General features: G+C 41.1%; 13 protein-coding genes and 1 long non-coding RNA gene across 72 annotated transcripts; 7 read left to right on the forward strand and 7 right to left on the reverse strand.

Moving 5' to 3' along the window:
- Positions 1-1,950: 1,950 nt before the first annotated feature.
- On the forward strand, positions 1,951-15,269 carry PARM1 (prostate androgen-regulated mucin-like protein 1). Its single transcript, XM_030479468.1, has 4 exons — positions 1,951-2,099; positions 12,143-12,790; positions 14,046-14,124; positions 14,994-15,269. Exons 1-4 carry the CDS (start codon positions 2,051-2,053, stop codon positions 15,076-15,078), a joined length of 861 nt encoding a protein of 286 aa, XP_030335328.1. The 5' UTR covers positions 1,951-2,050; the 3' UTR covers positions 15,079-15,269.
- On the reverse strand, positions 4,287-29,686 carry RCHY1 (ring finger and CHY zinc finger domain containing 1). Of its 3 annotated transcripts, XM_030479469.1 has the most exons (11): positions 29,603-29,677; positions 29,400-29,519; positions 29,125-29,240; positions 28,953-29,031; positions 28,294-28,338; positions 28,133-28,191; positions 27,359-27,385; positions 26,647-26,767; positions 18,912-19,041; positions 10,374-10,501; positions 4,287-5,701 (listed from the first exon to the last, which is right to left on the reverse strand). In XM_030479469.1, exons 1-10 carry the CDS (start codon positions 29,657-29,659, stop codon positions 10,404-10,406), a joined length of 852 nt encoding a protein of 283 aa, XP_030335329.1. In that variant the 5' UTR covers positions 29,660-29,677; the 3' UTR covers positions 4,287-5,701; positions 10,374-10,403. The 3 variants fall into 3 exon arrangements, with proteins under 3 accessions (XP_030335329.1, XP_030335330.1, XP_030335331.1); XM_030479470.1 differs by lacking the exons at positions 4,287-5,701; positions 10,374-10,501; positions 18,912-19,041 and adding an exon at positions 24,257-25,648 and having other exon boundaries at positions 29,603-29,686; XM_030479471.1 differs by lacking the exons at positions 4,287-5,701; positions 10,374-10,501; positions 18,912-19,041 and adding an exon at positions 24,257-25,648 and having other exon boundaries at positions 27,359-27,418.
- Positions 29,687-32,133: 2,447 nt separating this feature from the next.
- Positions 32,134-49,555, reverse strand: CDKL2 (cyclin dependent kinase like 2). Of its 2 annotated transcripts, none has more exons than XM_030479935.1 (13): positions 49,427-49,555; positions 41,974-42,168; positions 40,526-40,704; positions 39,722-39,834; positions 39,287-39,426; positions 38,218-38,306; positions 37,587-37,713; positions 36,426-36,700; positions 35,939-36,029; positions 35,054-35,165; positions 34,834-34,940; positions 34,582-34,674; positions 32,134-33,205 (listed from the first exon to the last, which is right to left on the reverse strand). In XM_030479935.1, exons 2-12 carry the CDS (start codon positions 42,004-42,006, stop codon positions 34,585-34,587), a joined length of 1,356 nt encoding a protein of 451 aa, XP_030335795.1. In that variant the 5' UTR covers positions 42,007-42,168; positions 49,427-49,555; the 3' UTR covers positions 32,134-33,205; positions 34,582-34,584. The 2 variants fall into 2 exon arrangements, with proteins under 2 accessions (XP_030335795.1, XP_030335794.1); XM_030479934.1 differs by lacking the exon at positions 49,427-49,555 and adding an exon at positions 46,062-46,530.
- Positions 49,541-67,171, forward strand: AP1AR (adaptor related protein complex 1 associated regulatory protein). Of its 2 annotated transcripts, XM_030479936.1 has the most exons (10): positions 49,541-49,788; positions 53,237-53,285; positions 54,609-54,635; positions 55,467-55,492; positions 56,367-56,463; positions 57,210-57,308; positions 60,381-60,442; positions 61,507-61,580; positions 62,572-62,700; positions 64,767-67,171. In XM_030479936.1, exons 1-10 carry the CDS (start codon positions 49,712-49,714, stop codon positions 65,030-65,032), a joined length of 906 nt encoding a protein of 301 aa, XP_030335796.1. In that variant the 5' UTR covers positions 49,541-49,711; the 3' UTR covers positions 65,033-67,171. The 2 variants fall into 2 exon arrangements, with proteins under 2 accessions (XP_030335796.1, XP_030335797.1); XM_030479937.1 differs by lacking the exon at positions 57,210-57,308.
- Positions 67,172-71,975: 4,804 nt separating this feature from the next.
- Positions 71,976-77,165, reverse strand: TIFA (TRAF interacting protein with forkhead associated domain). Its single transcript, XM_030479939.1, has 2 exons — positions 77,123-77,165; positions 71,976-73,076 (listed from the first exon to the last, which is right to left on the reverse strand). The coding sequence occupies exon 2, from the start codon at positions 73,061-73,063 to the stop codon at positions 72,500-72,502; it is 564 nt and encodes a 187-aa protein (XP_030335799.1). The 5' UTR covers positions 73,064-73,076; positions 77,123-77,165; the 3' UTR covers positions 71,976-72,499.
- Positions 77,166-77,207: 42 nt separating this feature from the next.
- ALPK1 (alpha kinase 1) lies at positions 77,208-137,027 on the forward strand. Of its 9 annotated transcripts, none has more exons than XM_030479925.1 (14): positions 77,208-77,443; positions 94,685-94,917; positions 106,268-106,422; positions 116,860-117,058; positions 118,758-118,817; positions 120,471-120,557; positions 120,968-121,044; positions 122,751-122,846; positions 122,943-123,047; positions 123,474-125,499; positions 126,281-126,434; positions 127,498-127,660; positions 128,511-128,697; positions 129,147-129,817. In XM_030479925.1, the coding sequence occupies exons 2-14, from the start codon at positions 94,797-94,799 to the stop codon at positions 129,341-129,343; spliced, it is 3,627 nt and encodes a 1,208-aa protein (XP_030335785.1). In that variant the 5' UTR covers positions 77,208-77,443; positions 94,685-94,796; the 3' UTR covers positions 129,344-129,817. The 9 variants fall into 9 exon arrangements, with proteins under 9 accessions (XP_030335785.1, XP_030335787.1, XP_030335788.1 ...); XM_030479927.1 differs by lacking the exons at positions 77,208-77,443; positions 129,147-129,817 and adding exons at positions 78,479-78,630; positions 136,635-137,027; XM_030479928.1 differs by lacking the exons at positions 77,208-77,443; positions 129,147-129,817 and adding exons at positions 78,479-78,630; positions 136,635-136,769 and having other exon boundaries at positions 128,511-128,597.
- A 1,132-nt stretch (positions 137,028-138,159) lies between these two features.
- NEUROG2 (neurogenin 2) lies at positions 138,160-139,621 on the reverse strand. Its single transcript, XM_030479938.1, has one exon. It carries the CDS (start codon positions 139,543-139,545, stop codon positions 138,868-138,870), a length of 678 nt encoding a protein of 225 aa, XP_030335798.1. The 5' UTR covers positions 139,546-139,621; the 3' UTR covers positions 138,160-138,867.
- A 4,816-nt stretch (positions 139,622-144,437) lies between these two features.
- ZGRF1 (zinc finger GRF-type containing 1) lies at positions 144,438-167,517 on the reverse strand. Of its 2 annotated transcripts, XM_030479922.1 has the most exons (30): positions 167,428-167,517; positions 166,552-166,635; positions 165,877-165,949; positions 165,677-165,757; positions 165,497-165,553; positions 164,860-165,045; positions 162,300-164,496; positions 161,937-162,013; positions 161,167-161,265; positions 160,556-160,729; positions 159,752-159,854; positions 159,566-159,672; positions 159,199-159,349; positions 157,525-158,183; positions 156,369-156,507; positions 155,895-156,079; positions 155,250-155,437; positions 154,424-154,563; positions 153,591-153,737; positions 152,827-152,941; positions 151,742-152,001; positions 150,361-150,520; positions 149,627-149,704; positions 148,615-148,762; positions 147,745-147,872; positions 147,303-147,426; positions 146,704-146,880; positions 146,433-146,567; positions 145,874-146,135; positions 144,438-144,731 (listed from the first exon to the last, which is right to left on the reverse strand). In XM_030479922.1, the coding sequence occupies exons 3-30, from the start codon at positions 165,895-165,897 to the stop codon at positions 144,619-144,621; spliced, it is 6,411 nt and encodes a 2,136-aa protein (XP_030335782.1). In that variant the 5' UTR covers positions 165,898-165,949; positions 166,552-166,635; positions 167,428-167,517; the 3' UTR covers positions 144,438-144,618. The 2 variants fall into 2 exon arrangements, with proteins under 2 accessions (XP_030335782.1, XP_030335783.1); XM_030479923.1 differs by lacking the exons at positions 160,556-160,729; positions 166,552-166,635; positions 167,428-167,517 and having other exon boundaries at positions 165,877-166,061.
- LOC115605487 lies at positions 146,545-155,458 on the forward strand. The gene is made up of 2 exons (XR_003990612.1): positions 146,545-148,160; positions 151,292-155,458. It is a non-coding gene; the product is annotated as an uncharacterized LOC115605487 (long non-coding RNA).
- A 10-nt stretch (positions 167,518-167,527) lies between the features above and the next one.
- Positions 167,528-196,972, forward strand: LARP7 (La ribonucleoprotein 7, transcriptional regulator). Of its 4 annotated transcripts, none has more exons than XM_030479940.1 (13): positions 167,528-167,635; positions 172,928-173,143; positions 174,601-174,701; positions 174,798-174,881; positions 177,894-178,058; positions 178,738-178,846; positions 180,110-180,484; positions 181,411-181,540; positions 184,118-184,275; positions 185,093-185,211; positions 187,822-187,981; positions 190,182-190,273; positions 195,183-196,972. In XM_030479940.1, exons 2-13 carry the CDS (start codon positions 172,936-172,938, stop codon positions 195,261-195,263), a joined length of 1,782 nt encoding a protein of 593 aa, XP_030335800.1. In that variant the 5' UTR covers positions 167,528-167,635; positions 172,928-172,935; the 3' UTR covers positions 195,264-196,972. The 4 variants fall into 4 exon arrangements, with proteins under 4 accessions (XP_030335800.1, XP_030335801.1, XP_030335802.1 ...); XM_030479941.1 differs by having other exon boundaries at positions 167,550-167,635; positions 172,910-173,143; positions 195,183-195,630; XM_030479942.1 differs by having other exon boundaries at positions 167,620-167,711; positions 172,910-173,143; positions 195,183-195,630.
- Positions 196,973-211,623: 14,651 nt separating this feature from the next.
- Positions 211,624-551,809, forward strand: ANK2 (ankyrin 2). 29 transcript variants are annotated; one of them, XM_030479958.1, is made up of 50 exons: positions 237,834-237,865; positions 265,707-265,765; positions 409,164-409,265; positions 419,086-419,184; positions 420,451-420,549; positions 434,755-434,853; positions 438,756-438,941; positions 439,634-439,657; positions 441,797-441,895; positions 442,718-442,816; positions 450,789-450,887; positions 453,005-453,202; positions 456,204-456,302; positions 456,474-456,572; positions 459,149-459,247; positions 460,093-460,290; positions 462,801-462,899; positions 463,381-463,479; positions 464,428-464,625; positions 466,134-466,232; positions 466,340-466,438; positions 469,152-469,250; positions 471,326-471,424; positions 476,894-476,966; positions 488,682-488,826; positions 490,734-490,745; positions 493,967-494,069; positions 494,684-494,787; positions 498,681-498,722; positions 506,812-507,036; positions 508,716-508,814; positions 509,981-510,135; positions 510,983-511,194; positions 512,031-512,235; positions 513,335-513,431; positions 518,364-518,592; positions 520,828-520,953; positions 522,438-522,560; positions 524,126-524,158; positions 526,424-526,445; positions 529,056-534,797; positions 536,202-536,276; positions 538,491-538,622; positions 539,137-539,283; positions 540,601-540,883; positions 543,292-543,577; positions 545,892-545,975; positions 546,207-546,371; positions 547,690-547,872; positions 549,558-551,809. In XM_030479958.1, exons 2-50 carry the CDS (start codon positions 265,745-265,747, stop codon positions 549,570-549,572), a joined length of 11,529 nt encoding a protein of 3,842 aa, XP_030335818.1. In that variant the 5' UTR covers positions 237,834-237,865; positions 265,707-265,744; the 3' UTR covers positions 549,573-551,809. The 29 variants fall into 29 exon arrangements, with proteins under 29 accessions (XP_030335805.1, XP_030335819.1, XP_030335807.1 ...); XM_030479945.1 differs by lacking the exons at positions 237,834-237,865; positions 265,707-265,765 and adding an exon at positions 211,624-211,916; XM_030479959.1 differs by lacking the exons at positions 237,834-237,865; positions 265,707-265,765 and adding an exon at positions 211,624-211,916 and having other exon boundaries at positions 529,056-531,038.
- A 15,050-nt stretch (positions 551,810-566,859) lies between these two features.
- Positions 566,860-719,197, reverse strand: CAMK2D (calcium/calmodulin dependent protein kinase II delta). Of its 13 annotated transcripts, none has more exons than XM_030479981.1 (23): positions 719,046-719,197; positions 718,480-718,773; positions 717,659-717,753; positions 659,417-659,476; positions 629,827-629,881; positions 622,079-622,144; positions 618,367-618,439; positions 613,042-613,144; positions 607,091-607,174; positions 605,998-606,092; positions 605,621-605,743; positions 604,582-604,665; positions 603,799-603,841; positions 599,761-599,798; positions 598,212-598,244; positions 593,908-593,967; positions 592,306-592,347; positions 589,654-589,702; positions 575,510-575,585; positions 574,216-574,310; positions 572,784-573,012; positions 569,261-569,310; positions 566,860-568,727 (listed from the first exon to the last, which is right to left on the reverse strand). In XM_030479981.1, the coding sequence occupies exons 2-22, from the start codon at positions 718,545-718,547 to the stop codon at positions 569,304-569,306; spliced, it is 1,578 nt and encodes a 525-aa protein (XP_030335841.1). In that variant the 5' UTR covers positions 718,548-718,773; positions 719,046-719,197; the 3' UTR covers positions 566,860-568,727; positions 569,261-569,303. The 13 variants fall into 13 exon arrangements, with proteins under 13 accessions (XP_030335841.1, XP_030335840.1, XP_032775713.1 ...); XM_030479980.1 differs by lacking the exon at positions 618,367-618,439 and adding an exon at positions 619,398-619,470; XM_032919822.1 differs by lacking the exon at positions 618,367-618,439 and adding an exon at positions 619,398-619,470 and having other exon boundaries at positions 719,078-719,170.
- Positions 719,198-768,255: 49,058 nt separating this feature from the next.
- On the reverse strand, positions 768,256-919,663 carry ARSJ (arylsulfatase family member J). 2 transcript variants are annotated; one of them, XM_030480157.1, is made up of 3 exons: positions 919,390-919,663; positions 918,995-919,027; positions 768,256-770,840 (listed from the first exon to the last, which is right to left on the reverse strand). In XM_030480157.1, the coding sequence occupies exons 1-3, from the start codon at positions 919,431-919,433 to the stop codon at positions 769,439-769,441; spliced, it is 1,479 nt and encodes a 492-aa protein (XP_030336017.1). In that variant the 5' UTR covers positions 919,434-919,663; the 3' UTR covers positions 768,256-769,438. The 2 variants fall into 2 exon arrangements, with proteins under 2 accessions (XP_030336017.1, XP_030336016.1); XM_030480156.1 differs by lacking the exons at positions 918,995-919,027; positions 919,390-919,663 and adding an exon at positions 810,700-811,515.
- Positions 919,664-963,537: 43,874 nt separating this feature from the next.
- On the forward strand, positions 963,538-1,010,620 carry UGT8 (UDP glycosyltransferase 8). Of its 2 annotated transcripts, none has more exons than XM_030480158.1 (6): positions 963,538-963,834; positions 984,179-985,002; positions 1,002,669-1,002,811; positions 1,005,332-1,005,408; positions 1,006,449-1,006,668; positions 1,008,282-1,010,620. In XM_030480158.1, the coding sequence occupies exons 2-6, from the start codon at positions 984,181-984,183 to the stop codon at positions 1,008,643-1,008,645; spliced, it is 1,626 nt and encodes a 541-aa protein (XP_030336018.1). In that variant the 5' UTR covers positions 963,538-963,834; positions 984,179-984,180; the 3' UTR covers positions 1,008,646-1,010,620. The 2 variants fall into 2 exon arrangements, with proteins under 2 accessions (XP_030336018.1, XP_030336019.1); XM_030480159.1 differs by lacking the exon at positions 963,538-963,834 and adding an exon at positions 978,346-978,381 and having other exon boundaries at positions 1,008,282-1,008,801.
- The last annotated feature ends 39,905 nt before the right edge of the window (positions 1,010,621-1,050,525 follow it).

Consider the following 1,050,525-nt stretch of genomic DNA (forward strand, 5'->3'; position numbering starts at 1 on the left):
AAGCAAATGCTCTTCCTTTGTCATGCTTCACATCTGGATAAAATTGGGGAGAAAAAGCATTTTAAAGAGTTTTTAAGAGAGCAGGAGGGAGCCCCAAGGCAGATGTCACCAGAGGTAGTGGTTTCCCTTCTCCAGTAGGAATGGGGAAGGGCTGGCAGAAGATAGCTCCAAAAAGAGACATCTTGCTGGCCCTATGTCCTCTGCCCTCACTGTCACCCTAAGTATCACACCTTCCATGGGGAGGCCCAGGGACCTGCGTGGCCAGGCAGAGGTGGCCATGCTGATACGATGAGGCAGAAGCAACCAGGCAGAGGTGGCTCTGCCGAGGTGGCCATGCTGATGAGACCAAGAAAGGATGACCAGCAGATGTCACCATGCCAATGAACCAGGCAGAGGTGACCAGGCAGATGTGACCACGCTGATGAGACCAGAGAGGGCTGACCAGGTACGTGTGACATGCAGAGGTGACAAGGCAGAGGAGGCTAAATGAGGTGGCCATGATGATGAGACCAGGCAGATATGAACAGGCAGAAGTTACCAGGCAGAGGTGGCCCTGCTGAGGTGACCGTGCTGATGAGATGGGGCAGGGGTGGCTGGCAGATGTGACTATGCCGATGACACCAGGCAGATGTGACCATGCAGGTGTGGCCCTCCTGAGGTGACCATGTTGATGATTCCAGGCAGATGGCGCCATACTGAGACCAGGCAGAAGTGGTCAGACAGATGTGACCATGCAGAGATGACCCCGACACCCAGCGCTATGATGGGGAGTGCTGGCTGTGCCCAGCCCTGCCCTCTCCTCAGAAACCTCCTCCTGCCCATGGGAACATGCAGCACCTTCTGCAAAAGAAAGTGAAAACAAGGGATGGGAGACCAGCAGCAGTGAAATCACAGCTCCCGTGTTCCTGCAGCCATACCAGAGTTATTTTTCCACCTCCCAAGAAGAGGAAAGGTTTCAAGGAGAGCTGAGATGCTGTCCAATGTATGCCAAAGGCAGCTGGCGTGCTGGCCGCTCCAGAAACACCAGCTGACTTGGATTTTGTGTCCTGCTGTTTTGGGCCTGGAGCCAGGATCCATCCCAAGAAAACGCCACACAATGCAATGAGATGGATGGCTCCGTAACCCCAGGTCTGGTTTTGATTACATCCTTTTCCAGAGCGAGCATGAGAAAGCTCATAGAGAACACAAGTTCAGCCTGAAAACATTCCACTCACAGCAAAGCTCTTTCCAGAGGGAAATGGGTAGACCCATGGCACTTGTACCTCCTGCTGTGCCAAGGGTGTCCCCAGGATGGGCCCTTTGGGCACTGTGAACTGCATTTTGGGTGCTGTTCATGCCATGGAAAGGCAGGAACCTGGCTGCATGGCTCTGACTTGGCTCCTCTTGATGCACGTACCCGGGGTGTCCCCTGCCACAGCCCCAGGACACCCCTGATGCGGTGGGTGATGCTCAGTGAGGGCATGGGGGGACCCCATCCAGCAATAGCAGAGTACCTTGCCCTTCCCTTCCCTTCTCTTCCCTTCCGTCTTATTCCTTCCCATCCTATTCTATTATTTTCTATGCTATCCTATCCTGTTATATCCTATTCCATTCCCTCCTATCCCATCCTATTCTATTATTTTCTCTCCTCCTCTCCTCTCCTCTCCTCTCCTCTCCTCTCCTCTCCTCTCCTCTCCTCTCCTGTCCTTTTCCATCCTATCCTATCCTATCCTATCCTATCCTATCCTATCCTATCCTATCCTATCCTATCCTATCCTATCCTATCCTATCCCATCCCATCCGGAGCCGGCATGGCCCCGGGAAAGCCGATCCCCGCATCCCAGCGCCCGTGCCCAGTGTGGTCTGCTCGGAGCCGGTCACTGGTACCGCTGCTGCTGCCCTGGCACTCGGTTCCCCGGCGCGGTGCCCGGTGCCAGCAGGTGCCGCTGTCCGCCCGCCGCTGGAGCGGGGCGGCGGCGGCGGGGGCCGGCCCGGGGCCGGCGGCGGGCGGGTACCGGGAACGGGCGGTGCGTCCGTCCCTCCCGCCGCGGCTGCCAGCGCCGCCGGCACCATGGGCTGCTGCTGCCGCCTCCTCCTCGCCCTCCTCCTCCTCCCGGCAGGTAAGCGCCCGCCGCCGCACCGGGATAGCGCGGGGGGGAACCGGAGACCGCCGCGATGGGGACAGGGGGAAGGCAGCCGCTCCTCGCCGGGCACAGCGTCCTGGCGGAGACAGGATGCTCCCCGCCGTACCAGCCCCATTCGTGCACCCCGTGCCCACAGCCGCCCCGACACCAGTGAGGCCGGGTGAGGGGCGTTTCGCCCCTCTTTGCCTCGCTCCTGCCCTGCAGATGGGTCCCCGGCTGGCAGAAGGACAACTTCAGGGGACCCCAGCATCTCCTCGCAGGGAGCCCCCCCCCCCGCCCGGCTGGAGCTCACCCCCCTCAGCATTGCAACCCCCTTCCCAGCACGGTCACTGTTTTGAAGGAGCTTTTATCTGTCACCCTGGCCTTGAGCGGAGGCTCCTGCACACCCAGCGACCAGCTAGAGGCATCTCCCCCGCAGCAATATCACCCTTCCCCATCTCACAGAAACACCCAATTCGACATCCTTCCCCCACTAAGACAGGCAGGGGAGACAGGTCGGTCCCTGGCTGGCACGACAGTGACTGCTTTTAAACGACAGCACGCCCAGGTCATCCCTTCTGTCCAGGCTGGGGTTTTAATAAACAACACGGAGAGCTGCTCGCTCAGAAACATGGAAAACACACTTGCATAACCAGGTGACGGGGACACACACAAGGAGAAAAGCATTAGGCAAAACTATTGTTAATAAATTGCTCTTGGCTTGCAGCAGAGTGGTGTAACATGTCCCCAAAACAGCAGGAAGGGAGGCCACATTTGCAGGAGCAGCAAACCATCACCCTGGGCCACATCACCTTCCCCTGTTGAAGGACCCTAGTAGTGCAAGAGGAGGAAGAGCTGGCTACATCCTTCTCCTTGGAAAGGGGGACTTTGCCACCAAGCTCTTGCTTCTGTGCTTTCCTAGCAGGTGCATTTGGGAGGGAGGGGGATAAGCCTACATTTTGCTCTGCAGGGATGATGCTTGCCACCTTCACAGCGGCCCCAGTTTGGTCACTGCTTTGGCAAGCCTCAGCTGGGAGCCAGCCCTCAGCCGCTTTGGGGTTGGAGGCGGGTTTTTCCCAGCGCCCAGGCCAAACCCAAAGCTGTTCCCACGACCATCCCTCTCTAAAGCACCAACACCAGCAAAGCTTGGCAAAAGACCCAGGAAAAATTTCCCTGGAGTACAACCCTGTGCCTCTCAGGCTGCTCCCAAACACCCCCCGAGCCCCAGATCCTTCGGATGCTTTCTACGACTTCTTTTTTTTGTCCCCATGTAAACAATACTTAAAATCTATATTTATCACCCATGAGAAAACAATAAGCATGATTTAAATACGCTTCAAGCTCATTCTTCAGGACTGAGTGATAGAGAGGACGTCACTGGGCAGGACTAAAATAAGACTGGGCTTTGCCTGGCCACGTAATGAAATAATAGCATCTCGCACAAGGAAGTTTTTATCCTGTTATTACTTCTTACTCTGGATGTCACTTCAAACCTGCTTTGCTTTCCTGACATGATGCTTGGCCCCAGACCTGCTTTCCTCTAGCAATTCGCTCTGCTCTGAGCAGCTGAGACATTTTAAGGTACTTGCAAGAGGCAGCTTCCAGCTTTAAAGGCTTTGGGTGTTCCTGCAAGGAGCCTCTGGGGAGGAAAAGCTGCTTCTTGGGGGTCTCTGAGCCTGGCACCATGGGCTGCTCTGAGCTGCCACGAAGGAGGTGAAGCTTTGAGCACTCCCAGCCCCACTTCCCAATATATGAGCTGAAAGAGAGGGAAGACGGGTAATTAATTATCTCCTCTCCCAGCCCAAATGAGCAAACTGCAGCTTTGGCCTCTATAGCAGAGGATGCTCAAAAGTTCCTCTGCTGAACCCAATTGCTTCCCCTCCTGAGGAAGGCTGGGATGGGGCTGATGCTCCTGAAAGCTGCCCCTAGAAGCAGTAATTAGCAGCTAGCCAGGAAAATGATTTAGCTGGTGCGTTGTCACTTGGGCAGAGCTGCTCTTTGACACAGGCCTGGCCAGCTCAACAACTATGTCCAAGACATCCACTTGGGAAAAGGCATTGTGAGGGGGCCGAAGCCCAAGGGCATGCAGGTCCATCTGCCAGCTATCAGCCCCAAGAGCTGACAAGTGGTTTCTCATCCTGTGATGTAATGTCCCAGGGAAATAAGCACAGCATAACACATATCTGCATGTTCCAAAAATATAACATGCAGTATTAAAGTATGTTTTATTTATATCAAGCAAAAGTCATTTTAGAATGAGCTGGTGCTGTCAGCTACTGCTCTTAATGAGGGCAAAAGCTCCCAGGAATCAGCTAAAGCCACTATGCAAGGTGACAGCCTGCCAGCCCACCCCAGTGGGGACACAGGGCCTTGCCAGCAGGGATTCTCCAGGAACACAGAGGCTTTCTGCCCCAGGTCCTCATCAGTCTCGTCTGGCTCCATCAGTTGACCAGTAGCCACATATCACTCTCAGAAGGAGAAAAAAGCTCTGAAGACTCCTCCTCATCTTCTTCTCTGCCGTAATGTCATTGCAGCTTCAGGATCAAGGACTTCATGAGTGGAATAATTAAGCAACACTAAGTGTTGAGGGTGGAACATAATGGTTTAGTTGTGTGGAGGGTGGTGTGGCCACCCAATTCCACAGCTGTTGTAAAAAGTGGGTTTGTTGTACAACCAACAGCCCTTCCTGCTGGGTTTGGACATCAGGGCAGAGAGTTGCCTGAGGAGGAGTGAACACTCACTGCAGACAAGGGAAGAGCAGGTGATAGGAACCATGCAAGCAAACATCTTTATTTTACAAGTTGGCATTATCATTTTTAGCTGGGAAGAGCAGAGGCTGCAGGGTGGTGAAGCTGTCCATCTGGTTACTCAAGGGCAATCTGCCTGCCACAGCTTTCCTCGGGGTCTGAAAAGAGTTCAGGAGTGAGCCAGGTCCCTGTATAAGCTCCTTCCTCCCATGCAATAGCCCGGAAAAGAGCAGCTCCCAAACTGCTCCCGAGCCAGGCCAAAATCCACCAGCCAGTGAAGACCTTGCTTGGACCTTCTCCATGCCAGCTTGCTCGAAGCCCCCAACTTTGGCCACGTGGATTCTGCTCTTGCCTTTTCCAAAAAGCAGGACATACATCTACAAGAGTTGTTGGTACAACCCCTACATCCACAGAGGTGTGTACAGATGGGTTTGCTCAGCAGCAACCTCCAGGGGGTCTGCAACCCTGCCAAAGGATGTCCCCAGGGTGTCCTGGTGAGCTGCATGTTTGTGACAGCATCACTCCCAGGGATGGGGCTTCTGGATGGTGAGGGACACATGGAGATAGCACATCCATTTCCATTGCGTAGCTGTTTCTCTGGGCTACAGAAAGCTTCAGGCTCCGGAGTAATTAGACCACTTAACGACCATGCAGCAGAAGAAAACTAATCACGCAGGAAACCAGCCTGGCTTGCCAGCAAATCAGAGCAAATGCAGATTTATTTGATCTGATGGCTTTGGCTTCTTTATGCAGCTTCTGGAGTGCTTTGCCTTTTACCTGTTGATGTTTCTGGCCCCTAGTTTCTCACTCGGTTTCTTCCTCCTCTGACAACTGGTTTTATACCAATACAACCTGGCATGGAAAAGAAAGGGGATACGGCAGGAACCAAGCAGGCAGCAAGGAAGCAGCACATCACCCAGGGGTGCTCTTGCTCCTACTAGCATTATAGGTCACTAGCACACATATGCAGTAGTGGAGCTTTGCTACAGACCTGGAGACCCACCTTGTTGGCCCTGATTTACTCACTGAAGCTCAACATTAGCCAGAGATGTCACCAAGAGTTACCATTTCGCAGTACCAGCCTAGCAAGGTGTTCCCTCTGGGATAGCATGGAAAGCTTGTGGAGTCTGAGACATTGCTTATACCCTGCAGAGCTGCTCCCAGACCACCCCATCATCCTTATTTCTCAGAGATAAAAAGACAGGGCCCTACAACAGTGCCCTAGAAGGGCACAGACCTAAGGTCAAAGCCCAAAACAAGCACCACATCCTCCCTGTTGCTTCTCCCCTATCAGTACAGAGCTTAATCAGACACTTGTGTACTGCAGATGGGGCTCTCCAACTAGAGAGAAGAGAAATTAACTTCGCCAAAGCCCAAGTCATATGGTGATAGAGAAGGTGAGGCAGGCCAGTGCTGAACAGCTTGAAAAACAAGTTTAGCCCAAAGCAATGACTGGTTTTATTTAACCTTAGTCACCAGAAGGAGACCTTTTGCCAGCTAGATACCAGCAGGTTTATAGCTGAGAAGCAATAACACAATTAAAGTTACACCTGAGCAGGAACAAGGGGGAAGGGAACTGCAGAAGAACAGCACAAGGTTTGAGAATCCCCAACCTCAGAAACCAAAACCGAGCCAGCAAGGTAATGAACAGGAAGTCCTCAGCCTGTATTTAAACATAAATTGTTTTACTGCTCTGCATCACTGGCCCTGGTAATAAACCAACACATGCTGCAGGACCAGAGGAGTCAGGGTTACTCTATCATCATTATTTGAGGAGAACCAGAAAAATGTAAGACCTGAAGAAGGTCAAAGAAGATTGTGCTCCACCAAAAACATCACCCTGAGCAAAACGCACCAGCTTACGTTGGCGTTTAGGGTCCAGTTGCTCCTCTCAAGCTGTTAAAAGAGAAACTCACTCCTCTGCATATGCTTTCCCCCATAAGCACATACAATCGTCTCCCGTATTTTTCCCATACCCTTACTAATACAGAAAGGACAGAGCTCCAGCCACCAGTTTTTATGTCGGAGCCCCTAATCACCCTGGTGAGCCTCACCCAGGACCCCCACCAACACCCCTCTGCCCATTGTGCCGGGACCTCTATTTAGGCTCAGGCTCACGTCCTAGCTTCTTTCTCAACTGTGTGGTAGATAAATGTGCCTATAGTGTTGGGTGGTTCTTGGACCTGTGTTGTGTGTACGTTGTCTCTAACCCGTTCTTTTTCATTTTGGGCTGATGTTCTGATGCTGCTTCTAGTTGTTTCTTGTGCTGATTTTAGACGTAATATGCTCCTTAATATCCACACAGCAGAGGATGGGGTTGTATCAGTATCCTTTTCTGTCTTATCTAGATAGATCTTGTGGGTATATAACAAGATTACTAGGGATTTCTGTTTTGGAGAATAGTACAGTGTTTAGCTGAATAATATTGACATTACAGAAACCTTTATCCTTGGGGCTTTGGTATCTAGAGGACCATCACCTTTGGCAGCTGCGGTATGGGTGCTTTAGTTAATTCAGGCTGAGAGCAGGCATGTGGTGTGTGGGTTAGATCATCTGGCCCTTCTGACAGTTACATCAGATGAGATGAGTTATGAAGTGAAGCTTGTAAAAGCTCCATTTCTGCTTTATCAGTGGATGTTTGTTTGCTGTGGCATGGCTGCTCTATATGATGTCATTCACTTGGGCTAGAGATGTGTTCTGGGGGGGTTTTATGCTGTGTTTCAGCTGGCAAAACAATTTTAAAGCTTTGCTTGTGGAGTGCTTAAGAAACACATTGCTGGAGAGGCTGCCAGGCCAGGCAGCTGCTTCCCAAGCATTCAGCTTCTGCAAGGCTGAGACCTTCACCTTTCTGTGGCTTTCAGAAGCCAGGAGAAGAGCATGCAAATAAGGGAGGGAGATAACCCATCAGGTGGAGGGTTCATTCCTTGGGTTGGCAGGTGGTTAGGGTTAATATTCCCTAAAAGCAAGGTATTTGAATTATAGAAATTTTGGGGTTTGTGTTCTTGGCTGTTTTCCATACTCCTAGAGAAGACAACCTAGAAAAAGGACCTTTCAAAGCTCGTGTGGGGCTGTGAAGTGTGACACTGCTGTTATTCTAGTTGCTTACCTTGCCCTGGCAGTTCTCTGCCTGCCTCTGCTCTAAGCTGGATTCCAGCAGGGTGGTCAACTGCCTTAAGTGAATTAGGCAATGGGCAAATTCCTCATGGCCAAACTATGTTTGGCATCCTTTGACAGCTAACGTCCTTCAGTCCCTCTGACAACCTCTGTTTGAGGCTTTTTTAGCCTTTGAAGCCATGTGGTCCTAAAATATGGCTTTTTTTGTCCCTTATTTCAGTGCATTGCTCTGGTTCTGGTTCACAGCTGCTGCTCCTACAGTCCAGGTGCTGGACAAAGCAGCTCTTCTTTCCCTTTGCAGATGTGTTGGTAGAGGACTGGGCTTGCAGACAAGCTGGGTGCTCTTCTGGCCATCCATCTCCCTGGGGACAGCAAACACCAACCTGTGGGGCAGGCTGCCCATGAGCTGGGTGCAGTGGCGTGAGGACATTTGGAGCTCTCAGCCAGGTCCTCTTTGTCCCTTCATCCTAACCTGGTTCAGAATCAGCCTGCATTGCCTTTGGGATGAGTAGCCTTTGGCTGTGCTTGCTTTCCTGGGAGATGTCCCTGTGCCTTGTGACTTGGCCGGGAGCACTCAGCCAGTGGCCAAGGATTGTTCCTGCATCCAGTTTTGGCTCACCCTCTCAATTTATACCCCTTGATGTTATTGGAAACTTCCTGACTCACTCTGGCTAGCAGCACTGCCAGCTTTTTGAGGTCCCTATTGGTTGCCTCCAATGTCCAAGCAGCTCATGAGAGCTCTGCTGACCCAAAGCACAAACAAGCAACATGGTGGCTTTGGAGGGAGGTGGTCTTGGTGTCCAAAAGACTGGAAGCATCCACATTTAGACAGGTAATAAACTTTCAAGGTGCTAACAGTCCTGGGAGGGTCCTGATGGGCTTGATGTAACAGCAATGCGTTGTGCTATGGGCTGCAGGGGCTGTCTGCTACCTGTTGGACAAGTCACATTTGCAGTGTCAAGTGTGATGGAGAGATGATTATTTTACAGAAACACAAACAGATCGAATCATAGAATCGTTTGGGTTGGAAAAGACCTTAAGATCATCTAGTTCCTCACACTAGACCATGTCACCCAAGGCTCTGTCCAACCTGGCCTTGAAACATGTTGAACCCTGATCTGAAGAACACTAAGGGTGAAGGGATGCTTAGTGTGGGTTTGTCAGCTCTTCCAGCACCCTCTGCTACCACGACATCTGATTTCTGCCTTGGCTTAACCATCTCCAGTGCAGACCTCTTAAACCAGTGGAGTGCTGTGCTCAGGGCATTGGCTGCAAGCATTGGCAAGGGGATGTCAGGTCAGCTGGGCACCTTCAGGCAGCACTGCAGAGGATGAGGGGTTTGCTGCTGTAAAAGCACTTCCAGCAATGGTGCCTTGTGCCACTGCTGATGGGAGAGGCTGACTTAGTGTTGGTGTAGTTTGGGGAGGGGGAGGGAGGAAATAATCCGATTATCTGAGGTCAGAAGCTTTTTATATCAAGATTCATTGCTGATACGCCTTTCCACCCATGCATCTGTAAAGCAGACCTTCTGCTCTCCACCAGAGACCATGCCTCCTCTCGCATAAGGCCCAGGATGGCTGTATGGTGCTAAATCCTTGAGAAAGACCCTGTTGCTCATGGCTCTCATGAATCCAGGCAGGGATTTCATGTCCGACCCTCAGCCATGAAAAGCAGTGGGCTGTGCTCTCCTGGGGTTGTGGCTGATGGCACCTTCAGCTCTTGCCATGTTGTGGACTAACACTACCTGCTAGAAATGAGATGCTGTGGGTGAAGCCAAGCTGTGAAAACCAGTGCATTCATCTGCACTAACGGCTTTTAAGCTCAGGATTATCACAGCAACGCAGCTCAAGTTCATATGCCAGTAACTCCCAGTTATTAACTAGGAAGCCTGAGATGTAGAGGTCTTGGGATGAGGAGACATCAGAGTGCCTTGTTGACAGCAGAAGCTTTGCAGGAGCCTGGTATGCTTTGGGAAGGAGGAGGTGGGATGTCTGGGTGCTTCCCTGCTGCTGTGGTTGGGCTAGGTGTGGAAACCACGGGTGCTGAGCCTGGTGGCTTATTTGGTAATCAGATTCCAGCTTGTCATCCATCTCCCCTCCCTTATTTTAAGGTCTATCAGTCTTGCACCTCAGCACACCGAGAGCCTGAGGCCAGCGAAAGCTCAGAGGCATGTCCAAGTACCTGTCCCTAGGAAAAGAGCACTTGAGGCCTTAGACCCTCCTGCTTGGGAAATGTAGATACCCACCAGGCGTATCTACAGCACCAGGAAAAAAAATACTGCGTCAAGCGTGCCAGGGACTTGCCACGGGCTGTAGCAGAAGCCATGCCCCAGAGCTGGCTTTAAATCCCTGGCCAAACATATGTTTGCAGTTTCTAGACAAAAAACGCCTTCATGAGAGGTGTTACATACCCAGTGCTTGCTGCAGTGAGCTGGAGATCCTCAGCTGAGATGTTCCTTCTGCTGTCCTCCTCCACTGAAGCTGTGAAGGTTGAGTGAAACTATATTAGGCACCTGCAGTCTTCTGTTGGCTCTCATGGCTGAAAACACTCAGAAATATGAGTTAGTGAGTCCCTGTTCACTGATGCTGCACGCCACCACTTCTACACACAGGCACTAAGTGTTTCCAGCTCTCCTTCAGCATGAGGTGTTATCAGTGTCCTGGGAGCCTTGTGGCTCTCCTGGGTGCCTGGCAAAGAAGGGCTTTGCTGAAGGAACCATGTATTGCCCAGCCCCTGCTCCCACATTTGAGTCCCTCCCATGCTGCTGTTTCTTGGTACAGCTTCATGCGCAATAACAGTTGCATGGTGGGGCAGGAACAGCCCTGTTAGTTCTAAAACACACCTCTAGTGCAGCTTGGGTCACTTCTTGCTGGGTGTCACCTGCATGGGTAGCATTTCAATTTGACTTTTGGGGGACAGCAGATATGGCTGTGGTAGTTGACAACATCTCCTTGGGAGGTAGCTTGGTGACAGCTACCACTTGTGTGCCCTTGTGTGGCTGCAAGTGGTGCCCAGCCGTGTATGATCTGCAAGCTCCTACTCACAAAGAGCTACCATGATAGCTGTCTGTGCACTCACTGCTGTCATTTCACACTTAGATAAGTACCAAGCTCCTGTCTCTGGAGCTGAGGTGAGAGTTTGGCTTCAGCATTCCCACAAACCAGCACTTTGCTAAGGTTTTTTGTCCTCCACACTCAAAATTGGAAGGGTCCTCAAAGCTCATCCAGTTCCAATCCCCTGCCACGGGCAGGGACACCTTCCACTAGAGCAGGTTGCTCCAAGCCCCTGTGTCCAACCTGGCCTTGAACACTGCCAGGGATGGGGCAGCCACAGCTTCTCTGGGCACCCTGTGCAGCGCCTCAGCACCCTCACAGGGAAGAGCTTCTGCCTCAGAGCTCATCTCAATCTCCCCTCTGTCAGTTAAAAGCCATTCCCCTTGTCCTGTCGCTACAGGCCCTTGTGAAGTCCCTCTCATTGTGGCTTGTTTGCATCAGAGCAAGTTCTTGCTCTTCCCGGTGCTGGGCTTGGGATGCTCTGGGGGTGTAAATAAATGAATGCATGGGAATAAAAATCCTTCCTGATGTCATTTAGGGCTGGCATGTTCTTCCTGCTGCCCAGCTGTGCCAAGGGAGCTAGCTGATAGCACGGGCCCAGTGCTGAGTTTAACCTTGGAGAGCAGAAAGAGGGGGAGGGAAATGCCCCAGCAATCTGCTGGTGGGGTCAGAGGGAAAAATGACTCATCTTCATGCTAAGAAATGGAGATAAATGAATGAATGCACAAGGAAATGGGGGGAGAGGAGAAAGAGGCGTCTTGTGTTATCATTCCCAGCTGCGCGGTGGTTGCTGCCGAGGAGGAGCTTGCTCCCCTGCTGCTGTGCTGGCAACTGGGAGGAGATTACTGGGAGGAGATGCTGGGAAGCTGGAGGGAGTGGGGGGAGTTCGGGAGGGAGTGCTGGAGTTTGGGAGTGGGGGGATCCTAGCCTTGGGGAAAACCAGTGCTGATCCATGCTGGAGTAACTGGTCTGGTTTAAACCTCTAGCTATGCAGATACATTTCCCATCTCTTTTAGATGGCTCTTGGTATTTTAAGTAACAATAAACATATTTCCAGCTTCATCCTAAACCCCCGAGTTGCCCCAAGGATTTCCTGGTTATTCATATGCCTTTGTCTCACTCCTAGGACTGGGTGATGACTCCACAGCATTGCCCTTCACCCTTACCAGCCCTCCCTTCCCCTCCGAGGGGACCCCAGAGGCGCCAGGCTCCAGGGATGCAGCTCTCTCCACACCAGCTCTTGGCCAGCCCGTGTCCATGGGACCCACTGGAGAAGCGTCATCCTCCTCATCCACCCGTGCAGCAGCACTGTCCCCTGCTCCTGCCTCCATCGCTGTGGCTGTCACCACCACCATAGCAGACAGCTCACCTGTAGTCTCCAACCCCAGCTCTGTGCCAACGACCACGGAGACAGCCCCAAGTCTTCGGACAGCAAACACTGCCGACATGGCAAGAGGCACGATGGATTTGGGGGCAGGTCCCAACATCACGGGTATAGCTGCATCCTCCTCCTCCCTCCCCACCAGCGACCCAGGGACAGTCTTGTCCCCAACACCTGTCCTCATGAGCCCCAGCACAACCCAGCCACCACTGCTGACCAAGGATGTCCCTTCCCTGGGGACGCTGCCTATGGTGTCAAGCCTGGCCGTGGAGCCAACGTCCCCTCCAGTGACTCTGATGAGCCCCACGGCGGCCGAGGAGGCCATGGCCACCGGTAAAACCACCCTCTCCACCGGAGTCACCATGGAAGAGGTGCCACGTGCCTTGAGCGCAGGTGAGCACCACCACCTCCGTATCGTAGAATGGTTTGGGTTGGAAAGCACCTTAAGATGATCCAGTTCCAGTCCCCTGCCATGGGCAGGGTCACCTCACACTAGACCATGTCGCCCAAGGCTCTGTCCAACCTGGCCTTGAACACTGCCAGGGATGGAGCTTTCACCACTTCTTTGGGCAGCCTGTGCCAGTGCCTCACCACCCTCACAGGGAAGAACTTCCTTAGATCTAACCTGGACTTCCCCTGTTTCAGTTTGAACCCATCACCTCTTGTCCTATCACTACAATCCCTAATGAAGAGTCCTTGTCTGGCATCCCTGTAGGCCCCCTTCAGACACTGGAAGCTGCTCTGAGGTCTCCACGCAGCTTCTCTTCCCCAGGCTGAACAGCCCCAACTTTCTCAGCCTGTCTTCATATGGGAGCTGCTCCAGCCCCTGATCATCCTCGTGGCCTCCTCTGGACTTGCTCCAACAGCTCCATGTCCTTCTTATGCTGAGGACACCAGAACTGTACACAGTGCTCCAAGTGGGGTCTCACGAGAGCAGAGCAGAGGGGCAGGATCACCTCCTTCTGTCATCTTCAAGGTGCTTAGATAAGAGGGGCAGACCCCACCCTGAACTGTAAGGGAAGAGGTGGCCAACTTCCTGAGAGCACCATTTAGCAAAAGCTGAGCTTTCCTGAAGGAGTCTATGTCATCTGCTCCACTGCTGGAGACAAGGAGTCATAGACACCAAACCTCAGTTGCCCAGAGATGTGAATACAATCCTTAGTTGAATATTTGACGTGAAACACTTCAGGATGAGAGGAAACAATTGGCTGGGTAGCGGGTGCAGGCTGAGTTAGGAAAACGTAGGTAACATAGGTTTTACTTCTCCCCCCTGGAGACCTCAGCTGAGACTAGCTTTCGCCTGTCCTCTTCTGCAAGCTCAGAGAGCTTAAAAGTGCTTGATAAGGTCAGAAAATGGAGGGACCTGGAGCATTTTCTGCCCTTGGCACAGTAGTAAATGCTGTTTGAGGCTGGGAGGAGCATCAAGGAGCAAGTCCGTAGTCCTCAACCAAAGCCCAAATCCCAAATCCATCTGCCCTGGCTTTATGGGAAGCAAAAATATAGGGGCGCCAGCATCCTTTTGGGAAGCAGTGAGAGAATGTGCCCCCATCAGAGATGGCTGGCATGGGTGTATCAGGAGTGGCTGGGGTGTGGGGTGAGTGCAATGGTGGTGGGGCAAGTGCTGCTCTTTCTGATGGACTCTCCACAGGGAGCATCGTGGCCATAACCGTGACGGTCATCGTGGTGGTGGTGCTGGTTTTCGGGGCGGCGGCGTACCTCAAGATCAGGTAAGGTTGGTTTTGTGGTGCCTGCCTGGCTTGAACTGGGGCGCCCTTCCCTCTGAGGCTGCACCCACAAGGGTGATGTTCAGGGGCAAAGCCCTGGTGAGATGCTGCCCCAAGCCCTGCAAGGTGACGTGCAGCCTCTGGACCTGTCACATCTGCATTGCCTACCACTACCACTTTCCACATTGTCTATGTGGAAAAGCAGAGTTTTTCTTCCTTGTTTTACAACAGCCTCACTCAAAGGCTGGTTGGATGCTCTTCAGCATAGTTGTAACTAGTGATTATCCCTAGGGCAAGCTGCTGCCATGGCTCTTGCTGTGATTTACACAATAAACAGCAGCACAGCCCAGTGCTGAGCATCTGTAATGAGGTTTTGCCGGCAACCAAAACCAGCAAAGGTCTTGTTTTCATGGAATCACAGACTGGTTTGAGTTGGAAGTGACCTTAAAGCTCATCCAGTTCCAACCCTCTGCCACGGGCAGGGACACCTTCCACTAGAGCAGGTTGCTCCAAGCCCCTGTGTCCAACCTGGCCTTGAACACTGCCAGGGATGGGGCAGCCACAGCTTCTCTGGGCACCCTGTGCCAGCGCCTCACCACCCTCACAGGGAAGAACTTCTTCCTTACATCTAATCTAAATGTCCCCTCTGCCAGCTCTGTTCCCTCTGTTTTAATTTCCTGGCATACCCCAGTATGGTTCAACAGGGGCAAAATCTCATCGGGACTTACGTTCTGTCCTGCTCTTCTTGCTAAAACATCCCGCAGCTCGACTTAGTGAGGACTTGCATGCATTTCTTTTTCACCCCATGGTTAAATAACTAATAAACCACCAAAGCAACTGGTAACACTGGGCGGTTTGCTTTCCCTTGGCAGGCACTCCTCCTACGGCAGGCTTCTGGATGACCATGACTACGGCTCCTGGGGCAACTACAACAACCCTCTCTATGACGACTCCTAGCAGGGATGAGGAGAAAGAATAAACCCTTAATTTATAAGTGCTTCTGCAGCAGAGCATCCGCTGTCAAAGAGATGCCACTGCTGTGGGCTGGATTATGGTGGGTCTGGCAGATGACAGGCAATGGAGAGCAGGCATACAGTGCCCATAATAAACCTGAATTTTGACCTTGTGGAGGAAACTCTGGGTCATGACACACGTCGGCCACTTGGTTTGTAGGCAGGGAACCCCAATTCCCCAATGGAATGGGGGAGGTAACGGGAGAGGATGGAGGTTCAACCAGTGCTATGGCATCCTTTGGAATGCTGCTGCCCCACAGCCAGAGCCAGCAGCGTGTCCTGTGTCCCAGTCAGTGCCTGTGCTTTCATGGGCCCCTTCCTCCAAAATCACCTCCCTGCATCACGCTGTTGGGGAATCCTTCACCTTGCCAGGGACCAGGGGCATTTATGGGGCTGCTCCATCACCGATCCGTTTTCCTGCAGGTGCTTCTGCGCACAAGTTCATAATTTCATTTTTTCCATTTAATTGTGTTCCTTTCCCCAGCCAACAAACCTGAGAGCCTGTGGGAAGGTCCTTTGACCATGCACACTCCTGTGCTCTGAGAGATGCTCTGTTTCACACACATCCCTTCTGCCCTTGATCAATAAATCAGCACAAAATGATGCTGCAAAGGTTTGGGGCATCCCAGCAGAGCCCTGGAGCTGGTCACCATCACCCCAGAGGCTGTAGATCAGCCTCTTCCCACAGACCCTCAGCAAGATGGTGGCACAAGAGAGTTTCTGGAGGGATTTTGGGGAAGGCAGCAGTATCCCTGTACACGTAGAGGTGCACTAGTTTGCAGCAGTTTATGTCCCTGCTCTTAATTACTGACAGTTTTCTTGCATGGGGTGGTTCATTGGGATATCCTCCAAGGTACCTTCTTGCTAAATCTGAAGCAGCACAGCATTTACTGCTAGAAGGAGGGCAACCAAGCAGAAGCCACCATTCCCTATGGGGGGCACACAGATCTCACCCAAAACACAGGCAGTGGTTTGTTTTGGGTTAATGGTGCAGGCTGGGAAACAGGCTTTGCCATTCACCCAGAGTCCTGGGGAACATCAAAGCTCAGGGCATTTGCATGATGCATCACCTCTTGATTTTCAGCAAGCAAGAGCAATAAATGCAGCCAGCACCTTAACAACCACCTGAGAAGGTCAGGAGAAATGAGGACATCTCCTCCAGCTCCACTTCCCAAAAGGAAATGTAATCATTATGCATTTTGCTTTTCCTTCCTGGCCTTCTATTAGGCTCCTTTTAGGCCCATCCTTTCATCTCCCTTACTACATTAGTGTTGGTCAGGTGGCTGGAGCCAGGGTCAAAACAGAATAAAGCAGTGGATGGTCACTGCACCTTCAAAACACAGCCGGCTTGGGAAACTGTTGGTGTTGGGGGCATATATGGGATGAGATTTGTGGCAGGACTGCTCTGTATCCCACTTGCCCTCTCCCCTGAGACACCATCCTGCCAGCTATTCCCATCAGGCTCTGGAGAGACAGGATGTGTTTAGGCAGGCAGGGAAAGAGAGAGGAATGCAATGCTGAGACAAGCACAGCAGCGGCTCAGGCTCTGAGGATGCTTGGGATGAGCAAAACTCCCTTTCACCTTTCTGGAAGCCAAGAAGTAGCAGATTAGGCCACCTTGGCTAAGAAAAACTACAAAATAAGTACCCCCACCCCCCAACTTTCTTGTCTTGAAATAAATTTGATGGTGCAGTGCTGCACTTGTCCTCCCCAAAAACTCCCCGGAAAGGCTCCTGCCAGCAAGAAGTAGCCCATCGGGGAGTCCATCCGCTTTACTCAGCTTTAAAACCCCTTCTGAACTACAGCTCAATATTGTCCAGCAACAGCAAAAACCAATCAAACTCAACACCCTAAACTATGAGAAAATCACTCTGCTCAAATGAGGGAATAAAGGGAGAGGAAAAGCCATCACCTTCACTTACAAAGAAATACAATCCCCATGGGAACAAACTCCTTATTCACAGAGGAGAACAGAAATCAGGCGTCATCTTCTGCAGGATACTGAGAGTTTCTAGGAGGAAGGTTTGTCCAAGAAATTAACCCAGACCCTCATCAGCATGGGCTAAATCCACATGCACATTCACACTTCATTTCTGCATCAGGCTCCATCTCATCCCCAGCACTGCCGAGCTGCGGGTCCCGAAGGCTGGCACGTGGGGTCTGCTTTCCTGCTCAACCCTACCCTTGGATCCTTAAAATGGATGAATCTCTTTTGCCTACAATGCAACGAAGAGGCTGTAGGTATTTTGGGGGATATCCCAGGGTGAAAAGAGATCTCTCACAAGAGCCTGGGGACCAGAAACTATCCCCAGTGCCTTTTCTTTGTCCCCCCTCCCCTCGGGGTGGTATAAGCAGCAAGGCAAAGCCTCTGCCCTAACGCGCTCACTGAACAGGTAAGGTAAAACAATAAAGGGTAGACATCCCACCTCCGGACGTGCCTCAAGCCACCCAGCCCATCACCCGAGCCTCAGGCCTGCGGAAGGGAGGGCACACCCTCCTGAAATGGATTTGGGGAATTTCAGAGGTACCAGGAGCTGGGTTCTGCTGGAGGAAGGATGCTGTGCAGGCAGCTCTGATACAGAGCAGAGGGAAAAAGGGCTGAGCCCACATCACAGGGCTTCTCTAGGTGACCGCTCCAGACTCTATACTGCACTTACTCATAACACATCCATCCAGTGACACGGATAACGCGTTTATGGCTACAGCACTGCGTGCCAGCCAGGGCCGAGGTGCAAGGCAGAAATCCTAGATGCATTTGCCAAGTGGAAAAAGCACTTTGTGGTGGGGGATGATGCCCTTGAAGGAAGGATGCTTGTGTTCCATGCAAGGGCTGCAAACACCCCTCTCATCTTCTCACGTCACACTCTCCAGCTTACCCAGGGATTTCTGTCCTCTCATACTACTATGGCAGTGAAGAAGGGAAAAACCAGCCAGAACATGCTATTCAAAAAGCCTCTTTTTTCCCCTTTTCCATTCTCTTCTTAAAAAAAGATGAGAATAACTTGTTTTATTTACAAAAATAGCCAGCCCCTTTTTTCCCAAAGGCTTCCCACCCCTCCCCCACCCCACTTTGGCTCAATTTAATCTCAGAGATATTTTATTTATATAGAAAAACATAGTTCACATAGCTCTGTGCAGAACATCCCATTCCCCAGCCGCCGGGGCAGCAGCACTGCGGGTGATGTGATCCCTTTCCAGGTCTCCTGCCTTGCCCGCACCAGGGAGCCACACGCTGCTTTCACCACCCCCATTTCCAGATTCCCTCTCCCCTCCCTAATTCTGCTTTTGTTTTGCTCATCTATGAATATGCTAATGTCTCATCAACATGTTTCCAAGTGTCATCTTCTCAGACTCTTCGTGGAATTAATGGATTAATGATAGATAATAGCTCTTGGGTGCAGCCTCCAGGAGCAACAACGTTCATTAGATGAAGTAATTACCTCCTGGGTGACAGCAGGGCACGTCAGCAGCTCAGACCAGAGCTCAAGGCACCACCTTGTCCTTGCACTGCAACTTCCTACAGCTCCAGCTTCCAACAAGCAACTTCCCACCCAAAACCCACTGGGAAGTTTGCAACGCAAGGATGAAACACCACTGGATTTGTTTCCATCGCCCATGTAGGTCACACTGATGGGCTGCTGTCACCTTTGGATGCTGCTCCTGTTCAAAGGTCGTTTCTCAAACACTGGGCAGCTCAGGGAAACCCTCTCCCTTCAGCTCCCATGGCTCACAACTACCTCCACCAAAACCACTTGGCCTTCAGCCCATCCAACTCACCTTCATGGAAGCTATAGCAAGAGTTGTGCATTTTTGTTTCTAGTCCTTTTTTTGTTTGGATTGGTTGAGTGGTGGTGATGCTGCAGTTCCCAGGGTTTAAATAGAGAAAAATATAGGTTCCAACTCCCCCCCCCCCCAAAATAATAAGTAAACGTTTTGTCAGCAAAACACCTTCAACCTCTCCTGCTAAACCTTGTGCTAAAGGATTTGAAGCTCAAGGTGTTCAAGGCCAGGTTGGACAGGGCCTTGGAACTGGATGAGCTTCAAGGTTTCTTCCACCCCAAACCATTCTGTGATTCTATGAAACCAGAGCCTGGGAGGGGTTTCCCACCCCATTAGGGCCGCAGCAGCCAGCCTGGAGCTACCTCTCCCATGGATCTCAATGGACCACAACTAGAAAAAATAAGTGCTGAAAGCCTAATCATTCCTCACAAGGCTTCAGGTGATCCATTATTCTGCAGTTCTTTCACAGGTTTAGAAAGGTGTTTTTCCCCACTGAGCACCCAGACTTCTTCCACTTGCCATATCCCATTTGCTCAGTGGGCAGCAGCTGTATTACAGGGACCTGCACTTCCAACTCCACCAGCCCCAAAGGGACTCCTGTCCTCAGAAGCTGGAGGAGAGGAGCAAGAGGAAGAAAGTGGGGGGCTAGCATCCCAACATTCCCCTGATGCTCTGCTCCAGCTTCTGCCAGAGCCAGCTCCTTGCTAAAGATATAGAAATCCATTCCAGTGCCGCAGAGCAACTATTTCACAGCACTGTAAAGTGAAAAGTTACAAGTCCCATGGGCAAACTGCCTCCCAACTCCAACAGGGACCATCAAGGAGAAAATGCAAGGAAGTCACTGTGTTTCCAGTGCGGAGGTCCCAGCACAGCCCTGGACGAAGCCAGCCCTGCTTGGAGCTGGAAAAGCAGATGCTCTGCTAACCCTCTGAGTTATAAATAGCGCAACGTGACAAGCCTTTCCCTAATTGTGTTGCTTCCAGTCGGAAAGAAAAAGCCAGACAGTTTCTCTGCAGCCAGGCAAGACATAAGCCTCGGCCCCAGGGAAAGTCAGAGCTTCTGGGAGGTGTCTTCTCCCACCCAAGAGGCAGGGACCAGTTGCAGAGCTCTCCCTGACTTCCCCAAGCCCTCCCCAGGGATGCAGACTGAAAACACCCACTTCTGTTCCTGCTTCCATAGAGTTTAGGGTTGAGTTTCACAGCCACTGCCACCAGCTGAGCATCTGCCAGTTCTGGGGTACCACCCCAGCACCCCTCCAGCTCCAGCCATGCATCCACACATCCATCCCCAGGCATGCAACCAGCTCCAGAAGAGCGCCACAGGAAGGGAACGCTGTACAGGAGGTTTAATATGCAATTAAACTTCCCTCCCCAAATGGTGTTATTGCACTCAAGACCATGAGACCACAATTCACTGCGTTCTGCCAGCAAGATAAAAACCACACCGGAGTCATTACACCCACTCTTCCACCCAAAACTGGGAATCCCCTCTCCACCAAAGCAGAGGGGCCAGGATGCAGGGGACCAGTATCCCCAAATGCGCTAGAACCTGGGAGGATGGAAGCGAAGCCCAAGGATGCAGGAATGAAACCCACCTTGCACAACAGCACTGCTACCCACGATGGATGCCCCATCCCTGGCAGCGTTCAAGGCCAGGCTGGACACAGGGGCTTGGAGCAACATGCTCTAGTGGAAGGTGTCCCTGCCTGTGGCAGGGGCTTGGAAATGGATGAGCTTTAAGGTCCCTTCCAACCCAAACCATTCCAGGATTCCCAGACTCTTGTTCCTATCCCCCCCAGAGGGGAGACTGTATCTGGCATCTCCATGGGACAGGGCAGCACAGCCCAGTGCAGCACCTTACAACGTACACCCCGCGCAACAGCTTCCTGCCTGTCTTTATCCCCCACATTTATCTTTACCACCTCTGCAAGCTGTTCATTTTTCTGCCGTGCAACACCATTTATTTCCCTGGCAAAGGGAGTTCAGGGCTTGCTGCCAAGCTAAATGCACAATACAGTGGTTCAGCTGGTGGCATCAGGTTCCCCAGAAGCCCCCCTCACTTTGCAGAGGCAAATTCCAAAAGCAAGAGAGCAAAAGGTCAAAATCAACTGGATCCCACCCCCAAGATCATTTTCCTTCTCAACTCAATACAAAAGTCCAGCTGGGGAGGGAGCTGCTTCCCAAAGCTCAGCTCAACTAAGGGTTTTCTTTCAGCCACCTCTTGTGGTTGGAACCCAAATCGGCGCATTTCCAGCTGGGATAAAATTAACTTACCACTTAGCATCAAATCAGCTTGCTTGTGGACTTGACCAGCACGGTTTTACAATCAGCAACACACTCAAAGGCTACTTCACTTTAGAGTTTTCCAAAGTTGGCTTCCCAGCTGCTCTGTGTTATTATTTTTCAGCTGAATGAACTAACAGTACTTTTGCAGGGAAAAAAAGAACACAAACCACCAAAACCCCATCCCACAAACAGGAAACGATTTGCTGTTAATGAGCAGAACATTCTGGAAATGGGAGCTGCTAGATGGACAGAAATTCAACCTCAGCTTTCACAAATCACGAGCCCGTGTTGTCCCACTGTGCTCCCCAGCAGCAGCACCCACCATAAGCATATATCCACCAACCCAAACCGATCCACTCCTCCCTTAGTTGTCCCCGCTTGCATTTGCAAGGTCAGGAACTCAGCAGCCCTGGAACAATGCATCTTTTAAAATACATATTTCATCAAGTTAATGAACAAGTTGCTGCATCTGTTTCTCCCTGGCAGCTGCTCGCAGGGAGAATTTGCCAGCTCTGGGTTTTCTGGGTTTGGGTTTTTTTTTTTTTCCCTTTATTAAGGCTGGATTGCTGCTTCTAGATGCAGAAATTCATGTCCTGCCTGGCCACCACCAGGCTTTCATGGCCACAGTGCTCCTCTTGGAGGGAGGAGGCCTGCTAGGAAGAAGCATTAGGTGTGATGGACCCAGAGGGATAACGGTATCCCTGCCCCAAGGCTCATCAGCACAGGCACTAGGCTGCCAAATCAGCCCTCCCAGTTTCCAAGAGGATGGTGTGGACCTTACAGCCTCCATATCTCCACCTGCCCTTAAGAGACACACAAAAGGCACGTTACTGCCTGTGTCCCCCAGCAGCACTTTAGATTTGCTCAGCACCTCCCCACCTTCTGAAGGCAACAGCTACTGGGTGCTGATGAATCACAGAATCACAGACTCATTTGGGTTGGAAGGGATCTTAAAGCTCCTCCAGTTCCAACCCTCTGCCACGGGCAGGGACACCTTCCACTAGAGCAGGTTGCTCCAAGCCCCTGTGTCCAACCTGGCCTTGAACACTGCCAGGGATGGGGCAGCCACAGCTTCTCTGGGCACCCTGTGCCAGCGCCTCAGCACCCTCACAGGGAAGAGCTTCTGCCTGAGAGCTCAGCTCAATCTCCCCTCTGGCAGGTTAAAGCCATTCCCCTTGTCCTGTCACCACATGCTCTTGTCCAAAGCCCCTCTCCAGCTTTCTTGTAGGCCCCTTTAGGTATTGGAAGACTGTAATAAGGTCTCCACCGAGCCTTCTCTTCTCCAGGCTGAGCTACACCAACTCTCTAACAGGGATCTTTAACAACCCTACATCATGCAAGACTTGCTTGTGAGCCCAAGAGAGTGTTTTATCACCTCTGCCATCATCCCAGAGAACTCATCACCTAGCTGGGGACAGCCATCTGCAGAGACAGCCTGCCCCAGTTTTGGAACCCAAAACCAGGACTAGACAGAGCTTCCCAACATTCCTCTGAGCATCCATTCACTAGTGGCTTTTTAATACAAACAGGAATTTATTGTTTCTTTTCCCAGCTATGCTGGATGCTCTCAACACATCTACACACCACCTCTACTTCTCCAGCCACCACCCAAATCCCAGCCCATGGAAGCCCATTTGCTTCTCAGGCATCAGCCAGGAGTGTGATCAAGGGACTATTGGAATTCGATGATCTTAAGGTCCTTTTCAACCCTAACCATTCTATGATTCTATGATTCTATAACTGCTTTAACAATACAGAAACCTTAACTTTCCTCAGATTCATCTCGAAAACATCCTTTGACATCGCATTTTTATCCTGTTCACAGTTCATTTAACCCTGCCTGTCCTTTAACAGTCACAGGGAAGTCACCTCCTGAGCAGCAACACTCAAGCAAGAAAAGCACCTTGAAAACACCTAAGTGTCATCACCCAAACCTTTTTCATCCTGCTTCTGAGCAGCCAAAACTGTGCTGAGCTGCTGGCTGTCACCATGGGACTGGAGCTGTTTGGGGAGCAGGAGGCAGGTGCCCCCAGCCATGTCCTGCAGCCCTGGGCAGCAGTGGTGGTGATGGTGGTGGTATGAGCTCTGCTGGCAGCAGGCATTCAAATTCCCCTGCACACTGAGGGCTGCTGCTTATTCCTGATTAAAGAAACCCTTGGGCACATCCCAAGACCCCAAAGCTCTGAGATGACAACTCCTTCAGGCTGATATGAGCCCTGTCAGGGCTTACCTGAGAGCAAGTCTCCATCCAGGGAAGGAAACAAAGTCCCCAGATGACAATACACATTTAGACGGTGCTCCAAAGCAGCAGGGAGTCTTGCTGGTAGCTTCAATGGATGAACCAAAGTGTCATCCACAAGCAAAAGGAGACTCCTTCTTATCATCTACAGGAGCCTGAGGTCAAGCAGAGATGGCAGCACCAAGGAACACCTCACTCAATAGTCGAGAGCAGGGACTCACAGTCCCATAGCTAACCCAGCCCCTTCCCAGCCTGTAACCCCCTTGGAGAGGCACTTCCCAGAACATCCAACCCCAAGCCCCACTTATGCAAAGATGGGGAGACAGCATGAAGCCAAGCCACACTCCTTCTGCACTGTGACTTCTGAAGACAACACAGCACCCACTGCTTCCATCATTTTAACACCAGCCTCAAGAGAGAAGCCACCACATGGTGCCCCACATATCCCCAAAAGCTCCAACACAACCACAGAAGGAAGCTTTACCTGCTCCCTCACCCAGGACCCTGCTCTCCTCTAGCCCAGCCCTGAGGCTTTTTATGGGCTCTGGATGAGCTTGGTGCAGCCCAAACATGGTTCTCCACAGTGGGGCTCATCCAAAATGCCACGGAGGGTAGAGAAAGTCAGCCTCAGTGCTGAAGGGACACCATCCCCTCATTCCACAGAAGTATTTGGGCTATTAAGACCATTCTTTTTCGTAACAGAGACCCATGGGTCACAGAGCCAGGGATCAACCCCTTATTTCTCAGTGCTGAATTGTAGTTTAAACTCGGCTGGGAGTTTTACTCAGAGAGTAAAAAGAGAGTGAGCACACTGCCCATGGCATGACTTTTTTTAATAGAGATGTTATTTTACATTGATTTACAGCAGAGAGAAAAGTGCTTCAGAAGAGAGACTCCAGGAAAGGCAAGCTGCATCCCACTCCTGGTATTTCGTACACAAAGGAGCACCATCAGCTAAAGAAGAAAGGCTGCTGCTTTACAGGTAAAACAAGTAGTTGCATGAAGAGTAACTTGATTAATCTATTTTACTTCATTATTGGAAACTATTTGCATGTTCTGAAATTCTCAGAAGCCAAGAACTTGCTGTACTATTTAGACTACAAAACACCTTGGGCAGGATATTACACGAGGAAAGGTGGGAAGGTTTGTTGGGTTTGTTTCCTAAAAGCACTCCTCCATTCTCTCCCTGAGAGACAAATGGCAAATGAAATCACATACCAATACAAAAAAACCAAAAAAACCCCCAAATAAAACCCAAAAAACCAAAACCACAAAAAAATTGGTCCCTGCACTGCTCAAGTGCCCCTATGAACTGCTGCTGTTTTAGCAAATGTCTCAAGCACACCTCAATGCCAATCCTGACCAATGTACGTGCTTCACTTTCATTTACTGAACCATCAAGTTATCACGCTGTGCGCGTGTCTGAACCTCACAGTACCTCAGCCCTTGGAAGGGAATAAAGCAAAATGAGGAGGAAATGGGTGCCCGTGGGAGAAGGCATCACCCAAGGGTGCCATTTCTGCCAGCTCACTCTTGGCAGCCGCTTGCTCCCAAGCCCTAGAACAAACACGTCATTTAGAAGGGACAAAATGTACTGGCATAAAACTTCGTGGATGTCAGCTTTATGTAAAAAGGCCACTCTCAAAGCTCATTTTCTCCCAACAGCTGCTACCAGAATAGCTGTACCTCCACCTCCTGTTACACTTGCAACCTTCAGCCATCCCAGAACATCATCTGCTGTGTCAGCTGCTTATCCTTCCTCATTCTGCATCCTGGGAGTGACTCTTCCAGGCTGTCTCCAACGCAGCAACCAGCTCTTTTGAAGGGTACCATTCTCTAGAAACTAACCACTTGGTGGGGAGCTTTCCCAAGGGCCTGCCCATGCCATGCCTCACGTACTGGGGAGGGGGCACAGGTACCAGAACCTCTTTGCACCAGCATGAATTAAACCTTGTAACCATTTCACTTCTGCCATGATGATTTGGAATAAATTTTTACTGACAAGAGGGTCGTTTGTTGGGTTTTTTTCTTTAATTAATCTCTTCCAAGGTGGAGCGTTCCTTGTCCAGAGCCTATCTTGGTCACTGCTCCTCCAAAGAGAGGCTGCATCTTCCATATTGAGCGGTATTGTATGACTCACAGTTCTTGCACTTCATGCCTAGGAGATGGAACTGCACTGTAGAGCAGGTGTTGCAGTCATTGCAAAGGATCTAAGCACGTAGAAAAGACAGAGAGAGAGGATTTAGCACCAGCAGGACGCTCAGCAGTACACTGTGACCATGCTTCTAGCAGCCACAGAACTTGTTTGCCACTGGGGACAAAGCAGAAAACATCTTCCTTTTAAAGACAGTGGGGCTGATTTAACTTTTCCATTTGTAATACTCAGATCACACTCCGTAATCACAGAAGATCTACTCTTTAGGTGACTCCTTGCATAGGTCAGGGATAGACACTCTTTGGCTTCTTCTCTTGATGTCAGAAACGATTTGAGAAACCCTCAAGTGAAGCGAGAGCACATTAAGAGCAGCTAGCAGCATTGGCTGGTCTGCAATTCAAGGCAGGCAAGCGAGTGTTCTTCTCAAAATAGACAGGAAAGAGATTTTTTCCAAACATCCTGACTCCCAGCGCTGGCAGGATGGGTTATCTGAACCATAGCAGATGCAATTGAAACATTAATGACCTGTGCTGTTTAATTCAGCATTACCTGCAAAGTGATGAGTTTCATGGTTCTGAATTAACACAAAGAAACCAAAAGAAAACAGAAGTTGTCTCTGTGTGCTAGCCTTGCACAAAGCAACAGCTTCAGATTTTTGCAGCAAATCCACCAATTTTACTCTGAAACACAAAGCTCCAAGCTGTTAAAAACAAAATGTTCCTGCTTTTTGCTAAGACATTGCTTAACACTACCAGAGAAAGCAAGATTATTTCCAAAGACCAAGCTGTTTATCTGCTGTGTGATCCTACACCACCAAGATTGTAGTTTTGGGGCTGGTATTTTTGGAGTGCAGGTGGGGGCTGCTTCTTTTTTTGGTGTTTATAAAGCCAGCAAATGAATACTGTAAGCCCACGCATGACATTTCCTCATCATTCCTTAAGCATCCGGTTGAATTCTGATCCAGGACAAGTTCCTAGTGCCCTCTACTGCCTATCGTGCAAAGATACAGACCTGCTAAGAGCAGGAATTGTGGTTTCAAGTCTCGCCTCTTACCTCCACCATCATGTTCTGATATTCTGTGGGCATAGGAGTATGCGCTACTTCGTCATCCAGCTGGCGCCAGTACCTTGTCATATCTAAAGCCGAGTGCATGCACAAAGGACACCTGTAACCTCTGCAGGAAGGAAAAAAAAAAAAAGCTAAATCAGAAGATGGAGTGGGGCCAGGAAACAAGTCCACCCAAAAGGACAAATTTTATTTCATACTGAAGAAAAACACCACAAATTTGCCTACAAGAAATCTGGAGAGGGACTTTGGAGAAGGGCCTGTAGTGACAGGACAAGGGGGAATGGTTTTAACCTGCCAGAGGGGAGATTGAGATGAGCTGTGAGGCAGAAGCTCTTCCCTGTGAGGGTGCTGAGCCGCTGGCACAGGGTGCCCAGAGAAGCTGTGGCTGCCCCATCCCTGGCAGTGTTCAAGGCCAGGCTGGACGGGGCTTGGAGCAACCTGCTCTAGTGGAAGGTGTCCCTGCCCGTGGCAGGGGGTTGGAACTGGATGAGCTTTAAGGTCCCTTCCAACCCACACCAGTCCGATTCTATGAAATCAAGAAGTTCTTCCAAGCAGAACTGGAATTAAAATCCCCTTTTAAAAAAAAAGGGATCTTCAGGAGTTTGCTTCAAGTTATTTAGTACAGGATTGGCATCACGATATTTGCCTCTGTAATCTGTTTGGACTACAACATTAAGAGACATTTAGAAATACTTACTCCTTCAGCATGTCCTCGTAACATGTTCTGAAAATAAAACACAGTGAGAAGTTCAGTAAGAAGAATGCAATTACTGACTAGTAACACACCTGGACTGAACAAAGGGAAAAGGCACACAGAAGTGTGCCCCAAACCAGAAGTTAAAAAATAGCCAGACTCCAAATGAATAGAAAGCTTCCCAGCACATCTGATTCCATTTTAAGGTCTTCTAACATGAGGGAACAGAGTCAACACTATGAAAAGGTCTGTGTGGCTCAAGTCTGCTTAAAAAACAGAGCGTGGTGCATCACAAGGTAAGTTTAGGAGTTGGAAGAAGACTGAGTATGGAGAGAGCTACATCAAATAGGGAGGCCATTCACTCAGTGCACAGAGACAATGGGGGAGGGAGAGCGGTGAGACAAGGGTGTCTTAAGGGAACAATCTAAAACTTCACGGATGAGCTGCCACCAACCTCTTAAAATTATCATGCAACTGCTTCCTGAACCAAGGAGGGACTTCTTGAACTTTAAGTAGTAACAGAAGGAAATTCAGCACGGGAGAGTTTAGAATGAACAGTCACAGGTCCCTCTGCCTCAGCCAAAATTTGCTGCGTGAGGAAGACAACCTTCCTAAAGGATTTCCCAATGAAACAAAGACTGTTTCCTACCGTGTGGGTCCCTAAGAAAGCAGCTGTCTGTAGCTGATACAGACTAACCAGGACCGTAGTGCTGCTGAAGGAACACCAAGCACCAGGCAGCAGCTAATCCCTTCTCTCAAGCACCTGCAATGCTTTACCTGTGAAGAAGGTGACCGCAAGGCAGCACGTGAGCTCCAACACGAGATGTGTGAATATCCTGTTTCAAGGCAAGCATCAGACAGAAGACAAGGAAATTAATTCAGTCGGAGTAAAAAACACAGCCACGCACAAACCCGTGAGATGAAAAGCAGCAGCTCACCTCCAAACATATGGGACAGTCCTGCCTGGAGACATTTTCAATGCACTTTGCAAAGGCAAAAAATGAAAAAAGTTATTCTACGACATGAGTATTTTTTTCCTAAATTCTAAAATGTTTTCAAAATTGTAAGAAAATATGTATGAAACATCACTGTTTGAATTTAGGTTTGAAGTTCTGAGAATTCAACTTGATCTAGTTGAAGATGTCCCTGCTCACTGCGGGGGGGTTGGACTAGATGACCTTTGAAGGTCCCTTCCAACCCAAAACTATTCTATGATTCTAACTAACAGGTGGCCTAGCATATTAAACACCAAACAGCCTGAACATACACATAAGAAAAGGGCTCACAGAACTTCTGCAAGCAGCCTAGCTTTAGCTATACTGCAGCAGGATGAGGAGCTCAAACTGACACGCTCTCAGATCACCAATCAACAGCAACTTTTAAAAGGAGAGAAAGAGACCAAGGTGTTTATTTCCTGTAACTCTAACTGCTAGTGAAGCCAGCCCAAAGTGCTCTGTGCTGCTCTTAGGAGAACTTAGAGAAAGAGAACCTGCTGCTCCCCCTGCTCGTGTGGCCTTGGATGGAGGCAAGGCACTGCCAGCTCTCACTTTCAGGGTGTTTTCCTTCTAGAACACAGCGTTAACAGGTGTATTCTTACCTTGTGCTTTTCTCGAAGGCTCAAGCTCAGGCATAAACTGCATTTTGAACAGTGGAAAAAATCCTCCTTTGGCCCGATCCTGAGGACAAAAGCGTCAGGCCAGGGCCGGTTCCCTCCCCGCTCCGTTCCTCACCCGAGCAGGGCACACCGGTCCCCCCGGCCCCTCACGCACCTGCAGATGCCACACCCGGGGCAGTGGTACTGCTTCTTGTCGCAGTCGAAGAGGTGGCAGATCCCGCAGTAGTACTCGCCAAAGAGGTTGTCGCAGCCCTCGCAGCGCTGCTGGGCCTGCACCGCACCGGGAAGAGGAGGAGGAACCGGCAAGAGGGGCGTCAGGAGCGCGGCCGGCCCCACACAACATGGCGGCCCCCCTCAGCATGGCGGCGCCCCCACCACCACCACCACCCCTCCCAAAAATGGCGGTGCCTCCTTCCCCACCGGACCCACCTTCTGCAGGAGGCGGCAGCGGGTGCACTGCACCTCGGCCACACGGAAGCGGTCCAGCCGGTGTTCCTCGGCGCCGTCGTGGCAGAGCCGGCAGGCGTACAGCTTTCCGCAGCACGGCGCCTGCGAACGGCACGGAACGGACCGGATAAGATGGGCTCGGTACGGAATAACCCCTCCAGCGCCAAGCCCCGCCGCCGCCTCACCAGCAGCAGGCAGCCCCGCCGATAGTGCTCGCACCCATCCCCCTCGGCCGCCGCCATAGTTGTGCCCGCCCCGCCGCTTCCGCCCCGCCCAGCCGCTGCTGCGGGGTGGTCACAAGGGGAACCGCCTCACAAGGGGAACGACTAATTTACTCCTCCCAAAACCTTCCTTCTCCCTTAAAACCTTTTGGGTTTTGCCCCCTCCTTCTCTAAATCCTTCTTGCTCCTCCCTAAGCCTTAGAATCGTAGAATGGTTTGGGTTGGAAGGGACCTTAAAGCACATCCAGTTCCAACCCCCTGCCACGGGCAGGGACACCTTCCACTAGACCAGGTTGCTCCAAGCCCCGTCCTTCCTCTTCCACCCTCTCCTAAACTCTCCCTTTCGTCTAAAGCTTTTTTTATTTTTTCCCTCTGTCCCCTGAAAACCTTCCCTCTAACTTTCCTTCACCTCCCAAACCTTCCTCTGCCTTCAACCTTCATTCCTTCCCCCCAAAAAAACCTTTCCACCTAAAACCTTCCTTCCCTCTAAAACCTTTTCTCCACCCCCTTTCCCCATAAACTTTCATTTCCCCAAAAAACCCCTTCCTTTCCCTTCCCTCTCCCTGAAAACCTTTACACCCTTAAACCTTCCTTTTCCCCCCCAAAAAACCCCTCTTTCCCCTGCCCTAAAACCTTCTTTCCCCCTAAAACCTTCCCTAGTTCCTTCTGCCCCAAAACTTTCTTCCCACTCTGCCCTAAAACCTTCCTTTTCCTCTCCTCTCCCCTAAAATCTTCTGCCTCCCAGACCTTCTTTCCCCGCCTATTGTTCCTCCCCTCCCTCCTCAAACCTTCTTTCCCCTCAAAACCCTCCTTTTCCCCCCTTCCCTGAAACCTTCCTTCCTCTCTCCCCTAAAAATCCTTTTCTTCAATAAAACTTCCTTTTCCCCTCCCTTTTCCCTAAAATCTTCCTTCTGTCCCCAAGCCTGCCTTTTTTTCCGTCCCCTAAACCCTTCCTTGCAGCTTAGGAAATCCTCAGCAGGCCCATTTTAGGCAAGCAGAGTGGTTGTGTTTGCCCCTGGGCATGGTCAGCGATGTGCTGTGTGGATGCTGCTGAGGGGAACCTGCACTTGTAAATGGCTTCGAGAAACTTGGTATCAGCTTTCTCCTGGAAAGCACGCTAAGGCACATGAAAAACAACGAGGTGGTTGGTGACAGCCAACATGGCTTCACTGAGGGGAAAGTTGACATCATCTACCTGGACTTGTGCAAAGCGTTCGACACTGTCCCGCGCGACATCCTTGTCTCTAAATTGGAGAGACATCAATTTGATAGATGGACCACTCGGTGGATAAAGAACTGGCTCGATGGCCGCACGCAAAGAGTTGTGGTAAACGGCTCGATGTCCAGTTGGAAACCTGTAACGAGTGGTGTCCCTCAGGGATCGGTGTTGGGACCGGTCCTGTTCAACATCTTTGTCGGCGACATGGACAGTGGGATTGAGTGCGCCCTCAGCAAGTTTGCCGATGACACCAAGCTGTGTGGTTCGGTTGATGCGCTGGAGGGAAGGGATGCCATCCAGAGGGACCTGGACACCCTTGTGAGGTGGGCCGATGTCAACCTTATGAAGTTTAACCAAGCCAAGTGTAAGGTCCTACACCTGGGTCGGGGCAATCCCAGGCACTGCTACAGGTTGGGCGGAGAAGAGATTCAGAGCAGCCCTGCAGAGAAGGACTTGGGGGTGTTGGTTGACAAGAAGCTTAACATGAGCCTGCTTCAGTGTGCGCTTGCAACCCAGAAACCAACCGTATCCTGGGCTGCATCAAAAGAAGCGTGACCAGCAGGTCAAAGGAGGTGATCCTGCCCCTCTACTCTGCTCTCGTGAGACCTCACTTGGAGCACTGCGTACAGTTCTGGTGTCCTCAACATAAAAAGGACATGGAGCTGTTGGAGCAAGTCCAGAGGAGGGCCACGAGGATGATAAGAGGGCTGGATCACCTCCTGTATGAAGACAGGCTGAGAGAGTTGGGGCTGTTCAGCCTGGAGAAGAGAAGCTGTGTGGAGACCTCAGAGCAGCTTCCAGTGTCTGAAGGGGGTGTACAAGGATGCTGGGGAGGGACTCTTCCTTAGGGACTCTAGTGGTAGGACAAGGGGTAATGGGTTCAAACTTAAACAGAGGAAGTTTAGATTAGATATAAGGAAGAAGTTCTTTACAGTGAGGGTGGTGAAGCACTGGAATGGGTTGCCCAGGGAGGTTGTGGATGCTCCATCCCTGGCAGTGTTCAAGGCCAGGTTGGACAGAGCCTTGGGCCACATGATTTAGGGCAAGGTGTCCCTGCCCATGGCAGGGGGGTTGGAACTAGATGGTCTTAAGGTCCTTTCCAACCGTTACTATCCTATGATTCTATGTTTCTATGATTCTAACTATTAAATAAAAATGGATTTAAAAGTCCTACTTTTCAGTGCAGGTAATGCTGTCTCTACAAGTGAGCTGATACAACACTGAGTCCAGGGAAGACCAAGTGAGCACAGCTTACATTTGTACTTGTACCAAGGGATTTGGGATTTAAATATCCTTTTATTTACAAATTTTAATGTACATGTCAACGCACAGGATAGTCACAAAGCTCTAAAGACGATGACACCCATAGCATATTCCACATTGATGGGAGAGGCTGTCTTTTGGGGAAAGACAATTAAAGTTCCAAAATCAACTACACCGTTCAGTGGGATGAGCTGTGACAGCTGAAAACAGAGTTGTGAGCAACGCAGGGACACTGCAGACCTGACTATAGGCAGTTAAGCAAAAATAGTCTCCTAACAGCCCCAAGACAAAAGTGATGGCGTCTCTCTCTCCCCACAACCTGCTATGTGGGGATCTACACTTAAATGCCATGTTCCTTCAAGGGATTGAGCACTTCATTGAGCTACTGAGCACTCACACAGGCCATTTCCCATGTCACTAGCAACCCAGCTCGCACACTGCTTGCTGGTGTGTCAATTCACACTGATATTCTTCCTTCACCACTAAGAGCAGTCAACCTGCCCATTTAAACACCCAAAAGACAAGCACCCAAATGAACACGTGGGGATAAAAGGAGCTGAACACCAGGTCACACACACAGCCGAGCGTTAGCAAGGGTTTCAAAGGAACAGCTGGGAACACTTACACATTTAAACGTTGTTTTTCTTGCACAAATGTTTTCTTTACTGACATTTTTGTCAGTAGACCAAGGTGTTTTCCAGCACAGATTTGGTAGCCCACTGAGGCAAGTTTTGCAGCTGTCCACTCTCTTCACTACTCATTTAAAAAGGAAAGCCCCAAAAGGGCAGCAGTTCAACAAAAGAAAGCGCGGCTTCCTCCGAAAATCCTCCAAACCAGTGTCTACCTTTGTCATGCACCAAAAGCCACTATTTTTCTCAGACAAGACCCAAAAGTCAACATTTCAGGAGCTGTTTTATGTGCAAGAAATCCAGCAGCAATGGCAGTGCGAGCCCTGCCCTGGGGCTGTGCCCGAGCCCCTTCCATAGCAGCCCTGGCGGGAGGGTGAGGGATCCTCCTCCCTCCTCAGAGAACTCACAGCCTTAGCACTGGTAACTCAGGTGGACTGTTCCCACCCTTTCAGCCACCTGCATCGAGAAGAGCACAGCAGAATGATGTTATGGACAGGCTAACACAACCACAGAGGTTCTCCCTGATTATATTCCTCCTTTAGTTTGATTTATTACCTTGCTAACACTGTGCACCTACACCCCTACACCTCTATGCTTCACAGACGAGACAACTTTCTTATTCCCCTACTTCTATCAGGATTGCTTCCCATCCTAATGCTTTTTCTCCTTTCTTCCACATCACATCAATTGACAAATACACTCATACAGATGAGGAGCACATGCAGCCCTGGTGCCTGGTGATCCCTTTGGCCCCAGAGAGAATCCCTGCAGGGGCAGGTATGTGATCACATCCGTCGCCAGAGCCCTGAGTAAAGCCCATCTATGCAGGACAAGGTTCCGATAAAGCTGGTGACATTTTGGAGCACAGCCTCTGAAGACCCTTCCAAAGCACCTTGTCTCCTTCCCTCTTTCTTCTCCCCAGCTTATGCTTCCTCAGTCCCTTCTGCCCAGCCTCAGCGAGGAAAGAGATGTGATTCTGACAGTAAAAACCCTAAGCTCAGCACTGCAGTTCCCACATGCAAGAGGATGATACTAACTCCAACACGTACAGCAGACTCCTTGGAAGATGTTGAACATCAAGAGGTAACAATACCCCAATAGAAAAAAAGCAAAACAGCAAACAAAACCACACAATTTTTTTCCCCTGAGTTTTCTTTTAGACAAAATGACTTAAAGAACTGCATGTCTTTCGATAGGCAAGACGAGAAACTATTAAAACCACATTTAAAAGCCTTAGCTTAAAACAATCTGGAATGGTAAGATGCAATGCTAAGTGAAAGTGCAGACAGAGTGGCTGACTTCAAACTCAGTCCTTCGACCTTAAGACTACAAGTCAACAGGCCAACCACATAGCCAGGACTCTTCCTAAGCTTCCTTCTCTCCCAGACTCCTACCTCATGCTCGGAGAGTTACCAACAGCTACATTAATTTCGACTGCATGACTTCATTTCTAAACATTTTCACTAATGTTAAGCTTGACAAGCCCCACCCACCCCCCCAATGCTATTTTCCCTTCTCCCTTCCATTTTCCCTGATGCCCTTGACAATGCTGTACATGCACTCCTCACGTGAAGGTAACCAGCTTCCCCTTGTTGTCATTCTATCAGCTTGCTCAAACCCGACTTCAGGAGCTGCTTAATTTCCAACACCAATGCTAAGTGTTCATGAAACTATCCATTTGAAGGCCATCAGAAGGCTCTGGGGAGGTTTTTGTTAGAAGAGGTAGGAATCTATTAAGCAAAGGCCATAGAAAACGCAGAGGCAACATAATTTGTCTGTACATACCACGTGTATGCAGAAATTAAAGCTACACAGCAGAAATGAGAGCCCACCTTTTACAGGCAGCTGTGATCTTCTCCATGAGGCTGGTGCTCAACTCTGGGGAAGCTGCCTTCTGATGCCTCAGGCATCAAAGTCCCTGACAGCTGTAAATTGGGGAAGAAAAAGCCAGAGAGGATCAATTTCCAGGTCTAGTATAAATGGAGAGAACAATCAGAAACTGCCTGCTAGGGACATGCAACGCCAACATGTAACTTAAACCAAACCTGTTCTTAGCTCACATCAGATTCCCAAAATGTTGTTACCTGTTGTGAGGCCAGACTTGGGGTATGGAGGTCAATAGCAGCAAGGGAGGGGACACGGGACTCTGAAATGGTTTTATTTTCCTTTTTCAGATATCTGGGATGCCAAGCTGCAAAAGACAACCAATGCATACAGTGTTAAGGAAGCACGAGCTGACTGCTGCAACACACACTGCTTCCTGCCACTCACTTAGTAACCAGATTTATTTAGAGGACATCATACCTTCCCCTCCTCTCAGCTCAGGCAGATGATTTAGCTCTGGCAAATGCACATCTGTCTTGGAGAAGTCCCATTTTCTCCTATTTGCCTGAAGGATGTTTTTTTCATTAGCAACCTGTAATCAAGGGCATAAGTACCAGCTCGCAAAAACATAGGAAAAAAAACCCAAACAAAAAAACCAAAGCTATTTTCAAGCTTAAAAATGCATCAACATAGCAATGTTCTGCTGTAGTTGGAACTTGGGGAAGAGTAAAAGAAGAGACTCTAATGTGTGAGAAGGAATCCATTCTGCTCACGTGTCATTTATACATTATAAACAATGGAACACCCACAGCAAGAAACCCCCAAAACAATCATCTAAGAGAGACTGCTTTCAGAGAGACAAAATATACCACCTGGAGAATGCCTTGGATTAGTTAGCTCTAAGAAGGCAAACATTCCTGCTAGCATGGAAAGAATATTGCTTAGGTAGTGTGTGCAGTGGAAAGCTTTCCAGTTCACTTGTTCTCATTATCCATTTTCAATGCATTTATGAAATGACTAAATAAGGCCCTGCCCATGTTAAACCCAAATCCTCAATTCTGCTTCAGAGACACAGCACACACGGTCTGCTTTTCTTGGCCATGGATTTATTCCAAGTCTCACAGATACCCTTGAGGACTGCTCCCTCATTTAAAATTGTCCTCTGACAGAAAATATGTTTCATATAAGATAACTATTAGCAAGGGATAACAGACACATCTGTAGGGCAAAAGGGGTGAAGAAAAGAATATTTCTAGTTGGGAGTCATGGTGAAGGCTGCAACAGATGGGATTCTTGACAAGAAAACACGTACTTGAGTTCAGAATTGATCTGTGCTTTGCCAAGGGGGAAAGGCAGATGACTTACCGAGGTCAAGCTTACACTGTAATGGCCTGCTGGAGAATGCTTCCGCTGCCTTAGAAACGGGTTCAAGTGTTTTTTACTCTTTTCGTCAGCTCTATAATCAAAAATGCACCAAACTGTATTAACTGGTGAAAATACAAACAACAAATGCAAGACATCCAGAAACATTGTCGTGAAATGCTTAGGAAGATGGCTCACAGGGAGAACATCCTTTTGTGAGCTCAGTTAACAGAGAAGTTTGGTCCAAAGGACAAGCCACAAGCCAGTGCCACAGCAGCTGGTGAACTGCTGCTGTTCAGAAGCTTTGCCCAGTGCTGAAACACATGCACAGCTGCTCGAGGTGAAGACAATCCTCCATCCAAGGGCTGTTCCTAGCAATGTCCCATCCCAAACATCCCAAACCATCATCACTTTGCCCCTCTCTCAGGCCATTTCGGTCCCTCAGCAACAGGGATGATGGCTACGGGCTCCTCTAGCTCTGCTCCCATACCTGTAACTAAGGTTCCCAGGCAAAGGACCCATCCCAACTGCAGTGGGAGAAACGTTCTGGTTGATGGGAGGGATAACTATGCCTGTGTTCTTGACATAGTCCAAGCTGCTGCTGGAATCTTTGAGGCTGGTTCGAGAGCTTATTTTAAAAGGGTTGATCGCACTGTCGTACAGGATGCTCAGGTTGGAGGATCGGTCTGCTCTCTCTGCACCAGCTTTCGAGTGCTTCGCCTTGAACAGCTTTGCATCTCTGCTCTTTGGCTCAATGCTGAAATCCTGTTTGGGAAGATAAGCATCGTCTTTCCCTTACAGTCATGCTTACAAAGTAGCTTAGAACAGTGCGTGCAGGAATAAGAAGTCAAAAGCCTAAACCTGCATGGTTCTGCAGGGATCTGATGGAGATGGAATTGATTTTAGTAGAAAACCTCTGTTTTCCATCAAACAGAAGGAGACTTGCCAGGGTTCCAGCACCCTCTGTAAGTAAGTCACTTCAGAATAGGATCTGATGGAGGATATTCTATCTGATTTAGATAGGAAATGATGGAGGAAGAACAGCCATATCCCGTGTCACTTCCAAATAAATCAAATAAGAACTGAGCCCAGTGTCACCTCAAAGTCACTCTGAAGCCTCTACTCCTTGTATCTGGTTGAAAGGAAAATATGTTATTTTGGAGGCAGGGCTTTAACACAGGTAAACAGCAGCATACAAGCATGTTTTTGTGATTCAACATGACTTAATCCTTCCCAAAGGATTCTCCAGCTCTGTATGTGCAATGTAGTTTACCTGCAAGGGACTGGCCCAACGGCCACTTGCAGACTGCTGAGCCAAGCACTAGAGCAACCTCATAGCTGCCAATCACACAGAATCAACGGCACACAACTACTACACAACAGCCCACAGGTTGCACTGTGCTGGCTGTCAGAGCTGTGGGGGCACAGGCACAGTTTATTGCTCTGGATCGGGTGACAAGGTCTCTGGTGCTGTTTCGCCTCACAGTAGCCTCCAAAGGGGAGGCACAGCACACTTATCTAGTAGTTTGTTTGTTTTTTTTTAATTAAATGGACAATTATGCTTATATTTTTGCTACGAACTTACACTGCTGCACGTACTGATTTTAAAACATGGGGAAAAAATAATATTGGAAAACAAAGATGGACCAACCTGGACACCAAGGATTTTTCTCTCTTCTAAGCCATCATCTTTGTCCCTTTTGCTGATTTTTGATTTTTTTTGTAATTGATGGTCTCGGGCATCTTTCTGAATCTTTAATTTAAGCTCCTGAGTAAATCTATATTCCACGCAAGGGGAAAAAATAAAAAGGGCTTCTGTTAATCTCAGTATCTTCACATCAGCCCAGGCTCTGATAGCTTTTTAAGTAACCAAACCAACCATGCCTTTTTAACTAATAAGAAGCCAGCTAAAAAATGATGTATCCATTAAAACAAAGAAAATCTTTCAAGCACGTGCTTTTCACATGACAGCAATGAAGGTGTTTGTGTCCCAGTCTGGTGTGGATGCAGACAGTGAACACGGTGTTAGACTAAACTACCCAATATGGTGCGCTGCTGGGTGCGCACACTGTTGAATTAGCGTCATGATCAGCTAATGAGGCAAACATGCTGCTGCAGTGTCCCCTTTTGACTGTTCTCCTATTTCCAGAAAGGCTAAACCCAAACAAAACCAAGACATCCAAAGGCTGTCAGCTCTGCAAAGCCAGCACGCAATCTTTAAGTGCAGCTGCTTAGCCTCCTTCTAATATTAGCCTGCTTTGAGCAAGAAAGGAAGTGTTTACCTTTCAGCAAATCCATCCTTGTTGAAGAAATCGCACTCCAAGAGTTCAGCACAGGATGGTCTTTTGTCTGGGTCAATCTGCAAACACTTCTGTTAAAGCAAGGTAAACATGAGAAGGCAAATGCATTAGAAATGAAACAAAGGCTTTAACATTGCTGAGAGAAAAGGCAAGAAAAATGCTTCAGTCTCTCCCCTCTAGGGCCTATTATACTGAAATGAGCACAAGGCATACCACTGCCAAAAACATTCTGTGTTCGCTGGCTGCTTCCATCCTAATCACCAGTGCTCACAGCGACTCACTGCTCAGATCACTCTGCTCTCAGTAAATCTCCCTTGTTTCAGTTACCTTTGTCTGGCTGAGGCTTTACAATCTCTTTTGACCATCAGCCATTTCAAATAAAGCCACATGGGGTTTAGTTACCCAGCTCCAGACTACTACGTGAAAGTACAAAAAAAACCCAAACCCCCAACTCCCTGGAAGGATTCTCCGGAGTCTATTCCAAAGTTCTAGGCTTCCTAACTGCCTCATAGCAGACACATCCCTCCACCAGCAAGGGATCCAAGCATGCTGCCTTGCAGTGCCTCCACCAGCAGATAGAGGTGGGGTTGGCAGAAAACACTGTATCCCCACAGCTCTGCTAGTGAGTAACAGGTAACAAGTAAGCATCTGATCTACAAAGCATCCACTTTGGTAGCAGATGAGACGCAAAGCTTGTTGGGACACTATTCAAAAGGTCAACTGATGCTTTCAACACACCAGCTCTTCTTCACCTCTCAAATCTCCTTGGAAAACTTGATCAGTGGGGCACTATATGCTACAAATCCTCCCTGGAGGATATGCACTGGCCATTTTGGCTCTGGAGATGGCTGGCTTAGTCTCTCCAGTCACCCAGGATGGTTGCTGTTGTAACCTTGCAGCCCCCACTAAGCCACCAACCCAAGCAGTTGCTCGTGCATGGGTAGTTGAGAGAAAGCCACTTTAACAGTGCCAGCCCTTTCTGTGGGCTGTATTCAGCTCCCCAAGGACAAGGAAACAGAGAAACATTCATAGTAAAGCACCAGTTAATTACCTTGGCTAAATCTAGCACTGCAGCAGGGAGCTTGGGATAGCGTTTGTCCAGAGATCTGGCCTCCTTCACTTCAGGCAACCTCATGCCAGCAAAGAGGGGATTTTTATAGAGTAACTCTTGGTGTCTTGGAATTAAATTACCTGGAATCACACAAACAAAGCAACCATCAGGGAAGGAATACAGAACAGTCTGGTGAAACATTTAAAAAGCTGAAACACTGGGTCAGCACTACCCTTAAGGGCTATAGTGTGCCATGAACTGATACTGTACTCACAAATTCTTAGCTCCCCATTTGTAAAAGGTGCTAAGAGCACATGCTCTCAGAGACAGCTCAGCACAAACAGCCTTTCCCCAACACCTTCCTTCCCCCCATCAGAATGTATCTGACCCCTCTATTAGTAAGCAGGCATGAGGATCCTGACAGACTGTTCTTACCCAGGCACTCAGTGATATGGTAGAGCTGGTCAATGTCTGAATCTCCTGGGAAAAGGGGCTCTCCTGTGAGCATTTCTGTTACCAGAGAGCCAATAGCCCACACATCCACAGCCCTGGAAAGAAAAAAACCAAACAACACCCCAGCTAAGTTTAGGTAATACAGGGACATACTTAAACCTTCACAATTGTACTAAGAGACTTGTGAGCAACACAGTTTAAGCTCTGACCTGGTTTTGTGACACTGGGGATCCCAGTAACACAAATCTCATCCTCCCTCCCAAAACGCCTGTCTGAAATTGTTTGGAGGGACTTTTCTGCCTTCTCTCTGTAACTCCAACTGCACGGCAGTCACAGCCTCCCCCAGTACCAACACTGGCAACTGAAAAGCTCCTACAGACAACAGACCAGGAATGCCGAGGGCTCTCCTTGCCTTTTGAGTCAGGAAAGCCCAGCACTGGCAGGAGTTAGCTGCAGAGCCAGAGAATAAGGAGGAAGGCTTCAACCTTTACAAGGGAATAATCAGGGAATGCTGAACAGCACAGAATCACAGAATGGTTTGGTTTGGAAAGGACCTTAAGATCATCTAGTTCCAACCCCCTACCATGGGCAGGGACACCTCACACTAGACCAGGTTGCCCAAAGTTCTGTCCAACCTGGCCTTGAAGTGCCAGGGATGGGGCATTCACAACTTCCTTGGGCAACCTGTTCCGTCCCGTTAACCTACAGTCCCCTGCCTCCCCAAAAACCAGAGCAACCTCTCCATACACCCCACAACCCTTCTGCAGGCTCACATGCCAGTCTTACTTGCCATACTTGATGTCTCCCACCAGCAGCTCTGGAGCTCTGTACCAGCGGGTTGCCACATAGTCTGTGTAAGCTTCGCCAGAAGCTGCTAAGGTCCGGGCAAATCCAAAGTCACAGAGTTTTACAACTCCTGACTGAGAAACTAATATGTTCTCTGGCTTAATATCCCGATGGATTATCTGCATGGAAATAAAACAACAAGTCAAGACAAATAAATTCCCCCTTTCTACACAGTAAACGGACTGGCTCACCAAAACCAGTAGCTTTCTCACATCCAGGTAGAAAAATCCCATTTTTGCAGGCACGGGAAACATACAGAGTCTGTAAAATACAGCTACATTCATTCAGTCAATGAACAGCTGCTGACCCCAGTGCACAGGTAAGCACAGAACCTCTTTTTATGTATCTCTATGCATATATTTGGCAGGTGTATTTACCATAGATATTTTAACGGACACAATTTATTATGCTCGAAAATCTGGCCTTGACCACAAGTTTAAAAGCTGTATGTATTGCAAAGGCCATGGGCATGTCCTGCAGTTAAACATGAAGAGTATTTTAGGCATTCATAAGAGAAATAGCTTCCTAAACATATAAATAAATAAATGTGTATGTGTTTATATATATATAGTTACACAACAAGGATTAAATTGGCAAACCTGTTAGAAATCAGTTGAGAAGAAAAACGTAAAAATACTGAAGAGAAAAAGCAAGCCTACATGTTTACATAGACACTATCAGGATTCAGCTTTCGAAAGAGAGATTCATAGAATCACAGAATGGTTTGGGTTGGAAAGGACCTTAAGATCATCTAGTTGCAACCCCCTGCCGTGGGCAGGGACACCTCACACTAGACCATGTCGCCCAAGGCTCTGTCCAACCTGGCCTTGAACACTGCCAGGGATGGGGCATTCACCACTTCTTTGGGCAGCCTGTGCCAGTGCCTCAGCACCCTCACAGGAAAGAACTTCTTCCTTAGATCTAACCTGAACTTCTCCTGTTTCAATTTGAACCCATCACCCCTTGTCCTATCGCTCCAGTCCCTAATGAAGAGCCCCTCTCCAGCATCCTTGTAGGCCCCCTTCAGATACTGGAAGCTGCTCTGAGGTCTCCACGCAGCTTCTCTTCCCCAGGCTGAACAGCCCCAGTCTTCTCCCTCTGCAAGATAAGCCAACCCATGACAAGGTGCCACCCAAGTACTGAATCCCCATGGACTTCTGGACCCTTCCTTTGAAACACTCTCACAAATCAATCAGAGACAAGACTGATAGATTAACTGACATCAAGCTCAGACATTTTATGTGAAACTCAGTCCTGCCACCCTGCCCTGACTCTTCCCTTTCAGCCAAAGCTCTATTTCTCTAAGTTTTTGTATATATTAAAATGATACACTTCTGTATCTATTCATTCAAGGTTACCTGCAGAGCTGACTTCTTGTGCATACTTACGTTATGACTGTGGCAAAATGCTATTCCTCTCATGATCTGAAATAGGTATTTCCGAACTCTGTTGCAGTCTAGTCCATTGGGAAATGCCTCCAAGTCATCAAGCACTGTGTGGTCCACAAATTCAAACACCAGGTACCACCGTTTCTTCTTTTTACACACTTCCAGCAGGTTCACGAGATTCTCATGCCTGAGTTGCTGTTATAAAACAGGAAATATTTTGTGAGAGCTTGACAGCATGTAATGGGTAAACTGCGACCTGGATACTTTTTTATCAGAAAACTGAGATACTTTTAACTGCGACCTAGCCACTGTACTGCCCTGGAATGCGCTTCTCCTCATGGCACTCACATTCATTTGTTCTTAAAATCAAGCTCATTGATATTTTAGAATATTATTTTGCCTATTTTATTTTTTAAACAGTATCCAGAGGATTCCCACCACCTTATGTAAGCAGACACCTGGGTTTGTAACCTAAAAATAAATAAAACACTGACTAAGGGCTTTTCTTCTTAATGGGGATGCTTAAAATACACTGTTCTGTTGTTGGAACACCTCACATGTTCTGCTTCGCACAATAATCTCCTCGCGCAAGAGGTGACACTATCTTACACCCCGATCTTGACAAGCTTTAGAGCAAGCTTATTCTCCACATGAGAGAAATCTTGAGGAAGTCAAAAAGAATTCCAGAGGAGCACGTGGTGAAGACGTGAGAGACAGCAGGCACCCAATAACACCTCCCACAAAGACTTGCTGTGGCAAAGGAAAATCCAGAGCTCCCCAAGCTGGCAGGAAAGCCAAAGCAGGCTGGTTTGTACTGGGAAACTCAGCATGCTGCCCAGTATGTCTCTGACCACTGCAAGGAGAACAACAGGACAATTAACCATGAGCGGTGAGCCACAGAGACTCCTTGCTTGTTCCCTGGTCGTGCTTACAAACAACTCAAGCAGCAATAAACACAGCCTGTTCTGCTAACGTTGGCTGTATCTGTGCATCAAAGCCCTTGAGAAAAGATTCTCACCAAGGTGATGGAAAAACCCTATGCTACCTCGCCTGCTCCCTCAGGCTTCTCTTTTAAGCTCCTACCATACCCAAAGCACTCCTGTTGACACTTAAAACACATTCACAACAACTAACACGTGCCAGAATACAAGCACATTTAAAGATGGATAAAAGGAAAGTTCAGCATTCTTACCTGTGATACTGTTATAACAATTAAACAGCTTCTATTAAACTGTGTCTAGTGGATTCACAGGGAAAACTGACCAGCCAAGGACCTGAAGAGATTTTTTTTTCTCCTATATTATGCAGAAGGGAAAGCTGAAGATAGCGTAGAGAAAAAAATATGCAGCTTAAATGAAAAGGAAAAAAAAAGTAGCTGTATTTTCTAGTTATTTTGTCATCACACCCTGACCAGACAAGAACTCACCTCCACTTCATTACATATTTGTAACAATGGTTTATCACACACCACTTCAACAAAACAAATGTACAGTGTACTTATTACTACAATGTACAGTTACTTATTAGCTTGGAGCCCAGCAGGGAAATGGCACTAGAGGCTGCACCCCAGCCCAGGGATGGCGACCAAGGAAGATGCAGGAGGACTGCAGAGCACAGGGATGGGCAGGGAAATGCTCTGCAAGGCAGAGGAGCTGCCAGCCCCAAGCCCCACGGGTTTGCAGGGAGCACGCAAGTGAAGAAACTCCAGAAAGATTAAACCTCTAGGTGTTTATCTGCACTGGCAGAGGCCACATTACTGAGTTATGTGAATACTGAGCTGAGTATGTAAATGTTTCCCTTGTTAAGCTTAAGCTCCCATTTACGCAGGAAAGCAAGTTAATTCCCAGCACACCTGGGAGGTGGTACGTGCTTTGACTCAGTAACCGAGTCAAACACCTCAGGTATGATCCAGACTCACACAGATCCACTTTAAAAGAGTCTGAGGGGACAATGCTTGGAGCTGCTGGCTGCGTGTCGAGCTCCAGCACATACATTTCCATTGACGCTAAAGGTCTGTGGCTCTTAAGAAGAAGAAAGAACTTCTTTTCATAAAAAGGACTTGGAGCTGTTGAAGCAAGTCCAGGGGAGGCCACGAGGATGATCAGGGGCTGGAGCACCTCCCGTATGAAAACAGGCTGAGAAAATTGGGGCTGTTCAGCCTGGAGAAGAGAAGCTGCGTGGAGACCTCAGAGCAGCTTCCAGTGTCTGAAGGGGGCCTACAAGGATGCTGGAGAGGGACCTTCATCAGGAACTGTAGCAATAGGACAAGGGGTGATGGGTTTAAACTGAAACGGGAAGTTCAGGTTAGGTCTAAGGAAGAAGTTCTTCGCTGTGAGGGTGGTGAGGCGCTGGCACAGGTTGCCCAAAGAAGTGGTGAATGCTCCATCCCTGGCAGTGTTCAAGGCCAGGTTGGACACAGAGGTTTGGAGCAACCTGCTCTAGCGGAAGGTGTCCCTGCCCACGGCAGGGGGTTGGAGCTGGATGAGCTTTAAGGTCCTTTCCAGCCTGAATGCGCTCCAACTTTCCTTCATTGCTTCACCAGACACATCACCTTTGTCTCAACACTTAAAACCATTCGTCCAGGCCCAAAGACAGCACTCCTCTGTGCATATCTCCTGTGGGACAAGGGGAGAAGGAAAACGCTGCAACTACTGCTAGAGGTTACAAACTACCACTTGCTAGAGGTGGCAAACACAGGGGCTGAAGATGGCTTAAGAGGAAGCAGAAGAACTGACATATGTCCCAGCAAGGAATGCCGCCCTGCATCCTTAGCATTCATGAAGGAACGCAGCAGGAAAAAAACTTGCAGGGAAACAGTTTAGGAGCTTGCAAAAGCTTCTGTAGGAAGAATAAAGTCGAGACAGGAAGCAGAAAGGCTGTATGACAAAACACTAAAGAGCACACATACACAGAACCCAGCTCTGTGGGTACTTTCCCAGGCAGAGTATACGGAGCCCACCAAGGGAAATACCTTTAACAAACCAACCCACACAACAAGGCTACACCACATAATGCTGCTGGTAAGAGGCCAACAGGCTGAAGGATGACTGGACATTTAGGTGAGTTATAAAGCATCCACAAGTGATACCAGGGAAATCAGGTACTCAAACAGCAAAGTACATTAAGCCAGCTGGACTCGTAAGGTTCAGGGGATTTGGTACCTATTCTCCTCCTCCTCTAGCCTCTGGCTGGCAGTACAAGCCTGGTAGAAAAGTGCCATTAATAAAATAAAGTTTGGGGTTTTTTAATTAAAAATGCTTCCTAGGAGCATTTTTTCCATATCAGGTAACACCAGTACCTGCTCTGGTTAGGCACACTGTCTCATATTAAGGCCATAATTCACCTGCAAGTTTTAGAAGTTCAGCATTTCTTTCATTTTCAGCAAATTCTCAGCAGCAAGGTATTCACATTTAGTACACAACACAAGGGGAGACGGTCACCACCTGGAGGCAACAGAGACCCTGCGGCTCCCTTCCGCATAACTTTCCTTGCTGAATACAGGGCACAAACACGAGTTGGGTTTAGCCAGGCAAATCCAGCACAGCACTCATCTGAGAGGAAAATCAGCTCTACAAGGCTGCAACTCAAAGGCTAAATGAAGCTAGCATGGCTTGGCTGCTCCCCGAAATACACAGGGCCCAACCAAGCCTCTTTTGGTTTGGACTTAGTTACGCTTTGGTCAGAAACAACTGTGTTTCCTTTCAAGACTGACCCAATGGCTTAAATTTACACCTATCCCATAAGTTCACTGGACAAACACTGCTCCCTAAAGGACTATTTATTAAGGAGTATCAAGAGGCAGTTTCTTCCCAAGAATCCATCAACTCCCTACAGGCAGATCTCACCCACACCACCAGCTCTCAACAACGACCACCGCCACTGCGAGAAAAGCCTCAAACCACAGACATGAGGTGACTATTCTGCTTGAAGGTGACGTTTGCTCTCCCGAAGGCATTTAAACACCTGACTAGATTCACAATACACCGGAGTGACACAGACGCCTTCCAGCTGAACGAAGAGCGATGAATTGAACCACAAAGCCATCAAAAAGCCATCGTTTTGGTCAGGCTTTGCGGCTCCCTGCTCACCTTCAGCAGCTTGATCTCCCTCACGGCGATCTTCCTCACCACCGCGTCATCCTCGCTCTCCAAGAACTTCTTGATGGCAACGATCTGCCCGCTCTCCTTGTTTCTGCACTTGGCCACCACCCCGTAGCTGCCTTCCCCCACGAGGCCCAGCACTTGGTACTTCTCCATGGACGCGGCTTTTCCCCCTCCGGACCCTCTGCCAAGCCGCGGATGACGGAACGGACCGCGGCCTCCCGCCCCGTCACCAGGGCGACGGCCCGCCTGTCGCAACAGCCGCGCCGTGCCGTACCGCACCGCACGCCCGGGCGCGCTGCTCCGGGGGACGGCGCGGTCCTGAGGTAGCGCTGCCCCTGTTGTGGGTTTATTCGTTAATTATCTGCTAAAAGGCTCCCCTCCTGCGTGTCCGTGCAGCCCCCGGCGGAGCGGTATCAAACCTCCTCCTGCGGGAAGATGCCACCGCGTATCTTGCGCTTTTCTCCTAAAAATACAGTAACTGTGGCGGAGAAGCACGGTGGCTTTTCTCAGCTAAGGCGAACGGTAAGGTATGAGTATCAGCTAGACCAGATTCCTTAGCTATTAATAAATCAAGATACCGTATCCAAATGGATCTCTTGGTTTTAAACACAGCCTCCTGCAAATCTACTAGAGGTTTAGAAAACCAGTTGTAGGACCCAGTGAAGCCCTGAAGACCTTTGTCTATATTAGCTGTATCTTTCTCTAAGTAATTAAAAAATAAGGTATTAAGAACCCAGATGAACAGGTCCACTGATTTAAGGTGCCTCTTCATCAGGGGCTGTAGCAATAGGACAAGGGGTGATGGGTTTAAACTGAAACAGGGGAAGTTCAGGTTAGATCTAAGGAAGAAGTTCTTTCCTGTGAGGGTGGGGAGGCACTGGCACAGGGTGCCCAAAGAAGTGGTGAATGCTCCATCCCTGGCAGTGTTCAAGGCCAGGTTGGACAGAGCCTTGGGTGACATGGTCTAGTGTGAGGTGTCCGGGCCCATGGCAGGGGGGTTGGAACTTAAGGTCCTTTGCAACCCAAACCATTCTGTGATTCTATGAAGTAAAAAAAATAAATAAAATAATGCTGCTGTATCCATTAGACATCTAATCTAGTTATCTAATTATGTTCATTAATTAAAAGGCTTAAGACTGGATCCTCAAGGCGTTTTGTATTTGGTAGGGACTGGGTGAAGGGAAGGACTGCAAAATTTGGGAAGCCCTCAGGCTGTGGAGGGCATCCCCCTTCTCACTGACTGGCCATGGTAATTCCATGGGTCTCCTGTTCCCCAGGGCCCACTGCTCCCTAAATGTCCTCCTCTGCTGTCACCTTGAAGGCCTTGGGTTGGTGGCCTCTGTTTCACAGTCTTTGAACCCTTGAAGAAAAGGTCTCCATTTGCTCTGAAGAAATACATGGACACTCGCCAGGTCTGGCTGCTGCAACACTTCTCTTTGGGAAAGGCACATCAACCTTGCCAAAATACCAATTCCCTGGAAAATATGAAGCATCATATATGCCAATAATGCTTTCTGAAACCTTGATCGTATTTCTCTTGAGTTACATGGATATGTGTCACCTTCCATAATTCATTTCTGGTTGTTATTTCTCCTTCACCCTCATTCCCATTTGTATATGCCATCGCTGTAATGCACAGTGCATTTCCAGGAAAAAAGCAATATATCTGGACTCAGCTGGCATTAATTTATTGTATTCTTGCCCCCTTCTACTGCTCGTCGTTACTGTAGCAAGTGAGTAGTGCTGATTTCTACCATCAGCAACATGACAACCATTTCTTTTGGCTATGGGTTTGCCCTGGGGGTTTGTTTTTTGTGGTCTTTACTTTTATATACATAACATCACTGTTAATTTATGATGATCCGTGTTGGTGCAGTGCCATCATTTTAAGCCACAGAGATCGGAGATGGTGAAGGAGGGAGATGTCTCACTAAACAATACAGTACCCATGCTCCAGATATGTTTGACAGCCTGTTGGTATCTCAATGGCACTGATCAAGTTTTGGTAATTTGAGAAAACCCCTTTTTTTTTACTTTCATAACATGATGTCTTGCTGTACCTCTCAGAAATGTTCATCTAGAGAATGTCCAACACGGTCTCAGTTCCGATTTCATTTTTCTGTTTTCTTTGCCGGACATCATGGTCTCTGTCCTAATCCTCCATAGAATCAACCAGGTTGGAAAAGACCTTTAAGATGATCAAGTCCAACCATTACCCCAGCACTGCCAAGGCCACCACTAAACCATGTCACTGAGGGCCTCATCTACATGGTTCGTGAACACTTCCAGTGACTCCACCACTGCCCTGGGCAGCCTGTTCCAATGCCTGACCACCCTCTCAGTGAAGAAATTGTTCCTAATCTCCAATCTAAACCTCTCTTGGCGCAGCTTGAGGATGTTTCCTCTTGTCCTATTGCTTGTTACTTGGGAGAAGAGACCATCGTAGTTAAGCCTCAGGAAGACAAATAATGACAACCTCTTTTGCTGAAATACTGGGTTTTAGATGAACCACACAACCAGTTCTTATTTTTGATAACTAAGTATCCCACCATTTAGAATAGTTAGGGATGAAGCAATCTGGTGCCCCGAATGATCTTTTAGGGCTGAAATGACAATGATGGGGTTTGTTTTTTTTGTTGCTTTTCTTTGTTCATTTGTGGTTTTTTTTAATTAAGGCATGTTTGTGGGTTTGGGGTTTTTTGGGGGTTTTTTGGTTTGGTTTTTTTTTTTGCATATGGTGGGTTTCTCTTTTTTCTTTTTTTTTTTTTTTAATTAAGGAACTTCTTTTCACACGCAAGCTGTAGTGAACATATGCCAAGTATGCCAAGATACAAATGTCACAGCATACTCTATTTCTCCTCACCTCACAAAGTGGAGGGTAATAACACAGAATGATTTGGGCTGGAAAGGACCTTAAGATCATCCAGTTCCAACCCCCTGCCATGGGCAGGGACACCTCACTCTAGACCATGTCACCCAAGGCTCTGTCCAACCTGGCCTTGAACACTGCCAGGGATGGAGCGTTCACCTCTTCTTTGGGCAGCCTGTGCCAGTGCCTCAGCACCCTCACAGTGAAGATCGTAAATTTGTAAGTAAAACCCACAGCAGCGATGAGACAGTTGATCTCGAGATGCTACTGCCTTCTTCCCAAGGCGGTTTTGTGCTAAACCACCTCATTTTCTTTCCTTCCCAGATGACAGAACCTCCCTTCTGTGCCCGCTTCGGTTCACTCAGGACCATCCCAGCTACCTCACACCCGCCAAGACAATTCAATCCCCCCCCCTTCCCCTTCTCCTTCCTCCTCCTCCTCTCGCTCTAGTTACGTGAGATCCTGGAAGGGAAATAAATACCTTCAACAGTGTGTCTTAACGAGAGGAGATTTCCAACGCCCGGTCCGGCCGGGCGGGGCGCGGCGCGGCCTCCCCCCGGCGCTGAGCGAGGCGGGCCGGGCCGCTCCCCCTAGAGCGCGGGGCGGGGCCAGCGCCCGGGCATGCGGCATCTGCCGCTGCGCCGCGGCCATGAGGCGTCGTGCGCGGAGCCTCCGCCCGCTGCCCGGCCCTTTGTGTGTGATGGTGGGGCCGGACTGAGCGCGCCGTGAGGGGAGCAGGAGGAGCCGGTGGGGAGCCCAGGATGCCATGGGGAACTGCTGGGCGCAGTGGTGCTGCGGGCTCTTTTTCCGGAGGGACGCCGGCCGGCTCCAGCGCGGCGGAGGGTAAGGAGCACCGCGGCCGCCCCGCTCCCTCCCCTCCCCGGGGCGGGGAGGTGTTGAGCCCGCCTGGCCCCGCCTTCGAAGCGGCCGGTGTCGGTCCCGGTCCCGGTCCCGGCTCGGCCCGGAGGGGAGAGGGACGGGACCGTCGCCACGGTACTCTGGCCGGGTGGGAAGGCGGCTCGGCTCCGGGCGGGTGTTTGGTAGCCGGCTGCGGGGACAGCCCCGCTCCTGCGCCTCTTGCCGGGTAGGTTTTTCCCGGAAGCAGCTTAAAGAGGGAGTTCAGGTCGGTTGCCGAAATCTGTGCAGGCTGCTGTGGTTGTGGGAAGGTGGAAACCCTCCGCATTTCCTGGAGTATGATCTTGTGTTCCCTGTGAGTAAGAGGCTGAGCGGTACAGAAGCTCAGGAGCAGCCTGCTTCCAACAAACTGGCTTTAATCTTGGAAATGTGGGGTCCACGTTTTCTTCTGTACAACCAGTTCGGGGAAGAGCAATGTACAACAGGGGAAGGATATGTTACCTGTACAAGAGCTTGGTTTTCTTCCATATACTCACCTGTATTCAATGGTTATAGATCTCTTATTTTTGATAATAATATAATAGCTCTAGACAGACATGCAGAGCATTTTGCCCATCACAAACTCACAAGCTCTGCTTCCTCACCACCTCTAGCAGGCAAATCCCATCTTCTGCTTGTCCTTTTAGGAGAACTTGTCAGAGAAAAGGGTGGAAGACCAGGACAAGTATGTGTGTGGATACCTGCCTGTGCTGGCAGAGTTCTGTAGCAGAGGGTATGTGAGCAGCTGAAATGCAACAGCCAGCACTTAGCTACCTGTTTCTTGTGCTGAGAAAAACAGGTAATTCCCAAGAGGTTCTTGTTTTGCAGGTGTTTTTTCCTAAGCCTCCACTCATGGGTTTATGCCCTTTTTTCTGCGTTTGGGGGTAGTGACCGTAAGTCTCTGGCAACATATACTTACCCTTTAAATTAGTGCTTTGATTTGAGTTAAAATATTGGTTGTGAGGTCTCTTTGGTCCTTTATTTCACCACCAGTAACTTTTAACTGATCTGTTAACTGACTGACAATCACTGGATAGGAGACAGAGTCCAAAAAGGCACAAGACTTTTGGTTGTAACAGCAAATTCAGCATAGATGGTTATCTTTTAACCTTCTGTCTGCTCGAAAGTGACTATTTCCTGTATTTTTTGTTAGTTTTTCCCTTGTATTTTTTTTTCTTGTACTTTTGCAGTACTTTGCATCATTTGCAATTAAGTATTTTCCTCCTGCTTTGTGGTGGGAGGTGCAGGGAATTGTAATAAAAACAAAATTGTAAATATGTCTTATAAATTTTCTGTGAGATTGCTGCCAAATTCTGCATATTTGGCTACTTGCCAAATAGCATCACATAATTGGGTACCTTACTGAGTTAATGGTGATCACTCAGATCCCCCCGAAACTAGTGCTTCATTATTCTTAGATGCTGTAAGATTTAACTGTATGAAATAAACCATGAATGGAATGAAGTGTAGAGTTTTTAACAAACATTTCAGTATCCTGCAAGGTTATAAATCACCTTTGTTTGAAATTATGCTTAAAATCTTGAGGATTAGGGTATGAATTGCTGCAGTGATTTTGGAGTTCACGATGAGCGTGTGCAGAGAGAGGTGAAATGCCAAAACCTTCTTTAATGTAGTAGAAGTTTAACCTTCTGTAAAAGTACCAACTTCCAGCTGGTAATTTGTTTTAGGAAGTTTCCTTATGCTTCAGCTGAAATAGTTTTGCTCAAAGTACTACAAGCTGCAGCTGTAATTAGGAAGTAGGTCATGGCTAATTTGTCACTATATTCAACCATAAGTATTCCTCTTTACTCCTGAAGGAGTGTTTAAAAGAAAGGAGAGGAAAAAAAAGAGGGAGAAAAATAGCTGTAATTTGTCTCTATGATCTTTATTTATTTATCATTTGGTTATATGTCTCTGGGTTATTTATTTAGGTTCTTATTTGGTTAGTTTGGGAGAAGATATGTAGCAAAACTGAAACAATTCTTTTTGTCACTAGTGTGGAAAAAGTCATTTTAACTCATGCCCTGGTTTTAATAGAGTAAAGGTTCATTTTTAGTGACTTCTTTCCCCATATAATCTATAGAAGCTGATTTTTCTTTTTCCTAAATAAAGTAACATGACTTTGCATAAAAGGAGAATAAGTATGTGTATGGAGTGCTGCAAAGTTAGTCTTATTAATAGCTTTAGCTCTTTGAAGATTGATCTGACAGTCTCTATTGGTCTGGTGGCCTATTAGCTAAATGGTTTTCTCTAGTTCCTATCAAACCTAAATGCTTCTTGAGTCTGTTTTAAAAGATGATGGAACAGGAGAGCTTAAAGGAGAATACTAAAAGCTGTATGCATCTTGATTGGTGACTATTTTATTTCAACTGAGTTTACCCGGCAGAGCGGTGCACTGTGAGGTGCGTTGCTGTGCGGAAGGAAAGAAAGGGTGTGCAATGAGGAAGAAGTGGGTTGTGCAACAAGTTGCCAGGGGAGACGTACCCTAACTGACTTACAAAGAAAAATGTGCTGGGGATGGAAATGTGGTGGGATTAAAATAATGCAGGCTTTGGCTGGGTGTTGCTTTTAGTACAGTAGAAGTAGGTGCTGGTTGAATTATGGAACAATCTTCAAGTACAAGTATAGAAATGCCTGAGTTTATTCCTGATTATCAGTCAGCGCCTGCAACTGGAATCTCTCTTTTTTAAATGTGAGATGGATGTTGTACTGAAACACCAGTTTGCATTTGAGTGTTCTTTTGGGTGATAGCCAAACCGCTTTCGCTAGGCAAAAATGTCTTTGGGTAACTTAATGCTGTATTGTTTTTCATAGAGGATGGTGTTAAGCTAAAGAATCGAGAAGACTGACTCCCTGTGTAAAACTATAGACTGTGAATAATTGTTTGTAGTTGAAAAGCACAGTCTTGACCTCTTTATCGATACTTTTCTCTGAGGTTCAACCTCCTAGCTGTGCCAAGTTGTCAAAATAAAAAATACTGTTTGACATTGATGTTGTATGAGGTGCTGTGCTAGTGAAGTGCCATGGTGAGCAATGGTGTTTTCAGATATTGCCTGGAATAATGTTTTGGGGGGGGGGGGGAAATGCATTAAAAGTAGCGCAGAGCATGCCAAGTGTCTGTAAATGTCAAGTCCAGCATCCCGATGAGGGGTTTCTTTTCACCTGAAGGCATTTGTCTTCTCTCCAGTTCCATAGATGTTTCTATGCTTTGTCCTCTTTCTGCTGTGGCAGTGATGCAGAGCCCAGGCTAACAAGTAAATGTGTTTTGTGCATGAAGATTTTATGTTTATTTTATACTTAACATATTTCAAATGCTATTTAAAAATATCAGGCTCATTTTCCTTCTGCTATAAATTGAAGGCTATTCTGTAGTGTAACTGTAGACTTCTTTTTCCAGATCCAAGTATTTTAGAACCTGTTCAACAGGAGAACACTTCACTATAGAGGTGAGTGCTTACATTTCTAGTGGTTGCAAAAAAGCGAGTAGAAAGAGCTGAATTCTAGCAATGCCTTTAACCCTTTTTGCAGTTTATGTACTCTGAAATATTCTGGGTTATTCCAGACCAAACTGCTGCTGCACTGGGTGGCACCTCAGAACATTAATACCTTATCTCACTCTGATCATTATTTGAAAGAAGAGAAGTATCTTTTGTGATCTCATACTCAGCACTGGAGGATCCTAAAGTCTGCTTATTCCATCGCTGTGTTGGGAGGGATTTTTCTTTTCTGCTTGTGTAAATGCAGGATTATTTAGTTCTTCATTCCAGGATCATCAATCTGATCATAGAAAAGTCCACTTTGCTCACCATAGAGGTCCTTTCTTGGCCACTGAATATCACCCCTTTTTTGCCAAGGGTAGTGTAAGTTAACTTGTTTAAGTTGAGGCTCTTGGAATAACCTGGTTTACTTTCTCTGGAGTGTTCCTTAGAGTCTAAAAGTCCTGGACTGTTCAGATTGCCCCTGTTACTAAGAACAAAATCTGGTTTAGTGCCCAACTTCCAGTTGCAAGGGAGGGTTTCTGCGGCAGAAATATGATAGAAAAAAGAAAGTTCTGTCTTCTTCCCAAACTGTTATTCATAGTCTGTCTACAGCTATTAGTCAGTGTACGGATCAAACAAGGAGTCTTGCTGTTGACACATTGACTTCTGTGTTTGGTGTATTGACTATGTGTAATATTACTATACTGAAAATAGTACAGCAAATTTCTATTTGCTTTGTTTTCATGTAATAGTTCAAGTCGGTTGTTTTTAGAGTTCTGGGTTCAAAGTAATTGTTTTCTGTAAATTAAACGCATTTTAAAATATTTCTTGATAAGCAGCACAGTTGACGTGCGAGGTAGAGGTTACGTGTTCTATACCCCTTATTTTCTACATTATTAAACTGAGTGGGAGCTGTACCATGCCTTCCCTTGCTTGTATTATCATGCTTCAGCTACACAGAGTTATTGGCAATCTTACAATCTAATGAGATTTCATTTTTATCAGGGCCCTCAGGTAAGTTGTAAAAACATGACTTTTAATTTCAACTCTTCTCTTTTTAGGCGAATGTAAGCTTTAAGAAAAGGAACCTTGGTAAGAAGATAGGTCCTACTCTGAAAGTAATATTTTTTTCTGAAAGTAGGGACTTCCATAAATGCTGTTAAAGTCCCTGGAGTATCACTGGAGTAGTGTTTTTACAAGACAGATTAAATACATAATTGTATTTGCACTATGTGTTTAGTGACTTGTTGCACTGAATAGTAAAGATTGTTTACTACTTTCTCTCTGCAGTTTGAGAACCTGGTGGAAAGTGATGAGGTAGGTACCTAGATCATCCTGTGAAACCTGCTAGTACAACCCTCACAAGTGGTTCCAAGAGCTGTATTTTCCTTCCACTTTATGTGATGCTGTAACTTAAATCACAAGGGTTTTTTAACTCGGAGTTTTGCTTGCTTTAGGAATGAGTATTAAACACTTTGGGAGAAATTAAGACCTAAGAGAAGAGAAAACTCATTGGGGGCAGTATGGGAAGTAACCCCTTTGGGAAGAGAGCACTATGGACATTAAGAAGGCAAAAAGAAAAGGGGGTGGAGGTGTGGAAACATGGGGGGTGGAAGGGAAGACTTGAAGGAGAGTTTGCTTCTCGTGTAACTCCTGTGTAAGACTCAGCAAATACTGTCTCTCTGAGAACATAAACAGACCAGGGTTGCTTTGCTAAGGAAAGTTTTAGGTGTCTTCACAGTTTTTACAGTTACAGGTAAACTGTACGTCAGAAAAATAGAAGTTGGCCTTTAAACTTTATGAATTTAATACAGCTTGATAACAGGTGGGACATACACCTTGCTTGCAACACCCTGCCGTGTATTAAAACATGAGGCCTGATAGTTTACAGACCACTGGAATATTTATTATCAGTTGGAGGAACTTGTTTGTTTTACTGAGCCATTTCGGCTGATTGCATAGCAAGATTTATTTTTTTTTTAATTCCAAATTAAAAGAGAGGATTTGTCTGCTTCCTCTCTTCCCCCTTCCCCCCACTATAAAACCAATATATAGGAGAAACTGATTTCATACTGGAGTTTTTCCTGTCTTAAAATTGATTGATGAGATTCTCATAAACTCAGACTTTATTTTTGATTTTTCTAACAGGGGGAAAGCCCAGGAAGCAGTCACAGGTAAGACTTTGAGCTTCAGGAGCTCTCTTTTCCACTGCTCTCCTGCTGTCACTGTTACATTTTTAACAGTTCCTGTCAAACCTCTTCTGTCTTTAGTTGTCAGATACAGGGAAAGGATAGATGTCAAACTAACCTGGATGCTTAACCACGTCAAAACAGTTCAGATGATAATGCCTCATGCAAAAGCTGTATGAGACGGTTAAAACAGTTTATTGCAAAGAGAATCTTGTTCCCAGAGTCTGTTTTACGAGTTAAATGGGAGTTAGTGATACAACTCCAGTGAATTTTCTGAGTGTCTTAATATTGACATAAGCAGCAGAGACTTGGGGTCTGCGCTGTAGGAAACCTCTGAAGGGTATGCTTTGTTTGGCAAATTACAGATGTTTTGTGTTTGAGAGCTCCCAGTGTTTGCTGTCAGTGGTCCCAAAGAAGTGATGTAGCAAACATTGTAATTTATAATAATGCTTTTGCGGTCTTGTTTGTTAGATGCGTAAAAGCAGACATAAAGTAGGGAAGAGATGAAAGGGGAACAATTTACAATTGGGGGAACCAAAACAAGCAAGAAAGAAGTGACATTTACACTGCAGTGATATTAACTTATTCCATTAGTTCTGTTAGTGAACAGTATTTTGAAAATATGCTTTCTAAAAAGATACAAAAAATCCTTTTGTAAGAGTAAGGAGAGACAGCGTTGTCTTGAGTAAACTGGAATTTTGGAGCTCTGCTCTCAGGAGGAGCAGGCCAGAAGCACAACTTGTTGAATTTGCATTAGAGGGCCAGAAAGAAAGACTGTATGCATATGTTTGAGTGTGACTTGGGGTTGTCATACATAAATAATAGATGGAGTCCCTCTGTGTTTCTCCCATGCATTTAGACCTCTGACTGAGGAAGAAATTGCTGACTTGAAAGACAGGCATTACGACTCCATTGCTGAGAAGCAGAGAGTTGTTGATATGAAGCTTCAGGCAGAGGTAAGCGGTTGCAATGACTAGTATGGCGTGGAGAGTTTCTCTTTAAAACTAGCTAAGATCAACCATGAACACAAAGAGATTCCGTTGGCATGAACGAAAAGATGGGGTTTGTTCATCAGTTGGTATTTTGTGGTCTACAAGATGCACAACTAAGTTTGCATCAGAGATTGCTGCTTTTTAATAGCCTCTTGGCTGAAAAATTGAATGTACAGGCTGGTGCTATGACTGACATCTGTTAAATTTGAACTTTTTTAGGAAAGAACAAATGGGGAGTATATTTGGTTCAACTTTTCTTGTGCTCAGTTTTTTTCCAGAGCATTTCTTAAGGAAAAAAAACCCATAATTTGTCATTTTGTTTTAGTGTTGCAGAAATTAATGGAATATAGTGTGGAATACAATGTAGAAATTGCGAATGACTTTTTACTAAAGTACCGATGAAATATGCGACTGAAAAGATTTAACTCTTGCGCTACAGTTCCGAGCGAAATGCAGTGTGCATTTCCAACAGTCGCTAGTCATGATGTTTATTCAATAGGGTAATGTTTAGTTATCTGAATTTCTTGGGATGTTTGGTGGGGGGAAAGCTGTCAGATTCAGGTAATGAAGAAAAATGTTTTAGTTGTAGTCTGTTTTCTTTTATTTTTATTTTCTAGTAGCTCTTTTGTTTTATTGAACTTATGGCTTTATTGATAGGAAGATAGATAGGTTCTGCTTTTGTTAACCATTACTATTTTGTTCATATACAGTTAGCCTTACAAGAGGAGAAGTTAAGACTAGAAGAGGAGGCTTTATATGCTGCACAACGTGAAGCAGCCAGGGCAGCAAAGCAGAAAAAGCTCTTGGAGGTGAGGGGAAACAGACCCCAATATATATCAGAGCTTCTTTTTCTGTTTCTATGTATGCAGACTTTCCTAATATCCTTTATATCTCAGGACACATAATGGGGAAATTGCTTTGACTTGTAAATTCCAGTAGAGAAATGCACTCTTTGGAAGTACATCTGAAAATGATCACAATTGTTTGAAATGGCTTATGTGGCTGAGTATAGATTTTGAATGAGGTACATGATTTTAATCTATAATTAGCTTAACAGACTTCTCGCATTATGTAGAAGTTACTAACTTTAATGTGATCTGTGATGGATTTCTAGTTAAACACCCTGAAATTAAGCATACATTGTGACATGATTTAGACTTGTAAAACGTACTTTGTATATTTGTGCACTTAATTGTTCCTTTTCTCTGTGGTTTGTGCTAACATGAAGATAAGTGTTTCCAAGGCATCTGTGAATTTACTTCTGGCCCTGCTTGGAGCTTACCTCCTGGGGCTTCTTCCAACTTCAGTTCTCTCATTTTGTGATTTCTATGTGTAGTAGCCAAAGTCTGGTAATGCCTTAAACATAGTCTTCATTTAATATGTCTGTGCCTACTTTCAAATGCCTGGTGTCCCCATTTTTGGAGCTTGGTCAAGTAAAATGAAAGCCCACGTTGTTTTCCTCCTTCTTTGAAAACCAATGCTGTTCTCATGGTTTTCATGTTGCAGTTCAGAGTTGCATATTATCAATGCATTTAATATTTTTGCTGTATTACTAACCTGTCAAAGTATGTGTTCTGACACAAATTTCAGATTGCCAGTAATGTGTATGAGAAAAAGAACATTTTCACTTTGTGTTATCTGTTCATCTAGAGTGTGTTTGGCTGCAGTTGTAGGAGACAGCCTGCTACACGTGTTGTGTTGAGTTAGAAGTAAATTTTCCAAAATTCAAGTTTAGACCAGTTGTAAAAGTCTGTGATCTACAACAGGAATCGGGGAGATCTGTAACCCTCAGGTATTGTCTATACTCAAAAGAGAGTGGATTGAAAATTGTTGTTTCCAGGCTGATAGTGATGACTCAGATTTCATCTAATATTTATGTTGCTAAATATAGGTCTCATTTCACATTTATCTTTTCAGCCTCTTGTTATTTGTTATGGGAGGGTCAATTCTTTCTGACCTTTTCCTTGTCTGCCTTTCTTTGTGGTTGTTTTGGAGGTGTTTGGGTTTTTTGTTTGTTTGTTGTTTGTCGGGGGTTTTTGGGTTTGGTTTTTTTGGGTTTTTTTTGTTTTTGTTTTTTTTTTTTTTTAAAAACCACTTTTGGTCTGTGTGCTCCTGTTCCAGTCAGGACCTAAGATTAAATGCATTATAGAGATTCTAATTTCCTCCTCTTCTAAAATTAGTACCACTTATTTCCCTTGCATACAACCCATACAGATTTCCAAGGCAGCATTTTTGTCGAGATTGGCATCAAGCATTTAACCTTTCTAAATAAACTAGAAGCTTTTTTATGAATGCATAACTCCTCCCTTTGCTGTTTGTGGGCAGCAGTCTTCTAAATGAGAGAATGGCTTTTTCGTTGGAAGTGTGGCAGCACTTTAAAACTAATTTGGCTTGTTGATGTTGCCCTACTAAATGTCGGGGTTTGAAACGGTGGAGAATTTTAATATACGTGTATCCTGGACCTTACATCGGTAGATATTTATATGTGACCTGGCAGAATGGATAATTGAAATTGGTTATTATGTGGGTATCTGAATCTTAAAAGAAAATTGTTGTGTATGTCAGTAATTGACATTTACAGCTTGTAACTATGCTGGTGCCAAATTCGTGTCCCTTTCTCCCTGCATACTTAAGTCTTCTCACCTCTAATGACCATTATGTGATACTTCTTCTACACTCTGCATTGCCTTACTGGTTTCCATCTGCTGATTCTGATACTTTTATTTAAATACCCAAGATGGAAAGTGTTCCAAGAAATGAAGCCATCGGCATTTGGGATTGAAAAATACTTGTTGATCTAGTGCAGTTATCTCGCAAGACAATTTACCCAATGAAGTTCAAGTTGACATTAAACATTCTGGCGTATTTACCCCTGCTTTTTCTTTTGCAGGGACAGATCCATTAAATTTGGGAATAGATTTTTCAGAAAGCATGGTAGCTAGACACATTAGACCTGGCTGTAAAACTAGCTCATTTGTTTTTAACTTAGTCTTTGACGCGATCAGTGAACAATTACTGCTTCATAACTGATTTACCTTGAATCACAGAGTTGCTGCGCTCAGTTCTTATGCTCCCACTTTTCTCAAGGCAGGGGAAAGAAACTTAGGACATCTTGAAATGTTTAAACCCTAAAACTCAAGTAGAACTCTACTGCCGTGACATCTGTTGTTTCTCTTGTAACTGCAAAGTAAATGCATTTATGGCTTCTGCCTTGCATTTTTCATTCTGGTTTTGCCTACGGATACTATGAAAGCTTTCTACCTTAAGAATGCAGAGATATTAATACTTTTGGCTCAGCAAGGCAATAAAGCTTTTATTAATATAGATGAAGCACTTAGTAAGGGTACAGGCAACTGGAGGAGCTGGTGGTATTGCTTTGTACAGGGATAAAAGGACCTGTAGGAAATGTTTCTTTTCAAATGATAGGCTGACTGTTCTTGGGCACAGAGCAAAAGGAATCAAACATAACCCAGGTGCCGAAAATACCCATTGGTTAAGAAGAGAAGATGCTAGAGGACAGATGCAATCATGAATGAGGTGGTGGTCACAGGTTGCTAGCCAAATTGATGCAGGTTTTGTTTGTTTGTTTGTTTTTTTTATGGTGCATGAAATAGGTAAAATGTTGAGAGCTCTGTTCAGCAAGCTACCTGCTTTTAAATCTGAGATTTAAGAACAGTACTACTTGCATCTTCAGTCCCTTCAGTATCCTAAAATCTGATCTTCACTTGAAAGTCAGTCTTTTCCTGGGTCATACTGAAACTGCTCCAAGGACCAGGACACTGCTCCCTCTGATGTCTCAGTTAAGGCAACACTTAGTATATTGAGTATATTACTCTGAGTGATTGCATTCAGCTTTTTCAACTATTTTCTTGTTTTGATAGCAACGTAGACAGCAAAGGATAACCCAGAGAGCACATGCTGTTAATAATGGAGAATATCAGAGGTAAGGTGTGAAGTTTTATTTCATTATAATCGAGAACTGTGACTGTTTTTACTCCTGTTCCTCATCTCCCCCTGACCAAAAAAAGAAAAACACACCACGTTTTTCAAACCTTACATACACAGCATTTCTAAGTCAGAATTGGTTTCATTCTTTGCAGTTCTCTTCACATCAAATAGTTACTGAATGCAAACTGGTTACCATTAACCTGCAAAACTAGAGGGTAGCTTGCATTCATTCTGGTTTTCACTGTAGTTATTAGACTGATACATACAAAATTGAACGTACTCACAGCTAGTTATACACACACACAAAATCAGTGGTTTACATTAAAAAGGTGTTTATATGTGTAATTCTTGGCTAATATAAAAGTATCTTTATTATTCAGAACTTTGTTTGAAATGTCCAATAAAAGTACACACTAATCAAATGAGGAATTGAATGGTTTATATAGTCTGCCTGTTATTTCATTAATACTATCCATTTAATGCTCTTCACTCCCACCTTCTGTCTTGGGGGGGGGGGGGAAGGGGAGGGGGGAGACAAAAGCAAAAGTAATCTGAAGAAATTTACTGTTGAATGGTATCTGAGTTTAGAAAAGACCCTGAAATCAAAAAAGTATTTTTGAATGGCAGAGAAGGAGGTAGGAGGGATTTTTGATTATGGAAGTATGTTTAGAAAATGAGCTGTGAAAACCAAGGTTTTATGGCGTGGGAGGAACTAGGCAGATTTTAGGAATGAAGGACTACAAGTAGCAGGATTTGAATTCATTAGCTAAAAAAGGAACAGAAAATTAAGGAGGCATTATCTAAAGTGACAAAGATTGACAGAGGAAGGGTAGTTTTGTGACAGAATTAATTCATTTTTAACTGAAAATGCTTCTGAAAATTGAGCAGAAGCTCAGACAGGGAGAGGATGTGATGAGTAGGAATGGGAAAAGCATGAAGATTTAGTTAAATGTGTATGTGCTTTGTAGCACAGAACTGGGGGGGCATGTTGATTAATGTATTTTATAGCCTCCTGAGAGGTTTTTAAAGCTAAAACGAGTATGTGCATTGTTCTTGCAGCTCAGTGGCAGAGGAAGATCTCGATTCTTTCTTAAGAAATACAAAATTCCAGTATGAAGCTTTTCGCAGTAGTAGTAAGTCTTCCTTTTCTTATGCATGTCTTTAAGTGTCAAGTGATTGAGGAGCACAGAATGTTCTTTCTTTTCCTAGATAAATATTTTACTTGTATTTTATACACACATTTGTATATAAAATGTGTACACATGTATCTATAAAAAAAAATCTGATAGAACATTTTGCTTTAATCCCTGATGCTTCAAGTGTTCGAAATTCGGCATTTATAACTTGTACTACAGCCACTGCAGTTCCCAAAGGCAAGTTAAGTAAGCAAACAAGTCCTGTGCATGGATTTTATTTTACTAAGGTTTTCCAACTGGCTCCATGGAGGCAACATCAATGCAGTGAACTTCTCTTGTAAAGCCCTGCTGTGTATTAAAGATGCCAATGTGTGTGTGTGTGTGTGTGTAGCTTTTTTTTTTAATAATCTCTCAGCAAAATAAGTAGAATCATACTAATGTTTTGGTTGTTTTTTTTCCTTAATGAAGTGAGAGAGAGGATTCAGCTGCCTATATTTAAAAATTCCACTAACTATTTAGAGGATAATGACTTTATATACTTAGATCCATGTGTTGATGACAGTACCTGATAGTCACTAAGCAGTTGTAGGACTGATGTTAATTCTTGGGAAACAGTGCATGTCGTTTGAGGGTTTTTTGGAGGGAAAGGTTGGTTTGGGGTATGGCGTTTTTTTTGCAAGTCTTCACACAAGTCCAACTTACAGCTTACCCAATTTCTCTATAGTTCTAGTTAGACAGTATTGCTTAATGTCCTCTCGCAATACGTTAGTGATGTTGACTATTAAAAAGTTACCATAGATGCTTTGAAGCGATGGATGAAGTGCTTTTTCAAGTGTTCCTGAGGTTTAAAGGCCACAAAGCACAAACCCCCCTTCCTTTGAAAGTTCAGGTTTACATATTGAACCTCAAATTCAAGTATGTATGTGAATTAAAAATAGTTTGTTGTTTGTTTTTGGTTTCGTTTTGTGGGTTTTTTTTTTTTATCTAGGACTATCATCTGATGCTACAGTGCTGACACCCAACACAGAGAGCAGTTGTGACTTAATGACCAAAACCAAATCAGTGAGTGGAAACGATGACAGCACTTCGTTAGATTTAGAGTGGGAGGATGAAGAAGGTATTTATTCCGCTTTCAGTTTCATTTTGAACCTCCAAGTTAAAAATGTTAATAGTTTAAACTATGGTTATTGTAAATGTGGTGTTTTTGAAAGGGAAAGCGATTTAAAACTTAATTCTGATGGAACTTAAGTGTGTAATGATTAAACTGTAAATTATTTTTACATAGGAAATTTATTATTTTGATAAATTCCTAATAAATTAATCCATTTCTTTCGATCCTTCAGTCAATGTCTTTTCCTGCATTTTGTGGAATGGACTTGTAAACTCGCAAAGAAATGCTGCCCTCTTGCGAGCCAGTGGTAGAAGGAACAGCTTGTTCCTTGGCTTAAAATGTGTTAAGTTGGTCAAAAGTGCCAAAACCTGCCGGAAAACAGAGAACAAAATGACTGTATAGTTGCATTTCTGATTCCTACTAGCTCGTGCTTTACAGAGGGGAGTAATTTTAACAGGTCATTGTGGCAGCAGCGCATCTCTTCTCTCTAGTAACCTCTGATCTTGAGCAGAACAGGGGTAAGATAACATAAGGAAGGCTGCTTGAGAACATAACTGGTTGTCACGGCTGCAAAGGAAGGAACATTGTCATCTGGAAGAAGTACAAGCCAACATTGCAAGGGCTTTGTGTAGTTTTTAGGACATTCTTAGTAGATCTGGACCAACTTAAGTGTCTTAAAACCATCTCCCTGAGGGGGCTGACTGCTTGCTTGGGGTAAGAGGTTTAGTCACTGTGTGCGCTGTCAAAATCTACTGCGGACACTGAACAACTTAAAAAAGTAGAGGGGTGTGTGGGGTTTACTGTGAACTGGGGTATTAATTTATGATTTTTGCTGTTAGTAGACGAAGTCATATGGGGGCTGAATGCAAAGTAGAGAAGAACCAGTGTTTTGCAAGGGTATTAGCCCTGAAAAACCCAACAACTAACAATAGTACCAAAAGATGATATTGCTTGACTGAAAAGTTGCCAAGTTAGGAGCTTTTTAACAGGGAAACAATAACTGCCTGGATGAATTACACATTTTTGAGACAGGAGTTCTGTTTTCATTCTCTGGTGTCATGTACAGATACCAGACAAGGAACTTGTAATACTGATGTTGTATGGGTATTTTTGGCAGAGTATCTTCAGATAGACAACAGCTTCAGTGAGCCATTGGTACCAGAGGAATAACTAAGTTGAAAATAGCTGTTTTAAGAGACCCATGAAACCATAACATAAAATCTATCACTTTGACTCTGATGAAGGGAAAAATTTTCCTCTCATACTTTTCCCCTGTGGCTGCAAGAGTTCTGTGTTTCACTTGCAATATGAGCTTTTTAATTATAATTAATTAATTAGCTAGTTACTCCACACTTAAAAGGGGAGTTTACTTAGGAATGTGTGAGAACAGCAAATAAGAGGATCGTCATGAATCCTCTTCTTTTTTCCTTTCCAGTGGTTTGGGTTTTGGTACACCATGACTGAAGTCAGTAATTGCTGACAAATAGCACCTCTGATGTGCTTGTGCAGTTTTCAACCGATCTTTTGCCTTATTTTGTGTGAAATTGAATATACTTTTTCAGACAAACTGAAGAGTTTTCCTAGACAAATGCACCAAATCTCTCTCTCTAGAGTTTCGTGGCTGTTTAAAATGTTTCATGTGATAATGTTTTATCTGTTTGTCAGTAAGTTACAGGAGCATTACAGGTTTCTCCAGACATTGCGCTTTTCTGGAAACAGCATGGTACCAAACATCTTCTAATATTTACATAACCATAACATAGGGCAGCAGGTGGCTTAAATAGGAGAGAGAAACACTGCTAGTGAGTTGTTTTGTTGTGTTGTCTGGGTTCCTTAGAACTCTAAAGCTACCCCACTGGCTGTTGTGTTCATTTGGGTTAAAACTGACTGCAAACTATGGGTTTAATATGAACACCACCACCACAGAAAAAAATATGCTGATGCTCAGGAGTGAAATTATCAGGGTCTGGGTTTCTAAAGGATTCCTGCTGTTTCTTCTAATGCTCTAAGGCAAACGTAAAGGTATTTCCCTCAAAACGATGTCTTTCTCATAAACACTTCTCAAATCACAGGCATGAACAGGATGATTCCAATGAGAGAACGCTCCAAAACAGAAGAAGATATACTCCGGGCAGCACTGAAATTCAATAGCAAGAAGACAGGAAGTAATCCAGCTTCAGCCTCTGATGATTCCAATGGATTCGAGTGGGAGAATGACTTTGTTAGTGCTGAAATGGATGATAATGGCAATTCCGAATACGCCGGATTTGTAAACCCTGTGTTAGATTTGTCTGTATCAGATGTAAGGACATCTGATTCTGATCGTCAAGACAGGTAGTGAAACTGCATGGCCCTTGTCTGTGACCAAATGTTGGGAAGTGGAATAGAATGCACAAACCCAATTCGCTCTTTTGAATTCGCTCTTCGTTCCCTTTTTCTTCCAAATTGAGCGGCAAGGAGTGGGAATGACTTGCTATCTGAATTAATTCAGAATTAAGTGCAATTTCATCATCTACCTTCTAAACTTTTATGGAAACTGGGATGATTCTCTTGTGTATATTTCTGGATACCTGGATTTAATATAAAATTGTCTGCACTAATTTAAGCTCCATAGCTTGGCATATCTATATTTTAACTAGCCTTTTCTTTTTATTTTATTTTTTTTCCCTGGTTGATGTTTGTACTGATTTTGTTTTTAAAAGTCATCAGTGACCTAACATCTAAGAAATGGTCTTATATTAATTTATCAAATACTTGAAAAGGAATTTTAAAATTTTATTTCCAATATGTGCTTTTTAACTTGTTCTTTAGCTATTGAGAGAGTGCGCTTAGCCAGCTGCAAAACAAATTCCCTTGGGTTTTTCCCATTTCGCTTACAGTCTTCCTAGCCTCCTGTTGTCCTCCTTCCCATTTATTTCCTTTTTTATTACTTTAAGGACAGTTAACCTCAATAAACATAATATAAATCATTGGGTTGGGTTAGGTAAGATACTGTCTTGTATAGTATGCCAGACTTTTAGTGTGTACTAGATAGAAAAATCACTATAAAAAAAATCCTTATGCATCAAGCAGGAAACTTAAACCCATATCTAGTGGAGAACTGGGAGGACCAAAGTCTTGATTTCCCCACCCCCCTGAACAGATCAACATCTGTTCCTACATTGTACTTAAAATTCTTTAGTGGTGGAAAATTTACAATTCAGCTCAACTGAAAGGATTAGTGAAAAGCAACATTTTCTGAGCAAACTGAGGGAGGGCTGATTGCTCTGCTGCCAGGGTAGGAAGAACAAGAACCTAAAGGCTGAATTCCTCTATCTGGTTTTTAAAGCAGGGGAATAAAAAGTTCAAGCTACAAACCAGCGTGTTTTAAGCGCTCAAGCTTTCCTGTGCCTCTGAGCTGGATGGATAATACTGCTGTTACAGACTGCAATTCAAGGAGATGTTTGGTTATTGCAAATCTGGTGTCATGTATCCCCTGATACTTATGCAGGTTATACTTGAAAAAAGAAAAAGCTCACTGAAGAGAAGGTGCAAAACAGTTGTAGAAGTCAGGCTTTCCCCAGAGTTTCAGTAAAGCCATTCTACTTCACTGTTGTTTTGTGTGGCTATCTTGTTTTTCCCTGGAAAAAAGGGAGATGGGGTGTAACTTCACCTCTGTTGAGTAAAAGCAGCATACTATAAGTAATAAATCTGCATCATCACAGAACTGAATTTGTTGGTGACTGTCGTGTCACTGTTTTAGCCTATATGTGATATTAGGGTCGTTACAGGGTGGCCCTCTTCATAATAACTTGAACAAAAATACTGTACGCTGGGATGAAATATGTACAAATATCACCACTAATGAACAGGTGAATCTTGTTGATAACATTCCATTTTTTAATTTAAATTGTAGCTATGTCACTGAAAAATATTTTAATGTCATTACCTACATTTGCAATGCCTGTAATAAGCTTTAAAAATTTGTATGCATCAAATGTCTATTTTCGGTTTGGCGTAAGCTACTACTGTGGAACTTCTCCTGAACGTTGATTTGTATAAGAGATTCCTATGGAACTGAAGGCAACTTTTCTCAACATGTAAATAACCTGTTTTTTTACCTGCTCAAACTGTAACTTACCCTGCAGTAGTCACTACTTCTGACCAGAGACCATGAGCTTATCATGTGCTGACCATGTTTTGAGCAAAGAAACTGGCCAATAGTCCTGTGTGTAGAATGAACGAGTGCTTAGGAAAAAGGAAGCTGATTGCAGCCGAAGGCTTTCACTGTGATGGGTATGTTCTGCCATGGCTAACAGCATTCTGCTTTTCAGGGTTCAGGGCACCAACCACACTGAGCGACTTAAGAATTCTAGTCAATATTTGTGGAAATTGAAGAACTTGAAAGATGATACAAACGGCTCATGTGAAACAGTTCAATGTAAAAGGCATATCTGTACAAATTCAAAAGTCATTAAAATTTTCAGTCAGTCTTATATTTGGCAGTGTTTTCTCTGTTGCTGGTTCTGTGGCTGCCATCTCATAGATAGTGAAAGCAGCGTGTGAAGATGAATTGTTCAAATGTTACCTCAAATTACCTATGCATCAGCTAAGGAAGGTTTTAAGAAATCATTAGCTGTGTCTTTAACTACTGAATTCTATAGAATCCCTTCTTGCAACCTGTTGCTTTGGAAGGGAAGCTGTAACGAGCTGCAGTAACGGAGGACTTGAGGAACTTAGAGCCCTTCTTCTATCAGAAGCTGTACCCACAAAGGTAAGATGCCCTTCCTTGTGTGATGCAGGCACCTTTCTTGTCTTCCTGTCTGTCCAACACCATTGGAGCTGACTTAGCTGATTGTGCCTGTATGTAGGAAATAGTGTCTAATAGGAAGCTCTCTTTTTTTATTTATTTATTTATTTTTTTTAATTCTAATGAAATGTTTTACTAAGTTGTTCATTGTTCAAGTTATTCCTTGTCTCTAAACTGGAGAGACATCAATTTGATGGATGGACGCCCGCTGGATAAGGAATTGGCTGAATGGCCACATGCAGAGAGCTGCAGTCAATGGCTCAATGCCCAACTGGACGTGGGTAATGAGTGGTACCCTCAGAGTTGGTGTTGGGACCAATCCTGTTCAACATCTTCGTTGGTGACATGGTGTTATGTTAAAAGGTAAGACAATTTGGCAGAAAATAAACCCCCTTGCATTCCAGCTGATCCTCAGATACTAGAGGGGCTGGGTGCGGCTGGCCTTAGATTCTGAGTGATGCCCAATTTACCACTATCAGTCCGGTCGCATTCGATATATTGAATCATCACGATTCTGGATGCACTAATAGTGCACTGCACCTTCAGTCTAATCGTGCTCATGAACTAACACGGCCACGCTGAAGGATCTGGTTGTGTTCAATGAGAGAATTATTACAATTAGCTACTTAAACAGTGCAGTTAATTGAAGCAACAGATACAGGTTCTTATGGATTGCTGGTGATAAATACACTGTCTGCAAAAGCATGTGCAAATAATAAGGTATACATACGCGCAACAAAGTTATGGATGATACAGCCTGGCTTTAAAGTGTAAAAGTAAAAAGTAACTCTACATAGAGATTCCTAATTTTCCTGGGGAAGCACTGAATACAGTGCAAGTCTTACCCAAAGGCGTCCCTATGGGGGGAAGGAAAGGTCAAGCCCATTGACCAGTCCCAGGAGTCAAGGGTAATCTGCTGATGGAATCTTCTTCGATTCCATCAAGGACGATTCAACATCGTCCACGATGATGTCTTCCCTAACGCCCCCCATTCCTTGGGCCATTTTTATACTATTTTTCACTTTCAAGGTGGAGCTTGAGTGACTCTAGTCATACATACCTTTATTGTTATTGGTGTAAAATTCTCTCGCTTCGCTTTTAAAGGTATATATCACAAGAAATTCAGAGAGCATCCTCAAAGAGGGGCGGTCTCACTTTGGAGGTGGGTAGCTTTGGAGACGGAGGTGTGTTTTTGTGTTAAAATGCATTATAGTGAAGCAAAGTTCACACAAAGGACAGCATTTTGTCAAAAGATGACAGGCCGTTGGCTCAGGGCAGCAAGTATGCAGCTTATCAGTTCTAAGTACCACCTAGTTCCCATCTCTGCTGGTGTTGGGACAGAGCTTGGCCGCAGAATCTCCACTCTGCTCCATCCTCTGTCAAGCAATGTTGCCACGGGAACCGCTGTGGAGTGAATTCCTGGCATACCACGTGCAGCTGCATCTTACCTTGAAAGTCTGTTTTTCCTTTATGTGTGAGCAATGCTACATTTTTAAATATAAGTTTAATTTCTAAATCATATTCAGTAATTATTCCACACATGGACAGTGAGATCGAGTGCCCTCAGCAAGTTTGCTGACGAGACTGAGCTGTATGGTTCGGTTGGTACGCTGGAGGGAAGGGATGCCATCCAGAGGGACCTTGACACGCTTGTGAGGTGGCCAATGCCAACCTCATGAAGTTCAGCCAAGCCAAGTGTAAGGTCCTACACCTGGGTCAGGGCAATCCCAGGCACTGCTACAGGTTGGGCGGAGAAGGACTTGGGGATGCTGGTTGATGAGAAACTGAACATGAACCGGCTTCAGTGTGTGCTCACCACCTGTGTCCTGGGCTGCGCTAAAACAAGTGTGACCAGCAGGTCGAAGGAGGTGATCCTGCCCCTCTGCTCTCATGAGACCCCACTTGGAGCACTGTGCAGTTCTGGTGTCCTCAGCATAACAAAGGCACGGAGCTGTTGGAGCAAGGCCAGAGGAGGCCATGAGGATGATCAGGGGCTGGAGCACCTCCCATATGAAGACAGGCTGAGAAAGTTGGGGCTGTTCAGCCTGGAGAAGAGAAGCTGCGCAGAGACCTCAGAGCAGCCTTCCAGTATCTGAAGGGGGCCTACAAGGGTGCTGGGGAGGGACTCTTCATTAGGGACTGTAGTGATAGGACAAGGGGTGATGGGTTTAAACTGAAACAGGAGAAGTTCAGGTTAGATCTAAGGAAGAAGTTCTTCCCTGTGAGGGTGGTGAGGCACTGGCACGGGTTGCCCAAAGAAGTGGTGAATGCTCCATCCCTGGCAGTGTTCAAGGCCAGGTTCGACAGATCCTTGGGCGACATGGTCTAGTGTGAAACATCTCTGCCCATGGCAGGTGGTCGAAACTAGATGATCTTAAGGTCCTTTCCAACCCAAACTATTCTGTGATTCTATGATGTACCAGTTACATATATGTTTTTGTGCTAAATTTGAGCCATTGTTGAATACAAAATCGTTTGATGTGACCGACTGGGCAATCCATTCAGAGTTACTAGGTTAAACATAAAATTGGTGTTTCAGCATTTCTTTTAGTACTCCACAATTGTGAATACTGAACTGAACCAAGCAAAAAACTACCAAAAATGTTAGCTGCCTTTGTGTGTGTAGTATTTCTCACAATGAAGTTAGCAGGGTAGGACTAATGGCAGCCTTGGGGTGGGGGGAAGCCAAAGTCTTCTTGTGAACAAAGTATGTTTCGGTATTCTTATGCTGAAACAACTCTTCTCCAGTCAAACTAACTTTTGCTGGTCAAATCAGTACAGTGATAGGATCCTCCTAGGAGAGGGATCATTTTTTCAATGTGCATTTCGGGGTTGATTCTTACCCCAGGTAAATACAGTTGTAGAAAAGATTAGTGCTTGGAAACCATTAAATTACTGGTGTGGTGTTTTGTTTCGGGTTTTTTTTTTTTTTTTTTTTTTCCCATTCCAAGTTTTATTCCTGGTCATGTGCCTAAGAAATGTTTCACTCTAGACCTGTAGTTATCCATGAGCCTCTCTGTACAGAGCTAATCCTGAGATGCATCACTCTGAACTCTGCAGACCAGATGGAAGATCTTTCTCTAGCAAGTAATGTTTGTAGCTGTTTCTGTTTATATATTGAACTTGAAAAGTTGAGATTGAGGGTGTCACTTTTTCTTCAGATAATAGCTCAGAAAGCATAAGCAATTCATATGACCAGTGCCACAGGTTAATGCCCTACACAACAGGGCCAGTGAATAGGAATTGGATGACAATACTGGATAGCGGTAGTATTAGAACCTGGTTTTAAAGCCCAAAGCAGCACAAAACAACAACTTGAATGTGGTCCATAATAATTTAAGAGCAATAGGAATAGAGGTGTTTACTGGGAATGCAAGACTAACGCTCCTTCCTCCCTCACACATGAGCACAATTAGTGAACATAAGAAATCCTATGCATTTTATATGAGGCTGATTTAATGTGAAAGCTTTTAAATCGAAGAGCTTGGTTCAGATTGTATTTGCGTCTTGCTCTCTTTCTCTAGGCAGCTTCCATTTGCAGGTATTGGCCACTCTCTATAATTAAAGAGGAGGATGACTCAGGTCAAAAGCATAATAGCTACTGGAAATCTGCAACCAGTAGCACCATGCCTGGTGAGACTGCGATACCTGCGCAGGTTTTGTTTGTTCAGCTGAGGGGCTGGGTGTGTGACAGGCTTTTGCGCATAGAAGGAGGCTGAATCTAGGCCAAAGACTGTAAAGGTTAAGCGCTAGAGCCTAGTTGAAAGAGTAGAAAACACAGGAACAAGGGGGTTTTGGCCAGGATAAGATGAACAGACAAATGAAATCCTACATAAGCCTGTGTTTGAGTTTCGTTGCCTCTCCTGTGACTTTCTCTGGCTTGTGGTTGTTTGCCTTAATCTCAGGTTACATTGTGCAATTCAACTGTCCTCCCTCAGTTACAATTCTGGTTTGCTTGTCACAGTCAACACTGAAATGCAGCTCAGTGATTAGGGATGGTCATCTAAGCTATGTATGCTTTGTCCTGATTCTTTCTAGTGTGCTTTTCAAGCAGGCTAAAATACTTGACAGAAAACCAAGTGCCAATGAAAAGCTGAGCCCCTAGCAAAGGAAAACTGAACTGAAACAAACTGAGAAATACTGAAATGAAGATTAAGAGAGCTTGGGGTGGGAGGCAGAGGTAGAAAGCGTGTTGGAATGTATTTTAGTCAACTCTTTAAACCTTAGAACAATGCCATTTGTAGAAAGCCTAGAACAGTGTCAGTCAAAATGTCTCATTGGATTGTCCTGGAAATGAGTTTGTTCACGGTAAGTGCTTTTAGGTTGTAGTTGTAGAAGACAGCAAATCCTTACTAGGCAACCAAATGGTTGTATTGCAAAATTTAACTGGATTTTTACATGCCACTGACACTGCACGTTTATTGACATTCACAAGCAAAAGTAGTTAATTTAGAAGAAAAAAAATTTAATTTTAAAAAGAGAACAAGTATCTTGCTGCAAAGATCATAAAAACATTAACTTAAAAGGACTATGCTGACAAAGTGTTTCTAAGTTGCAGAATCTGGGGAGTTACATCTAGGCTTGAAAATACTGTTTGGAATTTTGTGTCAAAAGCGAAAGCACCAAGTATAACAAATGCAGTGAGACATTGTGTCCCTACTTAGCTAATCACTGAAACACTGTTCTGCGTGCTTTGTCTTAGTGCCTGCTAAATACACCTTCGAGGCATGCGGTCACAGTTTTCCAACTGAGTCTGCTGTCACAGATTTGAGTGGCCTTCTATGTCTCCCATACATTTGTGGCAAACGGTGGTGATCGGAGAGCAGATATGTCTTGGGGAAGACAGTGACAGGAACCTGTTATGTTCTACTATGCCTATGCTGAAAGCAGCACTTAAGAAGACTGATGTGCAGTGGTGAGAATTGTCCTGAACAGTGGACTGAGATGACAGCCTTCAGTTTTGGAAGCTGTGCAGGCTTCAGAGGATGACAATCTGGTCCAGCCTCTTTCTTTCCACTAGCATGACTCGTTTTCATCAATTTCTATGGGGCTTTTGCTTTGGGAAGGAAACATAGAAGAAGAAATGCCATTCTCTGGTACAGGTTGCAGTGATGGCAGGCATCTTTCTTGTAAGATGGGCGCTTGAGCCAAGTGTAAGTGAGTCTCAAAATAATCCATGGACTCCCCTTCTTGAGTCTCTGCTAAAATCTGGTAGTCCCCAAAACAAATGATGCATTTCCATGGCAGGTCGATTTTGTTTAAGTAACCCAGTTCTGTTTGGTCCACTATCAGTTTTGTCTTCTTACTCATGTTCTTTATCTCAAAACAAAGTTCTGTGCTGTTCAGTTTCCTGTAAAACTGCAAGGAGAACTGAATTCGAGAAACACGAGCATCCATGAAGTTATAATGGCAGACATTAGAATCCCGGCCAAACTTGGCCATTTCATCTGCCCTGACCTGTTCTCGCTTACAAAAATTCAAGCAACGAAACATCATCTTGTCCTCTTGACAAGGGTGGTAAAAGGTCATGTGGAGACATGTTACCGTTTCTTCAGTTTCAGCTTCTTCAAAAGAGGTCATGATGAAACGAGTCCTCAGAACAAGAAGAAAAGTAAAATCACAGCATGAAATCACTGTAGTACCAAAAGAACTGGCTTCACAGTGGCATTAAAATACTACTGTATAGTGATTGTATATAATTTACTTCTGACACTAAATGTAATGAAACCACTGGAACGAAGAAGTGGGAGTTGAGCCTACCCACTCCATGACAACCCTCACTTCCCACCGCTTTGCCAGTGACTCATCTGGTGACCCCAGCTCTGTGCTGAACTCCTCGCAGCAGTCAATTGTGCATCTCCTGCAGCGGCTGCGTAGCACTTCAGAAAGGCACTCTGTAAAACACCCACTACCGTCGATTGCTGATGGCTACTTTGTCATGAGGCTCTCAGAGGTAGGTTTATCTTTGGAAGAAATATGTCACTTGACAGTGACAGTAGTTTACGTTATGGCCTTAAAATGGAGTATTAAATAGTATTGTCTGGGCCTTCTGGCTCTGTTTTATGCTGCAGTCCTTTGACTAGAAGGTATCAGACAAGTGACTTCTACAGATGGAGGCTGGCTGTAGGCAGCAATATTCCAAATGTGTATAAAGTACTCTTTTGGCTCTTTAGTCAGAATTTGCCTCTTGTATGAAACAAAATACAGTGTTTAGAAGTGACTGATGTGATAATATGTAAACCAAAGGCAAAAGCTGGAATACTGGCAAGACATAAAGGAGGAACTGTCGCCAACTCCAGCTATTTCCCTGTTGCCTATTGTTACATCCCAGCTATTTGCTACAGAAGTACTTAGCTAGGCACTGAAAATAAAAAGTAACTTTTGGGATTTGGTGGTGGTGGGGGAGGTTTTGTTGATTTATTTTCTTTTTTCTTTTTTCTTTTTTTCTTTTTCTTTTCCTCTTGTTTAAGCTTCTGCCATGCAGCACAGAGGTGCTTATGAACTAAATTCTGTTCTAAAATCTGAGCATCTGCGGTGTATCCTAACAAAATCTGAGAGAACAGACCACAGCGTTTCCTATCCATGCAAGTATTTTCCTGCACTGAAATTTGATCTAAAGAAAAGGCTAAGTACTTAAAGTAGGAACGAGGGAAGGAGTTCTCAGTTATCCACCAGAGAAGCATGTGAGCAGTCATTTAACTGGAATAATACAGTGCAAATGTTGGTCGCATTTCTCCTTATAGTTTGCGTGTTCCTGATGTGTCACACACAGATCCTGAGCTTTCTCACTAGCTCTATTGAGTGAATGATGCTGAAAAGCAGCTCACACTTTAATCTTTTCTTTTAGTTGTGGGTAGGTGAGTCATCACTGCAGTTAAGTCTTCTGACTTGTGGCTTTTTTCAAGGCTAAATTATACCACCGTCCATGAACTCGAAGCACAGTGAATGGTGACGTATCAGCGCATCACTTTCTGTGTGAAACCTCAAAATCTTTCTTATACCTTTAACAGAGTAATAGCAACAGTTCTGACGCAGGAGTTCAGCAGCCTCATCTTGATGACTGAAGTAGGCTACAACAGTGCTTCTACCTAGCTTAGATGACTAGAGAAATAGAAAATGTCAAGGAGCCCTGGGAGCTCACTTCAAAACGAACTAGGAAATATCACCTGTGCTTTTGACAGAAGTATAGAGACCTGCCCTTATGGCAGGTTATTCCTTTGGCACCTGCCAGACAAGCTGCAGTGACACCTGTGTCCATCCCTTCTCCTACTAGTACAACTGAACTCCAGGGAGTTGGAAGCAGCTCTGTGAGCAGGAGGATGGACTATCTTTTTCTGTGCTTAGTTCTGCCCTTCGCTCTTTTGTACTAGCGTGAGGATGCGAGATGTTACACGAGGTCAGCATTGGTTAAAGGTTAAAGGAAAAAAACAAGTCATTTCATTTAGTTTGTGGATTTGACCTATGGAGACAGATCTGTCTGGGGCCATTGATACCAACTTAAAAGCATGTTCTGCTCCCATTAATATCTTCCTTACTTGGTTTCTGAAATGCATCAGGACAGGGCAAAACACAGGAATATGAAGAAACATATTTTGAGAAATCTGCACTGTGTATGACTCTGTATCGGCTCATAAAATGTTGGATTTACATGTTTACATGTTTATGGATTTTACAAATGGCTCCTTTGTTAATCAGGGAAGGGGAAGAATGTCCACTGATTGCTTCAGCTGCACAGACAGAATCATAGAACAGTTTGGGTTAGAAGGGACCTTAAAGCTCATCCAGTTCCGACCCTCTGCCACAGGCAGGGACACCTTCCACTAGAGCAGGTTGCCCCAAGCCCTGTACAACCTGGCCTTGAACACTTCTAGGAGTGGGGCAGCCACAGTTTCTCTGGACAACCTGTTCTGGTACCTCACCACCCTTGTAATGAAGAATTTTATCTTGGTATCTAATCTAAATCTACTCGTGTGCCACCTCAGGCATCCCAAACTCAGCTGCAGAGTCCTGCATTAAAGGTTTGAGGTTGGACTGAGCACACTGTCATGTAAATACTTGTAGGAGATTCTATTTACCTCGATTGTATTGTACAAGAGAAAGATTTGAGAACTGCGCCTGGAGAAGGCAACTTTCTATAGCTAAATCCAGACTTCTGCAGCTATAAGGTAACCTGTTACACTGCTGTTGTCTGTACCTTAATTTGAGTCAAACAAATCATCACCCAGCCTCTTTCTTGTCTATCAACATCATCTCCTCCAGTGTGCATCATTATTCCCATTTTTAGAGGCAGGGGAATGACTCAGAGCATTACAAACAAGGATGCCTACTATGAGAACCACATGGCTCCTATGGAGTGTTTAACAATGTATTCAAGGGCTCCAACTCTCTACCTACAACTGATGGCTTGGAGAGCTCTGACAATGTGCTTTTGCAAATTAAAACATAAGCATTTGATATGTGTGTAAAGAACTTTTCACTTTCACTGTAGATGACCATGAGCTTTGAGGCAGGAGCAGCACAGAACATGATTTTCAAGCATGTTACACAAGGACAGCTCTCCTTTTTGTCTCCCCAAAATGCCATGCTGTGGTCACTATACCTTGCCCTCTGTGAGAGGTTATGTAGGAAGTTGTCAGACCACAGGTTGTGTTTCAAACCCTCCTCACCCCCGGGAGGTTTGACCCAGGTACTAGTGCACCCAGCAAACCAACAGTTCCAAGGCAAATAAATGTATTTCTGACAGCTCTGAAGTTGGAAGCGCAATCTCAGTTTTGCTGAAAAAACCATCTTTGGTGGCGTTACATTAGTGTATACCCAAAATGTCACCCACCTCTGGACCAGACTCCCTGAGATGGACTCAGCCAGCTGCTTGGCGAGGGCAGGAATCATTGAACAGAGTCATAGAATCAACCAGGTTGGAAAACACCTTTAAGATGATCAAGTCCAACCATTACCCCAGCACTGCCAAGGCCACCACTAAACCATGTCACTGAGGGCCTCATCTACACCGTTTGTGAACACTTCCAGGGATGGTGACTCCACCACTGCCGTGGGCAGCCTGTTCCAATGCCTGACCACCTTCTCAGTGAAGAAACTGCTCCTAATCTCCAATCTAAACCTCCCCTGGCGCAGCTTGAGGCCGTTTCCCCTTGTCCTATCACTTGTTACTTGGGAGAAGAGACCGACCCCACCTCACTACAACCTCCTTTCAGGTAGTTGCAGAGGGCAATAAGGTCCCCCCTGAGCCTTCTCTTCTCCAGACTAAACCCCCCCCAGGTCCCTCAGCCGTTCCCCATCACACTTGTGCTCCAGGCCCTGCATCAGCTCCATTGCCCTTCTCTGGCCCCGCTCCAGCACCTCAATGTCTCTCTTGTAGTGAGGGGCCCAGAACTGAACACAGGATTCGAGGTGCAGCCTCACCAGCGCCCAGCACAGGGGGACAATCACTGCCCTGGCCCTGCTGCCACACTGGTGCTGAGCCAGGCCAGGATGCTGGTGGCCTTCTTGGCTGCCTGAGCTCCGGAAAGCGCTCGCCGCCGAAGCCTCTGCCGGCACTTCCTGAGGAATTCCCGGTCTCCCCTGTGCCCGTACCCAAAGATCCAGCCCCCCTCCCCCCGGCACGCCCCCTTCCCCCCGTACCTCAGCGCGGCCCGGCCTCCTCCTCACCTGCGGGCGGGCGGGCGGGAGCACCCCCCGCTTCCCTCCACTTCCCGCCGGGCGGGGAACGACCCTCAGGCTGCTACCGGAGGGTCCCCGCGGGCCCCCAGCGGCTCCCTCGCCGCCCGGCACCTCAGAGCTCGAAAGTGGGGAAGACGGGAAGCGGCGTCCGGCAGCGCCCTCCCGCCAGCGGGGCGGGGGCCGGCTGCGAGGGAAGGCGGGAGCGGCGGAAGGTGTCCGGAGGCCGGGAACGGGGCTCGGGGCGGTGTTCCAAGAAGCATTCTGGGCTCCTCTGTGGTTATGGTGAGTAAACCGGGAAAAAAATAATAAAAAGAATAATAATAAATAAATAATAATAAAAAAAAGAATAAAAAAAAATCCCCTCAGTTCTGCCTGGGGTGTCTAGAAACGTTGCGCTCATGAGGAACTTAAATCAGCGGTGACAGCGATGTTAAAGATACGATCTGGAGTTTGCGGGCTCAGGTTCCAGACAAAAAGAAAATCAGTTTCACCCCCAAATGAACACTTTGAAGAGTAAAACTCTGTGGTGTTTTGAATACTAAAACATAAGCAGCACGTTATAAGTGTAACAGTCAACTGGTGATGTTCTTCGATGGAGTATTTTGAAAAATATTTGGGTATTTGCTTTAAGCAACAGTGGTTCATCTTCATTGTGCTGCCTTTAAGTTTTCCACATCTGGTGATCTAAGCTGAGCTGAAAATTTCCCATTTTACTAGGAATCCTGAGGCAGCCCTGCCATCTTGTTGCCTGTCAGCACCAGTCTGGTAGAAAAAACCAAGTAATTCTCTCTCTCATCCAACTACTTCTTTTTTCTTATTAAGCAAGATTACTTCCAAGCACAGAACAAGAGCAGAATGCCAAAACGCCCCTGTTTCATCCCTGTCTGAATCCAAGATATTCAGCGTATTCAGAGCCCTCCCTCCCTCGTGCTTGTGCAGTGCTGTGACCAGCGAGGTGTTGTGCCTCGATAAGGACCAGAGGTTTGATTGCTTTGGCACGGGCAGTAAGATACTGTGTTAGTTCAGATAAACTATTTTTCATTTGCGGGTTCTTTTTTATTTATTTAGCAAACAGGTGAATTACTCATGAGGTTATAGTTCTTGTAGAATAGCATTTATCTGCACACACAGTAATGGATCTGCTGCCTACGCTCGTCTTCCCTTACATCTAAAAAAAAAAGAAAAGGGTTAGACTGTGTTTTGCAAGAAGTCACGTGGGAAAACAGAGAAGGAAAACAGATTCTTCCAAGTTTCTTCCTTACAGAATGACTTTCCTGCAGCAGGCAGGGCTGGGCGTGTGTGCTCACACAAAAGCCTTCTGGAAAAGCCAAAGTTGTGCAACCCCGCTATTTATTACATCTGTTGATGACTGCAATTCCTGTCAGCATTTTGGTTCTGGAAACAGCCAGCTTCCCGGGTCGCCAGAGAGCTTTTCTGTTAGGATTAATTCGATATTTGTACCTCTTGAGGTATGTAAGTACCTTAATTTTTTCCTAGAATGTTGTAACCTTGTATTAACTACATATTCATAGAATCCCAGACTGGTTTGGGTTGGAAGGGACCTTAAAGCTCATCCAGTTCCAACCCCCTGCCACGGGCAGGGACACCTTCCACTAGAGCAGGTTCCTCCAAGCCGCGTCCAGCCTGGCCTTGAACACTGCCAGGGATGGGGCAGGCACATATTCCTTATTAGTTTCTGATTTAAGTATAGCTCTGTGTGATTTTGCACAGGAGAGGTCAGAAACTGGATTTACTCTTCCTCTCTTCTCTAAGTTTCTAACTGGGTGAAATGCTACCAGCTCTGGGAAAACAACTCAATATGAGAAAAAAAAAAAAATAATAAAAATCAGGTACTCTGTGCTTGTGGGTTTTCTTTTTTGTGTTCTTCCTGCTGAAACAGTTGTGTGGTTTACTAGAGTTCATGGCTGTATTACAGTGACTTTTTTAATTGAAGTCTCTTTGGTCAAAGTGAAACTGTGAATGGATGTGTAAAGCTTTGCTGGGCTCAGCTGCCCTGTGTGGTGAGAAAGCTGCTGCGATTTGGGCCAGGGAAGCTGATGTCAGCGTTAACCTTGTAGCTCTTCCTGCCGTCCTGTTTTGTGTTGTTCTCTTCTTGGGTTGTGATTTTCCCCACATATGAATCTTTCCACAGCATGAATGTGTGCTGGTGTCCCTGGAATTATCCACTGGATAAGGGAGGTGATGGAAATTGGAGCCTTCCCACGCCTGTGGCACAGGGCATTGTCCTGGATTACAAAGGCAGTGTGGAATATGAAAATAAAGGTGGAGCAGAACCACGGTCCCCTTTCAAGTTGCCTTCCAGCTGGCTGGTTTTCAGACACCTCTACTTGTTACCTTGCCAATCCCTAGAGAGGAGGAAGGCCTAGGAAAAGTCATGCTTGTTACTTTAAATGGATGTTTCCTGCTCACTATGCCTGGTGTGACTTCTCTGTGTAATTATTGGTGGCACATTCCTGATGCCGTTTGGGCTAATGAAGTGTTTGTAATGTGTAGGCTGAAAGACTGAGGTGGTTTTGGCTTGGCTGTGGTGGTGTATTGTTTTCCTAACAACTGATCTGGACAACTCCAGAGCCTAAATAGGCAAATCTGGAAAATGGAAAAATACTAGGAACTTTAATATTGCTTTTGGTCATGATCAGCTTTGAATATCTGACGATCAGTGAGGGCAAATATGTTTCTTTCTCTTTCTGGGGAGTTTATGGTAGTTCAGATGAGTTATAGAAAGCGTATTCTGGGTTAGTGAGTGTAAGAGCTGTTTATGGATATCTGTGTTCCAGCTAATTCTTCCTGAATGACTCAGTGTGAAACCTTCCTTCTGGAGGTTCCTCCCTATGCTTTAACACACCATAAGAAACCTTACCAGAACATCCCTGGGTTGGGTTTTTTTGAGTGCTGTGGCACATGGTGCAGTTGGCATGCCTGATAGCGGTCTGCCTGGCTGGTCACGAGTTGGGAACCCTGTGACAACATTTCTTGGATACTTGGGAATCATGTCCTTGATATTTCTGTGTCTCCTATTGCATAAAAGCAGATATTTGAGGCAAGATAGGAGACCAGCAGTAGTCTGGACCAGTCTGAAACTTTCTATTTCTCTCTGCTGTTTAAATTAACATGATGAAAGTATCTTTATCCTGGTGGTCTTGCCTGATTTCACTGGTGATGAGACTTCACCACTGCGCTGTCCTTCCCTCCTAAGGCCAGATTTTATCACAACTGCTGATGCAGTGCTTACGTTTGCCAGCTGGGTGACAGGATGGGTGCAGGTCTGAGGGGTGATTACACATGTCAATGTGTGAATATGACTTCCGTGGTTTTCTGGCAGCCCTTTTTTTTGCTTTCCCACTCACTGGTCCAGCTTGTCAGCAGTGTCATCATGTGAATAGTGAAGCAGATGCCGTGATCTAGTGAGACCTCTGGTGCCAAACTTCGGATTAGAAACACGTGCAGTGGATTTGACTGCATTGGGGTTTGATTTTAAGCTAAAAATGTAGATGCTGTTTTCCTGCAGGGCTGGTCTCTCGCCCCAAGGGGACATAAGCGGTGCGGTAGTGGTTTGGTTTGATGTCATGCGTGTGGAAGATGTGAAGTGCAGCCTGTGACTTGCCCCCCTCAGTTCCTCTCCATATTCCCTTCGTCTGCACAGCCCAGTGGGCATGGCTCCCAAGGGATGTGCCTCCGTTTGCTGACTTTCCTCGGCATTAAATCATAGAATCACAGACTGGTTTGGGTTGGAAGGGACCTTAAAGCTCATCCAGCTCCAACCCCCTGCCACGGGCAGGGACACCTTCCACTAGAGCAGGTTGCTCCAAGCCCCTGTGTCCAACGTGGCCTTGAACACTGCCAGGGATGGGGCAGCCACAGCTTCTCTGGGCACCCTGTGCCATCACCTCACCACCCTCACATCTTCTTCCTAACATCTCATGTCAATCTCCCTTCTAACTTCTTTCAAATGCTTTGTTCTTGTCCTGCTATGGCAGGTGCCTGTCTCGTGGTCCTGGGTGTGCTGGGTGGCAGGGGCCATGCTGCCATTGTACCTCCCTTATGCCAGGGCTTGCTCTCCTGGGGTGGCACAGGGATGACCTGAAATCATCCTTCACTCATTTGGGGATGTACAGAGACATGGAGGAGGAGGTTGGTGAGTCGGCTGCTGCTTTAGAGCCATAAAATCCAAGCTGGTTGATGTGTTTGTGTGTGAGTAGGTGATGCAAGGCTATAAGAATATTCACTGCCTACACCCGTAACGTGTGTTGGGTTCAAATACCAACTTGTATGCTCCTGCTGCCCTTTTGCTCTGTTTCATAGCCTATTTCTTGATCCAAACCACCCTAGTGCTGTTGAGGGTAGAGGGGGAAGAGCCAGTAGGTGGCAATGTGTGACCAGACATGGGGAGCCATCATTTGATTTGGGGTTTTGGCTGTTTTGTGATTGAGGGGTTTTTTGTTTGTTGGGGTTTTTTTTTTTTTGTTTATTTTGGGGTTGGTTTTTTTTTTGTTTGTTTGGGGTTTTTTTCTTATGTCAGGAACTTCATTTTGGTATTGCAAGAGCTGTTGTGATACTTGTAAGTTAATGGTAATAATGGCAGTGGTAACTTAAAGAGTTCTTTTGAGAAAGGTATAACAAAGTATGCAATGACCTATGGCTAGGTTCTGCAATGAGTTATTATTACTGTATGGCAACCAAGTGCCTCATGTTCAAACAGAAATGAAATGGGCCCTTCTTAAAGACATGTGTATTCCAAAGATAGCAAGATACTCAGCTGGATCTCAGTGTGAAAAGGAAGAGAGGTGCATGGGTAGGAGGTGTGTTCACTGAACTTTAAGATCCCAGTGCCAAGAACAGCTCCGCTCCATGAAGCAGAGAGGAATTCTTCCAAAGGAAGAAAGGAGAGTACAGTTCCTTCTATGTTTATTTACTTCTTTGTTCCTTGTTTACTCAGGAAAAAGAACTCTTCCATTTCCCATATCTGACCTGAATGAACTCGTGAGGAAGCTCACTTTGACTACTGAAGAGAAGTATTTCTTACAAGATGGACTTTCTTCATCTCTCTCTCCAAGTTCTTATTTTCTTTCTCTTTCTACATGGTCTGCCCTTGGTCCTCTTTCTGAACCCCTCTGGCTTCTCCGCTTTTCTTCTTTTTTCCCTGTCTGCCATCTCAGTATCTCTCCCATCTTCCTGCCACTCTTGTTGTCTGTTGTTCTTCCCTCTCACCATCCTCCTGATTGTTTTTCCTATCCCCCCTGTCACTCCCTTCACCCTTTGTTTTTTCCCAGGGGCCTTTCTCCCTCCGTCTGGATTCTCTCCCTTTCATCCATCCATACCACTGCCCTCATTTCCTCTTTCTCCCCAGTCTGCTTTTGCTGCTCAGGACTAGGCACCTGTGGAGTGACTTAAGGAACAAGTGAAACCATGCAGTCACAGAGCAGCAAGGAAACAAAATGCAGGGAAGAGACTGTGAGGTGGAACAGACTGACCTGTTGTCATTGTGCAGCAAGGTCCCATAGTGGGTCCTCAGCATTTCCCTCCTTATTCTGTTGAAAGGATGGCTGCCTTCTCTGTAAGTAACTGGTAGAGATCAGGAAAAAGAAAAGCACAGAAAAAGATGCTTAGAAAAAGAAAGCACAGCAGAGACACTGTGGGAAAAGGTGGATGGGGTTGTTCCTTGTGACTTGGAGCCCCTTCCTTCTGACAGCTATGTCTTTGGAGGAAGGTTCATGCAGCTTGGTGGGAGAGAAGATCCCGTAATTCTGGCTTTCGTGGGACAAGAAGCAGAAAAGAAGAGTGAGAAAAATGCAGTGCCATAGAGCAGATGCTTGCCTCTTGCTCAAAATTAAACGTTAATCATCCTTAAGCCCTGATACAGAAGAAAAATTGCCACCTCTTCCCTGTTGTTGTCTGTTGGTTTTTTTTTTGAAGTTTAAACAAAGCCTGGAGATTTAAGTGTGTTGGAGCATCATGTTTCTTGGAGAAGAGTGTCTTAATCAATTTCAGTACAGCTGAAAATGAACAAATGATTTGTGCAACTTAGAAACATGCCGGGGATGAGTAGTCCGTGCACAGCTGTGGATGGTAACTGTGCTTGCAGAATTCCCCTGTGTCTTCCTAAAATAGTTAGAAAGCTGGGGGCGGGGGGGGGGGGTTGCTGGTGAGCCCTGCTGGAGTTCTCTTTGTCTCCCAATAACCCTGAGCACAGCTTTCACTTGTTTATTTGGTGGTCATCTCCTGGCTCTGCATGTGGAGGTGATTTACCTGCTAAAGTTTTTCTTCCCTAGTTGTATGTCACTACAGTTGTAGCTGGCGTATACATCCTTCCGTAATTGCTTCCAAGTATGCAGTTCATGTGTGATATTTCCCCCCCAAAGATGCCCTGTGAGCTTCCTACATATAACCTATGATATCTTCATGATATCTCAGTTTTCGACCTTAGATTCACAAGCTGAGATTGGACCTTGTCATGGTCTTAAGAGAAGCTTAAGAGAGGTCTGTGTTGCTGTGGGTAACCCAGCATGCAGAGTGACACCTTGGCTGGAGTTCTGTGGGATAGAGGGCATGCCAGGAAGTGGAAGCTCCATCTTTCACATCAAATCTCACACTGTAGGTCTGCAAAGAGAAGAGAGAAGACCTGAACTGGTGTATTAAAACCATCGAGTGAGTGTTTATCAACATTTATAATCTCACTGACTGGCTGTGACCCAACTTGCAAGAACTGGAACAACACTCCAGGTTTCCTACAGAGATTACAGAAGAGAGAAGTATGTACTTCCTAAGTCATAACCCTTGCATTTTAGTTTCATGTTCTCTGCTCTTAGCTATTTCTTCTCCTACAGAACCAAACTGAGGAAGCTGCACTTTGAGCAAATGGCCGGATACCAGCAGTAGTCAAAGGCATCACAATACAGTTTGGCTAGCAGCAAGTGTTTTAAACACTCTATTGGGAATTTGTAAGGTTCTAACAATTATAAAATCTATTTGCTGAGTTAAAAAAGAAAAATCTACTTCCCCTTGCTTTGGAGCAGATCCACTGGAGTGTAAAAACTGTGACAACTGGCAGAGGCTCCCGTGAAACGGTTTGTCTGAAAGCAGAAGCTCCATGACTTCAGCGTGCTGTGGAATAGCCTTCAACACACCATCCCTGTACTTCTTCCCGTTCGCCACACGAGGGACGATGTGCTCTTGTCTCCTAGGTATATAGTAGCAATTCTAAATGTGTCGGATTAGCAACATTTTGGATGAGATATGGGTTTGATAGCAAGGAGCTTACACATTGCCTTTACCGGGACCAAGGTTTTACTATAGAGACTGAATTTCCTCACTTTGTCTGGATTGGCACCGTTTAGATGGGGATAATTTCATGTGCACAACAGAGGATGAACAGAACCAATCTTTCCAGCTCCCTTCAAAAGCAGAGATTGAACAAAGAAAGTTATTTTGAAGACTTAAAGATAAGCACTAAAATAAATGTCTTTTGCTGATACATAGTCAGACCAGAGAACATAGCAGGGGTTTTTGTGTTGGTTTTATTTTCCCTTTGAATATGTATAAATGTCAAGGTGTTGAAGATTCCACATTCTGTGCTGTGTGGCAATAAAAACTCTATTCCATTATCTGAGTTTATAGCGTTTAAGGGCACCCAGCTGTGAGAGATGCAGCCTGCCTTGGAGTTACATGACCCTTTTCTTTTTGTTTTCTTTAAAGATACGTATGATCCTGTCCTGAACTACTTACCTGCGACGTCTTTGTGTCGTGGAGCTTGCTGGCACAATACAACACTATCTGGTTTTCCTCAGATGTAGGCTTTAATTGTAGTTTCTAGTGAATCAGTTCAGAATTTAAGAATTAAGAATTCTTGCTTTCTAGCTGGCGTCCTAAAACTAAACAACCGAAAAATAGACCTGACATAGATGTGAGCCTTGCTGAAATAAATGTGAGCCTTGCTGAAATAGATGTGAGCCTTTCCACAGAAAGGGATCTAAGGCAGAATAGGGGCAGAAAGAGAAGACAGGAGGGAGCCACATTTCAATAAATATTCTCAGTTCGGCGTCTTCTGTCTCACTCCGGGTTACATTGGCTGTCACCCTTTCAGATTGAGCCATTGCTGTATTTTGGAATTGCTGGGCTGCGAGGGAGAGGATCTGCCCGAGGAAGCAGGTGCCTGGTTCATCTTTTATTGTTCTGATAACCCTCCCTTGGAGCAGTTGCTGTCTGATGGTGTTTAGAAACAAGGTGTTTGTATTACTGTCGGCAAACAGGCTCTGGTTGTAAAGTGGTGTTGAGAGGTGGTGAAAGCAGCCACGATCTCTTTCCTGTTATGCAGCCCCTTGCTTGGGACTACGGAAAGTCTGTCCCTTACAGAAACTCTTGGAGATGAGAACAGTAGGATTTCACAGCACAGGGAACATTGGTTTATGGCTCTGTGTAGAGTCTCACAAGGGAACACTGTTCAATAGGCTTCAAAGTGATTCAGCCGTGGCACAACCGTGGCTGTGGCCACATGTAATATAGCCTGTAGCTCTTTAAAGAGGATTAGCCTTAGATCAGGGACAGCATTCATTGCTGGATTTCATGTAAAGCAGGATATGCTAATGAAATGGAAATGTCTATAGCAAACATTGCATAATATTGTAAACCTCAAAATTGAGCATTGTGTCTTGATATCTCTGCTGTAAGTCAAACTTTCATGTTCTGTTTGTTACTTGGAGAAAAGCTAAAGTTTGTAATATCACCACAAGCCCTCTGTAGTAAATTAAGATTTGGTTCGCAGTTTTGCAAGCAAAGTTAAAAAGATAGCAAACATTTGAAGGTAACTTTTCAAACACTGTTGAATGCTTTAATGAAGTCATAGCTCTCCAACAGAGACAAAACCCACCACATCTTAAAGTATCTTTATTTGGGTTTTCTGCAACAGGAGTAGGCTTAGTTGGATTCTGCATTGTCTCCCTGTTGCTTTAAACACACTTAAACAGAGTTTCAGCGTCAGTGTTGCAGAGATACAGTATTTCTGATGTGGTTCCCGGCCATTTCATCTCTTTCTGTCTGTACATCAGCCTCAACTAGCAGTCCAGTACGCTTGATTTGGCTCTCTTATTTCAATTTTATGCCAGTTTTTTGTGAAAGCTTGATTAATATTGTATATATGCAGAAAAAAAACACCCAACAACCCATACTTCGAGGGCACCCACGTTTCAAACTGTCTGACTTGAGATCTTGTGAAGGGTTTAATTTGCATAAGGCCATGAACTGCCAGAAAATTGTTTTAGTGGGAGCACTGGCCACTTCTGAAGACCTCAGTTGTGTTATTGCACATCAAGGAACCCATTCTTTCTGTATGAATGTGCTGTATGTAGTTTATTAAACCTAGAATTGTCTTTAAATTTTAATGTTGTGTATTTCTAAGCTTCACAGGAAATTTTTTACCCCGATGTGAAGCTGACTCAGTGCCTGGACCTGAGACCTTTACCCATGGAAGATCTCTCTTACCAGGCCAGCACTGTGGATTTGTGGCCTGGGATTTGGTGCCCACAGAGCACATTCAGACCAACGTTAGATATGTAAAATACAGTGATAGACATTATATATCCCCATGGGCCATACTGCTTTTTTGTCCTCACAAGTGGTGAATTGAAGTGCCTCATCCCAGTCTGCTGGGGAATAAAAGTCCAAAGAAAGCATTTGGGAAGAAGATCCTTCTGGCTCTGTTTCTGAAACATGTGCTTTCTTTACTTCATCGTTTTTTCTCTCCACACAGCTCCGTGTATTCGGATTTTGCTCTTCAGGGATTTATTTTTTGTGGCGGTGGATAGTTGTTTTTTATTTTATTTTGCCATTTGGAAGGGTTTTTTTCTGTAAACGTGGAGGGTGGTGATACATATTCATGAAAGAGAAGTCTTTCCAACCCCTGCTCACATTGACAAAGACTTAGCTGTTTCACACAGCAAGCTGACTGGAATTGTGTGGGGCCTGCCTGACCAGATTAGAGCAAACAGCAAGCTTATTCCTCCAGTCATCAGGCCTCCCCTTCCTAACAATTTCCCCAATTGTCATTTTGACAAGGCTGTCATTAGGTGATGGCTTCTTTTGGCCATTTTCAGATAAAGATAATTTCCTTAACTTCCATTTTATTTGACAACAAGTAGTTTGGGAGTGAAAGGAAGTGCTTCAGTAGTTTATGGATTAAGGGTTTGTCACTTCAAAGGCATCTTTGATCTAAAAATATGTGCTGTACCAAATTCATTATGTCTTTTTTTTTTTTTTTTAAAGATCTTTTTAATGTATTGATCTGCCCCTCAATTATTCCCTTTTTTGCATCCCCTGGTAGTACATGAGATAGCAATGGTGAGAGGAATGGCCTCTCTCAAAAGTCATGACCAGGGCAAAACACAGGTGCTTTTGTTCAGCACCCAATGTTGGCTCTGACGCAGATTTTGTTCTAGCCAGATGTTCTTCCTGCTCCTGCCATCGGAGGGATGTGTGGCTGGGTTAAAAACTGGGAGACAGGCAACACGTTCCATAAGGAATGGCTTATTGCACATTTTGTATTTGTCTGGGTCACTCCTCTGGTATAATCGAAGGGCGTAAAACCATGGATCTCTCTTTGTAACTTAAATGGTCTTCCACAAAGCACTGAGCTCAGCCTTGGAGCAGGCAGGTGTCATGGCTGTTGAGTGCGTTGCTTACCTGACCCCATTCACCCAAGGAGGTGCTCTCAGGATGATCCTTATGGATCCCTTCCGATCTGAGATAGTCTACAATTCCAACGTGCAGCTATGCACAGGTGGTTTCTCTCCGGTACTTAGTTCACACTGCTGCAAGGAGAGCAGGAGCATAGAATCCCAGACTGGCTTGGATTGGAAGGGACCTTAAGGCTCATCCAATTCCAACCCCCTGCTACAGGCGGGGGTACCTTCCACTAGAGCAGGTTGCTCCAAGCCCCGTCCAACCTGGGATGTGGTGGAGGTTTGAATATGGATCATAAGCTGGGCTTTTGCAATGCCTGCCTTAGCTGTATCAGGCCCCGGGCTTCACTTTGACCCCTCCTCTGCTTTTTAGGACTGACAGAACTCTGTTCTTTGCTCCAGCAGTGTAAATCCACTGCAGCAGCCCATTACACAAGGCTTAGCTGCGGCTGGGATTTGTTCTGTGTTAATATCTTCTCTACCTAATTACTTCAGCTCTCTCTGTAATGTTACCTCCGCATTATGCCCAGCCGGCTAAGCACCTCCTTGCTGCTGGAGGCTGTTCTTGATCCCATTTCTAAACAGAAGCACTTCTGCTTCAGCTCTGACTGGGGTAGCTCTGCAGAGGCCGGCTCTTTTTTCCCCCCCCCCTTTTGCCTGCTAATTGGCTGAGACCACCAAAATTTGGAGGACACAGATGTCACTGATAGTTTGCCTAGGGAGCACATTCATGCCCATCTGTTGCAGTCTAGAAGGCTGTTCATATATCCACAAGGCCTTCATTTAATTCTTGTCAGAAAGTAATGTAAATCCAGTTTACCTCAGAGGTCACAGCCAAGATTTATGCCAATGAGCCCCCTGCAATTTACACACACTGTAGTTGTATAGGATGAAAAGAAAGCCTTTCATGTTGGTGCATATTAACAAGAAAGCTTGCCTTAGGAGAGGCTTTTTGATTGAGGTTCTTCCTTATTTTAATACAGCCGATGCCAGTTGGTATCTCCAGCTTTACCAAAAGAAAACATCTAATCTTTAAGCCGGAGAAGTAAACTAGAGGAATAAATAAATAAATGAAGCTCCTAGCAAATCCATTTTATTTTGGTTTTGTAAACCATCTTTTCTCTTTCATGCAGCAAAGAGAAAAGAAAGGTAAATGCTCTAGGGAAACACAAACATGTGTGCACTGAAACGGTCAGGAAACTGAATTTGCTTTTTGTGGAGGGTGATGTTAACTCCATCGCTGAAACCTTTGTTACTTTATCGTAGGCATGTTTTCTTTTTCTGTGTTGTGGGGTTCTTTATTTTCCAGCACTGCTTCTGTGTCATGATTTCACCCCTGTACTCATTTAGGAAAAGACTGAACCAGCTTAAAAAGCTGCCCTAAAAATCAGTGTGGCTTCATTGGCCTTAGTGAAGCTCTGTGCAGATAGGCCACAATACACCATGAGCTGCCATGTGTGTCTTCATATTAGGCACTTCATTACTCGATTTGAACAAGGAAACTGGATTTCACAGAGTTGGAAGCAAGGATTCCTAGCCCAGCATGCACAGAAAATGCCCTCCTGCCCCATGGTGTCGGCATGGCTAAAGTGTATGAGCAAGTCCTATAGAGTTAGACTGGAGGGAAAAGCTAGAAGTGCTCCTTTTTCCTCTTTCCGTTTCCCTTGTTTGTCCAGCCAGTGGATTTTACCTTGGCGAACACTTCCCAATGTTACAGGCATGAAAATCATTTGCACAGTATCATAATGGTTAGGGATTAGGAGGGAGGAGAGCAAGGCGTCGAAATGAAAACAGGGCTCAGATCCCAAGTTCCAGTGTAGCACTTAAAATAATTAAAATGTTTATTTGAAAGTCAAAACAGCCTCAGTCATAAATAACTATCCATTCCTCGATTGATTGTGTTGAGTCCCAACCGAGAGCTCTGGGAATAAGGTTTATTTGCTCCCTGTTGGGATTAATCCATAAATGTAGTCTCCACATGGAACTCATCAGGTCTTTGCTTCCTCTTCATAAGTCTCCCTGGAACGGGAGGGTAGCCTGAATAAGATGAAAATTAGGATAATATATTTTCAGAGAGAAAAGGTCTGGTGATCTCTAATTTGTGTTTCAGGGCCATAATGCTGTGGAAAATTCCCCAAATGATGTTGTCTGAGAAACCGATGCTTGTTATGCTCACCGCATGTGAAGTTTGAATGTAGCAATTACACCTTCTTCTTCTTAAAGCCTCCAAAAGCTAATTGCGGTCTTAAACTAGATAGATTGACTCCCAGGCTCCCTTCTATCCACAGCAGAACTTAAAATTCCTTTCTCTTGACAGATCTTTTAGTCTTCTAGCCCAAGGGCTCTGAAATGTCACAGTCCGGCCCATTTCTTATTAAAGAGATCATTTCTCTGTAGCCCACCCAATTCCTCCCTCCCTCTTGTTCTGAACCTCAGCACTGACTAGAGGGTGACCACAGAAATAAACTTTTTCATCCCCTGAGACCCTTAAAATTTATTTATTTCATCATATTTGATGCAAGAAGTTATTTTAATCCAGGCTCCAACCAGGAATGCCACAGATTTTTTTTCATCATTTCTGTTTTGAAGCATCTACCAATTGCATCAACCATTTAAAAACACTCTGTGCCCAAAAACAGGAGTCAAGGAGCTTTCCTGTCACTAAAAAAAAAGCGCCTGTCCTCAATCTGATGCAAATACTTTTTATTATGTGTTCTGAAAGCTCCAGCATTTGTTAGTGTGTCCTTAGAAAGCGTTTTTGTCTAGACAGTTTTGCAGTGTATTAAGCTGCAATTTTTCTCGCTTCACAACTGTAGTCTCCTTAAAGTGCTGTTTGTTAGGATTGAACAGGGCTTTAAGGAAACTAATTAGCGAGCATTGAGCATTGAGGGGGTTCTGAAGGCCTCTAGAAGGTTTTGCTGGTTCTGCTGTTAGGTTTTAGTCTCTGGACCTGCCTTTGCCCCAGGTCTGGGAGCTGCGTGTTTGGTTCTTTTACGTCCCAGCTGTCATTCAATGCCACAGCTGTCACAAAACACAACTTACAAAGTGGCGTCTGCGTAAAGGATGCTGCTATAGCTTAAAGCTCTTCGGTGCATTTTAAGCTGATTTTATGATGCGAGGCATTGCCCCTAGTGATGGGTCTCAAAAGGCTGTATCTTCCTTCTGAGCGCTAATGTACAGTTTATTGCACTTTTTCTACACGGTTCCAGCACTTTGTTGTCGCTGCTGTTGTAAATCAGCATTTATTACCTTAAGTGTCCTCGCTGTTTATTCAGCTCTTTGGAAAAATGGACTTGAAGAAAAATTTCTGGCTCGCTGACATTCATAAATCACTGTTGCAGATCTGGCAGTTTCCTGGTGAGTGAAACCCTGACAATCCTAGGAAGCCAAGAGCTGTACTTCTGCACTAATTTAAGCTTCCTCGCTAAGCCCCATCGCTTCTTTGTGAGCCTGGCAGGCTGTGTGGCTCACAAAGCCCAGGGGCCCTGCTGCTTAAAGTAAAAACCCTATGGGATCTTCCTGGCTGCAGCACTGCAGACCTCCAGCCTTTCCATGACTTTAAAAGAGTAATTCTGGGCTCTGGACTGCAACATAGATAAATTGGAGCACATCTGTAAGCTCCCTTGGATGCTCTTAGTGCCACATTGTATTTTGTAAAGGCGACTATCCCAGCGCTTGTTTGCTTTAGTGCATCTTCATAGCCAATTATGTTTAGGAACATGTATTTTCCAGGGCTGGGAGGCAGCAGTTTAATGCAGGCTTTCTGCAGCGTGTTCTTGAAGCAGTCTCCTCTGCTCAGTGGGACTTATGTTCACGGTGGATTTGAGATAGGTGTACATGTGTTACTAGAGATGACTCCCTAGAAAACGAGAATGTTTTGAGAAATCAATTACACAAAGGAATGGAGTCAGGGCCAGATGGCAGGGATGCTGCATCCCAACCTGGGAAGGACTCCTGGGACGGCCTCACGCTTGTTCCCACAGGGCTGGGTAATCAGATAAATCAATTAGCAGATGTCAGTGCAGTTTACAGAGCAAGCAACACTAGCAAAGGTGTGTTACTGTGATTCTAGCAGAGGGGGCTGCTCGTCTGCTCTTCTCTTCCTCATCAACTGGATCAGCTTTCCTAGACCTGGCAGGGTAGGAGAGGGCTCTGCTTTTCTTGAGTCTGCTTTCTGGGTGCTGTCACCAAGTTTAGCTGTCTGTCCTTGCTGACCTGGAGGTGCTTTAGGGAGAGGGGACCTTTGTGGTCTAGGATGCTGGCTGGGACCTTGTGCTGCGAGCAAATTCCATCCGTGTGGTGACCTTCTGTTAGATTAATCTTTGTCAGTGACAAATAGTTCAGCCCCATTTCCTGAGTGGACTTTGAACCATGCTATAGCTGTGTCTCCAGTCCTGTCTCTGGTCATGTCTCCTTTTTCTCCTGATGGGAACCCCTAAATGGGCCCTGTGCCTAGTCCATCCCTTTGCTATGTGCAGGGCGATCCCAGCACCCTGTTACCAGCACACAGCTATGCTCACCTGGCTGAAACCCTGCAGGATGGTGCCCTCCGTGGAGTAGCCCTTCTTGCTCTTACTTGAAGCTGCAAAAGATGGAAAACCCTTTCTTGGTTTTCCTTCTGTGTTGTACCAGGATGGGGAGAGAAGTGCCAGGAGAGGCCTTCAGCTATAAACTTTTAACACCTTTCTGAGCACAGAGTTGGTTGGCTGAGGATCACAACCACAGCAATGAAGCCTGTTCTGTTCCTCAGAGCATTATATGGGCTTTTTGTTTGTTCATATGTCTCGCAGACCCTGACAAACTTGACTTCCCAGCACCCCGGGTTTCTAGCTGTCCATTCAGAGACCCAGCAAACCGGCCTGCTCTCAGATGGTATCTCTGTGTCTCTCCTGTCTATGTGACAAGGTGAAATAAGGCATGGATGTGTGACTTGACATCACTGAGACATCAGCAGCAGACCCAGGAACTGGACCTGGCTCCTCCATATCTCAGTCCAACGCTGTACTTTTGAGACGCCCTACAAAGGGAGTTGGACTTCATGATCCTTAGGGCTCCCTTCTGGGTCGAGATATTCTATAAGTCTATTCTGTGACTCTAATTCTTACTAGAGGATGGTGCGTACCCTCCAGATCATGGAGACTCCAGTGGGCTTTTGCAGCTGGTAGAAGACTGCATTTGTATGATTGAGCATTTAACAGTGTTAGTCCTGCCTAAGTTTTTATCCATGGTTCTGCTTCTAGCTGATCTTTTGCTGGTCCACACCACTCTCCAGTTGCTCTTACGTGCCTGTGCTCCTGCCCTCAGCCCCCCTTTTATGGCTATTTTTAAAATGTCTTCTTTCTCTGACATTTGTCTACAGAATCAGTCACAGCCCCACTGACTGGCTCCTGCCTCCAGGCTCTTTGCTGATGAATCCCATCTTTTGCCCTGCTCCACCTGCCCTTCCACTGCGGGCTCTCTGATCCCCTCTGCTTTCGCATGAGTGCATCTCTTTTGCTGGCTGCTTTTCAATCTGGCAGCTTGCTCTTACTCGGTGCCGTTGAGAACACAGGCTATCTGCCACCAGCTCCGGGAGTCAGCCAACCCAGAGCTGCACCAGAAAGTTAGGAAAAGAAACAGTCTGGAAATTTAGTTGCTAAAATAGAAATCTTTTCAAGCCAGCAGAGCAAACTGTGCCTCTGTGTGTGTTCCTTTGCACTCCCCTTCCTCCTTCATGGCTGTACTGTTTCCTCAATTTTAGAAGTGTTTTCACAGAGGCTGTTTCTAACTACATTGCTTCAAACTGTGGGAGAAGTTATTCTAAGTGAGAGTATCACCAAACTGATGGAAAAAAACCAACAAACCCCAAATTATGTATTTCATACTTCACTACTGAAAGCTGCTCAGCTGTTTTGGCGGATGCTCAGCCAGATAACTAGGATAGAAAATATGGGGTTTTGGCACTGCTGTTGACAATGTCATAGAATCATAGAATCATAAAATGATTTGAGTTGGAAAGGACCTTAAGATGATCCAGTTCCAACCCCCTGCCATAGGCAGGGACACCTCACACTAGACCATGTTGCCCAAAGCTCTGTCCAGCCTGGCCTTGAACACTGCCAGGGATGGGGCAGCCACAGCTTCCTTGGGCAACCTGTGCCAGCGCCTCAGCACCCTCACAGTAAAGAATTTCTTCCCTCTATCTAACCTGAAGCACCTAAAACCTCATGTCCTACGCACCTGAAGGATTTCCACTGGAAAAGTTTTAGCAGGCCAGACAGCTTGGCAAATGTTGGAGAGCCAGCCTTGGATAGGAGCAGTCCAAGCTGACAGGTTTGGAAAGGCTCCTGAGAGCTGCGTGGATTGTGGGAGACCCAAACAAGATGATCAAAAGCCCCTTGTGTGGTAGAACACCATGTTATGTGGCAGGAGTGAGGCTAGTGTGAGAGGAGGTGCAAGAGCAACGTGCTCCGATGTCCCAGAGTAAAAGAGACATCCCTGTGGTCTGCTAAACATGCAGCATCCTCCCCGAGCCCAGAGCCCTGCCATTCAATCCTGGCTAACAGGGTGCGACAGCCCGAGCTTCCCAAGTGCAAAGGGCTTTGGCACAGCCTGGTTGGTCACTTCCCTGCTTGGGGCTTCACAGCTCCATTGGAGAGCCCGTCCTTTCTCTCTGGCACCTCTGAGATGTTTGTCACCAAGACCCTGCTGTAATTTCACACACTCCTCTAATAAAGTCCTCTGAGGATGTCATGTGTTTTCATGTATTTCCCCTATTCTTTCTCCCTGCTTGAGCCTTTCAGATAATTGATGATACTTTAGTTAATCATTTTCCCCTTCCTTTGTTTGCCAGGTACCTCAGCCTTGAAGGGATCCTTTTCATTTAGAATCCGTGTCTTCTCTTAAGTAATTGATCACCGTGCACCCGGGGACACCCAATTCACAGCCGAGTGGGATCAGCCTTCATGAATAATCAAAATGGTGTGGCCGTGCTGCTGCAGGAGTGCAAGCAAGCTCTGGACAAGCTCCTGTCAGCACAGGCTGACACGGGTGAGGAAGATGAGAGAGAATACCAGCGGTGCCAAGGTGAGGTCCCCAGCAGAGGCAGCAGCACCATGGCAGCAGCCACCCGTCCTCAGCCCTGCCCTATTTTTCTTCTCCTGGCAGATGAATGTCAAGAGATGCCTGGATTTTGAGGCCATGAATGGGACGTGGGCTACAGGCAGGCAGGGAAAGAAGTCCACTTTGTTGCAGTGAATTGCTGTCAGTTCTAATTTTAGGCTTCAGTAAACATGAGGCTGTAAGGAACAGTTGATTTTGGGAAGAACAATGCCCAAAAGTTTGCCGATGCACATAAATTTCAGTTATTAAAAAAAAAAAAAGAAAAGAAAAGAAAGGAAAGGAAAAAAAAAAGGATGCAACTTCTGAATAAGGCCACATATTTCCTCTCCTTTCATACGGCCTTCTCTGTTTGTCAGCTTCTCCTAATATATTAAAGAGCTCATTGCTTGAATCTTTATCTTGTAAAATCTGTGTGACCTCTATAAGTGGTGTCCAAGGGAAAAAAAACTTGCAATATCCTTCTTGAAAGGAAAATCCAAGCTGGCTAATGGCTGCATAAAATAACCAGGAAAGGAAGCAAAAGCTGCAATAGAAGGGTTCTTCATTTGTTTTAATGCTGGCAATACCTTCATTTGTTTCAATGCTGGAAACCAGCATTTGTTTTTGTATTGTCAGACTGCTTTGAGAGTGGTTTGTAAAAAGAAATTAATAATTTCTTAATCCAGTGAAAATTCTGATCATGAAAGGATGTAATACACTCAGTTCAGTTTTCTCTAGGTTCAGATTTTCAGAAGGCTGCATAACTTCATTGCCACAGCTTCTTTATTCTTGATCTAAAAGTCACATTTGAATTGCTGAACTTGTTTGAATTCCACCTATCAGTACAGGGTAGGGAGGTTTCTGCCACATGGCAAAAATAACTTCAAGTAAAGGATGAAGGTGAAATTTCGGGGCGGGGGGACACGCACACAAAGGCATTAGCAAAAAACCCACCAAAAAAATCTATTGATGTGTAGGTTTTCCTTTGCATGACACATCTGCAGCACCGTCCGTTTTCCAGTCCAGTGTTAATAATGTTTAGTTTTGCTGTGCATGAGTGACTCGGCCATAACGTTAATTTGATCTTTAAAATCCTTTGTTTGTCTTGGAGCACAGAGCCGTTGGGAATATGTTTTTCTGCCTGGCCTTGTTCTTGCTGGGAGGTCAGCTGCCTTTTTCTGAAGCACCTAAGTCTGTTTGCGATGGAGGGTGGCGTGTGGGTTTCTGTTATGGATACTGGAAGATTTTTCTCTTCTCTTTTTTGCTTTCAACAAAGGGTACTTTGTTTCCTCATCACAAATTCTTTTAAGTTTTATTATGGCTCCTTAGAATAGGCTCTTGAGCTCCTAATCAGGTAGCACATTTTCCCCTCATCCTCCTCCCTCCTTTTCTCCTATTAAATACCACAAAGTATAAGAAATAATCAGTTTAGTTCCAGATAAGGTAAATCAGCACCCTTATAATCACTCGATTAGCCATGGTCCTTCAGGTAAACTGCTTCAGGAAATGGGCAATCAGAGCCTGAAGTGATGCTCCGGCTTTTCCAAGGACCATGTTCCCATCAGCTGAAAGAAAAATACCCAGCAGCGGGGTGGTGACAGCGACATCAATAACTGCTGGGGCTCTCTGCCTGGGGAAGGCTTCAGGGGGACCCTCCCAGCACAGAGGTGAGGGGTTTCTTGGCCCCTCTCTCCTCCTTTGTTCACTCCGGTTTTCTCCTTCTCTGGAAGGAGGAACTGAGAGCCAAAGACATAAAAATGGGGGGCAGAAGGGAGAGGAGGAGTGCATCCTTATCTTGCTTTAGCTGAGGGGGAAGAATGGATTTTAGGTGGGTCTGGATAACTTTTTTCTTTCTTTTTAGGCTAGAAATCAGTCCAATCCACTTCTGCACCAGCACAACCTTCGTTAATTAATTGTTGTGGTTTGAGCCCAGCCGGTAACTCGGAACCACGCAGCCACTCGTTCACTCCCCCCCTTCTTCCTTCCCCCACTCCTGGAGGGATGGGGAGGAGAATCGAAGGAATGTAACTCCCACGGGTTGAGATAAGAGCAGTCCCGCAACTAAGGTATAATACAAAACCACTACTGCTATCACCAATGATAATAATGATTAGTGAAATAACAAGGGGAGAGGATACAATTGCTCACCACCCGCCGACCGATACCCAGCCCGACCCGAGCAGTGATCTGGGCCTTCTGGGTAACTCACCCCGGTTTATATACTGGGCATGACATGCTGTGGTATGGAATACCCCTTTGGCCAGTTTGGGTCAGGTGTCCTGTCTCTGCTTCCTCCCGGCTTCCCCTCCTCCCTGGCAAAGCATGAGACTGAGAAAGTCCTTGGTTGGAATAAACATTACTTAGCAATAACTAAAAACATCGGTGTTATCAGCGTTGTTCCCAGGCTGAAAGTTAAGAAACACAGCACTGCACCAGCTACTAAGCAGGAGAAAAATGACTGCTATAGCTGAACCCAGGACAGTATCCACCCCTTATTCCATACCATTCACGTCATGCTCAGATCCCACATCTCTCAACACACCATCGCCCCTGTCCCATATATACACATATATATACACCCACACCCACACACAGAGAGAAAGATATCATTCCCTAGTCCATGGACCAATCCCTATAAAATTGCTGAACTCATCCAGTCCATGATGTCAGGCTCCATCTCTTGTAATAGTCTTTCAGGGCAGGAAGGACGGTGTGTAGTGTTGGGTTGTTGCCTGCTGATGACACCGCCAAACTCATCTGGTCACTGCTGAGCTGGTCTGGTTTCCTCAAAATTCATTCTTTGTTGAGGTGATGATCGGAGGGAAGTCAGGGTCAGTTGCTGGCGACCTGGAGATATCTAGCTGGTGGGTTATAAAAGTGTTCTAGAGCAGGCAACAGCGTACAATTGAGTTCATTGGCTGTTTTCCCCCAAAATTAAATCCCCTTGTGGTGCACATCGGACTTCCCCATCTTCCCACATTACCTACCAAGTATACCCAGGTCCCTGAGCAAAAGCAACCCCACGAGTGGGTTTGCCTTTGCCTGAAGCAGGAATAACCCAGACTATCTTCCCCAACAAATTCTTTATGTGCACCACAGGAACTTTATCCCCCTCTACAGTACATAAAAGTTCTGATTGGGCTGGGCCAGCCCTCTTGGCAGATCCCCTAGTGTTGACCAGCCAGGTGGCTTTTGGTAAATGTGTATCCCAGTGTTTGAAAGTCCCACCACCCATTGCTCTCAGTGTAGTTTTTAACAGCCCATTGTACCGTTCGATTTTCCCAGAGGCTGGTGCATGGTAGGGGATGTGATATACCCACTCAATGCCATGCTCTTTGGCCCAAGTGTCTATGAGGTTGTTCCGGAAATGAGTCCCATTGTCTGACTCAATTCTCTCTGGGGTGCCGTGTCGCCACAAGACTTGTTTCTCAAGGCCCAGGATAGTGTTCCGGGCAGTGGCGTGGGACACAGCGTATGTTTCCAGCCAGCCGGTGGTTGCTTCCACCATGGTAAGCACATAGCGCTTGCCCTGGCGGGTTGGTGGGAGTGTGATATAGTCAATCTGCCAGGCCTCCCCATACTTGTACTTCAGCCATCGTCCTCCATACCAGAGAGGCTTTAACCGCTTGGCTTGCTTAATTGCAGCACATGTTTCACATTCATGAATAACCTGGGCAATAGTGTCCATCGTTAAGTCTACCCCTCGATCACGAGCCCATCTATGTGTTGCATCTCTGCCTTGATGGCCTGAGGTGTCATGGGCCCACCGGGCTAAAAATAATTCACCCTTATGTTGCCAATCCAAGTCCATCTGAGCCACTTTAATCTTAGCAGCTTTATCCACTTGCTGGTTGTTGTGGTGTTCCTCAGTGGCCCGACTCTTGGGTACATGAGCATCTACGTGGCGCACCTTCACCACCAGGTTCTGCATCCGAGCAGCGATATCTTGCCACAATGCAGCAGCCCAGATGGGTTTACTTCTGCGATGCCAGTTGCTCTGCTTCCATTGCTGCAACCACCCCCACAGGGCATTTGCCACCACCCATGAGTCAGTATAGAGAGAAAGTACTGGCCATTTTTCTCGTTCAGCAATGTCCAAGGCCAGCTGGATGGCCTCTGCAAACTGACTCGATTCACCCTCTCCTTCAGCAGTTTCTGCAACTTGTCGCAGGGGACTCCACACAGCTGCCTTCCATCTCCGATGCTTTCCCACAATACGGCAGGACCCATCAGTAAACAAGGCATATTGCTTTTCACTCTCTGACAGTTCATTACATGGTGGGGCCTCTTCAGCACACGTCACCTCCTCTTCTGGTGACATCCCAAAATCTTTGCCCTCTGGCCAGTCCATGATGACTTCTAGAATTCCTGGACAGCTGGGATTTCCTATTCGAGCTCGTTGTGTAATTAGTGTGGCCCACTTACTCCATGTAGCATCAGTTGCATGATGTGTAGAGGAGACCCTGCCTTTGAACATCCAGCCCAGCACAGGCAACCGGGGTGCCAGGAGGAGCTGCGCTTCAGTTCCGATCACTTCTGAGGCAGCTTGAGCCCCTTCATAGGCTGCCAGTATCTCTTTTTCAGTGGGAGTATAGCTGGCCTCAGATCCTTTGTATCCCCGACTCCAGAAGCCAAGGGGTCGGCCTTGAGTCTCCCCTGGAGCTTTCTGCCAGAGGCTCCAGGTAGGACCATTCTCCTCAGCTGCGGTATAGAGCACGTTCTTCACATCTGGTCCCGTCTGGACTGGTCCAAGGGCTACTGCATGAACTATTTCTCATTTATTTGTTCAAAGGCTTGTTGTTGCTCAGGGCCCCATTTGAAATCATTCTTCTTCCGGGTCACATGGTAGAGAGGTCTTACAATCAGACTGTAATTTGGGATGTGAATTCTCCAGAACCCCACAACACCTAAGAAAGCTTGTGTTTCTTTCTTGTTAGTTGGTGGAGACATTGCTGTTATCTTGTTGATCACGTCTATGGGGATCTGGCGACGTCCATCTTGCCATTTTATTCCCCAAAATTGAATCTCCTGTGCAGGTCCCTTGACCTTATTCCGTTTTATGGCAAAACCGGCCTTCAGCAGGATTTGGATTATCTTCCTCCCTTTCTCAAAAACTTCTTCCGCTATCACCCCACACAATGATGTCATCAATGTATTGCAGGTGTTCTGGAGCTTGCCCCTGTTCCAGTGCAGTCTGGATCAATCCATGGCAGATGGTAGGGCTGTGTTTCCACCCCTGGGGCAGTCGGTTCCAAGTGTACTGGACGCCCCTCCAAGTGAAAGCAAACTGTGACCTGCATTCTGCTGCCAAAGGGATTGAGAAAAATGCATTGGCAATATCAATTGTGGCATACCACTTGGCTGCCTTTGACTCCACTTCATATTGAAGTTCTAGCATGTCCGGGATGGCAGCACTCAATGGTGGTGTGACTTCGTTCAGGCCACGATAGTCTACTGTTACTCTCCACTCTCCATTAGACTTTTGCACTGGCCATATGGGGCTATTAAAGGGTGAGCGGGTCCTGCTGATCACTCCTTGGCTCTCCAGTCTGCGGATCAGCTTATGGATGGGAATCAAGGAGTCTCGGTTGGTGCGATATTGCCGCCGGTGCACTGTTGTGGTTGCAATTGGCACTTGTTGTTCTTCGACCTTCAGCAACCCCGCAACAGAAGGATCCTCTGAGAGACCGGGCAAGGTGGACAGCTGCTTAATTTCCTCTGTCTCCAAGGCAGCGATACCAAAAGCCCATCTATACCCTTTTGGGTCTTTGAAATACCCTCTCCTGAGATAGTCTATGCCAAGGATGCATGGAGCCCCTGGACCAGTCACAATGGGGTGCTTTTGCCACTTCCTCCCAGTCAGGCTGATTTCAGCTTCCAGCATAGTTAACGCTTGGGATCCTCCTGTCACTCCAGAAATATAAATGGGTTTCACCCCTTGATACCTTGATGGCATCAGAGTACACTGTGCACCGGTATCTACTAGAGCCTTATGCTTCTGTGGGACTTGATGTGCCAGGCCATCTGATCCACACAGTCCAGTAAACCCGATTATCCCTCTCCTCCACCTGGCTGGAGGCAGGGCCCCTCTAATAGTGATCACAAAATTCTCCACTTCTGTCTTGTAGAAAGGGATTAGTATTCCTTATCACAGGAGCTGGAGTAAAATCAGCTCTTTCGCTCCATCTGGGAAACTGCTCGCCAGAGACTGGAGCAGCAGCTTTCCTGGGAGGATCATCCTTGACCATTGTTCTCCTCTTCAGTTCACATGCACCCGTTGCTCCAGAGCTGAGGTAGGTTTTCCATCCCACTTTCTCATGTCTTCTCCGTGATCCCGCAGGTAAAACCATAGGGTGGCCCGTGGCGTGTACCTCCTATATTTTCTTTCTCGAGCAGTAGGGCGCCTTCTGTTAATAGCTGAGACATGGGTTGGTACGCGTGGAGAGCTGGATAGATCGGATAAATCGTCTCTCAATTGTTTGAACTCCTGGGACAGTTTTTCCACAGCTGAAATGATGGAAGGGGTGAGATTGTCTTCGAACTCTCGGAGTTGACGAATCAGGAAACCCACTGTTGGTGATACTCCGTCATTCCAGGTCATTGATGCCAATGTGTGGGCATATGATGATGGCGCACTCCATGTAAGTTTCCGCCACATGGGTCGTGTACATTCGACTTCATCTGGATCTACGGATGTGTTCCTGGCATCCGGCCTACGATAGATCATCTCTATAATGGCTGATTCCCTCAGGGACTGGATGCCTTTCTCTATCATGGTCCAGTTGGCTGAGTGACTTGTAATATCGTCTTTGTAGGGAAACCTTTCCTTCACAGCTGCCAGGAGCCGCCTCCAAAGACTGAGGGCTCGCTTCTCTCTTGCAATCGCTTTGTCAATTCCTCCTTCCTTAGCAAGTGATCCCAGCTGCTTGGCTTCCCTACCTTCTAGTTCATGACCGTCGGCCCCATTGTCCCAGCACCGGAGCAACCAGGTGACAATGTGCTCCCCTGGAAGACGGGTGAAATCTTTTCACATATTCCGTAGCTCGGTTGAGGTCCGGGGTTGAGAAGTGACCTCTTCTTCTTCTTCCTCTTCCTCTGATCCACGTAGTAGTAACTCTTGTTCAGATGCTGTTCCGTGTAGTAATGGCATTGGGTCTTCATCTTTCTTCGCTTCGCGGGTTGCTCTTTGTGCCTCTCGTTTGCTTTTGCTTACAGGGGCAACAGGCGTTGTCACAAACTAGCCATTTGGTTTAGCTGCAGTGTTTGTCACTGTGGTTGGAGTGACTGCAGTGTCTGTCACTAGGATTGGAGTGGCTGCAATGTCTGTTGCCGGGGTTTGAGTAGCTGTTGTGCTTGTCACTGGGGTTGGTGTAGCTGCTGTGCTTGGAGTAGCTGCGTTGTCTGTTGTGGTCAGGGTCTGAGTAGCTGCTGTGCTTGTAGTTGGCATAGCTGCGTTGTCTGTTGCTTTGCCATCAGATCCAGAGACATTTTTTTCCCTTTGAAGGTGCTGGATAGTGTTGAGCAGGGCTCTGTAGGTGTAGGCCAAGCCCCAGCACGTTGCAGCGAGTTGTCCCTCTCTGGTATAACCAGGACGACAGCACACCTCGTTTAAGTGTTTTACTAGTTTTTCGGGATGTTGCACTTGTTCAGTGGTGAAGTTCCAAAGCACTGGAGGGGCCCACTGGCCTAGATACTTGCCCATACTATCCCACACACCCTGCCACTCATGACTGTCCAGCCTCAGGGAAAATCTCTTGGTGGTCCTCCTATATCGTCGTCTAACCCTAGACCAGATTTGAACCCGATACTGCTTAACTTTCGAGATCAGACGAAATAGGATGTTCCCAGGGCAGGATGGCCGTGGGTAAAACACACTCCGTATGTGTGCCAACATGCTGATCCCCAGCACAATCAGCAGGCAGGTTTCAAGGGTATTCAAAGGCCATCCAAAACCTTCAGAACTCTCAACTGCTGTTGCAAATAGGCTGGTGGGGGAATGGGGGGGTGTAAGGGAATGCCTCCTTCGTAAGTTGACCCCGCGAGGAGAAAAAAAAGATATGCAATTGCTAAAATATTTCATTATATACCTCCCAAAGTATAGAGGTGATGGCCACGCTGGAAGCACAAACCAGACCAGTTTCATGATCAATGAGTCTATTGTATTACAAGTCATTACCATGAAGTACAGTGAAACAAGAACCTTAGCCCAGGCCCCCCAGCCGATAAACGCTAAAACAGCAAATAGTGGCTGTAAGTAAGGTACAACATGCTGAAACTCTGAGATCAAGCGCAACAAGTCTGAGAGCCAAATAATCACCATTGTGACGAGTAGTAACAATGAATGCTTATCACAAATATGATTAGATACACTCTGGTCAGATCTGTCGTTATCTCAACCCTTCGTGCCCCACGTTGGGCACCACAAAGAACTGTTGTGGTTTAAGCCCAGCCGGTAACTCGGTGTTAGCAACAACCAAAAACATCGGTGTTATCAGTGTTGTTCCCAGGCTGAAAGTTAAAAAACACAACACTGCACCAGCTACTAAGAAGGAGAAAAATGACTGCTATAGCTGAACCCAGGACATTAATTTATCGCTACTGAATGAATTTATATCGCCTGCGATGAGAACAGCTATCGGTTACAAGAGTAAACTCTTGTCCTGGGAGTTGGATTTTAGCTGTTCACACGAGGTCGCCACTGGTTGGTGTGGTTCTGGTGGATGCTCTTGTGATACAGCATCGTTTTATTGCCATGAACACACTAATCATGCTTGTTTCCAAGGGGCGACAACTAGACCTAGCAGCAAGGCTGGAAGCAGTATCCTGCTGGGCTTACACACATGTCCAACCCCAAAGATGACTGAAGGCTCCTGGATTGCCAAATCCTGGTGAAAATATTACCCTGGTTTCCTTTTCTAACCAGTTTGGCAGTAGCGACTGCTGAGGATGCCCCTTCAAAGTTCCATATTAAGGAATTTGGCCAGATTCTTTGCTCTTTAGTACAGCAGGTAGGAGGGGGGTTAAGGTTTGATTAACATGGAAAATACGAACAAGAGGACAGCAGTAATACCTTCATGCTTTAGAGAGCATACCAACATCCACGTTATCCCACTGATTATTTCCATAGCTGCTGACACTATTATTTTTACCTGGTTTAGTGTTATTCAAGTAACTTCATGTGGAAAAGACAGAAGAAAGTAGAGAAGGAGAAGGCCTGCTCTATAAGCATCCTATTTGTCTTTCTGCATATTGATCCCTCCCCAGAATGTCAGTCCTATGGGATCATATGGGTAAACGTGTTTGTTGTGACCGCCTTCAGGCCCCGCCGTCTTCCTTTGGGAAAGATTTTGGGATAAACCCCTCTGTCCATCATTTTGTGTTTGTTGTGATGAGATGGGTACCCTGCTCCTGCGCTGATCTTGCAGTGAGAGGCGTGAGGGTGGGCGCATGACCTCTCCCCTCTAGATCTGCTACTTGGCCACACAGTGTGGAAGGCTGAGCCCCTTCAGACACTGCTTCAGAAGGGCAGGGAAACATGGTTGCACGTGAAGCTGGGATCTGTAGTGGGAAGCATGTTCAGAGCTGCTGCAACAAGTGACAAAATGTATGTTGGAAAAAGTGGTATCTTTGTAAAGGTGACTTTCTGGAAAAAGGGCTCTAAATATGCAATTTCCCCCTTTTTCTTAGGAAAAACATACCAATGAATGCACTGTAATATGAGGGTGAAATGTAGTGCATTTTCTACAATCCTCCACAAACAATTGATTAAGAAATATGTAGCAATACATTTATTTCATTGCCTCGTTAAAGCAATGATGGTCTCTGAGCAGGTTTTTTCCTGGGGATTAATGGCCAGAAGGGGCTAGATCTGCAGCTGATGATCACCATTAACCCCATCTGGTCAATAATCCTTCTTAATCCACTTTTATTGGCCAGAGAGTGTGCCCAGCCAAGTGGTTAGCACAACACAGCACACTCAGGCTGCAGCTTCACCCCTCTTTCAAGGGAAATTAAAATGTGGGCTGCAGCTGAAAGGAGGGGACAAACCCAAGCCCAGATCTCTAGCTGTGTGCTCCTACTAACAGTTACATCCTTAGTTGGGTCAGGTTGGAGATCCAGCCAGAATTGATGGCAATGCGAGAGGCGAGGGGAGGGAGCTGGGCATAGGAGTCAAACTGCACTTTGCCTTGTGAGCTCTGGCACGTCACTGGATGGACATTCATCGGAACACTTTGCCTTCAGCCCAAACCTCCCAAAATCTGTCTTTTGATTCCTTTGTGCTTGGCCTTTCCAGGTGGGAGGGAAGCTGTGCTTTGGGTAGGGCTTGGTTTTGACAGAGGGCACTTTCTCCTCTTCTTTTTAACTTCTGTGGCAAACTGCAAGAGAAACGCAGAAGCTCAGGCCATCTCCTCAGCTAGCGAGTTACTTGTCTAAGAAGATGCATCAGCTTCAAACAGGGCATCTCATAGCAAGTCTTCAGCTTTGGAATCACCATCCCTGGAAGTGTTCACAAACCATGCAGATGAGGCCCTCAGTGCCATGGTTTAGTGGTGGCCTTGGCAGTGCTGGGGGAACGGTTGGACTTGATGATCTTACAGGTCTTTTCCAACCTGGTTGATTCAGTGATTGTAAGGATTCAGCTGGTATCTGCTATGCATCCGTGGGCACTGCCCTGTTAACAGAGAGGTTCCCAGGCATGTGGCTTAAACCATTTTTTCTTGCCTTAGCAGGGAGCTGTCTTGTGCTGAGGGAAAATATATCCTGCACCCTACAGCTATGGCTTTGAGAGGAGGTTGAGTAACTCTGGCCAACAACTTTTTTTTTTGTCTGATCAGTCAAAAAAATGATCAGCCAAATAATTATTCTCAGGAACATCTGCTTGTTTTTCGTTACATCCCTTTAGATCTTTGATTAATTGCTTTATATGGTCCAGTTTTATCTCCCAGTTCTGACTCTGCCACTGTCACCAGCAAGCCCTGAGCAAGGGTGACAGGTCTTCTGTGCTGTTGTCCTCATTTGCTCTGCCAGGAGTCCTGTCCTCACACATGGGAACAGGTTGTGTTCTGTCCCTCTGGGAGCAGCTCTTCACGCCCAGCCAGCCACCAGCTAGTGTGACTTCCTGCTAAAAGCCTTTTTAATGGCTGATGGCTCCCATTTACCTGCAGGGCAGAGCAGCCAAGGGAAACTGACAGGCAGCTCCCCTTCTCTTCTCCTGAGGCTGGTGAAAAGAGCTAAGAGAGAAGGTACAAGAAGGAGGGGAGGAATGCTTTCTGCAGGATAGGTGCTCTGTCGTAAGATAGCTGCAATATCTTTACCTGCTCTTTGACCTTTTCAGCTTTGCTTCCCGAGGACTTGAGGACCCTTCTGGAGGAGGCAAAGGAAATGAAGTGGCCCTTTGTGCCGGAGAAGTGGCAATACAAACAAGACCTTGGCCCAGAGGACAAAACAAACCTGCAAGATCTGATAGGTGCGAGGATCCCGGATATGCTGGTATGAAGATCAACACATCTGTTGTGTGAAATGTCCTGCTGAGGTACTTGGGGGTACACAGAGCCCTCGTAGGTAATATCACCTCTGTGTTCAAGGACTTGGTTTTATGCACAGTGGCAGCAGCAGGTGAGGAACTGCTTGGCAAGCAGAGGTAAGAGAGGCTGTGTTGAGATGGGCTGCTCACAAAGGCCAAAGAGCCAAAATAGAGGTGTGACTTCTATTGGGTTTTGTCCTCAGACAAGAGAGGGACCCAGAAGCTACATACAGTTTCCTTTTTTTTTTTTTTTTTTAATTAAAGTTGCTATAGGATCATAGAATCAACTGGGTTGGAAAAGACCTTTAAGATCATTAAGTCCAACCATGACCCCAGCACTGCCAAGATCTCCACTAAACCATGTCGCTGAGGACCTCATCTGCATGGTTTGTGAACACTAGAACACTGTGAAGCAACATGTGTGAACCAGGGTGTCCTCCTCCTCGTGAGTCAGCTCATCTCCATGTCACCACTGCATCTCCCAAGGGAAGGAAGGTTCTGTCCTTTCTGCCACTGCAACCAAGCTAAGGTTGTGAGATCAGTGGGTGCTCTGCCTCGGGGTTAGGCTTCTGGTCTGTTGGCTATGTGGATGGTGTGCAACGCCACATAAGGCTGTTGGTTTGAGGTCTTGCTGGTACCTCTGCTGGTTCCCACTGCAGGGAAGATAAAATGGATTTGAGTGATAAAAGTTTTGAGTGTGTCCAGGTGTTTGGCTAAACCTGTGCAAGAAGAAGAGCCTAGATAATAATGCCAAAGACACTGCAGAGCAGATGGTACTGGCTTTGCCTTGTGTAGAAGCGATTCTGGGGGTATATAGGGATTGTCCATGCATTGAACACCTTGCAGAACAACAACCTCATTCACTGAAACATGCAGTGATGACTTTGGTTGCATTTATGCTGTTTCTGCTCACTTTCATGCTTATCCCATGCTAGTTTGGCACTTGCTTTGTCTGTTCTTCTGGTTTCACAGGGCAGTTCTATTTCTGTTTCCACTAACGTCATGTTTACCTCTTCCCTGAAGAACTGGCATTATAATAAAACAAAAATGCCAAATGTTTATATACAGTTTTTACAAAATCTTAGCTTTTGAAAAGAATGCTGTGCCTTGTTTAATTCAGCACTGCTAGGAGGCAATGAGGATTACTTCCTTTAGTAGGGCTTGCACAACTCATGACATTCTTTTTTTTTTTCCCAAGAAAATTACTTGACAGGACCCCTTTGAGGACCAAAGCTGCCCAGAACATAGGAAGGAAAGGCAAGAATTTAACGTGGCTTGTCCTGTGAGTAAAAGGATACTTGACTGTGTAAGGAATTGCAGGTGCTTGGGGATCCCATCCTGCAAGATGATGAGTTTGAGCTTAAAGATGAGAAAGCAGCAAGAAATGTGGATTGTTTCTTGCTTTTTTGATTTTCAGAGAATCACAGCGTGGTTTGGGTTGGAAGGAACCTTAAAGCTCATCCAGTTCCAAGCCCCTGCCATGGGCAGGGACACCTTCCACTAGAGCAGGTTGCTCCAAGCCCCTGTGTCCAACCTGGCCTTGAACACTGCCAGGGATGGGGCAGCCACAGCTTCTCTGGGCACCCTGTGCCAGCGCCTCAGCACCCTCACAGGGAAGAACTTCTTCCTTACATCTAATCTAAATGTCCCCTCTGTCAGTTTAAAGCCATTCCCCCTTGTCCTGTCACTACCTGACCTTGTTAAAAGTCCCTCTCCAGCTTTCTTGTCAGCTCCTTTAGGACTCCCTTTTCAACGGTAAATGTAGTATCTAGGCTAATGAGTATCCCTTTGGCAGGACAGACATAAAGTAAAGATGGAGTGTTGGGGTTTTTTAACTTATCGTGATGCATGACTGAAGCCATGTTCCATTCCTTGTGGGAAGGGGCAGTGCAGCCTGAAAATCTGGGGTTTAGGGCAAGGAACCCTTGCTGCAAAACTGCTGTTAACTCCAAAGTGGCTGGGAGATTTCACCTGCTTCAGAGACAGCCCTTGCAAATAAGGCCAGCAAATTTGAGGATGACAGTGATTTTGAGTAGTGCTGAGCAAGGAGAAGCTCAGAAAAATCCAAGCACAGGGTTGGGAAGTGTCAGCCCCAGCACCGCCTTGCCAGCATCCCGTATTGCAGGGATCCTGGGTTTGCCTGGGGAGGGTGGGGAGTGGCTGCTTCTTGGGTATTTATTTTCTTTCTCTCTTTGGTGTGTGTGGCCTTAGACAGAAATTTATGGTAGAGGCTGACCTCCTTTACAACCCCTGCGTGGCTCTCTAACTTGGGAGCATTTGTCTGCTCTCTCCCAGGACAAACACCTGCAGTAAACTCCCTGAGAGACCTGGCTAGATGGGAGATTAATGTGGCTGTAATAGTGAAGCAGCGTTTGCAGCATTATGCCCTCTCCCCAGGTAGATGGATCTTTTCTGAGATGATACCAATTATTTATTGCTGAAACATCTGTTGATAACTGCAGCTGCCCTTGTTAAACAAAGCATATCATGGGGTCATAGACTATAGGGACCTAAAATCCTACTGCATGCTAGTTTTAGACTATTCAGTGACACCCCCTGAAGTCCGTGGGTTACCGTTGTCTCCAATGTTTCATCCTGAGGTTGAAAATACTTTGTAAACGTTGTGCTGCCTTTCCCCATGTGCTTTGAAGTATTATTTCATCTTCATTGGTAATTTATATTCCAGTGCCATTGTACCATGGGAAAAAGGGAAAACCTTTTTTGTTTTCCATTTAATTGTAGATAGACTGACATTTTGACCTGTATTATTAGTATCAGTCAGGAAAAGGGATTTTTTTTCCCCTTCATCCATTCCTCCTCCCTCCCCTTTTTTTATTTTAATAAAATTTCAAGGCAGAGCAAAGGCTGCTTCAGTTCTCTGAATAAAGAGCTGGTGGGGAAATGAGGCTGAAGAGAAGTGATTACAGTGTGATGAGGAAAGATAAAAGTGTGAGCAACTTTTTTCTTCTTTGGCATGAGCCACAGAAGGATAATTTAATTCCCTGGAGGAAAAAAAAAAAAAAGAAAAAAAGTCTTTGTGGATTTATTGTTCAGAAAAAACCCTTTAAAATTTTCCATCTCTGTTTATTTTAATTTGCCATGCTTTGAATAAGCTCCTAAACCGTAATTCATTACATTTAAAAAGTGCTTTGAGATCCATGAATGAAAGGCACTTCATTACCATAACACACTGGTGGTGTTCCACGGAGGCAGAGCTGGCTACCCACGCTCACCATGAGGATGTTTTACTCTGGGAGTAGGCTGAAAAGCTCCATGAGACCAGCACAGTGGGTAAGCGGATTAGGCTTTGCCTTCAAGGGTTTGCCTTAGTGTTGCACTTTAAGAAGTGGGATACCCATTGGACACATCACCTGCACCTGCAGCCTTTTCCAGTGCTCTTCTTCCCTTTTGCTGTGGGATGCTCCTTGCTCCTGCTTGCTGGAGCAGTGGGAAAATGTAGCAAAACCAGCTTGGGGAACAGGGTAGTGGCAAGCCAGGCTTTCCTTAGCGCTGTCTCAGTGCAGCCTGGGTTCAATGGGGGCCATGCTGCTGCTAGAGCAGGGCTCAGGGCACGTTTGGCAACGTAGGCACACTCTTCTGGGGGTTTTGCCCCTGTATCTCCACTACATGAAGTGACTGAGCCTCCCTAGGGATTTTAAGGTGACAGATTTACTGTAACCCTTGAAGCAAACCAGCACTTCTGGTTTTACAAAATGTTTGCATCTTATAGAGGGTGGTGGGTTTTTTTGGTTCTTTTGGGGGGGGGGGGTTATGCGTTGGGTTTTTTCCCTTTCTTTTTCCTGCCAGAGATTCACCAACCAATACAAAGCCCACACACACACTTCAACAAACTCAGCACGCTGTTGTCCGTGTTTTCCTAGCAGGTTTTAAGAGAGCCTCCCTGTCAGCAAACTGCACCCATCCTGCAGCCTCCAGCTCCACCTGAACACCGCTTTGGTGGGAATCTATGCTTGAAGGGCGACACCAACATCTGTATCCAAAGCAAAAACTGGAGAGCACTGGGATTTTTGTTTTCAGCAAATCAAAGCAAAATCAGAATTGTGACAGCATCCTTGCTGACAAGTAGGAATAAGGAGGGATTACTTTTTCTCTCTAAATACCACGTGCACTGTGGGGTTCCGGCTGGGGCTGCAGATCCAAAAGGGAGGCTGCCAGGGGTTACCCTTCCTGCAGATCTTCTCTATCCCAAGGATTAGAAGGAGCCTTAACACTCAGTGACCAGCCAATAGAGGGCAACATGCCCGTGTACACATGCTTTGATCCCACAAACCCTGGGATGGGTTTCATTGGAGGACAACTGTATGCACACAAGTAGTTCTCTTGTGGGATGATTGATGCCACATTAATATTTTAACTTTTTTTTTTTTTGTGAGATCAGAGCTCGTTTGCAAACCCATTGTAACAATGTGGGACTTCATTTTTATCATAAGTATCAATAGTTCCTGCATCCAGGCATTCAGACATGGAGCAGTATCTGCTGGGGTAGGTACAGCTAATTACTTGCTGATGGATTGCCATTAGGGAAACCATTCTGAGGGACATGCCCTAACTACCTTTACGGGTGTGCGTGGCACTTCAGAGCAGTGAGCTTTTGAGAAGAACTAAAGAGGGGGCTGAGAATTTAGTTTTCTCCTCCTTCTAACTGTTGATGTGGTAACAGTAGAATTAAAGCCCTAGATCCTAGCCCTGGGATCTTGGTTGTGCAGGCTGATGTTTTGCTACCTGCCTCCTAAGAGCTTTTCTTGGGTGATCCCAGTGAAACCAGAAAGTAATGTAAGGGACAGCCATGGTTGTGAGTTGAATTCAGCCCGCGAGGGAATCCGTGGCATCCCAGGCTGCCCTACACTGCACAATCCCTAATGCTTTGTAAATGAGAAGTGTCAGAAATCAGATGCAGGGTGACTGCCCTGGTGGTGCCAGTGTGCAATGCTGCAGAGCACTTAGTCTTGCCCTGTCTATGTGGGAAAACTGCTGCAGAATTCCTGGGGAGCACCAAGTAAAAGAGTGGGAAGCCCAATCCTGGGTACCTGCCAGTTCGCTTTGCTCATAGGTAGGATTGCCTCTTCTCAGATGCAGCTACTTGTGGAGTATTCACTCCCTGGAAAAGACTGTGAATGTTGTATTACTGAGATTGCTATGTTGTGTTTTCCTTCCAAATTGAACTATGGATTGACGGTTTGAGGACACAGATTTAGGAAAGAGACTCCTGGATTTTTAGCTGCTTATAATGGTCTTGATGACACCTTCTTGAGGGGGTTCTGTCACTGGCACTCAGCTATTATTAAGTGTTAACTTTCCCCTTCAACATAGTATTTTAATGTACCACAGGGAATTACCACAATGGTTTGAAAATAGTCTGGAGCTAGAGCACAGCAGGACAAATCAGGGCCACAAAATGACTGTTGCTGCAGTTTTGGGCAAGGACAGCAGCAGAACCCTGCGCTGACTGCTGCTCTTCTCCCTCCTGAGACAGCTCCATTTCATCACACAGATGGTTCTCTCACTTGTCCCCATGAGTACGTGCACTCCCTTCATTATCCAGCGCTGAGTTACATGCCAAGAGCAGCTTGATGAGGGATGATGCCATCTCAGCTTCATACTGATGGGCTGTGGGAGGTTCTGTCCATCCTGCAAGGGACAGGCCAGGCCAGGCACTGCTCTGCTGGAGCCCTGCTTCCTGCAAACAGCAAGGGCTCTCAACTAGGAAGCTGAGAGCAGCGTGTGGAACATCCCACAGCAGTTAAATGAAATCAGTGGCAAGTTAAATTGCAAGAAAAAATAATCAGGGGGCTCTTGAGAAAAGCGGGAGTTATTCTCGCTCTGGTACTTTCTCAGTTGGCAAAGCACGATGTGGTCGGTTGTGAAAAACGGACCCATTCTGTGGTGTTTTGAACTGCTAATAATGGACCTAATGCTGCTCCCATTGAATAAACACCCAACTCTCTGCTGCCTTCAGGATGAATAACTTGAGCTAATTAACAGCTTCAGAAGCTCAAGCTGTTAAACGGGGTTCTCTCCGCTGCTCCAAGCAGAGAGGAAAGTGTCCAGGAGTTTCTTGTTCCTCACCCTGCAGCTATTTTACTTGACCGTCCTGTGTGTTTCAAGCGTATCTGTCTGCACCTCGTGGACATGTTTTCTTCTGCCCATCACAGAGGTGGTGGGATGCTTAATTCCTTGTTATTTGTCGAGCGGGCAATGATTGCCAGCTGAAAGGCAGAGATTGATAGAGCAGTCCCGTGCGGTGACAGCAGCTTTGGTCTCTTGGAAAGACAGGCTTTGCTAACAGTGCGTGGGGTAGAAAGGGTGAAAGCCTTCAGCCAAATCCATTGGTGTTGTGACTCTGTGTTTAATCTGACAGGGGACGAATGCAGGGGGAAAGAAAACGGGGCAATTTGTTAGGGTTCAGTGAAGTGCTAACTAGGAGCTGCTCTTGAGAGAGAACTAAAGCACCTGGAAGTGCATGCCACTGCCACTCCTGTTTTGTGCACAGAATTAGGAATTCTTTGAGGACTGCTCTTGGTTTTATTTGTTGTGTTTTTTTAAGGTTTTAAACCTCAACTGCAGTTACAAATGAAACAAAGACCGCAGCAGTCTGAGACGAATGGATATAAGCAAAGACTGAAATCCACAGTGTCTGCAAAACTGTGGGTGCACTCTGAAAATGAAATGATTCCTGCCCCTGCTTTCTAACCTCATCCTTACAGAAGTGTTTTTCCAAAGGGAACCCTCTCAACGCCACAGGCTGGGGAGGGGGGTGGTTTGTGCCTCCGGGATCTTCGCTTTATAAAGAGGGCAGAGAGAGTGGATTAAATCAATATTTCATTTATTTGGGCTTGTAATTCTTCTTACATCAGCTGCCACATAAAGATTTTCCTCTATTTTCTTCCCCTCCTCCTCGTCCTCATTTACTATGCACCAATAATTTCCCTTTGACGCTTTCCTGCCAGTCCTAGTGCCAGATGGCCCTGGTTCTGAGCTTCTCCCCTCTCTTGGGAGCGGCCCCCATTGTCAATGCAAAGGAGGCGTCATGGCTTTGAACCCAAAGCTGGGACCCAAACTTCAGCCCTGGCGTGAGGAGGAGCTAACCCACTAATGCAGGAAACCATGCAAACAGCACACCCTCCCACTCATCGCCATTAAGGAAAGAAATAAAACCCCCTTCACTAAAGGCTGTTTTGCATTTTCCCCAATGGTCCATGTGTAGAAATCTGGTGCAAATTTAATTCTCTCACCACCTGATTCCACTTCCCAGCCGCAAGGTTCCCTTTGTGTCATAAACTCAATTAGACGTATGCATTTCACATCATGGACACAGATGTGAAAACAAAGTGCGCGCAGACCTTGCTCTTTCTCTTTCTCTCTCTGTAGATACGCCACCATCCTTTGGCTTTAAAGTGATAAAGAAAGTGAGTAAATCTATTTAGGGCACTAGCCCGCCACACAGAACAAAGTGCCCAGCTGTGGTGAGTGTCTGATTGTCTTGGGGTAGGCTATGACATCTTGGAAGTCAATAGGGTTTCCCCACTGAGGGCTGGGTGATGGGGAGCCACTCCCTCTGCTCCCTTTCAGAGACTTTGCCCATGGACTGGGTGCATGAGCTGTAGGTGCTAAGGAATTTTCCAGCCACACGAGTTGGCAGGGAATAAAAGGAGTGGGTATTAATTTCTCGGTGTGCTGCTCGGGATAGGGGGAACGTCACTGCAAAGCTTGACACCAAACCGTGTTTCTGTGTGCCACACAGCATGCAGCCCTGCCTTGCAAAAAAAAAAATAGCCAAGTTTCTCTCCCTGGTTTGACTTTTCTACATTTTGTGTCCATTTGGGTTTGGAGAGGGACACAAGAGGTTTCGGCATTGAGCAGAGAGTTAAATTATGCAGCTGCAAGACTGCCAAGCCCTTCAGAATAGGATGCTTCGTTTAGATTTTCCACAATGCTATTGAAGTGCTTATTTTCCTCCTGAAGAGACACAAACAGATGCAAACTTCTGTAAACACTTTAGAAATGAATTCAGTGAGTTTGGCCTCTCAGCAGTGCTCAATAGCTGACAGAAAAATGTCTAATTAGTGCAAGTGGAAATAATAGGGCCACTTGGATTCCTTCCATCCTCCTCCAAGTCTACTTTTCCTAGGAACTCAAAGGCTCTTTTGTTTGGTAGGTCACCCTCTCTCAGGCTTTTGTGCTCCAATCTATTAAAGGAAGAAGGGGAGGAAAAAAAAAATAGATTAGGCGATGCTCTGTGCTTAAATATATGGCCTGTTGATGAGCATTTCGAATGGCTGGTTTGCAGTGTCAGTTTACAGGTGCTTGGAGAGGGAGATTCCTCCATTGTTGGCCGGCACAAGTGGAGTTGTGCGTGCCAGCCTCCAGGAAACTTTTTCAAGAGCCATCCTCTTAGAAAATCCAACTCAGGCTCAGTGGGAGGCGGGGGAAGGAAATTTGTACAAATCCACCTCGCTGAAGTGCAAACAAGCAAACGCTTGCAACAGATCAGTGCTTTCATGCCATTTACTGCAGACTCCTCAGACGGTTTGATGTGGGCTTTCTCCTTCACACCTCAGATGGTGGTTCTGCTGCTCAAAATCAAGAACGAGTCTCGCTGTCAGATTGTGGGGCTCTGAGCTAAAAGCAAAGAGGACAGAAATGAAGCTGGGGAGGAGTCCAAGAAGCCTGTGCGGTGTCTAAAGCAGTTCTTGGATGTTGCTGCCTCTGCCCATGTGTTTACACAAGGAAGGCAAGGGAAGGAGGCTGATGCTGAGACAAAAATGGAAGATAGCTGCCAACCTTCATGTTTCAGTGGGGATTTGGACAAAGTTTTCTTGCATTCTGTCACCCTCTGATGGTGCTGTGGGCCTGATCCTCCCTCCCCTGTGTTGCCTTTACTCTGTCATGAGTTGAGTTAGTTACTCACTGAGATGAATGAGAAACACATCCTTTTTCTGAGGAGGCTTTGTATGGTTGAAGGTGTTTTCTGATTGTGGTTTCCTCTTGTGATTGACCATACCACAAAGCAGTAACCAGCCAATGTCAGCTCCAAGGTGTCTGAGCCAGGCCAGGCTCTCCATAGGCAGTGTGAGGCTGCTGAATGGCTGGTGGCCATGAAGACCGGACAGGTCAGGGCACCCGTGAGACTCCATAGCTGAAAAGATGGGTCTTTCCTTACAACGATGGCTGTATTTTGGGCAGATGTTCCAGTGAAAAAATGACTGGATGCCATTCTCCCCATCCTGTGTGACAAACCTGTAACGATATGATGAATGTATGATAGTATCATAAAATGATTTGGGTTGGAAGGGATCTTAAAGCTCATCCAGTTCCAAGCCCTGCCATGGGCAGGGACACCTTCCACTAGACCAGGTTTCTCCAAGCCCCGTCCAACCTGCCTTTGAACACTGCCAGGGATGGGGCAGCCATGGCTTCTCAGGGCAAAAAGGGCATTGCCTGGATGTCAGCATGTGGAGCACCTCCTTTCTTCATGGGGCAGGAGAACCAACCCCTGCCCACCATGAGAAGGGCTTGTTTTTTGGTAGATGTCCCCAGGTTCGTGTGGACTTCCGCAACCATGATGAGGGTGCGTGCCTCCTCATGGCTGTCTTTGCTGGCCTCCTGTCCTCTTAATAACATGCTATCTCAGGAGCTGTGATTGATTCCTCATGTCAGTGTGATGGATCAACCATTGTACAAATCCAAGCCAGTTCATACAGACTCAGTAGTCATCAAAGATGACCTGCAGGGGAAAAACATGAGGCTCCTGGCCTGTTTGCTCATTGGTGGAGTACAAAGGAGTGTATGGCTGGAGCTCTATCTGGGATAATGGCCATAGGGACCATTCCCAGTCTTTCCAGGCTCATGTCCCCCTTTTAAACGAATTGCTACTACTTCTAGTGTGCTGTTGGCCATAATTTAAATTCATCAACAGAGCACCAAACAATGCGATTCCAAATACTAAACAACAGTTAGAAAGAGAAAAAATGATCAGGAATGATACCACAGCTCAAATAAAATAAAGAGCTGCAACTTTCCTGTCTTAAAAATGGAAATATGATCAGGAATTTCAAACTTAAGCCAGGGAAGTTCAGGCTAGATATAAGAAAGAAGTTCTCCCCTGTGAGGGTGGTGAGGCCCTGGCACAGGGTGCCCAGAGAAGCTGTGGCTGCCCCATCCCTGGCAGGGTTCAAGGCCAGGTTGGACACAGGGGCTTGGAGAAACCTGGTCTAGTGGAAGGTGCCCTGCCTGTGGCAGGGGCTTGGAATTAGATGAACTTTAAGGTCCCTTCCAACACAAACCAGTCTTCAAGTCTGCTTGTATTTTCTGTAGACAGTTCACTGAGCCTCTGCAAGGTGAGTTTCTCCAAGGCTGCCCCATGGCACTGGTGTTCTTTTCAGGTTTATCTGAAAGCCTCCATCATGGTCAAGGACTGCATGACAGCCACGGCCATTGTGTTCCTGGTTGACCGGTTCCTGTACTGGATTGATGCCTCCAGCCAACTTCTTCAAATTGCCAAGGGTCTGCACAGGCTGCAGCCCACCACACCAATCAGTCCTCAGGTGCTCATCCGCCAGGCTCGCATCTCCATCAACACAGGTACTGCTCCCTTCTTTCAGCTCAAGCCCAATTAGTAACTACTTGACTTTGAAGAAGACACTTTGTCTTGTGCTGGGGATGACATGCTTACAGCCCTGGAGCCATCTTTTCAAATGCACAGCCCACTCCCAGCCCCCTTGAGCCCTCCCAGCTCCTCTCACTAGCACAAAGGAGCTGGTATAAAGGGTTTCAGAGCCAAAAGCAGGAGAGAAAATTGTGAAAGGGTGTGGAAAATACTAATTGGAGCTTTTGTTCCTTAACAAATCTTCCCTGCTGGTTTCAAACAGGGATATCTGAATTGCTATACTTCTGACCAAGGGCCTTTAAAAAGTAAATTAGAATCCTGGCATTTTCTCTGCACTGTCCCAGCTGCTTTTTTTTTTTCTTCAGTGGGACCACTTGATGATGCAAACAATGCAGCTTACAACCCCTCAAGGATAAACTGATTTATGCAAAAATTAAATTCCATCATTCCTATGATGTGGGCAACACCTGAAGGGTTTTTAATGCATCTTCCCACTGTCCCACTGGGGAGAAGAAAACAAAGCCAGAAAATCCTGCTCTGAAAAACCCAATGGAGGAGTATTTTATTTGCAGAAAACAGAACTGTAAGTTCCCTGCATAGGCATTTTTATTTGTGGCTGTGGACTTCTTATGCTCTTGTTGCCATGGGGTTTGGGTGCTGGCACACCCCAGTTGATGGGCTAGTTCAGCTAACACACCGCTTCACTGGCTGGAGCAGCCTTATTGACTTCAGCCAGACAATTGCAACAAAACCCAAGGTTCAACATGAATCAAGCTGATCAAATTAGACCTTAAGGCATCTTAAGGCTGTGTATTCCGTGCTTAAGATGGTTCTTCAAAGCTAGGTAGAGTGACAGGGAGGCAGCATAGCCTGGGGCTATGCTTTGTGTGATGGGACGTCAGGTCAGCTGGCTTTGAAGTGCATCTGCAGAGCTTCCTCTCCTGGCAAACTCCATATATCATAGACTGGTTTGGGTTGGAAGGAACCTTAAAGCTCATCCAGTTCCACCCCCTGGATGTTGGGTGTCCCTGGGGACACCTTCCACTAGAGCAGGTTGCTCCAAGGCCCTGTGTCCAACCTGGCCTTGAACACTGCCAGGGATGGGGCAGCCACAGCTTCTCAGGGCAAAAAGGGCATTGCCTGTTGGTTTAAAGCCCTTTCCCCTTGTCCTGTCTCTACATGCCCTTGTCAAAAGCCCCTCTCCAGCTTTCTTGTTGGCCTCTTTAGGTATTGGAAGACTGTTATAAGGTCTCCTCTGATCCTTTTTTTCTCCAGGCTGTGCAACCATATATTGTAGAATGTAGTGGATGTACATTTAAGACTGTTGACAGCAACAAATCTATGTGCAGATGATATCAGGATCTATCAGGTTAATTATCACACAGCTTCTCCATGAGCTTTTCTGAAGCAAGTGTCTGGCGAGAAGCAGTTGCCCCAGCAGTGTTTTCTGCTTTATTTGTTATATATGTGAAATAGGCCACGTCAGCTACTCCTGAGCATGGGGTAGCATCTGCAGCGCATTAATTCATAAAAAAAATTTAGTCTGAGTGTGGACATTATACTGAAGAAAAGTACAATTTGCAGAGGCTTTCACTGATGAATATTTTTGTTCACTTCATGCCACATGACACATTTTAATCCTAATTTTCCATTTTCTCTTTTATTTTCAATCAGGTAAACTTTTAAAAGCTGAATATATCCTCAGCAGCCTTATTAATGACAACGGAGCAACAGGTACATATATAATTCTTTTCCAATTTTATAGTTGCTACTTTGATGGGATTTTGATACTAATTTCAACAGTCACACGAGCTTCAAACACAGCCAGTCTGGCCTCAGTAACGACTCGTTGCATCACGTCCCTCTTTTCTTCACCCTTCTTTGCTAAAATGTGGCAACTGCAACTTTGTTTTTAAATTTCCATAATTCATCGTTGAAAATCTTCACTTGGCTGGAAAAACATTCCGGATTGACAGTCTTCCTACTAATTTCTCTGCTCAGAGAAATCTAAAATGTGAACCAATTTCAAGGAAGTGACTGATCTAGAAAAGTACGACAACTCCCTTTGCTCAAAAAAATCCAGATTGTTGGAGTAACACTTATCCTCGAAATTCACACTGGTCCTATGAACTAAATGAATACTTCATTCTATACCTGTAGCAGACTGTGGTGCAATTCTTTAGTATCTTTTGGAGTTAAGAAAAAAGAGAGTGAGTCCTGGTTCTTAAAGCACTTCTATTGCCGAGTAGATGTGCAAAACTATAAAAATGGGACCATTTCTTAACGCATGATAATGTTTGCAGAAATTACTCTTTTCCCTCCCCCTTTATGTCAAATTACTGCACTGCTGGTCGTGTGTTTTGGCTCAGATCTGGAGGGATGTGTAGTATTTCTAATGGGAAGAATTTATTTATTCTGAAAGCCGTAATTATGATTTAGTTCTGGTTTTCAGACAATATATTTTAGGGTTTGATATTTGTTCTCCATTTTCTTATCCTGCAGGGCTTATTTAGCCAATACATTCAGGTTTCCCTACAGCCATTAAACTCAGAAAATTTAAGAAGCCTATTCTGGGCTTTGTTGGTTTGTTTTTCATGTGAAACTGAGATTCTCACACAAGAAGGGTCTTCATGCAAGAGTGGTTTAAACAAAATGCCAGCTATCACTATTACAATAGAACTGGCTATACAAAACACTGCATTTCATCTTTCTTAGGGCTATGCTTTTCTTTTAAGACTATTACCATAATATTCAATTATAACACTTTCTGTTTAACAGTGAAGATGTGTTGTTGAACAGACACTTTGTGCTGAGAGTTGCAGTGCAATGTTCACAATACTTCGGAAAGCTTAGTGATGTTAGTTCATATTCTATTCCAAAATCCAGTATAGATTTGATAACGAAAGACTTTGTGTAGCTGATCATACTGTGTTAACATGAAGACATTTGTTTTAATCTTAATGAGGTACGGATATCTGAAAAGAAAACATGTTTTGCCCATGATTAAAAGTATTTTGCTGTGCTGTATATACTGGTGACCACAAAGATATCCCATATTAATCCTTTTGACTGTTTTTTAGTGGAACTCTGCTATTTTTATATAGAATGACTTTTTGTTACTTCACAGAAGAGAGGTACCTTTCACTTTTTAGGTTGTTTTTAAGCTCTATATAGCTGTCACTCAAGCTACATACCCACAGAGCTCTCTACTTACATTCCTGAACACACTGTCACATTTTCATCTATCTGACTGTAAGTCCTGGCTCAAACCAGCTCAATTCAGTGGGGAAAATCCTGGCAATTTACTGGGATGTAGGTTACCCTCAGAGGCTTGAAATGACAACAACATTTTTCATTCTCTGCTGAGTTTTTCCACTCTTTCTGCAGGTACCTGGCAGTATGCTAAGGAAAGCGATAGAATTCTCGTGCAGTCAGTCTGCTTACAAATCAGAGGGCAGATTCTGCAAAAGCTTGGTAAGGCTTTTTTCTATTAACATCCGCTTAAGGTTTCCCTCTTTTTATTTTTCCCTTTGCAATCCCAAATTTGCTGTTCCCAAAGGCATGCAATAGTTTATCATAGTTACATTACAGCAATTTCTTCTCTCAAAACAAGAAAATCCCTAGTTTCCAGCTTCTCTGGCTTGGTAGTCAACCTTTTATCTTCCATGAGTGTTGAGCTGAAGTCTTTTATGAGCATAAAATGTGTGTTTATGCACAGCCAAAAGCTAAAGGCTACTGATAAATGTTCGGTGTCACCGAAGCAAAAAATGCTGTGGTATGCTTTTACACTATTTTGAGGGCTCCTGACTGAAGGAGATGTAAAAACTATTGAAAGGCATCTGTAGTGGTAATCTGCTTAGTGACTTTTTTCTGATTGATTTCAGGGATGTGGTATGAGGCAGCAGAGTTGATTTGGGCTTCAGTTGTGGGATATTTCAAACTTCCTCAACCAGATAAAAAGGTAGTATTTCCTTTTCACTCTGGATATCCTTGCCAATCTAATAATCGTTCCAGATTAGCTGTTGTTCACTTCAGAAAAGTCCTTCAGCAATAATGTTTCAATTAGGCACCTCAGACGAGGTTAATATGCAGGACAAATACTCTGGCTGAAGTCTGTATTGCACATTGTTTCCGCATGCATACACAGATTTACAGACACCTTTTTTCCTGCAGGGGAGTGAAAGTAATAGTTTTCATTAAGCAGAATCATCTGAAGTGAACCATCACTGAGGATGTCACAGGTGCCTCTGGCAAGGACAGACTAAGCCCAGAATGCAGCCATAGATTTTATTTATTTATTAGGACTAAGGTTAATACTTTTTTTCCTAGTTACCAAGAATGTCTGTTTGCTGAGCTGCACTACACTATCTCTTGTGGGTGATGGTTGTTCCCCAGCACTGCAGTATCTAAACACATTGCAACAAGACACCTGTCTTGAGCACCTTTTTGAGGCTTGGCCATGATAATCTTCCCATTGTAGATGAAGCAACAGTCACACCTTGTGTCCGTAGCTAAGCAGGAATGTGAACCTAAGTCTAACAGGTCCTAGGGTGATGCTTGAAGAAGTTTTGTAATTGTATCCCAGCATAAGATATACCACAAAACCAGACCTCGTCACTTCTCCTCTGGCATACCTTAAAGCTTGACCTCAACCTCAGAACATTTCTAAGGGAGCAAAGATGTGTAGGGAATTTTGCAGAAAGCATACACTTAACTGTTAAGGCATTCTTAACTATTTAGCTGGGCAGACCCTTAGCTGCCACATGCAGATCAAATCTTCCAGAGAGAGAGACAATTAGCAAGTTCATAAATCTATATGTTACATGTTTCTGTCTAATTTTTTAATGGGTCCTGTAAACCAATTACAAATTACCGGCAAAAACCCTCTGATTATATCAACACCAAGAACTCTTGCCTTTTCTCCAACTCTGTTCATATTTGGGTTTTCTTAAACAGTACAATAAGCTAGGGAAGTGTGTTAAAAAAGGTGCTTGATTTCTTAGGCTATGTGTGATGAGCGTTTATTCCTTTTACCATCTCTCCAGACTTCTTCACCCTGGATTTTTTAGAAAGACTGAGATCAACTGGCCGGTTCTTAAACATACTTTTTGATTTCTGTGGTCTTTTCTGAAAAACTGGTAAAACAGTCCCTTTTTTTTCAGATATGATTGGCCAAGGGCTTAAAGCAGCTTTTGGTGATATCACGAGACTTCGCTTTTGTTGTCACAAACAGCGCCTTGGGAAAACGCAATGCTAAGGAAAACACAATGCTATTTATGGTTAAACCTACAGCTTGTGGTAATAGGGATACCTGCTACTCATGGATCTGAAAGATCTGCTAACTATGACCAGATAGAGAACAAAGACCAAATAAACAGTTCACCAGGCTCATTAAAAATGTTTCCAAGAGTTTCCATTATCCACCAGGCTACACTTTCTGCAAGTTGAAATGAAGAAAACTCTATCAAGATGATATCTCTGAATTTCTTAGCAGTGCTTCTCTTTTGATCTTGTTTGGTTGGTTGGTTTGGTTTTGTTTGCTTTGGTTTTTTTTTGGTTTTGTTTTTTTTTTCTGGGATGTTCTATCCAGAACCTACTTTGCTGTGAGCAGTAAAATTCAAAATAAAAGGGAAGAAACACTAAGATAACTTTCAATTTCTCTTTCAGGGAATTGCTACTTCCTTGGGTATTATTGCAGACATCTTTTCTTCCATGAATGAGAAGGATTATGTACGTTTTAAAACTAAAGCCGACATGGACCTGGTAAGACTTGGTTTGGTATTTGTGTTTTCTTTTCTTTGAAAGGAAAGCCTTTCAGATGAGTTTTTCCCTCTCGGGTTTTTTTTTCCATTTTACTAGAGCCTTCTCCAGAAGTTTGGTCATCGCTTACTATCAGCTGCTGAGGCCTGCAAACTAGCAGCAGCCTACAGCCAGTACACCCCTCTGTTTGTCCTCACTGCCGTGGTAAGTATTAGTCTTCATTCTGAAAGTGTTCTTTGTATCAGAAAAGAGTTCAGGCTGTTAAATTTGGCTCTAATTCAGCTTTCAAACGTTGCATCATACAGGGTATTCAGTCTGTGTTGTAGGTATGGTGCTATATGTTTGCTCTGAGCTCCAATCAGAAGCTAAGCAGGTAGGTGGAAAGCAGTATCTGGCCACGAGGTGAGGATTAGTTTTCAAGCTCATCTGGGAATGCTGCTTCTCCTATAACTACAGCTGTATTTCAGAGGAAAAAGTGCAAGATTATTTCCTCCATGAAACGCAGCAGCAGGCAGGCAGACCTGACGTTTGCTTCAAATCATATAAGGGAAAGAAATATTTTTTCCTCCCTATATATCTGACAGAAGTCCAGGTTTTTAATTCCTTCATTCCTCTTTCATTCCCTCCCAGAACATCCGTGGGGTGTGTTTGCTGTCCTATAGTCACTCCAAGGACTGTCCCCCAGAAAAGAGAAAGTTCTACTTGTCTGAAGCCAAAGAATCCTTCGAGATTGGCCTCCTCACCAAGAATGACAAGAGTCCTGTCACCAGCAAGCAGGAGCTCCATAGTTTTATTAAAGCTGCTTTCTGCCTCACAACTGTGCATCGATGGCTCTATGGGGAGAGTGAGAAACTCCATGAGGTGAGTCAGCTGTGCAGAGAAGCCATGGGAAAACTGCATTCATACAGCACTTCATTTACAGAAGAGGAAGAAAAAGAGATTCTTGCCAAAGAGATCATGTCTCTGATCACATCTGTGAAGAAGCACCTGCAAGTGGAAAGCTTCCCTAATTCTGATGCTAGGTCTTATGTTCCAGACAGTTACAAAGGCACAGCGGAAAAACCTATCCTGCAAGGGGAAGCCAGCTTCAAGAAAATCCTCGCCACGCATTCTCAACATCATCTGTCAGTGTGTCAAGTGTTCAAAAATACTTGCAGGATTCATAAAACCACCCCAGGAGAAACCCAAGCAGGAGCTTGTATCACAGCCTTAAGAACTGAAACCAAAACCATTGACACCATGTATACTACTGAAGAAATAGTGTACCAGAGGAAAGGCACTGCAAAAATGCTGAATTCACCAACAGCAGGAAGTAGCTCAGAGAGACTCAGTGGCCAGAAAAATAAACACATTGGTTCTGATGTGATGAACATTTCCTTTGATAAAGAGACTGAGCCATTAGAAATAGAAATAAATGGTGAAAACGGTGTTTTCAGCAGACAGCAAAACAGGAGTCAGACCGCTACTTCAGAGAGCTCTTGGTGCAAGCTGTCAAAATCAAGTTACTCTTCCGGCTGGGAGGAACTAAACTGTAATGGAAGCAAAGAGTCTCCCAGGGAAGGGCAGCAGCAGGAAAAGGGCTCAGTGGAGGAGCAGTGCTGCACAACAGAATCTGATGAAAATGGGCATGCTGCATGCTTGCATTTGATGCCTCCCAGAGCCTGGCATTCTTCTCCTCAAGAGGGTCTACATAGCCATGGAGGATGTCCTCAGCCTTCCCCGGAGGTCGATACACCTCTAGCTGGGAGGCTGGTAGAGAAGGTGTCTCTTTGCGGAGCAGAGCTGTGGGATGGAAGACACCGTGGAAAGAGTTCTTCAGAAGAGAAAGGAGGGGAGGTGAACAACTTGGTTCCTTCCCTTTCCACCTCTAACTCTGCTCCTACCAAGCGGCAGGAGGAGGAGGAGAAGTCTTTCTCCAGGGTGGAGATCGGCTGCAAGACCAAGGACAGCAGCAACCCCATGTCCCAGCCCGGGAGACATTTTGTGAGGGTCCATCCAGGAGGAGAAGCTGCAGATAGCACAGAGGATCCCTCATTTGAGGCACATCCCCCCACAAACGAGGGTGCTTCTGTGCTATCAACAAGCATCGAGACGAGAAGGGCCAGCGACTCCTCTGTGCGTGACTGGCTGAGGAAATCTGCGCTGGTGGGAAATGGACCTCTCCAAGTGCCTGAAGTTGACACCCAAGCAGAAACAATGGATGACACTGAATTTGATTTCATCAGTATTGGAGATTTAGCGAACAATTATCCTACGGCATCTGTTCCAAAGCATCAGCCAACTCCCTGTGCGCTGACAGCTTTGCCCTCGAGGGGAAAGATATCCATAATGGAGCACTTTGAGTGTGCCACTACTGAAGAGGATGAAGAAAAGTCTCAGGACATGGTGAGCAGCAAAAGGCAATCCAGTTCATCCCTGAGTTCATGGTACAAGCCAGCACAGATGTCCAAGAGTTCCCCTAGAGGTCCACTTCTGAACACAAGAGCAAGTGGCTTTGTCTTCATGCCTGGGAGAATTAAAGAAGAAATCCTTGATACTCGATTTCTGACGGATGATGATTACATGCAGCTTCTGGCAGGAGTAGAACGTAACTGGCTTGTCCAGAGACTCATGCCTACTGGAATTTTTAAGTCTAAACAGCTTCATAAAGCATACAGTAAGTTTCTGCACAGTGATGGGCATTTACTCGCAGCAACAGGTACTCCCACAGAGAACAGTCTCAACTTGAGCTTTTCAACACAATGTTTTAGTCATCATTATTAGGACTTTTTTGTTGTTGTTGTTTGATAAGGTTTTGTATAAGAATTTTAGCAATAGAAAAACACTCCCTTGAACCATTTTCCTCCTATTCCTTCTTACCCATTTGCACATCAGTCACAGCTTCATGGAAATGGGCTCCATCTCCATCCCCACACAGTCCCTCCTGCTTCATTCTCTTCGTGCAAGAGCCTGCTTGAACCCCCTGTGCCAGTTCATCAAGCCCTTTCCACCCCATTACTTGAGTCTCTGGTTTTGTCGCCCATTTAGATTCCACATTTCATCCCTGCAAACTGTGTATTTAAGACAATGATTGTTAAATTAACCATAAATAACAGCCATTCCTTAATATGCAGGCCCTTGATCAATATACTAAGAAATAGAGAAGCTAGGAGCAACACCACTTTAGGCTGCCTCATTGAGCTCATTGAGTAAAACCCACTCAGGGCTCGTCCCATCTTGCGTGTCTCAAGCCTGTTGAGCAGGTTTTTTGTTCTTACTGTAAAATATCCAACTCTGTACCTAGATATCTCTTAGCATATATGTTATAGCCCCATACTTTGCTTTCAGAGAAGCCTGGATATCTTACCTCCTGGGTGCTGGTTATTTCATCCCTCAGCACAAGCTCAGAGCAGTGCTATGGAATTGTCCATTCTACTTGTGGTGTTTTCTTTTTGTAGCTGCTCTTCTTTTAAAATACTCCAAGAAATCAGGCCTCTGGACAGGCCAAGAAACAGCTGTATTCATTGGGGACTACCTGAAGGTGGCAAAGGAAGGCAAACAGAGAAGTGCATTTTGGATACACTTCCTGCACCAGGAAGAAAGCCTGGGAAGGTACTGAACAAACCAATTTCTGAAACAAAATGTTTATCAATGCTACTTCGGTGTAAACAGGAATGAAAACTGTCTGGTAAGACGAGTCTTATACCTATGATTCAGCTAGTCCACTGCCTTGTTAGACATTAGCTTTTCTTAAGCATTTTCAGAAGACAGTACAAGTTTTTACTTGGACAACTACAGAAATCATAGCCACAGCGGGAGAAGATTGTTTCTTTAGTCTGTTTCAGCCTAGTTTACATTTGGTTAGATTTTGACTAATCTTCCGTAGCAAGAACATTTTATGGCTTTCCCAAATCTCCCGGTCCTTTTGGCAATCTTTCCCATCACTCCACGTATCTCCCTACTTTTTAATTTCTGGGAAGACAAAGCTACTTCACTGTTGTCTTCTAACAGCTATGTTAGTGTTCATTTGCTTACGACATTTCAGGCCTGACTTTAGCTTTGTCTGTGCTGGGATAATTTTATGGGAGCTTATATCTTGCTTCCTTTTTATTTGACTTCTAGCTTTGCGTTAGATAATTAGCAGTATATATAGCTTTTTATCTTTATATGTATTTATATATATGTATATCTCACAATACCTATGGGCAGAAAGGTGTTTCAGTTGCTTTTCTTTAATTTTAGCAGCAGGTTTATGCAGTGGATGCATCTGCTCTGAAAGCAGGATTAGAATCACCTAATTCATAAAGGCCCCTGCATGAGGAGAACTCTGCTAATTGTAGATTTTTGATTGGTTTTAGAAGTAGCTCATGAATTATTATGGATGAAGAACAGTATTTTACGTACCTCTGAGTCAGGTCTCCCTTCAGAGTCAAGAAGAGTTGACTTTAAACCTTCGGGTTGGATTGATCAGCACAGCATTTTATGCCTGTAAAAACTATAAAAGAAAAAAAACCACAGCTTAAATCACTGCAATTTTAAATGCGTTACCAACTTTGGCTTTGCTTCCGAAGAGCCAAGCTCTGCTTTGGAGTGGTGTTTCTGTACCATAAGCAGGGTTTCCCAAGCACAGTCTGCAGCAAATCTGGCGGCACCAACCACTTCTCTTGTTGTTTAGGTATGTTGGGAAAGAATATAAGGAAGAAAAAGGACTTTTTCATCATTTCAGTGATGTGGAACGGCAAATGACTGCCCAGTACTATGTGACAGAATTCAACAAAAGGCTGTATGAGCAAAAAGTCCCTACCCAACTCTTTTACATCCCATCTGCAGTACTCTTGGTAAGTACTATCTTCTAAGCAATACAAAGGAATTGATGGGAAGACCATCTTAAGTCAATTTTGATTTTAAAATAGTAGCAGTTAAGCAACCTCTAGATAACATGCTATCTTAGCCAGTAGCTGCATTTGCTCATTTCAGGGCAGAAGACACCTGCCCGCAGAGCTACAAGTTCATGGGTGCACTGGCAGAAAAGATGCCATGTGCAAGCCAGAAACTCACTTGTAAATGAAGCCCAGGAGTTACCAAGCCTTTTATATCATCTGGCAGTATATGAACATCTATTTTCAGGGGTAGCTAGGAAATCTGAACAGCAAAGTGACCCATTTTGAGAACTACAAAAACTGTCTAAACCTCACTAGAACCCAACATGCGAGGTTCTTGCAGACAAGTCGATTTGCTGCAGGACAACTTTGAGGCCTTTCCTGCATGATGCTGAATTTCAGGAACGTGGGTCTGGAAAGTTTCTCCTTGTGATTCATGAGGTCCAGTGCCCTGGTATCATATCACAGGCAACAACACTGCACAATCCCTTTTTATACTCATTAAGTCCTACCTTAAAAGCAGCCATATGACGTGTTTTGTGTTTTAGCCTTTATTGCTTCCATTAAGAAATCATTCCAGAGCTGTTCTCTTGATGTCTGGAAAATTTCTGCTATTTTCTAACCTAAAATTAGTCAATTTATATTTATTGTCTTTCTCTCTTCTTTGAGGCCTAGATTTAAGGAAGAAGCAGCCATAACATCCCCTCATCACCTGTTCTCTCGAAGGCAAGACTTCAGTTAGAGGAGCTTTAGCATCCTTGTTTTCACATCTCTGCCCACATGACAGTCATTATCCCTCTCTTTTCAGATACTGGAAGACAGAACTATAAAAGGATGTGTGAGCGTGGAGCCCTATATCCTTGGGGAGTTTGTGAAGCTGTCCAACAACACAAAGGTAGTAAAGAATGAGTACAAAGCCACAGAGTACGGTCTGGCCTATGGTCATTTCACTTATGAGTTCTCCAATGGAACAGACATTGTTGTGGATCTGCAAGGTTTGTATTACAGTGAACTTCATTTCTTGTGAAGACTTAATTTCTCATGTCGCAAAGTGTGCTATATAAAGGAGTATGTATATATATATGCTATATATACTGTCTCTAAATGGTGTAAAGTGAGGGAGGTATTTGCAGGTATGTTTTTGCCTTACTCTTGTTCTCCACTGCATTGCAGCAAGAGCAGGTAAGCTGCATAAAGTCTGCTTGAGCTCTTTGCTTGAGAACCAAGGATAAAACTTTTCAGGCTCAACCTTTAGTACACAGGTATCTTTGGGACATTCATTTTATTAAATATTCATAGGGATCTGGTTTTGCTGACATAGCTGCAAACTGGGTATCACTGAAGTAACGTTACAGGGCATGGGCTGTGCCAAAGCAGACAGACCTGAGTACTGTAATACAAAGGCTGTGGTGTTCGATACCAAGATGTAACCTTTCTTCCACAGGTTGGGTTACAGGTAACGGGAAAGGCCTCATCTACCTCACAGATCCCCAGATCCATTCTCTTAATAGCAAAGATGTTTCATGCTCCAACTTTGGGAAGAAAGGGATTTATTACTTCTTTAATAATCAACATGTGGAGTGCAATGAGATCTGTCGCTGCCTTTCTTTAACAAGACCCTCTGTAGAGCTGCCAATGTAGACTCGCACAAGACAGTCACACAAAGGATAACCCCTAAGCTGGGCAGTATTTTATTCTACATGGCTTTGGGAGCATGTTGTCTTTGAGAACGGAGTCACTGAGACATTACTTGCATGAGTTTGGCAAGTTCTGGTCTTTGCATCCAGGCTAGTAACATCATGTTACCATCCTGCGCACCATCTGAACCTCATGTTGTTGTAGCCTGTAAGAATTAACAGAAGAACATATGAAGAGGAAGAAAACAGCTTTCCAAATTCAGCTAGAGGTGTACTACAAGACTGTATAAGCTTCTGATCCACTCAGACCTAGTAAGGGCAACAGGCACCATCTGCTCTTTGGAAATGGAATATGAAACAGAGAGAGACAGAAGCACTAAGCTGTATTTCAACCTTCTGTAAAGGTTGTATAAATGCTTTGGGGAACAAATGGTGATGTTTTGGTTTGCTTAAAAAAATAAAGTTTCTTTCAGAGGTGTGTATGCCTGCATGCATACGTGACCACACAACACCTAAGCATATGGAACAGCCAAGAAAGCTCTGCTGCCCATGGTTTTTAATACCGGGACTGAACAGCCTGTGGCATGTATGCTGGCCACATACTTCAGAAGTGCCTGCCTAGGTTAGAGGCAGCTGCAGCCTTTTACTTTCTATGAAACAATCTTTTGTGGTTTGTTTTTTAATTGTTTCGTCATTTGGTGTGATTTGGATTTTTTTTAACTAAAGCTTGCAATTGATTCATCTGACTTCCTTGAACACCTACAGCAATCCACATACTGATAAGGCCTCACCCACCTCCAAGAGACCCAACTGCTAGAGTCATTCTGTCACAGTGAATTTCGGAAGCATGTACAGGGAAGCAATGCCCTTACAACTTGGTGAATTCTAGCTGAACAGCTGAAATCTTTTATGGGTTTTTTTCCCCACACAGGCTGGTTAGCTGGAAAGAGTCAAACCTGCTGGTATGGTCAGATCATGTATACATGTGCTGTAGAGAAAACAGACATAAAAAAAACAGGGGATAGGAGCTCCTCACACAAAATGCTGCCCCCCTTCAGTGCTGAATTCAGCCAACTAGAGTGTCTGGTTGAAAAAAACCAAACCAAACCAATTCAAAATATTACCCAAATTCAGTCTGTGATGAAAGAAGCATTTTCAAATCTGCCTTTTTTTTAAGTCCTAAAAAGTTCAATTATTCATTTGCATTTACTGCAGACAGACTTTTGATGAGTTACCTGGCCAGGACGAGTGGCCTTCAACCTTTATTTCCAAGGGGTGATTGATTAACCTGTGTGGGCTTCCAGGAGGACACTTGTTTTAGCCTCTGTCAGGGACACATTGCAGGTTTTGATTAAAAGCAGGGGGAATATCTTTTCAGCTACAGGTTGCAGCTGATTTTCTGTTCCACAGGAGAAGGAAAGTGATCTTATATTCTTCCAGCACACCTTTCCTGGTTTACTAGCTTAAATGACAGGTGGAAAAGCTACTTCTGGGAAAGTTCAAGCAGCAGTTTTATGTATTCCCCTTAACAGTGACACATAAAACTGGAATAACACACAGGACTGGAGCAACACACAGGACTGGAGCTAGCATTTGTTGCTTCTTCTCCAGCTGAAGGAAAGTGTGATGAGACCTTGATTTTACTCTTGCAAGACCATGCCAGCACCTCCAGAGTATGTGTGTGAGAAATGGTAGGTGGCTTTCCCCCTCCATCAGCCATGAAAAGCTGCCTTCATTTCAGATTCTCCTCTTCTCATCCAAAGCCCTGATGTCCCACTGCCCCTGAGCATAAAGGCTGTGATCGTTTCTTTGGGGAGATTTTCTTGATGAGAAAGGGAACAGGGCATCAAACTTCCATGAAAAGATGGGTTCCCAACAGAGAGTTGGCTTTAACAAAACCATCCTCTTTTGTTTCTGTAGCCAGCAGAGATTTTTTTAGGCTTTTGTTCCATCTTTTTAGCAATGCTATTGTTTTCTAGGTGTTGTTTGTGCCGAGTTGTTTGGAAAGATGCCCTATCACCACCCTGCCTGATTAGAACTAGGTGTAAAGAGGGAGCAGCAAGAGAAGAAAAAAAAAATTAAATCTCTTTATTATGGTGCATAAACCTTCAGTGTTGGGGAGCTGGGCAGCTGCGCAGGAAGAAAAATGCATTCAAAAATATAATGCTAGTGTGAATAATCCTTTCTCGAATGCTGCTTGCAGACTGCTTCAGCTTTGTCAGGTGAACTTGAACTGGGCCATGAGATTTGCTGCCGTTCCCACTGCACACTGTCTATCACCCCGGGGCATTCACCATCTTGACTGTTGTTAAAAGCGAGCAAACAATCCATCATTGAGCCGGGGAGTCACTCGCTCATAGAAAAGTAAAATCGGCATGTGACGGTACACTCGGCCCCAGTGTTTCACAGATTGAAGTGATACATGAAAACTCACGTGTTACTGGGAAGATTAAGCCCGTTATCTTGTTCCACAGCCAATAAAGGACAGCCTTGTCTGCAGCAGTAGGGAAATGCTGGCTTTAACCAAGTGACAAACGCTGCGCATACATAGCTCTGTGCTCCGGCAAAAGAGAGCGCTGAGCTCTAAAGAGGAAACAAAGCTAGTTAGCAAGATCTGGGGAATTAATAGGCAGCAGAGATGCTGTGTTAAAGCCTCTCTGCAGAGGCTTTCCCTTCTCTATAGAGACACTTAAAAGCAAAACAAAACCTCTCGGACAATCTCTGCAGAACAAAGTGTCCTAATATGCTGCTAGCAGCCACCTCTGCAACGGCTGCTGTAGTAGCACACGCTGCTTCGAGACCCCTGGAAAGTAATGCCTTTTCCAGCTATGCCTTTTGGTCAAGGAAAGGAAAAAATATAGATTTAGTTATGCTCCTGAATTGATCCATCTGTGGGAAGTGTTAGCATTTGCACTTCTTCCTAATATTTGCGTTCAGCAGCTGATTTCTTCTGTTGGTTTCTAGCATGTATTTTACCATCTCAGCCAAAGCCATAGCTACCCACAGTTAAATTAGGAGCAAGTATCAGCCGGTCCAGTTCCGTGTTAAAACCAGACATCATCATACCTACACAGCTTCATCATCATACGCAGCTTCTGCTGGTCTTACTCTTTACAGGCTTGGGCACAAATTCAGAGGTACCAGTCCTTCACAAATGCAGGATCTCTGCCTTCATCCAGGGCTTGGATACTGGAAATCCTGGATTAATGTGCTCTATACCTCATTGACTGGAAAATTTGGGTATAAATGGCCCGAAACACACACAACTTGTATTATTGCTTCATATTTGTAGTATAAATAGGTGATTATTAGAGGGAATAAGTGGTTGACTCAGATTGATGATGGAGCATTTGATATTTTAGCTGAAAGTTTCATCTTGGAGCTACAATTTCTGTACTGCTATTTCCTCTGGTTTCAGAAGAAAGTAATTTGAACCAACCAAGGCTTAAAGAATACTCTTTTTCTTTTGAGGGGGGGATGTAAAGTCTGAAGAAACATTTCCCCTTCTTGGCTAAAGCAGCCAACACAAGGGCTTGAGTTTAAGTGTAAGTGCTGGCACCAAAACATCTCGCTCTTGGCAAGGTGATGACACTTCCCGGTACTTCAGGGCAGATATTTGGTTAAAGAGGTTTTTCCCACTTACCTTTCTGCAGGTATCCAGGTAAAGGCAGAGGTCTCATTTGTTGCGTGCCATGTACTTGTGCATAAAATTTAGTACATTTGATATCAAGAGGGAAAAAGTTGATGCAACCAAAGCCTGTTAACCATAGGCAGAATGATCTTCTCACTCTTTTGGCAATACCTAACGTCACCCAGCACAGGAGTTTCCCCAGCCTGTCCTTCCCCCCCTGGCCAGTAGAGCCATGGGGGGCTCCCAGGGGAAGGAGAACCAAGCACACACAGCTGTATCTCTAGGCATTTACAGGTGGTGTCATGTGCTGTTGCAACCTTGAAATAACTAGAATGGGGATATATGCAGCGAGGTATGGAACGATAGCTGCCACTGGGAGCTGGGAAGGGAAGGAAGTCCCTGTACCAGCACCTGCATGCCTTCCCCAGGCCTGCTGCAGGGAAGCCAGCAGCCCGCAGCGTAGCAGTGTGTTGCTTTCACCCCTCTCCCGGGGATGGCACACACCATCCCTCCTTTTTTCCACTTGGATGAAATCATCTCCCACATCCTTCTGCAGAGCAGGAGCAGATGGGGCTGCTGCCGCTGCCCCAGCTCCATGAGCCCATCCGTAGCGCCTCCAGCCGCCCCAGCCTGCCCATGGTGACCCCCCAGACAGAACTTAATCCCATTCTTTGGTCAGAAAACTTCTCTGCCAGGCTATTTTAAGATGGAGTGGCTCTTTTCATCGTCTCCGCTCGAAGCAGTTTCTCCCTTGAGTGAAGCCCAAACCGCCGTGCCGGCTACTGGGGCTGCTGTCCCCTCCAAGCAGGCCATCACGTTAATAGAGGTTGATTTGCAAACAGCGTCGTGTCCCCCCCTCCCTAGTGCCCCCCTTAGCCTGACTCCCGCTTTTCTGCTCAATGGCACAGATGCTGCTTTGTGCTGCCCAGGACCAAGCAGCTATTAGCAGCAAATCCAGCGAGGGAAATTAATGAAGGCGACTACTAATAAAAGACAGCTCAGGATGGCCATCCCAACTTGCTCCGAGCAGTAATTAACTTTTTTTAAAACTCATGAAGGTAAATATGCCATCAGCTTTGGTCCAGTCTCTCTTCTTTTTAATCAAAGGAGGGGGAAGGGAGGTGAGGGAAAGGGGACGGCTGCATGTCGCAGTCACCCCAGCACCATCCCTATGCCCTCCCTGCATGCTGCCGGCTTTATTTGAAAGAGAGTATTACTTCTCTTTAATCAGAAACCTGAATTCGGTACAAGCAGTCAAGGGGGATGAGGAGGTGGCCAGAAGTTTGCTGGACCTGCACAGATGGAAGGCAGGATATATTCTGAAGTCGAAGGAATCAGCTTGTCAGAGCAAAAGAGTCTGTCTTAGACCTTAAGACTCAAGATCTGGCCCTGTAGTAAGACAACAACCTGCAGCAGGTTTAAAAGAACAAATTCCAACAGGATTTCTGTTCGTGCAAGTGGACTGCAGTGCTGTGGGTACTATATAAAAGATGGGTGCCTGAGATTTTTTTCTGTATGGTTTAGAAATTGAAATTACAGGACTTGGTGTGTACCATTCATCACCCCGAGTGATAAATTGCAACACCCCCCATCCCTGCAGAGCCCCTCTTCACGCTATGTGCAACCTGGAGGTTCCCAAGATCACAAATTAACCCTTTGATATTCACTTGGACACCTGCCTTATCCCAAACCCTGGCCTGCAAGAGCAAACCCTGTGCTATTTATCTGATTACGTGGGCCTCTTGACATCCCCGGTGAATGCTCCAAGTGTCCTCCCCAGGCAGAGATCAGTGCAAGGCTTTCGGTCCTTCCCCTAGGATTGGTCTTCCTTGGAACACTGCAAGGTGGTTGTGGATGTGAGAACAAACCAGAGAGGGCAAGTGTGGGCAACAGGCTCCTTGAGGCCAGAGGAGCTCGGTGGTGATGGGAACTGGGATGGTGATGGCCTTTTCCCTAGCAGCTGCTCTGAAATACTTCTAAAACACCATAAAAATGAAAAACTGGGGGGTTTGGAAAGATCAGCTTGAAAGCTCTTAGTGTGTTTAATGGCATTAAATCAATTCAAGGAGAAGAGGCTACGAAATTCCCATCTGAGGAGTAGGAGTGTGAAATTTGAGGACCAGGAGATGAAATGAGTGAAAGGTGGATTTCCCAAGGAGATAGCAGTGAAACACAGAAAACCAAACCGAGCCCATGGGGAAAGCGAAGCCTGAGGCTGTGGGAAGGTGTGTGCCACGGACCCTTTCCTGCCTGAAATGATGAAAGGAAAAACTCGCCTTCTCTGCAATGGAAATGAGGGAGTCGGGAGGGAGGTGAAGGGCAGAGAGGGGACAGAGGCAGAGGCTGGAGCCCGCCAGCCAAGTGCCTGTCCCGAGAGAGGTGGCAGCAACACCAGGATTGTGTGGGATCATCCACAGAGAAACATGTTTTATATACAAAAATACATTTTGCAAGTGTTGTGGGGTGGCCTTTCATTGTATTTCCAGAAGTTCCATGCATATTTTATTACAGAAATAAGAAACTATGTAACTTTAATACCCCAGATGATCAGTCCTTTCAATTAAAAGTGTTATGCGATAACTAATGGATGCAGTGTCAAAAAGACAGCTAGTGTGTGTGCTAAATTATTTAGTGTCATCCACATTTCAGCAGCAAAGTCATCAGAGAGCGCCACAGGATGGCCTGTAGCAGGTGAACCCTCACCCAGTTGTTTCCCAGCATTTTCACCATCAGGAAAACCAGGAATCGCTGTAACAATAAAATAGTCAAACCTGGGGAGCAGTGCACCCTGAACCTCAACCTGAGGCACCTCAGTAGGGCTTTAGGAAATTGGGTTTTTCTTTGAGCTAGACCCCTCATGCTGGGGTCTTCAGATTTAGGTAGGAAGCGACCTAAGTTGCATTTACTATCCTGCCAGATCTTCTACCTTCACTTTGAGCCTGGGTGAGCACCCCGTGGCTCAGCAGTGAGGCATCCAAGCTCTCTGCCACAGCTTAAGATCCACCAGCCAGATGAGGGCTGCGTCAGGAATGCCCTTCCAAAATACAGTGTGCAGAAGGATCATAAACACACATTATTTGGGCAAGGTGCTGCCCTGGAAACTACTCCCAGGTTTTCCACTTCCTCCTAAGAGGTGCTTTGCCATCCTGCATCCAGGTTCACTGCAGTTTCATAGAATCCTAGAATCCCAGACTGGTTTGGGTTGGAAAGGACCTTAAAGCTCATCCAGTTCCAACCTCCTGCCATGGGCAGGGACACCTTCCATAGACCAGGTCGCTCCAAGCCCCATCCAGCCTTCTGATGCTCACCTCCAAAAATCAGTCTTCTGAGAGAAAAGAGGAAAATTGAAGGGAAAAAAGGGGAAGAGGGAAATTAACTCTTTCAAGTTTAGGAGGAAGAAAGAGTGAAATAAGCTCTTTTGGCTACGTTTGGAAGAGAAATCAGGATGTGGATGAATGGGGAAGGTAACAAGTCCTGCCTCTCTACCTCACCCTTTGCCAGCGCTGCCCTGCTGGCCCTTCCCATCTCCTTCAAGGGCATCTCCAGCCAAGCCTGTCCTAGGGACCAGGGTTTGGTTTGTGTGGTGGCTCCCACCTCAAACCCCAGAAAACTCCTCTCCCACCCCCTATCCGTACTCTAACACTACATGTGCCTTTTCCCACAGTGGCTCCCGCTGCCATGGCCCAGGGGACAGTGGATGTAACAGAGTCTGTACCTGGGATGGAAGGAAATATCTCCAGGATGACAAACTTGGGAAGCAGCAGCATGCCTACCCAAGGAGTGTTGAAGGGAGCATCCCAGTGCTGAGCCACCTGGGATGTACCTGAAGCACATCCCATCCATCCCAACCTTTCGAAGAGCCGAAGGCACCTACTCCAGTGCCTCTTAAAAGCAGGAGAGAAACTGGGAAGGACAATGAGACCCAGCCAGAAAAGACAGAGACGCTGAGTGAAGCACTCGCTTTCTTTTGGGGGGGGGCATTCCTGGAGTTTAATCATTAAAAGGGGGTCATTAAAAGTGATCGAGGGTGAAGCCTCCTCTCATGACGGGCTGCCCCACACACCACCAACGGATTGAAAGGCTCCCTCTTGTTTTGTTCCTCCTGGCCCGTGGCAGATTTGGGGGGGACACAGCTTCATCGTGCTGCCCACATCAAAGCAGTGATTATGCAAATGTTCCCACTTTATTTTTTTTTCCTTCTTCTTCTTTTTTGGAAGGAATTATTTATCACACAATAACCCCCCTGCCAGGGGGGGAAACAATAGCTCAGGCTCCATTGCGCTGCTCGCCCGAGGCTGCGGGGCCGGGGCGGGGGGAACCCCCGCATGTTTTATTGGCCTAACCTAATTTCACTAATTCTCTTTTCACACATTTTGGGGTTGGTTTTTTTATCCCCTCTCGCCCTTTCGAGGCCGTCGCTCCCAGCACCGGGCTTCACGCTCCCGGGATCGGGGGAAGGCACCAGGCTGCATCTTTTATTTAATTAATACATTCAGGCGCCTCTGCTGGGATTTAATGATTTCCAGGTGTTCGGACCCAGAAGTCACAGAGTGCTCCCGGGCACATGGAGGGGATGATTGAGGGGCCTCGGTGGCCGCCAGCGTCCCCCCATCCTCCTCCGTGGTGATGTTCTTGGGCAGGTGCTGTTGGATCCACGCATCCATCCGTCCGTCCGTCCATCCATCCATCCAACACGCGTTTGTTTTTGTGCAGAATCTTCTGTATCAAGAGGCAAAATTAAATCATAAGTAAACTTCCACTGAACATATATATATGTATTTATCTACTGTGCTTAGTGCTGGTTTCCTTCACAATGTTATGAGCCACACGAGGAACCCAAGAACCAAAACGCCATGACGAGAGGTGGAGGCCGAGTTGCGTGCATGTTTTGGCATCTAGAACCCGTTTGAGTATTTACTTGGCTGCAAAAAAATAGGGAATTTTTCATTGGTTTGGCTCCCCGTCTCCCTAAGGAGCTTTAGACTCAAAGAGCAGCCTCTTGGCCCCACGCTGGGGCTGAGCTGACACTCTGAGAGCTTCGTATTCTGTGGAAAAAAGGGTGTTTCTTCTAAGACGGTGGAAATTTTGGGGCTTTTGCACCCAGAACCAGGACAGGCATCGGCCCCCCAGGCCCATAATTCCTGGTACGGAACCCCAAAACAAGCAGCGAGACCAAAAGATACGAAAATTAGAGCTTTTTATTTATATTTTATCACAAGAACAATCCCTTTGCTCTTCAGCTGTAAATACATAGTGGAATAAACTCTGTAAATTATACAAAAAAAATACATCTTTTCCATGAAATCTTCCTTTATAATAAATAAACCGTGAACACGCGTGCGGCTGATCACTGTAATGTCCCGTGTCTGTTGAGGTTTTCAGTCTGTTGATTTATTTTTCATCTCCTGAAAGAAGGGGGGAGTTCCTTGTCCCCTTAAAGGTCGAAATAAATAATGCATGAGGAGGTTCTCCCTCCCCATTCCCATTCCCCCCACCCGGGGGGGGGGGGTTCTCTATTTAATTTTTGATAGAGAGTTCAGCCTAAATTTCCACGCTTGCATTCAGCCCTCACAAAGCCTACAAATTATACAATGACTTCTAACCCGGAGCTCTAACAAAAAGCAATTTAGGGGTGGTGGGGGGTTTTAACTCTCTTTCTCTCCTCCCCCCCCGCCCCCTCCCCATGATAAATCCTACGGGACAGATGGTGGAAGGGGAAGAGGGGAAGGAAGGGGGGTGTGTGGAAAGCCGCGGTCACAGATTTGGGAGCTGGACAAAGTGCACATCGGATGGGGAAAAGACAAAGTTTGGTTTTGGCAGGTGACGGGTCCGGAGCCGTGGGAAGCGGCGCAGATGCCGCCATCCCGATGGTGGGAACGGGGACCGGGAGCACAGGGCTAAAGGCAGCGGCGGGGCAGCGGCACCGTGGTGGGGGGGAAGCGTCCCGGTGGCGGCGGCCAGTGCTCGGCATCCGATGCGGATCCTCCGGGGCTGGCGGGCGATAAAGTGCAGGCGCGGGGAGAGGCGGAGGGCGCGGGGCTGGCGGTGCCGCCGCTCCAGGAGGGGCTGCCCGCTCCCCCCACCGCCACCGCCACCCCCGGGAGCACCGGCGGCGCCCCGGCCAGCCGCAGGGTCTCGGTGAGCGCCCAGATGTAGTTGTGCGCGAAGCGGAGGGTCTCGATCTTGGTGAGCTTGGCGTCCTCCGGGAAGGTGGGCAGCACGTCGCGGAGGGCGTCCAGCGCCGCGTTCAGGTTGTGCATCCGGTTGCGCTCCCGGTTGTTGGCTTTCAGCCGACGGCTCCGCTTCAGCCGTTGCGCCGTCTCCGCCGTACGAGGGGTCCCGCGGCTCCGACCCGGCCGCCGCTTGCCCTCCGCCCGCCGCCGCACACCGCGGCCGCCCGCCGCTTCTTCCTCCTCCACCACCGGCCGCGGCTCCTCCTCCTCTTCCTCCTCCTCTTCCTCCTCCTCCTCGTCGGCGCTAGACGGCAGCGAAGGCGAAGGGGCGGGCGAGGCCAGGCCCAGCAGCAGCAGCTCGTCCTCGGCGGTCCCCGACAGCCCCTCCGCTTTCACCGGCATCCTGCGCGGCAGCACAGGCGGCACCCGAACCGCACCGGGCGCGCTCCCCTCCGCCTCACGGTGGAAAGCGCGGCGGTTTAACGGTGAGGTGGAGGGATGGGGGGGGGGTCGGGTGGATGTGGAGAGGGGAGGAAGAAGGGGGGGGGGGAGCGGTGGCACGCGCCCCGGGGCCCTTCGGCTGCGTGTCTGGCACACGACCGCTCCTTAACACCCCTTATATATCCCGCGGGGAACAATCAAACCTGCCCGCGGGGGCTCCCGTCCGTGTGTCCCGTCCTCCCCCCCCCCTTCATCCCTCATCCCCTCATCATCATCATCGTCCCCTCCTCCCCCCCCCCCCTCCCCCCCAAACCGAACGGGGGCCTCGCGCTCGGCTGGAGCGTGCCGCTAATTTATTAATGAATGGCGGCGGCGGGAAGGTGGGGGGGTGTGAGGGGTGGGGGGGGGGAGGGTGGTCGCGAGGCGCCGCCGCCGTCCAATCGGCGCGGCCCGCGCGTGCCGGCTCCCTCACGGCCGCTTCATTGAGTGAGGGGCGGCGCCATTTTAGAGGGGGAAATAGCGCGGAGCGGAGCGTGGAGGTGGGTGCTGGAGGGGACACACACACACATATTTGGAGGATACCCCCCCCCACTATTTTTGGGGGATGGGGGGGGGCTGTTGGTGAGAGTCTTGTGTCTTTTCCCCTCCGCTTGCAGCTGGTTTTGGCACGGAGCAGAGCAAAGCCTGGGGAGAGCGGGGTGGGATGTGTGCCTCTGGAGAGCAGCAGGGTCCTGTGAGGGCTCAGTGCTGTCAGACGTAACCCTTGACTACAAAACAGGCTGTAAAATACTTTTTAAACCCCCTACACAACCACTTACAGGCTGTTGTGTCGAGGGGATGTTGGTTTGGCTTTTTGGTCCTGGCGGGGGGAGTGTGTGGGGAGGTTAGTAGGTCTTTTGAAGCTTCCATTTATTTACTAAAATCTAATCTGGAGATAGACAGTACCAGATAATAGAGGGGGTTTCTTTTATTATAAGAAGAGCACAGTAACACATTTCTACACCGTTTTGTGATTTGTGTCAGGCACCCACTCTACTGCAAACTGTTTCTGGTATTAACCATTATAGGGTTCAAGCTGTGTTTGTTTTGTCAGACAAGACATATTCCTCCTGTTAACTTTTGGGTAACACCAGTGCTTCATCTAATGAAAAATAATAGTTTAAACAAAGGACTCGGGGTAGTTTGCTTCTGGAAGAATCCAACAGGAAAGCTTCCCACTGCCATCCCTTCTCCTTCAGAGCACCCACAGGGGCAGAAAGCCAGGCCTGGCACCTGATGGACCCACATGGGTCAGGGCAAGGGAAAGGAAAAGGGTAGCGTGGCATCCTCCCCACGTGGAAGCTCCATCACCGAGGCGCTCTGGGGAGCCGGGCTCTGAAATTGAATTTTATTTGCTGCCAGTGGGAAAAAAGCGGAAAATAGATGCCAGAGGTAAAGCCTCAGTGAGCATGTTGCTGAGGGCTGTGTGAAGACGTCCTGCTCTGGGATCAGGGACCACCCGCTCACTGAGATTTACCTGATCTATTGGAAAATCTCTAATTGTATAGAATCTGAAGGCTCTACCAAGAGATTTTAACTTTCCCCCCTGCTCCTTCTGAAAAATGGAAACCTGTAGGTCCCGTTGGCATCCCAAGGGAGTCACACAAAGGGACCTTCTTCCTTTTTCAGCACCTTAAAGTATGTTGCAGTGTTGCCTGTGACCATCTCGCTGCCCGCACCCTGCTGATGGGATTTATGTCCTTCCATCGATGCCGAGAGCATGTAACCCATCAAGGCACCTTTTGAGGTTCACCCCAGTTCCCCTGATGAAGAGGTTTTCTCCGCAGGGTTGAACGGAAGGTGTCTGAGGATGCGTTGGGGTCCAAGGGACGCTTGTGGCGGTGTGTGGCCAGCCCTGGCTGAGCTGCTTGGCCAGGAGGTGCTCTGCTGAGAGCAGTGGGGGGAGAGGGAGCACTGCCCACCGCCTGAACTGTCCTCCAAGGGTCAAACTGTTCAACTTCAGCCCCTTTGCCAGACTCAATCCTACTTTACGGGAACAAAAGCCCAAAATAGGCGACGATCAAGAAACGAGAGCACAATGATTTAAGCTTATCACACAGCCCAGAAATAAAGGACGCTGAGCTTGTGTGCGGGAGGCAGGGGGGGGAACCTTCAGAGAGGCTTTGTTTGCTGTAAGAAGATTGAACTCTGAGGCGACCCAATAGCCCTAAAAGTTTAGGGTCTGTGTTGCTGAGAGACCTTTGGATACAGCCCGTCCACACTCCGACCTCACAAGTCGTGAGCCAGCATTAATGGCTTGCCTGGCCTCACCCCTCCCAACTCTGTGTCCCGAGGCCCCCCAGGAGTCTCCTGAGAGTTTGGGGGATGAGGGCACCCCCAATCCTTGTGGGCAGCACCCACGAACCCTGCGAGTGTGATGGTTCTGCTTTTAAACTGGGGGGAAAAATGCGTGTCCCCCCCCCAGCAGGATATTGGGGTGCAGAGGGAGAAATTGGAGGCTGCTGTGGTGCCATGTCCCCCCCAGCCAGGTCCATCCCAACATCCCCCGGGGAATGCTGCGGCCTAAAGTGCTGCATGGAGGGCTGGGGAGCAGCCCCCCATTCCCAACCTGCAGTAGCAAGTTTGGGGTTCGTTTTAGGATTGATGCAAGGAGAATCCTTCTGCAAGACCCCCCCCCAGCCCGGCTGAGCCCCTCATCGGGGGCCGATTGTTCCCAATGGATTTGCATGGCAGGTGCAGGCCTGCAGAGCGATTTTGCCGCCCTGGGCCCCCCCAGTGAGGGTTTGCCTCCCCCCCCTTGTGAAAAAAGGCCGCCGGTGCCTTCCTTTCCCATGAAGAAGAGAAGAAGCTTGAGGATGGTGTGAACACGCTTCAGTTTTCTTATTCTTTTCTATAGATGTGGGGAAAAGAACAGCCGATTGTGTGAAAACCCCAGTGCCTGCAAAAAGGGACATTGGCCGTCCAGGCGAAGGTGCGCGAGGGAGAGCACTAATCGCTGAACCAGGAGACAAATACGATTACCAGCTCCGAGCCTTGAGTCAGAAAGTCTCATAGACTTTAAGATGTTAATCCCCAACATAATCCTTCCTTTGGCGTGTAGGAATAGCGCAGCCACAAGAGTTGTTTTGTTATTTATATTGGCGTTTAATAAAACTCAGCCAGCAGTGAATGGGCTGCCCACTCTCCAATGGTAATTAATTCCCTATTTCAGTGACCCAATTGTGCTGGGATAGAGCAGTGGGACAGTCCCACTGCCCCAACCCGCCTTTGTGCAGCTACACGGCTCTCGTGCTTCAACAGCTATGGAAACTCATTCTTTTGATGTCATTCAATGAGTTTTCCTTGGGCATCTTCTAAACTTCAAGGACCCTTTTCTTTCTTGGATGCCTGAAAAGCAGGACTAGCTTGACCACCTCTGTAGAATTTAATGATTTGGTGAAAGGGCCTTTTTTTTTGGGCGGGGGGGGGTGGGTGGAGGGAAGGAATTGTGGGAGGAAGGAGAGAAAGAAAATTTGGCAGGCTGCTAGCAAACAGGGGTCTATCCAAACTGGAGTGCACCAAACTCACTCAGCTCCTCCTCTATATGGATCTTAAAAGCTGCTCTTCCTTACTCAAAATACTTGAGGGATTCTCTTAGTCAAGGCATTTCTAGGAGGGATTTGCTGGGAGGTGGATACTTGTTTCACAGACAAACCGGGGCCACGGATGAGTCGGAACGAAACAAATCGCATTTTAAGAAGGTGTTTCCGTCCACCAGAGGGAAAAATAACCAAAGGGAGAGTAAGATCCCTGGGACTGGGGGCGTTATTGTGGCTGAGGGTTCAATCTTGTGGCTCTTGGGCAGAGCCATGAAGTGGCTGCAGAAGGAGTGTGTGAAACTGACATGTGAGGAACATGTCATAGCCTAGAAAAGCTGCCTTGGTACAGGGCAGCCTCTTCTATGTCTTTATACACACTTCTCCCCCACCCCCCCAAAAAAAAAGAGGGAAAAAAAAAAGAACCCCTTCGCAAGTCACAAACAATTCAGGCTTCAACTAAGAAAACACAGAGTGAACCATATGGCTGGGGTGGCTCGAGTTGGCTGCATTTTCCCCCAGACAAAGAGGGGATTGAGAGTTGAAGGAAAGGAGAAAAAACCCAACTTTCCGGCTGATGAAGCTGTTGTCTGGAGGCAATGATCCCAAATCTCAAGGCTTTATTCCAGGCTCCGACTGAGACGTGATATGTCATATGATTAGCATCTTTCATATTTACAAGAGTGGTCCGGGCTGCCGGTCTTTAGAGAAAGGCGAGAGAAAGAAGGGGCATATGCTGAAATGGATTTAGCATTTGAAAGAGAGAAAAGGGAGCGGATAAATACACTTAAACGAGGATTTAGTTTTACTCCCGTCGAGTTCTAATGGCTTGTTGATTGAGATTTTAGGGAGCTGGGACAGAGGTGTCAGCCAGAATTTAAAGGCACTATTCAACCCGCCGCTGCTCCTTCTTTTGCCCTTCTCCACACCCGAGAGCCTGGCGTTCCCTGGAGCCAGGAGCGGTGCTAGTGATGAAGGACGGGGTCTGTCCTGGGGTCCCTAACGGGGTCCCGGGGCTCTCCCGAGTCTATCCCGGTTCCCGGGTCCATCCACTAGCCCCACCGGGCGGGCAGCGCCACCTCGCGGCAGCGGAAGGAATCGTCCGGACGCGGCCGCGTTAGGGTGGAGGCTCTGAATGGGGTCTTCACCAATTTCTAAATGTGCAAGGTGACAGGATTGTTCTAAGATACAATGTTACGTGTATATACCTACTCTGAAGAGTAGCGAAACACTAACACCACATTTAGGTACCTTGTAAGCATACAAGGATTTCAGTTATCAAGCAGATGAGTCACTTTATTCATTTTTTGACATAGAAAGAGGGTCAAACCAGAAGTATCAGACCGCTGAGAGCCAAACAAAAGTCTCTCCCATTAAATATAAATATTAGGTGTGCAATCGTTCTGATCGCTTTTATAGACATGCAGTTCATCTTTTCTTCATCAAACAGGTGCACCTTTTATTTTTCCTTCTTACCCTGCTCCTCTTCCTTCTGTTTCTCCCAGTAAGACTTAAGAATGTCATTTAGCTGCTGCTCACACTGGCTTACATGCTGCAATCCATTTTCCCATCCTAAAAGCAGTGATAAACAGGATAATCACGTCTCACTTTGCAGCATCCATCATCTAAATCAACCTGTGGTGATGCAAACATCTGCTTCCCCACACCTATCACATGGCTGTAACATTTCTACTTTGAAAACTGTTCAGCGTTCAGCCATTAAAGAGATGCTTCATTTGATACCAACCAGTAGGTAAATTATTATTTTTGGTACTTATTTTTGAAGGGATTTGTTATCAGTTGCTTTAGAAACTGAGCAATTCCTTTGGAGTATCTGTGAGGCTGTAGTAAGGCCCTTCCACAGGGCTTCAGCCAGAGTTTATTGAATGTACAGTAGAAATTTGGACACTGTTCCATCTCTTGCTTTTCTAGTTCAAAGAAAGTCACCACAGAAGAATTTAGATCGTGACAGGCACATTTGGTTCTTTTTTTTTTACAGCAGGATTAGCTTTCAAATGCATAAATACTCATTCACAGTTAAAGTTCACAGCAAATTCTGTGGCAACTGTCAAAAAAACCTGATTTTCAAAACTTGTCTTTTCCCTCTGTGGTCTGATAGAACAGCCACATGTATTCAATAGACAGTGACCTGTAAGCGAAGCAATCAGGAGTTACTTGGTAGAATTAGCTCATGTCCCAATAGCATTAGGTTTTTTTATTAGCAACTCAAAATTTATCTTCCAAAAACAATGAGTCTCTACTTACAGAAAGATGCTACACATTTTTCTTTCCTTTATTTAATACTATTTATGCAGAAATAGTGCTGTGTAGACGAATTTGTTTATAACTCGTTTCTGCCTGGGTCTACTATGTAAACAAACAGGGAAAGGGCTAGAGGGTTTCAACTCTCCCTTACTAGTGTGCTCTTTGTGTCACTGATGGCATCAAAGGAAGAAAAAGAAGTCCCATTACCAGATAACAAATGCCCTTCAAGTCTAAAAACAGTTTACAGGTAAAACTGCAAACATGCAGCTTGCAAATAGTTGCATTTTCCTGACATATATTTTATATGTAGTAAATATACTGGTTTATATAGTATGTATACTTTATACTTTCTATATTATCTAGTATGTATGGACACTATAAAGTCTCTTACATATAATCATAGAAGATGAGCTGCATGGTTTCAAAAATAGAGGAAAAGAAGTTCTTACCTTTGCAGTGATGAATTACTCTTCCCCACAGTCTGTTCCTACTTAAGCAGGGCAGATTCCCAACAATCAACAGATGTCTTCTTGCTCTCGTCAGCGCAACATTCATTCGCTTTTCCGAGTCTATGAACCCAATTTGCCTTGTTCTTACACAGGACAAAACAATGATCTCCTTCTCAGCTCCTTGGAATGCATCTACAGTGGACACCTGGACAGCTTTAATTTTGGAAACCTCAGTCTGTACTCCACAGAGCAAGTTCTGAATCTGTAGACAAATGAATACGGAGAGTGATGAATGAGTTACTAATGAGTGAGTTACTAATCACAGCAGCCCTTGTCATGCTGTAGCTGACTGCGTGAGAAACAACTCCAATTTTACTAAGCAGATGACTGTTACCCATCCTTATCACGTGTACCAGTTTGTAACAGCCCCTGATTCATTTACCTATCCAGCATTTCTTTCTCACTTCTAGCTGGCTCTTCCAAGTTAAACTAGAGCCTAAGTTTATTCTAAACAAATATATTGAAGAAAACTGTTTTATTGATGATATGTTCCACAAACCTTACACATCTGTGACTTATAAAGAGTAATCACACCGACTGCAGATCCTTCTATTCCACTGGCAATCAGAGCCTGGGTGAGCTTGACCGTGAAATAAGCTTCTGGCATGTTATAAAAGCTGTTGTCTCTTTCAGTCTGGAAATGGGGAAGAAGATTTCCAATTTAGCTCTCACAGACAGCAGAATGCAGGAAAAAAAAAAAAAAAGGAGAAATAAAATTGAGGAAAACCTACAATATTGAGGTTTTATATAAGAAATGTTTAAAAACTTACTTGCTCTACCCCATTAACATTATAAAAGCACAGTGTTGGAAGCCAATCCAGTAAAGGACTCCTGTCTTCCTCAGAAATGCCATCTATCAGATTTCCATCATAGAACAGGTCGTTGGCTATGGCACTGATGGCAGGGTGGCATCGGTACTGTGTCCGAAGAACTATTGCTTTATGTCCCTAAAGAATTATGATACAGGAAGTGTGACAAGGAAAAAGAATTACTAAATGTTTTGCAATGCCAGCTCGGACAAATAAGATGTAAGAGGAAGCAATTGCTGCAGTAAGCTGGCTTAACCTTTGTACACTCACTTTTACTAAAGTCAGAACAAATACCGTGGCCCCCAATTCTTCTACCTGGATGGAAAACTTCACAAAAAGGAGGGAGAATCTGTCATTGTTTTTCAGTCCTCCTTGTTTTACATTTGTTATGCTTAGAAATTTCCAAGCACTGTGAAAATAACCTTTATGGAGCAATGTGCTAGAGTGGAATCTGCTTCATTAAAAACCAGGCTGAAATACTGATCCTCTCACAACTGAACTCTTTCAGTGGCTTCAGTGGACCTGCAGTTCACCCTCCATTGCTGGTTGTTGGTACATACCATCAGACAAAGCCGGTCAAAGAGAGTCTGCTCCAGTCCCTTCTCATGAACACTCTCAGACCCTTGAATAGTTGGTGGTAACTGCTTAGGGTCTCCAACAAGGACTAGCTTTTCACACTGAAACCTAAATAAGAATGTTAAAAAATGAGAAAAAAAGTTCTAAAAATGGATGCCAAACTATTCATGATGAAAGCACGTGCTGTGTTTATATATCACAGGCTGCTTTCCATCAAGCTCCCTTCTCCATCGCCCTCTTTCCGTATGAAAATAACTCAAGGCACTGAAGAGCAGGTCTCAATTTAAAATCACTCCTCTTGCTTTCCAAGGTGAGACCTCGGAGTTCATGTTCTTCAAAAGATGTGCAAGTCTGGCAATTATTTGAGGTTTTGCCACTGCTGACTTGAAGTTATTTCTCTGCTGAAACACAAAAGGAAGGCTGTACCTTGCAATAGGAAGGAGAGAAGCAGGTTCAGTCATCTGACTGCACTCATCCAGAATCACAACAGGAAACCGAAGAGAATTCAGACAAGGGAACGGGCAGGCAGCACAGGTCACTCCAACCACTTTCACCTTGGTTAGTAGTGAGGGGAAAACAGGTAGACCAGAAGTTCAGATCATTTAATAGTTAAGCTCTGAGCAGCACATAACTATAGCTTCAGCAGTAGAATACACCTAAACTAATTTTTAGCAGTTTTGTTACATGCTGTGTTGTACTTATGGGTCTCAAAAAATTATGTTCTAACTTCCAGTAAAAGGCACTGTGTATACATGGAGATGGATCCAAGGGCCAGTTCTTGTGCTTGGGGTGTTCAGAAATTGAGAAGATGTTTCTACAGGAAGAAGCAGTAATCTTAAGAGGTAATAATTTCATGAAAAGTTACTTCAAATATATTTGAAATCTTCTTGGCAGTTGATACATTAGGATAGATTTAACTCAGTCCTTATCTTTCACCTTTATGACTATATACATTCTAGTTTCAAGATGGCAGCACAGACTAGCTGTGCTCAGAGATTTTTCTCTCCCCACCTTGTAAACTAGATGGGCAATACTAAATCAGATTGCAGTCAAAATCAAAAGGGGTTTCTGTCTCATATCACTCAACAGGAACTGCAGGTTTGACTTGGAGAAGTCATACACAGGCAAGATGCTACTACCTGTGGAATCCAACCTGTCTTAGTCCTAACGTTCGTTTTATCTTTCAAAACTAGGAGCTTAGCAGGTGTGAGAGGTGATTCCCAGTTCCCATTTGCTGGACCTTGTAGATAAGACAGAGTGAATCCTCCCTTTCCCATCCCCTCACTTTGACTGTACCTGTTGCAGTATGGTTTTATTGGTCCCCAGTTTGTGTTGCTCAATACTCCTCCTTACATACATTTTTTCAGCTGGAGTTAAATCTTCTTTCATGAGAGCAAGCAGCTCTTTTAGCTGATCATTTTCGTTGACTGAGCCAGCATGTAAACTTCAGAAAGATTTTATAACATGCATTACAGTGATTGAAAATAACAGTGCTTTCAGTGTTGGGTGAACACTTAATATAGGGAAATAATCATACTTTATACATAACAGCTCAATGCGTTAATCTATCCCAAATCCAGCTGAGATAGACTACTATAATACCTGTTTCAAAACAGCCCTTTATCTCACCAGCTCAGACCCTCCCACCCCAACCAGAGACAGATATGTAGTAAATGACTCCTCCAAGTACACAGCTGACTTCAGAGTGGAGTAAGACCAAGGAGAAGTTTTTTATTCATTTTATACCCTTGCTACGCTACTGACACCAAGGAAGAGAAATTTGATCTTTATTCATCTTGAACTTTACTTTGTTCTTTCAAAGTGTGTTGAAAGTGTTATGTAGATTGCTTGGTTTTAAGCAGTTAAAGGACAAACACCAGAACACTGTAGCAAAGATAATTTGGATAAGTAGTATGAAATTCATGAGTTGTTACCATTAATTCTCTGGACATTAAATTTATGGTAACTTCTTCCTAGTTCTTAGCACTACAGCACTAGATACCTATTTCAAGTCTGTCTGTTTTGCTTTTTCTCCTTGTATAAACTCCCAAATCTGTAACTGCCATTATTTTGTTCCCTTCTACTACTTCCCCTTCAAAAGCATCAGCTCTGTTCAGCAACAAGTGCCATTCCCAAATCAAGGTAAAATTTCTCCACTTTGTGAGGCCTGAACCCTGAGATAGGCATATTACAACCATATTTTGAATGGCACTTCCATTGTTTCTGTTTCAAAATTGTAACTTTACAGCATGCACGTTATCATGAATCTTAGAATCACTTTAGATCCCTCAAAGATGAAGATTCTTACCTGTGGGGAAGAATTGCTTTGGTTATTTTCCTAATGCTTCCCACTCTGATAAAATCCTCAAATCCAAGATTGAGTAGACTTCGAAGAAAAAGAGATGATACAGGTTACAGAAATGTAAAAAGGCATTTTGAAAAATGCAGAAGTGGCTCTAAAAAGGCAAACAGACACCTTAGAACACAAACCTCTCTGATTACTGAGATGAAGTAACTCAGGCCACGATTCAAGTAAATCGAAGTAAATTACCTCATCATGATTTGTATCAGAAATGCTTAAAGACTTGATGATTCTCCTCTCATAAAGTCTTCCATTTGTACTTGCCCTTCTTTCCTTTACCCTTCCAAACCATGAGTTTTATTTCATGTTATCTTCATGCTGGTGCTTCCCAAGTCTGACTCTCTCTGCCTCTCCCTCTCTCTCTCCATTCCTCCTTCCTCTATTGCTACTTCCTGAAGATTCCTGAGCAGTACTCCTTTCTGTCGTGATGGATTTTGCTAGTAAATTTGCTGAGAGTAGAGCTCAGTATTAGTGTTTGTGCTGCTAGCCTTACAGTCTGTAAGGCACTGTGCTTGCTGTGCAAAGGAGCAAGGGTAAACTTAAAGCCTGTGTGTGACACTTTCTAGGGAAAGAATACCATCTTTCTGAGGTGTTATACTGGAATTATACCACAATTATCAGCACAATTATCTTTACTATATAAGTGCACTATTGGTTTTGGAACAATCTCAGTAACCTACCACAGGAGTATCCTGTCAACGGCAGTGTTGGTGGAAGAAGCAATCAGAACTTTCCACGAAGCTGGCCTCGAACCCTCTGTAGCTTCACTGCTTTCAAAGAGCTGTACTAGGAACAAGATCACAACAGACAGCAGATAGCTCTTCCCAGCTCCAAAAACACCTGTTATTTTGGGAGAAAAAGCCAAAGTTACAAGTGAAACTCTTCAAGAAAGTACAGTTTTAATCAGTTGTTACAACTTCAGTTTATCTTATGAAATATGCTGAGATTCCTGGAAAAACATTGCACATGCTTGCTTCGGCAGCTGTAAGTATCCAGGGGCAACCAGTTGCCTTACACTTCCCGTTTAGTCCATGCAGTAAGTTTGTAAAAAACTACAGAAGAGGGGAAGCTATGGTATTTTCCCTAAATTTTCTGGATGAATACATGCATTACTTGCTAAGGACTCTCATCATTACACTGAAATAATACAAGTATCTGCATGCACATCCCTTATACCAGGTGCAAAATAAGGAGTTTGAGGGATGAGTATTCTGAAATGATTAATAATTTTAACTAGATTAATGTGCCTGACAGCCTAACAAAAGCTCAGGCAATTGAAGTGCAGTGGTACCTGCACTAAGAGTGTCATTATTGTCAATGTCTTTACTTTGAGAGGATCTGAAAACTTACATATGTGGTAACTGCTTTTCAATACTGATTTTAAACAAATAATCTTTGAACTAAGATGTTCCTAGCCTTGCCTTTTTGTATGTGTTGAAAAGGGATAAAACAAAGATTTAAGGAAGTACAAGTCAACAAGGAACATTGTATAATAGACAAAAAATGAGATTACAATTTAGCAAAGGTGATACATGGCAAAAAAGTGGGTTAATATGAAAAGAAATAAGCGGAAGACACTAAATAACTCCCTTTTTTTTTTTTTTTTAATAGATCTTGCTAGGACACAACTCTACTTATGTGAAATCCTGCAAAAGGCAGAATGAAAATTCAAGGATCAGAAGCTCCGTGCTGGTGGAATAGTTGTTATAATGTCAACATCATTATCAGAGAGACCTCATCCAGGAAAAGAATTTTCAGGAAATGCATGAAGTAGGTGAGGAAAGCAGCGTTACAATAGAGTTTAAAAGGATATTCCATTCACAGGGGCAGCTCAATCAAGCTCATCTTTTGCGCTACATTTAAAGTAAGTGAACATTTACATAGACATAAGAATCTCCCTTTAAGTCTGCCTGGAACTGTACATGTATGATTAAGGAAACAAGACTACTGTTTCATCACAATGAAATATCCCTAAATTCTCCCAAGCACTGGCATTATATATGAATTAGCATTTCTGCAAAGTTGCAATAGTAGCAAATTTCACAATTATTTGCTGTGTACCACGTATGATAGTGATAGGGAGGATCTGACGTTCTTCCACTGGTTTGGTGTTTTCACAGGAGGTCATCATCTGAGCTATGTGAAGCAGTGATGTAGCTTGATCTGGGTTCAACAAGAACGTTTGGATAATCTTTTTAGCTAATCCCATTGCCACTTCAGTGCTGATCGGTCCGTACATTGTTGTGCGTTTCAGGCTGGGGGCAGGTGGAGTAAATTTGCTTTTCTTGACTCTATTAGTAGCATTTTCAGAATCAAAATTCCTAAGGAAAATACAGTGGTCAAAGGTTGTGCTATAATACTGCATATATATAATTTGTTCAGATATTCTTATATTCTGATAGTCATGGTTCTGATATTCTTACTCACCTGACATGGAAATGATCAGGCTTTGTGATTAACAGTTAATCATAAAGCTCAGGCTTTATGATTAACTAACGCTGCCCCTTATTACTTCCCTGGGCAAAAGCTGGATCACATGAAACGGGCTTTTGGTTTTTACCATTCTTGCTCTATGTTAACACTTTCCATCTGACTTACTTCAAAGACACAAGACTGACAGAATTAAGAGCGGTAGAAGAACATAGTTCGGGTAGCAGGGATTCATTTAATTCCTTGTTTTATACAGTGAATCACAAGCAGTATTGGAAATACCCCTATATTGCTCTGATTCTCCAAGAAGATTTTTCATATTTAGGTTTTGTGTCAAGGGATGCTCAACAATGGGAAGGAAAAACAGTTCCACTGAACCCCTCTAAAGTGTATTCATTACCTTGATACAGATCAGTCAGTGACTAATGTTATAATAATGCCTAATATTAACGTCTAGGTTGTAAAACATGGGCTGCAGGTAAGTTTTAAGAAAAAAAACCTCCTACAAAATTACAATTTTGAGTTAAGCAACCGATACATTTTCTTTTCCATATAAATGAAAATTGCATGGTCAACAGTTCCTTGCACTGTTTTTCTGTTTTCAGTTTTCCTCCTCCACTTTTTAATAGGGCAAACTCAATGGTGGTTTTGTTGGTGTTTTTTCTGTACCTATTGGCACACTGTATGCTTACAGTATCATTGAAAGACTAACTTACATTTTTAGTAGATGTGGTATTAGTGGTAACGTAGATGGATTGAAGTGCTCCTCCATATTTCTTAAAGATGCAAGCTCACCACTAGCGTTACAAACCAGCAGGGCATGAACAAACACTGAAAAGGCCACAGAAAGGTAAGATTAGGAAAAAGTGAAATTAGCCAAAATTTTGTATCAGCTAGATAAGTGAATTACAAAATGCCAAAAGAGGAATTAGCTTCCTGTAATACAAACCAAGTTGCTTTAAAGCATGATGGTGAAAATAACTAATACAGGACAGATTTGGTTTTCCTGAATTTTGAAACCCCCATTTTTTAGCCATTCTACACTGTAGCAACAAAGGCACAGAAAGAAAGGATGGAACAGCAAAATCACAGGTTTAATACATGGCCTTTTACAGAAATTCTCCATAGTGAGTTGTTCGAGGTTTCTGTTGGTTTGTTCTTCAAGGACAGTGATAACATGCTCCTGTTACCTGCACTCCTGACAGTCAATTTGCATTCTATATTATATTATTTACTGCATTATTTATATTATCTCCATTTCTTCATCCCCCATTTAGAATTTCTTACCAGGCACTTCGCAGGTCTAATTCCACTAAGTACTGTGTTCAAATTACATACTTAAATATACAAGGAAAGAAAATACTGTGAATACATCAATATATTAGATTTGAGAAACTCGAATCTCATCCATCACCAGTGGCCAGATGTTTCCCTCAGTAGTTGTTTGCCACAATTCTGAATTATTTGGTGTAGAACTCACTATTCGATCTCCAGTTTGAAGGACAGTAGCCTTTCAGTGGTAGCAATTCTATTTCATTGGTGGAAGATGGTCCAAAGAAAGCACTAGTTGCAATGAAAGTATCAAGGGGATCAAAGTTGAGAGTCTTCGAAACAACCCAAATATCATCTGTCAAGAAAAACCCAAACAGAGTTCTCATGAACTTCTACTGCTGTCTTATAAAGAAAATGTAGCTAGAAAGAACAGCTCAGCATTTACTACACTGCAAATTAAACCCCTGCTAACATCAAAGCAGGGGGTATTAGAAAGTCCTAACTACATGTTGGTTCAGTTCAGAAAGAGTGAATAAATAATTTGCAAGTCCTCTAGTAGTTACTGTCTGAAATTGATGGTGACTGTGATGTTCTCTCCTGGTGCACTCAGTAACATTTGACTTCTGACAGGTCTGAAATATTCTCAGTTTTGGGAGTATTTGGAACAAATCACTGAATGTCCTCCAACTTTGTGAGATTTTAATAATTGAGAAGAAATATGCAACAACTGCTGAAACACCAATTTTTACATCAAGTTTTTCCTTAAATATAGTCTATTTGAATATTGGTCTTTCCCAAAACTTCACCATTTAGATTTAATACCCTTCAAAGCCAAGGATATGGAATTTATATTTCTCTGAGGTAGTTGAACAAGAAAAGATGAATGAGATAGTTCATTGCCCTTCTAGAATGAGAACTGCATTATCATGTTTGTCAGGAGTTTAAAAATAGGATTTGGTTTTTCTCTTTAGGTGACAAATTAAAACTTTAAAAAGCACAACATGACAGGGACAATTCTTCTGATGCTTAAGATTTGCTCACCTTTGCTATAGAGAGAATAATGCTCCTTTCTGCTTAGTTTGAGGTATAATTTGGTTTTGGAATCACCATCAAATCTGGCAGGTGTATTCATCAATTTCTTGAACTTACTACATGGCTGTGTTTGAATTTCAAAGCCTTTCCTGTTAAATTGTAATTTTAGAGTATGTAAACAATCAGCACATTTTGGATTCACCACCAAAAATAAGCAAGCTCCACAGATCGGACCAGATTATACAGCACAGACCTTGGTAGTTGTCCATCATCTTACATTACCAAGTTTTAAATACATTTATCTTGCAAAATACTTCTCTCATATACAGCCAGAATTAAATTGTTTTCCCTATAGTTAAGCAGCACAGGATAGCCTTCAATATAACTTCTAACATTAAAATTAGAATCACTAAGAGAATAAACCAAATTCTCTTATGAAAGATTAAACAAACAGTAATTCAAATGCAACAATCATAGGGGACTTCATTAAACAATTGATCAGTTGCTGGGAAGAAGCTTTGATTCTTGCTGAAGAGAGTGCTGACCTGGATGCTGAGTTCCTTCACTAGTTTGGCTTTGACATTTCTACACAGAACTGTAAGCCTCTTTTAGCATAGTTAGTAAAAGTGTCTGTTAAATGCTAGTGAATATACTGGAATGTTTATAAATCCTGCAATTCACATAAGCATATGTGAATCATAGAATCAACTGGGTTGGAAAAGACCTTTAAGATGATCAAGTCCAACTGTTACCCCAGGACTGCCAAGGCCACCACTAAAGCATGTCACTGAGGGCCTCATCTATGCGGTGAAGAGTGCACAGCGTTTCAGAATACCTCACCAAAAGCTGGCATTCCTCATAGAGAGAAATCTTTTGACTTCTGAGGTATGTCCCAATACTTTTTATATCATGAAGCGCTACACTAGGTCTGGATTTTGTCTGTGCGGGGTTCACATCTTCTATCCACTTGAAAAACGAACACTGCTCAGCTTTGGGGGCATCACACGTATAGAATAAACGACCCTGGGAAGGGAGAGGAAAGGAAATAAAAGAGACCCTTAGCACATCCAAACAAGGGGAAAAAAAGTAAACCAATAGACCAGTACTTGCTGCTATAGAAATAATCAGATAAAGAGCTGTGGTTTTGGTGTCTTTGGCTGAAAACCACAAGTGTGTTCCCACTACTCTTAACTTCTGAAGCCAGTGTGTGTAATCACAGCTTACTGAAATCCCATCTAACCAAGAAAATTAAAAATTCAGGTCTTTCTACATAGGTAAAACTGTTTCTGTATGGAGAAAACTATTACATCAACAATTCTGGACACTAGTGGATAGTACAGCTGATCTCAAAAGTGATCACCGTAACATGCCACTTTAACCTGCAGTTATAAATCATACACAATTGCCCTGTAATTGTTCAGACAATAAGATCTATTCACCAAACAAACACCCCAAACTGTAAACAAGAAATGAGCAGCACCTTGTTTTGACCTTCTTTTTTAGCCACAAGAAGCTTAGCAGGGTGCATGTGATGGCACAGTGGAACACAGCTTTCCTTGCTCTCAGTTTGCCCATGTTTCAATGAAGTGTAGAATGATATATCCACTTTTGAAAGGGCATTGTGGAATCTTTGGGACAACTCAAACAGCATTATGTTCAATTGCTCTTGACATAGAACAGAGAAGAAAATATTAGTACAGCCTTAAAATGGTTACATGAGTACACAGCATTCAAACAAATGTTTTCATTTCACACTTCCAAATCTAAATGAAAATATTTAATCTCATCCTAAAAGAAACCAAATATATTTCAGTATATATCCAAACCCAAATGCACAGAGTTGTTCCAGTAGGTGATACTGATGATCTCTCTCCCTCTCATCCTGCTTTGTGAAGCAGCAGAAATACACTGTTTAAAACCAGCAGCATTTTCCATAGCATGGTGTTAGACCTACCTGTCAGAGCAGCTTTAAAAATCTGTTTGTACTGAACATGAGACTGAAACACGGCTGGTATGACAGTCTTCCTTTTAGGAAGGTTTGGATATTTTACTTTATCCACATGAGGAAAAGACAACTCACAAATTGTTATGTCCTAAAAACCAGAAAAATAAACCATTACAACTTGCAAAACCCTGAACGAGACAAACGTTGATAAATGGCTGCTTTGCAGATACGCCAACACCTATCCATTTCTCTTCTCTTTTTCCTTTTTTGCTTTTATATATTTTGCTCTCAGTAATAAGTACAACTAAATATAAAACATTCAGAAACCCTCTGGAAGTTTCACTACGAAGACTGTCAAAGCTTTTTAAAACCCAGTATATATGGATTATATATATATATAAACCCATACACAATGTGTATACCAGTGTGTGTATGAAATATAGTAGTAATTTCCACACCTCTACTTCACATTTCTGATTTTAAAGAACTAGAAAACACAGCATACTGAGTTTGTGCCAAAAAAAAAGGGGGAAAAAAATCTAACATTTTCATTAACTCTCAAACACAGTGATCTGGCAACTTTTGTCTTGTGGTTGCTTTGTTTTTGTGGTTTGTTTTTTTTTTCCCCAACTTACTCCATTTGTTTAAGGCAGTTTACAGGTCACAAACAGCTGTGGTAATAATTTTTAGGTGCTTATTCAATGCCATAACTTTTTTTCTCCACAATTAAAACTGAAGAAATTGAAAATATTTTAAAAATCAGAGACTATGCTTTGAAGCAGGATATGGGTGTTCATTAAAACGATGCCGATTTTGCAATTAAGAAGAAACATTTCTTGAAAACATGTTCTTACTAATTACAGATGACAAAATAGCCCAACAGCTTTTATTTCATCTTCCTGCCATCAACATTCAGATGAAGAATCTAAACCTGGTGGCATGTGTGCTAAGGAATTACCTTTACAAAGGATTGGTCATGGCACTTAAAAAAATACATTAGGAGCTGCTGTTCTACAGCTGAGGCTCTTGTGTTATTACATATGTAAAAACATTTCATCTGATCATACTGATAATATCTTGCAGGAAATCACATCAATGCAGTTACTTTGTTCAGAAAAATGTGTTTCTGTCACTTCTAACTCCATCTGCTTGAACAGTTACACACCTGGCTGGCTCCTGTTGCAGAGTGGCAGCTCAGATGACTTAACACCTTTTGTGTTGCTTCAGCCAAAGGTGTCTGACTGAAGTGTGGAGAAAGTAACTTCCTCTCTGAAATCAAATCTTGGTGGCTGGTATTTGCAGAGCATTTACCAAGGGTGCTCTTTGCTGTCAGTAGAGCTGCAGAGCCGGGAGCGCTTTTATTCACACTGCTGCACTCTCCTGTGTCACCCTGCAGCATTCCAAGGAGGCTGTCAGCACAGATGTCATCAGTCACTTCCCTACCATCGCTATTTGGAGTTATCAAGTCACACTGAGCAGTGTTTTGATATTTTAGCCACTTGCTTTTTCTATATTGTGAAGTGACGTTAGGGAACGCTGGTTGCACAGATTCCCTTTGTCTCTCTTCCGTATACTCTCCAAACACAGAGGTTTCATAATTTCTGTCCTCAGGGCCAAAAGCACTGATAGGAAATACCTCTGACTTCTTGCATAAATTGACTACTGAAGAGCCAAAAGGTTGCTGGATCTCCTCACTGTCAGTTGAATAAACTGTGTCAGGAATCTTCTCAGTGGCAGGAAGAGTGACAAATGGAGTTCGTGTTTTAACCGGGGGTTTGACTCTTGAGAGGTTGCATTCCCCTGGATAGTTGGATTTCTCCTGTCCTGTAGGGCAAATACATCTTACAAGCAACTCGTAGCACTTACGGATGGGACAGTAACTTCAGATGTGCAGAAATAAGATAAGGAAAGAATTCTAAGTTCTTCCTGTGCAGTACCACACTACATTTCCATACGATGCAAGTGATTTCCACTGTGATTCTTTTAATACTTAAACCCCAACATTCAGAACACATTTCTGTAGGCACTCTACTTGTTATAAAAGAAAACGTGTGGTAGAAATTATTTAAACATGATTGTGGTTTGGAGGTTATTAATCTGATAATCTTGGTAGGTAAGTGGCAGCTGCTAACTGGAAAACAGCCAGCTTAACATTTGCTCCTTTTTCCAAACAGATACCCACAAAACTGTGTACATTAATGTTAACCAATGTAGCTAAAGAGGCTTCTATCTAGTCCCATAAGCATCCTTTTGAACTAAATTCACTATCAGTAAGAAATGGCAGTCATTCATAGGTGCCAACTGGCAGTGGGTCAGAGGACAGCTGAATATGGAAGAAAATTTAATGCAGATCAATAAATGAAAACAGTAATATGAATTAGAAGCTTAGCTTACAGATCACTCTACTGAAGTCTCTTCAGTAGAATCACAGAATGGTTTGGGTTGGAAGGGACCTTAAAGCCCATTTAATTCCAACTCCCTGCCATGGGCAGAGACACCTTTCACTAGACCAGGTTGCTCCAAGCCCTGTCCAACCTGGCCTTGATAATTATATTCAGGAGAATATAACTGGGGGGAAAGGGAGGCATGGAATTCACTAGGCTAATTCAGCTGATTTGGAAAATGCTGTTTAAAATTGTGCTTAAAAATGTAACGCACGCCCCTGTGAAAGACATGTCATCAACACAAACTTAATTCTGTAGTTGCCCAGACATATCTCAGTCTTATTTCAGCATGCAGGGTAACTGCTATTATAGTGCAACTCACTGTGCTTCAGAAATCCTCAGAGATTTTCCAGCAAAAATATTGCAACGTGCAATTATAAACTATAATTTCTTACCAAAAATAAAATCTGAAAGTTCCAGTCCAGTTGGCAAGATCCTGCGTCTCAGGGGCTCCTGGGTACCTCCAATGGATTCCTCACTTCCTGAAGCTGGAGAAACTGGGGGGTCTGGATCAAGTGAGGAGGTAATTTGTACTGATGAAATCATCTACAGGTGAAGAATTAACATGTCAAGTGAATGACTGGAAAAAAAGCTTTATTCTAGCTTTGTTGTCAATATTCTCTTTCTTATTGTCTCTTTCTCATGGATGATTGAAATTATTCTGAGTGTTGAGGTAAAACAGTTTTCAAAAATTAGAAACTGCTACCATGAACACGTAGGAAATAAAGCCCAAAACATCTAGAAGAGACAGTCAGTTCGCACCTTACTGGGTTTCCATGAAGTCCACTGTGTTTGTCTCAAATCAGAACATGAAGCTGTGCCTAACGCTCTCCATGGTGGAAGTTCAGAACGCATGTTCAATGCCAGTGCTAGGGAAAACACACCAAGGCCAGAAGTCATGCAGATGAATTGTTCAATTGCTGCCATTCTGCTTTTACTTTCACTTACAGGACTGATCTGTTCTTGACTCTTCAGTCATGTTAGGCTGCTTCTGAAAATTCTCTTCTCCAATAAAGTTGGTATTCCCATGGAGACTTCCTGAACCTGGAGACTTTATCAAAAAGTATAAGCAAAAACTTGTTAGAAATTCAACTGTTCATCTTCTTTATATAAATATTATTTTTCTATGAAGCTTATTTCTAAATCTTATTTCTAGACAGATTTCTTCAGTATCTCTAGCCCATTCGGGAAATAAAAAATGAACTATCAATTTTCTTAAATTATTTTAAACACTGAAATATATACTGCACTAGAAAAACATACTTTGTTTAACGTTGTATGCCATGTTTCTTTGCATCCAGGAGGAACAGAATCATTACCCAGGAAAGAAAGTTTTAACCCTTGCTTTGGAACTCTCTTAATAATTCAATACCAAATTTCAAATCTATTACTGCAAACACAAGGAAACAATCATTATAAAAGCCCTCTGCCACTTTCCTTTAGACGAAACTTCTTTGTTTAATGTCACACATTATGACTTATCTATGTTTTTCAAAGTGAAACTCATCAGAGGAAAAAAAAAAGCCCTACGTTACATCGTACAAATGCATAGTCCTATGACAAAGGTAAGTAAAATGAAGCACAAATAATTGTCTAACTGCAGGGTTTTAACCACAAAGCACTATGTTCAGTTCTTGGTGATTTTGATATAATTGTAGTATTATAAAAATGAACTGTCTTTTATCCTACATTTACAGGAGACTTTCTTGCCCTAAGGTTGATAAGAATAACTTTGGAAAAAAATTGTTTTACCTGTCTGAAGTCAGAAAGGACATCATTGCTTGAAAACAGGGGTGACAAAAATCTTTCAGCTGCAGACTCCATATTACCTGGGTAGTGCTGCCCTCCCAGCTGTGAGTGGGGAGCTCTTGACATTATCTCACTAGCTGCTGATCCCCTTACTTGGTGCCCTTGAAACACAACAGCCTATGTGATATATTGGAGTTATCATTAACTGAAAATAAGTTCTGGAACTATCTATAGTCAGTAAAGGTACTTGTCAGGCATACAACCAAAATAATGTGTTGGAAAATAAGGAAGAGAAAAAAGATATCCATGTATTTCTCTTTCTTTTGCACTCCTGCAACTCAGCAGCAATAAAGTTTTTGCACAAATCTTTGTCAACAGAAAACTGATATTCTGATCTAGTGTGTTTAGTCTTCTCTTTGTATTGTAAAATTCGAGTTCAAGACTCTCAATGGAAAACTTCCCACAGACAAATGTACTAAAAACCAATGAGAAGCCCATTATGAGACTGAATAAACTTTTATAAGGACTAGTTGTAATATATTGCAAATAGTAAACTACTGAATTGAAATTTAAGCAGCACTATTCATGATACTTCAGTTCCAGTCAAATCATACCTTTGGCTGGCAGTCAGGTGTCTCAGGGTCTCTTTGGTAGAAAGATGTTGGTAGAATAGATGCCTCTGTTTTCTGCAATAAATTGAGCGCATGGTTGGGCTGCATAAAAAAGTATCCAAAGCTCATAAGTCTAGCAGTTTAATAACCATTTAAAGTGAAAAGCTAAAAAATCTCTTATATTTATATAAGAGAGCATTTTAAATTACAGCCTTTTAATGTGGAAGCTAGAACAATCCATAATAGGATAAGAAACGTATGTTTGCTTTTCAGGTGGGACAGGAGAAAGACAAGAATTTAATCTGAAATCTTTCTTTCACTTTGGATGGATTGAAAGAAAAAGGCTATTGAGAGCATTGGACAAAAATCAATATGAAGCATGAGGCACAAACAGATGTACCAGTATATTTCAATCCAAGAGCTAAAATTCTAGGAAGGCCATGCATTCAAAAAATTAATGAAAGAAAAGAAAAAATAGGTGGTAAAAGCAAATGGGGTAGGGAAGAAGTACCAGCCAACTAGTGTGATATTAAACTTAAGAAATATTACAATTTGCATAGTTTCTTGTCATACATTAGGCCTCCTGAACATTTATTGGCAATAGGGTCTGCAAGAGGAGATCTGGTGTCCACTATCAGTTTCTTACTTGATGTTTCCAAGCAATTTCTAGCTCAACTTCTACAGTTTCATATACCGAGAATTTTATTCTAGAAGCCTGGTGGAAAATGAATTTATCTTGTACAGACAGATATACGTAGTCGAAAATTGGTTACCATAAGGCCAGAAGAGTCAAAGTATGAAGATGCCTTTATACTTTCTGAGTAAGGCATTTCTGTAAACTGTTTTATAGCTACAAGAGATGGAAAAGCACAGTAAGTTACAGTTATAGTATTCTTTTTATATGAAAACATCTGCATATTTACTGGGCTTGCAAACCTTACCCATGCAAATAATTGCACGGATAGGATTTAACCAAACGAAAGCAAAGACACTTCTTTGGAGCCCACAGATTGCATGAGGGAACCTTTATAACACATCACTCAAAAAATATGATTTCTGAATATGATTGTCCAGCAGGAAAGATAATAGTACAGAAATCAGAGTTACACAGAATTCACTTTAAAATAGAAGCTGACCTTCATCTTTCACAAGGGGTTCAAATATCTCTTTAGAAGTCTCTGCTTCATATAACATGCTATTACTTTCCTCCATCTTTTGTAAGCTTTCTAATGCTGTGCTGTGTTGAGTCAAAGCTCCTAGAAGAGCGATGTTGTTCACCAAATCAGGAAGAACCGATGAATTGTCAGCTGTCGCTGGGCATTTCCTGCAATCCATTCCTAACCTTTCACCTTTGCAAGCTTCACGAAAGGCATTTATGCTCTCTACATTTTCAAACTCAGTTTCAGCTATTGCTGTTTCCTCTGGAGATGAATGGCTTTTTTCTAAAGGACAGGTAGAACTTCTGGAAATGAGACTATCTTCCTTATGTGGAATGACAAATACCTTTTGAGGGTTTTCTCCAATGTATTGGAATGAGGCATAGCTAGGGCCTGATTTTTGTGGCAAAGCCAGCAAAGGACTGTCTGCTTTAACGTCATCGCTCTCAGTACCCCAGGAGCGTTCTAAATCAACGTCTGGGCATTTCACACATCCGAGCTGTATAACATCTTCTTCAGTCTCTTTGTCCATTGCAGAAATTATTCTGCTGGTAGAAATACATGAAATACTTCCAGTTTTTTCAAACATACTGGTTTTAGGGTGACATTCATTAACATTTGTGTCACCAGGTGAAAGATCAGACGGCTTGCTTTTCATCCATGACGTGCCATTAATGGTATGCACTGCACAGCCATCCGGATCCTTCTTTTCGATTGTAGCTTCAATACTTAATTCCCTTTCATTAATCTCTTTTATGTCATGTCCATCACCCAAAAGTCCCTCTGCAATTCTAGTTTGGTTTGCAGAGTCTTCTGCAATTCTCCCTGTGCCTGTGACATTGCTGTCACAAAGCCGAGATGTTATACCCCCAGTGTAGTTATTTCCATCATTCTCTCTGTTAAAAGCTGAACATTTGAGTTCTTCATTTTTACTATGTGTCACTACTTCACAGCAAGAATGAAGTCCCAGTGCAGCATTTTGTGCTACATCTTCTCCCCTTAAGCAGTCAGGACTTCGTGAAAGCTTGTCTCCTTCAGTGAGCTTATTCTCAGCTCTTTCACACAGGTCTTCATTGTCTGTGTCATTAAAATCAAAAGCGTCCAGTAGATTAAAGTTAACTTCCATCACCTGTTCATCTGGACTACGGCCTTCGCTGTGCATACTTAATTCCTCCTTTACAATTCCAGTTCCAGTCAATATTAGGTCTGTAGAGAGCTCCAAGTTTCTTTCTGAACCTTGTTTTGGCTCACACTCACTTTGCAGCTTCATAGATGAATTCTCCTCGAGACTGTTACTTGCTGAATGCTCCCTGTATCTGGAGGGATTTTTTTCGAAGGTGATTGGACTTGCTGAACACAAAATGTCACCTGAGGATGGGACAAACTGACTGTCACTCACTCTACTTATCGTGGATTCAGGTAGGAAGCAACTATTGGTACTGCAGGGATCTTGTAAATCTTGACTTAAATTAATTGTCTTTTTATCAAGTCTCTGTTGTGTGACTTCTTTATCACAAGGTTGTCCAGCTGAATTTAGAAGCATTTCAGCATTACATTCCTTGTTATCGTTTGCAATTCCCTTCGTACAAGGCAGATGCTGGATATTTTCCATGAGTCTTTTGGCAGGCTTGCCTGAAAAAGCAGATAGGATTGTGGTTTTTCTTTTATATAAACTATCTGTGTTTTCTGATGCCTGAAACCTAGAAAGACATTGTGTGCCTTGAGGTGTTGTTTGCTCTCTGCATCCTTGGGCTGGTTTAGACTTCAAAAGAGCCAGTATCTGTGCTGTGCTCCTGATGCTGTGTGATGCTGCCCCGTGAGCAGCTCTCTGACTACTAGATTTGGTGTGCCCAGTAATTAGAGGAGATTCTGGCCTCATAATGGATTGACCAGGGTTTTGCTTCTCTGTCTCCTCACATCTGTCAAGAAACGGAGCTGAAAGCAGTGAGGAGAGAGACATGTGTTTGCTGTTATTCTCCGTACATGCATCTTCACGAAAGTCTGCAGACGCACTTGTTTCTGCATCCTTCTGGCAAATCGTAGAAAATAACGGAGAGGTACCATAAAACTTGGATGGAAAAGCCCCCTCACACTGCTTGGATAAAGGCAACGTTGTTTTTTCTCTCTCTTCTGTTGTTGATGTTTTCTTTTCAACTTGGCGTGGCCCTTGGAAACTCTAGGGGAGAAATGTTAAATTAATTCTGCTCAGAAATCAACTTCACATTTTGTAATCAAATATCGAAAGTAGGGCATGCTCCATAAAATGTATTCTGCTCAAGTAACACACGACAATCCCACAGGTGTATAGAAGTAATCTCAAGCCCTTGTGATATTCACTGTGGCCTTAGCAATATCAATCTTGCTAAACCAGATTTAGTAAACTTTGGAAAAAATAGCTACTGGTAGCACATTCTGGCTTACAACTCAAAAACCGAACAGGAAGACATCGTTTATGTATTTACCATGCATTAAAAGATGTGCCCTTTGTGTTTTAAAATACACGTTCACATCAGACATAGCTTTTGAAACCAAGACATACCGTAAACTTCCTTTTCAAGCCAACACACAGATGCCTTGGAGGTGGGACACCAGATTTTACACCATTCCTATCCACTGCTGGAGTTTCTGCTTCCCTTGGCTGATCTTCAAAAGATTTTTCATTCACTTTTAGTGCTTCAACTGTGATCAAATAGCGTTCACTTTCTAAGTTGTCTCCAGCATTCACCTAGGAGAGAGAAAGCAGCAGTATGTACATGAGTGCTATGTAACAAACAATAACAGTCTTATAAGTAATTATAGACTTCTAAATACTTACATGTAAATATTCCAGAAATTTACACTTAATATAGCACAGCTGCCTTATAAATATGTAGATTTATATATATACATCTCACTTAGCTTCAAGTTATGCTTATTTAATATATCAGTATAATACACTGCTTTTACCTAAAAGGAATAAAATTCCATAAAACCTCTACACTGGTTCTGGAAAACCAGTATGACTTATCAAAAATTAGAAGCTGGTTTTGCTTTGCATTACTTGCATTGTGGCAGACTTTCATATCCACTAGAAGTACTACCTCAGTTAACAAACAAGAATTTGAAATGCTTCCTGAAACACAAATCACAGTCAAGCATAAAAATCATTAAAAAAACCATTCCCAAACAAAATATACCTGAGATTTTAAAAAAATACTCTCCAAACATTGTCCTTTATCATCAAACAAGACAGCCTGCAATGGAAAAATAGAATTTTAAATAACTAATTTTGCTTCACAGATCAACTGGATTGCCACTGGCAGTCCAGCAGTACCAGATGATATTAAACCCAGGGGTATTAAATCTGAGTTGTTCACCTTATTACTGCCACTTCTAATCTTCAGAATTCCATCTTGCCACGTTTTTGATTTTTTCATTTTTTGGTGAGTGTATAATACCTGTTTGAAACATGTAAAATGTTGACATAATGGTAAGTAAGAAAAATGATAATACAGCAGCTACAATGTCTTCTGAATTTATTTCTACCTAATCATACACAGTATTAAAAATAACTTACAGTAAATTCTTGAGAAGCCATGGCTTGGGCAGAACAGTCATCCAGCAGCTTATTTCACAAATATTTACATCTTCTTGCGGCGTAAGAGACAAGGAAATGTTCAGAATCCACCAGAGTTGTAAAGGAAATGCGTTAACAGAAAAATAGATACCAGTTCTTTTTTTTTTTTCCCCTCAAAGTAGGAGCTATATGCAAGACAACATCAAAACAGCAGGGTATAATGTGGGCATTTTAAAGAGAAATCTTGAAAATAATCTAACAGAAAGATTACTGGTAAAAAAATGGCTTTTTTTTTTCTTTTTCATAGATGCGAACATATTTTCTAACTTTCAGGGGAATTCATTTGTTTAAATGAGTGGCTGGCAGCTCTGAAAACTCCAGTGATCTTTCTGCTATTTAGAATTAACAAATCATCCTAAACATGCTTACATGCAGCAAAAAAAAACCCAAAACCAAACCAAAACCATACAAGCTATTAGCAGAATAATTCTGTTGCCAGTTTACTGACTCTGGACTTGGTCATGCATGCTTAATTCATGGTAAAGATAACTGAAACTCAAAACCAGTTACCCATGAAGTCATATTTAAAGTTAGATAACAGTAAATTTTCAAACTGATAACTAAACCAGGAACAAATCATTATGTAGCCACTCATGTCCAGAGGCTGTGACTTACTGTTGCACGTGCTGGCTTATAACATTTGATCAGTGCTGAGGTTTGTGTCCATGCTTGGGACCTTAGTTCAATCCATTAGCATCACTGCAGTGGAAATCACAAGAGACAGGGTGAGACTGCTAGCTGCTCATGCTGTGGAATAGTGAGGAAATAATTCAAAATACTGTATGGACAACTTTTAATAATATTTGAAAGGACGTGGCTTTAACCTGCCAGAGGGGAAACTGAGATGAGCTCTTAGGCAGAAGTTCTTCCCTGTGGGGGTGCTGAGGCGCTGGCACAGGGTGCCCAGAGAAGCTGTGGCTGCCCCATCCCTGGCAGTGTTCAAGGCCAGGTTGGACACAGGGGCTTGGAGCAACCTGCTCTAGTGGAAGGTGTCCCTGCCCGTGGCAGGGGGCTGGAACTGGATGAGCTTTAAGGTCCCTTCCAACACAAACCAGTCTGCGAGTCTATGTTAAGATTCATGCTGTTTCTTATAGCTGCCACCTTCTTGGCAGTGCCCGTGTGTCTACTAAGGTGCAAAACCTTGAAATGAACACCCTTAAAAGATATATAATTACTCTTTTAGCTATTAAAGGGAGGTGGCTGACCTTTAATTACTTACTGTAATTCTATATGGAATGCTGTGGGAACACGGATGGACAGGACAGCTGCCAGCATTCCTTCATACAGCCCTGCTGACACCGCTTTCCCCACACTGGACAAGCCCGGTAGCCCCCTTTAAACCACCAGCCATCGACATCTCCCTCAGTACGGCGGGTTTGGATCCAAAGCGAAGTGCCCTGCGGCGGGCAGGCCCCGCCACCAAAGATCGCCCCTCAGGGACACCCGCCCCGTTACCCACCCCCGGGGGCCTGTCGCCGCCGTCCTACCCACCTGTGCCTGGCGGGCAGGCCCGGGCCCGTGAGCCCCGCCACAGCCACCGCTCTGCCCTTCCCGCGTTCCAAACTTCCCGCCGCCGCCGCCTGACGTCACCACGCGCCCAGACGCGAGAAGGAAACCACGTGACCTCGGACGCGCGGTCTGCGCCGCCGCGGGGCTTTTCCTCGCTGAGAGGTAGTGCTGCGTCGCATCGGGGCTGACGGTAAGGAGGCAGGGCCCGGAGGATTCAGCGGCGGCCCGGTGTCCGCTGCGGTGACGCCGCCCCGGCGCGGCGGCAGGTCGGTGGTGCGCGGCGGGGTGGGGGGAGCAGCCGGTCGCGGTGGCGGTGTGTGAGAGCGGTGCCGGCAGGGGGCGCTGTTGCGCTCCCCCGCCCTCCTCGCTGTTGCGCGCATGCCTCGTGCGGCCGTTGGGCTGAGGGGGCTGCTCGCGTTGGGTGGTTGGCGCGGCGCCGTCCTGTCAGGGCAGCGTCCCACACGGGTAATCGCCATTCCTGCCCCTTGGTGCCCTGCTTTGGCCTCGTCTGCAGCGGTTCTCCGCACCCCGTCCCTCCCGTGCCCGCTTCTCCCGACGTGTGCGGCGCCTTCCCGCGGGGCGGGAGGTGTTTAACGGCCGCTGTCCCTCAGCGTCGCCCTGAGGCTCTCTGGTGACTTTGCCTTGAGGTGAAGGTGGTGGCTGCGGTGCATTCACACGGGGTCAAGACCTAGTACCTTGTGCTGGGGAGAGGGTCCGCTGTTGAGGGGGGTATACATGGTGAATGGCTGACTTTGGGGTAGGATGCCGGAGAGGGACTCTTCATCAGGGACTGTAGCGATAGAACAAGGGGTGATGGGTTCAAACTGAAACGGGGGAAGTTCAGGTTAGATACAAAGAAGTTCTTCTCTGTGAGGGTGCTGAGGTGCTGGCACAGGTTGCCCAGAGAAGCTGTGGCTGCCCCATCCCTGGCAGTGTTCAAGGCCAGGTTGGACACAGGGGCTTGGAGCAACCTGCTGTAGTGGAAGGTGTCCCTGCCCATTGCAAGGGTTGGAATTAGATGAGCTTTAAGGTCCCTTCCAACCCAAACCAGTCTGTGATTCCATGATGTGTGTGCTTGCTTCACTCTTACGCACGCAAAGTCCATGAGCGGCTGCAGTAGCAGGGCTGAAACCTGCAGAGGTCAGTACCCGTGCATCCGACCTTCTCAAAACCGGGATTTAGGCAGTTGTTACGCTGGCAAAGATGAAGTTTGGGGCTAGAAAAATCTATTCCACATTGTGTGTTTCCCCTTTGTTTGAAGGGCAAGTGAAATATTTTCCTGTGGCTGTGCAGCTCCTAACAGGGCAGCGCAAGGTCTTACTCCTGTAGCCACCTCTGTCCTGCTCCCAAGTGCTTATTCCTGCTGCTTCCCTTCATCAGCTCTGCAGCGTATTCAGCTCCTTTGTGAGTTGGTTTACCCCCTCATCCTGAAGGGAAGCACTAGAAGACAGCAACTTCTTGGGTCTGAATTGAACTGGCTGTACCAGAGGGTGAGATCGTCTGAGGGAGGACTGTGTAGCAACTAAGACGAGAAAGCTGTGCTGCTTTTTTGGTGTCAATGAGCTGTTGGTTCATGTATCTGAATCCACGTAACCATAGTTTTGTGCTGCGGGCCTGTGTTTTATTAAAAATCCACTTTCCTCTTGTGATGACAGAGGAGGGAGTAAGCACAGCAGGACTGGCACAAGAGCAGGAGGTTCGTTGTTTTTAGGTTAAGAAAATTGTGTTGGTCTCCATGAATTGTCCTTTTTAGCTTGCTTTCCATAGAGTGATATTACACCGCAGGAGCTTCACGCTGCTGCAGCTCTAGCTGTATGTGTGTTAGAGTAAGAATACCCCACGTGGATTACAGATTGTATCCTTGCAAGTAATTTCATGTTTGCTGAATACTTGCATTTATTTTGGAGTAAATGGTCAGAGGAGCAAGTGTTGCCACTGACTGTATGGAAACATTTTCATAGTATAAAAAGCATTTTGAGTGATTCTTTTTCCTCCCTTTCCCTCTATTTGGCTGTTTAAAACCCCCAAAGCAAGCAAGCATTTGCATCAGTGCTTAGAATAAAAGAATAAAGGATATTTTGTAACTGGACCCCTGTTTATTCCAGACCCTGGATTATAATCAATTTGATTATGTTTTTCTAGATTTTTATAGCAACAGCAGTTTGCTTGGGAACTTAGCTGTGTACAGGTTAGCACCAACATGTATAATATTTGCCTTTTAGAGAGCATAGATAAGTTACTATGGATTTGTGTGCGTGTCCCTGTATTACTTTGATTTACATTATCTTTGCTTTCTCAGAGTCCCCCCAGCTTAATCGTCCCTTCTTTTCCTGGTTTCACTCTTGCACATAGAGGCACTGTGGTTCTGTTTCATTTGAGGGAAGCTAAGAGATGGCAGGTGGTTTGCTTTAACAGGGGGAAGTTTGGACCCTGCTTTTACTTGCTTCCGATTATAATTGTTTATCAGAACAGTGCTTGCAGTTGTGAGGCCAGCAGTGTAAGAGCTGGCAAGTCCAAATGACAGACTGTCTCATACCTTCGCATTGCAGCTTGCACTGGTGAGTTGAGGTTTGCACTACTAGATGTAAGATTGCGTGCAGATTCTAATTATAGGTTCATAAGTGACATTTGCTCTGACTCTATTTGCAAGCTCCTCCAAAGTGATTTTCTCTAAGCTCCATTCCTAAAGCAATTAGCACAAAGTGAGGGATGGGGGGGAAGCCAAGAACACAGCTTGCAGCTCTTTGTTTTTAAGCTTGAGTGAGAACCGCTCTCCTGGGAATGAAGACCCAAGAATGAGGGACTCAAAACACTCACGTGCCTTCTTAAAATCAAGTTTTGCTGTACATAAGCCACATCCATTATGCGTAGCTGTGGTCATTTAATACTGCTCAGCCACTAAAAGTATCCCATAATTATGCTTTAGTGTTAATGGTGCAACTCACTATAGCCCTCAGCTAAGTAGTATATTTTTCTGATGATTATTAATAGAAATACCTTGCTCAAGGGCTTGAGTGGAGCTCGAACTTATGCTTCGGTTGGGATTTTTACCTGACTTATCTTTCCAAGGTGATTGTTGACCTTTGGCTATCTGGAATGGTCACAGCAGGGGGAGAAACTGATATCCGGCTAAGGAAGCCTCATTTGCACAATAATTTGAAGACCATTTCCATTTTTGTTATCCTGTTGTAGAGGTGGGCTTCCTCTCTGATGAGTCTACTCACCTTTCCTTCTATGGTGCCTTGGCAGAGAGCTGAGAAGCCTTTCATATGGTGATTGCTACTTTAATTACTTTAATTTTGGTGTTAATTTAATTTTCAAAAAGCTGTCTGGTTTTGGCAGTGCCACTTTGTTTTGCTGGTGTAAAATGAAGTGTTGTGGTGACTGGTAGTTTTCAAGGAGGGAGGACTAGCTACAGCGAATTGAAATGCGAACAAAAAATATCATTAGATGCATTAAAAAGATCTTATATTTTTCAAGGCAAATTTCTACGTTTAAGTCACTTCCCTCGAGTTAATCTCTAATTTCTAGAGGCCTGATTCTGAGGTTGTCTCAGAACTTGGTTTGCCATTAAAATCAGTGACAGCTGGTGAAAGAGCCCTAACCAAAGAAAGGGGAAATGCCGAATTGTAGCACATACTGATTTCCACGGGGACTTGCAAGTAGGAATATGTTAGAACATATTCACAGGCAGGTCTGGATGATGTAATTCCTGCTCTTTGGTAGGGCCCTGGCAACTGGCAGTGAGTGGTTTACAGTGTTGGCATAACAAAGACAGTTTTAAAACCCAAACTTTTTTATTACCGGCCCTGCCATGTGTTCATATGTTACATTATGTAAATTATATAAATATAGTTTACCTTGTATTTATTTATAAGGATTAATAGATGCTTCTCATTTGGGGATTGTACCATCAATTTTTGTAGCAAGCTCTTCAGCTGCTGTATGCTGTCAATGTAACCTGTTTGTAACCACTGGATTTACGATACATGCCCACTGAGCATGGTCCTTGGGTCAGCCTTTTCAGGAGTCTTCTCTATAATCCACCTTTTCTTTTTCTTTCCTGCTTTGCCTTCTACAGAAATTTCTGAACTGTGCAGTGCTCTGGGCTTTTTGCGTTCTTTCTAATGGTCTGTACAGGGAGCGGAGAACAAATTATTTCTGTCTTCCTTTCAAGTCTAATAAAATGTGTTTGTTACAAGGGAAATTTTCTGCTGCTTGGATTTAGTTTTTGTAAGCTCTGTTTAGCAAGAAGCTTGCTTTTCTGGTAGCCGGAAAGTTATGTATTATTAAAACACAAACACACTTTGTGACCTGCCTGAGTGCTTTAAAGAATTAACTCGTGTATATATATATGAGTTAAAATAAATAAAATGAAAATATATACATGAGTCAGCTGTGTGCACTCACAGCCCAGAAAGCTAACTGGATCCTGGGCTGCATCAAAAGGAGCGTGACCAGCAGGTTGAAGGAGGTGATCCTGCCCCTCTGCCCTGCTCTCATGAGACCCCACTTGGAGCACTGTGTGCAGTTCTGGTGTCCTCAACATAAGAAGGACATGGAGCTGTTGAAGTAAATCCAGAGGAGGGCCACGAGGATGAGCAGGGGCTGGAGCACCTCCCGTATGAAGACAGGCTGAGAGAGTTGAGGCTGTTCAGCCTGGAGAAGAGAAGCTGCATGGAGACCTCAGAGCAGCCTTCCAGTATCTGAAGGGGGCCTACAAGGGTGCTGGGGAGGGACTCTTCATCAGGGACTGTAGTGGTGGGACAAGGGGTGTTGGGTTCAAACTGAAACAGGAAGTTCAGGTTAGATCTAAGGAAGAAGTTCTTTACAGTGAGGGTGCTGAGGCACTGGCACAGGTTGCCCAAAGAAGTGGTGAATGCTCCATCCCTGGCAGTGTTCAAGGCCAGGTTGGACAGAGCCTTGGGTGACATGGTCTAGTGTGAGGTGTCCCTGCCCATGGCAGGGGTATAGAACTAGATGATCTTAAGGTCCTTTCCTAATCATTCTGTGATTATATATATATATATAAAATATTTGAGTGCTACTTGTCTGTAACTTGCAACATCACTTGGAACTGTGAATCCCATGGCTGGTGCTGACATTCAGAAGCTGCTGTTGGCAATCTGATGGTGAGGGCAGGCTGTTCCCAAGGCGTTCAGAAACAAATTATAAATTAAAAGCCTGCAGTTTGATACCAACTTGCCTCTAGTGGATCTCTGTGGCTAAAGGGCACTACTAGGTGCCATGAGACATGAGTTCTAGCTTCACCTCATAGTTACTGTGCAACCTAATTTTCCTCATCCTCTTGTATGCTTTGTATTTTTGTATGGTACAAATGCTACAAATATGGTACAAATAATGAATGGCACAGAGTCTTACAGGGGATGCATGAAGTTTTTCATGTCAGCTAAACCAAGAATGTTTCCTCCTTGAAACAGGACTATTTTGATTTTTCTCAAAGGTTATATTTAACTTCCAGTTGACAGAATGACAGGAATGGAGACTGAAACGGCGAGAGACAAAGCTGTGGAGGAAGAAAGCACTGAACAGAAGAAGGAGAGAGAGAAAAAGAAGAGGTCAAGGGTTAAACAGGTGCTCGCAGATATAGCGAAACAAGTGGATTTCTGGTTTGGGGATGTCAATCTCCACAAAGACAGATTTCTCCGAGAGCAAATAGAGAAGTCCAGAGATGGCTGTAAGCTTATATTCACTATATTTCAGTGAACGGATACTTGACTGTATTCCTGGTGGCAGTTACAAGTTATTTCGAGGTTCACTTCTGCTCCTGGGGAAAGCAGTAGTTCCATGCTGGAAACCAGCAGCAGGATTAGCGGCTCGGGAGGCAAAGCTTGGTACCAGTTTTTAGAAATTGTATGTGATGTTTCTCTTTCCTGTTCCTTTACTACCAGCCCTAAGTTACAGGCATATGTCAGGGTAAAAATGACTGTTTGGGAGACACAATCTTCTTTTTGTGGGTTTTTTTTTTTCCTTCCCCCTTTGTAACTTCGTGCAATTTTAAGAGTAAACAAACAAACAAGGGTTGTTTCGCCCTTGGAGGTGCAGTACTTGTAGGCTAGATATGTGCAGAAACTAAAATGCAATTTGGATTTTTGGTTAGATATAGATACTTTTTGTCATGTTTTTTGCACAAGTTCTTGATATGTGTGCAATTGTGTGTTTGCATGTAGGGCTTCTGTGGGTTTCTTTCCTTTAGACAGTTTTTGACATGGCTGATTTGACTTCAGAGTAGGAAATTGAGCTCAGTTCTGAAACTATTTGGCAGTTTCTGAAGAAACTAATTTACACTTTTGCTGCAGTGACTAGTGTGGTTTTGCTTTAAAAAAACAGTGTATGTGAGGTAAATACAGTCTATTAGTCTCATTGTACCATTAACTGAGTTCTTGCCAGAGGGACTAGAAGTGTGATATGTCTCTAAAAAGAGGTGGTCCTTCTCCATCAAAACAAACAAATAAATAGTTTTCGGAAGTGTTTACTTATTTTTGTTTTCTTAAGGAGTACATCTTTATTTGAAGTATAAATCACGAGTCCAGTTGCATTGTGAGTGAAGTGTAGCCTTCAAACTGCTTGCTGTAGTCTGCCATTACATCAAACTTCAAGCCCGCTTTAAATAAGGGGCCCTCAGAGCAATAAAATTTAGTCTACATTTTCTAGAGATATTAGAGCTTGGATATCTTTACTTTTTTTTTTTTTTTAATTAAGACTAATACTACATAATTTTCTGTCAAGGTTTCAGCAGCATGACTCATTGCAACTGAAGTGCAGGCAGAGGCTCTTTTGTGTCAGGAAGCCTGGGTTAAACACTTAATTGAGTATTTGAAGGAGAGGCACGTTTTCAATGCAAATTGGTTTTGTATTGCAAACCTACATCAGAAAGGGGGTTTTCTTTCTTTCTTTTTGAAGACAATAGTTATCAGTGGGGAGGTAAAAGAACAAAATCCCTTTGAGAAAGGTTAGCACAAAAGAAAATTAAATATGGGTTTACTTGAAACTTTAATTTTGATGGTGAAAATTTTCTCCAAATCCGCAGCAGCAAGGTTATGCACTGCACTAATGATTTGCAGGTTGTTTTACTAGTGGAATCTTAATGTCAGATTACCCTGATTTCATCATTGTACCTGATTTTATGCCTAGATGTCGACATATCACTTCTCGTTTCTTTCAACAAAATGAAAAAGTTGACGACTGATGGAAAACTGATAGCTCGAGCAGTTAAAAGTTCATCTGTTGTAGAGGTATTTCATGTTTCACTCTTTAACATTTGCTGACGTCGGTGTAACGTAAAGGAGGCAATAGTCTTATGGAAATTGTTCATTTCTTGTTACTTTTAGTTGGATTTAGAAGGAACAAGGATCAGAAGACGCCAGCCGCTGGGTGAGCAACCGAAGGATGTGGATAGTCGTACAGTCTATGTGGTAAGGCTGCACTAAACTGTCTTGCTGTTAACTCATGAAGAGTGCAAACCCCACTGTGTGTTGTTTGTGACAATCTAATTGCATAGTAGCATTTACTGTATGAAGAGCCACAAAACCAACATAAGGCAGCCATAGTTTTACCAGAATTAGAAGGTAGGTTTTCTTTGGGAACATCTTGGATATAGTACAAGAAACCTTTACCGAAAGTATAATAGAAAATACAACAGAATTTGATTTGTGAGGGAGGGAAATATAGATGTACTGAACTTGTTAAGGCTTATAAAGTGGGGTTAATGCACATGTTTGATGCAGTAAGTATTTTTGTATTAGAAATGTTCTGTGAATTGATATTCTCATCAATATGGGGAGGGTCTGGCCTGGCTGCTGTGGCTTGTACAGTGTGTGGAAGGGAAATAAATTAAGCAAAGGCAGGTAAGTGCTGGCAGCGACCATGTTGAGAAAGGGGTTAGTTTGGTACACCAATTTTTGTACCAGCTTAAATCGTTTTAAATGCTGAGCAGAGAGCTGCTTCACATGCTAGGGAGAGAAGGTACATTTCAGTTTAGCCATTATTGCTTTCACCAGGCCTTTCCAGTTAATTTCATTAGAGGAACAACACTGGCAAGAAGAAATATTTACAAATGAGGTTAATGTAGTCGAAGCTTTATAGTAAAAACTATCAGTTTTATCAAACAGGATATAGCTGAGTTTTCAAGGTAGTCAGGGGCAATTCAGAAAATACAATCTGCTTATGAAAACTGTTACTGCAAGTCCCTCAGGTTTTGTAACACACAAACAGCTTTCTTTTAAAGGCCAAATGTATCTCAGTGAGCTAGTCTTACTATTTTTAAGAGGGTTTTTTTTGGGGGGGGGTTGTTTGTTTTGGTTTTTGGGGGGGGGGGTGAGTTTGTCCTATGGGTACTTTGATACTGAAACAATTCATTAATTTATATGAAAAAAGCTTCTGCTGCTGGAAAAACTCCACATCTCAGCATGGTAGTTCAGATGTGTCAGAGTGAAATGGCCATTATAGTATTGTTGAGCCACTTCAGTGGCAGCGTGGAAAGAGATCTGATGGTTGAACTGTCACTTAAAATCCTGTGCAATTTTTTTAATAGGGTTGAAGTTAGCATGGAATGCCCTGTGCCTCTAAAGAAACCTTTTGATGACTAAACTCAATTTAGGGGTACACCTGTAGCTGTTAGCAGCTGAACTAGTAATTTGAAGCAGGCATCATGCGTTCCGTGATGGAGACACATAAATATGTCCAAAATGCCAGTCTATCCAGATAAAGAGAAACTGGATTGCTCTGACCGTTATGTTCTTTGACAAAAGCCCAGAAAAGGTTATTAGTTCTTTAGATATTATGTGCCACTCATAGTATTGCCCTAATATGATTACAGGGACTGCTTACTAGTTCTGAAATCCTTTGTCTCTATCATGTTTGGTGAAGATGCTCTAAATTTAAGGCTACATATGCATAGCATGAATATGTAGCTAAATAGTTTTTTAATTTTAAGCTTTTCTGTAAGACCAAAATAGGTAACTGGTGTGTTTCATAAGTTACTGAATTCCTCGAGATTTATTTAGAGAATATTTAGCAACCCATTATCTTCTCTTACTGCTACCAGAAGGGGTAAGTTTGGGTTTTTTTTCCTCTTTAAAGACTAGTGGATGAGGAATCTGCTCTTTATAGTGGAATTACAGAAATGTTAAATGACTGGTATGTAGCAGTGGGGGGGGGCAGAAGCACAGAGTGTGTTGTAATAAAGTTACGGCTAAAGCTTCCACTGTGAAGGACTGTCTCCAACAGCAGCTATGTTTTCTGAATTTATGCAGGAAGTCAAAGCTTCATTTCTGAATTAAGAATTGAGACTTAGACATGTGTTTCTTTAAGGAATAGTAGCTTCATTACTTTGGGTTTTACAGTCTCATTTAATTGGAGGAAGCTTTTGTTAAATTTCTCTGAAATAATCTCATGGTTAGTGGCTTTTTTTAATATGCATTTACGTAAACTACATTTCGACATACCCTATTATTTTGTGCTCATCCCATAGTATTTTTTTAAAGCTTTAAGCAGCTGGGTTTTCAACTTTATGCTATAATGAAATGTTTTTCTCAGGCAGGCAAAGTTCATGCAAAAATAGTTTTCTACCTGAGTGTGATAAATGATGTTTTCCTACAAGGAAAACCTTTTAGGGCAGTAACTTGCCATGACAAAAAAAAAGTATTGCAGTGAAGAATTGCTGAGTCTCCACTGTTGTTTAGGCGTAGATTTGAGATTAGGGGTATAGAGTGTTCAGTTGGGTCTACTTAGAAATTGGTACGACAGCATTTCTCTTTGATTAGTGAAGGGAAATGTTTAAGAACTGAGACATGATGTCTGCAAGCTGCTAAAATTGTTGCTATATTAAGGAGTTGATAGAAATGAAATCAGACAGTTCCATCATCCAAGAAGCTGGCTGAAAGTTTCTGCTGCATCTGATCATGCAGGCTGTTAGTATTAAGTACTCAGCTTTAAAATGTCAGCTACTAGCAGGAATTTATCAGCTCGAGAGGTGGCTCTTTGCTGACCTACAAGAATTTGCTGTTACACCTGGGTTACTGACAGTAAAATGGAACAAAAAAATCCTCGTGCTTTGCAGCAGATAGTTTGAGACAGTGTGGAATTATGTTTGCCCAAAGGTCTTACGTTTACATGTTGCAGAGATACAGTTGCAGGTGAGGTCTTGGCAGCTGTCACAGAAAAGAGAAACAGCTAAATTAAACATATAATCTGATTGCTGTAGGTATTTGAATGATTAGAGACATGTTTTCAGATCGCTGATTTTTACTACCTGAATACTGTGACCTCTCAAAAAAATATTACTGAAATAAAACTTTGCCAATGTTGTCACCTCATCTTTAAATATATTTTGTTGTGATAACTTCTTAATTAGAAGATATAAACCATCTGATGCAATGGTAATACAGTAGTGAGAAAATGACATTTCTTTCCCTTTGTTTTTTTAGGAGCTGCTTCCCAAAAATGTCAATCACAGTTGGATTGAGCGGGTGTTTGGGAAGTGTGGTAATGTAGTTTACGTCAGTATACCCCGGTATAAGACTAGTGGCGATCCAAAGGGATTTGCTTTTGTTGAATTTGAAACTAAAGAGCAAGCTGAGAAAGCTATTGAGGTGAGTATAGTGGTCCTTCTGGTCTGCTCACATTCTTCCCAGTTGTCACTTTGTGCTATGAATGGAGTAGTTTTTACAAGTCCACCTACGGGATTTTAGAGAAATTCCTAAAATAACATAATTAAAAAACTTAGCAGGAGTTCAGTTCCTGTCTTCTAACCCCAGGCCTCAAATCAATTCCATTCCTCCTTAAAAGCATAATTCTGTTCATAACCTGGAGACTCAATAGAAGCGTAGTGAGTGTTTTTTTGGAATAATTTGGTTGGCCACTCTTCGCATCTTTTAGGGAAGTAAAGATCTCAGTGTAACAGTATAGTGGCTATTAAATTGCATCAGGCAAGCATGGCCATACCTCATTTTTTGTACTTATATGTGATTTAAAAGTTTAAAAACATTTACATTTATGTTTCAATATCACAATGGTAACATGCGTAAAGGTATCACAGTATTGAACTCAAGGAAGCTCTGCACTTAAAAAGCAAACCCCAGCAACAAGAAGAACAACCCAGGAAAAGCACCACGCCACTGAACGAACATGAGAACATGACTCCCACTGGAGTCATGAGGGAGTGCATCTTTTTTGAGCGAATATGGGGCTGTTGGTTGTGACTGGGATGGTGATTCTTAAAAAAGAAAAAATGAATTTTAAGAATTCTTTGTGAATATTTTCTTTTTTAAGTTTTTGAATAACCCACCAGAGGAAGCACCTCGGAAACCTGGGATTTTCCCCAAAACAGTAAAGAATAAGCCTGTTCCCGCACTGAATACAAGTAACAGCAGTGTAGTAGGTAAGTGTTACTAAGTTACTGGGATCAAGAAACAAACTGATTATTTGATTCAATTTCTTTATTCCTCTATGCCAGCTATCATTAGACATTGTTAGGCTGGCAGAGCAGCTTTCGGGCTGTAGAACAAATCATTATGTACACATTGAGCATTAGCAAAAGATAAATTTGTCTTAGATTGTTCTAAAAATCTTTAGTATTGAAGGGACAGATTCAGGCATAAGAGCAAAATTAAGTGCTGTTCAGATAGTTTGTGATCATCTGACATTGCAGTGCAATGGTTGTGGTATTCTTCTCTCCACTGAGAGAACAACAAAACCAGTGGATTTTACCTTTCTTCCTCTTTGGAACTCTTGCTATTTGAGCAAAGCAGTCTATAGCAGAATGAATTTGTTACAACATATTTACAGTTCCACTTTACATGATTCATAATTACTTGGGGGGAAAAAAAATAGAGGATATTGCTGAGAATCCTGAATGCAGAGTTGCTCATGTTTCAAAATACTATCTACTAAAACTTACAAAGCAGCATCGCAGGCTTATGTTGCAACTTTGATCACTGAAATGTTTTTCCTTGTTTCTAATGTAATGCAATTTCCCAGACTTAGGCATGTTCCATCTTTTTCATACACATAATGATGAATCATACGTTACATTCCTCACTAGCATCACTCATTCTTTGTTATGTCAGCAACTACTGGGGGTGTGTGTGTGTCAAAGAAATGTTTAAAACACATTTTGCCCTCTACTGCTTCACATGCATCCTGCCCATTGTAACTTTGAACCAAGTATACAGTATTGAAAATAAATTTATTTATTTTTTAGATTGGTTGTACAAATCAGCAGTCTTTTTTAGTTGTTTGGCCTGGAAGGAGGAAGGTATCCCTTCCTAAAGACAAGGAATGACATAACAAAATGTGCATTTGTTAAGGAGAAGCAAAGAAGCCTGGCTCCTTTCTATTTAATTTGAGAGTAAGTACTTCAGGAATCCTGTAGTCAAGCTACCCTTGTGACCCAAAGGCCTTTCTTGCTTTGTGAGACTGAGGCTCTTATCTGTGTGTTTTTCTCTTCTGCTTAAAATGCCTAGGAAGAGCTTTGGGACAGCGTTATTGCATCTCTCCTGTAGTTAGAGATATCGGACACAGGCATTTCATTTAACATCCCAGATTAGAATGACACGTGATATTGTGATTGTTTGCTTAGGTCAGTTAATCTAATCTAGTTTTTAATCATTGGCAGTTTTAAATGTTGTAATTTTTAATACAGAAGAGAAGAAAAAGAAGAAGAAAAAGAAATCTAAAATCAAGAAAGAGAGCAATGTACAGGCTGCTGTAGAGACAAAGGAATCAAACACGAATGCTACGACAGAGCAAGTACCCAAGTCAAAAAGACACAGAACTTCATCGGAGTGTTCAGAAGTGGAGGTGACTGAGACTCACAGGCAGCCCTTAAAGAGAGAGAAAAGAAAATGGGACAGAACAGAAAGCTCTGAGGCACCTTGGGAAAGCAGGCCAGGGAAGAGGAAAAGAACCAGTTCTGGAGGTGGTGAGACCTCAACTCCAAAAGTGAAGAAAACTGTCCAAAAGGATGAAATTGTTCCTGTAAAGGAAGAAACGACAGAAGCTCCAAAAGATTCCAATGGTAAAGTTCATTGCACCTCTTTTTAGTATGTTCATGATTTATGTGTATCTTTTTACAGATGACAAATGGTAGGTTTCATGAGGGAAAAGTCTAGATAAGGCAAAAAGCTCGAGTTAAACCACATTCTTTGCAATTGTAATTGTATTTGTAGTGGCCCAAATTAACATGATTCTTGCTATGCTAGAGGGTAGCAAGCAAGTGAAGCAGTGGATGCAAAGGACAAAGCTGGAAAGCAACAAAGAACAGAAGTGTTATCTGTATAATACATATGCATTAGGCTTTTGGAGGCCCATAGGTTTATTACTTGAAAAGTTATTGAGGAAAAGAGTTTGTGAAAGGCGCTGAATTTCTATCTTTGAAAGACTGAAAAGTTAACTGGTAAAAGGTGGCTGGTTCTGCTTGGATCAGTAGGTGAAAATGCTTAATGTGGTGGAGGCATACTTAGGGTCAGGTTAGGAATACGTGGTGTTCCCTGCAGTTAAATTGAAACCTGGTAATGAGTCATTCCAAGGAGATAAGCTGCTTGCAGAATAGTGAAGAACTCCATCAGAAGTAAAAATAGTTCCAAAGTTAATATCAATAGAACTTTACTGAAATGAAGGATAGGTTAAAGTCATCCTAGGCAAATTGTGACAGTATAAGACTCAAGATTAAATTCTTACAAGAGAAAAAAGGCAATAGGATTTAAAACTGCAGTCCATTAGAGGCTAAACTAAGGTAGTTGACAAGGGGGACTGAAATATTGTAGCAGGCTCCAATTTTTGTGAAAGGAGTCAAAGAAGTAGTGTTGATTAAACTGTTCTTGGTAAAGCAAATGCTATGTCATTTAATGAAATATTCATTTAGGCTGGATTATGTAATGCATATATCCGAGTATCAGTCAATATGGGAACTAAACAGTTTTCTTTTGGATTTTTTTAATGTAGATGTTTCTGCAGAAGATGACAAAGATAAAAAAGACACATCCCTTTCAAAATCTAAAAGGAAACACAAGAAAAAGCACAAAGAAAGACACAAAATGGGTGAAGAAGTCATTCCACTCAGAGTGCTCTCCAAGTAGGTTCCGGAACATTACAAAGTGGCTAGCTTACCATACCCGGTGGACAGGCGGCCTTTCCATTTTCCCTGGTTTCACTGAACTAACTGGTGCTGGCAAATATTTGGCTTTAGTGGGGGGCTGGTTTCTGAATTTAATACGCCACCCCCCACCCCCCAAAAAAAAAAGCTGTGTGAGTGCAGCTTGTTTTGTTCACAAATGTAATGAAATCATATAGGGGCTCACAGATACTTTGTAAAATTTTGCTGCCCACTTTCTCAGGCTTTCATTGCAAGTGTTTGCCTGGACTATGCAGTTTTGTTGTATGTACGAATTGTCTACTACAGAAAACATTATTGAATGCTGTATTATTGAATTTTTATTAACAGGCAAATATACACATTTCAGTGATTTCGCAACGTTTCAGATCATTTAAATCCTTTGCATGTCTGACAGTCCATCACCATTGCTAAAGTGCAATTCCAATTTTTACACAACAGAGCTGCATATTAGCAACAGTATTAGACTGTAGCTGGAAAAGTTTATTAAATACCAGAGTTTAAGTAGTTTAAGTCCAACTTCAATTCTTCAGTAGTTTACAATGGACCAAGTCATGCCATTCCTCATGTTTTTAACTCTTGGGCTCTTCGGAGTCACCACAACTAAAACATGGAAGCACTTACTTTTTAGGCATCCAGCAAGTACCTCCATGTTAAAGTCGAGGGGGTCCTTGCCATCTTCTATGTCATGATGCAAAACCGTAATTTATGCCTTTGTGCTTAACAGAGCAACCACATGTACAGTTTAAATACAGCTTGTTTCAGTATCTGTTTAGATACATTTTCTAGGAAGAGGGAAGTGTTGCAGCTGAGAAAAGAAAGGATTCACCATCACTAAAACATGGAAGCACTTACTACTCAGGATCAAAGCAAGTACATCCACATTTAAGTTGTGGGGGTCCTTCAGTGGAAAGACTAAATAGCAACTTAGAAATTTTAAAAGCATGGTATATACAGAGTTGTGATGCAAGAATAATAATAAACATACAGGTGTATTACTGCAAGTACACTTGCAAGTACACAAGCTGTAGCTAATTTCAAGAACATTAGGATCCACCGCCACTGAAACATGGAAGCACTTACTTTTTTAGGCAGCAGGTACCTCCATGTTAAAGCGAAGGGAGTCCTTTAAAATTAAAGCAAAAAAAAAATCTGGAACATACAGGCCCCTGGAGCACTTATATCTTTTAGTTCTTGGGCCAAAATTCTTCTTTTCTTTTTTCCTGGTTGAAATCTTGCAGCTTAAGTGGAGATAAAATCCCGGATGGTAGTTCAGGATTGTGATCAGGATTCACCTCTACTAAAACATGGAAGCACTTACTTTTTTCCAGTCACAGAAAGCACCTCCATGTTAAAGTAAAAGGGGTCCACAAAAAAAAGACAAAACCAAAACAACCAAACAATAACACCAAAACCAAAAGCCCACGTAGTTATCAACGATGCAGATCCTCTTCTACCGAGATCCTGAGGCTACTGTCAAAAAAAGTTTTAAGTTTAGTTAACTACAGCAAAGGAGGTTAAAAAAAATATAAAATAAAAAAAAAAAAGTAGTTTTAGAAGAGCACAAGCATAGCTAATACTTGCCTGACATTCCCGTGGTCTTCTCTGCCTTCAAGTCAACAGCAAGTACCTCCTTGAGCTTGTATTTATACCATACCTTGCTATGGAATGGTGTTGCCTTTTTATCTCCAAGAATCGTTACGTGGATCTTTTGTTATTTTAATGTCTTTGCTCTATTGAGAATGTATGATCCTGGGTGAGTCTGGATGCTTTTTTTGAAGTATACAGTTGTCAATGTTAACAGCTAAAACCATTACCACAAGATATCCTCCTCTTTAAAAATCCTCTATCAGCTTGTTTGATAGCACAGATTAAGGTAACAATGAGTCGTTCTCACAGTGGCACTACAGGCATTGTGTTTCTGGGGAGCAAAGCTCTAGCTGTTTGCAGAAACATCTCCATGCTAAATGTATGTAAATATATAAATTGCTTCCATGTGGTGGTATTTTTTAACCAAAATGCATTTGAATGGTAAGGAATGTTCTTATCTCAGTAGGTTTTTTTTGTGAGTTTAACCAGTTGTTGATTTTCCATCAATGATTTTTCTAGAAAATAAAGGACTTAATATAGTAACAGAGGAGTGGGTTCACTGAAATAATTCAGGGAATTCAGAGTTCACTGTCTCTGAATTAACTCTGAGTTTAGTACCTAGCTCCAGTGGAAAACGCACTTTACCAAACTGTTGTGTATGCTTTCTGAATATATAAACCAAATTTGGGAGTCTCTCTGTTTGAATGACAGGTTGATCTTGTTAGAACTTGCCTGGAATAGTAAAAGCTAAAGAAAATAGTAAGGCAGATAGTAATGAGGGTTAATTTGACCTAAGCACAAGGAAGTCTCTGATGCTAGGAACGGCCTGCACTGCTCACCCAGTTTAGCTTAAGCTGTCTGTAAACTCTGTTGTCTTAGGCTGTTGTCGAGCTTCTAAATGTTTTCTTCTTTACAACTGACATCCTATGCCTGTGTTGCCACTTACAGGACAGAATGGATGGATTTGAAGCAAGAATATTTGGCCCTTCAAAAAGCCAGCATGGCCTCATTAAAGAAAACGATGTCTCAAATCAAACCTGAGCCTGCGGGAGAGATGGAAATGGAATCTTATGCCCAGAAAAAGCCTCAGCCTGAAAATGGCAAATGTAATCCTGTTTGCGATGGTTTTTGTCTTGTTTTCTTCATGATTCTAGTACACAAACAGAAGAGATTTACGACACAGGTCCCCTAGAAACACTGCAATATGATTGTATTTTCTAGAATACTGGTGCTTTCTCTGAATGCCAGAAATAGTTAACAGCAAACCCCCCTCATGTACATAGATTTGGAACTAAGGAATAGTATAAAGACTAAGCAAGTAATTTCCGCATATTCCAGTAGCACTTCTTAAGCTTATGGATCTTTTTAGGTATGGTGATGTGACTTAGGTTTGAATATACCTGCAGCGATTTAGAAAACAACTTCAGTAAGGTATTAAAAAAAATGGCTTGCAATTGGATTTTATCAGCGTTATGGTTAATTATGTCCTTGTAGTTAGATTTCTGCATTTTTCAGCAAGTGAGACTTGCTCTTTTTTGCTCTGGATCTTCTGTACTTCATTAACATCTCAATGCCAGTGTGCTTATTTTTAATCACTCCAGAACTGAGCGTTCAACTATTAACTGTAATCAATGGAATATAAAATATTCTTACAAGACGACCCTGTAGGCTGTAAAAACTTCTCTAAAGCTCTTTTTTTTGGAGCTATTTTTGTCTTCGTTCCCTGCCCTCCCCCCCCACGCCTGTTGCATTGACTTGAACTTGTGAACAGTCTTGATCCTAGATGGAGAAGAAAAAACAACCAGCAGTTAATCTGCAGTTTCATTTCTTGTGTCCATCACATTGCTTATGTGCTTTCATATCATCTTGTCAAACTACTACATGAAAAAATTGCCTTTTTCTCCCCATTTTTAAATGGAGTAGCCGCCAGTGAAGACTCTGCCCCTCCTGCCAAGGGCAACACAATGGGACCTCAGTTCGTGAGTGGAGTAATTGTGAAGATCATTAGCACTGAGCCCCTGCCGGGCAGGAAGCAGATCAAGGTAATGCCTTTGTAACCTCAGGGTAGCTGTTAGCCTTTCCTCTTACAGTGCCCCCCAAGTGCTTGAATATGGAATACCATTTAAACAAGTCTGACTGTTTTGGGTTTTGTTTCCTATTTGTTTGGCCAGAAGCTGTGTACAGATTCTTCTCTAGTATCTGTTAATGGCAGATTTTACAACGGCAAAATGGGGTAGAGAGGATGTTTCAAAGCAAAAGTTAGCCTTTAGTGTGCTTCAAGCAATGTCAAGTTTAAAATTAAAATACTGAGAAGAAGATATAATGCTTTAGAGGATGAGTAGTTCCTTCCCGTTTAAAAAATTGAAGCTGAAGGCAAAGTGGGTGCAGTGTTCTGTATTTGTCATTGTGCCAGTCGTTCTGGCACAATTCAGATCAAGAAATTTGTAACAATATATCAGGGTTTTTGCCATTAACAGGAATTTGGGGGCAAGAAAACAGTCTGTGTGAAAACTTTTGTCTGTCTTAGTAACAAATTCAGTGAGAGTGACAGCAGTAGATGTAGGCCAGTAATTTATTCACCCATTTCTATATTTTTTTCCCCTATGGCAAGCGCTCTTTTTTTCTCAATTAAAAAAAAAAATGTTTTTAGGATAAGTTAAATTTTGTTTCGCATCATGATACAAAAGTTACACATGTTAAATAGAATATTTTCCTCTAAGGAATTTGAACAACTTGAACTCAGGTTGGAATAAATGTTCAGATCACTTAGGACAAAGAGAGAATGGTTCAAAACATGAGTTCTGACATGTCTTATCAAACTACCTGTATATATGACTGAGTAGTCAATTTCAAGTCACTGGCTGCTTGCAAGTGTGGTTTAGTGTGTGCATATATCTAAGCAAGATGAGAGATATCACAATGAAAGCAAACTGATGACAAGGGTTCAATGTCATCAGTCTTATCTGCCCAGGTATGTTTGTAGGCAGCTGTCTGAGTGCTGGAGACACTGAGAGAATGTAGTGGTTGTCACTGTAAGGTTTGAGGGCCCTTTTGACTGCAGCATACACCTTACTGGGTGAAGTTGGTGTCGCAGCTTAACATATTGTGGTCAGGAGGTAAGCTTACTGCTCCACAATAGTGGAAAACAAACCTGGTTTGGTATTTCCAGTTAGTCTTTTGGTTTAGTATTAGGCAAGTGTTTCAGGGAAAAATAATGCTTTATGAAAGCAAAGGGGGAAAAATTAGATTGGGATGGCCCTTGCTGTTATTAATCATGTCTTTGGTTTCCATAGTAAGTAGATAGGCAAAATATTTCCCACAATTTTCACAAGCTAAATAAGGCAGGGTTTTTAGAGACACACATAATTGCAGGATACAACTGCAGTTGAAAGAAGAAATAATATTTAGCGTGCACCAGCTCTTTTTTTGGGTCAGCAGTGGAAGCTGCAGACTGCATTCGATGCTTACTGCATTTCTCTTCCCATACTAGTTGCTTTTATGCAAGGCATAACTTTGACAAAACCTCGCTTTGCCTGGCTTTGTGGGCTGTTGGAGCTCCAGCAAACACTGCCACAAAGCAGTGAATCCAGGGATTTTTCCTTACAAAACTTGCAGAATTGATCTGTGTTTCTGACTGTGTGGTAGACAGGCTTCACTGCTTCCATGCATGTGAATGGTCTTTGCAGAGTAGTTCTAGTATTATCGTGATGTTTTAAGTTTTTACTTCATTACTTCCGTATCTTGCTAGTAAGGTTTGTCTCTGCCTCATGCATTTGCCAACTCCAGTAAACTCTTTAGGTCTTTGTAGTTTTCCATGAAAGCATGACTTTGGGATACCAGAATTAAGAGTGGGAAGCGGCTTTAATTGGCACTCCAAATGGCACTGGGTTTTTGTTTTGTTTCAAGGCTGTCCTTGGTAGTGGAGGGTTAAAAGTAGTGTGTAATTCTTGAATAGAAGCATCTTACTTGAGCTGCCTGCTGTGAACAAAATTGACCTGATACGTGTGGTGGTGCTTAATTTCCCTAACAGCAGGTATTGCAAGTGAAGTACTTCATCTGAAAAAGCATGTGTGAATCTTCTTCCTTCAGCTTTCAGCTGGAGGTCACTTCAGAAAGATAGGAAGGGCTGGTTTACTACTACTCAGTTCTCAAATCATCTGCCATGAATGAGCTTGCTTTTCATATAGTTCATGCATACGATGAAGGTAGATGTTTTTCTGTTGGACCAACATATGTAATGTTACAGTACACAAGTAATTTTTCTCTTAAAAAGTCCATACAGATAAAGTATTGAAATAAATGGACAATTACTGATGCTCCTTTAGTAAGATTATTCATATTTAAAAAAAAAAAAAGGCAAAACCAAAAAAACCGTTCTCAGAAATTTCTGCTTTAAATTATTCTTGGAGGGCAGGATGAGAGATAAATGGATGTTGTAGGCTCATAAATCACAATTCAGTAATAACCTTCTTAGGAAAATACATGAAATCAAAACTATTTGACAAAAGATTCATTGACTAAATGGAAAAGTTCAGTTACTACCTTTTACTTCACGACCTTTCTGAAAATGTCAGTGACCTACAAATTGAATACCCCACAAGTCACTCTTTAGATTAGTTTTCTAAGGTCTGTTCTCTCCTGTGCTTGAATAGGATGCTTTGGCAGCACTGGCTGATGTTGCTTATGTTGACATGCTGGAGGGAGACACAGAATGTCATGTCCGTTTTAAAACTCCTGAGGATGCACAGGTTATCATGAAATCATACAAAGAAATACAGATCAAAAACAACTGGAAGTTTGAAGTTCTCGCTGGTAAGACTTCTTTCTTTTTTTAAATGGTGTTACAGGAGGGAAGTATGGTAAAAAGTATTCTGTGGTAGCTCTATGGATATACTGAGATGACTCAGTCGGGGCAAAGGACGTGTTTTTTCTGTGAGTTTTCCCATTTTGCCATTATAGTGAAATTGGTTAAAGGGTATGGGGGTTTTATGCCACTGTTCAGAGCAAAATGACAATGTTTTGCTTGCCTTTATCACTTAATTCTGTTCTTTTGAGATTGATTTATTTACATCACTTTTATGTGTACTTTCGAACTTAATTCCTAGTTCAGCTTTATGAATATAACATTCCAACAGTGCCAAAGAGCTTTAAATGAAGGTTTTCTTGAAAATACTGAACTTCTAGGTGAAATAACAGGACAAGGATTTAAGAGTGGTTTTAGCACTTGCCTTCCAATTAAGCTTTTTTTTGTTTTTTTCAAGAAGTTGAGTAACTTTGGTCAGAGGAATGCCTTTTTTAAATCGTATTTACAAGAAAAATGAGTTACTGACTTATTTTGGAACTTCAGCATAGTGCATGTTGGAGTTTTTTCCTGAAATTGCTATCCTTGGACTGGTCTCCTTAGTGTAGATAAATCTCTTTCTGGAAGTGAGGAATAGAATAAGGGCGAAGGAGGGTGGCATTTCAAACTTTGTTACTGTATTCCTATAACTTTTACATTCTAGGCATGCACTAAAAATCCTAAATGCTTAAAAAAAAAAACCAAACCCCAAAAAACCCAACAGGTAAAGCAGTCCAGATGAGATTTTCTCGTCTGTGTATTTAAATATTTTACCCCACTCCTGCACAGATCCTCACATCGGGCCCAGTTCCACCCATGCAGGGATATAAACCCCTGTAATTGTCAGGGATTGCAGAAGGAAGAACTGTAGTGGAGGCATTAATCTTCATGACAATATCGAAGTCAATTAAAGTTGGAGACTCACTGAATGCTCCTAATGTCATTTTGAGAAACGTTTGTCTCCAGAGTGTTCTGTGCTCCAGAGATCCAGGAACAACTTGAAATACGGCATTTTACAGTTGTGTGCTCTGTGTATTTGTCTCTGGTTTTGTAACCTTATATGAAAGAGTGTGGCAGTAGATTAGGAGTAAGTACTACGTTGCAGGAGCCTTCCATACATAATCTTAGGAGGTTTTTTTCCTAAATGGTTCATTGAAATGAGAATGGAAAGGCTTCTGAGGAATGCAGAAGGGACTCACAGTAAGCATTTCAGCTTCTCTTGGTGGCATGAGGTGAGAGAAAGAATCTTTAATGCTCCCTGCAGCAGGGACTAAAGCTTTCCTAGTAATATTTCACTTTTTAGGACTTGAGTAAACTTAGTCTTCAGCTTTTCACCTGACAAGATAGTAAGAAGCAACTATGGTGACATGTAGATGTTATTGTGATTGAATGTATACATAATGCTGTTAAAATGTGTCCTGAATTTGTTCTCAGAATTTTTAATTTCATCACTTTTGAGTGAATCTTTTCCAAGATCACTTGGGAAATTCCCTGTAACTGAAGATTTCCCACAAAACCATACAACATCACAAAATTCTGCTACAGCAGAAACCATAGGAAACAGTGGCAGACCACTTCTTACTGCAACACAGCCGCTGAGAAAAGCTGCATAATTATTGCCCCCCCATGTTCAAGTATTCCTAATTGCCCATGAAGTCCCCAGAGTTTGCTTCTAACAGTGGTATTGATGAAACAAAATAATCTCAGGCATTCTTGCAGTAGTTTTTTTTATTTTTTATTTCTGTTTGATAGATGTTCAGAATTCATCAGCGATTGAATACATCAGTAAATCAAAGGGCCTCTTACTGCTGTGGTGAAACTTTAGACAAAACTGAGCTCCTTCTGCTAACTACATGCAGAGAGTGGTGTTTGCATATTCTCTGAGTTGGTTTTCTTTAGTTTGTAAAACTACTTGCTTAGGAAAACTTGGGTCTTTTGGACATAATTTTGATTTTGGTCACATTGGTGTTTGTTGGTCAGATGTTGCAATGCTGTATGACTTCTGAGTCTGAAATTTAAGACTGAGGGGGAAATACTTGTCGAGTGTCCCTAACAGGTATTTTCACATGTGTTTGTTTACCTTAGGAAACATTCCTTCTCGTCACAGCTGGAAACACTATATCCACTGGTATTGAATACTTTTGTTCATGTAATGTTCATTTGTTTTTCAAGGTGATCACGAACAACGTTACTGGCAGAAGATTCTAGTGGACAGACAAGCTAAACTTAACCAGCCCCGAGAAAAGAAGCGGGGTACCGAGAAGGTAATCTGCAAGACAGTTTATTTTTCTTGTACAGCCATGGTTGAAAATCTGACTCTGTTTCTGTGTAGATAAGCATTTCTTGATACTTAACGCTTTGGTGCTGTCTTTAATCCAGTTAAATGACTTCCTACTGGTTTTGCAGCAGGATTTTACAGCCACAGAGTAGAGAACATGTGGCTGTCCTACTCCAATTGCCAAATGCAAGGCTTGTCTTTATGGAGGCAATCAGAGCAAGTTCAGTCCATGACTAAAGGCATGAAGTTAATTTGTAAGATGGATTTCCTTTGAAATCCTGTCTGGTGAGCTTATAACAAAGTTAAGCAGTCCTGGTTTGCTCTAGTGTAATAAAGTCCAGTGGTATAGTCTTAACTCTTGGGTGTGATAAAGAAAATTGTTAAGAATTAATCTCTCTTTTTCTTACAATTTACACAGTTATTTTAGTGTACTGTTCTGTGCCATTCTGAACAGTAGCGTTTTCCTGCTGCGGTCCCACTGTGTCTGTTCTGGTCCAGCAAATCCAAATGCTGCTGTGAGCGTCCATAGCTGAGCAGCTTCCAGACCATAACTAGTGACGTTTCCATCCAGCCTTGACCTTGTTGTGCCTGTCAGGCCGCAGTGTCGAGGGAGTGTTGCAATAAACCTGCAGGCTGCAGTCTCCCCTCCTGCCCCTGAAAATCCTTCCAGGCATGAAGGGCTCTTGGTTAAGCCAGATAGATCCCTTAGCTGACAGAGAGGAGCCAAAGAGTATTTTGCAGACACTTTATTGCTAGGTTTACTTCACACACCTTGCAGATAAGGCTTCTGAGTTGGATTTAAGCATAGTCTTTATGCTGGAGCTTGCAAAACTTCAGAATCATCTGACCTTACTGTTTGCTGGTGACTTTGGAGGCTTTTTGTTTCCTAGATGCTCCATTGATGCAAACAATTAAAAAACCCCTAGTTGCTCTATATATAATTGAAAAGAAATACTACATTGACCTAAAAGAACAGCAATTGTACAGGTCAAAACCTTGTCTTGTACAAGGCATATTTTACATGTATTACCTTGTTGGTTTAAACATTCTTTCAGAGATCTCATAGATAAATGTGTCTCGTTCTTTTCAAGGTGTGAATAAAGATTTTCCCCATGTGACTGATTTAATTTTCTTAAAGGCATAAAAATGGCATTTACTCTAGCCATTATTCTTTAATATAAGCAGTAAGTGATGTGAAATGTGCAGCTTCAGAGCCTTTTACCGAGTGTGCCAGGCTTTTTGTGAGGTTGGTTTTTCTGGCTTTTTAAATTATTTTCTTTTTTTCAATGTACTTTTCCGTTTTTGAACAAAAGGTGCCAGTGGCACCTTTAACTGCCATTTGGACTGTAGGTGCCCTGCTCTCAAGTTTTTGTTCCTCATCTTCTGAAGATTTGGTATGTGTTGACCAAACTGGTGTAAATTTGCCAGTAACATACCTCATCGAGGCTTGCAAATATCAACTGTTTCAGCTCTGCTTAACAATAGCAGCAGTGAGGGTGAAAACTCCTGGTCCTCCCCCTTACCCATCACCTTGCAAGGCTGGGAGGTGTTAACTTCAAAGCTTAGTGAATACTATTTAAATGCTAACACTGTTAAGTAAAACATCCAGAAAAGAATGGCTCACTATAGTCAATGACTCTTAACCCTTTAGTTACTTTTTAGCAGTCTGTATGCCAGAAACACAGACTGAGAAAAAGTGTTTCTTTGTCTGTTCATTAGTATTAATTTTAATCTTTTATTTGAACTTTCTCCTAAAGTACTCACAAATTGACTTATTTTGAAGGTCACAGTAAAAGGAAAGAAAAAAGTAATGATTCATAAACACATCAGCTGTGTATGCCATTAGTGGATCTTTCTTGCAAAGGTTCTGTTTTAAAATCCCTTACAAGATCTCTCTTTGAAAATGAGCATTTGCCTATTGTCTGATTTATACTTACAATAAAGGCTGCACTTTACACTTTATTTCAGTTAGTGTGGTTAAATGTGGGCCTAAAAGATAGATCATAAGCTATACAGCTGCGTTGATGTCCATGTATTTATAGTAATAATGAACATACATGTTGTTGCACAGACTGCTGCACAGGCTGTACACAGTAACAGCGCACAGAGATGCTTTTGAGGGTAGTTTTGGGCAGTTTGGGATTCTTCTTTTCCATGTATTGTGAAAAGTACAGTCTTAACTCAGCTTTCCTGGGGCGTGACAGGGTAAGGGTTACTGATCATTTCAACAGAGGATTTCTGGTGTTATGCCTCACCCCCAAAATAAAAAATAGTATAGATTTTACTTTCTCTGGCATAGTTCTTGTGATAAACTCAATGTCCAAAAGAGATAAGACATCCCAGGGTTCCCCAGAACTTGTGACTTGTGCCTAGCCATTCTCTGCAGTTGAAAAGGTGTTCAGTGTCAGGCTTTTCTCCCAGGCCTCGGTCGCTCATCATCATCTCTGTGCTGCTTTGTCTTGTCCCGTCCAAATCCATGTTCTCTTTAGTCTGTTGTTCGACCGTGGGATGAAACAACTGTAGTGATTTAGTGATGCAGCTGAAAAACCTTCTTGCCAGAACGATTCCTTCAGGGCAGTGCCAGTTTATGCAGAGCTCAAGCAGTTTATCAGCCTGTAGCCTTAAACTCTCTAGACTGATTGAAGTCTCCTATGCACAAAGCAAAGGCCTGAGTGGCTGTAAGCGTTCCGCTTAGGTGCCTGTCTGCTGGGAGAGGTGCTGCTAAACCTAGTTCACACCTTGGACACCCCCTTACCAGAAGGAAAGGAGGAAGTTTAAGAGGGTGGGAGTGGTGGTAGAAGTGAAAGGCCACCACTTGGTGGGCAAGTGAGAATTGGGTGTTTGTGAAGGGCGGAATAATTTGCAGACTATATGGGAAAGGAGGATAGTGGGAATGCCTGGGCACAGCCCACCCTATTCTCTTCTGATTATGCTTGGGGCTCAGGGGCTGTGTCCTTGCAAGATGGACCAGTTCTCTGTCTGTGCTAAGGGGGGGGTGGGGAGAGGCACAGATAAGCCCCTTTCCCTGGTTCTCTGAAGTTGGAATCTGTGGAAGGGCTGGGTACCTGTCTGGAGGCCTTGAACAGTGGTGTGCTTAGAAATAGGTGCCGCTACTGGATTGGTGAGCTCAAAATGGGAATTCTCGAGGCCTCTCTAAGTTTTGAGGTGTTGATATAGAAACACTCACTGATACAAACTGGGCAGTTCACATCCCGGAGCCTTCCTTCCAGTGTTTTTGATTCTACATCGCATATATTGAACGAGTGAGCCAGTGTACTCCTCACTTCTGTTTAGAGTTTAACTCTTTTAATCCATTTCTCAGATACCAAAGAGTAAAAGTAGCTCCTAGTTACATATTTACATCAGTTTTACTGCTGGAGAAAGTTTTACTTCTGGTTGAGAAAGTCCTCTGCCAGAACTTACTGTCTGATGCTGTTCAGAACATGTTAAGAATTGCAAATCAAGTTAAATGCTGGGGGCCCAGGGAGACGTACGAGTAAAATTGTGAGATTATAACTATATTTTTTACAGCACAGCAAACTGCATCCATGCAGCATGTGTGCAGAGTGTCATTCCTGACTACCAGGATCAGTGCAGCAACGCACCTTGCACTTCTGTGCTATGTGCAAGGTCCAGTGTCTGCAGGACTTAGCATTTATCATGGATAAATAGTAAATAATTTGATTTATAGGCAAAAACTTTTCAAATCTAGCCAACTTCACTGGACTGCCTGGTGAGCAAGTGCCTCTTTACCTCAGCACCAGCTAATATGTTTTAGTAGGCTCCATCAGATAAGTTAACGTAGATTTATGCTGGTGCCTTATGGATGTGCCTAGATTCACAGGAGTTTCCTGCTTTCTCACTTTTATTCAGGTGAGGCAGCCTGTGTTGTGGTTTGGGTTTTTTTTGCTCATCTTATTCATGTAACAGTTACTTCGTGAGCTCTTGCTTACGGTTGAGGAGTCTTAATGGGGCATCACAGTAACAAAGCTTGTACCTTTGCATTATTAGGATGACTTTGTTGCAATACTATGGTTAAATCTGTAAATGTTCTAGTATGGATGCTTTAAAAACAAGAATGCTTTTAACGTTGTCAGAGTTCTTGTTTTCTGCCAGAGGACACAGTAAACAGAGGTTGGAAATCAGCATGTTACATCCCACAAGAGTATTTCTTTTGCCTCAGCACTGAAAGCAGCTAGCCAGTTACCCTGGTAATTCAGGCAACCTCCTTAAAATACAGTTGAAAACACACACATCCCTGGTCAGACAGGGTTTGGAGTGAGGGATTCCTAGCATCAGTGTTCTTCCAAACTTCACCATTATTTCTCAAGATGAATTCTCAGCAGGGTTGTGACACATGCTGTATTGTTTTCCTGGCCTGAAGGATGGTCCCCATCTGGATTTCCATGGATTTGTTTCTTCGCTGAGTGTAGAAAATGACACAGTATTCCTAAGGCTTTGGTTTTTTTCCCCCCTGGTCTGACCTTGTTTTTCTTACATCAGTAGCAGCATAAATCCAGTAAAAGGGGGGAGTTCTAACTTAGTGCATGAGACTGCGTTTTGGGATTTTTGAAGTTGAAATTCATTTATTCTCTTGAAATCAATTTTTTTCCCTTCAACCATGTTAAGAGGAAAAAGGGATGGAATGAAAGATGCTGTGCTGTCCAGAGATTGAAGAGATGCCTTACTGTTTGTGATAGGTCTGAAGGCAATACTGAAAGGGCTGCTTTAACCTTTCTTTTTGTCAGATGTACAGGTTAGCTCAGCTCTTCACAGAGTAGCTTTTTCTTATGAAGTTGGGTAAATTTGGGAATAATATATTCATGGTTATAAAATAAAATGGTAACAATGTAGTTTTCCTCTAACCTTTTGTACAATGTTTTTTCTGTTTGCAGTTAATTGCTAAAGCTGAAAGAATGAGACTTGAAAAGACTCAACAAACAAGTAAACATATTCGCTTCACTGAAAATAACTGACCAAGACTGATTGTGCTGTTCAAAGTGAACTACGTATTTAAAAACACCCAAACTCCACAAACCCCACTGCTTACAGCAACTAAACCTTTTCTAAGGAGGCATAAAAACCTGATTAATTTGATTCATAATTCTGCAGGCTGCAAGTGTGAAGATTGTTCTGAATCCCATTTGGAAGTAGGCTGAATGTTTACTGCTTCTGCGCCTGTAGGTAAAGCTTTCTGGAAAAAAAGAGTGTTATGAGATGTTGCTTTAGTTCTGGTTTTGGTTTTGGGGTTGTTTTTTGGTTTGTTTGTTTGGTTTTGGGTTTTTTTGTATGTTGAAGTTTTATACACTAGGTTATGAAATAAAATGCTTGAGAAATTTTCAGTTGTGCATCTTTAATTCTGCACTCTGCTTTATGACACTATAAATAATAAACCTGGTTAATGCCAAATATAAACCTCCCTAGGGCCTCTGTTTAGTCCATCACACTGTTGAGAATTACAGTAGAATGAGTATATAACCTTTGTGTAGCTTTCAGTGGCTAGGACTGTCAGCAAATCTGTCATTGAGAAGTCTGGAAGAAAATCTACTTGTGTGAAGTGCACACTAAACTGTCTGTAGGCATTTCTTTTCAGAAGAATCTTCGGGGGAGGAAATGAGAAACCTTTTGTGTGTTACATCTGGTAACTGTAGCTCCAGAACTAATTCTGACTTACAGATAAGTGTTGAAGTTGTGTAGTGCACACGTTAAGCTGGTGACCTCAATGTGCCTTGAAGTATTTCATTGTAGACTGGCAGTATTTCAAAAACAAAAAGCCAAATAAAAAACTCCTAAAGATAAAATTAGAATAATAGCAAAGGTTAAACTTAATGTATGACGAAGTGTGCTGTTAGAGATCTCTCCATTAATGTAAAGATAAATTTACATGTTTATTTGTGAGATCGTCTTAGTGTGTTTTATTGCAGGGCAAATGAGATGCTAACACATTGGTTTATGAAAGTGTGAAACTTCCTTATAAATAGAAAGATGAGCAAGTTATTTGGAAACTAGAAGTACATTCCTAAAATACCATCAGAGGCTCTTGAAGGAAAACTCACATGACACTGTAGGTGGTTTTGCAGCTATAGCTTTTTCTGATAAGGTAGATTGACATTTTTTAATTCTATGCTATCAAATTACTGGAGCAGTGGAGGTATTTTAATGATATATGTTATAATAAAGTTTGGTGACCCTGGTGTATTTTTGCTAAGAAAAGAATCTGCACTATTTCTCCTGAATTCTTGAAAGCAGTGTGGATATAATAGGTATGGTGGTTTTGAAGTTGGGGAGAACAGGAGCCAAAGGAGGAAAGAAAAATGGGAAAAAATATATTTCAAGAGATGATAGCAAAGCATATGAATTGTAATGAAACTATCCAAGCTATAAATAATGTAGAGAAGCAGCACAGTGAGAATGGAGGAGTGTTCATGGAGCACCATTTATGTGCTGGTACTTGTGGTTTAGCAAGTGCTGGGAACTGTTTACTTGGACGGTCCATAAGCTCAGGTAGCACCAAGTCTCTCTCGTTCGCTCCCACAAGATTGGGATCAGGATCCGAGCCACCAGCAGACGGCATCCCTCTCCTGGGGCCGTGAGGGAGGAATGGAGAGGATTAGCACGAGTCAATGGGGAGGGTATAGCGGTGATCAGGATAAAGATAGTGGAAATACGGAGGGGAAAAGTGCAAGATAAGAGGCAAACTTTCAGGGCGGAGGGGAAGAGCTTGCTAATGGTTCTTGGAAACTGCATATGAACAATTCCTCCCAGGGGGCTGTGGAAGGAAGGCTGGGTACTGACCCCTGTGCCAGGCGCTCCTGTGTGGACTTCAGCAGCATTCAGATGTTTAGTCCAATTGCAGGATTTTCATTGTTACTATTTAATAGTCAAATTTTCTCTTACACTACGTGGGTAAGATAATTGATAACACACTGGAGAGAACTGATATACCTAGCTAGGAAAAGGATTGGTCAGTGAATCTCTCCTGGGCATCCTGCCTGAAAGACAGATTATTCTTTTTTCCACTTCTGTGATGTGATAGAGGAAAAAAACCCAACATCCTATGAGGGGTAAAATGCTTTGGATTTCTCTGCTGAAGTTCATTTAAACCAAATTTCATCCATGTTATAAATAATTCAGATCATAAGTGATTCAGGCTTTTTATGTTTTGCAGAGAGTGGAGCAGAATTGCAAAAGCATAAGTTGTGGAGTTTAATAGTTCCTGACTTGAACACATACCAAGAGAAGTCAACCTTCTGTTCCTTTCCATATTTATATAGGTTAAATCTTTACAATTAAATATCACTTTTCTTTCTCTTCTTTTCCAAACCAGTGCAGAAATTGGCTTCAGGAGAAAAGGGTGGTGTTTAGTACTTTCTGAAGAAGTTAATAGCATTTTTGCCACTTAATTCAGAGGTCATGTATGGAGGGCATGGTCTGTGTGCTCTTACAAAGTGAGCTTCGATTCTTAAATACGCCAGAATGGTTTAGTAATCTTTTTTTGCTTGTTTTTAAGCACACAAGACAATTAATGTCTGTTAGCCCTCCCCATCAACATATGCTAAGAAGAGGAGTCCATCTGTTGAGTTTTGCCATCTCTTAGAGGTACTTTGTATTTGGCTGTGCCTTTAGTGAAGCCTGGCACCTCTGCCAGTGGCAGTGGTTCAGTTTGTTGCTTACATTCAAATTTTCTGCCCTCCTGTTTTTCTTCAGGTTTATCCATTCCTAGGAACTTCCAACAGTGACTTTATACCCTTTTTAATTCCACACCACTCCCACCCTCTCCCCGTGAAATACCACATTTTACTTAAAATTCAGGATGAGACCTTAAAATTATAGGAATTCATAACCTTGGACTGCTTGGTTTTGCCGATTTTTCTGTCTCCCTTGACTGCTGAGTGTTTTGGAAGAACATCATTAGACATAAATATGCCTGGAGCAAAACCCAGCATCGATTCTGCTCTTTGTGACCCAGCATAGAGCTGGATCTGACATTATTTTTAGCACTCACATTTTTGCCTCTTTTCCACAGACTGTGTGTGGCAGCAGCAGGACTGTGACTGACCTGTGTGAGGCCTTCGGTGCCAGCAGAACATTTGTAATTTGGATCTTCAGTTAAAAATCAAAACTAACAGGAAGATTTTATGATTGTAGATCTCGTCATCTGTGATCTTGTCCTCTGAAGGCTTCTTTGGTTTCTCCTCTGACACAATATTTCCAAGTTTAAGAGATTGGCCTCTTGAGTACTGTTGCCTTGCAGCACGGACCGTAGGGGTTACCATCATGGTGCCAACTTGCTGACTGAGACCAAGACTCTGTTGTGAGCTTTGCATGGGTAAAAAGCTCAGGAGTAAAAGGGGCAACAAGGAGGATGGGAGCAGAGGAGTGCAGTGGTCGATGTGATGGCAAGTAAGAGTTATTTTTAATGAGCGAGTGGAGGACTTCAGTGGTGCTGGAAGAGAGCAGCAGGGCCTCCTTGCTGTCAGCCACAGAGCCACTGCATGCATTTAACACACTCATGCTACCCACATCTTCAGATGTGTGTCCTCCCATTCTGGGACTCTCTGCCTCCCCCAAACTGTATTTGTGCACTAAAAGCACTGGAAGGAGGAACCTGGTTTTAGTAAAACACCCATGCTCAAAAGCAGCAGCCTCCCAGTCCACGATGACTGGCCCTGCACGTTTGCAGTAGCCAGTGGTCTGCAGTCAGTGCAGGATCCCACTTGCAGCACAGTGCTTGTACCCTGTTGCCCTTTCTACCTGTCTCTGCAGTGGAGCAAAGCTGCTTTATTTTTGATTTTGCACCTTGTGTTAATTTGTGAGTTTCTTCTGTAAGATCTTAGAGTCACCTGGAGTAAGCAGAAAGTCAGAAATAAACTCTAATTCTGTAATTTTTTTACCATCTGACCAAGCCTGATTTAACTTTGCCGCTTTTATCCATTTTATCTTACACAGCCAGTACTGGTCTTCTGGGTTTGTTTTGTTTTGTTTTTTCTCCCTAAGATCTACTCTGTATCCTATTTAAACCAAACTTTAAGGCAGTCCTTGAAAGCTAGCAGGTAAGTAAATTAGCTTTTTCTAGAGAGGCTCTAAATCGAATTAGAAAATTACCCTCTGATAGATGACAAAGGCACTTGCCTGCCCATGTCCTCTAGAACATAGGTCAGTTGTCATAATTGCTTACTTAATGGTACCATAGTGTCTATTGATCTCAGACAGGATTAAATCATGGGAATAACGCTGTATAATGCTGTAAAAAATAATTGTATAAGGTATGCTTGGGTGACTTTGAAATGTGCCTGAGTGGAGAGAAAATACAGTTATCTTACTTACAGGTGATTTAAGTTTCTGTGCATGGTGTTAAGGAAGTTATTCCCTATGGAAAGCAGAATATTCTTCCTAGCATTAGATCCTCTTTATTTGCATCAGTTGTGGCTCTGTAATGGAGGCATATGGATTGCTTAGCTAATTCACACCCAGAACAATCACAGTTATATTTGTACCACTGGTATTAAAGCTTTACATTCCTAAAGCATTTCCTTTTCTTGTAGCAGGTTAGAAATTTGGTCCCTGCAAGTCCTGAAGAGCATTTATTTTAAATGCTAGTGCACAGCTGTCATGTTTTGGTGGGTTTCACCTTTTTAAATACACCAGTAAGTGTTTCGTCAGTGTGTTACAGAAATGGCGGGGAGAACATCAGTTTATCAAGGGAAAAAACTTACTTCTAGCTCCTTTGAACCTGGGAACTGCTGATGCCAAGAGGCCAGGCAGTTCTTTGGGGAACTTGGCAACCCACAGGCCAGCTCTCCTATTCATTCCTCTACGCTGGAACCTGTGTTGATGTGTACTTAGCATGCGTAGCCATTATTCAAGTCACACCAATCACTATGAAAACAGGGGAACGGGAAGTCAGGAGAGTATGGGAGAGCTTTGCTCGCTGTTGCCGAGGTGACTCGTTTTGAGTTGCTTCAACACTCACTCATCGTTGCTGCAGTTTTATTGCCTCACGGCATTTTGAGTGCAACCAAACAAACCCTCGAGGGTGAAAAAGAGTGGGAGAAGGATAAATGGAAGGAGCAAACTTGAAAGCCGACGGCTGCCTGCGTTCCTGCAGTGGGATTTTACTTAAGGCCATAAACTGCCCCGTTTCTGTCACCTTTAGCAGGGTTGGGGGCAGAGCAGGAGGCAGCAGGTTGGGGCTCCATCCCATTAAAAGGTTTTTATTCTACTCTTCCTAGACACATCTGTGGGGTTGCGGGTTCTGCCTGGGCTGGGCTGCGGGGCCTCTCCAGGGACCCCGCAGAGGCTCTGGCCAGCAGAGGGCAAAGCCGCCACATGCTTAGGGCAGGTCCGCATCTAGTGTGTTTTACACCCCACCTGATCCCACGGATTAAGCTCTATACATAAATCGCGGGGGGGGAGGCGCGGAGAGAGGGAAACAAGTCCCCTCTATTCCCATGGAGCATGCCAGGTGACCAGGTTGCAGGGTCCCCAGGCATCAGCTATAATCCCTGGCTCTCATCTGCTGCCTTAATTGGACCAGAAAGATGCTTTTCTAGTATATTCGGGAGAAATATTCATCATATGGGAAAATCTTCTCCAAGATAACTAAAACTGCTTCATCTGGTTGAATACCCTCCTGCTTCAGACAGCAGAGCTATCCACAGAGAAATTTGGGTAGTTTGGCCTGAATTACTCTTCACAGTCAATAAGAGACCAGATGAAGGCAAGTTTCATCAACACAGAGATCTCCGCTGTCTGGTGGTGGGAGCATACATCGTGATGTGTGGGATGCAGGTTACATGTGTTACCTTCTTTTGCTTTTGGCAAAAGGAAGAATTAATACAAAAGTAGGAAGCTTCCCAACTCCTTGACTCTGTGGAGGGAGCTTCTTCCAGTTCCCCTAGCTTCTGAATAATGTATGGAGCAGACATGGTTGAATACCTTTTTGTCTGAATGCTTTGTGCCATTTTCCTTTGCTTTGTTAATTTGGTTGTGTTTTTTACCACCACAGCTAATTTTTCTGTTTGCTTTCCTTTCCATTACCTGCTACACACTGAAATGTGGTTTTACTATAAAAAGTGGCTTTTTTTGTTACCTAGTACTTTGTGTAGTATTTGTTTGGTGCATATTTTGGGAATACAGCAACTCCCTCAGATCTTGCCCATCCTATCTGGTGCCTCAGTAGGTAACTTCTTGCAAGGTTTAGCTTAGAAGACCTCTTCTGTGTGCACATATTCAAAGGGTGCTTGATCTGTTGCCTCAGTTTAGTCGGGCTAATAAAATCTTGGTTCCGAAATGGGCTGTGCTGTCTAGGCTGAGCTTCACGCTTGCCAAAAGAGTCTTACTCTAAATGTAAAAGCTTTGAATTTTCTCCCTTATGGCAAGTAATATGTATCAGTTACTCTTGTATAATAATAAATATGTTCTTATTGCAAGGTAACTTACAAGGTGGGAGTTTTCTGTCACTGCTTATAAGCCAAGGTCTGTCTTCGCAGTGGCTCTTACCTGTCCATTTACCTCCTTTTATGTTATATTTTCCTTTGTTATTCTCCATGTTGTAGTTGTAGCCTTTCTTGCTTTTTATGTCTTATACTATGGCAGATGGAGAAACATCTATCCATTCATTTGGCTAAAGTTTCAGGCATAATTAATCTCTTACATACAATGCTGCTTTCATATTATATTTTTTTATTCCAACATTGAACGCTCTCAAAACTGACAGCTGAATTTTTAATCCACTGAAATTCCTTGACTTGCACTGAAATATCTTCTGCAAAGCTTACTATTTATGCCACTGCAATTCATCCTCAAATATTTGACTCCATCTTCTCCCAGCAGTAGCTCTGAGGTGTTTTCTGGTCTATGCTGTGCTCACCTCTTGTGTCAGATGTGAAAAGGTAGGTTAAACTCTGCCCCTAGAGCAATGGAGAGCGTATCAAACAACCCCATCTCCTGGATTTTCCACTTGACAGCAGTTTATTTTGCTCTTAAAAGAGCCAGATGAGTGAGATAAGCAGATTTGCTCAGTGTTTTATGTTTTTAACTAAGGGTTGGTCTTCAGGTCTGTGCCCTGATGTTGCTCCCTGCTCTGCCCGGGGTCACCCAGTTGGGCACCCAACATCCGCATTCACACCAGAACTGCTCTTAGGCCAAAAATCGCAACTGTGGAAAAAACGCAGTGAGTCTTCTGTAAACTCTAAGCAAGGGGGAAGTAATTTCCCTTTTCCTGTTGATTCACATAATCGTTTTCCTTCCTGTCCTCCTTTTATGCCTGTTTCTTTTCTCTTTGTCAATGGTTTCCTGGATGCCAGGATTAGAGGTGAACCCCTTGCCCTCTAATGCTCTTCCCATAAGCTTACCTAAAACCCCATTGCTCTCTGCCAGGTCCATTGCTGTGCTCTTACACTGATGGAAAAAACCAGAATAATACAATTTGAATGGGGGCAAAATATTTAAAGTTATTTGGGTGTTGAAACATGTAGCTGTGCAGCCTAATTGGGTTTAGACTATATCTATACATAGAATTCTATAGCCATATATATCTTTCTCTCTGTGCAACTATATATAGACACAGCTGCAGCAGCAGAACGGGTCATCTGCAGCTTCCAGCAGGGAGGTGCACACAGAGTCATTTTGGAGTTTTAGAGTCTGACTTTGGCACCATCCTTTGTTTCAGATGCCCTGATTACAACTCCCGTGCTACATTTTATATCCCATTGGTTGTGGGAGTATTTTACTGGGGTTGGGTTGGATTCTTTCCTTCAGGGAAACCTGATGATGTGGCCCACTCTTCTTAACTCATACTTTCTTCCTTCATGGGTCAAGTACTCAGTGTTTATTTCGTCCTAAATTGTGTATACTTGTCTCTTTGATGTCTGAAAACGACAATTTTAAGGAATGGTCAAATAACATTAGAGAAATGGCTGCCCTATCCCTGGTAGTGTTCAAGGCCAGGTTGGACGGGGCTTTTAGCAACCTGGTCTAATGGAAGGTGTCCCTGCCCATGGCAGGGGTTGGAACTGGATGAGCTTTAAGGTCCCTTCCAACCTAAACCAGTCTGCATTTCTATGAAATATTCAAATGGATTAAAGTAAGTAGGTGGTAGGCACTGAACGGTGCGTGCAGAAGAGAGGGCCATTCCTTTAGGGAGCTTCTTGAGGAGTTTGTATCAGAAAGCAATGGCTGGATTTTCCACAGTGGGGAAGTATGCATTGGCTAATGCTGAGTGCGGCCACATTGTAGTATCACAGACTGGTTTGGGTTGGAAGGGTCCTTAAAGCTCATCCAGTTCCAACCCCCTGCCACGGGCAGAGACACCTTCCACTAGAGCAGGTTGCTTCAAGCCCCTGTGTCCAACCTGGCCTTGAACACTGCCAGGGATGGGGCAGCCACAGCTTCTCTGGGCAAATATGGAGAGGATATCTTGGCCTTTGGATGTGAGGTGGCAATTTTGTGTGGAAATGGAGGTATTCCTGCTAAAGCTGGTGGTAGGCGAGGTTGAGAGAAGGGTGGTGTTTTCTGCAACGTTGGACTGGCATCCCATGCTGGAAAAAGACAGCTTGCTCACCTGGGAAAACATTTCTCTCTGGTAGCCCAGCATGAAGGCTGCTGGATGGCAGTCAATGTGTCCTGCTGGGTGAGCAGACGTTGGTCAAACTGTCTCGTGCTGGTGGTTCTGCTGTCGGCAATTGCCACCTTTCCAAATCATGATGGCTGGCTCATCCGAGGGTTTGCCCCTTTAGGAAGGCATCAGATGGGCTTGGGAAGAGGTGCGCTCTGAATGGAGTTGGAGTCAAAGAAGCCCTGTCAAAAATTAAACTGAGGAGGAGAGAGTTTATGAGGAAGAGTTAGAATACCTGGCTTGAAATGTTTTCTAGATATAATGGCTTTTGCTATCTCGGTGCAAGAGGTAGGAAAACAAATGCTGGTGCTTCTGCTGTGTGCAGGTGGAGACCCCAATGCTGCAGGCAGCAGCATGTAGGGGTTGGACCTGGCATTGACAGAAGCAGGAAGGATGAGGGGATTGGCGGTGGATGGGACAGTGGAAGCTGTTCCAGCGACATTACCGGGACATCCCAACCCAGGTTTGAAGGGTTAATTTCAAAAAAACATTTTTGTTCCTTGTGTACCAGCACTGTCTGATTTTAACCATGATTGGTGTTAGAAGTGACAACCTATGGAGCTGTTCTCGTGGGGTTTGTATCACGCCTGAAGCTGGACATGCTTGAAACCTCCTGGGAGAGGCTGGTCTACCAGACCCTTGCACAACTCTGCTGACACCAGCCATAGTTTAGCTAAGCATCTCAGCTTCCCAAGTAAAAGGAGCTTTTTGGTTTCTTGGTGTTCACTTCCCTTAAATACTGTTTTCTGAGGCAAACGTAATGAAGAGGTGCGAGCTGGTGTGATAATACGAAGCTCATGGTGCTGTACTTACCCCGTTAACTTCCAACATTTTTCCATGTCTGCCTTGCAAAAGAGGTGCGAACATCCTTAAGGAGAGAGAGGCAACCTGGGATTTGCAGCTGCGAGGTGCTGAATGCTGGGAGCTGGTGCTGGCCCCTCACACCAGGCAGAACAGGCCCTTCTGCGGGGGGCTGCATGCGTGGCCACAGGTCATGGGAGAGCTGAATCGTGTTCTTGGCCTCAGCAAGCTGACTTGATTGTGTGACTGCAGTATCTCTGTCTGCTGTGGAAAAGGCAAGGAGTAATTCTGTCACAAAGTAAAATATGATTTCCCAGTGACATCCCTCTGTTGCAGGTGCTCACAGAATACCTTGCAGCGATCTCTTGGACTGTATGTAAATGTCAGATGTCAGTTGCTATGGCCAAAATCAAACAGATTATTTCCAAAGTAATATGGCTGTTAAATAATTACATGTGAGCTAATAGCAATCTAAGAAGCACACAGGACAAAAAGCTATCAAGACCAAATACTTGTTTAGGTTAAAATTTGAGGGTTTTTTGGTCTGATTTTAAATGCAGTGATTCAAAAAGCCTTGTCATGCAGTGGAGAAGTCTCTTTTACTGTTTTGAAGCTTACCAGAGAAAGCTGATAGACACAAAAACATACATACAGCTTCTCAAGTATGTCTTCTGCATAATGTCAAAATCAAATTGAGGATCCTGACATCAGGACAGGACAAGATGAAAGACTAAAGCCACCATTTGTCTTTAAATATCAAAATCCAAAGCATTGCATGATATTAATTTATGCAATACCACGGGCAGCTTGGGGCCTATCAGGTCCATCTGATGAGGTTCTGCCACCATCCCATCTGTTTTGTATTCATCTGTCACTGATACTCAGAGCCGCTGGAGAGGAAAAAGAACTGGCAGTGTCATGCAGTGGCTTTTTGACATCAGTACAAGCAGTGTGGGAATTGCTTAGAGGTTGTTTCCTGGTATTTATTTGTGGCTATCAAAATGGGGAAAATCCACAAGCCCTATAAATAGGACATCATCTCTCACTTCAGAGCAAATACAGTTTTTTTCAAAATTTCTAGACCAAAAGCTACAGTTACATGGGCATTGCAGCTGCTCCTGAGCAAAAGGAGATGATGCGGGGTGGACTCGCCACATCACCTTCCTGCCAGAACAGTCGGAGTCCTCCTGTAGGCTCTACTACAACTGCTATACAATAAAGGTATGGTGTGGACTCTTGTTAGCTGGAATGAGCTGGTATCGCTCCCTAGGGTTGTTTTACCACAAATAAGGTCAAGATTTGGCTAACACCAGATGTTAAAATGAAGAACAAGTAAGAGCAGCCATGTACCTGGTGGGACTGAGGTTTTCTTTAGCTCTGCACCCCGGCACCAGCAGTTGGCACCCAGGGAAAACTAAAAACATGGATAAACAGACACTGAAGCTTCCCTAAAATGGCCCCTGAGCCTCTAGAGTGCAGACTACTTTTAACTCCTACTTTATTATCCCTTCTGTAGGTTCTTTTCAGTCCTTGGTGACACCTACTAAAGAGTACATGTCTTCCTCTGTATTTCCCACGGGCTGCCCTACTTTACATCATCACCTTGGAGATAAAAACAGTTTCTGTGCAAAATCTGCTTGTCCTGATTTCCGATCAGTTTTCTTTGTTGGAGGTGAGGAAGCTCAAACCCTGGCCCTGCTGAAATCCCTGGGCAGGCCACAGTTCAGTTGAGTGCAGCAGAGGCTGTGGCTTTGGGAGGTGAATGCGAGCAAAGAGAAGTACTTTGGGCATTCCTCACTGGTTGTGGCACTGCTCACCACTTCACTTCATCCCTTTCTGCAGTGCCTTTGTTCTCCAGCAGTTTCCATGGTGCCCCTGCTTTGTCTGCAGACCTGTCGGCAGGCAGCTCTCCTCTCCAACACGCCACACAAGATGATTGTTACGAGGCGGTGCATCGCGTTGCATGGCTGTGCTGCAAAGCTGGCGCTCAGGCTGCTTGGCGTCAGCCTCCGCAAATATCCTGCAGGCTGTCTCACAGGCATGGCCTTAGAAAGTACAGAGGGATGCTTTTTAAATGAAGAAACGATAGAGATGGTGCTGTCTGAGAATCCACTCAGCCTTTCGCCACTCGTGCTTGGCAAATCAAAATTACAGCAATCCAAAGGGATTGTTGCTGGCAGTGTAGCATTCCTAATGTAAAATTAGGATCCTAATGTAATCCTAATGTAAAATAGAAACACGATAGAGGGCATAACAAGGAAGAGCAGCCATGCTGCTTGGTGTAGCGCTCTGCAAATTTTACCTTCATCTGACATGGGTGTGAAAGTAGATGATCTCTGTATGAACACAGCATCTCTTCCCTCACGTAGGGACTGGCCAGGGTGAGGTCAGGCTCATTTATCTATTATCCACCTGTTAATTCTCTGCTCACCATTCTGTTAGTGGAGTGGTGACCTCCTGAACTGCTGCAGCAGGCAGTGGGTGGACTTCAGGGTCCTCCTGTCAGGTACAAAACCAGAGGCTGACTAACCTGGCCCCTGTTTTTTATGCCCAGGAATAATGTCCCTTGAGAAACCCTGAGCTTTCAGGGGTAGAGGCTGTTCAGAAGATCACGGTAGAGTGCTTATGGCCCAATACTAGAAACATTTTAGCATGGAAAATTGGTTATTATGAATCCTACAGGCTATTCATCCAAAAAGAACTGGAGTGTAAAATCAGTGCCCAAGTGAAAAAGCAGGTAAAATGGCAAAGCCTTGCTAACAGGCAATTTGAACTCCCAGGCACAGCAGAGGGTATCCTAAATGGTGGAAATAAAGCTGTGTGCAGGAGGCAATTTAATCCAGGACCTGCAGATATCACTAAGAAATGGAACAATATTAGAATTAGTATCAAAGTATAGAAAGGATATAACTGAGGACACAAGGGCAACTTAGAAACAGAGATATCCTAGACCCAATAACTCAGTCCTTTGAGCAGAAAAGAGGTTTTCCTCCTTAAGGTGAAGCTCGTATTCTGTGTTGAGATAGAATAGGCTGCTCCCCAAAGCGGGACATGAAAACTAATGCTGCATAAGTCTTGGCAGAGGGTTTCAAAGATGCTTAGAAAATTATAATGCCCAATTAAATAGGAATCGGTCACCCAAGTCCCTGAGGTGGTCCTAAAAAATCACAACCACTCTGCCCTGCGTCTAATTTTCAGTCAGGTTTTTCCCCTCTGCTTCTATTCCTGCTCTTCTTCCAACACCAACCCCAGCTCCTGCTGGCACAGACCTTTGGCTGGAGCCAAAGCCAAGTAGCAGGGCTTTGAAATGTGGTGTTGGAGCAGCCGTGGTGGGGAGAGGAGGCGGAGGCTGAGGCCAGGCAGGGTGCAATTTCAGTCCATTTTTTTACCTCTGATGTGGACACACGAAGCCGGATCAGCAGCAAAAAAGCTGGCTGTGCTCCAGGGAACTTCAGAAGTGTGAGATCTAGTTTCAATGTGGGGGTTTTTTTCCTGGCTGATGTTAGCATCTTGCATACACCTCACCTGTTTGGGCTACAGCTTCTGGGCTACCCATCGGCTCTAGCAGACATGAGGGTGGTGTATGTCCTTCAGGCTGGAAGGTGCTTTGTGAAGGAGAGCTGGGTGAAGAACAGCACCCGCTGCGCACGTCCTGTGTGATGCAGAAGGTGGAACTGTAGAAAGGCAAGTTCCCAGTGGACGTGATGCTCTGCTGAAGCAAGGTCCCCAAAGAGCTTTAACTGACGTAGATGAGCATTGTCCTCTTGTACTCTCCTCGATTATTCTAAGGCGAGCAGCGCTGAATCGCTGCCTGCATCAGTATTGGTCCTCCTCTTCAGGCAGGGCACAAGCTGGCTGGGAAACCATGCCTGGAGCACTGCTGCTGTAAGAAAGACAGCAGAGGAATTGAGAAAGTTGGATCATTCCTTATATAGCTGTATTGTTTCACCCTGTACGCTGGTTAAAGGCTGGTTTCCTCCTTCCCTCCTCACTGCCAGGAGGCATTAACTGGGTACCAGGGCTTGCTCTTTCTTGCCTCCAACTGAGAAGTTTATTGCAACCACAGAAATAAAATTGCGATACAGTGTCTTGAGGCTCTTCTGGGCTGTCCTCATGCCCAGTGCTCAATCTTTCTGGATTATTTGGCGGCGGGAGAGAGGTTTTTCCACAGTTCAATGGGCCATAACAGTAAAAGGCCACTGGGGGCTTCTCTGCATTCGATGAACTTTGCAGGGAAGTTAATTTCCTGGGAATTTTACTGTCCTTGATTCTCCACACCTGCCCCCAGCAGCTCCATACTGGGAATAGTCTGCACCTGAGCACAGAGGTGTGAGGGAAGTCCTCCATCTGGCAAAGGCTTGGGAGATAGGAAAGGGAGAGAGAGGAAAAAAAGCTTCATGCTTTTGGAGGTAAGTGGTCAAATAGACTTGCAGGAAAACAGGAGGGAAGACTTGCCCTGAATGTGAACAGGATCATTGAAGCCACGAACTCCCCTGGGAGACACCCTCCAGCAGTGCCTTTAAATACCACAGATTTCAAACAGAAGCTTCATCATTGACTAAGTATCCAATTCCCACCACTACTACCAGTTGTTACTGCTGCTTGGCTCTCCTCTTCCTCCAGATCGCCCAGTCTCTCCATGGCCCTGGTGTTCCTGAGCTCCTCATCTCTGTTGCAGGCTAGAAATGTGCTGGTAGTTCCCAGGAGTAAACCTGTTTGATGTGTGTGAGGCATTGTAGCGCCCAGTGAGATCCAAGGATGAGGAGGAGTGCCTTTGTGTGACAGAGGTGACATGGGCAGGTGTTGCTTCTGGAAATACTTGGAGATGGAGAGTGCTAATGGGAGAAATAAGGGTAAACAGGATGAAAGGTCTTGTAGGGAACAGAAAGATCTATGTCCCAGTTGTGTTTGGCTTGAGTTTTACGCTCCTTGAAGTCTGAACTCCCTTTTTCATGGGTTTGTAAAAGGGTTTCATGCACCTGCAACGTTCCCCAAATGAGAATTAACAGCTTTCCATATCTCTCGTTTCAGTAAGAGACATGCCACATGTTAGAAGCATTGGCAAGGCAGGGATGTAGGGATATGAAGCCAGAAGTGGGGCTAAAGGTGTTGGCTCAATCCAGTCACAAACAAGACTAAGTAGTTGTTAAATTAATTAGCTGGTAGGAGTAAATCTAGCATCTCCCTTATGCAGCAGAAATCATGGTGATTTTTGAGTCTGTGCTTCCAAAGACTGATTTAGCTGATAGTGCTTTAAAGCCGGAGGGCTGGTACGGTGACACAAACTGGAGCAGGCTCGTGAGCCCGGGGCAGGGCAGGAGCCTGAGTTTTGCAGAGGAATGCTTTTGATTAACAGTCTTCCTACACCTCGTATTAAAGAGCAAAACTATATTTGGGAAGAAATTTGGGTGAAGCAGTGAATTTCTTCTCTGCTGAGTAAGGGGACCATCTTTTTGCTGTAATGTGCTAGCAGGCAGATGGCTCTATCCCTAGACAGGTATTTTGGTGAAGATTTGTGACATGGTGCCATGCTTAAATAGGAGTGAAGGTTTCCTTGGCCAGGCAGGCAGGGGCGTAGCAAGTTCCTGTGGCTAAAATACGGAGATAAGGGAGTGTAATTAACCATCAGAACGACTTACCTAGGGATAATATAATGGATTCATTTGAACTCTGCTGTTTCAAATTGTCTTTCTGACACCACTGTGGATCAAGAAGCTGCTTGGGGTTTGCTATAGGAGTCACCAAGGGGAACAGCATTGCCAGAAATTCCTGTCTTATGGCTGAGGGAGATCAGACTTCCTGATGATAGGATCCCTTGTGGCTTTAACATATCTGAATGCAGGCAGCAGGGAAGTCTTCTCCCCTCTTCATGTTCCAAACAGCAGTTGTAAGCCCTGCATGTTTAGAGGGTGGAGAAGGATGATAATTATAATGGTAATAATTGTAATAATGGTGGAGGTTGGTCTCTTCTCCCAAGTCACAAGTGATAGGACACAGACTCAAGCTGCGCCAGGGGAGGTTTAGATTGGATATTAGGAACAATTTCTTCACTGAGAGGGTGGTCAGGCATTGGAACAGGCTGCCCAGGGCAGTGGTGGAATCGATGTCCTTGGATGGCTCACAAACCGTGTAGATGAGGCCCTCAGTGGCATGGTTTAGTGGTGGCCTTGTCAGTGCTGGGGTTGTGGTTGGACTTGATGATCTTAAAGGCCTTTTCCAACCTGGTTGATTCTAAGATTGCACCTCAAAATATGTGCATTTTGCTAAAACCCAGACCACTATTTTGTCCCTGTATTTTGAAACTTAGGGCTGAACGAGAGGCTATAACAAGCTGTCACCATTTAAAACGAAGCCCCGGGAGGGGTGTGGTGGTGTTGGGGCCTTAGCCCACTGTCCAGGGATGCCGTACTTGTGTCATAGAATCATAGAATGGTTGGAAAGGACCTTAAGATCATCCAGTTCGAACCCCTTGCCATGGGCAGGGACACCTCACACTAGACCATGTTGCCCAAGGCTCTGTCCAACCTGGCCTTGAACACAGCCAGGGATGGGGCATTCACCACTTCTTTGGGCAACCTGTGCCAGTGCCTCACCACCCTCACAGTGAAGAACTTCTTCCTTAGATCTAACTGAACTTCCTCTGTTTCAGTTTGAACCCATCACCCCTTGCCCTATCGCTGCAGACCCTGATGAGGAGCCTCTCTCCGGCACCCTTGTAGGCCCCCTTCAGATACAGGAAGGCTGAAGGTGGGTGCGTGCCCACTCGCGGCTGCGCTGGGGCTGCGGGCAAGGGAGCTGTGTGTAGATGCAGGGCAGCGCGTACTGCGCGGGGCTGTGTGTCACTGCGTGCTAGGGGTGTGCGTGTGCGAGGTCGAGGCGGGTCCTCCTCCGCTCCCGCCCGCCGGCAGCCGCGGAGCTGTCCATGATCTCATCGGCAGCCCGGCCTCCTCCTCCTCCTCCTCCCGCGCCGCTCCGCCACCCCCAGCCGAGCTCGGGCAGCGGCAGCACCGCCCGGAAGGTCACCGGCCGCCGTCCGCCCCGCCTGGCCGCGGGCCGCGGTCCCCGTATGTGGTGGTGGGGTGGTGCTGCCGCGGGGCTGAGAGAGGCGGGCGCCGGCGGGAAGGAGCGTGGGGGCGAGAAGATGGCTGCCCCCGCGCCCCCCGCGCCGGAGGCGGCCCTCGCCCCCGCCGGCCCGCCGCGCCTTCGCCAGGTGGTGGTGGTGGTGCGGGCGGCGGGGATGGATGCTGCGGGCATGCTGCGGGGAGCGGGGGTCCCCCCACGAGGGAGCATGGCGAAATACGGGGAGCCGAGCGCACCGGCGGTGGGCGGAGGGATGGAGGGATGGGTGCGTTTCCATTCTCCTTCGTCCTTCAATAAAGAGACCCCATACCCACCCCAAAATACTTCCAGGCAGCACAGGTGCCTGAAAATCATTTCACCCACACGCGCGCAACTCCTGCGGGCAGAGGTGGTGCAGCGCCATACGTTTTGCAGTGCGTTCCCAGCTGTAGCAGAGAGAGCACCTCGAAAGGCACGGGTGAAATCTTAATGAACGTCATGCAGCAGTTTGCGAGCAGCTGCTCCCACAACGCTCTTCTGCTTGCATCCGTCTGTCCCCTCGCAAGAGGAGAGTGCTGGTGTGCGGTGGTTGCTGCATTGATTTACATTTGGAGCCGTGAAGTTGGTCGTGGGAGTTGGTTGAGGTTCTCCACCTGGCCGGGTCAGCTGCTTGGGGGTTTGGGGGGCTTCGTGCCATGCGCTCTTGGTGTTTCCTGGAAATTAGAGAGGCAGAAATGGAGGGACAGAGCACTGGCGTGTTCCAACTTGCTCTTTCCTGCTGAGGCTGTAATGTTACTGGGGTTATTAATAAAGAAAAAAAGAATTAATAAAGAAAAAGCTGATGAGGATTCCCAGTGAGTGATCAAATTATCTTCGTATAATCCAGCATAATCCAAATAGAAACCTGCCTGCCCAGTTTTGTTCACTTTCAACTGGTAGTACTGCTGACAAGGCAGTCTCGGGGGTCTGCAGTTGGGACAGGCACCTCTAAACTTGGAGGAGTGTCTGAACAATGTCACCCCCCTTATGGTCTGCAAGTCTGGGCTGAGTAACTGAAGCAAAAAGGCCTTTGTGTGGTTGCTTCCGACTCCGGCTGGAAATGCCACAAAAACAGCCACCCTCCTCACCCCCACAGATTTTGGCACTTCCTGTTCCTTGCTGGAAACGGGATGAAAAAAGAAGTGTCTGATTTTAGTAGCTAAGTTTGGGTTTAGGAGGGAGAACAACAAGCAGGGATCTTCCTGGTTTATTGCAATCCATACAAGGTGCTGTCGGCAGCACCAGCAGCACAGAGAGCATCCGGGAGAGAAAAGAAGTTCCAGACAGTAAAGGCAAAAAAGATGAACACCTCGAGCACCAGAGATCCTCACACAACCGGGCTTCTCTTTGCATACAACTCACTCTATGTGCTGGCTGGGACCAGGTATCCTTCCAACAGCGATTGTGACCCTTGGTGAAATGAAATGACAATGTAATATCCAGAATTAGCAGGTAGAAATCACGCATGAAAAAATTTGACTACTGCAGTTGTTTCACTGTCTCCCATGTGTTTTGGCCATCCATATTTAGAATTTATTTTTAATTGTGTTTAGGAAGAACTATGGCTATGGTGGATTTTGGTATTTAACTGCATTTTTGCTGCCCTTCAGTAAGATAGAAGTACATACAACTTGTTGGGTGACCTTCACAGGAATTTTCAAAGTCCATGAATAAATGCACAGATGCTTTGAACCTGAGCTGAGTATATTTTAGTTAAATGGAAACAGGCCAGTGATACTAAACACTGTGTTAGGCAATACTAGTTTTATGATTTAGTGAAGGAATCTAAAAGCCACCTTTACTAGAAGAGGTGGAATATCCTCTCCCTTGATGGTTAGGTGCTCTGGAGGGCTGAATTATACCTAGTGACTGTGCTGCATTCTAAACGGAAAAGTGAGAATTAAGCTGAGGTAGAGGTATCCGAATATGTTGTAATGTGCAAGCAGTTCAGTGTGTAGATAGGCCTAGACCTGACAACATGCCAGACGTAAAGTCTGCGGTAGAGCTAGGTAAGAAGTAGTTTTCCAGTTTTTTGAAGGTACGAGGTGCTCCAGAGTTTTGCTGTGTCACACTAGGGCAACCTTTCATAATTTTCCATGAAGTAAAGAAGAAAGATGCTGTAAACAGGCATAGCCCATCTTCCCTGGGGCTGTAAACCCCCTTGCTGCCTTGTTTGGGGCAAGAGATGGGGACGGGGGTTCCCACATCACTAGCCCTCAGGCTGCTCTAGGGTCCTTTTTGAGAACCAGTTCTCCTGTTGTGTCCCATTCAGAGTTACCTGTGCTTAGGCATCACTGGTCCAGCTGTACCTCCGAGTGTGTATGGATAAATCAATGATCTTAATCCATTATCTGTTAGGAAAAGAAAGTGGTGCAGGAGTGTCTATTACTGTGATTTAACTCATCTCAGTCGAAGTTGCTTATAGTTGAGCGAGTGTTAGCAGTCACACAGTAATTTTCCTGATGTTGTGCTGCTATTGATCCCCCTGAAATCCACTTTATTCCATATAAATCTCTTTTGGTGAAAGAACCTGTCTTGTAAGACGCTGCCTGGAACTGGAGGCCTTCTGTCTTCCTTTTCCTATTTAAGATACTTATTTCGGAAATATGGTTGGATGTATTTGGAAGTGGACTTTTGGAAGACACAGGAACTCCCTGTCGCTTTGTTTGCCTATGGATGTTTCTGTGGCAAAACTGTCCCTGTATTGTGAAACCATGGGAGCAAGACATGCCCTCGAGTACCAGGAGGGCAGAATATGAGACCTGCGGGTTTTACCCGATACCTTGTTACTAGCAGAGCCAAAGTCTCCACAAGCCATTGAGATCACTGGAAATAGGAAGTGTGTCTGGTCCTGTGTACGATGCCAGACGTGACTCTTTGGATGCGATAGCAATTCATCTCTATGCTCAAATGGTGCAGTTTTTCAGCCTGTCAGATTACATGAGCTCTAACAGATGAGGTCTAATTGGTATGAGGTCTCCACCTAGGGCTTGACAAAAATCTGGTAGAGCGAACACTCCAAATGTGGGACTGCATGAGCAAGTGTTCTTATTATTTTCTTTTCTCAAGGAGTTTCCCCTTCTAACTAGTAGATTTTGTCTTCTACCGTTATATATTTTTCTCCTGTAAAGGAGGAGGAAACAAACCCTTCTAAATCCCTGTATGCCACTGCAGTGTTACATCTGAGCCATTAATACTACTGACTACTCATATGCTACTGATGTGCTTTGGTCCTGCGTTTTCTCACCCACCACTCTTTATCCCACTCCCCAGGCTTTTCCTACTGTAGGAGTTTTTCTTTGTCCCCTACTGTTTGTGGGATTTGAGGATATTTTAAGTTTCTTTTCCATGGATGGTTTAGACTCCCAGCCCACACTTGCAGCTGCTTTGCTTGGGACACTCTGTTTGCCTTTCCATCTTTGCTGGCATAGATTCTAGTTCCATAATTTCAAAAATTAGATTGGTTTCATTTCCCCATTTGCAAAGTTTCTTTGAACTTTAATTGGATTCAAGCTTTTTTTTTTCATTTTACCTTCTGCTACTACAAAGGATTAGGACTGATTTGTTCAAAACCAGAATGACTTGAAAATCAGCATCGCAAAGTACTCAGGCATCCCAGCACTGGGTAAAGAGAACATCTATCAGAATGAACATGTCTGTCAGTGAACCATATGACAGGGAAAAGGGTGCTAGGAAATGTCTTCTCACTGGTTTGAAATGCTGAAACATAATGCATGATGAACCTGTTGCATAATAGATGTAGGCTGATGTAGAAAAAGATTAATTACACTTAGCACATAAATGACTACATGTATCCATATTACATGTAAAAATGACTATGCTACGGTGTTACTTCAGTTGCAAAATCAAGCACTTAGTAGTTACAAACTAATAGAATTAAGGACTATGCAAGCTTAATTCTGTTCCCTTCTGTGTCTGTCCTTTACACTGAATTGGACTCTGGAAAAAAAAAACCAAACCAAACATACTTAAGTGATCATATAATTAGAAGGTGAATCACAATATATGATAACACACTGTAGCATAACAAACATACTTCTGCCACACTGCCAGGTTGTGTTTGCCAGGAAAAGGAAAATAGTAATTTTGGAAAGCTTGCTTCCCAGTCGAATATGAAGTGAATTTGCAAGCAGAGATTAAATGTACAGCTCCAGGTCCTTACCTGGATGTTCAGCAGTATTTGTGTTTCAGTCACCTGAATAACAATCTTGAGGCAGGCAACAGAGATACTGGAGCGTCTTAAAAAAAAAAAAAAAGGCAGCAAAAGATCTCCATAATAACTAAAATCACAAAAATTACAGGCAGTCCTTGGCATTCAGCCCCATTTTCATGACATCCAGCAGCTGAAACATAGACCCTGCAAGACTGTGGCTGTGGGTTGGTTGCATTTACTCAAAAGATTGCTCCAAAATCTTGGAAATTAGCAGATCCTCTTGATCCCACATTCTAAAATGAGGGAACAACAGTGAATTGTTCTGATTTATTCAGAAAATGCATGCAAAGATCTACCACGAAAACCACTTCAGTTTGGGCTAGCGTTTTTTAGCCTGCTGTGGAGGGGAAGATTTTCAGTTTGAAAATCCATTCATGGTCCAATCAGGTCTTGTCTTGGTTTGTAGAAAAAAAATTGGAAAAGCAAAACAAAAGGAAGGGAAAAAGTAAAGCGAGTTTGTGAGTGGGCATTAAACATGTTCCCTGACTAAGTTAATTTAGTAAATCCTGTCAGGTGCCCTGATGTGTATGTAGTACTGGAGTATCTAAACCAGGTGGGAAGGAAACTGTAATGTATAAAACCAGAAGTTGATGATTTTAGGTGAATCAATGGGACAGAGCTTCCCCAGATGGCCCTTGGGGCAGGTGGGCAGGACTGTGACACCCCCAAAAAGAAACCCAGCAGGAGACCCTTTGATGCTGGGCTGTACTACAGGTTTATTCTGGAAAACAATATTGAAATGCAACCAGGCGACTGCCAAATTGCTGACGGAAAGGGGTTTTCGGAGGAAGGCATCTCTGAAGATGGTGGGTGCAGGGAGCAGGCACCCCTCAGGGATCACTGAGCCTTGCTCTGCTCCTATATATTGGATCAAAATCGATATATTGAAAGAAAATCAATATATTGAAAAGAATATTGAAAAGACAAACCAAATATTTCCTTAAATCTCCTCAGTCTTTCATTACCTTTCAGTAGCCTGGCCTAAGAGCTGTGGCAATTACACCCAGCTGGTGCTAATTGTGAGGTTCCTCACACCACGGTCCTGTAACTCACCTGGTCACTTCATACAGTGATCTGGGGGAAGGTTCCAGAAGGCATTTGTCTCAGGAGGGTGGCTGTATTCCTCTCCCCAGGCAAGAGGCTGCTCCAGCGTGGCTGCTCATGGGTGATTACTAGAGGTAGTGGTTTGTTTTGCTGTATTTTTAATATAAATGCTTAAGAAATGGGTTGAATTAAGGATTACAATTTGATACTGGTTTCTGTGTTAATATTGGATCTCCTGTGTTGCTGTTTCTGATGCTCTGTATTTGTTAGGAAGTTTCTTCACGTGAATTCTCATGTGTATCTTACGAGTAAAGTTTTTGGGAGAGTCTTCTTGGTTTCTTGTTTGGTTTTTGTGTTTCTTGTGTGCGTGTGCCTTTGGGTTTTCTGGTGTAAGTTTCTTGTTTGTTTTTATTTTTATTTCTTTTTTCTCTCTGCCCCCCTACCCCGTGTTCCCTCTCTCAGAAGATTTATACATGACAGTGCTACCAAAGGCTGTTTTTTGGCTGTTTTTTGGTTTAAGTTTTTGCTTAGGGAGTTGTCGGAGATGCCAACCACAAAAGATGCCAAGGGGCTGGCTGGGCTGAGCGGCTGCCCACTATTTTGTGGGGCAGTGGCTGCACTGGGGAGGGAACAAATACCATAGCTTGCTTTGGAAAAAGCAGCTCCTGCATGCCTCTTGTCCAAGAGGTTTTGCTTCTTAACTTGCCTGTTAAATATTGAAGGAATAGTACTTGCCCATGGCAGGGGGGTTGGAACTAGATGATCTTAAGGTCCTTTCCAACCCTAACTATTCTATGATTCTATTCTTATCGGTAAATAAAACCACATGAAAACAAAGAAAGCCCCCCTCAAAAACCTCAACGCAAGCTCTGTGAGCCTTTTGGTGCGAAATACTGATCCCTGCGTAGGTATCGTGGAAAGACAGCTTGTTGCTCTTAATATCTGTGTCTTTGTTGCCTCCCATGGTTAGGTCTTTGTAAGGTAATAGTAACATTTGCAGCGAAACAGCAAATGGTCATGGAGAATGTGCAGTGTCTGGTTTAAGTTCTGTTACGAAGTATTTACTGTGATGTTTTCTTTGTACAGGATTTTAGGCTTTAGTGGTAAGGTGGGTTTTGTGGATTACTTGAGGCTGTCTTCCTCCAAGGAACTAGAACAGCTCCACCTGAATTGGGTCTCTGTAGTGTGTCATTACCATGCTATGTTGTAATATATCACTGCATGTGATGTCATACATGGAGTGACAAGTGGAAAGGCTGATGTTATAGCAACAGGGAAGTGATTTTGGTACCTGAGCTCATCCTCAGGTGTCAGTCTTGAGCAACAGTCACTGAACATATGCTCCGCAGAGAGCTTAGCTGGGCCTCCTCTCCTGCTGGTGTGTGTTTGTGTTGAGAGAAATTTCTTCTGCGTGTATAAACAGTAACTGGTAAATGGGCTTTAGAAGTCTCCTAGTTAACTGTCAATAAAGAACTAACAAAGTAGGGAAAATATTTGACTAATCACAATATGTTCTGTTCTGAGGGCTGCCCTTTCTTTCTCTTCTCCTTCAAGCACCTTATTGCCCTTTCTTGGATGGTGAGAAAGCTGGGAATTTAGACAGAGCTGTTGTATTTAGCAGGATGTAGACTTCAAAACGTACCATTAAAAAAAAGTAATCTGTAATTTTGGTATACATTCTTAAAAAAAAAAAAGAAATATTTAAGTAAAGGGGGTGGTGAGTTAGAAATTGCTGCTCATTAATGTGTGGAGGTTTATGAACTTGCTGCATTCGAAGTCTGTTGTTGAGGGGTTTTTTTGTAGCAATGTAAGCTGGTGGCTGGCTGAAACCATCTGATAAAGTTTCTGTTGGAAAGCTTTAGGGCTGGAAGCTGGGCCTTCCTCGCTGAAAGCGTTGGGAGTAACGCTGTACAGAAGACGGGTTAAAAGTGCAGTGCTGCAGACTTTCAGAACTGTGAATGTGTCAAGGTGAAATTTTTTCAATTTAGCTAGAACCATTTCTTCTCTGATGATTAATATGTAGTGCTTGGTGTCCTGATGTTTTTCTGACAATTGGCTGAACGTCCAAACTAGGCTAGTGGGTGCTAAGCCCTTGATGTACAGACAACAGCAGTGGCATGGCAGCTTTGCTAATGAGATTATGGCAATAATGTTGGAGTCGTGCTTTGTTCTCCTTCTACCTCAGGACACAAAATTGCAACCCTCAGAGCTGAAGCGTTTGTGAAAGTCACTCTGGGAAATATTTTTCAAATATATGCCTTCTGTAAGTTCTCTAATAATATCCTGGAGTCATATTTGTATCTGGTTTTGCATGTTCTGTGCCATAACTACTGGTATTGACTACATGAAGCTGCTCTGCATTAATCAAGTTAAAGTTCTGGGCAAGTTGTAGGTCATATCTGAGGTTCCCAACATGAAGAAAAATGGGCTGTGAGTTGTGGGGCTGCACAGTACTTACAGCTCAACTAGTTGTTGTCTCTGCTTGTACTGTTTGGGTGGGGTTTTTTGTGTTTTGTTTTGGCTGCCTGGTCTTGAAGTATTTTGATTTATCTGCAGAACTTTATTACTGTATAGAATATTAAGAGTGCAGTATGTAATGGGGCAGTTACTTGAGACTTCCTGCATTAAAGGAATCTTTGTTTATGCAACAAGGATTCATTCATCACCCTCCCACCCTCACCCCTTTGTTAACTCTTTATATTCAGTTCTACTGGTGTATATAAAATGATAGCTACCGGAGATGGAGTTGGTAACCTGTCCCTTTCAGGGGTTCTCTTTCTGTGGTGTTTTGACTGTTGATAACCAAGGCAAGTTTCTGAAGTTACCTGCTTGTAACTTGTGAAGTTACCTTGTCTTGCTGATAACTTCAAGTTGTGCTTGCTGAAAACAGGTAAGGAGCTTTATGAAATGTATCCCTTTCTTATTTTGAGCTTTATTTGAGTTGCTTTATTTTTAAGATGATCTTCCATGGAAGTGACTGGTCTCTATGTGCCAAGCTGCTAGTGTGAAGGTCCGAGCTGGTAATGGTGTAACTGTCATCCTGTTCTTCACTGCTTTTAAGATTTTGAATTCTTTAGGCGTCTGGTTAGTTTTGCCGGAACCCTTGCATCAGGTATTACATTCATTATTGCTTATTCTAAATGAGTTAAGGATCATGTATTTCACAACAGACCAAACTGGAGCAGCTTTTGATCCCTCTAGTAATTGCTGTTTGCAAAGAGTGTTGAACATGTGCGTGAATATATTGGTGCAGCTGTTGTGAGGGCATGACTGAGGGGAGTGGGGCAGGGTGGGTGGGAAGTGGTGTGAGGCACAAGTTTACATGAAGAAATGGTGTGCAACCTCAAGTCCTGCCGATCGTGCAAAAGGTGTCAGAGGTCTTGACATAAGTTTTGTGAGAACTTTAATCTCATGGAATGTTTTCAAACGCCCAATGGATGTATTTCAAGTGTTCAGACTGGCTGGATGCGAGCTGGTGAAACAGTGCTGTAAATCCTCTTATTGTTTATGTTGGGTCTAATGGTGAAGTACAGAAGCATAGACTCACAGACTGGTTTGGGTTGGAAAGGACCTTAAAGCTCATCTAGTTCCAACCGCCTGCCACAGGCAGGGACACCTTCCACTAGACCAGGTTGCTCCAAGCCCTGTCTAACCCAGCCTTGAACATTGGCAGGGTTAGGGCAAGTATTGTTTAATGAAGTTACCTCTGAAAAGATTGAGGGTGTCCAGACCTAATTCATCTTCTCCTGCAGTCTTTCTAAATTTCACAGTTCTTTTTCTTTCAGAAAAAAGGAAAAAAGTCATCATAGATGACTTGCCAACCTACATCCAGAAAATAGCAAACTGTGGGCAACTTCCATTTTGTAACTCCTATGCACCATGAGAAATAGGCATGCACCCAAAATCTTTGGTTTAAAGCAAAACAACACAGACACCCCCCCCACCCCAGGTACACCCCCCCTACATATGCAGCTCCAAGAGGAGAAAATAAACTTTCCAGTTAATTCTGAACCAGGCTGGTTTTTATATGATCAAAGTTAGCAACCGGCTGCTAGAGCATGCGACCAGAACTCTTCTGAAGTATGTTTTGTAGGCTATTTTCGTGTGCTTACAGCTACGTGAATCCTTTGAGATGGTTTTGTTATTTTATCTTTATAAAATCTTTCTCTCCCCCTCTGCGTGAGGAACGACTGCCAATCCTTGGTCATCTATGACCCTCAGCTGCTGCTGCTCTCAGGAATGTGCGTTTTGTTCCAGCAGCGGCCACAGTTCCCTCTGATGTGTCCTGTACACGTAGGTGGGAGGCGCGGGAGCTGGCAGGGAAAGAGGCAGGACTCTGCCATGAGTAGAACTCTCTCGTGACTGCACGAGAGTTTTCTGGGAACTTGAACTTGCTCGGGCTGGGTGCTGATATCCTGGCCTCGATTCAAGGCGGTATTTTAGTTCTTGCTGAGAGCGGCAGCTGGTCAGTGCACAGAAGCCGAAGCCTGGTTTGCTAGCCCGGCATAGCAGACAGGGATGTCGCATTCTGCATGTACAGCTCTTGTAACAGGGTAAACACCGACAATTTTTAGATTCCGTTCACTTCACTAATAATTTAATCTTGGATTTCCTACAAATAGTCTCTTGTATCTGAACCTGCCCTTTACTGAGACCATTTCTGAGAATTATTTCTGCAGTGGTTGGAGGCTTGTACTGGAAATGCTCTACCTTGAATCATTGCTGGGTTCATTGTCTTGGTATGCTTTATTTGCTGTCTCCTGACTGCCTGGTGTTTGACAAGGTGGATGTTCCAAGCAATTTTAGGGCTCTCTAATATGGATAATGTTGGTGTATACCTGAAAACAAGAAAATAGGTCTGACACCCCTCCTCCTGGTCTGAATTTTTCGCATTTTGGTCCCTTATCAGGGACCAGAAGCACACGGGATTTTCCACGCAATGACAATAGATGAAAAAATGCTATTGCAGAAACCTGGCATGAGCACAGTGCAATTCCAAGGCTGAATGTTTCAGCATAGTCCATTTGAGTTGCCAGATCATATTTTCTTGTGTATCTGTTTTCAAACAGTCATATAATCTTAGGAAGGTCTTTAGAGCCAAAGCCTGCATTCCTGTAAGACTACCACGTTCATGCTATTTGAGCATTCATTATTTCCTTCAGGTTACAGGAATACAAAGCTGTTATGTGTGTCATCTTACCATTAAAGGGAAAAGTTTAGGTTCAGTAAACATTTGCTTTATATTAATTATAACAGTGGATCACTTGCTGAAAGAAAGAAAAAAACCAAACCCCAAACAATGAACTCGATTTCCAGAAATTCTTTTAGGGTAACTTCGGAAGTTCTCAGATTGCAATTGGAGAAAACTATTCACTAAAAAGGGAGAAAGAACAGCAGAGGATCTTGGGTTTCTGTGGCACTAAAATGCAGAAGGGGGAAGCTTTATGGTTCTCACAATGACAGTTGGAGAAGTGAGCAAGAAGAGTTAGGTATAAATATTTAGAAGTCAAAGTACCTCTGCAAAACTGCCATTGCATCCAGTAGCTGTTAGTTCCCCTTCAGTTTCTTCAGCTTGAAGAAGAGAATCTATATTTAGTAAAGCAAGTGTGTATGAATTCTATATAAAATCATTTTGTCTGACATGTTGTGTATGTATTAAGATTTGTAAGTTGATGGGCAGGCACTGTAGAAAGTTGGTTGATATTCTATAATATTAAATCACTTCCTCAGCATGGGCTAATGAATGATAACCTCTTATTGCCCAGACTAATACTGCTACTGCCAGATAACTTATTTGCTCCTGGTCTTGGACAAGGGGTAGTGGGTTTAAACTGAAACAGGGGAAGTTCAGAATCTAACCTGGAAGAAGTTCTTTACTGTCAGGATGCTCAGGCATTGGCACAGGCTGCCCAAAGAAGCAGTAAATGCTCCATCCCTGGCAGTGTTCAAGGCCAGGTTGGACAGAGCCTGGGGTGACATGGTCTAGTGTGAGGCGTCCCTGCCCATGGCAGGGGGTTGGAACTAGATGATCCTTTTCAACCCAACCATTCTATGATTCTATGGTCTTGGTCTGAGTTCTGCTATTGCAGCTCCTTTAATGTCAAGGTCAAAAGCATCCAGCTCTTCCTGTGTGCTTCTGATAATGTCTCTGGGCATTCTGGGTTACCTGTTGATGGTAGCATGTGTATCCAGCAAGGCATGAGTTGACATGTTCCACCCGACAGCCCAGAGTGATGCACAGTGCCATATTCCCCCGTGTTAGTTGTTCAGGGCTCCATGGTTCCAGTAGCAAAGGCCCCCTCACTGGCTGGGTTTGGCTTTCCAGGTTTCTAGCAGTCTTTTCAGGTGATGCTCAGATGTGCCAATGGATACAAAGAAGTCTCTGTCAAGGTTTTATGTTTTTGTCTGCACTTGATGGAGCTGGGGGTCTCCTTTGTAATTGTATATTAAGAAATACTGGATTGCCTCAAAGGCTACTTGAGACAATCCAGATATGATAGAATATAGAGGTGAGGTGCAGTGGCGGGGGTGGTAAAAAGCTATGGTTATCTGTAATGTGACCTGACACAGCCCTCAGTGCAACTAAACATAGTTTGTTATTCTTGGCACCTGTTAGCCTGCGTGTTACTGTGCCTGTTTTGGAGTGGTGCATCTCACCCCAGACCTTTACCTATCATTAATCCCCACTTTATAGGAAAGGCAGTTGGCTTGTCTTTTTAAGTTTCACTTCTGTAAAAATACGTAAACCTCTTGGAATATCTGCCCTTTGAGGCATTTGGTGGCCATCTCCTTCGAGGAGATGGGCACCTTCTGTTGTCGCATTGAGTTTTAATTTGACCAGTGCCTGCAGGACTTTTTGACATTGAGCTTTACTGGTGCATCACCAACAGGCAGCAATACTCCAGCATATCCATCTTCTCCTGCTAACTGTTGCTGGTGAAAGTATGGGTGTATTGCAGCTGTGATTTCTGCCCTTTCACCCTTTTTTTCCTTTCATCAAGGCTTTGCAGAGTTAGAGATTCCTTTCAGTCATAGAAAACTGCTGAGCAACAGCATAGTGGGGTTTTTTTGAGATTAATAATAGAATGTCGCGATGACTTTGCTAATTATGATCTACGGGTTTGAAATACTAGAAATGTCATGTAGTGTAGAAACAAGCTCCAAGTCAATCCTCCAGCTCCCTACAGCACTATTGCTACGACAAACAAACCCCAGAACATAAACCAAATAGCAGCAGGAGCGGATGGATTATTAACAAGGAATTGAAGTTGGCCACCTTGATTTCAGCTCCTGCTTGAAATTCCTTATTAGTCTGCATTGCTTCTGCAAATCACAAAATCAGCATCCACTTAAAGGCAGCAAATTTCAGAACATGTTCTTAAGCCTTTTTAGTCAAGTTCTACTTGTGGAATACACTGCCAATCATTATTAAGCTGATGCTGAGGTGTGAGCTGATGTTGTGAAACCCATCTTGATGTGAACTGAATCTATGTAAGAGGCTGGAGAGATAACAGTGTAGCAATACTTGTTTTGTCTTGAATTTTAATTCAGCTGGATTTCAAATGGAATTTCTAAGACTTGTACATACAACCTGAAGAACAAATTTGCAAATGCCTGGAGTGGCTCACTGTTACAGAATACATAGCGTCTTTGTTCAGCAATTCCCAAGAGAAATTAATTTGTAATAATAAATGTTGTGAAGCTGGCTACTTAAAACAGAGGCTCAGCTGTAGAAAATACACTGTTGTAAAAAAATCTATATCGAGTCTTACTCAAAACAGCGTCATGCTCTTTGCTGAAAGATAAATGAAGGTTTACTTGATGTCTGTTTTTTTGGAAATATATATATTTTTAAAGACGAAATAGAGTATATGTACCAAAGACTTCATGCTTAACGAAGAAATGGCAATAAGTCCTCTAGACTTATTCTCCTAGTGAAGTGGCTAGAGTAGCACATAATGATACATAATAAAGACCAAAAAATTGGAAAATGCTGGCCTAAGGTGCATTCTAAAGCTATGTTTTTCATATTGTAGCAAGTTAAAAGGACTAGAGCAGAAAAAGTAAAGTATGAAAGTATTTCAAAATCAAAGACAATAAAAATTTCTTACTGTAAATGGCCGATTACTTTAATCTTTGTCTTTAAACTCTTAATAGCTGTAGTTATTGTGTTTGTGGGTCAGGATCAAAGGGAAAACAGCAATGGGGGACATTACGGTGGGGGTCTGTTACAGGCCGCCTGATCAAGAGGACTCTGTGGATGAAGCGCTCTACAGACAGATAGGAGCAGCCTCACGCTCGCAGGCCCTTGTCCTCATGGGGGACTTCAACCATCCTGACATCTGTTGGAGGGACGGTACGGCCCGGCACAGGCAATCCAGGAGGTTCCTCGATTGTGTGGAAGACAACTTCCTCTTTCAAGCAATAGAGGAGCCAACAAGGAGAGGTGCCATGCTTGACCTCGTGCTCACCAACAGGGAGGGACTGGTTGGAAATGTAACGCTCCAGGGCAGCCTTGGCTCTAGTGATCACGAGATGGTTGAGTTTGAGATCCTCAGGACAGTGAGAAGAGTGTGCAGCAAGCTCACTGCCCTGGACTTCAAGAAAGCAGACTTTGGCCTCTTCAGGAACCTCCTTAGTAAGGTTTCATGGGATACAGTCCTGGAGGGCAGGGGGGCCCAAGACTGCTGGTCGATATTCAAGGATCACCTGCTATGTGCTCAAGAGTGTTGCATCCCGACTAGAAGAAAGTGCAGCAGGAGGGCCAGGAGACCTCCATGGATGGACAAGGAGCTGCTGAGGAAACTTAGAGGGAAAAAGAAGCTTATAGAAGGTGGAAGTGAGGACAGGCGGCCTGGGAAGAATATAGGAGCATTGCCCGGGAAGCTAGGGACCAGGTTAGGAAAGCTAAGGCCCAGCTAGAATTAAGTTTGGCAAGGAATGTAAAAGATAACAGGAAAGGATTCTATAGATACGTAGCAAATAAAAGACAGACTAGGGACAACGTGGGCCCTCTCCGGAAGCTATCAGGAGAACTGGCTACCATGGATTTGGAGACAGCTGAGGTTTTTAATGACTTCTTTGCCTCAGTCTTCACCAGCAAATGCTCTGACCACACCATGAAAGTCTTGGAAAGCAGATGCAGGGACTGTGAAAATGAAGACCTTAGGCCCACTGTAGGAGAGGATCAGGTTCGAGACCATCTTAAGAACCTGAATGTGCACAATTCCATGGGACCTGATGAAATCTATCCACGGGTCCTGAAGGAGCTGGCAAATGAATTTGCTAAACCACTGTCCATCATATTCGAAAAATCCTGGCAGTCAGGTGAAGTTCCTGATGACTGGAAGAAGGGTAATATAACCCCCATTTTCAAGAAGGGGAAGGTGGAAGACCCAGGGAACTACAGACCAGTCAGCCTCACCTCTGTGCCTGGCAAAATCTTGGAACAGTTTCTCCTGGAAAACATGCTAAGGCACATGAAAAACAACGAGGTGGTTGGTGACAGCCAACATGGCTTCACTAAGGGGAAATCCTGTCTGACCAATTTGGTCGCCTTCTATGATGGAGCCACGGAACTGATGGACAGGGGCAGAGCACTTGACGTCATCTACCTGGACTTGTGCAAAGCGTTTGACACTGTCCCGCACGACATCCTTGTCTCCAAATTGGAGAGACATCAATTTGATAGATGGACCACTTGGTGGATAAAAAAACTGGCTCGATGGCCGCACGCAAAGAGTTGTGGTAAATGGCTCGATGTCCAGTTGGAAACCTGTAACGAGTGGTGTCCCTCAGGGATCGGTGTTGGGACCGGTCCTGTTCAACATCTTTGTCAGTGACATGGACAGTGGGATTGAGTGCGCCCTCAGCAAGTTTGCCGATGACACCAAGCTGTGTGGCTCGGTTGATACGTTGGAGGGAAGGGATGCCATCCAGAGGGACCTTGACATGCTTGTGAGGTGGGCTGATGCCAACCTTATGAAGTTTAACCAAGCCAAGTGTAAGGTCCTACACCTGGGTCGGGGCAATCCCAGGCACTGCTACAGGTTGGACAGAGAAGAGATTCAGAGCAGCCCTGCAGAGAAGGACTTGGGGGTGTCGGTTGATGAGAAACTTAACATGAGCCAGCAGTGTGCGCTTGCAGCCCAGAAACCAACCGTATCCTGGGCTGCATCAAAAGAAGCGTGACCAGCAGGTCGAAGGAAGTGATCCTGCCCCTCTACTCTGGTCTCGTGAGACCTCACTTGGAGTACTGCGTACAGTTCTGGTGTCCTCAACATAAAAAGGACATGGAGCTGTTGGAGCGAGTCCAGAGGAGGGCCACGAGGATGATAAGAGGGCTGGAGCACCTCCTGTATGAAGACAGGCTGAGAGAGTTGCCGCTGTTCAGCCTGGAGAAGAGAAGCTGCATGGAGACCTCAGAGCAGCCTTCCAGTATCTGAAGGGGGTCTATAAGGATGCTGGGGAGGGACTCTTCCTTAGGGACTGTAGTGGTAGGACAAGGGGTAATGGGTTCAAACTTAAACAGGGGAAGTTTAGATTAGATATAAGGAAGAAGTTCTTTACAGTGAGGGTGGTGAAGCACTGGAATGGGTTGCCCAGGGAGGTTGTGGATGCTCCATCCCTGGCGGTGTTCAAGGTGTTGGACAAAGCCTTGGACCACATGGTTTAGGGCAAGGTGTCCCTGCCCATGGCAGGGGGCTTGGAACTAGATGATCTTAAGGTCCTTTCCAACCCTTACTATTCTATGATTCTATGGTTATAATGACTGTAGCTGTCATAAAATGATCTCGACCTAAACGCAGTTATGAAGATGTGTTTTCAGAAGCACACTTTGATACAGGAGTGAAGAATTCAATCTTCTCATTCGGAGATGACACAAATGTATTTTTGGTCCCTGTTTGTAGGAAGATGGATTTATGTGTGGCAGAACATTTACCATGGTAACGTAGGTTATGATAGCTGAGCCACTGCCTTTTCCATACTTAAGATCTGGAGGAAGTAATGAAATAACTATAAAAGGTGATGTTTCTATTGCTTTTCTAATTACGTTAATGAGTATATATTTCACTCAAAGCCCACTTAATGTATAATTAAAGTAATTTTTATGCTATTTATCAAATTTAAACAACATAAATATGCATACAGAAGTCAGTATGCATTTGGAGAAATCCTTCTAAGCACCGAATAACAGTTTGCACAGGGCATTTTGTGTCAGATCTATATACCTCTTGTAGATGGAAAACCTGTACAAACCTAACTGGAGATAGACTGTAGCCCTTGATTGCAATTACATATCTCTGTTGAGGATTATATTCTACCAAAAGCAAAAGCAGTTTTGCATCTAGACATATATCACTTCTATTATACCAGTTGCTAGACTGAAGACTTTTTTTTTTTCTCCTTCACTGTGAGGCTGTAAAACCGATGTGAGAATTTTACACTGGTGACCAGAACAGTTGGAAAGAAGGAATCAGGAAAGATGAGAGTCTTCTCTCCTCTTTTCTAAGCCTGAATGAAACGCTGCAGATTGCAGATGAGGTTACTTTTTGTCTCGGATTAGGTAGGTTGAATGTGTTAAGCTTTTTGTCTGCCCCACAACAGACAGTACAACCAATGCGACTTATAAAAAGGCAGATCAGCAGTTGTGTCAATTAAAAAATTAAAGTAAGTATTTCAAGAAGTCTGCTTCAATTTTTGGAGATGACGTGTCATCAGTCGTGATTCCCTGCCTCATGAAAACTCTTGTCTCGCCTCTCGAAGAAGGAACATTCAGTAATCCTGATTTACAAGACAACTGGTCTGTCTAGCTGGCATCAAGCTACTGCTCCAAGGAGGACAGCGAGCTGGGTGTCAGAATCAGCTCTGAGATGTGGTGGAGAGCAGCAGGTGTGTCATCTGCTACCCAAAATCCAAACTCCACAGAATTGCCTGGTTCTGGTTTACTTCATTTTAAAACTGCAGTGATGAAAGGCCAATTGATGTTACTCTGAATATGGGGGCGGGAGGCAGGGAGGGAGCCAAAAAAAACCCCAACAAAAACCAGAGCCAAACAGGTTAAAAAAGGCAAAACAAAACCCAAACACTTGGTGTTGCTACTATTTGATGTTGTTGCCAGACAGAAATACTATTGGAAACTGTTTACTGGTGAACATGATTTGACAAGACAAATACTTCACTTCTGATTCCAAATTTACATTGTTGGGATGACTCAGGAGGAATTTGGACACCACCAGACAGGGGAAATGGTTGTGTTTACCCAGATGCATGAACTGCGGAAAGGAAGTCATATAACTCAACTAGCCAAACATTTGAGCAGTGTACACACTTCAGATAGCCTGTGTGTAAATGTGTTTGTGTATCATAGACTGTCTTCTGTGCTTTCCCCAGGTTTTTATCTGCCCTTGCAAAAGGAGAGCTATAGTTACAGCTCTGTTGCCTGAAGAACCCTCTAGGCACATGTGTAAAATGACCTTGTTCGTGTAGTTGGGCAGTCTCTGAAGAGATAATTCAATAGGAAAACGCCCCACTGTGTTCAGCTCCTGATTTGCAGAATTATTATATTTGGCTCTAAGTGCTGTTTGATTTGATTTGTTTTGTTTTTGCTAAGCTTTTTCATATATTGAGTAGCTCTATGGGAAGAGAATCTTCATTTACTGTAGCTTTGCTAGAGCCAACAAAGGATGAACATAGTAAACCTGTACGACAAGACAGCTCAGATAATAAGATCTTAAAGTTAGTGGCCTGTTCTTCATTGTTGCTTCTTTTTTTAATCTTATGAGGTTGGATTACAGATTGTGATTTCACATCTCTCTGCAAAAACTTCCCAGATAGTCTGCTGTCTTCTCACACTGAGAAAAATGGCGATAGCTGAGGTAAGAATACAGCTTTTGCTTTCAAACCTCTCCATCTTGGCTGTGCCTTTTCCTGAATGTGACAGTTTGTATCTTTCTCACCTCTGGAAATTGCCCTGGTGTGTTGTCAACCCTTTGTGTTGGAAGCGTGGTTAACTCTTGTGTGCCACTTGTGAAATGGAAATGTAAGATTAAAAAAATGAAGCTTTTCATTGTGGTATTGTATGCCTAAATAACTGAGACAGGAGTAGTTTAAAATTGGGAATTGATAATAAAACCAAGGGAAAACTAAATTTTCAGCTTCCAAAAAGTCAGTAGCACCATTTTCCTATCAGTCACCTTCCTGGAGCATTGCTTATTCTCTAGCTTTTGTGTATTTGCTAGACATAACTGTGCTATTTGCTGTATTGCTCGATGATGACAAAAATCGAACGAATAATGTTTAAAAAATGAACTTAGGCATTGAATGAGAATTTGGGTGGCAAGTCCCAAGCACTAGTATTTTGAATGACTGATCTCCCCCCAATGGAAAAAACAAACAAAATGCTTGGCTGGAAGAGCCTGATGGTATCAGCTATTCAGCTTCATGTTTTGAGTGCGGTTGTCTATTTGTTCTATTTACCACACGTTAGGACAGTGCTAGAGGTTGTTATGTAAATGCATCCAGAGGATAAACTTCATTTAACTGAAGATACTTCCAGTAAGAATCTTGTTTTCTTGGAAGTGCCTGTCTGGCTGGCTTTTATAGTCTGGCTCTGAAATGGCTCATTGGGTAAATGAAAACAATTTTTGAGAAACACACTTGAGCTGTAGGCCATGCCTCCATAATGTGCTTCCCCTCTTTCAGACAGGATATGAGCAGAGAGTCTGATCAAAACATATTCATCTTGAAATACTTGATATTGTGGAAGACTAAACCTCACATTTCTGGAAGAGAATTAGTATCAACTAGTTAGAATTGCTGAGAGAATGGAGCATATATGTAACTCTTAACCTAAGTCTAATGGGAATCTATGGGAACAAGAGTCTCTAGACCTACTTAGTGTGGGAAACCGTTTGCTTGGTGTTTTCTTTTTATTAGCCACCTAAGAATTAATTTCAGTGTTTTTCCCAAACAGATTCTCTCAAGACTTGAGAGATGAACTCTTGTTGTGAGTTTAATGTAACTCAAGTAATTGAGGCAGCTCCTAAAGCAGTTCCGGTGGCTGCAAAACTGTATTTCTTCCTCTCATTTCCTGTTAATGTTTTAGCAGTGTCTGTTGGGGCATAACCTTCTGAATCATGCCAGGCCACTATGCTGATGTATTCAGACAGCCCTATTTGTCAAAACAGTTGTTCTTTCCAACAAATATTAAACCAAACCAAACTGATTTTTCTCAGCCTCAGCGTAGAAAGCCAAGATTTAAAGATTAGGGATTTAGAAGATGTCAGAATGGTTACATTTTGCAGTGAGAATCTATTCCCGTTTGGAAGGTAGCACCTTTTGTCATGCTGGTGTCACGATCAGGCAGGTGACAAGTCTGCTGTGCCTGTAAAAGCATTCAAACTCTCCTCTTGTCTTCTCCCTTTCTGGTGCTGCCATAAGGAGGATGGGGACTTGGGAATGTAGAAAGCATCTAATGATCATTGGCCTCCAAAATGAGGCTCCTAATGGGGCAGCCTGTTAACTTGTTCGCCAACATAAGATAAAAAACTAGGACTTGAAGTGCTTTGAGAACTGTTTGGGTGGTACGTGTCACGTATCTTGTACAAGTCTGAAATGTATGAAATTTTTCTTTATAATAAAAAGAGCCTGGTAAACATTTAATTTTTTTTTTTTCCCTGAAATTTGTGTTTTCCAGCTTCTTTTTGCCCAACCATGTGTGCTAAGAGGTTACTTATAAGTGTTGATGAAGGCTATAGCCTTTACAGAGGGAGCCATCTGTAAAAACTGCATTAAACTTAGTTGCAAACGCAAGAGATGACAACTTTTGTACAGGGAAGCTGGGGAAAGCCCTTTTTAGTGGCAATTGAAAGAATCATGGGGTAGAGAGAGGACAAAACCAAAACTGATAGAGAGTGGGAAAGAAGCAGAGGCAAGGCAAAGGAAGGCATCAAAGAGTCTGGAAATGAAAGCAGAACACTTCCAACTTTGTCCAACAGTTTACAAATTGCAGCCCAAAATAACTTTCTCATATGTGAAAGCACAGACATTTAAAATAGACTGTTCTTTGATAAAATACCTTTATAGAAGTGATAGTTTGATAATGAACCAATATATGAGAATCAAAGTGGCTGATTTCCTTGAATTATTTTTCACTGGTAGAGAGCAAATGAAATTGTGTGTTTTGTGGGTGTTGCAAAGTGGTGGGTGGTTTTATTTTTTCTTGTTGTGTTTTTTTTTCTTTTTTTGTTATTTTGGGGGTTTTGGGGGGGGATGGGGGGTTTTTTGGGTTTTTTTTTGTTTTTTGTTTTTTTTTTTTTTTTTTTTTTTTTTTTTTTTTTTTTTTTTTTACATCTCTGTGTGAGTTGCAGAATGAAAATGTTGGAGAGAAAGGAATCAACTGTAATTTGCCTGCAGGTTGTAGTCTTATTGGTGGTATCTGTGAAGCAGCAGGGTATGGGCTGTTTTGGCTGAGATGCCAAGGTTAGCATCCTTGCAGCACATGTGATTTCCAGGGTGGTCTCCTGCTATCAAATGGCACAGCAAATAATTTCACAATGTTGTTTCTCCTCAAATGTTATTTCAGAGTAGAAATATTTAACATCTGCCTTTTTCATGTAGTCTTTAAGGTCTGTCCTCTCAATAAATACTGAGAGTGAAACTTGCAAATTTTGGGAAACGAGCACCAGTATTGGGTTTAGTGGCAAATCTTTATCTTAAGCCTCCCCTACTGTATCTCCAAATGCCGATTAGAGAGGAAGTCATTACTTGCTAGCACTTATTTATTTCCTTAATATAAATCACACATGTTTTCAATCTTTGCTGTTGCTTAATATAGACTTTCTGGCTGGGAAGACAAAAGGAAAATAGATCAGATGTGTGAAATGTTTGCTGATACAGAAAACATTTTCCCAGGGATAGACAAAGCTGCCTCTGTTTGACTACTTGTTCTTCCTGCCAGGCTCCTACATTAATGAGCTTTGAACACATCCAACACAGGCACAATGCTTTACCTTCAAGTCGGTGTAAATCTTCACTTGTGGTGATAGCCTTGGTGCACCTTTAAGAGACACTTGAGTGAGTTTGCTCCTGCAGTGCACTGTGTGCCTTCTCACTGCTCCATTTCAGTCCTCCTGACCAATTAGAGCCCAACAAGTGCAGTGGAGAGGGGAAAAATCTGAGATTTATTGTGGAGTCTGAGTTTCTGTTTTCTCAAAACAGGAGTTTTCTTTTTAATGGTATTCAGCAAGTTCCCTTTCTCACAGGAACTGTGCCAGAAGATGGCATTGCTGTTTGCAGAGCACTCATCTCCATTGCAACAAGTCATTAGAGGAGTGGAAAAATTGCAGCTTCAAGGTCCATTAGACTGAGTCAGGACGACAGGAAATGAATTTGCCTTCATATCACATGTCAAGGATGGTTCCATTAAAATATATAATGTGCTGAGGAGGGGTTGGGTTTTGGTTTTTTTTTTCAGTTGTTGCTGTTTAACAAAAAGCTTGTGTTTAGAAGTACACATTAATCTGCAGGCTGAAGGGGTGTATCTCAATGCTGAGAACTTTTTTTTTTTTAACTGGAAATAGAAGACACTATAAAATCCTCCCCCTGGTGTAAACAGACACCACCTCCTGCCAGCATCTCACTCTTTGGCTTCAGGATCTGCTCATTTTCCTCAACACTTTTTCCTAGCCATCGCTTAAGTGCAGAGGAAAAGGTATTCTCAATAAATTCTGGCAGTTTGATTTTGCTACGGTTTATGTGCAAGGGCAAGTAGCACTTGGCATGCTCCACAGGCTTCTGCAGTGAGTTTAATCCCAAAAGACAGTGAGCAGCCCTTTGGGGTAGGTGAAAACCTGAGGACAAGTTGAACTCAATTAGCAGAAAAGTGATTTTTCCATCTTTTTACTTTACAGGAAATTCTGTTATCCCAGAAAGAGTGCACTGTAGCTCTCATTTCCATAGTCTATAAGGTGACTCGATGTGATAAGATTATAGCTTTTCTTGGTAAAAAAATTAGAATCTGAGTATTGTCGAGTATTGTAGACTAGATGGAGTCTGTGTGGGTTTGTGTGTTTGTATGTAAGGATTACAGTGTGGTCATCTCCAGGCATGTTAATGGAAGCTATCTGCTGTGGTTCTGGTTCTCAGGGGAATTGTTAGGTTGGTTTGAAAGCTGCCTGTTCCTGGCTTTGGGAAGGTCTTTGGGTTGGCTCATGCTGGTGGCTGAACTGAGGAACAACCTCCTTCAATTATGTCCCCAACACTAAACAGAGATGCACAGAAATTTAATTTGGAAGACATAATGCCGGAAATTAACAAATGCCAGAGAATTTCCTTTTGCCTATGCTGTAAATGAAGTTAGACTTTCTTACCAGTGAGGCTGTGAGGGGGAGGAAAGGGAAGGTGAACAACAGTGAGGAAAAATGGAAAGAACATAGAACAATTCTTTCAAGTTACCCTTCCAAGGAAGAAGTGAGTACCTAGCATCCACATCTTGTTAATTTGGCTTCATTTTGTTTCCTGATTCTCATCCCTTCAAAACTTTTATTTATTTTATGTCATGCTTTTATTTTTTTTTGCTTTTCCCTCTGATGAAGGTGACTCTTCATTTGGGATTTGGTTTGGAGTTAGTGATGGATAGGTTAGGTAGGGAGGGACAGAGCTGGCTTCAAGAAACAGATTGTTCTGAGTGGGCCAGGATCCAAATGAGTGGGTAGATGTCATCTTGATCTTTCTATAGGTGGAGACTCCCCTGGGAAGAGTATGTGTCTGCTGCTCATATAAAACTTGTGATGGATCCCTTCAGTTGTTGCTTCATGAACTAACCCTCATGAAGAATGGAACTTTAAAACCCAAACTAACAAACTTGCTTCTGAAATACCACCATACCCAAGGCTCTGATGTACAGTCATTCAAAGCTGGTACTTGGACATGGGCAAGTGCTTCTGGCGGTATGTGGCTTGCTCTACCAGGAAGGTGAAAGCTGTCCCTCATTTGGTGGTTTGAGAGATAGCACAGGAAAGGCTCCTCTCAGAGATGGCCTTTATTAGCTTATTGCTGAAGGAATTATTGCTGCAGAGAAGTATTTTGCTTTGCTTTAGTAGTCTGTTATTATGCAGAAGAAAACTCTTATGGTGAAACCCTTGAAGCATTCTCTGGTAGGAGGAAACTCTTCCTTCTGCTGGTTGGTGACAGGTTGTTTTGGCCACTTCTTTTTGTTAGTTGTGTTGTAATGTAAGAAAGGCTTTAACTCCATGGGTGGAAAGAACGTTCTAAAGCTCAGTGGATGTGAGAGTTCTCCTCGAAATGCACCTTTGGGCAGTAATCTGGTGGTTTGGGAATTTTAATTTGTTACTGAGCTGAGTCACAAGTTATCAACCTCAAAAGCACATCCTCTGGCTGGAGGTCAATGGCATGTTCTGTTCTGCTCATGGCAAGGCAGGGCAGGCTGAGGAAGCCTGGACTGCTCAAATGTCAGCAAATGAAGTGTGGGAGAACAGCATAAACTAGTTAAATGCCTTGCTCTCCTCCCCACCCCAAGGGAGGAGAGTCTCGTACCAAAGCTGCTTTGACACCCAGTGGAGCCCACTAAGAATCACTGAAATATCGTTGTTTTCCCCATCCTTTTCAGACCCCCAATGTATGTGTCTATATATGCATTTACTTGTAAAAAAAACCCAAACAACTTAAATAGCTATGCTGGACCTACTCCAGCATTTCTTTTATGCTTGGGATTTGCTCCTGTTTAGTTCTGGAAGGGGTTAGATTTGAAAGGGGTGCAGCATTATGCTGAACTCTCTATGTACTCAGAGCTAAAAGCATTATTGATTCAATTTGCTATGAATGAAACAACTTAGATATATCTGGAAAATGAGTCGAAGAGGAATAAGGGAAAGACAAATGAATGTTTCATGCCATGTATTTCAATGCAGCAATTTCCTAGCTTGCTTGGTTCCTGGATCCCTTTGTATTATACTTGGTGCAGGTTTTGTGCTGCAAGATTCAAAATACTCTGCCTCAGCAGGCTGCATGGAGAATACTGCCACTTGCTTTGGTCTTGGAATGAAGTTGTAGGTCACTTCAATCATCTTATGTCAGTGATATGGCAGCATAACTCAATTTAGGGGGTAAGTACAGAAAGAGATCTCTTTATTAAAAAAATCCATCATAACTATCTTCATTTATGATTTTAATGGGAGCAGTCTTGAGAACTGTTAAATTTTTCTCAGAATCAGTTCCAGATAGCACTGGCCAGAGCTAATGTATACAGCAACATAGGATAGGTTCTTTCTATTTTTGAGTTTCTTTGAGTTTCTTGTTTTCTCTAAACCTTGCTCCAAAATTTTCTGGTTTTAATAGCACATCAAAACCTGTCTTCTGTTACTTCTTGATGTGTGGGTTAATGTTTTCTGACCAAAATTATCAAGCCTTATGTGGCTGAAACAATTAAAGCTTCAAGATCCTTGTGCTTGCACTACAAGATTTTGTATGCTTAAGACAGAGCTTTTTTTCTTAGTTAGAAAACTGCACAGCTGGGGAAAATAGCTAGTACTCTTCCCTGTTAGATCCTACTGTTGCATGAGGAAATCCTAAAATTGTAAGAGCATTCAGCTTTGTCCATTCTGTGGTGAAGTGATGATATATTAGGAGAAGAATGAGAGGTGTTAACTGTCATCTTTGAACCTCACTGCATTTTCAGAAACCCCTTTAGAAAATAAACCCTGGTGTTGCTGACCTAGAATATTTCCTTCTCTTTCCCAGTGACCACTACCTTGCTGACCTGCTCTGTTCTCCACTGCAATGATGTTCTGCCAAGTTATTTTGCACTCAAAAAGGAGGCTTGGATCTGTGCTTGTAGTATGAAGGATGGGATAGAGTAGCAAATTTATGTTAAAAATCCTCATGATTGCTCTCTGTGTGGGTGTGAGGACATGGCCCTCTGAACTGGTAGGAAACCCAGCTATTTACTTAAATGAGACCTGGTTAGGTCCTGAACTGAAGTTGATCTAAATCCTTGTGATGAAATTAGCTTCTAATTTCCCGTACTAAACTTGTTCCTTAAAGCTCTTAAAGTTCATTGGGGGAAAAAAACCCCAAAGTAGCAGGCAGCATGGCATGGAGGGTTAAAAATAAAAAAAGCTCCTTTAATGAGACATTGATACCAGCGTTGTTTGCTGTCTGCCAGCCCTATCCCATGACATGCCTTTCCTTCTAGTTCTCCCAGCCTTTCCTTTCCCAGAGTTTTGCCTTTGGATGCTACTCAAAGTACTGGCTTAGATGTACTTTCTTATTCTGTGACTACGGCTCTATTAAAATGCTGATGCTTGAGGTGCAAAGTTAGGGTAAGTCTAAGCCGGTATGTTGAGTAACATCCAAAAGCTTTGCACCTCTAGTATCCTTATTTTAGCAGAGCTGTAGCCACAGAAGTGTATTATAAAGCAGTGGTAAAGCAGACTTGGATGTGTTTTTAAACAAAAGCAGCATTGTTTGTCAGCTGCTCTCCTAGCAAAACTGCTTTCAATCAGCTGCTTTTCTCATTTCTTCCCCTCTCCCAGCGCTGGCACTGCTACTGGTGCTAGCAGCTCTGTAATACACATCTCTAGTGATGTTTTGGAGGTCAAGGTTGGGGTTAGGTGGTGGCGTGAGGTGGCTTTGACATCCTGGGAGAGGGAGGGAAGGAGGGAGGAGAAAAGGGAGGGCTTCTCTTAGCGCTGGCTGGCGGCAGCACGGTGTGAAGGGAGGCGTTCCAAAACGCTTTGCCGAGAGAGGGGATACACTACGGCGTAAGTTACCCGGGGTCCCTTCCCCTTGTAGCGCTTGTGAGGGTGTTCTTTTTGTTGGTGTAGCTCGGGTGGGGGTTTGGCTTTATTTCTTCCCATTGGGATTTGTTGATGGTGACCCCAGAACTTATACTGTGTAAGAAATGGTTGAGATAAACAGCAGGGAGGGAGAATAGGAACTTTTTTTTCCCCCAGTAGAATCAGGCAGTCTGCCTTCTGGCAGAGCAATAGGTCAGGGAGATGGGGGTATTGGGTAGTAAACCGCTGTTAGAATAGCTAGATGTGGAGATACCTTTTTCTGTGACGCCCTGGCACGGTGTAGGTTTGGTGGATGCAGGTACTCTTGCTGCATCTTCAGAAGATCTGTATGGAAGGGGGGCTCGTCTCAGTGATGCTGAACTCTGCATTTCTACAGGGCTTGGCTGAGAGTGATCATCATGCTGGCTGGGGAAATGCAGAGTGGGACTTATCAGTAATTCCTGTAGCCTCAGTGAAGAGCCATCCGAAAGAATTTTCCCTGCAGTATGATGGGAGGGGGATGCTGGAGGAGATCGTCGGGGTGTCTGATTCCTCTGTTTAAACTAACAAGGGAAGCAAAATGTCCTCAGTTCCTGAGGTTTTCTTTTTCCTTTCTTTCTCACCGAGGAGCCTGAATAGTAGACAAGCATGTTAAGTCCCGTGCTTCCTATTTTCCATCGGAATTTAAATAAGCAATGCTAGTTAGCTGATTTACAGGCTTAGGGCTTCGTTGGCAGCAGCGTACGGATTCTGACAGTGCAGAACCCAGGGCTGGAGCACTGAATAAGGCCCCTGGGTGTGTCGGCATTTGAAATACAGATGGGTTTAGCTTTTGCTTTTACTTCTAGTTTCCTATTTTTTTTTGTACGGGGGGAGGGGGCGGAGAGGTGGGAGAAAAGAAATTGCCAGGAATGTAAATCCATCTTTCCTAATTTAGTCTGTTATTTTACTCTCTTTTTCTTTGTGGTAGAGCATTGAAGAGGGAAAACACATTCAGAGAACATGCTTAAACTGTCATGAGTGAATTTACGTGGTGGGGTTGTGTCCGTGAAATGCTTCTATAGCCATTTGCTTCTCTCATTTTTCTGCAAAATGGCCTTGATCTTTGTGGAGGTGTTACTGGAAGCAAAGTGACATGTAGGAAGATGTGTTCATGAGCTCATGCTGCGTTCTTTATTAAGAAACCTCCCCTATTTCTGATGGCAGGAGGCAGAAGAATATATTAGTATAGAAAAGCAAGAAAACACATTAAAATAAGCTCTTTTGCCATTCTGTGTTCTATGCTACTTTGGTTTTGCATTGTGTATCATTTGTATTTCCACAGCAACGTGCTTTCAAAAAGGCAGAGCCATGCAAGGGCTGGCACCCGATGGTTTACAGGGTTAAGCCAGTACTAGTCAGGTCAGCCCTGGTATTCTAGGGCTTGATCTGGAAGCTGCAACGATCGATAAAAAGCACTCCACTGAGCTGGACAGATTTTTGGATCGGCTCCCTTGCTGCCCATCTGGGTAATTAGTGACTCTGGATTCCAGCTGGGTGTCTTGGTAACGATTCCTGAACTTGTTTCTAAGCATTTAAAAATAATAATAAAAAAAAAAATCTTACCTTTCTCTTCCCCCTCCTCCCTCCGAAACCCAGTGAAAGCAAAGCGTGATTTTTATTACAAATCTTGCTTATGGCTTTGCCAGATGACTTCATTGGCTTGCAGCAATCTGCTTACCCTAGTGAGCTGTGGGTAATTCAGTGGTCCAGATAAAATCCTTGACTTGTCTTTTCAGTTGGTGTGTTAAGTTACACAGATATGGTCAATAAATTATCACTTCCAATGCTGCTTGGGTGTTCTGGGTACCACTAGACCCCTCCCAGGCCTGCTATCTTTGTAACCCTAAAGAAACAAGAAAAGCCTCTTGTTGCTGAATGCTGTGCCCTCCCATCCAGTGATTTACTCTGGTACCTATATGGCTGTGTGGGTTTAAACAGACCAAAAAGCAGAATCTTCAGTGATCTTCCTGCTTTGCTCTCTGGCAGCTTAAATCAAGGATGGCTTTGCTGTAATCCGTAGTCATATAGATGCAAGACTGGAGTCACCTTAATCCGTTTCAGAAGCAGCGCAAGTGGACCCAGATTCTGACACTTTCTGAATCACCTTTTCATGAAGGTTTTGAATGTAAATCATGACAGGTTCATGACTGGAAAAGAAAAAGGAGACTGTGGGACCATAATGTTTTGGGGGAATAAATAGCAGCTAAAGTTGACTAAATTTTGTATTAGTGGGTAGCTCTAGTCTCATGCTGTAAATTGTTCTGAAAGCTCTGTATTGGGTCTCTAATTGGTATCACTTAGGCATAGAGCATAAGCAGATACCTCATATAGTAAACAAAGCAGCAGATTTAAGTTAATGCTAATGTGTTTGCAGGCTGAGCCAAAAGCTTTTCAGGGTTATTAGATGGGCTGTTTGCCCAGCATGTTATATCTAAGTGTCTGAAGGAGACAAAAGTTACGGATTGAACCATTGTACAAATCAGCTCATCTGAAAGTCAGATTCTGCTTTTTGTTGACATCAGTAATTTAGTCATATTAAGTACTGCTGAGGATGGATGGCAGCAGGGCCGGAATATTGGGATGGGATTTCTGAGGTCCCAGGTGCCATTCCCTGCATCACCCACAGATTTCCTGTGTGACCTGGGGCAAGTCATTAAATGTTTTGGTAAACCAGGGTTGGTGATACTTCCTTCTTTTTCACAAAAATTAATGTTACAGCCATTTATGAGGGGACCATAGAAATACAATATCAAACAAGATATTTGAAGGGTGTGTTCCCCAGACATAACTAGATTAATAGATGCTTTGTAAACCCGTCCTACAAATGTATTTCATGCTATAATATGCTTGCATGTAAGTGTGCACAGCTAGAGGGGCTAAGTTGTAATTTTGGCAATAAATTCTGAATATTGATTTGGGGCAACTGTGAGAAGAGGCTGTGCTCATCATCAGTCATGATCTAGTATTTGGAGAGCGTTCCATTTGTTAACTGTGACACTGAGTTTTGTTGTGCCTTAACACTGACAAGCTAATGCAGGCTCTGACAAGGACTTAAATATGTAATTCCTGTGTGTTGAGGATAATGGTATGCAAACGTCTCCTCCTGTGGCTGCTGCTGTTGCTATCTGAAGTTATTTAGGCATTTAAGTCTTGGAAGCTGTAACTCCTGAAAGTTGTTCAGTCCCATTCATTGGGCGTGCTTGACCAAGTGCAATGAGTTTGGTTATCTAGAACTCTATAAACTCTGATGTTCAAAGTAATATATATTTTATATATATCTTTATATAATTACATGTATATATAATTAATAGTTGCATTTTAAGCTTCATAACCTCAGCCTTTCCTTAGAAGAATAAATTGACAGGACTGTATAGATCTGTGGGATATCTGTCTGCTTGGAAGCAAAATATGTGTTTTTCCATAGAACAGCTTGGTCAAGGCTGGTGAATTACACAGAACAGAAAATTCTTAAACTCTGTGTAGCAACTTTTACTTAAAAGTTAGGCCTCCTAAATGGGTCATGGTGCACAGCAATTACTCGTAGACTTGAAGATAGTTTTTCTTATTATCTTGTATCTAACATCTTATTATAAACGGCGTTAGTTTCATGATCATACAAACTACATACCAGTCATGTAAATGTGATTCTGTTGCCTTTTTTTATATCCACTGCTTTTCAGCATGTATTCCCACTCTTGTCCCCAAGCTCAGCAATGTTGGCTGTGTGGCTTCTGCAGAGGGAAACCTTACATGGAGCTTCAATGTATGCTGGGTGTTTTGAGCTGGAGGTGGGATGAACGTGGGACTGTCCACCCCATGAGTGTCGTGCTTTTGAAGTACGATTCCAGCCCAGGGAGTGCCAAGCTGTCATGGCCTCCCTTCGCAGAGCTGACTCCTTGGTATCTTCCCCTCCTGATGGGCATAAACTGTGTCTCTGGCTCCTTCCAGCTGAGTCTATCATAGTCACCTGGAATGAGTTCATTTTTAGATGTTCTCTTTGAAAGAATATCAATGACTTGTATATTTGGAGCTCACTGTTTTTAGTTGGCTAGCTGTGCCATGCTAGCTTCTCAGCACAACGCCTGTTCCACTTCCAGAGACAACCTTTTGCCTTTCCACCCCCCAAAATCTCCTCTCCATCTCACCTTGAACCTTTGCAAATCTCCTCTCCATCTCACCTTGAACCTTTGCAGTGAAACTAGAAACTGAGGCTGGCCCCTTGGCTGCCTTCCTGTGCGACTTCACTGACCTTCGTCTGAGCCCACAGGTTAAGTTTCAGAGACATTGGTATCATTAGTTTTGTTTTTAGCTTGCAGAAGTCTTGTCTTATTAAACTAGTGGCCTGAAAATGCTTTTCCTGTTATTTCTAAAAGTTTATTTCAGCTTATTTTGGAACGTCGTCATCCTCTCCCACTCTTCTCCCCTCCCTTCCCCCCCCCGAGAAAAGCTTTCACTTTACATTTTTTTCCCAACTCTGCAATGTGGTTTGGAGAAAAGAAGCAAATAAGTGTCAAATATGTATTTTTATATATATATATATGGACACACATATATATGTAAAATAGAAAATTGGACTCATCATCTCTTAGGTCACTCTGAAAATTCATTTTGGAAGGGAGAGAATTTCTTAAAACAAGCAACATATATATGTGTGGCACTTAATTTTGAACATTTTCTACAAACCTTAGTTACCCACATGCTTTTTGAATCTAAAGCCATTTTGATGTGTTAAGAAAAGTGTAACATGATGATCCATGAACTTTATTTTGACCTATGGTACTCTAACACATGCTGTTAAAAATAGTTGAGCTCTATTATGAGTTTTATTTTGTAGCTCAGCACAGGCTTGAGGTTATGGAAGTCCAAGTTCTGAAGCTTTATTGATGGCAGTATATTGTTTTACTTGAGTAAGAAACATCTTCAGTAGGTATCTTCCTATCTGCTATTTGAAGTTCTGGAAAGAGAACCTAATGCTGTTTGTTCTTGGTTTTTTCTGGGAAAAGGCGTAGGGCAGTGGTGAGATTTTAACACATGCAGATTACTTAAAATAAATCAGTTTGGGTTTACAATTTTAATCTACCTAGAGGGAAGCTACAAGATGAGCTGCAAAGGAATTTCGCATTTTGTGCATTATATGGCAAATGCAGGTCTCGGGATGTTTTTGATATTGAATAGGAGACACCTCTTTGTAAGAGCTCCGATTTCTGTTTATTTCTTGAACAGAAAGTTGGTGACTACTAGGAATAAGTATCAATTTTTAAATAGATGGATTGGGTAAAGAGTTGGTTTGTAAGCAGAGAAAGCCATGTTACTGTTTGAGCTGAAGTAAGCATGGCATTATGGGCTCTTCTCATTTCTTGGCCTTTTCAACATAGGCAGTGACTTAAAATCTTAATTGCCTGCAGTTAGAGAGCTCTGCTTTATACGCCTGTGCTCTGACCTGCAGAGCAGCTGGGCTGATGCCATGCCACAGTGTGCTCTGTGGTTCTGATGATCGGAAAGACACAAAGGTACAGCTGGTCCAACAGCAGCTGCTGCCTCTTGTGTATCAGTGTTGAAATTCTCCTCACTGCATGAAACGCAGCCGCCACTGGATGTTCTACGTGCCAGCATAGGTTGCGTGCCTGGAAAGGAGGATGTCACTTAGGATGCCTTCCAGGGTTCTCCTCAGCTTTTATAGACATGCTGCTTTGATTCAGAGGGACAGCAGAAATCTTTATAAATACAATTAAATCCATTAATCAAAGTGCTTCTTGCCTTGAGACTTGCTTCAGTAAATCATCTTCAGTGGCTGCCTCCCTTGCTCTTGCATTGAGTGCTTGCCGCTCCCAGGTGCTTGCACGCTGGTTGGCTTCCTGCAGTTGGCACATTTTGTTCTTTGCTATACGTTGCTTAAGAAGATAAAGCATTTCGCCTTTGTCCATCTTCTGTAAAATGGATTTTGAATGATTGATTGAAAGGGAATAGGTAGAGTGCATACACTGATGAAACAAAATTATCATGTACTATGAAACAAATTATTGGTTTAATTTTGAAAAGAGGCCTTTTTTTTTTTTTCCTTTTTCTGGGAATAAGCAGTATTCAGATGTGAGTGTTCCATTATACTATCAGGTAATGGTGTACAAGCACTTAAAAAGGTTTCCACTTCTAGTCTTTGAAGTGACTCACTAATAATGTACAGCTGTGGCTACTGGAATTCCTGTGGCATGATGTGTGCAGGAGATGGCTCAGTTTGTCCAAGGGATATGAAAATATCCTGTCTCTTCTACTGTGATTTCTACACAGCTCTGTGCCTTGAGGGACTATACCGAGTGATCGTCTTCTAAATTATCCCCGAGTCTCCCAGCTGCCAGCCCGGCGTGCAGTGAGTACCAGGGCTGAGGGGTCCCAGCAGTGAAGGAGTGCAATGCAGGAATGGCTTTCAAGATCTTCCTCTCATCCCTTGCCTCTTTTTGTCATTCCAAGAGAACAGTGGTTGAATAGCAAATAAAAACGTTTTTTAATATGTTTAATCTGCTGTTTGTGGGATGGTTTTTCCTGTTTGCTCGGGTTTTAGTGCCCAAAGCGTGTGACCTTTACTGGTGCCCAGGTTAAGTCCTAGATTCACTTAGACCTGTCACAGGAAAGAAGGAACGTCAAGTGCAGCACACACACATAGGAGTGTTGGTTTGAGCTGGATTTTAGCTTTTAAGGATCTGATTCTTGAGACTTTCCACATCTGATTCTTTATCACCTGGTTTTAGACAATTATTCTGTTATTAATGGTATTAATTGCCAGTTTCTAAGAGTTGTGTAAAACTTTTGGTTCTCTGAAAAGATCTCAGCCTTGTCCAAGTGTTACCTTGTGAATTCTTGTGAATGGGGGTAAAACCCATCAAAATATTTGTTATGTTGGGACTTTTCCCCACTTCATGTGTATGAATTTACAGTGCTAGGTGCATCTTATACTTGCTTAATTGCTAGTAATTTTTAACCTGTATCTGATGCTTGAAGGACTGTAGATCAAATGACTGCAATCATGTTACTGAAACCACTTGAATAAAACCTGTTGCATCGCCAATTAACACAAGCTATTATTTTGGCTGTAAAAAAAGAGGCTAAAACAGTGAAGAGATGATGTACACTTGAGGCCCTTCTGTCTGAAGGAAGAGGAAGATGTGTGGAATTGTTGTATGAGTTTCCAGGGCATTAAATCAGTGGCTGCAACACCTATCTTCTGTAATGGTGCTCAGAACATGTTAAACTAAATGCATTTTCTTGAAAATCTGCTGTTTTCAGTAGCTGTCTGGATTCAAAAGGAAGATTACAAAGGCCAGGATGATCTGGTCTTGATGAAAGGCAAGGAAAAATATCTAAGCCATGGTTCTCCTGACCTCCATTTATTTTATGGAAGCAAAACTTGATTAAGTCTGTGCGTAGTTGCTGTCTCAAGGGTTTAGTATCTGCTCGGTTCTCTGCTTGTCATACTTGTCCTGTGGCTCAGAACACCTTGTCTTGGTGTCCTATACCTGAGTCTTCATTGCTGCAGCCTAAGCAGGAGGAAGAATGGCTGCAAATGTTCAGGCTACGTAATGCATACCCATCAAAGACTTATTTTTTCAATTATGTGGTGAGTAGCCTCTGGCAGAATATGGGTAGTTTCACTGTTTTTTCCAGTTGGCTAAAGCTGGGGTTTCATTTTGTTTTTAGAGGGCTTTTTCACCGCAGGAGGGGAAAAGTACATTTTGACAATTTGATTCTAAGATCCTATGGGGAAAAAAGATGACGTAGAAACATGTTAAAGCTAACTTCAGAATTATATACTTGTAAGCTGGCTAGATCATAAGTGACTTGCATTCTTTTGCTACTTGTATGATGGTAAGCAGAGAGAGGGAATGGATAACAAACCTGTTCTGTGATAACTCAGTACTAAGTAAATACAAGATAAAGTAAATCCAAGTTTGGAAACCTTGAAGTTATGAGCACTAACCTAAGCTTGATGGCAAAGGCATGTGCTTGGGAGTATATTTGCTGTTATCCCTTAAAGAGTTAAACTACTTAGTCTCCTCTTATTTCTCAATACTAAGAAATGTATTTATATATGTGTGTGTATATACGCATGTATTTATATAGAAAAATATTTTGTGTGTGTATATATATTTGGAGCTGCAAGATGCTAAGGTAATGCTTTTTTTTTCTTCTCACCCTTTTTTCCTTATTTACTGTTTGTAAAGTCTGCCAACAAACTTTATGTACAACATAGTTCATACTTTTTATTGCTGTACAGGGAATATTATCAAATGAATCTGGAATTGCCTTTCTCTTACACCACCAGAAGTGTTCATGTCTACTACTCTCGTATGACCTACTTTTTGGGAATCACTGCAGTATTGTATGCACCCTGTACAATCTGTGAGATGTATCCAAATATAACTTGTATTGTGTAGAACGTTACTGAATATTTATAAGAAATTCGCTTGCATTAAAAAATAACGTTACTGTGGCAACTTCCCATTTTGAGGAAATGAAGGTGAGAGATGATGAGTGTAATATGGAGTGATGTAACGGTATCAGTCCGTCTTCCGAGATGGTGTTATGGTCTGAGTGATTCATGTAAATCAGTGCACTATCTTCTTTGTCACCTCGGCTTATCTTCTTATTACTGCCACCTACCTACTCTGCAGGAGCGTTTGATGTGGATGTCAGGATGGCTTCTAAACATAGTGAAGTGAAGCTTATCTCAACTGGTTTATGACTAGAAGGGACTTTATATTTAAATGTATGGAAGGCTTTATTTCATTCAATATTCTTTGATGTATGAGAAGGATATGCAGAATTTTGAGGTTTTTGTGAAATAATCTGACCTTTGCAGTGTAAATTAATATATAGATATGCTCCAAACTATTTGGAATATAACTGTTCAAGATATATCATGAGATTGTGGTCACTTGGGCAGAGAATACTCAAATGAAACCTCAAGGAACTTGGAAAATATCACAGTTCCAGTCTTTGGGGAAAGAGCAAAGACCTATTGGAAAATGATTTTTAAATTGTTTATGCTGAAAATGAAGATTACTTCTGTAAAAACTGAATTTCATGTTCAGATTAAATTGCTATCTGGAGCTGGTTGTTCCATGGACTTGATGTCTAACACAAGCAGTGCCAAATAGAAGGGAAGTGAAATAGTAAAAGGTTTTTTGCTTTCTTTTACTTTATTTGATATTAGTTAACAAAACAAAAAATGGCAAAACACTGCAACACAGTATTGGACCTTGTGTGTGATCAACAGCATTTGCTTTTGCTGATTGAATTACTGGCAAATACTGTAATTCCTTAGGATTTCATAGAATTTGTTTATCTGTATCTTGGTATTTGAGATCCACATCAATGTAGTTCTAACCGACATGTTGGTGATGACCACTGTGGCACAGCATATTCATATTCAAGCGCGCAGGTTTTAACCATGAAAGCATGGTCATTTTTGGAGAAGTTCCTTGTTTTCCATGTTTATTCCTGCCCCCCCCCCCCCTCCTTGCACTTGGGTGCTTGTTATTTGCCTTTTTGATCCATTTTATGCTGAGAAAATATGAGAATATCCTTAAATATAGGAGAATCTTTAGCCTTTTTTGAGAGCAAAGAAGATGCAAGCCATCTGTATTCTGCATTAGTTAAAATATTTCGGCTACCGTTTACATAGTTTTCACTGAAGCAAGGAAATAACCAAGAGATTCCAGACTCCAGGGTTTTCTAAAACTTGATACAAAGCTTTTGTCACTGTTCTACAAAGCCCTAACAGGGGTAAGGTGGTTTGACATTTGTATTTCTGAGCCGGCCATGCTTAAATCATCAAACTGTTCCATTCCACAGTCTCTGTTGTGATTTACTGACTAAAAGGTAGGTGGACATGTTCTGCTTTAAACTGTGAGCCATAGGTAGGTGAAGTATCGAGAATGGAACTTAAATTGAATAAAATGAAGAAATCCTAATGGCCCTGTCCTGATTGAGAAAGACTAATAACATTAGTATGCTGACTCCTGAAGGTCTGTGAGAAGGGGCAATATTTGCAAGGCATTTTGAACATCAGTAGTTGAGTTTGTAAATGTGCAAAGCTGCTGTTAGAACTTGAACTGACTTTTTTTGGCTGTTTTAGGCTTTCTAGTTGACTGTTAGGATCTATAGCATGTAAAGTCTTCAAACATGGCTTTAAGTAGCGACAACTACAGTAACATGTCATATATTTGGGCCTTGTCAAATAACTTTAATACTTTCCAGGAGCAAGTAATCACTGGTTAAATGATAGCCTTGATGTTTCACAAACATAGACCAACATTTGATTTTTGAAATAAAAATGTGTCGGACTCTTAGTAATAGTTACTATTTTAATTTAACCTTTTTAAGTTTCTGTTCTCTGTCTCTCCATATACCTGCTGCTAACAAATATAAATACTTAGAACCATCTATGGCAATATGAAAGATTGTTTTAAATGAAATATTTGAACAGGTGGATTTTCTCAAGGTCCAGGGCTGTTTATATGTAAAGAAACAACACTGGCTGCACCAAGTGTTTTAACATCAGGGAAAAATCTTGCACCTGCCTTACCTTATTGTCTCAGCTATTTATGGACCCAACTTCTGTAAATCGTTATCACTCTGTTGCATCTCAGCAGCTTCAAAATACCTTTAGAAAAGAAAAGTCCGAGGGGAGAGGGCTAAAAAAGATCTTCCTGTCTGAACTGATCAGACCAAATGGGCAGTTAAGAAATTTGCCTTTGGTTTGCTTTATCTAGGTTGGAGATCTTCTGTTCTGCAGACAAAAGATGGTGAGAAGGAAAAGGAAACAGTAGTAAAGTGTTATAGTTTATGCAGAAGTGAGATGGTTGATTTTAAATTTTATTGTGCTCATGCTTTTATAGAGCTTCATTGCAAAAGTAAAAATACTATATGGGGAAGGTCTTTTTTCTGTGGGCAGAAAACAAAGGACAACTGTTGCTGTTTAAAAAACCAAACCAAAACTCACTTGTGCTTTGAGAAGCCTTTCACTGCACATCAGAGCTAATGTTGTTAATTTATTACTCTAAACTTACAACTCTTAAACTGGTAAAATCTTTCTTAAAATAATGAAGTATTCAAAATTGCACAAGAGATCCAGACATGCGATTTCTGTTAATTCAAATGGGAGCTGTGTGGGCTCCATAATCACTTGAGTAGCTTTGGAAAAACCTCATTTCTAATGTATTATTTCTCTGCAGTAGTCAATATTTATAGTCTGTTTTGTACAAGATAAAAAAATTCCTTTTCGTTGTACTGGGAGCATACGAGAGAGTGTAGAATTGCCATTTTGTCAAAAAGTACCTTATTCCTTATTCTTTAGAATGATCATGAAATATCTAAAAATGTCCATGAATATTTAAAGGTGATGTGACTTTTTCATGCATTTTAAAAAGTATGAAATAATTAAGTGTAGTTAATGGAGTTGTACTAATATCTCTGAAATTTGGATGAGATTTTTGATTTAATTTGGCGAAAATGCATGGTGACTTCTTAAGCGCTCAATTTATGTAACCTGAGATTAGGACAGTAATTAGACCCAGAGCTGCTAATCTCCTTCGTAGCATGGAAATTCCTTTTGAGTCCATGACTGGTTGTGCACTAACTGATGTGCATAATGTCAGGGCTCTCGTTTTGAGTCAAGACCAGTATTTGAGCAGAGCACAGGGATACCAGGGCGGTTCTGTTCTTTGGTGGAGAGGCTATGGCGCATGATCCTACCCAAACCCAAACTTTGGAAGTTTTACCAGTTGCTGGACAATAACCTGTCATCTTTTCCCAGGCTATTCTGGGGACTGGGCTGGGGAGAGAATAATCTGCTTTTGCTTAAGAGCTGGTGTTCCAATGTCTATGTGTGCCTTGACAGCATCGAGGACTAAACCTTTTTTAGTCCTCTTTAGCTTTGGAATCACAGGGAGAGTGGAATAAGGAACTTTCTGAATAAGTAAAAAGCCTGGGGGTGGCTTTTCTGCTAATATACTTACTTGCTGGTGGAAAGCTATAGGTAAGACTGCAAGTCACCTGGGCTGCCTTATATTTGGGCAATATCTTTTTGATTTTTCTCTTGGACAGCCTATGACTTCTGACCACATTTGAATTTCATTTGTGTGTCTCAATGCAGTTTGTGTGTAAGCCGTTCACATGGCTTTTGTATCCCTGTCTGTGTCACTTGCATCAAGTGGTGCTTTGAAATACGCCCCTCCTTTGCTCCTTGGTTGCCACCTTTGCTTTCAGTCTCCCTTCACATCATGTTCCTCTGAGATTCCCCAGGGACCTGCCCCAGGATTTTGGCTACCCTTCTGGAATTCTGGTGGCAAGTCTGCAAAACCTGACCTGCTTGCAAATATTTGAATTACTGACAGGACAAAAATAAAATGCATCTTGTATGCAGAGGAGAAACATGGCTGTAACAGGTATTACCTTACCACTACTACTCCTGCTTTCGTGGCTTCTCCCACCCCATGTCTCAATTCCTGTGTTGGCATGTTGTGTGGTTAGAGGGCAGCCTACTGCATTTTTTGGTATTGATGCCAATTGGCTGATGATTATAAAACATGTGGAAGAAATTCAGCTTTAGTTTTTCTCCCCAGTAGGCTGGTTGTTATTGTCTTCTAGAAAAAACCCTCACTTTCAGAAGCATGACAGTTCATTAATAATGTAAAAACTTTATACATTTTATCAAGTTAAGAAAAAAAGAGAGATTTACCAATGAGTATCGCTTTATACTGCAGCAAAAGTCTGCTGTTCAAATACCAGTTCAGCCAAGTGAGCCATGAAAACTAATATTTTTATAAAATAGTTTGTTTTCATATTCTGTATTTGTTATGTAAAAATTGACAGCACTGATTTTACTGACCAGGTTTTTTCGGTACTGTAAAATGAAGATATAGTAAATTGTGTATTCAAATACAGCATAACATTTTAACTTCTAGAACATGAGTGCAAAACAACAGAGAAACTGTTTTAAGTCTTTCTTACACTGTGTGGTGTTTGAGCATAAAGTTATTACTGCAAGCGTAAAAATCAATTAAATGGGAAATGAGACTGCAATGCCTTCAGATCGAAAACCAATGAAATGTATTATGATTATCATCATTTGCTGAATATCCTAAATAAACACAGTGGTTTGCATACTCTGCTCATGATTATAGAATGCTGCCTAACTAAAACAGTACTAAAAACAGTGATGCAGGATGAGATGCTGCTATTGACAAGAGAATGCTTATTGAACTGTGGTGCATGGTTTCATCTGCTGCAGCAGGCAATGGAAGGCAGTGGGAAGTACTCCACTGATGTTAGTGAGGAGAGGATCAGCCCCTCAGGCTGGTGCTACTGCTCTTGTAGCTTGCCTGCCATGCAGCTGAAATGAGACACGTGTGTGGCACTGTACAAGCAGCACCACAGCAAGTGTTTTCCTTGGATGTAGATAAAGCATAGCGTGGTTATGGTGTCACGCAAGAATGCAGGCATCACATCTGCACGTGTTTGAAGTTAATTTAAAAAGTAGAAGATTGTGGGTGGCTTTCTGCCTGTTCAGGGTAAATTAAAGGGCAAGGTGGTTCTGAAGCAGTTCTGACATTTCTTCTAGAATTCAATTTCTCTAGTTTGAATAAACCTATACAAGTTGCTGAGCCTGTGGCGTGTTAAACATGAGCACTGTTTTGGTGGGCCTGGGTTTAGAAGCTGGATGGTCTGCAGGTGCAGTGAGGTTCCAAACACTGAGATGCTGTATGAAATGTCTGCCAGTTAAGGCAAGTATCTACAAAAGTGAGTTAACTCCCTACAAACTTCATGCTCATCAGTTCCTGTAACTGTTGATAGTAGTCCTGGATTAAGGAATAGATTAAGTCTAGGTGGATATTGGTGCCTGTAGGCTGTCAAGTTAGAAAAAGGTTGTACATCCTATTTAATAAACACTGTCCTGCTTCGAGGCTGACCCTTGGAGGTAAGGGGTATCTCCTGAGTGGATCGCAATATCCCATACCTCTCCCTGACTTTGCAGACCTTGAGGATGTGCTGCATCTTCCCAAAGGCTGTGCATTGTACCAGGGGCTCTCTAATTAGTGGAAAGAAGCAAATGGGAAATTACTTTAGCACAGTGGGAGTGGATGTTAAAACACTTCATGCAGGGCTGAGCTCCAATTCAGTCCTGTACTGTAGGCAGCTTTCAATATAGTAATGCCAAAACCAGGGCTGTGTTGTGCCAAAGAACCAGCTATACTAGCACATGAGAAACAAAACTCAGACGCCTCTTCGGCTGACCTTTGGCAAGCAACTAATTAAACCTCAGGGAGTTTTAAACTGTAGCTTTAAAATGATCCAAGAGAGTATTGAGGCAACGTTGTCAGTGTCCACTCTCTTGCTAACTAAAAACATTTGGTTTCCTGCTCTTTCTGTGATGCAGATTTAGAACTTGGAATCGTCACATGAGATTAGATAATCTTCACCTGGAACATTCTCTAATTTGGGTGCCTTGTTTTTCAAGTTGTGTCTTGCAGTCTAATTTTGAGAAGATGTGTTTCTAGTCCTTCCCCCACCCCAGACTGTAGCAGGTCCAAACCACCATTTGACTTTCTAAATTATTTTAGTTGTGGGGCTCCTTCCTCTTGCACCAGCATCCTCTGAACAAGGTGGGACTTCATGATGAGACTCTATTAGGTTAATGTAAATCAAAGCTCCCAAGTTGGAGCTGTGGGTTTTCTCACTTGCTATTGAGGGTTTGAAATGCTGCAAGCCCCCGGCTTGATTTTTGCATATATGGGTTTGTGTTCTTCTGAACTTGAATTACTAGTGTAAATCTTCAGGAATGACTCTATCATCCAAAAGGATGCAAAGAGTATGAAATAATACCTTCGTGGCTATGCAAAACGATGAAGACTTCTTTTAGCGGGTTTCTTGGGGTTTTTTTGTTTGTTTCCTGTGCATTCTCTGACATTAACTAGAAGTAGTACATGTTTTGTTATGACTTCTAAGGACTTTTTTTTTTTTTTTTTTTATTTTCCCCGAAAAGAATATTTTGGAGGATTGTCTCTGCAATTTGGGACTCCTATCTATTCTGATTAATTTTTTGCAGCTTTATTGTTGTATATGACCAGATATCAGGCAATGCTTCTTATCCTGGAGATAGAAACGTGTAGCAGTAGAGCACCAAAGGTATCTCCCTCCATCTTAGTAACATTTGAAAGAGGGACTTGGAGGTTCACTTTATGTTGTCAAAATCCTAACAGTAGTGCTGTCAGCTGGCATGAGCATCCTGCTGGTCACTTAAGAACGGTTATTTTCTACTTTGACTATAATGAAAATATTCTCTTATATTCATTTTCATCTCCTCTTGAAATTCCCCCTTGTGCACTTGCAAAGACACACTGCTGCTCCCTGCCCAGACTCCCAGAGAGATAAATCCAGCTTTTGTTCTCCCAAATTCTTTCAGCCTGGCACTGAGAACACTAGTGGCCTCATCTGATTAAGTCTACTTCACTGCCATGCAACATGACAAATGCTTTTGGTTCAAGTTGAATGGTAAAGCTTTTGCAAACAGGAAAACCAGTTGTCAGCTGTCACTGTTGTGGTAGCAAACATGCATTTGTGCTAGAACAAGCAGACAAAAAAGCCTATGAGGCGTACAGCAGATCAAATGGAAAACCCACTTAGGGCACAGCCAGTTCTATTAAGGCTCGAGTGTGTTTTTATCAAGACGTGTTTAACAACAGAGAGGAGAACATCTGTCGGCAATTCTTAATGTGGAAAAATACTGTCTTCTGCTCCCAAGAAAGCCAAGAAATTTCAATAATTGCATGATATGGTATCATTTTTGAGATAGGAGGTTTTGGAATCTTAATTTGGTTTGCTTACAAATATAGCTTTTGACATAATTTAAAGAAAAAAAATTACAAGTGTTTCAAAAACAAAGAAAAAAGCTGTTTTGAGGAGTTCTGGAGGAAGCTATTTGGCTGCAGAGTGGTGGCTCTGCTTCAGAAGTTAAGATATCGGGGCGAAGGGGGCTGGAAGTGATACCTGGCTGTGTTTGGCATGAGCCTGGTTATCAAGTTATCTGTGTACAAACACACACAATGTTTTTAAGGTAATAGATTTACCTAAGCAGATATATTTTACTGGTTAATGCAAAATATTTCTTTCTCCAGTGTAGCTAGTGCTTAGTCACACATTATCACACACTTCTTAAGTTCTGCTGCTGTTGTTAGTGGCACTGTTGTCAAATCAAAGGGCTCTGGGAATGTTTCTTAGTGTTCCAGGACTTGACCACATCTTTCCACCAACACCTACCCTCTACCCTGCTGAAGAACAACAACAACAGGAAGTTGGTTATTGCAGGACAAATCAGGATATTTCTGAGTTACATTTCTCTGTGTGTGTGAGTTCTCCACTCTATTCCTTGTTTTCTTTGAATGGATTAAAAAAGGAGCAAATATGAGTTTTTTTGTTTTCTTAAATAACTTGCCTATAAACAGGTAGCTTTTGAATTAGAGCTTGTTTTGAACTCTTTTATCTGGAATATTATAGGTTAGCTTCAGTGCAGTACCAAATCTATGTTCAATCCCAAAGCCGATGATATTCAGTTGGGCATCTTATCCTTCATGCAGAAAGTCCATGCATGGTACAGTGCATGCTGATGTTCCCTTGTGGGCCTATTCTTCTTGGAAGTTAGTAATTCAGTCGGTTTTAAATTACATACAAGCAAAGTCCAAATAGGTCAATTTCCAGTAGAAGTTTCCAGTTTAAAACCAAGGCAAACAGAAAATAATTCCCAGGATGCATGTTTTCCACTGGATTTCAGAGTTGGAGATTTCATATCTGGAAGGCAGGGCAGGGGAGCAGCACCATCCTTGAGTTATGACCATCACTCCCAAATATAGGGCCAGAAATGATCTGTGTAAATTACTGTGCTAGCCACTTGGCACCATCAGACCATGGGCATGGCTGCCTTGCCGTTTACAGGCAGATCTTGCTTGATCCTTCCATATCCCAGGCTGCCAGGCCACCAGCCAGCTCTGACCCACAGGCATAATGCACAAGCTAATATAATAAGCTAATACAATAATAATACAAGGCATAATGGGTTTAAACCGAAACGGGATGTTCAGGTTAGATCTAAGGAAGAAGTTCTTCACTGTGAGGGTGGTGAGGCACTGGCACAGGTTGCCCAAAGAAGTGGTAAATGCTCCATCCCTGGCAGCGTTCAAGGCCAGGTTGGACAGAGCCTTGGGCAACATGGTCTAGTGTGAGGTGTCCCTGTCCATGGCAGGGGGTTGGAACTGGATGATCTTAAGGTCCTTTCCAACCCAAATCATTCTATGATTCCAAGTGCTGCAGAGAGTGTGGGGGAACCTGACGAGGCTGCAGGACTTTTGGGGCAGAGCTTGTTCCACAAGCATCAAGGCCAGGGGAGGCAGGCAGAGCGTGGGATGCCTGGCACTGTGACAGCTTCTAGGCAGACTGCCTGATGGGGAATGGGGGCTTCTTATTCTAGAAGGCCAAATGCAAGAGGAAAGCATGTGGCTCGCTCGAGCAGAATGTTCTACTTCTGCTTGAAGAGATGGCTTCCAAATTTATCTTTTTTAATAAAACTTTGGGTATCAAAGGAGGTGTGTTACTGTTTGCTCACCTATCTTTCCATTTTGCCCTTATTCTTCCTCCTCATGTCCAGCTTAAGAAAATATTTCATCCTTTTGTGCTCTAGGAGGAGTACAAAATGAAAGAGGTGCTGCAAGTTTTAATCTGAATTTCTTACCCCTGTTTTGTTTTTTTTCCTCTTCTCATTACTGAAGCAAATAAAAATTCTTAGTGTCCTTTGGGAACCTCTTGTGTTTTCTAACTTGCATAATAGAAATTATTTATTAAAAGATAGTGAAAGAAAAATGGCTGTGATGGTGAAAAATAGGAGTTTTAATCTCTATTTCAGCCCTGTGGCACTTCCCCAGACTGTAAGGAAACTTTGCTTTGTGAGGCTTTTTGTACTCAACAAGGAAATGTTGACCTGAAGGTCACAAGTGGCTTAATCCTCAAACTGCGTTGTGTGGAGCCACCCTCATGAGTATATTTTTATAATCTGCTAATGGCTTAGTAACCAGCAAGAGGAGTGAAATACCAATGCCTGTCAGCTCAGGAGCACTAAAAGTCCTCTTTGGCCCTTAATATAGTAAGGACATGCCTTAATGACTGGCATTCCTTCCTCCTTCTCAGCTGGAGAGCTTTGTGACCTTCCATTCAGTATATTTTATATTGCAGCTGTTCAGGCATTGCTAGAGCTACCAGCTTTGGGGGAATCACAGAACTGAAATAAAACAGTCATTTCTGCTTTTGCCCTCTTTGCTTGGTGAGGCGTCATACCTCCCTGCTCCCCAGTAGCCCCTCGCTATAGAGCAGGCAGTAACTTGCAAGTCTAGCAAGGCTCAGTAAGGAAGATTATTTTTCTTTCTCCCAAGTTACATTTATATTCTGCTTCCTTATTAAAAAAATTAGATCAGCCTCTTAATTTTAATTGAATAAAAAACTGCTAGCTAGGGCCTCTTGAGCACACAGCATGAAAAATAGGAAGGAAGCCAAACAGAAAGGACTGAAGAGATATTTTTATCTGATGCATAGAGGCCCCAACCTGTGTGTCCTTCCCAAACTCTATGTTGAAGTCTGAAGCTGCTTGGCACCTAGTGAGTGTCCTGGGAAGCTGTGCTGTCACCCTGGGGCTTAGGAGTCCCTAGGGGGTAAGTGAACATGGTCATTGGAGGACATCTGAGAAAGGCAGTGAGAAGATCTTCTTTGGTCACATGGAAAAAGTAGTGAGGTGCCTTGGAAAGTGTGTCTAAATACATTAGTGCTATAAACTTAACATATCACTAATTTGGAAGTGAATTAGCAGTTGCTCCTGCTAAGAGATTTTTCACATGTTCTCAACATGAAACTCTCTGTGCTCTCAGTGAAAGCAATGGTGTATGTTTATGGTGAACAATTAGCTAGTTACTGGCCATTAATGAGTATCTGTAGTCTCTGACCCTACTCAGGGACATGAGGAATGTCAGATTGATTGATTGTCCCTTTTATTCTTTATCCCGCCTTTCTCCCTTGTTCAATATTACAAGCCAAACTCTGCACTGTATATTACAGGGAAGGAAAAAACACTGCTGCTAGAGATGGAGGACAACTTTCAGAGCATTTTCTGTGTGGAATTTGTTTTCTGACCTGATTACTGAGGTGCTGAAGCTGCCCTGTGGCAGCTGCTGCTTCTCTGTGGGGATGAAAGTCAGTGTGTTTGGATAAGGATTTAAGCAGGAGAGGAAGGCAGATGCATTTTGTCACTGGTGTGCATTAGTACTGTCCTGTTTTCCATGATGGGGTAGCTTTGTGGAGATCCTCATTTGCCTTCATGTTCCAATAGTTATTACCTTTGATGTAGTAGTGAAGGAGATTTCTCTCTCTGGAATGTCATTGTTGGAGAGAAAATAGCAGGTTTGAGGATTTAATATTTCAAAGGAAAAAGATTTAGTGGTCTGAGGAATAGCTGCCAGTTTTATATAGTCATCTTTCAAAATTGAGTATTGTATAAAGTGGAGACCTAAAAGGTACAGAAAACATTGAGGTGTTTACAATGCTGAGTCTCTAGTCCAAACTTTAATACATCCAGCCACTTCTAGACATGTCTATATTGGAATTGTCATATTGACAAGACTACAGCAGAACTTTCACTTTCCTCTTTACTGCTTCCACTCTTGATTTTGTTGGTTTTGGTTTGGTTTGATTTTCCCCCTTGTAATAACTGGGTTATCCCCCTGCAACTTCAGCACATCTTGCATGCTTCTTTTACTGTCAGTCTGGACTTAGATAGATTTAGCCCAGTTGCATGAGTAGAACCTGAATGTTCTGGATTTTTCTTGCAGGGCATTTTTGACACATGCATTTCTTGATCATCCTCACAGCTCTTGCTCGGATTTTTATCATGGTGATGAATGCACTGGTTGTCTTTGCCAAAATTTAGGCTTTTTGTGTAGTATGGAAGTGAATTGTTAACATGAAACAAGCTTTTTTGGTTTAACTTCTACTGGCTCCATGTCTTCCCCTAACGTGGAATATAACAGTATCACTTGCAGAGTTCTCCAGAGCTGTTTTCCTCCCCACTTCAAAACATCACCCTTTATTTACTAATAAACTGTTGACTTCTCTTTCTAATCAGGTCATAATATGAACTTATGATATTCATTGCCTTCAAATAGAAGCTTACAGTTGTTTGCTTTCCACTTTCCTTGTGTGCAGACACATGCCAAGCCTTCTTCTGATGGTGTTTTACCATGGTTTCTGTAGAGCATGCTTCTCAGTGTGTCTTATGATATTGTATGTTCAGCTCGGTTGAGCAGTCCCTCCTTGTTTCCTTGTACTTTGCTGTTGCTATCCTGTTCCAGTCTAGAATCGGTCCTGGATTCCAATCTTCTGGAGGAGAGAGGGTTTTCTGCTGTGTCTGTGCTGGGTACGATGATGTGTTAGTCCTTAAATAAAGCTCTTGGTGTGATACTTATAGAAACAGGATCAGCTATAGCAAGTCTTGTCTATTGCATTAGGGAAAAAAACCAACCCCCCCCCCCCGAAAGGCTATGACAGTACAGGTGGCATGAGAACAACTTGCCCAAGAATCATCTTCTTGAGGCCTGTGAAATAATTTGTCTTGGGACAGGAAAAATAAGAAGGGATTCAGAATGTTTTGTCAGCTTCCAAAGGAGAACTGTGGAGGTGAGGTAATTCAGGAGGACCTGGTAGCAAGCATGAAGTTGTCGGGTAGCCTGGACAAAGTCAACAGGTGCTCTCCCTTCACTAATGAAAGGTTAAATGAAGTGGAAATGTATCATGCAACTGACCTGCTATTAACACTACATCATCACTACTTGCATCAAAACAAAAGTAGCATCAAACCCGACATCTCATTGCCATCAGTATAACACTTAGTGAATGGTTTCTAAATTTTCCTGTGAAATCTTTTTTTGTTCCATGTATACATTTCATTAGGCAAAATTGGAATTAACTCAGTACCATGCTGTGTGAGCAGCAGAAATGTCAAATGGCTTTTTCCATGTGTCAGTTCCAAAAGGATGATATGGCCGGAGAATTCGGAGAGCTGCTCTGGAAGGAAAGATGTCATGAGCTCTTCTCTCTTGCTTGTTCTTTTTTATGATGGAGGAGCAGAAATATTCTATCTCCCTGTCCCTAAAGGATTTAATAGATTGCTTTGCTACTAATGCCTAGATTACTTCAGTAGGTGCTTTGGATCTAGATATTAGACACTTGCACTATAGTACTCTTAAGATTAATGTAATCACAGTAAATGAAACCAAATATACAAAATAGTATATTATAGCTTTATGTAGATAGTTTGTGTGTGAGTAACAAAGTATGTTGGGTTGCCACCCTGCCCTCAAAGTGTAACTGGAAATCTCAAGACCATTAATTTGCTGTTAAAGCAAAACAGTCATTCTCTAAGGTAAACAGTGTAAGTACATGGTGGATTTAAACTATTCAAAACCTATTAAAAAATATGCTTGTTGATGCTGAGGGTTAGGAGGAAGAGAGAATAAATTACTCCTTTGATGCAGTTGCTGTTCTTACAGATAGTACCAGATGGCTTCCAAGAATCTGCAGAATTAGGCTCTGTAATGTTGAAGCTCCAGTTAGACACAAGAGCATTTTTTTTGAGGATTTTTTTAACCTGAAAATATTGAGAAGAGCTTTGGACTGTGAAAGCCGTTGTCAAAGTGAAGGAGTTCTTGCTATGGTTGCTTTGAATATTGGGCATACTGTGCAGCTGACACCGTCCCCGCCAGCATGGTAGCTGTGTGTTGAGCTCTTGCTGCCGTCCAAGGAACCTGCACAAAGGCAGGGCTTGTTCTCCTTCCTCGTGACCCCTGTGGCTCCGTGCCCTGCTACGATGCTGAAACCCTGGAAAAAAGCCGCTCTTGAAGAGGAGAATGCAGAGGCAGTGGGTTTGAAAGGGCTTTAGCACAAAAATAGGTAAACTTCTTTAAATGCATCACTTTTAACAGTTTAGGCAGTGTCATCCCCCCAAGAAGTCCACTATTCATTCACTATCACAATGCTGTTTATTAACTAAGATTACTCTGTCATCTTCTGTTATCTTGACTTGCAATTTGCTTTGTGTTAATGGCTCTTTGGAGTGAGCCTCATAGGAGTTAAAAATAAGATGAACTGAGTGAGTTTGTTATTTCTGTAGATGCTCCTAGTTTTGCTCGATGTGATCTTCATGATTTGACAGGATTCCTACAACTTCCTGTTGCATAATTGTTGGTGTTACTGTCATGAGCATATCCCCGTGGTTTCATGCTTCTTGTCTTTCCTGCCAATCTTATCTACAAATCTAAGAGTATCTACAAATCTTAAAGCAGTAGCACAGATTTTTGATTCTATGAATTAAGAGTTCTGTGATGGAACTTGGTCTAATGGGGTTAAACCCACATTCCTATTCCAAGCCTGAATTCATACAAAGCTGCACCGTCTTTCAGAAGTCAGTATACCAGGATAAATTGTAGCAGAAAATAGGGGGCAAAAAATAACACTGAATTTCTGAAAAGATCAGTTAGAAATAAGATTTGTAAACATAATATATGTTACATTAAAGGAAAAAGAAAAGCCAGTAGGTTGGAAGAATGTTGCTCTTACACACATTCTAATTTAAAAAACAAACAAAACCACAGTGTTTGCTTCTTACATAAGGTGCTCTAAGCAGATGCAAGAAGCTGGCATGAAAATTGAAGAACACGATGTTGGTGGATGTGGGGTGAGCCCCAGCAGTTACCAGGGGGATCACTAAGACAGCAGTACTTTACCAGCCACTTCTGACTCCTGGAATGAGGACTTTGGAGGTAAGGCAGGTTCTTAATCTATTTAGTGGCCACAGATCCTGAAGGAAGGAGATCTATCAGTGTTTCACAGAGTGGATGGCAGATTTGGACTAAACTATTTTCCTTTCAAGTCCTCTGCAGTAGTAGGAAAAATATGATTTCAGTGTCATAGCTATATTTGTGTGTGTAATTGCCAATTAATACAATTTTGGTCAGTGTTTGGAGGATCACTTCTTATTGTTAGGCAGACAAGAGACAGCTTCATCTATCAGCACTAATCCATTTCACAAGAAGCTCAGTGTTTAAGCTGTTATACTGTTTTCCTCCCTGCTTCATAGTAACTATTTCATCTTCTTTTCATCTTATTTTCATCTCCTCTCAAATTGGAAGAAGGTATGGCTTAGGGTCTCATGGATAAAGATGGTATTATGACACCTACTAATGTGGTCATTATTTCTTTCTCTACAGTGGGTAGCAAAATTATCTTAAATAATATTAGAGAAAAAGAAAGCAATTCTTATTGCATACAATAACATTTCTGACAGTCCTAATTTTTGTAATAATCTGGGATGGTGTTGAGCGAGGGAGAGAGTGTGAAAAGACAAAATCAGCTCTTTGTACAAATGGTGGAGCCAATCTTGCAGATTAGTCATTTTAACATGTTTTACCAGCACTGCTAGATTCACTTGAAATGCCTGAAGAAACATGAATGTAGTTTTTAATGGCTCGTCAAAGACTCTGATTTCTTCACTGCTTTATTACACACTTTATGCATCCTCTTTCCCCAACCTAAGCGGAGCAACTCTACAGAAGAAACCGAGATGGCTGTCCAGAATAACTCAGGAAGGATTCTCGGATATTGTATTGGCCTCACAAGCTCAGATGCTTGATTCACCTGATGGAGAGCAGGATCTTCACCATAGTACCCCCAGCCTTGAGTTTACAGCCTAATCTAAGTCTGAAATCTCTATTTGGCTGGCTTAGATAGAGAACACTACCCGTGACCAAGGAAATCTCTTTTTTCGGTGAGGAGAAGGAAAGTATTCTTCAAGACTCTAAGTGTTCTTGAAACAAATCTGTGGAGATCTACTGCATGCCTTGGCACCAGCTGAGCTTCTGAGAGGTAGTTGGTTTAATGCACACAAGAAATTTGCAGAACTTCGCTGGTCAAACATGTGCTTACCTGCTTTCTTGAACAAGAAGAGGTTCGAAACATGTCTATATCCTATTTAATTATGTGCTTAAGTGTACAGAATTGGGTTACTTTCACAAGTCAAGCTCTTTAGCTATTGTTTTCAGCTAGAAGTAGTGACAATTGCAAAACCTGAGAATAGCTGAGGTGGAAGAGCAGCAGCAACACTTGCCCTCAAGCAACTGTGCCTTCAGCTTGATGGTGGCTTGGAGTTCCCTGAAGGAAGCAGTTGAGATGCCAAATGAAGAGGTCTAACAGCTTACTTCCTGCATTCGCACAAACCAGTTTCTGAATCAGTACAATCTTAGATGCCTTGGGTTGGGAAGGTGCAAAATGATCTGCATAGGCGCCGCCTCATTTGGAGTCTGTCTGATCATTGTTTCCTGCTTTGCGCTGATAAAAGAGAAATGTCCACCTCATTTGAGAGGAATGCTTGTGATGTGCAGCTAGAATGGGCAAAGGACAGCTGCAGGATGTGCCTTCTTGATGGTCACTCTTAATGCACGACAAGGGGTGCTTGTTTTGGTTTCAGCTCCTCTGGTACAAGCCCCAGGCAATTGAACCAGCAGAACACTTGCCAAATGGCAAAGGGCAAAGGTATCTTTACACAGAAATAAGCTTTAGCTGTAGTACTTGAAGTTTAATATGTACTCTTTGTATGGAGCCTTCCGAACGTTTTAAGTTGCAAAGAAAGCACTGCTAAAAAGTCTCTTAAGCTTCTATCATCACTCAGAATTACCTGTGGAATGGGGGTGTGGGTAACCATTGTAAACAGCTGTAGGAAAACCAGCAATAAGAGTGCCTGTGATAAACAGGATTGCTTTGTTTTCTCACTAATCTTGAGAACTATGCTTTATCTCAAGAAAAGGGAAAGGGGGTAAAAATGAACCAAACCGAAAACCAGGCACATTACATCAGATGTTTCGAGCCAGCTGGCAATAATACATTGAGTTGTCATTTTAAGGACAGAAGTGTATTTTCATCAGCTAAATACATCTTGGAGTTAAAGCACAATAGTGTTTTAAATTCTGAAATTATTTCATACCCTGGAAAAGTATGAATTGTAGATGGCAGTTAAGTTTCTCTTGAAAAAGACTAAACGTGTGCATGCATATGGACTAGAGAACCAAAACTTTCTGCTTTGAAAGAAGATGATAATGAGAGTTCTGCCAGGAAAAAAAAAGGGTTCATTCAGAGGCATCAAAGAGCAGGCTGACAGGAGGTGTAAGCAGCAGAACTTGTGCAGTAGATGTCTGAATTTGGCAGAGATTTAAAATTCAGTCTAAAATAAAGTCAGTTTTGTACAGGCAGAATTAGTGTTGAGCCTGTACACTCTGTGCAGTGTGAGCACACTATGTGAAGAAGTGAAATTTCCAGCTGAATTTCTGTCAAAAAACTTGGGCAAGCATAATGCTGGCAAGTATGTGGTAATGATTTAAAGAAATTCAGCTGAGTTTTTGAGGGAACATGAAAACTATTTAGTTGTTATGGGTTTCACCTACATTTCTTATAATTTTCAAGTTGTGCTATTGGTTAAGGAAACATCTGAAAAACCAGCATATGGCAAAACTGGTATGGATGCAATATGACATAGTTTTCACAATCAGTGCTTGAGAGGATATATTTTGGGTAGTTTAAGGATCGTCTAAGACAGTCTTACCTTCTATAGTACGTTTTGTAAACTTTTAAAGTTATTTTCAGTTTGAATCTAGAAAAGAACTGAAAGTAAATGCAATTCAATCATAGAAGACTGGATGGGAGAACTAGGAGTTGAGATGGTTTGAGATTTGCAGATGCTGACGTTTGTAGTTGTTGCCCAGTCTTCTTCTATGGTTATGGAGAGCTACAGATGCCATTACCTAGATCTGAACCAAGATGCTTCTGCCAGCGTAGTCATGCTGGGCACCAGCTTCTGGGCTGTGCCAGAGGTTTTTCCCATAGGGGTGCTCAGGCTCCAAGCAAGCGCTCCTGGGTGAGAAAGGGAGGACAGAACCTCTAGGAAGTTCTGAACTCATGTTTTGCAGGGCTGATTTGGAAAGGTTTTGTTGAACACACACAGATGCAGTGGATAATGATGTAGAAAACAGTGTTTTGGTGGAGGAGAACTGTGAGCTTGTCATGCACATGCTGCTCTCAGGGCTCCTGAGTGGAGGGTGTAGTTCTGTCACTAGTTTTCGGGGCTGATATGTACTGGTGCTTCAGTGTCCTTCAGGTGAGATTGGAATTTAGAAGTGCCAATAGTCTTTGCTTTGCTGGTATTTCATGTAACAATTAATAAAGCCATTACAGCTCTTTCTCCCAGGAGTATATGATGATGCGACTGTTTTGGGTTTTGATTTTCAGGTATATTTTAGACCATTTCCCTTAAGTGAAAAGCCTGAAAGATGTGATCCTCATAAAGCAAGGAAGCAAACAAAAACCTAAAATAAAGAAATTCAAGCCTATTTCATTCCAAACCCAGGTTTATGAGTTTGAAACCAACTTACTCTTTTGACTGGTTGGAGGTAGAAGCCTAGTGGGACTCCTCCTTGGCATATAGTATGCACTGATTGGTCTGTCCTTGTTGTTACCTGCTGTTTGTGTTGTCAAATACTTCTCAAAAGCTGTCTGTTCTGTCACAGAAGTTGTGCTTTAATTTGTAGTCATTTTTGAAAAGTGCCTTAGGACAGCAGCTGATGTTATAAGTAACAAAAACTGTTTCTCTGCAGTGTAGGGAATGGCAGGACTGCAGAATGGGTTTATTTATTTTATCATTTGGACAAACATCAAGTATGATTCCATTTGCTTGTGATAACATTAACTTAATCACTTAAGAATCACAAATTCTGTCTGTTTCTGGATGTCAACATGGTTATTGTTAAGAATTGTAAGTTTGGAAGGGAAAAGCCTTGATTGCAACCATTCCTTTCTAAAAGGAGACACTGTAAGGATAAGGAAGGAGCGTTGGTTTCTGAAATGACTTGATGGTTTGGGAGGAAAACTGAGGGCCAGAGAGGAAGGTGAAATGATTGAGTAGTGAATGAGTAAGGAGGCAAGTGTTGTTGGCAGCAAACTTTTTTATTCTGCTTTCTCAATAGTAACTAGTTCCTCAGACATGCAGTGGTACCTACTGTTATACACCGTTGTCTAATCTCTAAAGCCACAAGACAGAACTGAAGGAAAACTGGGCGGTTAAAATATGGATCCTATGGAGATTGGTAGGAATGCTGTACCTGAGTGCATAGAATGAATACGTCAGCTACGGTCTCATGGCTGGCTGTCCTGTCCTCTATCTGCTAAAAATACATTTTCTTGCCAGTAGCTGTTAAGAAATGGCACAGATGTCTGTACAAATTCCATATTGAAGACCATGTCGGGATCCTTTTGCTGAAGGTTTTATATTTCCATTATTGTTTTTGCAGTTATGACTTTTTTTCTTTTCCAGAGCAAACACACAAAATATTGAAATCAAATTATTGAGGGCATCAAGTAGCTTTTATTTAGAAATCATTTACCAGGGAGGAAAAAAAGCAATAATAAGAAAAAAATGTTCTTCAATTGAATTACCGAATGTTTAGCTGAAGTGGAAACATGTCATCTGAACTAATAATACAACCAAACCCCATTACCTTAATAGTCTTACCTAACTTATAACTACTGAAAACTTACTGGGGAGCAAGGTATATATTCATGGAAAATTAATGTATTTTTCCTTTTTTTTTTTTTTTTTTAGGTAAGTAACTGAAGGGGACATGAAGAATTGACATTTAGATGGCCAGCATGTTGCAAAAGGTATTTCACTTCGGATCAGAGGAATGCACGCATAATTCACTTGAGTACATATTTAATGGGTATTTTCCTATTTAAAAAAATGATTAAACCTTCTTTAGTCCACTGAATGATTGAAAGAAGTAAAAATCGTCTTGCTCTTGTTCGGTGTTCATGCTGTCCTTAAGTGACATCAGCGTGTAATGGGAATCAAGTGGTTTTAGCTAGTTGGCTAAAATTAATTTTTTTACTCTAAAAGTCATAGAAATAATAACACAATGAATGGAATATATAAGCATCATGCTTGAAATGTTTTTCTGTCCCAGACTTTGCCTGAGGTCAGCTGAGGTATTGCTAATTTTGCTGTTGACCACTGGAAAGTCTCTTTTATATGTCAATCATAAAGTTGGTAGATGTGTCACATCGAAGAGATGATAGCACTGAGTAACGTCAGTATGTGATCTCTGAAGAGCCATTTCCTTGGCAGCCAGATGGTTGTGTAGGTAAGCAAGCACTGATCACGCATCGGGAAGCGCTATCTCTACATATGCTGCTAACAAAGTTCTGGAGCTTCTGCTGGTGACACCCACACACGAGCCTCAAAGCATATTTTGCTATATTTGGCTTGCAATAGTTGTCCCACCAATTGTTTGGGGTTTTTTTTGATCACTGGTGATTGGTTCTAATTCTGTAGAACGTTTGTTGTCAAATGCTGTGTGTCTGTGAAATCTGCTGGAAGATTGTAAATTGATGGGAGGGCAATGGTTACACAGAGTAATTCCAGCTCATGCTGATTAGGGATGGGAACGCAAAGTTCTGTAGAAGAATCTTCAGAAAGACTGGTTAAAGAAAAAGAATTCTGTCTTCTAAAAATGTCAGTGTTTTCTAATTATTTCCACTGGAATGAAAGCTATACTTCTTAATATATTTGACAGAAGAGGGGAAAGAGGAAGATAAACCTTTTGAGGAGGGAGTGTGTCTGGGATATGGGAGAGAAACTCAATTTCTGATCTCAGTAAGGCAGAACTGAAGTTGTTTAACTCTGAATTTTCTACTGCCGAAAAGATTATGGAGACCACTGGGGTTTTGAATGTTTTCCTTCCCTAGATTTTGAGTTAAAACCCAAAACTATATTGGCCAAAAAATCAAGTATTCTTTGACAAGATTTGCAGCTGGAAAAACTGACTGGTTTTGCCTCTTATAGACCTTCCACTATTGGCTGCATGTAACTACTTCATGATTGTTTTCTGCTGTTCTTCCTGATTTTCCTTTCTCTCCACTGGGATTTAACTGGCATAGAAACGTCATGGAGAAACAAACCTTACCTGAAGCTGCTTTAGTGAACTTGACTTTGGGAATATTTCAGTTTAAAGAAAAAATCTGTCCAACTAAAATTTCAGTTGCACTTGATAATTCTGCTTTGCATTTTAAGCAAGAAGTATTTTGAGAGATGAGGTTATAAATGTGTTGCAGTTAAGCAAGAAAAGAAATCAAATTTTTCCTATCCTGAAGCTTGCTGTAGTTTTAATATGTCAGAGGTTCCTGTGAGCAGAAGCTCAGACATCTCAAAGTGTAGAAGGTAGTGATGGCAGAGTTCTGCTCATTATCAGTGAATAACAGCCTTTTTGGGAAATAAGAATTCTTTTAAGTCCTCAGAGAATGCTAGGACATGGTTTTATTCTTGTAAAAGAGGAGTCACTTGACTAGCATTAAAACAAAATGCTGCTAATTGTGGTTACTTTAGAATGTTCTTTTTTTTGGGGGGGGGGGGGGGTTGTTGGGGTTTTTCTCAGAATGAGCAGCTAAACATTAAGTAAACCTCCAGTTATGAATTGGAGGCCAAACATTTGATAACTCTGGGATGATGGATAGAGCCTGCAGGGTAGCTGAGTTGTTTCTTCCTAAAAGTGGGGTTCTGAGCACCTCAGGTCATTCACTTACTCCTGAAATTTACCTTCCCTGGCATGGATGCTGACGTGGAGGCCTGAGTGGATGAATTATACACTGTTACTTAAAACTGGTTTCAGGCTTTGAGCAAGCTGGGCTTCCCTCTTCAAAGTTGTTCCCTTCAGTAGGCTGAAATGCAGCCTCCTCAAGGGACTGGTTCCCCTTTAGTCTATGGTATGAGCTTAGGAGACACACAAAATACAGTGGAGTGCAACCTCTGCATTACTAGGGGTTTTCTTAAGCAGTTATTTGGAACTGATAAAAATCAATGTAAAAATCAGCATTGATTAGTCATGCACTAGGTTTATACACCAGATCTGATGCAATGCTTACTGAATACCTCATCTGTTTGATAAGTGTCAAAAAATGACAAGTTCGTCCCATGCGGATTTATGTCTGATGGGCTACATGAGGGTATGTTGTAGGGAAACAGATATAATGATATAAAAAAGATGAAATTAGGGTGATTTGTTTCAGGCAATTTAGTTTATTACATTTGACATGTTATCAGGTCACTGAAACATAACTAGAAGCTTCCTCTTGGAAACATGTTGTCCTGTCTGTCTTAATGAGCATCTGCAGTGCATTATTATACCTCCCTTGTAACTATGTGCATTCTGTCAGAAACCAGCAGAGACTCTGCTACTGAGAAGTCCAAAATTCCTTTAGTTTTTATGGGAATAATAATCCAATTTTATATTATGCCTTTGAAAGTTTTTAGAGGTTGTCTCAGTAAATCAGGCACTGTTTTGACCTGCATCATCACCATCTCAAGCAACTTGCCATCTTGGTTCTTGAAGTATGGATTCACTTTTTTCCCTCTCCATTTCTTATCTGTTACATCATATCTTTTTCTGTTGAGCCTTATGCACAAATTTGAGCTCTCAATAAAGGACTTTAAACCTACTGAGATTGTACAGGCATTTAGGTAAATGCCAAACAACATTCTAAGGTCAGGGATTCTCAAAAATAGGTCAAAATCCTTTAAGATTTCAGAGTGTCACTGTTCTCTGGAGTTTTTCTTTGCCTTTTGAAAACAGAGTTTTCTAGCCTCTATGATTGTAGGGGTACCAGTGGAAATATCGACTGTGTTCGCACGGTTTTCCCCAGTGCTCAACTGAGCCTTTGTACCACCTGATATGAGGTAGGTGTTTTCGTCTTTTTCAAGACCCTAAGGACTCCACAATCAGACCTCTGTGTGTGTGTATCTATATTATATTGCTGAAGAAAATGTGTTTATTTGCCATTGGTGGGTAACAAGGTGGCTGATGTGCTGTGCAGCAGGGAAACACTGCCCTCTCTTTTACTCATCAAGCTTTGGAAAAAGTCCACTCTCTAGGTTTCTGACACACGTTGTCCCCAGCTTTCCATGGAGCCAGGCAGCAGAACAGGCGTCACCATTTTTCTCCTTTCTTGTCTCTGACTTAGCTGTTTGTTCTCATTGATGACCCTGAACCATGGTAATTGCTCCAGCACCTGATAAATTACTGCATCTCTTAGCAGTTTTCATTGTAAAACTGAGTTAATAGGTCAGGTGTTCAACATCCAACTTCACAAGAGAATCTGTCTGGAATCTCTTAATGATCATCCTGATGGGTTTTCAACACTAGAGAACCAAAACCCTCTGTGAACAGTAGCTGAAAGGTGAAATCTGCCAGATCTACCTGGGAGACATCTGTTGTGTCTTATGATTTAGGTATGATAAAAGAATCTCTTTGCAGTCAACTCAAAACAGTTATCCTTTCCAAGTGATGCAGTTTTGTATCTGATGTGTGTCCAGGAAAAGAGCAGATGTACGCTGGATTTCTATTATTTCAGGGGCATAAGAAACTATTTTTTAGACTTCTCTAATACATTTTACTTGTAGTACCTTATTTTTGGAAAAAGCAGGGATCAATAGATGCCACCTTCCTTATTAGTAAGCTTACACTTTTCACTGGAATGCAAAGGGGCTATGATGAGACACTGAAAAAATACACAACTGCAAAGGGGTCAGCAGGACAGCAGATCTCAGTGTGGCTTTCTGTCTGTTCTGCAGGCAAACACATTGCTCAGGATGCCAAGGAGAACTTGTGATGTCTACTCTCGGACTGCAAAGTGAAGCAAAGGCAATAGACTGTTTTGAAAATGGGGTTCTAGTTGGGGAGGGTAGAGGGGGGGAGTATTTGTTCTGGTGAGCTGGAAAAATGAGAGTGAAGAAAAGCTGTATCTTTTTTCCAAACTGGTTTATTTTTTATATATATATATATAAAAAAATATAAAAATAGATAAAAAATATATAAAATATATAAATATATCTATAAAATAAATATATATGTGTACACACACAAGTCCATTGAAGAGTGCTGTGCTACAGTTGTTTGCACTTGCATATAATGTCCACAGAGCTAAGCAGTGACACTGGAAAGCAGGTGAATTCTTGAAGAAGATTTACCTTTGTTGATTTTAAGTTTTTCCAGATCCACAGCTAGACAGTAAGAATTTCCCTGCTGAATGACTTCCAAGATAAATATAAAAGACATTATTTACTAACTTTCCATTAAAACTACCTCTGTTGCCACTGTCCTATATTTTCCCTTGTTAGGTTTCTTTTCTGAATGTATGTATTTCCTTTATGGACTAATGCACTATATAAGATAGTATGCAACTTCTACATGCTAAGTTTATTCAGCCACTATGATTTCTATTCCACACTAATACTAAGATCATAGTATTATTCACCCACATAGTATTATTAATCCACTGGAAAAAATGGTATTAAAATCTGAGCAGGACAGACCTAGCATGTGAGGAAAATCCTCCATGCAGTTTGATGCTGCAATATATGGGTACAGATTTGATGGGTCAGCAGTAGCGCAGAGTTCGTCAGTGGAATTTATCTGTTGAATGATCCATCTTGGATTCTAAAAGACACCAACTCCAGCTGTATTTGCTGTGTCTCTTTGTTTTCTGAAACATCTGGCAAATTCTGTAGCTTTACAGTATAGTCTTGTTTAATACAAAGAATACTAAAGAATATTAGGTTCATACACCAGTAGCCAGCATTGATAACTGTAAGCAACATAGTTGCTTACACAGGGGGTTGAACCAGGTCATCTTTGAAAGTCCCTTCCAACCCAGACCGTTCTGGGAGAAGTGGTAGTTTTAGCTGTACTCCTCTTTTCCTTCCAGTTGTGTTGCTGTAGCTTAATATTTAGTTTTGCGCTGTGTTTAAAAATGGTGCAAAATAACCTATCTTTAAATTCTGCTTAGATATACAGTGATTTGAAGTTGTGACTATTACCTATCTGTTTGAATTTTCTAAGGAACAACCGAAAGAACCAGGGTAGCCTTTCACATAAAATGGTACTTCTGTTGGCAACTTCAGGGGAGGTGAAAGCTTAAACATGCATAATGAATAAAATACCCTTTGACTTCACACTGTTCTCTCAAACCAAGAATGAAATGGTGTATGGTGAGTTTGCACTGCCTCTTGCCTTCTTGGATTTCTTTGTAAGAGGTTCATTTTCTCATGACTAATTCAATCCATCATTATCTGGCCTCTGTTAGAAAATGCAAGGGAAAGCATTTGTATCATAACCAAAATGAGCATAGAGGAGTCATGGTTATTTTCTTTTGGTCTTTTTGGGATCTGTGAATACAAAATGGAAGAGGTTCCAGAGCCTCTATGAACACTTAAAAGTATTTCACTCTAGCTATTGATTTTTACCTGGAATGCTTTCAGATGCTGGGGCAATCAGCAGCTAAGCTAAATACAACCAAAAAGGGGCTGCTCCATCGGAGATTAAAGCTAATGGGCCCCAAAGGCACACGGGATAATTCCAGTATCCGGCACTAGGTTTGAACCAAGCCTGGCACCAGAAGGAGTGGGAAGCTGGGTGTGTTGGCCAAGGGCTAAATGATGCACTCTGGATGAGTATTAGCTGTTTTAAGATGTTGTGTAGCCATGCTTGAAAATAGCTTCTTAGCTATTTTATAGTTTATAACAGTTTACAGCTTTCAGTTTAGGAGGTGGGAAGAAAATGGGTGCAGAAGGCATCTCTTGCTTGAAGCAGTCACTGTTTAAGGAGCAGGTTGTGTATGGTCCTTCTGTGCATTGTTCTCTTTTGATTTGGTTTTTTCCTATCTCTTTCTCTGGGCATAAAAATAGAAGTAAAAAGCCTCTTCAGATAGGCTGAGATCTCCCAAAGTGACTTTGCTTTATTTAAAAAAGAGCCAAAGTATAAATCCTGAGGAAGTGTCTGATATGGTCCTGAGCCTTTCCATGGCTCGTTTTCCAGATATAAAGTAAAACCTGACATGTGAAGCATTGACTTCAAAGAGCAACAGGTTGACTGCAAGGCTTTTTTTTTTTTTGTTTGTTTTGTTTGTTTGGGTTTTTTTTAATCTGTTTTAGCCTTTCTGCCAAAATCTTATCTGTTTTCTTTTACTACAGGCATGGCAGTCAAAAGGGCATTATGTTTTACCAATGAGAGAATGGGTAGTTCTCATCAGCCCAGCACATTTCTTACATTCTGTTTATAAACATATGTTGAGAAAACACTTTGTTCTAATGTGGTTTTTGCAGTTTCTTTATTATGCCAGAACAGACGAAAACATTGGTCTGGCCACTTTGCAGAGCTGCTTTTAATGTTTCAGATAATTATTGGTTGCCTTCCTCCACCCCCTTTGCAAATCTTTGCAAATACCTGTAGCACTAAATGGATAAGCTCAGTAAATTGAAGCAAGGATAATAACCTGGTGTCTTTTGGAAGTTGCAATTCAACTATTTTATGCTGTCCTTGTCTCTAGTTGGTCTCCTTTTCAGCTAGACAAAACCTTCTACGAGGCAACTGTACATCTTCTGCCCAGTCTTAACTGTTGGCAGGGAGTATAACCTGGAATGCAGGTAGTAACAATCTGAGATGAAATGTAAATGCAGAATATTGTTGTCTCAGCTTTTCTCCATCCATGTTCCAGTGATGTACCTGGCAGAGGTAGAGGTTGAAGATGGGGTTTGTCAGGGTTTCAAATGCCACCAAAGATTTGGGGGTGTCAAAAGTCATCCTTTTAAGCTTGTGCCTGCTTTGAAGTGTATTTGTATAGTGCAGAGATTTCACTCCTCAGTCTTTCACTCCTCTAAGTGCCACTTACAAATGCACATCTAACCTTCTGTCAATCTGAGTGCTCCATGCGTGGTCTCTTCAAGATTACTGTTTCATTGGCTGTATTTCAAGAGTCAATGTAAAATCAATTAGAAGTGAGGTTTGTGTTTGTGTTGGATGTAAGTGTTAATGGCAGAAGGGTTTCCATTGACACATATGAGAGTGAACTAGGTCAATCTCATCATTCTTTTTGCTGTGATAGATAGGCTAGGTATTTTCCTTCATAAAGTGTCAGTGGCATGAAGTTAATATCTCTATTTTCATAAATTACTGGCTTCCCTGGAGTGCTTAACAATGGCATAAAATAAGTAAAAAAAATTAAAATAGTCCCAAACTTTTCATCTGTTAAAAGTGAGCAAGCTCAGCTAACAAAATATTGCCCAGGTTAGTATATTATAATATATATAATATATATAATTTTTATATAGAAGTTATTATCTATATATTTATATAAAATTATTATATATTGTATATAATATACAACAAAATATTCCTCAGGTTAGGAATGCAAAGCTTTTAATGAACTGCCATACAAACAATCTGTTTACTCCCTTACGAACTCCATTCTCCATATTTACTTGGGTAGAGGAGACGCGAGGAAAGGGCTGACATATATTGCATGTGTTTCCAAGTGACTGCAAACCTGCTCTGTAGTTTTTCCAAGCACCTGTGGCTGTACCCTCTGTGGTTCAGGGGTGGGAATGCAAAGGTGGAGATAGTAATTTTTATTTCCTTTGTGTACTCACAGCCTTTTAGTTAAAGTAGCTGATGGAAGCTGGGCTGGCTCCTTGTCTGCTCCTGCTTTGCTCAGACTGTAACGTCACAGCAATTTGTCTCATTAATCTGTAGCCATGAGAACAAATTATGATCTGCTGCAACGGTAATTGTATTAACTTAAAAGGTCAGAAAAATGATAGGGAGGAAGTTGTATGTTCAACTGTCAAAGCTGTGCAATTAGTATTTTTCAAAAAAATTTTCAATGAAAAATAAAAATGTGGAAGTGTGTGTGTAATATATATATGCATATATATGCGTGTATATATATATCACACATAAATATATGTATTGCATATGCAGTGTATAAGTGTATGTTAAATGAAACCAACCCCATATTCATGGCTTGAGATTAGCAGATATTAATGAATTTCTATAAATTCTCGGGGGGTGTGGGGTGTGTGTGTGGGGTGTCAGCTGATGTAGTCGAGTTAAAGCACTTGGATAAAACCCTACCCAGCAGTAGGTAATAGGTGCTTTCTAGTTCATTTTAGCTCTTTTCTTAAATACTTAGACATAAACATTTTTAGATGGGAACTGGGTACTTCTTAAAGAGCCTGTTTATAGTTTTTTATAGCAGAGACTTTTAAATGAATGTAAATAGACAAATGAAAACAACTAAGTGGTACCTTTTGAGTGATGTAAAACGTAGGTCGGTGGTTATGGAGCTGCTGAAACTCCCCAGCTGTACCTTCTGCCAGGAGACATTGCCTGAGGGTGAACGTGAGGCAACGTGCAATGGAAGAAGTCGCTGGGGTCCACATTTAGAAACCATTCCAGGAAAGCAGTTAATGACATTTGGACTGAGCCATTAGTCTTCCAAAACTTAAAAATGAAGTAGCAGCTGGAAAAGCTGAATTTTGCCTTGTGTCAAGAATTGGACAAATAATGAAACAGAAGTCTGATGCAGGATCTTCTATAAATGATGGTCACTGTTGGACACCTGTCCTAAAACATATCCAAAACAGAGTAACAGAAGGCATCCAAGGAAGGCTTGTGCTATACAGGAGAGCACAGATGATGTTTTTGGAGGAGGAGGAAGAAATGAACTTCCCATTTAGGAAAAGGTTAATGTGAGACAGTTTTATTTATATCTCCCTGTTAGGAGGATTAGCTGGGAGCTGCCGTTTGCTCTGTGTCTTCTCATAACTCTACGACAGGAGTTTGTCTGAAGACTACAACCTCTAATGTGGCCAAAAATTTACAAAATGCTCTACTTCATTCCCATTCCTCTTTCTATTCTTTTAACTGATGTCTTTAAAATCACTTTAGTGGTAGTGATACTGTTGAAACTGTTAATTGAAGAGCTGTTGCTTGCCTTATTCATTAGACAGCCTGAAAGCATGCGATGAAATAAACTTTATCTGGGCATTCATGTTCTAACCACATTTATCACCCATAAAAACTACATTTCAAGAGCAGACCTGAGAATGCGTGTTTCTCCGTGTTTTCTCCTCAGCTGTAGCCACAGTTTGGTGCTTGGGGAAGAGCAAGAATAGGGCAAGCATATCTGATGCTTCCCCTGAATAATCTCCCAGCCTCCAGCTGTTTTCAGCTCGGTGGATTTCCTGAGCTGGATATTGTCTCTGTATATTTAATAACCCTCATATGTGTTTAATAATCCGCAGTAGCTTTCTCTTTTTCCAAACTTTTCCCTCCTTGAGTGGAGGTAAACCCCTTCCATCTTGCTAAATGAAGGTAAATTTCTGCCACTGCCTGTATTCCAGCTGCTGGCATGCGACATATGAAGCCTGTTATCCTAGAATGTAGGGCTTGTTCTTAAATTAAGGAGGGGAGAGACAAGATTTAAAGAGGAAAATATTGATATTAAAGAATACAGAGTTGTTGCTACAGCTGAAATATTGTGCTGAATACATGCATGTGATTAAGAACAAACCCCAAACACTAACAGAATAGCACGTACCAAAGACGGAAATCATTATTCAAATGACTGTTCATGTGAGTCTTTGCAGTAGCTGACTGTCTTGTCAGCATGGCTTTATTTATAAAATATTAGATTTCAGAAGGAAGCCATCAGGAAATTAATGACTTTGTAGTCACAGCTGGGTTTAGAAAGTGAAGATGAAATGGCGAACTTTGTACTGAGGCAGACCATCCATTTTGTGTGCTGGGTGATGCAGGAGTTCAGGGAAAAAGTATCTATTGATTCTGTAGCACAAGAAATTAATGTACTTTATCTGCTTATTCTTGGCATTCCATGTTGTTCCTGTCTTCCATTTCAAATATTGAGAATGATTTTTTGGTAGCTTCCTGATTTTAAACTAACTTGATTAAAGTATAGAAATTTAGAACATGCATCAAAAATGGGGGATGGAGCCTCGTCCCATGCAGCCAAAGCAATTCCCATGTTAAGCTCTTGTCAGCCATGTGACCAGGTTGCAAGGGGCAACACACAGCCATAGCATGAGCACAGTTAAATAATCAGCCAGGATGGAAAGGGCAGGTGATGCCCAATGCAAACTGAATCTTAAGGAAAACTATTATTCATCTTTAAAGTTCTGCTTAAAGAGGTGGCAAAATGTTAGTCAAGTGCTTACATCAAAATGCATCAGGAACTAGTGCTGAAAAGCACTATAGGCAGGAAAGAGATGTTAAACGTAAGCCGGGTCTTTAGAGGCTTGTGACTTGCTCAGGTTTGGATGAATTTCCATGGGGATGGCAGAAAGCTTATCCCTGACACAGCAGCCAGATTTTTATGCCTGTGCTCCAAAGTGTGAATATTCTAGAGGTTTTCAGCAAAATGGTGGTAAGAATTTTCTAAAAATAGGCTGTTCTGCACACACACTTTTTTACATGGCTAGACTGTCAGCCTGAGAGACTCCAAGGCGCTGAAAGTGTTTTAAGTTTGATATAATGACAAAGCGCTTGCCCTTACACTGTGAATTGTTAGGCAGTTTGCAAGCATAGCTCTCTGCACCACAGCAGTAACATCTGCCAGGGTAAGATTTTCATCTACTTTGTCTAGTTCATAGGCAGGGATTTTTAAGGTGATGTTTTGCTGCTCTTTAAACAATTTCTGCTATAATTGCCAGTGAGAGAAATGCTGAAAGTGGAACTGGTGTACCAACATCATGCTGATTTTAAAGGAAAGTAAAGCACAGTCCCTTAAGCTTGCATCTGGCTTCCTGGGCAGCAGCATGTCCTCAATGATAACAGTGGAAGTGCAATAATACACCTATTACCTGTGTATGAGATACGATATTTTCTACATCTCCTTGGCAGTGCCGTAACAGCACTAGAAGTTGCTCCAACACTGGTGTTCATACACCCTGTGGAGACACAATCTCATCCAGCAAAACAAGTGGGTGCTAGTGGTAGTAGAGAAAAAGACTCTTCTTTAAATAGCTTGGCACATCAAAGTATTACCAATAGATTATTACTATTAAAATAAATATTTTTACATATTATTACTATTACTAATATTGCCAAAAGGCATCTGTATAATAAGAGGAATTGAATTCAGGTCACATGTGACAGTACCTTTAGAGGCTGTAGATATAGTAAAATACAAGTCCATATATTTACCTACCTACCATGTTGATGTAAAAGGACACACTCCGCTAAAATGAAGTTTCATTTACTTTTATGCATGTATTGAGTATAAATGTTGTTGCACATCTCTCATGACTGTTCTTTTAAAACCTGAGCAATCAATCTCTGGGCTATGCTCTCAAAGATGAACTGCTCTCTCCAAATATATATGTAATTTTATTTTATTTTGCTATGTTATTGGTGTAAAACTAGCTTGAAAATGATGGTTTCCAAGGTTTGGGGGAAGTCAGTTTTGCCTTACCAAAGAGATATGGACACAAAGGATGAAGAAAAATAATGTTTAAGAGTTATGAATTCTTTTCTTTTTCAACAGAAGTATTTTTCTTACCTTTCAAAAGGTACTGTTGTTACTCTTTTTCATTTTGTTTTAGTTAATTTGTGCTATTTGATCTCCTGTAGAGTTAGCAACCACCAAAGAACAAAATGTATCTTACCATTTCCCTTAAACTGGACTCCCATGTTAAGGTAATTATAGCGCTTAAGAAATGCAGTTAATGCCCAGACTGTGTCCAAGCCCATGCTTCCAGGGGAAGCAAAGTTATTTTTATGGGACTGAAGTGCAACAGTTCTCTTATAAAGGCCAGTGTTGTGGGATGAAGGTTAAATGGGAACAACGTTCCCCTGCCAGCCTGTCAGGGAGTTGGGGCCATGTAACTCTGTCACCAAGCCAGGGCAAGAAATAGCTCCTGATTCATTTTCTTTATCTGCTCACCAGTCAGGAAGCTGTAGCTGTGATAGTAGTGGAGCTCAGTTATTTAAAACCCACTGATAATTAGGAGATTTGGAAGTGCTAGTTGCTATGCTGTGTAGGTTACCCTTTGATGAATTTCTTTAAAGAATATCCAGTATTTAGTTAATAGTTTGCTTCCTGTTTTACATTTAAATTGCTTCATTTTGCTTGGTAAAAATTAGTTACTAGTATTTAAGCAAACCAGAGTGTTTTGTTCAGAAAGTGTCTATTAATAATTTTATTACTTGCTGGTGAGGGGATCATTGTCCTATTATTATTATTTCTATTTCTATTTTCATTTGCTTATTATTATTATTTATTATTTATTTTAACTCCTTAATCTCAGTGGAAGCAGTGTGTGCTATTTGGAAGAGGTTTTCAGCTGCATGATGAGAACACAGTCTTGAAATTTTCAGTCAATTGATATGAATAATATCATGTGAATAAGTTGTCATAACTTCCTGGTGCATATTAGTTTGATTTTTTAGATGGGGAATTTAGTTCTTTATCTCATGGTGAGGGAGAATGAAAAGGCTGAGGTATTTTATAGGTTGATTGCAAAATTGGAAAGAAAGATTCATTTACGGAGAATGAATGTATATAATGCTTCTAGGATAAAAAGCTGAATGTATGTGCTTTGGAGCAAATTCGTGGAGCTGTATTGATTTATCTTAGATGTGAGGAATAAGTTCTTCCCTGTGAGAGTGGTGAGGCCCGGGCACAGGTTGCCCAGAGAAACTTTGGCTGCCTCAGGCAGTGTTCAAGGCCAGGTTGGACACAGGAGCTTGGAGCAACCTGGTCTAGTGGAAGGTGTCCCTGCCCATGGCAGAGGGTTGGAACTGGATGAGCTTTAAGGTCCCTTCCAACCCACACCATTCCATGATTTTATGATTTTAGCAGAACATGTGCACAAGCAAATACCAAATCGCAGCTTTTCTATCTGTTCATTTTACCACTGATGCATGTACTGCATGGCTTATCGTGGCCTTTAAATGGTCGATTTATAAACTGTGCATCAACGTTAAAATACTGTTTTAAAGATTGCTTTCAGGTACATTAGGCAGCTAGATACCAATACGCTTAGAAGTTTAGTCATTTGAGATCTTAACTGAGAATCTTGTTCTCATTGCACTTCAATGGCATTTGCTGACATTGTATTTAAATGTAGGCTTCTTAGGATGTTAGATAATTCCACTGTTTCCATTTGCTTAGTTTTGTTGTTTTAAAAATGTGATCTTTTGCAGTAACATCCAGAAAAGGATGTGTCTAGCAATGGATGTGCTCCTGGGATCCATTTTGTGGGGTCTACAAATGTATTTATAGCTTGGTATTCACACAGATCTCCACCTGGCAGTGTTGGGGTGCCGGTACACTCGCGGACCATTAGAGTTGCAGCCACAAAAGTTTACTTAATCACTGTACAGACATGAAGGAGGACTACTGCTGCCTGCTATGTATCAGTTTCCAGATGCAGGTGATGGGTGGCACAGATGGAGACCTGTCAGTCCCCCGCTGTGGTCACTGCTAATTGAGCTGGGGAGAATTTCACTCATGTTTGCTTTTCGGTTCCCCTCTGTTTGCTATTGAGGTGGCAAGTTCAGCCACTGCCCCTTTTTAATCAGGCTACATTCACATGCCCTCCTCATCTTCAGCTGGTTGACATGTAGTAACTGTGGTGTATGTGCAAGGGGGAAGACGTGTGTAACAGGTTGGGTTTTAGCTGCCAGCACCTGTAGCATTAGTGCTTAAACCTAAAGAATTGCTTATGAGTGTGGATCTATGGGCTTTAATTTTGTGTGGTCTATGGGGGCAGACTCGGGTCACACAGAACCCTGAGGGGCTGGAGCTGGCAGTGGGCAGCGTGGTGGGCTCCAGCTGGCGAAAGCAAGGCATTGCCTTGGGGCACACTAGGAAGACTTCTTCCTGATTGCCATCTCTACGTTGAGAATAATCTTTATTTTGAGAGGTTTGAAACCAGAAAGCCTATGCAGATGGCTTGAAAATATAGCAAAACTGTTTTCTGCGGTGCATGAAGATTAGTGTTTAAAAATGGCTTATCACTTGCAGTATAACATCTTGCATCTTGGAGAAGTTGCACGTGAGAGAGCAGTAGAAATGATTCTCCCCTCCACGTTGTTTTATCCTGTTGTTTTTGTCTACATCAGAACCATGGGGAAACCCCCACAATACTAGTTATGTTCAAATCATCATCCCTTTGAAGGCAGCCTGTGATGGCCCTGCTTGCTTCATGTCCCTTTGGCCAAAAGAGGGAGAAGACTCTTCGCGAAGTGGTATGAAATGACAGGTTTGGGTACTGACATGCTGATGTTTATAAGCTTCACTACAAACTTCAGATGAGACAAATTTCTGTGGGGTTACCTGCTTAACAGTTCAATGTTAAACCAAAATATTTTTTATCTTGGAAAGAAGTTTTCTGTATACTTTCCAGCAGTGCTCAAGACGTGACTTCTTAGAACCGAAGGGGAATGTTATTGTATAAAATGTAATAACACTTTTCAACTTCAGCTGTAAGATTGGTGCTTAAAATTTGGCTTTCAGCTGGAGGTACATAGGCTTAGTACAATTTTTTTCGATTGATCAACTGCGCAAAGGAAACCTGCTTTCAGTATTTTTCTGATAGATGTAGGGATCTATGTTGGCAGCATACTGAAGTGGTTAGGAAAATCTTGTCATTATTCAGGTATCTGAGGAGAAAGGTATGCTTCTCACACTCACTTTTACCCAAGAGTAGTGTAGTCACAAGAAATCATGCCTAAACCATGTTCTTTTTCAGTGGAGATGTATGCCGTGTGCAAATGTGTGTTTTTTGTGGTGACAGCAAGCATCTAATCACGACTAAAGCACATACAGATTTGGATTTGATGCTCTATTGCCACCTTCTGCTCATCCATCTTTCCACCACACGCTGGCGATGCAGTCAGATGTTGCACTGGCAAGCGTGTATTAGAGATGACGTTTGAATTATACAGCATTTTAAGGAAGCGGTGCCGAAAGAAAATGTCAGTTCCTCTTCTGAATTCCAGAGCCCTGTTTAAATCATACAAGGAAAATATCTTCCCTAGAAACTGAGCTTTCTTCATTTGGGAAACTAAGATATAAGCCATTTCTCTGACACAAAGGAGCTCAGCCTGACTTCGATTAGCTCAAAAGCTCACAAATCACAAACTGAAGCAGACAGTATTTGTGTATTGCATTGTGAATCACAAAATTTGAGAGTAATTTAAACCTTGAACATTTAAATAGAGAATAGAGGCAATTGTAGAAGTAGTATTGACTACTTAAAGCATATTGATTTGTTCCAAAGATTCCTGCATGGTAGTCTCTGGAAAGCATGCCCCTGAATGTTTATCCTATCAGCATTTTTGACTTATTATATGGCCCAAACACTGACTTTAGCTCCTCCTGCTCCAATAGGAACTCTATTCAGACAGAGGGAAATAGAAAATACCAGCTATCTTGGGATATCACTAGTAAAAGTCTGCCCTTTCTAAAATGCTGGAAATAATTTTAATTGCACATTATAGCTGAAAGGCATAGTAATCCCCTAGGAAAATTCATGGTAGAGAGGGAACAGATGAAACTTGATGGTGTTCCTATCGGGTACTTTTAGCTAGGAGAATTAGGTAGGGAGAGAAGCAGCCTGGAAACTTTGCTGATTGTGAGAGCAGGTGTATCATTATATACTAGTTTCTTCTTCTTCCCTTCTTTTGGCATGGCTTATTTAGAATCTGCACAGGTAGCAAATTGGTTTTGTCTGAACTTGCTCAACACCTGCAGTTTGTGAGGGTAAAGAAGATGAAGTCAGAGTTGCAGGAGAACTAAATCTGGGTAGCTAACAGTGAGTGTACTGTGGAGGCTGGCGGGTCCCTGTCTGCATATTTTACCCATGTTTATGAATAATGCAAAATAGTTTCTTCAGACTGAGAGGTGCAGATGGGATGCATCTTGGTATAGCTTAACAACCTTGGTGTTAAAGGCTAGGAAAGAGATATGCCTTATCTATTACACTATGTTTAAAATCTGCTGCGGCTGTTGAAGGCTGCTGAGCTCAGATACACGAGTACCTGCTTACCACAGGCTATGGGAAGGGCACACTTACTGGTCTAACAGGTTATATGTCCTTATCTCATGGCAACTTATTCCTCTGCTATAAAATTGATGCAAAGCAGTTTTAAATCTGTATGGTATCAATTTATTTTACTTTATTAATTTAAGTAAACTGAACCTGTTTAAAAACTGTCTATACAAGTGCCCCCACACATGGTCCTGGCTTCTGCTTCACTCGAGTGAGAAGCTGACTCCAGTCCCACTGGAACTCGAATGAATGCTCTTGGATTTGTGGTTCCCACACGGAACTATTTCCTGCTGGTGGGTTGTTTTTGCACAACACTTGTTTTCTGAAAGTGATCTATCAAGCAAATGCACTGAAGCACACTTTAAAGTCATGCTTGTTGCTGCCTAACATTTCACTGAAGCTTTGCTCGTCAAAGGATCCTTTGGTAGCTGGGTCACTGGGTATGTGTCGCTCTTTGTTTAAAGACCAGATTTCCTTAAAATTCAAATAAAGCCACAAAATACTTATTTCTCTGAAGGTGAATGTCTATGAATAATATTATGTTGTGTCTAAAAATCAGGAACCTGTGCCTAGTTTTGCAATACAGGTGGTGTTTTTAGATTTAGGAGCTAGTTTAAGAACAAAAGATGACGTAGCAGTCTTGAGACAGATGTGTGGTTAAATAGAGAGTGTATGTGCATCGATGCAGTTATTCATAATCTGGCCTCTTGAGTGGCGGCAGTTCAATCCATGAGTGTCCAGCTGCTCTTCCTGGAAAGCTGGGATTTCGAAGAGGAAAAGGGCACCTTAATTTCAGTGCCTTGGAGGTGGCAGGTGCTGGTACTTGGTAGTTTGCTTTGGTATCTGCTCTGTAGGAGCTGAGGTGACAGGATGAAGGTAGTGCTGAGGCTGTTGAGCATCTCAGGAATGGAATAAGAACATCCTGGCTACAGGGTACATGGATTTATGTATTTTATCCATCTGTCCGTGTGTGTCCCCCCCCCCCATTCTAGTGGCTTTTTCCCCTCTTTTTTTCTATTTTCACTTAAGGAAAAGATTATTTGCTGAGGAGGGCATAGATAAGTAATATCAATAATTGCAGTAATATAAACCATAATTTTTGTTTTGTAAAAGGCATATGTTTGCACATCTGATTGTTAGAAATTAGTCTTCACCTTTTCAATAATTAGGAATTATTTGGGTTTCTGTATTAGTCGTCAAAATGTGGGGTTCATATTTTGTCTTGCACACTTTCCTGCTTGGAAAAAGTGAAGTTTGGTATTTCTTGGGTTTCAAACTTTGTTGCTTTATTTTAATCTGTAGTTCACTAGATACCAACCTTGTAAGTATCTGGTCTTTACTGGTAAATTTTATTTTGCAATGCTGTTGCATTTGCACTTAAGAATTGCAAAATAAACTGAAGTTGTCACAAAATGTGAAGTAGCTAGGGAATGGCAAAGAGTCATTTTAGTTTCTGCCAGAATCTGGATTTTAGTCATATTATGTCTGGGGTGGTGTTTTTTGGTTTTTTTGTGCTGGTTTTTTTTTTTTGTTTGTTTGTTTTCTTTTTTGGGGGGGGGGGTGTTTGTTTGGTTTTGGTTTTTTTACTTATTTTATTGTTTTTTAGACTTAAAAAAATTGGCTCTCACTGGCAGCTATTTTTCAGGGCACTGTTTCAGATTGTAATGAAATCTTGACATTTAGTCAAGCTTTGACATTTTCTGTTAGACCAGATTAAACCTGCATTCATGAAGGTGCATTTCAATGGCAGTCGGAGGGTCACCTTTACCTCTGATGTAATGTCTGGCTTTTAAGCAACAAAATAACATCAGGCTTGAACTTGGACTCTGTCTGGAGCTGCAGGGACTAAAAGTCCAGAACATCCTTTTGCTTTCTGTTCTTAGTGTAAAAGGAAGTTGTGAGTCAATCCAATTAAATAGAAACTCTAATTTAATTACTATGTGTTCCTACTGTTCCCATCAAAGCTATGAGAGAGTTCTTCAATATAGATCATGTTTCATTTTCATGTGTCATGGAATGAACTTGAGAAAGAAGGCCTGTCTTGTTAGAAAATACTAGCTGTTGGGAAGGCAGCTGGGAATTGGCTCTGGGCTAATCTAAACCTATGACAACCCACATTTTGGATTGACAGCTCTTGGGTTTGCAAGCTGTTCCATTTTTGTATCCTGCATACCTACACAATAGCTACTCATTTCCCTCCCAGGCTCCACATTTTTCACCCTAGTTTAGGAGAAAGGTTTGAATTAAGGAAGTCTCTGAGTTAATTCTGGTTTTGAAGGCTGTGTGTTAGATGATGTCCGCTGTGGCTGCTGCAAGTGGAGAACCAGTGTAAAAAAACTCCACAAGTATCTGAAAGGTGCTTTATCTGAGCATGTGAATTTATATGTGCAACTGGCAATTGTTTCTTGGCTTCCACTGAAGCAATTTCTGCTTTTGACCAGGTTAGCTTAACCATTATTGTGCACATATTAAGATGAATTCAAGCACAACAGCATTCTTTGTTCATCCATATAGTTTCCTAGATTCACTTGCATGTAGCTAGCTTCTGTCTGAATGTGAAGAAACTTGAGTGGTTTACCTCTTAAAACATATGAAACATCAGACTGATGTCTGCTTCCCGTCAGTGCATCCAAAAGAGACTTCCTAGTAGTGATCTGCTCAATGCGTTGCGGTGATTTCTGTGGGCATGTTGTCTTTTGTGCTCCCACAGTGTTCATGTGAAATTGTTTCATCAAAGTTGGCAGGAAACTAGATGAGGCCTCCTGTCTGCTTGGTCATTTCCATAGGTTGTTTTTGAGTGATCCTGGAAAACTCCCTTAAGATAATCTAGGCAGAATGAATGGGGATTTCAAGTTACAGAATCTTTTTGCACAAAAAAAAAAAAAAACCAAAACAAAACAAAAACGAAAAAAAAAACAAACAAAAAACCTCAACCAAACAAAAAAAACCTCCCCCCCTCCCCCCCCCCCCCAAAAAAACCCTCCCACCCTATGTTAAAATCAAATTCTACAAACTGTTTCTGGATTAAATTTTTGTTCAGGCAGCAGAGGAGGTAGGAGATGCACTGATGATCTTTTGATGCTGTCTCTGGGAACCTGAATGCAAGCTTGATGTATAGAAAAATCTGTATTTAGCTATTCTGTCTCATTGTGCAAGCCACTATTTTGTATTTGCTGTACAGATAAGCATAATTGGATTCTGCTGTCTCACTCCCATAAGGAATAAAAGGAGTTAAGTGCATCTGATGAGGATGTTTTCATTCCCTCTTTATCACAGAGGCTGGATCACAGATGCGTTTTTGTGCATAGAAAATCAAAAGGTCGGAGGAGGGCATGGTCTGTTTTTGCCAAAGCAGTGCCTGTGATCTGCAAAACAAGATGGTTGGTCTGCTTTTAGTGTGAGCTGAAGTACAGAGTTGTGCCGTTAAGAAAGAAATAGCTGTTTAATGTCCTGGTATTTAACACTGAGGAGTTGGGATCTAAAAGAAGAAACTCATGTGTTGTTGGGTAATGCTTGCTGAGGCTTTTTGGGAAGGCAACAAATGCAGACAAGCAGAGGATTTGGCATGGTCAGGGGCTGGACTTTCCTAGAGCTCTTAATCCAGTTGTTTCTCAAATTCTCAGTGACAGAACTGAAGAAAGACGTCAAACTGCTTGCTAAGATTAAATTCATCACTGTTGATGTTCAAATAGATATATTTTAAATGGAGTTTTTGGATGAGCCAGTGCTAAAATAGAGCAAACGCTCGCCATTTGCTCAGGTTTTATTTTAGTGAGTGTTGAGGTCACGTTTTCCTTCAATGGAAATTGTGGAGTATATTCCAGAGGAGGCCACAAAGATGCTGCGAGGACTGGAGCTCTTCTGCTCTGGAAACAGGCTGAGAGAGCTGAGCTTGTTCAGCCTGGAGAAGAGAAGGCTCTGGGGAGACCTTAGAGCAGCTTCCAGTGCCTAAAGGGGCTACAGGAAAACTGGAGAGGGGCCTGTAGGGACAGGACAAGGGGGAATGGCTTCGACCTGCCAGAGGGGAGATGTTGATGAGTTATTAAGCAGCAGCTCTTCCCTGTGAGGGTGGTGAGGCCCTGGCACAGGTTGCCCAGGGAAGCTGTGGCTGTCCCATCCCTGGCAGTGTTCAAGGGCAGGTTGGACACAGGGGCTTGGAGCAACCTGATCTAGTGGAAGGTGTCCCTGCCCATGGCAGAGGGCTGGAACTGGATGAGCTTTAAGGTCCCTTCCAACCCAAACCAGTCTGTGATCCTATGATTCTTGCTACAGTATGAAATGATACAAGAAATCTACAAAGGACTGCTCGTGTCTGAGGTAGGAAGCTCTGTCAAGGGATGGGTTTGCACTGCTTCTTGTTGCATCAGTGTGCTGGGTTGCTCATCAAGTTATTGCTGGGTCAGAAGGTAAATGGCCATTAATGCTTAAGCTGTACCCTTGAACCTTTCCCTGTGCTGAACTCCTAAAAGCTATTTGCAGTTGCATGAAGGAACAGACTTGCTTTGATACAGCCTTGTCCTCTTCTGGCAAAGCAAGCTGTGACAAGTGCTACATTAGAGCTCTGTTGACTTTGGGGCATGGAACTGAAATGAACTGATCAAGGAAAAGGCAGTAACACCAGAAATGAAGGAGGGGAAAAAAGATGGGAGTGGGGTGGGGAAGAGTGAGGGCGAGATAGGAGTAGGAAAAAAGAATTGAGAGAAGATGAAAAAATACCAGTCAGGGCATCCCAGTTAAGCCCATGTCTTGTTGCAGTAATAAATGGTAAACTTGCAATCTAATCCTTGAGAAATGTGCACTACAGATAATAAATGAAAGAAGGTCAAGGGGAAAGTGACCATGGCAAACACAGCTGCCATCTCCTATTAGAGAGCAAACCTATTCCCTAATGTTTTAGAACGAGTACTCTTCCTTCTGCATGAGGGAAGGTCAAGAAAATGGCTCCGTGTTTTCACAGCTGTGATTCCTGGATTGATTGGCAGGATTGAAAATGATGTTGTGTGCTCTTCTGGGCAGTTAAATTAGCCTCCATTAGGAGGCCCTGGGTGTAATGGTGCTGCGTATGAGACGTCTTGGATTTTACTGTGTCCCACCAGTCATTTCACATCTATACCTGTGAACTTGGTATATTTTCTGGAGATCCAGATAATGCAGTTAATGGCAAGTCTTGGCATCTGTTTGAAACAAGTCAGTGTTTGTTGTTGTGTTCATTTGTGTTATTGTGGCTCTTTAGCCCTATGGCTGGGATTTTTCAGTGCAGTGGTTTGAGCCTGAGATGGTTTCCCATGTTATACCGCAGCTGTCAGAAGGAACAGTACCAAGACTGTAGCTAACTAAGGATCTCCCAAAAGCAAGGGAAGAGAGGAGCTCCTTTTATTTGGAGAGAGCAAATGCTTTATAACTTCCTCTCTTCATTGATACTAATGCCTCCAGAATCCCTTTGTTGTATTAACCCTCAGCCAGTTGAGGATACCCCTTTGATGCTCTAATAGCTCACATCTGAGCTTGGCATAGAGCTATCCATGATTTCAGGGGTCATAATCCCAACGTATCTCTGCTTTTCAACTTCTGTTCAGTTCTAGTCTTTAATTGCAAAGGAAACCCTTTATCCCTAATTGTATGATTGATGCTATTTCTATCCTGTCCAAATGAAGCATGTTTCTTTCTTAGCAGTCTCAGCTTTTTGAATTAAAAAAAATTTTTGGCTTCTCATTCCAGAAACATAATTTTTAATGATTTTGGAGTTGTTTCTTACATGATAACTTCAGTTGTATAAGCCAAGAACATTGTTTTCTGGGAAGTTGTTGGCCTTCCATTCCTCTCTGCAACATCACTCAGGTTGTCACAAAGAATCTGGCAAGGTGGTGGCTTTCAGTGTCCTGTGAAGCCGTTTTTGCAAACAATATCAGGTCTGGTCTCACTTCATTTAGGTCAACAGTAAAAACCCTATGAACTTAACAGGGTCATCATGGGTTTGTTTTGTGGGGGTTATGGGAATTTGCAGTTTTTTAAAGCTTTTTCCACTGCTCATTGTGTAATCTAGCCAATTCTACAAGTGTCAATGCAATATCCGCACTAAGATCTACAAATCAATATTTCCAACATGTAATTTCTTTACCATGGTGGACTCAAACTGCTCTTCTTACTGCCAGGCAATTGCTGTGTTGGAGTACAATGCTACCCAAGTGAGGTTAACATGCTGGTAGCTGCGCCTAGAGGGAATGTTTAGCTGAAGTCAACCTGTCTTTTCACAGCCTACATGCCTGAGAGGTGGACTCATAGCGGGCACCTTGATGTTGTGGCCACTGGATGTGCTGGTAGAGCTCTTGCTGGCATTAAAAACCCACCCTGATGAGCTGAGAAATGAGCGTTGGTGGGACTCAGTGCCTTCCTCATCAGGCAGGCAGTGACAGCAGCTGCCTGCTGTGGAGAGGTGAGACCTGAGCATGGAGTCATGGATTCTCTGGGCTGGATGTGGCCAGTGTAGCTATGTGCTGGTCCCTGCTAAGGGTGAGTGCTCGAAGAGCCAGTGCAGGTCTCTGCTGTGCTGCGTACTGTATGAAAGAACTTGGTGGTAGGAAGTGGTGCCATCCAAGAACATTGAATCTTTCACTTTTGTAATTATGAATAGGCAGTGTTGTTGGGTTTGAATGCAAACCATTAGCAATATTGTTAATTGAAGATTCCAGATGTTTACAGAAATACGGAACGTTCTCTATATATTACTTTCTAATTAAAATTCATTATTAATGAAATACATTAACAAACTACTTTTTTTTTTTTTTTTTTTTAAGATATTCTGTTACTAGGCTTTGTGAATTTCTGAGTAAACCTGGTGATGAGGAGCATGCTTGGTTTGTTGTTTGGATTAAAGTACATTTCCTCTAATAAAGATTCTCCCCCAGTAGTGTCTCAAGTCCTCCTGGGTAAGGAAAGATCTGCTTATTAGGGTTATTCAAGGACAACGTAGACTTAATTTTTCCTGTTTTCTGGTTGGAGCAGGAGACGGCTTAGTAATTTTTCAAGGCGTATAAACCCTGACCCTTTATGGTGCCGTCAGTCATGTGATAGAGGATTAATTTACTCATAATATTTTGCTCTATTAAGGATCCTGGCATGTTTTGTAAACATTAGCTTGTTTTTACTCTGTGCTGTCTGGCAGCTAGGATTTCCAGATAGCAGGTGAGGTGTGTCTGAATAGAATGAGGATATTAGGCAAAATGCAAGAGCTTTATCATGTAGAATTTGTTTCAAAGTGGAATGCCTAAATCCAGGTATTATTTTCTCTCTGGGTACATGTAGGAGACCCTCTGAAGATAAATCTTTTTTCAAGGTGCTGGAATTCATTGGTCCCAGTCACTGTTTTGTCAGGCTGTACATAGATCTCTGAAAATTATTTGAAGATGTGACCATAGGAATGATTTATTTTTTTCCTTAAATGATATTTCTGAAAGGTGTAAGTATATCTCCAATATGTGAGCATGTTTCGGTTGTGTTCAGTATGTGCCAGGAAGAAGAACAGATGTGGTTTTTTTTTTCCCTGTGGCAGCTGAGCTGAAGTCAGTGCTGACGTTCTTGTTTACAGCATGTCAGCCTAGAAACAGACTATTCAGAAGATTTCTGGTTCTTTCAAGTCTAATATTTGGAGTTGTAGCTGTCATATTCTCCTTATTTTTCTAGTCTTGGGTAATGAAATTCAATACTGTCATTAGGTGTTGGGGAGTACAACCCTAAGACGCTAATGAAGTCGCACACTGTTATTACTGGTTAGAAAATGATACTTACAGTAGCGAGTGACCAGACAAGTCTGATGTATCACTCGCTTTAAAAAGGGGATATTTTTCCAATTTTTTTAAATGAGCTTTAGGTTTGTGTTTTTCAGTCCCACTCAGTTTGAATGCAAGACGCCTGCTGGGGGAGGAGATAATGAGAAGAGTCAGACAATGGCATCTGCGTGAGCTGCTAATTTTAACCTCCAGCTATCTTTCCTCTCGGGATGCACTGTGTGGGCAGAAGAGCTTGTAGGTGAATAGAGAGCAACTGATTTCCCCCAAGTAAACTAATACACGCCAGACAGAAATTATTCTGCCAAAATGACTGATCTTCAGAGTTGTTCCAGAAGTTCTTTCAGCTTCCAAAATGGAGTAGGAGTCTGGTAGGTAGTAGTTCCATTTGTGTAATATGACTGAATCCAAATAAATATGTCAGGCCTGAGCCTGTAGTGGGTGTTTGCTGGGTTAGTGCCAAAGCCACTCTGAACACATCCTCTTATGGGAAGCTGAATTTCTTTATTACTAGAGATTCCAGGCTTTTTGTACTTATCCTTCAAACAAAGTTCCTAAATGAAATCTGTATTTTGGGGAAAGTGGCTAAAACAGGGAATCAGTGCTGGGACTCGCTGAAGTCTCTTACCTCAGTTTCCAAGGTTCTATGAGTGATTGGAGCTGAGGAAGACAATTTTCAGTAACAATTTTCTTGATGAATTAGCACGTTTGCTTGATTGCAGATTGTCTGCCAACAGATTGCAATTTGAACAAACTTATTTGCTCTTTATAATAATTTTGTGCATAATCATTTTTTTCCCTCCCCTGGAAATTGACTGTTGATAGTAAGATTTAGTTTGTGGTCCTGTGAGAACACTGAGAGCAAACTCTTCCCATAAAATGTCCTTGATAATAAAACAGAGGATGTGGGAACACAGTTGGAGCAAACCCATGCAGAAGTCACTGGGATGTTGACATATCATTTTTCTTATTATTTGTTCAGCTGTAACAGTGAGTGAAAACTGACACCATCTGACAGCTCTTCAGAAGGCTGCGTGAAATGGGGCTGGTGGGCTCCAGGGAGCTCCCAGCAAATGTATTCCTATCTCTTGGATCACCTCCACAGTTCATATTAATTGAGAACCTTGTTGCTGCTAGCCACTGCATGGCTCTGGAGCCTGAACTGTATTTTCCTGCAGGATTCAGTTCTCAGAACTCACTGGGGAAATGTTGCTGAAACAGCACAGAAAAGTTTGATATCACTTCTCCTACTGCACCTGCTGTTATGTTCCTAGAATGTTCTGCTCTTCGTGAGTATTGAGATGATATCTCTCATTCTTGGCCATTCCTTGACTCACACTGTAATTTTATTTCCCTACCTAGCTATTTTCCAGCTGGAAGCAAACCACTGCCTTTTCTGTTGGGTTTGTTTGGCAGGAAATACCTGATGGAGGAAACACCTGTGATTAAGACAAATTGAACAGCCATGAAGGTTTCTATCCACTATGGCAGCAGATAGCAGTGGTACCAAGTTCTGAGCTAGCTTAGACTTGGCAAAGCTGTTAAAGCAGTGAAGGGCCATTCAGTACTTGCTGATCTTCCTGCCAAGGTTGCCAACAAAGACCGTGGTTGTAGTCATATTACTTACGACAGTCACTTGTCTTGGAGTAATTAAGAAGAGATCACCAGCTTGCTACAGAATAATGACCCTGTCTCTGCATTGCTGAAGGAGCTTTGATCCAGCTATCCTTGGGGGGGGGGGTCCGATAGCCGGTTACCAATTTATTGAGCAATTTTGCTTCTTATCATATGTGAATACAAATTTTTTCATTATTTTTTAATATGTATGAAAGTTGGATCTGTCCAAAGGTACGCTAGGAAACCTTTTATTTTACTGCCTTCTGTTACTCACAGTTTGAATTGCTATAGTAGACAACATGAAGCGTAGACTGGAAAGAGGCCAGGAAACCCATCTGCTAAAGAAGAGGTGTCTTTCTAATTATGGTCTGGTAGGCAGAGTCTGGGGATAATGACATACCTTTCCTCCTATGAATACTTTCATGAACTTTGCCTGTCTCAGGAGATCCCCTCAGTGCTCTGCTAAATTGGGTCATTTGTGTGTATACAAAAGGAAAGGACAAAAGATGGGTGTATGTTCCAGTATCACTGTAAAACTGTATCTTCTTAGCAATTAAGTACTAAAAGGATCCTGCTCCAATTTATGGGCAAAACAGCTGCTGAAGGTCTGTGTGTTTTCTTGTTCTATGCAGGTATGTATTTTAATGCTTTGCAAATCGGATCTGAGAAGGGAAGTTTCTTCACTTGCTGTTTTAGAGTTTTCAGTAACTGTACACAGTGTCAAGAAGTATATAAAAATATTCTTCCTGGAGTGACTACTACTGCATCCATCTACCTGTTCATAGATTTCTGATGTGTCCAGCTCAATATGATCTCTTTGTCACAGTTTAGTTTTGATTTTTGGCTTCAAGCAGTGAATAGTTAAAGACGACATGCATATGAACAATGGAGTCTTTCTGCATGTTGGAAAACTAGTCCAGGTGGAAATATTTGTTAAAAATAGATAAAAATGGGTATTGCAGTGCATATATCCAGGTTACCTCCAAACAAATTCAGGACAATAAAAATATCTGTACAGATGCATGCTTGCATGCGTACAATAAAAAACAAACAAAAGGAAAAACCCGACCAGCGTAACCTTGCAATCCTACCTCCATGACCTCTGGTTGTTGTAATTCTGAATGCCCTGATTCCCAGTGCTCATAAATATTCTACTACATCAGTGGCACAGGAGAAATTCCCTTGTAGTATTTCTCATAAAGACTGAGTTTGTTATTAATTTTGCATAGATAATCTTTCTCCTGATGATAAACCCCGAATGCAGTAACTCCTAAGTGTTGCTGATGGGATTGGCTTTGTTGGTTTCTTTACTTTGTACAAGGACTAACGGGTCTGTTGACTACAATGGTTCCTCCTCCATGTATTCCTGTGTTATTAGCAGCAGTTCTCTTTTTACCACGTTGCATTTTCACTTGCAGCTGATCACCAGGGTATCATTTAGAACTTAACCCAAAGTTTTAAAATAGTAATGAAAAAAAAAGGGGGGAGGGGGAGAGAGGGGGGAGAAGAATAGAGCCACAGCTGTAGCAAAGCAATTTTTAATCTTCCCGTGCTAATGGATCAGGTCCTCTAGATAGAGAATCATAAGAGCTAATCTGCCCTTGCAGCTTGTGTCCTCTTGACACTTGCTGTGTTTCATGACTCTTTTATGTTCCTAGCTGGTCCTGCAAGATTACTTACGGAAAGTGTTTTGACTGGTTTCTGCTTTTTCACTGTTCATGTGGAGAACAATTATACCATTAGAGTATGAATAAAATAAGTGATTAGAAACACATTTCAGAGACCTACCCTGAACTTTTTTATCCCTTTAGTGTTTGATAGAGGAACCTAAAGAATTGCCATTTCAATGCTAAGCTCATGATTCTATTTTCATCTTTGTTCTTCTCTGTGATAAATGCTGTCACTTTGTGTTCTTTTAACTAATGTTTGCTTTGGTATTTTATAATACTGGGTTTTCTATTCTCTTACGGTTTTGTCTCATGTCATCATCATGTTTCAAATTATTGTAGAAAAGAGGAGCTCTGCAATAGGACGAGTTCTAACCTATTTTCAGCTCTTTTGTATTTTGAAGAAGTAACATTTATTCCAAACTCTAGAGTTGACTTAACTATATTTTATGCAGCTACATGTTTCCACTTGCAGAAGTAGTTAGAGGTGTGCTTAAAGTTACGTGTAAGTGATGAATGGCGCTAAGATGCATAAATCAAATACATTTTGGGGGCAGTATAATCAGCAAAAGGATTCAACTGCACAAAGACAGCAGCCTAGAGGATTGGTTTTCTTAGCCAGTCATGTTTAATAGCCTTCAGTTAAGTAAGTAATTCTACTGAAGCATTTCTTTTTGACAAGCAGTTATTCAGTGTTAAGATGATGAGCAGCATCAGGCTCTCCACGTTACAGAAATGACAACCATTTATTGTTTATAAAGGAAATTAAGAAAATTATGACTATTGTGAGTTTTATGCTGCTTGATTCCTTTACCATTCTTATTGCAAAATGGTTTTCCAGACCGCTTCATTTTTCACCATTAAAAGTAGTAGTGAACCCTTTGAGGCAGGAAAGCACATCTTTCTATTAGTGCTATAGCTAGCAACCTGCTATCAGAGCTGTTGTAAGGGAGTGGGGGAGCAGTTAAAAATCTTTCTAGGTGCTAACAATTTTGGGGAACTAACTCATTATGTATCACCATTTTCCAACAGCTGTGGTGAGCAGAGGTTGAGCAGACTTTAAGTTACTTGTCATTCTTTAAGAGCAGTCAGCTCCTTTCCTTCCATCCATTTTTGTCACTGGCCTTTTCAGAGAAGCCTGCTGCAGTTTTGTGCTGCTGTTGTAGCAGGTGGATATTTGTCCTGGAAAAAAATGAGCCCGTTTTCCTGTAGACCCTCAGTGTTTCTGCAAACCTACCTATTGAAGCCTTTCTTGTGTAATTTAACCTTAGTTTAGAGATCTGCTGAAAAAAGAATAAAGTAGAAAAAATAAAAATTGTCTGTATTGTTATAGGTCAGTTGCTTGTTAGTAGGAAACTTGTGTTGTCTAAAAGAGACTTCATAGAAGTCTCTCATATGAAGATTTAAGTCAGTCTTGCAAGTTGGTTACAATACATTATTTGTAAAGGTTGAATAATGACTCTGTATTTTGCAATTGAATTGATGATCCATGAGTCTTCAGTTGCCAGTGTGTATAGATTAATGCCTTTAAGGAAAAAAAAACAGTATGGTGATGTTACAGTTCAATGAGATTCTGTCTTGCATTATAAATAGTCAAGTTGACAGCTGATTGTTCCAGCCCATAATCACAAAGGGAAGAGCCTGTGACCATGGGTTCTATGAGGTTTGTGGATGTGAGGAAGGCAGGAGGAATTTGATTGTATGGATGAGTTTGTCTCTCGTGAGAGAGAGTGCCTTTGTCAACCAACTTCTCATCTCTGTGGGTCTGTAAAACAAGCATAGTCTGAATTTTTTGTTATTTTAAAGGATTGGGAATGTCTGAAATAACTTGTTTGGCTTTTTCCATAAGCATTACAACAGGTCAGAGGCATCGACTGTGTAAAGCAAACCAACAACCTCACCCAGCCCCCAAGTGATTCTAATTCAGAGGAAAACCAATTCTAGGACTTCATGTTCGTGAATTGCCAAAAAGTGACCTAAAGTCTGAGTTCCACTGGAGATGGCATTGGGTTGAATTTCCTGTTCAGTGTGTGCTTCAATACTAATGTATAAGGCAGACATGAAACTGCTTTTTGGTATTCTGTCTTTACACATTTGTTGGATAAATGAAGAATCTGAGAAGTCAGTAAATGTGCCTTTGTATTAGACTTTTCAACCTCAATGTATCATAAAGCATCTCACTATGGCACATGTAACTGAGTGCATAGACTCCAAGTGATTTATAACAATGCATCACCTTAAACACTAGGTCTGATATGCGGAGTAGACCGAATATTGGAATTGCCTATAAATAATGCAGATAACTTCAATTCAAAATGTGGCATATTGTTTGATTAACATGGTTCAATATTGGTAGTATTAATTAAAATGCCACAAAAAGCATATTCTGTCACATCTCCTCAGTTTTGAGTTTGCAAGGTCGTAGAATCATAGAATGGTTTGGGTTGGAAAGGACCTTAGAGATCATCTAGTTCCAACCCCCTGCTTCAACTCACAGAAAATCCATGTGTCTGGCATCTTTTTACAGGAAATCAAGTTTTTCTTTTTATTCAGAAAATCCACTTGAAGCCTGAGGAGCCCTCTGCTGTGTTCTGCCAGCTCCCCAAACCAGTTTGGGTTAGTCACTCTACAATGAAATGTGAAGAAGAATCATGCTCTTGCTCATTAGCACTCCTGCAGCCATAAGCACTACTTCTAATAAATTTTCAGGAACAGTTTTGTATTTCTCCCAAGGCATCACAGAGGACAGGTATCTGTGTGCATTAACTACGCAAAGCTTCATGTACTGACTGCCTCAAGCCACAAATGGAAAACATTAAAAAGCCGTACAAAAGAAAGATAATACAGCACAAGGTCAGCATCGACATCATTCCAGTGGGACTTCAGATGGCTTAAACTGCTATTTCTTTTTGTCGTAGGTATAAGAAGTTTGAGTCACTTAGATGTAGTACATCTTGTTCTTGGATGGAAGAATAGCTGCTTTATAAGTTTTGTTCCTCAGAGCTGGATAGAAGTTGGTAGAGTTCATCTCTCCAGTTCGCCTTAACACCTTTAGGCCATGTACAGCACGGTGGTGCAGATACCAGGAGTACTTTGATGATGTAGCCACCACTGTAGCCTCTGCATCCCTTTCTTCTGCTTTGTTGATGGCACCACTCATGTGGTACTTGGAAATCAGCAGAGAGCAGCGTTGTTGTGTGTTGATCTGGTGCACCCAGTCTCAGCAGCCCCACCACTGGGTAGTTTCCTCCACTGACAGTGAACGTCTACTCTTCTCTCCAAGCAGGTCAGCATCTGTGTCACCCTTCAGCTTGTTCCTTGCAGAAGAAAAGTATGTGTGTGTTTGCATACTTTTTGGACTTCCTTTCTGATGTGTCTGGCTGGGACATGACTATGTGCTGGTTGCTGTAGTGTTGAGAGCAAGCTCAGGGCTCCCCTGGGCTCAGTGGAGTCATGACCTTTCACTGTAATGTAATGGTAGAGAGGGGATGAGGCTCCTTTGAAGCGAAATGTCTTTACAGATAATAGTTCTTACACAGGTATAATTACTATTCCAAAAGGCTTGATAGCATAACTTACATTTTCACAGGTCTGGCATAAATTTTACTGAAAAGTGTGCAGTTGTACTGGCATAAAGTGAATCTAGGTTAGTGATCAACTAGATGATGGAGATTTAGGCTAGATACTCGATAGTAGTAGTGATCAGTGGGGATTTGTGTATTGATATCATCTGCCTGCCTCAGTAGCAGCTATCTGATTAAAAAAATACATAGCAGAAAGATTTAGTGCTTTGAACAACTTGAAAGCTTCTAGTCATATCTTTCTTGCCTTTCTCCTATTCCTTCAGTTACATTTACTGCTATTTATAGAGTGGAAGAAACAGGAGAGCCTAATAGCATAATGATTCTCTATTTCCCCGTGTACATATGTAACTCATCCTGAAGATGGCACCACACTTGCCTTTCTCACAACAGGTACTCGCTAATGTCTGCTTTGAGATGGACCTGTCGTACTACTGGCTCTTTGTTGAGGTCTATTTTGGAGAGTCATACCCTTTTCCAAATTCAGTATTTTTTCTACTCCCATCTTTCTGTAAACCTACAGGTAAGAGGACTCACAGAATTCTAAAGAAGTGATTTAATTCCTAATGTCGTAGGAGCTAGGCCATGGTTGTTTAAATGGAATGCCTAAGTCAAAAATTGCAGTGTTGGCAATTTGAAAGTATTTAGATATCATGATATTAAGAATCTTCCTACAAATTCTAAGAAGCCATTTGAAGCACAGTATCAGTTTCCATAGGAGGATATAACAGACTTGGAAACAAGATGAGTAGTGTTTCAGATAAATCACAAGATTTTATTTCACATAGAAATAATCCAAACCAAATATTTCTAGTAACAGAAAGGTTTATTTTCAATTACAATTAAAGGCATAAATCACTGTATGCCAATAAATAGATGGTTCTCCAGGCTTCCAGGAGGATGGCTCCTGCTATTTTTTCAGTTTGAGTGATGAACAAGAGTGCCTTCCAAGCTCTGTGCAAAGCTATACCATATGAGCTTTCTCACCCAGAAGGAAGGTAAACGTTTTCTCATAGGCTTCTAGAATTTCTTCTACCTTAAAGCTGTGGTGTACAGCTCATCTCTGTTAGCAGCAGGCTGCACCAGACCAGCTTCTGTTTCTAGGCAAAAAGTGGCCTTTAAAGGTGGCTATCCTTCTGTCCCTAGATAACAGAAGTGCCAGGAGTTGTCTGTTGAGCAGGGATTTAATTGAACATCCAGAGAGCACAAAGATGTGGACAAAAAGCACAAAGCAAACAAAATGGGTATAAATAAATAATGTGAGCTGCTCCATGCTTTCTGTGTAGAAAAGCCGCTGCTTTCAACCTCCAAGAACTGGTGTTGGGAGTTACTGGGCTTAGCTGGCTCGGATGAAATGTCAAGTATTTCAGAGAGATCTTGTTTTTTGCTGTTTGAAATGTTGTCAAACTACTTCATTTTTCCTATGCTGTACCTTTTTATTTAGTGTGTCGCTACTTTATGGGTTTATGGTCACTACCAACATTTGGTAGTGCACTTGTTCTCGTTTTATTATGTCTGCAATAATGTCTCTGCAAAATTAGCTTGGACTTGCATGGTTTCTGACAAGCCTTTGAATTTTGGCATTACCTATGCAGTATTAATATTCCCAAGGCTTTTGTTGCTCTGGATTTTTTTGAACATTACTTTACAATGATATTCATAATTTCAATTTTTTTTCCCTTTTGAGAGTTCTTAGTGTTGTGAACCTCTTGAAATAAAGATAGAGCAAGAGAAATTTGTCTCTTCATACTTAGAGAATAGTTATATTATTATTTTCATCTATATTATTAATATATTATTCCAAATTAAATACTCATTTCTGGGAAGCTTGAGGAAACTAAAGTCACAGCTACTCTTAGCTTGCATAATTCTTTGGATAAAGACATCTATTTAAGTCCATTCTTTTTACTGTGCATCAGGTTGACATGGAAACACACCGTAACTCTCAATATATGGCTGCTTGCTGCTTATCCATACTCTCAAGTAGGGGTTTCCTGTGTCTATGTTTTAATAGATTTTCATTAAATTTCGTCTCAGTGGCCAGAGAAGCAGCAGAATGAGGTTTACAGAAATTGAGGAATAAGTGATTGGAATTTGCATGTTATTTATTCCGTATCTTATTGTCTGGTTTTAGGATGAATAAAAACTACTAGCAGCTTGTGCTTAACTATGTTCTTAGGGAGGAAAGAGCCATGGCAAAGCTTGTAGCATTCTGCAATGTAGCCAGTTTGGGCAATGCTTTAATAACTAGAGGTTGGAATAAAAAAAATGATTTTGGCTAGTTCTCATTTTGCTAGAATTCATGAGAATTTTGATTATTTGATTCTAATAAGGCTACTTGAGTCGAAAGGTGCTACTCAACTGAGTTACAGAATCTTTCTTATAAGCTTATAAGCTATTATAGTAGCACTTCCTACAGCATTCTCTTGGAGAAACTCGTGGCTTGAACGGGTGTACTCTTCATGGGTAAAACGCTGGCTGGCTGGTCCCAAAGCATGGTGCCAAACAGAGTTAAATCCAGCTGGCAGCTGGTCACAAATGGTGTTCCCCAGGGCTCAGGAATGTTTAGTATCTTTATCAATGATCAGGATGAGGGGATTGAGCGCACCCTCCATCAGTTTGCAGATGACACCAAGTTGGGCAGGAATGTTGATCTGCTGGAGGGCAGGAGGCTCTGGCAGAGGGATCTGGACAGGCTGGATTGATGGGTGAAGACCAATCTTATGAGGTTCAACAAGGCGTAGTGCTGGGTCCTGCACTTGGGCCACAACAACCCCATGCAACGCTTACAGGCTTGGGGAAGAGTGGCTGGAAAGATGCCTCGGGGAAAGGGACCTGGGGATGTTGGTCAACAGTGGCTGAGTATGAGCCATCTTGTGCCCAGGCAGCCAAGAAAGCCGCCAGCATCCTGGCCTGTACCAGCACCAGTGTGGCAGCAGGGCCAGGGCAGTGATTGTCCCCCTGTACTGGGCACTGGTGAGGCTGCACCTTGACTCCTGTGCTCAGTTCTAGACCCCTCGCTACAAGAGAGACATTGAGGTGTTGGAGAGGGTCCAGAGAAGGGCAGTGGAGCTGGTGAGGAGTCTGGAGCACAAGTCTGATGGGGAATGTCTGAGGGACCTTGTGGAGGTTTATTCTGGAGCAGAGAAGGCTCAGGGGGGACCTTATCACTCTCTACAACTTCCTGAAAGAAGGTTGTAGTGAAGTGGGGTAGTGAGGTGGGGTCAGTCTCTTCTCCCAAGTAACAAGTGATAGGGCAAGAAGTAATGGCCTCAACTTGTGCCAGAGGAGATTTAGACTGGATATTAAGAAAACCTTCTTCACCAAAAGGGGTTGTCAAGCACTGGAACAGGCTGCCCAGTGGTGAAGTCGCCACCCCTGGAGATATTTAAGATGTGTAGATGAGGTCCTCAGTGACATGGTTTAGTGGTGGGCTTGACAGTGCTGGGTTAGCAGTTGGACTTTGTGATCTTTGTGATCTCACTTTGTGATCTCTTCCTAAATGATTCTATGATTCTGTAATCTAAAGGTAAATCAATAGCTTTTGATTATGGTGTAGAGCCATTAGGCCATCAGTGGATAACAAAACTGAGAACACTAAAGGGGCTTTCTGTTTATAGAAGGGATCTTTCTGGCACAGTGCTGATCCCATGATCTCAGCTGTATGCTTCTGCTTTCTGAGCATCTTGGCTTTGGGCTTGGAAATGTCAAAGTGGAATTAACTTGAGCTCATATGAGGCAAGGATGGCTGAAATGATGAGACAATAGATACTAACATTTCGAGTAAAAAGTTTTGCAGGAAGATTGTTTACCTCTTGAACAGGGTCATTATGAGTAGGTAAATTATATCCTTGGCCTATTTCTGTGGAGCAGTGCAGAGTTTGGTTGCACAGAACATAACATGCTGACAAACTTTAATTGTCAAGGTTTTAGCTGAAAATCATTAGATATAGTACAGCTAGATCAGCTTCCAGGTTATTTATGTGTAATAAAAGAAGCCATCCTCTGATAACTGACATCGGGAAGGGAAGTGTGTCCTGGAGAATTCCTGCCTCTTTCTTGGGAGTTATTCCATATTTCTGTGATAGCAAAATTTTGCCCTGTTTTTTAACAGAATTTTCTTCCCTGCATTCCCTGCGGCAACTCAGTAGAAAGAATACATCAAAAATGAAAGGAATAACATGAACGTGAATGTCTGTCATCTTAAAAAACACCAGGAGTTCCCCATTAGTATGTAGATGTCACTCCAAGGGAGATGAAAATCTACTGAAGAAATCTTTTGACCCAGTCAAATCTCATGTGAACCAAACCTGAATATATTGTATCACCCACTTCAATGAGCCTTTTCAATATCAATATCAAATGAATTTCATTTTTTCTGTGCAGATCCTGAAAAGAGCCACCATCTTAGGGCAGGATGGGGAGAAGGTGTTGTTTCTTCCCCTGTGGCAGAACTGTGATACCCTTAACCATGATTAATACCTACAAGTAAACTATTGTCACGTTTATTGACTTACTGCTTAGAGCAATTAGAGTGAATGGGCCTGAGAAAGTCAATTGTTTTACACTAGTGGAGATTGGGTAAAGCCTGTGGCTTAACAGTTGAGTACAGGTCCTGAAGTGAAAGAGGTTTGAAGTGCTGGATCCTCCCTCCTTCCTCACTGTCCTGGAGGTGCAGCCATTGGACTCTTCCTGATCCATATGGCTGCATTGTTCTGCTTGTCTAGTGTGAGGTGTCCCTGCCTCTGGCAGAGGGTTTGAAACTGGGTGATCTTAAGGTCCTTTCCAACCTAAACCATTCTATGATTCTGTGATTTACGGAACTGATGGACAGCGGTGGAGCAGTTGACGTCATCTACTTGGACTTGTGCAAAGCGTTCGACACTGTCCTACACAGCATCTTTGTCTCTAAATTGGAGAGACATCAATTTGATAGATGGACCACTCAGTGGACAAAGAACTGGCTGGATGGCCACATGCAAAGAGTTGCGGTTAATGGCTCAATGTCCAGTTGGAAAACAGTAACGAGTGGTGTCCCTCAGGGATCGGTGTTGAGACCGGTCCTGTTCAACATCTTTGTCGGTGACATGGACAGTGGGATTGAGTGCGCCCTCAGCAAGTTTGCCGACGACACCAAGCTGTGTGGTTCGGTTGATACGCTGGAGGGAAGGGATGCCATCCAGAGGGACCTTGACACGCTGGTGAGGTGGGCTGATGCCAACCTTATGAAGTTTAACCAAGCCAAGTGTAAGGTCCTACACCTGGGTCGGGGCAATCCCAGGCACAGCTACAGGTTGGCCAGAGAAGAGGTTCAGAGCAGCCCTGCAGAGAAGGACTTGGGGGTGTTGGTTGACGAGAAGCTTAACATGAGCCGGCTTCAGTGTGCGCTTGCAACCCAGAAACCAACCGTATCCTGGGCTGCATCAAAAGGAGCGTGACCAGCAGGTCGAAGGAGGTGATCCTGCCCCTCTACTCTGCTCTCGTGAGACCTCACTTGGAGCACTGTGTGCAGTTCTGGTGTCCTCAACATAAAAAGGACATGGAGCTGTTGGAGCGAGCCCAGAGGAGGGCCACAAGGATGAGCAGGGGCTGGAGCACCTTCCGTATGAAGACAGGCTGAGAGAGTTGGGGCTGTTCAGCCTGGAGAAGAGAAGCTGCGTGGAGACCTCAGAGCAGCTTCCAGTATCTGAAGGGGGCCTATAAGGATGCTGGGGAGGGACTCTTCATCAGGGACTGTAGTGGTAGGACAAGGGGTAATGGGTTCAAACTTAAACAGGGGAAGTTTAGATTAGATCTAAGGAAGAAGTTCTTTACAGTGAGGGTGGTGAGGCCCTGGAATGGGTTGCCCAAGGAAGTTGTGAATGCTCCATCCCTGGTGGTGTTCAAGGCCAGGTTGGACAGAGCCTTGGGCCACATGGTTTAGTGTGAGCTGTCCCTGCCCATGGCAGGGGGGTTGGAACTAGATGATCTTAAGGTCCTTTCCAACCCTAACTATTCTATGATTCTGTGATTTGTCTGTGCCTCTGCAATAGCCCTCGAACACACCAGTGTCTCGGCAGGACGTGCCTGCGAGGCCTCACGCAAAACAAAGCACCAAAGTGAAAATAACATCAAGACACACTGGCTTTGTGACAGATTTTCTTCTTCTTCTACTTAAGCTCCAGGTGGAACAGCAGGCAGCTTCCTAGACACAGTAATATGTTTATATAATTCATGTGACCACATGATTACCTATATAATTTATTGTCTAATTTCCCTGAACGTGATATTGTGAATAGTAACCAATTAAAATAATCAGAACCAGCAGTCTGGTATGAAGAAACAACAAATCCATCATGAGGTTTTAGTTATCGTTGGATTTTTAGGTCGTCTGAGTTATAGCTTGCTGACATTAATAATACTACCATGGAATATTCTCATTACGAAGTATTTTATAGCATAGCATTTATGTGGCTTTTGCTTGTCTGGTGGGATTTTCCATAAAAAGAAAACTAATCCACTTTTGTTCCCTTCAATGTGTTTTCTTAATAGTTGGAAGATTTAAACCAATTGTGGAAGTGCTGAGTTGCTGTTTGAATGTTTATATTTAGTTATAGTTTAATAAGAGTGTATCCTGAGAATACTGTCTGCATTGTCATTTCATAACTGCTCTCTTCAGTATTATTCTTTAAACTTTTTTGCTTTGTAAACATCTCCTTGCTCCGCCTGGATATTTTTATTGTCTGATTTTCTTTGTTCATAGAATCACTGACTGGTTTGGTTTGGAAGGGACCTTACAGCTCATCCAGTTCCAACTCCCTGCCACAGGCAGGGACACCTTCCAACTAGACCAGGTTGCTTCAAGCCCCGTCTAACCTGGCCTTGAACACTACCAGGGATGGGGCAGCTACAGCTTCTCTGGGCAACCTGTGCCAGTGCCTCACCACCCTCACAAGGAAGAATTTCTTCCTTAGATCTGATCTAAATCTCCCCTCTTTCAACTTAAATCCATTCTCCTTTGACCTGTCACTACCTGCCCTTGACAAAAGCTCCTCTCCATCTTTCTTGTCATCCCTTTCAGGCACTGGAAGCTGCTCTAAGGTCTCCCCTGTGCCACGAGAAAAACACAGGACCACTTTTTAGTGTGTTCTGGTGATTTAATTCATTTTACCTTGCGTCTCTGTAATCAAGGAGTTTTTAGAATAACTCAGCTAAATATGTATTAAATCTTGGGCTCCCTCAGCCATATGGGGCATACCCCAAAAGGGTTTTTATAAAAACCTTCGTGTATTTGTATATTTATTTATTTACTTTGGGTTAGAGCTCAAGGCTTAACAGTCACTGAAAAACTGACATCTTGAAAGAATTAAAATTTGCAGAAAAACCCTGCAGATCCTTAAAAGAGCCATCACCAAAGATAGGTGACACCCCTATCTATCCCCTTTAGTTCTTTGTTCTCCAGGAAGTGTATTCTGCAAATGGATTGCTAATCAGGCACTGTGAGGCAGGGGCTTGGTTTGGTTCTTTATTTCTTCTTGATTTTTAACTCAAGCTAACTAAACTCCAGGCTAACATCACCATCCAGTGTTTGCTCCAAAATATCCACTAAGTAGACCGCCTAATGTCTTTTTGCAAACATGGAACTTCCAGGAAATAAATCTCAGGGTTTTGTCCAGTTTCAAAATGTTTTTTTCAAGGTTACAAGTCTATGGAGAAATTCATCTGAGCTTTTCTTTTATTACAGCTTAAGGGTCATGGTTGTAGGGGATAAGAGTTAAACCCTAAATCTGTTTCTTTCCTAACTGATAGCAGATGGATCTAAATTTGCATCTTTGAAGATAAAAGCACAAGGCTCTGCAGGTTTAGAGGATCAGACTCTTAATGTGCTCCCAGAATTAGGCAGCGATTTTCAGGCATGAAGTGAAATTATGGATGTGCTTCATCTGCCCATAGTTCACAATACATTGTCTGAGCAAGAATGGGAAATATTTCTTCATGCAAGGGTGAAAGATTGTTTTGTGTTTCTGTTTGTGGCTGTAGGCTTGAGATAGGTGCAGGTAGTCTGGCATCTGCACTCTGCCAGTAAAGAAGTGGGATTTGCCTCTGATTTAAAGTAATCCACTACGTAAAGGAATCTGCATGACACTGGGGAGAAGTTTCCCTTAATGACCGCATCTTAATTGTCTGTATTTTTTAATATCACTGCAACTAGTAGAATCTGAGGCTGCCAGAAAGCACCATGGAGCTATAACCTGACATCACACAGGCCACAGAGCGCAGTTGGGTGATGCTTACCATGAGGCCAGGCACACGTCCTTTACATCGTCTTCTCATCACCGTGTAAAGATGTGATAGTAGCCTGTCTCTCTTGAACTGTTTCAATTGCTAGTGACCTTTGCTGTTAATATATTTCCAGCCTCCCCCCTCCTCCCAAAAATAAAACAAAAAAGGCCCCAAAACATGAAGTATTTCTGCTGTGTTCTCTCTAGGGAGCTAGATATGACTGTAGCACAGTTTCCTGCTATCCCTCCTTTGATGGATGGAGCAGTGGTGGGCTGGGAAGGAAGAACTGCCTTACTATGGGATCTTACTGAAAATATACTCTGTTCTATGGTATTATGACACACAATACTGATATACACAGAAGAGGCGATTTAAACTGTAATTCCAGCTTTCCTACTGTTTGAGCTTACAGATTTGCAATCATAATGTTCTTTTAGCACCATTTTCTTTCAGTGTGGCATAGGGAAGCTTGTGTAATGCATTGTAGGCTGCTAATGGAGAGCTTTTAACATTTTCTCACCTTGAAAAACAGAGCTTTTTAAGGAGACTATTGAAAGGAAGGAGGGTAAATTGTACTGGGTAGATGGCATCTTTAGCTTTTTTTTTTTTTTTTTTTAATTATTATTATTATTAAAAACACTTTAAAAGGTTAAATAAGGAAAATTTGCTGTACTTAATATGGCATCTTTAATATGTCTCTTTTCACCTATTCAGAATGAAAATGACCTGAATAAATTGTGAGGGCTCCTAACAAGATGGTTCTGGCTCAGCACCATCAAAGTGGCATCAATCACTGTGAAGGTTGTCAACTGGGATTTCTTTGGTCTTTAAAAAAAGAAAAAGCTTTGTGTGTATGAATTGGGGACCACAATATATGCAGAGTTTACTTTGATTCTAGACTGAGAATATATCACGCCTGATGGTTGATGAGAGGCTATGTGGAATCTTTTTTTATTTCTAGATTAAATTGCAAATAAAATAAATAGGTAACTGACCTGAAGCACTGATATTTCTAGCATTACCTATTGTTATCTGTGCTTAATTTTAGACCAAAAAACAATATGTGGTAGTACTCCATCCAGGGTATGGCCAGAGCACCTGCAACCACAGGACTGCTTGTTCTGGCTGTGGGAGGAGATCTGCAACCAGGGCAACTGCTGAGAAGAAATGTGTCAGCTCTGATGTTCCTTTTCTAGGCTAGAAAGAAAAATAATGAGCTATATTTAGCACACTTGAAAGAAGCGACAGAATCCGGCTAAGTAAATACTATGTAGTTGGGTGCTTTACAATGCTGTGTCTTACATCTTCTTGGGATCCCTCTGAATAGAAATATGCAGGAAGTGAAAATGCAAAGCACTAACTGATATTTATCCAATTGTGTATTAGCTAAGCATCTGGCAGAATTCTGCTTATTTTGCACCTGATAAAAAGAAGCAAAACTGTAATGTCAGGACTTATTTGTCTGTGTTGAGGTCAAGCTAGTGTGAGCCTGGAAAGCTGATAAGAGTTACCTCTGGTATGTGTTGGTAGGGGGTCAAGATCAGGCTATTTGCCAAGCTGGTGTTGTTCTCCTGCTTTATTTCTTGCAAATCGCAAATTTCAGGGTGTCCAATTTATAGGAGCTTGTTATTACAACAGGCAACAGTCAGAGGTTTCTGTTCAGGAAGGGAGCCAGAATTTTTCCAGGAGCTTTCTGGTCCAGAAACACTTCAGTACCTCATTTAGCAACAGTTTTTCATTCCACATTCATGGTGTGAATGCATCCTGGACCCTGATTTTAATGAAGCTTGCAATTGCTGTAGCAATAGAAAAAACCTTAACATGACACAGAGAACATACTTTCTTGAAAACTGCTGTTCTTTGCCTTTGAGAAATAGAGCTAAGGGGCTTTCTAAACCAGATTTCTTTGCAGTTTGGTTCTCTTATTTCAGAATGAGCAGTTAGGTAGTATTTTCTGTTTGTTTGCTTGCATCTTGCAAACTTTGAAGAGACCTCTTGAAGGTCTGCTTTCATGTGGCTTATGCTTGGTAATGTGTTGTTTTGAACAGGTGCAGGTTTTTTCCTTACAGGTCTCGTAAGTGGTATATTTAGTGAGTACTTATCCAGAACATAGGTCCATCAGGCTTTGTGTTGTAGCTATCTGTCAGTCGTGTAAAATTCATTGCTCTTGGTGCTATCTAGAATTTCTGGTGGTCTCACATCCAGGTTTGGTAGTGGGTAGCAGGTCCAAATCTGGTTCTAAGTATTTGCCACTTCATCCATTTCACTTCCCCCTCCACCTCTACCATGAGTAGTGTTCCCTACTATTCCCATTTTCATTCCCAGATGAAGTCCATAAAGCTTCACCTGAGTCAAGAGATGTGAACCACTTAGACATAAAATGAATCAGCATGAAAAGCGACACTGTTTTAGTTCTGGGTGCTCCTATATTTTTGTTACCACTGAGTGAAGAGCGAAGGGAAGCCCACAGCCGTGAGTAGCAGTGGCAGTCCACAGCCTCCAACAGGAATTGAAGGCGGTTGCCAAACACCGTGTATGTAGTTGGAGTAACATAGGTGTTGTGTCTTGCCAGAGCCTGACTTATCTTCAGCTGGCTTAGGAGCACACCTGTTCATACAGTTTGCATAGCTCTGTGTGAGAGGGGCAATTGTTCATAGTGTTAATAGGTAACTGCTTCATTGCTGTATGGTGTAAAACCTGAGGTGGTGTAGAATAGAATCACAGACTGGTTCAGGTTGGAAGGGACGTTAAAGCTCATCCAATTCCAATCCCCTGCCACGAGCAAGGACACCTTCCACTAGAACAGGTTGCTCCAAGCCCCATCCAACTCAGCCTTGAACATTGCCAGGGATCTTCCAGGGTCTTGCATGCATCTTCTCGTGATTTCAGTGAAAAAACTTCAAATTAACTTTATTCAATGCCATTTTAGCACAGGGGAAAGATAGTGAACTAGGTATATGTGTAGAAATTATAGGGTGGATTTTTATGGTCTTGGAACCTCACAGACCCTCATGCTCTCCTGGTTGTGTCCAGAGGATTTGAAAATGTTACCTGAATAGGCCCAGCATGACTTTTCTTTCTCTTTGAGGCCATCAGCTAGGGAAGTCCCGGCAACACAGGTCCTGCTTCTTCACCTTCGCTAGTGAATTGCTCTCCAGTGTGGAGTGTATTGAAAGGGCAGTGCTGTGCTTCTTCTGGGGTTCTAGGTGTGTGCAGCAGTTCCCAGAAGGTGCCATGGCAGCTAGTGAGCCCACTCTAAGGATCATCCCATTGCCCATCAAAGGACTGCAATTTAGAGAATTATTGGTAAATTAATAAATGCTGGAAGACTCTCCAGCCCTTTACAAGATGTTGCAGAACCGCAGGAGAAATACAATCAAAGAAAAATAGTTGTTATATCCATAAAGCTGGAATTGAATTTTGGGATAGTAACAGTAACGAATGTGTTGTTCATCCACTCCCTCCTGCAATGAAACAACATGTAATAAATTCAGTCTGCAATTCTGTGTGAGGGTAACACACAACGTTACACAATACACAGGGGATAATTCACAGAGGATAATCCTCCAATACATAGAGGATAATTCACAATGTTGGTGTAATACATGTAAGAATGTGAGTTTCACGTAAATGACATCTCTTTGAAAATGCAATGAGGTTTAGGATCCCAGCTCACCAAGGTATTTCTGGAGAAGCTAAATGCAAACAGATCTGTTCCTGTGCAGCACCCAGAAGCCCAGCTTGCTTTCCATGTCCTCCCACTTGCAAAACCTGTTTTGTACTGGTGTATCAGATGGCATGCGTGACATTTGTGGAGAAGGCGCTTGAGTTCAGGAGCTGAAGCTACTCTAAGTGTTCTTCCATTGGTAGCAGGGGTTGTGGAAAGGAGGTTATGCAGCCTAGCTATGGAGTGCTGGGATGGAGAGTGATGAGTGGTTGCTAAGAACATCCGATCAGCCGGGATTGCTATGGCAACACTGTTGCCAGGATGCAAAACTTTCGCTGCAAGCAGTCTGAATTCATGAGTACTGTTGCCTACCTACGTTGTGTCAGGAAGTGACACAAAATTTTCTGATCCAAAGGAAATGCTTTATGAAATCCTTAAGGATCCATGTTCACTATTTGCTGAATAGTCTGGTACGGAGGGGAAAGAAAGCATCTGTGTCAAGTCAGAGATTGCTCAAAGGGCCAGGTCAGAGAAAAGCGCTTATAGAGACAGCCACAAGAATAATCAGGTTGCATTTATGCTGTTCGTTGGTTTGATGATTACATTTTTCAGTCTAGATGAGGAGATGAAGCAAGTCTGTCATGGTTTTGGACCAAGGCTTGTTCCTAGCTGCAAATTCCTTCAGGTTCACTTTATGTTCAGCCTCCTTCATTAGTATGATATTGAGAGATTTGGATGGTGATCAAATGGTGGGGATTATTTAATGAAAATAAGCACACAAACTATAACAAGTCCTGTTGTTTCTACTTGGTCACCTTGCTAACTGTTCTTAATGCAATTTAATTTCCCAGACAAAATACATTAAAGACCGTTTAATGCTGTGTCTGCCAAAGGTTGACTTGCTTTTTTGGGATCTGATGTTCTACTTTCTTGGCGAAAGTTAGTCAGAGCTGATATTTATTAATGAGTGTCCTTCAGATTAAACAGATAACTGGCCAAGCATTTCACATCTTGCTATCAATGCACTCTTGTATTGTATGCCAGTGACTCCGAACTTACTGACACTTTTGCAGCTCCACAAACACAGTTATATTAAAGTGGTCCTCAGATATCTATAGTCTGGGGAATGAGTGGATCTGCACAAACTGAAGAGGTTTTTTCAGGTCAGGTCCATCCACAGACGTTGACTTGGTTTGTGATATATGTCACGTGGATAATAGATCTTACTTTAAAATAAGCACAATTCATTTGCATGCAGCTTTAATATTCACCCACCTATGCATAGGGCAAATCCTGTCCTCAGCTTCCAGCAGCAGCTCTGCTCCGATCAGCAGTGAAACTCAGAAAAAGGACTCTCAGTAGGGTTAAACCTTAAAATTTGCATTACCTGAGAAATTCTAACATTTTATCATTTGTTGTTAACATGAATAGGCACAAAATTGCTTTAAAAAGAAACTGGGCAAATTATCAGGCCTCTTCTATTTTGATGAAATAGTGCTGGCTTGATTCGGATTTGGATTCTTAATGTAACATAGATATTAGAAGTGCAAGTATGTATATGTTATGTATAATACATGTGTTATATATAAGCAACATAAATTTTAATGCTGTTAAAATTTAGCATGTTCTTTGCTGGTAGTATTCTATCTGAATACTGCTAGCGCTTAAATTCAATTACCAACAATTCCCAAAGTCTGTTTCGACAGATTAGGATTTTCTACAACAACCTCAAACCCCACAAAACAAACCCACACTCCAAAACCAACAACCAAAAAAAGCACCCTTAAACCACCCCATGAAATATGTTTTGATCAGAAAACCTCAAAGTGCTGACTGAGTGAACTCTTCAGCACATGTGAAGATGTATAGCACATCTGTGTTTCAGCCTCAGAGTAGAAATTTTCATTTTCCAAGTAATTTCCTTTCTAGAAATATCCTTTTTCAAGCTGTAGATTAGGAATGGGTTGATGGAAATTTTGTGTGCAAGTCTAGCCTCTAACTCCCCTATTTTATCTTATCATTTGTGTATCCTGAAAACAGAGGATGCAGGTACATCTCTGATTTGTAAGTTTTGTACACTGATTTTCTTTCTCTGGTCCTGTTCTTACCCTTTGGAGGTAGCCACCTTTCTAGATGGGTCTGATCTGTCAAGATCTGGTCAGCCAAGTCTGTATGATGCCCATGTTCTTACCTCAACAGCAGAAAAACTGAACAAACCAAGGGATTGTACCTACATTGTGGTGATACCTTTCTGTGCCAGCTCTGGTTTTGCTGTGATTCGGTTTGGTGTCTTGGGTCAGCCATGAGGAACTGCCATTCGTTGAGTCTAGAGAAGTGGTTCAGAATTGATGGCAGGTGATATTGAAAGCTCTAGAGCAAATTCCAGTTCAGTATATTGCAATCTTTGTTAAGGAATTGCTTGCAGGTAGGTTCAATGAATTTACAGGTCAAGACAAAGATTAACTGTAGGCTCACTGCTTGCTGCAGCAAAGCCTTTCATGGAATTAGCTTATTTACAAGTGATGGATTAAAACTGCTGCCAGGGGTTGGTTGATGGGAGATTGTCCTAAATCCCTATCAGGATTCAGTACCTCAAACCATAAATAAAAGCACGGCATTTAGGCTACAATGTAAAACTGTTTTTGCAAGTTCTCTAAAGGCTCTGTGGTGTTTGAGGTATAAAAAATAGCTTTTAGTACAAGGGGATTTTCTTAGCCTGTTGACAGGAAAAGTAGGTGAAGCAACAACTTTGCCTTGACTTGGTTCAGCTTGTTTCACGCATTCCGTGTCTCAGAAAAAAGCGCGGCATTCTTTCACTGAGGGCATTTTTTGATTGACAGGTATAGTTATCCCTTTAGGAATTAAAGACAGAAATAACATAGGAAGTATTCTAATAAAATCTATCTTGACTGAAAGACAGCTGTTTGTTGTTTGTAATGAGATTTCATGTGGCTTTGTTGTTTGGGCTTTTTTTCCCCCTATATCTGTCAATGGATATTTTTTGTATACAGACACATCCATCTATTTTACTTACATCAGTTTACAAAAATCATTTCAAAAGAATTGCTTTAGCTATGTTTCATCACCAGGTATAAGATCAGAAAAGACCAACAAAGAGAAATGCAAGAGTTTCTGCTCTGCTCCATTGTTCTCCTCCCATGCAGTGCTCAGGGGCTTCCCAAAAGTGCCCAAACCACGTCCATCTGGCTTATAATTTTTCAGAAGTGACTGCCATGCTCTCCAGTTTGGAACAATCCTTTTCACTTATCCACAGCCAGCTGAATTCCTATCCTGGTTCCTTTCTTCTCTTATGTGCCCTGGTGCATTAGTTAAACAGGAAGGTGAATTTAACCCCCAGGATGAGGTTGCCCAAATCCTTTTACCGTGACAGAAAACGAGAGAAAAATGTTGCTCCAAGTATTTCTACCACATTTCTAGTATTTCTTCCACAAAGGTAGAAGGGCTCATGTGAAGAATCACATTTAGAACCTTCAGTTGAAAAGTCACTAGAATGACTTATTTGTTCATAACAGAAGATGAATATTTTCCTCATTTTGGAGTTTCCCTCATAGTCTGCAGTGTACGACTTCCCTGCCTTAGGTTAAATGTGTGCTCCTGTACGTAAGGTTATGTGGTTCTCAAAGCTGATGTGTGTGCATGTGAAGGAAAAGAAAAAGAATCACAGGGGTATGTATGGAGATATGTTTGGATAAAAATGCATTATTTATATTATGTAATTGTGGAGAAAAAAGATAAGATAGGGCTGGTGTGACTCTTTTCCCTTAATAATTCTGCCATGTACCTCTGTTCCTATGCACAAATTATTTGTGTGTTTATATTCAAGGCACCTGTTGGACACAAAGTTGATGATGAGATTGTATTTTGATGTACATGATGAAAGCACAGTGTTAAAATATTTTCTCTGCAATATATAAAGCTCGTTCTGGTTTTCTCTTGTGTCTTATTAGGGGGCAAAATCCAAAGATATGATGACTTCTTTGGTGGCAAAATGCCCAGGTCCGTTGTAACATTAATACTTTAGGAGTAGGGAGGGTTTCTGCTGTCGTTTTGTTTCTTCGTTAGATGAGTCGTTATGAGAAGGAACCCTGACCGTCAATTATTAAAGAGTGTGGATTAAACACTCCCAGGAATTCTTAGTTAACAGTCATTTGACCAGCCCAGGAGAAAGCTTGTTTTCACTAAAATCCTGAAATCGAAGCAGCAGTGATGTAAGGCCTTCAAAAGCTAGAGAATGAAAGGGGATTTTTCTCTACCCTTTAATGAAAAGAAGCTTTTGTTAGTGAAGGCAGAACTCAAGAGTGTCCTACAGTGTCTGGGAGCAGGAACATGCCATTCTCTCCTTTTACCCACTACCCCTCCACCAGGGTTTGGATTTCAGTCCTTGCTTGTGCAACGAGGGCTCCGTTTTCCTCACAAACTGCATGTGAAATCACTGTGGATGTTAACAGGAATTGTGTGTATCATTGAAGAGAAGAGAGTACACTGAGAAAGGAGAAACCAACACATTAATGAAGTTATTATAAAAATTAAGAATGGGGCTTTATGTGCTAGGCACTATACGGATTTAGAACAACAGGCAGCCCTTTTCCTGAGGAGTTTACTGCCTAAATGGATGATTCACACCCAGGGCAACAGAAGGCCCAGAACAAACAAGCTGCAGGAGGCTTGGTAAACACTCAGAGCCTGTTATTATTGAACATATATATGTTTGGATTCAGTTTAGGTAAAAGGGAAATTGCTAAGGGGAAACTCAAGAAGGTGGAATGAGGGGGAGAGAGGAAAGGTTTATAGGGGAAAAAATAGGGGGAAAAAATTGCATAGGAACGGAGGAATTAGGCAAAAGTAAAAATGCTTTAAATGACAAATTTAGGGAGGAATTGCAGCAAACCACAGGGTACTGTATTGTGGTGTTATGATCAGCTTTACCTTTGCAGCTGTGGGCAGGAGACATATCTGGTTTGTATTCTGAAGCACTCCCATTAGAGAGAACAAAAGCAACAAAAAGCATCTCTCGAAGGCAGAAGTTCTGGTTTAAGAGAGAGTTGGACGTGGGAGAACTGGCTTGTCAGTGTCTTTTGCGTGAATTGATTCTAGGACTCTAATGATATCAGTAATAGCTCAGTCTTTGGCGTGGTTACCCTACTGTGTGTTAAGGTGAGACAGAAATATATAATGGTAATATTTTAATCTGTATTTAAGAATCCTCCTCCTTAAGGTGTTCTTAATGAAAGGACCTGAAACTCAATTTTCCTCTTGTATTGGACACTAGTCCTTGGCTTCGTTGAGGTTATGTAACTTATGAAATCACATACAACAGTATGGAAAATGCATAGGCCTTCTTCATCTGTGATCTGTTCAACTGTGGACCATACTCAACACAGGGGTTGCTTAAAAGAAACTGTAAATGAAAGCTTTCACCAAGGCAATATTTAGTGTTGTTATACCCCTAAATGAACTTTATATTTAAATACACACTTTCTAAAGTGAGCACTTCTAGTCCTATATTATAAATCATGTGTGAGATTATTGGGTTTGCCTTCTGATGTTAATGTACAGCTGGAGTGATGCAGCAGTACAGTACCTTAAAACCCAAGCTGTTTTATGTTTTGTGTTTTAAAGATGAAATAAGTTGAATTCTATATTGAGAAATCATGCTCGCCATTTGCTTTTGGCCGTTTTCACCATAGCCTTTATTTAATTCGGGTACGTTATCTGGGTTTCAGGCCAATGACAGCAGTGCTAACATTTGAATGAAACTGAGGAAAAGACTGTTACAAAATTTACTTTCTGCATTTCTCAAATGTTATCAAAACACTGAGTGTTTCTCTAACATTACAAATACTGCAAGGCAGGAATAAACCCCACATTATCAAGTGAAAAATTAACAAAAGCTTTTCTGCTGAAACAGAATCCATGTGTTTCACATTAATCTTTTCAATTTCCCTTCTTTATGTTTCAGATAAAATTCTCTATCTCTGTATTCAGAATCTAAAACCAGTTGTTGCTGTTGGCATCTCAATAATGTTTGTCTCCTCTGTTATGAAGTGAATGCCTTGTTTGACAACTGCTGAGGTTTGTTTTCTGTGTAGGTGCTTGCATGGAATTGAAAGCCATTTTCTTGTACCAGGTTTTGATTCTCATTCCATGTGGTAAAAAGCAAGACTGTGTGTGAAACAGAGTGAAAGTCCTGTATAAGATAAGATTAGCATCTGCTTTAGTAAGAAATACATCCTGCAGTGAAACTGATTCTGACTTACTGCTAGAAATGGGACCAACAAACCCAAATCACTCAGGCAATAAAAAGATGTTTGGAGTGAGCATTGCAACTGCTGGACAAGCCAGGTGCTATGTGGATGTTGCTAATGTTGCCACGTGGTTAAGGATCCTTCTTATCCACTGTGTGGTGGTTTCCATATCATGTTGACTCTTGTGCTTTAAAGTGTGTTTTAGACCCTTCAAATATGAACATATGAAATTCATAGCAGGTTTCAAAGTGTAGCAAAAAGAAATACTGCTGAATTTTCTTTCTATGAAAGGCTTATTGCAAAGGAAATGAAAAGCTTTGGTTGCCACTATGTGCCTTGATTTGCATCATAACTATGAACCGCACTGCTTCTCCTGTAGCTAACTCTTGCCAGCTGTTGTCTCATATTCCAAATTTTATGAGTATTTTTACTGGCATGGGAAGTATTTTTAAGTCTTTGCAGGATAAAACATCCATTTATTTTACATGAAATGTCGTGTTTCTCTTTTCTGATTATTCTGCAGGTGGAAATTTTGTTTCCAAAATGAAAATTTGCAATTACAGTTACAGAGAGTTAAAAATAACCATTTTCCCAACTGTTATATTAGCTCTGAGGATTAAATCAAATTGGGTTTCAAAATTGTCTTTGCTATTGTAGCTGGTTTTCCAGGAAAGAAATGCTATCGATACTTGATATTCCTTCTGCTTTAATTGAGAATCCTGACTTTAGTGAAGAAGGAAAAGAAGCCCATGTTAATAAACCTCTATCACAACAATTCAACAAAACATATGCTAACTGTATATTGCTTATTTCAGTGGAAGTTACTCTTTTACTTTACAATCCAAATGTATTTGCTCCCTGCTGTCCCCTCCTTTAGTTGTGTTCAAACTTTTCAGGCTTTCTCTCCCCTAATTGCGTGTGTTGCTGATCTGAAAGCAAGCCCCATAGTTCACAGACAAAATGTCTTCCTTTGGAGTTTCCTAGATTCACTCCAGGATTCAGTTCAACTTATTTCATTAACTTCGTTGTACTTTATTAATTATGTATGAGGGTAGAACTGTCTTTAGATTTATTTGCTTTCTGTTTTTCTTCCTTTGTTTCATCTGTTTTCTTTGTACCAATGGAAGATTTCTCATTGTGCTTGGACTGGAATCAGTATCTTCCACTCTCTTGTCTCAAGGTCAAGTGTATCAGAAGTCCCTGTGGTTGCAGCAGCACTGTCCCTATGCCATAAGGCTCTTCAGGTGGCCTCTGCTCTTCCAGGCTCCACTTCTTGTGACTTTCTGATCTGGATTTTATACCATGTTATAACTCTGCTGTCAAATACTACCAGAATTACAGCAAAATAGTAACTATTCCAAAGTCATATTTAAAGAAGAGTAGCTAGAAGTTCATGAGATACAGATGCTTGGGTTTTTTTAATTGACCAAAATACAGACCATTTGCCAAAATACTTTTGGTAAATAGTGTATATTACCCAAAATGTGGATCCCCCCCCCCCCCCCGGAATGATATTCATAAATGCATTGATTTTAGCTAATAGTTACGGAGGGAGAAGAAAATTTGGGATATGATGTGCAAAAATATGGGAAGAAGGTCACCTTCCCTACTCTTGAACTAATATAGGTTTCAGCAGAAGTTTAGCTCTTGCTTCTATAGGGAAATGTACTTTTTTGGGTGAAGGGTGGGTTCAAGTATTGATTTAAACAGCAAGCCAGAGTTTGGTTTGGGAGAATACGCTGATAGCATCTTTTTCCAGAGGCTGTTTTATTGTTGTTGCTGTGGAGTGAAAGGGTGTCTGTCACACAACCAGTAATTTCTGAAGAGCTTTTCAAGCCCCCTGCCTGAGAATCACCTTGGGTTTTGTGCTCTCCTCCATTTCCTACAGGAGGTGTCTCACACCATGAAGCTTTTGGACTTTCCTTATAGACAAATTCATCCTACATCTTGTTCAGAGCTTCCAGAGCTTTGTTGGATTAACATTTCTCCAGCATTAATGTTGGTATTCTTTATTTATTTGTTTTGTTTTATATTTTAATGTGTGAGTGGCTGCTCTGGGCATGGCTGCCTCCCCAGAGCCATCCCACAGGATTGGCTCCAGGGTAAACAGCGCTCTGGAGACTCTTCCCTGCCAGAGCTTCCCTATTGAGACAGGGAGTTAAAAATAAATGCATTCATTTATATGCTTTGGCCTAAGATACTAGAAACAGAAAACTTATTCTAAGATCAAAATGTATTTGGGCCATTCACAGTGCAGCATATGAAGGAAAGACCTATTTTAAGGTAGAAGGATATCCAGTGTAGCCATTTTCCTTGATTTTTTTTTTTTTTCTTTTCTTTTTTTCTATTGCTGGAATGATTCATCCTGTTACTCACTGTGGGAGTGTTAATTGCCATGTTGTAAGAGAAGTGCCACCTGCTTAAGGTGAATTTGCCAGAGCAGGGCTGCTACACTCAGGGTACTGGCAATTTCTTTGAAGGAAGCATCGGCTAGAAAAGATCATCTCTTTCCAGTGAGCTTCAAAATTTGAGCTGTCTTGGAAAGTACCTTCTAATATTAAAACTGATTTTTATAATTAAGACTCATCATTCATAGGGTTATTAAATATTATTTACTTGCAAGTTAGGCAAGTTGGGGCCATGGAGATGCTGCAAGGGCTGGAGCACCATTGCCCTAGAGACAGGCTGAGAGAGCTGGGCTTGTTCAGAATGGAGAAGAGAAGGCTCTGGGGAGACCTTAGAGCAGCTTCCAGTGCCTGAAGGGGGCCTACGAGAAACCTGGAGAGGGGCTTTGGACAAGGGCAGATAGTGATACGACAAGGAGGAACGGCTTTAACCTGACAGAGGGGAGATTGAGATTAGACATCAGGAAGAAATTCTTATTCTTCCCTGTGAGGGTGCTGAGGCGCTGGCACAGGTTGCCCAGAGAAGCTGTGGCTGCCCCATTCCTGGCAGTGTTCAAGGCCAGGTTGGATGGCGCTTGGAGCAACCCAGTCTAGTGGAAGGTGTCCGTGCCCATGTAGGGGGTTGGAACTAGATGAGCTTTAAGGTCCCTTCCAATCCAAACCAGTCTGTGATTCTGTGACGTTGTTACATATCATGAGCAAGTCCTGCTTCTCCAGTGCAACTTAGAAAGCCCGTGCCTACATTTTTTTGACAGAAATGGTGGGATCATAAAATAAGAACAGAATGAGTTTAGTAAGTGTCCATTGTCCCTAGAAATGAACAACGTTTGTTTCTTCCATATTTGAGGATTTTGACCTAAAAAGATTTACTGTTTAAAGGTGATTAGATGAAATAAACGACTATGCAGATCTGATTTTTCCTTGATTTACACCTTAATTTGCAGGATAGATTAGTTTGCAGGCTGCTGTGTAAGGTTGTTTTGTAGTTCCACCACTCCAGCATGCATTTTGAGATCATCACAGTACAGAAAAGCACTTAGAGGTGATTAAATGCTTCACTGCATTGAAACTTGACTGAACATTGTACCCGGCTGAGGACATAGCCATAAAAGGGCCATCTGAAACTCAATTTCTTCCGTGCAATTTGCTAATGTAGCTCAGGGCAGCCCCTGGGACCTGTGGGGTCTTTTTATTGACTGTAGATGACTGAGGCATGGAGAACTTCACCTGTCTCAGTTTGTGACAACAGCACAAAATCCCACCATGGCCTAGGCATGAGTCTATCTTCAGTCTAGCACTTCAGAGCAAACCCAAGGACCTACTCATATCTCTTCACCAAATGTCTTCCCTGAACACAAAGAGAACATCTCATAAATAATTTTTTTTTTTCCTAATATTGAGTAAGTGGTTATGTTTAAAATGAGGTTTTTTTTGCAAAGTACAATACCTGTGGATGAAAAAAGGGAAGTACTTCGGGTTTGGTTTGGTTTTTTTTTTTTTCCTTTTTTAAATGTCTATTTCATTGAGTATGTGTTGGTACAGTTCCAAAGCGAATATTTTTTAACAAGATGGGTTTTCAGTAGAAAAATATCAGATGTGCTGAAATGGCCTTTTACAGTAAAGGAAGAATAAATTCTTTGTTAAATGTTACTCCAGTTTTTGTTGCTAAATATATAGACATGCAATTTTTCTCTGAATGTTGGAGGAAGTGTTTTATTCACTCAAGATAGAAGCTGTCCCAGATATTTGACTAAAACACTTCCAAATGGAACACTGTGGCAGGAAAAAATGGGGTGCAGGAAGATGCTAGTGTAGTCAGGCTTAGAACAGAGGAAGTGTTCTAGCAGAGACGATCATAGAAGAGTTGCCATCCAAGGTCTCGGTGTTTTATCATAGAATCACAGACTGGTTTGAGTTAGAAGGGACTTGAAAGACTATCTGGTTCCAGCCCCCTGCCACAGGCACGGACACCTTTTTAATATTTTATGGTACAATGTCTTCATTAGTTAAGACAGGAGGATTTTCTCCTTCAGCGTTAGCCTTTGGGGTTGTGGCTTGAAGGGCAACTCATGCAATGGGTGCTCCAATGCTTGCAGTCCCATTTACCACAAAGGCTTACACAGTATTTTCTCCTTGCCCTTAGGCCCAGGTAAACAGGACTGTGGAATAGCTTGGAAGAATCTATCTTGTGATAGTAGTAATAATCACTGAAAATAAAATCTCATGAAGAGTAGTAAGATGAACTGACTTAGCAAAACATCTCCACTGCCACGCAGAGCTTTGTACTGTAAGCGGATGCCTTGGGCATCTGAGTCCTTTCGGTTGCTTGGGGGTAGACTCAAACTGCTGTTGTGTCCTGTGCTAATAATTCTCTCTTGAGTTTACAGAATCAGTTTATAATTGGATGTATTTAGTTATTTCCCTGTGGCAGTGTGGTGTTTCCTGGGGGCTGGCATATGGAGACAGGCAATTTGATGCAGTAGCTTCGGAACCCATTGGTAAGATCCTAGGGTGCCAGGGATTTGCTCTAGCAGTGATTAATAAAAGCCAAAGGAGCTGGTGTTGGTGTTGGGATTAAGTCAGAAGAGCTTGCAGTTCCTCATTTTGCCTGTGGAATATATATTTTTTGCTAATTAACCTTTTCTCTTCCTTGTCAAATAATTCTTGCTGGACCTTTCCTGGTTTTAACAGGTTTCTAATGATGGATTTGATATACCATCAAGTAGAAGTTATGTACCTAAGATATGAGATCACCAAAAATGGCAGCGACTGTCATATAACACAGATTCTGTGTTATAGTTGAGTCCTTACTCATTTATATATATGTATGTATACACACACTTAAATCTACACCTAAAGGAGCTGACTGAGAGTACCAAGTTAGATAATGCTTTTGCAACCTTGGTTTGTCCCAGTCATGTGTATACACGGTGATACAGTCTTCAGTTACACGTGCCCATAACACTTTTTCCACCGACTCCTGCTATATTGGGTGCCCAAAATAGATTGACAGGCATTGAATAAACCGCTATTCAATAGCTTGTTTCCTTCTCATCATTTGATACATGGCCCTAGGCCTTGTTTACAACATGTTGTTCAAACACCACGCCCCCACCCCCCCTATGAAGAAAGAATTAATATTCACTTGGGGGCTCATCTATAGTGCTCATCAAAGTAATATCCAGAATGTTGGAAAAGAATTAATTAATTTGCATTGCATTTCTGTTGAGCGAAGAGATACAATTACCCCTGTTCAATAGATGGGATGCTGAGAGAGAAACGATGTTCAAAAGTTTTGACTATGTTTATACCCTTAATTCAGGAAAATGGGGACTTCTGTTTTCAGAGTAAGTATATTCCATCTCCCTGATCCCCAGTTAACTGTCCTCTTGACTTTGATTATGCCTGAGATTTTTTAACCCTTTAAAGAAAAGATTGCAAGATCTCTGATAGGCATCCGGAAAATGAGAACCTTCCCTGTGGACAGCTTGTTTCTAAGCATCTGTCTTGCACTAAGTACAATGCCAGAGACAGATGTAGCAGCTTGAATCCTGCTACCTGGTGTGAAGTTCAGTTGCCCTAGCTGTGAAGCCACCATCCTGTTCCTAGTCCTACAGTGCCCTAAAACCATGTCTTCCCATTTCTCTAAAATAATAATCTGCAAATGGGAAAAGAGATGCCCTTACTCTGTCTCTCTCAATGATCCCTTGGTGTGGCCATTGAAGCTGTGAGCCAGGAGGTTCTAATGAAGTAACAGATTTGCAATGGTATAATTAGGCTATATAATGCATCAATACAGGTAGAATTAAGATTACATAAGTACCACTGCTATTTACTTTTCCTTACTTCTGGAATAGTAGACAACCATCTGCTCCTTGTTGGTAATAATGGCAGCAGGTTCATACTCTGTGTGTGAGTCACTTTGCGATTCATCTAAAGAGTTTCAAAATATGTGTTGATCATAGATCTTGACATTTCACCCAGGTTTTGGAGGACACAAGGCTTTAGGAAGCATGGACTCCTCTGTCTGTATCCCCTCTTTCAACCTCCCAGTGTCATTTCTCTTTTCCTCCCATGCCACTGGTGCTGTTCCCAGATTGAGTCCCAGTTCCGCTCCCCCGGTGTTGGCAATCCTGTTACTTTTGTTGTGCTTTTTGATTCAAAGCATGTGGATGTGAAATCTGAAATAGCTGAAATCTTTCTGATGAATGTTTCAAGTTCATCGCGAGACAGTACATATATATAAAAATTAAATCCAAGACGTGGAAGTTTGATCAGAATATTTTACAAGCACATGAAAGCCATACCTAGCAAGAGAAGGTTGGAGATAACAATCATTGCTCTTTATTTTGTTACATTCTGATGAAAATATGACACATTTCTCTAGCACTTTGTGCATGTGAAGATACTATATTTTATATAACCCATGACATAAATGTTTATTCTAATTTTCCTTTGTGTTATAACTCGATAGCAGATTTCATTTCTGGTAGTCTTTGCTTTGCCAAATGAACACAAAGCCTCCTTTGTCCCAAATAAAACATAAATTAACAATTACTCCTAGAACAAAGATTCAAGGCATAGGAAAAGAATGCTCCAAGCTAAAAGTGTCCATGGTATGTGTCTGGTTACTATAGCAATCACCATGGGGCATGTGACCAGCATGATGATTGCAAGGTATTTAGCAGACTTTTCTCTTGCCCAGGTTTGATGTCTTCTAGACAGAGGTGTAATGTAAGGTCACATACGCTCAGTTCTAAGTACCAGATGGATGGATAATGCAAACAATCAATTTCCAGCTCCCATTGGGCAGAAAATGGGGCAGTCAGATCATAGATTTTAATTTGCTTGATGTACAGCACACTCACAGGAGGAATTTCTTCTCCCCACTCTGGTTTTAAATCTGCATTTTGATTGTTGGTTTCTGTGTGAACCTTCACTGCAGATATGTTTTGTGGAGCATTTCAAACTCTGGACAATCGTACCTCTGCACAACTTGGCTGGAAGTTAGAATGTACATAATGTTAAAAATAGTGTATCATCCTAAAAAATAGGAGATGTTACTACTGAAAGACAAAGTAACTCAGTGTTTCATTAGAATAACCAGTTGTTTCAAAGTTAATTCTTTCTTGAGACAATTACTTGATTTGTCTATTGAGTTTGGTGGCTTGACATTAATAATGCACCCTTTCTAGTAGAAAGAAAAAAGATAGTGTCAGATTAGCTTACTGCATTACTTTTTAATGGGTATTTGAATGGGTAGTCTCAGATTTATTTGAGCTGATTTGACTTGCATCAGTGCTTAAAGGCCGTTGAGAATCCCATTTAGAAAATCTTAAATATTGATAGTTCCTTGCCACTTCCATAGAATGATACTTTACTAGAGGATAGAAGCAACAAGAGTCAAATGATTATGTATTTTTTAAACACAGATACACTTTTTTGACAGTATCAAATTCAAATGTGAAATTTTCCCAGTTTGGAAATACCTTTGGAAGAAGAACCTTTTCCGTAATACACATGTTTAATATTACAACGCATCATCAACTCTGATATATTTGACTGATGATAAGAGGGTACTACGTGTTGTTGCTCTACACCAAGAACCCACGGATAGGTATTGTCTTTTGATGATGAGGTTGCTCCCAACAACAGATCCTCACCTGAGAAAATGAATCACTCAAATGTATTCACCACAGAAATATTTGCTGTCTTTCTGCTGTGTAGAAACCAGCAGTGAGAGGTGTTCGTGCTGTGCCAGGAGCTCAAGAAAAGAAAGTGAATGAGCAAAACACACTGCTTGGCAGGGGAGAAGGGGCTTGCTTCCCACTGCTCACTGGCATGCTGAAGTTGGAAACCAGGAGTAAACTGCAGCAGGGATTTGGTACTGATTTAATTTTTGTTGGGTTTCTTTTTCAAAACATGATTTAGTAAAAGATCAGAAGCACACATCCGATGTATTTCTTGGAAGATGACTTTGTATTTCTTGGCTATCTCATTGTACTGAGAAGATCCATTACCAGGCCAATCATGGCTATCAAAGATTCCTAGAATGCTTTGAGCTGGAAGGGACCTTAAAGCTCATCCAGTTCCAACCCCCTGCCATGGGCAGGGACACCTTCCACTAGACCAGGTTGCTCCAAGCCCTGTCCAACCTGGCCTTGAACACAAATTAAAGCAAATTTGCTTTGTTGCATGATTTAGATTTAAACTCTGTAACATTCCAGTATTTCTTAAGCACAACATAACACGTTATTTTAAATGGAAAACCATGACACATGACTGGAGGAATCTGCTTTGTAGGACATTACAATCAGAATCAGTAGAAACAAATACTGAGCCACCTCTTTGGTCACTGTGCTGGTTTTTTTTTGTTTGTTTGTTTGGTTGTTGTGGGGTTTTTTGTTGGTTGTTTTTGTTTTTGTTTTTTTGGTTTTTTTACACTTGGAATATTTTTGTGCATTATCTTGAGCTAGAACCTCAACCTTTCTTGTTGTAAAGATTGTTTATCTCTTCCTCTTCCCTGGACCCATCCTCAACTAGGTATAAAAAAGCCAATAAGACTGTATCCAGCATTTTGCTTGAGGTAGGAAATGTCTGGAATGATGGGTCCTACTCAAGGACCATCATTGACCAGTTAGATGTTTTCATTGTTTCACTCTCTCTGTCTCTCTCAAGAAATGAATCCTTTCATACCTAGGAGCACACAGAGTTGAGTGAAGATATTAGGTTGTATCCCCTTTGCATTAAACAAAATAATGAATGTTTGCTGTGGTCTCCAAGTCTCAAGTTTTGAATACAAAAGCCCAGCTCCCTCCATAAGGGTGGCCATTATATTAATTGGAGGTGTATTTGTGTCGGAACGGTGATAGTTGGCTCGGCTGGGTGGATGCAACAGTGAAACTCCCCTTGTCTTTATCAGGGCTGGGATTTCACTCAGAATTTTTACACACAGCAAACTATAAGGGGGAAGAAGACAAAATGTGCCTGCCAGGTTTAAAAGAAATAATTTGATTATCTGTTGAGCAGGGTAAAAATATTTTTCTGGTCTCCTTGGGTTTTTTCTTTTTTGCTTGCACCTTAGTTTCTCTGCTACTGATTCTGTTTGTGCTGTATTCACTGGGGAGGGAAAAAATAATCAAGAGTTATATACCAGCACGTAAAAATGCTCATTTCTGCAATATGTGTTATTTAACTTCATTTCATCATCAAAATAATTTGGTCAGACTTTTTGGTATGGTTAAATAAATGCATCCTTTAACTCCTTCCTATGCTAAGTTGGTTTAATGTTCTCAGTGGCAAAGCATGGATGGCTTTTCCATCCCCCTCCTCCGCACTCCATTGTTCTTCCCTTATCAGGGTGGGACAGATGGGAGCTGAGGGTTCAGCTCAAGGTAACCAGCAGAAAGTCCTGTAGTGGTGAGTCGATAAAATACCAGCTGATCATTTGTGGCATAGTGCTGCATGGATACAGAGCACGTACCACACACGATAAAGGGTTTTGGGTTTTAGAATGCTAAACATAGAAGCAGCTGATAAAATATTGCTGTCACCATTTTAAGGATAACAATATTTGCAATTACTCAGCAGGAACAGCTGAATATTTTAATGCTTTTATCAAATACTAAAAGCAGTAAACTCCTCAAAGAGCTGAAGAATCCAGGCCCTGTGTTTGTAGCATTGCAGAGCGGTCAAGAGGTGAGGAGGGGTCTCTGGAGACTGTCTACCCCTATCCCTGTCTCGACTCAGGGCTGTGTCTGGTAAAGTGTTGAGTATTTCTAAGGACTGAGAATTCACGGTCTATATAGGTAAGCAGTTCCTTCACATTTAAAAAGGCTTTTTTCTTATGCTTAAATGGAATTTCTTGTATTTCAGTTTGTGCCCATTTTTTCTTGTCACTGGGCATCACTGAGAAGAACCTGTCTCAGTTGTCTTTGCTCTATCCCATCAGGTATTTGTACGTATTGATAAGATCTCACTGAGCCTTCAGTTTCCAGAATGTGGAATTGTTCTGACTTACGGACAAGGCTTTTAAAATTATTATTATTATTAGTAGTAGTAGTAGTATGGGTAGCAAAGGTGCAGAATATAAAGTAAGGTCAAGGTGTAGACAAAAGTCCTAGTTTTTAACTAGAAGTTTCTAATTTTCATTGTTTATTGTAATGGTGGGATTTTAGACATCTTGTATTTAATGGATCTGCTGCTGTTGAATTCAGTGGGAATAGAGCTGGCCTTGTAGGATTAAATGTTAGAATTGTGGAAGGAACCACAATTATATCATAAGGAATGACTCAGGAAAAAGAAAAAGACGATTTTCTTCGGGAAAGCATGACTTCTGTGATAGAAATGGGACCGTGTAGGCATGCCTGAGATAGAAGCCTGACAGTTTACACCGTAGCCACGATCCAGCTGCAGCATCCCAGAGCTTAGCGCAGGCTCATGTCACCCGCCAACAGTTGTAAAGGGAATGCTTCCCTTCGGCTTTGGCTTATGCGCCTACGCAAATGCATTTGGGAGTGAGTGGCCTAAGTCTGGAAAACACTCAAGCAAAACTCAATAAGGAAGTGCTTCCAACTGACTGCACTTACCCAATGAAAGAGATTAATTTAATACTGCTGCTGCTACTGCTAAGGTACTACAAGAAGCTCCTTGGCAGTGGAGAAGCTGGCCAGCACTTTGCTGAAGAGCTCTCAGGGAGTTGCTTCACACTTTTGGAGCATATTTTCTTTTCAGCTCCATAAGGTAAATTTAAGCTGGGATGGAATCCCCTTCCTCAAAGCTGTAGGAAGGGAGGTAATCGTGCACTTGTTAACACGAAAGGTTGTGCAACTGGAATGTGATGGAGCTGTTGGGTGGATTAAGGTGCTTTGGCTAAGCACCTGGACTTGGGCGTAATGAATATGGCCTCAAAACACTGTGACTGACAGGACATATCCGTGGGAAGCTTCCACACCTGATCATCTAAACCCTTAGTCCTGGGAACTGCCTGGTCATAAATTACTGATCCTGCCCTAGGTTCTGAGGGTTAGGTATAGGTTGGAGTTATGCTGTCCCTTCTATAAACAGCTGAGGGGTGATCATGGATGTGACTACAGCCATGTTACAAGAGAGTAAAAAATTACTCCCTGTGGAACTCCCCATATTAGAAGTTTGATGATGTCTACGTAGTTTTTTCAGTTAATAAATTTTGCTTTGTGAAGGAAACACAATCCACTGCTTTAAATGAGGGAGAATGCCTTCAGCAGACTTGAATAGTTTGGGCATTTCTTTGAGACTGTTTGTGTGGTTGTTCCACCTGAGCTGGTGCGGTTATGAGACCCCGTTGTCCCTTCTCAGCAGCTGGGATGCCCTCAGTGGTTAGGTTGATGAGGTTCCATGCTGGATTCCTAGGATCATGGGAAATAAGGAGTGCTGATGTGTTGGTACTGAGCAGGAACATTTTTTTCTTTAACTACTCCTAAAACTGCATTGCCAAAGGGGAATGCCCTAGATGTGGGGACCTGAGCTAAGAGCAATGAAGGTTCATGAGGTGGTGGTCCTTCAGTAAGCTTGTACCTGTGAGTTTGTGCTGGTTTTGTAGCTCTCATCAAGAAGCATTTGAGATAGTTGTCACAAATAGGCTTTCCCATTATTTTGTTTGCGGGCACTGTCACACTGTACACTTGATTTCACAGGGAGGGCTGTGGTAGTGGCACTCTCCTGTGCTGATGGAAAGAAAGAAAAGATGGGGTGATAAATGTGCAGCTTCACGACGGGTAATTACAGGCAGGTTTCTTAGCAGGAATGATCCTACACTGTTTGCAGCCTGGCTTTGTAGCTAACCGCTCCTTAATTCCCCCTGTGTTTTTACCCTGGCAAGGACCTGTGTGAGAGGATGGGGTATGAAGAACTAGAAAACTTATATATTGAAATTGAAAATCCTCAAACTGTGTCTTTCTCTCTCACTTCTTCCCCACACCTCATTGCCTGCACTTAGCCCTGGCTGCCTCCCAGGGGTCCTGGCCTTTTGCTGCTCCTGGTGACTCCCAGCGACTTCATCCTTCACAAGGCATCAAGCCTTCAATCATAAGTCTCTCAGGAAAATCTGCTGCTTCTCCTGGCTGTCATGGAGTTCTCCTGCAATCCTGTTTCCTTATTCTTTTCCAGCTTGAAGACCAAAATAAATGTAGATTTAACATAGTAGCAAGTCCCATCTCTTCCAGGGAAAGAAGGATAAGTGATGGATTTGGCTGGGAGCAAGATGCTATGTTCTTCACCCCATTCATATCACTGTGCCGTGTCTCTGGGTTTTCAGAACCATCATTTGTGATTTAAGTTGTCTTCATATTTACAGTCAGAAATATCTGTGATTTTATTTTTAGTTTTGCAAGAAACATGATTGTAAGAAGAAAACACAATATACCATCACCACATACTTCAACAATCTGCCTTAACCCAAGGATCACTTCTTATTAGTGGGTGTAAACATATGAAAGACCATAAAAGGCTTTAGTTTTGTGTGGAAAAAGGGCCAGGAGGGGGATGGATTTGTGCAAAATTTGACTTAAAGGTGAAAGAGGAGATGACCTCTTTGTTTAAACCCCGCATTTGTGTGTGGACTAGGCTGGTTTGTAAATGAAAAGGGTAACCACATCTTTACAGGTTTCACCACAAATGATTTCCACGAGTGTGTGGTGCTGGTAACAAATGACTGTTGTACATCCTCCCCAAAATACTCGCTGTGACTGTGATTGCAGCTCTAATTACTGCCTAACAGATGCAGCGTTGCACAGCACCCGCCGCCTTCAAGAGCTGGAGCTCCCTTTGCTTTTACATCAGTTATTTCTCTTTTTAGGGTAGAATTTACTACTGCTGGCAGTAACAAAGAAGTCACTCTTAAAGGAAAAAGGGAAAAATAAGGGACTTGTGGATTGTTACGCTGTTTGCATTGGTTTAGTGGTGTAAATGTTTGTTGCGTTACCAGCCAGCATGGCTGTGGGATGTGGTCAGGCTATGTTGGGTCTTTTCCACTTTCTCCAGCCTCTCCTCTGCTGAGTAAGCAATGAAAGTACTTTACTTCTTTGTTCCACAGCCTTTGAGGATGTTACTTGGTTTGTCCAGTTGCATGTGGAACAGTATACGTTTTATATATATATATATATAATGACTTCACCAAAAGTAGAAGAATGCATTTGCAGTTCTCACATGACATGTGGCCGTTGTGGTGTCGCTTGTTCAAAGCGAGGAGGAGGTGATTTATTGGAGTAATACAAACTATCACCTTATGCTGTGTCCGTCTCGCTGCCGTGACTGTTGTCATGCTGACTGTGGAGCATCTTTTGGGTGTTATATATATGGGTTTGGGGATGAGGAGGGTGTGTGTGATCAGCACACTGGGATGTGGGATGCCTGGGAAGTGCTGGAGGTTCATCCCTGATGCCCCCCACCAGCCAGGCAGGGAGAAGCACTGGTGTCCTCTCAGGAAGGAGGACACAGCCAGCTCTTGCTGGAAATACTTTTTCTGAGCCTTGTTCCTCCACACGTCTCTCCGTTTCTTGGTTTCTCTCAACATAAAGGAAATTGCAAACCTTTGCTCAGCTCATGCGCACTGGGCTGGGAGAGGTCAATATTTGTTCTTTCTTGCTGATGAAATAAAATCACAGAATCACAGACTCGTTTGGGTTGGAAGGGACCTTAAAGCTCATCCAGTTCCAACCCCCTGCCATGGGCAGGGACACCTTCCACTAGAGCAGGTTGCTCCAAGCCCCTGTGTCCAACCTGGCCTTGAACACTGCCAGGGATGGGGCAGCCACAGCTTCTCTGGGCAACCTCTGCCAATGCCTCAGTTTCCTCTTCGAGCGCACGTTTTGAGTGGGGGGTGACGAGGTGCAAAGCCCCTCCGTGCAGCGTCCAGGTCTCCGTCCGCGGGGCCTCGGGGCCACCCCTGGTCCCGGGGGTTGTGCCCGGTCGCTCCCCCCGCGAGCCGGGCAGTGGGGCAGAGCCGGGGGGGTTCGGCCTATCCCCGCCCCGCAGGGCCCCGCCCGTCGCTGCCGCGGCAACGCTGCTGCGCCCGCCTCGGCCCGGCCCCACCTTCGGCAGCGGCTGCAGGCGCCCATGGCCCGGCGCGGCGCCGGGGAACCTGCTGGCCAGGATGAATGAGGAGGAGGCAGCTCAGCGGAGCGACGGCGGCGAGAGGGGCAACGGCAGCTCCCAGAGGAGGAAGAGGCCCAAAAAGGTGGGGCCCGGGGCCGCGGGCGGGGCTGTGGAGCCGTAGGTGGTGCTGTGGGGCGATGCTGTGGGGCAGCGGGTGATGCAGCAGCCCGTACAGAGCCGGGGTATGCAGTGTCTGGCAAGCAGGGTAGGGTGTTATGGCTGGTGGTGGCCAGTGGCTCGGTAGCCAGCCTGCTGGTCCTCCGCCCCGAGCGCAGGGCTTCTCCCTGTCTCGGCGGGGGAATCGATAACGTTGTGATAACTGAGCCGGGTGGTTCAGCAGAAGGTTTCTTTCCTTTTTATGGTGAGATTTTTTATTTTATTTTTTTTTTCCTGGCTGTGCTGTTCGGTTTAAGTTCGTTTGTTGGGCAACAGATGCCTCTCAGGGCGGGTTTCCTTGTGCTGCCCTTAAGAAAGAGGGCACTTTGTCTCTACAGAATAAATACAAACCCTTCACACGATGGTACTGACTTGGCTTGCATGCTCTCATCTGTTTTTCCTCATATAAACCCTTAGTTTACTTAGAGGTGTTTCTTAGATCAGGTTATGGACAACGATGGCCAGAGGCACGTTGCTGGCTTTTGTACCATCTGTGGCAGGCCAGTGATGCTGAGGCAAAATAATGAATTGGATAAAACACGACTGGTCCAGCCACACCCAGGGCCCTGCTCTGCATGTCTGCTCTCTTTCACTGATGTGCAAGGTGTAGTGTACCTGCTGCTTCACCCCCCTGTTTGAGGTAATTTAATGGCTTTAATTCTAGGCAACTATTTATTTCCATTTGTTTTTTTTCTCCCCCTGAAGAGGAAAGATGTCTGTGGTTCTGCATAATTATGACATAAACTGGTTTACAGTTATTCACACCCACCCCCCCCCCCACTTCTTTAATCTTAATTGGTGGAAGAGGTACCCCCCATAAAATGTGTGGGGCTACCTGTGGGGTGAGGAAGAATTTAATCCATACCAAGTATATTCACTGATAAATTCTTCAGTCCCTTGTTTTGCATCTAATTTGCATTTTAACCAACATCGTGTATGAGCGAAGCAAATTGCTACAAATGGCAATAACACACAGCATCACAAACAGTCACTGATTCAGGGACTTCCACAGGGATTTTGACCCGGTGAAGAAAAGCTGTTTTGCACTGGGCGACACTGTACAGCCCTGTTTTATCACTGAGGGAAGATTCTGTACCTACAACCGTAAGGGCGTGAGATAATCCAGTTGAAGCAAGAAACTGAACAAAAACATCCTCACTGCACCCCGCTGTGCCTGGAGTATTGCCTGGATCTCCACACAGTGGGGGATTTTATATAGCACGTTAGCCTTGTGTTTAAGCACAGCCAAGTAGCAGAGGGAATATCTTTGTCCTGCCTCTGAATTTGAAAGGTTTGTTTGGCTGGGGAAGTAAATCCACGTGAGGGAGCAAAAATTAAATTATCAACTGCATACCCAGTGTTTCCATCTGACTGTTAGATAATCCGTCATACAAGGGGAGAGGTTTTTGGAGCTTGAAATAGGTGTTTCCATCTCTTCTTTTTCATCTGTGGTATCTTGTTTTGCCATTTTCTAAGCAAAGTGATCCAGAGCCTTCCAAGTTTGAAACGCGAGTATGTGCCACTGCGGCCAAATGAATGCTTAGAAAGCTTCTCTTGTGTTGAGTCTCCGTATTCAGTATCTTCCAACAGGCAACACATCTTCGTGTTTCAAAAACAATAAATATTTAGGTATCTTTTCCAAGTTATCTTTTACAACTTGAAAATACTAATTGGCCATTTTCAGTGGACAAACATGGAATAAAAAAATTCTTGATCACTCAGTTCGGATGCAAATAGATGTTGGTGCCTCAGGTCTGGTATTGGATTAGCTCTCATGAAGCTTTACCCTTTTAATGACTTTGTGAAGAAATACAATTCCAGGCTTTAATATTCCTTTTTATATTCTAACAATTATTTTCTTACTGCTTAAAAATAGATTTTTTTTTTTATTATTTTTTTTTTTCTTACCAGAAAGTGGCAAAGAGGCATACTGGAATAGAGACATACAAGAATTCCAGATTGAATTACTCTGTGTTTTGATTAGGTAGGCACAATTTCTTTTGGGAACAGAGATGAAAGGGCCATGTGCAAGAGCTCCAGAATCAAAAGTAACGTAGCCTGTTTTCGGGTCCTGAACTACTTTTGCTGAACAAATCTGCATTGCGCCATCCAACATGCCCTCTATCTGTTCCATGGAAGTTGATCCCCTTTGTGTGGAGGATTAAATATTAATTGAGCTAGATGGGTTTGATCAATGTATTGGCAGAGACAGAGAGGAGGACATCTGAGATGCAGCATTCAGCTGGATCTTCTGTCCACCAGCTGGGAAGCCATATAGGGTTTTCTCTAATTTTCACCAGTACCCCAGGGATTTTTTTATGTGCATGCACTTTAAAATGAAGAAGCTTCAGGTTCATCCTAGCTCAGGATTGGAAAAGGCTGAAATGTTGGTAAAATTAAGAAAAGTACTACCCATACAGTCCCAAATTTAGTCTTTGTAGTGATGTTGGTTCGTTTGTGCATTCTGGTGAGTTGGTGGGCTGCTTTAATAGGTCTGTGAATCCAGCGGTAGGGTTCCGTCCAGTTTTGCTCCACATGCTAATTGGGATTTGATGAAATTTGTGTACCTGGGGAAAAATCATGCTAAATTTGCATTTTGGTCCAGGTCTAGTGTCATAGAGCATAGGGTGCATTCTGCAGGGAAATGGCCTCCTTCTCATTCTGGTGTAACCACGTGGAGTCCTGGTGAGAGCAGCACTTGGTATGCATCAGTCCTCTCGTCTTGGCAGCTGGTATACCATTTGTGTTGAAGGAGTAGCATAGCAAGTGATACGAGTTTATATACGTGAGTGTTTTGAGACCTTCTGCATTTTGCCAAATGCATTGTGAAGTGTCCAAGCACCAGATTCCTGTAATTTGTCTCAGGGATGCGTGTCTTTCATTATAGTGTTTCAGATGAAAAACAACCACTGTTGGTCATGATGTAGAAAGTGAAGCACATTCCTACAGCATAGAATCACAGACTGGTTTGGGTTGGAAGGGACCTTAAAGCTCATCCAGTTCCAACCCCCTGCCACAGGCAGGGACACCTTCCGCTAGAGCAGGCTGCTCCAGGCCTCATCCAGCCTAGCCTTGAACACTGCCAGGGATGGGGCAGCCACAGCTTCTCTGGGCAACCTGTGCCAGTGCCTCACCACCCTCACAGGGAACAACTCAATATCCAATATAAATCTACTCTTTGAGTTTAAAATGTCTAGCTTTAAAAGCACTGATGGCAAAGGGGTTTACAGAAACCACAGGTTCTTACTCCACTGATCCTAAAGCACACACTGTTGATGGATTGATGCCAAAATAATCCATTAAAGCTTATTGCAGAATCCCAGTCCTGACACTTGTATTGCTCATTCTCTAAGAGAAATTAAAAGCTTGGAGTCAGGCTTATGCTGGAAAAGACTTGGAGGAAGTCATAATGCTGATTTAAAGGAAGATGAATGAGACTTCTTTTCCTAACCTAAGCATTGTCTCCTATTTTCAACGTACCTGTGGAAAAAATTAAATTGGATGTATTAGATGAGGTACTCCTAGTGGAAGTGTATACTTGCTGATGGAATGCTTACAGTATACAAGCTAATGCTTTTAATTAATTTTGATTACTTAAGACCATTCATTCCATATATAAGGTAATTGAGACCTGTTTTGGAATACAAGTGCAGTGCTGGTCACCTGTGTTCAAGAACAAGAATCCAAATGTACAGAAGACACGCAGAGGGATTGCTAGAAGAGAGGGCCTATTTTATGCAAAAACTAGAAGAGCTTTGCCTTGGGGTACTAAAGCAAAAGGCTGTCTGAGGGGAAAAGGCAATGAAGCTCTTCAGCAGCCTTCTAAGGTTTAACCAGAGCCAAAAGAAACTTGATTAATTATGAATGAGATGTGATTTCTCAACCATCTCAACCATCTCACTGGACAGGATTCAACTGAGGAGGTCCCTCTCGCTGCCATGTTCCTGTGCTTTCATCTATGTCATTTATGGTGCTGTAATAACATTACACAGCAGTTCAAGTGATGGTAAATGTTGCTATTTAGGTCTTTTAAAATGATTGTTTACCTGGTTATTTTGCTCTCCAGCTACCAAATTCAGTGGAAAACTCTTTGCAGTACTCTTTGATCCCACCAAGATGAAACCAGAGCATGCCTCTGCTTCTAAGAGAGACCACGTCCTCTAATTTCAGGAGAAAGGTGGTTTTCCTTCAGACATTACACAGTAAACTGAACATGCAGAAAGAGCTAATGAGGTAACACACAGTCTTTCCTTTCTTTCAGGACTAAGATACTTAAAAGGCTTTATCACAAAGCAAAAGTGGTAGTTACAAAGTAACCCAACTCTCACTGGTGTTGGATATTATTAACACTACTAGTAACATAGCTTCTGTAAGTCTGGAAGGTTTTATGCTGCTTGCAGCTGGACTGCAACAGCCTTGCTTTCAGTTGAGTTAATCCAGATTATGTGAATGTAAACAAGCAGAGAAATGGTGCTAGAATTGGCTCTGGAAAGAAGAGAGTAGATGGAGAAAATGACAAACATTTAGGTCATGGAGGTAAGAGACAGAGGTCATGGAAGTAAGAGACAGGTTTGTTAAGTATCAAACCAGACGTATTCCTAAACGTCTGCACTACCATTTCAATGTATTTTGCACTGTTGTAAATCTGATGCAACTCCACTGATACTCTCACGTTACTGAGATCAGGTTTTGCTTGTTCCCTTTGCCTTTTCTTTCTATCACAAGTCTTCCAGCACGTTTTCTGCCATCTAACATCACAGCTACAAATGCTTTGGTGTATTTTTTTCTTCTCTCCTTCCTTGCCTATCCCCTCTAGCTTTAGCTGTTATATGTAATGAGAATGAACCAAAAATGATGTGTATTTATCCCACTCTATGTCAGGAGAGTGGGTTATGGCTTTTGACGATTGCATCAGCACAACATCCTGGGCTTCTCTCACAGCAGCTCCATGGTGGTTGACACTCTGGAGGAACAATTTCCATTTACTTACAGCAGTGAGACAGGGAAAATAACGAGGAGTAATACAGCTGAACACCTGGACTGTGGTGTTTTGTGCTGTTGTGGTTGGTTTTTTAGCATCATGAAGTGTGTAAGACACAGTGCCCAGGGTACCGGCCACATGGTCAGGCTGGGCTTTCCTAGGACTTTATGTTCGAGTGTAACAGGACCACTTCAAGCATTACTGTGCTCTGTTGTATTGATGGAATAAGCAATGACCAAGTCTGAGAATTGACACAACTACTTAGAAGGTTAAATTTATTCATTGTGGGCTTTAAAGTTAATATATATTGCTTTTAAAAATGTCATGATTTGGGGTTTTTTTCCATAGAGTAATAGGAGTCTACAAAGGGATGGAGTTATTTTAGTGTATTAGCAGATTTGTGCAAGTGCTACATTTCACAGATTAAATACTGCAAAGATAACAAGGAGGAAATAATCTGGATAAGAGCAGGGAATTTTATACAGAACAGTGTGATGTGTTGAGCCTGCATCCGCCTGCCTGGCATCCTGGGCTCCTGATTTATCCTTCGCAGTTCTTGCTCATTTTCACCAGTGTTTGGCAAACATCAGTTGAGTCAGAGAAGCGAGCCCCCTTCTCCCCAGCCAGCTTCTCTTTCTCCCTGCTGGCTGCCAGGTGCTGTCAGGAATCTCACATATTGTATCACATTCACACACCTCACAGCCTTGCTGTCAGTCATGGCTCCCTGGGGACGTTGAGTCCACGCTGGAGGTGGCCACATGTTCTGTCCCGCTGCTTCCCTGCCTGCTTGTTATGTTGTAGTGTGTCAGTGATGGAAGAGCATTTGGGAGAAGGATTTTAGCAACACTATACATCATTGAGAAGGCTTTATACTTACAAAGATATCCGTAGTAAACGTTTTGTTTGATCTTCTGTAGATTTTTTTGCCCCCCCCCCCCTTTTTTTTTTCTTTTCTTTTTAAAATCTTCCCTACTGAGCCAGCACTGGAATATTTCCCTCTTCAGGCAGCCTCCATTCTTCAGCAGGCCTGGCAATCCACCTGGCTCAAGCAGCAGTCTCGGGATCTATCAGGATCCTCTTGTGTTCTCTGCCTCTTTCCCCTGCCTGTCCCTACTGGAGATGCCAGGTTTTTTGCAGCCCCATGTCCCTGCCACCACTGGGCACGCTGTGTCAATGCTTTAGCTGGCATTTCTGGCTAGAGAAGTTTTTTCCATTTTGCAAATTGAGACTGACATAAGCAGCACGTAGATATTTAGGCTAGCCACTGGGAGACCTGGAGCTCTGAAATGTTAGAAACAGAGGGAGGCCAAGAAAATAAGATGATGGCTGAGGGCTCTTACATCCTCATTTATTTGCAGGAATTACTTATTTCAAAATTTTTCCTAGCTGATTAAGTGAAAGTTTGAACTTACTGTTATTATTCCTAGACTGTGAAGGAATCACCAAGAATTCATCTTTCTCTTTAGTAAGTGTATCCTTAAAGGCTTTGCAAGTCAAACATGTGGGCATTGATTAGTTTTCCTCAAACCTTGAAATCAAAATATTCCTTGAGCACATAGCAATTTTGGGAGCAAAGTAGGTGCCTACCCATGCTGTGTGCAGTTCTGGTGTTCTCAACATAAGAAGGACATGGAGCTGTTGGAGCAAGTCCAGAGGAGGCTATGAGGGTGATCAGGGGGCTGGAGCACCTCCCGTATGAAGATGCCTGAGAATACTGGGGCTGTTCAGCCTGGAGAAGAGAAGCTGCGTGGAGACCTCAGAGCAGCCTTCCAGTATCTGAAGGGGGCCTACAAGGATGAGGGTGGTGAGGCACTGGCACAGGTTGCCCAAAGAAGTGGTAAATGCTCCATCCCTGGCAGTGTTCAAGGCCAGGTTGGACAGAGCCTTGGGCGACATGGTCTAGTGTGAGGTGTCCCTGCCTATGGCAGGGGGTTGGAACTGGGTGATCTTAAGGTCCTTTCCAACACAAACCATTCTATGGTTCTATGATTTCTGTGGTAGCTTCCAGCTAGAGGCAGTTGGGTTACCTGTGGGTAAATAATTTGTAACCTACTTAGATTTTCCCTCAGTTTAGCTCACTTGAAAATCTAATCCATGAATGAAGTACTCTCTGGAGAATAGGATCAGCTTCTAAGGAAATCATAGAGCAAATAGCAGAAATTGCAGTTGGAAATTGTTTTCTAGGTTAAGCATACTGCATATGTTTCTGCCATAGGCTAAGTATTTCAGCCATGATCAGTTACTGTTATTTGTTTCATCCCATCTTGAACAGCATGTGCTTATATTATGCTACAGTACTGGATCTGAGCAGACAGTGTGTGGATTGAAATTGTCACCAGGAATGCACAGAGTCCTGCAACAATTTACCTTCATGATCAATTAAATCTGCTAATTGTTTCACTACGAGGCTTTCTTTATAAGGCAGTGATTGAAGTATGTATCAGTGTGGTTGAGGCAGCAAAGAACGCTGGTGATAGTTTTGAAATATACAAAGAAGTGTGAACTGATGTTTAAAACCAATTTGTACTCTTCTGTAGAGATGTGATTCTGAACTTTGTTTGTCTCTTACTGTATTAAAAATTTGCTGCTTTCCTGTGACCTAAAGACTCTGCTAGTCCCTCTTTTTTTAATGTTTTAAATATCTAATGCATCTGGCAGCTTTCAATATCAGAGAGCAGATGTCAACGTGTAAATGTCAAGAAACAATGGTAGTTATTCATCCTGCAAACCCTCATCTGACTGAGTTGGTAGATAGATTGCTATGATCCAATGAAAAATGAGTGAATAGCATGAATATCAGGAGGAGCTATGGGTTGTGTACACATGCATTTGGGTATGTGGTGTTACACCCTATCTCAGCCTGTTTGTGTTTTTGCTGGTGCATGGCAGCTGAACACAGTGGGCCATAGTCTCTGCTGGGTGTCAGTGTAGGTTTGTGGCAGTTGATGGGGCTCTGAGCTTTCACCAGTTGAGGATCTGGCCTCTTGTTGCTGTTGTACCTATAAAACAGAGCAGAGCGTGGTGAAAACAGAAGCACTGGAAGGGGCACAGATTTTCCAATCAATCTATGATTCATGCTCATTAGCTTTGAAACAGTGAAGAAAAGCGCTTTATGAGCTGGCATTTCCATTTGTGCTTTGACTGCTTTAGTCAGGCTGGAGACAGAGCGATGACTACAGCATTCATAAAAACAAGGGAAAGGGAAAGATGGGAATCGTGTTCTGCACCTTGCCCAAAGGTCACTGCCCTGCCACAGCCCTCCTCCTCCGGTCAGAGATCATGGCCTCCCACTTGGTCATTGGAACTACTGATACTGTGTTGTGAAACCCAAGTTAAAGGGATGAAGTGTAGAGTGGAGCTACACATTTCCTTTAGTGCACTTCAGAGCAGAGGAGGGAAGGTGCCTTCCTTCTGTACCTGGTGCTCCCTGCCTGAAGGATGAGCCCAGCTTTTGTTGTTGCATTTATTTGTAATTAACTGCTTTTAATGGTGCAGAGGGTGTTTTCTAAGGGTTTCTAAGTGTTTTCTTGCAGAGCTTGCAATCACTGTGGCTGTGCTTGGAGGTAGAGGTGTGGGGGGCTTATGGTTAATTATATCTGATGCTGTGCACTGTACCCGCCTTTCTCCCCCTGGGTTGTCAGCATAAGTGCTTTTTTCACAGCAACATCCTTAACAGAAGCAGCAGGCGATGGCTTTCAGTTGTAAAACAGCTGCCACGAACTCATTATGCACTAATGTATACTTTAGGATGGAAGACTGTTCCTTTGCAATGCAAGCTTAGGAGTGTGGCCCGTTTGAAATAGAGTTGACAGCAATTAGGATGGTGATGTACAACACGCCTTTCTTATAAATCATTGTTATAAAACAGTTGCTACCTCCAAACAGAAATAATATAGTCTGGCTCATATTTATACACCAGTTACATTGAATTACTACCCAATTTATTTAGTGAATGAAGAAGAAAATCCTGCTAAAATCTCTTCTGCACAGTGAAGCTTCATCCAGATGAAAACCAGATACATTTCATTAATACAATACTATGAAAGTCACCTTTTTTGTTGGTGTATTTGAAGCAGCAGAAATGCAGTTACAAACCAGTTGAGTAGGAGTTAGAGTCAGGGAAGCTTTGTGTGTCAGGTGTGGATGCTGGAGACCAGAGTTAATGGATCACTCGCACAAGTAAGTGACATTTGGGCTAGGTCTGTTGGTTATTTTCTCCCTATCCATCCTCTTGGAGTGATTAATGTGATGATGAATCTTTTTAGATTGTTTTTCTGAAGAAGGGAACAAATGGGTAACCTTTTGCTGAAACTACCTAAGAAAATAGATGTGGTTGATCTCACCAAAAGAGAAGCCCTAGTTAACACAGAGGGAAAACGAAACCTTCCAATTGGAATAGTTTCCAGTCTCCAAAGTCTGAAACACAGCTTTGGCATTTTTAATCTGGCTTAGAAATACATTCTGAAATCAATGGGTTATGGGTTTGTGTTTCTGTGTTCCAAGACTGAGCCCACAGTTTGACAAGCGGTGTGAGATGGCACAGTCACCGCTTGAATTGGAGGTGGCTTGTCCTTCCTGGGGACTGGAGTAAGAAACTCATTTGAGATGGAGCTCCTTGCTTCCTTCCTGCAGTGGAGACCAGATGGAAAGGGATGGAAATGAGCAGCTGGGAGGAGAGAGAAGGTGGAGCTGGTTTTGTGTGACAGTTTAAGTGCTTGACTAGATCATCAGAGAGAAATTTCTGGATCTTTTTCACTCTTACATACTTATAAAACCCCCTTGTTGGAGCAGTATGAAAAGCACATAATTACTTGGTGCTTTTTTCTGTCTAAAATGTGATTTGTAGAAATACAAATAAAACAAAAGTGTGTTTTACATCATTGTAGTGCAGGGTTCAACCAGTTGAGATTGCCCTTCTAATGATGGTGATGTTAATACACAGTCATTTTCTCAAACAGCATGTTTCATCATTGTGGCTAATGTGCTTTATCGAATAAGATCAGTGTTACTGCCTCATGCTGCAGCCAGCTGCTTTGCCAGGCCAGCCTTAGGTGCAAGTGCCAGAGCAAGGCAGAGGAGAAACCGGTGATCCTCATTTCTCTTGCCTCTCTTCCACTGCTTGGGACCAGCTTTCAGGGCCCTTCTTCGCCATCCATCCCCCTTTTAAAAACCTTACCTCTTCTCTTTCCTCTCCCTGCCCTGTACTTTTCACCTGAAGACCTTCTGAGCCCAAAGTCTTCTCTCAGAGGTTAAACCAATTATTCTGGGGTTCATTCAGCTGGCTGTTAACATTAATACCTTGAGATGTGCCTGGGAAAGCAGCCCTTTATCTTAGCTGCATTCAGACCAAACCCACAACTCGTTTATAGAGCCTGAGTCAAAGCTTGCTGAAGTTAATGGAAGGATTTCCATTGACTTCAGTGATTTTACTGCCTTCAGTAATTTTGACTGCCTTTTAATGGCGTTGAGATTCAGCCCATGGGAGTGAGTTGACTTTTTCCTTCTTTACTCTTGATATTTATGACAGGTAGCTACATTAATAGCTGAATTAGAGCTAATTTTCAATATACTTCGAGCTTGGATTGATAAACCTGGGGCCAAGTCTTTAACCCTTCTCTGGCAAATTTGTCCTTTTTACTTAGTAAAATTATCTAGATGGTTTTATTGCAATGGTAATGACGACCATTAGTATATATTGATGTTTGTGGAAAACATATACTACTATCAGGCCATTTCCCAGCTTGTGCCATAAAGCTCAGCAAACAGATAACTGTAGGAACATACAGATACTTATCTTTATATCAGACAGCAGCTTTCACTTCCGACTGCCTATCATCATTTCTTTTGTATTTCACTTTATGCCGTTGTCAAGATGCAGGGATGAATTTTCCCTGCTTTAGTCCACAGCGAAGCAGACCTCAGGGTTCTGTCACTGCTCCTTTTTGCAAGCATTATTGAACTTGCAAGATATGGCAATAGCAGAATTTTCATGAAGGTTGCCTGAGCTCTAGTTAATGATGAGTAAGAAGAAATCCAGAATTAGACATAGGCAAGCATATTCATTAGCTGAGCCATTATTTTGCTGGAAATTCAGTTTTTTTGTTGCCTAGTGTGGTATCATCATTGTAATATTGGCACTGAAGTCAATATGTGAACAATTGTTTTTTCCAGCAGTAGGGAAAGTCTGTATAAATTCATAATAAAAATTAAGATTAACATCAGCATGACACAATAGCTTTAAGATTAGCATGGATGAAAGATGAATGGAAACATAAAGGGATGTGGTGGTCAACACCAGAAGCAACTGGGAAAAGAAAATGAGGGTTGCAAAGAATAGCTTCTGTTGGTAATGCAGCAAAATGGAGAAACATGCTCTTTAAGTCCAGGCCAGGAGGAGTGTGCTATAAAAAGCCCCCTGCAAAGATCACTCAGAGTACATGTTTCAGTGCGTTCCAAAAAACTCTCAAGACCTTGTGAGGAAATGTTGAAGTATGATCCCTTCCCTCTTTCAGATGTCTTTTTAAAAGTATTGTTTCATTTTTGGTCTCATGAATACAACTATAAATATTTGTTCTGTTACTCATAGGTATGGCTGAACAAAAATCCAAAATTCCATTTTAAATACATTTTGTCTTATGAAATGTTTTAGAGGTGAGAGAAACTTACTTTTTTACATTGATCTCATTCACCATGTGTTAAAGTTGACATAAACCTTCCTGTTTGGCTGCAAACTAGGTTCAAATGATCACTGAAGACCTTTGTCTGCTCCAGCCATGCAGCGTGTCACTCCAGGTAGTGGTCAGTGAATTTCTTTCTTAGCTTGTTAAATGCCTGCAATGTATCTGTCTGCTCGAATAAAGAAATATTTCTTCAGCTGTTCTAAATGAAGAAATGTTTTGGTAGCCTCTGGGAATTTCCTCACTGCAGAGGTTTCACAATCAGATAGCTGGCACATAATATAATTTCAGTGAAATAAAATGGAGACCCACATAAAAAACAATTATGGAAAGGTTTTTAGGAAAATAACTTGACATCCGAAAAGGGATAGATCTTGGAAAAGAATTGCATTTTGTTTCTAAAAATACGGGGTTTTTTTGTCAGCATCTCTGTTCTTTGGGCATAATTTTGAAATGGCCAAGATTAATGAGCTCTACCACCTGGGAGCAGCTTCCCACTCACCTTGTCAGTCTGTAGTAGGAGAGGTTCCTTTCTCTCGCCTTGTCCCCAGGCCTTCATAAGGCAAGCTCTATAAACATGAGATCTCTGCTAATTTCTGCCCAAAGAAGTGGTGAATGCTCCATCCCTGGCAGTGTTCAAGGCCAGGCTGGACAGCGCCTTGGGTGACATAGTTTAGCATAAGGTGTCCCTGTCCATGGCAGGGGGTTGGAACTGGGTGATCTTAAGGTCCTTTCCAACCCAAATCATTCTATGATTTTATCTGATGCTTGTGTGGATGTATGTGGTTTTATACAGGTGATATCATTCATATAAAGCCCGCTGGTTGTGAGAAGTTCAGCATTCATTCTAAAAAACATATATGTAACATTTAAACTCTCTTCTTGATTGTTCTTTAGTAATCTTGATATGCACAGAAATAACATTAAAACTATCAGCAGTGTTAAGTCATTTGGTTTGTATAATGGATGTGTTGCTGGCAAGAGCATAATGTTAAACATTTCCTCTTTAGATATAGGTGCTTTCCATTTTGAAATAGTCATATTAACAAGGAGGAATTGCCAAGGAGACAGAACAGCTCGATGTCTTTTCTCGAAGTGTTACTCAGTCCCTAAAATCGGGAATTGACCTAATATGATGCTGAGCACTTGCTTTCCCACTGAGAGTACGAAGTTGTGGATTGGTTTTCAAACATACTTTGGGATAAGGCCTTAATTGCTCATGTCCCTCTTTGCATGTGTATCAACTTTTCACAGAAAGCAGTGAGCTTTCAGCAGGGCCTGAAGGAGCTCTTAGGTTTCAGGGACATGAGCAAATATGATATTAAAAATGGATGCGTGGTTTCTCTCATCTTTCCAAGGCTTCAGAGTTCACCTTTCATGCAGGACAAATTGCAGAGCTCGCACAGCTGCCAGAGCGCTGCGTCTGCCTCTAGCTACAAACATTTTGAAGAAATGTCGTTTATCATCCTAAACAGCGCAAAAAGGACAAAATGTTGCAGGCTGTCACAGGTGAGACCACCTCTCATTCAGTGCTGATAGCCAATGAAGAATTTTACATCTGTAACAATATAATTATCAGAATTAATGTTGCGATTATATATTTTAAAATATCTCATTTGTTTTAGAATATAAAGAAGAAATTAAAAAAGAAAAAAATCTGTGTAGTAACAGAAGGGTTTAGATCTGGGAACTTAGAGCTGTTTACTTCTGGCAGCTTTAGTAACTAAGAGGGAGCACGAATCATGTCTGAACCATGTCTGGATGTGGAAATCCCAAAATTCCCAGGACTCCAGACAGCCAAAATGGTGTAGCCTGAAGGTAGGAGCCATAGGCACCTGGGCTGAATGACAACCATGGGAGACAGGAAGGAAACAAGCCAGTTTTGCCATTGTTTGAGGAGGGATCAGTATAAATGAGGCTTTGATGGGAAAATTCCCAACCAGCTGTGTCTGTAATCCCTTTGATTATAGATACAGGTGAAGCACTAAAACATCTCTGCTTTCATGTTTAGTCTTAATGTTTTTGCTCAGTCTGAGTAGAACTTACTTGCTATCTTGGCAGTAAGGCTGAAGCAGAGATGCTGCTGAGTGGCACTTGAAGGGAATCTGACAGATAAGGCTGAACCAGAAGACTCATGGCTTCCTCAGAGTTTGATGTTTGGAAATAATTTCATTTTTACACTAGAAATAGGAACTTGCTGATGAAATGGGCAGGCTGAGAAGTGTGGAACACTGGAGGAATGAATAGTGCTCAAGAGATATTATAGAAAAGGGTGAAAGGTACTAGTGCAAAATATCAGGTCATGCAGTTGTGCTCTCATCAAATTTTCTGCTACAGTCTTGTATCTTGATGTTTTGGAAGTCAAAAGGTGAGAACCACCTTGATGTAATATAGTTGATTGGAAGCTAAAGACGAGTCACAATTTTGGCATAGCCATAAAAAGGCAATTTCTATGATAATATCAAGTATAGTCTTTTGAGTAGAGATAGCGAATGTCAATGGTGGTGTACAAAACACTGCTGAGGTCTCATCTGTAATAATTGGCAAAATTTGATATGCCAGACTTTAGAACAAATGGGAACAGGGCAGAAAAGACTATTGAGGAGGCTTGGGAAGAGGAACCTCTTTTAAAAGAGATTAAAATGTTGGCACGGACAGTAAATGGAATGTAATTTTTCTGTGATTAAATTTAGGCCTGTAACTATTTGAATAATGAGCTTTTGGAAGATCTCTCTGCCAAGAGAGTAGAGGCAAGCAAGTTCTCTATTTTAGAATGGAGTTAAATAGATATATGGCTAGGAGTGGATGTTGCGCTGCTTTTTTGCAGGTTTATTAGGAGATCTCATTCATTCATGTCTGTTGAGTCTGGATAGCATCAGAAGGAAATGTCTTTATAGGCCAGCCACTTGAGATGAAGGCCTTAATCCATGCCATAACCCAATGCAGGTGAGGTCTTCTTTCTTTCACAACTTTGCTGATATTTTTGCTTGGCAGGATATACTTGCCAGTCTTTTTTTTTTGTTTGTTTTTGTTTGTTTTCCTCAGTCTATCAGAAACCCTTTAGCAAGAGGTATTGCCCCCCCCTCCACTCTGGGGGTCAAAGCTACCTTGTACCTTTTCCCCCAGGGTTTTTGAAGTTGACATATAGTAGTAGCATTTGGATTACGTTCCTATTGCACCAGTTGTTTTCTACACGCAGCCACTCTCGCACTTAGTCCTGCTCTCTTTGGAGAAAGCCTGTTCAGATGTACTTTAACAGACTACTTGTATTTCCATCACAGATTTACAAAATCCAGTTTTCGGAGGCCTAAGAAGTGGAGTTCCAGTCACTGGAGTTGTGGGAAGTCTGTCTTCTGAACATTTTTTTACATGATTTAGGCTCTCACTCTTTCTGTTGAGTGCTTCGTTTTGGATTTTGATATGCGGGAGGGAAAAAACTGGACTCACCGTAGTCAGAATAATACTGCTAGCTGTTTTTCAAAATCCTTCTTTCCTCCTGTTGAGAAGAGGTGACTGGGGCAGGTCGAAACTTTCAGGTGCTCCATAGTGAGTGATATAGTTTCAATAGTGATTAATTAATTCAAAGTGGTGTTTTATTTGATGATTTGCCAAGACAGGGCAAATGGCATTTTGATTAATTTGGGCTGGTACTTTCAAAAAGAGGAAGGCTATAACACAGCATGATATTGTATTTCTTTGGGTATTTAACGAGTAGATGGTTTAAAATGTGTCTTATTCACTAGTTTTCCTTATTTCTGCATTGCAGCTAGCAAAATATTATTGTTCAGAGTAGCTTAGGCATGACTTTTCAGCTTCTTACCTTCTACTCTGCATTTGCACTTGTGTATTAATTTGAATCCCTAGACATATTTAATTGTCTTGGTTTACATTAAAAAAAGGCAATTCAGAGAGTTTTCAGAAGGGTTTGTATCAGTTTGGCTACATTTATTTTAATATGACCTGGTAACAAAATCAGTAGACATTTATGTGTATCTGTCACAGACAGAAATTTTCACTCAGAAATGTGGAAGATGTTCAGGCTACTACGTAAGGATAACCTGCTCATCGCACCAAGTTTAAAGAATATTGCATCACTGAGACTTTTCTTAAACCCCAGGCTGCAATCTTTTAATTCCCTTTGGTAAAATGATATTTAAGTGATTTTACTATGTCATTTTAGCACAAATAGCATATTTTGGAGATAAGCTGTATTCGTTGATAAAGGCTTTCATAGTGAAGTATGAACAAACTGATTTTGGTTGTTATAAAGGCAAGAAGTGGAGGGATTGGATTTGGATAGAGGTAATGAAAGGTACAAATAAGGAAGACCAAGAAATGTTGAGAAATAATTACCAGCTTTCCTAAAACATGTGTTTAGTGGGGATGGTGGGGTATGTGGAGTTCTTCTCTGTAGGCAGTTTAGTTCAAGGGATTTCTGCAGCTCACCTACATTAGGACATTGTGCCATTTAAAATCATTGTTGTAAAATATGCTCTCTACTTCTACATAAATGTCCAAACTGTGTATCAAGCCTTCCAAATGGTTTCAAGAGGGAAGCAGTGAAAAGGTGAAAGCATTTCCAAGGTGAAAAATTCAGTGACAGAGCTTGGGGACATGGCTTAGCAAAAATGTTGAGTTTTAGTCTCAGCTTGAAAACATATCAGATGTACTCACTTACCTAAATGCTTTGCTGAAGTAGGACTGAGCAGCTCTGTGCTGAATTTGTTAGAGATTAGCATATAAGAAAGTGGTAGCAGCTTTGGAAGTGAAATTCAAACCCATCTCAGTTTGATCAGCATCATTGAATTAATCCCAAGGCTGGTCTTGGGTGCAAAACTATGCTTTTCACAGAGGAAGAGATTTCCAGGAGTCCCATAGAGCCAAAATCATGCCACATGTATGACTATTGCCTAAACCCTGTGACTGGCAAGCAGAGAGGAATCTCTCTTGGAATGGACAGCCCAGGAAATTTCATTGCCTTGGTCAGGTTTTGGTAGGTGTGAGAAGCAGGATCAGATCTATTTACAGCCTCAGAGGTAAAGGACAAAAAAGCCCTCTACCACACAGCATCAAGGGGTAATGCCATCAGCAGCTCTCCAATGAAGTTTCAAGGTGCTTATTTATTTACTCTTCAAACTTGCAGTGGGAATGGCGACACACCATGGTGTTGTATTTGGTTGCATTTTGCGTTCCCTGGACACTGCAAGGGACATTTTGTTTGCTACCCTGTGACAACTCCCGAGACGTGGACTGTTCTAGAAGAGAAAACATTACTTTCCTCTGAATGCTTATATTATTGCTTGTGAAAAAAGAGCAAAGTTCAGGGTGATATATACTCAGTGTAAGGCTTTATGATTACTAATTACTAGGAGAAGCAGTTCAGTAAATAAATGTACCTGTCACTGAGATTTATGTGGCCTGCGGGATGACTGTCCTTGTCAAGAAAGGTTGTCACTGCACTCAAGAATTTTGCCTAAATGAAAAAATAGGAAAGGATCAAGTCTAAAATATCCAAGTATTAGCATATTAATGCAAATCTGAAATCCAGTCTAGCCATTTTTGTAAAACAACAAATCAAGTTTGGTGAACTTTAGAACACTGCTGTACAGCAAAAATCAGACTTCTTCCTCCAAACATATTTTCAAATATGGTATCCTCAGAAACCTGAATTGATGGCAGATTTTGAGAGTACTTTAAGTATAGAAGCTAGAGAAATGTAGGGAAAATAGAGCAAATAGAGCATCCAAAAGAGAGCAGTTCAAAATATTTCTGTTGCAGAAATTAGTAAATAACTCACTCATAGAAAATTATTAGTTCTGCTAGGAAGAGTTATTGGGGCAAGGTAGAGCAAAATTTTCAAGTTGCAGCTCCAAGGGAAAATGATATCGACTTGTCTTTTGAAGAGGTAGTTAGGATGAATAGAAAACAGTCATTAAAGGGAACTGGTTAGAGTGAGAGTTGGAAGATGCTTCTGGGAAAAGCAGTGATTTCAAAGGCTGCAATCTCATGGAAAATTTTTGTTGAGTATGAAGGAATTATCATTATGAACAAGGAAGGTGAACATTCTTATAAGATGGCCTAAATGGAAGTCTTAGACCCAATACAGAGAAGGGTATTCAGTTCTTATAGAACTTCATGTAGCTCCTCCTGTGTGGCTGTTAGGATTATTTTGGCTCTTTGAGATGTATGTGGATTCTTGTTGGTGTCATGTTCAGCACCTCTGAACATGAAGTCTATGGAGCCCTAATTTTTGAATGGATGGAAAAATAATTTGTCAGGAAGTGCAGTGGAGAGGAGATTATAAGAATGTGTACTAGTGTGAGCTACATCTTACTAGATTCTGCATCTGACCCCTTTCTCCAGCATACAGCATGTGAGATGCACCAAGATCCCTGCGTGGGGGCAGTGGGATGGAATTAAGGCTGAAGAATAAACCTGGATATTTCACCTTAGTTTCTATCTTAGGGCTCCATTTCTCTCTCCCTTAATAATATACCATTGTAATCTTAATGTTAAAATTATAGCTTTGTAGCAGAACATTTTTGTATATATTCAGTCTTGTTGGCAAGTTCTTAAATCCGTGCTTTGCTTTCACTGTGGTGGTGTCTGAAGAGGACATTCCCATCTGCGCTAGCGGGGGAGCACAGTCACCCAAAGATCCTGTGGATACTGAATGTCAGTTGTGGCCTTAGTGCCCTTGTACCATTTAGCACTGCTGAAAGCATCCCTCATGTTATTATCATAGAATCATAGAATGGTTTGGGCTGGAAAGGACCTTAAGATCATCTAGTTCCAACCCCTGCCATGGGCAGGGACACCTCACACTAGACCATGTCGCTCAAGGCTCTGTCCAGCCTGGCCTTGAACACTGCCAGGGATGGAGCATTCACCACTTCTTTGGACAATCTGTGCCAGCGCCTCACCACCCTCACAGTAAAGAACTTCTTCCTTAGATCTAACCTGAACTTCCTGTTTCAGTTTAAACCCATCACCCCTTGTCCTGTCACTGTAGTCCCTGATGAAGAGCCCCTCTCCAGCATCCTTGCAGGCCCATTATGAAAGCATGTGCTTGTATTTCTCAAGTGTTATCTTTAAAAGCATAAAACAGTGATTGTAGGTTACTGCACCAATGCTACTGATTAGAGCTAGAAGATAGTGATTCTGCACAATAATGTTTATGGAAAATGAAATAATTTCTGTTGTTCTAGAAATCACAATTAAATAGGGAATAGTTGTTTTCCATGACTGGCTATGTGCAGTGTAGAGCTTTTCTGCATGCCAAATCTACTGTGAATTTACTGCCTGGCGGGCAATCTGGCTAGCAAATGAATTGAAGTACTGGCCATAAACTCTGATTTGCACAGATTTCATTGAACTCTGTTGGCGCTGAACATGCTCACCTTCAGCTAAGGCAGCCGGTGTGTGCTGTGACCTAGCAGAGCTCTGCCCTGCCAGGGTGGAGGTGGTGTGGGGAGGGCTTTTTTCTTTGTTTTATTTGTATTCCTTAACATGAACATTGGCAAAAGATCAAATAAGCAGTGCTCTTGCCCACACTGGGCTCTCAAGCCTCTCAATCCCTCTCCTACAGCTTCTGCCGCTGCTGTTTCTTTCCTACATCTGCTTCATTGGAAATGCGAGATCTGCGGGGTGAGGACCTGCTGCCTGAGGCATTTTAGCTTTTAAAGAAGCATCTCTCTCTGCTGCAGTTTTTTTCGTAAATGTTAATATATCAGCTACATGGCTTACTGAGATAAATTATAAGGCAGTTTAATAACATGAACAGAATTCTGTGGTTGGTTGGCAAGAGACAATTTGGTATAATTTGACTCAAGCATTATTTAAACCTCATTTTTCAGAAGAGCCACTGTATCTTTAGGCTTTTTAAAACATTAACCCTTTGCAAACTAATGAACCTCCACAGCTGACTTTGGTACACCCTCTGTGTGCCAGCAAAGAGTTGCTGTCTATTTTTATCCTGCAAGGCAAAAATCACTTTAGATGGTACCAAAATTCACCTGTCAGAAAATGGTAGTTGGTGGATGAAAGCCACCAGTCCCCATTTTGCAATCCATGTAACAGAACTTTCAGTGTTCTGACTGGAAATAAAGGAGGGAAAAAAAGTCAAAAAAGACAAATGTTAAAATTAATTTCATCCTTTGTCTTATCTCTGATAATTTCTGTATTGCATGGTAATTTTCTTGGAACAAGTGTCCAAATCAAAGGCTTCATAGCTAAGATGTGCGCTGGAATTAGCATATCTGCAGCAGGCTTAGAATTTTTTCCTGTGATTATTTTCAGAGGAAATGTATTTGAATATAGAACTAGGCAACACTTTTGAAGAGACAAATGGAGTAAGAAGATACACATGTTCTGTGTTTGTGTTGGAAATACCAACTAATAAAATGAATAGATGGCTGCAGAGACACTACCAATTAAAGCAGGAGAATATATGAAATCTGTATCATGGGGAAAGGTGTCAGAGTAGAGCTGTATTTCTGTATCACTGTACTGACAGAAAACCAGAAAAACTCCACTGAGATCAGCAGAATTCTAGATGGATGTGTGCTTGTTTTAAACTTTTAGGTCTAATTTTGCCTAGTTCTGATTTTTGAAGTTGAAACCAGCAGTGGAGAAGTAGCTAAGACAGACTTGTAGAAGCACTTGAGAAATCATCTTATGGACTCAGGTTTTTGGCAGTATGCTAAATAGGGCAAATCTGATTCCATCCCCTCCTCTGATGACTCATGGAGCTCCCCACCAATGTTTTACCTTCCAAGCTGCTTAAATTTCTGCAAACTTGTCTTTTCTGAGGCTTTCCCCGTGGTTTCTGACACCAATCCTGTTCAGCCTTGAATTTGTGCTCAGAAATTACATGGAGATCCCTGTCCAGGACTACAAAATCCTATTCCGAGTAAGCACAATGGTACGATACATCCTTTCTGAGTGTTGTCTTCCATTACTGCTGTGGAGCAATTCCCACTGCTTTGAAATATCTTCCTTTAACAGTGGCACAATTTGAGGGCTCTTCGGTTTTCTCAGAAAAATGCTTTGTTGTAGGTCTTCATATTCATTAGGAAGTTCTCAAGGTGTGAACAGTCACATCTTGGGTGGCTTTATTAATCTTAACCCTTTTGTTTTGTTTACTCTTTTCTGAAATGAAATTTGGGCACTAGTTCCTGGGAATAACACCTAGTTTTTGCAAAACTTGCCTTTTGAGATATTTTTAAGCTAACAGGCTTGTTCTAAATGGCCTACTTTTACTGAGCAGGTTAATCCACTCAAGAAGCATGGTTATTTTTTCAGTTCTGTATTTACTGATATTCTGGACTTTGGTGTTACTAGATAAACAGGACTTTCTATAGCTAATACAGGGTTATTACCTTATAAATGATTTGGAGGAATGGTACAGCCCTCTATTTTTCACATACCAAAAAAACTTCAACTCACCCTCTGAAGGTTCAGAATTTCTGTATGTAAGAGCCAAATACATGTTTTTTTTCAATCCAGTATCTGATCTCCAGCATTCATGGATGAGACACACATAGCAAAGAATGTGTGTCCAACCCAATAATTTTCTCTATTCTGCTAGGAAACAGCTTTATTTTTGTAATTTTCCCTCCATCTATTCCATAGCAGTTTGCTTGTGAAGGTCCATTCACAAGGTCTTATTAAAATAAACCCGCCCAAACAATTGTAATTTATTTGACCAAAATCACATTGGCTGCTCCTTGCGATCATTATTTCCTTCATGTCAGAGCTTACTCCATTGTTATCGAAGGTGCCCTAGGTAATTTTGGGATCCAATTTTCCCTGAGATCCAGTCAGTGGGAAGCTGTTGGCCAGTTCCAGTTCAGCTGAGCCCTGCAGGCAGCATTAAGCTAGCATCACAGCTGTCTGGGAGACAGAGGGAACAATCAGAGCAGCTCTTGCAGAAGTGTGACAGCCACCATGGACTCAACATTTCAAGGGGTGGAAATGCTTTGTAGGTAGGTCAACAGAGCCTTCCTCAAAGTCATAGAATCATAGAAAATCCAAGGGCTTTGAATGTGTCTGTCTAGTGCCGTGGTCACCTTTCCCTGGGACTAAATACAGGTATGTGCACCTGAGTGTCAGGTAAGCGTTGCTCCCTTTGGAAAGGGTGCAAGTTAAGCACAACTAATGTCTTTCCTTTGTGTGGGTAGAGATTTAGAAGTGGGTCTTGGGCAGGTAATATAAAAATATAGGGCTTGCTTTCTGCAAGGGAAGATTGGGCTAATATTGTAGGAAGGAATTGTGCATCGGAACCTGAGACCTGAGGAAGGTAATTGCTGAATTCAGGCCAAATGCTGGTTCTGGAGGTTTTTTCTTAGTTCCAGGACTTTGGTACAAACCACTCAGGTGACCAGATCAGGGATTTTCAAGGTTTGTTAAAGCAAAACTCAGCCTTTGCTATAATTTCTTTCTTTTGAGTTGTAACCGTGTTTTCCACAGCTTGGTTAGCAATCTCTTGGACTGCTACTGGTATTTTAGTGTGTGAATATAAGCATAATAAGGAAAAACAAAGGAAACAAACATTAGTTACATTAGGCTGGCACTGAGCACACTCAGTTTGTCGATATAAAGAGACTTTGTCCCTAAGCCTGTCGTCATTCCGTCACCAGTTCCAGTCTCTTGAGACTTTTGCCACGTCAGTAACACTGCAGGGGATTATAGTAATTAGCCCAGTCTTTCAAAGAAAACTATTCAGCCTCCTACAACAGCCTGACCAAATTTTGGATCAGTGATGTTGCTACCCTTGGATGGAAGAAAATGACTACAGTGGTATATCTCTATTTTGTAAATGATCTGACAGAGAAATGAAATGATATAGAAAGAAGCTGTCCTAATTACCACATCCCTTCTACTGTAGGACCACTTCAAAGGACAGGTCCTCATCAAACTATAATCAAGGTGTTTCCTTTGGCTTCCCCAACAGATCCACGTTGAGTGATAATGGTGGGATGGCCTTTTGTGGATGCCTGCTGCAGTGTAATTTTAAAATGAAATAAAAATGTGGAATGTCAGTTACAGTAGCTCAGCCTGTAGCTCAGCTGTAGCCTGTAGCTACAGCTACAGTAGCTGTAAGGTTTAGAAAAGCATTCCTACTTTGTAGCTACCTGAAGATGCACCTTCACCTTTGAATATTTTATTTCCTAATTGTAAAAAAGCTGCAAGCTCCATTCTTACTTAATGTACTTTCAATGGGAAAAAGACAGAAGCGAAAACAGTTCAGTAGTTGTAACTTTGATCCTACGCTGGGCTCACCCCTCAGCATTCCTGTGTGTATCACAGTTAGTGCCCATGCAGCATGAGGTATGGGGTTTTATTTTATGTGTGATATAAGAAATTTTAACGGTATATAAAAGTATGGGAGGTTATCCACTGGCTGTTTCAATTTCATTTCTTATGTGCATCCTTCCTAGAAGAGTATCCTAGAAGATGCCCTCAGGCATCAAAGTCAAGTCTGTTGTCACATCTTGTGTTTTACAGTGTAGTGTAAAGCTGCTTGTTTCTGGAAGAAAATTAAAGCCTTTAATGTACATTTAGCTTTCATCTTAAACCTGGCCTAGCAAAGCATGGTTCATCGGAGGTTACAGAGCACTGTGGTGCTTGGTGTTTCTGCCATTCTGAGATGCGATCTAGTCCAGCATCATGATGTTATGGTGTTTGGAATTTTTCAGACAAGCACTTGGGCAGTCATTGATGGATGAAAACTGAAGAACTTCACAAAGTTCTCTGTCAGTAGCTGACACTTTCCCCCTTGTTAATGTGCGCTGCTCCGGGATGTTGTTCATACAAGTGGTGAACAATGCTGGCCACTTGTTAGAATCCTGTTTTATGGCTTCTTTGCAAGAGCAGGAGGTGCCTGGCTGGGTACCAGCCAGTTGATCACTCTCTGCTGATCTAACACAGTAATATCATTAATAATGGTAGTCAAGTATTTGGCAATATATATATGTAAAGAACTTAATTGTGTGATAAATACAAATAATACAAGAAATAGGTATATTGTGGTGGCAGATAGCTTTCTCCTTACTCTGGAATGTGTTTCATAGCTCATTCTGTCAAGCAGTTTCTCTGCTTGGCACTTTTCACAAACCAGAGGACACTGTGATGGGGAATCAGGCAGCACTGAGAGCTGCTTTTAGGAAGTGGTGTTTGCAGAAGATATGTCTTGTTACCAGGGCCCTGGCTTAGTGCCTCAACTACATCCAGTTAAAGCAGCAGAGCCTGAGGTTGATTTTTTAATAGTATGTCTACCATTGATGGCTTCTTGTAAACATTGAAAAAAACATTATGATGATACATGCATTTTTCCAAGTTATTGCAGCCCAAACCACCATTGTCCATGACGCATGTTTCTTGCATGGTAATTTCGTGGAAAAGTGTGGAAACAGTGTTTAGGTTTATTTCTAGACCTACCCGGAGGCAAATCAAGGTAAAGCAACAAAGCAAGCAATATCCAAGCAGGTAACTTAAAGCATGTTAAGCAACCTGCAGATAAATAGAGTCACAGGTTGTGTGGCTGTTTATGCCCCAGTTAAGGCTGCTCTGAGGAGCTCTGCATAACTCCAGAGATGACTATCCAAATATAGTTTTTGCTTGGGGATTTTTAATTTTCCATCCCTAGGTTCCTCATTAATTTTTAGTCCTGACTGGCAGTGATTACTGTTGTTGAAAACAATAGTTTTCTCTACAGAGATGTTTCAGCAGGGTGGAAGGTATTTTTTGTGCTGTTCTCTCTTGGTTGGTTGGTTGATTGTTTTTTCCTCCCATCTATAAGCAAGGCCAGTTTTTTCAGTGGAAAATAAATATTTTTGTGACCAATGAGAAGATGCATCATTACAAGTGTTGTGTTGACAAACCATTTTCAATAGTATTTCTTATTAACCACAGAAAAATGTTTTAGACATGGAGAGACTGAAAGTTATATCTAAAAAGCCCCTGAGCTTCTAGGTGAAGCGATTTGATGATCTGATTCCACACAATGTGCAAACGCCCATCCCAAACACCAACATTTCCCTTCTCCCCAGGCACCAGAAGCCTCACAGCTCAGATGGTTCTGACTTTGTTAGACATATCAGGCTTCAGACAGGCTTGCAGAGCAGCATGGGAAGCCAATTATTTCAGGTTCAGTTCTGAGAAGCACTTCTTTATGTCTCCATTTGGATATAGAGTTGTCAGTTTGTAGGGCTGCTGGTGCCTTTAACAAGCAGCAAAACCTCTCAGGTTAAAAATATGAATTTGCTATAACCTTCCGCTCCTGAAGTCCTGGTGCTGGGAAAGCTGTGACTGTTTTGTTAAGTGACCCCAGTAGCTTTTCTGCACCACATCTGACCCACTGCCAGCTATCAGAGCCTGTTTACCCTCACAGCAGGGATAAACTGAGCAAAGCCTCTGTAAAAAAACCCCAAACTAACATAACAGATTGCTTACTGCAGTGATTTATTATTTAGAATTATTTTTATTTACAATTATTTATTAGCATTTGTTATACATATGCCACTCTTGTTATTGGTATATTTAGTATTTGCTAAATGACATAAATGATTTGAGCACAATTCAGAGTAAAAGTTTGAGCATGGTCTAAGGGTATCTGACTGCAAAGGCTCCCCCTGTGCACCCCAGTAAGTTATTTGTGTAGGAGTTTGTAGAGCCACTGGCTGCTGAGAGAAGAGCCCCAGAGGCAAATTTTGTCCTCAGATATGGAAATTCATTTTGAGCATCCCACAGTCTGTTCCTCACCTCGGTGTGATTGAGTATCCTCATGCTGGCTGCTACAAAATATTCCTCTAAATTAGCTTTTTTTATTAATTAAGCAAAGTCCTATCACACTGGTTGTTATAGAGATAATGAGGAATTCATGTGAATTACTTTCATACTTATGAAGCATATAGGAGATGTCTAGAACAGTTATTCATTTCAAGTGTTTTAAGGCTCTGGGTGGCTCTTTCAAAAAGCATCAGGTAAGAAGGATGCACGTAGCCTGAAGATGTACACATTTAATTTTTGTTTACTGTTCTCATAATATTGTGTATCTGGGATTTTTTCTTTTTTTTTTTTTTAATTTTTATTTTTATACTTCATTATTGACTTAAAGATGAAACTAAAATGGCTTGCATAGGGTCACAACACAGAAATGCATAGAAAACCTGGAGAACCACCACCCCAGAGAGTGGTGGTAAATGGCATCACATCTAGTTGGTGACTGGTCACTAGTGGTGTCCCTCAGGGCTCAGTGTTAGGGCCAGTGTTGTTTAATATCTTCATCAATGATCAGGGTGAGGGGATTGAGGGCAGCCTCAGTAAATTTGCAGATGACACCAAGCTGGCTGGGAGGGTTGATCTGCTGAAGCATAAGAAGGCACTGCAGAGGGATCTGGACAGGCTAGATCAATGGGCTGTGGCCAATGGTATGAGGTTCCACAAGGCAAAGTGCTGGGTCCTGGATTTTGATCACAACAACCCCATGCAACGCTCCAGGCTTGGGGAAGAGTGGCTGGAAAGCTGCTCGGCGGAAAAGGACGTGAGGGTGCTGACTGACGGAGCTGAACGTGAGCAGCTTGTGCCCAGGCAGCCAAGGTGGCCAACAACATCCTGGCCTGTACCAGCACCAGTGTGGCAGCAGGGCCATGGCAGTGATTGTCCCCCTGTGCTGGGCACTGGTGAGGCTGCACCTCAAATCCTGTGTTCAGTTCTCGGCCCCTCTCTACAAGAGAGACATTGAGGTGCTGGAGTGGGGCCAGAGAAGGTCAACAGATCTGGTGAAGGGTGGAGAACAAGCGTGATGGGGAACGGCTGGGGGACCTGGGGCGGTTTAGTCTGGAGAAGAGAAGGCTCAGGGGGGACCTTATCGCCCTCTGCAACTACCCGAAAGCAGGTTGTAGTGAGCTGGGATTGGTCTCTTCTCCCAAGTAACAAGCGATAGGACAATAGGAAATGGCCTCAAGCTGTGCCAGGGGAGGTTTAGATTGTATATTAGGAACAATTTCTTTACTGAGAGGGTGATCAGGCATTGGAACAGGCTGCCCAGGGCAGTGGTGGAATCACTATCTCTGGAAGTGTTCACAAACTGTGTAGGTGAGGCCCTCAGTGACATGGTTTAGTGCTGGCCTTGGCAGTGCTGGGGTAATGGTTTGACTTGATCTTAAAGGTGTTTTCCAACCTAGTTGATTCTATGATCCTATGAACTAGAGCACTGGCACTGTTGCTGAAGCTTAGTCAGCTGGCACGGTGCTGCTGCACTGAGTTAGGAAAACTGATTTTCATGTTAAAAATGATTAATTTAATTTGCAAAACTGCTCTAAGTCTTGTGCTTTTTGTACTGGAGAATCGAGCCATGAGACGCTAACGCTAAGGTCACCAAAGTGCATGTATCATAGATTCAACTAGGTTGGAAAAGATCTTTAAGATCAAGTCCAACCATGTAGGTGGATCCATCCATGTAGGTGGATTTGCATTCACGTTAGCTAAATAGGCTTAGGTGATATGGATGTGTGGTAAGAAACATTTACTATAACCCACTTTGGGCAGATTCTTTATGCCAGTTGAGTGATGTGGCTAGGCACTGTCAGTACTTGACCCCACTGCTTCAGGATTGGCTTTAATTCATCTGTATGAGCTCCTGTGTCATTAATCGCTCTGAAATAGAGCTGTCTGAAATAGAGCTGTCTTCTCATTTTTTGCTGCTCAGATTGAGCTGCCTTTCCTCCACATGCTCTCCTGGTATACAGAATGATGTTCCCATGCACGTTGTTTGTGTTCTTGTGTGGATTCACACAATGCCTTTACTTAAGAAGGAATATTTTGTTCTGCATTTGGATCACTGTTCTCTTCATCTGTGACGGCTCAGAAGAATTCTTCAGGGAAGCCCCTTGGCAGGAATCACAGTTCCATATAAACCCATCTGCAGCAGTAAGTTTGCATTGTTGTGAGGTTTTTTCTTCTCATGCTTGGCCCCGTAAAAGCTGTTCTAAAGGAAAATTCTGGAAGTTTTCTCCTTGGTAGAACGTAGAATGGTTTGAGTTGGAAAAAACATAAGCTCATCCAGTTCCAACCCCCTTCCATGGGCAGGGACACCTTCCACTAGACCAGGTTGCTCCAAGCCCCATCCAGCCTGGCCTTTGAACACTGTCAGGGATGGAGCATTCACCACTTCTTTGGGCAACCTGTGCCAGTGCCTCACCACCCTCGCAGTAAGGAACTTCTTCCTTATATATAAACTAAATCTCCCGTTTCAGTTTAAACCCATCACCTCTTGTCCTGTCACTACAGTGCCTGATGAGGAGTCCCTCTCCAGCACCCTTGTAGGCCCCCTTCAGATATGGAAGGCTGCTTCTCATTTTTCCTTTACAAACACAACTCCTGTTAGCATCAGTGATTATTAGACTGAGGTTCTCCAATGTCTTCTAAGTCAATAAAAGCCTTTCTTTGACTTAGTAGGATTTTAATTCATAAGCATATAAGAAGGATAAGAAATCCTAATTATAATTTATGAATGCATTTTAAGAATCTTGTTACAGCAGGCTTCTGTGGACATGTAGTTTAATAGAGCTGGTAAAGCTGCAAGAACTCATTTTCTTCTGGATGAGTGCTGGGTCCATTAGAAGAAAGCTGATTTTTTTTTTTTTTTTTTTGGTTGTACTTTATGACAGCTCTAATTTTTTATTCTGGTCAATAATTATTTAGCAGAGGCTTCTAAGAGGAACAGAGTAGCTTTGAAAGATACGAGGACATTGCTATGATTCCATGATCTTTTATGTAACATCTAGGAAGGTACCAGTGGTAAATGATAACTACTGATAGTGATAAATGATAGCTACTCTTGTGTGTAAAATCGGAGGGGTTCATTTGGCAGGTTGCCATACATGTAATTATTAATGACCTATAGAATAATCTATTTCATATCTAAATTTGCAATGATATAATCTAATTTCATATCTATACACATTTTTTTCTTATATAGACAAATGTCTGTGTGTGTGTATAGAGAGACCAAGAGACAGAAACAGGCTTCTACAGGTAAAGAAAGAAAATAATTTACATAATATTTACGGCAAGAGAATCCTGACTGCAGGTACATTTTAAATCAGTATTATATAGGGAGAGAAGAAATGTCAACCATTTATGACACTATCTGTATGTTACAGTAAGTACCGTAATGTTCTGGATGGCTTTGGGCAGAGGGAAAAAACCGCTTTCTTCCCTCTACTTGCTGGAGAGAAGAATTTAAAAAACAGGGTGGTGGGAAGTGGAGGCTTGTGGTAAGATACTAATCTGCATGGTGGTAGGTGTGTGGAACTGAAGTTTCTATTTTAGCTACGTGCATTAATATAATAACACATCTGCTGTCAGATAACTGTTGTAGACGTGCTTCTCTGCTGAAGTTATCAGAGTGCTTGGCAAACCCACAGAGAACATTTTACACGTTTTTACAGAATTTCAATATGTTTTGCCTGAAGAAAAATAGGAAATAAGCAGCTGAGCCAGAAACACACTGCAAGTGTCTGTTCCCTCTCCAGCTCCTGCACCAGAATCCCTCCACGCTGGGTTTGTACTTCATACTGTGCCAGATTAGCTGTGAGAGGCAGATGTGCACGATGTGGCAGTGCATGCACTGATTTAGCAAAGCATTTGTTCTGGGGGTCCCTTGGGAATCCTGCAAACCTCCGCTGTCAATTTGCAGCACACACCAGGATGCATTTTGCCCAGTTTCTGGGTTTCCAGCTGCAGAATGACAGATTCTGTTGCTATGGGGACTGGTGCTCGCCGCAGTAATGATCCATGCTAACTGGTATTGATGATTCCATGTAATCAGGGGCAGGGAATGGACATGGCAGCTGGACCTGAGGCCTGTAACTGATTCCTGCAGAACCCAGCTGCTGGTATCGACCGCAGCAAGTAGAGTATGGCCTTGGCTTACATGCTCCTGCCTTTTGTCAACACATTTGCAGGCTGCAGCAGCTGTGGCAGGCACTCTGCAGGTGCCCTCACTGGAAAATGTGGGGATATTGTGCTACATGGCACGCTGTGTAGCTGCCGCCAAGAAGAGAGAAGGTGCCTGGATTTGGGAAGGACGAGGCTTGTTGCCAAGCTGTCTGATCTTCTACGAAATACAAAGTGCTGCCTGGAGGTGGATCCATCAAAAGCCCGATGTTGATGTTGAGACGGGGACACTCTGGGTCGAATGGGGCTAGAGGAAAAGGTATGGGGAAATTTTGCTGTGTGGAAAGGATTACGCATTGAGGAAAAGGTAAGATGCGACTGGCTGCCAGAAGGCATCAAGAGGTGTCAGTAGATGACCCTTTAGTCTAGGAGCTTGTTTGGAAAGCAGACAACAAGCTGGCATTACGTACAGTGCCTACGGACAGGTGATTTTTGCTTGTGAGCTCAGAAATATTGCCCAGAGAAGCTGTGGCTGCCGCATCCCTGGCAGTGTTCAAGGCCAGGTTGGACGAAGCTTGGAGCAACCTGCTCTAGTGGAAAGTGACCCTGCCTGTGACAGAGGGTTGGAACTGGATGAGCTTTAAAGTCCCTTCCAACCCAAACCAGTCTGTGATTCTATGAAATACTGAGAGACACAGAGTTGCCTCAAAAGATTTGCTTGCTGCCAGGCATGTATAAGGAGAGGCCTAAACCAGGGAAACTTAGGTTTTCAAAGACTGCCAGCAGTTACGTGTTCCGTCCTTTTATGTGACAGCTTGACTTGTGATACAGGGACATGTAGAAAGACTGAGCACCCATTCTAGGAAATGAAGCTGATAGAAATGTTACTTTTGACTTACAAATGCTATGTGTAATATATATATCTTGAAAAAAAAGATTCAAAGCGTTTCTGGTAGGTGCAGCCAAGATCGGAGGATACATTTGGCCTTGTGGTTTGAAGACAAGTGCCTTTCATGTCACAAAGCTGTTCTTGAAAATATTTGCATCAGTACATATTATGGACATCTATCTATATATATAGATAACAGAACTACAGAAAGACCTGTGAGGAAATTAATAATTTCATTTTCAGAAATCAGGTTTATCATGCAGAATGAAAATCCTTCTGCCTCCTGTTGAGCATCAAGGAGAAAATAAGCGCTCCAAGCTTTGTTTCTTAAATGCTTGGTGCCTGGGCCTGCTCACAGAAGGAAGCAGAGGTCTCATGAATATATAGTATGTGATCCCTAATTACAGACTATCTCACAGTACATGCATGCACACCAAGCTCTTCTAGCAGTGCCCTTCACAATAAAAAGGTGCATTTGGAATTTGGATTGGCCATTCGTCAGGATTTTTGTCATGCAGTCAACTCGCTGACAGGCTCCCAAGAAAGGATAGCAAAGAGAAACTCAACAAGCCTCATCGAGGAGCCTTATCACTGTTGTTTTTCATAGTGAACACCCAGTGTTCAGCTCTGGGGTTGTTTTCCTTTCTGAGCCTGTAGTGATGCAGAGATCACACCAGAAAAATGGCTGTAGGTGTGCCTCTTTATGCTCCTTAAAATGAACAGGATCTTGCATTGTTTCCCATCTGATGCTGTTTTCTTCCCCAGCCCCTGCACTCTTCTCCTTGGCTACCACCCGCATCTTCCCCCACACGTCTCGCCTTTGTTGCATTTCTATTGTGGTGCTAAGTGAAGTACCTATTATGCTGTTCAAGATGATGTAGGAGGTGAGACCACATGTAGAATACTGCCAAAGGTATTTGTGTTTCTGTCACACAAGTTCATGCTTTTCCCAGCATAGGAGCTGCTTAAAACAGCATCAGTAAATGAATTGGGGAGAGGAAACTGAAGGTCAAAATACCAGTGATCAGATATTTTGTACTCTCCTCTAGAAAATGACAGCTGAAGTGACTATTCCTGCACATGTGTGCAGTTTGATGCATGATTAATTCAGAAATAGCCCCCCCATACATGACTGCACAGCAGCAGCTAAGCTAATACAAAGCAAAAGACAGCAGGAGTCTTCTCAAAGGTCACTGCAGTTTCTTCTCTCTCCTCTCTGGGCACTGTTTTCTCTGTTACTCTGGGACATGATTAGGTTGGGGAAAACACTCTTCTCTGAGGCACCTGTGTTGATGGCTAAAAATGAATATATTTTGCATTTAAAAGTGGAAGTTTGGTCCTTCCTGTGCATTGAAAGGCAGCGTTCAATCCCAAATGCATTTCTGCTGATGGTAGGCAAGAAACTCTGTGGTGTTCTCTCTCGCTTGGAAACTCTCGGGTTTAATGCTCCTGTGAGTACAATGTGCAGAGTTACACCGTATGACGTAACCTCCTTAATGGGGTAGTACTAAAGCGTGACACTGTAGCAGATTTAGAGGAATGAGAAAGGTACCATGGTGCAGAAAAGCAGGAGGCACTCTGTTCTTCCCTGGGTGGTACAGAGAATGGTGAAAGCAAAAGGATTAATCTTAAATGCAGTTAAAATCACATATGTCAAGGTCACGTGTTTGTGAGCACGTGTTACACAACAGTTAACACTGGGTTCATTTAAGGGATGGCTGTGATGAGCAGCATGCTGAGCTGTGTGCAACAGTTTGTGCTTGTGGCAGTGTAAAGCATTCAGTGTAAAGAAAGGCGATGTACCCGCTGCGGCTGCTGCCAGGGAGAGCTGTATTGCCTGCAGGATGCCCTTAGAGCTGCGTGTTTAAAATACCTTGGGTGTCATCATCAAGTCCTCTCCTTAATTTTACGGCAGGCTTTCTGTGAGGAGTTGCTCAGAATGGTTTGCTGTTTGGTTTTCCTCTTCCTGCTTGCTTCAAGGTCTCTTGACCTTCAAGGGAGTCAGCGGAGAGCGTTTGCTGAGAGGTCTGAGGCTGGCTGCTGGGGACAGTCGGGGCAGGAGTGCCACCGTGTGGTGCTCTCCGGAGCTGGCTGCATCAGTGGCCTCAGGCTCTTCTTGGGGGGAAAAAAGTCATTTCTTGCCAATTAAAACAGGTTCTAGTAACAGGAAACGGACCAGCATTAAAGTAAACCTTTCTTCCCCCTTCCCAGGCTCAGCTGCACCCCTGGATGGTGTGGTGTTGCAGTCTGTACCCTGTGGTTCCTCTCTGCTGCTCCTTATTTAAAAATACACTTAACATTCTGTTATATCTGCTAAGGCTGTAAGAGCATTTCAAACTCTGAACTTCCTTATCTGAAGACGTGGACCTCTTGTTCATACGTAAAGTGCAACAGCATTGCTATACATAATGCTGTTCTCTGCTGGGTTGTGATACCACTCTGTATCACTTTTCTAGTTTTAGTAATAATTCTATAAAATTATGTACATGCAGGGATGATGCAAATGATCTTTTTTTTTTTATACCCAGCTTGGGCTTGTGGGGGGAGGAACAGGGGGCACCCGGGTTATGCTTCTGCAATTCTAGTTATCATAAAAACTCTGCACACCCAGGTAAACCATTCCTCCTCACAAACCTCCCATCTTGAGGGTGTGCAAGGTCTAGTTCAGCTCTGTAAAGGCAGAGATAAAGCTTGCTTTTCCAGGATCCAGGACCAAAGAGCACTTGGAAACTATCATTTAGCTCAGCAGAGACAAGTGTGGATCTGAGGCTAGAATTCCGCTCAGCTAGTAAAGTTCGTACATCCCTTGGACATGCTTGAGATTGAGATGCATCCTTCCGCCCGAGTGATCCTTTTGTCTTGGTATGAATGCAGTGTTTCGAAGGGGGACTTGAATATTGTGAACTAGACAGAAGAATGTGCAATGGCTCTGGAATGCCTGAGAGCAGAATTGCCTTTGCTTAAGTTTGCGGTAGTGCTTTTCTTTGAACCTAGGCTTTTTTACCTCCATGAATTAAAAAGTATTTAGGATTTTCAGATCTTGTGGGACCTGAACCTACTAGTATTAGAGAAGCATAACACAGTACTACAGCATAGGCTTTACTTTGAGTGCTTGCTGTTGTTTTGAATATCATTCACTGTTAGTCAAACATAGATTTCAGTCTCAGCTGATGAATTAAAGACTGATTATTGTTAAGAAAACTCTTTCCTATGCATTCTTGTGTCCTCAAAGGAAAGAGATGACAACTAAAGGAGTGCAGAAGACTGGTAAATCCTCTTTGCTGGCTGGTTGCAGCTGTGGAGAGGTGAATCCTAGCGATTCTGTTAGGAGTTTCGAAAAGTTTGCAAAAAAAGAAATAAAAAATTAGTTTGTTCCTTTTTTGGTACAGAAAAGATGTCTCAGGATAGCTGTGCATTGTGCAGTGGTGACTTCCAGGCCAGCACCAATAGAGCCAAGGTAAGCATGTCAGCATGAGGCTGAAAGATGGGGCACGATGTGCTGATGTGCCTTTCCTGCCTCTACACCTGACCATGCAGGCACACTGGGTGACTGAGTACTTGGGCAGCATGCTCCATCGCACAGTGTCAAGTGCCCACTGACAGCCTGGTAGTTAGGCTTTACTTGGAGGTTTGTTGATTCAGAGAGGTTTCTGAAGTCCCAAATGAATATATTAGTGCCTGACTAGTCTGATCCTCCTTTTGTGGAGCTGTTCTACTTGACATAAATAATAGTGTTTTAACTGGGCCATTCATTCACTGAGGTGATAGGACACCTGGGATTTTGAATCTAGGTCTTTCACACCCCCAGTGATGTGCTAAATGTTAGCTAGTATTTGTCTTCGTTATCTCTCACTTGAAAGTCCAGCTTCTGTCTTTTCCATACAAGACAGTTAACTCCTGCTTGGAAACTCATCTTCTGTAATTGCTAGCATCATCACAACCTGCATGTCTTGAAAGGTGTTCTCTGTCTGGCAGCTCTGTGAAGAGAAAGGAGATCCTCTGTTCGTAAGTGCTCTAGAAGCCCTAAAGTGGCTTCAAAATGCTGTCTGTAGTCCAGGGCTGCACACTGGGGAGATACAACCTTGTTTTGCTATTTGTAAGAGCCTTAAGGATGATAAATTGACCTGTGATGGAAAGCTGGGGGCAAAGTATGTGTTTCGTCCAGACCAGAGCACTTACAATTCCTTGTATTCTCCTTTTTAACGTGAAGTCTCTATTTGTGGCTTTTATCCCTTTCCAATGTAGAGCACAGCCTTAAGCCACCTGAATAAATCATCCACGCACCTACCACACACATATGAACCGATATGGCCAGTGCAAATTGGAACTGCTCTGGCAGGTGAGGGTCAGTTGTGCTTAGATTTTTGCAGACATATCTCTAGTCCGTTCCACCCATGGTTCACTGTCGACTTCACTATGATGAGGCAGATATCCAGTCTTCAAAGAAGATTCTGTGTGTGCTTTTAGGAGCATTTCATTCTACATAGTGCAAACTTCCAGAGCTCCAAGCAAGTGTGTCCCGTTTTTGACTGTCAGGGTAAGTTGAGGAAATTGATAAATTACCATACTCTTTATTCATTGTTTTAATGCTACTTTCTTGGTGAAACGTAAAATTGCTAAGGATGTGGTGATAGTCAGGGGGGATCATTTGCTGAACTCAGCTGAGTTACAGTAAGGCTTCCAATTACATCAGGCATGTCAAATTATAGTCTACTTCTGCAAGGATACATTTTTTGGTAATGATCTCAGCAATGCATTCTCAAATCTCCATAATAGCAAGAGGTTGTTTGGGAAAGTGGTTTCTTTTTGCTGGGTCTTTATTCCCAAGGCTTCCAAGAAGTCCTGTAGTGTTATTGAGAAATTATTCCTTTTAGAAAGATGCTGCTTTTAAAGGGAAGATGGTGATTAAACAGAGTGCTGTCTTTATTCTAACTACAAATTGGGACCCATTCTTGTTAGCTGTTTAAGATAAGCTCTTCATCCTCATCTTCCACAGGAATTAATGGAAATTGAAGGCACTTCAAGAATGAATTCATGGTAATGTGTGCCACGCACCTCTTTCAATTCTGAGGAATGCTTTGTTTCACATAACTGAAGGTGTACTGTATGAACAAGCTCTTTTACCTGGTGGGCCAGTAAAAGAAAAAGCTGTGCGTCAAATATACCTTACTGCATTTAGCTTGAGACACATAGTTGGCTCTGCAAATGAGCTTCAGTTCTAGAATGTCTCTGTCTTCAGTAGAAATACAGAATGAGACCAGCCACTTCAGTCCAGCATGACGCTGGTTCTGGCCTCACACACTTTAACGTATCAATGATACCCAAATCATTTCAGTCTATTGCTGTATGAAAATAATCTACTGAGGGCCACGTTTGTGCTTTTCACGTGCAGCACTGTGGAGGTGACGTGAAAGCCCTTTGGTCAGGAAGCCAAGCTGCTTTTTGACAGCCAGAATCAGCCTCTTAAACGTTGGAATGCTGCAGAAACACTGGCCATGAAAACCAAGCAGGATTCTTACTATAAAAATGTAAAGTAAATATAAATTGAAAATTACATTCCATAGTCCTTGAAATGCAAAGGAAATGTAAATTGAAAATTACATTCCATAGTCCTTGAAATGCCTTTAGATACTGGAAATATGTAGGATATTTCTGTGCTTTTTGTGCCTCTGAGGAGTTTTTCATTATATGGTCCCATAAACAGGGGCCTGGAAGTTAAAAAATAAAAATTATGCTATTATATTACTTTTAGGAAGGACAAAGAAGGAGACTAGTGTTTTGAAAGTGAGATCTTCATTATGTTTTTAAGTCATAGAAGGGCAATAAATGATATCCCCTGTAATTTCTGCTTTGGGCCACCAAGGATTTAATGGTGTACGTGATAAACTGAGCATCTTACTCTGTCTTATCCTGATCTACGCTGTCCTCGCTGTAGTAAGGCAGTGGAATGGAGGCAGGATTGGCACAGTAGGACCTTTCTTTCATGGAGTTAGTCCTTTACCACCTCTTTGTAATCAATGTCAGTGCATTTCATCTTGTTTTCAGCAGCATGTTGCTATAGGAGCATTTACAAGATTGTTAATGAAACCCCATCCAGCCATCCTTGGCAAACTGTTTCAGAGCTGTTCAGAAAGTTACGGGAGAAAACATGACTAGAGATAAGGATTACTGTTGATGTCCTGAATAGACTAAATACTTACACGAACTCGGATGCTTGCTGCAGTGTTTGTATCTAAAGCAAACCTACAGCAAAGGCATATTTTAGCCATCCCTAAACTTTGCACTTGGGCTGCTGTGATGCTGAAATAACTGTCTTGAAATGCAAACCTACAGCTGCCTTAGCATTACTTGACCAGGAGAGGGGGATCGTTTGCCATTCATTTCCCCAGACGCTTCTGGTGGGAAATGAACAACAGTGAATGTTTTGTGCTTAGCTTGACTTCGTGTTTTCAACAGAAATGAAGGTATGCCACAGTAATCTGACCTGGGTTTCTAGAATTTTGAACCTAGACTGTTCTATACGTAGGATTCTAGTCGAAATCTATTTATTCCCCCCACCCCCTAAGATTTCAAGATTTTCAGTGTTTCAAGAGGGTAGATTTAACTATTAGGAGGGTGAGGGTGGTGAGGCCCTGGCACAGGTTGCCCAGAGAAGCTGTGGCTGCCCCATTCCTGGCAGCGTTCAAGGGCAGGTTGAACGGGGCTTGGAGCAACCTGGTCTAGTGGAAGATGTCCCTGCTTGTGGCAGGGGCTTGGAACTGGATGAGTTTTAACGTCCTTCCCAACTGTGCTTCCCTGCATGCCCATCGCGCCTCACGCCTGGAGCCGCGGCCTGGGCGCTGTCCATGGTGCTGCCCGCCAGCCCTCCGCGCTCCCCTCCGCGCTCCCCTCCGCCCCTCTGCGCCATGTGCGGGGTCCCCCCAAAACCAGAACTGCTTCCCTAGCGAGAGTTGCCAAAGGTGCCCGAGGGCTCTGGAGGAGGAGAAATCTCTCCTTCTTGGGATTTGCTCTATGGTAAATTCCTTCCATCCTTTTACTGTCCTTGCCAAATAACGGTCTGCATGTAGCGTAGAGAAACCCAGAACATCCTACATAGTAATGCTATTCTACATGTTGGTTTGGTCTAACAATAGATATAAAGAGGTTCTTTACATATAAGGAAGAAGTTCTTAGATAATAAGGAAGATCATCTTTACTGTGAGGGTGGTGAGGCACTGGCACAGGTTGCCCAGAGAAGCTGTGGCTGCCCATCCCTGGGGGTGTGGAAGGCCAGGTAGTATGGGACTTGGAGCCAGCTGGTCTAGTGGAAGGTGTCCCTGGCAGGGGGTTGGAACTGGATGAACTTTAAGGTCCCTCCCAACCCAAACCATTCTATGATTCTAAGATTCTATGACATTGGGACCCTTGAAGTTATTTGGGTGTGGGGAGAGACTCTGAAAGTAAAGGCATCTCAATCTCTCTTCTTTGGTGAGGAAATAGTGAAAAACATCTAGCTCAGAAGCAGGGGTTAATACTTTACTGTTTCATATGGTTTTTAATTTGTGAAGTGTCTGAAATAGTCTTTGAGAATCCAAAATTTTATCCTGTGTTTTTATAAACAAGTGTCAGATAGGTCTTCTCTTGTTACAAGCAGTGGGAAAATGCTTGAAACACATGTTAAATGCTGTATCTCTTTGCCATAAGTATTCAGTGGAGCAACACATTATCTAACTTCTTTATATTTTTATTTTGTCAAACAAACAAAAGGAAATAGTGTTACTGGCTTTAGTGCAGGTATACTAGACTTCTGTAGCTTGTTACTTAAGGTGGGTTATTGCTAATGTACTTGAGAAATTGTGTAGTTAGAATCTTTCTTATCCTTGGTTATGTGTAGTCACTTTATTTTTGATACCCACTATTTTGGGAGGTTCATTTTGTGGGTCAGACTGCTACATATACAAATACATATAGTGCATCTACACATGCAATAATGGTTGTTTAGGCAGCAATCACTGAAGTCTTTGTTTTGATAGCTATGGACATGTAAACATTTAATTCAAGATAGGTAGGGCTCATTCTGATGTGAATCCATGTGACCTGGCCCAACACTAAAGTGGAGGTGCACTTTTACATGTAACAGCAAGGATATTTAAGCAGAGCTGATTATGTGCAGCATCAGGGTGCAACTGAAAGGATTTAAAGTGGATGAGATCTGGGTCATGTTGGCTTACAGGCTTCTAAGGCAGTGGCAACCAAATCAGTTTTCCTGTTACATGCTCTTGTTGCCCAGGCATAATTATTTTTCATATTGTTATAATATGTAGAGTTATTTTGATTTACATCTCCCTGTAGCATGAAACTTAGCTTTGAGATAACAGAATTCTGTTTCCAGACCAAGAAATGTTCCTGTTAAATGGGTTATACTACATACAACAGTGTAGTCCAGCCATATGATTGTCACAGGATAATTTCTGAATGTATTGAGCTATTGTATCAGGTAAGTCAGTGGGGTTAGAATAAAGAGCCCTCCTTTTGAGTCTTCAGGCAGCTCATTGTGAAGACTGGTTTCTGGGCAAATAAGTAATAGGGCTTTTTATCACAAGCAGTAGGATTGCTCCATCAGGGACACAAGTGAAATATATTCAAGTATCTTTTGACATATAACTTGCTTTCTCTGACTTTTTCTCAGATTGCTACCCTTGAGCTTGAAATATGCTCTGCCTCTGAGAGCTAATGTGATTTGGCAGTAGCTGGCTGTAATGCAAATGCTCAGAAAAAAGGTGGGAAAAAGCCTTCTGAGAACAGACCAGATCATTAATGGGAAGGCATTCAAGGAAGAAGAAAAACCCACTTATTTTTATCATAAAAATCAAACACTTTAAACTCTTAGTTACTCCCTTCAGTTTTCTTGTCTTCCAGCTAGAGAAACTATATCTGGTTACACAGAGGAGGCAGGATTAGGGAAGGTGCATTCCCACAGGATGCTGGACCACTTGTCCATGGCACTAGATGGCAGCTGGGGAGCAGGCAGAGTGAATGCAGACCCCAGGCAGCTGCCTTTAGATGTGGGTGGCCACTCTTGTGTATTGGCGGAGCAGAGGACAGGTTGGAAAACTGCACCTGAACAAGAAGGAGCACCTTTGCAGCAGCTCCAGCAGAAGGAAGCACAGTGACCAGGGAGCGCGAGGAGGGATCCTGAGGAATGTGTTGTGTATTTTGGGAGTCAGACCTGGCAGACCTGCAAGCATCTTTCAGGATGATCCCTCTGCTCCTTCTTGTAGTTAATAACAGCTTCTGTTCCCACAAGATCAAGACCAAACGTGATCAAAGATGAAAGAAGGTAGGACAGAAAGGCCAGGACAGGAAGGAAGATGAGAAGCCACGTTGCGGTGTTGAATTAAATGACTGTGGTCCTGATCCAAAGTCCATTTAAACCAGTAAAATGTCTGCTGTTGCCCCTAGTGAGCTATTGATTGAGGCCCTGTTTGCCTTAGTTAAAACAGAATGTGATGTCAGTATTTTCAATCAATATGAAAACTAAGTGGAGCAATATTTAGGCTTAGCTGTCACCAAAAAAACGGCAAAATGGGCACTCTTGCCAGAAGTGTCCAGTTTCTCCAGTTTCTTTAGGATTCTGTTAAAAAAAAATATGCTCTTGAATTTCCAACTTAGACATAGCTGGAGTGTCTCTGCGTCATCATTGGACTATTTATTTAACCCTGGGCATCAGTCTCTGAGGGGCTTTTCTAAACCCTGTTCCCGGTGTTCAGAAAGTTAGTGGTGTGTGCAAAGCACTGCTTTGTCATGGCACAGCTTGGGCAGCAGCAAAGGATGACTGTAAGGTCTTTTATGATTTGAGAATGGCAGTTATTTTATCTTGCCTTCTTTGCTGGCCTGTAAGCACTTGCCTGTGACAATGAATACTCTGAATGTGTAGTTCAACTGCAGAACTCTGCCTTAATATCTCATGGATGCTGGGAATTCAGAAGGGTTCGGAGAGAGACTGAACCAGTTCATGGAAAACAGCCTGTGAGGATGGCTACATAAATTGAAATGTCTAGCACAGATGTCCATCAGTCTGATGAGGGTTGTGAGGCCCTGGCACAGGGTGCCCAGAGAAGCTGTGGCTGCCCCATCCCTGGCAGTGTTCAAGGGCAGGTTGGACGGGGCTTGGAGCAACCTGGTCTAGTGGAAGGTGTCCCTGCCTGTGGCAGGGGGTTGGAACTGGATGAGCTTTAAGGTCCCTTCCAGCTCCAACCATTCTATGATGATCCTATGATAATATCATGTATGTTTTCCCTCTTCTGCCCTTTGCTAGGTATCAGATTTTTGGCCACTATTGGAGACAGAATCACTGGTCTCTTCCCACAGCGATTGCTCTTATGTTCTTAGGAGCAGACATGTAACCATACTATATCCATTTCTTCATCTGTAATATAGGAAAAATAAACTTTTTAAGAGTAGATGCATGTGTTCACTAACTCTTTCAAGATAAGGGTAGCTAAGCAGTATCTTTTTTCCGTGGTTATTAATCCCATGATTAATTACATTTAAAGTTTGTCAGCATTGAACTGAACACCTCCAAGACAGAAACCTGCTGTGCAGGGGAGGGTATGGTATTGCCAATATTACTGTGCTATCTGTAGTATGTTTTTAGGAATGCTTACTACATGTGCCAGCACTGTGAATTTTGCCCAGGTGTTATAACAGAAAAGAGGAGAGACATTAAGACTGGTCTGATTTATGTTAACATATGTGCCATTACTTGCCCTTTTTCATTTCTTGTTCTGTATTGCTGCTGTTCAGTTAATAAAATAGATGTAATCAGGGTACAGAAAAAAGCCAATTTATATATCATCTTTTCAGAGACACTAATTTCCAGCCGCAAGCTTTCTGGAACATGTTGTCTTCACGTATTCAGTAACATGAGAGTGAGAGAGTGTAGAGTCTTTTTTTTAACTTCAGTATTTTTTCTTTCAGGAAAATATAAAATGAAACCTAGGCAGTATGGAGCTGTGACTGGTAACTCATTTCCAGGTGTATGGTACCTTTAAAACTAGGACAATTAGTAATGTGTGTGACTAATAAATAAAGAGTGTGGATTAAAGGAGATGGGAGGCAATTTATAAATGTAGCATATACTTCTGTACTTAGCTTACTCACCACTAGAATGATTTTGCTTTTTTTTTTTTTCAAGGAATGTGTAATCCTGTAGATAGTGAAATGGCTGAATATGCCAATATGACCAATCTACCCAAATCGCTTTAAACCGCTGAATTAAGTACATTGTTATGCTTCTCTGAGACTCCAGATATTTATGTCCCTATCATAGAGTCAGTTGGGTTGGAAAAGACCCTTGAGATCATCAAGTCCAACCGTTACCCAAGGACTGCCGAGTCCACCACTAAAATCAAAAATACTCCATCATATCCATCCTCATCCCTCAAGAGGAAGCATTCGGAGGGGAATTTCCTGAACACAGGGACAAGGTTTCCTACCTCTGACATTTCACCTGGCTGGAATAACAAGAGAGAGGGGACACTGACATCTGTGCTTGTGGGTAGAGTCAGTGCTTTCTGGTTTCTAGGCCACTGACAGCTGTGCATGTGCATTTCCAAGCCTGGGCTAACACGTCCTGCCTTTCAGTGGGAGAAGTTTAAGTCACAGCACAACTTGTAAGGACAGAGATGGTGGTTGTTGTATGGTTGCAAAGCAGCATGTAGATGTACTTGTTAGATATTATGGACAGGTTGGGCAATGCATCACTGTGGAGGGAGCCTAATTCCCCTACAGAATCTGCTTTATCAGGAAGGGTCTTCCACAATGCCAGACAAAAAGTTGAATTGCCCAGCTTTCATCCCTACCAAACTGTTGCCTGGGACAGCCCTTTCCTATTTCTAGCTGTTTGAAACCACTTTTGATTTCCAGCCTATTTCCTGAAGGTGCTAGGAGCTTAGAACTGGGAAGAGCAGTCTCCATTCTGGCTTGGAGGCATGAAAGACTTTTCCCACTCCATCACAGCCTCCGTTTTTTTATAACTCTGGGAAATGAGGACAGATTTGAGTCACGCTTTTTTGGGGCATTATTTCTATGCCTGGTTTTGGTTTTGCACTGCCCACGTGATTTATGGGGAGAGAACCTCATTTTTATGAGATGGACCCCTGTGACTGGATATGCTTCAAGGAAGATAATCAATTGTTTACATCATCTCCTCTTGTACTCGATGACTGTTGATTTTTATCCAGTGGGTTTCTATAGACAGAAAATGCTGATTTGCTCAGCAAATCATGTCTCTCTACCTGAAAGCTGGCAGTTAAAACCAAGCACTCATCATAGCTATGGCTACTAACGCACTGCAGTGCAGGAGCTTATTGTCTGACGTGGTGAGTCAAGTTAAAAAACAAAAACCTGGAGACTGTGAAATGAGGAGATCAGGTCAGGAAGTTGATGGTTTATGCCAGTGTGTAAACTAGGCTGATAGGAGCTGTAATCCTAATTAAAAGCCCATACGTTGGTGGATCTCAAGGTGAGGTTAGTCACTCGGAGCCTATTCACAGGTCACACGGGACATGGTGCAGGTTGAAGTCTTGGAAGCTTTGTTATCCCAAATGGGAATTTGTTGAATTTCATGAGTTATATGTTTCTGCATTCAGAGCTGGTGATGACAAATGCTTTTCAGAGAAAAACCACCCTTTTTCTGGTCCTGTGTTCTTTTTATGTTACTGGGCATCTGCCCACTCTCCCACTCCCCTCCTACATGCCGTTTGTGGCAGCAGTGCTGGATGTTCTGTTTTTCTTCTCTAGCAGCTTCATAGTGCCTTTTCTGTGTTTAGGGGGAAGTTGCTCAGTCTCCATTTTTACCCAACAGATCTTGAAAATGTAATCTTCAGCCCGCTGTCTGCAAAAGGTTTTCTTTTCATTAAGATCTGTATACACAGGACAATGACAAGACATTTTCTACTTTTAATAGGAAAATTATTTTGTCTTAAAACAGAACACTGCTTTCCTGCAGGGACATTAGCTGTGTCAAGTGTTAAGTGACATATACTTGATGTTCTTCTCCCCAGACTGGATATGTTCTTTCCAAAATAACCTATTGAAAGTTACTTCTTTTTTGCTGCATGATGATAAAATATTTTTCTGTGTCTTTGAGGTTAAGGGGAAAATGTTTATGGGACACAATAATGAACTCATAGAACTTGGTCTTATAGTTGCTCAGTTCTGGTGCTTTTCTCTTGTGTAGAATGGGTTGTGAAGTACATCGAGTCCTTTATTGACTTTTAAGTGAGTTTTCTGAAAGAACAATGATTTGTGACTGAGCTGATGAGCCTGCATGTATCAATCATCAAAAGATGACAAATTGTTTACTCATCCTGACTCCTATAAACCGTCCTCTGTATCAAACCCTATTGTGTGTGCCTTATATCAGGATTTAAGCATTTAGGGGCTTAAGGAAACCTTGAACCCTGATATAAGAAAATCCTGAGACCGGGATTTGTAAATGTGGTTTCCTGTAATTCGGTCTTATTTTCAAATTTCCTGCTTAAGATCCCACAAAAAGATTAGGAAGCTGAATGCTTTCCCTCTGTATCAGGAAGGTAAAGTGCTAGATCACCAGCTGATCATTTCAGGTTTACAAATGATGCTACCTATGAGGTTTGTACAAGGTTAAGGCAGCAAGGCAAGCTACAGCCCTACTAAGGAATCCCATTTTCTCCTTTATGTTATCCCTTTTGCTGCCTCCACCTACCTCACTTTGCAGATGGCTGTTGCTGCAGCTCCTGCTTGTGTGTTAACTATGAGTTTTGTGTAGCCTAGTTTCTCACAAATGGGCACAACTGCAAGAAAATCGGCCTGTGAATGTACATAGGAGCTGGAAAAAGGGCTGGCTGGCATTCAGTACCCTGCTTCTCGAATGCCTTCTTCTAGGAGAGGAATATATATTTGAATGAATGCACAGATCTCTGGCTCAGAGGCAAACAGATGCCTGTTTTATAGGTGCCTTTACATTGCTTTGTAGTCTCCATATACAAGTATTTTGTGAAAATTTGGTTTTTGAAATCTGTGCAATTCTCGAAGTGAAGACTTCTGGTAAAACCAGAAGACGTCAATCATAGAATCATAGAATAGCTAAGGTTGGAAAGGACCTTAAGATCATCTAGTTCCAACCCCCTGCCATGGGCAATTATTAGTTCCATAGTAGTGATAAACGGTCTGTATTAACTGAAAACAACCAGTTTTGTGGGTATAAAAATCATGTGGCGTGGGGGTTAGGCTTGGTCTATGAGCTGTTGTCACATGAGGAGCTCACAGGACATCTGTTATTGATTTGGTGGTGCTGTGTTATAAATTCATGGTGCTCCGGTTTAGTGGCTGTTCGGTCGCATTCAGGCTGAAGTTGAGGAATATGTTGCAGAGGGAAACCTGGCTAAGAGAGTTGTTTCTTTGATTTGGTGACCTTTAGTGCTGCTCTCAGTGAGCTCCCATAACCCTAACTGCTCTGGGGTGGCTGAGCTGGGGATGCAGACTTCATCGGAGCGTTGCAGTCACCCTCTCCATCAGGACCTACCTTGAAAAGGCCGGATCAGTGGTGCTGGAGAGAGCTGAAATGTGATCTGTGGTCTGCTGGGAACTAGTTCGAAGGCTCCTTTTATCTACTCCTGATGAATAAATGCTTGATACTTGATAACAGTTACCCAGGGAGGTGGGAGTAGAACTTTTAGCAATTGGGGAATGTCAGACCCATCTGTCTCTAATATTAATGCTATAAATTAATGTCCCAAACCCAAACAATATTTCGTGGCGAGAATGGGCAGACTAATTAGCCACACGTTGTCTGTTGTCTGTTTTGGTCTCTGTTAGTCCACGGCTATAATCATTCCCCATCATCAATACAGGTTCTCTTAGGAGGCATCTTTAGGCATTGAATAGTAATGAGCAGCACGCTCGGTGGCATTATTTTTACTTGTGTGGAGTTGAGCTGAGCAGGGCAGGCTGAACCCTGCTCAGGCTGCGTGCTTCCCGAGCAGCAGCCCTCTCCTCGCTGCCTGTGGTTCGCCGCTTCATGCAGCTCTCCTGATGCAGCCTCACGTGGCTGCGTAGCGGCACAATGAGGACTTGAATACTGCTAAGCTGCTTCCAGGCGGCTCTCCATGCTGCCTGCCTGCAGGTGAGCTGGCGGAGGCTCCTCGCTCCGCACCCAGCAGCTTTTCATCCCCGTTTCCTATCGAAAGGGAAGATCCTGAGGAGGAGAGGAGCCAGGAAGCGTATGCAGGGCTCCGGCACAGACGGTCGCAGCAGCAGCAAGTCAGTAAATCAGACTGCACCATTTTCTTCTCACCCTGCATAAAGGCAATGTGAGAAGCTGAAGGGAGCTGCCCCCTCCCCCGCCTGGCAGTGATGCTGAAGTGGAGCCTTCCTCCCAGTCAGAAGACACAGCCTATCTGAAGGAATCCCAGAAGACCTTCCCAGTTTGGTGATGTGTGTTTAAAGGCCTATTTTTCTTCTTTTGATTTCTTTTCCTCACCAGCTAAGCCTGAAGCTTGCCTTCCCTCGCCGTGGCAGCCAAGCTGCGGTGGTTTCCGCCTGCTAGTGTGAGGCTGCGAGCGCTTTTGCACGCTGTGTGTGTGGACCCGGCTCTCAATGCGCCCGGGTTATGGGTGCTGCGGAGCCTGGAGCAGAGCTGTGACCTTTTCTGGGGTGCCGGCGGAGGAAGAGTGGATTAACATCGTGAAGTTCTGGCTTGCAGCCAGGGCCCTTGCGGAAAAAATAAACCACCTGGATAGCCTGGTGTGGTGGAAACAGCTTCCTGGGAGCTGGTGTTTTCCTCTGCAAAATGGCTCATGCAGCTGCTTCCATTAAAAAAGTTCGAGAGTCTGAACTCGAAGAGAGGGAGAGAAACCTTGAGAAGGAAAGGAAAAGGCAGCGGAAAATCTCTAGGGCAGATCGGAAACGCAAGGTATGAGGGGAGAAACAGCCCCTTTCTCTTCCCCCCACCTTTCCCCCCGGGTGTGCAGCCCTTCCCAGGGATTCATTGCCATGTGTAATGCTCTCCCCTTCATTTTCCTAACCTTTCATATCCTGTTTCCCATTTGCATCCCTTCCCATCCCCTGTGGACTTAGCCCAGCTGTAGCCCTGTGATTCAAGTGCTGCCAGTCATGGCAGCCTACAGCTATCCAGGGGCCACTCAAATAGGGATGGCCACGGGCACACAGTTTGGCACCTTCCCTTCATCCCCCAAAAAAGGGCTAGAGGTGCATGTCCTCATTCAGGAGCCAGGTCTTTCAAGCCTCCAGCTGACCCAAAGAACTTGTCAGGGTGGGATGTGGCTGTGTTTGTGCTTTGCAGCATGAAGGTGCATTTCTATACTTCACAGCTTTTTTTCTCCATTTCCCCATTTTTTTACTTCCACTTCTCGCATTCCCAGCAGTGGGAAATGCTGCATGTGAGCGCTGTCCTGTGGTGCTGGGTGTGATGGCCGAGTCACTCTGCAGTTGGTACCGACCCTGGGTGAGCAGCCGTGATTCACGCTGCCACTGCAGGTGTATTTTTCTAGCCAGGGCCTGAAACACCAGTCTGCAATCTGTTGGGTTTTGTGTCTGTTGCTGGTGGCAGTCTTTGATGCTGTGAAGGCATACCCATTTAGATGTTTCAGCTTTTGGGGAGGTTTATTCCTGATTTATAATTAACTCTTGTTCTCTTTCTGTGTTAGAACTGGGGAATGACATCTCTGATAGCCTTGGCGGGGGGGGGTTGGGAAGGAGGAAGAGAATAATAGAAGAATAAAAAAATCAATAGAGATTACTTATTTGCCAGCTCACTCTGTACTTTTCAAGGACACATATAATATACAGTAGCGGAGAAAATATTAAAAACCCCAAAGATTCTGTTAAGGTTAGCTTTAGGGCTGTATTACATTGGGGGTGCCTGTGTTAATGCCTCCTCATTGCTATTTATTTTCTCTTATTTCCAGAATCTCTAGATTATGGTGTGCATTAATTCATTCACTGACACTATGTTTGGATGTGTTCTTTATAATATTCTTCTGGAAGGGATCATCTCAAGAGACATAATCTGTCCTTTTTTTCATTTCTGCTACACTGAATGCATACAGAGATCTCTCTGTAAAAAGGAAAAGAACAGAATTCTGCAGTGTAACATTTGAATTTACAGATCCTTTTGGCAAATCTCTAGGATTGAGAAGCCATCTGCTCCCTTGGCATACCTGGGAAATGTTGAATTAATTTTACATTCAATCTTGCAGATTTTCATATTCTAAATTGCGTGACTTCAGTAAAATTCCCAAGGCTGTGTGATACCTCTGGGACCTTTGGCTATGATCTCCCTGACTTTTAAATGGCTCCCTTGGCAGGGTTTGTTAGGTTGCATTAGGATTCTCTCTGTCAAAACAAGAGTGTCATTTCTCATGTGTGCAGTGCTTGGGTGCTGGGGCAGAGTGTCTTGGGGCAGATTGGGATTACTGTCCTAATCCCCTAAATGGGGCACTGCAGCATAAGGTAGCTTTTGTGATTATGGTTTTGACTGAGAAATTCTCTGCAAAATAGCCCTGTTTTATTTTTTAAGAAGGAAGTATTTAATGTTTAGCTGTCCTTGCTGGAGGGGCTTATTCATGTTTGCCCAGCACCCATCTCCCTTACTTTATCACAGCATGTTGTTGTTTTTCCTGATTTTCATATATCCTATTTCATCAATATGTTTGAATCAAATATGTATTCTACTACTTTAATTAAAGCTGGATAGAATGAATACTTCCCCTGCTGCTATCTCTTTTCCTGGAGTGCTGCATATCCCTGACTCCAAGTAGACAGGCTCAGGCCGCATTTGTGTTAGTGATCATGTGTGGTGATGCAGGCTCCTAATCAGATTTTCCCGTATAGGGAACACCAGTAGCCTTTGCTTAGAAAACATTGAGAATACCTTAATGTTTGTGTTTCTTCCTTCTTAATATTCAGTGACAGCCTTGGCTCCTGTCTGCCTTTTACTGCGGCTGTACCTTGCTGTTACATAAACAAGGGCATGGCTGCACCCTAAATGTGCCTCCCCATGGTACAGAGTGCAGATTAGGCCGAGCATCTGCCCTTTTGCTCCTTCTGCAGGAGACATATAGCAACACGAGGATGAGTTTGTTTGTGTTTGTATGTAGACACCCTCATGCTGTGCAGAATGCATGGTGTAGAGCATGTTAGATATGTGACTGTATGTAACTCATATACACGAAATATATAATATACGTTATATATAATATCTGTATTCAGAAATTTAAGTGAGATATATGATACATATATTTATATATATGTCACTTAAATTGCAGCAGAAAAATCAATTATTCTACTGCAAAATGTGACTGTCTCCTAGTAGGTGCAGAACCCTCTCAGTTTTTGGGGATTTCCTTGGAAAATGGAGGCTATGAGCAAATGGTATGTGCAGGCCCATGAGAGATGAAATGTCAATGATTTTTCTTTGATTGCTCTTAGCACTTAAATTCTTTCTGCATATGGGGCATATGGTCCCAGCTTTGTGATTTATTTAAAAGCTGTTGCATTGCAGTGTCTGGGTTTTCAGCACAACGGAGATCCATTTTGTTTGTAGGAACAGTAGTGAGGGGGGAATATGCTGACATAAGGTATTGCGAGCTGTCTTTTCAAACCTCCTTTGGATTTATGCCATGTACCGATACATGCTGTATGCATGGAGTGCTGATTCGGCTTTGGGATGGAAACTTTTCCTTCGAGCCTGGAACATCCTGATTATGCAAAAGAGGATAAAGAAGGGCCATGGCTTTAGCTCTTACATTCTGCCAGCGTGTTGGGCATCTATTCGTACTGTCCCATGGTTCTGCTTGCTTCCAGGGATGCTGCATGCTGTGGCACTAGTGTGGTTTTGCCTCTTCTCTTGAGTATTTTGCTTTATGATACTTGGCAGTGTGATCATCATCTGTCTTGATAGCAGCATTACAAAGGCTACAGCATCTGTGCTGCTTGGGTAGGACCAGAATGTTCTTAGATGTCATTGTGTCTGGACATTGCTCTGGACAATAACAGCTCCCTGGCCATTAGCAGAGCTGGGAAGAGGGCCAGCATCAGTAGCATTCTTCCTCAGATGATGTCTTTGCAGTCCTTCGACATTTGTAATTCTTTAAAGATGAACAGATATATTCCACGTCCCAGAATTGGGAAAAGTTGTTTGCAGGCTGAAGACAAATTTCAAGGCCTTCTTTTATGTTCTTTCTGAGACTGAGCTGATTGATTTTTTTAAACCAGTTGACAAGTCAGCTCTGCTCATCTTGAATTCATATGGGAAATTTTCACATTTATGCATGCAATCTTTTCTTGCAATGTTGAAAACCACATACTGTTGCGAATGCATGTATGTAAGCAAAAAAACCCCAATGGTCTGAATAGTTGCATGGATACCTGAATGTCTCAAGAGTATTAAATCCAGGTGCTAACACAGGAGGTGAGTGGCTTAAAATACGGAGATTTTATTGAAATTTAGGCATGACTAATTCCATTATGCCTAAGTTTGGGATATGTAAGGCCCAGCCCCACTTGCCGCAGTATTTTTCAAGATAGCTGAATATGGCTCATCTTTTGCAGAGCGAGTAAAGGGAGACAGCTTGATTATGTGATGGTCACTCACTGAGTCAGCAGCAAACCTGGAATTACAGCCTTGGAATCTGACTTCCTAGCCCCTGGCAGAATGGAACACATGCTTGCTTTTCCCTGTCTAAAATACTTTTCAAAGCAGACAGAGCTTCCTGTCTTGGTATGTGACAAGTGTTTAAAAGATTTTAGAAAACCCACAAAAAATAAAATCCCAAACCAAAAAAGCTGTTATCAAAACTTGATTTTGCTGCCAAATAAAACCGATTATTGAATGTACAAATATGGGAAACTGATGCCTCTTACCCTTCTACCATCAGTGATGAGGATAGAGTTCAACTTCTGGGCTCTACTAGCAGTAAGTAGGTATTCATTTAGTATTTAAACACACAGTTGTAAAAAAAGTTAAAAACTTTTACACCTTTTTTTAAAGGCCAGCCTCATGAATTCATCATCCTTTAGCGTAAAATGTCCCACAGCATCTGGAATATTCCCCATTGCTTGCTAGAAGTGATTGGGAAACAATTTTGTCTTTGACTTGAAACCCCAAGCACTGTCAAAGTTCACACAGAGCTGCTGCTGCTGCCAGGCAATATCTGTGGAAAGACAAGGATGAAGGGAGATATAAAGAGCTGCTGCTGTCAGCAGAATTCAGATGTGTATGGGGAAGAGTCAATGCATCACATAGCTGCAGAAGACAGGGACTGAGTTTTCTGTGGTTTTCTTCAATAGCAGACTTTTTTTCACATTACCAGCTCCTTTTTCACAAACAAAACCAGAAAGAAATCTCACATTACAAAATTCACATAGAAAATGATGTCATGTTTATCTCAGAAAAGGGTGGAAAAGCCCATCTGAAATTCAAGTATACTTTTGGCATCTGGTATGTGGGCTCTGCACAGAGGCTGGTAGAATCATAGAATCAGCTAGGTTGGAAAAGACCTTTCAGATCATCAAGTCCAATCTTCACATCAGGACATGAAAGCCACAAAGGTCATTCCTTTGGAAAGAGCCGAAGCTTCAGCAAGGAAGGGAGGACATGGGGGAATTAATGAGAGCTTGGGCATGCTAAAAAAAGGTGTCCCCGGGAGGTCTAGTGCATTAAACTGAGGGGAGGTTTATATTAGACATTAAGAAGAAGTTCTCCCCTGTGAGGGTGGTGAAGACCTGGCACAGGTTGCCCAGAGAAGCTGTGGCTGCCCCATCCCTGGCAGTGTTCAAGGCCAGGTTGGACACAGGGGCTTGGAGCAACCTGTCTAGTGGAAGGTGTCCCTGCTTGTGGCAGGGGGTTGGAACTGGGTGAGCTTTAAGGTCCCTTCCAAACCAGACAATTCTATGATTCCTCACTCTTGCCCAGCCCTACTTTGGTTCATGGATGCCAAACCCAGCATGAATATGCCACAGGTTCAGCATAGAGTTTGTATTGAGCTAAGGAAGAGCAAGAAAGTCTCTCACTGTTTAAACTCTGTATGCTTGAAGCCTTCAAGGTTTATTGCAGCTTTAACCCACTGTTTTTGATTTAGCACCAAATCTGCTCAATGTTGCGTTCGTTGCCTTGGCAAACATCTTTGTGATTCACTAGTTTTCTAGATGTTTCAAATGCCTCTTCAGCCCCGAAAAAAGAAATAAATCTTTTTGGTGTTTCATAACTGAGGATTTGTGTAGGTGGTGCCTATTCCTGATGCCCTTTGAGTGTTTACCTTTGGTATCTCAAACTAATGTTTTCATTATGTAGGTATTTCTGGGCGTGAAAATAATACCCCACTGTTTGCTTCCCTGTAAAATGGAGCTTCTTTTGATGATGCTGCATTTCACGATGGGTGTTTGCTGCTTCACTTTCTAGGTGTCCTCTTTGAGGGGCGATGTGCATGTGACTGCAGCACTGCTGAAGCTTCCAAGTACTTGGCGGTGTGGGCACTCCCACTGCATTTAGCATGCACGTCTTGTACAGTATGTCTTTCCCAAGCGAGATAGCCACTAAGTTTAATCTAAAGCTGTAGGTTTAATCTAAATGAGGTAAACTAAGCAGGGCTCTAAAGTGATGGCTGATTAAGCTCTGTTCACCTTTCTGCAGATACAGATTGTCACCAGAGTGCCAAGCGTCATTATTTCCTTACTGTTATTTGAGACTTTTGCACTGATTGCCATAATTAAACTGGCAACAAATACACAATGTTCTGAAATAAAGCAAGGAGCTGTAGTGAAGACTGATGATCTCAAAGTCCTTTATTTCTGGTGAGAAAGGAGCAGTCTCCACTGCAAGTTTAAATTTGCTTGCCTTTGTATTGTTGTCTAACCATACCATGATTTAGATGTGTTTTTTGAATTTAATTCCCTTGGTTATTTTTGAAAGACAAGATTTTTTGGCCTTAATAAACCATATGTAGACAGTATTTCAAAACAGATCATTTACCTAAGCGTGTTTTTGGTATTTTGAGTAAGCTCTTCAGAGCTTTGTATTGAATTGGAATACTGGAGAAAATACTGTCTCAATAGATGGGGTTGTGGGATAGGTTAGTATATTGGGAGTCGTTAAATATAGATAGTGGTGATGACTGCCTGTTGTGTATTTAAGTGAGGAGAAGCATTCCTGGTCTTGAGCCTGGGGCTTATCCAGCACATACATTGCACCCACTGATACTTCTCTCCCCATAGCAGTCAGCATAGTAGGCACAGGAGTGGTCTTCATCTTTGGTCCTCTCTCTCTCACTCCCTGCAGGAAGCCATGGGGTGGATGAGGGAAACTGATCTATATTAGCATCCTTTCATAGAGGTTGTAATAGTTTTCCTGTTACTTCCCTCACAAGAAGACAGGGTAGGAGGAATACTTGGGTGGTGACATCTGTCTTACTGGGGCCTCCAGAGCTGCTGCTTGGCTGGCAGCTTGTGCACCACTCCTTGCTGGCAGCTGGGGCCACAGTTCTCATCTAGCCGTGAGAAGAGAGAGCGATATATATATGGGTACATATCTTTTTGCTTCTTTGTCCCACCTTTCTTCCCCCGACAGAGGTAAACCATTGGGTTCATAGCTTTGGAGGAACAGGAGGCACCGGCACAGGTTGCCCAAAGACGTGGTGAATGCTCCATCCCTGGCAGTGTTCAAGGCCAGGTTGGACAGAGCCTTGAGTGACATGGTCTAGTGTGAGGCATCCTTGCCCATGGCAGGTGGTTGGGACTAGATGAGCTTAAGGTCCTTCCCAGCCTAAACCATTCTATGATTCTATTAAAATGTGCCCATGGCTTGCTCAATCCTTTTGCATTGTCAAGATTGCTTGATGCAATCTGATTTAATGGTCCACATTTTGCATTTTATGGCTGGCTTGACTCATAATGTGATCGTTTTTCTGGAGTTATGGAAGTAGCCAAAAGTTTTCATCTCTCACTCCATCTATTTCAGTAAAAACAATTTTTGCTGAACTTTAAAAAGAGCAACCAAGAGAGAGGATAAATGCCAGCACTTGCCTATGGTGACTGCACCTACTCTGATCTCTACAAATTTAAGAAGTGTGAATCCTAGTGATCAGGAACCATAAGTGATTAAAAAACCATTTACACACTGAAGGAAACTATACCAAACAAACTTCTGTGGCTTCTTGTTTGAGTTTGTTTACGTTCTCATAAAATGTCATGTTATGTCCTTTAAATTGGTGATGTTTTCTGCACCCCTGTGAAGAATATTACATTATGTTTGGGGAGTTTTGTGTTAAGTGTTTAAAAAATAAGTGTTTGAAGGGAAATTTTACAAATGGAGGTCAAGAGCTGAAAAACTAATGTAGATGTCAGATGTTAAACTGTGGCATGTCAAGCTTTTAGGAATCTGGCTTCTATAATTTAGTCCCTCAGGCTTTTTCCATTGGACTCCTGGGGAAAGATTGGCACCTGGAGTAATAGTGGCATATGAACATTGAGAGATCATACCTTAATGGCGAGACTTGGATCCATGCCCTGGTGTATATATTTGCCAACATATAGAGCATCCAGAGTGTGGAAACAGTGAGTATGTCCATAAGCAGTATAGTAGGATCATTGCCATTCAGGCAATAGTTCTCGCCCTGAGATGGTGCCCTCTCCAGCAAAGACTCACAGCCCAACTGGAGTGTGTGTCTTAGGATCTGTCTGTGATAGAAATGGGTTTTCAGCCTTTTCTTTGCAGGCACACGCATCAGTATTGCTTCAGAATTGAAACAAATGTGTTTTTATCAATACATATTTCTTGATCAAGTGTCTTGTTGAATTTCTTCCTGTTTAGTTAATGTAGTGAAGGTGGAAAGAAGCGTTCAGTGTACAGTTTGGGATGCTGTCTGGTGTTTAACTCCTGTGTGATAGCCAAATATAGAATGTGTTCCAAAGTAGACACCTGAACTTGTCTTTATGAAAAGATCCTCTGATGTCAGAGGGAATTGTCAGTTGTAGGTCAACATTATCAGTCCTGTAGCATTTTCCAGGTGCAAAGAAAAGCCTTTGTTCCTCACAGGTTCTATTCTTATCCTAAAAAAATGGTGTGTAAATTACCTTGAATTGGTGAGCAATTTTTTTGCATTTTAATGAGCTTGTCATTAACTTTATCCAAACTTAATGTTTTGTTTCTTCCTCAGAATTTTAGCAAATTACTACAGCTGATAGTAAAATGAATTTTCATACTTTATTGACTTGAGTCCTTATGTTCACAAAATATCCTTTGTATTACTTTTTGAGGTTGTAGGTGTTACTTGAGGTATTCTTTAAAAAGAATTCCTGTTCTCTGCATTCATCCCAAGCAATTCTTTTTGTGCAGTCATTGTGGCACTGGGTAGTTTTGCTTGAACATCTGACAAACTTCTCCTCCCTGACTGGAAGTTGCTTCTTTTGGGGAGGATGCGCAGTTTGCAAGAAGTACTTCCTGTACTTAGTTACACATTGATGAACACTCCTGTTAGCAAGCTGTTAGCAACTCTGTAGCCTTAGCTAAAATAAACATTCTTTTCCTCACCAGTCCATAGAGTTGCTCAGGTGTAAGTAGGAGTAGACATTCCACACTGTTCCACAATTGTATACAGCATTAGAGCATATAATATGAATTACTGCAATGGGACAAATGTGATTAAGTGAATTTCAGATGGTTCATGGAGCTGGTGCTGTACAAAGTGTTAACGTTTTGGCACTGTTTTAGGGGTTGTCTCTCAGTAATTATGCAGAAAAGTTCCATATATTGTAAACAGATGTAGTATTTTGCTGATAGCTTTTCAGGGAGTGCTTCAAAACCATGTTGATACTCTATTGATCCTTCCCCATTGTGATCAGTACAGATTAATTGCTAGCTGCCCTTCTACAAGTGACTGAAAACAAAGGCTGCAATTTAAAAAACAGCCCATAATTACCATCTATTTGTTGATGCTAATGAAGAATTAATTTTAACCTCTTCACTATATAGTATGCTTATTAGCTGCTTAGGGCTTTGGAAAAGAGAGAGTTGTAGGGACCTGAGCCTAAATAGGTTTCCAAGCACACATTTGGCTGTAAGCTGACAGAGGGGGAGATTTATATTAGACATTAGGAAGTTCTTGCATGTGAGGGTGGTAAGGCCCTGGCACAGGTTGCCCAGAGAAGCTGTGGCTACCCCATCCCTGGCAGTGTTCAAAGGCAGGTTGGACAAGGCTTGAAGCAACCTGGTCTAGTGGCAGGTGTCCCTGCCTGTGGCAGGGGCTTGGAACTGGATGGGCTTTAAGGTCGCTTCCAACCCAAACCAGTCTGTGATTCTGATTCTGTGATTTTCATTCTCCAGCAAGATTCCCACTGTAGCTGGTGGGAATTGTGTTGTGGACTCTGTTCCCCTTCTGAGGAAGAGAGACTAAGAAAGAACACAAAGAGAAGGGGGAAGGGAAGTAAGGCTAGATTTAGAAAGTTGTCTTTTTTGCATGTGTACTGGAAAAATCCCTGGAGACTAATTGTCTACAAAAAAGATGGTTGGATCAGACCGTGAAAATTTGAAGCATTTCATATTTAGAAAATGCTAATGTGCTGCTACTACTGTATGTGAACTGAGGAAGGGTGTGGATTTTTCCCTGATAATTTAGATCTGCATTCTCTTTATTTCTGTATATAAAATAAAGCCAGTGTTTAGACGCAGCGCCCACCTGAAATGAATGTAGCTCTTATTTCCCTAGGCTGGTAGAAAATGACTGCAGCCGATAGAACCGTAATTACAAACCTCTCTAGGCTGTTTTAGGTTTAATAATTTAAGTTTATTTTTTATTATTTACTATTTGTGGCTTATGCTATGTCAGGATGTCCGACAGAGGTGCATCACTGCTCCAAACCAGTGCGGCTGACAATGCAACAGGACTCAATTCCACTCGGAAAACTTGCAGTGTTTCATATCTAGAAAATAGGAAAGCGATGCTGTGACCTAAGGGAGGATGAGGATTTCTTTTTTCCTGATAATTTAGATCTGTATTCTCAATTCCACTTGTTGCTCATGGAAAAAATGATGTATGGGTAGATATTTTGCCAGTTTTTTGGTAGAGTGACACGACTCTGCAGAACGGATTCAGTAATATTGAAACACTGACGTGACCCTTAAATTGATATGCTGAGCTGCTGTGTGTAGAGCAAGTTTGGCTTAATGAGTATGGAATGATTTTGCAAAATGGCGTTTGCTGGAGATGAAAAAGTGAATTGGATTTATAAAAATAATGAAAAAAGACATTAGTTTGACTGGTCGGTGGCAATAGCAACTGATACATCACAACAAAATTTTTTGAAAGAAATGGCTGGAGACTCCATAACAACTAGATGAAATACCCAGTATTCTAAATGATGTTGCTGTGCTGTCTGTGCAGAAGGGGCCTTCAGCCCCTGACATAGCACCCACGCTGTCTGCGCTGCGGGTGACAAACAGCAACTTCAGTGCGTGACCGCGGCATCAGGGCTATTTTTAAGATGACAAAAAGTTCTCTGCGTTGTATTTTCGTTCTTTTTCTTGATTATTACAAGGACTACACAGAGCTTGCAGTATTGTCTGAAAGATAGATAAACTGCTTGGTCACTTCTTGGGTAATAACTGATTCATTACCTTTTCTTTTCCTCAGATACAGGCACCAGCAATATGTACTTTAGTAGAGCTGCTTCCCTGAAGTAGTGCATGGTGTAGCCTGCTGAATGACGAGGCCTCAAAAATGATTTCCCAAACAGGAGAAGTCAGAAATAATTAATAACTGTGCACAGAGCCAGCTCTGCATTGCAGTATGAATTCTCTCAGGCTGAAGGAAGTACGTGCTTGGCCATCTTCCCTGTGTTAAGGTGCCAGTACAACTGATGCAGGGTGGTAGGTGCCTGTCTCACTTGAGTTACACTGAGGATTTCTCCCTCCATCTATGTTTTTAGCTATTGGTACAGTGCTTTTGATGTAAACCTGAGCACAAGTTTCCGCTCATTTTGATGACTTCAGTTAAACAAAGAAACAGAAGAAAATTGCCTACTAGCAGCTTAGTAGGAACCAAAGTATTGCTTCAACCTAGGAGTATGCGGATAGTAGAAAAAGCTAATTAACATCAGTTTTCTATTTATCTTAATTTAGCAATTAGATATTATAGAATCATAGAATAATTAGGGTTGGAAAGGACCTTAAGATCATCTATTTCCAACCCCCCTGCCATGGGCAGGGACAGCTTGCACTAAACCATGTCGCCCAAGGCTCTGTCCAGCCTGGCCTTGAACACCGCCAGGGATGGAGCATTCACAACTTCCTTGGGCAACCCATTCCAGTGCTTCACCACCCTCACTGTAAGGAACTTCTTCCTTACATCTAATCTAAACTTCCCCTGTTTAAGTTTGAACCCATTACCCCTTGTCCTACCACTGCAGTCTCTAAGGAAGAGTCCCTCCCCAGCATCCCTGTAGGCCCCCTTCAGATACTGGAAGGCTGCTCTGAGGTCTCCACGCAGCTTCTCTTCTCCAGGCTGAACAGCCCCAATTTTCTCAGCCTGTCTTCATATGGGAGGTGCTCCAGCCCCCTGATCATCCTCATGGCCCTCCTCTGGACTCACTCCAACAGCTCCATGTCCTTTTTATGTTGAGGACACCAGAACTGTACGCAATAGTCCAAGTGAGGTCTCACGAGAGCAGAGTAGAGGGCCAGGATCATCTCCTTGACCTACTGGTATTAGGAAGAAGTTCTTCCCCATGAGGATGGTGAGGCACTGTCAGAGGTTGCCCAGAGAAGCTGTGGCTGCCCCATCCCTGGCAGTGTTCAAAGGCAGGTTGGATGGGGCTTGGAGCAACCTGTGATTTAGCAGTACATATTCCCTTATATTGAGCAATAAACCATCATTACTTTGTAGTCTCGACATAGTTGTAGTAACAATTATTGGTCCAGTAGCCTGAAATACAGGAAGCATTGTTTGATCCTTTTTTAACGTAGCTGGTCAAACCAACTTCAGTATGAAAACTCCATGTTATGAAAATAGAGCTCTTGAGAAGAACCAGCCTCCTTCTGGAAAAGGTTTTTGAGGTGGACAGGGATAATTTAGAGATAGGGAGCTGGAAGTAAAGATTATAAAAGAACACTTGTTTTTGTAACAGTAATATAATCTTAACACATTGAAATCCCTGACAGATTTGCTAATGATTGCAAGAGATTTAGAATTTTTTCCAGCAGATTTCCAACAGGAGATAATTCACCTTGTATTACATAACCATCTTAGTGCTTTATATTTTCAGATGCAGTTTGTGACCATTTGTTCAATTTCTATAATACAGCTCTGCGGTAGAAAGAGAGATTATTTATGGTGGAAAATAATGTTAAGCAAATATACCTTGAGGACCAAAATGTTCTTTAGATATGTCTTATATTCTGTGACCTGTCTTGTTCAAATCACCAAGTTGTTTGCTTGAGGAGAGCTCTGATGTTCTGAAACTATTTATAAGTGTTCTAAAGATAATGATTAAAATAATTAGAGAAGCAGAAAGAGCTTGAAAATCACAAATGGAATTGAAGAGAAATTTGCAAAGGATAAAATGAAGGTGGTTTTTCCGAATGCCAGGAACTTGAGATGTTCATATACCATCAATGTGATGCCTTTTGAAGAATTAGAAAGGGTAAAAATTCTCTGGTATAAAATGTCCTTTTAGAAATAGCAAATGTAATATAATATGGGGGTGAAGAATTAAGAAGTGTGAACTGGAAACATCCCACAAGGACAGAAATGTTGATAGCCTCACTGCTTCCAGAAGGTCTGGGGATGCCTGACCATTGATGGACAGGGCTGTGGGTTGTAGAGAAGCTGGCTGACAGAACTGCCACAGGGGTTTTCTTCTTTTTTCCAACCTTTTTGTTTTTTTTAGCCAACGTAGTAAAGGCTAAAGACCAGTTTAGCAATATTTTTTTTCTGTTGGTAAGCACTTGAACAAGTTCATAGGACTTCCCTGCTCAGGCTGATGGTTGGAAGAAGTACTGCTCTCCAAAAAGAAGGGTGACAGCAGTCAAGTCCAGGTAAACTGGAATCTATTTTTGACCCTGCTATTAACAACTGCACTTACTTCTATAGAAACATACTCATTTTCCATTGCATGTAATTGAAATTTTATATGTCTCTGTCCCATTTGGTGTTACAAAGATGCCGCCGGAGAGGAAAGCTGGAAGTGATATGTTGAAAGAAGGCGTTGGGGAGGGGAGTGGTTTGTGGAGGCTTGCAACCTATTTTCCATCTTGTAATTGCCTCTGGGCCAAATTTTGGTGTTCAGCCATGAAGGCTGAATAAATGAGCCGTAATAGTGACACAACAGGGTTGGAAAGAAGCAGTGTAGATGTGAAAAGATGCTCCAAAACAAAGGGTGTCCCTGACCCTGGCAGGGGCATTGGTACTGTATGATCTTTAAGGTCCCTTCCAACCCAACCCGTTCTATGATATTCATAGAGTTTACTAGCATCTAATTTTGGTTCTGTCATAATTATGCTTTTCCTAAAAATTGCATTATTGGGTTTTGAGAGAATCCAGTTCTTGTGTGGATCCTTTCAAGAAGAGGAGGCTGCGTGTTCCCCTATGTAGCTTATGGCTGCGACACAAGCCAGATGACTGTTTTCCCTTGGCTATCTCTAGAGAGATTAGAGAAAGGGAGTGGGTAATTCATGTTTGCAATACAACTGACATTTGGGGGTTTGTTGCTCCCTGAGGGTGGTTTTTGTGTGAATCCTGCCTACTAGATGCTACTCCTGAACTGCAGACTACCTGTTAAGTTCCTTCTGTTTATGGTTCAGAGTTTTGTGTTGGTGTTTTTTAGAAGGTTTTTTGGTAAAACGCATTGTCCCCAATCATGCTTACCTGAATTTATTAATGCCTTAACTACAAAATTAATATTTATTTGATTGTCTCTTTCCTGTGTATTTATTTCTTATGAGAATGCAAAGATGTTCTTAAAACCTTGGATATTTTGTTTCATGTTTAATAGTCACAGTATGTGCACCATTAACATTGTGCATGTCACAACATCATGAATTATGAAGGGCAACTGAAGAAGGTTTTATAGCATTCATAGGACTCCTCTCTGTGAAGATGTATTTTCAATGACAAGATCTCAAAATGTACAGTTAGAAGTGTGTATGTGGTTGCAATAATGAATGTTTATTCAGTTCCACAGCATACTTGTTTTTCATGCTGTTCTGTCCCTCGTTCGGATGCTTTATGTAACTAATAAGGCACAAATTGTTGTTCGCATACAGAAACCAAAATTCTTGATTATACCCTGTTAAAACACTTTTGATGGTAGAGAATTGCTTTTGGAAGTTTGTCATCTTTTATGTATCATCTATTACAGACTACTTTAGTGTGGGGAAAGACAAAATGTTCAATAGGAGTGATATAAGCCCAAGCTTTCAAACACTGATTGTTGACATTTGATGAGTATAGCGTATAACTTTTTATTTCATGACTCACTCTTTCTTCAAAGCTTGGAAAGAGAAGCCCTTTAGAGTTTGCTTCAAAGAGGATGTCTTTTCATCTACACCAAAGCCTTAACAGCTTGTTAAAGCCAGAAACATGGAGCCAGTAATGCTGGATTCTGTTTTGCTTCTTCAAGTAGCTAGTGGTGTGGTTAGTTGAGCACGTATAACACAAACTGTAATATTACAAATAGAAAAATTGCAGTGGTTTATGGTTGTAGTTCCACTAAATGTAAGTCCACTTTGCACAGCCAGGTTGTTTTTTATCGTTGTACAGATATATTCAATGTGTGTGTGTATATGTGTGCATACATATCTATCAGTGTGCATTGACTCATATTTGTGTGGGCATTGGGGGCTTAGGTGTATTTTTCTCGCAGTGGAACTGGATATACTTGTACTTATTCTATTTTAACTATAAAGAGGAATTTACTAAAACAAATAGTGCTTCTCTTGCTATTCAAGAGAAAAGTCTTTTTTTATGCAGATTAATAGAAACACTTGTTATACCAGATGTATTTAATGGGCCCTGAGGTAATAGACAGGCACAGGTTGCAAAATAAAACCCAAACTGAGTAAATGAACTACTGGTATGCAATTAAGAACCTACGTCATGATGTACATCAGCAACCATTAATTAGTATGGAGAGTAAAAGCCAGAATGAGGAGTACAGTGTTACCCAAAAATGTCTTATTCTTTGAGTATTCCCTAAGAATATGTTGGGGTTTTTCCCCCTTTAATTAACATGTATAGAAACAGAAAAAACAGCTGTGTATATGCTACATCTGATGCTCTTTCCTTCTTTATCCTTAAGCTGGTAGGTGATACTGAAATCTGTGTTTCTGTATTCTGTTTTATATTTCTTGGAGCATTTCTTAGGTATTGAAGGCCTCAGTCTACCTCTTTCTCTTACCAGAATGTAAGCCTGGACAGTAGCTGCCTTTGAGACAAGAAGATACTTCTCTAGCCAGTAATTTCAAGCAGTATTTGAAAAGAATAATTTTACATTGAGTGACATGGTGTAGTGTGAGGCGTCCCTGCCCATGGCAGGGGGATAGGAACTAGATGATCTTAAGGTCCTTTCCAACCCAAACTATTCTGTGGTTCTACACACGCACAATTTCAAAATGTATTTAACATTAAAATAAATTGTGCTTTTTTTTAGTATTTAAAAAATGAAATTATTTCCCTAGTTCCACAAATGGTCTGATAAGACTGTATAGCTCTCAATTACCAGCTATGACATTTTGTGTATGTTAAACTATTAAGTAGGTTTCATCATCCTGCCTACAACAGAGCTCCAGGGAAGAGGTTAGTTACAGACCATGTTTCTCTTTGAAGATTCAGTGTAAAAATAATCAAAGCTTGTGTTAAGTTTTTAAGGGGAAAAAAATAATCTATTTTTAAACAGTGTTGCTGTTACAATAAAAAGCAATGTTTAATATGCTTAATATGAGGAAATTTATCAGAATCTGCATCGCTGGTGTTCCACATATAAGATTCTATGCTATTTAATATATATATGTAGCACTTCTTGAAGTATTATCACTCTTTCTCCTCCTTGTATGTTAGATTAGTTTATTAACGAACAGTAAATCTCAGAAGAAAGCAGTTACCCTTGTCTCTGTTTCATATTCTTGATTTTCTGTTTTATTATAATTGATTAACCTCTCGCTTTCTATTATCAGCATTGCAGATATTACTGCTGCATAACCAAAAAATAGGACACTTGATGTTTAGACAGGAAAACATTTAGACTTCAATAAATGTTGGGCATTAGCCTGAATAAAGTCCATTTTAGTGAATGCCACTGAATGGCAAGATCTTTTGCAAAGGGAGGATTATGTATTTAAGATTGTTACCTTTCATTCCTCTTTGAATTAATTTATTCTTTTAAATGACAGTAAAACAAAAGATGCATCATGGGGAAAACTATTATGTATATTGTATACCTACATATATGAGCCATTATATTGCTTATATGTTACATATTCCCCCAACACACCGATTTTACATGAGAATATGGAGGTTTTGGCTTTGAAAGTTGTATAACATTTGTAAGAAATCAAACAGAAGCAAGAACTTCGGAAGCAGGTAGGGAAAGGGTCAGTGCAACATTTCTCCTAATGCTGTTGGACCAGCTATACGGTACTGTCGGTGGAAGGCAGTGGGGTGGCTCAGCCATCTGCAGTGGAACCGCTTCCTTTCCTCCTGTAGTTCACTAGCAAGGATGGAAGAGACTGGGATTTTCAGTCAGCACTGAGTTCCTGCTGATGTATTCAAAGGAGAAGATAGGATGATTATCTTAAGGGATTGAGGCCTTACTTGGTATTCCAAATTCTGAATAAGATAGCTTCACAAAATCCCACAAGATGGCTTAAGGCAGAATTAGTATCCTGTCTGTGTTAAGGAACAAAAATCAGAGCTAATCGAGGGCCAGAGATTTGATTTAGGTTTAGACTGAACCGCCTGACACAAATAGGTATCAGTTAGAGCTCGCTGCCACACAGAGATGGAAAAATGTGAGGTTCTCAAAAAACGTGTTTTGTTGAAAAAGTAAAAATAGCTGGTTTGGGCACACCAAGTGATAATATACTTTCAGAGTTATGTTGGCATGTCTGAGTCTGAACTGCATTTTTAACCCTTTACCCTGAGGTTCGTGTTTTGGTGCAGGGAAAGCTTTGCTGCATCACTGCTCTTTAGACAACTACTTCTAATAAGATCCCACAGTGTTAATCAAAGTGAAGTTGGGCTGGCATGACTAAATAGGTCTAAATGCCTCTCTGTGTTGGCCAAGTACTGCGAGTATTTTTGGGGCTGGGGCTTTCCATCATTTCCTGCACATACCATGTTCATGCTGAATAGCACAGCTGTCATTTTATAGAACCATAGAATCATAGAATGGTTTGGGTTGGAAAGGACCTTAAGATCATCTAGTTCTAACCCCCTGCCATGGGCTGGGGGTTGTTTCACACTAGACAATGTTGCCCAATGCTGTATCCAACCCAGCCTTGAACACATATATGTATTGCACAACTACTTTTCCATATCTTATCAACAAATACAAATATTGCTGTGCTTTGAAAGTACTTCCTTCAGTCTGCAAAACAAGGGCGGCAAAGATACAAGTCCACAAGAATGACATGGTTCTGTGAGTTGAAATCAAGCAGGTATTCACTTAATAAATTCATGGCCATGCTTAGATTCCTATTGAAGAACTCCCCGCATAGTCCTACAGGCTTTCGTGTTCCTCCTTGGGAAAATAATGGTCAGCAGATTAAATAGATGAAGACCACCCAGACTGTTCCAGTCAGCCACAACTTTTGCTAGTTTTGTGATAAGTCAGCAATGCTGATAATTATTCCTGCATGTTCCTGCATGTTATTCTGTGTTTAATGTTAACATGTATGTTGTGTTTCTGATGAGTGTTTTTCTTTGGAAAGTGAAAAACTAAAGCACGGCTGAGAAAGAAAAAAAAAATTGATTGTAATTTTCATGGGAAAAATATGTATGGGATATGTAAACTGCTATGCCTGTGAGGAGATCTCCATTCAATAGCCCATGAAAATTTGTTCTGTTTTTTAATCTTCCTGTGTCAAACCTCTCATCCAAAAGCTCCCATAATTTTACAGATGCTGAGAAAGTGTTACAGTAACTCTGCAAAATAAATGTGCTGCACTCTTACTCAACATATAGGTGGATGAAGCCAAAATGAGAAGAGAGCAAGCTGAGTCTGGATCGTGGGTGCTGAGTCTGGCATCCAGTGGAGAATCCCAGGGTGATGCCCTAATAAATATGCTCTTTCTTTGCATTTTTCAGACAGGAAAATAGCTTGTTACATGCTAATAAAAAAGCAGCTTCATTAGGAACTTGCATATCGATCAGTCGATAATCTGCAGAAGGGAAATAAAACTTTTATCCCGATTACCTCAGAAATCATGAGAGATGTTTTTGCCCTCTATGAATAGGTATGAAAACAAGCATGAAATAAATCAGTGTGTTGTGAATTACAGGAAACCCAAGTGCTGATGTTTTAGTTAATATTGTATTTCAATACATTACCTATTTAAACACTATAAATACTGGAATGAAAAGGTTACGTTTTGTACTTGCTTATGCAAGTACATATACTAACCAGTATATGAAGGGTCTGTTAGGAAGTATGCGGTACGATTTGTCCACACTTTGGAATTTCTTCTGTTTCAGTATTTTTCTGTTCCATGTGCTTTATCTGTGGAATGCTGGAGGCTCAGGTGGTTTGTGTTTGGAGGAAGGGCACTCTAAATTCACCAGGGAGCCATAAATATTTCAGAATAACAGAGATTGTATTACCTTTTTTTTCTTTTTTTAAGTTTATTTGTATATATTATATACTACTTTGTTATAAACTTCCCTATCCACAAAACAATCTTTTCCCAGTTCTGCCACATGTGTGTCCCTTCAGTACTGCAGGACCTGTAGCTGCGGTGATTAAAACCCAGTTTACCTGTTAGCTCATTCTTGCAGGGATACAAAGATACATGGTACTACTTGGAATAAGAGCTCTTTCTTGCTGTCCAGAGGATCATTATGCTTAATGTGATGAGTGATTCACCATCTACAGCATAGCAAAATGATTTGTTCTCTTCAAAATGGCTCAGAATAGATTTTTGCAATTGATTGGACTCAGATTATTTAAGCTGAAAGAGATTTGCTGCTAGGTCCTCTGTGTTAGACAACTGCCTCTTCATAAAGGTTGCCAGGGTTTCAGGAATTATTTGGTATGGCCTCTGTGACCAATGAACAATAGATGCCAGAAGAAAGAAAACAACAAATTTTTGGGAAATAATGATCATCAACTGCCACATGTTCCTCCATAAAGGCTTTGAATCCTACATCATAAGGCATACACTTTCTCAGGATAAGATGTCCTAACTTAGTTTGGCAAGACATGAACATGTTTGCTTTCTGAGTAATTTGCCCTAACGGCTTTGAACCATTTTGACAAACAACAGTGGTATTGTTAAAAAGCTCTGGCAGAGCTTGGCTATTGCTTCCTATCAGATGTCCACACAGATTGTTGCTTTCTGCAAGCATTATTTCAAAGGAATGCCTGCTACTCGGTTTTGGCCACCCTTTTCCCTTGAGCTGATGCCTTGTTTCACTCTCATTTTTTTCTAATAAGTTCATTTGACATTAAATAGATTGCTTTAGCCAAGGATTTGTACTTCCAGTTTATGATGGAACCTTGGTTATATGAATTTTGGTTGAGTCAAGCATTTAGTGGGATTCCTTCTTGTATCCTTTTATTTTTTATAACTATATGAATAAGTTATGGCAATGTATATGCACCTTACTGTCATAGGGTAATACCTGGCAAGAGGTGAAGGCGATCAGTGTCAGCTAATGACAGAAGGCCAGCCTGGCATGGAAATTTCAGGAATGTCAGTGGTGTCAATTAGGGGTGGTGGCTGCTTTCAGTGTTCTGGGAACCAGTTGCAGTGGTTGGGACTATGGTTGTTCTCAGCGTGGCCAGCTTGTATCTGAACCTGCCCATGGCTAGGAAGTAATGTGTGCACTTAGTATGTTTTATTGCTGTAATGTACAATTTTAAGATGAGCTGAAGCCTTTACTTGTTCCTTAGTCATTCTGTAGTTGAAGTTCAGGCTGCCTGAATGTTAAGATCACACATTCGATTTCTTGTATTTGCCCAATTGATGGCAAAAATGTTGTTGACAGGGACATTTTGTAGTTCAGGTTTCATTCAGTTCCATACAAGTATCTAATCATATAACCAAAAGTGACAGTGAATTTAACTCTTGTCTATCCAGCGTGTATTCATATCTGTTACACATCATAGCACCTGAGGCTTTTCAAAGGAGCTGAATGATCCCATCCTGGAGCATTCAGCAGTCAGGGAGAAATTATAGAGCCATTTAAAGTCTACCTCATGGTAATTAACACAGAAGAGAACCCTGCACTGGTTAATAATCTTTAAAAGGGGGCTGGGGAGAGCTTGTGCTCTCTGATTATAGCTAGCACTGCTGGAAGGGGAACTGGGTAGAAATCAATAGGATGCTGGGGACAGCTGCTGCTGTGTATCGCAGTAGTAGCAGTAGTTTGAAACCCCAAAGAGAAAAATGTTGGCTAGATGCTACAATTGTTAGAGGAGCACTCTGTTTCTGAGGAATTTGGGGGTTAATTTTTCAGATACATGCCCAGCTCCACTTAGGGGTTGCGTGTGAAGATGGGACTCTTGTTACCTACAGACACACAGTCTGTCTCCATTCCCACCCTTACCTCCGGCTCTTCCTGACGCATTCAGAGACTGCTAATTATTTCTCAGCTAACTTTGTGGTCTACGTTGGTGTGTTTTGGTGTTTTGTGTGTGTGTGGTTTTTTTATTTGTTGATTTGTTGTTGTTTAGTATTTTTGTGGTTTTTTTTAATTCTGCAATGAGCCTCTGCTGGGATAATGGGTGGATATATAAACTCAATCCTCAAAATTATTTTTGTCCTACTGGCTACAATCATAACTAACTCAAACCTAGAGGGAATGTCCTTATTCTCAGTTTTGGTGGGGTTTTTGTTTGTTTGCTTTGGGGTTTTGTTTTTAGTAATTACTATCAAAACATAAACCTAAAACCAACTCTAAACCAAAACAACAATAAAACCTGAGAGCAAGATCAGAAATTACACAGACTAAAGCTAAAGTGATCTACCATCAGAGATTATCCTTTTTGGATGCATTTGAGCTTCTCTGAAATCAAACCTGGGAAATATATCAATTCAAAAGTGAGCTCATCACACTTATTATCTACATGAGGATGAAATACTGTGTGAATTGCAGGAGTGAAATCTGTACTCAACATTTTGTCTTGTTTTGTAAGTATCAAATAGTTGGAACTTGAATGAATCATCTTTTTGAGCTGGAAGCTCAGAAGGCATTAGCAACATTCCGAAATGCAGTGTTTTATGTAAACACAGCGAAAGCAGGAGGGGAAAAATGAAAACATTCCAAGGCATGCAACAGGGAAACTCAATAACCCTCACATTTCACTCAGTGGGACTTCAGTTCTGTGTGCTGGGCGGGCTGAACGCTGGAAAGCAGTTCCCCCTGCCCCACTGCAATGCCATTTCCATGCATAGCTGGCCTGGTAGGTGTAAAAATAGATCCAGCAGCACCCGAATTGGAAATGGTCACCGAGTGCTGCCTGCAGTTGCTGAGGTTTCGGGTTCTCTGTGACACAGAGAGCCCGGTACGAGTGGCCAGGGAGCGGGATCCTCCTCCTGGATCATCGGCTGTCCTTTGGAAACGCTGGGCACCCTCTGTGGCACAAGGGCAGTCCCACTTGCTGGAGTTAGCAGAAGAACTGATATGGGCAATGCACCGATCTGCCAGTCTTGTCATTCAGATAAGGGTTTAAGAACACAAGGGAACATGCAGGATTTGGATAAAATCCCGGACTATTATGGATGCAACAGTGAAGAAAGTAAAGATCCTGAAGCCATGGTAAGTCTTGGCTGAAGAAAACAGGAATCAAATGGAAAAATTAGGATCAGGGTTATGCATGTTGGATTTGCAAAAGATCTTTTTGCTCAGCCTGAATCTTACTCGATAGCTTGCAATAATGAGAGATCTGCTAAATATGTCCATGCTCAACCTTTGCTATTGTGGCTGACTGTAATTAAAAAGCAGCTGTCATTAAGCTGTGCAGTCACTTCAAAGTGTTGGCAGCTACCAAGAAGTCTGGGTATATGGAGCGAGAACATCAGTGAAACAAGCCCTTAAATGAGTGGATGTAATCAATTATCCTGGTTTACACATCTGCTACAACTGATCCTTCATAGATTGTCCTCAGAACTTGAACTCAGAAACTTTTTTAAAGCTGTTTTCTGCCCAGTACATGATGGTATTTTCTGTGTTTGCAGCTGAGACCGAGCCCCACAGAACCGTACGCAGATGAGGGTCACGGTGAGTGGGAGCAGGCACATGCAGAGGGCTCACACTGCAGGACTTGAGTTAGGCATAATGCAGTAAATGACTGTAACAGCCATGTCAGCCTTCATTCCGTATACCAGAAGAAAATCATGGAGGTGAACACTTGTATAATGCCTGTGGCAAAGGAAGTGCCTCTTTTTCTTCTTTTTCTTTCATTCTCTGTTTGGGAAATTTGTTATTAAATGGTTATTTCATTCGAAACTGTCAAGGAAAGGAGGTAGCGTCAAAACTTCTGGCAGAACAGGAAGATCAGAAAGCTTTTAATGTTTGTATATCCAAATAATATGTTCTTCCATGTTGCTCTAAAATAGAATTGTTCTCGGGTCAATGTTAGACTTTGCGCTTGCATTAATTACTGCAGTGCATTGTAGGAAATGTAGTTGGGATGAGTTTGGTGTTCATAAGAGCAAGGGAGAGCGGAGCAGCTCTTGAGGAGTTTTGCTTGTCCCAGAAACTAATTTTGCTGCTGTCTTGTTTTTTTTGCTAGGAAATTATTTTGGCTGAAATTTTCTGACCAGTTTTACTGAGTATTTTGCTGCCAGCACGGTCAGACCAGTTCTTCAGAAATAAAACTTCCTTTGAGATAAAACTTGAAATTAAACTATTTCTTTGAGCTTTCAGAGAAGTTTTTTCCTCTCACCAAGCAGTTTGAGGTTGAATTAATAAAAAGATCAGCATGTGGTCTCGGCTATTCTTTACCTCCCTGGGTTTTTTTTCCTGGATACTTTTCAATCAGCATTCAGAGCTTTTCATAGCAGGCAGAGATTGGGCACTTTGATAATGTCTTTTATACGTTTAATCATAAGATCTTGGCTTACTATAACTCTGGTAGGGACTGACAGAACCCCTTCAGAATATCTGTCTTGATTCACATGTTGCAGTGCTTGATGGATTACAAAGGAAAATTGCTGTATTTCTCTAAGCAGGTTTACAGACTCTCACTATACTTATTATTATACAAAATGATTCCTTATAAAATGGTTAAAAAAAAAAGAAAAAAATTGTCAGTAAATTAGAAATGTCAGTGATGTTTTGTCCTGAAGGAGAAATTGTATATTGTTTTTCTCCCAAAGTATCAAACTTTGTTAGCTATACATTTCCTATGCTTTTATATAGCTGTAGCCATGCTCGCTGTTGTGGTTTATTAAAGAGTGCCACATCAAGCTGCATGTGATGACTCCAGGAATCTTGTACCAGGTACAAAGGTCACAGTAATTCAGTTGGTGTTCAGCCAACTCAAATGGCAAAGTTGCTCTGCATAATCTAATCTTTTCTAAACTAAAATTCAATACAATCTGCTGCTTCAGGTCTGTCTTGCTGAACAAATCAGGAGTGTGTTGGTTTGACAATCCTCGATTTACTATATGATGCCAAATAACTGTCTCAAATGGGGATTCAAATTTTGATACCGAATTCATGTTTGAAATAATAGCAGCATTAAAAAATCAAGACTCTATTATCCTGTATTACAGATGTGATGCTTATTTTCTTTTTTTCCTGATGTGCTGAAACACATCTCTCTCTTTACTTAGGTATTTAATTACCTCCATGTTTGCTCTTGAAAGTATATGCTCCAGTCTTGCTTCACAGTACTGGGTGACGTATTTCAGGAGAGACTCCCATTGCTACAGCAAACATAGCAATGAGTGAGTGCCTGGGAGCGAAACCAGAACGTTTTAAATACTGAAGCAGGCCAGAGCATTACAGTCTTCTAGAAAAGAGTCTTACACACAGTGGAAAATGTGGCCAAAGAGCTGTTCGTTCTCTTTATTTTAGACACTTGAAGTGAGATAAACTGCTTTTAAGAAGAATCCCTTTTCATTCTTATTATTAGTGGATGTCAAAGGGAACCTCTGTGGCCTGTATGAATTGGAGGCATAGCTTTTATACAGGTGAAGTTAGATGAAACTGGTTCCTCTCTTGGCTGAATTGTTGGAAATTCAGGCCCAGGATTGCTGATGATTTGTTTTACAAGTAGAGTTCAGCTGGGAATTATGGGGACACAGTGAGTGCTTAATGTCATGACCAATATGCAAACAGCAAATGTCACGGTTAACAAAGACAAGGGCTTTGCGTGGTTTAGATATGCTTCAAGTGGCATTGAATTAAAAGCTGCTGCATTTCAGTAACACCCATTTTGTTTGCATCTATTTTAGTCCATCTCAAAGGAACATGAAATCATTCTTTCTGTTCATGGTGCCAGTAAGTTTAAATCAATGGGCAATCGGTTAATGGTGTTTAGATAAGCAAAGCTGTTTGATTTTTAGCACTGATGGTGTTAGCACATTTCTTGTATTAGAAAATGTCCCTTGGACAACAAGGGATGGAAGGGGATGAAAAATTAACAGGTGATAAAATTATCTGTCAACAGTCTGTCATAAACTTCGCTTACAGGCTAGATTTTTGTTAAGCCTAGTGATTATTGTTCTAGATACCATTGGAATAGCATCCTAATTCTTCCTTGACATGTTCCAGCATTATTACCTCTCTATTTCAGAACATCATCAGTAATGGAAACTTGCCATGGAAACCATTTAAATGCCTGCCAAGTTCTAAAGTTGTTACTGACACCTCAAAAGCTCAATATATGACATCCAGATGATCCTAAATTTTTTTTCTTCCTTTAATATTATTCAGTTCCTGTAGTGGAAATCTTGGTTCCATATCAGTATTTAAGAGACTTCAGTAAATGTGTGTGTCACATAGGAGAACTAAGACTGGTCCTGTGGATCCTTTAAACATGTCCTGAATCCTTGTTTCAGGAAATGACTAAATGATACTTTCACTCCAGCACAGGAATTTTTCCCATTAAACAATAGCATACTATATTTCTATTTTTAGAGTATTTTAAAAGTCTTAGTAAAAGACATGAGGGATAACACATGCCTCAAGTTCAGCTAGTACTGATGTGCTGTTCTGGATTAGAACCCTATTTCTGATGTTACTTTGTATTTGAAAATCAGTATGGATTGAAATACCTTCTATCCTTTCCAATACTGCATTTGAAGGAACATGCAGCTGCGCAAAAGGCTTTTCCTCTGTTCTTTTTCACAGAAAAGTATGTGGTTTTGCCTCAGTTCTCACAAATCCTTCATTGAGTCAGCTGGCAGCCAGTCCAGTATGTCAAATTAATGAAGTGGAGTGGGAGGACTCCTACAGATGTCTGTAGCAGCTACATATCATAAAGGGTTTATAGAAGACATTTGCTCCTTGGCTCAATAAGGGTTGATTTTTACATGAGTTTTCTCTTCCTTTTTTGCTGCTGCTGTATTTGCTAATATTGGCCCAAACTCAGCAACATAGTTAGGCACGTGTTTAAATCCATCCTTTAGGAAGTAACTGAAACCTGTTTAACTTGAGCTCAGTTGGACCTCAAGATATGGTAAAATTAAGCATATTTTGAAGTGTTTTGCCAAACATAGTCCTTTATTCTTCTCCTGATTAAAATGAAGCCAGACTGATTAGGCATTTGTACATTCCAGTGGAAAGAAAAGTGGCTGGATGGCTGGTACCCTGCTGGTATCTTGCAAGCTCTGGAATTTCAAGGATGACTTGGCACAAGAGTTAAAGATGTTGAAATATAACCACCAGCATGAATTGAAAGTCATCCCTTATGAATAATTGGGAATTTTCTCATCAATATCAGAAGATAGGATAGTTGAAGCCTGGCTTTTCCATTAGTAAAAACCAGAAGCGTCCATAAGGATGTAGTAACTTTCAGGTGTGTCTGTCTGAAGCATTTTAGCAGGAGCTGGTATTCAGATAAAGCTGTTAGCCAGGCATTGTTTTCTCCTCCTTATGTTACTCAAAAATAGATGTTTGTTGGTAACAGCAAGAAGAAACTTTTTAAATATCAAATGCAGCTTTCTGAGTGCAGTCTTCGTAGTAATATTTGAAAGTGCTACAAAACTGTCATATACAAATATTAAAATTACTGGGAGAAGTCTTTCAATTCAACAGTTACTAAAAATATATTCTAATTACAATACATTCGTTATTTTCTACTGTGTGTAAGTCATAATGCTTTCCTCAACTTAGTTTTATTTTCTTAGCTTCTTTTTTGCATTGGCTCTTTCCATGTCTGGTCATACCAATGAAATTAATTTCTCAAGGGTGCTATAAGTCTTGGATGTTGCACACTGTATGTCCGTTGTGTTGCAGCCTCCTTGTCTGACACAGAAAAGCTTTTATTGGTGTATATAATAAACACAAACAACATTAGTCTACTCCCACCTACTTTGGCTCTGTATAATTTTGGCTTCTACACATCCCTTAGTAGATCAAATGAAAGACTATTAATTTTGAGGAACACAGGACATGCTGAAGGGATCACTTCTGGATCTAGTCAGCTCTCATAGGTTTCTGTTTCAGGCAATCATTTTCTGCATTTAAATATGTGCCAACAAGTTTTGAGTTGAAATCACTGAATATTTTAATCCTAGGTCATATGCAGTATATAGCACAAAGCTGCTTCTTTTCTTGTAGCTATTTTACCATCTTGTTATTACACTTTTTTTTTTTTTGCTGTAAACAGCAACAGCTTTTATGCCAAAGTGCGGGCCCATGTCCATGCTGTATGCAACATCGTGGTGAGGGAACCTCCAGCTTAGTGCTGGTAGAAATGGTGTCAGCTTCTCTAGCTCCTTCAGGACATTCTATGATTAATTGGCCTAAATACTCAAAGCACCTTAAATTATTCAGCTGAATATTATGTACTTAAAAGAATATTTTAATTTTTCTGATTTATAACCATCATCACCAACCTAGAGAAATAGACCCCTGAGATGAAAATAATTAATTGCTAGATGCTAGTAGCTACATCTTGCAGAGAATATTTAACTCGCTAGTAGTGGTCTCCTGTCTCTGGAAGCTTGTCTTCCTATTCACACTTCACAGTTCCTATGATTCAGCTTCTCGTTTCCTAAATGAGGTGGGTTTTTTTTCATTTAAGAACTGTGATTTAATCTATCTTCCTTCATGTCTTCCAGTAAATTAATGGGAGGAAAACATACATTTTTATAAGCAAAGGATGTGGCTTTGAAAGTAAAGCACTATTGTATTTCTTTTCTTTCAGAACATGAATGTTATTTCATTAAAGGCTAGGAAAATATGTTTCCATTGTAGCTGTTATCTTATGTAACTCTTTTACCACTATTAGGTCCCTGAGCCTGTGCCATTGCAAGTGCAAGATTTAGCTCATGTTCTGGCATGTGTACCAGAACTGCAGGCTGGGACTCTGCTGGGGTAGTTTTAAATTAAACAAATTAATGAAAAAATCCTTTGCCTTCTTGCAGTCATAGCTGCATCTTAGGCTTGCCATTCACAATATGACCATTGCTCCATTGTGACACCCTTTGGAGATGAGCAGCACTTTCAGCTCAACAAAAAAATAATTTTGGGTACAAAAGAGAAAATGCGAGGTGCTGAAAAACTAGCTGGCAAGTTTTAAAGAAGCTGTTCCATTAGGAAAAAACATTCCTTTTGAAGTCCCATCTTCTGTGTTGGAGTGCTGGTATGGGAAAAGCTACCTCGCAAAAAATAGGTACGTGACAAATGAGTTGGGTACGGGTAACACCTCCTCTGTGCTGCTCTTAGAGTCACACCCAATTGAAGGATGGCTGGTCGGAACAGATGGTTTCTGAAATCAGAGAATAACCAAGGCAACTAGGACAAGATTCAGTGGTTGTCTCAAGGGTAGGAGCATAAATTGATACTCTGGAAAGTATGGCATAGTAAAAAATGAATGGAAAGTGTTTCCATACATGTCATTTTGCCCTCTGCACCTTTTAAGTACTGAATAACATCAAGCAGCCATGAAAACCTGTTTAGATTATGCAGCTTTCCTTCTGCATTGAGCTGAATTCTGAACTCCAGGCATTACCTGAGTATTATAAGCCACCTGAGACATTATAAGCCACCAGTCAATTAAGATCTTTTTAATGAAGTAGAGTTGCCAAGCCATCAGCATTTTACTAATTATAGAAATAGCTGTTGGCCAAACAGTGTCTTATAACTCCGGAGTTTGGAAATGGCATTAGTACTGTCGGGTAACCCTGGAGACAACATATTGACAGATTCAGTTCACAGCTGACTGTACATGCAACAATACAGGATTCAATTCAGCATGGAAGTGTTTATAACTGCTAAAGATTTGAGTTTCTTGATTTATATAAAGCATACATGCTAATAGCAGGCTTTGCTCACCTCCTCATCGGGGCCAGACCCTTCAAAAGTTATAGCTAAATAATTTTCCTCAATAAAATCAAAGCAGTATGTCCCAGAGTCAGTGCTTGAAAGGTAGGTCTGAAAGTGGTGTTAGTATTCAGATACACGCTTTAATACACATACAAACCAAAAATGTTGAATTAAGGTGTAAAACTACTGTATAGTTATTATATATCAGTTTTGAATTCTGTTTCTGCTGTCATAGAATCATAGAATAGTTAGGGTCGGAAAGGACCTTAAGATCATCTAGTTCCAACCCCCCTGCCATGGGCAGGGACACCTCACACTAAACCATGTCGCCCAAGGCTCTGCCCAACCTGGCCTTGAACACCGCCAGGGATGGAGCATTCACAACTTCCTTGGGCAACCCATTCCAGTGCCTCGCCACCCTCACTGTAAAGAACGTCATTCAATTAATAAACTGTATTTAACAGATGAGAACTGTTCAGTAGGCCTTGTTGCCACGCTCTATTCTCCTGCAGAGGTATTTGAGATTATGTACCTGCTGGGATCATTCACCTTATTTGAAGTGCGAAAAAAATAAAGTCAACCTCCAGGAATAATTTTACTCTTGAGATGATCCCAAACAAGTGTTTGGATGGTTTGGGAAATGTTATTATGAAAGCTGTCTTTTGAAAACTGAAGCCTCCTACGCCCTGTCTTTCCTTCTTAAGCATGAAGCTGGATTTCACTAGCACATTTGAATATGTGGAGAAATTCCTATCAGTTTGGTACAGCATATGATTTCATTATTTATTTTCTCATATCTGTATAAAATGCTTTGAGAAAGAGATGTGTGCTACACATGGTAAGTGATGTGGCATGTATACTATGGGACAAGAAGGGCAACCAGAGCGAGGATGGAGGAACCAGAAGGGAAAGTAAAATACCCATTTCCATTTATGATTGAATTAATGAGATTCCCTGAGCAATGTGTTTCAAATTCAAGCAAAATTCTGGTGTTGCAATTAGGAAGAAAGATGTTGAATCTACAGCCTCTTGGTCATTTAAAAAATCCCTCATATATTCACTTGATCATTTCTTATATTTTCTTATGCTGTGTCTGACAAGTAGGTACTTATAAAGAACACATTTGCATTTTGCTGTGAGTGTACTTAAAGTTATAGAGATTTTTTTCACACTGTAGTTTATTTCTTTATAATGTTCTGAAAATTCTCATATCTGACTGAAATTATCTGTCCTCAGTCAGAAGTTAATAAAAAGAAGTTAAAAGATAGGAGCTTTTTATAAGGTTCAATAATCACAGAATGGTTTGGGTTGGTAGGGACTTTAAAGCTTATCCAGTTCCAACCCCCTGCCACGGGCAGGGACACCTTCCACTAGAGCAGGTTGCTCCAAGCCCCTGTGTCCAACCTGCCCTTGAACACTGCCAGGGATGGGGCAGCCACAGCTTCTCTGGGCAACCTGTGCCAGGGCCTCACCACCCTCACAGGATGAGAACTTCTTCCTAATAACACTAAATATTCCTCACTGGTATTTGTATGTGAATTTGTATGTAAAGTAGCTGAATTGCTGCTTCATGTCTTTAATTTGTGTGTTCAAGTTTGATCTAAATGAGAACATCATGCAAGTCTGTGAGAAATTATTTTGAAATAGGAGAGGCCAGGCTAGGAAGAGGTGGGTACGATCATATTCATCTAATATGAGATCAATACATGGTACAGGGAGAAAATGCATAAAACCCCAAAACTCCTGTTGGCTAGGATTTTCCAGAGTACCTAAATGAAGCATCAAGATCTCATTGTGTTTCACTGGGATTTTAGCAATTTTGTTCCTCTTCCATGTACAGTTAAGCACTGTTATTTCAGAGTGAGAACGTACACAGCAAGAGATGCTTCTGGAATAAAAGTCCCTATACGGGGAGCTAATAACGAGGCATTAATTCATAATAATTCTTCATGTAGACAAGAATCTCATATTCTGCATTGTGATCAATATTCAGGTGTAAGTGCTGTGTCTTTAAGTGACATGCCATGCAGTAATTTGATTTGGAGATAACAAAAGTACGAATCAAGGAAATGAGAATCTATTTTGAAAGCACTGCTTGCATCTTCTTAGCCAGAAACACATGGAATGTAGTCTTGCCATCTTAGCTACGATCTCAGCTTCCAGCAGTAATTGAGACTTTAATGTTTTTAGTCTTTCATGTTGCTCTGCCTGAAAGTAAGACAAGCCATGATTGATTCATCTCTGATAAAACTGAAGTTGTAGATGTTCGTTTCTTACGTCGTTCTTGCTTCACCTTTTAAAAGTATAAAACCAGATAATCCCTGGCAGTGTTCAAGTCCAGGCTGGTTGGGGCTTAGAGCAACCTGGTCTTGTGGAAGGTGTGGCAGGGGGATGGAACTGGATGAGCTTTAAGGTCACTTCCAACCCAAACTTTTTTATGATTGCACTTTTGGCCTGGTAAATTACTGTAGTAGTAGTAAAGCATATTAAAAAAAGATGGGGAAAAAGAAGGCAAAATGTGTGTCCTGTTGGGGGCTTAATTTCAAGAGTGTCAGGATTTACCCCTCAAGCACTCAAATATTTGTTCTTTGTAAATGTTTTTACCAAGACAGTTGATTTTTTTCAAGGCCATTTAAACTCTAAAATACAATTTCATGTCTTTCTGTGCACATACACCTCACAGGAGAGGGTGCAGCACTAACAGCTAGCATTCAATCTTAAAAGAGATCTCTTTCAAATATCTGTCAGAATCAGCTCCCGCGTCAAGCTTCAGCCAAATGCTTTTCTGACTGAAGCCTGAAGCTATAAAAAAGGATTCTGCCACCGTGAATTCCTGCTCTACCTTCCCCTTCACTCTGCTGCCTGTTTAGAAAAGACAATTTGTTTTCCTAGTGGTGAAAGACATGGAAAATGTGCTGAAGTTTACTGAAAGGAATTTAAAAGGAAATATTTTTATCTTGGCATGTAGTGCAGTTGTAAGAAGAATCATTTTGATGACATCCATCTGTTGCAGATTAAAATAAGCTGGAACTGGGAATTGGGAAATGAGTTCGTATGGTGTGATAAGTAGTATGACTGATACAAAGGCATTGAAATGGCTTGGGTGACTGAAATAAACTGCTTTGTCCATCAGTATTAATAAAGCGAAGGTGAGAGGCTTTTAGGATAGTCTTTTAGGATGTGAAAGAATGGTTTTCACCTCGTGTTCCTGACAGGGAGGGGAAATTAGATGAGGACCGCGGTCAGTTGGAGGTGTTTCAGTGCTGGTCCGGCGGCGTGCGTGCCCTTCCGTGGCTCTCTAATCACCTCCCCACAAAATGGGCTTTTACAGTTATTTATCTGCTTTTTGAAACTCACTCCTACTCTATTTACTTATTCTAAGCATGGAAATTGTTGCTGTCCATGTGCACATTCCCAAGTGCTCATTCTGTTTAATCACTGCTTCTGTTGCGTGACTTTATTTTTTCTCCTGATATCTGCAGTTGCATTTACCTCCATGTAGGTTCACATGTGGGTGAATACCAAAAGTATGTGCTGGTTTTCAAATAGCCAATGTAATTTCATGCCATAATTGTGGATAAAGGCAAGTGGGCTGGCGCATTTCACGCTCCCTGGCTTAACAGCACATCCCACATGCTAGCGGGGAAATTAAAACATGGTTTTATTTATTTTTAACCTCTAAACTAATGGGGCTTTAAATGTGAAAATATGAATGCAGGCAGTTTAAGAGTGGACATGTTTATAACATTATCCTGGATTTAGGTACTCAGGCTTAAGTACTTCGTCTGCTTGGGTTTATGCTTAGAACCATGTTAGCACCTGCAGTGCTGCCTAGTTTGGTGGGACTTCTTTTTTCCCTTAACATGCTCTACTTCTGTGTCATAGGTGATAAAATACATCCATAAGACTTTTTTGCTCGTCGATATGCTTTTTTTCTCCAGTGCGTAACTCTCTTTTAAGCCAGTGTGTGTGGGCGAATGAATATGCACTGTAGTCATGTAACTTTTATGCTAAGTACAAATCCAAGGCCAGTGTGTGTTTTCTTAAGTGCCATGGCTGGTAATAGGATTGGTCAATTATTTTCCATTGTGTGTGTATATATATGTATATATATAGATTTACACACACACACATATATTTAAAACCCAGAGAATTATGACTAGCAAGTTAAGGTATTTATTTTTTTCATGTTGCTAATATTGGTTACTATGATTTCAGGTTTTCTTCTTTGCTTCTTGCTAAATTTTGAACTTCAGTACTATTTTGCTCACTCTGACAGGTCTGCAGTTCTTTTGTGCCACTGTTGCCTTAAGCCTGTTATACCGCTAATTAATGCAGGTATAATGCAAAGTCAGTTTTCTTCACAATTTTGTCCTTCTCCAGCATAAAATGTGGAACCCTTTCCCTGGGGATGAAGTTGTGCTCTCTTCTAAGCAGAAATTAACTAGAGATTTGTTTTCTTCTTATCTTTCCACAGTCTGACAGCAATGCAAGCTTTCTCCGAGCTGCCAGAGCTGGCAATCTGGACAAAGTAGTGGAATACCTGAAGAGTGGAATAGACATTAACACATGTAATCAGGTAAGATATTTGAAGGACAGAAGTTCACGAGAGCAAGTTGCAAGAATCCCCCCTCAAAACCAGAAAAAGTTTCTGGTTAAATTACTTCATACAGAAGTTTTGATTTGCCTCAAATGATGTTTTCTTGTTCTTCAGTGGTATCTTTTGACAGGAAGCTCATAATGTCTATAAAATTACGCTGCTTTTAGTAAAGCTTTGTGTAAGGCTTTCTGGGCTCCTCTTTCTTGCCTGTGTCCCACAGGTATGGAGAGCTGTTAGTGAAGTAACTATAATCAAAGCTTAGGATATGCTTTGGGAGTCTGATTGTGAAGTCGGTAGTGAATTTCTGGTTCTAATGGAAATGCAGAAGTCTGAGGTTTCCCTTGCAAATTTTGTGAGATCTCAGTTGGTGAATAAACATTCAGTGGGTGGTACTTACAGCTGACTAGCTAACTTGTGTCCAAGCAGATGAAAATCTTGTAGCTCACTTGGGTTAGCACTGCAATTCTAATTACCCTCAGATGTTTACAGAGTAGCCATGGCTTTTACCTTGCTTCAGAAAAACATAAATATGGGTTTTTTTTATCACTGGTCAATCTTCTCCATAACATAGAATAGGAGACTTAAGTAGATTGGAAAAAACCTTTAAGATCATCAAGTCCAACCATTACCCCAGCACTGCCATGGCCACCGCTAAACCATGTCACTGAGGGCCTCATCTACACGGTTTGTAAACACTTCCAGGGACTGTGATTCCACCACTGCCCTGGGCAGCCTGTTCCAATGCCTGACCACCATCTCAGTGAAGAAATTGTTCCTAATATCCAGTCTAAACTTCCCCTGACGCAGCTTGAGGCCATTTCCTATTGTCCTATCATGTTCCTTGGGAGAAGAGACCGATCCCAGCTCACTACAACCTCCTTTCAGGTAGTCGTAGAGAGTGATAAGGTCCCCCCTGAGCCTTCTCTTCTCCAGACTAAACCACTCCATGTCCCTCAGCCGTTCCCCATCACACTTGTGCTCCAGGCCCATCCCCAGCTCCATTGCCCTTCTCTGGACCTGCTCCAGCACCTCAATGTCTCTCTTGTAGTGAGGGGCCCAGAACTGAATACAGAAGCTGTTTTACATATTGCTATGGAAAGGTACTTAAATTTTCTGCTCAACATACTACCTTCCCTTTCAGGGCAGTTATTACTGCTGTAAAATACACTGTTAAAGTTTCACTGTTGATCTGACTAATGCGATAGAATGTTTTAGCTTGGCTCTTTTGTGAGTCTGACATGTAAATGAAATTACTTGTACTTCATAGCCTAGGGACTTACATTTGCAACATTTGTTTAAGTGACTAGTACCATCAAATTTAATAAGACTGTAACTGTGACTTAAAAGAAATATGCAAGTACGTGTCTGCATCAGTCCTGAAAAATGTCTTGACACTCTGGTGAAATCAATGGCAATTCTTTGAGGGGGAACATGAAAGCTCAGCCTGTGTGGTGTCCAACTTTGCCCTAACTCTTACCTAGATTTAATCAAAATTATCACTAACTGGGCAATGGCTATGAATTTTTGAAGTAAAATTGTTTAAAGATTATTTTAAAACAACATTAAAAATCAGTAAATCATCCAATAGACATGTTGCATAAGCTCTGTTTTGTACCTCATGCATTATGAGGCGGGCTAAAATTCTAGTGCACCATGTAAATAGAAACTTCCAAGACTCTTCACCTTCATAGACTACAGTGTCAGCTTCAGCTTGTTAGCAGCAGAGTTTGTTCTGTTCGGCTTCAACAGTAGGATTGCTGTAAAGAGTTGAGTTCCTGGTAAAAAGATGCAGGAATTCAAGGGAAGTTTGGGGGCAGAGAAGGCTATGAACATGCTGCCCTGACATAGATTGGCAGTGCTACCTGTCTTGAGCAAGAGTTCTGTGAATAACAACTGTTCATAAAAATTGTCGTTGGTGAGGCATCTCTGGTTATACTCCCATATCATAGAATCATAGAATGGTTTGGGTTGGAAAGGACCTTAAGATCATCTAGTTCCAACCTCTCTGTACGTAACAATCATAAGAAAAGTTCTTGTGCTTTGGCTACATTTGGGAACAACATGAGTGTGCCTGTGCTGTTAAATGACCTGTCCCCCCAGTTTCACCCCTGAGTCCTGGTTCCCTGATCGCCCATGCTGTATGTGTATTAGTTGGCTCTCAGGTTCCTTCTAGCATAAAGTAGCTGGTTTTCTCTGAGATGAGACAAAAAAAAAAATCCCTCTTCTTGGATAGCCTGTGGATTGATGCTATTTCAGGAACTTCCCTCCAGAGAAAACAAAACATGCAGACACTGTGCCTTTGGGCCGTGGTGCCCCACTGGGAGCAGGAGAAGGCTGAGGCAGGAGGTGGTACATGGGAGGGACCTAGGGTGCCATGGGGAGACCTGGCCAAGGCAGCTTGTCAGCTCTGCCAGGGACTTGGGCACAGGCCTGACAGGAACCTAGGGAGTGAGGGATAGATTGACAGAGTTTCTTGGTATTCTCAAGATCTCAAAGTCCTTAATTCTACGGAAAATTAGCTGTGTGTTCAATTTTTAAACTACATTTAAGTCCTAATTAAATTAATTGAAGTGTGCAGCTAAATGCTAGTCTGAACAAGGCTGGTTTCCTGCACTGGAGCTTTATACTATCCAAACATTATCAATACCACGAAGAAAGCCTCCACAAAATTCCCCCCTCCGTTTCTGATACTTACCTGCTGACATTCAGACTGGAAAAACGTCAACACTCACTAAACCACACACAATTGTGGCCATTATTTATTTTTTTTTTAAGAGTAAATGGAAGAATGAGAAATGAAATTATCTAAAATATTTTGAGATATTACCTTCCCTGCTGAAGAAAAGCTGCAGGTGATTAAAGTAGGCATGTGCCAAGTAGAAGTTAGGGCATAAAAGGGAGAGCAGTTTGGTTGTCTGTGCCAAGGAATTTAATGATGAGCAGGGTGAGAACTGGGGCTTTGCATGTGCTGTTTATTGAAGACACATGGAAGAATCTTGTCTTACTGTCTAGGAGAAAGTTGCCATTGAAAGATCTACTGTCAAGAAAATACTTGCTGAGTTGTTATATGAGGGACAACCTGGCAAACTTCAAGTTGCCCAGTTAAGAAAGAGTAAATCTAGTCTCAAGTTCTTGTATTCAAATAGATCCAGCAAATTTTATGTCTTGGTTATATTAACAAAAAAGATCACCCCCAGGACAGAGCCCAGTTAATATGATAATTACTTGGAAACATTACAAGTGTTCTTTTTCCACTGTTCATATTCTCTTGCTCGCTATGAAAGGAATATGACCAGGATTGCTGCAAATTTGTCTTCTGGGAAGGTGCTTCTCACCTGCAGCTGGCTGGCAGAGCTCCTCTTGCACTGTAAGGTCAAAATCAGAGCCAGATGAATGCAAACACTGGAGTAATTTCTCAGTGGCTTGAAATAGATGAAGCATTCCTGGGTGATAGGTTGCAATGCCACAAACTTTCAGAATCCGTGGGTTTACACTGTGTTTAAGATTAAAGCTGGACTTATACCTGAGCTTATTAGGGTTAAAAAGCTGGTTGACTAGTGTGCAAAACATAAAAATCCCATAGTAATGTGATTTAGTTAATTTAACCTGGTATCTGAGTTAACTCAAGAATTTTCTAGACTATATGAAGTGTTTTGAGTTCTTGAAAACCAGTATAGAACAACAACAACTAGCTAAAATAACCCCATCAGATCTATGAATAAAATTAATCTCTAATTTTATCCAGGAATAACTTCTCTCCATGCATTAGCTGATCTGCTTCCCTGAAAACAGTGATTACTCTGTGGGAGTTCCTAAGTTCAAAGAAGGAACTTCTTTGCTGCAAATTTGATCCTCATGCCTAGTGAGCCCCATTTATTGGCCTTCACCATCCACTGAGCCACGAGCAGGCTCTTCACCTTGCAAACTTTGGTTCTGGTGCCATATAAAATTGCTTTTGGATAACTTGGACCCTCAGCTTCCATTGATAAAGCATCACTGGTGTATTGTAAATTTTACTGGGAGTGAAGTAGATGACTCTTGTAGATGTTAGGGAGTAGTGAATAAGCCTATAGTACTGAATAAGCTAATGCAGCCTTACAGTTATTCTTCCTCCTCCACCTTGGGGTTTGAATGAGGTGTCAATGTGGTTGTGTTGCAGCTGTCTGAGGGGAAAACCTAGCACACTCTGTGCAAAACACAGGGGGTGTGTTTTATTTTTAAGAGTGAGATATCTGAATGCTCTTCCAAAAATGAACCCTTGTAAATGCAAGATTTTTTTTTCTCAGTTTAATGCTATTTTTAGACTAGATCCCATCTCAGAAAACAGTACCTAGTGTTAAGAGTAAGCTTTCCTGGACACAGATAGCACAAAAAGATGCTTTCTTCAGTTTTAGCATTTGTTTCTCACATCCTAAGTTTCACAGCGATTTGTCTTTATAGGAAATCAGAGTATTTCCCCAATTTAACTGTTTCCAAAATCTGATGGAACTTAAGTTTCTGGATATGCTGAATACAGGGATTAGTTACAATTATTAATACAGTTATATAGTTAATAATTAGTTATTACTAAACTATGCTTTGTTGCATGCTACCTTCATATCAAGTTAAATTAGTATGGAATTGCATACATTAATCTGAATTCAAGCACCATCATCTATTGTGAAACTCATAAATAATTTATCTTTATTTCTGGAGAGAATTAGAAATGTTGGGACAGAATTCCTCTGTTTTAAAAACTATCCCTTTAAAAAAAAAAAATCTAATTGCTAGTATTTTATAGGATGGAAAACTGGTAACCATTGGAAGTCTCTGATTCCTTTAAAGCTATTTCCCTTATGGTACAAACAAAGTTAGTTTCGGACGTGGTTGCTGTTTCTAGTTATTAATGTAGCAAGAGAAAACAACTTGCTTCTGAACCAATGTTCAGAATATTGAGTAGCAAAGTGGACTTTAATTTTACAGTATGCATTTGTACAGCCCACAGTTCTAGCAGAAATTAGACCCCAAAATCTGGCCAGTGTAAGGGTTCATCAGCTGCATGCTGTGTTTTGAAACACAAGTGGTAATCCAACAGGCAACATAAAGGAATGTTTCCCCATCTTGTCTTTGCAGGCTTGTCAGTTTTCATGGACTTCCTTTCTAGGAAGGAAAACTTTGATGGGTTTTGGCATTTGTTTTGAAGAATTCTGTATTCACAAGGAGTGTGTTAAGCCTGATACCTCGAACAGAACAGGACTCAAATACTAGATAATTTTGGATGGCCTCTAGCTCCAAGGCTTTTTAAAACATCGATCTCTTTGGCTTTTGCTCTTATTTTGTTGGCTTCTTTGCTTCAGTTATAGGGAGAAAGAGCACCAGCTATTAACTACTCTCTCATTTAGTCCAAATGGAAAGCAGCTAACACTCCCAGCAGTGCTGACTATAGGCTGTATTCATAATGGGGTCAGCCAGTATCACGTGTTGATGTCATTCAGTGGGTTAATTCATTTTCATGAATTCATAGGCTATAAAGCACCATGAAGGAAGAATTTTCATAATCTGAAATGAATTTTCTTTTTTCAACCATCCACTTTATTTCTTTGTGATATTTTTGGGAAAAACTTACCAAATCGTCAGACTTGATAAGGCCATGCCCAGCTCTCTAGTGCAGCCTTTCCCAAATCCTTCTTCAAAAGAGGTTGACCACATGGGCTTTCTATTTCTCGAAGAGATTTATTCAGAGACTTTGCAGCAACCTTAGGCTGACATCTGTTAAAGAGATGGAGAAAAGTATTTGACTTTAACAAAGGCTATGATACTGCTTTTTAGTCTTGGGCTTTGCTGGTGAGCGCAGATGCCGTTTTAGCTCTAGCAAAACATGTAAAGGAGTTAGCACAACCATGCAGAGTTAGTCACAATAACTTCTTAATTTTCATGGTGTTTGTAACTTATGCTTTGCTCTTGGCCTGTTAGTGTATATATATATAAGCCTGTGAATATAGCATCAGCAGAGGGAACTTGGTAAAAGTGTGTTGCATTTCACGCTTCAAGAGAATGTTGAAACATTAACAAAACAGATTTATACTATAATAGATAATAGACCATTATATACCAAAGTAACACAAGCAAATATTTATGTGCTTAAAGATTTTTTTCCCTACTTCCTTCAAGCAGTTTCTTTCCCCCATCTACACATTTTTATGTTCCTTATACATCTCACTAAGTCTCACCAGGAAAAGGTGGGTAAAGCTTTCTAGGATTACCAGATTATGGTCTGTACCTGTCACAGCTGAGCTTGGAGGGGAGGGTGTGAAAACTCTCGCTGTGCCCATGATGCAGCTTTGGTATGCAGCTTCTCAGTGAAGCTGTGGCAATGCTAGACAGCTGCTGGGGCTGTATTTTGTCTTTTTAAAAAGTCAATACCACCACTGAAGAAGTGATCCTGGCCGTGCCGTGGGTTGGTGGTCACGCTGCGCTGTCAGAAGTATGTGTGCAGCCTCAGACCAAATGATTGAGGGACCTGAGCTGCAGAAAGGAGGCTGGGGATAGAAATGAGCTCAGAACAGGAGAAGCAAAAGCACTTCTGATAGCAGTGCTGATTTTGCTGGTTTAAAATGTTCTTTGAACTATAGGTTCATCTTATACTCAGCCAAGAAGTTGTCTTTCCGCGAGGTCAGTTTGCTTTGGCATAACAGGGTTAGGCAGGAATAAGCCAGTACTGTGCTGCAGGTAATAGTGATCTGGTTGATGTCCCACAAGGAGTAAACGGCACAGCAGGATTGATGCCAAACGAGGTAACAGATGAAGAACTTCCATTCCGTGAAGATCACTCCATGGGCAACTGAAGACAAAGGCAGAAGTAGCATGGACTTCCTTGGGTGATTTTCAGACGATAGCAGTGAGGCTCAGTACCTGTATTCTGGGAAAAAAGGGACTGACTTTTGGCTGCCTTAGAAAAGGTTGGTGGTTTCAATGATATACAAGAAATCTGTACATCAGATTTTTCTGGTATGGTGAAAATATGCAGGGTGACAATATAATAGCTGCTGTGAACAGCAGTAGAATGTGTGCACATTTGTAGCACTCTATGGGATATAAAATGCTGGTGCATCTAGCTCAGTGGTAGAGGAGAAAAAGAACTGAGGGAATTGGGCTCTGCAGGGAAACGCTTGAACCAAGCTTGGAAGGCTTAGTATTATGTTCTCTTATGAGAGCCAGAATTACAAATGAGCCTCTAAAAGAAATGTGGTTATGGTATATGTATGCTTTGTGGGGAGGAGCGGTCCCTATGCTGTACAGTTTTGCTTGGCTGACAAGTAATTTCATCTCCCCCCCTCCCAACTTCTTGGTAGGCATGGGAGAGAAAAAGGCAAGTGCCAAAAGCCTTTGTTGTTCTAAACTACAAGAATCTAGTTGACAGGAACGGGGGAGTTGCATTGATTAAATCTGAGCTTCCGTCATCATAAATAGCAGGGATCAGCCATGTGGGAAATAATTGCAGCATTAGTTCTGATTACGGAGGAACAAAGCTTACTTTAAGGCTTCAGTTGCTCTGGCCCTCAACATGTAAAGTGCAGTGTTTGCTTCTGCTTGCCACAGCTCACTTTATTAAAGGAATTACAGAATTTGAATGTGTACGGTAGGATCTGTATTTAGGCTGTAGTTGCTTCCTGTAACCTTTTTATTTTACCTCATGTATTCATTTTATCTTTGGTTTAATGAATGAAGACAGTCACACATTGCAAAGAAACTCACATAATCTGTGCAACAATATTAGCTTTCAGCTGCTTAATCTGGTATTATTAGATATGTGTCTTAGAGGTATGAATACAGGTATTATAAGAGAGTGCTACTGATTAAGCACTGGGACAGTCTCTGCTGTTTGTGGACTTCAGTCTGCTCACAAAGGGTGAAAAAGGTTAATAACATGTCATTAATACAATTAATAATACATTAACAGCAATACATCAGCTGTGTACAACTATAAGGAGTCAATGCTACCCTTCATGCTCATAGAAAATGTTGGTGACTGAACCAGTGAGATTAGATATGAGTCCAGATCTTTTTTCTCAAGCAGTGAGAAGAACATGGTGTGTTTCCCACAAACTATTTCAAAGCTTTCAACTCCTGTAGGTAGCAATTATGGTTATTTAATACTCAGCTGAGATTAAAAAACAAGGAAAATTAGAGCTTTCTGAGATGTTTTCAGCCTACAGAAATTCACTGACAGGTACAGTATTCCTCATCTCAATGATTATGGTCAACCTCACCACATAATTTTGGCTAAGAACTTACTTTTAGTTCAGGGCATGGCCCTATTGCCACCTCTTGGCTCTGTAGCTTGGAAGCAAGAGTGTTCCTCTGGAATAAGTAAGATCTGGTTGCTGCTGCTTTACCCACAGAATGGGATTTGAAACCACATTTCCCATTAACATTTCCTAACTATCAGGCAGCATAAGGATATTCTTCTTCTTCTGGCAAGTTATGAACATAGGCTTCCATCAGCTCATAGTTGCACTTCTGAATTTGACTTCAAAGTCTTCCTGTACTGCTTACATGAATGTAGAATTCAATGGAGTTACTTCAGAAATGCATTTGGATTGCTGTGTCTGCAGCCATTGGCCCCACTCCCATTCAGTGCCTCCTGTGAAGTGCTGAGTGCTTTGAGATCCTACTGGGAATTACAAGCTTGAACAGCCTCTGTGGATGGACAAATAAGAGACCAGAAACCTGCTAATTTATTTTGCAACTTAAATGGCTATGAAATGCTTAGAGACAAAGAAAGTGATAAAAATTACACTGTGCTAAGCTTGCTGCAAGTTATTTAGCTACCTGAGTATCGCTTACGATGCTTGCAATATGGAAAAGAGGAGAACGCTTGAGGGCAACGGCAGTATCTGTTGCTGTCACCTGCCTGATGTGCCATGAAAAATACTATAGGATTGTGAAAAATAGGTTGGCAATTCAGCTACAGCAGACTGTCATTTTATTTTTTTCCCTTGGGTGGAATAGGGATACTAGGAAGGGGAAGGTACAGTTTCCACGGCTGGAATTTGTAAGAGATAGAGTATCCTAATCCTACTTAATGTGAAAGGGATTTAGATGCTAACTTTCTTAGGCTGCTTTTTTTGAAAACCCTAGCTTTTATTTCATTTTCTTTTCCTTTTTGAATGAGATATTGTAACCTCAAGTTTAGTGCAGACTTGCTCATCAGAAACCAGCTCAGGTAGTAAGTCAAGGATCAATACTGTTTGCAAGCCATGTCTAACCAGCAACCGTTTTGGTCTACTTGTGCTTCTGGTTTTCTGTTTGATACCAGTTTATCCCAGAGGAGAAGAGGAGAATTCAAGACAACTACCTTAGCCTGGAATAATCCTGATTGAATAGATACATCATATGTAAATTTGGCTAAGTCTTGTGATTTCTCTGTGTTGGTAATACCTCAGTGGGGCTAGATAAGGTTACAGTAAAGAGAAGGCAGATAGACACTCAAATTTTGAAATAATGGGCTCCATGGAGATACCCAAGGTAGTAGTGTGGGGAAATGTCAATTATCCAAAAGGAAGGAATCTCCTATGGATACTTGCAAAATATGTTTGTTTTGAGGTCTTTGTTGCTATGAGAAAAATGTTATTGGAGAGTTTTGCCACACTGTGCCTTGGCTTGAGTAACTGAGTCTGAAATATCTGACTTATGTAGACAGTCAGCTAAGAGATGTAATAGTATTCCAGCTACTAATCTTCTTGTTATATCAGGGTAAGGTAGGAATGTGTATCTTCAGAACTGATATTTATAATGGATATGGCCCTTGTGCTTACAGAATGGACTCAATGCTCTGCACCTGGCAGCTAAAGAAGGCCATGTGGGACTGGTACAAGAATTATTGGAAAGAGGGTCGGCTGTGGATTCTGCCACCAAGGTAATTTCTGCCTGTCTCTATGTTTATTCACAAGAAGGAAAAGTCAAATACATGGGAGAAATAAAAAAAAAAAGAAGATACCTCACTGATACTTAAACTGTGATGTCTATTGTGGCCTGCAAGTCTATGTTCTTTGCTGAAGCTCATGGGTAGTAAATGAAGAAGGAAAGATTATTATTCTTACTATGTTTTTACAAGGGAAGCATTAAAAAGTTTTAGCACTGCCATATTTTTCATTATTTCCAATGATAGGTCCCCATTAGAGAGGGAGTGAATATAACTCAAAATATTAGATATTTTCAAATCTGTGAAAGTTGGACTCCTAGTGTCTAGGTTGGGTGGCTGTGCTCAGTCTTTGTATTTAGTTACCACCACTGTGCCCCTGTTGTGCTCTCTTGTATTTTTTTTTTTTTAATGATTTCTGATGCACAGCATCTCCATCAAGGTTAAGGCTTGGTCCTCAGCTCAGAGGGCTTCTTGCTGAGCTTGTGATCTCCAGCATTAATGGAAAAAGAGAAGTTCCCTCCTTCAAAACCATCCTTAAGTCCTGTCTCTTGGAAGCTATTGGTAGAACCACCAGGTTCTAGATAGGACTTTGGGAGGTTGGTTTGGTTTTAAGAACCTTGGTTCTTTAATAAAGCCAATTAAATAGTGCTCCCAGAATGAGACGTTGGCTTGGAAAAAATACAAGACTCTTAGAAAAGCAGTGGTCTGCTGCTGTTTTGTGAGAGATTATTTTTATTGTGCAGTGTATCTCTTAAAGTTAAAACATTTGAAAAATATGCATTTTAATTTTTATGCCTATTAGAGAAAATTAAAAAGGATTTATCTTCTGCATTTAAGAGGCTGGTTTCTGTTACTTAACAGTCAGATCTTCCTTTTGGGTCTTGTACTGGGAAATCTCACTTTATGTGTAGTTCACAGCTTGTATTTTAGGACTTTCAAATTTCAGCTGCCTTCTGCAGGGCATGGTCTCTGGACCTGAATGAAAAAAAAACCTGCTAGCCTGGACTAAACTTTACGTAGAAGTTTGTCCCATGCCCCAGTCCCATTCCCTCAAAAGTTATGTTAGGATCTTAGTGTTACACAGCCATTCAAGAAATCTTCATGGCTGCAGCTCCCAATCCTATCCCTGTAATGTTTATGGAATATCAGGGAACTGTAAGGTATAATTGTGCTCATAAAATGAATGTTATAAAGAAATGCTGGTTGAAATAATTCCTGAAGAAGGGGTCATGTCTTTTATTTTTTCCCTCCCTATAACAGAAAGGGAATACAGCCCTGCACATTGCATCCTTAGCAGGCCAAGCTGAAGTTGTCAAGGTTCTGGTTAAGGAAGGAGCCAATATTAATGCGCAATCTCAGGTATGATGCCATTTCCTCTTCTCTCTTCTAAGTGTTGTTTGTGAGATTTTATAAGATAGATCTGAGATGTTAGGCAGTGATTCCAAAGGTCCAAGCCTGACAAATCAATCAAATTGATGCTTACATAGCATTCACTGGTAAGTGGAATAAAAGTAAATAACGAAGTAACTATATACTCATTGATACAGAAACTTGCGTTGTTGTTGATGGAAATATTTCTAAAACAATTTATTAAAGCACACTAGGAATTCCTAAAATATTTCAAATTGTAGAAATATTACATCATGTTTGAGTTGAATTTGGTGAGCAGTAATAAAGACAGTTTCTTGAAGACTTGATTGATACAGTTGCTTTTCATGGTAATTTGTTGGCTAAAAAATTGCAGACAACTTACACCAGACTTCTGAACTCTTTCTTTAAGTGATCAGAAAGAATTTAAAAGTTTGGAATATACATTCGAATTGGGGAATTTCACCTTGTCCTGGGAGGCAAACCAACTGTGAAGACAGCCCTGTTATTTCCGCTGACAGGAAGCTTGTTTGCTCTTCCCAAATGTACGGGAGAGCATGGTGTTGCAGGGACTGACTGATGGTCAGTTTTCCTGTCCCTGGTTTGGGGGAGGCTGCAGTGGCAGCTGCCTGCCTGCTGTGGTTTCAGAGCTGGAAAGGATATGTGCTGGAGTTGCAGTGAACAACATAATGCAAACTAGCTAGATGATGGTTTGCTTTCATAGAATCCCAAACTGGTTTGTGTTGGAAGGGACTTTAAAGCTCACTCAGTTCCAACCACTTGCAAATGGCAGTTTTTCAAGCTAACTGTCCGTATCTCCTCTGCCCTATCAAACAGACACACTATTAGCACCATAGAATAACTGACCACGTTATCCTAATGCATATTTGAGACACATATTATTTCCTCTGTTTAGGATTAGGAATAATTTATCAAAGGAATAATTTGATCAATGTTTGTAAATGCTGCCTTAACGATGGCAACTGTCTGTAGCTATGAGGAACTGAACAGATGGTATAGATGAGGACTATATGTGATAAAGAAACTGCATCTTTCTGAAGCATCTAGTCAGCCTGTGACATTCTCCAAGTAAATCATGGAGCTGACAATGTTCTAACTGAGTCCTAGTGCGTCATTCAATGACTACAGATACCATTTCTATAGTAATGGTGTGAGCTAAGACAAAGAATAAAACAAGTCAGTCTTCAGCGGTAGATTAATTTCAAAATTAAATTCTCCTAGTACTTTGTGTCTGTAGGCAAGGGACTTTAAAGATCATCTGGTTCCAACCCCATCTGCCATGGCCTGGGACACCTTCCACTAGACCAGGTTGCTCCGAGCCCCATCCAGCCTGGCCAATTTTATGTAGTATTCTAGTTTTAAATACATTTATTGTTGGCATTGGACATTCTGTGTGATGTACACAGTCCTGTTAACTGGTATTTGCTACCTGAGTTGATTGGATCAATCTAATGGAGGACATTTTTTCCCCACTACTGCTCCCTGGTTGCCTCCAGACAGTCTGAATTCAAAGTGCTGTGATATCTATGACCTGGCTTTGTGCCATGTCGTGTTAATAAAACAAGTCCTGTTGACTTGAATGAGAGGGTGAGTCATTCGTGCAGTGTGATCCAGCTGTGGTGGCCATTGGGTTGTGTCTTTCTGGATATCTGTTCCAGAAGAGGTGGGCAATAGCTGCTTCAGGCAGGAGGAGATGTTCAGAGGCTCTTGCTGCTGAGGGGGCATTTGCAGTGGAAGTTGTCCCTGGTAGGGACCGCTCTGTTATATGGACCTAGATCTGTCTTCATTTTGGGAAATATTAAATGTACTTGGGTAGTTTTTATTCAGAGTGTTCAGCACTTTGAAAAGTGTGTGTGTAAGCACTCACACACATGCTCCCATGTAACTAGTAATTTGAATATGAACGAACATATGTTGTTTATATGATGGGTGGAAAGGATGTATTTTTTTTGTCAGGGCTCTGAGCAGACTCCTAAGAATTTGGTTCTAATTCTGATTTGCCAGCGCCTTTCCTTGAAAGATTAAATAAAAAAGTAATTTCTTTATGCTCCAGGAATGGAATGAGGATAATGAATGCTGCCTTTCTACTCGAGATTGCATCAACGTACTCAAGAAACACGTATATCATCATAGAAAATAAATGTTAGCAGAAAAAAGAGAAGGAAAACAAACTTTAAAATTAATAAAAAAGAGAATTTGTGATAAAAGATCTAGAAAGATTCAAGCATGCCTAATTTAGAGCTGGTCAAAAAAGAAAATTAGGAAGTTATATAGAAAAAGGAAGAAAGAATGACTGAACAGAATATGCTTGAATACTCAAATACTAAGGGGAATTTTTGTCAGGAAGTATGTCATCGATGAGAAGGTGGAGAGAAAAAATCGTATCAGGAAAGAGCTTAATTAGGGAAGTCAGAAATAAACAGAAATATAAATGTAAAGGTAAAATTGCATTTAAAAGTGAGGAACTATGGCTGAAATGCTCAGTTTCTCTTTCTTACATTTTTTCTCAATTGCATTTTTTAAAATAGATGCTATACTGTCACTCTGAAATCTTTCAGGAACAGTTGTTGGTATTAAGGGTATATTACATTGTCTCCTTGGTATCTCTGTTACTTCACACTTTATTTTTTTTTTAGGCCCCTGCTAAATGCGATTTGTTGCTAGTGATTTAATGCCAGTGAAGTTACTCAGGTTGCTCCATAACTTCCTCTTTAGAGAACTTGGTATCTTTCAAGCTCATTCTCACTTCCAGTGATGACAATTTGTCATAGTGACAAAATTTCTTCACTGACAATAAACTGATAAAGAATATTCTCAACTCCAGCTTGTTCAATTTATTGTTTTTCCTTTCCTTTTCTCCATTAAATTGCATGAACTCTGGCCTTTATCAAAAATTACCACTAGTGACATCTGAAACACCACACTGTAGTTCCTTGCAATAACAAAATAACAGAATTATCTCAGAAAATGCTATTAAAAACATGGTAACTACTGAGATTACAAACCCCGTCTGTGCTATTTGAGGCTGTTAAGCATTTGGGCCTTTGATTTGATGGATTTTGTTTTTCTATTAGATTGGTGTGCTTTGCTCTTCAGTTTCATGCTGGCCTTCAGAGCTGTTATTTTGTTCATTTTCCTCCCTTAGAAAGTCTGTTCCTCTTGAGCTAATATGTCATTGCTGCTATTTTTAGAAAAGTAATTTCTATTTTGATACAAAGCCTAATTGCACAGTGATTGCTAATTGAATGACTATACTTTCACCTGCATGCATATAATTTGAGAGCTGACATCTTCCCTGAGCGTGTTGCAAGCAAACGCTGAAATGGGGGTACACCCAGAAATGGGCAGAGATCTAGAAGCTGCTGGTCCCTTTTCAGCATAGAATTCCACCTAGGATTTGACAAGTGTGCAGTTGTTTGGCTCAATTAGAAGTGCCTTTTGCTACAAGTAGTGCTGGAGAAAATATATGAGTATCTCTAAAGCTTTTACTTGGTTGACTCTGCTTCTAGTTCAGTAAGAAGACGTAGATCTCAGTTATCAAGTAAAAAAAAAAAATAAAAAAAAAAATCTGCAATTTCTCTTCCAGATTTGACCTTGATTTTTGGTCGTGTATAGAATCTGACCAAGCTGTGCTCACTGAGTACACAATAATTTGTCTGGGGACAGGATGGCACAAGCTATAATGTGGAGTGAGTAACAGATCTGCTGGGGTTGGTCCTGGCTATTCCTCTGAGCTTTGATTACATTTCTTTGCAGAGCAGAACAAGGTCATGCCATGGAATGATGTGATCTTTTGCAATGTGTAATCACTTCTGTGGGTGATCCTGTAGGTACTTCACATTCAGTGAGTCCAGTGATGTCCTCTTTCACAGCTGGATCGCTTCTTTACCCCAAACCTGTTCTTAGTTGTTGCTTGTGCATTAGAACAGTAATGCTTTTTTGTAATCTTCCTCTCAGTGAGCGTCTACTTCTGTGGCATATTAGGAATTCTTGTGCCAATTCTTGATCTTTTTTTCCCAGGTGGAAGAAATAGCACCAGGTTTAGTCAGTCCAACCCTTCTGTTTGATAAATTACCATTTCTCCCTATTGCTTTCTCTTAAAGTCGGGTTATCATCTGACTTGTGTATAGACATCAGAGACGTCTGATAACTGGAATATTAGCCTTCCAAATGTGACAATACCCTGACTGCAGTAGTCTCAATAACTGAGTCCCTATGGCAATGATGCTGATCTGTTGTGACCATGCATCCCTTATGGAATGCATCCATCCTGACCCTCTTTCCCTCTAAACAAGGTCAAAGAAAGTTAGCCTCATGCAAAGAGTTGCACCTCCTAGGATGAGGTCATTTGGCAAGCATCAAGTTGCAAAGAGCTGAAAAGTAAAAGATAAAATGAGGAAATATAATTCACTTCAGTAACTGTAAGGGATCTATCATTTCCTGGAGTCACTAAGAAGGAAATAATTCCCTTCACTTTTAAAATTTTTGCCACTGAGTTTCGAATGGAATGTCTTTGCTGTCAGCTGCTAAGGTTGTGCTTGAAGTGCTGCTTCATTTAGGGGCCCTCACAAAAGGAGGAGCTACATTTTAATAATCAGATTATTTAAAGTGACCCAGATACAGAAAGTAAGGATTAGATAAATCAGTCCTCTCCCAAGCTGATCTTGTTATTTAAAAGCCCTCTGGTCTCCTTTCCTCGATACCCTGCTCTAAGCTCATTGCAAACACATTAGCCAGAAATATTTTTGTTTAAATTTGCCCCCATTAGGGTTACCACTTCCGATTTCAACACAGAGAAGATGCTGTTGTGACTGTTAGAGTATTCTTATCCAGACTCTTCATGAGATTGAGGCAATCCTTAGAGTAGCACAAAATTTCTAGCCTTAATATGCTTTCCCAAAAAGGAGCGATAAGAGAGCTTGTTGAATGCCCATATTCAGTGTTACCACAAAAGCAAAGGGAGGATTTAGGTGATTCTCAGCTTGTCTCTCTCAGAATGCCCTCGGATTTGCTTTAGCAGAGATTGCTCTCCCTGCTGTTTATAAAGATAATCTTACCTTCAGAATGGAGCGTAATTTGCAGAGTATTTTCTACTCTATTATGGCTAAAGGTTTTAATTCCACCACTGGGCTTTCTGTTTTTATATCAGTATATTTAGAGAGACAGATTTTTAGCTGCTGTGTATCAAGAGGAGTCATTTAGCTGCAGTTCATTACTGGTAATGTAATAAAGGATCAGAGCCATTACCTCTTAACTGGAAGAAATGTCTTCTGGAGGATTATGTGGATTTTGGGAGATGTAAGAATAAGTAATACATTAAGAACAATGAAAGAATAGAGATATTTATTCATCCTGCCTTAAACCAGTCCAAGTCTCAGCTGCCTGTCTCTTACAGTGATTACCAGTTAGTGATAAACAACCTTCTTCCTGATCTTGAAGTGTGATCTCAGGCAACCATGGAAGTGGAGTTGAGTGGGATGCCTGTTCATGTAACACTAAAGTGATGCTTACAGGTTGACATAGAATTACAGGGTAACAGAGTGTGAACACGAGATAGTGATTGCTAATATTGGAGCATTTATGTGGGGCTTTCCCATTTCCCCAAATGATTCATATAGCTGAAGGAAAAATAACCTGATGAGGATGATGCTCAAGTTCTGGTGTCATCTGCAGAAGAAGCAGCATGGTGATCTGGAGATGTGGTACTGGTTGGCTTTCTCGCAACAGCTAAGGTTCTCAACCAGCAAAGACTAAAACTAAATTGAATATTTACAATATCCATCTTAGTCTATTTTGTTAACTTACAGTCTCTGTTAAAGGGCTATAAAGGACAAATGGTCCAGGTTAAAATATTTTAATTTAAAGAAATAGTGGGTTTTTTAGCTAATAATGTGATACATGGCATAAACTTTAGGAGCCTGCAGTAAGCCAACCCACTAGCTGGAAGCGTGAGGGCTCACCAGACCACTATACCACATTGCACCCCTACCCTAATAATGCAGTCTTCGATGATGAGAACCAGGCAGTGGAAATGTTATCTGCATGTATTTCTGAGAGTGCAGACGTAACTGAGTAACAACCAAGCAAATAGAAACATTTTATTTGGAATTTTAGTGCAATATTGTCTTCCTTCCAGCCCTCAACCATATACATAAGATTAATGGTTGTTTTCAGTATTCTTTTCCTGTACCGTGTTTGGAAGGCAAACCCAAGACTCTGCCCTGATGAAGATTTTGGGCCCTGACCTATGCCCAGTATCAAGGTTATGTTTTCTTGTGCGTGACTAATCTATTCTCTTCCCACTACTCTCCACCAGATCAGATTCTATTACAGGTTCCCTCTTTGTAAAAATGACATTTCCAAGGCACAGAACATCTTGCTTTCTGCCTGGATGTGCTTCAGGCTCTATTGTTGCTTTGCTGTTCTTATGGAGAAAACTCGTGATATTCAAAGCTGCTGAAATAGAATGTTTGTGCTCTTTAAATTTGGCATCTGAGCTAGGAAGTGACTTACAGTAGAGCACACCTGCAAGAGAGGGCTTCCTGTAACGGTGAGGCAGCAGGTGTCATGCACGTAGTGCTGCAGTTGGAGTTCCCTGTAGTCTCTCATGAATGAACTTTATCACAAATCCCTACAACATCATTTCTCCATAGGCTTTATAATTATTGCAGTGGTGTAAGTATAGAGTGGAAAACACTATTTATATTACTTGGGAATTAGTGAGACAGCTGAAGGGATTGTGCTATTTTCAGTGTAGGCTTCTTCTGTGTCACTACATTTCTTTTTCATTTATTTATTACAAATTAGTTTTGTGATCTGTCGTCTGAAGTAAATACTTTTTTGTTGCTTAGTTTGTTTAGCTGTTTGGCCTAGTAAAGTAGATTTACCAGCTACCTAAAATCCAGTAATTCCAGCCTTTTTCCTAAACACTTTTTTCAGCTTTAATCTTTACAGACTACGAGGCCCTGTGGGTCTCCTGTGGGTAATGAACGTAAGGATTGTCACCTAAATGGCACTGGTTGAATAATTTCACAGTAGATGAAAATCTAGTAGCTCTCTTGTGCCCTTACAGCTGTGCCACTTTACATTGTATAATTCTATGCTCACAAATGTGTCCATCTGATTTGCGTGTCATCCTTTTTACTAGCACTTTCCAGCTTTCTTATAAAAGCAGGTGATACCCCAGGAAAATGAAGATATACTAATGTGCTGCTCCTTTTGAAACACAGAGGAAAGAATCTGGTCAGAAGACATAAGGTGCTTCCATCAATACCAGAAATCCACAGTATTTAATTTAGCTGATTGTTGATGTACCCACAAGGTGGTTTTACTGAATCTTTCTCTCTCGTAACGTGGATATAGCACAGAACAAAAATCCCCTCCATGGTGGTGCTGTCAGTATCACAACGGTGCAGTTAGAGGGTCAGGAGAACATTGGGGAACAGAGTGTACTTTCTTCTTCCATTTCTCAAGGTTGAGCCAAATGGGAAGCTAGAGCAAGTCACTTCTTACAAAAAGGAAAGCATCTTGATTTATGTTTCTCAAAGGCATAATCTCTTTTTTTGCACTGCTATTGGTTCAGCATTTCTCCTTATGATTGGAGTAGAATCAGAGTCCCTGTTAGGGTCTCAAGGAGAGCATACAGATGAACATCAAACTCTTCTGAGTATTGCAGTGGTACATTCTACACAAATAGATCTTAGGATAAAGCATTTGAAGATAAAATCAAGCAGTATGCAGCTATTACATGTCACATTTTGGCGGCATTGATCTGAATGTTTGGTAGGCACTGCAGGCTCACTGGAGGAGAAAGTGCAGTAGTTTCTCGGGAGTTTTAGTTGTTTTCAGCTTGTGAAAGCCTGGTAAAATACACCAGTTTCAATACAGTTGTTTACTAAAAAAAAAAAATATCTGATTTTTTTTTTTTTCCCCCAGTTCTGATAGTAAAGATGTTACTTCTAATCCTCTTAAGTCACAGACGTGACAAAGGGTAGATTCCTTCCATCCACCTTTGCATTCCCAATTTCATGCTGCTTAAGTTGTCAGCTCTTGATTCGAATATTCTCAATCTCTCTGTGGAGTAGCCCACTTGCCTTTGACTGTATGGCAAGATGAGACTCCTCAGGCACCTTAAATTTGGCAACTTAAAATTACGTGCCATGAATTTCCATTGAGCATATTTTCACAGATTTGACTATTGCATATTTGCTTGAATATAAGTATAGATATAGTAGTCCCAATATTTCTGAGGGTTTTCTTTCCCTTGAAAAAGAATATGGATTATATGTTTGTTTTAATGTGGATTATATGTTTGGTTTATGGAAAACGATGTATTTTAAGGGAACAGAAAAAGAAATGTAATTAGTGAAGTTACAGATTATATATAGGGATGTGTGTATATACGCATATATTTAAATATATATATTAAAAAAACCTTCTGGATTTTGATATAAGCTAACAAACAAACAAAAATGATGACTTTTAAAAGTTAAAGTAGGTGCCTTGATCTATCCTTAATTCACCCTTCTGGCAGAGAATCTCTCCTGCTAAGATACAATCCTCTTATGGAGAGTTTATTTTTAGACTGGCTGAAAATAATGCTCTGAGCATAATGCACAACAAAGTTCCCAGAATTGTGCTATTGATGATTCTATCAAGATGTGTGTTCTTAATTTAGCTTGCAGTGTTGCATTTATTTGTAGCTCTTGTATTTCATTGATTGGAATGAGTTGCTTGGATCATTAGAGGACATTTCCTTCAATCACAGAATGGTTGAGGTTGGAAGGGACCTCTGGATGTCATTTTGTCCAGGCCACCCTGCTCACCCCACAGCAGGCTGCCCAAGGCCATGTCCAGATGGCTTCTGAACATCTCCAGTGATGGAGACTCCACAACCTCTCTGGGTGATCTGTGCCAGTGCTCAGTCACCCTCACAGTGAAGAAGTGTTCCTGATGTTCAGAGAAACCCTCCTGTATTCAGCTTGTGTCTGTTGCCTCCTGTCCTTTTCCTTCCCTGCATAAAGTTCTCCTGTTTGAGAGAGAATAGTCTTTGCTGGAGTGGAGATTACTGGAGATTGAGATAAAGGGAAACAGTGAGTGAAGGTAGAGTTACTTTCTTTTAACTGTTAAGGTGAGATGTAGCTATCACTAGTTTAGGCTAATATTTGTGGAAAAATGGGGAAAACAGGGAGATGAGTTGTATATCACTGCATAAAAATTTCCATCAGGAACTTGCCATTCTTGCAGAAGTTAAGCAATATTCTAAAGAATAGAAAAAAATACTGAAACAGTTATTGAACTTAAAAGACCCAGAAATTCTCATTATCTTATGGCATAATTTATGGTATATTAATTCATGACCATAAATCAGAAAATTTTATAATCCGTGTGAGCTGTTTAATCTAAGCTTATCTCATCCTTGTCCCATCCTTTGTGCCAGTATCAGTTCTTTTTGGGGGCTGGCTTAAATTCTAATGAGCAGAAAAAGAAGAAGGCATAGGGAGGAAAGTAGAGTAATTTCACAAAGGCTTCTCTTAGTTTATGTTAAGTGCCAGGTCCTATGAAGGAAACTCTGAAATGACCCAAAGAAAACTGAGCTGTTACATGGGCAGTATTTTCTGTGCATGATCTTCTCTGAATGTTGCTTGAGAAGTGGGGTTGCAAAAAATCTTAACTATTTTGGCTTTCGACGCTGAGAAAATAACCTTTTCATTTCCTTGATGTGAAGCAAAACTGGTGGGAGAAGGCAAGCGAAACACCAAACAAAAACCCATGCAGTGAGATAGAGTGGCAGAGGAGGTCTGGATCAGGCAATCTGATTGTGTTGACCCTTTGACTGGTAATCACATCTCAAAGAGTGAGTAGAAATGAGCATTTGCTATATATAAACAATTGTGTTAGATGTTGGTTGTCTCATCTTCCCTGGTAACCTTGGTGATCTTCTAATACAGCATCTGGATTTACATTGGCTATTTAATCACAGGATATGTTGCGAACTCTCATGTCTCATCTTCAAATAGGCCAACTGAGGGAAGAGATATCACTATTTTCGCTCTTTTCCTTATCAGTATGAATATGAAGAGATATATGAGGATATATGGCACATACATGATGTAGGTATATACACACTAAGGCCACATTTTCATGGACAAGCTCATCCCTCAGACACACTGGCTCTCCTGATCAGAGTTTGGCAGATGCGTGTTTCTGATCATTGGGTACTGCCATGCAAAGAGGCTTTCCTTGAAAGCCTGCCATACAAGAAAGCTCAACCAAGCCATACAACTGTTTGAATGATTTTCTAAATGCTCCTAATAATCCCTCTGTTTCTTCAGGCTGTGTTTTTCATTAGGGCTTCGTCAAAATTTAATGATACAAATTCTGAGTCATATGTAGACTTGACAATTTGCATTAATAACTTGAAGAATCATTGAGAGCTACTCATTTTCTCAAATTAGCAAGTAAGTCAGTCAATGTAGTAGAAAGAATGGAGTGTGAAAGATACTCTATTTGTTTAGTGTTAATTTCTCATTATAATTTTATATGATAGCAGTAAACATCTTGCAGTATATATTTGAAAGGATAATAAAATCTGAGTACTCTGTCCTTGCTACAAATACTCTGATGAAATCATTGTTTGAAAATGAATGTTATATATCATTACAACATTAATTTCTGTTTTTCAGATGACACACAAAGCCTAAACATACAGACGTACCATAATTACACAGCTGGGCTTTCAGGAAAAGTGTATTTCTCCTTTTCCAGGTCACATTTGTATGCCGCAGTTAGTATTTTGACTTTAATTATGGACTGTGTTTATACAGATTGGGATCAGAAGCTGAAGGAAAATGTATTGAAATGAAGATTCCCCACCCCTGGCCCAGTAAACCTTCTGTATCCCATTCCATGCGCAAAGGGGAGAGGTCGGTTTCCTGTGCAATATGTCATGGAGAACCATTAACCAGAATGTTGTGGATTCGGTAAAAGCTGCTTTGGGGTAGTGAAACAGAAGTCTAAGGAAAATGTTTTCTTCAGTTTGCAGAGATCTGGGGTCTTGAGCTTTCGAATATCTCTAGAAGCCGAACAGAGACCAAGTATTGGCATATAGCTCTTTGAAACTGAAAGATGAGAAAGTGGGAAGGGGATTTTAGATTAACAAGAGTAAAGGAAACGAAGAGAAGGATATGCTTTTGTTGTGGGCATTTCCATTTAACTGCAGGACTGTCTGAGCCAGACAGAAATTGCTGTGAAGGATACAGACAGATAGACAATCATAGAAACTATTCAGGATGGGAGGAGGCATATGGAAGTCCTGGAGTCTGGGGGACAGATGAGAAGGAAGAGCTGCAGCAGGGCTAACAGCTCATCCCATCAGTCAGAGCTCTGCCAAGGAGGGCCCTTAATATTGAGAATCCTAAAATAGGCATTTTCTGGCCAAGAGCCAGACATGTTGAGTTCAGGAATGCTGCAATTAGAAGCTCTGAAACCAGATCTTCATGGAGAAAGTGGACTTGACCCTGCCAGCAGGAAAAATCAGGCTTGACCTTGCCAGGGAGAGGAATTCAGGGGAAGCTTTTCCAGTGTGTTTTGGTATAGGCAGTTTTGCATATAGACCTTGGAATGGTGTTGCAATTTCCAAAATAAGCCAGATTAAAGAAATATATATTCATACAGTAGCTTTAAACTATAAAGCTTGAAGGGAAAATGAGAAAAGGCTACGAGTTTATGTGCAAGAATTTCCTCCCCCAATTGCTGTAGTTTGAGGTATGATTATAGCACGTGAGGAGGATATCCTTGATATAATGGGCACTCTTCTGAGTCTCTGTGTGGAAAAGCATTTAGTACTACTTGGTACGCAATGGTCATGAAGTCATGTACATATTGTTTATGTCTCCTAATCTAGGATTTATTGTCCTGATCCTGTTCCAGAATTAGGGACTTTAGTTGATTGAAAAAAGTAATATTCTTCAAAGCTTTTAAGCAAATTGATTTACTCTGGTTTGAAAATTCTCATATTCCCCGAATTTAGACTAGTTGGTGCGATCCTTGTATTCACCAATGTAATATTCAGCTAGGAGGGTTTCACAAATGGCACATATTACCAACTAATAAACTGCTACATTAGACTTTAGTATTAAAATACTTATGAGGTAGGTGGAAAATTACTGTTAGTTATTCCTAATAGGTTGCCATTTTGTTTCTTTCTGGACTGGGAAGGAAAACCAAAAGAGAGACAACTCAGCTACCTGCAGTTTTCCCTTTGCTACTCTGTACAAGGGCAATTGAAAAGAAACCAACTTGTTCATAATTCCCACTGCCAGCTCAGTCTCTACACCTGGAGACTTTTCTTTGATAAAAATAGCTTCTGTAGGGAGATGTATTTTTACACCAGTGCAACAATAGTCTTTATTACAGCGGAATGAGCTCATTGACCAGCGGCCCTCTGGGACCTCCAGGTCCTCATCTGCAGAATTCTTCTCTAACTTGTCATTCCCTGTTTGCACAGTTTGTTTTTCCTACAGCAGTGAAGAAACTTGTATTTGTCCTCACTGAGGTACTTTTCCAGCTCTTTTCTTGAGGATAACAGGAACCTTTCAAATTATGATCCTGTTGCGTGGTGTACTTGTAGGTCATCTTGTTCGTGCTGTCTGTAAGTCTTATAAGAGCACTCTATTCTGTCCTTTGAGTCATTACTGAGAATATTGGATAATACCTGCTAGGGACAGACCTCTGTCCAATGCCTTTCAAAATACATCTCAGTGTCAAGGTTTTAGCATTGAACTGCTGCTGGCTGTTCTCTGGGTTCTATTTTTTAATCCTCTGTCCCAAGGTTGTTGATGGAAGTGCCAGAACATTATGCAAAGCAGTAATAAAAGACTTGGTATAACATATATGTTATATATCACATGACATATACAACATAAATGACATCTATTGCCTGAGCAATCTTTGACATTTGTAAATGCAGAGGGGGGTTGTAAAGACGTAGTACAGTTATTGTATAACTGTATTATATAGTGACTGAAAAATGAGATTTCATTTCATTAGGAAATTATTGGAATGTTTCCATGGCAAGTTTGCTAGAAAGAATAATACTGACTTCTCTGAAACAAGGCTCTTGGTTATCACAGTATTTGCATCAATTCTGGCCGCTTGTGTAAATGCACAAGCTTATCATTCATTGTCACAGCATGCAAGATAAAATAAAAAATAATAAAAAACCATGTGTGAAGTCTGGTTTACAGTTTATGTTCTAGCTAAAAGTGCCATTCCAATACAGAAGAATGCTGTCAGAAATATAGGTGGTTGTGCCCTCTCATGTTATATGGTAATCTACAGGATATTAAAGGCTTTTCTAAGGCCTTTTTAACAGTCTTAACTCATAGAAGAAAGTTACTGATCAGGCAGACAGCTCACTTCCATGCGTTTCTTTCATAAGGATTTTGTAGCTCATTAAAATTGCTTGCATTAAAGTATTTTAATGGGAAGAAAGGACTTGTATTTCTAATGATGTTGCCTGTAGTTTGATTAACTTAGAAGAGGTTTTTAAAGTTACTGTATTATCCAGAGCAGATTAAGGACTCTAGGACATTTTGATGCATTTTTATAATTAAATGAGAGATGAACTTCCTGTATGGTCAGAAAGGCAGTTGTTACTTTGCAAGGTCGGGTTCCTTTATGTTTGATGATTTGCAATGTTTTATGTATTACAAAATTTTATGTAGTGTGTTAAGCCTTTGTCATCTCTGCTCAGCTTGTCATGAGGTATAGGCTTTATGGTCTCCAAGGGGATCATGTCTTTGCTTAAGTTAATGTAACAAATGGAAGAAACTCTTGCTTTCCTGTCAGCTCTCATAAAACTTTATTGCCAGCTTTACAGTCCCTGAGCATTACCAGCAAGGAATAGCTGTATGAATAATTAGTGTGTCCATTGCTTCCCTAAAATATGTGTCAAAAGAAAATAAGTGTGAAAACCATAGAGTTTTGTGGGTTTAAACGATGTTAAACATTACCATAGTAAGTTAAAAACCACAAAGTTATTCTGCTTACATACTTAAAACATTTCAGATAAAAAAGCACGAATGAATTTTTAGCTGTATACGTATTTGGGGTTCATTATTGTTGGTATACTCTATTTCTTCATGATAAAATTTTCTTGTATGTTCTTCCTAGAATGGCTTTACTCCTTTATATATGGCAGCTCAAGAGAACCACATTGAAGTGGTGAAGTATCTCCTGGAGAATGGAGCCAACCAAAGCACAGCTACTGAGGTGAGGTGTATTCCTTTTTTGCACACTGTTATTTTCTTTTGCCTTTATATCCAGATTGCTTAAAGCCAGAAGATTTTTCAAATGGAGTATTTTGAGAACTTTCATACTTTAATTTCAAATGAGCTTTATTTATGAGTCTTATCCTTTTTTTCTACATGTACAGATGACTGGGGTGAATGGTTCTGGAAGTGGTGAAAAGTCAAGGGATGAAATGCAGCCTGATACATTTGGCAGCAAAATTTCCATTGAGTTTAGTAAGCCCAGGATTTTCACCTTCAGTTTGTGCCTATTTCTCATACCAGCTTCCTGGAGACCTTTCTGGAAAATGATTGAGGCTTTGAAGAGAGGTCCCTAGGGCTGTAGAAATTACAGGAGGCCAAGGTGGTCAGAAGAATGGAGTGGATAGTAGATCAGTCACAGCTTAAGTGGAGAGGTACAGCATTTCATTTGAACAGATTTGCTTCCAACAAATCCCATGAAGACTCAAGCACCTAAAAGTGTCATCCCTTGAGCAACAGGGGCAAAAAATCTGGGCAGAAATCAGTGGATAGAATATTGTAGCGTGTATCTTACACTCTTGGCTGAATAAGGAGTCTTCTGGAGGAAGGTAGTTTAGAGGCTTGCTTCAGCTTCTTCCTCAGCAAGCTGCAAAGTGTGTGGAACATAATCTGGATGCCACGATTAGGATTATGAGGACCGTGTCCAGAAGGGTGCCTGTGTATAGTGTAAATAATATAAAAATTATTAGTATCAACAGTCAGTTGTTGACAAGCTTCCTTTTAGATCAGGTCATGAGATTTCAGATGCATTAATGTGTTCTGCATAGAGACAGAGAGTGAGGAACAGGCAAGTGCATGCAGAAGAGCAATGAGTGGAGTAGGAGCTCTGTGGTGCCTGGTTCCCAGAATCATTCCACAGTAGAAAGGGGCTCCAGGAGGTCACTTCCTCCAACCTTCTGCTCCTGTTCCCCTAAGTGAGGAGCAACGGCAGCTGGACCTCCTTGATCAGACAAGTTATTCTTTTTCCGAGGCTCCCCTGCGACTTTGTGTAACCTATGAATATTTGTTACTGTTGGTGATTAGCATAAATTGGAAATCAAATGACTAACAAGGATCACATCAATGAGCTCAGCAGGCAAAGTGCTGTTTTCTCCTCGGGCACTTTATTTCTACTGCTGGACCACAGGATATAAATGTGCAGAAGGATGGTGTTAATTGCTTAGTTCTGGATTTAACTGCAGTGCTGCAAAGCTGCAGTAACTTCAGTGCAAGCAAGGCAGACACCAAAGTAAGAGACGTGACTCCATCTGAAGAGGAATTCAATCGTAAGAACTTCCTTCTGCAAATGAGGTGATTTAAGGGCAATAGGTCATGAGGTCTGTGCTCATTCTATCTCCTGCTCTTCTTCTCTTTCTGCTGAATGTTCTTTTATTCCAAGCCAAAGGGACAAGTGAGCAGTTTCTGTGCTGCAAAGCGTGTTGGCTTCGTGTTTGTTCTAGAGATATGGATGTGCCATGTGAAGTGGTGATAGGAAAGTTCCTCTCCTGCCAGAGCTTTTGCTCATGTTTATTACTTTTCCCTATTCTGCACATAAACCTGCCCATTCTGGATTGCCTTCACAAATGCATGAATTTAAAATGATGGGCCATTTATGCTCACTCTCCTTTCCTTTAAACCGAACCACTAGTGTTAACAGCTGCTATACTGTCCCTTCTTTCAATGGATACTGTACCATTTAATGACAGCTCCGAAAATAATCCTCTTGTGGCCTGCATATACAGCGATCATGTTACACGTCAGCTTTCTGAAGTATGAAATCCCGTGTGATTGCCAGGCAACGTGGTAGAAACATGCTCCTTGTGAGGGAGCCGAGTGGAACTGGGCCTCTCCAGGATCCTGGCCCGGCTTTGGCCCGGGGTCACCTGCTTGCAGATTTTCTCCCAGTGACTTTTACTGGCTGTGATGATCAGGTGCGCTGGAAACTCATTCATTAGTTGGCAGGAGCAAGATGGTTATAATTAATGGGGCCTCTGCTTGAATGCAGACATTCAGGCATCACTGGAGCTGACAGTATAGTCTCACAGTTCTTAAAAAAGGCACAGGGGAGAAAAAATATCAATTGCTCCCCACTCTGAAACTGGGTCCAAGCCTGTCTTCTGCCATCAGGTTTTTAATTCACTGGACTTGGACATCTGCTCTCACTTTTGTAGGTTGGAAAGTAGTGGCTGTCTACTCTCTTATCACTGAACTCAGTAAGTTTTAGTTTCATGTCTTGCTGAGATGATGGTCTCAGTGATTTGAATGTTACAGAAGGATGGTCTGAGCCACTTTCTGCTTTCACACCTGCCCACAGTTTGTCTCCTGAACAGAATGGAGAAAATGGTACATTAAATAAGATGGGATGGCAGCCTGAAAAAAGGATGCCAACCAGATACATGGAGAGGGACCTTCTGTTTGGCATCAAAGTCTGGCTGTCCTCATGTGGGGAGGTGAGGAAATGAAATGTTTTCTCCGAGCTGTGGTCAGTCATCCTTTCCAGAAGCAATAGGAGAGGGAAGCAGATAGAGTTGTGTCCTTATAGAGAAGGGTGGAAGATAAAGTGTTGCAAATCAAATGGATGATCTTGTCTTTGAAGCTTTGCAACTTGCACTGCCTTTGGATATATCTCGTTTCCTTTCACGCTTATATGCGTATATGTACAAAATGAGAGTAAGGATAAGCTCAGTTTCATAGGGCCTCTAATCCAGGATTTGCTCTCATGTTCTCAGAGGCGAAAGGCAAATGCATTAAGCCATTTCAACACCTAATGTAGCTCCAATCTCAGAATTATCTTTACAGTTCAGCTGTTTCATCAGCTGTTCACCCTTTTTTAATTCACTGTACAGAATTTAATCTCTATTACAGAAACCATGGTAGTATCACTGTTACAATGCACCTACCCAGAGTTCTACACCAAAGGGAGTGAATGTTATTAGATTACTAAAGGGAAAAATTGCTTTGGCAATTCTTCAGATGTTTCTTTCAGCATATGTTACATCTCATTCCTTCCTAACTTGTCCTTTATTATTTTATCATCTTTCATACTCCTATTCCAAATGAATTCTGTCTCGTTCCTATGCCTTTTAGAATGTATCCAAACCAGTTTTTTCACTTTCTGGCTATAATCAACTCTTTAGTTGTTCCTCAGGTACAAAAGCAGGCAGTAGTTGAGCTGAAATAGCAAGTTGTGATTGTGCGACATGTTTTAAAACATTGGCAATTTGGGGCATGTGTGGAGAAGCAAGACAATTTGAAAATAATTTTGAAACCAAGCTAAAACTATGAATGAAAAGCAGAGAGATTTTTCTGACTTTGTTTTTTCAAAAAGTACAAGTAATTTAATATTTTCCTGCTTCAAATTAGAATAAATTTCTAAACATGACCTGGCTTTCTTGACTCATAGTCCATGCGTAACTTAGAATGGGAAACAGCAGGGAATGCCGCCAAAGCGATTCTTTCTTTCTGCAGAGATGTGAGATATTCAGACACACATTCTCTGGATATTTTTCACATCTGCTTTGTTCAGTGCTCACTAATCCTTACCAAAATATTGTTAAAAATATACTTTGTGGCCCATTTTAAGATGGGAAGTAATTAGAGGTACTGTAGAATGATCCGTCGCTTGCACGCGATTAAAAAAAAGACTACTTTGAAGTGGAAAAAGTGTGCTTCTGACATGTTTGAAATCCTATCTCAGTTGAAATATTGGGCCTCCAGTGTCGTTTCACTGGAGACAGTGGTGGAGAGGTAGAAGGCAGCTGGTAAGGTGCTTATCAAATGTTTGTGTGTGAACAGCACTGTGCAAATCACTGAAGTTGCACGTCCTTCACCTTACTGAGCATACCTTGTTTCCTTCTCTACCAGGATGGTTTCACTCCTCTCGCTGTTGCACTGCAACAAGGACACAATCAGGCAGTGGCCATCCTCCTGGAAAATGACACCAAGGGCAAAGTGAGATTGCCTGCTCTGCATATTGCTGCTAGGAAAGATGACACCAAATCAGCAGCGCTCTTGCTGCAGAATGACCACAATGCTGATGTGCAGTCCAAGGTAACGGGGTGCTGCCCTAGAGGCAACAAGGTAGTCGCGCAGCTAAGTGCCGATGGGCAAGAAACTTGAAATGGTTAAAGGTAGCTTCTTCTGTGGGGAAATACAAGTTGCTTGACCAGTAGCACCAGTGTTTAGCTGCACAGCAATTGCAAACTACTCATTTTTCTGCTTTTTAGTTACTCCTCCGATTTCTTTGGTAACCAGTTTTCTCTTGTTCTTTATAAACCAGAAGACACTGGAGTGGAAGCAGAAGCACTGTTTCCCTATTAAATAGGGACTTTTTGGGACTTTCAAACACTGGGATACACATTTACCAAAAGCCACCTGGTTGGTCAACAGTAGGGGATCTGCCAACAGGGCTGGCCCAGCCCAATCAGAACTTTTACGTACTGTAGAGGGGGATAAAGTTCCTGTGGTGCACATAAAGAATTTGTTGGGGAAGACAGTCTGGGTTATTCCTGCTTCAGGTAAAGGCAAACCCACTCGTGGGGTTGCTTTTGCTCAGGGACCTGGATATATAACAAACAAAGTTTGTTGCCCATGGGAACATAGGTTGTATTTAAAGTTAATGCATGCTTGAATGGCTTTTCCCATAATTAACAGCATAACTCATTTCAAAAAGCAACATAGTTCTTCATTTTGTGGCCAGTCTTTAATATTGTTCCTCTTTTTCCCAAACCATGCTGCATCAGATGATGGTGAATAGGACGACTGAGGTACCGAGATCCAAAATTTTTGATTACTTTTTCTGTTACTTATAATTATTTTCTCTACTCTCTAGCAATATTTCTTTATTATTTAGCACTAAAAGTGAAAATATGACTCTTTTTAAATGCATAGAGATATGTGGCTCAGCAAACCTATTTTTACTCATCCCTTGTCTTGGCATTTCTTCTTATTTCTGTCACTATTGAAGTAAACTTTTGAGAATTCACATGGGTTCAAAGAAGTCTGAAGCGAGGAATGGAGCTGAGGGGACAAAGATGCTTTTCTAGCTCAATTTCAGTAATTATGAAAATGCACTCTGTTGGCATAACTAAATTAAGGTGTCTGGCTCAGCCAGAATAATGGTAAAATTCATTTACCTTCTTTTACAATAAAAAAATATAATCAAATCCTCCAAGGTAGAAACTTGTTCAGAGCATCTGCTTGCTTTTACCATTGTTCTTATTAAGATCTTTCTAATAAAGATTTGAAAAATCTTTAAGGGATAGAACATAATCACAGTTTACCAGCCAAAGATAATATTACATTTCTCATACAGCTTCTGGAAATATCAGCTTTCCAAGCACTTCCACTAAAGATCAGGGGTCTGATTGACTAGAAATGTGATTAGTCCCGTAAAGATTATTGTCATGTTTAGGAAAAAGAATTCTTTCCAACAACATGGCATTATTTGAACGCCCACTTTTAAATAATGGAGTTTCTTGGTTAGATGAGGGAATGAATTTTCAATGCACCCACCAGTGTGAGCAGGTGCCATGAGGTAGCAGGCGATACAAGTTGAAAGGCTGACAGCTTCTGTCTGGCGTCTGCCCAAGGGCATGTTCTTTAGTGTGGTAAATAAATGTGAAGAGGGCACCTCTCCTTCACCCACCGTGGATGTTCCTTCTCTATACCTTGCCTTTGTCACCAGGCAGACATGTGTCCGTGAGTAGGTAGTTGTTAATGCAATGTACATTCAATTTATAGCTAAATATTTATAGTGTCATAGTTTGTGTCCAATATCCTCAAGAATACTATGAATTTAGTGAGTGTGTGACTCTGCAATGACCAGGATCACCTGTGGGCTGACAAGGAAGTAAATGGAATTAGGGTAAAATAGTTGGCCAACTGCCATAGCTTTTGGGACTAAAGTAGATTTCGGAGTGCAACGTGTGCCTACATTTCTTTATTCCACGAGTAGTTTAAAATGATTAATTGTGTGCTGAAAGAAATGAACCTAGTTGAAAATACAGTATAGTCTGGAAGACAAAAATATTTCTTTTTCTGTCACTAAGATCCGATCAAATCAGTGTACAGGACTTCAGGGAAACCTCAAAAGCAAGGTCCCTTCTACTTGAATTACTGATGAGAGTAAAAGCTTGCTCTGTGTCCTGGTTTCTGAAAAATTAATATTTTTTCTGTTGTTGTCAAGCAATTCTGTATCTCGTAGCTAAAGCAGGTTTCACCTTCTAGTGTTCAAGAGGCAGTAAGTAAATGGTGTATTTTTGGATGTAGAGATGGCAAAATTTCTCCAGATCATTTGAGATCCAAATTGTGTACAAATATAAATAATTATGATTTTTATACTGTTATTTATATTCTTATACTAAGTAGTTTCTCATGTACACCAAATTCTTGGGTTGCATATTGAATAACTACTGCTTTTTTAAAAAATAAAAAAAAAAAAGGAAGTATCTTGTCAATGTTTCTAATTCTAAGAGCAGCAAAATAAGAGTCCCAACAACTTTTGTTGTAATTTATCCAAAACCAGTAAACAGATGCAGCCCAAAAGACCCATGTTGCTTCCAGATTGTAATAAGAAACTTCCTTTATTTTCTTTAAGAATGGCTGATAGGTATATATAATAATGCCTAATGTAATAATTATGGCTAATATATAATTTCTGTGATGAAAACTACTCTTCTTATTGGCCACTGATTCAGGAGACTGAATTGGGGAATGAAGCACTTTTGATAACCTCTCATGTGAGAACTGCATTCTCTGCCTGAAAGACTGTGCTATATTACAGCTGAACTGTATAAAATTGGCACTATCTGTTTGTTTGCCAGGAGCTTTTAAAATCAGCTTCTAGTGAAGCCGATTATCTTGTATAAAATTATTTCTATAATGAGGGCTGTTTCCCTTTGTAGAGTGGCTTTACACCTTTGCACATAGCTGCGCACTATGGAAATGTCAATGTGGCGACGCTGCTGCTAAACCGAGGAGCTGCAGTTGATTTCACAGCAAGGGTATGGAGTTCTCTCTTTCTCTTCTTACTATGAAAGTGGGAGTGTCTCTTTGTGTAATTCTGAGTCAAGAGTAAGTGAGGAGCAAAGTAATGCGAAGTTCTGTTGTGTTCAAAGATGTCTTTTTTTTGCAGTAATTCTTAAAGGTTGCCTCCATGCAACGCACCAGGGTCCTTGGGAGTTGAGTAGCAACCAGTATTCCCAGCTGAAGGAAGCAGGCTCCTTTGACTAGCTCCAGAAAACTGATATTCTCAGAATGTGCCAACTCACTTCAGCTTTTCTGTCAGTTAGCCATACTCCAGAAATATATGAGGATTTATTGGCTTTTTCAGTATTAAGTATTTACTATACTACTTTAGTATATTTTCACATATAAACGTTTGTGAGGACTTTCACCCCAAACAGGACCTATTCCTTTACGCTGTTGGCATTACACTGGGAAGGTTCTTTCATGTAGGAGTCATGCGTCTGTGTACCCTGCGTATGTTGCGACGATTTAAATGCGTCAGTGTTTCATGAATATTGACTCATTGGGACTCTGATGTACGTTTGTCTATTTGTCTGACTCTGGGACTGTGATGTTCGCTGCTTTGGCAGATGTGCTGCTTCGTTTATTAAAAAAACCCAAGCAAATCAAGATTTTTGCTCAGAAAGGAATTACTAACTCTAGCTTCTATGGTGTGTGCCTAGCTCTGATGCTCAAGCATACTTTTGTTTATTCTCTACAATGTGATGGTCTCATCTCCTGTGATCCACACACAAATTCACCACCATTATATGCCTTCAAATTCATCATGCTCATTGTTTGTTCTTTTCATGGTGTAGAATGGAATCACCCCACTGCATGTGGCTTCCAAAAGGGGAAACACAAACATGGTGAAGCTCTTGTTGGATCGCGGAGGGCAGATCGATGCCAAAACCAGGGTGAGTCTTTCTATTCCCTGAATATGATGTTGTCCCTTTTTGGGAATGGATTGGGATTTTTTGCTTGTTTGTTTTTGGTTTGGTTTTTTTTCTTTTCGTTGTTGTTTTTTAAGCCAGAGACTGGGAACACGACAGTTCATTGCTAGGAATTCAGCCTCAGTAATTGTGTCTTGTTCTCTGTTCTGAAAGCGAGACTTTAGATGTGGCTGTTATAAATGACCCAAACCGCAAAAGTTCAGCTTAACACAGCTCCTAAAATGTTAAACACTGATCCTCACAAGCATACGCTTTTTGAAACATGGACAAAATATGAATTGTGACTCCAAAAATAATTTGTAAAGTTTTTTGGGTTTTGGTTTTGTTTTTTTTTTTTTAATTTGGAATCCTACCTTTAGTTTTCAGATTATTTGTTTTATGTAGACTGTTTTCTATGGTATCAGCCTAAAGAATGATAGATATTGGTGCCAATAATAGGAGGCAGAAATACTATTTCCTTTAGTCTCTGTATAATGTACCTACATGATAGAAGAAAAAAAATGATGAAACTGATCTTTCTGAGGAAATAAGCCTGTTAGTTGGTCCAGCTTCAGGTGACACGAGAACATGGGTGCTGCACAGCAGTGGGAAGTGGAGGGACTGCACTCAGCTAAGCCTTTCAGCCCCCAGGCTCCTCAATATGTGTGCCAGTCATAGCATGTCTTGTGAAAACTGCTGTAGTGGACTGCCAGTTACTCTTTATTGAAGAGTCAATATTGAAGAGTGGGAACAAGTAACCTGCTCTGTGCCAGCAGCCACTCACCTCTTCCCTAGACTAACTGCAGAGAATGAGGTGACTCTCCCAGCTGTCCTGTTGAAGTGCCACATCAATACTGTGCTCTCTATTTATGGGTGATTTCGCAATCATCCAGGACAAAAGAAAAAGCCATCAATTTATACAGGCAGGGTTAATTATTTCAAATGGGATTTTGGAGTCAGTTATGTGGACTGAACTGCACAGGACTCGTTCTTGCAAGCTGCTGTTCTTTAATTATTGATCTGCAAAATTGTGTCTCCAAGTAATAGAGGGTATTTTAGAACAGAGAGTTTAGAGCTGGACATAAGAGGTTTTGTTTAATAAAGCAGAAAGGGAGAGGATATTGCAGTCAGCTACCTTTCTGGTTGATTCAACCTCTGCAGTCACTTTGATATTAATTACACTAGCCATTTGTTGCTTGATAAGCTAGGAAGACAGTCATGATTATTGTGGAACTCTGTATGTGATTGATTTTCATTTCTGGTTATTTATGAAATGACATCTCTCTTGCCTTTTAAAATTATTTTATTTTATTTATTTTAAACTACTGATGATGAAAAGTTCTGCTTCTCATGAAGGTGTACAATAGATCACCCCTGGTCAAATTTTCCACAATAGGTGCCTAAAAGCTTATGGTAAAGGGGCTTGAAACGGTAATAACACACTGCAGTCAGGGTATTCCACATACTCATAAACAGAGCAGTCATACAGAAATGGCCCATTCAGCCTGTGGAATGACAGTATTGAATTCACCTATTTCCTGTTCAGTGTATACTTGCTTCAGCCAAGCTAAGCACAAGTGATTATAAAGGACGTGTTGGATTTTGAGAGGTCAAGGTGTATTCCCTTCCCAGCTTACCCGCAAAGATTGATGCGCAGTTGTGAATGAAACTGGAAGAACAGGACTTTGCCCAGTGTAGGTGGAAGGTGCTAATTTTAGAGTCTTCTCATTGTCTTGGCTTCCTGCCCTTTATCAGCTGCTACATTAGCTCAAAAACTATCAGCACAAAAATAGCAGTGAAAACCCGTAAAGGTATCCTGAAGCACACACATATCCCAGTTTGAACAGGCTCAGCAGCTTCCTCTTGCTTTCATCCTCTGCCTTCTCCCCGCTCAAAGGCACATGGTGGTGGTCAGCTGCCTGTACTTGACAGGGGGGAAGATTCCAGAGCTTCGGTTTTGCCGTCAGCATCTCTGTGGCGTGATTTTGTCTTCATGCCAGCTGTTTATACCATCTCAGTGTCTTTTTCTTTTCCCTTGGCTTTGTCCGCATGCTTTGTGTGCTTTGCTATGGCTGGGAGTATGTAGGGTATGGAAGAGGTAGGTTGGGTGTTGCATGCCATGCATACGTATGTTTTGTATATTAAAAGCCTCCTCCACCTCGGTACTAACATGCTTGCCTTTCCATATTCGCCTTTTCATTTCTTCTGAGGAACACCTGCATTCTTCCAGTAAACAAAGGGTGGAATTAAACATACTGCTAGGATCTTTCATTGCTGAATAGCTTGGGCTTTTATTCTTGGTCTCCATGCCACATTAAAATAAGCTCTGTGGCTAAAAAAGTACTCATTGCTTTCACTCAGCTTAATTTTAACTTGCTTTATCACATGACATCGGATGATGCATAAATTAAGATGCAAACCCTTATTTCAACAGATTTTAGATTAGCCTCAGTTTTGCCGAACTGATCTGTAAAATCTTTCTATGTTTGGAAATGTTCCATTGGAATGATCCATCAGGAACCCGTGTTGTTAAAAAAAAAAAAAAAAAAAAAGAAAAAATTAAAAATTACTCCCTCTTCAAAGGGAGTGCACGTGTCCTACTGCTCCATACTTAATGTTGCATGTCAAAGGAAAGCCCTGCTTATTGCAGGAATTACATATTTTTATTTTTTCTATACATTTCATAATGTATTTGCTGAAATTTTATGACATTTCTCAGTAGAGTGTGAAGATGTAGAATTGCTACTATACCTGCTTGCTGCACTTATTTTCAAATAATATTTAATTTCTTTTTTATTGGCAAGTTTTACCATTTTCCTCAACTAACTACTAAATAAGCTTTTTAAATGTGGAATTTCATTTCTCTTTTATATTGTATCTACAGCAAAAATGGAAACTCCATACCTACTCCAGTTATATTTAGCCACAGGCTGTGGTCAGGAATCAGGAACTTGTTTTCTAAAACAACATCTCCGAAAGATGGTGGAAAGCTCAATTTATGATTAAATGTATGTGATGTGGTCAAGAGTAACGTGCAATTATGAACTCTCACTTTGAGAGGAGGAAAACATTCACAGCCTTCCAGAACCATAGTAAGGATTATTACAGGGAGAATTATTTTAAGCATTTAAAGCAGAGCAATGTCAGCATGGCCAAAATACAGATGTTTCTATTTAAAAAAAAAAAAATAATAAAAAAAATTGATATAATGGAGTAGTAACAGTAAGGTTATGCAGGACATTGAAATGTTGCTATTTAAAGGATTTTAGGAGTATTCTTTTTGAATGTAGTTTTTGTAATGTCTTTATTTTTATCATCTCCCTATATAAATTGTATAGGAAAAAAAACCCAGAATGGCAAGAATGTGAGGCTTTTTCAGGTTTGCATGCTTTTTTTTCTTTTGAAATACAGTGTATTCACAGGCCTTTGCTACCTTACTGGTATTTCCACTTTTGTGGTCTATGCAAACACCCTTAGAAGGGGATGAGGAGCATGTTCACTTGTCTCGGATGCTGAAGTTGTCACACATTTTGTATTCTTTCTGTTGACTCTTGCCAACATTGAAATGAAATTTTCTTGCTCTGGGACTTCTCTTTAGACTCCTCTTGCAGGTTCTTGGCCAGAATATTTACAGTCAGAAAAAAAATCCCTAGAATGAAACAGAGCATCTAGTCTTGGAATGCAAAGCTTATTGTGTGGGGAAAGTAAACATGTTGTGTGCCTGGAGCGTGGCAGCTGGAGAGGGGACTAGACATGGTAATGGTGGGGACAAAGTCTGCTGTACCAGTTGGGTTGGAGAAGGGCCCTGGAAAAGAAAGGCTCAGCTGGAGCTGAAAGAAGTGGAAGGTTGGTCATAGAGATGGATGATATGAATGGGAAAAGAAAAGGAAGGAGTCTGTGGGGGGTTGGAACTCAGATTTTTTTGTTTTGGTGTTGGTCGGGTTGGGTTTTTTGTGGTGAATGTGCTGCAGACACCCCTTAACACTCATTCTGGGAACCTCCTGAGATTTCTTTGTAATCATGTCTCCTTTTGTATGTATGAATGCTAACAAAACAGGCACGGCACTGCTATTTCCACATAGCAGTGAGTTTCCTACCTTAAAGCCATTGTAGCAGGATCCTAATCCTCACTTGGCACTGTGGTACATTTACAGTGTTGTTTTTTTTTTTTCTACAGTAATGCTGCAGTGACATTTTCTCCAAGTCTACACGCATGCACAGAGCACTAATAATTCATTTGCAGTTCTTGCCATTCCTAAAGCAATGTCAAATTATAAATATCTAATCACAATGCAGACATTTTCTATTAAAAATGTAGTGGATTCATATAAAGTTTACAAGGACGAAGGAAAAGATGTGCAGAATATCTAAGCAAGCTATATAGATAGTGACATTTAGAATGAGTTAATATCTTAAGACTTAAGCAAATATGTGATATATTTTTTGCTGTGTTTTTTAAATTTGTACTTTGGATGGCAAATCTGGAGGAATGCTTTAAAGCATGTTTAATTCTGCCAAGACTCTGAGAGCTTTGAGCAAGAGGGAGCCTTGCCTTGTTCATTTTTAAAGAGATGAGGTTTAGTAGTAATGAAAAATGAAGGAATGAAAAGGCCTTTATTTGTGGAGACAATTCAGATAATTTTGCATGTCCAACATACAGAATACTAACATTTTGTTTACCCTTACAAAAATGAGAATATGCAGCTGCAGTTTAGAAGAATTCGCTGATAATTTGGCCTTTGATGTTCATGTGCTATCATCGGCCTTCATTCGAATGAGCACCAATGTGTGCAACTGCCCTTCTATTGAGACGCTGCCCACATGATTTCCCATTAAGAATCTCTCATAAGCACAGCTTCTTATTATCTCAGTCTCTCTGGAAAGCTGAAGTAAAGCATTTTAATCACTATGCAATCACCCAGTCATTTATCTTCATTTATCTTTGGCAGGTAAAAAAATGACCAGGGATTGATTTTCAAGAAAACGTTTACCTTCTGTTTTGAGAGCCATTTAAGAGGAAATTAGAAGAGATGGAATTTGGTGGCTTCCACGCATACAGAGAGGGTTGTAGTGTCTTATCTAACATTCACTCAGCCATTGGTTACATTGCAAAGCATGAACCAGCAGAGTACCACATGTGCAACACAGAACACCCAGTGCAGGATGTCACTTGGAAGATGAAAACATTTAACTCCATTTATCTCCATTATGTACTCTTTGGGATGAGGAGATAAATGTTGGGCTTCTTAAAATAGAAAATTGCTGAATTCATTTTCTCCCAGCATGGCAGCCTTTGCGTTTATGGACTATCGATTATCTGTGCTTCCAAGTCTGTGTCTCTTCACCCAGTGTTGTATGTCCTGTCAAATGATGTGTTTGGTATTTTGTTTGGTATGTGTTCTTCAATTTTTGTGATGTACCAATTAGCAATGGAATGATTAAAGAAGTACATAGGCAAAGTCCTGCAATAGATTTCAGAGCACTGAGGTTCGTTGCAGGTGGATAATGATGCATAAGAGGACTCATTTGGTGCACCACTGTGTCTCCTAATGTTGGCTAATGTCAGTTTGTCCTCATTGTATTATGTACTAATCGTTCTGCTATAACAGTTCTGTCTTTGCAATTTCTCTCATCTTTGAAGAAAACATATGAGCAAAAATCGAATCTGAAGTATTAAATATAGAATAATTTAAAAATATACATGCTGTTTTCCCCAGGGCAGAAAGAGGGAAGAGAAGAGGGCTATATGGAAGGCTGCAAAGCATCTCGCTTCATTCACCTGCTGGGAAGTGCACAGACAGTAAATGGTGATGCATTTGTAAAAGCTATGAGAGGATAGAATAGGATAGGCAGCAAATTTTTCTCTCTCGTTTTAGACGGAATTATAAGGACAGAGGAGAAATCATGCTTTCTTATGATATAGTTCTTATTTCTGTTGTAGTTAGACTTCCTTGTGGAGGTCTTCATTGTGGATGCGCTTCTTACCTTGTGTTTTTCTTCTTTTTTCTCCCTCTGGAGATTTGTCCTGGTTTTCTGAAGGGTTCACACAATTCTCCCTTTCTTTTGCTGCACTATTAAATCGAATAACATCAAAGTGACTACGCAGATAGGGAAACCGAACCCCCTACATTGATTAAAAATGTAGAGCACAAAAGGTCAGAAACTGGAAAGAAATCTCAAATAAATACCTTGCCTAGAAATACATTTTGGGATACATTCTCACCTTAAGAATGCTAGTGGGAATTATGTTTATGAATGCCTCTGCCAGTGAGATGAAAATAGACCTCAGTTATGCATATAAAGACTTGATTTAGGGCACTCTGAAGCTTCAGCACATCAAAAATTCCCTTTAATTGACCCAATAGGCCAGGTGCTGAATAGCCTTGGATTCTGTTGGCAGGTTTGATCTTGCATCTGTTGAATTTCATTGCAAAGCTTCCGTGGGATTTAGTGATGACTTTGCCTCTGTGATAGTGAGTATCAAGGCACACCCAGCCCCTTCAGTATTTATGAAAACCCACTGGGAACAGTAGATAAGGGAGAAAAAGTCCTCCCTGCAGACTTTTAGGAGCTTTGTTGCACTGCCAACTCAGAGAGGTGCTCTGCGCTTTTGAAACTGAGGATCTGCTTCTTGGAACTACCTTTTGCAGAGTATCACAGGGCTAGGTTTGCATAGCCTGAATGATGTTACAATTGCAATGGCACTGTGCAGTCTAGAGCTCCTTTTAATTTAAACATTACAGTAGTACGAGTAAAAATATAGTGACGTAGACTTCCTCCAAACTCCAACAAGGCAAATAGTACATCTGTGTGTGAAGCTATGTAGGTCACTAACTCATACTTAGGGCTATTCTTTTGCTACTTTTTTAACCTCTAAGTAATAAAGCTATCTCTGATCTATATATTCATCTTTTAATCGTCCTGTTACTGGATTCTTCAGAAAGTACTCTAGAACGATAGCATCTCCCTCATCTGACATGGGCAACATGTCTCAAAGAGAGAAGGCTTTTCTTGTGTTTAGAAACTGTTACGACTTCACCTTTATAAACCTATCTCTGTTGAATGAGTATTTATGACTTCTCTGAGTGCATGCTTGAACAAGATCGAGGTCTGAGGAGATGAAAATGTGGGTTTCCGTATTTTTAGCATTTTCTTTTTTCTGTCAGCAGCACTAATGTTTTTTTGCAACCATTTTACTTGCCTTATTTTTGCTGTGTTTTTCTGCATGAAGTCTAAACTGTAGCAGAATTACCTGGAATGCATTCTCCTGTCAGAATGTTTCATTGACACTTATTTTGCTACCACTGCTGTGATCATACTGAGTAGCCTTTCAGTATAGGGTGGTGTTCCGCAATGGAAAAGGTATTGCAGAGTTGGTGGTCTCAGAGTAATTTTAGCAAGGAATTGTTAGCTTCTTGTACATCACTCAATCTCAGAATCAAAAGGGTTTGTTCTGTTTGTTTCTCTCTTTTTCTGTTTTAAAATTTTCTTTGTCCTGCTGCCTGTTAAAAAAAAATAAAAATATTCTAGAATAAATTTTTTAGTATGAACATTTCTTGTTTCATCCCTGCAACAAATGCAGTCAAAAGGACAAGTTTTGGTTAATGGAGCATCTTTGCCCCAGCATATGTTATTCAGGGAGAGGCAATACAATCTCAAAGCCATGCAGAGGAGAAGGAGGGGAGGAGGCAATTCATGCTTCCATTATTCTCTTTGAGAAGCGATTTCAACACATAGCAGGGCTTCCCCCCTGAAATGGTAACCTTAGAGTGTCCTTTACTGGTGCAAGGAAGAACAGGGATGAAACTTCATGTTCTGGAACCAGCTGGAGTTAGGAGTAAAAAAGAAGAGCTTTTTCACATGCTTATGGGGCTGCATTCCTGGAAGGGTGCTCCTCAGAGTGCCAGAACAGACAGTTGGGGATGTGCTCATTTGTTTTCCCTCATTTTACTTTAAGGATGGACTCACTCCCCTCCACTGTGCTGCAAGAAGTGGACATGACCAAGTTGTGGAGCTGCTCCTGGAACGAGGTGCCCCGCTGCTTGCACGGACCAAGGTGTGTGTCTTTCTAGAATATGTTAACAGCTCTATGTAACTTTCCACTGCATTTTTAATGTCACTGAAAGGACAAGGAAGATGACAGGAACATTTATATACTCCCAAAGGAAATGTATTAGTGGGTAGAATGATCCAGAATAAGGTTTTGTTACATAATTAGGGACTATCCTTTCCAAATATGTGAAACATTATACACTTTTTTGCCCCTCTCTGTAATATCATACTAAACATGTGGTATGCAGTGCTACGGCAAGCAGTTTGCTACTATTGCTTCTTAAGACCTTTCTCTCTTAGACGAGAAAGCTGTGTCAGTCACTCCTGGTGGACAGTTCCTGGTATAGATTTCCAATCTTTCCTATAAGCTAAGTAGGACCTGTGACTTGCAGCTTCTCCTAATTGTTTTCATGGACTATTTCAGACTTGGAAAATTATTTCAGTATGTTCTTACTAGTTTCTGAAAAGCAGATGTCTAAGATTAATTTTTCCTACAAATGCTGCGCCTTTGGTCAAACTAATGAGTGGAAGATACTTGTAGGGTAATAGTGAACCCCACTGAGCAGCACTTCACAACAGTGAATTTCAGAGTGCCTGACAAAGACAGCTGGTATCATTATTTAGAAACCAGTGGAACAGAGTATTGCAATGACATGCTTGTGGGTCCCCTGGAAGATCAGGAGGGCTAAACAATTTAAGTAACACTTTGAAACTGTTGTACTGTTTACTGGGCCCCACTGCCTCATCCTATGGCTCAAAACAAGAGCCATTAGTGGATTTTGGCCCATAGTTGTCCTTATTGGACCATCAGGATAGTTCTCTTGATAGTCTTCAGGAGGTGTTATCCCCGAGTTGCAAGCCTATCAAATAAGGATGTGCTCAAGCTATGCATCCTTAATAGCACCAAGTAGTCCACATCATCTGTTTATGCAGGAGAGATCCACAGGGAGAAGGGAATTGTAGGGAAAAGATTCTTTATCATTTCAATGATTCCTTTGGTGGAATAAGGTGAACTTCATGTGTCAGCACCCTCACTTCACTAAGAGGTAGTGAGGCTCAGAAGAATAGACCCTGCTACATACATTGTGCACACTCTAGGCAACATTCCCACATGTTGCCATTCAAAGGCAGATGTTACTGGTCAGGACAAACTACCAGCGTTGCTGTGGCAGCATCTGGATGTCCCCACTGTGTTGAGGATTGAGCAGGGCAGAACTGTGCTGTGGATAATTCTCTCCTTTGAGCTGAGCACACCTGTTTGAATCAGTGTTTGAGTTTGTGCTCAAAGAGTCAGTTTGAGCACACCAAGTCGGTTACCTGTTCAAGTCTGTATGTCACAGTCTATCTTTAGACATGCAGTAATTTTTACATAACTTGTTGCGTTTCAAATGAAATTAGATTTAAATGCAACTTCCTCCAACTCAAACAGGTGGTTACAAACTAGAGACAGATAAATACGTAAATATTGAAACTATTTTTACATATTAGTAGCAACAGTTCTCTTTTAATTGTTTACCTTCCATGGACTTCCATATTTACAAAAAGATGTATTAAAGCCAGACAGGCTATAAAGGTTCTGCTTCCACTGCCCTTCAAGGGTTACAGTTTGAATAAAAAGTCCAACTATGGTGGTGGTTGAAAGTATCATTTTCCAGCAGCTCAGGGATCGGGTTTTTCAATATTATTATTTTTTTCGTTGAACACTCAAAGGAAAAAAAGAAAGGGTCCTGAGTAAATAAGATGTGGTAAGTAGGAGCTTTTCCTCTAATTAACATAGAATCTATGTCTTAGTGTTGAGTATCCCCAAAACTGTCTTTTAAGGTCAAGGTATGTTTTATTAAATCATGAGGCAAGGCGCCTAGATTCTTTTGCTTTGATTAAATTCAGATTTTTAGTTAATTATATAATGTTCCTCTAAATTTGCCTATATTTGCTGGAATGAAAGGGTGGCTATAGCTTTTTTTTTTCTTTTTTCCAGCTTTTCTTCCAGTCCGTAGCTGAGATGTGTCTCTGTTTTGGTGACAGGGGGATTCTGCAAACTCATGACGGCATCCTTCTAATAGGTGCCACAATCTAAGTGAGAGTTACTGGAAGTTACTGTTCTGTTTTCTTTTGCCACAGAATGGACTCTCTCCCCTTCACATGGCGGCTCAGGGGGACCATGTGGAGTGCGTCAAACACCTCCTGCAGCACAAAGCTCCTGTGGATGATGTCACGCTGGATTACCTGACTGCCCTCCATGTGGCTGCACACTGTGGCCACTATCGTGTCACCAAACTCCTTCTGGACAAGAGAGCAAATCCCAATGCTCGTGCCCTGGTAAAGCTGTCCCATCTGTGTTGTGTAACAAAGCTTTCCAGGGCAGATGAGTAGCTCTTACCAGTAAAGCTAAGTTAGAATTGTCAACAAACTCCCAACAACCTCAAATAGTTGCAGTTACAACAGAGGTTCTCACACCTGCTGGTTGCCACTATTATATCTTGTATCCCTAGGCCTAGTCATGGACCACGTCCCATGAGAAGTGAGTGTAGTGTCAGGTCTGGCAGTTTTATGGAGTTCCTAAAATCAGAGCCATTCCTAGCTGCTGCTGACATAGGCATTGGTATTTTACTGCATTAGTAGTTTGGTTTTCCATACTATGTGATATGATACACAAATAATTTCTAAGCTTTCACCCAAATCAGTAAGTTAATTGGCATAGAGAAAATATGCTAAAAAGCTAATATTTCTGCATTTATCAAATTATGACATTCCCCTCTATTAGGTGCTACTTTTCTTCCTTTTCAAAAACCAGTTCTTCTGATGCTTACAGGAAAACAGGTATGATTCCTTTCACTCACTGGTCAGAGCATTACCCCCTAACTGAGAGAAAAACATCTCATTTGGTTTCAGGAACATATAAAGCTTTCAAGTGTCTTTAATCTGTACAAACCCAGACAAGATTCCAATTTTCTCTAATGGGAAACCTCTCTGTGAACTATTAGCTGAATGAAAGATACAGTACCAATATATTACACTCTCGGAGGGGGTGGGGAAGAAATAGACTGCACACTTGAGATACTTCTGCATGGCAAGAAGTCTGCCACTGCCTGCTGTATTCAGTGCCTCCACAGCACTTCCACTGCTCTGATGTCTTCCCCAGTTTCTTGCCTTCAGTATGACCCTGTGTTTTTTTGTGAAGGCTCCTCCTGTCTGTTACTTCCCTTACTTCCTTGGAACTGACTTTATATTGACACAATTTTCTTCTGCCCTCTCATTTTTCTTAGCCTCTCTATGCCCGCAAATAATGTAACCTCTCTTGCTTCCTTTTCTTATGCTTTTCTTGTTCTGTCTTTCTCAGTATCATGTTCACTTGGTTGATATATTTCTATGCTGTTTTCATCCTTCCTTGTTTTTCTTGCCAGTCTTCCCATTATCTTTAGCTGTACTTTCCTCAGCTACACCCCCCCACACACACATTATATGCTAGCCCCCACGTCTTTCTTTTCTTCCATAACCAGAAATACAGCTCCTGTTCTTCCCCTTCTCTTCCTCCCTCCCAGAGAAACATCTGAAATGAAAGGAGAACACCCTCAGGCTGCTATCTCTCTGCTCTCTTTCCTCCAGACTCTTTCCCTCCCCTCCCTTGTTTCCTCTCACATCAGGGACTTGTTGCCTCTGGTTTGTTTATAGTTTTTAATATATTAAATGATGCTCATAATTTCTATTAGTGATACAGGGTTTTTTTCTGCCTTCTCCTCTCCCCTATCAAACTGTTCTTCACTTAAATAGAAGTAGTGAAATTAAATCAACTCAGGCAGTACAGTGAAAAAATGGAAACTTCTGAAACTGTAAAACTCCCTAAGAAATATATTGAGAGATATTGTGCAGGAGGTAAAATATCTAATTTTTTGATTCCTTCTTTAGAAATTGTAGAAGGCTAATAGTAGTAATAATATTCAGTAGAGTCCTGGGGTGGAATAAATTTTACGAATAATTAATTTTCAGCTAGATTTTAAAAAAATAATTGTTAATGTTTGTAAAATAATTTGGGGATACAAGCATTGTATGCGTTCTTAGCTTTTTCAATTTGCATCTGCTTTAAAGCACCTTCAAATCAACCAATAATTAACATTTCCCTTAACAGAAACTGACTGCAGAATAATCTGTCACATGCCCCTTCCCACAAGCTAAGATTTCACTGATGAGTTCTGTTTACTGCTAGTTGACTGTTTAGCGACACTGATCCTTTTTATTAGAAAATACAGCAATTTTTCAGCATTATCCAAAAATGTTACCTGTGCTTTTTACTAAAATGTTCACATGTGGTGAATAATGTGTTTGTTTAGCTTTAGGCACATGCTTAACCTGCATTAACTATAATAGTACATAGAAAAAGCTCGAAGTCAAAGCCTGTATTGCAGTATAGAGTATGAAGTTATACTTTCATTTGGGCTCCAATCTTGCTGAATAAGCATCTCCAAAGAAATGAGTGTGTGCTGATGGCAAGCACAACACTAGAATTCTTGTCTCACAATACAAAATGCTAGGTTGCACTCTTGATTTAGGATGTTCCTTTCTTCTGTCATTCCTGTCTCTGTCCCATTTATTTTCAATCTGAATGAGGGCTGAACCCTTGCTTACAATGCTTCATGACACAGGGCAGGAATAAAGGAAGGGGGGGCACAGATGCTTCAAGAGTGAACAACTTTGTATTGTGAAACCGCGGCTGATTATTTATTTAAGATACCTCACAGAATGTGCACACACACACAAACATGAAAACTGTGTACTGTAAATGAATGCAGAAGTGTAAAAATCAATACATAAGGTGCTTGGATTACAAGATATTCTAAAATGACAAAGTAAGGTGCAATCCAGAAGAAGTACTCTGTTCCTTTCCTAGAGAGGTATGGAATATGCTCTATACATTTCCAAAGACGCTACCTGATTTCAAAGTGATCAATATAATTTCTTACATGTTCCTTGTGTTAGGCAAACTTGGGAACCAATTGAAGTCATCCTCACATATATATGTGCACAGCCTTCAGAACCACATACATACATGTGTGTGCGTATGCACAAAGAAGTGAGAACAGGCATGTTTGTATTTGGTTTTTGGAGGTGGAAGTTCAGTTTCTCTCCTTTGCCTGAGAAGAAAGCAGCGCTGCTGCTTTGTTCTGCCCCAGACTACTGGGAAATGTCTGTAGTTCTTAACCTGTTGTGCTTACAGAACAAATGCTTCTGGTACTCTAACACTTCTGCTCCTAGTGCACCAGCATGGAGCTGTGTGTAAAGTGTAGCTGCATGTTTTTGACTAACATGACTGTCTTTTGCACAGAATGGTTTTACTCCACTGCACATTGCCTGCAAGAAAAATCGCATCAAAGTCATGGAACTCCTGGTGAAATATGGGGCTTCAATCCAGGCTATAACAGAGGTAGACAAATGTTTCGTGTCCTGAAGAAACATTCCTTCTCTCTCTCTCTTTTTTGCTTCCTTTTTTCTCTCTCCTATCATGCCTCACTTTCACTTATGTTTTATTTAAACGAAGAAGCCCCTTCCCTACGCCCGTGCAGAGGAGTAAAACTGCTCTTGCTTTGTTTCGCAGTCGGGCCTCACACCAATACACGTGGCTGCATTTATGGGCCACTTGAACATAGTCCTCCTTCTGCTGCAGAATGGAGCCTCTCCCGATGTCACTAACATTGTGAGTATGGCTTAGACTAGAATCATCTGTGCGATACCTCCTCCAAAAAGTGTCTGGCCTACTATGTAGTTCAACCAAAGGTCACATTTTAATGATTCTTTATGACTTTTTTGCATTTTAGGGCAAATTATTCCAGCACCTTAAGTGAAGCAGGGGAAATGGTAATTATCTATGCATTATAAGCCATCTGTGGTTTCATGTATTCTTCTTGAGTAGGCAGAGTTTCCCTTAGAAACAGACAAAGCTCACCAAATACATCCCAAAATGATCATAATCCAAGGCACAGGGAAGACTGTGTTTCCATTCTGAAGAATGAAATTTAAGCCCAAATGGCTTTAATTTCTACTTGCATAGCTTCACTGGCTGCCATGAAATTGCATCATTTGTATCAGTGAAAGGGTATAAGATGCTTAAACCCTAACAATTAAATAAAAAGTGCAAATGCCAAGTTCAAGATGTTCCTCTCACACAGGAAATTCCAGGAAGTGGTGCCTTTTGGAAGAACATGCTTAAATCTAGAAAATGTGACCTTTGGGAGGTAACACAAAATGCAGAACCTGACTTATCATAGAAATCAGTGTTTGTATACCAATAGCCTAGTTACCAAGAATAACAACAATTAGAAGAACATGATGGTTTTCCGAGCTGTATTTCACAGATACCTTACTGTTCAAATTTGTCAGTATAGACAAATGCTCAACTTATGACCACCTGTCCTTTGACAGCAGGTTTTTACCAGACAATAACGTTATAGAGAAGTGTTCCCAAAAACAAAAATCAACAAAAATCTAGTAATCCAGGTACAGTGGACTCATCAGTTTTTCTCAATTAGAAAAATCTAATATGGAACCTAGTAAAGATGTTGAGCACACAGAGATGTTTGCTTGAATCGTTAGAATGGATTTTTCTTGACAGAGTCTCTTACTACTTTCATACTTTGTAATAGAAACAGTCTTTACATAAAAACTTTATTGATGATGTGAAAGCCAACAAGGAATCATCTTGTAAGCAATTAAAAGTATTACGTTACTGGACATCTGTATGCAAAGTTTAACACATCACAACTTACTCTACACAGGGGTCTTGGTTTTTACTTGGTAAGCTGGAGTTCCCTGTTGAATTACTGTTTGCAAAAGCTAAACTGCATTGCTAATTCAAGTACAAAAGGGTCTTCACAGAAATTTGATCTTTAGAGTGTGCAAAATGCAAACCTTATTCACATTTTAAACAGATCATTCTTCAGGTAATGAAGTTTATATGGGTGACATTCTCTATTAAGATTTGTAGCTAGGGCTGTGGGATTTTGTTTGTTGCCTCCTTACTAATTACAACCGGTAATACAATGTTAATTTTAAAATGACAAGATAAATCAACTCCTAGTGAGGAGGGTTTGCTTTAATTAGTAGTTCATACTAGTAGGAAAGCTCAGGCTGCTTCTTTTCCTGCATGTAGATGAAGGACAAGAAAACATGATTGCTGATTCTGCTGCAAAAGATCTCGACCAGAGTCGAGAAATGAACACACCAGAGTGTTCGTTTTGCCAATTGCATTTTAACTTGATAGTCCTAGGGGTAAAAGCCTTAAACAGATCTAGAGTAAGGAGAGAGAACAATTAACACAAAGAAGTGGTTGCTCCTGCTGTGTTGTCATAGAATCACAGCCTGGTTTGGGTTGGAAGGGACCTTAAAGCTCATGTAGTTCCAGTCTTCCTGTCATGGGCAGGGACGCCTTCCACTAGACCAGGTTGCTCCAAGCCCTGTCCAACCTGGCCTTGAAGGCTGCCAGGGATGTTATGTCATAACATACAGATAAATACAGAGCTCCTGGTTGTGGAACTATCCCACTGCCTAATGTGCCAGTTGCACAGGGACTATTTCAGTCCAGTTTAGGACAGTGACCGCAGAGAATGTTGGACAGTGCAGAATTAAGCTAGAAACTTCCATCATCAAGAAATACTCAGTTTCAGTGTTGCTTTGCAAAGCTGTGCAAAAAGTAAATGCTGTGAATGTGTATCATCCTGTAGCCATAATTATCCTGATCAGAAATTCCACATCACTCCAGTCAGCTTTGCAAAATTTCATATTCTCCTCCAAATTCTGTGGGCTACAAAAGGCTTTCCATGCTTTTCCAAACAAGATGCTTTCCATAGCCTACAGGCAGAGCCACGCTGCTGAGCACAGATTTTACACATTTCATATGCTGGCTCAGTTGTGCACAGCCATTGCAAGGCATTTTAATGCTGCCAGCTCCACACAGTGTGCAGGAAGAGACCATCTGGAAAAATATCCTCTTCCATCTTGAGGCTCGCATACCTTGGAATCCCTTGAGAGAGACAGGATTGATATACTCTCCTGCACAGCACACAAGCTGATGCGCTGTTACGTAGAAAGCTGAGGAACATGTGTGACCAGGGGAGTCTATTCAGCAGAATTTCCATAAGCCAGGGTCGGAAGCCAGGTTCTCGGCTGGTGGGAAGGTGGGTCTCTGCACATGTTGACAGGGAGGGAATTTACACCGTCAGAGCTCTGTTTCTTCATGGAGGTTTAGAACACTGAAATGTTTTTGCTTTTCTGCAGCGTGGAGAAACTGCGTTGCACATGGCGGCACGTGCTGGGCAGGTGGAAGTTGTTCGCTGTCTCCTGAGAAATGGGGCCCTGGTTGATGCCCGAGCCAGGGTAGGTGTTCTGCTTAAATGGGTTTTTTGGCTTTCTCTTACTCAGAAACATAGCTGAAGCAGAGCAGCTAGGGCAGAGCAATTTAATTTTTTTGATCTGTTGATTCAGTATTTAGCACACCTAGAAACAGTTCTGAAAACATTAACCTGTCCATGCATAGATCTTTCAAAGAGAATGCATGTGGTGGGCTGACCCCACCGGCAGCTGAGCCGCGCTCAGTCATTCACTTACTGCAGGATTGGGGATAGAACCGAAGGGTGAAAACGAGAAAATCTCTTGGGTTGAGATAAAGACAGTTTAGTAGGTGCAGAAAAAAGGGGAAAAAAAAAACCCAAAACACAACACCAACTCCTCCCTGCCACAAGCGGAGTAGAGGCAATCACCTATCACTTCCCATAAGCAGACTGATGCCCAGCCAGTCTCCAAGCAAGAGCTCCTTTGGAAAATCTCATCCCATAGTTCATTGCTTAGCATGATGTTACAAGGTATAGATTATCCTGTGGTCAGTTGGGGCCAGCTGTCCCGGCTACGCCACCTCCCAGCCTCTTGCCCAAGCCCAGCCTATTCCCTGGGAGCAGAGGGAGAAACAGAGAAAGCCTTGGTGCTGCGTAAGCACTGTTCAGCAATAGCTGAAACATTGGTGTGTTCTCTCTGTTCTAGTAGGACACTGCTGAAGCTCAGAAATGAACCTTTGAGCCCTCTGTTGATGGCTTTTTTTTTTTTTTCCCTATTACTTCCTATGATTTTTGCCAGACAGATGCATAGCTAGATCTATGGGATAAACCAGGATATTGTGTTCAGGGTGGTTCTACCTGCGCTAATTATCTACTCGATTTGAGTTGTAGGAAGAACAGACTCCACTGCACATTGCTTCTCGCTTGGGAAAAACGGAGATCGTCCAACTTCTGCTACAGCACATGGCCCACCCTGATGCAGCAACTACTAATGGCTACACTCCACTACACATCTCTGCCAGAGAGGGACAAGTTGATGTTGCATCCGTTCTCCTAGAGGCCGGTGCCTCGCACTCCATGTCCACCAAAGTAAGACATAATATATGCCCATAGCACAGCGCATGCCTGTTTCGTGAGGAATGTATTTTCACACTGAGAAGTTGAACGTGTTTGGGTCTTTTGTTTTATTCTTACTTAACAGTGATCTGATAGACTGAAGTAATAAATCAGAAGTGAGCCAGATTTTCACATTTTGCTGTCATCTGAAGTTGGGAGTTTGGTTCCCAGTGGAGCCAAATGCGGATTATGATAAATATACGGTCCCAGCAGGTTTAAAATGTACACAAATACTTTGTTTCTCTCTTTCCCATTGTGTTATGGGTAGGGTTTTTTTTGACAAAATTTCAAAAAAAAGGAAAGAGGATGATGGTAACAGTTGCGTTTTTTGGGGGGTTTTTTGTTTTTTGGGGTTTTTGGGGGTTTTTTTGTTTGTTTGGGGTGTTTTTTTTTTTTTTTTATGAAAAGGCCTGCTTATTCTTCAATACCTTGTTTGTTTAAATAGTAAAATAATTCTGGTCTTGCTAGCGGAAAGGAATGTTCCTGAAACATAGAAGTCAGCATCTGTCCAGCCACATCTAATGCTGAATTTATCTCCAGTGGTTCTATAAATGAGGTGTCATATGACACAACAGGCCATTTTGTCTGGAGTTATAAAGAAACAAGTCTGCAGAACTGTTAATGTTTTGTTAGCCAAAAATGTTTACCAATACATTCCTAACAAAGTGATAAACATGTAAGAAAATAGACAGCTGTGAACAGAACTGTGTGCCAAGACATCTTTTCCAAATCTATTGCATGTGATAGAGACTCACTTAATTCTCACTATTGTTTTAGGTCTTTAAAAAGTACACCCAATTTTACAGCTGGAGCTAAACCATTTTTGAACAGTGGGGTGTCTTCCAGGGTTTAGAAGACTAAACCAGCAATTTTCAAATTATGATCCATGGGTTAGTGGTAATGTGTGCTGTTCTTTTATCCAGCTGTTAAATCACATTAGAATGGCTAAAAATACACTAAACACTTTCCTAATTTCCCATATTGCTTTGTGGTAATTGCTTTAGGACTGCAGGAAAATTTTATAATTATGAATAGGAGAAGATGCAGTCCACTAGAAAAATGTCTCTACAAACCTGTTATTCGTGAACTAGAAATGTTTGAGATTCCTGACATGAACTCTTTTTGAGGTGGGATTAATGAAATGTTAATCATAGAATCATAGACTGGTTTGGGTTGGAAGGGACCTTGCAGACTATCCATTTCCAAGTTCCAACCCCCTACCACGGGCAGGGACACCTTCCACTAGGCCAGTTTGCTCCAAGCCCCGTCCAACCTGGCCTTGAACGCTGCCAGGGATGGGGCAGCCACAGCTTCTCTGGGCAACCTGTGCCGGAGCCTCACCACCCTCACAGGGAAGAGCTTCTTCCTAGGGTCTAATCTAAATCTCCCCTCTGTCAGTTCAGAGCTACCACCCTTTGTGCTATCCTACATGCCCTTGTCCAAAGCCCCTCTCCAGCTTTCTTGTCAGCCCCTTTAGGCACTGGAAGCTGCTCTAAGGTCTCCTTGGAGTCGTCTTCAGGCTGAAAAAGCCCAGCTCTCTCCGCCTGTCTTCAGAGGAGAGGTACTCCAGCCCTCAGAGCAACTTTGTGGCCCTCCTCTGGACTCCTCCAATAGGTCCACATCCATAATGATAATAAAAATAATGATAAGATTACATATCACTTATGTGTCAGGAAAATAGGTCATTGTAGCTCCCTGGAATTACTGTCAGGGCAGCAGTTTAGTCTGCCACCTGCTGTCTTGCATCCATGAATTTTCCTTATCAACATGTTGGGGTTTTGGTGTGTTTTGTTTGTTTTTTAAATTAAAAAAACAGACAAAGAGCATTTTTTGACATAGACCTTACACCTGTGCTGTACTGACAAGCATTATCAAAACAAATAGAAAAGGACTCTCTTTAAGAGACAATGTTTAATGTTGCCAAAAGCACTGCCATTGAGTTAGGTGTGAATTTTTTTAGCTGCAGTTCAGAGACTGCAGCAGAACTTGGTGTCTGTATGGATAGAAGACAAATCATTTTCTTCAACAAACTCTAAAGGAGGAATACAAAGTTTGGAGCATTTCTCACTGAATTTAGATGGTGTTTCATTGTTACTGGCAACAAGTGATACAGGAAATTCTTTCTGAAGCTGTCATCATGTGAACCTAAAAAGTGCAGCTGGTTTGGAGTAGAAATTTGAACAAGTGCCTTCCTTGCCCACACACAGAGTGCACATTGCTAGTAGAGTCTGTATCAGAGAAAATGTCTGCCAGCCTGACTGCGTACACGTAAGGAAGAATAATACAAGGGAAAGTATTTTCTTCTATTTCATGCTTCTCAACGTGCTTTCAAGAGATGATGCTCTTTCTAGGTATGGCTGTTGGTTCTTTGAGGGAGGAATATAGGTTGAAGACTAAGTGCTTAGTCTTCACAGTCTTAAAAGAGAGATGTCAGCCTGACCTTTAACGCAAACATGTGTTTTTTATCTCTTGGAATTTTTCAGAAGGGATTCACACCTTTGCATGTGGCTGCCAAATACGGGAGTCTGGAAGTGGCAAAACTCCTGCTACAGCGTCGTGCCTCTCCCGACTCAGCTGGCAAGGTACTAATGAGAAATGAAAGAAAAATAAAATAGCAGCAGCGTTTTGTATTCTTCCTTAGGGAAGAACTGTGTGAAACATGCACACGGAAGGAGGCTGTGTGGTGGCGTTGGCTTTGAGCGCGAGGGTCACATTCCCCAAAGGGTGAGGGTTAGGTTGTGAAAACCGAGTGTGTGGGATCCCTGACAGGAGGGCGGACACATTTCTGCGGCTCAGGAAGTGCCGGTTCCATTGAACTGCCCAAACTCTCAAAATCCTAATGGATAAACGGGAGGGGGCGGGGGGCCGGTTCACCAGCTCTGATGCTGTGGGAATTGCTTAGCTCTGGGGAGACCTGCGGCCCACATTCACCCCACTCCACCGCTTATCCCGCACTAACGCCCCTCCGCTCCCCCTTCCCCGGTCCTCTCAGGCACTAACGGCTCCGTAACAACCCCCACACCCCGTCCCCTTTCCCGCCTAACGCCGTAACCGCCCTTACAGAACGGCCTCACCCCCCTGCACGTCGCGGCCCATTACGACAACCAGAAGGTGGCGCTGCTGCTGCTGGAGAAGGGCGCCTCGCCACACGCGACCGCCAAGGTGAGTGTGTTCGTGCCGCCCGCCTGAGGGGAGCCGGGCGCTCACGCGCTGTACCGCCCGGAAAACCGCGGCTCCCCGGCTAAATGCGCCTCTCAGGGCTGCGGTGTCCGGTGTGGTGCATGGGGAGAGGCACAAGTGACAATTTCAGTAGGTTGGTTTGGTAAAGATCCCGTTTTAAAGAACCGCACAGACCTGCCAAGCAAGCACCTCCAATGGGGGCTGTCTGCTGTGACCCAGAGGATTCCTCCCACAGCCTGTGGTTAAGCAGTTAAAGGAGGGAAAGTTGCCAGAAAGTGCCATCAGTACCATTCTGCTTTGTCTAAATCACAGAATCACAGACTGGTTTGGGTTGGAAGGGACCTTGAAGACCATCTAGTTCCAACTAGATGGAACCCTGCCACGGGCAGGGACACCTTCCGCTAGACCAGGTTGCTCCAAGTCCCGTCCAATCCAGACAAACAGTTAATTTGATCCAAAAAATCCCATTCCTCCCTCCCTCTTGCTGCTCCCAGCTGGTGCCGTGACTGACACACATATCAAAATTCCATATGGAAACGCACCTCTACCCACATGCTCTGAAAAAGCATAATGCAGTGAAGAGTGTGCACCCATCATGGAGAATGTTGCTGATCAGTCAAAAGTGAATATTTACAACATAGGTTATTCAAAATGTAAGTGCCAAGCTCTGGGTGGTTTGAAGGTATCAGCTGAACAGTCCTGCCCACCCGAGCAAGGGCTGGCTTTGTTCTGGTTTAGATGCTGAAAATAACAAAGCAATGCAATAGCAGGGCCATGTGGGACATGTCTGGCATTGAAAATGTAATGAACTCTCATCTCTAGTAATAATGGGTAATAAAAGAATACTGTTTTGTGGTGTCTGGCTTCTTAGGCTTATGTGGCTGTTGTAGTGTTAACTTTATTCTTGTTTTGTTCCCTGACTGGTGCTAGAATGGATACACCCCTCTCCATATTGCTGCCAAGAAGAATCAGATGCAGATAGCAACCACTCTATTGAACTATGGGGCTGAGACCAACATTTTGACCAAGCAAGGAGTCACCCCGCTTCATCTGGCTTCCCAAGAAGGTCACACTGACATGGTGACCTTGCTTTTGGAGAAAGGATCCAATATCCATGTGGCAACAAAGGTACAAACTGGAGACAAAGTACTGTGTGTGGGACTATACTGTAAGATGCAAAGTGCAGTGTAGGAATTATGTCAGCTTGTCGGAAATTCTCAGCTTCGCTTCCTTGTGTACATACTTGTGAGTCTGCAGAAGTGACAACAGGTGGGTGAACAGTAAAAGTGAGAAGAGGATCTCTAGGACTGGCAGATGGATTGACCAGTTAACTCATACTGTGTAATTAACAGCTGTACTGGGAAACACACAGGAGGAGCTGCAGCTATTTGCCATGACCAGAGGAAAATGATGTAACACCTTTCTCTGGTAGAGAGGTTACAGGAGGAAAGGCAGACCAAGAGCAAATTGTTTCTGCGCCTTCAGGAAGGCAGGACTGCAGTATTTCTGTGGTACTGCAACCTTGCCATCTCTCAGGTGTTTTGCATATATTTCTGAAGTTTTACATTAGATGCAAAGGAAGAAGAATGTAAAATTCTGGAGTTTGTGGGCCCATGGGTAGATTTCATGCATTCACAGAATGGTTTGGGTTGAAGGGACCTTAAAAATCATCTAGTTCCAACCCCCAGATTTAAGAACATATATCAGGTACCAGAAAGCTGCAGTCTAAAATAGTTTAATGCTTTTGCAAGGTGCATTTACCCTTCAGCCTTCTTTCCAAGTAGAAGAAATTTGCAGTGTCTGGCAAATAACAAAATAACATTATTAGCACAGTAGCAAGGGAGAAAAATCCTATGGAGGACCTGTCCAATTTGTTTGGCTTTTTTATTTTTTGTGATTGTATGTGACAGTTTTTTTCATAGAAAATGAATTCCTCAAAAAAGACCCCATTACTGTAGATGTTCATAGGTCACTAGATTTATCCTGGCATATATGTAAGTCTTTCTTAAGGTCAAAGTCTGCAGCCTTTTTTCATACAAGTCAAAATAGAAGGTTCAAGTCTCTCACTGTGTTACACTACCTAACTAATGAGAAAGGTGATTTACATTTCTCTTACAGAATTTGTTCCCTGCCTTGTTCACAGGCAAGTACTCTGTTCATGATTGCAGTGAGCTTTTAGTTAAAGGCTGCATCTATTTCTTTGGCATCTTTGAATGGGATTTATTTTTGGAGTTATTTTCTTCATTCTGGCTCGTGCCTGCAGTTGTCAAGGTTCCTTTTCCTGTCTGAGGAGTGGGAAGCAAATGTGCTTCCCTAATTTATTAATGAGCTCCTCAGCTTCCCAAGTGACATTATTGTATAAAATCCGACCACGATCGTTGATGCCTGAAAGTTTTACTCTGTGATTATGGTGATGTAATTGCTTTGGAGCTGTTTGCCAGCCAGAACAGGAGAAGCATCAACCCTACTTTGTTCAAAAAAACCAAACCACCCATACTTGGAAGCTATAGTTAGGATCTCTTTATGTTTTAAAGATGAGAAAGTGGGAAAAGCTAGATTTCTTTCCTCATGTAAAATAGGCTTTATCCTTATTTTTACCTTTATTTTTTAATTTCTTTTGTATATTCCACCTCCAGACTGGACTGACATCCTTACACCTTGCAGCTCAAGAGGATAAGGTGAACGTAGCTGAAATACTCACAAAACATGGTGCAAACCAAGATGCTCAGACAAAGGTAAATCATGAAGTGGCTACTGTCTTCAGTGCGCCAAAGGATGCTATCCTTGTAAAAGGAATGTTCCACTGAGCTTGCAGTTTTACTTATTTGTTCTTTTATTGTAGCTTGGTTATACACCTTTAATTGTGGCGTGTCACTATGGAAACATCAAAATGGTGAATTTTCTTCTCAAGCAGGGAGCAAATGTCAATGCTAAAACGAAGGTAAAGAATTTTTCATTGCTTGCTTTTGCTCTTTATTATGAACCTGGTAACAGAGTACTAGGAATACATACCTTTTCACTTAGTGCCTTTTCACTAGAAAACTATAATTATTGCATGGTAGGTGTCAAAATATGGTGAGTGGTGACTGTAGAGAAACACTCACTGCTATATCTCATCCTGTAGTGCTCACAACAGAAAAGTCAGTTAACTCTTTGGGAGTATGAAAAAAGGAGATAGAGAATCATTTTAATTGTTTGTTTATTTTTCTTTGCGCTTGGAAACTAACAAATGTGAGCTTGTTTCTGATCTCATTTACACATGGCTTACACCTATGTGCTGCCAAACTAGTAAGTAACAGTTCAGACATTTTGAGGGTGATGCCAGGTTCTCTCCAAACTGCTGGGAAAAGAGTGGGAAGAATGATCAATGTGTGGGTGGTGTGACTCTGGAGAGGAAGCAGCTGTGGTGTGGGAATGCAGCTTAGAGAAGACACATTTGGGTTTGTTTTTTGGTTTTTTTTTTGAGGGGAATCTGGGTACACTGTTACTGACAAGTTGGACCCAACTGCCTATAGCCAAAGTCTGAACAAAATCCACTGACTTCAGCAGTTGAACACCAACAGCTGAATGTGGTGCGTTTTGTAGCAAGAATTGTCTATCTTCTTAGTATACACATAGAGGTTTTGGTGACAGCAACAGCACGTTGCATCCCAGATACCATCACATCACCCTTACCAGAAAAAGGAGGCTAACTCAGGAGTTGCAGGGCTTCAGCCAAAGTTGAAGTTAAAAAGTTAACTTTTAAGTTTAAAGTTAAAGTTTTAGTTAAAGCTGGCTTCAGGCAGTCACTACTAGTTTCAGATTGGATGTCTTGCGATCAACCTGAAGAAGCCCACTGATACTTCTAGTGACATACCTAGTAGTAAGATTCAATGAAAATCCCAGGCTTGTGATCTGCTGGTCCCTCTGGCCAGCTCCTCTTGTCTCCAGCTGTGACCTATGGAGTGGATTCATTTCCCAAAGTAGCACTGTACAAGTACTGTAGTAGTAGTAATGTACAAGTACATTTTTTTGGGGTCACAGCTTAACGTGGTAAGAAAGAGCAGAGTAAATAAATAAAAGATGCTGGCCCATCCCTGGTGAGATCACCCCAAACCAATGAGCAAAACCCAGGGATTCCAGAAGAACAGGCAATGATACTAGAAAAAACAGCTGATAAGAATTAATAAAGCAAATGCTAACAGGATCCAAATTGTAGCTGCCAAGGCATTCAGCTTAGGTATTTGGAGGCTAACTGAAGGGGCAGATGTACTTGCGCCTTTAGTATTAGCTCTCACTCTCTAAGGGGCGACTGGGCTGGATTCTGAGGCTATTTGCCCAGATATTTCACTTATTCAGAATAGTTTCATTAATGTCAGCAACTTTGTATGAGTGTGTGAGGCAGTGGTTCTCCAAAATCTCACACCTAGGGAGCAATAAAAATACTGGCAATCTGTCAGCTAGTGTTGTGGACTCAGTTTAAAGAGAAAATCCACCCTGACTGCATTCAGGATAGGCATGTTAAAGAATAAGTAACCCCTGTTGCAGCTTAGTCTTTAACTAGAGTAGAGAAAGCCTGCATGATGCTTTGTGCATCTCCAGTGAAAAATAATGTGGCTGAATTCTGTTTCTGAAGGACTGTACTAATATTTAAGTGAAGATAGTGAATTTTCTTTGTGCTACAACCTACAGTAAAATCCTCCTTCAATTTCTTAGTAGTCCCTGCATGCATAAGAACTGTAACAGCTCTGAACTATCACTATTTAATGAGTAGCACAAAGCATTCCTGGCATCTGTTCGTTTGCAAAAGAGAGAACTCTCAGAGTGTGTCTTTCAGAGCCTGCCCCTAGGCTTTACGTAAGTGTGCAGTGAGATCAGCTCGGTGTTTTCTTCCAGTTTATTCTCTGCTTGCTTTCAAAGCCAATTGCAAATAATTTCGTAAATAAACTGCCTGACTGGACTTACACAATACCATCTCAGATCAACTAGCTGAAGTACACTTTGCTTAACTTTCTGTATTGTAACACCTTAGAATGAATCACTGGAGCAGATAAGTATATGGAGATAAGCGTGTTTATTAATACAGACATTGCGTACATGTTTTTAAGTGTAATTACAGCTTGTTGCAGCCTTTTGAAGGCAAAGTAAAGCTAAAATTGATTGACATTTGTAATAGGTATATGTTGTTAGCCTTTTTAAAAGCAAAAAGTCTCAAATCATTGCTGTTAAAAATTATATATTTTTTAAATTGGCTCAAATACTTTAAAGGCAAATCTTGGGGCTTCTGTAGAAAACTAATATGTGAGAGTAAGAAGCATGTTCTCTGCCTCAGCTGTGATCCTATGTCCTTTGTGTGCCACTTGAATTTCACTGTTTCTCATTGTTTCTACCTCTGATTTAGGAAATGAGGAATTATCTGTCTTTCCAGAAATTATTTATATTGTGAGATGAAAGATGATTTGTGAATAAAAATATTTTCTTCCTTTATCTTTTCATTAATCTGGAGAAGGAGTATTATTAGTAGTGAAGATTTATTATCCTTTGGTCAAATGATGGCATAATTTCTTTTGAAATATCTCAAAAAAAGTGGAAGGAAGCAAGGGGAAGTGTTTAATCTAATTACTGGTGGCTGTTGTTCTTTCTTTTTTGCTTTTCATAACCACTGTGGACAACAGAATGGATACACCCCTCTTCACCAAGCTGCTCAACAAGGCCACACTCACATCATCAATGTCCTTCTCCAACATGGGGCCAAGCCCAATGCCATCACCACTGTAAGTTGTGAAGTCCCAGTGGGAACTTGTTTCCCTGGACAGTTCTTTACTTTTCTTTTCTTTATTAGGGCTTAGCCTTTGTTATGGTGAAAGTATTCCTCATACAGCTGGTTATCAGATGTGTAAATGTAACTTCCTCTTCTTTTCCTTATCCTTTTAAGGTAGTTCAGATCAGATCTCACTCACTGTGCTCTAAGTTTAAAAGTGAGGTGGGGAAACTGCTTTCTGAGCTGCAGGGTCAGGATGGCCTCAGCTACCTCTGCTGTGCTTGTTCAGTTGCCCTCTGCCTCACACATCTGTAAATTGATACCTCAATAAGGATTTTTCCAGAAGAATTAAAGGGAAATCAGAACCTGGGCTTTTTTGAAGGTATAGCCCCAGATTTCTCTCCCTCTATCCACTGGATCTGTTTCAGGTTCTTACTGAGTTCATTGATGTTAATGCCTCCTCAAAGACCATCCGTAACCTCTGGCACAGCTCCTGCTCTGCAGTCACCAGGAATGCAACTGTCCTGTTTCATGTTGGTGTTATTAGCCACCTCTAATTGGGTAACCTTTAAAGTGCAGCCAGAATGGCCAAAACTCATGTCATTCCCCAGAGTGGATCAGGTTTCCATGTGCATACATTGTGCATGCTTAAATCAGCACTGGCACCTTGTTCGGTCTTGGAATGATCACATTGACTAACCATCTGTGAAGTTATCCAAAATAGCAGTTTATGCACCAGATCATCAACCAAGAAGCCATTGTAGCCAGCTTCTTGGGGCTGTAGGTATTGGTGGGCATATTCAGCTGATAGTCTTACTCCCTTTCAGTCCTCATGTTGGGGCTGTTGTGCCCAAAACTAATCCAGATCTTAGCAGAGCCTCAAGGATGTGTTTATTGCACCATTTGTATTCTTTCTCAGGTACTAGATCTGTCCTTGTCCACACATAGCAACCTCTAGTTTGAGATTAGAGAGAATTTCAACCTGAGACATCTGGCAGAGGGATGTGAGAGTGGGATAGGAGCAGTTAACGTGCAAGTGACAGTAGCAGTCAAAGTATTTGTGCTGTGGAGATGCTAATCTATTAATTTCGTGCTGCTAATCCACAAATGGTGTGTTGCTTCAGGGTTCCTGAGCTAGAGTAACCTAAATTATAGATAACTAAAGCCAATACTGAAGCAGAGGGAAGCTCTCAGGCTGATACCCTGCACACTGTGTGATGGTGTCACATAAGAAATTATTCCAGTGCAAAGAGCAGTACAGTGGCTTTCCATGATTCCCCTGGTAGGCCAGCATGTTGTCCTTTATTTGGTGCAAAAGAACATAAATCAATTCTGTGTAGAGCTCTTTACAAAGAATTATGGAACATGTCCTTTCCTCCACTCCCCAGGTCAAGTGACAGGGGTACCAGGCGATGAAATGGAGATAAATAGGCCTAAACACTTACTAAATTATCATTTTAATTTCCATTTGATGAATGGCACATCTATTACCATGGACATTTAAGTGGCAAATGAATTTATTTAAATGGACTTTAATTTCCCGCCCAAGCCTTAAATAGTTTGTTAAATCATTAGCTTTTATGTGCTTTTATTGGACATGCATTTTTGTTGTAGGGAGGAATAGAAGTGTATGCCGACAATACGGTCGTAATCTTGTATTCCCCAAAGAGAGAATTGTATCTGATGAAGACTTAACGGTTTCAATTGGAAGTGAAACTGTAATATTTTAAAATAGAGTATTTCTGATTTGGAGCCGTTTATGCAAAATAAAATGTCTGTCGGCAGACCAGACGTTGTGTATAGTGAAATTTGAGCACCGAAGGGTTAAACCATACAGTGCTTTTCTTATTTAGCATAGCAGGCAGATGTAAGTGTGTTGTGTTACCATGGCAATCAGGGCTATAGTCTTAAAGAAGTTACAAAGACAGAGTCAGATGTAACGGTAAAAAAACAGTGATTTTCCTAGGCTGCGCCTTGTTTTGGATGGAAATGCTGGCTCATGCAGCGTTGAGAGTGAGCTCATTGGTTCACATCACAATCCTCCCTCTCATTGCGCTCTCTCTCCCCCCTTCTCTCTTCTCTCTCCAGAATGGTAACACTGCCTTAGCTATTGCAAGGCGGCTGGGATATATCTCAGTGGTCGATACGCTGAAGGTTGTAACGGAGGAGATTACTACCACCACAACTGTGAGTTGCAGATGCGTTCAAATGTCTCTCCTTTATTCAGAATGTTGTCTTTCTCTTCTCCCCTCAGGCTCTCCATGTATCTTTGTCCTTTTTTTTTTTGTTTTCTGGTTTTAGCCCTCCCATCCTCCCCTTTTTGTTGGATTTTTGCAAAAGTGCTCTAATGCTTTCAGTGTATCTTTTAAGCAGTGTGTGCAACACAACAGGCTTCACTGAGCTAGGTAACAAAACCGGTGTGCATACAGATGGAAAACTATTCAAAAGCAGGGTAAAACTTTTTTCTAGATATGGTCTCAGCTGCAAACCCAAACTTTCCAGAAGTTTGTGCATTGTCGTTTAGGTCCTGTCCTGTTTCTCTGTTTCTCTTTTTGCCTCCCCTTTTCATTCTCTCCTTACGTTTCTACACTTCTGACACCTACTGAGGCTCGACCATTGCAGCACACCACAGTAAGTTTCTTAGCATTTGGGCTGTACCAGTGATGGACTGGTGCCAGGCTTAATGGTGCTCACTATATGGCTCTGAATCACATCAATCGTGTTCTTACTGAAGTCACTCTCAGTTCAAATAGATACTGTTTTTCCAAAATACAAAAGAATTTTTCCTTATGTGCTTAGTCCTCTCAGTCCTCCACACTCTTAATAGTCTGTATTTTGACTTCAGGGCTTGTGTATAGCCTGTGCTGAACAACAGCATGGTAGTTCTGTCACTTTAAACCAGGAAAAATGAATATATTCTGACACTCTGGGAGGGGAAGGTTTTATCTTCTTGGACTTTTACCTCCCATCTGTAAATGTTCTAGCAGGTAGGAAGGGAGAAAATTAGAAATAATTTAAGAACTTAATTTTAATTTAAATTTCCATTACTGCATTTTGTCTTGAAACATTATTGTAAAGTCATACTTTTGTTTTTGGGTTTTTTTGTTTTTTTTGGGTTTTTTTTTTTTTTTAATGCAAGAAAGATGATCAGTCTAGAAAAACCTGTAAGATCTAGTTGTCACTTAGGAGCTCAGAGCTGTAAAAATCCACAGATTACTTAGAAGATGCCACTGTTCAATCAGGGAGAGTGTTAGAGGAAGGGAAGAAATCCAAAGTCTCTTCCAAAGGTAAAGAAATGGGAAAATAATTCTGCTTTTGTCACGTGCTGACAGGAGACCCGCTGATAGGAACAGAGGAAGATGGAATAAAAGTAACATGGCATAAGGTTACAAATAGAGTGAGCCATAATTTATTAATGACTTGCGAAGATCAGACTGAGTCAGGTTTGGGCAAGGAATGCCAGCATAATTCCAGAAGTTATTGTTTTGTTAGTAGTTGTTTCATGTTGTTGTTTAACCAAATAGCACATCACGCATGTGCATGCATAAACACCTATCTATTCAGAGATTTAGAAAAACAAACCTACGTAAAATTTTTGGAGAAACTTTAGCTCTTCAAAAGTGTGTTTTCTAGCCTCAACTGGCACCTTTGCTGCTCTCTTTTCTGTGTCCTGGCACACTTTTCCCATTTATGCCTGATATAAATTGTAACTTCCTTCCTATTGTACGTCATGTTGCACTGTGGAGCCTTGTACCTTGTCATATGTAAGTATTAGATACTTCATAATAACAGGGATTACACAATGAAAAGACATCTGTGAGTTATTTATTTTGGATAAATTTTTTTTAAACATTGAGGGTAATGGATTTTTCTACTAGATACCAGATGCCTGGGGTTTAGGACTGAATCAAATACTGAACTTTATTTGCATACTTGACCTCTAATGCTTGCATATAAGAGGAATATGAAATCTTGAGCTGTGTCTGTGTGCAAAGCACTGCTTTTAAAAGTCAGGTGGGAACTCTCGATAAACTAAGCAGATTTTTTAGCTATGAATTTGTCTGAATCCTGTACGTTAGGCATATAGAGAATATAAACCTCTGGTGGTGGTGTTCATGATGGGGAACGTTGATTAAACATAATTCAGAACAAGTCCTAAAAAGGAGGTCTAGATAACAGGCACTCCCTGCAATAAAGTTCTCCAGATGGTGGTGAGATTGGTGTTGCCAAACCAGAACACAGCATTTAGCACTGAAAAAAAGGTGCTGTCACCATAGCTACCTCATTCTCTGAGGTTGTAGCTGAGTGGTGCATGGCGAATCTTAGATGGGCTGATGCTTTTTTGGTATTCAAGTCACTGGCGTTTGAGATGAGGAAAAGGTCTCCAGTGCCAAAGCTTTTGGTCTAACTTTGAACAAGTTTTCCTCTTACTTGCATTAGTGTTATTATCAGTGCAGCCACATGAATATAAAGCAACAGAGAGAAAAAAGTGTGCTTATGTTTACTCACAAATTAGATATATATAGGAAATAAATCAGAATAACCCTTTGAAAGGTTGGCTATGCAATTAAGTTTTGGGGTATTTACACAAACAGGTCTAGTCTTCCTGTGAACAAATGAATATATGAGGAGCTTTGAGGTTGTTTACAGTATACTGCCATTGAATGTACATATAGGTTTATATACCTGAATTACATATCTGGATTATTCTATGTCACCAGTTGAAAACCTGGCCTTACAATGAAAGTCTTAAATACAGAAGCATTCAAGTAATTGAATTCTCAGTGGAACAGAACAGTAGGAAGTTTGAGAAATATATACTGAGCAATTTTCAAAGTGGGGTGAGATATAGATTTTAAATTTTGGGAGTATTTGACACTCCTAATGTGCCTATCAGTTACAAAAAAACCCCCAAACCCCATCTAGTATTATATTAAAAGTTAATTTAAAAACATTAATTAACAACTTTGGTTGGGAATTGATGTAGAATCTGTGATTCTTGCCAAGTTCAGTGTTCCAGAGATTTTTTGTTCTCCTGAAACATGCATGTGCACACGCACACATTCTTGTGATTCTGCTTTCCCAACTTTGTTTCAATTGTTAAAGTATGTAATAATTTTCTGTGACTAGAGGGAATATCAGAAGTAAAGAAAGTATCATTACTTCTCTGTAAACAAATGTCTGTGAGCCTTAGCCAGAGACCAGATTGTTCTATAGGGGCCTGTAAAAACTTGATTTAGGAATAAATTGATATAATGATAAGTGAACCTTAGTTACTAGGGCCTGCAGAGGTAATTTAATCAAAAGATAGTGTACAATGTTTCTCTATACCTGTGGCTTGTAGACTAGAGTATTGTAGCATCCGTTCACATCTGTGTTATTCTAATCAAAGGGATTTTGTATGTAAGGTAAGTTGGGAACTTCAAGTTCTGGAATAAGCTAAGGTTGGATACCAAGTTCTCTTAATTAAATTTTGGTCATACAGCAGACAAACAAAACCTAGGATTTGTGGCTCTTAGGCAGACCCTTTCTTTTCCCTTTCTTCAGAATTTGATTACCTCCTCCTGCCTTTGTTTCCTTTCTTCCCTCCCCCCTGACTTTTCAGTTATTTTATGCAGGGAACATAGGAACTGTCAATAGAGAGTTTGCGGTACACTTTGGGTGGATGCCAATTACAATGCCAGTAAATTAGTACTCACATTCTGTACTTTCCACTGCACTTGAAAAACACACAGCCCCCTTCACCTGGGTATATTCTTTTAGCCCAGTGTCAGTGATTTTTATTTTTAATTTAGGATGTATTTTTTAACTTACTGCTGTACTATTGATAAGACGAGGTCAGTGTTACCTGAATGAGAGCATCCTCCCCATCTGCCATTCCTGGCTTTGTCATCCTGCTGCTGCCTGACATTTCTATCTGAGGCAAGCCTTGGAAATGCAGGGGAGGGGGGGAAGTCATATTGGTAGAGGCATTGGGTGAACATAAACTAGCTTTCAACACAGAACATGTGTTATGAAAAATGCTGCAAGAGAAATAGTGAATTCTCTTGAATCACGGGTAAGAGGGAATTCAGGAGGCCTAATTGGGATTGCCATTTGGAGCAAAGGGTATTGTTCTTTCCCCGTACCTCAGAAGGGTGAATTGAAAACTGCTGTAACACTTAAATAGATTTAAAAAATGTGAAGCAGGCTTTTAAAACAAATTTCCAAATTACACTGTTGGTAACTTTGTTATTTATAAAAGTGCAGTATCTTAAAATAACCAAGAATGCTTCTTTGTCACGTTGTTAGAGAAGAGTAAGACAGAATCAGGAAATACCTAGTAGGTTTTGTGCAACCAACACTGCTATTGACTTTACTGCTTGATATCAATGGCCATTTTCACAAAAGCATATTACATAAGGAACTTGGGATTTGGCTGACATTAATTATCCCTCTTTCACGACTTCTGCATGTAATGTTAATTTATGCTCAATAGATACCATCTCCAGTAGGCAATGAAGTACTGCTTGGGTGGGAGTTCTGCAAGATGTGTTCTCCTGACGTTCCTTTCCATGCCAAAGGGGCACATCTGCTCCAACATAACTGAAAGGACAATGGGTTGATTCCCTTCCATGGCATCTCACCTCAGATGACTGCAGATCTGGGTGGAGCCAGGGAAATACTGATTTTTCTAATGTGACTAATGCTCTTCTGATCACTGCGCTTTTTTAAGCCCTTGGCATTTTGTCTCCTGTACCATAACACACTGAACAGTTTCCTGCAGGCAACTTTTTCACACCTTGCACTTCCTACAGTTTATCTCATGTTCTTCATCTCCTTCTCCAGTGTGTGCCTTGATGCTAAAAGGATGTCCCCATTCTTGATTCAGCACCCCTGAACATCTTCTGTTTCCTTCTGCAAGTCAGTTATGAAGATAAAATCATATTGAAAATAAATCTTCCAGTGTTCTACTCTGTGCTTTCAGGTTTAAGCAGTGTCCTCCCAGCAGTCCTTGGTCCATACTTGCTTTGTATCACAATACTTTAAGCTTTTAGGTGCACAAAATATATCAGAATCTTCCAATAACTTTTTTTATCCCTGGCGTATATGTGATTTGGAGGAATATACATGATCTATGAAAAGGATATCATTAGTATGCAGTGTAGTCACTTTTTTGGGGGGAGAGAAATGTTTCAAGTGATCTGTGTAAATCCCTCGCATCTTTTTTTAGTTTAAAAATTTCACATCATTCGTAACTTCATTTCCAAATGCTTTACGATTTAATAATTTCCATATGCCACATACAACTTTCTGAAGCTCTTGTGTAGACATTACCTAATTCATTTTAAAATCATCTTTGAAACATCGAGCTGAATTGTTCTGCATGCACCATTTATAAATAAATTTGCTGAGAGCTTTCTTTTCTTTTGTTCCTCTGAGCAGCTCGTTATCTTTATGTTCTTGCACTTCTCTGCCAGAATAAATGTTACTTTATACAGTACTGAGAATAGGAGCTTCTGGAGTAAAGATGAAAAAGAAACTTAGGGGAAGGGGAAGCACATTATAAAATGTCTTAGCAGATCCCACTGCTGTTGCTGTTGCAAATATCCTGCTGTAAGCTTTGCTGCTTCTTTTGGGTGTTTAATTTGAGGCTTGATGATTCTGTCTTTGCAGACTGTGACAGAGAAGCACAAGCTAAATGTACCTGAAACAATGACTGAGGTCCTGGATGTTTCAGACGAAGAAGGTGAGCAGCTTTGCTAAGTTCCTGTTCTCTATCACTTACGTAACCTGTAACACAGGCTCCAGATAGCTGCTGAAGTACTTTGACATCTTCATTTTGTAGTGCTTGAAATGAAGTTCTATGTAATGGCCTTTTTTAATGATGTAATCACTATGGCATTTGAATAAAGATGCCCAAAGTCGGCCCAAAGGAAAATCCTGGGCCCCTACATCTTTTTCAGAAAAAAGCTTATCTGAGCCAAGTCAAAAAATGAGAACATTTTTCAACTTGAGATTTTAGAATTCAAATGTAGAGCTGTCCCAAAGCTGGGTTTGACCCTCCCAGAAAGAGGAATCTAAGCAGTAAATGTTTTGGATCAATGCCACCTATTGCAAATACATATATCTAGGAGTCCTGCCTAATTGGAAACATTTGTGTAGAGATGCATTAAGGTGGAAGGTGAGGAGACTTTTCCCTTGAGGGAGCTTTTGGCACGCATGCCTCACAGATACATACAGCATGACATGATAAAGTAACAACATGCTAATAGGTTTGGCACTTTGGTTTCAGAGTCTGTTGTATATACAGGCAGGAGGCATATGTTGTACTGCTTAACTAAGTCCCAAGAAAATGCCTATGAACTGGAGGGATTGATGAAGTACCATGGTTTTATACAGCACAGAATGAAGGAAATGGCTTAAAAACATCCCTTTCTAAAAGGCCACAAATGACTTGTTAAAAAATTTAGTCACAGGCATCTGATATATACACACACATTTGCAAGAATTTTCTAAGTTCTTTTTTACCTTTGTCAGTGTTAATTAATTTTACAGTGTCTTATGCGTGCCATTTTATGGTTATTAATTCATGCAAATAATTGGTAGAGTGACTAATTTCAGAAAGTCATAGGGATTTATCTACACAAGTTGCAGGGTTGGATTGTTTTCTTTTACAAAGAACACAAATGCACTTGTGGTTCTAAATGGGACTGGAAGTTAATGGCGTTCATGTTCCTAAGCTGCTCGTGTTACTTTTTGAGATGGGATTTATGCTGATAAATGAATTACACTTTTGAGAAACTATGACTCCTAGGCTTTAGCTACTACTTTAATGCTTGCAAATCTTCAAGTGGAAGCAAACAAGTGTGATTCAAAAGAAATTATTTTCCGCTGCATCATGATCAGTGAAATTATTTCTCAGGCATAGTTTTGCTACATTTCCGCTTTTGGACAAACATGCAGTTACGCGTATGATTATTGGCCTTAAAATTGTTATAGCCTTGTGTTCATTTTGCTGAATTTTCTCCCAATCTTTTGAACTGTTATTTAACTGTCTTTAAATTCACAAAGCCTAGTGAGTCTTTCTGCTTCTACAGGATTAATACAGGGTATTCCTTTTTCTCAAACCAATTTGTATGTTGTACAGCCTTTAAACACTCCGATTATGAACGCTTCAGTGATGGTGAAGCATATAATGGCACAGGTGCTGTTAGCAGAAGTTCCTGGAGTAAGACTGACAAACTTTCTCTTTTTTGTTTAACTCAGATTGTTTTCTTTTTTGTGTTGAAGCAACATGAATTTGCTTAATCCAGGTGCCTAACACCGCTTCTTTTCGTTACTGTTGAAGTGTGGTTGTGTGTGTGTTTCCTGAAAGGTGGGAGGAAGAAGGGAAGCCAGAAAATCCCAGATTTATTACTTGTATCTGGAATACGTTGGCAGAACTTACTGTGGCCATCCAGCATGACTAATGCTCTCCAGTACTTTGAATTAACATTCTCTGCTTTCTGTTGCCATCTGACATCTCCTGTTTGTCAATAGGCAGCATATTCGACACAGGTACTCTGGCATGTTGCTGCTCAAGGGTCATGTGTGCCTCTGTGATCCCACTGCAGGTTATTAAGCGGGTTGGTCAGTTAAAGCACTTCATGCTATTATCCTTGTAAAACCTGTTTCTACAGGCAAAACATTCAGGATGTTGTGAAAATTCCTAACGTGGATGGTACTTGTCACAGGAACTTAAAATAGCTGGGGGTGGGAAGACTGCAGAACTGTTTTAATAACGAGGATGAACCTTTTAGCGATGGTGTAGTCTTTATAAGAGGCTAGCAAACAGGTTTCTTTAAAGCTGTGTTTCTGGCTGCTTTAAAGTGACACTATATGTTCTGAAATAAATTAACGTGACACAGTAAACATGCCAGCTGTAATTGTAATTATGTAATTATATAATTATATAATTATGAAGTTGAACACAAGAAGAATACTTGAGCAAATAAGTATTTCAGGTTCCATTGCTCATCATTGGAGAGAAGTGTTTTGCTTGGGAGGCAGTTATATCTCATAATTATATGTTGTGAGGTTAATATATTAATAATTAACAGTATTCCTATTCCTAAAACAAATTTAAGTGCAATGGCCAATCTTTGCAGTATAAAATAAGGGACCTTATAATCTATCAAATAGCTCACTTGATATGTGAGGTCTTGCTGTCTCTAAAAATATTTTAAAATATTTTGGATGGACTGAGAGTACCACTAATTCTTCTTTAACTTCCATACAGCATTTGTATGTTTAGCAATTTGTGTTATTATTCAAAATTCTTTACATTTTACTCTACCTGAAAAAAAACCCAAACTAATCTTTGAGCAGAACCAGAGTATATTTTTTTTTTATTTGAAACCACTTTTTTCTTTTTTTTTTTTATTAGATTACTGGTTTTTAGCTGATAAGTATCAGAGCTAAGTAGAGAAGCAGGTTTTGTATTGTAAGGGAAAGAGAAGCACCCACGCCAGTAACGGACAAGATGAAATTGGATTCATAAGCTTTTGTGCAAGGAACATGGAAGAAGTGAAGAAAAAGAAACTTCATAGGCTAGGAAAAATGTGATTATAGAAAAACCTTACCTCATTTGCTGTAAGCCTGTTATGTGGTCCTACATGTATCAGATATTCTATGCCATTATAAGTGTTTCCTGCTTTATGATCATCAGGGCCAAAGATGTATCAGCACAGTTTTCTTAAGCAGTTTATTAATACACCGTAGAATACACACATGCACATGTATGTTGCTGTACTGTGTTTGGACAATACTCTGCAATGAAAACTACTGAAGGGTAATCATCCGTTGTTATTTGCTAAGTGCATTTGCAGTACAATCACTGTTCAGAAGATGATGGCCTGATCTTGCAAGAAAGATTATGAAGAGTTTCTCCTTAAGGATGGGAATTACCCTATAGATTCCCCCAGGCCTAGCCGTTGAGCGTTGTGGTTTCTGGAACACCCATGTCAGCAGAAGTGTTTCATGTGGACAGAGTTGTATTAAAAACCCTGTGAATTTTTACCATTGTGTCTGGCTTAGCTGTTCGTGTTGCTACAAAGTTTGGTTTATTTAAAGCTGTTGCCACAAAAGAAGCTATTTGCACCTGAGGTATACTTACAGCAGTAAAGCGCTATTTGTGAAATATATTTTAGTGTCATCTACAGAATTAGTGAAGTTAAGCACAAGCAAATGTTTCTGTTAGGGCTGAGTCAGTGTAGACACACAGGAAGATCTAGAAAAGGCAGGAACCATTTTTTTCTTATTCTCCCATATATTAATATTGTATGGAGGAGCATGTAGCTGCTCCTCTGTACTCATTCCATGCGTTATTTTTGTGGTGTTAGGGCTGCACAGACTGTGGATGATTTGTCTTTGTGACTCCCATGTGAGATAGTACAGTAAAGAAGGGCTGTATATAGAGGATACAAGAGCAACCAGTAAGACAGGTTGTTGAAGGGCTCTCATTTGTGTTTGTTTGGGCCTCCTCATCTCCTGCTCTTTTTTCAGTCCAGTTAACTTTCAAAAGCTCTGGTTTCACTGTCTATTTGGGACTGAGGTTCTGGTGGGTGCACTTTCCCACATCCTCCGTTATGTCAGCACAAACGTTTCACCATGTGGTGAACCAACCCAGAGAACTCATCTGTCGGAAAATGAATCTCTTTATTCTGACAAATTGTTTTTCGGCCAGACTATTTTTGCAGGCAGAAGGGAGTAGAAAGGCTGAAGTAGAAGGTGAGCAGCATGGCCCTGAGATGGCTACCATAAGGGTCAGTTCCTACTGCACAGTAATTAATGCTGACATTTCAATTTCAGAGAAGGGATAGACAAATGTTGAGTGAACGATCATGTGCAAATACTCAGTGGAGTCTCAAAAATCATTTGGAATCACAATGTCCAAAGAACAAAAGAAGACTCTTTCCTGAGGCATGCTTGTTTAAACGTTGCTAAAGAGTCAGCGCTATGCCTGGTTGAGACACAAGGTGATCTTGTTGTTGGTTGTTGGTTTTTTTTCTTAACTTACTTTCTTTAGAAGAAATGACAAATAGTGAAGTCATCTTAGAGAGAAGGTGATTAGGAAATTGAATTTGCTGAAAATGTTTCTGAATTGTTTCTGAAAATGGAAACAGCATCATCACATGTCCTTAGATAATTTATAAAAAATATACATTAATACCTAAATACAATAATGACCCAGTACCAGATTGTTGCATTTTTCCTCTTACAGAGTTGCTTGGTTTTCTCCTTCTTAGTTTTAAAGCTTACTCAAAATCATGATGCTACATCATTCAAACATATTCAGAGGAATGGTATCTGTGTAAAAGTGGGGTTTGCTGTCCCTTCATGAATATGCAGCAGTGACAAGGTAGCATATCTGTGAATTATGCATCACATAAGGACATCAAAAAGGTGATCTTAGATACCAGAAAGCAGCTCACAGCTAATCCATACCTGATTACAAGAAAAAAATCAATTTTGTTATTGTAACAAAAAGTTTTCGGTGTAGACAATTTGTTTTCCAGTGTACAAAAACAATCCACAAAGGGAATTTTCAACCTGCTTAGTAAGTCTGGTTCAGACATACACTCGCAAAGGACTGAGGAGTTACAGACAGACATTCCAATAGGGTTCAGGAATTCATTTCTGTCACAGTCCCAAATGACTCTGTGGAAGTCACTCCAGTTATCTTGGTCTTCCAGCTGTAGAATGGGATAACGATAAGCTGCTCTGCACGGCATGTTGGGATCTGTGAAGAAAATGCCACATGTATCTGTTGGACCTACCTTTGCTTGCCTGAAACTAACTGACAACCTAGTTATTGTTCCAAATGTTGTTATTATTAAATGATAATGTGCTCTGGTACCCAAGAGTATTGTCTCGTCAAAGTGTATCACTTTGTATTTGTTGTAACTGCAGCTTGCACTTTGATAAGCAGACTGAATTCCTTATTAGTATCTGTGACAGCAGGAAACAGTGTTAAAATATGACAGTGTATTTCCCAAGTGCCTCCACACATGGCCTTAGAGTACACTAACACTACAGCATATGTGTGCAAAAGGAGCAGTTGTGTCTGGGCAGAATTCATTGATGTTGAAAATAATTCCACTGAAGTAGTGGCTTAAGTAGTTGGAAGACTTAAGGAATAACTTTTCTTAAATAAACTTGAAAGTTAAAGCTGCAGCCTTTGACTGGTCTGGGTTAGGCTTAAGTAAGTCGCGGTTGCTGCACTTTAGATCGTTGTGAAGTCAGACTAACACCACTGAATTAATTCACACTCTAAATTAAGCATCTTATAACCAGTAGTATAAAATGTAGCCAAAGGCTGTTGATTTACAGGAGGAATCAAAAGCTGTGTATTGAAAATTCAGGTGAAACCTCCTTTAATGAAAAGAAATCTATGCTCGGGAAGAAATAGCTGGTGAATAAGAGCTGGTTCTTGAAAAGTTTACTTATAACCTGCACAGAAATAATACCAATGCTTACTTCCCATTTCCTAGAAAAATGTATGCTTAGATGCCCTGTCAGGTTTGTTGTGCAGTTTCTTGCTCATACATTTTAACAAGGTCATCCAAGATGAAAGAAAATTCTTCTCTGGAAAATTGCTTTTGTTTACATGATGTTGTTGAGATGACATTTTTTCTCCTGAGCAAAATGATTGTGTTTTGGTTTTGTGTTTGGTGGGTTTTTTTTTTTTGTTTGTTTGTTTTTTTGTTGTGTTTTTTTTTTGTTTGTTTGGTTTTTTTTGTTTTTGTTTTTGTTTTATTTTTTTGTTTGTTTGTTTTGGGTGTTTTTTTTTTTTTTTTTTTTTTATATTATTGTTGTTGGTTTTGGTTTGGGGTTGTTTTTTTTTTAAATCCTTTAAAGTGCCAGCTGTGCAAATGAAAGGAAATCTAGAAATTGGTTGTCTTTTTTTTTTTTCCCCCAGAATCACAGAATAATTAGGGTTGGAAGGGACCCTCATGTCTTGTCAATATAAAAGATTCTCAATATAACGTTTAGCTGCTCAGTTTTAGTCTTCTAACTTTTTTGACATTGTTGCTGAGAATGTGGAAAAAAAAAGTTATAATAAAGTCTAACTTGGCTTGTTTCATTGAAATCTTTCACAGAGAATATAGCTTTTTAAAATATTTGGTGTTTTCATTGGAAAGAAATTAGATTATTTTACAGTTGTTGGGGTAGAACTGCTAAAGATTGCTGACTTGTCAAGTTTTTAGTTGAAAAATAAGAGATTGGGGTTAGCTCGCAAAAATATTGGCAAAAGTTTCAAAGAAACTGCTGTTTTTTATTTGCATCCATGTTTTTGACAAAAAATAGAATTGACCAGATTAGCACTAATAAATGGCACCAGTGACATTTGTAGGCATGACCCAAATTACAGCCGCACATTTGTTAGCGCAAAGAAAGAATAACGTGTGGGCATGACCAGGAGACATTGCTGTATTGACTTGTACGTTATTTCATAAATTTTCCCCAAAGATTGAAGTTATAGGGGAGGCCTGCAATAGCTTGTTCGTTGAAGTAAATCATAATCAGCATTTTAAAAGTGGGAAATGTATTTTTGACTAGTCTTATCTGTCTGATCTAAATCTGTCCTTAAAGCAGCTGGATGTTATTCCTATTCATGATTGATAAAAACTGGTTGCTTTTATGTTTGCATTAATCTTCATTAGTTAAAGATTTCATGTGCGGTGACAGTACTTACAGACATTTTGTAGTCAAAGGGAGCTCTCCCAGTCAGAGGATCATTACCCCTTCTGTGGGCAGCAGACATCTTGGGCTGTTGTTCCCTGGAACAGCATGGCTCTGAAAGATGACTTGTGAGTGAGAACATGGGTTTTTTTAATGGCATTTCCTGCCCAGAGTTCTGTGTGGGATCTGCTTTAGTGCTCCTCTGGAATCTACGCAGAGAACTCATTCAAGTCCCAGTTTGACTGTTCATTGCGTAGTAGTCCCACCACACCTCAGACTTTCAGCATGCTAGTTAGTATCAGTGACCTTCCAAACCTTCTGTGGCTTAAGGAGGTAGGGATAGTTTGTTCTGGTCCAGTTCTAAAAGGCAGCACTTTTATTCTCGGCTACCTAGATCCAACGTACCAACTTTATAAATACCATAATAGATACCCGTGAAATACTGAAATTCATTTTGCAGCAGGTTACTTTGTGAGAAAACAAAATCAAGGCCTCTTCCCCTCCCCACAGATCCTGGAGGGTAGACATGACATACAGGTTTTTTGTCTTTTCATTTGCTTCACTGTCTGTCTGCAAGTGCTGCATTGAGCTACCAGCAGCTGACATGATGATTCATATGAAGTCATGTATCAAGATATGAAACCACACATGAAACCCTGTTTTCCTGACTGGCTAACAATAAAGAAATTTAAAGCACTGGCCAAAGTATAATTCAGGGAAACTTCTAGTGTGTAGGGGCCATTAAACCGAAGATTGACTTAGGGAAGCAAAAGTGTCCAAGGAAAGTGTCAGAGAAATTCTGTGTTATACATTCCTGTAAAGATGCTTCAGGACTTACGTATTCCATAAAAATTTGTGCTTGCCATAGCTGTCCCTTCTCCATCTGTTACTTGTAAGAAGCAGCACTTGTGTGGGGAGCTGTAGACTTATCTGCATGCTGCAGAGAAAACAATCATTTTGGCAAACTCGGGTAACTGTATCTGGCTTTAAAAACATCTATTCAATTTCTGTCAGTTTCTATTCCAGCCCTCTTTCTTTCTAAAAAAAAAAAAGAAAAGCCACAACAAAAAACCAAAACAAAACCCAACTTTTGCCTATATTTTCTTTGTTTTGTGAGTAAACAATTCCAGAGCAATTCTCATACAGCAATTGTATTTTGCAATTCCCTTATGAGCAGGAGAATGGTAGGAACTGCCTTTCTTGAGGCTTCCCTAAACAATTTGACTCTGTAGGGACATATCCAGAATGGTGTGGTGCAAATGTTAAAGCTCCCTGATAGCAGAGGATAATTTCTGAAGAAAAGCTGATCTGTTTTAGACACATTAATGAAACACTTCTGTGAGCCAATACTGATTTGCTAAGCTGAGAAGCGCATGTGGTGGGTGCCTCAGAGCTAGTGTCTTGTAAATGTTGCATTTAAAACACATTTTTGATCTCACAGCGGTTCATGATTGTTGCTTGATTTAATCAGTTATATAGATAAGACATACCACTTCCTTTTGTAGAATTTAAGAAAACTAAGACTTAAAGTATGGCAGTATCAGTGGGGGTCTCCAGTTCTGATGGATTGGTGAAATCCTGCATGTTCAGTCAGACTGTCACTGGAGGGGCAGATATGTGGTCTCAGCACGCAGCCTGTTTCTCTTAGCAGTCCATTCAATGATTTATAATGCTCAAAAGCTGTGTTGAAACACGTGAAATCACAATATCAAAATCAGCTTTTTGTTTTCTCTGTCTTAATGGGTTAGAGTAAGGCAAATATTTACTGAGTGCCCAGTCAGATCTGCCCAGGTGCAGATTGCCTTTCAAACCTGCCCTAAAGAAGATGATGTTATTCAGAAGTGCAGATTCGAACACAATTTTGAGAGCTATTAGAGAGATGGGTAGTAGCAGTGCTAAGGCCAAGGCTGAACAGGAATGCTTTAACTGGGGCACAGCGCAGGGTCACCCAGTGTTTTGTAGAGTGTTTTCCCCTGTCAGGTAAACCTCTGAAAGTCTATAGGCATCACTGAAGGAAGGTGTTAATTCAATTAAACAGAAGATAAATCACTAAGTGATTTGATTCATCAAAATCTGCCTGTAATTTCACAGATGGCCACTGCAAATCATGCAGCATCAACTTCAGGGACCATATTTGTCACAAACTGCTTATTCGTTATTACTGTCATTAATTTGATGGAGAATGTGATGGCAGATGAATGGGTTCTAGCCTGATTAAAAAAGACAATTTCTTGTACTGCCATAAAACCACCATCTGGTAAGCTTTGCTGTGTAAAGAAGCTCACGGTCAGCTAAATATGTAATATTTATGAATATGTAGCTTCTTTTCACTAGATAACATGGCTGTGTATTTTTTAATCGACTGAGGCTCAGGAATATAGCTGTGTTAAAGTTTTTTAATGACAACACGGTATTACTGGCAGGATGAATGTGTGCTTGTTACACAGACTTGGAGTAATTCCCTCTGCGTGGGCGCAATTGCCCTGCAAAGCAGGAATTAAGACACCCGGATAACCGCAATCGTATAAAATGTTATGTTGCTGCATGATCATTTAGACTTAAATACAGATTTTTTTCCTTTCATATGCTAGGAGGTGCTACTTGTTCTAGGAGTTTGTCTCATTAAGGAAAGATGGAAGGGCACAAGGGGTTGGCAGGGAGTGAGTTTAACCTCTAGTTCACTTGCTCAATACTAGTATGTTCGCAAGTAAGCTGTAGTACCAGCAGATAAAAGGTCTGAAGATGTTGTGAAATACTCATTTATAGTCTGATTACTGTTTGCAGATGTTCACATCACATAAACCAGCTTGTGTTATGTAGACCCATTATTGACAGCTCTCAGATGAGAGGCCAAAGCTGAAATAAGAGTAGAGTTGGGATTTTTTTTTTTAAAGGATGTGGGTGTGATGGAAGTGGTGAAGATTTTGCCTTTGTTTCTGCTATAGATGGAATGTCTGGCATGATTATAAGTATCTAGTTTATTCAAAATATAACTTGAAATTCCTTTTACTGTTTGATTAACAGCTCTGCCTTAATATCTTCCAAGTTTTCACTAAACCCCGTGCTTTATAATGTGATATTCCCAGGAAACAGGAGGCATCATCTGTCAGAAGACAGGAAACATGCAATGATTAAATGCATTTTGTTGTTTTCTGTGAAACTGTGCCCAGTTTCTCTCTCTTAATGTGGGTAGATGGAATTTTCAAGAGCTTTTGTTGTTACACTGAAAAGATTTAGGCCTCATTTTTGCATATAGCATTTGCGTCTACAAAAAAAATCTTAGAGCCCCCAAAGGTTATTTGGTTTTAGATGAGAAATTATAAATTAATTATTTATTAGCTGAATCATCAAGCTGGAAAACCTTTTTTGATTTTTGTATGAAAACAGATATCAAGATTTCTTCCTTTAGTAGTGAGCATCTCTCCTATAGCTTGTAATACCAATAACATTTTGGACAGCTGGTGGAGGGAAGGGGGGAAGATGCTTTACCAGAAGTAGAAGCAGTAACAATAATTGCTTTATTAAGACTTTAAATAACACAAGTGGCAACTGTCCTGATGCCCAAATGAATTCTCTTTGAAACAGCATCAATACTACTTACCTCCCCTTTACAATCCTTTGTGTTTCTCAGCATGCTGGGATGCATTACTGCTGCTGGAATGAGTAGCCCCTCAAGACTGTTCCTGTGTAACAGTTGCAGTCTCCTTCATGTAACTGAGCTTCAGGTTCTTGACGTTTGTCCATGCAGCTTAGAAAATGAGAAATTCTGGAGATACCAGTGGCCTCGGGTCATGCTGTGTGGTTCTGTGGGCCGCACCAAGGCTCTGGCAGGCTCATACAGCAGTCATTAACCATTGGGAAAACAACTGAAATCTCCAAGCAGAAACTGTGGAAACAGTGTTGCAGATGAAAAAGAAAAGAAGCATCTACATGTTGCTTGGCAATGTGAGCTATTTTGTTAGTCTGCTGGGGAAAAGCAAACTGTGACTTTGCGTAGACAGAATTTCCTGGGGAAGAGAATTTTGGACCTAAACAAAAATATTAAACCCTGTTATTCAGAGTATATGCAAAAAGATTACTATGTCAGATAACCAATGATCATTTTTATTCATTATGAAGTACTTTTCTGATCAATGATCATTACCATCTATGCGTGTGAGCTTATTTTCAGTTTCTGGATATTGACATGTTTTTGAAATAAGAATATTTTTGCTGATCACAAAAGGATGTTGTAACATGGGTGAGACAGCCTCATATGGTGTGGAGTTTGGACAATGGAGAGTTTAAATTAGGATTTGCAACTGTCTGGCATAAGGCCACAGAAAACACCTTTTCAGCTGAAAATACATGGTTTAGGCAGGTAAGTGGTTGTATTTAATCACAAACTGAGAGGCTGTGATAGAGTATAGCTGTGACCAGAGAGCTAAAATGGGTAAGGGAACAGAGAGACCACGCTTTAGAGACTAGCAAAGAAATTTGCCCCTTACCAACCAGTAAGTGCAACAGCAAAAATGAGATTAAATCTAATTCATTAATCATGATTTCAACATATGTTTTTGTTTTAATCTTGCTTGATGTGCCAGTTTCATTAAATACATTAATTGCTTGTGGTTTGCAGTGTTTCCTGAGTGGAAAATGCCTTCCTGTTTATTGTGCCATCCAGCTGTTAATTTCCAGCATGGAAATGAAATAAACTTGTGTGCGTGCTTATCTCTGTCCCTTTGTGATTGGTTTAAAGGTGATGACACCATGACAGGAGATGGAGGAGAGTACCTTAGACCAGAAGACCTCAGAGAACTAGGAGATGACTCTTTACCAAGCAGCCAGTTCTTAGATGGTATGAACTACCTAAGGTATAGCTTGGAAGGAGGACGATCTGACAGGTATTTGCCTGAACTCATGTCTTTTCTTATGATAATTCTGCATACATTTTGTTCGAAATGTTTGAAGTCCTGTTCTTGGGGTCTTTAACTCAAGGGGAATATGGGATGCGCTTGTCAACATTTCTGTATTGGGTATGTCAGTGTGGCACTTGCCACATTGTAGGAAGAAAGTCTGGTCAGGAGGAATATTTCCTGACCAGTCCAGAAATGAATACGGTTGGCACTAATACTATGCTCAGAGTCCAGTGAAGACCTTGTGATTCTTACTTGGTGCTTGAAAAGTCATAGCTTGCTTTGTTGTCTGTGTGGTCAGGCAAAGGAAAAAGAGTCCAGCTGTCTGTGGACAGGGTTTACAATTCATCCCCATCTCCTCTGGTCATGAGTCAGGGTGGGTGGGATAGGTGGACAGGGTGTTTTAGCATTAGGTGAGCTGGTTTTTTAGAGTAGTTTGCTAGCTGTAGATGAAAGGAGTAATGCACTTGGTCATTCCACATCGGGTTGGCAGTGAGTATGTTGTCAGCAAGCACATTAACTCTTTCTCTTTCATCATAGTTAAAGTAGCAGGAATAGAGAATAATTTTTCTTCTACTGGCACAGCACGGTATTTATGTTGTAAATAAAAAAAAAAAGAATGTGTGTTCAGTTCAGAAAACTTACTGATTTACTTATATCTGACAAGTTGAACTTAAATCTAGATGCATTCGTGAAATAATAATGCCTGTGGCTTTAATTTTGGTTTTTTATTTCAATAAGTTTAAAGAATGTCACTATAGTATAATAAAAAAATAAATATGGAGTTCCCTTTTCAGGATGAGAGCATTTACTTGTGAGCAAAAGTGTGGACTCAAACTGGCAGATTAACACCCGCAGTTCTGGTTTAGAATAGGCCACCCAGCCATTCCTCTTTGAAAATGACAATGTCTAGTGTGAATCAGTAATGTCTCCAGGCTTACTGCCTTCAGAATTGGGGAAAAATTAAAAAAACAAAGGAGAAAGGTTGAGGTCTTGGCAACGGAAGGATTCTTTAACCTACTTCATCTTCCAGTCTTGATTGTTATTCTGGCAGCATTTCCAAAGCTCAGTGAAATTAGTCAGATCCATTCTGTTTACTTCAGTAGGCTATGAATTGCTCCGGGATGAAAAGATGTCAGGAAACAGCTCGCTTTGCCTCCCAGCATGTGTAAATCCCTCAGCATTCAGGTCTTATGAGCTTGGAGTCTTTGTTGGTTTTTAGACAGTTCCAGTGAATCCACTGAAAACAAAGTGACTATGTGGCTTTTTAAATCTCAGAGAATGTTTATGAACTACAGCAGAATGCTTAAAAATCAAACCCTTTTATCATGCCCTTTAGGTGGTAATGAAATTTTTTTAAATTTTATTTTAAGTTGTATAGAAATGATTGGGCAGGCAAGTGTCAAGCCAGTTTCTGCTCTCATTTAAAGCATTTTAGTTTTAAAGTACGATCAATGAATATTAGTAGATTTTCAGTGGCACTTAATTGATGTGTTTTATTTTGTGATCTATGAAAATCATTTCATATCCTGTATCAAGCATGATTATTTTTAAATGAAGCAAAATTCTAAAGGGAGAAAGAATAAGAGAAAAAAGTACATCTTTCTGACTCCATGGTGTCATTTTCTTTCACTGTCAGGTTACTGGTTGTAAGAGATTTCACAAGGACTGCTTAAATTATTTTGTGTTTCCATTAATGTGACTTTCGTTGCGTTATACTGACTTTGATTTTTTCAAGAAGTTCAGTAGAGCAAAATAATACTAGCAGTCTAAACTCATGTAATCTTATGCATTAAACAATTTGATTTAAAAGCATATCTTTTTCTTTTGTAACCATCTTCCCTATTTATTTTATTTTTCTCTCCCCTTCATTCTTTTTCATATGCTTTCATTAGCACCATGCCCAGGTAGGTATTACACAGCATGAAAACATTTTGTCTCTATATCCTTCTATGGCACCTGTCTCTGTTCATCCATTTTGGAGGCCTGCTGTATGCCAGAAAGTTGATCTGGAGAACCAAGTGAACGACCCTGCAGCTGGAGGTAGTTATAGTTTCAAATGAGCCTGATACATAGTGGGAAATACGGATCCAACAGTGTTCTTGGTCTAGAAAGGTCACAGTGTGATACATCCGCTGTCCCGCAGAAACTTCCCTGATTCCTATAAAGGTACTGTTATCAAGGATCAGGAAGGTTGCTGTAGATCACAACAGCCAGTAGCTATCTGTCTATCAGCACGCTGCTGGGAAGCTTAGCTGTTTTCCTTCTCTACATAGGGAAATAGTGATAGAATAAAAAATAAAGAGAATGGAGTACACTAGTTGGATTCTCCCTCTGGATAGTGAGAGCCAGAACTGAATCAAGCTGTATCAGATCACCAGTATTTGAAAACACTCTGATTCATTTTACGTCCCTTCCACCTTTCTGATCAATGATAGGTGTGAGGAAGGCTTTCAGTCTTACTGAGAAATATTTTCAAGGCTGATTTAATCAGTTTTCAGTGATACCAGGTTCTGTTCCCAGCTTCTGAAACAACATACACTTCCCACAACAGGAGATACACTCAAGTGGGCTAGCGATTGCTAGAGCTCTGTCTAGGCTGGCAAGTGGATGTGTACTGCAACATGGTCTCTAGTCATCCAGATTAGAAACTTGGCTAGAGCATGCTGCTCTTATTTTCCGGATACCACCTAGGCTTTTTTCAGGCCTTAGAAGAGGTGGCTGACACATGCCTGTGGATAACCTAACATGGGTAAGACATACTCTTATGTTCAGGAGCTTTGTGGCATTCCTGGATTCCAAACTTCAGTCTCTAGGGCTGGGTGCTATTGACCCCACAAACCATGTGAATTAAGAGTTATCAAACAGATTTGGAAAAAACCTCTGTGTTTAGACATTAGTTCTATCTCTGAGATTTAGGTTTGGGGGTTTTTTTTACAGGGTCCCTGAAGACTTATTACAATAATAAACAGTAAATTCTGTTCAGCACCCCATCTCTTCTGTAACTGGACTCTTGTTTCAGTCAGTACCTTTATTTTTAAGTTTCAGAAACACAAACCTTTTAATTACTGGTGTAGCTGGTACAGCACACAGAAGAGGGGCAACGTCATCTGAAGGCTAGTTTTGAAATTAAGCGTAGGACAAAAATCAAACTTCTAATGTACTGCAGACATCAGTCATGCTTGTGCATACCTTGCTGTAGGTAACATCTATGCCCTCAATATATTGGATATTTACTGGAGCTTGCATACAGGTACTACGTAGTGGGCTGCTTGTAGTGGTGGTAGTAGCAGTGCTGGGTACTTGCAGGAGAATATGGACAAAATCACCTTACAGATAGATAACAAGTCAAATCTAGTGTATACTTCTTTTCATTCAATATCTGTCCAGAAAATGACATTAGCTGAATGGCAGAACCTACAACTTGGATGGCGAACCACTTACAAGCATTGCATGGCGCAACAGAGCAGTTCTGGAAGTGTCAAACATTGCAGTGAATCAAGGATAATGATGGCAAATGGGGTCTGCTACTGAGGCTTATTTTTCAACCAAAGAAAGTTGGTTCACTGAAGTACTCGTGTTGTGAACAAGCAAGGTGTACTCTGCCTACCCAGTTCACACTAAAATGTTTAACTAACGTACTCATCAGTCAAGGTTCTGTTTCATGACATGTAAGAGAGATGATTTATTGTTGGTTTCTTTTTCTCAAGACTTTCCAAAGGCTGATACTTGTGTAACACCTATCATTGCTTTCAGTTTTGTACACTCCATCTAGTATGCCAAATAGGCCGTTGGTATAAGTCAGTGATCAATAGCATTGACTATTCTTCAATGTCATATATTGCTAATAAAAATAAGAGAATCATTTCCTTCTAAAAAGGCATCAAAAACTGATGGAGTGAGTGTAGCTGTTGTTAAAAAAGGCTGGCTGGTCTGAATCAGATGGTAAAATATGATTTCCAACAAGAGCTGCACTTAAAGCACTTGCATCTCGTGTCCATAATGTACACGACTTTCTTATTGCTAACTGCTGCAAAGGAATTATCCCTTAAAATTGGATGTATTGAGATAAATGGCCTATTGTTCTGATCCAGTGCATTAGTCATGATGAGTACTACTCATGGATGTGTAAGCCATGAAAATAAACCACTTCCTTCAGTGATAGGTCCTATATTCCTCAAGATACAGAACAACATCACAGAGTACACGTACAACATCTGAAGATGGTTGATCTGTTTTTAAAAAATCGCTATTGTAATACTGCTGCTGGTAAATATTTAAAGGACAAAACTAGTGCTGTTTGGTAGCAGAAACCCCGTTTACCTCAATATGTCCTTCTGTGGTGTCTTATTTGTCTTTTTTTGCTTTTTTTGCTAGCGGATACTGCAGTTACATTCTGAGCCAGTGCTTGGAAGCAGCTTATTTACAGCCTTGCATCTCTCATTGCTACAGCAACCAGTTTTCTGTAGAGCTGTGTGTACTTACAAAGACAACACTGCTCACATTTGGACTGCCTCTCTAAAGATGCTGTTGGCATACTGAGGATGAGTTTTGTTTCACACAGGAGCTTGCGGCTGCCCACAATTCACCTTGCTGTGTGTACCTTCCAGGGGACAACATCAAGCTTACTTATTTACAGTCTTAAAGGGAGAGAGTAGGTAATAACAAAGCTTCAGAAAGAGTCCTCTCAGCTTTTCTTCAGTTATTAGCATTTTGATTTTCCATAGTGGTGTGCTTATGTAACTTGCAGGAAAAAGAACTTCTTTGGAGAGCCTTACTTAAAAGAAATTCATGCTCTTTATTAGAAGGAAACTATCATGCCACAAAGCCAAGTATAAAGTATTTGTGAGTATAAAACAAACTGTCATCTAGATTAATCTCTAGGTTCTGCGTTTTGAAGCAGATCAGTCAGTCAAAAGGCTTTTGTGGCCCTTGGTCAGAAAGGTAGCATACCACAGATTTATAAAGCTCTGTTTTTCCCCCCGTGACTGTTATCTACTCCCCCTGGAAGCTGCATCATATTGCTAATAGCACGCTTTCTTCATTCTCCCACTCGATCTATCATGAAACCTTTACAACATCATCTGTGCTGCTGATGCATTGCTATGGCATCCTACCAACCTACCAGCCTGCGATCCTTCAGTTCAGACAGGTCCCACACACTGAGCCATGCTTCCTACCTGAGGGACAGTGCCATGATTGACGACACAGTTGTAATCCCCAGCCAGCAGGTAAGCAAATTCTCTTTAAGTTCACTTATAAACACAGAAATATAAAAAGATTACAATTTAAATTGTACTAATGGTACCATGTTGTGTATGCTGCTTTATTTTAGTATAAATCTAATTTTCATTGATATTTAATAGTGTATTATGCTGTGCAATATTAAACTCTATTCCAATATTAAACTCTTTTCCAACATAAATGACTAAGCTGTGTGAATATAATACAGGGCCTGTCTTCATAATGTTCTCCAGTTTAACTGATTTTTGAATGATGCTGACAGCCATTGGGCTAAATATTCAGGTGATTTAATGAACTCAAGGCCGTTGTCCTCAAAGACACTATCCTGAAGCATGCTTGTAATTAAACAAACAAACAAGCAGATTTTAGGAAATGCCCTTTTGGTAAATCACAGCATTCGTGTCACTGGAACCACTGACATATAGTTATTTTGAGCAAGTACAAAATATTCCAATAAGCGGTTTCTAATATCTTAATGTTATTATTACTCTTTAAAAAGGTTTAAACACTTTAGGCATTACTATGCAAAATATATCATCTTATTGTTTGGTTGATGAATTGATTTTGTTGTAGTAAAAAGGAGGGTTTTTTGCTTACCAAGGTAACAACTCTGGCCAAAGAAGCTGAAAGGAATTCGTATCGCTTAAGCTGGGGACCTGAAAACTTGGACAATGTGGCTCTTTCTTCCAGCCCTATTCATTCAGGGTGAGTGTATCAATTAGCTTTATACTAAAAAAAACAAGAGAAACAGAATACTTGCAGTGCAAGCAGCTTCAGTTGATGCTTAACCAGGAGTCATATTCTAATTCATTGCCTCAGAGAGCTGTCAATAACTTGTTATGATCTCTTAGGCTCTGATGATCAAGCAAACCTGAGTAGCAAGGCTATCCACTGAAATCACTGCAAGTCAGTGAGCTGTTGGTCGTAGAATCATAGAACAGTTAGGTTTGTAAAGGACCTTAAGATCATCTAGTTCCAGCCCCCCTGCTGTGGGCAGGGACACCTCACGCTAAACCATGTTGCCCAAGGCTCTGTTCAGCCTGGCCTTGAACACCGCCAGGGATGGAGCATTCGCAACTTCCTTGGGCAACGCATTCCCGTGCCTCACCACCCTCACAGTAAAGAACTTCTTCCTTATATCTGATCTAAACTTCTCCTGTTCAAGTTTGAGCCCATCACCTCTTGTCCTACCACTACAGTCCCTAATGAAGAGTCCCTCCCCAGCATCCTTATAGGCCCCCTTCAGATACTGGAAGGCTGCTCTGAGGTGTCCACACAGCCTTCTCTTCTCCAGGCTGAACAGCCCCAATTTAATCAGCCTGTCATGTTCAAAAAGAATGAATTATTGACACATGGATTCATACATTTGTGTGAGTTTTATGAAGACATAAATACAGTGCCTTTTAAAAGTTGGTAATAATTGAGACCAAGGGCCTAATCGCTCTAGATGATTAGTACATCCTATGCTAGCGAAGTAGTTTAGGTAAGCATCAACTCTAGTGTTTGTCATGATTTAAATTACACGAACCGTGTAACAGACAGGCAACCTAAACATCATGTGCTTTACAAATATTTGGGCACTACATTTGTGTATTCTCACAACTCACTCTTTGTAAGCATTTTCTTTTAGGCAAGCTCACTGAAACGGAGTAAGAGAGGTCAAAATGCAGGTCCAGACAAATTCATACTTACAAAGTTTATCCTGGTTGCCTCAAAATCTGAGTGCATTTGTTGTAAGTGCTCTTACTTACGAAGTTTTAGGTAGTTTTATTCTTTATGCTGAATTCTACACTTATCTCCTGCTGTCAGATTTGATAAGGCATGTGCAGGTGAATTCATAAGAAACTGATGTCATAAAAAAGCATTTAATTTCTGTGGAGCTGCGTTGTACGCAGCATGGCTGGACATCACAAGGAGAAGGATTTTATTGTAAATCTCAAATGAATTTGCAGCAATCTTGCAAGAGTCCATATCTTTCAAAAAATAACACTGGAGTCCCATTTGGAATGACAGGCAGTCCTGGTCTAGAAGAGAAACAATATTGTCTTATTGCAATTTCAAATTGACTGATTTGTGACACATATGAGAAGTTTGTTTGTTAGTTGGTAGCAGGGTATTTGGCTGTGACCAGTGCTGTTTGGATTTGCTTTTCTTGAGCTCCGAAACTAACAAATTTAATGGAAATACTGAATGTGTACAGTATGTATGGTTTATATGTATATATTTATGTCAGAATGTAAGCTTTAAAATTGTTTTGGTGGTTTATTCAAACTCTAAATAGTTCACAAACTTTTTCAAAAGGATGTGTTATTTGTCACTATCAGAAACATAGGTCTTGGCAGTGATTGCAGAGGATAACCTAGATACTTTCTAGGAGAGTGGCATTTATTTCTTGGATGTGCAGTCATTTTGTATTTTTCATTTTAAAAATATTAGTGATATTTAAACCTTTCTGGATGACCAAGATGCTAGTGGTAGAATAAGAATATTGGATTTTAATAGGAGCAATGCTGTCTGCAGCCTTGTATGAAATAGTGACATTTAATATGACACAAATTATGTTCTTCTTACATATACCAACCAACTTGCCACTAAATATTGTAGTAAATAAACCTTTAGTAATGATTACTCAGCCTATGGAAAAGACTGTACAACACTTCATTTTTATCTTGCTTAGACTTGTCCGGGTCATTAAGTTGTCATAAACAGTTGAGGTGCATCTTGTTTACACCTCTTTTTTAGGAAAATACATTGACACTAGAGTTCTGCTTGTAAGTCCTTATTTTAAAAGTGAATAATCATAGAAGTACTGTGTGAGTGATTGTTGCATTTACTTAGCTGGAAAAACAAGCATGTTTGTCATTTATGCCCCTCTTGTCAGCTACACCCTCCTTCCTACGCAGACACACACTACTATCAGGTTCTTATGAACTAGCAACACTGCTGGCATTTCAGGTGCACGCACTGAAGTAGTGTATATCTGTCATGAAAGAAAACTCTTAGTGTTGGAAAAGAATCCTATATAAACATTGTTAGTGGCTTAAAACAAGGATATGGCCTCAGTTTTGCCTGGGACACTGGAAATATATTGAATTCAGACAATGTTTGTATAAAGGGACACATCAGCAAAGCATTGGACAGTAATTTATTTGGCACAGATTTTCTTAATCTTGTATTCTGTGCAATCTAAAAAAAAAACCACAAAGACAGTATTCTTTCCCTGCAGTACGTCAGTGGCTAACCCCAAATTGTTGCTGGGTTCCTACTGATCTCCCATTGCAGGGGTGGATCGCAGTGTAACACTCCCAAGGAAAAGGGTAAATCTAGAGACAACTGTTCTTTTGGTGTGGAATTTCACAGGTGTATATTTCATCCTTTGCATAATTAAGCAAAATTTCTCCTATGCCTGAAATTTCAGAAGGGGAAAATGCTTTAACCATCCATTTAAAATTTAAATATAACTGTTGTTCCAGTATGTTGATAACTTCATCAATAAGGAAGGAAAAGCAAGATCTTTGGTTAGGGTCCTTGGCAGCTCTTTCAAAACCACGGAAATAATTATCTCTTAAAAGGTAACACTTTTTTGATGCTCACTATCTCCTGGTCATTTTACATACCCAACAGTTTCCAAATAATTTCATACATTGGCTGAAGGAAAAAGTATCAATTCCTGCATTTAAACTCCTTGTCAGCAGATCAGATTAGCTTCTGATAAAACTGTCTGATCTAACATATTGAGCAAAGTTAAGGATCATTGAATATGCCAGAAAGTTTGGGTGCTAAATATCCAATAAGAGTTTTATCCCTTTGCTTAGTAATATTAGGGGATATTACACATAATTTCCTGATGAAGTGTTACGACAGGCAGAACTAACGCCTACATAAATGCAAATGCATTTTGCGGCTTTAGTGTCATACCTCACAATATCCTATTGTGGAAGAACACATATCTTCATTAAGGTGGAAGGCAAAAAAGCACTGAACTGAAACACTTCACTTGCAGCATTTAGACATCGCTTGACAGTATCATATTCTTACCCCACAGTAGTGAAGTGTGAATGGTAAAGATAAGGCTGACTGTAGGATTTTAAAGTATAAATTATGTGCAAAATGATATTGTTTTCATACCTGGCTTCTGGCGATACAGTGAAAAAAAGTTCCACAATTTGTTTGTACAGCTTGTATTTCTGAGAATTTTACTGACAAATAGGTAAAGGTATGGTGGATAAGAGGCAAATCTGACATATTGTCAGGAACATGGCACTGTGAGGAAGGACCTCTTAGTTCGTGATTGGTTTTTTGTTCTAGAGCAAGATTTGTAGTAACTCTGCAGCTTTTCCAACTCTGACTTGCTTATGGTAAAACTTTGATTTAATGAAAAATATTGATTTATTTTATGTAATTTGTTGAAAAAGTCCCTATTTGACTAACAGATGATCCAAGTGTATCACTGCTTGTATCTGACAAAATTAAGCAGTTGGGGTATTATTAGTGAATTTACCTGTGTGAAAGTTGTTGCTTCCATCAGTGAAAAACGGAGAAAGATGAGGGAGTGGGCAGCTTGAACTGTGACAAATAATGTGAATTATCATTCTTAGCTGCATATCTGCAAAAAAGGAGGCTGGATCCTTGCTAACAAGGTAAACAAAACATATTTCAAGTGTTGTATTTTGAATCCATAATGTTGTTTTCTCCAGCGTGAGATTAATTTTCTGGGTAATAGTTACGGAAACAGGACCTGGCAGCGACCAGCTGGTAGTCATTTCTTAAATCTTAAAGTCTGAATGATTTCAAATTATACCATAGCCTTTATGACCTTTGCTCAGAAAGTTACAATCAGGCAGAAGAGTGGGTGTGTTTCATGAATAGCAAACTGCTGTTCATGTTAGTGGAAGAAAGTGGCAATGGGGATATGTATAATAAAAAACACCATCAGACAACTAACTGGCCATATGACACATTGCTAAGAGCCTAAACAAGTCAAACTCAAAGTCTGAAATTTGTCATTCTGTAGTGCAGAACAAAAGGAGGACAAGAAACATGTTGAAATGGAAGAAAGTGGAGGACAGACTATATTGGTAGCACATTTGAAGAAAAGAAAATCATGATTTATCGTGTTATCAGAAACAGTGGCTGGAATTACCTTAAATACCTTACTCCTTGATATACTGTGGTCAAATTTTAGATGTGGATACCTAAACCATGCTGCATTTCCCCTAACCTGGTTCTAGAAGGTGTACTCAAACTCTAACTGTACATTTTAGGTATCTGACTTCTAGTTTGAGAATGCGTGTAGAGAAACCAGATCACTCTAGCTTTACTGCTCTACTAGTAGTAACCCTTTGTAACCAAGGATGTTTGTGTAGGCTTATTTTCCATACTACTCACTCCTACCTTTTCACGTGTAATGAATATGCATATATATGTATATGTTCATGTGTTTAATTTAGAAATCTGTTTCATTTTTCCAATATTTCAATATTTTGTTTAACTCATTCTTTTTTTCCCCTTTCTTTTCCTTCTTGATGTTAAATCATCTATTCTATTACAGATGGTCTTCTCCATGTCTTGATCATGACAACAGCAGGTGAACTTCTGCATAATTTCTTTCTATAATACATTGCACTTCTCACCCACCCTGTTTATTTTACTCTCTTACCTTACTTTAGAATGCTTTAATGTTTTGATAATGCGTGTTAGTCAAGAGAAAAAAAGACTAGCAGTATTTACTGCTACACATGGCCATATTATCTGTAACAGCAATTACACATGGCCATATTTATCTGCTTAGACAGTAAATGTCCACTTTCTCCCATCTGCTGTGTTCTCTGTAAGAAAAGAATACTGGACACATAGTAAGTCCACTGCAAAAACTCTTAACAAAGCTCCTTATAGATTTCTAGATAGTTTGAACCATTGATTTAATTAACAAGACATTTTCTCTGTTTGTGGCAGGGTTTAATATTATTAAAAGGAAGGACTGCCTCTCTCCCCCCACTAATCCAACACAAACCACTGCAGATAGGTTCAGTTTTAGCTGTTATATTGCTAAGTGAGGCTTTTATCTCACCTACCTATATAAAAAATATTGCAGAGCCAGTCCTTAAGCCGTATTTTCCAAATTGTGCCACCCTATTAGAACTACCAGAATAACAGTATATTTAATTTTTCATGCCAGATGCACTTTTTGTGTGACCTCAGTTAATAAGTGGTTGAATCACTGGCACACTGTATCCTGCACAAAACACCTGAAGCAGTACCTTCCCAAAGGAAGGAGATTACCTTCACTTGGCAAACTGTTTATTGGCACAGTGCCTTTTCATCTCCTTTAACAGAACTGTATAAAGGTGAAAATCTTCTTAAATGTTCATCTGTGTAAAATTATTAAATAAAAACTCAAACTACAAACCCATATTTTTAGGTCATGTCACATGATCTCCCTTTAGTTGACTAGTGCAGTGAAGACAACGTTACCAGAAGTTAACACTCTAGTGGTTTCCTGTGCAGGATCATGTTTTTTGTCCTCCTGGAATGCATATTTTGCCTTGCTGATGTATGGCATAGTTGCAGCCTGATGGAAAGCACACTGAGGTTGTTGAATGACTTGCTGTTGACTTCAGCAGGAGCTGGATCAAGGCCTTGTTTCTTAATTTCAGACTTCACCAGTTTTCCTCTCCAGCTGAACACTTTACAATGGCTGAAGCACCCTGATTGTTTCCGCTTCTTCACTCTGCGACTAACACTGAATTGCTGCTATCTCCTTGTTTCCCAGTTTCTTTTAAAAATTGAGATAATGTGTGCAGAAAAGGTCTTAAATGTGTCTATGATGGATGTGCTCTAGTTAGAGCTTTTTCTTGCTCCCTGCTACCTGATGAGAGCATGTGTGCCTGCCTAGCTAGTCTGAAAAGATAATTGCACCCGAACTGAGCATATGAAAGTGGCGGTGTATTGATTTGGCCTACTCTGGGTTTGTGTGTTCAAAGAACTATTGCCTGTTCTAGAAAGGCACTTCACAAAGATGCTGGGTTTGCATGGCTCCTCAAATGATTCTGCAGAATGAGACGTGCGTTTGAGTGCTAACATGCTTGCATTCACAGCCACCTGACAGTGTGACTATTCTGCAAAGCTGTTTATGTGACAGTGATTCTTCACAAATCACAGAATCGTAGAATGGTTCATGTTGGAAAGGACCTTAAGATCATCTAGTTCCAACCCTGCTGCGGTGGGCAGGGGCGCCTCACCCTAGACCATGTCGCCCAAGGCTCTGTCCAACCTGGCACACAATAAATCACACAATAAGTATCACATAATAAGTACCTTTTTCAAACCACCCTCCCCACTGCTGACATGTTCAGGTTTTATTTTATTTTATTTTATTTGTTCAACCTGCTATTATCTTTCAAATGAGCACAGATACAGAATAAACCCAAGTTAATTCTACATGAATAAAATCAGCAAAGGAAAGAACTCAGGCTCAAATCTGAAATCCAAATATTTCATGAAAATACACCACAACATTTTGTCCTTGTAAAATGGATAAATCCAATGCATACATATTGTCTGTGTTTTGTTTGAGTGGAACCATTTTCTCTGCTCTCTGTAGAAGGCATGGAAACAGCCTGAAAGATTTAGGGGCCTCCTGTATATGTCCTCAGCCAGAATGATGCTGTAGCCAATGTTACTTGATATAGTTACCTTTCATATGGCAAGTATGTAGTTTTCAATTGCTCTAGAATTAAAGAGAATGAAAAGACCTCTCTAATTTGTGAGTAAATATTGCTAAATTAGAGGAGATTGGATGATGCTTGATCTAACTGCTAACCATGAGTTTAACAGAAGCAGGTATAGACTCCCCTGCAGTCTGTAACTTTTTCCTAGAAAAGAATTGCTTTTGTTATTTATTTTTTAATTAAAAAATAAAATAAAATAAAAAAATCCCAATTTCCCCTTCATTCTCTTTAGAAGTGATTAGAAGATCATCGTGGTGTTGCCCTGGTTTCCCTTGACATACAAATTTTGATTTTGCTGCTTTAACCAATAATCTTCTTTGATTTTGAATCATCATTTAATTGAAATTGAAGTTCTTGCCATGGGCTGTCAAGATAAACTGAAATCAGTGCTAAAGAAGGAGGCTTCCACTCTATATAGTTATTACAGGAAGGACATTTAAAACATCTTCTGAAATGGACACTTTTGCTGATGGAAAGTACATGTTATTTTGGTGGATTGCTTGATCAATCAGTTCAGTTATTTTGTCCACCTTTGTATTAAAGGGCTCACAAGAATGTTTTCCTGCTTATCAGCTGTCCAGAAGTTTTCTCCTATTTGTATTATTTTCCCTCTCCTCAGTTTTCCCTCATTTCTCCTGACCAGAGTTAGTCTGTGCTAAAGTTTTCCTCCCCCATCAAACCATTTGTAACCTAATTTGAAAACTGTAGCTATTATATCTACATGGAGTTCCCGTAAGTTATTTTAGTTTCTTTGAAATTTTCCTTTTTTTTTTTTTTTCCTAATATTATAATAAATTATCATAAAAACATGTAAGGAACATTTAGCAGCCTAATATTTTTAGGGTGCCTTCTTTCTTCTCCTCTTCTAGTGATAACCTGTAAGAGCTTTCTGATTCTCTTTAATTTCCTTTTATTAATTATTTTTTTTTTTTGCTCTTGAGCTCTTCACAGCCATTTGCATTTCTCTTTAATGAGCCCTCTTCCTTTCATTCTTTGTACGTAGTGGTTGGCAGTGCTCGTAGTAGTGCTTCCTGCGATTGGAACATGGAGTGATCCATGTATCCTACTTAGCCAAAAGTCACTTTTTTGCACAAAAAAGCTGGCATTAGCAGAGGGTCCTCAGTGCCTTTGGCAGAAGGAGGCTCTTAGGAAGTTTGAAGTCAGAGCAGGGAAGTCCGATGCGAAGACTGAATGGGTTACTCATATGCTAGAATTAGCTATTATTTTCTTTTGGCCATGGGAGTTTATCGTGATAAGGTACCACTTCCCAGAGTGATACCTTAATCTACCACTTATTCCTGCTAGTTTTGTCTGTTCATTTGAGTACAATCTCTTCCTATTTCAGCCTTATCACTTAACAACATCTGGCAAAAGAAACATTAGGGAGAGGAAAAATAATGCACGTGTGCATGGGCAACAAAATGATTAATTGCATTTTACTTTTCCTCTATATTAGTTGTACAATTTTTTTACTTTCCTAAATGCACATTTCAGAAAGCATGTTTTATGTCATGCACTGGTTTTGTATAGATTATTTGTATGTTGATCTACACAGTCCTTCAAAAGGCCACAGCTTTCCTAGTCCTGAAACAGTAATGTCACCATCCAGATGCCCTGTTATGTAGCAGATAGGCAGAAAAAGAGGCCGCTATGATTCAGAAGATGCTTTGTTACAAATTATTTGCCTGACCTTATTGTATATCAATAAGTACGTGAAGTGTGCTTATTAAAAAAAAAAAAAAAAAAAAGAAGAAATTGGATTAAATAAGTGGATGAAAAAAGGAATGTGGCAAGTGGTTGGGAAATAAACAGGGTGGTGTGGTGAAAAAGAACGTATTTTTATACTTGTGTCAGCTCTACAAGTCCTGTCTCAATGTACTATTCTTCCCGACTTTGATGCCATGGTTCTGGAGCTGAGGAATTTTGTCCTTCAGTTTCTTTCTTTTGCACTAATTCATGCTAGTTGTTCAAAATCTGGGGTTTTTTTGAAATTTTGTAGCATATAGCTGGTTTTGTCAACTGGCTTCTCCATATCTAGCGTGGTAATTGGCACTAATCTTTCTGTGCTGTCCTCACACAATTCTGTGTTTGCCTGGATTTGCTGTCCAGCAGTTGAAGAAGTCACAAAGCCTTTCAGGAATCCCCCATTTCATCTGAGGGTCTGTTTCTGTGATACAGCACAAAGCTATTTTTTGGTGTATACTGTGATGAACACTCCTGTTGGCCAGATTGTGTCCCATTATTTAGTAAATACAGTAGACCTTCCTTATGATAGAAACAGCTGGTTTTACCCTGAATAATAATAATGCCCTACTGTTTTTATCCTGTTTTCTTGGTGTCCACCTTCCAGTGATATTTACCTTGGCCTGTTTTTCCACTCTTTGGAGCAATTCTTGGTTTCAGCGATAGATTACCAAGAGGTGTTGTGAGAGATTGACTGACAGACCCACCAGCACATTCAGTAAACTTCAGCTGAAGGAAAGAGTTGCAACTTTAAGGCCTGAACACAGAGAGCTATGCCTCTGCATCTCGAGTGTTTGCTAGAGACAAACGCCTCCCTTCATTTTTAGTTGATCTGTATTAGATCCTGAGTTTTACAGGTGTGGGAACACAGGGTAAGACTGTACGTGTGAGGTGAGATACAAGTTTGTTACAGGTGGTCAAAATCAAAGAGTATTGCTGCTTCTTCAGCTTTTATATTGGTTTTATACCACAAGCTAGTTATCTTAATTATTGAAGCGTGTAAGGTGTGCTTTATGAGATGGCACCATGATTTCAGCAGTCTGCTTATCTCTTAGTCTGAAAGGAAATCACTACAAGGAGGAAAAGGATTGTATTAAAAGCAATGGAACCCATTATTGTGCTCAGAAGGGAGATTATTTGATTTGAACCGTTATCTTTTGTGTCTGTGTATTCTTCTAGCAGTTAACCATGGTTTTGGCATTGCTGAGACACATGGGGAGATAGCTAAGGAGGACATAAGATAGACAGGTGACCTAGCAGTAATATTTCAGTGATGGGCAGCAAAAGAAGGTGATCCTGTTGTTAAAGTATGCAATCTTGAGTATTATGTCAATAATGGAAATAACTGAATCCTAAAAATTTTATTCATGACAGCTTACATCATGAAAAATGTGAATGCTAATTTAATTCAGTAAGTGCACTCATTAGCTTTGGGTAATTGTGGGGGTAGTATTTCTGTTGCTCCTGGTATTAGCATCAAAATGTGAAACTCTTCTTCCAGCACTCATTGTTATTAACTACCTCTAATGCATCCATCATAATAGAGACTTGGACGATTCTCCGAAACGTAATTCAGAACCACTTTGATAATGCTACAGTATTTTTGCAACAATTGAGCATTTAGTACCTCTTAAGCTCATCTTTCATCTGTGCTTTAAAATGTATAAAGTGTGTATTTTGTGAAGGAAGCTTCCGTTTCTCTCAGATAATCCCCAGAGAATCAAAGCTGTAAAATGTTTTCATTTTCTTTTTTCCCCCTTTGTTAAAACCACAGAAACATCAGCCTCTAAGGAATGAGATAATGGTTGTACTACCCAGACTTTTACACTAAACAAAACCTAGAGGTATATGAATGGCAGTAGAATAGGAGACTGCATGTGTGAGAAAGACTGGCATCCGTGGTGCATGGTGTGCTTCTGACTGGCGCTTGTGGCTCTTTTCCATCACCCATTTTTCTGACTTGCACGGTGTGTTGAGTGTTGTGTTTTTACAGCATGTGGAATTACTTGTAGCTGTGTGGACAAGGAATGGAAGTAATGTTTGTTGCACAGAACGGTCAAGGGAGCAGTGGAAAAATACCTGTATTTGTTACTCATGTTATAAGGGCTTTTCTCTATTGCAGGTCCTTCAGTAGCATTTCTGCGACTCCCCATGTGATGATTCTATTTTAGTGGCTAGAAGTAGGCCTGATACCGTTCTGTTTCATCTATTCTTATTTTCACTTCCAGCAACCTGGCATTCCCATCCCACATCAGGCATGATCCTAAGTCATAAATCAGCTTAAAAAAAAAAAAAAAAAAAAAAAAAAAAAAAAAAAATTGAAGTAGTTCTACACCTTTCCCAAGAATGTCCCCAGTCTTTGTAACAAACCTGTCAAAATCTACGTGTTGGTTATATATGAAACTATAAAAAGTTCAGCACAAAAGAAATTCCATGAAATATTTTTCTCCCTTTTAAAGAAAAAGAAAGAAATAAGAGAGCTCTCTATAGATGGTTTTCTGCATCTGTAAGTTTCCCACTGGGACATTGTATTGCTGTGGAAAGTAACACGGAAAGACAAAAATCCATAAATGAACTTCTTATATGGTGACTGCAGGTAATGTCGTCTCACCAAAATCCAAAATTTGCCCTCAAACAGTAAGGATGTGTTGGGTTTTTTATATGAATAGTTTCTAGCTCCACTGATGTAATATGAATTGTATCCACATGCTCCATAATGAAATTTGATTTTTATTTTTTTAAATCCAAACCCATTTTTCGTTAGAAATTGTAGTTTAGTAAATAACAAGAAGATTATATAGATATTCTAAAAACACCCAAAACCCCAACAATCCCTCCAATCAGAATTGGCTTTATATCCTTGAGTCATAAAAAATATTCTTCAATAAGATAATTAAAGAGTGCCAAATTTACAGTGTAGATGCATGCAGGTACAGAGTAGTGATATTTGCAGTTGACTTTGTCTCTAACAGGTACAGACACATATGCTCACATTTATTAGTGGCTGCTGGTATTTGTCCCAACAGCAGCACTGTAAAATAAGACTTTCTGTGAAGAGTTCTTAGATAGCAGATGTCAGTTTAATTAATAGATGATCTTAGCATGATTTGGTGCTTCACATGGGAGAAAGGCTTTTTCAAATTGTACATCTTGAGAAAGAGCCATATGTACATACGTAGTTTGTTACGTATGTGGAACGTAACCAAAGACACTTTGATATGGTTTGTATCTAATTTTCTTTTCCCTGATTTTTCAGCTTCCTAGTTAGTTTCATGGTGGATGCTCGTGGGGGTGCCATGAGAGGCTGCAGACATAATGGACTCAGAATCATTATTCCTCCACGGAAATGCACTGCTCCAACACGAGTGACTTGCCGTTTGGTGAAACGTCACAGACTGGCCACCATGCCTCCTATGGTGGAAGGTGAAGGTCTGGCCAGCCGCCTGATTGAAGTGGGACCTTCTGGTGCTCAGTTTCTTGGGTAAGGGCTGTCATCTGGCCTGACGGAAAATGTTCGGCCTATTTTTGTCAGTTTGCAAGTTGCACCGAAATGGTTCCTTTATCAAGACTTGAACAGGAAAAGATGCTTGTAACATATGGTAACAGACAGGCTGTGTGAAATACAAATCAGTTGTTAGTTAACAATTCACAAAGCTTTTATGCCTTTTCCTTTGAAAACAGGTCTTTTAACCACTAGCACTAAGGTTACTGTGCTTCCTTGCATAGAACTATTACTCAGTGTTGTGGTATTATAGTGCGAAAGGCCCCTTTGCAGCCAGGAAAGGCAGTTCATCCTACATTTAAATGATCTGCATCTAAGGCATGAATAGCACAGCACTGATCTAAAGCCCAAATGTAAAGCCTGCTACATGTACAACACAAGTTACAGCTGCTTATTTTAGAGACTTGTGTTGTGTTACCAGTAATTTGGACTATCAGGGAAGCACAGCGCCTTTGCTTTTTCTGGGGTTGAAATTGCTAAATTAAGCAATAGGACAACCCTGGAATTTTTTGGCTCTCTCTTTTGTCCTATGCTGCAAAACCCATAGAAAGATCAGATTTGTGGCTGCTGCTGAGCTTGTAGCGATTTCCAGCTGAAAGCAGCAGTTCTCCACACTTTTTTATTTGTTTTCCCAACTGTTCTCCCAATCAACTGTGGCATCCAAAAGTGGATGATTGAAGGAACCCCTTCTATTACAATAAATAGCTTCATTCAGAAATTGTAAAAAAAGTGACTCTGTAAACAGGAATAGTTTAAATCCATTTAGGAACAAATCAGTTGCTTTAAAATCCTATTATAACAGGCAGTCATCAGAGCCACTACCTTTGTTAGTGCTTTTGCTATAAGTTTGAGCTGAGGGAGAGAAAGAAGGTGATTCGGAGCTTTTAACTGCCCACTGCTTTTCTATGGAGTATGAGAGGAGAACATACCCAAGACATCTTCTGGCTATTTCACTGTTCCTGTAATCTGGTTAAAAAGCAAGAGCAGCTCTAATACACTGCAAATGTGATGCTAAGAGCAAGCCAACTATTCCTTTTGACAGACGGGCTGGCTCTTAATATCACAAGTAACAGCAAAAAGCTGTTAATCGGATGCTTTGTACCACTTTTCGCATCTTGGTCACTTTTAAAGAGAAGTAGAAAGAAATCTGAAGAGCAGAAGAAATATTGCGCTGTCACATTCAGTCTTACCATTATCTTTGTCATACACAAATTGATCTTAAAGAGTGTCTCCCATTTTATTTTTAATGGTTCTTCTACCTGATGAAAATGTTTCACCTTAAAGACTAGGATATAGCATAGTTTTATTCATTCTCAGATCTTTGTGCCCTTCCTGCAAGAGTTTTTCTAGATGTTGTGCTGGCAGTGAAATCAGAAAATTACTGTACTGTTTGCAGAGATGCATTCTAAGGTCTGAATCCTGTTCGCATTGAGTTCACTGCCAAAACTCCCTTTGTCTTCCCATAAGCAAGAAAAGATCCTAAATCAAAGAAACTAATTTTGCTCATTACCAAATTGTCATCGCTAGGATGAAACTGTATTCAGTGTACAGCCTAATTCCACTCTGTGGACCAGATGGGTGGCACTGGCGTTCTGGCACAAAAAATACATAAAGCTTATTTATGTTCTTTCTTCCACTGCTGCTTTGGATGTACTCAGTAAACTTCATCTGCCTACGGCTCCTCCCCCACTTAATGAGGGAGAAAGCTTGGTCAGCCGAATCCTTCAGCTGGGGCCTCCTGGGACCAAATTCCTTGGGTAGGAGAGACTTGAAACAAATTGATGGATGCTGACCTCCCCATTCTTCTCCTCCTTTTGCAATATGATTTTTTTATGTCATTATTCCCATGATATTGTCCCTTTCTATCATTTGAAATTTTGTATACCTAACCCTTAGTGGACCATTTTTCAACCCTTGTGGTATGTGGTTTTATTTTGGTGGTATGTTTGTATCTTTTTCTTCAAGTCCTGTGGCCTTCATTTTTGTTTTGGCATGAAATCTTCCTAGTTATGTGCTTGGTGTCTGTAGCAAAGCAACCTGGATTGGGACCAAAAAAAGGAATCTACTGTAAATTTTAAAATGGTTTTCATATCAAGTTACATGTTGGATACCACCAGTGTAATAGAACACATGGCATTTACTATGTACATGGTAACCTGTGGAAGTCCTCAAATTAGAGAAGTGTATATACAAATATATTTGTATTTTCTCTCTTGTTTCTAAGAGTACATATGTATATGTATATATGAATCTAGATATATGTACACATATGTGTTGTATATATGTGTGTATACATATGGGCACATACACTGATACATATATTGACATCTGCTTGTAAGGCAACAAGGCAAATTCTTATCTCCTATACTGAAATAGAAACCCAGATGATCTCCTCAGACCTCCTTTATCTTTCCCAGAGTGTAAATCAGGAATAAATTCATTGGAATATATGGAAGTAAAATTGACACAGAATACAATAGCCCACCAGTTGCAATGAATTATTCTGATTTGTACTAGTATAAGTGAGATCAGAATTTGTCCCACTATTGATATACATTACAGTAGATTCTCTTTGAAATGAAGTTGCACAGGTTAACCCAGACAGTAGTGACAACTAAAATGAGCATGAATTTTCCTATGAATTTGCAAAACAATTACCAAATTTCCTGTTAATTATTTTACCAAATATCATTCACACTGTGGAATGAGGTGAATGCACTTTTTAATCTGTCCTTCAGCATTTACTGGGTCCCTGTAAAAATCTAGTATGTGTTAGTGACCTACTAATTTAGGATTATACAAAAGCGTTCCAGCTGAACAGGTAGAATTCCAGGTCACTTTGTAGCAGACTGAATAGAGTGGCTGTTAATCCTGTTTCTTCCTCTCTCCTGTGTGTATTTAATGCACTGTGTTGCTGTGTTAGGCCTGTGATTGTGGAGATTCCCCATTTTGCTGCTCTACGTGGGAGAGAGCGAGAGCTGGTGATCCTGCGCAGTGAGAACGGGGACAGCTGGAAGGAGCACTTCTGTGAATACACTGAGGATGAACTGAACGAAATCTTGAATGGGATGGATGAAGGTACCCAGTGTGACTTTTTCCTTCTGCTCCCACATTTCTTCTGTAACTGAGAGTCATAGCCATCTACCATTTATTCTGTTTAGCACATCATGTTTGGACCATCCTGATATTTCTGACACTACATTCTCTGGATACTTCATTTCAGTCACACTAGAGCGTAATCATGGTCTCAATACAGAAGCCAGCAGAAGCGCTGCATGCTTGTGCTTCCCTTGCGTGTTCTGCTGAAGTAGTGGGACAAAACAAAATCCACTGTCACGAAGTTGAGAATAGATGATAGACTTATGTTTTCTACTGCTTCTTTTCGTAGTGTTGAACAAAAAGCTTCCATAACAAACATCTTTCCAAAACAAGACAATTATCATACTAATCCTTACCAAGCAGCTACATGTGTGGGAGGAAATGTCAGTCACGGTTACTCTTGCTTTTGGAGGGAACAGAAAGGCCTCGGGCTGTCTAGGATCTGCAGAATTTGTTACTAGTTTTGATGGGTTTTATTAACAAAAAAAAGTTCCAAAAGTAAACAAGCCAACTCAATACTTAGAGCTGAACTCAGACTTTGGTACTTTTTTCATTTGGAGTTTAGTTTTCTTGGCGCTACTCCAGGCCATGGTGTGAACACCTGAAGTAGAAAGTGGCTTAGACCAATCCCTTTGCTTGCTCGGCTACCAATTATTTATCTATTTAACTTAAAAGAGTGGGGTATGTTTCCTTTTCCCCTTTGATTTCTAGACAAAATACTTTTGTAAGTTGCAGTTAAACTGTGAAAAGCTTGAATGCACTTTGAAATTCACCATATCGTTTGTACAAAATTCTTGTCTTCTGACCATTTCTCTTTTGGCCTCAGTACTTGATACCCCAGAGGAGCTTGAGAAGAAACGTATCTGCCGCATCATCACCCGAGATTTCCCTCAGTACTTTGCAGTGGTATCCCGCATCAAACAGGACAGTAACCTCATCGGACCAGAGGGGGGTGTGCTGAGTAGCACTGTTGTACCACAAGTGCAGGCAGTCTTCCCAGAAGGGGCTCTCACCAAAAGAATTCGCGTTGGCCTCCAGGTACAGAGAAACAACTACAGGGCTTATAACTTTTCCTCCTCCCCCCCCTTTTTTTTTTCCTCCATGTAAGATCACCTTCTTGGAATGGAGATTCAGCATATTCAGCTTATGATGTTGTAGGTTGTTGTCTAGAATGCTTCTAGTAAAAATAATAATAACAAAAAATTCTATTCAACAGCCAAAACTTTGGGTATTCCTGTCTGTTAACTGTCTATATGATCTTGGGAACAGCACCTAATTTAGTTGATGATGATATTAGCATAACAGGTCATAAAATAATTTCTAACATACTTCTTATGAAAGGCGTCAGAGAAGTACAAAGTGTTGTAATAATTGGGTTAAATCTACAGATTCTCAGCGTGAAGTAAACCAGGTTAACAGTTCACTACTGAAGGAGTTTTTCTCCTGCCTCCATCCCTGACTCGTGCTGCCCGCATCCACAGCTTACCTTGGCCAGGAGACTGTCCTTGCCGAAATCCTCTATGAATAGTTGAATAGTTAAAATAGCTCAGAGCTTGTTCTAAGGGGGACAAAAACCCCAAAAGTGACAAGGAAGTCATTTGCTACTGGTTAAGTGAATTAAATTAATACTGTAAGGGGTCTGAGAAGTACCAAGAAAGGGGATAGGAAGAGGACGAAGACATGGGAAAGTTGAAAAAGGGAGGTTTCTCCTTCTCACTGGCAGTCAGTTCTTCTGGCTGCAGATTTTCAAGGGAAATTGTGCCATTTAGTGTAAAAAATTAAGGGTTTCATGGCAATATACAGGCTCGGTTCTTTACATACTCATTAAACTGTTCTCAAATACCTATTCTGTTATTGTCTTTTGTTTTGGAAAGGCTCAACCTATGCATACCGAACTTACGAAGAAGATTTTGGGCAACAAGGCTACCTTCAGTCCTATAGTCACGCTGGAGCCCAGGAGAAGGAAGTTCCATAAGCCCATCACGATGACCATTCCCATCCCTAAGGCCTCCAGCGATGGGATCATGAATGGTTATGGAGGCGACACACCTACTTTAAGGCTACTATGCAGCATAACAGGTAGGATGCAAATACTAGAGCTTTTTATCTGCATCTTGAAATTGTCAGTCATTGTCGGTTGAATATGTTACACTGATGGTATACATGGAAAGCTTGGTGAAAACCTGACTGGGATGAGAGACTGTGAAAATAAATTACTTTCCAAACAATTCCTTTATAGCAGAAATAACATTTGTTGTTTGGACTAACAAGAGATGTGTAATATAATCATAGACTTGGGTTTATAATCATAGGCTTGGGTTTTTTGCATTTTCCTTACAGTTTGTTTCTTGAGAACCAACATACTTCTGCCTAGCAGCGTAAGTGTAGTACAGAGATAATGTTGCAGTATGCTTCAAGGAAAATATTGGAGTTAAACACTTTATGCTTGCTATAACTCCAAAGTGATGAGCGTCTCATTCGGTCTCCGTTAAGAGGTGGAAATGAGCTGCATGCATTTATTCTGTTTAGAAGTTAGCATCTATCTAAATATTCAAACTGATTTCAAATACTGACCCAACGTAAGATACATCACACACTGAAATGTGCCATGAGTCATTTCAGAGAACCCGTGCCTTTACAGTTTTTTGATACAAAGGTGTTAGGTAGCTGCTGAAATACAACATCTCACCATCAAAGAAGTATTTGCATTTAAATAGAGAGGAATGGTCTCCTCAATACAGAGGAATTTGAGTATGTTTCTTGGAGAGACAGTAAATCTGCAAGGATCCTCTAGAAAACTTCAAAAGGGAGTTTAAGTGCATTATACTGGGCCAGTTTTGCCCCACAGATGTGAAGAGTGTAGAACGAACAAAAGTAATTTCTAAAATTACATCTCTTCCCCCAAAATTCCAGCCTTTTTTAACATTTCTGGAACTGTGCTGCAAGACTTATCATTTGAAAATCATTTGGATGCCTTGTTTTCTTAGGAGAATCCTGTATGATCCTACTAGCATTAGTGGAATAACATGGACCTGAAGAGAAGACACATCTGGGCTTATTTCTGGTTTCATAACAATTAAAAACTCAGAAGAATGTAAAATATTTTTTAGAAGCAAGAAAGTCACAGACTCGCTGGGTTTTAATTTAACGTTTTGTATTTTAATCTCCCTCATTTCAGGAGGAACCACCCCTGCCCAGTGGGAAGACATCACTGGAACAACACCACTGACATTTGTTAATGAATGTGTTTCCTTCACAACAAACGTGTCTGCCAGGTACCTATACATCAGAACATGAGTTTTACAGTCTTACTTTCAAGTGTATGTCTTTTTTTGGTTTTTTTTTTGGTTGTTTTTTTTTTTTTTAACCCAATAAGTACTTCCTTTAAGCTGTTTCAGTTGATGTAGTAGAAGGGACATAGATCTTTTGCTTATGCTGTGAACCAATTGGTGAGGTATTTTGTAGTCTCCTAGCCGAGACAGATGATGTAGCAGAGCTGTGCAGTCCTTACTGGCTGTGGAAAGAAAATGACATGTTTGTCATTTTTATCTCAGCCATTAGTCCTTTGCAGTCACCACCCGCTATGATCCTGGAAATGAATTAATGACATACTCATTTCATTCTGAAATAGTAACCACAGAATCATGGAATGGTTGGGGTTGGAAAGGACCTTAAGATCGTCCAGGGCTCTGTCCAACCTGGCCTTGAACACTGCCAGGGATGGGGCAGCCACAGCTTCTTTGGGCAACCTGTGACAGTGCCTCACCACCCTCACAGTAAAGAACTTCTTCCTTCTATGTAACCTGAACTTCTCCTGTTTCAGTTTAAACCCATCACCCCGTGTGCTATTCTTACAGTCCCTGATGAGGGACAGTTCAACTTTCAGGTACCTAGGAAAAAAATGGTTTCATTTTGAATACCACTTGTCTCCCAGATGCAGAAATACTCAAATTTCCATGGAAACAGAAATCCCTTATTTGGGTAGTTCAGCATCCATCTTAGAAAAGATGTTACTTCCAGAATATCCAACAAATAAGAAATCAAACAGAAAAGCCTGTAAGTGTACCAAATTGTGATCTAGAAGCATCTCTTCTAACCATCTGCTCTTGTGATGAAATTCAACTGCTGTCTTTCTGAAAACAGAATTTCATATATAAAATATATATATATATATGTATTTTAGTTTGGATTCTGTCTGTGATTGAAATCACAGAAATGCTCAGAAGTCTCTTCCTCTATATTAGGAACTGCAGCCCCTAACCTGGAAAGTATTAAATTTAGTGTGTGTAGTCTAGCAAATGGTTACAAATATCTTGGAAAACTTGCCCATGAAAATCAATGAATTTCCTGCAGTGCACAATTCAGTGTCCAGAGCAGTTATAAACCTATTGTATTAGGTTTGCTATTTACTGAAATAACGTATTGAATGTTAAAATGATTTCAGCTCTTGCAGTCCAGTCTACAGCATAACTGTAACAATAAGCAAAGTAAGGTATTATTTTTCTATACTTTCTCAGGTCAGAAATGGCTTTCTTTCCATTATGTTGGATGCTTTGCTTATGTACATTTCAGTTCAACTGAACCTTTTTCTTTAACAGCAATGGCCACAAGAGGGAGATCCTAAAGTGCATTTTAGCTCTCATCCACTACCTGCAGTGCTCTGTTGAAATGGATAAATTAAAAATTAATTTAAGAAACAGATGTGGAGATTAGATGCAAAGTTTGAGAGGTCAAAGTCCCTAAAATAGTAAGTCCCTAGCAGGGCTACATATGGAATACATCCAGAATGAGGGTGACAGTTTATGGAACTACAATCCATAGTAGTAGTGGATGTTTCCTAATCCTGATGATCACATTAGAAGTTATTACTGTTGCTAATTTTCTATTATATAGGCAGGGTCCTGTGTAGAGATTTTCATGGGTTCTACCTCTTCATTTTACTCTAAATGAATGTTTAACAGTCTACTTTAACAAAAACATGATTTTAAATGCTGTGAAAGTTAGAAAATGGGATTTTTTTCCTGTATTTACAGTCAAAGAATTTATTACCTTCTTTGCTGAAGGACAAGCTCACTTGAATTTCTTCACTTGTGCACTGGTCTAAAAGTGCATCTACCCTTGTGTGCTGCTGAGAATCAGTTGTTTCCTGACTGCTCTTCACAGTAACTCGTTTATGTGTAGTTATATCATTAATGATGGAGAACAATTTTCTCATTCATAAAACAAATGCTGTCCAAAATGAGCTTGGGAAAGAGATACTTTTGTCTAAAATACCTGAGAATTAAGCTGCAGAACTTGAGGCATAGCTGTTTTCCATTTCCTGAGCTGCAGCTTTTCTAAAAATTTAGTATCTGTTTGGGCTTTTTAGCTCCTAGTGTATGACAGCAAATCATTTGAGCATATGGTGATTTCTCAGAGGATGTAGCCTTTCCAGTTTGAGTCCAGCATAGCATAATTCTCCCACACATGAAAAGGAAAGTATCACTCTGCAGAGCCTTTATGTACCAAACATGCTTTCTCTCTTTCAAATGTCACCAGCCTGTTTTTTAACCGGTGTGTTTGTTAAATGTTCTGAAGATAAGCACAGCATGAAATTCACTATTATTCAACTGCAGATGAGTAAGACCACAGAAATCACGCTTGAAAGGTGTGCTTTGTGGGTTATAATACCATGTAATCTACAATAAGTAATAAGCCCCCTGTTGGTTTTATCAGCTTTTGAGGTGTCTTTGACCTCTCATGACTTCCGTCTCCATCCTACGGGTGTCAAGCTCAAGCATGCTTTCCACCCACACGGTGAATTTTACTTAAAAGAAATGTCATCAGCTCCACAGAGAGATTAAATGAAATGAGATCTGAGAAAGAAGGCAATATGTGTTACTCCTTGTAAAATGCTTGGTGCATTTCCACTGTTACATTTTGGGAGGAGAAGTAAAATTATTTTAGTGAAAAGTTGTTACCTTTGCAAAATAACAAGTCAGTTGTCTTGACAAAGGTATAAGGAAAATCTGTAAATGGATATTTCTGGGCAAAGTTGTCCTGGCCTGAATGGCCTAAAGAAAGGCTAAAAACCCTGTACTTTTCAGTAAACAGGAAGGTAGTTTTTGATAGAAAAGGACCTGTTCTGGGAGCTGAAGTTCTAACCTGAGTTGCAACATCCATGGTATATCTTAAGTAACTGTGTATGTTTGACAAGTTCTGAGGTGGCTTTTTCCAATTCAAGGGCGCTAGCAATACTTTGTAAGAGGCACATACCCATTTGTAAGAATTATATTAGTGAACTCAGGCAATTTATGACCTTACCCTGTAATCTTAAAGTATTTCTCTGTCATGGTGGTACCCAAATGAAATAGCAGTAGCAGCTCCTGGCTTCACACAGTGCAGAGGAAGTAATTTATTCCGGTAATGTTTCCCTATTGCGTGGAACATGTTTATTTGACTTGTTGTACATGTGTCACAGACTGGGAACCACTGGTGTATGCATTAGAAAGATGCTGTCAGTAAAACGATATGTTAGAAACTACAATGAAAAGTGAGTCAGTGATGATCATAACCTCTGTGAGGCAAGGGTAGTAGGAATCAGATGTGGACACATCTGCTTTCAGGGTCTTCAAAATATAATATGGCTTAGATACAGAAGTACATACATTTTCCTCCTGTACTCAGCACCGGCAAGGCCACACCTTGAATCCTCTGTTCAGTTCTGGGCCCCTCTCTACAATAAGGATATTGAGGTTCTGGAGCGGGTCCAGAGAAGGGCAGTGGAGTTGCTGAAGGGCCTGGAGCACAAGTGTGATGAGGAATGGCTGAGGGACCTGGGGGAGTTTAGTCTGGAGAAGACAAGGCTCAGGGGGGACCTTATCGCCCTCTGCAACTACCTGAAAGGAGGTTGTCGTGAGGTGGGGTCGGTCTCTTCTCCCAAGTAACAAGCGACAGGACAAGAGGTAATGGCCTCAAGCTGAACCAGGGGAGGTTTAGATTGGATGTTAGGAACAATTTCTTCAGTGGGAGGGTGATCAGGCATTGGAACAGGCTGCCCAGGGCAGTGGTGGAGTCACCATCCCTGGAAGTGTTCACAAGCAGTGTAGATGAGGCCCTCAGTGACATGGTTTAGTCATGGCCTTGGCAGTGCTGGGGTAATGCTTGGACTTGATGATCTTAAAGGTCTTTTCCAGCCAGGTTGATTCTATGATTCTGTATATCGCTGGTCTTCAATATGCATAACAAAAACTTACAACAAAATCAAAGTTAAAAGTCCCTGACTAAATTCACATAAGAATAATTTCTGATTTTGCATGCAGTGTTACGAAATCATTTACATTGACCTAAAGACACTCAGTTTTTTATACTGTATGTAAGAAATGTACTGCTAACCTTTAAGCTAGATTGTAGAAGACAAACAAGTGTTTGGGGCAAGGCAGCTTTATATTTCACCTGTTAGAGATGAAAAACAGATTGAAAGGTTAGCAAGACATACCAAAAGCTGTTTCAGTCTCCTGCTCCTCATCCATAAAATCCAGGAAACTTCCACAGCATTCCTGCCACGTCAGAAGTTTGTACACAGTTCACTAACACCCATGTGTGGTATCCTGATGTGTTCAGCACTGAACAAACAGGAAATTGTACAATGCCTGGGAAGATGCCAGTGGGCTAAACAGAAAGGGATGTGATGCCCACTCTGTAGTTTAACAGTGTAGTCGGAACCTTGAAGAGAAATGACAGCCTCAGCATATGACTAGATACAAGCAATTTTAGTAAGATTTTTATGGGGCATTACTCTCTTCATCATCAGATGTTTATCAGCAAGCACTTGTGGAAAAGAGCCTGTATTTCTTTAGGTGAAAAGCATGCATTGCAGAGTCACAGTTAGTGGGAAATCTGAACTGTACACTTCCAGTACGCCCTTCTCTACTTATATTCTGCATGAAAATTAAATATTGACATTTGATAAAGAAGAACAAATTCAGAGACCTTTTGGGCAGCTGTTGATTTTGATTCATGCTCCTAAGTACATAGGGGGTACCATAAGCCTTCTATAAGCCTTCTTAGGCTATTCTTCCCAAATGGTAATGACTTGTTCCACTTTATTCTGACTTACATAAAATTGGTATCGTTACCAGCTAATGCTGCCAAAGTGGGAAAACATATCATCTTCTTGCTTAAATCTTTCTGTGCCGATAAACACAACTCTTTATTTTCTTTTACAGATTTTGGTTAATAGACTGTCGACAGACACAAGAATCTGTTACTTTTGCTTCCCAAGTGTACAGAGAGATTATCTGCGTCCCCTACATGGCCAAATTTGTGGTGTTTGCTAAATCACATGATCCCATTGAAGCACGGTTAAGATGTTTTTGCATGACAGATGACAAGGTGGATAAAACTCTAGAACAACAAGAAAATTTTGCTGAAGTTGCCAGGAGCAGGGATGTAGAGGTACTGTACAAGGATCTTAAACATTTTTTTCTCCATTTTCTAATGTGTGTTTTCTTCTGCCTTCTTATCTGCCACAAGTCCTGAAAAATAATAGTGCCAACAAATACCATTGTGATGCAGTACCATGTGTCACGGTAAGATGGAAACTTTGACTTTTGTCAGATGTAAGGGAAAAGCAGCTGCCAGATACGAGTTATGAAATTCCATTCCCGATGGGTACTTGCTGGTCTCTTCGTCCACAGGGCTGGTGGGAAGGTTAGCTATGTTCAGCTGACTGCAACCTTAAGCTGGATTCAAGGAGATAGTAAATATAGAATTGGTTGAGTCTGAGCTCTCTGTTATGGGACTAAAGCTTAGAAAAGCTATGGGACAAAATGGAAAGAATTTGTTTTTCCAGGATGCTTTTTTATGGTGGACCTCTTAAACTGTGTATTTAGAAACTAGATCGACTTTATGTGAGGAAATCAGGTAATAAAATGAAGTTGGGAGTTACCATTTACTGCAGCAGTTTCAGGCTCTTTGTCTTCCTTTTCTCTGGTGCCAGGGTAGCATTTCTTTGATTCAGATTCAGAACTAAGGCAGCTACTGCCAACTAAGTATTATGAAATCTATTTGAGATGGCTGGTTATGCAAGCAGGAAGCATTGCCTATGGCTCTTATTAAACAAAATGCAATAGTCTGTAAGAATTTTGGATAGCTTGGCTGGGGTTTTCAGGTGTACTAAAAGACTAAAGACTGAAGTCACTCAACAGCGAGCTGAGAGGTTGTAAACACGCTTTTCCCTCAGTTAGCCTAAAACTAAGTTCTGTTGATGCAGGCTAGCCCTAGTTCAATCCAAATACCTCATAGTTATTTCTGTGGTGGTCCACAGTGATTACTTGGTTTTAATTAGCTCTGTAGCACACTGCCAGGAGACACCTTGAATTTTTCAGTTACTTACTTCCTCTTAGAGGAATGTCTGAGTAAAGATGAGTTTTGAGGGTGGTGTTCTTGCTGAACTGTTACGTTCCCGACCCTGATACTAAGTGTCCGTTGTGAAAAAATGGGAGATAGTCAAAGACAAAAAGGGCAGGTACATCTCAACTTACAGTAACTCCATAAATTAATATCACTAACCAAAAAGGCAGTCAACAGTAGTAACACTTTGTCAGCATCTTTGCTTACCAAGAAGTTTAACTAGCAGGTTTGATTACTATTCTGCTTTACTTTGCTGAACAGGCAAAAGCTTTCCTGTGTGGAAACCAGCAACTTGCCTGCTAAATGCCAATCTTCTGGCTCCATCACCTTTCTCAGAAGGGATAACAAATTGAAAGTGCTTTAACTACATGCATAGCATACTCTTCTGCTTAGGGAATGAGAATCCCACCTTTAAAAAAAATTTGTCCTTGCTGTTCCTGAAGCCCTGACGGGCATTTCTTGTGCAGAGCAGGTAGATAAAATACGGGCTTATAAAACTGAATGACAAGCTGAATTTTTGGAAAGCAAGGATGTGACGTTAATGTATTGGCAGTTTGAAGGGAATATCTCCAAATGTGGTAAGCTGAGATTTAAATGCGTGGAGGGACCATATCAACAGCAACCCAAAGAGGTAGGAGGTATCATTATATTGGCATTTCAGAGAGGCATTTACCTGAGGCCTGACTTTCAAAAGCTTTAAGCCTTTACAAATCCCGCTGAAATAAATAGAATCTGCTCATATACACTGTTTTCCCCTGCTGCAACAGGCTATTGCAAGCAGATTAAACACATAGGTAATGTAATTTAGAAAGCTTTTGCATTGGTAAAAAGGTCCTCTGCAACTTCATGATAATTTCTGACTAGCTTATTATCCTGCCAGGCAAAACAAGGACTTTTGATTTGTTTGCTGAAGAAAATATTTATTTGACTGTTATGGTAACACCAGGTTAGCAAAGTATACTAAAATGAAAGCCAGTAAAAAAAATCCATATTGAAATATAGATTGAGAATTTGGCTAGATTCATGACACTGAACACTCATTTTGTCATTTATAGTGTCACGCTGTTATTAAATTTATAGTGTGTTCCATTTGGGATTTAATAATCTGAAATGTTTCCACAGATTTTAGGTAACTGTACATAACAAACCTTATAAGTGATGACAAGTCCTAGCAATTTAAGAAATTGGTTGAAACTACTGTAGAATTATGCTTAAGAAGAAATCCTAACCACCCCACTGCAATTAATTGCTGCTTTGCTTCTTTTTTGTTTTCAATAGGTATTAGAAGGAAAACCCATCTATGTTGACTGCTTTGGCAATTTGGTGCCACTAACGAAGAGTGGGCAACATCATATATTCAGTTTTTTTGCCTTCAAAGAAAATAGACTTCCTCTGTTTGTTAAGGTAATGTTATAATATGAGCTATGGATTGTATTTTTATTTTCTGAGTTCACAATAAACTTAGCAGACTGAAGAACAGTCCCAAATTACTTTATGATAATGGATTAAATGTTGTCTTGGTTAGTCGAAACCACCAGAAGTGGCTACCTAAAATGTAGTAATATTTTTCTCTAAATATAATGATCTGTGCCTGTGTTCTGCTATATATGAAGGAGTCCACAGCATTCTTTCAGACACCAAAATGGTACTTCTAGGAATCCTGTTCTTTACCTAATAATCTAAAGAGCCATCGACCTCAATCTTGTTTGGTTTTCTGTATCACAGTTCAATATATTGCAGGAAAAAATGTCAAATGCAAAAAAGTGTCAGAAAACATTGTAGAAATGGCAGAAATCTGTCAAAATGGGATCTTTGTACCCTCTGCTTATAAACATGCATATGGCTGTAAATACAGGTATAACTGTTCTTCAACCAGTCATCCTCCCTTCAGCAGCAATGCAAAACATCTTTGGGGATACACTAAGAAAAGCATGGCTCCTTTTTGGAGATTTCAAGTTATGGTTTTACCATATTTTTGAGAACAAAGGAAAAAGGAAGTAATTAATTTTGCTGAATTCCCAACTATACCCTAATTTTATCTCTTTTGGGTATATTACTGTACCATACCATTTTAAAAACTTTTCTGTGAATAGGAAAGTTTGTAAAACAAAAGTCAAGCCAAAAACCCCCCATTCATCAAAAACGAACTAATGCTATAGAGCCCATGACACAAACGTCGCAGTGCACAGGGCTCATCTGCGTCGTTCATGAGATCTGCAGGAGCAGTAAGTCATGGAAAAAAGCGCTCTCGCTGTGGTCTGTGCTGCCAGCAGAGAGGGCTGCTGCCACTCAGCTACCTTTGGCCTTGCATATGTTTCTCTCTGATGGTTTTTTCCAAAAAAGCTTTGAAACCACGTGTGTCTTTGCATCTGGTATTTTTAGTCTGATAAAGTTAATGCACATGTCTCTAATTGTATAATTTTATTAGCTCAGAAAATGAAGAATGAGGTAATGCTTTCAGTCATGTTGCTCCCGTCATATCACATGTAATCCTCCTGACATTATGTACAAAAGCTAAAAGTATATCACCACTACCTTAAGTTTCAAGTGCTTACACTTGTTTCTACTAACAAACAACTGTGAAAGAGATTTTAAAGTATGCCGTGATGTGGTATCTTTTGTAGATAATAATCATCACACCTATAAATATATTCCAGCAAATTTCTTCATTCTAAGAGTAGGATTTATCAATACATTGGAAAAAACTTTTTTCAGGAAAAGAAGTTTTAAGGGGGAGTGAGGGGTGTCAGAGAAAACACATTATTTTTCCCTACATGGACTTTTTCTCCCACACCTAGCCTCTTTCTGCTAAATAATTTTGAGTGGCACAAGTGGATCGTATGGCAAAATAGCAAAATGACAGATGAAATGTCTCTCTGCTCTACCAGGTGCGAGACACCACGCAAGAACCCTGTGGACGATTATCATTCATGAAGGAGCCAAAATCGACAAGAGGCCTCGTTCATCAAGCCATATGCAATTTAAACATCACTTTACCCATTTACACAAAGGTACTGTGAAATTATACTGCTCCGTAGTCATCAGCATTATAAAAGCAAGAAATGAGTAGGAGGGCAAAATATTGTTAAGGCTTCGTAGTCAGGGATTTTAAAGAAGCATGAATACCACCCAGGGGCTTTCAGTTTTTTGGGTTTGGTACTCAACTTAGCCAGTGTTCAAAGATGTTATTGAATGTTTTCTGAGGACTCAGAGGAGAATGACCAAAAGGAGCCAAATTCTAGTTTGCACTGCATAGTTCCCATGGTTTCACTGGTGTTGGCACTAGATCTGTGCTAATCTTATTTCATCTAGAAATTTTACCCACATGCTGTTCAGGCTAAAATTCTGTTCAGTCCCAGACAGATCTGGGACTCAGCAAGTACCTCTAGGTTCATGTTTTGTTTTACCAGAGACTTCCCGCACTGTCTAACCATGTCTTGTGACACCTCTCTGGAGATGAAGCTACCTTTCATACTCACAAAGGGTAATGTCTGTAGGTCATACTATGTTCTTAAGGTATGAAGTACAGAAGGACTGCAATTAAGTGTCATTTTTTTCATTTGCCAATTAGAAATAATGGGCTTTTGCAACAGTATTTTTAGCTGACTGCCTTGTTTATCTGTGGTGATAGAAATAAAATGTAGCAGACTTGAACTCTAGAATTCGGAAAGTTTATAGGAGAGTCAAAAGTATTTTCTTACAATAGATTTTAATATTACATTGACTTTTGACACTGACTTTTCTTCCTACTTCTGACCAAATCTTTCAAGAGTCTATGAGCATGTCATATGGTGTAAATGGTCTTTCTTCAGAATATTGTTATAACAGTTATTAATGCGCTTGGGGAAGAAAATGGTCCAAGCTCAAGGGAAGAAAAAGGAGACGAATACTCTAGTGTGAGTTAGTATTTATAAATAACAAGACTGAGAGCAGCTGAATTTTCCTACATCATGGGAGGGCGCTTGATTGCTATTTAAGTTAGATCAGATATGAAGAAGTGCTTGTTTTCTTAGAAAAAGTCAGTTTATTGCTATTCTGTGCTGACTCAGATTTGTTTTTTGCTGTCCCTATCAGATTAGCCACCTGCGTTTTAGGAGTGTATTAGGCTGTTTGCCCAAAATCTTGCCTGCTGCTATTCATTTTTTCTTGGCATTGTTAGCATATAATATAATCTTTATTATAGTATTTTTATATAATTTAAGAAAACACAACATATTTTAACTTCAAATGGCCAATGTTCTGAACTATTTTAACTATTTATTTGTCCTAACTTATGGATGCAAAAGCATGTATATATATTAAGTTGCAGTATGAAGGATCACTAGAAGTCTAACACCCAGAAACAACTTTTCTGTTGTAATTTGTTCAATTCTGTAGCCTTTTGTATTTTAAACTGTCAGTTTAGTTTTGCGGCTTTTTGATGTAAGAAATCAACTGCAGAAACATACTGCATTTCCTTCTTTTCTGTTAAATGTTGTCAGAAGTTATATTTTCCTACTCTCTTCTTCTAGAACTTTTTTATTTTGTCTGCTCTGTTTTCCCCTTCTCTTTTTGCATGGCATTTCGGAACTGAAAGGAATCAGAATCAGACCAAGAACAAGAAGAAGAGGTAATGTTGCAATAATAGCATGTCATTACTTACGCATACTACTAAAATACAGCTAACAAATAGAGCTTGGAAGATAAAATCCATAATGAAATGAGCATATCAATCATCAGCTCGGTGCTACAAAAACAGTGAGGAGTACGTTCAAAAGTGCAAAATTTGGAATTTACGGAGTTTAACTTTCCCCGCATTAAAATTGAAGGTTTACTGGATCAGATGCACTGATTTTGGAGGTGTATAATAGTTCATTTGGCTTTCAAAACAATTCCTTAATAATTTAGAAATCATTTTGCTCAGTAATAAGCCATACAGTGTATCTCTTTAAGCTTTATTGTCTGCAGCACAGAAAAGGGGAAATGGGATTGTGTTTTCTGATTCCAAGAACCATCCCATATCCTAAAAATAGCATAGGGTTAGTTGCTACTAGACTTGTCTAAAGTATTCAGAACCGGTGGATTGTTGCCGTAGTATACTTTTTGTTAATACCCCTCAGCACAGTCTTAATATGCTTCCTCTAGTTAGCGGTGGGTAGGGAGAACAGAGGAGCAGACCTAAATATCACAAGTATCTCCATTGACATCTTCCCCATTGCTGGGGGGAGTCTGTGACCAGATTGCAGTCGAATGCATTACCTGCATACATGAAAGGGCAGCAATTCCCAAATATTGTCCATTTATAACATCCAATGGACTGCATCTTACAGGTTTCTGAGTCCAGTACACAAACAGTAAGTTTACTCCAAGTAAAAGGTGGAGAGTTTTCATAAACTCTGCACCTTTAGCATAAACTGGATTGCATCTTTATTGAGACATGTGGCCAACTCACCCCTCCATTCCCAGCCCCATCCTGGCAGTTACAGATGTTTCTTGAGGTCTGACCCCTATGTGAATGAGTAACATTAGAAAACGATCCCCACATTTTGATGATGCTGAGCTGCTGGAAATGATGAGAGTGTCAGGCCTGTGGAATAGCCTGCTTCCCAAAGATGACACACGTTTTTTCCTATGAACTGCAAAACAGAGCTCAGAAATTTTGTGGCATGAATTGGAGTTTTAAGCGAATTCCCTTGTATTCATTCATTCAGGTGACATTTCTTACCAGGTGATCATTTGATTTCATACCAAAAGCACAAAACTAAGTCTTTAAGACTCTATAATGCTGTTTCTGCATTCCCAGGGAAGTCTCCAAAAGTTGTTTTTAACAAATCAATGCTCTTTAAAGCAGCATAAAGGATATTGGAAAATTATTTTTCCAGACATTGATGACTTCTTAGATTTTAATCTGAGAAACTAAAGCACAAAACCACAAGCTTATTGATGGCTAAAACCATCTTCCATTTGAAATTTTTTATTTACTTTATTCGTTTTATGTTAATAATATTACTTAGTATGCTGACATAATTCCAGACTGACTTGGCGAAACTTAAAGTAAAGGGAATTAAAGTATCCTAGGGATCCTAGGTTACCATCTAGGGTGTTCTGTACTTTAGAGGAATTGCAAGGCAACTTCAAAGATTTCTTCTTGAATTTTTATAGTCTGACATCGATTTTTATTATTTTATTATTTTATTTTTTTTGCAAATGCTGTGTTTTCTTTTGAGTAACAGTAAAATTGTATGGCTTTTTCAATCTATACCCAGATGCGCTCTGAAAAATCCAGCAGACGGCCTGAGAGCCATCACTGCTTCCATTTAGAGGTATCAATAGCTGTTAGTGGCACCGAGTCTTAGTTCTTGCTGTAGGCAGTAGCAAGACTGCAGTCATTTCTACACCCACTTTTCACCATCACAAAGTACAGAGGTGAAAATGCAAACCATGATCTCACAATGAACACGTACAATGAAACTATGCATAAAGCGTAGTAGGTGCCTTCCAGATGGGACATCTGCCTTCACCTGACCGTATTGGACTCTTTTGCTTTAGACAGGAAGAGATAAGTTAATGCAAAGCAACAACATACCCAGTAATATAAAGGTCTGCATCCTCTCTACTGCTTTTTGCATTTAAAGAGTACATATTGCAACATTTTGCATCTGCTACTCACTCTAACTATAGCAAAGTAACCATTTTTCTGTTAACAGAAATACTAAATAAATTAAGCCATGCTTTTACCGTTATTTTTAATCCATTTGTGGTTCCATGTAAGTCAATGAATCTGTGTGTCTCCATACATCTAGTGGATTTGACTCAAGCTCTACGACTTCACTAGTGACTCCATACATACTGCTTATATCTGAACTTTTAAATTTCCCCCTTTATTCTCTTTCAGGTTGATGTGACTTCAGAAAAAAGTAAGATTTTCTCTTTTTTTTGATGATGTTATAGTTCAGTTTGTATGAAAGATGGTTAAGAATAAAGATAAGCATGAAAGAGAGCTAAGCATTAACTTCTGTTGCTAATAATATCAGTACTTTTAAAATATAATAGAAAACAATTTAATACCAAAGCAGCTATGCAATTAAATACATTTTAATGTATAAATTAACAAGTAATACAGTTTAAAACAGTTCATCTAAGCATTTACTTTCCTTTGACATCCCTAGTGATCCTGCTATTGCTATTTTGCTTGTATGAATGCTCATTCCCTCCATTTTTTTTGTTTTGTCCATTTGTTGACACACATTGTTGCCTCATATTTGAGATAAATGACAGTATCACTTTTAAATGTAATTAATACTCCAACAGATTTCATTAAACTCATTAAATACAACCATGCAAAAAAGTGATACTGTCCAAAGTAATCAGGCTGTTTAACCCTTCCCCCACCCTTTACTGTGGTGAAATATGACTGGCAATGTTGACTGTTAGGTCTGGTACAGCACACATACCTTTTGTAAATACAGAATCGGGCCATAATTATTATTGGAAACTGAGGGTGAGTGGTGCATGAGGGCAGAGATCTCCTTTAATGAAAATACACATCAAACCAATATAAATTTGGTCTGAAGAGTGTCTCTAATAAGAACTGTTTTCAAATGCAGTGATTTCTTAAATCTGGTTAGGAAAAGACTGACTTCTCTCATTTCTAGTTTAAAATGCAATGTCTTGCCTGTTTTTCTACATTGCCTTTTGAGCATTATTTGTTCTCAGTGTACTGATGTTTAAATTGGAAAGACCATAGTGCTGTGATCCTGAAGATCAAATGGACAATCATTCCCTTTTGCTATAATTAATGAACAATTTTTACATTGAGAGACAGTTGTGCTGCACTCACCTTCCTTGGCAGAATGAACAGCTTTGTTATACGAGCTAGAAAGATTCCAGTGCAGGTGTGAGGGAGGCCAACCGCATCATACCGAGCGAGCATTCTTGCTGCCAGCCACACATCGTTCAGATAGTACTCGCCTTTTATTTTCCTCTGGAGCTTGTTTGCTTCAAGGTAATTAACTTGACTCTGTGGCCAATGCGCCTGTCATCCATGTGACATCTATGAAAATATGTATTACTAAAGTTGCAAAGCCCCACCGATTCACTTGTAATTAGTTGACAGCATAAACATTTAGCACAAGAGTGTAGCAAAATGGATATTATTTACAAAGAAATCCAGATAATTACGTATTGCTTAGGTTCTCCATATTTGCATTACTACTTTTGACTTTTAGAGCGGGGTGCAGAAATGCATCAAGTTTTATGCAACATACCAGAACTAAAACAAAAAAACCCAATTACAGTTTCTAAGCATTGCATTCTGTTCATAACTCACCTCAGTCCTCCAGCATTTCATTATTTCAGTAAACATTTTCTAGCAGACCTTCCTGAAATTAAATATTCTCAGGAGGCAGCCTTGGCATAATGGGAATTACCTACATCCAGCTGACTGTATATTGATTGCACAGATCAGACAAATATTTCACCACAGTATGTTTTATAATATTTTCTTTAATTTATGTGATTAATTTTAGAAAGATTGTTTTTTAACTAAAGCTACATACCCAGCAGCATTTGCAACACCTTTGCTTTGCATGGAAATAACTTGCCTTACATGAGTTGTACGTGTGTGTCTGGTGTGACTGTCTCTGAATTTTGGTTGCCATACATGACGTTTTTGAAAACTCTGAAATCACTTTTAAGTTGATTCACAGTTTTTTCTTACGATCTCTCCTTTTCTCCTCTGTCTTCTCTTTCCTCAGTCTATTCATTAGTTGTCAATGAGGATGTTCCAAGGAAAGGACCATGCCTCTTAAAACAAAAGACTGTTTGTTTCATTGTTTAGGTGTGAAATCCCCTTAGATGAAATGCCGGTTTGCAGCTGATTCAGATCTCTACGTATTTGATAATAATTTAGATTACTGCAGAATTATTTTTAAGTTTTGGTCATTAAGAAAAAAAAATGTTAACCCAATGTTATTCTGACAGTTTGCTAACACTGGCTTTCTCTTAGAGGAAATCGACTTTCAATCAGTTCTAATGCTTTCCCCCTTTTTTCTTGCCTTTTCTTTTTTTTCTTTTTTTTTTAATTTGAACATTGATCTGTAACATCTGAACAATCTTGAGATGCCTCTTTGTGTAACTTCATTGTGTTTCTTCCGGTTTTAATTTTAAATTTTGCTGTTGTTGTTGTCGTTTTGGGTTTTTTTAGTGGTGTCCTGATTTGGTTTGTTACAGCTTTGGTAATGTATGTGTGGTTGTGCTGTATTGATAAAGTTAAGCAAGTTATTTCCTGCCATTTTCCTTTTCAGTTTTGTTTTGTTTTTTGTTTGGTTCCTCCCTCCCCCACCCCCCATTAGCTTTGCTTTGCTCTTGTACCCTCAGATCTTGTGGACCCACCATTCCTGGCCCATTTTGTTGACCTTCCTACCACTGCAACCAAAGACTCTCATTTTCAGTCAGTCCTGATTACATTTTCCAATCTCTATTTTTGATTTCCATTTTACTTTCAATGTTTTTCATTCGCATCAAAGATGACGAGACAGAATCTACAGAAACATCTATACTGAAAAGCCATCTGGTTAATGCAGTCCCTGTACTAGCCAGTCCAGACCTGTTGTCTGAAGTTTCTGAGATGAAACAAGATTTGATCAAAATGACTGCCATCTTGACAACTGACCCTTCTGATAAATCGGGCTCCATTAAAGTGAAAGATCTTGGAAAAGCTGGTGAGGAAGAGCCAGGAGAGCCTTTTGAAATAGTTGAAAGAGTGAAAGAAGACTTAGAAAAAGTAAATGAAATTCTGAGAGGTGGGTCCTATACCAGAGAAGAACATGTTTTGCAGAAGTCCCTTTCCAAACAAGAACTTTCAGAAGAAGAATGGGTCATTGTCAGTGATGAAGAAATTGAAGAGGCCAGAAGAAATGCTCCTTCAGAAGTCACCGAACCTACATGTGTAGAAGTCCGGGTAGGTGAAGGGACAACAAAAATGGAAAAGGCAGACGTGACAGGGATGGTAGATTACCTTACAGAGGACTTAAAGACATACGTTTCTCTTCATAAGGTACAGCCACCAGCCTTACAAGAAGACTTGGTAGAGGAGAGATTTGAAGCCGTAGTAGTAAGCAGGGATTCTGAGAAAGAAGGTCAAAAATCTCAGGCAGCCAAACCACGAAGTCTGCAGGAGCAACACAAGCCGGCCTTAGAAATTAAAAAGCCCCTTAGGACAAAATTAAGAGACAAGCCAAAGCAAAAGGAAGGCAAGATGCGCAGCGGTGAAGAGCAGCCAAGGCTAACAAAGCTCACTTCGGAGGTGTTGCAAGGTGGTGAGGAACCTGGCCTAATGCCGACAGCTGCTCTGGAGGCTAAAGCTGTATCCCCTGTTATAGAGGAAACTCCTATTGGCTCAATCAAAGATAAAGTTAAAGCTCTTCAGAAACGAGTGGAAGATGAGCAAAAAGTACGGTCAAAACTGCCTGTCAGAATTCAAACCAAAGAAGGCACTGCTGAGAAGGCTTCCAAAAGACCGGTACAAGTCAAAAAGCCGGCAGCACACAAAGCACAGCCGCCTGTTTCCCCTTCTTCTAAGACAGAAAGACTTGAAGAGACCATGTCGGTTCGCGAACTGATGAAAGCCTTCCAGTCAGGTCAAGACCCATCCAAGAATATATCTGGACTGTTTGAGCACAAATCTGTCAAACAGAAGCAACAGTTCCCCGAGAAGGAAACAACACGGAGAAAACCAACAGTTTCACAAAGCGAAATGAGGCGAGTAACGAGCCACAAGACAGACAAACAGAAGGACAAACAAAGTGCGGTATTAAAAACAGAGAAAGAGCCGCAATCCAAAAAAGGAAAAATGCAACTATCTACCATTGAAACTACCAAGAAAGCTGTAGGTAAAGACCAGGTAAAAGAGCAGGGCAGCAAAAAACCAACTGAACCTCTCCCTCCGGTGTTTGATGATGAAAGTGCCAAAGATACAGTGGTTGGAAAGGGCAGGCCTTCTGATGACCAGGGAGATACTGACTTCCAGATCAGCCCTGACAGAAAAACCTCAACAGACTTTTCTGATGTCATTAAAGAAGAACTGGAGGACAATGACAAATACCAACAGTTCCGGCACCTTTCGGTGACGGAGGAGGGAGAACTTAACTTGGAGCAAGTACTGACCAGCCCGTTCAGCGTTGCTTTTCCCACAGAGTACGAGAAAGACGGGTTCCTGCCCACTCTTTCTCTGCAAAGTGCTGCTTTTGATGGGAGCTCCGAGAGCCTGAAGCATGAAGGTGTGGCCGATTCTCCAGGTAGCCTACTGGACGGAACCCCTCAGATCAGCTCTGAGGAAAGTTATAAGCATGAGGGTCTGGCAGAAACTCCAGAAACAAGCCCCGAAAGCCTTTCGTTCTCACCAAAGAAAACAGATGGGCCAACTGAAGAAGCTAAAGGAGCAGCTAGTGCGCACACAACAGCAGAAACATGTTCTCCGAAGGAACTCCCTCCGAAGGAAGATGAAAAAGGTATTACTGAAAGGCAGCTAGATGCTGTTACTGAGACTAGTAAGTCTCATTCTGACCATGTATCGGAAGAGCTTGTACCTACGGCCTCTGAAGAAGAGGCTGATAAGCTTACAGAAAGTAGCTCAGCTTCCATTATGAAAGATATTAGCAGGGATACAGAATCCGAAACCACTGCACATTTAACTAAGCCTTCTGAAACACATGACACTGCTTTAGCGAAAGACAAAGATATAACCTGTGAACGCCGTGTTGCGGTTAGAAGTCCCCAGAAATTGGAACTTTCACTTGCTAGCCATGATAGTGAAAGCTTTAGCCCAGTTGCAGATGACTCTTTCGCTATAAGTCATAAAGACTCCCTGGAGGCAAGCCCAGTGCTAGAAGATAACTCGTCACACAAAACACCTGATTCTTTGGAGCCCAGTCCTATGAGAGAGTCTCCCTGCCGCGATTCTCTTGAAAGTAGCCCCGTAGAACAAACGGTGAAGGCTGGTATTTTGGGGCAGGGTCCTCTGCCGTCCCTTCTTAGCAAAGGAGAAACCTGCCCGGAGCTGGCGTCGGTGCGTTCCAGGATTCTTCGTGACCCTGAGGGAAGTGCTGATGATGACAGTCTAGAGCAAACGTCCCTCATGGAGAGCTCGGGGAAAAGTCCGCTTTCACCTGAGACTCCTAGTTCTGAAGAAATTAGCTATGAAATCACACCTAAAACAGCAGACTCGCAGGCACTGTCCAACGTACGGAAGTCGGCCATGATCCCTGAAGTGAGCGAAGAACCGGAGGACGATTCGGAAAGCGAGCCGAAGAAGAGATTCACCCCTGAAGAGGAGATGTTTAAAATGGTGACCAAAATCAAAATGTTTGATGAGTTGGAACAAGAAGCGAAACAGAAGAGAGATTGCAAAAAGGATTGTAAGCAAGATGAATCTGCTGCCGTTGCTAATTCAGAAGCTGCATGTAGAGCTGAAGAACCACAGTTAACGGCTGTGGAAGACAGAGATGTACCTATGGTGGTGATGCCCACAGCTGAATCTAGAAAAAGCTCTTCCTCTTCCGAAAGTGAGCCAGAATTGACTCGGCTGAAAAGAGAGGCCGACTCGGGCCTCTTAATGGAACCTGTGATCCGAGTGCAGCCGCCCTCACCGTTACCATCCAGTATCGACTCCTGCTCTAGCCCCGATGAAGCAGGTTTTCAACCTATTAATTCAGAAAGGTGCTCTATCGGGATTGGTGTGGTTAAAGTGGAACAGGATAAGCCGATAGAAGATGACAAAGAAGAACTGCTTATCCCCAGGGGCAGCTGTACGGCTTCCGCTTGTCTTTCTGACGGTTGTGCAGAACCTGACAAATCAAAATGTGGCTGTACAAATGACAGGGAGATCATTAGTCCTAATGCCCCAGCCGCACAATCTGGGGGTACTCTGTGTCATTCCACTGATGCCAGTTCTCAAGAAGAAGTTAACGTTGAGTCGTTGCTAACACTCGAGCGATGCGACACTACCAAAAAAGATGCTGAAGTCACCTCATCGTTAACATGCACAGATCTCATTGCTACAGGAGCTGTGCCAGAGAATGTAGACAGAAGTTCTTGTGGACACGGTACCGCCAAGTACTCTGTACCACAACATGCCAAACAGGCTGAAAGCGATACTGCTGACCGTTTCGCTTTGGGAAGCGGTTTGGGAAAAGCAGATACAGATTTTGAAACATGTCCAGGAGAGATTCATGCTGAGGAACCCCTACCAGAGTATTCGTCCCTCACTGCTGAAACAGTGGAACCGGAAAGCTGTGTGGCAGATGCTGCTGAAAGTAGTATAGTAAGCCCTTATGAGAACATCTCTTCTGAACATTTCTTTACTGACTCTGAAAGTAAGGTAGGATCTGGTAGAAATCTGCTGCCTAGGGAAAGCTGTTCTACCAAGGAAGGGAAAGATCAGACTGGTGAAGCTTTACTTAGCAGAGACGCAGGTAGCGAGCATTGCTTTTCAGAGGAAGTATATATGGAAATAGAGCCCAAAACAGAAGATGCATTTCAGAAAATGTCACAGGGGTCTTCGGCATCAGATTCCACAAAATTAGCAGAATCTGCCCTTGAGGATATCAAAGATGAAACAGAGAAATCAATTGGTCGAGTTGTCATCACTAAAACTGATGTGGATTCTGACATGTGGAGTGAAATACGTGAAGACGATGAAGCCTTTGAAGCTCGGGTGAAAGAAGAGGAACAGAAAATATTCGGGTTGATGGTAGACAGGCGATCACAAGGCACAACACCTGATACCACGCCGGCCAGAACACCCACCGAAGAAGGGACACCGCTTAGCGAACAGAATCCGTTTCTTTTTCAGGAAGGAAAGTTGTTTGAAATGACTAGAAGTGGGGCCATTGACATGACCAAAAGGAACTACCCAGATGAAAGCTTTCACTTCTTCCAAATGGGGCAGCAGCCTCAGGAAGAAGTTCCTTTATCTGAAGAAGCAAAAGAAGCAGCAGAGGTAGAATCTTGTAAGCTGAAGAGCTCACCAGATCCATTTTCACCTTTGGAATTGGAGGACTCGGATATACAAGAAAAGGATACCTTGAAATATTCACCCCCGGCATCTGAGTGTAGCGATATATCAGAAGAAATGACGGATGAAGGTGTCGGCACAGGCACCGCAAAAGCAGATCTGAAATCCAGAATTCCGATTAAAATGGGTATTTCGGCTTCTTCAAAATCACCAAAGAAAGAAACCGCTGCCTCTGAAGCTGAGCCCTTCTCCAGAACGGAGACTGACGTGGTTGAGAGCAGTCAGGTGCCTTCCCCTACCTCTCCCGAGCAGTCCGTAGTAGAAGATGAATTAGATTTTTCCAAAGTCACTAGATTAGTTAGTTCTGGACAGGGCGATGAGTCCCCAGACTCTTCGCCAGAGGAACAGAGATCTGTGATTGAAATCCCTACTGCTCTAATGGAGAGAGTGCCTTCTTGTGAAAGCAAATCCAAAATTCCTGTAAGAACAGCCACTGCTGCGTTGCAACAGTTGGAAAACGAGAGCCTTCCCACAGATGGCTTCCTAGATGGTTTGCAGTGCGAAGGAAAAGATGACCCAGCGAAACCAAAGTCTAAAATCCCAGTCAAAGCAGCTTTCCAAAAAACTGAACAGCAGCATATGTACACAGATGCGTCTGTCCGCAAGCTAGAGTCACCCAAAGCTCTGGACGTGACTGGCAAACTGCCCACGAAACAAGATAACCGCAGTAAATCTGAATCCGATGCGAGTAGTCCCATGGACCCAAAGACTAAGCGATCAATAAAAGCTAGGAGTTACACTGAAGCAGAAGCAGAGACCACAGAGAGGGAGAGAGAGATGAACCTTGAGCTAGACTCAGATGAGGCGACAACAGCAAGACCCAAGGCATTTTCATCACGGTTGCCAGTTAAAAGCAGAAGCACTACAGCCTCCCGCAGTGCTTTTAGTCCCACAAAAGAAAGTAAGGAACATTTTTTTGACCTTTACAAAAACTCCATAGAATTCTTTGAAGAAATTAGCGATGAAGCTTCTAAGTTAGTGGAAAGACTCACACAGTCAGAGAGAGAACAAGAATTAGTTTCAGACGATGAAAGCAGTAGTGCCCTAGAAGTTTCAGTTATTGAAAATGTGCCATCCGGTGAGACCCAGCAGTCAGTTCCGGAAGACATCTTTGACACCAGACCCATTTGGGATGAGTCCGTAGAGACTCAGATTGAACGTATCCCTGATGAAAATGTCCATGACCATGCTGAAGGTATTTGCCGACGACTGGGATTCCCTGTGCGACGCATGTCATGAATTAAACTTCTTGGTTTTTTGGTTTTTTTGGTGTGCGTGGGGGTGTGCATCTGTAAGTGTGTGTACATGCGTGATGTGTGTGGCATTTTCTTTTAAGCTTTTGGTGGTTAGTCGTGGTGTTTGTTTTATTTTCCCAGTGAGCCGTGTTTGGTTTTTTTGTGTTGTGTCTGTGTTTTTTTTTGTCTGTGAAACAAATCTCAAGATTGCAAACCATGAATGCTTGTGGGAAGTGTTACCGTAATAAGCAAAAACACTTCTCAATATATGTCTTGCTTTACCATTCAACTGATGGCTCAGGTTGTGCACATTTTGGCTTTTGACTTTCCCTGGCCCTATTCTTAACTGTTAATTTTTACTAATAGTGAAATATTTGGTCATCGATTGAAACAAAGACAGGAAAATTTATTTTCCTTTGAGTTCTTACACAAAGAAATGTACAGAAGCTTTACACAATTAACTTTTTCATGGTCATTTTTTTGACAATCCATATCTGATGAAAAATCTGTGTCACTAGTAACTTTAGTATGAGTTTTCTGGCATTTGCTTTTCCTCTCACTACTTGCATACAACTACTGAGTAGCCATAATGGAAATCCAGCAGCTAAAAAGAAATGAGTGTATGTCTTTAATGCAAAGCAATTTTCTGCATCTGAGATATTGCAATCCAGGTGTGCATTCAGGGAAAATCAAAACTCAAATTCTGCCATCCTCAAAGTAGCTTTGGGGATGGGAGGAACGGTCTCAAAGCAATGAAGACCAGCAAACATCCTATTTTTCCTTGCCTTCACTGTAACTATTGTGTATCGCAACCCTGTTGAAAACATCAGTCACACTTAAATTAATGATATCTCAAATACAAACCATAATATGAAGTGCCATATGGGCTCTTTGAACAAAACTTCCCCTATGATGGAAGGAACAGAATTAGAAGCACCGGTCCAGATGAATTTATCAACCTTGGTATTTACTAAGGAGGTATGGAAAATCATAGCCCTTAAAGTCTTCAATATGCTGTTAGAGTGAAGTTTTAGAATAAAATGCTTGGCCAAAATAGGCACACTAGGCACTTCAGTCCTCGTTTAAACTTTCACACGAAAGCCTGATTTTCAAGTAGAAAATGTAGGTGGTCCTGTGCTTTTTGAAAAATCAAGCTTTTATTGTTTTGGTTTTGGTTTTGTTGGTTTTGCTTTTTTTTTTGTAAACCTGGGGATTTACAGTCCCCACTTGCGTTACCAGTTTTAACAGCCTCTCCCCATTTAGCGGTTAGAAAAAAACCAGCACTTTCCCTTCTTGGGCTCTATCACCTATGGAAATGGTTTTTAACTTGTAAAAGGCAACTTGTGGTTCTCTTCGACCTTTAGATCAACGGGATGATCGGGAAAGGACAGAGGAAAGACTGGCCCATATTGCTGATCATCTTGGATTCAGCTGGACAGGTAACATGCATGTCGTCCAGAAAGAAAGGAGTGAAGTGTTCCTCACTGTTTTCATGTTTCTTTCAGATGATTTCCTGATTATCTAAAGATATTTGGTAGAGATATTTCAGTAGCTTACTGTCTTCTGGGTACTAAAATTCCTATAGCCTTTTAGGTAAGAATTTAGATGGGGAGACAAGGCCTCTGCTCTTGCTGCATCTCCACGGGGAAGGGCGAGAGAGCTCGCATACGTTCCTCTCCTCTTTCTTGTGAAATGCAACATTTCTGGCTAGAAAATAAATGAATACAAGAGTAAACATCATCTGTGTTCTGGGACTCCTGAGCTGGAAGGCCACTATAGGGATAAATGACATGAGCTTCTTTTCTTCAGCACTGTCCTGAGGAAAAAGGGATAAAAAGGGTCTTATTTGCAGCAATCGCTTTAACATTGTGGATCAAATAGATCTGAACCAGTTAACAGGACTGGGTACGAGTGAAAGTAGCACAGAATGAAATGCAGGTGTCTGAAAATTGTCTCAAAATTGTTTACAAAGAAAAGGAGTCAGACACAAATCTCAGCACCATGTCAAACAGTGCAATCCAACAAAAAAGTGCTGCAAAAACCATTACATTGGGTCGACACTATTTTGTATCTATCCCTAGAGTGGTACCATGCTCCTGAAAAGAAGTGAGGCTCTAGGAGTTAAAGATGAGTTGTGTGCCAGAGCACACATTAGCTTTCTCTTTAATAACGAAGATTGTGCTCTATACTGTTTTTATAAGCATATATAAGTATATATAAGTATACTCACAATATCACCAATACTTCTGCATATGTCACTCACCTCTTGCTGCCATGTCCTCTGTTTCAATCCATAGAGAAGACTGGGAGCATCTGTCACTCATCCCAGTATGGAATATCTTGAATTCAGCAGGACTTGGACCTGTGCAATGTAGCAGAATAGGAATATGCTGAAAATGTTACAGAAATTAATAGTTCTGAAAAGAAAACTAGAAATAAGGGACAAAGTAGACAATAATGTTTTATAGTATTTTACAGAGGGCAGGGTAATACACTGCATAAATACTCCCATCTTAGATTATGGTAAAGATGGATTATAGTAAAGATGACTGCATCTAATGTTACTTTGGGGGATAAAGTGGCATCTGTTTTTTGTCCGAATGTATGTGACTCCCAAGGATTTGAATCTCAAGTGTAGTTGCTGTATCTTTGTTGAAATTTATGGTTACACCAGTTTACTAGTCAGCCTGGAGATAAGGTTATCCATGCTTCGCAGTTAGGGCTCCCTCTTCCCTGTTAAAATATGGTGCCCTCCAAAATCAAGTCTGTGCCCCTACAGTGATAATGACAGTGGAATAGAATAGGAATCCTTCTTTGTGAAAGCAGCAAAATGCAGAGACTGGGAATAACAGTAGGATTCTCACAAATTCTCCATGGTTTTGACTCATAGAATCATAGCATAGTTAGGGTTGGAAAGGACCTTAAGATCATCTAGTTCCAACCACCCTGCCATGGGCAGGGACACCCGATGACCTGTTTCAGTAGGCGGTGGCAGAAAGCTGCTCCTGGTTCCGGATACATTTAAGATGTTAGACTATTAAACCATTTCTCTTTTCTGGACTGCAGTCTGAGGCTATGCTACGTCAGAAAGACATTGGTTATCCTCAGTTTCATATTTTCAATTTCCTTTTTTCACCTGTTATAGACATTTCTTTAAATGAAACGAGTCCAGGGGAGTAGTAGTACTATGCTTGAGTCTAGCCCTACTACAAAATGCCATTATGTAAAGTGGAACCTTTGCCTAGATTTCGAGACAGCTTCTGAAATATTCAACATTGCAGAGGATAGAATCTGTTGAGCGGGGTGCTCTGTAGCTAGAAATATTTTTATCTGCTTGTGTGCTATTTCTGCAACGGTGCTATTTGATGGCTCGTTGCTGCTAAATGTGGTCAATGACAGTGTGCACCTCTCAGAACTAGGAACGATAGGCAAAAAAAAAAAAGCTCACATAGACTTCTAGGTGCAAGCATTTCTGTCTTTGTCATGGACTTACTGTTGAACCGTGCCTCTAAATACAACACAAGGTACACAGAAGCAAAGACAATCTGGTTTTGGAGAAGTTTGTAATCTCCTTTGCTGCTGATGGCCGTAAAATAGATTGACGTCTGGGAAAAAGAAAAAGGCATCTTTACAGAGATGGATTTCTTTTTCAGAGCTAGCGAGAGAACTGGATTTCACTGAAGAGCAAATTCACCAGATCCGAATTGAAAATCCAAATTCACTTCAAGACCAGAGCCACGCGCTCCTCAAATACTGGCTTGAAAGGGATGGGAAGCATGCGACAGGTTTGTTTCCTCTTACAGTCCATATAACTGTCTTCTATTTGCTAGTTGAGGTGACAGATCCTCATTACAGTCACAAAAAGAGAATTTGGGTAAAATGTAGGCTATAGAAAGAATGACCATAGGTTGTACTTAAGATTTGTTTTTTAAGCTTGTCTGCGTAATGACATTGATCTATTTCTCTGAGAATCCTATCTTCTTTATTTGAGGGCAAGGCAGAACATCTTATAACAAAGAAAGAGTGGAAAACCACAGAGGCCTCTTTTTCCTTAACTGGAAAATGTTTGGGGAAACTAAACAAATTGGTTACGGGAAGAGACAAAATGGGTCATAATTTTTATAGGCAGCCCTTTGGTTCATTTTAGATTTTACGTAGCAATGTTTCTAAATGCATCTGTATTTTATATGTGATTTTATGTTGCTCGGTATCCCATATATGTCCTCCCTGTGGAAAACAGAAGGGAGAGAACTTGTGAAATTCTTAACTCAGCTACATGGTGTTGTTCTAATGCCACAGATATAAATCTTACCCAATGTCTTACAAAAATCAACCGCATGGATATCGTTCACCTCATGGAAACCAGTGGCATCGACTCCATGCAGGTCCATGGCACCCGCACATATGCGGAAATGGAGCAAACGATAGGATTGGACCACAGTGAAGGTAAAGGTCTCCCTGTCCAGGCTGCCTGGATCATCTCACCTGAGCATTAGCTTCTGTTCTGAAATGTTTGACTAGGAGAATCCATTAGCTCTTATGACTGAATGCTAGGATCCCATTTGGCTAGCACAGATAATAGGGATGAACAGAACCATGATGTTGCACTAGTTGCTATTTCACAGGGTATAAGATCTCCCCATCAGACGATTCTTTCAAAGCATATAAAGGAATTTTGTCAGAAACTACAGCAAATCCCAATGCCCGGTTTGTTGAGTTTTTTTCTTATACGAGTACTTTAATGAAAGTTATGAAGCTTGCATTAGGATTGGACTGTACTTTGAAGAAGGAATACTTTGGAGAAATCTTTGAATTCAAGTATGCAGGATACTGTAATTTTGCTATGATGCTGTTGGATTTCTTCAGTTTCTAAGTCCAGTAGATTTGAGCAATGGTTGTAAACTAAAGAAACACCTCCAGATTGCATGAAATACAATTCTCTTTTCTGGAAGTGATACTTTTAGATCCTTAATATTGAAGGAATAGCTCAGTAAAGTATTCAGACAGCTGCGAACATCCCATCTTGAAAAGAATGCAGGTTGTTTGCTATAATTAGCATTTTAATATCACAACCAATTAGTTTTAGAATGTATACCTCTGTTTCCAGCCCAAATTCAGTACAAGCAGTTATCTTTTCCCCCAAGCTCTTCTTCAGAGTTCAGTAGGTTCCTTGTGAACGTGCCTAATAAGGAAAAACAAAAGCCCAAGCTTGTGACCCATGGAACAGAAATGCAGATGTTATTGTACATTTTTTTCAGAACGAGAGCCCTCGCTTTGAGATTAGGGGTTGGGGTGGGTGTTTATGTGCTTTGAAGCATGTAAATGAGCGAGTTCTTGCACCTAGTCTTATATGAATATCTTTGTACCTGAGTAGTTGTTTTTTATTATAAGCAGATCAATAAGGGGGTGGAGGTTGGGGGGGCGGGATATGTGTCACTAAAGCCTATCCTACTGTGCTGGGAAAAACCTGTTACGAATCTTCTTGCATACTTTGAGGGTTTCAAGATTACTGACTCTAGGTAAATTTCTGGGTGATTTGCCTTTTGCCTGTTACTGAAAAGATTCATTATTTGGCAATAGCAGTGGTAATCCAGTGTTCCTTCAGCTACTTAGAGAGGTTCTATACTCTCCCAGTCCAGATGTTTTAAAATTTCAGGCAGCGTGTTCCATCCAGGGATTTAAAATGCGCATGGAGAACATGAAGGACTTCTTGCTTTCTAGTAAGACTTGTAATGACGTTTTTCATTTCTCTTTTTCTTAAAGGGTTTTCTGCACTGCAAGAAGAAGTATACAGTTCAAGACATAAGCGAGAAGAGCAACATAGAATATCTAAAGACAGTGAGCCAACCGAACACCCTCCTCTTGTCTCTGAGGAAGATGCATCTGTCAGTTTTTCTCCTTTTCAAGACAGCACTCCCAGGAGTGAGGCAGAAGTATCAATGGCCGAGCTCCTGAGACAAGCACATAAGGAACAAGCAGAAGCTGAATTCTCAGGGAAAACCCAAGATGTGCCAGAAAAAACATCTGCTTCACCACAGGAATACTTGTAAGTGTCAAAAGACCAGAAGGAAACTACAATGGAACAGGTTCTTTCTTCTCTGTGTAATAAGGGGATTTTACAGTTTTCTTTGAAACAGATGAACACACTAGAATTCTCCTCCAATTGTTAGTTCTCCACCCATTTGTTAGTTCCCACTGCAGGTTAAGGAGGAAACCTTAAGGATTAGGAAGGTCAGTCTGTCATTGTGCAAGCAAAACCATAATCCAGTCTGGTACACGTGAAAGAAGAGAGATGTAATGTAGAGGTGTTTCGAGGTATTTGCCAGCCGTATAGATTTCTCACACATTAGATGGCAAGTCGTGGTAAACTGAATGGAATTAACACTAGGGAGAGGGGCCTTCTTGAAGGAAGGCCTTTTCCTTCAAGGATGGCTTTTTCACTCAAGGCAAAAAATTTCCAACTTAATTGTTACTTACAAAACTCAGAACCACATATTAGGAACTAGATTTTTAGAAGTAAATTGCAAATGGCCAAATGAACAGACATGGGGTTTTATACAGAGAAGGCAAAAGCACTTCAGGGATCAACTCACAATGAAGTGTAGATTTAGAAGACCTGCACAGCAAAGTCTTGAATTCTGATCTGAGGCTGTCAGCGGGGTCAGTTTCATTTGGAAAGGAACTTGAAAAGGATCATGTTTCTTTCTCCCCACTGTCCCTAGTCACGTGCTGATGCTGATGACTCCATGCAGGGTTCTTTCAGGTACTAGTAGGCTAGCATATTACCAACGATCCCCTTCCAAAAAAATGAGGTTCCTGTGAGTGATTAGCTTTGATGTAGAGAAACAGGTCGAAGCGTTCCAAGCGCAGCTGAGTCCAGCAAGTGGTCTTTTGGGGGATTCTTTTGCTTGTGATATGCTTTACACCCAGGAGCAAGCGTGGGAGGTAGAAAGCAGAGTCTAAGGTAGAGGACTTACATTGCACTGATAGGGAAAAATACCAATATTTCCTAATGATTTTCCATGAAGAAATTAATGTTTCTGAGGAATAGAGAATACATTTGAGACACTATTGCACACACTAAATGAGAGTAGTGATGTCAGGAATATAGCTCCCTTTCATGTCTAGCATGAACTAGGAGAAAAATTGGGCTGGAAATTAAAATAACTCGTAAGGAATTATACTACTATTATTCCTACCAAGAGGAATTAGATAATAATACGTATAGTCTGGTGGATGGGCAAAAAAAAAAAGCTGGAGCAATACTGTTTAATGTATACTACAATGAAGTTGTTTCATACTTTAGAATATAGTTGTTTCAAGGGCAGTAGTTGGTGGAGCACAACAAATTGTCAAAACCCAACTCGTATCAGGAAAAAAGCCATTTATGTGCAAGTTATTCTTTAAGTGTTATTATTACCGTTGTCTACTTGTGGGATTGGTTATGGAGAAAGGAATCTGGACTCCTACTATTAAAATGTAACGATTTCCTCAGTTAATTTTTAGGATGAGCAGGGGGTGGGAAAAGCAAGCATGCAGACGCTGGCTTGAAAGCCTCTCGAAAGTTTCAGAAGGGAAAGATTTAATTTTTGCAGGCTGGCCATTTTTCAGGCTGTAATCCCACCATTTTGTAAATAGTTGTCCTTTTAGTCTTTTTAACGATATACATGAAAAGAGAAAAGTCCCCCTCGGAAGAAGATCCTAGGTGGTGAAGCAGGTAATATTGTCATGACTGGTGCAAATTAGATGTGACTTTTCAAGCTAGTGTCAGAGTTACGAGGTTACTCGACGAATCTCAGTTAGATGAGAGGTAGCTTAATATTGGAAGCGGCTATTAATTACCCATATGCAACAGGAAAATATTGCATGTACATCTGCTTTAATAGATGTCTTACCTTTCTATATGGTCTGTAGTGACACGTTTCATAATATCTTTAAATAACTTGTGGCATCATTTAAATCGTAGCAATGTCCAACAGTGAAAATAACATGGCAAACAAAGTAAGATTCTCTACCAAATTTCTGTTGGGTAAGGCTCCGAAACTCTATGTAAAGGTCAGTCTCCCCTCACCTGCAGCTGTATAGCTTGAAATTAATGGAGTAGTCACTTCATATCCATCTGTAGCCATCCAGTCTCCTTCCCCCTGGAAATAATAGGTAATACATAGGTTTGGGAGGGCAGGAGCAACAGCAAAGCTCACATAAATACTTTATGGAGACCAAGTTTATGGGTGCAGCATTTGGACATCCATTTGGAGATTTTTTCGGGTGGGAAGAGAAAAAGGACTCCTAGCCTGATTGCTCTGGAGTTACTGTCAAGGAGTGCTGGTTATTTCTAGGCTTAGCTAGACAACAGACACATAACAATATGGAATTGGCACATAATGGTCCATAATTTATGGCAATTGGTAAGCACTGCACGGTAGTAACTTCCCTCTAACCTGTAATTTGCAGCATCACAACTCCAGGAACAGAGCGGTCCACGGCACCGGTAACTGGAAAAGCAGCAGGAGAGAAATCCACCAGCTTCGGCACGTCGAAGGAAGAGAGAGAGAAACCATCCCTGCAGTCCCCACTGTCTGCTCAGAGAGGTGACTCTCCCATCATCCGAGAGCCCGAGGACCCCCAGCTCCGCCAGGATGACCTCTCTCCAAGGAGAACTAGTCTAGTGATAGTAGAGTCAACTGATGAACAGACAGAGCAGTTTGGAAAAGGCTATGAAGAGGAATCCTTAGAGAAGGTAAACCATGACTTCGCTTTCACTGAATTGACACACATGAACAAGCTTTATGTCTTGCTCATTCCTTAAGATGAGACTATTTTGAATTGTCCTACTTAATCCCCAGCTGCAACTGAGTCTTTTCTCCTTGCCTCTGTGGTTCTAAGGGTTAGCTGTAGTCAGTTGTATAAAGGATTTCAAAGCTGAAGCAAGCCATATATCCTAAATCCAGACAGGCTGAAATTCCAGTTCTGCTACCTTTATTGTCCTTTGGTCTGTGACAGTTATGTCCGTGCACGTAAGAAAGAATTAGTGTAACTCACAGGTGCAGAAACAAACTGCATACAAATGGATGGTGAAAACCAGCTGTAGCGAGTTACAAAGGAATAAGGTTAAAAGCTTATGAAGAAAGGCATGACTAGCCCAGAGCAGCATGAAGAATGACATGAAAAATACTGTAAAGTTAGCGAGGTGGAAAAGGGGCGGCAGGAGGTACATTGCAGAATCCTAAGGACATACCAGAAGAAAAGAACTTGAGAATGGTGTTTAGGTAGTGTGCGGGCAGCAAGGAGAAATGGAGACGGGGTATGAAAGAGAAGAACAAAAACTATGGGAGGTAGGTCATCGGGTGCGTAAGCAAAGGAACCTTATGGCAATGGTGGGAGAGAGGAAAATGTCAGAGGCAAGGAAAGAAAGCAACTCTGTGGCTTTTAGTGGGGAATGTAAATGACTTGTCAGAAAAAGGTCTAACAATAAACAGCTCGCTTTGCCTGTTGGAAGCGGAAGAAAAGGAGAAGGCATAATTGGGCAGGAAATGAGTTTATCGGTGAAGTTGGAGCAGAGGCAGCACAGTTCTACTTTAGCTGAAATTGTTTCCTGTTGTGACATGCACCTAGAAACCAGCTCTTCTTTCTCTGCCGTTTTTATTGCTAAATGTACCACTCTAGAATGAAGAGTTTCAGAGCTCTGCCTTAGGGATCTCATAAAAAGGTTCAATATAAGATGCGTGCGATAACTCAGACGTTGAAAGATTAGCTATGATGAGACTCAGTAGGATGGCTGCCGTAGGAAAAACTGCCCTCAAAAATAATGGATTTCTCTTTCTCTTCAATTCTTTTATCAAAGTAAACCAACAACCACTGAAAAGAAACACCTCCCTCCCGCACCTTATTTATTTTCCCCTGGATGCTTTTGTATATACGTATGTCGACAGTTCCCAGACAGTTCTTTCCAGGTTCTCTTTGCCTTCTGGCCTCTTCCTTTAAATAGTTAAATCCTCCTATGCAGGAGAGAGAACAATGCTCGTTACTAATTTTTCTTGATCTTTCCAGTGCTGAGGCTACTCATTTGTTGTCCTGTAGTTCATACTGGTTAGTCCTGCTGTCTATCTGCTGCACTCTGTACCTGCCGGTAGGGAGAATTAAAAGGCTTTCATATAATTTTCTGTGTAAGTAATACAGAAACTGTACCTGATACATATGAATTCCAGAGCTGGTGTTAGTAGTATCTTCCAGTCCCCTACAGTGCAGTGATGTCACACTGCAACTTTCAGGCTTGTCCCTGCCAACCTTAAGAGCACTAAGAGAGTCCCATAGAATTAGTATCACAAAGATTAATCCTTTTCTTTTCACTGTGCTAATGAAGAGCTAATGTATAGTTGAGTGGCCAAAGCCTCCCGCCCCAAAGTAAAGACAGTTGTAGATAAACATGAGTCAGTACTCCTAGAACCACATACAACAGAGCGCCGCTTCCGTGCTTCCACTAGGAAATAGCCGAGGAGTTAGGGAGGCTGGAGACCAGCTCGGACGAGGATGAGATGGTCACTACCAGGGTCATTCGTCGCCGGGTGATTATTCAGGTACCGAGTGTTGAAAGACTGCACGAGCCAACGGTGACCGGGCCCCGGTGACACCCTTAGGTCTGCTGCTGGGACAACCGCTTGGCTGATACTGCATCTGACACTGGAACACTCCCGACTAATGCATGGGCTTCGGATAAGCCATTCTGATACCTTTTCTCGAAGGGAGGATTACAGTAATACTGCTAACCCAATACTGAATTATGTTAGATTCCTCTGCCTTTGAGGCAGACAGAGGCTTCTCAGCCCCACACACGACACTGTCGGCTAACATATATTTGCCCGGGCACTGTGGCATTGCTTTTCTTTGCATGCCTTTCTAAGTATTTATTTATTTGCAGAACAAATGTTTTTCTAACATTTCTCAGTAGCTTTTGGTTTTCCATTCTTGAACCGATTAACCGATTTTGACAGTGCTTATTTAAACTTACCCACACAAAGGCCTCGCTTCATAAAGCTTTGTTCTTTGTCATACAGGCTGATAGTATGCCTGAAATGCCACCAGAAACAGTCACAGAAGAGCAATACACAGATGAACATGGCCACACGGTGGTAAAGAAGGTATTGTCAGTTGCACCCCTTGCTACCTTCTTATTGTCCAAGATCCACAGTCATGGCAAAATTGTAAGAGCGGAGCATGGAAGGAACCAGAATTTCTCTTTGTGAGAGATTGCAATGTGTTAAGAATTGGTTTGAGTCGCAAGATCATTTAGCATTACAGTTAATAACGAGAATAAGAGGGAGAATGGTTTTCTGAAGTCTTTTGGGACAAAGCTCTATTTCCTTCTTCAGGTCACGAGAAAGATCATCCGGCGGTACGTCTCTCCAGATGGCACAGAAAAAGAGGAAGTTGTAATGCAAGGAGTGCCACAGAAACCCGTCACCATTGAAGAAGGAGATGGCTATTCCAAAGTCGTAAAACGGGTTGTGCTGAAGAGCGACAGCGAACGGTCAGAGGTCAGATCTCCTGCTTTCCTCATGATGGTACAAAGCAGCATAAATGCCCCCTGCTCGCATTAAAACAAACACCGAGTTTTGAATGGTACTTGAAAAAACATTCTTGCAGATGGAAAGGCCTCCAAAGGCAGACAGGGAAAGGTGGGGGCAGGAAGGTGGAAAGACGGAAAAAGGACATGGATTCTGCCATTTATTAGAAGTACAGAATTAGTAAAGAAAACAGCTTCATACTAAGATGACATACGGATAGAATGTGATTCTGTGTTTGTTAGCATACTTTTACTTTGAGGAAAAGAGTAGCAAACATTGAAAGGAAATGATCGATGTTCTCTAGGCGTCCACAACTAAGCCTTTCTAAACTAGACAGTTACATTAGGTTTCACTTTCTGGTGTGTTCTCTGCTTTGAAGAGGCAAAATAAACCCTAAAAAATCCCCCCAAACAAACATTACTTTCATGCAAACTGTTTGTAGAGCCAGGTCATTAAAAAGACATGATGACTCGTAAAGGTTAGTGCCTTTCAGTTTGTCTTTCCCTGCCTTAGTTCACTATGTAGCCCTACCAATGTCTGGATGGGCAGAAGTAAGGTTGGAGGGCCAGAAGCTAGGCACCAGGCTTGCTTTTGGCAGGTCTGCGGTTGAAAACGACAGGTAACAAGCAAATTTCATTAAAAATGCTAAGAACAGAATTGTGGTTCTCTTGCCAGAATTCATCCTTGGAGTTAATTCTCTAGGAGGAAGGTAACAAGAAAACAAAGTAATTTGGTTTTAGTTAGCTGACTATACCAGAAAGGTACGGTCTTTTTCATACAGAACCTGTATACAGTAAGTCTGTATTTTGTCCAATAAAATCGTGTTTGTCACTTTCCCTACTATTCTGGTCTGGTTGCTCCTGTAAGAGTTCCTTGGCTTTAACAAGTGTGACTCGTCTCTCGGAAGAGTATCTTAATGTTAAGTATGGACCAATACTGCTAATTGGTACTACCTGCGCGAATGCAGGGAGGAGTCGCAGCAAGAACTCTGCTTACTACTTGGTGTAACTCTGGTGGCCTCAGCAGGTGAGCTGGTACAGCAGTCTGCAGTGTGGTGCAGGATGGCCGTATCCCAGAGCCATTCCTGCTGCCTCGTAATGTCTCATTCTGGAGCTGTAAAGCAGGTAATGAAAGGTAGCTCGCTGTTTTGATGCATGCATGTGGAAGTGAGACGCTTCTATTGTTCTCTATGGCCACAATCAAGAATGAATGACAGAGTAGCCAAAAGCATTGTTAGCATCCTCTATGTCATTCATCTCCAGTATACTTCTGCTTTCTAACCTTACAGGTGACCGTGTCTGAACCTGCTGTTTTGCCTAGTGCCTCTGAGTTCCAGTCTGAGCCAGCAGAAGGCCGGAAGGTCAGCAAAGTCATCAAGACCACTATAGTGCAAGGTGAGAGAACGGAGAAACACCTGGGGGATGCCAGCCTAGCTAGTGATCTTCCGTCGGCCAAAGAGGACTTTGAAGAGGTAAAAATGCCTTTTAAATGTAAAGTATTAAATCCAGAGTCACAACGTACCTGGGCACAAATTCTGCTGTGTCAAAAGTAGAGTTTAAGTAGAAAATAGAATATAAACTCAGTTATGCTCTGTTGTTATACTCAGCTGTATTATGAAAGGATTAGTATGTAAAGCATGTGTGTGGGGAGGGAAGAAGCAAACATTACAGAATTAGCTGTGAAACATTCTAAGAATCTTAAAAACCCCGGGAGGCTTTCAATGAAGTTGTTGGAAATCATGGGCACAGTTACTGTTAAAGCACATGTGGAGTGAAGTTTGAAAATTGACACAGTCAAGTCTGCGCTCTGGGCGAGTTGATGCATTTGTCTTCGACAGGAAGAAACAGTTAACAAGTAGCACCTTTCCCAGTTTTCCTCTTTTTCTGATCAGTGTAGACGTTTCAGTAAGAGAAAAGGGGTATGGAATGAAGGTAGCATTTTCTACAAAGAACTGATAGTGCTTTGCTCTATATCCATTTTATTGTCCCTTTGAATAATATGCGGAAGATAGCGCAGGTGAACTCACCTCCAGCTGAAAGGAAAACAGAAATTCTTCCTTTTTTTCCATTTGGCTGGTTTCTATGTACTGTATTTCTAGGAACAGAAGACACTCTGTGGAAAACTCGTGTGGCTCCATGCCCTGCCTCTCACATTTTGGTAGACTCGAGGCTCGGAAGTGTCACCCCTCATTTTCACATATACCCGCCTCTGTACTGCTAGTGCTGTGAGCTAGCAGCTTGAGGTGTCGGAAGGAACAGCTGTACATCAGAGAGTATTTTCTGTGGTAGGAAAAAGGTGACTGTAGTAGCTGTCACCAATAGAGAGAAAGGATGAATTCTGTGAGCATGCCACAGCAAGGCATAGAGTAGGGCTACTTCGCAGCAGAAAGTACTGAGATGCCTTGATACAAATGCTAGTAAAATGAAACTTAGCCTAGACAAGAAGCTCTGCACTGATCAGTACAATTAAGGAGTAAATGTACTGAGTAAATGTACTGAAAGGATGCAAATGGCAGGCATGTGCTTCTAATGTTTATTTATTCATCCATCATTTTCTCAGCATTCAACTGCACTAATATAAAGCACTACTACAGATGAGTGCTATGTATTAAAAGATACATTAGGAAGAGCAATATAGTTTCTGTCTTAGGCTTTTGGGTTGTGTTTTAATGTGAGACTTATGTTTTCGTTCGAGGCTTTGAGCTATGCAGGTAACCAAATGAAAGTCCAGCTCCCCACTTTAGTAGAGAAAGAAATCCTGAAAGAGGACGGATCAGTGATTAAAAGGTTTGGCTTGGCATGGTGTGGCATGTCAATGAAGTCTTACTAGAGCAGGATTAACAAACACGTAACTAATGACTGGACTGATGGGTGTGTCTGAAGTGAATCACTTACACCAGCAGACCATGGCAAGGCAGAACAGCAGCCAGCAGCCGGCTGCTGCACCAGCGGGCCCCCCCTCAGCCTTCTCCTCCTTGTCCTGTGACCCCTGCCCGGCTACTCGGTTTGACTTAGCCTACTCTGCACTTCATCCTCTGTCTGTCTTTCCTTCCCCACTCAGTTTTCTGTTACGTAGTGGGGAGGACGTGGTGGTGTGCACTCCTTCCTCCCTTCCTTTCCTTCCTCTCACGCTTGTCTCCTTTATTCCATGCTCAAGGACAACACTCACTAAGTCCAGCATGCACAAGAGGACTGTGATGAAGGATCAGTATGGCCAACATGTGCACATAGAAGAGCTGGAAGACACACCAGAAGCACTACCGCAGGATGACCTCCAACAGCACCTCCAGCAGCTTCTCAGGCACCTCTGCAGAGAGGACTGCAAACAGGACAACTGAGAAGCTGCCACAACCCAGCCCTCCAGCCCCTTTCACAGCATTCATCGTCATTATGTGCACACATCACAACCTACATCACTACCAGAAGACACAGTTACGTCTACTTGTTTCTCGATACAGAGACTTTTTTTTTTCCTTACCCCATTTTTCATTTCAGCATTTTGTTCAGTTTTTTGGTACACTGTAAGCTGAGTTGTGACCAAAGAGCATTCTTCATCCAAGATCGTTTTCCACCGAACCATCCTCGTTGTGCTGCACTGGGAGTTTGTCCGCATTGCCGCTTCCTGCTGCTTCTGTGTTGCCTTCCTGAAAGGACGTTTGTGAAGCTTCATGCACAGGCCTCTTGAACAAACTATGTACATGCATCATCACCACAGCAGCTAACATGTAAACTCCCTGTATATAGTGACAGCACTTGGACTTACAGACTGCAGAAAGCACACTGCCGACCACTGCGAGTAGCATCACAGGTTACAAGCTCTGTTGATGCTGCCCATGAGTGATTCACAACACAAACGTTAACATGATCGATGGCAAACACAGATTTGCTGAGGAGGAAGCGCTGCAGATCTACTGCATCCGCAAGACTTCCACTTTAGGGACCTAGTCTAGCTCAAAACCTGGAAGTTCAGCTGTTCCCCCAAAGCAACAGCTCACTATGGCCATTCATACTTCCAAGAGCTTTGGACAGCCACTTAGACATTACCAGAAAGAGGAAAAAAAGGAAAAAACCCAAACCGAAACACTCACTTAGGTAACCAACTCGCTAGCAGCTATCTCTATGGCACACTTGTGTACGGGATTAACCTCTTTTAGATCTGGACATGTGGCAGGGTGTATTTAATAATCCCTACTGCTGTAGTTTCCCGTTCTCAGCACCGCTTTGCCAACCACACCATCTCATTGGTAGTACTTCCTGCTGGCCGCTGCACTGTAGATACACCTACAGGAGACAGACCTACGTACCGCACCAGGAGAGTAATTCAGTTTCCATGTTTTATTGAGATTGCCTCTTATCCAATACATGCATGTGGCATCAGAAGGGCAAGCCCAAACCCTCCCATAATCCCGTCAGCTTGTCAGCCCTCTTAGCACTGAGCGAGCAGTTTTTACCTTCCAACCCGGTGTTTTTTAAAAAGGAAGTGCTCACAGTCGTTCATAAGCCAGTTTCTGTTCCTATATTGTTTTCTATCTCTACATAGTATATATATATTTCTAAACTAACCCACTGACAACCATGACAGCATGCCCACACTTTTATTTTCCTACAAAGGAAAGTAGAATTCCAACATTGTGGGTGTTCTGCACCATCATATGCAACAGAGGGAGCTCTGGAGTGTTGTAGCACACATAGTACACATACATATACCCAAATTGAGTGTTTTTAAACAGCTGTTTGAGTTTTTATTAGTATACACAAGACCACAGTATAAGATACCCTCTCCTCTGAGAGTAAGGCTTTTTCCAAGCCTATCTGGCCTTCTACCGTTACACGGTTCTTTGGTTCTTTAATGACTCACTCAGTGCTCAGATCAAGGGCACTTCCTTGTTACAGTCACAATGCTGGGAGCCCCAAATCTCTCAGGAGTTCTGGCTTCCTGCAGGCCAAACTGCCCAAGGTGCCACATAGCAGGAATAGCTAAATTAATAAAATATAATGTTTCAGCAGCCAAACCAACCGAGACCCCTGATGAAACATTCCCCACCGCATCACGGCTTCCTTTCTGACCGAGATAGCACAGGATGGTCTTCAAGGAGGGGGCTCTAAAGAAATGCATTTCTGTTGTGTTCTTTGCGGTGCAGATGATGTTCTGTGTAACAACATAATGGTTATTCACCTCTTATTTTAATTTTTTGCTGTGTTATCAGAGAACTTGAATACTGTGAGAAGAAGTGAATTTTAAGTTGACAAATCAGCATCTTGTTCCCATGGTGATAACACTAATTGAATATATCTATGAGGGCATGTATTAGTTAAAAGTTAAAAGAAAAATACAACACTAACAATACATAGCTGCAATGTGTCCAATGGCTGATTTAACTAAATAAACATGTACAAGTGTTCAATGTAGAATGCCTCGCTCTCCTTTACTGCCAGCACAGCAGAAACAGCAGCACCCATTTGGATGCCTTACCCGAATTATCACTGTTACAGTTCTCCTGTATATTTGTTTCTGCTATTCAGCACCAATTGCTGTGTCCATCTTTGCAACAGTCAGACACCCTTTGAAAAACTAGTAACAGCAATTAAAAAGCGCGTATCTTGCCTTGTTATCTAGTTACTTTATTGTGCCTGAAATGCTGGAGTTTTTCCTCAAACATGGCCCAGACTGTTCATTACAGTCACTTAGTTTCTCAAATCTTAAATCTGCCACATCTAACATCCTTTTAATGCATAGAAAATGTCCAGAAGAGTCTAATTTTTTTGCCAGTTGAAGCTTATCCGGTCTGCACCACTTCCATCACTGCAGCCCTGTGGCTAACATAACAGCTCACACTGCCCCAGCCTTCCACCTCTGCTACTTTCTCTCACATGCTCACTCCACTTACATGTTTTATGGGGTCACATTAGTTTGAGGTTTCTTGAGCAAACCCAAGTTCTTAAACCCAGGGACAAACCTTGTGCTTTTCAGGGCCTGTTAAGTGGCAACAACAACTCAGGTACTACCTCACTGTTCCTTTCCACCTTGAGCAAAGGCTTTATTTCTGTACAGAAGTATACAGCGACCACAATCTACTTACAAAACTGAGGAGGTTTATGAAGCTCTTTCTATTAACTAGCTTTTTTCTTTTAACCTGAATATAAAGCTCTATAAGCTAGCCTTGTTAGCAGAGCCTCCAGTATCTTCTTAGTCTCAGGCTTGATCAATAGTTTATGTTGAACGAAAATGGAATTAGAGGGGATAGAACACAAAAAGCATAAGGGATACCTTCCCACTGAGTCACGAGGTTTAGACTAGACCCCCCCTTGCTTTCTAAACTCCTGACAGAATCTCGGTTTGGCTGGATCTTGTCTTCGTCTCAGATCGATGGTTTGTGTCCAACGGCATTGGAAAAGCAACTGGAAGTATAGGGATTGAAGGTGAAAAGGGTGAGGGAGACATGGCTGTTGAGCCACAAGATTCAGATTGGACCCCCTTGCTTTCTAAACAGAGCATAGGCGCAGCTGGATCTAGTCTTAGGCTTGATGTATGGTTCATGTCCAACATCAGTAGATCTGAGCAATTAGTAACAATAAAAATGCGAAAACCCCAACACTGGCAATGCATCAGCTCCTTCACCCTGTCCCAACAGGCCGCAGCCACTACGAGAGCGACGTCTGGCCATGGCCACAAGACAACAGAACTCTCCTCCAGCCATTTTAACACAATGTCATTTCCCAAGGGGTGAGTAATACCTGCCTCACCTCTCCAGGCTTCGTGACACGGCTTTGTCTGTTCTTCCTAGCAGAGAGGGCTTTACATTGCTACCTCCACTTTATCTTGCTGCCTCTAGTGCTCCATGCAAAAATGGAGACCATCAACATAAAACGTATAAAGGTGGCTGAACCTTCCTGAGGCCAGACAGAATTAACCTCCAGTCAGCTTTCCCTGAACAGTAGCTGGCACTGTACAGCACTTTGATTCAATAGCCACTAGAGTGCAGCAAAACTCTTTTAATGAAAAGACAAACCCACACCACAAGACTCCCATTTTTTGAGATCAAATGCTCTGGTACCAGCAAGAAACTCCCCACCCCTTATTCCACATTACAGTTATGTACATGTGTATTCTATTTCCATCACAGTCTTCTCCCCTGAGATTGCAACAGTAAAAGTCAAGCCGAAAAAGGTTTCACTAAGGGTATCAGAATACTTGGGGACAGTTAAATTTCATAAAAATCATAAGAATGGTTTGGGCTGGGACCTTAAAGCTCATCCAGTTCCAACCCCCTGCCACGGGCAGGGACACCTTCCACTAGACTATATTGCTCCAAGCCCCTGTGTCCAACCTGGCCTTGAACGCTGCCAGGGATGGGGCAGCCACAGCTTCTCTGGGCACCCTGTGCCAGCGCCTCAGCACCCTCACAGGGAAGAACTTCTGCCTAAGGTCTAAATGAAATCTCCCCTTTTTCAGTTTAAAGCCATCACCCCTTGTCCTGTCTCTACAGGCCCTTGTCAAAAGCCCCTCTCCAGCTTTCTTGTCAGCCCCCTTTAGTTACTGGAAGGCTACTGCAGATGAATAAACAATGCAACAGTTTCAATGTGACAGTTTCAATTTCTTAAGACACAGGTTTTCTCTGAAAATGGCACGTTTGGTGCTGGGCAAGGGCTAGAAGGTGCAGCTCTTGCTCAGCTGAAGTGGCTGTCTAATGCCATGGCATGGGTATTAGATATTACCCTGATGAGGAATGAGCAGCAGCTGGCCCCTTAGCCAGCCTGATCTGCAGGCAATCACCAAACCCAGGCTGTTGCTCATTGCAGGGGGTTAAACTACGTCACCTTTAAAAGACCTTTTCAACCCAAACCATTCCATGTTTTGTTGATAACTTAGCAAGAGGTGCAGTTACACTTGCTCTTTGAAATGGTAAATAATTAAAAAAGACCCCACCGAATGAAGATAAATATGAAGATACTGCAGCTAATGAAGCCTGAAAACGTAGCAGAGTTTGTGCTAGGGACAGGCTTATAGATTAGACAGTGCCACACTCTTTGCTTCCTAAATAGCACTATATTCCTTATGAGTCATTCCTAACCGGTCCTACACTCCATCTTTGTCTTTGGCTTACAAGATCTTTGGGTCATTCACTCCCACCTTTAGCAAGTGAACCCATGTTAGACAGGAGGCCTGTGCTACCACAGCTCCACACACACAGCTGCAAGCACTGTGCCACAGCTATTTGCCAGCAAAACTATTAGTAATCCTTAACTGGCCACCCCACCATTTCACACAGGCTCTATTCCAATTTTGGGCAAATCACTAAGCCTTTGACTTGGTCCTGCCACAAGGTCATGCCAATAGAACGGCATCTCGAAAACTACTGGGCATGAGAAATTGCTGGATGAAGCAGGTAAGGGAGTAAGGGGCTGACAAAAGTCATGGACAGTGCTGTGAGGGATGCCCGTCTTTCATAGGGGCTTAAGAGGGAATTTGGACCTTGCATGTAAGCACAGGGGAGTACTGGGGAGATGCTTCTGAGATAACCATATCCATAATGCCCTCTAAGGGAATAATAATGATAACAATACCGATTATTATACCATATTAACATTACTATTGTTGCTATTGTTATTGTTATCATTATTATTATTCCCTCTTGATATCAAAAATACCAAGTGTGAGTATGGATCTAGTAAAAGTGGGACCATCCCAGAAAAAGTAACTGGGGGCAGGTTGTTTATTCAAGCGGACTTGAGTCAGTGAGGTACAAGAATGGCAGAAAGGAGGGTCAAGAAATGGGAAAACGGATGATACAACCATATGAATGGGGCCTATGCTTGATCACAGCAGGACAAGGAAACAAAACCCATGCTCCTGATCCTATTGAAAGAGTTGAACCTGCTTCTGTGGCCAGGAGGGCAAGAGGGGGGGTGAGGAGAAGGCAGGCAGGAGGCCTTCCCTGCCTCAAATGGGAACACCCAGGCAGATGGATCGCACTGTCGTGTTACTGCCCATTCTGAGCCAGATAGCCAGTTCCCACCGATTCCCATCACTCCTACTGACGCACCTCACTGCTCTGCATGTGGGTTTGTCAAATTCAGCAGTATTCACTTTATTTTCCACAAGAACACCGGCATTGACCACGGCTGCATATGCTACAAAGTGTGGAAAAACCAGTCCTTGGTGGTTTTTCTGGTTGTGGCTTTGTTTTTTTTTGTTTCTTTGGTTTTGTTTTTTTCAAGTAATTAAAACCAACCGCGTTGCAATAACAACTGTCTGGGGGCTAAATTCCTAATCGTCTTTTCAGGCACAGCAGGGTCTTACATTCTGCTTAGGAGAAGGTGGTGTTAGTTTAGTGTGTCTGTAGATGATACTGCTCCTCTGTGCAAATCAGGGCGCTGTGTATTAGCCATGCACAGTGATGCTGCATCCTTATGTATGCCAGTATCAATAGTGTCTGAAACCCACATGGAAAATCAGAAATGCTTTTAGAACACTCTCAAGTATCTGAGAAGACTTTTCTGCAGCTTCCTGCAGCTCAGCTTTGTCTTCTCAGGTACCTGACAGTGTCCTAAACCCGGTTCCAAATATCAGGAATGTTTTGAGTGCCTCCTTAGCTGCAGACCAACGGCTGGATTTAACAGTGCTTTTAATGATAGCCATTCGCAGGCAGGTGTGATTTTCCTTGCTCCCATCTTACCAAAAGCCAGTCTAGAAATATGAGTCTAAATAAATAAGCCATTAGTGCCAGCTGGCTATTTCCAACTGAGTTATCTTTCTTCTATGTTATATTACTTTGTTGCCTGGAGGTCTTTACTTCTGCTCTTCTCTGTCCCACTTATTTTAATATCCAGGTGTCACAACTGAATGGCAGACAGCAGCAGGTTTTATGCATTTACTCCAAACATGATGAGAAAACACTGACTGAAAAAATCTCAGAGCCGTTTCTCTGAGGTCTTTGCAGCAGAGAGTCCAAAATGCACATTTTGGAGGGGTGGCAGTTAGGGGCTTGCCTGGCAATTCAGACACCAGAAAAGCTGTTGCAGGTTCTGGACGTTAAGTCACTTGAATATTGGACAGTGTCCAGGTTCTCTGGCTAGTCTCCCGGACAGACAGTATTTCAGTGTTGAAGAGAAGGCCCATTGTGGGGACAACACCACTTACAAATCAATGTTACAGAGACAGGAAAATGACTGATCCTGTGGGGTGCAAAAATACTTAGGTAGGAGGAGATACAGGCAAAACGGCATATGGGAATTCAGATCCAACTTGATAGTGGCAGGACCTCTAAATCCCTTACAAATGTTAAGTTCTTAGCCCAAGTCTGCATCATTTTGCTATCAGACTTCAACTAATATTCAGCAGAAATCTTTTTTCCTCACAGATCACTAAGCAGAGCAGGAGGACTGCACCCAAGTCCGTCTCTTACTGTACCGAGCCTTTACAACACTCATTCTCAGCGCTTCTCTAACCTCACTTTTCCATGAGTTCCAGCATGTTTTATCTATTTGATACGATTTCTGATACTGCTTCAACTTTTACATCTAATCTTAAGAGACTTTTTCACCTGTAGGTTGCCATTTGCTGGTACGTGATGTATTCACATGCACACCTTGAGCCATTAGCCTAGCAACACAAAAGAAATCCTTTTTTGCAAAAGGAACTGGAATCACCAATGTGGTATATTCAGATGCTAATGATCAAAATTACCTTTGGCAGTTTTGCGTGGGCTCCAAAATGAACCTGCTCCCTCTTTTTTCAGAGGTAAGCCACTTCTGGCTCCAGTTATCAGTTGTTTGTTTAGCTGCCTGGAGGAAAGCCACTGAAATGAAACGCTGGAATGTAGCTGTCTGTAGAGATGTATGATCCTTTAGTCTTCCACAGGTTCTTGAATTTGGAATAGAAACAAACAATGACAAAAAGAAATCTTTTACCAGTCAGCTGGTAATTTTAGGATATGTAAGCATGAAAAATGGTCAGACTTTCAAACCAACTTAGAGAACGACTCCTGTGCTTTCACTGGAAAGGCTTCTAGGTTAATTTTATGTTTCTGCAATCTGTCTTCTTTTTCTAAATGAAAGCTGTTTCATTTTTGGTTGCTTGTCTGAGGTTTTTGTTTTGTTTTGTTTTTTTAATCATTATTATTATTTACCATGCCTCCAAATTGGTTGTGTTACTCTGGAGCTTTCCTCTGCTTATCAGTATTTATGATACCTCAAAGGGTTAAGCACAGTTCAAAGAAGGTGTGCGTTGTAGAAGAGGATGAGAAAACCCACACTGTGGCTGTGTTGCCTCTGTATTGTCACCTGTCACACTTTATTATTTGACTGCAAAGGAAAAAGGAGGGGACAATTACAGACTAAAGACGAAATGGAAGATGTGAATGCACTATTCTTCTCCCTCACACTTCCACTTCATGTCTTCCTAACCATTATTTTATTCCTTGAAACCAAACTCTTATGAGAAGCTGCAGCTCAGCTATAAAAAAAATCCTATCTAGAAACTTCTCCAATGTTATCCTGAGTTATGACTCAAAAGCATCTCATTTCTTGTTCAACTGTCCTAAGCTGCCTCCCAAGGGGAGACAGACTGGCTGGCAGCAGTGAAGCAAAACGAATGCTTCCCATAGATATAAGCATGTATTTATGTAGGTTGCGCTCAGGTTCGTCATCATCATCATCACAGTTGTCACTGCTGACAACAAAGAGCAGGCACTCTGATAAATTGTCAGAGAATTGACTAATGCCTTCTCCGACGTTATTTCCATGTGGTGGGACAGCTGATCCCGCCACACTATTGCCACAGAATATAACATAAAGTATGTGCTGTTGTAGGAAAATCAGCAGTTCTGGTCAAACCTATAGCTCAGATGACTTGACCACAGCTGTACAAGATGTGTGCTGAGCCCCTTCTGCTTGGACAAGTGAAGCTGTGAATTATCTCAAAGTGACTTTTACACCCTGATAAGCTCTGGCTTGTAAATCCAGACTTGGTTTAGTTTCCTTTCCATTCTTATCTTTTAATTTTCTTTGAGGGGCAAGAGTGATAAAGTAAGCCTTGATGTTTTTTGTAACTCCCCCAAAGAAAGACACATGCTCCCCCAAATTAGATGGTAGTCATAAACCAAAGAGATTTATTTTATGTTGTGTGTGCAGAAATGTTGTGGGAACAAAGGTGAAAGCGTAGGAAATAGAACTGGCTCCTAATAATAAGAATGTATCGAGACTGTCAACCAGCCCACTTTTCTGAAAGGTAACAAAACATCAGCATTGAGCTCTGCAAGCAGATGCTAATAGAAGGATGAAGGACAAAAGTTTTTGCTGCCCCTAACTCCCCTTTTCAATCCTACTTATTTACAGACTGAGGACACCAGTTACTTGGCCGGTCACCTCCACTGTATTAGCATCTGGACTGCATCAAGCATTTTGGGCCAGTAGAAAGGACCTGGCTTCTTGTAACAATGGCCAAATGACAGAATCTCACAGCAACGTCCTTGCAGCAATACAGATTTTTTGTGCTCAGGGACCTGGAGTAGGACCCGTAGAATTTGATAGCATCTCCTAGTACAGGCAGTACTTGGGCTCAGCTATCTCAGGCTGGTCATTCAACTTCTCCTATACCTTTGTCAGCCTTTATCTACAAATAGAATGCTGCAATTATCCGGTTTCCTTTGTCTTGCCTCTTCACAAAGAAATTTTTTTTTCATGTCAGGGAAACCGATGGCAAGGATGATCTGACCCTTTGCTGCAGGAGCTCATGGAGTATCTTCAAATTGAAGTTCATTTGTTTTAACTGAAAATTATCAATGTATTCATTTCGGTGGAACCAAGAAAGCTCCTTGGAATAGTAAGCTTGAAAAACTCAAATTATCAAAGACCTTTAAAAAAGTCATTTCTGCCAAATATGGAACAGCCGACCTTTTGTTCGGCTTCAGACTCCGCATGCGTGAGTGTGCACTGGGGCACTACGTTTTGACCAAGTCACTGTAGAACCGGGACCCTGTAATGACATCTTCTCCATCAATCACCACCATCTCAAATCTCCTCCATTTGTCTGCCAGCTCGGAGAGATTCATCTGGCATCTAAATATCAGAGCCGGTTCTTTTTGCTTTTGTAGGGCAAAAAAACTCAGTGACTTTGGCATGTGGGTTTTCTGGGAGGGATTTTGGGTGGGTTTTTCTCTTTTTTTATTTTGTTTTTTTATAAGATATACAAAGAAAATATACTGCTAATGTTTTACAGATGTATTAGCTTTGAACTGCTGACAGATGCAGGAAGTTGGTTTTTGCTACTATAATTAACTAGTACGACCTTCAAAACTCACAGGGCATTAGCACATGTCTTATTACTGCCCTCCATTCCAGTACTGCCCTCAGAATCTTGTGATGTGGCTTTTCTCAGATTTGGGAACTGCTGCCTAGTTTTAATTCCAGGAGAGATGGGAACCTTGCTTTTCAGCAGGAACTTAACTCGGGACACCACATCTTTGCTACCAGCTTGGAAAGCAGAAAGGTTCCTGTGACGAGGGCTTGGAATGTGAGCGAATGCCACAAACTGTGATGTGCTATGTGCCATGCAGCCAGTGTGAGGCTCGCTAAGCTCTCCTCTTAATTCTGGCCATAAATCCTTCATATGCAAACTGTGATCACTGTCATTCAGGGAATGAAACTCACCCTTGCACTTAAAATTAAAACCCCCTGTCATCCATCGACTTTGTGGCCTTGGGCAAATTATACACTGCCAGTTTTTTACCCATAAAACTAGGCAGGCGATGCTCACCTACCATCAGTGACAAAGTAAGGATTAATTAGCTGATGTTTTTAAAAGCCTCCCAGTCAAACAACGGAGCACGGCAACACTACACTCAGTAATACTGCCTGCTGTTCCAGCTTCTGTGTGAGCCCCAGGAACAGGTCTCATAGCAAAGAGAGACACAAAGAAGTTAAATTAAAAAATAAGGACAATGGAGGGATTAGTTTCAGACACAGAAGTAAATGATTTGTTTTGAGGACTGGCACGTGTTGTCACTGTGTTTTTAACATGATAAATGCCATGTGGTTATAACCTCCCGGTTTCCGGTGGGGGAGAGGATGAAAGGGTTTGGATAGAGGAGCAAGGCAGGGCACAAGGGAAGAGGTGAGCATCCAAGCAGAAGGGCAGGGAGTACAGAGGCGCATTCTGACAGAGGTGTTAAAGGATCCAACAAACAGAAGCTTCAGGCTGCTTTCTCCTCTCGCCATCAGAACGTTTAGATCTTTGTGCCAGCTACTCCTCCTCAGAGATGAGTGGTGTGACCTGCTAAGGCCTTTTAATGAAAACAGCATACTCCTCACACACACCCCCATCCCAGCTCTTCCACCCTCTCAAATATCCCCCTCACATCCTTTTGGCAGACAGCAAAAGACTTGTGGGATGTGAAGTAGCTCTGCCTTGTCATGTGTGAAAAGCTGGTCTTAACTGGGAAACAGCATTTACAGGAAGGTGTGAATGTCGCAAGACTCAACACCAAAATCCCTTATTTAACTATAGAGGAGAGTGAGTATTCTCCCATGCTGCCTCTTGGCATACCTCAGGGTACTAACCTTGAGAAACCCATTACAAAGAAGAGATCAGCAAAGCAACTGAGGACTTCTACGGCTTTGTTATTTGTACCTGTTCACATACTGAAATTACCAAACACACCCAGCTATTTAAGCAGAGAGATGTGTCACATTTCCTGTCCTCAGCTTTGTGTTAATTAATCCCCATTGCACTTTCGAGCCTCTGTGGCACCTTCAGGTGCCCAGAGAAAGAGATCCCTTCTGCTGTTGTTACGGACATTTTGACAGTTTTTTTTTTCCCCTTTCACTAAAGCTGCATGGAAACACAAACTTCCCTGCTTATTTTTCAGTGAAAAAACAGAGAAAGGGTGTCTCAGCTATCCACTCCGTGGTTATGACACTGACATTGCACAAGAGACACACTCAGATTCCTGGCCTGAATGAGAAAAAGAGCAAAACCTCCTACTCGTGTCTTTCAGATCTCTGGCAAAGTGCTCTACATCCAGGCTCTGAAATTAGTTTGAGCACGTCTGGGTTCATCACAGAAGATTTAACTAAACCAAGTGGTTTAGTCCCAACAGGAGGCTGAAACAGTGCCTCCCACACCAGGTCACAGAATGATGTGCCAACAAGTATATGTGTCCAATCACATGCGCACAAAAATCACATTTGATGAAACACAATTTTTATACCAACTGAACTGTGCCACTGAACTCACCGATCTGCTTCAAACTGCAGCGATGCCTTTGCGAGGCATTTCACTTCAGCTCTCATGAAGGGCCAGCACAGGCCAGCCTGCCATGCTTGCGCTTCTTAGATCATCGTGGCACTCCACCAGTTAACACTTCTAGTGAAGGATGAATGCATTGCACAATAAAATTCCCTCCTCTCTTCACCCATTTTAATCACTGGCCTAAGTAGTTAGGGCAGAATTTAAAGAAAAAAATTAATCTGTTACTGCTCTTTAGAAGGGATTTCTTTTCATGAGTATTTGCTGTACACATTTGAAAACATTATTTTTTGATGTTCTGACTACCAGCACACAGAATTCTACCATTCTAATGAGCCACAGACATGCAGTTTTCCAGGTATCGCTGATGATACCAGATGTCTCAAATCTGAGCATTCAGGAACATCTTCAATCATGTTGTGAAAATGCTGGGACCTGATGAGATGAAGAAAGTTCCTGCAGGTGATCAACCAAGGCACATCTTAGCTGGGTCCCTCCCAGAAACTAGTTACTACTCTCAGGTTCTTAAAAATAAACACAGAGTATATTTAAGACTTTAACTACAAGGTAATTGTGGTCAACTTTCACAGAATTCTTTAATCCACAGGTTCTCCAGCGTCTAGAAAGACAGTCTGAAAACTACCAACACAAAGAAGAGCAATGAAAGCATTGAAATGGCAATTGCCACATCCGAGATAGATACAAAGGCACGTGCCTACATCGTAGTCCACAGGCAGCCCCAAGGCCAACCAGAAGACCAGAAGTAAAGCCTGTAATCAGAAGGCATGGTCCTGCATGCTACTAGTCCCTATTTTGTTATGTATAAAGGTGTTCTGCCGTATTCAAACTCCCATTTAGACTAAATTTTCAGTAAGATTAGATTTAGACACTGCGGTCTGGTGGTGGTGGTGGGGTTGTAAGTTCGTGCATTCAGGCGTCTTTTCGTGTTGCCATCACGCTTCAGTAGGTGCTCCCAAAGAAAAAGCTGTGTTGTTTGGAGGTTTTTTTAATTATTAAGGGCACTTTGTAATTATCCAAATTGTCATGGCTTTATACTGTAATACCGTTTGAGTTTAAAGAAACCTACTTCAGAGCTATTGATCTTTCTCCGTTGCCAGCCAAAAGTCAAGCACCCCAGAAAGGGCGTGATATGAGAGTATCAGACATATTCACAGAATGACCGATAACAAGGGGAAGTCCAGTTAATGTGTGCTGTGGGGACAACTATTCAAAAGAAGTGTGGGAAGTAACATAAAGCTTTCTGTCCCAAATTGTTAATCTGCAACTAGACTTAACCTCCTGGTAGGAAACAATAATTGGAATTTCATGGCAGTCAGTAACTGCGGGAGGAATCACTGTTTTCATCAACTTTCCATGAAGGCATGTAACAGTACACAGCCAACTTTTGAAGCTGTTTACCTGCTTAGGACCCTTGATCACAAACTAGTATACTGGTAGATAAGCTGGATTCAATTACTTAAGAAATAATTGTACATACATCTTTGCTGGTGGTAAAACTGGTTTAAGAAGCCTTTCTGTTCTCACCCAAAGCTTGTTCCCTCTAACTTCTTTATTATGCTGATGCAACCTCTTGTCAGATAACCTTGCAAAACCAGACCAGTGAAATAATCTCATTTAAAAAAAAATCTCTTAAAAACCCCCCAGTATTTAAGTGTGATCAAAAGTGGGAATGAGTGTCTGGAGTGGGGGGAGGAGGTACCTTTTGAACTAGCTTTGTTCTAGAGAAAAAGGAGAAAAAATGTAAGGAAGACTGCAATGTGAGCATCAATACTTGAGTATGCCAGAGACTCTGGAGAACAGAAACAAAATGGGAATTGGGCATTTATGCACTTCCAGCAAAGTGAAATGGCAGCCCACGACTGCATCCGCGGGAAACCTGCACTGCTCCAGATGGGCTGTCAGACAGCCCTTCTAACAGGAATTCCCTACACAAGGGGAAAAAAGTATAAAAGCTATATCCCTCAGCAATGCCAAAGCAACCTGTAGGAGGAACAGGGCAGTAGGCACTGCTGCCAGTACTTGCAGCAACACCACCATGTCTACTCAATATTGACACCCCATCTTTGCAGTTGCTTTGTTCTAGGATAATCCCCCCAAATAACTTGTGCAAGAGAGGCAATAGATCAGTAGTCATGAATGTTTTAATAGACTTACTTTTTCTTCACTGAAATGGTAAGCACCCGTAATCCTGTCATCAGTCCTGGAGCTGAAATCTTGCTTCTTGCTCTGGTACTTACCTTCTCCCCAGGGCACAGGACATGCAAGAGTTTTATATGGTGTTTAAGCTGATGTCTTCTTGTAGCATGAGAGGTGTGTGCTTGGGAGTACTCTCTTCTCCTTCCCTACTAAAGGTTTGACTTCTTTTTGGGTACCAATGTTCTGCAATAACTGCTTATAAAATGAGCTGTCAGGCACGCAAACGTGGGCTCTTACCTCCACTATCAGGCTGGTTGCTTGCTAATATGGTCCCTTGACTACACGTGTTACTTAACAATCTGTGACTGTCACTGCCTTGGTCCTGAGCAGCTGTCCTCTCATGGAGCCAACACCAAATGCCTGAGAAGGGTGGGAAAAGGAGTGGTGAAAGAATGGAGGGGTCTCCTCTTTCCTGGCTCGGGGTTGTGTTGCTTGCCATGAGCTCTCTCTCAGTGGGCTGTTTATTAATAACCTTCACTCCCCTCTCCTCCTCTACCAGCTTGCCAGGACACTGGGAGATACCTGAGCAGGGAACTCAGTAATACACGCTGCAGTTTTCTTCTGCTCTGACACAAGACAGCCTCTTTCCACTATGGAAAAGGAACAGCTGTTCAGGGAACAGCAGAAGTCAGTAATTAAAGACCTAGGTAGGCCCTTGGCTGTCACGAGGTGTGTCACATTCCTGATAAATTCTACACTGCAATTGAATGCAACTTTTCAGAGGACATTCTGTGGCTACACACATTCAGCCCTTGCTATCTTAAGGGAAGCAACCTTGCCCCAGCCACGTGCCACATTTAACTACCTAACTTAGTTAACTAAAGGTCATAATGCTGCAAGGTTATATGGGACAAGCTTCCAGTTAGTTCATAAGATGGTCCAGCCCCACAGCTGGGTTCTGGCAACATCTTTCAGGAAAGAACGTGACATTTCTCTGAATACAGAAATATGGTGCTCCTATCTCTTCACTTTGTAAACCCTGTTTTCTATCAGCTTGTCTTTCTTGCATTGATTCTCCTCCCCTCACACTCTATGATTACATGTTCTCCTCTTCCCCAGACTTACTCTCTGCAGCGCCTTTTTCGCCTGGGCTTAGTCTGGACAAGAACATGCTGGAAACATACAGCCTTGTGCTGCTGTTCTGCAGCATACTAGCATGCAGAATTGCTGTGCTCTCCTCATTTTACAACGCATGCTGTCCTGGAAGCAGATCCTACAGCTTGTTCTGCTCAGCCATAGATTATCTGTGCAAAAGAGGGAGGAGAAGAGAGGAAAGGCTTCTCATCTGTTATATGCAGGATTCCCAACTTTAACATGAGGCCTAGGCAGACCTCAGGGTCTATCCGAATAATAAAACAGTTAATTTTTTTGTCTTTTCTAAGGTGAGTTATGTTTGACGTATGACTACACAAAGAAAACAAGCCCTGACAAGAACAAAGTAATTCTGTTTTCTGCGAGCACATGGTCTGAGGAGATGACACATTACAAAAGACTAACAGCACACTGAAGAAACAGTAATATTAATCTTCAACACAATGAACTCCGGATTTAATATACAACTCCAGGAGATAGATGTTTATTTTCTTAACTGTGTCTTGGGAGCCCATTTTTAGAAAATGGAATCAGTCTGATTCCTCTAGGTATGTGCACAGCACATATTCAAGACCTAACAATGGTTCAGCCTCTGAAATAATCTGTGTTCCTTACTCACATTAGAAAAGTGAATGCATGAAAGCATTGAGTTCCTTTCTGATCACAACAAATAGCATCTTCCTCATGCAGTCCTAAACAGAAAACATAATTGCATAAAACCACAAGGAGGCAGCATATTAAAACGTTTGTGCTATAAAATGACATCCACAACGATAAAACAAACAAAAAAACCCCAAACCCCACCTCTCTCCCAAATCTTCAACCTGGTATTTAGCAAATGTGTTCTCCTGACCCCTCTCTCCTTGTCATTATGCCTTATACAGTCTTTTCTCTTCTCTACATACCTGAAATTCGTAGCAATCCTACTGCTAACAGCTTACTCTAGGCACATAGTTAAAATGGAAATCAAACTCATTTCTGGAATAGCATTTAGTGGAAACAATGTGTAAACAAAGAAGGTAGAAGTGATATGACAAAATATAAAACCTCCTGACAGACTAAACTGCTTTTGCTTCCACTGGGGCTTACCAAAACATTCCAAACCTCTGAGCCCTCTCCTGTTTTTGTTTATAAATACATAGCAAAACGCCATCCAAAAGGAAGCACTGGAATTTTCACCAACCCAGGAATACGCTCTGGCTCCTTCAAGAGGCGGAACTCCTGGATCACTGCCACGCTGTGCACCACCGCTGCTACAGGTCTGGCTTGCAACTGCGCTGCTCCAGGCACAGAACCAGAGCAATGATCCAGCTTTGCATTTCGTGACCCATGAAAGCTGGAAGCTGCCTCCTCTCCTCCACTCCCTTGGTCCTTCTTTTCTGCTGGTATAAAGGACTGTTCTCAGATGTGGCTCAGCGCAGGATAAGAGCGCCTAAAATCACTACAGACAGATATGAGAGCTTTTAAACTGGTATGTTATTTAAAATGCTTATTATTTGTGGAATATAATGTATTTTATGGTCAGCAAGGCTAAACACAGACTAACTGCTCTTACAGCATCTCGTGCTACAGGCTGAGCACATCAAACACAGTAAGGCAGCTGCAGCAACGTGCGAACTACCTAAAATATTTCTAAATATGGAGCTATAAATATAAGGTATGTACAAAATCTATCAACAAAGCACAGCGTGAGCGGCGTACAAGTGGGTCCTCGCAACAGGCAGCTAAGAACTAACCCAAAGACAAACCACAATCGCAAAAGCAAAGACTCCTATTTTCAAACTGCAAGCTCAGTTCCTAACAAACTGCATCTGTGTCTCTGACTTCTTAATTCCAAAAGACGCAACACACTTTGCAATGCAAAAATCACAGTTCATGGGGAAATTAAAACACAAGCACAATGTCAGCAGAAATCACAAATTTATTAATCCTTAAATATATCAATCATTTACCATTATGGCAAGAAATATGTACACTGTGTCCCATGGTAAACTGCAGTGTTCCAAAATGACAGAAGTGTGTAACTTGGTTGTGGTGGAGAGAACAAATCACAATTTCCTCACATCTTGGTGTGGAAGACAAACTTGGCCTACAGTATTACGTCAACACCACATGCTATGTTAGAAGTATAAAAAAAAACACCCTACACCTAATTTGTTAATTTTAAATACAGTTATGCCACTTATAGCCGCTTCACCAAAAAAAAAAAAAAAAAAAGAAAGTAAAGAAATTAATGAGAAAAAAATGAGGCCATTACTTTTATCACAGATCCCATTGGCAGGTTAATATGGCTCAACACATTTATTGTAGATGCTTATTTTAAATATATATTGTTTAAAATCATGAAGTAATTATCAGAGAAGCTTAAATCCATCTACCATACATCCACTAGTAACAACATCAAAATGTTTAAGAACTGCTTTTGATTAGTAATCAACACAGAAAGGTGAAATGGTACAAATCAGGAAACTTTCCCAGTTTAAAAACTGAAAGGGAATAAACCTAACTGCTTGCAGGGATGTGTTTTCACAGCAATGTAAAGGAAGCAAAAGTAGTCCCCGTTACAAAGGTTGCATTTGGAACCGAGAGCACTCCCCACACAGCGTATGAGCGTCCAGCCACCAAGCCACGGTGGTGATGCTGTGAAGACTGTTGTCCTTGGTGCTGTAGGCTGCGTGAGAACGTCAAGAAACCAAGAGCGGATTGAGGGGGGAGAAACCCATCTGTGGTACAGTGTGAGAGTCCTACTAGAAAACTGGTGTATCCATAACACATTTCCAGAGAAGCAAGAGCAGCAGTGTAAAGTAAGTAAAGTCTTCATACTAAGCTTTTAAGGCCTAATATTTCTGGAGTGTATTAACCACACACCTGGTCTATAGCTTAATCAAAATGTTACATGTTTTAAAGCCTCCTTAAAAAATTTATAGTACACCCTAGAAGTGATAAAAATCTCTCTTTCTCTATTTTTCCATTTGAATCCTCAAAAACTGCCCCTTGATCATCACTTTGTTCCTTACAATTTTTAATTTGGCTTAGTCATCCAATAGAAATATTCAATTAGCATAGTAAGAAAGCAAAGGTAGAGACTCAAAAGAAAGAAAATGCTGGCTCACTAAAACATCAGCAGTTAATTCTGAAGTGATCAAGCCAGCAAGTGATGAGATTTTTCCAGTTTACACAGACTAATAAACTAAGAAGGCTTCAGCTGGTACAAAGCCAAGGTATTATCACTTCCACATTTATCAGTAATTTCATCCATCTACATGCTGTAATTAAAACCTGCTTTACAGTAATGGAACTGCCAGCGGAAATCCTAACCAATCCTACCAGAACCAAAGCAAAATCCTGGGACTTGCGGGAGAAGGAGTCGTCAAAAAACAGTTCTTAAAAAAAGAGGGTAAAATGTACTTTTTCTTTTTTTTTTTTTTTTTTTTTAATAAACAGGATTATTTTTAAAGTTCTCTGTTAAAACTTGGCATAAATGGAGAAAGTGACACATGTATTCTGTATCTACTGCTGTCCATCAAACATTTTTTTGTCTTTTAAGCCTTGTTATTCTCTATTTGCATGGAACATCACCTTCATTGAAATGTTAACAGTGTACGGATGGTACATACAGCAACATGGTGCATCACAAATGTGTTACATGAAGAACCTTCACAACTTCATGCACTCAGAAACATGCATGAAGAGAACGGGATGGCCAAGATGGTAATCAACCAGGTGCGTTGGGTACAGAAAATGCAAGAGCGGCACCGCTGATATTTTTAGCTAGGAGGAAGGAGAAAAAAACAAAACAGATATTGCCATTACTGAAGTAACATCGCCACCAGATAACAACACATGCTCAAGTGTCAGCCAATACTATGGAAAAAATTCTCAAGATCATCTAATACAATATTGTGAAGAAAAACAAGGGGGACAAAACCCCTAAAAAACACTCAGCAAAGTATTCTTTTATTTTTCAAACCACTTCACAGGCATTTTTCATCTTTACAACATGCCAGAGTCTGTTAAGATAAAAAAGAAAACTGAGCCAGGAAGCCAAAATGTCTTAACCAATTTCTTAAAGGAGGGAGGGCAGCATTCAGATGTGAATCTCTGAGTTTAATTCACTTCCTCAGCATGTACATTACAGACACTGCCACACACCCGGATTCTCATACAAAAATTGAATTGATTAACGAGGAAGAATCAGATGAAATTTACATGCAAGACATGCAGGAGCCATATGCAAAGAGAAAAGGAAAGGAACATGTAAGCAAGTAGTTAACTAACTCCGCTTATAGTAACGTTTGTATTACCGTAGCATCTAGGGGCCGAAGTCGTGATTGGGATCCCGCTGTGCTAGGCACTGTACAAACACAGAACAAACTCTTTACTTAAGTCTTCCTGTTATTTGGTATTTAACTCATGAAAGTGCAAGAAGGTGTAAGTGAGGGAATATAAGCCTGGGAGCCTGAATTTAGGTTTGGGGATCAGTTTTAGGTCCAATAGCTCTTTGACTGCCCGTATCAACCTGAGAAGATGGGGATTAAAGAAAGAATATGTAAAATAACTAAAAGAAAAATGGCAATGCTTGGGCTGGAAGGGGAGCTACCAGCCTAGAGGAGACTTACTAGTCTTTGCCAGTGACCTAAACACAAGCAGTAGGACTGATCTCATGTAATATACTTACACTTAGGTGGAAGACACTATAAACACAAAGGAAAACCAGAGTATTGTGCAAGAAGAACCAAATAACCCTGAAGGCTGGGTAATCCAGAAATGTTACATGTAAGAATAGGAAGTACAAAACTGCACACTCAGCAGAAGTTTCTATAGACTCCTTGGTTGGAAATGACAGTTGAGGATAAATACATGGCTGTCAGATGATCTGCTGATGTGATGTAGATGACAAGAGTTCAAAAACAGTGCCAGAACATAGCAGCTGTGGCATCATTCTCAACAGGGAAAAGAAAGACCTTGTGAAGTTAAATAAAGCCCTCACCACAACTGTACATGGTATTTCAGAAGAAACCAGCCTAATGAAAAGACAAACCTCAAACTGAAAAAAGACAATGAAGAGCTATTAAAGTAGCCAGGAAAATGGAGATCCTAACAAGAAAAAAGCTACCCAAGATAGTATTGGTTATTTACTCTACAAAAATAGAAGGTGGGAAAGTGATCTCATCAGCCTTCATATAAACCAGCTAATGTCTGCATACCTATCCCCAGTATAAAAAAACAACAATGAAGTAAGAATAATAGAGGACACATTGAATATGGCTCAAATTTAGACTGGAAAGTTAAAGTTTCTAACCACCACACAAATGACATTTTAGAACAGTGATATGAGAAAGTCCAGAAAACCCCTCTGAATTCAAGAGAAGAGTTAGGTAAGGGATAAATGCCAGTGCTATACAGAGGCTACATATTTAGGGCGATGTTGCAATCTCAGAGCATCTCTCCTTAAGCCTTAGCCGTACTCTTAAGGCTTTGAGCTGCTCCTCCTCCTCTGTGGCTTTTTCAGCTTGTGCAATCCTCAGATCATCTCTGTCTGACCACACAGGCTCAAAATACCCACTGACATAGACACAACCCTACAGTCTCAATAGAATTATTTCTCAGCTTCTCCTCCTTCCATTTTTAGCAGAAATCTTTATTAGAGAGCATGAGCAGCCATAAAGAACTGACATTACCCAAGTCCTAAAGACTGGCACTGCTTCTGAGGGGCAAATCTCAGATCTGTACATCCAACTGCATTCCCTGGAGATGTGAAGGAAGAGTTGCTTGCTCTGTGGCAGCTAGAGCCTGACCTTTATATTCCAGAGAAACTACCTCTGGTGAGTTTTTGTAGAACCAGTACGTGTCATGGCACACAGCAGCTTATTACACACGTACATGTTACATGAACTAGGCATCAAGGCTCCTGTTACAACACTGTCCCTCAAAAACAAGAAGCTGCAGAAGCTGTTCGGTATATATCTATAAAGTATTCCTCAAGGGATTCTTACAGGAATTACTGGGCAAATTCCATAATCTTCCATTAAAATAGTAAAAAGATGGTTGCTTTCTTGCCTTCTGGTTTTGGTATGTAAGAATAAGCGTTGAAAATTACCTTTTCTCTTTTGGATTTTTTCCTATAAATATGATTAAGAAAAAAATTAAAGTGACACCACCATCCCCCCTTCTCAAAAAACAGAGGGGATGGAAAACAACAAAGGAAGAGATTGAATAATTCTCTAGTCCAATTCATGTCATTCTGCTAGAGACACTTACTGTCCAGGGTTCACTGGGGCAGGTGAATCTGTTTCACTTCTGCTTTCTGGCTGCACACATACTCAGGTCAGGTCCCTTAACAAAACACTCGTTTATGAAAACATCAAAAATCTACATGACACTGCATTTCAGAAGAAGGTAACCACTGTTTCAATATTATCTGTTTGAACACTGGCAGTGCAGCTGGCATGTGAAAAACAACGGATGACAGAGTTCTGACTCCCATTGGTTTCACATTTTGAAATAAAATACAATAGTTATCAGCAGGTAATCAAAACACTTTTAAAAAAAAAAAACAAAACCCCAAAAAAACCACAAAACACCCAAACAAACCCCAAACCCCTAAAAACACAAAAACCAAAATCATCCCCACTGAATTTGTAACACTTCATTCTATTCTATCATGTTCCTTCTTTATCAAGTATTATTTCATCTGGGAGAAGAATACTGTTGCAAGAAGTAAAATACGGGGCATGATGAAGTTGGAAGGATGAAATCTAAGCTCTTAACATCCACGCCAGGAAAATCAGCCACTATCCTCATTAAGATACCTTGCACAAATGTAATTATATCCTATAAGGGGAGCTTGCACCTGAGCATACCAAGGCCTATGCCAGTGCTGTCTAATCTGGAAACAGCCTAACCTAAGCCAGAAGTCAGGGAGGCTCTAAGGAACACAGCAGCATTAGCAAAGGCTGCACACAGAAGAATTGTAAAGGACTTGAGCAGAACCTCTTGAAGAAGCCGTGACTCTTTATCTTGTTATTGGAACTATGAGTGTGTTGCAATTCAGACTGCCCAAAATCTGGCTCAATGAATTCAGGCTTGCATGCATCGAGTCATGACATTACTTCAAGGGTATGAGAGGGCATGCAGAGACCCCCAAATGAACTACAGACAAAAGTGATGATGGGAGAGATCTGAGGTGTACCTACACAGATGTCATAACTGTCAGACAATTACTAACTGACAGCTTAACTTCAGCAGTTAAGCAAAGAGAGCATGGGAAAAGAGGTTAAAATGTGACAGGCACCCATATGATTTAATTTACAAAGTAAATGCATAAATTGGCTCAAAATCAACTCGCAGTGAACATAACTACGCCTGAGTAAGTAGAGGTGGCTGGAAATCACAACAAATATTACCCAGAACAGTGTTACTTTTTCAGAACAGTGATACTTTTTTCCTTTAAACTTTCTGGTCCACTTTAACAGCTCCATGTATCCTCTCGCTTTTTATTTTTTCAGGTTTTCCAATTCTGTGTGACTTGTCTCAAGCCTTATTTACATTCTAACATTTTTCTGCTCTTCAAGCTGTCAGTTCAGGGACTGAGTTGGATCAGTGGGCATCACAGTTGAAAGCAACAGCAAGAAAAGCATTATTTTAAAAATAGCTGCACCAATACTATATGCACGTTACTGAATATAACACATGCTGCACAAATGACCACAAGGAATTACACTATCGAGAGGACAGTTTCAAAGTTTTTTAAAGGCCAAAAGCAGCTATTTGACTATCTGGTCTGACCTCCATAGTTCTAAGCTTTTGGTCTGAATTGTTGCTTACTTGATAGGTACTGTTGGTGAACCTGAACGGTGAAAATGAACATTCTGCCACTTCCCATCACGACGGTGCCAGACGCGCGTTTCCTCTGACTGCATAGTCTTTGGCATCCCGCTCCCATCCATGTACTGTGTGAGCCGGATATATGCAATGCAAGCAGCATCGTCGCCCACCAAGTGCACATGAGGATTGAGGATAATGGTGTGGATTGGTTTGGTACTTTTTGATAAAGCTAGGAAACAAACACACATACACAGAGGATAAATTACATTTTCTCTATGCATGCTAAAATAACTCATCTCACCCCACTTTACAAAACAAGAATCTTGAGGTTAGCTGCTACAAAGTTTTGTTTACTGATAATCATGACTGACAACTTGCCTAAGTACATTGTACAATTCAGCGCAGTCACAGCATATTTTCCTCTTTCCTATAAGGAAACCAAGCAAAAGTTTACTAGTACATATTATTTAATCCATGTTCAAACATGGATTAAATAAAGTGAGGGCCACTACCTTGAGTTTCCTGATTGAGTTTTCCCAATACTTCAGTTTGCTGCTGTGGCTAATGTCTAATGACAGTGGTACTTAATATTTTCAGTTAAAATAATTCAGCTTTTAACTCCCTCTTGTGATGTATCTTACTAAGTGCTGAAATCCATGAAAAATAAGCAGCGGCAATGAAAGGAAAAAATATAAGTAAAAAATATGGAAAATACTGTTTTGGAGATGGAAGAGAATTTAGGAATACAATAATACCACGCTATGCTCAGACAATTCTCAGAAATTACTGGATAAACTTCATTTACAATATTTTATTTCCTTTTGAGTCAAGTCTGCTCTAAAATGGTTACCTACATTACACAGTCTTCCAAAACTTAACCCACTCTATGGACAATTTTTCTTTGTTACAGCTGATGTGACAGTAAAATATGTATTACATATACTGTTGTTTCCATATATATATACACACAGACACACAACCAATACCAGAAAGAGAGCTGATCAGATCCTCAGCAGTACAGACTGAGTGACTACAATGTCTTTCCCAATAAATCACACACTCACTAGAAGTGCTGTCAGTTGCAATCATTGTAATCACACTATTTAGTGACATATCTTTTAAGTAAATTCACAGCATGATTTTATCTTTTCCCCAATGGAAAAAAAAAAATGTATAAGAATTACTTATCGATGGTTTGTTTGTATTTTCTTTTATACACCTTGGCTTTCTCTTTCCAAATACCTTAAACTTTCCTCTACTATCCAAAGTGCCTTGCGTGAATGAGCAACACAGGAAAAGACAGGAAAACACACGGAGCAGAACTCTGAAAAAAATAAAATGCTCCCTTCCCCGGCCCAAATCAATTAACACCCAACAAACACAATCCCAAAGAACAGATGAAGATTCACGGAGATGAAACAGGAATGTTTACCATTTTCAAAGTAAAACCGGTGAAAGTCCATCCCTTCTACTAGATTACCCAACGCTTCAGGTTCAAAAGATGTAAGGCCTGGATCGCAGATTTTTCTGTGGAAAAGAGGAAATTCTGTCACCAACATATGCAGTTCTGTAACACAGCTTTGGAGAGATTCCTTTTTAAATGTTTCTTTTATTCTCACTGGACATGTTACTTACCAGTGCCATCACACTGGAAAAGAACAGAAATTACATGGGGAGAGTTCTGGTTTCACTTAAAGTAGTATATTTCGTAGCTTACTTTAGGTGGACTGTGACAGAAATTATCTTTTGACATAAAAAAAAAACCCCTGTCAAAGAAGGCCCCACAAGTCAATGGTATTACAAGGAGGAAATTTTCTTTTCCTTTTCCCCTTTTAGTTTTATATTCTCTCCCTTTATTATTTCCCTTACCATTATTGTTATTGGTGGTAGTAGTAACGGTTTTGTATTGTACCTTAGTTACTGGGCTGTTCTTATCTCAGCTCATGGGATTTACATTCTTTTGATTCTCCTCCCCACCCCTCCAGGAGCAGGGGGGGAAGAAACAGGGGAGTGAGAGAGCAGCTACGTGGTTCTCCGTTAGCAGCTAGGCTTAAATCACAACAGATGAGCACTGTCACTATTGAACTGTGGGGCTTGCGCTGCAACAGGACAGAATCCACCCAGAGAAACATAGGAGACGAAGAGAAATGCTGAGAAGAGTATTCCTCTACTTTTCTATTTATCTTTTTTTAATGGAGGAAGAGAAGCAGTGATGGAATTGGGCCTTTGCAGAGAAACGATGAGAGACAAATCAGTCCACTTCCTCACAGAAAATTCTTGCACGGTTCTCAGCAGAGGCTGGTGGAACCTAAATTCCACATGGTCTTTCACGCTCTGTGATTCTAGCTACTATAAATCTCTACATATAATAAAAATTTTCTGCTAAAAAAGGTTTCTGCTGTGCTTTCTGTATTTTAAATCACAAACATGACTTTACATTAGTACGCCAAGACAGACCACTGTGTATTTTGTGTCAGGATTATGATCCTGCCTCAGCAGAGTAGTACATTGGATTTACACTAGCAGGTCCTCTGAAACTGGCAACCAGGCTTGTGTAAAGCTGGGGCAAAGCAGCAATGAACCCGTCTTGGATTTCTTGGGGGCACCTGAGAATGAACTCCAACAATACATAAATACAAACACACTCACATATAAATACGCGTATTTACATCTACAGTATCAAATACATCAACTCTTCTCACTCCCTCCTAAATGAGAAAACTTACGTGTAAGCTTCAAAGTCCCCGTTGTTGATAGCTTCAATCAACTGCTCGGTAACCTTGATAATCTCCTGCTTACGAGCTGGGGAAAGATACAAATACAACTCAAAATGGAAGGCAAAGTGGCAGGTGACAGCTGAAAGGCTGTCAGAAAAACAGCTGTAACAGAGGGATTCTGTCATTCCCCAGCTGACGCAACAGCCATTTCTCTTCCTTTTCTATGACCAAAGGACATGATGTTATATTGCTGCTTTACACTTGTTTAGCTTCAGTGTACTCCTGTATTCATGAAGGAAATAAACACATGTCAAGATCAATCCACTTTCCTACTATGCCTCTTTTCATCTTTCCTCCACTGAATGACCTGCTGTTTAAAACGCAAAACAGAACACTACCAAACTCAAACCCCAACTCTTAAATTCGAATCAAGGGAAACTCATTATTTTTTTACAAGAAATGCTCTAATGTCTCATTAGAAATGTTCTAATGTTTCATTAGGCCTTTACCTTTTAGGTGTTTAATGCTGATTTTCAGGAATCTTTCTAACACCTAGTGTTCGCTTTGGTCAAATGTGTATGTTTAAGTACAGAGAAATTTAGGCCTTAAGCCTATAGTCAAGATCCTCTGGTGCAAAGCTCAAGGATTACATATAATGCATACACATCTACACAGGTCTAATTACAAGACCGTGTCTTTCAGCTCTGACTTCTGTGACTAGACCTATCTTTTGCTTGTAAAATGCTTAATGTGCCTATATGACAATAAAACTCACTGAGATCATCTGGCAATCTTTTATCTCATCTACTACTAATAACAAATGCAAAAGAGTAATGGAACAATATGTAGTTCTACTAAGAATATTCAAACTCAAGCAGCATTTGCATATGCTTCAAAGGCAAAATTATGTGAAATAGTTTCTTCTTCATCTATCAGTCAAGAAATAAGCTCTCAGTTCAGCATTTGTTGATGTTGATAGGAGTTACACTAAAATACTGCAGAGTAAACAAATCCCTGCACAGCGGTACAGTTATAACTAACACCAGTTACTCTAGCAAGGAAAAGTTTAAGAGACTTTACCACAATGAAAAATCTCACTGACTTCACTTGGGAAACTGACTTCTACTTCTAAAGACTTGTTTTTTGAGGAACAGAAGTTTTATATTTTTTGCACTGTACATTTATCAACTGGTGAAGTTCAACCTTATACCGACAATGTTCAACCAGAGTGACGCTGCTCTCAAACACAAATTTTTGTGACTTTGGTAACAATGGGTAAGAGAGAGAGATTTTGTTGGTACATTTGCAAGGATTTAATTTACATTCAACTCCTTATTAAACCTCAGAAAATCAGTTTGGAAGACCAAACTTGAAATCTAAAGAAATGCAAGCAATAAGGCTGTAGTAGCTTCTCTTGTGCAAGCAACAGTTGCAATTCTCCTGCACGCTCCTACACATGAACTAGACTATTAATACACATGCAAATATGCTCAGAATGTTAAAACCAAAGTACTGAGAAAGCTCACATTCTTCGTCAAAAATGAAATGTTGGAGAGCATAGGCAGAATGTAAGTCTCCAATGCTGTACTACAAGAACTTGCATTGTGGTGTTGAAGAAGCTTTTCATTTCTTTTATGCCCCACCATCTCCTTTAGTAAGTGCACACCTAATCAGATAAAAAGCACAAAAAGAAACCAGCAAAGAAAGAAGTGATGGAGAAAAAAGCAGATATAAAGGCCTAGCAAGGCTTTCTGTAAGTAGCTCTTGACTACTAGACAGCAGGAGGGGCAAGTATGTTTCAAGTATGGACTGCCCCGCCTTGACTGTGGAAAGGGAAAGGTATTGCAATGAAGAGATGTTTTGACTGCAGATCAGCAATGGCCCCATTGGCACAGATTTAAACAACACAGACCAAACTGGACACTGTATGGCACTGTCAGCACAAGCCAAGTGGTAGGATGGTTGAACAAGAAATAATGGTGTGGTGTTAGAAAAGGCTGGCAAAAAGAAATCCAGAATATGCAGAATTCATGCAGTGAGGAAATCACAAGTTTTGAATGCAACATCTCATATACATAGACATCTCATAACGAAACTAAACAACCTGATAACACATTCCAACCAGAGACTAGGAAATTACTATTAAATCAGACAGTGAAAAATGAGGTAAAAATCTCTGATGAGCTACTACTTAACCATGAGATCATCTTATTGGGTAACAGTGTAAGCAACGAAAATGTCTACAAAAGTACTGTAGTTTCCACAAGAGACATAAAACCACATAGACATGTAATTTACTTCTACTTGGCTAGAGACAATGGGCAATGTTCCCTTTTTCATTAATATCAGTAATTTATTTTCCAAGTTTTACCAGGAGAAGCCCACAGTTAACTTAGATGTTATACGCACTCTGACAGGGAACAGCAAACAATGAATATATATTATTACACAACATTCTGTGATCCAGGGCCAGAGGCTTATTAAGGTGTTTTGTTTTAAATTAACGGTGTGCAACAGCTCAATCAACCTGACTCACTGGCATCTGTTTGTGCCTCCAATAGCATGAGTTTAAAGGAATGTGAATGACATAAGTTTCTCCCTGTGAATCTTTGAGATTCTGAGACTTGATTTCAATCTTGAATGAGAATGGAAATTTGTTTCTGGGTCAATCAAAATGTTGCACTTCAATCACATCTTTGATGTTGTACTACATTACAGGATAGAATTCAACATCAAGCCCAGAAGGGAGAAATGGAACCATGCTGCCAAATTGCTCTGTTTCCTGTTTTTTCTCCCAAAACGTAACTGCAGTGGAAACATAGGCTTCCTGATATTACAGGAATACTACATAGCCACCTAATATTACAGAATACTGGTCTAGCAAAGTTCCTCTGGACACCACTAACACCTAGCAGAGCTGTGTCTGCTGAGCTGTCCATGGAACACAACGCACATCCATCAGGAAGCCCTGCAGGCCAGCAAAGTAGCTGAAGGAGATATCACTGGCTCGAACCAACCATGTTCAACTCCAGCACTAGCATCAGTTCTTCCAATACCTGGGGAAAGACTTTGCAGTTCACAATATGGGCCGCGATGTCAGCAGAAAAAATGCTGCCAAATCATCTGCCTTCCAATTGATTTCTCAATTTTTCTACAAAATACCAAGCACCACGTGAAACCACGTATGAAAGCAACTACGCTACTCTTCCCTTTCACCAACACACAAATAATTAGACACATAATGAGATCAATTAGATTTCTTCTGATTTATTGATCGGATATGCAATCTCACTGGCAGAAAGTGACTAAGAGCCAAAGACAGAGACTGGAGTTCTGGGAATTTTTTTATCCCGTGTGCAACCCCCTGACTCATTCTCAGCCCATACTCATTTGAGAGCAAGAGTAAACATCACAAGAAGAAGATGGTCAAGAACAAGGCAGTAGAAAATACTCAGTAAAATCAGGTATCAAAGAACAATTGCAAATCTCAGTAGTGACTGTGATTTTACACAAACCTCCTACTGATTGTTTTTGGGGTTCTTTTTTATCTTAGCATTTTATACTTTCTGTATAGGTATGTGTGTGAGCGCAGGGTGCGAGAGTACAAATACAGACCAGAAGTATTTCAGCCTATAAATACATTGTCTAGGAAGAAGGGGTTTAGCCTGGGAAGAAGGAAGAGAAAGGAGACATGGAAGAGCTGGAATACAACAAGCAGAAAATTGGAAGGAGACTGGAAAGCCACAAGAAGACAAATGCAGCCATGACTTGTGGCCACAAGCATCAAGTCAATTACTTGAGTTTTTCCTTAGTGCAAAGGAAGAAATAGGGAGGGCACAGAAGAAGAACTACGGTGAAGGGAATATTGGTAGGAACAAGGTCCTGCTATTGCAGACAACTGACGGAAATAACGGGCACTTATTAAAGTGTGAAGAAAATGACCAAATTTTCATTATTAATTTGATGGACTTGACTCTTCCAAACCTCCAACTTCTTTTTTCCATCTAAATACACATTACAAAGTACAAAAGGACAACAAGCGAACCACAGGACATTAGGGAAGAGGCATCTGGGCAGTTCCCCTCTGTCAGATAACTGTCACTTAGAATCATCATTTCCATTTGATTTTTTTTTTAATTTTTTTTATTTAATCCAATAGTAAACTTTGCTTGAATTGAATTCTAGGAGAATTATGCTGTTTGATGTACAGTAGCAATTTTATGCTATTATACTTTGATGTGCGGAAAGGACTTCCTAAATAACTTCAGCTTTGGTTAAAGCCAACCAGCTCTCTCACAGTGCAAGTTCTTTGGCATTATGCTGTGTCTGTCCTATTCTCTTCCTTTAAAATACCATTATGTGCTCAGAGTCCAAGGACTGTATCTAGTCTTATGGCATGTAATAGTTTCTCTGAGAAATGACAAAAACACTCTAAGATATGGGGCTTGGAGCAACCTTGTCTAGTGAAAGGTGTCCATGCCCGTGGCAGGGGGTTGGAACTGGATGAGCTTTAAGGTCCCTTCCAACCCAAACCAGTCTGGGATCCTATGATACAGGAGGAAAACTCAAAAATCATAATGGGATTCTGATTAAAACTGGTTCAGCTACTTTTTCTAAGGGCTGTGGAAGAGCTAACTGAAAAGTTAAAGCCTGACCCACCTATACTGTCTTAGAATACAGCAACGGCATAAAACTACTGAATCTCTGTAAACAAAGCATTCATTAGCAAAAATACATCGGGTGTTTTTAAAACAACTGAAGAATGAGGGAATAACACTGTTAAAAGAAGTTGCAGGTGCTGAGAAAAGAAGCTGAAGGTGCTGAGCCATCTTCTTGAGAAACTAATGGTGAAAAAGACTGCAGCTAACATAGCAGAAAGCTAGCATACAATGGCAACCTTGTGTGGAAAAGACGGTAGCTTTCACATTCTTTGCTCGGAATACAGGTGAAGTAAATAAATTAAAGACAAGACCATGGACCTACTCTCAAAATGTAACCTTACACCTGTAGGGTCAGTGAGCTAAAGGTATCAGCACTTAAAAAAATATGACCCCTGCTTTGGCAAGTGAGTAGATGTATGACTAATATAGAGGCAAAAATATTATGAAGATGAGCTATAAAAAGAACAAATAATAAGAAAAGAACAAACCAGAATGTTTTCTAACACTGGCTAAAATGATTTCTGCAGTACTGCGGCGGTATATATGTCATCGAGTTATTACCTCTAGTTATATTTCACTACCTTTTTTCCACACTCAGCTATAGAGTGGGGATGATCCTTCATCATTAAAGAACACCATTAACAAAATAAATAAGACCATCATTTACTTAAAAGGCATCTAACACTATAAATGCCTTACACCTACAAGGTGCAGGCTCACAGCTACTGAAATCAAGTATCACAGGGGAAAAAACCGTACAAAACAACAGCAAAACCTCTTTTTCTAGGAGCTCTGGGGATTTCTTCTCTTCCGATAGCCTCAAGCAACATTCATCAACTCAATCTACAAGATTCACATAGAAACAATGGATATTTTGGCATTTTAATCGCAGAGAGAAGGTGTAGAATAAAAATGACTTCTAGATGTGTGAAAATGAAGTTTTCAGAACTACACGTATCATAAACTTCATATTCTGTGAAACACAAAAAAGAATCCCTGATAACTGACTGACCACCGTATGGCCCGTGATTTTTTTCAAAACTGACCCCAGTGTGTTTGTTCTGAAAATAATTTAAAACACCTTATGCTTCATTCAGGTATTAGAGTACCTTTCTAGAAGATTGACTAGGTAACTACTATACTGAAGTGGTTATTAGTTACCCCTACTGATCTTACAAAAGTAGGAATACGCTTTCGTATTGTGCTTTGACTTATTTAACACAAAATAACCCTAGGAACAGTCATCACACTGCAGGCATAAAAACTGTATTTTTAGCCTTTCAGAAAATAGCTTATCAAGCAAGCACAGTACAGACAGCACTTGCAACAGAGCCTGTGGAACCCATAGCACAGACAAATCACCTTCATCTTTCAAATAATACCCAAATCGGGGAACTGCATATCCTTTCCTACTGTTTGCTTTGGAACAGAAAGTGATGAAATCCCTGCTAAGCTGTAAAGCACCTTTCCAGAACAATAAGGTAGCATGTTTACAGATTAGCACATGAACTCGAAGGTGATTAAAATGATTCTGCTTCTTACTTGCTCACAGGTTGTTTCTCAACATAAAAAACTTCAAACATTTCAACTCAATACTCTGTAACTACACATCTTGGTACACCTCAGACTAGATTAATCTCACCACATTCTGGAGGTGTTTAAGTACAGACAAGTGAGTTTGTTCTCTCAATTGCCCTCGCTTATAGTCAATGGAGAGAAATAAGCACTTTCAGGCCACAATTCATCATATCCTAAAATAGACATTTAAGACAAGAATGACTCATCTGACCTATTTGTGTTGGCTGAAGGGAGTCTAGACAACTAGCTCAAATATAGGTATCTACATTGGGGAGGATGTCTAAATTTGGGGAGACAAATCCTACCCATGGTGCTACCATTTTAAAACTGCACAGTCCTTATCAAGGTGACACTGGTCTGCTAAAATTAAATGGCATAGTATGGAGAAACCTAGCTTCACTTCTAATCTGAACATTGCCCCAACAAATAGGAATCAGACGGAAAGCATACAGCCACTAATGCTATTCCTACACTCTGAAAACAACCAAACTTTGAAAAGAAAGAGGAAGAGGCTAGAAATTTTCTCCTGTGTTACACAATGAACTCTGGCTGAGCGGATGCACCAGACATCATTCAACTTTACAGAACACACTGCTATTCCAGAAGCAGAGGAATACAGCATGTCACAAAATGTTTCTCAAAACCATTCTCTTCATACCAATATTCAAAAATTCTCTGCTGATCACTTCTCTTACAATTTATTCCACAAATATTCCAAGAAATTTATTTCTGTCAAGAAAATAAAAGGTGCTGCACGACTGCTTGAATCTTAGATCCACATACAAAATATTTGGACCCTGAGATGACAAGGCATGCTCCAGGGGACTTCTCGCTCAAGAAGTTAATAAAAATGTAGTGTATGTAGGAGTAGAGCTTCTCTCTCACCCCACTCTTAACCTGAAACTTTGATACGAAGTAAGGCATGTGAGTTGTCATCCTACATGGAACATCTCTTTCCTAGTGCCTGCTGATTCCAAAGACTCACTCCGATTCATCAAATTATGATATGGGTGGACAGTCTGCAGAACTGATTTTTAGACTGTTGACAGTCTTTCACCTTTCTGAAAACCTGTAAGCCTACCACTTGTCTAATAAAAAAGAATTACTTCATGAAATATGTAGGCGAATAGATAAAAAATTAGCCCAGCGCTTTTCCACCCTATACTGACAAGAAAAAATAAAATAAAATGAACGCATCTCCTACTTAAACCTTTATAATAATGTAACATCATATGCCCTACATAGTTTCTTGTGATTTATATGAAATCAATTATTTCTAAAGACGCTCTCTTCTTGGAGCTATCGTACAATTAGATTAACATTTATACCGCACGGCAAATGTTGGCAAATGTTTATTTTTTAATGGCAAATCCCCTACAGTCTCAGAACAAAGCTGTATCATGGTCCCTGCACTTAAAAGATACTGCACTACGGTTTCTCAACATGTTATATTAATCATGGAATCTGGCTGCTGTCTCAAGAAATGATGTTTAAAGCCTTGATAACCGAAACATTAACAAGCTTTGCCACTGTGCACCTTTCTATTTGAACTGTGCTCCTATTTAATCACCCTACCAATTCAGAGAAATACTGTTGTTGTTAAATAGCGTTTTACAATGGAAAATCAATAATAACCCTCAATTCTATACCTCTTTACTTTTAAATAAGCTTTAAAAGCAGTGAGCTGTGTTGACACAATGATAACCAACATTATCCCAAAATAACAGTTCTAGGAAATAATGCATTTGCCTTTTTTACTCATAGGAAAACTGTGTGACATTTAAAAACATATTCCTCAGTACCTCAAGCACCTAGGGCTGGAATGGGGATGTTTTATTCTCCAGGACTCACTTAACTATACGATAAACCTTCCGCACCTTGTCTTTTCTCAACATGCCACATTTACATCATCTTTTTCCCATTTGCTGCCCATTTTTTTTAATCTGCTGTCTGTGACCGCAGATTAAAACCTACCAAGTTTACCAGCTAAGAAATCAGTATTTTTCTTTCTTAGAATTATACTGTATACTGATAATTACAGTAATTGCTACTTAATAACAAATAAGAGAGTGAATTCAGTTTCATCCTACACAGAGGATGAACCAAAACACTATTTTTGTTCCCACCTTCTTACCACCGTGCTGTCAGGCCTGGGAATTCATCCAACTAATCTCTGGAGCCTTTCTCATTTCCCAGACACTTCTGACACAAAGAAACTGCACGTGCCTCTGAGCATCAGCTCCCATCCTCAACTTTGTAGTTTGACTTCACTGTTAGTCTTTTTTTCTTCTAAATTTCCTCTTCAAAAACAGTGGCATGAATTCTTCTGTTATGCAATTTAAAAATCGTATCACTTGAGCCTGTATTACGTCCCCAGCAAGCCCAGTAACTCCCATGTAGTGTCACAAAAAAGTCTTAGCAATATTAACTTTCATTGATTTTCCTTAATATTGCTCACTGCTTGGGAAAATTATTCATTACTATAGCTGTTGGTAGCACTTATGTTTTTTCTGGTGAATGCAAGTGTGCCAAATGTAGACAACTCCAATAGCCTCTTTATAGTAATACTGCAGACACCTCTACAATCTGTACCAGTATTCTGAAACATCATTAGAGCCATTCAGAAAAGTTCTACTTCAAATTGGTGTTAGCATAAACACACCTTCCGTTAGCCACACCCGCAGTTTTTACCCTAATAGCCTATCATGATCCTAATGTCTTCTCTCAACACTTTAGTTGTTTTCACTTGTACTTGAATTAATCCTACCCTTGGTAGACAATAACTACTTTTGGTTTTATGAACAGCAGCTGTCCAAGGAGCACAGTGTTGCAAATGCAGATTCTGTTATGCTGCAGATGAGATTCACTGGGCATTTATGTCACAGGATTGCTCCTTTTTGTGCTACTGTCAGATGAGGAGGAGGGAAGAGGAGGAGACAAAAGAGATCATCTGGACAGATGAGTCTCTCAACTTACACAGTACAGAGGAAGGAGTGGAGTGGGAGAGTTCAGACTCAAGTGAATGACTCTCTGAGTATGCATTTTTCTCGGACTTGCCCGCTGAATTGATGGAAAGAAACACAACATATGAACAAACAAAGATGAAGAGGTAGAGTGTGATCAGAATCCTCAGCAGGCACTGGCAGCAGGAGCGGCCGCTGGGGCACGGCAAGGGTGGTGACCAGTGAGATGAAGAAGCAATGGAAGAGGAGGAGTGGTGGGTGGAACATAACCTCTCCAAGTCACCCTCCTTTGTGAGAGCTGTGTGAGGGTCAAGTAGATGTGAAGGAAGAAAAAGAGAAGGCCAAAAGAAAAATAATGATAATATAATTACAAACAAGAACTTACAAAACCTTTGAGCACAGAAACAATGTTAACAGTGTACTTTTGGGTGCCAAAGAACAGTTGTAAAGGTCATAGCCATAACTGACTCTGTTCAGATGCCAGCGCAGCTCTACCCCTCTATCCAGAACTGAGATACACAGGGTTTTGAAGGAGCAGTTAAAAAATGTTCATAGAAGTTTGGAGGTTTTTCTTTACCAAAGCATGTTCCAAATGGATTAAACTGGTTTCTTTCTACTGTTAAATAAAATTAAAACAACAGGTATAAAATGAAATAAATTAGCAAAATATATGAAAATAAATGCCCCCTGAATGGTTAATGTTTTGAAGCGATGTATTAAGTAGCAAAGATTAGCCAAAACACACCTGATCTGTATGTGTCCTACAAGTCAGCAATTTTTCCCATTGGGAATCATAATTCTTACTAATGCTTTCATTAATTTATTTCCAGAGGGAAAAAAAAAAACAACCCCATGAGAAATCTAGATTTCCTAACCATGTTAAATTTAACAACTCAGCTTTATAAAAGTCTGCGTGCACCACTGGCGAAAATAGCCATGGTTATTCTCCAGCTGAAAAAAACCCTATCGATCTTGTATCAAAGAGATGCTGCCAAAGAGTTCCAGTCTTATCACCACAGGAAGGAGAAACCCCACAAGCAATCCCAGAAGGCAGCATTACCTACAGTCCAGTTTTCAATATGTTCTTCTGTCCACTCCTGTCCTTAAATTTTGGAGGGATCACTGTCATGCAGATAGCCCACTGACCAATGGTTAACGTCAGATATTTCTGTTAGCAAGGAACCTGAACTTACAGCTTGAAGTAGTTTCAGTCTCACATTCTAGATAGAATTAGCTTATTCCTTGACTAATTAAAGCTCACTATTGTTTGCTAAGCCCTACTTCTAGTAAAAGAAATATGTTCCAGTCCTAAAAGATGTAAATGCATACATAAGCAAGACAAAGTTACAGACGCTAAAATTTTCCACAAATAACAAGTGAAAAGTAAGCCCGATTGTACTGTCTTCAAGGTAAAACACCTGCCTTCAAAAGTGAAAACAGGGTAAGATCCTGACCTGAGTGGATAATACTGGATGCATTCCCTGATAGATATCAAGCATCTGTTCCTGAAGACACATTTGTGATAGCTGATTTAAAACTTCTTTTTTTAATTGCTACCTTCCTTAATGAATTTGTAATACTTTGTATAGACAGTATTTGTATAGACAGACACAGTCACTCCCGCAGGGCACACAGAAACACAACTGGGTTGGAGATACCAGATTTCACACAGGCTCACACGATCCACACAACTTTAACATCCCAAATCAATAGCAAAATAAGAAAACCACTTGATGCAGAAATGAGTGTTTTAAAAATGTGTGGGGTGGTAGTCTGTACAAAGGAAGGAACCTGTACCTGTTTGTGCAATCTATGCATGGTGTTAGAATACCAGGAGGAGGAATAAAGTGCATAGATTGCACGCCTTTGCAAGGAAGAGTTGTTCTCAGTGAGGCGTGGGGCATACTACAGCACTATAAACCATATCCTAATACCACTTTTCAGTTACAAAGTGGCTTGCCATTTCCTTGCTCCTCTGCAGGAAAGAGAGCCTCTTCCCATCTTGTACTGCATGCTGCAAAGGAAACAAACAGGTTTGTAAGGTCCTTTATCAACTAAGATATAAAACATTCCTTCCAGGTCTCAAATTTGGTGTCAAGCATCACCTTGAGCATACACATAGGGATCCAGACTGTTAGCAATCTGAGGGAATTCTCTGTGCTACCTCTGAAATCCACTCATTTCTGTCAGCATCTTATCTCCAGCTGCAGCCAGTAGCTGTTCCCGATAAGAGAACAGCTTTCTCACTGTTGTCCTAGAAAATCTACATCCAGAAGTCAAGTTTGGAATAGGGGGAAAATACAATCCGTAAGTGCCTTGCTAAAGCATGAAGCTTGATCTCGTCATAGCTGTCAGGGTTGCAGGACTGCCTATTCCCTGAATCATTCTAGAAATTAGACCCTAGGGGTTACTGTTGGCTTTAATTATAATAAAACAATCTGCAAAGCAGCCTCTGGTGGAAAGACTGAAGTGCGAGAGGAATACTAAAACGTGAAAAACAAGCAAGCTTGCAAGCAATTAACTGGGAGATTATACTTGGGTTTTTTTTTAAATAAACAGAAAAGGAAATCCCTATGCACTGGAATAAAATGTGCTCCTGGTGTCTGGTGAACAGGGTAGTGGCACTGCTGTGTGTTAGGCCACGGACCTGCTGCTGAGACAGCTGCATCAGTGTATGAAGTTGTGATCATCAGAGATGTCAGCAGTTCAAACTGTCATTCTTGGTGACTCCACTTTCCCACCAAAGCAGGTGAAGAACAACAAACACTACTCTGCCTCCTCTCTTCCAAGCATGGGTAACAGCCCTCAGCTCCTCCTTCTGCAGTCTCCAGAAAATACACAACGCAGCACTCTCTGGAGCACAGCCTCAGCTCATCTCACTGCCTGAATCCACCTTATGCCCTCTGTAGTACTATTACGTGGCAATGGGTCAGGAATCTACAAATAACAGAAAACTTCACCTGCTGAACATTTTACATCTGTCACTTGACTACAGCACAGAGAAGGACATGACTGGGATCTTGCCAGACCCGTGATTACTGCAAGATCCTCTTTTGGGAATAAAGTATATTGTAGCCATCCAACCTGCTCTTAACTGTGATGCCACAGAATCATATTAAAGAATTAGACAAAACATTTTCCTTGTAGTTTTTCTTATAATTATGTTCCTGAGATATAATTCTGTGTGCTAAGCTTCAGACAGAATTTTATAAAAATCCTACCATTATAACATCACGTTACATCGTCACACAAAGGCCCTATAATTAAATTATTCATTTAATGAGATTAGTCGCTAAACTACACATAATGGTTTGAAGGAAGAAATACAAGGTGTTATGAATAAGGGTAAATAACACTGTATTTTCCTCTGCATCAGCCCCAGATACCTGCAACTGTCCTCCAAGGCATTACTTTGCATTCCCTCAAACCATTATCACTAGGTTGTCATCTAAAGCAAGCGGGAACTGGCTGTTAACGCAAGGAGACTTTGTTCAAGTGGAGCTGAAATGAGTCACTGAAACATCAGAGACCAAATTAGAGCTAACTGCAGCTCCTGCAGTACTCTAAGTCACAATTTACAGCTGCATTGCTACTAGCAGTGGATAGAAATATCTTCTCTCCACTGAGGGAACACCAACTATGCCAAAGCAGAGGGAATTACTGCAGTGCAGCAGACCGTGGGTATTAGCCCAGCTGAGCTCCTCGGGCTTTCCAAAAGCAGAAGCACAAACCATTGGCTGGGCTCTGCCACAGGCCCTGCCTTGTGCAAGCCTGAGCTAAGCTGCCTTGATGTAAATGCCCGAAGAATCTCATACGTATAATAACATAAAAGCTGCATTTTCAACCCGGCGCTCCTTGGACAGCCACTACCATCACACGGTGCTTTTGTGTTTGCACTATCAATTGCCCTATCACCCTGGCAATACTGGTATTTTTATCAAACGTGCACAGCACCTGTAGTCAGAAACTAAGCACTAGGTACTTTTGATACAATTCTAACTACTTTATATTTGAATCTCTTTAAACTCAACAACGCACCCGTGCTCTTCAGAAGCCAGTGAAGCTCTTTAACAGGTTCATGCCTGTATTTCTGGGCCTAACTTTTCTAATACACACTTTTAATGGTGACTTAGGCATTATACTACTTCCAACATAAAGCAAGCCCCATTATTTCAGTGGTTTCCCAAGAATCCTCTTTTCCGTTCTCCACACTTTATATTTTGCATTTACTATCACCTCTGGCTTGTGTGTACCTACAATGAATAATAAAAGAATAATTATTCTTTTGATGCTGAAATAAAATCTTTTCTGTGAACTAGAGATACACAAACCTAACACTTTTTTTTTTAAGCCCTTTCTTTTAAAACACAATGTTACTGAAGTAAGTATGTGTAAAATCACAGTATAATATACAGAGGGGGAAAAATGCAAACAACAGCAGTATCTGTGAAGGTACACACCTAATTTTATTAAAACAAAAATTAGTTTTTTAAAGAAGATTAAAATAAGTGTATGGCAGAACAAAAGAGAAACATGAAAAAACACTGGCATCTGAACAGAATGAAAATGTAAATGGTGACATAAAAAAAAGGCAAACCCAGAATGCATGCTAAAAGTACATTCAGTAAGAGTTACAAAGCACAGACTTACACATTTTTATTCTACTACTATTATTACTGGAACTAGTATCTTAGTTAATAAGCGGTAACTTTATATTCTTCATTCCAAAACATCATGAAAAATGGTGTTTTGGGAAATGAAAAGTCAAAAGTTAAGTCTGAAACATGTCAGAAGTAACACAGAGGAGCATAAAAGTAATTTCTTTTAAACAAGGAAAAATAGTACTTTCTCCTATGATTCATTAGGAGTTTCTGTGTTTAATGACCTAAAAAAATACATTCACAGAACTCATGTTATGGCTTCTCCAAATGTTTCAAGCTTAAAATCATACCTTTCACATCCTCATCTTCAATGGTTGTATTGGAACTCTCTGTTGACTCCTGTTGAGAAGTAAATGTCAGTGGAATGTATAAAACAAGCCAAGCCTCATTTGCGTGTCCTTGAAAATTACAGTTAGTTACAGGTATCATGCAAAGCCTTGAAGCAGGGCACGATGTAATTCACAAACAAATGGTCACACAACGATTAAAGACATTTCCACCTGAAACCGAAGTCAAACACTGCCAGTCTCTACAGTAGGGAACACAGATACATTTCCTGCTGTTTAATGCGTTTACTTCACAGGAATGTAAAGGAAACTTTTTTTTTCTGTTACACCCAACTGCACAAAGTCCGTATGAAATGTTATATGAATTACCTCAGCCAAGAAGGAGAGCTTGCCATTTTAAGCTTAGTGATTAAACCAACTGTGCAAAGTAAGTCATTCCATTCCAACTTTTAAACATGCAGGCTTCTGCATGCTACGATTTACAACTGTTTTTCTGCTCATATGACTTAGCAACATATATTAAAACAAAGTCTCCCAGTGATTCTAAGGATATCAGACCAGATTCTGCCATTTTCATACTGGTTTTGTGATTAGAAGTTTTTGAAGGAGATGGCGAATTGATAACTATATGATAACAACTTTGACAAACTAAGGTATCTTTGCAGTAGTATTCTTCAGACAACCAGTCATGCAGAGGAATGACTCATTTATCGGACAGTTTGTAGTTAAGCCACCACACTGTTAAAAAGGCAAGGATATTGTATCTCAGTCTTCCACAGATTACCAGAAACATGAAATATTACAGGCAAATCCAGCAGGGCACTGTCAAATCTAATAGGTAAGCAGGTTCAGAAATCTGGAAAGCTTATAAACTTTATAAAAAATATATTTAAATATATAAAAATATATTTATAGAAAATATATCTATATTTTCTTGAAAAGCAGATTAATTTTTTTTTTTTTCTTCCCCCCCCCAATTCACAGCTCAACAGCAAAAAGCATTATCTGGTCCATTTTTATTTGAGAGATAGAAGACAGGAGTAGTATTGTATTTAATCTTTTAAAGGATTTTACAATTAAGTAATAAAAGGTAAATATGACAGTGCCCTTTATTTACTGTGTCCTCACAAGGCTGAGCTGAAGGAATGTTCAAAACGGCTAATGCATTACTCAAACCTTAAAAAAACCAAAATGTATGTGCATCCATAAATAAAACTACATGAATTAATTCACACACAAACAAAACTGAACAAGTTGCCATGCTTTTCCTGAACTGGCTGGTGTTAAACGCTTCGCTCTGCACAGGTGTATCATGCTCTATCACTTAAAACATTAGATAAGTACTTATAAGTATACAAAACCCACACACAGATACAAATTGTAAACACCATGCACAAGCTCACATGGCAGATGTAGCCTCTAATACTGAAGCATCCACTCCAGTTGCCATACTACAATGATCAGTCTTTCACATTTAGGAGTAACTCTCCACATTAAGTGGTTTGCTTGTTTGCTGCGACCTTTTGGGACACTGAGTATCTTAATTGCTATGATCGTAGAATTAAGTCAAGTAGATGTAGTCATGCCAATATTTTATCTGGGTTTTCTGGTCTTTAGTGGACTTCAGTGATAAAGATTAGACTAGTGTTCAAACACAGGCTGGTTGGGGCCCATGAGTTTAAACTTGGGGAGCTGAAGAAGTAGTAACATGAAAATAAAAGCTCATGTGTTCAACAGATGTGAGGTACATAGAGGAAGGGGATATACAAGCACAATACACACCATCAGCACTTTCATGCTTGAGAAATGTCTGCATGCGTTATTGTTTCACTCAGATTCAATCCTTCTCATATGAAATAATCACAAGTAGTTAAGACTAGTTAATGAAATGTCAGTTCCTTAAGTCAACACTGTAAACAGTGAAATTTTTGCTGAAGAGCAAATTCTTTCCAGGAAACCTAGGAACATGTGTTATATGTAAATGATGGTATTTCCTGGCTCTTTTCAAGTCCATGCATGTAAAAAACAAAATAAAACATGTTTTAGGAATCAGCTGCCAAACGTAAATGTCACAACGCACAAGAAAAAGAAAGGAGCATGAAGAAATCGTATAAAAATCAGAAGACCTCTTTGTCACTTGAAATGTGAATTTTTTTTAGAACAACTCAGTGATGTTATGGAAGAAAACCAAAGTCCTGTGTGAAAGACACATCACGACATGGGTGTACAAGCATGCTGAGAAACAGCAGATGAGATAAACCGAAATGACATCTTTATCTAAGGTGACAACTGCACATACGGAACTCGTCAGTATGATCTCACCACACTCTGAGAACAGCGTTCTTGGGTTTTACTTAGGCTGCAGCATTTTTGGCTGAAATGGGAGAGACATGGTGCTCCCCGAGCCCAGCTGCACAGGGTACTGCACGTTGCCAACTGCTACCGACTCCCCAAGAGCTTCAGAAGCTCAGCAATCAGCAGGACGCATGAAGCAGATGAACACAGATGAGAACAGGCTCAAGAGACACCAGGTGTAACAAACGCAGGAATGAGATTTTCCTTGACAAACTCCTGGAACAGCCCTATTTTCCTGTGGAACAGTGGGTGAAATGTGAGGTGTGGAAAAGCAAGATGGAGTTGATTCTTTCTGAATACCTTATTTCCATCAGGGTTGTGGATTACTGTAGTTTGGGGCTCCTAAGCGAGAACAAAATAAAGAGAAAAAGAGTATCCATTGGTAAATACATTCTTGTTAGTGTGAGGGAGTGCAAGAAGAGCCAGCTCACAAATGCTGAACACTGACAAGAGCTACAACAAATGTTAACTGTCGCCAGACGGTGAAACTGGATGTCTCAAATAGATTTCCTCAACAGCAAGCCAGCAAAAAAAGACCATCTCACCTAATGCAGCAGCATGCAGAGACCTTATTCATGAGCAATGTATACAGGGCTTTGAAGCTCTGGAGATCTGCAGAGGCTCTCTTTGCACAAGGGCATACCAAATGCTTCACACATTTTCCTCTCTGAGCCAGACCCGACAAGGCCAGAAATTACCTCTTTTCTTCAAGCATGTTTGCTTGTATTAGTATTAAGTGGTCAAATAAAAATACAGATGAATCAATAAGGACTAAGGATGAGTTGACTACCTCCATGTTTTGGAAGACGTAGATTAATACCAATTGCTGCCTTGGCAGAGCAGCATGAAAATAAGTAAGAGAGAACTTTGCATCATTTTAAAGTGTTCCCAAATCCTTTTCCCTTGAAAAAAAAAGAAAGAAAAAAAAAAAAGATTAAATCATCTTTGAAATGGCAGTTAGCCAGCATCCTTTCAGCATGGATTACTGTGTGTGGCTATGTCTGAGAACAGACTGCCATATACTCAGGCATGAAACCTGTTAACTGGTCCTTAGAAATTACTTAGCAATGCCAGTTGTGCTAAAAAAATTCAGGAGGAAAAATCTCTCCCAAAGTGTGTGAATTACCCACCTTTTCAAAGTTATACATGCAGGCACACGGGAAACAATACCTCACAAGATGAGGTACTTACTCACTGGCATTCATATTTTGTGAGTCTTGTGATACATGTATGCCTAAGAAATGGAAGCTACTAATAAAAGCAAGACTGCAATGGAAACATTCGTGAGCAGCACTCCATTAGTAGTATGTTCTAAGGGAGCTTATGCATGAATTATGTCTCCTGCAGACTTAAGTGTAAGAGAAACAAGAAAAAATGTTTAGCACTAGATGCCTCTTGATCCCAGTGAAGACTTGCAAAGTCCTGCTGAGTTTTAGGAAATGTGGAATGAAAATGTGAATAAGGTCTATTTTATGGTAGCCTCGCAATAATCCTGTTAGCTCTCCTCAATAGCAGAGTAAAATAATAGAGCTTTTTCTTTTTTTTTTTTTGTGCAAAAGGTTAGCATTAAAAAGATGGAAACAGTCATCAGGCAAAGAACTAAGAGCAACACAAAGCGCGTTCTACTCGCTTTTTGGCACAGCATGCAAAAAATTCAAGTACAGTTACAAACGCTACGACTGTACCACATCCAACTTCCATGTAACATTTTCTATCAGTGAACACGCTCTAATGGACTTCCTCACAAAACAAAAGAAAGCATAATTCAAACAAAAAGTTTTTCCAAAATCTGTTTTTAGAAAGCAAACGAGTAAATGCATGAAAAAGCAAAAAAGAAAGAACAACAAACAGAAGACAGTCAAAAACTCCAAGATAGCATGAGAAGGAAGATTCCAGGTATACCAGCGCCGGGGTAGGAATATTTTCCTTGGGGCTGGTTACCACGTTCGTTTTGTTGTTTATCTGTAGGTATGCAGAAAATAGAAACAGACAGGCCTTAGAACTCACGGTAGGCACCGTATCTATATCTCGCTGTACAGGACATCTATATACAGATATAGATATCTATATATAGATACAGATATGGAAATAAAGAATCACAGAAAGATGAACTTATGAACTTGAAAGAACACTAACAATAGATCCCATAGCTAGCTGCAGCTCCTCCAAACACGCTAGCTACGGGTTTTCAGGTGCACTATACGCAGGTCTATATAAGATGACTTCAGCTGTGACACTTAAAAGAACAAAGCCTTTAAGTAGCAGCTAAGCATATGTAAGAAGAATAAAGAATTAATAGGGGTTTGCAGAAAGTCCTCAATAGCCATTGCAATTTCTTGACATGCAACAGTATTAAATAAATTGCATCCAGTTGTTCTTTATTTCTGATTACCTATCACTGCCATAAATAATATTTCATTACCCATAGCTCTCCAGAAATCTACAGATTTGTCCTACGGGCTTCTGGGAACAGATCTGAATAAATATAGCTGCTTCCAGATCTGCACAATACAACTGATGCTAGAAAGAGACTGGTGACCCTTTAGCTTTTCTGGTGTTATTTTAGACAAAAGTAATTGGCAGCTGTGATTATTTGCAGTCTCAAGAATCCTGCAGTAACAGTGTATCAGCCGTTCAATTTTGGTACTATAACCTAGAGTCACACTATAGTATCGGCAGTCTTACTCCACAAATCAGTACGTATCTACTTAAGTTTACATGTAGGTCATCATGTCAATTCTTAAGCTTAGCACAATATTACAACTTTACTTATATAAAATTTTAATTCAAATTAAACTATTCAGCAATAGGTTTAAAGATATCTGATTCTTTAAATCCATTTTTAAGATTCAGCTTTCATAAACAGCATGGTATGAAAAGAACAGAAATACTAAAAAAAATGTACTGAGCCAATTTTACATGCACTAAGAAGCAAGGTTAAAGTATAGTAAAACTAGTTTGAAGTATGCATTTTTTTCCTTTAACAATAATTAGCAAAAAGCTATTAAGCACATTTTGGTCATGTCTAATTCTAACCATAGCAGTCCAAAGCAGCATGCAGAACTGGGTGTATAGGTATATATTGTCTGGAAAGACTTTGATTTTAAAAAACAAAGTTATACTGAACCTTCTAGTCACAGAACTTAAATGTGGCAAACAAAGGAAAAATATCCAAAACTGTTTCATTAATGGATTTTTTGTAAAAATGCAATTAATCTCTTCATTTAAAGAAACAAATCCGAGAAATGTTGGGGTCAAAATTGGGTATTTTTTCTCCTAAAATAAAAGCCTCTCTAAACTAATTAAAAAATGGCAATATGCTAAGTAACCTATATGAAAAGGCATAAAGAAAGAGGAAGTCCTAGGACAGTGGACCAAACTCAGCTGTGTATGAAATATCTGACTTCTGATTTAATCTTCCCAGTGACTCTGTAGTTTCAGCTGAAGTATACAGCTTCTCATCATAGAAGTTTGTTCTGTGCCAAGGGCTTTGCTAAATTGGAGCCTTCAGAAGTTAGCACCATGGCGGAAACTCACTGAACTTCATGTCGTCAGCAGATTTGGGGAATTATTCTACTTTGGTACAGGTGTGGCAGCTGACTTGTCAATTACAGGAACTAAGTCCACAACTGACCCGAATCTTACTTAGGATATGTTGAGATTAGGGTATGTCAGGATTCGCATTAATTAATCACAGACTGCCAATGTCCTTAACCAGCATTTAACTGTCTTTGAAGAATATAAAGCAGTCTTGCTATTTAATATCACAGAACACTGTTTTGACACTAAATGTTATGTAGTAGTATTTGTGATAGGAACCATTTTCCCATATAGAATGAAAATATTTTTCTTTGATTAAAAATCAAAGTTTATGGTGCTTTATAACAGGAGGACGAGAAATAGTTATTAACAATGGTCTTTCTACAGAAACTGTCATTAAGAGAAAATATGAGTCATCACTGAGTTCCAAGTGTTTAGTTTAAACCCCACCTTGGCCTAGTTATTGTCAAATAAGTTTCATTTATTCACAATTACAGCCATAAGTTGCAGGGGTGTCTGAGCTCAAGACAGGGACAGAATAAATACCTTTGTGCATGAAGTCATTTGTGGAGAAAGAGGTATTGGCAAGTATTTTATATATCAACTAACTTGCTTTGATATTTATGAGACTGTGAGATGGCAAAACCTGACCTCCTTACTCAGGAAAAAACTTTAAGAAAAAGTTCCAACCACTTCAGTGAACAAGTTCTACAGGAGAATTGTGGAATAGTTGAGAACACACACAGTGCTGCTCGACAGCATACGAAATCTTCCAAAACAAAGAGAAAAATCACATATCAAGCTGTATAACTACAAGTTCATATTTTTACGAGAGTGTAGTCATCAAGAGACTATGACTAAAAAGGCCCTAACAAAAGGCAGAGAGACATAAAGCAAAAACATGAGGCAGGAAATGAAGATTTCACCAGATTTCATACTGTCCTATTTAGTAGTAGCTTAATACAAAAAAGAGAGTGATATGAGAAAAAAATGCCTGTTGTTGAATACATAATGAAAGTAGGTTAATCAAATTTCAATTCCAGTTTTGCCTGAGTAAGGAGAGCAGGCTTAGGTCCGTACTCCCTTGGTGAAAGCCATATAAAAATAAACAACATCTATTACAGCTACTGCTGAAAACTGCAGGAAATATATTCAAGACTTCTTAGTTAGATATTGAGAATACAGTATTCATTAGTAAAAGCAGAAAGAGATAATGTGATTCAAAATACAGTTATTTCTTCTGTGTAAATGGAACTTGGTAAAACCCTTCAAAACTTAAGAGAGAAAACAGCAGTAAGCCTGTACGCTTTCTCTCTCTCACATAATATATACATGAGCTTCTATAAATATATGAATACATGGGGTTGTATTTTGTATATATTTTTAACAGCAAAGGGAAATAATTCCAAAAGAAGTAACATTTTCACATGAAACAGTTATTCTAAGGCTGAATTGTGCTTAAGTCTACTTGTTGCTAGGAAGGAAATGTTTATACTAATGAATGGCTTGTCAAAAGCCACTTTCTTAGGTCTGACACTAGGATAGGACAGAAACACACAAACCCTTCAAACAGCTGGGCATGACTCTAGAATCATTACTGGTCTTCACCAGTATCATATAATATAAATATATTTTAAGAAACAAAACCCGTATCTTGGGACTTAATCTTTACATGGTACTTCTGTAACAAAAAGTTAAAGCACACTTCTGGTTATCTGGGACACCAGAAATATCCTCACTGTACCCTTCTGGTGACCCTCACTTGGACACTGCTGCCAGTGATCCTCTGCCACTGAAAGTCTGTGTTCACCCAAAGAACAGACTATTTACCTCTCTAACTACATGTCTGCGCAGACCTGACCAGCAGTTTTTGCTTTTCAAGGCAACTTCTACTTCCCAGGGACAGATGTGGATGAGGGATATTTGCCTTCTCCCTAGGGGCGGCAGGAATGGGAGCTGGCTGGGACATCAATGTTGATCATCACAAACATCTCGCAAGTCGGATTCAAACCCATAATAAACAGAAATAGAGGAAGCTGCTGTGTGGTACCGCAGAGGCCAAACGAACGCAAGACTGTAGAGCAGGCTGAGGAGGAAGATAGGTTATTGAGACTGGCTGTCAGCTGAGATGTCTGGTGATAGAGCCCTGAGCTGTGAAGGAAGTTAGCTGGGAAAATGTAGTGTGGAAAGACTGGGAAACTGTTTTTCTTTTTACTCCTGAGCATTTAGCATCTTGGTCTAGAACGGCTCAACTCAAGCGGTACTATTTCACTGTGCAACGTGGTTTGTGTTACATTTTATGATATTAATACCATTAGCTTTTAAAATAAGGAGGTTTTAAAAATTAATAGAAGGCTGTTACAAGGTTACTATTTTGTTACTATTTTAATTGACTAAAGACAGCTGCATTGGCCGATGTTACATCTACTTTTTTTGTTTTCATATGTCCCCAGGTTAAAAAAAAAAAATTGAAAACTTGCTCGAAAGAACTGCAGAACAATTCACTGTGGATGGCATATAGCAACTGCAGGCTTAAAATTCACAAGGTTGTACTTTCAAGTCTTGCAGCTCCTCAAAGAATGTTAACAAAACTAAATGCAACTGTTTGATTTCTAGGTGTGAACGGTTCACAGGAGGAAAAAAAATCTGTCGATAAAGATCCTCACCATCATCTGAACACTCGAACTGGACTTCCTTTTCTGAATTGACCAGTCAGAGAGAAAGGAAAAGAAGAAAATGTGACTGGTTGAAGTATCAATGCATGGAGTACAGTATATTTCTGTTTTGGCTTTTTTTTTTCTCTTAAGAAAAAGACAGCTTAAGCTGTAGGGGTGGAAAAATGCTATGGAGTACACATCTCAGTAACAGAAATGACAAAAATAAGACTTCCCCAGATGTAAATTTACTCCCTTTGTTCCACATGACCATGCAGACAAATAGCAAACATATAACATATGCTGAAAACCAAAGTATTAAATCCCAACAGGTGTAATTTAGGCAAAATTTTGGCAACAGTTGTTTCTAGATATATATATGAGCTATAACAAATACCATCGTAGACCCGTAGGAGGAATGATACTTGAAAAGGAAAAGCTGGTCAGATAGAGTACATAAAATTTATATATTCCACAACAAAAGATGTTAAGGGTTTTCTGTATGAATGAGAGAACAGTACTGAATGTATGCTTCTCCATATAAATGGGACATCTACCACTTGGCAGTGAGAAGCATTGAAATGGTAGTGTACTAACTTCATTTTAAGTCAGTCTCATGATTTTTTTTTTTAATAGGAAAAGTGTGCATATGTGGGAGAACAGGAACAAATATACTATGAATCTGGTATTTAATTATACAATATTTTGTTAAAATAAAAAGTTAAGATTAAATAGGAAATTAAAATTCAGGCCAAAGACACACTTCTGAGTAAGCACACACAGCACAGAAGAATATCTTTTGTATCTTATAATGAAAGCTTGAGGCACTTAAATTAATCTTCAGGAGTCCTCTGAGAAAAGAAATACTTTTCATTGCTGATTTTTTTCTAACGGTTGTTTTTCAACGTAATTATCCAGAACGTTCATTTGTGAAGCATCTCTCCTCCTGCAGGATCTGGTGACATGATAATAGGAGCTCTAAATCATGTATGAAAGCTGCCAAAATGTTCCCTTCTTAGCAAGGCCTGACAGTCACGATGAGCTGGCTTGTTGATATAGTAAAACCCCTCAAGTTCTGCCAAATATAGCAAGTACGTCTGACAGAAAACACCTTATGTGAAGCCAGGCCTACCAGTAAACTTTTGGTCTTCCATGAAATCTAATGAAAAGTCAAAGGTAAACACGGAGGCAATAGGGCTGCAGATAAACACTGATACCTAAAAAGCTTACATGCCCACCACCAAACCAATATTTCTATTTATAAGCTAATTAGTAACATTGAGTCATTAAGTACAAAATCATTCTTCATTAAAATCACAAGAAGAGCATTTTCTCCAGCAGTTTTCTATCTTCCACTTATTAAAATGCTTGGTTTTCAATTACTTCATTTTATTTATCAGCTTTACCTACTAACTTTAATCACTTCAAATATATGGTAAGAAGCACTTATTAACAGATTCGATAAAGGGAAGAAATAACAATCATCAATTCCAAAAACTGGCAGAAGTTACAGACAGGTGGTGACTAATAAAACAGATTTTATATCACAGGTTTAACCTACCTTAACTCCATCTGGCTTTTTCAGTAAACTCTTGGCTGCTGTAAAACGAGACAAGTAAGTTCAGTGTGAGGTGGTTCCCACTGAGGTCAACCAGCTGTGCAGCAAACCCCCACTGCCTCCCAGCTGCAGATATGTTCTCAGCTTTTATTTCCTCCTTTTGTTGCTCTGAGTATAGGAAGGAATATATTCTAGAAACTATGAATACTTCAGATTATCGTACATCTCTTTTTCCACTGATTAAAGCTGTAGGTTAACTCAGAGACCTTCCTGGATGGCATAGAGGAAATGGAAGCAGCATGGGTGTAAAAGAAGCGGCTTTGGATACGTTTGTTTTTTCAACTGCAATGTGTTCACAGTTTTTGATGGGGACTGTTTGATACGACTGAAAATTACTGTTCTGATGGCAGGGACTTAGACCTAGTGTTTGTAGAGCCCACTGGTATCTTAATGATATTATTAATATGACAGTGACATAAAAGTAACCAATATCAGATCAACCTGAAGAGCACAGTGAGGTACAATACTATCTATTCCACCTAATGAAAAGCAAGCTGTGTTTTAAAGAAGCATCTCTGAGCAATGGTTCATTGGGGGTTTCCCACCTTGACAGCACAGTCACCATGCGTGAAAGGCTAGGAAAGTTGCAGATAAGAAAGGAAGAACAATTTGCTAGCAAAGTGCTTCCTAGGAGTTAGTAGCAACAAATGGCAGGCTTTGCTTCAACTTCTACTGAAGAAAACCTATTATTTCCCAAATCATGTTGGACACTGATCAAATTTCTCCAAAGCGGTGCAGACTATTGGGCAAAATTTCACCTGCCTTAACGTTACCCATCTGTTAGGCTTTAAATTCCACAACTTAGAGCTGGCACCAAGAACGGGACTGAATCACTCCAGATAACTAAATTTGGAGGGCTAATGTGCAGACAAGCATATCGCAGCTCTGAACCTGAAAATGTTTACAGCAGAAATACAGCTGGGTGACCTACCAAATTCAATTAAACCACTCGCCAAAGTGTAGAGTCTTTGTGACTCACTGCCAAGTCTTGAAGAAGAATAAATTACAAAACAAGCCTGGCACCTTTTAGTTGTAGTGTTGTTTAAGACCCGGTCTTCCTATAAGAAGGTGTATCATGGCTTAGGGTGTAAGTTCTGTTCTATATATGCTGTTTTGTTCAGAAGTGGAAACCCTTTTTGAAAGGGAAACGCAACTAACAATCTGGCACAATCAAAGGGATACAGTCCTCACATGAAGCTTCCATCACCATCTGCTCTTTAAAGCAACAAAAAAAAAACAACCAAAAAAACCAAAACAAACCCAAAAACCAAACCAAACCAAACGAATTGGACCTTGCAAGCCCGAGGTCACTCAGACTACCTGAGGATATTGGAGTTATTGAGTATGTGGTTTAAACTTGAAGCTGATTTTTGTGTTTCTGGCTTATTCTTTGTCTACGTCTGCATTAAGTGCTTATTTAGCTCTGGTCCAGAATACAGAAAATGTAGACCACCTCAAAAACTGTACAGAAATAACTAACATCCATTATTGTGTTGTTTACATTTAAAAAACTGGAAAATGAAGCCAGGTTACTGTTTCTAATTTCATTATTATATCAGCCCTCTGAATTAATTTTATTAATTATGGACATCAGCCATTAAAATGTCCACATGGGCCATGATTTACAACTAAAATAAAAATAAATGTGCCTGTATTATGCAACAGGACCACGGGATGTTTTTATTTACAGAAACATGTAAATCAATATTGAAAAGAAACTGGTTTACATGTATTTTTGAGATAGGACACATCCTGTTGCAAAGTGTGCTTACAGGACCTGACGCAACATTTTACACTACCACAAATACTGTATTCCATGAACTTCAGAAACTCATTTCAGGAAAGTGAAGGGGAAGAGCTATTTCTAAAACCTATGGCCAAAAACCCCAGAAGTTCCCTGCTTTCGAAGGCTGTTTTATATTGTTAGCCCTTAGAAAAAGATGAGAAAACATAAATTAATTCTTACAGGCTGCTGTTTGTAACAAAGCAGGTCCTTTTGCTAAATCTGTACATAAAACTTTCGGATTGTTTTAATACTTAACAAACATTATACGTTATATGTAAACAATTAAACGAAAGCCAGTAAAATGAGGGCACCAAAAGCAAGAACTCCAAGTATTGTGTTTATGGCATCACGAGCGTGTCCTTCAAAATGTGCCTCGTATGGATTATTATGCAGTATTTTATGTCACAGGACAAATTCCATATGTTATGGCTTGGAATGTAGTTTTAATAATATTTTGCTGCATCTTTCTTTAAGCATAGATACTGCATACAAATAAAATATTTAAAGAATTTGCAGTAGCAAAGCAATTAGCATATTCTAAATTAAGCCCACAATGAAAGATTTCTTGCAACTACAAGCAATAGCTTTAAATAAAACCTAAGGCAGCGCTAACAGGGCAGAAAGCAGACTGAAAAGAAATGGTGTTGTGACAACATGTAGAAAGTAAAGTGATTCAGGACAAACAGCAATTCTGATTTAGAAGAGAGAAAAGCTGTTCCTTTCACGTGCTGAGGGTCTTACCTCACAAGAAATATACATTCCACATAAAAGGAAGAAAGAAAAAGGAAAATAAAACACTTTTGTAGCCACATCGTTATGGACAAATGACCTTCAAAAGCATGCTTTGCAATGAAATACAACAAACAACTTGAAAAATAAAACGTCTTCAAGGAAAAATATGGGTCATTATGGTGTAAAACAAAGATGGCAGGTGAAAAAATCCAAAACAAAGCCAAAAACCCTGTCTGCTCCTCATGCTGAAATACTATTGTAAAGTTACTTCAGCTTTTTTTGGTTCATGAAAGTTGAAACTAACCCTTATAGACAGTGAAAGTTATGAAAAGTGATGAGATATGATGTATTTGTTTGAAATTTAATAATAATTCATGTTTACAAGATATGCAGCCTATAGCACTCCCACCTTTAAATGAATTGGCAGACACTGGCAATCCATTAGGCATTAACCCAACATGATTTACATAAATGTAGTCTTCTGTGTTACAGATGTGCGTTAAACATAGGAACTTAACTAAGAAAGAAATTGTATTTTAAGTACTATGCAAATTGAACAAGTTGTTCTTGCATGTATGTAAATTATTTTTGATGACTCAGTGCTTATTATTATCCAAATATTCCCAAAGCACTATCCTGCTTTTGTCCATAAATTAATTTATGTTACGCTCCAACAGTGACATCACAGAGTAGGAGGATATGTAAAATTACTGGGTTTTGAATTTGGCCTTTTTTTTCCACTATTCACTTAAAATCTCAAATGGCAAAATGAACAATTCAGCATAGCACTGAAATTTTGGCAACACTGCTACTGAGGACAATTCTAGCTACGATAACAGCAAACTCATCTTAGCTTTTCCTATTAAAATTTGTTTAGTATAAAGATCTAACTCTCCACGGATATCACTACAAAACTATTCCATAAAGAGGAAACATCTCTTGTTATTTCCAGTTAGGCATTAGAAGGAAAAGAAGGACTCATTTTACTACATTTTTTACACTTCTTACTTAGCAAAGCAATAAAGAACGGATGTGTATTTTATTTTTTTAATGCACAATGCAACAGAATCCTGGAATGACATTTCAGGTATATGAAAATAAGTAAATTTTTAACTGTTGTTTGGTGATACTTATGCATGTGGAGCTGTATGCATAATTTTCCATTTTCCTGCACCAAAACAGACAGGAAAACACTGTCTTTTGACAGATGACACTTAAAAAGCAAAGAGAAGGAACCCACATTCTACTGAAAAATTAGACTGTCATCTACAAGAGATTCTATTAGGCCCGAATAGTTTAAGTTCTCTTGTTTGCTTCTGCAAAGGAAACAACTAAAGAGACACCATATTTAGATGCTCCTGAATAACAATTATCTTTCTGTGCTAATGAATCCTAATTAGATCTTGATCATCACAGACATCAAAACATAAAGACCATATTAATCTGGAGCTCATTGAACATACCTGAGAAATTTCTGGTAGCCAGCATAGTTGTCAAAATGGCACCCTGTGTACACATACATTTGCTCAAATTAGCATCACATTTGTGTACAGTTCTGAATGTGAACACGACACAACAAAAAGGAAAACACACGAGTAAATTACATCAATTACATTAACCCTGGAAGAATATCTTGTCAGTGCATTTCCTATCATGCATAATGCCATGAGTGCATAAACTGTAATTTAATCTTAATTACACACCTATCAGCAATTCTCATAATCTCAAATATTTATCTGTTGTGAGTACGTAATGCACAGACCATGAGTACTCACAGGCACAATCGTTATCAGCAAAAGACACAGCTGAATATGAAATAAAACTTTACTAACGTGCTTGCTTAGATCCTTTTTTAAGTAGGAAGAGTTGTTTATTTGTAATGTACTAATTAGAAAAGTTCACATCTGCAAAGTTACCCTGTCTGGTCTGGTCAGGAGAAAACAAGGGACAACCTAAACGAACAACCTTAAAGATTCTCCTTCAACAAAATATTTTTAATGTGTATAAATGAAGATGATTGTCATTCTTTTGAATTCAACAGAATTATGCTATGTTCTGTTCACTTTCATGAAGAGTTTGAGATCCTCAGGCCAAAGGCTGATCATGTATCAAACAGTTTGTTTAATACATAATACTCAAGAAAAAAATTGCTTAGAGACCATTTGCTTTATGCATGGAACACAACCCAACATCCTTTTATCTCTCCAAAATCAGCTATTAATCCTGGCAGAAGATTTCATTCTTACCTTTAGTTTTCTTCTTGCATTGAATTTCTTCAAGCAATCTACAGTCTCTTGTCTGTGCATCATAGAGGCAACAGTAGAACGTTGCTGAGAAGAAAATAATAATTTTAATGCACCCAGCCACATCTCTAGCATTTTATTTACTCTACAAGATAGATATTACAACCCACATGGTCCAAAACTTAGGCCTTTAACTTCTACTCTGTCTGACCAGTCCTTTGTTCAGGTTTCTACACATTTGAGAAATTTCCAAATCAACAAAACCAAGGTCTCATTTTACTCAGCCATGTGTAAAGTCCTCTTGAAAGAAACAGGGACTAAAAAACCCACAAAATTAAAACAAGAAGGGAACTTTTCTTTAGCATTAGTGATATTAGGTAAGGTACAGAGGACGAAATACTTCAGAGAAAATTCAGCATCTGAATTATCTGAGTTTTCCCTATACCTCAACTTCCTCTGCATCACAATTTTAAAGGCAAGATAATGCAGCCTGCTGGAATGAGAAAGAGTTGGGAACCAGCTATTTGTCTTGCTGTAAATTTCAAAGTATCGGCCCAGTTTAACTGCAAAGTCAAACTGTAGAATGTATTGAGAATTGGAAAGTAGTCCTGGATCCAGTAACAGATAGGCAGCTTCTGCTACCTGCAAACTGACCTTTCAAAAGTCCCTTCATTTTCTGCCTTTACATTTCATGCTTATCATAGTATTTACAGGGAAATGAAGATGTAAAGCATTATCTAACTCAGCATTACTTTCTTGTACATTTTTTTTCTCTGTGAATTTAAAAGAAAGAATGCTCTAATTTTGTCAGTGAACTTCTGCACCACAAAGTCAATGCAAAGGAGTTCATTTCTGCAAAATCTTATCCTAGGCTGAGACTTCAGTACATGACACTATTGATTGCATCGGTATAATTACAATCTTACACCCCCTAGTTACCTAGCTGCATGAGTAAAACCGAATATTATCCTCTAAACATCTCACTATATGCTGAAGTATGTATCTGCCAAATTATTCTGTTAAATCTGTGGAAAGTACTTACACAGATCCATGGATGCTTCAGTGCTTCTGACGCTGTGATACGTTTTGCTGGGTTGATAGTAAGCATTTTATTGATAAGGTCTTTTGCCTCAGGAGTCACTGTATCCCATTCTGGTGAGGGAAACTGAAGAGAAAAAAGTAAGTATGTGTATGTCATCTTGTACAATCTTTACACATTTTTACCTCAGGATTTTCACTGATACCATGCCATCCCAGTAAGGTTCATGTTAATAAAGCAATATTTACTATATTGCGTGGCTCATAAAGATGACCAATACAAAAATAATTTAGGAAGTAATTCTTATTTCACTTTTCACTCTAGAAAAGTATTTAGGGGTACAATTATAAATAACTCAATAGACAGCATATGGTACATACATCATAAGCACCAGCCTTGATTTGCTGATAAAGCCTGTGCTGGTCTTCATCCCAGAATGGAGGATACCCCACCAGGAGGATATACAGAATGACACCTGCAGAGAATTCACAGTAGTATTAAGGCATTTCAAGAAACAAACTCCAGAAATTAATTTTGTACCTGACAACCATGTGAAACAAATGGCTCAACAGTATTAACCCAGCTACTGAAAAATACTGCCTACTCATATTGGAGAAAATAGTAAATGTAGGGTTCACAAGATAACCTCCTTGCAGAGTGAGGGCAATAACGAGTATCTGACACTACATCAGATCAGGCACTGAACACATGTAGACAGCTGGAGAAATAATTTTCAGTGGTCATAGATGTTCTAGGAAAATGCATTTTTACCTCTGGTTTTACCATGGCTTGTACTGGTGTCTGTAATATTGTGTTTTAACTAATTTCATAAAAAGACAATTTGGGCATCTCAATTTATCTGTACCAATATATGGTCAACAGCAAATGAAAAAGTCCATATGACAGTCTTGCAGAGATGATTCACTGTGACTAAAGCGCTTTCATAAACACACCCAAATAAGCGTGGGTAGAAGTAAAATAAGGAAACCACCAATTGTTCTTGGCTAGGTAGCTGCCACTTGCCAGAACCTTAAAATACGCTGTTTCAAGAACTGGATGATAAAGTAATTGCTCTGTACTTAACAAAACATTTAGTTTCCCAGTTTAAAACTGCAGTAGTAGGATACTGGTCAGATCAGATTTTAGGCTGCTTGTTAACCAAAACTAAGGATGAACTGTTATGTTTTCGAACTAGTGGGGCATCAGGCACCTGCAGCTATTTTTTCAATACTTTCTGAAAGTGTGTTGTGTAGCCAGGCCAAGAATGCCATGATAACACACCTCCACAAATAATTAAAATACATGAAGCTGGTAGAATAACAAAAAAATATGAAGATCTCTTCTAAAAATTAATACTGAATTTTACTGAATACATATTTTCTGATGCAGAGTATCATGTATTCTGGACATCATTTCTCTCCCTTAAGATATTCTAAAGTGGACAGAACATTGTCTATCAGAAGAATTTCTTACCACATGCCCACATATCCACAGGTTTTCCATAAGGATCTTTTCGTAACACCTCTGGAGAAAGGTATCCTGGAGTACCAGCAAAGCCTGTCAAAAGGCAAGGCAACTACTCTCAAAAGCTGTACATGCTCTGCAAAAGCCAAGCAATTCTCAGCACAGCCCACATACACAGGACCAAGCCCAAGCCATCGACCACTAACCGCTTCATTGCGAACTTTTTATGGTGAATCACTTACAAATAACAACAATGGGAATGCAAACGCAGACAAGGCACAGCCCTTTCTGCCGCCACGTCTAGCAGAGTTGAGGGGAGATAAAAAGCTGGCTGGTTACCCATCTACACCAGCACTCCAGGGTCAACATTGGTGTTAAGGATCTGGTGACGGTGCAACAGAGGAAAGCTTCCAGAAAGACTACTAGGTAGCTGAAGAAATTTCTTTCATGACTTCTGCATTACTGTAAGCTGTAGTGAGACATCCAGTAGTGAGATGCAAATATATCTGGCTTAGGGTCAAGGTCAAAAATTAGCAAAGTAGGAGGAGTAATCCGTCTGAGTGATCCCCTTGGAGATACTAACTGAAAGACAGAAAATTCACACCATGCATGCCAAAGACTGTTACAGGTTTGGGTTTTTTAAATCATTACTCTAACTTAAGACTATTTTAAATTAGCCCCAAACTATATAGATGAGGATTGTAAACAAGACTTTCATGGGATTTCCGGGAGTCCATCAGCTGTCAGCTGTGAAGACTGTTAAAATACACAGTGTACTTCCACTGACTAATTAATAAAACAGAGGGGCAGCTAAGCTACAGTATTATGACTATAAGGAGCATTTAAAGAGCCCTATTCGGTCTTAGGGGAGGGCAGACTTCTCAGTAAACAACATGTAGGGCTAGATTTAAGAAATGGTTACATATGGAGAGACCTCTTGTTTAGAAGAAAAAGAGAAAAGAAAAAAAGTAAGTAAAACCACTGTTCAAATGTCTTCATATCCAAGTGGAAACTCAATTCCAATTCCAGTAAATGGTCAGACATGTTGAGGATTAGCTTTCACAAAAGCACAGCTGGCTACTATGTAAGATGAAGACCATCAACTTGGGGCTCAGCCTTCTTACAGCCTTGCTGTTCATATTTTGTACAGCTACTTCTAATATGGTGTTTTCATTGCAAAGCTCATTCCCGTGAAGTCATTCCGCTTCTGGAAATCTCCTTACAAAAGCTGACAAAAAGCATCTCTGAAGCAATCTAGCCTTTAAAATTTGTATGTTCTTCATTCTTTATTCATTACCAGCTCTGCTGCTTTCTCGTAGTAGAAATGGAAAAGCCAGGTATAGACTCCTCTGTAAATAATAAAAACTAAATGACCAAAAACATTCTATGCCACTTCAGTTAGCATGTCTATTCTTTCAAGCATCTTTGCCTAAAATAAATGCTTGAGAATTCTTGAAAGGTAAGTATTTGGTGGCTTTCACGAAGGACCACATGTCATTCCTGAAATACCACACTGGATTCCACAAAACTTATGAGACATGGCGATAATGTATAAATTGTACAGCTACAAATAAAGGAAGCCTTTGCCCTGCAGCTGGCAATCAGTTTAGAGTGGGAGGGTGCAATGAAGGAACACATTCTGTGTATTCTACTGAAAACATAGCTAAAGTATTTTCATGAAAAATAAGCTTGGTTTTTTGCAGTGTCCTGATATGAGAGCTATTAATTGTTAGAGTACTATCATACAGGAAACATATCTTAAGCTCTTTCGAGAAACTGAAAACTATATGTTCTAAATAGCTTTAAATATAATGTTTTGTATCTCTTCTTGGCTGTAGAACTCTATATTAATATTTTTGTTTATTTTAAAGTGGATTAAAGTTGTCTCTATTTTCAAGCTTACCATTTCTCCATAAACTAATGCTTATGGAGATATGCATCACTTGAAAATAAATATAGTACTTAGCTAACTTGATCTCCTGATGAAGATACAGAACAGGTTTAAACAGAAGTAATTGTTATAGTTTTAGTATATATTCTGAACTTGTTTAAAGCAGCAAACACAGAAGAGTACACAGTAATGATTTCAGGGAAAAAGAAAAACATACTGAAATTGTTAACTGTTCTTTATCAGGTAATTCTGTAACTGGTCCGAGTGATCCCAATACAAGTGTGTATCTTTCAGAAAACCACTGGTAACAGCAGTAATGACTTTAACTGAAACAACTCACAAACCTGGAGACTGTGACTGTACAGCGACCAGAAAAGACTGCATCACCTTGTACTCCCCTCATCATATGACTTAAATAACTATCCAGAGGTCCAAGACATATGCTGTGCTTTGCTGAGTTCAGTGATGCACTAGTACATGGTGCATGGTACTCAGCTTACAGTCTCAAAACTCTCTTAGAGAAAGATTACATATATACTTAACATCATAAATGACGAGCATGTCTCTAGAGTCAAACCTGTTCTGAAGGTTAACTATAATCCCACAACATCAATTAATGCAGAAAGATGCATCTTAAATACACAGCAGAAGAGATTACTGCTCTAAGATCCACCCTATGCTTTCATTATCCCCTTGACTTACAGCCTTTTCAACACTTCTGATGCAAGGATTCCAAAATACAATGGCAGAATAAACCATGCTAGTTTAAACAGTCTAAGTTGTATGTCTTTGTTAAAATACCTCCCTTTGACTCAGGAATAAAAATTCAAACGAGAGGTCTGGTGAGAACATACGGAGAAGGTGGCAACAAGGAGCAAGAGCAAGCAGCTGAGAGTAAGTATACAGCAGTAGCCTTCTCCTCCTGCACACCTGGATCCAAAAGACTTAACTGTAGAAAATCTAAATTTAATGCAACCAGCAAATTAATTCAGTGGAGCTACTCAAATTACTTCAGTGGTGCATATTTTAGCTCTAGATGAAGGGCTGGACTCAATCTGAGATGCAGCTAGGACTAAATCTAGCTACCAGTGAGTTAACTGTAGTCCCTCCACTGACTTCAGCGAGGGACAGTGAGTCAGTGGAGCCCGCCTGACTCTTTGCCAGTACATTAAACACCTGCTAATGGGGCGGGGTGTTTCAGCTAAACCCTGTGACACTTTCTACAACCAGCCAAGGAACAGGTTTGCTTTGTCAACAGGCAAAGCAGGAAAGTGTTCCCTTGTATGCGAGCACACAGGGCTCTAGCCAGTTTCCTGCTGAGACACAGTTATGGCTTAAGCAGAACAGCGACCATTATACCACAGGACTACACCCAAAAGAAAAGCAAAGCAAAAAAAAAAAGGGGGGGGGGGGGGGGGAAGGAGGAGAGAGAAAAAGAAGGAAAAAAAGCCCCCAAAAACATACTACTGCAGAGGTATAACTGGAATCAGAGCATGCTGTGAGTCACCAAGTGCTGCAGAATCCAGTGGAAAGCTGAAAAATCTTTCAAAAGGAAGCAATAAAAAGTTCAAAATGTCAAGTACATTGGAGTTTTTTGCCTTGTTAAAGCAGTCATAAAGTTGAAAGAAGATACTCAGATCATTACAGAAAGGTTTTGCAGAGCAAGTTCCAGATAAGGTACAGAACCCACTAGTCTTATCAAATACCACAAATAACACAAGAGCCACATTTGACTACTTACTCTACTTTCTATTACCTTGCTGCCAGCTTACCTCTTCCTTACACGTATATTTTGAAGACATTCTGTTCCACTTCCTTTCTCCCAAGTTCGGTATGGCAGTAGCTACAAGTCTAAACCAAGCACTTCACTTCAAATGACCAGAAGACAAAGTACATGATTTCACAGGGAACTGCAACCTCCAGTGAGCCATCTGCATCCACACAGATGTATTCTCTACAGAAAATAACTGTGAAGCCAAGTTCATTCTGCTGATTTTTTCTTGAGATACTTCCTATTTACCTGATGTTTCTGTCATTATAACAAATCACTTGTGTTTTGCCTTATCTCTATCCCACTCCTGTTGTACTGGTCTATTTGTTAATGTGCAAGAGCAATCTCCTCTGTCTTTTGTGGATTAATGAAATCCATTTATATAAAGGCTGGGATGTAAAACAACAGGCTAGCTTACAGATCTACCAACACATGTCCAGCGGTACTGCCTGTGCACCCAAGTGTAGTTATATCCTAGATTTCCAACACTCAGTCTCTCAGCCCACTGCGTGCACAAAATCCTTTGTGCCTTCATGCTAAGCTTTGACAGCAACCTCACAACCACTTTGTTCAATTTCAAACGGCACTTTCTCGTTGCTCTGGGTGAGAAGACATAGCTGCTATAAATATTTTATTCTGTATTTTTTCCACCTGGGATTTACAATAAATTTTGTCCTGTGCTTCACATCTGTTCAGAGGGTGGTATGTGAGACAGATGCATTGCATTTGTACATGTCCTATTACAACGACCAGTATTCAATCTTTTCCACCGTTTTCCTTTCAGCACTTGGTAACTGTAACAATCTGTAATTAGCATTTTGGGTTTTTTAATTAACAACAAAAAAAGAGAAAAGTTTAGTGAAATCGGAGAGAAGTGCATCATATTTAATTTACTATCTCCCATCCTCTTAGAACCTGAGGAGAAGCACTATGCTGGACACCTAAGCTACATGTGAGGTATCAGTTCTGGAGAACTGGTTTACGCCGTCAATTGCCACCCTCAGGAGGGCAGACATCCTCCCTTTCCAACATTTCATGAGCAGATCTGAAGCCCAGGATGTTCCCTCTTCATGTGGTCACATGCACAGATGGGATTTGCTTCCATATTCCCATACATCTTTGTCACCTTCACCATCGAGCAAGCATACTCTTGATCACTCCCCCATGAAGGTAATGTTTTCAAACAGAAACTCCAGCATCAACTTCCGAAGATGTCTGTAAGCCGTGGACAGACAACCCTTTCCAGACTACGGTGCAAGTTTCCAGATGCTTTTAGCCACACCTTACCTTCCTGGCTCTCTATGATGTACTACGTGAGTTGCTTCTATAGTCATGAATGTACGTTTTTAATAAGCCAGCTTGTTTTGATCTCCGTGGGTCAAAGACCAGTTTTACAAACAGTTTTATTTGCAGATGTGAAGAGGCAGTCACCTCTAGGACAGCAATATAAAGAGTTGCGACAGACAACTTGCACTGTCACAGCAAGATCTTGATGTGGATGACTGTGTACAGCCTCAGGTACCCAACCCCCTTTTACTTTCATTCAAGTCACATTCCTAAGTGCAAATTTTCAGGTATTTCCAGTTGACAGAATACTATTCATACAAAATGTTTTGACGACTGGGTGGGTACACTCAACAGTATTAACAGCAGTATTAACAGTCTTACTCCTCAGTCACCCAAGCACCCGGCTGGAAGCTGCCCGTCCCCACCCCAGGCTCTACAGCTGTATTTTCTTCATCCAGATACATGGGTGAAAGTGGGGGAGAAGGGGGTAGGATGCACCTACGTCAAATCTACAGGCTGACAAAAGCTACGACAAGCAGGAATCAGGAAACCTAAGTTTCAGGGTCAAAAAATGTCAATGGCATGTAGACTACAGTCAAAAGGAACATTTGTAAAGCTGTAGTTATTAGAAGCATGAATTATAAAACGCTCTCCCTTCATCCTGCCCTGTACCAGTACTGCTGTGCTGGCAAAATCCCCAGTATGAACACAGTTGTGCCAACACAAGAGACTTTTGAAGATTTCTTTTATGTTCTTCGGTAGGTGATTTACCTTTGCTAGTGAAGAGGAAGCTATGAGAAGAAGGGCCACTTCTTGTCTAAGTTAGCTCTGAGATTTGGAAATGTAGCCACAGGTCACTTCTGAAGTGTTGGCGGATTTTTTTCCTTGGGGTTTTTTTTTTTTCTTTTTTAAACACATAAGCTCTGCTGCCAAGCTCTGTTTAATTCAGTAAGAATTACAGATAACATTCTTCCTGCAGGTCTAAAGGGGAAAAGAATAGTATTTACTTACCAAACCAAGCCTGTTGTTCTCCTTGGACTTCTATAGCTAATCCAAAGTCCGCCAGTTTTACTGCTGCTCCCTTGGATTTGCTAGCTAGAAGTAAGTTCTCAGGCTTTATTCAGAGAGAGAAAAAAATTGAGATGACAAGATAAGTAAATACATTTTAGACAGGTTTTTTTCTTAGCTACGGTAGTCTGGTAAAGAAGAAATACTTAGAGGAGTGAAAAAAAAGAAGAAACCCATGTGTTTTCTCCATGAAATTGCAAAAATTGCACTTCCTATTCCTACTTGGAAAGAACCACCAGGCCTGTAAACAGCCTTCACGACCCCATGACAGCGTGACTACGGACAGCGTGCAGATCTACTAAAGAAGGAGGTCAGCCAGAATGCTCATATGGAATTGTAACACCCATCTGCATGACAGGACAATCCAAAGACTCCTCAGAGCCCGCTACCAGAAAAATACTGCAAAATCCCCCGAAAGATGCCTGTTCTTTGATTGCTAGTCTATCCTATGCAGTTTCCAGGATCAGGCATCTGTACTGTCAAACATAAATTTCTTTTGCATGACAGCTTAACAATAACAGACTCATTATTACATTTGTATTTAGAGGGCATGTGTATTTACATTGCAAACCTTTCGGCTAAACCAGCGTGCCCACATCTGTGCTTGCAAAGAACCTATTGCAAATAACAATGCAAGTCTGCAGAAGTTCCCTCTCTGCTTTTTTTCTTCTAGGGTACGTTGGTCACATCTGAAACCAAATGCTACAGTACATTCACAAAAAGGATCTGAACAGAGCAGTGGTGTTCATTCTACTGTTCATAATGCATCCTTTTAACTTCATCTAGCAAATATATCAAATGCAAATTGTCCAACAATTCAACAGGTAATTTCAGAGAACGGCAAGCTGTATGGTATTGTCTCGCCATTTCTTTCTTTTCTACCATCTTCATTATTTTTTAAGAAGGTTTTGTTCTGCATTTACATAGTAACAAAACTTCATTTTCAAGGGTATTGCAGAAGCAATTTTTGTAGCAACTGGTCACAAGGGAATTCACTATATCCAGTCTGGCACTGGGGACCCAATTCTCCAAACTCTTAAACTCCGATTTCCTTTTAAATCCAGCAGCAATCCTATAGGTTTCCAAGGGACTATTTATGTGATTACAGTAAATCCCATGCAGGTACTAAGTCTGGAAACTACGGCCATCACAAGCTTCTTTCAGCAAAGGCTATCTTTAATACATCTATCAAGTATCCAGCAAAATATGCTTGAGCCTAATTAAGACCTCAACCACTGTGATACTACTTATTAACAACACAACTGGCCCTGGCAAACTCCTTAGTCTAAAGGTGTTTTTTCCCCACTCATCAAACTATAAAGGAACATTTTTTCAGTTATTTCCAATCATCCCTTTGTTGCCATGCCATAGAAAAGACAGTATTAAAACCCTTTCATCAATAGTTACTTGATGAATCTTCTATTTCCACATTTTTAAAAATTAAGATCTCTCAGAATAAAATATAATCTTAATATTCACTTGAATTATCAGTAACCACTTCAACTACATGATCTCAAACACTGAATAGCTGAGGACTCTTCTCGAGGTTCATCAGCACTGATTTAAGCAATGTCACACTGCTTGTCATTTAACTACACTAATTTACACATGTAGTCACACAGTTCTTGAAGGTTTCCTATGAGAGTGAGAGACGTTTAGTCATTACTTCTTGGAATGCACTTCTCCTCGAAACCCCTCAAAGCAACAGATGATCATACTTGGTTGCGACCTTCAGCAAGCCAAAAGCAGGGAAATGCCTTACCCTCTTGTTTGAACACAAGCACATACCATCTCGCACCATGGGATTTCATACAAAAGAGTTTTGTGGTTTTTGCTGCTGGGTTTTTTGGTTGCTTCTTTTTTTTTCCCCTTAGGATTTTTTTGTTTTTCTAATTCCATTCTGTGCCTATCCTCTGCCAATCAAAGCACTCTGCAGAATTGCCGCTGTCATAGGTATGGTTCAACAGAAACTGAAGCAGATTTCCTGATTTGCTTCTCTGCCAAAGACAACATTGTGTGGGACTATGTGCTTAAGCAACACGCAGCTGTCATTCCAGGATGACAGGAAGCATACTAGATATTTACCATGCATTAACTTAGAATGACTGCAATTACTCGGAAAACATTAACAGCCCAGCTTGGACCACTCTGGACTCATACTTTGGAGTCAATAGTGTCACCCTGTGCTACCAGCACAGGACTGGCTGCAGTCAAGCGTGTAGAATGGCACTGTTAACTACTACTATTACTTACAAGTAAATTAACATGATTTATGCCTTACTTTTCCAAAGGTCTTGAAATCTTGGAGATCAAGTACTTATGCCTCTGTGTATTTTTCCTTGAATACAACCAAGGCATCTGCTTTTTGGGCGGAATGCAAGAGGGTCATAATCATAGAGCTTCACAAAAGCAGCAATGCTGCTGACTGCCAAGAGCTAAATTTCTACCCGGAAGTGCACTTTCACCATCTGTTAAAGAAAGGCTGCCACTGTTAAAAAATTAACAGGTTAAGTTTTCCTGGTTCTTGTTCCACCACCATTTTGACTTACACCATGGATTACAGAGCAGCAACAAGCAATTCTGCAGATTGTAAAAGCCTGCAGAAGCTCCTCTCTGCTACTAGATTATGCTAAAAGGAAGGTGAATGAGATTGTTCAAAATCTCCCCCTCACGTTGCGCTCCCCAGCCTCAAACATGCCATCAAATTGTGGTCTGAGTTATTGACAGAAATCCATCAAGTTTTGCAGAGTAAGGATTCATGCCAGGCCATAACCATCTTCTGCATATCTTGCCATTCTGGCCTTAGGCCTTGGCATCTTCTACTGGGACTTCACCAGAGTCTTTCTTATCACTCTTTTTTCTTTCACCACAAAGTAGTAACTGAAGAAGAAAGGTTTTCTGCTTCCTGAAGCTTTCACTGTCAGAAACGAAACTGGGTATTACAGCTTGGCAAAAGCATTTTTTCTCACACTGTTTTTCCAGTTCATCCTGGATTTGCCAAAGTAAGAATTCCACATTTTGGTTTGGAGCAGGGAACACCTGGATTTAATGCCTTTTCAAAGAAAAAGTTATTTTGTCTGAATGTGTGAAAAGTTCTAGCAAGCATTCCTCATTTTGCCAGCTTGCACGGCTACAACCCTTTATTTCAATTCCTTCTTGTGCATGTACATTGAGGACAGGAATGGTTGGAGCAGCCAGAGAAATGGGACATCCTTGAAATGAATTTAAATGTACTCCACGTGACCAGGCTGACATGCAAGATTTATGGATTTGATAGAGGCTTGTCAGCCTCCTGTTATACAACCATGACACAGGAAAATCCAGAAGCGCAAAATGGGTAGAGAATTTAGTGTATGTGTCTTTGAATTCCACCACGCTCTCTGAACTTTCAGAATGTAACCCTTTCTGTTCCTAGAGGAAAAGAATTGGGACTTTATAAATCAGACAATAACACTTGTTTACTTGGGAGTGAAGGCAAAAGACAAAAAAAGATGACGACATCCTGATTCCAGCGTTATTACTAATGATAACCACTGGAAAGTTCTTATCCTGGGAGGAAATTCCTGCTCCTCATAACTCCTTCAGAAAGGAAACTAAGAGGCAAAGAAGCTGTGCTAGAAGAAACTGGCATGTCTCACTGCCTCAGCCCACAGGCCATTTCGTGCTGCCTTTGTAAAGGGTCTGATATTTCAGACAGTGCACCTCCACTTCATTTCAAAACAAACAAGCTTCTTTTACTTGAGGATCTTGAAGCCCAGGAGTCCAAATTAAGTCCTCTCCTTATCCACACTACTAGCTAGCTTACTACCAGCTTTGAGGCAGACTTGCCTCTCCGAGCTTCCCAGTAGAAGAAAATGATCTTTATTTGCTTCCTTCTGTGCCAACATGCTTGAAATGCAGAGAGCATTTTTGCAGCAGATGTCTCCAGCTATTCAGATGGGTAACTGAGAGCTAATGTTCTTCTCAACACAAGAGTTTTCTTTCTGAGGCTTCTATCCCAGTGGTACTGTTCATCTGGAAGGAGCTTGACTCCTTAGGTGATCATGGAGAGAACACTGCAGAAATTCACACTTTCTAAAGATGTTCTGAAGCCCAGCCATCATCTGGAGGAGAGAGAGGTCTTTGTGCCAGCATCCTCAGGGCAGCTGGCCTTTCGTCACTCAAATGCATGACATGAGAGTGCAAGTGTGCTTCCCAGAACAACTCCAAGTTATACTGATGAGAGATGGGAAGTTCCGCACACCCCCTGCCCCAAAAGCTCTGCATGGCAAAGAAGATCGTGTATTTGATGAATACACCAAATGCTTGAAAAGCAACTCCTGTGCTCCCCGGTACTGACACCGGGTGCCAGCACACTGTGGATCTCAACAGTGAGGTACTGGGAAGCTTTGAGTAGATTTTCTCCAGCGGTTTGGCGGAGAAGTGATCTAGAGCAGCTCTGTGGAGAAGGACTTGGGGGCGTCCGTCAATGAGAAACTGAACATGACCCAGCTTCAGTCTGTGCTCACAGCCCAGAAACCACCTGTGTGCTGGGCTGCATCAAAAGCAGCGTGACCAACAGGTCAAAGGAGGTGATCCTGCCCCTCTGCTCTGCTCTCGTGAGACCCCACTTGGAGCACTGTGTGCAGTGCTGGTGTCCTCAACATAAGAAGGACATGGAGCTGTTGGAGCAAATCCGGAGGAGGGCCACGAGGATGATCAGGGGCTGGAGCACCTCCCGTGTAAAGACAGGCTGAGAAAATTGGGGCTGTTCAGCCCGGAGAAGACAAGCTGTGTGGAGACCTCATAGCAGCCTTCCAGTATCTGAAGGGGGTCTAACATGGATGCTGGAGAGGGACTCTTCATCAGGGACTGTAGCAATAGGATGGGTTCAAACTTAACCAGGGGAAGTTCAGGTTAGATCTAAGCAAGTTCTCTACTGTGAGGGTGGTGAGGCCCTGGCACAGGCTGACCAAGGAAGTGGTGAATGCCCCATCCCTGGCAGCGTTCAAAGGCCAGGCTGGTCAGAGCCTTGGGCAACACGGTTTAGTGTGAGGTGTCCCTGCCTATGGCAGGGGGTTGGAACTAGATGATCTTAAGGTCCTTTCTAATCCAAACCATTCTACGATTCTATGGTTCGTTCTTGTGCACAGGTGAAGAGAAGGGGATAAACAAAAAGGAAAACGCTAAAACCAAAACTAAAACTGCTCAAGGCCGTGTTTTTGGTAGGGTTTGCTGCTCCCCGCTGTCGCACGGCGTGGGGAGGGCACGTCGGGCAGCAGCACTCACCTTGAGGTCGCGATGGACTACGCCCATCTGATGGCAGTGTAGCACGGCCTCCAGGATCTGCTGAATGCAATGACTGCATGCAAACACCAGGGGCGCGTGTTAGTTCCAAGCGTGCACTCGCCGCCCGCACGCCCGCCCGCAGCCAGGCGGGGCCGGGGCGGCGGCGGGAGCGGGGCAGGGGCCGCGCGGGGTCCGCGCTCCCCGTTCCGCCCCGCTCCACTCCGCGCCGCTCAGAGCACGACGGCCTCAGGCACCGCTGCTGCGGGATCCGTCAGGTGCAGCCTCGGAGACGTGCTGCGGGGTCCGGCTGCTTTGCTTTGGTCTTAGTTTAATTTATTATTATATTTTAATGACAATTTGTAAAAGGCAAATTGTCGGGAAAGCACGCCAATTTTGCCAATAATTCATTGGCGAGGTCGTGTTGAACATTTGGCATCCTCTGCGCTTTTTCCCCCTTTCCTCACTCATTCGCTCACAAATTGCAGTGGCCATTGAGGTAATAAACCCCCACACTCCGAGCGAGGCAGGTGAGGTCAGTGATTAACTTCTCGCGGTCCCATTTAGCCGGCAATTAGCATCACTTGCCTGAGGGTTCGTCATACTCTAATGCAGCCGTGTGCGACCGGCGGTTCTGCAACTGCAACCCTGGGCCTCGGAACACAAGTGGCGTTTAAATCTGCAAGCTGACATACATCACAGCCAAAGTTCACCTCCATGTGCAGACACAGCGATACATGGACAGCCTCAACAGACAGCTAGCTACCAGAACACGTTCGACAGCACAGGGTAACTCCAGCGCCTTGGAAGGAGACAGGTTTTTTGGCAACCATTCCCCCTTTTGCCATGATGTATATTAGGCCTGTAGACTTGCAAACTGGAAAGAGGCATCATGCATTATTCGTTTGACTAGTTGTTTTGAGGGTGAGTAGGATAGCCAAGGAAACATCGCAGACAACCCACCCTCTGCCCCTACCCAGCAGAAAATAAATCCCCAAACTCTTATAGCCAATTGATGGGCACCAGATACTGACCTTCAGGTCTCTGTGAACTATGCCATTTAGATGACAATGATTAACACTTTCTAGAATCTGCTGTATACAATGACTGCAAAGATACAAGGGCAGAATGGAAGGGAGAACATTTTAAAGGCACATAATCACATCAAATACAAAATAAAGTAAAACTTAAAAAAAAAAAAGGAAGAAAGAACAAAAACAATTTTACACCTCCTGACACGTCTTGATTGCACATTGACCAAAGCAATGTTGGATATAGAGAGATCTCCAGCTCTAACACATCAAAAAAAAAAAAAAAGAAATCAAAGCCAAACAAAAAGCCCACAAACCCAAAAACAAACCAAAAAAGGACACTGAACACGGAACAGATGACACCTATGAGACAGAATCATTATTTTGTTTTTTCATTCAGCAGTATGGAAGCTTTGTCCAGTTTCCAAGAAACTGCTATAGGAAAAATAATGTGGAGGCAATAAAACAATCACTGGTATGTTTTGGTTTTTTAAAATTTTGAGGGTGAAGTTAACTTTACAACAGGTGCTGACACAAGAAAATGCTCAGAAATGAAATGATACACAGAAAACAAATGAAACAGAAGTAAAAACTTAGGAAAAGCAAAACATTTCTCATTTTGAATCTAAAAGTTTCTTAAAAACTATTAGTAGAATAAAGCCAAGTCATTCAAAAAGGTGGCATGCACTTTCATTTAAAATATCATCAAGCACTAGTCACTCATGAAATGGAAACCCACATTAAAAATGTAGAAAAACTCTTTTATTTTGGTGCTTTCAATCATTTAATTAGCACCCAATTTTTCCATGCCCAGGTTTGCAAGTTTTGGCCAGCCTATGATGCCAAAAAGCACAACTAAAGTGTTCATCCTCTACATCATTGGAACTTTTTCGGATGTTTTTTGGTACCACAAGAGCTTACGTTTTTGGTTTTAAATATCTCCTTGTGGCAGAAGTAAGTGACGGTAAGTACTAGTAAGTCAAGGGCCACGGGTTTGATTCTGCTCATCTAAATTTTTAACCATTTAAATTTTTAAACATTTTGACCATGGAATTCAGAAGGAATGGTCATAAATCTGTAACTGGAGCCCAAGCCTGAAAACCCTTTCCTCTGCGAGTAGTTCACAACTCACTGAACTGGACTGCTTGTATGAGTAAAGACTACTTGCATGAGTAAGGACTTGCAGGAGCAGACCAGTATCGCAGTCCTAGGATATACAGCTATATATTTCATTAACTGTTTCTATAGGGATATACACACACACACACACTATATAGAGATATATACACACACACACACACGAATGTATATATATAAATATATAAAAATACAGAGATGCATTATAACTAGATATTTCACTTATTTGGTCAAGTTTTACTGGATATATAAAACGCATATATATATATCTCATATATATATATATGAGATATATATATATGCACAGCCTGTTCCAATATGTCACAATTCTAAAACAGAAAAAAAAATGATTGCAATTTTTCCTTTTAAATCACGGGTATCTTAAAAACACACACCATATGCTGGCTTTTGGCATCAATATTGAAAATTTTGCTTGAATCACAGCAGGCAGAAAGTAATTAAAAATTTTTAAACAGAACTCCTCTCCTTTCACCTCACCTAAATTACTAATTTTGTCTTCTCTTCTACAGTGTGTTTTGCTGTGTGGTGTTCTGCATTTAAATGCTTCAAGTAATGATGTTTCTAGGAGTCCTACAGAAATTAGTGGGAGCAATAAACAGTGGAAGCTTCCTAATATTCAGAGTAACTTCTTGTTTGTTCGTTATTATCCTACCACTGTTGTTAAGGACACTTAATGCTTCCCAGTCATCTGCCAATTAATTCCAAGGAATAACTGAAATTTAAATATACATCAGTGGTGGTGTGTGACTATGAACAGACAAAACCATGAGGATTCTTTGAGAGAATCTTCTGTGAAGAGTTCAGTGGTAGAACTTATTTTCTTTACAGTAATTGACCACAAAGTTTAAGATTCATAATTACATGAGAGTATTTAAGATTTATTATTATATGAGGGCAAACAGATTCCGAGATGAAAAAATGGCCCTGACGCTTTATGTCAGCATGCAAATTATGATGATTGTCAACTTACTCTTCAAGTTTTTCAACAAGCACTTGCAGAAAATTGCTAGAGATTTCATATTTGAGCTCAGACTATGAGATGCACAGTGTAATTGCTTACTGATGACACACAACAAAAATGTTTAAATATGAAAAGGAAATTAGTACTTGTGGTCTGAGAAGAAGAATGGTATTTAATGTAAAATTTTTTCAAGACCAACATATATTTCAAACTTCCATCAGCACATTTAAGGATCCCTAGATCATCAGCTGAAATGTTATGTCCAGTCTGCAGAGGAGAAAACTGGGTAGGATTTTAACTATTCACAAATTCACATAGATTTTAACAAAGTGAGAACTGATTTAATCCTTTTCAGATCAGGAGACGTCAAGACTTCATACGAGTTCTCCACCACACAGTCATGAGCTCAAAACACCAAACTGTGCCTTTCCAAGTCTAAGAGACTCTAGGACAAATCCTAGAGTTTCACAGGCTGTGCTAGTGAAACTGATGCCAAACACCATGAGATATGTAAGTAACTATCCTACAGTTATTAAAAGCGACGTTAGAAAAAGAAATTACTTACCTGGCATCTGCTTCACTGTAATATTCTCTTGCAACTATATCTTCAAATAATTCACCTCCCGTGACTCTGTTAGATAAAACAAGATGGGAATGGAGATTTCAGAAGTGAAAATGTGCATCTTAAATTAGCTTGACAGGGAGAAGTCAGAAAGGAGTAACTGAAATATCTGCACAGAAATGCAAGAGGTCTTGACCAGCAAGGTGAAGGGACTCCAGTGGAAGGTTCGTCCATCCAAATTATTACATGAATAAAAAGAATGTGGTGGGAGAGCAATCACTGCTAGAAAATAAAAGTAAAGAGCAGCAGTTTATTGGGCAAGATACCATACACCAGTTAAGGATGTCAAGAATAAGCAGTAAAACCAAAGAGTAAAGGGAGCAGACCAGCACTGGAAATTGTGAATGAAGTTCAGAACACTTAAGGATAGAAAACTGCAATGTAAGACAGATGTAAGGAAGGAGAAAAAGATAATGCTAAAAAGGGAAAAGGGTCTTTAAGCATAGGCCAAAACACAACAGAGGGGTACCCCATGTGCCTGAGGGTACTTCTTGTGCTTTTGCTAGAAAGAGGATTACTGAGTTGGAAGGAGAGTATCATTAGAAGCAGAGTACCTTAATCAGTTAAATGGTAAGATTTTTTCCCTAGAAAATTTTCAGTTATCTTTGTCAAGAAAGTAGGAATAGTTTAGCAAAAGCATCACTTCAAATAATTTCAGAGGCATTATGGTATGAAGGAAGAACTGTATATTCCAGAGAATCAATAGCAGAAGCAGCCATGCGTGGCTGCATACTCAATGTTTCATTGTACAGCCAATGGTTTAAAAGTAGGAAGTGGTTAAAAAGAAAGAAAACTGTTGTTATATCCCAAAGATGACAGTCCAGAATGAGTCACCAGCAGGGTGCTTGGAATGCGTTTGAAAAACGGTGACAGCAATGCTTTGACGTACCACAGTAAAATCCTTCCTCATATGATACACAGTTCTGGTCATTCAGAAAAGGGAATTCATTCAGCAGTATGAGCAGAAAACTGCTACTAGGCTGTCCATTTACTTACTCATCATATCTTCTCATAGAAGCCAAGTCAGTTTAGCTTGGCAAAACAAACTTTAAGAAGGATGAAAATAACTACTGAAGACAAAGAACAACCACCGTGCTCTCCATAGAGGAGAGCTGTAAGGGATGATATTGGTGTGAATAAATATAAGGTTAAAATCAGGAGCACAGCCTAACCAGAGCACCTAAACACGTCCTCAACAGACAGGATGCATGAGTTAGTCTGATTCCTGCTTTCAAAAACCTCCATCCTACTGATATGCCAACATAAATAATTCCTAGATGGGAGATCAGTGCTCGTATTTCATTACTGTTTATGAATAGAGTGATTTTTCATATAGCACATTCTAATCTCAATTAATTCCCTAACATAAAACCTAGAGTGGGCTACAAGATGCTTACAGATTAAGATGCTTGAAAATCTGTATTACAATGAATACAATTAAGTTTAATAGGATAAAAAAATTAAAAGTGGAGATACTTGTAACCTTCAGAGCCATAATGCTCGTTTGCAAATTGCTGTACTAACTGTTCATTGTGGATCTCAGTGTATTTAGTCACATTAGATGATGAAAGAAATGACCTGCTCAAGCAGCAGTACAGCTCCTTTCCTGAAGAAAGCCAGTTAAAGAACTTTATTTTCATGTTTCCATTTACATTTGGGATACATCCTCCTTTTTCTGAGTTTACACCTTGCTGACTTGGAAAGTAATCACTTTCAGGTAGCAGAATGCTATTCTGTACAAAAGTCTGCAATAAAAGCAGAAGGAGGTAAAATAGCTGGTTGCCTAATTTGTATTCTCTTTGTCTTTTACCTTCCAGAAACTGGTTTTGGCTCCTGTAACACAAAAAGTTTGTTTGATGCATATTTTGACAGTCTTTGATACCTCCACTTCGTATGTATATTCGTCTACCACAGTTTTGGCAAAGAGGAATAATTCTCACTTTGTGATGAATGAAAAAAAGAAAAGCATCCTTTGATCTTACTCTTCCCTAAAACACTTATTTTTGATCCAAGCCAAGAAAGAAAAAGTTTTTGTCATCAAAGTGCGTTTCAGTGGGAGAGCACATCAAGCTGGTGCTTGTTCTTCTTGAGCACGGAGAAAAGAGGGGGATATGCATTCTTATTTGCTGACACTAAACATGTGCTTGGCATTCATACCCATTGTTACGTGATGAAAAAATGAAAGCAGGAATAGAGCAGGTGAATTTCACTGACAAACAAGAAGTCAGCAACTCCCATGCCCTGTCCCTCCGAAGGATACATCAGGAATAATTCTCAGAAGATAGCTACATGGCCATAATGAAGGAAGGTAGCACAGGGGATTAAGAGAGACCAGAACTCACCTGCATCTCCTGAGCCTCTCACTCAGAAAATCACTACAGCCGTGTTAGTGGCTTTTGCTCACTAAGCGTGCATGAGCAAGGAGCCCTTGCAGCAGCAAAGGTCTGCTGCAAGGATATAGGAGAGCCAGGAGGTTGAAGGAAGCAATTCTTCCCTGGCATTTGGCACACATGAGATCACACCTGGATCATGTCCCCTTTTGGGCTTCCCAGAACATGAACAACGTTGACACAATGGTGTTTAATGAAGGGCCATCAAGTTGATTAGAGTTGGAGGCCCACGGAGAGGCTGAGATAATCGGTCTTTTCACCATAAAGACGGAAAGGCTCAGGGGAGATCTCAATGCTGTTTACAACCCCCTAATGCGTAGATACGCAGAGACAGCATGAAAGGCAACAGACAAGCTGAAACACTGGAAATACCAAATAGATATAAGAATTTTTCCTCCTTTATTGTTATTGTAAGTATTTACTATGTGCTTGTTGCTCAAAGAGGTTGTGGAATTTCCATCCTTGAAGATGTTCCAACCTTGACAAACCCCTGAGCAACCTGATTCAACTGGACCGCGTTCTAGAAGGGGGTTAGACTAGATAACCTCTAGGGATCCTTACCAACCTATGTTATTCACTGATTTTATAAATAAAGAACAGAGCGGTTACAATAAGCTGCTATAAAACTGTAGTCCATATGGTTTAATACCAAAGTTGCTATAAAGCATACTACTCATTATTAGATGTCATTTTGTTAGGAGGATTTTTTTCCCTTGTATCTCATGTAAAATATAAGTGAAGACTGTAAAGCAGAGGGTAAAAAGTTAAAAAAGAAAAAAGAGAAAACCAACTTTGGTCCTTCAGTATAAAGCTACATGAACAGCTGCCAAGCTACCTTCTCAAGATTAGAATGGGAAGTAAATCTATCTCAGTGCCTTTCTGATACAGATAAACTGTCAACTTCAGTGAGGTCCTGTTTCTCAACAGGACATTCATGCTACGAGCTCTGGTAACTCTCAGGATACAAATTAAAAGCCACTGGCTCTTACAAGTTCTTACTCTTCTTCCATATTTTCTGAAGAGTACACGAAAATGGCAACAAATAAAGCAAGTGGGTTTGTTCAAACAGAAGTACAAACAGCATGTAGAAACACCAATGCCCTCTGCACCAGGTATCTCTTCCAGGAAACCTGCAAAGAGGGAGGCAGAAGGATTCCATGTCCAATGGATGCTATTTCTGTTCACCTCACAGAAGAGGTACATCAAGATGCAATTTTTAACTACTTCATTCAACTGACTTTTGACACTCACTAAAACGAATTACTGCATTTATAGTGTTAAATGCCACTTTCTTTTGTTGCAAACATTTGTAACAACACATACAAAAATACTCAACTTCATATACCATATGAAGATTGATCGGGAAAATCTATATTTTTAAGACTACACTTAAAAGGAACTGCCAAATTAACAAAACTAGCTAGAAAAGCCTCTGCTGATGATGATCACACTGGCGTTGTTTCCTCCTAGACTTAATTTCTTATTTCTTAAATTGCTTTCATAATGAAGGTGCAAGGAAGCAGTCTTACAAAATTACAGTGGCCATATACTTGTTACATTTATCTGTGACCTTTCTACTTCCTGAAAAGGACGGTTCAGGCACATACCCTGTGCAAACACCAGTCCAGAACATGTAAAATAAAGCAAACATTGTTTTGCAATTAGGTTTTTTTTTGGGGGGGGGGGTGTTTCTTTTTTTTTTTTTGGTATTTTGGTTTCTTCTACACATACAGTCCCTCCATTTGGATTCAGCAGCAACACCAGGAGTCTTAATGTACCAACTGTTGCATCTCATCAAGTGCATTAAAATGGGCGACACTGAATCTTATAGACTTGCACAATAGAGTGTTCAAGTGCTACAGCTTTTCCATTCAGATACAGCAATTAATAATGACAGAACTGATTGGATTTGAACTCATCTAACATCATTAACGCTGAAGACAATCTCATTTGTACTTATCAATTGAAATGGGCTAAAAGATGCAAATCCTAATTACAGTTGCCTCCTCCCAGTAAGGGAGGAGGAGTAACAAACTTCGTGAAGTCCGTTACTAGTCTTACTTTGCACGTTTTACTAACCTGCAAATCACTTCACTGTATCTAGTGAGTGAAATATAACAGGAGGAAGTCCTTTGCTTGGGAGAAGGATCACAGAAAGCTATCCCAGATAATCTTATAAAATATGTAGGAGCCATGTTGGTAGACCAGTAAAGATGTCTCCATTCCTTGGCAGTGATGTCAACAAGACCTTGAAAATCATTACTTTGCCTAGTCAAGTGCAAAAACTACCATACTCCAGAATGGCATCACCACGTATGTATTTCAGAGATGGGGAGTCAGCAACAAATATATATATATATTTTTATATATATATATATTTTTTTATATATATATGTTAATACTTCAGTGCATCTATTCCTTTCCTATGCAGGGCTTCTTACATGAACACCCCAACACCACATTTTATCAGGAAGCACATCTTCCATTGTTCAATGTCCAGTTTCCACATGGATTTTAGAAGACTTCCACATTCCCATTTTGACACAACTCTTCATCCAAATGCACGCCTGCAACAGAGTACATTAATATCTTTTTTCCCCTCCAGTTAAAAGCACAGCTATACAAGTGAAGCAACAGGCTTCTCCTTCAGATTGCAGACATCCCCATGACATTAATTCAACAGAGATTATTAGAAATTCAAAGCAGAAAGTGCCAATGATTGGGCTTTTTTTTTTTTTCCTATTAACAAAAAAAGCAGTCTTCTTCTTCACTTTCTTATGTGGGATGCAGTCTGAAAGAAATTTCTAAAGAAACAGTTGCACTGAATCCCACACAGTCTGAAAGAATCCATTAAGATAATGACATGATGGTATGTGTGGGTGGAGTGACAGTGTTACACCACAGTCAGGCTCCTGCTGAATATAAATTAAATAAATAAATAAAAGCGTGTACTTGGCCTTCGAATTAAAGAAGTACATATGGTACCTTTTTTTGTGGCAGCTCATTTATGTACATTTAAACAAACCACTAACTCACATATTTGTAACTGCAGTGAAGATGAAAAAATAGAATTAGTAAGCATTAAAGCTGTAATTTCATAGTCTGAATGAAAAATTAACTGTGAGCAGCCATCCTTACTAATGAGGCAAATGTTCTTCAAGAATGTAAGATGTTGCTTTTCCAAAGACAATGATCAGTATGTACAGTCACTGCCTCTACTATTTAGATGTTTTCTTTTTTGCAAAGTAATTCATTTTGACAAAAAAAACCCACCAAATGATCTAAACATAATAAGCTGCATATATATATATACGTGTGTGTTGAAGCCCTCTTTCTTTGAAGAGGATGAAACACAAACGCACACTGTTCTAGATCAACAGCACGTGTTTGAGTCTGTTCCTATGTCTGTCCTGAACAGGACTGACAGGGAACGTTCTAGCCAGTGCAGAATGCTTCTTGCAGAATCTAGTTTTCTGCCAAGGCTATATCTTTGGGTTAGGTATTGATTTTTATTGCAGAATACAGGCTTGTATTTGTTCTGTTACTATTGAGATATAGATACTGGTAACTACAACTCTGTAGTTGTTCAAATGCTTTCTACTTCACATTGCAATCATAATCTCCTCAGATATGTCTGGCATGATATGTGCAATTTAATGCAGAAATGGACTCACTGCAGTTACAGTAGGCCATAGTTTCTAAAAGTACAATAGCACAACAGAAAAATAAAAATGCCACACTAGTGACATTGTCCTTAGAACCAAGAATTCTGCATGCACTTCTTGGAAAAGTTCAGGATTAAGAAGATTTTTCCAATTCCACATAGAAAGATTTCCTTTGTAGACCTTAAAAAAAAAAACCACCAACAAAACACCACCACACACACACACACACAAAAACAAACCTAACCAAAAAAACCCCCCAAAAAGCAGAACAAAACCCCAGTGCACGTCAGAGAACAAGTATGCGTGTTGTGCCCTACAGCCATTTCCAAGCCAACAGTCAGAGCACTTACCTGGGATACACACGAATCAGATATAAATTCCTGCTGAGCCCAGTTAGGATTTGAATACTGAATCCTGAATGCCTTCACTACAGAGAGACTACTTAATATTTTTGTACTGCTAGTCTGAAATCTAGCCTTGGAAGAATTCTTCACCAATTTCTTTAAAGAAACTAAGTGGGAAAATAAACCAGAACGTAACCTGAACATGAGAGCACAAAATTGATTGTGGAAGACCCAGGTTCTAACCTACCTACACAGAATAAAAGTATTTCAGTTTGTATGCTCAGAAATTAGCTATTTCACATATATAGGGGAAATAACATATTTTCATTTTAAACATCAAAAGCATGTTGAACTTAACAAAGCTCTTGGGGGGGAGTGGTTGTTGTGTTTGTCAAAATCATAAACTGCCTGGAAAAATTTGCAATTGAAATAGTTAATTCTACTTAAAGAAGTCAGTTTTGCAAATAATCCCTAATCATTCATGATTGCACATACCCAGAACTAAAAGCTGTAACTTTTCTGGTGAGCAGAAAAATTTGCCTGCCCCAGGCAGAATGAAGAACATCAGCGTCTTTTTTTAAGTTGAGAGTCTGAGACACACGGTTCATGTTGTCATCATTCCTTCTTCCACTGAACAGCCTGATCTGGGAGAAACAAGCTCCACATGTGCACAGTCACTACATGAACAGCTCACAGGACTCAAAGTCCTGAAGCAAAATGGGAAGTAAATAGGAAACTTCCTTTCTGTATGCTGGGCATTTTATATTCTGAATGGTATCAAAATGAAACATTCTATTGGTAAGACATGAACTGGGAATAATATACTGAAAGAATCTTTCCCTCTAGGAAACTCAGGCTTACCTTTTAATCCCACAGTGGAGATTTTCTGTAGAGAAACTATTGTTCCACATGGTTTTTTTTGTTCCTTTGCAGACAACTGGCTCGCAGCAAACTATTTTTTCTGAGTCCTGTGTTTGCTTAGCTTTGGCAGATATCATGCAAATGTACTTACATACCTTTATTTGATACTAAAATCCACTCCCACGGTGGCCCTGCTTACTCAAAGTTTTTAATATGGAATTAATGTTAATTTAATATGGAATTTAATGTGACACAAATCAGTTCTTGCACATGCAAATGACCAAATATGTTACTGTCCTTCCAGCTCTGTTTACATCTTGTCCAACCCAGCGCACCAGAACCATGCATTTACCTCGTGAACTTGTATTTACATCTAAAAGTTTGAGTACCACATCCCCAACATGTTAAATATATGCAAAACTCATACTTACAAGTCAAAGACTAAGTAATGGAATCCTTCTTCTGATATGCTGTCATGAAGCCGCACTATTAAAAGGGGGAAAGAAACATAAACACCAGTCACCTTTTTCATGTCTTTAACATCCGTCTTTGATTTTGGGACAGAAGGGAGGATTATAATTCTGCTGTGGAGCTGGTATTGCATCTGTGCATGTTCTCATCTGGGTTTTGTTGGTTTTTGTTGTGGTGGGGTTTTTTTTAAATTCTCTACCCTTAGAATCATCTTTTTTGTAAGGTGAGATAAACAAAGAAGCCAAAAGACTGCACGTGCAGCTCACCTGTACAGCTCTTTTTAAAAGAGCTCTGCTTTTGCTGTGCCACAGAGAATGCTGCAGCCATTTCCTACCACCTCCTGCATGTACAGGCACATATGCACACACTACACCCTGCCTCTGCCCTTCAAGCTGGATCATGACTAAACAAGTACTAAAAGCACAGTCGGACTTGATCTTAATATACTGTATTAATATAATTCAACAACCTTTTTCCTAGGAAGAACCATTAATCAGTCTTTTAAATAGCATATGCAGCAGTCCCCAGTCACTGGACTTTTATTATCCCGAAACAGTATTCTTAATGTCAGACAACTGTTTTTTCAGCAGTATTACATCTTAAAAGTTGTAAACAAAATAAGATGGGGAAAAAAAAACGCCACAATTAATCACAGATTTCAGCAGAATAACAAACTCGAAGGGCTATGTTAACAAATTCCATAATCAGACAATAGATGCAGATTTTAAAAGAGAAAGCATCGTTGCAAACTAAAAGCATTTGACTATACTAAAGTAAATGGGGTCAAAAAGGGAGTAAGTTATATTCCAGCTCGTATTTCTATTGCATACGTATATTTCTCTCTTATATTCCTACCTGCCATCCACTTCAACCACATGAACGGTGAGGAGCTGTTGAAGGGATAAATCTGCAGGCAGACTGATGCCCACCAGTCCATGCTGAATTTCCACAGTGGCAGCCACCACTAGAGCTGAAAGCCTCGAGCAAAGGGGCCGGGCCTACCCGCTGCCTGGCTGCGGGTGCTCAGCCAGACATGCAGAGGGCAGGGGTGGGCAGAAAGAGCAATGGAGCGAGTGCTTGTGGGTCCAACAGCTCAGCGAGGTGACTGCCTCCCATTAAATCCCCATGAACAGCTATTTCTGGAAAGATGTGAGGTGCATGAAAGGACTTGCCAGAAGCTAAAGGATGCAATGGCTAGAAAATAGTCATTAGCTTCTCCACTGCTTGTCACGGCCAACAAACTTACAGTATCCTAATGATTAAAACCTCATGCGATGCGTACATACACCTATGTATCCATACCCAAGTTTTCCCTGGAAATGCACAAGTCAGCTGCAGAACCTTCGCTTTGAATTTTAAGAGTTCAAATCACATTGTGGTAGAACTGTGAATTAAGTCCTATGGTTTTCTTCTTATTTTAAATGAAACAGCAATTTCCAAAACTAATTTCCCTACAATACGTGAAGCCTTGTCGGTAGTTTGATCCAAATCATTATCACTTACAGAACCAAAAAAAATAATCAGGGTACCCTAGAACTGCTTCATCTTCAGAACTGAGCTGATGAAAACGTAAAAGAAAAGGATTTTCAGATTTTCAGAGGCCCCAGATGGCAGCTTTATGTATTAATCATTTTTTGTACAACACATGACATAAAAAAAGATCAAATAAACATGACTTTTTTACTTTATAATATTTAGCCCAGGGAAACATCTTGTGTTTACACAATACTGAAGAGAAAAGCAGCTCTTGGCTGACTCACTGCCCAGAGCTCGTGATGATTCAGCAAAGCCAAGTAGGTCTCAAGCAGAATTTGTGGTTTTGGCTGGCTCTATAGCCTAGATTTGTCTAAGTTTTTATGAAGTGCAAGCCTTGAGCATAGAAGACCGAGGCAATACATTGCTGCCAATAAAAAATAACCCAAAACCCCAGAATCAACTTCCTTTCTGTTTGCATCTTTGAGCTGAGATTTCAATACCCCAAACGTCTGCTCCTTGAACAAAACGTGAGATGAAACACCAAGTACTAGTCTAGCACAGTATCCTGAAAATTCTAGCTCAGAACAAGCCTCTAAAACGCTGGGGTTTTGAGCACAACACTTGGTGCAGTAGCATCAAAGATTCTGCTCAGGAATGGGATTTAGTACAGACCCCTGGGTGTGACACAGAGATGCAACATAAACCAGTAAACTCTGGAGTGCAGCTAGCAAGCTTTGCATATCCCGCTCCAACAAAGTTTAAAACTTTTAAAGATTTCATACATAACAAATTACACCTTTTGATAGAAACTGCCTGCTCCTGAAATAGATTTATAAGACCTCAAAAGATGTTTTTTCTGTGAACATTTTTTAAATTCAAAGCGGCATTCCTCTCTCCTCACTGCTCGCTAACAGACAGAAGCCTTCATACTCGATTTCCTGTATCATGTACAGGTATGGAGAACTACCAAATAACTTCTGGTGAGGCAGAATATTTGCTGCCAACTGCCTTCAGGGAGCTCTGAAGCATGTAAAACCACCCAGATTTTTGAAACGCCTTTAGTGACTTGAAACAAAGTATCAAACTCTAAAATTTAGGAATTAGATCCATCTTTAAAGTATTACTTTGGTATTAAAACCAGACAGTCTTAGCTGGAGCTTGGCTACAAAACAGTCCGCAGCCTATATTCATACACATAATCAGTTTTCCTGGTTCACTCTTCCTCCTGTTCCAACATGGATTTGCTGTCAGCCAGCTGAAGCAAAGGACTGTGTTAATGACCACTGTGTTTTTAAACACAGAATGACTTTCTAACACGTATTCATGAGAAAGTATTCTCCTAGGTAAGAATGAAGTCAACGTGAACCTACAGTCGTTAAGGCAGAGTTTTAAAACTGTACCCCTGAAGCAACAAAGTCGTGGGAGGAGAATAAGGTGCACTGCATTGCCTTGGGTTCAAGGCAGTACAAACCCCCTTTCTTTTTCTAAAACCCAAAAAAATAATCATGTCTACTTGTCCAGCGCCGCACACACAGCATATCAAAACTAGAGCCAAGAGTACAAGTTTTATCTTGGATAGAGGCATTTGTCATATCCCTGTGTATTGGGTCTGGCTGAGATGGAGATAGTCTTCCCCAGGACGGAGCTAGTTTCCCCCAGCGCAGCCCTCACAGTGCTGTGCTATGTACTGGTAGCTGGAAAGGTGTGGACAACACACCAGTGCTTTGGCTGCTGCTGAGCAGTGCTCCACATCATCAAAGCTGTCTCTCCAATATTCCCCCTCACCAGGAGCCTGAGGGTGAGCAAGATCTGTGACGGGGACACAGCCAGGACAGCTGCCCCAAAGTGACCGAAGGGATATTCCAGACCATATGATGTCTGCTCAGCAATAAAAGCTAAGAGAAAGGAGGAGGAAAGGGAGGCATTTGTTATTCATGATGTTTATCTTGCAGAGCAACCACTACATGTACTGAGGCCCTGCTTCCCGGGAAGTGGCCAGCCGTTGCTGCTGATGGGAAATAGAGAATAAAATCTTTTGTTCTCCTTTGCTTCTGTGCACAACCTTTGTTTTATTAATATGTTTTTTTCTCAGCCTGGTGAGGCTAATTCCTTAGTAGCCAAACTTTAGTCTGACACGGAGTTATCTTCTTCAAGGATCGCATTCTTTCTTTTTCTTTCCTCCCAAATGTCTGAATCATAGGCATGAGACGGGACAAATCCTTCTCTGAATCAAGATCACATGCCCCTGATTGTTTCTGAAAAGGAAAACAGGCTGAGGCAGCCAGGAAGATCAAAACTGCCTTTTGGCAAGTGCTTATGTTGGCTTCTTCGGTCAGTTTAGATACGGTGTCATGCCAATAAGTCTGCTGAGTGAAAATCCCAAATAACCATGGGGAAAGAAGAAGAATCTGTGAGGAAGACAAGATGGACGGACAATCCAGAATACAGGGTGCACAAGAGCACAGGGGCAAGTCCAGCATGGACCAGTCTTTGCTACTGCATTCTGCCTGCAACTCAGCTTTTCACTAGGAAAGGGAATGGATGTCTTGATGACAATTTGAGAAGCTATTCACAAAGTTTAAGAGGTGATTCACTAGAAAAAAAGTATTCGTGTATTCACTGCAATCCTATCTAGATTTTCACACATACGCATCAGGCAGCGTTCAGGCATGAAAAACCCAAAGGCAGCAATTACAAAGATTATTCATCCAATATAAGAACTCCCATCAGTAACCCACACTGCAATTCCTATTCCTCCAGAGACACAAAAAGCATTCACCAGTAGAAACAGTGCCATTTATCTTTTTTGAAAAGATTACAGTTAGACCTGATCATTATTAATTGGAGTTATTTTATGAGTGCTGTCACGAACAAACACATTATATGGTGGAAAGGACCCAAGAGTAATAATTTCTTCCCTCCTGCCTGCTGCAGCACTATGGTTGTTCTCCTCCAGTGGCTTACAGAGAAGGTATTTAACAACCTTTGACAACAAAGTTGTTGCTCTTCAACAAACCACTTGAAAGACCTGACAGGAATCTAGGGAGCACACAGCTCTTGCTTTTGGAATAATACTGTAAGGCCAGAAAAGATCAGGAATATCCCTTTGGCTTCTGCACTGATTTTAATCTGAAATACTTTCCCATCACTGCACTGTGATAGTCATAATAATTTAAGGGAGAACTCCTATGCACTTTATTAGGTTTTTATTTAGGTATTAGTGTGGGCGAGCTCCAATCATCTCCTTTATATGGCTTTTTGTGCTGAGCCACGGAATTTTGTGTCTCATCTACAAAAACCACACTGATACAATGGTCAAGCAACCTTATTATCTTCTTTCTGAATTTCTGTCTTTAAAGAGAATTTTAAAAATCAATTCCAATGAAAAACAAATTGTTCCAGGTAAGAAGACAAGTCAAACAGCTGACAAAGTCAGCTAAAAAATCCTCCGGATAAAGATACCTAACCATATCTGAAATTATTGCCTAAAGTATTTGGTTTTGTGAAAATGCTGAAGTGATAATTTTGCTCAATTTGGTATCTGAATTAGTTCAGGTTACACAGACAAAACATTTGAGAAGACTGAACTTCAGACAGCAGGTATAGTCCGTGATCAGTACGGGAGCTGCACAAATGTGCACGGAGGCGTCGAACTGCCAGAACGGCACTCTTTAGGAAAGGCTCTTTCCATGCAATCTCATTCATTGTGCTTATTAATAGAGCATGGAAATGGATAACTGTAGTTAATGGTAATGTAGTTAAAGACACTAGTTTTCTCTCTAGTGCTAAAGATGAAGATCTATGGACTGCCAGAAGCGTTAATCCTGTAACTGTGAAGCTCAATGTCTCGAATTCGTGCACTGTTAGGAAGTTACGGGGGTCATTCATCAGTAGTAAAGGTCTAAAAGGGGTTTGAAAGTCTCAAAAATATATGTTGTATTTGCTGAAATATGCAAACTACTTCTTCAAGTTCCTGCCTTCCCGCAAGAACAGTGAGAAAGGGACAGATGTGCTTTCCCTCCATGTTGGTTTCTTCCCACAGTGCATTAAAGTATTTATGCAGATCTTATGTGACCACTCGGTAAGAAAAATAAAAGCAACTTTGAAAAATGAACTTAATTACTAACGGAAGGAACTTAATGGCACGACTTAATTTAATCCAGGGGTTTCTATGAATTGGCGTTTGCCTGCCACTACCTATAGGATAAGCTGTGCATTTGCAAATAAGGAGGTAAAATAAAAACTGAAATAACCTCAGTCACTGAGAAGATACAATCAGGTATGGGTTTTGGTAATCCTTGAGCTACTCAATTTACATTTCCAACATTTGCCTCTCAGCTTTTTCTGCTCTCTGGTCTCTGACAAAGAATGCCTCGTGCTCAGCAAAACTGCTTGGCTGAGAAGTGGAAGATCTGCAGCAGCTTCGCACTGTTAGAACTCACATCTTCCTGCAAAGTCACCCTTTGTCATCTTCCCTGTTCTGCTAAATAAAGCAAGGTGATGAGGGAAGGAAAACAAAGCTACTGCGAGAACTTCATCAGAAGCTCACATGGATGCCAGGCCAGAAGTCATTGTTACAGCAGTGCCAAGAACTGAAACCAAAGTCAAAATCCATCCTATAGCTTTTAGTCTAGCTCCCCAGCTAAACACGCTTGGGATCCTAAGCTAAACATGATGAACACAAAACTGCAAACGGGAGCAGAGCTGTGGATGCAAAAGCTTGTGAACCACTGCTCAGGAGTGCTGCTCTTTGCACTGATGAGGCATCTGCTTCCTTCAAAAAAACCAAAAACATTTTCACTGCATCTTCATTCTCTATACCTCAGTGCTCCACATTTTTCCATCACTACCTCCTCTCTTTTGATGCATGGTATAAACAACCTCTGCTGAGCAACCGCTCCTTAAACCAGGGATGTGTAACATGGTCACAACTATAGCTTCCAGACATCAAACTCAATACGAAACAACCCTGCTTAAAGTCTATGCTGTAGTTACCACTCGGGCTACAGCTCCTATTTTGTGCAGTTTAGATAATTCTTTGAAAACAACCAAATATAAACATCAGCCAAACCTAGCAAGAAAGCTGGCTCAATACTCAGGTACTTGGCACTGAATCTCTGCTCTCACTAACAGACGAGTGTCCAGTGTCTAAGGTAGCTGAAAGCTGATGTATGCCCACAGAAGAGCCCGTGCAGACATACCCCCTGTATGGAGTGAAGCAGAGCTGGCAGCTCTGGGGAGCAGAAGTCGTCTGTCATCTGCTGAGCCACAGATGAGGGCTGCTCAAGTCACAAGAGCAGCACTTGGCTCTTGCCGTGGATGGTGAGTTCTTTCCCCCGTGCTCACGTCAGGAGCTCAGGGTCAGAAACTGAGGCAGTACAGTTAAAGTTGAGATTGCTCCTCATGTTTACCCTTCCTCATACACAATACTATCACACTGAGACCATGAGAGCCTGGGGCCCTCTGTAATAAAGCTGCTCAGTTACAGTAGAAAGACCTTTGCAAATGTTAATAAAAGCCCTTACCTAACAATTTGAAATATTTAGAGGCTAATCTGGTAAAATGAGTACAGTAGCAATGCTCACAGGCAGCTGATTTCTGAAAGACATTAGAGTAACATTTTGCCTAAATGAGAAAACAATCCCCTCCCGCCACGCTGTTAAACACACAAGGGTATACTGTAATACTTACTATTATTCAATGACTTCATGCAAGTCAGCAGTGCTGTGTATGCTATTAACAGGTCTATGTTCAGCAACAGTGAATCAAACCTATATAGCTTCCAAGCGCATTCAAAAGAAACAACTTTTTATTACAGTGCAAATTCATGGTTACTTAGGGTCAACAGCTTGAGAAAAAAATCATATTAATCTGCATCTGTATTGGCATATTGAAAAATGACAGGAAAAATAATTAGGCAGCTTACTATTTGGAAAGACTGTGTGGGTCCCCAAGGCACTGTAACAGTAAGTCTTAACTAGTCTGAAGAAAATGCCATATATTCTAAAAATACTCATTAGTGACCAAAACTCTCCCCCATCAGGGCTCTCACACAATAAACTTCTGTATTCTGATTAAATGCCAGTAACGTTGATATTTGCTGCCTTCACTAGAATCACAGAATCACAGAACAGTTTGAATTGGAAAGGACCTTAAGATCATCTAGTTCCAACCCCCTGCCATGGGCAGGGACACCTCACACTAGACCATGTTGCCCAAGGCTCTGTCCAACCTGGCCTTGAACACTGCCAGGGATGGAGCATTCACAACTTCCTTGGGCAACCCCTTCCAGTGCCTCACCACCCTTGCTGAAAAGAGCTTCTTCCTTAGATCTAATCTAAACTTCCCCTGTTTCAGTTTGAACCCATCACCCCTTGTCCCACCACTACAGTCCCTAATGAAGAGCACCTCCCCAGCATCCTCATAGGCCCCCTTCAGACACTGGAAGCTGCTCTGAGGTCTCCACGCAGCTTCTCTTCTCCAGGCTGAACAGCCCCAACTCTCTCAGCCTGTCTCCATACGGGAGGTGCTCCAGCCCCTGATCATCCTCGTGGCCTCCTTTGGACTTGCTCCAACAGCTCCGTGCCTTTCTTATGCTGAGGACACCAGAACTGCACACAGTGCTCCAAGTGGGGTCTCACGAGAGCAGAGGGGCAGGATCACCTCCTTTGACCTCCAAACCCCCTCAAGCCTAACGCGTGCTCAGAAGTTGGTCTGTCAAACTGTTACCTTTGGTTAAATGGTCTTGCTACAGGGAAACCAAAAAAAAAGTATTTCCCAAAGTAGATGAAAGACCAACTTTTGAAGTGAGACTAACTAAATCCAGGTACTGATGTCAAAGCAGATGGCCTCAGATTACCAACTCTTTTGTCATGATGAGACTTCAGCTACATTCCTGCTGGATCAAGACTGACAGTTTAAACAGGTCATCAATACTACTTGTGGGAAATGTCAGGGAGAGAGGAAAAAGGAAGAATGCATTAGAAAAAGTACATTTTGTGATAAGAGGAGACTCACCGAGCTACTAAACACCCTAAAATAAACCCAAGCAGCTTCTCAAGTCTAAACCAGTGATGTGTAAGCTCAGACAGGTCTCTACGTACAGGTTCTGCACAGGCTTCAAGGCACTACATGAAAACAAATGAAACTTAGAAGATGGAAACCAATTCAGCCTACACATCAGAAATCTAGCTGCTAAAAATAGAACATCCCAAATAAAATTAACTAATTGAAAATTGAAAAAAAAAAAAGTAAGCAGGTATTCCAAATCTTATTATTCTGTATTACTAGTCTCCAGGGAGAGTAGCTGTCATCACTTTTTTCTTTAACCAACAGGGTTTTATCACAGAATCATTAGGGCTTGAAGGGACCTCTGGAGATAATCCAGTCCAACCCCTTGCCAAGGCAGGGCCACCCAGAGCAGGTTACATAGGAACATGTTCAGGTGGGTTTGGAATGTCTCCAGAGAGGAAGACTCCACAACCCCCCTGGACAATGTGTTCCAGTGGAACAGAAAGAAGTTCTTCCTCATACTGAGCTGAAGCTTCTTGTGGTTTAGTTTATGACCATTGCTCCTTGTCCTGTTGCTGGGCACCACTGAAAACTGTCTGGCACCATTAATGCATATAAATATCTCAAAAGAGATCTCTTGAGATATTTATATGCATTATGAGATCCCCTCTCAGTATTCTCTTCTCTAGACCAAACAGGCCCAGCTCCCTCAACTTCTCCTCATAAGAAAGATGTTCCAAACCCTTGATCGTCCCACTGGACCCTCTCCAGCAGCTCCTTGTCTGTCTTGTACTGAGGAGCCCAGAACTGGACCCAGATGTGGCCTCAGTAGGGTCAGTAGATGGGGAGGATCACCTCCCTCAACCTGCTGCCACACTCCTCCCAGTGCACCCCAGGATACTCTTGTCCCTCCTGGGGAGCCTATGCAAGGGCCGGCTCACAGTCAACTTATCATCTACCGATACTCCCAGGTCTTTCTCAGCTGAGCTGCTCTCTAGTAGGTCAGCCCCAACCTGTGCTGGTGCTTGGGGTTCTTCCTCCCCAGGTATAGTACCCTATACCTGCCCTTGTGGAACCTCATTAGGTTTCTCTCTGCCCAATTCTCCAGCCTATCAAGGTCCTGCTCAATGGCAGCATAGCTTCAGGCGTATCAGCCACTGCCTCCAGCTTCCTATCATCGGCAAACAAATCTTTATTGCTTTTCACTGAGCCACAACCCAGGCGTGTGTGCATTTAGGTGTGCACACAGGCACAGAGGAGTACTGTGGAATCATAACCTATATCCTTGCAGTTAAAACAAACAGCTAGAGTTACACACCTTTAATTATTCATTTATGAATACAGCAGTTGTATATAGTTGTCTGAAAACCAGACTACTAAAATGTACAGCTATATCTTCATGTCTTTATTGAGTATATAATCATGTCATTTACTAGAAATCCTGCATTTGAGGTTAAGCTAATTCCTCATTGCAGCTAAAGCCCTGACTTTGTAAGTTTAACAAGGTTTTTTGGACCACAACAAAAAGCCTTATGAATAGCATCAGATTAAGCCTTATGAGGATAGCTGCATGAATTAAAAGAAAGTCTGACAAATTTTTGCGAAGAGCAAACCAACATCTCAGCTGCCAGTGTTGATGCTTTAAGCACTCATGGTTTTTACCCATTTTAGCATTCATCAGAACATGTGAGGAGAGCAATGATGACAACCTACACAAGAATTTCATGGAGTGTTAACTAATAAAAGGACAAGCTACAATGAGATATTACATTCATTAAAATTATCAGGTTCAGAAAACTATGCAGCATACTTCAATGGAGGGAATGTAAGTTACTTAATTTTTCTAAACGAAGGGCCTAGTTCTCCTGTTAAAGCAAGTCTTAGAATCACAGAATGGTTTGGGGTGGAAAGAACCTTAAGATGATCCAGTCCCAACCCCCTGCCCTGGGCAGGGACACCTTCCACTAGAGCAGGTTGCTCCAAGCCCCTGTGTCCAGCCTGGCCTTGAACACTGCCAGGGATGGGGCAGCCACAGCTTCTCTGGGCACCCTGTGCCAGCGCCTCAGCACCCTCACAGTCTTCTTTATAGACCAGTGATTGCCACAATGGTTCGGCAACTCACTGACTGCCAAGATTCATTATGAAGTGACATACAGAATTTTAGCAATTCAAGAAACTGAAGTGATAAAAAAGATCAAATGAAAACTGAATGAAATCTCAGCACACAGAGTTTAACATCCTACTTAGACAAGCAAGAGTCTCTCAATCCCTGCTGGAAAGAAAGATACACTTCCGTATGGTTTTGACAGATACTTTTGCCAAATATAAATGTTGCAGAAGAAAGCTTTCATTTAGACTCTGGATGCATCACAAGAAAATAAAACCTCAGACAGAACTGCCCAATTAGCCCAACTGTCAAAATTAGGCTATGTCCCTTTTAATACCTACAGTGCTGGCCAACATTGAAACAGATCTATAGAAATAATATGTAGGACCTCCATGTCTGCAAAATTGGATATTGGGGGGGTTGTAATCATTGGGCAGGACACCACCTCCCTTCTCATCTTTCCTCTCTTAAAACACATGAAACACAGAAAACTAAATAATTTCTATAATGCCCACTCAGAGCAGTATGTTTATTTTTAAATGCTCTCCTTTCACCAGGAGGAGGCCCCAAGGTATTTGAAGGCATCAGCTTACAAAAACACTCTACTTCAAATATTTCAACAAAAAGGAAAGCAGAAAACTGTAATCCTGTGGCATGACTCAAGAAGTACCACAGCAAAGAAATGAAATGTCACGTATTCCCCTAGAACCTCTCCCAAAGGAGCAAGGCACGTACCAAGCACGGTAGGTAATGTTTTCAAAGCAACTCGCACTGTATCTAAGGGACCTTCAGTAAGAATCACTTTCAGAAAACCCAGGCCAAATTCTTTCACTCGGTAGCAGCAATTACTATAGCTAAATTTCATAAAACTTTTAGCTTTCTTTTTTTTCATTTTTTTTTCAAGTTTAGAAGCTTATTTATTAGTTTATCAGAGTAAAGACCATCAAGTAAAACCAAACGGGATGACTGCGTATTCAAGGTAACTTAGTAAAAATCTTCATTTGAAAGTTGATTAAAACTGTGATAGCTCATAGGAGTAAGAAGAGACAAAAGATGAACTTTACTGATACTTATGTCAGATGGTGATTTCTTTTTTTAGTAACTGAGCAATAATCCAATTCTTGTATGCAATTTGAACTGAGTGACCACTCTCATATAACTATCCTAACAAAGAATATTTGTAATTAATGTGAACTAATGATTTGACCAAGGGCATTACTAAAAATCACAGAATCTACACGGTTGAAAGGGACCTTTGTAAATCATCTAGTCCAACTCCCCTGCCACCTAGAGCAGGCGTAAATGTAAATGTAGTATTTACATACACGGCCATTGCGTTTTGGACTTTCAATGTTTTCAAACAGGTCATTCTGGCAGCTGGAGATAACTAGAGCATAAAGCTATTCTCCCCATGATTATCTTTCCAATCATTATACTACCTCTACTTTGTAACACTGTGGAAATGCAGCAGGATTGAAGAACCAGCTGTATAGTCTGATGAATATACCACACGTGCTGTAATTTGCCATCTTGCTGTTAGAATTTGCATGCAAATTTACCCTAAGTGAATTAGTGAACCTGTAATAAACGTTAGGCATCCCTGTCTCACCAAAGGCTGATTGAAACCTTGACGTTCCTGCCCAATTCTTCCCCAAGATGCATACATTTTTTCATCTAATAACACTATAATGCAATTATCAGTCTAAAAAATAAAAATAAATTAAAAAAAATCCCAAACCCAAACTAATACTGATTTAAAACACACACATTTTGTTGAAGGAAGTATTTTCAGATTTTTAACAAAAGAGGCACTTTGTGTGAAGAATTTTCTTGGAATTTTCTTCTTCTTTAGAAGAGCATCCCGGTCACTTTGGCGGAACATAATCAATAAACTTTGGTTTAAATAAATCATCATGTAATGTCACAAAGAGTACGCTGGTCTTTTGCTACTTAACAGAACACAAACCCTAATTATTAAGGATTTCATTTCCACGCAGCCGTGATTAAAAAAAAGGCACAGAAAGTATTCCACTTCACTGTACTAAAGCACTTAACCACTTGAGAACCTGACCAGCAGAAAAATCTGTAACAAATATGCTTACACAAATAAAGAAACACATGTAAACATTTACAGAAGTAACTTCCATATGGACTGCATCTGTTGGGAAAAACAAAAGGAAACAATTTTGCACGCAGACTCATTTTTCCTGTGGAACTTTTATATTCCAGTATTCCAGTGGGTTCCACAGCTAACAGAGCCTTCCTTCGGACAACTGGCATCACCTTGTGAGGGCATTTGGAATTTAGTGACTATTTATTTAGTCTGGGAACAAGACAACCAAATCACTTATCTTCCACTTCAGGCACTAAGACAGACTCCAGACACTTTTGATTGAAATACTAAATATCAGAACATGCATTAAAATGGTGACACTAGTATTTTCCCAAAGTAAAAGCACAGAATCACAGACTGCTTTGGGTTGGAAGGGACCTTAAACTTCATCCAGTTCCAACCCCCTGCCATGGCAGGGATACCTTCCACTAGACCAGGCTGCTCATAAATCATCAGCTAAACAAAAGAAAAAAAAAAAGAAAAAGTAAGATACCAAATCAACATTCTCTCTGAAGTATTTCTGGATCATGCTGTGTATTATTCTAGTGCACAGTAGTCCTTGAGGATCAAAAAGCCAGCCATATACTGGGCTGCATCAAAAGCAGCGTGACCAACAGGTCAAAGGAGGTGATCCTGCCCCTCTGCTCTGCTCTTGTGAGACCCCACTTGGAGCACTGTGTGCAGTTCTGGTGTCCTCAACATAAAAAGGACATGGAGCTGTTGGAGCAAGTCCAAAGGAGGCCACGAGGATGATAAGAGGGCTGGAGCACCTCCTGTGTGAAGACAGGCTGAGAGAGTTGGGGCTGTTCAGCCTGGAGAAGAGAAGCTGCGTGGAGACCTCAGAGCAGCTTCCAGTGTCTGAAGGGGGCCTATGAGGATGCTGGAGAGGGGCTCTTCATCAGGGACTGTAGTGGTAGGACAAGGGGTGATGGCTTCAAACTTAAACAGGGGAAGTTTAGATGAGATCTAAGGAAGAAGCTCTTTTCAGTGAGGGTGGTGAGGCACTGGCACAGGTTGCCCAAGGAAGCTGTGAATGCTCCATCCCTGGCAGTGTTCAAGGCCAGGTTGGACAGAGCCTTGGGCGACATGGTCTAGTGTGAGGCGTCCCTGCCCATGGCAGGGGGTTGGAACTAGATGATCTTAAGGTCCTTTCCAACCCTAATCATTCTATGATTCCATGAAAATGCTGCATTCTGAAGCTATGGCAGCATTTGCAGGCTGTGGACCTGCTCCAGCAGAAGTTTGTTCTAGGACAATAAAGTCAACTTCACGGAAGACACCCATACTGCTACTAAAATACATACACACTTTCATTTCCTTTGGAAGCTGCTGAACTGTCAATACTGGAAACCATGGAAGTAGTCAGAGGAAACATCACTATGTGCATCTCCACAGTCTTTCCCCCATGCCTCCACAGCTGCTATCAGACACCAGACAGACCAGCTTTAGATCTGACCCAGTGCAGCCACTCCCGCATGTCTCACCTGAGCAAAGGAGCTAACACAAAACGGACCACTCCTACCTTCCCATGTTTTGCAACTGTTAGTATATCTTGCTACATGTATTTTCTTGCAGTTTACGCCTACTTGGCTAATCTTTCTAGTTCTGTGGATTGCTTCATCACATTGTTATACGTGGCTATACTTCTTCTTTATAGGTGATGAAGCCTGTCTAAACGTTTCTATAAAATGACCTTTTCGTTCACAAAATGTGAATTAAAATAACATCTTACAAGTGAATCAAGGTAAAAGGAAACATCTTTTTGCCCTATTATTGTTTCACATTTGATATTTTGGGAAATGAATCTATTATTTCCTTATAGCTTTTTCTTTCTATCGGTTTCCTGAGGAAGCCATAACTATTGTGGAAAGAGCGATTCCATGGGGTTTATTAGGACCTGATTAGTTTATCATGACAATATACTGGTCACTACGCAGTGAAAACTCCCTGAGCACACGCAGTCAGGGAGCAAACAGGCTCACACTTCCTTGCTAAATATCAAACTAAAACTATGCCATTCATTTATCCCGTTTTAACTGAGCACTGTGCTGTGTTAGTGCACAGAACAGCAACAGGCTACAGGAGATGTAAAAGCTTGCCTCCTCAGAACAAGGAGCCAAGGGAGAGCTTCCCACAGAGCCAGCAGCACGGAAAAGGAGGCTTCTAGCCTTACACCGATGAGTTCAAGATGTTGCCAAAGATTACTGACTTCGCAGAAGGATTTCTGCTGCCACTTCCCCTTTTCCTAGAAGGACATGAGTTAGCACACAACAACTGCAGATAAATACTTCCATTGGTACTTAGAGCATGTTTCCTAGGGCATGCCTTTAGTGCAGATGGGAACATGGTGTAGAGATATCCAAACTGACTTTAAGCAAGCTGGTGTGTACATCTCTATTAGTTTCATGGTATCAACATTTAAGCTGCTCTTTGACAACAGCAAAACCAAAAAGCAAGCCTAGGCATCTTTGCACTAAGCCACAGGTTACAGTGAAGATACAAAGTCTGTTCCTAGAAGTCACTATAAGCCTGAAAAAAAGGAAAAAACATTAAGTTTATGGAATTGGTCTCTTATTTCTACCTGTGTGTATGATGCTGCTGACATGCATACACCACCAAACGTAGTGAACTAAAATTTGCCGTAACCTAGATAACCATATGCTTCTATAATTAATCAAGACAACATAAGCAGTATATCAGTGACTCAAAAGAGCATAGAACTGAGAGATTCCAAGTACTATACCAGGACAGGGTGTTTCCACAGTAATCCACTCCATCTCTATCCACTGGGCTGGGCTCAAAACCATCTGTATTATTTTCTGAGTGAATGTGGCTTCCCCCTCTATCAATCAGCTTTCACAGTAAGTCATATTACCATTAACTGAAGACAACTATAAATTACTATCATTTTCCTAAGATGCAAGTTTACAAGTGAATGATGATCCCACATGACTGAAAGGGTTTGTTTTACAAAAAGCAGAGAATGCCTATTAACTTAATAGATGACAAACTCAAGGCTTATGATGAGAAACTGCCATTGTCTTTTAATCACAGTCTCACAATAAATGCAAATTAGAGAGTTTGTCTTGTCCCATGGGACCATTTGTAAGATTGTAATTAGCTCAGTGAAAACCCACATAAACTTGGATGGAAGAGAAACTGCAACAGAGAGCTGGAAGCCAGTCTGTAGTCACAAAACCAGACTACTAGTTGCAGTTGAAGCATCTCTTGGAATATTTCTCTTATTTAGCACATGCCCCAACTCCCAAAATATGTATCCTACAGAAGAGAGCTGCGAGCCATTCAGCTGCAATTATGGCTTTAGATCATCAACGCAGCAAGACCGCACAGCCAAATTTAACATCACGCTAGCATTAACACCATCAATATTAAACTAAGTTTAAATGGATGGAATACAATTAAGTAACTCTCAAGGCCACCTGGTACATAAATGCACAAGAAGTAAATTAATTAAAAAGCATTATTTGGATGATACAATTGCTGATACATGAGTGCTATTTGCTGCTGTGCAGCACAAGAGCAGAAGCTGTGTATTTGATTAGAATACCAGAACATCTTCAATATACAAATATCAGGAGCAGAGTGCCATGCTTGGCCCAGTGTGGCCATAATGAGAAGTTGGATGTATTTAAAGAAGACAGACATGTAGAGGACAAACTAAAATTAGAAGCACATTTCCATGAGCAGTCCATGAGCATACTAACACTCTGGTGAAGCCACTAAAAAAAGAACTTCCAAATTTGGAAGGTGACTGGGAGGAGAGAGGTATCATTAAACCCCTATCAACCGGAAAGAATCCTGCATCAGCAATTCTGCAGGAGTAAAAGAGTCTTCAGTGCAGAAATCTGCAAAAACCAGACTAAACTGAGCAATTACAAGGTATAATTCATTACCAGTGATGGAGGTTAGTGGTATTTGCAGGGTAACAACATTCCCTCTGTGCTAGACTGCAGCACATGAAAAGCCACGAGACCAGCCCAGCTAGCACCCTTTGGTATGCCACGGCTTTAACAGATGCTTTCAGGAGCGGAGCAACAGAACAGCTTCACATCGTGATAAAAAATTTGTGACTTTTTAAAGGCAAACATTTGAAGGAGCAAGGAAAACCCTAAAGGACACCTGAAACACTTGCTACAAGAGAGGGGATGGTTAGAGGGGCAGCTGTCAACCTGGGATTGATCAATTCTGTCCCCTCACCCTCAAGCATGAGGGGAAGATTGGCCGGACTGGCACAAGCCATGCAGTGAAGGGCTGCACCCCAGCAGAGCTATGGACACGCCTGGCTAAGCCAGCAACCCTGACTCCTGATGACGACAGACCTGCAGCTATTGAAAAATCATTTTGCTGTGGTCAGTAGTTTAGAAGAGAACTCCTCTTAGGGAAACACAAAGGTAGACAAGAAGCTCTTCAAAATCTAGAAGTGTGCAGTGATGTCTGTGAGTAGTCTCTAGCAGGCAGTTGCAGTCATCATTAGATCACCACAGTTACCGGAATATGAGCAAGGAAAGAAGCTGTATGACATATTTTCCTCTTTCCTAACATCTCCAGAACAAGAGCTGAGGGCAATTTGTACCTCCACTTCTCACAAGGTGCATTCGCATAGACAGAGAACACACCCTGGGTCTATGTTGCTAAAGAGAGACAAGCCATGGACTGATGTTCAGCCAGCCTCCTAGTGTGACAGCAGCACAGTTTCACTGTGTTTTGTTCCATTATCTACCATGTGAAATTTTACATTTTTAGTAATTAATCAGATTTTCCATGTTCTGTTCTCAATATATAACATCAGAGATTTTATAAAATCTCTTCCTGAATGGGATTACATTGGTAGAGATGCAGAAGATGCATATGAAACGCAAAAAGCAAGAGGAAAAGGGATTTCTGCACGAGGTGACACAGACAAGCTCAGTCTATAAAACGTACTTCCAAAGGCACACCTTGCAACCAATTAAACACTGCGTTCCAAAGTGCCAGGCCCTGCTTACAGCTTTTAGTTAAATTACACTTTTATGAAGAATTTATGTCGCAATATTTAAACATGCAAGTGGATGTATTTTGAAGAAATGAACAAAACCACTCTAACAGGGATGTGGCTGTATTCATGAATATCCACTTTTCCTTCCAGTATCCAGTTTGCTGATCAGCAGAAAAGATTTTAGAGAACAAAACATTGCAAACACCTGGCTCTTTGCCCTTAGCTATTTTCTTCTGCAGCATCTTGCCCAGGGAATTATCCTAAGAGCAGACTAGTGCAATGCTCAGACCTAAAATAATGAGCACAAAACCAGACCATACCCTGAATTACATCCTATTTTGTGCACTTGAAATAACTGGTGATATTAACTGTTTATTATAGCCCAGGCTAAATACTTACTAGGACAGCTTCATTTGTTGCTAGCTATCCTTTCTTTCTGGTTCTGTCCAGCAGACAGCCACCACAATGCCCAAGAGGCTATAGGCGGCCGTAATAAGAGAAGGCTGCCGTCTCCCTCCTGCCATCAGTTGCCAGTAGGGAGGCTGTCGAGATGACAGAGAGAGTCTTCTGTAGGGTGCAAATGGCAAGACAAGAGGCAATAGACACTTGCTGGAGTATGGAAAATCCCAGCTAGGCAAAAAGACACATCTATTTATTTATTAATTCATTTCTGTTGACAGGAAGGTGGACACACACTGGAGCAGGGCCCCAAGTGGCTGTGCAACCTCCTTCCCTGGAGATTCTCCAAACCTAGCACAACAGGCCCTGAGTAACCTAATTTTACTGGGCATGGCTTGAGCAGGGGGTTGGGATTGGATAACCTTCACAGATCCCTTCCAACCCACATGATTTCATGATTTACAATGCTTTTTTTCAGGAAGCAGGGTATGTAAGTAAAGCAAGCTATCTGGGCAGATGGGAGTAGCCTTGAGGATCACCTCTCCTAATGAGCTTTCTGGGTTTGTATCATCTTTGGAAGAGAAGCAAAGACATTTCTAAGCTCCACAGCATGCTCCCAAAGCACCACTCTTAATTTATGATCGCTTAAGTCAACACATGATCCATGGTCCAAAGTCAGAAGACCTTCATTTCACCTTTTGCTGCTGCCTGCTCAGATCCCCGCCTTTCCCCCAAACCCTCACTCAAGCGCTTCTTCCTGCCCACCAGCCATGACACCCATCCTCCGTTCCTTCTTTCTGTCCCCATCTCCGAATTTATCCTTTTCTGCATGTCAGAGGGAGCTAAAGTCAAGCGAGTAGAGAGGAGGGGTAAGGGTGTCAGCTCTGAGGTGGTGCACACAGCCAAGCACCTTCTCCTTGGAGAGACCTCTTACAGAAGCAGGTGTGTGCTGATTCCTGCGCCCAGCCTCCCTCCTTGCTGGGGAGGGTGACATCCCACCCTCCTTGCTTTAGGATGCCAAACGCTCCAAATGGGCAGATTTAGGCTGCTCGGTAAACTTGCTGCCTGAATGACAATGCTCTATTTTCTCTTGGGAAGGAGAACAGGCCGAGATAAAAGTATCCCACAGAGCAGGTTCAGTCCACAGCCACAAATGTCAAGGCTGGAAGTGGGTTTATAATGGAAACCACCCAACACCAATTTTACCACCCATACAGGAGCTGCACTAATGCCATCCAAACAGGGACACTCATATCAAATATACTGCAACCTTTTCTCAGTTTGGGTTTGGTGTTCTGTCCCATCTCCCCCCACCCCTCAGCTCAAACAAGAGGTCCACAATGTTTTTTTCCAGCATTTGGGTACTGATCGAAGAACCAGTGCAGAATTCACCTATTAAACCGTCAACAACGTTGTCTGTACACAGCAAAGGGAACAAAACTTACAAAATCCCCCAAAAATGTCTGTGCTAGCTTTACTGAAAGAGCAAGCTTACTTTAGCTTAAGTAGTAGAGATCTATGTTTTTGGAGGAAAGGGTCCAGAGGAAAATTACATATCTGTGGTCTAGCTGGGAGTCATCATGTCTATCCGTATGCATAACGTGGTTGCAGATTCATAATAAACAAAGCTGTCAAACAAAAAAAAAAACCCAAAAACATTCTCAAAGATTCATCCTGTGTATGTAAAAAGAGAGCAATTCATCTTCATCTAGCTTATTTATATGGTTCCCGAAGTCAGCAATGCAATTTTTAAACTCTTCCTTCCAGAAAGCATATATAGGAAGGAAAACAGAACAAGAGATCAAAATACAAATGAGAAGTGTGGCAGCCACCCTAGTACTTACCCCCAGCAGCAGGTTCCTCAAGAGAGATGTTTAAATTCCACTTCCCATTTCTGTGGATTACTCTGTTTTATATTTAAAATGACTGGCTACACAAGCACCACTGATTTATGGAAAGATAAAATGTTTAGAAGAATCTGGACACATTATGAAAAGAATATTCAAGCATTTAAGAAAAGGAAAACGTATAAACCCAGTCATAAGCAGGCAAGGAAAAACCTTCAAAGTCTGGTTCATACTTGATTCATGCTTTTTCATTTCCTATTTCGATGAAATTATGCATATAGTTTCTGAGGCAAAAAAATGACAAAATTTGTGTCAAATCTTAGTGAAACCTCATTTCCTTGGTATATTATGGATGTCGCTACAGTTATTGGGGATATTACAACCAGCAGTGTTTCACTTGAGCTAGAATAATCCTGTCCTCTGTTAAAAGGAAAGAGAATTAACCAAGTGTGGCAAAGCGCAGTATCATTGTCTCTACTAAAAGACAGTCATGCTAAACAGTAACCCAGAAGAGGAAAGCCTGAAGATTCAATGCCACTCTTACCAGAATAAAGGGATTATGCTGTAACTGAAATAAAAAAGCCTTAACACCTCATAAAGCTGCCTTCACACTTCTGTGCTTTCACACTCCAACAGACCGCATTATCTGACGCTTCATATGTTACACATTGAAAATTACTGACACATTGGTTCTCACTAAACAACTTACAGTCTTTTAACTACTGTGGTTTTATTGATATTCCTCTCACTTTTAGGGCCACCAACAGCTCTACATAAAGCTCTTCCCACCAAATCTTTACAACATTGGAAGTTGTAAAGTAAAAATTTCAGTCTTTTCATCTAAACATCAAGCAGCCACTCACAACTTCACCAGTTAAAAGAAATCAAATGCATATAGTAACAACAACTGCTGAGAATGAGAAAGACTGCAGAAAAGCCAGTCGCAGCAAAACCCACGATGCCCTCCGTGTGTGTTCTTGCCTGGTTCAGTCTTGTTACAGCACATTTAATTTCACAAATAGCTACTGCAAAAATAGCTTCTGTATTCTGTTGTTGCACTTCACTGTTCAGCTACACGCTGTAGCCACAGCTGAGCTTAAACACTGAATCTATTATTTTATAATACTCACTAAATTGGCTTTTACATTAAGTATGAAATCATATCACTAGTTTATTTGGTTTTTTGACGTTTTAACTCTCTCAAGGACTATGGTTCACCTTATTCATCATGGAAATTACAAATCTAATTAATTCAACAGAATGGATGAGATTTAAAATTGTTGAAATCATCAGATCATCTAAGCAATAAAAATAATTAAAGGAAGCGAGATCCTCTACGTGGATCAGTCCCATGGATAGATTTCCTGTTCCTCTAAGGGGTAAAGTGCATGAACGTTTTAAATATATATATATACATAAGTTATATATATATTTATTTGCATAGATATATGCATATATATTCCTGAGGACCATGTTTACTGATCGTAAATTTACATAGTTAAGGATTTGTTTGATTTCAACTGCATCAGGAAAGAATTACACTATTACCTTTTAAGTCTGTATTAATACATTTTTGATGTAAAGTCTGAAACCTGACATTAAGCTCAGAAAAAATATTATGCTGAAGAACTACATCCACTAAACCTAAACAGGCCCGATTTTTATTCCATGTCTGGTTTATACAGCAACTTAACGAATGCCAGCTGAGCTACTCCCGACTTTGCCACAGTAAGTCAAATGCAACTCAGAATTTGGTAAATCCACATTTGCTGTATATTGACAACATTTCTCTTTAGATTTCTGTGATGTCCCATGCAAAAACTTGGTGAATACAAAACATGAAGGACAAGGAAAATTCACATTAATTACCCTCTGTCCAAAAAGGACAAGACAGTATGGAATTTCTCATTTTTCCTCCCACATGAAGGAGTTAACAACTTCTATGCTCATGTTTTGTGGGAAGAGATGAGAAAACCCCAAAATGCAGTCTTGTCTTCCTCTCCTTCAGGCAAAGGGCTCCTGAATAAGCAAGCTGAACACAGGCATGAAGAGTTTGATGAGGAGCAGTGCCAAGTCTGGGTGCTATCAATTTCCTCAGCAATTTAGGAGAAATTCCCAGCTCAAAGTACAGAAACCAGAGCAGGCTGCAAATAGAAACCAACACATTTATGAAATCGGTTTAGTGATCTGTCTTGTGTTTCTGGTGTCCCAGACCATCCTGCATCTAGCCTGCCTCCTGATCTGCTGCAAAGCCACCCCTCCTTGGTAAGATGCTGCTCCATACTCCCATATGCTGGTCCAGCTATAGTTCTTCATGGAAGAAAGGCTTCTCTGCCTTCCAAAGCACGGCAGCTCATGCTATTTGGCAATGTCACAGCTCCAGCTCACCGAGGCCACACAAGCAGATCCACATACAACTGGCTCAAGCCTATTAGAGTTGACATGGCACTGTTTCTGCTTGGCCGTCCTACTTACCTCTAAATATCCTTAGAATGCCATTTAGGGACAACGTGCCCTGTTGCCAAAACTTCATTTATCACCTGAAGGGCTGCCACATGTCAGTAAAATCTACTGTGGCCTTTTGGGAAGGGATGAAGATTCATCACAGTCAGACTTGAATCTGATGTCGTTGGGTAATGGATCCTGTCTGCTTGCCATATCTTATACACCATCTTAAAGCAAAGGGAGGAGGTGGCAGCAGGCAGGGAACAATGTGCTGTAATGAAGCCAGACATGTTAGCACTGCCATGTGAAAACCAGGACATTCTGGTTAGTTACCTGATCTTACTACGCTGCACTACTGGGTTTTTTTTTTACTATTTTGCTGTGTACAGCTTTTGACAAGTGCTAATGTAAAAACAACAGAAGCCCTTCCAGTAGCTACAGAGAGAGACAGTGTAACTCTGATTTAGAAAAACATTACCCAAACTGAGCAAAACCCCTGCAAGAGCAAACTCAACCTGGCAAATCCCCACATTTTTACCAGGTTTGAATCAGCAGTTTTTCAGATTGGGTCAGAACTGCACCATCAGGCTAATGCAGTTTTTATCATCTGTTGGGACCACATAAACCAAAATTACCAAAGCAGACTCTAAATCACCATTGACAGTAATAAGATTGCGCAATAGTGTTACACCATCAAAAATGTGTAGATTGTTAGACTAGAAATCAGAGTGCTAAAATACAACTTCAGCTAATGTTAAAAGAGAACTGAGAAATCCAAGTTTACCAAGAGAAGATAAAGGCCAGAAAACGGGACAATGACAGTGGATTTCTTGGTGAAGAGATGATAATTTTGCCTACAAATTTTCCTTCCAAATTTCTAAATTAAAAAATTGTAAGCATTAGTACAGTAACAGCTGTAAAAGTAACAGTTACACAAGATGACAAATCCTTTGTGGGTATCGGTTCAGCAAAGGAGGTAAGCTTTTAATATAGCTGGATGTGTAATCTCACAAAGGAATAGCACTAGGCTCTCCAAGCACTAAGGCTTAACCTTCGTTCACATCTTTCATTTTAAACTCTTATTATGTTAGCAAACTGTAATAAGTAAAAAAGAAAACCTATACACACTAATGTTGTTATAGTCATCTAAGATGAGGTGATAAGAATGGTTAAGTACCTGAAAAATACAGCAACGCTGAAAATCAGACTAATGTACAAAGTAGCGCAGCCCAGCCCAAGCTGTTGGAGCTCTGCTACTGCAGGAACTGGAGCTATGCTTGCCTAGAAATTTCCTACCACGGTAGAACAGAAGAAGCTCTCCAGATTACTAAAGAAATGCTGGAAGAGGAGAAAACACCAGTATTGCCAAAGGCCTGAAAGCTTGGCTAATGGATTATGCATAATTTTAATTCTCAGAATTCTGCAGAGCTCGCTTTCTACTACAATTACTTTGATAAGAGGAACTAAGGTGAGAAGACGCAGAAATCACAAACGTAAGCAGTGACTATTGCTACGGAATAATTGTAGGTGAAAAAGATGAGGGAGTCCTGTGTTTTTTAAGCAGACTTTCTTATATACATTATTTCAGTGGGAAATGGAGATCTGAAAAAGGAGAACAGGAAATACTATTTCTAACACACTTTCCATTTAAGCGTTTTTCCTACAGCATTCACTAGGCATTTTGGCTAGATAACTGGATAGAGAAGAAGAAATCATGAATTTCTTCAACTGAAAAAAAGAATAAAATAAAGAGATGCTGAAAAACTGAGTTAGTTATAAGCAAAGCAGTGTCTGAACAGAGATATTCAGCTTTCAGAAATACACTGGAGCTCTACTTGTACATAAATTGAAAATATCTTTTTCCAGGAAGATTTCCATGACACTTCTATGCTGGATATAAACACAACCAGTAAGGACTGTCCAGCTTCCTAAGCACCACAGAAACAGAATCACAACCTTTCAGTTCTTTCTTCAGTGATACTCAGCTTTAAAAAATAATGGCCTGTACTGAGTTCTGAGTTCTGAATACCAGGAGTATTATGTATCTTCAGCAAGAGACAGTTCTTAGCATAAAGCTTAAAAAAAAAATAAAATCCACACTTCAAGTCAAAAAGCATCATACCTCTAAGTTATTCTCATACTTTCATTGCCAAAACCCTAATTCCTGTGTTTAACTTCGTCACTATAGTCATGTTTCCTTTTGCTTTTTTCACGATGAATAACGTTTTCTGGTTACCTTGGTAGACCTCCTCAAATCACCCCCTTTACCTAGATCATAATTATTGCCAGGTGGATGTGAAAGCTCAGCACAGCACCCAACAAGCGACTGCTGTTGGTAGATACAAAATAAATACTATTTTCCTCTTCCTGACCGTGACTTCCATGAATCTGAGAATGGTATTTCCCCTGGGTGTTTCAGCATCTCAACAATTTGTGCTCTAATAGTTATTTCCTGTCAGCACAGGCTTTTCAAAGTCACTCTTTTCCAAGATGCAGTCACTCCTCTTTTAAGACTGACACACTTTCTGTGGTTTTGGAAACATGAGCTCACATCTATTGGCTGTAGGGCTCATATCAAACTGGTAACACTTCGATTCTTTTTTTCTTTACATCGGTTGATGAAAATATTGAATGAGAACTCTGTCCCAGATAATGCCATCATATGAGAACATCTTACATTTTTATTGCCATTATCTGTCTCCCTAATCTCCTTAATAAATACTGGAATACAGCAGCAGAACAACGCCTTAGAGAAGGCAGCTGACACTAGTAGCTAGATTCATGACTTCATTAAAAGGGGGTTGGAACCAGATGATCTTTAACTTCCAACCCGAACCACTCTGTGATTCTGTGATACCAAGTGCACTTGGCAAGATCTGTTAAAAAAAAACAAAAAGATAAAAATTTGCCGCATCTAAAAAGCATTTTTCAAGTAACTGTATGCTCCTACAGGCTTAGCTACGCATAAATACATGTATCCACACCAAGCAACAACATCTGTGTACCAAAATGAATTAGCACAGACTTCTTCAATTTGTAAGGATTTGGAAGTGCCAGATCGCTGGATTTTGGTGTAGTCAGCTTCCCTTCCTGACACTTGTCTAGTGAGAATCATCATCAGGGATTGAAGTTTTCATACATGAATTCAGAACTTGGTATCTTACTCTACTTCAAAATCATTCTTTCAGTAGAAGTGCCTAATAAAAATGATGCTTCCTCCACACATACTTGAATATTTCACTTGTGAACATTTGGTAGGCATGTTGATTCCTGAAATAATAACCTGGTATCATGAATACTTGCAAAAAGGCAGCAGAAAATATGTTTGTTTCATCTGTTGTTTGTGTTTAACGTTTCACAGTGACTACCTGGTGAGACTCAAATCAAGAACTTCAATGAAAGTATTTTCAGATATGTCTCCTTAATTTCCAAATTTCACAGTTTTTTCCCTCAGAAAGAAAGCATTCTGATTTAGTCTTCTATTTCCCCCCATCTGCTGTCCTTTTCCAGATCTTTTGTTCAAATTCTACATTAAAAAAAAACCAACAACATTAAAACACTCATGTCCAATTTTAAGACTGCTAATACCAGAGTAACTTCTGGTATTTAGTAGTATTCTGGTATTTCATAGTATTCTGGTAGTTGAGTGCATATGAAAACAGACTAAAATCTAAAGCCTTTTGTAAATGTCATCCTAAGATTTCCTAACTGCATAATGACACTCATTAAATAAAACCATCACTAAATCGGATATGAAATGGATATAAAAATGGTATTGTTGGGATGCTAAAATAGCTATGTTGATCGTTAAGAAGTTTAGTCCTGTATTCTTTCCCATCCTGATGAAGTAACTAAATACTAAGTATTTTCCTAGTTAGGTAATAATTGGGCACCTACCTTAGAAATACAAAAGCAGTGATCTATACAAGCTTTTCTCTGGAAAGATAATTGGAAAATTAGCTTTGGTTCTAGCAGTGGTTTAGATTATTTTTTTTAAAACTCCATTTCTTTAAAGGAAAAAAAAAATAACCCTGCTTTTTTGAAAACTAGAATGCGTTTGCTCACAGGCTGAAATCTAAAAATGTGACTCACCTCATCTGTGCTGCCTTACTCTGACTGGAGGGAAAGTATAAAGAAGGTAACTAAAAAGGGGGTTTTCACCGTGAAGTATATGGTACAGTCTGAAGACTTGACAGATAATTAACCAAAGAGACTACAGAACACTCTGAAAAAGAGTACTATTATTTGTGTATTACTTTAGAATAGAGATACCCTGAAACTGACTCCTCTGCACTATGTCACTTTTAGAAAGGAGATTTACTCCAGCTACCTAGAAGGAATAAAGAAGAATAAGCCTGAAAGAGAAAGGATTACTGAATTCTAACTTCAGAAATCTCCCACCCTGCAATGAGGACGTAATTCAAAATACAAGCAACCAAGAAGAACTACACTGGAGGAAAATAAGGAAAAGAAAGCAAGGCACTGACACCATCTTTGAGAAAGTGCCCATCCAACTAAATGAGATCTCTGCTCTTCTATAGAGATCACATTTGAAAAAATATTTTTTAATCATTTTTTAGTTCTTTTTCTTAAATTATACACACTCTGTGTTTAACATGACAACTTCCTTTTCAAAAAATCCTTTATTTTCTGGACTATTAGAAATTAACCCAAAGCAATAAATTCAGGAAAAACATAGATGAAGAAAACACTATGAATTTTATATCCATGGACTTGCTAATATGTTTAAACACACATACTTTCTGTCATACATGCAGTGCAAGTAAAACTTGTTTACAGGGGTTAATCTTTACTATTTTGAGACATATAAAATACAGTATAACCTCTGCTGTTATGGTTGATTTACCATACTCTGGGTTACACTTCCTTTTTCACTCTTCGTGCCTTCTACTGATACAGGATTAATACCCACTAGAGATGACTATTTTAAAAAGAGATGCGATAGTGACCCAAGAATAAGAGACTCAGCGGGGTACAGACAGTGTGCACTTAGAGTGATTTTAGGGTTAACATTTAGCTAGCTGAGGGCATGGCTGCAGGAGAAGGGGTGAAAGCAAACCACTGTCAGGGCTGGGTTGCAGCCCTAGGGCAAGGCAGAGGGTAGGCACCCAGTGAGGTGGAGGCTGGACACCCAGCTCAGCACGCAAACATGAACCTCTTCAGCCCAGCAGCTTACGTGATAGAGGACTTCAGAGGCCTGAAATAATTACTGTATATAGCAATTACATGTCCCTCTTCTTCAGAGCACATTTATGATCTTTCTCCAAGAGAGAAAGCAGATACAAAGTGGCCTTCACTCAAGCAATTATGCAGACAAGGAACTATTGTAACCACTCTAATTGGAAGAGGTTTTTTTCAGGCAGATACACAGGGCTGGCAGAACAGCTGACAGGAGAAACTGAACGACGACAGAATATAATGCCTGCTGCCAAACTCTTGTCATATTAATTCCAAGTCATGAAAATCTCTCAGACATCTAGAACATAGCATCTTTTCTGAAACAGGAGAAGAGTAATTTATCTGCAGTCCTTTGACCTAACTGTGCACCTGGGTGCAAGTAGCAATGCATGCAATTTGTGCTGATTTACAGATCCCTACCTGCCTGTCACCAAAACTGTCACTGCCTGCTTGCCTTTCAAGTCCTACATTCACAAATATAAACACTCTAGGTGGAATAGCTGGCCTGCCACAGAGGACCTGGACTACATCCTAATATTGGTCACTCAATAAGAAACTCAACACCAACTCAACAAACATGTGATCGCATGAAATTAATTTAGGCATTTGTTTCAACTGAGCTCTTTTGTGCACTTCAGCTCTTCCACTTCAACAATTTATTATGGTTTTTTTAATCTGTCTTCCTTGGCTTGCTTAAACTCACAAATATACTCCAGTTACAGCAAGGTACAGGTAAATGATTCTAGAGTCAGGCTAGCACCATATGTGGAACCACTGCTTTCCATACCTGCACCTCCTCCCCTCAACAAGCTGTACATTCCATTGTCTTACACTACTTTACAATGCAAACATTTTGTTTGGGATAAAATAACACAGATACCAGTACTCTTCCTCTTTACTCAAATTTGCATGTGAAACCTCTATGATTTTGAGACTGCATCAGAGGACTTTTTTAGAGAGTGGATGTTTCATTTTGAATTGTGGTACATTTGTTTTCAATTTATGGTTAGTATTAAGAGGAAGGAGCTGCTTCTTTCCCAGGCACGAAACAATTATATCAGTCTAAAAACTTCACGAAGACCAGTATTTGTTAGTTGAAAATGAAAAGGAGAAAAACTAACCAGAAGGAAGAGCAAGAAGACTGCCAAGTGCTTTTGGTTTACCAAGCATATGTGTTTATTTAAAACACTCAGTGAGATTACTACTTTTCCTGACAACAACTTTTAAGAACATGTATGGGGATAGAGGAAGAAGACGGGCAGGAAAATCCTACCCTTCCAAAAAGTCTCAGGTACAGGGAATATTCTTGTGAAAGATACCCTTGGCATTATAACTCAGTATCTGAAAAAACAGATACAACTCCCTAAAGATCCAGGTACTTCTCTGTTCCTACTGTCTCTAAGGCAAGGAAAGCTTTCCATGAATGCTCAAGTAGAAAACATATAGTTCTGGAAATAAAAGCAGCAGACTTTTCTGCATCTACCTCTCTTTTCTATAGAAGAACAGAACCTCAAACACAAAATAAACCAGGATAAAATAAGCATCTCACCAAAAACAACACTAACTCTGTCGACATTGGTCTGTCTCAATTTGCAACATATGTTGTTAGATGAAATTCTTCTGCAGGTCTCAAAAAGCCATGAGCAGTTCTGCAAATAACTCCTCCTACACGCTGCTCAAAAAAGCCCCAAACACCTGGCAAAGACAGCTCATTGATGGCAGAGCAATAGCTCAAAGAAGATGAGAACAGTACATGCTGCTTTAGGTGATCTTCTGGGATATTACATCGCACAGCAGAATTAGACAGGAGCACCACAATATAAAGGAGTATTATCTAGTCTTGCCTGGAAATATTTCCACTTGACTTCTTTGAGTTGTTATTTGTATCTGTTAATTTGCATTTTCCCTCAATTTTCTAAACTGGTATCTATTGTATAAAGCAATTAAATGTTCCTACCAATATTGGGATGCTTCAAGAGGCGACAGATTCTAGCTTCTCTTTCCAGTTTCTGGTGATCTGCAACAAAGGAAAGCAAGAGAGTTGCTTTTAGTACGGAGATTAACATAGTTCAATGTATTTGCTTTTCAGAAGCACAAAAAAACCCCAACCAAACATCGTCTGATGTGAACTTTAACAAATACCTCCTTTATTTAGATCCATTAAGAATTAACATTCAAACCATTTGTAATATTGAATTAGGCTATGGCATCCAACCACTTTGATGGACTACCACAGGCAGTTCCATTAGAAAGCTGCCAATTTACTGGAGAGAACAGGAAATAGGCATGCCACAACCTGTAATTATCAGGCAATAAACCACATTACGACACGAATCAAAATAAGGCCAACCTGCACCTCTAGCATTGTCTCAAATCCTACCTGCCAACTGCTTTAATGATATCTAGTGCAGCAGGTATACAGTTCAACATGAGGCAGCTCACCTGACGAGTGCCAACGCTCCTCCCACTGCCACAGGATGCTACAGCAACTTCCAATAACTAATGACCAGCAGTTATTCTTTCCCCAGCAGGGCTCATCACTCTCCCAGGATGATTATTCATTAACCTGACAATACCCTGCACACACAGGTCCTGGTGTACCATCTGTTGGTGCCTCCTCTCCTGGCCATTTCATTTTTTTTTAACCTTTGGGTAGAGCAGCAGGCTGTAGGTCTGAACCTGTACCCCACAGAGCCCTAGTGACACTTCTGGAGATAGAATACCACCTGAATCAAGCTCCAGTTTACTTAAGCTATTTGTGGGTTCGGGTTTTTTTCCCCATGTAACACACTTGTATATTTGCTCCAAACACCACCATTTATAGCACTACTGCATTTTGGTTAACATTAAGTAATACAGTACTTGTTTTATATAATACACATGAGAGTGTTTAAGGGGTTAATAAATTACTTCTACTGGAAATACCTGAAAGTCTTCAGGTATGTTAAAATGTCTAGCGTCAGGCAGTATAAAACACACACAGGTAACTTGGGCAACAAAATGTGTCATTTGGAGATGATAAAAATAGCCAGCTACTGCCTCATGTAATCCTGTAACTCCAACAGACTTCTACTGCATATATCCTCACATTCTGCAGCGTAATTTCAATGGCTGCTAAGAATAAAGCTTTTGTCAAGAGGCAGAAAAGCACCACAGATTCAATCTTAAAATATTAGTTAAAATAACTTTTCACAATTAGAAGATAAATACACTGTGAAATGTTCTTGCAGATGAGGCTCTTTTGCTTTTAACTAGCTCCAATTTGATATTCAAGGATATGAGTCCTTCATAAGGACTTAAAATGTCACATAGGTAATTTGGGCTGGGGCATCTACCTCTGCAATCCTAATTAATCTAACAATTAAAAGGGGAAATGCTTAACTGTCCTTCCACCCCATAAAAACAGTGCTCTTCACAGTAAGCTTTGAGTGGAATAACCAGTATTTAGAGAATACAAGAAGTTTAATCTACAAAAGAATATAAGATATCAAAATATGACAGCAAGAATGAAGCAATTACCTGTTTTTGTAATATAACTCCTACAGATCTATTATGGTAACTGTTCTCTCTCATAATACCATCAGTGTAATTAGGTTATCTTTCCAAGCCAGTAAGTCACAGAGAGATCCTCTGACAAGCAGTTTAACATCAGAGTCTCTTGGACAAAAGTCAGAATGGGGCTTAAGAGAAAACACACTGCAGACACCCCCTCCTGAGTGCCTGAAAATGGTAATGTGGTCCTGACATCCTTCTTTAGCTAGTACTTGACCCCACAAACTGCCTCAGCACTCCTCCTTTCACCTTTCTCTTCTGTGGGGAGCCCCCATGTTCCCTTTCAAGCTGACCACAATCCAGAAACTTCTCCTTCCCAAATCAGCCAAGAGGGGACAGGCAGATTTGCAGCCACATGTAAGTGCAGGCAGTTTCCAGGCTCTGTGGAAAGTGCACTTCCAGCTCTGCTCTTCCCAATCCAGCAGTAGGTACTACTTCTTTTAGAGAATTTAATCTAAGCATAGATCAGCAGAGTCACCCTAAAAGTGGGAAAACTAAATTCTAGGCAGATGGTTGTGCCAGCACAAGGGAGACAGAGCAGCACAGCACAACAAGAAGGGTGGCATCAACAGCCCCTGCATAGAACACATGAGCTGTGCTGGGAGCCACGACCACAACCACGGCATCTTCCCACCAAGATTACTTCTATATCCCGGTTGTTCTAGTAGCGATTACTATTGACTGACATGGGATTGATCACTAACATTGATTACCAAGGATTGAACTGGGATCTTGAGTGCTGCTCTCCTGCCCCTGGCTGTGTCCATCAGCAGCTAGCCAGCTTCCGCTGCCTGTCTGCACAGTGCACTGAACAATCTGACTGCAGGCACAACCTCTCAAGTGTGAGAATGATAGAAGTAAAATGACAAATAGCAACAATTCCAATCCTCTGGGATACTTCAGTGCTTATAAAAGCAATGATGACTAGAGGAATATATCAAAGATCAACACACTCAGTAAGATGACGCTTAACTCCTGTGTTTAAAAGTGCATGGGAATAAAGGGACGAGCAGGGCAGGAAAATCCTAACCTTCTCCTACAGAAGATGTCTCAGGCTTAGCACGCAGCCCTACAGCAGAGAGACACTTGGCAGACAGCTCTGGGTCTGAAACGTTCAGATCCACCTCCTTAAAGCCAACCTGATACCAGTCTGGGTGAAGAGAGACAGACTGACCTATTCTACATATAATCGGAAAGCAAACTCTTAAATCACAGCAAATAGTGACAGAAGAGATATATTAAGTCTCCAGCTCTCCTGACAGATCTTGACAACTTAATATTAAGTAACTGTCCTCAATCAATGAGCACGATTTTATTGGTAGTTCACACATCCAACTGTTTTGGGCACAGTGAGTAGAGACTTAAGTAAGCACAATTAATGATGTCAACAGAAGTCACAGACAGACAGCAATGAATCTGAATGCAAGAAGTCCTGTAAAAATTATAGCTGTTTAACTACTGCAATGCATTTTAAACCAGGACAATGTCAAGAAATAGGGGAGGGACACATTGTCTTTATCCACTAAATTTTGTGTGTTAAAACCAAGCAAATCTGTATTTGTGACAAAGGCACTACTGTGCAGCTCCAGCAGAAGGGACACTAGGAGAGGGGTGCCAAAGCCCTGTTCCAAGAGGAACAGAGTACTACGTTTCACACATAAACTGGCTGGTGACTCACCAACACAGACCTGAAGTATAAAGAAAAACACCAAAAAAAGCATGAAAACAAGCAGAAACCATAACTGGATTGCTTACAGGCATCATTTTTTGCAGAAAACATAAGCAGCATTTGTGCAGGGCCTTCTCATGAATCAAGACAGGATCTAAATCAAAGATGCACTGACTGCAAGAATAAAAAGGCAGCAAAAATTGTATGTGATATGAATGTTAAGGAAATATCAAAATAACCTGGACACAGCTGTCAGTAATACTTAAATGCTATAATAACAAAAAAAGGAAATATGAGGACATTGATAGAGAAATATATGAGGTAGAACTAAATATAAAGGCGCCTTGTTTACTTTTACATTCTCTGAAATTAAAAGAGATTTCCAACGTTGAATAATGATAAAGGAGGCACCGATTAAGCAGCAGAGATTAAGGTAAACGTGGAGTTCTGCTGCTTTAGCAATTCCCTCTATAATAAAGGGGAACACCAGCCACAATGCAAAATGTCAGCCTCTACAGGCAGAGGCTGTAAAGAAAAGGCTGTATAAGAAAAATACATACACAAACATATAGCAAACGTAGTTGCTCAGAAAAATCCAAGTACTTGGTTTCCACATTGCAAATCTAATGTAATATGTTGACAAGAAAAATACATCAATTTACTAGAAAAATAAGCACTATCCTGCAAACCGTTTGAAATAACTGAGCCAAAGTAACAACTTCTGAAGGCAAGTAACATGCACCTGAAGCATACTTGAATATCAGTGCATTAGAAGGGAGCTCTTCTGTACATTTTCCCCTCTGTTAGGGATGCTATTCTCATCTATTTTTCATATAAATAGAACTCATAAAAAGCTAGCAGTTTTCATTCAAATCATGCCAATGATGACTTCATTTTTTAATACGTATTATTTGCTAGAAGTTTCTCAGACTTTCTGAAGCCCACACAGATGTACAGCATAACTCACTTTGTTTTCTGTACAGTAACTGTACTCTTTTAAATAAAGTAGGTGAACATTAAATTCAAAGATTTACTGTCAGAAGACCTCAATAAACATCACACATTGCCCAAAATTAACTTTGGAAAATACAGGTGTTTGGGTTGTAAAAAAATATGCTACAATTGAATTACAGTGCTTTAACCCTTAAACAAAATTATTGTGTGTCATAATATCCGCATAGTAAAGTTAGTTCTGAAAACACTAAGGAATGAACAAGTTTAGAAAAAGTTGGTTTGGATTACAACTCTCAGAATCAGCAATACAGCATCACAGAATCCTAGAATGGTTTGGGTTGGAAAGGACCTTAAGATCATACAATTCCAACCCCCTGCCACGGGCAGGGACACCCTCCACTAGAGCAGGTTGCTCCAAGCCCCTGTGTCCAACCTGGCCTTGAACACTGCCAGGGATGGGGCAGCCACAGCTTCTCTGGGAAAAGTCTGTGCCAGCGCCTCAGCACCCTCACAGGGAAGAGCTTCTGCCTTATATCTAACCTGAGCTTCAGATGTTAAGAAATTTAACAAGCTATTAAGCATCAGTTGATAAGGAAATTAAACTCAATCCTTACTGCAAAGCAGACAGTTAGATATGTATGTTTAAACAACTATAACAACAGTTTTAAAATAAAATATAAAAAGCAAACTCCATGTTTAAAATAGTTACCACTTCAAGTTTGCAAAACACTTTTTTAAATGGAGGGGAAAAAAATCAAGAAAGTAAACATCATTAATTTTTCTGTAATTTGTACTTCCCAATACTCCCATGAGAATTCTCTGTGAGGCCTCAAAGCCTACACCACTTGCATGAGAAAATTTGTCAGCTGAACTCTCTTCTGTGTTTACTGTGTTGATAATTTTTTTAAGTAATTCTAAATTTCATTAGTTCAAAATATATAAAAAAATGTTTTCCAAATCTGCAAGACGAGCTCAAAGTTCTTCTATAAACTCAAACTCTTCCAGAGGTTTTAAGCCAAGATTTTTAACTTCAATTGCAGCAAGTCTGAAACACAAGCACAGACATCTACAGTTACAGCATCTTAATGCCCATCAGCTTGGCTGAAACTTAATCATGAGTTGACCAATTACCACAGCACACGGGAAGACAGTCTGAAACATGAACTAAACTAATCTTGGTTTAGAAGAAAGATGGAAATACAGTGTCTGTGCCTCAGGGAGGGAGGGAATATCAAGGGACTGCTGGTCATTTGGCATGTCTGCCTCTGGTGTACCACCAGCACTACTTTAAAAGGCTCTTCTGTACTACCTCAAACTATAGTTATAGGATTAGCCAGCATAGCTAGAAACCTGGACGGTGTCAGAGAGTCTTCTATGAAGTGCCAAATACATCCTACATGGACTCTTCAGGAATAACACAGATATCACAAAGCACTTCATCTCAGATTTTGAATATAGACATTGAAATTGCTTTGCTATTAACTGCTATACCACAGCTTCTGAAGCGACACTATATACAATTAATTTCTTACACACTAATTCTCATTTAACTGTTACCATAGGACACCTAAGGACACTCTGAAAACCCAGTGGTGGCAGGTACCACTTGAGTAAGGCAGTCTGGAGTACTAACCCATACAATGCACAGTGAACACGATATAAATGTTCCTCCTGCGCCGGCAGACAGACAGTAAATTAAACAAGGTGAAAAAAACAGACAAGTAAACATGACTTCACAATTTACTAGGTGAAATAAACAGATTTTAGCATCAACTGCATAAAAAATAAAGGTTGTCTGCACGTGTTCATGTGCTGAAGTACTTTGAAACGAAACCCACTGTAACTGAACAACGTACTTAATTTATTCAACCACATAAATTCTTCTTGCGTACTGAACTGCATATTGCTAACTCTGATGCTTCAGCTAGTACAGTTATCTGAAGGAAATACATTTGCCTCAAATTAATAAATTAATACCATTTCTTAAAGCTTCACGCTGCAAGGCTTGCCAATTAAGAGCACCCAGTGGAACAACTGCTACTCACCCTTTCTGCTTACATGTCAAGGGAAAAACATGCCCAGTGTATCATATGCCCACAGCACTCAGTCAGAGGTAGCTGTGCCTGTGGAGACTGTTTCAGGCTATGCCATAAAACAAGAAGATAATTCACAAAATGATCACGTTCTAGTAAAATGATAAGTAGCACACCATGATGGCATTGGGTTAATAGTCAGCTCTCATTTAGAGCCATGACAGTGTGCTCAAATAACAAATACTAAAGCTGAACATTTTCAGGTATGAGGTTAGGCTAAACTGTTGTTGCATGATTTAAGAATAACTGTATTGATTTAAAAAGCACACCTCATTTTTGTAACTCACAATAAAACCACCTTACTCAGGATATGCTGCTGGATGCACTATAATATAAGAAGGTTACATCACTGAATCATCACTATGGTTATTACTGATTGCATTGTAATATTCCCAAATTTTCACCCCAAACTGAACCAGTGTATTGACTGGTGCCAATTAGGTGGTATCGGGTGTCACATAAATGATAATGATGAGCTCTCTGCATTTACCTTCTTCAGTTGCTTGTGCCAGAGTAGTTGTTATTACACCTATTATAAAAGGAAATGCTAAGAGAACAGAGATACCTCACTCCATGTACTTTGTGCTATGAGGCAGCAGAAAAAGCATTAAATATTCCTTGGGTCAGGGATGTAAGTGGACATTAAGGTCCAGAAGATGACAATTGCACTGCCAAAGAAATAAGGTAATTCTTAGCATTGTTGGAGGAGTGGCAGAAACCTTCTTAGTCAGTCTGCAGTAGGTAAGTTTCGGGGTAGGTGGGGGGACCAAATGCACATTTAACCTCGCGGGGTATCCAAGAAGACTACTCGTCTTTAAAGTCCGCATGTTTCTTCTACAAGTTTCAGGAAATACTGCGTGCCTTCCTTCCACCACTCAGCTTATTCACAAGTGCTGCACATAAACATCTATTTCTGTTACTCTGTTTTCAGCCAGGTTTCAATTACTGGTGATCCGAAGGTGAATGTCAAAGGGCAGGTCAAACTGAAATACTTCCAGCAGTGGGTTCCCAAACATCTGAACTGTAAGAAGGTGTTGCCACTGCAGCAGGAGTTGAGGAGGAAAGAAGTGCCCTGCCATGATCAGTACAGCCAGAGAAACTACCTAGCAGGCAGCAAAATCCCATGAACCCTGAGAAAGTTTGTGATAGCCTCTAGCTTAAAACGTTTATGCTACAACAGCAGCAGATGAAAAGCTCTAGAAAATACAAATTCAACAGTAGCTCACTTACTAAAAGTTATTTCCTCTCATTTTTGACAGTATATAATTCATCAGCTGAAACTGTGCTCACCTGCCAGTGTGAAAGAGAAAAATTATTTTCAGTAAGAGGAAGCCAAGTTTTAAAGCTAAACATATAATAAAAAGGGAATGTTTAAGTACATTTATATACTTGCTTCCTTTGCTCTTATTTAATTGCCTACGTTTAATTACAAAAAGGTCTCCTACACTGTCTACATAATAAACTGCAAGAAAATTAAATGAAAAATACAAATAAGAAGCTCAAAAAGCAGCAAAGCAAATACAGAAGCAGAATTTGTAACTTCTAGATTAATTTTTGAAAGCAGGTCTCCATTTGTGAACTGTGGCATCTACCACAGCACCAACTCATTATCAAGACTGGAAAAAGACCACTGCCTGTGAAACACTGACAGAATCAGAAAGAAGGTAGTAGTGAGGATAATACAGCTTTATTAATGGAAAAAACCTTGCAGCCAGCTACAAATAGCTTTTATGTGACACACAGCCAAGAAAAAGGAAGGTTTCTATAAAACCTGAAACAAACAGAATACAGATGTGTAAAATTTGGGGTACTGGCAGACTATATGAATGTAAAGCCTTGATCCTAATTCATATGACAATATTCTAATAGACCAAAATCTCATACTACAATTTATCGTGTCTGCATCAGAAAACTAGACTGTCTGGATAGAGTTTATATGAGATAGGCAAATAAAATAACAAACTGTTTAAGTAACATCAAAATGTACTTTCTTACAAAAACTTACTACATCTATTTCTTGGATTAAGTCATAATATATTTTATAATCAAAGAGGGATGTAATTAATGTCTTCAACATTAATGTCTTCTACTGTGGTGTCATGATTTCTAATCCAAAGTGCTGATCCTGCATGACCACCCAAAATGAGCTTATCACCATGGTAGAAATGTCTACCACTCACCATCTACCAATTAAGGTATCGAAAATCCAAACTTCCCCCAAAATAATCCGTAGTAACTTTTGTGTGTTTCCTGTTGTTATTAGAGCTTGCACAGTGAACAATGTAAGCACATCTCCCCGGTGCTAACTTTCATATCTTCAAGCCACTTACACTGCCTGTACCCCAGACAATGTCTTTTTTCCTCTCATTACTATTTCTCAATATATTACTATTCAGTGTGAGATGACGTATGTTTTCTCACATGCCTTGCTTAATCTTTCCGAGGATGGTCTCTACAAGCTGCTTCCTACTCTTTGAAATATAGTTCAACACTCTTCAGGTTTTCCCATGTTTTTCTTTACACAGCTAAATGAAGAGCAAACAAGGAGCTCTCTCTAAGCCCCAAGAGGCTCTCCAGATGGCACTGCAGTATGCCTTAACACCTACCCTAGACCACCTGGGCCTTCTTCCATTCTCCCATGGAGATCAGAAGACAACTGCAGAAATTCTGGGAAGGGAATGCACTAGAACACAGCTGTACTTTATTTCTAGCATATTATTTTAACTAAAAAAAAAAAAAAAAAATTACTTTTGCTCCCTCTCTTTCACAGAAAAACAAAGCTCCTATATAAAAGGAAACTTTGTGATATATTAAAATCTTTCTCCATGTTGTTTTTGTTTCTATTAGAATTTAAAACTTTATGGTTGCAGAATGTAACCTCTGGGCACCTAAAATCTCACCAGAATAAGCTCCTCTATCTTAACAAGAGAGATTAACAGACTATTCCCTGAGACAAAAGGTGTTTGAAGTTTTTGAACCTAAAGCTTTTCAAGCGTCAGAGAGCTTTGAGCCTGCTTAGGAGATGAAGCCCTTGGCCAGAAACATTAAGCCCTGCTCCACATAATCTCTATGCAATTCAGTTGCCAGGTAGAACCCAACCACCCAACCTTTCAGCAGTTTCTGGGCTCTGCAAAGACACACCTAACTCCTGGTAATATTTAGGCAGTTTTCATGGGCACAACATAGATGCGAGGCACCTGAGGTCAGCTAACACCCTGCGTCAGGTCTGACCCTTCTTCACCACATCCAGCCCATTTGTAAGATGAAGGGTTTAGAAATTAAAGGTCTTCTCCAACCTATTTGATTCTATGATTCTATGAACTGAAAACAGCTTAGTGGGTCTGTGAAGGTTTCACTGGGGAAAAAAAAACCTTTTCTTTGTGCTCCTCTATCATAGGAGCACCAGATTTTTTTTAACCTAAGCGAGGAAGGGAGGCACGTAAGCAAGCTGACGCTCTCCTATGCATAGACATTCCAAGCCGTGCAACAAGGACACAGCTCTGAAGCTCTTCCACTCCAGACCACCAGCACATCTAGTGCTGCTACAACAGACTTCCAGGCCAGGACCTCTCCTGCTTTGCACTGGTTCCTTGTATTCTTATGCTTTATTAATTCATTCAGAAGAATGCATCTTCCTGAAGTAGAAAGTTCTGGGGCCAGCTCACAAGATGCACTGACACCATGAAGTGCCAAGGCCATGCTGACACACAGGAAAAAGCAGACTTGCAGTGATCCTGCCCACTTCCACAGCCATGGCAGAGCCTGGCCATACCTGGGAACAGGAGGCAGAGCACACTTCCTATCTGCATCAGATACCTTTTTTAAACTCTGTCTGAGCTAGTAGTAAGGCCCTGGAAACAGTCCAGTTCTGTTTCTTAGACTGATCATTTCCGTAAGTTGAAGTCATTAGTGGGTGTCCTGGTTTCGGCTGGGACAGAGTAAATTTCCTTCGTAGTAGCTGGTACAATGCTGTGTTTTGGATTTGAGAATAATGTTGGTCACACACCAAAGTTTTAGCTGTTGCTAAGCAGGGTTTACACAAAGACAAGAACTTTTCAGCTTCTCACCTCACAGCGAGTAGGTGGGGAGCACGAGATGGGGGAAACACAGCCAGAACAACTGACTCCAACTGACCCAAGGACTATCCCATTCCATCCTGCATCATGCTCAGTATGTAAATGCAGGGAAAGCTGGCCAGGGCTGCTGCATGGGAACTGGCTGGGCATCGCTCAGCGGGTGGTGAGCAACTGCATTGTGCATCACTGGCTTTGTACGTTTTAATTCTTTTATTGTCATTATAATTGTTTTCCCTTCCTTTTCTGTCCTATTAAACCCAGGAATTTTACTTTTTTCCCTTCTTCTTCTCCCCCTGCAGGGGGTAGTCAGTGAGCCACCGTGTGGTGTTTAGCTGCCTGCTGGGTTAAACCATAACAGTGGGGACCAACAATATTGCTAAGCCCCTGACTGAGCTGGTTCTGACGAAAGATAAATTTATAGAACTTTAGCAATTTGCAGCCATCTTCAGCCTCTAAGACACAACAAGAACCACATTTACTCATGTAACAGTTCATCACACAGCCCTCTGTATTGTTCATTAGTGAGTTCATGCTACAGAAATGCTCGCCGATAAACCTTACTTACCCTCTCCACTATGCTTAAAGAAGGTAAATGCTAAGGAATATGGTCCTTCAGTTCCCAAAAGCACTTTTTCAAAATCAGTGCTCCAGCATTCACTCCCTGTTCCTGGGGAAGTATCTGCCAAGTCAGGCTTTACTTATTCCTCTCTTCCTAGTATTTATAGCTAAGAAAGTGGGACATTCTTATAATAACCAGTTACAGACACTGCAAGTACTCCTCTGACCCACCCCTCCTCATGTTTCCTGAACAGAAGTTCACACCAGGTGTTCACTGCTATACAGACATCTTATCCATGGATACCTGGGTCCGTAATGGGCAAGAACATGCACCAACCTATAGCAGAGCCAACTCTTTTATTAGGCCATTGGTCAAAAGCATCAACAGACCAGAAATCAGGGCATAGAAATCCGCCTCCAGTTATTTCTGTGGCTCTGTTTGCATATACACTTCTATTCAATCAGGTTTCTGAATATCAAGAAAAAGCAAAATATATTAACCCAAGATGCTTTGTGAAATAATGAATAAAAGCCACACCTGTTGATTCTCAAATTCTGCCCCAGGGTACTCAGAAAACAAAAGGCACATTTGTGCTCGGCTGTGAAGGCTGCCAACAATAGCAGTTTGCAGTTGGCTAATGTTCCTGCAGGGCTTTCTTCCACTTCCCACCCACTTTCTGTGTTAACATTTTAGCCTTCATGGTGCGTGCAAATTTGATAAACAGACACAGAGACTTCACTCCTACCTACAGAGCACACACTACAGAGTCAGAGATGGTACAAGTGTCTTCAGGCCACTTTATCAAGACACATTAGCCCTGATTTCTATGACAACTACTACCAAAAAAAGGTGCAGGATATTCCTGTGTTTCTTCTTTTTCTAGCACCAATGCTGAAATGGAGGAACACGCGATATACTTTAAAGCAAGGTGACAAAAGGAGTAAAGAGAACATTTGACGTTAATAGCAAAGCGCTGAGCTAAGAGGATTTTACTTTTTGATATGATTTGTGTTTAATGATATCCAAAATGAACAGAAGAGACCAACACAATGATTCTAAGAACGTAGAATGGATTTTCTCAAATGCTGGGAACTTTTAAACAGTTCTTCAAAGCACACATTCACACAATGCTAAGTTCAAACTAATAAATCCTATTTTTTTCCTCCTTTAAACTCTGATTTGCTGGGATTTAAACAGCCAGCTGGCAAGTCACTCTTCTGAGAGAAGTGACTCAGAAAAGCAAGAGAAGCATCAGCAAGAGTCTGAAACTGCTGCGTTGTCCCAGCAAGCCACACTGGCACAAGTGAAAACAACTTCAATCAACAGTCCCTAGAGAACAAAAACTACTTATTGTTTATACGCATTTTGCCATATTTCTGGGTTAAATACCCTCACCAGGTTAGAGGAGATAAATCTCCACTTATTTATGTTTTATCATAGATTCCCAGGTTGGAAGGAACCTCAAGAATCATCTGGTCCAAACTTTCTTGGCAAAACCACAGTCTAGACAAGATGGCCCAACACTCTGTCCAGACAAATCTTAACAGTGTCCAACACTGGGAATCCACCACTTCCCTGGGGAGATTATTCCAATGGCTGATTGTTCTCACTGGGAAAAATTTTCCTATTGTGTCCAGTCAGATCTCCCCAGGAGTAACTTCTGCCCATGACCCCCCCTCTTTTCCATGTGCTCCTTATAAAAAGGGAAATAATCTTCTTTATAGCCACCCTTTAAATACTGAAACATGGTGATAAGGTCTCCCCTGAGTCTTCTTTTCTCAAGGCTAAACAAACCCAGCTCTCTCAACATGGCTTCCCAGGCTTCTAATCACCCTCACGGCACTTCTCTGGACCCCCTCCAGCCTGTCCACACCTTTTTTGTATTGCAGGGACCAAAGTCAAACACAGTATTCCAGGTGTGGTCTCCGAAGCACTGAGTAGAGTGGGATGAAGACTTCATTATCTCTGCCAGTGATGTCCTTGTTGGCTTTCTTTGCCACAGTGCACACTGTTCACTCCTATTGAGCTTGTGTCCACCACAATGCCCAGGTCCCTTTCCACCTAGCCTACTCCCCAGCCAAGAAGATCCCAGCCTGCACTGCGCTCTTAGACTGTCTACCCAGGTGCAAGACCTTACACTCGTCCTTACTGAACTCCATAAGGTTCTTGTTAGTCCACTCTTCCAGCCTATCCAGGTCTTCCTGCAGGGTGGCTCTCCCTTCCAATGCATCCACTTCCCCACCCAGTTTGGTGTCACCGGCAAACTTGGCCAGGGTACACTTGATCCCATCTTCCAGATAATTTACAAAGATATTAAACATTGTTGGTTTATATACTATATAGACATATAGTAATTTTATGTATCATATAATTTAGGTATTACATAAACAGTACATCTACTGAAATTAAGAGGCTGTAAAACCCTTCCGTGCTAATGTAAACAGAAAGGCCCTGAGAGCCAGTAAATGCAAGCTTTGTCACCTGCAACTGTGACAACCAATCTTCATGTGACATTTAACTGTGCAGTGTTGCATCTTGTACCATGTCCTTAATCATCTTCATGCAAGACTTACATTTGCCTCAGCAGGAAAACCTGAATGTACTTTTCATCCTGTATCTTCTTATTACCTCTTTCCGTCTCTACAGCAGTACTATTTTCCTCTGTGACTCAAACTTGCAAATTCTTACGATCGATAGTCAGCCAGATCTTCAACCCTTCCTCTTTTTGGACCAAAATTTGTTTTTGGCAGCAACTCTATATGCAAGACTTGAGCATATCTAAAAGTAGAACCATAAGGCTTCTTTTCAGATTGACCATGTTTCCTATTGCCTCAGTTTCAGTTTCCCACCTCTGGCTTGAACACCATGACTTCATGCAGTTCAGCCTCCCAGAATTCCTGCCTCCCCTCATCCAGCACCTCAAACCAGCTGCTCCCCACCACTTTTACCAGGTGACCCTCCTGAAGTTCCTCAATTCGCTTGTCCCCTTTGGCACGATGCTTATACACTACGTTTTGAAAGCTCTTCTCATTTTGTCCTTGCAGCCACTTCCTCTCTGTAGGAGCTGAAGCAGAGCACACGTGAAAGCGGACCAAAGCACTGAGGCTGCTTTAGCACAACACATTTCAGCCAAATGGCAGCTTCCATTATTTCAGATTTTTACATAGGAATATGTAACACTTCAGCAATAGGAGTTTCAGGGTGCTTACCTCCTTTTGCATCATGCTATTTGACAGACATGGAGAATGCAATCTGAAGAAAACTCTCAATGCCTCATAAATCTACCTTCTGAAATTAATACTGAAATTGTCTGTAAACACAAAATGCTGCGGAACCAGCAGTTTAGTTCCATAAAGCATCTCCCTGAAAGCCTTTCTACTACGTATCCCCTTGTGCAGTAAGTGTGAAACCTATGTGATGTATTCCCAAAAACCCCAGATTTGGCTTCCTGATTCAGTCAGAAATGCCTGAAGCACAAGGACATCCACAGCACAAGTGAGTCAGCATGTAGAGCTAATGGAAATGACAGCTTCATCCCACATGGGGGACACTTCAACCTTGGTGAGCAGCTTCATGACTTGTTGCTTCTAAATGGAACCTGACAAATTTATTAGATTTGTATAACAGCCATCTGACGGCTATCTTCTGTTAAGTATAGAGGTTTTATTTTCCAGTACTATGTTCCAATGAGTCAAACCAAAGAAGTTGGTCTGCAAAACACTAAATCCTCGAGTACTTGCTCCCACGTATTTTCATGAACCCCTGTTTATAACACTGGAAATGAATGTTATAAAACTGCTCCTGAAGGAATAGCTCTAAACCATAATTAGGGAAATATTTTGTTTTCCGTTTCTTAACTCATTTCCTGCAGAAAGTTGCAGTGAGTTTGCAGAAAACAACAGTATTTGCAAAACAAATTCTTAGGAATTGAAAGTTCAGAGAGGAATTCTTCATCAGGGACTGCAGCGATAGGACAAGGGGCGATGGGTTTAAACTGAAACAGGGGAAGTTCAGGTTAGATCTAAGGAAGAAGTACTTTACTGTGAGGGTGGTGATGCACTGGCACAGGTTGCCCAAAGAAGTGGTGAATGCTCCATCCCTGGCAGTGTTCAAGGCCAGCCTGGACAGAGCCTTCGGCGACATGGTCTAGTGTGAGGCATCCCTGCCCGTGGCAGGGGGTTGGAGCTAGATGATCTTAAGGTCCTTTCCAACTCAAACCATTCTAGGATTCTATGATTCTATATATAAGGGATGCCTGGAATTTCAGTCATTGACTCAGGAGTTTAACAAGCACTAAAGCATCTGCTTGCCCTCAAATACTTCACTGGAGAGGGATGAGCTTCAGCACATACTTGAATGCCTTGTTGAACTGCACTCCATCAGAGCCCATCCTAACAAGGAGTAGTTCAATCCATTAAATATGCTATGAGCGTTATAAACTCTGAACAGACTTTCGTTTGATAACTAAAATTTTAAAGGCACCTTCAAGTATCTATGTTTCTAAAATCATGCTGTGAAACATACAGGAGACATACTCATTTTCTCTCCAAATATTGTAAACCAGTATTTTCTAACAGTAAAAAGAGAAAAAATGCAGCTTACTATAAACCCCCAAAACAGCCAGCTACACCAGTATGTCAACTACAGTAGCAAATGATTCTTTTGATTTGAAATAAATCATGGCCTACTGGCAGACACCAGCTAATATAAATGAGTAATTACTACATATAAGGACACTAAGTCACGATGACTGCCTAGGATATGCACCTGGACAGACATGAGGAAGTTCCTGATTTTGAAGCTGCTGCAAAGAACAACTGAACTCTGACTTTAAGTTCTTCACTTTGCCAATGTTTATTTTTAGAAATCATATCAATGTTCACCATCTTTTGCCTTGATGTAATTTCCAGAAGAAGATATTGCATTAATTGTTTGGGAGAGAGAACCTGTTTTAGTTTCCTGAACAGGAGATGATCAATGAGATGTTCGGTTCACTGATAGCTTATGGATGCTAGAGCATTCCATATTGAAGAGAAAGGGAAAGAGAGTAGTCCCAGGCAGAAATTCTGCTGTGCAGAAAAGGTCAACAATTTTTATTTCCAGTATTTCCTGTAGTCAGTGCTACTTTAAAACTAAACATTACACATTACTTGTTCTACCACAGACTAAGGGCTTTTTTTATGCAAATCCACTTGAAATCGCTGACATTTATCTTCATAAAAGCTCAGGGACTTTAACCCCCTAGGAGGAAACAACTGTAGAAGTAGAATCAACTCCAGAAAGAACAAAAACAATGGTTTGGCAACTATCATTATGACTTACAGGAAATTTATTGAGCACATCAAAGCCAAAGCTTTTCATAACAAAAAGCAATGCTAAGAATACATAAGCACATGCCTACAGGAGTATTTCTTCAAAACCAACAGGAGGCTGTACTAGTACTATAGGACTAAAGATACTACTGCATTAATAAAAATATCCTAATGACTAAACCTCAGTATTTACCAAATAGTAGGTCACAAATAAAGTAGGTATTTATTTCTACATGGTCTATAAAAAGCTAACACAGTAATAACACTAAACTCACCAAGGAGTTCAACATTAAACAGTAATTTGATTACCTTCCTTCCAATAACTTATTTGAAAAGAAAGAAGTAGTTTATGACTAACCCACCATATTAACTTTTTTCTGTTGTGCCAAGTTGCCAAGTCTTTGCTCATAAGAATAACAATACTCCTCCTCAAATACCCTGTGCATGAATAGGTTTAACCATTTGAAGCTTTATGTTACAGCCATCTTTGATACCAGGATTCTGATACCATCACCTCCAAGCTAAATGAGTATGGTCTGATTTTCAAAGCGGATCCTTCTGACATTGTTTTTAGAATCACCGACTTGTAACTCAGTTCACTGAGTTTGTAAAACTCAGTATGTTTTTAAAAACTATTAGTCTTGCAGAGACATATTATTAAAAGATACAGTACCTAAACAGAGTCTCTTCTCGAAGTCTCGAAGGTGGTACTGTTGAAGCACCACCACAGTAATTTCAGTCAGTGTTAACTGGTGAATCCTTTATTGAAAGTTACTGGCCTAATTCACATTAATCTAGAGTTTTGTCCCAGAGTTTGAATAGATCTCTTACTCTTTCAGCTTGTTTCCTAACCCCACCGTAACTGACTGAACCATGAAAAGCCAAAAGCATCCAACCCTGAAGCAAAGGATAAATGCCCAAATCCTCCAAGTGTTTTGCCTCCTAATTTGTCTTATTTCAGAAAGACATTCACACCTAAATACCTTGCCTGATTCAACACTTGCCGCCGTTTCACTCTTTCTACAGACAGTGAATGAAGATGCTCCCAGGCCAGTAAGTTTGAGGCTCCTTTTTTTCTCTGCCCAATTAAGGTGAGGCTAGAATAAACACGATTATTAAAATCAGCCACAACTCAAAGTAAAACCAAGCACTATGAGGTATTTAAACTTCTGCTTTTGACAAATTTCTGGGGTTTACTGTGGAAACAAGCTCTCTGCCTTAACTGTGCTTCTGCACTCTGTGCCATACGTTATATCCAGAAGACAAGCAAAGGAACTGTAGTCTACAGAAATCCTCTCCCAGATTAAGCCATCTAGTGCTGCAAGCAGGAAGTCCCATAAGGCAAGCTCTCCTCTTTAATGGTCAGTGGTTGCACAAAACCTGCCTAAAGGGATTTAAGCTTTTTCCCACTATTAAGACAACAAACACTTGGGTATTTGCATGTGTAGTGTTAATTCCCAAGCTGCTAGCCTTTTCCCTAGCTACTGAGCTTCTTGGGAAACACTGTACAACTGGGTTATCTCTCTGTTGGCAAAACAAATAGGGTAAGTAAATTGTTCTGTGTCTCAGGAAAATAAAAAGATCCCAGACTACGTGGAGCATGAGAGCAGAACAGAACTGTGAGGAAAAGCTGTCAAAAGGTGAAAAAAACCTCATCATCCTCCTATGTAAAAACACACTTGATGCATTTCAGTTTCTCACGGTGTCAGGTTCACCCCTGCTACATCTTCAGCATTAATGATACAATCAATCTTTTAAAACCACATGCAGCTTCCAGGGATAAACCAAACCAAGCCAATAGGCCATCCTAGTTAATGAATGTTCATCCCTTTTTTCTGGGGAAAAAAAAAAACCTCCAGGGAAGATATTCTAACATTTCGGAGAGTCCAAATGCTGGCACAGTGACTATTACTAGCTGTCTGAGAGGGTCAAATTGGAATATTTTAAATGGTAATCATTGCACAGTATTTTATTGATATTGTAAAAGACAACAAGAAAGTCATCAATGTAATTGCGAAATTACTGAATTTGATTAGCCTGATGATTTAGTGATACTAAGTATATATGTATATAAAAGTATATATACTTATATACTAAGTATATATATATATAAAAGAGACTAAGTATACATATATTTACAGCAACATGATTTGGTCAAAATATCCATGTTGCCACTTGAGGTCAGAAATTGCAATTTACCTGGCAGAAAAACTCTTGACTAGATAGAGGTTATTTCCAACAAGAAAATCTGGTATTCTGTTAAATTCCCCTTCCCTCCAGTATCAGCCTCTAGGATTGGCTTTGTTTTTTCTAGAATCTGACAAAGTTATTTAGTGGAAATACTTTAAAGTATGAATGTTAAGTACCACTACTAATGGCTAGATTTCATGTAGTTTCCATGGTACAGCTGAATATGCTACTCACCATATACACTTTTCCGCCAATTGAATCTACTACAGAAAAAAACCCTCTCTCTTTTGGAACTGGAGGAGGGCAATAACCCAGCCTCCGGTTGTGATACTTAATTAAAACTGCCACTTCTAATTAAATTGCTGGCAAAGCTCTGGGGAAATAGTACCACTGTTATACCGAATTTATAAAACAGAAATTCATTACTCATAGACTGTATTTGCCCACAGCCCCTTCGGCTAATTCCAAGAGCTCACAGCCATTGTGCGCACTGAACAGCTCGAGGAGATGGCAAGGCTTTGTAGCTCAGGGGAGAAAAAGGACCACAGCACTTCTTCCAAAACATCCATGAGAACTGACACAGAAAGCACTGACGATGAACAAAAGCAAATCCCAGCAATTTCTGCTTCTTCCCAATACAGCTCATCAGTTTCAAAACCAAATCTGCACTTTAATTTCTTCCACCACCTTTTACACACCTAGTAGTAGCTTCTCAGCTGCCTATGGCCTTTGAAACAACAAGACTGTGACAGGAAGGTAGCTCATAAAATAAACTCTTCAGAATAATCCATTAACAAATGACTTCTCCTCCTCTACACCGTACTGGTGAGGGCACTCCCTGAGTGCTGTGTCCAGCTGTGGGCTCCTCAGTATAAGACAGCTCAGAAGCTACTAACAATAGCCCAGTGAAGGGCCACAACGATGAACGGACTGTATCATCTCTTCTACAAGGAAAATGATGCCCATCTGCAGGAAGGGCCATAAGGAGAACCCAGCAAACTACATGCCTTTCAGTGTGACCACAGTGCCAGGGGAGGTTATGGAGCAGATCATCTTGAGTGCCATCACACAGCAGGTACAGGACAATCAGGTAATCAGGCCCAGTTAGCATGGGTTTGTAAAAGGCAGGTCCTGCTTGTCTAACCTGGTCTCCTTCTATGACAAGATGAGCCACTCAGTGAATGAGGGAAAGGCTGTGGATGTTGTCTACCTAGAGCTCTTGATACCATTTCCCACAGCATTCTCCTGGAGAAACTGGGTGCTAATGGCTTGGACAGGTGTACTCTTTATGGGTAAAACACTGGGTGGCTGGCTAGGCCCAAAGCACGGTGCTGAACACAGTTAAATCCAGCTGGCGGCCTGTCACAAATGGTGTTCCCCAGAGCTCAGGACTGTTTAGTATCTTTATCAATGATCAGGATGAGGGGATCGAGCGCACCCTCCATCAGTCTGCAGATGACACCAAGTTGGGCAGGAGTGTTGACCTGCTTGAGGGCAGGAGGCTCTGGCAGAGGGATCCGGACAGGCTGGATCGATGGGTGAAGACCAATCTTATGAGGTTCAACAAGGCGAAGTGCTGGGTCCTGCACTTGGGCCACAACAACCCCATGAAACGCTTACAGGCTTGGGGAAGAGTGGCTGGAAGGATGCCTGGGGGAAAGGGACCTGGGGGTATTGGTCAGCTGCCGGCTGAACATGAGCCACCTTGTGCCCAGGCAGCCAAGGTGGCCAACAGCATCCTGGCCTGGCTCAGCACCCGCGTGGCAGCAGGGCCAGGGCAGTGACTGTCCCCCTGTACTGGGCACTGGTGAGACCACACCTTGAATCCCGTGTTCAGTTTTGGGCCCCTCCATACAAGAGAGATACTGAGTTGCTGGAGCAGGTCCAGAGAAGGGCAGTGGAGCTGGTGAAGGGCCTGGAGCACAAGTCCTGTGAGGAGCTGAGGGAACTGGAGTTGTTTAGTCTGGAAAAAAGGAGGCTGCAGGGAGACCTTAGTACACTTTACAACTACCTGAAAGGAACTAGTAGTGAGATGGGCATTGGTCTCTTCTCCCAGGCAGGATTAGACTGACAGCTGAAAAAGACTTTAATTCCCCAGGCTAGGCGTGGACTAATGTTGATTTCCGGCACTTACTGTTGCACCTACTGAATACAACATGCAACAACATCTACCACAAATACAGCTGACTAGATTTTCCTCTGGAATCTGCCTGTTTTGCTCCTCAGGCAACATAGAAGGGAGAGTGTCTGCAAAGAAGCAGAAAATTTCCCTTTAAAAAGGGAGATTTGTTTCCACCTCTGCTCCAAATTTTCTCTTAAATGAACGTATCAATGAGAATATTACAGAGAGGAAGCATTAGTATGCTGTGCAGCATCAGCCTATCACAGATACAGGCACGCTAGGGCTAAAGCAGCTTTCACAATTAGCAAGTCCTACACAGCTTCCTTACACCACCCTCTCACTTCTGCGTAATGAGTACGACAAACTATGCAGCAGAACTGAGTGATAGTGCCATGGAAAACATTACTCTGAATTGCTTAAGTTTCACATTCTTCAAGTCTGATTCAGAAACTGTACTCGTGCTGAACTGTGTGCAAGGTTATTATGCATCATGTATGAACACGGTTGTCTTGAGTCTTCATCCACCCAGCTCCCACATGTACAATACTGAAGTAAAACCTGTGCAATGCAAGGTAAATACCAAGAATCCAACTGTGGCCTGGAGGTATGATAGAACACCAGAATCTTGATTACCACTGGAAATAATAGTAGCGCAACTATCTCCTCCACGGCAATGCCCACTGATATCTGCACATTCCTGAATTTAGCCCTCAGCAAGGACAAACAGCCTTCAAAAGACAGACTTTTTACAATTAAGGATTTAGAGGAGCTCTTACTCAGAAGAGCACTACTAGGCCCATCAGTAAGCACACAAAGCCAGACACTCGCACCCTTTCTTGGCAGAGGGCCAGTCCCTATAGTCATTACTCTGGGAGAGCTCTCACTGATGGAACTGGTCCACAGAGTGCAACTTCTGAGTCATGCTACAAAAACTTGGCTCCTGTAGTTGTTTCCCATCTAATTAAAATTCACTCAAACATCCCACAATCTGGCTTTCACCATAACAATACCAGTATCTGTGCCTGCTGCCAAAAGACTGTTCAGCACCACAGACCGGCTCCCGAGGTAGCACATACACATGATACTGAAAGAGACATGCAAAATGGTCTGTTTCGTTGCCTCTCTCCTCACAGGACCCAGTTATGGGCAGCCAGAAATGAAGGTCCTACCTTTTTCCTTTTTTTTTTTTAAGAATCAATGGAAGCGGCAGCATTACAGTGTAAAAGAAACACATATGCAAAAAGTAAACTGTGTCCATATATTTTAGGCTAGCCTAAAAGATTTTTGAACATAGTTTGCCTTCACTTTTTCCTCCCACAGGGTTTGTGACATCCCTTCTGTTGCCTTTTATTTTTCATTGGCTGTTTTGAAGCACTGTTAAGTTCATTTATTTTTATTGGTTTTATTTCTGCTTAAACTCCTTTGAGAAATTCCTCAATTGCTACTTCTCCTTTTCAAATGTAGTCCAAAAATACCAGTGAAGATTTGGTGACCTGTGCAACTATCCAGCATACAGGAATGAGACAACATAATACAGGAAGATTTTTCTCTTGCAAAAAAAGATGCTCTGGGTTTGTCTCTTTATGCAATCTTGTGGGTCAAGCCACAACCAAAGCCAGTGTCACTGTCACGTAAGATTGTTAGATGGCTGGTAAAATGAAGTTAGACTTAAAGTTTCTTCAGCATAGACTAACTACATAAAAAGAGATTAAAATACTTAGTATTATTGTCTTGGCCTTTGGAGGAAAACAAAATCCAGTCATCATCAGCAGAAATACAGAAAAAGTAAAAGCATTCCTACTGAGAATAAAAAACTAACCCATTCTTTTTATCTATAATCCAAGTACAAAACACTTAAAAGAAGGAAAAAATACATTTAAGTCCCAAATCAACAGAGGTTTCCTTTACAAGCCCATGTGCCCACTGAGTCAGCCTTGCCTTTAAAAACAGACTAGCGTTCTGCTAATTTAAAGTTCTGTGCTATCAGAGAACTAACTACTGAAGTAATTAAAATCCCAATCCATGAACACTTCCTGCTTAATGTTAAAAACAGAACAAAATGAAAACTACAAAACAAAACATTAAAACCCCCCACCAAAACCAAAGCCATGGGGATGTTGTGCATACCTAAACACAGAAAGCAACCTAGAGAACAAAAGCTGGTAGTTACGCCTTTTGTTCTGTGCCCACAGTTATGCTTCCAGTCCTTCCATGTGCAAGCAGTAGCTGAAGGTTCTTCAAGCTGGCTGAAGCCACTGACGCTCAGTCACGCTTTGTTTAGATGAACTTAGAAACATGCCTGGCTGAGGAGAGGGGAAAACTACCTGCTATGGCTTCTCTGCTGAAATGTAAGGCTTAAGAGAGCTAATTAAATCATTTAAAGAAGGGGGGAAGCTGCTTCTAACACTGACATATCTTACAAGTTCTGTGAATTGCAGACACATGAACACTGTTAGTGACTCTCATGTCTGAGATACTGGCTAATACTGGTGTATCTACTGCCAGCACCGACAGCTAGCAAGAAGATAAAACCTGGAGAGGGAAAGTAGTGACTTTTCTACAAATGCTATTCTTTGGACCTTTAAAAACACAGAGGCAATTGACACTTCTACTACTAGCAAGTATCTCCTTCTGTAGCATAAACATTTCTCATCATCTGTGATGTCCAAATTAGGCTACTAATTTAATTCTAAGTGTTAGCCACTGCTGTATTTCATTCAAGGTTTTGGGCACAGATGCCCTCACTCTGGACCCCTGACTATTCCCAGTCAAGACAGCCTTGAAATGGTCACACTGTGAGCACTTACACAGAGCTTTAAGAGAAACTATGTCAGCATGCAAAATATTTAGGTATTATTGCTTTACTACTGGGAACATTAAGACTTCACCTTTGCAAGGGCCATCTAAGAATAGCACAAATACTTTTGCCAGGCTTCCAGAGACACTGTTCCATTTTCCATAACTGTCCATTAATCCTTACAGGCCAAGTAAATCACAGTCCACATAGAATAAGAGCACAAAGTCTAGTGAAAAGACTACTAAAATTTACTGTGCAGTTTCATAGCAGATCAGATTTAAGTGCACAGAAGTTAAACTTCAGTCTGCTGGGTTTCAATGCAAAACCAGTAAGCTTCCCCGTTTGTCTACCACAAAGCATTTCTAGACCTGCTTTCTGTACCTCTCCGAATAACCTCATGTCCTACATCAGGAAGGAGTCACAATCAGCTTAATTTATAAATTCTCTATAAAATAAAGTTTAGGAAAACTTCTCTCTCAAAAGGAGAAAGGTATTTCTTATTGGGATCCCAGTTTCTCAAGATAAAATGTAAAAATATTATCATCAGCAATCAGTGAGCTAGACAGACAGCAAAGCTCTCAGGTGAAGTGGCAGCTTTTGGATGCAAGATTTGCATTTTCCTCTTAATTCTCAAACTGGAACAGGTTTATAAAAAGCAAAGCACAATTCTGCATCCTATTTCTAGGGCTTTCCGTTCCCAGCTACAGGCTTTGGGCCTGCATCCACTTTTGTTCATTTAGAAATCTCTTCTACATTCATAAGTAATCCTACACATCAGTGTTAAAAATAATGAAATACCACTTCATGAAAAGTACAATATAATCAGCTGTGGCTACAGAGACAGAACAAATTCAGGTCTGTCTGAAGACAGACCCGGTTCACTAGAAAAACCTTTAAGGCTTTAACGTTCACTAGAAAAGCTACATCAAGACTTTAACAGCAGCACTTGCTTCCTACTAATAGTAAAGAGCTTTTCCAGATTACAGTAATAAAGAAGCGTATTTTAGTAAAGTACTCTTCGAGATGCTTGTTGGTGTTTTTTTAATCCAGTTTCTACATAGTCACTGAAAATATTGGTGAAAGGAAGGAAAATCACAAATATGAAATTTAACCAGTTAAGATCTTATGCCTACTTTTTACAAAACTGCTTTATAAGGTGTGCTCCATTTTGCAAAATATACTAGTTCTTTATTCCTCCTCTACAAATAGTGACAAGCTATTTCTTTTATTATTTCTACAGATAACAGCTATTATCTGCATTTCAATGATGGGGAAAAACAAGACAAATTGAGTATTTTTTCTAGAGTCTTCCACGAGGCAGAAGACAGTAACACAGAGAACTACATTTCAACAACCTAATAGTGTCATGGAACACTTAACCAACATTTACTTGAAGCCAGAACTATAATATTGCACTAAGATTTAAACCTATTTCGGTGTCACTATTTCTGTAACAACTTCTCTTCAGTTCACAAGCCGCAAATGTAATGTTCAGATCAACAAAGGCAAGCTGAGTGAGCTGCCTTGCTCACTGCAGTTAAAATTAAGCACTAACCTGAACTTTTCCTCTCCTCAACTCTCCGGAGTTTAGTGTAATCCAGAACAGGAAGTAAATCCCATAACAGCTTCAGAGCTTCAGTATTAGATACAAAACAAAAACCCAGAAACAAAGAGCAAAAGCCATTTGCAACCCAGGAGCAAGGGGAAAAAAAAAAAGGGGGTGGGGAGGAGGAGGAATTCTTTTGGTACATTGAGCAATCACTCTCAACTGAGGCAGAATAAGCTATTTGCCTCAAACATCCTTTCTCACCAGAGTGGAATTTCCCTGGGAAAAAAAACTTTCAGTCTATATTCTCATTTATATTTGGTATGGAATGCCATGCTCTCCAAGTAATGGATACAGACATCTAGTAATTTGTACTGTGTAACTAATGACTACAGTAGAAAGAAATAAAAATCAACCTTGAAAATACTCTGCTGTTTAAATGCATTTCAAAACATCACAGTGATACAGGTATAAAGCAGCTGGAGATACGGAATTTGCAAAGACAAAATGACTGAGCAAGGGAGAAGTGCTAACACGAATGCCAGAGGCAGGCAAAAAAGGCAAAAGCAAACTACAGACTTGTTAAGAGTAGAGGGAATAAAAACAAATCTAAAAAGTGCTAAAGTACTAACAACTGAATGGCTTCCACTTCACCTATGCACCTGAAGCTACAACAGCCTTAAAAATAGAGTATTTTCAGGTATTACAGATTCGGCACCCACTGTGGAAATTACTTTTCATTCTGTAAACTTAAACGCTCCCAAGTGCCTGCTGTGAGAAGAGATACTCTCCAGTTATGTAGCACCAGCCTGACAACTTGTTACTAAAGCCAACCCACAACCGAAGAGTTCACTGATAGCAAATTCCACAAATCCACTTAGTTGGACTTAAAGAACGACGTAAGTCTGTTTCAGCCATCTGGTACAGTAAGTTTTCCAGCTTTAGTAAAAGTAGTTGTCTTGCTGTTCCAGCTGATAGCGCTGACCAACCCTTCTGGAGTCAGGCTTTAGTGCTAACATGATATACCTGTAAGTATAACCAGAGAATGTGCTTCCTCCCCAGATACTGCAGGCACTTGATCAAAATTATTTATGGATAACAAAGTCCAGACTGCTTCTTTAAAGTCACTTTAGACAAACAGCTTTTGAGAAGCATTAAGAAGGAACTGCAGAAAGCTACAAACACAGACAATCATAACTCTCTCCTTAGTATGCACTGAAATACAGACTCATAGAATGGTTTGGGTTGGAAAGGACCTTATCATCTAGCTCCAACCCCCTGCCATGGGCAGGGACACCTCACACTAGACCATGTCACCCAAGGCTCTGTCCAGCCTGGCCTTGAACACTGCCAGAGATGGAGCACTTACCACTTCTTTGGGCAACCTGTGCCAGTGCCTCACCACCCTCACATCTCAATCTCTTCTAATTTTGAAGAAACCTGCACCAGCTTTTGACTCAGTTCACTGGCAAATGTGCAGAGAATATCTAAATCATAATGAATTTGAAGGGAAAACCCTGAGATTATATATGCATGTATACAATAAAGAGGAGACACACACACACAGACTAACACGTATTTCCCCTCCCTCACACCACTGTTTTCACAGCATAGCAGCTGCACACCGTAACATCCAATCTTACATAAATAAAGGCCTGGCCAGTAAGAATTAAAACAAGCAAGACTTTGATCTCGGGGAAATGACTCTATAAAAACTCAAGCGAAAACTTAAAACAGAAGGAGCAACTGCAAAGCTAAATTATTTCAGTGACACAAACTTCTAAGACTGCCTATGGCATTAAGTGGTCCTTCAAAAAATACACTTATTTAGAGCATTTTCAGCATCCCTGGTATAAATGCAGTTTTGGTAATGTTGAGACATTGCTTTCCTACTTTTCCCATTGTTTTACAATAAAATAAATGCTTTTCCCTAGGCAGCAACTTTCGGTATATATTTAAAATAAGTGAGCACCACTCCTAACATTGGAGTTTCCATCCTAAAAGCATCTGATTGCAGTATTCACAAATGTGAGAATGCTGCAGCAGAATACAAGATTCCACAACTCCAGTGATTTATTTATAAGCCTGAATTCAGAAACAGAGCTCCTGAGAAGAGCTATTTTACAGCTTCAGGTGTAAGCAAAAAGTGTTTTAAGAAGCTGCCACCCACCATTTGCAGTTTTAGCAACTCATTTTCTAAGATTAAGAGACATGTTGTTTTTGTCCACTTAGTATCTTCGATAAGATGATGAGAATCAGCAGCTTGGCTGGAAGTAGTGCCTTGCTTAAATGTGTAATTGCTTTGCCAAAAAGCAAAACAAGAATGTGTTAATGAGGCCTGTGTTTTCGGTAGCTGTGTACCCACAGGAATATTTTATACACTAAAAGGCTGAGGCAGAAGCACTGAAATATTTCAGTAGGACTTGTAAGCACTCACAGCTTGAGATGTCAAGCAAATGAAACTAAAAGAGAATCAGGGAAATTGATGGTCACAGCCCTTGCTGAGCATTCTGATAAAGAAAACACGTACACTTTGGAGTTGTCAGGGTACAGATACAGTATCGTTTATGGCAAGGGAGGTACTAGAATATCTGTGACACTTGAGTCTCACTGCAAAAATAATTGAACCTTCATACATTCTTGAGTTGAGCTTTTCCTCTAGATCACAGTATTTTAGGCAACTCTGGCTCCAAAGATCACTTGCAAAAAACACCCACTACTTTCAAAATCACAAGAGAGAAATTTAAGAAAGAAATATCACCAACTGCACATAAAAAAATCTTATCGCAATTTCAACATCTTTGTGTAGAACTGTTTTCCATTATCTTTGGTTGTACAACCCCTCTTGCTCTATTTCTCCTGCTCCTTCCACCTTTTTGTACCACAAACTGTTCTTGAGGTTTCTACTCTGCTTTTGCCAAATAAATCTCCAAGTAAGCATCCAAATCTTCATTCATAAGATCAAGGGGTTTTCCAATCAAGTGTTTTATTACTTGAAGTCTACCCATCCAAAATTCAGGATGAGAAAGTGAAGAATGGAGGCTGCTCTTTTTCTTACTGTTTTTGGGGGTGGGGGTTCCCCATGTTCTTTACCATACCCACATAATGGTTCCAGAAAAGAACCGTTCGGTGGCACCTTGTCTCCACTCCCTCAGCATTCTCTCTGTCATTGAACACCATATAGAGTTCAGTCCATGAAGTAGTTAAAAAACACATTATGAAAAGCATGACGTACACATTACAGTCAGTGGATGTTCACAGACCACTGTAAATTCGTGGCTTCATATACGATACACTGTATCGTATATGATATCGGTACGTACACTGTATCGGCACACCGATACACTGTACCTTCACAGTAACACCTGGCAGTATATTTCAGTGCTCATGTACACAGGGACTCACACATAATTCAAGTTTCATTTATAAATATTAAGAGTAAATAGAATGGATCACATCAAAACTTGCAACGTATTAACTTTCCATCACAAACACAGGCATTTAGAGGCAGTTCTTCTCAAGGTAGAGACCTACAAAAGGATAGCAAGCACTCAGAAAAGCACTGTATCTCTACGTAAAGCTCGTATTGGTCAAGTGCCTACTTAAACATTCCTGGATGTGTCCCTTACAAATACTGCAACCACAACTTACACATTTTTTAAACCTATTGCCAACAAAAACATGTAATCTCAACACTGAAGGAAGTTGCAGATTTATAAATCTATATTTGGATTATAGGTTCTAACTGGAAGCTCGAAACGGAAAGTGCCAATCAATAAAGTCAAGATTTAATGCCAGAAATAAGGCATTCAAGCCAGTAATTATGTGTGTTAAGTATAACTAGCATACGATTCCACTTGGTGGCATAACAACACAGATATTATGGCACATTCTATTTTATTGCTTTGATCATATTTGGAGAAGAGCTTTATAAAAATAATGGAACAAAGTAACTTGGCACTCTCTTGACTCCTATATCCATGCAGTCTTTGTAGCAGAATTAACGTTTTTCTGAAATGCAATCTCATCCCAGAATTCAAAAATCAAGTTTTATTATTACCAGCAACAAACCTCAGCAAATAAAATTGCATCTTCATTTATATTTTTGCCTGCAAACAACATTCTTTGTGCAACTGACTCCTTATAAGGAATCAGGCCAGCATTTTTACTGCTGATGCACATAAGAATATCACAGACAAAAAGTTCTGAATGTAATTGAAAAGCAGCAGAGAGGTACTACTGCCCCTTGAAACAGAATTCTTGATTAACATGCCTTATTCAAAACTAATATTAATCAAATTACTTTCACCAACTTCAAACATGCTCAGCAAGTTATGAACCCCAAATCTCCCTTTGAACAATCTAATTGGTGAACCACTAAGAACAGTTCTTTTAAGTACTGAAAGGTGAGATACGCTCCAAACAGACGCATGATTTTAAACGCAACCTCTTTCAAATCTCTACCTAGTGTACTCCATTTGAAGAAATAACTAATCATAGCTGTCTACAACAATGAAATGCTTCTCATCCTGCTGACCACATCAGCTCACCAGAGTGCTCCAAAGCACTTCCAGGACAAAAGCACTGCATGCCTAGTTGACCCAATGTACCAAGCTTGGTCATGAGTGCTGATCAAATATTGCTATGAAACTACACCTTGCCTCTGCCCGACCCAGCCATTCTTCACGTAAAAGCTTCAACTGACAGCTGTTAGATTGGCACGTAGCAGGTCTGCCTAACTTCACTGAGCTTCAGGTAAATCTTCTGGTAGATAAGAATATATTCTAAATAAAGACATGTGCTCCCACAAACATTGACAGATAAGTACAAGGAAAAACAGCAGAGAATGGAGAAAAACTGTGCAAAGACCTACAGGAGAAAGGCTAGCTGATTGAGAGACTGTAGACCGACAGCTCCTGCCCCCAGCTTCAAGAAGGAAGAGCTGTAGTTTTGAAGCAAGGCAACAGTTTCAAAGCAGCTCCACTGGTTCTTCATGGCTAGATCAAAAGAGGGAAGGCTCCCCGGCTCTCCTGAGCATTCTCCTTTTATTGTTATTACACATGGCTATGTGACATTGGTAAAACAAGACAGATTTTAGAGATTTCTGAACTCATACTGAAGTACAGAGAAAGAAACATGATTTCAGGACTCCATAACACAAACAGTGCTGTCCACAGGTATTAACCAAAGGTGCTGAGATCCCTACGGATCCTTGCTTCCACTACTGAGCATTTGAAAAAGTCAGTTTAATTATGGGGGGAAAGCATCCCCCCATAATTATGAATATGGATATTCAGGGATGTGTTTTGATATTGCGGAAGAGGCAACTGGGAAGATTTTTAGAAATCAGGCCTAAAATGAAAACACACTATGTTTCAGATATTTGATCTGAAAACATTTTTTCTATCATATTGCCTCTTGGAGGTTAATGATCAGCTCTAAACAATCAAATCCAACCAACAATTATTTATAGACTAATCCAAATGCATGATAGCATTTCTCCACCAGGATGCTGAATTACGTCAATGTTACATGCCTGATTCCTTTCAGTAAATGTACAATAAACAAACTGTGTAATGCTACGGTATCAAAACCAGCTACATTCTCAAGCACATTCACTCCTAGAATATAGCGCTCTCCAAGGATGCTGCAAAGGTATGTCACGCCTTTGAATTACGTAGCGTGCAAACCAGCGTTTCCCAAAGATTTTTGTTCATGTCATAGAATCAGAATCATAGAACTAACTACGTTGGAAAAGACCTTTAAGATGATCAAGTCCAAGCATTACCCCAGCACTACCAAGGCCACCACGAAACCATGTCACTGAGGGCCTCATCTACACGGTTTGTGAGCCATCCAAGGACATCGATTCCACCACTGCCCTGGGCAGCCTGTTCCAATGCCTGACCACCCTCTCAGTGAAGAAATTGTTCCTAATATCCAGTCTAAACTTCCTCTGGCGCAGCTTGAGGCCATTTCCTCTTGTCCTATCACTTGTTACTTGGGAGAAGTGACCGAACCCACCTCACTACAACCTCCTTTCAGGTAGTTGTAGAGGGGAATAAGGTCCCCCCTGAGCCTTCTCTTCTCCAGACTAAACCCCCCCAGGTCCCCCAGCCATTCCCCATCAGACTTGTGCTCCAGACCCTTCACCAGCTCCGCTGCCCTTCTCTGGACTCACTCCAGCACCTCAACATCCTTCTTGTAGAGAGAGGCCCAAAACTGAACACAGTACTCACAGTGTGGTCTCACCAGTGCCCAGTACAGGGGGATAATCACTGCTCTGGCCCCACAGCCACACTGGTGCTGGTACAGGCCAGGATGCCGTTGGCAAGTTTCTAGGCACCAGTGCCTTTGCACAGCTGCTCTTCCTCTTTGTTTCCATTTCCATTTCTCACCCTCAGAGAAGGTAGTTTGCCACAGTTACGACTGGTTTAATTTTCACTACCAAGAGGAAAGGATCCAATCTCCCCAGTTCACCTCCCCTCAACCACCTTTGAATTGACTTGTGACTGACCCCTCATCCCACAGCACCAGGTGTCAGAACATTTCATCTGAGAGAGACCAGTGTCAGCAACATTCTGTCTTTCACATCTCTGGAATACCTTAGCTGGAAGCTGCCTTGCAAAGTAAAAGCTTATTTTAAAGCAGAAACTTCCTGTGTTGCACTTTCCACTAACCACTAATTTCTCAAAAAAGTAACAGCACCAGCAAACGTATGACCAGGTGCACCCTGAAGGTCCCAAGCTGAGGTACGAAACACGCTTAGTGAGCAGGTAAATTGCTGAGCACACGTTACATGCTGTCATTTCACTAAAGTGGGATCATTTCTTTCAGTCATTTTTTAGGCTTGACTTCAGCTAAGAAAGAGATGGGAAAAAACCCTTCTGGATTGCCTCGGGGATGATACACCTTGAAACTCAAGTAATTCAGCTACTAAATATTGGAAGTTCATAGCTTCTGTTAAAAAGTCCCCTTACAGGTGGCAGCCTGATATGAGTTATCTATTCTGATGAGCTTCTTAACTAAATCGTGTATATTTCAAGAGAGCTATAAAAAAACAACACTATACAGTTTCATGAAGGAAACAACTGAAAAGTGTGTGCAGCTGTATATACATGCATGTGTATATTGTTTCTCCAGCCATACTGGCAGAGATTTCCCCTTCACATCTTCTACTCATTCACAAAGCCACTGCAGAAAAATGACACATTTCCTAGGAAGCACTGCAGTCTGGTACATCTCTGTAGGTAACCCCAAGCTCATGAACCTAATCTTACCAAGATCTACACGTAAGAGACTCTGGTTCAACACAGGCTTTCACTTTAGAGCATGTCACACAATAAAAGGACTTCCTAGATTTCAGAGGGTCGAGACAGAGATTAAACAGCTAAGTGGCTAAATGTCAGCTATAAATTATGAACAGTAACTCTTCTATTTATATCTAGAAGCATTACTCTAGAAGATGAGACTGTTTTATTTGATGCCATACAACATACTGTTATTACTAGAAAACAAATCTTAACCGCTACAAATTAATTTTAAACCATTACAGTGAAAAACAATCCTGTACAGCTGACTTGTAGTAAGTACTTTAATCCAAAATTTATCACCTATGAAATTTTCCTTACAAAATGCTACAGTAACTCGAACAGTGATGTCCATTTTAACTTAGAAAGTAGTAAGACTAACATTAATCTGGAATAAAACATACTTATTAGTCATTTGCTTATGGTAAAATAACGTAGTCCAACAATACTAAAAAACCCCGTAAGGCCTAGCCAGCTATAATATGCAGTCAGAATGGCACTTGAGGTATGCAGCATTATGTCCTACCACCATTGATCATATCACAGGTCACAGTTCGGAAATCACAAGCATTCTGCCGACAAGTGAGCCAACAATTTCTTGGATAAGTGAAATATTAGAATTTACCTTTACACCAGAGGCTCTCCCCATCCCTCCTTCTAACAATTTTTATTATACTGACACAAGCAGTTCTAATACTGATGAAGTATCAGTTAATTTTTAAAATATCATTTATTTGTTGTTCAGATAAAAATGCATGTGTTTGTATGTGTTTAAAGGAGCAAGGCTGCTACCAAGGACCTCTGCTGATTAGTTTCTCCAAAACTTCTCATTTAGTGTAAATTTAGATAAATGCCACAAACAGTCCTACCATTCTTTTGCTTTAGAAACTTAACAAAAGTAGCCACGGATACAGGTTTAAAGATCCATAATTATTAACTGATGACCGACAGCAGAAAGAAACACTTAAAAATTAAAATAAAAAGAAAGGAAAAAAACCCAAAATCCTGTCTGAAATGCTCGGTGTTCACAACTGTGAACAAATGATACAACTCAAGTGCAGGTGAACTGCTCTGGCTAACCTCCTTTTCTTGGTTCATTTCTAATGATCTTTTTAACCTATTTTGGCTACTAGCAGAATGAATAACATTCTGCTCTGCTTTCAGTTAAGGAACCCTTGATCCAAAAGGAAAGAAACACTACATAACTTGGTTAAGCGAGTAATTACCTATTTTATTCCTCCCTCCAGACTAATGAATCCAAGAATAAATTGGTCCCAAGCTGAAGTTCTCCCACTGTACAAAACATCAGCCCACCTGAAATCTCCTACGTAGTTCTGAACTTTCACTTACACATATAAGTTCCCTAAGTTACACACAGCTAACCAACCTTTGCTCACATACCTATTAAAGGTTCTTGTATGCACATACTGCTATAAATAAGGTCTTACATTATTTTTTACAAATTATTCTTTGTAAACAATTGTTTGACTCTCTGGACTCATTTAACCCATCTAAACAGCAGTGTTAAAACACTTACCCCTTCTAAGGCCACAAAATCATTTCCCATCAACTATTTTACAATGTAGTAAGCTTCAGAACTTTTCAGGGCTATTGTTTTGGAGGGTCATAGTTTCTCTCCACCGAGCCAACCAACATTTCTGGAAGCGAAAGCAGCAACTGGACACTAAAGAGCTGCCTGCATGCCAAAACATGCCTGAAACTCATTCCTATGCACAACTGCGCACACATTGCTGGCTACTGCCCGAAGACCATCCAGCTGAATTATAAAAACTGTATTCCTTTTGCAAGCAGCAGTTCAGAGATAATGGAGGGGAACAACCACATAAGTTCTAGACTTGTTTTTACAATTAGAGGTTTTCCTTTATTTAAATAAAATTATGTCCAAGGTTTTCCAGTTAATCTAGCAACCCTCATGTAAAGATGTTTTCCATAACCCACTAATCCCATTGCATCGATCACTATTTGCCTTATTTACAGACTTAATACTTCTACTTCATGAACCCAAATGATCTGTCGTTTGATTATACAACTGATTTACTCTATGTATGTAACTAGACATTACTACACAATTCATTTTCTTCATCATTCTCAACCTACCAGGAGACTTCCAAAAACTGTGAAGTTTAGGCACCTTTGGCACTCAACCAGTGTTTTAACATCTGAAACACAAGCTGACCTTTTGGTCCCAGTGCAAATGATAGAGCTGCACAAAAACCAAATTAATGTGGGTTTACACAATGCAACATCATCAAATGAAACAAATGAGTATTTAAAACTCAATTTAATTTAATTATATAAGTAGTTTATCTGGACAGCATTTTATTAATGTCCCCACTTGACATATTTATGGCTATTTTAAATACAAACAAGCTTAGACAAAACACATGGTAGTTATTGTTTGCTTTGATGTTGTTAAGCAACTGGAAGTTTATCAGGTTTCTACTGCCAATTAATTGTCGATCCTGATTTAGCAGAAAGCAAGATCAATGGGTCAAATCCTCAAATAGCTTAAAGCTCTGCACACAAGGCTTTGCTTCCTACTACCAAAGACAGCTCTGATAACTCACAGGCAAAAACAAAACCAACCAACCAACCAACCAAAAACCAGCCACACTTTTACTGAGATTTCCCTCTGCATTTGCACTCCAGCTTTTTCAGTGCAGAAGAAACATGGACCACCAGGACAAGCTAAGCTCTTCTGATGTAGGAATTCATCAACAGATCCAAACAGAAATAGCAATAGCCTATCTGAATTCACTCTGTCATGCTGTACAAAAGCTGGAGCAGAGTACACACGAAAGAAATCACTTTGCCCACCACCACCACAGCTGGGACTGCTCTCTTTTGGTGTGTGCCTAAGCGCGAGCGATGAGTGATGGCTTTCTGAGCTTTATTTTTACTTTGTTCAACTCCTCAGGGAGAAGAGCCATCACTATATAAAACACATTAGTATAGCCCAGGAAAGCAAAGCAAGAACTAAGGTTTGTTTGTTTTAACAGGAACACACTGTACCAACTTATCAGTAAACACACACCAGACCAGAGAGCCATCATCGCACTTTCTCACAATTTTCATTAAAGATTATAACGAATTAGAGCCGCATTTATATTAAAAACCCCCACATTATGACTACTTCTCTACTTTTTTTTTTTTTAATTAGGTATCCCACTACTGGGGGGGGGAAAGCTCCACAGAACTAAGTAAATGGCGCTTCTGCGCCTAACAAGAAAAAACACCTTGCAGTTACACAGGAAATACAGTCTCACACTGAATACTTCTGCTTTCTCCACATCCTGTGTAGCCCTGCAGGTGAACTAACATCCCACAACCCTTCCAATTTCCAAGCTGTATTTCTGAACCACTGCAGCACTATGTGGGATACAACTACACCTCTATCACATACCTAAGTTAACCAACATCATGAAACATCCTGAAAGGATGTACAGAAGGACACTGAAGCTACAGATCAGGTGCAGCATATAGAGAGTCATGTAAAGTCACCGTTCCATGGTTAAACTGGTGTAAAATTAAAAGAAGTGCTCCCCAACCCTTATGTATTTGTTCAGTGTGTGAAACATCAACTCTCTCTCACAGAAGATTCTAAGTCTTCCACTTCTAAATTACTTCAATAAACACGTGAAATTTAAACATGCCCCATCTTTTTCATACCCCATCTTCCATCCCCCTTACCTTCACTTTTATTTTCTAATCCTCATTTTTATTTTCTTCACTAATTGACTACTTGAAAAACTTTAATTTCCAATTTCCCTCAGCAAAAACAATTCCAGCCTACAGTCTGACAGTTTGCTTAATGGGCTGGATACTGTATAGACAGCACTTCTATTTAAAGGTACATTTCTAATTGTCCACTCATATCTCAACTTCACATATACACAGTTAGGGATCATGTGTCAATATTTCTGCTTATAGATCAAATCAGACAGTTCAAAAGGTTTAATGGGATGCAGAAGGGATTCCAAACTGAACAAAACAGTCCATTCATAATTAATGATGTTTTTTCTTCTTTATCCCTTTTCTAATGGTTCTAAAAACACGAAATAAAAATTTGAGTTTTAACAGATCAAAATATGTATTCTGATGGCAATTAAACACTGCACATCCATGTGTTTCAAAGCTTCCCACCTACTATCTGATTATTTGTGAACTAAAGCTTCAGCACACCCGAGTGCGCTCGAAAGGATGTTCACAAAATGGCTACATTTGGCTTTCAATGCACTGAGCTGGTCGAAGTTTGGCCTCGGCAGCCTCACATCTTTTCTGACAATTCCCTGGTACAAACACTCTATCACTTACACCAATTTTTGGAAATGATACTCCACAGGCTTTCAAAAACCCTTCTGATATCCAATTAAAGTTCACAAGTATCTTCGTCTCTCCATCTGGGAGATGGGGGGGGGTAGAATCTAAACCACAGAAATTAAGGGTGTCTTACTGTCATCTTCTATTGAGTGATGCACAGAAAAGTCTTTACTGCAAAACATTAAAAGGGATTTGAAGTCAAGAGCTGGAGAAAAAAAACCCAAACATCACGCAACAGCAGAACCTGAAAGGATTGGCCATGCTTACAACTACATAGTAGGTAGACCCAACAGCAAAAAAAAAACCAAAAAACCCAAAAAAAACCCCCAAAACCAAAAATAGTGAAGATTCAAAGGAAAAATACCAGGAGAAAAATTCTGTCAAAAGCAAGTATTTCAAATCTGGACTCAATGAAGACAACTCAAGTATCCAAAGGACTGGACGGTACCCAAGGATTCAGACCAGGTTGAAACACCAAGGAATTTTGTGCCCAAAACCCATTCCGGGAGCTGTCCAGAAAAAGTCTCTCGAAAAGTGAGTTATCCTTTGATCAGAAAAGCTTCTCTAACTCACGTTCACTTGGTGGTAAAATCCTTTGGCTCTTCAGATGACTCTAGAGATTAGCACATCAGTAAAGCAAACATGTTGAGAAGCATTTTCATTAAGGCTAGAGGGCTTAAGGTACTTTGCTGAAAACAGCATTATAATCATACCCACAAGAGCAAAAAAACCCAACAAAACCCAAAAAGCCGAACAACCCACCTCCAAGCAATAATTATTATTTTTTAAATTATGAACTATCATGAATATCTGGATAATTTTCCGTGTGTTTACCAAGTTTTTGGGGAGCTGGAGGGACTTTTTATTTATTTTTTTAATAATCATACAATCTTGCCATTCAACCTGAACAGTTGCTAGTACTGAATGTGTGAGCGGTTGTAGGAGGATAAAAATGCCTAAAAAATGTAAACGTGTAAATCTGATTTATTCCAAATAAAAAATGGTAGATAACCTGTTAAAAAAACAAGCCTACAAAGCTAAATCAGTCATTCAGCTATAGCAAAGATCTTGGCAATTTTCAATCACTGGATTTCAGAATCACACAGTTCAATACTTCTACTGAAAATTTAAAAGTATTTACATTCCTTTTAACAAAAGAATTGAAGAATGTGTTACCCCTCTGCTCTGCTTCCTTAAGTTTGTTTCATATCTGGCTGGTGCTTCCTTATGACCTATAAACACAACCTGGTGGGGGGCAGGTAATCACTTAGCTTTGAGTAAAGGGCAGACTAAGCAGAAATATGATTCAGTTCTTTAATATCCAGAATACATAGAAACTTCTCCTCCAAGTTTAAAAGGAGTCAAGAACTCATTCTGCCAGGACAGAAAAGAAGAATATTCTTCTTCAGAAGTATATTCAGTTCTTCCACTGTACATGAGAACTACAGTGTTTCCCATTCCCTTTCCTCCATCAGCAGTTCAGCCAGATTTTGGTTAACAATTTGGGCAAAAGATAACAGAGCTTCTTGGGGAAATTTCTCAATGGTCTATTTTGCTCTAGGGAAACAGTTGGGGGGTTTTTTGTTGCAGTTTTGGTTCTGGTTCCTCCCTCCCCCCCCCCAATTAAGGAGAACTCCCCTCCTTCCTCTTCCAAATCGTGAGAGCTTGCTCAGCATGTTTCACTGCACATCTGAAATTACCAAAACTTTATCATAGTCTCCTCTCAACTTGCTTAGATAAAGATTCTACTTCACCTGATTATCCCAAAATAACCTTTTCTGTGTTATCCACGTTAAAATTTATGAGGTTAACAAGATACTCCAACCAGAGATCTCCAGCTGCATTTCCAAGTATCAAATACACAGAATTATTTTAACCAAGCTCACTAGTCATTCTTTGAAATTATTCTGTTACCTAGGGATATTCTGTCATTGTAAGGGAAATACGTGAGACCAAGGCTGCTTCTTTAACAGTGAAAAGCCTTACGAAGAGGCTGCATACTGGAAAGTCTAAAAGCACACAAAAGGATTTACTGGGTACCATCACTGAAGCTTTTCTTACATTACTGCTTTAAAACAAGTCAAACAGCAATGACGTGTTTGCTTTCATCAAAAAGACAAGATATAGTTCCTAGTTTCGTCAGAAAGCGAAGAGCAGCTAGGACAGACTACTCTAAAATAACTTAGTATTAATAGCTGAGCAATTTCTTTATGAACAGTTTATGCACAGAAATAATAGCTGAAGAACTTCCTCAGAAGATTTGTACATCTATACAGTAACTAATGATAGCTTACAGGCACACTTAAGTATGAAAGGAACACTAGCCTGAATATTTCATGTGAAAATGACCTTACATGACAGAGACTACTCAATGAAAACTGAAGTGATAATTCCTCCTTTTCAGTTAAGTAGCTTTTTAAGAGATTGTTGTTCTAATCTTTTACATGCACTTTTTACTGCCCATTCAAAAAGCACCATTTGTTTGAGTCATCTTTCCAAAGAGTTTCTTGTGAAGAGATTGCATATATGAACATACACTACGCAATTATAACCGAAAAACATCCTTTCCAACTACAGCCTGCCTCATAGTCTGAAAGTGTTCTTTGAGTAACTCTGTGCTGCAAAAGGACAGTTTCTATCCCTCGAAGGTTGATTCCGTGGCGTCATGGCAAAGCATCATAAGGAAAGTTAAACAGCTAATATGCTTTCACAGCTTTCCAACATCACAAGTGAAAAAAACAAACATGCTCTTGGTTCCATCCTCGCCCCCTCTATCTGCTCTTTTGTCCTACTGCATTTTCTTCATGTTCACAAGCCACCTCTGTCTCATGTAGAACACAGAAATGTAGGAAGAGGGGTGAAAAAACCTAGCAGGGCCATTGCTTACAAGAAACAAATATTCCATATGAATGGAACTTTACATGAGCATCCTGCAAAATTTAAAGGCACCCCATAGGTGAATTTCCTTAGCAGCCAAATGAGCCTGTAAAAGCCTATATAAATATCCATTTCAGCCCTCTAAGGCGGCATATGTTGTTAATGCTTTACCTATAAATATCTTGAGGGAATAGCTGTGAAGGAAAAGGCCTGTGCAGAGCAACTAAGAAGCTTAGCAGACAGAGATAATCCCTTTCAGGAACGCGCAAAGACATTGACAAAGGTGAACAAGCATTATGAGATCTGTACTTCATGGAGAACGTGTGGCATCTCTGTAGCAGTAGATCTGAAAACTAGGAACCATGGCAAGCATCCTATGTCAGACTTTCATTAAGAGGAGCTCGATTTGGTAATCTCGTCTGCACGACACCTTCTTCACTTACAGTAATTGCATCACTGACAAATCTCACTGCAAACAAGAATACATCATCCCAGGCAGAAGCACAGCTCACTTCTCTAACAAGTATTTTGCAGCACTCAAGCTGCATGTTATTCCCTGACTCACAACAATTTCTGTCAGAAATAGCATCATTTCAAGAACACTGTAGATATGGTCACATGATCAAACAGTAATTTTAACTAGTGTGCCACATATGAACAAAATTAGGACTAAAAGCAGTCTTTCACCTTTTATCACCATGTCCCTTTCCTCCCAGTAAAAAAACCCAAACCCTTAGTGTTTTCAATATCAGTTACTCCTACTTTTTTCCACTGAGTTTTTAATATTGATCAAAGCATTTCATCCTTTGAGTCTTAAGATGCTGAGTATTGCTTTAGGCTATTTTTAGTCAATTAATGGCATAAAATTATTCCAATTAAAGAATGTTTTACTATGGCACATGAAAATGAAGACCAAGAAGTAACACAGGTTAACACAGTATTACATGGACACCAAAGGTAGTTCATTTCTGAAGATAAAGACTTTTTGATCACATGAGTTTGAAACATCTTAAAATAGAAGCCTACATTTCCCGTCTGCGTGTTGTTAAAACTCAGGCTAATTCAAAACATTCTTTACTACACCTCAGCCCTTTCACGTCTTTGATGAATTTTGTGTAGTGGTGTTTCTAAGTGAAGCCTGTGTTTGTGCCATATCAGCAGCAAGTGAAAATATCACCATATCACTGAAGAAGCCCCTTAACACGATTAGACCTGAAGCTGCAGAAGCTGCAGTAGTCAGGCAGAGTACAAGCAAGGTGCCAAACACGCTTATCTTGTTTTTCTGTTACACCCTGCACAAGTGTCTAAAATCTCTCAGCCTGTTTCCCAGTGCCACCTGCAAAGCACTTCCCCCTCTCTATATCCAAAAAGGAGAGGCAAGAAAGAGACCGAGAATTTTACATGAAGACATACACAACCCACCCCCATATTCACTGGAGAAGGAGCAGCAAGGCAAACAGTACTTAGCACCGGCTGCAAAGAAGAACTAGAAGAAAGAGAATGGAAAGGAGTTTTGAACAGACTGTCTGAAAAATCTTTCCATAGCCCATTTACTACAAGCAGCGAATATGTTCTACTAATTGGACAAGTTCAAGTGATCTTTATTTGGCTTGACATTGCCTGGATGAGTGGCAGTTCTGCTATACATACATGAAATGTTTGTGACATACTCCGCAATTTTCCTATCGGCTCCAGTGTTAATGAGGATAAAGCACTGACAAGACTACTTCTAGTGGTCGCTTACTGTGTAACGCCATTCCAAATTCTAAAAATGTACAAGTGACATTTTTATAGAAAGGAACGGAAATTGCAGTTTTACTGACTGTCACCTGTCAATATTACGGTACAGTTTTCATCCACATGCTCTGACCAATTTCAACTCTCCTTGGATTCAGCCGAGGCTGGCAAAGGGATCACTCTCAGAATCCTACGCTTGGTTTCACACTGGATGCAGTGTTACAAACAGAATTATTGACATCATTTCAATCACATGCTAATTTTTAAAAGACAAAAGACAATTCTGAAATCAACCCTCTATATTGTGAATTTTTATGGTCTTCCCAGGGCAATTTACTGGTTCCTGATTTAGCTCTTGATGTTCAAGGGGAGCCATTGAAGAAGTACACAAGAGTGAAAGTACAACATACTATTTCCAAAAAGACACATCAGAAATCAAAAGTGAAAGGAAATACTTGGTCTTTTATTCTAATTTCTTTGGCAGAGGGCACAAGAGAGACATCTGTCATTTTAGTAGCATTGCCTCCCCATCTGTCCGTGACACTGTACAATTGTATAAATCCAACAGTTCCATGAACTATTCTTTAAAGTTAATCCTGCTGAGACAACAAATCAGAAAAACAGAATTCAGAGGAAGAATTATGTATCATTATGATCTCATCAAACACAGCCCACCACAAGAGTACAAGAGAAGTGCCATCCTAAGTGTTGGTCATGACACTGGTGACGAGTGCAGCAAAAGGCTGTCACTGCAGGACCAAACGATGCTGCCCTACCCTTTGGCTCTGACGTGGGGGATTATGCCAAAGCTTGTAACACAAAGATCAGATAAAGGGGAGTCCATCACGGATTCTTCCCAGATCTCCACCTTGCTGTATGCCCAAAGCTTTCCAGGATTTTCCATGGATGATTATTAGGACATTAAAAGAAGTTCTTGCTGAGCTGTTGCACACTTTAACTTTCTAACTACCACTTCTGCAGCAGAGGAAGACATAAAACCTCAAGAAAATTGTGCTTTCTCTTTCTTTTTGTTTGTTTGTTTTGAGTTTGGTTTGGGTTTTTTTGGGTTTTTTTTTTTTACTTTTCAACCTGTTGTCACCAAAATGCTACAAGGATTGCTGTTTGTCATTTGTTAAAACACTAAAAGCTTCTATTTTAGACTCCTTTATTAGTGGGGTAGGGTTTTTTCCTTTTCTTGACGATAACAAAAACCAGTGACATTCAGATAATGACAACAGCCTCACACCAAACAAACGAATAGAAGATTTTCTGAATCAATTTTTTAGTTCACCATCCAAACACTCTCAAAGGACTGTAGATTCTTCAATAATTTATTTCCCCCATCCTCAAAAAAGATAAAAGTCCAAGCTGACGAAAGTCTGTTTCAACCAAACGCTATCAGCAGGCAATAAAAACGCACCTATTTAGGCCTTTGCACACGTAACTCTAAAGCTAGTTTTTTCCAACATTTTTAAACATTCCTTTTCCCCTTTTATAATCAACCTTTGCAAATTTCCAAGCCAATAAAAGGAAGAACATTACAAGTATTCAAACCAACTCTGAGAACTCGATGACAGGTTTGACAACATTGCTCCCTCCTGCGCAGCCCTTCATTTTTATATTAGGCAAGAAAGCTTAGTCATTAAGGAAAACTTCAAGTGCATCTGCAGTGCTTGTCACTCAACAATCCACCACTGAGCATCCATTTATTTAATGCAAATCAGGCTGAAGTAGTGGTGGGCCGTTTTTTCAGTTGTTTCATAGAAAGTCTCATGAAAATATGAAGAATCTTCTCACGATAATGAGGTAAAGGTATCGCTGTAAGCACACAATGTTACTGTATTGCAAAGTCTTACTCTGCTTTATATTTGGATATAAAATCATTCAAGACAAACCTTTAATAGTTGACTACTGAATACTTCATTAGCAGCAGACATGTTCTCTTCATGCGTTTTTCTTCAGCCCTTATATTAGAATGACAGGATAATGGGATGCCAGCATATTATTTTCATTTCTTGAAAAGGCAAAACTACCAACAATAAACAGGTTAATGAACATCACACCTTCCAGATAAGATAACCAGTTCTCCTCACTCCAAATTCTTAATCCTTTAAAAATAAGCATGAGGTTTTCTCTCTTGTTGACTATTATCCATGCCAATGCTTCCTTTCCTCTACAACCTCTTCTCCTCTTATATGGCAGGTAGTCCACACTCACAAAATGGAAGAGCCCCTGGTACACCGAGAGATCCCAGCTGGCACCTCACGTATTGTTTTTACATTTTTATAGATAAGTTCAAACTGAAATTCAGAAAGCTGAACTAAAGTTAAAGCAGCATGGTTTTCTGGTAGGAATGGGCAAATGTTACTGTGACAGAAGAGCAGCCTTCAGAATACACTACCACACGTGAAGGGTATGTTTGTGGTATCAGAGCAGACTTGAGTTCAAAGATCAAGCGCATAATATAAAACCACAGCAAATCTAAGCTCAAACACATGTGTAGTTTCACAGAGAGTTCTGGGTAAGTGTAGAGCTTGCAGGGGTACTGGCTGCCCATTTAAGGTGCTTAAATGCTGTACATGAAATTATTTTGGTCAAAACTCAGAATCTCAGAATTGAGATATATCCAAAGCAGATTCAATTCAAGTAAGCATGAATTTTAAAAGAGGATTTTTCTAACATTTTAACTACAAGAACTTTTATTCTGCTATTTACACAATAAAGGAAAACAAGCACATTTCGAACAAATGGAACAGTATGTGAGACAGTGTTTAAAACAATCTGATTACCTTGTAATGAGGTTATAAGGGCCCCATCTCACAGACATGATGTAACAACTTCAATCCAAAAAACCCCACAAACCCCACCAAAGCAAACAAAAAGCACACCAAACCTACACATGCTAAACTCAGAGACCCATTTTATACACTGCCTCAAGGATCAGACTTGAGAACAACGGTCCTGAAACCAGAAGCTGTTTAATACCTAACAAAACTGGTGGAGTAAGTATGCATGAGAAGGATATATGAAGAGCACAGACTCTGAAACTATCCATATCCTTCTGTTATCTCACCAGAAGTCGCTAGGGATACAGGTACTAGACTAAACATGACCAGGTTACAGCAGTTGAAGAAAATTATTGCCCACCAGTGGAATTTCCTGACTGTATGCAGTTAAATCTGCCACAGTTGTAAAATAAAGTATGTGAGCTTAAACATCATCTACTGAGGTTCTCAGACGAAGTCTATATGCACAGTTTCTTTGATGGTTCCTTCATACACTCTTCTCTTGGCAAAGAAATAAACAGTATGTTAAGAACATGGAGGGGCGGGGGAATCCTTCAAATATACGAAACATCAAAATGCATATGCTTGCATTCTGTTCATCCCAGCATGCAAGCCCAGAAGCAGATTTAGTCTGCAAATTCCCCAAATTCACATGGATAATTTTATACAGCTACATCTCGTGATGTCATAAAAACCTTCTGGGTTTTTTGGGGAGTAGTAAAACTCCCAAAGGAGTTGACAATCTCTGCTTAATAAGACAACTGTTGGGGTTTTTACCTCTTATTTTGAAGCCACTTGGAGTAATTCAGATAGCTGTTGCATATGTCATTCTCACACTGAAAATGCATTCATGTAATATAATTAAAGAGATTTTTTTTCCAATCACAGCTGAGATTGTTCAGTAACTGTGCTATGAAATACAGATTCAGGTGGGTCAACTTCAGATATCTGAGCTTTGATGTGTTGCTAAGGTTTTTGCAAGGAATGTGATTGTAGCATTAGGTACATAGATCATTATATTTGGTATATAGTTCGCAGTCCCATAATCCTATTTTGTGTATAGAATTTGCATGGTCTGCTGAATATTTAAGAGATGTAAAGAATATGCACCTAATTCAATTGACCTTTGCTGCTGAAGTCTGATAATATTAGTATTAATCTGGAATGATTGTAGAATTCTATTATTTACTGAAGACCTCCTTCCCTTCCTCCTTCCAAATGAGGATGATCCAGGACAGGGAGGGGGCAGGAAAAATCTCAACAAATTATCGAAACACTGTACTAAAAATAATAGGAGCTTCGTTTGTTGCTTTGATTTTTAATCTGTCTAGCATCAGTTTTTGATTGATCATTAAAATTTATTAAGCAACAAACCCAACGTCAAGGGACACACATCTACTTTAGAAAGTTATATCAGTCAAGCAACCTGAATATTTACAAGGCCAAGGAAGCTTAATACTCCCTTCATTTGAAACCATACCTCCCATTTTTATAAAACACTACTCAAACATTTTAACAAAACAAGGTTATGCCAAACACCATGTGGCTTTAGATGAAGCTGTCTGGTTCACTAGTAATAAATACTTTTGCTTAAAAACCTGTTTTATATAGTTTTTAATAAAAATTACTATTTTCTGTGTAGGATAGTAAATGTGACAGACACAAACCCCAAGCACTGATCTCACGAATGCTTACACCCATTAGCAAAATTCACTATGTTAGTTGTCACATTTACCTGTATTGCTAAACACAAAGCCACTGCTGATTGATGTAAAATCGCCTCCTTTTCAAGATCAGATTGTGGAGACTTGATATAATTAACTTTTCTGTTCCAAAACAAGTTCACCAAGTTCAAGATCTTAAACCCATCTACTTAGCCCTTATTTCCAGAAGCTTTGGATGCACTTTACCATGGAATTGGAACTGACATCAAGCACCCAGCTCCCACAGAAAGCTGAGGGCAGTGAGGTGCCTCACTCACCACGGTTGCTAGGCCCTCTCACAGGGAAAGCTCTAACGGTCTACTCCATGGAGCACCAGCATGCATACCAGAGAAAAGCAACACCTGAGCCCTCTTACACAACCCCTCAGACCCATGCAATCACTGGTAACTGCCAGAATTTCCCCACAAAATGCTAAAACTCCAAACTAGTCAAGAGAACTGCATGCAGCACAATTCACGTAACCAGAAGCTGATGCATTTTCCCTGTTCAGGAAGTATCTACTGTCCACTCTCACACCTTTATGAAACATCCATTTCCTATAAACTAGGGTTTGAGAAACATGAAGGGAAGTGACCTCTGCCAGGGGAAAAAAAAATAAAATGCCAGGAAATGCACTCAGAGGAAAACTCAAAATCCATATTGAGCTAGTTAGGCCTTTTCACGTATTTTATTGACCAAACCAGTCAACAACAATTAGCAACATTTTTAAAGTGTTTCAGCTTATTTAGTGTGTGAATCAATGCAACTTTTCTTTAAACAATCAAGAACTAAGCTGCTGTAAGTACATTTGCACAGTTGGGTTGAGTGGTTTTTAGGCATTTTGTTGAACAGATGAGCATCTGTGGTTGCAGAAACAAAAGTCAACACTCGACAAACACTATTCCTAATTTAGCTTCATTTCATGGAGCTATTTTTCACAGCAGTTTCTACTCAACCTTGCACAGAGGCGAGACTAATGGCAGGCTGTAGAAAGCTATTATGTCATGAACTGAACAACACCTCTGTGATGGAAAGAACCGGGTTTTTGTCTTTGGTCTCCAATACATGTGATCTTGAGAAACTGTGCCAAAAAAAATCCCAAACCAAAACAAAACCAATATCAAACACAAAAAAAAGAAGGAAAAAAAAAACCAACAAAGCATCTATCTACATCTATGCATATCAGTTAATGGTTGGGTACAGTAAGTCCTCTAAAACATTACTCTGTCAGAGTTTTCCAGGCAGGAATCAATGCCTACTGCAAGGATCCATTGTTTAACGTGCAGAAGCAAAGAAAATGAGACATCTGGGGATTAGTAAAAATGGAGATTACCAAACTAGCTTTGAAATTCGTAGGAAACTGGTAAAAGGGGTGACAGGAAATGTAGTGATGAAAGGGAAAGCTGAAATGAACTTACTAAAGACATTCCTTCAGTATCAGTCTCAGAATCAGGGGAATCAATCTGTAAAGAAATATTGGAATTTACCAGACAAGATCCTCTCATGCAGATACAGGTGTTTACTAAAGCCACTCATGAGGTCTCACCTGATTTTGTTTTTCCTGGTCAATTCCAATCCCCTATTTCAAACATCCATATGTAACACATAAATTAGCTTAGAGCATACATAAGGAAGAATGGCCGTAATAATGGCAAGTCTATCATACAGAAAGAGGCTAAAGGAAGACAGCTGTTAAAAAAAAAAAAAATAATGGAAAAAAGATTGTCCTTCATAAACACACGGATGAAAGATGAAGAATTCTCTGAAGGACAACCTAGGAACAGACAGCAAACACTGTTCATGAATAAATCCGGGCTGTAGATCAGAAAAATCAAAGTAAAAGAGTGCAGTTCTAAACTCTCTCTTCAGTAAAGCAAAAGGAACTAAGCCCCTCACCTCCACAGTTAATTTTAAAATAGAGCGCAATTACCAAATGAGATTGTTGCCTTTGTTGAAGGACTCAACTTCACCTTGGATACATTTTATCTCCAATTTTCCACTGAAGGCCAACCCCAGATGACAGATGCTCAAATAGTCTCTCATTCTGTACAAGTCTGACAGTGGATAAATGTGATTTGAAAGCAGAACGCATCAGTTTTACCTAGACTGAATCTGTCACATGAAAGAGGAAAACGAAGAACAGACCACTAAGCAACAACAATAGAAAAAGCTGACTAAACTCAACTTTCAAGTATTGGTATATGACCAATTGCTACCATTCAGAACTATCTAAGCAAGATAGTTGGGGAGGGAGAGGCATCAATCCTATTTAAAGGGGATGGAGGGAAATTGATCCTACTTAAAGGACAAAGCAATGCTTTTTCAACCATTTTGTGCTGTAATGAGTACAAGCTTTGTTGACATGTAACACCCCTGTGAAATTTACATGGGTACAAGAATGTCCTGTGACCAAAACAAAACTAATGTAAAAAACTTGGACAGAACATTAAACCTCACCATTTTGAGAGTTAAAAACCCCCACCTTCTATTATAGATTTGAAATACACTAACTCATGAGTCCCCTTACTTCAGGTTTCCTAAAACCATCCCCGAGATATGCTGAACTTACCACCATTAAGTATGCAAGGTGAGCTGCACCGTTGATCTGGTCCCCATAACTTCTGTAATATTAACACACATCTCCTAGGAGGGTGGATGGACCACACATTAGCACCTTCTTCTACTCTGGGAAAACTAATCTCATTGCATGTTTTGATTAACATGGCATTGAAAGCAATTTATTACTAAATTTAGATAGATAAATCACATTAACCACAAATAAACAAAAATTTAAAGACACTAATTCTTGCCCTCATTACAAGTAAAATTACTTTAGTTAATAAGTCTTTTAGTATGAAACATTCTCCTACAGCAAACAAGCTCGCTGGGTACACACAAGCTCTGCCAAGCTCTGCTGCATCTTTTTCTGCACATAACACGCACACACGCACAGAGTGCTATACCAGTGACCTTTTTTCCCTTCCTTCCTTCCCCTCAAAAATGAAAATGCAACTGCTATGAAATACCATAAAGTGCTATAGGTACAAAGCAATGTCACTGGGTTTTAGAAGCTCTTCCATCCAGCACCAGTACACATCATCTTATAAATCTTACACTTCTCCGGTATTAAAAGACTACTGGGAGGATTTAACTGAAAGACTAAGCAACCAGAAATGTTTTTAACATGCTAAACTTAGTAAGTATAAATGATGAATATCAGCAAAAGCACCATGGAAAGATGCAGAAATCTGACAGCAAACCTTTTCTTCCCCTTCCCTCCCCCCCCTTTGGGGTGATGATACTAAAAAGCTCCGCAAAAGGGGGGTTTTTATGCCATGATCAGCAGGGCATTTAGTCCCATGAGCATATACCAGTGCAACCCTAACCACAATTTCATAGCTGCCTATGCTGTATAAAGAAAGCTAACCTTAAGCAATCTACCTTATACCCGAGTTTCATTTTTTGTAATTTTAAAAGCAGTATATACAGTATAAAAAGCACCAAAGTAAGCTTTAGATTTTCATAGCTCTAGTGTTTCATAAATAACAAAAAATTTAGGGTTTGAAGATCGCATTCTACACTGAAATTTAACTGCATTTTGCAAACACTTAGTATTTACGATATCTTTCCATGAAAAAAGGTGGAAAACATGTCCTTAAGAGTTTTAGTAACCAAAGTTCAGCAGCACCTGGAGCTGCCCCAAGGGAAACCAAAGGTCATCTGCTCTACAGTACAAAATCCGCCCTGCAAGGCAGTACCACAGCAACAAAACTCTGTCCATGTTACATGATGTTTCAACTGAATATACAACACATCTTCACTAACTGAAGGATAGGAATAAAATCAGCCAAATGAGGAAGGGTTCAAGGGAAATCTCTGAATTAGGTGACCACTTATTCTAATAAGCAATAGCCTATTAAAACCATTCCTACAAGAAGTCTCCCAAACCAAAATCATGCCTAAGCGCTAGCTCAAAATCTGCTATGCAATACAAATAACTTCAAGGCCTCCCTTGACTGATTAAATCACAAACCTATCTCTCCAAGAGGTTAAAATATAAATGAAAGCTTAGGCTTGGCAAATCCCATCAGATTGTCAAATATGGATATTATGTAGGAACCCCATCTGTTCATGCAGCAACATGAATATGCAACGTGACTGTTGCTGCAACACTTGCATTCACATTGTGGAAAATTTACAAGCAAGCGCTTCCTGACTACAATTAAATCAGGAACAAAGTTCTGAAAACACATGCAGTAGATTGCTTGCCACAAACATGAGCTTTGATGCTGTACATTTCTGTTTCTCTCTTTCTCACGTGCTGAGATGATGAAACTTTACAGCAGAGGTGTGTTATCCTCTCCACTTAGACTGAGGTTTGCTCATCTCCCTTGTTGGCCAAGGTACACTGTTCACAGGTAAGGTTCAAGGTACCTGTTTCACAGGTAAGGACAGCTGCTAGCTGCAGGCCATAGGGCTGGACGAGTTGTTCAGAAGGGCTCTGTACTTGCCTGCAGACCACACACCTAACAACCATCAACTAACTTTACCATCAGGGGTTTGGTATATTCTATTCTTCTATATATCTTACATCTGTCAACATGCACATGTTCACTCAGCAAACATGCAGTTCATACCATTTTTATTTATTTTTTTTACTTACAGATCAGATTCTGAAGTTTTTAATTCTGCAAGTAATAACCTCTGACTAAAGACTGGTTTAAGGCCAAGTTCTACATGCAGTGGAATGTAACCATAGCCATGCTTTTGCTTTCCACAGCACTGCCAGCTGTGTGTTAGCAGAGCAAAAATTGACGCACAATTACAAGAGTCAACTCCCTGCCCAGCACATTCAGGGTGGGGGGAGAGGCTGCCCAACTGACAACCCAGTTGACTGACTCGGCTGTAAGTGAGCAAAAGAAACCACATGACCAATCTGAGCTTCTTCAAAAAGCATGCTCTACATTCAAGGTGAAAGTGACTGCCAAAACACAAATTTATTCTGGCTTTATGGATGCCAGACAGGTCTCTTGGAAAGCATCACCAGGATGTTAACTTGTTGTAGCAGTGTACAAATTCTGGGTTAGTGATAAGAATAATAAGAAAAGCCTCCTATCACAAGACAAAATGTTTCATCCTGGCCAGCAAATATCTACAGCATCACATTTCCATTATTTAATAAAATCTACTTCGTTACTTTTGAGAGGTTTGGGAGGTTGCTTTTTAAATCAAGCCTGCAGGTTTTACTCTCCAAGTTTCCTGTGAAATACCTACTACCTACAGAAGGTCAGGAATTAATGTAATAGAAGTTACCTCAAATCCCCAGGTACGCAAAGTTCCCTTCCATCAAACACAATCAGCTTAAACCAACAGTTGCACAGACTTATCTGCAATAGCTTGCTCAGCATATTAACTATCATTCTCTGGACTTAAAAACACAATTACAAAAAATAAATACATGCTGCAGCACAATTTATGCTTCTCAATTTCAACTAAACATGCCCTGGACTAGAATGAAAACTAAATCAGGAATAAGATGTATTTGCAAATTTGCATAAACTCTCCCTCCCCAGCTTTTTTGACTCTCAGCTACAGCTAATGCTTCTATCCAGGGGCACCTATAGAAGCAACAGATTCAAGAGAAATTAAGTAAACTCTCAGTTCAGCAGAATACACCCAATCAGATGCAACAGGAATTAACAGGGCTGCAAAGCTTTAAAGAGAGTTTTCTAATTCAAACAACTGAAACTGCATTTCAGAACAAGGCAACTACAACCTAGAAACTGACACTGGATTACAGCGCAACTGTCTGCCCTGGAAGAAAATGCTAAACCATGTCATTCAAATTCTCCACTCTGATACCATACACAAGACATTTCTCATAATACTAGGATTAAACAGAGGAGTTGTTTGCACAAACATGCACACAAAGATATATACAGAGCTCAATACACACAAGGAACAAACAGACAGATTGGATTTCTGTGTCTCTCCAAAGCATAGCAGATGTTTCTTCAAATTCAAGGCATAGTTATTTTTAATGAGGAATTAAAGGAACTAACATCTTTAAGTTAGGGTTTTGTTCTCTATTAACCTTTTTCAATGAACAGAGCAAGTCATGTTTTTCACATAATCTTTACAAAAATCCACACAATATCCTTGCAAAGCATTTGACAAATGTGCAATAAATGTTTACAAAGGTGGAAGCTGGACCCTGACATATGAAATACCCTAGCCTACATTTCTCAGGAGGTCAAATGAAGGACAGATGCATGAAAAGCACTATTTTGGCAGCATTTACATTTGTAAAGCAAAATATTTAGCTAACTTTTATTTAAATCTCTCAGATCACGCACTTTGCAATTATATAAAATGTAATAAAATAAAAAACCAGCCTTCTCCTGTCTTCTAAGCAAGCCAAAATGGCCACCATAAAAAAAAAATATATAATTTAAAAAGATTAACAAAAAACAAACCCAGAGATGACTTCACATACCACTAATTATAACCAGACAAACTGAATAAGTAATTGCTAGTATTTGGTTTTAGTAGGTTAGAAACCTACATATGGCAGGACTTTCACATAATAACAGTATTTTTATTTTACTTAGGTTTTAAGACTGAGAAAGCTTTTGAAATTAGGTGCGGAGCAAACCCTCAGAAATTCAGTCTCAGTTCTTCCAGGAACAAGTGTATTTCTACCCTGCTGTCAAGGAGGACAGAAGTCACCGAAATACCTCAGCTGACCTGTAGTTTCAGATCGCCATAGATATAAAACAGTGTTTTTTGTGTACAGTATTATGTGCAAACAGACAGAACCAATCTACAATAAAGGTTAAGTATTTACCATTGTGCTTGTTTCCTTCTTTCCATATTTAACGGAAAGCTTTCATTGGAAGCATGATTTGGACCTAAGTAGTAAAACATTAGCAGGGAACACAACCTCCCTCGGACCAGGAGGAAGAGAACACATCCATATTTCAGTATCAGAATGCAGATGCAAACAGCGCATAAAGGTAATCAGCTCATATTTTCCCCTGTGTCTAGCTCTTTCTTCTCTCCCAACAGAAGCAATTCTCAAAGTGGAGCTGTTCAGATGTGCCGTCAAGCCTTTAGTTTGCAGTAGGTGAACACATAGAACAGAAGCACATACTGGTGCCAGAATTCACAACTTCTGACAGAAGACACCAGGAAAGCAGTAGCTAAGTAAGTCCCCAAGAACCGCTTTGTTGTTAACACTTCAGTGGAAGAGCTCTGAAAGCGGAGAAGGGATACAGGCCAAAGCAGTGGTGAAACACAATGAGGGAAAACAGGAAGCTCCTAAGAGGGCCAGATACACTCAAATCATTTCTAACCTGATGCGTGATTAATAACTGGGCTGCATCAAAAGAAGCATAACCAGCAGGTCGAAGGAGGTGATCCTGCCCCTCTACTCTGCTCTCGTGAGACCCCACTTGGAGCACTGTGTGCAGTTCTGGTGTCCTCAACATAAAAAGGACATGGAGCTGTTGGAGCAAGCTGGAGGAGGCCAGGAGGATGATCGGGGGATGGAGCACCTCCCATATGAAGACAGGCTGACAAAGTTGGGGCTGTTCAGCCTGGAGAAGAGAAGCTGCGTGGAGACCTCAGAGCAGCCTTCCAGTATCTGAAGGGGGCCTACAAGGATGCCGGAGAGGGGCTCTTCATCAAGGACTGCAGCAATAGGACAAGGGGTAAATGGTTCACACTTCACAAGGAGAAGTTCAGGTTACCTATAAGGAAGAAGTTCTTTACTATGAGGGTGGGGAGGCACTGGCACAGTTTGCCCAAGGAAGTGGTGAATGCCCCATCCCTGGCAGTGTTGAAGGCCAGGTTGGACAGAGCCTTGGGCGACATGGTCTAGTGTGAGGCATCCCTGCCCATGGCAGGGGGTTGGAACTAGATGATCTTAAGGTCCTTTCCAACCCTAACTATTCTATGATTCTATGATTATCAAAATTATATGATATTTGCTATAGATAACTTAACTATGAACTGCCAGGAAAATTCATTTAAAATCTCATTTAAATCAAGAAGAAATTACTACCAATTAACACTCCTCACAATGAGTTTCAATGTCTGCTTTGCTGGCATCTAAATGCCCTTAAGGATAGTACTCTACGTGTGGGAATAATTTCATGTGTACGTAAGAACAGAAATTAGCATTAAAAGTACAAGTGTACTTGCACAAGTAAATGTGTGCTTCAGAGATCAAGATCTTTAGCTGGATTAGGAAGAACTATTCTCTCCTCGTGTGGCGTACAGGAAGCCTTGTCTTCCTGTAAAACATCTGGCACCAACTGACACAGGCTACCTGACTAAACGTTGGTCTAGTGACACAATAGAAATGTTTGTGTCATGAAAAATAGTACTGAAAAATACTTCCCTATATGCTTCACATTTCATTCATCTCCCTAATGTATTTTAAATCACTTTAGGGATCATGAGGTGCTCCACTTGGACAGCTTTAGATACTGAAATATACTCTTCCCATAGCAAGATTACTCAATAATGCCACTAAAACACAGTTCTGAAAGGGTGGGGTTTCCAGCCTCCTCACCCATCACAGCTTGTTGCAGGGAAGCACAATGACTGTAGTCACCTCTGGCTATGCATTGCATCAGCAGTCACACGCTCAGAGGAAACCCTCTCTTCTTTGAAGAAAAGGAAGATGCTGAAAAAAAGGTTTGGGAAATTTCCTTCTGAGAAGGAAGATAAATAACCAGTGAAGCCTTCGAGGCTTAAAGCTCAAAAGCTCACTGAAGCTAATGGAATGGCTCGTCCCTGAAAGCTCACAAGAGCTTTTTCACAAAGAAGTGGAGACCTCCAGCTGATTCTTACATTACTCTTAACAATACTTATGCCCATGAACAAAGCAGTTTATATTTCTGCTGCAGCAATCTATGGGCCAGGAGAGGTGTGTCTAGGCAGTGTTTACAACAGCCCTAGAAAAGAAAATGTACTGGAATATCATCCTTCTCTCCCAGATGCCATCAAATTACTATCAAAGGCACAGTGGTTTTGGCCACTCCAGAGAAAATGTCAATATGAGTTACTGGCAAAAGTTAAACCCAGTGAAAACTTATTAGTAATTGATCTTTTCAAGAATTATCAGAGAAGCAAACACTCATCTATTTAATTTCTTTTTTTCAGTCAGAAAATGAGGACCAAACCTGTTAAGAATATTAGATCTTTTTGTATGAAATCCATTTGGATCAAAGCCAGAAGCATCTCAAAAGAGAAGATAAAAGGAGTACAGATAATGATAAAAAGAAAAAGATGATTTGTTAATTATTTGGTATTTGGAACAGACAAGGGAAAAGTCACCTCAGAGAAGTTCACTTTTATCTACACTGCTTTCAACTGCAAGAAAAACAAGACAGAAGAGCCCGAAACAGCATACTTTATAAACTGAGTAATAAGAAAATCCCAACAACTTCATCGGATGAAATGATACAGAACCAAGAGCCAGTAAACATACGTTCTTCATTTTATGCTTAGTTTTCTGCATGCTTGCTCACTGTTGTGCTCAACTCTAGAGGGGTATGTTACTTAAATTTTTTTCCCCTCTCTGTAAAAATTGGGAGGACAATCACATCGCGCAAGCTTATCTAGAACATACTCTGTTGATACAAAACCAGCTGCTGATATTCTAAGATCAATTTAATACTTTTTAAAGTATTAAATGCCAAGTCAAAGCTCAGAACTTAAGTGCACCTTAAGAGTACTTTAAGAAAAGAATATGTTATTCTCATAAACAATAGCATTTTTGTTGTAGTGACATGAGGAGATTTAAACTACAAATGTTTATTATTTCTATTACTAAAATCAGAAAAACGCGGATTAGGAATTGCCACCTCAAGTCAAGTATTTAAAACCTTAAACATTTGCAACATATAGTATTTATAACATTCTTGCCTACAATTTGTAAATAAGAGCACAGCAGATGTAAATAACTGATCATCAACTTAGAAGCACAAATGTTACTTGTGCTAGAACAGAGGCACATCTTCTTTTCCCCTCCAACTTAAAACCAAAGCCCGTGTCAGCACACAGACAATTGGTGTGAAATTTCCCTGTAACTATACAAGGGAACAGATGAGAACACACCTTCACTGGCATAAGTCTGTGACCAGATCAGGTCCTCAGTTCAGGACTACTAAAGTAAGCATTCGGATAAATCTCCAAGGACTGAGGTGAGGGAGGGATGGAGAGAGGAGGACTGTCACGACTGGGCTGAAACCACTTACATAACTCTTACTTTCAAAGCTACCCTAAGGAAGTTTTATTTGGTCTTTAGAGTCTTGACTCCTCCATGTCAAGTTCCTTCACTGAACCTGCTCTTCTTCAATCTTGCAAGCAAGAAGGCCCAAATTCGACATTGTGATTAAAAGACTTCCAGAGAGTAAGGCACTGTACAAGGGACATGCATTTTGAAGCCAAGAACCTCTTAACTCTGTTCACAGCTGAGGCAAACCAAACACTCCTTTAGATTGACATTATAATTGGTATTTCAAGTAAGTACAAAACACAAAAGTGAACTGGTGTTCAGTCAGATGCAAGTACTACGAAACTTGTAATTTAGATTTGAAGACCAGTATCATACTTATAGGCTGTATACCTATTACCAGTAAGAGGAAAGCATCACAGTTTGAGACTTTTTAGTGCTTAGGTTTTGCACCACAAGCGCAATTTCTGCAATTAAAGAATTGCCTAATAAAAATCTGAAGATTTCTCCAAGAAGCTTGCTTTTCAAAAGCTGATCAGTAGATTTCAAAAAGCTAAAAAATGAAACAACCACCACAAAAAAGCCCCAAACAAATAAAAAACCTCAGAGATTTATGGGATCTCTGAAAATAGAGATGGAAATGCACTCCCTTCATGGATGTGGCATCATACACGTTCTGATAAGAAAGTGTTTCATGGTGCAGCTTTAAAGTGTAACCCCCTCCTTTACACGATTACGTGCTAAACCTGTAGAAAAATCTCTGTGTGAATTTTGCCTCATGCCATCTTAAAAGCCATCTTCTCCCAAATACGCTTCCATTCACTGATGGACCACAGGTCCTGCCTGCACGAAGTAGTACAAAAATTAAAGCTTGAAATATATAGTATACTTATTAGTTTATAAATTTAGCCTAGCATTCCAAGACTTATCCCATCAGACATAAAACCCACAGCACAGAAGTGACCTGATGCTGATCTCCCTACAACTTCTCACGTCGAAAGGTACTTAGACCTATGAAATCACACGGAATGTGGTGGTTTATTTTAAACATCAAAATTCAACAGACCACATTTTTGTGCTGACAAAAGAAAAAAGGAAGACCTGTTTTTAGCAAACTTGTGGAAATATTTTATCTGTGTATTACTATTTTCTTAGCCCCTCTGCCTTTAAATCCGTAATTCTGCAAAGGAGTATTTTAAATTTAAGCACTTTTGAAAAATAAAGGAAAACAAATCTTGCACTGAGAGTACAAAGACTAAAATTTGACAAAAGGTAAAAATTACATTTTCACACAACTTTCATCAGCTGAAAATAAAAGTATGACACAATGCTGGAACATCTTTATGAGCAGCATATTACCAGAATATGCTATCACATGTAATATTTTATATTTAAATGTAACGTATTAGTTCAAACTGCCATTTACCTGCAGCAATTCCTCTGCATCAGAAGGAAAGCAGGTTTACACTCCGACACTATTTGCTTATTCACTTCCACATTCTTCACCACACCACAAATTCACATCAAAACATAGATAATGTTAATGGAGAACAATCCATAATCCCCAACATTCTCACAGATGCTGACTTGGACTTAACAAGCACTTGACACATCACCATTAAGGCTTGCTGTCACAGTACGTGTATGTTTACCTCAAATGTATCATATGCCCCGAGACTGAAATATCCAGGAAATACACACATCACAATGACAATATAAACAAGCTGTACAGCAGGTGTTACTGCTGGGTTGTAACAGCAAAACAGTTCACCACTTCATCAGAATGACTTGCTTCACAAGTGGCTGATTCATAAAATTATAATTTCCTTCTTTAACATAAATCTTCTTCTCATAATGAAGGTTAGCATGAGGTAAAAGTACACTTTATCTCATGTACTCTTAGTCAGATAGGCCTTCTTCATGTTTAAATGCAATGGCAACAGATAATTCAGTAATACATAATATTTAAAATAAAAGCTATAGTGGAAACATTAGTTCCCAACCTCCAAAGAAAAATCGGCTTGCAAAATGCTTGCAAGCTGACATTCAATGTTATTTAGATGAAAAAAAATATGAAGAATTTGAAATTCTTTTAGTACCTGTACATATTTTCTTGAAATGCTTTACAGCCACCTCAGACCTCCACAGTCAATCCACGAAACATTTAACATAGGAAAAAACCCCCACCAACCAAAACCCAAGAAAATAAAAATGTATTAAGAAATGTATTAAATCGTTTAGCTATTTTTATTACTTTTTTTAATGCTTACCACAAGAATGCAAAAAAATGAGAGAAGACACTGTAAACACTAGGTTAAAATATACCCACCCCTAGCTGAAAGCTTTTTGGTGTTGATAATCTTGGCAGCGTACTCTTGTCCTGTGGTGATTTTCATACACCTCCTCACGACGGAGAATGCCCCTCTGGAAACCAAGAAGCGGACAAAGTGTCAGTTCAACTGAACCGGTTCACTGCCATTACCGGCGCAAGGGTTTTAACGGGTTTCAGCGTGAGGTGTGATGTTGGCAAAATTAAAAAATAAAAAAAAATGTATAAAAAAATACATGCTTTCAGACTGAAGATTACTCCCGTCAGAAACGCGGGTGCAAGCCGTATGACCAAACCCACCCCGGGCTGCCTGCTGGGCAGGGGACAAGGCACCTTTTCGCTACCTCCAGACCGGTACACACCGCGGGGACTGAGCAGCGCTAGCCCCGGCACCGTTCCCCCCCCACACCTTATCCCCGGTGACACCGGCGCCCGCCCGCCCGCTCCCGCCGGGCCGCCAACATGGCGATCGCGGCTGAGAGAACCGCCGGCCCCGGCCACCTCGCGCCCCGACGCCAGGGGGCACCCCTCACCGGCCGGGTCCCCCACCCCGGGCACATAATGCCCGGCCGCTGTCGGTGGGGGAGAGTGTGTGTGGAAACGCTGGAGCCGAGGCGCTCCCAGCGGCGTGGCCCCGCAGTGGGGCACCCCGACTGGCTTTCAGCACCAGTAACGCGGCCCCCGGCCGCGGCATCCCCCGAGCGGGGATCACGCACCGAGCCCTCACAGCCAAAGGCGCCTTCCCCCCCGTCCCGCCCCTAGCTGGCTGCCCCACGCCGTCCCCACAGCGGCGGGACTCGTCCGGCGGGTTCCGTCCTTACTTCCCGAGCTCCTCGAAGAGCTGGTACTCGTCGCTGAACCGGGTGCAGGTGGCGGTTGAAGCCATCATGAGGACGGGCGGCCGTCGGTATCTCCGGCGGCCAGCGACGGCGAGGTGGTAACGGCGGAGGGGCTGCGAGGCGCCGCGAGGCGAGGCGAGGCTCCGCGCCGGCTTCTCCTCCTCCTCGTCGCCGCCTCCTCCTCCTCCCGTGACGGGGCTGCCTCCACGCCCTCCTCTCCGCCAGCTGGCGCGTCCTCCCCGCGCAGGTCTTGGGTCTTCTCCCTCCCCTCGCCCTCTGGGGGGACACACAGGCACACCAATAAGCCTCTCCCTCAAGCCCGCCGGGGAAGGTGGCCCCGAAACGGAAAGCAAAACCGGGGTGGCGAGCGCGACGCCGCTGGCCGAGGGGTGCCTCCGCCTTCCGCTCCCTCCACCACCCGCCCCGCGGCGACCGACCGCCCGCCCGCCCGCCCGCGGGGCCGCCGCGCCTCAGTTCGGTCTCCCGGTGCCGTGCCTCCCCCTAGCGACGCCGGCCGCGGCCGCCCCGTCGCGGCTCTTTTCCCGTACCCGTCGGGGCCACCGCAACGAGCGACTCTCACACTGCGGGCGGGGACCGGACCGGCACTGGGCGTTGCGCCCCGGGCACGGCGGCGGCGGGAGGCGCCCCTGGCCCTGAGGAAACGGATGCACCTGCGCCCCGCGCCTCGGCGGCCGCCTGACGTCACACACCGTCCGGGGGAAGGGGGGGGGGGGCTGAGGGGGACAGCCGGCTCTCGTGCGCGCGCGCGCGCGCGTGCGGCCGGCAGGAAGCGCGCGACCGGGCGCTCGCGGCCGTGGTGGCGGGGGGCCACCGCGAGGGGCTCTTCGCGCCACGCCCCAACCCCTCCTCCCCCCCCCCCGTCCCGCGGCGTCACAGCGGCCCTGTCCGCGTGCGGGAGGGGTGGAGGGGGGCAGCGCGCCTGCGCGGGGTCGCGGCTGGGGCGGCGGTAGCGGACCCGCACCTGGCCCCGGCCTCCGGGGCGCTCCGCGCCCCCGCAGCATCAGCCTCCCTCGCCAGGGCCAGGGCCAGGGCCAGGGCCAAGGCGAGAGTGGCTGCCGGCGGGGGAGCGCCGCCGCGCTGGGGCGGCGGGAGTTCAGCGCGGGAACGGCGCTCCCTGAGGGGACGGTGGCGTGAGGCGGCGGCTCCCGCAGGCGCTCCGCAGCAGGCGGCCTCGCCGGGACGGAATAACAGCCGTGCTTAGCACAAAACGTACAGGAACGGGCCCGCTCTTTAGCAGCCGTCTGCTATGGCGTGAATGGCTTCATAGCAGTCAGCTACTTCCTTAGGCACAGATCAAGCATACCAGAGCCAGTGTTAAACGGTTAAGTTGGGGGCGAACTAAATGAAGCCGTTATCCGTGCACCCGTGGTTGGCTCTCTTAAACCAGCCATCACTGTGCGTCACCCTGAATCCACAGGGATTTTTTCCGAGAGACGGAGCGTGGAAGCAGAGAGAGGAGAATCACTGACAGTGGAGGTCACTGGAAGCGGCAGCAGCTCCTAGGGACATCTAGACGTGGGTAGAGTTGGCCAAAGCGTTGAGATGTTGAGACTTTAAGGAGATGTTGATACGTGCTGCGAAGGGAGCACCACGCACACCAAGCCCAGCACCACCAGGAAGTAAGAATAACACTATAGTTCCTGCACAGATAGACGGGCAGGGTTGAGAACACAAAGCAAAAAGCTTTGTGATGAAGATAAAATGTAACAGTAAACAGCTGCCTGGATTCTTTGACCTTGGTGTAATTCCTGTCCCAAATAAGGGCAAGCTTCTCAGCTCAGATAGCATGAAACCGCATCGTCAGAGACCACAAATGGACACAAAATGAGGGGTCACCAGGCCACCTGAATTGTACTGGAAATCAGGAGAGAATTCTGTGATATACTGCAAATGTGTTTGATTTCCCAGTGTTTGGAATTAATTCTGAAAGCAACACTAAAAATGCTGTTGAAATAAATACAGCATTTGTGTGCTGGAATTTGGGGGGCAAGTGGAAAACGTGTTTAGATTTGGTTTATCCCTAAGATTGCCTTTTCTAAAATATTTATAGCTGAAGTAATAGTGGCCAATGAAGAAATGCTAGTTATTGGAACTAGAACCGAAACTTGCCATTTGCCAACTTTGGTTTTTTTTCATTTAAAAACCTTTCCAAATGTATATGCATCACCAAAGCTTTTGTAACTTCACTCTTGCTTCTGGTCTAGGCTTTGCCAGTGATTACTTGCTTTAGGCAAGCTGTGTCATTTTGCTGTTATTCCTTTCTATTAAACGAAGTGGTGGTGAGAGAAGTAATGAGTTAAATTAACATCTGCACAGTGCTTTAAGCATTTGAAGCACTGAATGTGTCAGTTTGTAGTGCAAGTAGAGCTTCACTATAAAAGGTAGTGTGTAGCTTGGGTCTAAAGCATCTAAATCCTATTTTGATACTGAGAAGACACGCATACAAAATACCTCCGCAAACGTTTCTTTAAAGCTCCAGAGTTTCTGGAACAAGGATCCAGAGCTGCGGTGTTGTAGGGAGAGTTAAAACCTGCCAACTCTTCCCTAAAGGAATGTGAATGACTCTGTGCGCGTGTGTGTGTGCAATGTGGACGTGTAAGTCCATCTACGAGGGTATTTTTCTTCTGGGTGAGGCAGCTGTACCTTGCACAGAGACACTAAATTCATGGCACAGAGGCAGCAGCAAAGGGAGTATTTGAGACCTGTGAGCAAGTACAAAGCATTTACTCTGTAAGCTCCTCTCTGGGGAAACATTATGTGCAGCAGTACGAAAAGACTGGAGGATATTTCAATTTAGACCAGCAAATTTACAGTGAAGCAAGAATGAATCTCTTCTCAGGTCAGTGAAGGAAAGGTACCTTAAAAGGTATTCAGAAGGGTGGCAGATTTTTTAGTTCCCTTTAACAAAAATATAATGTGCAAGTTGTGCATAATTTTGTATATATCTGCATAAATAACGCAATCAGCAGTACTGAAACCCCAGAGAAGTCTGCTGATTTTGAGTATTTACAGGGGTATCTCTGCCAGGTTCCTTATCCACATATACATAGACATTAAAAAATTAAACATACTCTTCCTATCCTATGTAATTTTTTTCCTAATAGTATATTCTGAAAACAAGCATTTGGCCAAAGTATCTGTTCTCACTGTGCCATAAATTTATTATTTAGTGAAAAAATGTTGGGTTTGTGGTATTTTAATGACATAAGGATGCAAGATCCATGCTGAGATTAAAAAAAAAAAAATACCAAGCATGAATTTTATTATAGGAGCTAAGGAAAGAAAATAATTGTTTACAAGATGAGTATCATAGGACTTGGAGAATTTCCATAAGGCGAGATACTAGGGAAATGATGAATAGCTTGGAAACTCTTCAGTTCAGAGGGTTTTTTCCATGTTACAACAATAATTTCTTAAATGTAGTTCACTATTTATTTGAAACAAACCTGTAATTTGGAGCTGCCATTTAAGCACTCTATACATTCTCCAAATTCCTCCCAAGTAGCCAGAAGCAGCCAGAATGGCAGCCAAGGATCTGGCCCACTAGGTTAAGTTCTAAAAGCTGGTTGGAGCTTCAGGTTTCTATTAAGGCCACAGAAACAATCTGTCATTAATCTAGTGAAGGCAGAAATTCAGATCTTGGTAATGAACAAGAAAAGGCTTAAAAAACATCCCAGAGTGTGTTTCTTCAGCAGGTTGGTTTGGGGTTTTTTTCTGAGAGAGCAGTAAGCAGTTCAGGTCTGTAAGAAGAGCTGTTCTTCCTAAGTTCCTGCAGCTTAACCAGTGGAATTAATTATATATTCAACTTCAGAATCTGAAACGTTTATTATGGCAAAAGAAATTGTATTTAATTTAAGAGTTTGCTATTCAGCAAGGTCTTTGTTTTATGTGGCTTTATTTTTAGACAGCCAAAGTGAGGTTTTCATTTTATTTCTGATCTTGCAAATAGAGCTTTTCAATTTGCTTACACTTTGAAGGAGTTGGAGAGCTTTCAAGAGATCATTCCTATAGACTTCTCATTACAAGGACTGCTGGGAATATTGTATCTTTAGTTAGTGAACAAATGCAACAGCCATTTACAGCAGAGGCCCAGGCAGAAAATGGCCTGAAAACCTGAGTACTCTTGGGCTTAGATAGATACTTGCTGTATGAACAGGAATCCTTGATCCTTCCCAAGGTCGCATATATTCCCCTGGGGCAACTGATGGAAAACACAGGAGCAGTTTCAGGTCCATTACTGTAGCAAAGCTGAAAAACTGTAATTGGATCAATAAAATATCATTATTTTGTTGATTTAAAATGTGAGCCTTCTTAATAGCATACTGAAAGTACCATTTTGCCACAGAGGCTTACATTGATAATGCATGACAAACATCCCTGAACTGGCCAAGAAGGTGGCTGTGGGCTTGATCTAAAGAGCATCAAGGAGGTGAAGGAAGCCAGGAAGATCTGTGGGGTAAAGCACCAAAGGTAAGTGTTTCTGCTAGCAGGGAGGGCAGCAGGCAAGAGTACAATGGAAAAGTCAGAGGAGAGATGTGGAACGAGGAACAAAAAAAAGAAGAGGGAATGACATGTGAGAGTGAGAGGAAGGGAGAGGTGTCAGACAGCAGATGGAGGGGAAATTAGACCAGTGGACCTGTGGCTGGTGGAGTTACATGCCTTGTAGTGAGAGAGAAGAGGGACAGAGAGTAAATTAGTTTTATAATAGGAACAAAGACTCACAGAAACACAACAAATGAAGAGGACAGGGAACAAAGGGAGAAAGCTTTTTTGAAAAAAGGAGTAAGTAAAGGGAAATTGAAAGAAAGTAGAATGGTTGTTAGGGTCAGAAACAAAGTAATCGATGTGAAAGGGGATAGAAAAATGAGTATCCAAAGACAGCAGAAAAAATGGAGAGAGGTAATCAATTAAAAGATCAAACTGGTATGCGGAAATAAGGAAAGATGTAAGAACAGGATAAAAGAAGAGATCGACTGGGAGAAATCCCAAAGATGACAATATGTGGGTTTGTAATTCACTGTAATAGTTTGAACTGGAGGCAAGAGATTTCAAGTCAGTAGTGAATTACCTGTTGCACCATATGTTGTACCTCTTTTGTTCTCTCACTGGAGCTGTTGGACTTTCCTAAATAAAGCTGAGGGAGGGCAAGGGGAGGGAGGAAGCCCTGGTAACATCATCTGGTCGGTGTGCCAGAGACTCACTCGTAGCCTTTCATTTCCAAGTGATGGTGGTGGCCCAAGGTGTGTCCTAACATCTTCTGCTGGAGCAGCTCCCTCCCAAACACTTTCTGATCCATGCTGACTGCAGAAGCTGGTGGCAGTCCCAGACATCCAAGGTCTCTGGGGGTCATAATAAGCTGCAGTGGAGCTGCTGAGCAACCTGCCTAGGGCTTGCTTTTTTTCTATGGAGAAGCTCTCTTGCTCGATCCCTTGCTGCCGTTACTCCACCATGTGTGCATGAGCACCCAGAGAAGCAGATCCTTGAAGGTTCCCCAAAGCAAATTAATTATTTATCCATTACTTACACCCCTCGCAAGCACCTTACTACCTGACTATGGTAATGTGTGTGTGCTCGCTCTTATTCTCCTGCTGAAGCACTCTTACGTAGGATTAATTTACTCTTCAGTGAACCAGAAAGATGTTGGCAGAATAACTGATTGGATAGTTCAATGATTCTGTCACACTCTTGGTATGCAGGAGACCAAAACTTCTCTCTGGCCTAAAAAAACGTTACTCCTGACAGACTAGGAGGCATTGCTGTCCGTTTAACTCCTACCTCTAGAAGCACTACAGGGAGAACTAGGTGAAAAATTAATGCAGGTTTGGCACTGTTTTAGCTTTGTGTGTGTGTGTAGCAAGGACAAAAATACAGGCTTAGCAAAACTGAGATGTTTTAGTTTGCATTGGAAACAAAATAACGCTCTAAGATACAAGTTTCATTTCAGAATTTTAAATAATGCAATTTTTTTTTTATTTGAAGGTATTTTTAATTAAGAATGTTCCTTTAATGCTTTTGAAGAGAGTGATTTCTTTTTAATGCACTTGCCCTTGTTTCACTTTAATTTCGAGCTGAGTAATTTTTTATGAATTCCTAGCAACTGAAATGTTACATTATTTACACAGCTTTTCTTACATGCAAGTAGCAGAGTCAGCAGCACTCTGAGAATTTTATCTCTTGCCACTGACTTGCATGGCATGAATTTGAATGATAGATATGATTTAAAAAAAAAAAGAAAAAAGTGTGTAATTCAAGCTATGAATGAATGTGTTAATGGAGCAAGTACTGGAATGAGAGAGAAGAGCAGAACACAGAAAAGTATGCAGAAGGTTGCTATTTTATGGCACTTAATGGCCGAAACCATGTCGGTGGGATGCCAAATTCAGGAATTCAGTGACAAAGTCAGCAAACACCACTGCTCTAAGCGAGAATGTTTTGAATCAGATCTAACTAAAGGAAAGACTAGGGATTGAGTGAAAGTGTTCAGAATGCTTCAGTAAAGGTATTATAAACTGTAACATCTAGGAGCCTTACTTCATAGTTACAATATATCTTTAAAAAGGGGAAGGGGATATTTCTCCTTCTCAAAATCGATTTTGACCAGCTGGATTATAACTGGTGTCTACATCAGTTATATTTATCTGTAGGCAAATCACTCTTCCAATCTGAGTTGAATAAGGACTTAGTAGTTACTTTGTTTGCAGATCACCTGGTGTGCACAGTAGAGCTAACAGCTTGGACAAGCGAGCTTTAAATATTCTTAAACAGACAGGCTAGTGTACGGTCTGCCAACACTGCTGCTGAACTTCAAAGGTCATTTTGTAGAGGAAGACAGGAAAGATTTTTCCAGACTACACTGTTCTGCTGGGCACTAGAGCCATAAGAGCCTCCAGACTGAATTCTGCAAGACCTCACAAGGCTATAAAATGCTTGTCTGTATATGCAACATACAACATCCAGGAGCTGATATCCCAAATGCTGTCAATAACTATACATTGGGGTGCACACATGCATATGGCACAGTTAGGTTGCAGCTAGTACAGTGCGGAACAGATAAGCACAGAAAAAGAAATTAAATTATGACAGTTTTCCATACAGCAAAAATATCTTTGATGTTAATTTCAAGAATTACAATTGAATGATTCCAAGGTGCCACTAAAGTGGTGTGGATTTCCCTCCCCAGCAGCTGCCTAACATAGTTTACATTTAATAACTTCAAGACTTTCTTTGTTCAGAGTTGCCAACATCATTAACAAAAAACTGCTCTGGTCTGAAACATAGATGTGACAAATACAGATATAACTGTCACAAATTTCTCTGAAACTCATATAGACCCAGACCTCATTAAATTCCTCCCTGCTCTCCTTTGAGGAAGAATGGGGAAGAGATCTGCCACGTAGAACAATCAGCCGTAGGTTAAATGCTAGGGAGAATCGTCAGATTGACAAAGCTCTCTCCAAGAAAAGGTGAAAGAAGAGAAACAACAAAACTCACCTGATCAGACCCCAGATACTCAAGTTATTTTTGGAAAATTGCTCATGAAATCTTGTCTGTACAAGCATATAGATCTGTTCCTGACAATGCTCATTTCACATGTCAGAGCCTGAATTTGTGTTGATTTCTGTGGTTGCTTTCCAAATGTTTCTGGAAGTTTTAGCACCAGCCTTGAGCCCTGTATGATTAGATGACTCAGAAAGGATAAATATATCTCCTTCCAGAGTTCCCAGGGGTTTGTTACTTTTGGTTCAGTGGTGAAAGACTCAGAAATATATGCATTTCTCTGGCATGGTAAGAAGTCTGATTTTAATGTAACCTTGTCATATAAATTCAAGAGAAATACGGGCATCTGGCAAAGCTGGCTATGACAACCTCAGTATCACCAAGATTATGAATTAACTATGATCTTGGCTGGCGTATTGCACAGAAGCTCGCAGGTCTAGAAATGAAGTAGAAAACCAGAGTCTGCATTTGCTCATCTGCTGTGCTCCCCTTGCATTAAGCAAGCCCTATAAAGGCATCAGAGGATGCAGATAAGTGCAAACCCACTGTGACTACATGCTGGCCTTCCAAATCCAGTACCACAGCTCCCATAAGAACTGGAACAGGAACAGGCAGTGAAAAAGAATGGGAATAATATAATGTGTTTCAGTTATTGCTAAGTCACCTAAAAGCCTGATGGCTATTATTGCCAGTTATCACAATGAGGAGTAAGCCCTGGGCTGGTCCAACCAGGGACCAAAAGTCAAGGGGATATAATAAAAGTTCAAGACATCTCTATTCATTTGATAGAAATTACATGCAATCATTTCAGTCATGCTGAATCTTCAGTATGAATGCTTTTTGGTGAAGGTTTTGTAAGTATTTTCAGGCATTTCCTAAAACAAATGAGGGAGGTTACTCATTTCAAATTAATTTCATCTACCATAGGTTTTAGATTCAGAGCATCCTTTTGATGAAGAAATTTAAAGAAGTAAATTAATAACAATGTCCCCTGCTTTCCATAAGCAGGTGTTCTGAGCACTGGAGAAGAAAGGGCTTAGCAAGTAGTAATGGAGCTGAGACAAGAGGTAGGCTTGAATTATGGGGGAAGTGTATGTTGAGATTTTAGAAGGGAACATTGTCAGAGTGGTGAGAAAAGGGAAATACTTTGATGGCAATAGTTTGGACAGATTGAACCAAAGATGGGAGGAAAGATTTCATCAGAAAAGAGGAAGATCTTGAAAGAACTAGTGCATAGGCTAGTGTTGAGACACCACTGATGGGAAGAAGGCTAACTTCAGAGACACAGTTGTAAGGCTTGTGGAGGCTTTAAATAGAAGTAGAGGAGACATGCAGTAACTGGTTTCATTAGCAGGGAGTGCTAATAGTAAGAGAAAAATGAAAGGAAATAAGGATAAAGATATGTACAACTTCCAAACAGCTAACCTGTAGACTAATTTAACTTTGTCAGAATGCCATTTCTTACATCTTCACATACTGCACTCAGCACACTTCAGAATACTCAGAGCAACAAATATATTCTTATTTACTAGCCGAAACATTTCAAGTAAAAGTAACTCCTTGAATTAAGTGCAAATGTTTAAATCAGCTCACTGGGGGGAAAAAAAAAAAAGCTTGAGTAAGGGAAGTTTTTGTTTCCTTTTCAAGTGGATTTACTTTGCAAAATGTAAATTGGTAACACAAGAAATCCCTTTTTCCTGCTTTTCGTTTTTATTTTAATCACTTGCAAAAGTTGCAAGCATTTCCCAACATCTCCTTTACTGTGTTATCTCGAGCTCCACAGAACATTCATTGTTGTAGTACAAAAGATCGTGATAAAGGCACGGCTGTGAATGTGACTGCTGTGTTCAGTTACATATAACATGGAATCATGGAATTGTTTGGATTGGAAAAGACTAAGATCATTGAGTGCAACCATTAACCCAGCACTGCCAAGTCCACCACTGAGCCATGTCCCTAAGCACCACATCTACATGTCTTTTAAATCCCCCAGGGGATGGTAACTCCACCACTGCCCTGGGCAGCCTGTTCCAATGCTTGACGCCCCTTGCAGTGAAGGAATTTTTCCTAATATCCAATCTAAACCTTCCCTGGTGCAACCTGAGGCTATTTTCTCTTGTCCTATTGCTTGTTCTCTCTGCTTTTATGGTACAAAAGGCTTCTGTTGTGATCTTTACCGTTCTCTGTTTACTGAGCCCTTCGCTGAATGGATTAAAACAGACAGTGCCATACATGAGCCTCCACTGCAAATGAAATTAGTAGGCAGCTTTACTAGATGCCTGTTTGGAAAGAGAAAATAATGAATAAGTGGTTCTGACAGCTACTGTGTCAGGGTGCCTGCAGAGCACCATCCAAGAAGCTCAGAGGCTGTGGCTCGCCAGGTTCCGGTGGGATGGACACCCCTTGTCTCAGAGATTCTAGCAAATTTGTTGCCAATAGATATCAGAAATACCGTGTTACAGGAAGGAACTTTAACTCAACCTAGGTCTTTATCAGTTTTACAGCACTATCTTCCTTTGGATGTATTAGCACTAAATAACTTGTAGAAATAATCAGAAGGATTTTTTCACACTTGGAGCACAAGTTTTTTCTGTGGGAACTGCGAGGTATGATGGATGTGCTATTATCATTTTTATTTCAAGCAAAATTGATGGCCAATACAGGACATAGAAACATGCTGAATAAAATTCATCTCCTTAATTGTATCTAAGCTTTGGCTCAAGTAAATATTTTTGTAGTAATTAGTATGAAATATCGTGTGAGTCATACCCCAAGTAATGATTAGACATATGCAGTGTTTTCATTTATGCTTTATGTATACCTTTAGTAGTAATTTTGTCTGTAAATTCAGATTTAACACAAATCACCAGAATTTATCAACTGTGGTTTTGTTGGGTTTCCCCCCACCCCCCGCCCCGAATACACTTTACCACATACCACATAGTGCTGGTAATTGGCATAGAACAGTACCAGTAGTGCAATGATAGCCACAGTTTGTATTGCAGGAGCTTGGTAGTTTAAGATCAACAGGAATTACTCATGTACAGTCTGGGTTTTACCCAGATAACGTGAATATTCACTATCAGATACGTGAATATTCAACATTGTCTCCTCCAGTTGATGCAAGCTATAGGTAAACTCCTTCCCCACCCTGAATTCTATCTAGAGAACGTTTCTGATTCAGAATTGCAGGGAGGTCTTTCAATTTATTTAGTTTTGGGGCTTTTTTTTAGAGATCTGGTAAAATCCAGGGGACAACAAACAAACAAAAAGATATTTCCTGGATGTTATCCTGACGAGAAGTAGCTTCTCAGTTTCCCCATTGGAAAACCGTATTTCCTTCAGCTCATTTTTCCTTTGCGATTCCATCTTCCATGGCTAAGTACATAGAGGAGAAAAGACCACCTAAATAGCTTAATCACCGCAGGAGGCCTTTCAGTTCCATCCTTAGTCAGCTGTGGTCTTGACATAGCTATGTGTTTCTTCCTTCCAATGACAACACCGGAAGGCCGAGGAACAGTTTGGATTTTTAACACTTTGTAAGCTGAGTTCCAAAATACCATCAACGCGGTGTTGCAAATAAACTACTTTTCCATGCAAACAAGTAGTCTGACTGCAAAATTATCATTGGAAATTTATGGTCCATTCACTTCTCCCATGAATTTTGGCCATTGGCATAACATGCCAGAGCTCTATTAAAAGATGACCAACACATGAAATGAAGTCTGTATAAACCCAGCAAGAAATGGTAACAGATATCAATAGACAATAATTACATGCACTCACCAGCAGGAATATACAGAGCAGGTTGTAGCTCAATGTACTATCACAGCAGGTAGGCAGTGGAAAAAGGGTGGAAAAAACACTTACTGAGGGGAAAAAAGAGACATCAGACATGTGAAAAAATTTCCCCTATCTAAACTAAACATAATTTAAAGGTAACTTTCAAATATTTTTAAGGTATTTAAAATGTAAACAACATTTAAAGATTTAGACAGTATTTTTTTAAATACAATACTGAAGTATTGTAAAAGTATAAAATTACAGCAGTATAAAGTCAGAATAATTGAGAATTAAGAAATTGTAGGACTGTGAATGAACTTTCTAGGTCTGGTGAACTCTGTCATACAATGAAATGGGTGATGAAGTAAATTTGTATCCTATTAGAACTCTCCAGTACCACCAAAACAGAAACGGGAGATAGCGTTACTACTCAGAGGAGCTGCTATAATCCCTCTTCCTTCTCACACGATACAGAAGAGCAGTAGCAATGCAGGCAAACTATACTACTAGTGAAGACATGCATTTAAGAGAACACTCATTTCATCTGATGGGTAGGAGTAGGAAAGCATGCTGATACTTGATTTTAGGAGAACATTCTGGTATTACTTGCCACATTGTGATTCTGAAGTATTCTGGTGAAGTTAATAGTCTGGAGATAGAAATATATATATTTATGCATACTGATATACATGTATGCACACATATAATGGATAACAGATTCTAGTCCTTGATAATTAACTGTATACATGTGGAAGACATCTGGGCCACCCAAATTCCTCCTTGGTTTCTGTAACGTCTTGTTCCTTTAAAAAGTTGCTGAATCCTATGTTAGCACAGCTTTTTAGCCATGCTTGCTCTAATTACTGTGGTGCTGTGACATTGTGCATCAAATCTCTGTAAGCCCTTTCGCTGCTTCCACTGGTGATTTAACAATTTGGAACTGAATGAGAGTTTTCCTTTAGTGATATAAACCCTTCCTAACATACTGTGCTGGGTAAGTCAGGGTGTGTATTATCACCTGTAACACCGATCAAACAACAGTTCCTGGCACTGTGCATGTTGAGAGCTAATTTCATGGTCAGATATTAAAACAAGAGGCGTTAGAGCTGTGCAGTCTCTTCAAATATTATTCTACACATATAACTACAAACCTCTGGAGGGATCCTTCTTACATGTTCTCCTAATGGAGGGCAATTTTCTCTCCTATATGGCAGGGAACAAAATGTCATCCCCAGTTGTTTCTCTCTTCCCTTTTTTCTTTTTTCTTTTAACTTACTTAAAAAGTCAGACAGTATAGGTACATCTGTATTGTCATTTACAAAAGCAGAGTTCTGTTCGTACTCATTGAAAGTCCATTTTTTTTAATAGAAAAAAACCCCAAAAAACTTTCTGAGATTACACAAGTTGCAGAAACAGGCCACTTTGAACTTTTTGTCAGCATTTGCAGGGCAGGTATTAAAGAAAGTCACTTTAAAGTATCCCTTTGAATGGCAGATCTGTTGAATGATTCACTTCCAGCTCATTTCTGCTACAATTCAGAGAAATTATTTTTTTCTTTTTCCTTTTTAATCCTCTGAGTTTTGAAAGATTGGTAATTGTTTAGTCTTTCTTTCATGCTACATACTGCTAACCATGGATTTGTTTGGGGGTTTTAATGTTGTTTCTAGAAAACAGAAGGTGTCAAACCCAAACTAGGTTTCATAACAATGTCATTACATAACTGTCCAATTAGTAGCTCGTTCACTGCTATTAATAGCAGCTTCAACATCTAAATCGCTTTGTGTAAGGCTACAATAACTGGCAAGAAGAGGCTTCACATTAGTTATTCATTCTCAGAAAAGAATAAACGAACTTCATGGAGATTTACAAGATGCAGAGTAATGTGCTGTTTGTTAGCTGCCAGGCTGCTGCCTGCTCAAATGCTGTCTGCCTTTCCAGACTTAGAGGAGATGTTCAGACCCAGTGGGCTGTCCTTGCAAGCCTTGTGTGTACATCTTTATCTGATGTGCACCACATACAGCAGGCTACCAGAGACCACAGTTCAGACCATGGGTAGTCTGAAGCCAGGAACTCTTTGAAGTATTTTTCTTTGGAATAGTAACTCTAATTTGGTGTTATATTTCACATTTACATTGCCTGACATAATGAAATTAATTCTCCAGTGATGGTGATGATTTACAGTGGTTCATCTGGAGTTCCACCCCAAAGCTGGTTGTCATTGTCCTCCATTTCAGCTATTCCATAATGTCAGTTATTGCTGGTTGGACGTTTGTCATGCTGCAACCACTCAGGCACAGACATATACACAGAGGAATCTGAACTCTCTTCTGAAAAATCTCAACTGGAGTTTTGATCATATTAAAGCCAACTTGAGCTGCTGACCACAGGATCTGATCCAGGACTTTTTGTAACTTTCTGCATAAGACTTTTTTTTCCAAGGCAGAGATCAAATACTATTTCTATTTTTAAAAAAAGCTGCTTTAAGAGTTGCAGCATGTGAGCTAGTTTGATTTTACATTTCTCTGTTTCTGAATTCCAACACAGAAGTAATGAATTTGTGAAGAGATTTTTCCATAGCCCGATGACAGCCTTCCACTCTTCATCACAGAAATTTCTTTTTATATCAGATCTCTCCTCTGATGTAAAGATGGGTCAAATTCAGGTATATACATGCTTCTAAAACAAGTTATTCTCCTGAAGACCATACTCTTCTTTCCTTGGGTATCTCTGCTGCTCCTGAATTTCAGACTGTTTGAGGTTTTGCATCTCTCATACTGTCCTTTTCTTCACTGGATCAAGCTCCCCATCACCTGCCGTCTATGGGAACATAACAGTCTCATCCACTCCTTTGCCCTAGGCACAAGCTGCTTCAGAATTAAGGATCTACTTACATCAGTACAAAATTAGTTGCGTAATTAGTGGGCTTGACTGAACATTGATTTAGGTTGCTGTTTCTGCATTGCTTCCTTGTTGATGTATTTGTTCTTCAGACCCTCCTTACTTGCCCTACAGATATATTTTACACAGATATATTGTATTTTTCCCTCCCTGGGGAAAAGAAAAAGTAAAAAAAGAGATAGATTTTCAGAGTCACCTACATGAATTAGTTAAAACACAAAAAGAACATGCACATTCTTTCATGGGCATATTGAACCATATAGCGTAAATCACTCACTTTTTTCTTTGGTCTGTCATTTCATTTCTTCCTCCTATCCATGTTACCGCTTTTCCCTCTCTTAGTGTAAACTATTTAAAGTTAATAATCAATGTAAAATGTAAAAAAACGAAATACGAACATGTGAAATGTGAACTCTCTATTTATGTCCCTACATAGTCTCTAGTGTTCTGCACAAGTGTAATCACAGATCATGTTCTTGTCTTTTTCTTGCTATCAGGACAATGTACTAATTTTGTGTGTTCACAAAATCATCAATTAATCATCAATTTCAATGAGATTCGTGATACATTTTGCCCTTTCTTATGCTTTTATAAACCTGCAGAATACACAAGAGTCCCAAACACCTTACATTCAATGATGGTGAACATGTGGTCTCTTCACCTTTCACATTTATGGCTAACTCTGCATGAAGCAAGCCACAGCTCCTTTGGGTTGCTGGTGGGAAAGTGGAGGAAAAATGATTAGGCTTAAGATAAGATTCCAGCACTTGTACTTTCACACTGAAGGTACAACTACTCCGATGTGTGAAAATGAACAAATGTACAAATGGCAAGCTGAAAATCTGATACTGCCGTTAATGGAATGGTATCCCTTGGTATCTAATGGAGATAAAGCTTCCTTGTGGCACAGAATTACTTCTCTGCCTGCTTATGGAATGGAACTGCATGTTGCTCCAGTGCCTGACTTCTTGCTCACTGTTAGTATTTCTGTCTTTCTGACTTCAGGACTAGGTAGAAAAGAGCCATCAAGTTTTCTCTCTGAAAATACTTTAAAAGCTATTACCTTGATTTTGACAAATTCCATGTAAAAAGGGGGAGAAAGCTAAATTAAAATCAAAGAAATATTTGAATAATAGATTTTCAAAACTCGGCAAACCATTCAGAACTGGAACAATCTGAACAACTCTGAATCCTGTCTGAGTTTCAGAAGAGACATTGCAGAGATTGCATTAAATAAGGCTGCTATTCTCCCATTTTACTGAAAAATTGAGAGTCATTTTTGTGCAGAGTACCTGGGTATGATAAGCTTTAAAAGTGGCTACAAAGTATTTGGCACAGAAAAGCAGGCTTCCCTCTTAAACCCAGTGAAGCAGATTCACCTTTGGTGTAGATCTGTTGAGTCAAAGACTTACAGGAAAATGACTGTGACCCATTTTGTTTATGAAAAATGTGGACCTGATGCTCAGATAAACAATCATATATTGTGTGAGTGCTCAAAGCTACTTATATGAGAGAAGATTGCTTTGTAAGTAAGGATTTGTAGGATCAAACTAGCATAAGAGCATATGAAATGCCCTACTGGGTCAAACCATCTAGTCCTGTATTTTGTCTCTCACAGCAGCAGAAGGAAATGCCACAAGGCGTCAGAGCAAGAGCCTGGTCCAGTGCCATCCTCAAACCACATGCACAGCTGACTTTTGCCACAGTACATATTATACGTATATTGCATATATATATAGCCAAGAAGAGATGGGAAGGAAGCAAGTAGTAAAACACACAAATAGACATCACGTATATGCATATAAATGTCTGGCTTACCCTCCTAGACAAACTCATTTCTTATTCCACAATGGTCTTGTTTGCCAGCCATTGCTAATGGGCTTGTTACTGGAAACTGCAAGAGATGGGCTGTTCCTCAGCCTCAGCCATCGCTCTTCTGAGCAGCAGCAGGTCAGCTGGGTATCCTGCAGGTGAAAGAGGCATCATGTAAGCTTTTGGGTGTCTTGACACTGGCTTTATCTGCTTTGTATACAGCACTGGCAGTATTTCAGACACAATTTAAAAAAGTATCAAACTATCCAAGCAGCTTTTCATCTGACAGACCTACAAGTGAAGGATTAATATACCCCAAGAAACTCTGAGTGATAAAGCTTTGTGTTCAGTTCAACAGCCCTGCCAAAGGGTTAGAAAGTCTGCTTCCTGAGCATTAAAGTACAGCCCTCATCTGCACTGATAATTTAATACCTCTGGAAATATGATCAACAATAGCTTATGAATAAACCAACCTGTCATCTGTAGAAGAATAAGTTTATCCATGATGTAAGATTGCTTCTTTACTTCAGGATGTAAGGAGACTGTAAGGAGACTGTCTCCTGTAAGGAGACAGGACTCTGGTTGTATCTTTTATCATCTTCCCAATATCTCAGCTGAAAGATAAGAAGACAACTATTTGACCTTGACACCACTGATTTGAGGAAAAGACACTTTCTAGATGATTAAAGCAAAGTAGTTCTATAAAGCTCTCTGCCCTCCCTGCAGTCATTTTCAAGGTTTACTCATTTCAAAGAAAAAAAATGAAAAAGAAACACACCAAGTCAGGGGTTGGAACTAGACGATCTTAAGGTCCTTTCCAACCCTAAGTATTCTATGGTTCTAAGTATCGGTAACGGTACTGGCTTTACCTATTATGCACATTTTGGGAAGCTCACAGAAACACTACAAATTTCTGGTGTGAAAAAGACAGACACTGATAATATGAAGGAGAGGGATTCAGCTGAGACTTGGACACTTTCTTGGAGTGTGCTGTTCCTAATGGGTAAGGTTGAATATCACTCCCTAACATTTTCCCAGTACAGCGCATTTGCTTTGCCTTGTAGACTTTTCTGAGTTGGACGAATCATTTTAATAGCTGAACTACTCAGAAGAGAATTATCTCATGTGTCTCTGTAGAAGTAAAACATGCTTTTATACAAAAGACAAATGGAGACATTCAAGGTTCGAGGCCAGGCTGGATGCGGTTCTGGGCAACCTGATTTAGTTGAAGATGTCCCTGCTCATTGCAGGGGTGTTGGACTAGAGGACCTTTGAAGGATCCTTCCAACCCAAACTATTCTATGATTCTGTGAAGTTATCTATAAGCAGATGCCACAGTTGAAGTTATGGGCATTATAGATACTGCTTGTCAGCTGACGTTCTGGATCAAGCTGAAAATTTAGGTTACAGTAAGCTAGTGAATGGAATAACACAAACCAGGGAGATTGAAGGTAAAAGCATCTCCCAGTTTTCCTAATGATTAAACAGGAGACAAACTGCTCACAAACTGAATGTTTGCCTTCTGATGCTCCTAAAGCAACGCTGGCTCCTCTTCCCAAAGGTATTTTCACTGTATCCAAGTTTCTAGGCTTAGTTCAGAGGTGACTGCATGGAACGTAATGGTCTGTTTTATGGAGGGAGACAGGCATGGTTAGTTAATCATCTCTTGTGGCTTTAATAGCTGTGACCAGAGAATTTAAATGTTGCCAGCAGGTAATGAGTTTATCATCGAGAAGCTGGCTTTTTAGGAGAGCCTGGCTTCAGTCCTGCCTATGATTAATTGCTGGCTTTACAGCCAAGCCTTCTGGAGAGGTTATCTACTGAGAGCTTGAAAACTACCTGGTCATCATTAAAACTGAAAGAGCTCATTTAAAAGATAGCAGTAGGGAATGAATAGGCTTCCGCAGGAAATCCTGGATCAGGCAAAATAATCCAGTTGATACGCAGTTTGAAGGTATATAACCTGCAAGGATAATCATGTAGGAAACAAATCCTGCAACATATCCGAAGCCAGGAGATGATTGGGATGTTAAGCTTGTGGCCAACATTTTTAGTTAAAAACTAAAAATAAAAATATTTTAAAAAGGAAAATATAAATGGGCTGTATTTCCCATTGAGCCAGGAAAAGGTTTAGTCTTTCTTGATAAAAAATATTAAATAATTGAAGGAACACTGAGGGTGCTGCTGTACAGAAAAACATGTTTCTAAGGACATTATATATTTGTATAAAGGACTACTTTCAGCTTCTGAGTTTTATATTCAGAAAAGTTTTCTCAGCAAATAATCATCCAAGTATTCTTGATAGAAATTTTGAAAATATAAAAAAAAAAAATCTAACAAATTTTACATAGAATAAATTACTTTTACACGAGTATCATAACCTATAGCAGCCTAAACAAAAAAGATTGCTTGCCACCTGAAATAAACAAATGCAGAAGATGAGTTGTAAGGCTGCCAAATTAATGGGCTCTGAGAGGGTAAATGGGAAACATGCTGATGAGAGCAAAGCGTGTAGAACAGAAGTGGTTCTGTTTCATGCCATCAACAACAGTCTGCATTTGGTCACTGTCCCATCTTCAATTAGGTTAGAAACACACTTGCTACTTTGCTTCCTTTTGATCAGATTCATAAAAATGAACAGAATGGATTGAATGGCAATGTGGGTGACAACATCTGAGGCAACAGGAAATCTCAGCAAGAAATTGTTGAGCTACTTGGTTTTCTTTCCCATTTTTCTTACTTGACTCCCTTGCAAGTAACCCTGTCTTTATTCTAGGCCTGTCACACTCAGGAATTCAACATATAGAACTAGAAGGATGCTTCTGGGCCGTTTTAGCTTTTATAATATGGCCAGCCTTCACCTCTCATCTTCCTCTGCTAATCAGATTAAAATTCTACTCCATGCCAATACAACATTAATGGTTAGAAAACTGTTTAATATCCAGCCTACACATAGCCATTTTTAGCTTGGAGCCATTTGTTCTGTTCCAGTGTTGTCCTTTAATTTCCATTAAGCTTGTCCCCAGATGCTGTTAACACTACTTGTGTGTTAAGAGTGAAGTTTGCATCCTCTCTCAGTCTTTGATTTTAGTCTCTGATCAGAGAGTTTTCCTTTTCCCTGTCATCCTCAAATCCTCCCCTGGCAGACTTGATTTTCTTAAATACAGTAAAGCCAAATTCTACATACTAGTTATAATTACATGACTAAATCTCATTATAATTATTATTTGGGGGAACATCTCACCAGCTGTTCTCTATTTCTGCTTAAAACATAGAAAAACCATATCAATTCTGATAAATTCTAGCACCACAATTCCCATATAACCATCACCTGGGTAAGCTAAAGCCAAGCTTATCTCCAAATAGTTGTTTCCAAGTGATGAAGGAAACTAGATGCTCAGGCATCCAACTAGAGACAGCTAAGGTTCAGCAGGAATTTAGACCAAAAGAGGAGACGCACCACAATCCCCTCCCTGCCATGAAAAGAAAAAGAGTTTGGCCTGTGGCATGAATAAGAGCAGAGCAGATTTTTGATTCATCAGTGGTTTAACTCTTACCTGTGTTCTCCTTTCACTTGTGAACAGTGACAGACAGAAAGAAATTGTCTCTCTGAGAAATGGTTGTCTGTCCCCCATTTTGTTTAAAAAAAATACATCTACATAGTGAGCTTTTTTCATTCAGTGAACTGGTAGACCACTTCACTGTATTTATATTGCATATATATACACATCAATATATATCATTCCAATATATTTCCCAACCAATAATTTCTTTAAAAAAGCCTCACATTTCCTCTGTATAGCTTATAATAAATTACCATGACCCCAAATCCCCTTTTTTTTCCTGACTTTAGCAGCATATTACTGTATTTCCAGGGGACATACATATGAGTTACAAGGTTTGATTGTGCAATAATAGCTGTTCGGGGATTTACAACCCGTGCTATCTCTTTGTTACAAAGGTATCTGCCAAATATGTGAGATTTTTCTTTCAGGAAAAACAATTATCCACGCACAGTGAAATCATGGATTATTGCTATCGTGGAACTTGTCTGAACTTTTGGCAGGGTCGCTCTGGAGACCCATCTAATCGCTCACTGCAAGCCTCTTGATGATTGGGACCCTATCAAGAGCAATCTCATCTAAAGAAATGCAATTCTGGCTTCTTTCATGATGTCATTGACCTTGAGAAAAATAATTGCGCAGGTTAAGATGTCCCTTGGTGATCTGTCGAGCAGTAAAATTGCTTACTCACAGTCGCGACAATCCCCTCCAGGGCTGGTATTTGTGACCTGCCCGCTGCCTGATTGCCACTATTAGTTTTGAAGGTTGGATGGTTTAGGAAAAAGATTAACTTAAATTCTCTGCATCGATCTCAGATTGAGAGGAAAAATACCACTTTTTTATTTGGCTATGGATCAGTGGAAATCCTTTTTAAACACTACCGATTATTCACGAGCTGAAAACAATAGCTGATTCCTTGCAGCAGTGGAATTTTCTTATTTAAAATGAACATCATTGTTCAGAAATAACTCCCAAATTACCATCTCACTTGCTTTCCCCAAAAGGTATTAAATGCGATCACTGTGCTCATATAGGGAATCAAATGACACAAAATCAGTCTGTAACAAACAGACTGACTAATAGGAGTTTGGAAGGGAATAAAGAGATGCACAGGGCAAGTTAGCTTTTTTGACTTGGTTTTAGGCTGTGCAGAAAGTATCTCTCAGAATACTGAGATACTCCAGGCTGACCTGGAGGATTATAATGTGCAGCCATGGACTGCTGAGCATCCCAACCTGAGAGAGTTTAGCGTGGCTGAGGTCAGCTGAGCTTCATTTTAGATTCTGCAGTAAAAAATAAACCAGCAGGAGCATGAAAGGTCATCCTTGAACAAGGACATGTGGTGGGTGTATAGGAGTGTTTCATTTCTGGAGCGAACAGGCAAACCTGTATCAATAATAGTGTGCACCAGCATTTATAGCCTCATAATTACCCAATAAAATTTCAGAGAGCACAGAAGAACATGGAAGAAAAGAATATTTAAAGAATCCTATTATAAATCCTCCCTGTCCCACAGGAAAAGAGAAAATCCATAAGTGCACCACTGGCTGTGTAAAAAGTTTTAAGGCACCTTTCATTGTTCTCATGTTATGGTGAATCAAGTGTACACTGGTAAGGAGGCCCTTTAGCCAACACGGAATGGAAAAGTAGAAACAGGAAAGAGAGAGCAAAAATCACGTAGCAGGAGTCAAGATGACAACAAAAATATCAAGGAAACACTTCCCAAAAGTGATCAAAATTATCAAAGACATACTTTAAATCTACTGCAGCAGATTAAAAAAAAAGAAAAAAAAAAAATTGGAATTTTGGTTTTGTTCTTTAAAAATGAACTGTTAAATCACTGGTTGGAGCCAGAATCGGGTAAAAGGGAATTCATACCAGTAGCTTATAAAAAACTTAGATAATCATGTCCTGAGATGACAACAAACTGGACACTTTTTGTCTTAAACAAAGCTCTACAAACTGAAGCACGCAGAGGAATTTATCATTAGTTTCTGCTACAAGAACAACCTTGAGCACTAACAGTAGGAGTAAGCACCTGTGTATAATTTGATGGCAGCCTCAGGCCTCTGCTACTGAAAAAGCCTTAGGATTTCTACAAATTACAGAAGAGTCCCCAGACAAAAAGCCATTTCCAACACGGAGTAATGATATATTAGAGTTGATGTTTAAGAGATAGTTTTACAAGCCAAAAACAATTTTATGCAAAACAAGAAGTGAGAAAAAGAATTAAACCGAAGAACAGTAACAGGAGCATTACTTACATTGCCCCAAAAGCACAGTGTTTCCAGGAGTTACATGTTAGTCAAGATGAGAAGTCATGAAAGACCAAGGGTAGGTTGCCTATTAGAAAGCAAAGAACAGCAGCCTTCCTCTTCTGAAAAGTAAAAATGAAAACGTCATTTTGAATAGGGAGAAATACAGACAATTTCAGTAAATGCAGCTGGCTGGTAAAAAGGCCCAGAACCTGTTTTGAGCTTATGGCTGGTTTTTGAATCTGATAGTGAGTAAAGACACTCCTTCTGATGTAAGGGTCTGTCCCTCGGACAGGGTAAAATTTTACAGTGATGCCATAGGGTGACCTTCAAAGCTGTGCTTTCCAGAAAGGACTGTAAAGCATCTTCTGGTAGTATCAGCCTCAAGTACAAGGTTAGCAAGAAAGCAGCGCACACAGTGTTTGGCCCAAGCTCCTTCCTCTTGCCTGAGTCAATTCTATGTAAATTAAATTGGACTCCTATGTTCTCCTCATCTCTTCTCACAGCCTTTCATCAAGCCATTATTTAAAATAAGTATTTCCTTCCTTCATCCCTTGCTAATGTTCATCAGCATTAGCTGAAGTTGTCAGCCCAAGGTGAGAGACAGCTAAGAGAAAGAAAACCATAGGGCAGGATCCCAAGACTGCCCATTTCTTCTGAACTTAATGCTTTATTTCAGCAGCTCTGCTTGATCCCACTCTTTCAAACCTTTACATTTCTTGCCAACTCAGAGGCTCCAATTTCAACATTTTCTGTATGGCAACTCCTAATTGTGGCAAGCCAAACGTACATATTTTTCAACATAGATAAACCCCCTTCACTTGCATCTGAGAACAAGACTAATATGTGAGTGCTCAATACATCTTACTATTAACATGAGTACAAACAAGGCAGCCAAATCAATAAATTACATGAGATAGGCTTCTCCCAGAGGATAAGAAGGAAGTAAATGAATAAAAGTACATATGTTAGGCGAGGCTAACAAGACATCTGTGGAAGGGAGGGAAAGAATAAATCTTTTCCTTATTCTCAGTGGAACTGCATTAATCTTACCTCAATTAGGCTTTTCTTACCTATTGCTTTTCCCCCATGAGCAAGCAAACAAAAACTGTAGGAAGGATGGAAAAAGGAGAGCCACAGCCGAGGTCGAATATAAGAAAAAAAAGTTACTTCAGGGCACACAACAGTTAAGATCTGGTGATTAAGCAAAGCACAGCTCCTCTCTGACTTTATACAGCTTATGCACTACATTTTGTCTGCCCAGAGCCAAACAGCAAAAACTAATCTTTTCCAGAGAGCTTTATCAAACAAGGATGATGAAGTGACTGTCGTGAAGAAAGGACCCCTCCATGTAGAATGGAGGGGTAGAACAGACCCCTCCATGTAGAATGGACTCCATGACATTTTCTCTGTCATTCACGGAGTCCTGGTGCTTTCTTAACACAGCCCTAAGCACAGCAGAGATTGGCTTATTCCCCCTTCCCACTCTATTCACTTTGGATGTCAAAGAAGAAACATGTTCCATTTCCACTCATGTAGTGTACAGACTGTATCTCATATTAAATACCAGAAAGACACAGTCACTTCTTATGCTCGGGGTGCCCGTTTCACACTTACACATGCAGAAATTCCTGTGTAATGCAAATGTTTCTTCATCATGGAAGTCTCTTTATAAGGTGCTGACAATTAGTGATCTGCTAATCTAGTAATACAAGAGGGTATGTTTGTACCTGTATAGTAAGAGCAGGCAAGAACACCAAGATGCATTCCTACATGCCTTAGGTGTGTGGAAAGAGGGGGTTTAGAGTAAGTATAACCTTCAGAGACTCTCCTCTTTGACAGTGTTGAGGCATGTTAATAATCTCTCATGAGCAAACGACACAGAAGGCAGAAACAGCAACAAAAATTATTCACAGATTTCTTACCCAAATACTGTTTACATTCGTTGAAATCATATTTTACTGCAGTCAGCGAGATCTACCTTCTCTATTTCTGCTAAGAAAAATAATATATATCCATCCATCAATCCATCAGCTTCTGATATAGCATCACAAATCCCTATAACCATCACTGGATTAACACAACAGCCACACCAGGTAGGACCCAGCTAGTACCTTCCTTGCCATTCTACCACTTTCTCCATGCAGTTTCTGCCGTTTAAGGCAGGAGCTGTCTCGTACTCCATGTTTTCACAATGCCCACCACAATAGCGATCTATTTTGTGACCTTCAGATGGTCTTTTTGTTGTTGTTGTTGTCCTTTGCTTATATAATGCATATGACTCATTAATATGAAGCCTCCCGTAACACAGAACATTTGGTTTTGTTTTTATTTATTTATTTTTTCCTTATTCTGTGAAGTTGTCAAGTCACTTTTGGGATATTTTGTCTGAACCTGATCCTTAGAAAGTTGACATAACTAGGAAATCCCTCCAATTTCATCTTTCGGGGATAATTTCATGTTAGTATATGTTATTTCCTCATTAGATGTTTGTGAAAGGAGAACTTCTTTCTTTGTAGTTGTCTTTTTCATTTAGTTTTGGAAAAGATAATCCTTGGGCCATTAACACTTTCTAAGGTCCTGTTGAGCTTGGCAGAGTTTTCTTCCTTTATATTTCACAGCAATTTTTTCCCCTGTATATATTCCCTTGAAAGGTTTCCTCCATCTGTTTTGTATTTAAATGCTTGGATGAGGCTCTGTATCTCAGGTGATGTGGCCATTTCTACACAGGGCATTATCTGTTTTGCCTTTAAAAATGAACAAAAGATTTACAGCCCAAATGCTGCTAACTCTCTCATTAGTGGTCAAACAGCCACTTTTTCCAAATGTCAGATGACAGATGGTGGAGAGAAATTTTATTTCCTCTTCTTCCAAAACTACCATGTGAGCTAGCAGGGAAAAAGTGAAAAGAAAGGACAGTTGGACACATGCTTCAGATTTTAAACGTATTTGCTTTTAATCAGCATTTAAAACCTGACCAGTTTTATAGATAACGGCAATTCCCCCCCCCCCCCCCCCCCCCCGCCTTGGTCAAAATTTCATGCTCTGAAATCCAATTCAAAACTGACAAACTGTTAATTACTTTATAAAGTTCATCTGCTTTTGTCTTTAAGATGTAGTGATCTCAAAATACAACCGGTAAGTTACTCTTAAGTTTTTAATCACAACACCCAAATTAAGCTACGTTGTAAAAACTGTGTTCTTATTTTTTCTTAGCAAGAAATTACGGCTGCTACTATTTCCTTGGAGCAAAGGGTTCTGGTTTAGGAAGATGAGGTAAACAGCTAAAAATGTCTATGGGATGCACTTCATAATCCAGGATTTTAGGTGTAGTCTAGAAACGTTACCTAATACTAAACATTGCATCATATAAGAGATAATTAGTAGTTATATTACATCTATACAAATGGATATACAGGTATTTCTGTCTCGATTAAATTCTTACATTGCTGGTGATATAAGGTATCCCAAAGATAACATACTTACTTAAAAAGTATTTTTTGTAGCAGACAGGAAATGCTGGGTGAAATTTAGCTCAGACTAAGCCCTGTTTGGGTCTGACATGGCTGATAGTTCTGAAGGACTGAAACTTAGAAATATGTTTCCTGTTGCTATAAATTTCACTAGAACCTTTGATATCTGTGTTTGATTTTGAATACACTGTGCTCAGCTGGAATCAACAGCATCTACAGAGTAACTGACAGTACAGTCTGGTTTATTCTCTGAATGTCTCTGATAAGATTTGGTCCAACTAGATGATAGGGTTAAACATGGGCTTCCTCTAACTGAAATTGTTATCCGTCACAAAATCTTTAGAACCAACTTTAGAATTTTAAGTCAAGTCTTTATCAAGATCTCTGTTGATGTTATTAGGAATTTTACGTGAATATATATTGAGTAATTGTTAAATACTGGGTATTTATAAATTGTCTTGACCTTGCAAGTAACTATGTATTTTCTTGGGAAGCAAAGCGATTATGGTAATTACCATAATAACTATGTAATTGATTGTATAGTGGAAGACATCTTAACATACGTATCTTGCCATCACAAAAGAATTGTATGTAGACAGAAAGAAGAAAATTATATTGCTATGCTACCAGCCACAAGATTTAATGAGTACCTGAAATTCCCTGGAAAGATGAGAAGCAAGAGTGAATAGATTATTCATCTGCCTTTTCTAATATATTTGCTGAGTTGTTTTGTTCTGAGAACAAGGAAAATCTTTGTCTTAGTGTTGGAGATTTTAGTGTACGTTCTCATTTTTACAGCAAAACTTTCTTGTCACTTCAAACGCACCCACCTTTTGCATGTTCTCAATAGATGTCCCTAAGGAGTAATGAAAATGTTCTGTCTCATTTTTGAGCAAATCACAGCAATATCTTCAGTTCACTTCTGTTCCAAAACTTTCCATTGGTAGAATCCAAATCCCTTCTTGCTACCTTGACGGAAAAGGACAGGAAAAGAATTTGTGTAACTAATTTAAGTAACAGCAGCATTTTTTCAGCTATCTCAGCTGCCTTGGCCAAATTTCATACTAATGCTCCTCCAAATACTTGTATTCTCCCCTGCATATTCAGCTGATGCTAGCAGATGCTTAGCCTGCATGTCAGCCCTCCAGGGATGGAGCCATAAATGTCTTCCTCAAAACTGCATCGAGCACCATTCCCTCGCAGCAAAACTTAATGACTTCACATAGGAATCCAAAACCAAATGATGCCTCTTGCTAAGAGGAAATCAAGTTATAGTTTACTTTCTTATCCTTGCTTGAACTCAGCCTTCTGCAACCACTGCAAGGCTTTCTCTCTTTAAAATTAATGTATTCTGTGGAAGGTGCTCGTAGCATCTTACTGATAGGGATGAAAGGCAACAGGATAAAGCCAAGCCTCAACCCACCATTTATTTTTTTTTTATCACCTTGTATAGATAGATCTGTGACCAAAAAGGGAATGATTTTCCATTAAACCAAAGCAAACAAAAATAGAAGGATCGAATAAAGTAAGTCTAACCTATGTGAAACGAATGGCCTGGATGGACTATGTACTGTTCTTTAAATTGGAGAGTGACATTTATAGCAGTTAGCATATGATTGCATAAGAGTCGTGAAGTGTTTCACATCTTTGTGAAGTTTTTTTTACACCTTTACATTTACAGATAGGGGCAAAGCTTAAAATGTGCTAGAAAGCAGAGGGTAAATGAAACATATGAGTTGGTTTTCTTGGTTTTTGGTTTGGTTTTTTTTTTTTTCCCCCCTGAAAACTCAGGTTTAGAGCTAATCCTGTGCTTTGTGGGAACCTAATTCATTATTTCTGTGTGACTTGGTTTGGCAGGACTCAATGTTTGTTACCAGTGCAGTGTTGCTGGGAATGCTGCTAACAGTATCCCGAGTGGTAAAACGAAGATGAATGATATATTCTGAAGGCTGAAAATTTACTAAGGAAAACATAAATTAAATTCAGGAAAACATAAGAATATATTTTTCTACTCATTTTGATGACATAGACAAATATGAACTATGGGGGAAAAAAGTTTCATTTGAACGTTGGATAACCATTAATAAAAGAAAATCAAATTATAAATACCAGACCCTCATGAAATGTAATTCACTTTCCCTCCATTGATTTAAGCAAGTATTAAATTGACTTAAAGGCAGCTATGTTAACTTCTGTCCCCAAGGGGTTTGGTTCTGAACATGTAAGAACTTGATTTCTTAAATTCTTTTAGATTTATCGTTCCCATGGTGCATAGAAAGGCTGGTCATATCTCAGCAAAGTGCAGTCTGCCAAAGAAATGAAAAAGAACCCAAGTCCCTCCCCATATGGCCTCAGTTTAGATTATTCTCTGCATGCGTGGACACATATGGATATAGAATTCATTTTAAATACATATATACATACACACATATGCATACATAAAGAAAATTATATAAATAAAATATAAAATTATTTATATATATAAACTCATTCAAATAAAAATTACAAATTCATTATGGTAACTTCACATACCTTGTCTTTGCTCATTCACATGCATTCATTCAATCTTCATGCTGGCTTGCCCCTGAAGTAACAAGGTCTGCAACCAGATAGAGAGTAACTAACTTCTCTAAACCTCAAAGTAAAGTGGTACCATTACAGCAGATAGTTGCAGCTGTGGAGCAATAGGTCAGAACTGCAGTTCATCTCAATGCTGTGACTAACAAAAGAGGTCATGTTTTGCTCTCTTTTATTGTGTTGTTGCTTTGAAAGAAAACACCTTGTTTTCTGTATTGATAAGAGTAACATGTTCCTAAGCAGCAACACTAGGAAAGAGTAGAAATTAAACCTCTGGTCTGCATGGCCTTATGCAGCCAGTCCCTCCTCAAAAAGTGTTTGCCCTGAAGGCTTCCAGCATTTCCCTTTGCGTGTTCCACCCAACACATGCACAACAAATAAATATTCTTACGCTCTTCTTAATAATTCTTATAAAATTACAGAGATTGTTGCAATTGAGTAGCATACAGCACGCATGAAAACATAACAGCATTTTCCATATATCCTCAGTATAAAGAAGGATAAACTTGCAGGCTCATTCACAGTGTTCTCTAGCACTGCATGCTCTGGTTACTTATTAAAGAGAAGTTGTCTCTACAGAACTGTTAAAGGAAATGAAAATAAGAATCCCAGAATTTTCTGTAATTGCTTTTACGGAACACAGCTATTCCAAGAAGGGCTTTTGTGCAGCTAGTAAAGGCAGTGTAACTACAAAAAATACAGCCTTCCTATAAATCCTCTATGATCCCTAAGGAAACCTCAGGAAACAGGCTATTGCAATGCAGATTTGCATGGTTCCCTGAAGAATACTGCACTTCACAAATCCTTCCCTGAAGAGATTTAGCTTTTCAACAGTTTACACTCAGTACAATTAATTTTGATGGCCCCTGTATGCTGAAAAGTTTAATGTTTAGATTTCATATCAATTACCACACAAGATTCTTCCTGGGTCACTACATTGTGAGTTACTATGGCTGTACTTACTTTGTAGCTGTCTTCATCCTTGATGTAAACAAGAAGCTTGAAGCACACCAGTTTCTCCAAAGCAACTGAAGTGTAAAGAAACAGCCAACAAATAGTCAGTTAAGGTTTTTGCTGTCAAATACTAGAAGCGTGGAAAAAATATATAACCCCCTCCACCGTTCTATATCATAAGATACAAATACAATTTTGATTCACATAATAGAACTTGTGCCTAATGCTGTTGGACGTGACTAATAAGACTCATTTGCAAGAACACAGGTGAACCACTGCTGCAGTCTTGTTTGCAAGTATTTACTAATTCATGCTTTTTGTTAATGGCAGGCATTTGGGCAGCTGTTAGTACTTTGAGAGTTACTCACAATTTGTAAAAATCTGATCACCTGGTGCTAGGAGTGAGCTGCTAATTCCCTTCTGATTAAAAAAGTTCACCTTCTCAGGACCATGTAAGTTTTCTACTTCCATATTCATCTAGATATATACATCATCTATTAAACATTTACAGAGGAAACCTCTTAAAACAATGAAATATGAATGAGTCATTTGGTGGAGGCAGTGCATTTTCCTGCCAACTTTTACCCAGATGGGTGTTTGGGGGTTTATGCAGGGATAATCTAATGAATCTGGAAAAGGGGAATCAATATGAGAATAATTAATTTAACTTCTTATTTTTCAAAGTGACAGATTGATGATGGGTTATGAAAAAATATTAAGCATTATTATTTTCTCTCAAAGATAACTGGTCTATAGCCATTCCCCAGTTGACACAGGGATCTTTCTACAGAAAAGTTACAAAGGCTTCTGGGAGAAAATAATGATGATATTTAAGAGAGCAGATGTTTACAATTCTTCAATGTATGTATTTTAAAGTAGAAACATATCAATGAGTCAATACTTCATTGTCTATAAAGATTTCACAAATAGAAGAGGAATTTCCTAATTTAATGAATTTCCTAATTTAATACTGGAGTATGCTGGTCAGAGAAGAGCATTATGGCAGAAAGCGCACCATGCAATGGAGCAAGTGAGAAGTGGTAACAGCAGGGGAGCAGGCTTGTTTATCTGATCACCTTTAGCACTTTGGGAGGAACTACCAACAAATGACAGCTGTCACCGGTATTAATCATGGTATCAATGGTAACAGTCATGGTATAATCAGTAGTAATAATCATGGCATATGGAGTACTTCCCAGAAAGAACCAAAGAAATTAAACTATAAAATTACAGCACACGTTGTATTTGGTATGGTTCTTCACGTTTAGTTTTATTTGACCCCATTTATGACACATCTGAATTGCTCTACTCGGAAAAGTGCAATTACTTGCCCTACAGCTTCAATTTTTACTTTTTTTTCCTTCTCTTTTCTCCCTCCACCTCCTTCCCCTCTCCCCCAAATATCTTCCTCTTCCTTCTCTTCTTTCCTTTTCATATAAATAATGGAAAGCAGGTAGCAGCCATACCAGCTGCTGAAATTTGCTCTTGTTTGTAGAGGAGATGAAGTAAAAACACCAGAAATGCAAACCACCTTGTCAGCCTCTAGTGAAAAGAATGCGATTGGCTGCCTGGGATAAGGATAAATTTAATACTGAGTGACAAAACATAAATCACGGGTATTTCAGGTAGGATAATATTTCCATAGCCATGGATGTTTGCTCTTACGATTTGCTGAGTCCTATTCAGGAGATAAACATCATTGCTGTGTTTCCCATTACGGGAATCAAAAGAAAGTGTAAGCTGTGTTAGAAGTGGAATAAGTACATCTCCAGGATCGCTCCGTGCTAGAAGGACAAGCATTACATTTCTGTAATTGCTGAATGCAGCACATTTATACTGCAGCTCTAGGCAACATTCTCAGCCTCTAACATGAGTGAAGATACCCATACCCCCAAGTTTCAGTAAAAGCAGTACTTAGATATGTCCTTGATTTTAATGTAGAAATCAAAGCTATAAATGAGTTTAAGCCACCACTTGTATATTCATTATCTCTTCCTTTCTATAAAGATAGTAAGTTTTTTACATTCTTTATAGTGTATATTATCTTTCCCTTATTCTCTTTTTGCATTATTCTTGACTGTAAGTATTTTTGAATGCTGTCTCCATCGCGATGTGCAGAGGTTCCCTTTAGCTTTAGGCTTCGACAACTCAGCTACCAAGGAAAAATACTATGAAAACCAGAAAGCCTAACCTAAGGGTTACCTTAACAGTTTACATAAACTTGACAGCTGTTCCATTGAAGTTTGACAGATAACACTGCAGTCGCAGTATTCAGATCACTACATGAATTAAACAAGGACTTGATTCACTTTCTAGAAATAAGAGGTATAATAATCAGTTTCCTGTAAAAAGTGTAAAGATAGTAAACAGGGGGTGGGAGGTGGGGGTGTTCACACTTTTTAGTAATAGGTTTGCCCCTTCTATAAAATCTTGTGAACAACTGTGGTAGTTTCAATTTAGATCACTTTGGTTTTGTGAACATTTTCAATCTAAAATACACACTCAAGTAATTTCTCTTGATCAAATGCAAAATACTTTCCTTTACAGCTGCCCAGAATAATACAGGATTTGAGCTCTCCTAACTCTTACTCTCCAAACTCCAAGGGGAAAATATTATTGCATGCTGAGAGTCATTATGGTGATTCCAGCCAAGTCCTGAAAAAAAACCCCACTCCTTTTTACAGAAAGTGTCAGTATGGACTGAGCAATAATGGAGATTTTGGAAGGTTTTGTAGGGAAGAGTTTCTGAAGAGATGTCTGTGCAGTTTTTGTGTAAGTGTAAGGGTAACCATGTCAAGCCACAGCATTTTGTACCTAATCCAACATACGCAGAACTCGTTTGTAGCTCTGTTTGTTTCAGAGGGTTTTCATGTTTGCAGTAGGTAAAATAGCTTTCTAAGGTGGCAGGAAGAACCTGCTGTTGTGTAGTGCTAAGGTATTGCTGTAGGAAAGCATAATGTCATCTTTCAAAGATGTAAAACTGCCTTTTTGCCACAGTGTACCTATTAAACAGAAGTCTTGTAAGATTTTGTTAATGCAGAATCTGAGCTTACAGTCTTGTGAGTGCCTCTACAAGGCACCTGTCTAGAAATTTCTCAGCATTTCGACTGAATAGGTCAACTTTTTCCAAACACTTCTGTTAAGAATGAGTGACCTTTGAAAACCATCACCACTCCCAATTTACAACTTCTATACCTTCCCAGGAAAAAACACCTGATTAGATGTGGCATATGAAAACAATATTAGAAGACATTTACTGTATGTGGTGGATGCAAATACTTGGTAACTTTTGCCTATTACAACTAATTCCCTTGGCCGTTGCATTTAATAATACCAAATCCTGCCTTGCTGCCTGGAGCTTTTGCTGCATTAAGATGCTGCTTTCAGTTTGTACTTGGATTCTCTTTCCACCCACTCTGCCTAGACTTTGGTTTAGACCCAAAGTGGGAAGTCACAGTTAACAACCAACAGGAGGTGCAGCTATTGGTTTCAAAGTCACAGCAACATAAAGAGTATATAAGAAACCTTTCCTATAGTTAGTTATAAGGAAATTGTCAGGCATGTTTTTCACCTCTCTATAATTTCGTACAACCACTAACATGAGAATATGTATGCAAATCAAGCATGACAGTAATATCAGTGTAAACTGACCTAAAATGACACTTAAGCAGTTTCTTAAAACAAAAGTAAATAACCCAGATGCATGTAATAAGTCCTGAGGGTACCCTCTGCCTCCTGATAGCACTCTCCTTCCACTGTCTATAGTGTAATTCAGGGTTTTCAGTACTTACACCACTATTGTTCATTTTCTGCATGGATGATTTCTTTTAAACACAAGGAAAAACAAGGAAAAAGAAAAAAAAAAGTAAAACCTTAGCAAAAGATGAAAGTGTGCATTAACTCTTTGCAATATTATAATCACTTAGGGTGCAAAAAAAGGTCATTAACTTTCTTTTATCTTTAATAAATTATATCTCTTTTTAAGTAGTTAACCATTTCTCATACTTCATTCATACTTCACAAGAAACTTCACTAAGTCTCTAAAAATATGCAGCTGTGAAAAAAGCATTGGCAAGATGGTAGACTGCATGAGAAATAAGTGAATAAAAAGACCAAAGTTCTGATTCCTTTGTCTGAAGCAGCAACACAGCCCTCTGCAGCTGCTCTGTACAGCAATCAGTACGTCACATCATGCAGTGTGCTGCAGAAGCAGAAGGATTAAGAGAACAAAAGTGATTATGGGGCTGTAAAACCTCTGGTATGACCAAGGACAGAAAAGGCGGAGGCTCTGCTTTCTGAAGAGGTATGTTCAAGTAAACCAAACAAAGAAGGTGACTTAGAAGCTTCTGTCTCTGCACCTTACAACCCAGGAACACAATAATATTCAATTAAATTGAAGGTGTGAAAACCAGGACTGACACAAAAATACCTCTCCATAGTAACTAAACTGTGGAACTCAACGCTACCAGAATCCAACAGCTTAGCAGAACTCACAAGGAAGGGCTAGACATTTACAAAGACATCAAGATTACTGAGGTTTTATCATACAAGATGCCATGAACAGTGATTTAGGCCAATACATAACTTGCAAACTATGGCAAGACTGAGCATGGGAAGCTATAGGGAGGTTCTTGCATCTTGTCCTGGCACAGATACTACTGGAGAAAGAGCAGAATTTAGTTCTGAAGTTAAATGAGTAAGAGAAGGGCATAGAGACATTGCATGTTTACTTTTTTAACCTAACACACAGATTTACATATTTTCCTTGCTGTATCAGCTCAGTTGTATAAAATACAACTATACAGAGTATTCCTTTCTTTCTGTAACAGCTTGACCAATACGGCATAATTCAAAGAATTCGTACTTATTTTTTTAAAAAGTGCAAGGAAAACTACTATGAACAACTAAAGCGGCCTGTTGGTGATATGTGTGTGTGTGCACGCACTGGACAACAAATAATTTTCCTTGAATGTTGAAATTTTTACAGAACCTTTTTTTTTCCTTGTGTCAATTTTACTACAAACAACATGTGTGTGTGACTTCTTTTGGAAGATAACGTATCAGCTGGAAAAAAAAGTATACGACCTCTTCCCAGTGTTTTCCCTAGTGCTCTATATAGCTTTCTATATATTATTTCTTCAATAGCGAATACCGTTGTTCTATCATAGCTATCTCCTAACTGTCATCTGGTTTTACTTAAGTTATTCTGAAAGACTTGGGGTTTTATTTTTCTTGATTTTACACCCAATTCAAATAGTAACTCATAACACGTAGATCAGCAAAATGAGAAAAAGAAAAGGTCAGAACAATCAGGAAAAATTTTAAAGAGGTTTATTTAGTGCAATCAAGTATTTGTTAATGCTGTCCCTTTCTACATGGTTACTATTTTCTATTTGCAAGTCATTTGTTGCAAGAAAAATATATCCCCTATTCATATACTACCTTAAAAGTACATATAGATACATTCTTAGGCTTAATGTATTTGGAAATGTCACAAAAGCATACTAATTGACTTTCATTCCATTTTGACTTACTATTCCATTTTGACTTACTATTCCATTTTGACTTACTACTCCATTTTGACATTTGCCAGTCATAGAGCATTCTAATTCATTGAGCCAAATCTTTGGTTCTTCATGGTTGTTTTTCTCAGCACTTAATTTGCCTAGCAAAATCTGTATTATTCCAATATTATGTATTAAATACATAATAAGTCAGACTTCTGCATAAAAAATACTGATAAAATTACTGATAAACTATTTCCTGATATGCCTCACTGTTTACACATATACACAATCACACTGCTGTATTTTTTAATAGAGACACAGATATTTTTTTAAACTGTAGGAAACCTCTCTGATGATTTTTTCTAAATGAACACAAGTGGGTCAAATAGCAAGTTCAGGGTTACGTGGTTACTACAGTTGCCAGGATTAGAAAAACAGATCTGTCAATTCCAGTAGAGAATCGAGAAAATTCAGTAATACCAATAAATAGCACATCTACTGCCTAAAAGGAAAATAATCTAAAAGTAATGAATTTAAAAAGCGTTATATTGCAAACCTGAAGCAAAACTGGGATTAAAACCAAACAGAAGAGCAATTACGCTGGTACACTTCTCAGTATATCTTTGGCTGTATTACCTTTCCTTTAGGGGCACCCTGAGGAGCTTTAGAAACTGTAGCCCAGTATATACAAGCCAAAGCTGAGTTTCTGTGTCATTCAAGCAAGACAGCACTTAACGACGAGGTGAAATCAGCTAATAAAGTTCTGAATTGCATTTATTCCCTTTAAATTCTTACATAACTTCAGCACTGAAGGCCTCTGTATTTTAGTGTTAAATTCAACCTGGCTTGGCCTCTTCAAGAGACAGTCGGGTCTTCACAGCACAGCCTTACATCTCCTCCACTGCGTCTTCTCTGGAGGAATAATCTCCTGGTCATAGTGGGGTGATCAGCACCTCTTCCATCTCACAGACTTCTAGGTGGAGTGCAGAGTTTACGATGATATTTAAGATCCTGTACCACTAATAGACTTCATTTCACCCACTGATGAAGCCAATAAGCCTGTGCAGTAAAGCTTAGCAGCTAAATTAGGCTACCTGTAAGAGTATCGGAAAGGTTAGTTCCCCTATAACTGTGTACACTCTCTTCTTTTACTTAAATATGCTTTCAGAAATTTAACCTATGATCAGTTACCAAAAGCACATCCTAAAAAAACTTCACTGGCCCGCTGGAACTGACACAGTGATAGCACTAGAGAAAAATAGCAGAAACAAATCTGCCTTCCTCTTTCTAACAGTCATCATCGCACCGGCTCTTCAATTCCAAACGTTTGCCACATGTAGCTACAATAAACAGTAGAGACATGTTTGTCCTTAATAATCTTTCCCCTTTACCTTCCTCTCCTTTTCCTGCTCTTGCCCCTTTTTGGTTTCTGAAACTTTTCCCATGGATTAATTTTTCCCCCCTTTATTTCGGTGGGTCGTGATTGTGGAGTAACTCCAGACCCAGGTACTTCCACCTCAGCAAGGTTCTGTAGAAGGAAAAAGATGGGGTTTGGATTTGCTTTGAATGTCTTTGCAGCTGTGAAATGTGGATGGCAGTGTTGCTGGAACAAACTCTTTTGTGAGGTTTCCTGTACTTGCTGCTTGCAATATTGCCAAGAATATTCCTAAGGCAGCTTTTTCACAGTGACTTGGAATTTCACACTCTAGATGAAGGCAATTCAGAAGAAAACGAGAAGCAGAGTTTAAAAGAAATAGAGTATTTCAGGTTAGCTGTGTTAAATTCAAGAAATGAACACACTTAAAGGAAAAGATTCCTTCTTTTTCCCTCCTTTCACCAACTAATAATTTCCTATTTAATATTTCCTTCCAATTTCCCTGCAATCTGTCAACAGTGTCCCAGAAGTTGCTCCTGCTTTATCTGTTATTTACTGGCAACTGCAATGTGACCTCTCAGACAAAACATCCACAGGCAAACACTTCATGGATATCAAAAAGCCTCTGGATCTCTGCTTATAGATGGAAGCAACTGAAGTAGCACAGAAGCATATCTGGTTTATCCAGGTTTTTAAAAGGTGCTGTCCCCTCTTAGCCTGGGAAAATCTAGTTCTGTAGGAGTTTATTCTGTATGTGCTTAAGAGATCAACATCTAGCACCGTATCATGTTTTACCCATGAAACTCAAGGCAAAAAACAGCAAGGCAGCTCTGCTCCCCATGACCTGTAGGAAAGGTTGCCAGTCTCTTGAGAAACCCACCAAAGCAGTCTCCATTCCATGTGTGTATGATCACTTGCATGAGAAGTATTTCCATCTTCAGCTTCTCTGAGGACATCTGTTTAACTTCTGACTTTTATTCTTTTTTTAAAGGCACCTTTTTATCATCAGCTGAAAAAGAAGGGGACGTGTTAGAGTCGGCTCTGGAGCCGCTGCTGAACTCTTGCATGCGCTGTGCTTCGTGCCAAAGAAGGAATTACAGCACTTGGGTCTCACAGGCACTGCTGTCTGTGGCGTAACCACGAGAACAGCTTCCAAGCCCTGCAGATTTAATGAGTCTGAGCACACTTCTCACATCCCAAAGCAGAGCAGCTGGAACCTGAAGCAAACATTCAAAGCTTCATTTCCTAAGGACCATATGGATAGAGAGGGCCTGATGCTAGCGATAAACACCCAGAAGCCATTGATTTAGTAGAATTCATTAATGGAAAAGGTGCCCAAATCCCAGGGTCAGATTGCTTGATACAGGTATATATTTTGCTGTGAGAGTAACTTTGCTAACATCATATGATAATGAATGCAAGTCTCTTGGCTTATCTTTTATTGCTTATCGTTTATTTAGTACGATATCTTTTATCATACTAAATATACACATAGACAGTGATTGAGAATACATGTTTTAAACAGTCATCTACTGGTGTAAAAATCCAGATGAATGCTTATGTTGTTTGGAGGTCTTCATTCAAACACAGATGAAGAACTTTACACAAGCCAGTTCTATCTGTGCAGTCACCAGTGTACTTTTTTTCAGAAGCTGATTGTGTAAAGCCATTGCCTTCACTTGCAGGGAGATGAAGACAACCCACATCTCTTGCTTCTCTAATCCAATTATTCTGCATTTCACAGCCCAGAAACTTTGAGGTCCAGCTGAACAATTCTCAGAGCATGTTTCCTTTTGCCAAGAGCTAATATATTATTCTCAGAGAGGTGCAGAGAGTTGGTTCCAGATATAGTATCAGCTTCTCTCTGATGCTCCTCAGATGCCTGTTTTTTTACAGGAGCTGCTGCTAAACTTCTCTATGAGAAACACAGGAGAAAGAAGTCACAGCCACAGTATTCATAAAGAATATGAAAAGAAATATTGTACTTTTCAGGGAAGAACACAGCTTGGGAGGGAATGAGAATGAATCATACTGAATCATTTTCACTCACTGAATATAGTACAGAATAGGAGGGGGAGAGGACTGTGAAGATATTTGCCTCAGTCATTCTATAAAGTAACAGCTAAACCTTCTCAGGACTCCTTTAAAAGCTGCATGAAACATTTAGTCTAGATACTTTCTGTACAAGCACTTAGTGGAGCGAAATCATACAGAAAGAAAAACCCAACACAGGCTGATTTAATGGTAGTGGTGGGCAGACTAACACAATTCAAAGGGAATAGAGAAGGGTTTTGATGGTCGAGCACTTTCAGAGGGTACAGGAAGGATTCTCCGCCTTCTACCAAGCATAATGTAATTAAGATAATTTGCCCTATGAGAGCAAAGAGGATGTCTGTGCTCCCAGAAGAAGCCCACATACATGTATCTATCTATATTCTGTGTGGAAAGGGGAAAAGAACCTATTGCAATGTTACTATAAAACAATGTTACACCATTGTAGAAGGGATCATGGAGATGTTGCATTGGTTTCATTACACTTGTGCAAAATCACATCAAATTATACTGGTACAAAATGTACTTTTAGAACGGACTTAACGAGTACAGTCTAACTGACCACAAGGGAGGAGTGGAGAAATTTCTCTCCTAAAAATGAAAGGTCTTTCTTTAATGCAAGAACGCTATGTACACCTTGCCTGGATCAACTCCTACGAAGTGAAAGCTAGCTATATGAAACAAGAAATACCTCTCATTTTCATTTACTTTTATCTTTATTTTTTAAAAATACTGCTTTTAACTTAAGAATTTTATTAAACCATTGCAGTAAAGTACATTTTAATAAAAGTTACTCTGGTCATTCTGGAGAGGAAATACCTTCAAGAAGATGAATGCATAATCTGGCACCCTTCTAAATTTGAAATCCTTTGAAGAGAATGAGCTAAACTCTTTTTTATTTTCATAAACAGTGCTATGTGTAGGCCTGCATTGTGTTAACATGCACCAACAGCTGATGAGGAGGAGGGATGGGAACTGAAATTTAAAAGGGGTAAAAGTTAGGAGGAGACGAGCACATACCCTAGGGTTACAGTTAGGAAATACCTTCCCATCTCAGTGGTTCTTGGATGAAGAAATAAATGCAGCTCTCTCTGGAGAGACAGAAATTTCTGTAACACCAGTTCACAGTGTTTACCCAAGTCCCCTTGTCACTGACTCATCTCCACACTGTGCTGCTACGAGTTGGCCTCTGCTCGGGAAGACAGCTTGGCAGGAAAGATTCCTCTGCTTGCTCAAGGTCTTCTTACTGACTAGGGGCCAAGTTCTCTAGTAGAGCTGGAAAATGTGCCAAGAAACGTAACTTGGTTTGTTTTTCTTTTCGTTCTCAGCCATAAAATGGAGTTGCTGCCCTGCACTACAGAAGATGCAAGTTAGGACAATGCTATGATTCAGACTGGGTAGGCAGGAGGGAAAAGTATGTGCTGGATGTGCAGGGCATGTTGGCCAAGCCAGGTAGAAGAAACCAAATGGAGAACATTTTGCTGACAACATGAATGAAAAGGATGCCGCTCTACCGGAGGAAGGGAATGGGGAGCTCCCCTTCCCACTCCTTACAAGATGAAAGCTAAGAGCTCCAGGGAGGATCTTACCAATAGCAAGGACCCCTCCAATACCCAGCCCAGAGCTCTCCTTCCTAACCCCCATTTAATTTAAAATAAAAAGAATGACTTCACCCTTTCTTTGGGGGGGAAAAAAAATCTACAAAGCACTTTAATGAGAAAGCCTTAATGAGAAAGCCTTACTGAGATGAGTAATTCTTGTTGGAGAACAGCACCTGAAATAGGAATTTTTTGTGTTTGGTGTCAATCTATGCACACCTTCAAGGGGAACACGTAAAGAATTGTAGTATGATCTGGAGGCTAGACCATGAAATTAGAAAAAATTATTGGAAAGAGGGTGCACACTTCTAATGATCTGGGTAATGCAACACTGGAAAAATTTATTAAGATTGGGCTGGATTTTCCATATAGTTTAACATGTTTGTACTTAGACTGCTTTGTAACATGGTATCTTGCAGCAAATTTGTAAACACAGTTTGGTGACACAGATTTTTGCTTCAACTTGCACCAAGTGCACATACATACAGATTTAAAATCATTAACAGGAATGCTAATGAAAAAAAAAATGAAGTCACACTCTAGTTACTCTGGTAATCCCACCCACCTTTCATACAATACAGGGAGATTTCAATCAACCTCCAAAAGGGCAGAAAAGAAAACTAATATTCATAAGAGATTTATAAGTAAAGCCAAAGATTCATTTCCGTTTGAAACAGATGGTCAGGCAAAGGCATTCTGGATAATTTAGCAAAAACCTGCACTTCAACTAGCTAACAAAAGCATCGGTTTAATCTTCCGTCTAGTTGCACAGGGTAGCCTGTGTATTGTGTATTAAGGATCAGGAAATATGTGCACTGCTTAAAAATTAACACACTGACAGGACTAGGGCAGATCCAGAATTATGAACAGCATTACTGCTTTTAATGAAAATAAATTAAAATTTCAAGTGAAGAGAAAGTCAAACAAGGCTTATAAAATTATTGAAAGGAATGAGAGATTGAGGGCTGAGTGAATCAGGAGAAATCTGACATGATTATAATGAATGGGAGATACCTGAAATATCACCGAGATGTTGTGGTGGAAGCAGTGTTGGGTAAATGCAGTACGTTTGATAGACAATTAAAAGTAAGTTTTTCTTTGTTTCTTTCACGCAAACTAAGGAACCATAATATGACACAGTTACAGTATTAGATGGATAAATCTCAATGACAGCACTAGAAACATGCTTTCATACCTTGGGAAGTCTTCTATCTTAGGAGACAGTGCAGAAGGGATTCGCTGACATGTCTTCCTCTGGGAATAAAAAAAGAGTGGTGGTAACGTTACACCTACGTTGTTTTTTCTTCCTTCTACTCTCCCCATAATAAACAAATTGCAATTTTGGCTTACTGCTGTCCCATCTACCTCAGTAATTCCTAAACTGACCACTTAAGACAGTAAGTGTCTCACCTGGACCTGTAAATGGCAGTAACTACAAACTCTCAGACCTGCCCTATTTTCATTATTGAAGCTGTTATTGTTTTCCAGCAGCACTGATGCCTTTTCAGTGCAACTCTACTTTTGTTTGTATTTTCAGGAAGTACTTGATGGAAAAAATAAAAATTAATGATCTTTGGGGAAATAATATCACCAGGCAATTACAGACTATATAAATTCTGGAATTAGAAGACAGTTCTACAAATAGAATTGATACTGTCATAGGGAAAATATTACTCACCTTGTCTGATGCAGCAAAATGGTTTAGTGAGTGTTCCCCTACCCCCTGCTCCTCCCAACTGAACCATGGGCACGGCTAGTAGCTGATGTTAGAATGTGACCGTTGCCTCCCTGGTCTATTGGGAGGATGGTCTAAAACTGCTCTTTGACTCCAAACTCCTTCCAGAGTAGCTAAACCAGGCAACTGGGAGGCTGCTGTGGTACTACTGCACATTAATTTAAACACTGCTGCCTCAGAACGCCAGGAGAGGCCACCTGAGGAGATGTTTGAGGAATGATGGCCTTATGGTTTAAACATCAGATTCCCATTCAGGACATCTGCCTTTTGCCAGCCCTTGCCAATGACTTCCTCCATCACCTTGGAACAACCAGTGTCTTATTTTCTATAGGTAAAACAGAGATAATGTCCTGCACTGCAGACTGGGAGGGTAGATTTAGTAAATATACAGAAATGGCCCACAATCAAGAGCATGCAGAGTGAAGAAAAACAGTGGAAGAAATAACTGTGATTGATAAATGTATCGCAGCAGTGTTTCAGTGAGATGGAGTGAATTTCAGCATCCAGCAGTGATAAACCAGCATGTCAGATCCAGAACCAGGAAAATCAGAATGAGGATTTTCCCACAGCAGTGGGAATGGAGTAGCTGTTTTACAGCACTGATTACTTACCTGCATGATCTTCAACATGTTCTGCTGGGAAAATGTGACTACTAAAACACTTCAGTTACACATGCTGAAGGCTGTATCTGAATAAATATATCTGATTTAAGTAAGTGTGAGTTAAACAGTGCCTACCCTTTGGAATCATGAAATGTGAAAAAGTGACTCTTGAAAATTTACTCCTTAGAGGAGTATATTTGTATTTTTCCTGAATTGGACATTATAGGCATGGCTGCTGTTAGGATATTTGGGCATATAAAATATAATTAGCTTATTCTATATCCCCTTTATTTTATCCTCTTTATTTTACATATTTTCATCATCTGTTTTGCACAGGAGGCTTTTACAAAATGGCTGTAGGGGTTGCAACAAAGAACTGAATTGCTCTGAGAAAACATAAAATACTTTTCCAGGACAGTTTCAAAGTTGATTATTTTTTTCCCATGTAGAATAATAAATAACACTTAAAGAGTAAAGATTGCCTCACATGAAACAATAAACACAAACTACACAGTCAGTTCCCTGCCTGGGCTCCTCGATGGGGAGTGCCATCCCGAGATTGAAGCAGCAGGGGATGCTCTAGGCTAAGTGCAGCCTGCAAGGGCAGAGATTGAACATTACAGCTACCATCCACCACATGAGATTTAGGCCTTCAAGGCTCCTGGATGCCAAACTGTTTTGCTATTTGAACCAAACAATCAACAAGTTAAAACAACTCTGATAGAATATACACTAAATTGCATTAGCAACAGCTACCTGATAGGCCTCCAACATGGCTGTCAATGAGAAGTCATCATTAACAGGAGGTGCTTTCATGGGAAGCAGTGTTGGGTCCAGCCCATGCAAAATGACTGCAGACAAGATTTGCAGGTGAGAAAAAGGCTGCTGGCATGGTGTATAACAAGGAGGACAGGGCAACCGCAAAATGATGCAGATTACTTGAAAAATTCATGGGATCATAGACTTTCAGCCTCTTCAAGAAAACATGTTTTTCTGAAACCAGCTATAGACTGATGCAAAGAATATGCGTAACAAGGAACGAAAGCGTGCCAGTGGAATGGTTCGTGTGGTAAGGAACCTTAAATTGAGAGTCACAAAGGACACACAGTTCATTAGACGCAGAGGAGTACTCCTTTCCTCTCAGGAGGTGGTATTTCTTCCTCTAAATAGCTTGAGTGAAACTAATACTAGAATATCGTATTTACTTTTGATGTCCACTGGAGAAGGCGTGCAAAAAAGCCTCAGCTCCTATTCAGGAATGGAGAAAGTGCTACACAATGGTAAGACTCTAAGGACCCAATCTGTTCGGCTTCTAAAAAAATTGAAAATTGGAATACAGATGTACAATCATAAAAACACCAGGTGCCAAATGACTCTCAGTCTTGGGAATAAAGATAGCATAAAGCTGGAATCTGTAGCCAGACAAAAAATCGAGTTAGAAAGAAGGCATGGATACTTTTAACTCAGATATTAACCATTGCAAGAGATTTACGATGGGAAGTAATAGATTCTTCATATTTTTCTGCTTTGAATCATAACTGGATGCTGTTCTTCATTGTTTAATCAAGCAACAGTTACCTTCTAGTTAAACAGAATTTACGAGGTTTGAGTAATGGAATAGGAATTAAAGTATAGGAAATGGCAACCTGGTAAGCTTGTCTTTAGCAAGACACTGTATATTTAACAAGTCTACTGTATAAGCAAATAGGACAGAACAGTTATTATTTGTTCATGAATTTAGCTGAATTTAGGATCACGTTACATTAAATTATTTCCTTTGTATCTCTGAGGAACAAACGTGACTAATATGAGAAAGACATGATTTTAGCTGGATTTCAAGGACTTTCTTCTAGTACAAGTCCTCATGCTGGTCTTTGCTGGCATGGATAAGAAGGAAACAGATGTCAGTGAGATCTCAGCATGGGGAATCTATAATAGTGAAAATCTTCCACTGATTTTCATATAATGATCCCACAAGTTTAGTCAGTGCATGGAAGTAAGAAAGTGATGGGAAAGAAAGGACAGGAACCAGAAAGGGCACCTTTTCATCTCAACTTGCTCGTTATTTGGGGATACTCATATGCTAACAAGTTTAATGACTTTTCCTGTTAATGACTTGGTAGCAGGGGCTGTGGGAGGCTGAGGAGGAGAGCAGTGGGATGGAAGCAGCATGGAGTGTTCCTCCTGACGCACACCAGGCACTTTTTGTCCTTCGTGTGCTGCTGTTCTATGCAGGGGTGCTTCTAAACAGACTTTCACATATGATGTCAAAAGCAAAACTAATCATTTAGCCTTTTGCCTTTCAAAGAGAAAGAAACAAAATCAAGTGGCAGTAAAAATCCCAAAGAGGCTGTGAGTTGCTGAACTCACTGGCACTGAAGGCCAGGCCTGTGCACTCCCTCTGTACCTCTGCAAACTTTTCTTTGTGGAGGTTAATGTTTATTAACTGCAGATACTTTCCTCTGCTGCCCAAGCAGAATGGAGATGATTAATTTCCAAATCCTCTATAGCTATATAGTAATAAGAGATCAATTATTTAAGTATATTAGAAATAGGTGTTGCTAAGAAATTGCTTACCAATTGCTTAAGAGCCTGAACAATTTGGTAAACGACACTGACCAAAAACCTCCAATATGCTCTTCATCAGCACTAACTATATTCACTCCATCCAGAGTGATGAAATGTAATGAAATCTGCTAATGAAAGCCCAAACAAAACTGGAACCAATCACTAGAAAAAAGGTATGCTATCAGAGAAAGAGTTAAGAGAGTTGCCCAAAGATAAGACTTAACTAGTTACACCCTTCGCTTTAAAGTTTTGCCAATATTCAGATCTTTGAAGTATTTTTGGGTTTTTTGTTTTGGTTTGATTTTTTTTGTTTGGTTTTTTTTTGTGGGGGGAAGGGGTTGTGTGGTGGGGTTTTTTTTTTGTTGTTTTGTTTTTGTTTTTTGTTTTTTGGGGGTTTTGGGGCTATTTTTTTTTTTGTTTGTTGTTGTTAAGGAGAAAACCAGATAATGGTAGCTGAATTATTTCTTTAATGACATTCAGTTCACCCTCCCAAAACGTTCCTTTTAACCAACTTGCCATTTCTCCATTCCCTGTACAATACCAGTCACAGCTTGGTACTCTTCATTTTCTCACAGGGCCATCCCTCTAGATGTACTGGATTCTGACAATAGTGATATCCTTTCCCAATCTGTGCTCTATATTCTTATAATGAAGAACCATTAGCACTTTTAGAGCCCCTCCTGACTTTCTCCTGCATGTGCTTCTGGGCTGCTAATCTTGACTAGCAGAAGCAAAGCCACATTTAAAGGAAGAACAAACATGCCCTTGCCAAGTGATTCTCCAAAGTGATCTTTTTAAGCAAATCTAAGGAATGACAACAAACATCACAGCCTGCACTGATTTTATGTGATTAAATACTTGACTTTTACTAAGGGTCTGATGTTTACAAGGAATTTAAAGGTACATTTTTCAGGCTACACTGGTGTGACATTCAGGACCCTGTTCTCCACGCGTTATGGAAATTCACAATAACACTAATTAATCAGTTTTGTTACTTCAATCACAAGGTAAACTTTAGCAGCATTGCCCTGATTGTAATTGAAATACACGTAATTCATGAAATAACTTTTAACCGTATCACGGAATATACCTTTGTAACTCAAACCCAGACACTTCATTGGATTTTCTTTCATGCTGTTAAACTATTTCTATCTATTATTACTAACCTGCTTGGCAGAGGTGAAAACAATTCTTTTTTGGGGAAAGAGAACATTTTTGTATTTTCACACTGGTCTGCCTTTTACACAACCCCTCCACTTCATCAAGACCTTGACATAGGTCCCACAGAAATAAATTTAAGTATGTTATTGAGTGCTGAAGAGGAATGGAATGCTGAAGTGAAGCTTGTGTTATCTAACTGCTAAATTTAATCTTATGCTCTTTTTTTTCCTCTGTGCATTCTCTGCCTGCTCTTGGAAATGAAAAAATAAAAGATTGAGATTCCTGAGAATAAAATTCGTTAAGTCAGTAGTCAGCAGGTATATTGTATGTTCCAGCATTTTTCTCTGAGCTAAACATAATTTATAGTATGTGTAGTACGAAGTAAACTAGATTTTAACTGCTTTGCTTGCAGATCGACAATGAGTATTCACTGGGTTTAAAACAAGATGACAAAAGGAACATGTAGTTAGTCTGTGAATGTTACATACTGAGAACTACCAAGTATTTTTCCTTCCCAGGACTGGTGTGCAATGCACAACAATAGTCAGCAAAGGTACAATCCTTTGTTCACAGATCTCCATATCTCAGTGGGGGACAGGGGAATCCTGTAAAATATACCATATGTTATTTTCTTTTTCTTTCTTCAGAGATTTTCTGAACAACCTTTGAAGTAGAAGCTGGTAGATTCAGCACCCCCATTTGCACTGAATAATGCCACTGGGAGGAATTCAGTATCTCCTTGTAGTTTAAGGAGAATCCAGACATCATCATTTCTTTTGTCTAACTGCATTGTGGAAACTGCTCTTATTCTTTGCCATCAGCTAAATCTGAAGCTCCTTCAATTGAAAGAAATTTTAACAGCAAGTCCATTCCTAGTTTACTCCCCACATGCTGCAGCCCAGTATCTGACCTCATATGTTCTAACTTTTGGTGCTGTGTCTCTTTCTGTGGCAGAAAGCTAATGCTCTTTATAAAAGGCAGCTTTTAAAATGTGGATGGCGGTGTTAAGGCATGAGTGCTGGCTGCTGAACGTGCAATGCCTGAAACATAGAGAAAGAAAAAGCAGTTTATTCTATGCAGTGCGATCACAAACCCCTAAATTTCAATGCTGTCTAGATGATACCTCAGATAACCCACTATGTACAGTCCTGCATGGATGGAAATGCGTGGAAAAGCTCTTTCATCAGCTTGAAATCCAATCAGCACCCATTTCTTCCAGGGAGAAAGAGAAACTTGCAGGGTTTAATGGCCTAATTCACTTTCAAGAAAGCCTCATGTCCCAGCAGATGCAGAAACCTTTAGTTTCTGAAGGTGTCTTCAGACACTGACTCCATTACTTCTGAGAACTCATGCTCCCTGACAGAAATTCACAACCTACAACATGACCCACACACAGACTGTCATTTTAGATTTACTTACCATCCTTGGCATGTCCTTCCACTGTTTTTTATCTGTAGCAAGGATAGTGGTTTGTCTCCAACTTTATACTTTTATAACAACACCACAACAATAATCAAAAGTTAACATGATAAGATTACCTAACCATTAGAAAAGTAATTCAAAGAGCTTTAGAATAAAGAAGAGAAAACCTTGAAAAGGACAACACAAACAGTTTTCCACGCTTACAAGATTTTAAAAAGCAATTCAGCATGGTATGTTCAGGGACCACAGATCACAAGGCAAGATATTCTTGCTTCTGGTTTTCCTTTTTTCTTTCTTTCTTTCTTCCTCTCTTCCCTGCAGTTATCCTTCTCGCTCTTCAGGCTGCCTTGATGTACAAATGATGATCCAGGATCACAGCAATGATAAATGGAGAAACAAGAAAAACCTCCTCAGGCTGGTCCTCCCAAAGGATAGATGTCACCAAGACCAGATCAGAGAGTTACAATCAGACCTGCCATTTTCTCGTACCCATATAGCATGCGGAGAATAGAAGGCTTAATACAACTTAAAAATAGTAAGTAAATTCCCCCTTGCCTTCCCTCCCCCCCACCCAGTCTTTTTCTAGGTGTCTTAAAAAACATGGGTAGAGACCAGTTAGTGACTGACTTACACCAAATATCAGTAGGTATTCAAGCATGACTTTGCACACATACTTCTGCCCAAGTAAAGTGATAAGTCCCTCGCTATGTCTGCCCAGCTATTAGGAGGACAGTTGGTTCTCCTTCATAGTACAGGACTGTGGTTTCAGTACGTCTGACAGCCAGTTTTTAACTGTTTGCTGTGTTTACCTCTCATACCTTCCCTGAGATCCAGCACGTAACACATTCTGAGACATAACTAACCTGTGAAATCCTGCTGTGAGAGTGTATGAACTTCTTACAACTCTGTAAACAGAAAATCAGGTTTGAGAGCTACATGGTATCACCAAGATCTAAAGACCATCGTGGTGCTGGAGTGAAAAAAAGAAGTATTGCCTGAGAGTAGACAGGAAAATTGCAACATGTTTTTTTCACATCAGGATCACCAAAATCATCAGGATTTTCTTTTCAGCAAAACATTCCTAAAAGCTTCTAAATTGTGGCTATTTTCTAATCCCCTCTAAATCCAACTTTAGCCCTGTACCAGATCAAAGTATCAATTTCAAGGGAATCAGCCTAACTAAGAGCCATTGCAGCCTTACAAAACCTACTCTCATTGTGTACTCTACAAACACTCTCGTGGCACATTTACTTAATATACGGGCATGCTAGAACTGATCCGCTGTTCTGCTCTGCATCAATAGCTTTCAAGGACTCTCATCTTGCCAGAGAAGGAACAGATACAAATTATTACAGAATAAATTGTTGTCATAGAATAATGATGTCTGGTTGCTTCTGTCCAATAAAAGCCAAAACAACCATAAAACCTCCATGGAAAAGAGTGATTATTGACTCTATGAGGATAACACTTTTTCACAGCACCTTGTTTCTATTATGCCAAAATAAATTAAAATATCTTACTCCTTCTTTATGTCCAGTTCAGCTTACACTTCTGATTTTGGCATTTTTTTAAATGATCTTGGAAAGTCAGAAAGCTTACTATTTCTTTCTAATGCTGAAACAGAAAGTGAATGCTCAGTGTGCAACACAGAGGTATTTCAAACACAAATACAATGATTTATGTATTAAGTTGTAAACTAGACAGTATAATGTTTCAAAACCAGTTCCTACTTGCTTCATTTCTCTCCTCATGTTTAGTACCAAAATGTAGATTCTTTCCTAAACTAGAAAGGTACATCATAAGAACTCATAATTTCTATCTTTGTCCCATTTGTACATATGCCTGTGTCTTGATAGCTGATCCAGCTAACTTAAAAAGTCTCCCTTTTCCTCCAAGACAAAACAGACATGTATTTTCTTAAAGAAAAAGACGTCAATTTTATATATCACATTTTGAAATATAGTTATTAGTGTTTCCTTTAAGGACATCAATGGTACATTTTAAGAAAAAAAAAAGGTGAGAAATCAGAGAACATTTGAGTTACTGGTTACTCATTGAATCTTAAAGCTAGACAGATTTCTAAGAAAATTAATTAGTCCTCTTAAGGACCACACAGTATGAAAAATAACAGCGAATATTAAACACTTATGCAGATACACATCATCTTTTTATAATTATTATTTATAGGTAACTTCGAGGAGTCCATGTTCTTCCCAGTATATTCATTACAAAAGTAATTCTACAATATGACAAGTGTTGTTTCTAAGTTTTTGTTAATAGCAGCTATATTCTGCTTGAGAGGTGAAAACATGCAAATTATTAGGGTTTGGCAGTATATGTCTGCAGTTAGTTTCTCTTTAAAAAAGGTCAGGGGATGTTGCAGCTTTGGACATGATTCAGATTTTAGCATGCACTGATTTTACGAATGTTTAATTTTCCAACTCTAATCCATTTATATAAATGTGACTTCTGAGTCAAGTGAGAGGTAGTTGAAAAGCAGCCTTATTTTAAATTTTACCAAAATGTTATAGCTATTGAAAAAATGAATCATCAAATTTACTTAACATAATTTATCTTGAAACCTATATGTGTGTATGCATTGTATCAATTATCACAGATCACCAAGAATACGCAGTCAGTACAGCCATTAATCACCCACGCAGACACCTTGGAAAAGGGCAAAGTTTGAACTGTGTCTCAAATGATGTACATATTGGAAGAAGAAATTCTGTTTCAGAAGCGAAATGGCATAAAATATCATCCCTGAACCAAAAATAATAGTAATAAACGAAGCTGAGTTTTTAAAGTAAGTTTTTTAAAATATGAGGATTTAAAATAAACAAGAACAGAATTGCTGTATTTGATTTAAAAAAAAAAAAAGAAAGAGGCAGGTTACTTTTATGAATGCCATAAAAATAAACTGTTTTAATAGATACATAAATAAAACGTTTAAAGTAGAATTTTCCCCCAAACATGAAGATAGCCTAGCTTCTGTACAGAAACTGAACAATATTCATGTGACTACTAAATTAAATAATCACTTTGTTACATTCAAAATAATTGGAGGCAAATACATAATGAAATGATGCACCTGAATCATTCTCCTTTCTCGTCCTAGCAGTGTATACAGTATTTTCTTGTTTTACAGTACTCTGAGGATATGGATCTCTTAAATAAAAACTCTGAATGATAGAGTGGAAATAAAATTAAAAATAAAAGGAAAAAAACCCAAACAACCCTAGCACCCAAAGGGGTACCTTGCATCAGCCAGTAATTAAAGTTTTAATGGAGGAGAAATAAGTATTGTGCTGTAAAATAAATTATGTCTTTTACATATTGCTGTATAGTTATCTTAAAGTGTTTAAATATTACATTCACTTTGGTGATGTGTTTTTCTCTATGCCTATAATAAATTATACATGGCACGTGCTACCTGTTCATGTGTGTTAAATAACAACCTTCTGGTTTTACTACAAATGGGGGGAACTTAGCACACCTAGGGCATTTAAAAAATATTTCTGATTTATGTAAGACAGACAAAGTCTAATTCAAAGCAGCTTTCCTCTCATCGTGGCCCCCTCCCCAGCACCTCCAAAAATTTACTCTGGTGGCTTCAGGTTTTTGCTGTGTTGTATCAAAGAAGGTAATGGCTTGGTGACTAACACTTTCTGACCCACATTGGTTCTCAAGTTTTGTTCTCCCTTTCTAGGAATCATCTGTCAGTTGGAAAACATCTGCCATTAACATCTCCACATCTCCAAATATTCCAACTAATTTAGGCGAGAAACTGCCATTTGTCCATCAAAAATTAGCTTTCAGAAATGAGATGTTACTGCCGTTGTTATCTGGAATGTAGCTGCGATGGGCAAGCACCACTCATCCTGTAGAGAAGAAAGTTTGTCATGTGGACATGTACGTACACTTAAGGCAAAGTGTTGAGATATCCTGTGCTGGTGAAATCAGAGAACAAAATTAAAGATGACAACCTTCATCTGTAGTGCAGAGCTAGCATTTCTAGTATATTCTGTATGAAGTTCAAGAAGTTTGGCTAAGCTGACTTAGACTTAGCAAAAGAGCGTGCTTAGAGTCTATCCACCAGCCAGATGTGAACGGCAATGTAATGACTGTCCTTTTTTCTGATTTGTTTTTTTCTTGTTCTTGTTCTTCTTTTGCTTATTCACACCTTTACTTTTATCAGCTTTCTTTTTCTTCTCATCCTCCTTAAACCACGGACCCCAGACTCCTCCATTCAGCTTTGGGTTACTCCGAGGGTCCTTCGGTGGGTATCGAACAGGAACTGCCGTCTTATTGAACTGTGAAAGCCTCCGCAGCAACTGCTTCACTACATCTGGATACCTTGCAGAGAGGTCCACTCGTTCGTACGGATCAGCGGTGATGTTGAAGAGCCACACAGTTTTGCCAGCTGACCAAGAAACACGTTCATTGTGCCAGCGGTTGGGGCCCGCGTTACTGAAGGCCTGCGGAGGTACCCAGTCGCTGTATCCTGGATTTCCTGTCAGTAGTTTCCAATGATTCACTCTGATGGCAGACTGAATTGCAGTGTTCCAGATCCCATAGCCAGCTGCCCACGACCCATTTTTGGCTTTGGTGTAAATTGGGTCAATGTTGTGCAGGATGTCTACCCGTGGAGAACGTCTGCCTTCACTAATGGTTTCCCATATATCATAACCATCCAGCTGGATATCTTCATCGATCTGCCCTTCTGCCAGGGTGATCAAAGTTGGGAACCAGTCTGTGATGTGCACAAGCTCCTTACAAACAGATCCTTTGTTTTTCAGAAGGGGACTATGGACAAACCCAACAGCACGGATGCCTCCTTCCCAATAGGTCCCTTTGCTCCCTCGGAGAGGCCAGTTGCTTCCTCCAGCCATTGGCTGCCCACCATTATCTGAAGAATATATGATAATGCTATTCTCATAGTAGCCATACTGCTTTAAAGCAAGGGTTACATTGTTTATGGCTTCATCCAAACAAGCCAGCATCGCAGCATATCTTCGCCTATTGATGTTATTTATCGATCGATAATGTTCAAAATACTTGCCTGGTGCCTGCAAAGGCGAATGAACAGCTTGGTAAGCAATATAAAGGAATATAGGTCTCCTGGGGTTATGAGAAGCTAAGATTTGTTGTACTTTCTGTGTGTACATCTGTGTGGAGTAGATGCCGTTGTCGTGATCCCAAGCTGCGTTGTCATTCTCGTACAGGTCATAGCCACATATCCCAGGGCTGTCACATTTGAAGTGGGTGTAATAGTCGCCGCTGCCTAAGAGGGAGCCGAAGAAAGTGTCAAATCCTCTCTGCGTGGGCATGCATTCTCTGCGATAAAACCCCAAGTGCCATTTGCCAACCATGTGCGTTGAATAACCAACCTCCTTCAGCTTCTGAGGTAGCGTGACGTTATCCAGAGGTAAGCAGTTGGGCTGGGTTGGCCGTATAATGGAGTGCTGAAGGCCGGTGTGTATCTGGTACCTAGAGAACGAGAGGAGACAGGCATTAGGTTGTGGTGGGGGGAAATGCTCAGACCCTCCTTATGCATGGGCGCCCATGTGCACAACTAACAGAAAATATTCCTATGCGTGCAGCAGTTTTCTCTGGAAATATTTTGAAGTGCATATGTCAAAAACTAACAAGGTCATACTATTAGACCTGCTGAAACAGGAGACTGGTATCTGTTTCTCTTCACACATGTTTAAGAGCTGTTCCCCCACCTCCTTTGGCCAGCGGGCAACAATACTGAGGAAGAAACATGACAGAGCAGCATCACACACTTCTCTCCCTGCTGGCCCCATTTTTCATGTTTTAATCTCCTTGTAGCTGTGAGCAATATCAAAGGATCTCAGAGGCAATGTGCTGCCTGGGAACCATTATTTGGGCACTACTATTTTAAGGGTAGTGGTCAAACTCATAGACCTTGATGGTATCCCTTCCGTATAATAAAAACCCCAGAAAGCAAAACGATTGCATTGTGGATAAATACAATTTTTTCAGTGCCTCATAATTTGCTAGTGGTAAACATATCTACAGCATATAGATATGCTGGATTTTGAGCATGTAACGGCAGTATATTTAAAGGATAGGATCATAAATTCTGCAGTGCAGTACAGTCTATGTGTAAAGAATACATATGGCCTCCATATGATTAGAAAATGAATTCAGCATGGGCAGTAGTACATATCAAAAATCAAGGACAAATCCATTTAAATGAGTTTGACATTAAAAATTAAAATGTAACAGCACACTGTAAACCAAAGAAGATTTCTCCCTGAGCTTGAGGCATGAATAGAACAGCTAGGTCTACCAACACTGTGAATCTTCCCCAAAACCACTTCTTTTATTCATTTGTGGCAGTAGGAGTTGGGGCTTCCTGACACATTCTGTTAGTATTGCCAATCTGACTGGCCTCCTGAGCTATCTAGAAAATTAAAAGCACTAGGCTCTGCCTGCCCATAAATAACTTAAAGTCTGCTTTTACATGATGCCTTCCTGGCCAAGACCTTAGAAGGCACCAGAGATGTCTTTAATGCCTGCCAATCTGTAATGATTGTGTAACTCCCATTTTAGTCTTGAACTTATTTCCACAGAACAGAAGCTCTAGTCTAACTAATGTATTGCAGAAGCCTTGGGTGTCACACTCCTCTGCTTTAAGCTAGCCTGTACCAAACATACTGCAGCACTGCTGCTTTACTTTGTCTCTGGCACTTTTTCAGAGCATTGTTTCTGTTACCAGCTTGTGGATCTGGAGCCCTGCCATCCAATTGTCCCAAAAATCACATGCTGTTGCTGACACAGGAGATACTGCAGTACTTAAAGCATACTCTCAAAATTCAGGCCTTCTGGGATCTACACTTGGCTTTTGAAAAAGAAACACCATACACAGAAATACCCATATCTTTCTCATGATTGAAGTATAAGACTCATCTTTTAGAACAGGTAAGCTTCAATAAGGAAACCACACTGACTATGGCAATGCCCCATACTTCAGTTCACTCCCTCTTTGAGAGTCCTCAGAGAACGATGTTCACAAGACGTTTCATTTCCTTCTCCTTCTCTTTCCTCCGCCTTTTTCAACTCTTTCAGTAAATTCCCCTTATTTGATCCAACTGAAGAAGTCCTTGCATCCACCCTGCTATTTTAGTAAACAGCTTCTGCTTTCCCAAATGTTGACAGACTCCTCTATCTTGAGATCAACCTCAATCTCAGCTGGACAGTTTCTCCCCTGATAAGCTAATTTTGCTGGAAGTCAGAATTTTCTCTAAAGCGATGCTGCTGCAGTAGAGATCCTTCCACCCTTCTCCCTGACACAGAACCTAAGCCTGGGGGGAACAGGCAACAGAATTTCCGACACATTGCAAACCAGTTTGGCTCTTGACAACACCTACACAAAGTATGATATTCATACAAAGTTAATTCTCATAAAGAGTTCATAAACAACAGGCAGATTCTCCACCTTGGGCTTTTCAATTATTTAGCCATGCATGAAATTCCTACACTCTTAATCTGACAAATATGGCACCAAAAAATATCAAGAATCAGCCTCAGTTATAGATGATATTCTTAGGAAAATATCTAGCATATAGCAATGCATTTACTTTCGGCAGTGCCCTCAATATGCTGGTTACAACACACACAGAGCAGTCCTGCGTCAGGTCCCTGCTGCTGTGTTTTTGCAGGAGACTTTGGTGTGTTTCCCATATGTGTGTGTGTAGGTATGTTATTTACGGCATAGCTATGCTTCTCAATATACATCTATGTACACAAATAGATACTAGATAGATATTCAGATGTGTAAAAAGGGATCTGCAAAATAACCGATTTTAAGTAAAAATATTTCAGCTGGAGAAATGTTTCAAAGAAATATCATCCTGTAATTATCAGAATATTCTTCACTATTACAAAATGGTCAAGATCTGTTCACTCTGCCGTGCCACATGCCTTCCTAATTGATCCATTATGTGCCAGTATTTCTTTTTCAGTGAAAGTCTTTTGCTTTCAGAGGACTTCCAGACCATTCATGGGAAAACAAAGTAATGAGAGCAAAAGACAGTGATTATATGGAAGTAAATGGCTTTAATAACAATAGGAAAACTGTCTCAAGATTACTGTTTTGAAACTGTAGACTGTGCAAGAGAAAAAAACCCCTCAAAAAACACAAAGGAAATAAGAGGCAGATGCTGATTTGGGGGCAGTTCTCTAGAAGATAAACTCATGAGCTCACTAACTGCCATGAAATGTCTGTGAAATAAATTCTATAGATTTCATCGCTTTCCACCACAACATTAGCTAATTCTTTAGAATGAATTGGTTGAATTTAATTCCAAATACAGAAAGCAAGTTATGATCATGAATAGTCTGGAATTCATCATAATTACAACACTAGTAACCAGTTAAATATAAGGAAATGCTGACAGGCCACAGAATCTAATGTCATAGTTTGGACTTTGACCTTTATAGACAGTGTTCACAGAAAGGTAATAGACTGATAATATTCTGTACAAAGTATAGGGGTTCAAGACCTGTGAATACTTTATACACATGTACTATGCTCTCCTTCTCCGTACCCCTCCAAGTTTCTAGATTGTGGCTGCTTCTATTAGACACCGGAAATATGGGACTTACAGAACAAGGAACTAAGTAAAATGTATGTGAAATGTTCAGCTAATCATATGCATATTGAAAATTAATTTATGGTCACTACATGGGGATGGCTCTTCTTTGCACATTTCCTACTTTTTATTTCTGTTTTACTAGTGTGGATGCTGTTCAGATTTTATAGTAAAATCACTGATAACTGTCCCAGCCGTTCAATACTAGTTGACTGTTACACCGCTTTGTTTACTTGTTTGTGGTGGAAACTTGAAAGAAACAGACTCCCAGTGGGAGTATCTTGACAACTTCATAGGGCCTTTGCTTCTTGGGTGCTGGGAAAAAGATTTCAGAGAATTCTTGAAATAAACAAACAAATAAATCCTCTATCCTGAGTTTGAGCTCATGTTACTGCTTTCCAATATGGTTGCCCTTCCTGTTTTAATCTAGAAAGACACAAAGCTAAGCCAGTGGCTTTTATGTTATTCTACTTTCAGTCTCAAGGTGCAGAGACCATTAAGTTGTTAAAAGTCAAATGCACATTCAAGTGCCAGAATCTTTGTGGATGTAAATCACCATGGGTACACCAAAGTCAATTTGACCTGAGCTTGAGGAATGCATTAACATTTGGAGGCTTAATTTCCACCTTCTCATGTCCTTTGTGAAGCTAAAGAGTTTCCTAGTTCTCATCTGGAGAGAAAACCAAAGTAGAGAAGTGGATCAATGACAGTAATCTTTGCACATTTTCACTACTATTCCCCTGAAGCAGAGAGCAAGACCGAAGGTTTGTGTAGGAGAAGAGATTCACCTGGCATGCCTCATATCCCCATGGTGCTTATGCAGTCTTAAACATATGTAGGCCAAAACAGTTCTCCTTAAAAAAACATCCCCGAAGGAGTTTTCTATTATTTTCCCCCTTAACTTCAGGGTGGACTCTGCACTGAGCAAGAGGCTGGGATGTTTCTAATTTTGTAATGTGCCTGTACAAAACTATTGATTTTAAGCTTTCCTCATTTTAAAATACTGCACTAATTGTCTTCAAACTGAGATTCTTTTAAGGCTTACTGAAGATTAACAAAGATGCGCAGTTTGAAGTTGCTAATTTCAGGAACTTTTGCTAGCACAGTTCTAGTAGAACATGTGGAAAAATGTATTTTTGTTATGCTTACAGAGTTCAGGATATGTAAAAAGAAAAAAAAATCTGTTTTTAAAACAATAAACTCTAGCCTAGGATTTAGAAAAGACTATTTTAAATGAATAAAAATAATAATAATTTGCCAGAAGGAGTTGCAAACAGACTGATAGCACTGAGGTTATGCATGTTACATGAAGTAAAGGGATCATTACTGATGATTATGCATCTCCTTGTTAAAATATTAAAATACAACAAGTAGATACCAGTCAATAAAGTAGGCTGAAGAGACTGCTAAAGAACAGTCTTTAATACCTTACCTGAAACTGTGTAACACAACAGCTTGAAATATAGCTATTCCAGATGAGTAAAGAATATAGAAATCAGTGACACTTTTTGCTTGGAGGTTCGAGTCCTCAGATGTCCCAGTTAGTGGGGTGAAAAAATAAAACCCAAATATCCCACTTACCACCAGGAAATCATTAGAAGCTGGACTCAATGATCCATAAGAGAAAACAGAGATAATACAGACTTCTTTACAGGGGACTGAGGCTTTAGCACGGAGCCTACAAACCCTCAACGTTTGGAAAAGCTTTTACTCTGGGGAGGTGGGTTTACTCTCATTTACCTTAGAGTTGGTTTGGGCTCTGTAAGATGTTTGTGAGGCAAGAAGAAGCTGACTGGAGGCTCTTCTGCTTTCAGCCCTCCAAACAGGCTGGTGAAGCGCAAGGCACAGAGATGCGCAGTTCCTGATCAGACATAGACCAACATGAAAGAATCACACAAAAATGATTTGGATCAGAAATACTCGCCATAAAACTAAACGTTTTATGTGGAATCTGCTAAGGTTTTAAAAACTAAAATGAAGGAGTGAAGCTGGAAAAGGGACAGGTTGATACAGGAGCCACCGGGGCAGAGGATAGAGCTAAGGTGATTTAAATGAGATGCAGATAAACCTATCACAGTCCAACCTGAAGTGCTACAAAGCAGTCGTCCTTTCAGACTGATGATGACAGCCATAGCTCTTCTGTATAGCCTGTATAGTCCTGTATAGCATGGATAGCCTGTAGCCACAGCGCTTCTGCCTCATTCTGTACTGAGTAAATTTACTGATAAGCAAAATGTTTTCTGAATTTTCACGTCTTTTTTATTCCCAGTCTTTTCCTGACTTAGATTCAGATGACAAGTCTTGCCTTTGCTAACTTCCACGTACCATGCTTCCATAAGAGCGAAAGCAAACAGCAAGTATCTCAGTTATTTGTTCTGCTAGCAAATTTGAATCTGTTCTAAACAAGACCAAGTTAGCTAAACTCTAAACACATTTCTTCAGTACTGATGGTCTATGGCAACTGTGTAGTATTCCACATGATATGTTGTCTAAATGCTAGCATGAAAGTTTTGGTTTTCATGCAATACAGTCTTCTCAGAAAAAAATCCTAAGGAGCTTTGAGCCTATACTATAGAAGTTAAAGTCTGTCTTTCAAAAATAGCAGCTATGCAGCAGCATGGGAGGAAATGGGTTTTTTCTGCCCTAAGTTCCGGACTCTTGGTTCCAAAGTAAAGTTACAGCTGAGGCTTCAGTTTAACATGCAGTTGAAGCAAGAATGTGATTTCAGCCAGGTAGCTGGCTGAAACAGGACCAAAGTAAGCAATCAAAGTTTGTGCCATGAACACGAGTTATGCTATAGGTATGGAAAGAACTCTCAAGTCAGACATGCAGCATTTTGTCCTGGTATTTTAACCATTTTTTATTCAGATCTTTATCTAAACAACCCTAAGGAGGGAAGGAAACGCCTTCTGCATTAGAACATGGCCTGTCACAAAGCATACCCTTTTGCTGAACAATATAATTTAAGGGTAGAAAGCATGTATTGGCTTATGCTGCCTATTTTACTACCTGCTTAAGATTGTGGGTAAGATATCCTGCATATCTACGATATTGTCCCAGTAGTGTTTGAATTAGATGTGAAATACTTTTACTGATGTATTTATTTGCAAATGGTATTATAGGTAGGTAGTCACTTCTCTGAGATGGTGGGTTCATGACTTCCAGGAATAAAACTCCTTGTAGAAAAAAGAGTTGCAAAGATTTATTACCAGAGCATGCAGGCAGTTCTTCACAGGGATGAGAGTTACGGCTGGAGGGTTCAGACCAGCTCTGCTGAAGCAAATGACTGTGCCGTAGCCTGGCCAACACTGCTTGATTTTTTTTCAGACATTTGAGAGAGGCAAAGTCTCCATTTTCTGAGATAGGCATGATCCCCATAGTCCTGATTCCCAACTATTCCATTGACTGAATGCAACTGACTGAGTACACAGTGGGATGAGACCGGGGTGCATGTCATTGCCTTAGGTTTACAGCTTCCCTTGGAGAAGAAATGGAGATGTATGGGCAGGGAATCCCAAGTCAACCTGAACAGGCCCCTCAGAACGTTTTCTCTGCTCAAGTCTTCTGACAAACTTAAACGTATGACAGAAAAAAACCCCTCTGTGAATCTATCATTTAACCATTTTTGTCTCCTAGCTTATAAATTTAAGATTTGGCAGGGGAAATGGGGGTTATGAATGTAGATGGATCAGCGAAGCAAGTGCAACGTTAAAGACTAAATGTGAATTTCAAACCTTTGCAGACTTCGCTGTGCTGGCCCAATTGAAAGAAAACTGAAGTTTTCACATGCAGACATACCCATTCATTTCATCTTCAGCTGTATTCCTTGAATTTTTATGTGCTTATAAATCAGAGCACAAAAATATCAATTTCTAAACCAAGTGTTCACATAAAAAGTCTAACAGCAATTATTTACCGTTTTGTCACTTGGGCAGTGCTACTGCAAACATTTCCCTTGAAACATTCTGAAACTTTCTGAATTTACTTTCAAGTTTTTTGGGGGGAGTGGTAGTTTTTTGATTTCTGTTTTTTTGTTTTGGGGGTTTTTTGGTTTGGTGGTTTTTTTTTTTTTTTGTGGTTTTAAATCAGCTAAGACTCTTCCATCAAATACAAGAAAAGAAAAAAACCTATGTAGTGATTAATTCATGGATTAATCATGTTACCTTTTTTGTTCCATTTATCTTTTTCCAGGGACCTCCAGCTGAGGTATCCTTGTTTAACTAAATGCCATTTGGATTTTGATGCATTAACCTCAAAATCATTTGGAAAGTCTGATCTCATGCGAGCCCTGACATGTGGCCATTTAAATAATGCCCTTACAAATACAGGTTTATCACCCAGCACCTAGAAATGCCACCCAGGGTTACATTAACAAAAATAAACATTTATGCATAGCAAGAAGCAGAGGAACTTTCAGGGAACTGCTTGATTGTTCAGAAGCTGTGATGGACCCTGCTGCTCAAAAGCTAGAGAACCAAGGCACAAAATGTTTGTGGCTCTATATTCTGACCAATTTTGCATCACCTCAAGGACATGCACCAGCTCTTCTCTCTTTTATCTTCCCAACTCCTGCTGATGATACACCCCAGGAGCGAGGCAGAGCTTGGTGAACAGCAGGAAGGAAACTGTTGTCTCTAGAGCTGCCAGTTTTACAGGAAAAAAAGGCTGTGTGGAACCAAGCTGGGAGAGAAAAGAAACAGAAAATCTTTATCTGCATTTCCTTGGGGTTAATCTCCCTGGTTCCAAGGGGCGGCTAATGCAGGGAAAAATAAAAACCATATAATGCAACTCAAGCAGAAGCTTCAACTTTAAATCACCCCACAAATTAAGCTGTAATTAGTATTTTCAAACTCTAATTCTGATTTTTTAAAAAAAGTTATTAAACTGGCAGCATATCTGCTCCTGACTTTTCCTGTCATTAAGACAATTTGTATGCTCAAATGGGAGGGCAAAAAGGATAATGGAGTGGGAGTCAGCAGCAGCTGGAATGCACATGTATATATACAACTATTGTTTTCTTTGCTCCCCGTTTGCTGCAGCTGTGGAAACAGAGAACAACATTTCCAACTTTTATCACTGAATGTTACTCATTTAGAAAAATGGGGAAGTAAAATGTGTGATTGCATAACCAGCACTCTGGGTTTCATGTCTACATGGAAGTGACATAAGAAGAAAACAATTTGACTAAATACTTTGCATGCCAACCACAAATCCAGACGTTGCCACCAAATTCTGGGCTCTCAGCAAAAATAGATCCCATCGGATATTACACTCAATCAACATGTTACACAGAAAAGAAATGCAATGCTGTGAGTTCTGGAGTATGCCAGAGCTACACTCCAAGAAGAGAAGCACCCATAAACAGACCAGCACTACATATTTCTCTGAAATTAAGGCAAGGAAATGGCAAAGAAAAACCAAGTCTTTAGTAAGAGATGATTTTTTTAGCCCTGCTGCAGTCATTTTTACAGGAAGATTAACAGAAGAAAATGAGATAAATGGAGTCTAAAAGCCATAAATTGGCATGCGGAAGAACGTCCCCCTCGGGTACTTCAAAAAGTAGTCTGCAGCCTCTGCTGCAGCACTGCATGAGGCTGGAGTCAGACCAGCATGTCACAAAAGGGACACAGCACATACCAGTTTGTGAAGGCTGTTCTCTGTGTTACAGCACGTAACTCCTGAGCATTGACAGCGTGTAAAACTGGCCTTCATTTTAATCTGTGTGTTCACTGCTGTGCTGGAGAGAATAGCATCTCAGATACTAGTAACATCCTGGACTAGTCATTCTGACAGACAGGGTTTCATTGTGTGTCGTTGAAGCATTCTGCTACAAATCTCAAGGCTGAAATCATAATTCTGTGGTAGTTTGAGAAAATCAGTTCATCTTTATACGAGAAGAATTTATTCGGTGAATGCACCTAAGGGACGTGAAATATATTCATTATATGGTTACCTTTCATAAGAAGACATCTTTCATAAAAAAAGACATACTTGATAGCAGTCTTTAAGCCAAACAGTTAAGTGTATCATAAGCCATTAAGTTTCTTTTGAAACCTTAGATTAGTCTTTAAGACTGTAATTTAAAATTAGAGATAAATTACTGAGAGTATGCTGAACAAGTGGTATTGGCCACAATCTCCATTTAGTATTTATAACATTTCTATTATCCTGCTCTATGATATGGCTTAAGCTCAAATGTCTCAAAGCACCTATTACAGCAGAGAGAGAAGAGAGTCTAGCCCCCTTAATCAGTGTGTAGCTACTTAATTAGAAGGATCAATTCCATCGGTTTTAACTGAATACTCTTAGATAAATTTTTGCTCTGTGTTATAAAAATATCAAAATAAGTCCCTGACTTAATGCAGGAAACCCCTTTTCCAGCGTAGAGATTCATTGTGACTGCCAAATAATTAAGAAATATCCTTGCATGATCATTTCTGCTTCATCTCAACTTTGCTATTCTATTTGTTCTACTTAATGCAACCTATCATATAATGTTATTGTAAAACTTGTACGTTTACATCAACAGGAAATTATTACCTCTTCCTTCATCTCCCATTTATCACACATCAATTTAACATAGCAGGATATCCACCTAGAGGAATGTGATATAGCTGAGCATTCTTTTTTAAAGCTTAATTACACATTTCTAGACATTTGTAACTGGTACTGCTGACACATCAGTTGCATAGTAAATGATAAACTGTGATTCGAAACTGAAACTGAGAGGCACGCAATCCACTTAATCCACTTCAGCAACGTAACTTCAAGCTTTACACAGACTGCAGTGCCCACCCAGACACCTCCTGTTCAAGATTTTTAACACTACCTTTTTTTTTTTCCTGTCAGTGAGACAACCATGCCCTTCACTGTTGGCTCTACAGGTATCCTGATACAGACACAAGCCAGAACCTGTTCTGTGCCACTCCAGAGCTTCTGCTAGAACTGAAGTAATTTTCCCAGGAAAGACCTGATGACACCAAGAACAGCTTTAGCCGGATTGAAGAATAAAATACATTTTGACTTTTCAACACCACAGATGATAGATAGTTTTCTGGGTTGACATTTACTGGCAACAGCAGTGGCACTGAATCATTAGGAAAAGGAATAACCTTGACTTGAAAGAGAGGGCTGGGAGCCAAGAGACACACTTTCTTCTGGGTTCTGCATAGTTTTTAGCCTGAGCTGACCTCTAATTCTTTTGTCCTTCTGACACTTTCATATTTGTTTCTTAGCCTTTTGTGTTTCTCACTCCTTTAAGCAGGGATGGTACTATGTCTGTTGTACAATGGATTTGAGCTAATGCTCAAAATGGGCTTTTTAAGTCTGCTGACAAAAAACACTGGCATGATGCAAAGGAGCCTCACCATGATGCTAAAACCACTTTGTAACTGGATTTATTAAAACACAGCACTTAGAAGCATCTACTTATTTGCAATTATCTGCTTATTTACAGTGATTACCATCAGTTGTGTATGAATTCTGCCATGTATTGCTGGCTACTGAACTAGATCCTCTTTCCTCATTAAATTCTGTTGATAGCACTACTGGATTTTCTTTTCTACTTCCCAATTCACTTGAAAAATACTGTATTAAAATCCATTTTTCAGAACTGACCACAACATGCAAGTCCATTTTTGATTGAGACAATGGCTGGTGTTGAAGGCACGGTGTGCAGTTCCCAAAGAAATTATGGATTAAGATAATGAAGTATTTTATTAACCTGGGTCCCAGATGAAAGGTTGCTGATTGACAACATGAAGAAATGAAACATCTCTGTTTATTCATAGGGGAGATTCAACATGGAAATGAGATGCTTTTGCTGCCGTGGATGTAGATGTAGGTGTGCTTTTGTAGCAAAGGAAGGAAGGAGTGGGGAGCAGTGTTTCAGGGCTGTCAGTCATTTATGTGACAATTTTTAAGTAACACATCAGAGGTACTACATACTGTATAATATGGCATAAAAAAGAAAGTAAAATGTCTGTAGTTAGAGCACGATGCTTTTCTTACTTTAGGGATTTTCAAATTTCTGTGAAGCAATAAAAGTATGAAGACAATTTGAACTCCTTTCCCACATATCCTTAAATGTAGTGGCCATCAGTTTCTTTCTCTCTTAATAGCTCCGTATGTTGGAACTCAAAAGGAACAAAAGTTCAGCAGGTATCGTGCCCAGCTCACTGCAACCTGTCCCTTTTAACAGGAGCAAATAGTAAAATCCCCCACAGCTGCCTCCGATCGTGGTGAGCCAGCGTAACACCAGGAGCTTGGTACTTCATAGGGCTCTTTTCTCCTTCTGGAGAACCCAATGGATTCTGTGCACCCAGTCCAAATTAGGCAAAGTCTAGAAGTGTAAGGCTGCTATGCGGAGCAGGAGTGCAGTGAATCAGAAAGCTCTCTTTTCTGGCAATTAATAGCAGCCCATGCATTCGACAGCTGCAAGATACCAGGGTAGGGAGCGCTACGAAGCCCCCTCCCACCATCCTGCCACACTTTCCCCTTTCCTTCAGTCCCCTACACAATGGAAAAGAACAAACTAGAGTTAATAAGGGATGGAGGTTAATAGCATGTCTGTTTCTAGGCCTTCATGCGACTGAATAATGAAGTGATTTGGATAAATGCTTCCTTATTTCCCTCCTAAATCCAGCTTAACAAAACAAGTAATGCTATCTTGGATGTCACTGCTGCACCCTCTAATCCTTTCCAACGATAGGTAATTTCTCATTTATAGTGCTCCTCAGTCACATCTTGCTTTGCTGTTTGCATTGCAGAAGTGTTCAAAACAGAAACTGGGGCCACAGTGCAATACACCTGGAAATAAAATGAAGTATGAGATAGGGGGCAAATGGAAACAGCTGCCTAATCATTGTTAGTTCAACTAAAACCTAGAAATGATCTCTCTTACATGTATAGCAATTACGTCTAAAACCAGACAAAGCATACAGAAAATACTTCCTATAAAATGTTAATATATTAATGAAACTGTGCCTTATTTAAGATGTCAGTAGGTGATCTTGATCCCAGACAAAATACCGCAAGAATGACTCATGTAATGGAGTGAGTTGCATTAGCATAAGGGAGGTGTAAATCGGACACACACAAAGTTTTGGCAGTAGGCATTCAATACATTAAACAATTAAATCCTGCGTACACCCATGTAACCTATGTACCGATGCCATCAACGCTGTACACCTGCCTTCTGTGGGGCTTCCCCCTGAAAAGGTGTTTAACAGAGTGGTATTAGCATCATACACCCTGTAATAAGTGAATTAAGGACAGATGCTCTCTTGCAAACGTAGATCATGCACACTGAGGCAGGAGGTATACTATTCTACATGTATTATAATCTATACTATGCTATGAAAGAACTTCAAGGCAAAGAGTGACTTGGCAAAGGTGGATGGGGTTATCAGCCTGATTCAGACATCAAAACTAAGGAAGAAGTTTTTACTGAGTTTACAAGGCCCTTGTTCAGATCTCTTTCTTTGGTACTTTGGACCTAGCTGCCCTTTCCATACCAGGCACCCAGATGGGTCACTACCAGACGGACACTTGATAGTAACCCATTCTGATCTACAATCAATAGAAGAGCTGCTCATATATTCACGTTTCTCTTGTTCAGCTGTATGCTGTCCTTTTTCTTGAGTTCACTACATCCCACCCCTGCACATTATACAGAAAGAATAAGCATAAATTATGGTGTTGTGTTACTAATTGGTTGCATATATTGTCATAGCCCATGAATTACCACAACTAAGAGTTGAAAGACAAAATCAACATAACACTGGAAATCAAAAAGAACTAAGAAAAACTGAAATAATTTAAACTGTGATCTTCTATATTGTGAGGCATTTACTTTTTCAAAGATTTCTTTTGGAGCCATGAGAAATAACCATTAGTTGCTAAGGAGAAAGGGAAACACATTTCGCATTTCTCAAAGTGTTTTTGTTTGATTAAATAGCTATAGAGCTCTGACTCAGGAAGATCCCTTTGTATCAACAGACTTTCCACTCCTGCTTCAATTCCTTGAAGATGAAAGAGCTTTCGTGAAAGGGGTGGATTTAAACAACTGCCTGTTCTTGAACTGATGCTTCAGTGCACTTCCAGTCTTTGCAGCATCACAAGAATTTTAGAAACTGGTCTATAAATGTTTTTATAGCTAAAGACACAAATAGGTGCCTAATGGGATTCTTAAAGACATCCCTAGATCTCCATGAAAGCAATACAAGTTACAGCAATTAAAAAAAAAGAAAAAAAAGCCACTGATTCCAAATCTGCATTACTAAGCTTCTTTTAAAAACATCTGGTCCTTCAAGACCTTTTTGTAACCTTTTCACTCCGGCCAAGGCAACTGACGTTGTTAAGGTGGGTGGAAACTTCCCCATAAATACGCCAGGTCTAAAATGACATCTAGGTCCTTAGAGTAGCATGGCAGCTTTCTTATTAGGAGAAAATATGTTCACTGTCCAAAATGCTTATTTTGATAAAGTATATCAATAAATTGTTCTCCATTTTCACTTGTAATCCTATTACCCCACTAGAACTGTATCTATCTCATGTAACTAAAAGTGCATACTACTCTGTTTTCTCAGAGGTTGCAAACCAAAATTACCATCACCACAGCAAAGCAACTCCTACACATTTATCTTTGACCTTTGGGGAGCGAAGCACTTGGTGAAAAAGACGACAGTAACACCGTAAGCCATCACTCCATTTCAAGAGCAATTAACTACATGGAACATTACTCAATCCATGGCAAATAACACGTGGCTCCCAAACCACTTGTGTCCTTTCATGGTTGTGAAATTACGGATTTCAGTGGTTAATAATCCTGGAAATAATGTCGAAATTAACAAAAATGCTGTAACACCAAAGAAGCGAAGCATCATCACTGAGAGTCTGTTCTTGTTATTTTCAACATTCATCTCTATGTGGGGAGAGGAATATGGGAATTGTGGGGACTGCAAAGGGAAAAGAGGGGAGGAGAAGAGAGAAGAATCAGGCACGCTTCATATGTGTCATGAATGAGAAGACAAAGTATTTCTTTCCTCCTCAGGAGCCAAGAGAGTTAAAGGAGGAGAAGATCAGCACAACTGAAGGCACACGCAGTAATTTGCTGACATTGTATAGTATTGTCTGCATTACAACCGTACAATACAATACCACAGAGCTATCTTCATTTGGGAGAATGTGAAGATGTTAATAAAAATGCTGAATATCAGAACATCACATCTGTTCAGTTTTGTTTGTATGAGGCTTTCCCACTCACTAAACAAATCTGTCTTCTCTGTGTAGCTCTAATGGGCCACATAGGAGGGAAGCAGCCCAAAAGAAGCTATAAACTCTTCAGGGAGCCTGTCAACTAACTCAATAACAAAATTCTTATCTACGTTTTCCTGTTAGTTCTAACAATACGTAATTTACACAGCTTTGCAGTCTCAAAGCATCCCACAAAACAGATAAATCAACATTCCTATTTGAAATACAGGCACTCCAATATAGGGAAAAATGAAACATCTCACAGAAACAACCCAGCACTAAAGACATAACTGTAGAAAGAGCCTTGGTCTTCCCAAGCTCAGCCTGGGGCTCCACAATGGCATAAGAAAAGTCCACCATTAAGTTCAGTGCCCCAGAGATGGAAAATGAGAGAGCTCCTAAACAGGCAGCCTCACGCAAGGCAAGGTTAGAAAAGCAAGAACATAGTTGGATGCATGATGCTAACTGATTTCAGCTACAAATTAGATCAAGTTTGTGTCCTGACCATTTTCATTTCATGCAGAGAATTCATCTACATTCACCAAACCTGAAACTTCCTGTAGTGCATTTCCTTACTATGTACAACTGGAGCTTAGTAAGTCATTGCCAACTCTGCAAATACTGTCTGAGAGCAAAGGGCTTATCACGGATCTATTAACCAGGTTTCTCACAAGAGTGGATGCACACTATAAAACGCATTTTCAACTTGTTCTGCAAATGTGCCCATGCAACTTAACCATGCTGCCTAAATGCACTACTTCTTCACCAAATGTCCCAGTTGACTTGTTCAATATTCAGCTGATGATGTATTTTGAATTCTAGTACTGTAAAATTCCTCAGCAGTTCATCTGATGAGCTTTTCATGAGCAGTGCTCTATAAATTGCAGGACCAACTTCTTTGCTTTAATTTGTTTTAAAATCAAGCATCTGCTTTACAAAACCAGGATTACCTGGTTTTGAACGTGTGTGTGCAAAATCAAAATGCAAGAGGGGTGGCCAAGAAATGCGAGCTAAAAGTCTGGGTTAAACATGCATTTTGGCTCTGACTTGGGAAAATGAAGCTTCTTTTATCTTTCTGATAGAATTTATTTAAGCAAGAGGTGAGCAGTACTGATGGTCATTGGGGAAACTGCAGCAATCCCTCGTGGTAAGAATGGTCAATGGCTGCACCACATTAGGGAGAAAGGAGATAGAGAGATAAAGAGATAGGGAAGGGGAAGAGAAGATCAATCCACGGAAACCACATTAGAATTAAAGCGGAAAATACTTATTTCATTAGGGCTTGATCAAGATATTAACATTACCCAAAACTTAAATTAAGCCTTATGTTACTTTTTGTACACTTTCCTTCACAACTTTCAGGACATAATAGTTTAGACATCAAGCCACTGGTAGGCATTGTTTTAAGTGCAGTATTTTAAAACCAGATAGCTACTTATTAATCCGAAGAAATTTGAAAAGCATCTAATCTAGACATGACGGTATGTAATAAAAGTGTAAAGGACACCATAAGCTAGCTAACAGAAAACAGAATTACTTCTCAGGTTTTCACTGCCTGGAAACTAAGGTTTAATTTTTTTTCTGCCTTGTGGGGCTGGGGGGTTTTGGGTTTTGGGGATTTTTGTGAATGTCAGTTAAGTTTAAACCATCCAATAAATTTTCTGATGTTACGTCCCTCCTACCTCTTTTCCATTTGAAGACTGAATTATCCAGGGGGGAAAAAAAAATCTTGTGGCAAACTAGTTTTGCGCATTTGGTCACAAGGAGCATAGCTTGGAAATGATGCATCAGTCTAGGAACAGCAGAATAGCAGAGAAGAGAATTATTATACTTGGAAATGGCATAAATGCCAGGACAGCTGCAGAGAAGACACACTTTCCCTTGAAATATGTAAGTTAGGTTCACTTGTGGGATGTGAAAGCAAGTTTTCTGCTGGTTCTTCAGTTCTTTGGTATGTTACACAAGCTCCCTTTCCCCTTTATTTTCATAACAGTACATAAATATTTTATGAACTGGGTTTCTCTGACCCACTGACTGATTCTCATTTGTCTCTTTGAAATTGTATCTCGTATGCTATGAGAAATTCATCATCCTTGTCTGTCAAAAAAAACCACAACACAAAAAAAACCCACAACAGTAATCCTGTTTGTTGCCTATGCTACAAGTCAACTCAAAGCACAATAATTTTCCACTTAATGTCAGTATCAAGGTTGCGTGGAGACAATTGTATTCCGATATTAGAAGCAGTAAAGCTCAAACAGCTTTTAATTAATTCTTTGATACCTTAAGTTAGCCACTCCCAAAGATATAATTAAAAGAAGAATAAGGGAAGAATAACGTAAATCCTCATTTCTACCAGAAAAAAAAAACCAGGGCTGTATGTGTCTACACATCTTATTGCATATCTGGAATTACAGATGACAGGGAAACACAGGCTATTCTGAGGCTATTCCAGGCTAACAGTCAGGGCTTCATACAGAGCACAAAGTTTTGCAGTATTATGGAAAAATGAGTATCTAATGCAAGGCATTTTATACAGCACATCGAAGTATCCCAGTTCAACACAGCTAAATAGGTCTGCATTAATTAAACTTTCTAGATTAGATTCTTCCAAACTTTTCCAGTTTAGAAAAAGTGGTTTGTTTTCTTTTTTTTCCCCCTCCACTTTTCCCCATCTGTCCTCATTCTCATGAAGAATGGATGGAAAACCCCATGCTTGAAATTACAGTCAATTGCAATTCTGGAATCTAAGCTAGTACGATTGGTTTGACAAGAAATAAGTTATTTTCTTCTGAGATAACCTGCATTCCCTGTACAAGATCTGAAATTGCTGTGCCAATTGTTTCTCAGCCGAACTCAAAATTAAGATGTTAGCTTCAGCATGATTTAAAGCACTTGCTTATGAACTAACCTTTTTATTTTATTTGTTCCAGAAAAACCTCTCATCACTATTCCTCCTGAGCCTATAAATATCCTTTGCATCAGCTACATTTAAGGAATTTATGTGCTGGAATAAAAGCCTTGCTGCATCGCTGGGACCAAAGTAACATAAGCCTCACAGATCCACCTTCAGGAAGTTCTGATTTTGCCTTCTGCTCTGGGGTATAAGGTTTTCCTCTGCATGAATGTCACTGCTTTGCCCAAGTTCACCTATTTAGCTCTCTGCAAGGTTTCAGGAATTCAGTGCATCCTCTACAGGTTTCCCACATCTCAAACAGTCTATCAGTACACAGCCAGGCTGGATAGTCAGGTTGCTATATTTTTCCACTGCATGTTAGACTTGACCAGCACACTAAAATCACTTTTGGAAAGTTAGGAGTAATTAAATCTGGCCATCTTTCTCGTGAAATAATATTTCTATTTAAAAAAAAAAAAAATCATTAGAAAAATCCAGTCAAAGCCCAACTTCTTTCAAGTGAAAACCATACTAACAAAAGTTTAAACTGGAAAATGTCTTAGAAGTGACAGACATGTAAGCCTTTATCATTAGCACTGTGGCTTGAGATCTGAGGAAGCTCACACCTCTATTGGTTGGTCTTTTTACCATGTTCGCTGAACAGAGTCTGGAGCTACACTGCAGGTGAGAACACTGAGTACTGCTCTACAGTCCCAGCCTCTGAGGCCAAGAACAGTGCAGCAGCTTTAATGGTGCAATGGACTAACTTCTCTGACAGCCACAGCACTTACAGGGGTATCAGACAGACAGGGTCAAGTTCCTGCATTCAGGTTCCTGATTCTGATCACAGTCTCAAAACCAGGTTTTTTAGTGTTAAGAAGTTAAGAGTTCATTACATCTTCCCCCCCCCAAAAAAAAACCAAAAGCAGCCCACCACCACCTGAAACTCTTGTTTTTCTCTTGGTCTCGTGCATCACTACAAGGTGGGGCACTTTTCAAATTGCAAGAATTTCTCAAGAAGAACAAGGAGAAAAATTCCTCTAGCTCTACTATGACAGACAGAAATGGCAAAACAGTAGCTTGATTGAGGAAGGCGCAACTCAGACCTTTACACACCCTCTTATATAGTTGCAGATATTCTGGTGATAAGAATAAAAATCCTGCAGCTGACCAAATAACAAGCACTGTAATTTGCCCATCTACAGGGTTTTCTTCTGCTTTTCTAGCCGAAGAAAACCCAAACCCAAACAATTTTTCTTTTTTGCTATCTCCTCTTGGGATGGCAAAAAATTTCAAAGAAAAATCTCATTCTTTCCTCAAATCTGCTATTTCCAAGGTGTGTTACTGAAACAGAAAAAATGAAACAAAACAATCTCAGTGTTACAAATTTCAAGTATGTGGCTATTATGGATCTCTTGATTAGCCTGTAAATGGAAAAGATAGATTTACAGTGGCTTGCTGAACAAGTGGAATCATGCAGAGCATACTATACCTTTTAGTAAAACCCCAAAATGCACATACACTACTTCATGCTCTTACCAGACAGAATGGTTTCTCCCACTCACTTCCTCAGGAATGTGCTTACAAAACTCCACTTCTCCTCAACTCACTAACTCCTACTTCAAAATTCCTCCCAATTATGGCCATGTTTTCAGCTCTTGTTTAAAAAGCATTTAATGGCCTTTTATTACCTGCAGATCATTTATTTTCTAGAAAAGAATCCAAAAGAATTAAACATTAAGCCTACACATTGCTGCTTCCATCCTAAAGTAAACTGTCATCTAAAGCAGCAAAATATGGAGCCAGGAAAGGTGGAATCTCCCTATTGATTTCTGTCAAACTTCCCTTGAGATGTAGGACAAAGTACATGGGACTTTTGACTCTTTAATAAATAGTGGCATCCTCTCAAGGTCTCATTCTGCCTACCCTCTCTCAGAGGTTGCCTACCCCAGAGAAAATTTGCCCTAGTCCTAGCAGAAACCTAGGTTCTGTGATAGTTTAAGATAAGACCCCAGGCTGTGGTCCAGGTCGGCAAAGCCAAGATTACATTCCCTTTTGCTCCCCCCAGCCCCTGGGCAGTAACCTCTGACTTTGGAAAGGAGACACATCTGAGCAAGGCAGAAGTATGTTACGCCACACTGCTAAGCTGAAATGAATTTTCCCATCACAGCTCTTCATTTTATCAAACCAGAATAATAATTCAGTTCTCCTCCTCTGCCAGCGTTGTGAAGCCAGCCTTGTTAATGTCTCTAAAGCTGTGTGAAATCCTTTGACAGGAGCAGCTACAGAGGGCCAAAGCTGTAAGACTGAATTAGCTGTGGTTTCTGCAGTTCAGTGACTTTCTCAGACTTCTGTGATGACAATTAGAGGCTGGATTTCTTGTTCTTCATCCCTCTGAAAATGGTTTTCAAAAATTCTAGTGTTAAGTCCAGGGTGGGAGGACAGGTTACAACAAGGAAAGATAAAAAAGAGGGGGAAGTCAGGCCCATCTATCCTATTTCTTTACCTGCATTATCATCCACCTACACAAATTAAGATGTGGTTTCTTTCTTTCCTCACTTCCTTAAAGAATGAATTTATGAGGTGCAAATTTAGAAGCAAGTGGTATCAGCAAACACACACAGCCTGTGAACGTTTGTTTCTTAAAGATTAAGACTGTATGCTGTAAATAGGTTAAATCATCTATTTCAGGGAAGGGAAGCAATCTGTTCTCTCCCTGTCATGTTTCCTTTCATGCCGAGCTTCAGTTGTACAACACAAACTCAGAACATTCAGCTTTATCACCCCCCTGAGAGGCGACAGAAAACGGGAGGGGACATACAATTAATCTGCATTCAGGTTTTTGTGTGTGTGTGTGTGTGCTTTTCTCTGGGTTTTGTGTATTACCTGTCTTCAAGTGCCTACCACTTACCTAAATGGGCTGTGTTTAGTTAGATTTAACTAATTTAAGAAAATTCACATTGTTATTTCTAAACAGTACATCAGATTATAGCTTTAAGGGAATGACATTTTATGTTTAACAAAATAATTCTATTTTAATAAGTCATATCTTTTTCATCAACCATGGCAAAACCCTGTGTGTGCATTAAATAAAATCTTGTAGATAACTGCTGGCTCTTGAATTTAGGTTCATCTAGTTAACAAAACGAAGATATATTCATGTAAAAATATACTAATGGAAAAATGATGCTTCTGAAATGTACACAAAGAGTGCGGTCATCAATGATTAAGAAAATTAGTAAATCATCTACCTGGAAGTTCGTCTCTGGAGACAGATGAAGTTGTATCTCTGGCTAAGGTCATTTGCCTTCTTTGTTTCTTGCACGTACCAGACAAGAGATGGACTTGACATTATCAGCAGAGCACACTGCATCTCTGTCTCTTGACCAGCTCTCAGGCTGTCCTAAAGATCTGAAGAGTCATGATGAGCACAGAAAATGTAAATGTCTCCCATATGGTTGTATATCACCTTTTTTCTCCTTGTTTTTGCAGGCATAGAGAAGACACTGCCATGACAGGAGGCAGCATGGGCTGAGCACATTGTGTTCCCAGTCACTGAGCGAGCATCACTTGCTCGACAGAACGGGAATGCAGAGGAAAAGAGGAAGCACACTCCCACATGAGTTACATACATTGACTCAGCGTGACCCATACAGCCAGCACAGGGGTGGAGATGACGCATTGTCACTGCTTGTCTTTGCCAGAAAGAATAAAATGAAAAGCACAGAATAAATTTACAATTACATTTTTGAACCACAAGAACCACTACAATAAGTCTCCGTAGATACTGATTTATATTTACAGTAAACTTTTCTAGAGTTCATTTCCAAGTAATCTCTTTCCTTTGCTAAGGTTTCATAAAATAAATGACTGAAATTTATGATATATAGGCTGCGGTGCTTGGGCCATTTGCATGAAGTATCTTCGTATACATTTAAAGGATGTCAAGTTAAATTTATGCTCCATGCCTAGCTCCTTTAGGCCCAGGATTTGAGTATTTTCCAATATGAAGTCCCTAAATAGTCAGCACTGGACCTTTGTAAACCTGGAGTATTTCCATTCATGTTGACACAATTAATGTTATTAACTGGGAAGGGCAGCAGATTTTGAGGCATTGGAGGGTTTGGGGCCAGACAAATTGACTGCAATTAAAACGTGGCTGTTAAACCCCAAACTGCTGAAAGATTTCTTTGAAAATAAAACTGTTTATGCAGGAAAATATCTGTAGTGGATCAGTGTACTATAGGCAGAGTTTCAGTAGAGCATTAGCAGCTGATAAGCCTAGAGCAGACGGTGGAAGGGAAATATTTTGATTCCACTGCTGCCTGGCCACTGTTGTACCAGCACCAACTGTTTCAGACACTTCTGCAGCATGGCAATATTTGCAAGTGTTTCCTTCCAAAATGTGCAGAATTTAATTCCAAGTAAGCGGGACTGTTTTGACACAACTTATCAAGTGCTACCAAACAGAGCAGATTCAGACCACACTTGTTCCATTTGCTAAATTCAAAGTTTCCCACGTGCAAGCCAAGGGAATTAGGCTAGACGAAAGTGGGGGTTTTGTACATAATTTTTTCTTTGAAGCCAACTACTATGGCCATGTACGTCTGTTGCCAGCAGATTGAAAGTTCAACTGAGACAGCAAATTTATTTTCCATACAAGAATGGCAGTAGAGAACATGAAAACCTTTCTACGTTTCCCTTGCTAACCTTTCTCTAGATACCAAAACTTTACTTGGCATTCCGTATTCCATTATTTTCCCTTTTAAATTGGACACAAGGCAGTTATTTTAGAAACTACTTCCAATTATATAAACGATCATTTGGTAGAAATCATTTTACAACTAAAACTCTTCTGCTGTAAGTTTCATTTGGATGATGATTTCTAATACAGTAATATTGAAATACATCTATTCTACAGACTGTTCTACCAGCACTGCGGGGAAATGACAGTGGGGTTTTTTTGGGAGTAAGGTATTTTTGAACATAGAAGTTTTTCTTCTAGGAAGCCTTTCTAAAAGGCTGGGTACTTCTTCGGCACTTAGTATTTTGAATAGTGAAGGTTTAAAATCTTTAGCATTCATCTGAAAATTATGAGTAACACTGAATTTGACTAAATTACAGTACTGCGCAGACAATCTGGCCAGCTCACAAGGTTGTTTTATGAATGTTAAAGGAAAAACAACAGCAAAACCTGCTGATACACCCAGAACAGGAATCCCTGCTGAGCGACAGATCTTGCCCTCTGCTGTAATACTACCTTAAATGAAGAAACTGACAATTCCAGTCTTGTGTGATATAATCCTGATGGTTTCAGTCTAGTAAGGGATTAGTCTTCCTGCCTTCTTCATCGCAACCCATGCTCTTTGGAGACAAAGAGCAGAAACTCTTATGCACAATTAAGAACATGCATGGTTTATTCCTGGAACCAAAATCCAATACACTGACAATAAGTGATAAATTCCATTTTGCTGGATATGATTCAAAAGAAAATAAAGGTCATATTTCTAATAAAACAAGGTATTAGCTATAGGAGAGGAAACACCTGGAGCATGCCTGATGGTCATTTCTAATCTTTAAAAACTAATGAGGCCCCATCAATGAATTTTGTAGAAAAGGTCCACGCTGTTAAATCCCATATGTCTGCTTCGAAAGACCTGAAAGCTTCAAACAGTGTTTTAAGAAAATGCCTTCATATGTCAATGGCCATTAATTCATGAAATTGGTCTTTCCTCAGTGGAGAAACAAAGTAACGAGAATATTGAAGAGTACAAGTGTACTTGTACTGTTGCATACAGGAGCTGTACCTGCATATTAGCTTTCTGGCCCTGCACATAACATATGATCACCCTGATTTGCAATACAGACAATTTTTTTTGTGAAGAAATATACTCAAGCAACTTTATCTTGAAGGTCTACAGGCCACAGGGCTCAGCCCCACCTATGGAGAAGTTATAGCTTGTGAAAGACTGATCCTTCCTTGCTCACTATCAGAAGTACAAATCTGAGTTGCAAACCAGGACAGCCTGGTTCCCTGGCTTGTGCCAACCTTTTTCTGCCAGCTTCAGCACAACAACAGGGCTACAGAGAAGGTTCTGTCTACTCATTTGGGTAGTTGCTCACCTCGTTTCTTCAGAGAAGAACAGAAACAAATTAAGATTGAACAATAAACCCACTCATACCTTCACTGAATACTTGCAGGTGACATCCAGTAATGCTCTAGCATAACAGGATGCACTGTGAGTGGCACAGTTCATTCAACACTGTAATGCCAAAACCCAAGATAATTAGTCTGTTTGATGAACCAGAAACACAGAGACGGGAGAGTAGAAATACCTCAAAAACAAAACAAAACATCTGAGACTCCAAAAGCCCAAGGCTGAAAAAGACATCATGAAATGCCCACAAGATTTCCTTAACTAATCCTGAAAATGTACTTGGCAAACTCAGTTTCAAGTTCTAAGATAAAGAATTTGGAATAAATATATTTAAGCTTCAGGCTTTTTCATTCTTAAAATACATCTGTGAGGAATAAATAACAGCAATTGGATTAATTACATTTATAGTTATTATTTTCATATGGGTTATGAATACATTTTTAAGGTGAAATTTACACACAGTGTATTTAATCACTTGCGCAGACTATGAATTTGTACTACTAGAACTGCTGCATTGCCTTTTGGAGAAGAGAATTAAAATTCAAAAGGAACTTAAATTAAAGGAATAGCCTGAACTAAACAGAAGGCAATTCACTTACAACAACTGCAAAATAGTGCCTTTAGGTAGGAGTTACCAACTGCACAAACTTTTTTTCTTGCAGAAAAGGTCTGTGGCTTATTGATAACTGAACCTGCAGATGAGGCAGCAGTGACTCGATGTTGGGAAAAAGAAAACCCTTCATCTTATTGGGATGTATAAAAGTGATTGGCTAGGTAAAACATAAGACATCCTGTTTAAAGTAAGGCAATAAAACAGCTCACAAAGGTTTTCCACGTCTGTTAGAGGAAAAGGAAATGCGTTCCCCTCGTATCCAGACATTCAGACCAGAGAGGGAACATACCTCAAACTTGGCTGCTATCTTATTATGGTTTGGGATGACTTGAAGAACACTTTGACCCACATTGCCCCAGAACTTGGGTGTTGTAACAGGAACAAACCTTTAAGGATCATCATCTTGGTTTAATTTGCAGATCACAGCTTAATGAGTAAAAATGGTACAAGATCTGTTGTTCTTGTGACATTTCCTACCGATCAGCTGCGGAAAGAGTCACACGCTCTCTGATACACAGATGCTTTGGCCAGATTTTCTGCTGAGGTAAATTCATGCCAGCAAAGAAGTTGATAAACTTCCTTCCAATTACTCAACAGTGAAAATATTTTAGAAACTTTGGGATTTAGAACAAAATACCAAGGCAGTACCGGTCAAACTTCAGCTGGAACATTGTGTCCAGTTCTGGGTGTCACTTCTCATGAGAAATATGCCCAAAAATACAAATCCTCTGGATTTCTTATTTATTTTGACTAAGAGTCATCAGAGGTATATAAACCAAGATCTATGTGAAAAGATGGAAAGAACTGATTTTACTCAGGTTATGGAAGGGAAGAGCAGAAACATCATAACAGACTTCAGATGTATGGGAGATTTATCACTTTTTTGTAGCAAATTAAGTTCTTCACTTGGGAATTGCCAAGTGATTAGATCATAGGCTGAAACTGCATCAAGAAAGATGGAAGTTAGACAATTTAAAAGCTATATAACTTAAATTATAGCTAAGACTGCCTGGGGAAAGTGTAGAAATCTTTTTTGAAGGTTTTTAGGGAAGAAGTTATTCCCACATATTTTACTAAGGGCATTTCCTGAAGCAGGAAAGACTAGGCAATTTGTTAAAATATCTTAAATCCCTGTTTTCTAGAGGTATCTGTACAGATACAAAGCAGCAACTGCTAGTTTGTTCTCTCCATTCCTAACTGGCCAGAAGCAAGACAGGTTCAGTTCAAGAGCTGTAAAGAAAACCACCCAGAGAGCCCAGTCCAGCTAAGATTCTCCTAAACACATCCCACTTCGCTGAGCAGCAAAAGCAACTACCTCCATGGAGAACAGCTGAGAGAAACTAGCCTGAGCAGCAGTGTTTGATTTGTTCCTTCCGCATTAAGAGAGCAAGTTTCTCCCTGCTACTGGAATGCTGGCAGTGCCTGCAGGAGCTGGGTCCAGCAACGTCAGCCATGGTGAACAGCGGCTGAACCTGGGATGCTCCAGTTGTAAAAGGAACATCTGCTTTAAGGAAAACATCTTGTTCTCCTATCAGATTTCAAACCAAACTGTAACAGATTTCCCTACGCTGCTAAGACAAAGCAGAGAACTAAGTTCTAGGACTGGTAGTATAGATTAGTTTGAATAAAGAAGAGCGAACTCAAAAGGTGAATAATCTTGCCTACTTATCATACTGCATCACATCATGTCATATCTAATCAGAAACTCCTGAACCGCTTTCAAGTGCCTTAGGTTTGTTTTCTTTTTCAAATATTCTTAGGAGCAGCACAACCTCTGCAAAGTTCCTTCTTCTCCCTGTTAGTATCACCTCTTCCAGTTTTAAAATGCTATGCATTATACAGGGTAAAAATCAAACATTTATTAGAAAATCATCTTTGACAGCAGGCTTTTAAATTGTTTTAAAATACTTTCAGACTGTGCAAGGAGTATTATATTATGTATGATACTCCTTAAAGCGTATTTAGTACTGTGATCAACTACAATTAATCCAGCCTTAACCCTGACAAGGCAAGTATAAATATTCTTTGCTTAACAGATACAAAAGTTGTCTGCATGCATGCCAGTAACCGATTAACATGAACATAAGTTCTGACTGTGTCTGAAAGATACATCGAGTTTGCTCTTTAGCCAAAAATACCTGAAGAATTAGAGAGAGATCTAAAAAACAGGGTGACATGATTCTTTCCTGTGGAGAAGACTTGGTTTGGCTCCCCCTTGGCTTGGTGCCAGAGACGGGACAAGGGGGAAAATGAAGAAAATGAATTAAGTCTGGGCAGCTGAACTAATTGGCCTTGGAAGCAGACAGAAGACGCCAAAAGGACAACCTGGTGGGCTGGTATCCAGGAAAGCCTGGAAGATGTTTGGGAGGCTGCAAAGCTTTAAAGCTGATTCTGGAACAACCTGAAAGGCTTGAATGTTTTGGGAGGATAGTAAGAAAACGGTCAAAGAGGCATCCTGAAGGATGGGAGGGAAGTGTTGCACAGAGAACAACTATTAACTATGGACATAAGAATTTCCTGTGCTTTTCCCTAGAAGGACAGGAGATTGCAGAGGGAACTGACAACTGGGTCATGTTAACAAATTACTAAATTTCAGAAACTTTCCCTGCTCTGAACCTCTAACAGCAATGTCCTAAGAAGGTTCACTTACGCAGATGTGCATATTGAAGCTTGGACAAGTTACACTGCCTGCCTGAGGCCATAAAGGCAATCCAAGAGGAGATTTAGACTAGGACAGATGTGATAATCCTTGTAGTATGCTCTAGTTACTATCCCACTTCTCCCCAGCCCCAGTAAATAAACTTGCTATTGTCCTTCTTGAAAGAACTTTATCCAGCAGTACTCTGCTGGATACAGCTTTTCATTTGTTATTTATTTCTCTAGCTGTCACGAAACATGCGTGGTAAGGCTCAAAGAATTTTATGCAGCACATTTTACACACAGGAGGAGCAGTCATATAATTTAAGCATGTAACTAAGGTGTTTTGAGCCACCTCCTCAGAGATGTCCATTGATCTCCACTGACTACATATGTATATGGCTATACAGAGACCCAGCTTTGGTGCTTTCATTTGCATTTAAGTCAGATGCCAGGAGTAGGGTATGTGTAGTGGCTTGATTACACCCTAAGGGGTAAACTTGTACATAAAAGCTGCTTTTCATGCTACCAGCCATATTATTTTCAACAACAACTGTTTTTCTTACACAAACCTTTGCATTATGAATACCAAAATTAATGTTTGGCATCAATAGCTGAATTCAAAAACATTCAAAATGTTTGAGGGTTTTCTTCATTTGTATGTTCCATATAATAATTAAATCAATGATTCTAACAATGGAACTTATTCTTAATTTACAGTTACTATCAGCCTAACTGCATTCAGTGTTAATTAGAAAAAATACCTCTTCTCACACAAGCATCCCTACTATCGTGCCTACGCTACTGTCCTGAGTTCAGCTGTAACAGTTATTTTTCTCCTTCTTAGCAGCTGGTGCAGTGCTGTGTTTTCAACTTTAACCTAAGAACAGTGCTGATAACACACCAATGTTTGTAGTTGTTGCTAAGTAATGTTTACTTTGATCAAGGACTTTTCAGTCTCTCATGCTCTACCATGTGCCTGGTGCACAGGAAGACAGCAGGAAGCAGAGACAGGGCACCTGACTCAAACTGGCCAAAGGGGTATTCCATACCACAGCACATCATGCCCAGTATAGAAACTGGGAGGAGTTACCCACCAGGCCCTGATCACTGCTCGGGTCAGGCTGGGTATCGGTCAGCAGGTGGCGGGCAATTGTATTGTGCATCACTTGTGTTTATTGGTTTGGTTGTTTTTTTTCCTTTCCCCTTTCAGTTTCATATTCTCTCCCCTTGTTATTTCCCTTATCATCATTAGTAGTTTTGTATTATACTTTAGTTATTGGACTGTTCTTATCTCAACCCCTAGGACTTACATTCTTTCGATTCTCTTCCCCATCCCACCTGGGGGGTGAGTAAATGGCTGCGTTGTGCTGCGTTATCATCTGAGTTTAAACCACGACAGCTACTCTCATCTTATTTTCTAAAATCAAAGAGAAACACAAACCAGGAAACAGCTTTCTCCTAGTTAACTGGGAAGGAAGATGGAGTGTTCACCATTTTTCCTCTTGTGTAATGGGTGCCTTCACCCTACAGGGAGGGTTTCCAAACACAGGTACCCGGGCAAATGATCTTTGTCATTTGACTGACTGCTTACTTTTTTTTTTTTTTTTAATCCTGTATCTACTTCTGACTCTAAATACACTTATTATGAAGATCAGTAATTTTCTAAGGAGCAGAAATGCCCCCTAGCCTCCTCCCCCAAACCCCAACTATGACATGAAATCATTTCACACAAAATGTGTTACTCTAATTTATTTCTTTTTCTTTTAGCATGTCTCAGGCTGTGCCTTGTTTATTTAAAAAAAACAACAAACAAAGCAAAATAGCCCACAAACTATTTTTTGAAGAAATAAAAAAAATTGCCATACTTAAGCTGACTCACCACGGTTAACTGTAGAAAAACGTATGGTTTTGTTACTGAAGTGAAGAGGTACGACACAGCTACACAGAGGAAGCATGCTGAATAATAAAGTGTCATCTTGACTTGACAGGTTTTCATTTTCAAAAGCACTATAAGGACTTGCACAAAAAAAAGCACTACGTCTATACAAACCAAACCCTTAAATCAGCTTACTGGTAAAGATCCTGCCCAGTTAACAAATGCAGTGCAGGAGATAGCAGCTAGAATTCAGACTATTGAACTCTAGTGCACTTCAAGGTGACATTCAGTAGTAGCAGGCAGAGTATCAAAAGAATGCCAAAGAAAGCCACTTGGCTTCTAGTAGCAACACAGAGAAGAGCCTGGAGGTTAGTATAGAACACTTTAACGTGCTACTTGAGCTACATTTCCCCAGTGGAAAACAGCCAACATTTTACACAGCAGAAATATAACGTACTACATAGAAAGCTCTGAGCTCAAAGCAAGCAGAAGCATTTCTACTGAAAATGTCTATGAAAATATTATACTTCTCCAAATGGAAGCTAAAAACCTGCTGCTCCACTCCTATCTGCAATAAGCTCACCCCTGGCCAGATCCATTCTGCAAAGCCTCATCACAACCAGGTAAAGCAGCCCCAAAATTTCAAACTGATACAAGGAACATGAAACCAGAACCTGATAATAATGGAAACCCAATAGGTAAACCATGGATTGGGTCAGGTGGCAAAAACATACAAAGCATTCAAATCAACAGAGAACCTTAAAACTCTGAGAGATGCTACATGCCTTCACCCTACAGGGAGGGTTTCCAAACACATGTACCCAGGCAAATGATCTTTGTCATTTGACTGACTGCTTACATTTTTTTTTCCTCCTGTATCTACTTCTGACCCTAACCTCCTCCCCCAGACCCCTGTTCCACAGGGATGGATGGATGGATCCTCTATCCCAGTGCTGTGGTCCAGCTGTGCCATGCAGTGGCCCTGGCTCCTGGGAGACGCGTGTGGCTCCAGCTCAAGAATGACCCTCACCTCCACATGACTACCAAAGGTTATAAAATGAAATCTGTGCCAGAGTAAGGCTTCAACAGCGCTGTAACAGTGCCAAAGGGTATTACCTAAGCTCTTGATTGCCACTTCAGACTGCATCACTTACAGTATATATGCCTAGTATTACCAAGATGGGCAAATATTCCTCAGTTTATCAGAGGCTCATTCTTTATAATCTTAAATGAAACCTTAAAGGTTTTGCAATGTAAAAGGATCAAATTGCATAGTTACAAAATTAAGAACCAAGGCATTGTTATCCTTCCGCACTGGATACAGGATCGAATTCTCACCTTCCCATTAAAATGAATTCCATATTGTAACAGCAGCAACAATGAAGCGAAGAAGAAAGACGACAGAAATATATCTCACAAATTGTATAACCACTTCAGTGAAGAACATACCTGATACATGTAAGTCTATCTTTAGTAATGTATGTACTTCCTGCACAGATGTGGAAAGTTCAGAATTCGAGACACAATGCTAAGTTTAGTGTTGTTATATTCTTACCAGTGTGTTGTGTTCTTACAGAAACAAGACTTTAATAGGGATGCAACAACGACAACTCAGGAGAGCAAGTGGTCAGGTTAAAAGGGCCATAAACCAAGCAGGCAAACACTCCAAATACTTTATTTTTTGCCTAGAGAACTCCTACAGGGGGAGAAACAACACAGAAGTAAGTTGCTCCTTCCGCCCCTCCACCAGGAATTTTATTGTGACAAATCAGAACTATAAAATAGTTTAAGTTGGAAGTGACCTATCAATGGCTCTGAGCAGCCTGACCTAGCTTTGATACAAGCAGTGCCCTGGCCTTTCTTCCTTTTGCTGTGCACCTCTGAGAAAACCTGCTTCTGCCTTCTCTTTTCCCCCAGTGAGGTAGTTGAAGACAGGGATAAGATTCCTCTCAGCCTTGCCTTCTGCGCAGTAAGAAACCCAGCTCTCAAAGCCTCACACCAGGCGGTGAGAAATCTAAAGAAAAGCATCCTGCAGGTCAGTAAGTCCTAGAAGCAGACTGAAAATCAGAATGGATTTGAAAGGATAGTAGTAAAATAAGTACAGAAGTTAAAAAACTCTGCTTTAAGAGAAATCAACAAACACACTAGAATAACTTGCTCTAAAATCTCTTGAAAACAGGACATGGAACAAGGAGCTGCCATTATGCTATGGACATTAACAAATTCACTGAACTCATTTCATCAGTTGGCACAGAAGGAAAAAAAAAGAAAACAAAACCAAAACACAAGCAAACACAAAACCTCACTATTTTTAAGAGATGAATGGAAATAGGAAAAAAGTTCATGAAACAGTTTTCTTAAGTTCACTAAAATGGACAACCTGGTAAAGCTAGGGAATTGCCTAACAAACAACAGTCTAGGTTCCAATTTCTTGAATACTTTGCAGTATTTTCTTATTTCCAGGAGGAAGGAAACAATAAAAGAGAGTTTATAAAGTCAGTGTGTCCCTACTGTGTAATATTAAGTTGGCAGGACGCCTAATTAGACAACCTCCAGAGGTCCCCTCACACCCAGTTTTCTACGACTCTATGAACTACAATACATGACAAACTAAGTATATAAAATGTGATTATAAGTATTGCTTTGACAAAGTTTATTAAATTCAGAGAGGCACAAATTGTGAGTTAAAAGGATACTGGAGTGTATTCAGTTTAAAGATACTGTATTGCTTCCCCCTACCCCAAGACTAATTTTCACTGCATTTCAGTCTACCAGTTTACATCACAGAGAAAAGCTAAGGTCACCAGCCACATCTACTAGCTTTCAAGTAAGAAAATTAATAAATTGGGCAGCTATTATAAAAAGACTACTGATACATAGAAAGCAAACACATCCCATGCAGGATCACTCACACGGGCACAATCTTCATTTACCTTGTACTATTTATATTAATCTAATGAATTAAGGCTGCTGAAATTACCTCATTTATTCTTAAGCATACATTCTAAATCTAAGCAAACTCTCCTCAGGATAGAAAATCTGACTACGAATCAGTACAAAACATTGCAAAAAAAAAAAAAAAAAACCCACACCAAAAAAACAAAAAAACCAACCAAACAAAAAAAACCCCCAAAAAACAGGGGAGTAGGAAATCTCAAAGACTGACAGCTAAGAATTAACGAACAAGTGCTAGCTCCACACACTGCAAGAAACTACTAGTCTGGAGTAGAACATGAAAAAAGCAGCATGAAGCGTCATGCACTGAAGAGGCAATTGCTCACGTGTGTAAAACAGTATCCATGAATAAACATTAACATTTTAGGGTTTTAATGGAAATTAACAAATTATAAACTTTCCATGCAAAAATCAATTCACACCAATTACAACATAAGGAAAAAAAAAAAATTTAACTCCCCACAAAGTGAAATAGAATATTTCATTAGTTTGTAAGAATAAGTAAATAAATAAAAAGGTAACCACAAGTTCTGTAAATCTAAATGGCTTAGTTTTCACCCACTCATCTTTCTTGACATGTGGTAACATTAAATAAATGCTTATACTTTTAATTTATCATATTTCATTATGGTTTTTATTTATCTGTGCACATATTAATGAAACATTAATCTAAAGTTATGAAATGTTACAGTAAGAATGTCCTGAATTCTCTAAGGACTGCTTTGTTCAGCAAACGTCATGGGAACAAAAAGAGTGGCACATTTTAAATGTATTCAAGAATGATCAAATATTTTATAAGTTTAAAGATCTCAATTACCTTGAAACCATATTGTACTGACATGTGCAGAGGCCTTCGTTCAAGAAAAGAAACGCAAAATTGACTTATAACCAAAACTGCAGAAGAACTCAGAGTCAGAACCAAGATAGACACAATAATGAAAACAAAGCCCTGGGTCTGATATTACCCCCAACGTAAGTGTCACAAAGACAAAAAGATAGTAGATGGATCTTTCCCTTCTTCCGACCTTTAGCTCATAAAAATGGCAAATCTTTCTATAAAATGTATTTAAATGGAAACATGAATTTAATTTGCCCTGATTTTATGTCCCATCTAACTTGATCGTCTTGGTCTAAATCCTTTGACATGAAAGTAAACCCCATCTCTTTACTACACAGTTTTGTTTCCAGCCACCCATCTCAGTTTCTCATATTGATTTGCTTAAAGGGTATCATGAAGAAAGAGGAAGGGAAAGCGAGATTTGTTATAATAGGAGTCCACCACTTCCACTCATTCAAGTTATTGTTGCAGGCAGCAATACGCATCATCAATTACAAAGCAAACATATCAGGAACAATGCAAAATCCCTTAATTATTTAAAGCCTAGCTTTCCCATGGAGTGTCATTTCTCTTTTCCAGTTGAAAAAAAAGCAAACCACAAAGTTTATAACTTAAACTCCTCAGAGTACTGATCATTTACAAGCACGGATGTTGTAAATTTATTTCCAACTGTGTTTCTTTAATTTACTGCACTTTGTATAAATTTGACAATGGAAAAGAAAGTTAATGTACTTCCACTATCCCATTAGTTATATATGTCAGATAACACTATGTTTGTCTTATAGGCAGCAGACCTAAATAACAATACTCTTAAACGTTACCAAAAAGTGATGTAAGAAAAAGTTATCAGAACCTATACTACACTTTCCTACTTCCTCCATGTTATTTTTATTTAACCTTTATTGTTTGCGTGAAGTTCCCTTTCCAACTTTTTCCTCCAAATGCTCCTTTGTATAGTGCATTAATAATTATGGTGCTATGAACATACTTCTTATATCTTAAGCCCATAGAGCAGTTCAGTACCTGGATCTAATTTTCTGCAGAACAAACAGAGGAGAGCAGAGAGGCAGAAGAAAACAAGATAATGAAGTCCTTGCATTTAATTATTGATTCATTCTCTGTGTATGCTGCATACATGTATGTATGTATTTATGGACAATGTCATCCTAAGTGAAAGACGTTAACAAGAACATGGAAAAAGATACCTCAACATCTTTGGCAGCAGTCCCACAAATTGTCCTGAAAGAAGTCAGCAGAAATAAGTAATTACATATTGCAAGAGTTATGACGGCCTACAGGAAAAAAATCTTGGAAATTTTCAGAGAAACTGAGGATCTGGAAAACAGGAATTTCTAGGAGAAAACTAAAGTCAAGCTTCCACAGACTCTTTTCTTTCAGAATGAACACTGAAATAATTTCTAGCATTGAAAAATGTTTTATGAACATTCTCCTTCAGAATACCTTCTGTAGTTAATATGTACTTCAAATGAGCCACAGATGAATCTGAACTGGAAGAACAGCCATCCAGTTCAACCCTTTTCCCCAAGACAGATTCAACTACATTATGTCATTCCTGACATATTTGTCTTGTCTGTTCTTAATGACTGCCAATGAAGAAATACAGCAACTTCCCAAAGCCAGCTATTTCAGTGTTTCACAACCTTTAGCATTTGAAAGTTTTCCCTGTTCTCTAACCTGAAGTTTTTTCCTTGCTCAAGAAAGCCACTCATTTCTTGCACCATCAATCATGACACTGAAAACACGTTATGCCTTTCTCTTTGCATAGCTCTTAAAATACTGAGGACTCATCAGGTCCCTGCTCATTTTTCTCTTCTTGAGACTAAACAACTCAGTTTCTTCTGATCGTTTCTCCACAGTTATCCTTCTGCAATATTGCATCACCCTTATCTGGACACTATCTCTCTCTTCAAGAGTGATGCCCAAGCTTGGGCACAAGCGCTCCAGCCGTAGAGCAGAAGAGCTGCTTCACATATCTACTAGGCTCCCCTATTTATACAAACTGGTTTGACGCTTGCCTTCTTTGTAACTGCATGACATTGTTGACTTTAAATTCTGTGCATGATTCACTACAATTCCAGCGACTTTTCTACAGAAATGCTGTCTAAGCAGTTGTTCACTATTCTCTGGCTTGTAAAGTTATTCCTGCTTCAGCACAGATCTGCTATTTATCACTGCTGACTTTAATTCTGGGTTTTTTTCAGATTATTTAATTTGTCAAGAAGATTTTCATTATCACTACAGTCTCTTAATGCTGGCAGTCCCTACTATCTTAGTGGCATATTTAATCAGATCATTTTATTTAATCATTCAGGTTCTTAATGGAAACACTGATTAGAATTAAACTCAGAACCAATGACTGCCAAATCTCTTTAATTCAGAGCAGATAAAGTATCAGACCACCTCTCGACACTTAAGCCTGATATTCTCCAGTCCTTCATATTTGGTTAACTACAGAACAGGGAATATATATAATGGAGTGCTACATACATTCCCCAGTATTCCCATCAAGCCTCTGAGACCCTTCATTCCAACTCAGAGCGCAGAAGAGAGCTTCGCAGTCGCACACCATTGTACTGGGTTCTTCTCAGAGCAACCAAACTGCTGAGGCTGCAGATAGGACCGTTATGCACCCAGGAGGCAGGGAAAGAGAAGGCTTACAAGTCTGAACCCCCCAAATACAGTGCTTTTGTTTGACTGCAAGTTAGCTACACTGCTTTCAATTCAGAGTACTCTTAACTCTACTCTATTCTATTTCTGTTTGCCAAAATAACTCTTAGTTTGCTGAGACATCATCATTTTTAAAGGTGAACTATGTATTGAATACAGGTATGCCTACAAGAGAATACATACTAACCAGCTATAGCATTTATAAATGTGTAATATTTATATAATTAGGTAACAGATATTTATATTAAAATAACACTTTGATTATGCTTACTGATTATACAATCTATTTTTGTCAGCTTTGTAGGAGCAAATTCTCACATTTCATTTTATCCCAGTGAAAACAGTATTTATTTCCCCAGACCTTCAACATTTCTCCCCATCCTCCATCTCCACATTCCATTCATCACGCAAAGCTCAATCTTGGGATTAGTGTAGGATTCCATGATTCATATCTGTTCACTGTAAAAGGGAGTTGAGGTTCCTTAGTGATCTGCCACCCTACCTGTGCATCGGTTTCTACAAACCGAGAGACAGATCCCTACTCTTGCACAGGTCAGGAACCTTCCTGTGGCCCAAAGGGATTCCAGGGCACATCAAGGTCCTAAGGTTACAAGTCTGATGGTCAGCAAAAAACTGGAAGCCTAGCAGTACGTGTCCACTGCCTACTTCCATGCCAAAAACATTTATGCCATATTATGTCTACATCCCTTTTTATCAGTCAATCTTATTTCTCAAATTCCTTTCCTAAATTAAGTATTACTCCAACAAATACAACTCCATTGCATAATACCCTCCATAGAACTGAGTCAGCTATTCCAACAGACATTCACCTAAGCTTATAGTCTTTTTGTCTCGCCAGCTCAAAATACTACTCCTTGGCCATAATCTTTCAGAATTTCTTAAAAAACTCTGAGAAACCATCCCCACACTGACTGTTCTTCAACAATTCTTCATTTAAAAAAAAGATGACTCTTCATGATAACACAAGTTAACAAACTATCTAAATCATCAACACGACATGCGAACATAAGTCAATCTTATACTCTCTACCTCATCTCAATCCACTCTCATACATGCACATGAAGAAACCTTCACACACAAATAATCTTATATTTTCTTCATACATTACATGACCTGCATTGTTCCATAAATCAGGATCTTAACCCATGCTACCAAACTGGTCTATGAGGTAATTCACACAGTGAAAAATCATCAAGGCAATTAAGCAGACAGATAAAACAGCTAACTCGCTAAATGCTTGGCCAGTGAGCTGCTGGGTGCAAGCTGAGCATCCTTGTGTGTTCTTAACCCCTTTTCCTAGTTGGGAGAACTTGAAGACTTGAAGTCTGAGCCACTATTTTTATCTTCCTCTATATAAATTATAATAACATAAAAACCCAGAAATGTGTTTATTTTCCATTTCTTTCATGGATGAGTTAAAAGTAGCCTTTTAGTTTAGATGTGTTCTGAACTACACCCATGTCTCTCTATATCTTAAGGATACTCCTGCATGGCTGATGTACACACAGGCAGATTTCTTCTCACCTAACTCAGTGCATGTTTAATTAGTTAGTTTATTGAGGAATGCCTAATACTTCCAAGGAGAAAACAACAACAAAAAAATAGTGTGTCGCACAATACAAGTCATCTGGAGGACAACTCATGTTGACTGATCCTTTGGAGAGGGGAAAAATAAAAGCCAAATATACCAACATACTTCTACAATTTATCAGCAGGTCAATCACCTCATGAGTACATGCAGGGCACTGCTCTGCTCTGCTCAAACCAGCCCGAAGCAACACTTCGGGATGAGCCTCCAAAGCCACTGACGATCAGATTTTGACTCCAGCTGTGGAAGCTGAGGCAGGAACTGCAGCAGTCCCAGGAGCAATGCAAGCTGGAGCCCAGGTCCCTTCTGTCACTGAAGTTGTGAGCTTTGGAGCAGGGGCTAAGCTGCCTCCCTTGAGCTGCCTCCCTCACCTCCCCACGCTGGCCCCAGTGCAGCAGCCGGGAGAGCAGAGCAGAGCAGAGCACATCACATGTGGCACTCAGCCCACTGGCTCACACTTCTCTTCTCTGTTCCCAAGATTCAGCTCAGCTGCAACCCCCCTCCCCACACCCATAAATAAAGCCCAAAATAAAAAGCTATGGAAGCCGAGCTTTACTATTAGTCTGAAAGCAGCTGTTTCTGATGGAGTGAATGAGGAAGGAGGTAATAGCGGGGGAAAGCAAGAAATGAAAGTGCATTTTGGCCAGAGCCTCAAGCACAGTTCCTGTGAAATCAGACGGAAGTATAAGTGGTCAGAAAGACAGGCTCACCGACAGTTACCCTGTGGTACAGCACAAAGGGGGGGAAAAGAGCTAATTCTACCTCTTCCTTCTAGCATGTCACCTCCAATCTCCTTCCTCGTGCTCATTTGCTAGCACGGGACAGCTACGAAAAGGGTCTCTTTACTAACTTAAGCCTTGGAGGGCCTTCTGGAGACCTGTGAAGAATTTGAAGCCTCAAGTTTAACTTCCACTTGGCAAGGTGAGTCAGTGCTTCCTAATGAGTCCGGTTTACATAAGCCCCTCTGTTTTTCATAGATCAATCAGTTAATGTTTGGAACATGTTAAGTGCGGAACGTGTATTGGGAGGCATGAAGCATCCAGGTGATCCTTCAGTGGACAAGAAGGCTTCTAGCCTTGAACTGACACATCTTGGAATCCGAGAAATAACAGCACTTCTCCTGGCTTAGCAGTTTCTGAGTCCTGCCATTTCAGTTAAGGTGCCTCTACTAAGAAAGCATTAGAAGTAGTTGTTACTAGCATTTATCTTCAGTCAGAATGGGTAATAGTATCGTCTGAACTTGCCTTGTTAATACTCTACCCAAGCCTATTAACGCCTCACCATTCCCTCCCTTATTTCTCAGTCATGTGAGGCAGTTCTTTCTCTCTGCAGCTCCCTTCTTCCCAAAAGTAGAACATGAACAAAATGTTCTACGGGTTTTAGTTAGACCAGCAAACTAAGAAAATAAAAATGAAGAATAAGCAAATTTCTTTTTATCCTATAAAAGGTTCCAAAACCAAAGCAGGCAGATTTCCGCCGGGTGAGCCAACGACAAGCAGGATTCCTCTGAACATGCCTACCTTTTACTATATGTTTACACACAACCTGCTCATTATTTACCAAAGGATTAAAACAGTTAAACTGAGTTACTGTTATTCCTTACTTTACTTCTGTTCTTTTTCGTGTTCAGACAACCCATGCAGTCTCCCCAGAGCCCAAGCAGCACCCTGGTTCCCCTGGAACTGAGTAATCCTGTTCCTCCAGCTGGAACATGAGTCATTGTTGTGTAGCATGACATTCCCTTTGTGAAGACCTGGTTCCCAAACCACCGTCCTCAGAAAGCAAGCTGGCTACATGCTGCTGGCGGAGGTCCTTCCTTCCAACTGCTGCGAGGCTTTAAAGACAGCAAAGATGCATTAAGCACTACCCTGATACAACATTGCCCTTGTAAGCTGCTTCTTCAGTTGCTGCAGGGCAACTATGTTCTGGTGGAGTGAGTAGGTGTCTCAAAATAAGAAATGGTCCACACAAAGGAAAAAGAAAAGAAGGTTAAAAAAAAAAAAAAAAAGAAAAAATCCAAAAAACTGTAAGGGGAAGCCTTGCTCTAGATAACATGTCAGCTCTCCACGCAAATCTCCCTGGTCCAGCAGTCTGGGAACTAGACTGAGACCAGGAATTATCTCCAACTCTACCATATGGAGATGCAAGACACGAGGCCAGTTGCTTGTTTTATTTAAGCATGTGTTTCTTTTACTAGCAGTATTAACATTGCCGTGTTCCTGTTTATACTTAAGGAAAGCAGAAAATAAACGAAGTAACTTTTCCCCTCTCATTTTGTTTTGCTTTTTTAAGAGTTCCCTGTTTCTGTCAAAGTGAGTTAAGCTAAACAGAAACAAGGCAGGTTTGTTCCAGAGTAAATGCGTGTCCACACTTGGAGTTATTTGGGAACCATTCCTACAGCTCACATACATGCTTCCCCCCTTAATCCTTATTAACCTTCACATGTAAGAAAACCCTGAGGCTGCGTAATTAATTATTTACTTTACAGACCACAATAAGCCACAATTACCAGAGACGGCAAAGCACACAGTCCCAGCCCACAGCTGTTAGCATTTTGGCAAGGCACCTTTTTTAGTGGCTTCAGAGAAAAGTTTCCAATTGTTTGCAAAGCAGCAACCACACCATGACAAGAGCAATGATGCAGCGCGGGGGATCCCGACAGAGTCTGGATTCCCGGCACTCATCCACATGTGACGCACTGGGGAACCATTTCATACATTCAGCACAGCCCTCAGAACTCGCCTTAAGTGAACGCTCATGGGATCTGTGAGCCAACGTGCCGGCTGCAATGAACACATGGGAGGAAACATAACTTTTTCAGTTCCCTAACACAGACTCCTCCTGCAAGTCACTCTGAAATGGCACAGAAAACCCAAGCTGATCACTTCCCAGTACTCGCAACACTACTTGACAACTAGCACGTAATGTTAGTGAGGCAGTAACTGTAGGACAGCACTCTGCAGGGGTAGCGCACAGTTCTGAATCCTCACCACCTCACAGAGCGTGCGCTTTTCTTTCGCTACTTCAAACACATTAGAAAGTCCGTTTTGTTCAAGGTTTTCGAGCAGATCAAAAAGGCACAGCTCTGCCGACAGGATAAAACAGAGGTGGACCTCGCCAGGTTCAACCCGTGCTCTTTTCAACAGGGACGGTGTTTAAGCTGGTGAGGTGAATGATGAAGTAGCAGTAAACTTACTTTCCAGTGATAAATTGACTTCTGGACGGTGTGCACATCGGCTGAACATAATAGTTCTCCAGTTTAACCCCTTCAGCAGCTAGCTTGTCAAGGGTGGGCGTCCTGATCTCGGATCCGTGGTACCCCACGTCTCTGAAGCCCTGATCATCAGCCAGGATGAAGATGATGTGTGGCTGCGAGCTGGGGGCGCCGACCCCCGGCTCCTCGCCCAGCCCGGCCCTCGCTGCCTCCGTCTCTCCGAGGCCGAGTCCGAGGCTGTCCCAGGCCAGGTAGCCGTAGGTGAGGATGCTGAGCACCGAGATCCCGGCCAGCACCCCCACCCCCACCATCTTCCCCTTGCAGAGGCAGCGAGGCCAGCTGCACCCACCGCGGGCCATCCACCTCGGCTGCAGCGAGAGCCACACACCACAGAAAAACAATAATAACAATAAAAAGAAAACCAAAACCTCCCACAAACGGAGCCAGACGCCGAGGCGGGGCACGGACCCTCAGGGGTCCCGCCGGCCAGGGCCGAGGGGAGGAGCCCCGCCGCTCACCGCGGCCACCACCATCTTCAGCAACCTCAGCCGCTGCCGCCCGGTGCCGGTGCTGGAGCCGGTGCCGGCCGGGTGGGCAGGGCCCCGCGGGGGCTCACAGCATCCTCGGCCCGCCCCCGGTCCCGCGCCGGGGCGCCGCTGCCTGCCCGTCCCGGGGCCGGTGCCCATGGCGGGGCGAGCCAGGGCGCCCCGGCGCAGCGCGGCCGCGGAGCGGGACGGGACGGGTCCGGCCCGGACGGACGGGACGTGCCACCTCCCTCCGCCCGCCCCCTCCGGCGCTGCTGGGCCGCTCCCTCCCTCCCGTCTCCTCCCGCCCTCCTCTCCCCTCCCCGCCTTCCCCCTGGCGCTGCCGGCATACGGGCGGGCGGCCGGGTGTCCCACTGCCCGCTCCCCCCTGCACACCCAGCCCCTGCCCGCTCCTTCTTCGACTTCTTTTTCCTTTCCTCCTTCCCGGCACCTCCTCCCCGCAGCTCGTCGGCGACCCCCCCCCTCCCCCGCCGAGGGCACAGGGCAGCCTTTTCCGCCAGCGAGTCCCACGTCTTTTTCCTTCCTGCCCAAAGCTAGGTGGTCGTCCCTCCGTCCCCCCGAAATACCGATTGGGCTAAGTGTTTCCGAAATCGCCACGAACATCTGGAAGGTATGAATGTGCCGGATATGTTTTCAGCCACAAAACAGTCCCGAATCCCAACCCCTCCATTCTAGTAAGGCTGTGGCACATGCGAGGAACGCCCCTTTTCAAAGTGCTATCATTTTAAGAAATCTGGGTTCAAGTATGAATGTGCTGCAGGAGCAAAATACAACTTCACCCCAGCCGTGAATGACACCGAAGCCAGCAGAAACCCATGTTCATGCACGATTAGGCTAAACAGAAGTAAATGTGCAGGTTTGACCTGTCTGAGTCATCATGACAGGAACGACTTTAGATTTTATGAAACATTATCCAGAGCTACTTGGAGAAATCATGACTGCACCTCAGCAGCCCTCAGGGGCTCGGGTTGGTCCCTGCTAGCAGCCGGCCTGGCCAGCAACCCTCCCACAGGAAAGCTTCCATCTCTCCTTTCTTAAGAGCTGATGGATTCTAGCACTGAAAAGTTCAGTATAATCTTAAAAGTTCGCTCTGCTCCCTATGGCTCCAAGTAATATTGCCTCAAACAGCCAATTTTTGGGCTGAGAGGGAGGCGTCTTTTCTCATGGAGCACTACTTTCCTCTTGCGCAGCACGGTATTAACTTGTGCACTGCATGGAAACTATATCGTCTAGAGTAGCTTCTCTAACGCAAAGTTCCTCATATCAGCATTAAAGTATCAGAACAGAAGATGCAGCATGACAGCCAACATAATGGTTCCCAGAGTTACTATTTTTCTGCCAGGTACACTTCCACAGAATCACAGACTGGTTTGGGTTGGAAGGGACCTCATCCCGTTCCAAGCCCCTGCCATGGGCTGGGACACCTTCCACTAGACCAGGTTGCTCCAAGCTCCCTTGTGCTACAGTCACAATGCTGCAGCATGGAAGTAGAAGGGAATTTAGTGATTTTAATGTGCTACCTAAGGGCTTGTCCAAATTGGAAATTGAGATTGATTAAATTACATCTTCATTGTGAAACCTACAGAGTTTAACTCCTGAGGTAGAATATCTTCTTCTGACATCAGAGGAACTTTACAGCACGTTAACTCAAGCTCTTAAAAAGCTAAAACAAAACAAGAAAGAAAACAAACCCCACCACAAAACTCCAAAACCTTAAGCTGAAGAAACACTTTTAAATTTTCATATACTGAAATGACATTCCCTTTAAAAGCATTCTCTATTCAATCTTACTCCTGCTTTCCCCCCAACTTTTACAAGACCAAAAGAATGTATATGGAAACCTAAACCTAAACCATGTGGTAAAATGCAGACTGGGTTAGCAATGCTATTTTGCCTTTAACCCATCTTTAACCTGCAAAACGGCAAACAAAATATGAAGACCTTTTAACATAAACTGTCATAGCACCATGGACACAGACAAATGGAAGAGCATCATACTAAATATCCAATCAAATGTATATGTATTTTCTAGTAGTTAAATACAGTTTTCATTATTTGTTTTAAAAATACCAACCACCAGCTACAACTGTACACTTACTACATAATCCATGCATTATGCTATCCACATATCGTTATCCATAACTAGCCATATAGAATTCTGCTTGTATAATCAAAATATTTCCAACACATCCAAAATATTCAGAGTGGCAGAAGGCTGGCTAAAGGGGATCATTCCTAAGTAGGTGACCAATGGCAGTGAGCAGAACTACAGAATCATCTAAATTTAGAGTTTGGAATTCAGATTGTTTGAATGGTAGGAAAAAATATCTATCAGTAGGGAGATGGCACAGCATTTATGTCCCTGCAAAACAGAGCTATTAGCAGGCAGCAGAACAGAGCCTTCGATTTTCTCACTGCTCCATTAGCCACAGTGAACTCTGGTAGTCACCACCCCACTGCAAATGAAAACATTGGAGAGCAATCTCTGTCAGACATCTATAAACTTGGCCTTCTGTCTTTGTGGGCCTGACAAAACTTCCCTTCTCTTTTTCCCACTTTTGTAAAAACAAGAGTAGGCTTATGTCAGCAAAATATTCTGCTGACCTTAAAGTAAAGAGGCCTTGGAAGATAACATGCTATTAATATTCCACTTAAGAAAGTATTTGTAGACACTTGGGAGTTGCAAGTGAGATTTATACAGCCCATTCAGGATGCTCAGTGAAAGGCGCAGAAGAGTTGTGAAAGCTGGAGGAAGTGTTGTTCCCTTAGGGGGAAAAAAACCCAAAAAACAAAAAAATCCCAAAACATGACAGAACCTTCATAGATATTTAAACTTGAGTGCAGTGAATACACTGATTCAAATATACGGTAGTTAAAATTGAATTTATCGAATTCATTTATACCATTAGAAAAAGACACATTTTTAGTACTTGTTATGCAGGCTCTGTGTGTACGGAGACCATAAAATAACCAAATTATACATGTGTGGAGAGGATAAATTTGGTTGAAGGCTCATCCGCAGTTACCTTCAGTCAAGGCAGGGACTTTTCTGGTTGTTTCAGCTCAGGCTGACATGTAGCCTTTCTGTTTCCAAGACACACCTATTTGACACACAAATACAAGCCCAAGAAGATAACAGTTTTATAAAGTTATGTGCAGCTGAAAAACTGAAGGACACTGTTCCTTCAAAGCCCATCATGACCGAGAGCACAGAGTCAGTACTAGCAGGGACAGTAAAGCACTAGTCTGGGTGAAGGATCTTCTGTCCGAATGTGGGTTCCGAGGAGCAGGGCTGTCTCTGAAGCACGCTCTGCTCCTATGCCCTCCATGCTACCACTCCACTAGCTGCTGGACTGGGTCAGGTTCAGGGAATCTACAGGGTTTGTTTTGGGGTTTGGGGGGGGGGGGGGAGGCAGTTTTAAACTGGGACACACCTTGGAGGATGCAGATAAAAATGCTTTCCAAAAAGGATGGTAACACACGCTCTGTTTCTTTCTCTGCCCTAACTAGCCCTTTCTTTCGGCTGCCTTGGAAGGAGACCCTCCTGGGGTGCACGAGGAGGCTGGCGCGCAGCTCCAGCCCCAGCAGCGTGTCCAGGCTGGAAGATGCAATCTCACTCCTTGTGCCAGTACACATCCCAAGACAGAATCACACTCGGAGTTCAAGGGCAGCAGGAATAATAATGGTGAATGAGGTCCTGGGGAGACAGGTTGTAGGAAAAAATAGATTCAAGTGCTAAGACTTACAAGATAACATTCTAACCGTTTTTCTAACACTTAGTTCAGTCTTAAAGAGGTAGTTCTTACTAGTGGGGACTACATGTCTCTTCTTACTCTGGAGTCAAAGCTGTCAGTACAAGAAAGGTTGCAATTCAAGATGTGCATTCCAGAGCTCTTCCTAGTTATGCCTGAGGCCAGAAAACTTAGTCTGCTTAAGGAACAGCTTTTTGAACTGTTATTTTTAGCTTAATAGCTACAAGTATAGTAAAAGCAAAGCAGTCTTTGGCCTACGCACACAGTCAATATTCTTCATTTTTCCAGGAGTGGGAAATGTAACTGGGCATTTCCTTTGACCTCAGTGAATCTTTGCATGCCTCTGTCCTCAGCATACCTTCCTAGTGGGGAAGGGAAGAAGCAGGACTTCACTGCACTCTGCTTCCCAGGTGGATGCTGTGTTTTTGCCAGGCACTCATCACTGGAAACAGTGTATGAGAAACAAGAATAAAATCCCGGTGAGTCATTGGGCTTACATCATTCCCTCTGCCTTCACTGGGGGACCATGCTAATTAATTTACAGATGTGCTGCTTGTGAATTATCAGATTCCACCCGTGGCTTACTCCCTGATTTATGATGACATAACCAGAACTAATGGTTGTTAACTTATTCTATATTTAACACAGATTTTCCTCAATTCCCTGCTGTATTTCATAGGCAAAGGTCCAGATTCTGATCTCAGCTGCCTGCAGTGATGTAAATGTGCAGTCATTCAAGTGATGGCAATAAAGTCACTCTGGAAATTTTAGGACTTGACCTTAGAAATACCTCCCATGTCAGTCCCTGCAATGATTGAAAAGACACAACTTCAGAGCTGGTGGTTACCTTCCAGGAGGACCCTCCCATTTCCTCCCCATTAGGTAAGGTTCATGATCCCAAATGAAACAGAAAAAGTCTTTAAACGTGTATAGACTGCTTCTGGAAAGAGCAACTGGATAATATGCTGCCTAATGTCCTTCCTTAGGAAAAGGACACATTTTACGAGCAGATGCCAGGAAAAGTCCTTACTGAACAAAGGCTCAAACATGTCTCAGTGACATTAGAGATGATATAACCTCTCTGAACACGAAGTGGCTATGGCACTACATGGTAGTTAGATTTACCTATCAATTATGAAGCAGAGGAGCTGCATTTGCTGCATTTACGCACTTAAACATCTTTTCAAAACTAGGGCTTATCAGTTGTAATGGCAGAATAGAATTCACTGCCCCAAGGATGAGGACAGAACAATTTCTTCTGCATGGGACTTAAAGCAAGAGAGCTTTACAGACCCCAGTTGGTGGTCTGTCACAGCCAAAGCTGTGCTTGGCCATGGATCCACATCTCTGACACTCTCCTCAACATGGATAGGTCCACAGGAAGCATACTTGGACAGAAACCTTTTGGCTTACCATGAATATAAGCACTACAGGTGGGCTTCTGTTGGAACAACACTAGCTCACAGTTAAGGCCACTCTTAACCTTAGATACAAATGGAGACAAAATCTCCTTTGAATTATTTTCTTTTAAAATGCTACAGTCTGGATGTTAGCAAATAAGCGGCATGGACATTTTTCTGGCATTGTTCAGTTTCCAAAGAGCCAAATAACCTGAATAGGCTACAATGCACACGTAGAGGCTGCCACAGCCATTGGCACTGCTCTGAAGCTTTGGCACGCTATTGTTAAAATCAGTTTCTCAGAGAGCAGCCATAATCTCCAGCATGGTTTCCTTGCCACAAATACTACAGAGGGACAGTCTCATTTCTTCCTAGATCACGGGGTTTTACACTTGTCTTAATATTAGTGCAGTGCCCTGGGTTCAGCACAAGAGAACTGGGGAAGGCATGATCTTATATTGCACTAGAAATCTAGAAAGTTTAAACAGGATGGATCTTTTCAGAACAACCGAAGTTTTACAGTGGAAGAGAAATCTTTCTTGTTGTAAAGAAGAAAACTTTTCTGGTTTATGAGGGATAATACCACAGCCTGCTGAAGGAGTTTTCTCTCACTGCTGGTCCATCACAGAACTACTTTTTTGGGTTTTTTTTTTGCAGACAACATCAAAGCTGAAAATACAGATAGGTCAAAAAGGTACAACTGTAGCAAAATATAATTCTAAGTATTGCTTTTGGCCTTCTGAAGTATTTGAATTCAAGGTTATGGGTGCACAGCTGCAACAAACTGTCCCTTTCTAATGCGAGCTTTAAGGGGGAGGATGCTTTTAACTTGGAATGGTGCGTGGTCTTCAGAAGGAAGAATATTAATGAAGTGCTTGTAAGGCTCAGGATGTTTTAAATAGTTGTTAAATACTAAAAATGGCATTTGGATGACTCACTGCTATACCAAATACAAGCGTCAGGTCCTGCCTGAGAACTTTATGGAATGTAATGTCAGGGATTTGGTACTTTGGTACAACTACTTTGGTAATAAGTTTTAATTATACCTTATAATGATTGGCAGTTAAATCAAAATAAATTTTCAGAAGGTCCCATAGTTCAACCAGCTAGGCCTGACCAAAAGGGAAGCTACAACATAATTATAACAAGCACACACAAATATGTTTGTATACACTTAAAGGGCTTCCTGTAGTTGCTGTCCTGTATTCACCTGGGGGGAATGGGAAAGATTTTTCACAGATATGTCTATCACAGTCTTCATTCTTTGTTCCCATAGTCTAATGTTACACTTCTGCCAGTTGTCCTCTTTAGTTCTTTTGGAAATACAGCAAATAATAGTTTCATCCTTTCAGATATATTTAAAAATGGCAACAAATATTCTGGCACAGCCCACATCCACCTTGATATTTATAGTTTTGTCCTGCCCCAGAATGTTTTAGCATTCTAAATTCATGTGTTAGCATGCTAAATTTTGTAGATTCTTTTGAATCTACAAAATTTTGAGGGTGTGCAAAGGCTGGATCTCCTCTACCTGGCTGTCAATATTAATTGACAGAATCGATGACATTCCTTTCCTCTTTGACCAGTCAGTCATTTAATTCAAAATGACTGACTGGTCAGAAAGGTTCCAGGGGGGGCATGCACAAATGGAACAATAACGGTTCTTAGTACCTTTGCTTAAGAGAAGGAACGCAGTGTAGCTGGTGTTGCTGCAGCCTGGGAAGGCAAATGATGGTCAGAATGTGACAAATCGCTGGCTGCAATGTTTTAGCACAACTAGAGCAGTTGTTGAACAGTATTTCACAGATACAGCTTTTAAAGTTTCACAAATGATGCAGTATGGCAGGATTGCTCAGCTGAATTCTGATATTCAAGCTTATAAAAACATTTACAAATAGAAACTCTTGGACATCTGTAACAGACTGCCTATTGGACAAGTAGACTTAGAGCTAAAGATGAACATGTTTAAGATTCATTTCTCTTAGCCTTTACTACTCCTGCTATACATCATTATCCTCTTGGTGCCCTTCTGCCCCCCCTCCCACCCTGCCCCGAGCATTTCTAATCATGATTTTGCTGATCATAATCATGCTGCATCACACAAAACCTCAAGTGCCTCACTTTGTAGTATACAGACAGTTTAAAACATAGGAGTTGAGTTGATTTGCGTTTTGTTCCTTGATTCTAAGACGGTACTGGAAAACGCATGGACTAACAGAAAATAGTAAACAGCAGACCAAAGCGTAAGCACTTCCCTATGTTTACATTTACTTTGTGCTGAGAGAACATACAGCCAACAAGTAATACCTGCATGGACTTTAAAGTATGCCATTTTCAACAGCTTAAAGCAATAACACCTCTTTTTTTCTTTAAACTTGTACTCTTACAACCATCATTCTTCATACCAGTCTGAAATCACCTGCCTTCCTATACCATAATAACAACGGAAGTGTTCACAAACCATGCAGATGAGGCCCCTCACTGACATGGTTTAGTGGTGGCATTGGCAGTGCTGGGGCAATGGTTGGACTTGATGATCTTAAAGGTCTTTTCCAACTTAGTTGATTCTGTGATTCTAAGATGAATTTTTATTTTACCTAAATGGAAGATTAAGCAAGAAATTCTCAGAAAGTATGCTGAAAAAGCATGACAGAAATTACTGGCCTTTTGCTCCCAGGATGTATTACTCACATGAACTATATTTGACCAAGTGCTTCTTTTCATCCACTTCCAATTCTTTCAATAGAGTCGAAGCAAGTGGAGGAAAAAAAGAACCCAAATACCTTTGTTGCTCTTGGCAGCAGTTTCAGAGTAGGATTCACGTGGATTAGCAGGACAGTATTATTCAAATTCATTAAAATCTTGCAGTCCTTCACACTATTATCCTTTGAATACACAAGATGGATGGTGGGCCACAGTGATTTGTGTAACAAAAACATCTATTCTGCATTTTGACCATCAATTAAGTGTAGAAAGGTAGGAGGTTAAAAACAATAGGAAGTTTTCACTGAGGCTTTTCTGACTTTTCTCTAAGCTGAGAGTGAATGATGCAGTGGAGTTGCATGAAATGTTTAAATTTCTTGCCACTTATCCCTTTTCTTCAAGGGTAGGTGGGACAATCACCTTGCCACACTACTGACAAAGAGGTGGGGGGAACTAAATAAAGCCGCTGAATGAAATTAAGATAGATGTAATGAACAGAACAATTGCTGTTGGTTTCTGAGATTTTGTTTGCTTATTTCAACATCAAACTGCTGGCATCATTAAGTATAAATTTAGGGAGGAAAACCAGTAAAGAAGACACAAAAAGATCATAGGTTTGACAGGAAAATGCTCTTTGGTTCAGTCAGGGAAAAGAGAAGAAAACCCAACAACAGACCCCTCAAACACCCAGTCTTCCCCTCCCTGCGCCCCAAAAATAACCAGACCCACCCCAACACCTTACTCCTTCAATGTTGACTAGGCCACTTAGTTCAGCTGGTTTCTAGTTCTGAATTATTAACTGATAGAATGTCATTAATGTAGAAAAGCATTAGATAATAGATGATAAATGATAAATGCCACCTATGTATTTCAGTAATTGGAGCTATTCACCAACCAAACAATAGGACTAAACTCAAAAGCAGAACTGACTAATCACATCAGACCAATGCTAACTGTGTCGCTTTTGTATGCATTGGGAAAAGCAATAAAGCTCCATCTGGCATATTCCTTACCTACCTAGAGTTGGAACCAACCGCCTCTTGTCTAAGAATGGGTTCCTTCCAGCAACTGGCACTTTGGGGATTTCCTGGGTTCGAAGTTGTGCCACAATCATTAATTGAAATGGAAATTATATAGTTTTATATTAAACCTGTTCAGATTTTTGATCTTACAGCCACTGTTGGCGTGAGCGTTACAATTTGGCTAATACACTGTGAGAAATAGTGCATTCTATTTATTTTAAACCCACTACCTGCTGGATTGCTCTGCATCTCTTTTTTTCGTACTGCTTGACAGAATGAGTGACAGTTCAGTATACATCTTCCCCATAAGATTCAGGACTTTATGAATTACCAGGATACTCTTACAGTCCTTAAGAGAAGACAACTGAAAAGATCAAGTCCAGTCTCTCCTCACCCAGAAATTGTTCCATATTCTAATTAAGTGGTTAAAAAAATGTACTAAAAAAAAAAAATTTCATTTCAGAACACATATCCCCTTGTTACATTGCTAATATGTATACATATTATTAATTCTTGTTTATTTGACAGCACAGGCAAACTAGTACATTCTAGCAATACTATTCTGCTTTGTGCAACTACATACCTATGAGAACTTCCATTTGTTTGTTTTTTGGGTTTTTTTTTTTTACTCTGAGTGAGTTTAATAGGTCATCAAAGCTGCCCTTAGTGCAGCCAGTAAGAATTACATTTATTTATAGATTTTAAAGCTGGAAGAGCCAACTGTGATCACCTATGTAGCAGCTCATGCAATACAGACTACAGAACTTCCCTGAATTTATGCTCTTGTGAACAACTGAGCAAATACTTTAGAAATAAATCCAGACCTCATTTAGAAGTTATAATTACAGAGTATCCATCACAGGCTTGATGCCCTATTCCAGTTGTTAATCAGTATCACTCGAACTTCTGTGTTTTATGTCTAGTCTGAATTTGATGCTGTCCAGTTCATGAGGCAACTACTTGTATTATTCCTCACTCATCCGTAAACTCTTTGCTTACACATATAACCACAACACACATTAAGAGACAGGACATGATAGAAAAGAAAAAAAACCACAAGGCTTTTAAGGAGAAATAAATATCTTTGATATTTAAAGAAAACATAACTTTGTGAAAGTTTAGTATATTATCTTAGCATGTGTGAACACAGCATATTTCAAAATAAATGTTATTAATACGAAAATGTGTGTTGCTCTGTGGAGTGAATTTCCTCCATATTCCCATTTTTACGAATTGAGCTCTATCACTCTCTAGAAAGCTCTTTAGTAGAAATGACCTCGTCATCAATCCATAGAAATGCTGTAGCTGGGATAGCAGCAAGGCCACCAGAAGCCTTTCCTGTAAAACTGTTGAAAAACTGTGTTTCAGACCCGAACTGGAGGGAACGCCTTCAAGATCCAGTCTGCACCAAATCTACAACTGTCTCTTTGAATCTTCTTTCTGGCGCACTTGCCTGACCTGGTCACCACTTGCAGCATTTGAACTGGCACTCTAAGTGACATTTAACCATTTCTACATTGATTCAGAGCCAAGTCAGGAAACCTTCTCAAAAAATCCCTTGCAACACTAATATCACTTATGGTATTCAGGAGAACTACTCTATTTTTTGTGTCATAGAGCATTGGGTAGAGGGATAACTAATTTGGCAGAAAATAAGTGTTGCTTAGTAACCAAAACGTAATGAAGAAAAAGAATGCATTCATCAAAATCATACTGCAAAAGTTGGCCAAAATGAAATTCAATGTAACAGTGTATCATGCAGAAATGTAAAATCTGTAGGCAGCAGAATGTTGCGAACACTAGGACAAGAAAAAAATTGCTGATTAAGTTCAATTAGTAATTAAAATGGATAAAATGTGACCTCTTGGATTCTACAGAGGGCAATAAGTTCCAGCTGAAATGCTGTGTAAGAGCATGTCATGCAAATGTAAGTCTCAAGGCACTATTACAGTGTAAGTAATAACAATGAGCTTAAATTTTGCAAGTAGGGGGTTTCTGTCACTTCTTCTGGGAATTTGTGAGCATTCAGAAAATTAGCAATATGTTAAACAGGATTTCAGCTGGGCTTGGAGGATTGCCAGGATTTCTGCAAACATACCATCCCCTACTTTCCCCTGCTGAAAGTGTAATAAATCAAGCGTTTTCTGAGACCCCTTTATAATGTTCTGCTTTGGTAATATCACACATATCAGTGCTTGGATTAATTAATGACAATGCCAGTATCGTCCCAGGCTTGTGGATGAAGACTCACTGGCTCCATCTTCCAAACAGCGCTGCTACCTCCCTCTCCAAATTCCTGCCAGGCATGCTTAATGACTCGCATTAGGCTGTCTTTTCAATTACACACAAGCCTTCTGAAACATCTTCACAAGTAACCAAACACTGAGGGGAAAGAGGAAACTGAAATCCTATTTCAGGATGATCAGGGAAAGAAAGCTTTCCTTCACTATAAAAACAAACTTGAGATTCATCAACATGGTCTGTTATCTTGCCCTCTAACCTCAGCACAGATCAGTTTTTATTTATTCTCATCAATTGCTTATTCCTCCATCCTCTTTCCAAGCAAGCAGCATTGTACGAGACTCATTTATACACTGGCCAGCTCCTGTGAGAGGACTTTAGACAGACAAAGCCCTGCAATAAAATCAAGTTGCTCTCCCAGGTGGGTTAGCATTTCCTTCACCACAGAAAGGGAGTAATTGAAATGAAAATCTCATGGCTCCTTGCTTTCCCATTTGGGATGAATTACCCACGCAGATACGTCACTGCCAGCTCTGCAGTACTGACAGTATCATTAAGCTTAGCTCCACCAGGGAAAAATTTTTTTAATACACTGCACAGTAATACTTTTATGCTACCTAATGAGTTTTGCGGTGTTGCATGTTACGTAGGGAAGCAAGTATCTATCCCTGTGCAGAAAAAGTAATGGGCAGAGCATTCAAAGCATAGATTGTTAAAAGCCAGTACGTGTTTCTATAGAGCAACCACTTCCTTCTCTTTTAGAAGGGCTCACAAGATAAAACAGGCACCTCCTATTTCTCTGCAGCTTCCTTAGAGTCCACAATAAGTACCTGGGTGTGTGCCACAGGCTGCAGATGAGTTGAAATGCTGTGCAAATATCCCCATGTGAGCAAATGGACGCATACTGACAACTTCAGGTAGCTTCCTAATGCAGTCTCAGAAAAAATCATTTACTTTGCAGTGTGCAACTGAAGACATGCTATTGCACAGTGCCTATAGATGGAAGGAACATGTTTTGACTAAGGAATGGCTGATTAGTCTAATCCAGAAAAAGCCTGAAGTGAAATCCATCAAAGCCCATGACAGCGATCCTCTCCCTGATGAGCTATGGGTGAAGCCCATGGAATGACACATGGGCTTCATGTAACATCCTAATGCTGCAGTTGTTAAATCAATTGCCACAGCTTAGAGGGAATTTTACTACATTTGTTTTTTCCCTTCCCCAGTGATAGGCCTTACAAATGCTCTGAAATAGAAACAATTACCACACTCAACAGAGGGAAAAGAAGAGGGAGAGGCCCTGAGAAACTGTCATTTACTCAACTGAGTGTCAGCAGTTTTGGTATCAACCTACAGAAGTCTGGAGTTACTTGATCTACAAGTTCCATTTCTTCCCTGGGAATGGACTTCAACCGTATGAATATTTGGCAAAATGTGTTCTTACAAACAGTTTGCAGCTGCTGGTAGGTCAATGTTTGCGAGTATGCATATGCATGTGTGTGTATATACACACTTTTTTATCTATAACATATGGATATGTTATAGTTGTTTCTGTTGATTTTGGATGCTCTTTATTCCACAAGCTCTTTCATCCACACTGTATGACCAATAACTCCTGCTGCCGTAGAACCTCAGAATTTTGGGCACAATAACAGCAGGTATGGTCTACACTTATGGTCTAGCACAGTTGTCATAAATTAAAAACATAAATTGTATTTGGTGCAATAAAACTGTGTGAAATACAAGAATCAAAAAGAAATGTCTAAGCCTTTTTTTCTGACATGCAGAAATGTATATTTATAAGTCCATTAAAACTGTATTCCTGTTTTGGCTTTGGGAAGAGACATATCAAGATATAAAAAACTCTCTATCACTATGGAAAATCCCTTATAACATTGTCTCTATGGTAAACAATTATAAATGTGTTCATGGCCATATATAATATGGCCAAATCTATGCCTTCAGATCATGGGTCAGGCATCTCGTTTTCATGGGATTTTAACTTTTTTTTTTAAAAATACATTTTGGATCCTATATGTCTTCTGAGTTTTGAGTTTTAATGCATTGTATTTTCAACTTCTTATTTAAAAACAAAAACAAAAAACAATTAAATAAGAACTGCTCCCCCCCCACCCTTTTTTACCTCAAATAATCTCAATTCCTGTTTCTTTCTTCTCTCTCACTCAGGTTTGATTCCACAAATAATTTTTTAAATGGTGATAAAATTGTAAAAGCCAGTAGCCCAGTATCTTGCTCTGTTTCACCTTCTGCTTGCATCCCTCTCTGTGGAGCTCCCTTAATAGAAACACTCATCAGAGGCAAAATCCAAATATGACAGCCAGCATTAATGATAAAAATTGACACGTTTTCCCAACATAGGAGGAAAACGTTAGGTTTAGAACAATCAAGGCAGAAGTAGAAGAAATGCTGTGTAATTCTCTAGGAGACCTGTGACTGAGCTAAACAAGGTAAACCACAAACATTGATTAATTGAACACATACATGCCCCAGAATATATTTTGATTTTACTAACAGAATGCATAAATTAGAATGTGTTTTTAGTTGTTGTTAAGTAATGCTTACTCTGATCAAGGACTTTTCAGTCTCATGCTCTGCCAGTGAGAAGGGCCACGGGAAGCTGGGAAGAAGCAGAGACAGGACACCTGACCCAGACTAGCCAAAGGGATATTCCACAATTGATATTGCCAATGCATTTTTCTCAATCCCTTTAGCAGCAGAATGCAGGCCACAGTTCGCTTTTACTTGGAGGGGCGTCCAGTACACTTGGAATCAACTGCCCCAGGGGTGGGAACACAGCCCTACCATCTGCCATGGATTGATCCAGACTGCACTGGAACAGGGGCAAGCTCCGGAACACCTCCAGTACACTGATGACACTATGGTGTGGGGCAGAGCTCGCGAGGTCGTGGTGTGGGCCCGGGCAGAAAGGAACCCACGTCTCACTGTGTTGCCCAGGTTATGCTGCGGTGGCTATTCACAGGCGTGATTGTGCTACTGACCGGCACAGGAGCTTTGACCTGCTCCATCTCTGACCTGCGCCGGTTCACCCCTCCTTAGTCAACCTGGTGTGCCCTGGCTCCTCAGGGCTCACCATATTGATGCTGGCCTTAGCGGGGACGCCTGCTTGGCATAGCGCAATGCAGCCCAGAACTCCTGGGTTGAGGTCCGGGATCAAGACGTTACTTCTTCCTTTTCCGCATCCTCCTATTCCTGTATTAATAACTCTTGTTCAGATGACGTCCCCTGTAGTACGTGCATTGGGTCTTCATCTTTCTTCACTGCACAAGTTGCTCTTTGTGGCTGTCGTTTGCTTTTCCTCTTGCTTACAGGGGCAACTGATATTGGCACAGATTGGTCCTTTGGTTTAGCTGCAGTGTCTATCACTGTGATTGGAGTGGCTACAGTGTCTGTCACTGGGGTTGGAGTGGCTGCAGTGTCTGTGGTCAGGGTTGGTGTAGCTGCTGTGCTTGGGGGTTGAGTAGCTGCATTGTCTTTTGCTTTGCCATCAGATCCAGAAACATCTTTTTTTTTCCTCCTCGGGGGGTCGGCGTGTGAAGAAGACATTCTCTGATGTGCTCACCTGGAAGACGACTGAAATCTTTTCCTCCAAGGCAGCTATACCAAAAGCCCATCGGTACCTTTTTGGATCTTTGAAGTACCCTCTCCTAAGATAATCTATGCCGGGAATGGTCCTACCTGGAGCCTCTGGCAGAAAGCTCAAGGGGAGACTTGAGGTCGACCCCTCCGTTTTTGGAGTCGGGGATACAGAGGAAATTAAGCAGCTGTCCACCCTGCCTGGTCTCTCAGAGGATCCTTCTGTTGTGGGGTCGCTGAAGGTCAAAGAACAAGTGCCAATCGTGGCCAAAAATGAGACTGAAAAGTCCTTGATCAGAGTAAGCATTACTTAGCAACAACTAAAAACATCGGCATGTTATCAGCATTGTTCTCAGGCTAAAGTGAAAAACACAGCACTGCAACAGCTGCTAAGGAGAAAAATGACTGCTACAGCTCAATCCAGGACAATCCTCAAACTTATCTGTAAAAATCATTACACAAGCAAACCACACAAGTTGCTCACTGAAAAGCAGAGCCCTGTGTTTGCTTAATACACAGACTACCACTGATTAAAGATTGACTTGGCAATCATAGAAATGTGACCTGAAAACACAATTACCTGTAATGTCAGAAACCTCGTGCCAAAATCCTAAGAGGTCTCTTCCAGAATGGCCTTGCTTGCAACCAACTCTTGTTCCTCTCTTGTCTATTTTTAATCATACTGATGAAGACCTTCACTTCAATTTCTTGGTTTACAGTAAGCAAGACTAACCTCTTGGTTAGAGCAGACCTCTCACAATATTAACAATAAATATCAAATCCTCAGTTCTGTTCTTAGATGGCTCATTTCAAATGCACCATGCCAATATCCCATGGTTGCAGGCCCTAATTCCAAGGATACAGTAACTTGGATATGGTTGGAAGCACAAAATGGGAAACTTGGTTACTTTCCATATTTTCTGACTAATACTGTGGACGTATGAAGTCTCAAATGGAAGGTGTTGTGCTGATCAGGCTTTGATCTGGAGCCTTGATCCAAGTCTGCTGTTTCCAATGTACAGCATAATACTCAGAAAAAAAGACTCCCTTGGAGAAAATCTTGGAGGTGGAAAGGTTTAAGTGTGCAAGATTGGATCTAACTCATCATAACAAGTAATATGCTGTCAGTGGAGACTCTTATATCACTTAACATACAGTTGCTGAAGGTTTGCATGTGTAACTGCTATGCTTTACAAATTTTCTCTTCACCTGTTGGCTGGCACAGAGTGTTGAACCACAAAATTCCACTATATCACACACAGAGAGCTGCCTGCCTAAGGATCCAGAAGAAAATTCAATCTGAGTTAGCTGCAGCTAGGAATGTTAAAATGGATTAGACTTCCCATGAGGTCACTTGCAGTCAAAGTTAAAATGACCTTAATTTGATTTAGATTGTTTAGATGCATACTGACATCTGAAAACTGCCAAGATAGCCCGGTGTAACTCACTTGTAATTGTTTGCATTAGGGAGCTTGTCTCTGCTTTTTCTCCCATGTAGGCAGTTAACATCATTCAAATAGATTCTGCTGACTTGGCAAGTTGGACTAGTTTAGCAAGAAAACAATTATAGGTAGGTTGTTTTAATTAGAAGTGATGGGATGCCAAACATTTTCTGCCACAAATTCTTGAGTCATTTCTCTATGTCATAAAGAGCCATTAGTCACCAGTTAGGCTCCTGGAATCCTGTAATTTGCCCGACACAATTAAGAAATGCAAATCCAGAAAAGCTGTGATCCACAAAGCTGCATTCTGGGGACATGGAGTTCTTGCTTTGACAAAGGGTTTGGGTTGGAAGAGACCCTTAAAGGTTTTCTCTGGCAATACCATAAAACCGAGTTTCCAAAATGTTTTCTCACAGATGGTTTATCTGGGTCACAGCCTATTACACCTTCCGAATAGTTCTGGACCAATGCACGGGAAAAGCAGTGAGAATGCCTATTTTTGGGGACACCACCCAACTCAATTTATCATTGGCTCTACAACAGTATCAGCTAGAAAAATGATTTTCCTAGTGGGATTTCACTGAAACGGAGGTTATTCCACTGACTTTTGCAACAGGGTACCTACAAAGATCCAGATTATTTTGCATTTTGGAGAACCCAGTGAGGTCATTATCATAGATGTAAGAAACCCAAGTATGTTTTATATTTACGATCTTTCTTCAACATTTTGCATTTTAAGTATTACTATTTGATGATCTTTTTGGCAGCTGTTTGCTTATAAGCAGGGTGAACTATAAAACCAGTTTCAAACTGTGGATGGTTTTGTAATCATACAAAGTTAAGGGCAGCAGCTAGGGACAGTAGCACTCAATAAAACTTAACCGGTTAAAGTAAAACCAGCACCGGTATTTTCTCTGTTAATATGATTAGCCCTTTGGAAATTACTGCATGACTGTGTTTCAAGCAATCTGTCTCCTTTTTTTGCTATTGGGCTGTCAGAGAGATTTGCTTAAAGACCTATTTATTTGTTTTAGAAACTCTACAGGAGGAAAATGTAACTTGACACTGATGCAAATTGCTGTAATATCATGTACCGAACTGATTTTAGTCTGTGTATGAATATGGGTGTTTCTATGGTAATTTGAGCACCAGTTTCTGGATACGAAAACTAAGTTCACAGAAGCAAAGCCCAAGCACAAACACATGCACACACATTTGCTGAATGGTTTTGGAATCAATCCAGCATGATTTATTTTCCAACAGTAAATGTCCTACGCACGTAACATTCGCTAAACATTGTGAGCACTATATGCAACACTTTACAGGCTGAACTACACCCTGGGAAGTGTTCTATACCAGGCTAGGAAAATGCCAGCTAAAAGGTAAAATTGGGGGAAAAACCCCCACCCACATTCCTGCTTTTAAGCATTGATATTCCTCTTTGTAAAAAGGGGGGAAGAGGGGGGGAGGGAGGACTAAAACTAGCATGCATAGAAATCACTGCTTATTAGTAACAAATAAGCATTTTGAAGCGAAAAAACCAGGAAATCCGCTTCAGCAAGGTTTAAGAGAAATCTGCTTGCAGAATAACATAGCTAACAACAGTCAGGTACTTCCTGATGCTTTCTTTAGAGTGACAAAACCTGCACAATAAGTACAATTACACAGAGAAGAGGTGTGATTTTGCTAATACATGTTTTGACAGAACTGTGCAATGTCAAACGGTGGGGATGCACTGGGGGGCCTTCTTCTAGCACACCTAGTGGAAGTTTTAAGGGAAGAACTAGATTTTCCTTGCGCTACAAATGGAAGACAAGCTCCACAAGAAGATAGGAAAACAGATGAGTTTGAAGCTGGCTCCTCACTGAACTTACACAATTTGATTTCTGGTTTTGTGTTTCTCAAGCAGCAGCAGTGTTTCAAGTCCATGCCACACGTTATGTGGTTTATGATTGAGACAGAGCATGGATCTATTACCTAATATGAGAAATTAATTATTTGAGAATGACTGCAGCGAGTAACATGAGCAGAATTTGCTTTACTGCCTCAGCATACCTGAGCTGGCAAATCTATTATGGATATGTCTAATTTCATGAAGACAAACAACTTCATAGTGATCATTAACATAGGTTGTAAATGGTATATATGCAATCCTGTAGAAGTTCTTACAGACATGGAAGAAACCCATTACAGCTTATATGGAATATAATACACAAATGCAACCTCTTCATTGTGCTGTCCACAAAGAGGGAAGCAGAAGCATTGATGCAATCAGAAAACCCATTTGAGATTTGCAGAAACGCAACAAATTCATGTAATTCAGTACATATGTAACTGTAGGGTAAGTCTGTCAGCATAATAAGGATTTTCACAATATAGGAGTGCTGCCTCAAGGCATTTGGAAACACCTTCTCCCTGCTGGCTCCTAACAGTACCTGGGAGTGCAATGAAATGAAAGCTGGGTTCTGCATGATCTCCTTTGCCATACACTGACAGTGGCCCTGATCCTGCAAATGCTTAAATACATGCTCAAAATTTCTATCGTAAACAGTCCCACTGCTTGTGTGAGGCAAGTAAAACGTCACACAAGTTTTGGCAGAAGTGGAAATCATGCCTCTTTAGGATTACCACCTAATTGCTGATGGGTTAGAAATGGGTCAGATCCTTTGGCATTTTACAATACAGAAGAATATGAGGTGAAAACAAATTGCAGAATCTATATTTGAATCACAAAATTAAGACCAGCCACAATGCCCTCACTAAGCAATAAAGATTTCTCAGAAAAAGGTTTTAGAAAAAGGAAAGCTATTAATAGGAGAGAAACAAATCCAACTAGCACTGCCTAATTAAAACAGATCAGGTCACACTTTCCTCTGCTTCTTTATGGATGCAAAGCTGTATAACACAGACAGAAGTAAATGCGGGATAATTATCGGCCTTATTCTCAGTTCTGTTCTCTGGCAGACCCAAATCATTTCAGCGTGATCTCTTTCTGCTTTTTCCAACACAGTCATGGGCTTGGAGACCATATTTGGCAAAGGTGAGAAAGAAAGGAATGTAAAAAAGTGCAAAGGGAGTGGTTTACTTCATAAAGCAGTCATGTTTCTCCTCTTCTTTTTCTCCTTTTACAGTCTCTCCAGCCCATGCTACTTACAGAAAATGATGTGGCTGAAAAACTGGGCTGGTTTTTAGGGGTTCATATTTGAGCTCTGGAACAGATTTTTTGCATGATGGCAAGTCACTAGATACTACAACAGGACAAGCTAGTAAAAATCACCATATGAATAATTTTGTTCACACAGATACCATTAAAAAACCCTCTGATCATGTGGAAGAAATCTTTGGTATTTCCTACTCGCAAAATATTTTAAGAATGAAATCATGATTGGAAGTAATTAATAGCATCATGTAAGAAGAAAGAGCAAATCTGGCACACATTCTGATGCTCAAACATGATACAAGGCAAACAAACAGGTGTGCAAACCAAAAAGCAAGAAAAAAAATGGCAGAGTTTCTCAAGTTATTCTTTTGGTCCATGACTATAACTTCTTTTTAGAGAACCAGACAAAATTAATGGAAAATATGTGGCTAATGAGAGAAAAGAGCCAGGAGAATGTTCAGATCCTAAGAAAGTATTATTGCAAAGATTAACAGGCTTAATGACTACATAAGTAGAAAAAGCAGATGAAATTATAAAGGCAGGGAAGTTTTGAGTTGATGCAATTCAATTTCTGGAAACAATGAGGGCTTTTTAGTTTGCCAAATGAATTAGTAAATGAATATAGGATCACTGAGTTTTCCAGGCCTCTGGAGAAAAATTAGTGGGACTGGCTGGTACTGCCATTTGTTAAAAACTGTTTGGGGATTCTGGTGGAAACACAAGTAATTGCTCTCTATTTTCAAGGGTAAACAAAAGAAATTGGAATAGACAGAATTCATAGATGTCAAACATTACCTCTGCTGTGTCACAGGTTAAATGTCTATTTAATACGCTGTGAAAGACCGAGCGGGTTTCACTGAGTCTTACAAACTTGCAATTTGTCATGGATGGGCTACAGCATGGGGATCACTGACCTGGAGGAGGTTTTTTGAAAAAGGATAATTTCTTTTTTCATTTGAGTTGCCACAGTGCTCTAGACCAAGCGTAGAGTCATGGCATCATTCTGAATCCACAAGGTACTTCCCAAGCGGTGCTTTCTGAACCCTCTCTTCCATTTGGGAAAAGGGGTCTCAAGCACTTGGGACCCAATTGCCCTTTCCTTTTAACAAAGTTATAGATGGTCATGTCTTTTTTTGAGACGGGAAGTAGGGAGATAAAAAGAAAAGAAAAAAAATTTGGTGGCTCTGCTACTTGCATTCTGTACGTTTGAAACTACAACTGGGCTCAAACTAAAGTTACAAAACACATGTAAAGGAAGGAGACCAAGGTAACTACTGAAAAGGGTGTCACAGAACAGGAAAGAAGAGCTCTCCAGAAACAAGCTGTCCTGGGTTCAGCTGTAGCAGTCATTTTTCTCCTTCTTAGTAGCTGGTGCAGTGCTGTGTTTTTGACTTTCAGCCTGGGAACAACGCTGATAACACCAATGTCTTTAGTTGTTGCTAAGTAATGTTTACGCTGATCAAGGTCTTTCTCAGTCTCATGCTCTGCCAGGGAGAAGGGGAAGTCGGGAGGAAGCAGAGACAGGACACCTGACCCAAACTAGCCAAAGGGGTTTGGTAGCACATCATGCCCAGCACATAAACTGGGGGGAGTTACCCGGAAGGCCCAGATCACTGCTTGGGTCAGGCTGGGTATCGGTCGGCGGGTGGTGAGCAATTGTATCCTTTCCCCTTGTTATTTCCCTTATCATTATTATTATTGGTGGCAGCAGTAGTAGTTTTCCATTATACCTTAGTTACTGGACTGTTCTTATCTCAGCCTGTGGAATTTACATTCTTTCGATTCCCCTCCCCATCCCTCCAAGAGTGGGGAAAGAAAGAAGCGAGGGGAGTAAGTGAGCGGCTGCGTGGTTCTGTGTTACCGGCTGGGCTTAAACCATGACACAAGCAGAGAGAGAAACTGGAAGGTTCATTGAGCACCAACCAGAAACAGCAAATTCTCCTTTCAACTGCAATAACTCCCATGTAGTTTGTGGGATTAGTCCTCCTGACACAATTTCTTTCCACAGACTTCAAATTTCCTTCTTACTTACTTCACTGTGCACAGGCCCTCATACGTAACAAGTCCATCACCAAGCTGTCAAAAACGTCTCTGCCTCTGTGTAACATTAGCAACCCATATTTCTCTTTAGGAGATAAATCACAAATCTTCCTGTGCTCCTGAGAGCTCCTTGCTTGCTGACGTAACTATTCTCAGTTTCACGTTTTCCTGAAAGTAAGGCTGAGTAAAAAAGGGTCTTCTGTTTTTCTGGCAATTAACTTTGTGAACAGAAAACCACTAGAACTTTGTCTTTGATACTTGTTCTTTTTACAGCAGTCAATATCAGCACATTTAATTTCCACATGAACAATGAGGAAGTTTGGGCTTATACCTCTTGATACACGAACAGATGAAAATGTGAAAGGAAGAGAAGCTAAATAGATGACACTCACAAAGTACAGCAATGAATGCCACATGTATTCTGTTATGCAAAACCTTGTAAGGCTGAATACGTGAAGTGTCTCACTTTGCCAAGCAGTATTTGAGGAGTTCCTCCCTGGATTTCTTTCATTCCAGACAGCCTGGGTAAACGTGGGCAAGACAGCGCAGGAGTGAGAACATACATGCAGGTACTGTATTACTATACTGCTTTAACATGATCTGCAATGAAAGTGATTTGCAATTGCTAAGGAAATGTGGTGTTTTTTACTGGGGACTGATAAAAGAATTGACAGCACGAAGAGAATCCGAAAGGCAGATCTTGTTGCTTATCCAACTGATATGGTGTTTTAGAGGAATCTTTTATACAAAAAATACAGTAAGCGACAAGAATTTTGAACATTTTTTACTCTCTGAGAAGAAAAAGAATGAATATAGAAATCACATAAGAAAAAAATCAAAGATGCTATTATTTTTAAAATTAATAATTAGGTTTTCTTTGCATCTTCCTATTCCAGAGCAATTTTCAAAACAAGATGCAGAAAACTCTTTATATTATGAATTCATTTTTTCAATGAAATACCACAACGGTTTAAAAAAATAAAAAAAACCAAAAAAAACCCCCACAACTTCCCCAAAAAAGAATACATAGTAACATGGAGCAGGGAGCAATAAGAATAAAATAAAGGGTAAAGAAGGTTTAATCTCAAGTACTGTTACCTAGGTTTGCAGCTCCAAGACCTTATTTAAGCTCAAGTCACTGAGACACCCATAATTCTATTGCAAAGCAGACGCTCAAGCTCACAGAAAGGATCTGGAGAAAATGATTGAGACCCTTCCCTCCTGTGCTCACTTCCCTTTAAATTACACAAGCAGACTGACTACTGATGGTAGCCCATGTCTTGTTCCAGCCCCCAGCTCCTGGATCATGTTAGAACAAATATACCTCTTCTTCCAGGTGCAACTGAAAAGAAACCATTTCAGCTGTCATACTGTAAGAAAGGCCATTAGGCCTAACCTACTGGGTTTACTTTACAGCATTATCATGACAACCCTATTCCAATACGACCACAACAGAGGTGTGTACGTCCTTTTTTTCCACCAGTCCTTTACAGTCCACATAGCAAATACACTGACATTTCTTTCACTTTATACGACAACCTTTTAGTGACTTCCCAAAACCTTGGGTAACCCCTTTTTAAAATGATCACTGTGGACACTAAGAGATAATTTGTCCTCACACTGCCCTGTTCTGCTTCAAAAGCTGTATAATATGAAAATATGACTTAATAACAGGCTCTGAAGCTCCCCACAACTAGGATGGCATAAATCTTGTACAACAGAATTACCATCTCTCCTTATTGGCTTTCATATCATAAGACAGTATCTCATGGCAGCTTTATAAGCCCACAACCCCTGGCTATAGGAGCATCCTGCAAAGGCTGTTTCAATCAAGAGGAATTCTGCTGGGATCTGATACTGCTTTAAATTTTGCTGGGGTCCAAACTAGCTTCAGTGCAGAAGTTGTGGTATTAGGTGACATTGCCCAACATCACCTGCCCAGAAGTCTAAACTGGACACATTTGTGGATTTTGAGAGTTACATTTGACCACATGAGTTTGAAAATCTTGAATTATTTCATCTGCACTTACAACTGGGCCAAGCTAAAATTGTTGGGAAAAAGCACTGTTTTATCATCATTGTAGTATCTACCAACAAGAAGCAATGGAAATGAAGCAGTAGATTCAAAGAAAATATTCAGTTATTACACTAAGACAAGCCTTGGCACATCCTAAGATAAAACAGAGAATGGTGTTTTTATTGTGAGGTGGTTCTGATATTTTTAAAGGTACAATAACCTTTAAGCTAAGTTCAATGACAGAACGTAGTGTAAAAACTCCCCTGATGAAGCAGGCAGCTTCGAGCACAATCCCATTTACAGAGCAAACCAACATGCGTAGCCCCAGGCTGCATTTTCATGTTACAAAGGGTTTAGCGACAAATCCCAGCTTTCCTGCTGGCACTTGCTTTTGACTTCGGGTTCCAGGGCACCTGTCCTGTGACTGTTTGAAAGGTTGCGCTGTGAATTGTCTTAGAGAAGTTTTTGAGGAACAAAACCACAGGTTTTAAGCCACATCAGCCCATCTATATCACAGAAAGAGCCTGCAGACACATTAGATTTGATGGCACAAGTTCAGAGTAGTGAGCTACAGTGCTGAGGGCGCAGTGCCATGAAGTCAGCACTGCTGCCAAACTCTGGGCATTGTGAAACCAGGGCCTCAGCTAATAGAAATCAATGTGTGTAAATTCAGCTGTCAGCCGCTGAAATTACTGCAGCTCTTCTCTCACACAGTACCATAATTTAATTAAGTGTTGATGTGTTTTGGGTGGAAGCCCCTCAGCAGCACTGCTTCTGAATAAACCATTTCATTTATAAAGGGTATGGGAAGAGAGGCCTCTCCCATGTTAGAAAAATGTTTTGGAACTGAATCTGCATTCCACTTTTCATTGTTTTCATAGTAGTTGAATTTAAACTCAAAGTGAGGGGGTGGGGAGGGAGAGAAAGACATCACAAATTATATTCCTGTAACTCATTAAGGGTGATCACAAAATGAGTGCACAAACTATTACCAAATCTCCCAATATTGTGGGATCACTGATTTGTTTTGCCTCTGCTGTCCAGGTTTATAGAAGGGTGAATGTGCCTCGGTCTTTGCTTGTTATGTATAAGATGGTCTCCAGTTGGCAGAGGGAGAACAGTAAACTGTTGCTATCTATCTGATCTGTCCCTTTTTTTTTGCTGGTTAAAATTGTATTTTGTATCTCAGCAAGCCTCTGGAGCAGATTAAAACATTGCGTGAACAAATCAAGACGCAGATTTATAGCTACTTCATTATACGCTTCTTCCTCTAAAAAAAGAGAAGCCACCCCCTCTCCTCCTTGCATGTATCTTAGAATCTTTATGGTATCAAACACAGGCCAAAGGAACATGGCAGTCAGATTTCTTCTGGATGAGGTCATTCTGAAGTGAGGTCTTTTTTCTCCCTCTACAGGCATTTACGTGCTGTCCTCAGAATTTGGCCATGATATTCCAGATAAAATTATCCCTTTCCCAGTCCTTAGTATCTGCTCCATTTTCATTTTTAAGTCAGTGCTGGGAGGAAAGCCACATCACTGCAGAAGAGCTAACAGATTTCTTGGATTCTAACCAAAATGCTGTTTTGTAACAGTTTTTTGCTATGGTTTGGATCCGTTTTACCCCTTAAACTGCCAACATAGTTGGAGTTTTCCGGGTGTTTTCAGGAGTCACTTCTATAAGAGTACAAAGTGACTTCTTTAGTACAGTTATTCCTAGTTTTCAGAAAATCCAGGCAGCTCTTTCTGGAAAGCAGAATTAAGGTAGCATTGCAGGAATTTGGTTTAAAAAATAAATGTAGTCCCCAACAATAACAAAGGATAACATCAACACAGGTTTCTTGGCCTTGCTTTGGATAGGCTGGTCTCAAGTAAGAAGATAGAGTGGTCTATATGATCTACAGCAACTGGTGATTAAATTGCATCTTAACAGTACTGGCATATGCTTTGTAATGCATACAATACCAGGCATGGCAGACAGGGAACAAAGAACCATAATAAGCAGGTTTTGAGCAAGCACTAGTTATATAGACTGGATTAGAACTTGAATTGGAAAGCAAAAAGAGATTATCAACAATGGTGAAGTTATTCTGATTAAGGGTAAAAGAAGAGTAGACCAAACCACTAACAACATACCTTAAAAGATTTCTCTCATTAGAAGACATCCTCTGTTTGCATATTTCTGTAAACAGAAGTGAACAGTCAATGCAGACAAAGAACCCCAAATATTTAACTTAGTTATTATTACTCTTACTAAATAAATAAATAAATCAACCAATCAAGTCATCAGCAATAAAAGACATTATTACTCAAATCCAGCTTAGCCTTTTAGAGATTTTCTACTGAACTGAACAATAGCTCGCATTCATGGGGAAAAGATGCTCCATAAGGGCAGAAGGGTTGAAGCCAAGAACAAGGGATGGAGCTCTAAGAGGAGTGGTGGGTGTGAATTTAGAGAAGTCATTTAGCTCTCACTGTCTCATCACTCCCACTTGTGGAGCACTGGCCTGCCCCACAGGTGCTGTGAGGCTCCCTCAGTGTTTAGTAGAAATACTGCCATTTTCAGCTGAAAGGCACTACTAAAAATATTTTTGTTTCCATAGCAACAGATTGTGAAATACAATAGTATGGCTCTTTGCAGGCTATTGCCAAAAGATCAGAGATGAGAATACTCATACCTCAACTGCTACAGCTGCAATGGAGCAATGGACCCACAAAAGCCATTGATATTTATATAACCATATCTTCCTATGTTTTGTACCTTTGTGCAAATGTCCTTATTCTTTCAGTGCAAAATTCCAAAGACAAACTTTCCATGACCAAAGAATAACAGCAGCAACAGTACCTGCTACAGTATATAAAAGACTTCTACTTCCATAGGCTTCAGACTAGTTATCAAAATGCGAATTCATTAATTTTAATACGACTCCAAGCACCTTTAGAGCCATATCAGTATTTAAACTTGAACGATATCAATATCTTAAGCTACAGAGAGGCTGCCCTGACTGACTTCAATAACAATATTGTTATCATTGCTTGGGGTAAAAGATTTCATAAATATGCACCCACAGAAATTCATAACCACTCTCCGAAATAAAAGTTGGATGTTTTAGAACTGAACGCTCTGTAGCCCTTAGGGTTGCAGAGTGGGGTTTAGTGGGAATTGCTAGCAGAAAGCCATTATTGGAATCCGAGCATTATCTTTTGACAGCCTGAATGGATGTTAGGGCTAACTTTCAATCCCATTCTTGAAACTCTCTGCATAAAATCTAGAAATAAACTAGGAAATCTATCTTCTTGGCCTTCATAAAAGCTGTGCTTGCTCATTATCTCTAACTTGAACAAACGTAGGTTTTGATATATTATTTCTGAGTGAATAGCCTAGCTAGAAGATAACTTAAGGAAGCTGGCTTCCAGTCCTTTGCTCTAAGTTTTGCAATTTTAATCTCTAAAATTGGTCAATCTGCCAAGGCTTCGTATAAAAACAAAGGCAGAATACTGCTAAATGAGGACATTTCATGGGAGTTTATCTTTTTTAAGGATTAAAACAAGAGGCCATTTGAATTCAAGCACATCCACTGTTTATTCTTTGTGCGGAGTGACTACATGCAGAAAGAGATTCAGTTTACATTATTGTTAGTCTGGCTGGAATTGAGTAACTGTGAGCAAGCCCAGTGTGCCTTGTTCAGCTATTCAAGAAATAACATTCAGCAAAATCTTTCTTCAAAGTTCTAATTGGTATCTCATGCTAATGTAATTAAATCAGCTTCAAACACTCAGTTGTCAATTTGTTTGAAGTACAGTAGAACACAGAGGCATTGCCAGGGAGAAGAGGTGGAGATCATCATCATCAGTGGAGAATAAAGTCATGGGAAAAGCCAGCAGCAGCAGAACTGTTCTCAGGTCACCATCGGCTGACCCTGACTTCTCTCCGATCATCACCCCAACAAAGAATGAACTTTGATGAAACCAGACGAGCTCAGCAGTGACCAGGCAAGTTCAGCGGTGTCGTCTGCAGGTAACAACCCAACACTACACACCGTCCCTCCTGCCCTGAGAGACTGTTACAAGAGATGGAGCCTGACAGCAAACTTTACAGGGATGGTCCATGAACTGAGGAATGATATCTGTCTCTTTACGTGTGTATGTGTGTATATGTAAATATATATGAGACAAAAAGCAATGGTATATTGAAAAATGTGGGATCTGAGCATGACGCGAATGGCATGGAATAAGGGGTGGATACTGTCCTGGGTTCAGCTGTAACACTTACTTTTTCTTAGTAGCTGGTGCAGTGCTGTGTTTTCGACTTTAGTCTGAGAACAGTGCTGGTAACACACCGACGTTTTTAGTTGTTGCTAAGTAATGTTTACTCCGACCAAGGACTTTTCAGTCTCATGCTCTGCCGGTGAGGAGGGGCACGGGAAGCCGGGAGGAAGCAGAGACAGGACACCTGACCCAAACTAGCCAAAGGGGTATTCCATACCACAGCACGTCATGCCCAGTTTATAAACTGGGGGGAGCTACCCAGAAGGCCCAGGTCGCTGCTGGGGTCGGGCTGGGTACTGGTCGGCGGGTGGTGAGCAATTGTATTCTCTCCCCTTGTTATTTCCCTTATCATTATTATTATTGGTGGTAGCAGTAGTGGTTTTATGTTATACCTTAGTTACTGGACTGTTCTTACCTCAACCCATGGGAGTTATATTCTTTCTATTCTCCTCCCATCCTTCTGGGAGCAGGAGGGGAAGAAAGGGGGGAGTGAGCGAGAAGCTGCATGGTTCGGAGTTACCGGCAGGGCTTAAAACACGACACTTTATCACTTAACAGCTGATGTTTATAACAACATGAAAGCTCTATGGCTGTACTGACACACAGAGAGGTTAATGATAGTTGGTCCCTGTGAAGAATCCAAGTCCAATTATTTTGGTTCTTCTGTCAGGTCAAAAGTTCTGGAATTCAGTATCCAAAGTTCAGAGCCAAAGTCCACAGCTGAGTTCTCAAATAAAAATGTGTGCCTTCTCAAAATTATCTAATAATTCTGTGGTTTCGGGAAATGTTTTCTTTAAAAAACAAATGAACAAACAGTACATCCAGCTTTGAAACAGCAAAGCAGATGAGGAAGGACCTGTAATGGATGACTGCAGAAGGAATGTAAGATTTTGTCATTAAAAACCAGTTACAATATACATGTGTAGATACAAAAGAGGAATTCTATAGGGACAGTAAGTACATACCTGTAATCTACCATTAGTATACATTTTCTGGTCTTGCAAAACTCTGTTAGTGTCCCACTATAGCTTTGAGTAACTCACATTCACCAAAGCACTTAATCATGTGATTTCAATGGGACATAAGCACATACTTAGAGTTAAGCCCATGTAAGTCCCTTGGTGGAAAGGGATAAACCTAAGCATATGCTTAAATGCTTATTGAATGGCAACCTACGCTCCTTGGGCGTTTTGCCCATTCTGCAGGGTTAATGTCACAGTCTGTTTCCTTCTTCTACAAGTGATTCAGTGTTTATCTGTATAAAATACCTCTCCACCGAAGATGGATATACCAACATCAGGTATTTAAAAAAAGAGTAAGATAATGAAGTACATGTTTTAAGAATTGTTTTTTCAACTTGACATCACCAAACCAAGGCAGAAGCCCAATACAGAAGAATATATTGCTTTCCCCTGTAAACGGAGAGTATCAATGACCACATTTTGCTGTGAAGTACACCTTCCCCTTTCTTCTATTTCCTTCTGTGTTAATCACCAGTTATTTCTCTGTCTGAGAACAGGGAAGACCTCCCTCAACATCTGACCTAAATTGATTTTTGACCTCAGAACAAGGTCAGCACCTTGAGGCACATTCCTTGTGTCCTTCACATCTTACTGACTCTGGTGAAGGAATTACTGGGTAACATCAGAGGTAGACCTTGACTGTAAAAACAAAGGAGTCAGTTAAACTATTCCTGTCCCACTTGACACAATTACCTGTCATAGCTAGAACTGCACTGGTTATGAATCAACAGAAAGAATCTCGAACTATTTATTTAGACATAGCAAAGGAATAGAAGTGACTAAGAAATTAATATACACTCTGAACGTAAATATGCTACCAAAAGGAAAGAAAGCTTTTTTTTTTTTTTAATTGTTGTAGGAGGATCAACACAGTAAAAATAAAACTCAGAAGAATAAAATATTTTACAAAAATATTGAAAATCTAAATTTGAGCAATTGCAGCAAATGGAGACCTAAAAACACTCGTCTGAAAATTTATTTTGCAAGCATATATAAGCTTTCTAAGTGCAGCTTAACAGGTCTTTCAAGGACTTAAAAAACACAAAGGCAATGAAATGCATTTTTTGTATATTTTTATTAAAAGAAACACGTCCCATGCAAAGACTGACTTTGCCAGTTTCCAGCCTAGACTGAATTTTTATAGCTGAATTTTATACTCTTCAAAATAACAGTTTATATAATGGAAACGCTGACACAACCTTGACTTCAGTGATGAAAACCATCCCATCATATTTTCCTCTCTTGCTGGAGAAATTAGGAATGTTTTCATGTAAAACTGTGGCAAAGAAAAAATAAAAATGATCAGTAGCTCTTTAGATGCATCTTGAAGGAAAAGCCTTTGAGAGGCAAATAAGATCAGATTATAAAACAGGATGCAGAATAGCACATAAAATAGATGTTTGCCAGCATTGTGGGAAATAGCAGGAAAGACTTATGCTTTTGCCTGAGGCAAACCTTCTTCGGACATGCACTGTGAAGGAAATTTAACTCAAAACCAGCAAAGCCACCCTGAAGAAAAGTAGTAATAGGTGATGGTCATGCCAGAGAAAGAGGAAATGACCTCCTTCAATCATCTTTTGAGCAAGATGCTCTATGATTATCAACCAGAAATCAGTTCCCTGGAAATACTGCAACACGGCCATTACTCTCAGGATTTCAGCAAACATCTCCAGGCGTCCCTGCAATTGCCTGCAAAAATAGGAACACTGCAACACTTCAGCAGCTGTTTTTCTGCAATATCATAGGAAATTGGGTATTATGCCTGAGATTTAATTTTTTACTCTGTGCTTACAAAACCTTAATTTCCTTATGAAACACAGTGACAAACATTTTGGAGTGGTTCTCAAAAAAACCCAACAGAACTAGCAACCAATGAAACAACCCACAAATGTTGTTATGGTTTTGGGTTTTTTGTTGTTTTTGGGGTTTTTTGGGGGGTTTTTTTTTGTTTGTTTGTTTGGTTGGTTTTTGTGTGTTGTTTTTTTTTTTAACTGTCCTTTTCTGTTCACAATTGTCTTATGTTCCTTGAGGAAATGACTGAGCCAGGCCATTATAATGTGAGTCAGAAACCTCCTTATTCAAGTGGGCTACCTGAGCATGCTTGGAAGGAAAAGGTTCAAGAAGCCACAAGGTAAATGATGAAGCAAACTGGAAGCAAAGAAGTGATAGAAAAGCTCCTGAAGGACTTGATAAAAATCACTTCTATTTTTATTTTTAATAAATCTTTTTGGTTCTAGACTGTAAATTCATCTTTTCTCTTCTTTTAGGGACTTCACTACAGCAGAGTCTAGGCTGTTCCACTGCAAAATTCTGAGTGACTTTGGATACTCATAGTCTCAGTCTCTAAGATTTACTTGTCACAGTGACTTAGGGTGACAATAAGAATAAAAAGAAATCCATGCAAACATAGACATTTTCATTGTTACCATATTCCCTGAATCCACAATGGTGTTGATTTTCAGAAAAGCAACTAACTGAGTGGAAATTGAGGGTTTCTTTTGGAAATTTAGGGTATGAGTTAAGCAAATAAACAAATACTGTAGACCAGAACATTTAAACTGGTGCCAAAATAAACCCAGACAAATTCTGAAGTAATTCAGGCTCTGGAATTGTATATACAAGAGTGTTCACAAATGTTTTTACTCTTAAAATAATAACAACAACAGAAAGTTACCGCAAGTATTGTATGACTTATCTCAGAGTTCATTCTTAGTAAGAGTATAAACCATGGCTGTGTTCTGTTGATGAGATAATACGACACAGTGACAGCACATTCTCTAAGTGTATCAGTCACATAGCTAAATGGAAGCTCTCTAAAAAGCTACCTAGGCACACTTTTGCTTCAAAGACTGGAACTTCTCGTTCCATTCTTTAATCTCTTTGGTAACTACAAAATAATTTAAGAACAAAACCAAACAGTTTAAAACATGTCTTTCTAAGATTAAATGGGTCAGTTCTTACAAATGCATTCTAACTTTTAAGTTCCCAAATACTGTACTTTAAAGAAGGTATCTGTGCAAGCTGCCCAGAAAGGAACACTCACTGAGGGAAAGGGCCAGGGCAAGAGGTGAAATATTCTGAACTGAAATAAAATGGATTAGACAAACTTGAAAATTAAAGCTCATGCTGCTATAAGTCTATGTACCTTCAATGAAGTCAGTGGAGGTGCACTTGGGTTTGTCCTCATACAACTGACACTCTTACAAACCCTCCTGGTGAGGAAACTTTTTGTTTCACTGACATTCTGCACATTTCTAGTTCTGAATTTTTCCAAGGAACTAGGTTTAAATTATCAGTGTTGAAAGCCTCTCTTTTCTTTTCGGATATCAGGCTAGATGTCCATTTCATATTATACTTTTTCTGCTAGTTTGTAGTTAAGTGTGAAGACGTAGGCTGCTTAGGAATGACAATACGAGCAAACATACAATTTGTGGGAGTGTCGTACCTTATTCCTGGTGAAAAATTACTCAAACTGGTACAAGGTGAAATATAAACCAACCTAAACAATCATGAAAAGCAACAAGCATTTTTTTTTAATCTGATTCAAAACCTGTATTGCCTTTTTCCCCTCCTTTTTTTTTAATTTTTCTGCACTTCTGCATTTTTTCGGTCCGGTCATGTCTGGAAGCAAAACACTGACTTTTGCCAAAAAACCTGTCGTCACAGGATTTCTAGCACATTTCGGCAGGTGCAAAAGATAGTTCGCTGCATGTCAATATCTGTGTGTTTATCCAGCTAAAGTGAAAACTCTAAGCCTTTAGAGATTCCTCCACTGCAAGTCAGAATATGAGCCTGAAGCAATTTCCTACCTTTTATGGAAGAGTCAGGGTCACCTTCGAGTCAAGCAGGATCCAGATGGATTTTCGGCATAGGTTCAGCTCTTGTAATTTCTATTTCCTTACTTCCCTTTCTGTGATTTAAAAATTGCAAAAGTAGCTGTAGTTTACCACAGCATAAAGATGGAGTCAAATACAGGAACCTATGCTAATAATCCAAATGATCTGATCTTGCTTTTTATTTGAGGTTTCTGAGAAAACCAGTCTTCCATACCCTGGTGTTCATTAATCATAGTAATGCTTATTTTTCTAAACACTAAACAGCTCATCCTGCTTTTGGATGTATGTACTATTTCCTCAATTGTTAAGAACAGCACAGTGCGCTCAGTTTTCTGTTCTGTGTTGATCCAGCTACAGGCTGGATCAGCACCTGCATACAGAGATACTCTTGAAAAAATGCCAAGCTGAGCACAGAAAGTAAAGCAGTGTACAAAATGCATAATTTTCTGGGAAAACCACCAAGCCTACAAATGTCACTTCACTTTAAATCATTTATGAAGGGGATTCTCCAGGCCATTATTTACTTTAGGGTTTGGGTGTTTTGAAGTTTTATTTCCCATGGCACGGAAATTCTTCAGAAATACGCTGTAAAGTTATAGCAGGTGGTTGTCTTCCTGAAAAAAATGTATATGAGAGATATGTTTTTTCAAGTTTCAGTATATCTCTCCTACTTCAAAATGTGCTTTAGTAACCTTTTAAAATACTCACTGAAGTAATCAATTTGCTGAAATGATCTTATGCTGAAAAATAAATGACTCAATGTTCTTTTTCTTGTTTTCAGTTGCTAAGAAGCTGGATTTTAGATAGAAGTTGTGGTTATAGGTTTAGTGCTTCACTGACTGCGTAACTCAGAATATATTATTAAGGGAAGAGGTGAAGTGCAAGAGGATTATATATGGCCTACTTTGTTATAAAATAGGGCCTCGCCTACCCCCAGGAATATCACAATCTTTTTATTACTAGAACTATAGGTATACTTTGTGTGAAGTCCAGCCTACACATATGTAGGATGTGCATATAAAACATTAAGGGAAACAGATTAGTATATTTAAGACTTCATAAGCAACGAGTATGTTCATGTTTACAGTAGCAGAAAATGTTGTTCCACTTGTACTACTACTACAATACAAAAATGACATATATTTTGGGTTTTCACATTACTTCCTCATATTTAATTTACAACCTGTCCTAGACAGTGTGTATACTAAATGTCAGTTTTCTTGTGAAGCACAATTTCTGTGCACAGTAGATGATTTTTCATTTCTGAAAGCAAGTCTTAAAATGCATTTAAATAAATCTGAAATGTTTTTATTGGCCTTTTTGGGTGGCACCCAGTAACAGCTGTTGACTATCATGTATCACTATTTCAAGTACTACTTCCAGTATGTGTAAAATCATTAGATAGATGTAAATGTAATTCCTGGAGGGTGCATGACAAAATATGAGATTATTCTTGTCACTCCAAGCACAGAAGTTATATAAGGAATGAAACTGGGAGCAACAGTAGGTTGTCCCTGTGAATCGCGCCTATAGAAAAGCAAGTAAACCTGAAGAACCATGCTGGTTATTACACTGATTTTGTTCTCTGGATAAAAATAGTTTTTTAGTCTTCAGAGATGGCAGCTACTGCAGTGCCTAAGAAGTACAGGTTGCTTGGGATAATTTACATGGAATTATATCACTGGGCAAACAGAATCATTTCACAACAGTGGGTAGAGCAAGAAATGAAATAGCTTATATGCACCATAAGCGTGTAAAAGACAATGGGAGCTACAGAGCTGAGTGAACCTTTCAAAGCAGTCCTGAAAGTGGCACATGCTTTGCAAGTGTCAAAAATCTCTTGGGGTTCTACAGCTTGACATTTTTGTGCAGGTCACCCATTTCCATCAGGTCATCAGCAATATGCATCCCCTCAGTGGCAGAAGCACATCCCTTCAAAAAAAAAGAAAACAAAACATGTCTTGTAAATTATTAGGGAAGCTTTTAATTGTTCTGAAAGATCCCAGAAGTACCCTGGTAATTAAGTGACTGGGTTAATGACCTATTAAAAATAACAGGAACCAATACTGGCAATATGATTCTTATTAAAGGCAACAAGAAATTGCTCAGTAAAAGAGCCTCTCATTCTGAGATGCAAGTTCCCAAAAAAACCTGGGTACCAAAATCCAGGTGACAGTAATGTCAGTTAGGTAGCTCTTCCCCCGAAGTCGATTCTCTAGTGAAACATTATGTAAAATGCTGCCAGTGTTTATTGGCTGTGAGCTGAAGCAGATTGTCAGGCCTGTGTCATCTTCTGAAAATTGCAGTGAACCTGCAAGTAAATTTAAAACCAGACAGCCCTTGTGGCATCGACTGGGTGGAGGTTTTTCTAGTCAGACCTGAGCTTTGCCACTGGGCATCCAGCGGAGTTTTTGTTAAAAGACAAAAAGAAAAGAAGAAAACAAAATGGGTGTAACTTCTTTGGGATTTACCATTTGTCTGGGTGGTAAAAAGCTGAGGGCAAAGCTTGGAGAGTTGTGAAACAAACAGAAAGCTGAGCAAAGCTGTTCCTCTGTTTAAAACAGAAGAAAAGAGGAAAGAAAAGAGACAAGTTGATGCTACTGATATGAAGCCAAATTGCTTGAGGTATTTAGGTGTTCTTTTTCAAGCACTTTAGGAAAGGTCTCTGAAATGGCTGAGGCAGTTGGCCACCACAAATGGTGGCTTTCACACTGCTGCAGGGTCCCACCTTTTCCAAGGCTAATGGGACAGTGAAGGTAAAGAGGAAGGGTGTACAGTGGTGAGGGTAGGGTCTGAAGGGAAATTGCCCTCTCAGCAGCAATGAACGGTGAGATGAACTCACCATCCACCTACAGAATTTCTGCCTTAGTTGAAATCATTCCGAGAAATGCCTACATGCCTCTGAGAATCCAGACTTAGGACCTTTCCTATTTCCTGAAGAGCCATTTCAAGAAAGCATTAAGCACAGCTGAAATTGGAAGAAAATCGGCCTCAGAAACACATGTGACTCAGATCCATATTCAGCCATGGAAACCACCCATAAAAAAGTGAATTGACTTGCATCCCAGTTTAATAAAACACCTCTGGCTCCAGTGTCCAATTCATTTACAATAGCTGCCTGTTTTGTGAGAGAGAACTACCTAGCCCTACACCTCTTTACTGGTATCCTTCTCTACTATAGGAGGTTCAGAACATCTGTACCTTTTCAAAGGAATTCTGTTTTATTTTAGTAGGAGGACACACAGTTATTCTGGGTAGGAAACTAATGTTAGATGGTCACTCTTGACCAGGAAACATCAATTCAGTGGGAGGAATTTGGGGTAAGAAGAAACAATGATGTTTAATCTACCTCTTTCTACGTTCTCTTATTTACAAGTTTTTTAATTTTGTCTTTTGCCTGACTTACACAAAATGGTGAGTTGTGGTTGGTGTTGTATTTTTACGAAGTGCAAATTCTTTAATACTTCTAATGGTAATTAGATTAATCTGAAATTTTTGGCAAGTCTAATAGACCGGATACAGATCAGATACTTCACTAGTCAAAATAACTATTGACTTCAGTAAATATATTGCAATACCAGAACTAAAAAAACTCTTCTAAAAGAACTGTTTCTTCAGCAGAGACATCACATGTTGGTTTAGCTCATATTTGAACAACTGTTTTGAAATTCTCCTTCCCTCAAGAATCTAGGCTATCCTTATTTCCTGGAGGCCCAAGGATTGTTACTCAGCATATAGTGGTCCTAGCCAAAATGAAGTACCTACATGGCTTGTGAGTAAAGCCTTGATGTGGCATGTTTGGAAGAAGTCAGCTTCTGAAATATTTAATGATAAACCACAAGGCATCCCGCTTTTGCAGACAGATTTCTACAGCAATTTGTTCACTTTGTAATCATATTCTGGTTCTGGTGCGCCAAAAAAGAAATTGTCCCATGTTTTTATTTAGTAATTTGAGCACAAGACACATTGTCAGGTCTGTAGGGCAAAATATGTGGCAAGACTGTTGAGGGTAAAATTGAAGCTAAAACGTCCAATTTCCATTTTAACAGAATGGCTTGCTGCTATGTCAAATGCAAAAACTTTAATTGTTTTTATATTCAAAAAGAAACACGTAAGATTTAATTAACATAGTGCATTTTCACCACACAGAAAATCCACAGGCATTTAGATGCTTGCAGTGGCAAGAATGGGATGTGCTTTGAGTAATAGTCTGAAAAACAGGGAGAGCGAGCACCAGAACTTACTGGCAGGAATATTTCTGGAATGTTCACAGTGGCAAGACAGTCAAGAACAAACAAACCACACTTTTCACAAGTTATTAAGTTTTTTACTTTGCTATAGCAAATTGGATTTGCTCGGATTTGGAGAAACTGGGCCTAACCACTGGGAGATTTTCAAAAGAGTAAATAATATGTTTGATTCAAAATCAACAGCAGGAGCAGAAGAAAGTGATTTTGGATCAAATACTCGATTCATAAAGTAGAAGCACTTTGCTATGACCTCATAAGGGCATCGTTTGCATTAGAAAATATGACAAGCTTCACGTTTCTCCTGCAAGTAAGCAAGTAAGTTCAAGTACAAAAATGTCAGATACATATATACAGATTTGTTTTAACAACTACATATTCATGAGCACAGTATAGTCCTAAGTAGAAATATGTCAGAAGATGAACAAAAGATGTCATTTGCTTGAACCATCTCTGCCAAATAGTATTGTTACTGTTACTCTGTTACTCAGACTGAGAGGCTCTTCTGCAACTTTTTGAAAGATTTTGAATCTCAAATATATTATTAGATCGAAAATACATTTTTCAATAAAAGTACAATTTTTTTTCCTTTCAAATCATCCCTGTTATGTACTCATTCTTAAGTATTTCATCAAACAAAACCAACTTGTTTATGCCTACCTGTCACCCATGAATATCTAGCAGACATCTCAACTAAAAGTTAAGAATCTTAAGAAAGGCATTGCTAGAAGCAATGAACAATGCAAGACAAATTTCTGGGTTTACTGTAGTGAATATTAATGAAATATTCCTCAAAGGATTTGAGCCATTTTTTACAGTATATCTTGCTCATATTTTTAAATATGATGGGTTTTGCTGAGATGTTTTTGTTGTTAATATCATGGAACTTGGATGAAATCATGTTTCTTACAGCCCTAGCTGTTTTTCAGTTCATGAATCAAGCAGCTGAATTGTTTTTAAAAGACAGACATTTGAGACATAATCCAGATTGGGTATTTCTGTAGAGGGAACATTTCACTGGAAAGTTTTTACTTTCCTTTCTGAGACAGCATTCAGTGGACAACATCACTAAAGTGCTGATATTAACCAACCTTTTGTTTATTATCACCGGCAAGAAGCAGCGGCATGTTATATACATCTGAATGCACTGTGAGAAAGCAGGAAGGAAAACTACCATTTGAGTGTTGAACAGTGAATCACAAACTGGTTTGTGTTGGAAGGGACCTTCAAAATTATCTATTTCCAACTCTCTGCCTTGAACACTGCCAGGGATGGGGCAGCCACAGCTTCTCTGGGCAACCTGTGCCAGCGCCTCAGCACCCTCACAGGGAAGAAATGGATGTTAAGGACGGAAGGGACCTGTGGAGAGCAATGCTAGCTTCTCACAGATTCAAATATGTGTTTACTGTGGGGCAAAATGCCAAACCCTGGGAAACAGTAAGTCATTGGAAGTAGTCTATAACAAAATCATACAGGGAAAATTATAAACTAAAACTTTAGCTCCGACCAGCAATACTCAATAGGTCGTCTCAGAATCAATTTACAGAATTTAGCACAGATATATGTGTTTCATCTCATCTCCTGAGTTGGGAGACTTAAGTATATAATTTTCAGCTAGATGAAAATGGTCTCAATCACGATGCTGGACTATGCACACAGTGGACTGGCAATCAGAAGAAGAGACCTTGGTTAAGACTGCTGGGGAAGTTGGTCTCCCCACATCAGAATTAAGGAAATTGGCAAACCACTGGCAGGAAGCTAATCGTTGTGGTTGCCCACACTTGGCTAAAATGCTGTGGAGCTTTTGGGTTTGCTTCCCTAGTCTTTTTACGTCTCTGCTAAACTGTGCCAGATCTGTGACCACTGAGGAGAGTTAGTGCATTCCTGTATTCCTAATTCTAGAGACAAAGCAAAAAAGTCAGTGTAAAATGAATTCACCTAGCACTTATTAGCACTCTCAACTCTGTAACTTCAAATCCTCTACACACAGGGAAGACAGGGCTTTGACAATGTAAGCTGTCAGGATCATATCACATCTTCACCATCAAATATCATTAGGATAGAAAGATTACATGACAGTGAGGAAGAAGATAAATCTGCGCATCATTCAGATTGTATGTATTTGTTTTTTAAACTTCTTATCTTTTATGAGGAATCTTCAAAATATAGTGTTTTTCCATTTTTAGAGTTAGAGAACCTAAAGCACAGGTTAGGTCCAGGTAGCACAGCAAACTCCCAGAGAAGCCCAGTCCTTATACTCCTTATTTTTTTAATGGCATCACCACTGAAATATGGTACCTGCTACATGAAGCTGCTGTATTTGGCCTTTTGATAGTAGGGATGCCACATATAATCAGACATTTTATACTATGGGCTATTTAGCTGATTTCTGAAAGCTACTGGAAATGCTTTTGTACTTTGTGACTTCATCTGATGAAGATAAAAGCATACAGAAAATTTATTTCAAATTTACAATCTCATTACTAAACTCTAAACCACTGAACACCAGACAAAGAATGTATTATTTTTACTGAGTTAACTCAGTAAAATATATGCACGGCTTACAGTTATCTGCTAATTAATTAGGATTGGGTCTTATACCACTCACTGATTACTGCCTGATGTACAATATTAAGTCATTAAAAATTTTTAACTGAAGTTCTATAAATGATTCAACAGTAGATCTGTCCTGGGTTCAGCTGTAGCAGTCATTTTTCTCCTTCTTAGTAGCTGGTGCAGTGCTGTGTTTTTGACTTTAGTCTGAGAACAGTGCTGACAACATGCCAATGTTTTAGCTGTTACTTGGTAGCGTTTACCCTGATCAAGGACTTTTCAGTCTCATGCTTTGCCATTGACGAGCGGCACAAGAAGCCGGGAGGAAGCAGAGACAGGACACCTGACCCAAACTGGCCAAAGGGGTATTCCATACCACAGCACGTCATGCCCAGTATATAAACTGGGGGGAGTCACCCAGAAGGCCCAGATCGCTGCTCGGGTCAGGCTGGGTATTGGTCGGCGGGTGGTGAGCAATTGTGTTTATTGTTTGCTTCTTTTTCCCCTTTTAGTTTTATATTCTCTCCCCTTGTTATTTCCCTTATCGTTATTATCATTGGTGGTAGCAGCAGTAGTTTTGTATTATACCTTAGTTACTGGACTGTTCTTATCTCAACCCATGGGATTTACATTCTTTCGATTCTCCTCCCCATCCCTCTGGGAGTGGGGAGGGAGAAGAAGGGAAGGAGTGAGAGAGCGGCTGCGTGGTTCTGAGTTACCGGCAAGGCTTAAACTACGACAAGATCTTAAAAAACTTGCAATTTATTTAGCGTGTTCCATGTGTCCCTGCATAAGCAATATCCATAAGTAATTTGCATATTGTGTCCCTATGTGTGAAACCCGTAAAAAGTAGGTTTTATTTCAACACCAGACTACTGTAAGGACCCAAGCTCAAAGATTCAGGCCTTCCAGCTAAAAAATTTGGACATGACCATTTTAGGTATATTGTGGCTGAGGTGTATTAGGAACTCAAAAATACAGAGCAGGACAAATGTACCTCCTCACAGAGTATATGTACAATCACAGAGTATATTGTACAACATGTTCAACAAATTGAAATAAAAGGTAAATAAAAACTGTGGTGATAGCTATGTGGTAAAGTTACTGCCAAAGTTCTGTCTACTACTTTTAGAAAAAAAATAGGATAATCTGTTATTCTGTAGAAATTAAAATGAGTGATCTTTTTCTTTTTTTCTTTTTTGTTGCTAGATGAGAAGCTTTGTATATGTCTGCATTTAATCATATTTTACATACACAGATTCAGCTTCTCTAAGTTTTGGATTACACCGTATGACTGTCCTGTCCCTATCATTATTTTCCATTCAACAGGTCTTCCTGTCACTGGCCTCTTATATCAGCAATGACACAGTATTTGCTTCAAATCATTGCTGAGAATGTCACTTTTCCATAATCCACACTTTGCATCTTGCACTTAAACAAAGAATTGCTTTGCTTGAGTAGCTGAGCTGGAAGCTCTTTCTTGTCATTGTATTTGTTTATTGGAATCAGGTTTCATTAGAATTTCTGTTAGAAAACTGCATCAACAGATTTAAAGGCTGCTACAAATATAAAGTCCAGCGAAGAAAATAACCCTAAGAGATAAAATGATTCAGTGCCTTTAAGGGTACCAAGTTCTGTTACCCACCTGGATTTCTTTTATAGAATTCTGTTCTATAAAGCCACTCACAGTGTAACACTGGAGCTACTGGGTGGGACCTCATTATCTAGGAGATAACTGGACTGTTTTACAAGGACAGGGAGTGTTTGGGGCCACTGGGTATGTTAGAGGAGTGTTTCATTTGAGAACTGTCAGGTCAAATTGCTTCTACTTCTTATGTTATCCAACTGAAAAGAACTAGGAAGAACAACAGACTCAGTAATAATATTAATAACAAGTTATTTTTCAAGCTTAGAGGTTTTATCTAGTATTTGTGTTTAGCAGTTAGACAAGATACCTACTAGGAGAACCTTTCTCTTTAAAAGCTAATACTGAAAGCAAAGCTTGACTGCATGGAGTAAACAACATGCATAACTGTTGCCAGCCACTCTATGCAATACAGGGTTGGGACTGAAGGGAAAAGAAAGAGAGTATTAAGTATTGTAAAGTATTGTAAATATTCATGTTACACCAAAGTACCCTCAGCAGCTTAGGCACAGGTTCCTAAAAGGTGAAGATAGGAAAGTCCTACCTTCTGCCAGATCAGGTTTGGCAGAACATGACCAAGTGATTTACAGATTATATAAAGAGATTACCTCACTCATCCTTGAAATACAGCAATCTCTGGGCTGAATAGAGGCAGCCCTTCATACTAAGCAGTTAGTTAAGAAGGAAAGAAAGATTCGCTCAGGGAAAAATCACTGGTTAGCTACACTGCTTTTCTGTACAAGATTTATTTTGGGTTCTATTATTTCAGTACACCTCTGCAGATCACAAAGGAGGAAGATTCCAGGTAAATATGCATATTATAACTGAAATAGTTCCACATACCTATTTTATGTGTGCTGCCCAGTGTCTAGGGTACATATTACAAAATGAAAGGCTTACCAAGAGATCAGAGATGGAAAGTAGCTAGAGAATAAAGGGGCACATATCTTCTACTCCTCTCTACACATAAGGATATGTTATCACTGCTTGCGTAAGTACGAAGAGATCAGGAAAGTATGCACAAAAATCTTACTGATCCATGTGGAAAACTGTAGTAGGTTCTTGCTGAGTGCGTATATTTTCACACTGAAATATGGTGAACTGGTAGAAATCCTGAACTACTGAAAGCAGGCCTTGGCCAGATAAGGCTTTTCATTTAGTAGTTCAGGACTGTTGGATCTCCCTCTCCCTAATTCCCTCTATCAAGTGAGAGTTAGTCGTCACTGTTCAGTATATTTTGCCATTCTTAAAGGTCAACATGTAATGATGATAATTGTAGTGTCTAGATAGTATATCTTGCTTGCAGGGATGCCTGTAAGACCATATCACTCAAGGCTCTGACCAACCTGGCCTTGAACACTGCCAGGAATGGAGCATTTACCACTTCTTTGGGCAACCTATGCCAGTGCCTCACCATCCTCACAGTGAAGAACTTCTTCCTTAGATCTAACTTGAACTTCCCCTGTTTCAGTTTAAACCCATCACCCCTTGTCCTATCGCTACAGTCCCTGATGAAGAGTCCCTCTCTAGCATCCTTGTAGGCCCCCTTCAGATACTGGAAGGCTGCTCTGAGGTCTCCACGCAGCTTCTCTTCTCCAGGCTGAACAGCCCCAGCTTTCTCAGCCTGTAAATTGCTCACCTGTATGGGAGGTGCTCCAGCCCCCGATCATCCTCTGGACTTGCTCCAACAGCTCCATGTCCTTCTTAAATTGAGGACACCAACATAATAGCAAGTGATAGGGATAGAGCACTAGCTCAAGCATCTCACTGCACTAATGTAGCCATACATTTATTCACAGCCATTCACTCAAGCATGGCCTGAGTTTTAAAGCCTGTTCGCACATGCTTACATAGAAAGAAGCACAGGAACTGACCTGAACCAAGTCAGCTAAAACAGAGAGACAGAACCAAGAGTGGAGGCCTGACTCCAGGTCATGGGCTGAGCATGGTGGAAGGAGAGTTCAGTCTGACAGCCTTGCAGGGTAAGCAGTTTGGCTTGTGCCCATGCGTGGGGACACTTAGTCCCCAGGGATCATTTGTGAGCGCTGGCAAAGTGCGATGCAGGCCAGATGACTGTCAGTGACCTGTCAGCGGACCCCTCCCAACAATCCCTTTGGAGGGGTCCCTAAGGATTCCTCAGTGGCCACTGTCTCCGTCATGCAGCAGGGAGATGGCCTGTATGAGCAGTATGCATACAGACAGTAAATCCAGCTTCCTGGAAATCACAGAATCATAGAATAGTTAGGGTTGGAAACGACCTTAAGATCATCTTGTTCCAACATCCCTGCCACGGGCAGGCACATCTCACCCTAGACCATGTCGGCCAAGGCTCTGACCAACCTGTCCTTGAACATTGCCTGGGATGGAGCATTCACCACTTCTTTGGGCAGCCTGTGCCAGTGCCTCACCACCCTCACAGTAAAGAACTTCTTCCTTAGATCTAACCTGAACTTCCCCTGTTTCAGTTTAAACCCATCACTCCTTGTCCTATCTCTACAGTCCCTGATGAAGAGTCCCTCTCCAGCATCCTTATAGGCCCCCTTCAGATACTGGGAGCTGCTCTGAGGTCTCCGCGCAGCTTCTCTTCTCCAGGCTGAACAGCCCCAACTCTCTCAGCCTGTCTTCATACGGGAGGTGCTCCAGCCCCCTGATCATCCTCGTAGCCTCCTCTGGACTCGCTCCAACAGCTCCATGTCCTTCTTATGTTGAGGACACCAGCACTGCACACAGTGCTCCAAGTGGGGTCTCACAAGAGCAGAGCAGAGGGGCAGGATCACCTCCTTCGACCTGCTGGTCATGCTCCTTTTGATGCAGCCCAGCACACAGTTGGTTTCTGGGCTGTGAGCACACACTGAAGCTGGGTCATGTTCAGTTTCTCATCAACCAACACCTCCAAGTCCTTCTCTGCAGGGCTGCTCTGAATCACTTCTCCACCCAACCTGTAGCTGTGCCTGGGATTGCCCTGACCCAGGTGTAGGACCCTGCACTTCACTTTGTTGAGCTTCATGAGGTTGGCATTGGCCTCCTCTCAAGTGTGTCAAGGTTCCACAAAACCGAGAGTATTGTAGAAGTTCTTTAGAACCACTGGTCAACTTTCTGACTTTAAAATATGCATTATGCTGGACCCCTGCACATGCGTGGCAAGTCATGGCATGCAATGAGACAAAGATGTGGAAAAGAGAAGGTTATTTTCTATAATCCCCCAAATGAAAGAAGTGAAGCAGCTTACAGAAAAGCTACTGTATTGAGTGACTGGCCCAGATAATTTCTTACTTCAGGCTCCTGGGAGGTCTGTATGAAGTGATTTTTTAAAATAGGCACCTTAGTGGAGATTGTTTGTTTGCTTTTGGAGTCTGGGTTACCAGGTACAGAGCAGGTTTCTTAGCCTCAAATGCCATTAAGTGAGCAAGACAGTTAATTAAAATTGTTAGGAGAAAAAGAAATGCCTGTAAGTCAAAAATCTGTTTCGGAAAGACCATTTCTGTGAATAAAACTATTTCTATAGCCAAATATTTTCCTTTTGCCTTTGCTCATTTGAAATATCTGTTCAAAACCGATCTCCGAACTTACTCAGTAAAATAATGGAAGTTCTGTGGTGACCTTTGTTCTCGCTCCCTGAAAATTACTGCTTTTGTGAGCAAAACCTCTCAACTAAATGTTGCTCCTGTGGAAGATTGACTTCTAATCTCCACAGAAAACTCATACAGCATGCAAGTGGCATTAACACGCACCAGGAGTGATTCTGTGGAGCACTATTCACTTCATGTCACTGTGCAATGAAAATATGCGCGTAAGATTTTAATACACAGTAACCACATGCAGTAAATCCCCACCCCTGGTTACTGTGTATATGCTTTCTTGGATAAACAAACCCTAGTAGGGAAGTCTCTGGCTGTAAAATTATAGTCCATTGCAAACAGGTGAGAGTAGAAACAAACTTCGTCATGGTAGTGGCTGTAATTTCCATTATGAACAGCATATGGCTTCCTTGGGGTGACTGTATCTGCGGCCAGATTGAGTAGGCCACAGAACAGCAAACATTTCTCTCCTGGGCTACAACCTCTAGCTAGGCTAGCAATCTATTTGTGGAGAGTTGGAATAATTGGCCAAAGGCAGCAGTGCAGAGCAGGGGGTAAGGCAAAGTAAATAATGATTTCTGGAGACGGGACAGATGTAGGAACACCACCCCCAAATTTTCTCAGATTGCTCATTGTCCGTATCATCATTAGATTCATGCTACAACTCTTTGCGTTCTCTTTTTTGATTGAAGTCACTGAGACATTATTCAGAACATTTAAACTTCCGTATCTTGTACCTGGTTCCTCGTAAGAATGTTAAATATTTGAAAAAGTTCTGATTTCTCATTATTATTATCTCCTGGATGGGTTTTAAGTCCTTACTTTTTCCTTTGGCACAACTGTGGGAGATTGCTAAAAGGATGAATTTTGACAGCTTTTGACTCTTTTTATTTCTATGTATGAAAGCTCGCTATGCAAAACAGGAATCTTTTTTGTTTTGTAAATTATAATGAATATCTAGGAATGCCAGTGAGCATGTGGGTAATGTACCACTGGAACAGAACGAACAATGTTCTTTCATTTAGAATTGAGAAGAAATTGCCTACCTGGCAATAGGAATCAGCACATAAAGAAGTAGCAGTTTCCTGTGTGAGTACAGAGGCCATAAAATAAGCAAACTCCGAATCTTTATAATTCCAAAACTAAGCTCATGGCACAGGCACAACACAACATCTCACTGAAAAGCCATCTGATTTTGTGTTTCTCTTTTCTAGTTCAGGGAGCAATGCTCTTATAATATGCCTGTTATCCTTATAAACCAACTGGTATATTTGAAGAATATCTTCAGATCTTCTTTTTATGAGCATAACACATCAAACTGCACAGGTTTGAGAGATTTGATAACACACATTTCAATATCTCATTTCCATGAAGGAAAAACCCACATTATTGCCTGAAGTTGGATCAGCCAGCAGCAGCATGTCTGCAACAGCAAAGTCATGCTCAAGGGAATAATGATACCAACAAGAGTTCTGCCAGGCACAAGGACCACAGAACAAAAAGCAATAAAAATAAGTTAGGCCAATGTAATGTAAGGAGGAAAATAACAGAGTATTTAGCTGGTTGTGCTAGCAAATAAGAACACTCTGTTAAAGGGCTGTTAGATCTCAACTGTACCATCTCTGATATGTACATGGATGTGGAGCTTACCCTTCAGAAACTAGAAATGTGAGGGAAAATCCTATTGAGGCTTGATGTGCCTGTTATGTGGCCCACAGGGCTCTACCTTGTACATGAGATTCCAGCCTTCTCTTACTTTTAATTCTGTAGTGTCCCAGTGGACAGAAGATGCATTTTCCCCTTTAAAAAAGCCTTAAAATCTACATCATATCAGACTCCATTCTTAATTCTATTACTCCTTCTTTTACATTTAAAAGCCTTGGATGGCCACCCAGCACTTTTGTCAGAGTACATAGAGAGGTCTGAATTTTCTTTTTCCTCCACACTGGTGCAAATAAAAAGCAATGCTATTTAGGACAGGAATAAATAAGATGAGAAACAAACAGAACTTTCAAACAAAAATAAATGCTATGCTTTATTAGGAACCACCACTGGCTCTGCTGCTATTCATGACTTGTAAGATGACATCAAACTGGGGTGACTGAAGTTATGTTAAGAAGACAGAATCAGAATACAAGCGAAAGGGCCTACCTTCCTCTTCTCTGATTCAGTACAGACCAGCACCAGAGACTTGACTTGTTTAGAAATTTTTAGCCTCAAAATATAGGATGGAGAAATGAAAAAGATCTGGGATCATGAAGAGAACACAAGTTATGCTTGAACTGAAAACCAGTGTCATAGTATTTATGAAATGTATCAAAAATCTCTTTGAACTGAACACTGATTAGACCTCCACTAGAGCACCATGGTCAGCTTGGATTCTGCATTTTTAGTAAAAACTTGGAACAACTGGAGCAAGTTCAGAAGAAACCAGCAGAAATTGTAACAGGTCTGGAAGACATGGCCTCCAAGGAAAGAATAAGTTCTGTATTAGATTATGCAAGTGTTAGTGGATTCCTGTACTAATACAAAAAAGTGCTGTAATATAGAAGAGAGTGATTCTCTTTCTTCATATATATGTTGGATAAGACAAGGAAGAAAAAGGATTGAATTGGATCAAGAAATATTTATTAAAATCATATTATAAAAAGCCCTGCAATGACAAGATTGGTTCAGAAGGTTTTGGAGTATCTCCACTGGAAAACTAAGAAAGAGTTAGATAGCTATGCCAGGAATGACAAATACATTTGGTACATCCTTGGGTGGGGAAAGGGAATGGACTAAATGATCTCTTGAAGTTGCTTCCAGCCTTTTGATTCTCTGATTTCATGGTACATTCCTTTATACCATAATGCTACCTACCTGTTTAACATTTTACTGTTTAGAGCAGTTATCTCATGAATTATATAAGTTTCTTTTATTATTTACTCTTATTATAGTCCATTCACTTCATATTTGGTATAAATATTGTAATATTGCACTCTCCTACTTGAGTTTTTTGCTTTTATTTAAACTTTTCCCTGTGCAAAATCCCCTTTTCAATAAAGCATGGCAGCAATAATAAATGACCCACAGCAAGAGGAGAACTGGAATGGGAATCATGTAACAGGAGGAATTCTCCTATTTCATAGACATTCAATTAATTTATTTCCAACAGGAGAACTACGTTTCCCTCTCACTAGTGCAAACCCTGGGCCTGTCCCTACAGCTGTGGTTCAGGAAACATTCTTATAGTACAGACTCAAATAAATACTTCACAATTTCCTACTGACACTTCCTCTATAGTTAAAGAAGTGGTTCCTCTGCCAAATGGATAAAGTCACAGAGTTCAGATTAAATTTCACTATATCCATCAGCAACAGAAAGTGGAGTTTCAGCATTGTGAGGCGTTTATGGAAACCAGAAAAAAACCTTACAGAAACATAGTGGCTGCAAGCCTAAAAGGTGACACCACTTTTCTAAATCCAAGGCACCACCCACTGCTGATTCACCCATAGCTATTACTATTTCTTTTTAGACTGTATACAATTAATAACACAACATCCATCTCTTCCAAATATTCTTGGCATTTAGCTCTCTTCCTGTTCCCTCTTTTCCCCATGCAACTCCCAGGCCCAACCCAAAAACTGTTGGTTAGCACTCTCTCAAAACTTACATCACATAAGGACTGATTTTTGAAACATTTGTACACAGCATAATTTTTGCCACATCTTAAATATGTTGAATCATGTTAAATACTTCGAATTGTTCTTTTAACAGTGGAACACTGCACACTAAAAAAGGGAAAGTTCTCTTCATCTTTTTAATGATAACATCTTCAGTTCAGGAAATGGAAAGTGCTTGACTAATATTTCTGAATGAAGACTCGTAATGGTTTTGCGTTCTCCCCATGCACAGATCACTGACAGGGGAAAAATAAAAACCAAGAAGACGGAAGTGACTTTTCAGAGTTACAGAATGAGCTTGTGGGAACAGTCAGTTTTAACTGCTCTTTGCCCAGACTCTGTTATTGCTGCTGCAGCCCTCACTAAACATATCACTGGGATTCTCAAAGTATCTTTTGCATGTAAATCCTTTTACATTTACCACTTTTTATGCCGGGGTTATTCCCTTTCACTGTAACACCACATGTGCTGGGTCACTTTACACACCTTTAACCTTTAACAGTCCCCATGGTAAAGTACCTCTTCCTAAGGAGCTAGAAGTACTGGTTTTCCATCGTCTTTCTAAACAAGTTTTTTACTTCCAATCCAATTTGGCTTCTTGCTTCTTTAAAAAACACATAGAAAAAAATACCACTTTTATTACAGTGATGCCAACACTTGCAAAAGAAACTTGTAATTTTATTTTTTTCTGTTTTAAGAGAGCTTAGAGGGAAGAAAGGGTTTTCGGAGAGTTTCAGACAGGAGATCCACCTGTAATCATCTACTTTTTGGTCTGTTTGAGAAAGTATTTTGAAATATAATAAGGAATGTTAGGGGTTTAGGTAATTCAAGTCCCACTGCTGGAACATCTGAATTTTAGGGAAGCTCAGAACTGAGTTCAGAGTCCTTAACTTCTATTCACAATACACAGAAGTAAGGGCTGCCACCACATCAGCTAACAAAACACCAAAGGTGGGAACTAAAGGGCTTGTACCTTGTAAAAAAAATATAGGAGTCTCATGATAGGTTGACTTCTCCTTCTGGTTGACTTTCACAGCCTTGAAAGCACTTGCTGAGGCAAGTTTTGGCTTTTTCTCTCAAAACACGTTAAAGGATCTGGCCCGTTCTTTTAAAGGTAGGAGGAGAAGTGACTGGTTGTATCTTTTACAACAGTTGTCAGAGCTTTTTGTCAGATGCTGGAAAGATAATTTGCATTTTATGATAAACCCTTTATCGCATAACTTGACTAAGAACTCATGAGTAGGTTCCCGTTGAAGTCCCATTTGGAGACCATAGGATTTCACTTAGTAGTGGAGAGACTTGGATGTCAGTCCTTCCAATGCAAACGTAATGTCCAGCAGGCAATCTAACATGAAGTATGGAGGCAGCCTTATGCAGCCTAAATCTACTGGATTGAACCACTCATTTAAACATGCAGATCACATACAGGTTCAGATAATTTACTGTCAAGATGGAGCCATTTACAGACCTGTTTGAAATGCAGTGTTAATGCACAAAATATCAGTTAAGAATTTAGGTGCTTTTAGAGCACTGCAGCAGAAAAGCAGAAGTATTTTAGTGTATTTTAGGACTTGATGCCCTCGGTGGGGACTGGAAACATCTCAGGTGCACAGGTCCTTTTTAGAATTTTTTTCCCTAAATCCTCTCCTTGCAGGAATGAGTCCTTCTGCAGTTTCAAAGAAAGATCCTTCAATCCCAAAATTGGATGATTTCAAAACCAGATGAAACAAACATATGAAAAGTAAAAAATCAGTGCCTATTTTGGAAAATGAACTCAGACAGAGAAGCATTGAAGAGGTTTGTCTGTTTCCTCTATAAGGGGAGCCTGTCATTTTGCCATCCACAGGGAGAAAGACCAAGATCTCTGTGTAAGCTTAGATCTTGTGATTTTCATCAACTAAATCTATGGTGCTTCTCTGATGCATTTAAGAGCGAATGTCAGCTTTGGTATATTTTTAAAAATCAGTGAAGTGGTAAGTTCAAAGAAGCTTCCGACCACGCTGTGCTTTGGAGCATTTAAGAAAACCTAATAGTCCGTTGAGTCATTATTCTGATATTTATAACATTAAGAATAATAACATCCTGAGGGATGAGAGACTATAGAGAGCATGTACAGTCATCCTCTAACCAGCACAGCTTCAGCAGAGGAAGATGCTGTTAAAATAATCTTTGTGATTACATTCAAGAAAGGACATCAATCAGAGAACACATCGCATACTTCACTTAGCCTTTTGGGAAACTGCTGATAAATTTCACGACAAGTCCTCAGTAAAATGTTAGCAAAAGACTCTACAATAAGAGAAAGAGTTCAAATGAAAATCCCAGTTAGCCACAAACATGTATTCAGTGCTGAGATCTCAGAATGACCACATTCATGAAGGACTAAGGAGAAAGCAAGTAAACAGCAGGAAGTGGAAAACCTGTGTAGGTTTATTTAGATAGCCTGTGGTAATGGAGTTTCTAATGTATTTGTGTGAAATTGTTTCTCAGGGCAGTCAGTATTGTCTTACCAGTTGTTCACACTCAATTTCATGTTTAACTATCTCTTTAACTGGGCAGTGAAATTTTTCATAAAGGTCTTTCTCTCTGAAGTCTCCACACTGTATAACATAACTGATCCTGATCTGTAAGTAGAGCTCCTAGGAGGCAGTAATACAAATTTATATTACCAGAAAACTGTCTCAATCAAATGCAGAAAATGTCTATTATTTCAATATTCAGTAGTTTCCACCACTAAAGCTCATAATAGCTCTCCTGTGTGTGCTCTTCTTTTTAATTATATCCAGTCACCTACCTAGTACCTCATTAGCCCCATACCTGCCATGTCTTTGCTCAGAGACTGCAATTCAGTTCTTGACCCTTTTCCTTGAAAGGTGTGGCGGGAAAGGACTTTTAACTACAGTTTCCCAGGCATTGTGTGAGGCACTGGAGAAGCAGCCCTAAGAATTTCTACCACGCACCTCTGTTCTTCTGCTGTGTCTGTGCAAATCCTCCTGCCACTATCAAATACAAGGACTCATTATGTTAAGTGCCCTGACTTGGAAAGAGGAGCTCAGCCAAAAGTTCTTGAAAATCCTCTGCTCCAAGAATTTTACTTCATATCCCATTTCCAAAATTTTGAATTTAATGTCACTGTGCTAATACCTTTGTATATCGATATTAATTAGAGGCAAGGAATCCGTTCTAATCTTCGTTGCTAATAAATGGAAAAATGCATTCAGGGCTGACTGGTTATATGACAACACAGGTTGCACAAACCAGATGCCTTTCCAAATGCTGCCTGCATGGCAATCTTCAGAGCAGTGTGGTAGCAGAGCTGCTGGTGATGCTTAAGTTCTCAGTATGGGGAAGGACTGCAGCTAGAATGGGTCACTGGATCTTTAATTCACTTTTTTTGTTTGTTTTTTTTTTTTTTACTGGCGTTAGAGTTGAAGAAAGGAGGAGAACAGGAATCCTCCTGTTTTTAAAAGCTAAATTTCCATTGCAGGTAGAGGAAGTGTTAACATGACTGAGCTGGAGTACTCTATTTTCTCTGCTGCTAGGTCTACACAATAAGAGATAGCTTCACCTTTCCTGACAGCTCTATTTGAGAGCTATCCTCTGAACCAGTAGCCCAGGCAAAAAGCACACCCAGCCTCCAACCAGACAGAGAAATATAAGAGCCCTCCAGTGGCCAGAACTGCTTTAAACCGCGACGCAGTTAATGTTCCCTTGGTTTATCAGCCCCGTACAGAGCTTTGGAAAGACGCACTATGTTTATCTATTTTGACTCTCTTTGTGGATGGAGTGCCTGGCAGGAGTCAAAAGGCTGCTCTTTTCTTGGGACTTCTCCTTGGCTTTGAAAGTCTCATCCTGCTTTCAAATAATCCAAATCTTTTTACTAACTGTGCATGCTGGAATGTATTGCTTTAGGTGGGTTTTTGACAAATGAAACAAGTGAATTATTCTCTGATTTTTTTTTTAATTAAAAAAAGCAAATTACACTGGCAGAAAGCTTGAGTATGCTTAGTAGAATTTTAAGTTTGCAAGCCAAGTATTGCATGAGGTGAACACGTACCCTCATAGTCACCAAACTACCCCCTGGTGATTCAGAATTTACTGTGTACTCGCTTTTTCATGATACAAATTCAATTCTGCTTCCACTGAAATGCGAAGAATACTTTTATTCCATATGTTAAGGGAATAGGCCTATAAAGATGACTGAATACTTCAGCGTACTCAGGCGTCATCATCCCACTGACCTTTAATAACACATAGCTATTACCTCAAGGAGGATTAATGCTGTCTTTCAACATTCTTTTGCACTTTTAATTGTGCTTTCCTCTGCAATACCCTCAGTTACTTCACCCGGTTACTTATGAAGCAAGGCCCTACCCTTTACAAGACTCTAATTGCAGAGACAACACACCCATAGCACGGAGATTAAAAGAACCAAACTTCATCAGATCTTATCAAGACACAATATAATCTTAGGCATGATGAAATGAAGGGGAAACTGTCACTTGTTTCAATACAAGTGAAACTGGTTTCCCTTTCTAGAGCTTCAAGGAAGGTAAAAAAAAAAAAAGCTGTATTAAGAGAAAGCAAATCTTGTTCCTGCCAACCAGCCCTTTATTTAATGTTATTTTTGACAACTGTATGCCTAATAAGGAGGGACATAATTGCTGCCCAGAGTTTTGGTATGACAGTAATGGAACTCTAAAGTTGCTGCATTGCTTTGTAAAAGACGTGAAAATCAAAGGCAAGGCATTGTATTTCAGACAACCTTCAAGTGGCAATGATTTACTTCTTTATTTTGTTGTAGACTTATGGAAAAGTAGAAGGTAATGTTATGTTCTTTACCAAAATTTTGCTGCTGTATTACTTAAACCACCCCACAAATAGTTTACAGATAATATAGGCAAGAATATCTGTATTCTTACCAGAACTGTATCTAAGTGACTGACTTAGACCACTTTATATGTGACTGTAAGGATGAAATTATACCTTTCTGCCTAACTACACATCACAACTACAGTATCCCAGCTGTCTGTGACACACTTAGATCTCTTCAGCAGACTTTGGGCCAGATTCTCACCTGATACTGATTTTTCACTGCTTTACTAAGTTGTAGACCAAAATTGATGTCTCCCAGTTATCAGATGAATAACAACATACTGTTCCCAAGATAAACATCAGACCACATCAAATTCTATTCCTGGTTATGGTGCTCTGACACCACCAAGCTCAGATGGGGTTTATGGAGCTTCACCATGTACACTTAGTGTCAAATTCCACCCACAGCTAGGAGTTGCCTCCACAATCCAATGGAGGCCCCGAATTTACAATCTGTAACATCTGTGTGAGCTTATCTGATTGTTTTCTGTTACCCAACTAGCTCGGTAATTGTTGAACAGGGCAAGAGTAAACCAAACCATTCAAGTGACAGACATTCACCTACATACAGTCACCCAAACGAGTTCATGTCAGTATTTTGGAAGAGTTTCAGTAATTACAGTTGCTAAGTAAAGATATTTAAAACACCGAAAATTATTTCCATACTTCTGATACAAACATCATTTATCAGTTTATTTTAGTGGACAAAGACTAACAGATCATTTCCATTCTCCTGAGTTCAAATCCTAATTCAGCTTTATGAAAATCACTGATTCTACGCTAAGGCTGAATTTGCTCTTTCATAACTTGAGACTGCAGAAGAAGGCTAGAGAGACATAAAAGGTGTTTTAGCTCACAACAATCCAGATCTTCTGATCTCTTTTTCTTGTTAATTACTATTTTATGAGATACTAATTTGTTATTCTTGGCCCAAATTACATGTTGATATAATTGCAAAGACTGGGAAGAATTGTCCCTGCTATAAAAGGACTGATTTAAATATTTTTAATCTTTGAAGTAATTTTCAAGTCCTTATTTCACAAAACCAAGGAAATTCTATTCCTATTTCAATAACATATCTTTTAGCTCTGCAGAAGAATAAGACTTTATAAATAAGTGTTATAAATAAACTATGGCTCTTTTCTTTTTTAGAGGTTTCAAGGATCATCTTTTTCCAGAGATTACTTGCTATGAAGTAAATATACTGGTGCCCTGTTGATAAATGCATTATTTCTTTATTACTGCAAATAAAGCCTGTTCCCCCCTCTACAGATACCTCTGACAGCTCTTGAAAATATGCTTCACACAGACACTGCCATTGAGTCACTTATAATATCGCCCTAACTATATCTGAAACATCTCTACTTTTAAAAAGTATTCCCAGCATCTCAGATAATCTCTGTTCTTTGCAGCCTGTAGACTAGGAATAAAAATATGCTGGAGGGTTAATAACCCTGGCCAGCTGTTGCCCAACAAGGGGAAGCGAGTTTCAAAGGTGTGTGGCCCTTTCCAAGAGAGTCTTTTCCAACAATCAAATTTTAAATAAAACATGTCTGTGGATCACAGATATGACAGCAGTTCATGCTACCTATCACTGGTCTGTAACCCTGGGTAATGGTTGGTTCTTCTCCAGGGTTATGGACTAGGGCATGGACCTGAGGAATTCTATTCCATCGCCCCAGGTGCAGTGGAGAAAGAGACAAAGTTTGCCAAGAGACCACGAAATGGTAAGACAGCATGTACTGCAGGTGGCTTTTCACAGCAATTCAGCAGGGCATCTCTGTTTTACACAGGGACAGACCTGCTACATCTAGAATTTGTCCGTCGACAGCGGATACACTGTGAAAGAAAAGTAGGATATATATGTTTTAAGGTGCAATAAGAAATCATTTTATTTCACTTAATCAAGTGCAGCAAAAGCATTAAGCTTACTGTTTCTACTATGTCTGATGTAGGGGGTGTCCAGTCCTCTAGGACAGCTGTCTGTGGGTCTTAAATATTATCATGCATTAACTGGTATATTCTACATTACGAAATCTGAACTCACACATTGAAAAGGCCAGGTGGAATACTGAAGGAGGGCTGCTACCTGCTGACACTGAGATTTCCCAGTGGTAAAAATCCCTCTGTAATCATTGCTGCTGCAGAATCAGTTCTGAAATATGGTCTAATTTCTTCAGAATAACTAACTGGAGCTCATACATAGAGATGTGAAACTAAGGATGGCAGCAAAAGCAATAGGTCAGTGCTTCTGACAATGGTAAAGCACATACTTGAAGGTAAAGAGGCTGATCTTCTCTCAGCCTCAGCTCCCTTATAACTACCTCTACCATACGGTGCCTAAAAGCACTGCGAAAAAGCAAAGGGACTGCTGATGTTACATGGCCCGTGGACAGCTTGTAATCTGGCTGACCATCCTGGACAAGCCTGTACCATTTTGCAAGAGAAAGGTTTGGCTGCCGGGGCTGCTGTCATCCATGACTCCTGGATTCCTTCATTCAGGTGGCTCTCAGGAGTACAAAACACACAGCTGATGGTGCTCTGATACATGAAGATGTTAGCAGAGCCAGTAGTTCAGCCATCCTAGATATGGGAGTCTTCATTTGAAAGGCAGCCATTAACCACATGTCCCAAAGACAACAGCTCCCTCCCTCCCCACCCCAGGTGTTTCTCAGTACCTCCAAAAATGGGATTTTTGGCTTCCAGTTCTTTGAGTAGTTTCCATATGCTGAGAGGGAGAGGGAAGGTGTAAGTAAATGCAGTGATTTTTCTTTTTTTTTAACATGGAAGAGCACTGCGTGCCAAGGAATGTCCTCTTTGCATTTGTTCAGACAAGTTGCTAATGTCTATATGGCAAGATTCAAGAGATAATCTTTATGTGTGCACATGTGGGAAGGAAAAGGGCTAGCATAATGTAAATTTTGACTCTGTTGAAAGCACAGCTCTATGGGAATAACTTCCTAACATGCTCAGCTGCAATGAGGAAGCACTGCTTGAGAGAAGAAACAGGAGGATCTTTGTGAATGCTGCCTTTTCCCTCTGTGCCTTTTGATATTTAGCAAGTCCTTTCCCACATTCTTATTGGCCAAGTTGGAGTGATCTGTTCTCCAAAGGGGTGGGAGAGGATGACTCTTTATTTTAAACATATGGTGAAAAAGCTGAATACAATATTGGGAATTTGCAGCTGGGAATTGGAGAGCAAAACGTATATGAATTTTTAAAACGCCCCCAAAATTAAGTCATAGCTCAAAAAGGGGTAAACAACCAGGGAAATCTTTGCAGCTAGAACAGGTCAGAAAGAGAGAATGGATTTGCACATTCAGTTTATTTCTTATTCCAAAAGAAAATGCAAACAAGACTCAGAAGCAGAAATGCACTGCTGAGAAGCGGAAGGGTGGGCAGTGCTTGAACAGAACGTTTTTTAAAGATTAGTCATTTTAATATGCCCATATATTCAAAAAATGGACCAGATTCTCAGTGGGTGTAAAGGATCGCAGTTCATAGAACTAAATTATTTGCACTTAGAAGAGAATCTAGCTAATGTTTCTATTCCTGGCAAACACCAAAGCATAAAAACTTCACAAAAACACACACATAGAGCAGCTAAGTGGGGAAGAGCAGGCCTTGCAAAAAGGGCTTCTATTACTGCTAAAAATACATAGTATGTTTTCTTTTTAGCTTAAAAAGATTTTGCTTTAGAGGTCTGTTTTCCCCAAGCTGTGCAACTAATTTTAGTGGCTCCCACATGTCCCAACACTTAACACTTGTGCCAGTCTGCCCATTCATAATAGGGGGTATCTTTTTGTTTGTTTTCAAAGCAGTCTCCAAGGTGAAACCTACCCAGCAATGTTTTGCAGTATAGAGAAAAGAAAACCAGCTCTGATACTGGGTATGTATACTGCGTTCGACTTTTGGAGAGTAACCAACTTAGCCAGCTCCTATCTGTGAGTAGTCTCTGTGAGTAGTTAATGTATATTTTCCACTGCAAAGTGGAGACACCCTCAGAGCAACCCCAGCTACACTTGTCTGTCAGGTCCTCCTTCCTTCTGCAGTGGTTTTGGCTTTTTCTCTGTGTTTTCTCTGTGACCTCCCCCTTCTCTAAATGCGCTGTTATAAATTATCATCATGTGAAAAAAGACCTATGTCTAGGTTGCACTAAATGCAAAAAATTAAAATAAAAACCCACCACGGATAGCTATCATGTCTTTCATTTTCTCTACCAGTGAGCATGTCAAATAATTCTGGGGAAGGATTGAAACTGACAAACCATCATTAATGCAGAGCTGTGCTGAGGCCCTGTAGCAGGGGTAAGATGTTCTTTTAAACACTCTGGCATGCCACGAGGTTTCTAGACATTTTACAAACCAGATGCTGTAACTTTAGCTTAGAACAGATGACTTTCTTAGCAACTGAAAGGAAGACAAAACAAAGGAGGCTAGTATTTTGGTACACAGGAGAAAAGGTAGCAATTCCCTTTGCATCACAGGATGTGGCGTTCCAGAGAGAAAGCCTGAAATACCTGAGGCCACAACTGCTGTGATAGTTGACACTGCTGAGGTGTACAGACTGAATCCAGCCCCAGCTCTGATAATTCTGTGGTCTCCTGTGGGCTCACTCTGTGGCACACATACCAGACAACTCCAATTAGAATTAAGAGGCAGTGTCATATTTTGTTAAAAGGATTCAACTTTGAATGTTTTCCAGCAACCACCTTTTTTTTTTAGTTCTTCTGGGAAACAGAACACTGAGAGGCATAACTGATGGGTAATGTTTTGGCATATTCTTTGCCCTTTGGAATTTCACATTCCTACTTTTAACTTTCCTGTTTAAAGATAACTATATATGTGAAACCCTAAATACAATTCATTTGTTTAGCACTTTCACTGACTTATTTAGCAACAACCACAGCTGATAATTTGCTTTAAATACAATTAACCAATCTGTTCTGGCATGAGTTTTCTTAAAAGGTAAAATAGCCATGTTATGCTTCACACACACAAGCTGTGACTAGAGTCTGACCTCTTGTTCTTTTATTTTTTTGTGTCTTCTTGGAGGGACAGTAGCTAGGGAAACCTTTATCAACAATTTTATCTAATGCAAAACCATTCACTTTTTCTTGTATATAACAGACCAATACAAAACTGGACTCATACAAGCATTCATTCCCCAGACTAGTCCATGCCATTTCACACCTTGCCCTAAAGAGGCCTGAAACTACGAAGTTTGATGTCAATTAGCAGTGGCTTTCAGAACTGAAATGAACTACATATAAGTGGTATGAGAAAGGAAGATAAAAGACAGGTAGAAGAGGGACCGCAGGGTCATGATCAGAGGACAGATCAGTAATGGTGACATTGCAGAGGAAGTTTGTTACAGACATCTAACCAGGGTGAGGTCCTGGACTTGAGGAAGTCTCAGTACTGCAGGCCATAGTTCTTATGTGGAAATGTAACTTCCTTGAGACCTCCTGGAAGGGCACAAGCAGTTGAGACTCCTGAAAGGTGTTGGGAATAACTTCTTGATACAGTTACAGCATGGTCTACCAAGGGGTGATGCACAGGTGGATGTGCTCTTCACTACTAAGGACAAACTGGAAATCTAGAAAGGCTGCCTGGAGCATGTTGTTTTTAGGAAAGCCAAACCTCATCTGCAGTTTGGACTTGCAAGGGACATCAAAGGCAGTAAAGAGTGATTCTACGGCTACATTTCCTGTGCTGAAGAGGGCAGGGGATTTAGTGACACCGGACACAGATCAGCATCACATGCCACATAATGACCCAAATTCACTTCCCATTTACAGCCATGCAACAGCCAACCCAGTTCCGTCTCACATACAAAGAATTAAATATAATTTCAAAATAAATCTATTTTTAAATGAAGAGGTGAGATTATGAACCTGCTTGAAAATCTGCATTATAACCGGAGAGAAAGAATTCTTCTAAATAACTCCTAAATGGTATTTGGATGGCTGTTTAATAACAACATAAAAATCCTGCTAGTTGAGTTCTGTTATAGTTCCTACTTGTGCTTCCAGCTGGCTGATGCCTCGTCTAAGGGGAATGGAGACAAGAGCCAAAGATACACATTGCTTTGTGCAAGAATCAGAAAAAGGAAAGGCTGAGAGCCAAATCATCCCCTCTGCTTCTAGGTGCCTTGAAGTGGAATTTGCACAAAGACTGACAAAATGGGCCTGGAATTCTGTAAAGAAATGTAGACATCGATGTCAACTTCTATGCATGTGGTCAAGACACTGCAATTTCTTCATGGTTCTTAGGTCTTACACACCGATGGATGGCCAACCTACCTCTGGGAATGAGGTCCTTCATCAGAAGGATTTTGACCTTTCTGTGGAAAACCCAGCTATGCAAACTTGCCATGCTTCCACAAGTGAAAACTGACTTTGACCTCCTTATAGGAAACCTGGACCCTGAGTCTGTAATAGGAAAATTCTGTATTATATGAAAGTTCATTTATATTTAGATATACATAAAGGAAAAACATGTAACATCACAGGGCTGGATTAAACCGTCTGAAAAGGAAAGTTCAGCTCACGCAGCTTGTTGGAAAAAACAGCATTGGAAGCGTATTTTATTTGAATACGCAGATCTAGTGAAGTCAAAACTTTGTGCAAACAAACGGATTTTAACTTTTTGTTTCAGAAGAAAGCAGTAAAAAAGTTCAAACGTCTGTCACTAAGAAAAAAAATGTTTATGTTTAAAAGACTAAACATTTGTTTTCTTAATGAAGAATTCTGAGATGCTAGCATTTTTTTCCACCCTTAAATGAAGACAGACTTCAAAAATTCTAAGTCTTATTCTAAAAGACACAGACCAAAATCTAGGTTGCCAGTTCCTTCAGTGTTCTATAGTCTATGTCCTACAACTATAATGGAGGAGAAACAAGATAGATTGTAAGAATGCCTCTTGCTTTATTTCTTGGTTCAGTCTTGCATGGCTCAGTGGCTTTCATTTCTAATAATAGTGCTACCATGTGACAGAATTCAGTATCAGTTCCATCCCTCAGCTTCCTTTACACATAATCCTTGCAGTATTGAGGATGCACAGAGACAACGAACAGAATCAGCACAGGGAAAAACCTTTATTTGACTCAACTAGGCTATGAATATGTTTTAATGATGTGTTAACAGTAATGGTATATTAGACCTCAAAATTATTTTGTCCTAACTATGAATAAGGGTTTGTGTAGAGATTAAGGATGTCTGACAGCTGATATCTCCATAGAGAGGCTCTGCACATTAAATTTTTCTTTCCCCTTTGCTCACCATATTGATTTATTCAGAACACTGTCTGAATGCATTTGTCTGATGTTGAATGATGCCTTCATCTTTAATGAATGTTCTAGGGAACCTGCTTTCCTGTCTTCTCATCTTCTAGAAAGGGGTTTCTGGTAAAATGAGAAAACATATCAAATAAGTTTTAGTTGTTGCTAAGTAATGCTTACCCTGATCAAGGATTTTTTGGTCTCTCATGCTCTGCCAGTGAGGAGGGGCACGGGAAGCCAGGAGGAAGCAGAGACAGGGCACCCGACCCAAACTAGCCAAAGGGGTATTCTGTACCACAGCACGTCATGCCCAGTACATAAACTGGGGGGTGTTAGCTGGAAGGCCCTGATCGCTGCTCAGGTGGTGAGCAATTGTATTGTGCATCACTTGTGTTTATTGTTTTTTTCTTTTCCCCTTTTAGTTTTCTATTCTCTCCCCTTGTTATTTCCCTTATCATCATTATTAGTAGTAGTAGTAGTGGTTTTGTATTATACTTTCGTTATTGGACTGTTCTTATCTTTATCTGTGGGGTTTACATCCCTTTGATTCTCCTCCCCATCCTGCCTGGGAGGAAGGGGGGGTGTGAGTGAGCGGCTGCATGGTGCTGTGAGTTACCGGTTGGGCTTAAACCACGACAGTCAGATCAGGCCTTTTGAATATTTTGCTTCAGAAGCCACATACCTGGCTATGAGTCACTTAATGTACTGCACGAACTGCAATGCATACTTGTCATAACTGTGTGCCCACATTGCCAGTTTAGCATTCTGTCTAGAATTATGCCTGTTCTTTTGTAAGCAAATTCTAACACGTCACTGGAGGACTTATGAGATTCACCACAGTTTAGAAGAGTCATGTTTTCTTATCTAATATTTTGTTCCTTCAAATTTTTTTATTTTTTTGTTTTTTTACCATTAATGGAAGAATTTTACAACCTACTCAATTGGTCCCACAGCAATTTTTACCTACATAAACAGCTTCTAAGTATCTACATTTCAAAGTCCTTTCTGCATATTTGCTTCAAGGGAGTATAGACTAGTTTTAGCTCTGAAAAAACTTCACAGAACTGAAAGCACAAGGCACCCATAGGGGTGGCACATTGATTTGAGGATATTAATACATGCCTAATTTTTACCATCTCTGTCATGTTCTGTAGAAAAGATACTAAGAAATACTCCAGGCTCGGATGCAGCCAATACGTAAATCCCTATCTAGGTGTCAGTCCGGTTATTTAGATATAGGCATAGGACAATTCACTACAGCTTCAAAAGTTACTCCTGAATTTAGTTCATTCTACTGATACAGAAGTCTCTGGAGAGTAGCTATATGATTACTTACCATAATTCATCTTACCCTGTTAGCAAAACCAACAACGACAACAACAATAAAATCACTGAAACACCACCTTGCAAGATAAAGAAACTAAAAATTTCATTTCCTTCACAAAATCAAATTCTTCTCATAGTTTTTGCATGAAGCAGGCTCTGTGAGTATCCATGGTTTGCACAGACCTCTATCACACTGCAGCATAATTCCCTGCTGTTATGTAATTGGTGGTAAATATATGAAGCCATATCTAGTAATTTTCTACATTTAGAACATCTACTTCCTACATTTATCTGCACCTGAAGAAATACACTTCTTTCTCTTATATACGCAAAAGAAAGAAAGAGAAATAAGAAAAAATAGAAGTTAGGTCCTAGATATAAAATGATATCATAAGTATTTAAAATCAAACTGTTGACAATTGCTAGCTTCCTTACCCAGCAGAAAGCATTACTTATGCCAGGAACCATTGTGTGCCAAGTTAAGTAAAGACAACAGTTTAGAATATCAAAGTGATCGCTTCTGCCTTTAAAATCTGTAACTCTATCTAAACCCTCCATTTTCTGCTCACACGCTACACTTCTAATAATGGTAGCTGAGGCAGCATGTCATGAGAGACCCAATGGCTAAAATGATGACTACAACAACTGTGACAGTTTTGAAGTTTCACAGTATACACGAAAAAAACCCCACAACAAAACAGTGCAGGCCTGCCTAGCAACTGTCTTCCAGAGCACTTTGATAAGATGAAGCTTGGTTTGTGTTTGCCTATGGATTAAGGTGGCATCTTTCTAATTAGTGTGTATAGAACTACAAAATATTAATGAGGCCATTTGAGGGAAGACCACTGCTGGGCCTGGAGTGCTTGTATGATGGCTGTGATGTTTGCTGGGGAACAGCGTGTGGCGTTCAGATGATGGAGGACTTAACAAATGAAGTGGCAGGACAGAGGTATGAATTAAACCAATTCAGCATTAGCTGGGTTCTTCATTAGAAGAAAGAATATTTTCTGAGGTTAACAAGAATAACAGAAACCATGTAGGTTGAATTCTATGGTCATTCAATAAAGTTAGAATAACCTACACATGGGAGAGGAAAAATTTTCCATCATCATGAGATGATTGGATCATTAATATAGAAGGTCTTGGTGAACACCTAGTCCACAAACAGCTTAACATCACAGGCCAAAAAATGATCCCCAAAACCTTGTAATATACAATTTTTGATAAACACGATGGGCTAAAGAACAAGAATATCTGTGAGGGTGGAGAAGTACAAAAAAAGAAAACAACCCAATACAACCCAATACAAAGAGACTGATACTGAACTACTCATGGGGAAATAAGAATGGAATGTGCAGAACAGGGAAGCTGCTTGGATGTAATTCAAGAGAAATATGGTGCACAGAAACTGTTCCCTAATTTCTAGTTCTCCTAACGGTAATATATGAACAATATAATTTTTGAACAGCAGAAGGGATGAAATTAATAAAATTATATAGAAACTAGAAAGATTCCATAATCCTGTAGCATTTATTAGAGCATGCTCTTTTTCTGTAGAAGTCACAAACCACCATATAGATGTTAGCATGGGAAAATGTATCTGGTACAGGATTCCCTAAGACCTCTCTGAAGCTGTTTATCTGATAGGACCTCAAATCCCACATTTTACAAACCCTGGAGAATGGCAGAAAACACAACGTGCTCAGTGTGCCAACTCCTGCTGCTATTGCAAGTAATTTCTTGGTATGTTACCAACTGGTGTTTCCTCACACAGCCTGCTCAGTCCTGCTGTGATTATTTTTGATTACTGTGATGGATTTATTCTGAAAATGGACGGAGTGCTGCTTTCTTGTATCTATTTCAGGCCAACATCTGAATGTTCGGTCTGTGTTTAATGCAGCTACAATGACTTCACCTCTGATTTATACAACTATGCTATAACTACAGAGACCTATGAGAACGACAAAAGGAAAGCACCTCCTGACCAAAATTCGCAGAGAATTTTAGACTCTGGGGTTGGAGAAATGAATTTGGCTCCGTATCTTTAAGAATGATCTTTCAATGCCCAGACATCTTGTGCAACTCAGTATGCTTCATTTCTGTTCAGAACAGCAGAAAGGAGTTCAGGTTAGAACCAAAATAAAGTGCTGGAGCTTAGTCAGATTTGCAAGATCAGTTGAACCCTTCAGCTTGCTGAAAAGCATCTGCGTATTTCATCAGTCTCTAAAGTCTACTTTTACAGCATTTGAAACAACAAGAGAGTAATATAATTGATGTTAAAATTTCAAAAGCAAGTCTGATGGCAAGCTTGGTGTTAACTGTCCACTATTCCTGGCTGCTGCTGGTGAAGAGAGCTACACGAGGAGTTGTATTTACACAATTTACTATCAAATGACCAAATCACAGTAAATAAACAAAAGAGGAATGCAAAGATATGCATGGAAGAGTAGCTGAGCTTTGCAATTCTAGCCTCCACTAGAAAGTGAATAAATTTATATTTTAAGGAGCTGGGTGCTGTGTTTGAACTTTAGGATTTGAAGACATTGTACTATTGCATCAAAATCCCATGAATCCAGTGAGAGTCAGTGTCTGGCTGCAGGAAGGAAAGATGTAAGTGAATACAGAGCTCTACTCTTCAGTTCAGCAAAAGACCGATAAGTTCATTTTTTATTAACCAGAGTAATCTAAACCATTTTGCTTCCAGCAAAAAAATTGAAGACCACTTTTTAAACAAGCAACTGAACAAGTTTGTTTAATGAAATAGGAAAGTGAAGCATCGGCCTAAAATAATGGGACTTAGGTGTACTCTTGAACCCCCTGGCCCAAATTTACACATGGTCTGCATTCCAGTGCCATGCAGTTTCCTTCCCTTGCCAGTCTAAACACAATTTAGTTTCTATGGGAAGGAAATGTGACCCTCCAAGGTTGAAGCTAGCCATGGTATGCCTTAGCTACATCCTCAGCGTGAGGGGATAAAGCAAGCACAACCTTGGGTAAAAATACTGGAGTAGTCCTGGCCAACAGTTCAGACCTACCAGCTTAACACAGGTGCCTAAGCTTTAAACACCTGAAAAGATAAAAAATTCCACAAACACAGTTGATGTGGAAGGGACAATTTTACATGTCTTAACTGGAGGAGCATTGTGACACTGTGACAAAGCTGAGGTCTCCTACTTGAATAATGCCCTCCTTTTTTTCTGATGGAGTTTTATTGTTTTAGAGGAATTGAACTTTTGGTTGATATATGTCATGAATTTTGCTATTTCATAATGGTTTATTATAATTCAAAGCACGGTAGTACTCCAGTCACTTTTATTTAGCAAACACCCTCTATATGCTCTAGCAGACACTTTACTGGCTCCTTCCTTCTCTCAATGCTATCATTCTAAGCATGGCTTAAATGGATGTTTTATATTGTTTATCCTAATTTCTCTATTTATTAATTTAAAAATCTGAATGTATTCGTTTTTATATTCAAGTTGCATTCTGTCTTTGAAAAATATCTGAAGATCTACTTTGATTGAAGGTATTCTGCCTTCATCAGAGAGAATAAGTTTATGCAGAACAGAAGGTACTTGAAGGTGGGTGTATTTGACTACTATAGACATTGGCAGATAATAATGACTTTCATGAAAGATCTGTCAAATTCAAAGTAGTACTTGTTGAAGTTTGTTGTTCCTGTGAACCTTCTAGAATAACAGAATACCTAGTTGTCAAAAAAACCCACACATCATATCTTTCCATCTACTTTGGCCCTTCAAATTCAGGGGAAAAAATAATCAAAACATTTATCACTCTTGCGGTCAGAACTTTTTTCTTTCATACTTCTAACACATCAGTGTTTTTCCTCTCTAAGTCAAGAAACCATAGGAGGTAATAATGAAAACTTCTCAGTTATTTATACCAAATAGTAACTTATTACTCTAATTTAAGGATAAAGTTTAACTTACTTTATTTCATTACAAGTTCCCAAAAAAACTTGTCTTACAATGCTAATATGGTAGCTAATATCTAATTCCCTTGTTGTCATTAGAGAATTTTACCCATGACTGTATTTGGATCAGGACTGCACTTAATGTTTTTAAATCAAAGTCTAAACAAGGAAAATTGTGCAGAGAAAAATTGATCCTAGCCAGGTCGTATTCACTGTATTCTGGTGCATGTTTATACTGGATTTAAAGCTGAAGCATTGACTAAATAGTACGAAAATAGCTATGCTGATGCAGTGGGGGAAAAAAATAAATTTGTTATGTCTGTAGCTCAGGAAAGAACTGACAGCTGTCAGTATGAATTTTTCTTGTCATTTATAAAACAATTAAAGATTGCTTTCTCTGGTGGAAAGCAAAAGAAAGGTTTCAGTCTAGAAAAAGCTCCAATTCATACCTGTCTGGGGAGAGAAGCAGAGGGGAAGGTTCTTTTTTTAACCCCTATGCCCTCAGGATTAGCAGTTTCTGGTCTGTCCTTGTGTATGTACTTATCTTCAAACCTCTCCTTTCTTTCCTCATTCAAATTCTGAAGAGTTAGATGGTTTTCTCTTTGAAAGACAACCCCTATGCTTGTAAAGGAAAGCTTTTAGGGACAGAGCACTTGAAATGAGTCCTCAGGTCTGTAATATGACTCAGAGAAGATGTTTTTGCCTGTTCTCTAGTGACGGTTGCATAGTCATAAGCCAGTCTCCTACAGTCAGAAAGCAAGTGTCCCTACAGAAGAGGCAAAAACTTCTCTTTTAGCTCCTACAACAGAATTTTGACCTTCAGCAAAAAAGACCAGAGGCCATAAAACCTAAAATGTTCCTACAGAGATGGAAACCAGAGAGATCAAGGGCACTGTCCATGTACCATGGTTATTTTAAGGATTTAGCTGGATTGAAGCAGTAAATTGAGCTGAAAAACCTGCTAGTTAACATTTTCAACTCAATATATGCTAAATAACTACAATAGAGGGGAAAATTAATGTTTAAGAATGAGTTAGCTTGTTGCTGTCAACCTAGAGCTTGACTAGATTAAATGCTCTCTGTTCATCTACATGTACCTTAGTGCCAGAGCCTGTTGGAGCAATGAAACTTTTATTGAGTAAAGAGTTCCTTTAAGGAGCTGTTTGCACCGTTAGCACAAGCCATCCTTATCTGCTCTATTTATGAGCCTGTTTGAAAAGCGTCTGCAAAACCCGGTGCATTCTCCATGTTCAATTTGAAATGCTCATAATTCAGTCCGACAAAAACTAATTTTCTCCAGAGAACTCAAAAGCCTTTCTTCTTGGTGAAAGCAATTTCCAAACCGTATTTCAAGTTTCAACCCCCAGTGTTTTTGGCTGTAAAAGTGTTTAAAAAGTCATTCTATCAATATAAAAGCATATAAATTATATACGTCCATATTTTACTTTGGTATAGAGATTTTTTTACCCCTTAGTTTCATCAGATTCAGGAACAGCTGAATTGCCTTCACTCAACACTTTACAGGCAAAATAAAAATATTTCAGAAAGCAATTAAACCTGAGACATAGAAATGGAAATCTTCATTACAGTTGTCTGTCCTGCTTTTTCTGTGGCATACCAGAAAGCTCTCTCCTTCCAACATGTCTGATCAGATACTCTGTAAACATGTCAGTGTTTAGACGTTTATCCAAATTCATATAGGCCAAAAGCACTCTTGCATCAATATCTGATAAATAGCATGTCATACTGGCATTATGCTATATACATGTGCAGCCTAGAGTGTGAATATTAGCCAATCTGTAATCTCAAATATACAATATGGCATGTATAATCCACATTGAAAATAGATGCTTTTGCTCTGCACAGTCAAATGAAACTCAGTTTTGTTTCAGTTTTGTCTCCTGTGACCTTCCTTTCGTTCAAGAAGTAATGATAGCAGCTTTATTTCCCATGTAATTTCGTACATTTTACGTTTAAAAGAGGAAGCAGAAAAGAAATATTTACAACCATGACTACAAATCAAGTACTTGGGCTGGAACTCCACCTAGTCATGATATATTCAGATGACTGATTCACAATGACACCTGAAATGTGCTGTAAGCCGGGCTACTTCTGTCTCGATTTTTGCCCAAACTCACGTGGCAAGCTTATGTATGAACTGAAGTAACAGTGGTGCCAAGCAACTGCAAAGTAGAATTGAAGACACTTGAGCAGATAAGGAATGACTTAAATAAGCCTGGGGAAAAGGATAATGGAAAGAATACAACAGTAAGAGGTACAAGAGTAAGAAGGAAAGAGGAACAGTGTGATAAGAAAGAGACGACAAATGTAGAAAGACCTGGAAAATCTCAGGAAGACTTCAAGAGTTAACTCCTTCAACAGGAAAGTAGGAACAAATGTGGTCCATGCAAAGCCATTGCCTTCCCAGGTATAAGCACTCCTTGTTAGGACCTCTTTTTTTACTTAATTTTTGCAATCTGAGTGCATATGTGAAGTTTGTTATCGATAACACTCACCACTGAATGGCTTATTAATTACAATTTCTACATCATTCAGCACTTATAGAAGCACAGGACAGCACAGCGATGTTACACATACCTCTCCCTGCTAATGGTCAGAAAGTGAGGAGGAAGTGACAGAACTGCAGTGTGTTAGCGCAACACAGATGTGCAGGTCTGTAACAAAACCTGTTAGTTCCCAACCCACCTTCCTCTTAGGATTTAGAGAGACATTTTGATGGACAGAGAACAAGGCAAGGAATGAAGTTAAGAATTAATCCTTTCTGCCAACTCCTGAGAATCCTCACAGAACTGAGCCTCTGGCCTGTTCCATATCCAAAAGTACCAAAGTGAAAAACAGCAAACCCATACAATTCTAGCTATCCAGTTGTGTGCAGCCCATGTTTCTTCTTGGCAAATATGGGACTCTGTCTTCTGATTGCTACAAAAGCATGGTGTGGAGAGAACCCCATGTATTGATTTCACCTCACTCTTCTCTGGGAATAAACCAATACTTCTACTCATCTACCGACAGCAAAAAAAAAACCAAACAAAACAGGGTCACGCTGAGTTTGGGATTGTAAAAATTACTGGACTGAGCATGTTAATAAATGTCCACCCAAAGTATCAAAATTTAACCCTGATAGTTTCCTAATTCTTAATAAACAGTAATCTACATAAATATACCGAGAGTAATACAGCTTTGTCTTCTAGGCTCAAACCAGCCATTTGATCAACTGAAAAATGAATGAATACACTTTGAAAGTGTGCACTAATAATCATTTGCCAATGAGAGCTCCAGGTAATGGATGTGCAGATGGAACTAGAACTATTATTTTCCCTGCCTTCGGGAGCAGATGGCTCTGCAGTTGAGAACGGCTGCTGCGTCACACTCACACGCATCAACATAGAGTAGCTGATACACAAAACCAGGGGTTTACTTACTATTGTATGACAAGATCCCTAAAAATCCTACACTGAGCTCCAGACTCACTTGGACTAGCCACTCAGCAGGAAAACATGTATTAAGAAATAATTATTCCTCATTAACAGTCTAAATATACACAGCTAATGGTGAGAGAAGAAACAGAAACAAAATTGAAATCCAAATAAATCATCAACCTCAACATAATTCAATGGTTCAGCCACAAATACAATTCAAGCCTCCAGACTAATTTTCCTATATTCTATCAACATAATACTATTTTTCCCTTGTTATCTGTTTGCATACCAAACTTTCAGTTACTCCTTAGATGATACACTTTTTGTGGACTGAGTATCAAATGCTTTCACGTCTTACACTTCTGTTGTTTGCCTCCTTTCATTTCCAATGTGCACGTTTATTTGTCCAGTATCTAGTAGTAATGGGTACAAACACAGGCAGCCTATGGATTTAAAAAAATATGTTGCTTCATTTTTGAAAGGTTAGAGAACCCAATCCAGTTGAGCATTGTAAAGAATGTTTCTTTCACATCCAGCCTGAACCCTCCCTCTTTTAGTTTAAAGTCATCATCCCTTGTTCTAACACAATAGGCCCTGCTAAAAAGTTTCTCCCCATCTTTCTTTTAAGCTCCTTTTAGGAACTGAAAAGCCGCAATAAGGTCTTCCTGGAGTTTTCTCTTCTCCAGGCTGAAATACATGTTTCATGTAAGAAATAAACAGAAACCACTAATACATGTAATGCTAAGCCTGCCCTTGTGTTAAAAAATACACAGAAGCTGAACAAAGCAAAGGGTGTACTTCTGACCACTGAATATTCACAAAGGGTTCTGAACTAGCAAATATTAATCAGTTTATGCATGGTCTTTCAATATGGCTAAATGCCTGCCTCCAGATCTTCACCTCTGCTGTACTTCTCTTTGCATGGATGATAACATGTATGGAAATAGCCCCACCGTCTCTGGTGATGCTACAGGACCTGTTTGCCTCTGGCACTTACAGCCTTAGTTTTGAAGTGGCCAGGAATTTTCTAGGTGTCTTTCGATATCAAATGTAAATTTGTTGAAACTAAAAATACGGGGGGGGGGGGGGGGGGGGGGGGAAGGGAAAGAAAGGTTTTGTAATCAGAAGACTTTAAATTTGTCAGAACAAAGTGTTTGCAATCTCCAGTATGAATGACAACGTGGGGTGGGGTTTTGTTTTTTTTCATTTGCCGAAGTTCTTGTTTTGAATGTTAGGTTATTTAACACAAAAAACTTGCAAATTACTCAAAAGTGTATGAGAGTTTGGCTTGCAACAGCTTTTGAGCTTTTTTGAAAGTGGAAAGAACAGAATACCTCAAAAATGTTCAGAGACAATAACATTATTTTTCTTCCTACTCTAATGCGGTATCTAAATGTCAGGAATCATCTGCGTGGGGTCTGATCTCTCCATCGGGTGTTGTTTAATACAGTAAGATAAGAAAGATGGGGAGAGACTTTTTAGCAGGGCCTGTGCAACAGGACGAGGGGTGATGGTTTTAAACTAAAAGAGGGGAGATTCAGGCTGGATGTGAGGAAAAAATTCCTTTCAACGAGGGTGGTAAAATACTGGCATAGGTTGCCCAGAGAGATGGTGGATGCACCATCCCTGGAGACATTCAAGGCCAGGCTGGATGTGGTTCTGGGCAACCAGCTCAAGTTGCAGATGCCCCTGCTCATTGCATGGGGGTTGCACTAGATGATCTTTGAAGGTTCCTTCCAACCCAAACCATTCTATGCTTCTATGATTGTCAGACAAGACCCCGTATCCTATTTTAAAGAGTCTCCAGATGTTTTCTTACTAGTGGAAGCCACTCTTCCAATAAAACCAGAAAAGAAAAAAAAAAAAGCTAATAATGTTTTTTAATTAACATTGAGCCAGTGGTAACATACCCAAAAAGTTGTTGATGAAGCCCTGAAATGAAACAAATCAATTAAAATATATTCTACAACCTCAAGCAAGGTGGAACAATACTGGCAAAATGTCAACAGCAACCACATTTATCAAATTACTACCCTACATTACTTGTAGGGTTCTGTTAGACAACCCAGTTTACTAGCTAAAAGGTGTTGTGAAGGACCCAACGCTGCACCCATTTTGCTCAAAGCACACATTGAAAAGCCAGTGATGTTGCAGTCCTAATAAAATTAAGCACATATATACAAGACAATTGGGCAATGCCATCCCCAAATCCAACAGTTGTGCCCCTATGTCAGTCACTTCATAGGGATTCTATGATAGTGGTGCTCATCCTGCAGGTAATTTTTGATGCATGGGCATGAAGTCTTCCTGTAGATTTCCTGGCTCTGCCAATTTAACAGATCCTTCACACTATTTCAGTGTCTTTTGCATACAATAACAACTGCCACAGGCAAACACTAGGTTAATGACTAATTCATGATTTTACATCTGAAAACTAATGGCAAGCGTTCTGGAGCTAAGCCCCATAAAGTGTAATAAAGTGTAATAAAGTTTGGGACAATATCAGAACTAACAGCTTGGTTTACTTATAACCTCCTAAAGTCCATCATCACTTTGACAGTTTATGAAATCTTACTCTAAGCAAAACACATCACCAATCATGTGTGTTTGAGAAAGGTAATTTATCTGACATACAATAAGCCCCAGCTGGGAATAAGAAGGATGTAATTCTCTCACAGGTCATTATAATTTGAAAGGTAAAATCTAGATTTTTAGAACAAGTAGAATTTACATTGGATCAAATTATTTTTGGTGTGAGTAAACATGAATCAGTTTGAATGGAATTTTATCAATTTACATCAACAAGCGATTTATACCATTGGCACTTAAGCCCTCATAGGTTTCAAAATTGCTTCTATTTGAAAGCAAGCGTTGGAATAATCACTTTGCTTATTGTATCATTTTGGAAGCTTGCACTGTGTCTTGATCGCTTGGATACAAAACCATGCAAGCAGCAAGTGCATGCAGTAGCATTTCTAGCAGACAGAAGACTAGGCTAAAGACCGACTTTACTGAAAAACACATCACAGCTGTAAAATCTTGCATTACAGCTGACAATGACTATTTCCCAAAGACCTAACTTTAGCATGTCAAAATGAACAGAATTAGTGCTCATGTCTGTAAGAGTATCAAAGGATCCACTCCACCAGTACGACACTTCTCCTTTTTTACTGAGTAGAATAAAAAGCTTCTGCATTTAGACTGACAGCATTTTACAGATATTAACTTTCTAGAAAAAACACTTTAAATGTCCTTTTCAGTTCTGCTTTTCTTTTATTGTTCTGATTGTCAAGTTTTTTAATGTTTTCCATTTCAAAACTTCTTCAGAATGTACTCAATCAGGATACATTAGACCACATGTAAATCAGTATAAAAATGTTATACAGATAGGAAAACACTTTCTGCACTCTACAGACAGTCAATTATGTATGATTCAGCTTCAGTTAAAAAGAAAAGGGATACTGTATGTAGCTGATGTCATGTTTCTTGCCAAAGCTAAGGCTTGCTTGTGTTTTCCCCTACAAATTGCCAGGCAGTGGCTGTGGGATTACATCAGCAATGCAGCCCCACACAGAGCTACTTCACTCCCATGCAATTTTTTGCACCAGAAGGATACTACTGAAAGATACCACCAGTGCGATTATTTAATCTAGAAATAAACTTGTCAAATAGTGCTGCTGTACTTAAATACAGATGAAGGAGAAAGGGATCTTCAAAATACCACAAGAGATAGAAATAAGGATCTGAGGCAAATGAAAAAATAGGTGGGTGTGTTAAAACTAACAAGATCAAATCAAGTCACTGCTTCAGAGACACATGCTTCTCTTGCCAAAGAATGTGCCGGAAAACTGTTCTTCTCCCAAATACTGCTGTATACTATAGTTCATAAATAACCACTGTTTTAGATTGCAACTATTATATATACAGCTAAGCTGGAAAATTATTGAGGGTGATGCTTTCAAAGGCAGATTTCATCCACCTTGATTAAACTATTCTCAGACAAGTTTCTGTTTTCATGTGTAACAGACTGGGCAGCAAAATTTTGAACCTTGATTTTACAAAGGTAACTCTTTTTTGCTTCCAAACCTGTGAAGCATCTAAATCTACAGATAAGCAACAATGAAAGTAAATGCTCAGGTGAGTGAGGACTGCAGGTCTTGTCTTTTTTGGTTGTTTTTTTTTTTTTTTTTTTTTTTGGAAAAAAAACCCCAAAAATCCTACACATAAACCAGGAAGATCTCGCAAACTTTATCTCATCTAACCATAAAACCGGTATTTAAATGTAACCATAAATCCATCTGAACATACAGAAATCCACAGAGAAATGGAGAAGTATTTTGACCTATTCTGGACAGGTGTCTCTTGAAAATGTTTTCAAAGACTGGTAAGCCAGCCTTACATATCCAACAGTGTCATTGCTGATATCCTAGCTTTAGGAATGGTATTTGCTAGCGTAAGTCTTGTCTATTTTGTGCGTGGCAGTCTCTCTGCAACAAATACTGAAGCAGACTGAGCTTTCAAATCTTGGTAACTCGGAATGAATAACAGTATATCATTCACCATGAATTACAGAAGGCACACAGGGCTTACTCCAAACTGATTTTGATGGCTCGTTAAAACTGAAGTGTGAATGTGTCAAGTATTTTCTGCAATACTTGACAATAAGATGAGATCGGCACCACTGAAAATGACACCCCTTTATATACTTTGGGTTGTATGTCTCACCAAACAGTACTTTTGGCTCTCAGTCTAGCCAGTTGAGTAGTGCAAATCGTAGAGGAGCTCTTACTGACCTCATCATACATTTTTAAACAGGTAGGCCATGTCTGAAAAAGCCTTCTCTTAGTTCACTTGTTAAGGGGAGATTAATAGAACTGACATTTGTGAGAGCAAAGATAAAGCTGAAAGACAAAAGAAACAGATCAAAACATGCATCAGCAAACTACAGTATGACAAATGTATTTTCTTCTTCCGTACGGTATCTTCTCTGTTCAGAACTGCAGATTTACATAAGATTTTGTCTAAACCCTCATAAACATGGGGACCTCTGACAAATCCTTTAATTTTATGTGCTTGGAGTTTGGACTTTCTGCAGAAGAGACAAGATGTGAGAAAGAATTGTCCAGAAAGAGCAATTAAATTTCTCTGAATGAGTTTTGATACTCAAAGCTGCTACTAACTTGTAGGTGATTGACAGCAAAGTAAGAAGAGAGAATTAGCAGCATTTTCTTTAAAGAAGTTATTGCATAGCCTAGTAAAATATTAATCCAGCGTATTACTTTTTGCTTATTTTAAAACAGGATTGACGAATCTAAGTAGTCTGTAGCAATACAAATCAATCAACAGAAAAGATTGAAGTTCAAGTTTAGCAGAAAATGCAAATGCTATTTCTACCCTGAATACATTTTGAAGTGTTTCCACTTGTCCCTGTGAAGTGGAAACTTCAGCATCAAGCAGAGTGCTTGCTGCTGAATAAAACAAAGTCATGGCCCCTGACAATAAGGAGTGTATAACCTAAAGGCCAGCTCTTCTAAGCAGAATCCAAGTATTTTTTATAGGTTAAATATAAAACTGGTTTTGAGTTCTATTTTGATCACAAATAGAACTATTCAGTTGCATAAAGTCGGCACTGTATGGATGCTTTTACAATAAATACCTGTTCCCACTGAAGTCAGCAGCAACATTACCACTGATGTCAGCAAGATTAGGTCTGGCACTTAAAATTTTCCCTACAACACATGTACCTGCTCTTTCCCTGTCTTCAAGGTACCTAGCTCTTGAAAGTCACAAGAGCATTTTAAAAACTTCTTATTTTCAGATTGGTATCCTTGAAGGAACAAAGTATTTTGTACCCTTTGTGTTTATAAAATCACTAAATAGAGATGTTTTCATAAATAATAAATTACTTCTATTTTGTTAACAGATTAAATGAATTAATTAAAACCCCGATGGCTTTTAGAAATGCATACATATTTTGCATAATCTCCTTGGATGCGTTTTAGCAAATTAATAAATGAGCATTTATGGTTTCCTTTCCCCTGTAGCTCACAATTAATGTGCTTATCTGTAAAATGCAGCAGTGGGAAAGTATAATTACCCATAATAGCAATATATAGAGAAAAAAACTACACGGAGAAGCGAAGTGTCTGCTTACAAACTCTACTGAAGATGAATTTGAGTTCAGTTGCTCTGAGTTACAAATTAGCCAGACATAAACCACTTCCGGACTGTGAATTACATGTTTCCCTGTAATTACATCATTGGAGAGCACACAGTATCTGGAGCAGAATACCAGTTTAATATAATTCCTTATAGTGATCATGAACAAAAACTCATGCTTTTGGGCTAAGCATGGAGTAAGCTTGGGTCTCTGCAGAAGACCACAAAAATACAGCCTGGGTTTACAGTAAGTTAAAGCAAATAAGTGGTGCAGGGCTTCCAGTTCCCGAACTCATAGCACAATTCTCAGAACAGCCTTACTTACCAATAATTTTATAGAGAGTTTAAAGATTTTAATCTCATTTGATTTGGGCTATATAAGAGCGGTTCCTACTGGAACTTGGAACTTTTGTTTAGTGCCACTTAGGAAACTGGCATTGATCCATGCTATTAAAAAATGTGATCCAGCAGGGAACACTTTGATGCTGATATCTTTTTCTTTTAAATACTATTTATTTTTAATTGATGGCTTTTAAACATTACAACATCTTTCATATTTTTAATATACTTAATACAAATATAAACTATTGCAGTTGTATCTTGAGACATCTAATCTCATGCACAGAGCTTTTAAGAACAATTTGTTTGGCTTAATGAGATCTCTACTGAGAAATAAGCTGAGGAGCTCCTAATGTACCATTTTACTAAATGATCTTTTTTTTTTTTAATACTGCAAGAAGAAACAAAACAGATTTCAATTTCCTTTGGCAAGCTTTGAGCATCTACCCTTTCATCATTCTTTTTTCTTGATCTCTTTGTAGCTCTCTCCCCTACTGTGCCACAAAAACCTTTCATGTCCCTATCAGACACCATATAATTCATACTACTAGCACCTTAATTCAATGGGCAAAGTGCACTGCAGCGCCATGTAAAAATAGAGTATGAATTTTTTTGTAAAGCATTGTCAGAAAGATTTTAGAAAGGCGTTAATTACAAATTGTGATAGACATCTCAACATTCATTTTTAGTTTACATGGATCCGTTTGGTTATCTTAGTGATATGCATTAGATGTACTTATTTTTCCTCCTTTGTAAACTTCTCCATAGTCGTTTCTACAGAAAGGAAAATCCTCATATCGATAATGAAACCTATTGCTGGACTCTGACAATAAAAGTCAATGCTTTACAGAGACAAAGAACAGGCATGCGTTGTGTTTTGTATGTGTTCACTTACAAAAGACTATACATTTACCTGCATACCTCCTGGGTAACACTGCAGCTTCTAAATTCATCAGTTAGTTAGCTAAAAATGCGCTGTGTGGCTGGTCTAATCCTGCTTGCATTGTCCTAGATATGGAGAAAGTCCCGGCCAATTGAGGAAAGATTTCAGGACAGGCATTGTTATTTCAACCTTAAATATATACATATGAATAAAAGCTGAGTCATACAGGTTTCGTCTGAGGTGTTTCTTCTTTATTCTAGACATAGCTCACAGGTAGAGGGATAAACACCCTTAAAACAAACAGTATTATAATCTCTCTATAAAAATAGATCCTTCCCTACTTCTCATCCTTAATTATCAGCAACTTCCTACTAGGTAAATGTCCTTCTCATTGACAATAACTCTCCCCTTTGCTTACAAAAAGCCAAACTGAGCAGATATATCTTATTCTGTATCCTGAAACTAGTTGAACTCTGACACATCATGACAGCAGGGTGGGGTGGGGAATCTAAATCAAAGGCCAATGACAGTATCTAGCCATTCACCAATGCCAAGAACACAGCTCAGGGGAGTGACCACAGCAAAATTATCTGCATATCATTTATTGCTAATAAGACATAATAGGACAAATATTTTCGAAGATAACCTCTGTCAGGCATGTTTTCATTGCTGTAGGCCAGAAATGCCTGACATTTCCCTCAAGATAAGAAAGGGTAATTTCCATCTCTGCCGACCATGAATCACTTTCGCATTCCAGCTTTTCAAGGTTTTCTACTAGTTAGATCTTTCAAAACCTTTCCAGAAATCCTCATAGTCTGATCTGGCAATGGCATAACTTATCTAGCAGAAGGTGTTCCTTCCTACTGTTTAAAGTACTTGATATTCTCTTTGAGAAATGTATGTGTGTGCTTCTGTCTTTGGATTCATCCAACTTTATTGTCAGTTTGGCAAAACTGAACAACCAAGGTCCTTTTCTGTGACTCGATAAATGGCTGACCATTTTTGTTTGCCTTGAGAAAGCTCTATATCACTAGCTTTTAATTAAAACCTTTCCCTTTGTTAGAAAATGCTACTTATCATTTCAAAGTAAAAACCTGCTGTGATGTTTTTGTGTAGACATGATTACACAACCTGTGTAGGAATGAACTAACACTCTAAGAAACACTGGATTTTATTTCTTTCAGAACAAGCTGAGCCAGTCAGATCCTTCTGTAGAGTGCCTGTGAGTTTTCCATGAAGCAGACAAATGATTCAAAATTAAAAATTACTGTTTGACAACTTACATTGTACATGGGACCACCATAATAAACACTGATCAGTACTATTCCCCATGTGGCTCAGAAAAGTAGAAACACTATAAAACTCATTTGCGAAAAGACCTGAGTACTCAGAACAGTTACTTTAAACCATCAGATTTAGCGTTTTACCACATCCTTATTAAAAAACATTAACACTCTGTGTGTGTTTATATATATGCATATAGTTCTTGTGACAATTTCTATTTTTTAGCTGAAACTTCCTATACTTCATGTGGAATATCACATCTTAAAAATAATCCTGCAGCATTCCACAGATTATCAGAAACCACTTTACAGTTCAGACAGCACAAATTTAGCTCTGTCAATAACAGCACAGAATTTATATCACACAGATGTTTTATATTTTTTGATATGTAAAAAAAACCCCACCCGAACTTCCAAGATTATAGATTACATTTTTTGCTAGATATTTGTGAAAACTCCTGAATGTAATGTCAGAACACTCTTGGCAGTGACCTGTACATCTGGTTGTACTTAGTATGAACTAATAACTCTTTAGCTGAGGAAAATAAACCAGGCCTTTTTAGACAACTATGCCTCTTCTCAGAAAGGCATCACATACTCTTACTAAAAGATCCTATAATCAAACAATTAAGAAATCATAAAATTTGATTTTTACATTTATGGACAGCCCCTAATCCATCCAAAGCATGATATAATTTGTTAAATTACTTTACCTGTGACTGATAGATCACAGCATTAGCATCTGATGGCAGCAGCTGGCTGACGCCAATAAATCCCGTATGAATTCCTGTCATTCTCCCGGGAATGGTAGCATTAGAAGCCTCAAAAAGAGATTAGGCAAAAGAACTGACCCAAAGAACTGAAGATTGAACAATTAACTGAAAGCTGCATATTTGCTTGTAAGTCCAGTACAGTTGAATTGTCCCACTTTATCCCATGACTGACAAAAATCTGAAGAGCTTAAGAGGCAATGCTGAAAAATACTTCACTTGTGAAACAGTGGTATAAAAAGTCATACACTGGCAAAACTATCCACTGAAGAAAAGAGAACAAACATGCTGGCACCACAAAAAAAAAAAAAAAAAAAAAAGAAAAGGAGAACAAGTCAATCCTTTCAAATTAGTTTTAAAAGAAAGAAGAATATTTTATGTGAATTTAGTCTTCTAGAAAACTCTGCAAATAATTTCAAATAACGGATCCTTCTGAGAATACCATCTGTCTTGGCAGGATCAGCAGGCATTTTTGTTTCTAACTTTCTTACTATGATATCCTTTCCTTCCTTCCTGCTCCCCCCATTTTTTTGCATTGTATTCAATTTCAGGGCAAAATAAGCTTAATTTGGCGGTTGAAACAAAGTTTGTGCATTTAATAATGATGACTATTTGAGAAAGTAGTTCAAAAACTTGGCGTAAAGCAATTGACAGTAGGACATAGACATTAAATTCCCTTTTATGGCTTTACACCTGAAAAGCATAGCTTTTTTACCTTTGTGGCTATACTTCAATGGATGATAGCCAGGAAAGGTTGCGTTTCAAGATTATGAGAGATAAAGATTGCTAGGAATGTAGACAGTCATGAAGAGTGAGACATTAAAACACGACCTTCTCTGGTGTGTGGTAGGAATGCAACCATTGCTGTCACAGTGGTTTTGAAACCCTGCAAGTGTGCTCAAGAAGAGAGTGGACTTTTTCCAGTCTATACATATATAGACAACTATAGCTGTCTATATAAGCATGTAGAAAACGTTCCATTAGCTACAACAGCTGTGTCAGTGACATCGGCACTATTGAAAATGTCTCCATTGTCATGAATGACTTCTGAAGTATGTTATGGTAGCACTACCATATCTTAAACATATTACCTTTTTGCATTTTCTGTCTTTTTTAACAATCCCTCCCATAATACAGCTCGTAATCCTTTTCTAAGAAGCAGTTTTAGTACATTCAACCTCAAATTTCCAGAACAGCTTCCCATTTTGGGGGTTGTAGCATGAATTTCCACCTTTGAATCTACAGGAACATAAAGAATACGATGTTTTTGCTAATCAGCAGCTGGAAAAGACCCTAAATTCTTGGCTGAACAATCATCTAACACTTTGACTGTCATATCATATACCCAGTGAACCATAAGTTATCCTATCTGCTAGGCAGTAAGGTCTCTGTGACAGTCATTTTGTTCAGATATGAAATGGTCACTGTATGTTGGATGATAGTAAAAGCAGACTAACATACTCCCAAGAAGCAGATTTGACCCTTTGAAATATGTATGAGTAGTCTGTGTGGTCTACATGAGTCATGCGCCTTTCTGAACACAATTACTATTTGTACTGAAAGTGATGACACAATTGCCCTGGATTTCAGTGGGTCTAAGATGGGAATCTCAAGCTGCCATTCCTCCTGTCTTTAAACTTTTGGGCTTAAATAAAGAGAGCCCTATGTATTAATGGACTTTTGAATGCTCTTACTCTTCTATACATATACTACTACTAGAGAGTAAAGCTGTGTAAAATGCTTTGCTTCAAAACACTTCCCTGCTTTGTTGGTTTTGCAGATTTTGCCAGCTTAGAATGCCACCTTAAATTTCTGAGCTTCACTATACATTTAATATTTAGTGATTTAAGTAGCTTATAAACATTTAAGAACTAGGAAAGAGTATTTCAACTACTATCTTGCACTAACATTTTCTTTCTCACTTTTTTCTTCTGAGTTGTAAAGGGACTGTTTATTTTGCTTTGAAGAACAAGACGTAACTTTGTAAGTCTCATAAATCAGTAAGATAGCAAATTTGATATTTTTAAAACCTTATTTGAAACTGTTGCTCCTGAAGAGAACAAAGATATGATTTTCTCCTTTTATATTGGAAGAAGTCCCCTGGAGGAAGTCTCTATTAAAAATAATTTTTTTGTAATTGCTATATTTTGATAGGATTTTTTAAGTAAGAAATTCTATGGAGAATATCATCTATGTAACAAAGGAGTCTGAGAAGACTGAGAAGGGAAAGTGTCTTTTAATACCACAACTGAAGTATTAGGTGTTTTTAAATTCCAATTTCTTGTTTAAAATGACCTCAGTTAATGGAAAGCCTAGAAAAGAAACAGAAGCTTAATAGATGCTTATGATTCTACGCTAAATTAATGGTGTTATCAACCTAACAGTGTTTGTGCCTTTGAAGATCTTGTCATAAAAATTTTACTGCATTTTTATTATGAATCTTATTTTGTTCAGATTCTTCCGTTTCAATTTCCCTTAGTAAAATAATTTTCATGATGGATTTCAAATAAAGGGAGTTAGGGTATGCTGAAGTGGAGTTGAAAGTACAAGAATTTGTAATACTGAGGACGTTTACATTATTGAATTGGCTTTACTTCCATAGGAACTGCATTTTTACAACAAAATTCTGCCTCCAGAAAAATGTGAAAGGTAAAGATGAAACCTATACTCATTTTAGAGCCAAATTTTAAGCTTGCTTATCTTTTGTAAGGGATATGACTTCATTTCTTCCCATCATATATTTTATAATCATATTTGTAAAATAGTGTAAGCCCTTGGTGCTACGTAAACAATAGATAATTAAAGAATACACATAATCATATCCAACAGTTACATTATGATTTCAGTAGTTTCCTGGAAACCACCCTAGAAAAAATCTGTGCAGAAACACAGTGGAGAAGGCACATAGAAAATATATTTCCCTTTCCCCTAATTAGGCCCTGAGACTCATCTCTTTCTCAGAATATAATAAAGTATCATTAGCAGAAGTATAATCTTACTTGACAGAATTCAATCTTTTTGATTTACAACATAGGTTGCATGTGTCTATAGCGGGTCTGTTGTAAGGCTGCCTGGTTTCATTGTGCCTGACTCTAGACTCAGCCCAGAGCCGTGTGCTGGCTGCCGGCAGCCACCTAAGCCAGGCAGAGCCTCCTGAGCAGGGCTCAGGGTGCAGGCAGAATTGGTTTACATTCACCAGAAAAACGTTGTATGGGTGCATTGCCTCTTGGGGAAACACCTGGAAGATGGCTTACATGTCATTCACAGCTTTGGTTTACAGGGTATTATTTTGAAACGGTGTTTCACAAGGCCAGGTTTAACCTTAAACTATTTGGTTTTACAACTGGCAAAAAGGCTGAGCTAAACAAAAGCTTAACTCAGATGAAGTAGCCTGAGGTCAGTTAAGACTCAATGTGAAAACAGGGAGAAGCACGCTGGTGCTACGCTCCCTTCTCAGGGAAGCCTGGGTTTTCTGAGACCAGCGTGTCTCTGAGCAATACAACCACACACTCAGGAAGAAAGCAGCGTGCTAAGCCATACAGGCTGCATGAATATCAATGTGATCAAATACTTGTCCATAAATCTGTCTTCCTGATTACTTCTAAAATATTTCAGTCAGGCAAGAAGCGTCAAACACTTCCTCAGGGATATGATGGTCCTGGAGACACAACTGAAACATTCCTGCCTATGGATCATTCTGCCACTATATCCTGTTTGTTGCCATAATAATCACTTTCAAAAATTCAGAGATTTCAGCATATTTCTCAAAAGTTAGTAAGCATTCCAATACATTTCAGTGGTTCAGGGTTATTTCCTTTGTCAGTGATTCAAGTTGCTTGAGACCAAACATTCGGGCCTCACTCAAGCCCAAATAAAAAGTGCAACTGCAAACAATTGTAAGCAACAGCGCAAGCCTGGCTCTGCCTTCAGGGACGAAAAGCAGCTCAGCTAAGACAGGAAAGCAGTGAGCAAAACAAGAGGCTAGTATTTGACTTCATGCATGCAAACCTGAGGCTATGCTTATGACAAATTATTTTTTCCTGGAGTAATTTATAAGAAATCACATGACACAAAATGTTCTTTGTCTGCTCCACAAGCATAATTCTCATACCGTGAGGATGGGGTGAGGATGGGGAGAGCAACTCTTGTAGCACATTAGGAACAGCTTAGGGCCATTCAAAATGCACAAAACACAAGTCTAACACCCTTATGAACGCAGAATAAAATTCAGGGGACCATGTTAAGCCACTTCTTATGCACTCTGTACTTCCTTTTCTTTGGTTTAAGTGACACCAGTGAGCCCATGCCTCAGCCTGAGGCAGCATCTGGCACTGGGGAAACAACTATAGTCTTGTATGGCTCATGTTTCTAAAGCAGACACAACTTCTTTCTGCTCTCCTACAAAAGACTGATGTTGAGAAAAGGCTGAATTTGAATTTGAGCTGGTTTAAGTGAAGACTCCCAAACTTAGAGCTTTTAAGGAGGGATTTTGGGGGGGGGTGGTGTTCGGAATTTCTTTGGTTGATAGGAATTCATCAATATTGATGTATCGTAGAAACGTGTGCTGAAATACTATGGGGAGCACAAAACACATGTAAAAATGATACATAACCTACTCATTAAACAATGTTGTAAAAAAAAAATAATTACCAAAGTGGTGAGAGACACCTCTGTAGGATTTGCAAAATAAACTTAAAGGAGTTTTGAAGCTACTGTTCCCATTCAAATAAAATATCGCTGTAGAATGAAGAAAGGGCTCTAAGGTGCATATAATTCCTCTGTCTTCATTCAATCCTTCAATCCAGCTGCCTCATAAAACCAAGGACAACTATTCTCCAAACTGTTGATGGTGCTGCATTCACAAATGTTTGCATTTTAAGGCAGCTCAGCACCTTCCATCCAGAAACAGGTATTTACAAAAGGGTAGGAGTTTAAAGCTCAATGTCAAAGTCCCAGGTCCTAAAAACTTAATCCCCAACTGACTTATTACATTGGTAACACATATGAAAATAAGCCTTATGAGACAAGGATGATAGAAGCACCCAGGATTTCTGCAGTGGTCTTTGAGAGGTGACAACTGAACTACATATTTAGTTTATGCTGCTCTCTGTTGCCCTTGAGGAATGCAGGAGCCATTGCCTGAAACATTACCATTTTCCTTACTACTCCTGCAGCTTTTAGGGTCTTTTTAGATTGCTTTTGCTTTAGCAGGGAAAGTGTGCTTAATGGTGAATGATGGCCTAGATACTCCATTCACCTTCAACATGCCTGCTTCAGGTCAAACCATTTTTACTTACCAAGCTCACAATACAGAATTTACAGTGTAAATAAATACATGAGAAGACAGATGGAAGAGCACAAAATATGCAAGCAAAACAATGGAATTGCATTCCTATGTTTTATTTGTTGCACATGCTTCTATTTCCCTCCTCCTAATTTGCTGGGTTTTCTTGGGGGTGGTTTATTTTTTTTGTCCCTCATCCAGGCCTTTGCTCTTCCCTTTTTAGAAACACTGGGCTCAATTTAGGATGTAAAAAATAATAAGAATAAAATTATTAATCACTTGTGAAATGTCTTGAAAGGCGTCTCTCTATCTGCTTATCAGAAAAGCTGCATTTCAGACTGTTGAGGATGCATCCTCCAATTTATTTTTCCCACCTTTATACAGAATAATAAGTAAATCCAATATATTCAGAGTTATTATTATTATTGTGGCACTGGAATTCTCATGAATAAGGAGAGGTAGGTTATGTTACACAGCTTGGTTTTTTCCAGGTATATAGGAGCTCATTGGCTCTGAATGCAGAATAATAACTCTGCCACTCTCCAGCAGCTACTACAGCACAAAAGCACCTTAACAGCTTTTCTCTTCCTGGAGGCAGATCTCTTTTGTTTCTATAGAAAATGGAAATACTTCTCAATTTTGTATAATTACTCTTGTACCTCAAGTGAACAGAAATAACACTTCTTTTTTTGGTCACTTACTGCTGCATTACATCTCTGAAATCAGACTGATCAGGCTAATAAGGATGTTTTGGGGAGTACATATACTTTTATTATTCATTCTCCGGCTCCACGGCAAAGTGAACTAAATAGGTTGCAGTCTGCACAGGCTTCAGGCATACAGCATCAGCACTAAGCCTGAGAAAATGGCTGATGTAGCACAGCACAACAGCATCTCTGAGGCTTTCAGTACCAATTTCTGTATAATGCCAAACAGTGTAAAATACAGTGTAATGCAGAGTGGCCCATTGATAGTAGAAGGAACAATTAATGCAAGTGATTATTACGGAAGAACACAGCCAACCTCATTTGTATCAAGAGGACTCTGCCAAACTCTTTGCATTTGGGATAAAACTTAACTTCAAGGCCATTTTATAGTCCCTTTGCGTGAGCAGTGTGAAGGGCGTAACAATAAATACAAAAGGAGAAAGCCTGAAACATAATTTTAATGAGAGGAGTTAGACATTTTTAAGTACATTGTTTTACATTAAGCATGAAAAATCTAAAGAAGCTCTGAAATTTTGTTCTGGTTTGATTACTATGTAAACCTGTCTCTCAGGAAAGGACTCCAAATAGTTAATGCTGAAGCTACTGAAGATTTGTCTGTCCATAAGATAATGAAAACCATTTCATCAACTTTCACTTTCTTAGAACTGTATGATCAAAGTGAGTTAAATGAGTAATCCTGCTCTGTAAGAAAATGTGTGAGACATCTGCTGGCAGCACATTAAGAAAAAATACAGCTTCCTTTTTTCCTGCTGGCAAATATAAGAGCAGATACTGAAGTCTAGTTCAAATCCAATGAGATTAGTAGAGTGAGTCCTATCAGCTTCAGTGTTGTTTTTTTTTTTTTTGGTTTTGTTTTTGGTTTTGGTTTTTTTTTTTAAATTGGACCACTAATATGTAAGAGGTTCAAAAGAATGAAGAAGTTCTTCACTGTGAGGGTGGTGAGGCACTGGCACAGGCTGCCCAGAGAAGTGGTGAATGCTCCATCCCTGGCAGTGTTCAAGGCCAGGTTGGACAGAGCCTTGGGTGACATGGTCTGGTGTGAGGGTTGGAACTAGTGTGAGATGTTCTTAAGGTCCTTTCCAACCCGAACCATTCTATGATTCTATAATTCGAAGACAGCTAATATGCTTAAGTCTTTTTCACCTTTTTCTTTTTTTTTTATTTTTTTCTGGTTAAATATACTGGCTGCCCTCCTTTCTCTGCAGTGATCAAATGCAAAATGAAGACTCGCAGAAAAAGACAAAGAGGAACAGCTGAAGAGTACAGAAGCAAACAGAAAATCTTCAAAAGCCAAAACCAAGAACTTTCTGAAAATAACTTTCAAATACATATCGTAAATCTCCTATTCTGCAACTCACAGAAGATGCACATTTGGGCAAGGTATACCGGCAGAATTGGCTTTTATGGATCACATAATATCATCCTTGTCTCTAAATTGGAGAGACATCAATTTGATAGATGGACCACTCAGTGGATAAAGAACTGGCTGGATGGCCGCATGCAAAGAGTTGTGGTAAATGGCTCGATGTCCAGTTGGAAACTTGTAATGAGTGGTGTCCCTCAGGGATCGGTGTTGGGACCGGTCCTGTTCAACATCTTTGTCGGCGACATGGACAGTGGGATTGATGCGCCCTCAGCAAGTTTGCCGACGACACCAAGCTATGTGGTTCGGTTGATACGCTGGAGGGAAGGGATGCCATCCAGAGGGACCTTGACACGCTTGTGAGGTGGGTCGATGCCAACCTTATGAAGTTTAACCAAGCCAAGTGTAAGGTCCTACACCTGGGTCGGGGCAATCCCAGGCACTGCTACAGGTTGGGCAGAGAAGTGACTCAGAGCAGCCCTGCAGAGAAGGACTTGGGGGCGTTGGTTGACGAGAAGCTTAACATGAGCCGGCTTCAGTGTGCGCTTGCAGCCCAGAAACCAACCGTATCCTGGGCTGCATCAAAAGCAGCGTGACCAGCAGGTCGAAGGAGGTGATCCTGCCTCTCTACTCTGCTCTCGTGAGACCTCACTTGGAGCACTGCGTACAGTTCTGGTGTCCTCAACATAAAAGGACATGGAGCTGTTGGAGCGAGTTCAGAGGAGGCCACGAGGATGATCAGGGGCTGGAGCACCTCCCATATGAAGACAGGCTGAGAGAGTTGGGGCTGTTCAGCCTGGAGAAGAGAAGCTGTGTGGAGACCTCAGAGCAGCCTTCCAGTATCTGAAGGGGGTCTATAAGGATGCTGGGGAGGGACTCTTCCTTAGGGACTGTAGTGGTAGGACAAGGGGTGATGGGTTCAAACTTAAACAGGGGAAGTTTAGATTAGATGTAAGGAAGAAGTTCTTTACATTGAGGGTGGTGAGGCACTGGAATGGGTTGCCCAGGGAGGTTGTGGATGCTCCATCCCTGGCGGTGTTCAAGGCCAGGCTGGACAGAGCCTTGGGCCACATGGTCTAGTGTGAGGTGTCCCTGCCCATGTCAGGGGGTTGGAACTAGATGATCTTAAGGTCCTTTCCAACCCTAACTGTTCTATGATTCTATGATTCTATCTTTGGGCTTCGCCTGACAATCCTCAAATTCTGGTGATTTTAAAGTTCCTTTTTCTCTAACCCTCAGAAGTTATTACAGTCAAAACCAGAGCTGAGTTGCTGCTATTGTGGATGGGAATTCAACCTGAAATAAAAGATTTGCCAATTTATATCTGCTCTCTACATTTATGAAGCAGGATGATATTGACATATATGCACAGAGATAGAGAAAAATTGAAACCAAACTCCCATCTCTCTCTACACATGTCAGTTTTCTGGCCTACTAATTTGAAATTAATTACCATTTGCATAACAGCAAGTGAAAGGTTTAACTAATTCTTTCAAAACCACATAAAATTAAAAGTCTTGTGCACATTCTATTGACTGGTATTCTAGGTATGTTAGACTGATGGGAATAGGACACCTTGAAATGGGTGTAGAAGCTGAAGTCTATCAGCAAACAATGGGAAATCATTACCTAAATTACGTGCTTATGTTTTACTGTAGTTGCCAGGTAAAATGTTCATAACAAGAAGTGTTTCTCTGCTGGTAGACAGAAGAAAAACTAGTATGCACCCACCTAGAATTATCTGTCAGAAGACTTCACCCTGAAGTATTTTCTCTTATGCTTTCTCCCTCCTTTTCCTCTATCCTTAAGGAATGTTTGGGGTGTACCTTCTCCTACTTATTAACAGTACAGCAAACAAATTTGACAAGGCAGACATAAGTGTTCTTGAAAGATCTAATACTGGCATCTATGTCAACATTGAACATGCAGTGTTTCTTTCACAATTTCATGCCATTTCTTCTCAGATCAAACATCCCAAGCTGTCCTTTTAAATTTTCTGTTTACTGAAGCATTCCAAGAAGATTTCTTTGAGCAAGTGAAAGAGAAGCAATGTATTTACAAGTGGCATGTCTACACTAAAGAACTAAAAAAACCAGCAACCCACATACTTGGGAAATGACCTTTCACTAAATCCAGTGGTTTCTTTTCTTCCACACTCTTCTTTCTACAGAGGTCCATTTAGGATCAAAACCCCTTAGAGGCAGAAGATGAAACAAGACAGCATTTCTTCAGGTACATGAACTGCTTTGACTCCTGTTCACTTCACAGTAGTGAGTATTATATGGTCATCAAAAATGCCCAGTTCTACTGAGTCTGAAGCCATTGCTGAAAAGAATAAAACCATTCCAAAATCCCATGTGCATACATTAAACTCTAGTCCTTTCATACAGTATTTAAAACTATCATTTGATTCAGCCATTATTTCATACTGTGCACATTTTATGCTATTGTGAATCTGCCTCTCTAATTAAGGAAATTATTTTATTATGACTGTGAAGAACTTTTTCCACCTCAGGCAGACATAGCAAATTGCTGAGCAAGCAACAGTGTTTGAATTTAACAGGCTTACTTCTACAGAAGTCAGATACACTTTAATGATAGAAGAGGCAAGACCTCGTGTTGGAAACCTGACTACGTACATCCTTTGCCCAATAAGCACATCTTTCTGTGTTTAAGCCTCTGACTATTGTGTTAGTTCTTTTCATACTGAGTACTTCAAAAGACTGCCTCAATTTCACACATCACAAGGAGAAAATAACACATACCATCTGAAGAAGAATTTTGAATAGCTCTGCTGTATAGGAAGAATGTTTCTACTAAAAAAAGTAAAAATGTTTGCCCACAAACTCTGTGAAGAAAAAAAACCCAAAACATTTCAGTAGACTGCTGACCAGACTAACTTAGCTTTAACTGACAGGAAGGTGTTCAATTCTTCTGGATGCTGTTTTACCTCAGCACTGGAAATAGTGACAGGAACATTCATGGGCCTTCAACTCTTGGTGGTCTTATTCCTGCCTGCAACCAGGCCTAAAACTATAATATACACAATTCTTGGTTGTGCCTTCCTGCAAGGAGTCATTTAAAAGCATTGTGTCCAGATCTTCCAATCAGTGCTTTCAATTTATTTCTGTTCATAAACCAAATGTGTCTGGGAGATGCCTTGTACATCCCTGTATATGCTATTATATATGACCTACTCCATACAGATTTCTATTGCATGAAGAATGCTTTGCCAAGAGGGTTACTTTACAATTAAAAATCATAATTTCAGGCTAATTTTGTACAGTTTCTATGATGAAAAAACCCCCAATTTTCTTGATTATTTATACTCTGAGTACTGAGAAAGTAGGGCTTGGTGCAAAGAAAGCTTCCCAGATTAACTACTCACTTTTTCCATCTCAGCCTATGAGTAAGCAGAATCTATTTTACACAGGTCTGTTTCTTTTGCAAAATTAGTATTTGTAGGTTTTAATTAAGAATATAAAACTTCATGTGAGGTGTTATAAAACTCATAACCAGCAGTGAAGGAGAGGCTGAAATTAGGCGTCGAGAAGCAAAAAGTAAAAGAGGAATTTGACTTTTCCTGAACTTGACAGCATTTTGACTTGTTTGAGGATGCATCCTTTCTCTCATTAAGGTTTGGGGATATTCCAGGAAGAGGCATTTTCACAGAATCTTTCTGACTAACTGAGACTAAGCTCATCCCTCGGCTTTGACAAGACAGAAGATTTTGATGAGGAATCCTAGTTGTACTCTGTGTCTGACTTATGCCAGACACAATTGGCTGTGTAAGTAAGTGACACTGTCTACAGACTTATTGCTTTTTTGGTATTGCTTCTTAGGTAGCAGGGGAAGGGAGTCAGGGAAAGCTCAAAGACTTTAGTCTGTGCAGCTGGCATTTAAAAAACAACTCCCAAACCAGGAAAACACAAGGGGATGGAACTGCATCCAGGCCAGCTGGGGAGCAGAGAGAAAACAAATTCATTGTGTGAGAAATAATTATTTTCAGAAGCAGATCCTGTGTGTTAGGATCAAAGGGGCTCATAAATTTAGGCCATTCCATAGCAGTGAAATATTAGTAGTGTCATATAATGCAATGACATTTATGAGGTTTTATTGTGCCAGCAGATCTCTCTGCATCCCAAACACTCCAGATACAAATTAAAAATAGTAAAAAAAACATAAAATTAATGAATTTTCCTTAGAGATACTGTCATGCTTACATAAGATGCTGGCAAACACATATGAATAACCATATTTAATCTATATGACCACAGACCTCTTTATTTCTCTGAAAAACACTTGACACGTTTTGGGGTCTAGATAAATTACAGCCTTAAATAATATCCACACAGTCTTCTCTGATTATGGTTTTGAGCTTTCCATAGCTGAGATAGGAGGCACATTTATTTTTGTGGTAAGCCCCTCTGATATTTGCCTAGACTTTAAAGCTGTCAGTTTTTCAGGCTGAGAAGCCATGCATAGCCTATAAAGGCTCCTTCTTTTAGGAATAGATGGAACATTCCTCCCTGATGTGAAATGAATTCAGAAGTATGCTATCTTTTTAAATCTCGCACTTCGTGTTGTTATTCTGGCTGTTACTTACAGTAACCTAACAAAGTGAGGGCGTGAAACTACACTCCACACAATTAATACATCAGAATACAACTACAGTGAGCAAAACCATATTGCTAGGTGGCAAACACAGCAGAGGGGAACATTTAGAAAGCTCTACGACTTGCAGAGAGCACAATTTTGCCATCAATTATGGAGGAAAATCTGGGGTGAAAGCTGCCAGGTAGCTTGTACAAACTGGGTTTGGTTACACTAAAAGAGGGAAGTTCAGCCAACTACTATAAGGCAAATCTCTACTTTTACAAGTACATCACGAAGAGTGGCTTTTTAATGTTGTGCACATAAAAGCTAAGCTTTCCTGCCTAGATAATAAAGCTTAAAAGAACAAATAATCCAAAAAAGCAACAACCCCCAGTGATCTTCATTAAAGTTGTTGCTATATTCTACACAATATGACATTAATCTCTGACCTTCATATTTTGCAAGCTCAGTTAAGGAAATAACTTAGACCACAACACTACCTAGTCCTAAAACACTGAATCTGTGCAGCCCAATTAACTGCTGAGATTCCCAAGGATTTAATAAAGTCAATCAAAATGCTGTGAGGGATTTGAGTGCTACAAAAAAGCTACGCTTTTTGGCTTTCCATCTTGATTTGGGATCTTCTTCTCTTTCAAACTGTAACAGTTCCATACCAGGCATTCACGTTTTCTAGTCAACTCTATATGCAAAAGGCCATGTGTTCATTATCATGAACAGGTAAAGTAATTGAACCCACCATCTAAACCCAGGAAGCAGCTGTCAGGTATTTTAATTGCTACCCAGGTCTTTTTTCTTCCTTTCCTAAAAAGGTTTTCTCTCAAAGCATTGTCTAAAAATAACACGCACAAAGAACTCAGGGTAATCAGGGATCTGAACACTGACCAAGAGAAGAGAATAACATGATAAAACATGTACCCAGCTCATGAGCTTTACATGGCTTAACTTCATTGGCATTTGTCCCAAATTCTCCTCACTTAAAGGATGAATCTTGTTCACTGTCTCCATCATTACTTAATGTATATTGAAGAAGAATAAAAGATGCTGAACAAAAATCTTATTCCAATAGCCTTTGAACTGAATGGGAAAAAATTAGAATCACGCTTCCTTTAATGTGCCTGAATCAGATTTTAGATCAAGGCACACAGATACTAGCAAACTTGTATATTGTTTTTATTCCATCAACTCCAACAACAGCAGACACATATTCTGCACAACCTCGTTCACTATTTTATTGGTGTAAATCTAGAGTCATTGCACAAATGTTAAAGTACCAGTAGAGTCAGATCTCTAAGACCAGAGCAGCAAAGCTTTATGAAGTGCATTTCTTCTGCTTAGCAAAACAGCAGCTAAGTCTCCTTACTCCCACAGTCCTATCACGTGCATTTATGAGATCTGGTAGGAAAACATCAAGTAGAAAACCAAATAGGTTTACTCCTGACATGGAGGATCTTTCAGCTATGGCATGTACCAGATTTAAAGCAACTGTCTTTGGAAGCAAGCACAACATATATGGTATTATCTTGAAAAACTCCAATTAAATCACAGGGATCAAAACCTCTGCATATGTAAGTTAATTGAGGAAAGTAAGGTAATTATTATTTTCTCTCATTTCAGTCCTGTAATTTTTATTCCTGTTATACAGCTGCAACCCTTAATTTATTTCTTGTCTCTGATAGAGCTTTTCTGGGGTCAGTGTAACATTAACTATAGTTTTGCAAGCACTTCCAGCAGTGAGACATGAACTAGCCATGCCTTTTTCCTGTAATGGGGAACTAAAAGAGAGAGAAGTCTAAATGGGCTGCAGTTCAGGATGACTTCCAAAATGAAGCTGAGAAGAGACAACACTGCTTTCTGTGAACAGCTCACTGTGTGCAGAGTGTATAAAACCATGCAGACACCAGAAGAAACAGTTATAAACTGATCATTATTACAACTAGAAGATTTGAAATTATTTAAGACATGAAATTCTATATTAAGCTTTCACAAAGATTCATAGGAGTTTGGAGGACAAAGCAGCCAGCTAGTTTAGGTATGGATCTTGACAAATGGTACAGACAGGATCCTGTAGCAACAGTGCAAATGATAAGATGGCATTAACTTCATAACTCAAAGATCCCTGTCGCCTCTCTATATCACATTTATTATGTGGCATTTTTTTCCATGCTTGACTCAACTATTTGATGAACCTCTGTAGTTTAAGACTTGCTACGAGACTTTGTTTTGGTAAACAAATATTTTGTTCTATTATGAGTATGCTTAAGGTCACCCACAAAGTTTAACATTTTCTTTAAACCTCCAGCTAACACAGTGAGTACTGATTAGAGTATTTTTATAATGTTTATCATGACAAGAATTGATATATTTAACAGAAAATAGTTTTGCATGAACAAACTATAGTTTGGTGAATAATAAGTAAAACAAACCTATATTTCATTAATTAAAATACTCATTTCCAATTTAAAAAGCACTACAATTCTGTAATACAGTAACATAAACCCATTATGATTTAACTAGTCCGTGTTGCTGGAGTGTCACCTACTGGACACTGCTGGCACCCTGGGATCAGCCACACTTAACTGAAAAAACAGGGTCAGTAAGGGAAAACAAAAAAATCACGGCTAATTTCTTTTATGTTGATGATAACAAAAGAGCTCTGCTGAATTTTGAAGGGGAAGGGGGGAATCTATCTCAGCTCTCATACCAACTCCTACACCAGTGACTTCGCCTTTAATTTTCAGTTTTCACATTGATGAAATGAAAATGATCGGTGCTTATGAGAATCCTTATGAGAATGCTGCAGCTAAGTGGATGTAAAAATATAGATGACATACTTGCTAACAACGAGCTGCCCCATGTATTGACACAACCTGTTTAGAAACAGCACTGTTTGCAAAAGAGTGAGCCTACACCCCAAAGCAAAGAACTAAAACCTCTCCTTCAGTTTAGCAGAACTGAGGACTTGACCATGTTTATTCTACCTTTGCCTTTTCTGTGAATCTGAGCAGCCATGATGTCTATGTACAATGCCAAATTATACAGATTTATTTGTCTTTTAAAAGACTGGCTGTCCCAGAATGGAAATTACATTATTTGTACCCTGCATCACAGAAATGTGTAGATTATTAGCTGAAAAAAAAAATATTTCTTTGAAACAGAGCTTAAATGAAGGAAATGTAGATTGTCTTTGCCCTCCAGTTTCTACATCAAGATATGCACACCATCTTACCATGAGACGACTTAGCAAAGAGACAAGCTACTTGGTAGCTGATTATCCTCCAGAACCTGACAGCTTTCACTAAATATTTGCTAGGAACCTCCCAGATTCACTTCTCTCCCTCTAGTTTCTGTAGCTTTTAAATAATTTCAGATTATCAAAGATATTTAGCAGGTGCTAAATAATCCTTATTTCTGCTTTTTGAAGATGAACACAAAAATGGTTTTCTACAGCAAATGAAATAAGAAAATTAGACAAAGACTATAGGAAGCACAATCAAAGAGAAATCACTTAAACAGTGGTAGATTTCTCTCAAGAGCACAATAAGAGGAAAGTATTGGGCATTTATTTTGACAAGAATAATTTTCAGGGCTTTAATAATTTACATATAATCTATTTCACTGGGATTTAATTCAACTACTGTAAAATACTGACATCTTCAGGTGGAAGAGCTATTGAAATACATAAATAATAGGGTAGGCTGAATATAAAAGATTCAAATTAGAAATAATTCTTTAATGTGGCTCTTTTTTCTTTGAATGAATTATGTACAGCTGCATATATGTTTTCAAAATGTTAACATAGGTATGAAAATGTCTGCAGCCTTTCCAAAACATGATTTGAGTAACATTTCAAATAGGGGCAAAAAGACATGAATGTTCTTCGCAAAATATCCTACAAAGTGTCAATAAAATCAACAGTTCTTTATGAAAACGCTTTTCAAAGGATTTACTTTTTATGGGGAAACCAACGTTTTAAACCAACTTATAATTCTGGTAGAAGTGAACAATGTATAGTTTTCCTTTAACTTTTTTCTAGCAGTTTCAACAAAATTGTTTCTATTTTTTTCAACATATACACTCTCAATATTTGGATTAATAGGACTGAAGTCGAGTAAACGGACTATTTCTGGATTTGCAATCATGACAAAGAAATTAAAATATGGCCTGTGGTCCTGTTCTTCTTTTCAGTTTGAAAGCCTTCAGTGGAGTTCAAGGCCAGAAGGAACCACTACTCCCTTTTTCATAGATCCTCTAAACTACTGTCTACTTTTCACCGAGATATTCACAGACTCCTCATCATTTAGAATGAGTGCTGAAAGATATCAAACTCCTATAGCAAAAAATCCACATAGGCTAATTAGGCCGTAAGAGGAACTACAGCCAATGTGAATAAAGCCTGAAATATTTGCCTACTTGGGGAAAATGTACCTTTCATCTCCGAATTTGTATTATCTGTCCAGTAGCGCCAATTTCAGTATATCCAAGGAACTGTTAATATACACTTTTGGCATTTGTTCTCAGTACAGAGGTGCTTTTCTGACACTTCAGGCAGGTGTTATTAGGGAAAATAATACATTTTTTTTCATAATGAGGACTTTTGGTGAATTTTATTCTGGATTTGAAGGCCATGATTATATCAGAAGGCAAATATGTAATGGTTCTCTGATGTCTCAGTAATAGGTGGTTCAAGAAAAGGTAATCTATTTGAGAAATGCAACACAAGTTAGCCTTCAACGTTAAAACCTTTTGTAAAGGCCTTAAAGTTTAAACATTTTAGTATTTAATCTGTTTATCTAAAGTAAAAGCATCAGCACAATATTTATTAAACCATAACCAGCAAGCGCTCATCTGAGTAAAACTACCACAAACCAAATGTAGGAGTGTATGGACACAGATATTGCTGATGTTTGATTAAACTAGAATACTATTAGTATTATTAAAATAGAATAGTATTAGTGAGGAACTGTGTTAAATATTCTCCGTTATCTGGAATCAGTTCAACAGAAAGTATATTTTCTGACTCCTCATTAAGAAAGACAGAAAGGGATAAAATGGTCAGAATAACATCAAAAAGCAAGGATACGCAGAATATTGGCTCTTCCCAGCAGAGGGTGTGAGCGGGCAGCACCAAGCAGACCGGCAAGGTCTAGCTGCTGAAGGAGCTCACCTTTGCTGAGCACCAGCATTATTTGTGGGCCACAGCAGCTGCAGTGGCACAGTGGGGCTGGCTGGAACAAACACATTCAGATGAATAAACCTCTTCAAACTTTTAACAGGCATTGTTTTCTGCCTGCTGAGGAACCAAGCAGCCTCTTGGCTTTCTTGTTTAGATGATGTGATTCCTCTCAATGAGCTGTGGGGTCAGTGAACCACAGGCTTGGACCATCCTGTAAGACCTTGCACGGCAAGCGAAGGCTCGCTGCTGACCACTGCCTTCAGTTTAGTGCTGACAACTTCTAATCACAGTCTGCAAGCTTCCAGTAAAGTGTTCCAGGAAAGCTCTCATCTCACATGCTAAAGCTGAATGATGGTGACACATCAAGATTAGTCTGCTTATTTTTCAAAAGAAAACTACATCTTAATTACTCATCATATACAACCAGTGCCCTGACTTTTGTTTTCCCTCATCTTTTCCCAAAGGTTTTACTTCTAGTTTTAAATGTGCAAGAGGAGGAAAAGAAAAAAACCACAACACTTTCACATCTGGAGTTAGTTGTGCACAAACATTTTAGAGCTCAGATACGCTCTTTGTCAGTTAATTGTTCAGCCAATTTATTGCAAGTCTACTTGTGTTACGTAGGACACTGCAGAAGTTCACACAGTCAAGTGTAAATTGTGACTGCTTGCAAAGTTCACTTCTACAGCATTTTGATTGCTTTTTAGTCATTAATGTTATTAACCTTATCTTTATAAGAACATACCAATTAAAAGGTTTGGCATATCATTCAATTTACCATATGAAAAAGAATAAACGATGAAGGAGTTGAAATAGGCATGTTAAAGACCAAGAAGGAACTTAGAACATTCTTGGTCATGTATGCAACACACAAGATAGTATTCCTGGGCATTGTGCAAAGATGAATCCTTCCTAAACCCCATGGCTGCAACAACAATGAAGACTGATGGATTATTAAATGCCAACTACACCTAGATGATAATGGTTAATGAAAGTTGTAATTTCACTGAAATCCTTGGACATTTACTTGTGAGATGGTATATTTTAGCCACACATGAAGATAAATTTCAAATACCAGCACAGGTCATCTAGCATCCAAATTCCTGGACAATCACAATACAAAGTCAAGGAAAAATGTTATTTTAATAATTTTAATAATTTAGCAATTTAAAATAATTTGAAAACAACTTAAAAGTGTGCATCAACACATGAGCTGTAAAAATGGGGTTTAGCCAACTATTATGTAGGCTTAACTATTTTGTAAATGAAAAACCCTTCAATGCTTACAGTTTTCTTATCATGATAGTACTCTGCATCCTGACTCACAGCTCTATGTACAGTACAAATACAGGACAGTAAGACATGACTCACTTCCTTTCTCTAGAGGAATGACAACATACTACTTTTGCTCTCTAGAGGTCCTCCACGAGTTGTGATTGCCTTAAGTTTAAGGTTCTGTAAGGATTTATGCTGATGAGCAGCATCAGAAGACCTGCAACTTCACGCTTCTATATCCATAACATAGCATCTCTCTGCATTCACCTAGGCAATTACTCCTCACGCTTGTATTTTAATCAGTGACCAACACTTAAGAATATGGTGGCAATGACTGGCACAGGTTATAAATCCGTAACACAGCATCTCTCTGCATTCACCTAGACAATTACTCCTCACACTTGTATTTTAACCAGTGACCAACACTAAGAATATGGTGGCAATGACTGGCAGAGGTTATCACAGGTATGTCCCTAACTAGCAGTTATCCCTAATACAGAAGAGAGTGTATTCAACCCCATTTCAATAGGGGAGGGTGCTTTCTGGTCCTGCCTCACAACTTCATTTTTCACAATGACAGCACAAAGCAGCCCCTGTTTGTATCAGCTTGAAAGTATGACTCTCTATCTGAGAAGTGAGGGGGCCTGTGGAAAACACCAAATAAAGATTGTGATGCTATGATACATCTGTTGGGGGAAAGGGGGGGATATCACTTTAAAAATTGAAGTTTCTTTGAATGAATTTCAACAGAAGCACTCAAGGGTACATACAAGAAAGAGAAGGGAAGAGCGCAGTACAGAAATTTTTCTCTCAGTAAAGACTGTAAAGCAGGATATGGGAAATGCTACAAAGACAACAGCCTCCATGGACGACTGCAGTCATTTGGTCATCAGCAGATGACAAATAAACAAAAACCCTTCTTTGCCTTCTGTATTTCATAGAATGTTCTCCTTTCGTATTCACTGCAGTGCTATCTAAACAGAGTATAATTGTAAGCTTAGTTACAATTTCCTTTCCTTTCTTACTTTTAGATATCAGAGTCATGCTCTTCTTGTGAATGTTTGAGATGTATTGACCAAACCCCACCTCAAGATTACTGAAAGTCTATGCTGTCTCTGTAATCACCAACTCTGATACCATGGGAATTGGCAGTAAACCACCCACTTTGACAGGACATTTTCCATCGAAGAACAAGTATCTAGAAAAGCAGAAAAATCTCATAGGCATGCTGCAGGATCCTTCCTGTTAAGCAGCTGGTTTCACTTTCTTGGGCTTGTTGTAAACATTCTGTTCTTCACCATCACTAATTAAGTAGAAATAAGTGGAACTGAGTAATTATTTTAAACGAGATGCATAGCTGCATTAACTTAAATCTGCTAATTTAAAGTCCATGCTTACAAGAAGATGGGATTAAAAAATAAATGTAGGAAAGCAAGGCTTGATGCATATGGACATTCCTGAGCTATGAAAGTGCAAGGATAATTTAAAGTAACATTTCCCACTCTAATTCTCTGGAGTTTGAAGTTCTAATCTCATATTCTCTGAAGTACTCTTCCTTCCTCATGGATAGACCTGCTTCATTCATAGCTGCATAGCAGGAGTCCCATTTCAAATCTATGAGGACCAGGTCTGACAAGGCATTAGAGTTACTGTTCAGCAGCATAACATTTCTACCCTGGAGTAATGATATGGGATCTCTTCCCTGCCATCAACTGGAGAAACAGGAATCTTGGAAGAGCAATAACTTCTGCCTTGGTCAGCTGGCAGATTTTCCATACAGCCCTGCTTCTTGGGTAGTGGAGCGGACATTCCTTGGGCCTGTGTTTGCTAATAGCTATGATAATTACAGCCTTGTGCTCTGCACGCAAGGGTAACCTAACTTGAGTGGACTGTTGATTACTCTTATCCTCAACCACATCTTTCCCACCTAGAATGTGTCATGCTCATACATCATTTCTAATTAGATGGGAGGTACTTGAAGGCAGGGACCGTGTCTCTCCATGCACAGAAGCCTGCATGCTAGGGTCTCAGTTCTGCTTTTTGGGCGTCACTGCAATACAAATGATAACCTAGGCTTCTAATTAAACTATCAAACACAACCTCCGTTTAAAAGATAAGTTAATGAAATGTTTACTGGGCTTCACATGATGTTAGCGCAAAGAGCGTTATTGTATTTTTTAAAGCAGATAACTATCAGATTCTCATGACTTTTCATTCTCAAGTGGTACATAAAATATTTAATGCAGGACTGAAGAAATGCTAAAAGATCATTCAGATAATGGAAACTATATCTAAATCTTGATCCCTTTTTTTCAGCTGTTACAGTGGAAGATTCTAGACATAAGAAGGATTGCTACGAGAGAGCTCAGTACAGTATAAAGTACCAGTTTTGTACCAAATGTCTTCACGAAAATTTCAGTGTAAGGACTTGATTCCGCATTGCATCCTCACTATGACCCTTCTGAAAGAGTATTATATCAGTAAAGCTTTATTGGCAATTCTTCCCTCCCTATTCACACACACCAACTAAATCAAACAAACAAAAAATGAACAACAAAACATCAAAACAATTCCACAAAGGTCAGGATCATTTTCACATCATTCATTCAGGCTTTCTTTCCCCTTTTTCCATCAAGTTAACTTTCAGATCAGTCAGGAAAATGAGCTGCCCTGGCTTTTTCTGAAGCTGTTGTATTGACAAGAGCACCTATATATATTCATATGAAATTATGGATATACAAATATGACAAACAAACATACACATAGTACAAATATACAAAGGGCTGACTGAGGCCTGTAGAAACTTGTTCTGACTCTTCAGTGTTAATGTTGGCCTTGACAGGTTGAAACATTACCCCCTGTGAACTCCTGCAGTCTGGGAAGGCCATGTTCAGACTTCAGCAGGTTTGCCAAACTGCTCCAAGTCATCACTTGCAGTGTGGCTGTCGTGAGGGAAGGTGCAAAGGAAGATGAAGTGCAGAAAGCACCACGTGAAAATATCCCTGGAGTGCCAGACTGGCTGTCTCAGAAACGTATCGATACTGAAAGGACATCTTCATTGTCAATTAGCTCCTGTGTGCTTACTGGGTTATCAAACCAAGACACTGCAAGTCTGAAATGCCAGCCTCAGAAAAGAGCACAAAGCAAACTATTAGGATATAAAAACTTGTATACTACACCAATAATGATTCTTGGCTTATTCTTCTTCCTCTTACAGAAATGACATACTGACAGATCTCTAAGCTGATCCAAAAGCAAAAAGGCTCTCTTTCTATCTCTTGCTACCTCACATGACTGGAATTACATAAAAGTTCATTTTGAAATGCAGAGGATTTTGATAAGTCTCTCTTCAGAGGCTGGCCCATGCTGTTATGTTACAGTATTCTGTGACAAGAGGTCATTGAGAGTTATTTATCCTAAATAAATACTGTGGAACTTGTTCTAACAACTACCCAACATATCCAGCAAGCTACGTAAAAGCAACCATGGCAAACATTTGCAATTCATTTTCCTCATGCGCTTTCGAGAGCTTCACCTGTCACTTGAATTTTAAAGAAAGACACACCTACCTTGCCTAATCCTCATTCTATATTCCTTTCAAGTTAATCACCCTTAGTGCGCAGCAGAGCAAAAGTTTACTCTACTAGAAGACTTTGGTTACCCTCAGGTATGTTGACTTGCTCCATTATTTCTGAATCACAGAATATCTAAAACATTCCAAGAAAAAGACTGTAAAATAGAATCAGTTATTCTCACAAAGAAGCTTTCTTTTATGTAGTGTGGGGGAATGGAATATTTGTGATGTTGACATTTGTGATTTTGTAAAATCCAAACCATATACTTTGTACCACGCAGGCCTACTCAGTGAGAATTCTCTGCACATACTTGGCTATTCACAAGGACTTAAAAGAAGCAGCTGGATATCAAAACTGAACATTTAAAGCAGGGCAGGGCAGCTAAATTCATATCTTCTACATGAGTAGCCTAAGTATTGTGATTGTACAACAGCTCTGTAGAAATAATAGTTGACGTAGGATAATTTGAAGTGTTTTTCCATTAATTACCTATGAAGACCAGGCTGAACTTGTAATAAAAGTTTTAATTAGACTTCTTTTTATAATCTGGTCAAGGAGCAGACAAGATGAAACTATACAGAGGTCCAACATGACTCTCAATTCTGCTGATATTTTATGCATGAATTTTAATACGGATGTGTTGTAGTTTTTGAAGAAAACAACAAAGTGCTCCGAAATGCTAGCTTACACTACTCCTCGGCATGCCGGAGATAGCAATTCTGTGTGCCTCAACCCTGCCTAACACAAGGGTAGCGGAGGGGAGCGAAGGAAACAGCTCATGTCTCAATGCAATGCAAGGAAGCTTCTGCACTGGAGACAAACATGCACGTGCTCTCTTCAGTACAAGGGAGTGGTAGCCTGTATTTTAAAAAGCTAACTTCTAAATGTTTGATGTTTCTGTTCAAACCTGATCTTAAATACTGTATAAACTGGCATATACTCACTAATGTTACTAGAGACTAATGGCAGGCATACATTCTTCTTCCTTCTGGAAATACAAGAAAATAGATCTAAAATAAGCAAAGAAGCAGATGAGAAGGAAAACAGTACACAAAACTAGCTTTCCCACGTTTTCATGATTTTTCATGAACAGTTTAGGATTTAGTCTGCCTTCACCAGCTGTAGCTTCAGGAATAATGAATGCCTGTTCCCTGGGGTATTGCTGCAGGTCAAAATTTTCCCTCCTACAAAACAATGCTTTTGGGATAGCTTGTGTCACATTATGTAGCACTGACGTTGATTGTGTCACTGCATGAGCTCCTTTTACCGTTCTCCCATATATACACAAAACAAACTTCATTCTTGGTGGACAGAGATTTGTCCTTATTCTCTCAGGCTCTTTTATGACACATTGCCTTCTGCTCTGACATCTGCAGATGTCAACAGCCTTTCTGATACCCCACCCATTACTTATTGCTCTACATCCCAGCCTGCTGTGCACCTGAGCACACCCACAGAGCACGTACAAGTTCCTGGCACTTCCAGCATCTTTCTTCCAAAAGGAAAAAACATCCAGGTTAAATCTTCATTGGAAGATCTCTTAGTCAATAACATATGCTGCATTAAACATATGGTAATTTGTTTAGGTGAGTTGCGACATGTTTGAGGGATGGCATTCATTTTCTATGATATCATCAAGATTAGGGAATTTGGGAGTGCTTGGACATTCCAGATGCTGGATGCACACCCTGAGAGCATCCCAACTTTGTGTTGTCATCTGACCTCGTACATGTTCTGTGCTGTGACCTCTGTGCAAAACAAACAAAGGAACACCTCTCTGTAAGGTGATGGATGAAACAGTAATCTCAGGCAAGCATCGGATCTGGATGACCTGGGAACCAGAGCGCAGGGGTTTGCCAGACAGTGCCCAGCAGGTAAAGGCTGATACACCTTAATCTCTTCCAAGAGTCACTGGTAATACTGCAGGTTACAGTGAAAAAATAAAAGATTGAGAGAACCAACACTGATACATGGTGATTTTAATTCTTACTTGGACGGGTGATAGTTGGGTTGTGCTTCAGCCACTCCCTACCTACATCTAAAGTAATTGTTTGGCCTTTTCAAAAGTATTTGTAATAAAAAGGCCTTCCCAACATGGAGAGATAGCATGCTGAATTACAAACTGTTCAGCAGAACCACTGTGGTGTTTCACTGCAACTCACTGTTTGATCTGGTGTCAGCACACTTGTATTTCCTTAACATGCATTCTAACATTGAGTTTGCTATTACAAGTTGCACTGTTTCTGTCATGAAGCAGCAAAACCAGCTGATGATCTTACCGACTGACGAGCAAGGCAATACGAAACACTAAAGATGAGAACAAATACCTGATTTCCATATTGTATTTGCCCCCATCAAGATCAGTTTAACAACAGAGCTGCATTTGAACCCAGAACAAATCACTGCTAGTTAAGCCTTCCCCCTGTTTGAAAATGCAGTAGAGCATCAGAATATGAGTAATATAACAGAAGCCACAATTTAGTATACGACACTGCTGGGTCCTCGTGTCACTATTCCGGGGTCCGATAGTAATAAACTTGATAAGTGGGTTAATGAAAGAAAGGACAGGCACTGGCAGCCCCATGAGACAAGAACTGCTAGGGTGACAGCAAAGGTTATTTCCACCAATATAGTAACTATGCAGCTGCAGAAACAAGCTGCTCTACCTCACCACAGGAAACCATGCGAATAGGCAGATGTCCTAACAGACCTTTCAACTTGTTACAGGATCAGGTGTGTACATACTGCTGAGGTAAGGTTCTTCCTTTGCCTCCCTTCCCTCCACTATTTATCCATTTCAGCTCTCTTGCTGTGTTTATCACCATGACGTCTTAATTCTCCAGTCTTCAAGAAGCAAATGGAATCTAATAAATGCATGATTAAATCAGCTATTCAGAATATTCCATCTCGCTGACAGAAGAACAATTTATCACAATATAGACAACAGAGAAACATAGAAGGACTAAGAAAAAATAAAAACAAAATCCTCAGATGACCATGTGGCCTACACACATTTTTTTGAGTTCACTTGCCCCGGTCTGGCCATTGGCATAGAGTTGTTTTCCAGGACACCTACTCATTCAGTGTACGTTGGAACAAAACAATTAGCTCAAACTCCACAATGTGTTACATTTGTTTTAGTAAACAGAAGAAACCTTTCATAACAGTTAGTACTGAATAGCACAAAGCGTTACTCCTACAACTACAGTCAATACTTTTTCTCTCCGCCTTTTATATTTTAGAGTTCAAACAAATGCCTCCAGCCCATGTGCTGCAGTGGGCAGCTGTTTCTGGCAACTAAAGCTACTAAAAGGCATTTTAAACTTCATTAAAGAATACTGTCGCAAGTACTTGTTATGGATCTTCTAAGTCTGTCAAAATATCAAACAGCATATATGTTCATGGTCTTGAAAGACACTACCAAGTCTTGAACATAGAATCACTCCCATGATAAAAGGCAAACTATTATTTGAGTTATCTCCAACACAGACATTGTGTATTCTTTGGAAGATAAAGTGGCAGGGGAGGTCTGCACACATTCCTGTACAAACCTACTCTGTCTGGGAGGGAATGCATGTTGCTATGACATTCTTTTGGCTTCTGAGAGTCAGCAGCATCCACAGCCTACTGCAATAAACTGCACAGGAATGACAAGCATCTTAGGAGAAGCCTGTGTGTGTGCATGCATACGTGCATGCGTGTGTGTAGAAATGCAAATGCAGTCAGCTTGGAGCTGCCCAAATGTTCAGGACTGACTTATTTTTTCTAGGGATAGAATCATATACTGTGCAGAAGCAGAAAGGTAGCCATGGGTATACTTCCTTTACATACACAGTGGGCTGGTTAAGGCCTCAAATAGGTTATGGGAGCCTAAACTACCACTTTCTGAGGCAATATAAACCCACTCCTCAGGGCAAGAATTATTTCAACACCTTTCCCAGAAGTATTTAGTTTAACAATGATATTATGGAGACCACTAACCGACTATTATAATTAGAACCACGCTTGACTGTTTTGATTCTGTGGCAATCCAGCACTCTCCATGTAACTGAACGTGGCGTGGGACCTTGAAGCTTTTTATAACATGCACCCAGCACAGGCAATTCATGTCATTTCACATTAAGTGCAAGCGCTGGTTTGTGCTCAAGGAAGTAGCTTCTACGTAACAAGGGCAGTGGTGCAATGTGTATGTTAAGGAGTTTTATCCTTTTCTTGGGAATGTAACATCATTTTGAAATGAGATTCTGAAGCCACAATAAGCCTTCTCTAACATGCATGGAAACAGATCACACACAAACAGAAAGAAAATCGATTCTACCTCACAAGCACTTAATTTACATCCCAATAGGATTTGCATACTCTTGAGAAGTTAGTGCCGATGCACAAGCTACCTTACTGATTAACACTCTGTAAAAAGTGCTATCTGAGTTCAGTGAAGGGTCTCCTTGGCACTGCAGCTGCTCAGTTGAACCAAGCAGACAAACGCCCCTTAGGTAAGAGCAAGGGAATTTGCTGATTTCAGCAACCCTTTGTCACAAGCCTAGGAAACCTCCTGGCACAGCAGACTGGATGACTGTTGCAAAGGACAGTATCTGATCCACGCAGAGCACTGAGTTTATGATACCTGTTTGTGTGCAATTCCCCTGCTCTCACTGTTTTTGGCTAACCACTGAAGTGGGTGTGAATCACCAAAGTTGTTGCATTTGTCGACAATAATTAATGAACTGGGAGGAAAAGAACTTGCAACAAATATGTTTGCTGCACACACCACCTTGTTCATGACCTAAGGTAGCTCTGAAAGGTTCAGACTGAGAACACAATTATAGCATATTGAAAATGGTCCTACACTGTTTGGTGCAAGCATACGAATATGATTTAGCTATGGCCTTGCCAACAGATATCTAAGCGTTTATCCCTTTTCAACATCACCTTCACATTTGCTTTGACATACAATTTAGAGTTTCATAATCATAAATTCTGGCACTGTACTTTCCTATTTTGTAAAACCTCAGAAAACAAGATGTTCTGTCCTGGAAAGGTAAGAGGGACTTCAAGGTGAGTGATGAATAAGGTCATCAGGAAGTACACCCTCCCTACAAATGTCTTAGGAATACGCCCTACCCCAGCCATACAACCCATGGCTTGTATTTCTGCTAAATAGCTCAGTTAGTTAACAAACACAAGATTAGTCTATTTTAATCAATGCTGGTTAGGGCCTAACTAGTGTCCCACAATAAAGAAAAAGAAATAAGCACACGATGCACAAGGTCTAAGGACATCCAACTAATTTTCAATACAACATGTTCCTGTATGTGGGGGCTTTTCATCATCTTTGCAGTGCATGTGGTAGCTAAGAAATCACTCCCAAAACCTTAGCAAGGATCTCAAACTGTCATTTATTTTTTTTTTAGAATCCTGAATGAATTCTTTGAGTCATCTCAAACTTTACCACCATGACACAGAAATAACCTTTTTTTGCTATGTGGCTCTTTCAGCTTCATCAAGCCCACAGAGGAAGCCATTTGCAGTGGCCTTGAGAATGCTGGTTTCTCTCAGACTTGCTGCTCAGCCTGAAATGAGGAGGAGAGCTAGACTGTAGAAGTTGCAAATATTTTCCTTTCCGTGCTTTCTGCTACAAGAGTGTTTTGTTCTACTTCAGTCCTAAGCTGTCTTGTGTTTTTGCCATGCATATGTGATTCTGCCATTTCTCTCCTATCTGCAGGTATGTGGAGTATGTATAAGGATAGGATGCATACGGGATAGATGCTTATGGGATAGAAAGAATGCAGACTGTAAGAACAGCAGTAGGGCATAGAATGGTTCAGTTATAAGACAAAAGTGATGCCTTCAGAGCACTAAATCTCTGTAGCAGTCTCAGCAGCCAAGGCTGATGTGGTATCAGTGACACAAGCTATAGCTCTGATCTCCCACTTGTCCTCGAAGTACACCAGAGTACATAGAGCTTAGATCACTGCAGGGAAGCAGGAAAGGATATATTCAATGCTCATCCCCATTCCAGGTTAGGGAATATATACAGACCTCAGCACTGGGATGTGATTTCACACCCCACATAACAGGCATGTAGGTGCGTGACGAAGAACTAACTCCTTTGCAAACTATCTCACCATGACATCAGCAAGGGTAGCAACTGCAAGACTGTGACAGAGTGTTTGATTACAATCAAGTGTAAATACTGGTGTGTTACAGCTACAGCAAGCACAGTGTTTTACTTTCCCTAGCCAGATCAGAGAATTCAGACATAACTTGAATGCCTGGCAAAGACAGCAGCACCTGAAGTATCTGACTGTGGCGCTACATGATAAGCACGTCACCTTGGGTGAAGAATTACAAACAGAAGAATTGCGATTTGCCCATCTGTAAGTTAAAAGCACTGACTCATTTCCCCTTCATCACATACCCCCAGTGATGGTCGCCCCAGACAGCTCAAACTGAGTTTCAGGCAAGCTCAGCTGTGCATGTATTCTGGCCTGTCTTCTCCCTTGAGGCACTGTTCAACTGAAATCAAGTAGGCCTATCCTACCCAATATGATTATTTCAGCTCTAGGGCATTACACAACCTTAGCCTTGCCTCTCCCATTTTCCCACGATAACTCTTTTCCTCTGCTGCAGTCCCATGGAGGACTTGCTGCCATCTCTCCTCTGACTCACCTTCTCTGGACTTGCAGTTCTACGATTCTCTGCCTAATAACATCCATTCTTACATTTTATCCTTGTCCAGTGATAGGAAACAGAACACAGAATCAAGGTGTGGTATGGTTTTTCCTGCTTCCTTAACATATCATTTTCCCAAAAGTCTTGGACTGTCCCACCCACCTCAGTACTGCGATATTACAGTATTCCCTCAAGCATTCCCACTCTCAGAGAACATTACCTAGTTTAATCACTGAAAACTGCTGATTAGATCATTAGAACCAGCAAAGCTTACTTGTTCTGCATTATTAAGGATAAGTTAGCAGTTAAGGCTCTCTACTATCCACAACACCCTTTTCTCTCACAAAGAGCGGACTGTGCTAGTGCTCGACTGCGTCTGACTTTCATCAGGAGCTCTGCAGTAGCGCTTACGTTTCAGAGATCTCTCTTGCTGATACACAAGAAGCCGTCACAGATTTGCATAATGTATTCCACCAAGATCAACTGGATACAATAGTGTAACAGAATACAATGTAGGGCAGTAATACGGGGATACAAAAGGGAGCCACATACCACTCACAGGAACAATTCCAATTATTTCGGCAGCTAAAAAGATAAAAAAAAAAAAAAAAGAATTGTCTATGTCTGGTTTCAGGTGATGATTGTGTAAAGCTAACAACATGAGTCACAATTTAATTATGTATTAAACACTAGGTAGCCATGTAGAATCTGAATAAGACCTGTGTCTCACAAATAGTTACGAAGTTCAGGTTGATGCAAGTGGTATTTGTTGTCTCAGAATTACAAAACAGGACATGCTTAGGGATGAGAGCAATCTTTCAGCATGATAAGTGTATTAAATACTTAAATAGGAGAGGACGGAAGCACAACGATTTTCAGTAATTAGTATGCACAGAAAAGCTCTGTTTGGCTCTGCCAACGTGATTCTACCCTGTCACAGGTCTTACCTTGTCATGTGGCTGATGATTGAGGAATCCAAAGGTTTCTCCATTCACTCTTTCTTCGTGACACTGCAGGGAAGTCGCCTGAACTAGCGAAGATGCTCCTTTCCCTGTGCGATCACCCAGTTCAAGGCAGCATAGGATAGAGTTTGTTGAGCCCAGCTCCATGTTATTCTAACAGCAGGATAAGCTTACCAGAGCAACAGATTCAGCTTCCAGGCTGAAGCTCGCTTGTATCTAGCTGGCATGAAAGCCAGCAGGAGAGAAAGGAACAGTTTAATCTCCCATATACCACAAGCTACAGAATCTCATACAATAACAAACTACGTAGTTCACTGTAAATGACACTGATAATAACATGGAAAGATCTCAGCCCCCTTCAAGTTTTTTCTTCTACTTTTTGACTTCCTGCTGGTTTTCCATGAACTCCTTTATTTCCTTGCAATCACATTCCAATGATAGAGTGGAACAGGTACATACCTGAGAATAGACACGCATTACTGCCAGAAAGTAGTTAAAGGAATGTTACAAAGTCAAAGATGAACTATAGAGCACTGAAGTTAATTTTGCTCCCTCGTATGCACACACTTCACTTAGAAGGCAGAAACTGATTTCTGGGGTTCTCAGTTCCAGAAACAATCAGAGCCACAATCGCCTCTATTAGGGGACTAAATTGCAGGAAAGAGTTTCTTGATTTCAACCCTGGGTTGTGGTATATACAGCACACAATCTTAGCAGAATTTAGCTTCCAAAGTCTAACAAGTCTCTACAAAGCAGGTAAAGATTTGTCATGTTTCTGAAGTACGTTTTTTTCCCCCCGATAAGCTATTCCTCTATCACATGCCAAACTCCCGCTTTTCAGAGCAGAGGCAGTAAAGATTTATTGACCCTTAGAATTTTGTTCTTTAACATTGGCAAAGTAGTCTACCCTTCCTGATCTCTCTTTTCAAATGGCCTACATATCGTAGCTGAAATTATAACATCATTAGCCACATGCAGGCAAAAACACATGGAAAATTGCAGATCAAGCTGTTGAAAAGAGGAAACACTGTCATGCGCTACAAGACAAGATTTTAGGATACAAAGCACCAAGTAGTTATAACAATAGATGGCACTATCACTTATTTCTGTGATTAATACTTATGATCTATGTACACGTACGATTACACTATGGAAGACAGATCTAGATTTTTCATACACTCAGCACTATTTCTTGCTACACAGAATGACTGCACCATCTTTGCTAAAGGATTACACCATGTTTACTTAAACATAAAAGGAGGAAAATCAATTTTCTGAAATAAAATACATTTTGTTTTTGAAACCAAATCTGTACTGAACAGAATAAACCAGAAGGGGACAGAAAACCCAACAGACCATTTTCAACAGCAAAGCACCCAGGCCAAAAAAATAGTGAAAACATTTAACATTTGTCTGATGTTGAACTGAAAAGGAGCTTTTCTTGAGTTACAGCATTCACCTCAGTCATTAAGCAATCTCCTGGCACAAGCTCAAACTGAAGGAAGAACCACCTGACATGAAGTTGGAAGGTTGTGCTTCTCCTCATTCAAGACTCACGTTTCCTGTTCTACTGAAAGCAGCACCCAGAAGTGCATTCCTGTGTGCTGAAGTTACAGACAGAAGCTGGCAATGCTTTGGTGAACATACCTTAAAATATAAATCTAACAGGCCCATTAAAAAAGCAAGGAAGAATTGCAAGTTGCACAAGTTTTTGGGAAAAAAGCTACTAAGCACTGGAGAGCACTTCATGGTGGTTATACAGAATGGCATGGTACTGAGTAGACCCAGTATTTGTAACTGTCTTGCAATGGCTATCATTAATACCAGTGCTAGTAGTCAAAAAGGTGCCATTACTGTTCAATTTCAGATCAATTTCAGAAAATTAATCAAGATTTCCAAAATACCTTGAATGACACTTCATTTTCCATTGGCCCTTTACAAAAAAGTAATTGCACACTCCTCATCCCCTAAAAGGCCCCCACCTTGATACTCTCAGATTTGCCTGATACTCTTTCACAGGATAACATCTTGTATTCCTCCTGCTCATGCTTTTTAAACATACCTGATTTGTCCTGTCACTGGGTTGATTTTTGTTTTGCTTTGTTTGGTTTTTCTCCAAAAATTAGGATTGTGTATTAATTGGAATTTGGGAAAAAAGACGTCATCAGGAGATACCCGCTTCCAAGTACTTCTTTCTACATTATTTTAAAAAGTACATATATTTCTCCATTATTACGTATTTTACCTTGAGAGGCATGTTGCATTTTATGAACTAGTTAGCAAGTCTGAAAGTAGACCCTACCACAACATAAACATTCTTTGAAACCAGTGACAAGACAGCACACGGGGAAGAAAGTAATGCTCGTTACAAGAAGAGTCTTGGATTCATAGAGATACTTTGCTTTACAACTGATGGGAAAGTGCCTGTAACTACTCATTCAATCAGAGCTTGATAAGTAAACTGATCAGCCTTTTTATGTTTATGGGCTCTGATGCTTTGGGATCATTGCTACTAGGTATTATCTCCCCTGTGATAGGAGGCAATGGTCATTTTGTCTGCCTACTAAAGTCACCTCTGTTCTCCTCTTGTTCTTCCCATTCTGTAATGGAAGCTGCTCCTGGACTTGGCTGCTCTTGCTGGAGTCCTGCCAGTTGAATCCCAGGCAGAGAGGGCTCTGTATGCAGACCAAAAGGAGGCACCCCTAAGCTGGTGCTAATGATAAGTCAATGAAAGGAGCTCTAACAGCAGTAGCAGAGGTCAAGATGTTAAGAGGATCCCTAGCATCATTGTAGTGTTGTGATCAGTGGAGCACAAGATGCAAGGGTCAGTTATTCACATAGCTGTCAAGGCAACAGCAGAAATCCACATTACTAAGAAACCCTTTAGAGCCATTGTGTCTAAACAGAAGATTTCAAAGGGGGCTTCACTGTGTTTTGATAGTTGTACAAATTGCTGTGAAGTCAGGTCAGCGGGCAGCTTGGCAATGCAGCTGCAAGGAGGTGTGCCAGTTAGCAGTGTGTGCTCTGTGTGCAATTACACAGAGAAAGGAGTTCAAAGTATTGTACCCCTCTTCTGTTTCAATAGTCTGCCTGCTACCAGACTGTATGGATCAAAGAGACTCCAACTGTCTCCTTACCACTTAACCCCCTTTCTTCTCATCACTGCACTCAAAACGGGTTCTAGAGACTCACGGCTTAAAAATTTGTTTGCTTGCGCTATCAAATCACCAACCAGCAGTGACCTTCGACATCTCTAGCCACTTTCATTCTCTAAGCTGAATTTTGTTCATTCTTCTGCTCTGTGCCTCTTCAAGCCCTTTCCTCAATACTGGCATTATGAATATGGCAGAAATCAACAATATTACATGATGCACATGCCTATGGCATTATCCAGTGCAGAAGAGCATTAGGAATCCTACTCTGATTTACAGTTTCATCTTCAACTAAATGTCGACAAGATTAATGAAAAATTAACCCCTAAGAAGAAAAGAACCAGCCAGGACAGTTAAATGAATCTTCACTCCAAAATTACATCATCAGGTGGGGTTACTCCATTTCTCATCCACTAACTTACACCAAAGTAATGGCAAAAGGCACAGCCAGCCTTTCATGAAAATTACTCTGCAAACAGAACTAGCAAGTTACCATCACCTTGATTCTTCTTTTTCATATTAGTAGGTATCAAAAGCTCTAGGAAATGGCAGCACCATGCTTACTTGCTACAACTTCAAATGTGTAGACTTTTTGTCTGCATTCAGCTGGAAAAAAGCATCAGCTATGAATTTTCACCTGTGCCAAATCTGTTTGAAAATAACCCAGATAAAATGCAAGACAAGGAATGATGGGAATCTGGAAGCTTAATTACCAGATCCAAACTCTTACTGTGTCCCACTGCAAAGGAAAAGAGAAAAAATGAAAACCAAACAAATGACAGTCACATGGGAAAACATTGGTCACTGTGACAGCATCTTAGAATTCTGAAAAGTTATTTATGGGATGCACAGAAATGTGTAGGTATGGGATGCACAGAAATGTGTAGGTATGAGACAACATAAATGTCTCAAGGCAGTGTAACAAAATAGCAGGGATAAACTTCAATGTAATCTCATAGTTCTGCCAGAAGAAAAAATAATCTAAATTACCTAGAATTTGAACTCAGACACAACCTAAGATGAACCACTGCCTGCTATTTAAGAAAGCAAAATGTAGTTATTGGCTTGGAAATTTAATAGATATGCTACCATCAGACAGAGCAGAACAGCAATAATGAATACCAGCATTTCATTAGTTTCACTGGATCACTGTAGGATAGAAACAGGACTTCAGTCAAGCCAACCATACACACTGCATTTACAACGTCGAACACATTAGTGACATCATACAGCGTACATACATACAGTGTAAAGAAATATTTTAATTTTAGTTCACAATTGTCTCTGACCCTCTCTTACACATACTTGCTAAAGGATATATGAAAGCAATATGCACTGAAGTAACTCATAACTTGTGTGACCGATGCCTAGAGCAAGCAACACTATTCTCATTCTCACATCAGTTTCACTGACTTAAGTCTTATTTATAGACAGAATCCTATTAGGAAAAGAGTAGCAAATACAAATGCATGCTCTTGTAGGAAAAAGAAAGTTACCTAAGTGCCACACTTTTTAACCTGTCCATGCTGGAGGGGATGTATAAACCCCACTAGAGATATGCTGGCTGCCCCACAGAATGGGAAATGTCAAATTACTTCATATTGTTTGGGTAAATAATATCAATATATACATCTTTTTTAATGACAGTATCCTATGTATTCCATAATTTTTAGTGTATTATAGGATAGGCAAGAAAGGAGCTATAAGGAGAAGAGTCCGGGTCCTGCGCTTGGGCCACAACAACCCCATATAACGCTCCAGTCTTGGGGAAGAGTGGCTGGAAAGCTGCCCATGGGAAAGGACCTGGGGGTGCTGATTGACGACTGCTGAACATGAGCAGTTTGTGCCCAGGCAGCCAAGAAGGCCAACGGCATCCTGGCCTGGATCAGAAATAGTGCAGCCAGCAGGGACAGGGCAGTGATTGCCCTCCTGTAATGGGCACTGGTGAGGCTGCACCTCAAAGCCTGTGTTCAGTTCTGAGCCCCTCACTACAAGAAAGACATTGAGGGTCCAGAGAAGGGCAATGGAGCTGGTGAAGGGTCTGGAGCACAAGTGTGATGAGGAATGGCTGAGGGACCTGGCAGGGTTTAGTCTGGAGAAGACAAGTCTCAGGGGGGACCTTATCGCTCTCTACAACTACCTGAAAGGAGGTTGTAGTGAGGTGAGTTCGGTCTCGTCTCCCAAGTAACAAATGATAGGATAAGAGGTAACGGCCTCAAGCTGTGCCAGGGGAGGTTTAGACTGGATATTAGGAAGAATTTCTTCACTGAGATGTGTGGCCAAGCATTGGAACAGGCTGCCCAGGGCAGCGGTGGAGTCACTATCCATGGAGGTACTCACAAACCCTGTAGATGAGACCCTTAGTGCCATGGTTTAGTGCTGGCCTTGGCAGTGCTGGGGTAACGGTTGGACTTGATGACCTTACAGGTCTTTTCCAACCTAGTTGATTTTATGATTCTGTGACTCTTTTTGGAGGTGACTTGCACTGTTATTAACACTTAAATAATGAGAATGCTTAGTGTAAGGGACCAGCATGAAGTACGTTAATTTGCACTATTAAATACACATCTCACTGCTGTACAGCAGTCACCACCACACACTTCCAAACTTGGTAACCCTCCTTTTGGTCCTTATAAGAAATGTCAAACTGGGAAACCTGATTTTAAACAATAAACTGTTAAGTGCCACTGCTGAAGCATTCCTTATGACATGTAATATGGATTTCATACATATAAAACAGATTACATAATCATACAAGAATCTCATTGCTACTTATCACTTAGCAATACCCACTTAATGGAAACTGTTACTGTACTTGCTAACTATAGCCTATTAAAAGGCAGATAATTATTTACAAAGGAAGTCGCACCCAATTTTGCTCCACTGTGTGTGGAACATTCATTGCCCATCACTCAGCAATTGTGCAAAACAAATGTTTACCTGTCAAACTTGCACTCCCTGTTTCTAGAGAAGGCACCATGTAGCAGCATTGCCTCTCATTACATTGCAAAACATTAATCCCAGAATTACCTTTCACCTATAAGAAGGTGCATTCATGAAACATTTTCTTAGTTTCTGCCTTTCTGCCTCATGTATTTAAGTTGGCATTTATAATTTAGGCTTTGCAGTAAGTTATTTCAAACTCAGCTGGAAAACAGCTGTAGATGAAATTCAACAGAGAGGCTTGGACCAGACAGGGATTTAACAGGATCAGCTTCCGAGATGTAAGTTGCCATGCTTTTATTTGCAATCACTGCTGACATCTGAATTGGACTGTGCACTTCTGCCATTGCAGTAGGGAAGGGACTTGCGCATACATAGATTTTCATTTTATATACAACACACAAAGCAGAGCATGAGGAGTTAAACACAATGATGCAGCCAAAGAAGGAATAGCCTTATCAATTAGGAAAAAAGGAAAAAAAAAAAAAAAAAAAGAAAGAAGTTGGAAATGAAAGACGAAAGGATAAAAGAAGAAAACAATGCTGTATCATTTTATGTTAAATCTGTATTTTTCCCCTTCTCTGGAGGACTTGGATGCTTTGTGCTATTTTAATGCTCAGGCTATCGTCTTCCAAAAGCACATGAATGAACACTGAAGGACAAAGGTATCGTTCCGAAGGGCGTAGCTGTTTGCAGTGAGGTAGCCCCGAGACTGTGATTCTGTTGATTCAGTGTCTCTTCAGATCAGATGAATGATGGGAAGTGCACCTGTCAGCAACTTCACAACTTCATCTTTATTGCATGATCCTATGCCAAAGCAGGGAGGTCAACCGTGCCTTAGTGGAACCCATCGATGGCCCATATCCTCACCACCAAGGGTACAACCGGAACAGCACTTAATGAGCTACAGAATCTCTCATACCCACCCAAATATACATGAAGTCTGCTCTAACTTCCCAAATATTGCCTTTGAAAGAAAACTGAAAGCTGACATTGAGCTGCTTTATTGTTTAGATGACCCAGATTGTGTTTTTAAACATGTATGCTCAGCTGAGATATGAACTGGCTTCTTTGGGGAAAAAGAATTATGCAGAGCATTAAGAGCGATTAGAAGATGCCTCCTTTCATTTCTGAATTCAGAGGAGTCCTGCGATGTTCAGAAAAACTGGTCAGAGAGATCAAAGGAGAAGGGAAGGCAATTAGCAGATTGGCACTTATCCCTCTTCAAAAGAAACAGTTTTACAACTTTTTTTGATAAGAACAAACTACTACCATATTTTAAGGGGCTTTTAGCAAACTATCCTAATCACAGGGGCATCATTTTATGGCTTGTGAAAGATGTCTGCGTATTTTAAAATCTGAATTGATGAGGAATATTTGCCCACTACAGTAAAGGAGGAAACTCAATAATCTAATGAGCAGTTAGAGGTAAAGAAAAAAGTAAAACAAAGGACAGCGCAGACTGTATAAAGGAAAAGTTTGGAAAGTTGTCACCTTAGATATTAACTGCCACTTCTCAATGAAGCCCAAGAAAACAGGGAACCCTACACCCAGCAGAATCCCCTTTGCAGTACAGATTAGTTTCACACTGAAGGTCCCACTTCTAACTGAAGATACAGATGGTTCCAAGTCAGACAAGAACTTACCTGATTATACAAATTCTATAAAGAAGCAAAAGCCGTCCAGTCATCATTCAAAGAGAGAAGGCTGCAAAGACAAGCACTGGCTAAACACAGATATTACAGAATGATAAACCAGGAAGAGATACACAAGCAGGAACATCCAATGAAAAAGATCTTATTTGGGACATCAAGCACCAAATTGTGGAAAACTGAGTTGTAAAGCAAACCAAGACACTACTGTGTGCCCTGCAAAGGAAGCTTTCTGTGGGTGCATGTAATCAGGAACAGGATGGTAGTTATTGCTTGTGTTCTTGTTGAGCTTTCTCCCCATTACTGCAACATGAATAATGATACCACAGCCAGAAGGTACTCTTGGGTGAATTTTGGTTTATCCTCAAAGGAGATTTAGGTTAGATACAAGGAAGAAGTTCTTTACTGTGAGGGTGGTGAGGCACAGGAACAGGTTGCCCAAAGAAGTGGTGAATGCTCCATCCCTGGCAGTGTTCAAGGCCAGGTTGGACAGAGCCTTGGGTGACAAGGTCTAGGGTGAGGCGTCCCTGCCCATGGCAGGGGGGTTGGAACTGTATGATCTTAAGGTCCTTTCCAACCCAAACCATTCTATGATTCTATGATTCAAGAATATCTTCAGCCAAGCTAAAATATAGCTGATTCACTAAGACAAAACATGCAAACTGAAGCAGAAATGCAACTACCCCTTACTAGCTAAATGGGGTCTCATCTCAAAGGATATGCAAAGAAATTAAGTCCCTAGTTATTCTGCTGAGGTTTTTCTCTGAAAGGGGACTGATGGAGATACTGGATCAAAGAATAATAAGGAAATAGGTGAGATTGCTGCAGTTCCATTATGCAAGACTGAAAAAGGCAACATGGAAGACAGATGAGGCTGGCATTTGCAATCTCAGACACTGAAAAACATCACATATTACAGAAGGTTGTTTTGGCTTTCTCCTGAACACAGAACTACACTTTGAAATAGAAAAATAGGCAATAGCGTTTATGATACCAGGTGGAATAGAGAAAACAGTAATTTTTTGGTATGTTATAGTACTGAATACTGAAAATGTTATTAACATGAAGCTATGGATGTCAGCTGGTAACTTTGAGACCACTGAATACATCTACACCTAAAGCTCAGAAAAAGCAGAACACAAGGTAGATGGGAGATGCATTGCAACAACAACAAGAAAAACAAAATGCACATGGTTTCAGTCAAATTGCTATTTTATTCATCCAGTTGTTATTCAGGGAATGGTATGTCCTTATTTATTTGTATCAGAAGGATGACAGATTTACCATTCTGTCCTCAGGTATCTCTGTAATGCAAAAAGCAGTGTCATACCAGACTATTTTGTCTCATACATGACAGACTAGTGTGGGGCAGGTGATGTGCCAGTGTAAAATTTTTGACCAATGATTAAGGGATCATTTGTGAGAATGGAAAAGGAAAAAAGAAAAAAAAGAGGGGACATGTCATTTGATGTCTTCACCTCAGGAATGGCCACCACCCTTTGAGGCAAGAGAATTACGTCCAAGGGTGGGAAGTGGCCCACTTAGTGTTCAAGACTGGCTCTGACTACTGAAGTTCACTCCACCCTAACACAGCGGCTTTAAAGGTCATAACCTGATCCTTTGAATGAGATTTCTCTTTGCTCCTATTCTGCTCCTAAAGTATCACAGTTCCATCCAAAAAAAAAATCTGATGTACAAGTGGACAAATACTTATTTTTTAAATTTAATATAAAATCCAAACAGGCTTCTTTTAGGGCAATAATATTATCTTGTCATCAAGTGTCATGGTTTAAGGCCAGCTGGTAACTCAGAACCACACATCCGTTCACTCCCTCCCTCACTTCTTTTCTCCCCCTCACCCTCGGAGGGATGGGGAGGAGAATCAAAAGAATGTAAATCCTGTGGGTTGAGATAAGAACAGTCAAGTAACTAAGGTATAATACAAAACCACTACTGCTACCACCAATAATAATGATAAGGGAAATAACAAGGGGAGAGAATATGAAACTAAAAGGGGAAAAGGAAAAGAAAACAATAAACACAAGTGATGCTCACCATCCACCGACCGATACCCAGCCCGACCCGAGCAGCGACCTGGGCCTTCCGGCTAACACCTCCAAGTTTATGTACTGGGCATGATGTGCTGTGGTATGGAATATCCCTTTGGCCAGTTTGGGTCAGGTGTCCTGGCTCTGCTTCCTCCCAGCTTCCTGTGCCCCTCCTCCCTGGCAGAGCATGAGACTGAAAAGTCATTGATCGGGGTAAGCATTATTTAGCAACAACTGAAAACGTCGGTGTGTTACCAGCATTGTTCTCAGACTAAAGTCGAAAACACAGCACTGCACCAGCTACTAGGAAGGAGAAAAATAACTGCTACAGCTGAACCCAGGACAACAAACAACATCACATAACATGCTTCCACCAAGCAGTGCTTCCTTCTTCTGGCATACACAATCAAGGAAATCACGCACAGACAAATCAAGGACTGCTCCAACTTGGCACGACAAGCTCCCAACACAAGGACGTTATCCCATACCACTGAGAGCAAACAGGTGATATTGAAGAGTTAGATTGATAAATACAGTATCTGCATCATGTTGAATATAAATAACTCCTGCACCAAACAATAACAACCTCAACCACAACACTACTGGTAACCTTCATGAACAATAGTAGCATTGTATTGTCTTGAAGTATTAATAGCTTACTTAGAATTTCCAGTTTAAGGGAAAAGTTCTACAACATCTCTAACTCTTCAGTTAAGTGGGTTTCCCAGTGATTATCACCATTATTTGGGCAGGTTTGCTATGGATACTTATGAGGGGATGACTGATTTAAAGTTGGTTTTGGCTGTTTTCAAAAGGGACAGGAACAAAGTGTTTTCTCCTGCTCCACACATGCTGCAGGGACAGCCTGAATTATTGTCAAGTAGCCCCCTCCAGATCTACTTTGTCTTGCCTTAAAGCCCCTCATAGATATCTCCAGCTGCCTACTCTGCTTCCCTACTCCAACACACATCACTACATGCAACTCTAAGGGATGACATTATGGTTGATTTGCAAGTTTCCTTGAAGATTTTCAGCTATTTCACTCAGCAGCAACTGAAGAATACTTGTATAAGAACCCCATAGAGACAAGAAAAGCAGGGGTAGTTTGGGGGCTGGAGGACATCCCAAATGACTGTTCAGCCCAAGGAAGACTCATGCTTTGGCATTCGATGCTAAACAACTAGAATCGCAGAACCTCCAAAGACAAAATGTTTTCAGCTTTTGTGCTTGCAATCACTGCTACTTTGAAAAAGCAATATTCAGATGGAATCTATTTCTTTTATTTCCTTCTGCTATTTGAAGATGCTAGGCCTTCTCCTGGAAAGTAACATGCTACATTAGAAAAAATGGCAGGCCGTATCTGAATGGACATGTACCAGCAACAAGCTCTAAGTTCACCACAGCCTTCAAAACTGCCAGCTGAGACTTTTAAAGAACAATACGCAGGTGGTTCAAGTGAGACATGGAGAAGTCTGAGTAGTACAGAGACTCTTCTCATGGTAACCACGCATAAGTCAAGTTTTTGTACTGGGCTATCCTAGGAGAAATGTATTTGACAAAGGAAATCCAAAACCAAATACATTTATGGACAACTACTCCATATGCAGCTGTTAATGAAGTTTCAATTCAAGTGTTATCTTTAGTTATGGATGAACTTAGAACAGCATTGGGTTTGGAAGCCCTCAAGAGGGGGACTGCCTCGATATGAAAGCTCAAATAGGCAATAAAAAATTTAGTATCCCACTTACATTGTAGGGCGTGCACACCTACAGGATCCATATAATTTGCATCTGTTGCTGATAGTGGTCTTTTCAGTTTAGGTATCTAGTTTAAGGATCAGTAGACAATTAACAATTGATAAGCAGATCAAATAGCTCACTTGATATCTCTGTCTCTGAGGCACACTCCTGCACTGTCAGTGTCTCGGTTCACTCAGGTACACTGAACGATAACTCTAAATCAAAACAGAGGCAGCTGCACTAACAACGTCAGTAAGAAAAAGGCTTCAGTACTGCCTTAAATTCAAATGAAAGAAATAAATCAACATTTATTGGCTACATTTTCTTTAACATTGAAGTCTTATAACGTGTTCTTAGAAACAGATTATTACAAGTAGATAAGTGTTCCATAATGCTTGTGAATTGCTGCTTAAGTGGATTTTAATAATTGAGAATGGAAAATTTTATCACTGTGCATTAGAACCTTATCAGGATGAAATGTTGGGGAGCTGTAATTTCCTTTACTTTGGCATTTTATTCTCATTTCAGCAGGAGTAGAGGGAGTTCTGCCCCTTTGGTTTCTTCTAATTCAATTATTTAAGCTATCTAAGAGGCTTTTTAACTTTCCAAGGGAAATACACAAGGTAAGAAGCAACCTGGTAAAAAAAAAAAAAAGAAAAAAGGAGGACGGGCTGGTTGCTGTGTAAATTAGATGAGGCACAAATCAAAAGGCAATATGTGCATCCGTCAGAGCCACAGCCCAGGAAATGGCAGACTGCACCGTGCGCCAAGCAGCTCGGAGGTCACGGCAGCTACTACATACACCTCTTCCCTCCTCCTTGATGGAATCGGTGTTCCCTGGTCATTAAAATGATGCAGATAATGCCTGTGTAACCTCAGGGTCATGTTTCTAGAGAAGAACTTTAAGAACCAGCTCTCCCAATTACCAATGGTAAAGCAAGTGAATTGTGCCATGCTGTATAATTTTTTTCCTCTTGATCAGTCAGATCAGTCTCACTGGTTTTTACATCTTTTGGGGATTTTGGCAGATCCTATGCCAGAATTCTGCCCTGGAAGACTCAAATTAGAGGCTTTTGTCTCTGGACCCAGCCCTATCAACTCCAAAAAAAAGCTTAAATCTGAACTAACTGGTAGAACAAGAGGCCAGTTACAACAGAGAAAATAAAAGAAATTAAGAAAAATAAATCAATACATTTAAAATGCAAGTGATATTGGTGCCTGTGATCATGAAGAACAAAAATGCAACTGAAAAATACAACCTGGACTGATTTAAAATTCCTCTAAACACATACCCACTTTGCATCTTCCATTCATTTTCCCTTCTGCAAGCCACACACATTTTCCTATGAATTTTTCTATTTCATAAGGCAAGAATCATCCCTTTTAGGAAAGAAACTAAAAAGAAGAAATGCTTGGATTAGCCAGGCTTTCCTGACCTTCCTTCATGAATAAACAATGAGCTTTTCCAGAACTGTGAGAGAAATTCATTATATACAATGAATGCATTTCTTTGTTGTCAGACGAAAAAAAAAATCCAGTGCAGAATCAAAGCACGTTGTTCTATGCTTTCATTTAGCACAGTTTTAAAATCTTGAACTTCTGGAGGGAGGAATTAACCCTCCAAGCAAAGGACTCATAACACTCATCACACACAAGTCTCCAAAATTACAGTGAAATGTAAAGACCACATGTAGTTCATTTGCCTTGCTGATGCTCTAGACACTGGGGTGGATTTAATTAAAATGTGAATATTGTTTTTCTTCCCCTAGCTCGGGAGCTTTAAAAGAAAACTTAGATCGTTCCTGCCTTCTTTTTTCCTCTATCTGAATAAAAGTGGGGAGGCATGAAAACTGCAGTAAATCCAGTCACCCAAATGGCTTATAAATAAGAAATCATACCTTTTTTTTTCCCCTCTCCCCTAGATGTCTAATATCTTTTTAGGCAATATGAGATTTCCACTTCACTGTCTCTTCAAATATCTACAGAATTGTCAAATATAGTACAACAAACATCTCAGGTGATAAATGTTATTTTCCAAAGTCTTCAGAAAGCATCTGTGGTTTAGGACACTGGCTAAGGAAGAAGCAAAATAAAGCAGAAAGCAAACACAATAGTGTTGAGGCTGCTTCTGTCCCTAATGAATTTTATGATATTCCCTAATATAAGCAAACTTCATTAATTCTCTTCCCCCCGCCCAAGTCTTCAGAAAGATTTATTTGTTGAACGAACTTTTCACACCATTGCAAGAAAAACTTTCACTGCAAATATCTCTCAGTTTCAAAGTAGAACTGTGACAGGGAGAGATAGCCCCTTCTCTAAACCAACAAACAGGTTCAGAGGAAGACGTGTTTTTCACAAAGTAATGAAAAAGAAAGGAGTGCTCAGCTCTTGACATACCAGGTTACATGGCAATAGGCCAGCAGTTATTCATGGAGAAATACAAACTTCCAATGAGCATTCATTAACAAAGGCAACACGGCCCACCCTATTATATATAGCCAACAGGATATATAAGAACTTCTTCCAAGACAGTCTCCTATCAGTACCTATTTCTACAGCCTCACCCTCTACCTCCACACTTGACACTTATTTTGGAGAGAGGAAGAGAGAGATGTCTTCCCCCTGCTTTTTGGGGGAGGAGTAGTTGGAGGGTGACAGGGAGAAAGAATGAAGAAATACACCATCTTGTTCTACCAGAACATCATGTTGATATTTTTATATATCTACACACCAGAAACCAAAATCCTAGTCTATACTTAGTGCTTGAATTACAAGTGTCAGTCAAATGATTAGACAGCAATCCAACTGCACTGGCGAGTTATCAGGATGGACCAGCTTCTCACAGAATTGAGCTCCTATTCCATTCCTTTCTTCAGTGCTTGACACATTTTTATTACTAAGAAGTTATCGCTACTGACACATGGTCATGACAAAGACAACAGGGAAAAACCCCAACTGATTTAGTGTTGGTAAAGTCATTTGAAACACATTTATAACAAATGCTGTGATAAGAAGTGATTCTCCAAGTCACGGGGACAAACCACAATATTGTATATGTAACAGTTCTTCAGCTAAGGAGCTATTTTTGGACTATACAGTTCAAAATTACAGTATGGATGAGGGGGGAACCAGAGACAATCTACTGAAATCAAATTGACTAGAAATCAATCAATTGATCAAATCAGATTAGAATTACAGACAGCATGTATTTACCAGAAAAGCCACACATACAGAAAACCTAGCTCTCTGTTACTCCCAAAGAATAACACCTCTTATGGGGAAAAACATGTAGCTTTGTTTTACCACTTTTGTCTGCAGGCCTCCTCTTTTCAGGGCCATTCACTATCCACACTCCTTCCTGGGATTCCCTTTTCTCCTTCTATAAAAAGAAAAAAACCTGAAGTTGGTGAGTATTGACTTTTCAGGTCCATTACTTGTGTTACTGAGTGTACCTCCATAATGAAGGCAAGCACTTTTTCTTTAACGTGGAATCAAGCCCTTTTCTAAGAACTAGAGAAATACATTAAATATGAATGTGGTTGTCCTATTGATTGTGCAACTGTCACAGCTTTAAAGCTCCTTGTAAGGAAGTTATTAAAGCTTTTCAGGTGACACTTGTGCCAGTAACACAAATAATTTCCAAATGCACTTCTTTAAGATGTAGCAATACAACCAAGAAACACATTTAGCAAATGTCCCTTTCAGGCATCTTAAAAGTTAAAGCTGCTCACTTCTAATGAAAGAAGACACCCATTAACTAAAGACAGTGAACTGATTACTACTCCTTCCTGTGCCTATCTATTCTGAGCTACAGAAGTCTCACTGCTGGTTCTAATGACAATGGTCCATGAAGAATAAATCTTGAGATTTGGCCACTGGCTGTTTTTACTGAGTCGACACTTATAAACAGCATTGGTGAATCATCTTTAACTATGGACACAGCCGAACACTATTCAATTCCCCCTACACAGCAGCAGCTATATCAGCAATAGGCTGAGTATTAGTAGAGATTATGGCTAGGAATTCTGGGCCCATGTGATGTGAGCACACCTGAGCTGGATTCAGTTCACGCTTACGGTTTAATAGCATTCTTGCTAGAAAACATTTCCATATTTTTGTATTGTTAATAATGGTCTCTATGTAATCAGTAAAAGAGTATGAATTAGCTTGGAATATGAATCAGAAGAATGCAAGGGAGCTTGCATTACAGCTCTAGTAATTTAAGGATTCAAGATGATAAAAGTCAACCCTGTCTTAAACTGATGCAAGAAGAAGATTCAGAACAAGCACAGACACAACCCATGCCTCTGCACAAGCTGGTATCGCTGTATCATGTAAGTCCCTGACCAAATATTAGGGCAAACAAAAGGTCAAGTCCTAATTATATATAAAAAACCCCAAACACATACACACAAAAAAACCAAACCTCGGCCAAAACCTATACATCTATTTAGGGTGGCATATTAAATACTGTGAGCTGTATTTTTATTTACTAAACTATGCCTTAAAAATAATAATATTGCATTCTCCTTCTATGGTTGCTTGTTTTTTAAATGTGTGATGCCAAGAGGATTATACTTTTACTTGCAGAAATCTAAACCATCTTAATTACCTCCTTAGTTGTTGTCTTTTTTAGAACCTGCATGCCATTTTCATTATACATAAATACTTGTGTATAGAATATCACTTAAATAGCCTTTTCTGAACGATAGTAATTTTCCTATGCGAGGAGCAGAAGTAGCAAAAAATGACAAGATGTTATTTTTAACAACACAGCTAACCTATCTTCCCAGCAACCTCAATTCCAGTTGACTTAGGCTGGAACAGATTGGACTTTAGAAATGTAGCTGCTGCCTAATAACGCCAATGCATGTTTTCCATGGATTGCTGGCAGCACAGCTTGTTCTTTGGGTCTTCATTACTTGCTTCTTCCACTGCTTGAAAAGATAATGTACACACAACACAAGGACATCCTGGGTTATCTGCATGTTAGGGCTTTACTTGCTTAGTAGGAAGAAAACATGAGAGGATGACACTTTTTTCCACTTTCCCTGGCTACATAACTTTCAGCTGGACACTCTTCATAAGGATTAAGAGTTATGGAAATATAGTATTTCCACAGGCAGGTATAGCAGTGTTAGCTCTGCAATTAAAGCACTTTTTTTTAAGAGACAGAAAGAACTGCATCTGCTATTACTTCAATGAGAGCATTTACCAGATGCAAACATACAAAACATGCTACAGGAAAAAACCAAACCCCCAAAAAAGCTATTAAAAAAAAAAAAGAAATTTTAGAAAAATTTACGTCAAAGTATTCTGTACACTTACAACTTGATCAGACTGCCTCAATCCTCTGTCTTATAAACAAAGCCAGCTAATTCCTCAAATAACACTGTTAAAAACTGAAACAAAGACATGAATCGGACCTTTGCTGTTCTAAGACTACGTAGGTATGCATAATTTGCTGTTTCAGACACCCAGAACCAAAGTAATAATGATTAGTTAAGATACATAGTCACAGCAGTGAAGAAATGCTTCTGATCATTTTAGGGTTCAAATTTTACTTATTAAGAAATAATACTGCCCATTTAATTACAGGAAAACCCATTTCCCTTTAATTGTTACCTTGTGAGTTCACACATCCTTAATACTACATAATTGTGATTAATACCTAAGTTACTTCTATCAGCAGTAATCACTGAGGCAGTTGCATTTAATTATTTCTATCCCAGGTACCTGATATCAGGCCACGGCAAGATTTGTCATTAAAACAGAGAAAATCCTATTTCAGAAAGGCAGCCCATAGGCTGGATGGAATAACCTAAGAGATACTTGCAGTCACTGAAAGGTTTGAGTTGGAAGGGACCTTGAAGTTCCAACCCCCTGCCACAGGCGGGGACACCATCCACTAGACCAGGTTGCTCCAAGCCCCGTCCAAACCAGCTTTGACCATGTGCAATCATAGGGCACCCACAACTTCTTAAGGCAACCCATCTCACCACCTTCACTGTAAAAACGTTTTTTCCTTATAACCAATCTAAGTCTATCCTCTTTCAGTTTAAAACCGTTGCCCCTTGTCCAGTCACTGTATGCCTTCATGAAAAGTCTTCACCTTTTTTGCAAGTCTCTTTTGCATACTTACAAGCAGTGATGAGGTAGCTGCCTAAGCCTGATATTCTGCCTTAGACCCCATCTATTATTATTCACAGTATTACTGAAGGCTTCTCCCCATTCCTGCAGGCACAGCCAGACTCTATATGCACAGGAAAGGCTGATGTACACTCCCCAGCGAGGAAGGAAGGAAGAAGGAAGGATTCTATTTGTATGCAAACATGACTCTGCATTGTAACACTTTACTGTAAATTAGCTAATGTAACTATAGCTGTCAAAAGCTAACGTAAACTCGTTTTGTCTGTCATTCACCCATCATTCTCTATTGAGTCTAGCAGCAGTATTTTTAGCATTTCTGATGTACAAATATTACATGTTACGTTGCCTAGTGAGCACCACTGCATGCAGAAAGGAGACTATAGTTTTGATCTAGGCAGAAATAGTTTTTGCAGAGAAGTGCTGTAGAGTGAAGAAGTGATTTAGCTGAAAAAAGGTGAATACTTTAATAAATTTTTGGTTTCATTATTTTCAAAATATTCCCACATTACTGTTGCTGAGCCTTGGAAGATTCAGTTGAGTTATTTTTAAAAAGACTTTAAGACATCAGACATTTATTTTTTTTTAAGTTTTCCAAATACTATTGATATAGACAATCTAGAAAATCTTGCCTACACATAATTCCCTGGAAGAAAGAGAAACTAAACAAAATGCTGCTGTGAGACCTTGAGAGGACTGACCTCCAATCTGCTGCAATGCTGTGAGCAATCGTGCTACTCAAGCTGTTCGAAATAGGCTCTTCCTGCTGTGACAGCAGTTCCAGGGTGCATGCATGACTGAGCTTTCAGAATGAATGTTTTTGTGGTTTTTGATGTGGACCATTTGGAAACAACTAGGACTTAGGTATTCAGTATGCATCTTTTTTTTGCACTGTCCTACCCATGACCACTTGTGCTTGGAAAAAGAGTGCAGCTGTATCTACAATTCTCTATTAACCTGACTAACACTGTTTTTACAATAACTATGCAATACTAAGGAATCTTTATGGACCTTAAATTATGGTGAACAGCTCAGAAGTTTACCACACTGGTGGAAAAAGCATCTTTTAACAGTCCCGTCTGGGATCGGACAGCAATTTCTCACCCACGATTATTTAACATATTCCACCCAAGCCCAGTCTCTATTTCCCCCAACTGATCAGTAATATAATACACCACCTCAGATAGGGCCCACACTTACCCCAATGGAAGCAAATTGTGAAACGGCGACATTTATACAGGTTGGGTTTGTAGGACCATAATGTAACATATTGTAGATGTATCCCACAGCTGTAAAACAGCTGTGAACAAAACTGTGAAAGAACACAATTCTGACCAGAATAGGACACAACAGGAACCAAAGCCTAATTTGCCCAAATGTTTGGGTATCCAGCTCTCTGAAACCAGTAGATAGTACAGCTATGACTCAATTACGCAGCCTAAAGCTATTTTGGGAATTCCTGCCCAACTTCCAGATTTCACTGTAGAAGAGTACACACCTGCTAATGATTGTCAAGTGTACAATAAGTTACTCATCAAAACGTGATCTTATGTCTAAGCTAGAATACGGTCTCTATTCATTAATTTCTATGCACTAACATAAGTGGAAAAGCAAACTTCCCAAACTTAATGAGTACAGGGGAAAAAAAAGTATCCAACAGAAATCTAGTGAAGTTGAAACAGTTAAAGTTGTGTCACGATTAATCATCTTTAGAGTTATCTTCCTCATTTCTTCTTCAGAGTCTTATCGCTGTTACTCCAGTGGATCTGCAGTGTCAAGCAGCTGGAAATACTACAGCAGATCACAGCGGCAGGCCTTACCTACAGAGCTTGCCTTGGGCTAGTAGCATGCCGTAGTCAGTTCTGGCAGCTCAGGTGAATGCATTAACTCATTAAGCTGCAGTTTATATGCCCCTGAGTCCTGCAATGACGTTTTCTGCTCTGGAGAGAGGAACAGATTACAAGTCCTGTTTGTTCACACAACAGAAATGAAGTTATTTTTTTCAGTGTGTCGTCGTGTTGTCGTCCCCCCCCTCCCCAGCACTATTGTACCTCTGGAATCAGCCTTACAGGGGTACGTGTCTGATAAACAATAAAGGCAAGAATAACAAACTATACTCAGATAATGTCAGATGAGGCCCAGCTTCATTCAGCAATTTTCTGGCACTTGAGAGTTTTAAAAACAGCCTACGGTGGTCCCAGGAAGGGTGACCACCTTTTCAAAACCAGACTCTGAACATATATAAAAGGCAGTTAAAAAGTCCAAATTAGATTGCCTTTCCACAGACAAGGAAAGCTACAAGTTCCATTTCATTCCTGCTTAATTTCTTATGCAATTCTGCCTCTTCCTTTTTAACGGATTTTTCCACCAAACAATTCCTAGAAAGGGTATTTTGCAACAACTTGGGACTCACAGGAGCCCATTAGCACCCTTCCTGGCCACTGTGGGCCTTCGGCAGAGTGTACATGCCTTGACAGACTTTGCTAATATCTTTTAGCAGAACAGGAGACTAAGAAATTGCTTATACAACAGACACAGTATTTTATCTTTGCATGGGAAGAAGACACAGTGAAAGGTTATGTTATTCAGAAAAAACAAATATTTAAGTACAGTTATTCTACTAGATGAGACTGTCCTGTTCACCAGATGTTATTTTTTATTTTTAAATCTTTTTAGGACCACACCAAAGAATAATAATTACAAAGTCCTTGGCAATTACCAGTGTAACAGCAAAACAGCGCAAGCAAAGAGCACAATAAACTTTCATCTAAGCTATACTGAAATGAAAGGTGATTTATATTTCATTAATTTATTTCTTAGCAAGTCAGAGGGGATTTAAGAGCCCCTCTGTATCCACTGTATCCATCTGTATCCACTTTTACTCACATGGGTGACAGCTTAGTCCCTATAGCACGTCATTTCAGTTCTAAGGAAGCACACTTTACCAATACCCCAGAGTTTATGCTGCCCCACTGCACAAGGTCATGTCCCACTGAGAGACACCTTTCTACATGCATAATCCCAACGAGACAAACTTTGGCCTTTGTTTACACTGATGTAAATCATTCAGACTGCATTCTCAGCTGCTGTGAAATCTTTGAGTCTGTACAACCTCAGAGCTCCTCAGGGCTTGTTCTTGCTATGACACACCCGGTTACCAGGTGTTAGACAAAGGACCATAGATGAGTGAGACAAATTCTGGCCAAATCCGGACTCTTAATCCCGTGAGAAAGTCTTCATGTGATCCCATGAGGAAATTAACATGACACATGATGGGATTTGCAAGGTAACCAGGTCAGGCTATCAATAGCTTTGTAGAGAAGAATGCAAAAGAAGGAGGAGCGTGACAAAGCTCTCAGTCACTAATTTTAGAGGAATAGCAAAATTTTAAACACTGACTACAAGTAACATCGATGTTTTATTACCAATATCCATTTTTTCATCTTTAAAGCAGATTTCCAAATAGTGCTATCTCAAAAACTCCCGGAAGTAGACCTGAAAAGGGAAAGCCACACAACAGAGAACTGAAATGCTGTTTGTTAAGTATGAGATGTGAGAAAACATCCCCTAGGGACTTATTCAGCAATACAGTGGCAACATTCATCAAAGTACAGTTTATGAATAGCCAAATTTAGTCTACACTTTTTAAACTGTAGTTTTATTTGCTTACTTTCAAGAGCTGAAAATCCTGAGTTACCCTACCCCTGGGCAGGGTAACTGAGCTATTCGGAGGTTTGTATTAAAAACAACAGTCTCCTAAAACCACTGTAGCCTTTACAGACAGAGCTTTAGAAGCCTCGCTGAGGTAAACAGAGATCACTTTTCTTTACCTCCTATCTTCCTCTGCTTACCTACCTATCTTTAGTGTTAAGGATTCATCTAAGTTATAGCTTAAACCACAGACATCAAACTGGCCTTCAGACTTCTCACCAGCAGCAGTTAAGGAACACAGTGGCCAGAAGTCATAGATGTCCCCTCTCCGCTGGCCAACACGGCAGCAGAGTAACAGGCTGTGACGTTGGACATGCAGAGGCTCTGGAAGGAGGCAGGATTATTCCAGTGGCAATTCTGACCATGCAGAGAATGTGCTCAGCCTTGACAAGGATATTGCACAGCAGTAGCAGAGTAATTCTGGTTTTTTCCTAAGTGACAATTTGGTGGCTTTTAAATAAGACTTTTTAACAACTTTCAGGACTTTGCACCAAATCTACATCTATTCCCACATTGGTACTTTTACTTCAAACTTACTATTCCAAGTCTGTTACTCTTTTAAGAAATATACAGGCAAGTTACCAAACTTGACCCTAAACATATGTAATACCTTAGTTACTAAGGGACCTAGTCATAAAGAACTCAGATAAGAATCTATTTTTTGGGGGGAGAACTAGGAGATGTTGGGGTTTTTTGTTTCTTTTTTTTTTAAACTCATCTGACATGAAAGTTATCTTACAATTGTTACAGTCACTTTGTTTCAGAAATAATCTTTACTGTGCATACATTCCTTTAATGCATCCAGAGTATTGAGGCTGCAGGACTAGAATCTGTTTTTAGAAAACTGTGTGACATGCATAACAGTCATGGTAAAATAAGTGTTGGGAGGGAAGTTCAATAGGTGGCTACAGATGGGATACGCTGTTCTCTGGCGCTGCATTGCCATGGACTTGTGGAAAGTTTCTGACAGCAGAATATGAAGAACTAACTTCACTTTGTGTCCTTAGGAAGGGAAGGAGGAGTGGGGCAGTGTGAGCCCCTTGAGTTCTTTTTATTACTTTGGAGCACAGAGGACCATTTGGACTTGCTCACCCATGAATCTCCTAGTCCAGATATTTCAAGAGACAGACTTTTGTCTGTCTCTGTATAGACAGATATACAAGATATAATACTGTGTTAACACACTGTAACTTCTATAACCCTCTATTCTTTTCAAGAAAAGACCAGCACCATCAGCTCGGGGTCTGTGCAAGTGTGAAGTCCTTCCTTCAATGAATGTGCAAAATCGGTTCTTTGAACTTCACAAATTTGTTGTATGTGGCAGTCTACTACATAAGAAGCAATGTGAGCATGAAATCATGAAACCAGGCACCCGAGGCAGCAGTACCACAATACTCTTTACACAAAGAGCTTCACTAATGAAAACTAAACAATAGTCTTCATTATCTACCACCAGCCTGGCTAAATAGTGCTTTCTGGGGTTTTCCTTATCCTAACAATAACACCTATTATTTCTTATGGATACGGTCACCTTTCCTTGACAATTTATGAAACCGAGTTTTCGTATTTAATATTATTGTGATAACCATAAAACAGATTTCGAACAATGAATATAAAAAAATATTTTATTTAAAAAAATGGGCAAAAGCAACCCAGACCCCCCCCGCAATTCTCTGCATGACCCTTTTAATAAAATGATAAGATCTATACAAGCCAAAGCTGCAAAAGATACATTTGAAAAACCAGAAATCTGACTAAACCCTAAAAGGTTGAGAGCATTCTCTTAAAAGGTAAGCAACCAGTATAGACTCTGACTTTAAAGGAAAGGGTGAGGGCATCCTAGGAGTGCATGCCTGTGACCTGCATTAAAAACCAGTATGTTCCCTATTACGTTACTTATGCTGTTTGGATGCTGTCACAAATCAGAGTAGCAAGTATATAGCTAATAATGTGCCAAGGGATTATGGCTTCATACAATGGATTTTTTGTTATTTCAAAGCATTATTACTTACCAACCTTATAGCTACATCTCTAAGACCTCAATGATAGAAAAAACCTAACCTTTAAAGGTCCCTTCCAAACTATTCTATGATTCTGTGAAATGTCACTAGGTATATTTATGTTCATAGAGTTGTGTTCTTTGCTTAATAACCTTTCATGGAACATGCATAAACACTACATAATTATTCTACACAGCCATAGCTAGTGTGAATTCAAGGGTTCTCAAAGTTCTGCTTGGGAGGAGCAGTACTGTGTAAATGGATAGCAGGCTTTTAACAGCTCATATGACTGGTTAATGAGTGACATTACACTAAGTCTGCTGTTTGTAAAACCTTGAAAAGTGTAACTTCCTGGTGTCCAGCATGGAGTGCACAGCATTTAATGGCATAGTGAAGTCGGAGACAAGGAAGGGATACAACAAAAGGGTTTTTATCTAAAAAAAAAAAATCCCATTCAAATAGAAAAATATAAAAAATAGTATAAAATGGGTAGGGTTTTAAATTTAAATGTTGAATTATTAGATTCTCATGATTATTCTTTAGATGCCTAGACAATGTATACAATTTATATTAACAGGAAGCACAGGTAGAATTAATCAAAGAGAAAGCTTACAGAGCTCCACGGACAAAAGCGAGTAAGGAGTTATTGGCACTGCCCTGACATCAGCCGTCTTCCTGAAAGGAGCAATTTCATTTGTTCATGTGATAAGCATCACAAAAAAAAGTGTTTCTCTGTAAATATACAAAGTAACTTTGAAAGAGACTTTGGAACGATTAAAATACAAAACATACCAAAAAAGTGAAACAAAGCTACATCTTGATTTTGAAGTAAATTAGATCTTCCAAACAGCACTTTAAAGGTCTTATGTAGTCAACAGTATCAATGGCCAAGTTTTCCATACATCTCTCTGTCTTGGGATGCATCTGACCTGTGGAGCAGGTTGATGACTGCTCTCAAAACTCTGCAGTTCCGCTCTCCTTGCTGTTCAGCTGCATGCTCTAGAACCGCCTCCATGTTCCTTGTTCTTTCAGCAGAGAGTGGGGTGTTACACAGGGCTGGTGTGCCCTCTGGGCCTGTCCTGAGGTACACACGGATACGGCCAGAGGATGCCCCTACAGTGAGACTGCCTGAATACTGTCCCAGGTTTCCCCACTGTCACAGTATCTGCTCAGGAACTCGGGATTCTGCTCTTTAAAGACTAAGAAGTCAAACTATTGACTTACACACAGATTCAGAAAGGTGAAATAATTTAACTGGAAGTTCCTAGCTCTAGTACTATTTTAACTATGCATAATGGTTAAGTCAGACTTCCCTGTGCTAATGCATCTATTTAGTATAGCTATGTCAGACAGCCAGATCTTAAAGCATTAAAGCCTAACTAATTTGGTCCTGCCATGTCACAGGTCATGAATCATTAACAGAATCACACAACAGCTGAAGTTGGAAGGGACCTCTGGAAGTTATGCTCTGACACCTTCTGAGGGTAATTTGCTACACTCTCTCCAGTATGTTCATGCCTCTCTAGACACAGTACTGCAGGCATGGCCTCACCAGTGCTTAACACACTGGAGAAAGCTGCTAGCAGGGCAGCAGTGGCCCTGCACAGGAAATGTGTAAAACAAAGTCAACTTTTCTTACAGCATTCCAGGACAGAAAGGTTTTTCTAATACCAGAGAAGATTACCATTGTCTGACTTAGCTGAATAGACAACTCTTGGACATATTCCTGACCCAGATTTTAAATACAGTTAAAATCAAATTCTTCCTTAACTATACAGTTCAACAAAGTCTGAAGTAACACTGTCACATAAAGTTTCTTCCTAATAAAAGAACTTCTAAAAGCCTTGATTTTTTCATTTGTTCACTTTATGTTTTAAACAAGTAAATGCCATTTAGTAGTCCGAATATGAAGTAGTTGCATTATCTAGAACGATCTGATGACTGCATTGCACTATCACTTTTTTGGGGGGAGGCAGGAGGAGGAGAGTAAGTACCATTCTTATAGGAAATACTCTCAAAAAATAAATTGCTGCAGCAGTTTCTAAAATTATTTTATAGACTACAGTTTTGCAGAGAGGTAAACCAAAAAGCCAACATAAAACCAGTGAGGCTAATTCAGCATTGTGAACAAGGCACTTATGACACAGGATTTCAGTCTCACCTGAAAAATCCTGATACGGATCATATACTTCTCTTACAAAAGATTGGATGACTAAGCTAGTGGTGGCACACTGGGAAGACAGTCTCTGCCACAGCTAGCCTGATTTATCACGTTACTCCAATTACCTTGACTTACTCATTGTTAGGATCACTTTTCTGTTGTGGAAACTTCAGGCAGCCTCAAGCTTGGCAAACTTTAATGAGCAAGAGAGTCCTAACTCAATACATAATTAAATTTCCAAGTCCAGTGCTTTTTAAAAACATCTGTAGCAAAGCACAATGGATATACACTGGGAATATGTAATGCCAATGATTCTCACTCATCATCAGGTTAATTTCTTATGAATCAAAGCACTTTGCCTTACAGAAGTTCTTTAGCATTCTCACAAACCACCATTTTCAGATTTTGCCTAAGTCAGTGGAAGTAAAAAAATTGTACAGACTGAATTCTACAATAACCCCAGTAACTAAAATCTTTGTTCCTTAACTTCCTTGTAGCCCAATAATTTGAAGCTTATGCCAACCTATTGTTTTACTCCTACTGATGGAACCACATTCCCTCAGCTGTTTTATGCTCTTGTGGTGAGGCAAAGCAGCCCTTTACCTGCCTTCTCTACCAGATGAAGGTAAAAACTTTGCTTTACAAAACATGCTTCAAAAGTAGAGAGAATGGGTTGATTTGTCCTGATCTTGTCACATCAGTTATACCTCTGAAGCCCCATTTGATGTAAAAAGCTGTTAAGGATATTACATTTCCCAATATGATGCCCCCTCACGCAATATTTTGTTCTGTAACACTTTTATTATATATGTATGTTCAACATAGAGCATTTTTTGAGACACAGTCACTTATTAACAGCTAAGATATGATGATTCATACTTATCCCATCATACGACTTAGCACGCATCTAAAGCTTCACTTAGCATTTGCAGGCATTCAGTAAGCAGGAACACCCCCTAGATTATCTATCAGTGGAATAGCAGATATTTAAAAGTTGGACATAGTACGCACATTAAAATAAAGTCCAAGAGTTGTTCTATCAGACTCAATGTTTGTGAAGTTGTAATATAAGAAGACAGTGCACTCATGTTCTGAGCCAAAATTCAGAGTGTGCTCTCTTCTAATATGTTACTTTTGGAACAACCTGCTTTATTAGAGGTCCCCAGCTCACTACTACTATCTTCTCTAGATGTATCTCGAAAGACAGCCAGCAGCCAGCCTCCTGTGCCAAGGAAGGTAAGAAAGGTACTATTTTTTCCACAGGGAAAGCATACTAGGAAATAGTATTTTTTGTAAACTTCCTGTAACTTCTTATAGATGACTTAAATGACTGTGATGGAGCTGAGATGGTCTGTGGCATTTGTATTCTCATTTTGATATATAATCTATACCTATACACCCCTCCCACTCCCCAGAAAACCATTCTCTCCTGGAAAGAAATTATGCATATGTTACAAAGCTTCCCCTCATCCCTCCTGAAGTACTCACACAAAGAATAAATAGTGAATCTTTGACTTCTGCTCTTCAAACTCTCAAAATGCTTTGTCACATACACAAATGGCTTCCAAAGCATACTCAGGAATCCAGTGGTCCATATGTAGGCAACAGCTAATGCCTCTTACATTGTTGATGCTTTACCTAGATATGCATCTAGCATAAATGCCTATCAGTGCACTGACATTTACAGACCTGTCTGGAGGAGCATCTAGCCCAGCCACTCTAAAGAGATTAAGATGGCATTGATTGCCAAGGCAAATATCATGCTATGACATGACGCAGTGATTTTTGCCTAAAAGTAAGCATGTCAAGTATGAAGATCAAGAAGAGAACTGCCTCTACCAAGCATCTGTTGTTATACCATTAATAAAGAGAATTACAATATTTGCTCAAATCCCTTCTTGGGATTTGAAGTGAGTTTTTCTATACTTGTGACTGGCAGACTAAATGACTTGGAGGGTTATTTAAAACCCGGAGAAAGTTATGTGGTACCCAGAGCCTGGTATCCTTGAACACTGTACAGGAAATCTGAATGCTCAGCATGGCTCACATCACATGAGCTTGTTACTGTAAGATTCCTTACACAGTATCACATAACAAACCTCTCCTTCCCCTGCCAAGTCTAAGAGCTAATGTTCAAAACTATGGATTATAAGGAAGTTTGTCCTTGTGCAGAGAGCCAGAGTTAAGCCTGTATTTAAGCCCTACTGAAGTCATTTGGATATCTCACAAAGAAAAAGTCCCAATCAGTTTCATGTTTCTGTGCTTAAATTGTCATCCTAATTTCACCAGAATGTTTCAGAATGAAAGGGAGAGAAAGACTGTACATTTGAATCACCTCTCAGTTAAGACTTCCTTCTTAAATATATATACATGTATAGTAGTACTTACATATATGAATTAGCTATAATTTGCAACTGACAGAGGAATTGTGAGTAGAAAAGTTAAAATGGAATCAAGTGAAAGCAAGATGGGTAGAACTGCAAGAATAGTAAAGAAAAAAGCAGACCAAGTAAAGAGCAACTGGCAGAGATATCCTGAGTATAACAAAAAGAGAAAATAGCATAGGAATGGAAAAACACCCCTGGACAATGCTTAGCATTTGAGAGTTCTACTTAATAGGTTTCTGTAAATGTATTTCACAGTGTTGCCCTCCCAGCTTATCTTCCTTCAAGAGAAGAATAGATGAAGATATTTTCCTTATTTATACCAAGATATTACCACAACTCTGACTAATGTGAATCTGAAAAACAATGCAAAAAATAATTAAAAAAAAACTTGTAAATGTGTATATAAACACATGCAAGCATCTCATGCCAAAGACATAATGACCACAGACCTACAACATAACTGGAGAATGACATGCTGAAAACACTGTGTAATGTGTAGTCCATAAATCCACTTCAGAGTTCTCTTCTAAAACTACTGCAAGGAAGGAAGTGCATTCCCCCAAAACTTATCCAGCTCATCCTGCCCAAAATCCTTAGGTTGAACCTAGTAAGATTTCAAAAATAACATTGCCCTCCCTAATAATTGCCGTGCACTTCTGAGGCAGTGGCTAATCAGCTCTTTGGAGCAAGATATACAGGTACTTACTCAAACAGCTATGCCAATCAAAGATTTTCACCATAAATTAAAATAGTAATCCTACAGCTCTGATGGGCTAGGGGTACAGGAGAGGTAAAACTTGTAGGGAGAGGTAGATTTCTACTTGGCAAAGCTGTGGGCGTGCAATTACAGAAGACTCAGTTAAAGGTCATCTGTGTGAATTCACACAGGATCATAGAATCACAGAATGGTTTGACTTGGAAGAGACCTTAAAGCTCATCTAGTTCCAACCCCCCGCCATGGGGGGGTTGGAAGGGGCACCTTCCTACAGTGGAAGGGGCACCTTCCACTATTACCATCAGTTCTATCTACAGTCAAACAGTTGGTCCCTCTTTTTTGTTGAAGTATGTCTTTGACAATAAATTGGCTGCCTAAAGACATCTTGGCTCTACCGAGTGCAGTGTTTTCCTGAAGATTAAATCTCATCACCTACAGCACCCAAAAATAGTTTGTTGTTTTCTAAGCCAAAGTAAATTTCCTGGATAACAGCACTTTCTGGCAACTGTATGTTAATGATCAAGCACCATCCTCAGAGGACTGTGCTTGACGGACCATTACTGAAAAGATATGAGAACTAACATAGATGTAGTCTGGCTGAATTTTGTTAAGACGCTGGAAGAGAAATTGTGTCCTGTTGCACAGTTCCTCTCTACAATACACAGAAATATACAGTATTAATTTGCCAAATTTCAACAGACTTTATGGTCACTATTTTTTCTACAGAACTACACCAGGAGTGAAAGGCTTTTTAACACCCTTCTTGTGAAACAATTATGATGCTACTGTCAGTCCATAGCTGGAAGTGACAAATACTAGACAGAGGACACAATTCAGGTTCATAAGGAAGCCTTCTCCTTTCCATTACATTGCTATCCAGCAAAGACCTGTTAGATTGGATGGGTGCCATACTGCAATGAGTGTGTGTGTATATGTATATATATATATATTCCTGTCTGTTACCTCTGCTTTAAAGGTTGCTCAGCACTGTAGTGAAACTACACAGTAAACTTTGAAGTCAATATCAGAATACAACACAGAATCATGACAATTTATTTGACTGTCAGAGGGCAAACTGAGCATATATATTCATTCACACTTACACCTAGAGCCTGGGACGAGAGGGTTTACAGGTTTTTCCTCTGTGGCAAGGAGCTTTAAAGATCTTAGTCCAAGAGTCATTGTCTGTTTTGATACACAGTCCTTTTTAAAAAAACCCATTAGACAAACCATGTCAATGATCAATAACACAAGAGTTAAATTTCCACTTCCTGCACTTAGAAAGTTTAGTGTCCTAGCAAAACTTGCAACATCATTTTAAAGGGGAGTAGACTACTATTATGCAGAGACTTGTTTGGGGTGCCTCTAACACTGACTGTATTTAATTGTGCTGGGCACCATATCCACTCGCTAGGCACAGGAGAGAAAGGAGTACTACTGTCTGCAAATGTTTCCAGCTAAGAAGCAGGACACTTGCTGTGCAACAATCTCATCACTGACACTTGAGAGACAGACAGCAGTGCTTTCTTACTGTTTGCACTACTTGCTCAACTCCACATATGGTTTGATCAACATAAGTATATACATTAGAAGTCACAGGTGGCAGAAGTTCAATTTCATGTGTGCTTACTAAGCAACTTAATAGCATTTCAGCAATTGTCTACAACTTACAGTTGTAGTTCACTACACAATCACCACATTAATCATCACACTTGCACACTGTCACACAGATGCCTTAAGGTTTGTGTGCTAATTCACACCTTATTATAATTTGGAACCAAGTTTTTGAGGGTTATTTCTAATCAACGCAAGTGCATCATGGGTTACAAAAGACTTTGAGTCACTATCAGTATCATGTCCTTACTCGTCACACATTGTAAAGACACTGTTTCATTATCTGCCTTGCTGACTTGACCTTACTTATTCAAGGACTTTTTGCCTCTGTCCCATCTGTTCCAGCAAGAAAGGAGTGATCTTTTCTGATGGCTAAGCCAAGAATTAAGATCTGGTGATAGCTCAAAGCTTCATGCTGTGAGGATACACCCTCTTTTATGACTTAAGAAAACATTTATGAGATTTTTGTCCCACAGCAGATAGAAACTGGCCTGTTAGTAATGTTACATGTCTTGAAAATAGGTAGCAAGAGGAAATGCACCACTGTGCCTTACTCAAACCAAAGGAAGTACCTACAGCTGTCTCTCACATTAGTGCCTGGAGATATATATATATATGGCAACATAACTTTACAGTATTATGGCAGAACTCAGTGAAGTCTTTATGCTAATACTGAATCCTATGTCTAAGTTAACATATATATATATGTTTCTTCGTGTCATACCATGTTATAACAAATAGCAGCAATAGCTAAGCATTAAACTGAGTGTTGGCTCCCTACATTTTAGATGTATTGTGTGCAGAGTACAAAACCAAAACAGACAGCATTTCAAACCCCTTTCTATTTAAAGAAGCTCAAGCTCATCTTTTCCTCTCCAAATGCAAAAATAAGCAGCTCATACCATACTGTAGGATAAGCCTGTCGTGATTTATGTGGAAGATGTTGCGCTTATGTATTGGCACACTTGCTGATAATCAGAAAACATTTTTTCCTTGATATTTTTAATGAACCTCTGGTACTCCATAATATGGTGACAATGAGAAGGTAACATTATTCTGGGAGGGAGAGAGAGATCTTCAACAACCCGTTAGTCAGAGGAAGTACTTGATCCAGGCAAGACAGCAAGGTGTAACACCATCTGTTCATCACTGTGGTTGTTAATGAAATTTAGCTGTTCATAAACATTTCTTTTTTTTTGTTAGGAAACCCCTATTTTTTTGTATTTAAGTACTCAAAAAATAATACTGCTCATTTCATTGGGCTGCACGTATTTATGTTTTGTTCAGTAACCAGAATAAATAAATCATTTTTGCAGACATGATGTGGAAACCAGGCTGTCATATGGATACAATACGACAAGTTATTTGATGGCTTGTCCTGGCTTCTCTATGAACTCTCCACACATAAGCATCCTTGTATTCAGCTACTTTTAATCCCCTGACTTCACACTCATATTATCCATAATTTATTATTCCCATAGTTCCTTACTTCCTGGTTCTTGGTCATTTCTATCCTTTTATCCTATAGAACTTGTTGTTTTCACAATAGGTGGCAGAAGCTGTCTCTTGCTTGCCCTTATTTCACATCCCGCTTCTCAACTGTGCACACACTGTTCCTTGAAAGCCATCCTTCTGAGATGTATCTTTTTACAGTGGAGATCACAATATCCTTGTGTCCTATTTACTATTTCATTGTACCAAAAATATACCTAAATCACTCAAAAAATCCAAACAGTTAACAAAACAGAAGCTCTCCTCCATCTAGCCGTACTGCAGACTAACCTGCCTCTAGAGCAGACACATGGTTCCATTGGTACAGTACCACCTGCTTATCTGACTATAATACAGCAATCATTTTATAGTAGTCATAGAACCATAGATCACTTCTTGGTGTTCATTATATTTGACAAAAAAACCCAAATCAAAAAGGCAACACAGGGATGCAGCCAGTTAGTTTCCAAGTGTGAACTAGGCTGGAGAGCAATCTGGGGAAGTGCTCCTGAGCATTATTTTCATCAAAGGAAAAACATAACAGACACATTTACCACAAAAAGCAAGTACTGAAGCAGAAACAGAACCCTAATTCCTAAATCTCCTTGCGAGTTTTTACCACTAGATGGTGCTTTCAAAAAGAATCAAACAGCAAAAGTCAAAGTACTAGCCAAGGTCAACATGTCACTACCGAGAGAAAAAAGTACGACAAATCAAACTAGACGCATATCCCACACACCATTAAACTACCAATTCTAAGTTTCTGCTATGACAAGGCCATAATGTGGCCACAGTGGGGTTCTGTGACAAAGAAAGGAAGCCTTAACATCATACACTCTGATCACAACAGGGACCTGACCAACCACAAAGTATTAATAAATATTCCTAGTTCTTAATTGCTTCCAACAAACAATACTGTGGCATGGAGAGAAGAAAAGAAACTAGTGCAGCCTCTGAGCAAGCAGATGTATTCCACTGAAAGTGACCTCAAGCCATCTCAGTTACCACCTGTCATATTCCACCTGAGTATAACACGGGATCACTGTGCTCAGCAGTCTGGGAAAACAGAAGAAAAAGCTAGCATTTGTCCTTGTGAACAGTTTAGAGAGATTTGCTGGTTATTTTCATCATTTAGAACCACATGAAACCAACGGTATGAAAAGCTTGGCAATTGCCTTTGGGATGATGCAGCATCATGTTTTAAAAAACACCTAACATTGCTGTGCAGATACAGAACTCAGCTGGGTTGGAAGCTTCAAGTCGTTTTGTCTAGTGCTTTAATCAGGTAATGAATAGAACATGGCACAGAAAAAATATATACATTTTAATTTCAGCCTTTGCACTGTCTTACTGTTAGTTTAAGCCTGTCCAACTGAGACTCCTTGCACTATACGCCCCGGATGCATTCCATTTGAAACAATGGCATATTTGAGGGAAGTACCTCTCACAAAGAGGTACTGATGAACCAGAAATCAGAGTCTGGACAAATGACCATTTTTCTATAAACACAGCTCTATTGTTTCTGCTTTTCTTCTCCCATGGAATAAATATTTCATTATTCAAAGCACTGGCTGAAAAGCAAACGACACATCCCCCTTCTGCTAATAATCTTCCCCCTCTACTCCAGAGAAATGCAACTCAATGGTTTCCATGACTCCTCCCTTGCAATATTTGTAATTTTTTTTTTACTCATATCTTGTCCACAAATAAATTACTGTGGAGTTAAAAAAAAACCTAACCCCAAAATAGTTACCTGCTTCTCCGTGACTTAGATCCATGAAAGCCCGAGCCTGTTATGATGTATACAGTGATTTCTGTGACCATTTGCCCACCACACAGTAATTCCAGTTTGCTCTTTGCATTTGTCTCACCTCTACTTCACTTTTGGTCATGCCTTGCTACTAGCAATGCCTTCATTTTCACTAATCCTGTCTCTTTTTTGTTTGGTTGGTTTGTTGGGTTTTTGGGTTTTTTTTAATTCCATCCCTCAAACCGCCGCCTCTGCAGTAAGTTCCTTCACAAATGCTTTCTCAGCTATTTCACAGATATGAAAAAAAACCAAAGAGAGGAACCACTTCTGCCTTCCCTCCAGCCTTTGCAGATGTCAAGATCTGATCTGAGTCAAAACCATAGATTTAAATTCAGTTTCCAAACACTGGCCTTCTGGGAATTGCTATTTCTGTTCCACATAAGGCCCTCCACACCCAGATGTACAAAATAGGCCCAAGATTTGGGTAGGTGTGAAGGGATATTTGCGTGCTGTCACCCAAAATCCACACTCAGGTGAAGATGATTATGTCCTGTATCTCAAGAGAAGGCTGAGGTGAGATGTTATTGCTGTCTTCAGCTACCTAATAGGATGGTATAAAGAAGGAGCTAGGCTCTTTTTGGAAATGCACAATGATATGGAAGGCAACAGACAGAAAGGCCAGCACAGGAAAATCTTATTAGGTAGATGGAGAAAGGCTGCTGCCATGAGGGTGATCAACGACTGGAAAATGTTGTCCAGATATGGTGTGGAATCTCCATCCTTGGAAATGTTCAAGGTTCAAGTGGGCAGGCCGTAAGCACCCCAAACTAGTATGATCTGCAGCAAACCACTTTTCCACAGAAGGAACATTCACTAAGACTTCCAAATACTCAAATCCAGATGTAACAGTTCTGTGATGGATTTAGGCATACTTCTCCATTCACAGCACACAAACTCAAAAATCTCAGTTTATAATCATGTATGGGGATAAAAAAACCCCCATACCAACTCTCACCACAGAGAAAGGAAAAATTACATTACCCGCAAAGTGATCCAGCTTTGCTATACCTTACCAATAAAAGAACCAACCTTTCAAAATTGCTGGTAGAACTACAGGGTAAAAGGAGAGATTATTTGTTGAATATTAGATTGTTCTTCCCTAAACACACACTTTCGATTGGCTAGTGTTCAGTCATTCCTACTAGATTAATAGAATAATGGGACAAATGAAAGCGTAACAGGTCACTGCTCCAAACACCATGATCCTCTTGCATGTATTTAACAGAGTCTTGGAATGAAACTAAGTAGATTCAATTTCCCTTAGCAAAATGTTCAATATATCATTCAAGGTTCCCAAGAGGGCTTTAATATAAATGTACACTGCGAGAGACACTTAATAGCTTCAATTAAATCACTGAAGGTTCACTAAAGGACAAGGTCCTGCAAAATAAGAGCAGGAATGAGGGGGAAACCACAGGAAATGTAGCATTATATTGCATATCAACACAGGGCAGAGGAGCTACAAGATTTCTATACTGAGAAATGGTGCAGCCTCTCTCCTTTGCATCACGAGTTAGGGCCAACACGTGGCAAGTACCTATCCATGCTACTATTCCTGTCCAATCTTGGTTTCCCTGATAGTTCATAAGCACAGAAGGTGTCACATAATAATTGACTGTTTCTAAGCAGAGATGCCTGTGTGGGATGGAAAATGAGTTTTTCTCTTGTTCCTCTTCTCATTTCAAGCAAAACAAAATAGCGCTCAGATCTGGGTTCTACATCTCGAAAGACTTCATATTGAAAATGTAAGCCTTCACTGCATTCAAATTAATACATCTAGATCATCTTATTCTCTAAGGAAGGAACAGAAAAGGTATACTTGTGACTTCCTGAGACAACAAAAAAAGAAAAAAGATACAAAATGCACTGCTCTAACAGTTTACCAAAGAAGAAAACTAAGGTAACTTAGTCACAGCATCTGGCTAGGATTGTTGATTATGTATGTGATTACGACAGTGTTTAACTGTAAAGTTCTAGGAAAATAACTGCCATTTGAAGAAAACCTTAACTATTAATCAGTGCAGGAAATGTAGAGTCATGCTTATTAAGTGATTTATGAAATTCTCCATAGGTCATAGGTACAAGCTAACCAGCTCCATATCCAGACAACTACATTCGGGAATGTATCAATGGAAAGACAACTGAAAGAAAATAAACTGAGAGGATTAATACAACACAGATTTTCCTTCCAGAAGGACAAAGGAAGATATATGGAAAATAAAAGCAGACAAAACACTTATTTGAAAAGGAGAAATAACACATGCCAAAAATGCAAAATATTAGTTATTTTCTGCAATTGTTTAAAACCAATTTTCTAGAGTTAGTTTGTATAAAATATCAGCATCGGTGACACATTATACTTGTTTGAAAACTACTACCTTGTTCTATTTAATAGTCTTATTTTAATACAGCCTTTTGACATGCTGTTCAGAATTACATCAACACTATTACATGCATGAAAAGTTCAAAGGTTAGTGCATGGGATATTCATTAAAAATCCATGGACAAATATACATGCGATTGCTCATTTGAGACCTTTGGCCTGAAATAAAATAGTAAGTATGCCATCAGTGCAGAAAGGAAAACACCAACTGATTTCTAGCACCTATAGTGGCCTCTAGAACAGTTTTTGATGGTGGAATTGCAAAGTATGGATGCATTTCTTAGATGTGAGTGGAAGAAGAGACACACTATGATGCCTTGAGCATATAGATGTGACAAAGAAAGAGGGACTGATGCTTGGTGAAAGATGAAAAAAAAAGCTTCTGTACCATTCAGAAGGGAGTTTAACAGCATGTTGCTATTACCAGGGCTACTTAAGAGCAAGGAAGATGGCAAACAGTTCGGAAGATATACAGGCACACACACAGATGAAATAAGGACAAGGAAATTCTGTGAAGATACCCATCACTGTAGAAACTGAAGAACAAAAGGAAATAACTTGCTGGAAAGATTACTTCCCCAAATGAAACACGAACATGTCCTCCCATTTTTAAAATGGTGGATGGTGATGATTTCAGTATTACATTTTAAAAGCATATCATCATGTTTGCAGAATGAAACACAAAGGTATACAAACGAGAAACTTGTTTGGAGTATCTGGCATGAGGATGTGGTGATGGCTACCCAAACAGTGGGAAACAACTCCTTGGTATGTGGTAGGTACATCGAGTGATTTTGGCATGCTTCCCATCACGCCCAACACAAGAGTTATAACAAGATTAACAGGCATTGCTAGTGAAGGCCCACAGCTGTCAAAAGGAATTTAATACTAGAATTTACTGACATACCAAAGTACTGCAGAGTTGTTGAGATAGGCTCATGGCACTTGAAACACCATATTCTCTCCGTGCTCTGTGGACTTGCACCAGTGGCCACACTTTTATTAGTTTACCAGTTTTGATTAATCATGCTGTTGGGCTGTTGTTTCATATCACTTGCTGGAGATTACGATCCCCTATCTCTCCTAGCTCTGTATACAAGCAAAGCAGTGTGTCTACATTAAACAGTCACCTGGCACTGGAGCTTGAACTCGGGATCTTTGCCCTGTATCCCTTACAAATGTCCTAAAAAGAAGGCTAAAGAGTCCTGTGGGGTTTGTTTTGGGTTTTTTTGGGTTGTTTTTTTGTTTGGTTTGGGTTTTTTTTTCTTTCCTCTCTTCCTCTCTCAGGTCCTACACATCTCTAATCAGCAATTTAGGATTCAAAGGGACCTGCTGGATTGAGTCTGCTATCCTACTATCCTTACAGGAACTCAGTCCTACAATGTCTTTCATAGACTTGCCAAGCTTATCTTAAAACCAGAGTACTATAGACATTATTAGTTTACCAAGTAAAGCCTATAACATGCATCTAGAGCACCACCAAGGAGACAGAAAACATACCTTCAGACATCGAAGGAAGGATGGACATGAATTGTCTTCCGAAGACTCTTAATGCTGCTTAGCAAATGTTTTCAGACTACTGCTTAGTGTCCTCTTGACTACAAAGACATAACATCACTGAGCCTAAATGGCCTACTCATCTTACCTTACCTCTGACAAGAGGAGGAGGGGAAAAAAAAAATGCCAAAACCCCACCACAAAGAAAAGGAAAAAAGAAAACTACCCACCTGTATGAAACAGAAAGGAAATGAGGAACTCCCTTTAAAAGAGATTAGTAACTGTTTTGTCAAGCTTTTGCCACTCTACAATCAAGGCTATGAATACTCTTTGAATAACCATCTGTAAAACAGAGAACTGAACACACACATACATATACACTCACCACACCCGTGTCAATGATCCCAGTATCGAATGGCCAGCTAGATCTCAGTTCAACTGACTACTTCCTTGAGTCTCTATTGAGGTTCTACGTGTTAGCTCTATTCATTACTCTTGCCTTTCAGATGAGGTATGAAGAACAAACACGACACATAGAGCTTTCTGGGTTTGGTGTTTTGGGTTTTTTTTTTTTTTTAGGTGTGGTTAAGACCTTTCTTATTAATGAGAAATGTTGCAAGAACCAAATATAGTAAGATACTGTTGGAGTAATACATTTGTTTGCTTTGTTCTCTCCCCCTGTCCCCGCCTTTTTTAACCTTTCAGTCAAACAGCAACGTGTTTTAGTACAGTATCCAAGCACTATTAATGACCTTATTTATGGTCATACACTACTAACCTTTCTGCTTATATAGGAAAATTACACAAACCACAGTTTACCATCATGTATGATCTAAGTTATAACTGTATCTGCAAGGCTAATCAGTAATTCCTAACATGACTTATCAAGGAAATATAAAAACAAAGTACATTCAGGCATCTTGTTGGATTTACTCTCTGCAGTCAGATTTTGAACTCCGTATTTGTTACAATATGTAGATAAAAATGGACCAGAGAAGTGTCGGTTGGTTCTGATAAAGAATCTTGTATTGGTTAAGTATAAAACTAGTACTAGCCCCAAGCTTTGCTAAGTATTTGAAAGATCTTTCTTTTTACCTTCTTAAATGAGACTTTACTGTAGTAGCATTTTGTAATTGCTTCTTCATGTCTAACAAACTAATCAAATTAAGCAAGCCATATCAGGTAATTGACTTTTGATACTTTAAAATGACCAAAGACTATCACCAATACCTGTTACATATTGTCTTCCTCAATCTTGAGGATATAAAACTGTAGCACTTATCTTCTTTTAAGAGGCAAAAATTCGATCACATTTGTAAATGAAAAAAAAAATTAATTGTCACTAAACCCATTATCTTTTAATCAAGTTAAATCCACACAGGTGGTTTGTGAGCTCATACTACTACAGCGTGGTCAGAGATGTAAAAATCATCTGGCAGTTGAACCTCCATCTGAATTACAGCCATGTCTTTTCAGTTCTAACTTCAACTCCCAAAGAATTAAAGAAAACATAACTGAAAAGAGAGGTTTATGGGTAGAAACAATAATAATAAATACAACCTTGTGCATGTGTTTTCATGTGCAGATTTTTTTATATGCTTAAGGGCCTTTCTACTGAAATTGAAAACAATTTTGTCAAAATGTGAACAGAAATAGGCACCTTGCTGTTTCTACATTTCATGTCAATAGCATAACAAGGAAGTGGTTATTACACAATTCAAGAAGCGACCAAGTGTGCAATGCCAGAAGAATGGTATTAGAACTCAAGAACAATACAGACGCTTGCACAGGTTTGGAACTGACTTCAGGGAATCATAGCTAAGATAGAACAAACAAATGAACAAAAAGCCACCAGGAAAGGTAACATAAACCCTTACTCAATAAGTAAATATCTACACCACACCTAGCACTTCTTGCATGCTTATTACAGTTCAACCTAACATCTATACAACCCTAAGACTTTAAAATGCTCAAACATAGATTAATTTTCCAGAGCCAAAATTTCCAAGCTCTTTTGGAAAAGCAGCTGACCTTGATTTCTTTTATTTTCACAGAAGTTACAGAGGCAGCCTTTTTCAGCAGCAGGGTCAAAAGGGAGTGAGCAGCTTTGTGGGCAACAAGTCATCACTAAAGGTAGGGCTTTATCCTGTAACTATCCAAATACATCTTGGGTGAGTATAGGGGAACTGATTATAGGAAGTGGCTGCATTGTCTCTGAAGGGTATTTTCTTTTCCCATTGTCAGAAGCTGAATAGTGGCCTAGGAGAACTTTGTTCGTCCATATGGTATTTGTCATGCTGAGAAGTCCCTACTAAAGAGCATACAAACTCATAAATTGAAGGGTTCCTTGTCAGTTTGTACTGATTTAAACAGTCCTGTAAATTACACTGTAGTTGCAAAATCTAAAGACTCTTTTTTTGTTTTCTTCTTGTTAATATACGGAGGTACACCTTTCTTGTGTTTATGGGGATCTGTGAATAAGGTCACAAGACGTGGCAAGCACATCCAGAAGAGATGGCTGTCTGGTAACACTGCAGTTAAATTAGGGAATACATTGCAGATTATTAGTTCCATCTGGCAAGCTGGTAAGGCAACAGAACTAAAAACCATATTTCAATAAGTTAGGTTGGCTGCTTATGATCTCATACCAATTAACAAGCAAAATTAGTTAACACTATCTTAGATGAGTTAGAAGGAAGGTTATGCTTCTAGTCTTGAAGTATGTGCACATATAGTCAAAACAGCGAAGGCACTAGGAAAATAAAACACTTAAGGAACTGTATGTGAATCATCATGATCTAGAAATTTACTGCAGAAATTTCTCTCTCTTTTGCCAGCAGACCCAAACAAAGCAGGAGAAAAGCACCAGGGAGAGAAATGTCAATTTAACTTACATACATTGTCCAGTCCAATTAACCAAATTTGAAGGAACATAAATCTATAATTAACAATGTAATATTTCTAGATTCTCATATGATAAAAACTCTAGCGGGAAGAAAGCACAACAGGAAACAGTGCTCTGCAGCTGCTGCACTTTTGCCTTTATACAACAGAATCAAGTTCTAAATTCCTCGGAGAAACAATTCATGTCAAGATGCATTTCTTGTTCCTTAGTAAAAATAACTTCAATGACATTGGTGTCCACCTTAAAGGCAAATGAAATAAATTCCTCTCTAGAAAAATAATATTGAAGGTGCCCCTTTGGATGATAGTAACAGGTTATTAAAAAACACTTCTGAAGTGTTTATTAGCCCTGTAAAATGTTAATGAAAATTAAAAATGCTTCACATTTATAGCATTTTGTGATTTTTTATTATTTTATTTTAATCTAATATCCTTATCACGATTTGGAATTCCAAGATTCTGACATTTTTGCAATGCAGAATTTCCGTGTTATATTTTGGAATTTACTGGAGTACAAAAATTCCATGTTTCAGTATTGGGCTGTATACCTTATACCTTAGATTTATAATAATAGCTTAATCGATACCTTATATTTACTGCTGACTGCTGTAAGTATGTAAGTAACAAATAGAAAAAAGAGTTAAACACAGAAAAAACCCCAAATTAAGCGTGCATAAAGCACACTTTTTGTTCTGAAAACAATCTACAGGTCACTTGCTTCTCTTCAATGATGAAGTATATGAACATCACTATATTGTCTATCAAAATAAAAAGGCAATAAAAGATTGGAGCTGTCATCTACAAGACACTGATATTCCAGAGTAAAATACTACTTTATCTTGCAAGACACTGTAATTTGAGTCTCCAGGAGTGCCTAGTATTTCTGAGAGATGTTAAATTGTGACAAGATGAAACTTGCTATTACAAACTAATAATTGCACCGCACAAGTTAATAATTCTGGTTTCAATTACTTTGGAAAATTATTGTGATAGAGAATATTAGAAGGTTTCACCCCAAACTGCACTATATCTCCATATTAAAATCTACACTGAAGGCAAGACAATCGACATTTAGTACATCTGGAGTCTTCTATACCAGGAAACCACTGAAGAGATGCCCAAGTACAGTCACAATTTGAAGTTGCTTCTCCTGCATTTGTCAAACAAACAAAAAAAAATCATTACAGGATTAGCTGCCCAGGAAACAGTAAACTGAAATTATACTAAGTGTTCACATTTGAAGATACACTTCCAATCCAAAAGTCGGTCTCTCAGAGAACAGGTGCTATGGTAACATTAGATACCATATATATCATCATTACCCTCAAATGAAAAAAATATCATCTTTGAAAGAAAACCGAAATTTTTAAATACAAATTTATATGCATATCTGGAGCTTGAAACAAAAACAATTTTGCACTAGCATGTAACCATAACAGGCAAAGACAGGTCAATACCACATACTTTGAGTTGAAATATTTGCACCAAAGAAAGATTATTGCATCACGTGGCGATGAAATCACTAACTTTGAATACCCTAATTTTCAATAAAATGATTTGACCCATGCCAGCCTGCTGAAGAGAGGAAACCAGGAAGGCAGAACATTGATAAAATGCAGCAACTCTTACTTGCTGACTGGAGAGGTAGAAGGTGTGGGGATGAATAAAAAAGCTCCTAGAAGAAACAACCTCTCCTGCATTGCTATTAAATAGTATACAGTAATTAAATTTAAAATACTGCCACTGTATGAAAATGTCTCACTGTGAGACATTTTCAGTACAACACTCCACGAAAACTTTCAAATCAATTTTTTACCAAGGTCTTCTAAGAATTTTAATAAAATTACGCAGGTCATTGCACCAATTGCTACTTTTCAGCATTGCTACTTCCACAGTAAGAACGGCTTTACTATGGCTGCTACCCAAGAAACAAAAATAATCCTCATAAACATGGAGGGGATTCCAACACATCTCAGGGAAATGTGAACAAAATCTACGTTTAGTTCAAATCTAGACTTAAGCCCACTGTGAACCTAAGAATGGCTCTAGTCTATTTGGATTTTACTATATCAGTTACCACTGGAATAACCAGGTAGTTTAGATATGCAAAGGAGCCAAATTTATTCAACTGTCTTCAATCAGCATTACAGTTTAAAATTTATTTTGCCTGGAAGCAACTAAAACTTTCAACACAACAGTGGTTCTGTATGCTTGAGTCTGGGACATTTAACTTCAGAACCTCATTTTTAGAAGCTCAATACTTACCTCAAAGCCAGAGGCCACTATTTGTAGGATTTGAGTATCACTCACTAACCCCTAACACCTCATTTAATGTTAACTACATCTCAAACAGGGCACATGATTTGAGGAACTTTAATGATTTGTTTTATATGCAACAAACAGAAAAGCTTTTAAAAGGCTCTATAATGAATATCTTGAGAAGTTCTATATCCCAAAAAATCTGATTAGCTTGAACAAAAGTAAAGTTTAATTTTTCTGCAAGCCGTCTTTACTAGAATGGAGATTAATTTAAAGCTTACGTTCAGTTTTCTTATCATGCATTTCATTAACTTACCATTCAAATTTCATTTACTTTGTTTTATCTGATGAAACTTAAACCTTCACTTTTATTGAAGGAGTAACTTGATCTGTTGAACCACTAAGACTGTCCAAAACTTCTTTTCCCTTAAAGTTCAATGAAAGAAACATTTACCTTGGTAGGTCCATAAAACACTTTTGAACTTTTAACTTAAAAGAAGCAGAGCAAAAGTTTGGATTTTAAAACGTGTGTGGCAGACAGGGGGGCAAATCTTGCTCTTTCAAATAACTTTATTAATAATCTGCCAGCTATGAAATTACACTTCTATTATACAAGTAGTAATGGGAAAAAAATGAAAACAAAACAAAAAACCAAACACACCCCCCCCCCCCTCCCCCAACTAATTGAAGAATTACCATTAGTATTTCAGTTTCCTCAGCGAATGGCTTAGAAGGCTACTGTAGGTCTTACCCACGATGACAGAGGACTGGAAATACAGGAGCATTACACCCCTTTAAGTCAACCTTCCCCAAGCACCGTTTCCTGCAGGAGGAGGAAATAAAGGATGGTGAATCACTCGGGTACCCAGCACCACTTACGTCTAATGAAAGGGATGTGGGGGAGAAAAGGCTTAGGAGTCTTTTATCGTTATATGCTGTTTTTAATCGAAACTAGCTGACAAAGAAGAGGACCAGTATTAGGACACGGTTCTGTCGAGATACTCCTTACGGTTACAAGCTAAGATTACGATTTCCCCAGGAGCGCCGGCTTTCCCCTCGTAAACCCTCCACGCTTCTCAGCGCGCACGAACAACAGCGTGCTCGGCTGTCGCGGAGCATGAGAACGCCCGCGAAGCCAGCCGGAAACCCGTGGGAAGCGACTTGCCGCCGTGCTACCTACGGCCGCTCCCGCGGAGGCAGGGCCTTCCACTCTGGTGGAGCCTCCCGCGGCCGCGCCTGGGCTAATTGGCGGAGGGCGGCCAGAGGCGGGCACAGGGAACCTGCCCCGCCGGGAGCTCCCCAGCGTCCTGGGAGCTGGGGCGGTGCATGGGGCGGGAGGGCGCCTGGGGACCAGGACAGCAGAAATCAGTGCCGGCAAGAGGGAAGGGGCCAGGGGAGCCTTTCCTCGTCTAGCCAAGGGACCCTGGGGCAGCATCTCTACTGAGGGGGAACGACAGCAGCGCCGGTGTATGCGGGCGGCGGGGTGCCGGGGCGGCAGCGCAGCGGAGAGGGGCGGGGGCAAAGTGATGAGAAGTTGAAGGAGGACGGAACGAGGGTGCCCTCTCCTCGGCCCAGCCCCGCAGCAGGTGCAGCAGAGCCCGGGCGGAGGCGACAGGCGGGCCCGGCGCCGCAGCGGAGGGGCTCCGGCAGGAGCAGGGCCTCGGGCCGGGCCAAACGGAGCCGCGCAGTCTCTGCGCCCGTTCGACTGAAGGAAAAGCGCGGCAAGCGGAGCTCCGAGAGCCGGCGAGCGGCTCGCTCCGGTCTTCGGCTCGTTACCAGAGGCAGCGGCGCGGAGAAACGGCGCTGAAGGGAGAGCGGTGAGGGAGCTGGGGAGTGCTCCTTGCGGGCAGCGGGAGGGCGGTCGGGAAGGAGGGCCAGTGGCGACGCGGGCGGGGGACGGAGGGTCCCTGTCCGGGCGGGATGGAGGTCAGCTCTCGTTTCACCTTGCTGCTTTGTTGAGTTCCCCTTTTCCTCCTCCTTTCTTTCCTTCCTCCTTTCCTCTCTCCCGTAACGCAAGAGGAAGCCCGGGGCGCCTTGCATCACTCCGTGGCGGAGGGTCTGGAGGAGAGGGTGCGTGTGGGGGGAGGAGGGAGAGCGATGGCAGGGGGGAGGAGGGGAGCGGGAAGAGCTGTAAACTGACCAAAAAGAAGCCGCAGGGGAGCGGGAGGCCGTGGCGATGCGGTGTCCCTGAGCAAGGGGACGGCGTGAACCGGGGGTGCGGGAGGGGGAGCGCCGTGTCCTTGCGGGGGTGCTGAGGAGCGCCAGAAAAGGCGCCTTCCCCTGAGGAGAGCTTGGGCTGCTGCTGAGGGGAGGAGCGGCGACGGGGAGCGCGACAGCCCCTCGTAGAGGGTTTCAGCGTACCGGCACGGCACCTGTGCGGGGCGGGCGGGAGTCAGGCGGTGTCTTTGGCCGGCCGCCCTCCGGCGCCGCAGCGGGGAGAGACGCCGGGAGGGTGCGGGGTGCCTGCGCTGCGCCTTGAGGAAGTTGGTGGCAGCGAGGGGAGCCGTTGGCGCGCGCGCGTTACCTGGCGGTCGTCAGGCGCCGGCGGGAGGCGGTGTGTGGGGCACCGGCTGCGGCTTCACCTCAGGCGGGCGGTGCGGTGCGCCGCGCCCCGGCTGCCTGGTCACCTGGCCCTTGGTACCGCCATGAGGGGCTGTCGGCGGCAGCCCCCCCAGAAGTGATGTTAAATCGAGCAGCCACTTTGTCGTGAGTCCTTAGTAAACAAAGTTTGTTTATAGTGATGCGTTTTGTCACCGGGCTGCGAGCTTGAAGGCGTTGGTGTGAGGGACCTCCATGTGAGTATTTGGTCTGGGATGTGTCTGGAGTGTGCTGTGGTTTGTGTGAATGTTACCTTAGTTTTGGTCAAATCTGCCTTGCCTTTGAAGGAAGGCTGTGGCATAACTGGTGCTGTGCCTCCCTGTAGGTTTAAAAAGATGGAAAACAGTTAAGCACAAACTTTTATGGCAATATGTCAATAAAGTTGTGGTATTTACAAGATACCATTTAATATCTCTCTATGACTTGTCAGTACTAAAATGAGTATGTAAGCTCTCAAATGATAAGAAATCATAAAAAATAGCCCGTTTAGCATGCTTATCAGAGTTGCCAGGGTGAGTAGCAGTGGGTAACTTCAATAGTAGACATCCTTGAAGGTCTCCCTCCTCCCCAAAGCAAACACCTTGAAAGTAGTATTTTTGTTTTGGGAATAATTCCCTGTTTCTAGACATTTATTCTAAAATTGTCTTGGGTTACGTCTCCCATCTGAAGCTGCCTGCTTCTCCAAGCATTCTCACACAAGGTCACTTACATATTTTAGCTGAGCTAGTTTGATAGCACCAACACAATATAGCGTACAAGTAACCTTTACTTCACATTTCCTTGTTTTTGTTCTTTTGTTTCAGTCATTAGTCTAGGCTGAACACTGGATACTGCAGTGGCTGCTCTTCTAAAACTACTGATCAGTTCATGCTGGAGTCTTAGAGTCTTTCAGACGGTTTTCATGCTATTGTGAAAAAATTTTTGTTGAAATATGAGAAAATAAGTACTTGGCCTGAAATGCTTGCATTTTGTTTTTGATTTTTGCACAACATCTGCCATCAACAACAGCTCTTTGCTGGAAGCAAGAAAAGAAAATTATGCACTTCTTTAGTCATGTATGTCTTAAGTATATAGGTGAGAGTCATGGTAGAGTACTTTGTAAACAACTCTTATATTTTATATTCTTAGAGTGCTCTAAGCAGTGGGGTTTTTCGGAAGCAGGATTTGGATGGAGAAACCTATGGAACTAATCAGGGCTTGAGGAGGGTGTCAGGCAATCTGTGCATCCTTGTACTGTGCAGGGTGGTGTCACCTGGGCTTTGTGAGCGTCCTGTCCTTGCCTGTGCGAGTGGAGGGCAGCTGACTTGCTAAGGAAGTGGTAATGGAGCAGTGGGTTGGTTTTATATGCTGGTGTGACAGCTTCAACTTGGCAAATGGCTACTAGCTGTTGTAGTTTGTTGGCACTCATTGCAGCTACAATTTGGGCTTAGTCTGTGATCAAGGCAGGACTGTCACAGGGCACCGATCTGGAGTTATTATAAACTCAGCTGTTACTGTTTAAAAAAATCAAAGGTAGTCAGGAGTACCATGTTAATGAAATTTTAATTCCGTATTTATCATATCTAACGCTTTAGAGGTTGTTATCCAAACCAACCCATGGGAATAAGTCTATTAGTTGGTTCACTTGGAAGAACTATATAGTAAATAAAGCTGGGATGTTGTGGATCATGACAGCATGGTCTAATTAGTTTGTAAAGAAAAAGTAAGAGAACCGGCCATAATTCTCTGCCATATATAATTTGCTACAGATTGACTTGGTTGATTTATAGTGATGTGTTTTATTTCCAGGAATGGGAGGGAGAGGGAAGGATCAAATTTATCAAGGTTTTCTTTGTTTGGTAGGTATGTTACTACTTGTGCAGACATTGGGTGAGAGCACTGTGGTAAGCCTCATCATCCATAAAACAATGCCATTCAGCATAGTTTTTTGTATGGCCTTTTCTGTACCTGTTGAGATTTGTACAGAGGATGTAATTTGCTGCAACATTCCTCCTACTGCCTCAGAAATGTTCTGCAGTTAATTATACTGATAACTGTAACAACAATGCCTATGCTGACTTTTCTAATTGACCTTCCCGAGCATGAACTACACTATTTCTGACTTTAACTGCAAGTACTTCATTGCCCATGCCTACTTTCCTTTGTGTTTTCCACTTTGGGCTCTTTAAAGTACTTCTTTCCGCATCATTGTTTTAGTCAGGTTGCTTCTTTTAGTGTAGTACCAAGAATTCATCTCAGTTTACTCCATCTTGATTGAGTCCCTTGTCAGATAATTACTAGAAAAATCACAGTACAATATTAAAAGCTATTGAGATGTTTGTAGTGAGATCATATTCAAGAGATGCTTACTAAATGAAATAACCTTTTCTTTCCAGATCCTAACTCTTTAACAGAAATGCTTTTATTTCTGCTTCAGTATGATAGTGTGATATTTAAGAAGAGAACAGGATTGTGTTCAAGAAATGCTGATACACTTGAAATCATTCACATTTTTTGGGGATTTTTATTCTGCAAAAAAAAATTTGGCATGGATATTTTTTGTGTGTGTGCTGCTGTTGTTTTAGAAACTATCTTTGGGCTGAAAACTGACATTCTGATAGAGCTCAAAGTGTTTCTGAACAGGCATTGTAGAATGCTCTTCTCTGTGTTTTCCAGGAAGTAAGATACACTAGAACCATTTAATATAGTTCTCTATCCTGAAATGTGTGGTGGTTTTTCCATTTCTCCCCCAGGACACCTATGCTTGGAGTGAATTTCCAAGACTTGTGATGTGAGGTTTCTTGAATGCTTGGACAAAATATTTCTAGTGTTTTCTTGACATGTATATATTTTAAATGCTCAGTGTGTGAGGTCCTATTAATTCTGTTTGTAGGGAAGAAGTGTTTAAATTGTCTGTAGTTTTGTAAAGAAAACCTCTTAGGAATTGATAGCTGCTGGTTTTCATTGCAAGTCCATTAAAATAATTTTCTTCATAATGTTTTATCATCTAATAGGAGAAGAATTTTCAGCTTTCCTTATTGCTATTACATAATCACGCCATGCTTTTTTAAAATTATTTTTTATTTTGCTATTTATATGAAATATTTTGTGCTATATTTCTTGACTTGGAGCCAGCATGTTGGAAGAGTAGTAGTAGTGTCCTTTCTTGCGGAAGCTTTTGAAATTTTTAGTTTTAACATAGATTTTTATTAATTTTTTTTTTTTGTGTGCATTCTTAATTCCTAAGTATGAGAGGAGTTGATGACACTACCTGTGGCTTTATAGAATAACTCAATTGTTTAGCAGTTAGAATCAGTACACCTGGGACTGGTGTATACCTGGGACTAAGGGACACTTATTACCAGTAGCTTATTTTTAGAAAAAGAATAGCTACTAGCCCAGTTCAAGAAGGTATTTTTTAATATGAGAAGTAGTGATGGTAAATGGAAAAAATACCACCAACTTTTGCATTTTTACAAACTGCAGATAAAATGTATGATTTAAGGGGTTGGAAGACAATATAGATAACTTTTCTAAATTATAAAGTTCAGAGTTGCAAAAAGCAGTTGTAATGTGATTTGTTTCTCTGAAGTAGCACAATTGTCATGAACATGATTTTGTATAGGGGAGCAGGTATAGCATTCTTCCTTGCTCTGTGCTGTTCTTTACTCCTCTGAATGGATGGTTTAGCTTCATGGAAAGTAAGTGACATGAGTAGTAAGTGAAAATCATTTTCATTGCTGAAGGGAGAGTTAATAGGCAATCGTGGGGCAGACTCTGAACTAGTTGGAAACGAGCCATTACGCTCTGGTGAAACAATTTGCTTTTTAAGAAATAAAACCAAAAATTATGAAGGTTTCCTCAGTGTATTTAAGAGGAGGTGGTAGAGTAAAAGAATCATGGAATCAACTAGATTGGAAAAGATCATCAAGTCCAGCTTTTGCCCCAGCACTGCTAGCGCCACCACTAAATCATATCACTGAGGGCCTCGTCTACACCGTTTGTGAACACTTCCAGGGATGGTGACTCCACCACTGCCCTGGGCAGCCTGTTCCAATGCCTGATCACCCTCTCAGTGAAGAAATTGTTCGTAATATCCAGCCTAAACCTGGTGCAGCTTGAGGCCATTTCCTCCTGTCCTGTAACTTGTTACCTGGGAGAAGAGGCTGACCCCCACCTCATGACAACCTCCTTTCAGGTAGTTGTAGAGAGTGATAAGGTGCCCTCTGAACCTTCTTTTCTCCAGACTAAACTCCGCCAGTTCCCTCAGCCGTTCCTCATCAGACTTGTGCTCCAGGCGCATTCCCAGCTCCATTGCCCTTCTCTGGACCCTCCCTGGCACCAAAATGTCTCTCTTGTAGTGAGGTGCCCAGAACTGAATGCAGTAGTGTGAACATAAAAGGTGGTGGACTGAGTTCATTAAATTAAGACTATATTGCATTTTAGAAATTTTTCCATGTGTGCATCAACACCAGTCTCTAAGAAGTTACTTTATACATTTCCTACACATAAGGATTGAGTGTGTAGCTGTCCTACAAACTTGAAATGTTAAAATATGACATTCAAGGTCTCAGTTGAAGATTTTTTTATTCATATGCAGTTACATATGCTAAATTTGATTTGTCTCTAAGTGCCCCCTACCTCCTTTGTAAGTTACTTGATATAAGTCAAATAAATAAGGCTTTGTAATTTAATGGCAAGAGCATCAATTCATAAAATAAAGGATTAAAAAAAAGAATTGTAAAAACTTTCAACAGAAGTGAAGTACTGCCATTAAAAAACCCATGGCAGGTACTCACATATTGTTACTTATTTGCCCCTAATTTTCTTCTCAGGACATCATTGTTGTCCTCCCAGTTTCATGTTTAAAACAAGAGCTTTCCGATTCAGAGCAAAGTCAGGTATTTTCTAGCTTACACTATTAATGGAGACAAAGAAGCATATCTCTCTGAATGAAACCTGGGTTAGGAACAGGGCTTCTGGCCAGAATACTGCTCTGAAAATTAGAATAATTTAAATGGCATGTGGATGTGCAGGTTTGAGATGAAGCGGGAAGTACAGCTGAGGGGCTCGCTGCAGCTGTCAAACTCAGCAGCATACTTGGATGTGCTTTTTGCAATATGCAGTGCTTGGAGGGGGAATCTACTCATCTGAATGCAGTTGTACATCTCCTCTTGGCTACACCTGACCATGAACCTAATTGATGGAGAATGCAGATTTAGTTAACTTGAATCTGTTTTGTTTCATGGAAAGTGTCCCAGCAGGTCAAAGGAGGTGATCCTGCCCTGCTACTCTGCTTTCGTGAGATCCCACTTTGAGTACCGTGTGCAGTTCTGGTGTCCTCAACATAAAAAGGACATGGAGCTGTTGGAGCAAGTCCAGAGGAGGCCACAAGGATGATCAGGGGCTGAAGCACCTCCCGTATGAAGACAGGCTGAGAAAGTTGGGGCTGTTCAGCCTGGAGAAGAGAAGCTGCGTGGAGACCTCAGCCTCTACTGAGGCCTCTACAGCCTTCCAGTATCTGAAGGGGGCCTACAAGGATGCTGGAGAGGGGCGCTTCATTAGAGACTGTAGCGATAGGACAAGGGGTAATGGGTTTAAACTGAAACAGGGGAATTTCAGCTTAGATATAAGGAAGAAGTTCTTTACTGTGAGGGTTGCCCAAGGAAGCAGTGAATGCTCCAGCCTTGGCAGGGCTCAAGGCCAGGTTGGATGGTGTCTTGGGTGACACAGTTTATTATGTGATATCCATGGCCATGGCAGTGAGGTTGGAACTAGATGATCTTAAGGTCCTTTCCAATCCGAACCATTCTATGACCGAATATTTTTATTTAAGATGAAACATGGGAAATATATGTAGGAATAAGAATGCAACGTCAGAGTTATTGTGCCAAATACATAAAACATTTCTTGGTTAGTCAATAACGAGTTATTTTTTTTCAAGTGAGCACTTAACTTGGTTTCTCTCTTCTCACTTTAATAGCTGTTAGAAAGCTGTCGTAGTAGTTTCCTAGGTATTTGTTTCAGATAAGATGTAGTGCTTTTGCGCTTTTAAAATGGGGTAGTTAGAGAATGTAGATGCTGTACGTGAGTAGCTAGATGTTTATTTTGTAAGTTTGCTTGGGAAGCCAGTTCTGCCAATTTATCACAATGCAAACAGGTGCTGAAAAGTACCTTTTTTTTTATGGCATGGGTGTGCTGAGACGTTAAACTTAGACCTAGGTAGCAGTATCTTTCTCAAGAGCATTCTTGACTAGAAGGTTGCTGCCAGTGATGAGCTTGCAGGTGAGGTCTGGCATTGGCAGTACTCAGGATAGAGCATGTGCTGCAGGCAGTGCTGCCTCTGCAGAGGTTGCCCTTGGCAGAATGAAAGGGTTAACTGACTCAGAAATGTTGGCTTGAAGGGTTTCTGGAAGCTCTTGTACAAATTTCTACTCAATACAGAATTCTTGGCAACATAAGGGCAGGTTATCTGTGGCTGCTTTCCATCCAGGTCCTGAACGGAGGTTCCCCATCCTCTCTGGTAACCTCTTCTAGTGCCACACAACTCTTCCAAAGGAAAAGATTATTATAGTGCCAGTCCCAACTTTTTAAGCTGCTATTACCATTCCCTCCAGTAATGGCACACTGATAACCAGGGAATTTGGCTTCTATGTGAAGATCTGACAAGGTGGATTGACTAAACTGGAAACAAATACTTCTTTTTAAAACTGTTGTTTTGATCAGGTTGCTGCCTGATTGCCAAGTCAGGCTTGTGTCCGTTCCTGATGGTCCTCAGGCCACTAGCTGAAATGGTGTTTATAGCTTGGAAGCCATAGGTAGCGTTGGCTGCAAATGCTTTTGTGGTGTAAGAGGTGGGTCAGTTTTTCATACAGGAAGCCTGCTGTGCTGATATTCTGTGAAGTGAGCTACAGGCCATGGGAATCTTGCTGCTGCTCCATACCTTGCAGGCAAAAGAGATTGCAATCTCGTCTGCTTTCTTCTAGGGTTCTCTTCCACTAAGCTTCTTACACCTGAGTGAGCTTGGAGAAGATTGTCACGGTAGTCTAAATAAAACTTGTATGCCAGTGTACTGTAAATACTGAGAAAGATCTGTTGGTGACTTACACCCTTGGTTAAGCCTTGCTTGTCTGTGGAAGAATGTTATGTTCTGTCCCTGGGTTCAAAGAAGCTGAACTTTGAGAGGTGTGTGTTGGTATGTATGGTGTTTGGTCCCTGGGCACAGAAGTCTCTCACAAGAAACAGAGCATGGAATGCTTGTGGGAAGCTTTGTTTACATGTTTTTCTTCCCAGAATGCTGAAGTGGAAAATTTCAGGTGTGTTTTTGTAACATGACTGGGTAGGCCATTGTAATGATTGAGGCATCCATTGCTTGTGGGGCCTGGAAGTCTGTAAATGCGAGTTCTTGGGGTAAATCTCATGAAGACTTGCATGGAAACCCACCCAAGGACAGTTGATGACTATGCAAATTTTTCTTTCAGAGTTGAGAATCTTGTGTACAGCATGTCTATTTTAAGAGTGTAACTTAAAGCTGCAATATTTCTTTAACCATGCATAGTGATGAATCTTTAAGTAATCTGCTTTGTGATACTTTGGTAATTTTTTTGTTCATTATCAGTTAGCTTATTTTCATGAAAATATACTCAAGAAGATTGGAGTATTTCAAATTAATCTCAGACTACAGTTATTAAACAGGCAGTCTTGCATTAAACTATTCACTAGTGAAATACTCGTTAGCCTATAGCAGGGCTGTAGTTAAGAGAACATGTTTCTGTTATAAACCCTCATCAAATCTTTGTTATTATGTAGTGATAGTGCTCAAAAAGTTTTAGTTGCTTTCCAGAAGTGGAGGAAAATCTTCTCATTTCCTAGAAAGTGCAATTTCAGTGGGTAGGAACAGACACAGTCTGCACATGTAGAAGCAGTACTTGATGTACATCTGGGTGGTTTATTGTGGATTTGTTTTGCTGTTACACCCAGACCATCCTCTGTGAATTGTAGTCTTAAGCTGTGAATCATCTTTATCTTGACCCTCTGCAACTTCTGATTTATCTCTCTCTTTTAATATTTATAAATTAACAGATTGTACCTAAGTCTCAGATTGTCTTTGAAAATCCCCAGACCTATCTCTGGACCCTTTCTGAAGTTGTAATCCAGTTGTAGTCAATTGCTGGTTCTGGAAACTGGCAGGAAGTTTCTGTGTATTTAAAAACTTTTATACAGGTACTGCAAAACCTGTTTTTTCTTACCCCTTACTGGAGAGTAGTCTGCAACTTCTAGAAGGTTCATGAATTGATTTCTGTCACCTCTGACTCTTATGTGGCCTTGCTCTTAAAATCAGTACCTGAGGGTTAAACTATGTGGTAAAGTTGCTACATATATTAGTCTTGTCCTTTGTGGTAAAGTTGCTACATACATTAGTCTTGTCCTTAATCTAACAACTGAAATCTGCTAGGAGGTAGTCTGAAGCAGATGCTACAGAACACATCTGAAAGCTAAAGACAATAATTAGCTTAAAAAGAACCCTACCTGTAAATTTCAAAACCAGCCTGAAGAAGCTGAATGTTGTTGGTGAGTGTTGTTGCTGCATATGGTCTTGAGCAATTCAGTTATTTTAATTGAGCTGAATCAGAGCAAAACACTATTAAATCAAGTATTTTAACTTTATTCAAAGTTGTGTTTCCCATTGCAGAAACAAACCTCCTGTAGTTTCCCTTGTGATTCTGTTTGTGTGGCTTGTTAAAATGTAGTTATTTGCTATAAGATGAAGTCAGAAACTGAACAAAGGAATTCATTCAGTGCGTGTAGGTGTCATGTGATGGTGTGACCAGGGAGAGCTTGTACCAAGCTGAAGCTAGCTGTAGTGGAAAATGAAGCATCCCTCCAAACAATTGCTTAAGTTCAAATAAAATCCCAGTAAAGTGTGTTTAAGCTTAAAACTCACGTAATTTCAAATCTGGAGGCTTGTTCATAAGGCAAAATTCATGCTTGTGTGATGGTAGCATAGAACTATTAGGCTGCGTTTGTTGCACCAGCAAGTTAAGATTGCTACAGAGCTCTTCCAGCCCCTTCTTCGGAGTAATTTTATCAAAGTAGAATCTGTCACTGATGTTTAAAAATCGGTTTAAAATCAGGCAGAGTCAGGTTGGTTTTTTTCCTTTTTTCCTCTTTGATTGTTCATTCAGCCAGTACTTCAACCTGTTTTTGGATGCCAGTGTGAAAGAGAGGGATTCCTGGGCAGCTTTGACCCCTCACTGGAGACATCTTTGTCTCCATTAGTTGCTGTGGTACTCATGCCCCTTGCTCTCTGAAGGTAAAGGTTTTCTTTCTCTTTCTACACGTACTCCTGTTGCTCCTGACCGTGCACCATGAAACACATTTCAGGAAGTTACTCTGTTACGGGGCTCCTCTGCGCAGTGCACTGTCACACAGCAAGAGCAGCGCTGCAGTTTGTGAGCCAGTGAATAACATGTTAAATAGCACTGGTGTCTCTAGGGAATGTGGTGTAGGCTTGTGGACTTCTTTGTGTTAATACCCTCACCCCTTGATGCCACAGCAGTATTCCTGTTTGCTTTCTTTCTGGTGCAGCATGGCTGCAGCAAGTTTGAGAAACATTGCTTTCAGCTCTTGGTACTTGGAGGAAAGGTCTCCAGAAGTTGAGGGGACTCTCTCAAGGGACTTGTATGTTGGTGCCAAAATACTGCATCTTCTCTGAAATCACATTAGCTGTGAGGAAGAGGCATAATTAGTCAGAAAAAAATCTCGCATTGTTTTGGATGAAGTAGATAAATCTCTCCTCAAGGAATATATGTGTCTTGCTTTAAAATAGATGGCTTTTTTGCTATACGTAGTCAGCATTTATTTTTCCAAGGTGCTGGGGGTGCAGTAACCATGGGCAGCAAGGAAATAATTGCATAATAGCGCCAATGCAGAGGAATCTGAGTCGCTTGTGCACTGAGTCGAGTTGCATTTGGTTGAAGGCCACATAGGTTTTGGAGAAGGTTTTTCGTTTCTCAGGTTTCTGCACTGTGCCTCCTGAGGTCCAGGACAGCACATCAACTCAGTCGCAATACCACGTGTGTACATGGTCAGCTTTGCTCTGGTGCAGGGCCTGAAGCAGTAAGCACAGCCCAATCTGAGCTGTCCTTCCCTCTGTGCCTTCTTCCCTCCTGGTTCTGGGGATGCAGTGCAGCTGCCAAGGTGCTAGGGCCAGAAGCCTGCTCTGGTCTTGCTATGCTGCTTTGGACCTAGGCCAGTAGCAGAAAGGATAGGTTTTTTCTTCATGCAGCACTTTGAGGCCTGGCTGAGCCTCACAGAAGAATTTGCAGTAGCTCTCAATTTTAACAAAACGTTGACAGGTAGGTATAGTATTTGCAAATGCTCATCTCGGCTACATACAGTAAAAGATTTATACATTATAAGGATTTTAAAATACCCTGTTTAAACTGCCCAGTGCACAGCAGGATAGAAGAGAACTTGCTCTTCTTGCTCTCTTTATTTGGGTTATAAAAACATATTCTTGATGCATTTTGAATTGTTTTCACATGCCTATCTGGTAGGTCTGCAAGCCTCAGTGTTTCGTAGGGCATAAAATCTTTATGAAATTCAATTTCATGCAGTTAGTTGGACTGAGTTTTGAAAACGGGTACTTATATAATAGTGTCGTTCAATAAAATATTTATTGAATTTTTAACTGAATAATGTTTGCTTAGTTCTAGTGCATAAAGTGTTCAGAAATGCAAGTCCTGTGAAGGGGGATGTGCCTTGGCCCTGTTGTAACATACTTCACATTATGAAAACATTTAATTAGACTTTAATCCTTTATTCTCAGGTAAATCTCTTCTTGACTGGTGCTGTCAGTACTGCATTATTATAATCCAAAGGATGTGGGCCTTGCTATGGCTTTTAAGTGACTTTTTTTAAAAGATTGAATGTATTACTGTTAATAACTTCAGAATCTATTCATCGACTAATACAGATAGTTTTTGTGCATCTTTAATCTTTTTAGATATGATCAATCTTTTCATGCTTATGGGAAACCATCCTAAACTTCTGAGGGCTCATTTAAAGCTGTTCCTTCAGAAAGCCAGTGGCGAAGTGCTACAGAGAATGTTGTAACTTGGTCATTTGCTATAAATTCATCTTAGTATGACATTATTCCTTGCACAAGAGTTCTATTCCCATGTAACTTCTTAAAGATCTATCTGCTAGAATGTCTATTGAATGTATGTCGTGTGCTATCTGTAAAACCTCTATGTTGAAAGAGGAGTACCTTCTCTATCTACCTTGCTACCTTTGGAGTGAGGACTTTGAAAATCATTTTTCTCCAACTCTCAAGTACAAAAGCTTAGGTAAAGTCCATCAGTGTGTGATAAAGCCTGTTACACAAATAAGAGGTTTTTACTAGAAGGGGTTTCATATCCTTTTGACTCCCTCTTAACTCCTTTGATGTTTGCATAACTGACGCAGTAAGTCTCTGACAGATGACATGGTAATGCCTGTAAATGTTGCTCTCTCTTTTATCTGTAGATGGGATGTTCTTGTTGTCATTGAAATTTTTCAGTCATTGAATAGAAGGATATAGTTGTAGTTCAAGAAACTGTACAAAGAAAATGCAAAACCAGCCCTTGCTTATGCACATGTGACTTCTTACTAATCATTTCTACTAATTTCTTAATTTATTCATTTGGATGAAATGAGAGCCTGTGGTTAGAAGCCAAATCTTACCACTTATCTAAAACATTGCAACACAACGACAGCATGCTCTACCTCAGCAATTAGTAACAAGATGTGTGATAGGAAAAACTTAAATAAATCCAAAGGTTGTGCAATATCTGCTATCAGAGACTCTTCCTAGATAATATAGTGGTTTGTTGCTCCAAGGCTTTGTGCGATCACACACTTCTGATACTCTCCTCTGCATTATAGCACAGGGGTTGCTTATAGCAACCGCTTCCTAATCTTACACTGCAGTTTGCTGCCTGAAGTCAGCTTATGGCCCTGATTTACTTTAATGCTCCTAAAGGATTATGGAGTAATATTTCCTATTACCTACAGAATATGCATAGTACAGTAAGCGGTACTATAAGGTAAGAACATATTTTACAGTTGCCAGCTTAAAGGGTGTAGGAGTCAAGTTGTACTTCCAGCTTGAAGAACATGGTCTTACTGTTGTCTGTTAAGCCACTAATTAAGATCTTCCTGTGTCTATCGTAGTTTGATCATCTTCTGAGACTTGCTGTTCCACATAATTTGGTCAGTGCGATTCCTCGCATGGGTAGCATTCTTTACTCTGGTGCTTGGCAAAAAAACCCCAAACTGATGTGGCCTGGTACTATTTCAAGAGATGTCTTGAAGGATGTCACAAATAGAAAGAAAGACCTCTTCTTTTCTCTGTTCACTCTTCCCCAGTTTTGAATCAATGCAATGCATTCATGCTTGTGTGTACATATATATTTTTGTCTTTAATATCAGCTGCTTGCATGTGGCTGATGCATGCACCCAAACCAAATCTTAGCTGTATTTTTTAAGCACTCAATCTCCCTGTAACTAGTGTTAGAGATCCTTTTGTTTGTCTTGGAATATTTCCTTCCTCTTTTAGCTTTATACTTAACTGTAAGTGCTCTTTGTTAGTCATTCCTTGCTATCTTTGGCTTGATGAAATACTTTGCTTACAGGGCATTTGGTCATGCAACTAGCATTGTAGGGCTTGGTTCTGTATTTGTTTAACTGAAATGTTTACAAGCCTGTGAAGGTTGGATACCATGATTTATCTGTAAAGCTGTTTAATAACAGGTAGAGCAAACAGATACGCACGTAGAATAAGTTAATGGGATTTTGAGTAGGCAGGGCAGAACTGGAGCTTCAGTAAATCAGGTAACCCATCAGGTAACCATCAGAGATCTGTGCTCATTTCTTTCTCCTCATCAATGCTTCCTGTTTTATTAAAAGCAGTAGTAAGTCACAGCCAGCAGCTGCTTATGTGCTCTTCAGAGGGAGTTGGCAATGCTCTCCGTAACCAGTTGTCTTTCAGTCACAACTTAGCATTTTCTGACCACGCTTTCAACCGTGTCTTCTTAGGGCTACAATAGGTACTATCTTAAAAGAAATAAATGTACTATATATGTTTACCAGTGGTAAATGCTGGGGCATGTTAAGGTGGGTTTGGCTGTTGAGATGACTGCACTACTTCTGGTTCTGGGTTTTAGCCTCGCACAGAGAGAGGAGTGTGTGGGATTACTGATGTAGAGTTGGACTTGGGGAAAGAGAAGCAAGTGACTGTGCAGCAGCCTAGCCTGGAGCCTGCCGCGGGCACTGTGTTGTGTAACTGATAACTGGTGGAGATTCACTCTCCCTGTGCGGAAACTGCATCAGATTTGCAACTTGTATTAACAGTTTAATTGATGGTAAAATACACCTTCTCTTTCTCTCCTCCCTTCTCTTCCCCTCCCCCCCTCAATTTTCTGGTTTTCTGCCTTTTATCGCAATTGGCTCAGATCACGTGAAATGTTGGAGAGTTTGGAGCTCTTACAAGAAGGGTTTGCCTTCTCCCTTCTGAAATACTGAGTTTTGTGTAATGAACTGATAATAAAGAGAGGCTAATGCTGTGAGCAAGGTGAAGTAGTAAATCTGCACGTTACCAGAATGCCGGTGGGCGGGGTTTGCTGAAATGCACACAAATCTCAAATTTCTTCCCTTTTTGCTAATTGTAGGTTTCTGTTTGGGCATAGCCATTTCAGTGCTAACTAGCATCCACTCTTGGGTTTGCAGAGGTGGAAGTCTAGTCGGTAAGCCTCCTCTTTTTATGTGTACTGGTTTTTGTTAAACTGTAATGAGTAATTTGAGCTCCTCGTGTAAGGTGAGAGTGAGCAGCAGCTAGAAAGATTGCTCCTTTGTTGTCGGTACTGGCTGCTGTTCAGTATGAAGGGCACCTTTCTAGGCAGAGGTCCTGCTCTTCTGTCCAAGCTGCCCAGGTAAACTCAACCAGCAGTAGCAAATCTAAAGAAAGGCTGGAAGGAAGGGAGGAATCTGAGAAAGCTAATAGCATCATTGAACTTGGTCTCTGTGAAACTTCATTTGCTGTTCCAGAAGTCAGAAGCATTGCGTTACTAGTGAATAAAAAGGACTCTTTGTATTGTTATGGTATGTGTAAGTGCATAAGAGCTGTTTACTTTTTTTGCATAGGGATAAACATTTGTGCAGTTTGAATTCAAGATGTGCTGTGTATAGAGGTGCTTAAGAGCTTCTTTTGCTTCTAGGTCTTGCTGCAATAGAGGGAAACACTGATGATGGTATGGCTGGCTTGAAAATGGTTACTTCTGTGAGAATCAGAAATAGTAGGTAGGCAGCCAGTGGTATAAAGCACAAAAGAAACCCCCAAACATGCCTGTAAATTTTAATTATGGGGTGATTAGCAGATTTTTAAGGATTGGCAGTAAATGTAATCTTCAGTATGTATTCCAGTACTGTGGCTGTTACATAAATTATTAATTGGAATTTTTTTAAAACTATTTTTAAGATTGAAATATTACTGTTCTATTAGTTTTGTAATAATTAAATGTTAAGAGATTTATATATAATTTCTATAGATGTCATTCAGTTTCTTCCCACATCACCCAATTTTCAAGTATCAGGCTTTTGTGAACAAGAGGAGGATCCTTTGCCTTATATTTTCCCCTGGAAGTCACCAATTTCTGTATAGTCACACTTCTGGTTCTAGATCCTACTTAGTCTTTCTGGGTGAATGGAGAAATACTTCTTTAAAATTAAAAATGAAAATCGGGATCTTAGAACTGTCGTGGTCAGCTGAAAAAATCCCTCCAGCAGTTTGCTGTGGGTGTGCTTGGTTTTCTGTAACACGTTTTCAAACTTGGAATTTCTTTCATTTGAATAAAACCCACATGTAGGTCTTTACCTTTAGGAGAAGCTGTTGGAATAGGTTTAATGTTTAACCTCTTGGTATTTCTTCAATATTTAACTCTTTCTTACTGCACTCTAGTATGTGAGCTGTTTACACGTGGCAGTTGGTTTTGCTCATATAAAGTCACTCTGCATCACTTTTTGTTCCTCCATACCAAAGCCCTTTAAGGGCTTTGACTGAAAGTAGTAATGGCTTCAAATTGGTGATATTTTGTCGGGTGTTGGTGGGGTTTGGTTTTTTGTTGGTTTTTTATTTTTTAATAAACTTTGGAAAATTTGGATTTTTTTTTTTTCTCACCCTGTTTTATAAAAGGATGTTACGTACCAGCTCAGGCACCAAAATAATCTGTCTTAATCTCCATTAAATCCTAAGTAGAAGGACTTAAGATAGAGGTAGAAAACTGTTTTATGCTGTCAGCTATCTTGGAGAAACGCACCGTTCTCTGACTTTGGGTTTTCTTTCCTCTTTTCTGTCAGGACGCGTGGCAATTTTTCATGCTGCTGGTATTCAGAAACAGGAAGCAGTTGCATTGCATGTTAATCCTTTTTATTTATTTTAGCAAGTGATTTATTCTGGGAGTTCACTGCTGGAATATGACTGGAAGTTAGTGAGGAGGGTCCCTGTGCTCTGGCTGTGGTTATCTGACTTACAGCTGAGCACCACCTCAGTTTTCCTGACCCTTGTAAAGCTCCCTCTGCCTAGGCACTGCTTATTGCTTTTGCAGATAAGCTGAATCACAAATTCCCACTGAAACAGGCAAGCCTCTGCAGCTCTCCCTGTCTTGCTGGAAATACCTGATGTGCTGGAGGAGCTCACTGCCGAGGATGGTTGGAGTGAAGGGGTGTCTGTGATGGAGCCTGGGGCTGAGCTTGCGTTGTCGCATGTTGTCATCCTGCTGATGGCACTGAGCACCTACCTCTTCCCCACTCCCAGTCTGGCAAATAGGAATTATGCTCGAGATTAATTGGCTTACAAAGTGCTGTTACGTATTGCCCTCATTCCTGCTAAACACGGACCTTCCAAGCTCCCTGCTTCTGTCGGGCCAGGGGATGAAGTGATGAGGCTGCAGGTTCCTGTCAGAAGTTCAATATAAGGCCAGTGCCATTTTTCCAGTAAAAATGGCACTTAATTGGCATTTCTCTAAATGCACTATGTGTTTAATATCTCTATGGCTTGGCAGGTCCTATACATACACTTTCCGGTCCCTGTGGAAGATGCTTGCATTGAAAAGCGGAGTTGAATAATAAGTTTTTTGGGAAGTGATTATATTTTTTATCAGTTCTGAAGATAATGCAAGCTACAGACTCCTGGAGAAGCATGGTGGGTCATCTCTTGATGCTGATAGACAAGAAGAGGAGAAAAACTAATGTTTGGTAAATTGCTTGTAGCTTTAGTGACAGATTTTCATTTTGGGTAGTGCTTGCTCGTACCTTCATAAGAAGTAAAATGTCCAATGCTCTTCCCACTTAAAACGTTGCTGCTTTGGGAGGGAGGCAATAAAAAGCAGTGGGGAAGTAGTATCATAATCCCAGGGAAGTACAGCTGTAGTTCCCGTGGCTTTTGGTGGTGGTATGTGCATAACCCTGGCTGTGGAAAATATGCCTTAGGGCTGAGGACTGTATCTTACTGCACTATGCTCCAGGCTTGTGTTGGGTCAGGAGACCAAAGTACAGCACTCCTGCATCTGGCAACCTGCTGGATCTTGAGTAGCCCTTAGGCTCTTGGTACCTTGGATTTATGCTGCTGGTAGAAACAGTTAACATTTCTGAATTTCCCAATCCTACACCTCCATTCATGTTTTGTAATATTGCTATTGTTGACAGGATCAGTAACTTAATACCGTGGGAATGCTTACAGCATGGGGAATGTAATCAGTAAGGGGTTTTTTCCAGGTTTGATGAATCATTTTTCTTGGATATTTTACTGATGAACCATTACTTAATTATTATTTTAAGACCATACTTCCCTGTTGAGTGTTACCCTCCACTGGGGCCCTATTGAAGACAGCTGAGCGTGGCTTGTTGGGCCTTACATTGAACGCTCTGCCAAGCCTGTGTACTTCTGCACTTGCACAACCCTCTGCTGTGGCTTGAAGCCTGTGAGTTGTATGGGAAGGAACAAAGTGGGATGGTGAGTGGGGTTCGGTGCTGGCACATCCTTCAAACAGGAGCTCCTGGGAGGGCAGCTGAGCTCTGTGGGGTGCTGCGGTTTTCAAGAAAGCCTCCAGTGAAATCCAAGGCTGAAACTAAAAAGGCAATTTTTAATACCTTAAGCTCTCTGGCAGGTCAGGCCTTCATGCTGGGAGGTAAGCTGTTTCTCATGTAGTAAGAACGCTTTTTCCACCTTCACTGGGGAGTGAATAAGGTTGCTGTTTAGTTTGAATTTACTACCGTTTGTCAAGGAGGAGATGTTTTAGGGTAAGCTCCAACACCATAATTGAAACAACTTAAAAACCCCCAAATCTCTCTCTCCTGATGTCAATGGCAGTGACGCAGTATAGTGAAGATCTCAAATATCTGGTGATATTTGCAGCAAGTAATTTCCTCCCTCTTTCCTTGAAGTGTTATCTCTGTAAAATTGAGCTTTGTGCCTAGAAATGGTGAAGCCTCTGAGTACTTACCAGAATGCTATGTCAGCCTGTGAATGTGGCGGTGGTGTGGAGATCTCAATACATTCGGTGTGTTTCAGTTCCTCACTACTTACCCATGGATACCAGGAGATTTTCCTGTGCATCTTTATGCTGTGGGCTTTGTCTTGGGAAAGTAAAGAGCCAAAACCCACAGAGAAGAGTGCATCTGCCTGAATGAACTTTTTTGTGTGTATGTATGTGTGTATGTACACTGTACACACTGCTGCTGGTGATAATCAATTTAAAAGTGGTAGAGTTCTCTACATGATGGTTGGCAATCTCCTAGGCATTGGCTAATGCTTCTGAAGGCAAGTGTGAAGCAGGCTTCAAATTCAGTAAGGAAACTTTCCACATGGGAAGCTTGTTTTAAATAGTCATTGTATCTTGTGGTGATGTTTCAGCTTTAAGAATGCACCAAACCCAAGTATAAATGTTTCCACGTCAAACCACTTCCAGAAGCTGGGGCATCTTTCAGAAAGCTCAACATGACATATTAACAGTACAAATATGAGATGCTCTGTCAGTGAGCTGGTAACCCACATAACATTAAAAAAATAAAGTCCTGAGCAATCAGTTGAAGGAGGGTTATAAGACTACACTGTAAGGAGATAACAAGGACTGAGTAGCAGTGTTACCTGTTTCTGTTGTGCTTACTTAAAAAGAACACTGCAACAGACTTGAGTTTCCACATGGATTGTTTTGGCATGAGAAAGGAGCAGATTGTTTCGTTTGGCTTCCACTTGGTTCTCTGTCCTAGTTAAAGTGACTGAGGAGCTTTTTGACATCCTCTCTCCATGCTTCTAATGCACTTTCATCTGGTGCATACAGCGTTTTACAGGTTTTAGTCACCAAATCATAAGAGTGTGGGGGGAAGTATCTTCCCTTTCCCCAGCAGCCTGCTACTGTCAGAAACTCCATATGTTTAGGATGACAGTGGGGTTTTCAGCATCGGTTAGAGTTCGTGCTCAAGTACTGATTTAAGTAAGTACTTCTAAAAGTGCTTCAGTAGAAGTTGTGGTGTTCACGTATGTAGTTCTAACTCCTGTTATTTCACTTGTTCTCATGCACAAAGCGTAATTATTGAAAGCTCAAAGTAGTTAAGTTGGTTCTTATTTGATGGTAGCACCTTCCTGCCAGACTGACTTTCTACTCCTATGTGTCTGATCACTGTTGATACTAAAGAAAAATATCATATGAATTTGTGCTTTTCTGTTGCCATTGGCTTCTGTGAAAACAAAACAGGGGAAAATGTTACTCTTAGAGTTGAGAGTTGCAGCTTGAAGGAGTCACCTGCAGCTCAAAAGCTGTGGGTGACTATCAAACAAGACGTGTTAGAAACGGTCATAACCATGTTAACAGTAGTGTGAAGTGTGAACTACAAAATCAGAATGGATGTATTAGAAGTTCCAGTTGAGGGAGCAAGACTGAATTGTTTTTCTAAGAGAGTCATCTTATATCCTACGACTGAAAATCACCATTACACTCTTTGGCTCTGTGTGTGAATAAATACAGGATTTTAACCTTTGGGTTGGTGAACTTAGCAACTTTCTTAATCGCTTAATAAATTACAACAGTAATGCACTTGTGCTTTTAAATATAATCCTGAACGTAGCAGGATCTAACTCTGAGAACTGGCTTAAAAACCTTACAGCTGTTGGATGGCATATATCATCTGGAAGTGGTGCATGTGGAATTGCCATGGAGGGTACCAACTTCATTGTCTCACTTGCTTTTCCTGCCATGTAATGCAGGTGCCATACTGGTATCTGTGTTGGAAGAAGTCTCTTATTTACCCTTAATGCCAGATGGAAAGGGAGAGGAGGGGAAAAGGCAGATCTTGCTGAAAACCGAGCACTACCAATTGCATTCTGAAGCACAATGGCTCTGTTGCTCCCCATGACCACTGCAAAGATGACTTTGAAATAGGGAGATGTGATTAGCTTTCATGGGACAGCCACATAATAACTTGTTGAAATTCCCGGGTAGCATACAGACCTGTTTTATGTTGATGTAATGCTTTGATTTCTCATTTCAGCTATGAAGCCGTACGCTCCAGCTTTCGTCCTCCTGTGGAGCGCTGTTGGGATAGCGAGGGCTGCCAAAATTGTTGTTGTGCCGCCAATTATGTTTGAAAGCCATCTTTATATTTTCAAGACTCTGGCCTCAGCCTTGCATGACCAAGGTCACCAGACAGTGTTTCTCCTCTCTGAGGGCAGAGAGATTCCTCCATCTAATCACTATAGACTTCAGCGCTACCCAGGGATCTTTAACAGCAGCACCTCGGATGATTTTCTCCAGTCCAAGATGAGGAGTATCTTCTCTGGCAGACTAACAGCCCTCGAACTCTTTGACATCCTGGACCACTATTCCAAGAACTGCGACATGATCGTTGGCAACCGAAACCTCATGCATGCTCTGAAACAGGAAAAATTTGACCTGCTCTTGGTAGATCCCAATGAGATGTGTGGATTTGTTATAGCTCATCTTTTAGGAGTTAAATATGCTGTTTTTTCCACTGGCCTCTGGTATCCAGCAGAAGTGGGTGCTCCAGCTCCCCTGTCATACGTCCCAGAATTTAACTCGCTGCTCACAGATCACATGAATCTATTTGAGAGGATTAAAAACACTGTTGTTTATCTTATTTCAAGATTTGGAGTCAGTTTTTTGGTTCTGCCAAAATATGAAAGGATAATGCAGAAATACAAGATTCTGCCAGAACGGTCCATGTATGACTTGGTTCATGGATCCAGCCTGTGGATGCTTTGCACTGATGTAGCACTGGAGTTTCCAAGACCTACGCTACCCAATGTTGTTTATGTGGGAGGAATCCTAACCAAACCAGCCAGCCCTCTGCCAGAAGTAAGGTTTGCTGAGCTTTACAGTAATTTCTGTGGTATCTGATTGACCTCACATGATGAGTGGCAGTTTTTAAGCAGTGAATTTCAAATGGGATCTAGTTTTTCTTGTTGCTTGGTGAAATATCCCCTTGAAGTCATTGGAAGGAGCTTGGGGTGGTGGTGAGGGGAACTATCGGACACAAACTCATCAAAATGAATCTTTTTGTGGTTGCAGGAAGTATTTTGCTCATAAGTAAGGTGCTTAATGATACAGTAGAGGGAAAAAAGTGCATGCTGTCTTAGAAATTACATCTGTAGCTTCTAACCAAGCGTGGGTTCAAATGGGAAGAAGGGAGAACAGATGAATACTGCTTACGCTTAAAGAAGCCTGCAGATATGTTATAGAATCATAGAATAGGTAGGGTTGGAAAGGACCTTAAGATCATCTAGTTCCAACCCCCTGCCATGAGCAGGGACACCTCGCACTACACCATGTCACCCAAGGCTCTGTCCAACCTGGCTTTGAACACCGCCAGGGATGGAGCATTCACACCTTCCTTGGGCAACCCCTTCCAGTGCCTCACCACCCTCACAGTAAAGAACTTCTTCCTTATATCTAACCTAAACTTCCCCTGTTTAAGTTTGAAGCCTTGTCCTATCACTACAGTCCCTAATGAAGAGTCCCTCCCCAGCATCCTTGTAGGCCCCCTTGAGACACTGGAAAGCTGCTCTGAGGTCTCCACGCAGCTTCTCTCCTCCAGGCTGAACAGCCCCAACTCTCTCAGCCTGTCTTCATACGGGAGGTGCTCCAGCCCCTTATCATCCTCGTGGCCCTCCTCTGGACTCGCTCCAACAGCTCCATGTCCTTTTTATGTTGAGGACACCAGAACTGCACACAGTGCTCCAAGTGAGGTATCACGAGAGCAGAGCAGAGGGGCAGGATCACCTCCTTTGACCTGCTGGTCACACTTCTTTTGATGCAGCCCAGGATCTAATTTGTTGCTATTAGTGTTTGTATACAGAGTTTGCTTCACTTGGTTTGATACGTAAAAAAGTCTTTTAAACTAGGTGTATATAAGCAGAAAGAAACTGTATGGGCCAGGAAATGGACATGGTAAGAGTTGTCACAAGTGGCACCACTGCTGTACTTGAATATGAGTTTTACTGTGCACATACTGGCATCAGCTACCGAACTTCAGACTTAAGTAGTGATAGTGACTGGACTGATTCCAGAAATCCTGGATGCACAGATTAATTAATAATTAAACAATTAAGTTTGATTACTTCAATATACCATGTGATCTTTGATACCTGATATCCAAGAATGTCTCTGTTCAGCAACACAATGGTGAGTGACAGGCAGAACAAAATTTCACAGAAAACCATGTCACACTTCTGTTTATGTACATATACACAAATCTTGAGGTGATTATTAATGGACACTTCTGTCTGGGTGACAAATAATTAGACCTGCAGTGCTCAACAATTTGCTTCTAAAAATGCCTTGATCAGCCTTTGTTTTTTGCATGGAAACTGCCAGGCCTACTTTTTATCTGTTTTGGTTTGAAAATTGGTCATGAAAGGTTGTTTTTTTTGATGGTTTGATTTTATTTTGTTTCAGATGTTTTTTTGTTTGTTTGGTTGGTTGGTTTTTTTTTCCTTTGTATTGTTGTGTGGGGGTTGTTTTGTTTTGTTGTTGTTGTTTTATTCTTTGCACTGTTGGTAGTGTCTTGACTTAGCAGTACCTTTTGTCACCAATGCAGAACACATCCGACAATTCTCTGATTCAGGCTGCAGGATGTGGAGCACTAGCCAATTCCCTCATCTTTTCTCCTCAACTTGAAATGCATCTGAGCTGAATGAGACCAGGCACTTGCATCGCACTCCGAACACGCGAGTGGTTATATCCCAATACACACTATTGTCTGTTCTCCAAGGTGTCATCAGAGATGACCATTACAGTGCTGCTTCTAACATGTTTTTCCTATGTGTACATTAATGTGATTGTGTTTAGAAAGTGTCAGGCTGCACAGATATCCTAAGAAAGCAGACTAAAAGTAGCCCTGTGCTGTCCAGTAAAACCTTGTAGGCTGGATTAAATTTCAGCTCTTCATTTTCCAAACCGATATTTTGTTGAGTAAGAAGAAAAATGTCTTTGTTGCCTGATAAATTTGGTCACTATGTTAATATTGGGTGTGATTGTCTCTGTAGACAGGGTAAAAAATTACCTGTCCTCAAAGCAGGTACTTTCTTCTTATAAAATAGAGTGGACAAAACAAAAGGAGCAGTTTTGTTTCAGTGTTGTGCTATAGGGATGTGTGTTTATAGATAGATATTTGTACACACATATGTATATTTGGAGCCTTTTAAGAATATACTTTTGTGTACTTTCTAAATTTAGTCTGGAATCACAGATGTTAACCTGTTAAAATATCTTATTATTTAAGAAAGTTGAAGAGTAAGTAAAATGTTTAATATAATCAGACTGACGGTGACCTTGAAATAGACCTGTAGGTAGAATACATGCTGGCAAATACTTATTGCACTGGAGGGGACCCAACCTGTAATTATGTGTGAACGAAGACATTATTTACCTTCTCTTCAGTTTTATTGGGCAATTCATTCTTACATTGTTCCAAGTGTGGGATTTGATTGAATGCAGGAGAGACAAAGTGCGTGTGTTCATCTTTTATCATAGAATTTGTCCATGCTGAAACTGTTATGCATAATTCAGTGTGGTATATATTGTAGGTAAATTGTTGGGCAATCAGTTTGCTTTTACTGAACAGTTAGATGAAATTCCTAACTGTCACTTTATTCTGGCAGGTTAAAATTAGTCAGCTAGTGCTGCATTTCTAAGGCAGGATCCTTTGCTAATTTATTTTTGCAGCTTTTAGCCTGGAAATAGAGACACTTCAGGAGCTTGGTCTTGTAAACAAAAGTGCTGTTCTTGCCTAGAGATGACCATCAGAGAAGAGGGGCATGTGGCTGGAAATAACAGCTTTAGCAGGTGAATTTAAGCTATTAGTACAAGCCCTTCAGGTCTCTTACATTCTCCAAAACTGCTTCTGAGTAGCCTAGTCCACTTTTTTTGGTAGAGAAGTATTAGGAGAAAAATCCGTGGTGTTTTTTTCAAGTCCAGAATGCTTGCTGAACACAAAATACCCAGGCACTTCAGCAGTGCCACTGATGCCTCATCAACAGAGGAAGTTCGTAATTTTCGGGTTGTGGAGCGAAAAAGGAGGTAGTTTGTTTAACCAAATCAGAGTTCTTACACATAACTGTAAAGTTCTAGTTTTCTGCTAATAAGCTACATCTTAGAAAGAAAAAGTGGAGATTAGAAATTAAACAATCAAAGAGGAGACCAAGGTCAAGGCATTTTAAACTGTTCTGTAATTCTGGGGGATGTTCTGTGATTGCTCAGAGTCTGCAGCTGTTTTCCTTAAACTTTCTTCAAAGAGAAGTTAAAAAATCATGGCTTTAAAGGTAGCATGTGGCAGGGGATGCTGAATATCCATATCATGTAATAGTGTGTGTGTGAGGGGAAAGAAAACACCTGATTCTTGCTTTGCTTTGTCCCTGTTCCCATCTACATGAATATTTTGCTTCAGGGCAATGGAAGGGTTTTGTAAATCCTCTAGTCATCCCCACTGACTGCATGTGGCTTCCCTTTGTAGAGTAATTTTGGTTCAGGTAAACTAGATTTATTTTGGGGGATGCTCAAAGCTTCATTTCACCTGCAAACCAAAACCTTGCTGGTCTGAAAGGAGATGTAAGGGTCTGTAGCAGCATCTGGCTTTTTGGATGGCTTAAGTGATGTGCTTGAAGCGGTAGGGAAGGCTCAGATCGGGGGCCACAATAGATGTAGCCTAAGTCAAGCTGCTGGAGTGTGCACAGTGTATGTGCAGAGCCCCTGCTGCTCTAGCATGGTGCTCTGGTAGGAACAGGCTGCAGTCCCTGGGGGGACCATATGTTGGCTGTGCAGCTTGTACGTCACCTGTGAAGTGAACTGGTTTTACTGGGGCATACCCTTACTGCCCTGCATAAGCCAGGAACCAGCAGTAGTTGATCATGCAGGTAGCTCGTGTGGCATGCATGATTTTTAGCTGCTGCTCAGCTCTGTGGCAATTATGGCTGCAGCACCCGGCTGCGGTACACAAATTGCAAGTGTGTCTTTAGGAACAGCTGCCTTGGGAAGCCTTTGCCAGGCTGCAATCCTTCTTTCTCCTGTCCCTCTATGGCAGTGCCCTGATGGTCTGTGCTTGGTGCAGTGTCCCTCAGTGCACTTGCAGTGATCAGCACGCTGAGGAGTGGGAGCCAAGAGCCAGGGAGGAGAGCAGCGGGTCCTTTGGAGGTCCTTTGCCTGGCTCCCTGCAGCATGGCATGGTGCGGGCAGCCGAGAGCTTTCTTCTCGGTGTGGCAGGGTTAGTCTTGCCCTTTACAGAGAGGCAGGGACTGAAATTCCCAATGATGGCACATTTCCTCCTGTGCTCTTCTAATCCCTGCTGCAGGTGGATGAAGCTGAGGAACTTTGTTTCATCGTGGAGGGAGGGCTAATGATAGCTTCACAAAGCTCAGTGCAGGCAGTGGACACTGCGCAGTTAAGTCTTCTGTGGTAGCTAGTGTGCTATTTTCACTGGTTAAAGAGTGTGGATTTAGAAGGTGCTTCTTGCATAGTGTGCTCTGTAAAAGACGAGGAGATGGTTAATGTGGCTGCATCCATCACCCATAAGTGAATAAAATCTTACATGCCTGTGAGAAGGGCTCCAGGGTTTGTGCAGTTAACTCTAAAAAGAGTATATTTTGAATTGCATAGAGGACAGCGTGAGCAGAATTAGCCTTAAAAGATCAAAAGTTAGAGGCAGGTCGAATATCAAGTCATTAAGGTCATCAGTGACTTACGTGTGTGATGCTACCTGGCATATTTCCCAGATAACTGGCAGTGACCATTACGAAACAAAAGACTCCTCTGCCTTTCTTACTATATTTCTCCAAAGGGATCTTGCAGAGCTGAACAAAGCTGGCTTTTTCAAGTAACACACATCTTAAACAATCGGGAAGCCTTTGCTATGGCATTTATATCTTGTGTCTAGGTTGATAAGTAGTTGGACAATAATCAGCCTGATAAGATATGTCCTTGAATTGGGTTAGAAACCCAATGGCTGCTACAAGCAGCTGCCTCAGGAAATACCTGGTCCCTGGTGAGAAGGGGACAGAGGGCACTGGAAATTATCAGGCATCTTTGCTGCAAAAATGCAGCTGTACAGTGTTTTATAAGGACTCCTTTTCATCAACTAGTTGATGATGTAGACATTTGGGCATAAGTTGGATCCTGCAGTTTGGATATGGTTGTACTTGAGAGAATCTGTGTCAGTTAAGAAAAAAAATAAAATCCCAAACTAAAATGCCCCATACCCTGTAGTTTAAGTTGAGCTGCTCCTTTCACGCGTGCACAGTTTTATACCTACCTCTGTGTAACACTGCGCTTTTACACGCTGATTTTGAGGTGGTATTTAGGACTAAATGCCCTTTGTCGTTCATAGGAAGAGAGAAGCCCATGTTAGTTTCATTTTTTAGAATTCTTCCATACTTGAGTAAACGAAGTGTATGCTACCAAGGAGGGTGTTCACGTTACAGAATTAGAAGCTGTCCTTTCAGCCATAGCTGTCAACAAATAGTAATTAAAGTAACTTAGACTCTCCTGCCTGTAGATCTCTTATCTAACCTTGTTACTGCGTAGGCCTGGATCTATGTAAGAAATTGGTGGCTTTGAAGTATCTTCACTAAGAAGTTGGGGGTTTTTTTTTTCCTGAGACTTGCAAACAGTTGTGTGTTTACTAGGAGTATGTTAGCTGATAATGGTATTTATTCTTTAAAATTAAGTGGAAGAATGAAGTGATGTTTTACTCCTCAGATCAGATTTTTCTCCTTCAGCCAAATTCAAGGATGCTGTCTCTAAGCTCTTGCAGGCTGTAGCGGTAGATTTTTTTTGTGCATGGCGTAACACCATCATTTTACTAATTTTTTTTTGAAAGTCTGGGGAATAGTTCTTATAGAGCTACTTCTGGCAGTAAATTTCTGGTGATGTGAAGCAATTCTAGATCTGTTTTAAAATGCATGTGATCGTAGGCTGGGGAGGCAAAAAGTCCTTTAAGAATGAAAAGAAATTATTGAGTACTGTGTAAATTCTTTGCTGAACCATATGATCATGTATTTTGGTGCAAGTATATTTCCACATAAAGCTTCTTCCCCTTCAAAAATTTATCTTTTATTCATAGAATCATAGAATGGTTTGGGTCGGAAAGGACCCTAGGATCATCTAGTTTCAACACCCCTGCCATGGGCAGGAGCACCCTACACTAGACCATGTCGCCCAAGGCTCTGTCCAGCCTGTCCTTGAACACTGCCAGGGATGGAGCATTTACCACTTCTTTGGGCAACCTGTGCCAGTGCCTCACCACCCTCACAGTAAAGAGCTTCTTCCTTATATTTAACTTAAACTTCTAGTTTCAGTTGGAACCCATTACCCCTTGTCCTACTGCTACAGTCCCTGATGAAGAGTCCCTCTCCAGCATCCTTGTAGGCCCCCTTCAGATATCAGAAGGCTGCTCTGAGGTCTCCATGCAGCTTCTCTTCTCCAGGCTGAACAGTTTTCCCAGCCTGCCTTCATACAGGAGGTGCTCCAGTCCCTGATCTGGCCCTCGCTCTGGACTCGCTCCAACAGCTCCATGTCCTTTTTATGTTGAGGACACCAGAACTGTACGCAGTACTCCAAGTGAGGTCTCACAAGAGCAGAGTAGAGGGGCAGGATCACCTCCTTCGACCTGCTGGTCACGCTGCTTTTGATGCAGCCCAGGACACGATTGGTTTCTGGGCTGCAAGCGCACACTGAAGCGGCTCATGTTCAGTTTCTCACCAACCAACACCCCCAGGTCCTTCTCCGCAGGGCTGCTCTGAGTCACTTCTCCGCCCAACCTGTAGCAGTGCCTGGGATTGCCCTGACCTGGGTGTAGGACCTTGCACTTCACATTGTTGAACTTCATGAGGTTGGCATTGGCCACCTCTCAAGCATGTCACAGTCCTTCTGGATGACATCCCTTCCCTCGATTACCTTCCTTCATCCAGACCTGGAAGGAGCAGGGGCCCTGTAAGAAGCGGAAACAGGGAATTGCTCAGCAGGTGCTGGTGAGGTGCTTGGTGTATCTCATGCTTTTTGCACAAAGATGAGGGGGGATGTATGTAGATGGGGCCCTCCTTAGAGTTTGAGTGCAGTTTTGGCCACCCTGACTACGTGGAGGAGCAGAAAGGAGATTAGGGCAGTCTGATTCAATTATGTGAGATCAACTTGCTTAAACACAGGCTTAGAAGCCAAGTAAGTTTGTTAAAGAAGGGGTGATGACTGGCAGCCCGTTCAGAATATATCAATATTAGAATAAAATATATGTATATTGTGTGCCTATAGCTACTTGTGTGTATACATACACACAGGCTTATATATATGTGTGTGCATATATATATATTAATAAATATTTAAAAGAAGAGAGAAGGGAGGAGGTGAACTCCAGGGAGAAAGAAAAAAGCTATTCAATCTGAAGAGGCAATGAAGAAAACTTGCCGTTATTGAGTCTAAGCTGCAGGTAAGAACTATTTCTCCTACCATGCACAGAGCACAGGCGTCATACTGGAACACAATTTCCCACCTAAATTAGTTTATAATGGGGATTTATGGATGGGGCTGTATGTTGGTATCTGTAATGCTGAGATCTGGATTTAAAATTCAACTTCTTTGCAGTTTTTTTTTCTACTGTATTTGCTGCAATTTAATTTGATCCAATTTTCTATAGAAGGAGTGAGTAAAAACAGTCTCCATACTTAAAACTGTCTTTTCCCAACTGTTACTTGCGTGCTTTTTTACTACGTAGGCAGCTATTGATACTGTAGGAGGATTGGTAAAACCTTGATTTGCATTTACATGTAATAATTGGAAACTTGTTCTGTGTATGCTTGCAAGTTACATGACAGGGCGTTATGCTCAGGAAAATGAATGGGGTTTAGGTATTTTTTAACAGAATATTGCCTCTGGGGTAACATCAACAATGTTTTTATTAAATCCTGGGTTTGAGGATATCTCTGCTGCACTTGGTCCTCAATGCAGTGATTTTAATAACCTCTCTTGAAGGGCAAACTTCTTTATTTTGAGTACCTTCCATTCATTTGAAAGGCAAGGTTGCTTTCCCAGGGTGCTTGCCAAAGGTCCAATGAGTAATGATTTTTTTGATGGAGTGTGTTGCATCAGGGAAATACTTGCATGGCAGTTTTCTGGTTGACCTCTAGTTTTAGGTAGTCCGTGTTCTCAGAGGCTTCATTGGATATGCCTGTAACTCTAGAGAGGCCTGAAATACAGGAGAAAAGACAAAGGCATGTGGTACTGTTTCTTGCCTTTGTTTTTTGAGTCTGAATTTCATTCTTTTCCAAGTTAAATGCAGTTAAATTCTGTTGGTCTTGGATCTTAAATGGGAAAAGGCAGCAGAATTCAGGCACAAGAAAATGCATTTTAAACATTGAAAAAAGCTTTAAAGACACCTTCCCCCCCAATGCATTTTGGTAATGCCTAATATGCGGTATAAATATATTAAATAATCAGTGAGTAACATAAAAGGAAAAAGTCTGTATTTCAGCAGGGCTGAATCTGTGTCTAATATTATTGAAGAAGGACTTCAACAGCAGCATCGGGAGATGAATGTGTGATGACAGTGCAGGCCTTGGGATCCAGGCAGAAAACAGTTCGGTTTTTAGTTTGTTTCCCAACTGAGACTGTTAGCATGACTTTATCCAGCAAGAAAATAGAGAAATTGAGTCTAATGCCATAATGTCAGTATGCTTTTTTGAAGTCTATAAAGTGTTGGGTTTGGAATTATCTTACTCTGCTAATATGAACTACAAAATATGAAATTCTAATATCAGTATTATGGTTGGACTTGATCTTAAAGGTCTTTTCCAACCTGGTTGATCCTGTGATTCTATATTAACTGTGTGGACTTTGTATATGGTAGATCTTATTAACATCTTAATAGTATATGGTGCAGGTCAACTAACGTCAGTGTATCCAGGGAAGACAAGATATAAACTTACTGAGACTTTACAAATACCCCACCTTTTCTGTTTCATTTGTAGGAGTTTCAGTTTGACTTCAGACAGCAGAATAAATGGAGAGGAGAAGGGGATAAACTGGAAGAAAGTATCTATAGTTATAAGCTTGCAAAAGAAAGGAGGTTGGTGTCTGTATTTCAGCAGGGCTGAAATACAAGTACAGCAACTTGTCCTTGAGGAAAGAAGAAAATTAACTTGCAACTACTCCAGAGGGAAATGGTGAGGTGGAGAACGTTCTTGTCCTGGTTGGGGGCAGTATGGCTGCTCTTAATTGAACTGACTGAGCCTGATATTATGAAAAGGAACAAACCCTGATAAAAAGGGCTGAACACATTTTCCTTATGGCCATTGCTTTTAAAAGGCAGGAATTTACTTAGTGGAAAACTAACCTTCAGAGTGTGACATATGCAGTGGCTGATGCAGAGATGCTGGGCTGAGCCAGCAGAAGGCAGCTGGATGTGTTGAGTCAGGAGGGGTGAGCCATCCTGTGCTCAGTGCAGTCGGGTGTTTGGTGTGGTGTCCTATGTCCTTTGCTCCTTAGAGCAAGTTAAAAAACCCCTGTCTTTGGTTGTAGACAGATTTACAAATTCATGGCAAGTAGGTACAGACAGCATACTTTGCCTCGAGTAATGGATTTTCTCTGGGTTTGTAGGCTGATATGTTATTTTATAACTTTCAGATTGTATGATAGGACCCTGTTTGTCCTGTGATCGTAAAGGTATAATGACATCTGTATGACCTTCAACCACATGTGCTGAAACACTGGTTTTTGGTAGAATTTGAAATGAGGTTAAAAATGTGTTAATATAGCATTTAAGCATTTCACATGAGAGAAGTACTGTGTAGAAAATGCCAGAAAAGTTAGGACCCTAATAAAAACAGTTTGTGTACCTTTCTGTTTATTTATCAGTGGGTATCTTCTTTCTACAGATCACTTCATGTGGCTTCTCATTTATTTATTTTGAAATAGATCTGGTTTTGTCTCCTCTAAGTAGCATTTTGTAGAAGTTGCATAGTATGCCTGTGATGTCCATTGGGGAATGGTGGTTTGCAACCATATTCAAAGAACAGACACTTGTGCTATTGCGCATTTGAATCGAGCAGCTGAACAGGGAAGGCTTCGGATATTAAACCCGGTTATGTTTGTATTTGTATACTTTGTTTATCTGAAACAAAGCTCAGTATTAGGCACCACTGGTTACTGCCAGCTGGGTCCTCACTCTATAGTCACAGCTGTGCATTTAGCATCTAAGCCTGCTAAGAATAGCTAATTAGAAAACCAAACAGAACAAAGCTCACATAGTAGGGTTGGCACAATAGCATTCCTGTCTGAGAATGGTCAAAAGAGTTATTTAACTTTATTTTTGTATTCCTTCTGGTCCCCCCTCGTGCCTATAGTACAGCATAGATCCGTAAGTGCTTATTCTTCCTATACAAGCCTCTGTAAGAGGCCAGTACATACTGAAGAACCTTCACTTCTCAGTAACTTAGTGTTGCACAGAAATCATTACTCTTACCAACCAAACTCAGAGAAGAGAAGGCAAGGTTGTAGTGTCTGTTCCTGTGCAAAGCTCTGACTGCAATAAATACTACCCACATTGAAAAAGGAGAAGCTTGCTTAGGCAGCCTGTAGACAGTGTGACGGACTTGAGGCAGTGTTTTAAAAGCAAGCATGCAACTTCTGAGAGGGGTGAAATGGTCACAAAGCCAGTCTGCTACCATATGAAAGCTCCCTGCCTAGGGAAGGAGGGGAACAGGAGCTGCTGAGTGCCTTTGTCTGGTCTGTGCAAATGCCATACCTCTCCGTGAGACCTGTATGTGTGTTTAATTATCACTTATTAAAAGGGCTTGGAAAGCACATCTATTGTGGAATATTGTCAAAGAATAATCGGTGCCTTCTTTGGGACTCTGTGTGCTGGCATCGGTCAGCATAAGTGAAACTGGATATCTGAATGGGCAGGTAGGGAGCTTCAAAAAAAATTTATCATTTCAGTCTTATTTTGCCCAAGAACATTGATTTGCACAGAAGTTAACATGAAAATGGTTTTGGCACAGTGTTGTAATTGGGGCTTCTTTAAGCATTTCATACCTTAGTATGCATAACTTTTTAAAATCATTTAAGTGAAAATGGTAATTAATTAGTGTATGTATTAGATGATATTCAGTTAGAAAATGTAGTTCACAGTCCTACCAGTTTTCTTCTGGCTATGCTAGGGCTTCAAGTAATTGAGGCAAATTTCTCTTTCTACACACCAAAACCTGAAAATACTTATACTGGGGGGGGGGGGGAAGTGATCAGGTGCTCTGTTACAGTCACTGAAAGAGATATTGCAAAGTCAAGCACTTTTTAAAATGGTTATATATGTGTGAAGGTTGAATTAACTGCAAAAGTCAGTGGTGCTTCCATCTCACTTTTGTGTTCAGTTGAAGTTTGAGAAAGTCTCAGTAATGCAGCTTGTCATGTAACAGACCTTTACTGTAGGTTTAGAGCTTAGAAGTTGTAATTTTGACTAATAAATATCATTGTCTTGCATTAAAAAAAAAAAAGGCATTGAATTTACAGTGAACCTGAGTATCATTTAAAGTGGACAAAAGGAGGTCACTTGCCTTTTGCAAGCAAGGAGCCGTAAAATGCTGCCTGAACAGGGAACGCCGCTTGTAATGAAGACAGCTCTAATGACTCATCCTGACTCAGGGCGTTTTCATACGGTGTGTCATTAGATGGGGAAGACAAAATGCTGGAGGTCAAAAGTGTAAATGGAATTAAGGAAAATCAAGGGGGGGAATTCACAGGGGGTGAGCTGAGGTGTCTGAAACTTTTTAGTGTGCGGTGTTGGAATGGTGGTTTCATTTAGACTGGTTCTTGGGGTGTTAGGGCTAATACAGCCTTAACAAATGGAAAAGTAGGAAGGTGACTAAAGGCTACAGTGGCTAGATATGCTGAAATTGTAGGCAAACAAAATTGTCCTGTGGCATCAGTGTTTTCTCTGCCACAATTCAGGTGTTCAGAATCACTCAGGGCTTGTATTTTGCACAGCTTGTCCTGCGTCACAGTTTCTGTGGTGCATGTCCTAAAGTAAATATTAGGGATGTATATGCGTGAATTGGGTGATGTACATAGCCATAGTAATAATGCAGATGGAATATTTAGTCTCTTTCATGTGCCAAGATCATGGCCTGCTTTTTTTTATCTACATATCACTTGTGTACCTTGTATGCCATATAAAGGACAGAAAAAATACAAGAATATACTGAGCTGTTGTGCCATGGCCCAGCTAACTGTACCAGGACCTTGAGATGTCTTGCAACCAAAGACCTGTGAATGCTAATAATTTGGATTTGGTTTCACTAGATCTTAAGTTTAAAAAGTCTGTACTAAAAAGCGGTCAGAAGAAATTATTATTCTCAGGTTCCTTTAACATCTTACAATGGACTCCTCCAGGTATGAACTTGGGGAGCTCTACAGGGAGGCACCCCATTCTTCACATCCTGATTTTTACCCAAGTCTTGAGTTTTTAGCCATGCTTAGTGATCCCATTTACTTAAGGCTGTGTTATGCCAGGAATTACACAGAGGTATGCAAGGAGAACCCTTGTCCTGACAAGTCTGTAGTTCAGTTTCTGCGGCGCATGAACGGGACTGGTCTCCAGCTCCTCTCTGGGAAAGCAGATTGGAAGGGGCTGCAGATCAGAAGGCAGGCAAGCAAATTCCTCTTAATTACCAACATGATGTAAAGCTTAAGTAAATTAGGACAACTTTGAGGGGGAGGGAGGAGAACCTTTCAGGTGATATCAAAATACAAGCTGAGTTGAAACTTCTGGATCTTCCCGAGGTTGGCAGAGGAGACAGTTTTCATCACGATTGTGTGAGGAATTTAAAATCATATCCTTTCTAATTAAACAACCTAAAAGAAACTGTGAGGACAACTTCAAGTACATTTGCTTCTGACTTGGGTTGGCCAGGCATCACCCAGCTCTGGCCTGGTAGCCGTGTAGGCTGTTGTTCCATCTGAGCCAAGTCTCTCTCTGTTGCACTTGGTGTTAATGGCAGTGTGCCTGTTGGATCAGAGCTGATTTGCACCTGAGCAGCTCAGAGCATGGTGAACCTCATTTCACTTGTCTCTCCCTCATGTGGACCTGTGTGTAGGGGAAGCATGCCTGATTTCTGAAGTTCATTCAAATCTTTCCATGCAAGCTTCTGTCACTTGGATTCCAGTTTAAGTTTGTGAGTGTGCATTTGTATGTTGCCACGCTTGGGAAATGGGCCAGGGAGGGAACACTCAGATAATAAGCTTCAGTTGATACAAAATAAAATAGTTTTCATTCTGTTGACTTTTTTTTTTTAATGTAACACCTCTTAATATGGCAAAAAAAAAAAAAAAGAAATCCATCTTTTGAGCCTGAGGGCAGGATTTTGTCTGGCCTGTCAAGATTTTATGCTCCCCCTTGTACGTTCCGTGTTCCAGTGAAGCAGTGGGATTTACCTTCAAAGGGAAGGCTTATGAAGGTTTGGGTGTGAAATCAGCCATAATAACATGAAGCAGGTTGCTTTGCTATTGCACAACAATAAAATTCAAAAGCCTGTTTGTAGGGCGATTCTTAATTCCGTGGTACGTAGTAAGGTTGCTTTCTTCCCCCTAACCCCCAACCCCTCCCCCAAAAAAATAAATTTCTCTAGTGCTCAATAGCTATTTGTTATTATTCATGGCAATTCCACTGTTAGGAAGTATTTTATGCCTCCTCTACGTTTACCTAATGATGTATAATTCTTACTACGTTAAATCATAGAATCAACTAGGTTGGAAAAGACCTTTAAGATGATCAAGTCCAACCATGACCCCAGCACTGCCAAGGCCACCACTAAACAATGTCACTGAGGGCCTCATCTACACAGTTTGTGAACACTTCCAGGGATGGTGACTCAACCACTGCCCTGGGCAGCCTGTTCCAATGCCTGATCACCCTCCCAGTGAAGAAATTGTTCCTAATATCAGGTCTAAACCTCCCCGGCACAGCTTGAGGCCATTACCATTTGTCCTGTCGCTTGTTACTTGGGAGAAGAGACTGACCCCACCTCACTACAACCTCCTTTCAGGTAGTTGTAGAGAGCGATAAGGTCCCCTCTGAGCCTTCTCTTCTCCAGACTAAACCCCCCCAGGTCCCTCAACCGTTCCTCATCAGATTTGTGCTCCAGACCCTGCACCAGCTCCGCTGCCCTTCTCTGGACCCTCAACGTCTTTGTTGCAGTGAGGGGCTCAGAACTGAACACAGGCTTTGAGGTGTGGCCTCACCAGTGCCCAGTACAGGGGGACAATCACTGCCAGTGGCTGCCACACTGCTGCTGGTACAGGCCAGGATGCCGTTGGCCTTCTTGGCTGCCTGGGCACAAACTGCCCATGTTCAGCAGTCGTCAGTCAGCATCCCCAGGTCCTTTCCCACGAGCAGCTTTCCAGCCACTCTTCCCCATGGCTGGAGCGTTGTATGGGGTTGTTGTGGCTCAACTGCAGGACTCATAATGAATACATCAGAGTTGTGGAGTTATACCGAATTTCTAATGGAGCAGAGAGGAGGAGCAGTAGCCTTGGGAGCTGTTCCACAGCTAGAACAGGCTGATCTCAGCAGCAGAAACCATGTGTCTGACCAAACAGTCACAGGCAGAACTTCCTGATGCTGAATGAGATAATTTGAGCAGTAGTGCCAGCTATCGTGTTTTCTTTCTTATTGAAAAGCAAACATGCCTCCACTGGACTTTGTGCCACTGATCACGACCGTTGGGGCCCCACAGTTTTTCTAGTTATCAGTGCTATATCACCACCCATTTGCGTAGCTAGTACCTCATCAGTGTTTCTGTATATTCCTCCCAGGCCACCTGTCCCTGTTTCTACTTCATACATGCTTCCTTTTTACGTGTGAGCCTTGACAGAAGTCCTTTATTCATCCTCCTGCCACCTCTGCTTAACTTCCTGCTCATCAGCATGGACTGTGTCTGAGCTTGGAGGAGGTGATTCTGTGAGTATCAGCTGGCTCTCCTGAAGCCCTCTTCTCTCCAGGGCTGTATCCCAGGGGATCTTTCCAAGCAGGCCTCTGAAGAGGCCAGACTTGGTTCTCTTTATAGTCCAGGAGATGCTGCTGTTGTCTTCTTTGTACTCTTAGGATCTTGAACTCCTCCATCTCATGGTCACTGTAGCCAAGGCTGCCCCTGACCTTGGCATTCCAGACAAGGTCTTCCTTGTTTGTACGTTTGAGGTCCAGCAGAGTCTCTCCTCTTGTTGGCTTCTTGAGCACCTGTGTCATGGAGTTGTCATCAAGAAGACACTCCAGAAACATCCAGGTTACTGCCCCTTCAGCAGTTGGGATGGGCGAGTGCCCTATGAAGACCAGAGCCTGTGAATGTTGGGCTGCTTCTAGTTGTCAGAAGAAAACCACCTTATAATGGATGACTTCAGCTTTCAGAATATAACTTCATCAGATGTCACAAATGGACAGAGAGCTGTCTTCTACAGCATGGCACTTGATTGCTTTCCAGAATGGTTTGTCCTAGAACCCACAGAAGGTTATTTTCTGTTTAGCTTTAAATAACGGACAGGAAATAGTTCAAGATGTAACTAGCTGAACCACTAAGTAAAAGTGACTATGATTACACTTGTAGCACACCTTAGGTTCTTAAGTAAAATTCAAGGACAAACTTTAAATAAATCGCAAAACCACTTGGAAACTTTTATGTCAGAAGTTCAGCCCATAGTAAATGATTCAGCTTTGAGTCAGACTACAGGCACTTCCCCTCTTTTCCTTTCTTCCCCCTCCATCTAGGGATGTTGGGGGGGGGAAAGAAAGGAGGAGAAAGTGTGCTCGAAAAGGGTGAAGAAAAATGAGAAAGTGTGGAGTCTAGAGAAAATGGAAATCCCTTTTTCACTGAGTAGCAGAGACTAGCGTACAACGGCAAGTCTAACGTGCAGGGCCCTGTTACACCTGCTGGGTTTTGTGGTTGGTTTTGTGCTCAGATAGGGTAGCACAGCATTACTCTATTATTGTCTGGCCTGCTATTTGTTACCAGGACAAGAGGCACATTGTGAACAGGGCTCTGAATTTTCCTTTTACTCATTTCCTATTGCTGTACTGGTGCTGAGCAGGCTTACACTTAAATTTGGTGAGACCAGAATTAAGGTCCTGGGAAACAAGATATTCTTTGGCAAACTGATATACCTGTATTTCATGGTACAATTTTTTAGTCCCCACTGCCAACAGTTGCTTTGGAAAAAATAGAGTTTACATCTGTGTTTCCAAAAGCAAAGGGTACACTGCAGCTTTTTCCTTTTCCATCGCTTTCCTAACGCCCTCCCCGAGCCAAATGACATTGTTCTTATATCTGAGACTTGTTTAGCTGGCAGCTCTGTGCGCTCTCACATACCAGGATGGTTTTTCCTCCAAACCTGCAGGGCCCTGCTGTCCTCGTGGCGGTGGGTAGTGGTATCTGCTGGCTTGCCTTGTCATCAGCGACACAAACCTCACTTACACCAAGCCAGCCCCAGCCTTTGGATGCTGCAGTCATCTTCGCAACTTCACTGTGACTTGCTTGAAGCATCAGCTGGGAAGGAATCAACCTGCATCACAGGGTGTCCTGCTGTAAAAGCTGCTGCCTCTGAACTTGGGTCTCATGGTGTGGCCCTCATGTTGGTTGATGCTTTCGGAGTGCTTCTGAGCAGTGCAGTACTGGGGACCTCTGCTTTCTGCACTTCCTTGTATAAGTTGAGGCATCCCTTGAATCACGAGGGTCAGCAAAAAATGCGTTGCAAGAAACTCAATTTCTCGGTAATTAGGAGGCAGATGAGCTTAAGGATGTAAAGGGCATTGCCTGTGTTATACTTGTATATATTTAGTATAATACTGGTAACTTGCCATGGAAGAGGCATGCAGGTCCAAGTAAGATAAAGGATATAGGTCTGAGAAAGAGGGACATCCACCCTTTACTTGCCACAGAGATGTGATATTATTCCTTGCTCCTTAAATTATTAGAGCAGTGGGAACTGATGGTGTTTTTTGAAGCTCTGGCTTTTTTCAGGTTGCATTTATTATTTTTATATAAATGAAAAAATAAACCAAAACCCCCAAACCCAACTCTTTGGAAGTACTCTCACTTTCTTTAAATCACAGTCCCAGGCTTCATTCATGTATTTCCTGTGTTGTACTTCCAGGCTGATACTACAAGATCTAGTTACATTTTGCTTAGTTAAAATGTAGTATGTTAAATTGGGAATATGTGTCAACTGATCAGTTAAGAAAGGAAAATTTGTCTTGTGAAACTGTTAATACAGAAGCTAAAACAAACCTGGAATAATTTGGCTGTTCATTAGCCTGTACCGTGGATTCTGAATCATTGAGTCATCGTGCTCAGTGATTTCTAAAACATGTATGACTTTGGAAGTGTGGCTTGTGAAGTAACAGAGGGACCAACAACTGTCTTCCTAAGCAATGTTTATTTAACCTGTTGTGGTTTTACCTGTGCTTCTATGGTGCTCAGTATAAATTTTTACTTTAACAGGATCTCCAGACATGGGTGAATGGTGCTAGTGAAAATGGCTTTGTCCTTGTCTCCTTTGGAGCTGGAGTGAAATACCTGTCTGAAGATATAGCAAATAAGTTGGCACATGCTCTGGCAAGACTGCCTCAGAGAGTTATTTGGAGGTAAGTGCAATGGTAGATGTACTTGCACGCTTATTTCCTGCTGTGCCATCTTGAGTTGTACAGGCTGAAATGGAGACCGTCTGGGTGGCACCGGGAACCTGACACTTTTGAAAGATACTCTTTGTGGAAATGTTGCAGTTGCTTGGTAATAAGGAGGAGCAATGATTTTGTGGCAGAATAAGGCTTATGTTGAGTGTCTATGCTGAGTTCATATCCTGGAAGGATTGGGGACAGTGAAAAGAGAGTCTGAGGTTATAACATTTGTGACATACTGTCATAATTTCTGATAAAGAAGCCACCCTAGGGAGCAATGACATCCTGCTGATTTAATCCTTTATTTTCTTTCTCTTTTCTTGCTTTTTTGGGACCCTTCTCTTTACCTGTAAACATAGACTTTCATAATTGCTCTTCTCACTTGTCTTTTTTTGTGAGAAATTAGAAGAAGAAAAATCTGCAGGAGTATAAAAACCAGTAATAAGCTTTCTGTGCTCTAAAAACGTCTTGAGTGGCATACTCAACTTACTGTAAAAATCCAAGAACTGTTTAGTCAGCACTGCTTCACATGGTGTGTTGCTCTGGAATATAATTCAGAGGAATTCCTATGAACCGCTGGTTTCCAAATAATAATTATGTCTTACAATTTATGACTGTCATCCTTGCTGCACTCAGAGTTGGATTAGCACTTCGTTTAGCAGCCTATCCCCTGCCATCTCTTAGGGACTGTTTTCACTGCTGTGTGTAATTGAAATAGTGAATCCCACTAATGAACAGGAAAATGGAAATTCATCATGGCACAGAACCTTTGGTAGTTGTAGTAAAGATCTCATCAGTTTTTGTTTGGGGTAGAGGCAAGGCTATACGTTTTTAATGAAACCTGCAATGCTGCTTGGCTTGTAATTAGTTATTAATCCCAGTTGATCTTACTGTTTGGCTTTTGTTTTACCTTTCTAAATGTTTTCCCTGAAATGTTTTTTCTGTAGGAAGTATCTACTTTTCTGTAATCAATAAAACAATTCTAATGGATTTTCGCTTGGGGATAGCTAATTAATGCAAAAGCACTTTCAGTTGAAGCCCTTCCACGCTAGTATTTCCTTACTGATGCTTTTCTGTAATTTTTTTGTTTTTTTGGTTTTTTGTTGGTTTGTTCTGGTTTTATCTGCAATCTATTACCTGCTGAATAGCTTTTTGGATAAGGGAACCCACCTGCTGATTCTTTCCATCCTGATTTGTGGAATGGGAAGATGTCTGTGTGATAAGCTGTATGACATCGTCTTCGGGAGAGCTGAGCAAGTGGCTTTCAGTCATCACAGTGGGAATTTGAGATCCATAATTAAATCCTAAATATGAAATTAGAAGTCCAACTTTCCTCTGTTTTCTGTTGTCGTTGTTGATGTTCTTCAGACCTATGGCCTGTGTTGGACATGGATGGTTTTTATGCTAGACCTTTCTGAAAATGAGAAAGGTGGTAGTATTGCTTGGCAGTCTTATGTTAGAATGTCAAATCAAGGAAATCTTCGTAGTTCTTCATACACTTCTGATGATGAAACGCTAGTTAGAGCCAAAGCCAGTAACATAGTTTATTTTATGTAACTTAACCTAAATAACAGGCTTTTTTCAACGTACAGACTGTATAAGCCAGTTGTAAAGATCTAGGCTTGCTTAGCTGGGAATATGCAGGTGTATCTTTATGAAGCTACAGTTCTAAAGCTCTCTAATAACCAGAATATTTTTAAGTTGTTTAATGGAGCTGTCACAGAACAGCTCTATCTTCTAGTACTCAGTGGTAATTTTTTCTCTCTTTCTTTTCTGTTTAGAATATATTTAACTTTCTATAAGAATTGTACATAAGATTAATATGTAAGTCAGTTTGTACTTTGAGCCCATATTTTATGGGCTAAACTTTTACAGCAACTTCAAGTCAGCAGGATGTTGCCATTGGGTTTCAGGCAGTTGAGCAAGTAAGAAAACCACACTTTTCTCATAGCTTGATCCCAAACTTTTCATCTCAAACTTGTCTCGTAAGCTGATATCAGCCTTTCCCTTCCTGGTATTAGTAACTCCTTTTAAAATAAGACTCTCTCAATTATCAGAAGCTACAGGAAACTGGCCCGTTGTGTTGATGGTAGGGATTATTATTTGTGTGCTGATGGGATGTTCTCAGCTAGTACCAGCTACAGTTTTTGGACTTGAAACCATAGAGAGGTTATAAAACCTCCTGGTGGTTGCAGTAGTGAAAGTTTTATAGACTTTGAGAAGGAACTACATTGTCATTATGTTAATAGAAAACATTGCATTTCAAGCCAGAGTGCAAGGAAACTGAAGGATGAAAACATAAAGTTGGAAGTTATTAGCTATTTACAGCATTTTAGTTGAGCCTATTTTTTCTTGTAATAGTGAGTAAAGAGTATCCCCATGTAACCTGTAAGTCTGCTTAGGGCTCACGGATCATTTGGGTTAATTCTTTGGTTTATTGCTTCTGGAGGTCTTTAACTCAGCTTCCATTTGATTTTATTGTTTTAGGTTTTCAGGAAACAAACCAAGGAATTTAGGCAACAATACGAAGCTTATAGAATGGTTACCACAAAATGACCTCCTTGGTGGGTATCTATTTTGATCATATGTTGCTTATTCTCGCTCATGTTCAGGTTGCTTTTCCAACTATATCCTACTGAATACTGGCTGTATATATACACATTTATTTATTTTTCTCCAAAGAAAGCTCTAACAGAACTTTGGCATGTGTTGCAAGCTGGTAATAACCTTTCTGTTTAACTATCCTGAGGTACTCCAGGTTCTCAGGTGCAGAGACAAAATCTGATATTCTTCCATCTTTTCGCAAAGGCTGTGTTAAGAGTCTATGAACTTTATTTTCCTTCCTTCCCTGTCAGAGGCTGGTTGAACACACTGCAGATCTGAGGGGCCAGAGAATATTTATGACTGTCTCTGGGATACCTGGATGTTTGTGCGTTCGCAAACCAGCTGCAGCACTATGATGGGCGCTGTTGGATGAGATAAGCATGCATATGCATCAGTGTGGGTGCATGTCAGCTGGAGTATTTATCATCATGTAGTGATTAGGCAAATGACTTTTACAGCAGGTAGATTTGTTTTGGTTACTGAATTGCTCTGAGGCAGTCTCATTTTTCCATTACATAAGGTTTTATCATTATTGTCAGATCTTGCTAGCCTGAAGTAAAGCATGTGAAGCTTTAGAGAATGTAACATCAGTTCTCCTGTTATTAAATTGCTTGTATTTCATATGAATAATGAGGAAAAATGTTCTTGCCCTGGCTCATTTGTACTGCTGCAGTGATTGTAGTCACCACCTGCAGCTACTCAGGAGTAAACAATGTATATTAATTACCCCACTGATAATTTTACACAAGTTGTATACATGAGAACTTTTTTTGCATTGGCTGTTCCATTTCTCTTCGTGTCTAAGGAAATCACCTAATGCATGTGATGTATCAGTGGAGTGGGTTTAAGGAGGAGAACTTCAGAACAAGTTGCGTTCATTTCTTCCTTCCTGAATTGCGGCTGTAGAAACACGGTGATGAATGTGTTGTACACAGTTGCTTCAATAACTTTAAGGAGATGTAAATCTTTTCTTTAATCGTCATGCCTCTTCTGTTTTCAGGTCACTCTAACATTAAGGCTTTTCTTAGTCATGGAGGTTTGAACAGCATTTTTGAAACCATGTACCATGGGGTCCCGGTGGTGGGGATTCCACTTTTTGGAGACCATTATGATACTATGACTCGTGTGCAGGCCAAAGGCATGGGAATATTGTTGAACTGGAAGACTGTCACTGAGAACGAATTGTATGAAGCCCTAGTAAAAGTTATTAATGATCCCAGGTATGGAATGAGTGCTTGTTTCATGCTTTTGCTATTGCTATGGGCTAAATATGCATGTACAGAACCTTTTTGCAAGGGGAAAAAAATGCATGTTGAGATCTATTTGTGTATAGTGGGGGCAAGTCTTTGGATGCTTGTGCCACTTCACAATTTTACTCGCTTGATCAGGTTTCTGTGTAGGTGCTAAGCTCATTGCCCAGTGTACCAAAACCTCTCATTTGCTTTTTGTGCAGTTGCCGTGCTAAGGGCAGAAAGGTTACCGACACAAACCTGTCCTGCTTTATTCCTTGTTGCAGACCAAAGTTTCTCCATATCTAGCAGTCTGTCTGTTGTGCTGCCTATGGAGCCTGGAGCAAAATAGACTTACACGATTGTAGGGTGGCATGTCTGCATTGTAGCTAAAAATATGGAGGTATTAAAAAAGAGTGACTCTTCCAAAGTCCCATTTAAAAAAAGTGTTTCCTGTTCTGGCCAGTAATACCTCTCTTAAGGTCAAGAAGGTCACTTGTTGCAATGACAGTTGCAATTCTAACAAATTATTATGACTATGAGGAGTCCGGTCTGGTTTTTGTAAAATTGGTTTTGTTACTCAGGTGGAATAAGTAAAAGCCCATGAGCTGGCTTTCATAACTCCTTCTAATTCCAGCCAACAAATTTACTCAGGGATATCAAAAGTGTGAAGAGAGTAATTTCAGGTTTGTTCCAAACTGCTCTGTTTTAAGCATCTGTGATGTTCAGACCATCTACAGATTAAAAATAATGACCTCTTAGCTGGTAGTTTATTGTGTCTGGCTAGCCGTAGATTTGGAGTACGGTGCTGACAGTGCCTCTTGCTTTCATGGGAGCAAAGTCTTGGAAGTGGTGCTTGCCTTGGGAACAGAGAAACCTGTACGGAGCAAGGAGCAAAACCGCAGCAAGAGGGAATGTTGCTAAAGATATCTCGATAACATCAGTTGCATCACCTTTCCCTTGTGCAATTACCCTTGATTTAAAGGCAAGTCCAAGTCCCGCATAAATAACGTGTCGACCCTGCGGCTGCAGTGAGGGAAAAGAGAAGGAATTTGACGTGATCGGCTGCTGGGTCAGCCTGTTAAGAAGAACAAGCAGTTTTAGGCTGAACTGTAGACCCAAGTGGAAGTAGTCTATTGCTCAGTCAAAACCAAGTTTCTTGCTTCATGCTGCGTTTCTGTAGTAATTCAGTTGCACAATGACATAAATGAGTGGTGTATTAGGCAGGGTATGTTGCCAATTTACAGTGGGAAGGACAAATGTGTCTCACTTGATAGGATTCATTTTGGATTAGATAAGATTTCCCTTTGGCAGCAGGTCAGCTTGGCTCTTCATCGCTTTGCTGGAGGGTGGATTTCTGCCTCTAATCACACACGGGTCTGCTTTTCTAGTCCTTCATCAACGAGCTGCAGGGACTGATTTCAAGAGAGTTTATCTGCTGTGTCTAGCCTTCTGTATGCCGGTGGTTGCGAGAGTCCCGCGGTAATGTGCTGTTTGATCTGAAGAGGCTTTAAGTATCTTCAAGTGTTTGCAGGGTTGCATTGCTTGGAGCGCTGACAATGATTTTTCCTTTCTTCCCTTGTCTGTCTTTTTCTTCCCCGCAGCTACCGACAGCGGGCCCAGAGGCTGTCTGAGATTCACAAAGACCAACCTGGTCATCCTGTTAACCGGACTGTATACTGGATTAATTACATCCTCCGTCACAACGGAGCCCAACATCTACGTGCCGCTGTTTACAGCATCTCTTTCTATCAGTATTTCTTACTGGATATTGCCTTTGTTGTACTAGTGGGTGCTGCCTTACTTTATTACTTTTTGGCCAGGATAACAAAATTTATCTGCAAACAAAGCAAACATCTTTGGTCAAATGGTGAACATAGCGCTGTTAATGGACATTATCAAAACGGGATACCAAATGGCAAGTATAGAAGAAATGGCCACATTAGGCATGAAAAAAAGGTGAAATGAGCCAACCGTCCCATGTAAAGTAGTAATGAATCAGATCAGTAATCGAATTTTATCGCTGTAACTTAGTCTAACAACTACTTAAAACCTCAGTAAGCAGTTCTAACACTCCCCTTCGGTATGTAATACTATGTGACAGAATTCTATGGAACTAAGAAAAGGCTTTAAAAAGAACAACAAAGGCAAGCACAACTTAAAATGGAAAATACTTTATTCTTAATACTGATGCAGAGAGGTTATTTTGGCACTGAAGCTTTTAGAAGCCTTAATTCTCTAAAGTTATACAATGACCATATTTATGAATTTTCAGTTTTTAAAAGCTAAATGTGTGTGTCCCAAATGAGGAGAGGTTTCTTTTTATTTGCAGAGGTGTTTTCCTTTTATTTTTTTTTATTATTCTAAGATATCTATCTTTTAAGTTGAGAGAACTTTAGTGCTAGTTCTGTGTTTCCTTTGTTGAAGGTTCAATGTGTTGTGTAAGAATGCTGTTTAAAAACTCCATTTTTTCCCAGTCTTTGTGCAAGAAATGGCAAGTTCCGGACTGCAAACACAGACATTAAAAAAAAAAAAAAGAGCAAAACCAAAAAACCAACAAACTTAAAATGAGCACTGAAGAAAAATGGCAAAAATAGGTACTCTTTTTACTCATAAGCTGCATGACTCTTCTGCTCACTACTAGTACTTCGGAGAAAAGGGTCTTGAGCGAGTCTACAATATGTCCTAATTTTTAATTTATACACAATTTTATTTGTTGCCTTTCTCTGCAAATATAATTTATGCCATGAAAATATTAGGGAGTTTTATTTCAGTTTAAAATATGGCTGTGTGGGAAGTAGATTTGCATAATTAAGACAAATAAATGAAACAACAACAACAACGAAAAGAAAATCTAGCCCTGTGTGTGATGCAGATGGTTTTGTAATGGCCCAGAGCTGTGCAGAATCAAACCGCTACTTGGGGGTTGTTTAAAAAAACCACAAACATCCCCCCACCCCAGAGCTGAATGTCTTTTCCTATTAATTCTCATTAGTATTAAGTTCTTTCTAAATCACAATGTTGTAGATGTTCTCTTTCAATGGTTGTATCTGGAAAAATATTACCTTCTATTAGTCTGGGCCATGCAATCCCTGTTTCACATAGTTGCCAATCCGCATTCTTTGATGCGGGGCTGCTCTCTGGGTAGGTGACCAGCCTGCCTCCTTGCCTTCCTTCCGAGGGCTGGCGGGACGTGTGGGGTGAAGCCTGGCCGCCCCAGAGGAAGGTTTGCAGAAGCGGTCATCTCCCCCTTCCCCTGCAACAATCTCTTTCAATCATTGTCGCCGACACGGGACGCCGGCGGTGGTGTGCACCAAGGTTGGGGATGCAGGGCGCTGGGCATAAAATCATCACTGCCCTGCTGTACCAAAGTTGGCAACTATGAGTTTATTTCCATGTCATTCTGTTTACTTGGAATTTGCACTACACATGTTGTGAGTGTATGCTTTATTTATTTGTAGTTTGAAATCCCATGCCTGAAGGAGAAAGGAAAGAAGCCCATTTATCTAGTGTTGTTCACTAACATGGGAAGAGTTGTGACGATTACAGGATGCTGAGATCATCTTCATACACAGTGATGCAGTATTTCACTATCATTCCATCAGGAGCCTCTATCCTGTAGCAATAAATAACAGTACAGATATGTTTCTTATGTACAGTACAGCTACTTGTACTGCTTTCTGAATACTTGAAGAAAATGGTATTATAAATAAGCCTATTAGCTATACCTTTTTACAATCTTGAAGTCTGTGGCAACTAAAGGAGCACACAGAGGCAATGAATGGTGGGATGGTAATAAGACTTAAGAGTGTATGAATGACTTGGTTTAAATGGGTTTTTTTTGGCATTGCAGAAGGTACAAAAGCACTGACCGGATGATTAAGCATAATTTAATCTCCACTGTGATAAAATTTAAGCAATAAACATCGATTTAATAGAGAAATTCTGTTGTTGGAAGTATATTTTTGTTCAAATGAATGCTGTTTATTTTCAGGTACCCAGTGTGTGTGGTTGTATGTAAATGTGGATACTTACTAAGATATACAGATTCTTTCTTCTCGGTATATACCATGATGCACAATATGTACTTGATACTAAAATGACTATATTTTGTGAATGGAGATCTGTTTCCCATCTCAATTGAATCAATGGAAAGATGGAATGCTTAACCTGAGTTCTTTTTTATGTCATTTTAAATTTTGTAAAGTTTATGTGAATGTTCCTGGTAAAGTGTGTTTTATCTCTTATGTGTTAATTTATACCTGTTTCTCTGAAAGCAAAACTTAAAAGACTTCTCACAGTGATATCAGATGGGATGATAGATTTCTAAATAGTCTCTGTAGATACAAACATGGTGCAACTCAGTTGCAAAAAGAGGAAGCTGCTGCATTATTTAATTGTATTACCGAATTTCCAGATGGGTCTGATCCACCAAATCTATAGAAATGCTGGTCGTGTTCAAAGTTACTTTCTTGTAAGTTCAGATACGATCTGATAATATAGTTATTTTTCATTTTAGCCCCCTGCAGTAATAAAGGAACCTGTATCAGACAAAGCGGGTGGATAATGGTGTGTGTGGGGAACATTTCCACAAACCATGTGTGACAGGAGGAGAGTAGAACTCGTGCAAAATTAGTCACTTCTTCGCTATTCCTGGGCAGGCGTGCACAACTCCCTGGGCAGCACAGCCCAGCTGTGGAACCTGCAGCCCTCACACAGCATTCTGAATGGGCTTCACCACTCTCCCAACTATAAAAGGAAAGGTAATGGGAGCAACTGTGATCAAACACTCTCTGGGCAAAATTAGCAGATAGGAAATAGCCACAGGAGTAAGTATAGAAGGTAAGTGCCACTTGCATAAAGATTTTCAGGGAGTTGAGACACTTGGGCACTTGCCGTAGGTTTTGGTGTTCTGATTTTCTTTGACTAGCTCAATGATTCAAGAAGAAAGCAGTTTAATTATCACCTACAGAAATAAGTTCTGGAAGTGGTTATCAAGAGTTCAGAGTTTAAGGAAATCAGCAAATGTGCTAGCATGTTTTTTTTATTCCTCAGATCACTTGCAAAATCAGATTTTTAATACTATTCTGTGTTAATCTTTTTGATGTTCTTGAAAGATACCGCTTTTCATCAAGCTGATTGTGTTTTGATTTTATTCTATGTCATGGCAAGTATGTGGTATTTGCTGCAGTTCTGTACACCTGTAGTGAAGAGACACAAAATAGTGTATGCGTGCATACATTTACCAAAATTTTAGCCCTGATTTGTGTGGGTACCTGTAAGTGGGTTTACTTGTCTGTGAAATCTCATACATGGGCACATCTGTATTGATAACAAACAGCAGAAGGCATTTGATTCCGTCTGAAGCTCAGCCATTCTTTCAGGTTCAGTTATGTAAATATGAGAGAAGAGTCTCTGAAGTCATGTTGCTGCTCTTTATATTAAAAGTGTAGATGTTACTAAGTGTTTAGGTGTATAGAGAACAAAGGTGAAAGCCACCCTATGCAGTTTGGTTTTGAATAGCAGTGTAGGGTTGGGGTTTCTAAACAGCTCGCAAGTAGGATAAGGATTAGGATGATCTTAAGGGGGAAGGAAGGGAAGGAAGAATTTTCCTCAGAGAAATCTGTGGATGCCTTCTGTGAATTGTTTTATTACAGAGCTCTGGAGAAAACCAAATAATATTTTTTTTTGTTTTTATTTCAGTCCAGTAGCACTGGTGGGAGAGAGTGAGCCATATTCAGGAAGACGATAACTCCTTCCTTTCATTTGGATAATTATAGCATTTTACTCAGGAAATGCAGAAAAAAATCACAAACCAACAAAACTCACCCCCCTAATACTCTCCCCCGGGTATATTTCAGTACATATTCTAAATCTGCACTGTGGGTAACAATAGGGAAACTTCCCTCTTTGCCATAGCAAGCAACTCAAGACAAAGAATCTGGCAGTGACTGGTGTTGGTGCTCAGCCAGCATTGAAATCAGCCAGATTGCTGAAGGAATGTTAAAAAGGCATATTTAAAGATACATGTGTAACTTCAGACTGCATATCGAATCATGCTACCAAGTCTGAGGTTTAACTCACCTGCTTGTACAACACTGTTTATTATGCATTGAACAGAGAAGATGGTCTTCAACTGAATTAATCTGCCAAGACAGCCTTCTGCCATTGTTTGGAAAAGACTGCAGATTGGTTGAGCTTATTTATCCTAATGAAAAGTATACCTTTCAGTAATTTTTCCAAGGGTGTGGATGTGTTTGCTTTTTTAAACAAAACACAAGGAATGCTAAATTGTATTTCATTAGAAAATAACAAAAATCTGAGCATGTCGGTCTTACCAGTTACTCTGTAGTGAAACAAAAATGGTTAGAAAAGATTGTCTTTAACATATGTTGAGGGGATGGAGGCTTGAAAAATAGATAGGGATATCTCAAAGTATTTGCTGGAAGTTACTCTTGTCTTCTCATGTTCCTTGTGGCTAAAAGGATACATTAGGTTTATATTATTTAGGTATTACATAGGAAAATGAAGAGACGGGGAGTATCAAAACTTCCTTGAGATGTCATTGTGAGTTCGGGAATTGCTCTGTTAGAGGAACAGCGTTGTACACTTCAGCATGAATTGGGGAGATAGGAATTGAAGGATCTCTTGATTAAAGCGTGTTAAATTGGTGTTTGAACCACAAACAGCAGTCTTCAATGAGATTAGAAGTGCCGTTGTGGAAGTACCAGTCTATGAAAATACAGACAAAAGCATCAATTTACAAACAGAGCATAATTGTGCTGCATGGGGCATTAGTTGGGTTTTTAATGCTAGTATGATTATATGTTAATGAAATAATTGTATGTCTAGGTGTTAAGAACTGAGGCTGCTGAGGAGTGCTAAGGCAAGCAACAACACAGACTAACTTTGTGCAGTTGAGCGTGAAGATTGTTGGCAGTCAAACAGTCTAATGCACATCTGGTGGTATTTTCAAAGGCGATGTTTGTCACAAGTCTGCTCAGGTGCTCAGGGCTGCCTTCTCTGTAATACTCCATTTATAATGCTGTAGTCAACTCATCGTAAAATGAGTATTCATGTAGTGTCTTCATCTCACAGACAGTTGTCTGACTCATAGACTCATAGAATGGTTCGGGTTGGAAAAGACCCTAAATCGTCTAGTTCCAACCCCCTGCCATGGGGTTGGAACCTCACACTAGACCATGTCACCCAAGGCTCTGTCCAAGCTGGCCTTGAACACTGCCAGGGATGGAGCATTCACCACTTCTCTGGGCAACCTGTTCCAGTGTCTCACCACCCTCACAGTAAAGAACTTCTTCCTTATATCTAACCTGAACTTCCCCTGTTCCACTTTAAACCCATCACCCCTTGTCCTATCACTACAGTTCCTGATGAAGAGCAGCTTTCTGGCATGCTTGTAGGACCCCTTCAGATTCTTCACTGAAGATGTCCTGTTGTCTCTTGAGCCTGCTGCTGAATCCCCACTTTAATTGTTTACAATTAACCTCAACCTTTGCATTGGGTGTATCTCATTTATACAGGATATGGTCAACATTCAGCAGGCCAAAGTGCTGAATAACCGCTTAGTCCTTGTTCCAGTACTACTCCATCTCACCATTTGCAAAAATAACTTAAAAAAACCCTCTTACCAAAGTTCTGCCTTCTTCAGGGCATTTCTCTAGAGAAATCTGGAGACCTTTCATAACAATTCTTGATAGAGAAGAAATAATTTGGATGCTGGTCTGTAAGAAGGCTTTTACATAAGGGTACTCACAGCAATCAACATATGCAGATGCTTGGTCATCTACTTTGGCAAGCCTAGATTCTCTTGCAGTTCTCTGTGAAAGTTACCAAAACAGTTTTAAATGCCAAGATATTTATACAGGCAAACCCTTGGGAGTGAATGTCCCTGCAGCTACATTGGAGTGGTAGTTGCAGGCATGGGATTCCTCTTGTCTTTCTTCTTGGTTCTTTTCTGCATGGGAAGAGAGAACTTCTGCAATTAATTACAAATCAAAATAAATCTGCACATAGACATTTTTATTCCAGACTCAGAGACTGGAATTCATCTCAGAATCAGTACATCTCTGTACCAACAGGGACAACACAGGAGATGGAGAGGGAGTTACTTTGGTGTGCACCCATTGTCTTGGTTTGCTTGTGATTGATTACTGCAGGCCAAAACCACATTTTACTAGAGTTTTATATAATTCATTATCTGAGCTCCATGGAAATACACATTTTCCTACATTCCTGCGTATTTAAGAATCACCTAGGACAAACTAATGGTCAGAGGTTTAATTTGTTACCTATGTTTCTAGTCTCTGTTATGAAAAAATAATCTTGCCAAATCATATAAAACTGGGACGTTGCTTACAAAGACTGTGGAATAATGTGGGTAAACACATAGGTATAGACAGTTTCCTCCTTTATAGAGAAATCTTTCACCATGGAAAGCAAATTGGTAAAGCTGAGATTAGGAAACCATGGAGGAGTGGGTGTTTGAAATTGGGAAGAATTCCTTGTCCCACTTTGCCTGACACAGCATTGCACCAACTGGGCTGTGCAGTGTAATAATTAACTTGAGAGAGATATAAGCAGAGTTTTATGTGTTTATCTGTGCTGGTGTTCTAAGAACATGGAGAATTGCACCAGATATTCAAAACCAGAAGGGGCGAAGGTGAAGTAGGAGAGAGGACGCTTTGAGTAAGTGGCTGTTTGAGATGCACTGCGAGCAGTCAGTATAAAAATGGTCAGCATCCTCTGGGATGTCTTGATGCATGTATAAGCCCAGTGCTTAGGGATAAACCAACACAAGTAAACTGATGAGAAGTTTCTCTGATTCCTTAGGCTTTGGCCACTCTCAACAGATAAAACTGACAAAAGATAGTTCCAGAAATCGACAAGGAGAGGAATGGAAACTATTTGGCCTGAGGAAAAACAAAAGGAAAAAAAAGACACGTTGCACTGGTATGAGGCTGGAGTAAACACTGCCTCAACAGAACTGGAACATGATAAACCTGACGTAATGAAAGGATCTAAAATAATAGTACATGAAAGCAAAACAGAACTTGCCCATGTGCCTTTCCCAATGAAAAGGAACTCAGAAGAAAATCAGAGAGCAGCACATTTTAAACTGATTCATGAAAATAAACTACTGTATCGCATAATATTCAGTTAATCTAAGATGTTGCCATGCACCCAGCTCTGGAGCCCTCAGCACACGGATGACATGGAGCTGCTGGAGCGAGGCCAGAGGAGGCCACAAAGATGCTGCGAGGGCTGGAGCAGCTCTGCTCTGGAGCCAGGCTGAGAGAGCTGGGCTGGGGCAGCCTGGAGAAGAGAAGGCTCCTGAAGGGGACACCTTAGAGCAGCTCCAGTGCCTAAAGGGGCTACAAGAAAGCTGGAGAAGGACTTTTGACAAGGGCCTGCAGTGACAGGATAAATTTAATTGAAATTTTTTTATGCTGAGGGTGGAGAGGCACTGGCACAGGTTGTGCGGAGAGCTGGTAGATGCTCCATCCCTGGAAACATTCATGGTCAGGTTGATCGGGGCTGTGAGCAACCTGGTCCAGTGGAAGGTGTCCCTGCCTATTTCAGTGAGGTTGGACTAGATCACCTTTAAAGGTCCCTTCCAACCCAAACCATTCTATGATTTAATACAAGGCTTCACCAAGAATCAAAAATCATAGAATGGTTTGGTTTGGAAGGGGCAACCCTTTGTTTTAGATGTCTGAATGTTGCAAGTACATGATGAATCTGCAGGATTATATTCTGGCTCAGGTTGCAGACCTTCCTATCTGCTCAAAACTTGCAAAAAGAAATAGCTAACCAGAACTGTGAAGCAAGTTTCCCCTTTTGTTACATTAAAGCTTTGTCGTTTTCCTTGGTATCTTCCGTATTGCTTGCTTGGAGACAGATTGCTGGGCTTGGTTTTTAAGTCTCAGTTACAGGCTGAATCTGCAGTGGTGTTGTTTTGGGCTTTAAAGATCATTAATCAGAATTTTCATGGCAAGTTTGGACTAAATATTAAACCCCCTTAAAGGGAGGAAAGAGGTGCTAGATCTCCACTTTGGATGCTTCTGTAACATTTTTTTCTTGGCATTTGTACTTCTCATAAGGTGGCTAAACTTACATGGTAGTTTTCAAAGTTCACTGTGGAAAGATGCACTGAATTCCTTTGGCAGCTTCATAGGAAGAAAATGTTCTCATTCTAAATGTAGACAAGTTAGTTTCAAGAAGTAAACAAGCAGCACATATGTGATAATCTCAGGTACAGGCTTTGAATAAATTCCCTTTTTTGACTCCTGTGAGATTTAGAGGAAGGAAAATATTTTTCAGCTCCAGGAGACAACCGCTCCTGGAGCTGAAAAATTCTTTGTAAGGACAGCAAATATATATATATTTTATATATACATATTTTTATATATATATTAGAAATAAAGCTCTATAAGGAATTAAAGTATTTGCCTATAAGAGGATCTTCTCTGTTGTGCCTGCTTTTCCAGTCTTATCTTTGTGTGTTATGTGCAGCAACCTTTGTCACTAGAGCTTTAGTGTGTATAGTTTTTGTGCATATCAAGTGTTGATTTGCTACTTTGCTGAAGCCCCTTGGTATTTACCAGTCCTCCTGGTACTGCTTTCCTGGATGGTACCGTAACTATGCCAGAAGCTATTCCAATGGCTCCATCCCAATTCTGTTTGTGTGCAAAGCTTAGGTAGCTCCTGTGTATCCCTTCTGTCCTTGCTGCGCTCCGTTGGCTTTCTGGTGGAGGGAGGTTGTCGTCCCAGGGAATGCTTCCAAGCTCAGACCTAAGACTGTAAGTTGGTCATTTGATTTCATGATGATGCCTTTCAACCATGCAAGCCTCCTGGTGAAAGACATGTTTATTTTGTTTTCCTTACTGTTGGTTTTGGCTTTGCAGCTTGTTTAATGATCCAGAAGAAGGTGCAACATCGGGTTTTTCGGTGACCCTGAAAAGGTATGATGAATTAAAAATCTGCATTACTTTCCTGGAAAAAGAAACCCAAATGTTATAAGACTTTTTTTTTTTTAGATGACATCATGTGGAATTTGTAGTGTGACTGGTTGCAGGGTACAGCAAAGGCAACAATTTCTTTTTCTGGATCCTAGTTAGGTGCAAGAGCTTTTTGTGTTCTCTTTTAAGGACTCCTTGCTGCTGGCCACTCATTCTGCCATCAACTGCAGCTCGCAGCCTCCTCATTTGTGAGTAAGAGCACCTTAAGCAAATAACAGGAAGCATTCCAACCTATCCATGGGACCACTGATGGGATTGCCCTAGGAAGTTTTTAAGTGCGTGAAGAAATAAAGCTTTCAGTTAAGAAGATTAAAGTAACAACATGGGTAAGACAACTTTAAGTCATAAACAAATTGTCATCCTTGATCACATTGTATAAAAGCAACTTCCTTTAGGACAGGTAATTCCCAGACCTGTGACCAAGTTCCTTGCCCACTAGCTTCTTTCATCATTACCTAATCCTCAGGAAATAGCCCATTTTTGGCTACAGCATCCTGAGAAAACATGGAGAGTCTCTGTGCAGGTGAGAGACCAGTACTCTTCCTCCTCCACCACATGCTGGGGTCCTTCGGATGGGGAAAGGCCACAGGCAGCTCCTGCCAGCAGCCCTTGGGATCCCCTGCCCTCCAGCCAGCGTCTCCTCTGATCACACCAGAGGCAGGGCGATGCCTTCTGCTTTTGTGGGTGTATGTTGGCAGAGCTGACAGCCTGCTGGTGACCTCTGACTCCAGGGCAAGAAGCAGCTGTTGAGCCATAGCTGGTGCTGCTTTCCTGCTCGCCTTTCATCATCATGCCCAGCCAGGCCAGAACGGCCATACATCAACATTTTACCAGTGAGTAGGTCAAATGAGCACTTGTTTTTCCTCAGCTGTCGATCAGTGTTCTCCCTGGTTTCTTCCGTCATTGTGTTGTGAGGGAAGGAACAGACAACCCAGGTCTGTTCTGTGCTGGTAACATCCATGACAGCTGCTGGAAGGTAGATCCAGCGAGGCAGTCTAGTCCCACCATGCTTGGCCAGCAGCCTCTCCTCGGAAATAGTGCTCTTTCATCAGTGTGGAGACCAAAGGCACCTCCTGTGGGAAGTGGACTCAGGGGCTGTAACCCAGGAAGAGGAATGATCCACCCAGGTCCTGCCTGTAGTTCACCCTCTCCACCTTTGCCCATCAGGAAACTTATTTGGGTGGACGTAGCCTGTATAACTTGCTGTTCTGGAAGCTATTCTGAAGGGGCTCTGGAGCTGGGACAGGGGAGTGGTGGTGGTGGGAAGCATCTGGGCTCCCTAGCAAGCATATCCTCTCAGGAGTAAGAGGAAGGGCAGAGGCTGACTGCTAGATCTTCTTCTGGAGAGAAACCTGTCTCTCTCTTTTGGGTCTAGACTCAATTTCACTGGATGTGTTCTTACAGACACCTTCTGGGCAGTCCTGCTTGCTTGGGTGTGGGAGGAAAGGACTGTGCTGTTGGGAAAGTTTGACACTTCCAGTTGTGTAATATAAGCCAACACATGTCCAGCTGTGTGGCTTCCCATGTGGAGGGCACACCTTGATACATCTGCAATGTTGCTGCTGTTGTAAGAGAGAAGATTCTTGACGGGTGAGGGAGGAAGTGCAAGCATGTGGGAGCCAGCAAGCAGTTCTCCTTTTTCTGTTTGTTCATCATATCGTGTGAGGAGCACGTTTGTGAAAGCTCACAGTAGTTCGAGTCCAGGGCTGTCCCACTGTTGCATTGTCTTTCTTCTCTGCTTCATACTTCCCTATGTCCTTGAACCCTTTTTCAGGTCTTCGACTTCCCCCAAAAATGCACCCTGTGGCCCTCCTGTGGCTATTTCAGGACACAATCTTCAGCAATGCACAGATTTTCCAGTTTGCTCCAGGACGGAAGGGACTACTTCCACTGCATGCTGGTTGATCTCGGGTAATGTTATGTTCTGTGTAAGGGGTCCTCATGGATCCCCTCATGTCTTCCCCATGCTCATCCGTATCACTCCCTTGTGCTCTTGGCTGTGATCAAATATTGCCACGGATGTTCCTGGCTGCCATTTTTTGAATGATTTAGTGAGTTTTAGACCTGTCCCATTCTGTTCGACTGTTTGTTGTTGGTTTTTTTTAATGTGTACCTGCAACTTAGCAGCTTGGGGATTACAAGTTTACTTATTTGTTTATGATACAAAGAAATATGCTAACAGTACGACTGTGTTGCTCCATCTTTCCCCCAGTGTCATCTGTGTTGCTCCATCTTTCCCCCAGTGTCCATCTTTCCCTCATCATCACCCTCTTGTTGAGGGTGATGCAGGAGGAGACACGTGCCCTCTGCCATGTGGGAGCTCTCAAGGATGGAGTGCTGGGATGGCTGTGCTGCAGATTCCTGCTGGGAGAAAACACTCCTTTTCTCATACCAATGGCTGGGAATATTGGCAAAATCCCAGTACACGAGTAGGGAATAAAGGAGCCGCGACTGTGAGCGTGACTGGAGACTGCCCAGCTGTTAGGTCAAGGTAAAAGGAAGATACTCTTGTTCAGTCTGAAGGGCTTCAGGAGAGTACCTTCTTAAGCAACATATAATTTCTGACACTCTTTTAAGATAAATTTCCTAAGCCTTTAGCCCTCTGACTGTGAGCTATTAGTTTTAACTATATTCTAGGCCAACTTGCCTGAATCACCATGATCTTCGTCAAGTGAAGGCAAAGCTGCAGGTCCACCTTCAGTGTCCATTGGTGATCTGGATGCCAAGAGATAGGTCTTTAAGTCTCCCATATCTGCATGGTTCAGAAAATTCTCAGTACAGAACAATTAATTCTCAGGCTGGGAGATCTGCAAGAACACTCTGTCCAGTCCCTGCCAAATACAGGGTCACAAACAGGTGTGTTGTGTGAAAGAGATTATTATCCATTTCAGGATACCAGTCATGCAGAGCGAACCTGTATACTTCTTATTCACAGTTTTTTGGTGTGTTAGCTCTATTCAGTTCAGTTGAGCTGAATACCAACATTCCTACAAATACTGAAGTATTGTTGCCCTCTCCTCATTGCTTTTATTTGTGTTGTCTTCCTTATGCTTGGCCTCACTCTGTAAGAAATCTGGAGCCACAACAGCCTCCCACAAAAGTCCCTGCTCAACAGGAGTTCACTTCCACCTCCCCAGCACCAATGCCGTGAAATGCCAATGCAGGAAGAAAGCACGCAGAGAAGTTATACGTGTGGGAAAGGGGGAAAAGGGCCTTTGTCTGTTAGGTTGTGAAATGAGGTGTGGGATACTGAGTATGCCTGTTGTGCTGCTTGGGTTTTGTGGTTCGATTGCTACAGCGTATGCTTGGCAAACTTCAGACCACCAAGGAAGCACTTGGTGAATATCCAGCTCCCTGAGAAGGGCTGTTAACAGAGATGCACAAGATAAAATCTTCAGATTTGCTGGAACTACAGGAGGAAGGAGCCTTCAGGAAACAAGCCCTGAAATCCTCAGCAAACAGAGGTGGAGGGGGCCGTGTGGTCCAAGGGCGATGGCTGGGGAGTCTTTAAAGTAAATATGGGAGCTGATGTTGCTGAGGTCTCAAGAAAGCTCTTCTGCAGAGGTCAGAGCGTTGGTTTTAAAGCTGAGGTCACACCTGATGGGCCGTTTGGGGGCAAAGTTGCCTTGTTTTGCACAATTGCTGTGTGTCGCCTGCATGGCATTTGAATGCTGCTCTAGGCATTGCCAAAACCCTTGATTTGAAGGGTGGTGATGACCACAGGTCCATCCTGTCCATCTGCGCAGCTCAGGCAGGGCCAGGACAAGCTGCAGGAGAAGTTGGGCTATCCCCAGCCCTGGGAGCACCTGAGGCAGGAGCTGCTGAGAACTTGCAACTAACCCCTATGTGACAGGGAAAAGGTGAATTTGTTGACACTGAAGGTATCAGTTTCAGGAGAGGAGAGGCCAATTCCCAGCTTGCTCAGTCTGGCCAAAAGACACAGGCTAGGAGGAGCTAAGATTATACAGCAGCGTAACAGAAAAAAAGGACTCGGGAATGTGTTTTAGAGACCAATGTTGAGGCAAAACCAGATGGGTATAAGTTGGTCAGGAGAATATATAGGTTGGTAATTTTCTGATTTTATTGTGTGGGACCAGAACAGTCTTTTAAATGGAGTTACAGGAGGAAAATGCTTCTTGGTTTCACCCTGGAGTTTGATGAACTTGCAGTCTGCACCTCCTGCTGCACAGAAGGCAACCCTTTCCACTTGATTTCTAGGCTTTTCTGGGTTTGGAAATAAGTTGGCAAAAAGTTATCAGTGCTGAAGCAGCCCATGCCTGTTATTTCCTTAGCATAACCTTTGCTTCTCTCTGCTGTTTCGAAGGATAGCTTTCCTCTGAAATGTGCGTTGCTTTGCTTTATTAGCAATAAGCTTTTTGGGGGGTGAGAAGGAACAAATAATCTATGCCTTCGTGTCCATGTGTCCGCATCTGTGCCCATGTGTCCGCATCTGTGTCCATGTGTCCGCATCTGTGCCCATGTCTGTGCTTCCGTGTCCTCCCTGCCAGCCCCTCCGCGCGGCGGCTGGAGCTGCTTTTTGCAAGGGCTGGGGACACCAGCATCGCACGGGGGCTCTTCCCGCAGCAGGGCTGCTTTCCCCGCACGCAGCCTGCTACAAATCCGCTGTCCTTTCGCCTCCATCTTCCGTTTCCCTCCCTCCTCCTTCCTCTTGTTCCTGCTTTCCCATGCCCGGAGCTGCGCTGCCACCTGGCGTCGCGGCCGCGGGAGGGAGCCGGGAAGGGGCTCCCTGGGAAAAGCGCTTTGCTTCTGCCTCTCGGGGCGATGTTACCTACAAACACACGCTCCCCGCCTCCACCAAGAGACTAACGCTCCAAAACCCAAAGAGCATGATCTTATCCCCCCAGCTGTGGGATGAACTTAAAAGGAGTTGTAAATGCTAACGTGATCTTTGGGCAAAATGTGTTCTTAACCATCCTCAATTAAAGCAGGACATGATGGAAAAGCATATTTACATCAGCTGGATTGTGCAAGTCTCTGAGGGCAGAATTAGGCCTTTGTTGTCACAAGCAAAAATCACAGCTGTTAATGTGCCTGACTTTGGAGTTGAGGGCTGGTGAAAGATAAGAATAATATTTATTTTGCCTTAGCAGAACATGAAATATAACCCTCTCATACAAGAAATCTTGCTGTTTTCTGGGATGGTGCCATGTCTGCAAAGAGTCAGTGAGCCTTTTCCCTTGTGTGAAATCCTGGCAGAGCCTTGCTCCTGAGTAATCAATGCTCAGGGTGAACTTCCAGGACAGAGGGATAAATCACAACCATCTTTCTGAAGCGTAAACTAACAGGACCACTCCAGTTTCTAGTGTGCTTCATCCGGAATAATCAGCCTGCATCATCTCACAGCACCTTGTGACAGCTGCCGTTGACCTGTGCTGTACCCGAGAGTGGTTTTGAACTAGTGCTACTGCTGCTGAAGTGGACGTCTGGGGACTAAGTACATTCACGCTGGCTCTGTAGAATGAAAAGAAAGCATTGCTCGCTCCTCCAGCCCTGTCCAAGGCTTTTCTTCCCAGTGCACTGGGGATATGTTGAGAGATGCTGTTTTGGAAAAAGCCAGATAATAGTGAGTGCTGTCTGTAACTGAATACAAGGCACAATTCAAAGAGATGTTTCTGTTGATGCCATAAAACACAAAAGCACAATTCAAGTGGAGCAGCCGAATCTCGGGGATGAAATTGCAGCTCGTGTATTATGCCGAGGATGGGGCCTTGTTTTGCTAATCTGCGGCTTTGCAGCATTTTCAATTTTAGCTCTGAAGAAAAGAAAATCTGGTTGTAAATGCAGCTGTGAAAGGAGTTACTGATGGCAAAGAAATGTGATGTAAAAATATAGCCAGGATGTGCAGCAGAGATTTATTTTGGATGAGGGAACCAGGTCCGTGCATGCAAGCACAAACCCTAGCTACCAGTTTGTCTGATCTACCAGGGAAGTCAGCCTTAAGAAATCAGGGCAAGGAGTGGTGCTGTGTCCTTTGGCAGGGTTGATTTTAAGGTATGCAGGATTGTGTCTTACCCCTTAGTTATGCTGCATCATCACTCTTGAGGAAGGTGTGCATGTTTCTAAACTTTATTGCCACCCTCTTTTACTTAGTTGAGGAAATCCTCACCTTTCTTGGTGAGAAATGAGCATGTGTTCTCAGCGTATTTTCCCTTGTTGTTGGATGTAAAAATAGCGTAGATTGTATTGAACAGATTGTATAATCATGTACTAAGTACTGCAGGACAGTTGCCATTTCAAGACTTTAGTGTATTCCTTTCCTCTGCCCTTACTTGGGAAAGATGCAAATGAGTTGAAGTCGCTGCATATTGTAAATAATATTTTGCCCCTGATAAATTAACACACTAATTAACTAATTAACACCCTTCTCAAGGTGACGTTGAAGGTTGCTCGAAGTATGGGTGGCGTTGCTGAATTGCTTTACTTTGGCGTTCGTCTTCAACCCAAACAGATTCTGCAGTGGTTTAAAAAAAGTGAATCAGTATTTTAAAGGCTCAAGAGCAAATCTGCTTGGCTGGACCTTGCTCATTACAAAGTACCTGGGAATGTTTTGTTTCTCCTAGAAGTTACTTTACGTTAAGACAAAAGAGCTGCAATAGTTTAGTCAATCTAGTGCGAAATTAAAGCTGGTAATATACAGGCAGAATTTGCTCCTTCTCTAAAGGCTGTACCCCGAGTGCTGCTGTAGAGCTTGGCAGAGCCAGGCTGCAGGGTCGAGGTGCTCCTCGGCACTTGAGAACAGCAGCCTGCGCTCCAGGCCTGCATCTTGCCAGCCAGGATCTTGTGAGATCCTCTTTTTGAGACAGAATGGGGAAAATCTGCCACGATTAACCATTCTGCTAAGGTTTTGGTTGTGTTTAAATCCACAAAGCAAGGGGAAGGTGACTCCAGGTTTTGAGGCTTAAGTGGCACCTCAGGTCTTTTATCAGCAGAGATGACTCAGACCATCACAGAAGTGAAGGGTTTTAATTCCAGCTTGTTATTTTGATTTAACCTGTATGCAAACCATTGTGGCATATCAGTGCAGTTTATTGTGAGATGATTCATGTGGCAGATGATTCCCCCAGGACATGTTTCCTCCTGATTTTGCTTGTAAATATGTGGTTTTGCTCTAGCAACGCTTTTTGCTTCAAGCTTCATTAATACAGTAGGATATTTACCTGTACCAGACCGTGCTATTTGACTGCTTATGTATAGGAAAAATTATTGCAAAGATAATGAAAACACATCCTAGGTTTAGCCTGAAGCTCCAGGGGCTGGCTTCTACTCAAACCTTCCCCTCTTCCCCTTTAGCCTGTTAGAAAAACTTCAGTGCAAAGACAAAAGCTGCAAATGCGCATGTCCATTGCTAGAGTTGGGAGAGGATAGTAAGGTTTGGAAAAATACAGGGCCTAATTCTGCTGTCACAGTGTTGTTCTGCTGACCTCAGTGGAGGTCAAGCAGTGACACAAGTGAAATTCTCACTCTTCTGAGGTGAATTCAAACCTCAGAAGTTTTTGGGTATGGGTACTCTCAGTGTGTGTTAAACAACGGCTGCCAAGTGTTTGTCACCTGCAGTGAAACGGCTTGGGGCCAGGTAATTGGTGATATAGGGATTTTTTTAAAGTTTTAATAAATTTTGCATCATCAGGTGGCATTTTAATAGACCCTGGGCTGACAGTTTAATCCATAAGAATGTGTGTTAAGTGGTTGATGAGTGTAATTTGCTGAACAATATAGGCCTATGAGGCTGGAGGATGCAAGAGAGAGACATTTCTGTCTTCCAGATTTGGGAACTGGACTGTGAAATTAAGCACATGGTTTTGAAACCTTCTTTTTTGCCTTTCATTTCCTGGAGTTCCATTGCTGTGGACATTCTCAATTTATGAAGACACCCAAAGAGAGAAGAAATCCCCTGTGATGAAGACAAAAAGCAAACAATCAATCAGACAAGCTGTAGGAAGGAGGTTAAAGAGTGCAGGAGTCTGGTATGGCTTCAGAAAAGCCCTCAAGAAGTCCAAGTGTTGCTGAAATGACATATAGGAGCACCTGAGCAGATGTGGGAGGACAGAAGCTGTCCCCGCCACTATCTATTCCTGCCAGATTGAAATTGTACCTTCTCAGATGCTGCTCAGATGGCCAAAATTTGCTTTCCCCATGTAGGAAAATGTGACTTTCACAGGCTTTGAACTTTGGTTTAGTTATCAGCATTAGATCAAAGTAAATGAGGTGTATAATAAACAGTGATGCATAGAGGCTTTTCTGGTCATTACTCTAAACTAGGAAAATTGCCTTTTTTGCACTGCTTGAGTGAAGTCTTGACGGCTTAAATAATTTTACTGGCCAAAGGCTTTGAGGAAAATATTTTGTCAAATTCCTGATTATAACAAAGAAGTAGAATAGACTGCCCTCCTCAATTACAGAAGTAATTTCGATCACTCTTCTCCTACAAAAGCAGTACTTAGAAAGACAGTTGACATATAACCAAGTCCAACTGTAAAGCAGAGATTTCATGCTGCTCATGAAATGGAAGCCTGCGGCATTCGCGGCTCAGGCACACGAGGGAATAGAAAAGTTTAGATATGGAAGATGTTTTCAGTAACATCCCCATTTACAAAGTGTTCTGCCACATTTTGAAGACAGACCAAATAGATTATAAAGAAAAAGGTTCATTTACTCTGGATGGATGGTGCTTTCTAAAATAAAACGTTGTCAGATAGATTTTTATCTGACACAGAAACTACCTTGTAGACAAGGTCTTCACGATGGATGAATCTGGAGCTCCAAGCCTGAGCAATTTGGCAGGTCTCCCAGGATGGCCAGGATTTCACACATTGCAGCTATATTCTCAGTGCTTTAGCACGTCCCACAGCCGCTGCGTGAGTATGTGTGCGACATAAGTGTGCTCCAGGGTCTGTCTGGGGCAGCTTGCCTGATGTTTTTAGTGAGGATAGATAAAACACGCGGAGGTGCCTATTCTTGTAGGATCAAGGCCTGATTTAAGGAAGCCGTCACTGCGGCTAACCTAGTGTATTTCAACTGTTCAGCAGTGAGAGAACACCCAGGATGTTTTCCTTTGTGAGGGTCACCAGAGTTATGTTTGCGTTAACCCAGTTCTTGCTGATAGATTCTGGAAAGGGGTCAGTTGAATGGCATTTACTGCATGCTTTTCTCCTTTTTTTCTTTTTTTTCTTCACTCTTCCAGAGATACTTCCTTAATAATCCCATCTTCCCCATCTTCAGTTATGTTTTGGAGGAGAACATGAGGATAGCGCAAAGGGTATGTGTGCCAGTGAGCTTGTTAGGCACCAGCGATCAAATGGTGAGGGAAGGTAGGATGGAAATAGGCAGGGAGTTGGATGCTGTGGTGAAGAATAAACTTCAGCATGGTGCGGTAGGGGAAAGCTTCCTCAAGACTGAGAGTTCTGTGAGTTCTTAATTTGTTTTTCTCAGAAGCCTGTAGCATTGGTCACTGCTGGGGTTTATACTGTGGAGTACTGATTGCAGTAGGGATTGACATCTGGAGAGTGAGTTCAATCAGTGGCTTTATTCACAGAGAAATTAAATGTACAAAAACATGAGTCAAAATTTATATATAAACGAGGACATATATGCTAAGTGCATTGACCCACACTTCACAGTTCATTCCCCAGCCTGCCATCGTCTCCCGGAGTGTCACTGCATGCGTTCTGCTCCCCTGAATCATTGCCTGCAAAGTGGAGATGCTCCTGATATGGATAATAAACCCATATGGAAGATCTGGGGATTTGCTGTCAGACAGAAGGAGGGCAGTGCCAATCCTGGCTTGTGAAAAGCTGTGCTTGTTGTCTGATTCTTGATTCCCCAGGGTCAGATGACAGGATAGTGATAGAAAGACGACAGTCTTTGTTATTGCAAAGGGCTACCACTACGCAGCATGCCAGGGAAATGAAAAATGCAAAGCGAACAGGAGATACAGTCTGCAGGATGCATCCTGCTGTTTTCACTTTATAGTATGTTTACTTGTCAAGAGCCCTACAGGTGGTATAATGAAACCCTGTCCAATTATTCTTCTGCAGTAAACTGGGGATGTGGAAGCAAGACTGCTGTAATTGCAAAAATTACTTCACATGGCAAAAGCCACCATTATACTTGCAGAGGTGTTCAGAGCAGCTTGGTGAACACCAGACACTCACAAGGCTACCATGTCTCCTGGAGCAAACCCTTGATGGGAGCTTAGAGTGAACAAAGATTCCTTTACTTACAAATGTGTTTGTTACACTCATTAACCAGGGGCCTTCTGTCTGGACTGGCTGAAGACACTCATCACCAGCTCATGGTCTAAATTCTTGACATCTTTCTTGGAGCTATCGGAAGAGAACAAATGACTTCAAAAGCAAATGTTAGGCTTTTAACTTCCATGTTTCTGAGACAAGTGGGAATGGTGTGGTGAACTTATGAATTCACCAACTGCGGGGTGCTATCTCATTCGAACTGAGCATATAGGGACCTGGCCTGACCAGCCCCAGGGCTGAGGCTTCTGACAAAAAAAGGGGAAGCAGCTGTCTCCATTGTTGCAGCTCTGAAGAGAGATACCATCATCTTTTTTGAGAGTGGCTGCACAAATAGAGCAAAGTAACTTCTTTTTTTGTTGCTCTTGTTTCCTAATGGATAGCCAAATTGCTAGCTGTCTCCACCAATAAATATTTACAGAAATTGTTAGTTTACGAAGAATTACAAAACATAAAGTAATTGCAAAAGAAAATGTATAAATATTTGCAAAATTAATTGCTGTTGGTTCCCAGTGTAGCAGATGCAAAACCTTCTGTTAAAAGGTTCCTTCACTGCTCCCTAGACACATAAAGAACAAACTGAAAGCTAGCGGTAATAAGGTCTCAACATAGGTTACTCTTTGTTTACTGTGCTTGTGTGCCACGAAGATTCAATCAGAACCAATTTTTACATTTGAATGCCATCCTAAAGAAGCATAATACTGCCAATAGGTTTGCACCACAGAAAATATACTGGAAATCATGCATTTAGACCAAATTACCTAACTTCGCTGGTGGAAAGAGGGAATAACTTGTTTACTTGTTGTCTGAAGCACATTCTCATGACAGAGGCCCTTATGGTAAATCACACCAGTGATTTAAATACAGTATTTAAATTGGCCCTGTAAATACAAAGTTACATTAATTTGTTTTGTCAATCTTTGAATTAAAAAACAGAGCGAGGGAGGAGCGAATGTGCAGGCCAGCAGCACTTGTGGGTTTCTGCAGGAATCTTGCCCTTAACAGATATGCCTAGCGAAACCAATCCCCTTGTCATTGAGTAATTTGTGGGAACCAGGGAATGAAACCCTCTTTCAAATTAGTTGTGCACAAAGAAAAACCCTATAACCTTAAATAAATTATCTGCCAAAAGCCTGAATGACCCAGCTTTGGCACAGAGAGGCACTTGCCACCCAGCTGTTATTTCCCTTGTTTCAAAATAGCACAGTGGGTACATCTCTTCAGAATAGGGACTTTTATTCCCCTCCCATCACAGTCCCAAGTCTGTCTCCTTTAGAGCGGGACTTCTTTTCCCATGGACGCAGGAGAAGTCCTGTCTTTATTCATTTTTGGGATAACAGGATTGAAATTGCCTCTTTATTAATGACTGAAGCAGGGCAATGCTTTGGCTGCTTGGGGATTCTCCTGCTTTGTTCCAGCTGAAGCTCATACAATCCTCAGGATGCCTGGGACCTGGCAAGGCCGCGGGTTTTGTACCTGCAGGGATGTTCTCTAGAAACACAGTGAAGGAGCAAAGCGTGTTAAATCTGCCAGCCTGTAGTTCTGCTCCCCTTGGCATTTCATGGCTCTGTAGAGCCTTCAGTTACCCTGTCGACAGTCTCGGTTTAGTTCCAGTCCATCCCTTGCTATGAATCATCATAATTAAGATGGAAAACAAAAGCAAGCTATGGGAGCAAAGCCGGCAAAGGACAGCGTGCTTCTCATAAAAGAAGTTCAAGATATATCTTAAATTAATGGGGGAGCTCAAACAAGGATCAAGCGTCTCATCTGATCACCCAGCCTGTGGCAGACTGCTTTCTGTTGGGAGAGTAATTTTATCAGTGCAGTCACTAAAGCCCCTTACATCAGATAACTGCTTTCATATTTCTCGTGCACTTACATCTGTTGCAGAAGTCCTTGTTCTACAAGAAAATTGTAGCGTGCCAAAATTGTCTCTTTGTCTTCACCTGTGACTTTTTTCAACATTTTTTTTGAAGTTTTCAAGTTTAGCTCCCTCACTTACTATTTATTACCATGTCCTGCTGGAGGAGCTGTTTTATCTGTAAAGGGAAAAATATTCAACATGTTTTGAATAACCTCCATCAAATTAGAAGCTGAGTAGGAAATGTTTCCACAAATGTCCCTTTGAATTCATAAAAGCTGGTCATCAAAAATTATGAAATTATTTAAGGTTTTATTTTCTGCAGCTAGAACAACACAAGATAAATCAGAGAAATGACATAATGTCTTCCAAGTGTCTGGATCCAAAGCTTTTGCAATTTTGTGTGCATCTGTATACTAGAGACCGTCTCTATTTCCCATTCATTCATATGCAGATTTCGCTTTCAGCGTGCTGGGAAACTAGCACATCTGATATTTAGCAGGTAAACATTTACAGAACAAAGTATTATAGTTCCCAAAATAATTTAAAAATTGGCCTAGCTGCAGATTGCATTGAACGATGATCATCTCCGGGCCCAGTAGGATGCAGTCAGCATACGCCCGAGTCAGCAGAGCTGCAGGCGAGGGTGCCAGGAGGCTGGGGAGGGACACCCAGCCCCACAGAATGGGGAAGAGGAGATTTAGCATCAGCTTCCAGCTGAAAGTTCCTGTCATCTCTGCCAGCACCTCTCAGGCTTGGGGGAGGAGGCTCCCCTGAGCTCCTACAAGCACTTTGAACCGCTTTCCTGTGGTTGGGTCTGTTGGTGGAGACTCCTGGGGAAAAGGGTGCTCTGAATAACTTAAATCAGGGTTATGAAATCCCCCGAACTAAGGAAACCCAGTTAGAAATTCAGAAACCACCTTTTTAAGGAAGTGTTTTATGAGGTGGCAGAATATTGATGAATGTGGCTCACGCTAAGCTGCTCGCCCAAGCAGTGGCAAAGGCAGATGGTGTTTGGATCAGGATGGAAAAAGGGAGCCCCAGGGCTGTGTGGACGGTTCTGTTTCAGCTATAAATCTCTCAGTGCTTGTCTTCGTGCTATCGCTCTTATAATTCATATGTATTGCTAAACTGTCATCATATTTCTTCCTGTTAATAAGAAGTCTAAAATGGGTTTTATTTTTCATTTCTGAGAGTGGAAGATTTCAGATGATGCTAAAAAAACAGGTCATGACATTTTTCTCAGGGGAGGATGCCAGACATTGTAATTTTGTTTCACAAAGATATATAAAGGAAGAGAGAGAATTAATTACAAGGAAAATAAATGAGCAAATTCCAATTTTTCTGCAGAAAATAGTCTTTATTTTCCATAAGAGGTCAGGATTGAGGTAGATGTTTAACCATCTGCCCAAAATTTAAGGTCAGGAATATTCCACTGTCAGATATTCCTCTTGCTTTAAGCTAAGCATGTCCTTAAAAACCTAAAAGTGCCTTGCTTTGGAAAATGGAGATAAAACTTATATGGCTGGCTACATAGAAAAAAAGGGCAGTGTGAGAAGGTATGACGACAGTCAAACTGTTCGGGTTGAAGACCCAGCAACTCCCAAGAGAAGAATGTGCCCACTGGAAACTTTTCTCCCTGTGAAGTGTTGAGGAGAGGAAGCTCTGATGGAGTCATGTGAATAGAAGACAATCAGCTCACAGCAGCTGTGGTTGCAGCAGGGGATGAGGGAGACGTGGCATCTCCCCAGCACCTTGTGTTTGCTCTGTGGGCACCATTGCCACAGATGGGAATTAATACAGGGAGTTGAGAGGGATGTGAGGCTAATCATTCGGCTGCAGAGCAGAGGAAAAAAAGGAACAAGAAGAGCTTTTTGCTCATGGCAATTTTGTTGACCATTTATAAAGTTACATCCATTGTATGATTTGAAGGAACTCCTCCTTTTATCTTGACAGCCATCAGGGTTGAAACAGTAATAAAACTGTTGACAAGTGCCATAAAGGTGACTTTGTTTTCAGAGCCCCTCTTGAATTTCCGCTTGATCAGAGAGCTAATAAACCCAATGAAGTTCTTACTGGGCCATTTTAGGAAGAGAGGGAGTGCTGTAAATGCTCATTTTAGTTTTGGCTAACTCTACTGGAAGACAGAAGAAGTGCTTTAATAGCAGATCACGTGTATATGCGAAGCCTGCAAAAGCCAGAAGTTGAGGCTGGGAGGGAGATGTACTACTGATGACAGTTTCATACAGATGACTCTAAGACTCAGTCTGTTTAACCAACGCTGCTGAAAGCCCCTATTATTTATGCTGCCTTGGACAAACTTCTTACCAGGGCAAGACACAAGGCTGTGGCAGGGTTCTGTCCTGCTGACTCCTCTGCTCCAGGTGTGTAAGGGCTGTCGGAGGCTCGCAGCGGGAGATGCAGGAGCAACCAACTCACGGTAAAGAGCAATGGCATTGTGCAATCCCTTCCTAGCAGTGACAGCAGAAGGCATTGCCATATTACTAAGAAATGCAGTCTTCATGGATGTTTGGGGGCAAGTGTTAGCAGGATTTTAGTGGGCTGTATATGGGGGTCCTCTTTTCCTCCCACCTTGATCCACTGATCTCAATAGACCTGCTCTCCCTGGAGGGAAGAGGGAAGGAGAATGGGCTTACCCCCAAAGCCTGGGGGGCTTGCCCTGCTGCAGGAGCCTGTGGTGCAGGAATGCTACTGTCTGTATAAACACTCTCTCACTGCCTATATGGAGTCACTGGATAGTTTATCACATTTTTTCACTCAGTACAAGACATTTTATAATGAGACTAGCAGGTAGTCCTACAAGAGCAAAGCTTCCTACCTGCAGGACATAATTAGTCCATAAAAAATAAAGTCAGGCTCTCTTTTTGGCAGCTTGCGAGTATTCCAGGCATTGCAATGTCATACACTTTATGACAGCTTTTTGGTTAAGGAATAAAAAATATTAAAATCTATATTCAAGAATTTAATTCTAACCATTTAAAGATGATAAACTACGAGGGTGAGATTTTCTGCTGCCTTGCGTCTTTTGCTGTATCTGTGGAAAGCAGGTCTCAATCTCTGTCCGTCTGGCGCAATAGTGTTTGCTACCTGTTGGGGGAGAAATGCCGAACTGCAAAACGGGGCCTGATTCTGATTTGAAATGAATCGGTGTAAGTGCAAAGTAGCTTCTCCAAAATTGGCAGAGGCGCATCAGGGGAAGACCACAAGGACCCACTCCTGGGGCTTTATGCAGCACAATGGGATGCTGCCGCAGGAAGAGCCTTGCCATCAGGCTCTGGGAGCGGCTCATCAGTATTCTGCTCCCAGCAATGATCTAAACAGCAGATTTCCTAGTTCAGTGACTTCCTGAAGCACTGCTGGAAAGCTCTCAGGAGAAGCCCCGGCGTGACCTTGTGCAAGCTTTTTTTTGCCAGGGAAAATGGTCTGTCAGTTGCCTGTTCTTACAGCACATCAACGACAGGCCAGGGATCAAGGCTCACACAAGGCAGACACACACAGGAGCCTGTAGTGAGTCAGCAAATAAGAATGGCTTAAATTTAGCTTATATTTATGCCTCAGAGAGGGAATGACTACTTTTTTTTCTTTCCTCCATGCTCAGAGCAGCGATTTGGCAGAGGGTTTGGAGTGGGTGCAGAGAGGCTGTCTCTTCCCTGCCCTTGGCTGTGTTCTAGGCAGCCGGCCTCTTGCTGCTGCAAACGCTAGCTTTCGGTGGTGTGGTTTTGTGCTGATCATTTAGCACATGTGCACCGCAAAGCCTCTTGCACACACACAGAGGAGAGAGAGGTTATGGTGGGGGCCTCAGTGCCCTTTGCCGCAGATTCTTCTGGCAGGTCGGTGACTTTGGCATGCCTACCTGCCAGCATTTTTAGGCTGGGGAGGTAGAGATATAAATTGTTTACAGCTGATCATGTAGAAGGGTTTACAGATTTTGGAAACTTCATTAGGTGCTGTGGCTCCTTAATGCCTCTGAGAAACGGGTTTCCCTGAGCATAGAGTGTATTGTGCAATGCTGCCAGGTCCCCACATTCACAACTATCGGTAGTGATCGTGGCACCTTTGTCAAATCATCAGACAAATTAATCCAGTGGGTAGAGGGCAGAGGAGCAAAGTCTTGCAGTCCTGCTGCACAGCCGTCCGGTGCCATGGCCACGGACCTTTTTTTCTTGTGTATTTATTCTTCATACTGCTTCTAGATATCAACTAATCACATCTGAACCATATTCTGGATATGAGAGTGCTCCTTTCCTTTGCAAAGGCCAGCCTTGTCCAGGGGGTCTGCCAGCACCTATTTAATCTCTCTTCTCCCACATAAAATACAGCAAATGTAAATCCTGTGTTTCCATGTGCGTGCCTTCCACATCAGCCATCCTGTGTGCAGCTAGAAGTACTGTGAAGAGTGGCTGTTTTCCCAGTTTTTCCTGAAATGATCACTATCCTTGGCACTGTAAGGTGTGTGGGGAGGAGAGGAGAGTCCATGCTGCATATTAGCTTATCTTTAGACTGCAGCTCATATCCACAATAATTATGTGAATTTCTCCCAGAAATAGTTTTCCAAGCACTTTGAAGCCATATATCCATTTTTGGACAAAAAAGCTGCAGCCCAGGAAGCATCGCTCAGTGGTGGAGGTAAGAAAGAAGACCACAGGGTCTGCTGCCCATTTCTTCTCTATTTCCTCTGTATTTCCCCTCTGCAGGGGAAAGGGCAACACCTAAACAAATGAGCCCAGTGCAGAAAAAGTGCTTTAACAGGTGGGGTTTCTTACTATTGGGTGCAGTCCTCCACATAAACCAAGTGCAAGCTTGTGGTAAATCAATATTAAACGCGAAGAAATCCTCTATGATACCCCTTGCGAATGCTTGAAATGGTCAAGAATATTCAGATGCAATGCTTTAGGAACTCAAGATACGTGATCTCCAATGCAAATGTTTTGAGATAAGAGCTAGGAAGTGCTCTGAGATATATATTTATTTACTAACCACAAACCCCCAGTGAAACAAGGCAAGATTTTGCTGCTTTATTTGTGGGTAGAGAATTAGTACATAGATACATTTGTTGTCCTCAGGATGTACATTAAGATTCATTAACTATCTTGAAGTTCACCGATTTAATGCCGTGTCGTGCAGGAATAGCCTTTAGTTAAGTAAGTTTCAAGATTTTATGGCTTTCCTACTTGTGGAATTTTTTTAAAGGGCATGAAAAAGGTAGCTATCTTCTCTAGCATCGCCCGAGAAAATTGACCTTCCTACTAAGAGAGCAGTTTTTCAATAGGAAATGTTTGGGCACATTTTTCCTGCCCTTCAAGTTAATTTTGCTGAACATATCTACCACAGTCTCAAAGCAAGAACAGATTGTTGCTATTAACCTAATGATGAAACTTAATATTAACGTATGTATAAATAGTACATAAATGATTAACAGATGTTCTAAGTCTGTAGCAACTATATAGCCTGGAGTATATGTATATTTTAGGTGGGTAGGTGCTTTTGAATGTTAGGTATCATGAAGTGCCAGCAGCCCTTCAGTCACCTTTTTGACCTTGTTTGGCTCTCCAGGCTATTTATTAGTCATTTAACACCCATTGATTAGATGCTGAATCTTTCTATGCTGTACAGTATAGATAGCACAGTGGGACAACGCTTGTCTGTTTGTACTGGTTCTGATGGAGAAGAAAGAAACGCAGTGAGAGCAGTGAAGGTGTGGATGCAGAGTCACCTCCTGCACCTCTGAAGGACTCTGTTCTGAGCTGTTCCTTCCTTCATGCCCACGGTGCCTCTCCCAGCAATTTTCTATAGAGAAGTGCTGGGTGACCTCCACCATGTGTCATGCCACTGGCTCAGCTGCAATAAAGAATATAGCAGATACTGTAGCTGGTCTGGTGGGGTAAGGAAGGATATCCTCACAGTAACAGTGACTAAGGCAATGGGCATTTCTGGTTTGATTATAGCCACCCGGTAAAGCTGGTGTTCACGTTGTTGTCAGTGACATTTTGCAAAAATGTCATATGTTCCAAGGATTTTAAGAATTCGGTCTTCTCATTAATAGTTATCTACCTTGGGTGATGGGCTCTGTGACCCTGTTATTTTGGCTCTCTAAAACTCCTATCAGAGACAGAAATCTGAGACGGATGTGCAATGAGGGGAAAGAGGAGCGAAATATGATGTGAGTTGGAAATTAGTCCTGGGGCTGATTTTGTTCTCTTCTTCATAGCACCTATTCACTAGAACTACTTTAACAGGGTATCATGCTCTGCTTAACCTAATGGCCAGTCATAAATCCTTTCCGGCTTTAATTCAATGTCTTGGCTGCCTGTTGGCACTAAATTACATTAAGAATGGCCACAAAAAAACATTGCTGTCACAGGATGTGGCAGGAGTCAGGAGTGCCTGGACCAGTAATCACAAATGTGCACAGCCTATAGTGTGAAGATCACTCTCTTGACAAGTGAAGCCTGAGTCTGTTATTCATCGGTTGTCCATCGGCTTGTCCTAATGGGGGTTGCTGTTAAACTTCCTTTGTAGGGGGCTTACAAAACCAGGGTTGGGCTGACATCTGCTAGTGGAAACTGCTGTGTACCTGATCCTGCTGCTGCACCCCTTTTCCTATCAGGCTTCTGAGTCTTTGATTGCACATCAGGCAGCTCAGTGACATTGAAGAGTTTTTTGTTCTGCACTGGATATTTGTTCCACATTCAGCTGTCTGTAACATCAGTATTGTTGTTTTCTTTTGCACTGCTCTAAGCACGTATGGTATTTTCTTTCACATCTCTGTAATGCCAAAAACCCATGCTAGGCAATTCCAGATATATTAGTATGTAAGGGCTGGAACGAAACTGTTGCTAGGAGTCCCATACAAGACCAGGAAACGCAATGAATACCATGAATGCTGCACTCAATAAAGCTGGTAAGCTCCACTGTGCTATTTCTACCCATAAATGCCATACTGAATATGTACTCAGAGCTCTGTTGAACTGTACGTTGCTGGTTAGCCATGCTGCACGGAGACCTTCTCTGGTGCATCCCCTTGCAGGCACGCCTTTGGGCTTCTGCACAGCCTGAACCTAAATCCTGTCTCCCTCTTGTGTGACACACTGGAAATATTTCTTTTTTCTGTATTCTTTACAAGAAGGAATAACACAGCGTGACTTGTAATTGCTTCTCTGTCTTGTGCTACTGTGCTGGGATTGAGTGTTAAACTAGTCTATGCTTTCAGCTTCCCAGGTTTGCATACCAGTGATCTACAGCTTCATGGCAGTGGCTTTCAAGGAGGGTGCAGGGGAGGTTTAAGAGGATGGAGGGAGGTGAACACTGTAGTGAAAGTCTATAAATCATGATATTTCACACCTGGAAAATACATGGAACTTGCCCATAATAAGATTTTAGGTCATGAACTGTGCACATGGTTGCTCTCCCATGCTCCCTTGTTTATATATATAAAATGGAAGTATAAAAATACCAAATTCAGTAGCTCACAGAGAGTCCCCTGGGTATTTTTTGACCCCGCTTCTCATAAATCAACATAGCTTATCATGTGCTTATAACGCAAACAAACTAGCTGATCGCAGCACCTGAAAGCTTTTATAATCCTGGGAACAGCACCCAGGTAATTAATTCCCTAGGCTGAAGGGGGAAAGTCTGTTGTCTGTACCAGGGCTGGTTGGTGGAAAAGTAAGTGCATGCCCCCCTCCCTCCCCCTTTTTTTTCCCTGGATGGGGGTAGAGTTTGAGGGGTTATTTTTTCCATTTGGGTTTTTAAAAATTTGTTTGTATGTATAGTATGGGGAGTGGAATGCGTGCGTAATATACAGCTCTGATTTGAAAGAGATGGCTGTTTCTGAAGGACATGGTGGCTAGTTTAGGAAGAGCAAATCTTCAGAAGTTAGGAGCCTGGATCTGTGTACCCAGGGTGCTCATGGGAAACTGAGACAGTCCACCTGGCAAAAGACATAGCAGGGGTTTAACAAAGATAATATTAAGAGGCTCATAAATAAGAGTAAGTTTGTGTAAGTATAGTGGCTTTAGTGCTAAGAGTGAGGCTTCTGGATTGTTTGAGTGGCCTTCCGAGCTACTGCTGATGGCTTTCTTGTGGTTTAAGGAAGGAGTAATCATTAGCTGGAAGAAGGAGTAATCATTAGCATCTCTAGGCAGGAATGGGAGCAGGAAAATGCATATGTGAATCTAGACCATATGGATTAATTTCTATCTGAATACTGGTTTTAGGTTAAGCTGTCACTGCCAGCAATTTTCCCCTCCTTTTGGTGAAGTATCCAGAAGTTATAACAGTGTTAAGCTCTAGCCCCAGGGACGTGCCTGCTGTCTGGGGGGAGGAAGGCTTCGTGTTTGTGCCTTGGTTGCAGCACCAGGCTGTTTGGTGAGGAAGCCGGTCCAATTCTCTGGTGCCTCTTGCTGCTGCAAACTAAATGGGCAAGGTGGCACTGTGGAGCTTTCTACCCTGGATGCCTGACAGTGAGAGTAGAAGGTATGTGTTGCTTTTTAGCTTTGCTTTGCTTACTGTTACGTCTCTTGTCTTACTTGAAATATAGCTAAAATACTCAGTTCATTAAAAAAAAAAGGGGGGGGGGTAGGAAGGAGATGCATTTGAACCTGAATAAATTCACTTAGGAAAGAAGCACAGTTCTTTGCTACTGAAAGTATTTAAGCTTTTAAAGTTGGAGAAAAAAGAGCTCTTCTGTATAATAGCAAGTTAGCAAGCTGAACTAGCCTTGCAAGGATGTAAGCCCAGGAAGGGGGAGTGAAGGAAAAATCCTCTTTTGAGGGCATTTTTGCTCTCTGTTTTTCCTGACAGTCAAGGGTAGATTCCTGCTGATCCCTCCTTTCTAATGGGAAAAGGCTCTGCCCTGCCCTGTGGGAGGAGCAGCTTTGAATACCTGAATTCATAGAGTGGCCCCTTCCTTTCTGCCCACATCTGCACGTCCACTCAGCCACTGGGTTGTCTCCCTGTTTACTTTCATGGGGCTTCAGCAAGAGAGACTTTCACCCCGTGTTATCCCTGTGCCTTTTCTGATATACTGTGATAAAGCTGTGGCTTCTACAGTTTGCTGCAGACAATTTCTCAGATGATGGAGGTTTAGCAATCTGAATTGTCATCCTGTAGTTCTGCAAAGGAGCAAAGCTTTTTTGATCAGCGTTGCATTCAGAGTTGAGTTGCTTGTGCCACGTGGGTAGATGTTTATCATTAGGATAATATTGCTGAGTAAAAGCAATACTTGGTGATGCAGGTAACCACACGTATTTTCATCAACCAGGGAATGCTGCACTGGTGGTGTGATTGTAGTCTTCTGAGGCCCAGGAGCTGACCACTTCCAAGTGTGGTCTCATATATTTTGAAGGAAAAACTAGAACCTCAGTGCACATCTATAGTCACAGATCAGCCAAGTACTTGCGTGCAAACCTGTCAGTATTATTTTGTGGCAAGAAGAGGTTTTCCACAGTCGCAGACAGGCTATATCTCACGTTCCAAACAAAGCTGCTGGAGAAAAATCTGTTCAACAGTCAGTCAGCTAAAATGAGACATAGTATTTATTCCCAGAGCTCTGTCTTCCCTAAATATCGGATCTCTGTAAGTATCAAAGGTGCTTCCACCCAAAGTACTGGGCCCTTGACATCAATAAAAGACAGGCAACTATGGATAACTCTCCCAGAATGGTTTTATAGCTAGTTAATCAATTTACCACAACAGACATACTGCCTTTTATTTTCAGTTTATACACCACCCAGGATCCCTGTATATAGTGTTGATGCCAGCACAAGGATACAAGAGCTTAGAGATCAATATGAAACACTTCTTCACTTATATTGATCACTAGCTGCTAAGAAAAGGATGACAATAAATTTTTGTATATTGCTGTACCGTCTGTGAGCCTGTTAAAAGAAAAGAAATGCTCTATTTTTCTTTTCTGTTTCTCTCTTCTGAGAAAATGAAAAGGTGGCAAAAGCTGGAGGATTTGGGATTGTGGGGGCTTTTTGTTCTAATATATTTCTTATTTGACCTTTTTCCCTCTTCTTCTGTCTTGGGAGAAGAGGAAAATGAGAATGGCAACTAAAAAAGAGAATTCAAAAGAAAAAACAACAACCCCAGACCTGAAAAGACAACTCCTGAAATTGTTTTATTAATCCAATCAATATTTGTTTTATTATTGAATTATTAAAAAAAGGAATTGAATTACTTTTCATTGCTATGGAAAGTGGGAGCTGTGTACCGCAGGTTCCTGTAGCACCAGGAGCTAATCTTATTTCTGCAATCACTTGAGACCTTGATTTGACACAATTTTTCCCAGTCAAAATGCAGACGCTGTCAGGGCGCGGGTGTGCTCAGCATGCTGCAGAATTGGGTGAACAGGGAAGACACTCATTTCTGGTTTGTGTCCCAAATTGTGCTGCAGAAGCTGGGGTTGTTTCCATCAGCAAGCACCTCTTGCATTTCAGAGAAGCTCTGTGGTAAGGGAAGGACACAAATGGAAGAATTGGAATATTCCTTGGCTCTGTGTTAGTCTTTGAATTACCTGTACTGCCTATTCATGCCCCTTTTGGTGGGACATGAACAACAATGCAGCTTAAGCCTTGACCTCTCCTACTCTCCTCTGAAAAGGGATAAGAAATGCATATAATTTCATGAAGTTGGGGTGCACAAGCAGGCTGGTCCATGCATCCCCAAATTGTCGAGCCAGTTTTCAGAAAGCAAGTGCCCTTTGGAAAAGAGGCTGTCCCTCTTGGATGCGCGTTTGTCTTTGCCTATCAAAGAGGAGTTCATATCTGGATCATCACTCTGCAGCAATACAAATAGTAAATCAGGTTTGAGAGGAGATGAAGCCCAGAGAAGCGAGCAACTTGCCTAGCAAGGTTTTGGGAGGGAAGGAGCCGAAGCTTTGTGTCCTGATTCCTAGTTCCCCATGAAATATTGCCTGTTACTGATAAGTGTCCAGTGGAAACGTGTGGCTGTGTGGCCATTCACTGAGTTAAGTCTGCTCAAGTTCCTGCCCCTGTGGAGAAAATCGTGCTCAGAAAAATAACTGTGTCTATGACAAGTTACTGAGCTTCATCGCATCATCCCCTGGCATGGGGAGATCTCTGAGCCAGCGTTTGCTTGTGGCTGGAGTGAGCCACATTAATCACCTTGGGAAGCAGCAGCAGCACATACAACACCTTTCAAGGGTGTTGTGGCCATGTCCTTCAATCTTGCTTTACAGTCCTGTGCTTCTGGTTGGACCTGCTGCCAGCACTCAGACAGAGCATCCCTGTGTCCCTGGCCTTCCACCTCAGCCTTCTGCTAGGCACCTCTGCCAGAATGGGGGCTACGGCATGGGGCTTTTAGGCAAGGGAAGCCACCTGCACCCAGCTTTGGGGAGAGGGGGCTGCAGCTACAGCACCTCCTGGCCACTCCGATCACAACAAAATTCATATTGCTTCCGTGTTTGCAGATGAATAGTTAGGTATGAAAAAACTGAGCTTTGCCAAGCTGTGGATTCCTGCCAGGAGTGTGGCATGTGGCTGGAGGGGGTGAGTGGAAAGGCATTGGTAAGAGAAAAATCATGTCTGCTAGGGTGAAAAAAACCCCAACCCCAAAGCAAAGAGATTTCTACTTTTCCATAGGTTGGAAACCTACCTCTCACATGTATGGTCTTCTAATACCTGGTGAAATCACCTTATTTTGGTTTGCACACACACACTGAGAATGGTGAAGTGTTGGGAGGGATCTGGAAATCTGGGTGAATGAGAGGCTGCTGCTGAAGCTGAGTGAATCACTTTGAGTTGAACTCTGGGATAAAAGAAATAGCTGGAACCAGCCAGGGTTGAGGAAATGCACTCCATCTGTCAAAATCTGGCAGAGACACGATAGGCTGCAATCAACCAAAACCAAAAAAGCCTTCCCCGAATCAGTTTTAACCTTCAAAATGGAGGTGCTGGTGAATCTGTTGTGTGGCATTTGTGAGAACTTCTATGTCTGTAAGTCACCACCTTGGTAAAAACCATTTCAGCAATTGCTCGGTGCAGGCTGCCTGGAAAGCGTGTGTTTCTTGTATTCACTTTTAGAATAGGCAGTATTCTCTCCTCTCATAAATATCGTGTGCCACAATCTCACTTTGACTGACCGTCTCTGAAATGAGGTTCATGTTGGGAATAGGGCTCGGGAAAACTCACGGTGCTCTTTTTGGATCCTGTGGAAATTTCCTGAGAGGTTTCACACCCCTGAGGTACATCCATCCTCTGCTGGGCTCACAGAATTGTTCGTTTTAATTCATGTCCCTTTTGGTGGGACATGAACAACCATGCAGCTTAAGCCTTGACCTCTCCCCCCCTGCTTTTTTTCATATTGTAAATAGATAAATAAATACATACATAAATACATACATACATAAATACAAGGGTGGCTTCTTTTTCACACTGTAGATGAGGTAGGGTGAATCAGCACAGACCCCCAGGCTGTTTAGCTGGGATTTGTGCCAGCTCTGTGCCACGTCCCTGGCATTTGACAACTGGCCCCATCGGCATACCCTGGCTCTGCGAACAGGCATTCAATTCGTCATAGTCTAATCACACCAGGACAAGGGTCTCGCTGCTCAAATAACAGTGAGGCAATGCTGTGCTGTGGTGTAAATTATGCAGTCCAATCTTGGGCAGGCTGCGGGAAAGTCAGTCTATCAAAATGCCATTACATGGTGTGCACGGCTCGCTGGTGGCTGGGCAGGCAGGTAGCTGCAGACTCTGTTTAATGACAAATTTAATGATAGGCTCCTGAAGAATTACTGTTGATTACTCTTCTTGTATTCATTTCAACTTTTCTCCCCGTGGACACAGAGAGGCACGGAGCAGCCTTGTTTTAAATCACCTTCCAGCCCTATATGAAACAACTCTGAGGTCCGGCTGGAATAGTCAGGTGTGGCTTTAAAGAAAATCTTTTAAAGAAGCAGATAAAGAGCATGTATCTTAAAGAGCCAGATTGCCTCTCAGGAGAAGAGGATGTTTGTGGTTGCACCTCCTCTCTGCCTAGGGCTTCATCCAGGGCTGGGAAAATGGAGGAGGGTGGGATCAGTGGCTTGGGGGGCTCCAGGCACTTCATGCCTTCTTGCAAACATAATGGAAAAGCACACATACACACATACATGTGATGATAACATTCAGAGCATCATGTCTGTGGGAGAGAGAGAAATTGGAGCCAATGCGTTTTAAGTGACAACATGGCTATTAAAAATTAAAGCTTTATTTAATCCTGTCAAATGACAAACGTTTTTTCTCTTGTAGGAGAATCCGCCTCATACTTCTGATGGAAGAAACTCTTGTTTGCATTGTGCTCAGTGCTTTTGGTGGGACATGAACAACAATGCAGCTTAAGCCTTGACCTCTCCTACTCCCCTCTGAAATAGGATAAGAAATGCATATAATTTCATTAAGATGGTTTGATCCCAACAGGACTGCAGTCCGCAGAACAGCCCACTTGAAATTACATCGTCGTCCATCACAAAGTGAGTCCCCTTGAAACTTTGTCATTGCTTTTCCCAGTGCAAAGTGTGTTTTTTCACATGCCCTTTGTATCGCCCAATCTGACTGCTTCAGCTACTAAAAATAAAATTGTCCATGCTATCAGGGAATAAAAGCAGCTGAAGTATCCAGGGAGCTGTTCCCCAGAAAAGCATGGAGTTAGAAACTGCCTTTTTTAAGGCATATTTTTGGACCACGTATTCGTTAGTTTCAACACCAACCACAAATCCTAAAAGCACATGTAGGAAGTGAGGGCACGGTGGGATGGGAGGCTTGAATGATGTGGGGCTGTGCTTGCACAGGGACGTCTGGCTAGGGTGTGAGAGGGTAGGTTTGGGCAGAAGTGATGTATGGGTGGGTCTGATCACATCTTGGTAAGATCCTGTAGACTCAAAGCAAACTCTGGATGAGGTCCAGGAGCCTGTGTTTCACTGAGCCCAGCAGGCCAATCATTCAGGGTGGCTGGCAACTAGAGATGCATACACTTAGGCAAAGTTAGGCTACTTTCCTTCTGATATTGAACACTCATACACTGAGATTTTTATTAAGACACCATTAGGAACATAGATTTCAAAATAATGTCGTCATCAGTGCTGCCAGGGTTGTTGGGTTTGGGTTTTTTTGAGGAACAGGCTTTCGCTGTAATGTTGTTTTATGGATTTTATTTTTCCCCCCTCATTTTGCCTTTTTTTTTGAAATGATTTACGAAGGTCTCTGTCATCGTTTCATTCCTTCTGAAAAAGCTTTGTTTTTGGAAGAAGCTGTGGTGTGTCAGATTAAAGTGCAAATACCCACTTCAAGGCTCTAACAAGTTCTGTGATAACTAGGAGCCTTTGATTTCTGCATTTAATTATGTCTCCTTGGATTATAATAATCCTATTCTTCCTAGTTTCTTGAACTCAGCTTTCCATACTTGTCTTGCACTTAATTAAATATGCCTCCTTTGCTGCTAGACTGGTTTTGAAATGAAGGCTGACACACGAGGGAACTTTGCATCTGCAGGAATCTTATTTTTAACCTCTCAAACTGGGCACTCATGGGGCTCCTGGCGGCTTAGAACTTTTGTTCTAATATTGTGAAATCTGAAGACAAAACAGTCCCATCTGTTGGGGTGAGGTTCCCTGGAGACCTGTCCCAGATGGTGTCCACCTTCCAAAGTGATTAAAAATCCACAGTGCTGTACAGCATTTACCTGGGGTTTGCTCTTTAGGCTTGTAATTACTCAATCCATAGCACGTTGCCGTTGTACTAATCTTAAGTCCTGTTTCTTTGTTTTCTTTCTGTAAATGTAAATCCCATCTATTTCCCATTGCTTAGTAGAATGGCATCAGCCAATAATGGTATACAATAATACGGGTGCAGTCAAGATGTCTTCAAAGTTGCCTACTCACGACACGTCAGGAGACACAGATGACCTTCATTTTCTATGTTGGTTTTTTTTCCCCCAGTCCTTGGTGTGCTTCAGACGTGCCTCTCTCAAATGACAATGGTTGAAAATCTCAAAGTTGACTGGTATGTTTTAAAGTACCTGAAGGGAAAGCAGCATTTTGGAAGTCTGGTGTGCCTGAAGCTGCTCTCACACACATACAGAAAGGGCCATCTTGGGATTTGGCTCCCTGTTTTTGTTTTCTATGCGCAAAAATAGATACATTTATACCAGTTTCCATTCTTCTTTTACATAAAGAAATACTCATCACCAGTCTGAAAAAGAGAAAGGTTCATCTGGAAATCTGCTGTTAAACATTTGCAACATATTTAGAGGTGCAAAGAAAGAAGTTGAATACGTGCTAATTTCTAGCTAAATTTGGCTAAATTCTAGCTAATGTCTTGGCAAAGCTTTCCCCACCTCCCCTTTTTCTTTTAATAGTAGCGGTTTGAGTAGTGATGAGTTTGGTTTTGGCCTTTTTTTTTTTTTCCCCATTGTGAAAGCAGCTTTGTTAGCAGAGATGGAAACAGCAGCACTCGGCCCTCTCCTGAGAGTTGGGTGTCTGGGGGAGGAGGGCAAATCTGGTGGACTTCATGTAAAGCATAAAAATTGGTGTGTGGATAGGAAAAAAAAAATCTTTGGACAAGTGAAAGAACTGCTGTGTACAAACCAGTAGTGGGTTATGGAGAGGTCTCTGTGCTGGGGAGGGAGAAGCAGAAAAGGTTTGGTATTTCCACAGGATGCCACAGTGGACAAGACAATCTCAGTTTCAGAAACACCGGGCCAAATGTGTGGATTGTGCAGCTCTATTGCAGCCAAATAGAGTTACAGCAAGGAAGAAGTTTGGCTGGGGCCTAAATTCAGTGCTTTGTGGAAAATAATTGATTATGACCAATACGACATAGTACCTGCACAATGCTATGAAATCCCTTGTGTTAAATGCAGATGAAGTTGGTAGTTACCTGATTTGCGTGTCTTGTCAATACACTGTTACCAGGACTTTTTTCCAGCCTGCAGATTTAAGGGAGATATTTTATTTAGTTATTTCACAAACTCATATGAAAAGGTTCAGAATGCCGTCTCCAGAAAAAGAAGAGCTAATGCAGTGTAGTAAGTAGTTCAGGCGAAGTATTTTCAACAGTTTTTGTCAGAGATATATGCTACATTCTGTTTTAGTATGTTAAGTTAATTATGTGATTAAAATGTGGTTCTTGAGTTACCCACCAACACACAACGCTGCAAGGAGACAAAGCAAAGAAACTGTATTTTTAGCATTATATATATACATATATCTCATTACATTTTGAGTTGGTGCTTTGAGGCACAATATCTGACTTTGAGGTCTGTGATGTTTGTATCTGGTAACTGTCAGCTGAGGCAGCTGAGAAAACTCTCTAAAGTTTTCCAAGTACATGCAGTTATTTCCAGTTCTAATCACCTTATTTCAGTTTTATTCCGTTCAACTCTGTTCAGCAGAGTGCATTTTCCTGCATGGTCTATGACTCAAGACCCTGGAATCATCCTGGATTCTTGGGATCAGCCAAAAGATTTTAGATCATTACACTTCTTATTCCTGAAGTGGTGACTTGGGACTTTTGAGATTAATGAAGCTTTTTCCTTGATCCCTATTTTCTTCTTCCCATAATGCTGGAAGTGCAGATCTGGCTGTGGTCCTCTTCTGACCTGGCTATACCCACAGCCACACAGGTGGCTTTCCAGGAGGCTCCTCCAGAGCATTTCCAGCCCACTCCGACTCCCGTGCTGCAGGGATCCGACCACAGCACTTGCTGTCATCTTTGCTCTGGCGGATAAGGGGAAGTGTTCAAATTCTGCCACTGTAATAGGATTATGCTTTTATATCCCAAGTGGTTCCAGCTTCAGAGAAGTGTTTTTGAAATCAGATTTGGATTCCTGTGGGGTTTGATTATTTTGGGAAGCTGGTGAGTGCTGGTGCAATTCATTGAGCTAATTACAATGAGGCATACATAGTATAGGTTGCAATGGAAGGAGTAGAGCTTCCTGGAAAAAACTTGGCTTTCCCAGGAAGTCTTCAACAAAAAAAAACCCTCTTGCAAGCTGTCAAATGGGTCAGGACCTCCGGGTTGTGCCTTGTCCCCAGTTCCAGGAATGGTGCATGTGGTAGACCCCAGGAGCTCCTGCAGCAATGGAAATTCCTGGTGGAACTCTGCCCAGCTGGCTTTGCTTCCAGCAGGCTGTCTCGTGCCTGAAACCAGACCCCTCCTCCAATGCTGCTGAAGCATTTCATAATACGAAGTATTTAAACACGGCAGTTGCTCCTCTGCTCTAGTCCCTGTGAAAGTACCTCTTAATATAAGACATCTAATTTGTCTGCCGCTAAATTCCCTTTGTTGAGGACTTGTACTTCATGCTGCCACCAATTTTCTCCTACTCTCTTGCTGTAATAATACATCGCATGCATCTCTCACGTTAGACACAAGCTTAACCCTCTAACAAAGTTCACAAAGCCCATTTGGTATGAGTATGGGCTTGAATAGGCTTTTTTAGTTGGGAAATGACACACGTCACATGAAAGCCAGCTGACAGACCAGATACAAACAGAGCTGGGAAGGAATAAAGTATTAAGATAATTAATCAACAGGTGGCAAATGAAAAAGGCAGCCAAAAGGAAATGGAATTATCTGTGGACAAACAAGTCACTTTAAATTGGCTCTAAGCTTTGTAATTGAAGGTGCAGAAGTGCAAAACTTTGCATGGGAAGAAAAACAGAAAATGGATGTACTTAAGGTTGGGCATTTATGAAAGTAGTTTGTGCGTTACCAAATTTTATAATGTCTTCACTGTGTCACTGTTAAGTGTCCAGAATTATTCTTGTTTAATGAGTAAAATAAAAATGTGTTTAATGTGCCAGTATTAAATTTAAATAGGTCAATGGGAAAGACAAGTCTGTAAAAGATGCTTCTACTTCAGCAGCCAATACTTTGTCAAGTGATTTCTTACGGAGGATGTGGAACTAGAGAGCAAAAAGTCGGCTGTGGGTAGATGCTTCAGTTCATTCTCCTTGGAGCTTATGTCTCCAGAGTGGTCTTTGTGCAGGAGGACAGAAATTCCTTTCCTTTACAAAAGAACAGTGTACTGAGTGCCACAGAGGTAGCACAGGCAGGCCCATGTTTCTGGCTTCTGCTTCTGTCCTAAGCTCACTTACTGACTCAGCCTGCGAAACCCACCAGTGATGCTGGAGCAGAGGAGCAGCTGCAGCAGCTCTGGGGTTCCTCTGTGCATGAACACATTTGGGTTTGGGATTCAGAGAGCGTGCATAGCTTTCTCTCATTGGGTGCTGTGACTGGATCAGCCCCTTTTTCCAGTGGCATCACTGCTAGGCCTCTGTGCACACCTCTCCTACAGGGCTGGAGTGGACGCAGTGATCAGTGTGTGATTAGCGTGTGGCTGTTAGCATGAGACTCTGTGATTTTTGGGGATGCTGTTTCTTGTTGCACAGTTGACCTCATTGCCTAGTTAGTGGCTGGCTCCGTTATGTGGGTGTGCTAAGACTTCGGTAAAAGTACTTGAGGTTTATGAAAATGTAGAGCTATTCTGAAAAAAAAAACCCTGCAGCACTACAGAAATGGTGATTTAGGATCTGTTACTAAAACCTTCAGCTGCTGAGCAGGCTCTTGTGCTCGTAAAAATTCTCCATTATACAGATGTTTTCCACACCAGAGCAAAAACACTGGAGGAAGATGTCAGTAATATAAAACATGTCTGTCAAAATTCTGTATCTCAGCTTGTCTCACGTGGAGCTGAGGGGAGAGGAAATTTGCTTCTCATGAAATCAGCTTTAGAAGGACCACAGCAACATGGTCTGTGTTATAGCACTTATGCTGTGGCTTCCTACAGTGATCCAGGCAAGCCTTGAAATATTTCTACTTCACCCAGCTCTTCTAACATGGAGGGAAAGAACAGAGGTGGCTTCCTGGCTATGCCTCTGACCTTTGGAAAAATGAGGTTTGGTGTTGTGCAAAGGGGCTTGTCTCTCCTGATTGTCCTGGCTGCTTTGGATTGTTTCCCTGTATCTTCCTAAGCTGGCAGTGTTTTTTATCTTGAGGTATTGGATCATATCTTTTAAGAAGATTGAAGGGAATTAAGTCTCCAGGCTCATCTCTCTCCTCTTCCAAGCAGCTGACAAATTTTAGTGTGTTCTGTGTGGCAGTTACTGGAAATAGCTGAAGTCTGCAGAGGATGAACCAGGATCCATAAAAATGTTCTTCCTACTTAAGATGACAATTTAGAATTTCACTGCAGCTCCCAACCTAATGGTGGCAGATTTACACAGGGTACCATCCAGCTCTGCCTGGCTTTATAACCGAGTAGCTTCACTGAATGGTGCTGGGCATCTGAACAGGGGACAAAGTGTGGCAATAAAGTAGAGAGCCTCCGCGTGCTCCTAGAACATATTGCCTTAATTAACTAGGATGTTTAATTAAAGTGAGTGTGGCTTAGGAAATGAAAGATGATGCTTACTTGGGAGATTTGCATTTTTTTTCCCCTGGAAGTTAGGAGCAGAAGAAATTAGTACAGAAAGGCAGGCAGCTGGTATTGAAATGTAGAGGCAAAATAATAGATCTTGAAGATGAGAAGTAGTCCCAAGGAGGGTGGGTAGGGAGGGAAGGAATGGAGGGGGAAGCAGGCTAAAGTATAGCAAGGAAGAAGGCCCTTCAGGGGGAGAGAAAACAACAAATATTTAAACCAGAAAACTTTCTCCTTAAACGAAAAATTTGAGCCTTGTATATCTGTATAATAAATAAATGTAAGTGAAGACTATTTCAATACATATTTTTACTTTCCTATATAAAAAGCCTGTGGTTCAGTTAATATTAGTTTTGATTGCCAGGTGCAGTATAGAAATCTCCTTCAGTTGTGGCTGTGATAACACTCAGTGACTTGGTAGGATTTAGTCTCCTTCCCAACCCTGCAGCGCAGATCAGAGGTCCCCTTGCAGCAGGGATCCACCTTCAGTCTGTAGATTTTGACATGAGTGTTCAGCAGCTGCTCTGGTGACTTTTACATCTGGGAGCTGTGGGGGAATAGAGATAGAGGTGCCACATGTGGCCTGAGCACTGGATGTAGGACCTCCTCAAACATGAGTTCATGGTGTGCTGTTCTAGATGTGTGTCGGGCTGCTGGCAGGCATGGCTTGGGTTCTCTGTCTAGCACAGAACCTGAGCAATAGAGAGTTTGGCTTTGGGTCTTGATGTGGGGTCTCTTCAGCTACGTAGTGCATGGGGAGTTTCATATCAATAAAACCACTGCGTTCCTTCAGTCCTTAGTCATGATGGGGTACCCAAAACGTGGGTTTTGCTTCTTTCTTTTTTTAAAACATATTGTTTATGAAATTTTAAATGCTTGACATTGCAGAACAGTTTTTCTTTGCTTACTTGCTGTAAAGAAGCACAGATTACACAAAGCTTTGCAGGAAAATGTGCTGTGTAACTACAGTGTTATTAAATAACATTTTCCTTTGGTGGGTTTATTCTCTCCTTCGTAAGAATATTTAATCATCATTGATGCCAATGGGAATTGCCTGTCTTTGGAGGGTGTGCAGATTAATACTGAGATGATTCCCTGGCCAAGGCAAACACAGTGAAACAAAAAACCCCCAAAAAACAAAAAACCCAACCAAACAAAAACAAACAACCTCCCACCCCCCCCAAAAAAAGAAAAATTCTATAAATAAATATCTGCCTCATAGTAAGTTCTGTAA

This window comes from Strigops habroptila, chromosome 3 (genome assembly GCF_004027225.2).
Source record: "Strigops habroptila isolate Jane chromosome 3, bStrHab1.2.pri, whole genome shotgun sequence".
NCBI lineage: Eukaryota > Metazoa > Chordata > Aves > Psittaciformes > Psittacidae > Strigops > Strigops habroptila.

Bases quoted from the DNA above. Each gene is read 5' to 3' on its own strand.
- AP1AR (XM_030479936.1), top strand. From the start codon at position 49,712: ATGGGGAACTGCTGGGCGCAGTGGTGCTGCGGGCTCTTTTTCCGGAGG. The intron at 56,464-57,209 runs GTAAGCGGTTGC...GTTCATATACAG, and splicing joins ATATGAAGCTTCAGGCAGAG to TTAGCCTTACAAGAGGAGAA. The intron at 57,309-60,380 runs GTGAGGGGAAAC...TTGTTTTGATAG, and splicing joins AGCAGAAAAAGCTCTTGGAG to CAACGTAGACAGCAAAGGAT.
- ARSJ (XM_030480156.1), bottom strand. From the start codon at position 811,076: ATGGCCCGCGGTGGGTGCAGCTGGCCTCGCTGCCTCTGCAAGGGGAAG. The intron at 770,841-810,699 runs GTAAGTTTACTG...CTCGTTCTCTAG, and splicing joins AGTCAATTTATCACTGGAAA to GTACCAGATACACACCGGCC.
- TIFA (XM_030479939.1), bottom strand. From the start codon at position 73,063: ATGACCTCTTTTGAAGAAGCTGAAACTGAAGAAACGGTAACATGTCTC.
- LARP7 (XM_030479940.1), top strand. From the start codon at position 172,936: ATGACAGGAATGGAGACTGAAACGGCGAGAGACAAAGCTGTGGAGGAA. The intron at 173,144-174,600 runs GTAAGCTTATAT...TTTTATGCCTAG, and splicing joins AGAGAAGTCCAGAGATGGCT to ATGTCGACATATCACTTCTC. The intron at 174,702-174,797 runs GTATTTCATGTT...TGTTACTTTTAG, and splicing joins AAAGTTCATCTGTTGTAGAG to TTGGATTTAGAAGGAACAAG.
- ALPK1 (XM_030479925.1), top strand. From the start codon at position 94,797: ATGAATAATCAAAATGGTGTGGCCGTGCTGCTGCAGGAGTGCAAGCAA. The intron at 94,918-106,267 runs GTGAGGTCCCCA...TGACCTTTTCAG, and splicing joins AGAATACCAGCGGTGCCAAG to CTTTGCTTCCCGAGGACTTG. The intron at 123,048-123,473 runs GTAAGTATTAGT...ATTCCCTCCCAG, and splicing joins TGTTTGTCCTCACTGCCGTG to AACATCCGTGGGGTGTGTTT.
- NEUROG2 (XM_030479938.1), bottom strand. From the start codon at position 139,545: ATGCCGGTGAAAGCGGAGGGGCTGTCGGGGACCGCCGAGGACGAGCTG.
- UGT8 (XM_030480158.1), top strand. From the start codon at position 984,181: ATGAAGCCGTACGCTCCAGCTTTCGTCCTCCTGTGGAGCGCTGTTGGG. The intron at 985,003-1,002,668 runs GTAAGGTTTGCT...TTACTTTAACAG, and splicing joins CAGCCAGCCCTCTGCCAGAA to GATCTCCAGACATGGGTGAA. The intron at 1,006,669-1,008,281 runs GTATGGAATGAG...TCTTCCCCGCAG, and splicing joins AAAGTTATTAATGATCCCAG to CTACCGACAGCGGGCCCAGA.
- PARM1 (XM_030479468.1), top strand. From the start codon at position 2,051: ATGGGCTGCTGCTGCCGCCTCCTCCTCGCCCTCCTCCTCCTCCCGGCA. The intron at 2,100-12,142 runs GTAAGCGCCCGC...TCTCACTCCTAG, and splicing joins CCTCCTCCTCCTCCCGGCAG to GACTGGGTGATGACTCCACA. The intron at 14,125-14,993 runs GTAAGGTTGGTT...TTCCCTTGGCAG, and splicing joins GCGGCGTACCTCAAGATCAG to GCACTCCTCCTACGGCAGGC.
- CAMK2D (XM_030479981.1), bottom strand. From the start codon at position 718,547: ATGATGGCTTCAACCGCCACCTGCACCCGGTTCAGCGACGAGTACCAG. The intron at 618,440-622,078 runs GTAAGTAATTTC...GTTTGCATGCAG, and splicing joins TACAGTGAAGCAGATGCCAG to TCATTGCATTCAGCAGATCC. The intron at 598,245-599,760 runs GTAGGTTAAACC...TGGTCAATTCAG, and splicing joins AAAAGCCAGATGGAGTTAAG to AAAAGGAAGTCCAGTTCGAG.
- ZGRF1 (XM_030479922.1), bottom strand. From the start codon at position 165,897: ATGGCTTCTCAAGAATTTACT. The intron at 148,763-149,626 runs GTAAGAATCTTC...ATCTTTCTGAAG, and splicing joins AAAGCAATTCTTCCCCACAG to TTTACATGCTGGCTCAGTCA. The intron at 144,732-145,873 runs GTAAGAACTTCT...CACTGCTTTTAG, and splicing joins AGTAATTCATCACTGCAAAG to GATGGGAAAATGGATTGCAG.
- RCHY1 (XM_030479469.1), bottom strand. From the start codon at position 29,659: ATGGCGGCGGCCGAGGGGGATGGGTGCGAGCACTATCGGCGGGGCTGC. The intron at 29,032-29,124 runs GTGCGTGAGGGG...TTTTGTCCTCAG, and splicing joins CCCGGGTGTGGCATCTGCAG to GATCGGGCCAAAGGAGGATT. The intron at 28,339-28,952 runs GTAAGAATACAC...GCCTTTGCAAAG, and splicing joins GCCTTCGAGAAAAGCACAAG to TGCATTGAAAATGTCTCCAG.
- ANK2 (XM_030479945.1), top strand. From the start codon at position 211,629: ATGATCTCATCGGCAGCCCGGCCTCCTCCTCCTCCTCCTCCCGCGCCG. The intron at 494,788-498,680 runs GTGAGTGTATCA...TATCATTCTTAG, and splicing joins TCCAGCCCTATTCATTCAGG to CTGCATATCTGCAAAAAAGG. The intron at 518,593-520,827 runs GTACTGTACAAG...TGTTTTCAATAG, and splicing joins CCAGGAGCAGGGATGTAGAG to GTATTAGAAGGAAAACCCAT.
- CDKL2 (XM_030479934.1), bottom strand. From the start codon at position 46,229: ATGGAGAAGTACCAAGTGCTGGGCCTCGTGGGGGAAGGCAGCTACGGG. The intron at 37,714-38,217 runs GTAAACACTTCC...CGTGGAATATAG, and splicing joins AAGGATGGATTTGCTGAAAG to ATTTACTCAGGAGCTTAAAT. The intron at 34,675-34,833 runs GTAACAACATTT...CCCAATTTACAG, and splicing joins CAAGTCTGGCCTCACAACAG to CTGTCAGGGACTTTGATGCC.